General features: G+C 36.5%; 2 protein-coding genes across 6 annotated transcripts; both read left to right on the plus strand.

The window, feature by feature from the left end:
* Window positions 1-6,760: 6,760 nt before the first annotated feature.
* Arms (Ankyrin repeat-rich membrane spanning) lies at window positions 6,761-646,970 on the plus strand. Of its 2 annotated transcripts, XM_090402051.1 has the most exons (25): window positions 6,761-7,013; window positions 38,758-38,878; window positions 63,261-63,359; window positions 97,362-97,460; window positions 129,457-129,654; window positions 169,980-170,078; window positions 203,413-203,511; window positions 221,827-222,024; window positions 239,003-239,101; window positions 262,532-262,630; window positions 306,455-306,632; window positions 339,100-339,264; window positions 347,908-348,090; window positions 350,233-350,389; window positions 392,528-392,673; window positions 415,305-415,660; window positions 446,054-446,233; window positions 461,130-461,339; window positions 491,333-491,567; window positions 494,760-494,925; window positions 528,187-528,365; window positions 556,267-556,577; window positions 596,687-597,163; window positions 627,367-627,659; window positions 645,764-646,970. In XM_090402051.1, the coding sequence occupies exons 1-25, from the start codon at window positions 6,988-6,990 to the stop codon at window positions 646,707-646,709; spliced, it is 5,319 nt and encodes a 1,772-aa protein (XP_090258177.1). In that variant the 5' UTR covers window positions 6,761-6,987; the 3' UTR covers window positions 646,710-646,970. The 2 variants fall into 2 exon arrangements, with proteins under 2 accessions (XP_090258177.1, XP_090258178.1); XM_090402052.1 differs by lacking the exon at window positions 347,908-348,090.
* A 44,289-nt stretch (window positions 646,971-691,259) lies between these two features.
* Window positions 691,260-863,931, plus strand: LOC150100873 (protein IMPACT-A-like). 4 transcript variants are annotated; one of them, XM_090401689.1, is made up of 11 exons: window positions 691,260-691,336; window positions 707,476-707,540; window positions 723,280-723,399; window positions 741,731-741,783; window positions 741,898-741,960; window positions 776,887-777,041; window positions 792,698-792,798; window positions 808,736-808,809; window positions 831,933-832,023; window positions 846,840-846,968; window positions 863,831-863,931. In XM_090401689.1, the coding sequence occupies exons 2-10, from the start codon at window positions 707,499-707,501 to the stop codon at window positions 846,936-846,938; spliced, it is 798 nt and encodes a 265-aa protein (XP_090257815.1). In that variant the 5' UTR covers window positions 691,260-691,336; window positions 707,476-707,498; the 3' UTR covers window positions 846,939-846,968; window positions 863,831-863,931. The 4 variants fall into 4 exon arrangements, 3 of the variants coding, with proteins under 3 accessions (XP_090257815.1, XP_090257814.1, XP_090257813.1); XM_090401688.1 differs by lacking the exon at window positions 691,260-691,336 and adding an exon at window positions 691,456-691,577; XM_090401687.1 differs by lacking the exon at window positions 691,260-691,336 and adding an exon at window positions 691,478-691,724.
* Window positions 863,932-880,943: the final 17,012 nt, after the last annotated feature.

Here is an 880,943-nt window from a genome sequence, read left to right on the forward strand (position 1 = left end):
TGATAATGTATAACATCACTGGCAGTGTTTCCCTGCTGCCAACATAACATACAATAATTATGGAGAGCCTGTGTAGCTCAGTGGATGTGGCGTTTGCCAACCACGGCGCTTGGCCGCACGAAGAAAGACTTGGTTTCGAGTCTAGTCGGCGACTAGAGGAAATTTTTCTAAGCCTTTTTTCGACCGGTTCCCGAGTTAGTCGATCTCTGGCACGGGCAAGCAGGTTTTTCCTCCCGGAAACTCGGGTTTTTCGTCCTGGAAACTCAAGAAAATCGACCGTAGAACCCACATTATTTCAGACATTAAATATTGTGTTAGGGTTAGGGACCACGAGATGACGGCACATATGAGCCGCTCTCTTCACTGGGTACCGCTTAATTAGTGATAGCCTTGGGCCATCTATCTCTGATTGGTACCAGTGGAGATTGAACTGCCCACTCAGTCTCCAAAAGTTAGATAGGGCTAAATGGCCTCGCCTACTCCCCGTATACGGGAATAAAAAGGCGTTAGCTGGTTAGCTGACTCATTACTTAGGTCATGAACGTGCTTATTTCATATTGCAAGTGAAGATTATAAGTTAATCGAATCCCAACGAGCATTACAATCTACGGGAATCTACGTCATCTGAGAAGAATTTGACCAACGAGACCTCCAAAACATAGATATTTTTGCATGGTACACATTATGGATAAAAATTTACAAATGTCGCTAACGCTCATTAAGAATTTCTGTCGCATATTTTGTAAGTCTTAGGGATACTTTGGCATCTCGCCATATAAATTGTCCTGCTTAGGTGTAATTCGGGATGCTGAAAATTTTCTTAAAATTAAGGATCCTGCCTAATTCGGGACAGATGGCAACCCTAGGCACACAGTTTGGGATGTACTGATTTAATTATTAATCATCCTTATGGAGAGCCTTGGGATCCCGTTCGTTTGTATGGAACACCGTAATTCGGGTCGTCCGTTAACCAGGGGAATGCCGTATATGATGGATATATTTTATAGTGCTAAGTGATATACAGGATGGCCATAAAATAACTTTCCCTCTTTGGAGGCATCTGTAGCTAAAACCAATAAACGGAATAACACCAAATTTTATATTGAGACTTTCGAAGGCAAAGGGAGATGAATTCTGCGAAAAAAAGATTTAGTACCAAAAGTCGCCGATAGAGGAAATTTTGGCGCTGGTGGAGCCGAAAACAAGCGGATAATTACATTAACGGCAGATAAAATGGAATAATAACATTTCGATAGTGTAAGGGACAGCGCGTCACTGATTCCAGCTGGATATGCGGCATGTTACAATCGTAATAATAATAATTAAACAAAAACAACAACTTGCAAGAGACACAGAAATTAATGCAGTGATTGAACTCACAGCCAAAAGTCACTCTATGTGACTTTTGGCTCTGGGGATATTTGAAATCCGTTGTGTATGTTGTTGGCGTTCCCAATTATCATGTCTTGAAAGAGAACATAAAATGGGCTGTATGAACATCCAATCCAACTCCTTGCGCTCGGCTGTAGAGCATGTCACATACCAGATGCAATTTATTGTACACAAGAAAGGTCAGCACATTGAAAATCGTGTATGTGGTCCAGGGGACCCTGATTCTGATGAATAAAACAGTTCCTGTGAGTTCCTTCACTACATTTCTGTCTCCCTCGCAAGTATTTGTTTTAGTCTAATGATTATTATTCTTATTATCATTGTAACGCGCCACATACTCAGGTAGAATGAGAGACGTGGCTGTCGATTACACCATCGAAATGTTATTATTCCAGACCAGGACGATGCACAATTGATCAATTATTCACCTTAAGACAGCTAATAGAAAATACACTAGAGTACAACCAAAGTTGCTACATAAATTTCATTCACTTTCGTCAGGCATTTGATTCAATCCCTAGAAGAGAACTATGAAAAACTATGGAAGAATTTGGAATTCCTAACAAAACTATAAGAATAATAAAGAATCAGTATAAGAAATCTGAAAGTTCAATACGAATGGAGGACACTTTAAATAACTGATTCCACACAGAGAGTGGAACAAGGCAGGGATGCAATCTGTCACCAGACCTGTTCACTCTTACACTGGAAGAAGCAACTAATACGGTCTTAAACAATGAACACTCCAGAATCAAAATATATGTGAAAATGTAGCAAATTAAAAATTTGCAGACGACATTTCACTACTTGCAAGCACAAAAGAAAATCTACAGCGAATTTCTGGTAAAATAAAAAAGCAGTGTATAAAATCTAGATTAAACATAAATATAGACATGATGAAAATAATGCAAATAGGAAAAAGAAGCACCAATCTGAAAATTGAAATTGATAGTAAGAATCTGGAATAGGTAAAAAACTTAACCTACCTTGGAGGAGTTATTGAGTACAATGGTGAAATTTTAAAAGATATAAACAGACAAATCAGTCAAGCATCCCAAACTTTTGGACGACTTAAGAAAATATGGAAGTCAAGAGACATCAAACAAGTAACAAGGAAGAATCAATGAAACAATGGTCCTCCCAATTTTCCTCTATGGAAGTGAATGCTGGAATCTCAAAAAGGCTGAGGAGAAAAAATATTACTATGAAACGAAGACGTAAGGAAAGGACTAACACAAGAAACAACAATAATAGACAAAATCCAAGAAAGAAGACTGTGATGGTTTGGCCATGTGACCAGAATGGGAACAGAAAGACTACCATCTAAAGCCCTGAATACAACAATGGAAGGTAAAAGATTCAAAGGACGGCCCAGAATTAGATGGATAGACAAAATAAAAGCGGACCTGAAAACCAAATCAAAACAAGCAACACTAAACTGGACAGAATTGTTTGGACTCTCCTGGGACAGACTTAAGTGGAAAGAGTTTATTCGGCTTCATCATCATCCACATAGCTGATGGAAGAGAGAAGAAGAATATCTGCCTTTAATGTAATTATCTGAGCTTTAACCACCTTTACAACAAGTTGCCTTGGTGTTGCACTGCCTTTAGACTTGAACTATATTCAAGCACAAACTTAACTGTTTTGCTTACTTGGGAGAAGGAGTAGTTTAGCTGCAGATACCTCCAAAGAGAGAAAGTTATTTTATGGCCACCCTGTGTATATATATATATATATACACAGGGTGTATATATAATATATATACACCCTGTGTATATATATTATATATATATATATATATATATTAAGGATACCAAGTGATTTTATAAACTAGTAAGCAAAACAATTAAGTTTGCGCCTGAATATAGTTCAAGTCTAAAGGTAGTGCAACACCAGGGCAACTCGTTGTAAAGGTGGTTAAAGCTCTGATCACTATTCTTAGTATTTCCCATAATGTAAAACACATGTCACTAAGAGATGTACACTGTTACACATTATGGGTGGGGGAGTCACTTCCCAGACCAGTTTCAACCTTTTTTGAGGTCTCCTGAGTGAGTAGCTAGACCTTGAAATACGAAGGTCTTTAAGTTGATAAGGCTCAGTATTACTAAAAACCTTGGTATTTCAGGGTCTAGCTACTCACTGAGGAGCCCTCAGAAAAGGTTGAAACCGGTCTGGGTAGTGACCCCCCATCCATAATGTATAACAGTACACACCACTTAGTGAGATGTGTTTTACATTATGGGAAATACTAAGAATAGTAATCAGAGCTTTACCCACTTTTACAACGAGTTGCCCTGGTGTTGCACTACCTTTAGACTTGAACTACATTCAGGTGCAAGCTTAACTATTTTGCTTACTTGGGAGAAGGAAGAAAAAAAAAACCAAGTTTATAAAATTACTTGGTATCCTTATTATATATTATCTCCAAGGTAAAAAACTTTTGACATATATATATATATATATATATGTAATTATTATTATTATTTTTTTTTTAACTTGGGGATACTGAATATTAGGGTTACCAAGTAATTTTATAAGCTTGGTTATTTAACTCCTAATCCCAAGTATGCAAACAATTAAGTTTGCGCCTGAAACATAGTTCAAGTCTAAAGATGGTACAATACCAGGGCAACTCATTATAAAGGTGGGTAAAGCTCTGATCACTGTTCTTAGTATTTTCCCATAATGTAAAACACATCTCACTAAAAGATGCATACTGCAATATATTATGGGTGGGGTCACTACCCAGACCGGTTTCAACCTTTTTTAAGGTCTCCTCAGTGAGTAGCTAGACCCTAAATACAAGGTTCAGTAATACAGAGCCTTATCAACTTTACCTATAGAAGTTGCTAAAAGGTGTTTTTATTTTTAAACAGAATCTCTGGAGGAGATATAGATGTAATTCTTTTTTTTTTTAACGTGGGGATACTGTATATTAAGGTTACCAAGTAATTTTATAAGCTTGGTTATTTAACTCCTAATCCCAAGTATGCAAACAATTAAGTTTGTGCCTGAAACATAGTTCAGGTCTAAAGATGGTACAACACCAGGGCAACTCATTATAAAGGTGGGTAAAGCTCTGATCACTGTTCTTAGTATTTTCCCATAATGTAAAACACATCTCACTAAAAGATGTATACTGCAATACATTATGGGTGGGGTCATTACCCAGACCGGTTTTAACCTTTTTTGAGGTCTCCTATTTAGGGTCTAGCTATTCACTTGGGGTTTGGAGTTAAATAACCAAGCATATAAAATTACTTGGTAACCCTAATATATATATATATATATATATATATATATATATTAGGGTTATATTATATATATATATATATATATATATATATGTGTGTGTGTGTGTGTGTGTGTGTGTGTCTGTGTGGGCTGTTCAATAAGTAATAAGACTAATTTTACTGTGGTGAAAGCACTCATCACAATATTAATTTCTGTGGAATAAAGAAATGTTGCTGTATGTATTAACAAAAGAGGTTGATAGATGACGTACGGGCTAATGTGCCAGAGTGTCACGTGACTAACCGCAAGTGCTCATCGGCGCGCCTACGAGGTGCGACCAGTCTTCGAAATGGAAGCGTCCTTGGAACAGCGTTATGCGATTAAATTTTGTGTGCGTTTGCAAAAATCGGCATCGGACACTTTTAACATGATACGCGAAGCTTTCCACGATGAAGCAATGTCGAGAGCAAGTGTCTTTCGCTGGCATAAAACTTTTAACGAAGGAAGACAAAATGTGGAAGATCTTGAACGTGAGGGAAGACCTTCAACGTCCATCACAAAGACAATGATCAACACAGCAGCGATTCGATTATCATCAAGCACGTCAAAAGGAAGCGTCCATTGCTGAAGAGTGGCTTCTTATTGCACCACGATAATGCAAGGCCAGATATTGCTGGTTGTGTAGTGGACGTTTTTGCAGAAGAACAACACAGATATCCTACCACACCCTCCATACAGTCCTGATCTCGCACCGTGTGATTTCTGGCTGTTTCCTCAGCTCAAGAACCCACTAAGAGGCCGCCATTTCGAAAGCAACAAAGCATGTGTAAAAGCTGCGGAGGCGGTTTTGAAAAAACTCTCAAAAAACGGACTCTCACATGTGTTTAAGAAGTGGAGGTAACGATGGGACAAATGCATCGCGTCTCACAGTAGTTACTTCGAAAAAAGACCATGTAAATGATGACGATTAAAGGTAATCTGTTTTCTGTATAAATATGGTCTTATTACTTATTGAACAGCCTATGTGTATATACTGTATATTGCATAAAGTTAACCAGAAAGTGGTTGAGAATGAAAAAGCTAAAATACTCTGGGATTTCAAAATCCAGACTGACAAAAGCTTGGAATGTAATACACCCGATATTACAGTGGTTGAAAAAAGAGAAAACAAGCGTGTTACGTTTATCGAAATATCAGTACCAGGAGATAGTCGGATTGACAACAAAGAAAATGAAAAAAATACAAAATATCGTTATTTTCAAATCGAAGTTGAACGAATCTGGCAAAAGAAAACGAAAGTTGTTCCCATAACAATAGGTGCTTTAGGCGCCATCCCTAAAACATTGAAAAAACATTTAGAAGCACTCGAGTTAGATGGATTTAAAATTAGGCAGCTGCCCGCTTTGTTCGGCATAGCATTCATTTTCAGAAAGTGTTTCCACAACTCATAGGCCCTTGGTTAGGGCTCGAATTAATGGAATATAACCAGCCTTCTCTTAAAACTGAGGAAGCAAATCAAGCTTTAATGAATATTATATATATATATATATATATATAAGGAGTATTTGCGGAGGTCTATTAATCCTAACTATTGGAGTATCAGTAGTACTTCCTGTGTAGCTGAACCGGAAGCTTCAGTGATTTCGGAAGCACGAGAAAAGAGAGTACACACCGAGATGTGGGTAGTAGAGTGCACTTCATTTAGGCCATTTTGCGTTCCTAAACCCCAACAGGTATAGCAGACATATTGTCTGAAATAATGCGAGTTGTATGTTCACAGTGTTATGATTTGAGGAGATAAAAAATCGAATTTTATAATAACCCTACTTGTTTATGCCAGTTTCAACAAATACCAACTCTGGAATTTGTTGAAAACAGAGCCTAGAAGAAATTCTTTTAGGTCGCGGCTACGTTGGAACCTGTAGTGGTGTTACTTCTGGCGGTCTAGCACTGCGTAACAGAGTGCCATTTCATCTGGGCTGCCCCGGCGCCCCTGAAACATTCAATTAAAAGCAAATATTTCGACTAATTTTTTTTTTGTAAATTGGTTTTGAGATTTCTTCAGCATGTACACAACAACAATAGTTACTGACGCTACACCGTGTTGTTATCACGTCCGTAAGGAGGACTTAAGTTGTACACTTTTAATACGTTACTTTAAATATTCAGATAGATCTGTTTATATTCGCTCTTTTCTTTATAGTTAGAAAAGAAAAATGCTACAGCGGGTTTCTGTTTTAATAATGTAATGTATACTGCTACTATGTTTCTAGGAATCTTGTGCTCGCCTATGTTGCAAAGGCCTCCTTGGCAGATTTGTTTCTACTTCGGTTACTGCGATTATGGAATTATGTAATGTGTACCAGTTCTAACCTTTACAGGTACCAAGCTCATTTAAATAATTTCACTAATAGCTTGCTAGTCTAACAAACAGTTGGTAAGCAAACTGTAAGAAAGTAGCACAAATTATGAAATCATATTTCATTTCACAGTTTAGTAATAAATATTACTTGCCATCATGATAATATACCAAATACATTTGTAGAACTTCTTGCGTTTATACCAGTGTTTCGATTTTTGAAGCACATCATAGCAGGATATTGTATTCTTTAGAATAAAGGGACTTTTATTTTTTGTTTGTTTGTTCCTTTTAATAAAGTATTCAAGAATTCAATCTGAATTATTAAATTCAGGGGGCACTTGTGTTAAGTTTAGAATAATGATATGTAGTTTGAAGTGGTGCCATAATGATTGGAATAACTGGAATAAGATATAAGACAGAAGTGTTAGCAGTAGCTACCTACCACCATTACCTAAAACAGTGTTTAAAAAAATATCAATTCCGACAATACACTAGAAATTGAAACCAGATTTGGTAGTTAGCAAATTTCTCTCTCACTTGCTCCATCTCTGCATTTGTTAATTATCAGGTTAAGAGGAGTTAATTTCTTGGCAGGATACTTAGAGCACTGCAGCCAACCTAGGACACAGCAAAACTCTGCCTACAGTGTAGAGAGTTTGTAGTGTTATAGTAGTTTAAGTGTCCAAATAGTCTTAATGTGACTAGAATAGTGAGTGTAGTGGCACAATGAGAATATTTGGGCACTTAAATTACTATAACATTACAAACTATACTGTAGGCAGAGTTTTGCTGTGTCATGGTTGGTTGCAGTGCCCTAAGTTACAGTATGCTTCATGATGCAGTGAACTTTGCAAATCATTGCAGTCTAACAGTTCTTTTACCTTTTGCTTTTACCAGTTTCGGTTAATATTACTAATAGTTTTGGCTTTAGCAAGTCGTGAATGATATAAATATGAAAGTTTGCAAGTTGTTTATTAGCTGAAATTCATATTTAGCTGCATTTTGAAACAAAAAAGTATTTAAGTACTTAACATTCAATTTTTTTTCCAATCCATTATCCATGTATATATAGAAACTATTGTTAATAGGCAGGTGTTATTGAAATGTGCCATTTGGATCCCTTACCAATATTTTTGTACATAATCTCAGTTTTGGTTTAAATATGACCATTTTTCGATGCTAAAATTAATCATTTATAGCATTAGCATACATGTCCGCTTAGTTATCCAAGTGGCTATGCGCTTCACAATCACATGCCTGGGAAAGGGTTCGATTCTCATCATCGACATGAGGAGCTTAAGGATCTGTCTCAGACATAGTGAAGTTAGCCGGTCTTGAGCATAGACTGCAGGGTTTTTCTTACCAGTTTATATGGGATTTTTCCACCAAGCAGGCAAACCAGCCCCATCAACACATGTAGCTACAGACATAGGACACACCGGGAGGCAGAGGGCTAGTCACCTTATCCTCGGGACAGGTTTGGCTTAGAAGGGCTAAAGTTAGCTCTGTAACAGGCCACCAGGCCTAATACCTGAGAGAAGAAGAAAATGATTCTGATACAGAAATATGAATTGTAAATTATAATAAATGACCTTTTACCGTGCATAAGTCAAACAGTTCTTGGTTCACTTGCTGTAATAATGAATGACATTACTATACAAACTATACAATGATGTTACTATACTGCTGCAGTATTTATAAACATAATATTGCATTATAATAAATAGGTCAATCAGGTATAGGCATAAATGAAGTCTACTCATTAGTCAACCAAATATAATCATAATTACTCTTATTATTATATGGTATCTCCGTGGAATCAGAAGACCCATCACAGAAGATCTGCCTGATTGCTGGCCTGGTTGGCCGAGATACGCTTTGGGTGGAGAGTGTATCTGCTCTCCAGCCAAAACGCTGCGGGTTCGAATCCAGCTGTGGGCATGGATGTTTGTGATCGTCTGTGAAAATACTAGTGGTGGTGGTGGTGGTGGGCAGTAGATGGTGTTAGTGTAGATGATGAGGGTACTTGCAGTTTGTTGTAGTTGATGGATTGAGTGGTGGAGACAGAGTTGTAGAGTAGGTGCCCTTCCTCGATGAGTCTTTGGACTCCCTGGAGTGATCACGTAATAATACATGTTATAACTCTCCTTAAAGTCATTCACTGTTAGTGCATAACAGTACATTTTGCAACATTAAATTGACAACCATTATCCTTCTCCCACACTGCCGGTTTATTTAAATCTCTGTACTACAGCAACTAAAGAGTAGTTGCTGTAGTACAGAGCCTCAAGGCACTCCACTAGACAGCTTCATTCTTCTAGATTCCAGTTTGCCCCCCCCCCCCCAATCCATGCTACTAGTTTCATATCCATTCCTAATTCCTCCAGCTATCGATGAATATAAATTGGAGATGTTCAACTATAAAACAGATTTACTAATATAACACTTATATTAAATTTGGTGTGAAAATCAGCAATAAAAAGACAAAGACTATAAAAATTAGCTGGAATACTGAAAACCTGAATGGAGAACATATAGAACAAGTAAAACATTTCAGCTATTTAGTCCCAATTTTTAGTGAAGATGCAAATCAAATATGGAAATATACAATATATTAGCAAAGCTGGTATGGTAGACAGTCAACTAATTTCATAGGGAATAAAAGAGATATTAGTCAAAACATTAAACTAGCTGTATACAAGACAGTATCCAAACCAATTTTAACCTTTTGAAATCCAGGTTAGAAATAAAACACTTGATCAAAGACTGGAGACAATAGATATGAGAGTTCTGATAAAAATTAAGGAAATGAACAGATGACATCAATGGCAGAACCATATTAAAAATGAGGATATAGGAAGGAACTTAACATTGCTAGCTTTCAGGAATATTAGAGTAGTCTAAAGACTAGTCTAAAGTCGTGTGGTTACTTACACAGAATTGGTGAGGAAACGTTGGAAAAGCAGGTGTTTAATGCCAAGATGTTAAGAAAAAGACCTGCAGGAAGACAGAGCTAGGTGGATTTATGAAGGAAAGCTGTTGATAGGAGATTATAATAATGTAAACTTAATTTTGTAGTATTGTCATAGTATCATGTACATCTGTTGAAGTTACATATCAGAAACTTGATGGCAGTGAATTATTGAATATGTTATTGTCCATAGTGTTATCTTCGCACTGTTTTCTGAATGTGTAAGATTATACATAGATTGGAAATAGGGAATGATCTCGGTTTGATTTTGAGCAGAATAAAAATTAGTATTATAGTGAAAAGAAAAATATACATAAATATTTTCAAAGTTAAATAGGTTTCTTAAGTGACCCATAGACTTGAAGATACAAATATTATTGGAGTAAAGAAAATGAAACTTTAGTGACTGATAAAATCTAAAGAAAACATTGAGAGATTTAACCATAAAGGTATGTGGTGAAGTCATTTGCAATAATAAAAAAAAGAAAAGAAAAAAAAAGATCTTTATTGCTGGCCTGGTTTGCTGAGTAGCATCCGCTCTAAGCCAAAAGGCTGTGGGTTCGAATCCCGCTGTGGGCATGGTTGTTTGTCATTGTCTGTGAGAATAGTGGGGGTGGTAGATGGTGCTGGTGTAGACGAAGGTAGTTGCAGTTAGTAGTGGTGGAGATGGAGAATTGTAAAGTAGGTGCCCTTCCTCAATGAGTCTTTGGACTCCTTGGAGGTGTTATGTAATAATAATAATAGCTGACTAAAGAAGTAAAAGAGGAAGTCTCAGAAAAGAAGAAAGAAGAAATCATGAAAAATTTCACATATAAGAAAAGAAAGTGTTTAGCTAACTAGTTAAATGAAAGCCTATCTGAAGCTTTTGGTAAGAATATGAAAAATAAATATCATGGAGATCTCAGCAAAATGTTCTAGAAGCTATTCAGAAAATTTAGATATGGAGGAATCAGATGACAAAGGTTACATAAATACTGAAACTAAAGATAATCTGGATGGAATTATTAATATGAAAGATTGTTTAATGATATATGTGTATATATAACCAACAAAATTAGAAGTTAAAGGGGATTTTAGGTCTGAGGGAGATGGTTAATTTGAGGTTGTGTGGTGTGAGATAGAGGCAAATAGGACAAAATATGTTCGATGCTGCTATAAACCAGGTGGTCCACAGGAAGGTTGTAGAAGCCATCTATCAGCAGATTAGCACAATGAGTGTAGGCCAAACAATTATTATGGGACACTTTAACTATGGGGACATTAATTGGATGGAGGGAAGGGGGCATGGCAAGATGGAAGTGGGATTTATACAGTTGCTAAGTGATAATTACATGAAACAACATATTTTAGAGGGGACAAGGGATTTGAGGCTGTTGGATCTGATAACAGCATCATAAGATATATCCATAACCAAGGTAGACACTGAAATCTGAAAACACACCCCAACTCAACATCACCAGAGTTAAAGATTGGTACTATCAACATAAGAAACCTGAATGGCAAAAGAAACGGAGCTAGCTGAGGAATTAGATAAGTACCAGATCGACATAATAGGGATGATTGAAACAAAAAAGACAAAAACTGGTGCGATCTTTCTGAGCAAGAAATACAAAATGTTATATTCAGGCAATGGCAATCAAGGAAAAGAAGGAGTAGTCATAGTATTCAACACTAAATACGAGGCTAATCTTGAATGACAGGCAGTCTCAAGAAGAGTGATGTGGGCAAACATCAGAATGGGGAGTTGGACAATGAGACTTATTTGTGCCTATGGTCCCACAGAAGGTTCTATTAAGGTAGAAGTGAAGGAATTTTTTGAGGCTTTAGAGAAAGCAACTGACACAATGAAAAAGGAAAAGTTGGTCCTTGTTGGGGATCTAAATAGCAGAGTAGGAAATGATTGTCAGACATACAAAATTATTTTGGGAAAATTTGGAGAAAAGAGCAAAGCTAATAATAATGGCAAATACCTGTTGGATTTCTGTTCAGGACATGGACTGGTTATTACTAACACCATGTTCCAACATAAAAATGTGCACAAATTCACATGGAGAGAAGAGGCAAGGAATAAGAAAAGTCTCATTGTCTATGTTATTGTTGATAGTGATGTTTTCTCCCTGGTGCAGGACACCAGAGTGTATAGAGGATTTGAAATTGGAAGTGATCACTATTTAGTCTTGAGCAGGATAAAATTGAATTTCATATTGAAAAGAATAACATGTAAGAAAGTTTTAAAGCAAATAAAAGTTGAGCAGCTCTCAGATGTGAACTGTACACTAAAATGCACAGAGATTATTGAAGAAAAAATGAAAGAGTTTGAGAAGGAACCAAACCTTGGAGATTCAGTGGCAAGCCTTGAAGAAAACCCTGATTGATTCAGCCAGAGAGGCATGTGGTGAGGTTGTCTGCAAGGATAGAAAAATCAGAACTCCATGGTGGGCACAGGAAGTTAAAGAGGCAGTGAAGGAAAAGAAGGAAGCATATCAAAAGTTCCTGGCAAATAAGTCAGCTTGTGCTCTTAGAGAATACAGAGACCAGTGTAAGAAAGCTAAACACCATTTAAAACGGCTAAACAAAAGTGATGGGAGAACTTTGGCAAGAACATAGAAAATAAATATCAAGAAGGTGGCAAAATATTCTGGAGGTTGTTGAAGAAGCTTAGAAATGGAAGAAAGAGTACTGTAAAAGGAGTTAGAGATGATAAAGGTGACATTAAAACGGAAGAAAAAGATATCCTTGAAGTATGGAGTAATTACTTTGAAAAATGCTAAATGAAACAAGCAGTGATAGCACAGTTGTAAAAAACACTCAACAGGCATACAGTCAGGAATACATATCCATACTTGAAGTAGAAAAAGCCATCAAATGCTTGAAATGTGGATAGGCAGCAGGAGTAGATAATATTCGACCAGAAATGCTGAAGTATGGTGGTATAAAAGTCGTACAGTGGCTGCACTGCATAGTTCACAAGGCCTGGACAGAGGGACGAATTCCCAACGATTGCATAGAGCTCTCATAGTACCCATATATAAAATGGGAAATAAAACTGAATGTGAGAATTACAGAGGTATTTCCCTACTAAGTGTTCCTGGTAAGATTTATGCAAGTATACTTGAGAAAAGGTTGAGAAGAATTGTGGAAGAAAAGCTTGGTGAAGAACAAGCTGGATTCAGGCCAAATAGAGGCTGTCAGGATCAGATCTTCACTTTACGACAAATGGTAGAGAAATCATGGGAATATAACAAAGATCTGTATTTGAGTTTTGTCGATCTGTAAAAGGTATATGACAAGGTGCCAAGAGAGAAGCTATTCAATATGCTACAGTTATATGGTGTCAATGAGGCATCATATCAAGCAATGCTTAGTCTTTATTTGAGTTGTAAGTCAGCAGTTAGAATCGAAGGAAAAACAGGAAGATGGTTTAATGTTAAATCTGGTGTGAGACAAGGATGTACATTATCCCCTCTGTTATTCATTATCTATATGGATCACATTATGAAGGAAAGTGGTATTAAACATGATATCAAAATTGGAGATGTTAATGTCAGCTCTTTGCTTTATGTGGACGATGTTATACTTCTAAATAAATCCACTATAAGTCTGAAGATTCCCTGACTAAATTGAATAACTGTTGTAATAGAAATGGTATAAAGGTCACCAATACAAAGACAATGAAAATAAGCAGAATCGTTGAAAATGTCAACTGCGTTGTGATCGGAGAACCTGTGGAACAAGTAAAACATTTCAGCTACTTAGGCACGATTTTTAGTGAAGATGGTAAATTAAATATGGAAATAGACAATAGAATCAACAAAGCTGGTATGGTTTTAAGTAAATTGAATAAATTCATATGGAATAAGATAGAAATTAGTCGGAACACTAATTTAGCTGTATATAAAACATTGTTCAAACCAGTTTTAACTTATGGAACTGGGTCAGAAGTAAAACACTTGACCAAAGACTAGAGACTGCAGATATGCGAGTCTTGAGAAAGATTAGAGGCATGAACATATGGCATCAATGGCAATATCATATTAAAAACGAGGATATTAGGAAAGAACTTGACATTGTCAGCATCCAGGAATGCATCAGAGCTAATTTAGTGGGATTAGCAAAACAAGTGTTCTTTGCCAGGTTGGCAGGAAAATGACCCAGAGGAAGACCGAGATATAGGTGGATTGATAATGTAAAAAGTTTTTAGAAGATAGAAATATAAGATCTGATAATGTTGGAGTCTTGACAAGTAACAGACTGATTTGGAGGAAAATTGTAGATAGGAAGTTAGTAATGACATAAATTTTTCATGTAGTACTATCATATCCTGTATACTCCTTGAGGGTACATTGTAGGAATTTGATGATGATGAGGTAGACACCGTGTCCAATTGGGGAGAGAGTGACCAAGCAGCTTTGTTCTAGGATGTTGCCAAACATGAGGAGTTCTCTGTCAAGAAGGGGTTTATGTTCACTATAAGGCTGGTGATTATGAGAGACTCACAAGTCATCTTGGAACTGAGCCATGGCTTGAGAAGCTGCAAGGAATCAGTAGTGCATAGCAAGTGGTCAGAGATTTCTTGAGAGTAGTAGTATCAGATTGCATATCCAAGGTCAGGAGGATAAACCAAGTTAGAATTAAGTGGATGAGTAGTGATAAAAAGCAAAAGCTGGGGAAAAAAAAAAGATTGTGGAGGAAATATAAAGAAAAAAAGTGATCTGCATATTTATGAGCAGTACAGAGTGCAAGGAAGAAGGGTGACTAGTATGGTAAGGAAGGCCAAATCAGACTATGATAGAGAATTAGTCAAACAGGCCAAAATAAACTCAAAAGAGATTTTTTGTTATGCACCAAGTAAGAGGAAAAATGACTATGGTAGGGTGACTTTAAACAGTGCTCATGATAGGAAGGTGACTGAACCAAAAGAAATAGTTGAGTTACTGAGTGATCATTTTGCAAAGGTGTATCATCCAGGTGGTGATTTTACAGTTGCTGATGTTACAGAGAAGCATATCAGCATTGAGGTAGATGAACAGGAAGTGTTCAGCATATTAAAAAATATGATGCGAACACAGCAGTTTGGCTGGATGGCATATCAGCTCATGTGCTACATGAATATATGCAAGTGAACTGGCATTGCCTCTGATGAAGTTATTTGATCTAAGTCTCAGCTCTGTCAGGGTTCCAAAGGAGTGGAGAGAGGATAAGATAATACCATTGCACAAAGGTGGCTCCAAAACAGAAATAGCAAACTGTGGACCAATTAATATATCAGGTGTGGTTGTTAAAGTACTGGAAAAGTTGGTGAATTACAACAGTGAGTGGATAGGGATATGCTACTCTATGGTGAGCAGCATGGCTTTATAATGGGTGGGTTGGTCTTAGTAACTTATTCACATTTTATAATAAAGTGACAGCAGAATTGGATAAAGGTAATAGCTACGCCATGATACTACTCAACTTTGCCAAGGCATTTGACAGAATATCATGGGAAAAGTATTACAAAAACTGGAAGAAATAGGAATGGATGTGAGACTAGTAGCATGGATAGGGGATGGCTGATGGATAGACACCAGAGAGTATATGGTGGAGTCGAATCCAGGAGAATAATTGTGATCAGTGGAGAGCCTTAGGGTTTGGTACTAGGTCCACTACTCCTTAATTTATATATCAGTGGCATAGGGAAAGATTTATGAGGGGATATTCAATTGTTTGCTTATCATGCAAAACTGGGGACAGCAATAATTGATAAAGATAATGTAGATAACCTGCAGAATGATTTAAATAAATTGGCATTATGGGCAAAGGATAATGATTGTCAATTTAATGTTGCAAAATATAAGGTTATGCACTTTGGGTTGAAAAGGTTTCGTGTGGTGTATCATATTGATGGTATTGAATTACAGGCAATTGATGAGGTTAGGGACCTTGTGGTAATGGTGGACAAAAAGTTGAAGTTTAGTGGGCATATTGCAAAAGTTTGTAAAATAACTCAAAGGATTACTTGGATGTTGAAAAACATGCTAACTAGTAAGGATAAGGAAGTTATTATCCCTCTTTATAAGGCTATGATTCAGCCACATTGTGACTACTGTGCAGAGATTTGGTCACCTGGGTTTTTCTTGGGGACCAGGAGGTGGTAGAGGGGATTCAGAGATGAGTGACCAAGATGGTGACAGGTCTGTGGAATACTCCCTATGAGGATAGGTTGAAGGTTTGTAGATACAAAGTTTGGTTTAGTGAAAAAGAGGGAACATGATAGAAACTTTTAAGATATTAAAGGGGTTTTATAAAATTGATGCAAGTGAAAATTTTTAATATATGACAAATAGTGAACTAGCAGCCATCCATGGAAGTTATGTAAGAGTGTGGCTGGTAGGGGGGAGTGTACAGACCAGATGTTTTGTTTGATGAATGAGTGGAATAGATTGCCAGAATTGGTTGTGGTTCCCTGATGGTGAATGGATTCAAGAAGAGGTATGATGGGATTTGTGTATATAATGGTTAATTTAGTCTCCCATGATGAGTTTCCGGACTCCATGGAGATGACATAAAATAATAATAATAATATATATATAGTATAGTATAGGAGAGGGAAGATCTGGTAGAGGGAGACCAAGAACCCAATATATGAATGACATCAAAAATGAATGAAGTTTACCAAACAGTCAAACCGATAGCATAAAACAGAAGACCACTATTAACAGCTCATACTACCCACCAATTAGTAGGTCGAAGAGAGAGAGGGAAGAAGAAGATATGAGGGTGAGAAAAGTGATAGAGTTTTCTCTCTATCACTTTTAGAGGTGATAGAGAGAAAACAACTGTGTCACTTTTAACATAATCTCCCTTTACTTCAGCACACTTTTCATATCTTTGAATTAACATTTCTATTACCTTGAAAAAATAGTCTGTATTTTTATCTGCGAAATGGCCTAAAACTGCATCTTTCACATCATTGTCATTGTGCAAATTTTCTGCCTCGAAGGTCTTTCTTCAGTTTCGAGAAGAGGTAGTAGTCACTGGGTGCTAGATCTCGGCTGTAGGATGAGTGTTAAATATCCTCTTCTCCTTTATGGTGTTACACAGTTTGTGCAGGAGTAAAGCATAATATTCTGCATTCACGGTTATATTCCTTTCCTTGAAATCAATCGAGAATTCCCTGGCACTCCCAAAAGATGTTGCCATGATCGTCTTGGTGGACTGAGTGACCTTGTCATTTCTCACCGATGTTTCACCTGGTTTGTGCCATTCCATGGATTCCCTTTTGGAAAGAGGATCATAATAAAGGACATGGTTTCATCCCCAGTGACAGTGGTTTCCAGGACTTCTTTCTGGTTCCCTTGGCAAAGCTCTAAAAACTTGCCGGACTGGTCACACGATGCTCCTTCTGAATTGAAGAGAGAAGTCAGGGACCCCCCACCCTTGATGTGAAAGACGGTTGTTATAGAAAGCCCCAACCTTGCTGAGATTTCTTTGAGCTTCAGCTGTTTGTCATTGAGCAGTTCCTCCTCAACAAGAGACTTTTTCCTCAGCCATCACTTCCACAGGCTGACCATTACAAGGATTATCTTCCATGCTTTCTCTCTTCCTAGGCGAAACTGTAGCCCATTCCTTCACAGTGTAATATGAAGGAATAGCTTCTCCATAAATCGCTGTTTGCTAGCATTTGGAGAAAGCCCTTCTTTGGTGAAAAACTTTATCACAGCGTGGTACTTGATTTTTAACCTTACAGTCACTTAACGTGTCACGTGTTAGTCAAACGAGTGCCTCCAAATGAATGATGCAGGTAGAGAATTGATACTGGTATGCTAAGCTTCCCATAGATGGTGTTATATGTCACTCATTTAAAATTGTCTTGAATTTTGTATGTCAGGCTGGAAACGTTTGGAACCTATCTCTTATATATACTGACAAAACAGTGGTAGAAAATATTCAAGAGATGCAGTCAGGAGTACATATCAATACCTAAAGTAGAAAAGCCATTAGAAAAAGTGAAATATGGAAAGTTGTGTGGAAGAAATGATATTTGATGGCAAACATATAAATATAAAGGGATAAGAGTCTTCTAGTGGCTGCATTGCAGAATTCAGCTGTCGGATCAAGAGAGCTTGATCAGAAAGTTGAATTCTGGATGATTTGAATACATTAAAGGTCTAATATTACCTCTCTTTAAAAAGCAAAATAAAACTTAGAATTAATGAAATATTTCCCCACTGATTGTTCCAGGCAAAATTTATTCAAATATATTTAGAAGAGGCTAAGAGAAATTATGGAAGCCCTGTTCAGGCCAAATAAGGATTGTCAGGATCAGATTGTTTCCTTTAAGACATACATTGACAAATCATAGGAATATAACAGTTATTTGTATTTACGTTTTGTAGATTTGGAAAGAAGGTGCTAAGAGAAAAGCCACTTGATATTTAATTGAGACATGCATGTTAGATAGTATAATGTTTTAAATAATGGCTTCACACATGTAAGAGAAAACTAAATAGAATTTATTACTCCTATATATTTTACTCAATATTTTATTAGCTTCATTCAGGGAGAAGACAAAAGAATTGGCTATAACATTTAAATTATGAACACAATCAAGAACGAGTCATACAAGATGTGAGACCAAGACTGCAATCGCTTCCCAAAATTTGGAGATAGGTATACAATCTGCCTGATTAAGATTAGGGCTGTTGCATAGGACTTCACATGATTCAAAAAATAGACTATCAAATTTGAACGTACTGTAGTGGAGCATCTTGGTTTGGTTCCATCATCCTCTCATGCCTTTGACATTAGAAATATTGTCTAAGGCATGAAAATCAAGTTATTGAATAATCTAACTAGTGCTGGTTATTTTACTTGGTGTAATAAATTGTTTCAACAAATTGAGGGTACTGTGATGGGTAGTCCTATATTACTGATTTGGCTAATTATTTTATGGAACATTTAGTGGATCGGATTTCTAACACCATTTCTCCTAAACTTCGTATTTGGCTACATTTTGTGGCTGATATCTTTGCAGTCTGCTCTCACTCTGAAACCGTTTCTTCAATTTCTGGTTAAAAGTAACTTCTTATACAGTAGGCAGGATCGGATCCCACTCTTTGAACTGACATTTATCTTCAGCCTCTAAAAAACTTCGCATTCTTTTTTCACTTAAGAGGCTGTTTTATACTCACTAAGCTGCTTATTCTTGTCTGTACAATACCACAGGCCAGCATTCAACTTGGTTATCTACTGCTGGATCTTATTAGTTGTCTCCTCCTTCCGTCCAAACTCAACTGACTATATCTGAGCACATTAGTCAAGATGTGTCTTATCAAAGCTTTGCATAATGGAAAAAATAACTTATTTTACTCTTACCAGTTAGTGTCCTCTTCAACATTGCTGTCTGATGTGATGACTTTAACCACCTTAACAATGCGACTCCTAAATGTTAACTCTGTCTGCTACGTCTCCTTAGATTTCTGACTTCATCCACCACTTGTAGCAAATTACTATTAATAAAATACTAAGTCTCTGGTGTTCTCATTCCACAATTCATATTCATTGCATTTAACTGTAGAACCAGTTTGTTCAGTCTGTAAGGATTCTGCATCAGAAATGTTCCTTATAACTCTTCCTAACTTTGCATCATCAGCAAATAATTGTATATTATTCCTCTAAACCAACCTCAGTATTATTAATATATGCTAAAACAATGGCCCAAGTACAGAACTCTCTGATACCCTACTGATTATTCTCCTCTTCTTAGGTTTGCCACTTCCTTAGAACCTGTCAGTTATCCACTATCATCTTCATGTTAAAAGCATATTTTGCACACCCATCTCTTTGAGGTTGTATAATTCTCATGTGAAATCCTGTTAAATGCCTTATCAAAATACAGAAGTATCATGATATATCTGTTATAAACATGAAAAGTTTGGTGAGTCGAGACCTATTTATAACAAAGCAATGCAGTCAGCTGTAGAGGATCAAGGTATCCTCTATCTGTGAATGTAGAGAGTAGTCTATCTAATACCTTAATGACCACTCCAGAGATACTGATTGGTCTGTGTTATGTCCCATAATTCCCTAACCCTAGATAATTATTATTATTATTATTATTCAGGCCTCCAAGGAGTCAAAAGATTCATCGAGGGAGGTTTTCCTAAGACATAAAGTCTGTCAAGACTCATCGAGGGGAGGTCCCCCCCCTGAGAAACACAAAGTCTATCATACCACTCTTTAAACTCACTGACCGTTCTCGCTCCCACCACTCCATCAGGCAATGCATTCCATGGCTCAACCACCCTCCACACAAAGAAACCACTCCTTATCCTCTTGCTCACAGTTTCCTTTCGTAACTTCCAGGGATGGCCTCTTGTCATCACTCCTTCCCGCTGTTCAACCAAGCGAAAGAACTCCCCAGTGTCAACCCTGTAATCACCTCTCAACAGTTTAAATATCTCAATCATATCACCTCTCCTTCTTCTATCCACCAAACTCTGCAGTCCACATTATCTCAGCCGATCCTCATAACTATCCTTGTACAGTCCTGAAACCATCTTTGTCATCCGTCTTTGTATCCTTTCCACAGTTAATTTATCCCCTTCAAATCCTGGGGACCAAATCTGAGAACAATAGTCCAAGTGTGGTCTGATCAGAGACTTATACAACAGAATGATAACCCTCTTATCTCTGCAGGTCAGTGTCCTTCTCATAATAGCAGCAATCCTCTGTGTTACCTTCACCACCTTTGCAATATGTCCCCTAAACTTCAGGTTTCTATCAATCATCAACCCCAGATCTCTTGTCTCCCCTACTTCCTCCAGTATAACTCCTCCCATAGAGTATGCAGCATCCCATCGATGTTTCCCAAACCTCAAGACCTTACATTTTGCTGCATTAAACTGACACCCCCATTCATTTGCCCATCTATCTAGCTTATTTAAATCTTCTTGCAGGGCTACCACATCTGCACTATTATTAATAATCCTTCCCAGCTTTGCATCATCCGCAAACAACTGAATATCCCCCTGCAATCCACTGGCTATGTCATTGATATGAAGGTTAAACAATATAGGTCCTAGTACTGAGCCCTGTGGGACCCCACTTGTAACCCTCTGCCTCCTGGAAACTGCTCCACCATACAAAACTCTCTGATACCTATCAGACAGCCAATCCTGAATCCAGTTGACCAATCTGACATCCAGACCCATGTGCTGCAACTTAAATATCAGCTTATCATGTGGCACCCTGTCAAATGCCTTCGCCAAGTCTAAAAAAATTGCAGTATATGCCTTTCCCTCATCTAATGTTCTTGAAACTTTATTATAAAAGGCTAGCATATTGCTAAAACAAGAGCGTCCTTTCACAAATCCATGTTGATTCTCACAGATAACATTACCCTCATCTGCCCAATGCTGTATACGGTCCCTCACTACTTTCTCCAAGATCTTAACAACTACTGATGACACACAGACTGGCCTATAATTAGACACTTCCAGTCTGTTACCACCCTTATGCAATGGCACTATCTTACCTTCCTTCCATTCCCTGGGCACCTTTGCCAAAGCCAGACTTTCATTGAAAAGCCACGTTAAAGGCACTGTCAATTCCCTAGCACATTCTCTCAAAACTCGTGGTGAAATACCATCCAGTCCCACAGCTTTACTGACATCCAGAGTACTCAGTATCTGAAACACACTCTCCTCCTGTACCTCCAGACCTCGAACCAGTCCTATCCCTCTAGCATTAAAACTGACTCCTCTAGGATGAAATACTCCAATAAAGTGTTCATTGAACAATTCCACTATGTCCTCTGCATCAGTCACTCTATTCCCATTTTTATCCCACAATATCATTCTTCCACAGTCATTTCTCCTCCTACTGGCCACATAGCTAAAAAATTCCCTAGGATTTTCTTTGGATCTTAGGGCCAATCTCCTCTCATGTTCCAGTTTTGCTTTCCTTACCACACTAGTCACTCTTCTGGCCTGTGTCTTATATTCCTCATGCATCTCGTCACCTGTCTCCTTATGTCTCTTCCATAGCCTCTTTTTTGCATGCAATTCCTGTTTTATATTGTTTGTCATCCACTTTACTCCAAATTGCGTCCTCTTCTTCACTCGTGGTATACAACTTACCATTGCTGATAACAAATATTCTTTCACAATTTCCCACGCACTAGTGATATCCTGGCCTTCCAATTCCTGCCTCCATGAAACTTCCCAAAGTTGACGTCTAAGATTATTATAATCACCTGCCTTATAATTCCACATAAGTTCCCGTCTCTTTGATACTCCTGCATGTCTATTCATTTTCCAAGTTAACACCATATGGTCACTCTCTCCAACTGGTGGGAGAGACGTCAACTCAGTTATTATCAACTCTTCTGATGCTATAACCAAATCCAAAATTTTTGAACCTCTTGTTCCCTCTGTTACATGTTGCCTAAGACATTTGTCCCTCAAGAATTCTAGAAATTCCATTCCCCTATTGCTACATGCATCTTCCTCTCTCCAATTTATACTACTGAAGTTAAAATCTCCCATAACAATCATTCTTCTTGCACTTGCCAAACTTAGCTGTCTAAACATCTCCTGGTCCCCATCCTCTGTGCTCCTGGGTCTGTAGCAACACCCCACTAAATATCCTGTCTTGCCTACCTCTACCTCACACCATACGCTCTCAAAATCATTTGTCTCGCTTTCTTCCAAATTCTCCACTCTTAGAGGACATAGGTCATCACTTATCATAAGCAGTACCCCACCACCACGCTTTCCCCTCCTATCCTTACGAAAAATGCTATACCCAGCGACTTCTATTCCTGTTGTTATATCCCCTTCTGTCAACCACGTCTCAGTGATCGCAATAATTTTTGGCCAGGCTGATGCTATCTGCGCCACCAATTCCTCTCCCTTATTCCGGATACTCCTGGCATTAGTATAAAAAAGAAAACAAAGTTTAATCACAGTAATTTAATTAAATATTTACAAACCAGATATGCAAGAGATAGGAGCCAACAGAACTGAAGGAAGACTTTCACACCACAAACATTAAGAAGAGTGAACCATCTTATGACCATTGGCAGTATATTATCCTATATACAAAGATCATGTAATTATTATTATTATTATTATCTGAGACCTCCAGGGAGTCAAGGACTCGTCGAGGGAGGCTGTAAATTACCCAACCCAGCTATCATACCTTCCCTTAAATTCATTTACACTAGATGCACTTACTACTCCTAAGGGCAAATTATTCCACTCACTCACTGCTCTCTGAGAGAAAAACCTAGCTCTTACCCCTTCCTTGACTGAGAACAGTCTTAACTTCCATGGATGCCCCCATGTTCTCTCTCTGCCTTCCATATAACGAAAAATTTCATCATTTGAAATGCTATGACACCCATTCAAAAGTTTATAGACCTCTATCATATCACCCCCTCTTTCTCCTGTTAACCAGAGTCTGTAATCCACATACTCGCAATCTGCCTTCATAATCTAAATCCCATAATCCGGATATAATCTTTGTAACTCTTCTTTGCATTCTTTCCACAGCTTCTTTATCCCCTTGGGACCTGGGAGACCAAATCTGAGCACAGTAATCCAAGTATGGTCTTATCAAAGCCCTATATATTAGCTGATTAAAATAATCTGATTAAGTATTAAAGATGCTAGAAATTATATTATTGGTTTAATCCTTAATCCAAGTGTAAGCAAACAAAGTTTGCACCTGAAATATTTTCAGGACTGTGCAACTCGTATATAGAAGCTAATGACTTCACATCACTTGCCTTAGTATCCCATGATGCAAAGCACATATCCTTACAGACATGTATAATTATTATTATTATTACGGGCACCTCCAGGGAGTCGACAGACTCATCGAAGGAGGCCCTAGCATCATGTCAAGAACAACTATTTGACATTCACACAGTATCTGTCATACCTCACCTTGAACTCATTCACAGTCATGGCACCCACAACAGACTCTGGCAGCTTATTCCACTCATTCACCACTCTCCAAGTAAAAAAACCTAGCCGTAACACCCTTGCTAACCACATTCTTGCCCAGCTTCCATGGATGGCCCCCTAGTCCTCCAACCACCAGTCCTATTCAAAAAAATATCTTCTGAATTAATCTTATAGAAACCCTTCAGTAATTTGAATGTCTCAATCATATCACCTCTTTTCCACCTATCAACCAATTTCTGCAACCCACAAATCTTCAACCTGTTCTCATAAGGTTCATTCCACAGACCTGCTATCATCTTGGTCACTCGTCTCTGGATCCTCTCCACCTCCTCCCCATCAAGAAGAAACCCTGGTGCCGATATCTGGGCAAAGTAGTTGAGATGAGGTCTTATCAAGGCTCCATACAGAGGAACAATAACTTGCTTGTCTCTGCTTGTTAAAGTATTTTTAAGCAACCAAGTGACTTGATGAGCTGATTTAGCCACTTTTGCAATGTGTCCCCTAAACTTCATCTCTCTATCCACAAACACTCCCAAGTCCCTGACCTCATCAATCTTCTGGAGTACAGTTCCACCAATGTGGTATACTGCTGCTAATCTTTTCGCCCCAAAATGCATAACCTCACATTTTGTCACATTAAATTGACATCCATTCTCCTTAGCCCAGAACTCCAATCTATTCAAGTCGTCCTGCAAGATTTTAACATCTTCTGCATTCACTATTGCTCTACCCAACTTTGCATCATCAGCAAACAAGCGAACACTTCCTCTCAGATCCTTTCCTATATCGTTAATGAACAAATTGAAAAGTAGTGGTCCAAGAACAGAACCCTGCAGCACACTACTAGTCACAGGCCGTCTTTTGGACTCAACTCCTGAATAAACCACTCTCTGATATCTCTCCATCAACCACCCTCCTATCCATCTCACCAACCCTATGTCCATCCCCATATGCTGCAATTTACTGATTAGAATTCCATGTGGTTTCTTGTCAAAGGCCTTAGCAAGATCCAGTAGAATCACTGTAGACCCATTACCCTTATCCAGTTCAGCCGTCACTGTGTTGTAAAACATGAGCAAGTTACTAGGCATGATCTACCCTTCACAAAACCATGTTCTCCCCAATCCTGTATTTTTCTCTTGACTAATTTCTTCAAGACGTTGATAACGATTCCTGATATGCTAATCGGTCGGTAATTTACAACAGCAGTCTTGGAATCTTTTTTATGCAGTGGAACTATTTTCCCCTCTTTCCACCCCTTTGGAACTAACCCAGACCCGAGACTCAAATTAACTTCCCATAATGCATAGCATTATGGGAAGGATCACTACCCAGACTGGCTTCGACCTTTATTGAAGTCTCATCAGTGTGAGCCAGACCCATAGGTCTGGCTCACACTGATTGGTTGATGGATCAGTGGATAGAATAATTATAGGAATACTGATAATGCATTGATGTTTCTCTATACAAATGCCAGGAGTGTCAGGAATAAATGGGATAAACTAGCAGCATTGATAGCCTCTGCTTGTCCAGTTTAATGTGTCCTGTGGACAGGGCTGTCGCCAGATTAGATGGAGCCCTGAGGCAAATAATTAAATACTACCCCTGATGGATTATAAGACAAAAATATAAGAAAATCTCCATTTGCTATTTTGTTTTTATTACAAGAGAAACACCAATGCAAAATGATTACATAGTAATATTAATTAAATGTTTGCTTTATGGGTATAGTTTGCCCACCGTTTGTAGGTCTCTGCTTGGCGTCTTGCCAAGAAGAGTCGATTCATGCTGAAGGGGAGAAAGAAAAGAACGTTCGAATTGGTCACCAACACACGAAATCACGTGCTTTATAGGTAAAATTTTCCAACTGTTATACAAGCAACATAATTAACTACAATAATCATAAAAGAGTAGTTAATTTTCCGACCTGTAATAATAAACAACTCATCCCACAATACGGACTGATTACCCTATTATCGGAATGGATTCTCCTTTTTCTGATGTGCAGAAGTGTCGAAGGATCTCTCTAATCGGTGGGCGAACAATATATCTCACAATAAAACTGTTTATAAGCTCTTCTAAATTTAAATTATAAGCAGTGTCTGTCTCTATCAGTATAGTTGCTAGCCAACCAATCTTTTTGGGACATTGCTGTTCACAAATAATTTTTAATCAGTTTAAGCTTGGAAAAACTTCTTTCTGCACTTGCTACGCTAACAGGAATTGTTAGCGTACTGACGCCACCTACCGCAACATGGCTGAACAAGCACCCTTATTAAGCCGCTCCGTGAGGCAAGCTGCCTCTATGCTACACTCTGTCGACAGTACTGCCTGTGGAATTAATGAAATGTGGTGGACAGAAAATTGTCCTGAGAGGAATAGAAGAATGGTATAGCATATTTTGACAGCATAGGAAGGCAAACGAGTGGGAAAGTGTTACTAAGAATGGTTGTGTCCTATCAGAGTAGAAAATTTTGAAAGAAAGCATTGATGCTTTTTGGAGCATGTAGTGTGAGGTGGTAGTAGGTAGACAAGAGAATGAGGAGAAAGTCTTTGTGTGGTGAGTGCAGAAACTGTGACTGGGTTTAAGGCACAGTTCAGTGATCTTTTTTTTTTTGAGATTGTGGATCTCTTGTCATACCTTAATAAATTCAGTTTAATCTCCTTTATCCAAGTGTAAGCAAACAAAGTTTGCACTTGAAGTATCTTCAGGACTGAGGCAACTCATGATAAAGGTGGACCAAGCTCTCATCACTCCTTGTCTCAGTATCTCCCATAATGCAAAGCACATCTCCTTGAGGACATGTATAATGCTATGCATTAAGGGAAGGGCCACTACCCAGACTGGTTTCGACCTTTATTGAATGTTCAAGTACTGGTCAAACTCCAAAAATTCAGCGTTCCCCTTAGTAACAGGCTCACCCTGCCACTGAGTTGGTTGGCTCTACACCATGGCAGCTCACCCCACCGCTGAGCACAGCCGCTCATTTGCTCATTTCTCATCTGAGGGATAACAGCAACAGCTGTGCCTCGGTTAACTTCATGGGCTACAGCATTGCCATTCACTACCCCCCCCCCCACACACCCAGAACCTGGGTGACAGCAACAGCTGAGTGTCAATTAAAACTTTCACGGGCTACAGCATTGCCATTCATCACCCAAGCTTCCTGGTTTTGACCTTTGTTGAGGTCTCGTCAGTGAGAGCCGGACCCAGAAGTGGTGATACTAAGGCAGAAGCAATGGAAAAGTCATATTTACGTATACGAGTTGCCAAAAGGTGTACCACCTTATTATTAAATTACTCTGGATTTAGAGAAAGATGTTGGAAGTTTTTTTTTCCCACTTGGTTAGACTGTAATAAATTTAGTTTAATCCTTTATCCAAGTATAAGCAAACAAAGTTTGCATGTCTGGGTAGTGGCCCTTCCCTTAATGCATAGCATTATACATGTCTGCAAGGAGATGTGCTTTGCATTATGGGAGATACTGAGACAAGGAGTGATGAGAGCTTGGTCCACCTTTACCACAAGTTGCCTCAGTTCTGAAGATACTTCAGGCACAAACTTTGTTTGCTTACACTTGGATAAAGGATTGAACTAAATTTATAATAGTCTAACCAAGTGGAAAAAAACTTCCAACATCTTGTCATACCTCTTTTGACTCCATGGAGATCTGATAATAGTAATAAAAAAACTCTTTTTGGTGATATGGTCACTTAAACAAAATTGGAGATGAAAGGAATTAGCAAACCAAGTGTTTTTTTGCCAGGATGGCACAAAAAAGATCCAGAGAATTACCAAGATCTAGGTCGACTGATACAGTAAGAAGTGCTGTCTTAGAAGACCAAAATATAAGATCTGACAATATTGGAGTCCTGACAGATAACAGATTAGTTTGGAGAAAAATTGTTGGTGCGAAGTTGGTTGTGGTGGAAACTTTTCATGTAGTGCTATCATAATACCCTGTATATCTCCTGAGGGTATATATATCAGGAATTTGATGATGATGAATATTGGAATCCTGACAGATAAGACTAATTTGGAGGAAATTTGTTAATAGGAAGTTATTAATGATGTAAAACTTTTAATGTAATACTATCCTAATATCCTGTACCCCTGAGAGTACTTATCAGGATTTTGAAGATGATACAAACCTTCACCTTCTTAAGAGACTAGCTAACTTACTTTCAGGTGAACTATTAATCATCTGGGCATCTTCCCGCTTAAATTGCCCATTCTTGAACAAATGATGGAAAAGTTTGGAACATCTCAAGTGACTACTCTTTATCTCTAAGACATTTGATGATGTTTTGTATAAGGCATATCTTGCATAAGTAATCTCCCATCATATGGCCCTTTTTTATTTCCTATATATATATATATATATATATATATATATATCAGTTTCCTTCTTAGTTTCTTCATTTCTATGTATATATATATATATATATATATATATATATATATCAGTTTCCTTCTTAGTTTCTTCATTTGTATGCCTGTTTACTATCCATTACTGTCTTTTTTTTTTTTTTTTTACATATTTATCCCATACACGAGATGTACAAGAACCTATAGCACATCAGTGCTGAGTGCGAGGTGCAGATAAAGTTGGAGAAAGAAGAAATTTATTAACATTTTTCTTAACGAGCTGCTCGAGGTTGAAGTTGTTGGGAAACACGTTATGAGGAAGGCTGTTCTGGAGTATAAAGGTAGATGGAATAAACAAGGAAGAGAAGCAGAGTCGATCTGTTCAGTTGTATTGAAAAGCAGCGTTGGGCAATAACTGCTGTTGTTGTTTTAATAGACATCAGTATGTGGAGAAATGGCGTTTGCCAATTCACGGGAGCCAGCGATCATAGAAGTACCTGTAGAAGTGACATAGAGCTGAAACATTGTGGCTGTGAGATAGAGGTTGAAGTGAGCCTGTAATAAGAGAAGGAACATCTATGAGCTGAACTGCTCTCTGAACAGCAAGAATTTCTAGGGAGATTTTAGGTGTCCCCACCCCAAATGTGTGAATAGGATGAGTGGATTTGGGATTTATATAGGATTAGTAGTTGGGTATATGTAAAATAGCTTCTTGAGCAGAAAATAATGCCTAGTTTTTTAGAGGCTTAGGTTATTGATGTGTTTATCCCAGGTGAGGCTGGAAGTAAATGTCTGTGCAAGGAGAGAAAGATCTGATCCTGTCTGGTGTTGTGAGTATTACTGAGGATAAGGGAAGGTAATCTAAGATCCCTGTTGCAAGAGAAGAGAAGAGGGCAGGACTGCATTTTTCCAGCATTGAAGGTGACCAGGTTATCCTTGCTGCACTAAAGAATGATGTGGAGATTAGTGTTTAAGGCAACATTTGCAGATGAACTTCATGTTTGAGATATCCGAGAACTGTAGGTTAGTCAAAGGAGTAAGATGAACAGAGTGTGCTATCATTGGCAAAGCTGTGGTTAGGTTTGGTCATGATTGAGAGTGGGTCATTTACGTATAAGTTTGCAAAATACGCCTTGATGCCAGACATAATCAAAATATCTGGAAATGTCAAGGGCTAAGTGATCAGCAGTGGATCTGGATTAGCAGAATCCATGTTGATGGTCATTGATTAACTAGTGTGCTTCCAGGTATTGTTGAAGTTAATTGTTGATAACTTTCTCCATTATTATTATTAACACCACCCCAAGACCTCGTGGAGTCAAAGACTCATCTGGTAGGTCCTTTTATCACACACACAGCTCATCATACCGTGTTTTAAATACATTCAAACTCTTTGCAGACACCACATTCTCAGGCAAGGCATTCCAATCATTCACAACTCTGCACGAAAAAAACCTGCCTCTCACTCCCCTACTCGCACCCTCTTTATACAGTTTCCAGTGATGATCTCTGGTTCTCTCCTGATCTCCCACTATTCTCTGTAAAACTTCTCCAGCATTGATCCTATAACAACCCCCTTACCAACTTGTAGGTTTCTATCATATCTCCCCCTCTTCCTCCTGTCCACCAGACTCTGCAAATTACATCTTCTCAATCTTTCCTCATACTCGACATTCCAGAGGTCAGAAACTACCTTAGTCAGTCTCCTTTGAGCCCTTCCCAACATCTCTTCATCCTTCTGAAAACCCGGTGACCAAATCTGGGCACAATAGTCCATGTGTGGCCTAATCAAAGCCTTATACAACGGAACAAGGATCGCCTTACTTCTACACGTCAGTGTCCTCTGCATCATTCCCAGAAGCCTTTGTGTTGTCTTCACAATTTTGCCAATGTGTCCCCCTAAATTTTAGATCCTTATTCACTATCACCACCAGATTTCTTATTTCCTCTACCTCCAACAATATATTCTCACCAAGCATAAATTCTGCATCCCATCTTTGTTTTCCAAATTTTAAAACCATACATTTTGCAACATTGAACTCGCATCCCCATTTCTGTGCCCAATCACTCAATTTATTCAAGTCTTCTTGCAAGGCCACAACATCTTCACTACTCTTTATGGTTCGTCCCAACTTTGCATCATCTGAAAACAACTGAATGTCTCCATCCAAATCTTCACGAATATCATTAACATACAAGTTAAACAGTAATGGACCTAAAACAGACCCCTGAGGCACTCCACTAGCGACTTTCCTTTTCCTGGATATCGCTCCCCCCCATACACAACTTGTTGATACCTATCAGATAGCCAGTCTCCAATCCAATGCACCAATCTAATATCCAACCCCATCTGCTCTAGTTTGACTGTCAACCTATCATGAGGTACTCTATCAAAAGCCTTTGCGAAATCCCAGTATATTACTGTATATCCTTTTCCTCTGTCCATCACTTTATTGTAATAAGTAAGTAGATTACTAAAACATGACCTCCCTTTAGCAAATCCATGCTATCTATCAAAGATAATACCATTGTTATCAACCCAACTCTGGATCCTAGTTTTCACAAGCTTCTCCAACAACTTAACCACAACACCTGACACACAGATAGGCCTATTTTGTTTGCTCACACTTGGATAAAGGATTAAACTAAATTTATTATAGTCTAACCAAGTGAAAAATAAACTTTCAAGATAGGCCTATAGTTTGATGCTTGAGTTTGATCACCTCCTTTATAAAGTGGCACAATCTTGCCCTCCTTCCACTCCTTAGGAACTTGACCAAGTGCAAGACTCATTAAAAATCATATTAAAAAAATCATATTATTATTTTAGAGAGAATTTAGGCGATGGCAGTTGGTCAGTAGTTGGATGGTAGTTTTTCATTTCCCTTTTTTGGAATAGGTTAGATATGTCCTTTCTTCCACGTGATGGGATAGGTGTCAGCTGAGTATAGAAGATTTAAGAAATGATGGAAGACAGGTGTTATCTCTGGAGCATGTGAGTACAGTAGGAGAGATGCCATTGAAACCAGAAGACTTTTGTAGTGTCTAGGTTATCTAATATTCTTGCCTTTTTTGCTGAAAGACCATTTGTAGTACCAAATTTGTTTGGATGGATTGTGGTCTGAGTTGTTTTGAGGATAGGTGACCTCTACAGCATATCTGGAAGGAGAACTAGTTAAAAAATCAAATTGGGAAAGCAGAGAGGAAGATCGGGAATTTGGGTAGAAGGAGGCGATTTGTTTTTGGTATCTATGCAGAAATTAGAGGAAAAGTGTGATGCCAGGAGGTCAGCTTTATCTTTGAATGTGTAACAGTGGTGTGATCTGGATAAGAGAGAGAGGTGGAAGTGCTAGTGAGCAAAAGTTGTATCTGATAGCTTTTACAAGGCATTAGAAGGTATGACTTCCATTTGGACATGAGGTTAGTTTTTGTTATTGGTCTTTATGAAGTTGGATTTGGATTTGCTGATAGTTGTTTTACATTTATTGTGCTTCAGCACAGGCTATTATGAAGCCAGGATTCTTGATGCAAGCCACCTGTGTTAAGCTCAGTTTTTTTCAAATGCTTTCATACATCATCTTTTGAACCAGGGCTTTCATTGAAGGCCTTCAATCTTTATTCCAGTGTAAATGATTTCTATGGCTTACTCAGTGTTATCTGCCATCGAAAGGAAAGGCAGTAGTTCTGGAGGTCATTTCACTTGGTACCTTTGTATTGCCAAATTTGGGACATGAGTTGAGTGTGGTCGGAGTAGGGAGATTCTATGAGACTGGAAACTTGCACAAGATTTGTGGTCTGAGTTGCCAAGAGGAGAGGTGACCTCTACAATATATCTGGAAGGAGAACTAGTTAAAAAGAAAAAGATCAAGAGTATCGGGAAATAGGAGAGGATTATTAGAAATTTGGGTGGGTAGATGTATGATTTACATTAGATCATTGCTTACAGCAAAAACGTCCACTTCATGTCCAGCTTGATCAGTGTTGGAGAAGGGAGGACCAATTTGGAGTCATCAACATTAAGGTCACCTTGGAATATAATCTTATTGTTTGGCTAGCTGGATTGGAGATGGTAGGAATTCTGGTATGTTTGGAATAATTTTCTTGGTTTAATTTGTTTAGATGAATTATTTGTTGAGGGAGATTTATTTTGATTGTAGTGTTGCCGTCATTTGTCCGTTTCATTTTTGGTTTATTATTATTTTGGTTAGATGAAAGAGTGGGGACATGCAGTGGCATGGGAGGAAATAGACTCAGGAACATGACATCCATTCATATTTACAATTTACAGAGTCTGGTGGATAGGAGGAGGGGAGATATGATAGAGACCTACGTTAGTAAGGGGTTATTATAGGATCAGTGTTGAGTGGTCCGATGCCTATAGACTACCTACCAACTTTGCAGTCAACAAGTTAAGTTTGATTTCCACCTGATAGGTGCACTTGATCACCCTTTTATTTATTTTTTTCCCATTGTATAAGGCTTTGATTAGGCCACACATGGACTACTGTGCCCAGATTTAGTCACCTGGTTTTTGGAAGGATGAAGAGATGTTGGAAAGGGTCCAGAGGCAACTGACTAAGTTGGTTTCTGACCTCTGGAATGTCGAATATGAGGAAAGATTGAGAAGATGCAATTTACAGAGTCTGGTGGATAGGAGGAGAAGGGGAATTTTGATAGAGACCTACAAGTTAGTAAGAGGTTGTTATACGATCAATTTGGAGACGTTCTACAGAAAACAGTGGGAGATCGGGGGGGGGGGAACCAGCGATCATCCCTGGAAACTGTGTAAAGAGGGTGTGAGCAGGGGGAGTGAGAAGCAGGTTTCTTGCATGCAGAGTTGTGAATGATTGGAATGCCGTGCCTGAGAGTGTGGTGTCTGCAGAAAATTTAAGTGTGTATAAAGCACTGTATGATGAGCTATGTGTTTGATAAAAGGACCTCCTAGATGAGTCTTTGACTCCATGAGGTCTTGGATAATAATAACTATAGACTAATTGATCTGTGTATTATTATTATTATCACCCAAGACTCCATGGAGTGAAAGACTCATCTAGGAGGTCCTTTTATCAAACACACTGTGTTTTAAACTGTGTGCTCATCACACCGTGCTTTAAACACACACTCAAATTCTCTGCAGACACCACACTCTGAGGCAAGGCATTCCAATCATTCACAACTCTGCAAGAAAAAAAACTGCTTCTCATTCCCCTACTCACACCTTCCTTATACAGCTTCCAGGGATGACCTCTGCTCTCCCCTGATCTCCCACTATTTTCTGTAGAACCTCTCCAGCATTGATCCTATAACAACCCCCTCAACAACTTGTAGGTCCCTATCATATCTCCCTCCTCCTCTCCACCAGACTCTGCAAGTTGCATCTTCTGAATCTTTCCTCATACTTGACATTCGAGAGGTAAGAAAATACCTTAGTCAGTCACCTCTGGACCCTTTCCAACATCTCTTCATCCTTCTGAAAACCAGGTAACCAAATCTGAGCACAATAGTCCATGTGTGGCCTAATCAAAGCCTTATACAATGGAACAAGAATCTCCCTACTTCTACCAGTCAGTGTCCCCCGCATCATTCCCAGAAGCCTTTGTGTTGTCTTCACAATTTTGGCTATGTGTCCCCAAAATTTCAGATCCTTATCCACTATCACCCCCAGATCTCTTATTTCCCTTGCCTCCGACAATATATCCTCACCAATCATAAATTCTGCATCCCATTTTTGTTTTCCAAATTTTAAAACCTTGCATTTTGCAATATTGAACCCACATCCCTATTCCCTTGCCCAATCACTCAATTTATTCAAGTCTTCTTGTAAGGCCACACCATCTTCTCTATTCTTCATGGTTCGTCCCAACTTTGCATAATCTGCAAACAACTGAATATCTCCATCCAAATCTTCACGAATATCATTAATATACAAGTTAAACAATAATGGCTCTAAAACAGACCCCTGAGGCACATTTGAGGCCCACTGGTAACTTTCCTTTTCCTGGATATCGCTCCCCCCCCCATACACAACTTGTTGATACCTGTCAGATAGCCAGTCTTCAATCCAATGCACCAGTCGAATATCCAACCCCGTCCATTCCAGTTTGACTATCAACTTATCATGCGGTAATCTATCAAAACCCTTTACAAAATCTAAGTATATTACTGTGTATCCTTCTCCTCTGACCATGGAAGCAGTCACCTTATTGTAATAGGTAAGTAGATTACTAAAACATGACCTCCCTTTAGCAAATCCATGCATCAAAGATAATGCCATTGTTGTCAACCCAATTCTGGTTCCCAGTTTTCACAAGCTTCTCCAAAAACTTAACTACAACTCCTGACACATAGATAGACCTATAGTTTGATGCTTAAGTTTTATCACCTCCTTTATGAAGTGGCACAATCTTGCTCTCCTTCCACTCCTTAGGAACTTGACCAAGTGCAAGACTTATATTAAAAAATATATCTCAAGGCCAGCGTCAACTCCCTGTCACATTCCTTCAGAATACATGGTGATGTATTATCAATCAAGTCCCACAGCCTTATTTACATCCAGTTTGCTCAACTCCCCATACACCTCTTGCTCACTTACAGTCAGTCTCTCTCTCTTCCCCATCATCAACTGTTCTCAGTCGCTCCACCACACCTTCTGCGACAGCTGTCTTTATACCATTTTCTCTAGTCAGTGTCATCCTTCCATAATCATTTTTTCTTTTGCTGGCTACATATCGAAAGAACTACTTAGGATTTGTTTTGGCTTCATTAGCTAACTGCTGTTCATACCTCTCTTTAGCTCCCTCACCAACCAAGTCACCCGCCTTGCCTGGTCTTTGTAGTCCTCATGGAATTGGTTATTTCCACTTCTCTTATGCTGCCTCCATAATGCCCTTTTTCTCTGTATCGCATGTTTAATCTCTTTATTCATCCATTTCACACCTATCTTATTTAACCTTCTAACCCTTGGAATACATTTAGACATTGCATCTACTAGATCAGTGTTGGCGAACCTATTTATGTGTGCGTGCCAAAAATTCACAAATCAAGTTGCTGACGTGCCGGTGCTTGCCAAAAATTTACCAGTTGAGTTGCTGACGTGCCGGGCAGTTTTTAATAGGGAAAAAATTAATAGAAGATTAATTGAACTTAAGTAATTAATGAATTTATTTATAATATATATATATTTATTTATAATATTTTATAAATAATTATGTATAATTTTATAAATACAGTAATATTTTATGCTATTTATAATATTTATCTATATATAAATTTATAATATTATTCAGTGTAAAATTGATTATTGTATTATTAAATTGATTTTAATGATGGTTTGGAAAAAAAAAAACAATAGTGAGAAATATATTTATGAGTTGTAACTGACCACAGAAGTTAACTGAGCAGGTGAAACAGCAGAAGGATGTCAACTTGTCGGCGAAATGTTTACCATATTTAGTCGAAAATAACTTGCCCTCGCGTATAACTGACACCTGTGATTTTACTTTACAAAAAAAGACATTGAAAAGTGTTGCATATGCCTCGCACACGAAAAATGTTTCAACATGTTCATGGCGAGGTGATGGTAACTCACTCCCCGCGGTTAACAACACACCCTCCCCAACAGCCATTATACTGCAGATGCAAGAAAAAAACTAGTTTTATCGTATTTCTGAAGAAGGTACAGAGGCTTTAGCAGTCTGTGTAATATATTTCTACAAACAGTGCAATTAGACAGAGCTGGAAGTAAAACAGCGCTAACGAATGAATTAATGTCCCCTCTCACAGAAACTATGCTGCATCAATTCAAGCAAAGCTGTATTTATGGTGCAACATATGGCTTTGCTTGAATTTATGCTTGATATATACTAGAAATATATCTAACTAAAAAGCGTTGTCCAATTTTCCAATTACATGAAATAAGTGTTTGTTTTATTGCATTTGAAATTCTCAATTTCTTTATGACAGATCACGAAGGCTAACTTCAAATAAAATTCTACCACAAATTGAAAACTTTATGCGATTTGAGCCAGCCAGTAATGAGAAGTTCCATCAGAACAATGAATGACACCCCGTCGTGAATGTGTTAAAACTAAGAAATACAGCTTTGCTTGAATTTATGCAGCATAGTTTCTGTGAGAGGGGACATTAATTCATTCGTTAGCGCTGTTTTACTTCCAGTTCTGTCTAATTGCACTGTTTGTAGAAATATATTACACAGACTGCTAAAGCCTCTGTACCTTCTTCAGAAATACGATAAAACTAGTTTTTTTCTTGCATCTGCAGTATAATGGCTGTTGGGGAGGGTGTGTTGTTAACCGCTGGGAGTGAGTTACCATCACCTCGCCATGAACATGTTGAAACATTTTTCGTGTGTGAGGCATATGCAACACTTTTCAATGTCTTTTTTTGTAAAGTAAAATCACAGGTGTCAGTTATACGCGAGGGCAAGTTATTTTCGACTAAATATGGTAAACATTTTGCCGACAAGTTGTTGTTAGGACAGTTTCAGATGTTATGGAATTCGGTTGAAGAGAGTTAGCATTTTAACTCAACAATTGTAGGTTGCCTTTGTCTTTGGGTCGTGCAATCTTTTGTTAATACCGCACTAATCATATGCACATCTTCATAGTTACTTTCTGGTGCAAAACAAAATTGAATTGTACGTATTGTAACAATTAAAAAAAAAGGTTGAATAATTCATAAGCTTATAAAAAGATATCACCTGTAAATCGTTGACGTGTCAGCAAAATTCTCGGACGTGCCACCTCTGTCCCACGTGCCATAGGTTTGCCATCTATGTACTAGATAGTTTTTGAAAATCCCCCAAGCTGCATTGATCTCTTTTCCAGCTAACTCCTCATTCCATGCTACACCCGCAAGCTGTCTCCTGAGCTCTTCATAATCACTCCCTTGTAGTTCCACATATATCCTTTTCTTATAGAGGTCCTCACACTGCTGGCAACCACCCAGGTAACCACCTCATGGTCACTCTCACCAATTGATGGGTGATTTGACACTTCATTTATAATTACATCCTCTGATGAGATGACCAAATCCAAGACCCTCAGTCCTTGCATGCCCTCTGTTACATACTGTCTGAGGTAGTTAACCCTCAAAAACTCAAGAAACACATTTTCTTTACTTCCAGTTGCTATCTCATCATTCCAGTCTATATTGCCATAATTAAAATCGTCCATAATGATCACTCTTTTCTTATTTGCTTGGCTAATTTGATAGTTAACTCTCAACTGTTCTCTAAGATTTTGAAAATTTTGTTCCTAAGAAGTTTCTAAGGCTCTAAAACTTCTCTAAGGTTTAGAAAGCTGCTGTCATTTAGTATTTTTAAAAGTTTTCATGGAGGCACATGATTCATCATGAAAGGCTCCTGCTCTATAGACCACACACCTATGAAAGCAAGCATTGACTCATTCAGTGATGGTCCCTTCAACTATTACTTTCCTTGCTACAAATAATTTATTTTACATGGAAATTGAATTCATATTCAAACTCCGAATTTTACTTATATTTATTTATCCTCACTGTTAATCTTTGGAATAACCTTCTTTTATATGTATTTTCTAAATATTATGATTATACTATGCAACCACAGATGTGAGACCCCTCAACACTTCTGCGCATGTCAGAAGAAGGCGAATCCATTCTGATAATAGGATAATCAATGTGTTTCGTGGGATGAGTGTTTATTATTATACGTCGGAAAATTATCTTTCCTTTTATGAAAATTCTAGTTTTTAAAGTGGTAACTATTTTGCTTATAAAACAGTCGGAAACTTTTACGTATAAATCATTTGATTTCATGTGTTGGTAATGAATTCATACATCGCCTTATTCCTTTCTCCTCTTCATCATAAATTGACTCTTCTTGGCACATTGCCAGGTGAGTATCTCAGATCTGTAGTCAGAGAGTACTTTTGTGATTTGTTGTGAGTTGGCATAATCAAAAGAATTTTAAAATGTAGGAAAATAATTGTTTTGAATAGAATTTTGTGACTTTCCATCCACGAAGGGTTGTAAACTTGTAGCTAAGGATTTATTTTTATTTTTAAAATTTTTTAAAAATATTTTTATTTATTATTATTTTTTTACATAATCTGGAAACCCTGTTTTTAGATCAAACATAGAACTTTTTTTCAAGTTGCTTCAAGCCTCCAATAAGTGTAATGCAATTAAAGAAAGCAGATTACTTTTTTTGGTACATTTTACTCAATCAATATTTTCAGATGAGCTATTGATTATGTAGTACTTTACTTATTTACTTTGAGTTCTGTTATATAAAGAAGAATTACTGGTTTATAATGGCGAATGACTTTGTTTGGCCATCTCATCTATATTTCAGCTATATTTTTTAGTGTGTCATCGTTTTATTTTTGGTTCTTGTTTTTAGATGCTTTTTTAAAGTTAAGAGGATTTTATGTGTACTACCATGTTTTTTCCTCTTTCTCTCCAACAGGGTCACAATGAATAAAATGATGTCGTTGACGTACACAACTTTAGCTACTGTTGTAACTGAAGGAGATGTAGTAACTTTACGCAGTTGCTTGGAGAACAAAAGTCCTGATGAGTGTGATGAAGTAAGTGTTATCTATCTATATTTGATTTAATTCAGCATTAAATTCTTGTTTACTGTGAAGGGATAGAAAAATATGATTTAACATTTTTCAAAGAATAACTTCTATGATACAGTTTCTAATTGCATTTCTTTTCAATTTCTGTAGTGTTTCTTAAAGAACACTTAACTGTTATAGAATACTGTATTTTCTCAATACTATTTCTGCTATTTTTTAAATTCAATCAAACATTAGACTATGCAGCTTATTTACGACTTTATTTTTTTTTGTGCATATTTATGCATTGTCATCAAAATTTTATTTTGCATACCTATGCAGTGCCATATTTTGCCAATATGGTTTTGTATATATGATCTTTCCCATATCTACTCAGGGGAATACATTTATGAACTGCTAGTGACATAATTTAAAAAAAAAAAAAACAGGAAAGAAGTAATGTTTTTCTAGAAAGTACTTTGTCACTGAAAGGTGAATGGAAAACTAGAAGAAGAAAATAAAATCATTGCTGCTGATAGTTGTAGCCAGAAAGCTTATTTTTGTGAATAGAAACAGTTAATTTAAAACAGAAGAAATGATTTGTAGTTGAGTGAGAAGTAGCAGTTCAGGTTTCATTGCCCACATTCTGGCGATTACAGGGAGCGCATACATACTGCACTGCAGTTGTCATAACATTTTCCTTTCATTTAGAGAGACCTGGGTTTGAATCCCATCTAGTATATGACACTTTTTATAAGAGATTTTTTCTGATGAAGGTAATTTGACTAGTTTCATAGGCAGAAAGCATGGTTTTCTCATGCTGAATATGCAAACTGACTAGAAGAGCACAAGCAATTAACAGATAATACTTTGCATAGCATTGTTGGTTCCTCCATCTGTATTTTTGACCAAACCATGGCAAGTACAAGCATTCATATTATCAAAAGAATGGGAAATGAAGCCATGCTGAGGAATGGATGGAGAGGTTTCCCCCCCCCCCCCCCACCTCAAGGAAACATTACTTTGTAATGCTGATCAATTTCTAGTGTATACTAAAAAGTACATACAAATAATATTCTTGATTTGTTAATCTCAAGCAATGTAGAGGACACTTTGATAGTCTTATAAGAAAAGTACACATTACTTGATCCTGTTAACAGTTTTCCTCCAAATTAGTCTATTATCTTTTAGGGATCCAATAGCATCAGATCTTATACACTCAATGGACAAAACATTAGAGATATCTATCTAATAGTGTGTTGTCATCCTCGAGTGTGAATAACAGCCTGTACTCTCTGAAGCATTGACTCTACCAGATGCCAGAAGTAATTCCAGCCATGCCTGTTGCAGCATTGTCCACAACTGCATCCTAGATGTCAGTCCTGGATACATGGATCTCATGTTTCACTCTATGGTATCCCAGAAAGATTCAATCTGATTTTAATCTGGGGACCTTGGGGCTACTGGATGGTCCTAAACAGATGAATGTTCCTCAAGCTATGCTTGGGCAGTTGCTGCTCAGTGGGGCAATGCATTGGCCTGCTGAAACAGACCATTGGCTGCAGGATGTGCGAAAGCCATGAAAGTGTGTAGGTGATCAGCTAGAACAATCTGGTAGCTCACAGCATTTAAGGACCTCTCCAGACACACTAAGGGAACTAATGTGTCACATGAGAAGGCCTCCCAAACCATTACAGAGTTACCACCTCCTTGAACAGAGCCAACCTGGCACGACAGGGCTTCATGCTATTGATGCCACACCTGCACCTTCCCATCAGCTTCAACTTGGTACAACTGATAATGGGATTCATCAGACCACACAACTCTGGTCCACTCTGCAGAGGTCCAGTTTTGATGGTCCCGACACCAGGCAAGATGCAATGCCGAATGATGAGCTGTCAAGAGTGGTACACGATTAAGGCATTGGCCCCTGTGACTCATGCATGGTGTGCTGCACCATTCACTCGCTGACACTGCTTAGACCTCCAACATTGCAACTGGATGTGATTTGTGCTGCCTTCACCCTGCAGTTGGTCTGTATGAGTCTGGACAGTCTACATCGACCCCAGTCATCAATGGAATGTGGTCAGCCACCACTTACTTACCAGGCACTGGTACCATTGATGATATACTCACATTAGATGCTTGATACAATTGCCCTCAAGAACTCAAGGGTTCTTACCACTTGAGTGATAGAATGACCCATTTGTCTTGCACTGATAATATGTCCACAATAAAAGTCACTAAGATCGCCGCATTTACCCATGTTCATTGATTGCAATACACTTTTGGGAAGCTCCAATGTCTGGCTATTTACTGTCTGCTTTCAGTTGCATTTCACTCTGCGTGGAGGATGCCAGTGTCAACTTCCAATCATCCCTATCTCTAATGTTTTGTCCATTGAGTGTATTTTGATCTTGTAAGCGACTTCGGACTGCATTATTCTGCCTAGATCTGAGTTTTTTCCTGCCATCTTGGCATCAAACACCTGTTTTGCCAACTTTCCCTCTATTCAGATGGTTCTTCTATTCAGATGATCAGACTAAATTGTTTGCTGATATTTCGCTGGCAGCAAATAACCTAATAAATAGTAATTATTTTCTTATCAGTTTGTGTTCTTATCAATACCATTAAAAATAAATTTACATGTACGGTGAACACATAAGCCTTTCCACACGATTAAGGCCTGTTCACTTTCCTAATTATTCTTAGAACTCATATCTGTGGTCTCCAATATTTGATCAGTTGTTTTATTTCTAATCTAGCTCTCTCCAGATTCTTAACTTAAATTTTTTGGAATGTTCTCTTGAATATAGCTGGTTTAATTTTGACTAATTATTAATTTCTCTTTTATTCCATATAAATTTATTCAGCTGACTCCTTACTATACCAGCTTTGTTTGTTCTGTGCATTTCTGTGTTTAATTTTCTATCCTTACTAAAAATTGTGCTTAAGCAGCTGAAACCTTTTACCTCTTCTGTTCTACATTCAAGATGGAGTTGATATCTTGGTGTTAATGCTTAATTTCATAATATCATCTTTTTTGCTGATTTTTGTGCCAAATTTGTTATATCTGTTGTCCATCAAAGATAATACCATTATTTTGAACCCAATTCTGGATCCTGGTTCTTGCCAGCCTCTTCAACACTAACCACAACACCTGACACACAGATTGGCCTATAATTTGATGCTTGAGTACTGTCGTCTGATTTATGAAATTGTACGTTTTTCCCTTCCTTCCACTCCTTTGAAACTTGACCCAGTGTAACACTGATATTAAACATATATGCCAGCACAATATGTGGTGATATATCATCAAGTACCACAGCCTTTTTAATATCAGGTTTGCTTAATTCTCCATATACCTCTTCTTCACTCACATTCAGTCTCTCCTCCTCATCATCTACTGCTCTCAAATTCTCCATGATGTCGTATTCACACTGATAAAACACCTTTATGAACTGCTCATTAAATATCTCAACTGTACACTCTGCAGTAGTTGTCCTTATCATTTTTTTCATTCAGTGCCATCCTACCATAATCTTTTTTTTAATTTTTTTTTGCTGGCTATATATTGAAAGAACTCCCTAGGATTTTTTTTTTTGGGTGGGGAGAGGGGCATTGCTAGCCAATGCTGCTCATTCTGTGCTTTTGCTACTCTTTCCAACTGAGTCACCCTCCTTGCCAGTTCTTTGTACTCCTCATAGAATTGATTATTACACTTATCTTTTGTTGCCTCCATAATGCCTTTTTTCTCTGTATTGCATGCTTAATCTCTTCATTCATCCATTTCACACCTACCTTATTTAACTTTCTTGACCCTTGGAATACATTTAGACATTGCTTCTACTAGATTCTCCTTTCATCTACAAGGCTGGTGATTATGAGAAGCTCTGAAGATAGCTTGCAGCTATAGCATAGAATGATACAGCTGCAAACTATCTTCTGAACTTTTCATAATCATCACTCCTGTAGTTCCACATCTAGCCTTTCCTCACATCGCTGACAACCATTCGGGTAATCAATTCATAGTCATTCTCACCATTCCAAGGAGGGAGATTTGATACCTCATTTATAATGACATCCTCTGATGAGTTGATCAAATCTAATACCTTCACTCCTTGACTGCCCTCTGTTACATACTGTCTGGTTATATCTCAAAAACTCAAATTCATTTTCTTTACTTCCTGGTGCTATCTCATAATTCTAATCTGCATTGTTATAATTAAACTTATCCCATAATGATCACCCTTTTCCTATTTGCTTGGCTAATTTGCTTATACATTTCACTGTCACTACCTCCACATTACCAATCTGTAGCTACATTTAACTGTGTATTTTATTCTATTCGCCTCTATCTCACACCATACTGCCTCAAAAATCACTGCCACTATTCCCCCCCCTTTGTGTCTTTGCCTTGTATTTAAATAACTCTTCTTCATCATTAATCACTCCACCTTCCTCTTTACCCCTTCTTTTTCACGAAAAATGTTATTATTATTATCAACACCCGGCCTCTGTGGAGTCAGAGACTCATCATGGGAGGTACTCACTATTGCATACAATGCTAATCCAACCCCGTCTTAAACTTATTCAATGTGTCCACATCCACAACACACTCAGGCAATGCATTCCACTCACCAACCACCCTCCATGGAAAGAACCTGCTTCTCACTCCTTTGCTCACACCCTCCTTATACAGGTTTCAGCAATGGCCTCTTGTTCTATTTCTATCTCCAATTCTATGAAAAATCTCGTCCATGTCTACCTGATAACAACCCCTGACTAGTTTATATGTCTCAATCATATCCCCCCCCCCTCTTCCTCCTATTCACGAGGCTCTGCAACTTACATTCCCTCAATCTGTTCTCGTACTCACTCCACATTCCAAAGATCACTGAGTACCTTTGTGAATCTTCTCTGTACCCTTTCCAACATATTCTCCTCACCATGAAAACCCAGTGACCAAATCTGTGCACAGTAATCTATATGATGCCTGATCAAGGCCTTATACAGTGGAATCATAACCTCTATATTTCTGCATGTCAGAAATATAGAGGTTATGACATCACAGAAATATTTGATGTGATGTCTTCACAACTTTTGCACTGTGCCCCCCTGAATTTCAGGTCCTTGTCTACCATCACACTTAGATCTCTCATCTCCTCTACTTCTGTTAAAGTTTCCCCACCAAGTGTATACTTTGCATCCTATCGTTGCTTACCAAATCTCAAAACCTTACACTTGGCAACATTGGACTCACAGTTCCACCCTGCCCATTCATGTAATTTATCCAAGTCCTCTTGTAAGGCATTAACATCAGCCTGACTGTGCATTGCTCTCCCCAGTTTTGCATCATCTGCAAACAGCTGGATATCATTAGTTAATCCCAACCCAATATCATTAACATACAATGATTAAATTGAACAACAATGGCCACAAAACTGACCCCAGTGGCACACCACTGGTGACCTTTCTCTTTCAAGATACTGCACCCCCATATACAACTTTCTGATACCTATCAGACAGCCAGTCACTATTCCAACACTGAAGTCTGTTATCCAATCCCATCTCTTTCAATTTAATTAAGAGCTTGTCATGTGGCAGTCTATCAAAAGCCTTTGCAAAATCCAAGTACACCACTGTACATGCATCTCCTATGTCCAAGGTATTTGTCACCTTGTTATAGTACATAAGTAAGTTAGTGAAACATGATCTCCCCTTCATGTTATACCCTTCATCTCTATTCCTGTCAAGATGTCATCCTCATCCAACCACATTTGACTTATTTGAACAATTTTTGGGTCAACAAACTCATTCAGTGCAACCATTTCCCTTGTTTCTGATACTTCTGGCATTTGTTTATAAATATAACAGCTCATTCCTGGTTCTATAACAAATTTCATTTATACCAATTATTAGATACAAACTTCTCCACACCTTCCTTAAGCCATTTCTTTTTCTCCTTATCCATCTCAGAACCTTCTTCAAATCCATCTGTTCTTTCTACATCCCAAGCCCCCCCCATTCCCTTCTTGTCTGTACACACATTCACTTCCTTTTTGAGCATCAACCTTTCTCACATAGTATTCCTCTGTCCACCCTGAATCTCCCTGTTTGTCTTATGCCCTTGTTCTCTCATTCTCTGCACTCATGCTAGCCACTTCTCCTTTCATAAGTACCACTTCAATCTCGCCCCCTTACTCTTCTGCTTTTTCACATCACTTCTTACTTGCTCGGATTCATTCATTGTATTAATTTCTCTCCCTTCCAGTTGAAGTCTTTCCAAATGACTCACACCAAAACCATTCAGATGCAGTCCATCAGTCTTATACAGTTCAATTCATCCTTCAAACTCATTTCAAACATTAACAAACCTGCACTCCTTGCTCTTCACATATTTCTGCTAACATCATTCATAATTCTTGCTCTCTCTGCCTTATCTCATTACTATGATACCTGGGCAACACACTGACTACTTTTCCTATCACACTGTTATCTTTTTCAACCACCTGATATCCAGTCTTATATTCATCTGGTTCCCAGTTGAGTCATTTGTTCCTACTACCACTATCAACTCTTTTGCTCGCTTATTCCTCATATCCAATGCCTGAATCAATCTGTTCATTTTACCTTCTGGAAAACAAATCTTGTGCATCTTCTCGTTTACCACACCTCTAATATTGCAGTTTTATTCTAATTGCCGGCCTGGTTGGCCGAGTGGATAGCATATCTGCTATCCAGCCAAAAGGCTGCGGGTTTGAATCCCGTCATGGGCATGGATGTTTGTGATTATCTGTGGAAATACTAATGATTGTCGGCAGTAGATGGCATTGGTGTAGTTGCGGTCAGTTGGTGATTGAATGGTGGAGACGGAGTTGTAGAGCCCTCCCTCGATGAGTCCTTTGACTCCCTGGAGGTGTCAAATAATAATAATTGAATTCCCATACAATGCCATTCATAAGTCTTCCATTACTCCTTTCATACCAGTATCATTAATTTCTGTCTTCTTTACTCTTCCATACATATCTGCAGTCATCTTCATTTCACTCAACATCCATTTCATCTTTTGCCTCATCTTAAACCCAGCTTGCTTTCAAATTGTGCTTCATTTTTTTACTATCCTTCACTAACATTCTCTTATTGTCAGTCACCCAAGCTTGCTTGCTGTCATCCTCACTCACCATCTTACCATTAATTGCACTCTGTTTTCAACATCATTATCGCATGCTTTGTCTTCAGTTTAACTGTTTTTTTTTCACTATTTCTTCCATATACTTTATAAAACATTCACACAATGTACCTCAACTACTGTTTTACTTATGATGCCATATTCCCTACTCATATAACAAGCCTCGTGGGCCATTTCATTGCACTTTATTATTATTGCACTTTCTACATGTCTACACTCATTCCTTTCTTTTATTCAGCTTCTCCACATAAACATCTGTGACATCTTCCCACTCATACATATTACTTTATGGTACATACCGTTTTTGAAATATCTTTGAAATGAATACAAGTGGCATTCACTTGTATTTCACACTGACCTACACTAGGATTTAACTTTCACCACCATATTGTATCGGACCACTAAGAAGAATTATTATGTAGTGCAGCCACTATAAAATTCATATATCCATACTTGGACAGTTCTAGTCAAATATGATCTGTTCTAGTTTGTTTACATTTCAGATTTTAAATGGCTTTGTCTGTTACCTACCTCAAGTATTAATATGTACTTCTGACTGCATTCCTCTTGAATATTGTATACCATAGTTCTGTTACCTCTTGTTTCAGTTAGTAATCTTTCAATGCATTTACTCCGGGCATCTTGAATAATCTTCTGCTTTCCTGTCGCCTTTATTGATTTCTTTTACAGTAATTCTGATTCTTTTTAAAACCTTTGTACATATTTTGCTGTTCCGTATGAACTTCATGTTTTATACTACTGTGTCCATATCTGAGCTGTTTCAGTAGCTTTCAAAACATTTTACCACCTTTGTGATATTTATCTTCATTGTTCTTACCAGTGACTTGTGACCTTTGTTCTTTCTGTTAATGTTTCACTTGCTTATATTTTTCTATATATTCTCTCAGAGCACACATGCTAACTTACTGACTAGGAACTTAAAATACACTTTTTTTCTTTTTCATGACTGCCTCTTTAACTTTGTGATTCCACCATGGTACTTTAATTTTTCTGTCCTTGCAGAGAACTTCAGTACATGCCTTTCTGATTGAATGAATCAGTATTTTCTTTACTGAGTTTCCAAAGTTTGGTTCTTATATTGAAATTAATTTATTTTTCTTGAATAATAGATGTACCTTTGAGTTCACAGTTCCCCTCTGAAAGTCACTTGATTTTGGTTGTTTTTAAAACTTTTGTACATAATTTGCTGTTCAGTATGAACTTCATGCTTTATCCTACTCAAAACTAAGTGATGATCACTTCCTGTATCAAATATCCTGTATACTGTTCTGTCCTAAATCACTATGAAAATATTGCTGTTCACAATAACATAGTTAATGAGACATTTCCTGTTTTTGTATTTCTCTCCATGTGAATTTGGCACATCTTTATGCTGGAACATGGTATTGGTAATATTCTAATCCTTTTCCTGAACAGAAATCAGCAGGGAATTATCATTATTGTTGGCTTTGCTTTTTTTTCCTTTTTTGCCAAAGCATTTTTATATGTCTGGTATTAATTTCCTATTCTTTTGTTTAAATCTCCAAAAAATCCACTTTTCATTTTTTTATTTGTTAGCTGCCTTCTCCAATGACTTGAAAAATTCCTCAACTTCTTCCTTAGTAGCACTCTGTGTGGGACCATAGGCACAGCTAATTCTCATTGTCCAATATTCCCCATTTTGATATTTGGCCACATTGTTCTACTTGACACTGCTTGCCATTCAAGAAGATTATTCTCATGTTTAATGTTGAATTCTATAGTTACAGTGTGGATCAGAAAAGAGAAGAAACGTCTAGGTTAGCTCACCATATTTCAGCTTAAATTAGCTTATTTGCCGGCGTATAAGACACATTGGCCTATAAGACACACCCCCTTTTTTGTACACATTTTTTTGGAAAAAACTTTATCACTAAATATTATAATGAATTTACAGTATTTCAAATATAAAATAATAAGTAGATCTACTTTCAACAAATACCTAATCTAACTAGGAAAGAGTACCCACCTTTTAATCTTCTTCATCAAAACCCAGAAATTCATCTCCAGAGCTAAATGAAGAGATACTTGAAACCTCTTCTAAATCAGAATCTGAGTCCTCATACAACAAATTGTCCTCTGTACTATCCGGTGCGTTACTAATGCCACACTTCTTAAATGATTTAACCACTGTCTCAGTTTTCACAGCATCCCATGAGGTTTTGACCCACTCACAAACTTGCGAAATGCTAGGCTTCTTCCTTCTTCCTGGTGGCATAACCTCAAAATCCGAAGACTGCATCCAGCTGTTCCACTTGTCCTTCATAAATCCCTTAAATTTCTTAATACAGACATCTAAAGATTGAAGCTGACTAGTTAGACCTCCTGGAATTACAGCTAACTGCATTTTCAATTCCTTGAGTTGATTTTTAACATCTTCTGTTCTGTGAGTATCGGCATATAAGACACACTCTGTTTTTCAGACCTACTTCCAAAGAAAAAAGTGTTATATACTGGCAAATATGGTACATTGTTAACTGGGATACAGCCATGATTCCTTATTTAGAAGAGATGTTTTTTTAATACACAGATCAAGGGGTCTACAGCAGTAATTCACTCACCTCCCTCAATACAAATGAATCTGTTTTAAAAGATTGGGATTATTCCTTATATATATATATATATATTCATTCAAGGAGCTATACAAGCTTGTCCAGAGCAGGCTTTTACAAACACCCATGAACTGTTGGTTGGGTGTAGTATGCTATCCACTTGTCCAGCCAGGCTGGTTTATTCTAAGTGATGTCTGGAAATCAGTAATCATTTCTAGACATATCAGACTTCTCCAACATTTACTTACAAACTAGAGAAAAACAGCTGGCTTCTGCTATGCATATATAATTTGCATTGAATTGTTCTCTTCTAAGATTTATCTGGGTTTTTGATATCAATTGCTTTCTTCATTTCTTCCATAAAAAAACTCTGATGAAGCTTCCAGAGGTGTTTTCATAACTACTTGGGTTTATTATTTTTGGATGTACTGTGTAATGACTAATAAAGTTCCCTAATATTTATAATAATGTAAACTTTTTATATACCATCACTGTATTCTGTACACCCTCACAAAGTGTACAGGAAGGATATATAGAAGGAATTTGATGATGTGCACTTGCTGATATCACAACTGCTGCCTCGATTTTTCTAAACTGCTCATGAAAGATGTCAATGTCCAGCCTGATAACGAAAAAACATTATTGTATCTAATTATCATCAGGTCTTAATCCATCATCGAAAAGTCATCACTGTGCTAAAGTTATCAAAAATTTCTTCTTCTTCCTTTCCAGGCTTATAGGCCAAGTGGCCTGTTCCGGACTCAATTCCATCTTTTTAAGGGTCTTCCTCTGCATCGAGTACCTTTTGGGTGGTAATTTAGAATTTGTTTAGGTATTCTGCTTCTATTCATTCTTAGTATGTGTTCTTTCCATTTTTCTCTATAGCAAATAACTGTTTCATTTAGGGAGATTGTAATTCCAAGTTTTTTGCTGATTTCGCTGCTTTTCATTTTGTCCATTATTGTGACTCCTTCAGTTCTGCACAGAAATTTCATTTCGGATGATTCAATTCTTCTTTCATCTGCTTTTTTTATTGTCCATATCTCACTGCCATAAAGTAAGGTTGGTTTAGCTACTGTATTGTAGATTCTTATTCGTGTGTGTTTTTGTACATAATTGGGCTTTAAAAATTTTATTTATAATGCCTGTTACTTTTAAAAAGTTTGATATCTTTGGTTCTATATCAGCATCATTTTCATATGATTGTGCAACCTAAATATTTGAATGTATTTACTTACTCTATTATTTTGTTGTTTATTACTATTTTGCTTCTTATTGGATTAGCACCTTTGACGGCCATGACTTTTGTTTTGTTGGTTGATATTTCCATACCATATGTTTTTATCAGATTATTTAGACTCCATAATGATTTTTGTAGTTCATCTTCATTATTTCCAAGGATTATTTGGTCATCAGCAAAAAGAAGAGTAGCTAATCTGGTGTTACGGTTTATCTTGAATCCTCCTTCATTAGTTATCTTCCATTCTTTTATGATTTTATCTATGTATATATTAAATAAAATTGGTGAAAGAGGGCAACCCTGACGTACTCCTTGATTTATTGGTTTCCAGCTTGATGTTGAATTATTGTACTACACATATATTTTATTATCGTGATATATATTATATAAGGCTCTAAAGAGTTGGTTTGGTATTTCATATTCTTCTAGGATTTCCCATAGTTTTTCTCTGATAATTTTATCAAATGCTTTGGTGTAATCTATAAAAGCTATGTGTGTTTCTATGTTCATTTCTGTGTATTTTTCAATTAATAATTTTAACATAAATGCAGAGTCTATGTAAGACCTGCCTTTTCTGAATCCGTTTTGTTCTTCTATTAATTTTGGATCTACTATACGTTTAAGTTTATATGCTAAGATTTTTGCATATACTTTCCGACCGGAAACTATTTTCCGACCACACTCCGACCAGAGTGCGGTCGGAGTGTGGATAGATGATAATAAAGGATTGAATGTGTGTAGAAAATGTAGGGAGAATGAGGAATTGAAGTGTATTTCGGATCGTGAGTGTGATATTTTTGTCAAACTTCACAATGAAGAAAATAGCGATATGACAAGAAACGGCAAGGTTGTACATGAGAATTATGAGAGTGTGAATTTAGAAAGTGTGAATGATAGTATTAATGGTTTCTCAGAAAAAAAAAAGATGAGATAGATGCATTGAGTGAGATCGCATTGTTGAATGGAGCGATAGAAAGGGCAAAACAGCAGCTAGATTGCATGAACAAAAGTCGACTGAATGAACCAACCAAAAATAAAAGGTATGACAGGAAAAATAGGCGTATGAATGTGAACATGAACAAAATGAAGGATAGAGTGCTGTATGGAGACTCGTTAGTACGAGGTGTGTGTTAGTAGAGGATCTGACAAAATCCTACCAACCAGGTGCGACCATAAAGGATGTAACTTAGTCTATTAGAGAGCAAAAGGAAAGGGTGAAAGAAATGATTGTTGTGGCAGGTACGAATGATTTGAAAGGAGATAAAATGGAAATGATAGAAGACCTGAATGAATTGTTTGAGGTAGCAAAAGAAAAGAGTGAGAGAGTTAGAATGATTAGTCTTTTGCCACGGTATGACAGTGAAATGTTTAAAAGGAGGGCCATAATTGCGAATGACTTTATGCGTGGGTTATGTATGACGAGTGGTGTGGAATTTGTGGACTTGTGGAGTGAGTTTGATGGGCGAAAGGATCTATATAAGATGGATGGCTTGCATTTGAATGGTTATGGTGTAAGAAGACTTGAGAAAGTGTTGCTGAATGTAGTGGATGTGCAAATTCTGGGAAACTAGATTTGTTAAGGGGGGGAGGAGTAGATATACAGTCCTTAGGGAGGCAGTTAATTTGTAAGAATGAATATAATATGCTAGAGCAAATAAGGACAACAAACCAGAGTGGGATAGTTAATATAAGGCATCAAGGTAGGGTTGGGGCTAATGGAGGTCTTAAATTCATGTACACTAATGCTAGGAGTATTAGGAACAAGAAGGAAGAGTTTTTGGCCATGGTTGGCACTTCCAGACCACAGGTTATTGGTATTAGTGAAACATGGCTGACTGTAGATGATATAACTAGTGGGATTGAATGTGATGGGTATAGTGTGTTCAGGAATGACAGAGAGAATAAAATGGGGGGGAGGAGTATTGTTGATGATAGCTGATGAGCTCCAGCCAAGGAGAATAGAAGTTGAATTGCAGGATAGAGAAAAGAGCACATTTGAGGCCATTTGGTGTGAGATTGTGGCTAGCAGAACTAAATATACAATTGGGTGCTGCTATAGACCAGGTGATGGAAAAGATGGTGGTGACAATGTGCACAAGCAACTAGAAGAAATGAGTGGAAGGAGGGTGATTATTATGGGAGATTTCAACTACAGTCGCATTGTTTGGAGTGAGGAGAGGACACACGGGAGGAAGGAATTGGATTTTATGCGGTTATTAAGGGATAACTATCTGCGACAGCATGTAATGGAAAATACTAGGGGTCAGAGAGTGCTTGACCTAGTAATTACATCTGAGGATTTGGCTGTAACGAATATGACCACATTGCCACCAATCGGTGAGAGTGATCATAGGGTCTCGACTTGGGAGGTGGCTAAAGGTGTAGAATTTTCAATTAAGACAGGGTGCATGTGGAATTATCGGGCTGGAAAGTATGACAAGCTGAGGAGTTTGATTGGCTCAGTGCCATGGCATGTACAACTGCAAGGACTAGAAGTTGATAGTGCATGGGAGGTAGTTAAGAAGTGCTTGCATGAAGCAATGGCTGACTGTATACCTAGAGTCCGAATAATAAATCAAGTAGGGGTTAAATGGATGAATAACACCATTAAGCTTGAGCTGCAAAAAAAGAAACAACTATGGAGGGAATATAAGGAGAAAGGTGACCGGCAGGCACATGAACGGTATAAAGCGCAGGCCAGAAGGGTGACGAGCGTGGTAAGAAAAGCAAAAAAGGATTACGAAAGAACATTGGCCATGCAGGCTAAAGAGAATCCTAAACAGTTTTTTTAGATATGTAGCAAGTAAAAGGAAAAATGTACATGGCAGAATGATTTTAAAGAATGCCGATGGTAGGGAGGTAACTGAATCAGTTGAGATAGCTGAGTTACTGAGTGAGCACTTTGCAAGAATATATCATCCAGGTGGTGACATTGCAGAAACTAATAAACCAGTAGATTATACGGGAATTGTGGTGAATGAAGTGGAGGTGAGTAGTCTATTGCATAACCTCAATGTCAATACATCTGTGGGATTGGATGGTATACCAGCTCGTGTAGTACGAGAAGCAGCTAAAGAATTGTCAGTACCCTTGACCATTTTGTTTAATTTGAGTCTCGGGTCTGGGTTAGTCCCGAGTGGGTGGAAGGAGGGGAAAATAGTTCCACTGCATAAAGGTGGTTCCAAGACTGCTGTTGTAAATTACCGACCGATTAGCATATCAGGAATCATTGTCAAGGTCTTAGAGAAATTAGTCAAGAAAAGAATACAGGATTGGATAGATGAAAATGGGATATTGTATGGGGGACAACATGGTTTTGTGAAGGGTAGATCATGCCTCAGTAACTTGCTCACGTTTTATAACACAGTGACGGCTGAACTGGATAGGGGTAATGGGTTTACAGTGATACTACTGGACCTTGCCAAGGCCTTTGACAGGATACCACATGGAACTCTAATCAGTAAACTGGAGCAGATGGGGATAGATATAGGGTTGGTAAGATGGATAGGAGGGTGGTTGAAGGAGAGATACCAGAGAGTGGTTTATTCAGGAGTGGAGTCAAAAAGACGTCTTGTGACCAGTGGAGTGCCGCAGGGCTCTGTTCTTGGACCACTGCTTTTCAATTTGTTCATCAATGATATTGGAAAGGATTTGAGAGGAAGTGTTCACTTGTTTGCTGATGATGCAAAGTTGGTTAGAGCAATTGTGAGTGCACAGGATGTCAAAATTTTACAGGATGATTTGGATAGTTTGGAGAACTGGGCTAGGAAAAATGGATGTCAGTTTAATGTGGCAAAGTGTAAGGTTATGCACTTTGGGGTGAAAAGAATAGCAGCAATATATCGCATTGGTGGAACCGTACTCCAGGAGATTGATGAGGCCAGGGATTTGGGAGTGCTGGTGGATAGGGAGTTGAAGTTTAGGGGGCACATTGCAAAAGTGACTAAAACAGCTCACCAAATCACTTGGCTTATGAAAAATACTTTAACATGCAGAGACAAACAAGTTGTTGTTCCTCTGTATCGAGCCTTGATAAGACCCCATCTGGACTTCTGTGCCCAGTTATGGGCACCAGGGTTTCTTCGTGATGGGGAGGAAGTGGAGAGGGTCCAGAGACGAGTGACCAAGATGATAGCAGGTCTGTGGAATGAACCTTATGAGAATAGGTTGAGGATTTGTGGGTTGCAGAAATTGGATGATAGGCGAAGGAGGGGTGATATGATTGAGACATTCAAATTACTGAAGGGTTTTTATAAGATTGATCCAGAAGATATTTTTGAAAATATGACTGGTGGTGGGAGGACTAGGGGCCATGCATGGAAGCTGGGAAAGAGCGTGTTTGACAAGGGTGTTAGAGCTAGGTTTTTAACTTGGAGAGTGGTGAATGAGTGGAACAAGCTTCCAGAGTCTGTTGTGGGTGCTACGACCGTGAATGAGTTCAAGGCAAGATATGATAGATACTGTGTGAATGTTGAATAGTTGTTCCAGACATGATGTTAGGGCCTCCCGCGATGAGTCTGTCGACTCCTTGGAGTTTCCCGGAACAATAATAATAATAATAATACTTTATAACAGGTACTAAGTAAGCTGATTCCACGATAATTGTTACAATCAGATTTGTGTCCTTTTTTGTAGATGGGAATAACTATTGCTTTGGTCCAATTTTGTGGGCATTTTCCTTCTTTGCAGATCATATTATAAAAGTTAAGTAACCTGAGTGAGAATTCAAGTCCTGCATATTTGATAAGTTCCAAGTTTATATTGTCTTCTCCTGGAGCCTTTCCTGTTTTGCTTTGGGTTAATGCTTCTGTTAATTCTTCTAGAGTGATGTTTTCCAAGTTATCAGAGATGTCTACAAAGGGTAGTTTTCTGTTTTGAATGTTTTCATCATACCATAGATCTTGGTAGTAATTTTGCCAAGTTTCTATTTTAATGGTATTAATATCTGCTTTTTCTCTAGTTTCATTGCTTAGATCTTTGAGGATTTCATATGCATTAGGTCTTTTGAGTATACAGTCTCTCTCTAATTTTGTTACAAAATTGTTCCATCTATTTCTGTTTATTCTCCTGCATGCTGCTTTTGCTATTGCTTTTTTTCTGCTGTATTCGATTTTTGATTCTATTGTTTTTAGGTTGAGCCAGTTTTTATATGCTTTTTTCCTTTTCTTCAATAATGCATTTAATTTCATCATCCCAGTCCTTAAGGCCTCTTTTTCTTTTCCACTTTTTCTTTGTTCCTAAACTTTCTTTTGCAGCTTTTGTCATTATGGTTTTTAGGTTTGACCATTCTTCTTCTATGTTCTGACTTTGTTTTATACTTGTCATCCAGTTCTTTATTCTTTTTTGGTACAAGTCTTTAATACTACTGTCGTCCAAAAGTCTAACTTTGAAAGATTCAAAATTTCTATTTTCCTTATGCTTTTTTGTTGTTTTCCATGTTGGTTCCCATTTTACTTTTCCAATTAAACGGTAATGATCTGATTCTATTTCAGATCCTCTGTATACTCTTGTATCTATTATCATTTCTGACATTTTGATATTGCTGATTATGTAATCAATAATGCTCCTTGTGTCTCTTGCTTCCCAGGTGTATCTGTGGATGTCTTTATGTTTGAAGAAGGTGTTCATTATTTTAAGGTTATTGCTTATAGTAAAATCTCTTAATCTGTTTCCATTTCTATTACAGTTAAGTTCTCCGATAGGTCCTATGTTTGGTTTATATGGTTTATTGCCAATTCTTGCGTTGAGATCTCCTATTACCAAAATGTGATTCTTAGGATTGGTCTTATTTAATATGTTCTGCAGTTGGATGTAGAAGTTTTCTGAGTCCTCCTCTTTTCCTTCTTCAGGTGCATAAGTTCCAATTACTGTCATATAGCCTCTGTCTATTTTAATTATCATTTCTATTATTCTATTTCTCCAAAAGTTGTAATGGATTATTTTGTTCTAAGAGATTTATGTAGAAAGATCATTACACCAGATTAAGCTCTCTCTTCTGCTTTTACCCCACTGTATATATATAGATATAATTTTCAGTTTCGTCTGTTCTTCCTCTCTGCTTTTTTTTAGATTCTGTAATTACTGCTATTTTTACATTTCTTTCTTCTAGTGCTTGGTCCAGTTCTATGATTTTGTCATGGATACTTCTCACATTCCAGGTGGCTATCTTCCAATAGGTGTATTTCTGCTTTTTTTTTTTTTGTTTTTGGTAATTTTCTTCTCGAATCCTTATTCCAAGCTGGTTCATTACCAAAAAAGTCTGTCTGTTTACTATCTTCATGAGTCTTTTTAGTGGGTTAAAATTTTGACTGAGGGTTACGCCATCTGCAGTCTAGCTTGGTGATGGGGCTGCCATCTTGAGGCCTTCAAGCTTGCCTTAAGTGGTAGGAGAGATTTTTAAAGAGAAGACATAGAGATAGAGTAGAGATAGAAACAGAATGACCCATAGCCCTCGATTACTCTAATAGCATTAGGGTTGTGAGTTACAAGAGTTGGGCGAGGAATGCCATATAGAAAAGGTTAAAGAGCAAGGGGCCTACCTCAAAGAAGAGGGAAGAGAGAGAATAGACCCAGCTAGGGGACCATGGGACCATAGTTGCGGTTCATTGTAGTTAGTGCCCTGTAGAGTAGGTGCCCTCCCTTGATGAGTCTTTGGACTCCCTGGAGGTGTCATGTAATAATAATAATAATAATAATTTGTCACACACTACAGTAATGCATTCCACTCATTCACTCTCCCACAAGCAAAAATTCTTCTTTTCACGTCTTTACTCACATGATCTTTGTATAGTTTCCAGGGATGACCTCTTGTTTTTGCATCACCCATTATCCTATGCAATAATTCTCCTGTTTACTTAACAGGCTCCTCTCATCAATGTATATGTCTCAGTCATATCACTTCTCCTCCTATCAGCTTAGCTCTGAATACCACATTACTGTAATCCTTCCTCATACTCAATATTTCAGTTCTGAGACAGTCTTAGTCATTCACCTTTGTATACACTTTCTCCAGTGTTTTGTTATCACCAATATATAGCCAAGGGACAAGATCTGTGGAACGAACATCTCTTTGTCTGTGCATGTCATCATTCTTCACATTATAGCAGAAATTTTCTGGGTAACCCTTAAAACTTTTGCAGTGTGTTCCCTGAACTTCAGTTTCCTAACCAACAAGATCCCCAGATCCCTTGCCTCCTCTACCTTCTCAAGCAAAGTTCCTTGAAGCTCCTTCAGTATGATATACCTGATTCCATCATATTTAGTCAAAGTGCTTGCTTAACTTTACCTTAGCAACATTGAAATTAGACCTCCCTTTTTCAACCCAAAGCACCAACCTATTTAAATACTCTTGTAACAACTTTCTGATAGTGTGCTTTCTAATTTAATTCATCAGTGAATATCTGAATATCACACTGTGAACTCTATCATTGATATATTAGTTCAACAACAGCTGTCCCAGAGCAGAACCTTGTGCTATCCCACTTGCCATCTTTTTTTTTTTTTTTCTGGGACACCACACCTTCATATACAAACTTGCTCCTTTCATCGACCATCCCCCTATAATCAAGATACCAAATGACTATCATTCCCATCCTACTCAATTTCAGCAACAGTTTATCATGCACTTAAGCAAAATCCAGATAAATTCCTTTATAAGTATCTCCTCTATCCATTATGCTCATCATCCTATTATAAAGTGTAACAAGCATGGCCTCCCCCTCAACAAACCCATGCTGCTGCACTCTCAAAAGATTTCCATTCTCATCAGTAAAGGTTTATATTTTGTCTATAACCAGCTTCTCTAACATCTTCACTACTACTATTACTACTACAACAAATGATATACACGTGCTGTACTATAGTTTGACACTACTGACTTGGATACTGAAGGAAAAAAATAGTGGCACTATTTTTTCCTTCATTTCACTCTTCTGGGACTTCTTGCCAGACTTCTGTTGAACAACCAAGGATATTGCCATCTCTTTTGTATATTCTCATGATATGGTGATATTCTGTCCAGTCCCACAGTCTTATTAACATCAAGGTTACTTAATATTCTAAACACTTCCCAGAACTGCCAGTTTTCTGTTCTCCTTCCTGTTGTTATTCAACACTACTCCTAATCCCCCTTTGCATGAAATACACTACAAAATACTCATTGAACATTTCTACTGTATCTTTAGCAAATGTGATTCTTGTTCCATCTCTAGCAACTGCAGTCATTTTTCTATATTCAACCTTTCTTCTACTAGCAACATAACTATACAGTTCTCTAGGGTTTTGCTTTACTACTTCAGTCAATCTCCTTTCATATGCCAAATTCTCTTTCCTCACTACAGTCATTACCTTCCTAGTCTGCACCTTATACTGCTGAGGAGTACTCTGCTCTTTATATCTCCCTAATAAGGTTCTCTTTCTCAGAAGTTCCTACATAATTTGATAATTCATGCATTTCACCTCTACTTTATTTATCCTCCTAATTTAGGAATAGATCTAAATATAATATCCAAAATTTCAAAATGCAGAAAAAGTCTTCCTGCTCAGCTTGTAATTGAGCTTTCTGATCCCTTGTCAATTGTTATTACTTAATGTTTGCAACTTATGTCCTTCTCCTTTCTCATAACTAGGATAGTGTTATTGTAGCATCACCACAAATAGGGCTGAAAGCTTTACTATTCCAGCCCTTGTATAGATGACTAAGGAAAATCATTCCCCCCCCCTCTGCCCACTATACCAAGAACCACTCTCTTGCATGCATTCTGATCTTTTGCCAGAAAGACATCAGAGTAATTCTTAATAGTTTGCATACCAAAAGTCTTATGGTATCCCTGCAATTGTACTGAAATTTGTGCCCTAAAATTTAAAAAAAAAAAATCCATCCTGTATTGGTTGTACTTATCTAGTATCTCTCTCTCTCTGATAGTATTTTTCTCCAAAAACAATGGAGAAGATCATCAGTAGCCAACTTCTTCACTAGCTGGCCCACTGATTAATTAGTAATGATCAATATGAATTCCATCACTCTAACTCAATAAGAGATCTAATCAACCTTATCCAGCTTTGAACACATGTTATGGAAGGGGTTGAAAAAATAGTATGATCACCATTGACATTTCAAGGCATTTTATGAGGGTGGTCTGAAAAGTTCTCGGCCTCGACTATAGATGTCAAAACTATTGGCAAGATTTTTTTTTTCTAAGTTGGTACATCCGTCATAAGCATCCATGTGAAATTGCGAGTCGTTCTATCAAGTAGTTTGTTTTATACAGCTGTCTGAAGCAAAAGTGTTGTCTGTATCCCTTGAAATGGATAAAATTGAATATCATGCAATTATAAAATTCTTTGTAAAAGAAGGTTTAACGGCAAAAGAAATTCATTTGAAGTTTAAAAAAGTTTATGGACACTCTTCTCCTTTATTTTCGACAATTAAGAAATGGGCTGCCTAGTTTAAATATGGCCATACCAGCCTTGAAGATGATCCATATGAAGGACGTCCAAAAAGTGTAACAACACCAGAAATCATTGATCAAGTGCACGATATGGTATTTGATGGCCGGCGAGTCAAAATGTGTGAAATTGCTGAGACTATGGGCATTTCAAAAGAACGTGTAGGATATATTTTGCATGAAGAATTGCAAATGAAAAAGCTTTGTGCAAGATGGTTGCCATGCTTGCTCACAGCAGATCAAAAATGCACTCGCATGAAAATCTCTGAACAGTGCTCAGAGTGTTTTAACAAGAATAAAACTGATTTTGTGCATCGATTTATTACTATGGATTCACCATTACACACCAGAATCCAAACAGCAGTCAAAACAGTGGACAAAAAAGCTGGTTGTTCAGCGCGAAAGAAGACAGTCGGTTCCATCAGCAAGAAAGGTCATAGCTTCGGTTTTTGGGATGATAAAGGCATTTTGTTTATTAATTATCTTGAAAAGGGTAAAACAATAGCCAGGGAATATTATTCCGATCTTTTAACCAGACTAGATGAAAAAATTCGTGAGTAAAGACCTGATTTGCAGAAGAAAAAATCATCTTTCATCAGGACAATGCACATGCCCACAAAGGTGTTTTGCAAATCATAAAATTAAGGGATCTGCACTATGAATTGTTGGAACATCCACCCTATTCCCCAGATTTGGCTCCCTCTGACTTCTATCTCTTCCCAAAACTAAAACTCTTCCTTGCTGGTCAGCGTTTTACTTCTAATTAATGGCACTGGAGTATCGCTGGAATAAATGTATTAGTCTTAAGGGAGATTATGTTGAAAAATAAAAATAATTTTGAAATTATAAATTCTTTTTTTCGATTCCAATCTTTGAGTTTCTTATTAGGTTTTAAAACAATGTGGGATCTAATATCCCCTTAATTTAAAATAATGTTTATATCGCCGAAATGAAGCCTGTTGGCTCTTTATATTTAAGTAACTTAATGGGTGCACCTTTTGGACAACTTGTATAGCAGAGTATATAAGTTCTTTTTGTTATACCCTTTGGTATTAATTTGGTCTAGCTACTCACTGATGAGGCCTCAAAAAAGGCTGAAACCAGTCTGGGTAGTGACCTCCCACCATAATGTAATAACAGCATACATTTCCTAGGAAATGTGTTTGTACATTATGGAAAATACTAAGAATAGCGATCAGAACTTTACCCACCTTTGCAACGAGTTGCCCATGTTTGTACTACGTTCTAGGACTACTTGCATTAGCTCACGCTAGTATTTGCCAATACTTTTATAGTTTTTATACTATATTCGGCATGAAACTCTCTGATTCTAATCTTTGAGTTTCTTATTTGGTTTTAAAACAATGTGGGATCTAATATCCCCTTAATTTAAAATAATCGTTTTTTCATTGTTAGGCTAAGAACTTTTCAGCATTCACAGCATTCATTGGTGGAGAAATCTGAAGAGATTTCTCCACCAATATTAGAGTATCCTAGGGCTTCATGTTTTTGTCCTTGCTCTTACTTGTTTACATTAATGACTTTCTCTCAACAACTTCTACTCCTCCTCTTCATATGACGAATCTTCCTTAACCACATGATTTACTCTTTGAGATTTATAATCATCACCTTAAACACTGATTTTTGTACCTTTCTTTAATGAGGTTTGGATGACCGTATAAACTTCATTGCTATCAAAACACAATCTCCATTTAAAAAAAAGCTCACTTCACTATCTTTTTTTTTTCTTTGATAATACCAACAGTCCAGACAAAATCTGATTTCCTTTCTTAGACTGATACAAATGCATCTAATTTCAAACACACACACATATATATGCATACAGGTATCCCTTGCGTAATGTGGGATTTGATTAATGCGATGAAATTAATTACGACAACCCTTGATATATGCGGCAAGAGTTTTAATTAATGCGCCTTTAAATTTACCAAAATTCCCATATACGACATCATTGCTACTACTCATGGACATGGGCGTCATTGCAACTTTCAAAGCCTATTTTTTTTAAAAAAAGACATTCTCAAAGGCAATAGAAACAATAATGGGAGAAAATGCGATTAGGCTCCATGAATTTTGGAAATATTTTAACATTAAACACGCAATTGAAAATTTTCATGATTCGTGGGAGCAAGTGTCTTCTGGCTGCATGAGAGCTGCTGGGAAAACATTTTGCAGAATGCACTAATGACTTAGGCAGTTTTCAAAATCTTGTGAACAACATGGTTGAAGAAATCGTTACAATTGATGAAGACCTTGGTTTTGATATTGTTGATGTAGAAGTTGTTAAGAAATTATTGGATTTAAATTCAGAAGATTTCAGTCACAACGATCTTCTTGAAATTGAACAAAACGTGCATATGAAGACAAAGAAGAAATGGAATGCGAAGATGATGTTCTGAAGTAGTTAACAATCAAAGAACTGGATGGAATATTTCACAGTTTAGAATCGTTTAAGCAGCCAGGAATGGATATGGATCCAGATGTTAATCGAAGAAAGATTGTTTGCTGAGGCCTAGAGAGTCATTTTGCATGTTGTCGTAGAACTTATGCTGATAGGAAAAATACTAAAACTGTTCAAATGACTCTTGATAACCTTTTTTTTAATAAAAAAATGCAGTAACTAATGTAGGTACAAGTGTTTAGTAAACATTTACACTGCATTGATTTTTTATCTTTCCTAAAAGAAGTACCATATAAAACGAATTATTAATACACTAATCAATCATGGACATATTGTAATTTTTTACCAGTGATTATTATATTTGATTAATGCAATTTTGATATACGTGGTAATGTTGAGGGATTAATTAATCGCGTTAATCAAGGGATACCTGTGTGTGTATGTGCGTGCGATGTTTATAAGACAGAACACTGGAATAATGTGATAGCATTTATTTACTTAGTAACACGATGTTTCATCCCAATTAAACAGGATTTCTTCAGGTGTAAATAAACAAACTAGTTGACAAAACAGTAAGAACTAACAAAGGTGACAACTGTTATGCAGTTATATAAAAGAGAGGCTGATGTTATTTTTTAAAAATTATTTCTAATTCTTCTGAATGTTCTTGATTAATGAAGACTAGGATGTATTCAGACAAGTTAATACTTTTCTGAATACATTCTTCTCCCCCAAGAGCTTTTATATCATTGCCATACATCAGCTCTCCCCTCCCCAAACCTGGCAAAAATTCTTAAGAAATTCAACATTAGAACTTGCTTCACTACGTTTCCAAAACTTTGCTCCATGCTAAGTAGACCTAAAGTGAAACATCTTCCTATTCAGTATCCAAGAGTTTACAAGATTTTGTGTGAATGTGGCAAACCATATTACGGCCAGACAGCTAAATCCATCCTTTTACGTATGGAAGAACACCAAAGAGACATCTCCTACAATAGGACCAGCGCCAGCACACTCTCTCTAGCCACATTTTCTTCTCTATCAACTCAGATGAAGGCCGCCAACACCTCGTAGACTAGCTGCAATCTTCTAATATCCATGGTGTTATGATGGACTCGAAAGAAAGATTATTGAATCTATAGAAATATCGCTCGATTCATCCCATATTAACAACTGCCTTAGCTACAATCTTTCTGATGCACACATTGCCACTGTCCAGTATTGGGCACTCGTGACAGCTCACGCACGTAGTCAACTTCAATTGGAACTCGTGTACGCATTCCTGCTTTTAAAATGTACTATTGTGTTTTATACTAGATCTGTTGATGTAATTTTATAATGTCTCTGTTATTTTATATAATTCTTTGCCTGTGATACCCGAAGAAGTTGATTTATTCAATGAAACTAGTAGTATCTTAACATTAAGCCGTTTCTTTTTCATTCTCGGTATATTGTCATTCAAACTAATTTTATATATATATATATATTTTTTTTTTTGTTATTGTTTTTATTTCACAGAATGGGCAAACTCTCTTAATGCTGGCTTGTCAAAATGATAACATTGCTGTAGTCGAGGAGCTTTTGCAACAAGGAGCTGATGTTAATGCTGAAGATAATGTAATTTTTTTTTCTGTTATATGTTAATTAGTAATGAAATGTAATACTATTGTTTATTTTGCATTTTATATTGTATATTGTTTATTATACTGTTGTTTAGTAATAAAATTTAATACTATTGTTTATTTTCAAGGGTACAGCAGTAAAGTCATTTGACAGGCTGGATTTTTATATAGTACATGAGGCTAACCCTGATAGTAGAGAATCAGGACAATGTCCCACCCACCAAATAATTCAGGCTGATTTCTTTGTTAGATAATGCATGGTATACAGAGACACTGTTGAGATTGTTCATGGATAGAAGATTTGGTTCCTTTTGTATGAGCAACATGTTTAACGTCTCACTCTCTTGTATGATCCTATTCTATATGTTTTCTTCCTCACTGACCACGAAAGAAAACATACAAAAAATATTTATTCTATAGATCAAAAAACTATCTCACAAAATCGCAAGGAATTGCCGGCCTGGTTGGCTGAGTGGTTAGCGTATCTGCTCTCCAGCCAAAAGGCTGCAGGTTCGAATCCCGGTGTGGACATGGATGTTTGTGATTGTCTGTGAAAATACTAGTGGTGGTGGACGGCAGATGGTGTTGGTGTAGTTGCGGTTCGTTGTAGTTGGTGGAGACGGAGTAGCTATAGAGTAGGTGCCCTTCCTCGATGAGTCTTTGGACTTCCTGGAGGTGTCATATAATAATAATAAAAAAAAAACAGAATCATTAAGAAATTAATTTTAATTTCTATCCAAAAATACACAAAAATAACCAAAAATAATTAAAAAATAAGAAAAAAGAAACACGACAAAAATCATTTCCCAACATCCTGGCATTCTCATGTCAGAGAATGTCAACCTAGATTTCTTCCACCCATTTCATTAACTTCAGTTCAGAATTTCTTTACCACATTTTGTTGCATTAATTTCTGTTAATTTTTTTGTAGTTCAGATACTCACTGATGTCACCTTCCTTGGTAAATGCATTCCAAAACTGAAACCTAGCTTTCCTTCTCTCCAGCTCCCCTCATCAAGCTGTCAGAAATACTGAGTAATTTGTCATTAGTAATAACCTAACACAAATTGTTCATCTACTTACTCGAATACCATATAATCCTCCCTTGACAAATTTTTGTTCCAAATATACTGTAGATGTGCACTTATCTTGGTAACTGAGAACATAACCTCATCCAAGTTTCTTTTACTACAGAATATCCTTCATTCAATTAGTGACAAATTCTCATATTCATTGGCATTATGGTAATGGCAAATAGGATTCTCTCCAGAACCTCTGCTCTTCTTTTCCATGATGAAGAAAGTTTTTTATTACTATTATTACAGGCGACTCCAGGGAGTCCTTAGACTCATCGAGGGAGTCCCTAAACATCATGTCCACACAACTATTCGACATTCTCACAGTATCTATCATACCTTGCCTTCAACTCATTCACTGTCATAGCACCCACAACAGACTCTGGCAGCTTATTCCACTCATTTACCACTCTAAAGTAAAGAACCCAGCTCTAACACCCTTGCTAACCACACTCTTCAAAAATATCCTCTGAATTAATCCTATAGAAACAATTCAGCAATTTGAATGTCTCAATCACATCTCCTCTTTTCCACTTATCAACCAATTTCTGCAACCCACAAATCTTCAACCTATTCTCATTAGGTTCATTCCATAGACCTGCTATCATCGTGGTTGCTTGCCTCTGGATCCTCTCTACCTTCTCCCCATCAAGAAGAAACCTAGGTGACCCAATCTGGGCAAAGTAGTTGAGATGAGGTCTTATCAAGGCTCCGTACAGAGGAACAATAACTTGCATTTCTGCAACCCACAAATCTTCAACCTATTCTCATTAGGTTCATTCCATAGACCTGCTATCGTCGTGGTTGCTTGCCTCTGGATCCTCTCTACCTTCTCCCCATCAAGAAGAAACCTAGGTGACCCAATCTGGGCAAAGTAGTTGAGATGAGGTCTTATCAAGGCTCCGTACAGAGGAACAATAACTTGCATTTCTGCAACCCACAAATCTTCAACCTATTCTCATTAGGTTCATTCCATAGACCTGCTATCGTCGTGGTTGCTTGCCTCTGGATCCTCTCTACCTTCTCCCCATCAAGAAGAAACCTAGGTGACCCAATCTGGGCAAAGTAGTTGAGATGAGGTCTTATCAAGGCTCCGTACAGAGGAACAATAACTTGCTTGTCTCTGCTCGTCAAACTATTTTTCAGCAACCAAGTGATTTGATGAGCTGATTTAGCCACTTTTGCAACGTGTCCCCTAAACTTCATCTCCCTGTCCACAAACACTTCCCAAGTCCCTGACCTCATCAATTTCCTGGAGTATAGTTCCACCAATGTGGTATACTGCTGCTAATCTTTTCACCCCAAAATGCATAACCTTACATTTTGTCACATTAAATTGACATCCATTCTCCTTAGCCCAGAACTCCAATCTATCCAAGTCGTCCTGCAAGTTTTTAACATCTTCTGCATTCACTATTGCTCTACCCAACTTTGCATCATCAGCAAACAAGTGAACACTTCCTCTCAGATCCTTTCCTATATTGTTAATGAACAAATTGAAAAGTAGTGGTCCAAGAACCGAACCCTGCAGCACACTACTAGTCACAGGCCGTCATCAACTCCTGGACTCAACTCCTGAATAAACCACTCTCTGATATCTCTCCATCAACCACCCACCTATCCATCTCACCATTCCCATTCCCATATGTTGCTGTTTACGGATTAGAATTCCATGTGGTATCCTGTCAAAGGCCTTAGCCAGGTCCAGCAGTATCACTGTAAACCCATTACCCTTATCCAGTTCAGCCGTCACTGTGTTATAAAACTTTAGCAAGTTATGGGATGTCTACCCTTCACAAAGCCATGCTGTCCCCCCATACAGTATCTCATTTTCATCAATCCATTCCTGTATTTTTCCTTTGACTACTTTCTCCAAGACCTTGACAACGACTTCTGATATGCTGATCGGTCGGTAATTTGCAACAATAGTCTTGGATCCTCTTTTATGCAGTGGAGCTATTTTCCCCTCTTTCCACACCTTCGGGTCTAAACCAGACCCGAGACTCAGATTAAACAACATGGTCAAGGGTACTGATAATTCTTTAGCCGCTTCACGTAAGACCTGTGCAGGTATACCATCCAATCCCACAGATGTATTCGCATTAAGGTTCTGTAATAGACTATTCACCTCCACTTCATTCATCAAAATTTATTCATATAAACTAATGGTTCCTTCATTCTTTCAGTGTCACCACCTGGATGATATACTCTTGAAAAGTGCTCACTCAGTAATTCCACTATATCGACTGATTCAGGGACCTTCTTACTATCGGCATTCCTTAAAATCATTCTGCCGTGTACAGTTTTTTTTTTTGCTTGCAGCATATTTAAAAAACTTTGGGATTCTCTTTAGCTTGCATAGCTAGTTTCCTTTCATAATCCATTTTCGCTTTTCTTACCACACTCGTTACCCTTCTGGCCCGCGCTTTATACTGTTCGTGTGCCTGCAGGTCACCTTTTCTTTAAATTCCCTCCACAGTTGTTTCTTTTTTTGCAGCTCAAGCTTAATGGTGTTATTCATCCATTTAACCCTTAATTGTTTTACTATTCAGACAGTCATATACAGTCAGCCATAACCTCCTGTAAATTCTCCTTGACCACTTCCCATGCTCTATCGACATCCAGCCCTTGCGGTTTTACATGCCATGGCACTGAACCAAGCAATCTCCTAAGCTTGTCATACTTGCCAGCATGGTAATTCCACATATTACCTGTCTTAATCGAAAATTCCACACCTTTAGCCAACTCCCAGGTGATCCCTATGATACCTTATGAGCACTCTCACCAATAGGTGGCAACATGGTCATATTCATTACAGTCAAATTCTTAGATGCTATTACCAGGTCAAGCACTCTCAAACCCCTAGTATTTTCTATTACATGTTGTCTCAGATAGTTATCCCTTAATAATTGAATAAAATCCAGTTCCTTCCTCCCATGTGTCCTGTCCTGTCCTTCCAATCAATGTTACCATAGTTGAAATCCCCCATAATAATTACCCTCCTTCCACTCATTTCATCAATTTGTTTATGCATACTATCTCCACCATCTATTCCATCACCTGGTCTATAGCAGCACCCAACTGTATATTTTGTTCTGCTAGTCACAATCTCACACCAAATAGCCTCAAATGAGCTCTTTTCACTATCCTGCAATACAGCTTCAACACTCTTATCCCTATTTTATTCTCTCTGTCCTTCCTAAACACACTATAACCTACACATTCTATCCCACTAACTATATCCTCTTCTGTCAGTCATGTTTCACTAATGCCAATAACCTGTGGCCAGGAAGAGCCAACCAAGGCCAAAAATTCTTCCTTCTTGTTCCTAATACTCTTGGCATTAGCATACATGAAATTCAGAGGTCCCTTTGTCCCCCCCCCATATCGATGCATTATTCTAACTATCCCATTCCGATTTCTTGTCCTTAGTACTGGCTCAGGTACATTATATACATTCTTACACTCAACTGTCTCACTGATGTCTGCATATCCACTTCCCTCCCTCCTTGGTAGTTCTAGTTTCCCTGGTTCTGCACATCCATTTTCACTTCATTCAGCAACACTTTTTCTAGTCTCTGCACACCAAATCCATTCAAATGCAGGCCATCCATCTTGTATAAATCCTTTCACCCATCAACCTCATTCACACTACCATGAATTCCACACCACACCGTCTGCATAACCTGCGCATAAAGTTATTTGCGATTATGGCCTTCCTTCTAAACTCCTCTCTGTCGTACTGCAGCACAGACTCGCCATCCTAACTCTGTCACTCTTTTCTTTCACTACCTTTAACAATACTTTCAAGTCCTCTCTCATAAAAAATTTATCTCCTTTCAATTCATTCGTACTTGCCACAACTATCAATTCTTTCACCCTCTGTTTTTACGCTCTAATACTCTCACTTACATCCTTAAATTTTGCACCCGGTAAGTACGATTTAGTTAAACTCTTATCTATCAGATCTCTTAATAACAAGTCACCGTACAACACTCTTTCCTTCATTTCTGAAACTCTCCCACTCTTATGTTTATTTTTCCTTTTAAACACTTGCTTATTTTTAGCTGAGGCACTCTGGAAAGAGTTTTGCAGGTGCTCCAACTGCCGCTTTGCACTGTGTATTACTCCACGTAACCATGCGATCTCACTCCTTACAATAATTCCTCATTTTTTTTCATCATTTAAACCATTTTCTCTCTCTGTATAATTGCTTTCACTCTCTCTTTGATCGCTGCTCTCATTGCCATTTTGTACAACATCGCAATTCCCTATCAAGCCACTATTTTCAATCACATTCTGGTTTTCTTCTTCCACAACAATCTCATGACCTGACATACTTCAATTCCTCACTTTCCTTACTTTTTTTTTGCACAGTCTCCAACCACTATCATTTTCCATCCAAACTTCAGCCTCTTTCGGGAAAATATACATCCAGCACATATCACACTGGACAAACTCCCTCACATTAAAGTTTTTGAACAACGGCGTTGTATTTTTGGACGCCATTATTTTTTGTCGCATTGGTGCTATGTGCTACTCTACCACTTGGTTATACTATAAATTAAAGATGCCAAGAAATTATATTCTTGGTTTTAATCTTTTATCCAAGTGTAAATTGTGGAAGTCATATTTCCATATGCAAGTAGCCAAATATGGAAATATGACTTCTACATTACTTCAACCTTGTTATCACTTCTGGGTCTGGCTCCCACTGATGAGACCTCAGTAAAAGTTGAAACCAGTCTGGTAGCGGCCCTATCCATAATGCATAGCATTAAACATGTCCGTAAGGATATGTGATTTGAATTATGGGATACTAAGGCAAGTGATGTGAAATCATTAGTGTCTGTATACGAGTTGCCCAGTCATGAAGTTACTTCATGCACAAACTTTCTTTGATTATACTCGGATAAAAGATTAAACCAAGAATATAATATCTTGGTGTCTTTAATTTATTTTTCCATGATGAGTTTTGTTTTTGTTGTTTTGATCCAAACATCTATTCTGATTTATTTTTTTTTTTGTGGCTTCCACCGATGGAAGGTTATATGCAGACCTATAGTACATTTGTACTATGGATTGGGTTGGTTAAGGATTTTATTTATTTTTATTAATTTTATTTATTCTTTTAGTATTTTTATTTGTGTTTTACATAGTATGGAAATACTGCTCTAGGGACTAAACATGGAACTTTTTCAAGCCACTTCAGGCCTCCAATAAGTAGAGTAGTTGTCTCACACTGAGTAATGAAATTCATTTCCTATTTAAAGGCAATCACAAGCATCCATGCTAGTGACAGATTTGAACCTGCAGCATGTTGGTTGGTGAGTGGATTCACTAACCTCTCAGCTAACCTGGTTGGATTGAATAGCAGAAGTAATGCTAACTATAATAAAACCCACATCCCTTATTGAGGGGTGCTTAAGGGTCAAATCTGTATAACTGAGAGGAGACCTCCACATAGCCTTTAAAGGAATGCGGAGAACCGACCAGGGCTTCTGACCTAATGTCCAATCCTCACCTTCTCGTGGTGCACCCTGTTGGGTATCTACTTGGTTATTGAATGAACGAGGATGGGCTGGCAATTTGGGATTTAGCCGACCAAATTGTATTCTTATTGGTTAAACCAAAATAAAAAATGATGGTACAACATGACAAAATTTCATGCCGGCTGGGGTGTCGCCCGGTTAAACAAGGCTCCCGTTGTTTTCCCCAGGGAACCAGGGCAAACAGCGAAAAGTCAGCTACTGGAACAAATCTGAAAACAAACCCCAACTCAACATCACCAGAGTTAAAGATCGGTACTATCAACGTAAGAAGCCTGAATGGCAAAGAAATGGAGCTAGCTGAGGAATTAGATAAGTACCAGATCGACATAATAGGGGTGACTGAAACAAAAAAGACCAAAACTGGTGAGATCTTTCTGAGCAATAAATACAAAATGTTATATTCAGGCAATGACAATCAAGGAAAAGAAGGAGTAGCCATAGTATTCAACACAAAATACGAGGCTAATCTTCTTGAATGGCAGTCAGTCTCAAGTAGAGTAATGTGGGCAAATATGAGAATGGGGAACTGGACAATGAGACTTATTTGTGCCTATGGTCCCACAGAAGGTTCTACTAAGGTAGAAGTGGAGGAATTTTTTGACGCTTTAGAAAAAGCAACTGACACAATGAAAAAGGAAAAGTTGGTCCTTGTTGGGGATCTAAATAGCAGAGTAGGAAATGATTGTGAGACATACAAAAATATTTTGGGAAAATTTGGAGAAAAGAACAAAGCTAATAATAATGGCAAATATTTGTTGGATTTCTGCCTTGGACATGGACTGGTTATTACTAACACCATGTTCCAACATAAAAATGTGCACAAATTCACATGGAGAGAAGAGGCTAGGAATAACAAAAGTCTCATTGACTATGTTATTGTTGATAGTGATGTTTTCTCCCTGGTGCAGGACACCAGAGTGTACAGAGGATTTGAAATTGGAAGTGATCACTATTTAGTCTTGAGCAGGATGAAATTGAATTTCATATTGAAAAGAATAACATGTAAGAAAGTTTTAAAGTGAATAAAAGTTGAGCAGCTCTCAGATGTGAATTGTAGACTAAAATACACAAAGATTATTGAAAAAAAAATGAAAGATTTTGAGAACAGGAATCAAACCTTGGAGATTCGGTGGCAAACTCTGAGGGAAACATCGATTGATTCTGCTAGAGAGGCATGTGGTGAGGTTGTCTGCAAGGATAAAAAAAATCAGAACTCCCTGGTGGACACAGGAAGTTAAAGAGGCAGTGAAGGAAAAGAAGAAAGCATATCAAAAGTTCCTGTCAAATAAGTCAGCTTGTTCTCTTAGAGACAAATGCAAAAATGCTAAACACTGTGTAAAACTAGCTAAACAAAAGTCATGGGAGGACTTTGGCAAGAATATAGCAAATAAATATCAAGAAGGTGGCAAAATATTCTGGAGGTTGTTGAAGAAGCTTAGGAATGGAGGAAAGAGTGCTGTAAAAGGAGTTAGAGATGATAAAGGTGACATGAAAACAGGAGAAAAAGATATCCTTGAAGTATGGAGTAATTACTTTGAAAAACTGCTAAATGAAACAAGCAGTGATGACAGCACAGTGATAAAAAAACACTGACCAGGCATGCAGTCAGGAATACATATCCGTACTTGAAGTAGAAAAAGCCATCAAAGGCTTGAAATGTGGAAAGGCAGCAGGAGTAGATGATATTCGATCAGAAATGCTGAAGTATGGTGGTATAAAAGTCTTACAGTGGCTGCACTGCATAGTTCTGAAAGCCTGGACAGAGGGACGAATTCCCAATGATTGGAGTAGAGCTCTCATTGTACCCATATATAAAAAGGGAAATAAAACTGAATGTGAGAATTACAGAGGTATTTCCCTATTGAGTGTTCCTGGCAAGATCTATGCAAGTATATTTGAGAAACGGTTGAGAAGAATTGCGTAAGAAAAGCTTGGTGAAGAACAAGCTGGATTCAGGCTAAACAGAGGCTGTCAAGATCAGATCTTCACTTTACGACAAAGAGTCGAGAAAGCATGGGAATATAACAAAGTTCTGTATTTAAGTTTTGTCGATTTGGAAAAGGCATATGACAAGGTGCCAAGAGAGAAGCTGTTCAATACGCTGTAGTTATATGGTGTCAATGGGGCATTATATCAAGCAATACATAGTCTTTATTTGAGTTGTAAGTCAGCAGTTAGAATTGAAGGAAGTACAGGAAGATGGTTTAATGTTAAATCTGGTGTGAGACAGGGATGTACATTATTCCCTCTGTTATTCATTATCTATATGGATCACATTATGAAGGAAAGTGGTATTAAACCTGATATCAAAATTGGAGATGTTAATGTCAGCTCTTTGCTTTATGTGGATGATGTTACACTTCTAAATAAATCCGCTACAAGTCTGCAAGATTCTCTGACTAAATTCAATTGCCATTGTAATAGATATGGTATGAAGGTCAGCAATAAAAAGACAAAGACAATGAAAATAGGCAGAATCATTGAAAATGTCAACTGTGTTGTGAATGGAGAACCTGTGGAACAAGTAAAACATTTCAACTACTTAAGCACGATTTTTACTGAAGATGGTAAATTAAATATAGAAATCGACAACAGAATCAGCAAAGTTGGTATGGTGGGAAGTCAATTGAATAAATTCATATGGAATAAGAGAGAAATTAGTCGGAACACTAAATTAGCTGTATACAAGACTGTTTTCAAACGAGTTTTAACTTATGGATCTGAGAGCTGGGTCAGAAGTAAAACACTTGACCAAAGACTAGAGACTGCAGATATGAGAGTCCTGAGAAAGATTAGAGGCGTGAACAGATGGCATCAATGGCAATATCATATTTAGAATGAGGATATTAGGAAAGAACTTGACATTGTCAGCATCCAGGAATGCGTTAGCAGAGCTAATCTCAGGTGTTATGGGCACTTGAATAGAATGGGAGAGGAAAGATTAGCAAAACAAGTGTTCTCTTCCAGGTTGGCAGGAAAACGACCCAGAGGAAGACCAAGATATAGGTGGATTGATACGGTAGAAAGTGCTGCCTTAGACGATAGAAATATAAGATCTGATAATGTTGGAGTCTTGACAAGTAACAGACTGATTTGGAGGAAAATTGTAGATAGGATGTTAGTAATGATGTAATTTTTTCATGTAGTACTGTCATATCCTGTACACCCCTTGAGGTTACATGGCAGGAATTTGATGATGATCCCTTATTGAGACCTTTTCCTTCAAATGATGTGCCATGGCTGTTCAAGGAAAAAATTCAGCATATTGCAAGTGGCTAGAGAGACCATTAACTTGAGCTTTACATTCAGCCTGTGCTGCAACTTCAAAAAATGATTAACAAATTGTCAATGAATTTGGATTTTAGAAAATTTTTCTTGGTTATGGAGTAAATTATACTTGCCAAGAAAAATTATATTCTTGTTTAATACTTTACCCAAGTGTAAATAAACAATGTTTGCATGTGAAGTATTTTTAAAACTTCTATTCTTGTATATAGTTACTTGTATATAGAGCCTATTGACTTCACATCAATTGTATCCAAAGCACATTTTCTTTCGGTTGTCTATATTGTTATGTACTGTGGGAAGAGCCACTACCAAGACAAGTTTTGACTTTTTTTGAGGTGAAAAAGTAAAGGGGGGAGAGTGTTCATCATAGGCCTAGAGTAGATAGTATAGGAGTATATAGTGTAGGAGAAAGAAAAGACAGATGGATAGTATGAGAGATAGAAAAAAAGGCCTCAGCTCTTTTATATCATCATGCAGTCAAAGCTATCCTTTTTTTTTTTTTTTTTTCCGCCAGTCTCATGCAGCTGAACAACCAAAAGATCAATTGAAACTAAAGTGTAAAGATGAATGCTACTTAGGTGGTTAGCCTTATCTTAGTTTTTAGTTATTTGAGTTAGTTATCTAAGTTATTTGAGTTGGCCTTCTCTGCCTGCACTTGCTCTACAGTCATCCTTGCAATTGTCCATAAGACCACAGCGAACTAAGCGTATGAAACAATTTAAAACCTCTCCCATGATCCTGGATGAATATTGCACAATGCCTAGCCGAAAATTTGTTCTCCTAGAATGCCTCTTACTAAATATAAAAATCATTGAACTGGACAATAAAATTTCCACAATACAATATTATAAAGCATTTGTATCTAATATTTAAAGGTACCTATGGCATGACTATAAACAACAAATTACTCGATAACCACAGTAATTAACTTTAATGAAATGAAAGTACAGATATTTTGTACTGAAAATAACAGTACACCATCAATGCATAGAAATAAGCAAATCAAAGAAATGGGAATACACGGTACATACAACAATCGGAGATTCTCATTTTGTGTAACCATCAAAAATAGTTTTAATATTATTTATTAATATATTAATTTCTAGCATGCGGCAACTGTTTTTAATTGGTAAACTGATTGTTGTGTGCACCTTGTATTCCCATTTCTTTGATTTGCTTGTTTCTATGCACTGATGAGGTACTGTTATTTTCAGTACAAAATATCTGTACATTCATTTCATTAAATGTAATTACTGTGGTTATCATGTAATTTGTTGTTTAAGCATTTGTATGTCATATTGCTGGTTTTCAAATCCATGTTTGTTTCTATTTTTCAATAAATAATATTTTAATTCATTAATTATAAAAATCAAAATTCTCTTTCCATTGCTGACAGGTGGGGCCACTGCAAAGAACGAACCTGTTCTGTTGTAAGTAATGGATTACCCAACACATTACATAATCTGTTCCAAATACGCAAGGCAAGAGGGCAGCTGTAGAATGCATGTTCTGCTGTTTCCGCTCAGTAACAGATGTCACAGATTGAATCTCTGCTGTTAGATGGAATATACTGGAAGGTGACCATACGTAATTATTCAAGCAGGATCCTTACTGTTAGTGTATGAAACAAAATGTTATTGTCAGTATCCAACTGTGGAAAGTTTGTGGCAAAAGCGGTTAAAGATTTCTTTATACCAAGTTTTATTTTTATTAATGGAAAGAATGTCAATTCCAGATTGTTAAAGTACAAAATGTTGTAATATTCAGGAGCATTTCAGCTTTTGTACCTTTATAATAATTTATTCCAAATAGGGAGAGATGAAAACTCAGGTAGTACAAGTAAAATGCTGCAGACAAATCACTCAGTGATTAGTCTGCAGCATTTTATGAATTTTTTAAGCTGTATTGCTTAAATAGCAGAATATTAACACTGGAAGTTCAAACCTCCATGCTTCTGTGATAGTTTAAGAAATTCCTTTTTAACTTCTTTGTATAGTCTGGACTAAAAAATTGGACAGTTTTACTATATAATTTCTTCAGCTTCTGTAATGCCTGTAACAATTATCATGTACAGTTAAGCAGGGAAGATTATGGTTTTAAGTAAAATGGCTTTAGAAGAAAAGGAAAATGGCTCGATTTTTTAGTCTTCTATGGTTTCAACGTAAACAGCTGGCTCTAGTCTTCCATAACAAACTCCACCCCATCTGGAAATCATTAAAGACAAAAATAAGACTATACCATGCAACCAATAGATCCATCTTCTTGTATGGTTCTCAAACCTGGACAATAAGCACCAAAAAAACTACAGATCTAATTAACTCCTTTGGAACTACATGTCTCAGACTGATCCTTGGATACACCTGGATGGACCGCATCACTAACTCTGCCATGCTAAATCTGGCTAAGCAAGAACCGCTTGTCAGTATAGTCAAAAAACTACAACTCAGTTGGCTTCAGTATCAACTCAGACTTGATACCGAAGAAAAGAGATTTAATATAAATCCCTTTTCACATTCTATCATGTTATGAATAAACTATGTACGTATGTAAGGTTTTAATGTTTTTGTATGTATGATCTTGAATTGGTAATATTAGATAGGTGGAGAAGGGAATTCCAAGTATAGTGATAGGTTCTTTCTTGTGGGTTAATCCAAAGGGAATGCCTCTCAGATCCCACTTTCCAAAAACTTTTGTCTTGTCAGCATTGGCAGTTAATTGAATTTTTTTGCAAAATGCCAAAAAGATGTATATGAAATCATTATCCCTCATTGTACTAACTACAACATGTAATACAATTTATAAATACAGTGGTATCTCGCTAATCTGAGCCTCTTTAGTCCGAACCCTCCAGTAATCCGAACTGCGGATTGAAAGAAAAAAAATTTATGACGTATTATTATTTTGTGTACTATTTTTTTTAATAATTATTATTTTAACTATTATTATTTATTTTATTATCATTACAGTACAGTATAACTATGGTGATATACAAAAAGAGGAAATTCAAAATGTGCGTAATTTTGGTTAAAAATATAAATCCAGATATTGAAATTTCTCAAACAGATATTATGGAATGGATTAAAGGTAGAACCGAAAGTGAAATCGAAATGAAATCAGATGCTGAAATTATAAATATCACTCTACAGAACGAATTAGATGACGATAAAGAACGTGAAGAAAAAAAAAGTAAAACGTGAAGGGCAGCTGACAGTTTTAATATGTACAGATTGGGCTAAGCAGAATGATACGCCACTCCACAAAATTTTATTGCTAATGCAGCTCCGAGAAGAAGCATTCGAAAAAGTTTAGCTTCCAAGAAGCCAAAGAAAATCAGTGACTTTTTACAAAGAAATCAAAAAATTTTTTTGTGTTATTTTGTGAAACTTTTTTTGTGTTGTGTACCAGAAAGTGATATTTTTATGCAAATTAATTTATGTACTGAACTATGCAATTTTATTAAATCAGAATCCTCAACAATACAGATACATACAAACTAAATGTTTTACTGAAATAAACTTGTGCGCTGTATTAATTTTTATTTTTTACATTACAGTATAGTAGCTTTTTTCTATCAGTTACTTCATTTATTTACAGAATTAAATTGATGTACCATTAGAATCTGATTATTTTTGTCTTAAATGCTAGTTATTGTTGTCTCTTGGGGGAAAATTCGTTAATCCAAACTTTTCGCTAATCCAAACGAGCACAGTTTTTATTAGTTCGGATTAGTGAGATACCACTGTACTTTATTTTCCTTCATAGTTGAGGGAACTATTATGCCTTACACAGCATGTGTATTGTTAACTTCCTGCAAGAAAAGTTGAAGAACCAATGCAAAGAGCACAGGACAAAGATGGCAACCTTGCTTGACTCCTTTTTGAATTTTGACCAGGTCTGATTGGAACCCATTAGGATGCAGGTAGTTGAATTGGCATATGCTCCTTTAATGAGAGATAGCACATTTTTGCCCACACTGATTTTCTGGAGGACAGAAAAGGATGCCAGACATTATCAAATGATTGAGTAAGATTTACTGATAGCAGTGCCATTGACTGCTTTTTCATATTAACTAGACATAGCAGAAACAGATTAAATTCTACTGCTTTGCCTGGAACTCCATATACCCATGTGCTTCTAATTATGTATCTCATTCTTACTTTGAACCTAGTATTGATAATGTAAAAATATATGTTGTAGTCAGTATTAGAAAGAGAAATGGGCCTCCAGTTGATCAAGGTATAATTTATTAGATTTTGGAACAAGTACAGTATTATATAGTTTTATTTTGGTTGTTCTAGACATCTGTTTACTGATGTGTCTGTTCAAAGTTCCAATGACTGCTAGGAATTTTTGCTTTTTATATGCATGTCAATTTTTCCATTGGGGCTTATTTAATTTCTTAGATATTTAAATTTGTTCACTTCTTCTATTACTTTGTTGTGAATGACTAGTTTACATCTTTTAATTTCTTTACCTTGAAATGCTGTTGATTTTGTTTTTTTTATTGAGATTTTCATGTTATACTGTTCTATTGTGTTTGTTCAATACGTGTAGATTTTTCTGTAATTGGTCTTAATTTTCAGCAAAAATAACTTGATCATCAGCATACAAAAGGCTGGTTAATTTTTTATTTCCTATTTTATCCTAGGATTTTTTTCCCCTCCATTCTTGAAATGTTTTCCATATAAATATATATATATATATATATGGGGGAAAAAAAAAAAAATATATATATATACACAGGTAACCCTTGTATAACACAGTACTTATTCAACGCTGTTTCAATATAACGTGGTCTACAAATTGTAGTATCCCTTGTTCAACGCGGTTTTGATATAACGCGGTCTACAATTTCTAGTAACCCTTTTAAAGGGTTACTAGAAATTGTAGAAATTTTTTCAGCGCGGGACTTAAAAATCAAATTTTATCTTCATTAAATTTGTGTCTGCCTGTATCATGCTAGTAGTTATAAGTATTGAATTTTGTTTTATTGTATCACTGAATAAGGTACTGTACAGAGGCTTTTGCAGTCTGTGTCATTCTCAACAAACAGTGCAATTAGAGACAGATGGAATAAAAACGGTGCTAACTAATAAATCACGACCCCTCTCACAGAAACTATGCTGTATGGACTTAAGCAAAACCATATATTGCACCGAAACAGAGTATCTAACTAAAAACTATTGTCCAATTTTTCAATTATGAAATAAGTGTTTTTTTTTTTATTGTATTTGAAATTCTCGATGTCATTATGACAGATCACAAAAGCTAATTTAAAATAAAAGACTACCAAGAATTGAAACATGCCATGTAATGAATGTGTAAGTTTACCTGCCACCTCAAGCGCAAACAAGAAGCCATAAAATTCAACCAAGGATTGAAATGTTTGTGAGAGTTGAGCTAGTCAGTAATGAGAAGTTCCATCAGAACGATAAATGACACCCTGTTGTGCATGTGTTAAAACTAATAGTGAATATTGTTATGACAGTTTCAGATGTTATGAAATTCGATTGAAGAGAATTAGCATTTCAACTCAACGCTTGTCGGTTGCTTTTGTCTTTGGGTCACGCGATCTTTTGTTAATACTGTACCAATCATATGCACGTCTTTATAGCTGCTGTCTTGTGTAAAACAAAATTCAGCTTGTACATGAGAAGCCAAACGGCTATTTTTTTCTGGCGAGGTTGATATAAGTTAAGGGGATAAAAATCCCTTATTGTTTTTCAGCCAGTAAGCGAAACTAAGATCGAAAACTACGATCTGTAACGTTTCATGCCGACGAACTGTCAGAAGCCGTTTGGCTTCTGACAGTTCGTCGATGAGAAGCCGTTTGGCTTCTCATCTTAGTTATACTATGTTATAATATAATATAGTGACACACCTTTTGGTCAATTGTTTAGCAAAAGTATGTAAGTTTTCTTCACTTAAACTCTGAAATTCTAGGTCTAGCTGCTCACTGATGAGACCTCAAAAAAGGTTGAAACCGGTCTGGGTAGTGACCTCTCCTCATAATGTAAAACAGTACTACATCTCTTAAGAGCTGTGTGTTTTACATTATGAGAAAATATCAAGAACAGTGAGGGATCTTGCTCCACCTTTGCAACGAGTTGCCGTGGTGTGGCACTACCAAGTGGTCACTTACGCTTGGATACGCTGACAGTTCGTCGGCATGAAACGTTACAGATCGTAGTTTTCGATCTTAGTTTCGCTTACTGGCTGAAAAACAATAAGGGATTTTTATCCCCTTAACTTATATCAGCTTGTACATATTGTAACAATTAAAAAAAAAAAACTTGAATAATTTAAGCGTATAAAAGGACCTGTAAATCGATGTGCCAGCAAAATTCTCAGACGTGCCACCTCTGGCACGAGTGCCATAGGTTCGCCATCTAGGGTTTACTGTATAAAGTGTTTATTTTCACCATATAATTTAAGGAAATTACAACGTACTAGGATATACATTAAAATTAAATTTTAATATATTTCTATATTTCGGCAACGTCACGTTGCCATTTTCAAGAACTTAAGTACAAGACACGTGCATGCAGGCACAACAGATAGTAAGTGAGGAAGAAGTAGGAAGCTCATTATTTCTCCTGAAGTCCTGATGGTGCCCTATAGCCATTAAAGACCAACCTTCCCCCCTAGACCTACCTGGTGTATACTAGGTCCCTTGCAGTTGTAAGCTGTCCTACTTTGGCCAAACAGTCAGGACAGCAAATATCAGAATTTCAGAACACAAGGACTACATCCGGTTTCACCAATACAGCCACTCGGGTCTTGCTGACCATGCTCTGGATACCTGCCATAGAATACGGTGGAAGAAAGCCAGGATAATACACCGTAGCAAATACAGATACGAAAGGCTTTTCATGGAATCATCTTCAGCCCTAAGAAACGATCCAAACCTCAACAAATTTGGCTGCATGAGACTTCCTCAAATTTGGGAAACCTACATCAGAAGACCTTCAGCCCAATCGCCCAAGAATACCAACATTGCCCACTAGAGGGCACCATCAGGACTTTAGGAGAAATAATGAGCTTCCTACTTCTTCCTCACTTACTGTTTGTTGTGCCTGCATGCACGTCTTGTACTTGAGTTCTTGAAAATGGCAACGTGACGTTGCCGAAATATAGAAATATATTAAAATTTAATTTTAATGTATATCCTAGTACGTTGTAATTTCCTTAAATTATATAGTGAAAATGCATAACCAACGTCTAAGCCTTTCCATGAGAAAGTGTTTATTGTTGAAAATTGTCTTCGTTTTCTGCCAGGAAAGTGCATTTAAAATCATAAGTGTGTTATTCTCAAGCAGAGCAGTTTATTTTCTGGTGAGTTATATACATATGTAATGCTTTTTTTTTTAATGTAAAAGGTTGGTCGATTGGTAGAGCATCTGCTACTAATGGCTCAGTTAAGTAAGTTTGAGTGTGGTTAGTAGTTGGAAGGGGACCAATCATTCGATGCTGTTGGCACACTCCCCCTCGATGAGTCTTTGGACTCCCTGGAGGTGTCAAATAATAATAATTGTAATGGCCACTAAAACTGCAACGAAAGCGAAAAAAACAACATTGAAGAGGAAATTCATTTCTCTCGAAGAAAAAAATTAAAATCTTGGAACGGTTGAAAATTAGAGAAAAACCAGGAGTCGTTGCAAGGACTCTGAATTTAAGTGAATCAACAATTCGAACAATCAAACAAAATGAACATAAAATCTGAGAAAGTGTTATTGTTGGGTCAACGGTAAGTGCAAAGTGCATTGCTTGTGTTCGCGATATGCTAATAGAAAAAAATGGAGAAATCTCTAATGATTTGGATAGAAGATTGCACTCAAAAGAAAATTCCTTTGGATGGACACCTTATTAAGCAGAAAGCTCTCAAAGTTTATAAACATTTAAAAGAACTTGATCAAGATTCTTCAGAAGAAATCTCTCAGCATGGATTTTCTGCCAGTAAGGGTTGGTTCGAAAACTTTAAAAAGCGGTTTTGTTTGTATAATCTTAAAATCCAGGGAGAATCAACATCAGCAGATGTTGAAGCTGCCCGGAAATACCCAGCAGAACTTTTAAAAATCATTAAAGAAGGTGGTTACAGTGCAGACCAGGTGTTCAATGTGGATGAATCTTGGTTATATTGGAAAAAAAAAATGTCAAAACGCACCTATATTTCGAAAAATGAAAGATCAGCTCCCCGATTCAAAGTTTCCAAGGATAGAATTACTCTACTGTTTTGTAGTAATGCATCAGGTGATTACATGACAAAACCAATGTTTATTAACCGATCTCCAAATCCTCGTGCGATGAAAGGGCTCAATAAGTCCATCTTACCTGTTTATTGGCAGGCCAACAAAAAGGCATGGGTTACAGCTAGCATGTTCGAAAATTGGTTTTTCAAGTGTTTTGTACCCAATGTAGAAAGTTACACAAAGAAAAAGAATGTGGACTTCAAAATTCTACTAATTTTTAGATAACGCACCAGGCCACCCAACAAATTTAAGCCATCCGAATATTAAAATAACTTTTTTTGCTGCCTAATACTACTTCACTTATTCAACCACTCGACTAAGGAATAATATCAACGTATAAGTCATATTATATTCGGCGAGCATTTCAATTAATTTTGGAAAAATGGAATCTAATCCAAACATGACACTGCCTCAAGCGTGGAAAGAGTTTTCAATATTGAATTGTGTAAAAATTATTTCTCTGTCCATTAAGGAATTGCAACCCTCTACACTGAATGCTTGCTAGAAAAAAAATATGGCCCTGAAGCTGTAATGGAACAAAATTTTGTACCTCCAGTGGATGCCAAGCTATGTCGTATAATAAACGTCGCACACATTTTTGGTGGAGAGGGCTTTTGCGATATGGTTGAAAACGAAATTAGTGAATTAATTGATGGAGAAACAGATTTAAATGAGGAGGAACTGGTACAATTAATAGATGGCGTCGAACCAAATGGCAAGGAAAGTTCTGCCGAAGATTCTGATTGTGATAAATCCGTTAAAGAATTTAGTTTAAAGAAATTAGCAGAAGGATTGGACTTGGCAAGAAAGTTAGGAAGTTATTTTACGGATAATGATCTCTCAATGGAGTGCTCGGGAAAATTCACGAGACAATTGGATATTTGTTTAGCCCCATATTATGAACTTAATAAAAAAATTGCAGCATAGTGGAAAGCAAAGTCTTATTACTGACTTCTTGATGACTAAACCAGCCGAAGTATGCAAAGAATTATACAAATGATGTCCAAGAGATTTCAAGTGGTGACGACCTCCGGCCACTTAAAGAACATCTACGAAATGTTATTTCTGAAGACAGTGATGACGATTAAAATATGCACTTTATTTTATTGTGTTTAAAACATTTATGCATTATGTGCAATGGAATTCATGTACAATTTGTAATTTTAATAATTTTATACTACGTATTTGTCATAGTTTATGTTTTCTTAACTTACATGAATTACCTGAATTAAATAAAAATATTGTTTTTGTTGGATATGTCATTGTTGTTTATACAATTTAAAAAAAAAACGATTTCGGAACCTAACCCTATTTTTCGTATAACGTGATTTATATAACGTGGCATTTCTATGGAACCTAACATCCGCGTTAAACGAGGGTTACCTGTATATTTTTTATAATATTTTCTACCGAGTAAAGATGAACAATAATATATATATATATATATATATATTTGAAGAGTTGGTGATAATCCACTTCCTTGAATTGAGACCTATTGGTTTTAAATTTTTCAGTTATTTCATTATTAATTTTAATTTTAATATAGTTTCTTCCATTATATTTGCTATTGCTTTGGTGGTTTGTGGTGGAGGTTTGAATTCACACAGTATATTAATTAATTTTGATCTTTTAATTTGATTGTATGCTTTCTCATAATCCAGGAAGGCCATATGTGTTGGCAGGTTAAATTCTTTTCTTTTTTCTATAATTTGTTTGAATGTAATGTGGAATCTGTGCATGATCTTCCTTTCCTAAAGCTGCATTGTTCTTCCCCAATAATTTCCTCAACCCATGGTGTTAATTTACTTTTAATTATATCTAGGTATATTTCATAGCAAGTATTTAATAAGGATATTACTCTGTAGTTTCTGCAGTCCTTTCTGTTTCCTTTTTTTGAATATGTTTATGACTATTGCTGTCTTCCATTCTTGTGGGATGTTTTCTTCTTCACTTATTCTGTTTAGGAATTTAATTAATCATAATCAAAATGGTTTAGAGCTGTATTTGTATAGTTCTAAATTTATTCCATCTTCTCCTGTAGCTTTTTTTATTTTTTAGATTTTTCAATATTTTCTTTAGATCATTAAACTGTATTGATTCTTCATTTGTTTCTTGACTTATTACTTGTTTTATTTCAATTTGATTATTATTGTTTAGAAGCTGGGTGAAGTGATTGGTCCATTCTTTTGAGGAGGGGGCCTTCTAATTGTAGATCATTCTTTGTTTCTTGAGTCATTTTTATATGATTTTATAGCTCTTTAGTTGAGGTCCATTTATGTCATGCTGGTTTCTTTTCTTGTTGTTGCTCTGATTCTTTTATATTCTATTTTATTTCCTATGATTCTGTCGTTTAACCATTTAAGGTACGTTTCTTTTTTCTTTCTTTTCTGGGTTCCGGATTCTGAGTCCTTTCCTTTTTCTTTGCAGTTTTGTTCCTGTAGCTTCATATGCTGCTTGTTTTACTATTTGTTTGATGTTTTGTATGGTTTGTAAGTCTTCTTTGATATAGTTCTCTCTTGCTGTAACAGCAAGATAGTATTCGGTATTAAATTGCTCCTACCTTTGTTTTTTTTGTGTTCTTGTATTGTTTCTATTTCTCTGGTTCAGGACCTTAAAAGTACTGATTAATAAATAATGGTCTGAGTTAATATTGCATCCTCTGTATACTCTGCAATTTCTTACCATCTTCTTTAGTTTTTCACCCACTATTATATAGTCAATGATGCCTTTATATCCTCTGGCTTCCCATGTATATTTATTCCCATGTATATGTATATCTTTATGTCTAAAGAAGCTGTTGGTGATTTTCAAACTATTATGGTCCAAAAATTTCCCAGGTTCTCTTCCATTATTATTTATGGTGTTTTCTCCTTGCTCATCTATTAAATCTTTAAATGCATTTGATCCAATTCTAACATTGAAATTGCCTGCAATGATTAAGTAATCTTGTTTATTTGTGTTCTGAATTACATTTTGGAGGTTTTTATAGAATTCTTCTGTTTCAGATTTTTTCCTTCTTCCGGTACATATATTCCTATGATTGTAATGCATTTCTTATTTAAGTCTAGTCGTTATTATTCTTTCAGAGATCTAGTTATATGATTCAATTTTGTCTTTCCATTTATTATTGATCACAATGGCTATACCTGCAATTGCTCATTTTTCGTTGGGTACTCCACTGTATATTAAACTAAAGTTCTGTAGAGCCTTTTGATTTTATTTTTTGTTTCTGAAATTACTGCAATTTCTATTTTCATTTCTGTTAGGACTTTTTTATATTTCTTCAATCTTGTGATTGATGCCTTTTATGTTTACTGTCCTGATCCATATCCAGTTTACAGTCCCATTTTTCCAATTCCATTTCATTATCTGTTTGGGCTGTCTGGTTTTTATTCCCTTGAAATTTGTGAATATAAGAATTTATTAGCTGGGCTGGTTACCAACCATTTGTAGCCCAGCCTAGTGATGATAGGGCCTCCAAATGCCTGCTTTGGTCTGGGACTGGTTATTGGATATTTGCAGCTAACCTTTTGATGGCCATTACCCTTATTCTCCAACTGGGGACCTACTTGGTTGCAGTAGCTCTGCTCCATGCAGAGTAAGGAGAGTAAACCATCCACCATGACATGTAGTTAGTGACCAGTGGGAAAGTTGGTGATCCAATTGCAGAGTGAAGAAGGCATACCATAGGATGGCAGTTTGTTAAAGTAGGCCCCTGTGCCAAACCCAAATGCCTTTGAAATGTCAAGAGCAACCACATGAGTTTCTCCAAATTTCTCCATGGCCTGGGACCAGAAGTGGGTGGCAAAAGCAAGAAGATCAAGTGTAGTTCATGAGTTGCAGAATCCATACTGCTGGTCATTGATTAAATGGTATGTCTGGGTGGATCAAGAGTTGGTTGTTGATGACCTTCTCCATAATTTTAGAGAGAACAGAAGTGAGAGCAGTTGGATGGTAGTTCGTTGGCTTATCACCTTTCTTTGAGATGGGCTGAATGTAGACCTGTTCCATGTTGTAGGGGTAGATGACAGTTGAATAGGATAGATTGAAGAGGTGATACAGGATACGTATTAGTTATGGAGCATAATTTTTTTAGCACAGTAGGTTGGATACCATCAGGACCAGATGCCATGTTTGTGTTCAGGTTATTAAGGATTCTTCAGATTTCTCTTTGTCGGCTATGGGAGACATGAAGGGAGCCATTCTTGGTGGAGTGGAGGGAACTTTGCCCATGTCATCAGTTCAGGAATTGGAAGAGACGAGTGATGCCAGTAAGTTGGCCTTGTCTTTAGGTGAGGTAACTCCAGTACTATCGGGATGTGAGAGTGGTGGAAACCTGGGTGGGCAGAAGTTGTGCCCAGTGGCCTAGGCAAGGGAGCAGAAGGTGTGACTGCCATTTCGGCAGGAGGCAAGTTTGCAGCATTTAGCCCTTTCAAAGTCTTACTTGGACTTGGCGATGATTATATTGCAACTATTGTAAGCTACTGTATAGGCAGAGTAGGCAGCTGGAGTTTTGGCTTTGAGCCATTTGTGGTAAGCAGAGGTTTTTTCTTTTACAATATTGGCACACTTTTTTGAGAACCAAGGCATGGATGGGGGGGGGGGGGTTGAAATTTTGGAGTGGAATAAGGGATGAAAATCTTCATTCCTCTGACGATGATTTCTGTTATTTGTCTGAGCAGGTGTTCGGATCAGAGGAACTGAAGCAGTAGATGGACCATGGGGAAGGAGGAGTAGAAGTCACAGAGGTCCTCCCAGTTGGCACCCTTGTAGTGCCAAAGGACACAAGATTTTGAACTAGTGGATGAAGGTTGTTCTGTGGCAAAAGTGTTTTGTATGAGGTTGTGGTCCGAGTTACCATGAGGAGAATCGGCAACCATAGTATACCTGGAAGGCAAACTTCTTATGAAAGTGAAGTGATTAGTGAAGTGTCATGAGTAAGTCTGTAACTTCTAGATTTTGGATGAACATGATGAGGTGTTTAATCTGTGAAGATGCAATTGTGTAGCCTACTTATTTTAAATTCTTTTCTAGTTTTTTGCAGTTGCTTGCCATTGTTTCGACTTCATGGCTAGCATTCTTGATTTGGAAGCTAGTTATTTTTTTGTCATGTGGATGATAATTGTACATTACAGTAATTCTGTAATGATAATCTATCATTACAGGAATTATTCTGCTACCTTGGAATGTAAACCTTATAGTAGTTTATTCCTGGTTTCCACATCTTTAACTACGAATAAATATTTACCTCCACTGTACCACATGAAAGAATAAATCTTGCTAGCTCCAACTACTCTTTCAAAACCTTAGTCACCTGTAATGTTTCTTCACATCCTGGAATTTTAGTTCCTAGAGTTTGCACCCATGGAGGAATTTGTACCATTATCTCAAGGAAGGAAAAAATAAATTAAACTTCTGCTTTGATTATATAAGAAATCTTTCAGTTGTGAGACCGAAAATTAAATAATCATGTGCTATAAAAATGATCCTACACCACCACCACCAGCAAATGCTGTAGCTGAGCTACTATAAAGTGGCAGCTGTGATGTGGCCAGAAGTAATTCTGTAATGCATATATTAACTTTTGCACTACCAGCAAACTTAATATTTATTTAAATAATCCAGTGCCAAGGAAGAGTGGAACCACCACCAGCAGCACCAGTAAAATAAAATCAAAATATCAAAGTGAAAAACAAAGGAAAGAAAACTAAAGTATTTATCCTGCTGAAATCTGCGGTATCGTTAGTGGTAGCCAGACCCTCTTATTGAACTAAAAAAATAGAGGTGTTCATCATAAGCTGCCTAGAGTGGTTAGCATAGGGATGCAAGAGAGCCTGATAGTACCAGGAGAAAGAAAAGACAGAGAGGTAGTATGAGAGATAAAGGCCTCAACTCTTTTATATTATCATATAGCCAAAGGCTGTTGTTTTTTCTTTTCACCAGTCTCATGCAGATGAACAACCTAAAGTACAAAGATAACTGATACCTAGGTGGTTAGCCTTATCTGAGTTAACTGCTTTCAGTTGTCCTTCTCTGCCTGGAACTGCTCTCCAGTCATCCTTGCAATTGACCATCAGATCACATTGAATTAAGAGGATAGAACAATTTAAAAAATTGTTTTATGAAACCATATTTATTTAAATTTAAATTTAAATTTAAAGTCTTTCTCTTCTAATGATGATGAGTTCTGTTGCAAGAGAAGTCTCATTGGAACATAGGTTATAAGCTCTATGGGTAAGTGTTTTATGACATCATATTGTTGAGAAGGGGTAGGGTGATGGGAAAGTTTGTGAATATATCTGCCTGTGAGAGAGGGTTTCCTATATGCTGTGGAAAGGACCGGTTGCCATTAGGTAGGCAGATGACCAAGGTGTCTAAAAAGGCCAGACTATTATTAGTTTCCTTTTCCATAGTAAATTGGATTCTATGGTGAAGGCTATTTAGGTGACACTGAAAAGTATTTAATGTGTCTATGCTATGAGACCAAATAGAAAAGACATCATCTCACCAACCCTCTTCCTGCTATATATCAATGACCTACTGCCATCCTTATCCAAGCCATTCTTATGGGGTTCAGATAACCTCATAAATTTCAATGGTAATAAAACCCAGTTCTGTACTATTTCCCGTAAAAAAAAAAAAAAAAAAAAAAAAAAAAAAAAAAAAAAAAAAAAAAAAAAAAAAAAAAAAAATTCGACATATCTCAACCAGATAGAAGGCCAAGAACTTGTTTTTCAAAATCTTCCATAAAAAATGGCAAGGGAGGTGAAAGTGGACACCCCCATAGATAATTAATCCAAATGGATAGCAAAGGAAAAAGAGGTCAATGATATCAATGGGAAAAACTTTTTTAAAAAGTAATAGTGTTATTCAAATTAAGTGGATATTGAATCCAACATTATTTCAAAGCCGAATAGAGAAACTACGAGAGTTTCGTGCTATAGAAACTATAAAAGTTTTGGTGGATCCAAGTGTAAGCAAACCTTTCATGACAGGGGCAACTTGTGGTAAAGGTGGCATAAGCTCTGATCACTTTCCTTAGTATTTCTCATAATGTAAAGCAAATCTCCTTGTGGACATGTATGATGCTATACATTATGGGGGGGGTCACTACCCAGACTAGTTTCGACCTTTGTTGAAAGTCTCATCAGTGGATAGGTAGACCCAGATGTAAATACCCAGGTTGAAGAACTTCAACCTGGGTATTTACATCTGGGTCATGGATAAGATCATGATGCTCCGTTACAGTTAATTTAGAAGAGAAAGACTGTTTTTAGAATCTGCTGATGCTCTTAAAAAACAGCCTAATTTAAATAAATATTTATTTAAATAGATATTGTTTAGTCTTAAATAAATATGATTGCATAAAACTTCCCAAAATATGGGAAACACTAATGCTTCTGGATTCCAGTTTACATCCTAGGCTGCCAACAGGTGTCCATAGATGGCCCCCACCTAATTAGGGCTTTCATTCACGTGTTTCGGTTAGTTTTGTGCTGCCTTTGTGTGTGTCTGTGTGTTAAAAGTCTCATTCTGTATTCCTGACAAGTCTCTGTGACTGAGATAAAATATTGAAAGCATTAAATATTACCTTTAATAGTTTCCTAGTGCTGTTTCACTCCATTTAACTTTTGTCATGAGTTTTTTCTAACAGTTGAGCCTTAACACACAGATGTTGTGACAATTTCTGCACCATGAAATGAAGGAAGGAGATGAAGAATCATAAGGATAACAGAAACTGAGGAATAACATAAACATGCTGTATACAGTGTTCTTGAGCTAGATCACACGTGAACTATGATCTTTGTTCTCCTATGTACAACTTGCTTGTACTTTTGTGTTAAGGCTTATGTGCTAGAAGGACATCATGTTGGAGGTTTAATGGAGTATGAACAGCACTGGGAATAGAATTAAAACTGTTAGTTTTAATTCTTCTGGTACAGACATCTGTAGGGAGTACAGACTAACATGCACACACGAAAGGCATCACAAGATTGTGTTATCTTGTGTTGCCTTTGTGTGCATTGGTCACTTTATTTCCTTTTCTATCTAATAGTGTCATTTGTTCACAGTAATTTCTCCTTCTACTGGTCACAATAAAAGAATTCCTTGGGATTTTCTGTGGCCTATAAAGGTAATATCTGCTTATATTCTATTTTTATCTTCCTTACTATACTAGTCACGTTCCTGGCCTGAGTCTTATATTCCTCATGCAACTACTCTCCATCCCTCTCTTTATACTTTTTCCACAATCTCTTTTTCACTTCCAGTTCATTAGTTTCATTAGTCATCCACGTTACATTAAAGTAAGCTCTGATCTACTTTACACCAAATCATTTTATCTTTTTCACTTGAGGAGGGCTATTTGCCATTTCTAACAACAAATTGACAAAATGACATTGATAAATATTTCTTCACTAACCCCCATACTCCTGACATTTCTCCATTGCAGTTCTTCATCCACGGAACCCTAAGCTGATTTCTAAGATTATTATAGTCACCTGCCATATAATAACACACAAATTCCTTTCATTGAAGCTTCTGCAGATCTTTTCATCCTCCAAGTCAGGACTTCATGGTCACTCCTACAAGGAGGGGCAAGATTGACATCTCAGTTACAATCACCTCATCTGATGCAAGAACCAAATTTAAAACTCTTGATTCTAATGTTCTCTCCTCCACATGTTGCCTGATAATTTGGCCATCAAATATTCCAAGAATTGTATTCCTTTACTACTGTATGATGCTTCACAGTTTATGCTGCTGTAGTAAGGGAATACAATTCTTGGAATTTTTGATGGCCAAATTATCAGGCAACATGTGATAAAGGTAATCTCTTTACAGTACAGTATAGTGTGCAAGATGAATAATCTTATGATTATTCATCTTGCACACACCAAACTGATCTGCCTGAACATTTCCTGCTTGTTACATATAGCAACATCCCACTGTGAGCTGGAAAAGATATTTTCCAGCTCACACCATACACTTGCAAAACCATTAGTGCCATTTCATAAGTAACACTCACTACCCTATTTGCCCTTCCTATCCTGCTCAAATATGCTCTGTCCTATTTCTATTCCTGTCATGACGTCTTCTTCAGTCAACTGTTTCACTGATTATAATGAATTTGGACAGGCTGAGGCTATCAGCCACTATTTCACTTTGTTTATTCCTAATACTCCTGGCATTTGTATAAAGAAACAACAAGGCGTTGTCACCATTTCTGTACCATTTATTATTCCCCCAGATTTCTTAACTCTGCAATATACCATACATTCTCCCATCTCTCAAGTCACTATCCCTACAAGACGCCACTGTTGTTACCATATACCCTGGTATCTCTGTTTTCTCTGTCCTAATCCACTTACTTGATGACGCTAGTGTCATTAGTGAACGTGGTGGTCGTGTTGAGTTATGCTGGAAAACGTGTTTTTAAATTAAAGTATAGTGTGCCTTTTTGTCTCAAATTGTGCTACAGTCATGCTTCGTTTGGATACAAGAGTCCTTCAGTGGTGTTATTTTTTGGAACTCTGTTGTATATATTGTGTTTTCACTGCTGTTTGTTTCACTACTTCAGCAACTAAAGATGGTGTCCAACAAGAGACATACGTCAATGGCTTGGAGAACTTCTATACGAAACTCTGGCTCTGTATTGGATTTTTTGCAGTGGATGCATTGCAGAAACTGTTATATGTATGCGGTGAGGAATGTGAATGATTTGTGGACTGTTTGGCTAAATGAGAAGAATGAAAACGTCAACGTATGTGAGAAGTGTCGGGATAGGCTGGAGCGATTAGGAATGGAAGCAGACTTCGGGACCATAGTGGATGACCTTTGGCTGGAGTTTGAGAAAAATGAAAAGTGATCTTCATCTTTTGCAAGAGGAATTGAAAGTGCTCAGTAAGGAAGTTCTCGAAATTAAAACTGAGTTAAATGTGTTGAATAGAGAAATTAGGACTATAGAGATTACTCTAGCTGAAGTAAATAGAACAGGATTAAGTATGGGAGAGTTTTTGGTGATTGATGAAGTAATAAATAGTATGGGAGTGATTGGGATCAACAGAATGAAAGCACAAGAGGTGTAGAAGAAACGAGATGTTGTGAGAGCGAGGGAGTAAGTAAAAGAGCATTGAGTAGTGAAACTGGGAGAGTCATGCTGAATAGCATAGAAAATGAGGCTGTGAGTGATGCATGTTTGGACTTGAATAAAGTTATGAGTGGTAAAATATATGGTGATTCTATGATTAAGGGTATGGAGAGCGGAATGCCTGAGGAGTGCTTGGCTGGTGGAACAATAGAGAGAGTGGCTTTAGCAATAAAGAGAGGGCATGATGCAGAAAAGATGATAGTTATGGTGGGTACAAATGACCTGAGTGGTAGTATAAATCGGGTAGCAAAAGATTTAAGAACATTGTTAGATATCGTGAAGAAGAAAAGTGTCAAAGGGAGGATAGCATGTGTGCTGCCTTGTTTTGACAATTACGAGTTAAGTAGATAAGCGATGATAATGAATGATATGATTGCAAGAATGCGCAAAAAAAGAGGTCTGGAATTTGTTGATGTCTGGAGTGTGTTTGAAGGCAAAAGACAGCAGTATGCAAGAGATGGTTGCATCTGAACATAGAAGATCATAAGTGATTGAAGAAGTTACTGTTTCTGAACAAGTTGAAGTAATTGGGCAGGGAAACTAAAATTGAAAAGGTTGAGTGTAAGAGGGAGAAACTTAAGCAGTGGTTGTATATTTGTTGATCCTTATTCATGGAATACATTGCAGAATAGAGGGGATAAAAATTGGCATGGGACTACTGAAATTAGTGACATGTATATCAGTTCTAAAGCTGGTACAAGAACTAAAATGAATCTGCAATTTTTGTATACCAATGCTAGAAGCATTCGAAATAAGAGGGAAGAAATTTTGGTATTAGTCAATGCAATCTCACTAAAAGTTGTAGGCATTAGTGAAACTTTGAAACTTGGCTGTCAGCAGAATATGTGGTCACTGGAATTGAATGTAATGGGTACAGTATTTTCAGGGAGGATAGAGAAGATAGAACCAGGAAAAGGAGTACTGTTGATGATAGCTGATGAGTTGCAGCCAAAGAAAGTAGTATATCAAGATGATAGACTAGTACATTTAGGTGGTCTGGTGTGAAATAGTGTCCAACGCAACCAAATATACAGTTGGTTGCTGCTATAGGCCAGGGGGTATAGGGGGGTGATATTGAATTCGTGCATCAGCAAATTAGTGCAATGAGTGCAGGGTTAGTGATTATTATTGGGGATTTTAATTATGGTGATATCAATTGGAAGGAGGAAATATCACGTGGCAAAAAGGAAATGGAATTCATACATCTTCTACGAAATAATTACTTGAAACAGCACATAACTGAAGGAAGACGTAGTGTGAATGTGTTGGACCTGGTCATTGGTTCAGAGGATATATGCATAAGTAAGGTATCCTTGTTACCTCCAACTGGTGAGAGCGATCATGTGGTGTTGACTTGGGAGGTTTCAAAATTTGATTTCTCTCTTAAGAAGGGGTATATATACGGAACTACAGGTTAAGCAATTATAACGAGCTTTGGAGCGAGCTTGCAGCAGTCCCACGGCAGAATATATTGCAGGGGAAAGATGTTAGCAGTGCATGGGATAAAATCAGCGGGTATCTGAGGAAGGCAATATCAGATTGTGTCCCCATGGTCAGGAAGGCAAACAACGTAGGCGTTAGATGGATAAGTAGTAGTATCAAGCTTGATCTGCAAATAAAGAAAATGTTATGGAGAATTTACAAGGCGAAAGGCGATCAGTACACCCATGAGTAGTACATGGCTCAAGCTAGGTAGGTTACCAGTATAGTAAGAAAAGCTAAATCAGATTATGAGGAGACCTTAGCCGAGGAGATCAAGAGTAATCCCAAAGAGTTCTTCCGCTATGTGGCAAGTAAAAGGAAGAATAACTTTGGAAGGATAACTTTAGTGGGTTCTGATGGTATTGAGGTGACAAATTCAGATGTAATAGTAGAGTTACTGAGTGATCACTTTTCAGAAGTCTATCACCCAAGTGAGGATATCTCTGTACATATAGCAATAACTAATGTGAGAATTGAAATTAAAAAATCAGAGGTACTTAGTATATTGCAAACTTTAAATGCAAACACTGCTGTAGGTTTAGATGGAATATCACCTCAAGTGTTGCGTGAATGTGCAAAGGAATTGTCAGTGCCTCTTACTTGGTTATTTAACTTAAGTTTGAGTATTGGAAAAGTTGGTTAAATACAAAATTCAAGAATGGGTGGATCAGGATATGATACTCTATAGGGTCCAACATGCTTTTGTTAAAGGTCGATCCTGCCTTAGCAATTTATTAACTTTTTATAATAGAATGACATCGAGTTGGACAAAGGAAATGGCTACACAGTGGTACTTCTGGAATTTGCTAAGGCTTTTGGCAGGATACTCCATGAAATATTGTTGCACAAATTGGAGCAGATGGGGATGGATACTAAATGCGATATGGATAGGAGAATGGCTCTGGGAGAGATACCAGAAGGTGGTTTATGGAGGAGCAGAGTCCAGGATGAGGCAGGTGACCAGTGGTGTGACTCTGTGCCATTGTTGTTTAATTTGTACATAAATGATATAGGAAATGGCTTAAAGGGAGATATTCAGTTGTTTGCCGATGATGCAAAGTTGGGTAGGGCAATAAGGGATCAAGCTGATGTTGAGAGTTTGCAGGATGATTTAAATAAGCTGATAAAATGGTGCAAAGGTAATGGATGTCAGTTCAATGTGGAAAAGTGGAAAGTTATGCATTTTGGGATTAAAAGATTACGAGCTGTGTACTACATTGATGGAACGTACTCCAAGAGATTGATGAGGCTAGGGACTTAGAGGTGTTGGTGGATAGGGAGATGAAGTTCAGGGGACACATTGCTAAGGTGTCCAAGATTGCACATAGGATTACTTTGTTATTGAGGAATACACTAACATACAGAGATAAAGAGGTTATTATTCCCCTTTATAAAGCGTCGATACTTCCACATTTGGATTACTGTGCTCAGGTCTGGTCACCTGGATTCTTTGCAGATGAGGAGGTTGTGGAGAGGGTTCAGAGGAGAGTGACTAAGTTGGTGAGTGATGTAAAAAACTCCCTACATTGATAGATTGAGAGCTTGTGGATTGCAGAGGTTGGTTGATCGGCAGAGAAGAGGGGATATGATAGAAACATTTAAATTACTAAAAGGTTTTTATAAGATTGATGCAGGAGAAATGTTTCAGCTGTGTGATAGTGATGAAAGAAGAAGAGGTAATCCCTGGAAATTAAGGAAACGTGTGGTTAACAAGAGTGTGAGAACAAGGTTTTTCTCCTGGAGGGTGGTGAATGAGTGGAATGCATTGCCTGACTCAGTTGTGAGTTCTTCGTCTGTAAATGAATTCAAGAAGAGATATGATAGATATTGTTTTGATAGTTTGAGTCTCCCACGATGAGTCTACTGACTCCATGGAGATACCCATAATAATAATAAAATAATAATACTTACCCTTACAACATCATCTCTCCAGATGCTTATGCCCTTCCATGTTCAAATGCTCTCCAAGCATCCACACTTTCCACAACCTCTTTTGACACATCCTTGCCTTTATGCTATTTATTATTGCTGCTCTCCTCAATTCTGCATCATCATATATGGGTAATACACTCTTCCCACTACTATCTTCCCTCTCACACTTTTCTGCTTCACAGTTCTTAATAATAACCTGAAATCCCTTGCCACCTGATTCACACTATCTCTCAGATCATTTGTACCAACCATCACTATTATATTGTCTACATTCTAATCTTACTTTATTGTCATTTATATGCTCTGCCATTCCTCCAGGCAAGCATTCCTCTAACATTGTGTACTGCATGCCATGAATTATTGAATCTCAATACATCACTCCCTCATAGATCCATTTATTCTGTGCTCACCTGCATCTCCCACTTGCTCTTCTCTCACATTCTCCCTCTTTGTTCTCCCACTTATCATCTGCCTTCCTCTCACCTCACTTTCCCTTGCTCATATACTCTCACCTATTCTCTTTCTTTCATTCTCTTATTTCCATAACTTTATCTCACTCTTCTTGTTTGTCTCACATCAGTTAGTCCTTTAAATCTTCTAATCTCTCCCTTCACACGAATTAACTCAATTTTAATACTCTGCACTTTCTTTCTCAATACCTCTATCTCCCTCTCCAAACTTTCTACCTTCACTTGAGATTCATTGACACAGTCAGTATCATCCTTCAAATCTTTCATATCTCTAGTCACACTACCTAATGCCAAGTCCATCACCACCTGACACCTGCCTTTCTTCCCTTGATCACACCACTCTTTTCCCCAGGCAAACATGTTTCTTTAGCTATAGCCACTACTGAAACCTGAGATCACCCAACGCCTCCCACTGTGGACCTTTCTTGCAAATATGCACTCCCCATATCTTACCTGTCACATTTTCAAATTATGGGAAGCATATGCGCTACGGACAAAACTTTGTGCTGAAATTTTAGAAAATGTATGAATGCTAACTTTCTGATCTTGCAGGTTTGTTACTTATATGATCACTGTATCAGAGAGTTGACTGTGTGCTTTTTCATCTTTCTCATCTTTATGGGACATTATGCAATTTAATTTACTGTGTATAATGTTATAGCATGGATTTTAAGAATTGAGACTTTATTAATAGCATTGTATTTTAGGCAGTCTAGTGTAAGCTTCCACTTCAGAACATTTTCTTCTGTTTCAGAGAGCTAGTATTTTAAGCTTTTTTATCTTAATTTTATCTTTTGACTTTTTACTCTACTTTTAATTGTATTCTCTTTTTATCTTTTTTATTTTTTAACTTTCTTTTCCCATCTGTTTCATTATAATTAGTTCTTTTATTGTTATTACTATTACTTAGTTGAATGCATTCTTGCAACTCATCGTAGGAAGCCAGTTTTATGCACTTCATTCTACTTAGTAACCTCACTCACTGCTCTCCATTCACTGAATGCAAAATTCTCTATAGATTATGTGTATTCTCAGACTAGTGCATTACTTTTTAGATGAAAAACCCAAGTTTCCAGGATTAAAAATCCTCTCACCTCTATATGAAACTGAATAACTTGCCTTCAGTTGAAAAAAAGCTATTATGACAATTCCTCATGCTGCATTGAGATTCAAACCCTTTCTCAACCAAATAGCACATGTTGTTCTTTCTTCTGATTGGAATAATGACACATAGGCTTTCCTACCTTTCCATAACATTAATTTTAGCTGGATGTTCAATTTTTATTTCAATTTGTTCATTAATTTAATGGTTGGTTTTAATTTTGGACTTCTTTCATTACTGCACTGCACTGATAAACTAGTGAACAAGATGAGCACATTTTCATGTTCATACTTTTGTCTTTCAGTTAATTCCTGATAGTTGTGTTGTGCCCTTACATCCCTGTATCACAAAAGAAATGTAGATTCATAGATGCTGCCACATTTTTTTGCATAGATGCTCCCACGTTTTTTTTTTTGTGATGATTAGCTTGATATAAAGGTTAAAATGTTGTATTAATTAACTTTTATTCCATTTCTAATGAATGTAGCTTATTTCCTCAAACTATTAAACATAAATATAAACTATTTCCTGGCATTAACTATAATATTTTTATATTAGTTTTAAATGTTAACAAGTGTTTAAGTTCTAAAAAAGGTTTGTATATTCTGAAATATGAGATGATCATCTTCTTGAAAGCAGCGAAGAAGCTGGAATGCATTTTTTTTAATTAGTTAAATTTCTTGTTTTTAAATGTAGGATAACTGGACAGCTTTATTAAATGCTGCTAAAGAAGGATATACAGACATTATAACCATTTTACTTGATCAAGGAGCTGATATAGAGCATAGAGATATGGTCAGTAAAATTTTTATTAATAAAGAAAATAAAGTACTCTATATACACTCAACCATCTTTAGTAAAGAACTGTATTAATGTTGTTTTTGCTGCTTAGTTAAATAATCTCATTTAACTTAAAACTTAAACACTTCAGAATTTTGCATATGAGATACATGTTTTAAATGTAATTAATTTTTTCCCCTAAGTACTTATAAAATTGTGTATGCTATATACTGAACAAAAGTATGTTACTTAATTTTGTGACATTTAATAATGAACTCATTTAGTGCACATATATTTATATAATTTCACAAATAAATGATGTGAACCTGAAAATAAATGTTTTTTGTAACTCAGAGCATTACATGTTTATGTTTACTGATATTTAAGTTTCTGCTAGGAAAAGTAGGTGGTTTTTCAGATTGGAGATGGAAATGGACATCAGTAAGGCTGGAAATGAGAATACTGTCTTAGAATATTTACTGAAAAATAATATTTTTCTAATATTCTCAGATCCACTTCACTCAGTGTTAATTTTCAGTAAATATTCTCAGGTAGTATTGTTCCTTCATTCGTATTCTCAATTCAAGTCTTACTAATCTCCATTTCAAATCTGCAAAACCACACCTACTTTTCCTACCATATACTCAAGTATCAGCTGCTTCAGCATATATATATATATATATATATATATATCACTTTTTTTTCTCAAGTAAATACTGTTCAAATTGTCTTGTCTCAAAGGTGGCATTTGTTCATTTGCATTGATAGATAGATAGATAGAAAGATAGATATTCCATGTCAAAGAGTGTTCAACCTAAAATTTCTTGTTGATCTTATTCTAAAAATGGTGTATCTAATAAATTAATTTGTTGTTTCTATTGCTCTTTTACTGCTGTCAACCTCATTGATTTCCTTTCTTTAAATTTGTTTTGATTTTATCTAGTCCTGTCTTCCGAACAGCAAAATTATTTCCCTTAAAGATTTTAATGTTCCTGATTCCACCAAGTATCCCTACCCTAAAGATTTGAGGATAGATGGCAGAAATTTAAAGAGGGCATAAAAAAGGCAGTAAAACAAACAATTCCCAAATTTGAGAAGAAGATGAGTAAACCCTGGATGAATGACAAGATACTGAAATGATGGAGGAAAGAAAGAAAGAAACACAAAAATCGTGCTGAATACAAAAACTTAAGGAGATCAGGAAAGAATGTAGGATTGCAAAAGAACTATGGATCAACAACAAATGCAAGGAAATTGAACTTATGGACAAAAAGCACAAATCCAGAGAACTTCATGAAAAAGTTAGGCAGCTAACTAGCAAATCTTGCAAAAGGTTAGGCTCTCATTGCATTGAAAATACCAGTGGAAACATCCCAATGGAGACAGACAAAATAAGGGATGGATGGGTAGAGTATTGAAAGGAATTCTACAATCATGATAGAATAGATAAGCCAATGCAAGAAGATTTGGAGGGGCCTACTATTCTTACCTGGGAAGTAACAAATGCCATTAGGAAACTGAAACCAGGAAAAGCTCCAGGAATTGATGGAATTATGGCAGAATATCTAAAGGCTTTAGATGATAAGGCTATAAGTTCACTGACTGACATATGTAACAAAATATACAAAACTGGACACCTGCCAAAAGATTTCAAGCACTCAACTTTCCTACCAATACCTAAAAAATCGAAGACAATCAAATGTGAAGAATACAGAACAATCAGTCAGATAGGAAAAGTTATGTTATATATCATCCTAGAAAGAAATAAACATAAAATCAAAATAGAAATTAATGAAACACAATCTGGTTTTCAGGAAAATAAAGGAACTAGAGAAGGACTCTTCAAAGAAATATATTTAATTAATCAAATATTTCGGTCTGGAAATAGCAGACCGAAATATTTGATTCATATATTTGATTTTTTTGTCCTTCAGTGGCACTAAAAGAACAGTTTTAAAAAAAATACAAGGTGGAATAATAACAATAGATCATTTAAAAATAGAACAAGCCACGTGATGTTATATCAATAAAGATATTAATTAATAATATTAAATAACTTAAAATTAATATGAATTGATGAGTTATCCTGATTAGACTTTCCCAGATTTTTGATATAGATATACAGTCATTCCGATTCAGGTTAGGATGATGTAGTGAGGCCTCTACACTTTCTTTGAATAAACGTTCAAATTTATAACGGGATCTACGTAAGAGGCGAGTTTAGTTTCAATCCCGTGCTGAGCCAATCCAGATTTTTCAGGTTTGTTGTGATGAATGGAGGATTGATGTTCTTGGATTCTTTTTTCAAGAGAACATCCAGTTTGTCCAAAATAGGAGAGATCACAGTTGCATGGAATTTGATAAACTCCAGGAAGAGATATAGTTGAGCGTTTGTCTTTAGGAGAAGGAAAATGGGAAGATAATTTGTTAATAGGTGAATACATAGCTGTTAACTCATATTTCTTCAGAATTCTTGCATTAGGTTCTGAAATCCTGGAGATGTAAAGAATTGGAACTCGACATATTTAATCTTTGTTGTTTTGTGGTGGATTATAAGAATCGAGAAGATGTTGAGTACTCTTTTCAGAAAAGCCATTGAGTTTCATGTTGTTGTTGGATAGTAGAAAGTTCTTTCTGTAAAAAATTAGAAGTAGAACAATTAGTTTTGGCTCTTCTGATAAGACATTTTATGATTCCTGTTTTTTGACAAGGATGATGGGCTGATTCTTTAAGAATATAACGACCTGTGAATGCTGGCTGGTTTCCTGTAAACTGTAGTTGTAAGAGTATATTTGAAGATGACCGGATGAGGAGAACATCTAAAAAAGATAACTGGTTGTTTTCTTCCATTTCCATAGTAAACTTTATACGATGATGTAAGGACAACATCCTTTGGTCAAAAACTCGCCTCTTACATAGATCCCGTTATAAATTTGAATGTTTATTCAAAGAAAGTGTAGAGGCCTTACTCCATCGTCCTAACCTGAATCAGAATGACTGTATATCTATATCAAAAATCTGGGAAAGTCTAATCAGGATAACTCATTAATTCATATTAATTTTGTTATTTAATATTATTAATTAATATCTTTATTTCAATCATGTCTCTGCTTAAAAATATTCCCTTTAATACGTAGTGATATAACATCACGCGGTTTGTTCTATTTTTAAATGATCTATTGTTATTATTCCACCTTGTAATTTTTTTTCAAAACTGTTCTTGTAGTGCCACTGAAGATGGTCTGCTATTTCCAGACCGAAATATTTGGTTAATTAAATATCTTTCTTGTGTTTACGTGCATATATTATTCAGTCTTTATGTCACAAGTATCCTTAAAACATCAGATGATAAAAGATGTCGTAAATCCGCACTACACTGTGACTTTTGGCGAGTGGATAGGCATCTGCAGATACGTGTGGATTAGTTGCAGCCCAAATGCGACAGTTGCGTGTGTTAATATCGCCGTTCAAATAAAAGTGTGCTTCGTCACCCCATAAAATCTGCCAAGGCCATGCATCATCCACTTCCATGCGTGCTAAGAATCTCAAAGATAAGTCAGTTCGCATGGTTGCATCACCAGGGCGCAATTCTTGAACATGACTGATTTTATTGGGGTAAAACGTCAACATCTGATATAGGATTTTCGTTGTGTATGCGATATCCGCTTGCCGGGATATTGCTCGTGCACTGCCGGTACCCTGCACATTCGTCATCTCCTGTTCCACAATAGCAGTTGCAACTTGTTCAACTTGTTGGTGATTGATTGGTTTGCGTCCCCTGCCTACCTGCACTGCTAGAGTTCTAGTAGTTTCAAATCGCCGAATCAGTTTTTGTAAGTTTGTTATGCTAATCGGTCCTTTTCATAAATTTTTCATATGTCGAAAATCACGAAGACAAGCACTGGCATTATTGTTCCGCTGATAATAGAGTTTGACTAACAAAGCACGCTCACATAAGGTAAGAGGCATCGAAAAGCAGTTCGTCTACGAATGATAAGAAATCTCACAGGCTTTCCTTTTATTGCATGATCGCTCACAAGAAACGCGTAATGCAAATTAATGCATTTTACTCGATAAACAGTGCCAAAATTTCCCCTGTTGGCGACTTTTGGTACTTTTTTTTTCGTTAAATCGAATCCCCATGTTCCACTGTGTATGTCTACCGAATTTGTGTGTTTCGTCCAATACATTATTGGCTAGAGGGCTCTGAACACTTGACATTATTTTATAATCACCCGTTATATATACTGGGGGCCTTCGCCCCCACCCCCGGTGTTTACTGCACCCAACCCCCTGAGTTCCAGACTGGTAGGCCGTTTCTCCTTGAATTCCGATGACTCGAATTTTGAAGACTTTACACTCAGGATAGCCCCTGAGTTTCAAAACGTTTTAAAAAAGTGACATAAAAAGGCTTACCATATATTTTATATATATATATATATAGGGTAGATATATATCACAGATCTTCTTCATGATATATGTATAGGTGAATCACTTCACAATTTTGCTGATGATATGGAAGAATTATTGGAAGAAGCAGAACTGAAGAGTAAGAAAGTAAAGAACTGCAAAAACAAGAAACATTGTGGAAGGAATGTAAAAAAAAAGAAGTGATCAGCATGCTCACGAGCATTATAAAGCACAAGCAATAAGGGTAATAATTATGGTATGGAAGGCTAAATCAGATTTTGAGAGAAAATTAGCTAAGCAAGCCAATGTCGATCCAGAAGAGTTATTTTAAATTAAAGATACCAAGAAATTATATACTTGTTTTAATCCTTTATCCAAGTGTAAGCAAACAAAGTTTGTGCCTGAAGTATATTCATGACTGGGGCAACTCGTATATAGAAGCTAATGACTTCATATCACTTGCCTTATTGTCCCATAATGCAAAGCACATATCATTGCAGACATGCATAATGATATGCATTATGGGAAGGGTCACATAAAATATGGGAAGAAGTCATATTTTCATATACGAGTAGCCAATAGATGTCACAGCTTATTATTAAAATACTCTGGACTAGAGATAGTTGTTGGAAGTTTGGTCATACTTACTATAAATTAAAGATACCAAGAAATTATATACTTGGTTTAATCTTTTATCCAAGTGTAAGCAAACAAAGTTTGTGCCTGAAGTATTTTCAGGACTGGGGCAACTCGTATATAGAAGCTAATGGCTCGCATCACTTGCCTTAGTATCATTATACATGTCTGCAAGGATATGTGCTTTGCATTATGGAATACTAAGGCAAGTGATGTGAAGTCATTAGCTTCTATATGAATTGTCCCAGTCCTGAAAATACTTCAGGTGCAAACTTTGTTTGCTTGCACTTGGATAAAGGATTAAACCAAGTACAGTCATACCTTGACTTACGCTACCCAGACTTACGCGAATTCGGAGTTATGTGGTTTCTTATATGTACGTATTCCTGTCCCGCTTTACACCTCACCACTAGTCGTATCTTTCAGGCGCTGGCCGCAAATCTATTGTCGTACATGCTGTGAACAAGCACTGACATGTTTTGTGTGGTCTCCATTCATACACAATATTTATAGTCTACGAACTTTGCGATTGTTTAATGTTATGTTCTTGATAAAAATTTTATCACATAAAAAATAATAATGTCATCCAAAAGAAGTGAGTCCGATTCTTCTACAGCTAGCAAGAAAAGAAAAACATTGACTTTGGAAACAAAACTCAACATTATTAAGGATTTTGAAGGCGGAATGAAAATTTGTGAGCTAGCAAAGAAGTTCGATCTACAGGAATCCACAGTAAGAACAATCATAAAAGAAAGGTTTACAGATTTTGGAGGACATAGATTCTAACGAGGAACGAATTGTAGCCACAAGGCAAGGAATAAAAAAATCATTAGCTTGCTATGAAGAAATTTTGCATGACAAGAAAAAGACATTATGCCGTCAGACGAATCTATTAGATTTTATGAAACCATCGACATCGAAATAACTTTCTTTTTTTATGTACGAAAAACTACAATTATGATTATATTTCTTAAAAAATATAGGTGTTTTTGTAAACCTTTGGTCCAATTGTATGTTTGTATATATAAATTACATGCAAAATTATACCCCGAGTTATGCGAATTTGATGCACGTGCTTTTTGTTGGTCCCACCTACCACATAACTTCGTGGTTTCACTGTATATAATTTCTTGATATCTTTAATTTATAGTATTACCAAATGGAAAAACTTCCAACAAAAGAGTTATTTTGCTACATAGCAAGTAAGAGAAAGAATGATTATGAAAAGATAACTTTACTCAGTGCTGATGGTAGGAAAGTGAGAGAAGCAGAAGAAATAGTTAATTAATAAGTGATCACCTTTCAAAGGTATGTCGTTCAGATGGTGACATTGTAGTTTCTAATGTGACAGAGACTGATGTGAGAATTATGGTAGATGAACTGGAGGTATTCAGTATATTGAAAAATATCAATGTGAATACAGCAGTGATAGTATGTCAGCTCATGTGCTATAAGAATGTGCAAGTAAACTGGCAGTACCTCTGACAAAGCTGTTTAATCTGTCTCAGCTCTGGTAAGGTTCCAAAGGAGTGGAAAGAAGGTAAGATAGACAGAAGTAGCAAATTACAGACCAGTTAGTATCTCTGGAGTGGTGTTAAAGTATTAAAAAAAGCTTATATGATACACTGTTCAGTCTTTATTTGAGTTGTGAGTCAGCATTAGTCTTTATTTGAGTTGTGAGTCAGCAGTTAGAATTGAAGGAAGTACAGGAAGATGGTTTAATGTTAAATCTGGTGTGAGACAAGGATGTACATTATCCCCTCTGTTATTCATTATCTATATGGATCACATTATGAAGGAATGTGGTATTAAACCTGATATCAAAATTGGTGATGTTAATGTCAGCTCTTTGCTTTATGCGGATGATGTTATACTTCTAAATAAATCCGCTACAAGTCTGCAAGATTCTCTGACTAAATTGAATAGCTGTTGTAATAGATATGGTATGAAGGTCAGCAATAAAAAGACAAAGACAATGAAAATAGGCAGAATCATTGAAAATGTCAACTGTGTTGTGAATGGAGAACCTGTGGAACAAGTAAAACATTTCAGCTACTAAATATAGAAATAGACAACAGAATCAGCAAAGCTGGTATCGTGGGAAGTCAATTGAATAAATTCATATGGAATAAGAAAGAAATTAGTCGGAACACTAAATTAGCTGTATACAAGACTGTGTTCAAACCAATTTTAACTTATGGATCTGAGAGCTGGGTCAGAAGTAAAACACTTGACCAAAGACTAGAGACCGCAGATATGAGAGTCCTGAGAAAGATTAGAGGCGTGAACAGATGGCATCAATGGCAATATCATATTAAAAATGAGGATATTAGGAAAGAACTTGACATTGTCAGCATCCAGGAATGCGTTAGCAGAGCTAATCTCAGATGGTATGGTCACTTAAATAGAATGGGAGAGGAAAGATTAGCAAAACAAGTGTTCTCTGCCAGGTTGGCAGGAAAACGACCCAGAGGAAGACCAAGATATAGGTGGATTGATATGGTACAAAGTGCCTTAGACGAGAGAAATATAAGATCTGATAATGTTGGAGTCTTGACAAGTAACAGACTGATTTGGAGGAAAATTGTAGATAGGAAGTTAGTAATGATGTAATTTTTTCATGTAGTACTGTCATATCCTGTACACCCCTTGAGGGTACATGGCAGGAATTTGATGATGATGATGATGATACACTGTAAGGGGACAGCATGGCTTTGTAAAAGGGAGGTCTTGCCACAGTCATTTATTCACATTTTATAATAAGGTGACAATGGAATTGGATATAGGAAATTATTACATAAGTTGGAGCAAATGGGAATGGATATGAGGTTGCTTGCATGGATGGGGGGGGGGAATAGCTGATAATAGACAGACATTGGAAGGTGGTGTATGGTAGAGTGGAATCAAGGCAAATGAGAGTGACTAGTGGAGTGCCCCAGGGCTCTGTACTCTTTGATTTGTACATTAATGATATAGCAAAAAATTTGAGGTGGGAGATATTCAGTTGTTTGCAGGTGATGCAAAACTGGGGAGGGCAATGGTTAATAAAGGTGATATAGATATCTTGCAGGTTGACTTAAATAAATTGGCAGTATGGGCAAAGGATAATAGTTATCAATTTAATATTGTGAAATGTAAGGTAGTGCACTTTGGGATGAAAGGATTACATACTTCATATCATATTGATGTTACCAGATTACAGGAAATTTGATGAAGCTAGGGATTTGGGGGATGATGCTGGATAGAGATTTGAAATTCAGAGGATATATTGCAAGAGTTGACAAAATAGGTCAGAGGATTACTTGGATGTTGAAGAATGCACTGGCAAGTAAAGATAGTGAGGTTATTATCCCTCTTTATAAGGCTATGATTCGGCTACATGTTGACTGCTCTGTACAGATTTGGTCATCTGTGTTTCTAAGGAGCCAGCAGGTGATGGAGAGGATTCAGAGACAAGTGACCAAGCTCATGACAGGTTTGTGGAATATTCACTATGAGGATAGATTGAAAGTGTGTGAATTGCAGAGTTTAGCTGACATGTGGAGGAGAAGAGATATGGTAGAAACTTATAAGTTACTAAAGGAATTCTGTAAGATTGACACAAAAGAAATTTTCCAATACATAGAAAGTATGGGGAAAATGAGAGATCACATTTGGAATTATCAAAGAGCGTGGTTAATAAAGGCATGTGAACTAGGTTCTTTATTGGAGAGTTGTGAATGAGTGGAATGGATGCCAGAATTAGTTCAGTGCCCTGACAGTGAATGAGTTTAAGGAGATGGTTGATAGGTATTGTGTTAACAAAAAGTGTGGATCTCCCACGACGAGTCTTTTGACTTCATGAAGTACCCATATAAATAATAATAATAATATTATATTGTGTCTTAACCAGATTTTACTACATAAATAAATAAAGTTTTAAGAATATTTCTGGAATACCTTAAATATTGATCATCATTCTTCAGTGGGATTCTGATAATCTTATTTTCAAATATGAACTTTTTCTTCCATTTTTGCTTTTGACAGCATCTTGAGACATTGAGATTTCCCTTGATGTCTAAAGGCCAATCTCTCTTGGCCTAAACTTCAAGAAGGTGAAAGGTGCTACATGTAGTGATTTTCAGTGCCAAAAAATAAGTTATTTTTTAAAGTATTTAGTGATAATTAACTCATTTTTATATATTATTAAATTTATGAGTGTTTGTTTGATATACTGTAAAGGTAGTGTGCTTAATTTTTTAGTTTTCAAAGGTTTTGTTTTTTTTATTATATGCTATATTGTGTGTCATGAATTGATACACAAAACAATGGTAAGTGATTTTAATGTGCATTATTTTGTCCACAGCAGCATATGCAAAATGTATGCACTTCATAGAATGAGAAATGGAGACTGAACCGGAGAATGTGTTTATTGTTAGTGTTTCATAAGTGAATATCAGAACTGTGAAGAGAGTAAGAAATGATAGTACTGAGTTAAAAGACAAAAATACATGATAATGTGATTGGGAAGGGCAATGTTATAAGTGGGATGAGTATGAATGAAGTGGTGGAAAATGAAGCGAATGAACAGATGCTAACAGAAAAGGTAGCACACTTACATGGAGTTCTCTACATAACAAGCAATGAGATTGAGTGTTTGGAGAAATGCCTGGCAATGGCAGCAGAAGCAAAAGAAGGTGGAAATGCAAGTGGAGAAAACTTAGTTTATGAAACACGAATGCTGGAGAAGAGTGACAAAATCCTGTTTTTCTGGTGTCAAGTTAAGAATGTTAGTGATACTGTAATGATGCAGAGAGTGATGGTAAGAGAGATTTTTATTTTTGCTGGTACAAATGTGGTATGTGAGAAGATATGGAAGAGTTGCTGGTGCATGTGATGAAGAATGAAAAAGTAAAAGTTGTGAGTCTGTTGCCACAGTATGATAAAAGCAAGCTAAGACAGAGATCATGAAAGTTAGTGTACAGATTGTGCAGGAGGAATGTTGTAGAGTTTGTGGATGTGCAGAGTGAGTTTGATGAAAAGAAAGATTTATATATTTATAAGATTTATATGCATGCTATCCACCTTATATAAGGTGGATAGCATGCATTCAAATGGACTTGGGATCCTGAGTCTCGAGAAAGTGTTGTTTAGTGAGTTTGGAAGTGCAGAGTCGAGTAAACTAGAATGATTAAGGGAGATGCAGGTGAACGCAAGTCCAGGCATCGTAGAGGTTAGTAAGTGGGAGAGCGATCAGACGATGTTAAATGTAGCACCCCAGGTTCTTAACTTTAGTGGGTGGCTAAGTGACACAAGGTGTAAGGGAAGTTGTGGGATGATGGGGGGGGTATTACAGTGTATATATACTAATGCCAGAGGTATTCAAAATAAGGGTGAGGAGTTTTTTTTGGCATTGGTTAGCTCAACATGGCTAAATGCAATTGTCATTAGTGAGACTTGGTTAACGGAGGATGATCTAGTCATAGAAATAGAATGGAAATGATATAGTATCTTCAGAGAGGACAGAAGAATAGTATTTGGGGGAGAAGGGTTTTTGCTAATGACATTAGAGGAATTGAAGCCAGAAAGGGTATAAGTACATCAGTAGGACAGATAGAAATGCAGAGGCCAGTTCATTTGAAGCTGTCTCTTGTAATATAGAGGCCAACAGAACAAAATATGTAATTGGTTATTGCTATAATCTGGGGGAGGTATAAGGGAGAATGTAGATGACATGCATTGGAAAATTAGCATGATTAGTGCAAATTGTGTTAATTATTATGGGAGATTTCACTTATGAGGAAATAGATTGGAAGGAGGAATGGTCGCAGGGAGGGAGGAAGGAGGAATGGTCACGAGGAGGGAAGGAAATTGAATTTATACAGTTATGGAGACAATTACCTGAGGTAGCATGTAATTGGAGGAGACATGAGGTTTGACAGTTCTGGATCTGGTCATAGCATCAGAGAATTTAACAGTAACCAATCTAGCTGTGCTTGGGAAAAGTGATCATGTAGTTTTGAGAGATTGCCAAACATGCAGAATTTTCTGTTAAGAAAAGATATACACAGTGTGCCTATTAAGTAATGAGATTGATTTTTTACAGGACAGTCTTTTAAATAAAAGTAACAAACGTGTTTATAGTTTTAATTGCTGGAATGTGTTGTAATCATAGGTGCAACGTTCGAGTTGGGTGACACAGCAGTTTTCGTGTGGCAACTGTTGAAGTAAGAGTGTGTGAGTCGATCGTGTCAGAAGTTGCATCATGGAGCAAAGAGCTCTGATACAATTTTACTGTAAATTAGGAAAAATTGCTACAGAAGTGTACTGAGACCTAAAAAAAGTTTATGGCAATGACTGTCTGAATTGTGCACAGGTGTTTTGCTAGTTTTCAACATTTAAAGAGTGGAGGGAGTCGTTCCTTGAGGATGAACCACTTTGTGGACGGTCAGTTTCTGCACGGGAAAATGAAAATGTGGTGAAAGCTAAGGAAATTGTTGGCCATGACAGCCGAATAACCACTAAGACTACTCGCTGTACAGCTTGGTGTCAGTAAGGAAACTGCCAGATTAACCTTAATAAAAGATTTGCACAAGAGCAAGATTTGTTCAAGGTTTGTGCCGCACTCGTTGACACATGAACAGAAAGAGCACCAAGTTGCATATTGTCAAAATTTCAACCATGCAGTTGATCAAGATCATGATATGTTGCAAAAAATTGTCCCCAGTGATAAAAGTTGGTGTTTTCAGTTTGATTCAGAAATGAACCCCAGAGTATGGAATGTTGTGGAACGTCTTCTCCTTGGCAGAAGAAAGTCAGAAGATTAGATCCCTTCTTTATCCATTAGGGTTAGCAGCGTTGGTGGGATCCCCAGAATCTTTTAAGAAACTCCATTCTGGAGATATTTTAGTCAAAATATGTTGTGAGAAACATTCAGTGCAACTTCTCTCTGTATCATCAATCAGGATAGCAATAGCCATGGTATTATTCTGATTAATAATGCCATGATTGGTATTACTGATATCCCCCTTCTCCCCTAACAGAGCCGTATACTTTATCATTGAAATGATATCAGAATGGGAACTCCTTAGTGTTCCTGATCAGATTTGCTTGAATTAAAAGATCAAGAAGTAACATTCATAAGAAGACTTCTCAAATGTAGTTATTATGTTGGAGGTTTAATGGACTTTTTACAACACTCAAAAAAGAATTAAAATAGAATTTAATACTTCCTATATTTCGTCCTAGTCACTAGGACATCTACGGGGATTACAAAAACAATTAATGTAACATGCACACAAAAACTTACAATACTAAGCCCAACCACGTGGGTGACACTAAAGTCCTATCTAGGTGGAGAGGCCCTCTAAGGGCGGTCGTAGGTGGCCTGGAATATAAGATGGGACCTCTGGTGATGAGTGTTTCCCAAATCTTCGGAAGCTTAATGCAACCGTATTTATTTAGATTTGGTTGGTTTCTGAGAGCTGCTGCTGCTTCTAAGAAAAGTCTCTCTTTCTTGAATTTGCTGTAGTGGAGCATGGTGGTTTTCTTCCATGATACTCTGTGGGTGGTGTCCAACACATGGTCAGCCAAGCCTGAATGGCCATAGTTGTGTTTAACGATGTACGACTTGTGTTCCTCCAGGCGGATGGATGCTGATCTGCCTGTCTGTCCAAAGTACACAAGCTTACAGGAACAGGGTACTTTGTAAACTCCAGGCAGAGAGAGAGGGGGAGCTGATCTTTCATAGACCGGATAAGGGTAGCAAGTTTGCGGTAGGGCTTATATGCTGTGTGTAGGTTATACTTTTTTAGTATCTTGGCTATTTTTTCCGAAGTGCCAAAAGTAATTTATTGTATGCCCAATGCATGGCTCTCCTGAAACTACGCAAAGAAAAAAGTATCGTCATCAATAGAGCGGATAAGGGGAATGCCACAGTCATTCTTAATACCAGCGAATACAATCATAAAATGAACATTATCCGTCGCGATCGCGCTACCTACATCCCGCTAGAACACGACCCCACAAAAACACAAGTTAAGAAATTAAAAATCTTACTTAAAAAAGTAACCTCCTGGCCCCCTGAAGTCACGAAAAAACTTAAACCTTTCCGCTCCCGTCCCCCCCCGAATATACGGTTTACCAAAAATCCACAAACCCAATTCCCCACTCAGGAATATAGTAGATGCCACCAATGCACCTTGTTACAGACTGTCTAAATAGCTGGCCAACTCTCTGCCCCCCCCTCACCGGAAATTCCGCATCCTATATAAAAAACTCGACCCACTTTAAAGCCCTCACAGAAAATTTAACCTTGAATAATACAGACATATTAGTAAGCTTTGATATCTCCTCATTGTTTACCAATATTCCCTTAACTGACACTTTATCTCTCTTAGAAAATGTTTTTCCCTCTGACATCTTAGATCTCTTTTCCTTTGCCATCAACTCTGGGTATTTCTCTTGGAAGAACAAAATCTACAAGCAGATAGAGGGAACCGCCATGGGTTCCCTCCTCTCACCCCCCCCCCCCCTGCCAATTTCTATATGGAAGATTTCGAAAAACGAGCCTTAGACACAGCCCCAATCAAACCGTCTATCTGGCTAAGATATGTAGATGATGTGTTCTCTATTTGGCCTCATGGCCCAGACATGTTAGACTCCTTCCTCAGTCATCTCAATAGCCTACATCCAAGAATCCGGTTTACTATGGAAAAGGAAAAGAACAATTGTTTACCCTTCCTAGACACCTTAGTCACACGCCTGCCTAATGATATACTTGCCTTCACTGTATACAGAAAACCCACACACACAGGCAGATACATTCACAAACTCTCCCACCACCACCCCTCGCAACAATGTGGCATCATTAAAACTCTTACCAAGATAGCCCACAATCTTTGTTCCAGTGGAACCACCCTCACTACTGAGCTTAACCACATACACAGAACTTTCCTCTCCAATGGCTACAGCGAACACAGTATCAAAAAAATAATCAATTCCTCCCCCATTCCCCGTCCCTCTCGTCAACAAGAATTTAAAAATGCCATCACCATACCCTACATCCGTGGCACTTTGGAAAAAATAGCCAAGATACTAAAAAAGTATAACCTACACACAGCATATAAGCCCTATCGCAAACTTGCTACCCTTATCCGGTCTACGAAAGATCAGCTCCCCCCCTCTCTCTCTCTGCCTGGAGTTTACAAAGTACTCTGTTCCTGTAAGCTTGCATACTTTGGACAGACAGGCAGATCAGCATCCATCCGCCTGGAGGAACACAAGTCGTACATCGTTAAACACAACTATGGCCATTCAGGCTTGGCTGACCATGTGTTGGACACCACCCACAGAGTATCATGGAAGAAAACCACCATGCTCCACCACAGCAAATTCAAGAAAGAGAGACTTTTCTTAGAAGCAGCAGCAGCTCTCAGAAACCAACCAAATCTAAATAAATACGGTTGCATTAAGCTTCCAAAGATTTGGGAAACACTCATCACCAGAGGTCCCACCTTACATTCCAGGCCACCTACGACCGCCCTTAGAGGGCGCTCCATCTAGATAGGACTTTAGTGTCACCCACGTGGTTGGGCTTAGTATTGTAAGTTTTTGTGTGCATGTTACATTAATTGTTTTTGTAATCCCCGTAGATGTCCTAGTGACTAGGACGAAATATAGGGAGTATTAAATTCTATTTTAATTCTTTTTGAGTGTTGTAAAAAATCCATTAAACCTCCAACATAATGTCCTCACAGCACTTAAGCCTCTACACAAGAATTCTCAAATGTAGGGATGTCTTGTACAGATCAGGAATATCACTCTTGCTTTTAACACAACAAAACCTCTGTAACATCAGTGAAAGCAACTCCCTGTCAGACTCTGCATGGAAAAAATACTAACATGGAAATGGATTATGAATGAAAACAAATAAATAAACAAAACAATAAAAAAAAATAAAAGATAACAATTGAGAAAATGAAAAAATACTTAACATGAAGAAATTTTTCATAGAATGGAAGATGCAGGGGGGGGGTAGAACAAGAGGCCATTCCTAGAAACTGTATAAGGAGGATGTGAGCAAAGGAGTGAAGGGAAGGTTCCTTGCATAGAGAGTAGTTGGTGAGTGAAATGCATTGCCTGAGTGGGTTGTGAATGCAAACTCATTGAATCATTTTAAGGCGCAATTGAATGAGCTTCATGTATGATAATGTACCTCTCACGATGAATCTTTGACTCCATGGAAGTCAGATATTAATAATGATATCCACAACATTACAATGCTTTGGTAACAGTCATCCTAGCATTTTTTTAGCTTTTAAAATCTTGGAGTTATGATATCAAAATATCATTCAGACCTCTAACTGGAATTAGAACAGTCCTCTAATATCCTAATCATCCATCCATCCTTAATACAATCATATGGATGTATCTGAGATAACTTATAGATGTCACATTTCATAATACTGCCAAACAAGGATGGGGTTTTGAGATTAGGAAGAGAAGAACATGTTGCAGGAAAGATAAAATATAAATATTCTCCTTTGCCTCCAAAAAAGTTACATGAAGTGGATTGGAAATTGATGAAAGTGGTACTAGTGAGAAGAAATCTCAGAATGGTTAATTATGAGATTTCTTAATTGGAATGATGATCTCATGCTTATAAGCATTTGATTTATCTATTTCGGCCCTCTTTAATTAAAATATAGTTTTTCATTATAGTAACTCAGCTGTTTTTCACATAACATCAAGGCTGCACAATATGTGAGATGCAGCATACAAGTCAGATGTTATAGCTTTAAATATTCAGATTTTCTGAAAAAACAGTTTATATATCAGTTATTATTTTACTTTGTGAACAGGTTCCACATTTGTTATACTTATTAACATTGCTTGAAAATTTTTGTGCTAGCTTACTAGTCATGTGTCACCCTAGGTGAAGAACCATGATTATCTAGTATATCAGTCATGTGTTCAATCTTTGACATTGTCAATTTATAATCTTTTGTTAATGTTATTGCCAATTTTTAACCTGTGTAACTACCACTATTGAAGCAAATATGTTAGTACTTATACAGGTAGTTCCTGACTTTAGGAGTTGATTTGTTTTTAGTGAGTGCTTGTAAAGCAAAAACTCATAAAATGATAATTTATTTCTCTTTGATATAATGTTAACAACATTATGTTCCTAACAATAAAATTTCACTATAGTAGTGTTTTAAAAAAAAAAGTTCATGGAATAATATTTTATGCTTAAACAATAATGCTTTATTTATTCAAAGATAAAATCAGGTACATTTTTAGCTTCTTTCAAATAAAAAAAAATTGAAATAGGTTTCATTATCCTTTAAAATTGTACACATATTTGAAATGCTTAGATAATATGTTACTCTCAGGGAACCCTGTAACCCCTAGAGAGTGTGTCCCCTGGGTGGCAGATAGGGGAGCCCACCATGTGTGTGTGTGTGTACATGCGCGTGCGTGTGTGTGTGTATATATATATATGGTGGGTGGTCCAAATATACTGAATAAGGACTCGCGGACCAACAGGGCCATAAGGGGCAATCATCTTGATTGTAAGGGAAGCGGCACTCCCATGGACCCCCTAGCTGGATCTTTCCTCTCCTTCTCCTACTTTGAGGAAGATCCACTTACTTTAATCTTTCCTATAAGGCCTTATCAGCCAACTCTTCTTACTTTATGACCCTTATGCTATTAGAGTACTCGAGGGCCATGGGGTCTTTTCATTTCTGGCCTTACAACTATGCCCTCTCTATAAACCTTACTATATTTCTTCTGTAATCTACTCTTTCCCCTTCAATATACCCTATTCCTCCTCCTCCTATGGATTTAAATTCGGAAGAAGGCTAGTTCAGAAGCCTTAAGGTAGCAGCCCTATCACTGAACTATTCCATCGTCAGGCTAGTCCCCTGACATGGAGAACATAATCCTACATGTAAGCTGACAGAAAAAAGATAATTGGATTGAATCTATGGGAAACGACCCTGGAATGGAAAAGGGAAAACGAAAATGGAAACGACAAAATATAATACACATAGCAAACTGGAATGTAAGAGGAATAGCATATAAAGAAATAGAATTAGACCAGTTATTAAATGAAAGAAATTTTAAAATAGCAGTAATCACTGAAACAAAAAAGAAATTAAAAGGAACTATGAGAATCGAAAATTTTAATGTGATATACAGTGGAGTCGACAGAGACCAAAGAGCACAAGCAGGAGTCATGATTTGGATTCATAACTCCCTTTCAAAACAGTTAAAACATTATAAATTATGGAATGAAAGAATAATAGAAGCTAGAATAAAAATAGATAGAAGCTATTTAACAATAATTGGTTTATATTGCCCCAGAAGAAGAAGAGAACAGCATAATATTGATTTTTATAATCAGCTACAAAACATCATCATCATCATCATCATCATCAAATTCCTGCCATGTACCCTCAAGGGGTGTAGAGGATATGACAGTACTACATGAAAAGATTACATCATTACTAACTTCCTATCTACAATTTTCCTCCAAATCAGTCTGTTACTTGTCAAGACTCCAACATTATCAGATCTTATATTTCTATCGTCTAAGGCACTTTGTACCGTATCAATCCACCTATATCTTGGTCTTCCTCTGGGTCGTTTTCCTGCCAACCTGGCAGAGAACACTTGTTTTGCTAATCTTTCCTCTCCATTCTATTTAAGTGACCATACCATCTGAGATTAGCTCTGCTAACGCATTCCTGGATGCTGACAATGTCAAATTCTTTCCTAATATCCTCATTTTTAATATGATATTGCCATTGATGCCATCTGTTCACGCTTCTAATCTTTCTCAGGACTCTCATATCTGCAGTCTCTAGTCTTTGGTCAAGTGTTTTACTTCTGACCCAGCTCTCAGATCCATAAGTTAAAATTGGTTTGAACACTGTCTTGTATACAGCTAATTTAGTGTTCCGACTAATTTCTTTCTTATTCCATATGAATTTATTCAATTGACTTCCCACCATACCAGCTTTGCTGATTCTGTTGTCTATTTCTATATTTAGTTTACCATCTTCAGTAAAAATTGTGCCTAAGTAGCTGAAATGTTTTACTTGTTCCACAGGTTCTCCATTCACAACACAGTTGACATTTTCAATGATTCTGCCTATTTTCATTGTCTTTGTCTTTTTATTGCTGACCTTCATACCATATCTATTACAACAGCTATTCAATTTAGTCAGAGAATCTTGCAGACTTGTAGCGGATTTATTTAGAAGTATAACATCATCCGCATAAAGCAAAGAGCTGACATTAACATCTCCAATTTTGATATCATGTTTGATACCACTCCCCTTCATAATGCGATCCATATAGATAACGAATAACAGAGGGGATAATGTACATCCTTGTCTCACACCAGATTTAACATTAAACCATCTTCCTGTACTTCCTTCAATTCTAACTGCTGACTTACAACTCAAATAAAGACTAAGTATTGCTTGATATAATGCCCCACTTACACCATATAACTGCAGCGTATTGAATAGCTTCTTTCTTGGCACCTTGTCATATGCCTTTTCCAAATCGACAAAACTTAAATACAGATCTTTGTTATATTCCCATGCTTTCTCGACTATTTGTCGTAAAGTGAAGATCTGATCCTGACAGCCTCTATTTGGCCTGAATCCAGCTTGTTCTTCACCAAGCTTTTTTTCCACAATTCTTCTCAACCGTTTCTCAAGTATACTTGCATAGATCTTGCCAGGAACACTCAGTAGGGAAATACCTCTGTAATTCTCACATTCAGTTTTATTTCCCTTTTTATATATGGGTACTATGAGAGCCCTACTCCAATCATCGGGAATTCGTCCCTCTGTCCAGGCTTTCTGAACTATGCAGTGCAGCCACTGTAAGACTCTTATACCACCATACTTCAGCATTTCTGGTCGAATATCATCTACTCCTGCTGCCTTTCCACATTTCAAGCCTTTGATGGCTTTTTCTACTTCAAGTATGGATATGTATTCCTGACTGCATGCCTGGTCAGTGTTTTTTATCACTGTGCTGTCATCACTGCTTGTTTCATTTAGCAGTTTTTCAAAGTAATTACTCCATACTTCAAGGATATCTTTTTCTCCTGTTTTCATTTCCCCTTTATCATCTCTAATTCCTTTTACAGCACTCTTTCCTCCATTCCTAAGCTTCTTCAACAACCTCCAGAATATTTTGCCACCTTCTTGATATTTATTTTCTATATTCTTGCCAAAGTCCTCCCATGACTTTTGTTTAGCAAGTTTTACAAACTGTTTAGCTTTCTTACATTTGTCTCTGCATTCTGTAAGAGTAAAAGCTGACTTATTTGCCAGGAACTTTTGATATGCTTTCTTCTTTTCCTTCACTGCCTCTTTAACTTCCTGTGTCCACTAGGGAGTTCTGATTTTTTTATCCTTGCACACAACCTCACCACATGCCTCTCTCGCTGAATCAATCAATGTTTCCTTCAGAGTTTGCCACTGAATCTCCAAGGTTTGATTCCTGTTCTCAAACTCTTTCATTTTCTTTTCAATAATATTTCTGTATTTTAGTCTACAATTCACATCTGAGAGCTGCTCAACTTTTATTCGCTTTAAAACTTTCTTACACGTTATTCTTTTCAATATGAAATTCAATTTTATCCTGCTCAAGACTAAATAGTGATCACTTCCAATTTCAAATCCTCTGTACACTCTGGTGTCCTGCACCAGGGAGAAAACATCACTATCAACAATAACATAGTCAATGAGACTTTTCTTATTCCTAGCCTCTTCTCTCCATGTGAATTTGTGCACATTTTTATGTTGGAACATGGTGTTAGTAATAACCAGTCCATGTCCTGAGCAGAAATCCAACAGATATTTGCCATTATTATTAGCTTTGCTCTTTTCTCCAAATTTTCCCAAAATATTTTTGTATGTCTCACAATCATTTCCTACTCTGCTATTTAGATCCCCAACAAGGACCAACTTTTCCTTTTTCATTGTGTCAGTTGCTTTTTCTAAAGCCTCAAAAAATTCCTCCACTTCTACCTTAGTAGAACCTTCTGTGGGACCATAGGCACAAATAAGTCTCATTGTCCAGTTCCCCATTCTCATATTTGCCCACATTACTCTACTTGAGACTGACTGCCATTCAAGAAGATTAGATTCATATTTTGTGTTGAATACTATGGCTGCTCCTTCTTTTCCTTGATTGTCATTGCCTGAATATAACATTTTGTATTTATTGCTCAGAAAGATCTCACCAGTTTTGGTCTTTTTTGTTTCAGTCACCCCTATTATGTCGATCTGGTACTTATCTAATTCCTCAGCTAGCTCCATTTCTTTGCCATTCAGGCTTCTTACGTTGATAGTACCGATCTTTAACTCTGGTGATGTTGAGTTGGGGTTTGTTTTCAGATTTGTTTTCAGATTTGTTCCAGTAGCTGACTTTTCGCTGTTCGCCCTGGTTCCCTGGCGAAAACAACGGGGGCCTTGTTTAACCGGGCGACGCCCCAGCCGGCATGAAATTTTGTCATGTTGTACCATCATTTTTTATTTTGGTTTAACCAATAAGAATACAATTTGGTCGGCTAAATCCCAAATTGCCAGCCCATCCTCGTTCGTTTAGTATCAAAGTAGATACCCAACAGGGTGCACCACGAGAAGGTGAGGATTGGACATTAGGTCAGAAGCCCTGGTCGGTTCTCCGCATTCCTTTAAAGGCTATGTGGAGGTCTCCTCTCAGTTATACAGCTTTGACCCTTAAGCACCCCTTAAGCTACAAAACATATATAATAAAATAAATAAAAATGATTACATAATTTTAGCAGGAGACTTAAATGCAAGAATTGGAAACACGAAAATTAATAATAATATAGGAATACATGGAGAACACACTCTAAACAGAAATGGTAAAAAATTGATTGACTTTGTAGTTTATAATAACCTAAAAATAATGAATTCCTTCTATAAACATAAAGACATACATAAATATACTTGGGCAGCAAGAGGATGGAAATCAATATTAGATTACTTCATATTAAATGAAAAGACATCAAAATTTTCACTAGATGTTAGAGTTCACAGAGGATATGAAATAAGCAGTGACCACTTCCTTGTTAAAATAAAATTAAGATTACCACCTAAATGGCTACAAGTAACAAGAACAGAAAGAAAAATTGAAACATTTGTTTATAAAACTGGACTATTGAATGACACAAATGTACAATGACTATATGAACAAAGAATTAACCAATATCTAGATAAAATAAAACAAAATGAAGAAATAGAAATAGAATGGCTTAATATAAAAACGATACTAAATGCAGCAGCAAATGAAAGCTTAGGAAAGACCAAAAAATTCAATAAAAGAAAAAAACTGAAGATCTGGAATGATACAATCAAAGAAATAATCAAAAAGAGAAAAGAAGCCTATCACAAATGGTTGAGCAGTAAAAGATTAGAAGATGAAATAGAATATAAAAGAATAAGAGCCATAGCTAAAAGAGAAGTCAGAAAAAGACATAGAGAATCATGGAATAAATTTGTTTCTAATTTAGAACATGATTTATATAAAATAAGACCCAATGTATATAAGATTTTGAAACACCTAAATGCAGATACCAAAGAAAACATAAAATTAAACACTGAATTGAAATTAGAAGAATTTCTAAATTACTACACAGAACTGTGGACAGACAAATATTTTAAAAAAGACAACTGGCAAACAATTAACGGAAATGAAAAGGAAATAACTAATGAAGAATTAGAAATCAGCCTGAAAGAAACAAGAAACGGAAAATCACCTGGAGAAGATAAGCTAGGTTCAGAACTATATAAATACACAGGAACAAGATTCAAAGGAAGATTCTTATTATTTTTAAATAAAATTTACTCAACTGGTATCCCCCCCCCCCCATTAGAATGGAAAAAAAAGCAATTGTGATTCCAATCTTTAAGAAAGGTAATAGAGATGACCCTAAAAACTATAGAGGTATCAGTATACTAAATTCCTGTTACAAAATATATAGCAGAATCTTAAATAACAAACTAATGAAATATTCCAAAAACTTTATTCTAGAGGTACAGAATGGATTTAGAAAAGGACGATCATGCATAGACCCAGCCTTTTGCCTAAATGATGATGAGATAATTAATAATAGAGAAAAGAAGAGAATATAATTTAGAAACACATATTGCATTTATTGACTTTGAAAAAGCATTTGACAAAGCTAAAAGAAACATATTATTTAGCATATTAAAAGAAAGACAAATACCAAATAATATCCTAAAAGCTATCACAAGTATATATGAAAATAATCAAATACAAATAAGATTAAATCACGAGCTATCATATACAAGAGAGATAAACCAAGGAGTCTGACAGGGATGTCCCCTCTCAGCAACTCTTTTTAATATCTACTTAAATGAAATAATAATAAAATGGAGTAAAAATTTACACCAAGGAATTAAACTTTCACCTACAGTTAACTTAAACACTCTCCTCTTTGCATACAACCAAATAATAATTACAAGTTCTGAAGATAACTTACAGAAAGCTATTTTAGATCTAAATGAGATATCCAAAGATTATGGTATGATAATATCAACGGAAAAATCAAAAACTAAGGCCTTTAAAGGACAAGATCCAGCAAGAACTAAAATAGTATTAGATAACAAGATCTTAGAACAGGTGAATTCATTTAACTACCTAGGATGTATGATCACTTATGAAAAAGATATAAGCATAAAAATTGCAAAATATTTAAAAATAACAGGAGTAATTAACTCTATATTTATACCAAACCTAGTTCAAAAACAAACCAGGCTAAAAGTATACAATACATTAGCCTTACCGGTCTTAATGTATGGAAGTAAAATCTGGACAATAAAACAAAAAGACAAACAAAGATTAACAACAGCAGAAATGAAGTTTATGAGAAAAACTGCAAAGTATACCCTATTTGATCACAAAAGAAACGAAGATATTATGAAAGAATTAAACCAAGAACCAGTAATAGAAAAAATTAAAAAATATAAACATAAATGGATGGAACACGTTCAAAGAATGAAAACAGAAAGATTACCAAAACAAGCCTTAAAGTACAAGCCATTAGGAAAAAGAAAACCAGGACATCCTCTTAAACGATTCAACGATGACTTCTAAGGCCAGAACAGGCCATGCTAGGCCTAAATCCTTGATATGTATGATGATGATGATGAGATAATATTTTAAAGACTGATCTTTAAAATCAGTGATTTAAACACTCTGGCTGCATGTTTGCCTATGATCTCATATTTTGTTTTCAATATAGGCCAGTTTGTGTGTCATCAGTAGTTGTTAAGATCTTGGAGATATTAGTTAGGTACCATATACAATATTGGGCAGATGAGGGTAATGTTATCTGTGAGAGTCGACATGGATTTGTGAAGGGGCGCTGTTGTTTTAGTAATATGCTAGCCTTTTATAATAAAGTTACAAGAGCAGTAGATGAGGGAAAGGCATATACTGCCATTTTCTTGGATTTAGCGAAACCATTAGACAGGGTGCCACATGATAAGCTGGTATTTAAGTTGCAGCACATGGATTTAGATGTCAGGTTGGTCAACTGGATTTGACAGGATTGGCTGTCCGATAGGTATCAGAGAGTTGTGTATGGTGGGGCAGTTTGAAGGAGGCAGAGGGTTACAAGTGGAGTCTCATAGGGCTCAGTACTGGGACCTATGTTGTTTAACCTTTATATCAATAACATTGTCAGTGGATTGCAGGGGGATATTCAGTTGTTTACGATGATGCAAAGCTGGGAAGGGTTATAAATAGTTGTGCAGATGTGGTAGTCCTGCAGGAGGATTTGAATAAGCTAGACAGATGGACAAATGAATGGGGGGGGTGTCGGTTTAATGCAGCAAAATGTAAGGTCTTGAGGTTTGGGACACATCAATAGGATGCTGCATACTCTATTGGAGGAGCTATACTGGAGGAAGTAGGGAAGACATGAATCTGGGGTTGATGATTGATAGAAACCTGAAATTCATGGGACATATTGCAAAGGTGGTGAAGGTAACACAGTGGATTGCTGCAATAAGGAGAAGATACGCTGACCTGCAGAGATAAAAGAGTTATCATTCCATTGTATTATACCCTGATCAGACCACACTTAGACTATTGTTCTCAGATTTGGTCCCTCCCCAGGATTTGAAGGGGATAAATTAACTGTGGAAAGGGTGCAAAGGTGGATAACAAAGACAGTTTCAGGACTGTACAGTGTTAGTTATGAGGATCGGCTGAGGGAATGTGGGCCGCAGAGTTTAGTGGATAGAAGAAGAAGAGGTGATATGATTGAGACTTTTAAACTGTTGAGAGGTTGTTACAGGGTTGACACTGGGGAGTTCGTTCGCATGGTTGAACAACGGGAAGGAGTGATGACAAGGGGCCAACCCTGGAAGTTACGAAAGGAAACTGTGAGCAAGAGGGTGAGGAGTGGTTTCTTTGCATGGAGGGTGGTTGAACCATGGAATGCATTGCCTGGTAGAGTGGTGAGAGTGAGAACGATCAATGAGTTTAAGGAGTGGTATGATTGACTTTGTGTTTCCTAGGAGGGACCTTGCACGATGAGTCTTGATAGACTTGTGTTTCCTAGGAAAGACCTCCTGCGATGAGTCCTTTGACTTTTTGGAGGCCTAAATAATAATAATAATAGTAATATGTTATTTCTCTTTGCTGTTTCTTTTTATTAACATCACTCTTCATAGTATTACTTCATTTTGGCATAAAGTACAGTACTGTATTAATAAAGGGATTCACAAATTTGAAAGAAGACAGTGAAAACATAGAGCATCATATTACAAAGCCACTCTTTGAGAAAAAGAGTGGCTTTGTAACACTTAAAGAAAAGAACTTGTAAACCTGGTAATTCATATAGTCTGAGCTCATAAAGCAGGAAATGCCTGTATATGACTGTCTTTATTAGTCTGTGATACATTGGTATTTACTATTATTTATTAATGACAAGTGATCATTTTCATGCATGTTTTCAGTTCTAATGCTTATGGCATGTTATGTCTTGAATCGGTCTTATGAAGAAAGTCAGTTTCTTCTGTGCCATTCTAAACAGATGAGGATAAAGACATTCAAATTTATCACTCTCAATATAATAAACTCTTAGGTCGACCTACAGTGGGTTAAAATTGCCTCCGAAACATTGGTGGATGTACAGTGCCAGTGATGTCATATGATGCAGCAACAACTGAGAAAGCAATCAATGGATCATTTAGGTTACATTTTTAGAATCAATATAAAGAAATTACATACTTTGGAAAGTTAAAAAATCTGTAATAATTCTTTCTCAGCTTTCCAAACTTTCCGGCTTTCTGCATTTCATCATTGGTGTGCAATCAGTGATATTTCATCATTGGTATGCAATCAGTGATATTCCATCATTGGTATGAAATAACCTAATTGACATTGTGTACCTTTTAGGTTATGGTTTTGAGATTAATTGGTTACTTCACGATATGTCTGAATGCTCTTGGAAGATAAAATGAAGCATGTGTGTGATCTTCTCTTATTAGTTATATTCCATTATGACAAAATGATAGTGATAATGAACAAAACAGACATGTGTAATGACAAACATACCCCGATAGGCATGATAATTAAGATAAAAATACAAATAATTATTATGATATAAATAAATAGCAAGTAAACTTACTCCGTTTTGATTTTTTACTCTTCATCCAAAAATTCTCACTCATCAGAGATGAGAAGATGAGCCTACTTTGTAGTTTCTTTCAGATTTTACCACTGACACTTTAAAAACCATGAAAACTTTTCACTAAATCTAACTGAATATAAAGCCATCTAACTATATTTCAGTACATATAGTTATATAGCTAAATATAACTAAATATTTTTACTTTTTAACACGTAGTCACAGCAGGGGAAGGACTTTATTTATGTTTATTATACTCAGTCATAAACATTCAGTACTATTTACTACAGGATAGTTTCCTTTTCTGTCATCATGGTAACATTCCTCTCTGATGTGGTCGTGGTGCTGGCTATATTAAAGTATGTAGTTGTAGTTTGGGGATATGGACATTGATATCATTTGTTGAGTAAATGCATTTTGCTATAATGATTCTTTGGACTGGACTTCATTTCTTTGCAATTGTGAGCCTAAAATAGCATTGCTATTATGAGGCTTTGGTCAGTACTTACTAGTAGTTGGCAAATTCACTAAAATGGTGTGTGCTGTAATGCAAGGTGAAGTTAAACACCTTGAAACACCATAGAAAAAAAAGGTGCAGATTTATGAAGGTGAATTAATCAGAAAAAAGCTTATTTAAATTGGAGAGGAGATAATGAAGAATTTCTGTATTGATTTGGGGATTAATTGCTTGAATATTAAGAGTTTGTTTTAAAATTGGAATACTGTGAGTGGTTGTGCTATTTATAATACATGATGGAAAACTCACATGGAAAATTTTGATATTTTATTGTACATTTCCTGCCTATGCTCATAGGTATTTTTCAGTACACAAATGGAGCAGCAATTAAAAAGTTAATAGGAAATTCTAAAAGTGCCACCATAATAGCTAAAGTAAGATAAAAATGGTCAACATTTTACTAACTTGAGACAAAAAATTGTGTGTGTGTGTGTGTGTGTGTGTGTGTGTGTGTGTGTGTGTGTACTTATAATTAAAATTTGGAAATATTAGTAGATACAAAAAGTACTATTTTCCATAAAGGAGATATATGTATACCATCAGAGCTATTTAAATTTGGGAAATGGAACAAAGTTTCGAAAGTTTCTTTACAGAAATCAGCATTGATGAAGGATTCCAGAATAAGAGACAAGAATCCTTCAGAAGACTTTGTGCCCCCTAGTAGAGATGAGATGTTCATCAAGCCTCAACTGTTCAGGCTGATGGTACTTGATGTAAGACTATGTGCTTTGCTATGAATAAAATCATATTTTCCTTTGTCCATAATAAGATAAGCCACAGGAGAAAGGAATCTGGTAAACACCTGGGAAAACCAAGAGGAGGAAGCTTGTTCGAGAAGATGAGAGAAAGGAAGATTTTTTTTTTGACATCACAAAATGCCACAAAAATGTTCAGAGGTTTCAAAATCTTTGCAATTCATTCAAAAATTCATTGCACATAAGGAAGAGGAATATGAATGATACCCTTTGAGCAGAAGAGGCAGAAATTCAATAGCTGAAGAATGCTTTATTGAGGAAGACTTTACTGGTGCCATTTGATAAGAAAGTTGACCTATGTGTTGCAATTCTTTCTTTGGAAGTTTGTCTGAAGAACAGGATTTTCATTTGAAATTTCTGTCTTGTATTTTTATTATTAAATATTAGGAGATCGCATGTATGCATATCTCTCAAAAAGTAATTGTTAGATAAGGCTGGGAGCAGATGTAGTTATTATTATTCAGGCCTACATGGAGTCAAAAGACTCATCGCGGGAGGTCCTTCCTAGGAAACACAAAGTCTATCAAGACTCATTGTGAGAGGTCCCTCCTAGAAAATGCAGTCTATCACAGCACTTCCCAAACTGTGGGCTGCGGCCCCCTTGGGGGCCGTAGGTTTTTGAGGAGGCCGTGAAATAAAGAAAACAAATTTAAAATGTTTTAAGACTAAGTAGGTTTTTTATTTTAAAATAAACGTATTTAACTATTATTATTTATTTTTTGTTATTTTTTATATTTTAATGGAAAAATTCACACATTGGTGTCGGATCACAAACTTTGCTTCCTGCGTATTTCGGCGTTTAATGAATGTTAGTAAATATTGCTTATTCATATGTTTCATTTCAAAGCAGTGGTTAATTGTATTTATTTCGAATGCTCTCCAGAGAAGCTCCAAATCTTCCTGTCCCTTTCATCATGCGTTCGTAATCAGTGACTGTTGATATTGACTTTATATACATATCAAAACTCATTTTATATTATCGCTGTCATCCGAGCTAGTTTTCCATTACCAATAAAAGTTTTGCATATACTTCACACATGAAAAAAAGCTTAAACAAGCTCATGTGGGGAGATAGTAACTCGCTTGCAGTGGTAAACAACACACCCTCCCTAACAGCTACTATACTTCAGAGGCAATAAAAACAAGTACTTTTATTATGCCAGTGAATAAGGTATGAGGATTCTGTGTAATATATTTCTCAACAAATAGTGCAATTAGAGACAACTGGGATAAAAACACACAAATTAATGAATCACATGTCCCCTCATACAGAAACTATGCTGTATAGACTGAAACAAAACCATATGTTGCATGGGCAAACACAGTATCTAACTAAAAACTATTGTTATTAATTAGATGTGTGTGAGTTCGATTTCCCAAGGCAGCAATAAAATTCGTAAAAGTGTTAAAACTAATTAAAACTAAGTAATATAATATATATATAATGAATGTTATGGCAGTTTCACATATGGAATTCGGTTGAAGAGAGTTAGCATTTCAACTAAATTGTCAGCTATGCTTTTATCTTTCTGTTGCGCGATCTTTTGTTAATACCGCACCAATCATATGCACGTTTTAATTAACCTGCCTTTGCTGTCTGTTTCGCGTTAGGCTTAATTACCGTAAAGGGAGAAAAGTCACAAAAGAGAAAAATGTTCCTGGTCCGGGGATTCCCTCATTCAGGTAATATTCACTAATTTCATATTATCAGTCTGCGGTGTGCCAGTATCGGTAAGTGGTGATATTATTTGATCTATTCTACGTTAAAAAATTTAACCCTGAGATGGATAAGTGGCTGATAAAAAATAAAAAAAAATTCACGCGAACAATCAGAAGAAGCAGAAACAGACTCAAAAAAAGGACAGTATTTCATATTTTACCAGAACCGCCCGCATCGTCTTCAGAACCAAACGGTAAGAGGCAAAAAATGTAATATATGCATTTGATTTTTGCAATATTCTCTGTGTATGTTTTGTATTGAATATAAATACAATAAATATTATAATAATATATCTCTCTATTACGATTTTTTTTCGAGGGGGGCCATGAAATATTTTAATTTTTGAAAAGGGGGCCCTGACATCCAGAAGTTTGGGAAGCACTGGTCTATCATACCACTTCTTAAACTGACCGTTCTCGTTCTCACAACTCTATTAGGCAATGCGTTCCATGGTTCAACTCCTCCATGCAAAGAAACCACTCCTCACCCTCTTGCTCACAGTTTCCTTTCGTAACTTCCAGGGATGACCCCTTGTCATCGCTCCTTCCTGCTGTTCAACCATGGTGGTTACATGATTGTCACCCCAGTGTCAACCCTGTAACCACCTCTCAACAGTTTAAAAGTCTCAATCATATCATCTCTCCTTCTATCCACCAACTCTGCAGTCCACATTCCCTCAGTCGATCCTCATAACTAATGTTATACAGTCCTGAAACCATCTTTGTTATCCGCATCTGTATCCTTTCCACAGTTAATTTATCCCCTTCAAATCCTGGGGAGGGACCAAATCTGAGAGTAATAGTCTAAGTGTGGTCTGATCAGGGTCTTATACAACGGAATGATAACTCTTTTATCTCTGCAGGTCAGAGTCCTTCTCATTATTGCAGAAATCCTCTGTGTTACCTTCACCACCTTTGCAATATGTCCCCCTAAATTTCAGGTTTCTATCAATCATCAACCCCAGATCTCATGTCTCCCCTACTTCCTCCAGTATAGCTCCTCCAATAGAGTATGCAGCATCCTATCGATGTGCCCCAAACCTCAAGACCTTACATTTTGCTGCATTAAACCGACACCCTCCATTCATTTGCCCATCTATCTAGCTTATTGAAATGCTCTTGCAGGGCTACCATGCCTGTACTATTACTAATAATCCTTCCCAGCTTCACATCATCCATAAACAACTGAATATCGAAATGCAATCCACTGATGATGATGTCATTGCTATAATGGTTAAACAATATAATTCCCAGTATTGAGCCCTGTGGGACCCCACTTGTAACCCTCTACCTCCTTGAAACTGCTCCACCATACACAACTCTCTGATACCTATCGGACATCCAATCCTGAATCCAGTTGACCAACTTGACATCTAAACCCATGTGCTGCAACTTAAATATCAGCTTATCATGTGGCACCCTGTCTAATGGTTTCGCTAAATCCAAGAAAATGGCAGTATATGCCTTTCCCTCATCTACTGCTCTTGTAACTTTATTATAAAAGGCTAGCATATTACTAAAACAAGAGTGCCCCTTCACTAATCCGTGTTGACTCTCACAGATAACATTACCCTCATTTTCCCAATGCTGCGTACATCCCTAACTAATTTCTCCAAGATCTTAACAACTACTGATGACACACAAACTGGCCTACAATTAGACACTTCCAGTCTGCTTTTACCCTTATGCAATGGCACTACCTTCCTTCCATTCCCTGGGCACCTTTCCCATAGCTAGACTTTCATTGAAAAGGCAGGTCAAAGGAGCTGTCAGTTCTTTAGCACATTCTCTCAAACCTTGTGGTGAAATACCATCCAGTCCCACATCTTTACTGACATCCAGAGTACTCAGTATTTGGAACATGCTCTCCTCCTACACCTCTAAAAATCGCACCTGCCCTATCCCTCTAGTATTAAAATTGACTCCTCCAGGATGAAATACTCCAATAAAGTGTTCATTGAACAATTCCACTATGTCCTCTGCATCAGTCACTCTTTTCCCATTTTTATCCCACAATGTCAATCTTCCGCAGTCATTTCTCCTCCTACTAGCCACATAGCTAAAAAATTCCCTAGGATTTTCTTTGGATCTTAGGGTCAGTCTCTTCTCATATTCTAGTTTCGCATTCCTTACCATACTAGTCACTCTGCTGGCTTTTGTCTTATATTCTTCATGCATCTGCTCTTCACCTGTCTCCTTATATTTCTTCCATAACCTCTTTTTCATATGCAGTTCCTGTTTAATATTGTTTGTCATCCACTTTACTCCAAATTATGTCCTCTTCTTCACTTGTGGAATACAGCTTACTATTGCTGCTAACAAATATTCCTTCACAATTTCCCAAGCAGTAATGATATCCTGGCCTTCCAATTCCTCCCTCCATGAAACTTCCCCGAGTTGATGTCTAAGACTATTATAATCACCTGCCTTATAATTCCACATAAGTTCCTGTCTGTTTGATACTCCTGCATGTCTATTCATCTTCCAAGTCAAAACTACACGGTCACTCTCTCCAGCTGGTGGGAGAGATGTCATCTCATTTGTTATCAACTCTTCTGATGCTATGACCAAATCCAAAACTCTTGAACCTCTTTTTCCCTCTATTACATGTTGCCTAAGACATTTGTCCCTCAAGAATTCTAGAAATTCCATTCTCTTATTGCTACATGCATCTTTCTCTTCCCAATTTATATTGCTGTAGTTAAAATCTCCCATAACAATCATTATTCTTGCACTTGCCAAGCTCAACTGTCTAAATATCTCCTGGTCCCGACCCCTCTCTGCTCCTTGGTTTGTAGCAACCCCCCCCCCCCCCACTAAATATCTTGTCTTGCCCACCTCTACCTTCATACCATATGCTTTCAAAATCATTGGTGTCTCCCTGCTTTCCAAAGCCTCCGCTCTTAGAGGACATGAGTCGTCACTTATCATAAGCAGTACTCCACCACCACGCTTTCCATTCCTATCCTGCCAAAAAATGCTGTATCCTACTACTTCTTTTCCTGTTATTATATCCTCTTTTGTCAACTACGTCTCACTGATCCCAATAATCTTTGGTCAGGCTGATGCTATCAGCTCCACCTATTCCTCTCCTTTGTTCCATATACTCCTGGCATTAGTATAAAGCATAAAAAGTTATAAGACATTTCAAGGATTGTTATAAACATTAGAAGTCCTACTAATATTAATATCGACTTGATCATTTGCTTTGTAAAGGCAAAGTTTGGAAATTAGTAATTCTACATTGCTTTTTTATTTTTATTTATTTAGGGAGGCTGGACAGGTTTGATGTGGACGTGTTACAAAGGTCATACACAGACAGCTAGTTTACTATTGGAAAGAGGAGCATCAGCCAATGTGTATGATAAGAATCATGCATCCTGTTTAGTTTGGGCAGCTGGAAGAGGCCATAAAGACATAGTACATATACTCCTGAGCCATGGTGCAAAAGTCAATTCTGGAGATAAAGTATAAATACATTTTAGAGATTTACAAAAAAAAAAAAAAAAAAAAATAACTTATTTCATTTTATTTTATTCATTTGTTTTTATTATGAGTGATATGTATATTGTCATCCACAGTTACTGTATTGTTACTTAGTGAAACAGACTGACATTTCAATTTGGAATGGATTCACATCACTAAATGAGAATTTTTAAACAGTTTTGTGTTTTTATAAATGAATAGTAAAATTGTAATATAAATTGTATTCAATTATCCTTTCCTTATAAGAGGAAAGGAAATTAAGAAACAATAGTTTAAATATTATATTTTCAGGTCAGTTTAAATTATCTGTCTAAAAATATATGGTAGGGTCATTCATATGAAATAATCATATTAAAAATGAAATTTAAGCTGCATACTTTTGTTTAATCCTTTATCTCACTGAGAGCAAACAAAGTTTGCGCCTGAAATTATCTTCAGGACTGAATATAGTGTTGTACTATCTTACCTGGGTAAGTAGTACAACACCATGCAACTCGTAGCAAAGGTGGAGCAAGCTACCAACACTCCTATCCCAGTATCTCCCATAATGCAAAACACATCTCCTTGTGGATATGTATACTGTTATGCATTAAGGGATTGGCCACTACCCAGACTAGTTTCGACCTTTACTGTGGTCTCTTCAGTGGAAGCCAGGCCCAGAGTTGGAGATATCAGGCAGAAGCAAGGTCATCCTTACCTATAGGAGTTGCCAAAAGGTTTGCCACCTTTTTTTATTAAATTACTCTGGATTTAGAGAAAGATGTTGAAAGTTTATTTTTCACTAGGTTAGACTATAATAAATTCAGTTTAATCCTTTATCCCATTGAGAGCAAACAAAGTTTGTGCCTGAAAATATCTTCAGGACTGAATATAGTGTTGTACTGTCTTACCTGGGTAAGTAGTACAACACCAGGCAACTCATAGCAAAGGTGGAGCAAGCTACCAACACTCCTATCCCAGTATCTCTTATAATACCAATAATCCCAACTGTTATGCATTAAGGGATTGGCCACTAGCCAGACTAGTTTCGACCTTTATTGAGATCTCTTCAGTGGGAGCCAGGCCCAGAGTTGGAGATACCAGGCAGAAGCAGTAGCAAGGTCATCCTTACCTATAGGAGTTGCCAAAAGGTTTGCCACCTTTTTTTTATTAAATTACTTTGGATTTAGAGAAAGTATACACATATCTACAAGGAGATGTGTTTTGCATTATGGGAGATACTGGGATAGGAGTGTTGGTAGCTAGCTCCACCTTTGCTATGAGTTGCCTGGTGTTGTACTACTTACCCAGGTAAGATAGTACAACACTATATTCAGTCCTGAAGATATGTGCAAACTTTGTTTGCTCTCACTGGGATAAAGGATTAAACTAAATTTATTATAGTCTAACCTAGTGAAAAATAAACTTTCAACATCTTTCTCTAAATCCAGAGTAATTTAATAAAAAAAGGTGGCAAATCTTTTGGCAAATCTCCTATAGGTAAGGATGACCTTGCTACTGCTTCTGCCTGGTATCTCCAACTCTGGGCCTGGCTCCCACTGAAGATACCTCAGTAAAGGTCGAAACTAGTCTGGGTAGTGGCCAATCCCTTAATGCATAACAGTATACATATCCACAAGGAGATGTGTTTTGCATTACGGGAGATACTGGGATAGGAGTGTTGGTAGCTTGCTCCACCTTTGCTACGAGTTGCCTGGTGTTGTACTACTTACCCAGGTAAGATAGTACAACACTATATTCAGTCCTGAAGATATTTTCACGCACAAACTTTGTTCGCTCTCACTGGGATAAAGGATTAAACTAAATTTATTATAGTCTAACCTAGTGAAAAATAAACTTTCAGCATACTTTTGTAGTTTGATGAAAATGGGTTATTTGGTTTCCATATCCTAAAGATAGAAAATGCACACACACAGCTTGGAAAGAAGTCGATGGACCACCCCTCATGAGCAAGGTGCATCATGCCATGTAACGAGTTACGTGTTTGTAGCCAGTATAAATTGGAGAAATATGATGCTCTCAAGTCATTGCAACTGTTTTTGGATGAAATGGCTGCGAGAAGGGAACTGACAGTTTGAAAGAAGAATTGTGATACAATGCAATGTTGCAGGCCTATCTGTTCAGAAATTGTTGAGAAATTGGGCCATCCCAGCTCAACAATCAGTGATACTAAACACTGGGGTTAACTATCGATGCTTCCTAGAGTGGATGACCCACTGTAATCACCAAACTTGACTGTAGGATGCTACGAAGGGTTATATATAAACACTGTCATTCGTTGGCTGACACACTAAATGCAGAGCTCTGGGCATTGACTGGAACACAAATCTGCACAAAATCATTCAGAACCAAGGCTCACAACATGAGTTTCCATTGCAGGACTGCAATAAGCAAGTCCCACATTATCCAAACCAACATGCAGTCTTCAGTGATGCAAGAGCATGTACAATGGGGCATGGAAGCTTGGAATGCTGTGTTATGGAGTGACAAATCATGCTGCACTCTCTATCAAGAAGATAGACAAGTGTGGGTATGGCAGATAGCTGGTGATCATCTCTTACCAGAGTGCATAACCCCAACTATGAAATTCAGAGATGGTGGTATGGTCCTGTTTTTCCTAGTTTGGCCTCAGCCCTCTGTTTGTGGTGCCACGAACGTTAAACTCCGAGAGGTATCTGAGCATTCTGAACAATGCAATGCTTCCTAGTTTGTTGCATTTCTATGGAACTGACTATTGTCTCTTTCAGCATGACAATGTACTGTGTCATAAGGCTCCTGCTGTAATTGCATGGTTTGTGGAAATGAATATCTCCACTTGCCTCCACAGAACCCTTATCTCAATCCTATTGAACATCTATGGGATGAACTGGAGCATTGGGTGAGGTCAAGAGATGTCTCTCCCACAAGAGTCCAGGACCACATTACATGCCTACAGGAGGAATGGTCCAAAATTCTTATTGATTACTATTGTACACTTCATTGAGGAACAAACAGCTATGGTGTCCATGGCTGTTTGTTCCTCACACTGTGGTGTCTGTTGACTTATTTCCAAGCATTGTATATGTATATGTTTTTTTTTTATACTCCTGGCAGCTTATTAATTATGGCAGCCATTTTTATTCAAGAAATCCACAGAATGTAATCGCAGCTTATTCCTGGATTGTTTAATTTTTCTGATTTTTTTTATTGCTATTTAATAGTCGAAACATGTACTTTTTTTAAATTTTTTATTTGAATTTTCAGACAAACTAATTTTTTTAAAAGCTAGTTTAGGTGTTCTCAGTGCTCTTTCCCTGTTTTTTTTTTACTCCATATTATGGACTCTAGGTTGAAAACACAAGTCCAATTTTTTGCATGTTTCATTTATACATGTAACGCAATATGTATCCCCAAGATCACTTTGATTGAAGCATTTCTTCAATTAAAAAAATCGCCCCAGAATTTGAAGAATAAAATAAAACAGCTGACTCTGAAACTCAAAAAAGTTGTGACCCCAAATAAAAACAAGAAAATTTTATGATACACATTTGATAGGTAGCTATGAAGCAAAATTAGTCCCATTATGCTATTTTCGTTCCTTCTGCTTAAACTTTTTATATTGAAAATGAAGAAAACTGCAAATTTTTTTTTTTTTTTGATTGCATCTTTTCGGTATATTTTGTGCATCCACCCATAAATACAAATTTGAATTTTTAAAAGACAGTTTGAGTTTTTAAAGAGGAAAAAGAAGTTATTTCTTCTTCCGAGTGCATAATTTTAATGAATTTTTCAGGAAACCACACCTTTGTGATGCAAGGGGAAGTGCAGTCATTTCACTAGGTAAATGTGCAAACTTCACTGCATCCATTTGTGAGTGGTGTATTTAAAAGAAAAGAAAAGAATTGTTTCAAATTTGAAATACAACACTATGGCATTTCATGCTTTTCAGAGAGTTTCTGATAACTATTTGAAAGAAAAGATTCCCTTCTCCCTTTGAAAAAAAACGTTATTTTAGTTATGGCTAAAATAAGATAATTTTTACTTATTTTCAGAGTGGTACTTTTTTTTTGCAGCATCTCAGTGCAAGAGCTCACTCATGTGATGGTGCTGAAGAAAACCATTAAATGATTGGTCATAACAGCACACTTGCAAAGGACTATTGAAAACCACATATTGTCACTGCAAACCATGCTCAACCTCTATTCTAGTAACATTATTATTATTATGGACAACTCCAAGGAGTCCTTAGACTCAATGAGGGAGGCCCTAAACATCATGTCAAGATCTATTCAGTATTCGCATAGTATCCATCATACTTTGCTTTGAACTCATTCACAGTCATGGCACCCACAACAGATTCTGGTAGCTTATTCCACTCATTCGCTAACCACTCATACACTAACCACTCGGCCAGCCAGGCTGGCCGAGTGGTTAGCATATCTGCTCTCCAGCCAAAAGGCTGCAGGTTAGGTTAGGGCTTGGAGCCTCCTTTATGCAATGAAACTATTTTCCCCCCTCTTTCCACTCCCTTGGGACTAACCCAGAGCTGAGACTTAAATTAAACAAAAATTAAATTAAATTAGACTTATTAATATGGTCAAGGGCACTGACAATTCCTTTGGTGCCTCACGTAAGACTCGAGCTGGTACATCATTCAATCCCACAGATATATTCACATTAAGGTTCTGTAATATACTATTCACCTCAATTCCCGTATTAGCCATTGGTTCCCTCATTCCTGCAATATCACTCCCTGCATGATATACTCTTGCAAAGTGTTTGCTTAGTGATGCTACTGTTTCGACTGATTCAGTTACCTTCCTACCATCTGCATTCCTTAAAATTATTCTGCCTTATACATTTTTCTTTTACTTGCAGCATATTGAAAGAACTGTTTGGAATTCTGTTTAGCTTGCGTTGCTAATTTCCTTTCATAATCTGCTTTTGCTTTTCTTGCCACACTAGTTACTCTTCTGGCCTGTGCTTTGTACTGTTCATGTGCCTGCAGTCACCTTTCTCCTTAAATTCTCTCCACAATTGTTTCTTTTTTTGCAGCTCAAGCTTAATGGTGTATTCATCCATTTAACTCCCACTTGATTTACTCTCTGGACTCTAGGTATGCGGCCAGCCATTACCTCCCTCAAACACTCCTTTATCACTTCCCATGCACTATCAACATCCAGCCCTTACAGTTTTATGTGCCATGTCACTGATCCAAGCAATCTCCTAAGCTTGTCGTACTTACCAGCCTGGTAATTTCACATATACCCTGTCTTAATTGAAAATTCCACACATTGCAGGTATAAAATTTTTTCTATCTAGTTGAAGACATTACACATGAAGATAAACTGTTTAAGTATCTTAGTTGTACCCCATTTGATAAGAAAAATGTATCTGACCTTTGCTATTCCTGCAAAGTGCTCTGAAGTTGTTGCAGTCACTCAACAATTAAAGGTTATTTCTTCATAACTGAATGATTGTTTGCTTTGTTTATGATGGTAACTATTAAAATTCCAACTGACTCTAATTGCTGTTAAAATTGACAACAACATGATAAATATCCTTTGAAAAAATAAACTCCATTTCAATGGTGAGTATGAGTTATTTTTATTACTTAGATTAGTTAAATTTTATAAACACTTCAAACTGCTTTCATCAAAGTAAAACAGGCAAACCAGCAGAAGCATGTATACAGTTTCCTGACTTTATATGCTGGCCTAACAGCCTTGGTTGCTTCAGCCGTAAATGATAAACAAATGAATTTCAAACAGTTGTGTTCCTGTTGCTTTCATACCCATGAACTTACATTGCAACATGAACTTACATTGCTTGCATAGCTAAGTTACTGGTTTAAAAGTAAAATAATTATATATTTTTAAATGTTTTATTATAATTTAACATTAATGCTTGTGATATGTAAAAATTCTCAATATGTAATTTGCATACTTCACAATCACTCAGAAGATACTTAAAAAAAGTCTTGATAAGTGGATGTGCTAAATATGTTGATAGACATTACATAAAAATTGCATTTTTCTTCATTTTCAAAAGGCCATCTAGGTATTACAGCCATGAAAATAACAGAAGGGAGTCTCATAAAAATTTCATATTTTTATTTGGTCCTCTCTTCATAATTTTTTGGTCTTCAAAGTCAGATGTTTTTAACTTTGAGGCAGTTTTTTTCTTTGAAGAAATGCTTAAATCAAGGTGATTTGGGCGATACATATTTCACTACATGTATAAATGGTATAAATGAAACATACAAAACATCAGACATATGGATTTAACCTAAGGCCTACAGGGCAGAATAGAAAATGGGGAAAAAGAGCACTTGGAACATATAAAGCAAGTGCTGCCGTCTTGAGAAAAATCAGTGTGTCAGTTTATCTGAAAATGCAGATAAGAAATCAAAGAAGTACTGACCTTGAGTATTAAAGTAATAGTAGTAGTAAAAATAATCAGAAATTGGACAATTGATAAATTATTATAATTCTTTCTCTATTGTTCAAAATTATGAACATTCTGTGGATCTGCCAACGAGCTAATAAGTTAATAAAAATGAGATAACACTTAAAGATTCACTAATTAAATTGAATGTAACAAATTTGGCAAGAAAATCAGCAATAAAAAGACCAAAATTATGAAAATGTGCAGGAGCATAGAAAACTTCAGCTTTCTGAATGGAGATCCTATAGAACAAGTAAAATGTTTCGGCTATTTAGGCACAGTTTTTAGTGAAGATGGCAGGTTGAATCTGGAAATAGACAATAGAATAAGCAAAGCTGGTATGGTGGGTAGCTAGCTGAATAAATTTATATGAAATATGAGAGAAATTAGCCAAAACACTAAATTAGCAGTATACAAGACAGTGTTTGCACCAATTTTAAGTTATGGATCTGACAGTTGGGTTAGAAATAAAGCACGTGATCAAAGACTGGAGACCACGGATATGAGGGCTCTAAGAAAAGTTAAGGGGTTAACTCTCTGATGGCATTAATGGCAGAATCATATTAGAAATGAATATATAAAGAAACTTGACATTGTTAGCATCCAAGAATGTGTAAATGGAGCTAATCTAAGGTGGTTTGGCCACCTAAATAGAAATGGGTGAAAAAACGGTTAGCAAAATAGATATTGGATGCCAAGATGGCAGAAAAGAGACCCAGAGGAAGACCAAGATCTCAGTGGATTGATTCAATCAGAAGTGCCTTAGAAACACAGAATGTTAGATATGACAATATTGGAGTGCTCACAATTAATAGATTGATTTGGAGAAAAATTGTTGATAAGAGATTAATAATAATGTATACTTAATCATGTAGTGCTGTCATTGTAACCTGAACACCCCTTGAGGGTATATATCAGGAAATTGATGATGATGATGATTAAAAGATGCCACATTAGGACATTAGATCTTTTATCTGTTAGAGTTTGAATTGTTTCATTTACTCATTGTCACATCTAAACTGACATGCTTCCTGGACTGTATGAAGTTCCCTGTGATTATGACTTAGCTTACTTTAGATCACAAAAAGATCTGTTAAAATTTGCTTTGGAGAACATAAGAAATATGTTTGCTACTATTGTTATGGTAAGTCTGGACTGGCAGATCATGCTTTGGATACTTTATACTGGATTAGATGGAAAAGAACTATCGTCCTATATGGAAGTCATTATGGTTCAGAAAGCTTATTTTTGGAGTTATCAAAATCTATGAAGCATTTTCCTAACGTTAACAATTATAACCATTAATTTGTAAAAAGTTTGGGAGACTGTTATCCTAAGATTAACTTCTACACAACTGTAATATTTATTTTTTATGATATGAGAGGGCACTGCATTAGGATGTTAGACCTTTTGTCTGTTACAATTTGAATTGTTTCACTTACTCATTGTCATGTGTAAACTATAACATCTTGTTTACTCTGAAGATGTTCGTTTAAAATCCACGACCATCTATCCAACACCTGAGCTTGTCAGTTACTTAGAAATTTCATGTTAGAACATTTGCAAGATAGTCATCATCACCATCATCAAATTCCTGCCATGTACCCTCAAGGGGTGTACAGGATATGATAGTACTACATGAAAAATTTACATCACTACTAACTTCCTATCTACAATTTTCTTCCAAAATCAGTCTGCTACTTGTCAAGACTCCAACATTATAAGATCTTATATTTCTATCGTCTAAGGCACTTTGTACCATATCAATCCACCTATATCTTGGACTTCCTCTGGGTCGTTTTCTTTCCAACCTGGCAGAGAACACTTGTTTTGCTAATCTTTCCTCACCCATTCTGTTTAAGTGACCATACCACCTGAGATTAGCTCTGCTAATGCATTCCTGGATGCTGACAATGTCAAGTTCTTTCCTAATATCCTCGTTTTTAATACGATATTGCCATTGATGCCATCTGTTCACGCCTCTAATCTTTCTCAGGACTCTCATATCTGCGGTCTCTAGTCTTTGGTCAAGTGTTTTACTTATGACCCAGCTCTCAGATCCATGAGTTGAAACTGGTTTGAAACTCTTGTATACAGCTAATTTATTGTTCGACTTCTCTCTTATTCCATATGAATTTATTCAATTGACTTCCTACCATTCCAGGTTTGCTGATTCTGTTGTCTATTTCCATATTTAATTTACCATCTTCACTAAAAATTGTGCCTAAGTAGCTGAAATGTTTTACTTGTTCCACAGGTTCTACGTTCACAACACAGTTGACATTTTCAACGATTCTACCTGTTTTCATTGTCTTCGTTATTGCTGACCTTCATACCATATCTATTACAACAGTTATTCGATTTAGTCAGAGAATCTTGCAGATTTGAAGCGGATTTATTTAGAAATGTAACATTGTCCGCATAAAGCAAAGAGCTGCCATTAACATCTCCAATTTTGATATCATGTTTAATACCACTTTCCTTCATAATGTGATCCATATAGATAATGAATAACAGAGGGTATAATGTACATAATTGTCTCACACCAGACTTAACATTAAACCATCTTCCTGTATTTCTTCAATTCTAACAGCTGACTTACAACTGAAATAAAGACTAAGTATTGCTTGATATAATACCCCATTGACACCATATAACTGTAGCGTATTGAATAGCTTCTCTCTTGGCACTTTGTCATATGCATTTTCCAAATCTACAAAACTTAAATACAGATCTCTGTATTTGCTGATTCTGTTGTCTATTTCCATATTTAATTTACCATCTTCACTAAAAATTGTGCCTAAGTAGCTGAAATGTTTTACTTGTTCCACAGGTTCTACGTTCACAACACAGTTGACATTTTCAACGATTCTACCTGTTTTCATTGTCTTCGTTATTGCTGACCTTCATACCATATCTATTACAACAGTTATTCGATTTAGTCAGAGAATCTTGCAGATTTGAAGCGGATTTATTTAGAAATGTAACATTGTCCGCATAAAGCAAAGAGCTGCCATTAACATCTCCAATTTTGATATCATGTTTAATACCACTTTCCTTCATAATGTGATCCATATAGATAATGAATAACAGAGGGTATAATGTACATAATTGTCTCACACCAGACTTAACATTAAACCATCTTCCTGTATTTCTTCAATTCTAACAGCTGACTTACAACTGAAATAAAGACTAAGTATTGCTTGATATAATACCCCATTGACACCATATAACTGTAGCGTATTGAATAGCTTCTCTCTTGGCACTTTGTCATATGCATTTTCCAAATCTACAAAACTTAAATACAGATCTCTGTTATATTTCCATGCTTTCTCGACTATTTGTCGTAAAATGAAGATCTGATCCTGACAGCCTCTATTTGGCCTGAATCCAGCTTGTTCTTCACCAAGCTTTTCTTCCACAATTCTTCTCAAACCGTTTCTCAAGTATACCAGCATAGATCTTGCCAGGAACACTCAGTAGGGAAATACCTCTGTAATTCTCACATTCAGTTTTATTTCCCTTTTTTTATATATGGGTACTATGAGAGGCTCTACTCCAATCATCGGGAATTCGTTCCTCTGTCCAGGCATTCTGAACTATGCAGTACAGCCACTGTAAGACTTTTATGCCACCATACTTCAGCATTTCTGGTCGCATATTATCTACTCCTGCTGTCTTTCCACATTTCAAGCCTTTGATGGCATTTTATACTTTAAGTATGGATATGTATTGCTGACTGTATGCCTGTTGAGTGTTTTTTACCACTGTGCTATCACTGCTTGTTTCATTAGCAATTTTTTGAAGTAATTACTCCATACTTCAAGGATATCTTTTTCTCCTGTTTTCATGTCACTTTTATCTTCTCTAACTCCTTTTATAGCACTCTTTTCTCCATTTCTAAGCTTCTTCAACAACCTCCAGAATATTTTGCCACCTTCTTGATATTTATTTTCTATATTCTTGCCAACCAAAGTCCTCCCATGATTTGTTTAGCTAGTTTTACACAGTGTTTAGCTTTCTTACATTTGTCTCTGTATTCTCTAAGAGCACAAGCTGACTTATTTGCCAGGAACTTTTGATATGCTTTCTTCTTTTCCTTCACTGCCTCTTTAACTTCCTGTGTCCACCATGGAGTTCTGATTTTTCTATCCTTGCAGACACATGCCTCTCTGTCTGAATCAGTCAGGGTTTTCTTCAAGGCTTGTCACTGAATCTGCAAGGTTTGTTTCCTGTTCTCAAACTCTTTCATTTTTTCTTCAATAATCTTTGTGTATTTTAGCCTACAGTTCACATCTGAGAGTTGCTCAACTTTTATTCGCTTTAAAACTTTCTTACATGTTATTCTTTTCAATATGAAATTCAATTTTATCCTGCTCAAGACTAAATAGTGATCACTTCCATTTTGAAATCCTCTATACACTCTGGTGTCCTGCACCAGGGAGAAAACATCACTATTAACAATAACATAGTCAATGAGACTTTTCTTATTCCTTGCCTGTTCTCTCCATCTGAATTTGTGCACATTTTTAACTTGGAACATGGTGTTAGTAATAACTAGTCCATGTCCTGAGCAGAAATCCAACAGGTATTTGCCATTAATATTAGCTTTGCTCTTTTCTCGAAATTTTCCCAAAATATTTTTGTATGTCTGACAATCATTTCCTGCTCTGCTATTTAGATCCCCAACAAGGACCAATTTTTCCTTTTTCATTGTGTCAGTTGCTTTCTCTAAAGCCTCAAAAAATTCCTCCACTTCTACGTTAGTAGAACCTTCTGTAGGACCATAGGCACAAATAAGTCTCATTATCCAGTTTCCCATTATCATATTTGCCAGCATCACTCTACTTGAGACTGCCTGCCATTCAAGGAGATTAGCTTCATATTTTGTGTTGAATACTATGGCTACACCTTCTTTTCCTTGATTGTCATTGCCTGAATATAACATTTGTATTTATTGCTCAGAAAGATCTCACCAATTTTTGTGTTTTTTGTTTCAGTCAACCCTATTATGTTTATCTGGTACTTATCTAATTCCTCAGCTAGTTCCATTTCTTTGCCATTCAGGCTTCTTATGTTGATAGTCCCGATCTTTAACTCTGGTGATGTTGAGTTGAGGTGTGTTTTCAGATTTGTTCCAGTAGCTGACTTTTCGCTGTTCGGCCTGGTTCCCTGGTGAAAACTACGGGGGCCTTGTTTAACCGGGCAACACCCCAGCCAGCATGAAATTTTGTCATGTTGTATCATCATTTTGTATTTTGGTTTAACCAATAAGAATACAGTTCGGTCAACTAAATCCCAAATTGCCAGCCTATCCTTGTTCGTTCAGTATCCAAGTAGATATCCAACAGGGTGCACCACGATAAGGTGAGGATTGGACATTAGGTCAGAAGCCCTGGTCAGTTGTCTGCATTCCTTTTAAGGCTATGTGGAGGTCTCCTCTCATTTATACAGCTTTGACCCAGTCTGAAGATGATTTTCTGTGCTGTGTCCTACCACAAGATATATGGATTTTTTGTTGAAAGAACTATATTCAGGATGATTAGTTTATTTCTTGGCTTTAATTCACAGCACAAGAATAATAAGAAAATAATTCATACTTATTTAATTTATTTGCTGATATGTAGTTGGTGTTATACCCAGCATCTTCAGACCACAAAAACAGTTTCTCACAGTATGCAAATATCAACAATTACTTAACAGTGGGACTAATTTAAAAATTGTTATGGACAATACGAGGAACTAAAGTCCTAATTGACATCATCTATAGTTGAATAAAGAGAGAGTTAACAAGTATTAATTTGATCTTAAAATGGCAGTTTCCGAGAATTTTGGTAAAATGATACAGCCATACTTGTTGTAGTTTGAGGAATGTTTTAAAGCTGCTGATTTACCTATAATGAATTCTACGTAACAGTTTTGTTCCCCCAATCACATTTGGAGAGAGTGATTGGGGGAATTTTGACTTGAAGATGTGATTTTGACTTGAAGGACGAATAGACATGCAGGAATATCAAAGAGAAAGGAATTTATGTGGAATTAGGCAGGTGATTATAGTAATCAAAGCTCTGTACTTTATTTTGTACAAAACTCTTCAGTAAGTGATTATAACTATTGTAAGTTAGAGAAATGTGGTGAGAAAATATTTGGATTTAAAATACTGGCATTCTTTTGTGGAAACTTTGTATATCATAATAATTAACATTTTTATTTCCTGGTCATGTTCCCTCAAGCATACTCTGAAGATAATCTTATTGAACGGAACTCATTCAAGTTGCATGATGCAAGCAAATTTCAAAATCGGTAATTTGGATAGCAGACCTTATTTATGCATTGGTTCTATGGGGAATTTTTAGAAGTCATTAGAGAGTGTATTTAATGAGAAAAAGGACAATGTAAAGGAAAAAAATTGTTCATTGGAGAACTGAACAGCAGGGAAATTGAGGAAAAAGACATTCCTAATAAGAAGAGTAAATATGTACTGGAATATGTATAGCAGAAATGGTTGTGAGTTTTTGGATGTGTGGAGTGAGTTTGAGGGAAGAATAAGTTTATATAAGAGGGAGAGCTTGCATTTAAATGTGTTTAGAGTCTGGAAAATTTATTTCTTGGTATGAAACCTAATATTGCTGAGAGGAATTGCGAGAATCTGATTGTAAGAGTGACTAAGATATGCAGCTGTGCTGATGATACGAATGTGCTTAATCATGGAGATAGTTATGATGAATGGATATTTGTGTGCTTATCTTGTTTGGACTTTTGTTTCAATAATGAAATACCATGAGTTGGCATAATCAAAAGAAGTATAAAAATAGAGGAAAACTCATGTGAAAAACTTTATTAATGTAGAATTTTTGCCTAAGTGTCATAGGCATCATTATCAGTACAGGATCACAGAACAACAATTAAACAATAACAGACATTTCTTAAAAGTGCTACCTGAGTAGCTAATGTAAGATAACTAAATAAGGTCAGTAATTTCCTAACTTAAAAAAAAAAAAGGATATATGCATGCACAAAGTTAGGAAAGATTAGCAGTTTAAAAAGTACTATTTCTCATAAAAGGGATAGACATAGACCATTGGATCTGTTTTAAGTAAGACAGTGAAATAAAGTTTTATTTGTTTCTTTGTAAACATTCCATGAAGAAATTAATTTAATGAAGGACAGTTGTCTTGTTCCAATAAACTATGTTTAGCTTCAATAGCATGCTCTGCAGGTCTATACTGTTCAGGCTCATGGTGTTTAATATAAGACTTAGACAAATAAAAGCATATCTTCTGGTTTGTCCAAAATAAGATAACCAACAAGAGCAAGGAATCTGTTAGACTTCTGGAAAACTTAGAGGTAGAAGTTTATCCTTAGAAGCAAGAAAGATGGAGATTTTTCTGATGAGGCAAAAGGTAACAAAAGTACTCCTTTCTTTTAGTGTTACACGGTGATCAGCATTCATTTTCGAAATTACAGCCGTGTTATAACAAACTCTTTTTATTATCCCAATGTTTCGGTCAAACGTCGTAAAATGTTTAAAACTTTTACTATGTGTTCAGAAATGTTTGCACATAAGGGATAGGAATATGAGTTATTTCTTCTGTATTGACAGAGGTAAAGATACCATAACTGTTAATAGCTTTTTTTTTTTTTTTGATGAAAGATTCTTTAAAATCATTAGATAAAAAGATGGAATTAATATTGTAATTCTTTCTGTAAAAGTTTATCTGAACAACATAAAGAATGTGCACGATGCACTAAAATCTTAATAGTTCCAGCCTTTTGACTAGGATGGTGGTGGTGGCAAGATTCAGCATGGATATAATGGCTTGTATGAGTCTTCTGGAAAACTGAAAAATGTTAGCTTTCATCTGGTTGATGAAGAATTAGAACTGAAAAGGCTAATTAGGTTATTTACTTCTTAGGTGAATTGGATCCTCGGATGAAGTGCATTTAATTCGGAAAGAAACTGCTGTAACTCAGAAGAAGAGCCATTCCAAATTGCAAAAATATCATTCACAAATCTGTATCAATGTGTAGGTCTAGATGAAGTGTTATCAAAGATATGCTGTTAAAAGTGTTCCATGAAGAAATTGGCAATAGCAGAAAAATAGGATTGCTAATGGCTGTTCTTTTGATTTGTTCATATAATTTGTTTTTAAAGGAGAAATAATTAGAATGTATTACAAAATCAAATAGGTTAACATTATTTGAAGGGAATTCTTCTTGAAGTAATTCAAGAAGAATATATATATATATTAGATATATATTAGTGATATTGGAGATTAGGACTCACAGAGAAGATGAGGAGCCTTATGAGGGGATGGTGCAGAACATTATTAGAGTGGAAGTGAAGGAAGCCATAAAGAGGATGAAGAATGGAAAATCGGTAGGCCCTGACAAGATCCCAGTGGAGGCATGGAAGGCACTGGGGGAAGAGGGAATTGACCTGCTGTGAGCGCTGTTAATAAAAGTTTGTTAACAGGAAAATATAACTGAGGAATGGAGGGAAAGTACTCTTGTCCCCATCTACAAGAGTAAAGGGGATGCACAAGACTGTAAGAATTACAGAGGAATAAAGTTGATGTCCCACACAATGAAAATCCTAGAGAAGGTTCTAGATTGAAGACTGAGGAAGGAGGTGGAGATTGCAAAGGTGCAATTTGGCTTAATGCCTGGCCAATCAATGACAGATGCTATCTTTGGGTTACGACAGATGATGGAAAAGTTTTGAGAGAAGCAACGGGAGCTACATCTGGTATTTATTGATCTGGAGAAAGCGTATGATAGAGTGCCAATGTAAGAAGTCTGGAAGTGTCTGAGGGAGAAGAAGGTACCGGAGAAATATGTCAGATTGGTGCAGGAGATGTACAGAAATGTGAAGACAAGAGTTCAAACCTGCCTGGGAGAGACAGAAAGTTTTCCAGTGACAGTTGGCTTGCATCAAGGGTCAGCATTAAGTTAGTTCCTGTTTAATATTGTGATGGAGGTGGTGACAGAGGAGGTGAGAGAAGATGCACCTTGGACTATGTTGTATGCAGATGACATCGTGCTGTGTGCAGAATCAAGAGAAGAAGTGGCAGCTAAACTGGAAAGTTGGAGGAAAGTACTGGAAGAGAGGGGTATGAGACTGAGCAGAAGTAAGACAGAGTATATGTGTTGCAAAGTGGATGGCAGCCAGGAGACAGATCTGGAGCTGGAATCATCAGGAAGGTCAGTGACTTTAGATACTTAGGTTCAACAATGAAAGAGGATGGTGAGGCTGAGAAGGAAGTGGGATGCTGGATGGAGGAACTGGAGAGAGAGAGATGGCTGGAGTGTTATGTGATAAGAGGGTGCCGATCAATTTAAAAGGCAAAATCTACAGGATAGTAGTGAGGCCAGCTGTGACGTATGCTATAGAAACTGTGGCCCTGAGGAAAAATAACATCAGCAGGATGGACGTAGCAGAGATGAGAATGCTTAGGTGGATGTGTGGTGTGACCAGAAAGGATCATCTAAGAAATGACTATGTAAGGGGAAATAGTGAAAGTTATGAATTAGGAGCAAAGATACAGGAGGCAAGGTTGAGATGGTTTGGTCATGTGATGAGGAGGGAGGAAGAGTATCTGGGAAGAAAGGGCATGCAGGTGGATGTGCAGGGGATGAGGAAGTGCGGATGGCCAAAGAAGAGATGGAGGGAGATGATGGAGGAGGACTTGAGGATGAAGAACTTGGATGTGGCTACAGCCCAAGACAGGAAGTTGTGGAGGAGACTCACCACAGACAGCAACCCTACTTAAGTGGGAAAAGCTGCAGAAGAAGAAGAAGAATGATATTGGAGATTATTGTATATTAATGATATTGGAGAAGATTTGAATGGAGATATTCAGTTGTTTGCAGATGATACAAAGTTGGATATGGCCTTTTTTTACAAAGAGTAGAGAAGATGTTGTGGCCTTACAAGAAGACTTGAATAAATTGAGTAATTGGGCACAGGAATGGGAATATGAGTGTTCAAAATGTAAGGTTTTAAAATTTGGAAAACAAAAATGGGATGCAGAATTTATGCTTGGTGAGGATATATTGTCAGAGGTGGAGGAAATAAGAGATCTAGGGGTGAGAGTGGATAAGGATCTGAAATTTAGGGGACACATGGCCAAAATTGTGAAGACAACACAAAGGCGTCTGGGAATGATGCAGAGGACACTGACTTGTAGAAGTAGGGAGATTCTTGTTCCATTGTATAAGACTTTAATTAGGCCACACACATAGATTATTGTGCCCAGATTTGGTCACCTGGTTTTTTTCAGAAGGACGAAGAGCTGTTGGAAAGGACCCAGAGGTGACTGACTAAGGTAGTTTCTAACCTCCGAAATGTCGAGTATGAGGAAAGATTGAGAAGATGCAACTTGCAGAGTGTGGACAGGAGGAAGAGGGGGAGATATGATAGAGACCTTCAAGTTGTTGAGAGGTTGTTATAGGATCAATGCTGGAGAGGTTCTCCAGCATTGATCTCCCACTGTTTTCTACAGAAAACAGTGGGAGATCAGGGGAGAACCAGAGGTCATCCCTGGAAACTGTATAAAAAGGGTGTGCGTAGGGGAGTGAGAAGCAGGGTTTTTTAATGCAGAGTTGTGAATGATTGGAATGCCTTGCCTGTGAGTGTGGTGTCTGCAGAGAATCTGAGTGTGTTTAAAGCACGGTATGATGAGCTGTGTGTGTATGGTAAAAGGACCTCCTAGATGAATGACTCTGACTATGGGTCTTGGGTAATAATAATAATTCAATGAAGGCAGATAAAAGAATATTAGTAAAGAAGGATACACCATCTAAACTGAGCATAATATCAGAAGGGCCCAAATAATGGTCAGAAATTTTATTTTTAAAATCCAAAATGTTTCTATATAATAGAAGTTTTTCTAGTTGAGGTAGCAAGTAAATTGGATAAGAATTTAGAGATCTTATAAGTGTGACATCCTATATTGTCCATGACTGGTCTTAATGGAGTACCGTGTTTATGAACTTTTGGAAGACTGTATAATCTAAGGTAGATGTCCAAAGAAAGTTTTAAGCTTTTATTTCATTCTTTATCCTAATTAGAAATGTTATGATAAAAGAATTAATGTCTATTTAGCTTAGCTGCTTCAGGTGGGATCAGATGTGAGGGCTTATAAATTGAATAGTCTCAAAATAATAGAGAAATTTTTCTCTCATATTCTCTTCTATCTTGAACAACAATAGCCTTTCCTTTGTCAGCCTTAGTAATAATTAAATTGTTGTTATTCTTCAGTGATTTCAGTGCTTCAAATTCAGGAAGAAAAAATATTAGGACGAGGAGGCTTGGCACTAAAAATAATTTTTGTACATTCAAAACGAAACCTGTTAGCTGTTTTAGGGATAAGGATCAAAGGCATCTATCTATGCTATGAAATAAAAAAGGCCATAAAAGATTTTTTATTGGGAGAAATGGCAAAATTATGTCTTGTTTATATAAAAAATTTTGGATGAACAAAAAGTTCATCCTGTGTTAGCTGGAAATATTAAAGTAGAGTTTATCAGTGTCACAGTCATTATGTGTACTGGTTTTAGAGTAACTTACGAGTGAATCAAACTTATGCTTTGCATAAGTGTGAGGCATTCGATATAAATAGCGATAATATGTCTATACACAAATGACACGAGAATCAGGAACAAAGGAGTTGAGGTTGTTTCTGTGGTGAAGATGTTGTGGGATCACATGATAGACATTATTAACACACCTGGCTCTTAGAGGCAAACATTAACTGGCACTCAGCAAAGGGAGGAGGGAAGTGCTGCTAATAATATCAGATGATTTTAATCTAGTTAGATTAGAAAGCTCTGATTGCAATTGTTGATAGCAAGCCTATGTAGCAGTAAGTTTGCATCTATTTGGTGTGAGGTGGAGTCTAATAAGGTTAAATACATGGTAGGTGTTGTTTACACATTTCATGGATCAGTTGCTGGTAATGATGAAATGCATTGCCAAATCGACATGATCGATACTAAATGAATAATCTTCTTTGGTAACTTTAATTATGTGAATAATTAAAGTTCCCAAATTACAATTGGGAAGCAGTGAAACCTTTCAAGAAGAATGAAGCAAAATTTTTTGACATTTTGCAAGAAAACTTCCTCATAGAGCATGTAAAATAAGTAACTCTATGTCAGAGACTGTTAATTTTGTCATCACATCAGTTATCAGTTAAGGATGAGACTGTTTTCCCACTAGTCGATAAGTGATAATGCTATACTGACCTGGGATATGTGAATTTCGACAGTGCATTGGAAGCATTAAAACTGTTGAGAATTGCTGCTGCAAAAGTATCTTCTTTCTTTCTTACTTTAATCCTTTTTATAGCCACCTTTAGCTATAGGTGTCTCCCAATTCTCTCCATCTGTTTCTATCCTGAGCTTGTTGGTGCCAAAGAGTTCCAGCTGTTTTTCTTATATCATCTGACCATCTTCTTTCAGGTCTTCCAGCTGATCTTTTTACCTTCATATGGCTGCCATTCCAGTATAACTTTTGTTCATCTATTGTCCTTGAGTCTTGTAATCTGTCCTGCCCATTTCCTTCGAAGTAGTTTTCTCCAATATCTAAAAATATTGTTTTAGCTCATATTTCCTCATTTTTGATTTTATCCCTGAGTCTGATGTTTAGCAGACATCTTTCCATTCTTCTTTCTGTTTTTTTTTTTTTTTTGCATTTTATCTATTATTTCCTTTTTGATCGGCCAGGTTTCTGCTCCATATGTTATAACAGGCAATACACATTGGTTGAACAGTCTTGTTCTGTTCTGTTCTCAGGTTTCATATTAGTTGTTTAAAAATCTCTTCAATTTTCTGAAAGCTAACCATCCTATTCCTATTCTTCTTTTCACTTCTTCCATGACTCCTTGTTTCTTCATTGTTAATTAACAATTTTCTTAAGTATACATGCTCATCTACTATTTCAATTTCTTTATTATTTACCTGAATAATGTTGTCTTTTATCGTATCCATTTCAGTTTGTCATTATTTTGGTTTTCTTAGAATTAATGTCTAATCCAATTCTATTGATTTAGTTGTTTTTCTTCTATCATTTCTTTTCAATCTTTCATATTGTTTGCAATAATAAGAATATCATCAGAAAATCTTAGGTTATTTAATTTAATCCTATTAATATTGACTCCTTTATCGGACCATTCTAAATAATTATCATATGTTCCAGCGTTAATGTGAAGCGTTTGGGAGAAATGGTATCTCCTGGTATATTTCTATAAATATATTTTATTATGTCAATAAACTGTTTTTCATTGCCATAATCTCTAAGAGCTTCTATTATTGATGATGTTTTTATGCAATCAAAAGCTTTTTTAAAATCTATGAAGGCCATGTGAAGAGGAGGGTTGTATTCATTGCATTTTTCAATAAGCAGACTTATTGATTGAATATGATCTATTGTGCTAAAGTTCTCTCTGAAACCAGCTTGTTCAGAGGGTTGTATTAAATCAAGTCTTGTTTCTAATCTTAAAATTAATAAGTTTTGAATCTATTGGTTATAATTCTAGTGAAAACTTATAAATGTGGGATAACACTCTAATAGGTTTGTCATTTCTAATTTACTTCCTTTTTTATGCAGTAAAATAATGTTTGCATTATTTCATATTTGGGGTATTTCTTCTTTTTTGAGGCATCTATTGAAGAGGATTTTCAATTCTTGTTTTAGAATATCTCTGTCATCTATCATACGAAGAAGAAAAAGACATAGACACTAAAATATCAAACTTTGTCAAAGTAAATGGCATAATAAATAATATATTTAAGCCATCCCTAGTACAATAACACACTAGAATCAGACTATATAATGGCTTGTCAAAACCAACTCTACTATACGGAAGCAAAACATGGACCATAAAAAGGAAAGATGAAAAACGAATTCAAACAGCAGAAATTAAATTCCTCAGAAAAACAGCTGGATATACCAAGTGGGACCACAAAACAAATGAAGAAATCTTACAATCCCTGAAAATAAAACCAATTAATTACTACATAAGATAGTATAAACAAACATGTCTAGAACATTTAAATCGAATGGACAACAGCAGACTACCAAAAATATTATACAGATACAAAATAAATGGAAAAAGAAGAAGTGGAAGACCAAGAACGAGATGGCATGAGACCAAAATGGCCACTTGGCCTAAAATTCATGCTATGAAGAAGAAGAGACAAAAGCTACTCTATCAGATAAACCTTTAAAGGTGGATATTCTATCTGAAATTTGTTTGCTTACAAGAAAGCCACTCATTTTGATCTTGAATCTTCTGGTCTTTTGTAGTAAAGTGTATTGCCTGAATGTAGTGTAAGACAGTTTTCTTCTTTTCTTTTAACTTCTGATAGTCCAATAATGTCCCACTTTATCTTGTTCAGTTGATTTTCAAGTTCTATTCTATCCTGAGTTCCCAATGTTCTTACATTATATGTTATTAAAGTTATAGAGTAGTATTTTCTTTTATGGTATTTTGTCTTGTTTGTGAATTTATTGTTCTGTTAAAATGTTTTCCTTGCTTCATCAGGTTCTGCCCTCCAAGGGTAGATTAAGTCAGCACTGTCATATTGTTGGGAAGAAGTAGTCAGATACAGTCTTTGTCCCATTTGGCCTTGGGCAGTATGGCCTTTCTTTCTTCTTTGTGGCATTTGGTAGAGTGATGATCTAATTTTCCATGCTGACCAGATGTCTTGGGAAATGCATTTTTATGCTTCTGCCAGCATTTTAAAAGGCTGCTCCTAACATGGAGACAGACAGACACCTAGCTGTAAAAGTATACCTTCCCTAATTGGATGAAATGCTAACTAGACTTCTATGTGATATACAGGGTGTTCGGGATAAATTTGACAGTTTCGTAAGGAAAAAGAAAATCTTCTTTGTATCTATTAAATTTAATGAATTGACAAAAAAACATTACAGGCAGAGTTAATTACAATACTATCAACAAGATTTACTCAAAATAACCACCATTAGCATCGATCACAGCTTCAATTCTGCTTCGGAACCTCGAACAAGCTGATGCTACAGTCTCCCTGGGAAGGGCCGCAAAAACTGTTTTAATTTTATCCATTAACTGGGCTTTTGTATTACTGGAAGTGCGATTGGTGTCTTTTTCAACTGCGCCCCATACAAAATAATCCATCGGGTTAAGGTCTGGGGAGTTTGAAGGCCAAACATTTGGACTGGTGAAGTCGTAGAAATTTTCAGACAACCATTTTTGACTTTTCCCAGAGGTGTGGCAAGGGGCCGAATCCTGCTGCCATACATACGGCCTACCATTGGCTACCCTTGTTAACCAGGGCTTGACTACAGTTAGCAACTCCACGAACAAAGCCCGAATTCCAATGCCAGGGTTCTTCAACACCTGTTCCTGCAGATTTGCAAGGAATTCTGCTGTACGAACGCAATTAGATCGTCTGCTAGGGATCTTTCTTCTTGCTACATCCTCGTAGTCACCATTGCAAGTCTCTAGTTCATGCCTGATTGTTTTTACTGTATTCAGGGAGCATTGGGCAGCAGTCGTAATATCCTTATTTTGATGGCGGGCACGAATCATCATGATACAAGTTATTCTCTTCCATGATTCAGGTGGGTTCCAGCTATCCATCCTTTCTGACATCTTGTATATGAATGAAGAAGGGTCCAAACTTTTAAATGAAGAGAAGTGTGTGTTAATACATGTAACTTACGGAAAAATATAATTAATTATAAATATGTCAAATTTATCCCGAACACCCTGTATGTCTTTTATTGCCTGGTGAAATACCACCACTTTCCTTATTAGAAATCTGAAGTGGCTGCAGCCATGTGTGGTCACTAGAGCAACGATTCTAGTTTCTGCCCCCCCCCTCTCTATCCACACGTAGTGAGAGTGATACCCTCAGTGACATGCCAGTCATACTGTAGGGGCCCCATACCCTCCCCATTCAAGGGTACAGCAGGAAAATGGTTCTGCAGGCAAACGGCTAGTTAGTGCATTGGACTGAACCAGTTAATAACGAATCTGGAAGCTTCCCGATCAGCTAATGTCAAATCCTTCAGCCATTTACTTTGCCATTTTGTGACTGGAGGGAGACCAAGTACAGTAGCTGCAGAGGGAACTGTCAAGGCAACATGCACACAGGGGATCTGCTTCACTCAGTGTGGGTTGTATGTTTGCAAGTCTGTCACCTCTCACTGCATGCTCCATTTCCTTTTTATCTCTTCTTCACCATATACAGCGGATCACAACTCAAAGAAATGCAACTTTACTGCACAAAAATTTTCCCACAAAAAATAGTTTAAAAAACATTAAAAATAAAAAAAATCCAACAAAAAAAAGCATAAAAAACAACAAAAATCCAACAATAAAAGCTCTAAACAACCCACCATTGTTAATTCTTACCAAAAACGTTTTTTTCCACATTCACTTCGCTAACATCCATGGCCTAAACAGCAATATAAATGATGTGTACTACCACCTACAGTCATCTAAACCAGAATTACTATTCTTATAAGAACCCCAACTGGTAATCTCAACTGCCCGAACTACACACTGTACAGCTATTTCTGCCATAAGGATTGCACATGTGCATTCATCAGAACTGACATACCATGCCAGAGATTGCAAAACCTGGAATCCCCCTGGTTTGATCTGATTTGACTCAAAATTGCCCTATAAAACCAACCTGTCCTTTACATGCATTCTCACTATTGATCTCCAAACTTTATTAACCACTTTGATCTCTTCAACTATCTCTCTCTAATCTCGACCCTCTACAGTCGAAATACACTAACAGTGAGGTTACTGTTCTTAGGGACTTCATCCACAACTCCTATTCGCTTCCCTTCCCTAGTTTCACTGATCAAACAGGCAGAGATGATGTGTTTGTCATTTACAGTGACCTATCACAGATCATCAATCTCCCTACCAGAATACGTGACAATCCCCCTTCAATTTGTCAACACACACTTTCATTTCTTTCTAACAAGCTCCCCTTCCAAGCATACTGTGGATGTCAGTTGTCCTCTTGGTAATTCAGATCACAATCTCATACAAGTCTTTTTCCAGAGAACAACCTTCTCCCACTAGTTCCCAGTCTCATGTCCTTTGGCTGACTTCTATTCTTCTTTCCCATGGTCCTAATATTACTTCACTTCTTATTACCCAAACACCTGCTAAGACCGAATAACTGTAATTGTTTGCTCAGGAATAAGGTCCTCATCCCTTATTCTATTCCAAATTCACAGCCACCATCCAAGCCTTGGTTCTCCAAAAATTTTATTATTATTATTATTCAGGCCTCCATGGAGTCAAAAGACTCACCTCGGGAGGTCCTTCCTAGGAAACACAGTCTATCAAGACTCATCATGGGTGGTTCCTCCTAGGAAACACAAAGTCTATCATACCACTCCTTAAACTCATTGACCATTCTCACTCTCACCACTCTATCAGGCAATGCATTCCATGGTTCAACCACCCTCCATGCAAAGAAACCACTCCTCACCCTCTTGCTCACAGTTTTCCTTTCGTAACTTCCAGGGATGGCCACTTGTCATTACTCCTTCCTGCTGTTCAACCAAGCGAAAGAACTCTCCAGTGTCAATGCTCTAACCACCTCTCAACAGTTTAAAAGTCTCGATCATATCACCTCTCCTCCTTCTATCCACCAAACTCTGCAGTCCACATTCCCTCAGCTGATCCTCATAACTAACATTGTACAATCCTGAAACTGTCTTTGTTGTCCATCTCTGTACCCTATCCACAGTTAATTTATCCCCTTGAGATCCTGGGGACCAAATCTGAGAACAGTAGTCTAAGTGTTGTCTGATCAGGGTCTTATACAACGGAATGATAACTCTTTTATCTCTGCAGTCAGCGTGCTTCTCATTATTGCAGCAACCTTTGTGTTACCTTCACCATCTTTGCAATATGTCCCATAAATTTCAGGTTTCTATCAATCATCAACCCCAGATCTCATGTCTCCCCTACTTCCTCCAGTATAGCTCCTCCAATAGAGTATGCAGCATCCCATCGATGTGTCCCCAACCTCAAGACCTTACATTTTGCTGCATTAAACCGACACCTCCCCCATTCATTTGCCCATCTGTCTAGCTTATTCAAATCCTCTTGCAGGGCTACCACATCTGCACTATTACTAATAACCCTTTCCAGCTTCACATCATCTGCAAACAACTGTATATCCCCTGCAATCTGCTGTCATTGATATAAAGGTTAAACAATATAGGTCCTAGTACTGAGTCCTGTGGGACCCCACTTGTAACCCTCTGCCTTCTTGAAACTGCCCCGCCATACACAACTCTCTAATACCTATCGGACATCCAATCCTGAATCCAGTTGACCAACTTGACATCTAAACCCATGTGCTGCAACTTAAATATCAGCTTATCATGTGGCACCTTGTCAAATGCCTTTGCTAAATCCAAGAAAATGGCAGTATACGACTTTCCCTCATCTACTGCTCTTGTAACTTTATTATAAAAGGCTTGCACATTACTAAAACAAGAGTGCCCCTTCACAAATCCATGTTGACTCTCACAGATAACATTACCCTCATATGCCCAATGCTGCGTATGGTCCCTCACTAATTTCTCCAAGATCTTAACAATTACCGATGGCACACGAACTGGCCTATAATTATACACTTCCAGTCTGCTTCCGCTCTTATGCTATGGCACTATCTTACCTTCCTTCCATTCCCTGGGTACCTTTCCCATAGCCAGACTTTCATTGAAAAGCCAGGTCGAAGGAGCTCTCAGTTCTTTAGCACATTCTCTCAAAACTTGTGGTGAAATACCATCCAGTCCCACAGCTTAACTGACATAAAGAGTACTCAGTATTTGGAACACACTCTCCTCCTGCACCTCGAAAAATCGAACCTGCCCTATCCCTCTAGTATTAAAATTGACTCCTCCAGGATGAAATACTCCAATAAAGTGTTCATTGAACAATTCCACTATGTCCTCTGCATCAGTCACTCTATTCCCATTTTTATCCCCACAATGTCATTCTTCCACAATCATTTCTCCTTTTTCTGTCCACATAGCTAAAAAATTTCCTAGGATTTTCTTTGAATCTCAAATTTTCTTTGAATATCATTAGTGCTTGGGAAATTGTGAAGGAATATTTGTTAGTGGCAACAGTAAGCTGTATTCCACGAGTGAAGAAGAGGACACAATTTGCAGTAAAGTGGATAACAAACAATACTAAACAGGAACTGAATGCGAAAAAGAGGCTATGGAAGAGATATCTGCTCTTCACTTGTCTCCTTATATCTCTTCCATAGCCTCTTTTTCTCATTCAGTTCCTGTTTAGTATTGTTTGTTATCCATTTTACTGCAAATTGTGTCCTCTTCTTCACTCGTGGAATACAGCTTACTGTTGCACTAACAAATATTCCTTCACAATTTCCCAAGCACTAATGATATCCTGGCCTTCCAATTCCTACCTCCATGAAACTTCCCCAAGTTGATGTCTGACTATTATAATCACCTGCCTTATAATTTCACATACGTTTCTGTCTCTTTGATACTCCTGCATGTCTATTCATTTTCTAAGTCAAAACCACATGGTCACTCTCTCCAACTAGTGGGAGAGATGTCATCTCATTTATTATCAACTCTTCTATGACCAAATCCAAAACTCTTGAACCTCTTGTTCCCTCTATTACATGTTGCCTAAGACATTTGTCCCTCAAGAATTCTAGAAATTCCATTCCCTTATTGCTACATGCATCTTCCTCTCCCCAATTTATATTGCTATAGTTAAAATCTCCCATAACAATCATTCTTCTTGCACTTGCCAGGCTCAAATGTCTGAACATCTCCTGGTCTCCACCCCTCTGTGCTCCTTGGTTTGTAGCAACACCCCACTAAATATTCTGTCTTGCCCACCTCTACCTCACACCATATGCTTTCAAAACCATTAGTGTCACTGCCTTCCAAAAGCCTCCACTCTTAGAGGACATAAGTTGTCACTTATCATAAGCATCAGTACCCCACCACCATGCTTTCCCTTCCTATCCTGCCAAAAATTGCTGTACCTGCTACTTCTATTCCTGTTATTATATCCTCTTCTGTCAACCACGTTTCAGTGATCCCAATAATCTTTGGCCAGTCTGATGCTATCACCTCCACCAATTCCTCTCCTTTATTCCAGATACTCCTGGCATTAGTATAAAGGATAAAAATGCCACTGTTTCTATACCCAGCATTATCCCCTCTAGACTCCACTGGGCTAAGCATTGCCTGATGTTGTCATCTCCCCCCCCCCCTTCTCCCAAGTACCAATTTCCACAAGAGGCCACCCCTGCTATCATCCACCCTGGGCATTCTAGTTTTCCTGCATTGACACATCAACTCGTTCAGAATAGCAATCTCTCCAGATGCCTACAACCTTCCTTATTCAAATGATACAGTCTCTCACATACAATTCTTTTCTGTCGTCAAATGCCCTTCAAGCATCCACATATTCCAATCCTCTCTTTTGACACATTCTAGCTATTATGTTATCCCATATTACTGCTCTTCTGCTCAGCTCATCACTATTATACATAGGCAACACGCACACTATCTTTCCTCTCTGCGTCTTCATTCATACAACCTCAAACAAGAATCTCATATCTCTCGCCATCCAATTTACATTACCTCTCAAGTCATTTGTTCCTACCATCAGAGTCATCTCATCCACCTTTTCCCCCTCTTAATTGCCATAACCACACTTTCTATCGTTCCTCCAAGTAAACATTCCTCATGAACACCACGCATCATTGAGTCCTTATACATTACACCCCTTACCACCCTGTTCCTCAATTGCTCACATGCATCTCTCACGCTCTCTCTCTCTGGCTACAGATAGAAACTATTTACCTGGCTTCTTGACATCACTCTATCCTTGGTTTCAGTGCTCCCTCGCATTATTCTTCTCATTCCCTCTCTCCTACTGTTTCCATTCTCTCCTCTTCTATCATTCCCATATCTCTCTCTCACTCCCTCTCTTCCACTTATCTTATTCTCTCCTCTTCTATCATTCATATAACTCTCTCATTCCCTCTCTTCTACTGTTCCTATTCTCTCCTCCTCTATCATTCCCATAACTCTCTCTCACTCTTACTCTGATTTGCCTTGCATTCGTCTCTTCCATTCACCTAATCTCATCTTTCACACTTTTCATCTCATTCCCTAGACATTCCACCTGCTCTTTCAGCTCATCTCTCTCTCTCTGCAAGTCAGCCACTCTTATTTGCCATTCATCCTCCCAATTGAGACCATCTCCAAAAACTTCACAATCCTTCAACCTTTCCATACTCCACACTGTCATTATTTTATCATATTTCTCTTGCCATTCTCGCCCTCCATCATACCACTCATCTCTCTACGTGGAGAATCTCCCGCATCTGACTCAACAAGGTCAGTTATAGTCTCAATGAGGTTAGTTATAGTCATCTCTAACTCTCTAACTCACCAAGTTCCTCCCATTGCCTGCATTTTGCACATATATGCATTTCTTCACCTGCCACATATATAACCTCACTCGCCTGTATATACAACTTCTCTCACCTGCCACATATACAACCTCCGGGATGCATACATTCCACTAGTCCCGAATGCTACAAAATCTCATATGATATCACGCAAAATGGAGTTCTTAAATGGCGGAGGACTTGGCGATACGCCATTTGCAATTTTAACTGCCGCTGCCGCCATTATTCAAAATAGTGTCGAGGAACTATTACATCTAAATGCTAATAAGTATATATAACTATATAAGTAAAAGTACAAACAAAACATTTAAGTATACTAAGTATAAATAAAATAAAACTAAATAATGAAAACTTATGCTATCTTTGTTTTCTCTTCCACCGTTATGCAACCGATTCCGACCCTGTCTTCTCGGTAAACAAAATATACAATCTGACAATGCAATAAAAAAAAAAACTGTGCATGCCACGAATGGCTCAAGTCTAAAACTCCAGATACTCATTCTGCCTATACTGCAGCATGCAAGATCCGTGAAAGAATCATTGCAAAATCCAAAGAGCCAAATGTTGCAAACTCACATCCTGCCCAAATGGCACTTATCCCTTCTGGTCCCTTGCCAAGGCCATCAGGCACAACAAAAGTCGTGCCTGATGAAAATTAAGTGGTAGTGGAGTAGGATCTTTCTTATGGTTAATAAGACAGGATTGTGTTTTAATAGCATTGAAATTCACTAAGTTGGCTTTTCCCCTACTTGAGAATGGTGAAGAAATTAGTGTTTAAGACATTGGTTATGTTAGATCTTGATGCTTCAATCATTTAAGTAATTTTACACAATCAGATGCATTTGATTGTGTCAGATTCAATCAAATCCATTTAAGATATCAAAGGCATCCACATGGGTTTCTCCAAATCTTTCCATAGCTTGTGGGTAAGGTTAGTGAGGTAGTCTTCTGTAGAATGAAAATGAATCTATGTTAGTGATCAATCATTAATTAATTCATGCGACTACAGGTAGTGAAGAAACTGGTTGTTGATGATTTTCTCCATCCAGAGTACTGGAGAGTATTTTAAAAGTACTTTTTAAGAAGTCCACAAAGATTTCTTAAGTGAGAATAATGGGATGATAGTTTGATGGCTGACTTTTATTTCTTTTTTTTTTAGGTACAGTCTGGTAAAGGCTTGCCAGACTGTACCTAAATCCATGTAGTTGGGTAGATTCTAGGTGAATGTAACATATAGGTTGAGGTGAATATAACATTTAGGCTTATATAGGTTGAGTTTTTAATGGCACTTGTAAACATAATAAATTTATTAGATGCACTTATTCACAAGAATAATAATTTTAATAAATAATAATAAAAAGAAGAATAAATAACATTTCTACAAGAAACTAACTAGTCATCACAGTGCATTAGCATAATCACAAGGTGAAGCTAGAACAAAGAGTGTTAATCATTGTATGCGAAGGTTTCTGCGGTTTAGCAATTCATAAGAAAGATTCCGGTAATTGGACCCATGTTTATTAAGCTAAATGACAATAAAAAACAAACCTGACAAGTTTTGTAAGTCATTTGACTTGCATCTTCAGGCAGTCAAAGGTAACTAAAAGTTTAAACACAAGAAATGAGAAATTACTCAAAATAATTCATTATATACAGTTGTGGCCATCTAACTGTTATTAAATTGAATATCCGAATGTAGATTCAGTGCAATGCTAAATTTGAACAATGCTGGATGCTGTCACATTCTGTTGTTCACGTTCACATTGTCCGAGGTCTGACTTGGGTATATTTTTTTATCAATGCTGACCAAACTTGCAAGTCAAACGACTTACGAAACTTGTCAGGTTTGTTTTTTATTGTCATTTAGCTAAACATGTGGTCCAATTACTGGACAAGTTTGGTCAGCATTGATAAAAAAAAATATATCCAAGTCAGACCTCGGACAATGTGAACATGAACAACAGAACATGACAGCATCCAGCATCGTTCAAACTTAGCATTGCACTGAATCTACATTCGGATTATATAAATAACTATATATAATGAATTATTTTGAGTAATTTCTCATTTCTTGTGTTTAAACTCTTAGTTACCTTTGACCCCTGAAGATGCAAGTCAAACGACTTACAAAACTTGTCGGGTTTGTTTTTTATTGTCATTTAGCTTAATAAACATCTGGTCCAATTACTGGAATCTTTCTTATGAATGTTAATCATATTTTACAGGGCTGAGCCATGTGTCAGAATGCCACATTGTGGGTGGTTTACAAAATAAAATAAGATTTCAGTTGAAGCTAAAATCCAGTGATTTGAAATAAAAAAAAATTAAATTTAGATAATGAATTGAATGACATAGTGTTATATTTTAAAAGGGGTGGAGGAAATGCACTATTGTTTGTCATTTATTAGAATGAGACTCTCCAAAATCTCCATGAAGTTTTTTTTTTTTTTAAATATATATATATATATATGGCCTACCAAAAATCATAAGAAAAGAGCTCCACTCATACCCATAGTTGACTGTGTAGCTTCTCCAACCTATTGCTTAGCCAAATTCTTAGCTCATCTTTTAAGCTCCCATACTGGCAACATACGAGCCAATGTGAAAACATCAGAATTTCTGACAAAAATAACAAACCTAACCCTTCAACCTGCTGACCTCATGGTCAGCTTTGATATACAGTTCTTATTTACCAGTGTACCTCTGGCAGATGCTCTCCAACTGTTATAGGAGTTCCCTCTAAACATAGTTGAGCTGTTTGACTGTTATTCACCCAGGCTATTTCATCTGCAGGAAACCATTTCTACAAGCAAATTGTAGGAACTGCTATGGGAAGCCCCTTGTCACCTTCACTGGCTAGTTTCTACTAAGAACATCTTGAGAGATCCCTATTCTCCTCAATACAACCTCAGCGTTCCTTTTGGGTATGATACTTGTGTTTGCCATCTGGCCACACTTAGAAGTATCTCTGCCTAGCTTTTTAACCAAAATCAACAACTTTCACCCACACATCAACTTCACCATGGAAAAAGGATGAAAATTAGCCTTCCTGGATGTCATTCTTTCCCATACTCCTAGAATACTTGCTACATCTGTTCACTATCTCAAAAAATAGGCATCTTCAAATGTTTGCTTAAAAGAGCACCTTATCTGTTCCAATTTCCAAACTCTCCAACAAGAATTGAGCATCATCAAATGCATCAGAACTACAGAAGGGTATCACCTTAAAGAAGTTAAAACTCATACTGGACACAAAAGCCCATCCCCAATAACCCTGAACCTGTACTGCAAATCTCCATCCCATTCATTGCAAGTATCTGAGATGATTGCTAAGATCGTGAGAAGATACAATTTAGTCCCTACATTTTTCCCTATCAACAAATTTTCCTCCCTTCCTGGTGATACCAGGTTCAGTGTAAGTGGCTCTACATATACTTTGGACAAACAGGATGTTCTGCTTAAAAATGACTCCAAGAACACCCATCTTATATCAACAACAATAAATCTGAAAATTCTGACCTTGCCCATCATGGAATGGACACTGACTACAATATCCCCTGGTCCAATACTTGCCTTTTACATCAGTGTAGGTTTAGATTTGAGCATTTATTTTAAGAGCGCTGAAGCACTTCTACTTCACCTAAATTAAAATCAGAATGACTGCCTCTCTATTGCCAAGACTTGGGAGAGTCTCATAAATGGCAAGCGATAGTCCCCCCCCCTTTAATTATTATTAAATATTATTATTATGTGGTGACACCTCCAGGGAGTCCAAAGACTCATTGAGGGAGAGTGTGCCAACAGCATCGAATGATTGAATCCCTTCCAACTACTAACCATGCTCAAACTTGCTTAACTTTTTGTGTGAGCAATTAGTAGCAAAGGCTCTACCAATCAACCAATCTTTGTTATGTCATTCAATTCATTATCTAAATTTAATTTTTATTTCACATCTCTTAATTTTAATTTTGTCTTTAATTTAATCTTATTTTATTTTGTAATTACTTTCAAGTGGCATTAAAGCATGTGACTCAGCTCTGTAAATAGGTTTAATATTCTTTCTTCTAGTTTTAACTTGTGATTATACTGATGCACTGATGATGACTAGTTTCTGGTCAAAATATTTGCAGTAATAAAAATTATTTATTCTTGTGAACATGTGTGTCTAATAAAGCTTATACAGGTGTACAGGATGGTTGTTAATTCTGAAGTGCATTTTTTGATCATAGTTGGAGGGAAACTATCTGGACAGGGGAGACTTATCAAGACTAATGAGGATTATTCAGATGTTCTTCTGTTGAATGATCAGAGGAAGCATGTATTCAGCAGTTTGCAATATTGCTGGAGGTGATTTAACTTCATTGCCTAAACAAAAGTTGGAGAAAAGACTAATGCCAAGAGCTTTATCTTTGGGTGATGATACCATTGTACTATTAGGATGTGAGACATGGAAATAGCAGAGGGCAAAGTTATGCCCAAGAGCCTTAGTGTGGGACCAGAAAGCTTGACTGAAAGTTGAGCAGAAGTAAGTTTATTGCATTTCATCCTCATGAAATCTGCTTTGGATTTGTTGATGATTTCTTTACACTTGTTTCAGGCTCTAGTGTTAGCTGAGTGTAAAGTGTTGGAGTTTTTGTCTCGAGCCATTGAACATATTGCTGTATTTTTTTCATTAACTGCAATGGCACAATTTTTCGAGAACCAGAGTTTAGGTAGAGGTCAACAGTTTGCAGCAGTGCAGTGGAAAATGAAACACTATGAATTCCACTAAGTATTATTTCAATTATTAGTTCAAAACAGGTGTTTGGATCAGGAGAGCAAAAACTAGTACATCACAGAAACGAGGTGTAGAAATCCTGGAGGTCATCCCATTTGGCACCAGTGTGGTGTCATAGGGTATGAGTCTGAGATTGTCTGGGCAAGTTAGATCTATGGAAAAAGGAGACAAGGATACATTATGGCAATAGTTGCCAAGAAAAGAGCAGATATTTAGAGTATTTTGAGGAAGAGCTTAACAAAAGGTCCGCAATGTTAGAAGAATGATGAGGATTATCTGGTTAGTAGGTTAACAATTTGTGTTAGATCATACTTATAGCAAATGGCTTGGCTTCCTTTCCAGCTTGATCTGTGAAGTTAGAGAAGGGGAGCCAGTTTATGTTATAGACATTAGTCTCTTAGGAAGATAATCTTATAATATGGGTAATTAGACTGTATGAAATTGATTTTTGAAGATCTTCAAAGAAGAACAGCATAGTTGTCTGAATTAGGAGAGTCCAGGTTTGATAGTAATTGGCAAAGAATGTCCAGTTTGACAGAAGCACCTGTTCCTTCATTTTTATTAAATGCATCATGCAAGACATAGTTGGGATAGCTGAAGTGCAGCATAGTTGTGGAAGATGCCAATTTGGATTTAGTTAGGAATGGCAGGTTAGGTTTTTTGACACCTGTGAGAATGTAGGTGTATATCATTAATTTTTGTATCGATGCCCTCAATGTTGGTGAAATTGAAGTGTTTTTTGATTAAATGAAAGTTTGGTGTTATTATTATTATTTTTATATATTTTTTGCTGTTTTTAGCAAATTTTTATTGTATTTTTCATGTTTTTTTCCTGATTTCTTTTTTTTTTTTTTGATTTTTTATTGGCAATTTTTTACATCTGCAGTGATACTAGCTGTAAGTTTCCTGCACCAATTCTTCCATGAAAGATAACCAAACAAATGCTAGCATTACTACAAATGTAAAAAAAAAAAAAAGCTTAACAAATAACAAAAGAACAAAAAAAAATCATAATAAACATGAAACTTGTGCACATAAACAACTGTGTGGACATCTAAGCACTTCTACATAGGAATTTCCCGGACTCCAATCCAAGTATTTCCTTGACAGTGCCCTACTCCACACTGCTGTACTCAGATTCCCTCCAATCATGACCTGGCAGAGTGATTGATGGTGATAGGATTATTCACTAGTTGATCAGGAATCCTCCAGCAGAAGCATTACCATCAAGTTTGGTCCTGTGTATTGTATAGTAGCTAGCCTGTGGAAACTGTTTTGCTGTACCCTCGCATGGCAGAAGGACTGGTTCCTTAATTCATTATTAATAGTTAAGCATGCCCAACGAGACCATCTCGCACTGTATGTGAGAAGAAAGGAAGGGGAAGACAGAAACCGAGAGACTCTGCTGTGGAGATGAAACATGGTAGAAGCCATTTCATGCATTTGGTAAGCAGGTTGTTGGTATTGCATTAGGTGATTAAAGATGTCTGCCACCTAGATGTGAACTGTAGATTCATATACTATATATGTTCAAATATTATTGGCAAAAAATGAAAGTGTGTGAAGAAAGCCTCAAGGCGATTGATCCCAGCAGCTACAGAAATTTGAATGTGAAATACGGTTTGAAATGATAAAGAACCAAACCTTTAGAGACTGAGTGGTGGTATCTGAAGAAAACATTAATTTAGTTGGCCAGATAAGTACATGTTATCTTTAAGTATAGAAAAATAAGTTTTTAGTGGCACAGGAATTTAAAGTAATAGTCCAAAAAATTAATACATGATATTAAAAAGAGGCAAGACTTGTGCAAAATTAAAAGTCAACTGTTATAGAAGGTGGCTTTTTTTGCCATTCTTATATAAAAATACTTGAATTAGAAAGTAATGTTAAGATCAATAAAATATCTTTCATTTTATACAGCCAAATGAAAAAAAACAAAAAAAAAATGAAATTTTTCAGAGCAGTACTGGTGGTTGGAGAACTAGTGACCCATCCTTGGAAATTGAGTAAGAGTGTGGTTAGTAAGGCTGTACAAGACTAGATATTTTGCTTGGAGAATTGTGAATGAGTAGAATAGGTTGAAAGAGTCTGTTGTGGGTGCCATGACTGTGAATAAGTTCAAAGCAAAGTATGATATATATTGCAGGAATATTGGATGGTGCTTGGCATAATGTTTAGGCTCCCCCCCCCCCTCCATTGATGAGTCTGTAGACCCCATGGAGTTTCCCCATGTAATAATAATAATAGTGAAGGACTGCTGTAAAATGAAGTCAATTAATGTTGCAACATGAAAACAAACCAAGCTTCACAAATGTGACTGAATTTACAAGTATTTGGTTAGACTTAGTATTCTTATATCAGACCTAATGGACTGAAGAGTAACTTGGAGTTATTCATAGAGTAATGGAAAGAAATGTCTCGCACGTACTTAAAAGGGTTGGTGATGTTTCTGCATTACTTCTGCTAATATAAGGCTGGTGTTACCTAAAAATTTGGCATGGGCCAGTGTTATTTGAATATACTAAAAAGAATGAAAATATTCATTGTAATCATGAACTGCAATGTATGTTTTTTTTGTTTGTTTTTTTCATGGCATCCATAATCTCCTTGTGTGCACATGGACAGAAGGGTATCTTGTTATTGAGGTAATGCATTGGTAATTATTGTTGTTGATTGAAAGAAGAGTGAGATAGCAGAGCAAGAGGATTTGAATAAGCTAGCCAGATGGGCAAATGAATGGGGAAAGAATGAAAATATTCATTGTAATCATGAACTGCAATGTATGTTTTTTTTGTTTGTTTTTTTCATGGCATCCATAATCTCCTTGTGTGCACATGGACAGAAGGGTATCTTGTTATTGAGGTAATGCATTGGTAATTATTGTTGTTGATTGAAAGAAGAGTGAGATAGCAGAGCAAGAGGATTTGAATAAGCTAGCCAGATGGGCAAATGAATGGGGGTGTCGGTTTAATGCAGCAAAATGTAAGGTCTTGAGGTTTGTGACACTTCATACGCTATTGGAGGAGTTGTACTAGAGAAAGCAGGAGAGATGAGAGATCTGGGATTGATGATTGATAGAAACCTGAAATTTAGGGGACACATTGCAAAGCTGGTGAAGGTAACACAGAGGATTGCTGCAATACTTAGGACACTGACCTGCAGAGATAAAAGAGTTATCATTCCGTTACATAAGACCCTGATTAGACCACACTTAGCCTATTGTTCTCAGATTTGGTCCCCAGGATTTGAAGGGGATAAATTAACCATGGAAAGAGTACAAAGGCTGATAACAAAGATGGTTTCAAGACTGTACAATGTTAGTTATGAGGATCGGCTGAGGGAATGTGGACTGCAGAATTTGGTAGATAGAAGAAGGAGAGGTGATATGATTGAGACTTTTAAACTGTTGAGAGGTGGTTACAGGGGTTGACACTAGGGAGTTCTTTTGTTTGGTTGAACAGCGTGAAGGAGTGATGACAAGGGGCCATCCCTGAAAGTTATGAAAGGAAGCTGTGAGCAAGAGGGTGAGGAGTGGTTTCTTTGCATGGAGGGTGGTTGAACCGTGGAATGCATTGCCTGATAGAGTGGTGAGAGCAAGAACGGTCAATGAGTTTAAGGAGTGGTATGATAGACTTTGTGTTTCCTAGGAGGAACCTCCCTCGACGAGTCTTGATAGACTTTGTGTTTCCTAGGAAGGACCTCCTGCGACGAGTCTTTTGACTGATCGCAGGAGGTCCTTATAATAATAATAATTTTTCCCCTGGCTTCCCAAATTGGAAATCTTTTTTTTGTGCTGTCTGTTAGTGCTCAATGATATTAAAAAGAGGCAAGACTTGTGCAAAATTAAAAGTCAACTGTTATAGAAGGTGGCTTTTTTTGCCATTCTTATATAAAAATACTTGAATTAGAAAGTAATGTTAAGATCAATAAAATATCTTTCATTTTATACAGCCAAATGAAAAAAAACAAAAAAAAAACATTATTTTATGACTGTCGTAGATGCAATGTCTTCTGAACTGTTACCATCCTCTGTGGATGATAACAGTTAAAAAAATAAATTTCATGCTGCTGCTACTTGCTTAGTTTTTTTTTTTTTTTCCAGTGCTTTATTATATGAAGTAGTCAGGTACTGTTACATTATCTTGTAATCTGTATACAATCCAGTAATTTCATATAATTTAATATAAAAATTAAGGGTGCTTAATGGTCAAAGCTGTATAACTGAGAGGAGGTCACTACCCAGACCAGTTTCGATCTTTATTGAGATCTCATCAGTGAGTAGCTAGACCAAAGTATAATACTAAGGGTATAGCGAAAAGAACTTATATACTCTGCTATACGAGTTGTCAAAAAGGTGCACCCATAAATTGTTTAAAGTAAAGAGCCAATAGGCTTCATTTCGGCGATGTAAAACATTATTTATAAGGGGATATTAAATCCCACATTGTTTTAAAACCGAATAAGAAACTCAAAGATCGGAATCAAAGAGTTTCATGCCGAATATAGTAACTATAAACGTATCGGTGACTACTAGCATAAGCTAAAGCACATAGTACAAAAATGAAGCCTATTGGCTCTTTACTTTAAACAATTTATGGGTGAACCTTTTTGACAACTCGTATAACAGAGTATATAAGTTCTTTTCGCTATACCCTTAGTATTATACTTTGGTCTAGCTACTCACTGATGAGATCTCAATAAAGATCGAAACCGGTCTGGGTAGTGACCTCCCACCATAATGTATAACATCATACATCTCCTAGGAGATGGGTTTTACATTATGGAAAATACTAAGAATAGCGATCAGAACTTCCTCCACCTTTGCAACGAGTTACCCTAGTTTGTACTATGTGCAAACTTACGCAACGCTTACGCTAATAGTCGCCAATACGTTTATAGTTACTATATTCGGCATGAAACTCTTTGATTCCGATCTTTGAGTTTCTTATTCGGTTTTAAAACAATGTGAGATTTAATATCCCATTAATTTAAATAATGTTTTACGTCGCCGAAATGAAGCCTGTTGGCTCTTTACTTTAAACAATAAGAATTCACATTCATACATTAATAACTTCTCAATTAGGTTTGAGAATCATGACTAATGTTAACAATTGTTAATTCACAAAGCATTAGTATTTCTCTGACATATTTCACTCTAACCAATTGGATGAATCATATCATAAATATATTAGCTCCGTTTAAAGTATTCAGAATAATTACAATCCATAAATTATCAAACATTCATTTATCACTTCTTTATGTTCAGTCAATCAAGTTGAAAATAGTTCTTAAAAGTTCTACCTTCCAGATGTTACAATAATTAATCTTATGATAGGCTACATTTTATTCTTTCTCAGTCAGCTAACATTTAATAGAACAAGATGACACTTATTATTTCGAGGGGAAAGTACTTCAGTACATCTAACATTCGACCATTAATCAACATAACACCACAGCTATGGTTAAAATATATCCGACGGAGTTAACAGTTATACCTTCACAGGTTACAGAAAGGACAACTCTTACTGTTTCTACGCATTGAATTCGCAAAGGTACATTTGAAATTCTTGTAGACTTTTACTGTATGGCTACACAATTCTAAAGAAATCTTCCACTATAATAACTGAATTATAGACACAGAAATATGCAAGTCTCAATGCACTAGATTTTAGTTATTTACTAATTCCTTATTTTCTTCTATGTATTAACTTTGGTTCTGCACTATTCTTCCACAAACCACTTGGAAAATATTGTAGTATCAGAACTCCCATAGAAGTAATTCACGATGTCTATTAATTCCTGGGCCTTTCGTAGTTGATTTATGGCATATATCAACTCCCCCTTCTGTTACACACAACCGGTCTCTCTGCTGTCTCTAAAGCTTCTCCTTTTTTTACTTTCGTTTTCCAATCAACTACGTTCCTTCTTCCTGCCAAAATGGATATAAGCTAACCAGTTCAGTTTATATCCACTGGCTTCTCTGTTTATACACAGTAGCTCATGTTCTCAGCACGAGCTAACTAAAATAAACTCCGTTTCTCCTTCAGCAGCCAATCAAATCCAATCAGAAGAATTACGTAAAATCACTCTTACATACAGAAATAAAAAGATATATCACAATTCATATAATATACATTTAAATTTACATACACACAGTTTCTTGTGATAAATTTTACAGAATAAACTAAATAAAATTAATGACATATTTATACAGAGTCCTTTTATTGCTATTATATTCTAAGATTAAATAATTAATTGATAACAAACAAAATTCAAAGCAATTATATGAATAACATATTATAAGCAAGAGACTAACAACAAGTAATATTTACAAGTCTTGCTTATGACATGGTGGATTATGTTAAATGTGAAGGAAGTATTAAAACATAAAATATCTTCATTCACAATTTAACACCTTTAATACTTAGTGATATAACATCGCATGGCTTGTTCTATTTTTAAATGATCTATTGTTAGTATTCCACCTTGTATTTTTTTAAAACTGTTCTTGTAGTGCCACTGAAGATGGTCTGCTATTTCCAGACTGAAATATTTGGTTAATTAAATATCTTTCTTGTGCTTACATGCTTATGTTATTCATAAAACCTATGTTTGATCCTATTATGCAATGCTAATCTTCAGAAATTCAAGAATTATGTAGAGTAGCAGTTCTCAACCTTTTGAAAGTAGATGACCACTATTTTAATTTGAAAAATATGGTAGATCCTCGTGGATGGGATTGGAGTTGACTAATGTTATCTTTAATATGCAATTATACAAATGATGCAGTTTGCAACATGTATATTTTTGTTCAGTTGTAGAGAATAATATTAACTATTACATACTCTGATAATTCGTTGTTCTTTCATATTTTGGGCCATTTCTAGAATTCTTCGACTAACTGTGTTGTTTGACAACACATTGTGGGTTTTGATTATCAATGGAACCAATATGAGTAAAATCAAGAGACAAATAATCATCACTATGTTTACGGATTTTCTTGTTTGAATGTGGCTGTTGCATTTCTTTTAACTCAGCTTTAGTTGGATCTATTCCTCCTCTGCAACCAACAATGTCTTGGTACTTTGTGATGTACATTTAATATGCTTCTATATGTACTGTGAAAACAATAGAAAATGCATTGGAGTGTTAAACAGTAAAGATATATATTTCATATGCATTGAATGTACATCGAGGTGCTACAATGCTTTGTTGGTCTGTACAGTCCGCATTAATACATTAAAGCTGTTCGTAATATAAAATGTTTGTTCTCTCAGGTGTCCACAGGTTGACCACAGACCACAGGTTGGTAACTGCCATGTAGTGATTTATTTTCACATATCTATCATTGCTACATATTTATACTATGAAGTATCCTTTTGATTCATATAATGCTACTGGTGTTTTAGGTTGTGAAGACCTGAATATTTGAATAACTGTTATTCAAACCTAGCTTCACAGCCATGGGAATAAGTTTATGATTTTGTATAAAAGCAACTTGTTTCTAATTATTTTCATTAATATACATCTGAGTTGAGTAATCATTAGTCTAATTATATATAATTTACTAATATAAAGTGTTAATATAATTTACGTTTAGTATGGTACTACTCCTCTGGTATGGGCTTCTCGTAAAGGTTACCTTGAAATAGCCCAGCAACTTCTTCTAGCTGGAAGTAATGTCGACACTGCAGGAATGGTAAGGAATGAATAGTCTGTTTATATTTTTTCTTGATTTTTTTTTCAGTAACAAATATGAAATAAGATTTTAATCATTCTTTTATTAAAATTGTGGTTTTAATAAATTCCTTACTTAAAATTTCTTAGATAAATGTTGAATTATTAACTAAATCAAAGTCTATAATGAACATAAGTAATGATATTTGCAAATTTTTACGAAGTCTTAAAACTTATATTAGCATCACAAATCTGCTCAATGCCTGTGAATTAGATCCCTTCAGAAATTCATCCATTGTCAGTATATCATCCCCTCCCCAGCAGTGCATTTACTTACAACTCTCATGGAAAAAATCATCTACTCACAACTCCATCTCCTAGTTATATTCTCACCCAGCCCTAAGGATGACTCCACCCTTGTCATCTTCCCTCCTATAAATTAAAGATGCCAAGAAACTATATTCTTGGGTAGCAAGTTTACAGTGGGGCTTAAAAGCTGTATGGAGGTTGTACTTTTTTAATGATCTGGCTATTTTTTCTGAAGTACCACAGAAGTAAGGAATGGTGATGGCATTTCAGAAATGCCATCACCATTCCTTACATCCTTGGTACTTCAGAAAAAATAGCCAGATCATTAAAAAAAGTACAACTTCCATACAGCTTTTAAGCCCCACCGTAAACTTGCTACCTTATCTGCTCCACTAAAGACCAGCTCCCTCCTCTTACCTTGTTTACTGTAAACTTGCCTATTTCGGACAAACAGGCAGGTCAGCATCCATCCGGTTAGAAGGACACAGTTCTTACATCTGCAAACACGATTATGGTCAGTCTGGCCATGTTTTGGATACTTCCCACAGGATCTCCTAGAATAAAACTACCATGCTCCGCCATAGTAAATTCAAAAAAGAAAGACTATTCCTTGAATCTGCATCTTCACTCAGGAATTAACCTAATTTAAACAAATACGGTTGCATTAAACTTTCCAAAATTTGGGAAACTTTAATTATCAGAGATCCCTCCTTACATTCCAGGCCACCTACAAATGCCCATAGAGGGCGCACCACCTAGATAGGACTTTAGTTTCACTTTGTATTGTATTTGTGTGTGTGTGTGTGTTGTTACAAAATGTTTTTGTAATCCCCGAAGATGTCTCTGTGATGGAGATGAAATATTGGAAGTATTAAAATTAGTTTTAATCCTTTCTCAGTGCTGTTAATATTCCATTAAACCTCTAACATGAATTCTTCACAGCACCTAAACCTCAACACATGTATTCTGATCATTCATGGTGATGAAATAGCATGTGAAGCAAAACAATAAGTTAAGTCGAAACTACGCTTATCGAGGCTATTAAATCGGCTGGCCTTTTTAAAAAGATGTCGGGACTCAAGAGTTATTCCTAATTGTGTTAGGCTAAAAACCAAATTTAAATCTAATGAAACCCTCCGGATATACAAACGTGCTGGTCTGGCACTATTACGAGAACAGATTACTGAAACTAGCGCCATCCTCGCTACGACAAATACCACCATTGTCTCATTATAGACAGAGCTCTCTGCTATACTCAATCCTGAACTTTGGTCTATTCTCCTTAGCATCTCAGAAGCTTCCTCTCAAAATGAATTCCAGAAAATAAAAAATAAACACATCGATAAGTTCAATAACCTTTGCAAATCTAAACCGCTACCTGAAGTTCAACCGCTCCATACAGTAGTCAACCTATCTTCTAAAAGACTTAGCGAAGATGCCATTAGTGCCCTAAGCCTTGGACACAATTTTGCCATCGCACCTATTGAAGTTCCAGTATTGGATATTAGGTACAACATCGAACACAGAATCTGTCACTTAGCTCCAGAAACAGCCAATAACATCAGATTTGATATAGCTAATATTCTCTCCCGTTCTTGACCTCCTAAAGTTAATTTATCTTCCAGTCAACTCTCTGCCCTCAAAAAATTACAGAAAGAAAAAAGTATTGTCGTCACCAGAGCTGATAAGGGTAATGCCACTGTTGTTCTCAACGCCTCAGAATATAATGGAAAATGGATATTATTCTCCATGATCGCACTACCTATATACTGTTGGAACACAATCCCACAAAAACTCAAGTTAAAAAATTAAAAAACCTACTTAAAAATGTTTCTTCCTGGCCTCCTGAAATTACAAAAAAACTCAAACCATTCATTTCTCATCCCCCCCCCCCAGATATATGGTTTACCCAAAATCCACAAACCTAATTTTCCCCTAAGACTTATAGTAGATGCTAGCTAACTCTTCGACCCCCCCCCCCCCACTGGTCTTACCTCATCTTATGTAAAAAACTCCACCCATTTTAAAAACTTAATTGAAAATCTTACTTTAAATAATACAGATATATTGGTCAGCTTTGACATCATCTCTTTTACAAATATTCTCCTAATTGACACCTTAACACTCTTAAAAAACGTTTTTCCTTCTGATATCTTAGAGCTCTTTTCCTTTGCCATCAACTCTGGTTATTTCTCTTGAAAGAACAAAATCTATAGACAGAACTGCCATGGTTTCCCCCCCTCTCACCCCCCTCTTGCCAATTATTACATGGAAAATTTTGAAAAACGAGCCATTGACTCCTCCCCTCTAAAACCTATCTGGCTAAGATATGTAGATGATGTGTTCTCTATTTGGCCTCATGTCCCGGACACATTAGATTCCTTCCTCAGTCACCTCAATAGTCTATATCCAAGAATCCAGTTTATGATGGAAAAGGAAAATAACAATAGTTTACCCTTCCTAGACACCTTAGTAACATGCCTTCCTAATGGTAACCTTTCTTTCTCTGTATATAGAAAACCTACTCATACAGGTAGATACATTCACAAACTCTCCCACCACCACCACCCCTCCCAGCAATATGGCATTATTAAACCTCTGACCAATAGGGTCCACAATCTTTGTTCCAGTAAAACTGCCCTTTGAACCGAACTCAAACACATACACAACACCTTCCTCTCCAATGGCTATAATGACTACAGAATTAAAAAAATTATAAAAAAAAAGATACCAAAAACATTCAGGTGTAGGCCATCCCTCTTATACAAATCCAATCTTTCCTCAAACTCACTCCACACATCCAAAAACTGGCATCCATTCCTTCTACATAGCAGTTACTTGGAACGATACACAGAGCAAATCAGCAGCTGGAGCATTAGCAAAAATGTTTACCGAGCGTACCAACTAATACACCAAAAGTATGATAAGAAAAATAAGAGTATGATAGTGAGTGTAAACAAAATGAAAGAGCGAGTGTTGTACGGAGATTTTTTAGTAAGAGGTGTGATAGATGAGAGTTGAACAAAATCGTACCAACCTGGTGCGAACGTTAAGGATGTAAGCGAGTCAATTGGAATGCAAAAGCAGAGAGTGAAAGAATTGATAGTGTAGCAGTAACAAATGATTTGAAAGGAGACAAAATGGCTATGAGAGAGGATTTGAAGGAATTGCTTGAGGTAGCTATTAGAGAGAGAGAGAGTTAGGATGGTGAGTCTGTTGCTGCAGTATGACAGTGAAGAGTATAGGAGGAGGGACAAAATTGCTAATGACTTTATGCGCGGATTATGCAGGAGTAGTGGCGTGGTGTGGATGTGTAGAGTGAGTTCGATGGGGAAAGGATTTATATAAGATAGATGGTTTACATTTGAATGGATTTGGTGTATGGAGACTTGAAAAGGTGTTGTGAATGAAGTGGATGTGCAGAATCAGGGAAAGTAGAGTTATTACAGGGGGTGAGTAGTAGATATGCAGACTTTAGGGAGACAGTTGAGTGTATGAATGTGCGTAATATGCCCAAAGCGAGTACGAAGGACAACAAATCAGAATGGGATAGTTAGTATAAGGCATCAAAATAGGGATGGGTCAAATGGGCTTCTGCAATTCATGCATACTAATGCCAGCAGTATTAGGAACAAGAAGGAAGAATTTTTGGCCTTGGTTGGCACTTCCAGGCCACAGGTTATTGGCATTAGTGAAACATGGCTGACTGAAGATGATATAGCTAGTGGGATTGAATGTCAGGGGTATGGTATGTTCAGTAGTGACAGGGAGAATAAAATGAGGGGAGGAGGGTTATTGATGATAGCTGATGAGCTGCTGCCAAGGAGAACTGAAGTGGAACTGCAGGATAGAGAAAAGAGTACATTTGAGGCTATTTGGTGTGAGATTGAGACAAGCAGAACAAAATATACAGTTGGGTGCTGCTGTAGACCAGGTGATGGAATAAATAGTGGAGATAGTATACATAAGCAAATAGAAGAAATGAGTGGAAGGAGAGTGATTATTATGGGAGATTTCAACTATGGTAACATTGATTGGAAAGAGGAGAGGATACATGGGAGGAAGGAATTGGATTTTCTGCAGTTATTAAGGGATAACTATCTGTGACAGCATGTAATGGAAAATACTAGGGGTCAGAGAGTGCTTGACCTAGCAATTGCATCTGAGAATTTGACTGTAACAAATATGACCACGTTGCCACCAATTTGTGAGAGTGATCATAGCGTCTTGACTTGTGAGGTGGCTAACGGTGTGGAATTTACAATTCAGACAGGTTACGTGTGGAATTATCAGGCTGTTAAGTATGACAAGCTTAGGAGTTTGATTGGTTCAGTGCCATGGCATGTAAAACTGCAAGGGCTGGATGTTGATAGTGCATGGGAGGCTGTTAAGAAGTGTTTGCATGAGGCAATGGCTGACTGTATACCTAGAGTCCAAATAATACATCAAGTAGGGGTTAAATGGATAAATAACATCATTAAGCTTGAGCTGCAAAAAAAAGAAACAACTGTGGAGGGAATTTAAGTAGGAAGGTGACCGGCCGGCACATGAACGGTATAAAGCACAGGCTAGAAGGGTAACGAGTGTGGTAAGAAAAGCAAAAGCGGATTATGAAAGAACGTTAGCCATGCAGGCTAAAGAGAATCCCAAACAGTTTTTTCGATATGTTGCAAGTAAAGGAAAAAATGTATATGGCAAAAAATGTATATGAGGTAACCGAATCAGTTGATATAGTTGAATTACTGAGTGAGCACATTGCAAGAGTATATCATCCAGGTGGTGACATTGCAGGAATGAATGAACCAATAGCTTATACGGGAATTGTGGTGAATGAAGTGAAGGTGAATAGTCTATTACAAAACCTCAATGTCAATACATCTGTGGGATTGGATGGTATACCAACTCGTGTCGTACGTGAAGCGGCTAAAGAATTGTAAGTGCCCTTGACCATTTTGTTTAATTTGAGTCTTGGGTCTGGGTTAGTCCCAAGGGGGTGGAAAGAGGAGAAAATAGTTCCACTGCATAAAGGAGGTTCCAAGACTGCTGTTGTAAATTACCGACCGATCAGCATATCAGGAATCATTGTCAAGGTCTTGGACAAAATAGTGAAGAGAAAAATACAGGATTGGATAGATGAAAATAGGATACTGTATGGGGGACAGCATGGTTTTGTGAAGGGTAGATCGTGCCTCAGTAACTTGCTGACATTTTATAACACAGTGACGGCTGAACTGGATAAGGGTAATGGGTTTACAGTGATTCTACTGGACCTTGTTAAGGCCTTTGACAGGGTACCACATGGAATTCTAATTAGTAAACTGCAGCATATGGGGATGGATATAGGGTTGGTGAGATGGATAGGAGAGTGGTTGATGGAGAGATATCAGAGAGTGGTTTATTCAGGAGTAGAGTCCAAAAGATGGCCTGTGACTAGTGATGTGCTGCAGAGTTCTGTTCTTGGACCACTACTTTTCAATTTGTTCATTAACGATATAGGAAAGGATCTGAGAGGAAGTGTTCATTTGTTTGCTCATGATGCAAAGTTGAGTAGAGCAATAGTGAGTGCACAAGAAGTCAAAATTTTGCAAGATGATTTGGATAGTTTGGAGGACTGGGCTAAGGAGAATGGATGTCAATTTAATGTGGCAAAGTGTAAAGTTATGCATTTTGGGGTGAAAAGATTAGCAACAGTATATCACATCGGTGGAACCGTACTCTAGGAGATTGACAAGACCAGGAATTTGGGAGTGTTGGTGGATAGGGAGTTGAAGTTTGGGGGCACTTTGCAAAAGTGGCTAAATCAGCTCATCAAATCACTTGGTTGCTGAAAAATACTTTAACAAGCAGAGACAAACAGTATTTGTTCCTCTGTATCGAGCCTTCATAAGACCCGATCTAGACTACTGTGCCCAGATATGGGCACCAGGGTTTCTTCTTGATGGGGGAGAAGGTGGAGAGGATTCAGAGACGAGTGACCAAGATGATAGCAGGTCTATGGATTGAACCTTATGAGAACAGGTTGAAGATTTGTGGGTTGCAGAGATTGGACGATAGGCGAAGGAGGGGTGATATGATTGAGACATTCAAATTACTGAAGGGTTTCTATAAGATTAATTCAGAAGATATTTTTGAGAATATGACTGGTGGTAGGAGGACTAGTGGCCCATGCATGGAAGCTGGGCAAGAGTGTGGTTAGCAAGGGTGTGGTTAGCAAGGGTGTTAGAGCTAGGTTTTTTACTTGGAGAGTGGTGAATGAGTGGAATAAGCTGAGAGTCTTTTGTGGGTGCCATGACTGTGAATGATTTCAAGGCGAGGTATGATAGATACTGTGTGAATGTTGAATAGTTGTTCTTGACATGATGTTAGGGCCTCCCATAATGAGTCTGTCAACTCCTTGGAGTTGCCTGTAATTATAATAATAATTATTATTATTATTCTGGGCAACTCCAAGGAGTCTACTCCAGAATGATTTTAAAGAATGCCGATGGTAGGGAGGTAACTGAATCAGTTGATATAGTTGAGTTACTGAGTGAGCACTTTGCAAGAATATATCATCCAGGTGGTGACATTGCAGAAATGAATGAAAACCAATAGATTATACAGGAATTGTGGTGAATGAAGTGGAGGTGAGTAGTCTATTGCATAACCTCAATGTCAATACATCTGTGGGATTGGATGGTATCTTTAAAATTATAAATCTTTAAAATCATCATAGTCTACTCATCTAATCGTTTGCCATCATAGCCCGTCTTTTTAATTCTTTTTTATCATAGCAAAGTAAAATACTAACAATTTTTACTTTGTGACCCTTCACTCTCACCTCTTCCAACAACCCTTTCATGTCCTCTCTCATACTGAACTTATCGCGAATTAAATCGTTCATTCCTACTACAACTACGATTTCATTTACTTTTCTTTTCTGTTTTTGAATTGCTTGCATATTTTAAATTTTTGCTGAAAATTCAATGTTATAACTCGCTCATCTATGTCATGTTTTATTATGGAGTCACCATACCAAATAACTTCTTTCTTTTTACTAATAACATCACTTACCTGATTTCCGTTCTTTCCTGACTTACCTGTTTCCTTGCTTTGTTGTTTCCTATTTTCTTGTTCATTTTTTCTTTTTCTCCCTATGCTCATTTAAACATCCCTCAACTCTTTGCAATTGCCTCGTCGTCTCTCTGATGATCTGCTTCAACTTTGCTATTTTGGCTGTTAATTCATTTTCATTAACTTCATCCATGTGTACAGTAACCTCGTTTGCAGGACTAACCTTCTCGCTGTCGCCTGCGGTGCTTTTTTAGCATTACATTTCTTGCCCTTTTTTAGCGCCATTTTAAACGTATTCTAGGTATTGAAATATCTTAATGAAAATATATGATGAAATACTAAATACAGTATAAAACACTACAATGTACACTAGTATACCAGAAAACACAAATTTTTTAAGGAAAAAGACAATATAAACAAAAAAAACACCCAACTTTACAGGAGCACTAAATTCACTGACCAGCCACTATGTATCCTTGAACCAGAATCAAGATTAGGGAGAAAATATAGCCTGTTGATATGTTGCTTAAAGAGTGGGAGGCTGTGCTCAGTGGGTAAAACAGTATGGGAGAGATTGTTTCAAAGAATAGAGGTGGATGGAATGAAGGAAGCTGATGAGAAGTTAGTTTGGTCTGTTCGAAGCTGGACAGTATATGAATGTTGTCCAGTGGCTGCTCTAGTTCTTCTATGGTTAGAAAAAAGTGGAGGAATCGTAGCAGCCAATTCAGAGGAGCAATGCCTATGAAAAGGCACAGCACTGAAACAGAGTGCCTTATGATAAAAGTGTCTGAAGGGAGTCTGTGAGAGAAGGGTTTCCTATTAAGCAGATTGCCCTCTTCTGAAAATCATAAAGAATTCTTAGTTCTTGGGTGCTGCACTTCAAATGTGGGAACAGTACTCCAGAGTTGGACAGATCTGAGATTTATAGTGTTAGGATTAGAGCAAAAGAGAAGTAATGTTTAGAATGGAAAAGTGTGATCACAAAATGCTGAATGTAATTTCTCAGGGTCTCAAATTTGAATGGAACATTCATTACAATATGTAAGGGTAATTATGTGCACAAGGAGATATTGTAATTCATGTTACTAATGCCAGAAGCATCAATAATAAGGACGAGGAGGCCAATCTCTGTGTTAGGTGTTGTGTTAAAGTGTTGGAAAGATTGGTGATAATCAGGATCCAGAATTGGGTTGACAACAATGGTATTATCTTTGATGGACAGCACAGATTTGCTAAAGGAAGGTCGTTTTTTAGTAATCTACATACTTATTAGAATAATGTGACAGCAGCATTGGATACGGGAGATGGATACACAGTAGTATACGCAGCATTTGCAGAGGCTTTTGATAGATTACTGCATGATAAGTTGATAGTCAAACTAGAGATTGGCTGTCCGATAGGTATCAACAAATTGTGTATGAGAGAGTACTACCCCAGAACAGAAAAGTCACTAGTGGTGTGCCCCATATGTTTACCCCATATGTTAATGATATTGGGAAAGATTTGAATTAGGATATGCAGCTGTTTGCAGTTGATGCAAAGTGTGGATGAAGGATGAGGAGAAGAGCAGATGTACTTTACAAGAAGACTGAATGAATAGGCATGGGAGTGGGGATGTCAGTGAAATGTAAGGTTTTAAAATTTGGAAAACAATATTATTATTATTACCCAAGACCCCATGGAGTCAGACTCATCTGGGAGGTCCTTTTATCATACACACAGCTCATCATACCATGCATTAAACACACTCAAATTCTCTGCAGACACCACACTCTCAGTCAAGGCATTCCAATCATTCACAACTTTGCATGAAAACAACCTGCTTCTCACTCCCCTACTCACACCCTCTTTATACAGTTTCCAGGGATGACCTCTAGCTCTCCCCTGATCTCCCACTGTTTTCTGTAGAACCTCTCCAACATTGATCCTATAACAACTCCTTACTAACTTGTAGGTCTCTATCATATCTCCTCTCTTCCTCCTGCCCACCAGACTCTGCAGATTGTATCTTCTCAGTCTTTCCTCATATTCGACATTCCAGAAATTAGAAACTACCTTAGTCAGTCGCCTCTGGACCCGTTCCTACATCTCTTTGTCCTTCTGAAAACTAGGTGACCAAATCTGGGCACAATAGTCCATGTGTGGCCTAATCAAAGCTTTATACAATGGAACAAGAATCTCCCTACTTCTACAAGTCAGTGTCCTCCGCATCATTCCCAGAAGCCTTTGTGTTGTCTTCGCAATTTTGGCAATCTGTCCCCTAAATTTCAGATCCTTATCCACTGTCACCCCCAGATCTCTTATTTCCTCCACCTCTGACAATATATCTTCACCAAGCATAAATTCTGCATCCCATCTTTGTGTCCCAAATTTTAAAACCTTTAAAAATTTTAAAACTTACATTTTGCAGCATTGAACTCGCATCCCTAATCCTGTGCCCAATCACTCAATTTATTCAAGTCTTGTAAGGCCACAACATCTTCTCTATTCTTCATGGTTCATCCCAACTTTGCATCATCTGCAAACAACTGAATATCTCCATCTAAACCAATCTTCCCCAATATCATTAATGTACAAGTTAAACAGTAATACCCATAAAACAGATCCTTTGGACACTCCACTAGTGACTTTCCTTTTCCTGGATATTGCTCTCCCATACATAACTTCTTGATACCTATCAGATAGCCAATCTCCAATCCAATGCTAATCTAATATCCAATCCCATCCACTCTAGTTTGACTTCAACTTATTATGTGATTATCTATCAAAAGCCTTTGCAAAATCAAAGTATATTACTGCGTATTCGTCTCCTCTGTTCAAGGAAGCAGTACCTTATTATAATAAGTAAGTAGATTACTAAAACATGACCTCCCTTTAGCAAATCCATGCTGTCCATCAAAGATAATACCATTGTTGTTGTCAACCCAATTCTGGATCCTAGTTCTCATAAGCTTCTCCAATAACTTAACCACAACACCTGACACACAGATAGGCCCTGTAGTTTGATGCTTCAGATCTATCACCTCTTTTATGAAGTGGCACAATCTTGATCTCCTTCCACTCCTTAGAAAATTGACAGAGTGCAAGACTTGTATTAAAAAAAAAATATGTCAAGACAGACGTCAACTCCCTGGCATATTCCTTCAGAATGCGTGGTGACATACTGTATTATCAAGTCCTGCAGCCTTATTAACATCTAGTTTGCGCATCTCATTTATACACCTTTTGTTCACTTACAGTCAGTCTCTCCTCCCCATCATCAACTGCTCTCAATCTCTCCATGAAGTCATAATGATGAAAGACCTTTATGAACTGCTCATTAAGTATCTCCACCACATTTTCCCCAACAGCTGTTCTTTATTCAATTTTCTCCAATCAATGTTGTCCTTCCATAATCTTTCTTTCTTTTGCTGGCTACATATCAAAAGAACTCATTAGGATTCTTTTTGGCTTCATTAGCTAACTGCTGTTCATACCTCACTTTTGCTACCCATACCAACCAAGCCTTGCATAGTCTTTGTAATCCTTATGGAATTGGTAATTTCCGCTTCTGTTATGCTGCCTCCATAATGCCTTTTTTCTGTGTATCGCATGCTTAAACTCTTTATTCATCCATTTCACACCTACCTTATTTAACCTTCTCACCCTTGGAATACATTTAGACATTCCATTTACTAGATAGTTCTTGAAAATCCCCCAAGCTGCATTGATCTCTTTTCCAGCTAACTCCTCATTCTATGCTACACCTGCAAACTGTCTCCTGAGCTCTTCATAATCACCCCCCCCCTCCCCTTGTAGTTCCACATATACTCTTTTCCTCACTGAGGTCCTCACACTGCTGACAACTACCCAGGTAATGACCTCATGGTCACTCTCACCAATTGGTCGGTGATTTGACACCTCATTTATAATTATATCCTCTGATGAGGTGACCAAATCCAAGACCTTCAGTCCTCGCATGCTCTCTGTTACATATTGTCTGAGATAGTTATCTCTCAAAAACTCAATAAACTCATTTTCTTTACTCCCAGTTGCTATCTCATCATTCCAGCCTATATTGCCATTATTAAAATCTCCCATAATGATCAATGTTTTCTTATTTGCTTGGCTAATTTGATTATACATTTTATTATCACTACATCCACATTGCCAAGTCTACAACAACATCCAACCAAGTATTTCATTCCATTCAACTCTATCTCACACCATACTGTCTTAAAACCACTGGCACTATTTCCCTCTTGTATCTCTACTTTGTATGGACATAACTCTTTCTGTATCATTAATAGTATTCCCCTCCCTTTTTACCCCTTCTATCCTCATGAAACACATCGTACCCTTTCATCTCTATTCCTGTCACAATGTCATCCTCATCTAACCATGTCTCACTTATTCCAACAATTTTTTAGATGAACAGATGCAATTAGTGCAACCATTTCAACTGTCTTGTTTCTTACACTTCTGGAATTTGTATACAAACATAACAGCTCATTCCTGGATCTACAGCTAGTTCCACTGATACCACTTATTCGATTTGATCTCTCCATGCTCAACTGCAGCCATTTCCAGTTTTACTTATTCATTTTAGAACCCTCTTCAATTCCAACTGTTTCCTCTTGATCCCTGGTCATCCCATTCCTTTCCTGTCTACACATGCTTTTACATCCTCTTGGAGCATCCACCTTTCTCATGCTGTCTTCTCCTGTCCACCCTGAGCCTCTCTGTTTCCCTGTTCCTCTTGCACACCCATTCTCTCATTTTCCATACTCATGACTCTCACTTCCCCATTCATAACCACCTCTCAATCTCTCCTATCTTGCTCTCCTGCTCTTCCAGATCACTTTCCACTCGATCAGATTCATTCTCTGTACTCCCTTCTCTACCTTCCAGCAGCAGTCTCTCCAAGTGACTCACACATAACCACTCAAATGCAGTCCATCTCTCATATAGTTCACTTTGTCCTTCAAACTCATTCCACGCATTAACAAACTGTATTTCTTTCTCCTCGCACATTTCAGCCTACATATCATTCATAATCCTTGCTCTCATCTCACCACTGTTATACCTAGGCTACACGCTTACTACCCTTCTTATCACACTATTCTATATCACACCATTCTCTTTTATCCATCTAAGCAGCCTCCTGATATCCATTCTGATTTGCTCTTTGTTCTCTATCAAGTCATTCGTACCTATTAAAACCATCAACTACTTTGCTCGCTCCCTCCTCATATCCAATGCCTCAGTCACTGTATTCATTTTACTGCCTGAAAAACATACCTTGTGCATCCTCTCATCCAGCACACCTTTAATAATGGAGTCGCCATACAATGCCACTTGCTCATCTTTCATTTCCTCTTTCATACCAATGATTTGTTTTAATCGTTTTCGCCCGAATTTTCTTTATTTCATTCCGCATCCATTTAATCTCTTGCCTGATCCTACCCAACTCAACTTTCAAATCTCGCATCATATTCTCTCTGTCATTCAGTCTTTTTAATTTTCGAACTCTCAACCCCTGCTTCACACTTTAACTCTCATTCTTTCTTTTGAGTTTCCATACTTTTGGTCCATGCGTCCAACTTTCGCTATCATTCATTCTTGTGATTTTTCCAACTTTCATATCTCATGTCACACTATTTCCGGTTTCATTCGTTCTCTCAATTTCATTGCCTTCCACCACATTCGTATCACTTTCGTCCTTTTTAACCATCCATTACAGTTTTCAAATCACTCATTTTCTTTTTCAATGATTTTTTAACAATTTTTCGCCTTTCTTTCACACCATCCTTCTCTTTTGAACGAGTACTCATTCTCCAGACGACATTCTCGCCACTAACACTTTCTGTCATCAAATTCTTATCATCAAATCCTTGTTTAGTTCACACTTCACATACACACACACCCTCCTTCCATCTGCCCTAAATATCCACAAATCATCTATGTAATCAAACGAGTACATGTAGCACACCTTGCACTTCACGAAATGACTGAAGTCTAAGTTAAAGTCCGGCAATGACAAAGCCGCTGCCATCTTTCCTTTGCCAGTAACTACTCTAAGGTCTAATAACAACGAATTTGTAATTAAGTTTAGACAAAATATCCCACACACTAATAATACTAGTAGCGCACAACTTTTATAGCAGCTCTTACTCAAACAAACACTCATATACAATTAATTATTTCAAGAATAACTTATCTGAATCCAGAGCTCTTCTTATGCACCACCACTACACTTGCCTCATAAGCTCCCTATCAAAATTCCTCATATGGGATGTAGAATTTACTCTTGGTGGGAATATATTGTTGGAGGTGGAGGAAATTAAAGATCTTGAGGTGATGGTGGATAAGGATCTAAAATTTAGAGGACTTATTGTCAAAATTGTGAGAACAACACAATGAATTCTGTTGTGTTGTCTTATAGGTTATAAAGAGATTCTGGTTCCATTGTATAAGGCTCTTATTAGGCCTGCATATTGACTACTGTACACAGATTTGTCACCTGGTTTTCAAAAGGATGAAGAGATGTTGGAAAAAGCAATTGACTAAAGTAGTTTCTTATCTCTGGAATGTTGAATATTAAGAAAGGTTGAGACGATGCAGTTTGCAGAGTATAGTGGATAGGAGGAAGAGGGATGATATGATAGAGACACATAAGTTGGTAAGGGGGTTGTTATAGGATTAACGTTGAAGAGATTTTTCACAAAATGTATTAGATTGGGATAGAGCAAGAGACCATCCCTGGAAGCTGTGTAAGGTGAGAGTAGGGAAGTGAGAAGCAGGTTTTTTGCATGGAGAGTTGTGAATAATTGTAATATTGCCTGAGCGCATGCTGTCTTCAGAGAATTTAAATGTGTTTAAGGCACTATGATAAGCTGTGTGTATGACAAAAGGGACCTCCTAGATGAGTGTGACTCCATGAGGTAGTAGGATAATAATAATTAATATTAAAACTATACCCCTCCCCCCTTATCTGTTCAAACTAATGTCTATTCAATAAGGAGTACATATCGATACTTGAGGTAGAAAAAGTCATCAAAAACCTGAAATGCGAAAAGATAGCAGGAATAGGTGATATGGGATCAGAAATACTCAATTATGGAGGTAGGAATATTTTGCAATGGTTACACCACAAAATTCATAAGGCCTACTCAGTGGGTTGAATTCCAGATGTTTGGAGTAAAGCTCTCATAGTATCTATTTTTTAAAAAAGGGGGAAATAAAACTGAATTTGAGAATTACAGAGATATTTCCTTACTGAATATTGTGGTTAAGATTTATGAAAGCATACTACTACATAGAGACTATGAAAAATTGTGGAAGAGATACTTGGAGAAAGACAGACTGGATTCTGATCGAACAGAGGTTATCAGGATCAGATTTTCACTTTTAGTTTTGTTGATCTGGAAAAGACATATGACGCAACACCAAGAGAAAAGCTGTTCAAAATGCTACAATTATATTGTGTATATATATATATATGTATATATTCACACAGTTGACCCTTGAAGAACACGGGTTTGAACTGCTTGATTCTACTTATATACCGGTTTCTTTTAATAAATATATTTGAAAAATTTTTTGAGATTTGTGACGATTAAAAAAACTCACAGAATGTTTTCTTAAGTTCAAAAAACTTAAGAAAAAGTTATATTTGTCATGAATGCATAAAATATATGTAGACACTAGTCTATTTTATCATTTACTACCATAAAATATACACAGATCTATTATAAAAAGTTAAAATTTATCAAAATTTACGCACGCAAACACTTACAGACCGCACATGGCCATTTACAGTTGAGGGAAATGTAAACAAATGTAAAGATGCAGTGTTAAATCATAACTGCATAAAATTAATTGTTGTTAATTAGTTAAATTAATTAGCATAAAATAAAAATGCTATAACGATTAATTCATTCATTAGTGCATAGGCTACACTATCATGAAGCAATCATATTGCTGCTTCTTTGTTATCAGTGCATGAATCGTTATACCCGTAAATAATTATGAATTTATTTTTCTCATTATCTTTTCAATTTTGATGTCTAGTATTAGTAATATGTATAACATCTACAGTGTTTTGCATCTATTAAGACAATATTGATGTAGGTACTGACAGATGATATAAACTTATGGTATTGATAAATACAGTATTGTCAATGCATTTTCACTTCCTTATGATTTTCTTTAATAGCATTTTCTTTTCTCTAACTTACTTTATTCTAAGAATACAGTATATAATACATATAACTTACAAAATATGTGTTAATCAACTGTTTATGTTATTGGTAAGACTTCCAGTTAACAGTAGGCTATTATTAGTTAAGTTTTTGATGGAGTCAAAAGTTGTATGCAGATTTTCAAACAACGCAGGGATTGATGTCCCTAACCCCTGCATTGTTCAAGGGTGAACTGTATATAGAACACTATATCGAGCAATACATAGTCTTTGAGTTTTCAGTCAGCAGTTAGAACTAAAGGAAGTGCAGGAAATGTCTGTTGTAAAATCAGGTGTGAAACAAAGGTGCACTCTATCTCCACTATTATTTATCATACACATGAAGATGGAAATTGGCATTAGGCCTTTAATCAAAATTGTAGATGTTAGTCTGAGCTCTTATTTATGCAGATGATGTATTTCTGAACAAATCCATTAAAAGTTTGCAGAATTGCCTGTCTAAATTTAATAACAGCTGTAATAAATTTAATATGGAAATCAGCAATAAAAATACCAAAACTTTGAAAATAGGCAGGAACATTGAATACGTTAACTGCATCCTGAATGGAGAACCCATAGAACAAGTGAAACATTTCAGCTATTTACTCACAATTTTTAGTGACAAAGCCAAATTAAATATTGAAATAGCTAATATGGAGAAGTCAAACTGAATAAATTTATATGGAATAAGAGAGAAATTAGTTAATACACTAAACTGTTGTATGGGAAGCATTGTTTTCTAAACAATTTTAACTTATGAATCTGAGAGCTGAGTTAAAATAAAACATGGACTGAATAAGAAGCATCATTGGCAGAACTGTGTTAAAAAGGAGGATATTAGGAAGAAACTTGGTATTGTTAGTATTGAGCAATGCATGAGCAAAGCTGATCTAAGGTGGTCAATTGAAAAGAATTTAAGAGGAAAGGTTATCATAGCAAGCGTTTTAGCCAGGATGACAGAAAGAAGACCCAAAGGAAGACTACGATCTAGGTGGATTGATACAATAAGAAGTGCCTTTAGAAGACCAAAATATACAGTCTGATGATATTGGAGTCTTGACAGATAACAAATTTGAAGGAAAATTGTTGATATGAAGTTGATAGTGAGGTAAACTTTTGATAATATGGTAAATTATGATAGTATTACATATCATAATATTGTACAATTTGTGAGGGTATATATACACACACACACACACACACACACACAGTAAAACCCCTTTTTTACACTTTTCAGGGGACTGATGGAAAAAAGTGCAAATAGCTGGAAAGTGTAAATAGCAGGAAATGTAAAAAAACATTAAAAAAAGGCTAAAAGATGGCTTACTGCTAGTATGTGAGTCTACATACTAGATTACAAAATTTAATAACTGAAAATAAATGAATTTACAATGTACTTACATTTATCTATTTAAAAAAATCTTTAATTATTGATTATTTTTGCTTTTCGTTTTTTTTTTTTTTTTTTGGCTTAGCGCCAGATTGCTTTGCATTGAGTTCAATGCTTGACCTGTTTTTTTACTATCGTGTTCAAAGTGGACATGGAGAGTCCAAGATCTTATGCTAAATTCACACGTGTTCCGGCATGCCAATTTACACTAACATGGATAATCCACCACTGCAACTTGAAAACAACTTTCACACGCTAAATTACGTTGGAAATTCTCATCGATTCGTACTGTGATTGAAAAATCATGGTATCGCTCATCACTACAGTACTGCTTCATGCATGCAAGTCACCGTGATGACGGAAACGAAACTGCAGCCAAAAGCAACGCCACCTGAGAATATAAATGCGCAGATTTCCGCTGAAATCGATTCTAAAATCAGTATTGCCACCGAGAAAAAAAATGCAAATCACGGGAAATAACGTCCACGTCAAGTTTTTAATGGTGGGAAAACTATAGCCGAAAGCTACGCCACCTGAGAACAGAAATGTACAGATTTCTGCTGAAATCGATTCGAAAATCGGTATTGCCACCGAGAAAAAAAACGCAAATCACGGGAAATAACGTCCACATCAAGTTGTTAATGGCGGGAAAACAATATATGTGAGAATAGGCCTTAAAACGGGACCAACAGAAAATGACGTAAATGGCAGGAAAACGTAAATTGTGGGAACGTAAAAACGGGGTTTTACTGTATGTATATATATGTATATATATATTAAGAATTTGAGTAGTCCTGACAGACTAATTTGGAGGAAAATTGTTAAAAGAAGTTAGTTCTATACAGTAAGATTTTACATTATTTGTATCATTGTATTCTGTTTACTCTTTGAGGGTGCATATCAGGAATTTGATAATTCACTACTGAATTGACCATCATTGTTACTTAACTTTCTTTAATAATCCTCTAAGAATATGAGCACCTGCCAATCAGCATCCATTTACTGTCCAATTTTCAATCTTCTGAATCAGCTTCTTGTCTTTTTCTTTCCATCTTCCTTTTTTTTTGGAAAAGCCTTCTAACATTGTTTTTCTAAATGATAGTTTCACTGTTTGAGAAACATATCAACAATATCCTACTTTCTCTTTTATCCCTCAATCCCATGGTAATAATGCTCTGTAGGTTTCTCAAACCTGTGTGTGTGGGGGGGGTGAGAGGGCGATCATTATAAAAGCAACAACAATAGCAAAGAAATACATCTACAACTAACAGGACTCTCGATTTATTCACAACTGTAACAGTAAAAAGAAATTTTTAATAAATAATCCTCTGATTTTTTCATTTCTATCTTTTCATTTCTCAAAGGTGGCTATCTTTTAGTCCTGACTTCTTTTTTTTAAATTTTTTTTAACAAATAGGTAGGAGGACCTATAGTTATTGGAGTTATATAGCAGCAGTGAAGGCTCTCTTTTTTTTGTGATTGTTAAACATATGCTAAAAAGATATAGGATGATTTGGATTTATTGGCTATTTTGTAGAATCTTTATTTAAAAATTAACTAACTATAACTTCATTTGAGTATACTAGTGTTAGTTTACTATAACTTGAATTTAGCTAGAAAATACCTAGTAATATGAACTCAGTAAAATTCTGTCATATGTTGACTCTGATAACATCTGCCTATTCCTTGTACAGATTATAGGTAGATCAGATCATTAAACAAATATTATTATCCTAACAGCAAATATCATGGAGTAGAGAACATTAGTAACAGACTGTGCTAGATAAAGCTTGAAATCAGACTATAGCAGTCCAATCTATGCAACCATCATAGAGGGGGGCAGCTGTTTTTGCTCAGCTCTGTGATGGTCATACAGCTCATGCATTCCTTCCTGTACAGCAGTGATAATATGCCTATGTGTGAGTACTGTGGATTAGATTTAACCATTCATCATATTTTAATTGTCTCCTTTTTTTTAATGGGTACAGTTATTGCACTGCTTTTAGTAATCTACCTGAGCTTTATATACACAGCCAGGCAGATTCAAACAAATACCTTGTATTTTTAAATAATATACAGCCTATTTAATTTAAATTTTATTTAGAAACATTATTAATTTATGAATATTCATATTTGAAATTTATCATTATACACCTAAAATTATTTAATATACAAAAATAGTATTATATATCCATTATATACTTATTTATATTTTAAACATGAGCTTGACACATTATCATTTTCTCCAAACATTTTCTCCAAACTTTTCCTAGGCTTGTGTCCAGAGGGATAGTGGTAGCTAAGAGTCTACTGTAGAATGAGCATAGCAGAATTAATATATGGATTATGCAGACTTTTGTGAGGAAAAGATATATGTGGAATTATAAGGCTGGTGATTATGACAAGCTTAGGAGACAACTTCGAGCTATAACATGGAACGAGGAGTTAAGCTGTAAGGAAATAAATACGACATCGGAACTTACAAAGAAATACATAAAATCATCAATGTACAAATGTATCCCAAAGGCCAAAAGGCTGAATAAGGTTGGTGTAAAATGGATGAATGTGGAGCTTAAGCATGAAGTCTGGAAAAAGAAAGTACTTTGGAGGAAGTACAAGATGAATATTGGTAATCAGTCACATGAATATAAAGAACAAGCCAGGAGAGTGACTCAGTTAGTAAGCAAAACAAAAGTAGAGTATGTGCAGAAATTGGCAAATCAGGCTAAGAAAAACCCTAGAGAGTTTTTTAGATATGTGGTAAGTAGAAGGAAGAATGATCATGGAAAGATGAAGTTAAGGGATGAAAAGTGGTAGAATGGTAACTGCTGCAGAAGACATTGTTGAGGTATTCAGTGATCAATTTATAAGGGTGTTTCATCCTGATTAAGGTGGAATCATGAGGAAGTTAAGTGTAGAGGACATAGGAGAGGATAGCTTAATTGTGAGTGAGAGGAGGTATTTGAGGAAATAAATAACCTTCATGTTAATAAGGCGATATTATTTGATGGCATATCACCATGCATCTTAATGGAATGTTCCAGGGAACTGGCAGTAGCATTGGCATGCTTGTTTAATAAGAGTTTTGCAACAGCACAGGTTCCAAGGGAATGGAAGGAGGTTAAAATTGTTCCACGACATAAAGGCAGTGATAAGGCTGTAACTTCAAATTAAGGCCTGTCTGTATATCTGGAGTTGTGGTGAAGGTCCTGGAGAGATTGGTGAGAAGTAGGATACAGAAATGGGTTGATAACAGCAGAATTCTCTGTGGTTATCAGCATGGGTTTGTTAAGAGGAAATCATGTTTCACTAACTTATGTACTATAACAAGGTGACAAATACCTTGGACAAGGGAGATGCATATACAGTGGTGTACTTGGATTTTGCAAAGGCTTTTGATAGACTGCCACATGACAAGCTCTTAAATAAATTGAAACAGATGGGATTGAATACAAGGCTTCTGTGTTGGATCAGTGACTGGCTGTCAGATAGGTATCAGAAAGTTGTATATGGGGATACAGTATCTCGAAAGAGAAAGGTCACCAGTGGTGTGCCGCAGGGGTTAGTTTTGTAGCCATTGTTGTTCAATTTATATGTTAATGATATTGGGTTGGGTTTAACTAGTGATATCCAGCTGTTTGCAGATGATACAAAACTGGGGAGAGCAATGCATAGTCAGGCTGATGTTAATGCCTTACAAGAGGACTTGAATAGATTGCATGAATGGGCAAGTAAGTGGAACTGTGAGTTCAATGTTGCCAAGTGTAAGGTTTTGAGATTTGGTAAGCAACGATAGGATGCAAAGTATACACTTGGTGGGGAAACTTTAACAGAAGTAGAGGAGATGAGAGATCTAGGGGTGATGGTGGACAAGGACCTGAAATTCAGGGGCCACATTGTACAAGTTGTGAAGAATCATAAATAATAATGGCAATGATGCAGAGAACCCTGACATGCAGAAATAGAGAAGTTATGATTCCATTATATAAGGCCTTGATCAGGCCTCATATGGATTATTGTGCACAGATTTGGTCATCAGGTTTTCATGGTGAGGAGGATATTTTGGATAGGGTACAGAGAAGATTCACAAAAGTAGTCAGTGGTGTTTGGAATGTGGAGTACGAGGACAGCTTGAGAGAATGTAAGTTGCAGAGCCTCATGAATAGGAGGAAGGGGGGGGATATGTTTGAGACATATAAGTTGGTCAGGGATTGTTATCAGGTAGACATGGAAGAGATTTTTCATGGAATGGAGAGGGGAGTAGAACAAGAGGTCATTGCTGGAAACAGTATAATGAGGGTGTGAGCAAAGGAGTGAGAAGCAGGTTCTTTCCATGGAGGGTGGTTGGTGAGTGGAATGCATTGCCTGAGTGTGTTGTGGATGTGGACACATTGAATCAGTGACGTAGTTGGATGAGTATTGTATGCAATAGTGAGTACCTCCCATGATGAGTCTCTGACTGCATGGAGGTCAAATGTTAATAATAATAATAATTGGTAGACCTCTAGGTAGTGAAGAAGTTAGTTGTTGAACTTTTCAGGTGTCAAGAGTGTAATACATGTGAAGATGTTGTAGGTTGGGTGTTAATTCTAGAGTATAAATTTTGAGTACCGTTGCATATAAGCAAATGATGAGGATTCTTCTGAGCAAATAATGAGGATTCTCCATGTTTTAGGATTCCAAGATATGGAATTCCTACATGATGGAGATGCACAGATAATAATAGCCAGAACCTGAAGAGCCCAAAAGATAAAAGCAGTTAAGAAAACATGAAGGTAAATAGCTTAACTGACTTAATTGGATTTTTTTTTTTTCCTCTTTAAATAGATGAAAAGATTTTTTCCTTTCCTTACAAAATAATGACTAAATGTGTAAAAACCTGTTAGGTGATTTTTGCTATCTGATCTTCAGGTCCAGCTATCATATGACTTACTGTATCTTCAAGGTGATTTCAAGTCAAGATATTTTGTTATATTTATATACTTATGAATCCATTGTACAAGAAGTTGCAGATTCTTCAGCATGTGTTGACTAAATATATTCAAATACTGAGAAAAATAAATTTCTTTTAAATAAAACATCATTATGAATCAGGTTACATTCACTGATAATAATAATTGGTAGACTTAAATGAAATGAAAATGAAATCTAAACAAATAATAGATTAGTGTTTCTTTTCTTCCACCATTTTTGTTTAGTCAGCATCGTTGTGCATTTTTTAAATCACTCACCAACTTAGTCACTCTCCTGTGAACCCTCTCCACCACTTCCTCATCTCCAAGGAATCCAGGTGATCAGACCTGAGCACAGTAATCCAAATGTGGAAGTATCAATGCTTTATAAATGGGAATAATAACCTCTTTATCTCTGGATGTTAGTGTGTTCCTCAATAACCAAGTAATCCTGTGTGCAATCTTGGACACCTTAACAGTGTGTCCCCTGAACTTCATCTCCCTATCCACCAACACCCCTAAGTCTCTAGCCTCATCAATCTCTTGGAGTAACGTTCCATCGATGTAGTACATAGCTGCTAATCTTTTAATCCCAAAATACATAACTTTACACTTTTTCACATTGAACTGACATCCATAGCCTTTTGCCCATTTCGCCAGCTTATTTAAATCATCCTGCAAATTCTCAACATCAAGTTGATTCCTTATTGCTCAACCCAACTTTGCATCATCGGCAAACAACTGAATATCTCCCTTTAAGCCATTTTCTATATCATTTATGTACAAATTAATCAGCAGTGGCACAGTGCCACACCACTGTACTGTTCACCTGCCTCATCCTGGATGCTGCTCCTCCATAAACCACCTTCTGGTATCTCTCCCTGAGCCATTCTCCTATCCATATCACCAGTATAGTATCCATCCCCATCTGCTCCAATTTGCCCAAGAGTATTCCAAGGGATATCCTGTCAAATGCCTTAGCAAAATCCAGAAGCACCACTGTGTAGCCATTTCCTTTGTCCAACTCGATGTCATTCTATTATAAAATGTTAATAAATTGCTAAGGCAGGATCGACCTTTAACAAAAGCATGTTAGTCCCTATAGAGTATCATATCCTGATCCACCCATTCTTGAATTTTGTCTATAACCAACTTTTCCAATACGTTTACCACCACTCCCAAGATGGTGATTGGTCTGTAATTAACTACCAATTTTAGAGCTGCCTTTATGCAAAGGAAGTACTTTGCTTTCCTTCCACTCCCTAGGGACCATACCAGAGTTTAAGCTTAAGTTAAATAACCAAGTAAGAGGCGTTGACAATTTCTTTGCATATTTATAACACCTGAGCTAATATTCCATCTAAACCTACAGCAGTGTTTGCATTTAAATTCTGCAATATACTAAGTACCTCTGATTCATTAACTTCAATTCTCATATCAGTTATTGCTGCAGGTACAGAGATACCCTCACTAGGGTGATAGACTTTTGAAAAGTGATCACTCAGTAACTCTACTATTACATCTGAATTTGTCACCTCAATACCATCAACACCCACTAAGGTTATCCTTCCAAAGTCATTTTTCCTTTTGCTTGCCATATAGTGGAAGAACTCTTTGGGATTACCCTTGATCTCCTTGGCTAAGGTCTTCTCATAATCTGATTTAGCTTTTCATACTATGCTAGTAACCTTCTTAGCATGAGCTTTGTACTGCTCATGGGTGTATTGATCGCCTTTCTCCTTGTAAATTCTCCATAACATTTTCTTTTTTTGAAGATCAAACTTGATACTATTACTCATCCATCTAATGCCTACCTTGTTTGTCTTCCTGACCATGGGGGACACAATCTGATATTGCTTTCCTCAGATACCTGCTGATTTTATCCCATGCACTGCTAACATCTTTCCCCTGCAATATGTTCTGCCATGGGAATGCTGCAAGCTCACTCCAAAGCTTGTTATAATTGCCTAACCTTTAGTTCAGTATATACCCCTTTTTAAGAGAGAAATCCACAAACTTTGCAACCTCCCAAGTCAATACCACATGATCACTCTCACCAATTGGAGGTAATGAGGATACCTTACTTATGCATATATCCTCTGAACCAATGACTAGGTCCAGCGCTCACACCACTTGTCCCTTTAGTTATGTGTTGTTTCAAGTAATTATCTCGTAGAACACGTATGAATTCCATTTTGTTTTTGCCACATGATATTTCCTCCTTCCAGTTTATATCACCATAATTAAAATCCCCCATGATAATCACTAACCCTGCACTCATTGTACTAATTTGCTGATGCATGAATTCGATATCACCCCCTGTACCCCGTGGCCTATTGCAGCAACCAACTGTATATTTGGTCATATTGGTCACTATTTCACACCAGACCCTTCAAATGAACTATCATTCACATGTCTATCATGTTGATATACTACTTTCTTTGGCTTCAATTCATCAGCTATCATCAAGTACTCCTCCCCCAGTTCTATCTTCTCTATCCTCCATGAAAATACTGTACCGATCACTTTCAATTACAGCTACCACATTTTCTGCTGACAGCCAAGTTTCACTAATGCCTACAACTTTTGTTGAGATTGCACTGACTATTGCCAAAAATTCTTCCCTCTTAATTCGAAAGCTTCTTGCATTAGTATACAGAAATTGCAGATTCTCTTTAGTTCTTGTACCAGCTTTAGAACCGATGTACATTTCATAATTTCAGTAGTCCCATGCCGATTTTTCTCCACTCTATTCTGCAATTTAAGGGATGCTTAAGGGTCAAAGCTGTATAACTGAGAGGAGACCTCCACATAGCCTTTAAAGGAATGCAGAGAACCGACCAGGGCTTCTGACTTAATGTCCAATCCTCACCTTCTCGTTGTGCACCCTGTTGGGTATCTACTTGGATACTGAACGAACGAGATGGGCTGGCAATTTGGGATTTAGCCGACCAAATTGTATTCTTATTGGTTAATCCAAAATAAAAAATGTTGAAAGTTTATTTTTCACTTGGTTAGAGTATAATAAATTTAGTTTAATCCTTTATCCAAGTGTGAGCAAACAAAGTTTGTACCTGAAAGTATCTTCAGGACTGAGGTAAGGTGGTACAACACCAGGGCACTCCCTGCAAAGGTGGAGCAAGCTACCAACTGTCCTATCTCAGTATCTCCCATAATGCAAAACACATCTCCTTGTGGATATGCCTAATGTTATGCATTAAGAGAAGGGCCACCCAGACTAGTTTCGACCTTTATTAAGGTCTCTTCAGTGGGAGCCAGACCCAAGTGGAGATACCAGGCAGAAGCATTAGCAGGTCATCTCTACCTATAGGAGTTGCCAAATAGTGTGCCACCCTTTTTTATAAATTACTCTGGATTTTAGAGAAAGATGTTGAAAGTTTATTTTTCACTTGGTTAGAGTAAATAAATTTAGTTTAATCCTTTATCCAAGTGTGATCAAACATAGTTTGCACCTGAAAGTATCTTCAGGAGTGGGGTAAGGTGGTACAACACCAGGGCACTCCTTGCAAAGGTGGAGCAAGCTACCAACACTCCTATCTCAGTATCTCCCATAATGCAAAACACATCTCCTTGCAGATATGTCTAATGTTATGCATTAAGGGAAGGGCCACTCAATAAAGGTCGAAACTAGTCTGGGTAGTGGCCCTTCCCTTGATGCATAACATTAGACATATCTGCAAGGAGATGTGTTTTGGATTATGGGAGATACTGAGATAGGACAGTTGGTAGCTTGCTCCACCTTTGCAAGGAGTGCCCTGGTGTTGTACCACCTTACCCCAGTCCTGAAGATACTTTCAGGCGCAAACTTTGTTTGCTCACACTTGGATAAAGGATTAAACTAACTTTATTATACAAAATAAAAAATGATGGTACAACATGACAAAATTTCATGCTGGCTGGGGCGTCACCCAGTTAAACAAGGCTCCTGTTGTTTTCGCCAGGGAACCAGGGCGAACAGCGAAAAGTCAGCTACTGGAACAAAACAAACCCCAACTCAACATCACCAGAGTTAAAGATCGGTACTATCAACGTAAGAAGCCTGAATGGCAAAGAAATGGAGCTAGCTGAGGAATTAGATAAGTACCAGATCGACATAATAGGGGTAACTGAAACAAAAAAGACCAAAACGGGTGATATCTTTCTGAGCAATTATTACAAAATATTATATTCAAGCAATGACAATCAAGGAAAAGCAGGAATAACCATAGTATTCAACACAAAATACGAGGTTAATCTTCTTGAATGGCAGTCAGTCTCAAGTACAATGATGTGGGCAAATATGAGAATGGGGAAGTGGACAATGAGACTTATTTGTGCCTATGGTCCCACAGAAGGTTCTACTAAGGTAGAAGTGGAGGAATTTTTTGAGGCTTTAGAAAAAGCAGTTGACACTATGAAAAAGGAAAAGTTGGTCCTTGTTGGGGATCTAAATAGCAGAGTAGGAAATGATTGCGAGATATACAAAAATATTTTGGGAAAATTTGGAGAAAAGAGCAAAGCTAGTAATAATGGCAAATATCTGTTGGATTTCTACTCAGGACAAGGACTGGTTATTACTAACACCATGTTCCAACATAAAAATGTGCACAAATTCACATGGAGAAGAAGAGGCAAGGAATAAGAAAAGTCTCATTGACTATGTTATTGTTGATAGTGAATGTTTTCTCCCTGGTGCACGACACCAGAGTGTACAGAGGATTTGAAATTGGAAGTGATCACTATTTAGTCTTGAGCAGGATAAAATTGAATTTCATTTTGAAAAGAATAACATGTAAGAAAGTTTTAAAGCGAATAAAAGTTGAGCAGCTTTCAGATGTGAACTCTAGACTAAAATACACAAAGATTATTGAAGAAAAAATGAAAGAGTTTGAGAACAGCAACCAAACCTTGGAGATTCAGTGGCAAACTCTGTAGAAAACATTGATTGATTCTGCCCGAGAGGCATGTGGTGAGGTTGTCTGCAAGGATAAAAAAAATCAGAACTCCCTGGTGGACACAGGAAGTTAAAGAGGCAGTGAAGGAAAAGAAGAAAGCATATAAAAAATTCCTGTCTAATAAGTCGCCCTGTGCTCTTAGGGAATATAGAGACAATTGCAAGAATGCTAAACACTATGTAAAACTAGCTAAACAAAAGTCATGGGAGGACTTTGGCAAGAATATAGAAAATAAATATCAAGAAGGTGGCAAAATATTCTGGAGGTTGTTGAAGAAGCTTAGGAATGGAGGAAAGAGTGCTGTAAAAGGAGTTAGAGTAAAGGTGACATGAAAACAGGAGAAAAAGATATCCTTGAAGTATAGAGTAATTACTTTGAAAAACTGCTAAATGAAACAAGCAGTGATGATAGCACAGTGGTGAAAAACACTGACCAGGCATGCAGTCAGGAATACATATCCATACTTGAAGTAGAAAAAGCCATCAAAGGCTTGAAATGTGGAAAGGCAGTTGGAGTAGATGATATTCAACCAGAAATGCTGAAGTATGGTGGTATAAGTCTTATAGTGGCTGCACTGCATAGTCCTGAAAGCCTGGACAGAGGGACGAATTCCCGATGATTGGAGTAGAGCTCTCATAGTGTCCATATACAAAAAGAGAAATAAAACTGAATGTGAGAATTACAGAGGTATTTTCCCACTGAGTGTTCCTAGCAAGATCTATGCAAGTATACTTGAGAAACAGTTGAGAAGAATTGTGGAAGAAAAGCTTGGTGAAGAACAAGATGTATTCAGGCCAAACAGAGGCTGCCAGAATCAGATATTCACTTTACGACAAATAGTCGAGAAAGCATGGGAATATAAGAAAGATCTGTATTAAGTTTTGTCAATTTGGAAAAGGCATATGACAAGGTGCCAAGTCAGAAGCTATTCTATACGCTGCAGTTATATGGTGTCAATGGGGCATTATATCGGGCAATACTTAGTCTTTATTTGAGTTGTAAGTCAACAGTTAGAATCGAAGGAATACAGGAAGATGGTTTAATGTTAAATCTGGGGTGAGACAAGGATGTACATTATCCCCTCTGTTATTCATTATCCATATGGATCACATTATGAAGGAAAGTGGTATTAAACATGATATCAAAATTGGAGATGTTAATGTCAGCTCTTTGCTTTATGCAGATGATGTTATACTTCTAAATAAATCCGCTACAAGTCTGCAAGATTCTCTGACTAAATTGAATAGCTGTTGCAATAGATATGGTATGAAGGTCAGCAATAAAAAGACAAAGAAGATGAAAATAGGCAGAATCATTGAAAATGTCAACTGTGTTGTGAATGGAGAACCTGTGGAACAAGTAAAACATTTTAGCTACTTAGGCACGATTTTTACTGAAGATAGTAAATTAAATATAGAAATAGACAACAGAATCAGCAAAGCTGGTATGGCGGGAAGTCAATTGAATAAATTCATATGGAATTAGAGAGAAATTAGTCAGAACACTAAATTAGCTGTATACAAGACAGTGTTCAAACCTGTTTTAACTTATGGATCTGAGAGCTAGGTCAGAAGTAAAACACTTGACCAAAGACTAGAGACCGCAGATATGAGAGTCCTGAGAAAGATTAGAGGCGTGAACAGATGGCATCAATGGCAATATCATATTAAAAACGGGGATATTAGGAAAGAACTTGACATTGTCAGCATCCAGGAATACGTTAGCAGAGCTAATCTCAGGTGGTATGGTCAGTCACTTAAACAGAATGGGCGAGGAAAGATTGGCAAAACAAGTGTTCTCCGCCAGGTTGGCAGCAAAATGACCCAGAGGAAGACCAAGATATAGGTGAATTGATACTGTACAAAGTGCCATAGACGATAGAAATATAAGATCTGATAATGTTGGAGTCTTGACAAGTAAGACTAATTTGGAGGAAAATTGTAGATAGGAAGTTAGTAATGATATAAATTTTTCATGTAGTACTATCATATCCTGAGGGTACATGGCAGGAATTTGATGATGATGATGATTCTCCAATTTATTTTGCGAATATGGATCAACAAATATACAATCACCGCTTAAGTTTTTCCCTCTTACACTCAATCTTTTCAATTTTAGCTTCATTGCCCAATTACTTCAGTGTGTTCAGAAAACAGTAACTTCTTCAATTTCTTATGACCTTCCGTGTTCAGATGCAACCCATCTCTTGAATACAGCTGTCTTTTGCCTTCAAACATACTCCAGACATCAACAAATTCGAGACCTCTTTTTTTTTTTTTTTGCACATTCTTGTAATCATATTCATTATCATCGCTCATCTACTTAACTCATAATTGTTAAAACTAGGCAGCACACACACTATCCTCCCATTGACACTTTTCTTCTTCACAATATCTAACAATGTTCTTAAATCTTTTGCTACGCGATTTATATTACTACTCAGGTAGTATAAATCGGGTAGTATAAATTGATATAAATCATTTGTACCCACCATTATTATCATCTTTTCTGCATCATGTCCTCTCTTTATTGCTAAAGCCACACTCCCTGTTGTTCCACCAGCCAAGCACTGCTCAGGCATACCACTCTCCATACCCTTAATCATAGAATCACCATATATTTTACCACTCATAACTTCATTCAAGTCCAAACAAGCATCACTCACAGCCTCATTTTCTACGCTATTCAGCATGACTCTCCCAGTTTCATTACTCAATGCTCTTTTACTTACTCCCTCACTCTCTCAACATCTTGTTTCTTCTAGCCCTCTTGTGCTTTCATTCTGTTGACTCCCAATCACTCCCATGCTATTTATTACTTCATCTGTCACCAATGACTCTCCCATACTTAATCCTGTTCTAGTTACTTCAGATAAAGTAATCTCCATAGTCCTAATTTCTCTATTCAACACATTTAACTCAGTTTTAATTTCCAGAACCTCCTTACTGAGCACTTCCAATTCCTCTTGCAGAAGATGAATGTCACTTTTCATTTTCAGGATCTGCTTCTGAACTTCTTCCTCTAAGGTCATGATGTTTGCTTCCATTCCTTGTCGCTCCAGCCTATCCCGACGCTTCTCACATACGTCGATGTTTTCATTCTTCTCATTTAGCTAAACAGTCCACAAATCCTTCACATTCTTCGGTGCATGCATGTAGCAGTTTCCTCAATGCAGAGCCAGATGTTTGTATAGAAGTCCTCCAAGCCACTGACGTACGTCTCTTGTTGGATGCCATCTTTAGATGCCGAAGTAGTAAACAAACACCAGCGAAAACACAATATATACCACAGAGTTTCAAACAATAACACCACTGAAGGACACTTGTATCCAACTGAATCACAACTGCAGCACAATTTGAGACAAAAAGCCACACTATACTTTAATCCAAAAACACATTTTCTAGCACAACTCACCACGACCACCACATTCACTAGCGACACTAGCGCCATCCATGATGTTTGTGATTGTCTTTAGTTGGAAGATGAATATCATTGCCCAGTGTGAGATCACCTACCTGCTTATTGTAGGCCTGAAGTAGCTTGAAAAAATTCTGTGTTAGGTCTCCATGACAGGATTTCTGGATTATGCAAAAATAAGCAAGATACATATATATATATATATATATATATATATATGTATGTATGTATGTATTCTTGAGCTTCTACTCGGTTGTAATGGTACATTTTAAAGAATAAATATTTAATGACTTAAACCGAGATAAAATATGAAGTTTTAATGAAAATGATACAACTAGTTTCAGCCTTTTACAGCCTTCTTCAGGTATCCACTAAAAGTAGAACACAGTAATAAAAATTGAAGTTACAACAAACTAAGAATTAGAGGCAAAAAATGCAATACATAATTGACACAAAAACGTTGTATTTTTCAAGTTGTTCTATCTAACGCATTATTGTTTGTTGCATGTGAGCTTGCAAGTTCTCGTGAACGCCAGTATTGAACAACTGCAGCATGGCTATCAGGGATGTTGTAACTCAAATTGTTGTTCTTTGAAAAATACGTTTTTGTGTCAATTATGTATTGCATTTTTTGCCTGTAATTCTCAGTTTTTTGTAACTTCAATTTTTATTACTGTGTTCTATCTTTAGTGGATACTTGAAGAAGGCCGTGAAAGGCTGAAACTAGTTATATCATTTTCATTAAAACTTCATATTTTATCTCAGTTTAAGTCATTAAATATTTATTCTTTAAAATATATATATATATATATAAAATTAATAAAAAAAATATAAAAAAAATTCTTAGTCAAACCACTAGTACTAATGTACTACAGGTTTACAATCTCTTGTTGATAGGAATCACATAAAAAAGTGCATGAGTTAATTAATTTGTGCAATCTCATTCATATCCTAATTTCTGGTAAGTTGTTTTAATTGTTGAACTTTACATTTGAGTACCTAATTAGTGTAATTCCAAAGAAATACGTATGAAAGGGGAAAAAAAGGCATATCACTAGCTGCATTTTTGTTAACAGCAATTTTTTATGTGTTTTTCTCTAACTTTATGAGTGACAAGTTGTGTAGATCAAGCTTCCATATTAAAAAGCAGGAAATTCTAGTGAGGCATAAATAACTATATCATCATCATCAAATTCCTGACATGTTGTACCCCCAAGGGCTGTACATGATATGATAGTACTACATGAAATATTTACATCATTACTAACTTCCAATCTACAATTTTCCTCCAAATCAGTCTGTTACTTGTCAAGACTCCAACATTATCAGATCTTATATTTCTATCGTCTAAGGCACTTTCTACCATATCAATCCACCTATATCTTGGTCTTCCTCTGGGTCGTTTTCCTGGCAAAGAACACTTGTTTTGCTAATCTTTCCTTGCCCATTCTGTTTAGATGACCATACCACTTGAGATTAGCTCTGCTAATGCATTCCTGGATGCTGACAATGTCAAGTTCTTTCCTAATATCCTCATTTTTAATATGATATTGCCATTGATGTCATCTGTTCACGCCTCTAATCTATCTCAGGACTCTCGTATCTGCAGTCGCTAGTCTTTTGTCAAGTGTTTTACTTCTGACCCAGCTCTCAGATCCATAAGTTAAAACTAGTTTGAACACTGTCTTGTATACAGCTAATTTAGTGTTCTGACTGATTTCTCTCTTATTCCATATGAATTAACTTCCTACCATTCCAGGTTTGTTGATTTTGTTGTCTATTTCCATATTTAATTTACAATATTCACTAAAAATCATGCCTAAGTAGCTGAAATGTTTTACTTGTTCCACTGGTTCTCCGTTCACAACACAGTTGACATTTTCAACGATTCTACTTCTTTTCATTGTCTTTGTCTTTTTATTGCTGACCTTCATACCGTATCTATTACAACAGTTATTCAATTTAGTCAGGGAATCTTGCAAACTAGTAGCGGATTTATTTAGAAGAATAACATCGTGCTCATAAAGCAAAGAGCTTACATTAACATCTCTAATTCTGATATCATGTTTAATACCACTTTCCTTCAAAATATGATCCATAAAGATAATGAATAATGGAGGGGATAAAGTACATCCTTGTCTCATACCAGATTTAACATTAAACCATCTTCCTGTACTTCCTTCAATTCTAACTGCTGACTTACAACTCAAATAAAGACTAAGTATTGCTTGATATAATGCCCCATTGATGCCATATAACTGTAGTGTATTGAATAGCTTCTCTCTTGGCACCTTGTCGTATGCCTTTTCCAGATCGACAAAACTTAAATAACTATAATATACATATAATCTACAAAACAAAGATTCTACAATGGCTAGATGCTTTTATTTATTATATGAAGGAAATGCATGTTAACTTGTGGGCTTTGTCCTAGAGTTGTCCTAAATAAATTTCTAAATTTTCTAAAAGCTATTATATAGGTTTGATTCTAATCAACAAACTAGAGGAATTTTTTTCTAGACTTCAGAAAATTCCTGAGTTAGTCAGTTTTTGCCAGAGGCAAATAAGTTTTCCTCCTTGAAACTCAGGTTTTTAACCCCAACAGCTCAAAACCGACTAACTATAAGATAGATGCCACAATGCTTGAGACATGATATGTACATTTTAGGATTTAAGGCCATGGGATGACAGCATTTGTCTGTTATAAGATCTTATCTTCCTCTGAAAACCTTTATTCATCCTAGTTCACTCTCAATGGTGAATGTAAAGAATGGAGACCAGGTGTTCATTGATCTTCAGTTAGTTTGAGTTAAAGGAGTTCTGCCTTCTCCCTTTGGAAATAAAAGGAATTAAACCACTTATTTTTAGTATAATGATGATATCTCCTTTATTGATAATTTTGCAAATTTCAATAAGAATTTGAATAGCTAAATTTGTCAAAACCATTTGTAATTTAGGGTAAAGTTTGATATTTAGAGTACTTTATATTATAGTTTATGCTTAAATATATGGTTTGCTTAATTAACCATAAACATTTGTGCCCATATTTTTTATTTCAGTATTCTTGGACTGCTTTACTGGTTGCTACAAAAGGAAATCATGCTAGTGTTGTGAACTTGCTCCTCGAATACAAACCAAATGTGAATGCTGTAGATATGGTGAGTCGCAATGCCCTTAATTGTTTAAATACAACATACTGTTGTTTATTCTTGACTGTTATCTTCCTTCTCAAAAATTTTGAATTATTTTCTTTTTAGTGGATTTAGATATTGATTATATAGAATCTTCATTTAATTGAAGACAACATTAGTATGATATGATAAACTCTCTTTAATTAAATTTAATATTTTATTTAGGTTACATAGACATTATCAGTGATCAGAGATGTGGTATTATGCACATTCATTTTGGTACCTAGTACTGCAACTCTGATTTACTAATCAGAACTACTGGGTGCCAAAATGAATGTCTATTAATCCATTCCCTGAGCATTTCTCTTTATTGAACTTGATTGTTGGGATCTAGTGGGATGAAGCAGTAGAATCTTTCCAATTTTTGGCAGTGATATTTGTTCAGGTTAAGAGTGTCAGCACTAGCTGATTTTTGATATGCGGCTGAATTAATGATATTAGTCATGCCATCTGGATGCAAAAAGGATAAGGCAAAAGAACCAACTGTCTTGGTTGGCATTAATGATCTGAGAGGTATTCTATGAGGGAGGATGTCAAGGAGTTATTGGACGAAGCAAAAATGAAGAGTGAGAAGGTAAAAATTGTAAGTCTCCTGCATGCTATGATAGAGGTGAATTTAGGAGGTGGGTAATAATAGCAAATGAATTAATACACAGGTTGTGCAGAAGGAATGATATAGAGTTTGTAGACTTATGGCCTATGTTTTTGACAGAAAGAAGGATTTGTATAAAGCTGACAGACAGCACATCTAAATGGATTTGGTGTTAGGTGTCTAGAGAGAGCTTTGTTCATGAACATGCTGAAGTGCAAATTCAAGAAAACTTAAGCAGATAGTGTGTAAAAGCACCTATGAGGCAAGTGAGTGTGAGAGTGACCAACAAATGTAGAATATAGTCTCTCAAGCCAAAATATGGAATAGGAGAGTTAATTCAGGATGTAAAGGTGGTTTGGAGCCTAAAGGGATGCTGCAGTTTCTGTATACTAATGCCAGAAGTATCAGGAACTAGGAGGAGCTTTTGGCAGTGGTTAGTGCAACCTCACCAAAAGTTACAGGCATTAGTTACATGATTAATGATGTATTCCTGCAATTTAATTAATTAATACATCATTAATGATGTATTTACAGGAATAGAATGTGCAGGGTTTAGTATTTTGTGGGAAGGGGTACTGCTGATGGTTGCAGATGAATTGTAGCCAAAAAAAAGAATAGAAGAGCAGTTGTTCATTTGAAGCAGTCTCATGTGAGATCAAGATTAATAATACAAAATATACGGTTGGTTGCTGCTGCTATAGGCCAGGGGGGGGGGGTTCCAAGGATGATCTGGAAGACATGCATCAGCAAATTAGTACATTGAGTGCAGGTCGAATGATTATTATGGGGGACTTCTATGACAAAGATAGAGATTGGAAAGAAGAGAGATTACATGGCAGGAAGGAAATGGAATTTATACCTCTACTAAAAGAGAATTACTTGAAGCAGCATGTGATGGAGTGGACTTGGTCATAGGATCAGATCCATAACTAAGGTTACCACATTGCTTCCAATTGGGAAAAGTGACCATGTGGCCTTGACTTTGGAGACTGTTAAAAAAAAAATGAGGACTATTCATATTGCAGAATTACAAGGCAGATGATTAAGCTCAAAGCTGTGCTGTGGCACATAAAACCCTGCAAGGAAAGGATGTTAGTACTGCATGAGAGATAGTTAAGGGACATCTAGAAGAAGGTATATTAAATTGTATACCTAAAGTAAGGAGGGTTAATCAGGTAGGAGTTAGATGGATGAGTAATATCATTAAGCAAGAGCTGCAGAAAAAGAAAATGCTGTGAAGGGTATATACGGAGAAAGATGACCACAAACTCATGAACAATACAACAAAGGGTGACCAGTATGGTAAGGCAGAATCAGATTATCAGAAAAAAACTAGTCCAACAGAAATCCCAGAGTTCTTTTGCTATGTGTCAAGTACAAGAAAGAATGGCTATGGAAGAATAACCTTAATGAGTGCTGATGGTCACAAGGTGACAGAAGCAAATAAAATAGTTGAGTTACTGAGTGACCACTTTGCAAGGGTAAATATATTATACAAGTGAGGTTAAATGCTGTGACGAATATGACAGAGACTTATGTTGGAACAGAGGTGGTTGAATTAGAGGTTCTTAGAATATTGCAAAATCTCAATGCAAATAAAACTGTTGGATTAGGTGGGATCAGATCATGTTCTGAGGGAATGTGCAAGGGAACTGGCAATGCCTCTGCCTAAGCTCTTTAAGTCTCATATCGACTGGAGTTCCAAGGGAGTGGAAAGAGGGCAAAATAATTCCCTTACATAGGGAAGGTTCTAAGACTGAAATAGCAAATTATAGAACAATCATAAATTAAAGATGCCAAGAAATTATATTCTTGGTTTCATCCTTTATCCAAGTGTAAGCAAACAAAGTTTGTGCATGAAGTAACTTCATGACTGGGCAACTCATATATAGATACTAATGACTTCACATAAATTACTTTAGTATCTGACAATGCAATGCATATATTCTTACAGATGTATGCATTATGGGAAGAGCCACTACCTAGGTGTCACACCTTATTACTAAAATACTCTGGATTAGAGACCCAGTCATGAATTCACTTCATGTGCAAACTTTGTATGCTTACTTGGATAAAGGATGAAACCAAGAATATCTTTTCTTGGCATCTTTAATTTATAATATAACCAAGTTGAAAAACTTTCAACATCTATCTCTAATTCAGAGTATTTTAGTAATAAGATGTGTGACACCTTTTGGCTACTTGTATATGGAATATATGACTTCTACGTCATCACTTCAACCTTGGTATCAGAACCTTGGTATCTTTGTATCTTTATTGAGGTCTCATCAGAACCACTACTGATGAGACCTCAATAAAGAAAACCAATCTGAGTAGTGGCCCTTCCCATAATGCATAGCATTATACAATCTGTAAGAATGTGTGTTGTATTATGAGATACTAAAGGAATTGATGTGAAGTCATTAGCCTCTATATATGAGTTGTCCAGTCATGAAGTTACTTCATGCACTAACTTTGTTTGCTTACCCTTGGATAAAGGATGAAGCCAAGAATATAATTTCTTGGCATTTTTAATTTATAATATAACCAAGTGGAAAAACTTTCAACATATAGACTAATCAGTATCCAGGAGTGGTGGTAAAAGCATTGGAAAAATTGGTCAGAAAGGAAATTCAGGAATGGGTGAATAGGAATACGACACCCTGAGGGGGAACATAGCTTTGTGAAGTGTCGGTCATGCCTTAGTAATTTGATAACTTTTTGTAATGGAATGATAGCTGAGTTGGATAAGGGAAATGACTAATAATGATTCTGCTGGATTTTGCAGAGGCATTTGACCAAATATCACATGGAACGCTGTTATGCAAATTAGAACAAATGGGGTGATAGATATGACACTGGTTATGTGGGTAAGAGGCTGGCTGCTGGACAGATATCAAAAAGCTGTATATGGAGGAGCAGGATCCAGGCGAAAGCTGGTATGGGATGCTGCAGGGTTAGAACCACTACTGTTTAATTTGTATATAAATGATATAGGAAATAATCTGAAAGGAAATATTCAGTTGTTTGCTAATGATGCAAAATTAGGTAGAGTAACGAATCAGGGTGATGTTGAGAGTTGCAGGATGATTTAAATAGGTTGTCAGTATGGGCAAAAGATAATGGGTATTAGTGTAATGTGGAACAGTGTCATGTTATGCATTTTGGGATAAATAGATTATAATATGTGTACCACATTGATGGAACTGTTCTCCAGGAAATAGACGAAGGTAGGGATTTAGGGGGGGTAGACAGAGAGTTGAAGTTTAGAGATCATATTGTTAAGGTTGCTAAGGTAGCATAGCTCATATGATTACTTGGCTATTGAAGAACACACTAACAAGGAAGTTATTATTCCTTTTTATAACACCTTGATACATCCATATCTGGATTACTGTGCTCAGGTCTGGTCTCTTCAGTTTCTTGGGGATGAGGAAGTGGTGGAGAGGATTCAGAGATGAGCAACCAAGATGGTGAGTGGTCTGTGGAATGTTCCCACTGAGGATAGATTGAGGGTGTGCGGACCTCAGAGTAGGTTGACAGGTGAAAAAGAGGGGATATGATAGAAACGTTTAAGTTACTTAAAGTGTTTTATAGGATTGATGCAGGGAAAATATTTCAGCGCTTAGCTAGAGGGGCAGAACAAACTGTCATCCCTGGAAGTTGAGTGAAAGTGTGGTTAGTAGGGGCTTGGAGACAACTAGATTTTTCACTTGCAGAGTTGTCAATGAATGGAATGAGTTGCCAGAGTCAGTTGTTAGCACTTTGTTAATGGGTTCAAGGAGAGGTATGATATATTATGTGGATAAATTGGGTCTCCAACAATGAGTCTTCGGACTCCATTGAGGTGACACATTAATAATAATAATAATTTAATCAATAGTTTCTTGTTCCTAAATGTTTTGTGTAGTAAGGTTGTTTGTTCATGTATGCATTGATATCCAATAAATAGTTTATTTTAGATTTCCTTTTCTTTTCCAATGCCCTTTCTTGTTGCTTGTCTGAATAAGTAACAAGAATGTGCTGATTGTTCATAATAGCATAGGTCATAATTGATTGGAATTGTTTAGATGATTGGATGAGTGAGTGGGATAAAGGATACTAGTTTTTTAATAGGCATAATTTGTAAAATTCTTTATTCGTTTTTTCTGATAGTCTTCATTTATATGATGTTTATTTTTATTTTATTTTATTTATTTAGGGGTCGGTGAGAATGAGGGTGTTGTTTGGGTGGATTTCACACAGATTATAGCTATTGAAAAGTGACTAGTTCCTCTTAGTAAGGGGAGTTATTTATTAAGTAGTCCATTTTTTTAAAAATTATCTATACATGCACATGAGAGTTTCAAAACCTATAACATAGTGTCCTATGTGAACAAGTGTTAAGGAGGAAAGAAGGAATCAGCTGATGTGTTTCTTGAATAGAGGTAGACGTGTGTGTGTGGATTAGATAACGGCTGCTTATGTTTATGACGTGTAGTGGAGGAATGATAGTGGCCAGTTTATCAGAGCAATGCTCATGAAAATATCTGTAGACAAGACAGAAATATACAGGGAAATGATTTGAGCAAGTCTGTAAGAGGGGGAAGGAAGTATTTGCTAAAGGGACTGCCTTCTTTAGGCTGGTATCAAGCAGTTTTGGGGAATTTTTTTTATTTTCCACTTCAAATGTAAGCATAGTATTCTAAGTGGGAACTCCTGGCACTATATAAAATAATGTTAGGAGTTTTGTAGATAAGGGGTAGTACCTAGATTGATGAATTTGTTCTAGGAAAGTCTGAAAAAAGAAATCTAATCTTGTATGGAAAACTGAGTATTATCAAAGGCAAGGGGGACCTAATTTCAGATCTTTCTTAACAGAAATAAGATAGAACTGTGTTTTGGCACCATTAAATTTAACTTCACTGGGTCTCACAAAAGATTGAGAATGGCAAGAGATCTTTTCACACATCCTGTTATTGAAGCTAAAGAATTTGAGCACTATGTGAGTTGTGAAATGAAGAAGAGTAATGGAGTGCACTGTCATCAGCAGAAATATGGATAGGTTTTGAAATTAGTGAAGAAAGTCTTTAATGTACATATTGCAAGAGCATTTGCAAAAGTACAAAGCCCTGGGATACCACTATACTGGAAAAGAAATTTGAATTAAAGAAATAATGTTGTGAATAACTATAGCAAAAACTGGCAACACCAGTTACAAAGGATGAAACCATAATGTGGTAGCTTGGTAAGCAGGGCTCCCTACCAGTCACAATTAAATACCCTGGAAATATTAAGAGTAATCACAAAAGCTTCTCCAAACTTTTCCATGGCTTGAGTAATTATTTGGACAATAGATCAAGTGTTAACTAATAAATATTTATTAAACCTACTAGTTTCACCAAACTTTAGCTGTTGGCATCTTCAGGGTACAAGCACTTAGGTTAAAAAACATTAAAAAAAATTTACCAACAATTAACTGGCTTGGTAATGGGCAGTCCACTTTCACCTTCTTGTGCTGACCTATTTATGGAACACTTCAAAAATAAAATCCTATCTCAAATAATTCCAAAACTAAAATTTGGTGGAGATATGTGGATGACATCTTCATTGTATGGAACCACAACGAGGATGACCTACTTGACTTCCTCAATAAGATCAACTCCTTTCATCATTCTATTAAATTCACTCTGGAACAACTGCCATTCTTAGACATCTTAATTAAGAAGCAAATTAATGACCATATAAACCTATCAGTTTACAGGAAACCTACGAATACAGGTCGCTATCTACATTTCAGTTCCTCTCAACATATTTCTCACAAACTCAGCGTAGTACACATGTTAAAGAAAAGAGCTGTCCACATCATAACAGATAACAAGGACCTTCAAGACGAGTTAACTTTGATATCTGATAATCTGTACTTGAACGGCTACCCACGAAGACTCGTCAACAAAATCCTTTTCTCTGAACCACCACAAAGAGAGCGAGAGGATACTCAATATATCAAAACTATCACAATTCCGTATGTGAGTGGCATCTCCAACAAGCTCGCTAGTCTCCTCAAACCACACAAAATAAGAGTGACATTCAAACCTATAGAAACAATTCATAAAACTACTAAGATCTCCAAAAGATAACCATCCTTTCTATCAATATGCTGGAGTTTACAATATTCCATGCTCATGTGGTTCAGGTTACATCGGGCAGACATCAAGAAGCCTCGAAATTAGACAGAAGGAGCACATTGGTTACGTCAAAAACAACAGACAAGACATATCAGACCTGTCATCTCATTTTTCTATAACTAACCATGTCATTGAGCGGGATAAAAGCTGTTCCCCTTGCATAGAAGAAGACTACCACTCCCGAATGTTTAAAGAAGCAGTTACAGTCGCTCGCTCTGTTGATAACCTTAACAGGAACCAGGGTTTAATACTCCTAGAGATATGGAAAACCCTAATTAGATCTCTTAATACAGAGGAAATGAACTTCAATGCAAACTACAGAACATTCCTTAGCAACAACTAGTTAATCATGTACACGCGATATGTGTATCACTCACGTTCAATGCTATTTCAGTTTGTAACTATAATCGTTAGAATTTTACAGTTAGTTATATTTGTGTAATGTTTTTTAACCTAAGTGCTTGTACCCTGAAGATGCCAACAGCTAAAGTTTGGTGAAACTAGTAGGTTTAATAAATATTTATTAGTTAACACTTGATCTATTGTCCAAATAATTACTCTAGTTAGATGATCAAGAAAATAAACATTCATTATTTTTCCATAGTTTGTATTCAAAAGTGGATAGTGTTGGCTATCAGATCTGCTCTGGGGAGTGAGTTGCTGAATCCATATCAGTGACCATCCATTTTGCACCTCAAGGTAGTGAGAAAGTTGGCTGTTAATGACCCACGTTATTTTTGAGAGAATTGAGGTGAGAGTAACAGGACAGTAGTTTGATGACCGTCTTTGCAATGGATTAAATAGAGGCCTGTTTCCATGCTGCCAGGTAGATGTCAGATATGTATGCACAGCTTGTAAAGAGGATACTGGATGTGTGTTAACTCTTGAACATAAATTTTTATTACAATTTGGAAGGGATATCATCTGGACCAGAAAACTTGTTGATATTCAGATGGTTTAGGAATCTCATGGTAAAAGATCAGAGGATAGACAGATCGAATTATTCTTGATATAATGGGAGGTGATATGTCTTAATCAACTAAATGAGGGTTGGAGAAGACTGATGCCAGGAGATTTTTTGCTTATATATATATATATATCTGACATTCACCACTCTCCCATATTGTGAGGGGTGTTATATATATTTGTTAGTGTGAATTGGTTATAGACTGTAAATAAAGGTTTTTTTCAGATTTCCAGTGACCAGCATGTCTAGTTTACTGAACACAATAAACTGTGGTGATTTTCTTTTTCAACAGTAAAACTGATTTTAGGATGCTAGCTGTTTAGATTCCAATATTTACATACATCAGTGAGTTTTGTTATTTAACATCTTATTTCCTGCCTTCCTAACAACTCCCATTTCTCTCTCTTTCTGCCTATCTGCTCTCCTTTATTAAGAACTATTCTAAATGCCAAATTTCAAATTAATTTAAGTGAAAATCACCAGTTTTATTGCACTTTTTTGTCATTAAACTCATTCTAAATGTACATAAAATGAATACTCATTTTCTTTACAATATTTCTTACCCAACATGAACATCATATTGCTTTATCAATAAATAACTGCTCTTCTCTTTAGCTCATGTTGTTATACCTTGGCAACATTCATAATATTCCTACTCTCATACCTTGCTTTCTTGCAAGCATGTCTATTAATATCTTACCTTAGAGAATTTCACTTGAATTTCACTACCCAAATCAGTCTTCTCCATATAATATCTCTTTCACTCCATTTATCTGTAGCATCATCCAATAAATAGTTTGGACTAAGAATGCAATGGATGGTAATCAAAGCATGCTTTGAAAGAAGAAATACGTGGTTTGAGACTGTTCATCCTCTACTGTTGATATCCTGATAAATTAAAGATACTAAGAAATTATATTCTTGGTTTCATCCTTTATCCAAGTGTAAGCAAACAAAGTTTGCATGTGAAGTAAGGATGAAACCAAGAATATAATTTCTTAGCATCTTTAATTATAACCAAGTGAAAAAACTTTCAACATATCCTAATACTCACTTCAGTAAGTTATATGTTTTCACAGAATTGTTGCAGTGATGCGAATCAGTTAGATATGTCAAATGACACTATGGAGTGTATACTATTTTTTGCCATGGAATTTTTCCTATTCCATATCTCTAGGTCTTCAGAAGAAATTGAGTGTTGTGAATTGATTACAGAAATTTTCATACATTAAAATTTATATCATACATTCATGATATAAATTTTTGAAAATTTATATAATCTATTAATTACAAAAATATTACTTTTTATTGCTGAATTTTTGTAAACCAAAATGTGAAAAATATTCATTATTTTTAGGCTTATAGCACATTCTAAATCTTATTTTCACTTCTGATTCATATATAAAGTTGGATTAAGGATTAGTGAACACATGTTTAGGCTTAGGGGATGGGTTTGCATTCATACTGAAATTTAATAGAATAAATACAGTATAAAAAGAAATAATTAAACAGCAAGTTTAATCATTCCAGTATTTCATCTCTGTCACAGAGATATCTTTATTATTATTATTATTGTTCCGGGCAACTCCAAGGAGTCGACAGACTCATCGAGGGAGGCCCTAACATCATATCAAGAACAACTATTCGACATTCACACAGTATCTATCATACCTTGCCTTGAACTCCTTCACGGTCGTAGCACCCACAACAGACTGGAAGCTTATTTCACTTATTCACTACTCTCCAAGTAAAAAACCTAGCTCTAACACCCTTGTCAACCACACTCTTGCCCAGCTTCCATTCATGGCCCCTAGTCCTCCCACCACCAGTCATATTTTCAAAAATATCTTCTGGATCAATCTTATAGAAACCCTTCAGTAATTTGAATATCTCAATCATATCACCCCTCCTTCGCCTATCGACCAATTTCTGCAACCCACAAATCTTCAACCTATTTTCATAAGGTTCATTCCACAGACCTGCTATCATCTTGTTCACTCGTCTCTGGATCCTCTCCACTTCCTCCCCATCACGAAGAAACCCTGGTGCCCATAACTGGGCACATTAGTCCAGATGGGGTCTTATCAAGCCTCGATACAGAGGAACAACAACTTGTTTGTCTCTGCATGTTAAAGTATCTTTAGGAATACAATTTTATTATTGTATTCCAGAAGATGTCTCTGTGACAGATGAACTTGATTAAGAATTATTTTCATTAGTATAGTAGTATCATTGTAGTGTAGTTATTTTTTTTTTCCCCATTAGCGATTATATGGAGGTAAGTTACATTTGCAATTACAAATATTCATCAGCATATCTTTCATATCTTATAGCTGCATGATATGGATTGACAGTAACTTATGTTTATATCCAGCATCTGTATCCTAAGTACTGCTCCTTTTTTGAATCCTAAAGAATTCAGATTTATATATATAAAATAGAAAAAAAAAAAAAAAAAAAACTGAATTCCCTAAAATCTAACAATCAAACAGAATACTGTAAAGTTTAAAGTTCAACATTATCATAAAAATAATTCCAGATATGCTACATTGACATAAAATAAAAAACTGAAATGTTTTTGCAATCATAACTTTTTAAGCTTCAAAGAGTCAAAGCTGTATAACTGAGGGGAGACCTCCACATAGCCTTTAAAGGAATGCGGAGAACCGACCAGGGCTTCTGACCTAATGTCCAGTCCTCACCTTCTCGTGGTGCACTCTGTTGGGTATCTACTTGGATACTGAACGAATGAGGATGGGCTGGCAATTTGGGATTTAGCCGACCAAATTGTATTCTTATTGGTAAACCAAAATAAAAAATGATGGTACAACATGACAAAATTTCATGCCGGCTGGGGCGTCGCCCGGTTAAACAAGGCCCCCATTGTTTTCGCCAGGGAACCAGGGCGAACAGCGAAAAGTCAGCTGCTGGAACAAATCTGAAAACTATTAAAGATCGGTACTATCAACATAAGAAGCCTGAATGGCAAAGAAATGGAGCTAGCTGAAGAATTAGATAAGTACCAGATCGACATAATAGGGTGACTAAGACAAAAACTGGTGAGATCTTTCTGAGCAATAAATACAAATTGTAATATTCAGGCAATGACAATCAAGGAAAAGAAGGAGTAGCCATAGTATTCAACACAAAATACGAGGCTAATCTTCTTGAATGGCAGTCAGTCTCAAGTAGAGTAATGTGGGCAAATATGAGAATGGGGAACTGGACAATGAGACTTATTTGTGCCTATGGTCCAACAGACGGTTCTACTAAGGTAGAAGTGGAGGAATTTTTTAAGGCTTTAGAAAAAGCAACTGACACAATGAAAAAGGAAAAGTTGCTCCTTGTTCGGGATCTAAATAGCAGAGTAGGAAATGATTGTGAGACATACAAAAATATTTTGGGAAAATTTGGTGAAAAGAGCAAAGCTAATAATAATGGCAAATATCTGTTGGATTTCTGCTCTGGACATGGACTGGTTATTACTAACACCATGTTCCAACATAAAAATGTGCACAAATTCACATGGAGAGAAGAGGCAAGGAATAAGAAAAGTCTCATTGACTATGTTATTGTTGATAGTGATGTTTTCTCCCTGGTGCAGGACACCAGAGTGTACAGAGGATTTGAAAATGGAAGTGATCACTATTTAGTCTTGAGCAGGATAAAATTCAATTTCATATTGAAAAGAATGACACTTAAGAAAGTTTTAAAGCGAATATAAGTTGAGCAGCTTTCAGATGTGAACTGTAGACTAAAATACACAAAGATTATTGAAGAAAAAATGAAAGAGTTTGAGAACAGGAATCAAACCCTGAAGATTCAGTGGCAAACTCTGAAGAAAACATTGATTGATTCTTCCAGAGAGGCATGTGATGAGGTTGTCTGCAAGGATAAAAAAATCAGAACTCCCTGGTGGACACAGGAAGTTAAAGAGGCAGTGAAGGAAAAGAAGAAAGCATATCAAAAGTTCCTGTCAAATAAGTCAGCTTGTGCTCTTAGAGAATATAGAGACAAATGCAAGAATGCTAAACACTGTGTAAAACTAGCTAAACAAAAGTCGTGGGAGGACTTTGGCAAGAATATAGAAAATAAATATCAAGAAGGTGGTAAAATATTCTGGAGATTGTTGAAGAAGCTTAGAAATGGAGGAAAGAGTGCTGTAAAAGGAGTTAGAGATGATAAAGGTGACATGAAAACGGAAGAAAAAGATATCCTTGAAGTATGGAGTAATTACTTTGAAAAACTACTAAATGAAACAAGCAGTGATGACAGCACAGTGGTAAAAAACACTGACCTGACCAGGCATGCAGTCAGGAATACATATCCATACTTGAAGTAGAAAAAGCTATCAAAGGGTTGAAATGTGGAAAGGCAGTTGGAGTAGATGATATTCGACCAGAAATGCTGAATTATGGTGGTATAAGAGTCTTACAATGGCTGCACATAGTTCAGAAAGCCTGGACAGAGGGATGAATTCCCGATGATTGGAGTAGAGCTCTCATAGTACCCATATATAAAATGGGAAATAAAACTGAATGTGAGAATTACAGAGGTATTTCTCTACTGAGGGTTCCTGGCAAGATCTATGCAAGTATACTTGAGAAACGATTGAGAAGGATTGTGGATTAAAAGCTTGGTGAAGAACAGGCTGGATTAAGGCCAAATAGAGACTGTCAGGATCAGATCTTCACTTTACGACAAATAGTCGAGAAATCATGGTAATATAACAAAGATCTGTATTTAAGTTTTGTCGATTTGGAAAAGGCATATGATAAGGTGCCAAGTCAGAAGCTATTCAATACGCTGCAGTTATATGGTGTCAATGGGGCATTATATCGAGCAATACTTAGTCTTTATTTGAGTTGTAAGTCAGCAGTTAGAATTGAAGGAAGTACAGGAAGATGGTTTAATGTTAAGTCTGGTGTGAGACAAGGATGTACATTATCCCCTCTGTTATTCATTATTTATATGGATCACATTATGAAGGAAAGTGGTATTAAACATGATATCAAAATTGAAGATATTAATGTTAGCTCTTTGCTTTATGCAGATGATGTTATACTTCTAAATAAATCTGCTACAAGTTTGCAAGATTCTCTGACTAAATTAAATAGCTGTTGTAATAGATATGATATGAAGGTCAGCAATAAAAAGGCAAAGACAATGAAAATAGGCAGAATCATTGAATTTGTCAACTGTGTTGTGAATGGAGAGCCTGTGGAACAAGTAAAACATTTCAGCTACTTAAGCATGATTTTTACTGAAGATGATAAATTAAATATAGAAATAGATAACAGAATCAGCAAAGCTGGTATGGTGGGAAGTCAATTGAATAAATTCATATGGAATAAGAGAGAAATTAATCAGAACACTAAATTAGCTATATACAAGACAGTGTTCAAACCAGTTTTAACTTATGAATCTGAGAGTTGGGTCAGAAGTAAAACACTTGACCAAAGACTAGAGACCGCAGATATGAGAGTCCTGAGAAAGATTATAGGCGTGAACAGATGGCATCAGTGGCAATATCATATTAAAAACGAGGATATTAGGAAAGAACTTGACATTGTCAACACCCAGGAATGCATTAGCAGAGCTAATCTCAGGTGGTATGGTCACTTAAACAGAATGGGCGAAGAAAGATTAGCAAAACAAGTGTTCTCTGCCAGGTTGGCAGGAAAACGACCCAGAGGGAGACCAAGATATAGGTGGATTGATACGGTACAAAGTGCCTTAGACGATATAAATATAAGATCTGATAATGTTGGAGTCTTGACAAGTAATAGACTGATTTGGATGGAAATTGTAGATAGGAAATTAGTAATGATGTAATTTTTTTCATATAGTGCTATCATATCCTGTGCACCCCTTGAGGGTACATGGCAGGAATTTGCTGATGATGATGACTTTTTAAGATTACATTTTTGACTTGATGATCATGGTGTCAGGTAGGAAAGGAATGTAGGGAGGGAAAAATGAGCATTCTTCACTTCACCTGAAATTTAGATTCTGTCTTTAATGTTTTTTAAAATATTCAGGTGCTGTTCCTAAATAAAATAAAAAAATATATATATATAATGAAATGGGTTGATGATTATCTAGACTGTTGCCACACTAAATTATTATTATCATCATCAGACCTTCATGGAGTCCAAAGGTTCATTGCAGGAGGTTCCATTTTAACTGACACATTTTATCCTACCATTTCTAATATTCATTCTCATCATCTTTGTACTTGCTCAGGCGGTGCTTTCTAATTATCTACCATTCATTCTCTATGCAAACCATCCTCCCCCCCCCACCCCCGCCACTCCTTATGCAGCTTTCTGTCTCTTGTTCTTGCCACCGCCCCAATTCCATGAGAAATCTTGCCCACACAGTTTTTCTTTGAATCTGTTAATAACCCCTTACCAACTTATATGTCTCAATCATATCTTTCTTCCTCCTATCCATTAGATTCTCCAAATTGCACTCCCTCAGTCTATGTACTCAACTTTTCCTGACTAGAAACTACCATAATCATCCATCTCTTTACCCTTTCCAATAAACCAGGCCTGGCTGGTGGTGTGTGCAAAGTGTACAATATGCACAGATGCCGCAGAAGAAAAGGTGCCTAAAAGATGTCAAAAAATATGAGATAGGAGTTTAAACGAACGATACAGAATGGTACATATAATTATGAATGTACGTCGTCTTCCGTTCAGGCCCCTTCAGATCTTCCCGGAAATGGACAAATAAATTCTGAAATTGTATCCTGGATCTGATTATATCACTGTAATTTTTGATTAAAATTTACAAAAATATATCTAAAATAGTTCTTTATTTTTTGATGTATCATAAATCAACTTATGATTAATTGTTGAGTTCCGTGTAAAAAAAAATTGTATAAGCAGGACTAATTGATTGAAAAAGACTTGGGTTCGATTCTCGTCGTGACGGGAGGAATCTGTATATTGACTTTTTCAATCGAAGGTGAGTTAGCCAATCTCATACGGAAGTAGCAGGGTTTTTTCTCCCAGAAACTCAGGTTTTTCATCCTGCATACATATAAATTAGCCCTTCAGAGCACATGCAATTTACAGACAAAAGATACTAGTTGTGGTGGTGTCGGTCAGTAGAGGGTGTTGATGTAGATGATTGGTAGTAAAGGTTTGGTGGAGTGATGAATATGGAGAGTTGTACATCAGGTGTTCTCCTGTGATGAGTCTACGGACTCCTTGGAGGTGTCACAAATAATAATAATAATTATTTAAATATAAAGAGCCGATAGGCTTTATTTCAGCGATATAAACATTATTTAAATTAAGGGGATATTAATCCCACATTGTTTTAAAACCGAATAAGAAACTCAAAGATTGGAATCAGAGAGTTTCATGCCGAATATAGTAAACTATAAAAGTATCGGCGATTACTAGTGTGAGCTAAAATAAGTAATCCTAGTATGTAGTACAATCTCGGACAGCTCACAGCAAAGGTGGTGAAGTTCTGATCGCTTTTCTTGGTATTTTCCATAATGTAAAAACATATTTCCTAGGAAATGTATGCTGTTATTACATTATGGTGGGAGGTCACTACCCAGACCAGTTTCAGCCTTTTTTGAGGCTTCATCAGTGAGTAGCCTAGACCAAATAGATACCAAAGGGTATAGCGAAAAGAACTTATATACTCTGCTATAGTAGTTATCAAACAGGTGCAACCATTAAGTTACTTAAATATAAATATAATTTTACATTATGGAAAATACCAAGAATAGCGATCAGAACTTCACCACCTTTGCTGCGAGTTGCCCGAGATTGTACTACGTACTAGGATTACTTGCATTAGCTCGCCTACGTAATCGCCGATACTGTTATAGTTTACTGTATTCGGCATGAAACTCTCTAATTCCAATCTTTGAGTTTCTTATTCTGTTTAAAATAATGTGGGATTAATATCCCCTTAATTTAAATAATGTTTATATCGCCGAAATGAAGCCTATTGGCACTTTATATTTAAGTAACTTAATGGTTGCACCTGTTTGACAACTCATATAGCAGAGTATATAAGTTCTTTTCGCTATAACCTTTGGTATCTATTTGGTCTAGCTACTCACTGATAAAGCCTCAAAAAAGGCTGAAACCGGTCTGGGTAGTGACCTCCCACCATAATGTAATAACAACATACATTTCCTAGGAAATGTGTTTTTACATTATGGAAAATACCAAGAATAGCTATCAGAACTTCACCACCTTTGCTGCGAGTTGCCCGAGATTGTACTACATACTAGGATTACTTGCATTAGCTCATGCTAGTAATCGCCGATACTTTTATAGTTTACTATATTCGGCATAAAACTCTCTGATTCCAATCTTTGAGTTTTTTATTCGGTTTTAAAACAATGTGGGATTAATATCCCCTTAATTTAAATAAAATAATTATCATTAATTTCTTCTTCTGATAACAATTCTTCAAAATACTCTTTCCATCTCTTCATTCATGACGTGTTCTTTTTCAGTTATTCTTTCCCTTTCTTTATTCTTGTATCCTATTATTTGAGGATTAAAATTTTGTACTAGTGAATTAATTTCTTTATAATATTTTCTTATTTCTTTGTTTTTATTATATTCACTTATTAACTCTATTTTCCTCTTCATCATCTCTTTTATCTTTTGATTACATATTTTATTTGCTTCCTTTCTCTTTTCTTGATATTTTTCTTTGCTAGCTCTTGTATTTCTTTGTATATATATTTCATTCTTGCTTTATTTTTAATTTCTATTGCTTTCCTTCATTCATCATCAAACCATTCCTTTTTGATTATTTTATATTTCCTTATTATTTCTTCTGTTGCATTTATAATTTTTTTTTAAATTTCTTCCATTTATCTTCTATATTATTTTGATTTTCAAATTCTTTAATGTCTTCTATTTTTTCTTTGTATAATTTAATAGTCTCTTTATTTGTGAAAGTTTCAGTATTCCATTTCTCAATTCTTTCTGCTTTCCCTCTATTTATTATTGATATTCTTTGTCTCAGTTTTGCATCCATCAACATGTGGCCAGAGTTGCAGTTTGCACCTCTAAATGCTCCTACATCAATGATCGATGTTGCCCATCTTTTAGAAATCAAAACATGATCTATCTGATTACACTCATTAGTAGCTGATAGTATTACCAGCTACTAATTTTCACTTATATGAAAATTTGTGCTCATTACTCTTAATTTATTAGTTGTTGCAAACTAAGCAACTCAATTACCATTATCACTAGTTTCTTGATGCAGACTATATCTTCCAAACATCTCTTTATATATATATCTTTCTTCCCTAATTTAGCATTAAAATCTCCTAATACAATCATATCATTTTTTTGATATGACTTTACATGCTTTTTGTAAATCATCATAAAATTGTTTGTTAATGTTTTCATCAGCATTCTCAATCGGAGCAGAAATATTTATAAATGTAATGTTATGAAATTTACCTTTAATGCATATTTTACATATTCTCTCATTTATTGGTGTTAATCCTAATATTGATTTGTAGACCTTTTTTTGTTATAATAAAACCAACTCCATGTTGTCCTTGTTTTATAGGACCACTAAAGTATAACTTATAGGCTTTTTTATTAATTACTCCCTGTCCTTTCCATCTTATTTCCTGTTAGGCTGTGATATCTATAATGTATTTCAATAATTCTTTTGCTACATTTTGCATTTTACCAGCCTAATAACGTCCTGACATTCCATGTTCCGAATTTCTTAATATTTCTCGTTAACCTTTTCTTTTGCATATGTCGTTTCCATAGAGTCAGTCCAGTTTCATATTGTTTAGCCTTCTCAACAAAATATTTTTTCTAGGAATGGGTTGTTAGCTCATTGCCAAACCTTCCTCCTTTATCCAGGATTGGGATCAGCAACAGTGTCAATGAGCTACTCCATCCACTCATCGAATACTGCAGGTGGAGTTAACTTTCTCTGGACTGATATTAGTTTTCACAGAAACACAGGGATAGAAAAATTAGAGAAACAGGTAACGTAGATATGAACATTAATATAATGATGATAGATTAATGGATTTTGATTTGTATAGTTGGAATATGGATGTGAGGAGCATATTGAGTGAGAAATGAGCAGATTATATTGTCAGAAAAGATGCCACTTATATGAACAGTGAATGAATTTAATTGTTATGATAAGAATTGTGTGAGCTAAAGAGCTCTCCATGATGGGTTTACTAATTCCATGGTCATAACCAGTTCAAGTATATCATGACATTGATTGTGAATAGCTTAATAATATTTTTTTTTTTTTTCAGTTTTTAAGTGTTATAAATTCTGTACAAACCAATTCATGCACATAGTAAATAAATGAAATAGATGACTCAGTTGTCAGTTTTTGTTTGTTTGATTTTTAGGAAATATGCCTGGATCAGTTTTGGCTTAATTCTTTTTTTAATTTGTTATAAAAGATCTCTCATTTATTCAAGTGTTGAAAAATCCTTATGTTTCAAAAGAATTATAAAAATTGTGATCGTTTTTAAATAACCAAACTGTTTCATTCATAAATATTTATAGGATGGTTGCACTGCATTAACCCTTGCTTGTAAAGAAGGATATTCAGAAATTGCTATTTCCCTTCTTAATGCTGGAGCTTATATTAATCTTCAAGACAGAAATGGGGATACTAATCTTATACATGCAACAAAAGCTGGACATTTTACTATAGTTGATGCTCTTTTAAAGAAATATGCTGATGTTGATGTTCAAGGAATGGTAAGCAGACTAGTTTTTAAGAATAAATAAATGTTTTTGTTGATTATATTTTTTCAAATGATAAAACTTTTTTAGTTGATATACAAAAATCAAATTAAAGTACATGTTAAATTATTATTTCTTAATAATATATCTTTCATTTTTTTGCTTTTTTTCATAGAATGGCAGAACTGATGATTAAAAGGGAAGGAAATATTATTTCATTACTTTCAGAGTTAGGTGGGATGGTAAATGGATAGTGTTGGTCATTACACATAGTAAAGGGTAAAGTGAACTAGGGAAATTATAGTTATAGCTGCCACTTTTGATGTATAGTAGTCATGGAATTATCTGAGGCAATTGTATCCTTCAGAAAATAACATCTATGGGGTAGATCACAATTTCTCAGAAATAGAGGATCATTAATCAATAATCACATGACTTTCTGATGGTTCATTATATTTTTCTGTTTATAGAAAACCCACACATACAGGGAGATATTTGCACAAACATCATGCCATCATCCAGATCAACAACAGTATTGTTATTGTTTCATGTACTCTGAGGCCTAATACAACTATCCTTGTGCTCTGAAGATGCTGGATATAATGCCACTGAAATATCAGCTAATAAGTTAATAAATATTAATTATTTTCTTATCGTTCTGTGTTGTAATTGATACCATTAAAATAAACTAACATTAATCAACCTATTTCTTCTATTCTTTTCATAGTCAAGAACTTTCATCTTGACTTTGTTTGGTACTTTGAAAAATTAGTGGATTTGTATAGGAAATAAGTTTGAAAGAAAATACCAACTGAAAAAGGCAAACACTTGGTTTGTCGAATGCTGAGAAAGCAATATTATCTAACACTTACACAATACACATATGTCACAGTGAAATATGCAAGTCCCACAGGTGTCTGATAGAGAATAATTACAGGGTGTTCGGGATAAATTTGACATATTTATAATTAATTATATTTTTCCGTAAGTTACATGTATTAACACACACTTCTCTTCATTTAAAAGTTTGGACCCTTCTTCATTCATATACAAGATGTCAGAAAAGATGGATAGCTGGAACCCACCTGAATCATGGAAGAGAATAACTTGTATCATGATGATTCGTGCCCGCCATCAAAATAAGGATATTACGACTGCTGCCCAATGCTCCCTGAATACAGTAAAAACAATCAGGCATGAACTAGAGACTTGCAATGGTGACTACGAGGATGTAGCAAGAAGAAAGATCCCTAGCAGACGATCTGATTGCGTTCGTACAGCAGAATTCCTCGCAAATCTGCAGGAACAGGTGTTGAAGAACCCTGGCATTGGAATTCGGGCTTTGTTCGTGGAGTTGCTAACTGTAGTCAAGCCCTGGATAACAAGGGTAGCCAATGGGAGGCCGTATGTATGGCAGCAGGATTCGGCCCCTTGCCACACCTCTGGGAAAAGTCAAAAATGGTTGTCTGAAAATTTCTACGACTTCACCAGTCCAAATGTTTGGCCTCCAAACTCCCCAGACCTTAACCCCATGGATTATTTTGTATGGGGCGCAGTTGAAAAAGACACCAATCGCACTTCCAGTAATACAAAAGCCCAGTTAATGGATAAAATTAAAACAGTTTTTGCGGCCCTTCCCAGGGAGACTGTAGCATCAGCTTGTTCGAGGTTCCGAAGCAGAATTGAAGCTGTGATCGATGCTAATGGTGGTTATTTTGAGTAAATCTTGTTGATAGTATTGTAATTAACTCTGCCTGTAATGTTTTTTTGTCAATTCATTAAATTTAATAGATACAAAGAAGATTTTCTTTTTCCTTACGAAACTGTCAAATTTATCCCGAACACCCTGTATATATAAATCCTTGGTTGGGCTGAGTCAAGAAGCCAATTTAAGCTGTCCAAATTTTCTTCCTTTATGAGACTTGAAAGTAAAGTAAGATGGCCTACAAATTGGTTGCTAGCTAAAGTGTAGTAAGTCCAGTGGTCAGGCTGCTACCTTGAAGCCTCTGGATCAGCTTATCACCAAAATAATCCTTGAATAAATACAAGCTTATGAGATCAGTTGGAAGACAATATAAAGTTGGAATGAGACCTTAAGAGGCCCTGAGGCCTAATACAAGATAGGAAGTTGATATATATAAAATTAGATATGAATTAGAGATTAATCTTATCCTATGGAGATGATAAATCCTGAACTTGTGATACTGCTGGACCTGGCTAAGGCATTTGACAGGATACCACATGGAATTCTAATCAGTAAACTATAACATATGGAAATGGATATAGGGTTAGTGAGATGGATAGGTGGGTGGTTGATGGAGAGATATCAGAGAGTAGTTAATTCAGGAGTAGTGTCCAAAAGACGGCCTGTGACTAGTGGTGTGCTGCAGGGTTCTGTTCTTGGACCACTACTGTTTAATTTGTTCATTAACGATATAGGGAAGGATCTAAGAGGAACAGTTCATTTGTTCGCTGGTGATGCAAAGTTGGGTAGGGCAATAGTGAATGCAGATGATGTCAAAATCTTGCAGGAAGACTTGGATAGATTGGAGTTCTGGGCTAAGGAGAATGGACATCAATTTAATGTGACAAAATGTAAGGTTATGCATTTTGGGGTGAAACGATTAGCAGTAGTATACCACATTGGTGGAACTGTACTCCAAGAGATTGATGAGGCCAGGGACTTGGGAGTGTTGGGGGATAGGGAGATGAAGTTTAGGAGGCACATTGTAAAAATGGCTAAATCAGCTCATCAACTTACTTGGTTGTTGAAAAATACTTTGAAGAGCAGAGACAAGCAAGTTATTGTACCTCTGTACTGAGCCTTGATAAGACCTCATCTTGACTACTGTGCCCAGATTTGGTCACCTAGGTTGCTTCTTGATGGGGAGGAGGTGGAGAGGATCCAGAGGCGAGTGACCAAGATGATAGCAGGTCTGTGGAATGAACCTTATGAGAACAAGTTGAAGATTTGTGGGTTGCAGAAATTGGATGATAGGTGGAAAAGGGTAGATATGATTGAGACATTCAAATTTCTAAAGGGTTTCTATAGGATTAATTCAGAGGATATTTTTAAGGTCAGGACTGGTAGTGGGAGAACTAGGGGACACCTATGGAAGCTGGGCAAGAGTGTGGTTAGCAAGGGTGTTAGAGCTGGGTTCTTTACTTTTAGAGTGGTAAATGAGTGGAATGAGCTGTCAGAGTCTGTTGTGGGTGCTATGACGGAGTGAGTTCAAGGCAAGGTATGATAGATACTGTGAGAATGTATAGTTGTGTGGACATGATGTTTAGGGTCTCCCTCGATGAGTCTAACGACTCTCTGGAGTCGGCCATAATAATAATAATAATAATAATAATTATTATTATTGTTATTATTAAATGAAACAGAATTGAATTTTTGCTAGCAATAAAGTTAACAGAGTTTTGCAATTTCCCACTGGAGAATGTCATATAGATCAGAATTTAAGGAGCTGATGTTCATGAAGTTCATTGCTTTGTGTGGTGCATATCATCAGATAAAAAAGAAAAAATATTACACTATTATCAGTAATTTTGGATATCCATGATCAACTGGAGAAGGTTATTTGCTCGAGAAAAGAAAACAAGTGAAAGAGCATAACCATGAAATACTTATATACATGCAATTTGAGGATAAAATTCATCCATAGTCAGAGAGGAAACTGATAGCTTTGTCAAAAGATGACAGTTATCTCAATATCTGAGGTAGAAAAAGGCTTCAGAAATCTGAAAAGTGGAAATGAAGCCAGAATAGACGATATTCAACCAGAAATGCTCAATTATCACATACCCTTTGTGTTAGGTTCAATGACCTGTAACTTAGCTTCATAGAAAGCAGATTGCTTCCTAAGAAGCATTCTTGTTCTTAGAAAGGAGGATAATGACAGGAGGATTAATATATTATTTGCATTGTCTGCTATGTCTATAAATTGCATGTGTTCTTCTGATCAGTTTGCTTGCTTTGTGAAATAAAAACCTTTCCAGGACACAAAAAAAAAACTGCCACCTCCACATGAGACTGGCTTACTTACCTTCATTTGAAAAGGTCTCATAAAGTTTCTTTGTATCCTAAACACAATTTGAACCCAGGTCTTTACAAGCAAAGAGTATAATCTGTACTGAATAAGCTACATGAGAAGCTAAATAAGAAGGCATTTGACAGCATCGACCAGAAAGTGACATTAGCAGTGCTAGAATCCTATGGAATTGACAGAAAACTAATAGCCATATTAAAAGATGTTTATAAGAATGCAATGGCAGCAGAATCCTATGGAATTGACATAGCAGGTGCTAGAATCCTATGGAATTGACAGAAAACTAATAGCCATATTAAAAGATGTTTATAAGAATGCAATGGCAGCAGTTAGAAGTGAGGATTTGGGAAAATGGTTTAGAACAAGCAGAGGTACTTGACGGGGGGACCGAATATCACCTAGCATTTTCATCGCACATTTAGAAAAGCAATGGATAAAATGATGGAAGATGTAAAAGGAATATCAGTACATGCAATGAGAATTAACAATCTGAGATTTGGAGATGACATTGTTATTATTGAAGAAGATGAAAGAGAACTACAAAAAACATTGAAACTGTTAAATGAGGAAGGGAAGGAATTTGGACTTGGTATGAACTTGGAAAAAATAAAGACAATGGTATTTGGTGAGAAGAATGTGAAACAAAAGATACAAATGGTTGGAATTGATATAGAAAATGTAGAACAATTCACATATTTGCGAAGTAAAATGACATATGACTTGGAACTGTAAAAAAGAAATAAAGATCAGGATTGTAAAGGGCCATGGATAACAAATCTTAAGGGCCATGGATAACATCTGGAAAAGTAACGCAATCAGCTGAAATAAACGAAATTAAGAGCATTAGAAATATGCATTTTTAGTGGTGTACCTAATGGATCTGAAACATGGGTAATAAATAAGGGATCAAGAAACAGAATTTTGACATTTGAAAGAACTTGTTACAGGAAGATTCTAAGAATAGGAGGGTACAGAAAACCACAAATGAAGAGCTCTATCGGATGATACAACCAAAGGAGAATTTAATGCAGAAGATTATACAATGGAAGCTGGAATTTTTTATTTATTTTAATTAATTTTTTTTTTACCTGTGCCAGAAACCATGTTTTAAAAAAGACTATAAACAAAACTTTTTCAAGCGACTTCAGGCATCCAACAAGTGGCAGGTGATTGAACTCTCATATCAATAGTCCATTCTTTGATCAGCTGCTTTATTTCTAACTCAGCTTCCAGATCCATAAGTTAAAATTTGTTTGAACACTGTCTTGCCTACATTTTTAGGTAATTCACTACAAGTAGATTTGCATGAATAATAAATAACCAGGTTTTAACTTGTATAACTTTGTTATTAACCCTAGATTTATCTCCTCGATATGCTTCACTGTCCATATGGCTTTCAGCATCTTCAGGAAGTTATTAATATAAGTAAAAAACTAAATGTTTTCCAACAGCTGCTATTTCTATAAACCAAAAAGACTGGAATGATAGTTTAATCATGTGTACCCTTTCCTCCATTTCTATATTCTAGCCAAAGTGTTTCTTTCACTTCTGTTTACAACTTTTACACACTGCTTCACTTCCTTACATTTTTCTCTGTATTCTCTCTGAGCACATGCTGAATTACTTGCTAGGAATGTTTTTTTTTTTTTCAGTTTGCTGCACTCTCCAAGTTGGGTTCTCATTTTATGACTCTTTTTTTTTCTTCAACAACTGGAGGAAGATGTGACACTTCATTTACAACAATATATTCTGATGAGATAATCAAATCCAAGACCTTTAATCCATGTGTGGCTTCTGTTATATACTGCTTAGGTAGTTATCTGTTAAAACTTAAGAAATTCATTCTCTTTGATTCCTGATGCTGTCTCTTCATTCAACTCTATATTACCATAATTGAAATCACCCATAATGATCATCCTTTTCTTATTAGCCAGACCAATTTGTCTAAACATTTCCTTCTCACTGCCTTACACATTACCAGGTCTATAGCAAAACCCTACTGAACATTTAATTCTGTCCACCTGTACTTCACACCATACTGCTTCAAAATCACAATTAGTATTTGCTCCTTGCATCTCCATTCTAGACAGGCACAACTCCTCTGCCATCATCAGTAACACTCCTTGCTTTTTGCTTTATCTATCTTCATGAAAGACTACCTATCTCTATTCCTGTCAGAATGTCATCCTTGTTCAACAATGTCTCACTTATACCAACAATTTTTTGGTGAATGAACTCTATCAACACTACAATTTCATTCCCCATTGTTTCGAATACTTCTAACATTTGTAAACATACACACCAGCTCATTTCTCTTTCTATAACAAGTCCCACTAATCTTACTTCTCGGATATGACTCGTCGTTCTCATCCATTCTTGTCTATCACTGATTCCTGTGATGAGTTGCATATGTGAGAGCGGGACCTCCCATAATGAGTTTCTTGACTTGACTCCATGGAGGTCTGTTGATAATAATAATAATTCATGCTTTTCTATTCAGCTGTAGATGAATATGCAGTTGTCGGTTTGCTTTTTTCTTTGTCTCTAATATTGCATAAATTTTAGGGATGATGTTTTCAAGTTCTTCAATTATTTCTTCTTTTTCTGTCAGTGATCTTACATTCCAGGTGTCAATTCTCAGTATTTCCTATTTTAGTTTCATTTACCTTATTCCATTCCTGCTAACTTCCAAGATAGTGTCCTTTTCCTATTTTGATTTCTTTGAGCAGTTGGGTTTGATGCTCTCTAGCATGCTGCTAACCCAACCAGGAAATCCTTCCTGTGTTGGCTGGGTATATCGATGTAGTTCATACTAGGGTGGCCCCTTTTAGAAGTAATACACTTCGAGACCGCTTTGCCTATATCACTCGTTCACCTTCACACCATGTTGAGGTACAGGTAGAATTAGTGGTGATAGTTATATTTAAGCTGTAAATCAGCAGTCAGACTTGAAGGAGGGAGGTATAGGAAGAAGATTTGATGCAGCATAAGACAGGAATATACACTTTCTTCACTCTTATTTTCATCTGTCTAGATGAAGAAAAGTGACATTATGCCTCTATCTAAAATGGATATAATTGGCTTAGCTCATTACTTCATGTAAATACTGTTATACTTCTATATAAATCCAGTGCAAATCTTTAGAACTCTTTAACTATATTTAATAACTGCTGTAACAGATATATGCAAATCAGCAAGAAAAAGACAAAAACTATAAAATAAGCAGGAACATAGGAAACATCAACTTTTTTCTTGTGGAGAACCTATAGAACAAGTAAAACGTTTCATCTGTTTAGCCACAATTTTTAGCAAAGATGGCCATTAAGAATTCTATCTTGACACTAAATTAGCAATATACAAGATAGTGTTAAAACTAATTTTAACTTATGGAGATAGTTGATCAAAGACTAGAGATCACAGATGATATGAGAAAAATTAGAGGAAGGAGTATACAGATGGAATCAGTGGCAACATAATATTAAAAGTGAAGATATTAGGAAAGAACTTGGCATTGTTAGCAATATCCATGAATGTGTGAGCTGAAGTATGGTCATTTAAATATAATAGGAAAAGAAAGATTAGAAAATCAGGTGTTTTGATGGCAGGAAAATGACTGGGATTAAGACTGAGATCTAGGCAGATTGATGCAAGTTGGAGATGTTCTGAGAAATAACAGACCATCTGGAGGAAAACTGTTAATAAATATTAAGTAATAATGTAAACTGTCATGTAATACTATCATAGTTCTGTAAACCCTTTGAGGTTACATATCAGGAATTGCTGACAGTGATTGTTTTGCATTCACATTGTATCAAAATTTATTTCAGTTTTATTTGTTTAAGTATGAAAGTTATTGAAAAAATGATTTTCTCATTTCATTTCTCATATGACAGACAATATATCTAAACCCAAAATTTTGTTCTAAAATTCATGACTTATTTTTAATGGTATTAACAACACCAAATGACCATTTTATAAAAAGATGTTTTATTAACTGCTTATATTTGCTGAGGTTCAAATCAGCATCATCAGAATACAGCATGTATATGCAGCAGCGAGTAAATGAAATAATACAATTGTAATGAACAAAAGATCTCAAGTCCTATTTTGGTGCCATCTAATGTTGTAAAAAAAAAAAATTACAGCTATGTGGGAGTTGCTCTTAAGATAACAGTCTCCCAAATGTTTGGCAAATTAATGCAACCATATTCAGGTTAGGAAAATTCTTCATAGCCATGGCTGACTTTAAAAATAATCTTTCGGTTCTGTAACAACTTCTAAATAGCACATTAGTTTTCTTCCATCTAATCCTGTGTGAAGGGATGTCCAAAGCATAGTCTGCAGTCCTGACTTGCCATAATAATGATAGGAAATGTATTTATTTTTTATGTTCTTCCAGGTAGATGTTAGCAGATCTTCCTGTCTGCCCATAATAGACCAAGTCACAATCACAGGGAACTTTAAACATTCCAGGGTGTGCTAGAGGATCAAGTTTATCCTTAGATGAGTGGATCAGAGTTGCTAATTTAACAAGAGGTTTGAATGTGGTGCGAAGGCCATGTTTCATCAGTACTTTGGCTGTCTTTTCTGATGTACCTCTGGCATAAGCTAAAAAGAATCCTAGGGAGTTCTTTCGATATGTAGCCAGCAAAAGAAAGAATGATTATGGAAGGATGAATTGATTGGAGGAAATGGTATAAAGACAGCTGTTGCAGAATGTGTGGTGGAGATACTTAATGAGCAGTTCATAAAGATCTTTCAATCTTGTGAATGTGACTTCATGGAGAGATTAAGAGCAGTTGATGATGGGGAGGAGAGACTGACTGTAAGTGAGCAAGAGGTGTTTGGGGAGTTGAGTAAACTAGATGTAAATAAGGCTGTGGGACTTGATAATATATCACCGCGTATTCTGAAGGAATGTGTCAGAGAGTTGACACCTGCCTTGACATATTTTTTTAATACGAGTCTTGCACTAGGTCAAGTCCCTAAAGAATGGAAGGAGGGCAAGATTGTGCCACTTCATAAAGGAAGTGATCGAACTCAAGCATCAAACTATAGGCCTATCTGTGTGTCAGGTGTTGTGGTTAAGTTGTTGGAGAAGCTTGTGAGAACTAGGATCCAGAGTTGGGTTGACAACAATGGTATAATCTTTAATGGACAGCATGGATTTGCTAAAGGGAGGTCATGTTTTAGTAATCTACTTACTTATTACAATAAAGTGACTGCTTCCTTGGACAGAAGAGAAGGATACACAGTAATATACTTGGATTTGGCAAAAGCTTTTGATAGAGTACCTCATGATAAGTTGACAGTCAAACTAGAGCAGATGGGGTTGGATATTAGATTAGTGCATTGGATTGGAGACTGACTATCTGATAGGTATCAACAAGTTGTGTATGAGGGTGCAATATCCAGGAAAAGGAAAGTCACTAGTGGAGTGGCTCAGGGATCTGTTTTAGGGCCATTACTATTTAACTTGTATATTAATGATATTGGCGAAGATTTGGATGGAGATATTCAGTTGTTTGCAGATGATGCAAAGTTGGGACGAACCATAAAGAGTAGTGAAGATGTTGTGGCCTTGCAAGAAAACTTGAATAAATTGAGTGATTAGGCAAGCAAATGGGGATGTGAGTTCAATGTTGCAAAATGTAAGGTTTTAAAATTTGGAAAACAAAGATGGGATGCAGAATTTATGCTTGGTGAGAATATATTGTTGGAAGTAGAGGAAATAAGAGATCTGGGAGTGATAGTGGATAAGGATCTAAAATTTAGGGGACACATCGCCAAAATTGTGAAGACAACACAAAGACTTCTGGGAATGATGAGGAGGACACTGACGTGTAGAAGTAGGGAGATTCTTGTTCCATTGTATAAGGCTTTGATTAGGCCACACATGGACTATTGTGCCCAGATTTGGTCACCTGGTTTTCAGAAGGATGAAGAGATGTTGGAAAGGGTCCAAAGGCGACTGACTAAGGTAGTTTCTGACCTCTGGAATGTCGAGTATGAGGAAAGATTGAAAAGATGTAATTTGCAGAGTCTAGTGGAGAGAAGGAAGAGGGGAGATATGATAGAGACCTACAAGTTGGTAAGGGGTTGTTATAGGATCAATGGTGGAGAAGTTCTACAGAGAATAGTGGGAGATCAGGGGAGAACCAGAGGTCATCCCTGGAAACTGTATAAAGAGGGTGTGAGTAGGGGAGTGAGAGGCAGGTTTTTTTTGTGCAGAGTTGTGAATGATTGGAATCCCTTGCCTGAGAGTGTGGTGTCTGCAAGGAGTTTGAGTGTGTTTAAGACCCGGTATGATGAGATGTGTGTGAGATAAAAGGACCTCCTAGATGAGTCTTTGACTCCATGAGGTCTTGTTTAATAATAATAATAATAATAATAATAATAAGGAATAGAAATGATAATGTTGTGTTCCTGTGTATTCAGGGAGGGAGGTAATGGGGCTATGTAGTATTTTATCTATTTTGTAGGAATTGTAGCCATTGACCAAAAACATATGCCGCAGATATTTGAGTTCAGTGGACAGAGCTTTATCATTAAAACAAAAACTCTGGCTCTGTGTATAAGTGTTTTTAAAATGCCATACTGTTGGACTGGATGATGATGATGTGATTGTTTATGTAGATATATTCCTGTGTGTGTTGGTTTTCTGTAAATGGAAAAGATAGTGATCCATCTGAAAGGCAGGTGACTAAAGTGTCAAGAAAAGGTAAACAGTTATTATATTATTTTTCTACTGTGAAGCGGATTTTGGGGTGTTGGCTGTGTAAGTAGGTGACAAATTCATCTAATATGTCTTATCCATGGGGCCATGGAGAGGGGGAAACCCATGTGTCCATGGGTTTCCCCCCCCTCTCTCTCCCCTTCAACAAACTTTTACATGGAAAACAAAGTACTTACCACAGCTACATACAAGCCCCTAATGTGGTTATGCTATGTTGATAATGTGTTTCCCATGCAGCCAAATGGCAAACACATCATCAACATAGTGTAACTACACTAGGGGCTTGTATGTAACTGTGGTCAGTACATTGTTTTGAAAGTGTTCCATGTAAAAGTTTGCTAAAGTGCAGGGGGGGGGGGCATAGCAGTACCACTAATCTGTTTGTAGATTTTTCCTCCCCATGTAAAGTAACCTGCATACATAGTAAATTTGAATAATTCAAAAATATCAGGGGGAAATTTAGACTTGATCAAATCGAGTGTCTATAAGTGATACATTGGTAAATAAAGAGGTGACATCAAAACAAACCATCATGTCTGAAATTTTAAGGATATGATTTTTACTAGTGATTTGAAATGGAATTACTTTTTTTTTTTTTTTACAAAAGTAGAGGTGTGGTTTAACATGAACCGGTTTTATTTTTTGATGATTTCTTTTGGCCAGGAAGTCACTTTTTTTTAATAATTTGCAGACTTTTTCCTTTGAGACATAGTAGGTCTCCATCTGTAATTTGGTACGTAGAACCGTCACATAGGAGATCTTGCATTTTTTTGTTATAATCTTCTTGATCCATGATAACTGTTGCATTTCCCTAATTGGCTTTTGTAATAATAATATTTTTATTCTTATATAACTTTTTTAAGGCAGCTATTTTATTACGTGGTATATTACTTTTTAGCCTTGTTTAGGATGCTTGCTATATCTAAACGCACATTATTGGCCATTGCTGGTTGAAGATCGTAGATGCCCTGTTCTACCTTCATCATCATTTCTAATTTTGAAATTTGTTTATGACGGCAAAGTTATGCCCCAGACTGAGAGTCTTGGCTTCTTCAGTGAGCACTTGTAACGATAAATTTATGACCATGTGGTCTTGTCGAAGTCGCAGTCTTAGCATAGTATGTTGACGCTGTTGTAGGATTTCATATTTCTTCAGGTGTCTGCTTTTAACTTTTGCGAATTCTTTTTTTGCTGCAACTTCGGAGATGTGATGTAGGACAGTCTACATTTCAGGATTTAACACATTGATTAGTTCCTCATGTACAGCAGTGTTAGAACTGTTTAACTTACTAAGCTTTATGTGAGTAGCAGTGATTTGTTCTCGGAAAAGCGCTAAGCCTGCTCATCGGTAAATACATGTGCCTTTGCTGAATTTAGCTTTTCTTTAAATTTGAGGAAAGACGGAATGATATCGCTGTCACAGCATCATTTGAGGAAGGCTAACTTGTTCAATTTTCTGGACAATTTCAGTTTCAACTTACCGAACCGTCGCACTTTGTATACAATATCTACTCTGTGCAGAATCATCAATCTAGCAGATAAGCTTAGGTGTTGACAGTTATTCATGACTTATTTTTAATGTATTAACAATATCAGATGAACTATTTTATAAAACTATTTTATAAAAAATTCCTGATATTTACCCTCAAAGGATGTGCAGGATATGATAGTACTACATAAAAAATTTACATCATTACTAACTTCCTATCTACAATTTTCCTCCAAATCAGTCTGTTACTTGTCAAGACTCCAACATTATCAGATCTTATATTTCTGTCTTCTAAGGCACTTTGTACAGTATCAATTCCACCTATATCTTGGTCTTCCTCTGGGTCGTTTTCCTGCCAACCTGGCAGAGAACACTTGTTTTGCTAATCTTTCCTCTCCCATTCTGTTTAAGTGACCATACCACCTGAGATTAGCTCTGCTGACGCATTCCTGGATGCTAACAATGCCAAATTCTTTCCTAATATCCTCGTTTTTAACCGAGTCTATTAGGAAATATCCTCGGTTAAAAACGAGGATATTTCTGACCTGCTTTCAGATCCATAAGTTAAAATGGGTTTGAACACTGTCCTGTATACAGATAATTTAGTGTTTTGGCTAATTTCTTTCTTATTCCATATAAATTTATTCAATTGACTTCCTACCCTACCAGCTTTGTTGATTCTGTTGTCTATTTCCATATTTAATTTACCATCTTTACTAAAAATCATGCCTAAGTAGCAAATATTTTACTTCTATAGGTTCTCCATTCACAATACAGTTGACATTTTCAACGATTCTGCCTATTTTCATTGTCTTTCTCTTGTTATTGCTGACCTTCATACCATATCTTTACAACAGTTATTCAATTTAGTCAGGGGATCTTGCAGACTTGTAGCGGATTTATTTAGAAGTATAACGTTATCCGCATAAAGCAAAGAGCTGAAATTAACACCTCCAATTTCGATATCAGGTTTAATACCACTTTCCTTCATAATGTGATCCATATGGATAATGAATAACAGAGGTGATAATGTACATTCTTGTCTCACACCAGACTTAACATTAAACCATCTTCCTGTACCTTCAATTCTAACTGCTGACTTACAACTCAAATAAAGACTAAGTATTGCTTGATATAATGCCCCATTGACACCATATAACTGCAGCGTATTGAATAGTAGCTTCTCTCTTGGCACCTTGTCATATGCCTTTTCCAGATCTACAAAACTTAAATACAGATCTTTGTTATATTCCCATGATTTCTTGACTATTTGTCGTGAAGTGAAGATCTGATCCTGACATCCTCTATTTGGCCTGAATCCAGCTTGTTCTTCACCAAGCTTATCTTCCACAATCCTTCTCAACCGTTTCTCAAGTATACTGGAATAAATTATACCAGGAACACTCGGTAGAGAAATACCTCTGTAATTCTCACATTCAGTTTTATTTCCCTTTTTATATATGGACACTATGAGAGCTCTACTCCAATCATCTGGAATTTGTCCCTCTGTCCAGACCCTCTGAACTATGCAGCGCAGCCACTGTAAGACTTTTATACCTCCATACTTGAGCATTTCTGGTCGAATATCATCTACTGCTGAATTTCCACATTTCAGGCTTTTGATGGCTTTTTCTACTTCAAATATAGATATGTATTCCTGATTGCATACCTGGACAGTGTTTTTTATCACTGTGCTGTCATCACTGCTATTTTTATTTATCAATTTTTTGAAGTAATTACTCCATACTTCAAGGGTATATTTTTCTCCAGTTTTTATATCACCTTTATCATCTCTAATTCCTTTTACAGGACTCTTTCCTCCATTTCTGAGCTGCTTCAACAACCAGAATTTGTCACCTTTTTCATATTTATTTTCTATGTTCTTACCAAAGTCTTACCATAACTTTTGTTTAGCTAGTTTTTACACAGTGGTTAGCTTTCTTACATTTGTCTCTGTATTCTCTAAGATCACAAGCTGAATTATTTGACAGGAACTTTTGATATGCTTTTTTCTTTTCCTTCACTGCCTCTTTAACTTCCTATGTTCACGATTGAGTTCTGATTTTTCTATCCTTGCAGACAACCTCACCACATGCCTCTCTGGCTGAATCCTTCAGAGCTTGCCATTGAATCTCCAAGATTTGATTCCTGTTCTCAAACTCTTTCCTTTTTTCTTCAATAATCTTTGTGTATTTTAGTCTACAGTTCACATCTGACAGCTGCTCAACTTTTATTTGCTTTAAAACTTTCTTACATGTTATTCTTTTCTATATGAAATTCAATTTTATCCTACTCAAGACTAAATAGTGATCACTTCCATTTTCAAATCCTCTGTACACTCTGGTGTCCTGCACCAGGGAGAAAACATCACTATCAACAATAACATAGTCAGTGAGACTTCTTATTCCTTGCCTCTTCTCTCCATGTGAATTTATGCACATTTTTATGTTGGAACATGGTGTTAGTAATAACCAGTCCATGTCCAGGGCAGAAATCCAACAGATATTTGCCATTATTAGAGAATTTGGAGAAAAGAGCTTTGCTCTTTTCTCCAAATTTTCCCAAAATATTTTTGTATGTCTCACAATCATTTCCTACTCTGCTATTTAGATCCCCAACAAGGAGCAACTTTTCCTTTTTCATTGTGTCAGTTGCTTTTTCTAAAGCCTTAAAAAATTCCTCCACTTCTACCTTAGTAGAACCTTCTGTTGGACCATAGGCACAAATAAGTCTCATTGTCCATGATTTAGCCGATCTAATCCTACCTAAATAGCCAACACCCCAAAATCCACTTCACAGTAGAAAAATAATCAAATAACGGTTTACCATTTCTTGACACATTAGTCACCCGCCTTTCAGATGGATCACTATCTTTTTCTATTTACAGAAAGTCTACACACACACACACAGGAAGATACATAAACATAAACAATCACATCATCATCCAGTCCAGCAGTATGGCATTTTAAAAACACTTACACACAGAGCCATTTGTTCTAATGATACAGCTCTGACCACAGAACTCCTATATCTGCGCCATATGTTCTTAGCCACGGCTATAATCCCTACAAAATAGATAAAATACTACATAGGCCCATTACTCTGCCCTCTCCTAATACACAAGAATACAACATGACCATTTCTATTCTCTATATCAGAGGTACATCAGAAAAGCTAGCCAAAGTATTGATGAAACATGGCCTTCGCACCACTTTCAAACCTCATGTCAAGCTGGCAACTCTGATCTGCTCGCCTGAGGATAAACTTCACCCTTTAGCACACCCAGGAGTGAATGAAGTTCCTTGTGACTGTGACTTGGCCTGTTATGGACAAACAGGAAGATCAGTTAGCATCCACCTGGAAGAACATGAAAGATACATTCACTACTATTACTATGGCAAGTCGGGACTGGCAGACCATGCTTTGGACACTCCTTCACACTGGATTAGATGGAGGAAAACGAATGTGCTATTTAGAAGTTGTTATAGATCTGAAGGATTATTTTTTGAATCAGCAATGGCTTTGAAGAATTCTCCCAACCTTAAGAAATATGGTGCATTAATTTGCCAAAAATTGGGGTGACTGTTATCTTAAGAGAAACTCCTGCATAACTGTGTTTTTTTTTTTCTCAGAGGGCTCCAAAAATTGGATTTTAGATCTTTTGTCCTTTGCAATTATATTGTTTCACTCATTCACTGTCGCGTGTTCAAGTGTGTTGTGTCTTATGATGCTGAGTTGAAAATCAGTGAAATATAAGTTAATAAAACATCTCTTTGATAAAATTGTGTGGTGTTGTTAATACAGTGAAAAATAAGTCGTGAATAACCGTCAACATCTAAGCTTATCTATTAGAATGTCTCATTGTCCAGTTTCCCATTCTGATATTTGCCCACATCACTCTACTTGAAATTGCCTGCCATTCAAGAAGATTAGCCCTCGTATTTAGTGTTGAATACAAGGTCTACTACTTATTTTCCTTGATTGTCATTGCCTGAATATAACATTTTGTATTTATTGCTCAGAAAGATCTCACCAGTTTTTGTCTTTTTTGTTTCAGTCACCCCTGTTCTGTCAATCTAGTCTTATCTAATTCCTCAGCTAGCTCCATTTCTTTGCCATTCAGGCTTTTTATGTTGATAGTACTGATCTTCAACTCTGGTGATGTTGAGTTGAGGTGTGTTTCAGGACTTGTTCCAGTAGCTGACTTTTCACTGTTTGTCCTGGTTCCCTGGCAAAAAAACGGGGCCTTGTTTAACTGGGCGACGCCTCATCCGGTATGACATTCATTCATTTTGTACCATTATTTAATATTGTGGTTTAAGCCAATAAGGATACGATTTGGTCTGCTAAATCCCAAATTGTCAGCCCATCCTCGTTCATTCAGTATCTAGGTACCTAACAGGGTGCACCACGAGAAGGTGAGGATTGGCCATTAGGTCAGAATCCCTGGTCGGTTCTCTGCATTCCTTTAAAGGCTATGTGAAATCTCCTCTCAGTTATACAGCTTTGACCCTTAAGCACCCTATGTGTTTTGTCTTAAAAATTAGCTGCTATGGTCCACCTCAATACAAATTTCAAGTTACTTGATAATTGATTTTCCTTCTTAATAAAGTTTAATACTAGATGAAAGCCTTTGAACTTTCACCTGGTATTAAATTTTAGCATTTTTTACTGTATGAAATAAACAAATTTTTTTAAAGTATTGTTTTCTTGTAGGATGGTAAAACTGCTCTCTACTTAGCAGCTGAGAAAGGATTTGTAGACATTGCTCGTATTATACTAAATGCCAATCCAAATTTAGAAATTGCCACCAAGGTAAGCAATTTTACCCCTCTTATTTTCTTGTTTTCTTTTATTATTTCATATTCAAATTTTTTGTGACTATTTGAACTGTGACTTTGTTACACACAGTTTTTGTATAACAAATATAATCAGTACATAGTGTCTGGCCTCTAAACAGCTGTCTTTTCCTCACTGTTGACCTACTGATAAGCTAGTCCTTCAGGGATTATTGGGCATTTGATTATTGAAAGTTGTTAATCATTTTAAAATGAAACTGCCCAGGTTTTAAATAGCTGTCATTTTTTAGTGACAGGATATTGAAACTGATTAAAATTTTAATGGTTAAAATTTTGCAGTGTTCAGTAATCTTCACTCACTTCTGTATATAGGCTGGAAATTTTGACTGTTACATATAGCATATAATGCATTATTTCTCAACCTTCTTTCATTTGTACCCCATTTTTTAATATTAGGTTTTATGCCCCCCCCCTCCACCTTTCCCCTTGCAATTCTTGTGTTGAGACAATGACAAAACTCACAAAAAAAAAAAAAAAACTAGGAATTAATTAAAATTTTCAAATATTCATACATATTTAAATACGTTATCAAATCAAAAAATATTTAGATTTCGGTTTTACTAAGACTGAATAAATGATGAAGAAAAGACCACTGTGTGTTATTTGTTTGGCTGACAGCATGAAACCAAATAAACTTAAAAGACATTTGGAAACACTTCATAAGGAGTATGTTAACTAATCTAGACAGGTCTTTGCTGCCAAACTGAAATGTTTGAAAAACAAAAATCTAGCATTAAAAGAGCTTTATCATAAAAAGCTTTACTAGCTTCTTTCAAAAGTTGCATATAAAATAGCTAGATGCAAAATGCCCCACAGTATCGGAGAAGACCTAATTCTGCCAGATGCAATTGATATTGTGGACGCCATGCTTGGAGAAAGTTTTACTAAACAACTACAGTGCATACCTCTTTCAAATGATACTGTTGCTCAGTGAATTGGATTTATGTGAAGATATATCCAACTTTTGTCAAAGCTCTGTGATCAGTTATTCTCAATTCAGCTTGATGAGGCAATAGATAGCAACAGCGATTATCATTTAATTGCTTATGTTCAATTTTGCAATGGATTATCAGCAGTTGAAGAGTTATTGTTTTGTTTGGAATTTTTTTTTCACTTGGTTAGATTATAATAAATTTAGTTTAATCCTTTATCCAAGTGTAAGCAAACAAAGTTTGCACCGCAAGTATCTTCAGGACTGAGGCAGTTCGTGGTAAATGTGGACCAAGCTCTCATCATTTGTCTTAGTATCTCCCATAATGCAAAGCACATCTCCTTGCAGACATGTATAATGCTATGCATTAAGGGAAGGGCCACTACCCAGACCGGTTTCGACCTTTATTGAGGTCTCGTCACTGGGAGCCAGACCCAGAGGCGATGATACTATGGTGGAAGTAATGGAGAGGTTATATTTACTTATGTACGAGTTGTCAAAAGGTGTCTCACCTTATTATTAAATTACTCTGAATCGGAGAGAGAGAGAAATATGTTGGAAGTTTTTTTCACTTGGTTAGGCATTATACATGTCTGCAAGGAGATGTGCTTTGTTATCGGAGATACTAAGATAAGTGATGAGAACTTGGTCCACCTTTACCACGAGTTGCCTAATTCCTGAAGATGCTTCAGGTACAAACTTTGTTTGCTTATACTTGGATAAAGGATTAAACTAAATTTATTATTGTTTTCTAAACCAGAAGAAAGAAGAGCCACAGCACCTGAATTGTTCAAAATATTGGACGATTTTATATGCAAGGTAAATATACAGTAGAAAAATTGCATTGGCATTTACACTGATGGTGCTCGAGTTATGTCTGGAAGGTTTATCAAGTTTACAAGCCCTTGTGGGAGAAAAATCCCCACAATGTATTTGGACACAGCATGATTCATAGAGAAACTCTTGCTGCAGAGGAAATGAGTCCTGGTTTAAACATTGTATGTTAACAGCAGTTATAACCATGGTGAATTATATAAAAATGAGACCCATAAAATCAAGACTGTTTTCTGAACTTCGAAAGACATGGCTGGAACGTAACATTCAGGCTCACTATTTTACTGTGACACAAGATGGTTATCACAGGGAAAATGATTACAATGTTTATGAATTAAGATATGAAATAGTAATCTTCTTGGAAGAGGAAAATCACTAAGAAACAGAAGTTTAGAGACCACTTATTTGTGATGAAATTGAGCTACTTGGTGGAACATATTCAAGAAATTAAATATATTAAACCTACAACTCCAAGGAAAAAATACACATCTTAGAGATGAGTGACAGAGTTCATGCTTTTTGTAAAAAACTAGTTATGGAACTAAAAAGGTAAAGCAACAAAAATTGGAAATGTTTGCAAGTGTGGATGAATTTATCAAAATCTACAAGAAGTGCAACACATAAAAGTTTTATTTGTAACTATTGAAAATCATTTAACAGTATTGACAAAGGATTTTAGAAACTATTTTATAACCGACGACAACATAATGGCATTGTATGAGTGGGTTAGAAACCCATTTCAAATTAGCCATGAAGGTTTCTTAATTGAAGAAGAGGAACAATTTAGACTTCACATAAGCGATGAAAAAGACAATTTGCATCTAAATCACTGTTTTAATTTTGGGCCTGTGTTGATGAATTTTCTGCACTAAAGTCAAGAGCTTTTCATGCACTTTTGCCATTTCCAACATCTTATCTTTGTAAAATCGGGTTTTCTGCAGCGGCTGCCTTAAAAACAAAATAGTTAAGACCTCAGTTTAAATATAGAAAGAGAACTAAGAGTGTCAATTTCCATTGTATTTCATCTTCATATAAAAAGTTTTGCCCCGCAATACAGGCCCAAGGAAGCCATTCATTTTTAAATTCATTGTTATTGTTTAGTTTTAATTAGTTGCTTGGAATATTTTGCAATATTAATATGTTCCCATAAGCATAACGAGTTTATTCCATGCAATGGATTTTATACATTTTATTATTTTATTTTCAGAGTGTATTTCGTGTTTATTTTGTTTTTGTGCCAATGAATAGTTTCATTAAATGTTTTTAGTTTCAGTAAAGTGGTTTTTCAGTTTTTCCTTTGATTTCCACTTTCTTCGTGCCCTCCTTTACGTATTTTGCACCCCCCCCAAAGGGGATGCACCCCATAGGTTGAGAATCACTGATATAATGGAATAATTTCACCTGACTTGCAGAAATTTAAAATTTCAGTCAAGTCTTATGATGGTGTTGCTGTTCCAATTGTATACATTATTCTGGAAATAGTGGAGATAGAATGCATTGCACTATCCTTCTAGGCTGCATACCTAATAACACTAAAATGCTGATGAAATTGATCTTCAGGTTACTAGCCACTACAGTATGGGTTTATGTTGAAGTTCAATATAAATCAGTATCAACCAAATATTATGTATTTCAGATTGATATGTTTGTGAGTACTGCTGGATTTGTTTTAACCAGCTATCAAGCATTAAATAATTAGACTAGAGGAGATCACTTCCAGTTAACTGGAGTCAGATTATATGGGGATTTGTTTATAAAATTGAACCTTGTGTCCATTGCCAAAATATTGTTATTATTATTATTATTATTATTATATGGCTGTCTTCATAGAGTTGGAAAACTAATCATGGGAGACCAATACTAAACATTATTCACACAACACCAATCATACCTCTCCTTGAACTCATTCACTATCAGGGTGCTTGCAGCTACCTCTGGCAATCAGTTCCACTCTTTTACTCTCCAAGCAAAAAATGTAGTCTGCACAACCTTTCTAATCACTTAAACATCTAGGGATGATCCCTTGTTTTCACCTTATTTGTCAGGTATTTAAAAGTTTCTTTTGCATCAGTCTTAGAGAATCCCTTTAAGTTTCTATCATATCACTTATCTTGTGCCTGTCAAGTAAATTCTGCAACACCACAAGCCTTCAATCTGTTCTCATGAGGAGCAGTCTACAGACTTGTCACCTGCTTGGTCACTTGGTCACTCTGGATCCTCTCTGCTACCTTCTAATCTCCAAGAAACCAGGTGACCAAATTTGTGCACAGCAGTCAAGATCCAGTCAAATCATAGGCTTAGAAAAGAGGATAATAACATCCTTATCTTTACTTGTCAATTTACTTGTCATTTTCTTCAATGTCAAAGTAAACCTTCAAACTATTTTGCTGACTTTTGCAATATGACCTCTGAAATTCAACTCTGTATACTGTTACCTCTAAATCTCGAGTTCGTCAGTTTCCTGCAGTCCAATACCACCAGTGTGATACAAAGTATGAAATATTTTCTTCATAAGTGGATAGCCTTACATGTTGCAATATCAAATTGATAATCATTATTCTTTGCCCATGCTACAATTTATTTAAATCATCTTACAGGATGTTTTTATTTATATAACGAAAGATCTCACAGGATATCTACATCACCTTTATCAATTGTTATCCTCCCCAGTTTTGGATTGTCAGTAGACAACTGAATATCCCCCTCCCCCACCACCTTAAATCATTCTCTATATCTATCATTAATATACAAATTAAGGAGTAGTGGAGATTAGGATGTGGTGGAGAGGATGCAGAGACAAGTGACCAAGCTGGTGAAAGATGGACACCAGAACTCTTAAGTGCTCCAGTAGTCACCTCTTCATTTGCCTAAAGTTCATTCCATCATATACTCTCTGGTGTCCATTTGTCATCAGCCATCTCTCTCCTATCCATGCTACCAGTTTCATATTTATTTCCATTTGCTTCAACTAATGTAATAGTTTTCCATGCAGTATTCTGTCAGACACCTTTGCCAAGTCCAGCAGTATCATAGTGTAGCAGTTTCTTTTATCCAGTTCCACTGTCACTTTATTATAAAATGTGAATAAATTAGTATGGGCAGGACCTACTTTTTACAAAGCCAAGGTGCCCACCATAGAGTATCATATTCCTATTCACCCATTCCTGAATTTTACCTTTAGCTAACTTTTCCAGTACTTCAACTACCACTCCTGAAATACTAATTGCTCTGTAACTTTCTTCTTTCTTCTTTTGGTCTGTAACTTTCTTCTTTCGCAGTCTTTATATAATGGAATTGTCTTACCTTTTTTAACTTCCTTGGAACCTCACCAGAACTGAGACAGACTCCTCAGTTCTTTTGCATTAGAATAGGCAAAAGAACTGATAATGACTGTCAGTTCTTTTGCATATTCTAATAGCACATGGGCTGACATGCCATTCAGTTCCACTGTTATATTCGCATTGATATTTTTCAGTATAATGAGCACCTCCAGTTTGTCTATCTCAATTCCCACTTTAGTTTCTGTCACATTACCAATCACAAAGTCTCCACTTGGATGATAAACTCTTGCAAAGTGATTAGTAGCTGAACTACTTCTTCAGCATCTGTCCATTTCCTACCATCGACTGATTAAAGTTATCTTTCCATAATCATTCTTCCTCTTGCTCGCTGTATAGCAAAAATTAAAATAAAATAAATTTCTTTTTATGCAGCTGCTGCTTTTTATTACTACACATTCATTTTCTTCCCAATTGGTTTATCCACCTGATCCTGGGCATTCAGCATGATAATGCTTCTCTTAAATAATCCTTGAACACTTCCTATGCACTATTGACATTTTTTCTTTTTAACTTTTTATGCCATAGTATTGCTCCATTCCCACCTAAGTTTGGTATAATCACCAACATATAAACCCTTCCTTGACTGGGAATTCCATGTTTAGCAATCTCCCAGAAAAAGATTTCATGGTCACTTTCCCTAACTGGAGATGGAGTGGCTATTGTGGTTATGGATACATCTTCTGATACTATTACCAAATGCTCAAACCCCCACTCCCTTCCATCCCATGCTGTTTCGGGTAATTATAACTTAGTAACTGTATAAATTCCATTTCAAATCTTGCCATGTGTCCTTTCCATAATCTAATCCAGGGTTTCTCAAACTTTTTCTATGACGGAACACTTCACAAATCCTGAAATTTTCACGGAACACCTTGGTTATTTGATAATGTAATAATTAATACATTATCCTTGGTTATTTGATAATGTATTAATTAATACATTATCCTTGGTTATTTGATAATGTATTAATTAATAATTAATTGGTAATTTACCTGATTTTTATTATTAATTAATTTATAATTAATCATTAATTAATAATGAATTAAACATCAATTAAACATAAACATCATTAAATTAATTTGTGCTGATTTTCATTGACATATCCCATTCTGATCACCAAATATATTTATAATATTATTAAAAGTACTTACAAATGAATGCAGACTTTTTCTCCTGTGTGTGCTGGTAGTTTTCCCTTCCTTTTGTACATCCTGGAAATCTTGAGGTGGATGACTCACTATTTGTTACACAAACACCTTCAATAGAGATTTGTTAATACCAAAATTAAACAAAGTGCCTTGTCTCTTATTCATATTAGAATTTAAAGCTGTATTCCTATTACTTTTAAAAAAATCACGGCACTCCGGTTTCAGAACAAGCACTTACACACTGCAATACGAACTTGCGAAAAAAGTATTCAGTATTAATAGATTTGAGAACTGCATACAGACTAACTTTGATCTTCAATTTCAGTGGAAAAATTTTTTTTATACTTCCTTGCTTGATTGGTCACTGATATTTGTAACAGAGATGTTATTTCATTCAGTTTTGAGAACATGCCACCCATTGTTATAATCCGCTTGCAGACTTTTTTATGACCCGTCATAAACAGCGGTATTCCCTCTCCCAAATGTTGAAAGGTTTCGATGTGTGAAAATTAACGATACACAGATGTTATTAGGTGTTCGGGGTCTGAGCTTTTCGACATATTCACAAATTTTATTCTCCTCAGAATATTTCTGCTATAAAATATTTATTCATGAAAAATGCTTAGCAAACTAAAATGACAAATTTCAGAACTTCTCGCAGAACACCTATTCACCTTCCGTGGAACACTAGTGTTCTGCAGAACACAGTTTGAGAACCCCTGTTCTAATCTATATCTCCCATAATAATTGCTTATCCTGCACTTATGTTGATACTTGGCATCCAGTTTCTCAGGATTTCCTTCCCCCTTCTATAGCATCACTTAACAGTATGTTTTGTCCTGTTGGCCTTGATCTCACACTAGATAGCCTCAAATGAACCATTTCCCTCAGACCTAAAATCCTCCTTAACTTTTATTTTTCTTTGTTGAAGTTCTTCAGATATCATCAGTAATGTCCCTCCTCCTCCTCTTGTCCTATTCCTTCTTCCCTTATATTTTATCCCTGTAACTATAACATTTTCTGTCAACCAGGTCTCACTGATGCTGATAATTTTTGGTCAAGTCAAGCTGACCAATGCCAGAAATGTTTATATGCATTTCATCAACATCCACTTGGGCATACAGTTACCCTTTTGTGATCTCATTACCACCCAATTTCAGATTCAAAACCTGGGAAACTGTACTTAGCCATTCATGCTCATTTTCTCCAGGGATGTTTGACTACATCTCTAATGTAGTCAAACATCCCTGCACCTCTAATTTCCCTTATTTTGCACTTCCAACTTATCACCAAACAACACTTTCTCCAAACATCTAACAACAAAACTATTCAAATACAGTCCACCAGGCATGTACAAATCCTTTCATCCATCAGATTGACTTCCTACATCTATAAATTATACACCATTCCTCTTGAGTAATCTTCTCATTTACTCATTAGCAATCATGGCGCTTGTTCTCGAACACTCTGCATATTCCCAGTTTATCACTCTATCACAGCATGAGGGATGAAAGTCAGTGGGAAACCACCATTCACTTTCATCCCTCCTACTGTGCCAACATTCCAAAAATTTCTCCACTCACTGAAGGTCATGTTTTGTTCTGTGAAGGAATTCATATAAGGTTCTATTTCTCTCCATTTCTGGCATTTGTTTATATTGTGTTCAGTCAGATCTTTCATACTGTCATTCACATTTCATTCCCTACTGCTCATTCCTTCCACTACGTTCTCTAATCGCTTTCACTATCTTCCTTACATCATTAATATTAGTCATATTAGCCTGCCTGGTTGGCCAAGTGGTCAATGCATCCTGTCTCCAGCCCAAAGGCTACAGGTTTGAATCCCACCGTGGGCATGAACATTTGTGATTGTCTGAGAAAATGCTAGTGGTGATGATGGGCAGTAGATGGCATTGGTGTATATGATGATGGTAATTGTAGTTGGTGGATTGAGTGGTGGACACAGAGAGTTGTAGAGTAGTTGCCCTCCCTTGATGAGTCCAAAGACTCATCAAGGGAGGGCAACTACTCTACATAACACCTCCAGGTGTTATGTAATAACACCTGGAGGTGTTATGTAATAATAATAATCTCATTATCCTGCTTTTGACATGCTTCTTGCAATTGCTCATGCACATTTCTAACACATGCCACATCTCATAAAATCCCTCATATTGAAATTATTGAATATGAAAGCCACTGCTACCATTGTCTTGTATACATTGACTAATGTAAAATGCAAAAATGCTTTTTAAACATTACACATAATGTGATTTGCAAATGAACATACTCAAGTATGCAGTCCAAAGTAAGGAAAGTACTACCAATAATGATTAGCGATATCATGAACATTTATTAAAATACAAAACATCTGAATAACAGTACAATGGATGATGCTAGTGATGCTGCTCACATAAACAGAACTTTTATGTGATTCTTTTTAACAAAGGAACTTAGTACAAAATGAAGGGAGTTTTACTTCACGTTTGAATTACTTAAAAACTCAAAAAAGCTTTCTTTGATTTTCTTTAGCTTTATTTTTCATTCCTATTCTATTTTTTCATTCATTTTAGCTTTATTTTTCTTTCCTGTTCAACTGTTTTTGCAAACCTTTGAGTAACTTTGTTCTTTTCCTTATACTTTCAGAGCAGTTTTTCAGTTTTTCAATTGTACAGGTGTTTTTCTCACTCCTCTCAAAGTTCATATAGCACAATAATCCCCCACCCCATCCCATGATGTGTAAGAAGGAAAAATAGTTCTTTATTGTTCTCCCCTTTTATCACACTGCATATAGTTTTATTGAAAACATGTATGCATTAGTGAAGTAACATAATGTGTCTTGATGTTAAAAGAATAAAAGAAATAGCATAGCATTTATTAAATGTTGAATTTAGTAATCTGTGTTGACAGCATTATGTTGTTTAAGGAAATTAACAATGTAGACTAGATAATAACTGACTGTCTGCCAATGAGGGTTTCCCATATGAGAGGCAGTTTGATACAATCCTATTTGTTGAGGTTGGGATAGTTGGTAAGAGGTGCAGCAGATTCGAGGAAAAACTCTTGAATTTAAATTTGCTTCTGTAGAGTAAGATGGCTTTTTTCCTCCCCAACAGATCCTGTGCCAGGTATTCAGAGCATGGCCTGCTAATCCTGAACAGCTATAGTGATGGAAACAGATGTAATCCTGTAACTCTGATATACCAATATTGGCTGTCTTACCTGTTTGTCCATAGTATGAACAGTTGCAGCTGAAGGGTACCTGGTACACTCCGGGTAAATCTAGAGGTTTTAAGTGTTCTTTGGGTGGGGGAGCAGAGAAGGGTTGGTAGCTTTCAGTGCAGTTTATAAGTGGTCACTAGATTGTACTTTTTTAAAATCTTGGCCACCTTTCCTGAGATGCCATCAACATCCCCTGTATTCATTGCTGTAATCTGAAAGCAGACAAGAGCAGTGTTACTCTCATTTTAAACTATACAAATTACAATAAAAAAACGACCACCCTTCTTAAAGACTGATCCATCTACAATCAACTAAATTATGACTCCACCTACACACAGATCACAACTGTCCATAGATTGCTAAAAAATGTCACTTTCTGGGCAGCAGATGTGACCAACAAACTAATACCCTACAATTACGGACTTCCAAAAATTCATAAAGAGGATGTACCTCTACACCTACAAACTAGCTAAACATTTAGCCAAAGTGCTTTCTCATTCTACTGGCAATAGCAGTACGAGAAAACTCTGCAACATTGACTTAATGGTCAGCTTCAATGTCTCTTCCTTATTCATAAATTTCCCACAAAAGGATATCTTGGCTCTTATTCAAGCAGAATTTTGTCCTGATATCTGAGCCCTGTTTCAGTTCACTATGAACTTGAGCTATTTTGTTTAGCAAGGAAAATTCTACAATCTATTAGAGCATGAGGGTGTGTGTATGTGTGTTACATATATATGCTTTTTTTTTTTAAAAAAAAAAAGCATATATATGTTAAAAACAATAGATGTCAGTACTTATTCTTTGTTGGCAGAAAAACTTGCATATCTGTAGGCATTATTGAAGTAATGGTAAAATTAGTTAGGAATAGAATATAGGATTGCTTTGATAGACATGATTCACTGTGTGTTGGCCAGCATGGATCTTCCTTAGTAATCATCCTTGTATTTTGTGATACAGTAATGAATGTGTTAGATGATGGCAACTCGTGTATTCTTGGACTTTGTAAAGGCATCTGAAAGACTCTATGTGATGTGTTGGAGTGTGATCTGGGAAGATTGGTGTATATATAATAAATTAGTAAAATGAATAGAGGATTGAATATCTGAATGATAGTACTAAGTCGTGTATTGGAACAACATCTTAGAAAAATAATGAAGACAATTAGTGCATGCCACTGTGTTCTTTTTTGTGCTCTTACTGGTGACATAGGATATCCATTTGTTAGCTTATGCTGTGAAATTGGGCAGTTGGGTGAAAGTCAGCTGGAGAGCCATTCTCTGAGCAAAAGAATCAGAGAATGTAAGAAGTGAAGTGAAAGATTGGGAGAATTATACTGACGAGACTAAAATGGTTGTAAATGGGAATAGCAGTAATTGGAGAGCTAATAATAAGAGAACAAGAATGCAAGATGAACAGGGAGACATAGTATAAAGAGATGCATGTTGGAATTAGTATGAATTTGTGTATGGGGTAGTCTGTATAGGAATGGGATAGTCTGAGATGTGAGGGGGGGGGGTATTTGAGACTGAAGAGAGATATGGTATAAATGGTGATTGGGCAAGGGCATGTGTGAGGAAATCATGACCAACAAGTGGCATGGTTATAGACATAAAAGTAAATTGCTGTGTTTATTAAAAAAACATACTAAGAGCATCAGAAATAATAATAATAATAATCATTATTATTATATTCCAATCATTCCCAATTCTCCATGCAAAAAACCTGTTTCTCACTCCCTTGCTCACACCCTCCTTATATAGCTTCCAGGAATGACCTCTTCTCCTACCATTTTATGAAAAACCTCTTCAACATTAATCCTATAACCCCTTACTAACTTGTATGTCTCTATCATATTACCCCTCCTCCTCCTCCTCCTATCTGCTAGACTGCAAATTGCATTGTCTCAACCTTTTGTCATATTCAACATTCCAGAGATCAGAAACTATTTTAGTCAATCACCTCTGGATCCTCTCCATCATCTCTTCATCCTTTTGAAAACCAGGTGACCAAATCTGTGCACAGTAGTCCATATGTGGCCTAATCAAGCCTTATACATGGAACCAGAATCTCCTTACTTCTACACGTCCATGTCATCTGCATTATTCGTTGTCCTCAGAATTTTGGCATTATGTCCTGTAAATTTTAGGTCCTTATCCACCACCATCATCCCAAGATCTCTTATTTCCTCCACCTCCAATAATATATCCCTACCACAAGTAAATTTTATATCCTGTCTTCGTTTTCTAAATTTTAAAACCTTACATTTCGCAACATTGAACTGGTATCCCCACTCCCATGCCTACTCACTCAGTCTATTCAAGTCTTCTTGTAAGGCCACATTTGTTCTACTCTTCATAGCTCTTCCCAACTTTGTATCTTGTGCAAACAACTGAATATCCCCAATATTATCAACATATAAACAGCAATGGTCTGAAAACAGACCCCCAAGGCACACCACCAGTTTTGACCTTTATCGAGGTCTGATCTGATGAGACCTCAATAAAGGTTGAAACAGTCTGGGTAGTAGCCTTTTCCATAATGCATCACATTATACACATCTGTAAGGATGCGTATGTAAATGTGAGGATGTTTTTTGCATTATTGAATGCTAAGGCAATTGATATGAAGTCATTAGCCTCTATGTATAAGTAGCCCAGTCCTGAAGATACTTTACTTGGTTTAAAGGATTAAACCAAGAAGATAATTTCTTGGCATTTTTTGATTTATAGTATAAGAAAGTGAGAAAACTTTCAACATTTCATAAGGATGTTCATCCTCATCAGTGTGAAATCACGAGAAGCTCAGGTATAGAGGAAATAGGAGAGGGTGGCTTAATTGTGAATGAGCAGTGGATATATGAAGAATGAAATAAGTTTGATGTCAAAAGGCAATAGCATTTGATCATTTATTACCATGTGTCTTAAGGGAGTTGGATAAAGGTGGTGATAATGCTGTGGCTACAAATTATAGACCAATCTGTATATCTTGGAATTGTGGTAAGGTATTGGAGAAATTAATAAGAGCTAAGATACAGAAATGGATTGTTAACAGCAGTATCCTCATATTTTACAAATTTGCATATGCACTATAACAAGGTGATGAATGCATTGGATGTGGGGAGATGCATGTGTGGTACTATACTTAATTCAAGCTGCTAACTAAATTGAAACGGATGGAGTGGTTAAGACTTCTTATTGTGCTATCTTCTATCGAAGGTCAGCGACCATCTTGGCGAACAAACTGCGGTCTTGTGCTAATCTGAGCAGTTGTGCACTGCTCTTTCCTGTCCATGTCTTGATGTTGTCAAACCATGATATTCTTTTTCTTCCTCTAGTTCCTTTGCCATCAATTCTTCCTACCAAAATAGTTTGTAGAAGTTGGTATTTGCTGTTTCTCATGATGTGGCCAAGATATGATGTTTTTCATTTCTTGATTATTTGTACAAGATGTTTAGCTTTGCCAATGGATTTTAAGTCTATTCATTAGTAATTTTTTCTGTCCATGATATCTTCAGCATTCTTCTGTATGGCCACATCTCAAAGGCTTCGATTTTCTTGATGGTTGTCGCCTTCAATGTCCATGTTTCAACTCCATAGAGCAGAATAGACCACACGTAACATTTCAGCATTCGGCATCTGACTTCCATGTTTAGGTCTTTATTGCAGAATAGTGTTCTCATTTTCATGAAGGACTGCCGTGCAACTTCAATCCTTGTCTTTATATCTATTTCTGGATCCCACCGTTCATTAAGCCAACAACCAAGATATTTATATCTTGACACTTGATCAATATTTTTCCCATTGAGTGTCAGTTTCATTGATGAGGCTAGATGTTTGCTGATGATCATGTATTTTGTTTTGTTGATGTTTATATTTATTCCCATTCTTTGGCTTTCTATGTATACTCTGTCAATGAGTTTTTGGAGATCCATAATGTTATCTGCAATTAGCACGGTGTCATCTGCATATCGTAGGTTGTTAACAATCTTTCCATTTATTGTGATTCCCTCTGGACATTCTTCCAATGCTTTTTTAAAGATTACCTCTGCGTATATGTTGAACAGGAGTGGTGAGAGCACACATCCTTGTCTCACTCCTCTTTTGATGTTAATATCACTGGTGGTAATGTTGTCTAATTGAACGGTAGCTGACTGATTCCAATACAGATTTGTTATTAGTCTTATGTCTTGTTTGTCTAGCCTTGTTTGTTGAAGGACTTCTATTAAGTTAGTGTGTCTGACTTTGACGAATGCTTTTTCAAAATCTATGAAACACATAAAGACAGATTTCTGTTTTTCTATGCATTTTTGTATCAATATTTGGGTACAGAAAAGGGCCTCTCTAGTACCAAAACCATTCCGAAAGCCGAATTGCGTTTCACTTAGAGTTTCTTCACTTTTTCTATAAATGCGATTCTGAATTACTTTCAAAAATATTTTTAATGTTTGGCTCATTAGACTAATAAGTTGGAAGTCACCACAGGAATTCGCTTTGGGTTTCTTTGGGATAGTGATAAATGTAGATTTGAGCCAATCTGATGGAAATTCATCACTTTCATATATTTCATTAAATAGTTTTTCAAGAAGTTTAATGTTATCTGGTTCTATTAATTTTAAAAATTCTGTTTGCACACCATCTGGTCCACTGGCTTTTCCTGTTTTACTTGTTCGTATAGCATTCTCTATTTCGCATTTCATGATTGCTGGTCCTTGAATGTTATCTTTTATATTTATAGGCTTCTGTCTAGTATCATTGAAAAGTTCTGTTACATATTTTATCCAAATCGTGCTTTATTCTCTTCTTCTAGAACTATTTTTTCATTTTCGTCTCTTAGAGACACTATTTGCTTTTTCCTCAGTTTTCCGGAAATTTCGTTGATTTTCTTATACAGATTGAAATTATCATGTTTCTTCTGAAGCAGTTCAATTTCAGTACATAAATTTTTCATCCAATTTTCCTTGGCTTCTTTTATTTTTTTCTTAATGATGTTATGTATTTCTGTATACTTGGCTAGGTCTTTGTTTTTGTACATTCTTCTTGTATCAATAAGAGAAAGAATCTCATCTGTCATCCATTCCTGTTGTTTTATATTATTCACATAACCTACTTCTTCAATACTTGTTGTTACGATGGCATTCTTTAAGCTATTCCAAAGAGATTCCACACTTTTATTTTCTTCTATGTTAATCTGTTGTAATCGCAGGTTAAGCTGTGTCTTGGCACTTTTATTTATGTTCGGGTCTTTCAGTTTTTCTACATCAATTTTCTTTTTTCTTCTTTTGTGATTTTTTAGCTGATTTTAATCTAAGACGTACTTCTGCAACTATGGGATTGTGGTCTGATGAGATATCTGCTCCAGGAATCTTTTATTTATCAGTATATAATCAATTTGATTTCGGACAATGTTATGTTGGTTATCTTGAGGCGATTTCCAAGTGTACAGTCTTCTGGGTGGAAGTTTAAACCAGGTATTTGCTATTGTTAGATCTTCTTCCTGACAGAACTGGACTAGGCGATCTCCTCTGTCATTTCTGGTGCCTAAGCCATGTTCGCCAACAATTTCTCCATCACCCCCTCTTCCTACTTTTGCATTGAAGTCACCTATCACTATGTTTATATCATGTTTCTTTGTTAGGTTTTTAATCTCTTTTAGGTGTTCATAAAACTCTTCAACATCTTCTTCACTTTTGTCAGCTGTGGGTGCATAAGCTTGGATGATATTTATGTTAACGGGGTTTCCCTTAAGTTGTAACAGCATTATCCTTTCAGAAAATGGAATCCAATTTAGTACTGATTTATTGATTTCTTCATCTACTATTATAGCTACACCATGTCGATGTTTGTTCTCATCATTCCCAGAGTAATACATTGTTGTATTATCTTGTTGACACTTTCCAGATCCTGGCCATCTTGTCTCGCAAATTCCCAAAATCCGGATGCCCAGCCTCTTCATTTCTCTTGTGGCATTTCTTAATTTGCCAGCTTCATACAGAGTTCTGACATTGCAAGTTGCAATTTTAAAAGTGGACACCATTTTGAGCCCGGAGATTCTTCGCACCCCTGTCCCATTTAAGGGACGCCGGGAACTTGGGGCCAATTGTAAGGGTTTTCTTGCCATGGTGGTTGTTCTGGAGATAAGGTAGAGCAGTAGTTTCTCCGTTTGCTTTCTGCTCCGCAGTATTACAGACGTACACAATATAATCATATTGCCATCTGCAAATCTCTGATCACAAGCTTTTCCGTCATCATTTGGCTTCAACCGTGTGTCAGTACTGACAATGCTGCTTCCCAATGTCAGGGGCAGTGACCCCAGCAGGTACTTATTTAATGGCGGCACTACTCGCCATGTCACCGAGTTGTCATTGGGCTTTGTGAGGTTTTAAGTGAGACAGAGTTGCCACTTCTGCTCCCCCACGCCCTGATAGCTCAGTCGCTGTTGGTCCACGGCTGCTTATTCGCCAGATTGCTCTGCTTATATCGCAGCTAGCCTCCATATCTGAAGGCTGTTCCCCGATCCGCCACCTGGGGATGCACCCGGTAGTAGTCAGCTCTGCCCCGGGTAGACTAGTGAGTTAAATAAATTACCAACTATCAGATAGGCATTAGCAAGTTATATATGGGGATACAGTATCCCAAAAAAGGAAAGTCACTAATGATATGCAGCAGTGGTCTGTTTTGGGCTATTGTTGTTCAACTTTTATATTAATAATATTGGGATGGGTTTAACTGGAGATGTGTAAATGTTTGCAGATAATGTAAAATTGGGGAGAACGACGCATCAACAGATGATGTAGCTCTACAGAAAGACAAATGGATTATATGAGTAGGCAGGTAAATGAAATTGTCACTTGAATGTTCCAATGTGTAAGGTTCCGAAATTTTGTATTCAACAATGTGATGCAAAGTGTACCCTAGGTGGGGGAACTTTGAAGGATCTGGGAGTTGTGGTGGACAAAGGCAACTGAAGTTCAGGAGACATGTTGCGCAAGTTGTAAGGTCATCCCATTGAATTATGGCAGCGATATGGGGAACCTTGACATGCAGAAATAAGAGGTTATTACTTCCATTGTAACATAATCCATAACTTTGGTCACTTGGCTTTTACGTCAGTTCAATCAGGATATGTTAGAAAGGGTCCAGGAAAGATTCATGACAATCTCATCATGAAGATTGATGAGATTTGAGATCTGAGGCAACAGCCAACAGTGGCTTGAAGTTCAAAGGCACATTCTGCAAGTTTTGCAAAAATCACACATTACTTCTATGATGAGACACATGTTGGCAGGTGGAGATAAGCAGATGGTTATGCCACTGTATAAAGCATTGGCCACACCACAGAGATTGTTGTATTCAGATTTGGTCACCTAGCTTTTGTTGTGAACTGTGTGTAAACTGTGAAGAATGCCAAGACACAATCTAGATTCTGAAATGTTAGTCATGTGAAGACTAACAGGTGAAAAGGTAAAAAGTGTAAATTGCAGACTTACATTACTGGCTTAATAGATAAGTGGAAAAGAAGTTGGTGAAAGGAATTGACTGGATTAACACAAAAGGGATTATACATAGCTATGTGGGCAATGTTTCCTTCAGCTGTATGCATGTGCACAAAATTTTTGCTTTCAGAATTTTGAATTCACAGTCAATAATTTTTGAACATACTAAAAAGGCATGTCACTTATTTTATTTAGTAATTTCTCTAGTGTCTCCACGGCAATATTATCCTAATTAATTCCAACTTAATACACTATTATTAGTTACTTTTAGCCTGCATTATGTGAGTGAACTGCTTCTGACATCAGCAAGTTGCAAAGTATACTGTTTAGATTGTCTACTGTCTAGACCAGTGGTTGCCAAAGTGGTCGATATCGACCCCCAGGGGTCGATATAACATTGTTAGGGGTCGATTCGGGCTCAGGGGTCAATTGGGAGTCGATAAAAAAAATATAAGACATCATTGTACGGGTAATATTTAATTCCGTTAACTTGGATTACCTCCATCCTGAATGACAATGCAATTAAGAGTGAATCGTGGTTACGGTGACATGAACAGGACCTGTAATATGGAGCAAGGTCATGAAAATAGTTTCGGAGGCCAGTCAAACAGACCAAAATGACGTATTTACCAATAAATCGATGTCAGTGGTTCCCGCCCAGCCGGTGCGCATTGGAAGCGAGATTGCAACACGTGCATGGTTGCTTATTTACTTATACTTACAGGTATTCGATCCCAGTCTCATTTTTGCACATCGACATACAAGTGAGCATTAATGTTCTAAAATTCATCAACATACATGTTATAATTCAATCGTTTTCATTCAAGAACTAAACTTCTCTATGTTGAAGAGTTGAGCAGGGCTGGTAGTTTTGTACATCCTATAGAAATACGTGAGTAGGTATATTATTTAGCCTTATTACTTTTGCTCAGTGACTTCAATTTTAATTATTTTGTTACAACCCCAGTAACCACAATGGCAGCTTCAGATTCTAAAAAGAAATACAGACAATATTCGTTAGAATATTTGAAACTTGGATTTATTGCTTCATTAAGAAACAAAACGAGGTCTATGTGTCTTCTTTGTGAAAAAACGTTTAGTAACGATGCAATGAAATCAGCAAAAATAAAAGATCATCTTCAAAGACTCCATCCCGATAAGAAAGATAAAGATCTTGACTTTTTTAAAGAACTGAAAGAGAAATGCACACATCGACCAACTATAAAATAATTTATGAAAGCACCTGCCGAAGCTGACAATAAACAAGGATTAACAGCCTCCTACAATATTTCTTTTAATATAGCAAAAAAAGGAAAACCATATGCAATTGCAGAGGACATTGTTATACCTGCAATCAAAGAAGTAATTGAAACCATAATGAAAAAAGATTCTGGCCCTGTTTTAAAATGCTTACCATTGAGTGTGAATACCGTGAAAAGACGTATTGGTGAAATGGCTAAAGATGTAGAAAAAACTGTAGTATCAAAAATAGTAAGTTCTCCATCTGACTTGATGAAACTACATTCGATAGTGCTTCTAGTCTTATGACTTATGTAAGATATTATTGTAAAACCTAACATCAAATTATTGACAAATTTTTATTTGCAAAATATCTTGAAAGTGATGGAATGGGGTTGACAATTTTTCAGCGACTGGAGGAATATTTAAATAAGTATGATATTCCATTTACTAATATAACAGCAGTAGCCACAGATGGCGCACCTGCAATGGTGGGCCGTTATCGAGGTTTCGCTGCCTTTCTGAAAGAAAAAGTTCAAAGTGTACATACTATTCACTGTGTGTTACACCGAAACTATTTGGTGGCAAAAACTCTCAGTGACAAACTGCATGATACTCTAAGAGTGTGTGTATTAAATCTATTAATCAAATTAGAGCTCATCCTCTTAAATCGCGATTGTTTGCCAAACTTTGTGAAAAAAATGAAGTATCAAGCCAATTACTCTTGCATAATGAAGTAAGATGGTTGTCTAGAGGTGCAAGTCTACAAAGATTCGTTGAATTGTTCGACTCAACCCTAGAGGTTCTTACAGATGTTAATTTGTTTTTGAGTGATGAACTGAAGAGAAATAAGAATCATATTTTCTACTTGGCAGACATATTTTAAAATTTAATGACGTACAGACCCATCTACAAGGTAAAGATGTCACGATTATTCAAGCTCGGACGATTCTTTTAGGCTTCCAAGCTAAATTAGCCTTATTTAAATCATCATTGTTACAAAAAGATTTTCAGTACTTATCGAATCTACGGCAATTGTAAATAAAAGATGAATACTTAGAAATATACAGAAAACATCTTCAAAATTTGAGCGATGATTTTAAATTGCGCTTTGCAGATTTTGAAAACATGCACATTCCAGATTGGGTTATCATGCCATTTTCTGCAGATATTGAAAATATTGAATGTAACTTACAAGATGAACTTATTGAATTGTCAGTTGATCTTGAAGCTAAGACACTTTTCAAAAATAGGACTTTAAGTTACTTTTGGACGAATATAAATGTTGTAGAAAAAATATCCAAAACTTTCTGAAGTGGTACTCCCCTTTTTGCTTGCATTTCCAAGTTCGTACATGGTTGAAGCTGGTTTCAGCCATGTTAATTCCATTTTAACAAAACAAAGAAATAAGCTAGATATGGAATTCCATGGCGATTTAAGGCTGAAACTTACTAATTTTGAATCCAATATTGCTAATCTTGTCAAGAGTGACGAAGCACACCCTTCACATTGACAACATTAGTAAATTGTATACAAAGTTAATAAGTCTTATTTTCATATATATGAGGAAGATTGTATTATTGTTATTTTTTATCTAAATTAAATTTTATATTTTATATATTATTTATGCCTCCTATCATAAGGAGGATAAATAATATATAAAATTATTTTTATATATTATGTTAAGAAGGATGTCAAAAACAAAAACCTATCCCTTTGACGTTAAGCCAATATATATATACTATATTATACATACAATAAACACTGTAACTCTAAAATAAACAATCTAAAAATTCACATAAGCATCTTTTTTATTTGTCCTATTATAATTACGTAATACTAAAATAGAGGGGGTCAATAAAAAGTCGAGAAACTCTTGAAGGGGTCGACGGTCAAAGAAGTTTGGCGACCCCTGGTCTAGACAGTACAGTCACTTGAACTCATGTAAATGGTGATGAATATTTGTAGCTATGCAGATTTAAGCAAATTAAATCCCATATCTGAGGAGTGGGGTTGGGGAAGTTTCTTAGAGAGCCAGAAATAAGCTAGTATGCATGTTTACAAATGCTAGAAGTATTTGAATAAAGGATATGAAATTGTAGCATTAATAGAGTATATTCACCCAAAAAAGTCTTGAGAATAAGTAAGACATGATTAGATGAGAATAGCATTCTGACAGGAATAGAGTTGGATGGATATATTTTTCATGAGGATAAACAAGATAGAAGGGGAAGGAGCGCCATTGATGGTAGCAGGGAGTTATTTCCAGCTAAAGTGGAGAAGTGCTTTTGAAGTAGTATGGTGTGAGGTGGAGGTGAACAGAATGAAGTATATAATTTGATGTTAGTATAGACCTAGTAATGTGGAGTGCAGTGAGATGGAAATGTAGGCAAATAAGTTGAGCTACTAAGAAAAATGTGATCATTATGGGTGACTTTAATTATGGTAGTATGGAATGAAGAAGATACATCATATGGGAGCAAAGAGAATGAATTTCTTGAATTCTTGATGGATTACCTTAGACAGTACATAACAGAGGGTATTCAAAGATCAAGGATCTCAGATTTGATTATCTCATCAGAGGATGTTATTGTAAGTGAAGTATTGAATCTCCCAGGAGTTGGTGAGAGTGGCCATGAGGTGAATAACAGTTTTCAGCTATATCATGGAATGAAGAATTGGAAGGTAAGTAGGTGAGTGCTGCTTGGATGTTCAGGAACTATTGCAGAGGCAATGTCTCAATGCATTTCAAAGGTCAAGAGGTCAAATACAGTGGGTGTGAAATGAATGAATGAAGAGGTGAAGAATGCAGTTTGGAAGAAGGCATTATGAAGGCAGAAAAGATGAGTGGTTATCATAGTCAGTTGCACAAGGAGTACAGAGTGCAGGCAAGAGAAGTAACTCGCGTGGTAAGGGTAGCAAAAGTGCAAAAGTTAGCTAATGGGGCCCAAAGAAATCCTACAGAGTTTTTTCAATATGTGGCTAGTAGAGGAATGAATGTTAATGAAAGATGATACTGGTTGGAGAGAATGATAACCACTGAGGAGAATATAGCAGAAATGTTGAATGAGTAGTTCATAAAGGTATTGCATCTTGAAACTAGCATCATGCAGAATTTGAGAGCAGTGACAAAGCAGAAGGAGAAGCTACTGATTGCGAATGAGCAGGAAGTATATGAGGAATTTAGTAAACTTGATGTTAATAAAGCCGTAGGACTTGATGGTATATCACTGTGTGTCTAGCTTTTAATTTTCCCTCTTTAACTTGGGTCTTAGACTTGCCCAAGTTCCAAAGGAGTTGAAAGAGGGCAAAATTTTTGCATTCATAAAGGGGATGATAAGGCTAAAGCTTCGAATTACAAACCAGTCTGTTTGTCTACTGCATGGGTTTACTAAGGAAGGACATTTTTTAGTAATCTATTTATTTACTATAATAAGGTGACAGGTGCATTGGATAAAGGGGCAGCATACACTGGGATATATTTAGGTTTTGCTGATGCCTTTGATTGATTTCCACATGCCAAGCTGGTAATTAAACTGGAACAGATGGGATTGGATAATAGATTAGTGCATTGGATTGGAGATTGGCTTTCTGATAGTTATCAGCAGATTGTGTATGGGGGAATAATCCAGAAGAGGAAATCCACTAGTGGTGTGCCCAAGGATCTGTTTTGGAGCCACTGATGTTTAATTTGTATGTAAATGATACTAGGAAGGACTTGAATGGTGATATACAGTTATTTGCAGATGATGCAAAGTTGGAAAGAATTATGTGCAGTACAATGGATGTTGTAGCTTTTCGAGGGGATTTGAATAGACTTTCTGAATGAGCAAATAATTAAGGTTTCCAGTTCCAGCAAAATGTAAGGTTTTGAAGATTGGAAAGCACAGATCGGATGCAGAGTATAAGATTGGTAGGGATATCTTAGAAGATGTGGAGAAAATGAGGGACGTGGGGGTGTTGGTGGAGATATTTTACTAAAATTGTGAGGACAGCGCAACACATTATGGCAAAGATGTCGAGAACACTGATATGTAGGAGTATGGATGTTATGATTCCATTGTATAAGGTTTTGATGAGATGCATGTGAATTACTGTTTACACATTTGATTACCTGGTTTTCAAAAAGATGAAGGAATGTCGGAAAGGGTTCAGATACTGTTGTCTAAGGTTGTTTCTGGTCTCTGGAATGTTGAGTGTGAAGACTAATTGAGGGAATGCAATCTTCAGAATCTAGTGGATAGAAGGAAAAAGGGGACATGATCGAGGCATATAAGTTTGGGTCATTACTGGATTAATATGGATCAGATTTTTCATACAGTGGGTGGTGATAGGGAAGAACAAGAAGTCATCCCCAGAAGCTGTATAATATGTGAGCAGTGTGGTGAAGAACGAGTTTTTTTTGCATGGAGAGTGGTAGGTGGTTGGAATGCATTCAGGTTATGGTATGATAAGCTGTGTGTGCGTGTGATAGAAGACTTCCCACTATGAATTGTTTGACTGCAATGAGGTATGATAATAATACTAATATTAATTGATTATTTCTTTCTCCTTAATCACTATCATTATGAAGGTAGAAAAGATGTTGCACCTGTTGTGTTATAAGTCTTGTGACTGTTCATGCATGAGGTCATCATATAAAAAAAATGTTAACTTATTGGTGAGGTCTTGGTGGATGAGGACCTGAAATTTTGGGGACATTTTGCTGAAGCTGCGGAACAGCTCTGCGCATTATGGCAATGATGCAAAGAACTCTGAAATGTAATAAGGTTGTTATGATTCCTTTGTGTAAGGCTTTATCATTAAAGATGTTGCAAAAAAAAACAAAAAAACTGAAGCATTATTTTAGTCTAAACGATAGGTTTTATAAGTGCCATTTCTTTTAAATTAATATCATTTTGAATTTTATGCTCTACAAATTTTTGAATTAAAAACAATTTAGAATAGTTGAATACAGAAGATTACAATTATTGGACCACACGTTTCCTTTTCCTCCAGTAACATGACTTGCATGTTATGGAAACATGGGCTTTTGTTTATGGAATCAATCTTAGCAACTTCTTGTTCAGGTTGAGTATAAAATTGAAATTGATATTAATTTAAAAGAAATGAGACTGAAAAGAATACTCTATTTATTTATTTATTTACTTATTTTTGTTTGTTTTTATGATCATCAGGATGGAGATACCCCTCTCATGAAGGCTACAAGAAGCAGAAATATAGAAAATGTTCAGATGTTGGTGGATAAAAAAGCAAAGGTTTCTGCAACAGATAAGGTGCTTTAACTTTATATTTTTAAAATATTTTAAAGTCTAATACTAATAATTTATGCTATATTCTATTAATTTCGAAAAATATAAAGATTATATAACGTGATTATTATTATATGGACTTCTTCACAGAAGCCAAAAATTCATCATGGAAGGTCTGTTGTAACCATTATTCCTATCATATTTTTTCTTAAATTCATTCACTGGCAAAACACACAACTATTTCTGGCAACTCTTTCCACTTGTTTACAACTCTCCAAGAGGGAGAAAAAAATCTAGTTCTCATACTTTTATCCCAATTCCCTTTGTTATATATTGAACAGTTTCTTCTGCATAAATCTTATAAAACCCTTTTAGTAACTTATATGTTTCTATTACATTTCCCTTTTTTCTGTATATTAATCGAATTTTCTAAACCATAAACCTTCAATCTGTCTTATTAGGCAATATTCCACAGAATTCTTGCCATCATGGTCACTTACTTCTGGATCCTTTGCACTGTTTACTCATCCTCAAGAAATCCAGGTGACCAAATCTACACATAGTGATTTAATTTTACGTATATCAAAACTTTATAGTGATGTATAATAACTTATCTCTACTTGTCAGCATGTTCTTCAACATTCAAGTAATCTTTTGGCTAGAAATACAATTTTATTAATACAGACCAGTATTTTACAATAAAAACATTTATTCAAACCTACCAGTTTCGCCAGCAAACTGTCTGGCTTTTTCAAGGCATTACGGAGATATGAAAGTTAGTAAATGCAAATTAAAAGGAACATAAAAAACGTTGTAAACCAAACCAGTATCTATGGTTACACGTTTCACGTGACAGAGATGACTTATTGTTCTTATTCATTATCACGCATGCGTGTTTGTTGTAGACTTGTAATGTGATTACTGGCTAGCTGTAGTTCAGATTGATTGAGAGAGAGGATCAAGTTTTTCCACGAACTGTTTAGAATTACACCCTGATTTCTGTTGAGGTTTCCGCCGGTTATTAGTACTATTGTGGCTTCCTTAAATACACGATGCCTGTAGTTGTCATCGAGATATGGCATGGAGCTGTTTTGCCAATCTATCTTGTGGTTAGACGTGCAGAAATGATGTGCTAAGCCGGAAGAGATGCTTCTGTTGTGGTTTACATCACCAACATGTTCTTTTTGTCTAATTTCTAAACTTCGTGAAGTTTGTCCGATGTAGGCAAGACCACAGGAGCAGGGAATGTAATATACTCCTGGATATTTGTAGAACGGAACTTTATCTTTTGGAGATCCTAAAACTTGTCTGATGTTGGTGGTTGGTTTGTAGACTACTCTGATGTTGTGGGCTCTTAGTATTCTTGCTATTTGATAAGAAATTGACTTGATGAAAGGTATCACTACAGTAGAAATGTGCTGACGGTGGGATTCTTCTTGTCTGGGGTTGTCATTGTATAGATATTTTTTGATGATGTTTTGAGGATATCCATTTTGTGATAATGTGTTGGCTATTAGTGAGAGTTCATTCTGTGTATCCTCCTCTTCTGATATAAACTTTTTGGCTCTATGTTTCAACATGTGGATAATACTCAGTTTGTGTGACTTGTGATGGTTTGAAGTATAGTGAAGATATCTTCCAGTATCTGTAGGCTTTCTGTAAATGGATAATTTGACAGTGTTAGGTTGTTTTTTTATCAAGATTATCCACATGTTGAAACATAGAGCCAAAAAGTTTATATCAGAAGAGGAGGATACACAGAATGAACTCTCACTAATAGCCAACACATTATCACAAAATGGATATCCTCAAAACATCATCAAAAAATATCTATACAATGACAACCCCAGACAAGAAGAATCCCACCGTCAGCACATTTCTACTGTAGTGATACCTTTCATCAAGTCAATTTCTTATCAAAATGGCTACAAGTAACAAGAACAGAAAGAAAAATTGAAACATTTGTTTATAAAACTAGACTATTGAATGACACAAATGTACAATGGCTATATGAACAAAGAATTAACCAGTATCTAGATAAAATAAAACAAAATGAAGAAATAGAATGGCTTAATATAAAAACGATACTAAATGTAGCAGCAAATGAAAGCTTAGGAAAGACCAAAAAATTCAATAAAAGAAAAAAACTGAAGATCTGGGATGATACAATCAAAGAAATAATCAAAAAGAAAAAAGAAGCCTATCACAAATGGTTAAACAGTAAAAGATTAGAAGATGAAATAGAATATAAAAGAATAAGAGCCATAGCTAAAAGAGAAGTCAGAAAAAGACATAGAGAATCATGGAATAAATTTGTTTCTAATTTAGAACATGATTTATATAAAATAAGACCCAATATATATAAGATTTTGAAACACCTAAATGCAGATACCAAAGAAAACATAAAATTAAACACTGAATTGAAATTAGAAGAATTTCTAAATTACTACACAGAACTGTGGAAAGACAAATATTTTAAAAAAGACAACTGGCAAACAATTAACGAAAATGAAAAGGAAATAACTGAAGAAGAATTAGAAATCAGCCTGAAAGAAACAAGAAACGGAAAATCACCTGGAGAAGATAAGCTAGGTTCAGAACTATATAAATACGCAGGAACAAGATTCAAAGGAAGACTCTTATTATTTTTAAATAAAATTTACTCAACTGGTATCCCCCCAATAGAATGGAAAAAAGCAATTGTGATTCCTATCTTTAAGAAAGGTAATAGAGATGACCCTAAAAACTATAGAGGTATCAGTATACTAAATTCATGTTACAAAATATACAGCAGAATCTTAAATAACAAATTAATGAAATATTCCGAAAACTTTATTCTAGAGGTACAAAATGGATTTAGAAAAGGATGATCATGTATAGACCCAGCCTTCTGCCTAAAATTAATAATAGAGAAAAGAAGAGAATATAATTTAGAAACACATATTACATTTATTGACTTTGAAAAAGCATTTGACAAAGTTAAAAGAAACATATTATTTAACATATTAAAAGAAAGACAAATACCAAATAATATCCTAAAACCTGTCACAAGTATATATGAAAATAATCAAATACAAATAAGATTAAATCATGAGCTATCATATACAAGAGAGATAAACCAAGGGGTCCGACAGGGATGTCCCCTCTCAGCAACTCTTTTTAATATCTACTTAAATGAAATAATGATAAAATGGAGTAAAAATTTACATCAAGGAATTAAACTTTCACCTACAGTTAACTTAAACACTCTCCTCTTTGCAGACGACCAAATAATAATTACAAATTCTGAAGATAACTTACAGAAAGCTATTTTAAATCTAAATGAGATATCCAAAGATTATGGTATGATATATCAACGGAAAAATCAAAAACTATGGCCTTTAAAGGACAAGATCCAGCAAGAACTAAAATAGTATTAGATAACAAGATCTTAGAACAGGTGAATTCATTTAACTACCTAGGATGTATGATCACTTATGAAAATGAAAAAGATATAAACATAAAAATTGCAAAATATTTAAAAATAACAGGAGTAATTAACTCTATATTTAAATCAAACCTAGTTCAAAAACAAACCAGGCTAAAAGTATACAATACATTAGACCTACTGGTCTTAATGTATGGAAGCGAAATCTGGACAATAAAACAAAAAGACAAACAACGATTAACAACAGCAGAAATGAAGTTTATGAGAAAAACTGCAAAGTATACTCTATTTGATCACAAAAGAAACAAAGCTATTATGAAAGAATTAAACCAAGAACCAGTAATTGAAAAAATTAAAAAATATAAACATAGATGGATGGAACACGTTCAAAGAATGAAAACAGAAAGATTACCAAAACAAGCCTTAAAGTACAAGCCATTAGGAAAAAGAAAACCAGGACGTCCTCTTAAACGATTCAACGATGACTTCTAAGGCCGGAACAGGCCATTCTAGGCCTAAATCCTTGATTTAGGCCTAGAATGGCCTAAATTCTATGCCATCTGCACGTCTAACTACACGATAGATTGGCAAAACAGCTCCATGCCATATCTCGATGACGACTACAGGCATCGTGTATTTAAGGAAGCCACAATAGTACTAATAACCGGCGAAAACCTCAACAGAAATCAGGGTGTAATTCTAAACAGTTCGTGGAAAAATTTGATCCTCTCTCTCAATCAATCTGAACTACAGCTAGCCAGTAATCACATTACAAGTCTACAACAAACACGCATGCGTGATAATGAATAAGAACAATAAGTCATCTCTGTCACGCGAAACGTGTAACCATAGATACTGGTTTGGTTTACAACGTTTTTTATGTTCCTTTTAATTTGCATTTACTAACTTTCATATCTCCGTAATGCCTTGAAAAAGCCAGACAGTTTGCTGGCGAAACTGGTAGGTTTGAATAAATGTTTTTATTGTAAAATACTGGTCTGTATTAATAAAATTGTATTTCTATTATAAAACGACCAAAAATGTATAATTTAATCTTTTGGCTATTTTTTCCACTTTTGCAGCATATCTGTGAACTTCAACTCCCTGTCCACCATCACCTCCTCATGTACATAACCTCAGATGAGGGCATTCTATCCATTGGTGTAATACTGTTAGTGGCCTTTGTGCCACTAACAGTATTACACCAATGTGGTGTAATACTGTTACGGTGTGGTTACCACACAACAGTGTGGTGTTATTCTATTTAGATGATTTGACATCTCTATATCATCTCTTCTTCATCTTTATTAACTGTTACCTTTCTTAGTTTTGCATCATCAAAAAAAAAAAAATAATGGTTGGAAATGACTTTGCAAAGTCCAGAATTTTCATATTATAGCCATCTCTTCTTTTTCCTGAAGTCATTCCATAACTGTTACCTTTCCTAGTTTTGCATCATCAACAAAACTAATGGTTGGATATTCCTTTGGAGTCATTCCACTCCACTAACTCAGTTTTGTTCCCAATGGGAGTAGGCAGAACTCTTTTAGTCCTAACTAACTGTTTTTGAATTGATTTTTAGCCATTCTCCATTCATAGTCATCATTAATAGCTAAGTTAAGACTATTGATAATTTATAAGATCAGAACAAGAGTATGGTGACAAGTGCCACCATCTTGTGACCTTAAACCATAACGCTCATATTATTATCTGAAAGAGTTGGAGTTCTACAGTCAGTTTTCTTGTGTTGCAGGATTAAAAAGTACATGCCTACACCAAGATTGATTAACTTGGAAACTGGCCAAAGACAGGCATAGAAAAAGTTCTTTTCAACATCTGTAATGGTCTTTCTTCTGGCATTCTAGCATTACAAACAAGGATTGTTTCCACAAATCTACCTAGTCTGCTTAAAAAATATTCCCTGTATTATTTTTGAATAAGTCAAATAGCAGCTTCCCAAGTTAGAGCCTCAGGTCATCTCTTTTTCCAAATTCTACTTCACCATATATGACTCTTTTCTTGTCCATCAACCACTCTCTTTATTGATGTCACTAGCTTTTCATCCAATCTTTTGCTTCAATTTACTCTAGAGTCTTATGTAATATCTTTTAAAATGACTTTACGAAGTCCAGAATTATCATGTTATAGCCATCTCTTCTTTTCCCTGCTGTTATTGTAGTGGTCATAAAGTTACTTTATTGTAGAAACTGTTACTGTTAGTTTATTGTAACACTTGGGGTATATATTTTTTCCCTTAACTAATTTTTATTTCTATTGGATTCATTTCTTCCAACTGAAACTGATAAGAATGATAGGGTTTATAAGTGCTATTCTCACTTAATGGAATAGACAATTACATTGCTAACATCAGGGTATTTGTCTTTTATTTTTTTTCTGTTCTCAAAATCTCCCCCAATCTGCACTAGATTGGCAATTTGAACATCCCTCCTAAAAAGTTATTCTGAAATCATTTGAGAGTTTGACCTTACAGAATTGTTTTTAAGAGATACTTATGCTGTGAGATGTTTCTTTTAATTAACATGAAAAACACAAGGAATAAGTAATACTATTTATTTAATGCCATATATTTCAGTCTGAAGATTAGATTCCATCATCAGTGGTGACAATAATTAATTACAAGGTAGAACATGAAGAATGGATTGATTTGAAAATGTAAGTCATGTGATGTTACACATAAAACAACACAATGGTATAATCGATAGAATATTGCGATATTAATTATTCATTAACTATTAAAAAAAATTATTTGTGTGATTAGAATAAGACTTTTCCCACTCAGTGCTTTCTTTAATCAAATATTCAAATTTACACAGTATCCTATAATCTGAAACATGCTTAATTCATTGATGTTGGTATAAATTTGAAGGTTTCTTTAAAGAAAGTGCTGAGATATGGAAAAGTCTTATTCTAATCACACAGTAATATTTTTTAATAGCTAATGAGTAATTAATATTGCAACATTCCCTCAGTTATATAATTGTGTTTTTTTTTATGTATAACATCACACAGTTCTTACTTTTTCAAATCAATCCACTCTTTGCATTCTATCTTATAATTAACTGTTGTTGCCACTGATGATGGCCTGTAATATTCAGGCCGAAATATGTCACGTTAAATAAATAATTACTTATTTCTTGTGTTTTTCATGTTAATTAAATAATCTTAAAGTATATTTGCCCATTCTTGTTTAGCTGAATTGCTCTCATATGCATTTGTTACTTCAGATGTCATTTTCTGATATTCTCATCCATATTTTTTAATTTGTGTATTCTCTTTCAGGGAAGGATAAAATTCATTTCTAATAACTGAATGGTTGTATATGTACATTCTCATCTTTAGTAAAGCAGAATGATGATAGTCATCATATTTTAATATCCCCTTAATGTCTCCTTCTTTATGTTATTATTATATCAATTTTTTTGGCTAAAGCTGATGAACATGATGATTACAATATGATCTTCATAGAACCCATTGACATCATAAGAGATTCAGTTTATTCTCAAATATGATTACTAAATAACTTAAGGAATTCACAATGTATACTAGAATACAAATTAAATTAAACTTTAATATATATTTCCAATATTTCGGCAACGTCACGTTGCCAACTTCATGGGAACTTAAGATAAAGACACGTGCATGCAGGCACTACAAACAGCAAATGAGGAATGAAGCAAGGAAGCTACCGTTTTTCCTAAAGTCCTGATGGTTTTCCCCCTAACAGGCTATATTAGGTATTCTTGGCCATTGGGCTGAAGTTCTCCTGATGTATGTCTCCCAAATTTGGGGCAGATGCATCCAAATTTGTTGAAGTTTGTCATGTGTCTTAGGTTTCACCAGTACAGCCACTCTGGACTTGCTGACCATGCTCTGGATACACGCCACAGAATACGGTGGAAAAAAGCCACAATAATACATCGCAGCAAGTTTAAATTTGAAAGACTATTCATGGAATCAGCCTCAGCCCTAAAAAACATGCCAAACCACATGCCAGACAAATTTGGATGCATGAGACTGCCCCAAATTTGGGAGACATACATCAGGAGAATTTCAGCCCAATGGCCAGGAATACCCAATATAGCCTGCTAGGGGAGCACCATCAGGACTTTAGGAAAAACAATAGCTTCCTCGCTTCATTCCTCATTTGCTGTTTGTACTGCCTGTGTGCACTTGTCTATATCTTAAGTTCCCATGAAGAAGGCAACGTGATGTTGCCTAAATATTGGAAATATATAAGAAAGTTTAATTTAATTTATATTCTAGTATACGTTGTGAATTCCTTAAGTTATTTAGTAATCATGTATAACCAACGTATAAGCCTTTCTACAAGAATTATTCTCAAATATGTTTAAAGGCATTCCTCGAAGATGATTTCAACCATACTCCTACTCTAAAACTGAAATTTAAAATAAATTCCTCTTGGAGGCATTTATTTCCAGTGATAAAGAGTACATTATCTGGCTGTAGTCTATGTGGTTAGCCTAGTGGCTGTGCGCTTTGCAACCATATGCCTCGGGAAGGAGTGTCCTAGGTTCGATTTCCGTTGGAGACATGAGGAGCTAAGGATCTTCCTCAGCCATAGCCAAGTTAGGACAGCAGGGTTTTTTCCACCAGTTTATCTGGGATTTTTCATCCCACAAGCAGGTAAACCGGTCCCATGAACACATACGGCTACAGTGATAAATATACTACAGCAAAGAAGGCAATGGGAAACCACCTTGCTCATAATCATCTCTCTAGTATGGTAGCATATAGCTACTCCCACCAGCTATATGGCTGAGGGAATAGGATCTGGCTGTGCATCAACTAATAACATGATTATAAGATATATTACTCTTTCTTTTAAGGTTACAAGATGATCAGCATTCATATTTATGAATTTAGGGACACAAAACACACGTGTTGAAAAGATTATTTTACTAATTAATAATAAAATAATAACTTTACATTTCAACCCCTGTATTGAGGTCATCTTCAGAAGGATACATGTGTATAAGAACAAGCTACATGCTGTTGCACTCTAAACAAGTAAATTACATCTACATTGTTAACTAATCTTTTTTCTTAGCCTGCCCTCTAGTGATAAAAAAAATAATAAATAAAAAAAAATAAAATAAATAAAAATAAAATAAACAAAAATAAAATAAAAACTACAATAAAACTCTGCTAAAGTCCTCACGTACTAGGATTCTTCTGGAATTATACAGTTTATATTGTTATATTACGATTATCTTCTGGATTTGTACAGTACAAGTTGCTATTGAATGTTCAGGAGGGGAAAAAAAAAAAAAAACACTTCACCAAGTCATCTTGTATTGAGATTTTTCTTTGTGGTTGCTATGAAGGTTGTAGATGGGTCCTCCACATTCTTGGAATTGTTAGACCATCATTTTTATTCAGATTTGGATCATGTTTGAGCATTTCACATGCTTCCTTGAATTTCCGCTCGAACCAGGTTTTGGTGTGGTGTAGGGACTTGGTACAATTCTGTGGTATGTTTGGAGTGCATGGTCAGAAAGGCCGGTTTTTCCAAAATGGAGGTATTTTATGTGACGTTTGTGTTCATCCTTTCTGATTGGGATGGTTTGCCCTGTTTCCCCTATGTATGGTATGTTACATGTGCAATCTATTTTGTAAACCCCTGGGTGGGCTAAGTGTGGCAGGGGATCCTTGGAAGAACTGAGTAGGTGCCTTAATTTTGTCGGGGTTTAAAGGTATTTTTGATGTTGTATTTGTGTAGTGTTCTGTCTATTTTTTCTGAAATGCCTCTAATATATGGTATAACATTAGCATTCTTGAAATCTTTTTTGTTATTAGTGGTATCTTTGTGGAGGATCTTGTGAACGGTTTTTATACCGTATCCATTTTTTATAAAGGTATGTTTGATGGTCTCATATTCATTTGAACAAATGGTTTGAGCTCTGTGTTTAAGGGTGCTTATGACCCCTAGTTTTTGTGTTTGGTGGTGATAAGAAGTTTTGTGTATGTACTGGCCTGTATGTGTAGGTTTGTGGTAAACTGAGAAGGAGAGACGGCCTGAAGGAAGACGTGTGACAAGTGTGTCTAGGAACAGAAGAGAGTTGTTTTTGTCAATTTCAGTGGTGAATTGGATGTGTTTGTGTTGTTTGTTCAAGTGGCTAAGGAATGTATCTAGTGCTTGGCGGCCATGGGGCCAAATGGAAGCTGGGCAAGCTCGTGGTTGACAAGGGTGTTAGAGCTAGGTTTTTTACTTGGAGAGTGGTGAATGAGTGGAATAAGCTTCCAGAGTCTGTTGTGGGTGCTAAGACCGTGAATGAGTTCAAGGCAAGGTATGATAGATACTGTGTGAATGTTGAATAGTTGTTCTTGATGTGATGTTAGGGCCTCCCTCGATGAGTCTGTCGACTCCTTGGAGTTTCCTGGAACAACAATAATAATAATAATAATGGCAAAAATATCATCGACGTATCTGAGCCAAATTTTGGGCTTTAGGCACGCCGATTCTAGAGCTCGTTGCTCAAAATCTTCCATATAAAAGTTCGCTATTGGGGGGGGGGGGGGAGTGGTGAGCCCATGCCGGTACCCTCTTTTTTGAAGGTAAAAATTGTTTTTGTTTTGCCACACGAAATATCCGGAGCAGAGAACGTGGGCAAAGAGGGCTGTGATGTCGTGTGGAAATATGTTCAGTAAGAGTAGGATAGTATCATTGATTGGAACATTGGTGAAAAGGGAAGTTATATCAAAGCTGACTAATAGATCTCGGTCATTGAGTGTAATATTTTTAATTTTGTTTATGAATTGTTGTGTATTTTTTATGTAGGAAGGGGAATGACCAACCAATTCCTTGAGTGTGGCTGCTAATTTTTTGACTAAGTAGCAATTCGGATTGTCAATTCCTTCCATAATTGGACGTAATGGCGTGTCTGTTTTGTGTACTTTTGGCAGGCCATAAATTCTGGGCGTGCGGGCATACTGCGGTATTAATTTTTTAATTGTTTCTTCCAGCCACGTGTTAACTGATTTAAGTAGCTCAGTAGTTTTCTTTTTGTTACATTGCATGGGGTTGTAATTTACAATTTGGTAGGTGTTGTGGTCCGATACCAAATGGTTCATTTTTTTAATGTAGGTTGTCTGATTTAAAACAACAGTGGCGTTCCCTTTATCTGCTTTTGTGATAATAATGTCACGGTTATTTTTTAGGGATTTGAGGGCCAGTTTATCTGCTTTGTTTTGGTTGCTGCTTAATTTTTTGGTAGAATTTAGTAAACAGGCAGTTTCCATCCGTATTTTGTCAGCTAAATTGGCGGGGAGGGATCTTAAACCTCTCTCGATATGATATATTATATGTAGTTTATTTACTGACCTCGGAGCAATGGCGTAATTTAAACCTTTCTCCAGTAGTGAGAGTTCTCCTTGTGTGACATAACTTCCCTTTTCACCAATGTCCCAATCAATGATACTATCCTACTCTTACAGAACATATTTCCACACGACATCACGGCCCTCTTTGCCCACGTACTCTGCTCCGGATATTTCGTGTGGCAAAACAATTTTTACCTTCAAAAAGAGGGTACTGCCATGGGCTCACCCCCCCCCCCCCCAATAGCAAACTTTTATATGGAAGATTTTGAGCAACGAGCTCTAGAATTGGCGTGCTTAAAGCCCAAAATTTGGCTCAGATATGTCGACGATATTTTTGCCATTTGGCCCCACGGCCACCAAGCACTAGATACATTCCTTAGCCACCTGAACAAACAAACAACACAAACGCATCCAATTCACCATTGAAATTGAAAAAAACAACTCTCTTCCGTTCCTAGACACACTTGTCACACGTCTTCCTTCAGGCCGTCTCTCCTTCTCAGTTTACCGCAAACCTACACACACAGGCCAGTACATACACAAAACTTCTTATCACCACCCAACACAAAAACTAGGGGTCATAAGAACCCTTAAACACAGAGCTCAAACCATTTGTTCAAATGAACAAGCTCTTAACCATGAATATGAGACCATCAAACATACCTTTATAAAAAACGGATACAGTATAAAAACCGTTCACAAGATCCTCCACAATGATACCACTAATAACAAAAAAGATTTCAAGAATGCTATTGCTATACCATATGTTAGAGGCATTTCAGAAAAAATAGACAGAACACGTCACAAATACAACATCAAAACTACTTTAAACCCCCGACAAAATTAAGGCACCTACTCAGTTCTTCCAAGGATCCCTTGTCACACTTAGCCCACCCAGGGGTTTACAAAATAGATTGCACACGTAACATACCATACATAGGGGAAACAAGGCAAACCGTCCCAATCAGAAAGGATGAACACAAACGTCACATAAAATACCTCCATTTTGGAAAAACCGGCCTTTCTGACCATGCACTCCAAACATACCACAGAATTGACTGGAAACGTATCAAGTCCCTACACCGCACCAAAACCTGGTTCGAGCGGAAATTCAAGGAAGCATGTGAAATGCTCAAACATGATCCGAATCTGAATAAAAATGATGGTCTAACAATTCCAAGAATGTGGAGGACCCATCTACAACCTTCATAGCAACCACAAAGAAAAATCTCAATACAAGAAGACTTGGTGAAGTGTTTTTTTTTTTTTTCCTCCTGAACATTCAATAGCAACCTGTTCTGTACAAATCCAGAAGATAATCATAATATAATAATATAACAATATAAACTGTATAATTCCAGAAGAATCCTAGTACGTGAGGACTTTAACAGAGTTTATTGTAGTTTTTATTTTATTTTTGTTTATTTTATTTTTATTTATTTATTTTTTTTATTTATTATTATTATTTTTTTTATCACTAGAGGGCAGGCTAAGAAAAAAGATTAGTTAACAATGTAGATGTAATTTACTTGTTTAGAGTGCAACAGCATGTAGCTTGTTCTTATACACATGTATCCTTCTGAAGATGACCTCAATATAGGGGTCGAAACGTAAAGTTATTATTTTATTATTAATCAGTAAAATAATCTTTTCAACATGTGTGTTTTGTGTCCCTAAATTCATAAATATCAATAAGATATATATTAGTAGTTATGTGTACAGTTTGAATTATGTCATTGTTTTCATATGAAATGCTTATTTTAACCTCACCATTGATTCAATTATTTTGGGAAATTCTAAGATTCAGATGAAGGGTAAAAAATAAAATAAACAAACAAACAAAAAAAAGAATGTAATTTATGCTTATAGATATGAAAGAAACACTAATGGAGAAAGTAAAAAGAGTATTTTAGTAGAATTGGGACGAAGAAAATTTGAGCCAGCGTAGTTCTGTGGCATCTTTGAGACAATAAATGTTTTTTCAATAGAGTATGCCATGAGTGAATATATAAAAATGTCCTTTAATAACTCCAGCTAATATTTCCTAGTGTTTTAACTAGTACCACCAAGCAAGACTGTATAGACCTATCGAAACTGTCAGGAGTAAAAAATTAATCAAACCACACAACACACACTACAATATGGTGACTGCAACTGGAAAATGTGAGGATCGATAAAAAAATGATGTCCAGAAGAACATAGCGATTAATGTTTTTTAAAAAAGAGAGAAAAACAGTTTCTATTGTGGAAGATGATTTTCTTCATCCTTCAGGATGAATGCCAGGTCATTTTTATTTAGGTTTGGATGATGCAGAAAGGCTTCACAATATTCATTAAACAAACAATCAAACTTGTCAGGAATGTACATATCACTAATTCACTATTAAAATAGCATTCAGTAATTCATTACTCTTCCTTTCCTACTTAATGAATCAGCTTCCAAATAAAACAACCAAATTACATGCTACAAAATTACATGATTACATAACTACAGTAATAATAAATTTTGTTGTTTGTTTGTTGTTTTCTAGTTATGCCACCGTACCTTTAAAGATCAGTTTCTCGATGTTGGCATTGTTAATATTTGTAATTGATGCTGTGAAGATATCCAATTTTTTAATATTTAGCATCCTCTGTGTGTTTTAATTATGTGCCTAGTTAAGCATCTATTTTTTTATTCATATACAGATGTCACTTGTGGAAGATGATTTTCCACATACACACACACTTTACATTAATAAAGTGTGTGTGTGTGTGTGTGTGTGTGTGTGTGCGCGCGCGCGTGCGTGCACATGCGCGCTTCTCTTTATTCTTCTTAATACAATCACATATTTCCTTTTGGGTATGCTATGTGGATAATGTTTTTGCAACTTGGCCTGAATCTGAGCATCTCTGCATACTTTCCTAACCAAGATTAAAAGACAGCACCTTGACATCAACTTTACAGTGGAAAAAGAAAAGGATGGAAAATGAGTGTTCTTGGACATCCTCCTTTCCTATACCATCATCTTTCCTATACTTACAACTTCTGTACATCATAAACTCGCCTTCACAGGCCATTACATGTAACAAGATTCAGCCTTTCACCCATCTCAAAAAACAAGCATCATCGAATCCTTACTTAATAGAGCACATGTTGTCTACACCAATCCCAAAGATATTCAACTAGAACTTGACACCAATCGAAGCATCGTTCTATGGAATGGGTGTTGCAGATTACATTTAATCTTCTTTCAGGTGTACCCATTCCATAGCACGATGCTTTGATTGGTGTCAAGTTCTTACAATTACAGAAATCTCTAAAGAAATTTCAAAAATCCTTACTACATTACAGTTTAGTTCTCATATTTTTCCCTGTTAACAAAATCAATGGGTTGCTGTACCTTCCACAAAAGATAAACAGTTCCCCCCCCCTCTCTAGTGTTTACTAGGAACAGTGTGATTGCCCCTTCTCTTCTTTGGACAAACAGGATGTTCAATTAGAAAATGACTGCTGGAACACAAACTACATCACCACAATAAGCCCTCAAAAATCTGGCTTATCACAGCTCTCTGTGTCAGGCCAGTGTGATACTGATCACATTATCCTCTGGTCCTATACATGCTTCATCAGTGCCTTAACTTTGAGTGGTTTATAGAGAATGCTGAAGCTCTTCTATGCTGTCCAAACTAAAATAAGAATAACTGTTCATCCATAGGAAAGATTTGGGAAAGTCTCATCCTGATAAATGGCGAGCACCATGTCATTTCCCACCATGCTGTTTTAATTTATTTTATTTATAAAATTTTCTCATTTTTATGATATTCAACAAGATGGTATAGATGTTAGTCAACCAGAAATACTCAAATATGGAAGTACATATAAAAGTATTACAGTAGCTGCACTACATAATTCAGAAGGCTTGGTCAAAGAGTTGAATTCCAGGTGATTGGAGTAGAGCTATCATAATACCCATCTGTAAAAAAGGAAATTTAACTGGATATGAGAATTACAGAGGTATTTCCTTACTGGGTCTCAATCACTATATTATTGTTGATAGTGATATCTTCAAGCTGATTCAAGATACAAGAGTATATAGAAGATTTGAAATTGGAAGTGATTACCATTGAATATAGAATGTCTAAGAAAACATTTTGGAAAATTATGGAGATAACTATCGTGTTTGAGTAAAACTTTAGTTTAATATTAACCAAAATCAACACTCGACGTTTTGATCTTTATATCAAGATCATCTTCTGGAGCATATACACTGTATACGGAGAAACAAGCTGCACTACAATCTACATGGTTTTGCTAAAGTTACTGACCAACCGTTACAACAATTGTTGTCCTGACCTCTGGTGAAAAAAAAAAAAAACCTTGCCTACATCGATGCTAGAGTCTTATTATTATTATTATCTATTGGTTACAAAATTGCATTGGGCTGGAGAGCAACATGTTTATATATATATATATTAAAAACATGATTATACATATAAATTTCAACCAGTTGATATGGAATGGTTTCCAATGCTAGCTGAAGGTTGCTTAATGTCCTAAAGTATGCTGGGTATTAAGTAGACTGAATATGTGCCTTCCAGATTCTTGGAATTTTCATGCTGCCATTATTGTTGATATTAGGATGGTTAATCAGAATGTCACAAGCTTCTTTAAATTTTCTTTCATACCAGGTTTTTGTATGGTATAGAGAGCGGATACTCTCTATACCATAGACCATATGGAAACCATTCCATACCAACTGGTTGAAATTTATATGTATAAAATCATGTTTTTAATATATACAGGTAATCTTCGACTTACGATGGGGTTCCATTCCAACGTCTCTGTCGTAAGTCGAGGACGTTTAACCTAACCTAACAAATCAAAAATTAAACCTAAGGTTAGGTTTAATTTTTGATTTGTTGATTTCTGTTATATTTTCATAAATTAGGTTTCTATTTAACTTAAAACGGTTAAAAATATATAAACCTACATAAACATTTATAAATTATTTATTAGCAGATATACATACAAATACATAAATATTAAATTAAGAAAGAAAAATTTAAGAAAAAAATACATAAACACATATCAAAAATGGTGCACTTTAATTTGAAATTCCTTTAAATATTAGTTAACCGTTTAACATACCAATTAGAAATCAGAAAGCGGTCATTTTTCTGCCAATTTTTTGGGCGAGGGTGATTTGCTGAATGAAATTCATCATTATTTGAAAAATGATGAATTTGTGCAAATGCAAATGAAATAGCCGGTACATGCCATTGGCAACTTTTCTCGGCTGAAAGGAAATAGGCACAAGATTGTCTAGCGTCTATATTCAGTTGTATTTATATGTGATACCAAAATTCAAAATCAATTTTGGTGCAATAGACAAAAGACGTGTCACAGACATCTTTGTATGTTAAGGGGGCTAACATAAACATAAACTAAAAACTTATTAATGGTGTCTTTAATTAAACAGGTGAGTAACTATCACTCATTTCGATGATATGGTTATTTCTCACGATCGGGAGTAGCTTTTTTTAATCAGAAAATTGGTTAATGTTGTCTGTTGAGTTTTTGTTTTCTTTTCTTCTTCATATATTTCGCGATAACATCTCACTGCTTCTTGAATTTGCTTTTCAACTTTGGCGAAGTGATCAGTGTCTTGATCCATATTTTCGAGTAGCTGAAGTCCTTGATTTAGTTTTGAAAATACTTCAGCTAATCCTTTTACAGTAAATTTTTTAATGATTTCTTTTCTTCAACTTCCTCATTATTCCTTTCTTCTTCTACAACTCTTTCGTTTTGGAAAAATCAAGTCTTCATCAGTCAGTTCATCTTCTTCGTGATCTGCTAATTCTTCTATTCTTGTGTAGAGGCTTAAGTGCTATGAGGACATTATGTTGGAGGTTTAATGGATTTTTTACAACACTCAAAAAGAATTAAAATAGAATTTAATACTTCCTATATTTCGTCCTAGTCACTAGGACATCTACGGGGATTACAAAGACAATTAATGTAACATGCACACAAAAACTTACAATACTAAGCCCAACCACGTGGGTGACAATAAAGTCCTATCTAGGTGGAGCGCCCTCTAAGGGCAGTTGTAGGTGGCCTGGAATGTAAGGTGGGACCTCTGGTGATGACTGTTTCCCAAATCTTCGGAAGCTTAATGCAACCGTATTTGTTAAGATTTGGTTGGTTTTTGAGAGCTGCTGCTGCTTCTAAGAAAGGTCTCTCTTTCTTGAATTTGCTGTGGGGGAGCACGGTGGTTTTCTTCCATGATACTCTGTGGGTGGTGTCCAAAACATGGTCAGCCAAGCCTGAATGGCCATAGTTGTGTTTAACGATGTACGACTTGTGTTCCTCCAGGCGGATGGATGCTGATCTGCCTGTCTGTCCAAAGTACGCAAGCTTACAGGAACAGGGTACTTTGTAAACTCCAGGCAGAGAGAGAGAGGAGGGAGCTGATCTTTCGTAGAACGGATAAGGGTAGCCAGTTTGCGGTAGGGCTTATATGCTGCGTGTAGGTTATACTTTTTTAGTATCTTGGCTATTTTTTTCGAAGTGCCACGGATGTATGGTATGGTGATGGCATTTTTAAATTCTTGTTGACGAGAGGGATGGGGAATGGGGGAGGAATTGATTATTTTTTTGATGCTGTGTTTGCTGTAGCCATTGGAGAGGAAAGTTCTGTGTATGTGGTTAAGCTCAGTAGTGAGGGCGGTTCCACTGGAACAAAGATTGTGGGCTCTCTTAGTAAGGGTTTTAATGATGCCATATTGTTGTGAGGGGTGGTGGTGGGAGAGTTTGTGAATGTATCTGCCTATGTGTGTGGGTTTTCTGTATACAGTGAAGGCAAGTGTATCATTAGGCAGGCGCGTGACTAAGGTGTCTAGGAAGGGTAAACAATTGTTCTTTTCCTTTTCCATAGTAAACTGGATTCTTGGATGTAGGCTATTGAGATGACCAAGGAAGGAATCTAACGTGTCTGGGCCATGAGGCCAAATAGAGAACACATCATCTACATATCTTAGCCAGATAGAAGGTTTGAGTGGGGCTGAGTCTATGGCTCGTTTTTCGAAATCTTCCCTATAGAAATTGGCAAGGGGGGATGAGAGGGGGGAGCCCATGGCGGTTCCCTCTATCTGCTTGTAGATTTTGTTATTCCAAGCGAAATACCCAGAGTTGATGGCAAAGGAAAAGAGATCTAAGATGTCAGAGAGAAAAACGTTTTCTAAGAGAGATGAAGTGTCAGTTAAGGGAATATTGGTAAACAAGGAGGAGATATCAAAGCTTACTAATGTCTGTATTATTCAAGGTTAAATTTTCTGTGAGGGCTTTAAAGTGGGTCGAGTTTTTTATATAGGAAGCTGAATTTCCGGTGAGGGGGGACAGAGAGTTGGCCAGCTGTTTAGACAGTCTGTAACAAGGTGCATTGGTGGCATCTACTATAGGCCTGAGTGGGGAATTAGATTTGTGGATTTTTGGTAAACCGTATATTCGGGGGGGACGGGAGCGGAAAGGTTTAAGTTTTTTCGTGACGTCGGGGGGGGGCCAGGAGGTTACTTTTTTAAGTAAGATTTTTAATTTCTTAACTTGCGTTTTTGTGGGGTCGTGTTCTAGCGGGATGTAGGTAGCGCGACCACCACCCACAGAATATCGTGGAAGAAAACGACCATGCTCCACCACAGCAAATTCAAGAAAGAGAGACTTTTCTTAGAAGCAGCAGCAGCTCTCAAAAACCAACCAAATCTTAACAAATATGGTTGCATTAAGCTTCCGAAGATTTGGGAAACAGTCATCACCAGAGGTCCCACCTTACATTCCAGGCCACCTACAACTGCCCTTAGAGGGCGCTCCACCTAGATAGGACTTTATTGTCACCTACGTGGTTGGGCTTAGTATTGTAAGTTTTTGTGTGCATGTTACATTAATTGTCTTTGTAATCCCCGTAGATGTCCTAGTGACTAGGACGAAATATAGGAAGTATTAAATTCTATTTTAATTCTTTTTGAGTGTTGTAAAAAATCCATTAAACCTCCAACATAATTCTTCTATATCGGTAATATTGATTTCTAGATCCAGTTTTCTTGCAATTTCTACGATTTCTTCACCAGTTTGTTCTAACATACTATGCTCATTGTACTCTTCGAGTGTCTCTTGCAGTAGTAACTTCTTCCAAATTCCTCGCATACTTTGTTCCGATACTTCCTTCCATGAAGTTCCAATGTTCTGGATACATTGGTTAGTATTGTAATTTTTCCAAAAATCGCATAATGTTATAGCATTGTTGTCCATTGCTGTTATTGCTTTGGAAAATGTAGTTTTCAGATATGTCTTGAATGTAGTAATCAAACCTAGGATTACTTAGGATTACTCCTATAGTAAACCGGCAACTTATTGTTGTCAATGTTTTTCAAAGCTCTGGGATTTTGTGAATGGCAAACAAGAAATGGTTGTAATTTAAAACCAGCATCATTTTCTCCAAGAAGAAGCATAATCCTATCTTTGAATGCCTTAAAACCAGGCATCGATGTAGCTTCTCTGTGAATGTAAGTTCATTCTGGCATTCTTTTCCAGAACAGTCCGGTTTCATCCACATTAAAAATCTGCTCTAGTAAATAGCCTTCATCTTTTACCATCTGTTTCAGATTTTTCTTAAAAATTTCGGCAGTTTCAAAATCGGAACTAGCAGCTTCTCCCGTTATTCGTATGGTATGTAAGTTAAATCGGCTTTTGAATTGATAAAATCAGCCTTTACTAGCGTTAAATGTATGCTCGCAGAATTTATTTTCTTGTTGTTTCCTAAAATTGTCAAATACTGCGATGCGTGTACAAAAGCAATGTGAAATATGTATGTATATGCTGGCTGCAAAGTTAAATTAGAGAATTTTTAATAATAATTTTGGCTTTCGTAACTACGGATTGTTGTAAGTCCAGGACTACCTGTATATATAAACATGTTGCTCTCCAGCCCAATGTAATTTTGTAACCAATAGATAATAATAATAGGACTCTAGCGTTGATGTAGGCAAGTTTTTTTTTCCTTTTTTTTTTTTTTTTTTTTTTTTTTTTTTTTTTTTCACCATAGGTCAGGCCAACAATTGTCGTAACGGTTGGTCAGTAACTTTAGCAAAACCATGTAGATTGTGCAGCTTGTTTCTTGTATATATAGTGTATATGCTCCAGAAGATGATCTTTATATAAAGATTGAAATGTCAACTGTTGATTTTGGTTAATATTAAACTAAAGTTTTACTCAAACATGGTAGTTGTCTCTATAATTTCCAAAATGTATTCTTTTGTGGCTAATTGTTTCAAAAGATATTTTCGGCGATTACACCACATTTTTTTTATTCAGTTATATAAAACACTGAAATAATAGTTCTCGACAAGTTTCGTAAATCGTAGGATTTACATCTTCAGGGGGTAAATAGTATAACTTAAAGTTTAAACAAGAGAATTAATAAATACAAATCATAACCATCTGGCTATTCATAAAACTCAAATAATAGAATGCAGATATATAACGTTATTGACGTTGAACAATACTGGATGATGTCACGTGTTCTTGTTCTCGTTCATACAGTCCGAGCTCAGATTGAGGTAGATTTTTTATTAGAGCTGACCACACTTGATGGAGAATTAAATTATTAATTCTTTCTTCATTAACTTTTAGAAGTTAATGAAGAAAGTAAACTCTCCTTCTCAGTATATAGGAAGCCGACAAACACTGGAAGATTTCTAAATGCAACCTCACACCACCATCCTTTACAAAAAATAAGCGTAATTAAAACTCTTTGAGACAGAGCATACAATATCTCCAGCACACAAGAAAGATGTAATGAAGAACTAAAATACTTAACACAGATCCTCCAACAGAATGGATATGAAACAAAAACCATCAAGAGAATCCTCAAAATGCCTCCAGCTAACAACACAATAAAACAGGATTACAAAAATGCAATCTCGCTTCCTTATATCAAAAATGTTACAGATAAGCTAGCCAAATTAATGAACAAACACAACATAAAAGTAGCCTTCCTTCCTATGGAAAAAATCTCAAGATTCCTACATCTGCCAAAACCACCTCATCATCCTCTTAAAAAACCAGGAGTCTACAAAATCCATTGCTCTTGCAGGATTTGCTGTGTAGGACAGACAGGAAGATCTGGAGAAATACACATGGCTGAACACCAAAAAGATGTACAATACAAAAGAGAACAAAAAACAGGTCTTGCTTTCCATACCACTTCCACTGGATACAATGTACTCTGGCAAAAAACCACGATGTCATACATAGAAAACAACAGTTATATAAGAAAATTTAAAGAAGCTGCTAATATGCTAAAAAACCCAACCCAGTGCAATAAAAATCAAGGTTTAATTCTCCATCAAGTGTGGTCAGCTCTAATAAAAAATCTACCTCAATCTGAGCTCGGACTGTATGAACGAGAACAAGAACATGTGACATCGTCCAGTATTGTTCAACATCAATAACGTTATATATCTGCATTTTGTTATTTGAGTTTTATGAATAGCCAGACGGTTATGATTTGTATTTATTAATTCTCTTGTTTAAACTTTAAGTTATACTATTTATCCCCTGAAGATGTAAATCCTATGATTTACGAAACTTCTCGGGAACTATTATTTCAGTGTTTTATATAATTGAATAACTGAATAAAAAAAATGTGGTGTAATCGCCGAAATATATCTTTTAAAATGTATTCTGATCACCGTGTAAGCCTAAAAGAAAGGAATGTCTAAGGAAGTTTTAAAATTAATCAAAGTTGAGCAGCTTTCAGAGATGAAGTGTAGTCTCAGATAAACATTATTCAGGAAAAAATGAAAGAGTTCGAAAACAAGAACCAAACCTAAGAAATTCACCTTCAAGCCCCTGAAGAAAACAGCTCAGAGAGAGACATGTGGTGAGGGTGTCTGCAAGGATGAAAAAATCAGAAATCCATGCTGGATTCAGAAAGTTAAAGAGCAGTGAAGGAAAAGAATGAAGCATATTGAAAGTTCCTTGAAAAGAAGTTTGAACTATTATTCAACTGAGAATATATTACTTCTTTGACTTTTCTAACCGAAAAACCATCACCAACTGTACTCTTGAAATATACATTCACTAATTCAAATATAATGGGATAAACTGTGAAAAAAAAAAGATCATATTTGCCAGCATATAAGACACATCTGTCTTTCAAGGGCAATTTTTTTGAAAAAAAATATTTTATTTTTCACTTTCTGCATTCAGCAACCATTCACCATGCAAAAACTTGATTCTCCTCCTCCTCTCTTATTCTCACACTTCTTATCTGTCTTCCAGGGCTGGTTCTACCTATGTCTCCCTCTTTAAAAATCCCATCTATGTTAATGTAATATAAAGATCTCACCATCTTATATTTCTCAATCATATCACCTCATTCTCTTATCTGTCAGGCTCAGGTATTCATTCATTCTCTCAATCTGTCATCATGCTTAACATTGCATTGACCTGTTGTCATGTCACTTTTCTCTGAACCCTTCCAAAAATATCTTCATCATCTCAAAACCCAGGTGACCAAATATGAGCACAGCAGCTCATATGTGGTGTTATTAAGGTCTTCTGCTGGCTGGTTGTCAGATAGTGCATGGGAGATGGTAACACATCTATTATAGACTTCCCAATCAGCTGAAGAATAATCTGCTGCTGCTTATTTCCCCCAGATCATGCCTGGAGGGAGATCAAGTTAATGTGTAGTATGTAGGGTGTGTGGTGTCTTCAACAGACCACAGGGTTCCAATTATATTTCTGAACCAATTGGTAGAATTTTGAAGCAGTATCACCTTATTTCCACATATTTTCCTATCAACAAAATTTCTCATCTGTTGCCATCTACAAAAAACAATTGGCACCTCTATCATTAGCTGGCATTTACCAGATACCGTGTGAATGTAATCTAACATACTTTGGACAAACAGGCCATTCTGTAGAAAAAATAATTAATGAACATCAATATTATATCGAATACATGAAACCTCAAAAGTCTGGTCTAGCACAACATACTATTGACATTAAACACAAGATCCAGTGGAGTGAAACTCGTCTTCTCTATATATACAGGTTTAAATGAACACCTTTTCAAAGAAACACATGTTCCTTTTACATCGGCCAAATCTGAATCGGAATGATTGTCTCTCTCTCTTCCAAAAGTTTGGAGATTTTTATCTTATGTAACCATCAAAAATAGTTTTTTAATAATATTATTTATTAATACTAATTTCTAGCATGCAGCAAGCAACAGTTTTTAATTGGTAAACTACCAACTGCTGTATGTACTTTGTAATCCGGTTCCTTTGATTGCTTGTTTCTACACACTGATAATGTACTGCTATTTTCAGTACGAAATATCTGTACTTTCATTTCATTAAAGTTAATTACTGTGGTTATCATGTAATTTATTATTTATAATCATGCCACAAGTACCTTTAAAATTAGTTCTGTGAGAAAGAGATATTAGTGGAACTATAAGGATGGTGATTATGAATTGGATGGAATAGAGTTGAGTGCTGTTTGTTTAATATTCAAGAACTATTGGCAGAGGCAATGACTGACTATATTCCTAAGATTGATATTAAATAAGGTTAGTGTAAAGTGGATGAATGAAGAGGTGAAGCATGCAATTTGGAAGAACACATTATGGAGACAGCTAAAGATGAGTAGTAATAGTCAATTACATGAGGAGTAAAAAGAACAAGCAAGAAAGGTAACTCACTTGGTAAGGGTAGCAAAAGTACAGTGTGAGCTGCAGTTAGCTAATGAGGCTAAGAGAAATCCTGGGTAGTTTTTTTTCAATATGTTGCAAGTAGAAGAGAGAATGATCTTGGAAGAATGATACTTGTTAGAGAAAATAATAGAATGATGACTATTGAGGAGGATATGGCAGAGATGTTAAATAAGCAGTTCATAAGGGTATTCCATCCTCATGAAATTAACATCATGCATAACTTGAAAGCAGTGGCAAGAGAGAAGGAGAAGCTGATAATAGTGAGTGAGCGGGGGGGGGGGACATATGAGGAATTTAATGAACTTGATGTCAGTAAAGCTGTAGAACTTAATGGTATATCACCACGTGTTTTGAGGAAATGTTCGAGGTAGGTAACAATAGTTTCAACTTTCCTCTTTAACTTGAGACTTAGACTTGCCCAAGTTCCTAAGGAGTGGAAAGAGGGCAAAATTGTTCCATTCATAAAGGGATGTAAGGCTAAGGCTTTGAATTACAGACCAGTCTGTTTGTCTAGAGTTGTTGTAAGGGTGTTAGAGAGGATGGTGAGAACCAGAATTCAGAATCGGGTTGATGACAACAACATTCTCGGTCAGACTATAATAAATTTAGCACACACTTGGATAAAGGATTAAACTAAATTTATTATAGTCTGACCAATTGAAAAATAAACTTTCAACATCTTTCTCTAAATCCAGAGTAATTTAATAAAAAGGTGGCACACCGTTTGGCAGCTCCTATAGGAGGAGATGACCTTGCTAATGCTTCTGCCTTGGTATCTCCACTTGGGCCTGGCTCCCACTGAAGAGACCTCAATAAAGGTCGAAACTAGTCTGGGTAGTGGCCCTTCCCTTAATGCATAACATTATACATATCCGCAAGGAGATGTGTTTTGCATTATGGGAGATACTAGGATAGGAGTGTTGGTAGCTTGCTCCACCCTTGCAAGGAGTCGCCCAGTGTTGTACCACTTTACCCCAGTCCTAAAGATACTTTCAATCGTAAACTTTATTTGCACACACTTGGATAAAGGATTACACTAAATTTATTATAGTCTGACCAAGTGAAAAATGAACTTTCAACATCTTTCTCTAAATCTAGAGTAATTCAATAAAAAGGTGGCACACCGTTTGGTATCTCCATTTCGGCCTGGCCCCCACTGAAGAGACCTCAATAAAGGTCGAAACTAGTCTGGGTAGTGGCCCTTCCCTTAATGCATAACATTATACATATCCGCAAGGAGATGTGTTTTGCATTATGGGAGATACTGAGATAGGAGTGTTGGTAGCTTGCTCCACCTTTGCAAGGAGTCGCCTGGTGTTGTACCACTTTACCCCAGTCCTGAAGATACTTTCAGGCACAAACTTTGTTTGAACACACTTAGATAAAGGATTAAACTAAATTTATTATAGTCTGACCAAGTGAAAAATAAACTTTCAACATACTTCAGACATATTATGCAATCATATGACAGTCTGCAGAAGATGATGATGCTTGCTAAAGATGATGGAAGCAGGAGAAGAAAAAGACCAAGAATTAGATGGGTGGATGGAGTTAAAGAAGCAACTGGAATGTGCTTGGAAATTCTGAAAGCTATGGCCAGAGACAGATCTGAATGGAGAATGTATGTTCATAGAATCACCAGGAGTCGAAAACGACTTGATGGAACAACAACAACAACGGATGTTGTAGCTTTCCGAGGGGATTTGAATAGATTTTCTGAATGAGCAAATAAATGAGACCACCAGTTCAGTGTAGCAAATTATAAGGTTTTAAAGATTGAAAAGCACAAATGGGATGCAGAGTATAATATTGACAGGAATATCTTAGAGGATGTAGAGTAAATGAGGGATGTGGGTGTGTTGGTGGAGATATTTTACTGAAATTGTGATGACATCACAGCACATTATGGCAAAGATATCGAGAACACTGACATGTAGGAGTATGGATGTTACGATTCCATTGTATAAGGCTTTGATGAGACTGCATATGAATTACTGTTGACAGATTTGATTACCTGGTTTTCAAAAGGATGAAGGGATGTCAGAAAGGATTCAGACACTGTTGTCTAAGATGGTTTCTTCAGAGTCTAGTGGATAGAAGGAAAAGAGGGACATGATTGAGACACAGAATTAATGTGGATCAGATTTTTCATACAATGAGTGGTGATAGGGGTGAACAAGAAAGCATCCCTGGAAGCTGTATAAAGAGGGTGTGAGGAGTAAGTTTTTTTTGTGTGTAGATTGATAGGCACTTGCAATGCATTGCTTGAAAGTGTTGAGACAGTGAATGCATTCAAGTTATTGTATGATGAGCTGTGTGTGTGTGATGGAGGACCTCCCACAATGAATTGTTTGATTCCATGAAGGTCTGATGATAATAATAATGAGTTGATTATTTCTTTCTCCTTAATTGCTTACCCACCTGTGGCACCTGTTGTGTTATAAGTCTTGTGACTGTTCATGCATGAAGTCATTATATAAAAAAATAAATAACTTGTTAGCGTACTTGTCTGTCCAGACAGCTAGTTTGTTCATATCTCTCTAACATTGCATCATCTGCACACAACTATATATCCCAATTTATTTCCTTTCTTGGACTGTTAATATGAATCATTAACATATAAATGGCAATAGTCCCCTCTGTTCCACCAAAATGTATGTAACTTTTTTTTTTTTTATGTTGCTTCTATTCATGAGAGGTGGAAGAACCTATAAACCTATGTAGTGCAGGGGAGGATAGGGAAGAAGAAACCTATTGAAATTTTTCTTACAAAGCTGGAGGTAGAAGATTGGGATATGTATATTGGACTGAAAAGGACTGTTGGATTCTGCTCAAGATTTTACAGGCGCAAGCAAATGAAGGATGCTGATTCAGTGGTAACATACATGGAAATGCCTGTAGAAATACACAAAGCTGAAACAGTGCATCTTTGAGATAAAAATTCTGAATTACTCTCCTCTGTACAGCATCAAGAATTTTTAAGAAGAGGAGAGGGATTAGGAGTACCACTCCAAACATTTGAATATATATTCTAAGGATGGACAGATATGGGATTTGTACAGAGTTATTAGGTGGGTGGAAAAGAATGAGTTTTTTGGATTCTGAGCAAGCTGTTGATGTCTCCTGGCATAAACACAGGCTGGAAATAAATAGCAGTCAAAGGAGTAAGAACTCATTCTGTCTTGTGATTTATGTATCAATCAGGATAGGAGTATATGAGCTAAAATCTTTTTTGTGTGTGATGGGGAGAAGCTGTGTTTTGGTAGCACTAAAGGTAACAAGGTTTATCCTTATCCCATTGCATCGTAGTACAGAGATCAGAGTTTAGGGTATTGTTTGTGAATAGCACTTCGTTTGCATACAAGTTATAGTTCTAATGGAGTGTACTATCATTGGCAAGCTTGTACATAGGATTATTGGTGATGGGAAGTAGGTTACTTGCTTATTATAGGAGAAAGAGGATAAGTGACAGAACAGTGCCCTGATGCAATTCTACATTGTGGAGAAACTTGAAGCCATCCTCTTTTCAGCAACCAGAGAATGCAGGCTACCTAATCTATCCAAGTACAGAGGGTTGAAAATAGACTGAATGCTGTGTTTACTGAGCAGGTATAGATGCCAGATGTGATTAATTGCTCTGGATATGTAAAGAGCAACAGCATATTTCTTCAAACCTTTTCATAGCATGTGTCCAGTTGTGGGTGATGAGAGATCAGCAAGGAACAAGTGTGTCAGAATCCATACTGGTTGTTGTTGATTAACATGGGTCTCAAAGTAGTGGAAAACTTGACTGTTGATGACTTTCTGCATTATTTTTGAGAAGATTGAGATGAAAGAGTGATTGATTGATGTTTTTTTAGGAAACATGTTGGATATAAATTTGCTTCCACATATTGGATAAGTGAGTATAAAAGATTGTAGCAACAATATAGGACAGGTGTTAGTTATGGAGCACAGCTTTTGATGGGGAGATGCTGTTAGAATTTATAGGTCTTTTTGATATACAAGTTATTTAATATTCTTCCTATGTGTGTTTTGCCAAAAGACCATGGAAGTCATGTAGTTCTCTGTATCTTGCATAGTAGGAAGTGATTTACCTTGGTCATCTATGCATTAGTTGGAAGAGAACACTGATGCTAGGAAATCAGCTTTACCTTTAAGTGTTGCCAGTAATGTCATCTTTATGAAAGAGAGGTGGAAACAGAGGTGAGATCCATTGACAAATGCTCAGAGTGCACAGCTTCCATTTTGACAGGAGATGAGTTTACAGTTATTGGCCCAAATCCAGATTTTCTGATGGTGGTTTGCATTTATTAGATGCATCATTATGGGCTGAATATGAATCTGCAGTTATTGTTGTAAAGTACTTAAGGCAGTGCTTCCCAAACTGTGGGCCACGGCCCCAAAGGGGGCCGTAGGTTTTGTTGAGGGGGCCGTGAAATAATGAAAACAAATTTTAAATGTTTTAAGACTAAGTAGATTTTTTTTATTTTAAAAGAAACTTATTTAACTTTATTATTTCTTTTTTGTTATTTTTTTTATATTTTAATAGAAAAATTCACACATTGGTGTTGGTTCACAAACTTTGCTTCCTGCGTATTTCGGCGCTTAATGAATATTAGTAAATATTGCTTATTCATATGTTTCATTTCAAAGCAGTGGTTAATTGTATTTACTTCGAATGCTCTCCAGGGAAGCTCCAAATCTTCCTGTCCCTTTCATCACGTGTTCGTAATCAGTGACTGTTGATATTGACTTTATATACATATCAAAACTCGTTTTATATTATCACTGTCATCCGAGCTAGTTTTCTGTTACCAATAAAAGTTTCGCATATATTTCACACATGAAAAAAAGCTTAAACAAGTTCATGTGGGGAGTGCAGTGGTAAACAACACGCCCTCCCTAACAGCCACTATACTGCAGGGCAATAAAAACAAGTATGTTTATTATGCCAGTGAATAAGGTATGAGGAGTCTGTGTAATATATTTCTCAACAAATAATGCAATTAGAGACAACTGGGATAAAAACACACTAATTAATGAATCACATGTCACCTCATACAGAAACTATGCTGTATAGACTGAAACAAAACCATATGTTGCATGGGCAAACACAAAATCTAACTAAAAACTAAAAAAACTATTGTTATTAATTAGATGTGTGCGAGTTCGATTTCCCAAGGCAGCAATAAAATTCAACCGAACGTGTTAAAATTCGTAAAAGTGTTAAACTAAGTAATATATATATATATATATATGTATATATGTATGTATGTATATAATGAATGTTATGGCAGTTTCACATATGGAATTCGGTTGAAGAGAGTTAGCATTTCAACTCAATTGTCAGCTATGCTTTTACCTTTCGGTTGCGAGATCTTTTGTTAATACCGCACCAATCATATGCACGCTTTAATAACCTGCCTTTGCTGTCTGTTTCGTGTTAGGCTTAATTACCGTAAAGGGAGAAAAGTCACAAAAGAGAAAAATGTTCCTGGTGCAGGGATTCCCTTATTCAGGTAATATTCACTAATTTCATGTTATCAGTCTCTGGTGTGCCAGTATCGGTAAGTGGTGATATTATTTGATCTATTCTACGTTAAAAAATTTAACCCTAAGATGGATAAGTGGCTGATAAAAAATAAAAAAAAAATCCTGCAAACAATCAGAAGAAGCAGAAACAGACTCAAAAAAGCACAGTATTTCATATTTTACCAGAACAGCCCGCATCGTCTTCAGAACCAAAGGCTAAGAGGCAAAAAAATGTAATATATGCATTTGATTTTTGCAATATTCTCTGTGTATGTTTTGTATTGAATATAAATACAATAAATATTATAATAATATATCTCTCTATTACAATTTTTTTTTGAGGGGGGCCTGAAATATTCTAATTTTTGCAAAGGGGGCCCTGACATCCAAAAGTTTGGGAAGCACTGCCTTAAGGTATGCCCAATATTTTTCTTCAGCTGCTTTGGTACACCATTGCTAAACCATGGTGTACCAAAATGACCTGGAAAGTGGTGGGAATTTTGGATGGAATGAGGATATAATTGTGTTCATGCCAATGAGATTAATTTTTGTGACTTGCTGCTCAAATCAGGTACTTTTCCTTTCCTTGGTCAAAAAAGGAAGAGTAGAAGTTTTAGAGGTTGTCATTCCACCTGACACTTCTGTAGCACGAAAGAACATGAGATTGAGACTCACGAGAGTGAGTGTTCTATGAGAGAGGAAAGTTGCATAGTATGTTTGAAGGGTGCTCGTTAAGAAAAATCATGGTTATTGGGAGAGTAGAGGAAGTTTTTAGGTGTTTGGGGGTTGGTAGATATATGATACACATTAGGTCAGTTATAGCAAATACTTCATTATCTCATTCTTACTTGATCACTGGTATCAAAAAAAGGAACCCAGCTGCGGTTGTGAACATAAGGTTACCTTAGAATGATGGCTTTACTTTAAGGATAGTTAAATTGCAGAAAGTCAAGCTTCAGGAATAAGGATGTGAAGAAATCAGAATGGTTTCAGAATTTAGAAAGAGAAGTATAGCAGATGAATGTTGCTTAATGGGGCAAGGAAACCTTCCAGAGGAGGGTCAAAAGCAGAGGATTCCTGAGTTTGGCATTCTATGGCAAGCAATTGTGAAGAGTGTAAAATGGATAGTAACAATAAATCCTGGTGATTGTGGATGTTTGTAAGTGATGGTGTACTTCATGTATGTTGACATTTATGTTTACAGATGTTAGTAAAGAGGATCTGAAAGTGTAATTTTGGATTTTTTGGATTGACAGAGATTATATATTATGTTTGTTTTGGATTGACAGAGATTATATATTATGTTTGTTTTGTAGTTTGAGAGAGGTTTTTTTTTTGTTTAATCACAGTGACATTTTCATTATTTGTTGTATATTTTATTTTTTTTTCTATTAGAAAATAGTTGAAAAATGAATGGGGACATGCATTGATAGAGAAGAAAATCTTGGGCATAAGACCTATATAGATAGCAGATATTCTCTTTGCAGAGAAACCTTGCAAGGAGATTATTCGCTTTATGGGGGAAGCCTTAACAGTGCCTCCCATATACCAGACACTGTAATTTATTAAAATTACTGCTTCTTTTAGTAATTCACATCATAATCTCATCCAAGTTTTCATCTCTAGTGGAATGCCCTTCCCTCAATCATTCGCAGTGTTTGTATAGCACTAAAACCATGCTAAATAAGAACATCTCCGAGATTTTTACTCTTCACAGTGAGACTACTGTTCCATTCTTCACGTCCAGATACCTGCAATCTTGTCACAGAAGTTATTCAAGCTGAAATGAAGGCCTTCATTCCCACTCTTTTCAGAATTCCCACCTTGTGTCCAAATTATGGTTTTCCAAAAGCATGCCAAGGTGTTTCAAAAAAAAAAAAAAATTGTAAGTGGCTAGAGACAAAAAAACTCTAGCTTCATTCTCAGCCTACACTGAAGCCTGCAATACTTGCAAATTTGTTATTAACATAGCTAAGTCTCACTTTGAAAGGGCTAAATGCAGACACCTCACCAGCTGTACTAGTGGTAGTCATGCATTCTGGTCCCTTGCAAAAGTTGTTGGGTGCAACTTTTGTCATCTGTGCCTCCACCTCTTTATTGTCCAAATGTTAGCATTGCAGTGTCACCTAAAGATAAAGTTGATCTCCTGCTATCATTTTTTTTTAATCCAACTCCGGAATAGATGACTAAGGCAAATCATCTCCTTTTACATTGCGTCACTTGCATCCTATGACCATCTTCCAGAAAGATACCAGAAGAACCATGAAAAACCTGAATACCAAAAAGACTTCTGTTCCTGATGAAATCTCACCAGTTGTAATCAAGAGATATGCTTCTAAACTAACACCTGTTCTTTTTCATCCATACAATACATTATTCTCACCTGGCATTCACCCCTACACTATGGAAGTAAGTCATATACAGCCAGTTTCACAAAAAAAAGGCAATAAGTGTGTCCCTTCGAACTATGTACCTGCTTCTATCACCTTACTATTGTCTAAAGCAATGGAGAAGGTTATCATCTGTTCTTCAACAGCTAGAGATCTCATCACCTACACTCACCCACCTCCAGACATGTACAATGCAAAGTTTTTGAAGAAACCTGTGCTGTTGCACTTCACATTCCAATGCATTTTATAAGGTTTAGCACTGAGTGATTCTCAACAAACTGCCATTTTATGTTCTGCTTTCATGCCTTAGTAATTGGGTTGCCAGTTTGCTTTCAGGTCATTTCACTATGTGTAATGGTGGAAGATGTTCTCTTCATATTTTCATATATTAGTGTAGTTGTTCCTCAGGGCTCTGCTACTTCATTCACCCCTTTCTGATAGACATATATGACCTGCTCTCACTGACCTCAAACCGTGTTCACAGTTTTGCTGATGATAGCACTCCCCACTCATGCTATTCATGTGACAAATCTTGTATTTCTAAAACATCTCAAGATAATCCACAATAAGTTTCCTAAACATTGATCTCCATACCATCCTGCAATGTGGCAATAACAACCTAATCACCTTGAATGCTTCTAAATCACAGTTATGTCTTTTTTTCTCACAAAAACGTATTGCTTAACTTAACAATCAATATAAGATCTCTCTCTCAGACTAACTTTTTCCTGGCCTTTCCTCCTGCAGTAATCAGATAACATCTATAGCACCTAGAGCCTCCAGCCCCAGAAAACTTGGCATCCTCCTTAGCTGAAGATGTTACCTTTTATCTATTCAGTTTCTTATTCTGTCCAAATCCCAAATTCCACCCAACTTAGGAATACTGCTCTCACATTTAATGTGGTGCACCTAAAGTCTTACTTAAAACTCTTAATGTTGTTCAGAAGAGGACATTTCAGTCAATTAACCTCGCCTCTCTCACACATATATTGTGTGAGAATTGTAACAGACGAAAGATCTAAAGTTCTAATTTAGTGCCGTCTAATGTTTTTAAAAAATAAAAATATTACAGCTATGTGGGAGTTGTTCTTAAGATTGGGAGACTGTTATCTTAAGAGCAACTCCCACATAGCTGTATTTTTTTTTTTCCCAGCATTAGTGGATGAGAAGTTAGGACTCCAGAACTTTTGTCCGTTACAATTGGTATTGTTTCACCTACTCGCTGTTGTGCATACATGCTGTGTTGTGCTCTGAAGATGCTGATTTGAAATTCAGCAAAATATAAGCAAGTTAATAAACATCTTTTTTTTATAAAATAGTTAATTTGGTGTTATTAATACTGTTAAAAATAACACCTGTTATGAGGTTCTGAGGAAATAACTTGAAGAGGAGAAAACCTGAGTAATTTCCTAGATGAAACTGGAGTAATAACTCTCAACAGTGGAGAACCCACTTATCTGTCTCATTCTTATGGTACAAAAGATGCCCAAGATATTACTGCAGTGTCTCCAGATCTTCATGACAAAGTAGAACCAGTAGAAAGTGACCATACCCCAATAATAACTAACCTAAACCCAAAAATGACTAGCCCAAAAAAGAAAATATCATTGGAACTTCCAAAAGACAAATTGGGAGAAATACAAGTATGAAGTAAACAAAACACTGAAGATCACACATATCATGATGACTTAGGCAAAGACTACATAACTTGGAAGAATACTATCCTAAATGCAGCAAAGAAAAGTATTCCAAAGGGTTACAGGAGAAAAGTTATTTCAAACTACACAAAAGTTCACCAGGAACTTGCCAGTAAAATAACTAAAAGAAAAAATAACTCCAGAAACCAGGATCAAGTACAATAAGACATATGCTGAAATTAAACAAAAATATAATATATTACAAAGAACTAGGTTGCAAGAATTTTGTCATAACTTAAATCCAAACACTTTATATACCAAACTTTGGAAACTTCTAATTTACAAAGAGATCTATCAAAGGAAAGTGAGACTAACATGCTAAAAGACCTGGATGGAAATATCAAAATTGGAGACAAGGAGATTGCAAATACCTTGCCTTTCATTTTCAAAATATAAGCAAAACTGGAGATGAATACTAGCAAAGACCATTAAATATCAAAACAGGCTTGACAGCTAAAAAACGCTGCAAATTCCCTAAAATATAAAAACAAATTATTCTGGGATCCATTTACAATCTCTGAATTGAGAGATGCCTTAAGGAGACTAGATATAAATAAATCATGTGGACCAGATAATATGCAAGGAATTATGATCAAGAATCTTCCTTCTCTAGCCCTAGATTGGCTACTTTGCCTATATAACAATAGCCTAAAACAAGAAAAAGTTCCAAAAGACTAGAAGACACCGATAATCATACTAATTTTAAAGCCTAATAAACCTCAAATCAACTAGGAAGTTATAGACCAGTTTCACTGACTTTAATTCCAGGCAAATTGATGGAAAAAATGATACTTCAATGTTTGAATTACTATCTAAACAAAAATCTCATACTACCAGATTTTCAGGCTGCCTTTAGAAGAAATCACTCAATAACTGATCAACTTTTCTACTTGGCCCAGTCAATTCAAGATAACTTCCAGATCAAACCTACTAAATCCACCATTTCAGCTTTTATAGATTTAAGCAATGCCTGTAACAAGGTGTGGAGGAAGAAACTCTTATCCAAACTTTGTCATGTTTAAATAGAAGGGAAAGTTCTAAACTGAATTTATGACTTTCTGAGAAATAGAACAATTAAGTTAGAATAAATAATACCTTTTCCAAGAAAGTGAAAATAAGACAGGGACTCGCTCAAGGCAGCATTTTGAGCTCACTCCTTTTTTCCATCTACTTAAATGACTTAGACAAAAATATAACTAAAGAAACAAAGATATCTATATTTGCTGATGATTTGGTCCTATTCTCAGCTCACAACAACTTAGAAACAGCAGAAGGTCACTTAAACAAAGCGATTGAAACATACTGTGAAAATCTACATACTGTGAAAACCAAAAAAATCAAAATTAACCCTACTAAATCAGCAATTTGTGTATTTACCATTAATAACCACCTGAGAAAGTGGAGACCAAAGATTAAACTAAACAATCAACTAATTACATTTAATGAAAACCCCATATACCTTGGAGTTACTCTGGATCCATCACTAAGCTTCAATAAACATATCAACAATGTTGCAGTCAGAGCAAAAAGAAGAATTATCATGAAAAGTATCTCTGGTAAAGAGTGGGGAGCTGATGCTAAAACTTTGAAAGTCACTTATATCTCTATTATCCAACCCATAATGGAATATGCTTTGCCCATCTGGATTCAAACATCATAAACCAGTTTAGAAGACAAGCTTATAAAAATTCAGAAAAATGCAATTAGAATCATATGTGGACTAAGGAATACAATTCCTTGAAAAATAACAGAATTCAAATCCAACCTTGTTCCTTTAAAAATTAGGTGGAAAGAAAATCTTACTAAATTTGTAGGAAAAAAGAGCCAGCTTTTACACATCAGTGAACTTTTTAAAAAGTAGCAACCAACAAACAGAATAAAGAAAAAATCAACAGCATAAAATCATGGAAAATAAAATTCCCTTGGATTTTGAAATAGGGAAACACGAGAAAAAAACAAACTAGAAAACCTTGAAATCTTGAGATCATTAGCTCTTTCAAAAATAATAAAATATGGACCTGACTCAATATAGATCTACATCGATGGCTCCAAAAATCCAAATGGCAATTCTGGGAGTGGCATACTCATCAATGGCTCTCAAAATATAGAACTACAAACAATCAACAGTATAGGATGCAACTCATACCATGCAGAATTAATAGCCATTAACACAGCACTGCAACATTTGGATAAACAAAACCCAAAGGAATTTATATTTTTCACAGATTCCTTAGCAGCTCTTCAAGCTATTAAGAACTGCTACACTAACCATCAAGAAAACCTTAGAGACATAGCAAAAAACATAAACTACATAAGGATTCTGAAATAATTTTCCAATGGATTCCACCCCATGTGGGATTAAAGGGAAATGAAACTGCAGATGAAGTAGCAAAAATGGCTGCAACATGAAGTGATACCACAGATTTTGATCTTTTTAAAACTACTCAAAAAGAAAGTGTAAAAAGAATGATTCTCCAGGACATGACTAACCACTGGTCCTGTCCTGTCAGGTGTCTTCTCCCTCCAGGAGATTGCCTAACATTTGTCTCCACCATGTCCTGTTCTGTGCCTCTCTGCTGCATTTCTCATATGAGAGATAGGTCCAGTCTTCTATATTTTTCATCCACTCCAGTCTTTATCTTCCTCTTCTTCTCTTTCCCTCAACAGTTCCTTCAAGAAGTGTCCTTTGTAGGCAGTTATGTCTCAGAATGTGTCCAAAATAGCTGACTTTTCTCTTTTTAATTTATTTTATCAGGCTCCTGTGTAAGCCTACCATCTCTAGTGCCTGTTCATTTGTCTTTCCATCATAATTCTTCGCAGCATCCACATTTCAAAGGCCTCCAGTTTTTTCACACTCAGATTGGAGAGTGTCCATGTCTCTACTCCATATAATAATGTGGACCATATGTAATTTGGAGACTCTTAGTCTTGTTTTTAGATTTAATTCTCTGTCAGTGGATTTTTCATAGTGTTGAAAGTTGACCTTGCAATTTCAATCCTTTTTCTAATTTTATCTTCTATCCTGCCATTCTCTGTGATCAAGTGCTCGAGGTATATGTATGTTTGCACCTGTTCTAATTTATTTCCTTTTATATGATGCATATTTTTGGTATTTCCTTTTTTCTTGATATTATCATGATTTTTGTCTTTTTAAAGTTGAAACTGAGGCTATACTGTTCACTGTACCTGAGGGTTTCATCTATAAGAGTATTGAGGTCATATTTGTTTTCAGCTACAAGAACTGTGTCATCTGCACATCTTAGGTTGTTAATATTTCTGGCCCCTACAGTGATTCCTTTGAGGTTACTAATTTTATTAAATATTTCTTTCTGTGTACAGGTTAAAGAGAATTGAAGACAAGACATAGTCTTCTCTCACTTTTCTGAACTGGGAATTCTTCTGAGGTTTCTCTATTTATTCTCAAAGATGCAGTCTGTTCCTAGTAAAGATTAGTTATTAGCCTAATGGCTTTTCCATCCATGCCTATTTTAGAAAAGATTTCAATTAATTGTTCATGTTGAACATTGTCGAATGCCTTTTTGTAATCTATGAAGCAGAGGTACACAGCTTTTTGTTTTTCTAGATATCTTTCTATGATGGTTCTGACATTGAAAATACCTTCTCTTGTAACTACATTTTCCTTGAAGCCACTTTGCGTATCATTTATTTCTATGTTTATTTTTCTTTTATTTCTTTCAAGAATAACATATAGGAGGACTTTTGATACTTGACTGATGAGGCTAATTGTCCTGAACTCTTCACACCTTGTAGCTTTTGTTTTTTTGGGAATTGGAATGAAAACTGAGTGATTAATATCTTTGGGTAGAAATCCAGTCTCATATATCTTATTGCATAATTTTGTTAGAAATTTCAGTCCTCCTTCATCGAAAGCCCTCAGCCATTCTGCCAGCATATATTATCTATTCCTGCAGCTTTATGTGGTTTTAGTTTTCTGACGGCATTTTCAACTTTATAAAGTAAAATGGGTGGTCCTTCTAAATTGGTCTGTTTGGGAATATTATTTCTTTGTTGCTCATATAATTTCCTTGTGTATTCAGTCCATCTTTCCATGATTTCTTTTTTATCCATTAGAATATGGTCTCTTGAGTCTCTAATGACACTTGCGCAATTTACTGTATTTGCCCTGCTTGTCATTTCTCTGATCTCTTCATACATTTCTCTCCTTCTGTGTTCTATATCAAAGTTTTCTATGTCTGCACATTTATTCCTAATCCATTCCTCTTTGGCTTTCCTTTCATTCTTTTTTTTTTATTTCTTTATTCACGCTTTTATATTCAGGTTTGTTCTTTAACTTTTTTCTTTGTTCAATCAACTTTAATATTTTTTCATTTATCCAAGGTTTATTCCTTTTCCTTTTTAATTGTGGGAGTGTATTTTTGGCTGCTTTGTTGATGCTATTCTTGCATGTTTGCCAGTTCATGTTAATTTCATCAATTGCTGTTCTATTTTCTGTGTGAGTTGTGATATTTGACTTGTTAAAGGGATTTTGTGAATTCTTTTATAAAACAGTCATTAACTTCTTGGTTGTTGAGTGAGTCTGAATCATAAGTTTTTCTTATGAATGGTTGGCTTTGTATCTTAAGTTTTATTTTGATTTTTGCAATCACTGGGTTGTGGTCTGATCCTATGTCTGTTCCAGGATATGTTTTTGTTTGGGTTATTACATTTCAGAATCTTTTGCTTATTATTATAGACAATTTGGTTTCTCTAGATGTCCCCAGGGCTTTTCCATGTATATAGTCTTCTAGGAGAATGTTTAAATAGTGTGTTGGCAATTATTAGGTCATTGGCTTCACAGAATTGAATTAATCTTTCACCTCTTTCATTTCTGATTCCATGCCTTTGGTTTCCCATGCAGAATGAGATTTTTTCTGAGCCCACTTTTGCATTTAGGTCACCCATCATTATAATAATATCATCTGACTTAGCACTAGAGATTGCAGTTTGGATGTCTTCATAAAATTGTTCCAACTCTTCATCTGGGTGGTCTTGGGTTGGTGCATATGCTTGAATAATACACAAGTTTAATGGTTGTGCAGTTATTTTGGCTGTTATGATTCTGTCATTTATGGGCCAATATCCATGTATAGATTTTGCAATTCCATTACTTAGGACAAGCACTACTCCAATAAGGTGTAAGTCACTTCCAGAGTAGATTATGGTGTGATTTTTTCTTATTATTATGCCTGCATCTGTCCACCTCAGTTCACTGATACATGCAATATCAGCCTTCATCACTTCTAATTCCTTGATTAATTTGTCTAATTTGCCCGCCTCATAGAGTGTTCTGACGTTCCATGCTTCTAGTTTCAAGAGATTGCTCCTGGTTTTCAGACAAGGGACATCTGAGAATATCCTCTCCGGAGGGTTTAGGATATCATCTTCATACACTACCTTAGTAGTTCTTGTCTTACAATTCCTGCTTTCAAGCCTTCTTTCCCGTAGCTATAAGAGCTGATGGTTGCAGAGGTCTCAACCACATCTCTAACTTCATATTGTGACATGGTGTGTTTCATGGTTGACAATAGATAAATATGTGGTGAGGCTCCAGTCTCTTCCATGACAGCTGGCCACAAGTCCCTTAGATGTCAGGAGTGTGTCCTTGATGTGCCACACATCTTGCTGTCATGTCCTTGATGCCATTGATCAGTCAATGTTGATTCTTCTTCCATCTTGGCCATTCCAGACTTCGTGCACATAAAGGTTGACATTCCCTATTTACAGCATTCTATATTGCTGATATCCTCACTTAGTTTAGCACGTCAGCCGGGGTGTGGCTGCTGGTGTGCACTACCAACTTCTTGGAGCCATAAGTGAGAGTTAAGTGTATGTGAGGACCAGAGCCCAATATCCTGACCCTGAGATCAGCAGCTGGCATCAATACTAAGGTACTACCTCTCCATACACCCCATATACCACTGGTATTCAACAGAAAAACCAGGAGCTCACTACCATGATTTCTCGCCTCAAGACTGGCCACACAAGAGCAATCAAGTTTGGCAATGGCATAAGTCTTTCCCCATCTGTAACATCATGGAAGCATCACAAATGCATTTTCTAACTTGTATGAATATTTCTAAATGTGAACTTTATAACAACCCAGAAAAGGTGCTGTATAAAATACATGAATTTCACCTCTATGATCTGGTGTAATAATACCATGGGATAACAACAACAACAATAATAATAATAAAAAGTTATGAATAATCTTTAACGCCTAAGCTTATCTATTAGACTACCTCTATTCTCACATTAGTCGATGCCACATCAGGCACTGCATTATCTCCACCCAGATGGTATATCCTTGCAAAATAATCACTCAGTAACCGAACTGTTTTATTTGCTTCTGTTACTTCCTTTAATGTGTACTAATGGTAAGTTATCCTTTCATAGTTGTTCTTCCTCTTACTCACTACATAGCAAAAAGTTTAGCATTTTCTTTGGCCTCATGAGCTAGCCTCCTCTCATAATCTACTTTTACATTCCTTATCTTACTAGTCACATTTTTTTGCTTGTGCCGTCTACTGCTCATGAACTTGCTGATTGTCTTTCTCTCCCACTAACTGATGTTATTCATTCACCAAACTCTTACCTGGCTTATCCTTCTGACTCTGGGTAGACATTCTGATATTACTTTCTTCATTCATCCTTGGACCATCTCTCAGACACTGCTGACATCTTCCCTTTCTAGATTCTTATACATACATACATCCATTCCCTAAATGAAAAATTCCATGTTTAGCAATTTTTCAGGTCAAGACTGCACGATTACTCTCACCCATTGGGTGACAATGTTACTATTTGACTACCAAGTTTTCTGACTATCCCACCATATCCAGCATTCTGAGTCCCTCCATTACATGCCCTCTCAAGTAATTCATCTCACAGCAGCCATATACACTCTATTTCCTTCTCTTATCTGTGGCTGTTTCAATCTGTGTCTTCATAGTTGGTCTCCCATAGTTCTTTCCATATGCTCATTCATTTGGTGATGCATGCCATACACTTTTTTCCTTGCATCCCTTGGTCTATAGCAGCAACCAACTATACATGGAATTTTTCAGTTCACTCTGTAATTCACTCTGGCAATTCACTTTGTTGATCTCTCTCTCTCTCACTCACTCTCACAGACACACACCAGATAGCCTCAGATGCACTGTCCTCTGCATTCCCATCTTCCTGCTAAACTCTTACCTTTTTTTTTTTTGGAAGGGGGGAGATGGCTTCGCTTCTTCTGCTAATGACAGCAAAAGCATTGAAGCCAAAAAGAGTAGAATTATACTATACAAGCTGCATTTTTTCCTTATGAGTGTATCATCCTCTGCAAGCTTACATCCCACCAATGGCTGTAACCTTTGACTGAACTGAACTGAACTAACCAATGTCTAAACTTCTGCTCCAGAAGAATTCTCTGGATATATCTGACAGTGCAGTTATCAAGTCCAAACCCTCGATTCTCATGTGTTTTCTGTTAAACAGTGTGTTCAGAAATCAACATTTCACTTTCCTTTTTCCTAGATGCTCTCTCTCTCTCTCTCTTCATTGCAGTCTAAATTTCCATAATTTAAATCATTCTTAATGATCACCCTCATCTTGTTCACTAAACAATTTTTCTAAACTTTCCTTGTTACTCTTCATGCTTCCAGATCTATAGGAATGTTCTGCTGTTTCATCCCACTTATCACATCTCATACATATGGCTGGACAATTTTGACATATCAGCTCACACTGCTGTCAGAATAATTTAGTTTTCCTCTTCATTTTTAAGAAAATGAAATAGAAAATATCTAATCTAATGAAATCTCCAATAAAAAATCTCTAATTAAAATTTGTAAAAGGATAAAATCTCTTTACATATGATATTTTAAGGCATTCATCTCATCTCTGAGGCCAAATAACATGTTAAAAAAAATTCACATAGAAAATTCAGTATTTATAAATATTAAGAGTGTAGGAGTTACTATGCATTGATCTTCAAGTATGCTTGCAGATAAAGTGAAATTCTTATTTCAGAAATAGTTTGCTTTCTTCATGTCTTCCCCACCCCCTCTGTTTAGGATGTGAGCTACTTCTTCGTGTATGTGTATGTACCCTTATCAAATAGATAAAATACTGCATGCCCTTGCCCATCCCTCATGCAACCAATAAACAAGATCACAGCAAAACTTCCCATCCCCTTATATTCAGTGTACATCAGAAAAGATAGCTAAAGTTCTCTACAAATAAAATCTCCATGCCACTTTCCAACTACTCGTTCAGTTAGCTACCTTCATCCATTTTCCTGTTGATCAGCTTCATCCTCTTGCACATCTTGGAATGTATAAAGTTCCTTGTAGGGTAGTTTAACCTACTTTGGGCTGACTGGTATTAAACCTTTCTTGAAGACAAAAATTACATCTATGATGAACTGTGTCAGGTCAAGACCGACAGATGGTGCTCTGAATATTCCTTCACACAGATTAAATGGGAGGTGATATCTGTACTACATAGAAGTCACTGTAGGGCTGAGAGAATTTTTTTAAGATCAGCATCGACTATAAAGCACTGTCTAACCTCAACAGGTATGGCTGAATTAATTTGCAAAAGATTTGGGAGACAGGCATTCTGGGACAAAATATAGCCTAACTTTAGGATATCCATGCCTTAGAGGCCACCTTGTTTGGACATTAGTTTTTTTTTTTTTTTTTTTTTCAAGTTACAGTTTGAATTGTTTCTACAACAATTTCGGTGAGTGTTTGATACAGTCGTTTGTAATTTGTGCTGTGATGATCCTGGCTAGAAAATGTGAAATGTTAGTAAGTTCAATAAATTATTTTTTTTTTCTTCTCTTGGTGTTGTTTATATCATGAATGACCACCAACACCTAAGCCTGTCTACATGTATAAATTTTTGAATATTGGAATATATTTCCTCAAATAAAAATAAGTAAATACATAAAATACAATCAAATCATTTACTAAAAATAAAGAGCCAAAAGGCTTCGGTTCCGTGATGCAAAATTATATAAATCAAGTGGATATTAAATCCAGCATTATTTCAAAACCAAGTGTAGAAACTATTCAAGTTTTGTATGAAATTTGATCAGAGAGCTTACAGGAATACCCCCGCCAGCATTTGCAAGTTGCCCTAGCATGGACCTTATAGAAGACACAATCACTTGCCTAAGTGTCTATATATTCACCTTCTGTTGGATCATTTTGATGAGATTTCACTGGCCTGACAGCTGTTTCGAACTGGTTGATTGTCCTCAGAGACCAGGTAGAAACCTTAAGAGAGCAAACACTCTTGTTCAGTACTAAGGAACCCGAAGTGTTGGAGAGGTGTATTTTTTGTAAGTGAACTCTTGGTTGGTGCATAAAGTATTTGACAGGCTAATGAAACCTTATCAAAATGGGCCAATAGAAGGCGAATATATGGACTCTTGGGCAAGCAATAATGTCTTCTATAAGGCCATACTAGGGCAACTCGTAAATGCTGGCGAGTGTATTCCCATAAGCTCTCTGGTCAGATTTTGTATGAAACTTTTATAGTTTCTATATTTGGCTTTGAAATTATGCTGGATTTCATACCACTTGATTTATATAATAATCAAATCATATTTACAGATCGGTAGAATTTTTTTTTTTTTCCCAATCAATGTTGAACTATCCTGGGATTTTTAACTTATAGTTAATTTTAATTTCCACATAGTTGTCTGTAATCTCTTAACTATTTCTGTTGTGTGTGTTTACACATATGTTATTTGTTTTCTAATCCAATAAGCAGTTTTCAAAATTCCAACTATTCTTTCCAGAAGTAGTTAGTGTGAACTTCATGAATTAACACTGCTCGTTCTTTACTGGATAATTTCAAAACATTTTTGGAGAGCAAGGTTGATGTTGCAATTACACAGAATTAATATTTTCTATTCAGATAATATTCAGTTTTAAACTACTGTAAAGTGTAAGATTTTAAAATTTGGAAAGCAAAGATGGGGTGCAGAGTATACAGTTGGTCCAGTTATCTTAGAAGAAGTGGAGGAGATTATGGTTCCATTGCCTAAGGTTTCATCAGGCCATATATGGATTACTGTGCACAGATTTTGTCATTTGATTTTCAACTTGGGGAAAAGATATTTGATAATCAGAACAGTTGAATAAGGTGATTTCTGTTTGGAATGTTGAGTATGAAGAAAGATTGAGAAAATGCAATTTTGAGAGTTCTGTAGATAAGAGGGGGGGGGATATGATTGAGACAAGTTGGTAAGGGATTTTTACTAGATTAATGTGGATGAGGTTTTTCTTAGAAGAGAGAGGCAGGAAACAAGAGGCGTTCCCTGAAAGTTGTATAAGAAGGGATAGATAAAGAAGGGAATATGAGGAGTACATTTTTTTTTGCATAAAAAGTGATGATGATTGGCATGAATTTCTTGACAGTGTGGTGAGTGTGGAGATGGCAAATGTGTTTAATGCTGTATGATGAACTGTAAGCGTGTGTGTGTGTGGGGGGGGGATCTCCTATGATGAGTCTTTTGATCCCCATTGAGAATTGATGATAATCATTTTTTTTTTTTATAGTTTAACTTTCTCTGCTGAATGTTTTTCAAAAACATATATGCGATTGGATATTAAAAAAAATTCCCTAAAAATATTTTACAAATTCTTTAATTCATACAGAAAGGAGATACAGCTCTTCACATTGCTATGAGAGCAAGAAGTAAAGCAATCGTAGAAATTCTTTTAAGAAATCCTAAAAATAGTCAGTTGTTATATAGACCGAACAGAGCTGGAGAGACTCCATACAACATTGATACAAGTCATCAAAAGAGCATTTTAGCCCAAATATTTGGAGCTCGTAAGTACCTGAGAAAATAAGTTTGATCAAATAATTTTTGCTAAATTGCATCTTGATTTTTAATCAAGATGTATTAAGTATTAGTGACTTATTTTTGTAAATATATTTTCACTTGACAGCCCTGTTTTATCAGTGTGAATATGTCTCTTTATATGTTATTTATGCTTAATTGTTCCAGTGGAAGTGTCTCTCTTTAGCTTGAAAATATGTCTATATTGTCTAGTTATTCACCATTTGTACTGATCCTTTTCCAAAATAATGGGAAAATACATTACTACTGTAGAAATATCTAGAACAGTGGTTTTCAAGTGCAGCCATAATGGACCAAATATGGCCACCAAGACTTTTCTGTGCAGCCACCAGACGCATAAATTTTTTATTTATTAAATTTCATCATTTAAAAAAATATTTATATACATTAAAATATATATGGATTTTTTAAAAAGTGAGATTCAATGGTATGAGACAAGATTGTTCATCCACAATACCAGTGTTTTAATAAACATACCATATTTATTCTAAATACTGATAGAGATTTGCTGATATTTGTTGACTCTTCTTTTCTAAGTCGCACATTATGTTGACACATGGTTATGTGAAAGATGGATGTAAAAGTGTAAGATGATGCACTTTGGAAAGAAGAGATCACAAGCTATGTACTATATTGATGGAAATGAAATGCAAGAAACTGATGAACTAGGGACTTGGTGGTGATTGTAGACAGGGAATTGAGATTTAGATGGTGTATTGCAAATAGCAAAAACAGCACACATCAGATTATGTTGTTATTGAAGAACAGACTAACAAGCAGGGGCAGAAAAGCTATTGTTCCCATGTATAAGCCTTTAATAAGCACATCTGGAACTTCATACAGATCTGGTCACCTGGATTCTGTGTGAATGAAATGGTGAGGTAAGTGACAAAGTTTGAGGCATATAAGTTGTCCCGCTTAAGCTTCTTGTCCCCTCTGGTTGTGACAAGAAGCTTAAGGTCGAGACTTAGAGTTTTCCCTGCACGGGAGGCCATTGCATGCTTTGACCATCCTGGAAGAGAAGAGTGAAGATATCTCGGTATCATGTTCACCCCAAAGGGAAGGTCTTCTGTCCCTTCTATCTAGAAGCTGGGATCGTTTCTTTGAGTAATGCTCCTCTCAAGCTCCAGCAAAGACTGTTTCTCCTATCCCACTATCTCCTACGTTCTTTTACCACATGTTGGTGCTTGGTAGGACATATATCTCGGTACTGTCCTGAATGGACAGGGCTATTCAGCCGTGAGATCATGGCTCCGACTGCTGCCAGACATCTCTACTGCACATTTCCACACGAGGGTGAAGGATGGCAGGCTCGGGGTTCCATCACTTAGATGGCTGATCCCACGCCTACGGCTGTCCAGAATTGCGAAGTTAGAACTATCTTCTTCCCCAATCTGCAGAGAGGATTTCTATAGCCCATTAATACAAGAAGACTTTAGACAGGCTAAAGGCTGGTCCTATTATCAAGGTACCTTAATTGAGTCAGCACCCGCAGAACACAAGAGATGGGCATCTCTGTTGCACTGTTCTGTAGATGGTGCTCCTTTAAAAGAGTCATATCTGGTGCCTCCCCAGCATGATTGGGTAAGGGATGGCACCAGACTCCTCCCTGGATTCGAGTATATTGACCTTATCAGGACGAGGATCAATGCCCTGCCCACTCGAGCCCACACAGCTCGATGGGATAGTGACGACTCAAACCGTAGAGCTGGTTGCCACTACAGTGAGACATTGTTTCATATAGCCCAGTGTTGCTTCCGCACCCACAGGGTCTGCGTGTGGAGGCATGATGCCATGGTCTCCACTCTGAACATCCGCTTTAAGAACAAAGGTTGGGAGACCGTGGTGGAACCACATTATAGGACCTCTGCAGGTTTGCATAAGCCAGACTTAGTGATTAAAAGAGATGGTGATGTTTGGGTAGTTGATGCTGAGGTGGGGGGAACAGGGTGCCCACTAGCCTATAGCCATAATAATAAGGTAAACTATTATAAGAATAACCAAGATCTAGTTAGTAAGATACGGGAGGAGCATGGGGCAACTCCGAGGTTTACCAGCGCCACCATCTCTTTACATGGCGTATGGAGCACAGATAGCTATAAGGACTTAAAACAGCTTGGGCTTATGCAGAAGGATATAAAAGTTCTTTCCTTGAGGGCCCTACAGGGCACACTAGTGGCATGGCATTGCCACCAGAGAATGACTACAATGATAACTAGAACAGGCATAGGGTAAATCACTTGTAAAGGCTTAGGCCTATATCAAGTCTGGATGAGATGTCTGGACGTGATGGAAGGGTAGTACTGCCCACAACCAGTACAGAGATTAATTTAAAAAAAAAATTAAAGGGGATTTAAACTGAAGACTTTTTTTTTCTATACTTAGCAGGAAGAGAGAGAGAACAAAGGATCTTCCATAGAAATTGTGTAAGAGCATGGTAACAAGAGTGTTAGGAGTAAATTTTTTTGCTTGGAGGATGGTGAGTGGGTGGAAGGTATTGCCAGAGGTGGTTGTAAGTGCTTCATGAGTGAAAGAGTTTAAGGAGAGGTATGATAGATATTATGTGAATAATGGAGCTCCCACAATGAGTCATCTGACTCCTTGAAGAAAGAGCGGGATATTAAGGAAGGAGTCAGATGACTCCTTCCTTAATAAGACGGGATAATTAAGGAAGAGATTAAAGTGGTGGTTATGAATGAAGAAGTTTGTTGCATTGAGTGTAGAGAATGAAAGAACAAGTGTGCTAGACAAAGGAAAATGGGGAGAATCAGAGTTGTTAGGGAAACACAGTATGAGAAAGGTTGATGCTCCAAGAAGATCTGAATGCATGTTGGATTTAAAGAACTTTCTGGAATGAGTAAGGAGAAAAAGAAATGCCACAAAGTAAGTATGGAGAAATCTCATCTAATAAGTGGTATCGGTGAAACTTGTTATAGATCCAGAAATGAACTTTTATGTTTGTACACGAATGCTAGACTTATCAAAAACAGGAGAAATAAAATAGTTGCATTGATTGAGTTCATTCACCCAAAAATTGTTGGAATAACTGAGATGTGGTTGGATGAGGATGACATCCTGACATTAATAGAGATGTAAGTGTATGATGTATTTCATGAAGATAGAAAGGTTAAAAAGAGAGGTGGAGTGCTATCGATGATAGAAAAACAGTTATATCCATACAAGGTAGAGATGCAAATGGGAAATAGTGGTAGTGGTTTTGAGGTAGTATGGTGTGAGATACAGGTGAATAGGGAGAAATACTTTTGGAATGTTGCTGTAGACCTAGTAATGTGGAGGGTAGTGATCAGGAAATGTATGAGCAAATTAGGCAACCAAATGGGAAAAGGGTGATCATTATAGTTGATTTTAATTATGACAATATAGATTGGGATGATGAGATAGCAACTAGAAGTAAAAAAGATGAGTTTCTTGAGTTTTTGAGGGACAACTACCCAGGTAGTATGTAACAGAGGGCCCACAAGGATTTGAGGATCTTGGATTTGATTTTCTCATCAGAGGATGGTATTATAAATAAGGTGTCAAATCACCCTCCAATTGGTGAGAGTGACTATGCAGTGATTACTTGGGTGGTTGCCAGCTATGTGAAGACTTCTGTTAGGAAAGTGTATATGTGAAACTACAAAGCTGGTGATTATGAGAAGCTCAGGAGACAGCGTGCAGGTGTATCATGGAATGAGGAGTTGGGTGAAAAGGAGATCAGTGCTGCTTGGGTGATATTCAAGAACTATCTATTAGAAACATTGTCTAAATGCATTCCAAAAGTCAGACGGTTAAATAAAGTACGTGTGAAATAAATGAATGACGAGATGGAAAAAAAAAAGCATTATGGAGGCATTATTACATAAGAAGATTGAATAATCAGTTCCATGATGAATACACAGAACAAGCAAGGAGGATGACTTATTTGGTAAGGATAGCAAAAGTTCAGTATGAGCAGTAGTTAGCTAATGAAGTAAAAAAAAAAAAAAAAAATCCTAAGGAATTTTTTTGATATGTAGCCAGCAAAAATAAGAATGACTATGGTAGGATGGCACTGATTGGAGAAAGGGGTATAAGGACAACTGCTAAGGAGGATATAGGATATAGTTGAGCAGTTCATAAAAGTCTTCCATCCTTGTGAATGTGACATTATGGAGAGTTTAAGAGCAGTTGATGATGATGATGAGGAGGAGGAGAGACTGAAAGTTAGTGCACTTAGGTTTGCAATTGCAGATATTAATGTCAAGTTTCCAATTAAGCAAACTTGATATTAATAAGACTGTTGGACTTGATGATATATCACCATGTATTTTGGTAGAATGTGTCAGGGAGCTGACATCTGACTTGACATATTTGTTTAATATGAGTCTTTCATTGGGTCAAGTTCCAAAGGAGTGGAAAAAAGACAATTGGACTGCTTCATAAAGGATGTGACACAATTCAAGCATCAAATTATAGGCCAATCTGTGTGTGTGTGTGTGTGTGTGTGTGTGTGTGTGTGTGTGTGTGTGTGTGTGTGTGTGTGTCGGGTGTTGTGGTTAATGTGTTGGAAAAACTGGTGAGAATCAGGATCCAGAATTGGGTGAAAAACAGTGGTATTATCTTTGATGGACAGCAAAAGAGAGGGCATATTTTAGTAATCTACTTACTTATTACAATAAGGTGACAGCAGCATTGGACGACGAAGATGGATACACAGTGATAGATTTATTACTGTAGAATAACACGTATGCCACAGTAAATAACTTTTTATTATGTAAATATTTATTTTGTCTTATGAATCTTAACACATCATCAGTACAACTAGCGAACAACGATAGGAAATGAATTCAAAAAACAGTAGTGTGTATGCTGAAATTGGAATCCCTCTATGCGTACAGTTGTGTGTGTGTGTGGGGGGGGTGTTCATGAATTAAAAACTACTGGGCTGAAATTAAAATATAACAGATACATTATTGAATGCAATTTAGGATAACAATTTCCCGAACTTTTAGAATAGTGAGACAGGATGCAACGGCAAAACGCCAAGTTACTATTACATAGATTCATGTATAAACATGAATATTTATATAAAGAAAGTACTGAAGCCTTACTTCATAGACTTAATCGAAATGACCGTCTCACTATTCCCAAAGTTCTATTACTCATGCCTGCTGAACAATTGTTCATATCACTATCTCATCTGTGAAAGTATGCTGCATCTTTTGGAGAGGAATTATTATTATTAACATGAGACGTCCTTGGAGTCAGGAGACTCATCTTAGTAAGCAAACACTGTTACACACAAAGCTCATCAAACCATGCATTAAACTCATTTGATATATCTGCATCCACCACAGCGTCAGACAATGCATTCCACTGACCAACCACTCTCCATGCAATAAATCTACTCTTTATGTCCCTACTCACAACCTATTTATACAACTGCCAAGCATGTCTCCTTGTTTTATCCTCTTCCTCCATTCTATGAAAAATTTCTTCCACTTTAACCTGGTAACAACCATTTACCAACTTAAATGTCTCAATCATATCCCCTCTCTCCTTATTTGGTAAGGATACTTAGGTAAGGCTTTGCAAACCAGCCTTTAGGCAGGCTAAAGGCTGGTTCATATCACTGTTAAGTGGTTCATATCACTGTTAAAGGAACCTTTAGGCAGGCTAAAGGCTGGTTTGCAAAGCCCTGTTCACAGGGCTTTGCAAACTGCATTCTTCCCTCAGTCTGTCCTCATATCCCACATTCCAAAGAGCAGTCATGACCTTAATCAGTCTTCTCTGTACCCTATCCAACATATCCTCATCACCATGAAAACCAGGGGATGAAATCTGTGCACAGTAATTCATATGAGGCACTTGATCGAGGACTTATACAAAGGAACTAGATGCTCTTTTCTTCTACAAATTAAGGTCCTCTGCATCATTGCCATAATTTGATGTGATATCTTCACAACTTGTGCAATGTGACCTTTGAACTTGAGATCCTTGTCCACCATCACTCCAAGGTCTCTTATCTCCTCAACTTCCTCCAAAATTTCCCTGCTAAATGTATACCTTGCATCCCTTTGTTGCTAACCAAATTTGAGAGCACTTGGTAACAGTGACTTGACAGTTACATACTGCTGTCCACTCATATAATCTATTCAAGTCCTTTGTAAGTCCAAAACATCTTGTTGATTACTCAACACTCTCCCCAGTTTTGCATCATCTGCAAACAGTCGTATATCACCAGTTCGGCCTATCCCAATATCAATATATAAATTAAATAACAGTGGTCTGAAAACAGACCCTTGCTGCTGGCACACCACTAGTGACTTTCATCTTTCAAGGTGGTGTCTCCCCCCCCCCCCATACACAACTTGCTGAAACCTGTGCGATAGCCATTCACCTATGCAATTAATTGTCTATCATCCAGTCTCATCTACTTCAGTTTAGTGATGACCAACTTATGGTGTGGCAGTCTATCAGAAGCCTTTGCAAATTCCAAGTATACTACTATATATGCATAAATTAAAGATACCAAGAACTTATGTACTTAGTTTAATCCTTTATCCAAATGTAAGCAAACAAAGTTTGCACCTGAAGTATCTTCAGGCCTGGGGCAACTTGTGTTACATGTGGTATGATTTCACATCAATTGCCTTAGTATCCCATGATGCAAAGCACATCTCCTTGCAGACATGTATAATAGTATGCATTATGGGAAAGGTCACTACCCAGATCGGTTTCGACCTTTTTTGAGGCCTCAATTGAGGTCGCAGGGAGATGTGCTTTGTATCATGGGATACTAAGGCAAGTGATGTGAAGTCATACCACCTTTACCATAAGTTGCCCCAGTCCAGATACTTCAGGTGCAAACTTTGTTTGCTTACACTTGGATAAGGAATTGAACCAAGTATATAATTTCTTGCTATCTTTAATTTATATTATAACCAAGTGGAAAAACTTTAAACAACTAACTATCTCTAATCCAGAGTTTTATAATAATAAGGTGGGACACCTTTTGGCAACTCATATATAAAAATATGACTTCTGCATTACTTCAATATTGGTATCACCTCTGGGTCTGGCTTTCACTGATGAGACCTCAATAAAGGTCGAAACTGGTCTGAGTAGTGGCCATTCCCATAATGCATATCATTATACATGTCTGCAAGGATATGTGCTTTGCATCATGGGATACTAAGGCAAGTGATGTGAAATCATACCACCTTTACCATGAGTTGCCCCAGTCCTGAAGATACTTCAGGTGCAAACTTTGTTTACTTACACTTGGATAAAGGATTAAACCAAGTATATATAATTTCTTGGTATCTTTAATTTATAGTATAACCAAATGGAAAAATTTTCAACAACTATATATGCATCTCCCTTGTCCAATACATTTGTCACCTTATAGTGCATAAGTAAGTTTGTAAAACATGACCTTCATTTAACAAGCATTATGTAAAGAATTATGTAATTGTTTATGTAAACAAATGCTGCTTCTGATTTTTATATATAAATCTCACATAATGGATGAGTTTCTCTTAATTTCAAAATCTGGAGAAGCATCTAGAACATAGGTTCCCAAACTTTTTCGGGCCACCGCCCACTTTGCAAGACATAAATTTTGTAACGCCCCCCCCCCCCCCTATTATACACACATATATACATACTCTATTTTCTCATTAGATCTATTTCTATCTGACATGGTAAATTTTCATATGATTAAATAATTGAAATAGAAAATTGATCGTGTAAGACGGTCATAAGATGAATTAAAATGCAATATTTAAATTTTAAATGATTCTCGTAGACAGGCTTATACGTTGGTTATGCATTATTAAAACACTTAAGGAATTGAACAACGTAGTTAAGAATATAAATTAAATTAAACTTTAATAAATATTTCCGATATTTCACCATCGTCACATTGCCATCTTCTAAAGGAACTTACAAAAAAAAGCACGTGCACATAGGCACTACAAGGAGTCATTTCTCTTGAAAGCACATCTTTAATTGTTTATAATTGATGACATAGCATCTCTTTTTCTCCTCGGAGGCTTACATCAACAGACCTTCAGCCCAACGGCCAAGAACACCTACTTACCCCGCTAGAGGGCACCATCAGGACTTTTAGGAGAACAATAGCTTCATCACTTCATTCCCAGTTACTGTGTTGTAGTGCCTACGTGCACGTGCTTTTTTTGTAAGTTCCTTTAGAAGATAGCAACGTGACGTTGCCGAAATATCGGAAATATTTATTAAAGTTTAATTTAATTTATATTCTTAACTACGTTGTTCAATTCCTTCAGCGTTTTAATAATAAATTTTAAATGATTATCTAATCGCAAAATCACGAAAATAATTAATTTTTAAATATATATTATTAATTTCTTCTATAAAGAGTCACCGACCACTAGACCGCCTGAACGCCCCCAAATGCTTCTGATTCCACTATAGCCTCCCTAGAAGGCTTCAGCGTCTACTTGGGGGGGGGGCGGTACCTCCCACTTTGGGAACCTATGATCTAGAAGAATACACATTACTGGAGTCTGATTTCCTTACATAAACAATTACATAATTCTTACATAATGCTTGTGTATTCAAGGGAGATGCATCTGTTTAATGACCTCAGCAAAACCACTCAAACCAACACAAATTATTTATATTTCATGTCATTTTGATACTCTTCTGCTACTTGGCATATACATTTGTGAAGTCAGTAAATGGTTTATTGAATTTATTAGCTTTATAATAGTTTATAATTTATTAGGTTTATTAGCCTTTATAATGGGCTGTATTAAAGAGGTACGTCAGGTGTTTAAACCTCTTAGAATCCATCTTTCTTTGGAAAGTAGCTAGAGAATGTTTACAGAATTTTTATTTTTTTGTGAAAATTAAAGGCTCATGAATCCTAACTGTCCACACTTTGAAAAGGCATAAAAACCTTATGATAATCTAGAGTTTCTGTCAGCAATCCCAGGATATTTTTGATACATTACAGATTCATGTTTGTCTTCATAACGCAACCACTTGAACTCTTTTAGTCATTTCTCTTGAAAGCACATCTTTAATTGTTTTTAATTGATGACATAGCATCTCTTTTTCTCCTGTGTTTTCAGTATATTCTGGTATCTTACCTTCAATTTTGCACTTATCAAAACTAAAATGTGTAGTTTCTATTTCGTTTCATTTGCTGTCCATAATGAAGGGTGAATTTATATAAATTATCCATAACATAATTCAGTAGGAAAGAAATAATTTTATGAAAACAACAGAAAATGGTCAATACTTGAAATGAGCCAGACTAATTTTCATGATGTAATGTAATGTAATGTCAGTAACATGATCTGGTCTCCTACTCGTCTTTATTTTCCTTAATAAACACTATTAAAAATCTTTTCATCATGTATCTTCAAGTATATAATTTATCTAAGTTAATTCATGTTGTGATTTACGAAAATAAGCTTATACAAATATGATATTACAACTGCATACCTGCTTAAGGGTTAAAGATGGTGGTGGAAAATGACATTTGACAGTGAAACAGATGAAAATTGGTCTTGTTAAATTAATTTTTTTGTTTAATAGTATGTCTGATTTTTATAAGAATGGTGATGACTTGCAAGTTATGCAATATGAAATGATTGAGAATATTTGTTTATTTATTTCAAAATTAATCTGCAGAAGCAGGGTAAGTTTTATTTTAAAACAGAGTGAGAAATAAATAGTTCCACCTCTTCTCATAGGCAGAGATTACCATATTTACCGGCATATAAGACTCACTTTTTTTCTTTGAAAATAGGTCTGAAAAATAGGGTGCGTCTTATATGCTGATACTCAGTTTTTTTATTATTTTCATTTCTGGAAATTTTCTCTGTTCCGAGTTACGCTATTTCTTTCTTGCTTCCTTGCTTTGCGTGAGAGCATTCCAGTTACGTAAGTTCAGTGGATGTGCATGCGCTGTGTTCCTGTTCGTTTAAACTTTCCAGTTGTTGTCGCGGTTGTTGTGAACGGTGATAAATTTCTGCCGTTAAATTTTCTCTAAATTTCTTGGCAAATTATGGCTGAAAAATGTCAGCATTGCTGCAATATTGCATGCAAGCTATGTGTGATTGGTATGCTAAAGAACATGGAAACAGGGCTGCAGAGAGGCATATCAGGCCAGCCCCCAACTTAGAAAATGATAAGAACTTAGTGGAATCAGGAAGAGGATCTAAAAAAGCAACTTGCAACTTACCTACGATAAATTTCTGGGTTTTGACGAAGAAGATTAAAAGGTTGGTACTTTATATTTGAAATACTGCAAATTCATTATAATATTCAGTGATAAAGTGTTTTTCCTAAAAAATGTGTACAAAAAAGGGGGGGTGCATCTTATAGGAAGGTGCGTCTTATATACTGGCAAATACGGTACATCACATTTCGGAAACAGCAGCAAGGTATCTTTGAGAGAATCTTTGTTGAAACTAACGTTTGCCAGTGACAAACCGTCGATGAAGGAATTAACTTATTATTATTATTGCACTCTCCATGGTGTTGGCAGGCTCAACATGAGAGGTTCTTTCAACTGACAACATATTTCTCATACCGAATCTTAAAATCCTTAACACTCCTTGCATTAACAACACATTCTGATAATGCGTTCCATTCACTGACAATTCTCCATGTAAAAAATCTACTCGTCCACGTGGTTAGCCTAGTGGCTGTGCGCTTCGCAACCACATGCCTGGGGAAGGAGTGTCCTTGGTTCGATTCCCATGGACGACGTGAGGAGCTTAAGGATCTTCCTCAGCCATAGCCAAGTTAGCCAGTCTTGAACGTAGATAGTAGGGTTTTTTCCCCAGTTTATCTGGAGTTTTTCATCCTGCAAGCAGGCAAAACCGGCCTTCAGAACTCAACACTACGGACATAGGATACACCGGGGCATAGGGCTGACCACCTTATCCTGTAAACGGTTTGAGGTCCAATGATTAACTAACCCTTGACACTGCAAGGTAAAAGAGGATAAAAGGAAGATGAAGATGATGATGATGAAAAATCTACTCCTCACATCCCTCTTCACCACACTTACATAACTTCCAGGGATGGCTTCTGGTTTTTCTCCTCTCACTTTCTGCTCTTTTTATAATCCCATCTGGATTAATCCGATGGAGCGCCCTCTAAGGGCGGTAGTGGGTGGCCTGGAATGTAAGGTGGGACCTCTGGTGATGAGTGTTTCCCAAATCTTCGGAAGCTTAATGCAACCGTATTTATTAAGATTTAGTTGGTTTCTGAGAGCTGCTGCTGCTTCTAAGAAAAGTCTTTCTTTCTTGAATTTGCTGTGGTGGAGCATGGTGGTTTTCTTCCATAATACTCTGTGGGTGGTGTCCAAAACATGGTCAGCCAAACCTGAATGGCCATAGTTTTTCCCTCTGACATCTTAGATCTCTTTTCCTTTGCCATTAACTCTGGGTATTTCTCTTGGAAGAACAAAATCTACAACCAGATAGAGGGAACCGCCATGGGTTCCCCCCCCTCTCACCCCCCTTGCCAATTTCTATATTGAAGATTTCGAAAAACGAGCCATAGACTCAGCCCCACTCAAACCGTCTATCTGGCTAAGATATGCAGATGATGTGTTCTCTATTTGACCTCATGGCCCAGACACGTTAGACTCCTTCCTCAGTCATCTTAATAGCCTATATCCAAGAATCCAGTTTACCATGGAAAAGGAAAAGAACAACTGTTTACCCTTCCTAGACACCTTAGTCACACCCCTGCCTAATGATACACTTGGCTTCACTGTATACAGAAAACCCACACACACAGGCAGATACATTCACAAACTCTCCCACCACCACCCCTCACAACAATATGGCATCATCAAAAACTCTTACCAAGAGAGCCCACAATATTTGTTCCAATGGAACCACCCTTACTACTGAGCTTAACCACATACACAACACTTTCCTCTCCAATGGCTACAGCCAAAACAGTATCAAAAAAATAATCAGTTCCTCCCCCATTCCCCATCCTGCTCGTCAACAAAAATTTAAAAATGCCATCACCATACCCTACATCCGTGGCACATCTGAAAAAATAGCTAAGATACTAAAAAAGTACAACCTACACACAGCATATAAGCCCTACTGCAAACTTGCTACCCTTATCTGTTCTATGAAAGATCAGCTCCCTCCTCTCTCGCTGCCTGGAGTTTACAAAGTACCCTGTTCCTGTAAGTAAGCTGGCATACTTTGGACAGACAGGCAGATCAGCATCCATCTGCCTGGAGGAACCCAAGTCTTACATCTATAAACATAACTATGGCCATTCAGGCTTGGCTGACCATGTTTTGGACACCACCCACAGAGTATCATGGAAGAAAACCACCATGCTCCACCACAGTAAATTCAAGAAAGAGAGACTTTTCTTAGAAGCAGCAGCAGCAGCTCTCAGAAACCAACCAAATCTTAATAAATACGGTTGCATTAAGCTTCCGAAGATTTGGGAAACACTCATCACCAGAGGTGTCCCACCTTACATTCCAGGCCACCTACTACCGCCCTTAGAGGGCGCTCCACCTAGATAGGACTTTAGTGTCACCCACGTGGTTGGGCTTAGTATTGTAAGATTTGCGTGTGCATGTTACATTAATTATTTTTGTAATCCCCGTAGATGTCCTAGTGACTAGGACGAAATATAGGAAGTATTAAATTCTATTTTAATTCTTTTTGAGTGTTGTAAAAAATCCATTAAGCCTCCAACATGTTATCATATGGTAATCTATCAAACACTTTTCAAAGCCTAAGAATATTAGTGTATATGATTTTCTGTTATCTAACATGTTCATGACTTTATCATAGAATGCAAGTAAATTGCTAAAACAAAACCTACTTTTTACAAATCTGACCATCATAAAAAATGCAATGTCCATCAACCCAATCCTGTATTCTATTCCTAACCAATCTCTTCAACACCTTAACCACAATGCCATTATACAGACTGGTCTATAATTGGAAACTTCTATCCTAAAACCATGCTTCTGGAGTAGTACTATTTTACCTTCTTTCCACTCCTTAGGAACCCTAACTACTGCAAGACTTTCATTAAATAACCAGATCAAGGGCATAGCTAACTGTTGTGTACATTCCATAAGAATACGTGGTGATATGTCATCCATTCCCGCAGTCTTATTAACATCTAACCCAATCAACACCTGATACACTTCTGATTCTTTCACTTCCAATACCTGCCTCCCTTCTATATATTGCACTACACATTTACACCAGTATGATATATACACTGATAAAGCAGTCATTCAATAATTCCACTGTATCCTTTGTAACTATTATTCTGCTGCCATAATTATTCTTTTTCTTGCTTGCCATATAGCATAAAAATTCCCTTGAGTTAACTTTGGCCTGACCAGCCAATCTCCTCTCATATTGCACCTTTTCTTTCTTTACCATGCTCATCACCTTTCTAGCATGCACTTTATACTCTTCATGGATCCAGTCACCACCATCTTGCACCTACTCCATAGCCTTTTCTTTTCCAGCACAGTTTGCTTGATTTCACTGTTCATCCATTTCACTCCTACTCTATTTACTCACTTAACCCTTGGTATGCAGTTCTACATTACTTTTGTCAGATACTACCTTGTGTGTTTCCATGCATTGTCAGCATCTTTTCTGCTTAGCTAATCTATCCAGCGTACAGATGTTAACTTACTACAGATCTTCCTATAATCAGCCACTTTATACTTCCACGTATATCCATTTTTGGCAGTAACCTTTTCTTGTTTCATCACTTCCCAAACAAGTACCTCATGATCTCTCACCAACTGGCACCAGTGTCAACCTCATTAACAACTACATCTTGTGAAGTTATCACCAAAACCAAAACATTAAAGCCTCTAGTTGCTTCAGTCATATGCTGCTTAAGATATTTATCTCTCAGAAATTCAACAAACTCCCTCTCCTTGTTCCCATACACTATCTCCTCCTTTCATTCTATATTCTTGTAATTAAAGTCTCCCATCAATGTCACCTTCTTTTTTACATGCCCAAGCAATTTGCCTAAACATTTCACAATCAGTAATCTCTACATTCCCTGTCCTATAACAGCATTCTATCAGATATACTAGTCTGTTAATTTCAACTTTACACCACACAGATTCAAAATCTGTGCATGCAGTTTCAACTTCCACACTTTGGACACAATTTCTCTGCAATCATTAATACCCCCCCTTCTCTTTTCACATTCCTATTCTTTCAGAAAATTATATATCCTTCCATTTCTATTCCTGACATCACATTCTCCTCAGATAACCAAGTTCCACTTATTCCAATTACTTTTTGGCATACCGTCTCAATCAATCAATGCCACAAACTCAACTCTGTCTTCAATACTCCTTTTATTTATGTATAAACATAACAATTGCTGTGTTTGAGGCATTCTATCAGAGCCAACATTCTCAATTCTAGCTGCTATACCACACCTCTCTCTTCAGTCTGACCAATCCTTTTCCCCTGATCCTGACTCTAATTCCCATTTCTACTTATCTCATCCTCACCTTTATGCATTCCCTCACCTTGTGCTGCTGCTGCTGCAACCACATCTTCAACCTTGTATCCATCTTCCTCTTGTCATACAATTCATTTAGTTACTATCCTTAAATGCTCAACATCAAACCCATTCAGATGCAATCCATCAATTTTAAACCATTCCAACTTTCTTTCAAATTCACTCCATAGATTTATAAACTGTGAATCCCCTTTGCTTCACACAACTCAGCCATCTTACTATTCATTATCTCTGCTCTCCTTCTCAATTCTTGAAAATGGGAGGGAACCCCCCCTTTTCGAGTTTTCAAAATTTGAATCATTAGAATTCATGGAGAACTGGCCTACCAGTCCGGAACTCGGGGGGGGGGGGGTGCTGTAGGCATCAGGGAGCGGAGCCCCTAGTGTATGTGTATATATATATATATATACACACACACACACACACACATACAGGTAACTCTTGTATAACGTGGATGTGGATGTTAGGTTCCATAGAAATGCTGCGTTATATAAATTGCGTTATGCAAGACTCAGATCACATAGAAAAAGTAGGGTTATGTTCCGATATCGTTTTTTTTTATTATATAGACAACAATGACATATCCAACAAAAATATATTTTTATTTAATTCAGGTAATTCATGTAAGTTAACAAAACATAAACTATGAAACAAATGCATAGTATAAATTTATAAAAATTACAAATCATATGTAAACATATTGCATATAATGCATAAATGTTTTAGGCAAAATAAAATAAAGTGCATATTTTAATCATCATCACTGTCATCATCACTTGAAATCTCTTGGACATCATTAGTATAATCTCATTGAATACTTTGGCTGGTTTAGTTATGTAGAAGTCAGTAATAAGACCTTGCTTAGCACTATGCTGCAATTTTTTATTAAGTTCTATAATATGGAGCTAAAAACAAATATCCAATCGTTGGAAGGTTATTTTGCACTTATTAGACTATAATAAATTTAGTTTAATCCTTTATCCAAGTGTAAGCAAACAAAGTTTGTGTCTGAAGATATCTTCAGGACTGAGGTAAGGTGGTACATCCCTTGGCAACTCATAGCAAAGGTGGACCAAGCTCTCATCACTCCTTGTCTCAAGGCACATCTCTTTACGGACATGTATACTGCTTTACATTAATGGAAGGGCCACTACCCAGGCCGGTTCCCTTTGTTTAAGTGCGGGGATACCTCTTCCAAAAACTCGTAAAATCATTTGGATCACCCAATAATGAGCGACCTGCAGGATCAGAATGTCAGAAACTCAGTTGGCTCCATGGTGTAGAGCCAACTCAGTTGGGTCTACACTATGGCAGGCTCCCCCACCACCAAGCAGAGCCACTCGTTTGCTCATCTGGAAGGGTAACAGCAACAGCCATGCCTCAGTTAACTTCACAGGCTACAGCATTGGCATTCATTATTCCCCACTCGGGCCCTTGGCGACAGCAACAGCTGAGCCTCAGTTAAAACTTCATGGGCTGCAGCATTGCCAATCATCACACAAGCTTCCAACCGGTTTCGACCTTTATTGAGGCCACTACTCAGACCGGTCGAATGGTCGAAACCGGTCTGGGTAGTGGCCCTTCCCTTAATGCATAGCAGTATACATCTCCTCAAGGAGATGTGCTTTGCATTATGGGAGATACTGAGACATGGAGTGACGAGAGCTTGATCCACTTTTGCTACGAGTTGCCAAGGGATGTACCACCTTACGTCAGTCCTGAAAATATTTTCAGGCGCAAACTTTGTTTGCTTACACTTGGATAAAGGATTAAACTAAATTTATTATAGACTAGATCTTTCTTTTCTTTTATGTTCAACATGGTCTTTCTTTCTCCTTTCAAATCCATGGCTTGTCTGCCCTATGTATGCCAGGCCACATGAGCATAGTAGTCTGTATATTCCCAGATGTCCATAGAAGGGAGTATTGGCCTTATGAGTCCTAAGTAGGCTGCAAATGGTTTGAATTGGCTTGAAAGTCATTGCTATATATGATCTTTGAAAAGAGAAGCAATCCTAATGAGTAGATTGCCAATATATGGAATGGTGATTAAATCTCTGTATTGAATGTTCTGGTTTTGGAGAGGAAAATAAAGTCTTGCCAACTGTTATTTTTTGGAATAACCATAAAAAAACAAATAAATTTGAGAGGACTTGGAGTCCCATCTTAATTTCATCTTCATTTTGTAAAATTGAACATAATTGATTTGATACACCTTTAGAGTGATGTTTCAGCATTTAGATAATTTTTCTGTTTTTGTATGTTTTATGGGCTTCATTTAAACCTTGACAAAGCCACCAGTTTTAGTGCAAGCACAACTAGTTGGATCTAATTTTTAAATAAACAACTAATAATAAAAAAAAAAACCTGTTTTAATCCTTCATTTTTTCGTTGTAAATATTATGTCTCAGATATGGTTATTCCATCCTTGTTTATTACTGATACCTAAAGTATAGGCAAAGAATTTTTCTGGGGTCAGAGTTGCATTTTTTGGTCTTAATAATGTGTTGTCCTATAACTTCTTTATGCTTCTAAACAAGTTAAGGATGATTGTTGGAAGTATAATGTGTTTCACTTCCAAGTATAATATTTTAACATAGCATAATGTTTTTCAACATTATGCTATGTTATAAATTAAAGATACCAAGAAATTATATACTTGGTCCATTATCCAAGTGTAAGCAAACAAAGGTTGCACCAGAAGTATTTTCAGGAGTGGGGCAACTTGTGGTAAAGGTGGTGTGACTTCACATCACTTGCCTTAGTACTTCATAATGCAAAGTACATCTCCTTGCAGACATGTATAATGCTATGCATTAAGGGAAAGGGTCACTACCCAGACTTGTTTCAACCTTTCAACCTTAACGGCTCCCACTGAAGTCTCTTCAGTGGGAGCCGTACCCAGAGATGATACTAAGGTTGAAGTAATGTAGAAGTCATATTTTCATATGCGAGTTGCCAAAAGGTGTTACACCTTATTATTAGATTACTATGGATTAGAGAAAAGTTGTTGGAAGTTTTTCATTTGTTATGCTATAAATTATAAAGATACCAAGAAATTATATACTTGGTTTAATCCATTATCCAAATGTAAGCAAACAAAGTTTGCTCCTGAAGTATTTTCAGGACTCGCGCAACTCATGGTAAGGTGGCGAGTGGCCCCAGTCCTGAAAATACTTCAGATTACACTTGAATAATGGATTAAACCAAGTATATAATTTCTTTGTATCTTTAATTTAAAGTTAAGGATGATATTGAGATAATGTATCATGCTAGTGCTTTCAGCAAGAAGGTATATTATCAGCAAGGTGCTGTTCATTAAATAGTTCAGTATTGCTTTCTAGTGATCCAGTTTTACTAGAAATAAGTGACAGAGCTTTTCCTTGTCTAGGAAAAGCTCTGTTTCACACTGTGAATGTGATTTCCAAGTTTTAGAAATGGCTTTTCTGAAAGGAAGCATACAGAACAGAAAAGTTTTGAAAATTAACCAGAGAGCTTATGAGAATACAATCATCTGCATCAGAGTTGCTTTATGTAGCACTATGTAAGACATGCATTGCCTCATGAAAGCCAAAAGCTGAAACTGCAATCACATAGCGAAACCTTAATCAAAATCACTAATAAAAGGCAAATATACAGATGCCTGGGCAGTGGTTGTGTCTTTTAAGTACTGCAAACTAAGGCAATACTGATGCCAAGGGTAGTATTCTCATATGTTCTCTGGTCAATTTACTAAACTTTTAAAGTTTCTATATACATATTTGGCTTTGAAACAAGGATGAATCTTTAATATCCCATATTTCTGTTCAGAGCAGTATATTTAAAAGTGCCATCTCTTAAAAAAAAAAAACAGAATAAAAAACTGTTCCGTAAAATATTGACTGACTATTTGGAGGTCTGGAGGGGAGATGAACTGTGGTTCATCTCCCCTCCCCTCCACACAAAAGGTGCTTCAGTTCTAGCCTAGACTATTCTTTAACTAAAGTAATAATACTGTGGAACCTTTGTGAAAAGATGTAAGCAGAAAAAAACTTTAATTGAATATAATTAATAGTGTCATTAATGGGAATTAAATATTATTTATTATTATCATTATCAGAGAACTCTAGGGAGTCAAGGGTTCAATGAAGAAGGCCATACACCTGCCATCATAACATCCCTTAAACTCATTCATAGATGCATTTGCCACTTCAACAGGCAAACTTCCACTCAGTGCTCTGTGAGAGATGTCCTATAACACTTTCAGAAGTTTATAGAGTTTCTCTCACATCCCCTTTTTTCTCTTATCAGTGTCTTCAGTCCTTAGAATTTACATTCAATAATCCTTGTATTGCCTTTATAACTCTTCTTTGTACCCATTGCACAGTTTCTTTCTCCCTCGTGTACCCAGTAGACCAAATCATGGCACTCCATATGCAGTTGTATTAGGGTCTTGTAAAGAGGAAAAATTATCCTTACATGTAATTTTGAACTTCAAATTCCTGTCGACTATGACACACAAATCCATAGCCTCATTAATTTCTCCAAGTATAATCCCACCAATGCAATATGCCACTGGAAATCTCACCATGCCACAGTGCATTACCTTACACTTACTGATATCGAATTGATAGCCATTGTCATTTGCTCAAGGTTCCACTTTATTCGGATCATTCGTGTTTTAACATCTCTTGTCAGAGATGTTCAGTCTTTATATAGATTGAGCAACAGTAATCTAAGGCACTGATTCTCAACCTTTGGGGTGTGTCCCCCCAAAGGGAGCACAAAGAAAGTGGAAATCAAAGGAAAAACTAAAAAACTACTTTATTGAAACAAAAGCATTTAATGAAACTATTTATTGACACAAAAACAATATAAAAACAAAAACATAAAACATACTCTGAAAATAAAATAATAAAATGTATAAAATCCACTGTATTGAATAAACTAGTTATGCTTACGGGAACATATCGGTATTGCAAAATATGCTGAGCAACTAATTAAAACTAAACAATAACAATGAATCTAAAAATAATGGCTTCCGATTTCACAAAGATAATATGTTGGAAGAGTGCACGAAAAGCTCTTGACTTTAGTGCAGAAAATTCATCAACACCGGCCCAAAATTTAAACAGCGATTTAGATGGCAATTGTCTTTTGTCGTCACTTGTGTGAAGTCTATAAATTGTTCCTCTTCTTCAATTGAGAAACCTTCACGGGTAATTTGAAATGGGTTTCTAACCCACTCGTACATTGCCATTATGTTGTTGTCGGTTATAAAATAGTTTCTAAAATCCTTTGTCAATATTGTTAAGTGATTTTCAATAGTTACAAATAAAACTTTGATGTGTTGCACTTCTTGTAGGTTTTGATAAATTCATCCACATTTGCAAACATTTCTAATTTTTGTTGCTTTACCTTTTTTGTTCCATAACTCTAGTTTTCTATAGTAAGATTACTCTATTAGTAATCTGACTCCAATTAACTGGAAGTGATCTCCTCTAGTCTAATTATTTAATGCTTGATAGCTGGCTAAAACAAATCCAGCAATACTCACAAACATATCAATCTGAAATACATAATATTTGGTTGATGCTGATTTATATTCAACTTTTGAACTTCAACATAAACCCAGAATGTAGTGGCTAGTAACCTGAAGATGAATTTCATCAGCATTTTAGTGTTATTAGGTATGTAGCCTAGAAGGACAGTGCAATGCATTCTAGCTCCACCATTTCCAGAATAATGTAAACAATTGGAACAGTAACACCATCATAAGACTTGACTGAAATTTTAAATTTCTGCCAGTCAGGTGAAATTATTCCATTATATCAGTGATTCTCAACCTATGGGGTGCATAGGTTGAGATAAAATACATAAAGGAGGGCACGAAGAAAGTGGAAATCAAAGGAAAAACCGAAAAACCACTTTACTGAAACAAAAAACATTTAATGAAACTATTTATTGGCACAAAAACAAAATAAACACAAAATACACTCTGAAAATAAAATAATAAAATGTATAAAATCCATTGCATGGAATAAACTAGTTATGCTTATGGGAACATATTAATATTGCAAAATATTCCAAGCAACTAATTAAAACTAAACAATAACAATGAATTTAAAAATGAATGGCTTCCTTGGGCCTGTATTGCGGAGCAAAACTTTTCATACGAAGATGAAATACAATGGAAATTGACACTCTTAGTTCTCTTTCTATATTTAAACTGAGGTCTTAACTATTTTGTTTTTAAGGCAGCCACTGCAGAAAACCCGATTTTACAAAGATAAGATGTTGGAAATGGCAAAAGTGCACTAAAAGCTCTTGACTTTAGTGCAGAAAATTCATCATCAACACAGGCCCAAAATTAAAACAATGATTTAGATGCAAATTGTCTTTTTTCGTCACTTGTGTGAAGTCTAAATTGTTCCTCTTCTTTAGTTAAGAAACCTTCATGGCTAATTTGAAATGGGTTTCTAACTCGCTCATACATTGCCATTATGTTGTCGTCGGTTACAAAATAGTTTCTAAAATCCTTTGTAAATATTATTAAATGATTTTCAATAGTTACAAATAAAACTTTGATGTGTTGCACTTCTTGTAGGTTTTGATAAATTCATCCACATTTGCAAACATTTCTAATTTTTGTTGCTCTATCTTTTTTGTTCCATAACATGTTTTTTTTTTTTTTTTTTTTTTTTTTTTGCAAAAGCCATTAACTTTGTCACTCTTCTCTAAGATATGTGTATTTTTTCCTTGCAGTTGTAGGTTTAATATATTTAGTTTCTCGAATATGTCAACCAAGTAGTTCAATTTTATCACAAATAAGTGGTCTCTAAACTTCTCTACTTCTTCATGATTTTCCTCTTCCAAGAAGATTGCTATTTCGTCTCTTAATTCATAAATACGTAAACATTTTCCCTATGATAACCATCTTGTCTCACATAAAATAGTAATATTGAATGTTCTGTTCCAGCCATGTCTTTGCAAAGTTCAGAAAACAGTCTTGATTTTAAGGGTCTCAATTTTATATAATTCACCAGGGTTATAATTGTTGTTAACACAATGTTTAGACTAGGACTAATTTCCTTTGCAGCAAGAGCTTCTCTATGAATCATGCAATGTGTTCAAATACATTGTGGGGATTTTCCCCTCACAAAGCCTTGTAAACTTTTAAACCTTCCAGACATAACTCAGACACCATCAGTGCAAATTCCAATGCAATTTTTCCACTGTATGTTTGCCTTGCATATAAAATCATCCAATATTTTGAACAATTCAGGTGCTGTGGCTCTTCTTTCTATTGGTTTACAAAAAAGTAACTTTTCAACTGCTGATAATCCATCACAAAATCAAACATAAGCATTAAATGATAATCCTTGTTGCTATCTGTTGCCTCATCAAGCTAAATTGAGAATAAATGATCACAAAGCTTTGACAAAAGTAGTTGTTGCATATCTTCACATATATCCAATTCACTGACCAACAGTATCATTTGATAGAGCTATGCACTGTAGTTGTTTAATAAAACTTTCTCCATGCATAGTTTCCACAATATCAATCACATCTGTCAGAATTAGATCTTCTTCGATAGTGTGGGGCATTTTGCATCTAGCTATTTCATATGCAACTTTGTAAGGCGCTAGTAAAGCTTTTTCGTGATAAAGCTCTTTTAATGCTAGATTTTTGCTTTTCAAAACATTTCAATTTGGCAGCAAAGACCTGTCTAGATTAGTTAACATACTCCTTATGAAGTGTTTCCAAATATCTTTTAAGTTTATTTGGTTTCATGCTGTCAGCCAAACAAATAACACACACAGTGGTCTTTCTTCATCATTTACTTCAATCTTTGTGAAACCGAAATCTAAATAATCTGCAGCGTACTTTCTTGATTTTACTTTCGGAGTGATATTCTGTGAATCTGAATTTGTTGACGTTGATGCTCCACAGTCTTCAGATGCCTACTTACGTCCAATTAAAAATTTATGTATTTTTCTATACTAGAATAGATTGTTTTTATAAGTGTATCACAGTCGTTGTGAATAGCAGTAAAACAATGCTGACTGTCAACTTCTCAGTGTTGGTCACTGTTGCAGTTACTTCTGTCTTATCATTTCAAACCTTATTTATACTCACAGAAACATTTCCAGAACATTCAAGACTTCCCGTGATGAAATTGTGAATGTTTCTGAAAGGCCGATACGATTCGATAGGCTGTGCAGTGATTCTAGATCTATAGAATTTTCAAAAGATTTGATCGTGTATTTAAATTTGTGTGAATATTTAAAAATTTTAATTAATTTCTAGTTGTTTTTTTTTTTTTGTTTTGTTTTGAAATTTTGCTAACTTTTATGGATTTTGTCAGTGTCTCAAAACAAGAATTGCAAGGGGGGGAAGGTGGGGGTGCACCACAAAAACTAATATAAAAAATGGGGCACACATGAAAGAAGATTGAGAAACACTGGTCTAAGGGCTGGTCCCTAAGGTACACCATTGGTCACCTTAAATCTCACAGGTTGACATCCTTTATGTACCACTTTCTGATGCTGTTCATCAACCACACACTTATCTAAGTCAGTAGTTTATATTCCAGTGCCATATCCTCCAGTTTATGCAGCAGCCTTTTGTGTTGTGGTATCCATTCTCTTTATTCAACTCTGCTGTAACATTTTTATAAAATATGAGCAAATTGACTAGACATGACCTCCCTTTAGTAAACCCATTTCTGAATGGAACTTTTTACCAACTTCTCTAAAATCTTCACCACTATGCTCAAGATAATGATAGGTATGGTAGTTAGATAAATTAGTTTTTACATCATCCTCTGAAATCTTCTTGAGCTCAGACTCAAACGAAGGCCCTAACCAGTTCATTAAACATTTCCAGAATCTGTTTCTCATGCAGGGGAAGGAGGTTCTATCTCAGCATTCAGTGTATGGTAGTGCAGTATGGTAGTGCAGTGCACCCACCATGTTCATACACCAAATTGATAGATCTTAGTGAAGTCAGATGATTGTAATCCTATACATTGTTAATTTCTTTAAACAATATATGATGCTGGAGAATCAACATATAAACCTAAACACCAGGATTACAATCATCCAGATACAGTCACAAGCAAGGCTCACAAGTTTGGTAAGTTAAAACTGAAACTAGTGAGAGAATTCAGCAGGCTAACCTTCCTTAAACGATGTAGGAATAACAAAGTTATTCCCAGTTGTGTTAAATTAAAACACAGGTTCCATTCCAACAAGGTGCTCTGCATTTATAAGCTCCATAGCTTAGCTCTACTATAAGAACAAATTGGTGCAGTGCACTTGGTGCTTGCTGACACCAATGGAACTATCTATACACTGCAAGAGGAGCTTTCTGTGACGGTGAATGCAGACCTTTAGACGATCCTCTCAGACATATCGAACATATCCACAGCTAAGGAATTCACAAAAATAAAAAGTCTGCACATCAAAAAGTTTGAAAATCTAAAATAAGTCAAGCACGTCTCCAAGACTGCCCGAAAACAAGGTGATTAATCTATCCACCACCATCAACACACACTCAGCAGTCAGGCAAAACTTTGCCATCACACCTAGATACATACTAGCCAAAGACTTGATGATCCAGATCGAGCATGGAATCTACAACCTTCCTGTCAAACCAGTGAGGCCAACAATATTAGGCTTGAGGTTTATCATTCCATACAGCCACTACTGGCCATCAAGTACTCTGGCAACAGACAAACATGTCATATCAAAAACAACATTGATAATAGTTGTTTCACAAGAAAATTTAAAGAAGCCACACAAATGTTTAGGATCCCTACACAGTGCAATAAAAATCAAGGCTTGATTTTACATCAAGTGTGGTCTACCTTCATAAAAATTTAACTGCCACGGACCTAGGATATAGGCAATGTTCCAGCAGGCATACAGTAACGAATATATCATTTGTATCCTGGTTTTTCAATTATTTAACAGTTGTGAAGTTATTAAAAACAACTTATGTGTAATTAATTGTCAATAAGCTTTTGTTGTGTAAAACTTTTATGTACCATTACTCCTGATGATGTAAGTCTTATGACGCACAAAACTTGTCGTGTTTTTTAATCGTTTATTTTTAATAAACTCTTTGTATTAATATGTGGTCTCAATAGCAGTGAGTTTGATGCTATCTGATGTAAAGTGGAGGTTAACAGGATGAAATATATGGTGGGGTACCGAAAACTACCTACAAAAATGTTGTTAATTTTCTTAAACAATATACAAATTCCAATTTAGTTTTCTGTACAATACTTCATATTTCTAAATTCCTCTCACTCCTGTTCTCACGATATCTTTCCACATCATCTTCTTCTTATGGATATCTTGCTTAATAAGGGTTCACATCCATTTCACTCTCATCATTTTTGTTCATTAAACTCTAGGGACAAATTCAGATAGTGCATTATTTAAGCATCTCTTCATAGCTTTCCTTGCACTGATGATAACATGGGACCAAGAGAGTATTCTCCTGAGTTTGTCTTAATTTCCAGTTATGTGTTTCCACATATGACCTGCCTAATTGGAACATCCATATAGTTACTTCCTAGGTCATTATGTCAGGATCACTGTCAACAGCTTGTTGCAAAGCACTGACATCCTTAACTGAGACTCCCATTTTGACGTTAGGAATAAACCTAATACTCTTTGATCTCATGTTCCTTCTTTCTTTCATGTTCCAACCTTCTTTGAAAAGGTTGTCTTGCAGCTCAATAAATTCTCCTTCATTCTTATCATGAGTTTTATTTGATATTCAATGCATGCTCAGTTAATTTGTCACCCATAATGATTACTCATTTAGTACCTGTTAGGGTAATTTGGCAATGCATTTCATCATCTCCATAATGTGTCTTCCAGGTCTGTAGGAATACCCCACCATATATTTCATCCTATTAACCTCCACTTTACACCTGATAGCATCAAACTTACTGCTATATATATGGAACAGTTATTACTATTATTGCTTTCATGAGTTTCTACCTTAACTGGATCCAAATCATCTGATATGATTAGTAGCACCTGTCTCCTCTCCTATCTCATCTGTTCTTAAAAAAATAGTATAAAATTTACACGATTTAGTTACTACACCTGCATCTGAGAATCAGACATTTACTAATGCTAAATCCTAAGCCACAACATATTCACCAAGACTGCAAACTCAACCCCTTTGTTCTTAATGCTCCTGGCATTTGTATATAACAAGTTACCTCTTAGCTTTTTTTTTTTTCTTTTTTGTATACTCTTGTATACTTACATCTGTAGTCTGCTTGGGCCAGTTGAGTAACTTTCTTTTTCCCATCCCCCACATACACACACAAAGTCCAAACACAATGTTTACAATCTGCCCTTTCACCAGATTCATAACCCTAGTGATTGACATTCATATCATTATGACACTTGCATATTTTATCTGAACTTAACGCATTCACACACATGCACCATTCTTTCCATACTCTAAGTTCCTTGACTCTCTATATCAGATCTCATCTCAGTAAATAATTTCTCCAGGCTCCTGATGAAAAATCCATTCATGTGCAGGTTATCTCTCTTTCAAGTCTATTCTACCATTAAATTCATTCCACACATCCAAAAACTAATACCATTTCTTCTACACAGCCTGCACATCAAACCTCTTACTACCATAGCTGTACTTCCTAACTCACTACTATTATGCCTCAGTAATAGATTAACAGTCTTCATTCATTCATTCAATCATTTCATATCCTCTCCCACTTTAATCCTCTTTAGTGTATATATGTTAAGGCCAAAGTTTAAAATCAGGTCAGTTTGCAAAATGGCTGACTACTTCACACATATACATACATACATACCAATTGGCCAAAGTCCGAAAATAAGAAGCATGTCAAGTCTGTTATCATTTCAGACTCTGGCTGGCCAGTTTTAGTAATGGCTAGAGACTATTGGCCAAAGTCAGAAGTTACTGGTTTATTATTATTTATTTATTTATTAATAACCTTATTTTGAAATATTTTGGAAAGAGCTTTATTTGCATTTTGTACAATAAAAATTCTTTCATTTGTCTCAAAATATAAAGGTAAAGTGATATTAACAATTAAATTGCAAAGTTTTATGAATTTATTGAACTCTTTTTATATGAACTGTACCTGTACTTATTACAATATGACAATTTTGAAGCTCTACAATTTGCTTCAATCTACCCTACTTATTACATTTCTGACACTTGGAATTCCATAATACTTTAGAGATCTGCATTTACTTCTGTTTTTCTTGAGGACCTTTTGAGTGTAACCTTGTCCACCACTGATTAACTGGATAGGATGCTTCTAAGCGATATTTCTTCTGCACACTGACTCCAGCTTTATAAACTTCTCACTGAGTGAAAATTCATTTCTAGCAAATATTTTTTGAGGCACACCATGCTCTATCTCCAGCTTGTAAAAACCATTTCTGACTCTCATAACCACCACAACCACACCTCTTGGATTACTCTGACTTTGTCAACTTGAGGTATGTAGATATAAACTTTGTCTCCCACATTAGCTAGTGGCCACTTGACATCAGATTTTTTTGTAGCTTGAATCTGCAAAATGGTGTATGCTAATGTTTTTTTTCCTATAAATTATTGCTTTGTTTTTACAGATGGTGCATATAACTTTCTTTCTGTAGCTTGTCATTTTTTTCTTCAGATATCGTTCCATAGATCACATGAACGGACTGCTCTCAAGATTCACAAGAATCGGTAGATGTACATTCCACTGCACATACTATTCACAATATGTTCTTGTCTTTGTTAAGTACTTCTTGGTTAATATTCATGAGCTCTGTCTTGTTTTCATCATTTGTTTTGTCATCATCATTATCAATATTCATGACATTTGTGCTACTTTTTATTTCTTGTTCTGCTCATTCTAGATCATCATCATCTGTTACAAGCTTGTCCATGATGTCTTTGCATAGTTGTGAAGTGCTCAAGACCTATTTTAGCCTTTTCAGCCAAACAAGTCCTCATACGATGACTGCTCTAAATCTCTGTGGTATGAGCAATTTTTCATAAAATGAATAAATCTAAGAGCTTCAGCTCAGTTTCGTGATTCATTTGTCTTCATGTCATAACCATGACATTCTGAATGTCTTGATTAGTCCTTTCTATGGAACCTTGGTGTTGGTCGTGTCTCAGTTTACTATGTACCATCTTTTAGTTCAGGCCACATACTATTAATCTAATACAGGGCTGTCCAACCTTAGGTAATCCGAGGGCCACATTAAAAAAAAAAAAAAAAAGACCTATCCGAGGGCCACATCCAGAATAATAAATACAGTACATATATTAAATTACTTGGAGAGTCCTGCCATTCATTAGGTTTAGCATTAATCAAGAGCTCACGTTCCCTGGGAGCACCCGGAGCATGCGCATTGCAACAAAACAGTGTAAGAACGCTTCTTTGACACATCTAATGTTTGAAAAACATGTGGGTATGTAGTGATGTAAAAACACCAAATAAAATTACCAACATCGAGATTATCAATTAGTGATAGAATTAAAATATCTAACACACATTCAATTCAAATTGTTATTTTATTTTTTCACTCGTGAAAATCAAAATCCACAGGCAGGCCGCACAAAATCGCACTGCAGGCTGCATCCAGCCCATGGACAGCCTTGATCTAATAGACAAGCTAAGGTGTAGAACGTTATTCATAACTTATTTTAGGTTTTATTATATTTGGTATTACAACACCAAACCAACTAAATTATAAAAAAAAAAAAGACATTTCTTAACTGGCTTAGATTTCTCTGGAATTCAAACCATCATCTTCAGAGCACATTACATGTTTCAGTTAACATGCAACAATGAGTTAAAAATCACATCCTTGAAAATACTGATATAATGATTAGTTTCAATGTCATATCTTTATTTACTAATATACCACTAAGAGACACTCTGGAATTAACAAAGTCTAATCCCCCCCCCCAATATCTTCAAACTATCCAAATTTACTGTGCATATAGGTTACTTAACATGGCAAGGAAAAATCTACAAACAGACTAATAGTACTGCTACAGGTTTCCCCCCCCCCTCACTCTTCCCCTTTTAGTCAACTTTCAACATGGAACACTTCGAAAACAAAATACTTTCCACAGCTACATACAAGGCCTTAGTGTGGTTACACTTTGTTGCTGATGTGTTTACAATATGGCTTCATGGATAAAACACTTCATATTATTTTGTTACTTATCTAAACAGTCAACATCCCAAAATTCACTTCACAGTAGGAAAAAAAATCTAATAACTGTTTGCATTTCTTGACACATTAGTCACCCAGCTTTCAGATGGTTCGCTATCTTTTTCCATTTATAGAAAGCCAACACACACACAGAAAGGAAGATATCTACACTGAGTTAGCTTTGTATTAGGATCCCCCCCAAATTTATATTTGTCACAATAATGAGGTACCATGTAATATCAATGTCAAGTGCAGCTACTATAAATGGGCATGCCTATCCCTTGTATACAATCAGTAAACGTTTGCCAGTAATGAGGAAACATGGAAACATAAGCCAATTTGACCGCAGGCAGATAGTTGGGGGCTGGAGGACAGGTGCCACTATTTCAGAAATAGCTACACTTGTTGGTTACTCCCATACTAGTGTATCAAGGGTGTACCGGGACTGATTGACCATGAACAGATATCCAGCAGAAGAACTCGCATTGGTCAGCCACACGTAGTTGATCCTTGAGCTGACTGTCAAGTGTCACAACTGATATTTTAACAATAACATGCAACAGTCACACAGCTCACCCACCAGTACAACATCAGGGCAGTTTGACCCATTTCCGCGTGTACCATGCACTGTACCTTGCTTCCCCTGGGGTTCCACAGCCATAGACCAACAAGGGTACCCCATGATGATGGCTAGGCATCTCAAACAATGCCTCGCATAGGCCAAGGAATGTTGACAATGGACCCTTGACATATTGAAGAAGGTTGACTGGAGTGATGAGTCCCATTTTCTGCTGTAACATGCTAATGGATGGTTTCACATTTGGGTAAACAGCATGAAGCCCTATCCCCTGGTTGCACAGTTGTGGTTGAACAGGCCGGTGAAGGTGGTGTTATGGTCTTGGGAGCTTTTTCCTGACATGCCCTAGGTTCATTTGTTATCATCCCACAAACACTGAATGGTAAACACTACAGGGACCTGTTAGCTGACCATCTCCTACCATATCTGCAAAAGGTCTACTTCGATCACAGTGCCATCCTTCACCAGAAAAATGCGCCTTTTCATTGGCTTGTACAACTACTGAGTGGTTGGAGGAACATGACAATGAATTAACCACATTGCCTTCCCTTCCAAACTCCCCTGATTATAACCCAATTGAACATGTGGGATATGCTAGAACACAGTGTGAGAACTGCTGATCCTTCTCCACATTATGAGCGTGTACTGACGGAGTTGCTGCAGCAGACATGGGTCAAGTTATGCATGGAGGATGTTCAGCACTTTGTGGAATCTGTTCCTAGGCATCTGTGAGCCGTGATTGCAGAGAGGTGGATCAATGCATTATTAGGTGAGTGTTCCTTATGCAAAGCTAACTCAGTGTATATAAACAATCACAGCATCATCCAGCCCAACAGTATGGTTTCTAAAAACACACACAGATCTAGGGCTGTTTGTCCTAATAATGCAGCTCTTTCCACAGAACTTAAATATCTTCGCCATACTTTCCTGGACAATTGCTACAGCTCCTACAAAATAGATAAAATACTACGTGGACCTCTTACTTCCTCCTCCTCAAGCACATAAAAACAATACACCACTATTCCCTATGTCCAAGGTACATCTGAAAAGATAGCCAAAGTACTAATAAAATATGACCTTTGCACCACACTCAAACCACATGTTAAATTAGCAACTCTGATCTGGCTATATAAAATATAACACCTCCTAAGGATAAACTCCATCCCCTGGGCACATCCTGGGGATGGAGTTACTTGGCCTATATGGACAGACAGGATGATCTGTTAACATCTACCTTGGAGAACTACCATTATTATGTCAAGTTTGGATGGGCAGACTATGCTTTGAACACCCCTTCACATAGGATTAGATGGAAGAAAACCATTGTGCTTTATAGAAGTCATTATAGGCCAGAAAGATTATTTTTAGAGTCAGCTATGGCTATGAAGCCTTCTCCTAACCCGAACAAGTATGGTTCGGGTTAGGAGAATACATAACAGTCTCCCAAAAATTTGGGAGACTGTTATCTTAAGATCAACTCTAACATTGCTGTAAACTTCTTTTTTACAATATTAGAGGACACCAAAATAGGACTTTAGATCTTTTGTCCATTACAATTTGAACTCTTTCACTTACTCATTATTATTTGTTAACTGAAACATGTAATGTGCTCTGAAGATGCTGGTTTGAAATCCAGAAAAATATAAGCCAATTAATAAATTTTTTTTTATAATTTAATTGGTTTGGTGTTGTAATACTGTTAAAATAAGTTGCACATACTATTAAGTACATTTATTACTTTATTTATGAACTCTTTCTCTTCCATTGTCTGATTGCAACACATTTGGGGCTTCAATAATAGTGAAAATATCCAGCAGGTTGTATACAACTTCTGTTATTTTGTTTTTAAGTGGTCATAAAAACAAATGTTTTGTCAATTGATCCTGATAATTAAGTATGAACTTGTATTCTCCATCCACCTTACTTTACATGTTAAAATTGACTTGACATCTTGAGGCCTAGAAACTACACCTTTGTGAGGAATGGACATTTTGGTCTGACAGGTTTACAAAGCCATAGATATGTGATAAGTTCTTTTGTTATGTTTTTGTACTTACTGTATAATTCTTTTCCCCTCTGTGTATTGTCATGTGTCCTCATTTAATAAGCGTGTCTTCACAAATATCAAACAGTTCCTCAGATATTTATGTAATACAAAACTGGAGCATTGTCTTCACTGACAGGAACTATTAACTTATTTCTTCTAATGATGATGATGATGATGTCAGATCATCTTAAATGATGACAATCCACATTGTCTTTCTTTCTTTCTTTTGGTTTTAGCTTCTTTCACTTGATTAATGTTCACAGTACTTTCAATGCATCGTCAAAATAATTTTTCATATCAGTCACAGGAAATAGTGCAAGAAAACTGTTGAAATAAGTTTAGCTAGGAATGACTGACCAAATCCTAAACTGGCCAGCCAAAGCTCAAAGAAATAAAATTATAGCATATTTTCCAGACTGGTCGATCAATTTGGCCAGTGTGCCAAGAGACTAGCCATTTCATGAACTGACTGGTTTCGAACTTTGGCCCTAACATATATATAATAATGTTTCTATTGTATGTTCATTCATAAGTGTTTATTCTCTTCTCTTTTGAATACGCATATTCTTTAATCAGTTTATTCTATTTAGATCTGTGTAATGTCTATTACTTATGTATGAATATGTTCCCTGTATTCAATTATCTTAAGTTAACTCCATGGATCTTTAGTTTGGATTTTTCATATCTTCACAGTTTCATATATTCTCATGCATGTCTATATTTACAGCAGTCAAGAAATGCATGAAGTGGGAAATCTTGTATACAGTACTCTCTCAATTATCCCATTGAATAATTGAACCTTTTAGTTAACTGACCCATAAACTGTCTGACCAGCAACTGATTTCCCTTTGTGTCAGATAATTGAGGGATTATACTGTATTAATTTCATTTCGTTCCACTAAATATAAATGGATACTTCCTTTTATTAGCATCTTTGGTCAGTCTAATTCTTGAGTGTGTTTTTTTTTTCAGTGCATTTTATTAATTAATTTTTTAAACATTTTTCTTTCATTGAAATGTTTTGTAATTTTCTTATTTCAGGACGTCTTAACACCAATGAAGATAGTGAAAACTTGCTTGGCTATGATTTGTACAGTAGTGCCTTGGCTGATATTCTTAGTGAACCATCTCTGTCTATGCCCATATCTGTTGGGTTATATGCAAAATGGGGAAGTGGAAAATCATTTCTTTTAAATAAATTGGAAGGTATAATTTTTTTTTTTTTCACCCAGAGAATTACAAATTTAATAACATTGTTGAGTAAGGATGTTTAAAATCTGAATCACATGTGACAGAATTGTGGCACATTTTTATTTTATTTTTTATTTTTTATTGTGGCTGCCACCTACAAAATATGAGCCAATTGATAAATATTTTTTTATAATTTAGTTGGTTTGGTGTTGTAATACTGTTAAAATAAGTTACACATACTATTAAGTACATTTATTACTTTAATTATGAACTCTCTTTCTCTTCCATTGTCTGATTGCAATCAGACACGGAAGGTTTTTTATAAACCTCTAGTACACCTGCATTGTGAGTGGCCACTTAAAACCAAATGAGTGACATTAGATCAAAGTTCATTTGCCACTGTTGCATTTTTTTCTTTTATATACTACACCTCATAATTATTTTGTGTTTCATGTAGAAAATCTGGCAGGTCTTCACACTTTGATCAGAAGATGGAGAGAAATAAAACAAACAGAAAAAAAATTATTATTTTAACCAGTTGAATTTATTTAAAAAAATAAATTCAACTGGTTAAAATAATAATCCTTAATCAGATATGTACAAGCATTATTCCATTGAAGTACAAGGATGTAATTAATTTGTTTTGAGAGTACATTCAACTTCACTGTGGCATGCACCGTTATAACAAACTAAGAAAAGTTCCAATGTAAACTCCATTGGTATAATAAATTTAGTTTAATCCTTTATCCAAGTGTGAGCAAACAAAGTTTGCGCCTGAAAGTATCTTCAGGCCTGGGGTAAGGTAGTACAACACCATGCAACTCATTGCAAAGGTGGAGCAAGATAACATCACTCGTATCTCAGTATCTCCTAAAATGCAAAACACATCTCCTTGCGGATATGTATAATGTTTATGCATTAAGGGAAGGGCCACTACCCAGACTAGTTTCAACCTTTATTGAGGTCTGTTCAGTGGGAGCCAGGCCCAAGTGGAGATACCAGGCAGAAGCATTAGCAAGGTCATCTCTACCTATAGGAGTTGCCAAATGGTGTGCCACCTTTTTATTAAATTACTCTGGATTTAGACAAAGATGTTGAAAGTTTATTTTTCACTTGGTTAGACTATAATAAATTTAATTTAATCCTTTATCCAAGTGTGAGCAAACAAAGTTTGCACCTGAAAGTATCTTCAGGACTGGGGTAAGGTAGTACAACCATCGGTATAATGCTATGCTAAAAGAAATTCCCTATAACAAACTATTCCTGTGGTTTGTGCTGGTTTTTTTTTTCAGTTGTGCCATAGTTTTCTCCATTATCCGAGGATAGTTTTTTTTATTACAGTTTACGGGCATATCCTGACATGGCACTTCACACTTATGGACATTTTCGAATTGCCACTTACTCCAAAGTTACATCACTTGCTTTGGAATTATGGCTCTTCAGCACCTTGATGCTATCACGCAAAAGGTATTGCTGACTTGCTATTGGCAGTGTGCCCATCGGACATGGCTTGTGTCATGCGTCTTTGTGTTGTTATGCTGTGATCTGCGATTGTGTGAATATTAATCTGTTGAGCCTAAAGGCCTAACTTCCAAAATTCTCTCTCTGAAGCTTTCCGTCATTATTATTATTATGTGACACCTCTAGGGAGTCCAAACACTAATCGAGGGAGAGTGTGCCAATAGCATCGAATGATTGAACCCCTTCCAACTACTAACTGTGCTCAAACTTGCTTAACTTTTTGCATGTGCCATTAGTAGTAGAGGCTCTACCAATTGACCAACCTTTGCTGGCAATTCGAAACTAACATAGCTCTTTTGGAAAAGCATGATCCAGATTTTGAAAGAAGTTTGAATGGAAATACTAACATTGTAAGGGATTATGTCTGTTGCATGGAAATCTATGGCGAAAAGAAAAGAGAATCTAGCTCACAAACAACCTTAGACAGGCACTTTCGAAAAAAATTAGCACTATCAAAATCTACTGAAAATCTATCTCTATGATTAACATCAACCCAATCTCATCAGATATAGAAGTTTCATACAGATAAGACACAATGCTATGTCTGGCCAACAACAGATTCATTGCAGCACATGAACTCATTCAATAAACCAGTTTTCATACCATTAGGTTTTTATTTCAGTCATAATCTTCAAACTTCAACATAGTGTTTCAACTTATGGACATTTTTGAGTTATGGCACCCTCTGGAACCGAAGGTGACATAACTCCAGGGGACTATATTTATTTTTAATATAGCAGCCCAACTAAAAAAAAAATTCAAAATGTGTATAGCAGTATTTGTAGGCAAAGGGTTGGGTAGAAAGAAGAATGTTAATAATACCACCCAGTGAATGCTATGTAAACATTCATTGGGTGGAAATACAAATTCTAATATTTTTACAAATTTGAAGAATTTGCTTGGAAAGACAAATTCTTGTATTTCCAAGGCCCATTGAATTATTCTTTGATTTTTATACTTCAAGTTGATCTAATTGATCTAAATAAATTAATTTAATTTAATTCATTATTAATTAGTTATAATGTATTCTTGATGTCGTTTAGAAAGGATAATGGCTTATGATCTGACCTGACCTCAATATATTGACCTTATGAAACATATTTTGGCTTCCTCAGTGGAAAAAAATTGCCATAACCTTCTTTTCAATATTACAAAGTAGTTAAATTCAGAGCCAATTAGCTTTATACTGAGAAAAGCCATGGGTCTTATTCCTTTAGCTCCCTTCTGCTCACTTCAGCAATATAATCAAATGTATCAGCTGGGATATAAAATGTTTCCCCTAGCCTTCGTTGAGCTAAAACAGGAAGATTTATAAGAGGTTGCTTTAGATTTTCGAAAGCATTCTGCTCTTTAATTCCTCACTGAAATCTTATTCCCTTTTTTTTTTTTTTTTGAGGGCTCTCAAAGAGTCGAGATATGCAGAGCAGATTGGGATAAATAGAAATTTATTGAATATATATATATACAGTTACACTCTGAGTTACATAAGTAATGCATTCCATAAACCTTTACATAACTCTAATTTTATGTTAGTCCAATTTGTAAATTACATACATACAATAAAATGTTCAATGGCTACTCTGAATCTGCACTTGCTGCCTCACCCGTGATTTTGATGCTGTGCAGATTTGTACATTTCTTGAATCGTTCAAACTATCCAGCACTAGCTTTAAATGTACTATCCATGTCCGTGATGCTGGCCTGCTCTTTTAAATCCCTATATAAGGACATAGCCTTCTCCTGGATAATCAGTAAACTTAACGGTATCCGCTTCTGTGTCAGATCATCGATCCAGTGAGACAACAATTTCTCATCTCTGATATCGGGCCCGGCCTCTTCTTGGTAATAATTATGCCCTTCAATGCTACTGCACTTTTTATGCTTTCAACAATGCGAACTTTATCCTTCACTATTGTATATGCTGTCGAAATAGGTCGATTTATTTCCCAAGCTATTGTTGATAGAATTTTCCCACCTTTATACATACGAATTATTTTCAACTTTTCTTCTAAAGTAATTGCAGACCATTGTTTTTTAGATTTCTTACCAGTGCATTTGATTTTGCATTTGCATTCCATTTTAAGGGCAAAAAAAAAACAACAAAACTAGCAGTGATAACCGGTGACTGAGCTAACCCCGCAAGGCATCTACGTTACTGTACTTTTTATATTGGTTTGAACAACAGATGTGACAGGAGACAAGGCTGTCAAAGATGCACCTGTGCAAAGCCGCAACGTGTTCATATGCGCTAGTAGATTTATTAAGTAACTGCGAATTTACGTAAGTCATGTGTTACATAACTCAGGGTGTAACTTTGTTTATACACACACACACACACATATATATACATATATACATATATATTTGGTAGGATGGCAATAGAAGGAATAGTTGAATTACTGAATGATCACTTTGCAGGGATTTATCATCCAGGTGAAGATTGACAGATGTGACAGGGGACAATATGTGAATAATTCATGTGAAGTGGATGTACTTAGAATATTGCAGAATCTCATTGTGTATCTAGCTGACAGGCTTAGGTGCTTGATGTTATTCATAACTTATTTTAATTTTAGTGGTATTACGACACCAAACAAAACTAAATATTATTATTATTATTACATGGGTACTTCCATGGAGTCCCAAGACTCACTGTGAGAGATCCAAACTATCAACACAATATCTATCTTACCTCTCCTTGAAACCATTAACATACAAAGTGCTCACAACTGACTTGGACAACAACTCATTCCATTTATTCACCACTCTCACAGACTACACTTGCTGACTTCCAGGGATGAACTCTTGTTCTGACACTCTAGCCAAGTGCTGAAACATTTCCCCTGCATCAATCCTATAAAATCTTTTAAGTAACTTAAATGTGTCTACCAGCTCTCCCCCTTTTCACCACAAGTTCTCTCAATGTGGTACACAGCTTGTAATCTTTGTATCCCAAAATGCACTTATACTTTTCCACATTAAATTGACATCCATTATGTTTTTCCCATACAGTCAGCCTATTTAAATCATCCTGCAAGCTCTCTGCATCACCTTGATTAACTATTATTCTTACTCAACTTTCTATTTTCAGCAAAGAAATGAATATCTCTTTTCAAAGTATTTCCTATATCATTTATGTATAAATTAAACGGCATTGGTCCCAGCACAGAGCTGCAACATACCACTAGTCACCTGTCTTCTGGATTCTTCCCTTCCATATGTTATTTTTTGGTATCTGTCCGTCCATCAGTCACCTTTGTATCCATATAAAAAGTTTCACATCCATCCCCATTTGTTCCAATTTTTCATAATAGAGTTCCATGTAGTATCCTGTCAAACACCATTGAAAAATCCAGCAGTATCATAGTGTAGCCATTCCCTTTATCCAACTTAGCTGGATAAAGGGAATGGCTACACTATGATATAAAACTCAGCTGTCACTCTATTATAAAAAGTTAGTAGATTACTAAGGCATGACCAACCCTTCACAAAGCTGTGCTGCCCTTCATAGAGCATCATATTCTTATTCACCCATTCCTGAATTCTCTTTTTAACAAACATTTCCAGTACTTTTACCACCACACCTTTTACCACAAAATTATAGACCAATAATGAGATACTTATTGGTCTACAATTTGCTATCACAGACTTAGGTCCTCCTTTATGTAAAGAAATGTCCTACTTCCACTCTCTTGGGACTTTGCCAGATCTGAGACTTCAGATAAACAGCCTAGCCAAATGCATCACCAGTTACAGCTCTGTTTGCATTCAGATTCTGCAATATGCTAAGTACCTTCAATTCATCAACCTCTCTTCTCACATCAATCTCCATCACCTCTACCACAACAATATCTTCACTTGGCTGATTTTCCCTTGCAAAATGGTCACTGTAGCTCAACAAATTTGTCTGCTTCTGTTACCTCTCTATAATCTGCATTCATTAAAGTTACCCTTCAATGAGCATTCCTTCTCCTACTTGCCACATAACAAAAAAGAAAACTGTTTGGGATTTCCTTTCATCTGCTCATAATCTAATTTTGCTTTCCTTACTATGCTGGCCACCTTTCTTGCCTGTTCCTTGTACTGTTCATGAGTTAGCTGGTCAGCTTTTTTCTTATATTTCCTGGACAACATTTTCTTTGTTTGCAGCTCATGCTTAATGATACTACTAATCCATCGAACTCCCACCTGATTTGTCCTCCTGACCTTTGGTATACAGTGTGATATTGCTTTCTCCAGATACCCCTTGACCATCACCGATGCATTGCGAATATCCTTCCCTTGCAGGTCTTTATGCCATGGTACTGCTTCATGCTCTGTCCTAAGTGTATCATAATCACTTACCTTGTAGTTCCACTTCTTAACATTTTGCTACTTTCCAAATCAAGGCCACATGATCACTTTCTGCAATGGAGGCAATGTAGCCACCTTAGTTATGGCTAGGTTATAAAAGGAGAATAATATCCAAAAAAAAAGATTTACCTGAGATAAGAATTCAGAAGTGGAATGAAAAAGCTCAAGATAGAAAGGAATGGAAGAAGTTAGTACATGCAGCAAGGAACCTTAGAGGTTCAGCAAGCTAGAAAAGAAGAATGGGAGGCAGCACAGTTTAGTGAATGGCAGTGTTGCTTAAGCAATTTACTCACTCTCTTTAATCAACTGGCAGTTGAATTAATAATGGAAATCACTATACAACATTAATGTTAGACTTTGTAAATACATTTGACAGGTTATTATAGACACAGATATCGGGAAAAGGGTAGCTCATGGACAGACATCAATGAGTAGAATATAGAGGAATAGAATCCAGGAGAAGGCCAGGTGATCAGCAGCATTACAGGGCTATACTTTTGGCGCTATATAATGTGTATATTAATGCTATAGGAAATGATTTGGGGAATATATATCCTGTTTGTATGAAGTAAAATTGGGTAAGGCAGTAGTTGATGATGATATGAAGATCCTGCCTTAATGGTTGGTAACTATGATAAAGTACAAAATTTATGTCAAAATGAAAATATTAGAAGTGTAGTCTTTTCATTTACATTGATAAAGCTTGCCTGCAGGTAATTGATAAGAGTTTGGGGATGTTGATGGATATAGCCACATCCAAACTGCTGCACACAGATTTAGTCACTTGGGTTTCTTGGAGATACGGATATGGAGAGGATCCAGAGATCGGTGACAAGATGATGATAGATCTGTAGATTGCTCCATGTCAGGATAAACTGAAAATTTGTGGTTACTAAAATTGGTTAATAGGTTGAAAAGAGAGGATATGATATACATGTAAGTCAGTAAAGGAGTTTCATATGATAGATGCAAAGAAAATTTTTCAGTACATGATAAGAAGAAAGAGAACTAGGTGGTAACTCCTGGAAATTGTTTGAGTGTGGTTGGCAAAGGTATGAGGACTAGATTTTTCTCATGAACAATGGTGAATGAGTAAAATTGTTTTCAGAATAAATGTTTTCTCAGTAATCAGTTCAAGAAATGTGATAGGTATTGTCTGAATAATGTTATTATGATGAATCTTTGGACTCTAGAGATGCCTGTGTAATAATAAATAGATGTGATTTACATAGCACAGAAGTTTATGAATGCACCAAGAGTTGTGAAATTGAATATTATTATTTAACACCTGACTTCCACAGAGTCAAGATGCATTGCTGGAGATATACACACTATAACACACAAAGTTCATCAAACTATCCTGTTTGATGAACTATCCATCTAATTAATTAAGCTAATTTGACGTGTTTGCATTCACCACACCATTGGGCAATGCATTCCATTTTCCATGCAAAGAACTTGCTCTTCACTCCCTTACTCACACTTTAGGTTGCCTTCTTAATGGAATTTGAATATAGTTTGGGATTTAACTGTGCAGTGTTGGCTCCTAATGGGATTTCGTTGTACGTTTACTCATTTTCCTTACACCGAAGACAGATTCTGTTGGACTTTCAGCTGCTTATACAGTTTCTGTGGATTTCTTTTTCTGTTCCCTTTTCTCATTCTCTCAAAAATTTCTTCCACATTAATCCACATTAAGTCTTTACCAACTTATATATCTTGATTATATTCCTCTCCTCCTATTCACATTGCTCTGCAAATTGCATTCCCTCAATCTGTCTTCATACCGCCTATTCTAGAGATCAGTTATTACACCCTAGTTGATCTTCTCTGGACCCTTGTAATGTATCCTCATTGCCATGAAAATCAGGTGACCAAATCAGTGCACAATAATCCATATTAGGCTTGATTAAGGCTTTGTAAAATGGAATCATAACCTGTTTATTTCTGCTTATCAAGGTCCCAATGTTAATATTAATAAAATTAATAAAAATATTAATTTATTTAATAAAAGTATGTGGAAGGCAATATTTCCTTTAAGCTGTGCACACCAGTCAAAAAAGGGAGGTTCACATGCCTAGTAACTGTGTACACAAAATTTTTGCTTTCAGAATTTCTAATTTACTGTGAATAATTTTTGAATGTATTATGAAAATGAATTATATCATAAATCATACTTGTCACTTATTTTTTTTTAATAATTTCTCTAATGTCTCCACTCCAATATTTCTTCAATATTTAAATTTGTGTAGCAGATTTAAATATTGAAGAAATATTTAAATCTGCTACAAACTTCACTTGAAAAATGCTGTTTGAATTTTTAATTTTGCCTTTGCAGATGAAATGAAAAGTTTTGCTTACCAATGGAAGTAAGTAAATTAATTTAGTGCTCCTGCAATTTTACATGTTATAGCTAGAAGGGGAAAAAAAGGCAAATTAATATGAGAAATAATGGTTTTACTGCATTAAACCTTCAAAAATGTTACTGTTAAAGTTAAAGCAGAAAAGAACTCAAATTTGTTTAAATTTGAATTGATGTGTTGAATTTGCAATGGAGTTCACTGTGGTGAGCACAGGTTACCATATACAATGAGGCTAAAACTTGAACTTGCATGCAAAATGTTTTTCGTGCACACATAGGCCAGCCAAAATTAGAGGAAATATTGGTGCAAGGTAAATGTGAGTCACTGTTATTCTTCTGTCTGAGGTTGTTTTCAGTATGTACAAACAAAAACAAACTTCACTTGAAAAATGCTGTTTGAATTTTTAATTTTGCCTTTGCAGATGAAATGAGAAGTTTTGCTTACCAATGGATAGAACCAACATTTGAGTTTAGTTGGCTGGTATTTCTCTTAGTCCTTTTTGCATCTTTGATATGTGGCCTTGTACTTGCTTTGGCATCACATTTGTGGATATTAGGTCTCACTACAGGAGTTGGGATTGTTATGATATGCTATGTCTGCCTTGGTAAGTATTATTTACTTGTAAACAGATAATAAACTATTAATACTTCGAATAAAATAATTTTTTTTTTTTTTTTTCATTTAAAACACACTATTATTGCCATTCTCCATCTTGGTTTAAAGTAAAGCTTCAGAGTAAAAACTGAAAATGAAAGGTGTTGGCTTATCATGCTGTTGAACATCAGTCAGCTGTAAATTCTTAAAAGCAACAGATAGAGATTAGCATGAGAGAAAACTGTTTAACACTAGGAAGAACACAACTTTCCATTAAAACTCATCTGATCTCTATAACAATATTCTCTCTAACTAGATGGTTTATAGAAATGTGCAGTAGGCATAATAATACTTGGGAAAAAAAACAGTTTAACATATGTAAAAGAAATTAGAATTTATTATATTATATTATATTTAATATATTTATTATATATTAGCATTAATACTCTAATAGGAACATCATGCAGGGAGAAAGTTTTGAAAATAACATTCAAAATATGAGCACAAGAATAGGTCATACAGCATAAGTATACTTCCGTGTGTTTTGGTTGCAGCTGAGTGAACTGGAGAAAACACCTAAAGTTCCAGGGAACCTAGTATAGTTATAGTTTAAATTTTAAAAAATAAAAATAATAACAAAAACTTCATGCAATTATCTCCCAAAACTTGGAGATAGGTATGTGGTCTGTTCCATTAAGGCAGTGATGTAGGGCTTCACATGTTTCAAGGAATAGACAGATCAAATTTAAATCTACTGTAGTCCATTCACAATTTACTCCCAACTAAGATATGAAGGGAGAGTTGCATATATGTTGTAGCATTGAGTGACTTATTAGCTAGTTATTGACCAATTTACTTTCGCTGCCATATTGTTTGTTGTCTTCTGCAAATAATTTATATTGAGTGCTGAGGTTTGTGGTGTGATACAGTTTTTGTCAGAAAAACAGTAGCTGCAGAAATTCACCAATGACTGTGTAAGGTTTACGGGCCTAATTTAACAAGTGACAGTAAGGTTAGACAGTGGTGTTATTTGTTTAAAGAAGGGTGCAACAGTGTTCATGATGAAGAGCACAGTGGTGACAGATGATTTGGTTTAAAGAGTGAAAATGAAAATTTGTGAGAATTGTCATTTCACAATTATGGAACCTTCTTTTGAATTCCCAAAAGTTTCACACTCAGTTAGTTATTCATGAAATTGCGACAGAAAAGCTTGAGTATAAGAAATTGTGTGCCAGATGTGTCTGAAAAATGCTGACCAGTGTGCATAAACAGCAATGAGTGGAGCTCAAAAAATTTTGGAGCATTACGAAAATGAAGGGGGTGAATTTTTTTCTCTTATCGTGACTAGTGATGAAACATGGATTTCTTACACAAACATCGAGTCAATATAACAATCAGTGCAGTGGCACCATTCATCATCTCTCTGCAAAAGTGTGTAACATTTTTGTTATTTCTCATAAGAAATAGGTGGAGCTCTTTCAGCTCTGACGTTTGGAAATTGGTAGTTAGTCAGACTCCACCCAAGTCTAATAAATTTAGTTTAATCCTTTATCCAAGTGTGAGCAAACAAAGTTTGCGCCTGAAAGTATCTTCAGGACTGGGTTAAGGTGGTACGACACCAGGGCAACTCGTTGCAAAGGTGGAGCAAGATACCAACACTCCTATCTCAGTATCTCCTATAATGCAAAACACATCTCCTTGCGGATATGTCTAATGTTATGCATTAAGGGAAGGGCCACTACCCAGACTAGTTTCGATCTTTATTGAGGTCTCTTCAGTGGGAGCCAGGCCCAAGTGGAGATATCAGGCAGAAGCATTAGCAGAAAAGATTAAACTAAATTTATTATACTCTAACCAAGTGAAAAATAAACTTTCAACATCCACCCAAGTCATCGCCAGTAGCTAAGCTCAAGGCTATTGCTGAACCACCCAAGACATTGAGGCAAGAGTATGGTGGAGATCTGTTGTAGTCTATTGCAGTAGTTTTCATAATCTGACTGTATTAATAGGAAAATATGATGATTGAGAATTATTTTTCCAGCTTCCTGAAATAAAACAATGTTATTCATACAAAGTTTTTGTGATTCTATATGTTAACAATAAGAAAAACGGAAAAAAAAAGCGAAACTTACAGGCATTTATTGTTTTTCAGGTATAATTGTTTATGTAAGCCAAAGATATGACTGGGCTTGGGCTATCAGCATTAATACTGTTCTTGCTACTCAGCTTAATTCCTTAAGAACATTACTTTTAGTTGCATTTTGTAGTCCACCGTCTGTTAGGAGAGACCTTCATACCCATCCAGTGCGGTAAGTAAATATATTATAAATAAATAAATATAATAATGAATGAAACCATGAAGGAAATAAATATATTATACATTGTAAATTCTTCTCTAATATTTTGTAGTAAATGATTATAGTGTTTTATATGAAATAAAGTTATATTATTAATCTATAATAATAGATTGATACGAAAATGTTTGTAATGGTTGCATTACTGTTTGTGAGCATATAGATCATCTTGATCTCTGATCTAATAAAAACCAGAAAGGATAAGAAATTGCATGTTAGTCATTTTCATAACAGCGACTGTTAATAACAACAATAATATCTTTTAATATTGAAGGTTTCTCCAGTGTCAAGCAAGATCTCATTGCAAATATTTGCAGAGATAATGACTGTGATGTGCTCTGCCTGCAAGAAACTCACAGAGGGAAAGGTGATGCAAGACCTTAATTTTGAGATTTTCCTCATAAAATACTGAGGAAAATCTCCACCAAACACATCTACCGAGGATGCCGCACAAACTACATTCCAGGCCTTTCCAGTGATATACAAGCCCAGTATGCTAATTACTTACAACTTTACAACACCAACCCCTTCTGAGAGGAGACTATCCATGGACGAGAAAAATTATTCTCCAAGATGGCAGAAGAAAGGTGTTCCTCATGGAAAAAAGAAATAGAAGCCCTTGATATGACCCATGGTAGCAAAAAGGCATGGAACTTTATCAACAGAATTAGGAAGGATTTCACTAAGCCATATGAGCATCTACAGGTAACAGCTAATCAAATTGCTCACCAGCTGCTGCTGAATGGAAAATTCCCTAAAAAAAAAAAAGCACCCAAAAAATAAGATACTTAGAACCCCAAATGAGGAAAAAAACATGATTAACTCAGACTTCACCATCACTGAACTCAATGCTGCCATAAACCTATTAAAACCTAGAAAATCTGTAGGCCGTGATGATATCTGTAACGAACAAATTAAGCATTTTGGACCCAGGACTAAAGAGTAGTTATTAAACCTATACAACACTTGCCTCAGAATCCTAAGGATACCAACTATCTGGAGGTATGCTAAAGTGGTTACCTTTCTGAAACCAGGGAAAACTCCAACCAAAGTAAAAAATTACAGACCTATATCACTACTCAGCAACCTCTTTAAACTCTATGAATGATTAATTTTGATCAAGCTACAATCCCTAATCGAACCACATCTTATTGCTGAACAGGCTGTAATGTACAGGCAAATCCTGTACATCACAAATTCTCAACCTCACTCAATATATAGAAAATGGTTATGAGCAAAAACTAGCCACACGAGCAGTCTTTGTAGCCTAACTGCAGCATATGATACCATAAACCATCTCACACTCAGAAATAAAATATACTGAATAACTGGAGACTATCGCCTTGTCCTCTTGATCCAATCACTCTTGGAAAACAGATGCTTTTTTTGTGAACCTAGGGGTAGGAAAAGCCGCTGGCATCCCCAAATAAATGGCCTCCCTCCAGATAAGTGTGTTATCACCATTACTTTTCAACATCTACGTCAATGATCTCCCCATCTTTCCAGGAACTAGAAATTTTATCTATGCTGATGACCTTGCCATAGCTACTCAGTCAAAAAAATTTCAAGTCCATTGAAACTACTCTATCACTTGCCTTAAATAGTCTAACCACATATTATAGCAGCAATCAATTAAAACCAAACCCCTTGAAAACCCAGACTGGCCTTTTCCACCTTAACAATAAGGAAGCCAACAGGAAGCTACAGATTTCTTGGGAAGGCTCTAATTTGGAACATTCCTGGAACCCACCTTGGTTCCAGTTGTAATCTACCTTGGTGCAACTCTTGATCGCACCCTTTCATATAAAAGACACATAGAAAAAATGAAGGCAAAAGTGAATGCAAGAAACAACATACTAAGAAAGCTTACCTCCGCAAAATGTGGTGCAGACTCTAGCACACTGAGATCTTCTCCCTTGGCCCTTTGCTATTCTTCTGCTGAATATGCCTGCCTGGTATGGGCCAGATCCTGCCATGCTGAAAAACTTGACCCAGCATTGAATGAAAGCTGCTGCTTAATTACAGGATGCCTGAAGCCAACACCAAGAGACCTGTATACTTTGGCTGGTATTGCACCCCCCCCCCCTTCAATTAAAGATCTGCATTCTCAGCTGACAAAAGAAGCGGACAAATGAATGATGAACACCACCCACTATTCAGCCAGACTACAGTGTCCCAAAGATTAAGATCCTAACATAGTTTCCTAACTGTTGAACCACCTAAAAACCCTTCAAAGGCAAGACTTCAACAATGGCTTGCACTATACCTGGAGAATAATACTGGTATTCCAACAGCCAAACATCTTCCGTGTGGTGCCCACTTGGACTGGAATACTTCGAAAAGCCTCAAAAGACTTGGAACAACAGGACGCTGCAAATAGAACCTCATCAAATGGAGCTAGCTCACTGGATCAGATAATTGTGAGTGCGGGACAACCCAGTCCATGGAATACCCTCTTTCTTGTCCCCTTCTTCAATCACCTTGTACCAAAGAGAACTTTATATCCTGCACAGAAAGAGTAGTTGATTGTGCAAGATACTGGATGCACATCTGACCATATTTATTGTATATAACTTATGTAGTTTCTTTTTTCCTCATATTTTACTTATTAATTCGAGTGTAATTCACCTACTAAATTTAAGCTGTTCTCATTTGTAATGTATCCTAATTTGTTGTAAATAATGTTGTACCACTTACTACTGTACTACTTGTGTTTGGATACGAAATAAATAAATTCAATTTTTCAAAATTATTTAAAAATAATTGTTACTGGAATACTGGAAAATCAAAATTGCTCAGCAAAATTACTACTTATTTATTCCATGATTTAATGATTGTTATATGCTTGATATAAAACTAAAAAAAAAAATCATCTAAGATACCAGCAGATGGAAGTTTTCATTATATGGTGGATGAAGAGAGGATGGAAGGATATCCATGAAAGTTGAGAATGAATGAAGCAATCAAGAAAGGGGTGAGAGCTAGATTTTGCCATTATAAATCAGTGCATGCATTCTTTTCAAGGTTTAACTGCTTTTCAGGAACCTTTCAGAACCTATTCAAAAACCTGTTGGAAGGTTTTTTTCACTTTGTTATACTATAAATTAAAGATACCAAGAAATTATATACTTGGTTTTTATTCAAGTATAAGCAAACAAAGTTTGTGCCTGAAGTATTTTCAGGACTGGGGCAACTTGTATAAGGAAGCTAAGACTTTCACATCACTTGCCTTAGTATCCCATAATGCAAAGCACAGCTCCTTATGGACATGTATAATGCTATACATTAAGGGAAGGGTCACTACCCAGACCGGATAGATTATATTTTTATATATGAGTATTTTTATTTTTTATTTTTATATACGAGTTGCCAAAAAGGTGTCACACCTTATTAAATTACTCTGGATTAGAAAAAGTTGTTGGAAGATTTTTTCACTTGATTATACTAGAAATTAAAGATACCAAGAAATTATATGTCCGTGCAGTTAGCCTAGTGGCTTTGCTCTTCGCAACCATATGCCTGGGGAAGGAGTGTCCTATATATGAAGATCCTTCAGCTCCTCACGTCGGTGATGTGAGGAGCTGAAGGATCTTCCTCAGCCATAGCCAAGTTAGCTGGTCTTGTGCATGGACAGTAGGGTTTTTCCCCCAGTTTATCCTGGGGTTTTTATCCCACAAAGCAGGCAAATTGACCTTGAGAACTCAACACTACGGACATAGGATACACCATGGTGTAGGGCTGACTACCTTATCCTGTGAACGGCTTGAGGTCCGATGATTAATTAACCCTCGACACTGCAAGGTAAAAGAAGGAAAAGGAATATGAGATAAGAAGAAATTATATATATGTGGTTTATCCTTTATCCAAGTGTAAGCACACAAAAGTTCTGCATTACTTCAACCTTAGTATCACCTCTGGTCTGGCTCCCACTGAAGAGACCTCAATAAATGGCAAAACCGGTCTGGGTTTCACCATTCTCCTAATGCATAGCATTATACATGTCCATAAGGAGTTGGGCTTTGCATTACAGGATACTAAGGGCAAGTGATGTGAAGTCTTAGCTTCCTTATATGAGTTTCTGCAGTCCTGAAAATACTTCAGGTGCAAACTTTGTTTGCTTACACTTGGATAAAGGATTAAACCAAATATATAATTTCTTGGTATCTTTGCTTTACATTCAAAAACCAGTGTTTCCATTAGATTCCCACATCCCAATTATTCACATATGAGACCAGCTGATTTACTTTTAACTATAAATTTTGTCACATCACTGGAATTCACTTCACAGACTATAAGACACTTTGATTCTCATCACTAACTTTCCACAGAATGTTATAGCTTTGTTATACCATGGCTTTAATTGTACATGCAACAGAAGTGTAACACATTAGTCTGTTGGTATAAAACAAACAAGGAATTTAAAGAGACAGAATACAGTTGACTTTCACTATAGCCAGCCATTTATAGGCACCACAGGAACAGTGGATAGTTTTTTCTATGGTGAATTTCTTTTAGCATGATATTGTACCTATTGGATAGTTTGGGATAATTTGGGAATTTTTTGTAGTTTGTTATAATAGAATTAGTAAGATCGTATGACATTCGGTTAACCCATAACAGAAAATGTCTTGTGTTAGAAGGATCGTATTAAATAGAGATTAATCATTTTTGATATTTCCATAAAATGAGAATCTTTCAAATTTTTGGGTTAGAGAGGCAGTCATTCCATTTTATCAAACATGGTATTAGTGCCTCTGAACTTTCTTGAAGAGATGCTCATATTTAAAGCTGCTTTTATGCAAAAGGTAATAATCATCTAGAGCAGTGTTTCTCAAACTTTTTTCGACTACGGAACACTTCACAAATCCTGAAATTTTCACGGAACACCTTAGTTATTTTGTAATGTATAAATTAATAATTAATTGGTAATTTAGCTGATTTTTTATTATTAATCAATAATTGATTATTGATTAATAATTAATTAAACTTCAATTAAACTGTCATTAAATTAATTTGTGCTGACAAATTAATTTAAAAATGACAAATTCCAGAACTTCTCGCAGAACACCTATTCACCTTCCACAGAACATTAGTGTTCTGGGGAACACCAGTTAAGAACCACTGATCTAGAGAATACCATGTTTGCCACAGGTCCATGATGAACAAGACCCTGGCTTTTGAGATTTAACTTGCTCAATGTAGCACTTAAGCCTTTTTTTTTTTCCACAGACCAGCCAGTCTATATGTTAAATTGCACTACAAGAAATCTGGTAAATGCTGGCTGGAGAAAGAAGTGAAAGCTTGTCTTTTTGGTTAGACAGATCGTTCATTGGAAAATATGTGGGTATCAGGTGATGTTTCTTCAATTTTCTGCCGATAGGTTAAGAAATGTATAAAATGTATAGGATCAGAACTCTGTATTCTGTTGTGGTATTCTTGCTTGTGAAATTGTAAGAGTTCTATATCTGTTGAATGTGACTATGGTTGTAGTTATTAGATTCCATTAATGCTTAATTGTGATAAACTCTTAGTGTAAAGATGGAGAAAATTGGAGTTGTAGAAACCTTAAGTAATCACTGTCAGGTGTGTGTGTGTGTGTGTGTGTGTGTGTGTGTGTGTGTGTGTGTGTGTGTGTGTGTGTGTGTGTGTGTGTGTGTGTAATGTTTCAATGTAATGAACAGATAATGTTACATTGATTCCTCTTCATCTTTACAGAAAGGGATTTTCACAAACAACACATCACATTCAACAGATATTGAACTCTTACATTCTGCAACCAAGGATAGCATAATAAAACACGTATTTCTGATCTCATGCATTTTAGACATCAGTGAAAACTGTGCAAGATCCTGAAGAAGCTTCTTCTGATCCATATTTTCCAGTCATCAAAATTTCTAATCTCTTACCAACTTCAAAAGACAAACATTCTCCTCTGTCTCTGGCTGGTATTTATCAAATTCTTTGTGAGCATAATTTAACATACTTTGGACAGACTGGCCAGTCTGTGGAAAAAGGATTAGTTGGTTGGGTGGTTGGTTTATAGTTTATTTGGCACAAAAATTACAAAGGTCATACTGTGCCATACTAAAGATTACAACAGTAGCATTTACAGAAAATTGTAAACAATATGTCTCTACGAGAATCTGGTTTCACAAAGCAGCATCTCTAGGTAAACAGAACTGCTGCAGAGGGCACAGCAACACACAAGGTTACAGGTTATTACAGTAGTGCAAAAATAGTTAACAATACAAGTTAATATGTAATATATGAAACACTGAGCCAAGGAATGCAGTATCTACATATATTATAATAGATGCCTTTATAGCAGTGCAAAAATGGATTATTATGCAATATGCATGGATGAAAATTAAATTTAGCAATGCAGCATAAAGTAGTAAATAAGATGCATACACAAAATGTATGTTAAGTGATGCAGTATCTACATATAAACAAAATTACTGCAGAAATTTCAGCAGTACATAAATAGATAACTATAAGTTAACATATGTGTATTATAGAAAACAAGGCAAGGAAAGCAGTGTCTACATCTAGTAAGATTACAACAAACATTATTATACTAATACTTAGAGTCAGAAAGGAATTATTATACAGCATTTATTATTATACATTTCGTATTGATGCATAAAATTTAAGTTTAGCATTATGGTATTTACATATTAACAAAATTACAGCAGGGTGATACAAATATACAAGGTAATACATAATTGGTCAGATTTAACCTAATGAATAATATGTATGTATAAAAGTTAAGTTAAGCAAAAAAGTATTTACTGTATATTCCGGCATACAAGTCGATGTGGCGTATAAGTCGATATTGAAATTTTTTGAGTTTATTTGAGTTTTTATAGTATACTTGTCGTATAAGAAGACTCAAAAAATTTCTTTAAAAATAAAAATTATGACAGTTTTTAAGTAAAATTTTTATACAGGTGTCAACCACTAGGATCATAACTGCCTTTTTAGTCCTTCCATTCTTTGTTTTAGCAAAAGATATAAAATACCTAGTTGACAAAAGAAATTTTATTTCGTATTGACCAGTTGACCAATAGTGAACTAAAATGCAATGGCTCCTTTTAAAAGAATGAAATATGACGCGAGTTTTAAGTGCAAAGTGATTAAATTTGCAAAAGAAAATACTAACTGTGTTGCTGCACGTCAGTTTGGAGTAAACGAAAAACTAGTTCGCAATTGGAGAAAAAATGAAACTTTAATAATGAAAATGCCAAAAAATAAGTGCACATTATGGAAAGGAATTTGTGAGTGGCCTATTCTGGAAAATTATGTTGCAGATTGGGTTTGAGAAAATCGGCAAAATGGACTCATTATAATGAGAAATAATATTCGTTTATTTGCTTTGAAGTGGGGCAAAGCAAATAAAAAGGACAGCGAAAACTACAAAGCTACAGTGAGTTGGTGTAGCCGGTTTATGGAAAGGGAAAAAAAGACTAAAAATGAAAATCGCACAGAAGCTGCCAAAGGATTTGGATGATAAGTTATTAAGTTTTCAAAGATTTATAATTGCTAAAAGAAAGCAAAAAAAATTATTTATTGTCTCAAATCGGAAATATGGATGAAACTCCAGTTATGTTTGACATGATCGGGAATAGAACAGTAGAATTGAAAGGAAGTAAAACTATTTCTTTAAAAACAACTGGACATGAAAAAAGCCATTTCACAGTTGTACTTGCTTGTATGGCTGATGGTACTAAATTAAAACCTATGATAATTTTTAAAAGAAAAACAATGCCAAAGATCAAAATTCCAAGAAACGTTTTTGTCCATGTTCATGAGAATGGTTGGATAGATGAAGCAGGAGTTAAGTTGTGGATAAAAAGTATTTGGAATACACGACAAGGTGCATTAAAAAATCCAAACAGTCTTTTAGTGTGGGACATGTTCAAATCCCATTTAACGGAGATCCCAAAATCTTTATTAAGAGAGAATAATACCAATATGGCAGTGATTCCAAGTGGGTTAACTTCACTAGTGCAACCATTGCATGTTTGTATAAACAAGCCATTTAAAGACAGTTTATGAAAACAGTGGGATGCATGGATGCAAGAAGGAGAAAAAAGATACACAAAAGGAGGACAAATGTGACATGCGTCTTTGGTAACTATGTGTGAATGGGTAGCGAAAGCATGGGATGAAATAAAACCAGATACGGTAATAAAATATTTTAAAAAATGTGCTATATCTAACAAATTAGATGGCTCGGAAGATGATTTTGTTTACAATGAGGACGAAATTGATGCTATATCTGATGGAGAAAACGAATACAATTTATATGATGATATACCAGAAATTACAAAACCAGAATACAGTGAACTTTTCATACATTCAGACAATGAAAATTAAATTTTAATTATGTTGTTACCTACCTATTTTCTTTTATAAATAAATAATTATATAACATGTAAATAATTTTTTCTGTAAATAAATTTGATATAAGTTGAAATATTTTTACTTATTTACCCTTTTTGTATATTGCTAATAAATTTAACAGAGTATGATATGTACTAGTTTTTTCTTGGAAAGCAATAAATTTTGGACCCGGCGTATAAGTCGACCTAAAAAATTTAGTACTTTTTTTCAATGCTGAAAAGTCAACTTATATGCCAGAATATACAGTATATATAAACAAATTTATAGTCAAATGTGTTTGTACAAATTAATTCTTTCTAAAAAATTAAAAACATCATGCAATTTGCTTGAGTCTGCTAGCATTTCTCTGAGTGTGTATGGCTTGGTTAGATAGGTGAAAATTTCATTCCTCTCTCGTGTAAATTTTTGACAATCTTCCAGAATATGATGAATATTGAGATGTGTGTTGCATTTTTCACATATGGGGGGGGGTCATCAGCTCTCAGTAAATGATAATGTGTAAGGTGACTGTGACCTATGCGGAGCCTAGCAAGGACAACTTCCTCCCTTCTCTTTGTACTTTGACTAGAATGCCAGTGTTTAATTTCAGGTTTAATGTATATAATTTGTTTGTTGATGTTTCTTGCCATGTTAACTCCCACTGAGCAATTAGCTTTGATCTTATAAGTTGCCTGTAGTCTGTATATGGAACTGTCAAATAGTATGTGGAGAAGGTATGAGCTAATTTAGCAGCTGCATCTGCAGCCTCATTTCCTTTGATTCCAATGTGGCTGGGAATCCAGCAGAACTGAACATCGAAATTAAGGATTTTCATTTTGTGAAGCAGGTGTAGTACCTCATAAAGTACTGGATGTGGATTATACATAGGAAAGGAGATAGCCTGTAAAGAGCTCACTGAGTCTGTATAAATTATACACTTTTGGTAGCAGTTTTCTTTTATATGCACAAGTGCAAGCTGAATGGCATGTAACGCTTCTGTATAATTACTGCAGTCTGGTGGGATCTGATTTGAGTTAATAATGTCAGGAAACACAGCAGCACACCAACAGAGTGTTAGTTCTTGAACCATCAGTATAGATGGGTAAGAAATCAGTGTGTGCTGCTCTGTGTGCATTAAACAATTGCAGGTGAATGGATGATGGAGTATAAGATTTCTGTAGCTGACAGAGTGAGAGGTTGCAGGATGCTGTGCAAACCTGTCATGGAGGAATGCTGTTATGTTTAGTGTAGCTAATGTTGTCAACATTTATACTAACAGCTTGCACAGTTTCTTTAATATGCATACCAAAAGGATTTATAGCAGTTTGATGTGTGTGTGTGTGATATTGAGCTTCTCAATGCAGAGAGAAGATACTATTCCATGTAGGGTGATCTGGGATAGATTTTATTTTTAGGGCGTAGTTAAGAGACAACTGTTTCCATCGAAGTGATAGAGCCGGTTCATTTGCTTCAACATAGAGACTTTGAGTGGGTGAGGTGCGAAAGGCACCAGTAGCTATCTGTATACCCTGATGATGGATGGAATCCAACCATCGTAGGTTACTCTGTCTTGGGACCCATAATCCAGCTTTGAACGTATAAGTGCACGATAAAGATGGAGCAGTGAAGCTCGATCAGCACCCCACTCAGTAGAGGATAGAGTGCGAAGGAGGTTCAAAGTTCTTTTGCACTTTTCTCTTAGTTGATGAATGTGTGCTAGAAATATGAGTTTTCTCTCAAAGATGAGTTCCAAGAACTTGGTTTCTGTAGCTACTGGAATAACAGTATGGCCTATTCTTAGTTCAGGATCTGGGTGATGAGTGCGTTTTCAACAGAAGTGTACACAGAGATTTTTTCTGTTGAAAACCTAAACCCATTATTAAGTGCCCACAGAGAGAGACATGATCAATTGCTTGCCAAAGTTGTCTTTCAATTACCCCCCTGTTTACATGAGTGACAGTAAATTGTGAAGTCATCAACATATAGAGCATTGTCTACAGTGGGAGGAAGCTGTTCAATGATTGAGTTAATTTTAATAGCAAAAAGGGTTACACTTAAAACAGAGCCTTGGGGAACACCTTGTTCTTGATGATATGGTCGAGATAGTGTACTTCCCACTCTGACTTGGAAAGTTTGCCTGGACAGAAAGTTTTTAATAAATATAGGGAGGTGTCCTCAGAATATTTCATTTCTGAGACATTCTGAGAAATGTCTCAGAAATGAAATGAGAAAAGCTGTTGCTGAGATTTTAGCAAAAGTTTCTCCCAAAGTATCTGCAATAGCTTTGGGATCAGCAAGAACACTTCCATTATAGTCTAAGGTGGACAAACTGTGTGTACTATATATGCCTTTCATTTTCCGGATTTTATCCTATTACAATTTTTGGACTGGTCATTTGATTAATTGATGTGGTAAATTGGATCCATGATTGTTTTTGACTCTGACATCTTACAACGTGCCAATTTTTTCTATTGACATCCTCAGGGAATACAAACTAGTAAGCTAAAATGAAGGTTACAGACTAGGTTATAACTGATGGTTCTAATTCATACAAAAAATTGTTATTGTGCTTTATCAGATCATTAAACATCAAAGAAATGAACTTTCATAACAATTACGTCATGAACTATAACGAATAAATCACGTTAACGAGACACGCACATTGTCACGCACAATACCAATTTTTTGTATGAATTAGAACCATCAGTTATAACCTAGTCTGTAACCTTCATTTTAGCTTACTAGTTTGTATTCCCTGAGGATGCCAATAGAAAAAATTGGCGAAACATGTAGGAGGATAAAATAAAGCTACTTGACAAAGATTATATATAAAAAAAGTGTAATAGTCTTATGAATAATTGTCAAGAAAAAATTCAACATAATGAACAGGATCAATAAGACCACCAAACAAAAGGTACGCAATCTCGAAGGTTTAAAATGCAAAAAAGCTAGGTATTTAAACCATCTGACTTTTTTGAAAAGATGTAGAGACAATAGCGTGATCCCAAAATTTCTTCGTTTGAAACAATATTATAAAACTGACAAGCCAACTTGATTTACAAATGAACTTCGTATGCTCTTCTTAGAGAAAGAATTTGCCATACGAGATTCATGCTTAGCAAAATAGACTCACAGTGCTATAATTTATTCACAGATATCTCTAATAATCTTGACGCTGAGACATGGCAACTATTAGACAGTATGATTAGCAACAGTTTTACCAAAACATTTAATCACAGCAAAAAAGACACAAATTGATAAATTCAATATGCTGTATGATAATCATAGCAACTGCAAACCATCTCTACCAGATAATCAAGTGATAATTAACCTATCTAAACACATTTTAAGTAAACCTGAGATCTCTATCCTCAAAAAAGGATTCAATTTTGCTTTAAAACCCACTGTCATTCCTAAAATAGAGTTCATCTGCAACTTAGAAAAAGCCTCCTCATTACTACCACTTCCAATAGCTAATGACTTATGATTAAAAAGCAGCATAATCCTTTCAGCTCCGTCAAGATCTCCTAACACCAACTCTAACCAAATGGAAAGAAGAATGCTTCTCAAATTAAGGAATAATAAAGATATCATCATACTCAAAGCCGACAAAGGTAATAATACAGTTATATTAAATACTTCAGATTATGAAGAAAAAATTAAAAATCTATTATCTGACAGGTCTGTATATGAAGTTCTAAGTAGAGATCCTACCACAAAAACCATAATGACACCAATGAATTATTACGTGGAATGAATAACTGGCCTATAGAAATCATAAAAAAACTAAAATCAATGCACCCACTAACTCCTAGATTGTATGGCCTTCCAAAAATTCATAAAGAAGGTATACCGTCACGTCCAATAGTTGATGAAATCTATTCTCCTACTTACCAACTGTCCAAGTATCTTGTGAAGATTTTACAACAACACATTCACATCTCGGATACTTGTATTAAAAACTCAAAACATTTTATAGATAAAATAAAAAACATCCCTATTTTTGAAGAGGATATACTAGCAAGCCTGGACATTACATCTCTGTTTACTAACATTCCAGTGGTTGAAGTCATCAACATCTTAGACAACTTGTTCCCAAGAAACATCACTATTTTGTTCAATCACTGTTTAACTTCTATTTTATTTGGCAAAAAACGATCTACAAACAACTCACTGGATTAGCTATGGGTAGCCCCCTCTCACCTCCTTGTGCTGACTTATTCATGGAAGATCTAGAGAAAAAAATCTTAACCCAGATCATTCCAAAACCAAAAATTTGGTACAGATATGTAGATGACATCTTTATCATTTGGGATCATACGAAAGAAGAACATGAATTGCCTCAACCAAATCAATAGTTTCCACAATACCATCAAATTCACATTAGAAATGGAAAAAGATAAAAAACTGCCATTCCTTGACATTTTAATAAAGAAACAAACCAATAATAGTATCAACCTATCTGTATTCAGAAAACCTACAAATACTGGACGTTACCTCCATTTCAACTCAGCTCATCACATAGCTCAGAAACTTAGCATTATCCATAGTCTCAAGAAAAGAGCTATACAGTATACGACAGACAAGGATGACCTACTAACGGAATTAACCACAATATCCAGAGAACTTTCTTTAAATGGTTACCCAAAAAGACTCTACAGCAAGATTCTCTTTACTGATATACCACATCGACAACGTGATGACGTCCAATACATCAGTACAATTACGATTCCTTTTGTCAGCAACCTTTCCAAAAAATTAGCTAACCTTTTAAAACCACATAAGATCAGAGTGGCATTCAAACCAATCAACACTATTCGGAAATTTTTAAGATCACCAAAAGATCCTCACCCATTCTACAAGTACTCTGGAGTATATAATGTACCTTGCTCATGTGGTATTAGTTACGTAGGTCAGACCTCTAGAAGCTTTGAAACAAGAAGGAAAGAACACATACTATATGTCAGAAATAACAGACAAGACATTTCAGGCCTTTCATACCACTTTGCCTCTACTAACCATCACACTGAGTGGGATAAGAGCCTTATGCCATTCAAGAACCTTTAAAGAAGCAGCTACAGTCGCCCGTAAAACTGAAAACCTAAACAAGAATCAAGGTCTAATTTTACCAGAAATTTGGAAAACTTTTATCAGATCATTAAACATCAAAGAAATGAACTTTCATAACAATTACGTCATGAACCATAACGAATAAATCGCGTTAACGAGACACGCACATTGTCATGCACAATACCAATTTTTTGTATGAATTAGAACCATCAGTTATAACCTAGTCTGTAACCTTCATTTTAGCTTACTAGTTTGTATTCCCTGAGGATGCCAATAGAAAAAATTGGTGAAACATGTAGGAGGATAAAATAAAGCTACTTGACAAAGATTATATATAAAAAAAGTGTAATAGTCTTAGATTGTAAGATTAATTGCAGAATATGAGCAGGTAGGCATATGGAAGAAAGTATTGAGTTTATTATTTAGAAGGGAAAGGTTATTATTATCAGGAATTTTTTCAATGATTCGACCTCGTCTATTAGTGTTGGCACTACCCCATTGAGTATTGTGACCGTTAAAGTCACTCATCAAAAGTATGGGTTCAGGCAGTTGCGAGATAAGGTTATCAAGGTCAATTTCATTTAACTCAACATTTGGTAGTAAATAAATTGAACATACTGTAATAAGAAATCCCACAGAGAAGCAAATCGCTACTGCTTCCAGAGAAGTATTAAGTTGGACCTGATGGAAAGGAATATGACTGCCTGCTAGGATAGTTACTTCTCCATGAGCAGAACCATCTCCAGTTCTATCCTTACATACAACAGTGAAATTCCTAGAGGTACAGTCTTCTTTGGGTCTTAACTAAGTTTCCTGTAGACAGAAACAGAAAGGTTTGTGTTTCTGCAACAACATCTTGATATCGTCAATATTCTGGCAGATCCCACAACAGTCCATTGTAAAAATTTTCCTATTGTCTTGATTTTATTGACTTGTCTGGTTTTCGAGAGGCTGAGAGCTTACCTTTGTCAGATTTATATTTATCCACTGTTTTAGGGAAGTATGGACAGCCAGTGTCCATCTCTTCCTCTGGTAGAGTGTTCAAAACATCAAATGTGTTTGGGTCAGTTGGCATGTTTAGTTTGCTTTCAGTGGGTATCGAGGTATCCATTTTTTCTGTGCAAGTGTCTGGTAGTTTATCTTTGAGTGAAGTCTCCACCATAATTTTTTTGCCAGGTGAGTTTCATCGAATGGGACCATTTTTGAAGTTGTCTCTGGAGTAAGGCCATAGGTCTTGTGATTAATGCGCTCAACAGAGAAGCACTTGCGATCGTAAAGTTCAGATATGGTGAAATTATCAAATGGTGGAATAGATATACATGTTTGAGTTGCTGTTGGCACTTTTTCAGTTGTTACTTTTTCAGCATAAGAGGATCGTAGAACAGGTGTAATGGTGGCCAGTTTTCTTTTTGCATCCTGATATGTTATATTTTGTTCTGTTTTTAATTTTTTGTATCTCTTTTTCATCTTTCCATTTCTGACATTCATCATGCTGGATGATCTCCCTGACAGTTGACACATTTAGCTTTTTTTTTTTTTCACAGCAAGATTTATGTTCTTTACTACCACATTGGGCACAGGTAGTAGAACCACGACAGGCAGTTTGGGTATGTTCATATCTTTGACATTTAAAGCATGTCAGCGGGTTAGGGATGTACATTCTAACAGGACAGCTGAGATACCCTGCTTTGACAGATGTCGGAGGCCTAGGTGTATCAAAAGTAAGGATGATGTTCTTGGTTGAGACCAGGCGACCATCCCTGCGTATCAGGATGCACCTCACACCCATCACTCTTTGATCTTTAAGCTCTGAACATATCTCCTCATCAGGAACATCAAGGAGATCCCATTCTGATATCACTCCTCTACTAGAATTGAGTGTTCTGTGAGGTGTTACTGCAATTTGTATTCCACCCATTGTCGTTGCTCTTGGTAGTTTCTCGGAATGTTGTTTGCACATTGTTTCCATGAGGATATCACCAGAATGCAATTTCTTGACAGTTTTGGGAGGTCCTGCCAGTCCTTCTAAACCTTTTTGGATAAAGAAGGGTGACATTTTCCCAATGGTTTTTCACCTGTTGCATGAATGATTAAAAAAGTTGGTACATTTATGTTAGTATCCAATATCTTTTGTTTCTTACTTCTGTTTCCATATGCTGTGTCTATATTATCAGTACTTGCTTGGGACTTTGTTAGGGTCCCTGTAACATTTGAGGATGAAGAATTCATATTTAAGGAATTTTTAACTCTGTGCCACAGCTCCCCACCCACCACAGAGCCACACATGGACGCCCACTACCCAGCAAGCAAAGACTGCACTCAGGAGTGGAATGCCAGGGCTACCCTGGATGCTATACCGGCACTTCATCAGTCGCTAGTGGGCTTGCAGGCAAGCCCACTAGCGACTGATCCTGGCTGGGCCATCCAGGACCACCTGTCTTGTCAAAGCAGTGGCCAAAGTAGTGCAAGACTACCTGGTAGTCTTGCACTATTCTTGCACTACCGTGGACATCCAGAAAGGGGGATAGTAGTCTTGCACTACAAAGTAGTGCAAGACTACTATCTCCCTTTCTGGATGTCCACGGGTCGCAAACACGGTAGCAGGGCTTTGGATCACAGTGATGGTGGTCTGGAAAAAGGATAGTGAAAAAGACTCAGAGGAAGTAGAGCAAAGAATACGGGAAGAAAAGCAAAGAAAAAGAGGAAGAATGAAAAGGGCCAGTATCATCACTGGGAGGTCACCTCTGCCTCGAACAGGTGCCCCCACATGGATGGGAAAGGATTAATATACATCACTACTACACTGAATACCTTACCTCCAAAGTGAGCTTACAGAGCATATTATTGAGAATGGATACATCATTCCTCTGGAATGATGCTTTCCATCTCCATAAAAGCTATTTTAAATATGAACATCTCTTCAGATGAAGAGATGTTCATATTTCTCATAAAGTTCTCATCCTATGTCAGTATCAAAAATGATTACCTGTTTATTTGATATGATCCTTCAGAGGATGACACATGCTGTTATTAAATGATTTGTATTCACCTTTATTCTGTCTCTTTGCAATGCTTGTTTCACACTAATGATGTACTATTAATTTCGGTATGAAATATTTGTCATTGTACTTAAGTATCCTGTGTCTAACATGTTTCACTTTTGTTTGCTCTGCTAGATAAGCCACTCTGGTTAACATGACAGAACAGTTTTTACAAAGAAATTATGGAAAGATCTTGTTTAAAGTGGTATTTGTATTTTCATTCAGATGGAATATGAAAAAAATACTTGGCAAAAAAAAACACAGTTGTTTGATGCTAGGATGGCAAAAAAAAAAAAGACTCAGTGCAAGACCAAGATTCACATGGCTTGCAGTATATTGCCTTAGTTGAACAAAATATTAGATGTGTCAGTAACAGAGACAATAAGTAATAACATTAATCTGAAAGAAAATTGATAATGAGGAGCTAATAATAATGTAAACTTACTCATGTATATTGCTTTGTAGTATTCTGTATTGCCCTTGAGATACATGGTAGGAAATTATTATAATTTTTTTTTTTTTTTAAATCAAAACCAAATCTTTCAGTTGATTTCATGCATCTGCAGTTGGAGGAAATGCCAAGCAGGCAGTAAATGACTTTCATGTCTCAGTGAGTGTGTCCAGGTGTCTGATACCATGGATTCCAGTTTCATTTCCCTGGAAATGAAACTGGAATCCATGTTCATTTTCTATGCTAGCCTGGTTGGCTGAGTTGTTTGCGTATCTACTCTCCACTCAAAAAGCTGCAGGTTCGAATCCTGTTGTGGGCATGGATGTTTATGATTATCTGTGACAATACTAGTGGTATTGTCACAATAGCAGGTGTCACATAATAATAATAATAATAATAATAATAATAATAATAATAATGTGTGTAATATCCTTCAAGATATACTATGGAAAATGTTAGCCAGAAACTGGAATCCATGTTCATTTTCTATGCTAGCCTGGTTGGCTGAGTTGTTAGCGTATCTACTCTCCACTCAAAAAGCTGTAGGTTCGAAATCCTGCTGTGGGCATGGATGTTTATGATTATCTGTGACAATACTAGTGGTATTGTCACAATACCAGGTGTCGCATAATAATAATAATAATAATGATGTGTGTAATATCCTTCAAGATATACTATGGAAACTCAGAAATCTTTATTCATGGGAAATTATGGGCCTTTCTGCAGAACAGCAGTAAAGTTGTTCTGCATACTTGTTGCCATGAAGTATGGAAGACTGAATCTGATGGTAACGTATCAGACGGCTTCTTGACCAGTTATGAATCATATTGCCATATACTCTGCAAGATTTTGCTAGAAGGGAATCTGAGCACACTTATTTATTGCTAGAACACCGTAGAGGCCATAATATAACATGAGATTGGATACTCTCTCTCTATCTTTCTGGACAGCATGTCCAAGAGTCTATTTCTTTCCAGTGCTCCATACTTAGCCAGCAAAGGTTGGCCGATTGGTAGAGCCCCTGCTACTAATGGCTCACGAAAAAAGTTAAGCAAGTTTGAACATGGTTAGTAGTTGGAAGGGGTATAATCATTCGATGATGTTGACACACTCTCCCTTGATGAGTCTTTGGACTCCCTGGGGATGTCACATAATAATAATAATAATGCTTTCTTTCAACTAGTCACCAAAATCTACCATGAACAGAATACCAAATAAACATAGTATGATTGTAGTTAAATAAAACCAAATCTCACAAATTACAAAAAATTCTGTTAAGGAAAAATCATTTCCACATCCTCTCCACTTTTCACAGTATCAACATAAACCTTCAACAATGGACATCCAGACCTGACTGCCTGTTTCGAACCAAACCTCAGATATTAACTGATTTCAATAGCTACTCCAAATCTCAACTGTTCAGACTCTCAGCATGATTCCTTCTGCCACATGCATTTTTGTATTTCAGTGTCCCATCCTAGAGAAGTTAAAATCTAGAGTACCCTGTTTTGTTTTTTTTTACTTTTTCTAGCTTAAAGTTTCTTTTCCCCATTCAGTTATATTGATATATGCTTTCACTGCTGCTGTGCTTACTTCAACTTCTGAAAATTACTGTAATCTTTTTGACTTGTTATCACTCAAGTTTGACTATATGCATTCTTACTGTTTCCATCTGCTGTTTGGTAGCACCTATATCAACTAGCAAGTTGATCTACACATTTATTCTGAACAAATGAATGAAATTATCCTAATGGGAATCAAAGCCTTCATTTTCTAGTCAATTCACACTTTAATCATTCACTATCCAAGCCATGATTTTAACTACTGGTTTGCTAAGCCAGTCCAAGAGAAAAATTCAACATATTGCAAGTCCTATAGCATAAAAATTCTACCTTCATTCTCAGCCTGCTGAAATTCAGAACTGCCATCAAGAAATCTATATTTGACATTGAAAGAAATTGCAGAAAACCAATCTCCTGTACTAATATCAGTCATGATTTCTGATGCCTTAGAAAGGTCATTGAGTGATGTATGTTAAATTATGCTTATGGTATCCCCAAAAAACTGTGGAAGGAGGGGGAGGATAAGGGATTATACCTGAACTATTTATACAACCTAATATTAGAAAAAGAGGAAATCCCTGATGACTGATGAGTCAGTAAAATCATCCCAATACATATAGACTCATATCATTGCTGATCCATGCTTACAAGATATTTATTAGAATCATTCAAAACAGAATAAAAAAAGAGTATGGAGAAGTAATGGAAGAAAAACATATGAGATTCATAGATGAAAGATGAACCAGTGATGCAATCTTTGTTTTAAAGACTAGCAAATTTGACCCGAGAAAAGCAAAGAATATTGCTTTTCTTGGGTCAGATTTGCAAGGAAAATCCCATCGTAGAGAGACGTCATGCAGGGCTATCCTCTCTCTCTATTTGTTCAACCTGTTCCTCGGAGAAGTGTTTGGAGAATTGCCTGGTAGTTACTGTTAATGGAAGAAACATTATCCATTTAAAATATGCAGATGATATTGTTTTAATAGCTTGTTTTGTTCTCTGAATTGTTTCAATAATTCAGAGAACTTAGCACAAATTTAGTCTAGGATGTTGATGGTCAGCAAAAAAAAAAAAAATGTCATAGCTCAAAGACTAAACTCTGTTTTTATTATTATTATTATTATTATTATTATTATTCAGGCCTCCATGGAGTGAAAAGACTCATCGTGGGAGGTCCTTCCTAAGAAACAGTCTATCAACACTCATCGAGTGGGGGGGGGATCTCCCCTCAAGAAACAAAGTCTATCATACCACTCCTTGACCTCATTCACCGTTCTCACTCTCACCACTCCATCAGGCAATGCATTCCATGGTTCAACCACCATCCATGCAAAGAAACTAGTCCTCACCCTCTTGCTCACAGTTTCCTTTCGTAACGTCCAGGGATGGCCTCTTGTCATCACTCCTTTCCGTTGTTCAACCAAGCGAAAGAACTCACCCAGTGTCAACCCTGTAGCCACCTCTCAACAGTTTAAAAGTCTCAATCATATCACCTCTCCTTCTTCTATCCACCAAACTCTGCAGTCCACATTCCCTCAGCCGATCCTCATAACCAGAATTGTACAGTCCTGAAACCATCTTTGTTATCCGCCTTTGTACTCTTTCCACAGTTAATTTATCCCCTTCAAATCCTGGGGACCAAATCTGAGAACAATAGTCTAAGTGTGGTCTGATCAGAGACTTATACAATGGAATGATAACCCTTTTATCTCTGCAGGTCAGTTTCCTTCTCATTATTGCAGCAATCCTCTGTGTTACCTTTGCCACCTTTGCAATATGTCCCCTAAATTTCAGGTTTCTATCAATCATCAACCCCAGATCTCTTGTCTCCCCTACTTCCTCAGTATAACTCCTCTCATAGAGTATACAGTGTCTCATCGATGTTTCCCAAACCTAAAGACCTTACATTTTGCTGCATTAAACTGACCATCCCCCATTCATTTGCCCATCTATTTAGCTTATTCTAATCCTCTTGCAGGGCTGCCGCATCTGCACTATTACTAATAATCCTTCCCAGCTTCGCATCATCTGCAAACAACTGAATATCCCCTTGCAATCCATTGACAATGTCATTGTTATAAAGGTTAAACAATATAGGTCCCAGTACTGAGCCCTGTGGGACCCCACTTGTAACCCTCTGCTTCCTTGAAACTGCCCCACCATACACAACTCTCTGATACCTATCGGACAGCCAATCCTGAATCCAGTTGACCAATCTGACATCCAGACCCATGTGCTGCAACTTAAATATCAGCTTATCATGTGGCACCCTGTCAAATGCCTTCGCTAAGTCTAAGAAAATGGCAGTATATGACTTTCCCTCATCTACTGCTCTTGTAACTTTATTATAAAAGGCTAGCACATTACTAAAACAAGAGCGCCCCTTCACAAATCCATGTTGACTCTCACAGATAACATTACCCTCATCTGCCCAATGCTGTATACGGTCCTTCACTACTTTCTCGAAGATCTTACTAACAACTGGTGACACACAAACTGGTCTATGATTACACTTCCAGTCTGCTACCACCCTTATGCAATGGCACTATCTTGCCTTCCTTCCATTCCATGGGCACCTTTCCAGCAGCCAGACTTTCATTGAAAAGCCAGGTCAAAGGCACTTTCAGTTCCCTAGCACATTCTCTCAAAACTCGTGATGAAATACCATCCAGTCCCACAGCTTTACTGACATCCAGAGTACTCAGTATTTGAAACACACTCTCTACCTGTACCTCTAAACCTTGAACCTGCCCTATCCCTCTAGCATCAAAACTGACTCCTCCAGGATTCCCATTTTTATCCCACAATATCATTCTTCCACAGTCATTTCTCCTCCTACTAGCCACATAGCTAAAAAATTCCCTAAGATTTTATTTGGATCTTACGGCCACTCTCTTCTCATATTCCAGTTTTGCCTTCCTTACCATACTAGTCACTCTTCTGGCCTGTGTCTTATACTCTTCATGCATCTTCTCTTCCACAGCCTCTTTTTCACATGCAATTCCTGTTTAATATTGTTTGTCATCCACTTTACTCCAAATTGTGTCCTCTTGTTCACTTGTGGTATACAACTTACCATTGCTGCTAACAAATATTCTTTCAATAATTTCCCACGCACTAATGACTAAAGATATTTGAGAATTATAATACTTCATTCACATTTAACATAATTTGCCATGACTTAAGCAACACTTGTAAATATTATTTGCTGCTAATCACTTCCTTATAAATTATTATTCATATAGTTATTTTGAGTTTGTTTATTATTATTTAATTATATATAATTTTGGGATTTATATTAGTAATGAAAAGACTCAGTATTAAAGTGTCATTCAATTTATTTTATTTGTTCCTGTATAAATATTATAAGAAGCTGTGCATATGTATTATAAGAATTTGTATTTATCATATTTAAATGTATTTTATGTGAACTACGGATTATTTCCTTATTTGATATTTCTGAAAGAGAATGTATATAAGTGGAATTCTGCTGATATGATTTTATATAATTCTTCTAAATGAATTTAATTGGCTAGTAAAGGAGAAGCAGAGTTGTTTTTAGTTAGCACGTGCTTAGAACGTGATCGGTTATGATATGGAGAGAAACCTGTAGATGTAAGCTAAACTGGCTAGAACCGATTTTGGCAGGAAAAATAAACGCAGTTAATTGGAAAACGAAAGTAAACTGGGAAGAAAGCTCGGGGACAGTGAAGAGACTGGTTGTGTGTAACGAAAGGCGAGCTGAGATATCCGAAAAAATCGACAAGGAAAGGACCGGGAATAAAAAGGCATTAAAAACTACCTCTATGGAATTCTGATATTACTATAGATTCCTAATGATTAGAGAAAGAATACTGAAGAGCTGAAGTCAATACATAGTGGAAAATAAGTAATTAGTACATGATGTAAATCTAATGTGTCAAGACTTGCAAAGCTCTGTGTTTAATATTTCAGTTAACGTAATGAAGATTTCTTTGAATTGTGTTTCCTCACGGTAATTAGTTAGCAGAAATTTTAAAGATGTGACTAAGTGTATTCAATGTGCTGAAGCTGTAACCCGGTAAGACTTATCCTTTTTACATCAAGTGTGAAGCAAGTGAAAGTTAGCTCCGCCTAATATATTTTAACCCTAGCTGTGGCGTTTAACTATAAATAGTTGAAAGAATGAAGCATTAAAGCATTTCTCCCTTGAATTTGATAACTGCCTTGTAATTCAATTAAGTGTTTATAGACTAGAAGTGAATTAGAGAAGCCAAATACAAGAATATTTATTGTGAATTCTGGAACTGAACTGTGAGATCTATTTTTTTATAAATCGACAGAATATAGAGAACTGAGAGTTGAATGTTTGATACCTAGTGTATTATATCTATTCTGAGCACTAGAACTAAATCGATGTGTAGATGATATGAATTGTCTCATAGAATAGAGACAAGTTGTGATAGAAATACTTATCTCTTGAATAATAAGATCTAAGACTTTTGGCTTTAATCTTAAAACCTAACTAAATAGCTACCTGTATCTCAGAGATATTTTGGATTTGTTCAATTACATTATCTTGTTTAGAAAGTTATACTTAGATGTACATGTTATGTAACCTTGCATTAAATGTTTTGTTTTATTGAATTCAATTTGAAGTTTGTCTGATTTTCTTTTATTGCACCGCTCACAAAAAAAATTCATCGGACCTAGCGGAAGCCTTAAAAGATAATATTAACCTCGGCCTGTAGAAAAGTGAGATTACAAACGTTAGATGATGATTGATTCCTCTACAATATATAGACTAATCTGAATATAAGGTGGTGGAGGATAATATAAATTTGTTTATATTTGGATCAGTATCAATCAACATCTGACAAATAAAAATGGAATATCAAGAAATAAGAATAAGTTCAACTAACCAACATAAATGGCCAAGTCAGCAAAATAGGACAACACAACAAAATGGCACAGCCAACAGGATGTAAATTCACTAGTATAAGTTAAATAATTAAATAAATTTTTGTGTAAAGTAGAAAAAGTGATCCCTAAAATCTTAATAGTAAATTTAAGTGAATCACTGTGAGCAGGTTGTGAACCAGAATCAGGCAAAGAAACAAGTTATTTTAGAATTCAGATTTTTAAATTTAAGTCTTATATCTGATATATTAATATGGCTGTTTCATCTAGTTCGAGAATGGAAGATAGCGAATTTTTTCGTACAGTAAACCCATAACAGGTCTTTCCTCAATTTTCGGGAAAGGAATCAGATGATGTGCTCTCTTTTTTTTCTTTTGTTGAAAAGCTTAGGGAAATAGCAAACTGGACTGACTTTCAATTATTAATATTATTGAGAAGTAAATTAACTGGTAAGGCAAAAACATTTTTGTATTCATCCCGAATTATTAAAGAAACATTAGGGTATCAGAAATTTAAGGATGTTTTAATTTCACAATATTCTAGATTTAAAAGTATTGGTCCCAACTTATGGATCGTATAGAGAGTCACACAAAAAGATGAAGAAAGTGTCACTGATTTTTACAATCGTTTGTTGACTCTGTCCAACAGTTTAAATGTGACTAATGAAGATAAACCTCATTTGGATTGGGCTGTATTCCAACAGTTTCGACAAGGCGTAAAGTTAGAGTTAGGAGAGACTACCTACAAGAAAAGAATTAACACTTTGGAAGAATGTTTTAAGGCTGTTAAGGAAAGAGAACAGGTGATTGGAGACTTTTGTCCCTCATCCAATGTAGGCCTTATAAATGTTGTGAATAAAACTGACTATCTCTTGGAACAGTCTAAAGTTGGAGGCAAGAATAAAAAAGAAGAGGAGAAAAGAAAGAATATGGGAGAAAGTCCTATTAGTGTTAATCACATGACTGTGAATGAAGAACAATCTAATAAGAAGTTGATGGAAGATGTACAAAGCTTAGTTCACCAAGAAGTTAAGAAATTGCAACAACCAATTATGGATAGTCTAAATGAAATGATGAAACAATTGACAGCAATCACTGTAAAGTCTAAAGAAGACCAAAACCCCACAGCAGATAAGGTTAATGAAAGAATCAAACTTGAAGTAGAAAGACAAAATCAACCCATTTTAGCAAATTTAAGTGAGTTGTTACAAGGACTACAAAATCTTAAACAACAGATACCCATTGTCTCTCAATCTCAGATAGAGAAAGAACATAGAAATCCTCCCATATGTTATAGTTGCAATAAAGTTGGACATCTTGCTAGAAATTGTTTTCATAACAAAAGAAATTACTCTAACAAAAACTGGGATTCAAAGTTTGGACACATACCTCATACAGGATATAATAGAATTCAGAAACACCAAAGATCTTGTGAACGATTGATGAGAATTAGAGGAGAAATCCTAGACTCTAAGTGTAATATTCTATTGGATACAGGATGTAATGCTTCAACCATTAGAAAGGACTATTTCCTAAGTATAAATCATAAATTGTGGAAAAACATTGCCAAACTGAGAGAACCTGTAAGAATTACTACTCTTTCTGACTCAAACTTCATAGCTTATGAAAAGGTTCGTATAAGAATCTACCTACCAGAATTTAAACTAAGTGTCTGGCAAGATTTACTTGTTATCCCCCTCAACCTCTAACATAAGCTCTCACATCATACTAGGAACAAATTTCTTAGAAAGGTATCAGTTCTCCTATGATTTTTTTAGAAAAGAAATATAAGAAGAGATAGCAATTATACGTATGATGGAACAAGGCAACAGAAGGAAAGGTTTTGTATACCTAATAAAAAAGTTACTCCAAATAAGGCACAATTGTCTGTAACTGAACCAACTGTGAAGGATAGTGATACAGAATCTGTTGTACCTTATCAGCCAGAAACACTACTTAACACTAATAAGCTTTTACAGCAACGAATATCCATACCTAAGCCAGAAGTTAACAATAAAGATCAACCAATTGTTAAGGTTAATTTTGCCAAGGTGACTAGTTTGCAAGACAGAACAGGAAAAATAAGAAAGGAAGAAGAATAAAGGAAGTACGGGGAAGGGAAAAAAATTGGCAAGAAATGAGGAATCAAATCAACCAGTTACGAGACAACTAAGTTTCAATTATTATGACAGAGAACAAGATTCCTACTCTGAAAGGACATTTCCTTACAATAAGTACAAAGAACAATTATTTCCTTGTATATGGAACAGAAAGAATCCAAGTAGAGAAGTGAAGAGAAACAAATGCACAAACTGTGATGACAAGTTGAGTTTTAGTAAGCTATGCAATGTATGAGACCTCATGAAGAAAACATAAGGTTTAAATCCTCCATAAAAAGGACTTGTGTGAAAAATTTTTCTTACAAGAAAAATTTTTCAGTGAAAGGGTAGGCCTTTGTTAAATTGTGAATGAAGATATTTGAGAATTATAATACTTCATTCACATTTAACATAATTTGCCATGACTTAAGTAACATACATACATCTTCAAGGCCCACTCTTCCTAATTGGGTTGTGGGGGCAACAGCTGCAAGAGGAACTTCCAATAGTCACGATCCTCTGCCACCAAGCTCAGGTGTTCTGGTGGGATTCCCAAACGTGTCCACCCAAGGTTTTGGATATAATCTATCCAGTGAATCCTTGGCCTTCCACGTGGCCTCCCACCCTCTGGCTTGGCAAAGAGGGCCTGCTGAGGGAGCCTCTCTTGTGGCATTCTGACCAGGTGCCCGTACCAATGTAACTGTGATCTCTCAACACGGAGAAGCAGCGGTTGAGTATTGAGGGTTTCCCGAACTGCAGAGCTTCTGACTCTGTCGAGTTTTGTCAGCCCTGCAACCCCTCGAAGGAACCTCATTTCAGCTGCTTGGATTCATGTCCGCATTCTTTTGGTCATTACCCAACTCTCATGACCATAGGTGAGGATGGGGACATAGACTGTATTGAAGACAGCCAGCTTTGCCTTCTGGCTTAACTCCCACTTCAATACTACCGAACGGCCAAGCTCCCGCAATATTGAGCTTGCTAAGCCAATTCGAGTATCTAGCTCTACGTCCCATTTTCCATCAGTCGTGAATATGGACCCAAGGTATTTAAATTTCTCCACCTGCCTCATTGGGACTCCACTTACATTTAGAGTGCACTGGGATGGTTGTCTTGAGACCACAAATGTTTCAGTTTTGGCCACACTGATCTTCATTCCGGCGTCTGCACAAACAGCTACAAACCTATCCAGGGTCCGCTGGAGGTCATCTGTGGAAGAGCTAAGCAGAACTAGGTCACCTGCAAAAAGCAGACGTCCAATGCTAAATTTTCCAGTTCTGACGTACTCACTGCCTCGGCTGTGCCTATCAATCCAGTCCATAAATATTATGAAAAGGAGGGGTGACAGAACACACCCTTGGTGGAGGCCAACAGAGACTGTGAAAGGTTCAGACTTTGTGCTGTTTACCCGGACACAAAACTCTGGGCATTCATACAGGGACTTGATGGCAGCTAATAGTTGACCATCCACTCCATACTCCTGTACTACTTGCCAAAGCTTATCCCGAGGAACCTGGTCATATGCCTTCTCCAAGTCCACAAAACATGTGTAGACATTCTTGGCATATTCCCAAGATTTCTCAAAGACTTGCCTTAAAGTGAAGATTTGGTCAGTTGTGCTTCTACCAGGATGAAAGCCACATTGTTCTTCCTGGAACTTTGACTCAACTATGCTCCTCCACCGTCTTTCCAAGCACTTAGCATACACCTTCCCAGGCAGGCTGAGCAGAGAGATGCCACGATAATTACTGCAATCCTTCTGGTCTCCCTTCTTAAAGACTGGTATTATTATGCCTGTCTGCCATTGCTTTGGTGCTCGCCCAGATATCCAAGCAGCCTGACACACTCGAGTCAGCCAGAGAACACCGTCTCGATTTAAGGCTTTTAGCATTTCGGGCCGAATTTCATCATCGCCAGCAGCCTTGCCCAATTTTAGCAATTTTATTGCTAAATGGACCTCTTCTGCTGTGAGACTAGTCATTGCCCCGATCTGCACCTCTTGGATGTCCACAACTGCTGGGCCACCCAGGTTAAGAAGGCTCAAAGTATTCCCTCCATCTGTGGAGGATATCCTTCTTGGTTGTTAAAAGTGCACCATCAGAGGCCTTAATTGCCCTTGCTGTGCACGATTTTTCTCCCTCGAAGGCGGCGGATGGTCTGCAGAGAATACTTTGTTTGCATTTGCATAGGATGAGTTTAACCTTTCTCCAAAGGATTCCCAAGCCTCCTGCTTTGCTGTCTTTACTGCCTTAGCAGCAGCTTTTTGTGCCTCAGCATACCGCAAATGCAACTCAGGTGACCTGACTCTAAGGCATGTTAGGTAGGACTCTTTTTTTGCTCGGACAGTTTTTCGGACTTCTTGGTTCCACAAAGGTGTCCTTTTCTCACTGCCTGTTGCCACACCGAGCCGCTTTCTGCCACACCATGAGAGTGCAGAGGCAGTGACAGCTGTTCTGAACAGCTTCCATTCCTCCTCAACATCTGCAGTATGCTTGGGAATCTCTTTGAACCTGGAGGAAATGTCATCTACAAAATTCTTCCTCACAGCCTCATTTTCCAATGCCTCCCATTTCACGCGGTACAGCTGCTTAGGCCTACCAGCGTTGATGGTAGCATCTGGTTTCTGAAGCCGTAGAGTGCACACAACAAGGTGGTGGTCAGTTGACAGTTCTGCCCCTCTTCTCACACAAACGTCCAACACTGAGGAAAATAGGTCTGCTGAGACTATAAAGAAGTCAATCAGAGACCTTTGTTCTAGTATATCCCTGTACCAGGTATATTTATGGACTTCTCGGTGCTGGAAGAAGGTATTCATTATGGACAAGCTGTTAGTACAGCAGAAGTCCAATAATTTCAACCCATTCGCGTTAAGGTCAGGGGCACCGTTCCTCCCAACCATACCCCTACATGTCTGGTCATCTGTTCCAACATGTGCATTGAAGTCACCCATTAGCAGGACCGATCCCATGTCTGCAACCCTGTCAAAAGCAGCATCCACTTCCTCTAGGAAGGCAGAGTATTCTGACTCCAGATTAGGTGCATAGGCTTGCACCACAGCCAAATCATGGTTTCCTCATCTGAAGCCTTAACACACATACCCGTCCCCCCAATGGGATCCACTCAACAACACAGTCTGACAGCTGGGGGGGCTTGTGAGTATCCCCACACCTGCCTGAGCAGACATTGTTGGGCTCACACCAGAGTAGTAGAGCTTCCACCCCTTATCCAGGTCGACAATTCCAGAGCCTCTCCTCTTGGTTGAAGAAAGCCCGACTAAGTCTAGCCTGTAGCGCTTGGCTTCCTCTCTGACAGGGAAGGAGTTGGAACTCCTTCCCTGTCAGAGAGAAAATGTTCCAGTTGCCTAAAGCCATAGTCTGGTGTCGTTGTCGTTGCCATTTCCATTCTTTTGCAGAACCATTTCTTTGCATTGCCCGTAAACACCTCCCCAAACGGGTAGCGACCATTGATGAAGTTTCCTCTAGCAGGGTGCTGAGTGGTGTCTAAAGGAGACTGTAACATATTTTTTGAACGGGTCCCTCTGCCTAAAACCCCAACACGTCCCTTGGTAACCCACGTGACGGACGATGTGGTATGAACATTTTTTGATGGCCTGATCATGTTACAGTGTTTGATAATTTCCTGTTAGCACAAGATGAAATGATATAGAAAAATAGGAAAGATTCTCCTCGAATACTCTAATAGCATTCTAAAACTACCTCTATGGAATTCTGATATTACGATAGATTCCTAATGATTAGAGGAAGAATACTGAAGAGCTGAAGTCAATACATAGTGGAAAATAAGGAATTAGTACATGATATAAATCTAATGTGTCAAGACTTGCAAAGTTCTGTGTTTATTATTTCAGTTAACATAGTGAAGATTTCTTTGAATTGTGTTTCCTCATTGTAATTAGTTAACAGAAATTTTTTTAAAGATGTGCCTAAGTGTATTCAATGTGCTGAAGCTGTAACCCGGTAAGACTTATCCTTTTTACATCAAGTGTGAAGCAAGTGAAAGTTAGCTCCGCCTAATATATCTTAACCCTATCTGTGGCGTTTAACTATAAATAGTCGAAAGAATGAAGCATTAAAGCATTTCCCCCTTGAATTTGATAACTGCCTTGTAATTCAATTAAGTGTTTATAGCAGTGGTTCTCAAAGGGTGCACCAGGGCGCACTGGTGTGCCCTAGAAGATTTCCGGGTGCACCCTGTGGTATTCCAGAGAAATATGTGTCCAGATATAAAAATAAATATAGTTACTCTATTATACCTTTTCATTATGGATATAATGCTCTTTTTGTCAACACATCATTATTATGTTAATTAACAGCGGTTTGTGTTGCAAAGAGAACAAGAATATGGTTTATTCTTGTTGTGCATATTACTTATTTTAAAAGTGTTGGAAGTGGATGTTATGTGCATATTACTTATTTTAGATAAATACACCCAAATAAAATGGATAGATTTCTCGAAAAGAAGTGTGATATTGAAGAATCAGATTCTGGAAGTGAGCAAAAGTTAAGTGCAAGTAAGAAAGCAAAATCGCGACCTACTCGCAAATATAATGAAAGTTATTTAAGCTTTGGTTTCACTTGGACCAGAAGTGAAGATCATCCTTTGCCTGTATGTTTAGTATGTGGATGTAAAATGGCAAATGAATCATTGCATCCTAGTAAATTGAGTAAACATTTTAAAACTATACTCTCTAATTTACAAGATAAATCCGTAAGTTTTTTTAAGAGATTGTCTGAACAGCAAACAAGAGCGGCAAATTCTTTTAAAATATAATGACTGTTTCTGATAAAGCTCAAATCGCTTCTTATCAAGTCTCAGAACTGATAGCAAAAAATATGAAAGATCGTACTTTAGGTGAGTCACTTATTTTGCCTGCATGCAAAAAAATGGTCATGACAATGCTAGGAAATGAAGCAGTAATTAAAATAAGCAAGATTCCTCTGTCCAACGATACAGTTCACAGGCGTATTATTGAAATGTCTTCTGATATTGAGAAAAATGTATGCAGTAATAAACTTCAGTATTCAAATTTTGCATTGCAAGTTGACGAGTCAACAGACATTACCAACAAGGCGCAACTCTTAGCATTCGTCCGTTTTATTAATGAAGATCAAATAGTAAATCAGGTTCATTTTTGCAAAGAATTAAGTGTGTCTACAAAAGGTGAGGACGTTTTTAACATTTTGAATAGCTATCTTGATAAATGGCAGTTAACATGGAAGTCGTGTGTAGCCATTTGTACAGATGGAGCCCCTTCCATGGTAGGCTGTGTTAAGGGCCTTACATCTTTTGTAAAAAACCCAAAATGAGAATATTATCGTAACTCACTGCTTTCTTCATAGGGAGGCCTTGATGGCAAAAACATTGGGAGAAAAATTAAGAGAAGTTTTAGATCAAGTTGTTCAGATGGTAAACGTTATTATAACAAGACCTGTCAAATCACGTTTATTCGAAAAGCTTTGTATCGATATGGATTCACAACACAGACAGCTGCTTTTACACACTGAGGTGAGGTGAGGTGGCTGTTCAAGGGGGAAAGTACTTACCCGTGTACATGAGCTACGACAAGAACTTCTTGCATTTTTTGAAGAGATGAAACAATTACATTTTTGTAACCTCCTTCGGTGCGAATTTTGGATTGCCAGGTTACAGTATTTGGCTGATATATTTCAGCAGCTCAATATTTCGAATACTATCATGCTGCAAGGGAAAGAAGAAAATATTCTCACATCCACTGACAAAATGAAAGCATTGAGAAAACTACAGATTTGGAAAAGAAAAGCTGTTGAAGGTAATTTGGAAATGTTTCCATTGGTAAGTAACGCATAAATGAAACACTTCCAATAATAGTTGAACATTTAGCAAGTTTAGAAGAAAAATTGAGTTCTTATTTTCCATCACTTAACACTGAACAATACAATTGGATTAGAAACCCATTTATAGAAACTTCAAGTGATTTTGGTTTAACATTTACAGAAGAAGAAGAACTGGCAGCTATATTCACTGATCGTGGATTGATGATTAAACATAAGGAATTGTCTCTTGAAGCCTTTTGGATTTCTATAAAAGAAGAATATGTGTCAATATCTAAAAAAGCTTTGAACATTTTACTACAATTTTCAACATCATATTTATGTGAATTAGGATTTTCTACCCTCACCACAATTAAGTGTAAAAAGAGAGGAACTCTTTAATGTATTGACGAGGAAATGAGAGTTTGCCTTTCAAATATATACCCAAACATTGAAGCAATCGCTAGAATACATCAGGCTCATGTTTCTCATAAACACAAGAATGAATAAACTTAAGTTATGTTTCATTTTATTTTTTTTTTTATCGTATTATTTTTTTTTGTAATATTTGACTTAATTATTATAACATATTTCTCAGAAATTTGTATATAGTGCACCTACAATTATTTGTAGGATTTTAAATGTGCCCTGACTTCAAAAAGTTTGAGAACCACTGGTTTATAGACTAGAAGTGAATTAGAGAAGCCAACTACAAGAATATTTATTGTGAATTCTGGAACTTTGAACTTTGAGATCTATTTTTTTATAAATCGACAGAATATAGAGAACTGAGAGTTGAATGTTTGATACCTAGTGTATTATATCTATTCTGAGCACTAGAACTAAATCGATGTGTAGATGATATGAATTGTCTCATAGAATAGAGACAAGTTGTGATAGAAATACTTATCTCTTGAATAATAAGATCTAAGACTTTTGGCTTTAATCTTAAAACCTAACTAAATAGCTACCTGTATCTCAGAGATATTTTGGATTTGTTCAATCACATTATCTTGTTTAGAAAATTTATACTTAGATGTACTTGTTATATAACCCTGCATTAATTGTTTTGTTTTATTGAATTCAATTTGAAGTTTGTCTGATTTTCTTTCGTTGCACCTCTCACAAAAAAAATTTATCGGACCTAGCAGAAGCCTTAAAAGATATTAACCTCAGCCTGAAGAAAAGTGAGATTGCAAACGTTAGATGATGATTGATTCCTCTACAATATATAGACTAATCTGAATATAAGGTGGTGGAGGATAATATAAATTTGTTTATATTTGGATCAGTATCAATCAACATCTGACAAATAAAAATGGAATATCAAGAAATAAGAATAAGTTCAACTAACCAAATAAATGGACAAGTCAGCAAAATATTACGGCACAACACTTACCATTGCTGTTAACAAATATTCTTTCATAATTTCCCATGCACTAATGATATCCCGGCCTTCCAATTCCTCCCTCCATGAAACTTCCCCAAGTTGACGTCTAAGACTATTATGATCACCTGCCTTATAATTCCACATACGTTCCCGTCTCTTTGATACTCCTGCATATCTATTCATTTTCCAAGTCAAAACGATATGGTCACTCTCTCCAACTGGTGGGAGAAATGTCATCTCAGTTATTATCAACTCTTCTGATGCTATAACCAAATCCAAAACTCTTGAACCTCTTGTTCCCTCTATTCCTTCCAGTGGTACTGTACAGAGTAGAGTGCTGGATCACTGACAGACAAGAAAAGGACAGATTAAAAGGTTTTGAATCAAAGTGCTTAAGAAGAATTAATAGCATGAAGTGGACTGAAAAAAGACAAATGATAAAGTAATGGAAGAGTTGGGTTACACTGATAACATCCTAAATAGGCTACACAAAAGGCAGTTACAATGGTTTGGGCACATATCCAGGATGTGACAAGAAAGACTGACTTTTGTCTTTTATGAAAGGGTTGGGGTGGCCAAGGCAGAGGAAGACCGAGAAGAAGATGACATGAAGCCCTGAAGATCCATTGAGTCTCGAAACCCTTACAACAAATGGCAAGGCCTGAAGAGGACAGAACCCAAAGGATAATGTAGAAGACACACACATCAGCAAATTAGCTCAATGAGTTCAGGTCAAATAATTATTATGGAGGGGGGGGGGCTTCAACTCAGGAGACATAGTCATGTGAAAGGAAGGAATGGAATTTATACACTTACTAGAGATAATTACTTGAAGCAGGAAATGATGAAAGACTCAGCATAAGAGATTGTTGGATCTGTTTATAGAATCAGAAGACTTATCCATAACTAAGGTGGCTACATTGCCTCCAATTGAGGAGAGTGATAATGCATTCGTGACCTGGGAGTTAGTGAAACAGAATTTTCAGTTAAGAAGAGATATGTATTGAAATACAGCATAGGTGATTATGACAAGCTTAGGAGACTGCTTGAAGCAGTGCCATGACATAAAAATCTGCTAATGAGGGATGTTCAGGGTCCATGGGTTATTATTATTATTGCAAGCTACTCTGTGGAGTCCTTAGACTAATCGAGGGAGACCCTAAACATCATCCCAAGCACTATCCAACATCGGTGCAATATCTATCATACTTTGCTTTGAATTCATTCACAGTCATGGTACCTACAACAGATTCTGGCAACTTATTCCACTCATTCACCACTCCAAGCCAAAAGTCTAGTTTTAACACCATTGCTAACTACACTCTTGCTTAGTTTCCAAGGATGACCCCTAGTTCTCCCACCACCAGACCTGTTCTGAAAAATTTCTTCTGTATTAATCTTGTAAAAACCCTTCCATAATTTGTTTGTCTCAATCATATCATCCCTTTTCTGCCTGTCAACCAATTTCTCTAACCCACAGATCTTTCACCTGTTCTCATATGGTTCGTTCATAGTCTGCTACCATCCTGGTGACTCGCCTCTGGATCCTCTCCACCTCTACATCATCGCCAAGAAACCCAGGTGATCAGACGTGCATGCAGTAGTCAATTCATTGCCTCGATAAAGAGGAATAATAATTTGATTGTCTCTGTTCATCAAAGTAGTAACCAAGTAATCTGATCAGCTGCTGTAGCCACTTTTGCTATGTGCCCTCTAAACTTCCACTAAAACTCCCAGATCTCTGGCTTCATCAATTTCCTGGAGTACAGCTTCGTTAATGTGGTACACAGCTGGTAATCTTTTAATCCCAAAATGCATAAGCTTACACTTTGCCACGTTAAACTGATATCTATTTTCCTTTGCTCAAACAGCCAGTCTGTCTGAATCATCCTGCAAAATTTTAACATCATCTGTATTAACTATTGCTCTACTCAATTTTGCATGATCAGCGAATATTTGAATAGTTCGTCTTAGATCCTTTCCTGTATCGTTAATGAAGAAATTAAATAGTAACCACCCAAGAACACAGCCCTTTGCCACACCACTAGTCACAGACCTTCTATTCTCCATCAACCACCCTCTTATCCACTTCACCATATTTTTATCCATCTGTACATGCTGCAGTTTATTGATTAGAATTCATGTGATATCCTGTCAAAAGCACTTGCAAAGTCCAACAGTATCACTGTAAACCCAATGCTTTATCCAACTCAACTGTCACTGTATTATAAAATGAGCAAGTTACTGATGCATGCCCAACCTTCACAAAACCATGTTGCCTCCATACAGTATCCCATTTCTGTCTGTCTGTCTATTAATGCCTGTATTTTGCTGTTGACCAACTTTCTTCTTTAGTACCTTGACAACAACTCCTATTTTCCCCTCTTTTCATTCCCTTGGGACTCACCCAGAGCCGAGACAGATTAAACAGTGTGGTCAAAGGCACCACCTGTTCCCTAGCACCTTCACATAAAACTCGAACTGGTATACCATCTTATTTTTAACGGTATTAATAACACCAAACAAACTATTTTTTAAAAAGATGTTTTATTAACTGCTTATATTTCACTGAATTTTAAATCAGTACCATCAGAGCACAACCCAGCATGTATAGCCGACAGTGAGTAAGTGAAACAATACTATTGTAACAGACAAAAGATCTAAAGTCCTATTTTGCTGCCCTCTAATTAAAAAAAAAAAAAAAAAAATTACAGCTATGTGGGAGTTGCTCTTAAGATAACAGTTTCCAAAATTTTTGGCAAATTAATGCAACCACATTTGTTCAGGTTAGAATTCTTCATAGCCATGGCTGACTCAAAAAAATCAGGCAAGAAGTTGTTCTTTTAACTTCTAAATAGTACATTAGTTTTCTTCCATCTAATCCTGTGTGAAGGGGGTGTCCATAGTGTGATCTGCCAGTCCTGACTTGTCATAATAATGGTAGCATATTTATGTTCTTCCTGTCTGCCCATAGTAGGCCAAGTCACAAGGGACTTCATACACTCCAGGGTGTGCTAGAGGGTGAGGTTTATCCTTAGAGGAGTGGATCAGAGTTGCTAATTTAACATGAGGTTTGAACCTCATGTTACTTTCCTCCTCTACAACATTAAAGGGCACCAAAATAGGACTTTAGATATTTTGTCCATTGCAATTATATTGTTTCACTTACTCACTGCCATGTATACATGCTGTGTTGTGCTCTGATGATGCTGATTTGAAATTTAGTGAAATATAAGCAGTTAATAAAACATCTTTTTATAAAAACAGTTTGTTTGGTGATGTTAATACCATTAAAAGTGAGTCATGAATAACCGTCAACACCTAAGCTTATCTGTTAGATGGTACACCATCTAATCCCATAGCTGTATTCATATCAAGGTTCTGTGATATGCTATGCAACTACAATCCATTTACTTCAGTTTCCATATAAGCCTCTGCCTCTCTTGTTACTATGATATCTCTATCAGGGTGATATACTCTTGCAAAGTGTTCATTTAGTAATTCTACTATTTTGCCTGATTCAGTTGCCTCCAAACCATCATCATTGATTAAAATCATTCTGCCATGAACGTTCTTCCTTTTACTTTCAACATACCGAAAAAACTATTTAGGATTATATTTGACTTGCACTGCTAATTTCCTTTCATACTCTGCTTTTGCCCCTCTTACTGCACTGGTACCCTTCTAGCCTTTGCTTTGTACTGCTCATGTGCCTGCTGGTCACCTTTCTCTTTGAATTCCTTCCACCAATTTTTCTTATTTTATAGCTCCAAGTTAATGATGGCATTCATCCATTTAACTCTCACTTTATTTATTCTCTCTACTCTAGATATGCAGTCTGCTATTATTACTTGTAAACACTCCTTTACTACTTCCCATGCACTATCAATGCTCAGCTTTGCAGTTTCACATGCCGTGGCACTGATCCAAGCAATCTCCTAAGTTTGTCATACTACCAGTCCTGTAATTCCTCATATATCCCTCTTAACTGAAAATTCCACACATTTATCACTTCCAGGAAACAGCTGCTGTTCTCACCACTTGGTGGCAACGTGGTTATATTGGTTATAGGCAGATTTTCTGATGCATTTACTGGATCTTGCACTCTCAAACCTCTTGTATTCCTTGACATTCTGTCTGAGGTAATTATTCCTTAGTAACTGCATAAATTTCATTTCTTTCCCCCATGTGTCTTCTCCTTGTTCCACTCTAAGTTCCCATAGTTGAAATCTCTCATAATAATTACCCACTCTCCAGTTACTGAGCTTATTTGCTGATGCATACTATCCCCATCATCATTTCCATCCTCTTGTTATAGAAGCATCTAACTGTATATTTTGTTCTGCTGGCCTCTATCTCACACCAGATAGCCTCGAATGTGCTATTTTCACTAGTTGAACTTCTACTCTCTTTGGTTGTAGTTCATTGGCTATCATCAATAACACCACCCCCATTCTTCTCTCTCTCTCTTCTCCCTAAGCACACTGTATCCTTCACATTCTATCCCATTAACTATATCATCTTCTGTCAGCCATATCTCACTCAATGCTAATAACCTTTGTTCAGGATGAACTGACCAATGCCAAAAATTCCTCCCGTTGTTCCTAATGCTCGTGGTATTAGTCAGGAGCACATGTGCATGAGTACATAAAGTGCAAAAACCCCTTAAGCCCACTGCTATCCTGATGCTTTATACTAACTATCCCCCTTAAGTCAGTACCACTGGTTTGTTACCAGTAATACTAACTTAAGCATTTTATGCATATTCTTACACTCAACTTCCTCACTGATATTTGCATACCCACTCAACAACTTCCTTCCTAAAAGCTCTACTTTCCCTGATTTTGCACATCTACTTTAACTTCATTCAACATCACTTTTTTTCAGGGCTGAACTCCAAATCCATTCAGATGCAAATCATCCTTTTTGTATAAGACCTTTTTCTTGTCAAACACACTGCACACATCCACACATGAGTATGGGCCAAATCAAGAGGAATCTGCTTCCTGCAGATTCCTCTTGACTTGACAGAAGTAGTAATATGAAACATGAGCTGCAAAAAAAATGAAAATTTTGTGGAGCATATATAAGGAGAAAAAATGATCAACTAGCTCATGAACAGTCGGGATCAGGCAAGAAAGATAAGTTAAGAAAGGCAAAATCAGATTATGAGAAGAAATTGGAAAAGCCCACCAAAGGAAATCCCAAAGAGTTCTGTTGTTATGTTACAAGCAGGAGGAAGAATGACTATGGAAGAATAACTTTAATGGGTGCTGATGGTGGAGTAGTCACAGAAGTAAACGAAATAGTTGTTCTACTTAGTGATCACTTTGTAAGGGTATATCATCCAGGTGAGAATATTGCTGTGGCAGAGATGACAGTAACTGATGTGAGAACAGAGGTTAGTGTATGTGCTTAGAATATTGCAGAATCTCAATGCGATTACACCCATATGCAATATCAGTTCGTGTTTTTACAAGAATGCTCCTGGCAATGTCTCTTATTGGGCTGTTTAATTTAAGTGTAAGTTCTGACAAGATCCAAAGGGAGTTGAAAGAGGGGAGTATAATAATTCCTTTGCATAGAAAATGACGTAAGTCTCTAGTTTCAAGTTATAGACCATAATTATATCTCAGAAATGGTGGTAAAAGAATTGAAAAAGTTGATCAAAAACAGAATTCAGTAATGGGTGAATAAGAATATGGTACTCTATTAGAGACAGCATGGTTTTGTGAAACACCAGTCATGTCTTAGAAATATGCTAACTTTTTGTTATTATAAAAAAAGAGCAACAGCTGAATTGGATAATGGGAATGGCCACACAATGATACTGCTGGAATTTTCAATGGTGTTTGACAGAATATCACATGGAACTCTGTTATGAAAACTTTAACAGAAGGGGGATGGATATGAAACTGTTGATATGGATACAAAGGTGACTGATGAACACATAACAGAAAGTAGTACGTGGAGGAGCAGAATCCAGGAGAAAGCACCAGTGGTGTGACACAGGGCTCTGTTCTGGGACCACTGCTGTTTAATTTGTACATAAAAAAAGGAGAATCAAGGTGATGGAGAGAGCTTGCAGGATGATTTAAATAGGTTGACAGTATGGCCAAACACAATGGATGTCAATTTAATGTGGAAAAGTGTGAAGTTATGTATTTTAGGAGAAAAAGATTACAAGCTGTGTACCACATTGAAGGAACTGTACTGCAGGAAACTGATGAGGCCAGGAATTTCGTAGTAGATAGAAAGTTGAAGTTTAGAGGGCATATTGCTAAGCCAGGGGAGCTCATAGGATTACTTGGTTACCGAAGAACGCACTAACAAGCTGACACAGTGCTTCACCTGTTAATGGTTTCAAGGAGAGTAAGAAAGATAGTTATTGTGTTGATAGTTTGGGTCTTCCATGATGAGTTTTGGAACTCAATGGATGTGCCCATGTAATAATAGTAATATTTAGTTTTGTTTGGTGTTGTAATACCATTAAAATTAAAATAAGTAATGAATAACATCCAACCCCTATCGGCTCAATACACAATGATATTTTGCAATATTCTAAGTACCTCCACTTCACCTAAATTATTCCCAAACTGTCCCCCTGTCATCTGTCAATCTTCACCTGGATGATAAATCCCTTCAAAGTACCATATTTTTCTGTGTATAAGACGAACCCTACTTTTTCGAACCCAAAATTAAGAAATCAATATTTTAAAAATAAAACAGAACACATTTGATATTTTTTTAAATATTCAAAGTGTATTTAGTAATTAGGTAATATTTTTAAGATACATACTAAGAAATTATGCATCACTGTCAGTTCCTGGCATATAATTTTCTTCAGCATTCTTTATTTTCGGACATTTTTATGGGCTAGTGCTCAAAATATTGTTAATGCATTAACTTACCCTGGACGTATGAATGCTTTCATAGTTCTGATTGGTTTATTCAGAATCAGCTGTTAATGATGTCAATTGACAGAGTTAACAAAGGCTAGTGATTGGCAGAAGCCTGTTCGTGGAGACAAAGTACCGACAGTTTTGCCATGGCAACTGGGGGTCTCTTAATCAGTTACTCCCATGTATAAGACTACCCCCAATTTTTGATCTAAAAATTTTAGGAAAAAAGTATCGTCTTATACATGGAAAAATATGACAATCACTCAGTAATTCAAATATCCCTTCTCTCACCATCCTACTATCATCATTTATTAAAGCTATCCCTCCACAAAGATGCAGTCATATCTTTGATACGATTGCATATGTATTACTGTGTTCAGGTCTTGTCAAGAATGAGGAAGTGATGGAGAGGATCCATAGGTAAGTGAGCAAGATGATTAGTGTTCTGTGGAATGCTTCCTATAAGGATAGATTTAGTGTTTGTAGAAGTTGGTTAATAGTAAAAAAAAAAAAAAAAAAAAAAAAAAAAAAGCAGGGGTTACAAAACTTGGTGTTGTACTACCAAGTGGTTACTTACACTTGGATTTGCTGATAGTTTTTCGGTATGAAACTCATAGATCTTAGTCCTAGTTCTTAGAGTTTCGCTTACTGGCAGATAAACATCAAAGGATTTGTATCCCCTTCATTATTATTAAGGTTGCCAGAAAAATAGCCTTTTGGCTTTTATTCTATGTTATAATATACAGGCACACCTTTAAGGTATTTGTATAGTGAAGGTATGTAAGTTCTTTTCACTTAAACCTTGTTATCTTCCAAGTCTACCTACTCACTGATGAGATCTCAAAAAAGGTTGAAACCGGTGTGGGTAGTGACCTCTCCTCATAATATAATTACAGTATTACATCCCCTAGGGGCTGTGTTTTTACATTATGAGAAAATATCAAGGATAGTGAGGGAGCTTGCTCCACCTTTGATACGAGTTGCCTTGGTGTTGTACTACCAAGTGGTTACTTACACTTGGATTTGCCGATAGTTTTTTGGTATGAAACTCATAGATCTTAGTCCTAGTTCTTAGAGTTTCGCTTACTGGCAGATAAACGTCAAAGGATTTGTATCCCCTTCATTATTATTAAGGTTGCCAGAAAAATAGCCTTTTGGCTTTTATTCTATACTTTAAAAAGTCTGTTGCAGTTTAATTTAAATATTTAAAGTTAAAAGCACAGACTGATTGGCTGCATGAGTAGTTTATCTTCTAACTGTTGCAGGCCAAGGATAGAAATCCCATCATCCGCATGGATGTTCATGGAATGTCTTTAGGTGGCCATAAGAACAAATTTCCATTGTGCTTATGGAAAGTCTCAAGTGGCTGAAAAAAATTTCCATGTTTTATCTTTAGAAAAAAGGTTTTGCATGTAGTAATGTTCTGTTAGGTTTACGTCTTTTTTGTGCGTGTGCATGGGTGGGTGGGATTCACATTAAATCAAAATATATGTGTATGCACATACGCTCTTATTATTATTATTATCAGACCTCCAGGAAGTCAGGGACTCATCACTGGAGACCATAACATCACCCGCATTAGCTGTCATATCTTCTCTTAAACTCGTTCATGCTAGATGCACTCATGGTTCTATGAGAGAAAAAATCTGGCTCTTATCTGTTTCTTAACTGCACACAAATTGAACTTCCATAGATGTCCCATTGTCACTCTTCACCTTCCATATGATGAAATATTTTATGAACTAATATCCTATAACATCCTCTCAAAGGTTTATAGACCTCCATCATATCATACCTCTTTTGTCTGTCTGACAGTGTTTGCAGTCCACATGCTCTTGATCTGTCATAATCTACATTCATAATCCCAATATCTTCTTTGCTGTCTTTTCACAGCTTCTTTATTATTGTTTGCTCACACTTCAAGTCTATTCAAATTCAAACTGAAGATCTCTTGTCAATCCCATTCCAATATTAATGCATAGATTAATATTGGAATGGGTCCAAGGACCATTGTTGTTTAACAATGGTCAAAGTACCATTGTTGTTTAATCTATTAGGGCACACCACTGGTTACCTTAAAGCTGAAAGATGCATATCCCCCATATAGCATTTTCTGATACTTTTCTGTCATCCATTCACTTATTCAAGCCAATAGTTTATATTTCAATCCCATATTCTCTAGTTTATGCAGCAGCCTTTCCTGTTGTATCCTATCAAATGCCTTGGCAAAGTCCAATAGTAGTATAGTGTATTAATTTCAACTCAACTATAACATATAACATCATTTTAAAATATAAGTAACTTGCTCAGACATGACCTCCCTTTGGTAAACCTATGCTGTTCCTTGCAAAGTATATATTGTTTTGTCCACCTGTTTCTGTATTTGAGTTCTTAATTTTTTTTAGAATACATTATAAAGTGATTATTTTTAAAAATAATCACTTTATAATGTAATAAAAAATAAAATAAAATATATGTAATCTAGGTTCTTGTTTACTGATCAAACAAAAATAAGTAGTTCTGGAGGCGATATGTCTATGGCTCAAATAATCATCTCTCTGCATTCTGCAGTTGAAGAAGAATATGGATTTATGACAACTCGTCTTTACAGAGTACTACGACCTAAGCCAGGTGGGATTTATTATTATTATTATTTGTTCAGTTAAGATACTTGACAAAGTTTTAATATGTGTTAACAGTAAGTAAATAAAATTAACTATAATCTCATATTATTGCTGTTATTTCATTCATATTAATTTTAATGTAGATTCTCGTAGACAGGCTTATACGTTGGTTATGCATTTCTAAATCATTTAGGGAATTGAACAACGTATATATAGGGTGACGTAATAGGGTGACAGCTTCTATTTTTGAAGACTGGTTTGGTCACCACTTGTTATTATTGTTGTTATTGTTCCAGGCAACTCCAAGGAGTCGACAGACTCATCGAGGGAGGCCCTAACATCATGTCAAGAACAACTATTCAACATTCACACAGTATCTATCATACCTTGCCTTGAACTCATTCATGGTCGTAGCACCCACAACAGACTCTGGAAGCTTATTCCACTCATTTACCACTCTCCAAGTAAAGAACCTAGCTCTAACACCCTTGTCAACCACGCTCTTGCCCAGCTTCCATGCATGGCCCCTAGTCCTCCCACCATCAGTCATATTTTCAAAAATATCTTCTGGATCAATCTTATAGAAACCCTTCAGTAATTTGAATGTCTCAATCACATCACCCCCCCTTGCCTATCGTCCAATCTCTGCAACCCACAAATCTTCAACCTATTCTCATGAGGTTCATTCCACAGACCTTCTATCATCTCGGTCACTCGTCTCTGGATCCTCTCCACTTCCTCCCCATCACGAAGAAACCCTGGTGCCCGTAACTGGGCACAGTAGTCCAGATGGGGTCTTATCAAGGCTCGATACAGAGGAACAACAACTTGTTTGTCTCTGCATGTTAAAGTATTTTTCAGAAGCCAAGTGATTTGATGAGCTGATTTAGTCACTTTTGCAATGTGTCCCCTAAACTTCAATTCCCTATCCACCAACACTCCCAAATCCCTGAACTCATCAATCTCCTGGAGTACGGTTCCACCAATGCGATATACTGCTGCTATTCTTTTCACCCCAAAGTGCATACACTTTGCCACATTAAATTGACATCCATTTTTCCTAGCCCAGTCCTCCAAACTATCCAAATCATCCTGTAAAATTTTGACATCCTGTGCACTCACAATTGCTCTACCCAATTTTGCATCATCAGCAAACAAGTGAACACTTTCTCTCAAATCCTTTCCTATATCATTGATGAACAAATTGAAAAGCAGTGGTCCAAGAACAGAGCCCTGCGGCACACCACTAGTCACAAGCCGTCTTTTAGACTCCACTCCTGCATAAACCACTCTCTGGTATCTCTCCTTCAACCACCCTCCTATCCATCTCACCAACCCTATATCTATCCCCATCTGCTCCAGTTTACTGATTAGGGTTCCATGTGGTATCCTGTCAAAGGCCTTGGAAAGGTCCAGTAGTATCACTGTAAACCCATTACCCCTATCCATTTCAGCCGTCAGTGTGTTATAAAATGTGAACAAGTTACTGAGGCATGATCTACCCATCACAAAACCATGTTGTCCCCCATACAATATCCCATTTTCATCTATCCAATCCTGTATTCTTTTCTTGACTAATTTCTCCAAGACCTTGACAATGATTCCTGATAAGCTAATCGGTCGGTAATTTACAACAGCAGTCTTGGAACCACCTTTATGCAGTTTAACTATTTTTCCCTCTTTCCACCCCCTCTGGACTAACCCAGACCCGAGACTCAAATTAAACAAAATGGTCAAGGGTACTGACAATTCTTTAGCTGCTTCTCATACGACACGAGCTGGTATACCATCCAATCCCATCGATGTATTGACATTGAGGTTATGCAATAGACTACTCACCTCCACTTCATTCACCACAATTCCCGTATAATCTACTGGTTCATTCATTTCTGTAATCACCACCTGGATGATATATACTTGCAAAGTGCTCACTCAGTAACTCAACTATATCAACTGATTCAGTTACCTCCCTACCATCGGCATTCTTTAAAATCATTCTGCCATGTACATTTTTCCTTTTACTTGCTACATATCTAAAAAACTGTTTAGGATTCTCTTTAGCTTGCATGACCAATGTTCTTTCGTAATCCTTTTTTGCTTTTCTTACCACACTCGTTACCCTTCTGGCCTGCGCTTTATACTGTTCATGTGCCTGATGGTCACCTTTCTCCTTAAATTCCCTCCATAGTTGTTTCTTTTTTTGCAGCTCAAGCTTAATGGTGTTATTCATCGATTTAATCCCTACTTGATTTATTATTCGGACTCTAGGTATACAGTCAGCCATTGCTTCATGCAAACACTTCTTAACTGCCTCCCTTGCACTATCAACTTCTAGTCCTTGCAGTTGTACATGCCATGGCACTGAACCAATCAAACTCCTAAGCTTGTCATACTTTCCAGCCCAATAATTCCACATGTACCCTGTCTTAATTGAAAATTCCACACCTTTAGTCACCTCCCAAGTCAAGACCCTGTGATCACTCTCACCAATTGGTGGCAATGTGATCATATTTGTCACAGCCAAATCCTCAGATGTAATTACTAGGTCAAGCACTCTCTGACCCCTAGTATTTTCCATTACATGCTGTCGCAGATAGTTATCCCTTAATAACTGCATAAAATCCAATTTCTTCCTCCTGTGTGTCCTCTCCTCACTCCAATCAATGCGACCATAGTTGAAATATCCCATAATAATTACCCTCCTTCCACTCATTTCTTCTATTTGCTTGTGCATACTGTCACCACCATCTTTTCCATCACCTGGTCTATAGCAGCACCCAATTGTATATTTAGTTCTGCTAGCCACAATCTCACACCAAATGGTCTCAAATGTGCTCTTTTCTCTATCCTGCAATTCAACTTCTATTCTTCTTGGCTGTAGCTCATCAGCTATCATCAACAATACTCCTCCCCCCATTTTCTTCTCCCTGTCATTCCTGAACACACTATACCCATCACATTCAATCCCACTAGTTATATCATCTACAATCAGCCATGTTTCACTAATACCAATAACCTGTGGTCTGGAAGTGCCAACCATGGCCAAAAACTCTTCCTTCTTGTTCCTAATACTCCTAGCATTAGTGTACATGAATTTTAGACCCCCATTAGCCCCAACCCTACCTTGATGCCTTATATTAACTATCCCACTCTGATTTGTTGTCCTTATTCGCTCGGGCATATTATATTCATTCATACATTCAACTGCCTCCCTAAGGACTATATATACCCTCCCCGCTTAATAAATCTAGTTTCCCTGAATTTGGAGATCCACTACATTCAGCAACACTTTCTCAAGTCTCTTTACACCGTAATCATTCAAATGCAAGCCATCCATCTTATATAGATCCTTTCGCCCATCGAACTCACTCCACACATCCACAAATTCCACACCACTCGTCATACATAACCCACGCATAAAGTCATTCGCAATTATGACCCTCCTTTTAAACATTTCACTGTCATACCGTGGCAAAAGACTAATCATTCTAACTCTCTCACTTTTCTTTTGCTACCTCAAACAATTCATTCAGGTCTTCTATCATTTCTATTTTATCTGTTTTCAAATCATTCGTACCTGCCACAACAATCATTTCTTTCACCCTTTCCTTTTGCTCTCTAATAGACTCAGTTACATCCTTTATGGTCGCACCAGGTTGGTACGATTTTGTCAAATCCTCTACTAACACACCTCGTACTAACGAGTCTCCATACAGCACTCTATCCTTCATTTTGTTCATGTTCACACTCATATGCCTATTTTTCCTGTCATACTTTTTATTATCGGTTGGTTCATTCAGTCGACGTTTGCTCATACGCTCTAGCTGCTGTTTTGCCCTTTGTATCGCACCATTCAAAAACACGATCTCACTCATTGCATCTATCTCATCTTTTTTATTCTCTGTAAAACCATTAATACTATCATTCACACTCTCACAATTCTCTGGTACAACCTCGCCGTTTCTTGTCATATCCCTATTTTCTTCATTCTGAAGTTTGACAAAAATATCACACTCACGATCCGAAATACACTTCAATTCCTCATTCCCCCTACATTTTCTACACACATTCACTCCTTTATTATCATCTAACCACACTCTGACCGTACTCCGCAAAGCGTACATTTCGCAGATAGTACACTGAATCATCTCCTTTACATTACCGTTCTTGAAAGAAGATGGCGAACTATCATTACTGGCCTCCATTTTCCTTCGTAGTTGAGCCATACTAGTAACATATTTTATCAAATTATAACTTATAAACACCAATCTCACAAAAAACACAAACAGACGCACTAAGATACGCAAGGCAAACAAAACTATGCAATATTAAAGTAAATTTATCAACGATAACTGAAAATAAAGCTTATCTTATATGGAGTTTTCACGAACACTACACACTACTAATCCCTCTAGCGGCGACTTCCCGACACAGATTATGTTATAAAACACTTTAGTACACTAACTACACTAATAAAACTACAATAATATACTATAATTACACAATTAAATCTAACAAAATATTAATAAATCAACAAAAATCACAAATCTTTCAGGAGCTCTCCTACAGTACGTCCTTTCACCAGCTAGCCTCGACAACATGGTACCCACAACAGACTCTAGCAACCCATTCCACTCATTCATCACTTTCTAAGCAAAAAAACTTGGTTCTCACACCCTTGCTAACTGACTCTTCTCAATTTCCAGGGTTGATCCCTAGTTCCCCCCACCCCCATATCTGTACAGAAAAATTTCCTCTATATAAATACCTAAGGTAAGGAAGGATAAGGAGTTAGATGGATGAGTAATATAATTAAGCATGATCTGCAGAAAAAGAAAATGATGTGGAGGATATATAAGGAGAAAGGTGGCCAGCCAATTCATGAACAGTACAAGACTCAGGCAAGAAAGGTGACCAGCATGGTAAGGAAGGCAAAATCAGATTACAAGAAGAATCTAGCCAAGCAGTCCAGTGGAAATCCCAAACAGTTCTTTCATTATGTAGCAAGTAAGAGGAAGAATGACAATGGAAGATTAACCTTAATGTGTGCTGATAGTGACAAGGTGACAGAAGCAGATAAAATAGTTGAGCAACTGAGTGACCACTTTGCAAGGGCATATCATCCAAGTGAAGTTAACAGCTGTTATATATTTGACAGAGAGACTGATGTGGGAACAGAGGTGGATGAATTGGAGGTTCTTGGGATATTGCAGAATCTCAGTGTAAATACAACTGTGGAATTGGATGAGATATCAGCTCAAGTTTTGTGAAAATGTTCAAGGAAACTGGCAATGCCTCCTACTAGGCTCTTCAATTTAAGTCTCAGCTCTGGTAGAGCTCCAAGGAAGTGGAAAGAGGACAAAATAATTCCCTTACATAAGGGAAGTTCTAAGACTGCAGTAGCAAATTATAGAGAAATCAGTATCTCAGGCATGATGGTAAAAGTACTGCAAAAATTGATCAAAAAGAGAATTCAAGAATGGACCGATAATGGGTCATGCCTTAATAATTTACAAACTTTTTATAATAAAGTAACTGCTGAGTTAGATAAAAGAAATTGCTACACGATGATTCTGCTGGATTTTGCAAAGGCATTTGCAAAAATCTTAAGAAATCTAAATCTTTCTCTTAAGGATCTTCAGCAACACATAACTGTTAAAGTCATCTCTTCCATTTTGCAAAGGCATTTGACAGAATACCATGTCAAACTCTGTTATGCCATTTGAACAAATAAGGATAGATATGACACTGGTTATGTGTATAAGAGGGCGTCTGCTGGACAGATACCAAAAAGTGGTATATGACAAGGCAAAATCAAGGCATAAACAGATGATTAGTGGTGTGCCGCAAAGATCAGTGGTGGGACCACTACTATTTAATTTATACATAAATGAAATAGAAAATAACCTGAAAAGAAATATTCAGTTGTTTGCTGATGATGCAGAATTGGGTACAGTAATAGTTAATGAAGTGATGTGGAAAGCTTACAGGATGATTTAAATATACTGTCAGTATGGACAAAAGATAATCTATCAGTTTAATGTGGAGAAGCAGTTTAATGTGTAAAGTTATGCATTTAAGATATTTAAATTACAAGCTGTGTACCACGTTGATGGCACTGTACTCCAGGAAATAGATGAAGCTAGCGATTTAGGGGTGGTGGTAGAGAGAGAGTTAAAGTTTAGGGGACATATTGCTAAGGTAGCCCATAAGATTACTTAGCTATTGAAGAACACATTAACAAGTAGAGATAAGGAAGTTGTTATTCCTCTTTATAAGGCTTTGATATGCCCACATCTGGATCACTGCTCAAGTCTGGTCTCCTGGGGGATGAGGAAGCAGTGGAGAGGATTCAGAGGCGAGTGATCAAGATGGTGAGTGGCCTGTGGAATGTCCCCTATGATAGATTGAAGGTGTGTCGATTGCACAAGTTGGTTGATAAGAGAAAAAGAGGGGATATGATAGAAACATTCAAGTTGCTTAAAGGGTCTTACAGGATAGATGCAGGGGAAATATTTCAGCACTTGACTAGAGGGACTAGAACAAGAGGTCATCCCTGGAAGTTGAATAAAGATGTGGTTAGTAGGGTGTGAGGGGTAGATTTTTTTGTTTGGAGAGTTGTGAAAAAGTTGAATGGGTTGTCAGAGTCAGTTGTGAGTGCTTTGTCTGCTAACCTATCATATTTCTCCTTGAACCCATTAGCAGACAAAGCACTCACAACTGACTGTCTTTGATTCCATGGAGATGCCCGTATAATAATAATTCTTTACCTTGAATCACTTGCTATCATGACCCTTCTTCTTCCCAGTTCATGTCTTTCTATTATATACCCGTAAGCTCACAGTCTTGACTCTTTACTTTCTTCAGCAACAACTTTTGAAAATGCAATAGTTTTTTTACTATTGCAAGCACTTGCAATTCACTCTTCATGATATACTGTGAGAGATCAGTAATAGTTTATTTTAATTTTTTTGAGAAAATTTGGACATGATATGAATTCATTGGAGTGAACTTATCCTTTTAATAAAAAATTTAATCTTGTAGACACTGCTGTGTGTGTGTGTTTGTAAGAGAGAGAAAAAAAACACTCCAGTAGGATAGCAGTTTCCATATTTATTCCATCATATCTTGTGCTACCATACTGTGTTCACAGTCACTTAGATGACACTTAATTGACAAGTGGTGGATTTTCTGGAAGACGCAAGTATACCTAATAAACTGGCCGCTCATTTTGTGTGTATGTGTGTATATATGCATACACACACACACACTGTATTTTTCGCATTATAAGATGCACCATTGTATTGGATACATCGTATTTTTCATATCGAATTTTTTTAAAATATATATATACTTTCAGTATAAGATGCACGAATTATGCATCAAATTTTTCATATAAATATTAATTTTTTTATTTTAAATTTTAGTACATGTATTAACTATTTATTAGATAAAAAAACAATTATTCTTATAAAGTCATCAAATCATTAACAAAATCTAACATAATAATATATAATATATATACAGTTGACCCTTATAGAACGCGGGTTTGAACTACGCAGGTCCACTTATACATGGTTTTTTTGAATAAATATACAGGAAAAATTTTTGGAGATTTGCGACAATTTGAAAACTCTCAGGCGAACCGTGTAGCTTAGAAATATCGAAAAAAATTAAGAAAAAGTTAGGTATGTCTTCTTCTTAAATATTCTGCAATTAAGCAGGTTCTTCTCTTAGTAGCAAAAACTTTCCTTCCACTCTCTTCTGTCTGAGCCTTCTCTTTCAAGGTTGTGTACCTGTCTCCATTCAGCATGTCATCTAGCAATGTTTTTCTTACTCTTCCTCTGGGTATTTTTCCATCTATTTTTCCTTTGATGGCATCTCTGATGATTCCATTTCCTCTCAGAATATGTCTGATCCAGTTTCTCTTTCTTCTTTTTATCCTCTTTAACAGACTTCTTTCTTTTTCTACTCTTTATAGGACCTCTTCATTAGTTATTTTATCTGTCCATTTGATTTTTTTCATCCTTCTCCAAATCCACATCTCAAAGCTTTCCAAAATCTTAATTTCTTCTTTCTTCAGTGTCCAAGTTTCAGCTGCATAGAGGGGCAACACTTCACACATAACATTTTATTAGTCTTTTCTTTAGGTTTCTGTCCATTTTGCTTCTGAATAAATTCCATTTTCTGTTAAAGGCATCTCTTCCCATCGCTTTCTTGCTTTTATGTCACTTTTACATCTTTCATCACTGCTAATCACACTTCCTAGATATTTAAATGTCTTTACTTGTTCAGTTTTTCCCCATTTATTCTGATATCCATATTTGTCTCTTTCCTTGCTATTTTCATTACCTTTGTTTTTCTGATGTTAATTTTCATTCCATAATTGATACAGGATTCCAGTAATCTGTTCAACAGATGTTGTAGTCCTGTTTCAGCATTTGATAATAATGCCTTGTCATCTGCATATCTTATTGCAAATATCTGTCTACCTCCAATCTTTATTCCTCCTTCTGAATTCTCCAGTGCTTCTTTTAACATTGCTTCAGAATACATGTTAAACAAAATTGGTGACAGAGAACAGCCTTGTCTTACTCCTCGTCCAATGATACCTGGTTCTGTATAGTGAAATAATTAGCCTTCTGTCTTTCCAGTCTTTTCCATTACTTCCACCAACTTATCCCATTTTACAAAGTCAAAAGCTTTTTCAAAATCTATAAACAGATATTAACTTCTTTATTCGCTTCCAGACTTCTTTCACTTACTATTCTTAATAGTAAGTGAAATCGCATCTCTTGTTCCCCTACCCTTCCTGAAACCAAACTGATCTTCTCCAAGAAATTCTTCCACCTTAGATGCAATTCTCCATGTTAGGATTCTTATAAGTATTTTTGATGTATGGGAAATGAGGCTTATTATTCTCAAATCCTTGCAGTTCACTGCATTTCGTTTCTTTGGTATATGTATAAATATTAAGGTCATGAAATCTTTTGATAGTTCTCCTTTGTTATAAATTAAATTTAATATTTTGGTTATTTCTTCAGTTCCTTTCTTCTGAAGTTGTTTCAGGAATTCTGCAGGTATTTCATCTATTCCTTCTGTCTTCAAAATCTCTGGACTTAGATCATCTTCATTTACCTTCTTTATATCTTCTAATGGCAACTCATTTGGTCTATTTTCCTTGTCATATAGATCTTCAATGTATTCTTTCCATCTCATTAGGATTTTGTCTTCTTCAGTTATGATTTTCCCATTCTTATTTTCTATACCTCTAGCTCGAATTCCATTTCTCTTGTGATTCATGCTTCTTGCTTTTTTGTACAAAAGATCATACCTTCCCACTCTCATAATTTTCCATTTCTTCACATTGTTTTTTAAGCCAATCTTCTCTACATCTTTCTGCTTCCCTTCTCAATTTGTCATTCAGGGTTCTATATTGTATTTTCCCTTCTGGGGTGTCTTTATTTTTCCATTTTCTTCTTTCTTCCATTAGAGACATCATCTCATTAGTTATCCAGGTTTTTTTATTCTTTTAGCTCATATATATCAAATTTCTTCTTCTGCAGTCTTCTTTATTTTCTCTTTTAACTTGTTCCCATTTCTATTCTGGATCTTCAGTTTTGACAAAACTTGTTTCCTCTAATTCTTTCTTCAATCTATTTCCAAATTCCTTGGTATTTTTTAATTTCATTAAGTTCCATTTTTTCTTTTTCATAGCTTCTTTTATCTTCTTTAGTTTCACGTTTATTTATATGAATAGTAGGTTGTGGTCAGAGTAAATATCAGTTCCAGGATACGTGCATGCATTTTTTTTAGACTATTCTTGTATCTTTGCTTTACTATAATGTGATCAGTTTAAAACTTTCCATATCTCCGGGGTTTTTTTCTATGTGTATAGTCTTCTCTTAGATTTTTTTAATCCAAGTATTCGTAATTATTAGCTTATTTTCTTTACAGAATTCCACTAACCTTTCCCCTCTCTCATTTCTATTATCTAGTCCGTATCTTCCTACTACACTCCCATTGTAATCATATAGTCTTTGCTGTTTTCTTCCTTAATTAGTTCTTGTAGTTGTTCATACATTTCCTCATCTGAATGGTCATTTGTTGGCATATATACTTGCATTATTGTTATGTCCACCGGTTCAGCCTTCAATTTTATCACCATAATCCTGTCATTCAGACATTTTATGCTAATAATACTCTTTGCTGTTCTTTTATTAAAAACAAGTGCAACTCCTTTTTCCTTTTTATCTATTTTTGTATTCTTGGAATACTTAATTACTCCAAGTATTCTTGGAATAATTAAATATACATGAGTGTTTGAGTAAGAGCTGCTGTAAAAGTTGTGCTCTACCATTATTTTAGTGTGGGGGATTTTGTTTTGCTTAAACTTAATTACGTCGTTGTTGTTATTAGACTTTAGAGTGATCAGCGGCAGATTAAACATGGCGGCGGCTTTGTCATTCCATGACTTTAACTTAGACTTCAGTCGTTTCGTGAAGTGTGAGGTGTGTTATATGTATTCTTTCGATTACATAAATGATTTGTGGATGTTTAGGGCAGACGGAAGGAGGGTGTATGCGAAATGTGACCTGAACGAGGAATTGATGAATGCAAATATGAAATTGATGACAGAAAGTGTTAGTAGCGAGAATGTCGCGGGGAAAATGAGTGCATGTTCGAAAGAGAAGGATGGTGTGAAAGAGAGGCAAAAGAATGTTAAAAAATCATTAAAAAAGAAAACGAGTGATTTAAAAATCGTAACGGATTTTAATAAGGACGAAAGTGAGGTGAGAGTGGCGGAAGGGAATGAAATTGAGAGAACGAATGAAACTGGAAATGGCGTGATGCAGGAATCGAAAGTGGAAAAAATCGAAAGAATGAATGATAGCGAAAGTCGGACGTATGTTGGACCGAAATTGCAGAAGCACAGAAGGATGAATGAGAGTGAAAGTGAGAAGAGGGTGTCGAGAGTTAGAAAATTAGAAAGAATGAGTGATAGAGAGAGAATGTAACGCGAGATTCGGAAGTTGAATTGGATTGGATGAGGAAAGAGATGAAATTAATGCTGAATGAAATTAAGAAAATTCGAGTAAAATCTATTAAAACTAATCATGATGGCACAAAAGAGTTAACAAAAGATAAGGATTTGTGTTGTATGGTGACTCCATTATTAAAGGTGAGAAGGATTATAGGATGCACAAGGTATGTTTTCCAGGCAGTAAAATGAGTAGAGTGATTGAGGCATTGGATATGAGGAGGGAGCGAGCAAAGGAGTTGATGGTTTTAATCGGCATGAATGATTTGACAGAGGACAAAGAGCAAGTCAGAATGGATGTCAGGAGGCTGCTTAGAAGGATAAAAGAGAATAGTGTGAGAGGACGGGTAGTCAGCGTGTTGCCTAGTTATGACTGTGGTGAGATGAGGCCGTGAGCAAGGATTATGAATGATATGCTGGCTGAAATGTGTGAGGAGATGGAAGTACAGTTTTTTAATGTGTGGAATGAGTTTGAAGGCAGAAGTGAATTGTATGGGAGTGATGGATTGCATTTGAGTGGTTATGGTGTGATTCTTGGAGAGACTGCTGCTGGAAGATAGAGAAGTGAGTAGAGTGTGAGAGAGATTGAATCAGATCAAACGGGAAGTGATGTGGAAGAGCAGTAGAGTAAGACAGGAGAGATTGAAGAGGTGGTTATGAATGAGGAAGTGAGTAGTATGAGTATCGAAAATGAGAGAATGGGTGTGCAAGAGGAGCAGTGATATGCGGAGGCTGAGGGTGGACAGGGGTACACAGCGTGAGAAAGATGAATGCTCCGAGAGGACGTGAGAGCATGTGTAGACAGGAAAGAAATGGGATGACCTGGGATCAAGAGGAAACAGTTGGAATTGAAAAGGGTTTTAAAATGAATAAACAGAAAGGGAAATGCTCCCAGTCGAGCATAGAGAGATCACATCAAGTGAGTGGTATCAGTGGAACTAGCTGTAGATCCAGAAATGATCTGTTGTGTTTGTATACAAAAGCTAGAAGTATAAGAAACAAGGCAGATGAAATGGTTGCATTAATTGCGTCTGTTCATCCAAAGATTGTCAGAATAAGTGAGATATGGTTGGAAGAGGACGACATCCTGATAGGAATACAGATGGAAGGGTATGATGTGTTTCGTGAGGATAGAAGGGGTAAAAAGGGAGGGGGAGTGCTATTTGATTCCATACTATTTGAGTAATATTTGATTCCATACCTCTATCTCACAACATACTGATATTAGTATGTTGTGAGATAGAGGTATGGAATCAAATACTTGGTTGGATGTTATTATAGACCAGGGAATGTAAATGGTGGTGATAATGAAATGTATAATCAAATTAGTCAAGGAAATAAGAAAAGGGTGATCATTATGGGCAATTTTAATTATGGCAATATAGACTGGAATGATGAGATAGAAGTAAAGAAAATGAGTTTGAGTTTTTGAGGGATAACTACCTCAGGCAGTATGTAACAGAGGGCACATGAGGATTGAGGGTCTTGGATTTGGTCATCTCATCAGAGGATGTAATTATAAATGAAGTGTCAAATCATCCACCAATTGGTGAGAGTGACCATGAGGTGATTACCTGGGTGGTTTGCCAGCAGTGTGAGGACCTCTGTGAGAAAAGGGTATATGTGGAACTACAAGGGGGGAGGATTATGAAGAGCTCAGGAGACAGCTTGTGGGTGTAGCATGGAATGAGGAGTTAGCTGGAAAAGAGATCAATGCAGCTTGGGGAATTTTCAAAAACTATCTAGCAGATGCAATGTCTAAGTGTATTCTAAGGGTGAGAAGGTTAAATAAGGTAGCTGTGAGATGGATGAATAAAGGGATTAAGCATGAGATACAGAGAAAGAGGGCACTGTTGAGGCAGCATAAGAGAAGTGGAAATAACCAATTCCATGAGGTCTACAAAGATCGGGCAAGGAGGGTTATTTGGTTGGTGAGGGTAGCTAAAGAGAGGTATGAACAGCAGTTAGCTAATGAAGCCAAAATCCTAAGGAGTTTTTTCGATATGTAGCCAGCAAAAGAAAGAATGATTATGGAAGAATGACATTGATAGGAGAAAATAGTATAAAGACAGCTGTTGCAGAATGTGTGGTGGAGATACTTAATGAGCAGTTCATAAAGGTCTTTCAATCTTGTGAATGTGACTTCATGGAGGGATTGAGAACAGTAGATGATTGGGAGGAGAGACTAACTGTAAGTGAGCAAGATGTGTATGGGGAGTTGAGTAAACTAGATGTTAATAAGGCTGTGGGACTTGATAATATATCACCACGTATTATGAAGGAATGTGCCAGGGAGTTGACACCTGTCTAGAAATATTTTTTTAATACGAGTCTTGCTCCATAAGGAGTGGAAGGAGGGCAAGATTGTGCCACTTCATAAAGGAGGTGATCAAACTCAAGTATCAAACTATAGGCCTTATCTGTGTGTCAGATGTAGTGGTTAAGTTGTTGGAGAAGCTTGTGAGAACTTGGATTCAAAGTTGGGTTGATAACAATGGTATTATATTTGATGGACAGCATGGATTTGCTAAAGGGAGGTCATGTTTTAGTAATTGCTTACTTATTACAATAAAGTGACTGCTTCCTTGGACAGAGGAGAAGGATACACAGTAATATACTTGGATTTTGCAAAGGCTTTTGATAGAGTACCTCATGATAAATTGATAGTCAAACTAGAGCAGATGGGGTTGGATATTAGATTAGTGCATTAGATTGGAGACCGGCTATCTGATAGGTATCAACAAGTTGTGTATGGGTGAGCAATATCCAGTAAAATTAAAGTCACTAGTGGAGTGCCTCAGGGGTCTGTTTTGGGGCCATTACTGTTTAACTTGTATATTAACGATATAGGTGAAGATTTGGATGGAGATATTCAGCTGTTTGCAGATGATGCAAAGTTGGGACGAACCATGAAGAGTTGTGAAGATGTTGTGGCCGTACAAGAAGACTTTAATAAATTGAGTGATTGGGCACAGGAATGGGAATGTGAATTCAATGTTGCAAAATGTAAGGTTTTAAAATTTGGAAAACAAAGATGGGATGCAGAATTTATGATTGGTGAGAATATATTGTTGGAGGTAGAGGAAATAAGAGATCTGGGGGTGAAAGTGGATAAGGATCTAAAATTTAGGGGACACATCGCCAAAATTGTGAAGACAACACAAAGGCTTCTGGGAATGATGCAGAGGACACTGACGTGTAGAACTAGGGAGATTCTTGTTCCATTGTATAAGGCTTTGATTAGGCCACACATGGACTATTGTGCCCAGATTTGGTCACTGGGTTTTCAGAAGGATGAAGAGATGTTGGAAAGGGTCCAAAGGAGACTGACTAAGGTATTTCTGACCTCTGGAATGTCGAGTATGAGGAAAGATTGAGAAGATGTAATTTGCAGAGTCTGGTGGATACGAGGAAGAGGGGAAATATGATAGACACCTACAAGTTGGTAAGGGGTTGTCATAGGATCAATGCCGGAGAAGTTCTACAGAAAATAGTGGGAGATCGGTGGAGAACCAGAGGTCATTCCTGGAAATTGTATAAAGAGGGTGTGAGTAGGGGAGTGAGGGGCAGGTTTTTTTTGTGCAGAGTTGTAAATGATTGGAATGCCTTGCCTGAGAGTGTGGTGTCTGAAGGAGTTTGAATGTGTTCAAGGCACAGTATGATGAGCTGTGTGTGTGATAGAAGGACCTCCCAGATGAGGTCTTGGGGTAATAATAATAATAATAATAATCTCCACCTGAGTAAATTACTCTTACTTTGTCACTATAAAAATCACCTATTCCTTCCCATCTGATTTCACAGAGCCCTATGATATCAATTTTTCCTTTGTCCATTTCTTGTTTGAGATTTTCTAATTTTCATCATCTGTTCATTGTTCTCACATTCCATGTTGCAATTTTGATTCTCTGATGATCTTTGATTTTCAGTTTGTTTATAGCTTGTTTTAAGTCACTTTTAGAGGTTTTGATCGGGAAGCACATTGGCCCTTGAAGCTTCCTTATTTCAAAATTGTATCCATTCCAATGTGCACCTTCTTTTCCTCTCTGTGCCAAGAGATGCCACCTTGGTTTGCCAGGCTGATAGCGTTATACCTGTAAATAAATATGAATAATTTCTTTTTCACATTATCTTTTCATTTTTGATGTCTAGTGTTCCCTTATAAGGTCTATCCATTGCTACTAAGATATGCCATGAATACATAAAATATATGTAAATTCTAATCTATTTTATCATTTACTACCATAAAATTTACACAAATCTATTATAAAAGTTAAAATTTATCAACACTTATATGCACACAAACACTTACAGACTGTACATGGTGCTATTCCAGTGGAGGGAAATGTAAACAAACGTAAAGATGTAATATTAATCATAATTGCATAAAATTAATTATTATTAATTAGCTATATTAATTAATTAGCATAAAATAAAATTTTTGTAACGATTCATTTATTAGTGTATAGGCTAGGCTACTGCGAAGCAATCTTATTGATTGCCCTAGGCTACCATAAAGCAATTGTATTGCTGCTGCTTCATTATCAATGCATGAATCGTTATACCTGTAAATAAATATGAATAATTTCTTTTTCACATTATCTTTTCATTTTTGATGTCTAGTGTTAGTAATACGCATAACATTTACAATGTTTTGTATCATGTAAGACAATATTGATGTAGGTACTGACATTTGTCTTGTAAACAGACAGAATTAACTTATGGTATCAATCAGTGCACTATACAGTACTGTAAATGTATTTTCACTTCCTTATGATTTTCTTTTCTCTATCTTACTTTATTATTATTATTATTATTAAACAAGACCTCATGGAGTCAAAGACTCATCTAGGAGGTCCTTTTATCTCACACACATCTCATCATACCGGGTCTTAAACACATTCAAACTCCTTGCAGACACCACACTCTCAGGCAAGGCATTCCAATCATTCACAACTCTGCACGAAAAAAACCTGCCTCTCACTCCCCTACTCACACCCTCTTTATACAGTTTCCAGGGATGACCTCTGGTTCTCCCCTGATCTCCCACTATTCGCTGTAGAACTTCTCCACCATTGATCCTATAGCAACCCCTTACCAACTTGTAGGTCTCTATCATATCTCCCCTCTTCCTTCTCTCCACTAGTCTCTGCAAATTACATCTTTTCAATCTTTCCTCATACTCGACATTCCAGAGGTCAGAAACTACCTTAGTCAGTCGCCTTTGGACCCTTTCCAACATCTCCTCATCCTTCTGAAAACCAGGTGACCAAATCTGGGCACAATAGTCCATGTGTGGCCTAATCAAAGCCTTATACAATGGAACAAGAATCTCCCTACTTCTACACGTCAGTGTCCTCCTCATCATTCCCAGAAGTCTTTGTGTTGTCTTCACAATTTTGGCGATGTGACCCCTAAATTTTAGATCCTTATCCACTATCACTCCCAGATCTCTTATTTCCTCTACTTCCAACAATATATTCTTACCAAGCATAAATTCTGCATCCCATCTTTGTTTTCCAAATTTTAAAACCTTACATTTTGCAACATTGAACTCACACCCCCATTTGCTTGCCCAATCACTCAATTTATTCAAGTCTTCTTGCAAGGCCACAACATCTTCACTACTCTTTATGGTTCTTCCCAACTTTGCATCATCTGCAAACAACTGAATATCTCCATCCAAATCTTCGCCAATATCATTAATATACAAGTTAAATAGTAATGGCCCTAAAACAGATCCCTGAGGCACTCCACTAGTGACTTTCCTTTTCCTGGATATTGCACCCCCATACACAACTTGTTGATACCTATCAGATAGCCAGTCTCCAATCCAATGCACTAATCTAATATCCAACCCCATCTGCTCTAGTTTGACTGTCAACTTATCATGAGGCACTCTATCAAAAGCTTTTGCGAAATCCAAGTATATTACTGTGTATCCTTCTCCTCTGTCCAAGGAAGCAGTCACTTTATTGTAATAAGTAAGTAGATTACTAAAACACGACCTCCCTTTAGCAAATCCATGCTGTCCATCAAAGATTATACCATTGTTGTCAACCCAACTCTGGATTCTAGCTCTCACAAGCTTCTCCAACAACTTAACCACAACACCCGACACACAGATAGGCCTATAGTTTGATGCTTGAGTTCGATCACCTCCTTTATGAAGTGGCACAATCTTGCCCTCCTTCCACTCTTTAGGGACTTGACCAAGTGCAAGACTCGTATTAAAAAAATATGTCAAGGCAGGTGTCAACTCTCTGGCACATTCCTTCAGAATACGTGGTGATATATTATCAAGTCCCACAGCCTTATTTACATCTAGTTTACTCAACTCCCCAAACACCTCTTGCTCACTTACAGTCAGTCTCTCCTCCCCATCATCAACTGCTCTTAATCTCTCCATGAAGTCACATTCACAAGATTGAAAGATCTTTATGAACTGCTCATTAAGTATCTCCACCACACATTCTGCAACAGCTGTCTTTATACCATTTCCTCCAATCAATGTCATCCTTCCATAATCATTCTTTCTTTTGCTGGCTACATATCGAAAGAACTCCCTAGGATTCTTTTTAGCTTCATTAGCTAACTGCTGTTCATACCTCTCTTTAGCTACTCTCACCAACCAAGTCACTCTCCTTGCCTGGTCTTTGTAGAACTCATGAAATTGGTTACTTCCACTTCTCTTATGCTGCCTCCACAATGCCCTTTTTCTCTGTATTGCATGCTTAATCTCTTTATTCATCCATCTCACACCTAACTTATTTAACCTTCTCACCCGTGGTATACATTTAGACATTGCATCCACTAAATATTTTTTGAAAATCCCCCAAGCTGCATTGATCTCTTTTCCAGCTAACTCCTCATTCCATGCTACACCTGCAAGCTGTCTCCTGAGCTCTTCATAATCACCCCCCTTGTAGTTCCACATATACCCTTTTTTCACAGGGGTCCTTGCACTGCTGGCAACCACCCAAGTAATCACCTGATGGTCACTTTCACCAATTGGTGGATGATTTGATACCTCATTGATAATTACATCCTCCGATGAGATGACCAAATCCAAGACCCTTAATCCTCTTGTGCCCTCTGTTACATACTGTCTGAGGTAGTTATCCCTCAAAAACTCAAGAAACTCATTTTCTTTACTTCCAGTTGCTATCTCTTCATTCCAGTCTATATTGCCATAATTAAAATCACCCATAATGATCACCCTTTTCTTATTTGCTTGGCTTATTTGACTATACATTTCACTATCACCACCATCCACATTACCAGGTCTATAACAACATCCCACCAAGTATTTGATTCTATTCACCTCTATCTCACACCATACTGCCTCAAAACCACTGGCCCCATTTCCCCCTTGCATCTCTACCTTGTATGGACATAACTCTTTCTCTATCATCAATAGCACTCCCCCTCCCTTTTTACCCCTTCTATCCTCACGAAACACATCATACCTTTCCATCTCTATTCCTGTCAGGATGTCATCCTCATCTAACCATGTCTCACTTATTCCGACAATCTCTGGGTGCACAGACGCAATTAGTGCAACCATTTCATCCGCCTTGTTTCTTATACTTCTAGCATTGGTATACAAACACAACAACTCATTTCTGGATCTACAGCTAGTTCCACTGATACCACTCACTCGATGTGATCTCTCCATGCTGGACTGGGGCCATTTCCCTTTCTGCTTCTTCATTTTAGAACCCTTTGCAATTCCATCTGTTTCCTTTTGATCCTTGATCATCCCATTACTTTCCTGCCTACACATTCTCTCACCTCCTCTTGGAGCATCCACCTTTCTCACGCTGTGTATCCCTGTCCACCCTGAGCCTCCCCGTTTCCCTGCTCCTCTTGCACACCCATTCTCTCATTATCTATACTCATACCACTCACTTCCACATTCATTTCCACTCCTTCAATCTCTCCTGTCTTACTCTCCTGCTCTTCCACATCACTCCCCTCTTGATCTGATTCATTCTCTCTATTCACTTCTCTACCTTCCAGCAGCAGTCTCTCCAAGCGACTCACACCATAACCACTCAAATGCAGTCCATCGCTCCCATACAGCTCACTTCGTCCCTCAAACTCATTCCACACATTAACAAACTGTACTCCCATCTCCTCACACATTTCAGCCAGAATATCATTCATAATCCTTGCTCTCCGCCTCATTTCACCACAATCATACCTAGGCAACACACTGACCACCCTTCCTGTCACACTATTCTCCTTTATCTTTCCAAGCAGTCTCCTGACATTCATTTTGACATGCTCTTTGTTCTCTCTCAAATCATTTGTTCCAATTAATACAATTAACTCTTTTGCTCGTTCCCGCCTCATGTTCAATGCCTCAATCACTCTACTCATTTTACCGCCTGGAAAACATACCTTGTGCATTTTATCCTCTAGCACACCTTTAATAATGGAGTCGCCATACAACGCCACTCGCTCATCTGAAATTATTACACAATTATTGTAAGAATATAGTTTATAATACATACAAAATGTGTATAATTGACTGTTTATGTTATTGGTAAGGCTTCCGGTCAACAGTAGGCTATTAGTAGTTAAGTATTTGTGTAGTCAAAAGTTATATGCAGATTTTCATACAATGCAGGGGGGTTGGCACCCCTAACCCCCACATTGTTCAAGGGTCAACTGTGTATATATATATATATATATATATATATATATATATATACACACACACACATATATATATATATATATGTGTGTGTGTGTGTGTGTGTGTGTGTATGAATGATTGATCAACAGCCTATTTTTCTACCCACTGCAGGGTGAAGGCCTCTCACATTGCAGGAGGTTTTGAGTCTACTACTCCCATGGTGACCCAATCCATATTGGGAGAGTGTATCTGTACTTGGGTGAATGAATGTATGAAGGTGGAAGACAATCACAAACATCCATGCCTACGTGGGATTCGAACCCGCAGCCTCTTGGCTCTAGAACGGATACGCTAACCACTCGGCCTACCAGGCTGGCATATATACATATGTCAGCCTGGCATATATAATATAAACAAAATAATTTTTATAAATTTCATTCATTTTCTTTATTCATCTTCATCTTTACTCAAAATTTTCTGAACTTTTAGGGTACATCAAAAGTCAAAGGCACTTCATATTAACTATCCGTGAAAGTTCAAAATTGTCTTGTTTTCTAGCATTTATGATGAATCTGTGAAACTCAATAATTTATTTTCGAATTCACCTGACATTTTTGTGATACTGTCGTTTTTGCATGCATGCATAAATCATTTCTTTTCATAAATCTAAAGCATCATGATGGTAGCCCTGTAAAATCTATGATATTTTTTCTGTTACCAATAATTTTGCTCGTTGAGTAATAATTTTTGTATATATGCTATATACACAGCAACCTGATCCTCTTTGATCCATTATCCAAGTTTTTAATTCATTTTCAATTTCTGGCCATTTTGCCAGTTTTCTGCTGAAATTGTGTTTTTTAGAATTTGTTTCTGTTAATTGCTGCTCTTGTTTCCTCCAAGTTCAGTAGAAAACTGGCAAAATGGCCATGTTTTCTGTAGGTGGATACCCAGAGTGCTGCTCTGCTACCCTATTGCCATTCTTTTTTTACATACTCAATCACACTATGCTTAAATGCAATTGTATAGCTATATCTGTGCTTAGTTCAGCTTATAATCTATGGGTTATCAAAAATTTAAATATAATGTATTGATTACTAGTTTAAATGTGTGACTGTTAATGTTCGTGCAACTATTCAAACTGATCATGCATCAAATCATTACCAACAAGCCATGATGCACTGTAACTGTGCATACATAAAAAAGTCATCAGTGTATAAGATGCACTGGTTTATAAGACACATTTGGCTTATAGGATGCATCCTAATTTTCAAATAAATTTTACGTACAAAAAAGCACGTCTTATAAGGTGAAAAATACGGTAACTGTTTTTTTTTTTTTTATTATTATTATTATTCTTTGACACTAAATATCATGAATAAGGCTATGGGGACTGAGGGATAGAAATTGTTATATTTTGTATTTTCCTTTATTAATTCATATTGTGACATAATGGATAAAACAAGAACTTTATGATAATATTAACTATATCTGCATAACGATGAAAAACTTAGCATTAAAATTTTAGTATTAAAATTTTAATGCTAACATTAAAATTTAGCATTAAAATCTGTAGTACGTTATTTTTAAAAAATAACGTACTACAGATTTATAACCATAAATGGTTGTAAATCTGTAGTACGTTAGTACCTTTGGCAAAATACGGATTTGATAATCTGATTTCGTTTTTTGTAGACCAAATGCAATATTTTTTCAAGTCACTTCACATTTCCAGTAAGCGAGATGGTACTCACACACACAAACTGGATGATTAAAATCATCTGTCAAGTAATGACTTTAACAAATATCCCTAGATTTGAAGCAGCAGCCTTTTTATTGGATCTCTGAGTTGTTATCCACTCTTTCAAACCAGACAGACATGCTGTAATCACTAAATCATCATAAAGCAGAGGTGAGATACACAGACATACAAGTACATAGTTAGGTCCTTTTATCCGTTATGCCACAACTTCAGTATTTCTCATTATCTAAGTATCTACACCAGACTTATCTTTTTTTAACTATCTGTTAGATTAGATTAGATTGATGTAGTAACACATATAACTCATGATAAAAGTTTAATGGAGGGAAACACACTAGGAAACAATTAAAAGTGATATTTAATACTTTCAATATTTCATCTCAGTTACAGAGATATCATCAGGGAATACAAATGAGACTCGTAACACACACACACACACACAGGCAGTACAAAACTAAGTGAAACACGAAAGATTTTTTATTATTATTATTTTTTTTTTTGAGAGAGAATTTTGACCTGATATGAATTCCTTGGAACATAAACAATAAATTTATTAAAATAAAAATAAACAGAACAAAAAAATACATCTTCAGTCATGGCTATGGTCAATCTGGCCTTTCAGACCATGCTTTGGACAACTCACAGAATCAATTGGAAAAAAGACCATCCTGCTCCATCACAGTAAATTTAGAAGAGAAAGACTGTTTTAGAATCTCCTGCTGGTCTTTAAAATCAGTGTAATTTAAATAAATATGGTTGCATAAAACTTTCCAAAATATGGGAAACACTATTACTTCAAGATCCCAGTTTACATCCTAGGCTGCATTTAGGTGAGGCACCCTCTGTGGATACTTGTCAAAAGAGGGGTGCCCCACCAAATTGGGATTGTAGTCTTTTGTCCACGTGTTTCAGTTAGTTTTGTACTGCCTTTGTGTGTGTGTGTGTGTTATAGGTCTCATTTTGTACTCCCTGGCAATGTCTGTGTAACTGAGACAAAATATTGGCAGTATTAAGTTTTAGTTGTCCAGCTGTTGACTTTTAAAAATTATTTATGTATCAAAAGTGTTTCTCCATTAAATTTGAAATATTTCTATTGTGTTTGTTCCCAGAAATATATTTATCACTACATTTTTTATTCTTTAATATTTTATATATATATATATTGAAATCTTCTAATAATATTTTGAATTACAGTGTCTGCTCAGAAATGGAAATGGAGACGACTCTGCTGCATCCCAAACTTTATCATTGCTTTGGTAGTAGTGATGTGCATTTTGATTGGACTTATTCTTTTGATTGTGTCAGAAGTAGATGAACGATTCCCTGAAGAAATTGAAAAGAGTAGTGTTATTCGACCAGTTCTCATTGCAATGGCATGCATAGTGGGTGTGGTATTCTTGTCAAATTTTTATACTTGGGTGCGAATGATAGTAGCATTAGTGGTTTCACATCACCGGCGTGTACAGCATAACTTAATTCACATTGATGCTACACATACTATGGGTTATCTGCAAGCTTTAAAAACTGAGGTTGAAACACTTGCATCAATGGTAAGTTGTAAGATATAATTTTTAAATGTGAGATAATAAAAAAATTTTTAATATTTTTTTTATTTTTATTGAAAATCTATGTAGAATATGGAATCAAGATAGGTATGTGTTAACAGATACAGAGGTAGAAACAGATAATGAATTTTTTAAATTATTTTATTTTATTTACTTATTTTCTTTTTTATGTACTAATTCTTTCTCAATATAGTGTGTTTGCCACAAACTTTTCTTGATGATCTGCAGTAATTTTCTTATCTGTAATATTTCTAAAAAAATAGTTTCAAAAGAGATAGTCTGAAGAATAATGTTACACAGATTCTAATTTTTTTCCCCTCTGATTTTTACATTAAAAAAATAGCAAAATACAGATATATGTTTATTACTATAATACATAATTTATTGATCTTCTTCTTCTCTCCTCAACCTTATGATTGGTGGGATAGCAATATGCTACTTTCCCATCCCATTCAAGTGCCGTCTCCTATCCAGGAGGTTGACTACCATGAGGTGACTCATGGTTAACTACGGGCGTAACAGCATGTGGTGAAGACTCTGTCTTTTCCACATATTGTAAGTATGCATGGCTGTAAATCCGTGTGTGTTCACAGAGCTGATTTGCCTGTTCTGAGGGATGAAAAACCCAAGTGACCATATGAGACTGGCTAACTTATCTTTAGTTGAAAGAGACCAGGTAAAGGTTTCTCATGGCATAGATGGGAATCGAACCCAGGCCTTTCCAACCAAAAGGCTTTGTCTATACCAACTGAGCTGCAGAAACTCTCTCAATATGCTACTTTACTAGGGAATATTGATTATGGAACAATGTGGTTTCCCATTACTTTCCTTGCCCTACTGTAAGTATTTATGTTTGTAGATGCATGTGTTGATGTGACCAGTTTGCCTATTGTGAGAGATGAAAAATCTGAGTCTCCAGGAGGGGAGAAAACCTCCATCTCCATATGAGACTAGCTAACTCACTTTTAGTTGAAAAGATCTGATACTGCTATCAGGAGGACCTTTATCATGAATTGAACCCAGGTCTTTCTGACCAAAGGGCTTCATCTATACTGACTGAGCTACGGAGACTCCAGTTTACTGATATTGAAGAAAATTCTTTTTTTTTTTTTTATATAGTTATCCTACACACATATGAGAGATTCAAGAATCTATAGCACATCAGTACAGTGTGTGAGGTGTAGATAAGAATTGAGAAAGAAATCTGTTAACATTTTCTTAAAAAGCTAAGTGGCAAAGTTGTTGGGAAACATATTATGTGGAAGGTTGTTCCAGAGAAACAGATTTAGATGGAATAAATAAGGAAGAGAAGTAGGTTCAATGTGTTCAGTTGTACTGAAAAGGAATGTTGGACAGCTGCTGTTCTTGTTTTAATAGACCCAATGGTAAGTAGAAGAATGGTATTTGCCAATTCACTGGAGCAGTGACCATGGAAGGACCTGTAGAAGTGACACAGAGCTGGAACATTGTGTCTCTGAGATAATGGTTGAAGTAAGCCTGTGAGAGAAGGATCATCTCTTAGCTGAATTGCTCATAGTTGATCTGTAAATCAAGAATTTTTAGGGAGGTTTTTAGGTGTACCACCCAAAATGTGAGAACAGTATTCTAAGTTAGGATGTGTAGCTTTGGGATTTATGTATGGTTAGTAGCTGGTAGGTGTAAAATGGCTTCTTGAGAGGAAAATACTGCCTGGTTTTTAGGGGCTGAAGAAGCTACTGATGTGATACGTTTGTGGCAGAAGAGGCTGGAGGTAAATGTCAGTCTAAGGAGAGAAAAAGAGTGATCTGATTCTGTCTAGTGATGTGTGTATTACAGAGGATAAGGGAAGGTGAGCTGAAATCCCTTTTGCAAGAGAAAAGACAAAACTGTATGTTGGTGGTATTGAAGATGACCAGGTTATCCTTGCCCCACAGGATGGTATGGAGATCAGTGTTTAAGACACGGTTTCAGATGATCTTCATCCTTGGGATGTTTGAAAAATACACAGTTTGTCAAAGTAATATAGAGTTTGCTGTTGTTGGCAGATCTGTAGATAGGATTGATGGTGAATGAGTGTAGGTCATTTATGTATAAAATAAATAGGGGTAGGCAATATAACAGATCCCTGAGATATTCCATTAATGGAAGCTTGAAGATAGGATGACATGCAATGAATGATCAGAGAGAAAGTTGGCTATCCAATTACAGAGAGTGGAAGATAGACAATATGAAGATGATTTTTAAAGCAGGCCTCGATGCCAAAAATGATCTAAAGTCCTAGAAATATTAAGGACAACAGCACACATTTCTCTGAACCTTCCATGGTACCTTTCCAGTGGCGGATAATGTAGGTTAAGCAATCAGCTGTGGATCTGCATTGGCAGAATCCATACTGGTAGAATTTCAGCAGAATCCATGCCAAAAGACTACAGGAGGCATATGGTGTTCAGTTGCTGGTGGAAGGAGGTGGCTTGCCTTCATCATCTGTGCAGCAATTAGAGGAAAAGAGTGATTCCAGGAGATCAACTTAATTTTTGGGTGCTGTGACAGTGGTGCCATCTGAATTGGATGAGAGAGAGAAACACTGATTAGCAGAAGTTGTTTGATAAATTTTGCAAGTGACCAGAAAGTATGGCTTCCATTTGGACAAGAGGTAAATTTTCTGCTATTAGTCTTTGTGAAGTTGGATTCTGATTTTCTAATGATGTTTTATATTTCTTGCATGCTTCAGCATAGGCTGAGTATTAAAATGGGGTTCTTGATTCAAGGCACATGGTGTAAAAGTTTTTTTTTTTTTTTTCTTGAACTGCTTTCCTACATCTTCTGTTAAACCAGGACTTGGAAAGTGAATGAGAATTTTGGGTAGAATCAGTGATAAAGGCTTTCATGCTGATAAGAATAATTAAGGAGAGGGAAGGACAGAGACTAAAATTCCCTACTTTAGAGGGAATTTTAACATAGAGGCCAAATGTAGCCTTCACCTCCTGGGCCCAATAGGCAGAGGTGCAATGCAGGTCATCTCCCACTTAATGGTCTAATTAGCATTTCCTCCAACTAAGAAGGTATCCTTTTGCAGTAGAAATCCTTGCTGTTGTTAGCATTTTAAGATTGTCTTAATAAAAAAAAAAAAAATAGAAATGTACCTAAATAAATCAAAATGATTCATATTTGGTCAGATTTACTCCAAGATTTACAAAATTATGAATGATAGCAGTCAATTGCCTGATTCTCTAGTAGGCATATAAAAATGAGGTTAGGAAAGTTGCAAGTTGGCATCATGTGGGAATAGTGGCTTCAAAAATTAGGTACATATATGGAGTCTGGATAAAGTAATAATAGCTATGTGGTGTAGTTTTTCTATATAAATGCTAGGAGCATTGGGAAGAAAGGGAGTGAGATGGCAGCATTGATTGACTTAGTCTCTCAAAAGACTGTTGGTATGAAACTTAGTTAACTGAGGAGAATGTACTGACAGGGATAGAAATTGAAGGATATAGCATATTTTGTCAGAATAGGAAATGTGAACGGTGTGTCGGAAGGTTACTCATGGTAAGAGATAAAATATGCTCTCTCAAAATTGAAAACTGGTGGGGAGAAAGGGGACATTAATTGCTTCAAGAGTATACTGTGTAAGGTAGAAGTAAAGAAGGCAAGATATTTAGTGGAATTTAGTCATTACATCAGAGGATCTGATTGTGACAGATGTCATACCTAGCTTCCAATTGATGAGAGTGACCATCAATTGGAGGCCATGCAGTCCTGATTTGAAAGATGAATAGACATGTAAGAGTATCAAGGTGGAAGGAATTTATGTGAAATTATGAGGAAGGTAAATATTAACTATAATAGACCTTAAGGGGGGGGGAGGTGCTTAAGGGTCAGAGCTGTATAAACTGAGAGGAGACCTCCACATAGCCTTTAAAGGAATGTGGAGAACCAACCAGGGATTCTGACCTAATGCCCAATCCTCACCTTCTTGTGGTGCACCCTATTAGGTATCTGCCTGGATACTGAACGAACGAGGATGGGCTGGCAATTTGGGATTTAACCAACCAAATTATATTCTTATTGGCTTAAACCAAAATATAAAATAATGGTACAACATGACAGAATCTCATGCTGGCTGGGACGTCGCCCAGTTAAGCAAGGCCATCGTTGTTTTTCCCAGGGAACCAGGGCAAACAGTGAAAAGTCAGCTACTGGGACAAATCCTAAAACACACCCCAACTCAACATCACCAAAGTTCAAAATTGGTACTATCAACGTAAAAAGCCTGAATGGCAAAGAATTGGAGCTAGCTGAGGAATTGGATAAGTACCAGATCGACATAATAGGGGAGACTGAAACAAAAAAGACAAAAACTGGTGAGATCTTTCTGAGCAATAAATACAAAATATAATATTCAGACAATGACAATGGCAAGGAAAAGAAGAAATAGCCATAGCCAAAGTATTCAACACTAAATATGAGGCTAATCTTTTTGAACGGCAGGCAGTCTCAAGTAGAGTGATGTAGGCAAATATGAGAATGGGGAACTGTACAATGAGACTTATTTGTGCCTATGGTCCAACAGAAGGTTCTACTAAGGTAGAAGCAGAGGAATTTTTTAATGCTTTAGAGAAAGCAACGGACACAATGAAAAAGGAAAAGTTGGTCCTTGTTGGGTATGTAAATAGCAGAGTAGGAAATGATTGTCAGACATACAAAAATATTTTGGGAAAATTTGGAGAAAAGAGCAAAGCTAATAATAATGGCAAATACCTGTTGGATTTCTGCTCAGGACATGGACTGGTTATTACTAACACCATGTTCCAGCATAAAAATGTGCACAAATTCACATGGAGAGAGAAGAGGCAAGGAATAAGAAAAGTCTCATTGACTATGTTATTATTGATAGTGATGTTTTCTCCCTGGTGCAGGACACCAGAGTGTACAGAGGATTTGAAATTGGAAGTGATCACTATTTAGTCTTGAGCAGGAAAAAATTGAATTTCATATTGAAAAGAATAACATGTAAGAAAGTTTTAAAGCGAATAAAAGTTGAGCAGCTCTCAGATGTGAACTGTAGACTAAAATACACAAAGATTATTGAAGAATAAATGAAAGAGTTTGAGAACAGCAACCAAACCTTGGAGATTCAGTGGCAAGCCTTAAAGAAAACACTGATTGATTCAGCCAGAGAGGCATATGGTGAGGTTGTCTGCAAGAATACAAAAATCAGAACTCCCTGGTAGACACAGGAAGTTAAAGAGGCAGTGAAGAAAAAGAAGAAAGCATATCAAAAGTTTCTGATAAATAAGTCAGCTTGTGCTCTTAAAGAATACAGAGACAAATGTAAGAAAGCCAAACACTATGTGAAACTAGCTAAATAAAAGTCATGGGAGGACTTTTGCAAGAACATGGAAAATAAATATCAAGAAGGTGGTAAGATATTCTGGAGGTTGTTGAAGAAGCTTAGAAATGGAGGAAAGAGTCCTAAAAGGTGTTAGAGATCATAAAGGTGACATGAAAACGGGAGGAAAAGATATCCTTGAAGTATGTAGTAATTACTTTGAAAAAATTGCTAAATGAAACAAGCAGTGATAGCACAGTGGTAAAAAACACTCAACAGCCATACAGTCAGGAATACATATCCATACATATCCACTTCAAGTATGGATATACATATCCATACTTGAAGTGGAAAAAGCCATCAAAGGCTTGAAATGTCAAAAGGCAACAGGAGTAGATGATATTCGACCAGAAATGCTGAAGTATGGTGGTATAAAAGTCTTACAGTGGCTGCACTGCATAGTTCAGAAAGCCTGGGCAGAGGGACGAATTCCTGATGATTGGAGTAGAGCTCTCATAGTACCCATATATAAAAAGGGAAATTAAACTGAATGTGAGAATTATAGAGGCATTTCATTACTGAGTGATCCTGGTAAGATATATGCAAGTATACTTGAGAAAAGGTTGAGAAGAATTGTGGAAGAAAAGCTTGGTGAAGAGCAAGCCGGATTCAGGCCAAATAGAGGCTGTCAGGATCAGATCTTCACATTACGACAAATGGTAGAGAAATCATGGGAATATAACAAAGAACTATACTTAAGTTTTGTCAATCTGGAAAAGGCATATGACAAGGTCCCAAGAGAGAAGCTATTCAATATGCTGCAGTTATATGGTGTCAATGGGGCATTATATCAAGCAATACTTAGTCTGACTTAGTCTGTTGTATTTGAGTTGTAAGTCAGCAGTGAGAATTGAAGGAAGTACAGGAAGGTGGTTTAATGTTAAATCTTGTGTGAGACAAGGATGTATGTTATCCCCTCTGTTATTCATTATCTATATGGATCACATTATGAAGGAAAGTGGTATTAAACATGATATCAAAATTGGAGATGTTAATGTCAGCTCTTTGCTTTATGCAGACGATGCTATACTTCTAAATAAATCCACTACAAGTCTGCAAGATTCCCTGACTAAATTGAATAACTGTTGTAATAGATATGGTATGAAGTCAGCAATAAAAATACAAAGATGTTGAAAATAGGCAGAAGAGGTGAAAATGTCAACTGCGTTGTGAACGAGAACCTGTGGAAAAAGTAAAACATTTCAGCTACTTAGGCACGATTTTTAGTGAAGATGGTAAATTAAATATGGAAATAGACAACAGAATCAACAAAGCTGGTATAGTAGGAAGTCAATTGAATAAATTCATATGGAATAAGCAAGAAATTAGTGAGAACACTAAATTAGCTGTATACAAGACAGTGTTCAAACCAATTTTAACTTATGGATCTGATAGCTGGGTGAGAAGTAAAACACTTGACCAAAGACTAGAGACTGCAGATATGTAAGTCCTGAGAAAGATTAGGAGTATGAACAGATGGCATCAATGGCAGTATCATATTAAAAACGAGGATATTAGGAAAGAACTTTACATTGTCAGCATCCAGGAGTGCGTTAGCAGAGATAATCTCAGGTGGTATGGTCACTTAAAGAGAATGTGCGAGGAAAGATTAGCAAAACAAGTGTTCTCTGCCAGGTTGGCAGGAAAACGACCCAGAGGAAGACCAAGATATAGGTGGATTGATACAGTACAAAGTGCTTTGACGATAGAAATATAAGATCTGATAATGTTGGAGTCTTGACAAGTAACCGACTAATTTGGAGGAAAATTGTAGATAGGAAGTTAGTAATGATGTAAATTTTTCATGTAGTACTATCATATCCTGTACATCCCTTGAGGGTACATGGCAAGAATTTGATGATGATGATGACATTTGCATGGTGTCAATTGGGCATTTTATCAAGTAATACTTAGTCTTTATTTGAATGGTAAGTCAGCAGTCAGAATTTAAGGAAGTACAGGCAGATGGTTTAATGTTAAATCTGGTGTCAGACAAGGATGTACATTATATCCTGTGTTATTCATTATCTATATGGATCACATTATGAAAGAAAGTGGTATTAAACCTGATATATGAAAATTGGAGATGTTTATCTCAGCTCTTTGCTTTATGCAGATGATGTTATACTTCTAAATAAATCCACTAGAAGTCTGCAAGATTCCCTGACTAAGTTGAATAACTGTTGTAATAGACATAGTATGATGGTCAGCAATAACATGACAAAAACAATGAAAGTATGCAAAAGCACTGAAAATATCAACTTCATTGTGAATGGAGAACCTATAGAACAAGTAAAACATTTCAGCTACTTAGGCATGATTTTTAGTGAAGATGGTAATTTAAATATGGAAATAGACAACAGAATCAACAAAGCTAGTATAGTAGGAAGTCAACTGAATAAATTTGTTTGGAATAAGAGAAAAATTAGTCCAAACACTGAATTGGTGGTATGAGGTAGTGTTCAAACCAAATTTAACTTATGGATGTGAGAGCTGGGTTAGAAATAAAGCACTTGTCAAAAAACTAGAGACTGCAGATATGAGAGTCCTGAGAAAGATTAGGGGCATGAACAGATGACAAAAATGGCCATATCATATTAAAAATGAGGATAGTAGGAAAGAACTTGACATTGTCAGCATCCAGGAATGCATTAGCTGAGATAATCTCAGGTGGTATGGTCAGTTAAACAGAATGGGTAAGGAATGATTAGCCAAACAAGTGTTCTCTGCCAGGTTGCTAGAAAAAAGACACAGAGGAAGACCAAGATATAGGTGGAATGATATGGTAAAAAGTGCCTTAGAAGATAGAAATATAAGATCTGATAATGTTGGATTCTTGACAGGCGACAGACTGATTTGGAGGAAAATTGTAGATGAGAAGTTAGTAATGATGTAAATTTTTCATGTAGTACTATTTTATCCTGTACATCCCTTGAGTACATGGTAGTAATTTGATGATGATAGACCTAGAAACCAACTTGTATCAGTAAAATGGATGAAAAAATTTGAAGGATGCACTCTAGATGTTGGTAAGGCATGGGGGATGGGGACTAGATGGGATTTTACCACTTGTCTTAAGGGAATGTGCTAAGGAACTGATTGCCATTAACCTGACTGTTTAACAAAAGTCTTCAGTTGGGATACTTTCTGAGTAGTAAATTCTACTTATAAAATAATTATATTCTTCTTTAATCCTTGACCCAGTTGTTTACAAAACTTACACAAAGTTTGCAATATGCATTAAAATGGTCACTACTCACACCAGTTTCAACTTTTATTGAGGTCGTATCAGTTTGAGCCAGATTTATAATGTATCAAGGCCAAATTAATACAGAAGAAAGGAAGTTTGCTTTGCATTATGGGATATTGAGGCAGTTGATGTGAAGTCAACGGCCTCTCTATATGAGCAGACTAGTTGTAGAGATACTTCATGTACAAACTTTGTTTTCTTATGCAGGCTAGCATGGGTGTTTGTTAAGGGACACTTATTTTAGTAATATAATTGCCTTTTATAGCAGAGTAGCAAGAGCAGCGGATGAGGTTAAGGTATATACCCTGTCATATTTTTGATTATTTCAAAGGTATTTGCAAGGCTGCCACATGAGAAGTTAGTTTTAATTTGCAACATATGGATTTGGATATCACATTAGTGGATTAGTTTGGTAACCGGCTTTCTGATAGATATGAATGAATTGTATATGGGGGGACCATTATCAGGGAGTAGAAAGCATATGATAGAGTTCCATAAGGTTCAGTGCTGGGATCATTACTGTTCAATGTTTATTTCATTGATATTGTCACAGGGAGATATTCTGTTATTTGCAATGATCAGAATCTTGGGAAGGTTTTTGGTAGTAGTGTGGTAATAGTGCTGATAGTAATAGACTTTTCAAGAAGATTTGAATAAGCTAGAAAGTCAGGCAAATGAATGAAGGTGTCATTTTAATGCAGCTAAATGTAAGGTTTCGAAATTTGGTATCCACATTTGGGATACTTCATATTTGGTGGAATTATACTGGAAGAAGTGAAGTAAGCGGATCTTGGGTTAAATGTAGATAGAGATTTAAAGTTCAAAACACATATCAAAAAGCCACAAAGACAACCCACAGAATTTCTGCAATATTGAGAAGAATGTTGATCAGTACAGATAAGTGGTAGTTTGATTGTACAAAACTCTGATCAGACCACATCTGGATTATTGTTTTCATGTCTTGTCACCTGGATTTGAAGGGGATGAATTAACCTTGGAGAAAGCACAGAGGCTGCTAACTGAAACATTATCAGGACTGTACAATATTGGTTATCAGAATAAACTGATGACATGCAAACTATAGAGTTTGCATATCATTTAAGCTGTTGAAAGGAATTTTTCCCAATTGGCACTGAGAAGAATTTTCATATGGTATAATGAGGGTAAGGAACAAGAACAAAGGGCCATCACTGGATGTGGTGAAAGGGTAAGACAGTAAGAAGTAAATTTTCTGTAGAAAGTAGTAAGAACATGGAATGTATTGTCCAAGAAGATGATAAAAGTGCAAATTGTGGATGAATTTAAGGAATTCTATGATAGAATTTGTGTTGTCTAAATTGGACCTTCCATAATGAGTTTTATGTCTCCATGGAGATCAGGAATAATAATAATATATAACCTCTCCTCCCCCCCACATACACATATACACACTCAAGTCAGAAAACCTAAAACACAGCAATTTCATTGGAAGGCAAATAATTATTAGTAAGGAAGGAATCTAATTGATGTGTTTCTTGAACAACAGGCGGTTGTAGTCTTTGAAGAAGGCTTTTATGAAGAGATAGACTGAATGAAAGGGAAGAATAATAATTTGTGTCCATAACTTTGATGATTGTACCAAGATGTTTTTGAATGTTGACCAGCTACTGTTCACATTTTTACTTATTTAGAAGAAGGTGAAGAATCATGATGGACAGCTTGGTGTTGCAATGCCCCTGAAAATAACTCTGGAAAAATAGTAATGCAAAAACAGTGAGTCTGATAATGTGAGTAGTGTTTGAGATATCATTTATTAAGCAAAGTGCCCTTTTTATATAGCATCCAACACACTCTTAGAGAGGTCTTTGGTGCACCACTCCAAATGTAAAAGCAGTATTCTGAGGTTAGGCAGATTTAAGTAGCAATATGAGTAATATATAAGAATATATATTATTAGCAATAGAAGTAATGTATAAGAATATATATCATTCAAGAAGTAGAGTCTTGAATGATATCAAGTTTCTTGGAGGCTGAGGAGGTTATGATATGATGTGTTTATGCCAAGAAATGTTTCAGTTGAAAGTCAACCCACAAAGAGAAACTAATCTTGAAAGATCACAGTACAGTAATCTACCATTTATCTGACCACATTAGGAAGTCACTTTGCCATTCTGATAATTAAAATATAATTACCAGGCATTTCACCAGAAATTGATTGATATGCAAGGGTTGGTTTATTGAAGGGTCATTATTTTGGAGGTCAGATAAACAGTAGACTACTGTACTATCAAAAATAATTTTAAAAAACAATAGAGGGTAGTGAAATAAGATAGACTTTTGTTTTTGTATCATTGAAATTCACTACATTGTACTCTCCTCACCCCACTGAAGAATAGTATGGAAATCAATGTTTAAGACATCGCAGAAGTTACTGAGAGTTTCAAATGAAGAGGAGGTATGCACCAACATGAGTGGTGCATACTGGGTTAGAAAACTGTGGACAGGATTTGAAGTTAGTTATGGATCATTAATGTAGAAGAATGTGGCTGAAAACACAGAACCCTGTGGTACCTGCAGTGATAGTGAAATCAGAAGAGAGGAAACTATCCACTATCATATCCATTGGCAGTTCATCATTCACTACATCAGAAAGCGGACCATATCACAGCTTAGTAAGGGTCTCTGAACCAGACCTAAAAAAATTCCATAGAAATGTCAAGTGCAACATGAGTTTTGCTAAACCTTTCCATGGCATGGAATACCTTAATGATATCAAGAGCTCTAAAACAAACTTTGCAGAATACAAATATAACAATACAAACATATTTTCATGACAAAACTCATTTCAATTGCAAGAAGAAGATAACTGATAATTTAACATAAGCATCTTGAATTGGAAATTATTATAGGCATCTTGAATTGGAAATTATTATTATTATTCCAGACCTCCACAGAGTCACAAGACTCGTGACTCCGTGGAGCACTACATAATTCCCATTCACCATCAGCATATTCACCACCCCTATCAGGCAGTAAATTCCATGGTCTAACCATCCTCCATGCAAAAAAGCTACCTCTCACCTACTTGTTCACCACCTGCTATTACAACTTCTGTGGATGGCCACTTGTTCCTTTCCCTTGTTCTACTATGTAAAAAACATGTATGTTTTTTTACATAGTAGGGATGACGTGATTCTCAATAACATGACCACTTTGTCTTCTATCCACCTATGTAAAAAGCATGTATGTTTCTTACATAGTAGAAATGACGTGATTCTCAATAACATGACCACTTTGTCTTCTAACCACCAAATTTTGTACCTTTCATATCCTCAGTTTATCTTAATAACCAACATTGTAGATTCCTGATATCATTTTGGTTATCTGCCTTTGTACCCTCTTCAAGGTTAATTTATCCTATTCAAGTCCCTGTGATCAAATATGAGTGTGATACTCCAAATGTGGCCTGTTCAAGACTTTATACAATGTTATCATACTCGTTTATTTCTATTGGTCAGAGTCCCTCTTAGTATTACCACAGTCCTTTTGGTAACCTCACCACCTTTGCAATATGTCCCTAAACTTCACATTTTAGGAACTTGTTCACCACCTGCTATTACAACTTCTGTGGATGGCCACTTGTTCCTTTCCCTTGTTCTACTATGTAAAAAACATGTATGTTTTTTTACATAGTAGGGATGACTTTTTACATAGTAGGGATGATTTTTTTACATAGTAGGGAAGGTTGAATTTCATTCAACCTTCCACATACACACATACATCTTAAATTGTATTATAAGATGTATGAGTGTATGTGGAAGTAAAATAAGGGTATGACACTAGGACCTTACTTAAGTTCCATCATAAATAGAAAATGAGTGCTTTCCTGTTGAATGACTGAGCTATGAAAAGGACTAGTTGAGCAGGAAAGAATTAAAGTCCCTAAAATTTGAAGTTTAATATATATAGAATAACTGCAGCACAAAGAGAAATAATTAAACAGCCTGTGTCAAGTTTCAAGTAAAATTTCACTCTCCTAAAGCTCTTCTGCATCTAAACATGCCAGCTTTGATTTGCTTCATGAACAGATCACCACTACTTGTGCTAAACTATCTACTATGAATACAGCCATTAACTCTCTTCAAGTTGAACTCCTCTCTGTCCTCATCCTCAAACTTTGGAGTATTTTGTTTGATATATTTCCGAGAAATCTGCCTGTAAAGAATTTCAGAAAATAAGATATGCACATTAAAAAATATAATAATTTTAGTAGTTCTTTTCAGCTGCAGAATCAACTGCTATGTTGTCATTAATCTGTAGTCAAAAAGACTCGATGAAACAGCCATTAGTGTACTTACCTTTGGTCACAACTATTTAGTAATGTCTTGTCTGCACAGTTAGCCTAGTGGCTATGCACTTCACAACCATATGCCTGGGGAAGGAGTGTCCTATGTTCGATTCCCGTCAATGACGTGAGGAGCTTAAGGATCTTTCTCAGCCATAGCAAGTTAGCCAGTCTTGGGGGTGGATGGAAGGTTTTTTTTTTTCATAGTTTATCAGGGGTTTTTCATCCTGCAAGCAGGCAAACTGCCCTGTGAACACACGGGCTACAGTCATAGGATATAGTACTTAATCTCTCGTTAGGAGGGCTCAACCAGTCGTACGGGACGGTCGAGGAATGGGGGAGGGAAACCCCACATGAATAAATAAATTAAATAATACCTTGGCAAGTTCCTAGTTTAGAAATCATGCAGCATATAGACCTAGTATGTGCAACTTATCTCCTAATGTTGCCAGCAACATCAGAGTAGATGTTGCTAACATCTTATCAGAAATGTTACCACCAAAAAGAAATCTCCCCAGTAGTTGCATTTTTAACATCTCCATGCACTATGTAAATTCTACAAAGACAACAACATAATCATTACTAGGCTTGCCAGACTTCCCGTATATATGGGACTGCTTTGTATTGTACTTGTAGGGACAGCCTAATGTCCTGTATTTTAATGAAAAGATAAAATTATAAATATTATGTTAAGAAATTATAATTTTCAATATTCTTTTTGAATAATTTAACTTAAATTGATATGTAAGCGATAAAAACATCGAGGAAATTAATTGTGTTTACAGTTTACGGTGGTGGCAGTCCCTTTCATTGGTCGCTTTTTATTTAGTATAAGCATTTTATTTATAATTCGGTACAGATATATTGCGTTTACTTATTTTCAAACAGTTCTTATTTGGACATGGTGCAGTGCAGTGCGGTATTGGTACAGTATGTGTATGTTATTTCAATAATTATTAAAAAATCATCTCTCTCCTTTTTCAAATGTGCGATATTTGGTTAATACATAAAATATACAATTAAAAGTAAATTAATTTTTGTTTCTTTCCTTAAGCCCTTAACAATGCCAAAACGAAAGAATTTTTAACAATGATTATTTGTAAGAATGGAATTTTATTGCAAAAGGAAAACATAACAATGAAGTTGAATGCAAAATCTGTAGACGAATTTAGTATTGCACATGGGGGACGATCGGATATTACACAACACATTAACACTCAGAAACACAAATTGAGCATGAAAAATGGACGGCTATATTAAAACAAATTAAATTTAAAGAACAATATTCTGAGTTGCTCAAATTTTGTGAATACTTGTTCAGCATCCCTGCTCACAATGTTCATATTGAAAGTTTTTTTTTTGCTAATGTCAATTCAATGGACAGATGAGAGAAGTAAGATGGACATGATAACAGTGGAAGCAATTTTACAATGTTTAGTTAACATCAGTATCTCTTGTGAAGATTTCTATAAACTTGTAATAAACGATCCAGTTTTGTTAGAGAATGCTAAAAGTAGTGCTAAATATAAGGCCTGAACTGCACCTAATTATTATAATGTTCCTACATTATGGGTAGATTTAAGATTTATTTTGAGTTGTATTTGCAATCTTTGCTGCATTGACTCTGAACTTCAACTTCCTGTCTAGTAACACTCCAAGATCCTTAGCCTCATTTGTTTCTTCTAGCATAATCACACCAGTATAATATGACATTGGATATCTAATCACAGCAAAAGTACATGACTTTGCATTTACTGTAACTGATATCCATTTTCCCATGCCCACAATTCCAGTCTATTCAAATCATTCTCCAAATACTGCATATCAGCAGCATTCCTGATTACCTTACCTATCTTTGCATCATCAGCAACTAGCTGTATGTCGCCTGTTAAATCCTTCTGAATGTCATTAATGTATGCATTGAATAACAGTGGACCAAGGATTGATCCTTGTGCTACACCACTGGTTACCTTAAATTTTGCAGACTCATATTCCCCATATACTACTTTTTGTTGTCTGTCAGTCAGCCAGCCATCCTCTTAATCACACTAATATTTTATAATCCAAACCCATATTCTTCAATTTATGCAACAGTCTTCCATGCTGTATTCTGTCAAAATCCTTAGCACAATCCAAAAGTGTCATGGTGTATCCATTCCCCTTGTTTAGCTCAGTGGTAACATTATTATAATCATGCTTTAGCACAGGGCTGTCCAACCTTTGGTAATCTGAGGGCTGCATTTAAAAAAAAAAGATTTACCCGAGGGGCACATCATAATGTGTATCTAGTAATTTGGTGAGCAGCAGCAACATAACCTCCATAGCTGAACAAACAAACAACACTAATCGCATGCTCACTTTCCCTGTGAGCTGCCAGAGCATGTGCTTTTGAACAAAACAGTATAAGAACTCTTCTTTGACACATCTGATATTTGAAAAACACATGGGTATATAGTGATGTAAACACACCATATAAAATTAAGAACATCACGATTATCGATTAGTGATAGAATTAAAATATCTAGTATACGCATTTGATTCAAATTATTTTATTTTTTTCACTCTTGAAAATCAAAACCCACAGGCAGGCCTCACAAAATCACACCACGGTCTACATGCGCCCCACGGGCAGTGCTTGGGACACCCTGCTTTAGCATATAATAATATGCTAAAGCATGAGCTTCCCTTAGTAAGCCCATGCTGTTCATTGCAAAGTAGAGCTCTGTCAACCCAATTCTGAATGTGAACCCTAATCAACTTTTCCAAAATCTTCACCACCATCACTCCTGAGATACTGATTGGTCAATAGTTTGATACATCAGTTTTTGCTCCACCTTTGTGCAATGGGATTACCACATATTCTTTTCACTCCTGTGGAATTTTCCTGTCTAAGACTCAAATTATATAGCCAGTTAAAGAAACTGGCTATTTCTTTAACTGGTTAAAGAAATAGCCAGTTCAACTGAGCACTCTTTTAGCACTCGTGCTGATACCCCATCAGCCTCTATTGCTGAATTCTTATTCAGTTTATTCAACAGATGTAATACCCCCTCCTCATACACCTGATTTTCTTCATCCAGTGAAGAGGTAGCAGTGAGCTAAATGTTCCATACATGAGGTTAATAGCTTTTTAGCAAAATGGGCACTCATTAGTTATTATTATTATTATTATTATTATTCAGGCCTCCAAGGAGTCAAAAGACTCATCGAGGGAGGTCCTTCCTAAGACATAAAGTCTGTCAAGACTCATCGAGGGGATGTCCCCCCCCCTGAGAAACACAAAGTCTATCATACCACTCTTTAAACTCACTGACCGTTCTCGCTCCCACCACTCCATCAGGCAATGCATTCCACGGCTCAACCACCCTCCACACAAAGAAACCACTCCTTACCCTCTTGCTCACAGTTTCCTTTCATAACTTCCAGGGATGGCCTCTTGTCATCACTCCTTCCTGCTGTTCAACCAAGCGAAAGAACTCCCCAGTGTCAACCCTGTAACCACCTCTCAACAGTTTAAAAGTCTCAATCATATCACCTCTCCTTCTTCTATCCACCAAACTCTGCAGTCCACATTCTCTCAGCCGATCCTCATAACTATCCTTGTACAGTCCTGAAACCATCTTTGTCATTCGTCTTTGTATCCTTTCCACAGTTAATTTATCCCCTTCAAATCCTGGGGACCAAATCTGAGAACAATAATCCAAGTGTGGTCTGATCAGACTCTTATACAACGGAATGATAACCCTCTTATCTCTGCAGGTCAGTGTCCTTCTCATAATAGCAGCAATCCTCTGTGTTACCTTTGCCACCTTTGCAATATGTCCCCTAAACTTCAAGTTTCTATCAATCATCAACCCCAGATCTCTTGTCTCCCCTACTTCCTCCAGTATAACTCCTCCCATAGAGTATGCAGCATCCCATCGATGTTTCCCAAACCTCAAGACCTTACATTTTGCTGCATTAAACTGACACCCCCATTCATTTGCCCATCTATCTAGCTTATTTAAATCCTCTTGCAGGGCTACCACATCTGCACTATTACTAATAATCCTTCCCAGCTTCGCATCATCCGCAAACCACTGAATATCCCCCTGCAATCCACTGGCTATGTCATTGATATAAAGGTTAAACAATATAGGTCCTAGTACTGAGCCCTGTGGGACCCTACTTGTAACCCTCTGCCTCCTGGAAATTGCTCCACCATACACAACTCTCTGATACCTATCAGACAGCCAATCCTGAATCCAGTTGACCAATTTGACATCCAGACCCATGTGCTGCAACTTAAATATCAGCTTATCATGTGGCACCCTGTCAAATGCCTTCGCCAAGTCTAAGAAAATTGCAGTATATGCCTTTCCCTCATCTAATGTTCTTGAAACTTTATTATAAAAGGCTAGCATATTGCTAAAACAAGAGCGTCCTTTCACAAATCCATGTTGATTCTCACAGATAACATTACCCTCATCTGCCCAATGCTGTATACGGTCCCTCACTACTTTCTCCAAGATCTTAACAACTACTGATGACACACAGACTGGCCTATAATTAGACACTTCCAGTCTGTTACCACCCTTATGCAATGGCAATATCTTACCTTCCTTCCATTCCCCTGGGCACCTTTGCCAAAGCCAGACTTTCATTGAAAAGCCACGTTAAAGGTACTGTCAATTCCCTAGCACATTCTCTCAAAACTCGTGATGAAATACCATCCAGTCCCACAGCTTTACTGACATCCAGAGTACTCAGTATCTGAAACACACTCTCCTCCTGTACCTCCAGACCTCGAACCAGTCCTATCCCTCTAGGATGAAATACTCCAATAAAGTGTTCATTGAACAATTCCACTATGTCCTCTGCATCAGTCACTCTATTCCCATTTTTATCCCACAATATCATTCTTCCACAGTCATTTCTCCTCCTACTGGCCACATAGCTAAAAAATTCCCTAGGATTTTCTTTGGATCTTAGGGCCAATCTCCTCTCATATTCCAGTTTCGCTTTCCTTACCACACTAGTCACTCTTCTGGCCTGTGTCTTATATTCTTCATGCATCTTCTTTTCACCTGTCTCCTTATATCTCTTCCATAGCCTCTTTTTCTCATGCAATTCCTGTTTAATATTGTTTGTCATCCACTTTACTCCAAATTGCGTCCTCTTCTTCACTCGTGGTATACAACTTACCATTGCTGATAACAAATATTCTTTCACAATTTCCCACGCACTAGTGATATTGCGGCCTTCCAATTCCTGCCTCCATGAAACTTCCCGAAGTTGACGTCTAAGACTATTATAATCACCTGCCTTATAATTCCACATAAGTTCTCGTCTCTTTGATACTCCTGCATGTCTATTCATTTTCCAAGTCAACACCATATGGTCACTCTCTCCAACTGGTGGGAGATACATCAACTCAGTTATTATCAACTCTTCTGATGCTATAACCAAATCCAAAACTTTTGAACCTCTTGTTCCCTCTGTTACATGTTGCCTAAGACATTTGTCCCTCAAGAATTCTAGAAATTCCATTCCCCTATTGCTACATGCATCTTCCTCTCTCTAATTTATACTACTGAAGTTAAAATCTCCCATAACAATCATTCTTCTTGCACTTGCCAAACTTAGTTGTCTAAACATCTCCTGGTCCCCATCCTCTGTGCTCCTGGGTCTGTAGCAGCACCCCACTAAATCTCCTGTCTTGCCTACCTCTACCTCACACCATACCCTCTCAAAATCATTTGTCTCACTTCCTTCCAAATTCTCCACTCTTAGAGGACATAGGTCATCACTTATCATAAGCAGTACCCCACCACCACGCTTTCCTCTCCTATCCTGACGAAAAATGCTATACCCAGCGACTTCTATTCCTGTTGTTATATCCCCTTCTGTCAACCACGTCTCAGTGATCGCAATAATTTTTGGCCAGGCTGATGCTATCTGCGCCACCAATTCCTGTCCCTTATTCCGGATACTCCTGCCATTAGTATAAAGCATATAAATGCCATTGTTTCTATACCCAGCATTATCCCTTCTAGACTCTACTGGGCTCAGTGTTACCTCACATTGTCTCCCTTCTCCCAAGTATCCATTCCCACAAGAGGCCACCCCTGCTATCATCCTCCCTGGGACACACTGACTCGTTCAGAACAGCAATCTCTCCAGATGCCTACGTCCTTCCTCATTCAAATGTAAACGGTCTCTCGCATACAATTCCTCTCTTTCCTCAAACACACTCCAAGCATCCACATATACCTGTCCTCTCTTGTCACACATTCTCGCTATTATGCCATTCAATATCACCGCTCTTCTGCTCAGCTCATCATTATCATACCTAGGCAACACGCACACTATTTTTCCTCTCTCTGTCTTCTTCCGTACAGTCTCAAGCAAAAATCTCATATCTCTCGCTGCCCGACTTACATTACCACTCAAGTCATTCGTTCCTACCATCACAATGATCTCATCCACCCTTTCATCTCTCTTAATTGCCATAGCCACCCTTTCTATTGTTGATCCTGGCAAACACTCCTCACGCATCCTATCTTGAACACCACGGATCATTGAGTCGCCATACATTATACCTCTTACCATTCCCTCGCTCCTGTTGTTTCCATTCTCTCCTCTTCTTTCATTCCCATACCTCTCTCTTCTACTGTTTCCATCCTCTCTTCTTCTAGCATTCTCATTCCATCTCTCCTGCCGTTTCCATTCTCTCCTCTTCTAGCACTTCCATATCTCTCTCTCATTCCGTCTCTCCTACTGTTTCCATCCTCTCGTCTGCTAGCATTCCCATACCTCTCTCTCATTCCCTCTCTTCTACTGTTTCCATTCTCTCCTCTTCTAGCACCCCCATACCTCTCACTCATACTCCCTAAATTCTCTCTCTCTCCTACTCTGATTCGCCTTGCATTTATCTCTTCCATTCTCCTAATCTTATCTTTCATACTTCTGCTCTCATTCACAAGACATTCCACCTCCTCTTTCAACTCATCTATCTCCCTCTGCAGGTCAGTCACTCTTAATCTAAATTCACTCTCCCAAACAAAACCATCTCCTAAACTTTCACAGTCACTCACACCTTCCACACTATCAACTATTATTTTCTCATTCTCTCCTATCACACTACTTGTCTTCCTACATTCATTCCCCGTTCCTGGAGCAACAAAGTCGGATATCGATATCTAATGTACTTATTTCCTCCAACTGTCTGCATTTTGCGGACAGTTGGAGGAAATAAGTACACTCTCCACTCTCTTTAACAAGCAACATATGTAATTCCCGAGACGCATACATGCCGCAAGTACTGCATGCCACAAAGTCCCTTATGATATTGCTAATAATTGAGTTCTTAAATGGCGGAGGACTTGACGTTACGCCACTTGCGACTGCTGCTGAATCCACCATCATTCCTTACTGCCGAGTAGCGTAATCTTTAATAATTATTCAATTAATAAATAAGAGGGAAAAAAAAGTACAAACATCAGAACATTTAAGTACTAAATATAATTAAATAAAATGAAATATAACTAAATACAGTAACTTAGCTTCGTTTTGTCTTCCACCGTTACGCGTTCGATTCCGACGGTACCAAAATATATTATATCGCGACAGCAACTAACTTCCAAAAAACAACCACTGAAGTACACTCGTATTCAGAGAAACAATTTAGCACTCAAAAACATAGAAAAACGGGGAAAAAAGCGGACTATTCACCGATTAAAAATCACTTTCTTCTGCACAGCTCAAATTCACCGCTACGGCGACGCTAGCGCCAGTTGAACAACTTCTTCTGCATCTGTCACCCTCACACCATCTGTATTCAGTAGAGTTATTCTTTCATATTCATCTTTCTTTTACTTGTAGCATATCAATGGAATTCTTTGGATTGTCTTTAACTTGCAGAGCCAGTTTATTTTCATACTCAGACTTATCTTTCTATACAATAGTTGACTATTCTAGCCTGCTGCTTATAATTTTCATAATGAATATTATCCTTATGCAGATGGTATTCCTTCCACATCATCCTTTTCTTATGAATCTCTTGCCTAATAAGATCACAAACCGATTTGACTCCTATCCTATTTATTCTTCGAATTCTCATGATTCCTTCTGATATGTCCTCATTTAAGTATTATTTAAATGCTTCCCATGCACTGTTGATATTCTTCCCATCCAGCAACCAATACCATTGCGCTGAACTCAGTATGCTCCTAAGTTGGTCATAATTTTCTGCTTTGTAGTTCAGCATATAACTTGAATAATTTCCTGAATGGAACATTCATAAATTTAGTCACTTCTCAAGTGAGTACCACATGATCACTGTCACCAACCAGAGGCAGAATAGTTATGTCTTTAACTGAAACAACCTCTGACACTATAATCAAATCTAGCACTCTAGGATATTGAGTTCCTTTTGTCATATGGTGCTTGAGAAAGTTGTCTCACAACAGCTCAATCAGTAATTGATATTTGAACATTTCTTGTTGAATACCATCTACTCCAGCTGCCCCTCCACATTTCAAGTTTTTGATGGCTTTTTTTTTTCTGCTTCATGTATTGATATATAATTATTGTTGGACATTTTTTACCACACTGCTGTCACTGCTTGTTTCATTTTGTGCTTTTCAAAATAATCACTCCAGACATCTGCAATATCTTTATCTTCAATTTTCATGACACCTTATTTTTTTTTATTCATTTTACAGTACTCTTTCCTTCCAGTTAAAGACAGCACAAAGGCCCGATCCTTCTTGGATCTGCAGCAAGGCCAGGCATATCTCTTCAGGATCCTCGATGGTCACCTGGACCCTGGTATAATGAAAGTAGTCACCAGGAATTACTTATATTTATTATTATCCTGCAATATCTTTATAAATTTCTCACCAAAAAGAAATTGTGCAATCTTGCATTCATCAGACTTCCCCTGATGATTATTTTTAATAGAAATAGTAGGTAATCTCACCAGCTAGACCAGAGCTCCATCCAACATGAAAATCTGGCGATAATCTAAATAATATAGGTATTCATATTGCACTGGCGCATATGACTAATAGTCTTACTGTGGTAAATGCATGAACTGAACGACTTTAGGTTCATGTACCACGGGTCATTAAGGACTGAACTTGGCCAGTAGAACTTCACCTGGTCAGCAACTTATTCCTTCTTTCCCCAATTATTGATCCTTTTCCTTAACCTAGCTTACATGCTATCTTAAATCTAGAGCTAAGAGCTCACCTACTCCTATCCAAGGATCTTTTATTCTTATCATTCAGAGTAATTCATTATCAGGCATAGTGAGACCCACGATCTGCAATCCGCTGAGAAACCCAATGCCTGTGAGTTAGAAAAGAACCTCCCTATGGTGTATGTGCATAGGGGCGCAGTGAGTCTTTAAGGGCACTCTCATCCAGCGCCAGCACCTAGTCTTTTTCTTGTGTGTGCAATTAATGTTCGGCACCTTTCCAAAAAAGTTTTTTTTGAATAAAGTGTGAATAAAATGAACAGGAAATGAAAAACAAATGAAAACCGCTTTACAGTATAATATTACCTATGGATTAGTCCTGCTTATACAAATCTGAAAGCTGCTCCACTTTATTTTTACATTAGAATTTCAAAAGGATGATAAACTTCCTTTCCTATATGTTCTCATTATAAAGAAACCAGATGATGGTGTCAATAACCTTCTCACACAAGATATTATCTTCATGCTTCATCTCTTGATCACCCTTCTGAAAAGCTAGGTATCATCCATATCCTCAAGAATCAATCATGTTAAATTTTACAAAAGTGAAGATAAAACTCTTAAATTTATTTGTTCTTAAATGTTATTCTAAAAAAAAAAATAGTTGACAAGATTTTATTTTCAAGCCAACCCTCTCTCTGTAACCAAAATGTCCATTGTAGAGATTCAATCACCATATGAAGCATTGGCAATCTTTCCATTAGATTTGCTTCTGTTTTCAAAGATCACAATGTTAAAGTGGCACTCAAGTTGATTCAAACTGTTCACAGCCTCCTCAAGTCTCCTAAGAACATGGAATCTCATGGAACATGGAAATATGGAATCTCTTGCTCATTGGGTCTGGCCTACATAGGGCAGATAAGCCATGGATTTGAAGTGGGGAAAAAGAATGTGATGCAGATTTTGAGCATAAAAGAAAAGAAAGATCTGGTCTGGCCATCCATACCTCAGCCACTTACCATAGATTGAACTGGGATATTTTCACTATGCTGTATTTAGAAGAAAACTGTTTTTCCCCAGACTTCTGAAAGAATCCATCTTGAAAAGAAACCAAGATCTTATATTAAATGACATCTCTTATTAAATTTTTCAACACACACACACATGCACACGTGTGTGTGTGTGTGTGTGTAATGTTGGTTTATATATACTGTCACTGTTAAGATTTGTTGTACACCACTGCATTTTGCCTGTTAGTTAGATTTTCTCTTATTCATGCTGCCGCTTTATATTTTATTTCCAGAAGGCTCCAAAAATGTTCTATTTAAACCTCCAATATTGCTACACAAACCTCTAATAATTGCAAATTTCAGTAATGTCATAGTTGTCCATTTTCGTTTTCCAACCCTTTCATAACTATATCACGAAATCAGAACAGATTACTTATGTGCAATGACAAAGCCACTTTATATAAACCATAGTCTTCTTTGCCCTCTCTTCCCTAAATTTAAGCCCTTACCAACTCTTCCAAGGCCTTAACTACCACTCCTGATGAGATACCAATTGATATATAATTTGTTTGTTTTGGCACTACCCTTGTACACCAGAAATGTTTTTTTTTCCCCTCCTTTCATCCTGCTTGAGTTTAGACTCGAGCAACTAGATCAAAGACATTGCCATTTCACTTACATATTGTTTTAAAATATGATGAAATCCTGCCTCTCCCAATGGTTGTGTTTTCATTGGAATTTTGCTTTATCAAATATATCCTATTCATATATCTTATTCTTATCTGTCCTCACCATAATCAACTTGTATGTTATTTCCATCTGGAAATAATAGTATACTTGATTCTGTGCTGAGAAGAGATAATAAGAAATAATATGGAACTACTGAGTGAATAAGTTACTAGATTCTAGTAAAATATTCACTCAGTAGTTAAACTGGTAAATAACATCATATTACAATGACCAAACTGGAGAAGTAAAATTTTGGACAGACAGGGTCTGAGGCCAGGAGGGCTGTCATGCCATAATAATGAGTTAAACTGTTTCCTCTTTAGTTAGCATAGTTGTGAAGATGTTGTCATGACATTTTCTCTTTAGCTGGAAAGACTTGAGTTGAATCTTATCTTGGATATGAGGAATGTTTATAGAGCTATTCAGTCTTATTATACGGGTTGATAAGAGCAGCATGGGTTTATTAAAGGGAGATTGTTTTACTAACTTATGTACTATAACAAAGTGACAAATGCCTTTGACAAGGAAGATGCATAAACAGTACTATACTTAGATTTTGCAAAAGCTTTTGATAGACTGCTACACAACAAGCTGTTAAATAAATTGAAACAGCATGGGATTGGATAACAGACTTCTGAGTTGGATCAGTCACTAGCTGTCAGATAGGTATCAGAAAGTTGTATGTGGGGAATGCAGTATCCCGAAAGAAGGTCACTAGTGGTGTACCGCAAGGGTCAGTTTTTGGGGCCATTGTTGTTCAATTTGTATGTTAATGATATTGGAATGAGTTTAACTAGTGATATGCAGCTGTTTTCAGATGATGCAAAATTGGGGAGAGCAATGCAAAGTCAAGCGGATGTTATGGCCTTACAGGAGGACTTTAATAAATTGCATGAATGGGCAGGTAAGTTGAACTGTACGTTCATTGTTGCAAAGTGTAAGGTTTTGAAATTTGGTAAGCCACCACGAGATGCAAAGTATACACTTGATGGATAAACTTTAAAGGAAGTAGAGGATATGAGAGATCTAGGAGTGATAGTGGACAAGGACCTGAAATTCAGGAGCCACATTGCACAAGTGAAGACGTCACATCAAATAATGGCAATGATGCCAAGGACCCTGACATGCAGAAATAGAAAAGTTATGATGCCATTGTATATGGTCTTGATCAGGCCTCATATGGATTATTGTGCACAGATTTGGTTGCCGGGTTTTTATGGTGATGAGGATATGTCGGAAATCAGAGATGATTCACAAAGGTGGTCTTTGGAATATAGAGTATGAGGACAGATTGAGAGAATGTAAATTCCAAAGCATCTTGAATAGGAGGGGGGAATGGGTATGATTGAGACATATAAGCTAGTCAGGGCTGTTATCAGGTTGACATGGAAGAGATTTTTCAGAGAATGGGAGAGGGGGGGGGGATAGAACAAGAGACCATCCCTGGAAACTGTATAAGGAGAGTGTGAGGAGCAGGTTTATTGCATGGAGAATGGTTCTGTGGAATGCATTGCCAGAGTGTATTGTGAATGTAGACACATTGCATCAGTTTAAGGCACACTTGGATGAGCATTGTGTGCAATAGTGTGTACCTCCTACGATGAGTCTCTGACTTCATGGAGGTCAAATGTTATTAATAATAATAATATGGAGGCTACAAATCAGAGGGCCATTTAATGCCAGGCAGCTGAAGTTATGGTGTCAAAATAATAGTAGCGAATAATAGCAATATGGTGTATAGGGATGGTCAGCATTAGAACGTGATGGCTTTGGATGTAGGGACAGTAGCTGAGTCTGAGAAGATATATAGGATAAGTGGTGATAAAGACAGTTGGGCATGGGCATGTCTGGCAAAATCACAGCCAACAAGTGGTATGGGTCCCTAAAGTGAATTCACTGTGTTTATTTACAAATGCCAGGGGCATCAGATATAATGGAGATGAAACGGTTTTGCTGATTGAGTTTATTTGCCCAGAAATTGTTGAAATAAGTGAAACAGGAATAGAAATGGAAGTGTATGATGCTTTTCATGAGGATAGAAAGGACAAGAAGAGAATGGGAGTGCTGCTATTGATATCAAGGGAATTATTCCTACAAGAAGTGGAGATGCAAAAGTGAAATAATGGTTTTGAGTCATTATGGTGTAAGCTAGAGATTGACAGGATGCAATATCTAGTTGGATGCCAGGTGTTGCTATAAACTAGGGAATGTAGAGAATGATGATGAAGAAATATATAAGCAAGTTGGGTTAGTGTACAAGGAAAGGGTAAGCTTAATTATGGCATAGATTGGGATGAGGAGAGAGTTTTTGGGTGTAAGGAAAATGACATGAGGATTGAATCTTAGATCTAATTATTTCATCATAAGATATGATTGTGAGTAAGTCACCCTTTCCCCCAATTTGTGAGCGTGATCATGAGGTAATCACCTAGGTGGTGGCCAGGAATATGAAGACATCTGTGAGGAAAAGATATATGTGGACCTACAAGGCTGGTGATTATGAAAAGATAAATGCTGCTTGGGAACTGCCCAAGAGATATTTAACAACATTGTGCAAATATATGCTGAAGACCAAAATGCTGAATAATGTTGGTGTCAAATGGATGAATGAAGGAATTAATCATGATATCTTGAAGGAACTGTGGAGGCAGCACAATATTAATAATGAAAAAAATCAATTACTTGAGGAGTATAAAGAGCAGGTCATGAAGGTGCAGTTGGTAAAGACAGCAAAAGTGCAGTATGAGCAGCAGTTAGCAAATCAAAAAAGAAGAAGATGGTAGATTACTAACTGAATACTCCAATGGATGTCATTGGAGTATTCAGTTAACAATTCATAAAGGTGTTTCATCATCATTGTGTAAGAAGCCAAAGTGTAGAGGAAATAGGAGAGGATGGCTTAATTGTGGGCAGTCAGAAGGCATATGAGGAATTAAGTTACTTTGATGTCGGTAAGGTAATAGGATCTGATGACATGTCACTACATCTCTTAAGGAAATGTTCCATGGGAATTGGCAGTAGCCTTAACGTATCTGTTTAATTAGTCTTAATAGATCCCACAGAAGTGGAAGGGAGGTAAAATTATTCAGTTATAGGCCAATCTGTGTAGTAGTTTCAGTTAAGGTATTGGAGAGATTATTGATAGCAGGGACATATATTCAGGGTATGTGCTAGGTGTGTGGTTCACACCCACGGAATAGCAATATCACCGATATTATATTTTTGCATTTGTTTCTGTTAATGACTCCCCTAATTGTTTCCTGGCTTTGCATGATTCCTAAAATTAAACACAATATATTAATGCTTCATGAACAGGACACTTTTTAACATATAAACAAGACCCCAATAAAGGGCGAAACCGGTATGGGTAGTGCCCCCCCCACTTAATGCATGGCAGTATACATGTCCGCAAGGAGATGTGCTGTGCATTATGGGAGATACTGAGACAAGGAGCTGAGAGCTTGATCCACCTTTGCTGTGAGTTGCCCGGTGTTGTACTACCTTACCTCAGTCCTGAAGATATTTTCAGGCGCAAACTTTGTTTGCTCACACTTGGATAAAGGATTAAACTAAATTTATTATATAAACATTGCATCAAATTCGCATTAATAACCAAGGTGTGTGTTCACATATTCCGACACCTTTGAGCCCTTTGAATACACATACAGATGGTGCAGTGGATCAAATTCTTAGCTTTCCAGTGGTTTTTAAAACACCCAGATGGCAAGGCAGGGTGTGCTGAGACAATAGTACCCAGAAATCATTGGCTGTGATTGGTTATTGTGTCAACCAATCTAATTGGACGTTGTCATTTGTCATGAGTTGCTGTTTCTGTTTTCTGAGTTTCATCTGTTTTGACTGTGTGAATGTGTTTAGGACATCGATATAGACAGGTTTTTAATATATAATTTTCTATAAATAATTTATACCTCTTTTTTTGCCCCATATTTACAATTAGAAACAGTGTTGACAATCTACTGAAGGTCTGGTTTTCTGCCAGAGCTTTCACAGATTGTATGACTATGATTATAGTTGAAGGAGGTTGGAACTTGTGTATAAGTAAATGAAATGAGTTATTTCAGCCTTTCTTTGGTTCAATCCAGAAAAATAATAACTTCACAAGTGATTACTTTTTCTGATTCTTAGCAAAATTATATTTATCTGTGTCTCACTCTAGTATTTGCTGAAGTGTAAACCTTTTGTGCTTCTCATAAATGGTGCACATGAAGCATAGCTATTGTTTATTTGACCTTTATGCTTTCCATATTTAAAATTATATTAATTGCATTGAACCAATTAAGATGAGCGCTAATGCGCTGTGCACTCTTAAAACTTACATACATCAATAAAAATGCAATCGTATGGTCAAATTGATGTGAATTTGTACCATGAGTTACATCAGCCACATGACAGTACACCCTGGGCACGCAGTGCCACTAATTGATAGCTAGCATGTAGAAATGGCTCATAGCAGTATTCTCTGTGATTGTCAGCTTGGGGTTGTTAAATGAAATCACATTTTACAAATTTATTCTAATAAGATGTGAATGCATTGGACAGGGGAGATGCAATATAGTGGTATAATTAGATTTTGCAAATTAAATAGCCAAGCTGGTAACTAAATTGAAATTAGTGGGATTGGATAACAACCTAGTGAATTGAATAGGAGACTGGCTATCAGATTGGTATCAGCAATAGAAGTTAAAGTTATAAAAGTTCTCATAAAAGTTATGAGAACAGGTTGAAGATTTGTGGGTTGCAGAAATTGGTTGATAGGTGGAAAAGGGGTGATATGATTGAGACATTCAAATTACTGAAGGGTTTCTATAAGATTAATTCAGAGGATATTTTTCAGAACAGGACTGGTGGTGTGAGGACTAGGGGTCATCCATGAAAACTGAGCAAGGGTGTTAGAACTAGATTTTTTACTTGGAGAGTGGTGAATGAGTGGAATAAGCTGCCAGAGTCTGTTGTGGGCCATGACTGTGAATGAGTTCAAGGCAAAGTATGATAAATACTGTGTGGATGTTAAATAGTTGTTCTTGACATGATGTTTAGGGCCTCCCTCAATGAGTCTAAGGATTCCTTGGAGTTGCCTGTAGTAATAATAATAACACTAATGATATGCAACAGGGGTCTATTTTGCAGCCATTGTTGTTCAGCTTGTATATTAATGATATTAGGATAGGTTTAACTGGAGATATGCAATTGTGTGCAGATGATGCAAAATTGATGAGAACAATTAGGACTCAAGCAGATGTTGTGGCCTTAAAAGAGAACTTGAATAGATTGTATTAGTGGGAAGATAAGTGGAACTATCAGTTCAGTGTTGCAAAGTATAAACTTCTGAAATTTGGTAAGCAACGATTAATGGGATGCATATTACTATATACTTGGTAGTGAAATTTTGAAGGAGATAGAAGAGATGAGGGATCTGGAAGTGGTAGTGAACAAGGACCTAAAGTTCTGGGGGTCCACATTGCATAAGGTGCAATGTGGTCCCTGAACTTCATTATCGATTATGGCAGTGATGCAGAAGACCTTCATATATAGAAATAAAGAGGTCACAATTCCATTGTATAAAGTCTTGATTAGGTCACAGAAATGATTCATCAAGGTGGTAACTGGTCTTTGGAATGTGGAATAAGAAGACAGATTTAGGGAATGCAATTTGCAAAACCTTGTGAATAGGACTAGGAAAAGGGATAGGATTGAGCCTTATAAATTAGTCAGGGTTGTTATTATTACCAGGTTAAATTTTTCATAGAATGAGGTAGAACAAGTGCTCATCCCTGGAAACTGTATAAGGAGGATGTGAGCAAGAGTGAGGAGTAGGTTCTTTGCCTGAAGAATGGTTGGTGAGTGGAATGCATTGCCTGAGTAGGTGTGATAAATGCAGACATACCGAATGAGTTTAAGGCGTGTTTTGATGTTTTTGTGTAACAGTGTGTACCTCCCATGTCCTTGACTCCATGAAGGTCTTTCATTAATAATAAGAATAATTAACTCACCTTGTGTACTAATGTGCCGTTGAAAGTAGAATAATCCTCAAAGTGAAAGATTTCTAACCTTTTTTGGGGGAAGGGGGATTGTTATTTAAAATAATAATAATAAATATACATAAGAGGCCTGTCCATAGTAATTAATTACTATGCAGCCATTAGAAAAACAGTTAAAAAAATTTATGTTGAAAGGCTGATAAGAGTAGCTTACTTGATCGTTATATATATCTATCAGGAGAAATCATTATATATCTGTCAGGAGAATGTATATCCTTGTAGCTGTGATGAGGCAGCTGGCAAGTGAGTAAACATTTATAAAGAATGCCAAATGGAATACACTGCAGAGAGGATGGTGAGTATCATTCAGTGACTGTATACTAATTATATAAGAACATGATAGTTCTTATATAATTAGGCATGTCACAATGGAGATTGAATAATAATAATAATAAATTTCTTTTGCATTTATATAGCACCTAATTTTTGTATTTGTCATGAACGTGTATTTTAGGTTCAGTGCTTGGATGCCTTTGTAGAGCAGCAAACACGTTTAGTTGTGATTGTAGATGGATTGGATAGCTGTGAGCAAGAAAAAGTGTTGCGTGTTCTTGATGGTGTACATCTTCTGTTTTCTGATCCAGGAGGTCCCTTTGTCACTATTCTTGCTATTGATCCTCATATAATTATAACAGTAAGTATTATTATTATTATTCCACCAAGAGACATATGCTCACGAATTACTCAGATCCTACTTTCTGCTTAGCTGACTTATGTGTGATACTATTACATACAGGGCCAACACTACCGTATGGGCAAACTGGGCATTTGCCCAGGGCACCAAATTTTCATAAATTTATACAAAATTTTCAGGCGTATTATTTTTTTAATATTTTTTATTTATGTTACATGGTGCGAGTTGAATATTTATTGACTGAGCAAGTTCCTTGTGTGCGCTCACATTCACAATCGTGCAGTGCTTATTTTGTGCATTTTAGAACTTTTGGTGGCATGCAGTGCCATGATTAACTTCATAGGGAAGCATTTGAAAAATCTCGTTAATTATGTCGTTGTATGGAAGAAAACGGTTATCGGGGGCTCATTACCATAAAAGAAAAGAGGAAAAAGATGCAAATATTAAAAAAAATATGTGGTTCCTTGAGTAAATTCTTAAAATCAGATAATTCTAATGATAGTGTTGGTGAAATAGTTGCTTCAACTTCACAAAGTCAAGAAACTAATGAGAAAAATGTAACATTAGAAATTACGGAAGAACTGATCTCCGAATCGCCAGTTTCTGAAGTGTTGGAAGAAAAGCAAAATACAGACTCACAAGAATTTACAAGCACTAGTGCCGCTAGCAAAACTCAAAGAAGTGAAATTTCGTACGATCCTGCAGAATGGCCCCAGATAATCAATGATTCATTTAGATTGTTCATGGTAAAGAAGGGACCGGTACAAATTGGTAATTCTGATGAAGAAAATAAATTTAATTTTCCGCAAGACAGTCGTGGTCGCCGTTTCAAACCATCATATTACAAAAGACAATTACATAATGGTGAAGTAGTGTGAAGGTTGTGGTTAATATATTCCCCGTAAAAACAATACGGTATTTTGCTTTTGTTGTAAGCTTTTTTCAACTATTCAAATTGCATTGACAACAGTAGGTAACAGTGACTGGAAACATTTATCAGAAATTTTAAGTGACCTGAAAACAGCAAGAGTCATTTAATAGCTCATAACAAATGGATAGAATTAGAAATTAGAGAAAAGTTCTGAAATAACTATTGATCTGACCCAACAGAGAATCCTGAATGAAGAAGTGCACCACTAGCAAAATGTATTGGAACGGCATTTGGCAATTGTGCAATTTTTAGGACAGCAGTGTTTATCCTTTCGTGGATCATCAGATAAACTACGAACACAATAACAGTAATTTTTTAAAACTGGTGGAATCAATAGCAAAATCTGATTCAATACTGTCTGGACATATATTGAGAATTCAAGGCAAACAAATCATTCAACATTATTTGGACAAAGATATACAAAATGAATTCATTCATTTGCTATGAAAGAACATAAAACAGAATATATTACGTTGGGTAAGAAACTCAAAATATTATAGTATTATTGTAGACTCTACAAGTGATATTAGTCATCTGGGACAAATGTTTATCATTTTGCGATACATCTCCATAAATAAAGAAAATGAGCAAAAAAAGTAGAAATTTGTGAGAGTTTTTTGGGATTTGTACCAGTTAGTACTACCACTGGAGCTACATTATTTCAAGTAATAATTGAACAACTGGAAGTAAATGGCTTGTTAATTGATAATTTAAGAGGACATGGTTATGACAATGGCTCAAACATGAAAGGGAAAAATTTTGGCATTCAAAAACGCATTGTTGATATTAATTCTCAAGCCTTTTTTATTCCATGCAGTTGCCATTCTTTTAACCTAATAGTAAATGATGCAGTAATGTCATCAAAAGAAGCGATTTCATGTTTTGATATCATACAAAAATTATGTATTTTTTTTCTGGTTCTACACACAGATGGGATGTATTACAGAAGCATACTAAATTAACATTAAACCCACTATCTGCTACATGGTGGGAAAGCCATATAGAAGCCATTCATCCCATTCAACATATTGAATGGGATGAAATCTCCAATTCAACATATTGGAGATATTTATGACTCTTTATTGGAAATAGCTGCTGCTGATGAGTATATGGATAAAATGACTAGACATGAAGCTGAATGTCTAGCATTGAAATTGCAGAATTTTCGATTTCTCTGTTCTATTGTTACTTGGCATATCATTTTAAATCATGTTAATACCAGCATTAAAATGCTACAAAAAATTAATATAGATATTTCGGCAACTGTATGTGAGTTAGAACAAGTTATACTTTATTTAGAAAGACACCGATCAGACGGAGGCTTCGAAAATACCTTGAAAGAAGCAAAAGTGTTGGCAGATCAGTTGGATATTGTAGCAGAATTTGCAATTACTCTATCTGCGATACCAAGGAAAGACAATTTAACTATGAATCAGAAGATATGTCAATACAAGATCCCATAACAAAATTTAAAGTGGATTTTTTTTTCAATGTGCTCGATATAACGTTAAATTCAGTAAAAGAGAGATTTCAACAACTTCAAACGCATTGTACATATTTTTAATTTTTATATGACATTCACAAATTACAAGAAATTTAGAAAAGTGATCTTGTTTTAAAATGTAAAAATTTAGAAAGTGCCTTATCTGATCACACCAAAAATATAAAAAAAGACATAGATGCAATAGAACTGGCAGATGAATTGGATGTTTTATCTAGCTCTGTTAAGAAAGGAAGCATGATTTATTCCCAAATGTGGCAGTGGCTTTGAGAATTTTATTAACATTACCAGTAAGTGTTACGAGCTCTGAAAGAAGCTTCTCCAAATTAAAATTAATTAAAAATTATCTTCGATCGTCAATGTCTGAACAATGACTTGGTGATTTGGCATCGTGAGTGAAAATAACGAACAGTGAAACTATTGTAGTAATGTATGTGAAATTAAAATATTTTAAATAAAATTAAAATTTAAAAACATGAAAATTTCTTCCCAATCCTGATAGGTAAAGCATTTCAAAAAAAATTTTTTTTTTTTTTTTTTTTCATTTTATATGGGGAGGGGTGGGGAGATAAGTAGCATCAAATGCATGTTTTGCCCCGGGCGGCATAAACTATAGGCCCTGACCAGATATGTTCAATATGTTGGTTTTGTGACTGTAAGAGGGAAAACTGACTGACTGCTTGCAGCATGGGGGGTAAACATCAACAGGTTATATGCCAAATAGATATTGCTGTTGCTAAACTGATATACATAACAGGAGATTCACTATTTTAAATATTCAGGTGACTGTATATATTCAAATTCACAATTAAATTCCCCCTATCCTCCATTTATTCTTATTTTTATTGTATTTTATTTTTTATGTTGTGTACTTTTACATGCATACTATATGCACTATTAGAATTCAGTTGCACAGCTAAAACTTTCCATAAAACTGAATTCTCAAAAGACTTGTTTACATATCATGTGATGAGCAACTCCCGAATCATGTCCTATGTTAGTAATCAGTGGTGCCATCCATAATGGAGAGTGTGTCACGACATTCAAATATGTCACATGAATCATAGGATTAAGGATATAAAAGAAGTTGTAAGTCTTCAAAGAGGTGAACAGACACATCAGAGACACTACACATAAGAGAGAGAAGTGAAGAGATTGAGAAGTAGAGAGAGCATGAAGGATGTGGCTATGCTCTCTCTAATATATAAGCATTTCAGGCATGATGCTTATGACCTCTTAATGAGTACTTGACATGCTATTTCCTTCTAGCCTTAGTTATATTTAGCTACCCTGCTCATGGCCACATCCTTCATGCTCTCTCTACTTCTCAATCTCTTCACTTCTCTCTCTTATGTGTAACTTAACTAGATAAGGGGAATGGATACAAATACATGATACAAATTAGGTTCATTTGCTCATTGTTATTGCCTGCGTGCACATATCATAGTTTTATGTTCCAAAGAAGATGGCACATTGCTGAAAAATATGCATGAAAGGCCCGCCAATACGGCAAAATGAGGTTGAAGATATCGAGACAACTAAATCATCTCCTTCCTAAAACACTGCCGGGATAACAACGTAATCCCAAATTGTGTTAAATTGAAGCATCGTTTTACTTCACAGAAAGTTCTCTGTATTTATAACCACACTAGTTTCACCTTATTAAGAGAACAAATCTGTGATGTGCGTTCTCCTTGCCGATGAAAATAAACCCTTACAGGTGCTACAAAAAGAGCTTTGAGATACTCTTGGCCATGATCTTTGGCCGATTCTTTATGATGTCTCATGCGCTTTGGCAACAAAAGAATTCAAAAAAATACGTAGTCGGCACTTGAAAAAATAAGAGAACTTGATAAAGAATTCTACTTCCTTATCGCAGCCACCAATCAACACGGTTGTACACCTCTCTTCCGCAGTTTTAAAGCTTGAAGCACTCACTGCACTTTCACACGGCCACAATTTCGCCCTAGCTCCTAAAAGAATACCTGCCGAGGAAATCATGATCCAAATAGAACATGGGATTCGCTACCTTCCTAACCATATCGCCAATAACGTCAGACTGGATATAGCCGGTGTTCTCACCAAAACAAAACCTCCTAAAACCAACTTATCCAAAGATGAATATGCAGCTCTACTAGAAATGAAGAAAAACAAAAAAATAGTAATCACCAAAGCGGATAAGGAAAACGCCACTGTGGTTCTTAACCAAAAGGACTATACAGGTAAGCTTAATGCTTTAGTATTAAACCGTACCACCTACCTCTCTATTGAATATAATCCTACCAGCTCTCAGATTAGAACTCTCCACAGACTCCTTAAGAAGGTCACTTCTTGGCTTGTGGAAGTCACTAACAAACTAAAACTTTATAACTGTAGTCCCCCCCCCCGCTTATAAGGACTTCCAAAAATACATAAACAAAATATGCCATTACATCCCATAGTGGATGGCATTGATTCCCCCACATACAAATTAGCCAAACATTTAGCCAAAGCACTCACACACTATACTGGCAACACATCATCACACATAAAAAACTCAGTCCACTTCAAAGCCAGTATAGAAAACCTCTCACTCCAACACACTGACATAGTGGTCAGTTTTGATGTCTCCTCCCTATTCACATGTCCCACTCAAGGAAACCCTAGACCTCATCCAAGCCAAGTTTCCTCCCGATATCTCAGCCCTATTTCAGTCCACAATGAACTCAGGCTATTTCGTTTGGTAAGGAAAATTCTACAAACAGATAGAGGGGACATCCATGGGTTCACCACTTTCCCTACCCTTAGCCAACTTCTTTATGGAGACCTTTAAAGAGAAAGCCTTAAACTCTGCCCCACAAAAACCCACTATTTGGCTTCAGTACGTGGATGATGTGTTTGCTATTTGGCCATATGGCTCAGATACTCCACTCCTTCCTAACACACTTAAACAAACAACATCCCAGAGTCCAGTTCACTTTAGAAAAAAGAAAAACAACACCCTCCTCTTCCTAGACACTCTAATCACTCGTCAGCCTGATGGATCTTTGGTTTTCTCTGTTTATAGAAAACCCACCCATACAGGCAGATACATTCATCAGCAATTCCTCCCCCCCCTCACAACAATATGGGGTTAAAAAAAACACTATTCAACAGGGCAAAATTAATCTTCTCTGACCACGATGCCCTAACTGCCGAACTAAACCACATCCTCAACACTTTCTTAGCCAATGGCTACAACCCCCAAAAAATCAAAAAAATACTAAAACCAGTAAACCACAACCACACTACCCCCTCCACAATAAAGATTACACTAAATCCCTACATCTGGAGAACCTCTGAGAAAATAACCAATATCCTCAAAAAATATGACCTGACTTCGTGTTATAGACCATATAAAAAGTTGGCATCCCTTATTCGCTCTACCAAAGACCAACCACTCCCCCTAGACCTACCTGGTGTATACCAGGTCCCTTGCAGCTGTAAATTGTCCTACTTTGGCCAAACAGGCAGGACAGCAAATATCAGGATTTCGGAATACAAAGACTACATCCGGTTTCACCAGTACAGCTACTCTGGGCTGGCAGACCATGCCTTAGATACCTGCCATAGAATTCATTGGAAGAAAACTACAATAATACACCGCAGCAAGTTCAAGTACAAAAGATTATTCATGGAATCATCAGCAGCTCTAAAAAACATTCCAAACCTCAACAAATTTGGGTGCATGAAACTACCCCAAATTTGGAAAGCCTACATTACGAGAACTTCAGCCCAACGGCCAAGACAACCCAATTAGCCCACTAGCAGGCATCATTAGGACTTTAGGAACAATATTAGTTTCTTGCCTTCTTCCTCATTTGCTTTTGTTAGTGCCTGCGTGCACATACCATATTTGTATGTTCTTGAAGATGGCAATGTGATGTTGCCGAAATATTGAAGGTTCATTAAAGTTTGCTTTTTAATTAATATCCGTTATATGCATTGTTAATTCCTTAAGCTAATTACCAGTTATGTATGACCGATGTATAAGCCTTGCTACAAGAATTATGATGCAAAGATAGGAGCGTAATCAGGAGTGCTGCTGATGCAGTACTTGCAGAATGATTTGAATAGGCTGGAATGGCGGGCACAGGAAAATGGGTATCATTTCAATATCAGTAAATGTAAAGTCATTCAGGCGTGACTAGATATCCAATGCCATATTATATTGGTGGGATTAGGCTAGAAGAAACTGATGAGGCTAGGGATCTTGGAGTGTTAATAGATAGGAAGTTGAAGTTCAGGGGTCATGTGGCAAAGATTGCAAATACAACTCAAAAGATAATTGCAATGCTGAAATGAATGCTCACATGTAAAGATAAGGATGCTATTTTGCCTCTTTACAAGGCCTTGATAAGACCTCACTTGGACTATTGTGTGCAGGTCTGGTATATATATATAGATATATTGCAGAGAGTACAAAGGAGAGTGTTAAAAATGGTATCAGGATTGTGGAATACTGATTATGAAGACAGATTGAGAATTTGTAGACTGCAGATACTAGCAAACAGGAGAAAGTGGGGTGATTGAGACTTACAAACTTCTGAAAGGGTCATACAGGATTTCAATTGGCAGAATTTTTCTATTTATGGAGGGTTGGGAAAGGACAAGAGAGCATCCTTGGAAGATTTAAAGGGCTAGATTTTTCTCTCATAGGTGGTGCTTGATTGGAATGGATTGCCATTGGATGTTGTGAGTGCAAGCAGTGTGAATGAATTCAAGAATAAGTATGATAGCTGGTGTGTGTGGTATGTGGCTTTCCTCGATGAGTCTCTGACTCCTTGGAGGTCTCTCATTATTGATAATGATGATGAATTGCACCGAAGAGCAAAGATCTTGAATAGAATGTTAGTGGATACCAGTGAAGAAAAAGACATGCAGTTTGTGAATGTGTGGAATGAGTTTGAGGAATCTAAGAAAGCATTGGACTGCATCTGAATAGTTTTGGAGTCAGTCATTTGGAAATGTTGCTACTGGAAGGAAGTATAACGAGTGATACAAACAAGGTATCAGTGAAAGCCAGAGATGATGTTAATGAGCAGGAGATTGAACCAGGTGAAACTGATGTGATTGTGAATGCAGATGGGGATGTAAGAACAAGAATGCAAGTTGGACAGGTAGATGGGGTGGCCAATGTGAGGAAAGTGGATTCTGAAAGCCATAATGAATGTTTGCATATGCATAGTCAGCATAGGAATGGAATAGCCTGGAATACATGGGGGAATGAGTCTGGGGAGGAGGGGGGGGGATATAGGACAGAATGTGAGCAGACAGGAGCAAGTGCGAAGTCACAGATGGAGGAGGGGCAGCATGAGTAGGACTGGTTATAGACCAAGAAATGAATTGTTATTCTTATTTGCAAATGCCAGCAGTATCAGAAATAAGGGAGATGAAGCTGCATTGATTGAGTTTATTTGCCCAAAAATAGCTGAAAGAAGTAAAACATGGTTGAATTGAGAATAACATCTTGACAGGAATATAAATGGAGAGATATGATGTTTTTTGTGAAGATAGGAAAGGGGGAGGGGAGGGGAAGGGAGATGAACACCCTTAGCCTGTTCACTAAGCCAACTTGGCTTAGTGAACAGGCTAAGGGTGTTCACTAAGCAAAGTTGCTTATAGATTTCTTTGTCTCCACTCTCCCCATTCTCTGGCCTATAGCAATACACAACACAATATCCCATTCTATCAACCTACACTCCACACCATACTGCTTGAAAACCACAACCACTTTTTCCCCTTGTATCCCAAACTTATGCAGGCATAATTTTCCTTGTATCTCAACCTTGTGCAGACATAATTCCCCTCCCTTCCCCCCTTTCCTATCTTCACTATAACATCAGGGATATTAAGAGATAGCATCGGGGAATAAGGAGAATGAATCAGTTCTTAAGAGAGGGATAACAATCTTAGTATGTAATGGAGGGCATATGAGAGGTAAAAAGTCTTAGATCTAGTTATATCATCAGAGGATGTAATTCTGAATGGAGTGTCTAATCTTCCTCCGGTTAGTGAGAGTGACCATAAAGCGATCACCTGGTTGTAGCAAGAACATGGTGCAAAGACATGTCGAGAGAATGCCATCAAAAAGACTACCCAACGTTGCTCTGTATCAAGAATAACAAAAAAAAGAAAACAAGGAAGACCAACAACTAAATGGATAATAACAATAAAGGTCATCTCTGGATTACAAAAATATAGACAGCTCACCAACCACGCAAGAAAACGAGACTCCTGGAGGTTGTTATGGAAACATGGAAGACTCAACCTGTCTCCGACGGAAGAGGACACTAAGTAAGTCAAACTTACTAGTCTTACTGATTGTCTGTCGAACAGGTATCAGCAGGTTGTGTATAGAGGAGTGGTATCCCAAAAGAGGAAGTTCACTAGTGGAGTGTCACAGGAATCTGTTTTCAGACCATTATTATTTAGCTTGTACATTAGTGACATTGAGAGCAGCTTAAATGGAGTTGTGCAGCTGTTTCCAATGATGCAAAGTTGGGAAGAACCGTGAGAAGTAGAGCAGACAAAGTTTGCTTGTTGAAGTATCTTCTGGACAGGGCTACTTGGAGGCAGCCAACCTCACATCAATTTGCCTATTATCCCATAATACATAGCATTTCTTTCAGACATATATATATTGCTATGTTTACAATCTTTGTTTGTAAAGATTTAAAAAATGAATAATATTTTTTGTGTAATAATTTGTATTACCAGATTGTACAAGGAGAATTGGCATTGCCCTTGAAAACTGTTTAATTCTCATTCTGGTGAGGGTCCCAAGGAAATGGAAAGAGGACCTTTTCACTTTGAAAAGGCATTTGACAAGATACAACATTGAATTCTACTACACAAATTGAAGCAAATTTGGATGGATTAAAGCTGGTGATTTGCATAAGAGATATGCATAATGCTGACAGACAGGTCTAAAAAATGCAGTATATGGAGAGAATTGAATCCAGGAAAAGGCATGTTACTAATGGTATACTGCACAGAGCTCTGTACTTAAGCTTTTGCCTTTAATTTGTATATCAGTGATATAGGAAATGATTTAAGGAGAAATATTCAGTTGCTTGCTTATTGTGGAATTAGTTAATAAAAGCAGTTTGGCAGTCCTATTCTTTGATTTAAATAGACTGAAACTATAGGCAAAGAATTAAAGTTACCAGTTTAATATGGCAAAGTATAAGGTTTGGGATGAAAAGTTGACAAGCTGTATACTACCATCGGTTGAAATGGACTTAAGGTAACTGATGTGGCTAGGGATAAAAAATAGCTCATTTCATTTCTTGGATGTTGAAAAGAACATGCATGCTGAAAAGCAGAAATAAGGAGTTTCTTAACCATCTTTTTAAGGCTATGATATGATAACCTTTTACTTATACTTGTTAAGAAATTAAATTCTTTTTTTAATCCTTTACCCAAATTACTTTATATTGGTGATGCATTCCTATAGCAAAGAAAGTTAACTCATGAAGTATTATTATTATTATTACAGGTATCTCCATGGAGTCAGTAGACTCATCGCGGGAGACCCAAACTATCAAAACAATATCTATCATATCTCTTGTTGAATTCATTTACAGAAAAACTCACAACTGAGTCAGGCAATGCATTCCACTCATTCATCACCTCCAGGCAAAAAACCTCGTTCTCACACCCTTGTTAACCACACTTTTCCTTAATTTCCAGTGATGACCTCTTGTTCTTCCATCACTATCACACAGCTGAAACATTTCCCCTGCATCAGTCTTATAAAAACCTTTTAGTAATTTAAATGTTTCTATCATATCCCCTCTTCTCCACCTATCAACCAACCTCTGCAATCCATAAGCTCTCAATCGATCAATGTAGGGAGATTTTTTTACGTCACTCACAAACTTAGGCACTCTCCTCTGAACCCTCTCCACAACCTCCTCATCTCCAAGGAATCCAGGTGACCAGACCTGAGCACAGTAATCCAAATGTGGAAGTATCCGCTTTATAAACGGGAATAATAACCTCTTTATCTCTTAATGTTAGTGTGTTCATCAATTACCAAGTAATCCTATGTGCAATCTTGGACACCTTAGCAATGTGTCTCCTGAACCTCATCTCCCTATCCACCAACACCCCTAAGTCCCTAGCCTCATCAATATCTTCATGATTAGGCTACTTGTAAATATAGAAGCTATTGACTTCACATCACTTACCTCAGTATGTTGTAGCCAGGTGAAAAATTTTCTTTATAATATCTGGATCACTACGTACAGATCTGATTTCTTGGGGATGAGGAAGTGGGGGAAGAGAGAGAGAGAAGATCTAGATATAGGTGCACAAGATAATTACAGGTCTACAGAATGTTCTATGATGTGAGATTGATGGTTCTTGGGTTACAAAATGTAGCTGATTGATAGAAAAGAGAGGATATAATAGAAATTTAAGTTATTAAAGGATTCTATAGGATTGAAACTGAAGAATTTTTTTGAAATATAATGAGAGAGAGGAAAAAGGAATGACTGCTGGAAGTTGTGTAAGAGTGTGATAAGCAATTGCACAAGGACTAGATTTTTTGCTTAGAGCATGGAATGTGTTGGTTGAGTCATTCAGTACTGCTTTGTCAGTGTCAGTTATACACATTGAGGACAGTGTTCAGTGCAGTGTTCTCCATCAGTTTCCAGCTGCACCATATAGTGATGTGATCAACTATAGTACATTTAATGTGTTTCATATCTACTGATCTTTTTTCAGTATTTCACATTGAACATGATGACTTGAAGTTTTCTGTATTAGCATTATTACCAGGCCTTTGGTTGTAAAGACTGTACTTCAAATCCAATATGGGAAGCAAAAAACCTTTATAGGGACTTTTCTGCTGAAGGCATTGGGGCATTCATAACCCATTGAAGTAATGCATTCTAATCATTCACTACCCATCAAACAAAAAATAAATAAATAAATAAATACTTCTTATTTCTTTATTCATAAAACTTATACAGTTTTGAGGGATGACATCTTGTTCTTCCACCACCTTTTACCCTATACAGTATTTCTCTTACAACTATTTCACCTACTAACTTATCTTGATTGATTGATCTTTCTTTGGCTATGCTGCTGTCCCAGTACCAATTTCAACATTGTATGCATGTGTATACAAATACACACGAAAACACACATTTAATACGTATCTGCCCATGAGATTAGTAAGTATTAATTTTGAGAAAAGTATTTTTCCTAATATTTCCATCAACTCCATGCCTGGAATATTTGCCAGTTGTTTATGCTGGTATTTTTTATGGATCTTTACACTGATGATGCATTCCTATACCAAACTATACAGTTTTAGTAAATATTAGTAATTACTGTATTTTTCCGTGTATAAGACGAACCCTACTTATTCGAACCCAAAATTAAGAAATCAATAAAATTTAAAAGAATAAAATTTTAAACATCTCCACTGTCTGTCAGTAATGCTTGGTGGAAATGCAGCTAGTGATTGCAAGTTAAAACCTCTCTTATCGCTGCAAAAATCCAAGAGCTCTAAAAAAAAAATCTAAAGCTAGCTTGCCAGTGGTTTGGAAATCAAATTCTAAAGCTTGGGTGACAGCTTCTATTTTTGAAGACTGGTTTGGTCACCACTTCATACCTGAAGTTGGATGTGATTGCCAGTTTAAAAAAATTCCATTTAAAGTTATGCTCATTATTGATAATGCACCTGGTCACCCTCCTGCAACTTTAATTGATTTTGATCCACATGTAAAAGTTGTTTTCTTGCCTCCAAATACAACCAGCTTACTTCAACCGATGGACCAAGGAGTTATCAAAGCATACTACATACGACGTTCGTTTGCAAGTCTGAATGAAGCTATGAGGCAAAATGGGCAACTGTCTGTTAAAGAGTTTTGGAAACAGTTTAATGTTTTAGATGCTCTAAGGATTATTGGAGATTCCTGGGGTGAAATTTCCCAAAAAACCTTGAATGGTGTCTGGAAAACACTTTGTCCATCCTTTTTTAAATGTGAAACGGAAATGTTGCCAGAAACTGATCAAGTTGCTGAGCCAATAGAAGAAATTGTCAACCTTGCCAGGCAATTAGATTTAGAAGTCGACAGTGAAAATATCAGCAAGCTGTTAGACTCACATAACAAGCAAGGAGCTTACAATCGACGAGCTCATAGAGATTAGTGGGCAAAGCGCTACTGAAGAGACCGAAACCTCAGATCCAGTTCTACCAGAAAAGCACATGACAATTGCAAAATTAATAGGAGGCCTCAGCTTAATTAAGAAAGATTTACAGATTTTGGAGGACATAGATTCTAACGAGGAACGAATTATAGCCACAAGACAAGGAATAAAAAAAATCGTCGGCTTGCTATGAAGAGAAATTTTGCGTGACCAGAAAAAGACATTATGCCATCAGACGAATCTATTAGATTTTATGAAACTATCGACATCGAAATAACTTTCTTTTTTTTATGTACGAAAAACTACAATTATGATTATATTTCTTAAAAAATATAGGTGTTTTTGTAAACCTTTGGTCCCAATTAACTAATATTTTGTATGTTTGCATATATAAATTACATGCAAAATTATACTTCAAGTTACGTGAATTCGACTTACGTGGTTTTTGTTGGTCCCACCTACCACGTAACTTCGGGGCTTTACTGTGCTGCATTTCTGTCATTTCCTTAGGTATCTCTGAAAACAAGTAATTCTTTTTAATTGAACTTCTGACATGTTAAACAAACTTGATCTAGAATAAATAACTTTTATCATTAAAAGACCAGAAGATAAATGATAAAATATACAAAGAGCCAACAAGTTTCACTAGCCACTGCCTAGCATTTTCAAGGCTGAACTGGTGTGAAAACAAATGCATTGAGTTACATTTCAAAAACATAAACTCTAGTAACTGAGTTACTAGAGTGTATGTTTTTGAAATGTAACTCAATGCATTTGTTTTCACACCAGTTCAGCCTTGAAAATGCTAGGCAGTGGCTAGTGAAACTTGTTGGCTCTTTGTATATTTTATCATTTATCTTCTGGTCTTTTAATAATAAAAGTTATTTATTGTAATACATCAGACCAAATATGTACAATTTAAAAACTTGATCTAGTTTAATTACTAGTAGGATTACACTAATATTTCACACTGGTATCCATTGCTTCTTTGGAATGATCAGGCTTGAAAACAGAATTTTTTTTAGTAATTAAACCACATTTCAAGTTAATGTTCTTAATTAATATGTTAAATGTACAGTTATGTGTATTTCACAAGTTTTCTTAAAATCTCATTATGATGTTTATTAATGTCTTCTTATATTGTCGACTGGTTAAAAAAATAAATAAATGGACTATAGTTAATTCATTTTCTTTGCTTAAATGTGTCACTAATTTTGTTGTTTCATTCGCCTTACCAGATACATAACTTAAATGGTGAGAACAGTTTACTATAACAATAACAAGACATCAAGTAGAGATAGAAACTTGATCATTCCACTATATAAAATATTGATTACACTACCCTCTACTGAAACAATAATATATGTCATATTATATTGGTGGGATTATGCTAAAAGAAACTGATGAAACTAAAGATCTTGGAGTGTTAGTAGACAGGAAGTTGAAGTTCAAGGGCCATGTAGCAAAGATTGCAAATACAACTCAAAAGATAAGTGTAATGCTGAAACGAATGTTCACATGTAAAAATAAGAATGTCATTTTTGCCTCTTTACAAGACCTTGATAGACCTCAATTGGACTATTGTGTGCAGATCTGATCTCCTGGTTTCCATTGTGATTCTGATATATTGGAGAGAGTGCAAAGGAGAGTGTTAAAAATGATATCAGGATTGTGGAATACTAATTATGAAGATAGACAGACAGACAGATATGAAGAAAGAGGGATGATGTGATTGAGACTTACAAACTTCTGAAAGGGTCATACACGATTTCAATTGGTGGAATTTTTCTATTCATGGAGGGTTGGGAAAGGACAAGAGGGCATCCTTGGAAGCTGAGCTGCTAAGAAGAGGTGAGGGCTAGATTTTTCTCTCATAAGGTGGTGCATGATTGGAATGGATTGCCATTGAATGTTGTGAGTGCAAGCAGTGTGAATGAATTCAAGAATAAGTATGATAGCTGGTGCACGTAGTATGTGGCCTCTCTCGATGAGGGAGGCCACATACCACGCGCACCAGCTTCATGGAGGTCCTATTACTACTATAATAAAATTCCATTTCATTTTAGTAGTAATATGATGGAAACAGTACTCTTCTGAATTCATAGCTATTTAGATATGACCTCTCAATTATTTGACTGTCATATGACTCAAACTATGGTTAATTTGTTCTTTATTGTAATTCTCCTGTTAGTATAGAAATACATATTCTATTTTACTCCTTGGTTATATAATTAATATTAGCGTGTGCATTTTTTCATTATGATTTTTTTTTTTTACAGGCAATTGAATCAAATATCCATAGAGTCTTCCATAATTCTAGTATTAGTGGCCATGAATATCTTCGTAATATTGTACATTTACCATTTTACCTGCAAAATAGTGGTCTGCGAAGGGTGAAAGCTGCACAGCAGGCTGCAGTCCAGAGCACTAAAAGATCCACCAGTTATTGGAATGAAGATAAAGAATGTGACAGAGCAATTAATGCAATGGTAACTGATATGAAGATGATAATTAATAATAATTTGCTATACACATCAAAATTACTTTAAATATACATAAACACACTGCATGTTAAAAAATAATAATAAGATTTTACACTTCTAAGAACACATTCTTCTAAGAACATTCATTTCACATTCTTCTAAGAACAATATGATACCAATAGGAAAGGAAGTATAACTTAAAAATCTCATAATATCTGCAGATAGAACTTATCAGGAAATGCATAAGGAGAAAGAGAGCTTTTCTAAATGACAGCAGTAAAGTGAATGAAGAGGAAGAAAAATAGGTATCAACTAGCCACTGAATGTTTCTTTACAGATTTCATGTATAATAACAGTTGTAATGGTTATTAAAGAAAGAAACATCTTTAGAAAAATGAATGCAGCAGAAACCAAACATCTTTGTGAAAGAGAAAAGAGTGGAACAGTGAGAGGTAGATCCTTTGAGGCTATCTGCGCTTTGAGACAAGATTTTTAAGGAGATCTCAGGAACACCACATTAAATATGACAACAGTTTTCAATGGTTGGACAAATTTCTGAATTTTATTAAGTTAATAGTTTCAGAGATAAAGTAAATAGCTTGAACAAAAGTGAAAATTCCTGAATACTATGGATGTGTGATATGCTTATATCAAGAAAGATTGAAAATTAGAGCTGTCTTAAAATGGAGAACTTATCTTATCCATGAATTTACATATTATAAAGTAAATTATATTTGACAAGAAACCATGTTCTTGTTTAGTTCTTTATCCATGTGTAAGTAAACAAAGTTGCACATAAAGTATCTTCACATCAACTGCCTCAGTATCTCTTAATGCAAAACATTTCACAAGACATTATGGAAATGGCCACCACCCAGACGAGTTTTAACTTTTGTTGTGGTCTTGTCAAGTCAGCCAAACCTAGGAAGATACCAAGCTTGAATATGTGCAAAAGTCATATATTTTCCATATCATCATCATCATATAATAAATTTAGTTTAATCCTTTATCCAAGTATAAGCAAACAAAGTTTGTGCCTGAAGTATCTTCAGGATTGAGGGCAACTCATGGTAAAGGTGGACCAAGCTCTCATCACTCCTTGTCTCAGTATCTCCGATAATGCAAAGCACATCTCCTTGTGGACATTTATTATGCTAAGTATTAAGGGAAGGGCCACTACCCAGACCGGTTTCAGCCTTTATTGAATGTTCAAGTACAGGTCGAACTCCAAAAACTCAGCGTTGTTCCCCTCAGTAACAGGCGCACCCTGCCACTGAGAAGAATCCTCAGAACCAGTAGGCTCTACACCATGGCAGGCTCACCCCACCACTAAGCAGAGCCGCTCATATCTCATCTGAGGGGTAACAGCAACAGCCATGCCTCAGTTAACTTCATGGGCTACAGCATTGCCATTTATTGAGGTCTCGTCAGGGAGCCAGATGCAGAGGTGGTGATACTAAGGCAAAGCAATGGAGAAGTCATATTTATCTATACTAGTTGCCAAAAAGATGTACCACCTTATTATTAAATTAATCTGGATTTAGAGAAAGATGTTGGAATATTTTTTCACTTGGTTAGACTATAATAAATTTAATTCTTGTAGCAAGGCTTATACATAACTGGTAATTAACTTAAGGAATTTACAACGCATAAAATGGATATTAATTAAAGAATACTTTAATGAATACCTTCAATATTTCGGCAACGTCATGTTGCCATCTTCAGGAACATACAAATATGGTATGTGCACGCAGGCACTAACAAAACTAAATGAGGAAGAAGGCAAGAAACTAATATTGTTCCTAAAGTCCTAATGGTGTCCCCTAGCCAGCTAATTGGGTTGTCTTGGCTGTTGTGCTGAAGTTCTCATAAGGCAGTCTCATACACCCAAATTTGTTGAGGTTTGGAACATTTTTAGAGCTGCTGATGATTCCATGAATAATCTTTCGTACTTGAACTTACTGCTGTGTATTATTTTAGTTTTCTTCCGACGAATTCTATGGTGAGTATCTATGGCATGGTCTGCAAGCCCAGAGTGGCTGTTTTGGTGAAACCGGATGTACTCTTTGTGCTCTGAAATCCTGATATTTGCTGTCCTGCCTATTTGGCGAAAGTAGGACAATAATAAATTTAGTTTAATCCTTTATCCTAGTGCAAGCAAACAAAGTTTGCACATGAAGTATCTTCAGGACTGAGACAGCTCGTGGTAAAGGTGGACCAAGCTCTCATCACTCCTTGTCTCAGTATCTCCCATAATGCAAAACACATCTCCTTGCAGACATGTATAATGCTATGCATTAAGGGAAGGACCACTACTCAGACCAGTTTCGACCTTTATTGAATGTTCAATTACAGGTCAAACTCCAAAAACTCAGCATTGTTCCCCTCAGTAACAGGCTCACCCTACCACTGAGAAGAACTACTCTCAGAACCGGTTGGCTCTACACTGTGGCAGGCTCACTGCACCACCGAGCAGAGCCACTCATTTGCTCATATCTCATCTGCGGGGGTAACAACAACAGCCGAGTCTTAGTTAAAGCTTCATGAGGTCTCGTCAGTGTTAGGCAGACCCAGAAGTGGTGATACTAAGGCAGAAGCAATGGTGAAGTCATATTTACCTATACGAGTTGCCAAAAGATGTACCACCTTATTATTAAATTACTCTGGATTTAGAGAAAGATGTTGGAAGTTTTTTTCACTTGGTTAGACTATAATAAATTTAGTTTAATCCTTTATCCAAGTGTAAGCAAACAAAGTTTGCGCCTGAAGTATCTTCAGGAATGAGGCAAGTGAAGCAACTCAAAAGGTTTACCTATACGAGTTGCCAAAAGGTGTACCACCTTAATAATAAGGTGGTACACGTTTTGGCAACTCGTATAGGTAAATATGACTTCTCCATTGCTTCTGCCTTAGTATCACCACTTCTTGGTCTGGCTCCCACTGACGAGACCTCAATAAAGGTCGAAACCTTTCTGGGTAGTGGCCCTTCCCTTAATGCATAGCATTATACATGTCTGCAAGGAGATGTTGCTTTGTATTATGGAAGCTACTGAGACAAGGAGTAATGAGAGCTTGGTCCACCTTTACCATGAGTTGCCTCAGTGTTCAATCCTTTATCCAAGCGTAAGCAAACAAAGTTTGCTTACGCTTGGATAAAGGATTAAACTAAATTTATTATAATCTGACCAAGTGAAAAACTTCCAACATCTTTCTCTAAATCCAGAGTAATTTAATAATAAGGTGGTACACCTTTTGGCAATTCGTATAGGTAAATATGACTTCTCCATTGCTTCCACCTTAGTATCACCACCTCTGGGTCTGGCTCCCACTGATGAGACCTCAATAAAGGTTGAAACCGGTCTGGGTAGTGGCCCTTCTCTTAATGCATAGTATTATGCATGTCCACAAGGATAATATGTGCTTTGCATTATGGGAGATACTAAGACATGCAGTGATGAGAACTTGATCCACCTTTACAACGAGTTGCCTCAGTCCTGAAGATACTTCAGGTGGGAACTTCGCTTGCTTATACTTTGATAAAGGATTAAACTAAATTTATTATAGTCTAACCAATTGGAAAAAAAACTTCCAACAGTGTACATTCAGGTTATTTTGTGTGGCAAAATACTTTTTACCTGCAAAAAGAAGGCAGAACCATTGACTCACCATTACCCCCCCCCCCCCAGAATTGGAAGCTTTTTAGCAACATGCTCTTCATTCTTTTACTTTAAAATCGAAAGTCTTACTTAGATGCACCGATAATGTTTAATTATCTGTCCCCCAGACTCTGGATAACTTCCCCAGCCACCTAAACAAACAACAAAAATGCATACAATTGAAATTGAAATTCAGAACACACACATTCGACTTCTAAATACACTTTGTAACAAGTTCTTCCTTCATTACTAAATAGTTTAGGGAAATAACAACGTAGACTAGGATATACATTAAAATAACTTTTTAATACAAATCCAATATTTCGGCAACGTCACATTGCCATTTTCAACAGGAACTTGTGAGCAAGATATGTGCACGTAGGCACAGCAAACAGTAAATGCGGATGAAGCAGGAAGCTATTCTTTCTCCTAAAGTCCTACTGGTGCCCCCTAGCGGGCAATGTTGGTATTCTTGGGCGATTGGGCTGAGGTCTTCTGATGTAGGTTTCCCAAATTTGAGGCGGTCTCATGCAGCCAAATTTGTTGAGGTTTGGATTGTTTCTTAGGGCTGAGGCTGATTCCATGAAAAGCCTTTCGTACTTGTATTTACTATGTGAATGATCGTGGCTTTCTTCTACCGTATTCTATGGCGGGCATCCAGAGCATGGTCTGCAAGACCAGAGTGGCTGTATTGGTGAAACCGAATGTAGTCCTTGTGTTCTGTAATTCTGATATTGGCTGTCCTGCCTGTTTGGCCAAAGTAGGACAGCTTAATGTATAATGTACGTGGGCTGTTCAATAAGTAATTAGACTAATTTTACTGTGGCGAAACCACTCATCACAATATTAATTTCTGTGGAATAAAGAAATGTTGCTGTATGTATTAACAAAAGAGGTTGATAGATGGTATATACAGGCTGATGTGCCAGAGTGTCACATGACTAAACGCAAGTGCTCATTGGCGTGCCTACGAGGTGCGACCAGTCTTCGAAATGGAATCATCCTTGGAACAGCGTTATGCGATTAAATTTTGTGTGCGTTTAAAAAAATCGGCATCGGACACTTTTAACATGATACGCGAAGCTTTCCACGATGAAGCAATGTTGAGGGCAAGTGTTTTTCGCTGGAATAAAACTTTTAAGGAAGGAAGGCAAAATGTGGAAGATCTTGAACGTGAGGGAACACCTTCAACGTCCATCACAGAGACAATGATCAACACAGCAGCGATTATCATCAAGCACGTCAAATGAAAATGTCCATTGCTGAAGAATGACTTCTTATTGCACCATGATAATGCAAGGCCACATATTGCTGGTTGTGTAGTGGACATTTTGCAGAAGAACAACACAGATATCCTACCACACCCTCCATACAGTCCTGATCTCACACCGTGCGATTTCTGGCTGTTTCCTCAGCTCAAGAAACCACTAAGAGGCTGCCATTTCGAGAGCAACAAAGCATGTGTAAAAGCTGCAGAGGCGGTTTTGAAAGAACTCTCAAAAAACGGACTTTCACATGTGTTTAAGAAGTGGATGCAACGTTGGGACAAATGCATCGCGTCTCACAGTAGTTACTTCGAAAAAGACCATGTAAATGATGACGATTAAAGGTAATCTGTTTTCTGTGTAAATATAGTCTTATTACTTATTGAACAGCCTACGTATTATGCATTATATATGGACTTTTAATGTATATCCTAGTTCCATATTTAGTAATAGTGCATAACCAACGTCTAAGCCTTTCCACTAGAAGTTCTTCCTTCCTGTAGTCTTTCCTTCTCTGTTTACTGTTAGCATATACATATTGGCCAATATATATACTTGAACTCTTATCTCCACCCAACACAAAAACTAGGTGTCATTAACACACGAAAAAACAGTGTTTTAAAGATTTGCTCCAATGGGCAAACACTTATGGATGTTTAAAAATTATCAGCAATACTCTCCTAAAAAATGGCTACAGGAAAAATACCATCAATGAAATCCTTCACAAGACTGCATCTAATAATAAAAATAAACTACATTACAATAAAACCTGAGCCATTCCATACATTAATTTGATACATTTCATATATCAAATGAAATAAACAATACCACAAATACAACCTTAATCCCACCTTTAAATCTGTTGCAAAATTAAAGAACTTACTCAACTCCTTCAAAGATCCTCTTCCTTCCCTGGCCCATCCTGGAGTGTACCATATTAAATGCACCTGTAACTTGCCTTGTATAGATAAAACTGGATGCACAATTCAAAAAAGGAATTTAAACAACACATTAAATATAATAACTGTGGTAAATCTGGCCTTTACCACAGGCCAAGTCTCGGGAACAGATCAGAATTCTACATAGAGTTGACTGGAAACTATTACATCACACTAAAACATGGTATGAGTACAAATTTAAAGAGGCCTCTGGAATTCTAATCAACTAGCCTAATCTTAACAATAATGATGGTTAAAAATCCCAAGTATGTAGGTGGTACATATTCTTCCCACATAACCTTTTATTCTAAGAGTTAATTATAAATTATAATTAGAACTGTAGTACTCCAGGATCTTAGCCTTAATATAAGAAATACTTATCTTAAATTATTGATTAGGCTACCACTATTGCTGTATCAAAAGCATAAATAGGAATTTGTTCTCTGATCATATTATAAATAGGATGATGTAGATTTTGATGTAGATTTTTTCCCTCACTAGAGGTCAGGCCAGTAGAATAATGGTTCATCAAATCATTGTCATTGCCATATGTGAAATGTAATGTATGTTACTCTATATATGTGTGTGTGTGTGTGTATACTCCAGACCTTAATATGAAGGTAGAAACATCAGAAAATTAAAGTAATTATTCTTCACATGGTAGTAGTCTCTGTAATTTATCAGAATGAAAGGATGCCAAGGACATTTAACATTAACATTTCTGGCTAGATGGGTGAAGCAAAATTGCTTTTCATATTCCCCTTGTAATGAAAGAACTTTGAATGGTGTGTTTGTGAGCTACATGCTCGCCCATTGAGGGCAGTGAAGTTAGCTGTGTTCAGCTGAAAATAAGATAGACTTTGGGCTTTTATATTTGTTAATTTCTGCTTCATTATATTCTGAGGCTTCCTTGATTAACGGGTTTGGATGGTTGCTTGTCATGGTAAAGAACTTCTCAGCTAGATTTAGGAGAAAGGAAGAGATATACGGGATATTAACTTCTCTATGGATCTGAGCGTTTCTTATAAACCAAGGGGCATCCAGAATCATTCTCAGGCACTTATTCTGTAATCTCTGAAGTTTTAAAATGTTTGAATTCACGGTGTGGCTCCACGCTGGGGATGCGTAAGTGATCACCGGTCGAATTACCATGTTGTAAATTGTTAATTTTATTTGCGTGTCCAGTTTACTTTGTCTGTTGATCATAGGGTAGAGCTGTGCTAAGACTTTGGATGTCTTTGAGGTAATGTAACTAATATGTTTGCTGAATAGGAGTTTGCTATCCAGAATCACTTCAAGATATTTAACTTCAGTCTGCCATGGAATCTTTACTCCCAATAAATAAATATCCTCCATGGTATGGATTTTCTTTCTAGTAAACAATATAGCTGAGCTTTTCTGGGGGGTTAACTTGGATCCTCCAGTCTGCCATCCACTTTTCTAAAATGTATATGCTGGTTTGGAGTCTTTTAGTCGTCAATTTTGGGCTCAGTGATCTTGCCATCAGTGTAGTATCATCTGCATATAATGAAGTGAATGTTGTTCTTGGGTTCAGAGGGATGTCCGCTACATAGATTGAGAACAGGAGAGGTGCCAGAAGAGATCCCTGAGGTACGCCTGCTGAGATCCTGCATCTGGTCGAAACCATTTCACCAACCCTGACCTGCATATATCTATCTTTCAGGTAAGAATGTATTATTTTTATTAACTTGACTGGCAAGTTAAATTTAATCAGTTTGTAGAGAAGGCCTTGATGCCATACTTTATCAAATGCCTTCTCTGCATCGATGAAGATGGCAGCTGTGTTGAGTCTCCAGTTAAAGCCTTTAGTAATGATTTCTACCAGCCGGTGCACTTGTTGAGCTGTACTGTGGGCCTTAAGGAAGCCAAACTGTTCATTAGGCAAAATTCCTAACTTATCTGTTTCTGCTTGAAGTCTTGAGAAGTTCACTTTCTCTGTCACCTTTCCGAGGCTAGACAATAAGCTTATAGGTCTGTAGCTTTCGTAAAGCTAAGGATTTTTTCCTGGCTTCTTCAGTTGTATGATGGTGGCTGTTTTCCATGTAGTAGGGAAATGCTGGAATCTAAAGATGGCATTTGTAATGTTGACGAGATGGACTATGGCCTTTCTTGGAAGTAGTTTTACTATTCTGTTGGTGGATGGCAAGGTACAATTAATGCAGAAGTCATATTTTCCATATACTAAAAAAAAGGTGTACCAGCTTATTACTCAAATACTCCAGATTAGAGATAGCTATAAGAATGTTTTCACCTTGATTATAAAGTAAATTATACTTGCTAAGAAATTACTATCTTGTTATAGTCTTTTAATTTTTTTTGTAGATTGCTTCACATTAGTTGCCTCAGTATCCCATAATGCAAAATACAATTCATTTCAGATGTGTAAATAGCCTATGCATTATGGGCAGAGTCACTACCCAGACTAGTTTCAACCTTTATTGAGATTAAAATAAAGGGAGCATTTATTGCAGACCTAAAATAGTTAGTATAGGGGTGCAAGAGAGCCTGATGGCAATAGGAGAAAGAAAAGATACAGGGAGAGTATGAGAAATAGAAAGAAAGACCTAAGCTCCTTTATATCATCATATAGCCAAAAAAGGCTATCCACATTTTTCTTTTTCACCGGTCTCATACAGCTAAACAACCAATTGAAACTAAAATTCGGAGATGACTTATACCCAGATGGTTAGCCTTATCTAGGTTAACTGCCTTCAGTTGGCCTTTTCTGTTTGTTATTGTTCTCCACTCATCCCTGCAGTAGACCATAAGACCACAGTAAATTAAGTGGATGGAACCTTTTAAAACTTCTCATAATAAAAATAGACAGGATTTTATTTCCCTCCTGGTGAAAATTGCATAATGTGGATGATCTACATCACCTAGCCAAAAATTTTCAAGAATCCTACTTTCTGAATACAAAAATCATTGGACTGCATAATAAACTTTCCATAATACCATATTGTAATGCATTTGTATGTTATATTGCTTGTGTTCAAATCCATCTTTCTTCCTAAACTTTTCATAAATTATATTTTAACTAATTAATTAACAACAACTTTTCATTGCTGACAGGTTGGGAAATTGAAAAAAAAAATATATATTCTCATTAATGGGATGCCAAACACATTACATAATCCGTTCCAAATATGCAGGACAAGAGAACAGAATGCATGTTCTACTGTTTTCAGTTTTCCAGTCTGTAACTGAAGTCACAGGTTGAATTTCTGATGTTAAAATACCTCCATTTGATGGAATTTAGTGGAAGCCACTGTCAGTGCCAGGTTATTTTGCACCCTAGACAAAGTTTTCAAGTGCGCCCCTTATTTCATAAACTAAAATGTTTCTAATTGACATTAAAAAAAATAAAATTGTCTTTCAGGTAAATTAATAGGGCTTTTTTTATTTTCTTTTTTAATTAATTTGAAAGCCTCAGGAGCTCACTTTAGTGAGTACGGGCGTGGCAAACCCGAGGTACCTGATGCTAGACCATGCCTTACTTCATGTAATATACATCTGTTATATTATCTGTAGACTGGTTCCTCCTCTTCCTCCCTTGCTTCTTTCTTTCTTCTCTTCTTGCTCCTTCCCCCGTATTCGAGGGGAATCTTTCCTATTTTGCTGTATCATTTCGTTTTGTGCTAACAGGACATTATCAAACACTGTAACATGATCAGACCATCAAAAAATGTTCATACCACATTGTCCGTCGCGCGGGTTACCAAGGGATGAGTTTGGGTTTTAGGCAGAGGGACCCATTCGAAAAATATGTTAGTCTCCCTTAGACACCACTCCTCGGCACTCTGCTAGAGAAAACTTCATCAATGGGCCCGTTTGGGGAGGTGTTTAGGGGCGCCGTAAAGAAATGGTTCTGCAAAAGGACGGAAATGACAACGGCACCAGACTATGGCTTTAGGCAACTGGAACATCTTCTCTCGGACAGGGAAGGAGTTGGAACTGGTCGAGGCAGCCGAGCGCTACCTACTAGACTTAGTCGGGCTTTCTTTGACCAAGAGGAGAGTCTCTGGAATTGTCGACCTGGATAAGGGGTGGAAGCTCTACTACTCTGGTGTGAGCCCAACAATGTCTGCTCAGGCGGGTGTGGGGATACTCAGGATACTCACAAGCCCCCCAGCTGTCAGACTGTGTTGCTGGGTGGATCCCATTGGGAGGACGGGTATGTGTGTTAAGGCTTCAGATGAGGAAACCATGATTTGGCTGTGGTGCAAGCCTATGCACCTAATCTGGAGTCAGAATACTCTGCCTTCCTAGAGGAAGTGGATGCTGCTTTTGACAGGGTTGCAGACATGGGATCGGTCCTGCTAATGGGTGACTTCAATGCACATGTTGGAACAGATGACCAGACATGGAGGGGTTGTGGTTGGGAGGAACGGCATCCCTGACCTTAACGCAAATAGGTTGAAATTATTGGACTTCTGCTGTACTAATAGCTTGTCCATAATGAATACCTTCTTCCAGCACCAAGAAGTCCATAAGTATACCTGGTACAGGGATGCACTAGAACAAAGGTCTCTGATTGACTTCTTTATAGTCTCAGCAGACCTATTTACCTCAGTGTTGGACGTTTGTGTGAGAAGAGGGGCAGAACTGTCAACTGACCACCACCTTGTTTTGTGCACTCTACGGCTTCAGAAACCAGATGCTACCATCAACACTGGCAGGCCTAAGCAGCTGTACTGCGTGAAATGGGAGGCATTGGAAAATGAGGCTGTGAGGAAGAATTTTATCAGAAGACCTACAGCACAACGGCCAAGAACAGCTACTTAGCCCACTAGAGGGCACCATCAGGACTTTTAGGAGAACAATAGCTTCATCTCTTCATTCCCAGTTACTGTATTTGTAGTGCCTACGTGCACGTGCCTTTTTTTGTAATTCCTTTAGAAGATGGCAACGTGACGTTACCGAAATATCGGAAAATATTTATTAAAGTATAATTTAATTTATATCCTTAACTACGTTGTTTCAGTTCCTTAAGTGTTTTAATAAGGATTACATTCTTGTTTAATCCTTTACCCAAGCATAAGCAAAACCCACTGTAAAAAAATTCCACTGATTTTGCTGAATTTTTTCAAAATACCAAAAAGATGTGCATGGAATTATTATTCCTCAGAGTACCTACTGCATCATCAGGGTATGCTAATATTTTATTTTCCTGTATGATAGATTCATGTCAGTTATTAAAGGTGTTTTATATGATTGACACTGAACACTCTTTTTCAGTATATATGTGGTTGGAAAAGAGAAGATGATGTGTCACCTCTGGAAATTGTGTAAGAGTGTAGTTATCAAGGATGTTAGGACATAAGTTTTGTGAGATGGCATCCATGGGAATACCTTAAGAAAAGAGATAAGCAGAAAGAGAAGGTGTGTAAAATGGCTGGAGTCAGTCTGTAAGAGAAGGATTGTTGATTAACTGAATTCTCCTCAGTAAACAGCATTCATAATTTTTAGAGTGGTTTTTGGTGCACCATCTGAAATGTGAGAGCAGTACTCTGAAGTTGAACAGAGAACAGATTTGTGATTTGTACAAAGATAAGAACTAGCATCATGTAAGTGACATAATGAGCAGAAAAGTGAGCTCAGAAAGCAATAAATGTGATATGTTTGAGAAGAAAATCTAGAGGTGGTTACATGAATGGTAAACTCTATATTATCAAAGGTAAGAGGGGTTGAACTAGAATCTTTTTTGTGATGAAGCAATATGCCATGATGCTAACTATCCATGAATTTTTATCCAAATGTAGCATGCATGTAGTTTCTCCATTAGTCTTCCTAGATTTAGTCTCTGAAATCTTTTCTGTTTCAGGCTGAAAAACATCCGGGAGAGGCAATTTTATTGGGACAATCCATCATCATCATCATCAAATTCCTGCCATGTACCCTGAAGGGGGGTACATGATATAACAGTACTACATAAAAAAATTACATCATTACTAACTTCCTATCTACAATTTTCCTCCAAATCAGTCTGTTATTTGTCAAGACTCCAACATTATCAGATCTTATGTTTCTATCGTCAAAGCACTTTGTACTGTATCAATCCACCTATATCTTGGTCTTCCTGTGGGTCGTTTTCCTGCCAATCTGGCAGAGAACACTAGTTTTGCTAATCTTTCCTCTCCCATTCTGTTTAAGTGACCATACCACCTGAGATTAGCTCTGCTAATGTACTCCTGGATGCCGACAGTGTCAAGTTCTTTCCTAATATCCTCATTTTTAATACGATATTGCCATCGATGCCATCTGTTCACGCCTCTAGTCTTTCTCAGGACTCTCATATCTGCGGTCTCTAGTCGTTGGTCAAGTGTTTTACTTCTGACCCAGCTCTCAGATCCATAAGTTAAAACTGGTTTGAACACTGTCTTGTATACAGCTAATTTAGTGTTCCGACTAATTTCTCTCTTATTCCATATGAATTTATTCAATTGACTTCCCACCATACCAGCTTTGCTGATTCTGTTGCTATTTCTATATTTAATTTACCATCTTCAGTAAAAATCGTGCCTAAGTAGCTAAATGTTTTACTTGTTCCACAGGTTCTCCATTCACAACACAGTTGACATTTCAATGATTCTGCCTATTTTCATTGTCTTTGTCTTTTTATTGCTGACCTTCATACCATGTCTATTACAACAGCTATTCAATTTAGTCAGAGAATCTTGCAGACTTGTAGCGGATTTATTTAGAAGTATAATATCATCCGCATAAAGCAAAGAGCTGACATTAACATCTCCAATTTTGATATCTGGTTTAATACCACTTTCCTTCATAATGTGATCCATATAGATAATGAATAACAGAGGGGATAATGTACATCCTTATCTCACACCAGATTTAACATTAAACCATCTTGCTGTACTTCCTTCAATTCTAACTAATGACTTACAACTCAAATAAAGACTAAGTATTGCTTGATATAATGCCCCATTGACACCATATAACTGCAGCATATTGAATAGCTTCTCTCTTGGGACCTTGTCATGTGCCTTTTCCAAATCAACAAAACTTAAATACAGATCTTTGTTATATTCCCATGCTTTCTCGACTATTTGTCATAAAGTGAAGATCTGATCCTGACAGCCTCTATTTGGCCTTAATCCAGCCTGTTCTTCACCAAGCTTTTCTTCCACAATTCTTCTCAATCGTTTCTCAAGTATACTTGCATAGATCTTGCCAGGAACCCTCAGTAGAGAAATACCTCTGTAATTCTCACATTCAGTTTTTTTTTCCTTTTTATATATGGGTACTATGAGAGCTCTACTCCAATCATTGGGAATTCATCCCTCTGTCCAGGCTTTCTGAACTATGCAGTGCAGCCACTGTAAGACTTTTATACCACCATACTTCAGCATTTCTGGTCGAATATCATCTACTCCTGCTGCCTTTCCACATTTCAAGCCTTTGATGGCTTTTTCTACTTCAAGTATGGATATGTATTCCTGACTGCATGCCTAGTCAGTGTTTTTTATCAATGTGCTGCCATCACTGCTTGTTTCATTTAGCAGTTTTTCAAAGTAATTACTCCATACTTCAAGGATATCTTTTTCTCCCGTTTTCATGTCACTTTTATCATCTCTAACTCCTTTTACAGCACTCTTTGCTCCATTCCTAAGCTTTTTCAACAACCTCCAGAATATTTTGCCACCTTCTTGATATTTATTTTCTATATTCTTGCCAAAGTCCTCCCATGACTTTTGTTTAGCTAGTTTTACACACTGTTTAGCTTTCTTACATTTGTCTCTGTATTCTGTAAGAGTAAAAGCTGACTTATTTGCCAGGAACTTTTGATATGCTTTCTTCTTTTCCTTCACTGCCTCTTTAAATTCCTATGTCCACCAGGGAGTTCTGATTTTTTTATCCTTGCACACAACCTCACCACATGCCTCTCTGGCAGAATCAATCAATGTTTTCTTCAGAGTTTGGCACTGAATCTCCAAGGTTTGATTCCTGTTCTCAACCTCTTTCATTTTCTTTTCAATAATCTTTCTGTATTTTAGTCTACAGTTCACATCTGAGAGCTGCTCAACTTTTATTCGCTTTAAAACTTTCTTACATGTTATTCTTTTCAATATGAAGTTCAAATTTTTTCCTGCTCAAGACTAAATAGTGATCGCTTCCAATTTCAAATCCTCTGTACACTCTGGTATCCTGCACAAGGGAGAAAACATCACTATCAACAATAACATAGTCAATGAGACTTTTCTTATATCTTGCCTCTTCTCTCCATGTGAATTTGTGCACATTTTTATGTTGGAACATGGTGTTAGTAATAACCAGTCCATGTCCTGAGCAGAAATCCAACAGATATTTGCCATTATTATTAGCTTTGCTCCTTTCTCCAAATATTCCCAAAATATTTTTGTATGTCTCACAGTCATTTCCTACTCTGCTATTTAGATCCCCAACAAGGACCAACTTTTCCTTTTTCATTGTGTCAGTTGCTTTTTCTAAAGCGTCAAAAAATTCCTCTGCTTCTACCTTAGTAGAACCTTCTGTGGGACCATAGGCACAAATAAGTCTCATTGTCCAGTTCCCCATTCTCATATTTGCCCACATTACTCTACTTGAGACTGACTGCCATTCAAGAAGATTAGCCTCGTATTCTGTGTTGAATACTATGGCTACTCCTTCTTTTCCTTGATTGTCATTGCCTGAATATAACATTTTGTATTTATTGCTCAGAAAGATCTCACCAGTTTTGGGTTTTTTTGTTTCAGTCACCCCTATTATGTTGATCTGATACTTATCTAATTCCTCAGCTAGCTCCATTTCTTTGCCATTCAGGCTTCTTACGTTGATATTACCGATCTTTAACTCTGGTGATGTTGAGTTGGGGTTTGTTTTCAGATTTGTTCCAGTAGCTGACTTTTCGCTGTTCGCCCTGGTTCCCTGGCGAAAACAACGGGGGCCTTGTTTAACCGGGCGACGCCCCAGCCGGCATGAAATTTTGTCATGTTGTACCATCATTTTTTTTTATTTTGGTTTAACCAATAAGAATACAATTTGGTCGGCTAAATCCCAAATTGCCAGCCCATCCTCGTTCGTTCAGTATCAAAATAGATACCCAACAGGGTGCTCCACGAGAAGGTGAGGATTGGACATTAGGTCAGAAGCCCTGGTCGGTTCTCCGCATTCCTTCAAAGGCTATGTGGAGGTCTACTCTCTGTTATACGGCTTTGACCCTTAAGCACCCCTGGGACAATCCAAGGGAATTTTATTTTCCATGATTTTATGCATTGTTGATTTTTTTCTTTATTCTGTTTGTTGGTTGCCACTTTTTAAAAAGTTCACTTGTTCTATGATGTGCAAGGTTGGCTCTTTTTTCTACAAATTTAGTAAGATTTTCTTGCCATCTAATTTCTAATTCAAATTCTGCTATTTCTCCAGGAGTTGTATTCCTTAGTCCGCATATGATTCTAACTGCATTTTTCTGAATTTTTATAAGCTTGTCTGAACTGGTTTGTGATGTTTGCATCCATTGGGCAAAGCATATTCCATTATGGGCAGATAATGGAGGTATATGTGACTTTTAAGGTTTTAGCATCAGCTCCCCACTCTCTTCCAGAGATACTTTTCATGATATTTAGTCTTCTCACTGCAACATTGTTGATATGTTTATTGAAGCTTAGTGATGGATCCAGAGTAACTCCAAGATATTTGAAGTTTCATGAAATATAATTAGTTGATTGTTTAGCTTGATCTTTGATCTCCACTTTCTGAGGTGGTTATTAATGGTAAATATACAAATTTTTGATTTAGTAAGGTTAATTTTGATTTTTTGGTTTTCACCGTATGTAGAAACACTTTCAATAGCTTTGTTTAAGTGACCTTCTGCTGTTTCTAAGTTGTTATGAGCTGAGAATAAGACCAAATCATCAACAAACATAGCTCTTTGTTTCTTTAATCTCGGGTGATACAGTCAGTTAAACAGAATCAAAGAGGAAAAGTTAGCAGAACAAAAGTTCTTTGCCTGGGTGGTTGGAAAAAGACTGAGAGAAAGACCAAGATCTAAGTGGATTGATGTATAAAAAGTGACTTAGAAGAGAGAAATATAAGATCTAGTAATATTGGTGTCCTGACAGATAACAGATTAATTTGGAGGAAAATTATTGCTAGGAAGTTAGTAATGTAACATCTTCATGTAATACTATCACAATATCCTGTACACCCCCTGAGGGTACATGTCAGGAATTGGATGATGGATGTAATAAATATATGATTTAAAAAATATATATATAAATTATGTAACCCAATTACAATATTTAAACAAACATTCTAATGTGGTTGCATATGATAAATTACATCTATCACAGAAAATCTTACAAAATAATTTAATTGCATCATATAAATCAATATCACTTATATTATGATCGTCACCGTCTCTTAAAGTAATATCTAGATCCATATAAAATTTCTTTTACATTCTCTTCTTTCAAAATTTGTGTCTCCGTAGCACAATTGGAAGAACGACGGCACGTTGCGCCATTTGATTGGAAAAGGCCTAAGTTTGATTCTTGTCATGATGGGAGGAATCTTTATATGGACTTTTTCAATCGAAGGGGAGTTAGCTAATCTCATATGGAGATAGCAGGGTTTTTTCTCCCAGAAACTCGAGTTTTTCATCCCTCATACAGACAAATCGCCCTTTCAGAACACACACAATTTACAGACAAAAAATACTAGCTGTGGTGGTGGTGGGCAGTAGATGGCACTTATGTAGATGATTGGTAGTAGCGGATCGGTGTAGTGATGGAGCTGGAGAGTTGTACAATAGGCGTTCTCCCGCGATGAGTCTTCGGACTCCTTTGAGGTGTCACAAATAATAATAATAATAATTTTCAATCATGAGATATTATGGAAAAAAAAAAAATAGCAGTGTTGTTAAATTTGTTCAAATTTGTCTTCACAGAAGACATTGATCTATAATAGTCAGAAAATAATCTTTATAGAAATTAGTATGTAGATTATTTATATTTGAATCTTCTCCATCATAGTTATGCGAATCTTTTCATTTCCTTGTATTTTATTGGAAAACATCACTTTTATTGCATGTTTTTTTTTTTTTTTGTCACATGCAGCCTCGTTTGATTTAGAAAAACCATTTTCTCTAAAGTTTTTGAAATATTTTTGCATCATTATCAAATTTCAGCCTTGTCTCCTCATAAAAACTTCAAACTATTACTGTACATGGTACAAAGAATACTTCTGGGTTTTTCCCAAAATTCTAGCATGTATACCTTTCTCATTTCCAACCATGTCAACACTATCATTCTAGGCTTGAATTCACAGTCTTTCAAATCAGTGCCTCAAATCGAAAGTTTTTTTTTCAGTACTTCACTCAAGTTAAAACCTGCAGTGAAATGACAAATAATTGGCAGCATATAAATATATATTTTTTAATATTTGCAATGGTACCATTTCAAAATTACACTTCTAGTTTTGTAAACTAGAGGAATATTTTTCATTATTATAGGGAAGTCCTTAGACTAATTGAGGGAGGCCCTAAACATCGTATCTAGAACTACGCAACATTTGTGCAGTATCTATCATACTTTGCTTTGAACTCATTCACAGTCATGGTACCCACAACATACTCTGGCAACCTGTTTCCCTCATTCACTACTCTCCAAGCAAAAAATCTAGTTCTAACACCCTTGCTGCATGGATTGCCCCTAGTTCTCCCACTAACACACCTGTTCTGAAAAATCGCCTCTGAATTAATCTTGTAAAAACCCTGAGTAATTTCTATGTCTCAATCATATCATCCCTTTTCTGCCTATCAATCAGTTTCTGTAACCCACAAATCTTCAACCTGTTCTTGTAAGGTTCATTCCATAGACCTGGCACCCAGATCTGCTCACAGAAGTCAAGTGGGGGTCTTATCAAGGCTTGATAAAGAAGAACAGTAACCTGCTTGTCTCTGCTCATCAAAGTATTCTTCAGTGATCAGATGAGCTGCTTTAGCCAATTTTGCTTTGTGCTCCCTAAACTTTTACTCTCTATCCACTAACTCTTCCAAGTGTCTGGCTTCGTCAATTTCCTGCAGTGCAGTTCACCAATGTGGTATTCTACTAGTAATCTTTTCATCCAAAATGGATAACCTTACACTTTGACACATTAAACTGACATCCATTCTCCTTTGCCCAGTCTGCCAATCTATTCAAATCATCATGCAAAATTTTGACATCATCTGTATTAACTATTGCTCCTTCATATATATTGTTAATAAGCAAATTAAACAGCAGCTGTCCAAGAACAGAACCCTGCAGCATGCCTCTAGTCACAGGCCTTCTTTTGGACCCTCCATGCAGTTAGCCTAGTGGCTTTGTGCTTTGCAACTGTTGAGTCATGTTTCATCCATCCTGGCTTTGAATCTGCCATCTTGTTCTTATTTAAATGTAGGTTGATTACTAATCAAATATAGAGAAATTTTTATTTATACTGCGCCACCCTATATTCAGATTAGCCTATGCAAAGTAGTAGAATCAATCTTTAACTAATTTAACAATCTTATTATTCATACAGGCCAAGTTTTAAATTTAATACTTAAGGCTTCCGTAAGGTCCGATATCTTTATGAACGGTGCAATGAAAGAGAATCGGGCACACACAATGTTGAAATCAATAAAAAAAAACATTTAATGCAGGGTTATATGACAACTACATAAACTTAACTCTGAAAACAAGATAATGCAAACAACTTAGTTCAACTGGTAATAACATTCACATAGATTTAGACATTAGACATTCAGTCATTAAATCTTTAGTTTTCGTAATAATGAAATTGTTCACACAGTTCATTATTACAGAATCTCTCAGTATATTTTCTTACTGTTATCACTCAGTTGTATTCTTTAATTTATCACTTAGTCAGCAAACGCTTAATTTCTGCAATGAGGCAGTTAACACTTCAGGGGGGAATACTTTCAAGCTTCTAACTTCGGCAAATCTCAGCAAAACACCACAGCTAATGTTGGGATATAACAAACGGAGTTAACACTTAATTTCTGTTATGAGGCAGTTATCACTTCGGGGGGGGGGGGGTACTTTCAAGCTTCTAACTATGGTGGCTAATCTCAGCAAAACGGCACAGTTAATGTAGGGATATAATACGAGGGGCTAACTCTTATATCTTCACTTGTTATCACTCAGTTAGCAAACTCTAAATTCATTAATGGCGGTAGTTATTACTTCAAGGGGGGAATACTTTTAAGCTTCTAACTTCAGCTAGTCTCAGCATAACGCCACTTCGGCTAATCTCAGCAAAACACCACTTCGGTAAATCTCAGCAAAATGCCACAGTTAATGTAGGGATACAACAGGAGGAGTCAACTCTTACATCTTCACTCAGAAATACAATAAAATAGGATTGTTCTTACCGGGTTAAATCCTTTGCACATCAGATTCACAGTAGGCACATTTTAAAACTATATTCACTTATCACTCTGAAGCAACACTATTCGAAAGAAATCTTCTCAATGATAACTGAATTATTAATCATCGTGCTTCACAAATCTTGATGCACTTGCAATAAGGCAGAATACTTATTCCATGTTTACTTCTATATAACAAATTCAGTTTTGCACAATCCTTCTTTAAAATGACTTTGGAATATGAAGTACGTATATTATCGCGTATAATGCGATCCACGTATAATGCGAACTAGAAATTTTGTTTGAAAACTAGCCCTAAAATGCCATGTCCACATATAATGCGATCTGTTAATCTTGTTCCATAACATTATAAATAATACATTACAAATTAATGAAAGAAATATTTATTTAAAAACAAAATGTCAAAATACAAGACGAATTAACGAAAGAAATATTTATTTTAAAACAAAATGTCAAAATCCTTTAAATTCTTCTTCATCTTTTGAGTCGTCAAACATTTCATTTATAAATTCATCTGTAGGGATTGCATCATCAGTGTAGCAGTTGTCATCATCGTCTTCATGCTCTCCAATTTGTTGTGCGTCATCCTCGCTTTTGTATATGACATCATCTTCGGATCCATCCATTGAATTACTTATTCCACATTTATGAAATGAGCATTGAATCATTTCAGATGGTATCAAATCCGATGCTTCTTTAACCCATCTGGTGACTAGGGTGATCTCAGGCTTCTGAAAATTCTCACCCTTTGTCATCTTCACCAAACCAGATGACATCCATTCTCTCCAATTTTCACGTAAGCGATCTTGAAATGGCTTATTCAAGCTGACATCAAGCTGCTGCAAAACGGAAGTTAGACCACCCAGTATGACTGCCCAGTCTGTACGTAGCTCACGTGCTTTCTCTTTGCTTGCCTCTGTTCAATGCACCCAGAACATATCCCAGACTAGCATGCTTTGTTGACGTAACAAGCTACCTAGACGTATGTTCCATACTTGATCCAGCCGCAATTGTACACCTTCTTCATCCATCCAACCTTTCTGATTGGCGCGAACAATTACACCTGGTGGAAATTTCATATGCTTCAGAATTTTCTTCCTTTTAAATATCACTGTTGGCTTTAATTTGGTTCCATCTGCCATGCGTGCTAGAACAACAGTAAAATTTGTTTTTTCATGTCCCGTTGTTTTTATGAAGACACCCTTTTCACCAACTGAGTTTACTGTTCGATTCCCAGGCATATCAAAGTACATGGGCATCTCATCCATATTGCCAATTTGGGAAAGTTCATATCCGTGACACTTCCGTAATTTTATGATAAATTTATGGAAGGACTGCACTTTTTCTTCAAGCTGCTTTGGTAACTTCTGCACAATTTTTGTTCGGTATAGTAATGTTAATGCTTTGCGTTCCATAAATCTATTGCACCACCCAGGCGAAGCAAGAAAAGATGGAATACCTGGTGTGTTCTTGAATTTACCATTCTTGAGTTGTAGAGCTCGAAAACGAATTGCATTTCTTGTTACTATAATGCCATCTTGTCGTTGCATCAAAATCCATTCATTTAGCTCTTCTTCGAGTTCTGGAAAGGATGCTACATCTCCACGACGGGCATGTTTCGTTTTGGAGATTTTTTCAAGACTGTCTTTTTGCTTACACCAAAGTCTAATATTACTCTCTGCTACACCAAATGCTCTCATAGCAACACTGTTATTATGTTCTTCTGCAAACTGCACGACACGCAATTTAAATCCTGCTTCAAAAAATAAACGTTTACGTTTCTGTTGGCTCATTTTCAGGCTATGTTTGTTTAAGGAATAATATTTAAAATGAACTGTGGTTAAACTGATATACCTAACTGTGCTCTATCATTCGGCGACGGAGAGTGCATGCGCAGATATGATGCACTCGGTCGCCGAATGCGAGTGGGTCAAGTAGATTTGGTTGCATAGGTATTAGGCAGTATATATTGTGTGTGCAAGTCTAATAAGATGTTATATTTTTTAGGATCTGCATATAATGCGAACCCCTAACTTTAAGTAGTATTTTTTACCATAAATTTTTCGCATTATACGCGATAATATACGGTAATTCTAGAACTCAGTAGAATAATTCTGAATTGCCTATTAATCTCCCGGTCCTTTATTAATCCTATTACAGCACTATGATTTCTATTACTGCAGCCTCTTACTTTACTCCATGCCGCCTATAAACTCATTTCTCGGTTCCTTCTTAATTTAATTACAGCATTACAATCGCTGATACTGCAGCCCCTTATTTTATTATGTGCTGCCATGAGTGCTCCCTCCTTTCCACCTCTCCGCACTGCCGTGAATGCTTCTGTCCCCCCTTCCCTCTTCTCTGTGCTGTCATGAGTGGTTCTGCCCTGAGTACTCCTTTTTACTTTCGCTTTCCGCTTATATACCTCCACTCTTCTTCCCGCCAAAACTTGTTTTCACACTTCAGCTCATATTAATTCTTTATCCTGTCGAATACCATAGCTCACATTCTAAGCTTGCACTATCTAATTTTAACTCCGTCTCCATGACAACAGCCAAAAGAAAACATAAACAGAAGCATTACATAAGATTATACCTTTTACATACAGTAATGAAAAATAAAAAAATATTATAGTTACATAAGATCATGCCATCATTTAGTAATAAACAAAATACAGGGCAATTATATGAGTAATATTTAAGCAAGAGACAAACAATAAACAATATTTACAAGTCTTGCTTATGATATGGAAGATCATGTTGGATTCTGAAAGAAATATCAATAACTTTAATTTCTCTTCATTCAGAATCCAACACAACCATATGCCTGGGGAAGGAGTGTCCTAAGTTCGATTCCTGTCAACGACGTGAGGAGCCCAAGGATCTTCCTCAGCCATAGCCAAGTTAGCAGTCTTGGGCGTGGACAGCAGAGTTTTTTTCGCCAGTTTATCTGGTATTTTACATCCCGCAAACTGGTCCGAGGACACACACGGATTATAGTCAGGAATACTGACCCAGCCATTGGTCTGATTCATCAGCCTATGCCGGTTCCGGAGCCCGGATAAAATTTGTGGGGACTAGATAGTACCGTGAGCTCCCGGATAAAGGGAGAATGCTGTATCATCACATGGAATTTATTTATTTTTATTTATTTTGGATTCTACTCCTGAATAAACCACTCTGATATCTCTCCATCAACCACACTCCTATCCCTCTCACCAACCCTATATCAATCTCCATGTGCTGCAGTTTACTGATTAGAATTACATGTGGTATCCTGTCAAAGTCCTTTGCAAAGTCCAGCAGTATCACTGTAAACCCATTTCCTTTATCCAACTCATCTGTTACTGTATTATAAAATGTAAGTTACTGAGGCATGACTTACCCTTCATAAAACCATGCTTCCCCCCCCATATGGTATCCCACTTCCATCTATCTGTTCCTGTATTTTGCTCTTGACCAACTTCTCCAATACTTTGACAACAACTCCTAATATGCTGATCGGTTGGCAATTTTCTACATCAGTCTTCTTGGAGCCTCCTTTATGCAATGGAACTATTTTTTCATCTTTCCATCTTCTTGGGACTAACCCAGAGTTGAGACTTAGATTAAACAATATGGTCAAGGGCACTGACAAATATCTCATGGCTTCACATAAAATTTATGTTAGTATACCATCCAATCCCGTAGTTGTGTTCACATTAAGGTTCTGTAATATGCTATGCACCTCCATTTCATTTACCTCATTTCCTGTATAAGCCTTTGGCTCTTTCTCATTCCTGCATTATAACCACGTGGATGATATACACTTGCGTAGTGTTCACTTAGTAATTCTGTTATTTCGACTGATTCAGTTACCTCCCTACTATCAGTATTCCTTAAAATCATTCTGCCATATACATTCTTTCTGTTACTTGAAGCATGTCGAAAGAACTCTTTGGAATTCTCTTTAGCCTGCATTGCTAACTTCCTTTCATAATTTGCTTTTGCCATCTTTTTTTTTTTTTTACCACACTAGTTACCTTTCTGGCCTATGTCTTTTATTGTTCATGTGCCTGCAGGTCACCTTTCTCCTTAAATTCCCTCCAGAATTGTTTCTCTTTTTGTAGCTCCAGCTTGATGATGAAATTCAGTCATTTAATTCCCACTTGATTTATTCTCCTGACACTCTAGGTATGCAGCCTGCTTATTATCTCCCTCAAACACTCCTTTACCACTTCCTATACGCTGTCAACATCCAGCCCTTGCAGTTTTACATGCCATGGCATCTATCCAAGCAATCTCATAAGTTTGTCATACTGACCAGCCCTGTAATTTCACATATAACCCATCTTAACTGAAATTTCCACATATTCGGTTATCTCCAGGTCAGGACCATATGATCACTCTCCCCAATTGGTGGCAACATGGTTATATTTTATAGACAAATTCTCAGATGCAGTTACTAGATCAAGCACTCTCGAAACCCTAGTATGTATATATATATATATATATATTCTGTTACATGCTGTCTCAGGTAATTATCCCTTAGTAACTGCATAAAATCCATTTCCTTCTTCCCATGTGTCCTCTCCTCCTTCCAATCTATGTTCCTATAGTTGAAATACCCCCCCCCCCGAGTCTGTTTGCCGATGCATGCTATCTTTATCATCTTTTCCATTCCCTGCTCTATAGCAGCATCCAACTATATATGTTGTTCTGCTGGCCTCAGTCTCACACCAGATAGCGTCAGATGTGCTATTTATTCTGGCCTGCAGTTGGACTTCTACTCTTTTGGTTGTATTTCATCAGCTATCATCAATATAACACTCCTTCCCCAATTTTTCCCCCTTTCCTCCCTGAACATGCACACTATACCCTTCACATTCTATCCCACTAATTATATCATCTTATATTAGTCATGTCTCACTAATGCCAATAACCTTTGGCCAGGATGAGCCAGCCAATGCTAGAAATTCCTCCTACTTGTTCCGAATGCTCCTGGCATTAGTTTATATAAAATGCAAAGTCCCTTAGGCCCACCACTATCCTTATGCTTTATACTAACTATCCAATTCTGCTATGTTACCAAGGGTAACTTAACTTAGGCATATTATACACATTCTTGCACTCAGCTGCCTCATTGATGTCTACATATCCACTCAACAGGTTACCCCTCCCCCCCCAAAAAAAGCTGTAGTATCCCTGATTCTGCAAATCCATTTTCACTTTATTCAACAATTCTTTTTCCAGTCTCCGAATACCAAATCCATTCAGATGCAAAGCATCCTTCTTGTATAAGTCCTTTCACCCGTCAACCGTCAAACTCACTCCACACATCTACAAACTCCACACCACTCCTCCTGCATAACCTATGCATCGAGTCATTCATTATATTAGCCCTCCTTCTCAACTCTATCATACCATGGCAACAGACTCACTATCTTAAATCTTTCACTCTTTTCTTTTGCTACTTCCCATAATTCTTTCATGTCCTCTCTCATACCATACTTTTCTCCTTTTAAATCATTTGTTCCAGCCACCTCGATCATTTCTTTCACTCTATCCTTTTGTGCTCTAATAGCCTCACTAGCATAATTAATTTTTGCACCAGCAAAGCACAGTTTTTTCAAACTCTCATCAATCACACCTTTTATGAGTGAATTGCCATACAACACTTGCTCCTTGATTTTTTTTTCACCCTTAGTCAACCCCTCATTTTCCTTATCTCGCATTTCTTTCTTTCTGTTATCAGATGATCCACTCACCAGACATATTTGCATTTGCTCCAGTTCACACTTCGCCCTATGGGACATAGGGACTCTGCACAACCGAGCCATCTCCCTCTCATTCAACACTTTTACTCTCTCTCTCTTCTACATTCTTGCTTTCACTAACTGTTGCTTCTATATTCTCGCTTTTGCTTCTACTTTCTTGCTTCCTTTCCATTTCTTTCATTTATGCCATCTTTTATCTTTTCAGTCTGCTTTGCATTTATTGCCTCATGGTTTAATAATATATTGCACTTCCTACAAATCCATCCTTTTCCTCATCTCCCATACATTCTCTCCACAAACACATCCCTCACACTTCACCATGCCTATATATTACACTCACGACATCAAATCAATTTCAGAAAATCTATTTTGTTAATGCTACTTGATTTTTGAGGCTCTCGCCTAGTCTCACCGGTTGATGCCTGCGTGGTTGATCTCATGAGTACTGCCATTGTGTTCTGTTTAATAAATAATAAATCATGCTGATGCAGTCCATTCTCAAAAATAAGCTAAAGCACTAAAAGTCAAGAAATATTACCAATTATTACTCAAAATACACTTATCTTTTCTTTAGCTTTTTGATATGTATGTCTTTTCTTCATGCATTTGTTCCACACAGTACTGATGTCCTTTTTTCTTTTTTTTTTTTCTGAAGTGACTTGGGCTTTTATGTGAATAATAAAGCTCAGTATTCATAGCTTATCTGTATATATAGCAAGTATAACTTCTAACTTATTCAGTATTATATATGGTGACCAGAATTCATGAACAATGAACTGCAGTGCATTCAAAAATGCCCTGATGAAACGGTTGCCTTCTGAGATCTGTACAATACGCATTTGGATTTATCCTACCTACAGGGCCAAAGGAAATCAAATACCTGAACCAAATACTTGATGAATTTTCAAGGATGAAACATGAAAACAAAAGGCTTTTTGTTTTTCATCCTGTAATTACCCTACTCCACCATTAATCCATTACTGTTAGAGCATTAACGAAAACAGAGTTGCTACCTTTTGAGACAATTAGACTCCAAGTAAACTGTTTTACATGCAATTCATGTATCAAATATACTTTTCATATTTTAACGTTTTGCTTTACATTTTATTTATTTTATTCATTTGCACAAGATATAAATATGAATTTGACATGAAATCAATCTTAACGATACATTTATTTTATTACTAAAAATATTCACAACCTTTTGTTCAAGTCAGTGCAATGGAACAAGTTATTTTATTCATTTCTTTTTTTTTCTTCCATTATTATTAATATCTGACTTCCATGGATTCAGAGACTCATCGTGGGAGGTATACACTATCCCACAAAAAGCTCATCCAACTGTGCCTTCAACTGATTCAATATGTATACATTCGTAACACACTCCAGTAATGCATTCCACTCACCAACCACTCTCCATGTAAAGAACTGGCTCATTACTCCTCTGGTCACACCCTCCTTATACAGTTTCCAGGGATGGCCTCTTGTTATATCCTCTTCTCCCATTCTATGAAAAACCTCTTCCATGTCAACCTGATAACAACCCCTGACTTGCTTATGTCTCAATCATATCCCCTTCCCCCTCCTGTTCACAAGGCTTTGGAATTTTCATTCTCTCAATCTGTCCTCATAATCCATATTCCAAAGACAACTGACCACCTTTGTGAATATTCTCTGGACTCTTTCTAACATATCCTCTTCGCCATTGAAAATATTGCAGAAATTATTTTCAAGCTTTCTCAAATGCTCAAATGGAAAATAATTATTAAATATTTATTAAAAGAATGTGATGCATTCAAATAACATTTATTGAAGTAAATGTGATTTGAGCAATTTTTCCCCTTCCAAAATTCTAAATATGGCTGTATAATAGTTGTGATCATACTTATAATTTTAAGTTATGCTGCTCTTCTTTTATGAACAGCAAATAAAGTTAAATTGTAGTGCTTGCTTTCTGATTTTGAGGCTGATTCTGATTATGTATATATATATATATATATATCAAATTTATATGGAGTAATATTTCAGAATAACTTTGGCTGTTCAATTTAAAAATACAACAGATGATTTTTTTTAGAATGCTCATTTCAATGATGGTATTCATTTCTTAAGTGCTGTAAATTTTAATGGTGAAAATGTCTGAAGCATCTCATTTGCAGATTAATTCAAATTTTTTGAAGTATTCCAATTACACTACTCTTCTCCACCCCGAACTAAGTTGAATTACTTTTTTTTGTCTAATTTCCTACTAGTGTAAAACTTTTCACCGAGAGTATTTCAGATTTCAGTATCCGAAATCTGTTTCGAGAAAATAAATAAAATAATAATATTGTGTGTATTGCTCAAGCAGGTGCTTCTGTAATGGAACTATTCCTTTGAAGCTTGATTATTACAGCCACAACTGTTTGATTTCTCCTAAAATTTAAATTATTTTTATAGTTTTCCAAATAAATTTTTTGCTAAATTTTCCTATATAAAAGAAGTCATTTATGGTATGAGTGTCATTCCTGTTGGAATGACTCTAATTACACTAATTCTTTCTAAATATAATTCTTTCTAACTGTATTTAATAATACAATAAAATTACTTGTTTTTCTTGCTTCTACAGTACATCATCTGTTGGGACGTGTTTTTCGTGCTGTAGGAACATTTTTTGTTCCCGTCTTTTCAAAAGGACAGATGTAATGAGTAAAAATTCATCTGTTCCTCAATAAAAATGAATTATTCTGTGTATTACGAGAAGTGAACTGTGTCCATTTGATCTCCAGCAAAATATTAGCATATACAAGATATCTATTATTGATAAGATAAATTAATAAATTATTATTGATTATGATAAGATAAATAAATGCCAGTAATGAAAATATTTCTGTTCACATCTGTTCTTTCTCTCCCTCATGTGAATTCAGCTGTGGGATCAGATGGTATACCAGATCGAGTTTTACGAGAAGGCACTAGGAAACTGTTAGTGCCTTTGACCACATTGTTTAATCTAAGTCTCAGCTCTGGATTAGTCCCAAAGGGGGGGGGAGTTCCATTGCATTCAAGGAAACTCTAAGCCTGATGTACCAAATTACCGACCAATCAGCATAAGCAAAACAATATCTATTTGATAATGCTGATACTGTATTGAGGACAACGTGGTTTTGTGAAGGGTAGTTCATGCCTCAGTAACTTGCTCATGTTTTATAATAGAGTGACAGCTGAGCTTGATAAAGGTAATGGATTTGCAGTGATACTGCTGGACTTTGCAATAGCCTTTGACAGGATACCATGTGGAATTCTAATCAATAAACTGCAGCAGAAGAGGGTGGTTGATGGAGAGATATCAGAGAGTAGTTTATTTACGAGTAGAGTCTAGAAGAAGGCCTGTGGAGAAGTTGGTCAAGAGTTGTGTACCACAGGGCTCTGTTCTTGGGCTGCTACTGTTTAATTTGTACATTAATAATATAGGAGAGGATCTGAGAGGAACTGCTCAGTTGTTTGCTGATGAGGCAATATTTGTAGAGCAATGGTTAATACAGACGATAGTTAAAATTTTGCAGGATGATTTGGATAAACTGCAAGTCTGGTCAAAGGACAATCAGTTTAATGTGGCAAAGTGTAAGGTTATGCATTTTGGGATGAAATGATTAACAACTGTCTATATTGATGGAACTGTACTTCAGGAAATAGACGAAGTCAAAGATTTGGGAGTGTTTGTGGACAGAGAGTTCAGAAGACACATTTAAAGTTTAGAAGACACATTGTGAAAGTGGCTAAAGCAGCTCATTGGATTAATTTTTATAAGATTGATCCAGAAGATATTTTTGAAAATATGACTGGTGGTGGGAGGACTAGGGGCCATGCATGGAAGCTGAGCAAGAGCGTGGTTGACAAGGGTGTTAGAGCTAGGTTCTTTACTTGGAGAGTGGTAAATGAGTGGAATAAGCTTCCAGAGTCTGTTGTGGATGCTACGACCGTGAATGAGTTCAAGGCAAGATATGATAGATACTGTGTGAATGTTGAATAGTTGTTCTTGATATGATGTTAGGGCCTCCCTCGATGAGTCTGTCGACTCCTTGGAGTTTCCCGGAACAACAATAATAATAATAATAATAAAATTTATCACTGAAGAATACTTTGACGAACAGAGACAAGCAGGTTATTACTCATCTTTATCGGATCCCATCTTGATTACTGTGCATCAATCTGGTCACTTGAGTTTGTTGGTGGTGAGGGTTCAGATGTAAGCAACCAAGATGGTAGCAGGTCTATGGAATGAACGTTATAAGAACAGGTTGAAAATTTGTGGGTTAAGATATTGGTTGACATCAGAAAATGATTTAGACATAAATTACTGAAGGGTTTTTATAAGATTAATACAGAAAACATTTTTCAGAACATATCTGGTGGTGGGTTTGCTTGGAAACTGAGCAAGTGAATAGTTAGCAAGGATGTTATAACTACAATTTTTTGCTTGGAGAGTGGTGAATGAGTGGAATAGGTTGCCAGAGTCTGTTGTGGGTGTCATGACTGTGAATGAGTTCAAAGCAAAGTATGATAGATGCTGTGAAAATATTGGATAGTGCTTGGTATGATGTTTAGGCCATGTTTAGGTATGATGTCACACGATGAGGCTAAGGACTCCACGTGTAGCCCATAATAATAATAATAATAATAATTAAATTGAAAATTAAAATTTGTAAAATCTAACAGATATCAAAAAAATTTGACTGTGATATGGTTTATGCATTATTAGGTATGATGAGAAACTTAAAGCTCTGAAGTATGGTGAGGTGAGGGAAAACTACTGTGGACATTTCAAGCCAGCCTGTTCAGATATATCATTTAAGAATGTTTTTCTTCCTTATGTTTTTTATCTGTGGTTTAGCTCTTTAAATAAATGATTTCATTTTACAGTAAATACTGTCCTATTTATTATTGACATATATTAAATTTTGTTTTTTGTAGCCTTCCAACAGAAAAGCTTCCAATTCTAGTATATCTATCCCAGATGTCTTTCGAAAAGGACGAAAAGGAAATCAGAAACTTAAAACAAGTGAGAGTATGGCCAGTAGCATTAGTAATTTGCATCGAATTGTTACTGGTGCTCAAGATCTCACAAAGGTTCTCTTAACTGATGATTATTTCAGTGATGTCAATCCCCGTTCAATGAGAAGATTAATGAATATTGTGTATATTACAGGTAATTAGCAAGTAATCCTGATTATTTCTTTAAAAAAAAGTTTTAATGAAGATATTAAACTTCTAGGTCTTGTGTGTATGTTTAATTCTAGGAAGGAGAGAAAATGTACTATCTTGGTAGCTGAATCTTCACATAGCTGTTCATGAGTTGTGGATTCAGCCCTAGCCATGTCAAGCCTGTGTTTAAAAAAACTCTTTCCAGTTTTTAAATTTTTTTAGGGTTGTTCCAAAAATTAACAGAAATAACAAACAGTGATAGATGATTATCATTGTCATCATCTGGCTTAGTTTACTGGTGGAGGTAGCAGAGAGATTTAAAATCTGGACTAAGATTTTTAGTTTATTCAGCTTCGGTCTACAATGGCTATTCACGTTTTTTTTTTTTTTTTTTTTTTTAAATAATGAATAATATCTTTATAAAAATCAATTTAACAGTCACTTGATCTATCAAGATCAAGTGACCATTAAACTGGTCACTAGTATCCTTATTAACTGGGAGACATTCTAAGAAAAATGTTCTAGTTAAATTATACTATACTGAGTTTTGCTGAAATGTATTGAAATTATTGTAAAATAATGGTAACTAAGCCTTAATATTAATGACATAATAATCTAATACTTTGAGTTGATAATGTTGTTATGGAGTATCCAGTTTTTTGCTTTAATACATTCACACCAAGTGTGTCTCATAGGTGTTGTACATGAAGCAAGAGCTCACCTGATTTTCGTCATCTCTCTTCCCCATCAAATAGTCACATTTTTAGAAATTTTTCGATATACAGAATGGTCCAGAAGTAATAATGCAGTTAGGGAATTCACATTTAAGCAGAATAATTTTATTAGCAGAACATAATATATATATATGTGTGTGTGTAATGTATCCACAGGATACATTACACATATTTAGACACAGAGTTACATCAAAAAGAAAATAATAATAATAATTAATTAATAAAATAATGATGATATTGTTGTAATGTTGTTTCAGCAACTGTCCCATTACTTCTGAGAACCACCCTATATGTAGTATGCCTTTTTTTTTTGGTTAATTTTATTACTAAATTTCATAGGGATTGCTTAAGTTCCAAAGCTAGAGAACTGGAAAGAGATCTACACTTAGCCTTTAGGTGATGCAAAGAACCAGCTAGAACTTCTGATCTAATGTCTAATCCTCATCTTCACAAGATGTGCCCTGTTGGTAAGAATGCACGGGTTCTTAATGAAGGGGAATAGTCTGGAAATTTGGTACTTAGCCGACTTGATTGTCTTCTCTGTTGGCTTAATCCAAAAATAAACATGATGGCTTGACATGATAAAATTTCATGTCAGCTGGGATGTCAGGCAGTTAAACAAGGCCTCACTATTTTTATCAGGGAACCAGCACTAACAGTGAAAATTTAGCTACTGGAACAAATGCAATGTCAGCAAAATTCAAGATAGGTGCATCAACATAAGAAATATCAATGGAAAAGAAGCCAAACTGGTAGAAGAAACTATAGAAGTTCCATGTGGACATAATTGGTGTTACTGAAATGAAGACTAGACCAAGTGATATCCTGCTAAATAATGAAGATAGGATGTTATTTTTGGCAATAATGATCAGGTGAAGGAAAGAGTAGTTAATAGCATTCAACACTAAACAAGAAGATAAATTTCTAAAATTACTGGTAAGCACTTGCAAGTAGAGTCATGTGGACAATGGAACATATTTATGCCTATGGTCCCACAAAAGGCTTTCCTAAGGAAGAAGTGGAGGAATTTTTTGACTCATGAGAAAAGGCAGCTGACATAAAGAAAACAGGAAATATGATCCTTTTTGGAGATCTAAACACAGTAGGAAAGGAATCCCAAGTATACAGAAATGTTTCGGGAAAATTGGGAGAAAAAGGGAAAAACTAATAATAACGGTAAGTGCTTAATGGATTTCTATTCTAGACATGAACTAGCTGACACTGTCTTTTAACATAAAGATGTGCACAAATTCACATTGAGAGAAGACAAGAAAATCAAGAAATGTCTTATTGAGTATATTAACATTCATAGTGATAACTTCACATTGGTTCAGAATACAAGAGAATACAGGAGGTTTGAAATTAGTTGTGATTACTTGGTCTTAAGCAGGATAAATTGTGTATCATATTGAAAAGAAAAATAAGTAAGAAAGTTTTTAAAAGAATTCAAGATGAGTAGCTTTTACAGGGGAACCATAGACTCAACTGTACAATTGGTATTTGAGAAAAAATGAGAGAGAAAACCAAACATTGTAAACGCTGCATCATAACTTTGATTAATTCAGTTGGGAGATATATGGTGGAGTTGTCTACAGGGATAGAAAAATCAGAAACCCACTGTTGATTCAAGAAGTTGAAAAGGAAATCCTGAAAAAGCATAAAGAATATTGAAAGTTTCTATCAAGTCAGTTGGCAGGTGTCCTAAGAGAATACAGAGAAAAATGTAATAAAATTAAAACATTATGTAAAAGTAGCTGAACAAGAGTAATGGGAAGACTTTGCTAAAAATATAAAACATATCAAGAAGGTGGCAAAATATTCTCAGTAGGCTATTGAAAAAGCTTAGATATGCATGAAAGAGTATTAAGATAGGTGCATCAACATAAGAAGTATCAAAGGAAAAGAAGTCAAACTGGTAGAAGTTCTATCAAATGAATCAGATGTGATTCATAATATGAATCTTGTCATGGATGCAATTCAATTCATAGTATGAATCTTGTCATAGATGCGAAGAACATTTTCTCTGCTCTTTCATCTGAAGCTGAGTTTCATTCTCAGATGAAGCACATCCCCCGCCCTCCCTGGAAAACTTAGATTCTTTTCTTCCTGCTTAACCAACACTAGTTTGCAAACACATTCAGTTGTCAGACATAGCTGTCTCATGTTCTTAGGCTGTTGCTAATGCATTATGCTTTCTGTTTTTATCACAAAGATCCACCTGATATTTGCAATATTTCCTTCCCTACCACCTTTTTCCAGACTTGCATATAGAGACTATAGGCTAAACTATTTTTAACCTATAGTCTCTACATGTTCAACTATTTTCAATTTACAACCATGGAAGGCTAAATACAGTTTCATGATATTACTATTTTTATACTGAATTTTTTTGTAATGTCATAAGCTTTTATGTACTGATAGATATTCCTTAATTATATATACTACTTTTTTCCTTTATACAGGCAGGTTATTAAAAGCTTTTAACATTGATTTCAATTGGTACCACTTAGCATCTTGGGTGAATATTACAGAGCAGTGGCCTTATCGAACATCCTGGGTTATTTTATATTATGAATTCCATGAGAATGATTTAGATGACTCAACATCTATAAAAACTGTATATGAGAAGTAAGAACTAGAATTTACTGTTGGATTTGTTGTTTTTGCTTTGTACTATTGTTATTCTGTTTACTTAATGAAATATTTCTTTAAAAATTTTGATTCATCATAACTATGCATTCTAGCTGCTATATTTAAATACTAATATATAATCATAGGATCAAAAGGCTCAGCACTGATTTTCATGAATGGTATATGTAATTTACATGTATAGCCAGTTCATCATATGCAGTATAACAGCATCATAGTGTTTAAAGCTGATATAGACAACTCCCCAGTAATTTTTATTGCAAACATTGTATGATCAAAATCCTATCCTATCCTTCCCATCTGTCCCTTAGGATGAGTTTAGTCCTCCTACTTGAGGGGCTTATGACAAATTAATCCAGCTGGTTTTTTACTCCTCTGCTGCATCCGCTAAGGGCGATATTCTTTACTGTAATCCGTGTGTGTTCACGGGGCCAATTTGCCTGTTTTGGGGGACAAAAACCCTAGTTTCTGGGTGAAAAAACCCCTACCTCCATATGAGACCAGATATAGGTTCCTTACGTCACTGACGGGAATTGAATCCAAGTCTTTCTGACCAAAGGGCTTCATCTATATCGACTGAGCTATGGAGAGGCGCATATGATATTACAGGACAAGAGGATTTTGAGTGTTGACCCATTATGAACCACATACAACAAAACCAGTAGTATTATCAAATACCCCGACAGCTAGCTCAAAGACCACTTAACTTTTAAACATTTGTCATTCTGGGGATTTCTGGAATTCTTTAAGATCACTAACCAGTAGTGCTGTTGACATACAGTTTTAGGTGCCAGAAATTACTCAACATACAACTTATCAAGCTGTTTATCGAAACCGTTAGTACATCAAAAGAGATTTGTATATCAGAAATTTCAGAGACTGAAAATAGCTCAAGACATGATCCTTACTGTTGTCACTCAAGCTTTTTCAGCCAGACATCATGACACTCTTCCAGCATCACTTGGATAGTAATTTTTTGTCATGGATGTGAAGAACATTTCCTATGTCTTTTATTTTTTATATATAAAGAGAAAGAAAGTTTGACAATGAGCTTCCCTACCTTACCACAACTTATCAATATTTATATGGAATCCTTCATATGACAAGCACTAGAAGGATACAATGAAAATCAAAAACTGGATCTGATATGTTGGTGCTAGTCAACAAGACTTTCATCATGTTTCCAGGATGCAAGAAAGAGTTTGTTAAATTTGCCTTCTATTTAGATAGATTACATCCTAGAATGAGTTTCACATTTGAAATAGAAGTATGAACAGAATGTTCATACTTCTATTTCAAATGTATGAAGAACCAACAGGGGCTTCTGACACAATATTCATATCTTTCCTGCGCCTGTTTTTTAGGGTCTTCTGGATACTGAGCAAATGAGTTGACAGTTCAAGACTTAGCTGAACGAATTTTATTTTGTATTGTCTTAAACCACAAACAGAAGATATGGTCCAATGTTATGAAATGTCACACCAGCTGGGACATGGTTGAGTTAACATGTTTGTGCTAGGGTGTGTCATGCCAACTAGTGTGAAATAAGGCACGAGATAGCCCACCATAAAGAGTTAAATTATTCCTCTTCTGCTCCTTTCATCAAGGAGCTAGGGTGAACAATGAAAAGTCAGGTATGGGAACAAACTTGTTAGAATTAAAAATAGCCACTATCAAGAAGTCCCTTGATAGTGCCTATATTCAGAGAATTAGAGAATTACTCTTGATATAATTGGTTTCACAGACAAAGACATTAAGGAGAGTAAATGATCTGACATTTCAATGATAGATCATTTCAAGTGGTGTGATAGTGCAAATTTCAAAATAGGAAATTATACTTTGAGACACTTATTTGTGCTAATGACCCTATAATTGGTTCTAGTAATGAGAAAATACAAAAATTTATTAAGTTATTTTAGAGAGAAGCAGACATAAAGGAAATAACAGTTCTTGGGACTCAACAGCAGAGCAGGAAATAAATCCTCAACATGTAGGGATATTTTAGAAATATTTTGGAAAAAAGAGCAAATCTGATAATAATGATAGACAATTGGATTTCTGTTCAGAATGTGGTTTAGTCATTACCAACACCATGTTCAAACATAATGAGGTGGGTAAGTTCACATGGAGAGAGAGAGAGAGAGAGAGAGAGAATGGAAAAAAAGAAGTGGCTTGTTAACTATGTTGTTCTTGATTGTGATATCTTTAAATAATATTGAGAAAATTGTGAGAAAACTAAACAATGTAAAAGTAGCTAAACAAACAATGAGAAGTCTATGATAAAAATATAGAAGATACAAAGATAACAAAATGATCTGGAATCTATGAAAGAGCTGAGAAATTTAGAAAAGAGTACTGTAAAAAAAAAACATAAATGATAAACATGACAAAAACTGAAGATTATGATATTTTCAATGTCTGGAGTGATTATTTTGAAAAAATGAGCAATCAGCATTGACAGTATAAAAAATAAATAAAAGCAGCAATTAACGCAGCAATAAAAAATATTCTAGATGAATGCAAGCAGGAATAGATATGAACACTTGAGGCAAAAAGTTATCAGAAACCTGAAATGTAGAAGAGGGGTTGGAGTAAATGATAGTTGATCAAAAATGCTCGAATGTGGAGGTATAAAAGCAGCAATTAACGCAGCAATAAAAAATATTCTAGATGAATGCAAGCAGGAATAGATATGAACACCTGAGGCAAAAAGTTATCAGAAACCTGAAATGTAGAAGAGGGGTTGGAGTAAATGATAGTTGATCAAAAATGCTCGAATGTGGAGGTATGAAAGTAGTATAGTGTGGTGGTGCTTCATATTTCAGGACTCATCATAATCATCACTATTACTGGCTCGACAATCCTCTATGGGCCCTGGCCTTTTTAGTTTATTTTCACAATATTTTGATATTGTCCAGGTTTCTGCTCCAAATAGCAGTGTTAACCATACGTAGCATTTGGACAGCCTAATTCTTGTTTTTGTGTGAATTTCCCTTGAGGTCAGAATGTTTTTCATGCTAATGAAGGTTGATCTGGAAATTTCTATTCTTCTTAATATATCCTTCATGTTGGAGGCTTACTGGATTTTTTTACAACACTCAAAAAGAATTTAAATAGAATTTAATACTTCCAATGTTTCATCCTAGTCACTAGGACATCTACGGGGATTACAAAAACAATTAATGTAACATGCACACAAATATTATACAATACTAAGCCCAACCACGTGGGTGACACTAAAGTCCTATCTAGGTGGAGCGCCCTCTAAGGGCGGTAGTAGGTGGCCTGGAATGTAAGGTGGGACCTCTGGTGATGAGTGTTTCCCAAATCTTCGGAAGCTTAATGCAACCGTATTTATTAAGATTTGGTTGGTTTCTGAGAGCTGCTGCTGCTTCTAAGAAAAGTCTCTCTTTCTTGAATTTGCTGTGGTGGAGCATGGTGGTTTTCTTCCATGATACCCTGTGGGTGGTGTTCAAAACATGGTCAGCCAAGCCTGAATGGCCATAGTTGTGTTTATAGATGTAAGACTTGTGTTCCTCCAGGCGGATGGATGCTGATCTGCCTGTCTGTCCAAAGTACACCAGCTTACAGGAACAGGGTACTTTGTAAACTCCAGGCAGAGTGAGAGAGGAGGGAGCTGATCTTTCGTAGAACGGATAAGGGTAGCAAGTTTGCGGTGGGGCTTATATGCTGTGTGTAGGTTGTACTTTTTTAGTATCTTGGCTATTTTTTCGGATGTGCCACAGATGTAAGGTATGGTGATGGCATTTTTAAAATCTTGTTTTAAAACAAAGAGGAGATATCAAAGCTTACCAATATGTCTGCATTATTCAAGGTTAAATTTTCTGTGAGGGCTTTAAAGTGGGTCGAGTTTTTTATATAGGAAGTGGACCTTCCGGTGAGGGGGGGGGTCAGAGAGTTGGCCAGCTGTTTAGACAGTCTGTAGCAATGTGCATTGGTGGCAATTCCCCACTCAGGCCTATAGTAGATGCCACCAATGCACCTTGTTACAGACTGTCTAAACAGCTGGCCAACTCTCTGTCCCCCCCTCACCGGAAATTCCGTATCCTATATAAAAAACTCAACCCACTTTAAAGCCCTCACAGAAAATTTAACCTTGAATAATGCAGACATGTTGGTAAGCTTTGATATATCCTCTTTGTTTACCAATATTCCCTTAACTGACACCTTATCTCTCTTAGAAAACGTTTTTCCCTCTGACATCTTAGATCTCTTTTCCTTTGCCATTAACTCTGGGTATTTCTCTTGGAAGAACAAAATCTACAAGCAGATAGAGGGAACCGCCATGGGTTCCCCCCTCTCACCCCCCCTGCCAATTTCTATATGGAAGATTTTGAAAAACGAGACATAGACTCAGCCCCACTCAAACCTTCTATCTGGCTAAGATATGTAGATGATGTGTTCTCTATTTGGCCTCATGGCCCAGACACGTTAGACTCCTTCCTCAGTCATCTCAATAGTCTACATCCAAGAATCCAGTTTACTATGGAAAAGGAAAAGAACAATTGTTTACCCTTCCTAGACACCTTAGTCACATGCCTGCCTAATGATACACTTGCCTTCACTGTATACAGAAAACCCACACACACAGGCAGATACATTCACAAACTCTCCCACCACCACCACCTCTCAACAATATGGCATTATTAAAACTCTTACCAAGAGAGCCCACAATCTTTGTTCCAGTGGAACCGCCCTCACTACGAGCTTAACCACACACACAGCACTTTCCTCTCCAATGGCTACAGTGATCACAGTATCAAAAAAATAATCAGTTCCTCCCCATTCCCCGTCCTTCTCATCAACAAGATTTTAAAAATGCCATCACCATACTCTACATCCGTGGCACATCCAAAAAAATAGCCAAGATACTAAAAAAGTACAACCTACACACAGCATATAAGCCCCACCGCAAACTTGCTACCCTTATCCGTTCTACGAAAGATCAACTCCCTCCTCTCTCTCTGCCTGGAGTTTACAAAGTACCCTGTTCCTGTAAGCTGGCGTACTTTGGACAGACAGGCAGATCAGCATCCATCCGCCTGGAGGAACACAAGTCTTACATCTGTAAACACAACTATGGCCATTCAGGATTAGCTGACCATGTTTTGGACAAAACCCACAGGGTATCATGGAAGAAAACCACCATGCTCCACCACAGCAAATTCAAGAAAGAGAGACTTTTCTTAGAAGCAGCAGCAGCTCTCAGAAACCAACCAAATCTTAATAAATACGGTTGCATTAAGCTTCTGAAGATTTGGGAAACACTCATCACCAGAGGTCCCACCTTACATTCCAGGCCACCCATGTGGTTGGGCTTAGTATTGTATGATATTTGAGTGCATGTTACATTAATTGTTTTTGTAATCTCCGTAGATGTCCTAGTGACTAGGACGAAATATAGGAAGTATTAAATTCTATTTTAATTCTTTTTGAGTGTTGTAAAAAATCCATTAAGCCTCCAACATGATGTCCTCACAGCACTTCAGCCTCTACACACGAATTAATATATCCTTAACATACCAATATAATGTCATCTTCTCCGAAGAATTCACACTAAGTGAACTAAATTCATCAATCAAGAAAACTGCACCTAATAAATCTCCTGGTAATGATCTTATCTTTGGTCATATGGTCAAACACCTTGGCAAAATTGCCAAAGAACAACTTCTGGTCATTCTCAATATCTCTTGGCAAACAGGCAAATTTCCAAAAGAATGGAAAAAATCAGTTATTGTACCCATCCTGAAACCTGACAGAAATGCTGCAGAATGTCAAAGATCGTCAAATATAGACCTATTGCATTAACTAGCATACTTTGTAAAATTACTGAAAGAATCATACACTCCAGGCTTATGCACTGGCTGACAAAAAATAAGAAAAGCAACTACTACCAAACTGCCTATAGAACTCGTCATTCGACAACAGATCAATTATTCCACTTCTGCCAAACAATAATAGACTCATTTCAGGAAAAACCAACAAAAAAGACAACTGCCATATTCCTTGATATGACTGCTGCTTTCGATCGTGTTTGGATCAAAAAATTAATTCAAATGGTACATGATATTGGAATTAGAGGAAACACATTAATCTGGATTGCTGATTTCATTAGAGGAAGAAAGATCAAAGTCAGAATCAATGCAGCAATATCAAAAGAGCAGAGAACCTGGGCTGGTGTTCCCCAGGGCTCAGTACTCAGTCCCTTACTATTCCTTCTATATGTCAATAACATTCATCCCTACCTTACAGAACACACAAAAGTAACTTGCGATGCAGATGATATAGCCATCTGGCACACTAGTGCTAAAATCAAAGAATCAGAGGAGATTCTAAACAAATCCACGAGAGGATTAAAAAAATGGTCAGATGAACTTAAACTCAAAATCAACCTAGACATAACAAAACAAAGCACCTTTAGTACAGACAGGAAAAATAGACATTCCTACAATCCCAAAGATGATCAACAACAAGCTAATTGAAAAAGTCACAAAAATCCAAAATACCTTGGTATTATGCTTGATCAGGAATTACGTTTTGCACAACACATCTCTAACACTTCCAAAAGAGCTCTAAAAAAATTAAATATACTGAAAAGGCTTTGTGGAACAAATTGGGGCGCAAAGCCAAAAATCCTCAAAACTACTTACACTACACTAATAAGGCCAATAATGGAATATGCAGCACCTATCTGGTCACCTTTGGCCTCATCAGTAAAGAAAAAATTAGACAAAATACAAGCAAAAGCATCCAAGATTATCATTGGTGCAGTCTCATCCACTAACAATATCAGAGCCCAACAGGAATGTGGGCTTGACATGCTGGAGGACAGACGAAAATTTGCCACCATAAAATTCATAAATAATATCAGAAGCTATCAAAGTGATCATATCTCCCTAAAAACTTATGAACATTGGAACCAAAAATGCAGACTTCACAGATCATCAACTTTACAATATGATGACACTATCAGGAAAGAAATAGGTCTTGATCAGCTAAATGCCCACATAAACAAAGAACCTCTATTTTCCAGTCCTTTATCTTCAAATACCTCCATAACTCTAAACCTTACCAAACTCGACCAAAAAAATGCTCAAAGAAAAAGGCCTAAATACTATCAACCTTCTTTCATCCTCCAAACAGGTTATTTGTTATACCGATGAATCGCCAGACACCAATATGATTAATGGAGGCGCTGGTGTTCTCCTTCTACTTCCGAAAGGTGAAAAACTTTTAATAAAAATTGGATCTGGGAGAATCGCTTCCAATTTTGCCAGCAAACTCTACACAATAAATAAAGCACTAGAAGCCTACTTAAAACTGTCATCATCTCAACAATCTGAAGGAATTATAATTTACAGTGACTCAACATCAGCTATGGAGGCAATCAAAAATGGCAATACCAAGCTCACACAAGACATCCATAAACTCTTAAATCAACTAAAGTGTTCAGGTAAAAGTTGCATTTTACAATGGATTCCTGCTCATGTAGGCATTGATTACAATGAAGTAGCCGATAAATTAGCAAAAGAGGCCAGAGAACTCAACCAAGAAACTCGTATGATAACTCTTGCTGATGCCAATGTACTAGCAAAAGCTAAACTAATTCCACTGAAATCAGTGATATAACATCAAATTCCCGAAATCAGTGCTGACAGAAGGACCTCCACCATGATAGCAAGACTACGAACAGGACATTATAGAGGAATGAAGATCAGAGAACATGTAGAAACTGCAACAACTGCCCCAATACTGAACTGACACCCACTCACATCTTTACCTGTCCAGCAATTACAGCAGCCTTGCAAGAAATAGATCCTAATCCTGAACAACAGCTCTATACAAACAAAATCATCGACATAGCCAAAGCAGTACAAGGAGCACACGGAAACATCTAAGACTCTTCAAAGGACAACAACAACATATCCTTATCACACTTTCCATTCTCTGTAATTAGTTGACCCAAATATATATAACTCTCTACTTGAACTAAGGTATTTCCTCTGAACTTAATATTTATATCGGGTATTTTCCCTTTTTCTCTTGTTACCAGCATGGTTTTGGTTTTTTTTTTTTTTGAGCTTGAAGTTAAGTCCATATTTTTCACTTAGTTTCAGTGTCTCTTCTAGTAGGTTTTGAAGATGTTTTTTCATTGGAGCCAGCAGTGCCATACCATCTGCATATCTATTTGTCCCAAAATGCATAACTTTACGTTTATCCACATTAAACTGACACCCATTATCTTTTATCCGTAATGACAGCCTATTTAAATCATCATGCAAGCTCTTCATCATCATCATCATCATCAAATTCCTGCCATGTACCCTCAAGAGGTGTACAGGATATGATAGTACTACATGAAAAGAATTACATCATTACTAACTTCCTATCTACAATTTTCCTCCAAATCAGTCTCTTACTTGTCAAGACTCCAACATTATCAGATCTTATATTTCTGTCATCTAAGGCACTTTGTACTGTATCAATCCACCTATATCTTGGTCTTCCTCTGGGTCGTTTTGTTGATAACCTGGCAGAGAACACTTGCTTTGCTAATCTTTCCTCGCCCCTTTAAGTGACCATACCACCTGAGATTAGCTCTGCTAACACATTCCTGGATGCTGACAATGTCAAGTTCTTTCCTAATATCCTTGTTTTTAATATGATATTGCCATTGATGCCATCTATTCATACCTCTAATCTTTCTCAGGACTCTCATATCTGTGGTCTCCAGTCTTTGGTCAAGTGTTTTACTTCTGACCCAGCTCTCAGATCCATAAGTTAAAACTGGTTTGAACACTGTCTTGTATACAGCTAATTTAGTGTTCCAACTAATTTCTCTGTTATTCCATATGAATTTATTCAATTGACTTCCCACCATACCAGCTTTGCTGATTCTGTTGTCTATTTCTATATTTAATTTACCATCTTCAGTAAAAATCGTGCCTAAGTAGCTGAAATGTTTTACTTGTTCCACAGGTTCTCCATTCACAACACAGTTGACATTTTCAACGATTCTACCTATTTTCATTGTCTTTTTATTGCTGACCTTCATACCATATCTATTACAACAGCTATTCAATTTAGTCAGAGAATCTTGCAGACTTGTAGCGGATTTATTTAGAAGTATAACATCATCTGCATAAAGCAAAGAGCTGACATTAACATCTCCAATTTTGATATCAGGTTTAATACCACATTCCTTCATAATGTGATCCATATAGATAATGAATAACAGAGGGGATAATGTACATCCTTGTCTCACACCAGATTTAACATTAAACCATCTTCCTGTACTTCCTTCAATTCTAACTGCTGACTTACAACTCAAATAAACATTAAGTATTGCTTGATATAATGCCCCATTGACACCATATAACTGCAGTGTATGGAATAGCTTCTCTCTTAGCAACTTGTCATATGCCTTTTCCAAATCTACAAAACTTAAATACAGAACTTTGTTATATTCCCATGCTTTCGACTATTTGTCATAAAGTGAAGATCTGATCCTGACAGCCTCTATTTGGCCTGAATCCAGCTTGTTCTTCACCAAGCTTTTCTTCCACAATTCTTCTCAACCGTTTCTCAAGTATACTTGCATAGATCTTGCCAGGAAAACTCAGTAGGGAAATACCTCTGTAATTCTCACATTCAGTTTTATTTCCCTTTTTATATATGGGTACTATGAGAGCTCTACTCCAATCATCGGGAATTCGTCCCTCTGTCCAGGCTTTGTGAACTATGCAGTGCAGCCACTGTAAGACTCTTATACCACCATACTTCAGCATTTCTGGTCGAATATCATCTACTCCTGCTGCCTTTCCACATTTCAAGCCTTTGATGGCTTTTTCTACTTCAAGTATGGATATGTATTCCTGACTGCATGCCTAGTCAGTGTTTTTTATCAATGTGCTGCCATCACTGCTTGTTTCATTTAGCAGTTTTTCAAAGTAATTACTCCATACTTCAAGGATATCTTTTTCTCCCGTTTTCATGTCACTTTTATCATCTCTAACTCCTTTTACAGCACTCTTTGCTCCATTCCTAAGCTTTTTCAACAACCTCCAGAATATTTTGCCACCTTCTTGATATTTATTTTCTATATTCTTGCCAAAGTCCTCCCATGACTTTTGTTTAGCTAGTTTTACACAGTGTTTAACATTCTAGCATTTGTCTCTATATTCTCTAAGAGCACAAGCTAACTTATTTTACAGGAACTTTTGATATGCTTTCTTCACTACAGATTTTTTTTATGCTTGCAGACAACCTCAGCACATGCCTCTCTGGCAGAATCAATCAATGTTTTCTTCAGAGTTTGCCGCTGAATCTCCAAGGTATGGTTGCTGTTCTCAAACTCTTTCATTTTTTCTTCAATAATCTTTGTGTATGTTAGTCTACAGTTCACATCTGAGAGCTGCTCAACTTTTATTCGCTTTAAAACTTTCTTAGATGTTATTCTTTTGAATACGAAATTCAATTTTATCCTGCTCATGACTAAATAGAGATCACTTCCAATTTCAAATCCTCTGTACACTCTGGTGTCCTGCACCAGGGAGAAAACATCACTATCAACAATAACATAGTCAATAAGACTTTTCTTATTCTTAGCCTCTTCCCTCCATGTGAATTTGTGCACATTTTTATGTTGGAACATGATGTTAGTAATAACCAGTCCATGTCCTGAGCAGAAATCCAACAGATATTTGCCATTATTATTAGCTTTGCTCTTTTCTCCAAATTTTCCGAAAATATTTTTGTATGTCTCACAATCATTTCCTACTCTGCTATTTAGATCCCCAACAAGGACCAACTTTTCCTTTTTCATTGTGTCAGTTGCTTTTTCTAAAGCGTCAAAAAATTCCTCCACTTCTACCTTTGTAGAACCTTCTGTGGGACCATAGGCACAAATAAGTCTCATTGTCCAGTTCCCCATTCTCATATTTGCCCACATTACTCTACTTGAGACTGACTGCCATTCAAGAAGATTAGCCTCGTATTTTGTGTTGAATACTATGGCTACTCCTTCTTTTCCTTGATTGTCATTGCCTGAATATAACATTTTGTATTTATTGCTCAGAAAGATATCACCCGTTTTGGTCTTTTTTGTTTCAGTCACCCCTATTATGTTGATCTGATACTTATCTAATTCCTCAGCTAGCTCCAAATCTTTGCCATTCAGGCTTCTTACCTTGATATTACCGATCTTTAACTCTGGTGATGTTGAGTTGGGGTTTGTTTTCAGATTTGTTCCAGTAGCTGACTTTTTGCTGTTCACCCTGGTTCCCTGGCGAAAACAATGGGGGCCTTAACTGGTAATTAATTTACGGAATTAACAACGCATATAAAGTAAATTAATTAAAGATAACTTTAATGAATCACTTCTATATTTCGACAATGTCACATTGTCATCTTCAGGAACATAAAGATATGGTATGTGCACTAAAGGAACTAACAAAGCAAATGAGGAAGAAATTAAGACACTAATTTTGTTCCTAAAGTCCTAATGGTGCCCTCTTGTGGGCTAATTTGGTAGTCTTGGCCGTTGGGCTGAAGTTCTCATAATGAAAGTCTCCCAAATTTGGGGCAGTTTCATGCACCCAAATTTGTTGAGGTTAGGAACGTTTTTTAGAGCTGCTGAAGATTCTTTGAATAATCTTTCGTATTTAAACTTGCTGCGATGGATTATTTTTGTCTTCTTCCAACGAATTTTATGGTGGGTATCTAAGGCATGGTCTGCCTGCCCAGAGCGGCTGTACTGGTGAAACCGGATGTAGTCTTGGTGTTCTGAAATCCTGATATTTGTTGTTCTGCCTGTTTGGCCAAAGTAGGACAATTTGCAGCTGCAAGGGACCTGGTATACACCAGGTAGGTCTAGGGGAAGTGGTTGGTCTTTGGTAGAGCGGATAAGGGATGCCAACTTTTTATATGGTCTGTAACAGGAAGTAAGGTCATATTTCTTGAGGATATTAGTTATTTTTTCAGAGGTGCCCTGGATGTAGGGGATAGTGATAGACTTGGTGTAGTCTTTATTGTTGAGGGGGGAGGGGGGGTTGTGGTTTTCAGGTTTTAGTATTTTTTGGATTTTTTTGGGGTTATAGCCATTGGCTAAGAAAGTGTTGAGGATGTGGTTTAGTTCCATAGTCAGGGCCTTGTCATCTGAGCAGATTAATTTTGCCCTGTTATATAGTGTTTTTATCACCCCATATTGTTGTGAGGGGGGGGGGGATTGCTGGTGAATGTATCTGCCAGTGTGGGTGGGTTTTCTGTAAACAGAGAAAACCAAAGATCCATCAAGCTGGCGGGTGATTAAAGTGTCTAGGAAGGGGAGGGTGTTGTTTTCCTCTTTTTCTAAGGTGAACTGGACTCTGGGATGTTGGTTGTTTAAGTGTGTTAGGAAGGAGTGGAGTGAGTCTGAGCCATGTGGCCAAATAGCAAACACATCATCCACATAACGAAGCCAAATAGTGGGTTTTTGTGGGGCAGAGTTTAAGGCTTTTTCTTCAAATGTCTCCATAAAGAAATTGGCCAAGGGTGGGGAAAGTGGTGAACCCATGGCTGTCCCCTCTATCTGTTTGTAGAACTTTCCTTGCCAAACGAAATAGCCTGAGTTCATTGTGAACTGAAATAGTGCTGAGATATTGGGAGGAAACTTGGCTTGGATGAGCTTTAGGGTTTCTTTGAGTGAGACATTAGTGAATAGGGAGGAGACGTCAAAACTGACCATTATGTCAGTGTGTTGGAGTGTGAGGTTTTCTATACTGGCTTTAAAGTGGGCCGAGTTTTTTATGTGTGATGGTGTGTTGCCAGTGTAGTGTGTGAGCGTTTTGGCTAAATGTTTGGCTAATTTATATGTGGGGGAATCAATGCCATCCACTATGGGACGTAATGGCACATTTTGTTTATGTATTTTTGGGAGTCCATATAATCGGGGGGGTCTAGAGTTATAATGTTTAAGCTTGTTGGTGACTTCCACAGGCCAAGAAGTGACTTTCTTAAGGAGTCTGTGGATAGTTCTAATCTGAGAGCTGGTCGGATTATATTCAATGGGGAGGTAAGTGGTGGTACGGTCTCGTATTAAGGAATTTAGCTTACCTTTGTAGTCTTTTTGATTGAGTACCAAGTCTTACCACTAGAATAATGGGGGCCTTGTTTAACCGGGCGACACCCCAGCAGGCATGAAATTTTGTCATGTTGTACCATCATTTTTTATTTTGATTTAACCAATAAGAATACAATTTGGTCGGCTAAATCCCAAATTGCCAGACCATCTTTGTTTCTTCAGTATCCAAGTAGATACCCAGCAGGGTGAACCACGAGAAGATGAGGATTGGACATTAGGTCTGAAGCCCTGGTCGGTTCTCCACATTCCTTTAAAGTCTATGTGGAGGTCTCCTCTCAGTTATACAGCTTTGACCCTTAAGCACCCCGCAAGCTCTTCATATCACCTTAAATAAATATTAATCTACCCAACTTCGCATCATCAGCAAACAACTGAATATTTCCTTTCAAATTATTTCCTATATCATTTATGTACTAATTAAACAGCAAAGGTCCCAACACTGAACCTTGTGACACATCACTAGTCACATGTTTTCACCTTGATTCTGCCTCTCCATATACCGCTTTTTGATACTTGTCCACCAGCCACCCTTTTATCCCCTTAACCAGTGTCATATCTATCCACATTTGTTCTAATTTGCATAGTAGAGGTCCATGCAGTATTCTCTCAAATTCCTTTGCAGAATCCAGCACCCTGTAGCCATTTCCTTTATCCAACGCTTAAGGGTCAAAGCTGTATAACTGAGAGGAGACCTCCACAGAGCCTTTAAAGGAATGCGGAGAACCGACCAGGGCTTCTGACCTAATGTCCAATCCTCACCTTCTCATAGTGCACCACGAGAAGGTGAGGATACTGAATGCACCTGGATACTGAACGAACGAGGATGGGCTGGCAATTTGGGATTTAGCCGACCAAATTGTAATCTTATTGGTTAAACCAAATAATTGTTTTCGCCAGGTAACCAGGGCAAACAGCAAAAAGTCAGTTAATGGAACAAATCTGAAAACACACCCCAACTCAACATCACCAGAGTCAAAGATCGTTACTATCAACATAAGAAGCCTGAATGGCAAAGAAATGGAGCTAGCTGAGGAATTAGATAATTACCAGATCGACATAATAGGGGTGACTGAAACAAAAAAGACAAAAACTGGTGAGATCTTTCTGAGCAATAAATACAAAATGTTATATTCAGGCAATGACAATCAAGGAAAAGAAGGAGTAGCCATAGCATTCAACACAAAATGCGAGGCTAATCTTCTTGAATGGCAGGCAGTCTCAAGTAAAGTGATGTGGGCAAATATCAAAATGGAGAATTGGACAATGAGACTTATTTGTGCCCATGGTCCCACAGAAGGTTCTACTAAGATAGAAGTGAAGGAATTTTTTGATGCTTTAGAAAAAGCAACTGACAAAGTGAAAAAGGAAAAGTTGGTCCTTGTTGGGGATCTGAATAGTAGAGTAGGAAATGATTGTCAGACATACAAAAATATTTTGGGAATATTTGGAGAAAGGAGCAAAGCTAATAATAATGGCAAATATCTGTTGGATTTCTGCTCAGGACATGGACTGGTTATTACTAACACCATGTTCCAACATAAAAATGTGCAAAAATTCACATGGAGAGAAGAGTCAAGGAATAAGAAAAGTCTCATTGACTATGTTATTGTTGATAGTGATGTTTTCTCCCTGGACACCAGAGTGTACAGAGGATTTGAGATTGGAAACCATCACTATTTAGTCTTGAGCAGGATAAATTGAATTTCATATTGAAAAGAATAACATCTTAGAAAGTTTTAAAGCGAATAAAAGTTGAGCAGCTCTCAGATGTGAACTGTAGACTAACATACACAAAGATTATTGAAGAAAAAATGAAAGTTTGAGAACAGCAACTAAACCTTGGAGATTCAGTGGCAAGCCTTGAAGAAAACCCTGATTGATTCAGCCAGAGTGGCATATGGTGAGGTTGTCTGCAATGATAGAAAAATCAGAACAGCCTGGTGGACACAGGAAGTTAAAGAGGCAGTGAAGGAAAATAAGAATGCATATCAAAAGTTCCTGGCAAATAAGTCAGCTTTTGCTCTTAGAGAATACAGAGACAAATGTAAGAAAGCGAAACATTGTGTAAAACTAGCTTAACAAAAGTCATGGGAGGAATTTGGCAAGAACATACAAAATATATATCAAGAAGGTGGTAAGATATTCTGGAGGTTGTTGAAGAAGCTTAGAAATGGCGGAAAGAGTGCTTTAAAAGGAGTTAGAGATGATAAAGGTGACATGAAAACAAGAGAAAAAGATATCCTTGAAATATGGAGTAATTACTTCGAAAAATTGCTAAATGAAACAAGCAGTGATAGCACAGTGGTAAAAAACACTTAGTAGGCATACAGTTAGGAATACATATCCATACTTGAAGTAGAAAAAGCCACCAAAGGCTTGAAATGTGGAAAGGCAGCAGGAGTAGATGATATTCGACCAGAAATGCTGAAGTATGGTGGTATACAAGTCTTACAGTGGCTGCACTGCATAGTTCAGAAAGCCTGGACAGAGGGACCAATTGCCGATGATTGGAGTAGAGCTCTCATAGTACCCATATATAAAAAGGAAAATAAAACTGAATGTGAGAATTACAGAGGTATTTTCCTACTGAGTGTTCCTGGCATGATCTAAGCAAGTATACTTGAGAAATGGTTGAGAAGAATTGTGGAAGAAAAGCTTGGTGAAGAACAAGCTGGATTAAGGCCAAATAGAGGCTGTCAGGATCAGATCTTCACTTTACGACAAATAGTCTAGAAAGCATGGGAATATAACAAAGATCTCTGTTTGAGTTTTGTAAATCTAGAAAAAGCATATGACAATGCGCCAAGAGAGAGAGAGAAGCTATTCAATAAGCTACAGTTATATGGTGGCAATGGGGCATTATATCAAGCAATACTTAGTCTGTATTTGAGTTGTAAGTCAGCAGTTAGAATGGAAGAATGTACAGGAAGATGGTTTAATGTTAAATCTGGTGTGAGAGAGGGATGTACATTATCCCCTCTGTTATTCATTATCTATATGGATCACATTATGAAGGAAAGTGGTATTAAACATGATATCAGAATTGAAGATGTTAATATTCACTCTTTACTTTATACGGACAATGTTATACTTCTGAATAAATCCACTACAAGTTTGCAAGATTCCCTGTTATAATAGAGATGGTATGAAGGTCAGCATTAAAAAAGACAAAGACAATGAAAATAGGTAGAATTGTTGAAAATGTCAACTGTGTTGTGAACGGGGAACTTGTGGAACAGGTAAAACATTTCAGCTACTTAGGCACGATTTTTAGTGAAGATGGTAAATTAAATATAGAAATAGACAACAGAATCAGCAAAGCTGGTATGGTGGGAAGTCAATTGAATAAATTCATATGGAATAAGAGAGAAATTAGTTGGAACACTAAATTAGCTGTATACCAGTGTTCAAATCAATTTTAACTTATGGATCTGAGAGCTGGGTCAGAAGTAAAATACTTGACCAAAGACTGGACACCACAGATATGAGAGTCCTGAGGAAGATTAGAGGCATGAACAGATGTTATCAGTGGCAATATCATATTAAAAACGAGGATATTAGGAAAGAACTTGACATTGTCAGCATCCAGGAATGCTTTAGCAGAGCTAATCTCAGGTGGTATGATCACTTAAACAGAATGGGCGAGGAAAGATTAGCAAAACAAGTGTTCTCTACCAGGTTCGCAGGAAAAGGACTTAGAGGAAGACCAAGATATAGGTGGATTGATATGGCACAATGTGCCTTACACCATAGAAATATAAGATCTGATAATGATAATATTGGAGTCTTGATAAGTAATAGACTGATTTGAGGATATTAGGAAAGAACTTGACATTGTCAGCATCCAGGAATGCTTTAGCAGAGCTAATCTCAGGTGGTATGATCACTTAAACAGAATGGGCGAGGAAAGATTAGCAAAACAAGTGTTCTCTACCAGGTTCGCAGGAAAAGGACTTAGAGGAAGACCAAGATATAGGTGGATTGATATGGCACAATGTGCCTTACACCATAGAAATATAAGATCTGATAATGATAATATTGGAGTCTTGATAAGTAATAGACTGATTTGGAGGAAAATTGTAGATAGGAAGTTAGTAATGATGTAAATTTTTCATGTAGTAGTAGCATATCCTGTACATCCCTTGAAGATACTTATCGGGAATTTGATGATGATAAACTCAGCTGTTACTCTATTATAAAAAAGTTAGTAAATTATGATGACTTGCCCGACTCTTCATAAAGCCCAGCTGACCCTCATACGGTATCATATTTTTTTCAACCCATTCTTGAATTCTCTTTTTGACCAATTTTTCTAGTACTTTTACCACCATACCTGAGATACTGATCAGTGTATAATTTGCTATTGCAGTCTTAGAACTTCCCTTATGCAAGGGAATTATTTTGCCCTCTTTCCACTCCCTTGGAACTCTACCAGAGCTAACACTTAAATTATATAGCCTAGTCAGAGTCATTGCCAGTTCCTTTGCATATTCTTACAAAACCCTAGCTGATATCCCATCTAATCCCACAGCTGTATCTACATTGAGATTCTGCAATATCCTAAGAACCTCCAATTCATATGCCTCTGTTTCCACATCATCAGTGTCTGTCACATAGGTTAAAGCAGTAACCTCACTAGGAAGATATATACTCACAAAGTGGTCACTCAGTAACTCAACTATTTTATCTGCTTCTGTGTCTCCTTATGATCATCATCACTCATTAAGGTTAATGTGCCATAGGCATTCTTCCTCTTACTTGCCACATAACGAAAGGGCTCTTTGGGATTTCCTTTGACTTACTTGGCTAGATTCTTCTCATAATCTGATTTTGCCTTCTTTGCCATGTTGGTCACCTTTCTTTCCTGCGCCTTGTACTGTTCTTGACTTTTGCTGGTCACCTTTCTCTTCACAGTATTTTCTTCTTCTGCAGCTCATGCTTATTGATATTACTCACTCATCTAACTTCTTCCTGATTAACCCTCCTTTCTTTAGGTATACAATTTAATATTGCTTTCTGTAGATTGCCCCTTAACTATATCTCATGCACTACTAACATCCTTACCCTGCAGTATTTTATGCCATGCCATAGATTTAAGGAATAATCACCTCTGCCTTGTAGTTCCACATATACCTCTTCTTGACAGAATATTCCTTATGTTTTACAATCTCCCAAATCAAGACCACATGGTCACTTTCACCAATCAGAGGCAATGTGGTCACTGTGGTTATGGATAGCTCTTCTGATCCTGTGACCAGGTCCCAATACTCTCCTACCCCTAGTTCCCTTCATCACATGCTGCCTTTAATAATTATCTCTAGTCGATGTATAAATTCTGTTTTCTTCCTGCCATGTGATCTTTCTTATCCACTTGTGTCATATCCATCCCTATTTGTTCTAATTTGCATAACAGAGTCCCATGAGATATTCTGTTAAATGTCTTTGCAAAATCCAGCAAAATCATCGTATCGTCATTTCCTTTATCTATCTCAGCTGTTCATCGATAATCACCAGTAGCATTCTCTACATAGGGGTAAAGTCTCTTGAATAGAATGTTTAAGAAAATTTTATAGGTGTTATATAATAAATTAATTCCTCTATAGTTAGAGCAGATCATTACATTGCCTTTCTTATGTATGTGGCATATTATATTCAGATTCTACCCATCTGGGATAGTTTCATTAATCCAGATTTTGCTTATAAGTTGACACAGCTGCCTGAAATATTATTTATCTGCATTTTTTATTAATTCTCCTTGTATTATATCTATTCCTAGGATCTTATTGATCTTAAATTTTGTAATAGCTGCTTCCACTTCAACAATTGTTGGTATTGGTTCAACTGCTTCTAGATCTTTTATTTGACTCTCTGTTTTATCCATGTCATTCAGCTGATCAGGATTATACCTCCCTTATCCCTATATAATGTTGTTCTAAGCTAGAAGTCTTTCTAGCTTCTATTTAACTACTGATTGTAGGTCCTATTGTGATTTATACTTCAGAGATGTTGTAGTTCTTTAAGTTCATCCTCATAGTGTTTCTCCTTTCTATTCTTATGCACTCTTTTTCCTTCCTTTCTGGCCATATGATATTCCTCTACTGCTCTACAAGTGTCATTCCTTTGCTGCATTCATCTATTATGCCTCATTTTTTTGCTAGAGCCACACATTCACGTTCCATGTCGAACCAATGGTTACATTCAACTCTACCTACTTTTCCAAATACCATATTTGCTGTTGTCACTATGGCATTCATAAGTTTCCCAGGCTTCATTAACACTTTCACTGTCAGAATAGATATGATTTCATTAATTGAGGATTGAGGATCTTGGATTTGGTCATCTCATCGGACGATGTAATTTTAAATAAGGTGTCAAATCATCCACCAATTGGTGAGAGTTACCATGAGGTCATTACCTGGGTGGTTGCCAGCAGTGCGAGGACCTCTATGAGAAAAGGGTGTATGTGGAACTACAAGGGGAGTGATATGAAGAGCTCAGGAGACAGCTTGCGTGTGTAGCGTGGAATGAGGAGTTAGCTGGAAAAGAGGTCTATGCAGCTTGGGGGATTTTCAAAAACTGTTTAGTAGATGCACTGTCTAAATGTATTCCAAGGGTGAGAAGGTTAAATAAGGTAGGTGTGAGATGGATGAATAAATAGATTAAGCATGCGATACAGAGAAAAAGGGCATTGTGGAGGCAGCATAAGAGAAGTGGAAATATTGAAGACCAATTCCATGAGGTCTACAAAGACCAAGCAAGAAGGGTGACTTGGTTGGTGAGGGTAGCTAAAGAGAGGTATGAACAGCAGTTAGCTACTGAAGCCAAAAAGAATCCTAAGGAGTTCTTTCGATATGTAGTCAGCAAAAGAAAGAATGATTATGGAAGGATGACACTGATTGGAGAAAATGGTATAAAGACAGCTGTTGCAGAATGTGTGGTGGAGATACTTAATGAGCAGTTCATAAAGGTCTTTCAATCTTGTGAATGTGACTTCATGGAGAGATTGAGAGCAGCTGATGATGGGGAAGAGAGACTGACTATAAGTGAGCAAGAGGTGTATGGGGAGTTGAGCAAACTAGATGTAAATAAGACTGTGGGACTTGATAATATATCACCATGTATTCTGAAGGAATGTGCCAGGGAGTTGAAACCGGCCTTGCTATATTTTTTTAATACGAGTCTTGCACTCAATCAAGTTCCTAAGGAGTGGAAGTTGGGCAAGATTGTGCCATTTCATAAAGGAGGTGATCGAACTCAAGCATCAAACTATAGGCCTGTCTGTGTGTCAGGTGTTGTGGTTAAGTTGTTGGAGAGGCTTGTGAGAACTAGGATCCAGAGTTGGGTTGATAACAATGGTATTATCTTCGATGGACAGCATGGATTTACTAAAGGGAGGTCATGTTTTAGTAATCTACTTACTTATTACAATAAAGTGACTGCTTCCTTGGACAGAGGAAAAGGATACACAGTAATATACTTGGATTTCGTAAAGGCTTTTGATAGAGTACCTCACAATAGGTTGACAGTCAAACTAGAGCAGATGGGATTGGATATTAGATTGGTGCATTGGATTGGAGACTGGCTATCTGATAGGTATCAACAAGTTGTGTACGGGGGAGCGATATCCAGGAAAAGGAAAGTCACTAGTGGCGTGCCTCAGGGCGGTCTGTTTTAGGTCCATTGCTGTTTAACTTGTATATTAATGATATAGGTGAAGATTTGGATGGAGATATTCAGTTGTTTGTAGATGATGCAAAGTTGGGACGAACAATGAAGTGTAGAGAAGATTTTGTGGCCTTACAGGAAGACTTGAATAGATTGAGTGATTGGGCACGGAAATGGGGATGCGAGTTCAATGTTGCAAAATCTAAGGTTTTAAAATTTGGAAAACAAAGATGGGATGCAGAATTTGTTTAGTGAGAATATATTGTTGGAGGTAGAGGAAATAAGAGATCTGGGGGTGATAGTTGATAAGGATTTAAAATTTAAGGAACACATCGCCAAAATTGTGAAGACGACACAAAGGCTTCTGGGAATGATGCAGAGGACACTGACGTGTAGAAGTAGGGAGATTCTTGTTCCGTTGTATAAGGCTTCGATTAGGCCACACATGGACTATTGTGCCCAGATTTGGTCACCGGGTTTTCAGAAGGATGAAGAGGTGTTGGAAAGGGTCCAAAGGAGACTGACTAAGGTAGTTTCTGACCTCTGGAATGTCGAGTGTGAGGAAAGATTGAGAAGATGTAATTTGCAGAGTCTGGTGGACAGAAGGAAGAGGAGAGATATGATAGAGACCTACAAGTTGGTAAAGGGTTGTTATAGGATCAATGCTGGAGAAGTTTTTGCAGAGAATAGTGCGAGATCAGGGGAGAACTAGAGGTCATCCCTGGAAACTGTATAAAGAGGGTGTGAGTAGGGTAGTGAAAGGCAGGTTTTTTTCATGCAGAGTTGTGAATGATTGGACTGCCTTGCCTGAGAATGTGGTGTCTGCAAAGAGTTTGAATGTGTTTAAAACACGCTATGATGAGCTGTGTGTGTGTGTGATAAAAGGACCTTCCAGATGAGTCTTTGACTCCATGAGGTCTTGGGGTGGTAATAATAATAATAATATATCCGAATTTGACTTCTGATTCTTTCAGTCTTGTATTATTAAACTCTCTGGCATGGGATCCATACATTGTCCTTGCGTTTGAGATTCTGCTTCTAATCTTTGATATAACTAGATAGTGGTCAGAGTCAGTATTTGTCCCTTTATAGGATCTGACATGCATCAAGTTGGAAAAATGTCTTGCATCTATTAAAATGTGCTCAATTTGGTTGAAGGTGTTTCCATCAGGAGACTTTCAGGTCTTTTTATGATTTTTTGTGATCAAACATTGTATTGCCAACAGCCATGTTTCTTGAAGAAGCAAAATCGATCAATCTATTCCCATTGTCATTGGACTCATTATGTAAGCTATATTTTTCAGCATCTTTCTTTTCTTCAGTGGAACTGTGCACAGATAAAATTGTAGTAAAAAACAATTGTTTCATTCATAATCTACACATTCTGGTGATTTTGCTTTGAAGTACATGGTAAGATGTTTTATTCTCGATAGTATTGCTGTCAGCATGTGCCTTTGCACAGAGGTAAATATTTTCTAAAATCACTGAAATATTATTATTCACTTCTTGCTCTGTGCATGTTAAAAAATTCTCCATGCACTGAAGAAAATTATTTAAGGTTTCAGGATTGTACTGTCTCACTGTCAACAATGGTAAATGCTAACCCAAGATCAGTTACATAATGCTGTATCACTCTAAATATTTCCATATTCTTGGCCACTTTTGCATTATCAGTAATTTATAACACATATGTACATCGCAATAAAATATTTGCAAATAATCATTAACAAATGACATATTGAAAAGACTGAAATGATCAATGATTAATTTGGTAGAAAATTTATGATAGGAAGCTTTTATTAATGTAAACTTAATTATGTACTTTCATGGTATTCTAAGTATCCCTTGAAGATACATATCAAGCAATGATGATTAATCTACAGTCAGAATAAACATTAATATAAAGAAAGAAAATGAACAAGGGAAGACAGTGTAAAATACACATTATACACAGAGAAGATCTAAAGTTAAATTATTGTTATATCTTCTTTGCATGATGCTGGGTTCTTTTTTTAAATTTCATCTTCTAGTGATATATCAATTTAAAGGGAAAAAAGGAATCAACTGGGAGGAGTACATTTGAAGTGCTGTGTGCTGCTCACAGCACTAGACAGTCCAAAGAAAGAGCATCATAAGTTCTATTCTAATCACAAAACTAGAGGAATTTTTACTAAGCCTTGCCTTTCTTTGACCAGTTGTTGAGGTAGTCGATCTTTGACATGGTTTTTTACACTCGTTAGTTGGACATAGCTGCAGTGGTGTCAGGGCCTAGTGACTCATATCCCTGCGGGCGTTGGTCAGCACTGGAATGCTTACTGCTTTGTGACAAAGAACTTGCTTCTGTGAGCTTGGTTGCTCCTTGGTTGCACGAGATACACTTCGATCTCTGCTTTCTATCTCTTGATAATTTTAAGGCCTATTGTAGCTCAGTAGAAATGGCCTATGCATCCATAGTGCTAGGGTGCCTGAAGAAAGACTTAAGTTCAAGTCTAGCTGCCGATAAACGAACTTTTGCCAGCCTAGTTGGCCAAGTGGTTAGCGTATCTGCTCTCCAGCCAAAAGGCTGTGGGTTTGAATCCCACCGTGGGCATAGATGTTTGTGATTGTCCGTGGAAATACTAGTGGTTGGCAGTAGATGGCGTTGGTGTAGTTGTGGTCTGTTGGTGGATTGAGTGGTGGAGACAGAGTTGTAGAGCAGGTACCCTCCCTTGATGAGTGTTTTGACTTCCTGGAGGTGTTAAATAATAATAATAATAATAATTTTAATAGAGAATACAGATTCAATTGAAAAATATAGCTGTAATTACTGTTCTGTTTTCTTATGCACTTATTCATATAAAGTGAAGATAACTGAGTCATCGAACTAGCCAGATACTATAAACACATAATGAACGAAATATATATATATATATATATATATATATATATATATATATATATATATATATATAAAGGGGGAATATATGAATACATAGAGAAATATTACTATATATTCAATATCCTAAGCAGGAAAATTTAATTACAAAAAATTAGTGTCTGATCATACATCTTAACTGTATACTTTAACTTAATGATTATAACAGCAAACATCTGGCTTTCAATATATATATATATATTAATATAATTAACGGCTATTTTAGCCTCTTTTTGTTTAGGAGTGTCCCTATATTTAATACATTGGCTAACATAACTCAAAAGGGGTATATATATATATATAATTTAGGACATTACGGGTGAGTGTAGAAGGCAATTATGGCAGAATAAAAAATGTTGAAAAATTATGTACATACCTTGATTTTGGTTTAAAGATGCCTTCTAAATCCAAGCTCTTGTGGAAGGGGGGGGGGAAGAACATGGGGATGTACTAGGGACACGGGAAATAAGTTTGGGAACCCGGGTTACTATTAATAATATATATATAAATATATATATATATTATTTTGTTGTGGGGAGAGGGGGGGAAAGAAGGGGAAGGGTATCCTTATGTGGAAACTGGGCAAGGGTTTACGGGGTGTGGACCGTTTCGGTCATCGTCGGAACTTTGTGGGAATGACAGTCATTCCCACAAAGTTCCGAAGGGAATGACAGTCATTCCCACAAAGTTCAGACGATGACCGAAACGGTCCACACCCCGTAAACCCTTGCCCCAGTTTCCACATAAGGATACTCTTCCCCTTCTTTCCCCCCCTCTCCCCACAACAAAATAATATATATATATATTTATATATATATTATTAATAGTAACCCAGGTTCCCAAACTTATTTCCCGTGTCCCTAGTACATCCCCATGTTCTTCCCCCCCCCTTCCACAAGAGCTTGGATTTAGAAGGCATCTTTAAACCAAAATCAAGGTATGTACATAATTTTTCAACATTTTTTATTCTGCCATAATTGCCTTCTACACTCGCCCGTAATGTCCTAAATTATATATATATATACCCCTTTTGAGTTATGTTAGCCAATGTATTAAATATAGGGACACTCCTAAACAAAAACAGGCTAAAATAGCCGTTAATTATATTAATAGTGTTTTAGAGGAGTAGCATGGGAATTTCCCAGAAATTATACTTATATATATATATATGTATTTAATTTAATTTTAAAAAAATTCTAAGTTTAGTGTTCAGTTTTGGCTCTCTCTCTTTCTTTTGTTAGTTGCATCAGAGCATGAGAAAGATACAAGTAATAAATATAAATATACAAGTTCTCCTACCTGAGTTTGCTTCTCATGTGAATGTCATCTCTTTCATGAACATGCATGCCAAGTAAAGAAGGAACTAGCAGATGAGGCCATTATTGGTCAGGCAGGTGTTTAGTTTATGAAGAACTCATGTACTACAGAAATCCAGATGAAATCATCTATTCAATTCTTATTGCTCATGAAAAATATAAATCTATCCTCAAAATTTGTAGTACTAACTTATATTCAAGACATTTATTTCTTAAAAAATGAGCTAGCAGCTGCCAGAGAGTCACATAATGTTTCCTTGAATCAATGATGCACATCAAACTCTTCTCTCTTGACAGAACAGATTAATGGGAAAATATTAATTTCTCTATTGAAAATATAGCAAACAAGACTGACTTATCCTGAAAAATTATAACTAATCTGTCAAGCATCTAACTTAGTTCACAGTATTCCAGACATAATTACAATCAAATTATGAATGTCTTTTTATGGAACAAGTACAACTCAGACTTCTAAAATACTTTGTTCTGTTCTCTCTTTTCAATATGCAAGTGGAAAATTGTCCTTAAATTTATTCTTTGTTCTATCTAAAATGTTAAAGGCACATAGCTGGTATATTTTTCTTTCTTGCTCTCTTAAAACATAAAAATTCCATAGAGCTTCAAAATGCAACACACCAAAAAAACTCTTCTTCAAACTCCATATTCTTCTTTGTACTCTTATTCACTTATTGTCTAAGAGACAATAATACTTCCAGTTTCCATTTAGTTTAATAATGAGTGTTGTCATTACATTGAATCATTCAAGTGCTTGAAAAATATACTATTTTGTTTAAATGAGGAAGATTTTCTTCTTAAAGAATCATTCAGTATTCAGAAGAGGATATTTCAAACTTGAATTTCAAGATAAATTAATATCATATTAGGTGCTTTGATATGTTCATTATAGTCTTTGGTATAGAAATTGAACCTAAGTAGTCACATATTTCTTTAATATAATTACTGTATCATATGACCAATTATTAAAGAAAATCAAATATATATATGCAAAATTAAATATTGGAATCTGATGGTCAGATGTATAGATAAGCTTTAAGTGTTGGCAGTTGTTCATCTGTAATTTTGCAGTTTAATTCACATCTCCCAAGGAACAAAGTAAATATCATATCTACTTAGCTACGTATATTTTGTTTGTTTGATACCCTGAATCATCAGAGTGCAAATGGTATATGACATTATTCAAAAACTATTAATAACTTATTAATGAGAGCAGTTTGAAAATTGCAATGAACAATGCAAAGAACTAAACTCCTCATTTATCACCATCTGCTGTTGGATAAGAAGAAATTTACAAGTGTTAAGTTAATTATAAAATGACCATCTCCCACATTTTAGGTAAATTAATCAGCCATATTTGTCAAGGTTTGGGGGAATGTTTCATAGTAGCTGCACTGATTATGAAAAACAGTCTCTTCAACTTAAAATAACTTGTGTAGCACTTTAGTTTTCTTCTGGCTGATCTTTGTGAAGGGATGTCTAATGTTTGGTCTGCCAGCTTCAACTTATTGTGGTGATGGTGAGAAATATATTTATTATGTCCTTTGTGGTAGTTGTGAATAAATTTTCCTACTGTCCATAATAAGCCACTTCTACTGTGACAAAGCATGTGACTGTGCATGGAGTTTGACCTCAGGCAAATGAATCAGGATTGCTGGTTTGATATATGGAATTTATATTTATTAGGCATTCAGGGTATCTTTTCAGATTTGCCTGGATTTAAGGGATAGTACCAGTTTTGCTATGGTCTTGTTTAATAGGGAAGAGGAAATTTCTGGGGAAAGGGACATTTAGTACTTTCTCTCTTTTTTATTTTTTTTTTATCACATCCAGGAGCGTGTGAAGTTCCCTGTACTTATGAATTAGCTTACTGTGGATTAAGATTTATTCTTAAGTACTAATTCATAAGATCTGATGTCTACCGTGGAAGATTTGTTGATACCCACTTCAGAGAATATAAGAAATAAACTTTCTACCATCATTATGGCATGTCAGAACTCACAGGCCATACTTTAGACCCCCCCTCCTCTTTCATACAAGATTAGATGGAGGAAAACTAAGTGCTGCCAAAATTGGTACAAATCGGAGAGACTGTTTTTGGAATTAACAGCTATGAAACATTTCCCAAACCCACGATGAGTCTTGATAGACTTTGTGTTTCTTAGGAAGGACCTCCCGCGATGAGTCTTTTGACTCCAAGGAGGCTTGAATAATAATAATAATGATAAAACCTCAACATATATGGCTATTTGCCTATATATTCTGCAATGTATGGTGCTAAATTAGAATTTAGTTATTTGTATTTATCATTTATATTTTAACAAACACAAATTTTAACAGCAAAATATTAGCAGTTAAAGAAATGTCACGTATCCCCTCCCCTCAAAAAAAAATGCATCCAACACTCAAGAAAATCATAACTACAGAGGTGCTAACACTTTACCTTATATAAAAATCATGACTAATAGAATAGCATAGGACTAAAGGCAATTTTTGTTGCCTTTAGTCCGCTAAACAAAGTATCTGCTATTTTGTGACTACTGAGACCACTTCACCTGCAATTAAAGAGACCAGCAGTTTACACACTATGCTGAAAAATGTTATGTCAAACAAGCCTGAACACTTGTGAAGAAATTTAAATGGGCGAACATATTAGAGATGTATAGAAAAGAGAGTATGTAAGTCTGGTTTAAGCTTCCACACAGTCAGGGGATGTCAGTGGTTAGACAACAAAGCAAAATACCTTACAACTTTTATAATACAGAAATTGGTGTTATCCAAATTGTTTGGAAAATGGCATCTTTAGATAGAGAAGTTTTCCATATAATACAGATACTAGGATGAATATCCAGTTATGTGCCAATAATGCAAAATAAGATCAGGTGATAAGAAATAACTCACTACTCGTTACATAAAGAAAATAAGGAATTTGATGTAAACCAGTTATATTTTGTGATAACTATCTCATTACATTATCAAGTGAATGCACAAAAAGAATGGACCATTATATGAAGCGAATGAACGAAGATTACAGAGTGCTTTTGTTCTGCCACTCTCTTCACCCACATGATACTGTTAGAAACCAGTAGGAATTCAGAACATAATCATTGACACACTTATGACAAAATGTAACTGAATTAAGGAGTGTAAAGCTTATTACTTTGATATAAGAGTATATGGTACAGCTTTGTAACATGCTTTATACTCCTTTTCCCTTTGGTTATGTGAACGATAGAAGAGGAGATAATAGGATAAGTGGAAGAGAGGGAATGAGAGAGGTATGGGAATGATAGAAAAGGAGAGAATGGGAACAGTAGAAGAGAGGGAATGAGAGAGAGTTATGGGAATGATAGAAGAGAATGGAAACAGTAGGAGAGAGGGAATGGTAAGAGGTGTAATGTATGGTGACTCAAATGATCCGTGGTGTGCAAGATAGAATGCGTGAAGAGTGTTTGCCTGGAGGAACAATAGAAGGTGTGGCTAATTGAGGGGTGAATGAGATGATTGTGATGGTAAGAACAAATTACTTGACAGGTAATGTAAATTGGGAAGCAAGAGATATGAGATTCTTGCTTGACATAGTATGAAAGAAGACACACAGAGGAAAGATAGTGTGCGTGTTGCCTAGGTATGATTGTGACGTGCTGAGCAGAAGAGCAGTAATATTGAATAACATAATAGCTAGAATGTGTCAGAAGAGAGGATTGAAATATGTGGATGCTTGGAGAGCATTTGAGGACAGAGGAATTGTATGTGAGAGGCCGTTTGCATTTGAATGAGGAAGGACGTAGCATCTGGAGAGATTGCTGTTCTGAATGAGTCAGTGTGTCGATGCAGAGAAACTAGAATGCCCAAGGTGGATGGTAGCAGGTGTGGCCTCTTTGTGGGAAAGGGTACTTGGGAGAAGGGGGACAACATCAGGTAGTGCTGAACCGAGTGGAGTCTAGAGGGGATAATGCTCGGTATAGAAACAGTGACATTTTTATGCTTTATACTAATGCCAGGAGTATCCTTAACAAAGGAGAAAAATTGGTGGCGCTGATAGCATCAGCCTGGCTAAAGATTATTGGGATCACTGAGACGTGGTTGACAGAAGAGGATATAATAACATGAATAGAAGTAGCAGGATATAGCATTTTTCGGCAGGATAGAAAGTGTGGTGGTGGAGTACTGCTTATGACTTATGTCCTCTAAGAGTGGAGGCTTTGGAAGGCAGTGACACTAATAATTTTGAAAGCATATGGTGTGAGGTAGAGATAGGCAAGACAGGATATTTAGTAGGGTGTTGCTACAAACCAAGGAGCACAGAGGGTGGGGACCAGGAGATGTTTAGATAGATGAGCTTGGCAAGTCCAAGAAGAATGATTGTTATGGGAGATTTTAACTGCAGCAGTATAAATTGGGGAGAGGAAGATGCATGTAGCAATAAGGGAACAAAATTTCTAGAATTCTTGAAGGACAAATATCTTAGGCAACATGTAATAGAGGGAACAAGAGGTTCAAGAGTTTTGGATTTGATCATAGCATCAGAAGAGTTGATAACAAGTGAGGTGATATCTATTCCACCAGTTAAAGAGAGTGACCATGTGGTTTTGACTTGGAAGATTAATAGAAATGCAGGAGTATTAAAGAGACGGAAACATGTGGAATTATAAGGAAGGTGATTACAATAGTCTTAAACATCAACTTGGGGAAGTTTCATGGAGGTAGAAATTGGAAGGCTGGGATATCATTAGTGCTTGGGAAATTGTGAAGGAATATTTGTTAGCATCAATAGTAAGCTGTACTCCACAAGTGAAGAAGAGGACACAATGTGGTATAAAGTGGATGACAAACAATATTAAGCAGGAGCTGCATGTGAAAAAGAGGCTATAGAAGAGATAAAAGGAGACAGGTGAAGAACAAATGCATGAAGAATATAAGACACAGGCCAGGAGAGTGACTAGTATGGTAAGGAAGGCAAAACTGGAATATGAGAAGAGAGTGGCCGTAAGATCCAAATAAAATCCTAGGGAATTTTTTAGCTATGTGGCCAGTAGGAGGAGAAATGATTGTGGAAGAATGACATTGTGGGATAAAAATGGGAATAGAGTGACTGATGCAGAAGACTTAGTGGAATTGTTCAATGAACACTATTGGTGTATTTCATCCTGGAGGAGTAAATTTTAATACTAGAGGGATAGGGCAGGTTCGAGGTTTAGAGGTGCAGCAGGAGAACATGCTCCAAATACTGAGTACTTTGGATGTTAGTAAAGTTGTGGGACTGGATGGTATTTCACCATGAGTTTTAAGAGAATGCGCTCTGACAACTCCTTTGACCTGGCTTTTCAATGAAAGTCTGGCTACAGGAAAGGTGCCCAGGGAATGGAAGGAAGGTAAGATAGTGCCATTACATAAGGGCAGTAGCAGACTGGAAGTGTCTAATTATAGGCCAGTTTGTGTGTCATTAGTAGTTAGTAAGAACTTGTAGAAATTAGTTTGGGACCGTATACAACATTGGGCAGATGAGGATAATGTTATCTGTGAGAGTCAACATGAATTTGTGAGGGGGGACACTCTTGTTTTAGTAATATGCTAGCCTTTTATAATAAAGTTACAAGAGCAGTAGATGAGGGAAAGGCATGTACTGCATTTTCTTGGATTTAGCAAAGGCATTTGGCAGGGTGCCACATGATAAGCTGATATTTAAGTTGCAGCACGTGGGTTTGGATGTTTGGTTGATCAACTGGATTCAGGATTGGCTGTCCGATAGGTATCAAAGAGTTGTGTATGGTGGGGAAGTTTCATGGAGGCAGAGGGTTATAAGTGGGATCCCACATGGCTCAGTGCTGATACCTATATTGTTTAACCTTTATATCAATAACATTGTCAGTGGATTGGAGGGGGGATGTTCAGTTGTTTGTGGATGATGTGAAGCTGGGAAGGGTTATTAGTAATAGTGCAGATGTGGTAGTCATGCAAGACTATTTGAATAAGCTAGACAGATGGGCAAATGAATGGGTATATTGGTTTAATGCAGCAAAATTTAAGGGGTCTTGACATTTGGGACACATCGATGGGACGCTGCATACTCTATTGAAGGAGATATACTGGAGGAAGTAGGGGGAGACAAGAGATCTGGGGTTGATGATTGATAGAAACCTGGAATTCAAGGGACATATTGCAAAGGTGGTGAAGGTAACACAGGGAATTGTTGCAATAATGAGAAAGGTGCTGACCTGCAGAGATAAGAGTTATCATTCCATTGTATAAGATCCCGAGACCACTCTTAGAGTATTGTTCTCAGATGTGGTCCGCAGGATTTGAAGGGAATAAATTAACTGTGGAAAGGGTACAGATGCGGATAACAAAGACAATTTCAGGACTGTACAGTGTTAGTTATGACAATCAGCTGAGGGAATGTGGACTGCAGAGTTTGGTGAATAGAAGGAGAGGTGATATGATTGAGACTTTTAAACTGTTGAGAGGTGTTACAGGGTTGACACTAGGGAGTTCTTTCGCTTGGTTGAACAGTAGGAAGGAGTGATGACAACGGGCCATCCCTGGAAGTTATGAAAGGAGAATGTGTGCAAGAGGGTGAGGAGTGGTTTCTTTGTATGGAGAGTGGTTGAACCATGGAATGCATTACCTTATAGAGTGGTGAAAGTGAGGACTGTCAATGAGTTTAAGGAGTGGTAGGATAGTCTTTGTGTTTTCTCGGAGGGACCTCCCACGATGAGTCTTTTGACTCCTTGGAGGCTTAAATAATAATAATAATAAAAAAAAAATTATGTTTGTTTATAATTGTGTTAATGACTGTGTTCTTAGTTCCCATAGGTTCCTGATGGTATCATGTGACTGACCAGAGAGTTTCAGAACAGAGGTGCTCTGTAACCTGTATTCACTCCTTTCTAGCTTGATGTAACACTCCATTCTTTTGTTTATTTACTCTGATGATGGAATGAGATACTTATCATGAAATATAAGTAATTTCTATTAAATTCTTTATTTTCCTTACATAATTTACATGTGTCATGAGTTGATCATGTTTGTGAATTACATTAGCATTAACAATCAAACATTTTAATGCTTATTGGTTTAATGTTGCTGAGTTCAAGGTTATGAACTGAGGAACTTGCAGACTGAATATTATATTAATGCGATTTGCTTCGATTTGTTGATAAAGCTAGAGATCTAGGGTGATAGAGGATATCGAGTTAAAGTTTAAAAGCTACATTGCTATGGTAGTCAGTCACCACATTGAGTAATTGCAATTTTTAAGAAAATACTAACATACTTATATAATTTCCACTTTACTTGGTTTTACTTATCTTCTGTTCTGCAAGTTTGATAGACCGCAGTGTGTGCTACTACTGTACTCAGATATGGTTGCCTGGATTCTGTGGATATGAGGAAAAAGTTGAAAAGATTCAGCAGGTAACCAAGATAATATCTCACCATCGGAATTTTAAAATGAATTTGAGAAATATATGGAAGAGATATGAGAGAAACATACAGGTTGGTAAGAGGATCTTATGCTATAGATACAAGAGAAATTTTGCTACCTCAGATGAGTGAATGGAATAAGCTGCCAGTAGACATTGTGAGTTTTTAAGGAGAAGAGCAATATGTATTTAGGCACTGTGATTTGTAAAGGGGCCCTTCCTCAACAACTCTCTGACTCTAGAAGTGCTATACATAATAATAATAAATTTCTTGGTGCTTAGATTGTGAAAAATGATTTATAATAATAAAAAAATTAATTTTTTTATTGGCGAGATTTTTATTCATTCAGCTGTAAATATCTGGCCAGGTTTGATTAAATGTCAAATTCAAGTTTAGCCATTTTTAAAATATATACAAAAAATAAAACAGATAGCTATACACGATTATATATCTACATGAAAGTTGATTAGTTTCACCTATGGCTAGATTGCTTATGGTGATATGTGATATAAGAAGGAAGTGCCATTTATTGAAGATGTATGGTTTTGGACATGAAATTTTTTTAATTCTAAATTCACAGCACCAGGGTTCACACAAAATTAACTCTTAACTTTGTAAGTTCTCATTACAAAACTGACATAACAGACAAACAATAAATTGCAGCCAAATACTGCCTAATATTTACAATTTTTTTTTTAATTTATTAGAAATGAAAATCTTAAAATGTGAATTTTAACATTAGCTATTTGTTGTCACAAATCTAGAGTCAAAAATTATATTCCTATGTGTAAAGAAGAGGAACCTATGCTAGATTTGGATCGTGATGAAAGAAAGTTTGAAGTGTTTTTGTCCTTTCATTCTACCACTTTACTTGTAAATGATCTCAAAGTTTTTCTACCATTTACTATCAATTTGGATCCTTACATACGAAAAGCTATACAAGGCAAGCGTAATTTTTTTCTTTTCTTTCTTTATTTATTTATATTTGTACCAAAAGTAATTGAAACAACTAGTATACCAATATTAATTTTGGACTTTAAGATATTTATGGAGTATTCTGTCTTTATTATTATTTTTTTTTAAACAAAGAAGGAACGTAACAAGGATGTCTATTTAAGTTTTGTAGATCTTGAAATGCTATGTGATAAGCTGTTAAGGAAAGAAAAGAGGCTTGTTATGCTAAAATTATGTAGCAAAAATTCAAAATTTATATTATATTATAACATGATTTGGCAGGATACAAAAGATAAACAGGATGGTGGCGTGTTACATATAATAAGTGATGAGTTATGTCCTCTCTGGGTGTAGAAAATCAAGAAGCATAATTGTACTGCTGATGGCTTTAAGAGTATATATTGTAAGATAAGGGTACAAACAGTAGACTATTTTGTGGGATGTTGTTATAGGCTAGAAGATATAGAGGGCAGGCAATGTGCAGAAAATGTTTAGGCAAATTAGTCTACCAGGTGCAAAACAAGTGATCATTATGGGGAACTTTAAGAATATACATTGGGCTGAGAAAAGAGCATTCAGTAGCAAATGAATACCTGAATTTTTTTGAAGGAAAAATGATATAGTCAACATGTGGTAGAAGTAACATGAGGACCAAAAGTTCTGCCATGTTTATCTTGCCCCCCCCCCCAAATCTGGTGAGTGTCACCATTTAGTCCTTGGAAAATGGATAGCTGGCAGAAGTATCAAGAAGAAAGAAATTCATATGGAATTATAAGACAGGTAATTTTAATCGACTTAGAAACCACCTTGTGACAATAGAGTAGATGGACAAATTTGAAGTAATAGAGGCTGGTAGTGCACAGGAGAGAAATACTGTATTAGAAGTTAAGGAATATTTGTTGGGAATGGCAAATTGCATACTTTGGGTGAACAAAGATAAAGTAATTTGGAATAAAAAGGATGACTAGAGAAATCAACCAAATTGCAGCTGAAAAAGAGGTTTTGTAAGATGTATGAAGAGCAAGGAGGAGGAGGATATTTGCATGAGGAATATAAGACTCAAGCTAGGAAGGTGACTAGTTTAGTAAGGAGAGAAAAATTAGAATACGTGAGAAGACTAACATTGTTATCCAAGGAGAATCCCAAGTTCTTTCAACTCTAGGCCAGTAGGAGAAATGATTGCAGGTGAATGATCCTGTTGAATGGAGATGGTAGCCGGATAATCAGTGCAGATGATGTGGTAAATCTGTTTAATGATCACTTTATTAGAGTGTTTCATCCTTGTAAAGCTAGTTTTATTTTTATTCCTAAGTGAATGAAAGGATGTGTTCTTGAATACTGAGCACCCTAGATTTTAGTAGGGCAGTAGGAGTAGATAGAATTTCACTGCATATGTTAAGTGACTATGCTAAATATCTGGCCATACCATTGGTCTGGCTGTTTAATGGGTCTTGCAATGGGGCAAGTTTTTAAGGAGCAGAAGGAGTTGTAAGATAGTATCACTATATAAGAGTGATAGAAGAATGAAAGTAACAAACCATACACTCGTTTGTATTTCTAGCGTAGTTGCTAAGATTTCAGAATTGGTAAGAGCTCATATACATAATTGGGCAGATGAGAGTAATATCATTGATGAAGGCCAACATGGATATATCAAGGGGTATTCTTTTTTTAGTAATCTAGTGGCATGTTTAAATTAACAAAAGCAGTTAATGAAGGAACTGCATATGCTATTATTATTCTGGAGTTTGCAAAGCCATTTGATAGAGTACTGCTTTATAAGTCGATATTAAAAGTTGCAACATACGGGTTTAAATATTGGTTAGTAAATTAGATTGGAAATTAACTTTTAGCTAGATATCAGAAGGTGGTGTATGGGGGGGGGGGGGCTAGTAAGTATTGGGGAGTAGAAAGGATACAGGTGAGTTTCATAATGTTCAATACAGCAACTGCTACTTTTCAACCTTTATTCCTGATATGATCAGTGGACTTCAGGGAGAGTTGTTTGCACATAGTGTGAAGCTTCAGACGATTATTACTAATAATTCTGATGGTATGGCTCTTCAGTAGGATTTGAATAAGCTGGATGCGACTAATTCAGCTCAATGCATCTAATACTGGAAGAAGCTAGGGCTCTTTGGGTGATGGTAGATAGAAATTTGTAGTTCATAGCACATTTTTCAAATGTCATGAAGACAACAGAGGATTGCTGCAGTATTGAGTACCATTGTATAAAGCCTTGATCAGGCTATACCTGGCTTACTATGCTCATATTTGGCCACCAGAAATCGAATGAGATGAAGTAACTATGGAGAGGGTTCAGAGGTTGCTAACAGGACTGCAGAACATTGCTTATAAGGATAGACCGAGGTGATATGTAATTTACAGCATTTGGTGGAAGGAGAATTAAGATATTTGAGGTATTGAGAGGTATTTACCAGATTGACGTTGGGGAGGTTTTCGTCTTATGTATCATAAGACATTATCAGGTATACAGTCGCATGTATTTACAGTTCTTCCTGTTTGTCCATAGTAAGACAAGTTGCAAGAACATTGTACTTCATATATGCCAGATAGCATCAGTGGTGAGAGTTTTTTTTTGTAGAAGGCAGCAGGTTATGAATTTGGTTGATGGGTTTATAGGTAGCAATAAGTTGATATTTTTTCATTTTTGCCAAACATTCAGAAATGCCTTTAATATATAGTATAGGAGTCCTGTGGCCTTCTTCTTGTCTGGGTTGCTTTAAAGCAAAGTGGTTGATTATGTTTTGGGGTTACTACTGGATTCCGTTTAGTAATTCTGTTTCTTTGACAATTTTTAATTCCTGTTTTCAGAAGAACAAATCTTGTATGCTCTGGATAGCAGGGATTTTAGGATGCTATATTTTAGAAATGGATGGTGAGCTGATGTATTGTGGATATAATGACTGAAAAGGTTGATTTTTTGGTAGACAGAAGTGGAAATGAGTCCATCTTGCTTATACTGGATGTGTACATCAAGAAAGGAAATAACTTTTAATGACTCTCTTTCTAGTATGAACTTGATACTAGGATGTAGGGTGTTGATTTTTTGTAGAAATGAGTGGGGTTCAGGTTATATGTGACTCCAAATTGCAACGACTTCATCAACATACCTTAGCCAAATTGTTAGTTTTGGGTCAAGAGTGAAAATTCTTTCTTTTAGGTGTTCAAGATAAAAATTGGCTAGGTTGGGTGATAAAGATCAGCCCATAGCATTTCCTTCCTCTTGTTTATATATTTTATCTTAACATGGAAAGTAACCTGATGTAATTGCAAATTTGAATAATTCCACTATGTCCGATGGAACTTTTTCGGTTAAAAATTCTGATGCCTCTTTGCGAGATATATTAGCAAAGAGAGAGAGAGAGACAATATCAAAGCTTATTAACATGTCTGTATCTGCCAGTTTGCAGATGCAGACATGTCTTTGCAGTTTGGAGTCGCACAGAATCAGAACTCCACTTATTTCTACAAACAATTAACACCCTTGCATCTGTTTGATATCACAATCGTATTCCAACCACATGATTAAAACTTTTTGCATTAAAAGTTTAAATTTAAATTCGAAACCATGGTTGGAACTCTTCACTGAATTTTGGAATCCACATCTTAAATTGTAACAGTCATGAGGTATTGTTTCACTGTCTCTGAATATATCTATACATGTTTAATCTTGTGATGGATGTGTAGGTTATACATGCATGTATCATACTCTTAATTTTTACTTTTTTAGCAGTTGTGTTGTTGGTTGGATGGGGGCTGAGACACGGTGACTCAATCAGAAAGAAATGCAGAAAATTAGTGCATTTTTATTATTATTATTATTTAGGCCTTCAAGGAGTCAAAAGACTCATCGTGGGAGGTCCTTCCTAGAAAACACAAGTCTATCAAGACTCAACATGGGAGGTCGCCTCCCAGGAAACACAGTCTATCATACCACTCCTTAAAGTCATTGACCGTTCTCACTCTCACCACTCTATCATGCAGTGCATTCCATAGTTCAACCACTCTCCATTCAAACCACTCCTCCCCTTCTTGTTCACAGTTTCCTTTTGTAACTTCCAGGGATGGCCCCCTTATCATCACTCCTTCCCACTGTTCAACCAAGCGAAAGAACTCCCCACTGTCAAACCTGTAACCACCTCTCAACAGTTTAAAATTCTCAAGCATATCACCTCTCCTTCTTCTATCCACCAAACTGCAGTCCACATTCCCTCAGCCGATTCTCATAACTAACATTGTACACTCCTGAAACTGTCTTTGTTATCTGCCTCTGTACCCTTTCCACAGTTAATTTATTCCCTTCAAATCTTGAGGACCAAATCTGAGACCATTAGTCTAAGTGTGGTCTGATCAGGGTCTTATACAACGGAATGATAACTCTTTTATCTCTGCAGGTCAGCATCCTTCTCATTATTGCAGCAATCCTTTGTGTTACTTTCACCACCTTTGCAATATGTCCCTTGAATTTCAAGTTTCTCTCAATCATTAACCCCAGATCTCTTGTCTCCCCTACTTCTTCCAGTATATCTCCTCCAATAGAGTATGCAGCGTCCCATCGATGTCCCAAACCTCAAGACCTTACATTTTGCTGCATTAAACTGACATCCCCATTCAATTGTCCATCTGTCTAGCTTATTCAAATCCTCTTGCATGACTACCACATCTGCACTATTACTAATAACCCTTCCCATTTCACATCACCCACAAACAACTGAACATCCCCCTGCAATCCACTGACAATGTCATTGATATAAAGGTTAAACAATATAGTTCTCAGTACTGAGCCCTGTGGGACCCCCACTTATAATGCCCTGCCTCCTTGAAACTGCCCCACCATATACAACTCTCTGATAACTATCGGACAGCCAATCCTGAATCCAGTTGATCAACCAAACATCCAAACCCATGTGCTGTAACTTAAATATCAGCTTATCATGTGGCACCCTGCCAAATGCCTTTGCTAAATCCAAGAAAATGGCAGTATATGCCTTTCCCTCATCTACTGCTCTTGTAACTTTATTATAAAAGGCTAGCATATTACTAAAACAAGAGTGTCCCCCCTCACAAATCCATGTTGACTCTCACAGATAATATTACCATCATCTTCCCAGTGTTGTATACGGTCCCTATCTAATTTCTCCAGATCTTAACAACTACTGATGACACACAAACTGACCTATAATTAGACACTTCCAGTCTGCTACCGCCCTTATGCAATGGCACTATCTTACCTTCCTTCCATTCCCTGGGCACCTTTCCCGTAACCATACTTTCATTGAAAAGCCAGGTCAAAAGAGCTGTCAGTTCCTTAGCACATTCTCTCAAAACTCGTAGTGAAATACCATCCAGTCCCACAGCTTTACTGACATCCAGAGTACTCAGTATTTGAAAGGCACTCTCCTCCTGTACTTCTAAACCTCGAACCTGCCCAATCCCTCTAGCATTAAAACTGACTCCTCCAAGATGAAATACTCCAATGAAGTGTTCATTGAACAATTCCACTATGTCCTCTGCATCAGTCACTCAATTCCCATTTTTATCCCACAATATCATTATTTTCCACAGTCATTTCTCCTCCTACTGGCCACATAGCTAAAAAATTCCTTACGGCCAATCCCCTCTCATTTTCCAGTCGTCTTCCTTACCATACTAGTAACTCTTCTGGCCTGTTTCTTATATTCTTCATGCATTTGCTCTTCACCTGTCTCCTTTTATCTCTTCTATAGCCTCTTTTTCACATGCAGCTCCTGCTTAATATTGTTTGTTATCCACTTTACACCAAATTGTGTCATCTTCTTCACTTGTGGAATACAGTTTACTATTGCTGCTAACAAATATTCCTTCACAATTTCCCAAGCACTAATGATATCCCAGCCTTCCAATTTCTTCCTCCATGAAACTTCCCCAAGTTGATGTTTAAGACTATTGTAATCACCTTCCTTATAATTCCACATGTTTCCGTCTCTTTGATACTCCTGCATTTCTATTAATCTTCCAAGTCAAAACCACATGGTCACTCTCTTTAACTGGTGGAAGAGATATCACCTCACCTCAACTCTTCTGATGCTATGACCAAATCTAAAACTCTTGAACCTCTTGTTCCCTCTATTACATGTTGCCCAAGATATTTGTCCCTCAAGAATTCTAGAAATTCTGTTCCCTTATTGCTACATGCATCTTCCTCTCCCTAATTTATACTGCTGTAGTTAAAATCTCCCATAACAATCATTCTTGTTGCACTTGCCAAGCTCAACTATCTAAACATCTCCTGGTCCCCACCCTCTGTGCTCCTTGGTTTGTAGCAACACCCCACTAAATATCCCGTCTTGCCTATCTACTTCACACCATATGCTTTCAAAATCATTAGTGTCACTACCTTCCAAAGCCTCCACTCTTAGAGGACATAAGTCATAAGCAGTACTCCACCACCACACTTTCCCTTTCTATCCTGCCGAAAAATGCTATATCCTGCTACTTCTATTCATGTTATTATATCCTCTTCTGTCAACCACGTCTCAGTGATCCCAATAATCTTTAGCCAGGCTGATGCTATCAGCACCACCAATTTCTCTCCTTTGTTAAGGATACTCCTGGCATTAGTATAAAGCATAAAAATGTCACTATTTCTATATCCAGCATTATCCCCTCTAGACTCCACTCGGTTCAGCACTACCTGATGTTGTCCTCCTTCTCCCAAGTACCCTTTCCCACAAGAGGCCACACCTGCTACCATCCACCTTGGGCATTCTAGTTTCTCTGCATCGACACACTGACTCATTCAGAACAGCAATCTCTCCAGATGCTACATCCTTCTTCATTCAAATGCAAATGGCCTCTCACATACAATTCCTCTGTCCTCAAACGCTCTCTAAGCATCCACATATTTCAATCCTCTCTTCTGACACATTCTAGCTATTATGTTATTCAATATTACTGCTCTTCTGCTCAGCACGTCACAATCATACCTAGGCAACACGCACACTATCTTTCCTCTGTGTGTCTTCTTTCATACTACATCAAGCAAGAATCTCATATCTCTCGCTTCCCAATTTGCATTACCTGTCAAGTAATTTGTTCCTACCATCACAATCATCTCATCCACCCTTTCACCCCTCTTAATTGCCATTGCCAAACTTTCTATTGTTCCTCCAGGCAAACACTCCTCACGCATTCTATCTTGCCCACCACGGATCATTTGAGTCACCTTACATTACAACTCTTACCATTCCCTCTCTCCTACTGTTTCCATTCTCTTCTATCATTCCCATAACTCTCTCTCATTCCCTCTCTTCCACTTATCCTATTCTCTTCTCTTCTATCATTCACATACCTCTCTATCATTCCTCTCTTCCACTTTTCCTATTCTTTCCTCTTCTATCATTCACATATCTCTCTCTCATTCCCTCTCTTCTACTGTTCTTATTCTCTCCTCTTCTATCATTCCCAAACCTCTCTCTCATTCCCTCTCTCCTACTGCTTCTATTCTCTCCTCTTCTATCATTCCCAAAACTTTCTCTCAGTCCTAGTCTGATTCGCCTTGCATACATCTCTTCCATTCTCCTAATCTCATCTTTCATACTTCTCATCTCGATCACAAGATATCCCCCCCCTCTTTGAGCTCATCTATCCCTTTCTGCAAGTTAGTCACTCAATAGTAAGTCAATTGGGTAAAAAGTAAGTCAACTTTTTACCCAATCAAAACTATCTCTGTAAACTTCACAGTTATTCAATCCTTCCACACTCCTGACTCTTATTTTCTCATTCATACTTTGCTTGTCATTCTCTCCTATCACACTACTCATCTCCCGTTCGTCATTCTCTCCTATAACACTACTCGTCTCCCGACATTCATTTCTCTTCCCTGAAGCAACTAGTTCGGTTATTGATGTATCAAATTCATTAATTTCCTCCCACTGTCTGCATTTTGCGCATATACGCACTTCCCCTTCTCTCACCCACCACATATCCAACTCCCGGGAAGCATACATGCCGCATTCACTGCATGCCACAAAGTCCTTTATGATATTACATATAATAGAGTTCTTAAATGGCAGAGGACTCAGTGACGTGCCATTTATGTTTGCAGTTGCATCTGCCATCATTCCTTACTGCCAAGTGTGTATCTACTAAACTAATCGCCAAAAAATATATATGAACACTGTGTCACAGATATATATATATATATAAATAAATTAACACTAAATATAAACATATATATATAAATATAATGCTATAATCAACTATACTAGATAGCGAAAACTTCTCTTCTCTTCCACCGCAATGCTGCCGACTGTGACCTGGGCTTCTCGGTAACCAAACGAAACTCGGTTACAACGAAACTCCAAAAGCAGAACCACTAAATAACACTTGTGTTACTGTGTTTTTCTCAACACTTGTGTTGAGAAAATAATGCAGCAGAATTCACAAAAGAATTCACACTGCACACCCTTTAAAAACACTTCTCCTGTTCAAATTGTCAACCACGTGCTCCAGCGACCTTAGCGCCCCCTCCAAAAAAAATTGAAATGAAATGAAATTGAAATGCATTTGAAATGAAATGCTTTAGAATAATAAATAACACTCGCTGGTTAGAACAAAAACAAGTGAACAAATCAAACATGAATTAAACCATACAGAAAATATCATAGTGGATATGCAGACATCAGTGAGGCAGTTGAGTATAAGAATGTGTATAATATGCTTGAGCTAGTACGTAGGACAAAAAACCAGAATAGGATAGTTAGTAGAAGACATCAAGATAGGGGTGGGACTAATAGGCTTCTGCACTTTATGTATACTAACCAGGAGTATTAGGAACGAGGAGGAGGAATTTTTGGCCTTGGTTGGCCCTTCCTGACCACAGGTTATTGGCATTAGTGAGACATGGCTGACAGAAGATGATATAGCTACTGGAATAAAATGTGAAGGGTATAGTGTGTTCAGGAGGGACAGAGAGAAAAGAATGGGGGGAGGAGTGTTATTGATGATAGCTGATGAACTGCAGCCAAGGAGAATAGAAGTTGAACTGCAGGATAGTGAAAAGAGCACATTTGAGGCTATTTGGTGTGAGATCGAGGCTAGCAGAACAAAATATACAGTTAGGTGCCTATAGACCAGGTAATGGAATAAATGATGGAGACAGTATGCATAGGCAAATAGCCTCAATGAGTGGAAGACAGGTAATTATTATGGTGGATTTCAATTATGGTAATATTGATTGGAAGGAGGAGGGGACACATAGGAGGAAGGAAATGGATTTTATGCAGTTACTAAGGGATAACTACCTGAGACAACATGTAATGGAATATACTAGGGATTGGAGAGTGCTTGATCTAGTAATTGAATCTGAGAATTTGACTGTAATGAATATGACCACGTTACCACCAATTGGTGAGAGTGATCATAAGCCACCTGGGAGGTGGTTAAATGTGTGGAATTTTCAATTAAGACAGGGGTACATGGCAGGAATTTGAAGATGATGATGATGATGACGTGGAATTACCGGGCTGGTAAGGTATTGAGATTGCTTGGTTCAGTGCCATGGGATGTAAAACTGCAAGGGCTGGATGTTGATAGTGCATGGGAAGTGGTTAAGGAGAGTTTGCAGGAGGTAATGGCTGACTGCATACCTAGAGTCCATATAGTAAATCAAGTAGGGGTTAAATGGATGAATATCACCATTAAGCTTGAACTGCAAAGAAGTTCCCAACTGTGAAGGGAATTCAAGGAGAAAGGTGACCTGCAGGCACACGAAAAGTATAAAGCACAGGCCAGAAGGGTAAGTAGTGTGGTAAGAAAAGCAAAAGCAGATTATGAAAGGAAATTAGCAAAGCAAGCTAAAGAGAATCCCAAACAGTTTTTTCAATATGCTGCAAGTAAAAGAAAAAATGTATATGGCAGAATGATTTTAAGGAATGCCGATGGTAGGGAGGTAACTGAATCAGTTGAAATAGTGGAATTACTAAGTGAGTACTTTGCAAGAGTATATCATGAAGTATACAGGAATTGAGGTGAATGAAATGGAGGTGAATAGTATATTACAAAACCTTAATGTGAATACATATGTTGGATTGGATGGTTATACCTGCTCATCCCATGGTTGCACCTTTTTTTTTTTTTTTTTTTGTGGTACATGAAATAACTAGAGTTGCTTAATGATCAAAGTGTAGTATCTGTGAAGAGACCTCCAACCTAAGGAAACATAGAGCTTCTAAGAAAATGCCCAATCTTCACCTTCACAGTCAAGATTGATGAAGCATTTCCCATTATTAGGTACCAACTAGAGATGAAAAATTTAGTTTAATCCTTTATCCAAGTGTGAGCAAACAAAGTTTGCGCCTGAAAGTGTTATACCACCTTACCCCAGTCCTGAAGATACTTTCAAGTTATAGGTGTTATACCATCACATCAGGTTATAAGTGTTATACCACCTTACCCCAGTCCTGAAGATACTTTCAGACGCAAACTTTGTTTGCTCACACTTGGATAAAGGATTAAACTAAATTTATTATACTCTAACCAAGTGAAAAATAAACTTTCAACATCTTTCTCTAAATCCAGAGTAATTTATTAAAAAAGGGTGGCACACCATTTGGCAACTCCTATAGGTAGAGATGACCTACTAATGCTTCTGCCTGGTATCTTCACTTGGGCCTGGCTCCCACTGAAGAGACCTCAATAAAGGTCGAAACTAGTCTGGGTTGTGGCCCTTCCCTTAATGCATAACATTAGACATATCTGCAAGGAGATGTGTTTTGCATTATGGGAGATACTCAGATAGGAGTGTTGGTAGCTTGCTCCACCTTTGCAAGGAGTGCCCTGGTGTTGTACCACCTTACCCCAGTCCTGAAGATACTTTCAGGCACAAACTTTGTTTGCTCACACTTGGATAAAGGATTAAACTAAATTTATTATACTCTAACCAAGGGAAAAATAAACTTTCAACAACTAGAGATGGGCTAACAGTATGAGACTTAACCAACCAAATTGTATTCTTTGTTGAAAGTTTTTTCACTTGGTTTTGCAATTAATTAAAGATGCCAAGAAATTATATTCTTGGTTTCATCCTTTATCCAAGTGTAAGCAAACAAAGTTTGTGCATGAAGTAACTTCACATCAGTTGCCTTAGTATTCCATAATGCAAAGCACATATTCTTATGGACAAGTATAATGCTATGCATTATGGGAAGGACCACTACCCAGACTGGTTTCATCCTTTATTGAGGTCTCATCAGTGAGAACCAGCATTATACTTGTCCATATGGATATGTGCTTTGCATTATGGGATACTAAGGCAATTGATGTGAAATCGTTAGCCTCTATATTCAAGTAGCTCAGGCGTGAAGTTATTTCATGTGCAAACTTTGTTTGCTTACAATTGGATAAAGAGTGAAAAACCAAGAATATAATTTCTTGGCATCTTTAACTTACAAATTGTATTCTGTATTGGCTTAAACCACACACACACACACACATATATGATGATGCAACATGATGTCCTGCCGTAGCTAGCATCATGTTGTTAAGTTTCGGGGAAGTTATGTTTGTGCATGGTTAAGAATATGGAGGCATGGTCATCATGCTGTCCCTGACTGGCATGTGGATATTCCTTATGCTACTTTTGGCAAGTATATTGTTGTTTTATTTTGCCATTTTATTTTGATTTATTTTGTTTTATTTTTCCAAGAGAAGAATCTGTCAAAATAAACATGTATTACCATAGCCATTTTCAAGAAAATCAAGACTGTTGATGCATTCACATATTGTTTAGTTACCTGCTGAACAAACATTTCTTTCTTAATATGAAAAAACCAGTTCATGTAGTTTTAGTGACAGTACTCCTCACTTTCTCTCTAGTATAGATGATCACACAAGATGTATCATCTCCACTCCACCTGTTCTCACCTCTATAAGTCCTTGACACACACACACACATACATCCTATCATGTTGGTTGCTATTATTCAGACACTATGGAATCCTAAGGCTGCTCATTCATGGGAGATATCTACTAGCCAACACAACCTTCTTACCGCTCTTTAATTGCATCCATTAATGTCAGGAGATGACTTCTCCTTCAGTCCCTCTTGCCAAGTATTCAAATATATAGATGTGTGCAGGGCTCGACAGATGCTTGCCTGTGGCAAGTAGATTTGTCAGCTGGAATAGCTGCAGACTGGACAAAATTGCATATTTTTTTTATTTAATAAAAATAACTATGTAAACAAAGTCATTTTAAGTTAAGAAAACAAAGATACAACACCACTGATCACTTTATGGAACTCTTACTGACATTTTTGGACACATTATTAAAGAAATGGGGGAACTTGGGCAAGCACGTTTTTTTGATTGGTATACATATATAAAAACGCATATGTTTCTTTTATTTTTATCTCTGGCCTCCAGGGCATGAAGGACTCATTGAGGGGTGTCATCCATCACCTGCACTAGCTGTCACACTTCTCTTAAATTCATTCATACTAGATGTACTCAGCACATCAACAGGCAAACTACTCCACTCACTGTGCTATGAGAGAAAAATCTAGCTCTTAACCATGCACAAACCTAATTTCCATAAATATCCACCATATCCTCTCCAAACCTTCCATATAATGAAAATTTTCATTAGACAATATTATTATTATTTTTATTATTAAGAGAGCCCTCCAGGGTGTCAGGAACTCAGTGAGGGGATGCTGCATGCACCAGCTATCATACTTATTCTTGAATTCATTCACACTGCTTGCACTCATAGCATCCAATGGCAATCCATTCCAATTATGCACCATCCTATGAGAGAGAAATCTAGCCCTTACCCCCTTCTTAGCAGTATTCATTTTCAGTTTCCAAAGATGCACTCTTCTCCTTTTCCCACCCTCCATAAATTGAAAAATTCCATCAACTGAATCCTGTATGATCTTTCAGAAGTTAGTAAGTTTCAATCATATCACCTCTCTTTCTCCTGTTTGCTAGTGTCTGCAGTCTATAAATTCTCAATCTGCCTTAATAATCAGTATTTCACAATCCTAATATCATTTTAACACTCTCCTTTGCATTCTCTCCACTGTATGAGAATCGCAACAGAAACTAGGAAACCAGACCTGTGCACAATAATCAAAGTAAGGTCTTATGAAGAGCTTGTAAAGAGGCAAAATGACATACTTAGCTTTACATATGAATGTTCATTTAAGCATTGCAATTATCTTTTGAGTTGTATTTGGAATCTTTTCTATATGACCCTTGAACTTCAACTTGCTATCGACTAACACTCCAAGATCCCTAGCCTGATTAGTATCTTCTCGCATAATCCCACAATACAATATAATACGACATTGAATATCCAATCATGCTGAAGTGCATGACTACATTAACTGACATCCATTTTTCCATGCCCACAATTCCAGCCTGTTCAAATCATTCTCCAAGTACTGCATATCAGCAGCATTCCTGATTACCCTACTATCTTTGCATCAGCAAATAGCTGTATGTCACCTATAAAATCCTTTCCAGTATCATTAATGTACAAATTGAATTACAGTGGACCAAGGACTGATCCCTGTGCTACATCACTAGTTACCTTAAATCTTGCAGAGTTACATCCCATTATACCACTTTTTGATATCTGTCAGTCAGCCATCCTCTTAACCACACTAATATTTTATAATCCAAACCCATGTTCTCCAGTTTATACAACAGTCTTCCATGCTATATTCTGTCAAAAGCCTTAGCAAAATCCAAAAGTATAATGGTGTATCCATTCCTCTTGTTTAGTGCAGTGGTAACATTATTACAGAATGTGAGCAAGTTGCTAAAACATGACCTTCCTTTAGTAAACCCATGCTAATTCACTGTCAACCCATTTCTGAATGCGAGCCCTAACCAATTTTTCCAAAATCGCCACCACCACTCCTGAGATACTTTGATCGATAGTTGAAGACATCGGTCTTTGCAGAAAAGGTTATAGTATTGCACCCTTGTGCAATGAGATTACCATACATTTTTTCCTGCAGAATCTTTCCTGTTCTGAGACTTAAATTATATAGCCTGGTCAAAGGAATAGCCAGTTCAACTGAACACGCTTATAGCATCCCTGCTGATATCCCATCAGTTCCTATTGCTAAATTCTTATTCAGTTTGTGTAAGAGCTCTAATTCTTCCTCTTCATATACCTGAGTTTCTTCAGAAGAGTTAACTATGAACTCAGTGTTACATACACCAGGTTGATAGCTTTAGCAAAATGAGAACTCATTGGTTGAACAACCTCTTCCGCATCTGTCACCCTCACACTGTCCACATTCAGAAGAGTTATTCTTGCACGTTCATTCTTTCTTTTACTTGCAACATATCAATAGAATTCTCATGGATTGTCATTAGCTTGCAGAGTCAGTTTTGTTTCATACTTAGACCTAGCTTTCTGTACAATAGTTGTGACTCTTCTGGCCTGCTGCTTATAATTTTCATAACAGATATCATCCTTATGCAGACAGTATTCCTTCCACATCATCCATTTCTTATGAATTTCTTGATTAATAAGATTACACATCTGTTTGACTCCCACCCTATTTATTCTTCGAACTCTCAGGACACATTCTGATATTACATCATTAAAGTATTTTTTAAATGCTTCACATGCATTTTCAATATTCTTCCCATCCAGTATTGACATCATTCCGCTGAACTCGGTATACTCCTCAGTTTATCATAAATTCCTGCTTTGTAGTTTCGTATGTAGCCTTTTCTGAATGAAACATTCATAAACTTAGTCACTGTCCAAGTGAATACTGCATGATCACTGTCACCAACGAGAGGCAGAATAGGTACATCTTTAACTGAAACACCGCTAACACTACAATCAAATCTAACACTCTTTGACCTCAAGTTCCTTCTATGACATACTGCTTGAGGAAGTTGTCTCACAACAGGTCAATAAATTCAGTCTCATTCTTCTCATGAGATTTTACTGCCACCCAATCAATATTTGGATAATTAAAGTCTACCATTATATTACTCTTTTTACAGCTATCATCTCTATTTAGTAATACATTTCTTCATCACTAGCAACCAGATCTGTAACAGCATCCCACTATGTAATTGATCTTATTAGAGTCCATCTCACACCAGATGGTTTCAAATACACTGCTATATGAAATGCTGTTACTAGTACTGGTAATCCTTGTATAACCCTGTACTTATACAATGCGGTTTCGATATAATGCGGTCTACAAATTATAGTAACCCTTGTTCAATGCGGTACTTATACAACACAGTTTCGATAAAAACAAGTCTACAAATTGTAGTAACCCTTTACCTACCTTTTCATATATTTTTCACTGCACGACTTAAAAATCACATTTTATATTCGTTAAATTTGCATCTGCCCATATCGCACATGTAATTATAAGTAGCGATTAGGGGAAATACCCTTTAGCATGCATGTGCATCAATTATTTACCATATAAAGTGTTTATTGTTGAAAGTTTTCGTTTTCTGCCAGGAAAGCACATTAAAAATCATAAGCTTGTTAATCTCAAGCTAAGCACTTTATTTTCTGGTAAGTTACATACAATATGTAATGCTTTGTTATGTAAAATTTTATTTTTATAGTAATGGCCACTTAGAGGGCTTTTGCGATATGGTTGAAAACGAAATTAGTGAATTAATTGATAGGGAAATAGATTTAAATTAGGAGGAACTGGTACAATTATACAACTAATAGATGATGTCGAACCAAATGGTGGGAAAAATTCTGGCGAAGATTCTGATTGTGATTTGATCTGATTAGAGTCCATCTCACACCAGATGGTTTCAAATACACTGCTATATCAAATACTGTTACTAGTACAGGTAATCCTCATATAACCCTGTACTTATACAACGCGGTTTCGATATAACGCGGTCTACAAATTGTAGTAACTCGTGTTCAATGCGGTACTTATACCAACACTTTAAACTGAATTCTTAAAGAATTCAGTTTAAAGAAATTAGTAGAAGGATTGGACTTGGCAAGAAAGTTAGGACGTTATTTTACAGATAATGATTCCTCAGTGGAACACTCCAGAAAATTCACAAGACAATTGGATATTTGTTTACCTCCATATTATGAACTTAATAAAAAAATTGCAGCATAGTGGTAAGCAAGGTCTTATTACTGACTTCTTGATAGCTAAACCAGCTGAAGTATTTAATGAGAATTATACAAATGATGTCCGAGAGATTTCAAGTGATGACAATGTCCGGCCACTCGTAAATAAAGAACATCTATGAAATGTTTGTTTTGAAGACACTGATGACGATTAAATTATGCATTTTATTTTATTTTCCCTAAAACATTTATGCATTATGGGCAATGAAGTTTACATACAATTTGTATTTTTATAAGTTTATACTATGTATTTTTTTTTTTTTTTTTCATAGTTTGTGTTTTCTTAACTTTCATGAATTACCTGAATTAAATAAAAATATTTTTTGTTGGATATGTCATTGTTGTTTATATAATTTAAAAAAAAAAAATTTTGGAACATAACCCTACTTTTTCTATGTGATCTGAGTCTTGCATAATGCAATTTATATAACTCAGCATTTCTGTGGAACGTAACATCCGCGTTATATGAGGGTTACTTGTACTACAATCATAGTTCTCAATACTAACTGGATTCAAGTCATCCAGTATCATTGGTGACATATCCTCTCCTATCTATTCTTCCTAAAAATACTCTACCCTTCTTGATACCAGTTAATGTCTGATTCTGATAGCCATGTCTCACTAATGCCTATGATCTGAAGTCCCAACATATTGACCCAAGGTAACAAACTCCTCTACCCCTTTGTTTCTGATACTCCTAGTATTCATATATAGACATAATAATATACCTGCATATTCTTCTGTGTATTCTTAACTGTAGTCTGCATGACACAGTTGGACATCTTACAGATCTCTATTCTTCTCTAGTGCCTTTTACATGTAGACATCTTTGCACATATTTGATGGGTCCGAATTGAACAAACACAAAGTCGAAATTGTTCTGGGCATGTTTAGGTTGCTATAAAGGTTGCAGATGGGTCCTCCACATTCTTGGAATGATTAGTCCGTCATTTTTGTTCAGGTTTGGATTGTGTGTGTGTGGTCTGATATTCCTGTTTTTCCATAATGGAGGACACATAATGAACACAAACGACACATATTTAATGTGTCGTTTGTGTTCATCTTTTCTGATTAGGATAGTGCGTCCTGTTTGCCCTATGTAGGGTAGGTTACATATACATTGGATTTTGTAAACCCCTGGGTGAGCCAGGAGTGGAAGAGATCTTTAGAACTGAGTAAATTTCTTAATTTTGTCAGGGATTTGAAGATAGTCTTGATGTTGTATTTATGTAGTGTTCTGTCTATTTTTTCTGAAATGTCTCTAACATATGGCATGACTCTTGTATTCTTATAATCTTTTTTGTTTTTAGTGGTCTTTTTATGGAGGATCTTGTGAACTGTTTTTTTATTATAGTCATTTTTTACAAATGTATGGTTAATGATTTTGAATTCTCGGTTTAGAGCTTGTTCATTTGAGTAATTAGTTAGTGCTCTGTGTTTAAGGGTGCTTATGACTTCTAGTTTTTGTCTTGGGTGGTGGTATGATGAAATTTTGCATATGTACTGGCCTGTGTGTTTAGGTTGGTGGTAGACCGAGAAGAAGAGACAGCTTGAAGGCAGACGTGTGATGAGTGTGTCTAGAAAAGGAAGAGAGTTATTGTTTTCAATTTCAATGGTGAATTAGATACATTTGTGTTGTTTGTTCTTAAGCTAAGGAATGTATTTAATATATCGCAGCCATGGGGCCAAATGGCGAAAATATCATCAACATATCTGAGCCAGACTTTGAGCTGACACATTTCTCAAAGTCACTGAGTTCATGTTATGTTGCCATTCCACCTCTATTCAACTACTACGATGAAATACTGCTTCCTATTATCTGTGTGTGTGTTGCATATTTCAATTCTTGAAGATGTCTCTGTGATTGAGATGAAATATTAGATGAATTAATTAGTGCTTTTAAATGCTTTCCTGGTGCTGTTTTATTCCTTTAAAGCTCCAACATGAGATGAGTAGTACCATTAAGCAGGATCTGCAAATAGAGAAAAAAATATTGTGGAGGATATAAGAGAAAGGTGATGATTCCAAGCTCATAAGAAATAAAAGGCACAGAAAAGAAAAACGACTCCATAGTAAGGATGACAAAATCAGATTATTAGGGATTTAGTTGTGCTGGTAGATAGGTTTGAAGTTCACCGAGTATATTGCAAAGTGGCCAAGGCTGCTCATAGAATTATCACTTGATTATTGAAAAACACGTGCAGAGAATAAGAAAGTTATCATTCTCCCTTTAGAAGAAGGGCTTTCATACACCCACATCTGGATTATTTTATACAGTCAGTTGCCTGTGTTACTCTGAGATGAGGTAGTGGTGGAGAGAGTCAGTTGAGTGCTCTGTTGAATGTTTCATGTGATGGCAGTAGACTGAGGGTTTGTGAGTTGCAAAAGTTAGTAGATAGACAAAATAGAGGGGATAGAATACAAATATTTAAATTACTAAAAAGGTTTTATAGGATTTATGAAGAGTAACTATAGAGTAACAGATAATACCACAGTAAAATTAAATTTATTATGTAAATATTTTGCCTTACATATCATAAGACATCATCAGTACAAACAGTGAATGAACAACAATATGGAATTGAATAAAGAAACAGTAGAGCACGTGCATTAAATTGGAATCCTGCTATGTATACAGTTGTGTGTTCATGGATTAAAATTATTGGGCTGAAAATAATTAGTTAAAAATAAAATATATATAAGAGATTATAATTTATTTTATACAATTGAAGATAACAATTTCCCACACTTTTGGAATAGTGAGGCAGTTGTTACAATTCAGGTTAGGTCTATGAAGTAGGGTTTCAACACTTTCTGTATAAACAATCATGTTTATATTTGCATCTTTTCTTCAGTTTGGTGTTTTCCCATTGGATACTCTGGTTACTGTTTTCATTTCCATGTTGAAGCACACCAGATTTGTGAGGTTTGATAGCTGGATGTGGTCTTGATATTCAGAGACATTTATTTACAGATCTTCCTATTTGTCCATAGTAAGACAAGTTGCACGAACATGGCACTTGGTATGTGCCAGGTAACATCATTGGTGAGAGTTTTTGTCTTGTGGAGAAAGTAGCAGGTTATGAATTTAGTTGATGAGTTTATAGGTAGCAATGAGTTGATATCTTTTCTTAATTTTTGCCACATGTTCAGAGATGCCTTGAATATATGGTAAGTCCTGTGGGCTTCTTGTTTGGATTGCTGTATAGGAGAGTGGTTGATTATTTTGGGGGTTATTCTTGGATTATATCCATTCAGTAAAGCTGTTTCTTTGACAATATCCAGTTCTTGTTTTAGAGATTCTTTAGAAGAACAAATCTTGTGTGCTCTTGGTACTAGAGATTTTATGATGCCATATTTTTGAATGGTTAACCAAGAATAACCCCCCAAAAAATTAACCAGTCTCCTGTACAGCAACCTAGACAAGAAGAAGAAGCATACAGGATTCCTATACCATAATAAATTTAGTTTAATCCTTTATCCAAGTGTGAGCAAACAAAGTTTGCACCTGAAAGTATCTTCAGGACTGGGGTGAGGTAGTACAACACCGGGCAACTCGTTGCAAAGGTGGAGCAAGCTAACAGCACTCCTATCTCAGTATCTCCCATAATGCAAAACACATCTCCTTGCGGATATGTATAATGTTATGCATTAAAGGAAGGGCCACTACCCAGACTGGTTTCGACCTTTATTGAGGTCTCTTCAGTGGGAGCCAGGCTCAGAGTTGGAGATACTAGACAGAAGCATTAGCAAGGTCATCTCTACCTATAGGAGTTGCCAAACGGTGTGCCACCTTTTTATTAAATTACTCTGGATTTAGAGAAGGATGTTGAAAGTTTATTTTTCACTTGGTTAGACTATAATAAATTTAGTTTAATCCCTTATCCAAGTCTGAGCAAACAAAGTTTGCGCCTGAAAGTATCTTCAGGACTGGGGTAAGGTAGTACAACACCGGGAAACTCGTTGCAAAGGTGGAGCAAGCTAACATCACTCCTGTCTCAGTATCTCCCATAATGCAAAACACATTTCCTTGTGGATGTGTATAATGTTACACATTATACGCATCCGCAATTTGAAATTAAGGGAAGGGCCACTACCCAGACTAGTTTCGACCTTTATTGAGGTCTCTTCAGTGGGAGCCAGGTCCAGAGTTGGAGATACCAGGCAGAAGCATTAGCAAGGTCATCTCTACTTATAGGAATTGCCAAACGGTGTGCCACCTTTTTATTAAATTACTCTGGATTTACAGAAAGATGTTGAAAGTTTAATTTTCACTTGGTTAGACTATAATAAATTTAGTTCAATCCTTTATCCAAGTGTGAGCAAACAAAGTTTGTGCCTGAAAGTATCTTCAGGACTGGGGTAAGGGCTCACACTTGGATAAATGATTAAACTAAATCCAATGCCTCTGACTGTGCTCTTTAAGTCTAAGTTCTGGTAGAGTTCCAAGGGAGTGAAAAGAAGACAAAATAATTTTATTTTGTAAGGAAGGCTCTAAAACTGCTGTAACAAATTATAGGCCAATCATTATCTCAGGTCTGGTGGTAAAAGTACTTGAAAAAAGTGGTCAAAAAGAGAAATCAAGAATGGTTGGATAAGAATATGATACTCTATGATGGACAACATAGCTTTGCGAATGGACAGTCATGCCTTACTAAATCACTTAAGGAATTGAACAACGTAGATACGAATATAAATTAAATTACACTTTAATAAATATTTCCGATATTTCGGCAACGTCCTGTTGCCATCTTCAAAAGGAACTTACAAAAAAAAAAGGCACGTGCACGTAGGTAATACAACACAGTAACTGAGAATGAAAAGACGAAGCTATTGTTCTCCTAAAAGTCCTGATGGTGCCCTCTAGTAGGTTAAGTAGGTGTTTTTGGCCGTTGGGCTGAAGGTCTGCTGATGTATGCCTCCCAAATTTGGGGCAGTCGCATACAACCAAATTTGTTGAGGTCTGGAGAGTTTCTTAGGGCTGAGGTTGATGCCATAAATAGTCTTTCGAATTTGTATTTGCTACGGTGTATTACTGTAGCTTTCTTCCACCGTATTCTGTGGCGTGTATCCAGAGCATGGTCTGCAAGACCGGAATGGCTGTACTTGTGGAAACGGATGTAGTTCTTGTGTTCAGAAATTCTGATATTCACTGTCCTGCCTGTTTGGCCAAAGTAAGACAGCTTACAGTTGCAAGAGACCTGGTATGCACTAGGTAGGTCTAGGGGAAGTTGTTGGTCTTTAGTGTCTTTAGTTGCCCCAAATTTGGGAGGCTTACATCAGCAAAACTTCAGCCCAACAGCCAAGAACACCTACTTAGCCCGCTAGAGGGCACCATCAGGACTTTTAGGAGAACAATAGCTTCATTCTCAGTTACTGTGTTGTAGTGCCTACGTGCATGTGCCTTTTTTTTGTAAGTTCCTTTTGAAGATGGCAACGTGACTTTGCCGAAATATTGGAAATATTTATTAAAGTCTAATTTAATTTATATTTGTATCTACGTTGTTCAATTCCTTAAGCGATTTAGCAATGCATAACCAACATATAAGCCTGTCTATGAGAGTCATGCCTTACTAATTTACTAACTTTTTATGATAATGACAACCAATTTGAATAAAGGAAATATCTATGCAATGATTCTGCAAAAGCATTTGACAGAATACCACATGGAACACTTACAAAAATTAGAACGAATGGGGATGGATATGTGGATAAGAGGATGACTAGTGTGCCATAAGGTTCATTGCTAGAACCATTATTGTTTAATCTGCACATAAATGATATGGAAAATAACCTGAAAAGTTATTGAGTTATTTGCTGATGATGCAAAATTAGGTAGAGCAATAGTGAATTAAGGCAGATATGTAGAGAGATATTGCACGATGATTTAAATAGGCTGTTGGTATGGGTAAAAGATAATGGGTTATAAATTAAAGATGCCAAGAAATTATATTCTTGGTTTCATCTTTTATTCAAGTGTAAGCAAACAAAGTTTGCATGTGAAGTCACTTCATGACTGGGCTATATAGAGGCTACTGACTTCACATCAATTGCCTTAATATCCCGTAATGCAATGCACATATCCTTATGGACATATGTAATGCTATGCATTATAGGGAAGATCACTACCCAGACCGGTTTGACCTTTCAACATTATCTCTAATCTAATTTATTTATTTATTTAGCATATGATGTAGATGTCTCAGAATAAAACATACAAATTACATAAAACAGCATAAAAACAATTTTAAAAATCATATTAAAAGGGGTACACTAGGTCGAAATGATTAAACATCAAAATTAAGAATCAGGAGTCAGAGCTTAGTTAAATCCCGGATCCACTCCAGGGATTCTGGGGTCAGTTTAAAAAAGTCCTCTTTAGAACCTGAGAATGAGTAGATAGGGATCAAGCACAATGTGATTGATAGTCTGGATCCCTCTACCGCATTCACAGTTTGGAGTATCGGACCAGTTCCATTTATGCAAGAGATGCTTATATCTCCCATGTCCTGTTCTGATCTGATTTAAAGTGGTCCATACATGTCTAGGGAGATTGAAGCCCTCCAGACGAGATGTCGGATTTGAGATAAGTATTTGAAGATTGGAAGTATGTTGAAACCAATGCTCTCCCCATGACTCGCATAGGTCGAAGTTCTGGTCGTTTATTTGTATTGCACTCCTCCAGGCAGGGTGCCTGGATTTCAGTCTTTGTGAAGTATGGAAGGAAATGTCTTGGTGGATAGGCAAGGAACTGTTTCCAATTATTTTTGTCCATAGTTTGCTTAAGGCTTGGGTCCTGCGGAGCGAGGAAGGGGCTACATTACTGAGAATAGGAAACCAGTAGCCAGGAGTAGATCTTATAGCTCCAGAGATTATCCTCATAGTTTGATTCAGCTGGACATCGACCAAAGAAGTGTGTGCGCTGTTCAGCCACACAGGAGCACAATACTCTGCTGTGGAATAGACCAAAGACAGTGCAGTAGTATGCAGTGTGTTGGCATCAGCACCCCAAGACGTACCAGCAAGTTTATGCATTATATTACTACGAGTTTTTAATTTCCCAGCAATATTTTCTAGATGATATTTAAATGTCAAACTTCTGTCTAGGGTAACTCCTAGGTATTTTGGATGATTGTTAAATTTCACCTGTTGATTTCTGAAGTAAACTTTTGGGATATAGTTGGCCTGGATATAACGTAAATGAAAGCATGCTACTTTAGTTTGGTTCAGGTTAGGTTGTAATCCCCATCGATTAAAGTATTTATCAAGTACAGCCAGATCTTCAGTTAAGGTGTTCTCAGCTTTTAGGAATGTTGAATGTTAAGTTGCAATGGCAATATTGTCAGCATAAATTAAAGAGCAATGGGGCAAGAACTGACCCCTGAGGTAGGCCATTTTTAATCTTAAAGAATTTACTTTGGGATTCGTTGAGAGATACTTGTATCCATCTGTCTGCTAGTATTTGATTAATTAGGTTGGCTAGTTTTGGTGATGGGATAGTTTCTAGGAATTTAAAGATAAGACTGTATAGCATTCTCTCTCCATACTGTGTCATAGGCAGCAGAGAGGTCGACGAATACCAATATTGTTTTCAATTGTTTTTCATAACCGTTCTCTATAAAGGTTGTCAAGGCCAGTACTTGATTGCAACAACTTCTGTCAGGTTTGAAGCCAGCCTGTTCCTGTGGAGTTCTGTTATGTATACTTCAAGAAATTCTGTTGTATAGCATTCTTTTGAGAAGTTTCAGACAGATACTTAACAAGGCAATAGGACGGTAGTTGGAAGCAATGCTAGGGTCTTTGCCAGGTTTTAAGACAGCAATAATTTTAGATCTTTTAAAAATTGATGGAAATATGCCAGAGTCCAGGATATTATTGTATATAGCAGTAAGCCATTGAATAGTTTTTGGTCCACAGTTCTTAATGAATTCAGGGTAGATGTTATCGAGTCCAGCTGCCTTCCCAGTCCTCAATGAGTTAACTGCCTGGGTAAGTTCCTGTGAAGTGAAAGCCTGAGATATTGATGATGGTGGAATATCTGTTTTGAGATTTTTTAGTTTTTGTTTCATTTCTCTTGTAGTTATTTTATCTTGAGGATATTTAGTCATTCAAACTATATGCTTTGCAATGTGTTTTGAATCTATGGCAGGCAGTTTGCCAGAAGTCTTGTATTAGGGTCGAGCTTCTTAATCAGGGACCAAGCTTTTCGACTGGAATGAGTAAAATTAAAATTGTTCATTGTTTTAATCCATTTGTCTTTTCTAGCATTGTCAAGAGACTTCAGTTGCTCATTGGCTACTATAGGGTTATTATTAGTAGAGAATTCTTTATACAGGTTTTCACTGTCACTATTCCAGCCTGAGATATATTCTCTCCTAAAACCTCTTGGAATCATTTGGCAGCACCAATAACAATGCCAACAAATCTATTGTAATTTTTTACAGTGGGCTAATCCAATTCAATCCAATCTAATCTAATCCAATGCATTATGGTAATAAGGTGTGACACCTTTTGGCTACTTAACCTTGGTATCACTTCTGGGTTTGCCTCCCACTCCCACTGATGAGCTTCAATAAAGGTCAAAACTGATCTGGATAGTGGGCCTTCCCATAATGCATAGCATTATACATGTCCGTAAAGATATGTGTTACATTATGGGATACTAAGGCAATTGATGTGAATTCAGTAGTCTCTACATACAAATAGCTCAGTCATGAAGTGAATTCACATGCAAAGTTTGCTTGCTTACACTTGAATAAAGGATGAAACCAAGAATATAATTTCTTGGCATTTTTAATTTATAGTATAACCAAGTGAAAGAAAGTTTCAATTTCAAAGATAATGGTTGTCAGTTTAATGTGGAGAAATGTAAAGTTATACATTTTGGGATAAATAGATTATCTCAAAATGTATATAAATACTTATTATTATTATTATTATTAAACAAGACCTCATGGAGTCAAAGACTCATCTAGGAGGTCCTTTTATCTCACACACATCTCATCATACCGGGTCTTAAACACATTCAAACTCCTTGCAGACACCACACTCTCAAGCAAGGCATTCCAATCATTCACAACTCTGCACGAAAAAAAACCTGCCTCTCACTCCCCTACTCGCACCCTCTTTATACAGTTTCCAGGGATGACCTCTGGTTCTCCCCTGATCTCCCACTATTCGCTGTAGAACTTCTCCACCATTGATCCTATAATAACCCCTTACCAACTTGTAGGTCTCTATCATATCTCCCCTCTTCCTTCTCTCCACTAGACTCTGCAAATTACATCTTTTCAATCTTTCCTCATACTCGACATTCCAGAGGTCAGAAACTACCTTAGTCAGTCGCCTTTGGACCCTTTCCAACATCTCTTCATCCTTCTGAAAACCAGGTGACCAAATCTGGGCACAATAGTCCATGTGTGGCCTAATCAAAGCCTTATACAATGGAACAAGAATCTCCCTGCTTCTACACGTCAGTGTCCTCCTCATCATTCCCAGAAGTCTTTGTGTTGTCTTCACAATTTTGGCGATGTGTCCCCTAAATTTTAGATCCTTATCCACTATCACTCCCAGATCTCTTATTTCCTCTACTTCCAACAATATATTCTCACCAAGCATAAATTCTGCATCCCATCTTTGTTTTCCAAATTTTAAAACCTTACATTTTGCAACATTGAACTCACATCCCCATTTGCTTGCCCAATCACTCAATTTATTCAAGTCTTCTTGCAAGGCCACAACATCTTCACTACTCTTTATGGTTCGTCCCAACTTTGCATCATCTGCAAACAACTGAATATCTCCATCCAAATCTTCGCCAATATCATTAATATACAAGTTAAATAGTAATGGCTCTAAAACAGATCCCTGCGGCACTCCACTAGTGACTTTCCTTTTCCTGGATATTGCACCCCCATACACAACTTGTTGATACCTATCAGATAGCCAGTCTCCAATCCAATGCACTAATCTAATATCCAACCCCATCTGCTCTAGTTTGACTGTCAACTTATCATGAGGTACTCTATCAAAAGCTTTTGCGAAATCCAAGTATATTACTGTGTATCCTTTTCCTCTGTCCAAAGAAGCAGTCACTTTATTGTAATAAGTAAGTAGATTACTAAAACACGACCTCCCTTTAGCAAATCCATGCTGTCCATCAAAGATTATACCATTGTTGTCAACCCAACTCTGGATCCTAGTTCTCACAAGCTTCTCCAACAACTTAACCACAACACCTGACACACAGATAGGCCTATAGTTTGATGCTTGTGTACCACATTGATTGAACTATCCTCCAGGAAATAGATGAAGCTAGGGATTTGAGGGGGGGGGGTATGCAGAGTTGAAGTTTAGAAGGCATATTGCTAAGGTAGCTCGTAAGATTACTTGGTTATTGAAGACTAACAAATAGAGATAAGGAAGTTGTTATTCCTATTTATTAGGCTTTGATACATCCACATCTGAATTACTGTGCTCAGGTCTGGTCTCCTGGATTTCTTGGGAATGAGGAAGTGGTGGAGAGGATTCAGAGGTGAGCAAGTAAATGGTGAATGGTCTATGGAATGTTCCCTATGAGGATAGATTGTGTGTGTGTGTGTGTGTGTGAGGGGGGGAAGTTGGTTGATAGTCGAAAAAAAGGAGAGATATAATAGAAACATTTAAGTTACTTAAAGGATTTTATTTTATAGAAATGATGCAGGGAGAACTGTTTCACCACTTGGCTAGAGTGGACAGAACAACAGGTCATCCTTGGAATTTGAGTCAAGTGTGGGTGTGAGGACTAGATTTTAGCTTGAAGAGTTGTGAATGAATGTAATGGGTTGCCAGAGTCAGTTGTTACTGCTTTGTCTGTTAATATGTTCAAGGAGAAGAGGTGCAATAGATGTTGCATTGATAGTTTGGGTCTCCCACAATGAGTCTTTGGACTCCATGGATAGGTGCCTGTACAATAATAATATTTCTTCTTTTTCACCTAATATCTAAATTTTGCAACCTCACAGACCTATAATTTTATCCTAGTAGCTGTATTCCAGATCTGATACCATCTTAGTTATCCTCTGAATCACCTCTCATATATGAAAGAAATTATGCAATCATATCTGAACAGCATAGCTGAGATAGACTTGCACATTGTGGAGATGATAAAAAAACCCAAGATAAGGATGGATAATGACTCAAAATTGTCTTTTTAATTTCTGGTTTAATTGTGGATTTTGACAATGATAAGAGAATGTTGACATGTAAACTAAAGAGGTTATGGTTATAAGACCTTTAACAACATATAAATTGCTGAGTGCAGATTTGGTCACCTGATTTTCAGGTGATCAAATATTTTTGAAAGGGGTCTGGAGAAAAGTAATTAAAGATAGTGCGAAGTCTCTGGAATACTGTGTATGAGAACTAATTAAAAGAAAGATGCCATCCCTGGAAGTTGTATAATGAGGGTATGGAAATTGGGTGTTTTTGTGCTAAGTGGATGAGTGGAATGCTTTGCCTGAGAGTGTGGTAAGTGCAGAAACAGTGAATAAATTTAAGGCACAGTAGGGTGAGCATGTGTGTGTGTGTTATTGAGGATCTCCCACCATGATAATTCCATGGAGGTGTGATTCTTATAATAATAATAATAATAATAATAATACTGAAAAGGTATTATTGAGTAAATGATTTTTACTTCATCCTTATTATCTTATTTAAACCTAGTCTTATCATTGTCTTCTTTACAGAAGATCATCAACAGCTGTCTGAAATAATGAAACTGGATACTAAACTTGGTCATCCATCTCCTCCACATTCAAATTTTCCAAATCATAGTATTATCAACAAAAAAGGTAGTAATGGCTATTCTAAACACTTTTATGATTATTGGCAAAATCATCCTAATTGGAAATGTTCCAAAGATCAGATAGAGTGTCGAACCTCAGGATCATTAGCAGCTCCTATTGTACCTTTCCTTTCTCCTCAGACAGCTTGGTGTGGTTGCAGACCTGATAATGTGCCACTTATTTTTTCTGGGATAACAGCCATTAAACCTACAGTAAGTATATTAAAGTGTGTCCTTTGAATAAGAATATTCATGGATTTGTTAACAATATTAAATCTCAAATATGAAATAATTATACTTAGTTTATTAATAGGATATTTGGTCTGTTGGGAAGGGCTGAATAGTTAGCTATTAAAAAGGAAAAAAATATGTACAATATTTCAGCCAAAAGCAGTGAATATGAATTAAAATAAAGAAGCATGCAAGGAAATGTTTATTATTTTGCAGTTGTACTTTCAGATTTATATCTGATATTTGCAGTGAGAATTGTTGCTTACAGAAGCATCATAGTAGAACAACTGCATAGCACATTTGGAAGAATAAGGCATACTTTAGTTGGACCTCACTTACCTGGGTTCATTTTCAAATGAAACACAAGGAACTTTTGTATGGACTTTTCAGCTAAATATTAGTTGGGTGTTTCCTATTGCAAAGTATAACTGGCACAGAGTTAGCAGACATATCATTCCTCGCAAACCTGAGCTGCCTCATTAACTAACCCTATGCTCCATAGCAAATGAATATTAACTGCATGTTAGTATTTCCTTGCTTGATAAAAACATACATTTTTCTTTTCAAGATTTTTGACTTGAAGAAAGTGCACAATTCAGTAAGATTCAATGCCTTGATGAGCACTTTATCCACTGCTTAGAGATATGAAAAAAATACTGGAAAAAATCCAGTATAGAGTGATTACCTGATTATCAGAAATTATAATTATCAGAATTGTTTCTGGAATAGTTGTTCCCCTAAGCAAAAAAAAAAAAGGGAGGGGGGGAATTCACTTCTTGAGAAAGGATGTTCCAGAGGAGCAGCAGATTTGGTGTATTTTCAGCTGCTGCTTTTGTTGTAACAGACCCAAGAGAAATTGAGGTATGATGAATGCAAAATCAGTGAAGACAGCAGTGTCCATGGAAATATTTGCATAAAAGGCATAGAGCTAAAATAGTGCATCTGTGAGATATTAATTGAGGTGAGACATTGAGGGATCATCTGTCATCTAACTCGCTTTCCTTTGGACAGCATCAAGAATTTTTATTTAAAGGATGGGGAGATATAATATTTGTTTAGCGTTAGTAACTAGAAGAGAGAAAGTAGCATCTTGAGCAGAAAGGATTGCCCAATTTTTTAGAAGCTGGGGAAGCTATTGATGTAATGTGTTTATGCCAGCTAGACTGGAGTTAAACATCAATCTCACCCTGTCTGGTGATTTGTGTGTTACTGGGGGACAACGTTATGTGACCTGAGATTCCTTTTGCAAGTATAAAGATAAGACTTTGTTTTGGTAGCATTGAAGATCAGTTTATCCCATCCCATTAAAGGACAATGTGTGAATCAATGTGCCTTAAACTTCAAGATCATTGCAAGCGATCTTTAAGGTTAGGATGTCTGAACATTTGCATGGCTTGCCGAATGAACATGAAGTGTACTATTATCAGCAAGCTACAGATGGGATTGGTGATTGAGAGCAGGTCATCTAATGTCGACCAAAGGATAGCCGGTTACTTTCTTGTGCGACTCCTATCCACAACCGTTTGTAAGACTATTGTACATTATTACTGCAGATAAGCTAAGGACTTTTTTCTATTTTTATTAATTTGTGTAAGAACTGAGCAGTTCTCAATGCTAGACACAATCAAATGCTCTTTCAAGCAACAGCATATGTTTCTCCAAACCTTTCCCTGGTGCATGTCCAGTGATGGGTGATGTAGAATCTAGAGGGGTGAGATATACAAGGTGGTCATTGATTAACTGGTATGCCTCTAGATAGTGGAGAAGTTGACTGTTGATAACATTCTCCATTATTTTGAGGAAGACTTACAATGAGGTTAATTGGTTGATAGTAATGGCAGACTTTTATCTCTCTGTTTTGGAATAGGTTAGATGTATGCTTACTCTTCCATGCATTGGTATAAGTGCCAGCTAAGTAAAAAAGATTGTAGGGATGATATAGGCATTAATTCTGAAGCATAATGTCTGATCACAGTTGGAGAGAGGCATCAGATTTTTTAGTGTCAATGTTATTTAGTATTCTTTAGATGCTTCTTTTGCAAAAAAAACATACATAGGGTGCGCTGTTATTGGTATGGTCAGAGACAATTTGCATTGGTTGTCTATACAGGAATCAGAGGAGATGAGCAATGGCAGGATTCTTGCTATATCTGCCTACTGAACTTGATCTTCTGGTCGAGAGCAGGTTGAAAGTGCAAATCAGCAAATGTTGAATCTGATGGCATTTGGAAGGGACCAGAAGGCATGACTTTTGTTTCAACAGGAGGCAAGTTTTCTACTATTCACTCTTATATACTCAGAGTTGGATTTGCTGATAGCTGCTTTGCATTTATTATGTGCTTCAGAGTAGGATGATCATGAAGCTGGGGCTCTTAGTTTGTTGAATTTTCATCTCGTACTTCTTTGGTGCACACATTTTGTTAAATCCATGGCTTGGAAGCTGGGCAGGAATATTGGATGGAATAATGAATGAAGGCCGTCATACCTGTGAAGATAATTTTTGTTACTCACTCATTACAGGCATTTAGATCTGAAGCAGTAGTCTTACCATGAAATGAAAGAGTAGAAATTGCATAAGGATTGACAACATAGACTACATAACTAATTAGAAGCTAGATAGTGGAGAAGCTGACTGTTGATAACATTCTCCATTATGCTGAGGAAGAATTACATTGCGGTTAATTGGTTGATAGTAATGGCAGACTTCTATCTCTCTGTTTTGGAATAGGTTAGATATACGCTTACTTCCATGCATTGGTATAAGTGCCAGCTAAGTAAAAAGATTGTAGGGATGATATAGGCATTAATTCTGAAGCATAATGTCTGATCACAGTTGGAGAGAAGAGAGGGGCATCAGATTTTTTAGTGTCAATGTTATTTAGTATTCTTTAGATGCTTCTTTTGCAAAAAAAACATAGGATAGGGTGCGCTGTTATTGGTATGGTCAGAGACAATTTGCATTGGTTATCTATACAGGAATCAGAGGAGATGAGTAATGGCAGGATTCTTGCTATATCTGCCTACTGAACATGATCTTCTGGTCAAGAGAGCAGGTTGAAAGTGCAAATCAGCAAATGTTGAATCTGATGGCATTTGGAAGGGACCAGAAGGCATGACTTTTGTTTCAACAGGAGGCAAGTTTTCTGCTATTCACTCTTATATACTCAGAGTTGGATTTCTGATAGCTGCTTTGCATTTATTATGTGCTTCAGAGTTGGATGATCGTTTGAAGCTGGGGCTCTTGTTGCAAATTTGTTGAATTTTCTTCTCGTACTTTTTTGGTACACACATTTTGTTAAATCCATGGCTTGGAAGCTGGGCAGGAATATTGGATGGAATAATGAATGAAGGCCGTCATACCTGTGAAGATAATTTTTGTGACTCACTCATTACAGGCATTTAGATCTGAAGCATTAGTCTTACCATGAAAAAGAAAGAGTAGAAATTGCATAAGGACTGACAACATAGACTACATAACTAATTAGAATTTAAAAAAAAAAAAAAACTTTGTTAGTTCTACACAGTATAACATAGCTGTAATAGCATTTCACAAAGTTGAAATGCAGCCACCTGTTATTTTCAGCCATGCTAAAAACACTCGAAATCAGTAGGATGTTGGTGTATCGTATTACTAATTGTTATAATGATACAGAAGATGTATCTGACCATCAAAGAACATTGACCACTCTGTTTCAGCTTGTGAGGGCTCTGAAGGCACACATCTGCTGTATTCCTGTGAGAATGCAGAAAGTGATGTCGCAAGAGATGAATGTTTTGCAGAGAACAATGTTATGTGTATACTAAATGATGACTTGGGAGTGAGAGTATCATCGTTCTACTGGATACTTTCTAACATCACAACTTATGTGGCAGAGGGTGATAAAATCAAAGGCACTTGTTTGATGGTACACGAACAACAGACACAGAGATATCCTCTTCACAGATGATAAAACTTTAATCATTGAAGAGTTGTTTAACTGCCAAAACAATTGGGTATATACACCGGACGGTCGCACAGCATATTGTCATAGCACCTAGGATTCAGAGAAGTCATCATCCTACACCAAACCACCACTGATGCAGGATGATGACTTCTCTGGGGGGAATGATGATGTATTCGGGTTCTAGGAAAATTCAGCATAAACATTTTGTCATAAGACATTTTGCATTAATTTTTGTAAATAATCAATGGATAATAAAGGGTATTATAAAATCATTAAAAAGGTAAATCTTTATTCAGGTGAATGTCAATGATACATAACGTGATGAAATCATTTAAAATTTTGTGCAAGTTAAAAGAGATGCTGCGTAAATAATTAACTTTTTGCTGCGGATTGTCAATTCAACAAATCCATCAATAACATTGCTCATTGGAAGAAATGCTAATGCTGTGAAGCATTTAATTTTCGTGTTGAATTCCGTGTTTTATAGCGTAACTTCAAACCAATGGCAACAATTTTGCATTAAAGATTTTGTGCCATATGAAATAAACAACCTGTTATAGTTGTTGATGTAAATATTTTAGAAAAAGTGTTGATAGTTGCTTTCCCAAAGTCACCATTAATGTTTCGGGATCTAATGGTGAATGTAAGCCCTTTAAGGCACTGAATAATCTGCTGTAAGTTAATTCTGATTTGTCAGGAAGCAAAGCAAAAAGCCACCATAGAATCCTTAGGGGTCTCATGCCAGTCCCAAGCCTGGTAAAATGAGGAGGGTCGGTCAGATGAGTATCGATGCTCTGATCATAAAGAAAAAACATGATTGTTATCTGATGCCTATACGATCAACAACAACAACATGCTGGCTTGGGCATCGCCTGTATCAACAAGGTCTGCGATACCGATCAAGCGATTGGAATTGGATCAAAAAGTGGGATGCTGAAAGGAAACTGAAACTAACAGAACTATTTTCAATAGGAAGATGGAATGCATGGACACTTTGGATGTCAGAAAAGCTGGAATTACTTCACGAGGAAATGAAGAGATATCAATGTGATATACTAAGACTGGCGGAGATGCGATGGACATCATCAAGAGAGATAAATGGATGCGAAGTCATATGGACAAGGCATGACACCATATTTTCACCATATATACCCATGACACCATATATACCCGTTTAATAAATCAGTAGTCCAGATATATGCACCGACATCTGACAGCACAGATGAGGATATTAACTTATTTTTCAAAGTTCTGACAGAGACAATAGAAACAATACCAAAGCAAGATGTACTAATTATTGAAGGAGATTGGAATGCCAAAGTTGGAATAGATGATGATGATTTGGAAAGAGTAATGGGAAAATATGGTTTCGGAGAAAGAAATGAACGAGGCAAAAAAAATGTTAGAATTTGCTGTGCACCAGGAGATGATGATCTGTAACACAAGATTCCAGCAAAAGGAGTTAGAAAATGGACGTGGCAATCAAATTATGAGAAAACCAAGAACATGATTGATATGATTAAAAGAAGATCAATACAGCAGTGTTGAACTTTTCAAGGACCGGATATAGACCTGGATTATAGTTTAGTGATTGCAAACAGCAAGTGGAAATTAAAAAGAAAATATAAACCCCATCATCAGAAACGAAGAGATACAGCAAGAATAAGTGAAGCGGAAATGGGAAGAAGGTACAGAACATTGTTAGAGGAGAAACTTAAAAGTATGGACAAAGAAAAACATTTGAATCTAAGAGTGATTCAAATGCAGAAGAAGAGAAGATCAAGAAGAAATTGATTAGACGAGAAACACTGAAGTTAGTACAGGAGAAAAAAAATGTTGAAAATAAGAAGGGATCATCAGAACAAATAGAGGAGCAATATAGAAGAAAGTGTAATGAGCTGAAATATGCAGTCAGAATGGATAAGATGAATTGGTTAGAAGCCTAATGCAATAATACAGAGCAGTACTATTGAGAGCATAAAACTAGGGAGGTGTACAAAATTATAAGAACCATTAATAGAAGGTGGCAACCAAACAGGCCGCTGTTAAAGACGAAAAAGTCAAAGTATTGATGAATAGAGATAAAATTGTACAGCGATGGACAAGACACTGTAGTGAGTTATATGAAGAAAAGCTAGATTTAGATAGCATTGGGAAACTGACTGAATAATTGAAGCAGATATCACCACCAGGTGATGAGTATGATATGGGAATTTTAAGAGGAGAGGTAGAAAACGCAATAGGATGGCTAAAATACAAGAGTCCTGGTAACAATAACATCACTGGAGAAATGATTAAATATGGTGGGCCAAAGTATGGTTACAGAAATGCACCAAGTATGTAATATGGTATGGAAAGAAGGAAAAATGCCAGAGTAGTGGGTGAAATCGATATTAGTGACCTTATACAAGAAAGGAAATAAGCTAGAATGTAAAAATTATAGAACAATTGCCTTGACAAGTCATTTTGGTAAATTGATAATGATGATATTGAGAACACAATTGGAAGCATACCTTGCAAATGAGCAAGCAGGATTTAGGAAAAATAGAACTACAATTCAACAGTATTATTATGTTGGAGGTTTAATGGATTTTTTACAACACTCAAAAAGAATTAAAATAGAAATTAATACTTCTTATATTTCGTCCTAGTCACTAGGACATCTAGGGGATTACAAAAACAGTTAATGTAACATGCACACAAAAACTTACAATACTAAGCCCAACCACGTGAGTGACATTAAAGTCCTATCTAGGTGGAGCGCCCTCTAAGGGCGGTCGTAGGTGGCCTGGAATGTAAGGATGGACCTCTGGTGATGAGTGTTTCCCAAATCTTCGGAAGCTTAATGCAACCGTATTTATTTAGATTTGGTTGGTTTCTGAGAGCTGCTGCTGCTTCTAAAAAAGTCTCTCTTTCTTGAATTTGCTGTGGTGGAGCATGGTGGTTTTCTTCCATGATACTCTGTGGGTGGTGTCCAACACATGGTCAGCCAAGCAGAGAGAGAGGAGGGAGCTGATCTTTCGTAGACCGGATAAGGGTAACAAGTTTGCGGTAGGGCTTATATGCTGTGTGTAGGTTATACTTTTTTAGTATCTTGGCTATTTTTTCCCGAAGTGCCACGGATGTAGGGTATGCTGACGGCATTTTTAAAATCTTGTTGATGAGAGGGATGGGGAATGGGGGAGGAATTGATTATTTTTTTGATACTGTGTTCGCTGTAGCCATTGGAGAGGAAAGTTATGTGTATGTGGTTAAGCTCAGTAGTGAGAGCTCCCTCCTCTCTCTCTGCCTGGAGTTTACAAAGTACCCTGTTCCTGTAAGCTTGCATACTTTGGACAGACAGGCAGATCAGCATCCATCCGCCTGGAGGAACACAAGTCATACATCGTTAAACACAACTATGGCCATTCAGGCTTGGCTGACCATGTGTTGGACACCACCCACAGAGTATCATGGAAGAAAACCACCATGCTCCACCACAGCATATTCAAGAAAGAGAGACTTTTCTTAGAAGCAGCAGCAGCTCTCAGAAACCAACCAAATCTAAATAAATATGGTTGCATTAAGCTTCCGAAGATTTGGGAAACACTCATCACCAGAGGTCCCACCTTACATTCCAGGCCACCTACGACCGCCCTTAGAGGGCGCTCCACCTAGATAGGACTTTAGTGTCACCCATGCGGTTGGGCTTAATATTGTCAGTTTTTGTGTGCATGTTACATTAATTGTTTTTGTAATCCCCGTAGATGTCCTAGTGACTAGGATGAAATATAGGAAGTATTAAATTCTATTTTAATTCTTTTTGAGTGTTGTAAAAAATCCATTAAACCTCTAAAATAATGTCCTCACAGCACTTAAGCCTCTACACAAGAATTCTAATCATCCATGGAGAAGTTTTTGTGTGCATGTTACATTAATTGTTTTTGTAATCCCCGTAGATGTCCTAGTGACTAGGACGAAATATAGGAACTATTAAATTCTATTTTAATTCTTTTTGAGTGTTGTAAAAAATCCATTAAACCTCTAAAATAATGTCATCACAGCACTTAAGCCTCTACACAAGAATTCTAATCATCCATGGAGAAGATTTAGCACGCAAATCCAAGCAATACGGTAAGTCAAAACTACGACTATCTAGACAACTAAATAGGCTGGCCTTTTTAAAAAGATGTCGGGATACAAGAGTGATACCAAACTGCGTTAAAATGAAGATCAGTTTCCATTCCAAAAAAGCACTCCATATATATAAACGTGCCAGCCTGGCATTACTACGCGAGCAAATCGCCTCTACTCGTGCCGCCCTCGCAGTGACGAACACCGCCATTGGCTCCCTACATTCAGAGCTCTCCACCGTTCTTAACCCTGAACTTTGGTCGATTCTCTCTGGCATTTCGGAAACTTGTGCACAGAGAGAATTTCAAAAAATAAAAAACAAACACGTCAAGAAATACAGCAACCTGGTTAAAGACAAACCACAAATTCAGCCGCTCCTGACAGTAATAAACCTCTCTTCCAAAAGGCTCAACGATGATGCCGTCAGCGCCCTTTGTTTGCCTCAGCCGTAATTTTGCCGTCGCCCCGAAGGAAGTGTCGGTACTCGATGTAATGGTTAACGTCGAATGGGGGATCGGTCGCTTACCATCGGAGGTAGCCAACAACATCAGACTAGATGTAGCCAACATCCTCGCTCACTCTTCGCCTCCAAAATGTAACTTACCATATGCCCAACGCATGGCTCTCCTGAAACTACACAAAGAAAAAAGTATCGTCATCACTAGAGCAGATAAGGGTAATGCCACAGTCGTTCTTAATACCAGCGAATACAATCGTAAAATGAACATTATCCTCCGCAATCGCGCTACCTACATCCAGCTAGAACACGACCCCACAAAAACACAAGTTAAGAAACTAAAAATCTTACTTAAAAAAGTAACCTCTTGGCCCCCTGGCATCACGAAAAAACTTAAACCTTTCCGCTCCCATCCTCCCCGAATATACAGTTTACCAAAAATCCACAAACCCAATTCCCCACTCAGGCCTATAGTAGATGCCACCAATGCACCTTGTTACAGACTGTCTAAACAGCTGGCTAACTCTCTGTCCCCCCTCACCGGAAATTCCACATCCTATATAAAAAACTCGACCCACTTTAAAGCCTTCACTGAAAATTTAACCTTGAATAATACAGACATATTAGTAAGCTTTGATATCTCCTCATTGTTTACCAATGTTCCCTTAACTGACACTTTATATCTCTTAGAAAACGTTTTTCCCTCTGACATCTTAGATCTCTTTTCCTTTGCCATCAACTGTGGGTATTTCTCTTGGAAGAACAAAATCTACAAGCAGATAGAGAGAACCACCATGGGTTTCCCCCTCTCACCCCCCTTGCCAATTTCTATATGGAAGATTTCGAAAAACGAGCCTTAGACTCAGCCCCACTCAAACCGTCTATCTGGCTAAGATATGTAGATGATGTGTTCTCTATTTGGCCTCATGGCCCAGACACGTTAGACTGCTTCCTCAGTCATCTCAATAGCCTACATCCAAGAATCCAGTTTACTATGGAAAAGGAAAAGAACAAATGTTTACCCTTCCTAGATACCTTAGTCACACGCCTGCCTAATGATACACTTGCCTTCACTGTATACAGAAAACCCACACACACAGGCAGATACATTCACAAACTCTCCCACCACCACCACCTCTCAACAATATGGCATTATTAAAACTCTTACCAAGAGAGCCCACAATCTTTGTTCCAGTGGAACCGCCCTCACTACGGAGCTTAACCACATACACAGAACTTTCCTCTCCAATGGCTACAGCGAACACAGTATCAAAAAAACAATCAATTCCTCCCCATACAATATCCCATTTTCATCTATCCAATCCTGTATTCTTTTCTTCACTAATTTCTCCAAGACCTTGACAACGATTCCTGATATGCTAATCGGTCGGTAATTTACAACAGCAGTCTTGGACCCTCCTTTATGCAGTAGAACTATTTTCCCCTCTTTCCACCCCCTCGGGACTAACCCAGACCTGAGACTCAAATTAAACAAAATGGTCAAGGGCACTGACAGTTCTTTAGCCACTTCACATACGACATGAGCTGGTATACCATCCAATTCCACAGATGTATTGACATTGAGGTTCTGTAATAGACTAGTTACCTCTACTTCATTCATCACAATTCCAGTATAAGCTGTTGGTTCTTCCATTCCTGCAAAGTCACCACCTGGATGATATACTCTTGCAAAGTGCTCGCTCAGTAATTCCACAATATCGACTGATTCGGTTACCTCCCTACCCTCAGCATTTTTTTAAGATTATTCTACCATGAGCATTTTTCCTTTTACTTGCATCATATTGAAAAAACTATTTGGGATTCTCTTTAGCCTGCATGGCCAATTTTCTTTCGTAATCTGCTTTTGCTTTTCTTACCACTCTTGTTACCATCCTGGCCTGAGCTTTATACTGTTCCTGCGCTTGATGGTCACCTTTCTCCTTAAATTCCCTCCACAATTGTTTCTTTTTTTGCAGCTCAAGCTTAATAGCGTTATTCATCCATTTAACCCCTACTTGATTTATTATTCGGACTCTTGGTATACAGTCAACCATTGCCTCCTGCAAACAGTTCTTAACCACCTCCCATGCACTATCAACATCCAGCCCTTGCAGTTTTATATGCCATGGCACTGAGCCAAGCACACACCTAAGCGTGTCATACTTACCAGCCTGGTAATTCCACATGTACCCTGTCTTAATTGTAAATTCCACTCCTTTAGCCACCTCCCAAGTCATGACCTTATGGTCACCCTCACCAATTGGTGGCAACATGGTCATGTTCGTTACAGCCACATTCTCAGTTGCAATTACAAGGTCCAGCACTCTCTCTGCTCCCTGGTATTTTCCACTACATGTTGCCATAGATAGTTATCCCTTAATAACTGCATAAAATCCAATTCCTTCCTCCCATGTTCCCTCTCCTCTTTCCAGTCAATGTTACCATAATTGAAATCACCCATAATAATTACCCTCCTTCCACTCATTTCTTCTATTTGCCTATGCATACTATCCCCACCATCTATTCCATCACCTGGTCTATAGCAGCACCCAATTGTATATTTTGTTCTGCTAGATTCTATCTCACACCAAACAGCCTCAAATGTGCTCTTTTCTCTATCCTGCAGTTCAACTTCTATACTCCTTGGCTGCAGCTCATCAGCTATCATCAATAACACTCCCCCCCCCTTTTTTTTTATTCACCCTGTCACTCCTGAACATGCTATACGTGTCGCATTCAATCCCACTAGCGTTATCATCTTCTGTCAGCCATGTTTCACCAATACCAACAACCTGTGGCCTGGAATTGCCAACCATGGCCAAAAACTCTTCCTTCTTGTTCCTAATACTCCTGGCATTAGTGTACATGAATTGCAGAAGCCCATTTGTCCTATCCCTACTTTGATGTCTTATACTAACTATCCCATTCTGATTTGTTGTCCTTCCTACTCACTCGGGCATAATATACTCATTCATACACTAAACTGCCTCCCTAAAGTCTGCATATCTACTCCCCCCCACCCTTAATAAATCTAGTTTCCCTGAGTCTGTACATCCACTTCCACATCATTCATCAACACTTTTTCAAGTCTCCGTACACCACCTCCATTCAAATGTAACCCATCCATCTTATATAAGTCCTTTCGCCCATCGAACTCATTCCACACATCCACGCCACTATCCATGCATAAAGAATGCAGTTGCAGCAGCTAGAATAGGTGATGATTTCGGGAAATGGTATAGAACAAGCAGAGATAACTAGACAGGCAGGGACCCAATATCACCAAGCATTTTCATCGCACATTTAGAAAGAAATGAAGGAAGATGCAAAAGGAATATCACCGCATGGGATGAGAATTAACAATCTGAGATTTGCAGGTGACATTGTTATTATTGAAGAAGACGAAAGAACTACAAAAATCACTGAAACTGTTAAATGAGAAGTGGAAGAGATTTGGACTTGTTATGAACTTGGAAAAAATGAAGACAATGGTATTTGGTGAGAAGAACATGAAACAAAAGATACAAGTGGATGGAATTGATATAGAAAATGCAGAACAATTCACATATTTGGGAAATAAAATGACATATGATTTGGACTGTAAAAAAGAAATAAAGATCAGGATTGCAAAGGGAAGAGAGCAAATCTGAAGGCCATGGATAACATCTGAAAAAGTAAAGTGATCAGCCTGCTAACAAAACTAAGAGTACTGGAAACATGCAAATTTAGCAGGTACTGTATAGATCTGAAACATGGGTAATAAATAAGGAATCAAGAAAAAGAAAATTTTGGCATTTGGAAGAACCTGTTATGGGAAGATTCTAAGAATAGGATGGGTACAAAAAATCTCAAACGAAGAGATTTTTTGGACATATCTGTAGAATGAGTGAGGACCGGAAGATAAAGACATTTATGTTTGGTATTATGGATGGTGTAAACAGAAGAGCATACAGAGAATATCCTAGACAACATAAAGGAGTGATGTGGAATGGGTGTACAGAAACTGCAACACTGCACTGGACAAAGAAAGGAAGAAGATAGTGAAGGAGGCATCGGACACCAACGGGCAGTGAGCCAATGGTTTGTGATGATGATGAAAGCAGAAAGACGTAGAATGCTAATACTTCCTATTACTGTATGTAGTCTGAATAACTGATAATGTATATTTGGACTGCATTTAAAAGTACCGTTACATGCCCAATCCTTATTATTTTCGAGGTCATCTAATCCAGCTTGTGTACAAAACACTAAAATTCTCTCTTCATCATTTTCATCACTATCGTATAATAAAAACTGCTCACCATTTTCTAGAAATTTATACTCATCTGGAATTAGATATCCACCTCTTTCAGTTGGGATAGGGGGTGCTTGACCTTTCTTTTGCCTCCATCATAATATTACGACACAAATTTGCTAAACGACATCAGAGATGAAGGGAAGCACACAAGCAGAATGTCAGTTAGAAAGTTTAATTTTAAAGAAATTACCTTCCTCTAACTAGTTGGTTGATAAGGTCACCAGATTTTTAGTTTAAATTTTCACCGTGAAAATGTCTCACTGCGAAAATGTTTATGGCGAATTTTCCTACAGCGGAAATGTTTACAGCGAATTTTCCAGCCACTCGTATCAGGGGTATCCAAGTTGCATTTCTGCAAGAAAGGGTCAAAACCTCCACCAAAGTGCATCAAGACACTGTGCTGGAACCTGTGTGGTACAGCCCCCTGAACAGCACATTGTTTCATGGTAGGCAGTGGACCTTCCAACAGGACTCAGCCCCTGCACACAAAGCAAGGACCACACAACAGAGGTTGGAGGCAAATGTGCCCGACCATATATCACCATCTGATTAGGCATCTGGAAGTCCTGATCTGAATCCATTGGACTTCAAATCAAATGCCTTCCCATGGGTTGAGCATGAGAGAGTAGCCTGCAAGATACAACATCCCCAGCATTGTCAGCCTGAAGGTGGATTTAGATTTCTGTTTATTAATCCTTATAAAGCTGTTAGATTTATCATGAAAAGTTTTGGCACTACTGATTTGACACATTTGATTGTTTCTTTTTTCTTTCCTTCCAGTACAAGTAGAGTGATACAATCTTATCACTAATTTTAATTGGATATCTGATCCATGGATAATACTGTTACATTGTGAAACACAGAGTTTAAAAACTAATTGACAATATTAATTCTTATACAAAAGTGTTCATAACTGTAAACCTTCAGCAATAATGCTGATCAACATCTGTTCTTGTTAACAAATTATACTTGACAAAAAAAAAAAAAAAAAAAAAAAAAAACTTTTTATCCTTTACCAAAATGTAAGCAAGCAAAAGCTCACATGTACAATATTTTCACAGCCAAGCATTTAATGTGAAACTACCTTCCCATCCAATTATGTACACCAAATCAGATTTCTCCAGTTTCACATAATGCACTGAATATGTATATTTATTGTGATGTATTATAGGAATGGTCACTAATCAGTTCCACCTTTATTGAGATCCCCTCAGTGGGAGCTAGACCCATTGGGATATTAAGACCTAAATCATTGGAAGACATTTCCATATACAAGTATCAAAATGATGTATCACCATATTATTATGCATTATAGGATACTGGAATAATTTCATGTGAAGTCAACTGCCTCTTTATAACAAGTGGATTAGTTATGAAGATACTTCACTTGCAAACACCTAAGACATCCTTGTTGGGTAAATTGAATTTGCTTGATTTTGTTTAGGATATTTTGGATGTTTAGGATAGTGGGTGAGATGTATTTCTTCTAAAAGTTCAAGGATTTATGGAAGGAGAGAAAACTGATGAGCGAGTATGTAGTAAGTGTTTTGAGAGTGAGTGCCAGTTGGATGTAGAGAACAAAGCTTGTGTTAGTAGAGTAACAGAATTAATGATAGACTGAAAAATGTTAATGTCAAAATTAATGTTGAATATGCAGTGGTGGAATTTGCATGATTTTGTTTAGTGTAGTGTGTGTGTATGAGAGAGATGTATTTCTCGAGTTCAGGAGTTTGAAGTAGACCTAAATAAGGAAATAGCGTACTTGCGTGTTATCCTTCACTGGACAAAGTGTGAGATTGAAAAATTGCAGATGCTCCAAGAGATTATCAGGGTTGAGAAGAGGGGAAAAAAAAGTAGGAGGTCCAAGGCACAGAGAAAATTGTATGGAGATTCCGTGATCAGAAGAATTCTTAAAAATTGGTGTAAAAATTAATGTATTTTCCCTTCAACCTTATTGTTGGTGAGGTAGCAATATTTACTAGGGAGATGATTATGAAGCAAGGTGGTTTTCCATTGCCTTCCTTGTTGTACTATAAGAGTATTTATGACTGTAGCCATGTGTGTTCATGGGACTGGTTTGTCCATTTTGAGGGATGAAAAACCCAAGTTACAGGGAGAGAAAAAAAACAAAAAAACCTCCGTATGAGACTAGGTAACTCATCTTTAGTCGAAAGATGAAGGTTCCTCATATCATGGATGGGAATCGAACTCAGGTCTTCCTGACCAAAGGCTTCGTCTATACTGAATGGGCTCTGGTGGCTAAAACTTAATAATTTATTATTATTATTATTATTATTATTATTATTACTACCCAAAACCCCCATGTAGTCAAAAACTCATCTAGGAGGTCCTTTTATCAAACACACTGCTCATCATACCTTTAAACATACTCAAATTCTCTGTACACACCATATTCATTCATTCACAACGCTTCATGAAAAAACCTGCTTCTCACTCCCCTAGTCACACCCTCCTTATACAGCTTCCAGGGATGACCTCTAGTTCTCCCCTGATCTCCCACTATTGATCCTATAACAACCCCCTTAATAACTTGTAGGTCTCTACCATATCTCCCCTCCTCCTGTCCACCAGACTCTGCAAGTTGCATCTTCTCAATCTTCACCAATATCATTAATATATAAGTTAAACAGCAATGGCCTTAAAACAGATCCCTGAGGCACACCACTAGTAACTTTCCTTTTTCCTGGATATCACTCCCCCATACACAACTTGTTGATACCTATCAGATAGCCAGTCTCCAATTCAGTGCACCAATCTAATATCCAACCCCATCCACTCAGTTTGACTATCAACTTATCATGCGGTAATCTATCAAAAGCCTTTGCAAAATCTAAGTATATTACTGTGTATCCTTCTCCTCTGTTCATGGAAGCAGTCACCTTATTGTAATAAGTAAGTAGATTACTAAAACATGACCTCCCTTTAGCAAATCCATGCTGTCCATCAAAAATAATACCATTGTTGTCAACCTAATTCTGGATGCTAGTTCTCACAAGCTTCTCCAACACCTGACACGCAGATAGGCCTATAGTTTGTTGCTTGAGTTCTATCACCTTCTTTATGAAGTGGCACAATCTTGCCCTCCTTCCACTCCTTAGGAACTTGACCGAGTGCAAGACTGGTATTAAAAAAATATGGCAAGGCCGGCTTCAACTCCCTGGCACATTCCTTCAGAATACATGGTGATATATTATCATGTCCCACAGCCTTATTTACATCTAGTTTGCTCAATTCCCCATACACCTCTTGCTCACTTATAGTCAGTCTCTCTTCCCCATCATCAGCTACTCTCAATCTCTCCATGAAGTCACATTCACAAGATTGAAAGACCTTTATGAACTGCTCATTAAGTATCCCCACCACACCTTCTGCAACAGCTACCTTTATACCATTTTCTTCAATCAGTGTCATCCTTCCATAATCATTCTTTCTTTTGCTGGCTACATATCGAAAGAACTCCTTAGGATTCTTTTTGGCTTCAGTAGCTAACTGCTGTTCATACCTCTCTTTAGCCACCCTCACCAACCAAGTCACCCTTCTTGCTTGGTCTTTGTAGACCTCATGGAATTGGTCTTCAATATTTCCACTTCTCTTATGCTGCCTCCACAATGCCCTTTTTCTCTGTATCACATGCTTAATCTCTTTATTCATCCATTTCACACCTACCTTATTTAACCTTTTCGCCCTTGGAATACATTGAGACATTGCATCTACTAGATAGTTTTTGAAAATCCCCCAAGCTGCATTGGTCTCTTTTCCAGCTAACTCCTCATTCCATGTAATACCTGCAAGCTGTCTCCTGAGCTCTTCATAATCACCCCCCACCTTGTAGTTCCACATATACCCTTTTCTTACAGAGGTCCTCACACTGCTGGCAACCACCCAGGTAATCACCTCATGCTCACTCTCACTAATTGGTGGGTGATTTGACACCATTTATAATTACATCCTCTGATGAGATGACCAAATCCAAGACCCTCACTCCTCGTGTGCTCTCTGTTACATACTGACTGAGGTGGTTATCCCTCAAAAACTCGAGAAACTCATTTTCTTTACTTCCAATTGCTATCTCATCATTCCAGTCTACATTGTTATAATTAAAATCTCCCATAATGATCACTGTTTTCTTATTTGCTTGGCTAATTTGATTATATATTTCATAGTCACTACCATCCACATTTCCTTGTCTATAACAACATCCAAGTATTTCATTCCATTCACCTCTATCTCACACCGTACTGCCTCAAAACCACTGCCACTATTTCCCTCTTGCATCTCTACTTTGTATGGACATAACTCTTTCTCTATCATCAATAGCACTCCCCTCCCTTTTTTTACCCCTTCTATCCTCACAAAACACATCATATCCTTCCATCTCTATTCCTGTCAGGATGTCGTCCTCATCTAACCATGTCTCACTTATTCCAACAAGTTTTGGGTGAACAGACTCAATTAGTGCAACCATTTCATCTGCCTTGTTTCTTACACTTCTAGCATTTGCATATAAACACAGCTCATTCCTGGCTCTACAGTTAGTTCCACTAATAACACTCATTCAATGTGATCTCTCCATGCCCGACTGGGGACATTTCCCTTTCTGCTTATTCATTTTAGAATCCTCTTCTATTGCAACTGTTTCCTCTTGATCCCAGGTCATCCCATTCCTTTCCTGTCTACACATGCTACATCCTCTTGGAGCATCAACCTTTCTCATGCTGTGTACCCCTGTCCACCCTGAGCCTCCCCGTTTCCCTGTTCATCGTGTATACTCATGCCACTTACTTTCTCATTCATAACCACCTCTTCAATCTCTCCTGTCGTACTCTCCTGCTCTTCCACATCACTTCCCACTTGATCTGATTCATTCTCTATACTCACTTCTCTACCTTCCAGCAGCAGTCTCTCCAAATGACTCGCACCATAACCACTCAAATGCAGTCCATCGCTCCCATACAGTTCGCTTCGTGCTTCAAACTCATTCCACACATTAACAGATTGTTCTACCCTCTTCTCATACATTTCAGCCAACATACCATTCATAATCCTTGCTCTCTGCCTAATCTCACCACAGTCATACCTAGGCAACACGTTTACTACCTTTCCTGTCACACTATTCTCTTTTATCCGTCTAAGCAGCCTCTTGATATCCATTCTGACATGCTCTTTGTCCTCTGTCAAGTCATTCGTACCTATTAAAACCATCAACTCCTTTTCTCGCTCTACTCATTTTACTGCCTGGAAAACATACCTTGTGCATCCTCTCATCCAGCACACCTTTAATAATGGAGTTGCCATACAATGCCACTCGCTTGTCTTTCGTAAACTCTTTCGTACCTACTTGATTTGTTTTTATTGTTTTCACCCGAATTTTCTTAATTTCACTCTGCATCCATTTCATCTCTTCCCTCATCCAACCCAATTCAGCTTTCGAATCTCACGTCACATTCTCTATCATTCAATCTTTCTAATTTTCGAACTCTCAACTCCTGCTTCACATTTTCACTCTCATTCATCCGTTTGAGTTTCTGTACTTTTGGTCCATGCGTTCCAACTTTCGCTTTCATTCATTTTTTCCATTTTTCCCACTTTCAATCCTTAATTAGTAATACTAATATTAGTAATACTATCAGGATGCAGAAAAGGTAAGGTGAAAGAATTAATAGTCTTGGTTGGCACTGATGACCTGAGAGGCAAGAAGTATTCTGTGAGGGAGATTGTGAAGAAGTTGTGGGACAAAGTAAAAAAGTAGAGAGAGGGTGAAGATTGTAAATCTCCTGCTATGCTGTGTTGGAGGTTAATTGAGGAGGAGGGAGTTGAAAGTAAACGAATCAATATGCAGTTTATGCAGAAGAAATGATAGAGGATTTGTGGACCTGTGATCTAAGATTGATGGATGGAAATATTTGTATAATGCTGATGGCTGCACTTAAATGGTTTCTAGAGAGAGAGAGAGAGAGAGAGAGAGAGAGTTGTTTTCTGAGAGTGTAGAAGGCAATGTCAAGAAAACTTAAGCAATTAGGGTGGTGCCGGTGAGTGTATGTAAAGGCAAGTGAGTGTGAGAATGACCAACAAATGAATGCAGACTCTGGTCTCTCAAGCAACAATATCGAATAGGATAGTCAGTTGGAAGTAAATGTGGTTAGGGTCTGAAGGGATGCTACAGTTTCTATATAGTAAAGTCAGAAGTATCAGGAGAAAGAGGGAGGAATTTTTGGCATTGGTTAGTATAACCTTGCCAAAAGCTATAGGCATAGGTTTTAACAAGATGTGACAAACAGGTAGATGATGTAATTACTGGGATAGAATGAGAGATAGGCTGGTGTGAGATTGAGGCTAATAGCACAAAATATACAGTTGGTTGCTGCTATAGGCCAGGAAGTTTCAATAATGATATGGAAATTGAGTCTTCCATATCATTGATATGGAAGACTCAACAAATTACTGCAATGAGTGTAGATCAAGTAAGTATTAATTACAAGGAATTAAATACAAGGAAAAATGATATGTATACACCTGCTGAAATGTAATTACTTATGAAAGCATGTGATGGTGGGGAGTACGAGAGTATTGAATCTGATCATAGGATCAGAAGAGCTATACATAACCACATTTCCTCTGATTAGGGAGAGTGATCATACAGACGTCACTCATCTTGTAGGTGTCATCTCCTTCCAGGAGGTTGACTACCATGACCTTCCACCATGTATGGATTTGTGCTTCTCTCTTACATTCTTCATAAGACAAAAAGATCCAGTCCTTGATATTTCCCATCCAATCTGTTCTTTGTCTTCCTCTTCTTCTTTTTCGTTGTATAATTTCTTCTAAAAGTGTTTTTTGTAGAGATTCATGCTTTAGTATGTGACCAAGGTAGGTGGTTCTCCTTTTCTTAATGGTTTTCAACAGCGTCCTTTCTTTAAAGATACCAAGCAATTTTATAAGCTAGGTTTCAATCATCCTTTTTCCCAAATAAGCAAACAGACAAGTAAGTCAAGTTTGCACCTGAACATGGTTCAAGTCTGAGGCAACTCATGGTAAAGGTGGAGTAAGTTCCAATCACTTTCCTTAGTATTTTCCTCTAATGCAAAGCACATCCCCCTTGCGGAGATGTATGATGCTATGCAGAGTCCTTTCTTCTCTAGTCATTTCTAATAGCTCTAAATTAGTTTTTTTTTGGCAGTCCATGGGACTCTAAGGATTTTTCTGAGAATCCATATTTCAAAGGCTTTCAGTTTATTTTCACAATATTTTGATATTGTCAAGGTTTCTGCTTCATATAGCAGTGTTGACCATACGTAGCATTTAGACAGCCTAATTCTTGTTTTTTGTGTGAATTTCCCTTGAGGTCAGAATGTTTTTCATGCTAATGAAGGTTGATCTAGTAATTTCTATCCATCTTAATATTTCCTTATCACACTTTCCATTCTCTGTAATTAGTTGACCCAAATATATATAACTTTCTACTTTGATCTAAAGCATTTCCTCTGATCTTAATATTTATATTGAGTATTTTCCCTTTTTCTCTTGTTACCAGCATATATATATATATATATTTTTTTTAAAGTTGAAGTTAAGTCCATATTTTTCACTTAGTTTCAGCGCCTCTTTAGTAAGTTTTGAAGATCTTTTTCATTGGAGCCAGCAGTGCCGTATCGTCTGCATATCTTAAGTTGTTTATATTTCTACCTCCTATGTTGACTCCTTCAAATTCTGCTAATTCTTGGAAGATATTTTCAGTATAGAGGTTAAACAATATAGGAGAAAGAACACAGCACTGTCTGACACTCTTCTTTACTGGAAATAACTGTGAGGTTTCTCCTGCAATTTTTATTGAGGCAGTTTGCTCCCAATATAGATTTATCAGTTGTTCATGTTCTATATTGTCAAAGGCCTTTGTGTAATCAATAAAACATAAGTAGACTTCTTTCTCCAGATATCTTTCTATAATAGTTCTAACATTGAAGAGTCCTTCTGTAGTACCTTTATTTTCCTGAAAACCAGATTGTGTCTCATTAATTTCCAATTTCATTTTATGTTTATTTCTTTCTAGGATGATATATAGCATAACTTTTGTTATCTGACTGATCAGACTGATTGTTCAGGTGTCCAGTTTCGTATCTTTTGTTACATATGTCTGTCAGTGATCTTATCACCTAATCATTTAAAGCCTTTAGGCATTCTGCCATAATTCCATCCATTCCAGGAGCTTTTCCTGGTTTCAGTTTCCTAATGGCATTTGTTACTTCCCAGGTAAGAATAGTAGGCCCCTCCAAATTTTCTTGCAATGGCTTATCTATTCTATTATGATTATAGGGTTCCTTTGAATATTCTATCCATCTATCCCTTATTTTGTCTTTCTCCATTAGGATGTTTCCACTTGCATCTTCAATACAATGAGAGCCTACCCTTTTGCAAGATTTGCTAGTTATTTCCCTAACTGTTTCATGAAGGTCTCTGGTTTTGTGTTTTTTGTCCAGAAGCCCAGTTTCCTTGCATTTGTTGTTGAGCCATAGTTCTTTTGGAATCTTGCATTATTTCCTAATCTCCTTGTTTAAGTTCTTGTATTCAGGATGATTTTTGTGTTTCTTTCTTTCCTCCATTTTCAGTATCTTGTCATTCATTCATCCAGGGTTTACTAGTCTTCTTCTCAAATTTGGGAATTGTTTGTTTTACTGCCTTTTTTATGCCCTCTTTAAATTTATGCCATCTATCCTCAATCTCATCTTTATGCCAAGGATACTTGGTGGAATCAAATGTTAACAGCAGTGGATTGTGCCAGTTTCTTTAAAAAATTATCTTGTATTTCTTGATTTTTAAGGGAGCCAAAATTATTTTTCTATGTTTATAGGTTTCATTGTTTTCTTTAATTTTTTTGTTACTTTAATGAACCCAATGTTGTGGTCTGATTCAATATCAGCCCCCAGGTATGTTTTGTCTTGTAAGATATAATTTCAGAATCTTTTTTTTAATTTCTACAGGTACCAGATTATATAGTCAATCTGGTACCTGTAGCTGTAATGTGTAAAGTCTTCTAGGAGGTTGGCTAAACAAAGTATCATCGTTTTCTCCATAGACTGTATTAATCTTTCTCCTTTTGGATTTCTGTGCCCCATGCCTTGGTTTCTCATACAGGAAAAAATCTTTTCTGAGCCTACTTTAGCATTTAGATCTACCGTAATAGTGATGTGATCTGATTTAGTGTTGTTAAGTGCATTTTGAATCACAGAAGTGTTCTATATCTTCATCTTGGTAATCAGAAGTAGGTGCATATATTTGGACGATAAAAATATTAAAAGGTTGGGCTGCAATTTTTAATGCAATTGCTCTTTCACTCATGGGCCAAAATCCAAGAAAGGATTGATCAATCTTATTTTTAGTACAAATGCTACTCCATTGACTATCTCCACATGAGTATATAATTGAATGACTCTTTCTGTTTATTTTTCTGCTGTTAGTCCATTTGACCACCGATATGATCAATGTCAATTTTCATTGTTTCAAGTGCTTGTATAAGGTTATTTATCTAACCTCCTAGCTTCACATAAGGTCCTTAGTGCTGGAATGCAGCATTAGATTGCATTCCAAGTTGCAAGCCTTAATAGAAGATTCTTGGTTTTCAGACATTAAAGATCAGGAGATACCTTCCCCAGAGGGTTTAAGGTATCTTCTTCATATGCTATTTTCTTAGCATCTGTCTTACATTCCCCAGTTTCTTTCTCTTCTTCCCTATAATGTTTCCAAGAGACAAAAGTTGCAGAGGGTCCAACCTTGTCTCTATTGCTTAACTCCGACACGGTTCTCTGTTTCATGGTTTATTATGGAAGGTTACGTGGTGAGGTTCCTGTCTCTTCCACAGTGACTGGCCATATCTCTGTGGAATGCAGCATTGGATGGCATTCTAATTGCTTTAATAGAAGATTCTTCAGCAAACTATGTGACTATGTCACATAGTTTGCTGTCATTCCATTGTTACCATTGTCAAATTAAATTTTGGTCATCTGCTAACTCTGCCATTCTAGTCTTCATCTTCAAGTGCAACAAGGAGGAGACACTTTTTTTTACTACAGCATAAAATGCCAATACCCTCAATTAGTTTTGCATGCCATTCGAGGCACAGTCCCAGGATGCACTCTAATAGCTAGTTGGAGCCATTAGTGAAAGTTGCATGAGCACTGGTGACCAATTCCACCCAGCCACCAAAACTTTTGATGTGACTGCTGAGCTGGAAGAGGTGCTGTCTCTACTACCCACACCTTACACCCCAGTCTTCACTCGGGAAGTTACAAAACATGAGGAATAATCTTTCTTGAAACTAGAAGACAATTGATTATGACAAGCTTAGGAGGTAGCTTTAAGCTGTGCTACGGCATAAAAACATGCAAGGGAGGGATGTTAGTAATGCATAGGAGATAGTTAAGGGGCATCTTGAAGAAGCAGTATTAGATTGTATACCCAAGGTCAAGAGGGTTAATCATGCAGAGTTATATGGATGATTGGTATCGTTACACAGGAGCTACAAAGAAAGAAAGTGTTGTGGAGGGATGTATATATAAAGAGAAAGGTTACTAGCAGGCTCATGAGCTGTACAAAGATCAGGCAAGAAGCTATCATGGTAAGAAAGGCAAAATCAGATCATGAGAAAAAAACTAGCTGAGCAAATCAAAGGAAATCCCAAAGAATTCTTTTGTTACATGGCAAGTAAGAGGAAGAATGACTATGGAAGGATAACTTGAATGAGCTCTGTTGGTAGTGAAATGACAGAAGCACATAAAATAGTTGACCACTTTGCAAGGGTATATCATCCTAGTGAGGTTACTGCTGTGATGTGAAAGGGACTGATGTGGGAACAGTTGGATGAATTGCAGGCTCTTAGGATGTTGCAGAATCTCTGTATAAATACTGTTGCAGGATTAGATGAGATATCAGCTTGTGTTTTATAAGAATGTGCTAGGGAACTGGCAATACCTCTTACTGTGCTCTTTAATTTAAGTCTCAGTTCTGGCAGATTCTCAAAAGAGAGGAAAGGGGGCAAAATAATTCCTGATCATAACTGAGATTCTAAGACTGCAGTAGAAAATTATAGACCAGTCAGAATGTCAAGAATCGTGTAAAAACTACTGGAAGAGTTGGTCAAAGGGCAAACTTAGGAATGAGTGGATAAGAATATGATACTCTGTGAGGGAGTATAGCTTTGTGAAGGATCACTCATGCCTTATTAATTTTCTAACTTTTTTATGATAGAGTGACAGGTGAGTTGGATAAAGGTGATAGCTGCATGATGGTAATAATGGATTTTGCAAAGGCATTTGACAGAATACCACATGAACTCCATTAACACAAATTAGAACAAATGGGGATGGATATGAAACTGGCTTTATGGATTTTTTTTCCCATTTTTATTTATTTTATTTATATTTTTTTTATGTTGTTCTTACCACGAAAGGTTATTTGCAAACCTATGGTACATTTGATAGCTGGCTGTACTAAGATTTTTTTTTCCAATTTTTTTTTATCAATTTTATATATTTTTTGGTATTTTTTAATCTCTTTTTACATAGTCTGTAGACCAAATATGGAACTCTTTCAAGCTACTTCAGGGCTTCAATTAGTAGGGTAGTGGTCTCACACTGGGTGGTGAAATTCATCTCCTGCCTAAAGACAATCACAAACATCCATGCCCACAGTGGGATTCAGATCTGCATCCTGTTGGTTGGAGAGTGGATATGCTAACTACTGGATCAGTCAGGCTGGAAATGGTACAAGGGGTCAGATGGCCCAGTGGATACAAGGGTGACTGATGGACAGGTATCAAAACAGTAGTAATATATATGGAGGGGCAGAATCCTCCAGGAGAAAGGCAGTGTAGTTTTTTGCTAGGACCACCACTGTTTAATTCTACAAAAATCATATAGGAAATAATCTGAATGGAAATATTCAGTTTGTTGATGATGCAAAATTGAGTAGAGTAACAACAGAGTAATGCTTTATTAAATTAAAGTTAGTCATGGTGATGTGGAGAACTTGTAAGATAATTTAAATAGCCTGTCAGTATGGCCAAAAGATAATGGCTAAAATCTATCCTCATATCCCTATGAGGATAGATTTTAGGTTTTGTGGACTATAGAATTTGGTTGATAGGAAAAAAGAGTATGATAGAAACATTTAAGTTACTTAAAGGATTTTATAGGATTGATTCAGGGGAAATGTTTTAGTGCTTGGCTAGAGGGGACAGGATAAGAGGTCATCCCTGGCAGTCGAGCAAGTGTGCAGTTAGTAGGAGTGCAGTGAGCAGATTTTTCACTTGGAGAGTGGTTAATGAATGGGTTGCCGGAGTTGCTTGTAAAGTCAGTCTGTTAATGGGATCAAGGAGATGTACAACAGACATTGTGTGGATAGTTTAGGTATCCCACGATGACTCTTTGGACTCATGGAGGTGTCATATAATAATAATAATAATTTTTGTTTTCTCTCATGCTTAAATAAAAAAATAAAAAACCTAAAAATGTAATTTCTTGTCAGCTATAATTTACTTTGCTTTGTGATCCAGTAAAAAAAAAACACTTTCGGCAACTAATCAGAGTAAATTACTCTGCATGATACATCATTTTGCTACATCTATGGAAATAAGATTTCTACCATTTATTTAGCTCTGTGTTATGTTCCAGATCTGTCTCCCACAGATGATACTAAATAAAGATTGAAACTAGTCTGAGTAGGGATTTCATAAGCATGATTTATACACATTTGAAAGGAAGTGTGTATAAATACTGAGACAGTTTAATGTAAAGTCCAATTTTGACAAGGCTGGCACCTTGCCAAAAGGTTATCAAATATTTCTTTGTTCTTGCTTTGGTAAAGGATGAAATCAAAAATGTGATTTTCTGTTGAGTACCTTAAGGCACTTTGATGTAAAAACAAGCATCCTAGTTGTGAACTTCCATATAGACTTTTGTTGGTAATTCATTACAAGTAGATTTGCTTGAATAATAAATGACCAGGTCTTAACTCAGTTGTTTTTTTTTATTAACACTAGATGTATTTGTTGACATGTTTTGCTGTCTGTATGGCTGATAGCATCTTCAGGAGGTTGTTTAATATAAATAAAGAAGCTGACATTATAATGAATTTAGTTTAATCCTTTATCCCAGTGAGAGCAAACAAAGTTTGCGCCTGAAAATATCTTCAGGACTAAATATTTTCAGGCGCAAACTTTGTTTGCTCTCACTGGGATAAAGGATTAAACTAAATTCATTATAGTCAAACCTAGTGATAAATAAATTTTCAAAGAAGCTGACAAAAAACTAAATGTTTTCCAACAGCTACTGTTTCTATAAATTGAAAAGACTGGAATAATAGTTTAATCACGTGTATCATTAGGCATGTGATGTGCTGTCTCTACATCATTGTGTAAACTCTGTGTGTGTGAATGCTAACATAGGAGAGATCTTGAATGTTACTCATATTAATTTATGATTTCCAAATGTCATGAAGCATCATTCCTTGGTTTCTGTTTAGAGTGCCTTTTGAGCGAATGAGCTCAGAAGAACTTCTTGAATAATCTGTCATAGCAGTTCTCTTCCAAGTAAGGTATGCAAAATACTTGCCAATTTCCTGTGTGATATACTTTGAGGATGTGTGCTGCAAGTCCACTTTTTTATTCACTTTTGTTTTCAACATTTATTTTATATTTTCTTTGTTATGGATTTCAAAAGCTATTTTGGGCTATTTTTCGTGATGCATTACCAACATATGTTCCTTTGTAATTAATTTCTGAATTATCATGAGATGGTTCACAAGAAAATAAAAGTTTTTTCTTTAGTACTTTTTTGATTGCATTCTGGAGTAACTGATTAAATAGGATTTGAAGTTCTTTGCTATTAATTTCATCCTTTTTTAGTATATTTAAAGATCAATTTTTTTAAAGTTTTCATTCTACCTAATTTTTGTTGAGAGTGATGGAAAGAGCTTGCTTGCATGCATCTGCCTGCGTGAAAGCAGATAGACCTCTAATGTAGGCCTCTAATAGTCCTGTAGATCTCTAATATTAATCCTCTAGCTATGTTTTTGGTGATAAGGAGGTCTGGGAATGGTAATTTTCCATCCTTTTGTACTTCTAATGTAAATTTGATTTTTTTTCTTTTTTTGTATGTCGATTACTCAGAAAATGTAAAAAAATCATCTAAATCTTGGACGATTTTCCTTTCTACGTAAAGAATGTAGATTTGAGGCAATGATAGAAGAGATATGTGTGATGTCTAGAAGAAATAGGTTTCCATGGATCTCTATTGATTCTTCCACAGAGATGTTGATAAATAATGAAACTATGTCTAAACTAGCTAATCTGTCTGATGGGGAAATTTGTATGTTTGAAAATAATTTATCTACAAAATGCATCATTTTTTCAAGTGAAAGTTTGCATATCTGATATGAGGCTTGAGGAGATCAGATAATATTTAGAAGATATGTTGGAGAACTTCTGCCATCAACTATTGCACAGAGGATCTATAAATTGCAAATGAATGAAGATCATATCGTTAGTTGTTATATGTAACAACCAAGTGGGATCATGGTCCATCCTGGACAATATGGGCAGTGTTGAAAAAGGTAATAAATTTCTGCCATCACGTGAAGAGTCATTGTGCACAAAATTACTTAGTGCGTTGGTTTTAGTAAACAGTTGCCTGTCGAAAAATAATATCACAACTTTAGAGAAAAAACCCTTTAACAAGTTTACGTAACAGTGATGAAGTCATTATGCTTATTGCAGAAAAAGGGAATTCAACGTTCATTTTAAATACTGTGTACTGTGACACTGACATTGCCTCCCTTTATTGAACTCTTCAACATATTCAGAAATGGACTGTGATCCCACTTGGTCATCACATATAAAAACTAATGATATGATCTCCAGTACTTTTAAATTGACAGATCTTAAAAAACATCTGAAATTCAAACGCCCAGTCACTCCCAGATTATAGAACATGCCTAAAGTTGTTAAGAAGGACATCTCCCCCTCCATTCAATAGTTGTTGGCAGAAGCTCTCCAACATATATTCTCTCTAAACACCTATCTAACCTCCTCAAACATATACAAATTTCCCTATCAGACATGTTAGCTTGTTTAGATATAGTTTCATTATTTACCAATGTCGCTGTAGAAGAATCAATAGAGATGTGTTTCAATAAGGAAATACTGTGAGTAGGCATATTTAAATAAATTATAATACTGAATTAACTCATAATAATTAAGGGGATACAAATCCCTTGTTGTTGTTGTCTTGTCCTTTGAAGAGTCTTAGATGTTTCCGTGTGCTCCTTGTACTGCTTTGGCTATGTCTGTGATTTTGTTTGTATAGAGCTGTTGTTCAGGATTAGGATCTATTTCTTGCAAGGCTGCTGTAATTGCTGGACAGGTAAAGATGTGAGTGGGTGTCAGTTCAGTATTGGGGCAGTTGTTGCAGTTTCTATATGTTCTCGTATCATCTGTATTGATCCTCATTCCTCTATAATGTCCTGTTCGTAGTCTTGCTATCGTGGTGGAGGTCCTTCTGTCAGCATTGATCTCGGGAATTTGATGTTGTATCACTGATTTCAATGGAATTAGTTTAGCTTTTGCTAGTGCATTGGCATCAGCAAGAGTTATCATATGAGTTTCTTGGTTGAGTTCTCTGGCCTCTTTTGCTAATTTATCAGCTGCTTCGTTGTGATCAATGCCTACATGAGCAGGAATCCATTGTAAAATGCAACTTTTACCTAAACACTTTAGTTGATTTAAGAGTTTATGGATGTCTTGTGTGAGCTTGGTATTGCCATTTTTGATTGCCTCCATAGCTGATCTTGAGTCACTGTAAATTATAATTCCTTCAGATTGTTGAGATGATGATAGATTTAAGTAGGCTTCTAGTGCTTTATTTATTGCGTAGAGTTCGCTGGTAAAATTGGAAGCGATTCTCCCAGATCCAACTTTTATTGAAAGTTTTTCACCTTTCAGGAGTAGAAGGAGAACACCAGTGCCTCCATTAATCATATTGGTGTCTGATGATCCATCGGTATAACAAATAACCTGTTTGGACGATGAAAGAAGGTTGATGGTATTTAGGCCTTTTTCTTTAAGCATTTCTTTTGGTTCTTTTTTTGTACAGAGTTTGGTAAGGTTTAGATTTATGGAGGTATTTGAAGGTAAAGGACTGGAAAATAGAGGTTCTTTGTTTATGTGAACGTTTAGCTGATCAAGACCTATTTCTTTCCTGATAGTGTCATCATATTGTAAAGTTGATGATCTGTGAAGTCTGCAATTTTGGTTCCAATGTTCATAAGTTTTTAGGGAGATATGATCACTTTGGTAGCTTCTGATATTATCCCTTGTTGTTCAACTGCCAGTAAGCAAAACTCGAAGATCGAGAACTACGAATCTATGAGTTTCATATATATCTAAAAACTATCGGCGAATCCAAGTGTAAATGACCACTTGGTAGTACAACACCAAGGCAACTCGAATTTGCATTGGATTACACTTGGATTCGCCAATAGTTTTTTGGTATATATGAAACTCATAGATTCGTAGTTCTCGATCTTCGAGTTTTACTTACTGGCAGTTGAACAACAAGGGATTTGTATCCCCTTAATTATTATTAAGGATGCCAGAAAAATAGCCGTTTGGCTTCCAATTTATACTGAATTAACTCACTTAAAATATTATTTATTTGCATAATTTTCGCCTGAGTATCAAAGGCATCTTCAGTTCACAGCTAATAGGACAATAACTGACAATTCCAAAAGGCACCACCTAAGTAGCTAATGTAAGATAAAAAAAAAAAAAAAGGTCATTAAAATTGCTTATGTTCTTCAGATGAGCTATTACAGAAAGAATTGCAGCATATTATTTCCACTTTGTTATCTAATGTTATAAGAATTCTTTCATCAAAAGGGCTTTGAGCAGTTTTAGTATCTCTACCTCTTCAAATACAGAAGAAATAACTCGTAATCCTATCCCATATGTGCAAAGCATTAGTGAACGCATAGCAAAAGTTTTAAAACCACTAAATATTTTTGTTGCCTTTTGCCCCATCATCAGAAAAATCTCCACCTTTCTCACTTCTCAAAAGGACAAGCTTCCACATCTCACTTATCCAGGTGTCGACCAGATTCCTTGCTCTTGTGGGTTATCATATTTCGGACAAACTGGGAGATCTACTTTTATTTAGCTAGACGAACACAAGTATTATATTTGGTACCTTGAACCTGAACAGTCTGGATTTGCAGAGCATGCCATTCACACTAGACATAGAGTTCATTGGAACAAGACAAGAGTCCTTCACAAAAGTCGGTTCCTCATGGAACGGCTTTATAAAGAAGCATGTGAAACTTTACCTCACTCTTCTAACTTAAACAGGATCCAATGGTCTACATATATCTCCTTTGTGGGGGATAGTACTTTTTAAATCAGCTAATCTTTCCTAACTTTTTTGTTTCTTTTTTTTTTAATTGTATGTATATGTGTATATGAAAATAAGAATGGAGAAATCATAACTAAAGAAGATAAAATCCTAATGAGATGGAAGGAATACATTGAAGATCTAGATGACAAGGAAAATAGACCAAATTAGTTGCCATTAGAAGATATGAAGAAGGTAAATGAAGATGATCTAGGCCCAGAGATTTTGAAGACAGAAGTAGAAATGGCCATTAAAGACTAAAATGTGGAAAGGCAGAAGGAATAGATGAAATACCTGCAGAATTCCTGAAATAACTTCAGAAGAAAGGAACTGAAGAAATAACCAAAATAATAAATTTAATTTATGACAAAGGAGAACTACCAAAAGATTTTATGATAATATTTATACCTATACCAAAGCAAAGTAATGCAGTGAACTGCAAGGATTTTAGAATTTTAGAACAATAAGCCTCATTTCCCATACATCAAAAATACTTATGAGAATCTTAACACAAAGAATTGCATCTAAAGTGGAAGAATTTCTTGGAGAAGATCAGTTTGGTTTCAGGAAGGGTAAGGGAACAAGAGATGCGATTGGACTGTTAAGAATAGTAAATGAAAGAAGGCTGGAAGTGAATAAAGAAGTTAATATCTATTATATAGATTTTGAAAAAGCTTTAGACTTTGTGAAAGTTCATGGGATAAGATGGTGGAAGTAATGAAAAAGATTGGTAGATTGGAAAGACAGAAGACTAATTATTTCACTATATATATGGGACAAACTGCCATGGTGAGAGACATATATGGTACAACAGAACCAGGTATCATTGGACGAGGAGTAAGACAAGGCTGTTCTCTGTCACCAATTTTGTTTAACATGTATTCTGAAGCAATGTTAAAAGAAGCACTGGAGAATTCAGAAGAAGGAATAAAGATTGGAGGTAGACAGATATTTGCAATAAGATATGCAGATGACAAGGCATTATTATCAAATGCTGAAACAGGACTACAACATCTGTTGAACAGATTACTGGAACCCTGTATCAATTATGGAATGAAAATTAACATCTGAAAAACAAAGGTAATGAAAATAGCAAGGAAAGAGACAAATATGGATATCAGAATAAATGGGGAAAAACTGAACAAGTAAAGACATTTAAATATCTAGGAAGTGTGATTAGCAGTGATGGAAGATGTAAAAGTGACATAAAAGCAAGAAAGCGATGGGAAGAGATGCCTTTAACAGAAAATGGAATTTATTCAGAAGTAAAATGGACAGAAACCTAAAGAAAAGACTAATAAAATGTTATGTGTGAAGTGTTGCCCCTCTATGCAGCTGAAACTTGGACACTGAAGAAAGAAGAAATTAAGATTTTGGAAAGCTTTGAGATATGGATTTGGAGAAGGATGAAAAAAATCAAATGGACAGATAAAATAACTAATGAAGAGGTCCTAAAAAGAGTAGAAAAAGAAAGAAGTCTGTTAAAGAGGATAAAAAGAAGAAAGAGAAACTGGATCAGACATATTCTGAGAGGAAATGGAATCATCAGAGATGCCATCGAAGGAAAAAATAGATGGAAAAATACCCAGAGGAAGAGTAAGAAAAACATTGCTAGATGACATGCTGAATGGAGACAGGGGTACTTAAGGGTCAAAGCTGTATAACTGAAAGGAGACCTCCACATAGCCTTTAAAGGAATGCGGAGAACCGACCAGGGCTTCTGACCTAATGTCCAATCCTCACCTTCTCGTGGTGCACCCTGTTGGGTATCTACTTTGATACTGAACGAACGAGGATGGGCTGGCAATTTGGGATTTAGCCGACCAAATTGTATTCTTATTGGTTAAACCAAAATAAAAAATGATGGTACAACATGACAAAATTTCATGTCGGCTGGGGCGTCGCCCGGTTAAACAAGGCTCCCGTTGTTTTTGCCAGGGAACCAGTGTGAACAGCGAAAGTCAGCTACTGGAACAAATCTGAAAACAAACCCCAACTCAACATCACCAGAGTTAAAGATCGGTACTATCAATGTAAGAAGACTGAATGGCAAAGAAATGGAACTAGCTGAGGAATTAGATAAGTACCAGATCGACATAATAAGGGAGTCTGAAACAAAAAAGACAAACACTGGTGAGATCTTTCTGAGCAATAAATACAAATTGTAATATTCAGATAATGACAATGACAAGACAAAGAAGAAATAGCCATAGTATTCAACACTAAATATGAGGCTAATCTTTTCGAATGGCAGGTAGTCTCAAGTAGAGTGATGTAGGCAAATATGAGAATGGGGAACTGGAAAATGAGACTTATTTGTGCCTATGATCCAACAGAAGGTTCTACTATGGTAGAAGTGGAGGAATTTTTTAATGCTTTAGAAAAAGCAACTGACACAATGAAAAAGGATAAGTTGGTCCTTGTTGGGGATCTAAATAGCAGAGTAGGAAATGATTGTCAGACATACAAAAATATTTTGGGAAAATTTGGAGAAAAGAGCAAAGCTAATAATAATGGCAAATACCTGTTGGATTTCTGCTTAGGACATGGACTGGTTATTACTATCACCATGTTCCAACATAAAAATGTGCATAAATTCACATGGAGAGAAGAGGCAAGGAATAAGAAAAGTCTCATTGACTATGTTATTGTGGATAGTGATGTTTTCTCCCTTGTTCAGGACACCAGAGTGTACAGAGGATTTGAAATTGGAAGTGATCACTATTTAGTCTTGAGCAGGATAAAATTGAATTTCATATTGAAAAGAATAACATGTAAGAAAGTTTTAAAGCAAATAAAAGTTGAGCAGCTCTCAGATGTGAACTGTAGACTAAAATACAGAAAGATTATTGAAAAGAAAATGAAAGAGTTTGAGAACAGGAATCAAACCTTGGAGATTCAGTGGCAAACTCTGAAGAAAACATTGATTGATTCTGCCAGAGAGGCATGTGATGAGGTTGTGTGCAAGGATAAAAAAATCAGAACTCCCTGGTGGACACAGGAAGTTAAAGAGGCAGTGAAGGAAACGAAGAAAGCATATCAAAAGTTCCTGGCAAATAAGTCAGCTTTTACTCTTACATAATACAGAGACAAATGTAAGAAAGCTAAACAGTGTGTAAAACTAGCTAAACAAAAGTCATGGGAGGACTTTGGCAAGAATATAGAAAATAAATATCAAGAAGGTGGCAAAATATTCTGGAGGTTGTTGAAGAAGCTTAGGAATGGAGAAAAGAGTGCTGTAAAAGGAGTTAGAGATGATAAAGGTGACATGAAAACAGGAGAAAAAGATATCCTTGAAGTATGAAGTAATTACTTTGAAAAACTGCTAAATGAAACAAGCAGTGATGACAGCACAGTGATAAAAAAAAACACTGACCCGGCATGCAGTCAGGAATACATATCCATACTTGAAATAGAAAAAGCCATCAAAGGCTTGAAATGTGGAAAGGCAGCAGCAGTAGATGATATTCGACCAGAAATGCTGAAGTATGGTGGTATACAAGTCTTACAGTGGTTGCACTGCATAGTTCAGAAAGCCTGGACAGAGGGACCAATTGCCGATGATTGGAGTAGAGCTCTCATAGTACCCATATATAAAAAGGGAAATAAAACTGAATGTGAGAATTACAGAGGTATTTCCCTACTGAGTGTTCCTGGCAAGATCTATGCAAGTATACTTGAGAAACGGTTGAGACGAATTGTGGAAGAAAAGCTTGGTGAAGAACAAGCTGGATTCAGGCCAAATAGAGGCTGTCAGGATCAGATCTTCACTTTACGACAAATAGTCGAGTAAGCATGGGAATATAACAAAGATCTGTATTTAAGTTTTGTCGATTTGGAAAAGGCATATGACAAGGTGCCAAGAGAGAAGCTATTCAATACGCTGCAGTTATATAGTGTCAATGGGGCATTATATCAAGCAATACTTAGTTTTTATTTGAGTTGTAAGTCAGCAGTTAGAATTGAAGGAAGTACAGGAAGATGGTTTAATGTTAAATCTGGTGTGAGACAAGGATGTACATTATCCCCTCTGTTATTCATTATCTATATGGATCACATTATGAAGGAAAGTGGTATTAAACCTGATATCAAAATTGGAGATGTTAATGTCAGCTCTTTGCTTTATGCGGATGATGTTATACTTCTAAATAAATCCGCTACAAGTCTGCAAGATTCTCTGACTAAATTCAATTGCTGTTGTAATAGATATGGTATGAAGGTCAGCAATAAAAAGACAAAGACAATGAAAATAGGCAGAATCATTGAAAATATCAACTGTGTTGTGAATGGAGAACCTGTGGAACAAGTAAAACATTTCAGCTACTTAAACACGATTTTTACTGAAGATGGTAAATTAAATATAGAAATAGACAACAGAATCAGCAAAGCTGGTATGGTGTGGAAGTCAAATGAATAAATTCATATGGAATAAGAGAGAAATTAGTCGGAACACTAAATTAGCTGTATACAAGACAGTGTTCAAACCAGTTTTAACTTATGGATCTGAGAGCTCGGTCAGAAGTAAAACACTTGACCAAAGACTAGAGACCGCAGATATGAGAGTCCTGAGAAAGATTAGAGACATGAACAGATGGCATCAAGGGCAATATCATATTAAAAATGAGGATATTAGGAAAGAACTTGACATTGTCAGCATCCAGGAATGCGTTAGCAGAGCTAATCTCAGGTGGTATGGTCACTTAAATAGAATGGGAGAGGAAAGATTAGCAAAACAAGTGTTCTCTGCCAGGTTAGCAGGAAAAGGACTCAGAGGAAGACCAAGATATAGGTGGATTGATACGGTACAAAGTGCCTTAGACGATAGAAATATAACATCTGATAATGTTGGAGTCTTGACAAGTAACAGACTGATTTGGAGGAAAATTGTAGATAGGAAGTTAGTAATGATGTAATTTTTTCATGTAGTACTGTCATATCCTGTACACCCCTTGAGGTTACATGGCAGGAATTTGATGATGATGATGATGACTCTAAACTTTCTTCTATATGCCTACCTGCTCATATTCTGCAATTGATCTTACAATCTGCTCTCCTGTCATTTTTTAATAGTTCAAGTGGGATGTCGGAGACAATATCTATGCAAGTTATTATTTGCACATTGTCTTCACATGAGCCATGTTCTTCTACATGGATGCCTATATGAAAAATGGCTCGGGCTGACTGGAATACTCTTTTCTATCTTGCAAATTTTAATGTTGATATAGTCAGTCAAACACCTATCACTGAAGCAGTAAAGTATGTAACAGACTGTCTAGGCAACAACAGTTCTGAAAACGGCATCTTCATTTCCACTCTATTCAAAGCCTTGGAGGAACCGAGAATGCCATGCAGCCAAACAAGATCAACACAGAGTGTGGATTTCTTTTGCAGATATCCCCACCACATCAAACTTAATAGCTTTTAAGCGTGCTTGGGCCAGAGCATGTTATATAAGACATCAGAGTCAAAAACAATCTTGAATCCCATTTATCTCATCAATTAATCAAACAACCAGTGCAAAAATTGTATGGAATAAAATTCATAAATTGAAAGGTAGATACAGAACACACAGCTTGTTCAGAATCTCAGCAACAGTTTCATATCATCCTGAATTTTTAATATTGAAAGAAACAGCAGCTAAATTTTTCTACCAATCAGCTCGAGTTGTACAATTGGCCATTTGTTAAGGAGGAACTAAAAAGAGCTCTTTTACTGTTTCACTGTAGTGCAGTTGGGCCTGATAACATCCATTATGAAATGATAAAATATCTTCCATCATCTTCAATGGATCTTTTTTTCTTAATATAGCAGAATACTTGCAGAGGAAGAGTTTGAGGATTCTAGACATAAGTCAGTTGTTATTGCTATCCCAAAACCTGGAAATAATCTAACAGAAACAAATAATTATTGACTTATTGCTCTGACCAGCTGCCTTTGTAAGATATTGAATAAAATGGTTAATGCCAGACTGCTCTGATATTTAGAAAACAATGATCTCTCCAATGTGTAAATGTGTTGCTTTCATACACATCATTCTACTTTGGACTAATTTGTCCTTTTAGAATCTTCTATAAGAGATGCATTCCTGAAGCAACAACAACTGGTTTCAGAGTTCTTTGACATGGAAAAAGCTTATGATACAACCTGAAGATATGGCACATTAGATTATCTCTATAACCTAGGTGTTAGAGGACACCTTCCTGTATTTATTAAAAACTTTCTGTCTAGGGAAGCTTTCCAAGTCAGAATGAGAAGTATCCTACCTTGGCTGTATCATCAAGAACAGAGTGTTCCTGAAGGCTCTGTTGCTCAAAGTTTGACACTTTTTTGCTATCAAAGTTAATTCAATCACTGAACAGTTTTCTCCCACTGTAGACAGCTCTTATATGCTGATAACTTCACAATTGATCTTCATGTCTTTCTCATAACATGAGCGTAATCAAAAGACAACTTCATCATGCAATCGATCATGTCTCTCTATGGGCTGTTACTAACTGGTTTAGGTTTTCAGCAGAAAAAAAAGTGTCTGCATACACTTCTGTCAAACATGCCCCCTTCATCTAGTTCCTGAATTAAGAATGGGACAAATGGCTATTCCAGTAGCAACAGAAGCCAAGTTCTTGGAACTCATCTTTAATAGAAAACTACACTCTTTGCAACATTCATCAACTAAGAGAAAAGTACAAAAGAACATTGAATCTCCTTCACACCTCTACTGAATTGGGGTGTGGAATTGATCTTCATTGCTTCATCTTGTGCACGATAAGTGCACAAGATGAATATATATAAGTGCACTATCGTGCACTTATACATTCAGAGCTGGATTATGGGGTCTCAAGTCTGTGGTTCTGCAAAGCAGAATAAACTGCAGTGGTTTGATCTCATCCATCAATCAAGGTATACAGCTAACTACTGGTGCCTTTTGCACATTGCCCATTCAAAGTCTTTATGTTGAAGCAATGAACGGGCTCTATTACTTAGATGGAAACAGTTGTCTCTTAATTATGTCCTAAAAATAAAGTGTCTTCCAGAACATCCTACATGAACTAGTCTATTTTCTCTGCATTGGAAAGCTCAATATCACACACATCAGACTGCCATACATCCTTGTATATAATACCTAATGATATTTTGACTTTACGATTTTATCATCCTACATGGAAGGAATGTATGATAGTTCCATTTCACAAGGGTGATGCAAAAACTGATGTGTCTAACTACCGCTCTATTAGTATCTCTGATGTGGTACTGAAGATTTTAGAGAAGTTGGTAAGAACTCACATACAGAAATGGGTAGACAAGCATTCTATACTCTGCAGGGAACAGTATGATTTTACTAAAGGAAGGTCATCCCTTTAGTTTTTATTTTATCTATAGTCCTGTTTTATAAACAGGACTATAGATAATCCAGGATCCTAAATCAAAAATAGCAATTGTAATGCTAAAAATAGGAGATCATTGTTACTGAAAGAAAACTATAAGAAAGAATGTTTATTCATATTATCATAAATAGAAGTAGTTTCTAAATATTTTTTTTTTTTTCACTAGAGGTCATGCCAGTAGAATAACCTGTGATCTAATCATTGTTTCTCTAGCTTACTGTATGTGATGTAACTCAGCTTGATCTTAATACGAAGATCGAAACATCGGGAAATTAAAAGAGTTTTTTATAACAAGTTGTAAAGACCATAATTTCTAAAATGAATAAAGGAAGGTCATGTTTTAGCAATTTGCTCATATTTTATAACAATGTTACGGCCGAGTTGGATAAAGGGAATGGATACACTTTGATAATGTTGGATTTTTCTAAGGCATTTGATAGGATACCACACGATAGACTGTTGTGTAAACTGGAGAATATGGGATTGGAACATAATCTGTTGACTTGGATCAGGGGATGGTTGACAGACAGATATCAAAAAGTGGTATACAGTAGGTGTGAATCTGCCAGATTTAAGGTAACAAGTGGTGTACCTCAGGGTTCAGTCCTTGGGCCATTATTGTTCAATCTATACATTAATGACATCAAGCAGGGTCTATCATCAGATTTGCAATTATTTGCTGATGATGCAAAGATAGGCAGGGCAATCAGGGATGCTACTGATATTCAGCAATTACAAAATGATTCGCTTAGACTGATAATCTGGGCAAACGAAAATGCTGTCAGTTTAATGTTAGTAAGTGTAAAGTTATGCACTTTGGTGTGATTAGAGTTCCAGCAGTATATTATATTAGTGGGGTTGCTACAAGAAACTGAAGAGGCAAGGGATCTTGGTGTATTGGTGGATAAGGGTTTCAAGTTCAAAGGTCACATAGCAAAAGTTGCAAATACAACTCAGAGGATAATTGCTATATTGAAGCGAACCTTGACATGTAAGGATAAGGAAGTAATTTTGCCGCTTTATAAGGCTTTGATAAGGCTACACTTGGATTACTGTGTGCAGATTTGGTCTCCTGCGTTCCAAGGGGATAAAGAAGCTGTGGAAAGGGTGCAAAGAAGAGTTACAAAGATTATATCTGGATTATGGGATTTAGATTATGAGGACAGATTGCGAGTATGTGGATTACAGACTCTGGTTAACATGAGAAAGAGGGGTGATATGATAGAGGTCTATAAACTTTTGAATGGGTGTTATAGCATTTCAACTGATGAAATTTTTCATTATATGGAAGGTGGGGAGAGAACACGGGGGGCATCCATGGAAGTTAAATTTATTTGCAGTCAAGAATGGGGTAAGAGCTAGGTTTTTCTCCCAGAGAGCAGTGAGTGAGTGGAATAATTTGCCCTTGCAGGTAGTGAGTGCATCTAGTGTGAATGAATTCAAGGGTAGGTATGATAGCTCGGTTGGGTAATTTACAGCCTCCCTTGATGAGTCCCTGGAGGTCTCAGATAATAATATTATTATTATCTGTAAAAACTACAAAAAAAAAAAAAAAAACAGTCATGACAATTACAAGTTATAGTACAATTACATTCCTCCCCCCAACTCTCTCTCTCTCTCTCTCACACACACACACACACATACTCAACTCCAGAAATATTCAGTGTACCTCTGCATATAGTTACAAAGAGTTTTAAGGATTAGTCAGCCTTTCCTTACAATAAACTGAAAATTAAATGTTGTTCTCGCTTTGGGTGAAAGAAAAGAAGGATAATCTTTAACAATTCTTAGACTAAATTTCCTTTTCCATTATTTTGAAATAAGTTTTTTATTTTTATTTTGTTTTTTTTACTATACTGTGCTTAATGCTATAATAAAACTTCTACTTCCACTTTATTGTGGAGGAAAATGAGCATTATATAGTACCATTCAAAAACATAACAAAAAAAAGAAATATAAATAAAAGTAAGAATGTATAACAGTTTAACATGTGCCCACCCAATACTCAAAAATACTTAGAAAGCACAAACACAATGTCTTACTCTGTGAGAAATAAGGCATGGTACAATTTGTCTAGCAGATGTTAAAGCAGATATGTGATGAGTCTTATTATCCCAAACATTGAATAGTAGACTCATTATAAAACAAATACTGTACTACAGTATATTAATATAATATTGTATTAATATTACTAATAATAATATTAATATAACTATATAATAAATTCTTTCACTACAACAAACACAGTTATAATAAATTCACCCACAATAACCAAGTACCAAGACGTACTAACATTAGTTACATTAGAATAACATTAGGCACCATGCCTAAAGGAACTATAACATACTATTGTTATGCTTATCACAAGTTTTGTAAATTGAGTCAGCAATAATAGTAGTACTAATTAAATTTCATTTATGAAGTTTTTTTTCTTTTTACTTACAGTCAGCAACCTATACGCAAAAGCTAAGTTCATTATCAGTGGAAGGAGTTATGTGTCTTTTGTCATCCTTAGAAGGCATAAATAAAGTAAAATTAGGAGAATACCATACAGCCTTAGGACAGAATAATATAACAGGACAAGTGCTTCTTACCTGTGATCTGGCTGAATTGAAGATGGTTCTGAATATGTCTTTTGGAGACTGGGAGCTGTTTAGAACAGTTATAATGTCTTTAAGAGAAAAGGAAATTCATGAGATAATGACAAGTGGTTATACCTGCTTAGATGTTCCTAACAAACATGGTGCACCTGCTTCTTCAGAAAATCTAAAATCTCAACCACATGGGGCATCATCAGGAAGTTCTGACCTTAATGATCAGAAATTTAAGGATTTATCTTCAAGTAGTTTGTCTCGAAGTTCAGTCAGTGAAGAAAGTCGTGGCCATTCTAGAAATAGAAGTAGCACAGTTCTTGAAAAACAGGTGTGGATTAAGTGGTATTAGTTAATATGTTTTTTGTTTCTTGTTTATTTTTTTTCATGTTTTGTTTATATTTTTCATATTACAAAACAATGAATTTCATTGAACGCATTATTTTATAATATGGCCTGTGTCATTTTGTGAATTATAATACATATTATCATCAAATTTCTGACATGTATAGCCAAGGAGTGTACACTATATTGTGAGTACTACATGATGAAGTGAACATTATTCCTGACTTCCTATCAACAGCTTTCCTGCAAATTAGTCTTCTATTTGTCAGGACTCCAATGTCATTGGAGTCCTGATCCTATTTAGATCTGAGTCTTTTCCTGTTACACCTGCTTAGATTAGCTCTGCTTACAAATTCTTAAATGCTAAAAATGTCAAGTTCTGTCTAATATTTTCTTTAATATGATTCTATCATTGATTTTATATTATTTGATTTTATATTATTGATTTTATATTAAACTCAGAGGATAATAGCATTGCAATTATCCTCTGAGTTTCATTTGCAATTTTTGCTCTATGGCTGATGAATTTCTTTCTATATACTAAAACACCAAGATCCCCATCCTGATCACTTTCGTTTAGCATAATTCCACAAGTATTATATGCCATTGGATATCTTGTCACACAAGAGTGCATAACTGCATTTATTAACATTGAACTGATAGCCATTTTCGCATGCCTACAGTTCCAGCCTATTTAAATTGTTCTGCAAGTGCTGCATGTTAGTCTCATTCCTGATTATTTGCCTCTCTTTTCATCATCAGCAAGCAGTTGTGTATGTCTTCTTCTATCAAGTCCTTCTTATTGTCATTAATGTAAAGATTGAATAATGATGGACCAAACCGATCCTTGGCATTTACCACCTGGTTACCTTAAATCTTGCAGACTGATACCACCAATACTCCACTTTTTGATATCTATCAGTCAGCCATCCCCTTATCCAAGCTAACAGTTTATAATCCAATCCCATGTCCTTAAGCTTATGCAACAGCCTTCCATGCTGTATTCTGTCAAAACCCTTATCAAAGTCCAAAAGTATCATTGTTTATCCATTCCCCTTGTTTAACTGAGCCGTAATATTGTTTTAAAATGTGCATAAGTTACTCAAACATGATATTCCCTTAACAAATGCATGCTATTCTTTGCAAAGTAGAGATTTTCTGTCATACATTTCTGTATGAGAGCTCTTTCCAACTTTTCCAATATCTTCATCACCACCACTCTAGAGATATTGACAGATTGATAGTTAGACACATCAGTCTTTGCATCACCCTTGTATGGAATTAACATGCATTCTTTCCACTTCTACAAAATCTAAGAATCTCTTGCTTAATAAGACTGCACATCTATTTAACTCCTATCCTGTTTATTCTTCCAACCCTTAGGAACACATTCAGATATTGCATCATTAATGTAGTTTTTAATACTTAGGTATTGCCGATATTTTTCCCATTTAGCAATTGTTACCATGGGACAGAACCTAGTATTCTTCTTAGCTGGTCATAATTTCCTGCTTTGAAGTTCAACGTTTAACCTTTTTTGAATGAAAATGCATATAATTAGCCACTTCACAGGTAAGTACAGCATGACTGCTGTTACCAACTGGATGCAGAAAAGTTGCATCTTAAACTGAAACTCCCTCTAACACTCTTTGACCCAGAGTTCCTTCTGTAACATACTGCATATGGAATTTGCCTTGTGATGACTCAATAAATTCAGATTCATTCTTCTTCTTGTGAGATTCCAATTGCCCAATTCATGTTCAGATAATTAAGCACCCATGAATGATTACTGATTTAATACCCGTCTTGTTGATTTGGCAAGGCATTTTATCACCAGCAATTGATCCACTAGGCTGAATCAACACATCACCATGTATTTCATCTTGTTAGACTCTACTTCATACAAGATAGCTTCAAACTCACTGCTACATGGACAGTTGTTACTAATTTTGCAATCATATCTTTCTACCCTAGCATGACTCAGATCGTCTGATATCATTAGCAGCACATTTTCTCCAATCTTCTCTGCCCTTCCTAAAAATACTGTATCCTTTACGAGGGTGGTCTGAAAAGTTCTCAGCATAACAATGAAAAAACAAATTTATAATTTCAAAATTATTTTTATTTTTCAACATAATCTTCTTTCAGGCTAATACATTTATTCCAGCGATGCTTCAGCACTATTATCCCATCCCTGTAGTGGTTCTCAGTAAGATCTGCAAATACCCCTCTACAGCTGCAATCACCTCTTGATTTGAAGAAAAACACTGACCAGCGAGGAAGAGTTTTAGTTTTGAAAAGAGATAGAAGTCAGAGGGAGCCAAATCTGGGGACTAGGATGGATGTTCCAGCAATTCATAGTGCAGATCCCTTAATTTTCCCCACGGCCAAAACACCTTTGTTGACAGGTGCATTGTCCTGATGAAAGATGATTTTTTCCTTCTGCAAACCGGGTCTTATCTCACAAATTTTTTTGTCTAGTCTGGTTAAAAGATCAGAATAATATTCCCCGGTTATTGTTTTACCCTTTTCAAGATAATTAATAAACAAAATGCCTTTAGCATCCCAAAACACCGATGCTATAACCTTTCCTGCTGATGGAACCGACTTTCCCTTCTTTGGCACTGAACAACCAGCTTCTGTCCACTGTTTTGACTGCTGTTTGGATTCTGGTGTGTAATGGTGAATCCAAGTCTCATCCATAGTAATAAATTGACACAAAATCAGTTTTATTCTTGTTAAAACGCTCCAAGCACTATTCAGAGATTTTCATGTGAGTGCATTTTTGATCTGCTGTGAGCAAGAGTGGCTTATCTTACGCAAAGCTTTTTCATTTGCAATTCTTCATGCAAAATATATCCTACATGTTCCTTTGAAATGCCTATAGTCTCAGCAATTTCACACACTTTGACTCGTCGGTCATCCAATACCATATCGTGCACTTGATCAATGATATTTTGTGTTGTTACACTTTTGGACATCCACATGGATCATCTTCAAGGCTGGTACAGCCACTTTTAAACTTGGCAGCCCATTTTTTAATTGTCGAAAATGAAGGAGAAGAGTGCCCATAAACTTTTATGAACTTCAAATGAATTTCTTTTGGCGTTAGACCTTCTTTTACAAAGAATTTTATAACCGCACATCACCATGTGCAGACGCACTATACTCAGGTTTATCCATTTCAAAGGATATAGACAACACTTTTACTTCAGATAGCTGTATAAAACAAATTACTTGATAGAATGACTTGCAGTTTCACATGGATGCTTGTGACAGGTGCATCAACTTAGAAAGAAAAATCTTGCCGATAGTGTTGCCATCTATGGTCGAGGCTGAAAACTTTTCAGACCACCCTCGTACACTCAATACTAATTGGTATATCTGTCTCTGAGATCTGGGTCTCACTAGTGCCTGTGATCTGAGGCCACAGCTTATTAAATTACCTCCAGGCTTTTTTGCATACTCATCTCTGTAGTCTGCATCACTCATTTATATCTCTATCATTTTCATATCTCTATTTATATATAATGCCTCATTTATGCAGACATCCTTACACATGTTAAATAAGTCCAAAGTGGATAAACACGCAATTATCCTTTCATCATAATTACCTCTGTGATCAAACACAGCTGCATATCTTCATTCCTCTTATGCATTGGATCACACCATTCCTTCCATTGTGACCCAGTTTTCCTGATACTTCCTATCAGTGGTGCACCCAGGATTTAATCTTGGGGGGGGGGGGGGGAAGTTGAATGGATTAAAATATTTTTAAATACAATGAATTTGCATTAAAAATATTTTTATCCATTCAACTAAAATTCATTAAATTTCATTCATTCAATAAAATTCATTAGGTGATTAAAGATTTATTTAAAGAATAAAATCCAGTTTTCTTTTATTTTTACAAAGCTCTTGAATTATTTCAGTCGTGGTTACATTAATCTCTCTCTATGTGTATATATATAGCAAAGCCAGTCCGTTCAATCGTGATTGTGTCATGGTAGATCTTAAATAGGTTTTTAAAAGGCGTAAGTTAGAAAATGACCTTTCACTGATACATGTTGTTACCGGAAGCATTGCAAATATTTTTAATAAGTTATAGATGTTAGGATATATCATTTTGTCACACTTTGAAACTGCATCAACGGCATTTTTGCATGGAGCTATTGCAAACGGTTTTTCAAATTTCTTATACCACAACTTGAATTCGGCATTCAAAATTGCTGGATTTGTATAAGGCAAATCACTTGCATGAAATTCACATAATTGATGAAAATCTTCCATTGCACTTGCTGTTGGAGCATCTTTTCCATTTGGTAGAAGAGAAAAAAATATATTTCAAAATGTTGTGGTGCCGAGTGAAACATTCATGAAGTTGAGTCAATATTTGGTCAATAAATGGAGTGAAATAGTTCTCCTGAAATACACTTCTACAGAATCAGCTGGAACATTGGACCTTAATGTTTTCTTTGATGAAGTGACTGAAGTTCTTGGCTTTTTAATGTCAATATTAAAATTATTGGCTTTTATACATCCTTCATCATAAATATCTTTAAATGAAGAATCTGGCATTTCACGAACGGTATTTAATTGAGCCACAACATCATCAACAAAATTTAGGGCAATTAAGAGGTCACTGTCAGATTTTTGCATTATTTTAGACAATGGTAAGGTGCCCGCAAATGTTTTTTGCAAGCTAAATAAAGATATTATATATCTTAAAAGATATTAATATTATAATATGATAAACAACAAGGACGTCCTGTCTTTTAATGGTATTGAAGAAATTGTGTACCTTTTCAATTATGCCAATGCAATTTCTTATTAGTCACAGATATAGCATTTCCAAGAGCCAAATTCAAACTATGTGATGCACAATGAACATATAAAGCTTGTCGATATCATTATTACATAACACCTCCAGGTAGTCCAAAGACATATCGAGGAAGGGCACCTACTCTACAACTCTCCTTCTTCACCAACCACAACTACAATCATCATCTACACCAACACTGTCTACCTCTGACTACTACCACTAGTATTTTCACAGACAATCACAAACATTCCATGCCCACTGCGGGATTTGAACTCGCAGCCTTTTGGCTGGAGAGTCAGCCAACCAAGCCAGATATATAAATAAAAAATTAAATTTTGTGGATAAAAATTAAAACAAAGTTTTAATTTTTATTAAACAAATAAATAATATGATATAATTATGTCACTATTTACTTTTAATGAGATGATTCAGCATCTTGGCCTCTGCAGAGTTGCTGGATATCTGGCTCAATATTGGTCAACTTCAGTTGAAGATCGGCACACACACTAAGACAAATTCTGTAATTTGTTTTTATTTGAAGGAGCAATGAAAATCGTTTCTCGCAAAGATAGATTGTAGAAAACTGCATGACGATTTTCGACTATTTCAAATAATTCTGGAAATTCACTTCTCACTGAAGGCAAGATCCAGAATCGAGCCAAACCACGATCACGGAATTGCATTTTAAGCCCACTATCACCTGAAAGCTCAATTAGCTGCTCTTTTTTTCAATAACTAAAGGTCATTCTCGTAACTGCAATTTTTCTGTGATTTCACGATCCTTGAAATGGATCGTGAAATCACAGAAATTTCTTATAAAAAGTTATTCGGAAAATGTTTCCAAATTCTGTTTCAGAATTTTGAGGTGGACACAAACCCTTTCCCAGTGGTTAAATTCTAAACTAATAAGTTTTGGGGTCCTATACAAAATAACCAATTGTATTTACCTTTTGAATACTATCCAGTGAAGCTCCAAACTTCCCCGTCCCTTTCATCACACGTTCATAATCAGGCTACTGTTGATATTGACTTTATATACACATTCAAAACTGTAAACAATTGTTGAATAATAACACAATAATATAGGCATAATTACCATAAAGGGAGAAAAGTCACAAAACAGAAAAATTTCCTAGAAAATAACCAATTGTATTTACCTTTGAATGCAATCCACTGGTCGCGTGTCCACCAAGTCAGCAAATCTTTCCTTTCGTTAAGCATATTAATATTATCGCATCGCAACTGATGGGAATTCTGTGTTTCTGTGGATTCTTTACAGACCTCTTTCTCTTCAGAAACTACACACAAACTGTCATTACAAACTCATTTTGTATTATCACTGTCATTACAAACTCATTTTGTATTATCACTGTCATCCAAGATATTTTTCCATTTAAAACAAGGTACCAATGTACTTATCCGTAATTGAAATACCATACTTACTCGCATATAACTCTCACCCCCTGATTTTACTTTTCGAAAAAAGAAATTAAAAAGTTTCGCATATACCTCGCAAATGAAAAAAAGCTGAAACACGTTCAGAGCATAGCGATAGTAATAACTTGCTCCCGCGGTAAACAACACGCCCTCTCCCAATAGCCCCTATATTGCAGAGGCAAGAAAAACAAGTACTTTTATTATGTCAGTGAATAAGGTATAAGCAGTCTGTGTAATATATTTCTCAACAAATAGTGCAATTAGAGACAACTGGGATAAAAACGACACTAATTAATAAATCACATGTCCCCTCATACAGAAACTATGCTGTATATATAGACTCAAGCAAAACTTTATGTTGCACCAGCAAACACAGTATCTAACTAAAAACTATTGTTATTAATTAGATTGTGTGAGTTCGCTCAGCAGCAGTACAATTCAACCGAAAGTGTTAAAATTCGTAAACGTGTTAAAACTAAGATATATATATAGTAAATGCTGTTGTGGAAGTTTCACATATTATTGGAATTTGGTTGAAGAGAGTTAGCATTTCAACTTAATTGTGAGCTTGCTTTTCGTGCAATTTCCAAAAAATATATAAATACTGGAGTTAACTCACAACACAAAAAAGTATTACTTAGTATTACTTAGCACTTCTGAAGATATATTAAACCTTGGTTGAAGGAGGAAAAACCTTCAACAATAAAAATCAATAAACAACAAGCATTTGGTTGAATTGTGGTCATGTGGATAACACATATTCACTTCAGATCTGACAAAACAGCAAGGGAAGGTGGAAGCAATAAAACCATTATTATTATTATTATTATTATTATTAGACACCTCCAGGGAGTCCAAAGACTCATCGAGGGGGGGGGAGTGTGCCAACAGCATCGAACGATTGTTCCCCTTCCAACTACTAACCATGCTCAAACTTACTTGCTTACTGAGCCATTAGTAGCAGAGGCTCTACCAATTGACCAACCTTTGCCGGCGAAAAACCATATTGTTTTTCACTTCACCCCTCTTTTATTACTCATCATTCTGCCGCTACAAATTAAAATAGTGGCAGAATGTTCATTCCATGAACATTCTGCTGCTATTTTTTTTTTTTAAGTATTCATTTTATTTTAATAATTTTTACTTAATTATTCAATTTTAATTTGTTTTGTTTGGATAATTAAAATATATAGATTTATTTGGTTAATCTAAGCCTGTGGACCACCTGTCCCATCGTCACGGACCATAGGTCGAGAAACACTAGTATAGGGTTCTCTCACCTTATGTGACCCCTAATTCATAAGTAGTATAGAAATAGAAGAGATGACACAACATAAATAAAAAATGAATTTTAATTAGGAAAAGTATTTTGGAAAATTTTCTAGTGTTTTTTAACTTTTTCTTTTTTTTGGGGGGGGGGGGGGGTGCAGGGTCCCTTGGCGCCACTGCTTCCTATTACATCTCATATCAATAAATAATTTCTCCGAACTCTGGATACCTAATATATATTTCTAATGACATTCTTTTTGAATATTTTCAGTTACTCTTGTCATACCACTGCATATGTTGAACAGTCAAAATAATTACTCCAGACATCCTGTTTGTCTCTATGTTCTGTTTTTATTTTGCCTTTATTGTCTCTTATTATTTTATTTTATTTTTTTACAATAATATTTTCTCCATTTCTAAACTTTTTTCAGTATCCTCCAAAACATTTTGCCATCTTTATAATATTTTTCTTCTGTATTCTTTACAAATTCCTCTCATAAGTTTTGTTCAGCTACTTTTAAACATTACTAGTTCTCTTACATTTATCTTCACATTCTCTCAGTACATCTGCTGACTTAGTTGCTAGAAACTTTTGATATGATTTTTATTTATGATATGATATTCTTATTTATTTTTAAATTTTGTAATTAATTGTTTTTCATTATCTGTCTGTCTGAGGTGAAATAAAATCAGTGAATTCATCTGATGTTATGAGTTGTAGTTTTTTACTGCTGGTTCATATTCATTCACTTTTCAGCTCCATGTCCAGTTCAAATATTCTTAACCAGTTCTTTTCTCTTTCATTCCATCTATATCTCTTGTCTCTGGAATGGTCTCCTCCCAATCCCCCCCCCCCAGTCACTCACACAAAGATCCCCTAAAGTTTAAAAAGAAAGTTATTATTATTCGTGACACCTCCAAGGAGTCCGAAGACTCATTGCGAGAGAACACCTACTATACAATTGTTTCCACCACTACACCAAACCTCTACCAATCATCTCCATCAACAGCATCTACTGCCGACCACCACAACTAGTATTTTTTTGTCTGTAAATTGCGTGTGTTCTGAAGGGCCGATTTGTCTGTATGTGGAATGAAAAACCAGAGTTTTCTGGGAGATAAAACCCGCTACCTCTATATGAGATCGACTAACTCACCTTCGATTGAAAAAGTCCACATAAAGATTCCTCCCATCGCAACGAGAATCAAACTTAGGCCTATTCCAATCAAAGGGCGCAATGTACCATCATTCTTCCAGTTGCACTTAAGTTACATTCCTTTTTAACCATTTTCTGGAATTACTTTCATTTACAATCTGATTTGTGCATATTATGTGTGCAATCCAGGCGCAGAATGTGGTGGTAACTAAAATTATGCTAATTGCAGTTAAAGGTAGTAGCTTTATAAGTTTTTCATAATGAATTCAATCAATCAATAACTTCAGCACAAAGTGGTACACCGTTAACTATTGCTACTCTTTTTTCCTGGATCTATGTTGAAATAGAATTCATTCTCTCTTTCATATTCTTAACAACAGAAGTTTCTTTCATCTTGACTATCTAAATCTGCATACCATAACTTCCTTAAAGCACAAATAAAACCTGATTTCTTTTTATTCTCATTTATTTTCTATACTAGAATGAAGGATAGGTGTTATTTTTGCTTTAAAGAAGTTATGGAGATTTAGAAAGCCGTGATTTTTTTACTACTAATAAAATGTGCCATTTATCATCGTTGCTCTTCTCTTCTCCTCTCCTCTCTGCTGTCATATCTTGGCAACACACTTGAAATTCTCTCTCACATGCTACCTCATTCACATGTCCTTGCAAGTCATTTGTTCCAACCAGATATAAAAAGGTTATGGTTCCATCGTATAAGGCTTTGAAGAAGAAGCCTCATATGGATTATTCTGCACAGATTTGGTCATATGGTTTTCATTGTGATGAGGATATGTTAAACAGGATTCAGAGAAGATTCATAAAGGTGGTAACTGGTCTTTGGAATGTGGGATATGAAGACAGATTCAAAAAATGTAATTTGCAAATCTCCATGAACAGGAGGAGGAGAGAATATATGATTGAAATATATAAGTTGATCAAGGGTTATTATCAAGCTAACATGGAAGAAACTTTTCATAGAATGGGATGGGTAGAATAAGAAGCCATCTCTGAAGCTGTGTGAGGGGATGGGATATGAGCAAAGGAGTAAGAAAAAGGTTCTGTGCATGGAGAGTGTTGGTAAATGAAATTGATTGCCAATCTACTGAGGCAGTGAATGCAGACATATTGAATGAGTTTAAGGCACAGTTTGATGAGGTTTGTGTGTGATTGTGTACCTCCCATAATGAGTTTCTGACTCCATGGACATTTGATGTTAATAATATCTGCCAACAGAAGTGAAGGAAAGAACTGTTTATCATTTTTGCACAGAAAACTATGATTTCTTTACTACTAATTAAATATGCCATTTGTGATCATTGCTCTTCTCATCACCTCTCTTACAATCATATCTTGATGTACTTGATGCCTCTACTTTGTATATGCTAAGAACAAACAGAGAGAAATAAATATATACGCAATCAGCAACAATTTAAATACATTGAGCTGAAATTAGTATCCTTTAATGAAACTACTGCTAATTTTATTAAAGCTTTTTGAGGAAAATACCAAAACCAAGAGTTTAAATGTTGCTCAAAAGTGTCCTCAGCTATTACAGCTCTGAAAATGTATTTATCTAAATATGAAGATAAGACTTTTTTTGAGTAGGAACAATAAAATATTTACTTGTGAAGAATTAATAAAAGATTTGATATTTTATTCAAAAATAAATATGATTTCTACACTACTAGATGCAGCATGTTATGTGAGTTGTTAAGAAAAGATAAGTATTTGTACTAAGGAAAGATATTATTGTGCTTATTTTGTGACTTATTGGTTTTTAAGTTTTCCCTATTCAAATGGACGATATTTTTGTATAATGTTGTGGTATTTTCTTAGTATTTTAGTGTTCAATATTGTCTTCACATGCATCAATTATATTCAGCATGATGGCCGTCAGTTTTACTACTACACCTAGCCCTTCCCCATTTAAAGACTATGTTATTCATAACCTAGTTGATAATTTCGTAGGATGCTACGCATGTAGTATATACACATCCTATTGTTTAAAAATGTGGCAGGTGCAAGACAGGAATGTGTATGTCTGTATGAAATGTAGGCAGCAGGAGGTGCTTGGAAAATTGATCTTGAGATTTAGTAGCAGCAGAGATAGTACTTCAGAAATGGGTGATTTTCAGTTTGTGGATGCCAGTAGTGTGTTGGGGGCTGGAAAGAAGATTAAAGACCTACATGGAGATTTAGTCTTGGACAGTTTAGTGGACAAAGATGATTAGTCCAAAGGCCATGATTGTGTTTATCAATGTCAATTTCAAGCAGAATGTGTGCAGAGAGAAATAGAACTCTTAAGAAAGGAGATGGAAGAAATGAAGACTGAGTTGAGCAGGATGAATGAAGATCTTGGGAGAATAGAGAGGTTGGCTTGTATGAAAAAAACAAGAGGTGTAAAGAACTTAGGTAAGAGAACAGCATCAGAAAGCAAGTAAGAGAGGAAGGTGAGAAAATAGGAGAGACAGTAGAATAGAGGAAATTGAGTTGGGATTCTAATGAGAGAAGGATGAATGAATCTTTTTGGAGTGTCACTTATAGAGATTCAATGATTCAGGGAGTGCCAGAGGAATGCTTGAATGGTGAAATGATACAGAGTGTGACAGTGAAGAGGGGTGAAAGTGTGGAGGAGATGATAGCAATGGTTGAGACAAATGACCTGAGAGGAAGCATGAGTCATGTAGCATGAGATTTAAGGTTGATATTAGACATAGTGCAACAGAAATATGTCTGAAGAAAGACATGTTGCCTCAGTATGATAATGCAGAATGGAGAAGAAGAGCAGTGATGACAAATGAGATGATAGCAAGAATGTGCAGGAAAAGAGGTCTGGAATATGTGGATGCATGGACTAAGTTTGAGGATAGAAGAGAGCTGTATGCAAGGGATGGATTGCATTTGAATTCAAAAGGGCACAGATATTTGGAGAGACTGTTGTTTTCTGGGCAAGTGAGCATGTCAGGACAAGGAAACTGGAATTACACAATATTACAGGAGTGGCCTCATGTGGGGATATAGTGGTTTGAGAACTGATGGGGTGTACACCATATTACAGAGCCAGGTGGAGTATGAAGGGAGTAATAATGGCTATAAGAATATTGGCAATGCACCAGTTTTTATGTATGCAAATGCTAGGAACATTAGGAATAAAGGAATGAGGTTGTGGCATTGATTGACTCAGTCTCACCAATGTTGTTGCTATCAGTTAACTGAGGAGGATATTCTAACAGGGATAGAAATCGAAGAGTATAGCATACTTTTCCTGGGTAGGTAAGGTAAACGTGGTAGTGGGGTGTTACTTATGATAAATGATGAATTGTGTGCTCTCAGAATGGAGAATCTCAATGGAAATAACACTACTGAGGTATATATATATAGTGTGTGAGTTAGATATTTATAAGACAAGATATTTGGTGGGATATTGCTACAGACAAGTGGATATAGATGGTGACAAGCAGGAAATGTTTAGGCAAATTAATTTGGCAAGTGCAGAGCAAACGATCATGATGGGGGACTTCAACTATAGTGATATAAACTGGACAGAGGAGACATCATGCAATAGTAAGAGAACTGAATTTTTAGATTTCTTGAAGAATAACTGTCTTAGGCAGCATGTGGTGGAGTGAACACGAAAATCAAGAGTCTTGAATTTGGTCGTGGCATCAGAGGATCAGATTGCAACTAAGATTGACATACTTGCTCTCCATTAGTGAGAGTGACTGTGTAGCCCTGACTCGGAGCATGAATAAGCATGTGGAAGTATCAAAACAGAAGGAATCCTTAAAGGTACCTGTGGTATGACTAAAAAACAATAAATTACACGATAACCACAGTAATTAACTTTAATGAAATGAAAGTACAGATATTTCATACTGAAAATAACAGTACATCATCAGTGCGTAGAACAAGCAAATCAAAGAAACGGAAATACAAGGTACATACAGCAGTCAGTGGTTTGCCAATTAAAAACTGTTGCCACATGCTAGAAATTAATATTAATAAATAATATTATTAAAAACTATGTTTGATGGTTGAGAGAGAGAGACAATTGTTCAGATTCAGATTTGGCCGATGTAAAAGGGCTTCACAACTTTCTTTGAAAAGGTATTCATATTTAAACCTGTTTCTATAATAATGTTAAAAATATTATTATTTATTAATATTAATTTCTAGCACCTGGCAACAGTTTTTAATTGGTAAACCACCGAATGCTGTATGTACTTTGTATTCCCATTTCTTTGATTTGCTTGTTTCTATGCACTGATGATGTACTGTTATTTTCAGTATGAAATATTATTATTATTATTATTTCGGACGACTCCAGGAGTCCTTAGACTCATCGAGGGAGGCCCTAAACATCATGTCCACATAACTATGCGATTGCATTCTCACAGTATCTATCATACCTTGTCTTGAACTCGTTCACCGTCATAGCACCCACAACAGACTCTGACAGCTTATTCCACTCATTTACCACTCTAAAAGTAAAGAACCCAGCTCTAACACCCCTGCTAACCACACTCTTGCCCAGCTTCCATAGGTGTCCCCTAGTTCTCCCACCACCAGTCCTGATCTCAAAAATATCCTCTGAATTAATCCTATAGAATCCCTTTAGCAATTTGAATGTCTCAATCATATCTCCCCTCCTCCGCCTATCAACTAGTTTCTGCAACCCACAAATCTTCAACCTGTTCTCATATGGTTCATTCCATAGACCTGTTATCATCTTAGTCACTCACCTAATCTGTATTATCTGTACTATATCTGTACTTTCATTTCATTAAAATTAATTACTGTAGTTATTGTGTAATTTATTGTTCATAGTCATGCCAAAGGAACTTTTAAAGATGATACTTATTATCCTTCATAGGATGAATTACTAAACAAACAGGCAAGTTAGGAAAATTATTAGTTTTACAAGGTAAGCTTTGCCCTCAGATTGCCTTTCTCAAAAAATGTTGCGATATGAAAGTTATTCCTATGTTGCCTAGATTTAGAGAAACTATTCGGTAGCTTGGAGCTCATGCAATTTGTATTTGTGCAAGTTTTTCCTTGCTACAGAACCAACTTCGAGTGACTAAAAACTGATTTCACATCTAATATTCAATCTATTTTAGATCTTGAAAGAAGGATTTCAGCTACCCTGGATGACGAATTACTGGATATCGTTCTACGTATACCATGCACTGTTTTCATTAAGACAAAAGAACGATATATCTATTTTGAAAGCAGATAAAGGAAAAGCTGTAGTGGTAATGGATAAGGCCAACTATGAGAGGAAGATAAGATCGCCTTTTTAAGGATACCTCCACCTAACAAGAAATTAGTTATAATCCTACAAAAACACAAATTAAACAATTAAATAAGCTGCTTGATGAAGTTGTTAGTTGGGATCAAAATACTTTGGACAACTTCTCATTTATATGGAATCCCAAAAATTCATAAAGAAGGTTATCCAGTAAGACCCATCGTGATTATATTGACTCTCCCGCCTATAGAATTGCTAAATTTTTATCACGTTTCTTAACTGCCCATACTGGACAATCCAGATCATTTATCAAGAATTCCACACATTTTCTTGAGAAAATCAAGGAATACCAATTATATATTTGATTTAATCCTTTGTCCAAGTGTTGTACCTGAAATATTTTCAGGACTGGGGCACCTCTTCAGGCGCAAACTTTGTTTACTTACATTTGGATAAAGGATTAAACCAAATATATAATTGGTAGCATAGCCAACTGAAAAAACTTCCATCAAAATCAAAGGTATTCAAATACAAGAGTCGGATTTGTTAGTCAGCTTTGACATTGTTTCCCTCTTTACCAACATTCCATTATCTGACACTGTTAATTTGCTGTATGATGATTATCCTCTTGACATTGCATATTTTTTTGAATTTGTTATAGAATCAGGATATTTCAGCTGGAAAAACAAGATCAATAGACAAGTTGAAGGAACTGTCATGGGTAGTCCTCTGTCTCCACCTTTGGCAAACTATTTTTTGAACCATCTGGAAGATACCTAGTTCTCATCCATTCTCCCCAACCCTCTTATTGGTTTCATTATGTTGATGATGCTTTTGCTATTTAGCCTCATTCTGAAAATGAACTTACCACTTTCCTGCAACGGATCAATAGCCTTCACCCACGCATTCAATTCACCATGGAAAAAGAAAAGGTATGGTAGTTTACCATTCTTGGACATCCTTCTTACATTCACAGCCTCTGGTAACTTATCAACCAGTGTTTATCGAAAACCCACCTTTACTGGCAGATACATTCATCAAAAGTCTGCTCGTCATGCCTCTCAAAAATTCAGTGTTATCAAGTCTTTAATTAATAGAGCACATGTGTGCTCCTATCCCTCAAGCTTACAACAAGAACTTCTCACTATCAAAATATTAATGTAATTTAATGGTTACAATCCTAATCAAATCCAGCAGATAATTGACTCCTATGTTCCAACACCTCAGGATTCTTCAACAGACCACAAGGGTTCCAATCCTTTATATTTCTGAACCGATTGGTAGAATTTTGGGGAAGTATCATCTCATTCCCACATATTTTCCTATCAACAAAATTTCTAATCTGTTGCCATCTACAAAAGACAAACTGTCACCTCTATCAGTAGGTGGCATTTACCAGATACTTTATGAATGTAATCTAACATACTTTGGGCAGACAGGCCATTCTGTGGAAAAAAGAATTAATGAACATCAATTTTATATCGAATAGATGAAACCTCCAAAGTCTGGTCTGGCACAACATAGTATTGACACTAAACACAGTATCCAGTGGGATGAAGCTCATTTTCTCCATAGAAGCAGGTTTAAATATGAATACCATTTCAAAGAAAGTGCAAAGCCCTTTTACATCAGTCAAATCTGAATCAGAACAATTGTCTCTCCCCCCCCACAAAAAAAAAAGTTTCGGAGATTCTTATGTTATGTAACCATTAAAAATAGTTTTTAATAATATTATTTATTAATATTAATTTCTAGCACACAACAACAGTTTTTAATTGGTAAACCAGCGACTGCTGTATGTACGTTGTATTCCTCTTCTTTGATTTTCTTATTTCTACACACTGATAATGTACTGTTATTTTCAGTACGAAATATCTGTACTTTCATATCATTAAATTTAATTACCATGGTTATTGTGTAATTTATATTGTTTAAACAGAAGGAAGTTATGTGGAATTATAAGGCAGGTGATTATCATCATCAAATTCCTGCCATGTACCTTCAAGGGATGTACAGTATATGATAGTACTACATGAAAAGAATTACATCATTAGTAACTTTCTATCTACAATTTCCTCCAAATCAGTCTGTTACTTGTCAAGACTCCAATATTATCAGATCTTATATTTCTGTCGTCTAAGGCACTTTGTACTCTATCAAACCACCTATATCTTGGTCTTCGTCTGGGTCATTTTCCTGCCAACCTGGCAGAGAACACTTGTTTTGCCAATCTTTCCTTGCCCATTCTGTTTAAATGACCATACCACCTGCGATTAGCTCTGCTAACGCATTCCTGGATGCTGACAATGTCAAGTTCTTTCCTAATATCCTCGTTTTTAATATGATATTGCCATTGATGCCATCTGTTCACATCTCTAATCTTTCTCAGGACTCGCATATCTGCGGTCTCTAGTCTTTGGTCAAGTGATTTACTTCTGACCTAGCTCTCAGATCCATAAGTTAAAACTGGTTTGAACACTGTCTTGTATACAGCTAATTTAGTATTCCCACTAATTTCTCTCTTCTTCCATATGAATTTATTCAATTGACTTCCTACTATACTAGCTTTATTGATTCTGTTGTCTATTTCCATATTTAATTTACTATCTTCACTAAAAATCGTGCCTAAGTAGCTGAAATGTTTTACTTGTTCCACAGGTTCTCCATTCACAACACAGTTGACATTTTCAACAATTCTGCCTATTTTCATTGTCTTTGTCTTTTTATTGTTGACCTTCATACCATATCTATTACAACAGTTATTCAATTTAGTCAAGGAATCTTGCAGACTCGTAGTGGATTTATTGATAAGTATAACATCGTCCACATAAAGCAAAGAGCTGACATTGACATCTCCAATTTTGATATCATGTTTAATACCACTTTCCTTCATAATGTGATCCATATAGATAATGAATAACAGAGGAGATAATGTACATCCTTGTCTCACACCAGATTTAACATTAAACCATCTTCCTGTACTTCCTTCAATTCTAACTGCTGACTTACAACTCAAATAAAGACTAAGTATTGCTTGATATAATGCTCCATTGACACTATATCACTGTAGCATATTGAGTAGCTTCTCTCTTGGCACCTTATCATATGCCTTTTCCAGATCTACAAAACTCAAATAGAGATCTTTTTTATATTCCCATGATTTCTCCACTATTTGTAGTAAAGTGAAAACCTGATCATGACAGCCTCTATTTGGCCGGAATCCAGCTTGTTCTTCACCAAGCTTTTCTTCTACAATTCTTCTCAACGTTTCTCAAGTATACTTGCATATATCTTACCAGGAACACTCAATAGGGAAATACCTATGTAATTCTGTATTTCAGTTTTATTTCCCTTTTTATGCATGGGTACTATGAGCTCTACTCCAATCATCGGGAATTTGTCCCTCGGTCCAGGCCTTCTGAACTATGCAGTGCAGTGCAGCCACTGCAAGACTTTTATACCACCATACTTCAGCATTTCTGTTCGAATATCATCTACTCCTGCTGCCTTTCCACATTTTAAGCCTTTGATTGCTTTTTCTACTTCAAGTATGGATATGTATGCCTGTTGAGTGTTTTTTACCACTGTGCTATCACTGCAATTTCTCGAAGTAATTACTGCATACTTCACGGATATCTTTTTCTCCCATTTTCATGTCACCTTTATCATCTCTAACTCCTTTTACAGTACTCTTTCCTCCATTTCTAAGCTTCTTCAATAACCTCCAAAATATTTTGCCACCTTCTTGATATTTATTTTCTATGTTCTTGCCAAAGTCCTCCCATGACTTTTGTTTAGCTAGTTTTACAGTGTTTAGCTTTCTTACATTTGTCTCTGTATTCTCTAAGAGCAAAAACTGACTTATTTGCCAGGAACTTTTGATATGCTTTCTTCGTTTCCTTCACTGCCTCTTTAACTTCCTGTGTCCACCATGGAGTTCTGATTTTTCTATCCTTGCAGACAACCTCACCACATACCTCTCTGGCTGAATCATTCAAGGTTTTCTTCTAGGCTTGCTACTGAATCTCTAAAGTTTGGTTCCTGTTCTCAAACTCTTTCATTTTTTCTTCAATAATCTTTGTGTATTTTAGTCTACAGTTCACATCTGAGAGCTGATCAATTTTTGTTCACTTTAAAACTTTCTTACATGTTATTCTTTTCAATATGAAATTCAATTTTATCCTGCTCAAGACTAAATAGTGATCACTTCCAATTTCAAATCCTCTGTACACTCTGGTGTCCTGCACAAGGGAAAAAACATCACTATCAACAATAACATAGTCAATGAGACTTTTCTTATTTCTTGCCTCTTCTCTCCATATGAATTTGTGCACATTTTTATGTTGGAACATGGTGTTAGTAATAACCAGTCCATGTCCATAGCAGAAATCCAACAAATATTTGCCATTATTATTAGCTTCACTCTTTTCTCCAAATTTTCCCAAAACATTTTTGTATGTCTGACAATCACTTCCTACTCTGCTATTTAAATCCCCAACAAGGACCAACTTTTCCTATTTCATTGTGTCAGTAGCTTTCTCTAGAGCCTCAAAAAATTCCTCCACTTCTACCTTAGTAGAGCCTTCTGTGGGACCATAGGCACAAATAAGTCTCATTGTCCAGTTCCCCATTCTGATATTTGCCCACAACACTCTACTTGAAACTGCCTGCCATTCAAGAAGAATAGCCTCGCATTTAGTGTTGAATATAATGGCTACTCCTTCTTTTTCTTGATTGTCATTTGCCTGAATATAACATTTTGTATTTATTGCTTAGAAAGATCTCACCAGTTTTTGTTTTTTTTGTTTCAGTCACCCCTATTATGTTTATCTGGTACTTATCTAATTCCTCTGCTAGCTCCATTTCTTTGCCATTCAGGCTTCTTATGTTGATAGTGCCGATCTTTAACTCTGGTGATGTTGAGTTGGGGGTGTGTTTTCAGATTTGTTCCAGTAGCTGACTTTTCGCTGTTCGCCCTGGTTCCCTGGCGAAAATAACAGAGGCCTCGTTTAACCGAGCAACGCCCCAGCCGGCATGAAATTTTGTCATGTTGTACCATCATTTTGTATATTGGTTTAAGCCAATAGGAATACAATTTGGTCAGCTAAATCCCAAATTGCCAGCCTATCCTCGTTCATTCAGTATCCAGGTAGATACCCAACAGGGTGCGCCACGAGAAGGTGAGGATTGGACATTAGGTCAGAAGCCCTGGTCGGTTCTCTGCATTCCTTTAAAGGCAATGTGGAGGTCTCTTCTCAGTTATACAGCTTTGACCCTTAAGCACCCCTGGTGATTATCATAGACTTAGAAACTAGTACAATAGATTAAAGAATTTGAAGGAAGAGTGGTCATTAGTGCAAGCGAGATATTTAAGAAAATATTGTTGATGGGAATATCAGATTGTATACCTCAAGTGAAGAAGATAAAGCAACTGTGAATCAAATGGATGATAAAAGCCAGCCTGGTTGGCTGAGTGGCTAGCGTATCCGCTCTCCAGCCAAAAGGCTATGAGTTCGAATCCCATTATGGGCATGGATGTTTGTGACTGTCTATGAAAATGCTAGTGGTGGTGGTCAGCAGTAGATGCCATTGGTGTAGATCAGGGCTGTCCAAAGCACTGCCCACGGGTTTTGATTTTCATGAGTGAAAAAATAAAATTACAATTTGTATCGAATGCGTGTTAGATATTTTAATTCTATCACTAATCGATAATCTCGATTTTGATAATTTTATTTGGTGTTTTTACATCACTACATACCCAATTGTTTTTCAAATATTAGATGTGTCAAAGAAGCATTTTTACACTGTTTTGTTCTGATTCGCATGCTCCGGGTGCTCACAGGGAACGTGAGCACGCGATTAATGAGCAATTAGTTTTGTTCGTTTGTTCAGCTTTCGAGGTTGTGTCGCTGCTGCTCACCAAATTACTAGATACGCATTGTGATGCAGCCCTTGGATATTTTTTTTTTTCCTAATGTGGCCCTCGGATTACCTAAGGTCGGATAGCCCTGGTGTAGATGATGAAAGTAGTTGTAGTTGGTGGATTGAGTGGTGGAGACAGAGTTGTGGAGGAGGTGCCCTTCCTTTATGAGTCTTTGGACTCCCTAGAGGTGTCATATAATAATAATAATAAAAGGGAAATTGCAGAAGAAAAGGAGATCATGGAAGACATATAAAGAGAGCAGTGGAAACAGTTTCATGAGGAGTATAAGACTCAGGCTAGGAAAGTGACTAGTATTGTAAAGAGAGAAAAAATAGAATATGAGAGGACACTGGTACTACAATTCATGGAGAATTCAAGAAGTTTTTTCACTTTGTGGTGAGAAGAAAATGTGAATGGATTATCTTGCTAGGTGGAGATGGGCAGTGCCCAGATTTACGTATAAGCTAAAAAGCTACAGCTTAGGGCCTCGCAATCTGCTGGGGCCTCAAATAAAAAAACAAAAAGACCAGCTGATGTAATTTAAAACAGTAGGGGGGTCTCTGGGTTTTGTATAGCTTAGGGCCTCAGCAAGTCTAAATCCGGCCCTGGAGATGGGAATCGGGTGACTAAAGCAGATGACATAGTTGAGCTATCTAATGATCACTTTATTAGAGTGTTCCATCCTAATTCTAACTACAGGCTTTATTACTAGAAGGATAATGAGTGATGAGGTGTTAGAAGTGAATGAAGAGGATGTATTCCAAATACTGCATATGCTAATTGTCAGTAAGGCTGGTAGACTAGATGGAATTTCACCAAGTGTTTTAAAGTAATGTGCTATGGAACTCACTGTGCCATTAACTTGGCTGTTTAATGAAAGTCTTGCAATGGGGCATATTCCTAGAGGGTGGAAGGAAGGTAGTACCATTACATAAGTTTTTTTTTTTTAAATAACGAAACCTGTGGTGCGTTCATAATTAGAAGAAACACACGTATAAACCACAGTGAAAATTATTTAATTGTAAATATTTCATCCTAAGATTTAGGATGAAATATTTACAATTAAATAATTTTCACTGTGGTTTATACGTGTGTTTCTTCTAATTATTACATAAGGGTGGTTGTAGAATGGAGGTATCAAACTCTATAGGCTGGTTTGTATTTCTTCTGTAGTTGCTAAGATTTTGGAGAAATTGATTAGAACGTGTATACAGAATTGGGCAGATGTGGGTGATATTATTTATGCAAGCCAGCATGGATTTGTTAAAGAATGGTCTTGGTTTAGTAATCTGGTGGATGAGGGTAAAGCATACATACACTTGTCATTTTTTTTTGGATTTTTCCAAGGCATTTGACAGGGTGCCACATGATAAGTTGATTTTTAAGTCATCATATGGGTTTAATAAATTTAGTTTAATCCTTTATCCAAGTGTGAGCAAACAAAGTTTGTGCCTGAAAGTACCTTCAGGACTGGGGTAAAGTGGTACAACACCAGGGCACTCCTTGCCCTTCACTTAATGCATAACATTAGACATATCCGCAAGGAGATGTGTTTTGCATTATGGGAGATACTGAGATAGGAGTGTTAGTATCGTGCTCCACCTTTGCAAGGAGTGCCCTGGTGTTGTATCACTTTACCCCAGTCCTGAAGATACTTTCAGGTGCAAACTTTGTTTGCTCACACTTGGATAAAGGATTAAACTAAATTTATTAAACTTTCAACATCTTTCTCTAAATCCAGAGTAATTTATTAAAAAAGGGTGGCACACCATTTGGCAACTCTTATAGGTAGAGATGACCTGCTAATGCTTCTGCCTGGTATCTCCACTTGGGCCTGGCTCCCACTGAAGAGACCTCAATAAAGGTCAAAACTAGTCTGGGTTGTGACCCTTCCCTTAATGCATAACATTAGACATATCTGCAAGGAGATGTGTTTTGCATTATGGGAGATACTGAGATAGGAGTGTTAGTGGCTTGCTCCACCTTTGCAAGGAGTGCCCTGGTGTTGTACCACTTTACCCCAGTCCTGAAGATACTTTCAGGCGCAAACTTTGTTTGCTCACACTTGGATAAAGGATTAAACTAAATTTATTATACTCTAACCAAGTGAAAAATAAACTTTCATCATATGGGTTTGGAAATCAGGTTAGTGAATTGGATTGATAATTGACTCTCTGATAGATATAGAAAGTTGCATATGGGGTAGCAGTATCAGGGAGTAGGAAGGCTACAAATGGAGTTCCACAGAGTTCAGTCCTGGGACCATAGCTGTTCAATCTATATATCACAGGACTACGGGAGATCTTCAGTTGTTTGCAGATGATGTGAAGCTTGGGAGGGTTATTAGTAATAGTGCTGATGTTTTGGCTCTTCAAGAGGATTTGAATAGACTGGGAATGTCACTTTAATGCAACTAAATATAAGGTTTTAAAATTTGGGATCTACAGATGGGATACTTCATACTCACTTGGTGGGTTGTACTGGAAGAAGTGGAGGATGAAAAGGATCTTGGGGTGAATGTGGATAGAGATTTGAAGTTCTGAGGACATATTATAAAGGTTGGGAAAACATCTCAGAGAATTTCAGCAATGTTGAGGAGATCATTGACCAAGAAAGATAAAAGTGTGGTGGTCTCATTGTGTAAAGCTTTGATCAGACCACATCTGGTCACCGGGATGCGAAGGGGATGAAAATTAATCTTGGAGAGGGTGTAGAGATGGATAACAAAAATGATATCAGGGCTGTACAGTGTTCATTATGAAGATAAACTGAGGGCATGCAGACTGCAGAGTTTGGTGGATAGGAGGCAAGGGGGGGGATATAATCAGGACATTTAAGCTGTTGAAGGGTTATTATCATATTAACACTGAGGAGATGTTTCATATGGTAGAGCAAGGGAAAGGAGCAAGGACAAGGGGTCATCCCTGGAAGTTGTAAAAGGATAAGAAATAAGTTTTTTTCATGGAGAATGGTAGAAGTATGGAATAAATTTCCTGAGAGGGTGATGAATGTTCAACCTCTGGATGATTTTAAGGAGTGGTATGATAGACTTTGTGTTGACTAGTATTGGCCTCCAATGACTCCATGGAGGTCAAGAAAATAATAATAATAATTAGATTCAAAAGTTAAGCTAGCATTTTTTCAGGTTACAGAAAAACTGTTTATGTTAAAAATATTCTAATTAATGTGAAATCTGAATCTTATTTGGAAATATTAAGTGATGAATAAGTTGATAACATTCTATTATCAAAAAAGGGTGATTTTCAGAAAATTATAAGGATGAAAAATAAGTAAATTATGCCACTGTTTTGGTAGTATCATCTTTTCTACTGCTGTATTGTCATCAGGTCAAAAGCAGAATTTGAGGGGGAGGGGTTACTTTCCCTTCTGTTACAAGATCAAACCACTTACTAGGAGATTACTTGGAACAAATTGAATTCTCTACTCAACAGAGTGATCAAACTGAAAAAACCTCATTTTGAAAAAACCGCACATTTCTATGGTCTACCAAAAATCCATAAAGGAGTCACACTCAAACCCATAGTTGACTGCACAGATGCTATCACCTAGCCAAACTCCTAGCTTGTCTTTTAAACTCACTTACAGGCTACTCACAAGCCTCAGTGAAAAATCAGAATTTCTGACAAAAATAAAAAAACCTAACCCTTTCAGTCTGCAGACAGTATGGTTCTTCCAGTCCTTATTTATCAGTGTATCTCTGTCCAACGCTCTTCAACTGTTATCAGAAGAGTTACCTCCTGACATAGTCAAACTGTTTGACTTTTTCATGCACTCAGCTTATTTCATATGCAGAAACCATTCTACAAACAGATTAAAAATCTGCTTTGAGAAGTCCTTTATCACCTGCACTTGCTAATTTCTACTGAGAACATTTTGAAGATTCTGTGTTCTTCTCAATGCAATCTTGGTCTTCCTTCTGGATACAGGACATGGATGATGTGTTTGCCATCTGCCAGAATCAGAAGAATCTGTACTAACCTTAACCAAAATCAACAATCTACACCCATGCATCAATCTCACCTTAGAAAAGTAAAGGACAGAAAATAAATTAGCCATCCTGAACATCCTATTTTCCTGTACCCCATCCAGAATGTTTACAATATCTGTTTACTGTAAACCTACCTTCACAGGCCACTACATACAACAAGATTCAGCCCATCACCCATATCAAAAAATTGGCATATTCTAATCTTTGCTTAATAGAGCACATGGTATCTGCTCCAATTTTGAAGATCTCCAACAAGAGCTGAGCACCATCCCATGCATCACACTACAAAATAGCTTCAACTTCACCTTAAGAAAATTTAAATGTATCCTGGATACTTACAAGCTTATCCCCAGAAACCATGAATCTGTGCAGCAAGTCCCTATTCCATACATCACTAGCATCTTGGAAGCATTTTCAAAGATTCTGAAAAGATACAGTTTAGTCCATACATTTTTCCCTGTCAACAAACTCTCCTCCAGATTATCACCCACAAAAAATAAACAGCCCCATCTTGATCCTCCCTGATGTACTAGGTTCAATATGATTGCCTCCACTCATACTTTGGACAAACCGAGCATTTGGTCAGAAAAGACTACAAGAACACCAATTTTATATCAACAACAATAAACGTGAAAAATCTGGCTTTGCACAACATGGGGGGGGTGGACACTGACCAAATATGTACTGGTTAAAGTTTGAGCTGTTATTTAAAGAGAGTGCCAAAGCACTTCTACACCACCAAGACTTCAATCGGAATGACTGTATATCCATTACCAATTTTTGGGAGGCTCATTCTCATAAATGGCAAAAACAGTTACATACTTCTCTTCTTCAACCCCCGTCCCTTTTTTTTAATATATAATTCTGTGTCATTCAATCGTTTTATTTAACTCTTGTTATTTTATTATATTTTGAAGTTTATTGTTTTTCTCATTTTATTTTGTAGCTTCCTGCATGGTGGCACTCTGGTGCGTGAGTCACGTCTTTAAATAGGATTAATGTTCTTTATTCTGGCTTCACTTTGTGCTTGCTGATACACTGATGATGACCCTTTAGTTGCTGGGTGAAATATTTGCACTAATAATGTTCTTTATTCTTGTGAATGCTTTATTAAAATTTCAAAAAAAATTTTCGATTGTAGAAAATATAAGCAATCATATTAGTTCAGACTATGTGTATAGTGCAACCTTGATATTGCTGCATCCAATGAAATTAGGAGAGAAAAAAAAACACCAGTCACTTTTTTACATGACATTCTGTTTCTCTTTATGCATTTTTACCGGTGTCTTCATAAGTGCGCTATCACACTGGACACCATTATTCCTTTATCTTCCTCTAAGACAGCATTTCCCAAATGGGGTCACGACCTGGCACTGGGTCACGAAAGCTAAATGCTGGGTCGCCTAAAAAAACTCTCGAAAACTAGGTGTTTAGTTTTTGGGTTTTATTTTTTTCACAAAACTCTAAATTATAAGTAAATAGCTTTTAATCAGGACTAATGAATAAATAATTCAATTAATAGAGACGAAAAACGCACTCCGTCCACATCGCCATTTCACAGTCTTTTTTTTCGTGGTAAAGTAGCTCGACTAATGGCAAGGCTGCACGGTGGTAACCACACCACCAGCTGAATCATTTGTCTGTCTGGCGTTTGTTTTACTTGCCCACCACGTACTCACTCTGCTTGTTCAGTTTGAGTTAAGCATCAAGAGAGAGCATATTTTTTTTGTATTTACTGATTACGTGTACCTTGGTCATATATATTGGCCATAAAAATTTTAGTGGGTCACGAAGATGAAGTATTAAAATAACCGGGCCATGGAAAAAAAAGTTTGGGAAACCTTGCTCTAAGATCTAACGGCAGAAGTGTTACTGAACATCCATATGCAATTTAGCTTCAGATATAATGAACCAACTCCCCCACGCCTCCTCTTTCATTCATCTACTTTCTTTAGAAGAAAAATCTTCTTCACGCTTTTCTCCAAGAGCTACAACCAGCACCCTTGTGACCGCTTATGTATGGAGTTTATATCAAAAAAATGATAAGAAGAAATTAACAATATTTTTTTAATGGATTTTTATAATATGTTGCCAAGGTATGATAATGATGACTTAAGACAGCGAGTAGGAATCATGAATGGTATGCAGGCAGAGCTGTGTGATGAGTTTGTAAATGTGTAGGTTGTATTTGAGAAAAGGATGGAAATTACAAATGTGATGAGTTGCATTTAATTAAGTGGATTTAGTGTGAATCAGAGAGACTGTTTCTGCAAGGAGGAGCAATGAGTGATGTAAACAAGAGAGCAGAGGAAGTAAGAGATGAAGCAAAAGATCAGCTAAGAGGGACTGGTTAGACTGAACTGGTTGTAAGTATAATGATAGAAAGAGAGTGCAAGATGGACAGGGAAATGGGGAAGGGGATCACAATGGATACAGTATAAGGAGAGTGGATATTGGTAGTAGTGAATGTGTGTATAAGGATGGTCAATATTTTTTTGTTGAGCATATATATGAGAGGTTGGTTAATAGACCTATAATACATTAGTAACATATATCGGTAGTGGGTTGGTAAAGGAGGAACTTGTTTACATTTGATTTAAAAGCCTGTATATTGTATTCCTTGGGAAACACATAAGGGGAAAGATTCTTTCACAGTACAGCAGTAGAACTGTTGAAGGAGGAGGAAAAGAAACTTATTCTGTGGATTTCGAGCTGTACTATGAAGGGATATTGGCTGGCAGCTGCACATGTTCCGACAGACTTAGTACTGAGTGGGGGAATCATTGATGTTATTTCAGATGAACATTTGCTATAGAAATATTTATAGACTACTCATATTGCAGAAAAACCAACTGCTTGTGCAAAAGTGAGAGGAGTGAGTTGGTAAGAGATAGGTTATTAATCAATCTAATTGCCCTCCTCTGTATTGAGTCAAGTATTTTGAAGAAGCTTTTAGGGGCCCCACTCCAAATGTGAGCGCAATATTCGATGGATGGAGAGATTTGTGATTTGTATAAGGTTAACAGCTGGTCAGAGGTGAAGTAAATCTTCAGCAAAAGAGAAATCCTAGTTTTTTAGAAGCTGAGGATGCAATGGTTGTGATGTGTTCATGCCAGGAGAGGCTTGATGTCAGGGTGATTCCAAGAAGAAAGATCACATCTTGTGTAGAAGATTTTGAGTGTTGTCAAAGATAATACTGGAAGAAAATGGTTCTTTTTTGTGAGAAATAAGATAGAACTGGGTTTTACGTGAAGAGTATAAAGAACAAGCTAGGAGAGTGACTCAGGTTAGTAAGGACAACAAAAGTGCAGAAATTAGCTTCTTCTTCTTCTTCTTCCTAACATGGAAATTTAGGCCATGTGACCTGTTCCGGTCTCATGCCATCTCTTTCTTGGTCTTCCGATTCTTCTTTTTCAACTTATTTTGTATCTGTATAATATTTTTGGTAGTCTGCTGTTGTCCATTCGATTTAAATGTTCTAGCCATTTTTGTTTATACTGTCTTATGTAGTAATTAATTGGTTTTATTTTCAGGGATTGTAAGATTTCTTCATTTGTTTTGTGGTCCCACTTGGTATATCCAGCTGTTTTTCTGAGGAACTTCATTTCTGCTGTTTGAATTCGTTTTTCATCTTTCCTTTTCATGGTCCATGTTTCACTTCCGTAAAGTAGAGTTGGTTTTGACAAGACATTATATAGTCTGATTCTAGTGTGTTTTTGTACCAGGGATGGTTTAAATATATTATTTATTATGCCATTTACTTTGACAAAGTTTGATATTTTAGTGTCTATGTCTTTTTCTTCTTCGTATGATAGATCACATCCCAAGTATCTGAAAGTGTTTACTTGTTCTAGTATTTTATTATCTATCACTATTTTACTTCTTATTGGATTTTCTCCTTTGAATGCCATTATTTTTGTTTTTTCTTTGGATATTGTCATATTATATTGCTTTGAGATATCATTTAATGATTTTAATGATCTTTGTAAGTCATCTTCTGATGTAGCTAATACTATTTGATCATCTGCAAATAGTAGTGTATCTATCTTCATTTGTGGGGTCATTTGTATACCAAATGGGTTATGCTGTTTCCAGATTGTTAATATTTCATTTGTATATATATTGAAAAGCAGAGGTGAGAGATTAGCAAGAATTAGCAAATTAGCAAAACTCTAGAGTTTTTTTTTAGATATTTGGCAAGCTGAAGAAAGAATGGTTATAGTAAGATGATGTTAATGGATGAAAATGGCAGAATGGTAATTGCTGCAGAAGTTAATTATTGAGGTATTCAGTGATCAATTTATAAGGGTGTTTCATCCTGATCAAGGTGAAATCACGAGAATCTTAATTGTAGAAGACATAGGAGAGGATGGCTTAATTGTGAGTGAACAGGAGGTATTTGAGGAAATAAATCACCTTGATGAATAAGACATTGCGATTTGATGACATATCACCATGTGTCTTAAGGGAATGTTCCAGGGAAGTGGCAGCAGCATTTTAATGCCTGTTTAATATGAATCTTACAATGCAGGTCCTATGAGAGATAGGAAAGAAGGTAAAATTGGTCTACTGCATAAAGGTGGTGATTAGGCTATGATTAAGATATTGGAAAGGTTAGTGAGAACTAGGATACAGAAATTGGTAGATAACAGCAGTATTCTCTTTGATTGTCAGCATGAGATAGTTAAAGGGAGATCATGTTTTTCCAACTTACTTAATACTAACAAGATGATAAATGTAATGGATAAGGGAAATGCATATATTGTAGTATACTTGGATTTTGCAAAACCTTTTGATAAATTGCCACACCACAAGTTGATAATTGAACTGAAGCAGATGCATTGGATGATAGATTAGTGAGTTGGATAGGCAATTGGCTCTCATATAGGCATCAGCAAGTTGTGTTTGATGGTGCAGTATCCCAAAGGAGGAAGGTTACTAGTGGTGTTTCACTGGGAATGTTTTGGGACCATTGTTATTTAATTTGTTCATTAATGATATTGGAATGGGATTAACTGATGAAATGCAACTGTTTGCAGATGATGCAAAACTGGGGAGAGTTATGAGGAATCGAGCAGATGTTGTGGCAGGAAGATTTGAATAGATTGTATGAGTGGGTAACATCATGGAACTGTCAGTTCAATGTTGCAAAATGTAAGGTTTTAAAATTTGGTAAGCAACAATGGGATGCAAAGCATACAGTTAGTGGGGAAACTTTGAAAGAAGTAGAGCAGATGAGTGATCTCAGAGTGGCGGACAAGGACCTGAAATTCATGAGGCACATTGCACAAGTTGTGAAGTCATCACATTGGATAATCAGAATGATGCAATGGACCTTAACGTGTAGAAAGAATAAGATTATGATTCCATTGTATAACTCCTTGATGAGGCCTCACATGGATTATTGTGCAGAGATTTGGTGATTGGGTTTTCATGGTGGCAAGGATATTTTAGATAGTGTCCAGAGATGATTCATAAAGTGGGAAGTGGTCTTAGAATGTGAGGTATGAAGACAGATTGAAAAAATGTAATTTGTAAAGCCTTGTGTATAGAAGGAGGGGTATATGATTAAGACATATATGTTGTTCAGGGATTGTTGCCAGGTTAACATTGAAAAACTTTTTCATAGATTGTGTAGGGTGTAGAACTAGAGGCCATCCCTGGGAACTATATAAGGAGGGTTTGAGCAAAGGGAGAGGTGCATTTCTTTACAAGGTGAGTGTAATGCATTGTCTGAGTGTATTGTGAATATAGACACATTGAATCAGTTTAAGGCACAGTTAGATGAGCTTTGTTTGTGATAGTGTGTATCTCCTGTGATGAGTCTCTGACTTCATGGAAGTTAGATAATAATAATATATTGATAGGTCTGTAGCCATTTTTCTTGGTTCTGTAACTTTTGACTAAGATCAGATGAATAACATTATATATTGGTATTAATAACATATGCAGGTTTCTCTAAGGTGGAGTTTGATTTTCCTTTTCAATTTTTTAAAATTAACTTGTATTATTATACTATTGTATTATAAACTAATATGTTATCAACTTATATGAAAAATTTACTACAGTGAAGAATTTTTTTTTTTTTTTTTTGTGTGTGTGTGTATGGGGGAAGGAGGGAGGTTGCAAAGGTCAGGACTCCAATGGATTCTATGCTGTGTATTTGATGATTAAACATACACTTTTAGCATAAACATATCCATCTTTGATTTTGGGATTAGTTCTGTATTAGTTAACTTGATATAATTTGCCCAACTTTCAGCAGGACACAATAAATTATTCTTTTTTTTTTTTTTTTTAATTCTGTACTTTATTAAGGTTACAATGGAGGAATCAATGATTGTTGGTGCACTGGAAACTTTAAATGAAGAAGCCCAAGAAGATGCACTGGAAGAACGTCTATCATTAGGAAGAGGAGGAGAGCTTGTAACATGTAGCATTGTTTCCAATCCCCTCAGTCCTATTTTATCTGATCCTGAAGAACATACTCTAGAAGACCATACAGATGTTACTCATATTGCTAATACTATAATTGGGAGTTTTGCTAGTCCTCCTGAAATAGATGTCCTTTATCTAAGAAGTCCTAGAGATTCACCATTACTTCAGATAAGGTATGTAATAAAGATGGTTCTAAACTGTCTGTAGTATAAAATACCTGAAGTTTATCTCTTGCTTTATATTACTGCATTAAAAACTTTCATTATATGCTAATTATGAAAATTCTTGGATCCATTTCATTCATTCTCTAACTTGGAGAATTATTTTATTATTATTATTTATTACACCCTCCATGGAGTTGGCTGACACATTGTGGGAGGTTCATTCAACTGACAACATATTTATCATACCAAATCTTAAAATTCTTAACACTCCTGGCATTAATATATTCTTGTAATGAATTCCATTTACTGGCAATTCTCCATGTAAAAAATCTACTCCTCACCCCCCCCTCCTCTTCACTACACTCTTACTTGCAGTGGACAGAGCTCATCACTTTCAAGTTATGTAAGAACTCTGCAATCCACATTTCTTCAACCTCTCTCTCTCTCTCCAATGTTTTCACATCACACTGAAAACCAGGTGACCAAATTTCAGCACAGTAGTCCAAGTGTGGTCTGACCAGTGCTTTATAAGTGGCACAACTACTTCCCTATCTCTACAAGTTAGAGTACTTCTTATCATAGCAGCACTATGATGTGCAGTCTTCGCATCACTTGCAATATGCTTTCTAAACTTCAGTCTACTGACAACCATCATTCCCAAATCTCAAATGTCATCTGCCTCCTGCAATATGGCACCGTCAATATAGTACACATCCTTATATTTCTGCACTCCAAAATGCAACATTCTGCACTTATTAATATTAAAACTACAACCCCACTCCTTTGTCTAAGTCAAAAGTCTATTCAAACCTTCCTGAAGGGAATTAACATCAGCAGTGTTACTTATAATTCTCCCCAAATTTGCATCATCAGCAAGCAGCTGAAGATCCTGTTAATCCACATGATATATCATTAAGAACAGCATGGGTACAAGAACAGAACCTTGGAGCACACACCACTGGTATCATTCAGAGAGCTAGTCTCCAGTTCATCTAACCAATATGTTATTATTCCCATCCCCTGCAGCTTGTACTCCAACTTATCATCTGGTAATGTATGAAATGCTTTTTACAAGTCCAAGAATATCACTGTATGTGATTCTCTCTTATCTGAGACACTTGTTACCTTATAAGCTGGCCTAGTTGGCCAAGTAGTTAGCTTATCCATTCTTCAGCCAAGAACTATGGGTTTGAATCCCGTCAAGGGCATGGATGTTTGTGATTGTCCCACTAATCAGTTACCATATGTTCTGCTATGACTTTGTCCTGGCACAGTATGACCTTTGATGTCTTTGTGTGCCATAAAAAAATAATAATAAATTTTAAAAAACAACATGAAATTCAAGTAAATTGCTGAAACAAGACCTACCCTTTACAAATTCATGCTGACCATCATAAAGAATGCTATGTCCATCAACCCAATCCTGTTACTCTATTCCTAATCAATCTCTCCAACACCTTGACTACAACTGCAGTTATACAGACTGCTCTATAATTGGAACAATATTATATTATTTTCTTTACCTCCATGGAGTCACAACTCATTAGGAAAGTCAGCACGAAGTCTATCATACCACGCCTTAAACTCATTCACTGTCTGCATGTACACCACCTGCTCAGACAATGCATTCCATGCTCCTACTACTCTCAATGCAAAAAAAAACTTACTTCCTATCCTTTTGCAGCTTCCAGGAATTGTCTCTTGTCCTTGCTTCTTCCCCTCATTCTACCATATGAAAATCTCCTTGTTAATACAATAATAACCCTTCAATAGCTTAAATGTCTTGATCATATCCTCCCTTTTCCTTCTATCCACTAAATTCTGCAATCTGCATGCCCTCAATCTGTCCTCATAATGAACATTGTACGGTCCTGATATTATTGTTGTTATCCATCTCTGCACTCTCTCTCTCTCTCTCTCTCCAAGGTTACTTCATTCCCTTCAATCCCAGTGACCATATCTGAGCACAGAAATCCAAATGTCGTCTGATCAAAGTTTTATACAATGGGACCACCACACTTTTATCTCTTGTGTTCAATGTCCTCCTCAACATTGCAGAAATTCTCTGAGATGTCTTCACAACTTTTGCAATATGTCCTTGGAATTTCAAATCTCTATCCACAATCACCCCGAGATCCCTGGCTTCCTCCACTTCTTCCAGTTCAATCCCACCAAATGGTATGAAGTTGTCTAAAAATCGAGACATAAAATATTATTACTAGAATCGCTTATGTTTAAATGTCTTAATTTGTAAAATTTTTGGCTAAGTTTCATAGCCATTGTCAATATAGTTATAAGAAAACACTAAAAAGAACAACAATTCAATTGAAAGCACGTGATATTATGTGCACTATCATTTGCAGGAGAATAGCTCCATCTGCATTAATAGATATTCAAAATAATTTACAATATATTAATTTAGTTAACAAATTATTTTAAAATATAATATATATATTTTAAATATATTGACTAATACTCATCATTCATGTATTTCTTAATATATTATTACATTTTTGTTTATATTTAAAAAATAATTTATTAACTAAATTAATATATTATAATTTATTTTGAATATTTATTAATGTAGATAGAGCTATTCTCCTACAGCCGATTCCATAATATTGCATGCTTTCAATTGAATTGTTATTCTTTTTTAGTGTGTTCCTATAACTATATTGACAATGGCTATGAAACTTAGCCCAAAATTTTACAAATGAAGACATTAATTTAAATATAAGTGATTCTGGTAATAATATTTTATGATGAAGTGAAGTATCCCATCTATGAAATTTTAATGAATGGAAACACCTTTGTTTATTACAGTACTAATTCTTAAAATATTTTCATTTTTCAATGAAAGCCAGAGTATCTATTACCCTATTAAAAGTTTCATTTAATGCTGCTCTTCTTGAAATCATATTCAGACTACATATCTGCATAAAGGAAATCTTAATAAGGCTTGATGATGTAAGTTTTTTCAAAGCAAATGAAATGTAGCTTTAAGTTCAATAATTTCACATTTGTATCATTGGCACATTGAACAACTGAACAGTAAATTCACAACAGGGTTTGCTTTCATCTTCTTGAAAAATTTGACTTCTATGTATAAGTCATGAAAATCTGGTAAAAGGTTAATATTTCTCTATAAACATTATTACTATTTATACTAATAAATAATTTAGCATTTAAAAATACATTCATATACAGAATAGACCTGTCAAATGGAAGTGCAGTGTATGTAAGGCATTCAGGCCTCTGACTTTTGTAACCTCCAAAATTTGGAAATGCCTCTTATGATTTTGCATGAAAACTAATTCAGTGGTTATTGAAAAATATGACCCTTTACTGTTTATAAATAAACTGCATTTTATTAAATAATATATGTGGACTAAATAATAGCAGGTGAAAAGGTCAGATTTCTCAATTGAAGTCCCCTTCCTCACTTAAAATATTTTTGTTTCGTAAAGTAGAAACAAAGATGATTATCATATATACATTATGGATATATGTGCATATGTTTATCACAATATACATTCATAATGTTATTTTCTTTGTTTATAGTAATGTATTTTTATGTGTATCTTGAATTATTTATAAATTCGTAATGTAGTTATGAACTTTTATTAAACTTATCATTAGAATTTAATGTATATAAAAATGTATTTTTTTTTTAAATTATTATTATTATCTAAGCCTCCAAGGAGTCAAAAGACTCATCACGGGAGGTCCTTCCTGGGAAACACAAGTCTATTAAGACTCATCGTGGGAGGTCCCTCCTAGGAAACACAGTCTATCATACCACTCCTTAAACTCATTGACCGTTCTCACTCTCACCACCAATGCATTCCATGGTTCAACCACCCTCCATGCAAAGAAACCACTCCTCACCCTCTTGCTCATAGTTTCCTTTCATAACTTCCAGGGATGGCTCCTTGTTATCATTCCTTCTCGCTGTTCAACCAAGCGAAAGAACTCCCCAGTGTCAACCTTGTAACCACCTCTCAACAGTTTAAAAGTCTCAATCATATCACCTCTCCTTCTATCCACCAAACTCTGCAGTCCACATTCCCTCAGCCGATCCTCATAACTAACATTGTACAGTCCTGAAACTATCTTTGTTATCTGCCTTTGTACCCTTTCCATAGTTAATTTATCCCCTTCAAATCCTTAGGACCAAATCTGAGACCAGTAGTCTAAGTGTGGTCTGATCAGGGTCTTATACAACAGAATGATAACTTTTTTATCTCTGCAGGTCAGCGTGCTTCTCATTATTGCAGCAATCCTCTGTGTTACCACCTTTGCAATATGTCCCTTGAATTTCAGGTTTCTATCAATCATTAACTGCAGATCTCTTGTCTCCCCTACTTCCTTCAGTATAGCTCCTCCAATACAGTATGCAGCATCATATCGATGTGTCCCAAACCTCAAGACCTTGCATTTTGCTGTATTAAACCGAAACCCCCATTCATTTGCCCATCTGTCTAGCTTCTTCAAATCCTCTTGCAGTACTACGACATCTGCATTATTACTAATAACCCTTCCCAGCTTCACATCATCTGCAAACAACTGAACATCCCCCTGCAATCCACTGACAATGTCATTGATATAAAGGTTAAACAATATAGGTCCCAGTACTGAGCCCTGTGGAGCCCCACTTGTAACCCTTTGCCTCCTTGAAACTTCCCCACCATACACAACTCTCTGATACCTATCGGACAGCCAATCCTGAATCCAGTTGATCGACCTGACATCCAAACCCATGTGCTACAACTTAAATATCAGCTTATCATGTGGCACCCTGTCAAATGCCTTTGCTAAATCCAAGAAAATGGCAGTATATGCCTTTCCCTCATCTACTGCTCTTGTAACTTTATTATAAAAGGATAGCATATTATTAAAACAAGAGCGCCCCCTCACAAATCCATGTTGACTCTCACAGATAACATTACCCTCATCTGCCCAATGTTGTATAAGGTCCCTAACTAATTTCTCTCTAATTATAGGCCAGTTCGTGTGTTTGACACACAAACTGGCCTATAATTAGACACTTCCAGTCTGCTACCGCCCTTATGCAATGGCACTATCTTACCTCCCTTTCATTCCCTGGGCACTTTTCCTGTAGCCAGACTTTCATTGAAAAGCCAGGTCAAAGGAGCTGTCAGTTCCTTAGCATATTCTGTCTATATTCGTGGCGAAATATCATCCAGTCCGACAGCTTTACTGACATCCAGAGTACTCAGTATTTGCAACACGCTCTCCTTCTGCACCTCTAAACCTGAAACCTGCCCTATCCCTGTAGTATTAAAATTTACTCCTCCAGGATGAAATACACCAATAAAGTGTTCATTGAACAATTCCACTATGTCCTCTGCATCAGTCACTCTATTCCCATTTTTATCCCACAATGTCATTCTTCTACAATCATTTCTCCTCCTACTGGCCACATAGCTAAAAAATTCCCCAGGATTTTCTTTGGATCTTAGGGCCAATCTCTTCTCATATTACAGTTTTGCCTTCCTTACCATACTAGTTAACTCTCCTGGGCTCTGTCTTATATTCTTCATGCATCTGCTCTTCACCTGTCTCCTTATATCTCTTCCATAGCCTCTTTTTCACATGCAGCTCCTGTTTAATATTGTTTGTCATCCACTTTACACCAAATTGTGTCCTCTTCTTCACTTGTGGAATACAGCTTACTATTGCTGCTAACAAATATACCTTCACAATTTCCCAAGCACTAATGATATCCCTGCCCTCCAATTCCTACCTCCATGAAACTTCCCCAAGTTGATATCTAAGACTATTATAATTACCTGCCTTATAATTCCATATATGTTCCCATCTCTTTGATACGTCTGCATGTCTATTCATCTTCCAAGTTAAAACCACATGGTCACTCTCTCCAACTGGTGGGAGAGATATCATCTCAGTTATTATCAACTCTTCTGATGCTATGACCAAATCCAAAACTCTTGAGCCTCTTGTTCTCTCTATTACATGCCTAAGACATTTGTCCCTCAAGAATTCTAGAAATTCCATTCCCTTATTGCTACATGCATCTTCCGCTTCCCAATTTATACTGCTGTAGTTAAAATCTCCCATAACAATCATTCTTCTTACACTTGCCAAGCTCATCTATCTAAACATCTCCTGGTCCCCACCCTCTGTGCTCCTTGGTTTGTAGCAACACCGACTAAATATCCCATCTTGCCTATCTCTACCTCACACCATATGCTTTCGAAATCATTAGTGTCACTGCCTTCCAAAGCCTCCACTCGTAGAGGACATAAGTCGTCGCTTATCATAAGCAGTACTCCACCACCACACTTTCCCTTCCTATCCTGCCAAAAAATGCTGTATCCTGCTACTTCTATTCCTGTTATTATATCCTCTTCTGTCAACCACATCTGAGTAATCCCAATAATCTCTGGCCAGGCTGATGCTATCAGCACCACCAATTCCTCTCCTTTATTCCGGATACTCCTGGCATTAGTATAAAGCATAAAAATGCCACTATTTCTATACCCAGCATTATCCCCCCTAATATATATATATATACAGGGTGTCCCAAAATTCACGCAAGAAGTAATTTTGATAGAAAACACAGGTTTTTAATTAAAATTTGTTGTAATTTCTTATTGATTCATAAAGTATACAGTATAGGGTTATGCATGGAATAGCATATCGGGTAAATGGCCTCCATGGCTTTGCTGGCACATACACACTCTTTTGTCGAAATTTTCCATGACCATTTTGCATAAATGTGGCTGAATTTCGTTGATACAGCGCTCAATTTCCTCCTTCAAGGCATGGGTGGTCGTGGGCTTGTTGGCATAAACCTTAGACTTCAAAAAACCCCAAAGAAAAAAGTCCAACGCCGTGAAGTCACATGATCTGGGCGGCCAATTCTGATCACCAAAACGGGAAATTACACAACCAGGAAATGACTCATGCAGTAATTGAATTGTTTCTCGGGCTGTATGGCATGTGGCACTGTCTTGTTGAAACCACATGTCATCCATATTCATATCTTGCAATTTAGGCACAAAAAACTGGATTATTATGTAAAATCATCTTGCTTCACCCTTAAAAACATAAATGTCAGTTGTCAATTTGGTACCACTTCTGGGTCTGGCTCCCACTGATGAGACTTCAATAAAGGTCAAAACTGGTCTGGGTAATCACCCTTTCCATAATGCATAGCCGTTATACATGTCCGTGAGGATATATGCTTTGCATTATGGGATACTAAGGCAAGTGATGTGAAGTCATTAGCTTCCATATACGAGTTGCCCTCTCCTGAAATTACTTTAGGTGCAAACTTTGTTTGCTTACACTTCGATTAAACCAAGAATATAATTTCTTGGCATCTTTAATTTATATTTTAACCAAGTGGAAAAACTTCCTACAAGGGAAATAGAAGTTTATCATCAAACTACCAACCAATTGCTATCAACTTTAAGTCATCAATAGCCAAATTCTCCACTGTCTAGAAGCCCACCAATTAATCAGTGACAACTAGTGTGGATGAAATGTACTATGGAAAGGTTTGTAGAAACTTGTGCTGTTGCTCTTGACGTTTCCATTGCTTTTGATTGTACCTAGCATCGAGGTCTGCTAAACAAGCTGCCATCCTTTGGTCTACCTGTCACCCTCTGTAATTGGATTACCAGCTTCCTTTCTGGTCGTTCTCTGCAAATCATGGTAGATGGTTCCCTCTCTTTGAGCTTCCACACCAATGCAGAATTACCTCAAGGCTCTGTCCTATCGCCTACTCTTTCTCCTGTGCATAAGTGCATAACTAGGATTAGTGGTGATTGACAGTAATCCTATTCACTGCTTTGCAGATGATAGTACTCTCCATTCATCCTACTCATTTGACAAACCATGCAGTACTCTGATTTCCCAAGCTACAAGATCATCTACAACTAGAGGGAATGAGGACAGGCTTGCCTCCAAAACACTGCCTTGCCTTTTCTCTTACAGAAGAGATCTCAGTTCATCTACCCTTACCCTTAGTAATACACAAATCACCAGACATGATCAAATCTCTCTACTTGGACTAACATGTACCTCCAGTCTCTTCTGATATAAACCCATCACATCAATGGCTTCCTCAGCATCCAAAAAACTAAGCATTTTTTCATTCAAGATACTATTTTACACCCAACCAACTGTTAACTATATAAAATCCTAAATCTATCCTTGCTTAGAATATTGCTCGCATATTTGGGGTGGCACATCTGAAACTTCTCTAAAAATCCTTGATGCTGTTCGGAGGAGAGCGATTCATATCATATTATTATCTCCCTTACTAATGCACTTCAGCCTCTGTCTCACAGATGCAATGTTTCTGTGCTGTCTGTTCTACAGGTACTTCAATGGTCATTGTTCTGCTGAATTGGCAACCATCATTCCTCTGCTTTTTGTTGCACCCATTAATACAAGAGCAGCAGCTGCCTAGCATCCCTTTACCATGCAACTGCAAGCACACTCAACTTGCTTCTCCTCTTCTATTCTGTCCTCTGGAACAGCCTTCCTCGTGAAGTATTCCTAAACAACTACAACAACCTGCAACTCTTAAAAAAAAAAAAAAAAAAATCAACTAACACTTTTTATTCCCTTAAAAAAAAATCAATAAGCTTCTGTCTCAGTCCTCAACTGCAACCCACTCACAGCATTAATGCTAATAGGTCCTTCAGCCTCTTTGTGTATGGGATCAGTATTTAAAAAAAAAAAAAAGTATAAAGTGGGTAATCAGTATGGAAAATCTCAACTATGGTATTATTATTATTATTTGTCACCTTCAGGGAGTCCAAAGACTCATCGAGGGCATCTACTCTACAGCTCTGCTTCCATCACTCACAATCCACCAATTGACTGCAACTACACCAATGCCATCTACTGCCGACTGCCACTACTAGTATTTCCACAGACAATCACAAACATCCATGCCCACGGCGGGATTCGAACCTGCAACCCTCTTGACTGGAGAGTGGACATGCTAACCACTCGGCCAGCCAGGCTAGACAACTGTATGTAATATAGATTATATAAGGATACAGCATAGACTGTGGTGAAATAAGTATTAGGATAGCACATATTTCAGAGAAACCTAAAATTACACATGTTTCAGTAGTATGTGGACTTAATTTGGCTCCAGTCACACTTTCTACTTTTTAGGCATACTCTCCAGTTTGCGATAATCTGTGTCAGGTATTTTGAAGCATTCTTCTTTCATCTGCTAAACCATGCATTGTTGGACACATTGCTCTGACCTGTATCCAATATTTGATTTTATTCTATAATAACACTTCTTTTGAAGTTCTTCACACTTACTATTGACTACATACTAGTGGATATTTGACTCTAGGGGTATTATATATATATATATATTGCATTATATAGAGGTATAGGCCACACGTGTGACAACCAGAATATGTGTGTCATTATGTTTCATTCTAAAACAGGTGTCCCATAGAAAATGTCCATGTGATTTATGGAAATCAGCACAGATTTATTCAGGGGGCACTAATATTTAGATAATATAATTATATGATTATCCCCCCCCTCCACCAATATTCACTCTGTCTCTACAGATCTTAATTTAATCATAGTTTATTTCCAATCTTTCCTCTTTTTTAATTTCATTGGTATCATTAAATAATATATTTGTGAGATAAATTGAATAAATAAATAAATAAAATGTTGTATTCTGCTGAAAACAGAATTTAAACATACTTATGTGAGACCGAATTTGTGTATTCTACTACAACAAAGATAATATACAGGAAAAGACAAGTTGCTGAATCTGATATGAAAATTCAGCTTTCAAGTACATCTCGGAATCAAAAAATTACAATAATCAAAGAAAATGTATTGAATGATTTGCAATTCTAATTTATTGCATAGAAAATAATTATTACCAAATATGAATTAGCATCATCTAAATCTGCATGTTTTGTAGATTTTATAACCATATAAACACATAAAAATATAATATAAATTATAAGAAAACTGTTATTTGAAAACATTCACAAAATTAGAATAATTTTTAATGTGCAAATATTAGAATAATGCAAAAATAAATACACAAAAATTACAGTCAAAGGGAAACAACATGATAATTAGTACTTTGTTGCATCCCTCTTAGCTTTTATGACTATTCATAAATCGCTGAGCATATTATCTACTAGAAGTTCACAGTCTTTTTTTATCAAAACAGACTAGAAACAAGTTTGTTTTTGTCTCTTGAAGCAACTTCTTTAAGAAGTTTCTTCATAATTCCCCACAAATTCTCAATGGAGTTTAAATCTGGTGAGTTTGCTGGCCAAGGAATTACATTGATTTGCCTTTCTTTGAGCCATCTAGTAGTGGTCTTGGAAGTGTGACAAGAAGCTGAATTTTGCTGAAAAAGGAAATCACCATCGCATAAATCTTCCAATGCTGGTAATATAAAGTGGTCAGGAATTCTTGGTACACTTTAGAAGTGACTCTTTTGTACACAATACACAGCCTACCTGGACTCTCTGCGGTCATACAAGTCCATACCATGACAGACATTGCAAATTTCACTGAACATTTCATGCATTCTTTATCAAATGCTTCTTGCTTAAGATGCCAAACACGTATCTCTTGATGACCATGGGACACATAAAACATACTTTCATCACTAAAAAATACCTTTTTCCAGTCCTCTTGACCCCACAACAGTCTTTGTTACACCATCGCACTTTAGCTGCCTTTTACTTGGAAGTCATAAGCAGCTTCGTCTTAGGCACACATGATTTAAAATCCAATTTGTGCAGTCATCTCAACGTCGTATATTTAAACACATTCACGCTAGTTCTTTCCATCTCCTGTGAAAATACCTTATACTTTGGAAGTGGTTTTTCTTCACGATATTCTTCAATCTCTTCTCTTACCTTTCGACCACTATTGCAGCGATTATTTTGAAAACTCCAGTTATTAGAATACTGTCTCAATACTCTACTCATGCTTGCTTGAGAACATTTCATTTCCTTAGCTATAAACTGTTGTGTTTGGCCTTCTTTGTGTAGAGACACCATATGAAATTTCATAGCTTTCGATATGTCACTCGTTCAAACCATGTTTAGCAAATGATTAACTGAAATCCACTTGCAAATGATTCCTCACACGAGTCAGTCCCTCGGTTACTGAAATATATGCTATTTCTATGCTCTCCTCAAAACCAATTGGAAAAATTTGGAATATTCTAATATTTTGAACCATGTTAAAAATTATTATAATTTTATGAATGTTTTCAGATAACAGTTTTCCTATAATTTATATTACATTTTTATGTGTTTACATGGTTATATAATCTACAAAGTACATAGATTTAGATGGTGCTAATTCATATTTGGTAATAATTATTTTCTATGCAATAAATTAGAATTGCAAATCATTCAACACATTTTCTTTGATTTTTTGATTTGGGAATGTAATGATTCCTGATATTAAGAGAATTTTTTATTTTTAAAATCAAATACCAATCCCATCAAAACTGCATCTATGTTAGTCATAAATAAATATTTATTATTATTATTAAGAGAGACCTCCAGGGAGTCTGGGACTCATCAAGGAAGGCCACATACTCTGCACATCAGCTATCATACTTATTCTTGAATTCATTCACACTGCTTGCACTCACAACACCCAATGGCAATCCATTCCAATCACACATCACCTTATGAGAAAAAAAATCTAGCCCTCACCCTCCCCCCTTCATAGTGGCATTCATTCTCAGCCTTCAAGGATGCCCTCTTGTTCTTTTCCCACTCTCCTTTGCAAAATCTAAGTATACCACTGTATATGCATCTCCCTTGTCCAATATATTTGTCACCTTTTTATAGTACATAACCAAGTTCGTGAAATACGACCTACCTTTAACAAACCCATGCTAACAAGAACAAAGAATGTCAGATCGTACTTTGGGGTGTTAATGTTACTTAATTCTGAATGTGCCTTATAACTACTTTCTCTGTGGTCAGGAATTGTAAGGTTTTCGCTGCGTAACAAACCCTAACAAATTTATATTTATACTGCGCCAGTTAGAGTTATTATACCTTAGATATGTTCGGGGGCTCTCAAAAAATATTGCAGTCGTGGCCCCTTCTCTTTCTTATTTCGTTATATCTTTCTTTCCCCTTTATCACGGTTCATGGTTTAGCGAGTGGCAAATGTCGGTCTCAAACACAAATTTAATACCAGGATTTTAAATGACAAAACATAAAGTTTTATTTTACACTAATAAAATTACATTAAACATGAAATGATAGATTAAACCACATTCAGGCAATATCACATGAAAATCTCACAAATTAACACATTTATTATTCTCTAAGAAAGGCATGCACTTGGAAAATTAATGCAAATTTATCTAGACAAAATCTCAGGGAAAAGAGCTAAGGTAACATTTGCATACTAGGTTGAGCAAGAATCACTTGACATGGCTCTTCGGACTACCAGTCCAATGTTCCTAAAGTTACTCCGACAAATAAATCAGTTTCAGTTTTCCTTTTAGCAACACTGCTTAACGTGTTTTCCTTCAGCACTCTCACTTAACTTTAGAAAGGACAAAATTGCCTTACCGTTTCTGGCTGCTCACTGTTTCACTGAATCACCACGTGCGAATCACGTGTGCATGCTGGTTGGATCCTTGTTCACACTGCAGATTCTTTTCCTTCCCATCTCATGGATTCACGCGCACTGAAATTCCTCCGTTAGCTGGGAACATTTGAGGTTGGTGTCTGGGATTTCTGGATCCTTCAAAGGGAAACATCACGGTCCGGGTTTCACTTAGATCCGAGCTTTCCCTTTCTAGTCAGAGATCATCCTCACCTCCTTCCTCCCTTTCTTTCCCTGTTTTCTCCTTGTGTCCCTTACTCGCTATCTCCCACCTGTTTTCTCTCTTTTCAACAACAGCGTTACTGGCTTGCTGGGCGAAGTATAAAATGCTTTTTCTTTTCCCCTTTGTCTGTGTCGAGAAGTTTGATGGGGGGGGGGGGGTTGTGAGCCTTATGGTCACACTTTGTGAACTATGGAGTTAGCTCTGTTCTGCTGAGAGCAGGATTGCCTTGGGTCTTTTATGTTTGTAATAGTCATGTTCACTATAACTGGAAGCTTGTCTGATTAGTGGGTTGGAATGAGAGTGTGCCTTGCTGAAGAACTTTTCCGCATAGTCATGAAGGAGAGAGTGGATGTCTGGGGATCCGGTTTCTCTGTGGATCTGTGTGTTTCTGACAAACCATGGGGCGTCTGGTATCATTCTCAGGCATTTGTTTTGTATCCTCTGTAGTTTCAGGATGTTAGATTTGGATGTGTGACTCCATGCTGGGGATGCATATGTGATTACTGGTCGTATTACCATCTGATGTAATAACAGCTTGTTGCATGTATCCAATTTGCTGTTGCAGTTGATCAGAGGATAGAGTTGGGCTATGGTTCTGGATGTCTTTGTGCCTATGAGCTTGATGTGACTGTTGAAAGTCAGCTTTTTTGTTCAGCTGTACTCCAAGGTATTTGGTTTCTGTCTGCCATGGTATCTTTTTTCCAAGGAGTTGGATGTCATCTTGGATGAAGGCTTTGCGTCTGGCGAATAGTATAGCTGAGCTATTGACAAAGTTTATTGTATCCTCCAGTCCGAGAACCTTTGTGATGGTGTCCTGGAGATCTCTCTGCCCACACTTCACAGTCAGCGGAATGTTACGGGCCGACAAGAGTCCAATGCCCCTAGTACTCGTAGAGATACCCAACACACACAAGAACATATACAACATAACAACGATCTGTGGTCTGAAAATCACAACTGAACCACTAAGGAAAGAGCCTCGTTGGGCCAGTGCCACAGATGTCAGAAGTATGGACATACACAGAAACTCTGCAGAGCAGACTACAAATGCCTCAAATGTGAGCAAAACCATCCCACAGCAACCTGTTCAAAACCCAGGACCTCGCCAGCCAAATGCGCAAACTGCAGGGGGCCCCCACCCGGAAAACTACAGAGGCTGCAGTCACTACCCTAAGAATAAAACAGACAACAAAAGGAAACAGATCTCTCAATCCTGCCCACAGGCACCAGATTTGACAGCTCCCCAGTTGCCTGACACCTAACAAAAGACAACAAAATACCAGCTCTCACAAATGGAAAATACCAACAGTCTGGAAAGCCACCGTCGAAGCAGGACATACACTGAAGTAGCTTGCTCATCTAAAGATATCCAGCAGGACCAAATTCTTCCAAGCATGACAACAGTCATCACAGCCTCATTGGCAAACATGCTTCAAGACTTCAGTAAGTCAAGCCCTTCACCAAACTCCACAAAAAGATTTCTAAAAGAAACTCAAACCATCTTATCAATGCCTGTTAATGAACAAAACTAGATTACTCCCAGACTCACTACAGATCGCCGCTTGGAACGCCAATGGTCTAAAAAACAAGACACTGTAGCTTCAAGAATTCTCTCACAGATACAACCCTGACATCATCCTAATTAATGAAACTCATCTAAGACCTGCAGACAATCAAAAACTGAGAGGCTATATAGAAATGACTGACTGGACTACAGAGGCAGTGGTACAGCCATATTTATCAGGAACTGCATCAGGCACAATGGAATACTCACCCAACCTCCAACCTAGAACTCACCGGTGTCGAAGTCCACACAAACTCAACTGGAAGACTTAAAATCTACGCCGCCTACAATTCCCCCGCTAAGACCCTGCTATTTTCTGACTTGGATGCTGTACTAGGCATAAATGAATCCATCATCGTTGCTGGGGACTTAAACTCCAAACATCCCTCCTGGAACAGCAGAACCACAAATAAAAATGGCCATATCCTCTTCAGCTACACAGGATTAAACAACGCTGTCGTAACAGGCCCCACCGAACCAACCCACCACAGCCCAACTGGCGCAGCCGACATCCTAGACATGCCATCCTACACAACATCAAATACCAGCACAGCATTCAAGCACTGAATGAATTATCATCAGACCACAACCCAATCCTACTTCATTTAGGGAACAAAGACCAGTCACACCCCCAAAAAAAAACCTCCATTGTCTGGGAGAAACTTAGGAAAGTGCTACCAGAACACATGGGTCCGGTACCCCATATAAAAGCCAAGGATGAAATAGACACGGCAATAAAGAACCTCACCAATCAAATCAATAAAGCCATAACTGCAGCCACAGTGTCCACGATTACCCACAAACAAAACCGTCTCCCAGAAGAAATCATGGACTTAATAAGAGAAAAAAAACAGACAAAGAAAAAGATATCACAACACTCGTGCTCCCCAGGACAAAACAGCCCTCAACAGATTAAACAAATCTGCCCAAGAAGCTCTCCAGAACCACAGGAATCAAAAATGGGACAACAAGCTCACCTCCATCTCCACAGCAGATCATTCCATGTGCAAATTCCTAAACAACCTCAGGAACAAGAGCAAATCCCCCCCCCCCTCTGCAAGCAGAACAGCACCTTGCATACACAGATGCTGACAAACCTGAAGCCATAGCAAGAAATCTAGAGAAACAATGCAGTCCTGCATATGAGAACCTAAACATCAGCCATGTATACAAGATCCATCGTAAAGTCAGGTTCACAGTAAATCGTCCCGATGACAATCCAAGCCCTATAATGTCTACCTCACCTACCGAAATAATTGGCATCATCAACCATCTCAAGATCAAAAAAGCCGCAGGTCCCGACGGCATCACTAACAAAGTCATCAAGGCACTACCACACAAAGCCATAGCATATCTGGCAAACATCATAAACTCCATCTTCAAATGGCAATACTTCCCCCAGTCATGGAAAATAGCTGACATCATCCCAATTCACAAACCAGGCAAAGACCCACACCTACCTGAAAATTACCATCCCATCAGCCTAAATTGGATAGCTATTTTCCCTAAATTGCTATCCAATTTAGGGAAAATAGCAGAGAAAATCATCCTCATCAGACTCCAAGATCATGTCAACCAACTAAATATCATTCCACAAGAACAATTTGGCTTCTGTCAAAATCACAGCACCATCCAACAGATCCATAGACTGGTAGAATACATCACCACAGGATTTAATTGGAATCAGCACACTGGAGCCGTCTTCCTAGACATCTCAAAGGCCTTCGATAAGATCTGGCACCAAGGCCTCCTCTACAAACTTATCATCGCTAACCTTCCACTAAACATGATACACCTGATCAAATCATACCTCTCAAACAGGAGAATGCAAGTCAAAATCAATGAAACGGTCTCTACCCAACGGAAAATCCTCACTGGAGTTCCTCAAGGATCCCTGCTAGCCCCGATCCTGTTCAACATCTATATGGCAGACATTCCTCAAAATCCTCTCACATCCACCATCGCCCTTTATACAGATGACACGGCTATACTAGTGATCCCGCCAACCACATCTTATAACCAAAAAACTACAAGACACCATCCTGAATCTAGAAAAATCATTTACAGACTGGCAACTACAATTAAACCCCCAGAAAAGCACAACGATACTCTTCACAAGAAGACAAGCATCCCCCAAAGGAGACATCACTCTGTTCAACTCTAAAATTCCCTGGAAACTGAAGCTTGGAATACTTCTCGATAAACGATTATGCTTCAACAGCCACATCAAGAGCACATGCACCAAAGCTTCAAAAGTTATCGCCCAGCTATACCCCTTGATCAACAGACACAGCAAACTAAGCTCAAGAAACAAAATTCTACTGTACAAGACAGTGATCCGTCCCACAATTATATACGCCTCCCCAGCCTGGAGCCATATCTCCAAGACAAACATCCTCAAGCTACAAAGACTACAGAAGAAGTGCCTGCAAATGATACTGGATGCCCTGTGGTTCATCAGGAACGCCCAGATCCACCGGGACATAAATATCCCCCTACATCTCTCCACTACTACTCTCCCTAGCAGAAAAATTCTTTATGAAGACATCTACACATCCAAACCAACTAATACAACAAGCTGGAAACTATGACGGTAATGACCACTGGAAACACAAAAGACCAAAAGTCATCTTAACACTCAACAACGAATAACCACTTAGGGCGAGCTAAAATAGCTCACAAATCTCTCCGATCACTGCTCCCGAAACAGACAACTGGGAATATGAAAAGCATCAAGCTTCACCCTCTGCTCCATATATGTCCTGCATTGTCAAGGTCATCCCCTTTAGGCTCTTAGTCATCCCATTTTCTTTGTTTGCCGTAGCTTACACATACCATTCCTTTATTTCGATTTATACACATTATTTTCCTGCATTAAAATTACACGTTAAATATTTCACAAACTTTCCCTTTCAAGAAGTAAATAGATATGCACTTAATAATTAGATACACACTCAATACACAATTATATGATACACTTTACTTTACCCCCCCCCCCCTTTCTTATTTCTTTCCCATACAATTTTGACCAACAGTACAGGTATTTTTTCTGGTTTAAAGCTCCTTTCATTGTTAGATCACGAATGAGTGTCTGTCTAGTAAAGGCAGGCCTCATTCACGATCTAACACAACCCATTTTTGCATCCTATCGCTCACCAACCTCTTAAATACCTTAACTACGACTCCAGATATATAGCTCAGCTTATAATTTGTTGCCTTAGCCTCATCACCACCTCTATGAAGTGTAACAATTTTGCCTTCCTTCCACTCCTTAGGGACTTGTGCTTTTGGAAGACTCTTGTTAAACAGATAGGTCAAGGCTGATGCTTACTCCTTGGAACATTCCCTTAAGACACATTTTTTTGTAGTTTTATCGATTATTTTAACATTAAATCCATACCTAACATAAAAAAGTACAAAAATCAATAATTTCAGTGCCTGTTGTTTGCAGTTTTACAGGTATTTCAATATCAACCTCCCATCCCCCATTCTAATTCTGAATCATTCTAAGCCAACCAACCTCCCTCTCAGAACCCAGGCGGTTGGATGTCATGAAGCTTTGTCCTAAATGCAGAAAATATCTTTATTTAATATGATTTTTTTATTATACCTTAAATTTCTCTATAAAAAGGTATTTAAGAAATAAAACTGTATTGTATGGTTTTCTATTTCCAGAACTCTTTCGTTGACTGATTCGGTCACTGATGTGGAAAGTGTGGCCTCTAATAAATATCCAGTACATTCTGTTAGTGATAATATGGTCTCATCAACTACTACAAGAGAGGGTTACATAACGCCGCCTTCAGCATCATCTAGTCCTTCATCTAAAATTGTATTTAATACCACTGATATAAGCTACCATGTTGGTTCTCCTAGAACTTCCATTGTTAGTCATGAAAGCAATGAACATGACTATAGAAGATTTTCTAAAGCAGATATATTTCCAACATCAGCCAGTCTTGAAAAGCTTTTTAGACCCAAAATAAAGTTTTCAAGTGTTTCATCCCTAAATGATATTGCTTCAGGAAATATAACTGATGTTAAAGCTTGTCAGATGAAAAATACTATCCAAAATGATGAAAGTGATACTTCAGAAAGTTGTAATACCGATTCTACCAAGTCCACAGACAACTTGCTGTCTCAGCAGAACCAATCTTCTAAAAGTGCTGCTACCCCTTTAGATGAAAATGATGGTTTTTTTTCTGATGATGAACACACTCCTCTTGTTTCACCACTGCATACAGTGAAATCTAACCATTATCCAAATAATTCAAAAGTGGAAAAAGGTGCACTTGATCATTCCCAAATAAAAACTACGCCTAAACAAAGCTGTTCAGAAGGGGCTGCATATTTTATGAAACGACGGCCACTGCAACGGCAGTACTCTATGGATTGTTCTTATAATAATCTTAGTCCAACTAACACTTCATCATCAATGACAGAGATCACATCACCTGCTACTTCATCATCACCACTGCACCGCCATCTCTCTTACAGCTTAGCCCAAAATCAGCTTATTGAAGTATTTGAACAATCTGTTAGTGATGGTTCTGCTTCAGATACCCAGATTACAATAGAATCTGCAGATTTGTCCCACTTGCATAATGAAACAGTTCTATAATTAATTCTCATACTTCAAGAATTATAAAAGAACTTATCCAAGAACAGTTGTAAATCAAATGTAAAATAGAGATTTATAAATTTTATTATTTAAGTTTAATTTTTTATAAAGTGTTTCATGCACATTCAAGAAGTGATTATATGCAATATGACTGAATTTATTTATTTTGCACTTTTGTTATTTTAGTGCAGTTTTCAAGATTTGCTGTAGAAACAAACTAAATGCACAGAAGATAATCGCAATAAAGTTGAACATGTCGTATTCTTTGTTTCATTAACGTGATGTCATAGTTTAGTTGTTAACTGTGAAACATTTGTTAATTGTTTTGTATTACTTACTTGATAATTAAATTTTAAAAGTGTTTTGGTGCATTAATTGCCATATTACAGTCCATTATTTTAAATTTAAACCTATTTATTTAAAATAAGTTTATTTAGTTTACAGAGAAGTTCACAGTATGATCAACAGAGGTAGTACTAAAAAAAGTTGTTTTTGATTAATGATTAGGATATTTAAGCAAAATTTAGACTGGGTCTTGCTAAGGTTGATCATTATTGAATGTGATAGGCAAAAATCTACCACCAAGAAGAACTGCTTTACTCCCTGGAATCAAACCTAAAGACAAACATTATTAAAATTTTTGTCTTTGGGTTTGATCATCAGTGCAGGAATCATATATTTTCCTTATTATTATTATTATTATTCAGGCCTCCAAGGAGTCAAAAGACTCATCGAGGGAGGTCCTTCCTAAGACATAAAGTCTGTCAAGACTCACTGAGGGGAGGTCCCCCCCTGAGAAACACAAAGTCTATCATACCACTCTTTAAACTCACTGACCGTTCTCGCTCCCACCACTCCATCAGGCAATGCATTCCACGGCTCTCACTTATTACTTATACAAGTAATAAGGTGTACCACCTTGTTATTAAAATTCTCTGGATTACAGATAGATGTAGAAAGTTTTTTCACTTGGTTACAAATTAAATTTAAACTTGCTTAGAAATTATATTCTTGTTTAACCACCATACTGGCCTGGACATATATATACATCCATAATTATAATCCCCTTTGATATTAAATAATATGGATACAAAGCATATATTTTTAATATTATTATTATTACATCACACCTCCAGGGGGGGGGGGTTCAAAGACTCATCAAGGGAGGGCATCTACTCTACAACTCTTCGTCTCACTACTCCAACTTTCATCATCTAACCCCAGCGCCACTACTGCCGACCACCACCATTTTCACAGACAATCACAAACATCCATGCCCACAGCGAGATTTGAACCTGCAGCATTTTGGCCATAGAACGTGTATGCTATCTACTCGGCTGACCAGGCCGGCAGCAAATTGATATATTTGATCTCTGTGGCTATTTGGGTGATTAATCCTTTATCCAAGTATAAGCAAAGTTTACAGGTTCTAAGGGATGGTGATTAATATTATGAAGTGCATAATATGCTGAAGTCCTTGACTTCATGATATATAACATATAGCCTCTCCCACTCAAATACCATTCTCACCTTCTCGTAATAGAACCTGTTATCACAAACGAGGCTCTGGTGACTGGGTATTGGTGGTATAACCGAAACATCTACATGAGAGTAAATACTTGTGTATAAAATGCATGTCTGGATGCATTTTACCACCAGAATAGGAACTCTGTGGGCTAACAACCCACACATCTCCGAAAATTTAAATACTGTTTTCAAGTCGGATAAATGCAGAAATTGGACAGACTCCTTGGTATCAACTAAAGCTTGGAAAGTTAGGACACAAATTGGCCAATGGAATGTTAAAAAACACTCTGTCAAACAAGAAAACTGGCAAACTTGATGAAAAGAGATGGAAAAATATAAAATTGAATTATTGGAGGTTAGCAAATTAGAATGAATGGTACTGTTAGGATAAATTGTCCTATTGGGAATGTGTTTCTTTATTCAGAGATGCCTAATATAACTGATATACATCAATATGGAGTTGAAATCGCAGGTGCAAAAGATTTAGTCAAGCAATGATTGGTGGGAACCAATTTCAGAACGAATAATAACAGTACATAATATAGACCCAGATCCAAATTTAGTCTTCCAAACTAAATTTGGAAGACTAAGAGTTGTTCATTGCTATGCCCTAGCTGAGAATGCATCCTTTGAAGAAAAATAAAAGTTTTACAGTCTGCTTGATAAGACCTTGATGATGACACATGGTAATGAGAACAAACTTCTCGTGAGTGACTTCAACACTAAAGCTGGCACAAATAATGAGGGGCTGGAGAATGTAATGGGCAAGCGTGGTCGAGGAGAGAGAAATGTAAATGGTGAACTGTTGGTGGAACTGTGTGGCAAATATAACTTAGTAATAGATGACACAATCTTTCAGCATAAGAAAATACATAAAGTAACCTAGGTGTCACCAAATGGAAAAACAGAATCAAATAGATCATATTGCCATCAGCCAAAGGTGCAGGAAAATGTTATTAGATGTCCGAAATAATAGAAGTGCTGATATTGGCTTAGATCATCACCTAATAATAGGATCTATGCAGTTAAATATTCAAAAAAAAATCATCAGGGGAAAACATTTAATAGACAGAAATTTGATCTTGCTAAATTACAAAATGCTGAAGCCTGCTATGAGTTTAAAATAAAATTAAGGGAAAATATTGATATTAATTTTGAAGGAGGAGAGGATATAAGGAATGATGATGTAGAGACTAAATGGAAAAACGCAAAAAAAAAAAAAAAAAAAAAGTCTTTAATGATACAGCAGATCATGATTTAGGATATGCTAAAAGAAAGAAAGAAAAATGGAAACTTGGAGAGTAGTCAGACATCGGATTTGTTGTCAAGTTTTTTCTATTGAACGTCTGGTTTGTTCAAAAGTTGGAAAGCTGGCAGTCACATGGAATTTGATATACACCAGGAAGAGACATAGTTGAGAGTTTTATCTTTAGACAATGGGAAATACGTGGATAGTTTATTAATGGGAATATAAGTAGCTACTAAATCATATTCCTCAGAATTCTTGAAATAGTCTTTGAAATGCCGGAGATGTATGGGATTGGAACTTGACGTACCAATTCTCTGGAATATGGAGAGGCTTGATTTGTCTAGCAACAAGGACATCGAATTTACGGTTTAGATGTCAATTATGTTATGGGCTATCATTGTGTCCGGACATCCCTTAACTGATAGCAAAACACTTATTCCTTCAAAAGGACATGAATTCGCAGTAGTTCCAAAAAAATAAAAAAGATACAATATTTAAATTTCCTTTCTAACATCGAACAAAACTTATTTCACCACTCCAGTGAAAAGACTAATCATCTCAGCTTGGAAGTTCCATCCATCCTACTTAAAGCCAAGCTTCCTCCATCAGCCATATGTCCATCTGAAAAGAAAGCTCTACACTCTAAGATGCAACAGTCACCTTGTTATCACCAAAGCAGACAAGGGAAAAGCTACGGTAGTTATGGATTCCTCAAATTAAAAAATAAAAATTTCTCTTTTACTACAAGACTGCTCAACCTACCAAGAACTGGATCACAACCCCCACTAACAGGCATCTTAAGAAATTAAATGCCCTTCTAGACGAAGTTATAAGTTTAGATGCAGACACCATAGAAAAGTTGAAACCACATTTTGCAAGAACTCCTAGGTTTTATGGTCTACCTAAGATCCATAAGAAAGACATTCCTCTCTGTACGATTGTGGACTGTATTGATTCACCTACTTACTGCATAGCCAAATATTGAGCAAACCTGTTGAAATCACATATAGGCAATTCTCATTCTTTTTTTAAAAAAACTCGCCAGATTTCTTAGACAAATTAAAAAATGTCTCCATACAACCTACTAATCTTATGGTGAGCTTTGATGGAATCCCTATTCACAAACGTACCTCTCAAAGAGACTTTACAACTACTTACTGATATTTTGATATAGTAAAACTATTTGAATTCATGATGCATTCCGAATATTTCTTGTATCAAAATAAATTCTACAACCAGGTAGAAGGAACTGTAATGGGAAGTTAACTCTCCCTGCTTTAGCCAATGCTTCCCATAAGCATTTAGAAGGCATCATTTTTTCATCTATAAACCTTCAACCTTCATTTTGGGTTAGATATATATATAGACAACCAAGTGGCAGACTGGCCTGGGTGTCAGCTAGCCCAATGGCAAGTGGGGCCCCTTAAACATTACACAAGATGTTCAAAATGTTAATGACCTTTTAGTAGCTTGAAAATATAATAGAAGTTCCAATATTATTACTGTATGCAACTAAAATTTACGTTGTATTACTATTTTAATAAAAAAATGTTAATAAAATCATTTTTCAAGGATACTAAAAAAAAAAAATAAAAAAAAAAAAAAAATATGAATCGACCACATGTCAGAAATGTTCAGCAATTTATCATTGTGGTTAATGATGGCACCTTAGATCATTTTTTTGCATCTTCACTAATTAAAAAGGAAGTATTGAAGCAGACGAGTATTGTCATGAGGATTATAGACATCATAAAGATGTTAGGCAAGCAAGCAATTCCTTTTCGAGGCCACAGAAAGGAATGAGCCTATGCTCTGCATAATGAGGTTCTGAATCATGGTAATGTTTTAGCTACAGTGCAGTTGAGCAAAATATGACCACATTATGGCAGCTCATGTTTCTGCAGTACAAAACAAGTCTACACAAAGAATCAAACGATTAGAACAGCAAGGAAAGGCTCAAAGTTAAAGCCGTAGTGGACTTGTTACATACCTGAGTAAAACAACTATTAACATGTTAAAAGCAAATTATGGAGAATATGATAAAAGAAAGAATTAGTTTCTCAAGTAAAATATTATTCATCACAAGATAATTCATCCATCAATCAGTTTAGCATTATTATTTGGTATGTGCTTAAAGGTGTTATGTGTGAGTGACCACTTTCAGTTGTGTGCCAAGTAATGATGGCACAGGACAGGGACTTTTGGATCTATTGACTGAAACATTACAGCATCTTAAAATTGATCTCAAAAAATGTTTATCTGATAGTACAGATGGAGCTGCAAGGTACTACCATGGCCAGTATAATGGTTTACAAGGTAAAATTACTAATGGCTGATCAGCATGTTCATGTATGGTGCTATGCCCATGTCTTGAATTTAGTGATAACTGAAACAAAATGTTACATGCCTGCAGTTTCTTTTTTCAATTTACTCCAGAATTTAGCAACTTTTGGGAAAACATCTAAGACGAGAAAAAATTGAAAAAAATCCACAGGAAAATCCAATGCAGCAACAATTATATTTCGACGTTTTGATGATGCCACTGTCAGTACTTTTGTAAATCTATTGACATGCTTATCAATGATACAAGATTCAAACAAGTTTGATGCAAAAACAAAACAAGAAGCAAAAAATGTTTTAATTCAAAGTCTGCTAAAGTTTGAAACAATATTGACAGCATTTACTTATTGTATATGTTTGAAACTACAGCCCTGTTATCAAGTTATTTACAGACAAGTGGTTTAGATATGTTTACTGCATTGAGTTTAATAGATTCAGCTACAAGGTTGAAGGAACAGACAAGAATATTTGATAACGTTCACAGAAAGGCATTGGAATTTGTAAATAAATGTAATGACAAGATTTCACAGTTGAATATGGATGAAAATCAAATATTGGAAATTGACTCTTTGAAAACAGCATTGCCAGTTAAGAGGAAGAAGAAAAGAATTGTAGATGAGCTTATAGATGATAAAGGAAATTCCTCAGATTCTCTAGCTGATTTTCGAGTAAATGTGTTTAACATTTAACATAGTTTAACATAGTCACCAGATTCACACTTTGTACAACACAAAAAGTTGTAGAAAAATGTATCCTGCTGGACCCAGCAAAGTCTAAAACTATTGCAGAGAAGGGCCTTGAAGATGGAGCACCATGTTTTGTACCAGTGGTGTCTCGTAATTAAGCACTGCGACACTGCAGCCCGAAGAAAAAAATTAAATTGTTTGTGTAATAATAACAATGCTTACATTGTATAAATGCAATACATGTTAAAGGTTACAGCTTATGTTTTGACATTGATTGAATAGTTAATAATTGAACTTGTTCGATTAACGCTTTAGATTACAACACAAATTCACTGCGATCTAATGCAGTGTCGGAATTATCACATTCGGCCAATTGCAGCTAGAGGCGCCGATATATTCGTTTGCACTTCTCATTGCACATTACAAGTAATTCCGACACTGCTCATTTGGGCAGTGTATCGTATGTGGGATTGGATGGTATACCAGCTCGTGTCATACGTGAAGCAGCTAAAGAATTGTCAGTGCCCTTGACTATTTTGTTTAATTTAAGCCTCAGGACTGGGTCAATCCCAAGGGGGGTGGAAAGAGGGGAAAATAGGCACAAAGGTGGTTCCAAGGCTGCTGTTGAAAATTACTGGCCAATCAGCATAACAGGAATCATTATCAAGGTCTTAGAGAAAATAGTCAAGAGGAAAATACAAGATTGGATAGAAGAAAATGGGATACTGTATCGGGGATAGCATGGTTTTGTGAAGGGTAGGTCATGCCTCAGTAACTTGCTCACGTATTATAACACAGTGACAGCTGAACTGGATAAGGGTAATGGGTTTACAGTGATTCTACTGGACCTTGCTAAGGCCTTTGACAGGATACCACATGGAATTCTAATCAGTAAATTGCAGCATATGGGAATGGACATAGGGTTGGTGAGATGGATAGGAGGGTGGTTGACGGAGAGATATCAGAGAGTGGTTTACTCAGGAGTAGAGTCCACAAGACGGCCTGTGACTAGTGTGCCACAAGGATCTGTTCTTGGATCACTGCTGTTTAATTTGTTCATTAATGATATAGGAAAGGATCTGAGAGGAACAGTTCATTTGTTTGCAGATGATCCGAAGTTGGGTAGGACAATAGTGAATGCAGATGACGTCAAAATTTTGCAGGATGATTTGGATAGATTGGAGGTCTGGGCTAAAGAGAATGGATGTCAATTTAATGTGGTAAAATGTAAGGTTATACATTCTGGGGTGAAAAGATTGGCGGCAGTTTACTGCATTGGTGGAACCATGCTCCAAGAAATTGATTAGGCACGAGATTTAGGAGTGTTGGTGGATAAGGAATTGAAATTTAGTGGACACATTGCAAAAGTGTCCCCTAAATTTTCAAAAAAAATTCAAAAGAGTCAAATCAGCTCATCAAATCACTTGGTTGCTGAAGAATACGTTGACATGCAGAGACAAGCAGGTTATTGTTCCTCTGTATCGAGCCTTGATAAGACCCCATCTCGACTACTGTGCTCAGATTTGGTCACCTCGGTTTCTTCTTGATCGGGAGGAGGTGGAGAGGATCCAGAGGCGAGTGACCAAGATGATAACAGGTCTGTGGAATGAACCTTATGAGAACAGGTTGAGGATTTGTGGGTTTCAAAAATTGGTTGATAGGCGGAGGAGGGGGGGAGATATTATTGAGACATTCAAATTACTGAAGGGTTTCTATAAAATTAATTCAGAGGATACTTTTGAGAACAGGGCTGGTTGTGGGAGGACTAGGGGACATCCATGGAAACTGGGCAAAAGTGTGGTTAGTAAAGGTGTTAGAGCTGGGTTCTTTACTTTTAGAGTAGTGAATGAGTGGAATGCGCTCCCTGAGTCTGTAGTGGATGCTGTGACAGTGAATGAGTTTAAGGCGAGATATGATAGATACTGTATGAATGTCGAATAGTTGTGATGAATATCATTTGGGGCCTCCCTCGATTAGTCTAATGACTCCCTGGAGTTGCCCGTAATAATAATAGTAATAATAGTAGTAGTAGTATGCTTGCGCGCGTTATTTCTATGAGATACGAAACTTTTATTATTGGTGAGGGTGAACTATTTTTTGTAAATCTTATTTTATTTTGTTAAAATAACATATAATTATTTATTTATTATAGATACAAGGCTGAATTATGACGAGTGTCACTGTTGAAAATATGAAAAGAATTATATTTTTTCAATTATTGTCACACGAAACAGTGTCAGAATTATCGCGCCAATTGCAGCTAGACTCGATATTCGTTTATGCTTGTCATTGCACGTTACAGGTGATTCCGACAGTTCTCGTTTGGGCAGTGTCGCTTACAGATAAATTGTATGCATGTGCGCATTATTTCTGTGAGATACGAAACTTTTATTATTGGTTTGTTCGTGGTGAGGGTGAAATATTTTTAACAAAGTAATTTTTTAATATGTAAATTTATTTATAAATTGGTTAGTGATTAGGAAAAAAAGAATTTTTTTATTTTGTATGTGCAACACCCCTTACTAAATAAATATACATTTATTTCGCAAAAATTTTAATTGTACCTTTTTTCCACTTCTGTATTTTTTGAAAGTTTTATTTATTTCCTATAAAAATTAAATGATAGCCTTATAGTTGTTGGTGGGCCCCCTTTGTCTCCTAACAACCAATATTTTTAGACCCAATCCACCACTGTAGACAACATTTTTGTTGTGTGGCCTCACAATATAGATTACTTACCTACTTTTTAGTGAAATCAATACGCTACACCCTCGTATCAATTTCACTTATGAAAATTGAAAAATACAACAAATTATATTTTTTAGACATTATTCCATCTGCTCACCATCAGGTAATTTAACAACATTAATTTACAGAAAACCCACTTTTACTGGACGATACGTTCTCAAACAATACACAGCATCCTTCTCAAACGACAGGAATCATAAAATGTTTAATTCGACGAACTAGAACTTATTGTTCAACTTCCTATCATTTACAGGAGGAACTCTCTATTATCAAACAGTATATGAAACTAAGTGCCTTCTCCGAAAGAACTACACAACTTCTTCTTGACTCCTACAAATCCAATCAAAACAACGAATCAATACGTCGAGTTCCAATCCCATACATCTCCGATATTTCAGAGCCTATTTCAAGAATTCTGAGGAAATATAATTTAGTAGCTACTCATATTCCCATTAATTTTTTGACAGTTCATGCGGTACCCATACACCCTGTTTAAGAACTTTGCCACTCATGTAAGTGCTCTTGGACAGTTGACCATGATGAATTAAGTTTCTCTGCTAATTCTTGTATGGTTTGTTTTGGATCTGATTCAACGAGAGAGATAAGAGCACCGTCATCTACAGTAAGAGATCTTCCAGTCAAGGATGATCAGACAGATCAAAATTTTTTTCTTCAAATCTCCTAAACCATCGCTGACATTTGTTAACCTTCAATGCGTCTCCATGAGTTGAGCAAATGATTTTGGTAGCCTCGGTAGCATTCTTTCCTTGGTGAAACAAAAACAGCATACAATGACGTAAATGGTGCTCTTCAACTTTAAAGTCTGCCATATTAAAAAAATAATCTAAAATTTAAAAGAAACAGATTTTTTAAATAAAAAAGTAATGTTAATATTTATATAAAACTCAAATTTAATAATTTATGTGTTATTTAAGGAAACAAATCGGCTAAAAATGACCTATTAAAAATAATTGATTACCTTCCAGTCCCCCCTTATACAAAGACGGTCCTAAGAAACCAGATACATCCAGTAATAATGTCGGGGATACATCCAGTAATTCTACGCCATACCATGTACCTTGTAGGTACATGGTATGGCCGCTGCTAATGAGGTCTGGCCAAATAAACAGTCAGAAGAAAACTTCATTGGCAAAACATACAAGCCTTTCCATGGAAACCAACGTGGACATCTTGTCATCTATAAACCTACCTGAAGAGCTAGATTGGACTAAAGCCTGCATACTACAGTGCGACCCAACTGGTGCCCCATACACTGAGGAAGACATGATTGAAAGCCTCAAAACCAAGGTAAGAGGCTCCGATGTTTGGCGCCTCGGTGTCCTCGAATTTAATTATATTTTTGTTATTAGTTTTAAGTCCCTTACTGTAAAAGAGTCATTTGTGAATCTTAAAGAACTAGATGTCTGTAAACTAAAATGTAAAATTATAAATTATACCCGTTGCCAAAAATCGTAAAGTTGATATTATCATACACTGGTTATCCCCCCCCCCCCCAAATCCCAAACAGACTTGTGTCAATGCACTTTGAGAAATTCGGAAAAATCGAGTGCATTGAACATGTACCCAGTAACATCAGGGACAAAGAGTGGGCACATGTCCTTTCTAATAAAAGAAAGGTAACCATCACACTGAATGAAGGGACTAAAACAGAAGAAATACCTTATGTTATAAAGGTACAAAAAATGTCGGGATTAGTCATCATCCCATGACGTCCCCCTACATGCTTTCAATGCAGAAAGATTGGCCATTTAAGAAAAGACTGCACTGCACCGAAATGTGAGCAGTGTAATCGAATTGGCCATAAAAAAACTCCCAGAAACTCGGGTTTTCATCCCGCATACAGACAAATTGGCCCTTCAGAACACACGCAATTTACAGACAAAAAATACTAGTTGTGATGATGCTGGTGGTGGAGGTGAGAGGTAGATGGCGTTGATGGAAATGATTCGTAGTAGAGGCTTGGTGTAGTGGGTTGAGACAGTTGTAGGTGTCCTCCCGCGATGAGTCTTCAGACTCATTGGAGGTATCAGGAATAATAATAATAATAAATAATAATAACATGAAAGAATGTCCTGGGCAGACATACGCTTCCCTGTTAGCAAAACCAACGGCCGTGGACCAGCCAAACATACAAAATGAGCTGAAAAAGCTGACGATGTTCAAGAAAATAGCGCCTGCTTAGAAGTAAACGAGGAAAATACCTTCGAAAATAGCAAAAAAGTATCACCAAAATCAAGCAAGGTGCAAGAAGAGGGAACACCCTGTGCAACTTCTGAAGAAGATAGAGAGGACATCGCAGAAGATAAGGAAAATGCCGAAAAGGATGAAGATAAACTGCAAGAAGAGGAATCACTTTGCATATCCTCTCAGAAACAAAACTGTAGAGAGGACATTGCAGAAAAAAAAAAGAACATGTCAAGAAGAATGATGAAAAGCAGCCTACAAGTCTGGAAAATCTGGGGGAAAACAAAAAAAAAAGCCCAAATGCATTCACCCCAATGAGAAGGAACAAAATGAAATTTACGCCTAACGTAAAAGGAAAAAGAGATAAAGTAAAACCTCAGAGAGGAAAGATCTGCTAATATCAAAAAAAAATATGAAGAAACCAATCAATATAGTGAGCATTAATTGCAATGGGCTAAACAGCAAGCAGTCACAGAAATTATTAAGAAACACGATACATCAGAACCACACAGACATTGTAATGCTACAAGACACAAGACTACATACATACTCAGAAACAGAAAGAAAATTTCACAGAAGCCTGCAGTTTCATTACTACATCGTTGGCGAGCCAGTACAAGGTAATGGGATTACAGGTTTATCAACACTCATCAAAAAAAAAGCAACATACAAATAATATCACACAGCACCATAATAGAACACAGAGCGCTTGAGGTTAGAATAGCCTGGGGAGACCAAATAGTATCGTTAAACAGCATATACGGCCCAACTGAACACAACTACAAAAAAGATTTCTGGGATATACTTGAAAATAAAATGATAAACATAAAAAATATCATAGCCACCGGGGATATGAACTTCATAGAAAATGACAAATTAGACAGGGAAATTGAAAACATTAAAAAACAAATAATAACTTCACACATGTAACCCAGCAGTGTCTTATAAAGGACACATTTCGCATACTATATCCTACACGGAGGGAATATACATACTTTTCCCCCACCAATGCCTCGCGGCTAGACAGAAAATACATAAGCCAGCATCTAAAGTCCACTGTAAAGGAAGTTTGCCACGCACCGCTAACTTTTAGTGACCACCATTTGGTCAAGGCCAAACTGTCCCGTGAACCTTAGACAGCAACACATACACAAACAGAAAATACCCGCTATGGAAACTAAACAACAGCATTATTAACACAGAACAATTTATATCGGAAATTAAACAAATACTAGATGATATAAAAAAAATAACAAATTCAATGGAGGCATGGTACAAATTCAAAATGCAAGTAAAAAAAGCCGCCATAAAGATAGGGAAACACAAAAAATACAACACAAACAAAGAAAAACTAAACATAATCAAAGAACTAATACAGAGGTACAACACAGACAGAACACTCCCAGAAAATAAAATAGCAATTAAAAGCATACAAAGCGAAACTAACACAAATTGAAACAAAAGAGGCTGAAGGGGAATGGGTTCGCGCTAGAATCAAAAAAATGGAACAAGATGAAGGAAGAACCAAAGCTGCGTGGCTCTTTGAAGAACAAAAAAAAAAAAAAAAAAAAGCCGACATTTAATAAAAATAAAACACGAGGGGAAAGAAATCGAAGGAGATGCAAACCTCCTTCGATTCTTCCTCTCACAGTACACAAATACATTCTCTGAAAAAGAATATGACGAAACAGAAACACAACACTTCTTGAAACAACTACCAAGACTCACAGACCAAGAAGCCGAAAACATAGACTTACCAATCACGCCATCAGAATGCAAGAAAATTATAAAATCCCTATCATTACAAATCCCCAGGACCCGACGGCCTCACTGCAGAATTTCACAAAGCCTACTACTCACTGTTTGAGACACTATTTGTAAAAATGCAGTCCGAAATACACAATTCGGAGGGCATCCCAGGATATTTCAACCTCGGCTACATAGCATTATTACCAAAAACACACAACAAACAACGAAGAGATACAATGGAGAGGAATCACACTCCTCAATACAGACCAAAAAATTTCAACTAAAATTATTTCTGAAACAGTGCAGAGACACATACACAAGATCATATCCAAATCCCAAACCTGCAGAATAAAAGGCCGAAAAATAGAGGATACTATCCTACAAATTCGATGTATATACGAGCACTACCAGGCAACACAAAAGCCATGCCTACTGGTAGGTCTCGACATTGAAATGGCCTTTGACTCAGTAAATCATCAGTACTTAAATGAAGTCATCAAAGCCGCAGGGTTCGGGAAAAAATTTCAAAATCTGATCTCAAATATGTACACCATAGCAGAGTCACGCCTGATCATAAACAACAAACTGTCTGCACCGGTCAAACTTAAATGCTCGGTCAGACAGGGAGACAGCCTCTCCATGATTCTCTTTGGCCTCGCCTTAGAACCGGTTTTTACAAGAAATATCAAAACATCCTGGCATAGCGGGCACTCACATATGAGGTGAAGGAAAAACAAAAGTGCTCGCTTACGCCGACGATGTGACACTAACCGTAACTAAAGCCGAGTCCTTCACACTCGCTTACAACATACTTAAAAAATTTGAAACAGCGTCGGCACTTATAAAGTAAACTTGCACAAATGCCATGCGATGTTCGTCGGCAGGTGGGCAAACAGGCCACCCATGCCGAACGGCATAAAAATAAACGACCACTTACCACTTCTGGGATCATCATAGGGGAACAAATCCAACACAACACACAATGGGAGCTTGCACATACCAAAATAATCGATAAGATTACACAGATGAGACATAGACAAGTATCACTACGAAGTAAAGCTAAAATTTGCAATCAATACTTACTGTCAAAGATATGGTACCTCATAAACAACATCAACTGCAACGGTAAAGAAGTAGACAGAATACACAGAGAGTGCGCAAAATTCATCTGGGGATCCCGATACGAGCACATCAAAAGATCCAGAATATTCCACAACATTGAGGCTGGAGCACTCGGCTTAACAAACGTCCGCCTAAAAACTCTGTGTCCGCCTAAAAAAGTGCGAGAGCAAAAATCATGGAGAGAGAGCTTACACAGAGGAAAAAGCGTGGAGCGCATATATACTATACTATAAGCAGATGATAATGCCTGACCAAGTAATATGTTCCCTTCCGCATTCGAGTGGTAAAACACCAAAAATGTTCCACGAGATCGCGGAAGGTTACAACTTTATTAATAAATACATAGGAATAAACGAATTTTTGAAGATGAGACCTAAAGCTGCACACATCAAACTCACGCGCACAGTTATACCCGCACCACAACACCGGGAGATTGAAAGAGGCATATTAAGACTATCAAAGGCACTTAAAAAAAGCTTTCAGTCTGCCCATAAACCCCAAATTAAAAACCTTCTACTACAAAGTACGCCACGCTTGTTTGCCCACAAAAATATGGTGCACAGCGAAAGGGATCCCGCTTCAAGGCCCCGCCACATGTCAGTTTTTCCCCCAACCAGAAACACTTTATCACTTAATGATGTATTGCCCATACACCTCCCGAATATGGAACACCGTTCAAACACTCATAAAACACAAAGAACCCATAACAGAACACACACATTATTCTGGTTAAACGAAGGTACCATTAACACAACTAAAGCAATCATCATCATCATAACAACCATGTACTCGATATGGACATACAGATGCGACAAAATTTACGGAAGGGAAACAGGACCAGACATACTCAGGAAAATAAACAACATATTAAAGACACAATCACAGATACCATAAACAGAAACAAAATAACCAAACACCAATGGCGGCAAATGGGTCTCATCTCAGAATTCGAAGAACAAATGCAGATCATAGAAATAAAAGACCCACCATAAATACAAACTTAAAACAAAACCAAACAAAACTTCTTGTAGAACGCGAAAAAATAAAATAAATATACATAAGCAAAAGAAACACATATAATATACTTTCTCATTAAGCTGTATAACTACCTGTATATTAATTGCTTTATACTATAATTGGTTGTAGCTTTGTGTATAATAATGGTCAATTATGGAGGATGTAGTTTAGTTTCATGTTTCAAAAATGTCAATGACAATCTATGTAATAGAAGTGCTTGACCACATTTCAATGATGTATGATATGTAAAGTAATTATATGTATTTGTTTAAATATGATATATGTAAATAGCAATTAAAGTTCTACGATAAGTTCATAATGTATGAACCAAATCTTTATATTTTAAAAACAAGCATTACACAGGTTTATTAGAGAAGAAATTATTTAAGAAGTGTTTCCTAACACGACAAAAAAAAATATAGCACAAACGCAAGAAGGAAGACGTAATATACTACCAGCAAACAGTTAAATGTAACTACACATAGAAATAAATAGGATTTATGAAATAGTAATCAAAATGTTAATATGAGTGCTTAAGATAAAATGACAACAATAATTCAGATAGCATGATAGAATGTATGACACGCTAAATTAGAAAAAAAAATCAAAAGCTCAGATGAAGCATAAGGACTACAGGAAACAGAAAGCACTGAGCAGATTATCATGCGAAAAAAAAAAAAAAAGACTGTATAAACACAGATAATATACACAATGTGAAACCATAAAGAAATGTCAAAGAAAAATGACAATTAGAATGGGAATACTATTGTACAGCATGTATATAATTGTAAATAGATGTAATATAGGATGTATGAAATAGTAATTTAAATGTTAATATAAGTGCTTAAGATAGAATGATATCAATGTATGACACATTGAAAAAAAAATGCTCAGATGAAGTATAAGGAATTTAGGAAACACTAAGCACTGAGCAGATTATCATGTAAAAAAAAAAAAATTGTATGAACACAGATAATATACACAATGTGAAACCATAAAGAAATGTCAAAGAAATATGCCAATTAGAATGGGAATACTATTGTACAGCATGTATATAATTGTAAATAGATGTAATATAGGATGTATGAAATAGTAATTTAAATGTTAATATAAGTGCTTAAGATAGAATGATATCAATGTATGACACATTGAAAAAAAAATGCTCAGATGAAGTATAAGGAATTTAGGAAACACTAAGCACTGAGCAGATTATCATGTAAAAAAAAAAAATTGCATGAACACAGATAATATACACAATGTGAAACCATAAAGAAATGTCAAAGAAATATGCCAATTAGAATGAGCATACTGTGTACAGCATGTATATAATTGTAAATATATGAAAAATAGGATGCATGCAATAGTAATTTAAATATTAATATAAGTGATTAAGATAGAATGATATTAATGCACGACACATTGAAGAAAAAAATGTTCAGATGAAGTATAAGGAATTTAGGAAACGCAAGGCACTGAGCAGATTATCATGTAAAAAGAGATTGTATGAACACAGATAATAGACACAATGTGAAAAAGAAACTATAAAGAAATGTCAAAGAAAAAATGCCAATTAAAATGAGCATACTATGTACAAAATGTATATACTGTAATTGTTAATAGATGTATATATATTTATTCCTATTCAGATTGTACACAGATGCTTTGTTGTTAATAAATATATGTAGCTTAGTAGAAGTGGCGTTTGCACTCTACGGCGCTTGGCCGCACTAAGAAAGGATATGGTGGTTCAAATCTAGTCACCAACAAGAGGAAATCTAAGCCTTTTTTTCGACCGCTTCCCGAGTTAGTCGATCTCTGGCACGTGCTAGCGGGTTTTTTCCTCCCGGAAACTCGGGTTTTTCGTCCCATAAACTAAAGAAAATCGACCGTCGCACCCACACTATTTTCAGACATTAAAAATATTGTGTTAGGGTTAGGGACCACGAGATGGCGGCACTAACTGGCCGCCTTCTTCACTGCGTACCAATGAATCAGTGATAGCCTTGGGCCAGCTATCTCTCTGATTGGCTACCAGTGGAGATTGAACTGTCTACTCAGTCTCCAAAAGTTAGATAAGGTAAACGGCCCTGCCTACTCCCTATGTGGGAACAAATAGGCGTTAGCTGATTTTTTTTAATCATATTATAAATTATATATTAAAAAAATCAGCTATAATCAGTTATATAATAAAAATCAGTTAGCTGATTTTTTTAAAAATCATATTATAAATTATATATAAAAAAATCAGCTAACGCCTTTTTCCCATATAGGGAGTAGGCGAGGCCGTTTTTAAGCCCTATCTAACTTTTGGAGACTCAGTTGGCAGTTCAATCTCCACTGGTAGCCAATCAGAGATAGCTGGTCCAAGGCTATCACTAATTAATCGGCACGCAGTGAAGAAGGCGGCTAGCCAATATACTTTAATGTCTGAAAATAGTGTGGGTTCAACGGTCGATTTTCTTGAGTTTACGGGACGAAAAACCCGAGTTTCCGGAAAGAAAAAACCCGCTAGCCCGTGCCAGAGATCGATTAACTCTGGAACCGGTCGAGAAAAGGCATTTATAATCACTTTTATGATTAACCCTTTCTTCAGTGAAGCATAACGCTATTAGCGATTCAACATCACGCGGCTCGTACTATTTTGAATAAATCAATTGTTCGCATTCTACATTGTAAAAAATGTTGTTCAGGCCCCTGTGATAGTTTGTTACTTTCAAACTGAAATATTTGGCAGTGTATTTAATAAATAATGTTTCCTTGTGTTTACGTGTAAATAGTTTATAATTCTATGGCACAGGTCTCCCTCAAAAGTAGTACTGTAACGATATTAACTTGTTTAGTTCCTATTCTACATAAAATGTCTACGTTATTATAGCATAACAATGTTTTTGCATTATACTTTGTATATTGGTGCTTTTATGCATATGGAATTAAATCTTTTAATCTGTAGTGTGTTTGCTGTCTCTGGAGTATCTTTGTGTGGCTTTTCCAAGTTGTAACTGCATCAAAGTATGATAATTCCATGATATCATACTGTTTCAAATCGAGTGGTGGTGCAAATTAACTATTCTTTGTCCTTTAAGTTAGACAGTAGATGTTGGATTGTTATATACTCATTAGGAACCAGTTGACTCGTAGATTTTTGAATATCATTGTTTTTTTATTATTATTATCGGAGCCTAGGGATATGGAATTTAATGACCAAATGCATGCCATTCGGCATGTTTGGTTGGGCTATACCAGAATTATTGTCGATGAATACCACAGCAGGATCATCTATGTATTTAAAAATCTCTCCTTTGTGAGTTAGCTAGTATATAGATGTTGAAGGTATTTGTGGAGAGAGCTAGTTTCTGGGAAATTCGACAGGTTACTTTTCAATTTATATTACATGTTGATCAGATGTGTGTGATTTGTTTTCTGTTTTGTAGATGATTTTTTTTTTTTTTTTTTTTGCATGCAGCGAGTTTTTTAAGAAGATTCGCACTGTCTGCAATTTGGTTAAGTGGTAGTTTATCTACTAATTATCAAACAAATTGGAAAATATACGAATGCCCGAGTATTGAATTGCTGATTGAATTTAATCCCCATTTTTATATAGATATCATTAAAGCAGGCTTTAACATGGTAGGAATTTCCTTAGTTTTAAAGATGTTATTTACTAATTTTAGTACGGTTGTGCCTAGGCTAGCTGCGTGTCTTTCAATATTGTTGAGTCCGATGCGCGATTTCTGTACCTTTAATGGATTACAGAGAACAGTTCGGCATCTCGTTGATCAGATGCCAGGTTTGTCTCACGTGATTTTGTGGGATGTTATATTTCTATATTAGTTTCTTTTTACATTTCTTATCTGCATTGTAAGGATATGTATTGTTAACTAATATTCAGTTTTTAAAGTTGCGTTATTTGGTTATCACTATAATTCTATACATCATAGTTTTCAAACTAATTACAAAAAACCATCAATCGTTCGATGCTCTTGGCATGCTCTCCCTCGACGAGGCTTTGGACTCCCTGGAGGTGTCAAATAATAAAAAATAATATACACACTCATTACAAAAACTGTTTACAGCATGCAACTATACCGTCGTAATGAGTGGCCTAATCGTTGATTAAAAATACCTAAGGAACCTTGAAGAAGGAAAAATCATCAACCTCAGAAAATCTCACCTGATCAACGGGATTGGATCCTAATAGCATTTTAACCATCCATAAAACAAAACAAGTGTGCCTTGTAAGACAAAATATCCCAGCATATCACGAGAGCGCTGGTAACTTTATTACATTAAATGCAAGACGTTATGCTAAGCCACTATGAGATTTACTCCACCTACAGCAGATCCTTGACCACTAGTACAGAAATAATTGTTGTGCAGTAAATTAACTACCACTCCAAGTGTTCAGACCAGTAGATGGCTGTATACCATACACCACTGTCATGCTTTAGAACTGCATGGATCAGCAATCACTGTTGGTACTATCACATAAGCCCACTAAAACTGCAAATAATCGGTACATTTGTTGTTAAAACTCGAGGGGAAAAATACATATAATTAATGTACTGTATATACCGGGTGATTATTAAATAACGTCAAGTGTTCAGAGCCCTCTAGCGAGTAATGTATTGGACTAAACACACCAATATTTAGTAGACATACACAGTGGAACATGGGGATTCGATTTAACGAAAAAAAATAGTACCAAAAGTCGCCAACAGGGGACATTTTGGCGCTGTTTACCAAGTAAAATGCATTCATTTGCATTATCGCATTTCTTGTGAGCGATCATGCAATAAAAGGAAAGCCTGTGAGATTTCTTATCATTCGTAGACGAACTGCTTTTCGATGCCGCTTACCTTACGTGAGTGTGCTTTGTTAGTCAAACTCTATTATCAGCGGAACAATAATGCCAGTGCTTGTCTTCGTGATTTTCGGCGTATGAAAAATATACGAAAAGGATCGATTAGCGTAACAAACTTACGAAAACTGAGTCGGCGATTTGAAACTACTGGAACTCTAGCAGAGCAGGTAAGCAAGCGATGCAAACCAATCAATCACCAACAAGTTGAACAAGTTTCAATTGCTATTGTGGAACAGGAGATGACGAATGTGCAGGGTACCAGCAGTGCACGAGCAATATCCCAGCAAACGGATATCGCATACACAACGGTGTGTAAAATCCTACATCAGATGTTGAAGTTTTACCCCTATAAAATCAGTCATGTTCAAGAATTGCGCCCTGGTGATGCGACCACACGAATCGACTTATCTTTGAGATTCTTAGCGTGCATGGAAGTGGATGATGCATGGCCGTGGCAGATTTTATGGAGTGACGAAGCGCACTTTTATTTGAACGGCGATATTATCACACGCAACTGTCGCATTTGGGCTGCAACTAATCCGCACGTGTGTCTGCAGATGCCTATCCACTCACCCAAAGTCACAGTGTGGTGTGGATTTATGGCATCTTTTATCATCGGTCCATACTTGTACGAGGAAAATCGCCAAAATGGACCAATTACCTGTTCCGTCAATGCTAACAGGTATGCCAATATGCTACAGAACTTTGTGGTTCCACAACTGCAGCAAAGGGGAGGTCTCGATTCGACCATCTTCATGCAGGATGGTGCACCACCCCACATCTGACTTCAGGTACAGCGTGTTTTGTGACAACATTTCTCTGACAGAAGAATCATTAGTCGTGCATTTCCCACGCCATGGCCACCGAGATCGCCTGATCTCAATTCTTGTGACGTTTGGCTGTGGGGATTTCTTAAAAACATTGTGTATCAAGGACATGTACCCGATATTCCAACTTTGAAAGATCGAATAACGTTACACGTGAGACAAATCAATTCCGATATGTTGCGAGCCACTGTGGAAAATGTTGTGCACCGTATGCAGTTCCTGGAACATCAGAATGGTGGTCATATTGAACCTCATTTATAATTAACAATAAACGTCATGAAATTGATGTGTGCTGGCTCTCATTTGCCATTTAGTCATTCATTAGTCACACCTACTAAAATTAATTTGGCTGCGCCAAAATTTCCCCTATTGGCGACTTTTGGTACTATTTTTTTCGTTTAATTGAAATCCCATGCTCCACTGTGTACATCTACCGAATATTGGTGTGTTTCGTCCAATGGATTACTCGTTAGAGGGCTCTGAACACTTGACATTATTTTATAATCACCAGTATACACCAGAGGATGAACTGCTGCAGTGCATATATACTGGAGTTCACTCAAGGTATCCTCAGCAATGTTGGCGAGGACCACCTCATATTGGCAGGAGATGCTAATTATACACTTTACCTTAGGATAAACAACCACCAATGCCGGGAACATAGTTTCGCTTTAGCTCAACTCCTTCAAGATATAACCAACAATCACAAGTTGGCTGATATCTCTGAATAACTGCATCCAATATAAGAAGTGTTATCTTGGAGAGCCAGTAACAGTCCTCTCCTACCAGAGACCTTTACACATATCTAGACAGGTACTCTGAATTCACCCATACAGTACCCTGCATAACAGACATTGCACATCTTCTATCACAAACATCCATCACACCATGAGCCATCCTCTCAGTATCGTCAACAGGATATATCATGAAACCAGCCTGCCCACTGCGCGGCTTAATAAGGGCGCTCGTCAGCCATATTGCGATAGGTGCCGTCACTACGCTAACAATTCCTGTTAGCGTAGCAAGTGCAGAAGATGTTTTTCCAAGCTTAAACTGATTAAAAATTATTTGCGAACACCAATGACCCAAGAAAGATTGGTTGGTCTAGCTACTATATCAATAGAAGCTGTCATTGCTTATAATTTAAATTTAGAACAGCTTATAAACCGTTTTATTGTGCGATATCCCCGTAGAGCAAATATTTAATTAATATTATTATTATTATGTAATCGTTTTGCATTAATGTTTCTCTTGTAATAAAAACAAAATAGCGCACGATCTAATCTGGCGACGGCCCGATTAGATCGTGCGATTGCAACTAGTCTACTATATGACAGATTGTCTCATAAGTCCAGAAAATATATTGCTACTTTCATTCAGAGACATTCCATCTTCATAACTAAACGCCAGTTGGTCGTCACTCTTCAAATTAAGGTTTTCACTCAAGATTACAGAGACCAGAGGAACTTGAACAGATACATATTCTCCAGAAACAGCAGCAATTGGATTGCCTACGTTCTAAAGAATATTAGCTCGGAGGCCACTATACATTCACATCTGGAGCATTCTGCAAGAGAGGCAGTAATAAGAACATGATGTAGGCCCATGAACATCAGAGATGCATCAAGAGTTACACTTTTCATTAGAGAAATGTCATCAAGATTCCACCGTCATTTCTGCTATAACAACAGATAGTGCATAGAAGATTACAATGAATTCTTCCTGCATACCGTACAGTACTACAAAAAATCATGTACAAAGCTAACACAACATTTACCAATATCACCGGTATAATCTGCTTTGATGTGAAATGACTTCCAGACACCACAAAGCAGAGCTTTCCATCTGCTACCCGAATCCTGCACATCATAATGGATCTGATAATTATAGCGTATAGCTAACAAGCGAAACGAAGCGCCTTGTTATAGAGTAACTCAGAAAGACGTTGAGGCGGGAATTAAAAAAAAAAAAATTAGTAAAAGTTTGTCTATTCTGTGGCTAGAATATAGAGTCCAGCAAAATTATTATTACTATTACTATATGCAGGGAATCAAGGGAGGCCATACGTCATCCACATTAGCTGTCATACCGTTTCCTAATCTCATTCACGTTAGATTTACTTACCACTTCAATGGGCAAACTGTTTCACTCCTTCGCTGCATTGTGAGAAAAATAAAAAAATAGTTCTCCTCCCTTTTTTAACTGCATTCCAACTTCCAGGGATGCCAAATTGTCTTATCCATACCTCCGTATAACGAAACAAATTGATAGCCACCGACATCCTATAGCACCCTTTCAGGAATATATAGGCATCTCTTATACCCCATGTTTTCCCTGTTTTTGCGAGTAATCTACATTCGATAATCTCAATATTATCTTTGTAACTCTTATTTTCCCCTTTCCATAGCTTATTTATCCTCGCAGAACTCAGAAGAGCACACAGCACCTAGCAAAGAGGTAAAATGACTTCCTTTCCTTCGGAGGACAATGTTCGTTTCAGCATTGTAATTATCATCCGAGTTGTGTTTGCAATTTTTGCTATTTGACCCCACAACTTCAATTATATATATATATATATATATATATATATATCGGTAGCATCCCTGATTTCTTTCTATTCCGGCATATCATTCGCAATATCATCGCAAAGCATCTGTCAGGAAATGCTAGGTAGAGTAATAGCATGACCGACAACGTATAGATTGATCAACATATACTCTAATGACGTTGTGACAGGAGAATAAATTAATGTACATAGTGAACAACAATGGTCCAAAGACAGATTGCTGGGTTTCCCACTAGTGAACATAAACCTGATTGATTCCCCCCCCCCCATATATCAATCACTGATACCTGTCTCAGCCAGTCATCCTTATCCATGTCAAAAAGTTTATATTCTAATCCCATATCATCCATTTTATTCGGCAACTTTTGATATTTAATAGTTTCTCTTCCCTTCCCAAACTTCGACATGAAGTTTGATTGATGCCCTTCGAAGACATTCCAAACATACCGGGTGGATCCAGTACCTTCCCCCATTTTCTAGAATAGTACAATAGTAAAACAGTTCCGGAGGCTGGCCGTTAGTTAGCGTATTTGACAGAATAGATGGCAAATGGCAACGTGACTTTTAGGAGGCTTCGACAAGCGGAAAATCTGTCTACCAATTACACTAGCAGGTTGTGCCTGGAGGGAGGATGGGTGAATGTTTTCGAGGGGGATTGTCGTGGCCACGTTGTGGTTTAGACTCGATGCTCTCTGTATGGGCAACATGTTCAAGAGACTATATTCTCCCACTACATATTTCCCATCTGCTTTTCCTTTCATCTTTTATAACATTAAACATGAAACCAAGCATAAGTAAGTACAGTGTCTCTGCAGTTAAAGTAAAAAAATTAAATTCAAAAAAAAGAAAAAAGAAAGAAGGAAAGAAGAGAAAGAAAGAAGGAACGAAAATTTTAACTTGGAAATCACACACAAAAATCTTTGATATTCACTTTACCAGTATGTTTTGCATCAATAGTAACTTAAATGACGTGCATAATCATGTCTACTCATCCAAACCTGATGTTCTGTTTCTAATTGAACCTCAAATTTCTGCTAAATCAACCAGAGCTCATTTTGTGTGTCCTAATTATACCTTGTATTTATCTTTCTGTTATAAGGGAAGTGCTTGTGCTTTTATTTGGGATGATGTTCCTTCCCGATGCCTAACAGAGAATCTCACCTTTTCGACCTGTTGTGGATTACAATTCCATTATCACATTTTATTTAATTCATCTTCTACCTCTACTGTTGTTCCAATTCTGAAAATCGATCTGACTTCTTTGACTTTATATCTTCAAAGAAAGCTCGATTATTTTCAATCAAAATTTCCAAACAATGACGTAATCTCTCTTGGTAATTTGAATCTCAACTATTCTAATAGGCTTTCTTTTTTTTAATTTCACTGAACTATCTGAAATATAGGCAGATATTCCCTCCACCCTCTTCCACTAGGGATCATTCAACTCCCTACCAGAATTCCAGACAATACTCTTCACTCATCCAACACTCTGGACTTTTTAACTAGTTCTTTCAGGCACTCTGTTCAGGTGACTACTCATCTTGGTAATTCGGATCACACTTCCATCTAAGTTTCTTCTTTGGTGAATCGTCCTTCCCTCAGCCATTCACAACCGCGCGTGCTGTGAAATACAACAATGATAAGTGGGAGGACTTACATGATTTTACTCCTGCTTTCCATGATCAGACTACTGTTTTAATTCTTTAGATCCAGATACCTGTTCCAATTTCGTTACAGAAATAATTTATATTGGAATAGAAACTTTATTTCTCTGTCTATGGAAATTTACCATCCTCTGTCTAAAACATGGTTTTCTAAGAATCAATCCTTTATAGAGGAAACATGGAAAACTACTCCTTCTTTGCATACAATATTTCATCACACACATGCCTCCTGTGACTTTCCATCAGACGAATCTTGAATAACTTAGATTCCACAAAGGCAGCAAATTCGGATGGAATCCCATCCGTTGTGTCCAAGTGATGTGATTCTGAAATAATACCTGTTTTTATCACCTATTCGCTAAACTGCACATGTACAACCCATAATACAACCAGTTCCCAAGAAAGGAGATAAATATTTACCATCAAGCTATTGATCTATATTTTTTTACATCGGTTTTATCTGGAATAATGGAGAAGATCTGTAACAGTCTGCTTCTTTAACATCTTGAGAACTTCTATCTAATTAGTGACCACAACATGAATGTCGTCAATCTATACCCATAGGAGATTTCGTCTGTCATGCACCTGTGGACCCATTCCATGGAAAGGTTTAGAGAAATCTCTTTCATTGCTCTGGACAAATTGAGGGTTTTTAATAGGGTTTGGTATCGAGAGTTTCTCAATACGTTATCATTTGAACTGCCTTCATCATTGCATAATTGGAATTCCAGTTTTCTCTCAGATCGATTCCTACGTGCGATGGTGGATGTGTCCTCTCTCTAGGCTTTCCTGTTAATGCCAGTATTCAGGGTTCTGTCATTTCGTTCATCCTCTTCCTGATTTATGTAAACGATCTGCTCTTATTGACTGCAAACCTTATTTTTAGTTTTGTTCATGAAAATACACTCCACTTTGTCTTACTTGAGACAGGCCTTACAGTGCTTAAACATCTAAAGCTTCAAGATCTTCTTTTAAAAGTGCCCTAAACACTGATTGTCACAGTATCTATAATGGGATGAATGCAGACTTGTCAAAGTCAATGTGTCCCCAAACATCATTTTGCTTGTTTTCTCGTACAAAATACCTCAGATATTCCCCACTTACTTTTGATAATGTTCATTTCAATATCTAAGACCAAATCTCTCTTCTCAGAATTACTCTAAACCTATCCTGGCACAATCATCCCTTCTATAACATCATCAACTTTCAAAGAAACTTGGCATCCTTTTCTGCTCAAGATGCTACTTCTCTGCTGAACAGTTATTTACTCTGTATAAATCCCAAATCTGACCCAACGTTGGAATTCTGCTCTCACGTTTAGGCTGGTGTTATTAAGACCTCCCTAAAAATTGACGCTGTTCAGAAAAGGGTAGTTTGGTTATTTAATGACACCACTCTTACAGACTTTCTCTCTGAGCCACTTTTCCTATCAGTTTCTGCATTGTATCTCCGCTACAGATATTTTTTGGCCATTGTTCAGCAGAACTAACATCCATTATGTCTCCCATTTCTGCCAGATCTATAGGAACTGGAGCAATAGCTGCTCACCATCCCTTTACAGTCGAACTGTATACTTACCGAACCTGGTACTCCCAGTCATCTTTCATTCTTCCACCTCAATTCTGTGGAACAGCATTGACTTCCGTGAGGCAATTCCAAAGAACTACAGCCTCCAATTTTAAGAACAATATCAACAGTTTGCTTTACTCCTGATCCTCTCTACACACACCGTTTGTTTCCTATATGCTCTTCTGCCTTTCATATAGAAACACACGCACGCACGCACGCGCACGCGCACACACACACACACACACACACACACACACACACACACACACACACACACACACACACACACACACACACACACACACACACACACACACACACACACACACACACACACACACACACACACACACACACACACACACACACACACACACACACACAAACACAAAGGAACCGACTAAAAGTACATTTTCTAAGTCTTTCTTCAACTAATTCCCGAGTCAATCCGTCTCTGGCAGGGTCAAAGGTTTTTGTCCTCCAAGGAATACAGTATTTCCTCCTGTAAACTCAAGAAAAATCGTCCATAGAACTTTATTCAGAACAGCGTCAATCTTCGACAATAAATTATGTGGTATATATATAATGTGGTATCCTATTACATGACTTTGCAAAGTCCAAAGTGTTATAGTGTATCTCTTTCATTTACCCATAACATTATTTTAAAATGTTTGCAAATTACTTTCCTTTAGTGAACCATGTTGTTCCTTGTAAAGTATAGCTTATCTATCAACCCATTTCTGTATGCAAATGTTTGCCCACTTCTCTAAAACCTTTAACACCCTTCCAGAGATATAAATAGGTAGGCAGACGCATCAGATTTTGCATCACACTTGTGCAACGGACTTTCATTCATTCTTTTCTTTCCTGACTGATACTCAAAATATACTATGATCTGATGGCAGTGATGTAGCTAGAACTTTTGCCGCCCGGGGCAGTTCCTGAGTTTTTCGCTCCTCTCAAAACGTCAAAAATACTACAAAAAGTCAAAACGACGTACAAAAATAAATTAGAACACTATGTTTATTTTTAAAGTAAAGTTTTAATTTCAGCATGTTATTTTTCTTGCTTTTCTGTTAGCAAAATCGTCGATGATATTGCCGAAGTCTATTTCATAGTAATATAGATAATTCTTCATCAATTTTATTTAGAAAAACTCCTCTCACAACTAGCAACATTTACAGCAACTGTAAAGAAAATTCGCAGTAGTATTATAATATTTAGAAATGAGTTTTCCAGACTGTATTTTAGAATTAACTGCAGAAGTTTAAAAAAGTTCTAAGTGTCGCCCGTGGCGGAACGCGTCCTTCGCTCCTCCCTAGTCTGATGTCTGATGGGCCTAATCCGTTCGGGTGAATGTTCCTTTAGCATATGTGTTGGTAGCCGATCTGTTCCTACTGTTGAATTCTTATTCGGGATAGGCAACATCTCTAGAACCTTCTTCTCATGTAGCTGTATCTCTTCGTCGAATGTAGTGATTAGTGTTGCCAATTTAGGTGCTTTGGAGCTAGATCTAGCTCTTTTTTTTTTTCCGTAGCTCCAAACATTTTAATTTAGCACCTAGCTCCAAATCTAGCTCCTTCAGAACTAGTTTCAGCTCTTTTTAGTTGTTTATATAACTCACTGTTAAAGATTTTTAGTTGTTTTTATAACTTACTGTTAATGAAATTGTTTTAAAAGTTTCCCAGATGTTCGCATTTCATAAGGTATTGCATTGTACGTTTGGTACGAGCATCGTACACGTTTGCAAAAACATGATGACGTCAGTCAGTCACGTGGCCCAACAGCCTGCCATTTTGTCGTTTTAAAGTTGATAGCACCGCTACAAGTTAGTCTTTGCACAGTGTTCTGGTTGGTAGTTACGATAGCAAGTGGGAAGTTTTCAAAGACTGATCGTAATTTGTTGCGCTAAAGAGTTGTATACCCTTCTTCAAAAATGAGCAAGGAGAAAAATAAAGCTTACAAGCAAAACTTTAGGAGCGAGTGGTTGCAAATAGAAATGTTTAGTAAATGGTTGTGTGAAGTTCCTCGCTACAAAAGGTCACTATAAGTTTTGCAGATGTGATATATAGCTGCTAAATATTGTCAGCTTGTAAAGCATAGTGAAACTAAAAAACATCTTGCTGCAGTTCCATATAAGGCTGTTCCGATTACAAATATGTCTGTGAAAAATTCTGATGAGACTGCGAACTTTGAAGGTAGGTTGGCATTATTTCTTTGTTGTCACTCATCATTCAACAGTTGCGATCATCTAGTAGAGCTTTGCAAAAATATCATCCCAGACAGTCAAATTATGCCAAAGGTAAAAATGCACCGAACTAGATGCTCTGCAATTGTAAAGAACATTCTAAGTGAGCATTTTGAAGATCTAATTGCGGACATTGGAGATGAAAATTTCAGCTTGCTAACAGACGAATCGAATGATATCACAGTGAATAAGATTTTAGGAATGGCCATCATTTATTATAGCAGGAAATTCAACAAAATTATGCATACATTTCTGAGCATGGTGGTTCTAGAAAAGTGTGACGCTAGTGGTATTTTGGCTGCACTGAAAACAGAGCTCTTGACCAAGAAACTGAACATTAAAAATCTAATTTCAATAGGTATAGACAATGCCAGTGTTATCGGATGGAATGTCAATAATGGCGTTTATGAACAACTGAAGGCATATATTCCCTCCTTAATTCTAATTAGATGTGCATGCCATTCATTACAACTGGCAACGTCTCACACTTGTGCAGAATCTCTCCCAAGAAAATTAGAATTTTTAGTCTCCAAAATGTATAAGTGGTTTTCACATTCTTCAAGACAAGCAGCACACAAAGAGCTGTATCAAACTATCAACGAAAATTATGCTCCTCTGAAAATTGTAAGCAATTGTGCAACAAGGTGGCTCTCCATTGAATCTGCAGTAGACAGAATTCTCAGCCAGTGATTGGAATTAAAAACTCACTTCGAAGTCGTGAGTGTGACTGAGAAATGTTAGAAAGCTCAAATTTTGTGGTAGATGTACAAATATGAAAGGAAACTATTGTACCTTTTATTTTTGCATCTTGTTCTAGTTCAAGTTTAGTAAGTTAACAAAATTTTCGCATCTATAAGATACGAGATAAGATGAGATTATTTCAAGACCTTTCTCGTTTGATTCGCTCTATTGCTAATATGTTAGTGCTACCATCATCCACAGTCAACCATCTAGAGTTAGAGATTGATGACTATTTAGATCTCAGTCCAAATCTTGGTTACAGATTTGAAAGAAAAATTTCAGAGTTGATGATAAAAAAGAAAATAACGCAAAATAATGAGCTAAATTTTAGAAGTAGAGCAAGACAGTTTTTTCTTGGTCTCTTCAAACAGCTTAAGCAACGGTTGCCTGAAAACGTGAATATTTTAATAATGATGTCTTCTTTTTCTGTTGACAATATCCTAAAACATATAAAAGAACCTGCTACCCCCATAACAAAAGAGAAAAGGATGTTGCTGCTACTGAATACCAGTACAATACTTCCTACTTAAATAAATGGACAAATATAGAAAACGCTGGGCTATTCTGGACTAAAGTAAGAGACTATAAAGATGCATCTGGAATGAATCCCTTTAAAGAAATTGCTCAATGTGTAATAAATTTATTAATATTGTCAAATTCTAATGCGGTAATTTTTACTAAAAAACAAATTTTTAGTTCCATGAATGTAGTTAAAACTAAATTAAGAAGCAAGATGGAATTGCCAATGCTGACAGCTATTTTGTCAGTCAAGTATGGCCTCAAGCGTAACAACAAGTGCTGTACAGAATATCATTTACCAGCATCTACAATGAGTAATATTGGAACGATGGTCACATATAATAAAGCTGAAAATCTAAGTGAAAACATGGGTGAATTAAGCGTAGAAGACCACATGGAAGATGTATGCAAGTATCACTTCAACTTGAATAAAGTAAACTTAAAAGTATCAGCTACTACTTTTAAATTTTTATCTTCAAATTTTTATTTTTAACTTCTTTTTAGCTCTTTTTTTTAAGATTTAGCTGTTTTTAGTAATTTTCATTTGTCAACACTAGTAGTGATGCATTGTGCACTAGTGGCGCACCTAGAAGGGGGGGGGGGGGCTGTCTCCCAAAGAAAAAGGAAAAACGACACTAGAAAATTTTCAAAAAATATTTTCCTAATTAAAATTCATTTTTTAAAATTTATGTTGTGTCGTGTCTTCTATTTCTATACTACTTATGAATTTGCGATCATTGCAGATGCTCAGTCGTAGGCAGTATGCAATGCGTAGTTTGTATTCTGAAATCGTCTACTCAACTTAGCCCCCCCCCCCCAAGAGTGCGCTACTGTTGTGCACCTATATATATATATATAGGTGCACAACAGTAGCTTCGTGATCTAGGTTGAGACCGAGTGATCAGAGTTCGTTGATGACGATTGTGGATTTTCTTCTCGGTAGAACGTGTTAATCAAATATGAGAAACTTTGGTTTTGTAGTGTAGCAGCTAGATTAACTAGCAGAGACGTGATTAAAGTTATTAAATTACAGATTATACTGTATTTAAGAACAGCAGCAAAGGTAAGTGGACTGTAATTGCAACGAGGGCGATTCGTTAGGCCTAACAGCCGTTAGAATCGCCATTGTTAGCACATCTATTTCAGATCCATATATTTACAGGAATTACTTGCGTTTATACGCAGATCGTTAATGATGAATGTGTTAGATTTGAACGCCCTCACAGATTCTCTGGATGAAGAGCCAGCGCCTATTCTTGTAAATAAACTTCAAAGGAAGTTTAAACTCAAATGGCCATTAAACATGATAGATCCTGACATTATTATAGACTCTCTAGATAAAGGACTAGCATTCAGCTTCATAAAGAAACTCCTTAAGAAGTTTGAGCTTGAATGGTCCAGCTTCCTAAATGTTTACTCTTTACCCGGGACTGATGAAGATCAAAATGAAGATGCTACTCCAATGGAGGAAAAATTAAATCTATTAATCTCAGACTCTACTCATTCAGATCAAGGAGAGATGCGCGCGCGCAAAAAACGCAAAACACTCGCCTCGGAGTCAGCAAACGAAAATGGCATGAATGAAGATTCCCCCAACATAGATTCCTCTGCCTCCTCCAATGCAAAAGTGCCTCCAGTCATTCTTAGGGAAAAGCAGAGATGGACAGCCTTAAGAACCACCATGGCCAACCTGCAGATAAATTACTCCACTGCCAAGAACACAGAGGAGGGCATCAAAATTCAGCCCGCTACAGTGACTGACTATAGAAATTTAACCAAGGAGTTGGATGTAAGAGGTATACAGTACCATACCTTCACACTTACCTCGGAGAAAAATTTAAAAGTGGTACTCCGAGGAGTATCTGAAGACACTGAGAAAACTGAAATAGCTGCTGACTTCAACATGCAAGATCTGCCTCCCATAAAGGTCAGCAGAATGTACAGATCAAACAAGACCCCTATGCCTCTGGTATTGGTGGAAATACGCAATATCTATAAAAATATTTATAACTTGAAGACAATCTGTGGACTTAAGGTCTCACCGGAGCCACTTAGGAAGATGGCCTCTTCTGGGCAGTGCCATAGATGCCAAAAATTTGGTCATGCCCAGAAGTTGTGCAAAGCTCAATATAGATGTTTAAAATGTGGTGACACCCACCCCACACATACTTGCTCCAAGCCAAAAACTACCCCGGCTAAGTGCGCTAATTGTGGTGGCTCCCACCCTGCAAATTACAGAGGGTGCATTTGCCACCCAAAAAACAGGCAAACTGAGTTAATCAGTCAATCTACCTCACTATCAGAAACGAGAGCCCCCAGAAGATCAAGTTCATCAGGCTCCTATTAGTTTGAACAAGATGTCAGGTGTTCACCCACCATCAAATGGGCCCCTCAAGAAAATAAATCTTCAACACCAAACAAGAACATATGCTGACGTGGCCCTCCCCAAAAAAGCAGTCCATGACCAGAATATGCCAAATCCACATTCAAATATAACAGCCATCATCACCTCTTCTCTTGTAAATATGTTACAGGATTTCAGAAACGCAAATACATCACTAAGCACTACAAAAAGTTTCTTGCAGCAAACACAGTCCATTTTGTCTGCACTCTGCAATGCATAGGACAAAATTTACCCCAGATTCTCAAATGATTATTGCATGAAATGCGAACGGCCTTAAAAATAAAATACTAGAAGTGAAGGAATTCAATGACAGATATAATCCGGATATATTATTAATTAATGAAACTCACCTGAGACCTGCTGACAATCCTACATTCAAAGGATATCAACTTTAGAGGAATGATAGGCTGGGTTACAGAGGTGGTGGTACATCCATCCTCATCAAAAATCACATCAACCATCATGCTGTAGCCATTCCTACAACCACTAATCTCGAAGTCACAGGTATGAATGTCATGACAAACTCTGTCAGAAACATAAAAATCTATGCTGCTTATAACCCACCATCAAAAACATTGCTGACCACAGGTCTGGATGCTATCCTCGGCGTTCAACTACCGGTTATTATCGCCGGAGATTTAAATGCAAAACATCACGCCTGGAGCAGTAGGTCTATAAATAGGAATGGCCGCATCCTCTTTAACTACACAAGCTCAAATTGCGCAGCTGTGGCTGGCTCCTCAGTGCCAACTCACCACAGTCCCACTGGCTCATCCGACGTCTTGGATATAGCTGTCCTTCAGAAGATCAATCTGCAGTACACGCTGGAATCATTGAATGAATTATCATCAGACCACAATCCTATTCTGTTCCAACTGGGTTATCAGAGGGGACTTCCCCCTTTGCCTCACACCTTCATTCTCTGGGGAAAACTATCCAAAATGCTTCCAAACTACATTGATCCCGTTCCTCATATTAATTCCAAGGAAGAAATTGATTCTGCAGTCAATAAACTTACTGATCAAATCAACACAGCCATAGCATCTATCACCTCAAATTCAATTGCTTTAAACCCTAAACGACTACCAGATGACATAATGAACTTAATCATGGAAAAAAAATAAAGCAAGAAAAAGAAACCACAACACCAGAGCACCCCAAGACAAAAATATCTCAACAAAATGAACAGTGCAGTGAGAGATGCACTTAAAGTCCACAGAAACAAACTATGGGAAGACAAATTAGCCTCCATATCACCTGGTGATCAAACCGTCTGGAAGTTCCTGAGAAACATCAAAAACAAAAATAAATCTCTTTCTCCTCTCAAATCTGACCTGAACATTGTTTACACAGATGCAGAAAAAGCTGAAACTATAGCTAAAAATTTAGAAAAACACTGCAGCCCTTCATACAATAATCTAAATTTCAATCATATTTACAAAGTCCACCGCCACGTCAGACACGTGTTAAAATGGCCTGATACCTCTACCAGCGAATTCACACCTACTTCCCCAGCTGAAATTTATGACATTATAAAGAACTTAAAGAATAAAAAAGTTCCACGGCCTGACAGCATATCCAACAAAGTTATTAAACTGCTACCCCGAAAGGCCATTGTATATCTTACAACAATAATAAATGCTATGTTCAGGTTTAAGTACTTTTCTTCTGCATGGAAGTTAGCAGACGTAGTTCCTATATACAAGCCTGATAAGGATCCTCAGCAGCCCCAAAGTTATTGTCCCATAAGTCTGATTCCTAATTTGGGCAAAATAGCAGAAAAAGCTATCCTTTTCAGAATTCAACTTTCAGTAAAAAAATTAAACATCCTTCATTCAGAACAGTTTGGTTTTCGCCAGTTTCACAGTATCACCCAACAAATTCATAGACTAATCCAATTCATTAACACAAGTTACAATTGGCGCCAATACACCGGAGCAGTTTTTCTTGACTTAGAAAATGCGTTCGACAAATTATGGCACTTTGGACTACTATACAAGTTGATTTTAGCTGGCATTCCATTAGATGTAGTCCAAATTATAAAGTCATTTCTTAGTGACAGACGAATGTAAGTCAAACTAAATGATATATTATCTACCCAGCGACGCATCATGGCAGGAGTGCCTCAAGGGTCCCTACTGGCACCGATACTTTTCACGATTTACATTGCGGACATTCCGCACAATCCAATGTCATCCATCATTGCCCTATACGCAGACGACACAGCTATACTAACCAGATCTATTAAACCGCGCCTTGTCACCAAGAAACTGCAAGAAAACCTTCAGAGATTAGTGCACTGGTTCTCGGAATGGAGATTGCAAGTAAACACTCAGAAGAGTATCGCCATGCTCTTCACTAAAAACTCAATTTCTCACAAAGATGACATCTTCCTATTTAATATCAAGATTCACTGTAAAGCAGAAGCTAAATATCTGGGTGTACTGCTGGACAGAAAACTAACCTTCAGTCCACATATAAAAGCCTCACGTGCAAAAGCATCAAGGATCATTGCACAGTTTTACCCTCTTATCAATAGGAATAGCAAGCTGGATTCCAAAATAAAACTGCTCCTTTATTAGTTGATGATTCGAACACATTATTACTTATGCGTCCCCAGCCTGGAGCCACACCTCAAGTACAAATATCCTCAAACTATAGAGAGTGCAAAACAAATGTCTTCGCATGATCGTAAAAGCACCATGGTATATCAAAAATGTCCAAATCCACCGGGATACAAATATCCCCTACATCTACTCTTTCCTGCGGTCTTCAGCAGTAAAGTTCTTCTCAGCATCCTCTTCACATCCAAATGAATTAGTGCAACAAGCAGCAAATGATGATGAAACAGACTTCTCCAAATGTAGGAGACCCAAGGCCATCCTACTTCCAAATGAAGATCTTTAAATCGCACCCACTCAGGCAGAGCACTTAGCTCATAAACTTTTCCTCACACAGCAACCTTATCATATAGCAGGGATTATAAAAGCATTTTTGTTTCACTCTTATAGTCAGCAACATCTTGCGTCTTAGCTTCGTGATCACTCATTATTTGAACAGTCCCATCTACTTCTGATGTAAGGGTACCGTTCCACCTCCATTCTTTCCTTTACTAGTAGCATAACGATAACATTCTTTAAGGTTGCCTTCTGCCTTCATAATCAATTTCTTTTTCTACTCCGACTTAGCTTTCCGTACAATATTGGTAACTTATCTAGGCTGTGCCGTGGCGTAACTAAAGCTTTTGTCACCCGGGGCTGTCCCTGAGTTTACTTCCCCTCTCAATACACACCAAAAATACTACAAAAAGTCAAAACGACGTATAGGGAAATAAATTAAAACACTGTGTTTATTTTTAAGGTAAACCTTCAATTTCAACATTCTAAAATGTTATTTTTCTTGCCATTCTGTTAGCAAAATCGCCAATTACATGGGCGAAGTCTATTTCATAATAATGTAGGTAATTCTTAATCAAATTTTATTTAGAAAAACTCCTCTCACAACTAGCAACACTTACAGCAATTGTGAGGAAAATTAGCAGTAGTATTACAATATTTGGATTTGGAACTTAGTTCTCAGGACAGTATTTTAGAATTTAATGCAAATGTTCAAAGTGCCGCCCCCTCCCTCCGAACCCCCCCCCCGAGATACGCCACTGAGCCTGTGCGTTATATATTTCATAGCATCTCTCAATATTTTTTCCACACAATCTTTTTTTTTATGAATCTCCTTCTTAATAAGGTCTCTCATTCATTTCACTCGCAACCTATTTGTTCATTGAAATCTAGAGACGAATTCAGATATTGCATTTTTTATCCTTTTATTTAGCAGTGCTGCTCTCAGCAACATGACTTTTTAATTGTTCTATTCTCATGCCAGTAAGTGTTTCCACCCATCTCGCACCAATTGTTGGCAAAAACGAGATTCAAAAATGTTCATCCATAGAGATAAATGAAATGAAGGAAAGAGTGTTGTATGGTGACTCGTTATTAAGAGGCGTGATAGATGGGAGTTTAACTAAATTGTACATACCAGGTTCGAAATTTAAGGATGCAAGTGAGAGTTTTAGAGCACAAAAGCAGAGGGTGAAAGAATTGATAGTTGTGGCGGTACGAATGAATTGAAAGGAGATAATTTTTTTATGAGGGAGGACTTGAAAGTATTGTTAAAGGTAGCGAAATAAAAGAGTGACAGAGTTAGGATGGTGAGTCTGTTGCCGCGGTACGACAGAGAGGAGTTTAGAAGGAGGGCCATAATCGCAAATGACTTTATGCGCCGGGTATGCAGATGGTGTGGTGTGGAATTCGTGGCCGTGTGGAATGAGTTTGATGGGCGAAAGGATTTATACAAGATGGATGGCCTGCATTTGAATAGATTTGATGTGCGGAGACTGGAAAAAGTGTTGCTGAATGAAGTGAAAATGGATGTGCAGAACCAGGGAAACTAGAACTACCAAAAGGTAGTTCTAGTTTCCTGGTTCTAGCTCCCCCCAAGGAGGGGGGGGGAGTGGATATGCGGACATCAGTGAGACAGTTGAGTGTAAGAATATATATAATGTACCCGAGCCAGTACTAAGGACAAGAAATCGGAATGGGATAGTTAGAATAACGCATCAAGATAGGGGTAGGACAAAGGGATCACTGCATTTCATGTGTACTAATGCCAGGAATATTAGGAACGAGAAGGAAGCATTTTTGCCCTTAATTGGCTTTTCCTGGCCACAGGTTATTGGTATTAGTGAAACATGGCTGATGGAAGATGATATAGTTAGTGGGATAGAATGTGTAGGTTATAGTGTGTTTAGAAGGGACAGAGAGAATAAAATGGGGGAGGAGTGTTATGGATGATAGCTGATGAACTGCAGCCAAGGAGAATTGAAGTTGTATTGCAGGATAGAAAATAGCTCATTTGAGGCTATTTGGTGTGAGATTGAGAATGGTAGAATAAAATATACAGTTAGGTGCTGCTATAGACCAGGTGATGGAATAGATGGTGGAGATAGTATGCATAAACAAATTGTTGAAATGAGTGGAAGGATGGTAATTATTATGGGGGATCTCAACTATGATAACGTCGATTGGAAGGAGGAGAGGACACAAGTGAGGAAGGAAATGGATTTTATTCAATTATTAAGGGATAACTATCTGAGACAGCATGTAATTAAAAATACTATGGGTTTGAGAGTGCTTGACCTGGTAATAGCATCTGAGAATTTGATTGTAATGAATATGACCATGTTGCCACCTATTGGCGTGATTGATCATAAGGTGATCACTGGGAGGTGGCTAAAGGTGTGTAATTTTTTGATTAAGACAGCGTATATGTGGAATTACCATGCTGGCAAGTATGACAAGCTTAGGAGATTGCTTGGATCAGTGCCATGGCATGTATAACTGCAAGGGCTGGATGTCGATAGAGCATGGGAAGTTGTCAAGGAGCATTTACAGGAGGTTATGGCTGATTGTATACCTAGAGTCCGAATAGTAAAACAAGTATGGATTAAGTGGATGAATTACACCATTAATCTTGAACTGCAAAAAAAAAAAAAAAAAAAAAAACAATGCACACGAACGATATAAAGCGCAGGCCAGAAGGGTAACAAGTGTGGCAAAAAAAAAGCAAAAGCGATTATGAAAGGAAACTAGCTATGCAAGTTAAAGAGAATTCCAAACAGTTCTTTCAATATGCTTGCAAGCAAAAAAAAACTGCCCACGGAAGAATGATTTTAAGGAATGACGATGGCAAGGAGGTCACTGAATCAGTCGATATAGTGGAATTACTGAGCGAGCACTTTGCAAGAGTATATCATCCAGGTGGTGATATTGAAAAAAGGAAGGAACCATCAGTTGGAAGTGGAGAGGATCCAGAGGCGAGTGACCAAGATGATAACAGGTCTATGGAATGAACCTTATGAGAACAGGTTGAAGATTTGTGGGTTGCAGAAACTAGTTGATAGGTGGAAAAGGGGAGATATGATTGAGACATTCAAATTGCTAAAGGGTTTCTATAGGATTAATTCAGAGGATATTTTTGAGACAAGGACTGCTGGCGGAAGAACTGGGGGTCACCTATGGAATCTGGGCAAGAGTGTGGTTCGCAAAGGTGTTAGCTGGGTTCTTTACTTTTAGAGTGGTAAATGAGTGGAATAAGCTGCCAGAGTCTGTTGTGGGTGCAATGACGGTGAGTGAGTTCAAGGCAAGGTATGATATATACTGTGAGAATGTCGCATAGTTGTGTGGACATGATGTCTAGGACCTCCTTCGATGAGTCTAAGGACTCCCTGGAGTCGCCCGTAATAATAATAATAATAATAATAATAATAATAATAATAATAAAAGTTGGGCAGGGTCATATTTACATTTTTCCCGAGGCTAGCGGAACCCGAGTTTCTAGAGTGCCCCGGGCCCTCCTCATTTTTTGGTGCCTTTAAATTGGCCTTAATTTTTCGGGTTCCCCGAGCTAGAGTCTCGTGCGCCTGTGTATAACTACCATCCTGCAGTTGGGTGAGAGCCCTTATTGGCTTGAGAATAGAGCAGCTGTATGTTGCTTGAGAACAACACTATCAAATTAAGGGTTAAGCATCTTTACAAATCTTCTTATGCAATGCTGATATTCTTGTCGTTAAGTAACTGATTGTCCTGAGTTCGTCATAATTTCCAACTTGGTAGTTCATCGTGCAATATTTGAGAATAATATGGAATTAAAACATTGGTCTACAAATTAGTAATTAATATGACTTTTTTTTACGAGAGTACCTAGCTATTGAAAACTGCAGAGTTTTTGGCACCAACGCACATATCATATGCAGAAATCATGATGTGAGGAACTTCTATCTGGTCACGCTTCGACTAAATGTGAGTTAGCTGGTCTCACACGGAGGTAGAAGTTTTTTCACCCAGAAACGCGAGTTTTTTGTTCTCAGAACAGGCAAACTGTCTCCGTGAACACACACACACACACACACACACACACACACACACACACACACGGATCTATAGTCCTAAAATGCATACCTAATCCCTCATTAGAAAGGCTTAATCCGTCCTAAGGCGGGGAATGATAGGGATACCCCAAACGAATAAGATAAGCAACTGATTCGTACATATTCTTCTGACTTGGCAGTTCAGCTTCTAACTTTTGAGGATAATATGGAACGAAAAACATTAGAGCTTTTGCCGCCCTCTAAATACACATCAAAAATACTACAAAAAGTCAAAACGACGTATAGGGAAATAAATTAAGACACTGTGTTATTTTTGAAGTAAAACTTTAATTTCAACATTCTAAAAAGTGATTTTTCTTGCTTTTCTCTTAGCAAAATCGTCGATGACATTGCCGAAGTCTAGTAAGTTTGAATTCGGTAAAAAACCCATTTCTCAACCCGCACACAATTTTATTATGCGCGGCGAGGCATTTCCGGTTTGTAGCACTCCATATTCTTCCTTAGACTGCCAACATTTTCCATAAGTTAAATTACTATCAATCCAAGTTTCATCTAGATACGCAATCGATCTTTTCTCCTCCTTGAAACATCTTATTGCTCTCAAATACTGCGTTCTAGATAAAACAATGTCACTTCGCTCCATGATAAGTTTCCTTTTATTCTGGAACTTTTTAAAATAAAATCCGATTTCATGAAGTATTTTCCTTAAAGTTTCTCTTTTCCAAAGAAAATTAATTTTTTCTTTAAGCACAGGAATCAATTTCGGAACAGTTGGCACTCTTTTCTCGACCACGTAAAATTCGTGAATAGTTGTTCTTATAACGTCGCTGATGATGCAAAGTTGGGTAGGGCAATAGTGAATGCAGAAGATGTCAAAGTCTTGCAGGATGACTTAGATAGATTGGAGTTCTGGGCTGATGAGAATGGATGTCAATTTAATGTGACAAAATGTAAGGTTATGCATTTTGGGGTGAAAAGATTAGCAGCAGTATACCACATTGGTGGAACTGTACTCCAAGAGATTGATGAGGCCAGGGACTTGGGAGTGTTGGTGGATAAGGAGATGAAGTTTAGGAGGCACACTGCAAAAGTAGCTAAATCAGCTCATCAACTCACTTGGTTGTTGAAAAATACCTTGACGAGCAGAGACAAGCAAGTTATTGTACCTCTGTACCGAGCCTTGATAAGACCTCATCTCGATTACTGTGCCCAGATTTGGTCACCTCGGTTCCTTCTTGATGGGGAGGAGGTGGAGAGGATCCAGAGGCGAGTGACTAAGATGATAACAGGTCTATGGAATGAACCATATGAGAACAGGTTGAGGATTTGTGGGTTGCAGAAACTAGTTGATAGGCGGAAAAGGGGAGATATGATTGAGACATTCAAATTGCTAAAGGGATTCTATAGGATTAATTCAGAGGATATTTTTGAGATCAGGACTGGTGGTGGGAGAACTAGGGGACACCTATGGAAGCTTGGCAAGAGTGTGGTTAGCAGGGGTATTAGAGCTGGGTTCTTTACTTTTAGAGTGGTAAATGAGTGGAATAAGCTGTCAGAGTCTGTTGTGGGTGCTATGACGGTGAACGAGTTCAAGGCAAGGTATGATAGATACTGTAAGAATGTAATCGCATAGTGGTGTGGACATGATGTTTAGGGCCTCCCTCGATGAGTCTAAGGACTCCTGGAGTGGCCCGAAATAATAATAATAATAATAATAATAATAATAATAATAATAATAATAATAATAATAATAATAATAATAACGTCTACATCAAAATCATTCAAAGCTACAGTTTCGATGGTTTTCTTTCTCTGGCGCTTTTTTTTTTTAGGAGATTTAAATTTTGGCTTACCTTCACCTTTTGATTTCCTACGAATTCTTTTAACAGTCGACCCCGATACGCCCGCAATTGCACTTGCACGTTTTATGACTTGAGAAAGGGGAACAAGAAGACGGTCTTCTGACGATTCTTTTTCACAGAATGTCAGCACATTATTCAATATTCTTTTGCAAGAGCTACGGAAACGTTTAACAACAGAACTTGTTGACTGTACTGGATTCATCATACAAATTAATAATAAAAAAATTATGCAAAAAGGCGACAACAAAAATCAAGCTAATACTAGTACAGCGAGAGACAAGAAAGCACGTGATTTCGCATGTTGGCGACCAATTCGTACATTTTTCATTTCTTTCTCCCTCTCAGCATGAATCGACTATTCTTGGCAAAATGCCAAGGAGGGATCTACAAATGGCGGGCGAACTATACTTGGCTATTGAAAACTGCAGACCTTTGGCACAACACACGTTTCATATGTGGAACTTAAACATAGCTATCTATATGCGGATGTAACTCGTCCTAAACAGTCATCCCGTGAACAGACAACACCACACATAAATCTGAGTTATCATTACCTCTTCTTTCGCAAATATGCTGTTTGATTTTAGCAGATCCAACCCTTCACAAAGTTCTACTAACAGATTTCTAAGGGACACACAAGCCATTATTTCAGCGCTCACTAATGATCCGTAACAAATTAAAACCAGAATCTCTAGAGATCATTGCGCGGAACGCGAATGGCCTGAGAAGTAAGATTTTAGAACTTCAAAATTTCCTCCAAAGATATCAGCCAGATGTCCTTTTACTAAATGAGACGCACCTAATACCTTCAGACAACGCAAACATTTGTGGATACCAACTGTACAGAGCTGATCGACTATCCCACAGAGGTGGAGGCATGGTAATTTTCATTAAAAATTTCATCTCTCATCACTCCATAAACATTCCTCCTACCACCAACCTCGAGGTCACCGGCATTGAGATTCTCACGAGTTCTGTCGGCAAATTAAAAATCTTTGCAGCATATCAACCTTTACGAAAATCATTATTGTTCTCGGATTTGAACGCCTTATTCGATACCGGTGAGCGTATCATTGTGGCAGGTGATTTAAATGCCAAACATCCAACCTGGAATAGCCGTTCCACCAACAAAAATGGACAAATACTACAAAACTATGCTGGTTTCAACAACCTTCATGTAATAGGTCCTGCTGACCCCACCCATCTGAACACATATGGTCGGGCAGATGTGTTGGACATAACCATATTGCAGCACATCAGACTCCAATACAATTTAATGATGATTAACGATTTGTCATCAGACCATAACCCAATACGGTTAAAATTGGGAAACCTTGAAAAATTATCCCCCCCCCCCTCACTCATTCATTCCTTGGGAAAGGCTCTCCAAGGTACTTCCAAAATATATTGGTCCTGTTCCCATCATTAAATCAAAAGAGGAAATTGAATCAGCTATTAAAAATCTAACAGAACAGATTAAAGCAGCCTATGCAGCAGTTACTACCCCTGCAACTACCTGCAAATCCAACCGCTTGCCTGAAGATATTATGAATCTGATTAGCGAAAAAAATAAGGCAAGAAGGAGATACCACAACACCAGAGCGCCGCAAGACAAACGGATCTTGAACAGGTTTAACTCTGCAGTGAGAGATGCCCTCGCAGCCCATAGAGCTCAACTCTGGGAAGAAAAAATGACCCCATCTCTACTGATAACCACTCCATATGGAATCTCATCTGAAAGATTAATTACAGAAATAAACCTCTTCCTCCGCCTCCAAACAGATTCAGGTCTCATCCACACAGATGCTGATAAAACTGAAGCAATAACAAATCATCTTGAAAAACAATGTAAACCTGCATATGATCACCTCGATTTTAACCATATTTACAAGATCCACCCTAACATCAGATATTCACTTAATTTCTGCTCTCACATATTCCACCCAAATTGCACCCACCTGCTGAAATATATACTATTATTAAGAAGTTCAAGAACAAAAAGGCTCCTGGACCCAATGGTATCTCTAACAAAGTAATAAAGCTTCTACCACGTAGAGCTATTGTCCATCTGACAAATATAATTAACTCCATCCTTCACCAGAAACATTTCCCTTCCTACTGGAAATTGGCGGACATAATACCGATTCATAAACCTGGAAAAGTTCCCAGATTGCCTCAAAATTACAGACCAATCAGCCTCATCTCAAATCTCGGCAAAATTGCCAAGAAGGTAATTCTTACCAGACTCCAAGATTCAGTACTCCAACTAAATATCCTGCCTGAGGAGCAGTTTGGCTTCCGAAAATCGCATAGCACCACGCAACAAATACACAGATTAGCGGAACACATCATCATGGGTTTTAACTGGCGTCAGTGCACTGGGGCTGTTTTCCTTGACATAGCCAGTGCATTTGACAAGGTTTGGCATTATGGTTTGCTATACAAACTGACATCATCTGGTGTACCAATCGGAATTATTCATCTTATAAAGGCATACCTCTATGATAGGCGCATGCAAGTCAGGATGTGTGGGATAGTCTCGACACAAAAACGCATCTTGGCTGGAGTTCCACAAGGATCCTTACTAGCATCAATCCTATTCTCCTTATACTTGTATGATATACTGCACAACCCATTATCTTCAATTAAAGCTCTATATACAGTGATATTGGCCAGATCTTTAAAGCCTCACCTAGCCATCAAGAAACTGTAAGAAAACCTACTGCTAATCGAACAATATTTCTCCAAATGGCGACTCCAAGTGAATCCCCTGAAGAGCATAGCCGTGCTATTCTCCAGAAGATCAGTGTGCTTCCTATAGAAGATATTCTCCTTTTCAACACTAAAATTCTGTGGAAAACTGAGATCAAATATCTTGGTGTAATACTGGACAGAAAACTGACTTTCAGCTCCCATATCAAGACTCCTTGTGCAAACACATCAAAAACCATTGCCCAGCTCTACCCACTAATTAACAGAAACAGCAAGTTGAGCACCAGAATCAATCTTCTCATATACAAACTGATGGTTCGTCCAATACTCACCTACGCTTCACCGGCCTGGAGTCATACTTCAAATACTAATATTCTTAAATTACAACGTATCCAGAATAAATGTCTCAGAATGATCCTGGGCGCCCCATGGTTCATCCGAACTGTCCAGCTACATCGGGACACAAATGTCCCCTATATTTACACTTTCATGCAGACTATAGCAATCAGATTTTTCTCAAATGCATCTGTGCACCCTAACAAACTGATCCAACTGGTTGCTTTCTCAATTCACAGCTTCTCTCAAGATAGCCGGGAATATGAAAAGCTTTTGCTTCACCCGTTAAGTCAGTAATGTCAATAGTTAATAGTAAACTTCAACACTGAGGACTAATCTCCTAGCCCACCCAGGGCGAGCAATTAGCTCATAAACTTTCTCCACTCACAGTTTCCCTCACGATAGCCGGGAATATGAAAAGCTTTTCCTTCTTCACCTTTATGTCAGTAAAGTTGATAGTCGATAGACTTTTGGCACAACACACGTTTCATATTTTGAACTTAAACAAATCTATCTGTACATTTAGAAAAGTTTTCTTTGTGACTTCTTATTTAGATCTATTAATAAAAAATGCTTGATGTTTCTTCGTTAGTAACCAAAATAAATAAATTGAGTTCGTAGTATTTCTAGTATTTATGAAAATTCGAAGACGAGGATGAATTCTGCAAAATATACGAATTAAATTCCTTGATATATTGATGATAATTCAAAACTGTTATATTCAATTACAGTGTATTAATTTTTTATTATTGTTGTATAGTAGAAAAAATGAAGTATTTGATGCCGTAAGCAGTTGTGCATATTAATATTAGTTGCACAGGCTTCGCTCCCTAGAACGTTGCGTGCATCTGGCTGTCCTATTACGTGCAACAGCATGTTTAGAATTTATTTGTTAAAGCATCTGATTTTGTTGCATGTGGTACGACTGCGGTGCTGATTATACGTTATAGCTACTCATTCATTCTTAACGCAGGTTATGTTATGTGACCTTTGATTCTTATTCTAATATTGGGGGGGAGAAATACTTCTTTGAGTTTTATGCTTAATTATTTTAAATATAACGAGTTATAAATATTGACTAAATGTGTTATTTTTATAAATTAAAACTGATACGTAAAAGGTATGTTTGAAAATATGGTTTATTACAGGTTACTGTTTGTAATGCAAACTAATTTAATTTTTTTTCCCCCTTTCACATAGGGACTTTACTGTTTATACACATACACTTCACTTTTCACCTTCGTGTCACATTTTTATTTATAATGCATTTAAAACAATGAATCAAAGAATTTGATTAAAGAACCATTTCCCATTTGTGGATTGGAAGAAAGAGAGAGAAAAGCATTCCCAATGCGGTGACAAATGGTAAAAGGACATGTTCCTTGAAATATCAGCTGACAAATGCTAGCTCTCCAGCTAGCATTTGTCAGCTGATATTTTTTTAAAAAAAAAAAAGAGCAGGAAGACTGGATCATCTAACTCTTAGCCCACCTCCAGCACTAAATGCATGATAGGTTTCCTATCTTGTGTTTGCATAAAAAAAAAATAAATAAAATAAATAAAAAGTACACTAGCGTCTAGAAAATGTCATTTATTTTTTAAATAATGCAGTTAAATGGTTTAATACATTTCCACATGAGTATTTTGACACTTAGGCTTATTAATTATAGTTAAAAAAATTAACACCAGCAAACAGAAAAAACGTATGTTAAGCTAATTATTTATACTAAAAGTTCACTACCAACATGTTCATGAAAGTTTGGTATCAGCATATATTGAATTTTCATAGTTATTCATTATGTGCTTCCATGGAATCCTGGTGCTCATCATACAAATGCCTTCCTGTTTTATATACTGGTTATTGTTCTTCTCTTTATGTAGTTGTACATTCCACAGAAAGATAAGAATGCCATTCATTGGCTGATTAGCATAGTAATTGTAGGCTATGGCAATTATAATGGAGGACTTCGAATGTAGGGCATAGATTGGTAGGATGGAAATATAATTTATATACTTACCAAGGGATAATTATTTAAAACAGTATGTGGGGTTTAAGAGTTGTTCTGAATGTGGTAATACTATTGGAAAATGTATCCATAACCTAGGTATTCACTCGGTCTCCATTTGGGGAAAATTAGCATGTCATGTCTTGGGAGTTTGTTAAACAATTGAAATTCTCATTTAAGAAGAGGCATATGGGGAATTATAGATATGGTGATTATGACCAAGGTCTCTAGCCTAATCATCAGACCTCCATTTCTTTCTCACATGCACACACTTCATTCAACTATATCTTAAATGCCTCACTGCCTCTGTATTCACCACACTCTCAGGTAATGCATTTCAATGAACTACCACTCTTCATGCAAAAAATGTGTCCTCCCCTTAGCTGTATAAGAGCTCACACTCTTATATAGCTTCCAGGAATGGCCTCTTGTTCTCCCTCTGTCTCCTACCATTCTATGAAAAACCTCTTCCACATTAATCTGGTAATAACCCTTACCAATTTATATGTTTCAGTTATATTCCCTTCTTCCTCCTATCCACTAGACTCAAAATTGCATTTCCTGAATCCACATACTCAACATTCCAGAGACCTGAAACTATTTAATGGTCTCTGGACCTTTTCCAGTATTTCTTCATCCTTCTGAAAACCAGGTGACCAAATCTGTGCACCGTAATCTGTATGCAGCATGATCAAGGCCTTCAACAATCGAACCACGTTTTTCTTTTACACATCAATGTTCTCTGCAGTGATACAGATTTTGGCTGTTCACACAATTTTAGTTCTTTCCCTTAAATTTTAGATCTTTATCCTCCATCATCTCCAGATCCTGTATCTCTAACAAGTTATCCCCCAATTATATACTCTGCATGCCATCTTTGCTTTCTAAATTTGAAAACTATATACATTGTAATGAACTAGTAATCTCACTACATCCCATCACCCACTCTATTCAAAACCTCTTGTAATGTGACAACATCAGCTCTACCTCCTCACACTTCTTCCTGGCTTTGCATCATCTACAAATAATTGCATGTCTTCATTCAGTCCTTTCTCAATATCATTACCATACAAGTTAAACAACAATGACAAACAGAAGCACAACAACAATGGCTAATTGTTTATTGGCATACTGCAATTTTGCTGTCCTTAACAAGCAAGTCACATTTGTTCTTTGTACAGTTCGACCGCAGATATGAGACCCCCCCCCCTCAACACTTCTGCACATGGCAGAAGAAGGTGAATCCATTCTGATACTAGGCAGTCAATGCATTTCATTGGATGAGTTGTTATTACACATCAGAAAATTTGCTTTTCTTTTATGAACATTCTAGTTTATGAAGCAGTAACTATTTGCCTGTATGACAGTTAGAAAATTTTACTATAGAGTACGTAATTTCACGTGTTGGTGACATATTCATACATCGCCTTATTCCTTTCTCCCCTTCAGCATTAATTGACTCTTCCTGGCACTGTGCCAGCTAGGGTTCTCACAACTGGGCAGACTATACATGGCATGCAGCTGATTGTTACCTTTCATATTACCTTTCATATTTTGCAAGCTAAAGAGAATCCCAAACAGTTTTTTTGATATGTTGCAAGTAAAAGAAAAATGTATACGGCAGAATGATTTTAAAGAATGCCGATGGTAGGGAGGTAACAGAATCAGTTGATATAGTGGAATTACTGAGTGAGCACTTTGCAAGAGTATATCATCTAGGTGGTGATATTGCAGGAATGAAGGAACCAACAGCTTATATGGGAATTGTGGTGAATGAAGTGGAGGTGAATAGTCTATTACAAAACCATAATGTGAATACATCTGTGGGATTGGATGGTATACCAGCTTGTGTCGTACATGAAGCGGCTAAAGAATTGTCAGTGCCCTTGACCATTTTGTTTAATTTGAGTCTCTCATCTGGATTAGTCCCGAGGGGGTGGAAAGAGGGGAAAATAGTTCCATTGCATAAAGGAGGTTTTAAGACTGCTATTGCAAATTACTGACCGATCAGCATATCAGGAGTCGTTGTCAAGGTCTTGGAGAAGATAGTCAAGAGGAAAATACAGGAAAGGATAGATGAAAATGGGATACTGTATGGGGGACAGCACAGTTTTGTGAAGGCTAGATCATGTCTGTGTGAATGTTGAATAGTTTTTCTTGACATGATGTTAGGGTCTCCCTCGATGAGTCTAAGGACTCCTTGGAGTTGCCCGAAATAATAATAATAATAATTACTTAAATAAAGACCTATATTCGGCATGAAACTCTTTGATTCCGATCTTTGAGGTTTTTATTCGGTTTTGAAACAATGTGGGATTTAATATCCCCTTAATTTAAATAATAATAATAATAATATTATGCTGTCTTCATAATGTCTTCTTCTATAGTGCATGCTTAACTCTTCATCCATTCATTTTGCATCTGCATTATTTAACTTCTTAACTCTAGGAATACATTGCTATTTTGCCTCAGCTATATGGTTGAGGAGAGCAATGGCATTGATCTCCTTTCCATCCAATTTCTGATTCCATAGTATAGCTGCTCTCTGTCTTCTGAGTTTTTCATAATCACTAGCCTTATAATTCCACACATATCCCTTCTCTCAGAGAAATCTTCAGTGGCTTGCCACTACCCAGGTGATTACATCATGGTCACTTTCACCAACTGGAGAGGGCAGGGGGGGTGATCAGATCCAAGGCTGACAATTCTCATATCTTTTACATACTGCCCATGGTATTTATCCTTTATCCATGAAAAAATCCCAGATGTCATTTCTTCATTCTAGTCTACACTGAGTGACCACTTTATTAGAAATACTTCCACATTTAGGAAAATGGAGTGGTGTATTCCTAATAAAATGGCCATTCAGTGTATATTATAATTCATATCACTCATAATGATCATCATCTTCTTATTTGTTAGACTAATTTGCCTATACATTTCCTTCTCACTGCCTTCCATGTTACCAGGTCTACCGTACCATCCATCTAAACATTTCCTCATGTCCACCTCTAACTCACACTATACTACCTCAAAACCATTGCTAATAGTTCTCCCCTTGCATCTCCACCTTGTATGGCATAACTCCTCCTCTATTATCAAAAACTCTACCTTTCTGATCTTTCAATCATCATGAAATACATCATATTCCTCCTTCTCTATTCCTGTCATGACTTCCTCCTTCTCCACTGATGCAGATGCTCTAAATAACATCATCTGCATGTGTGAAGTAGATTTCTTTGGATTTATTTAGTAGTGTAATATCAGATGATGTACTTCTAAATGGATCTGCTGAAGTCTTCAGGATTTATTAACTAAATTGAATAGCTGCTGTAACATGGTAACAAAAGGTACACTTTTTAGTGAAGATGGCAAATTATATTTGGAAGTGGATAATAAAATAAATTCAGTATGGTGGGAAGCCAGCTGAATGGATTTATCTAGATTAAGGGAAATTGCCAAAACATTATCAGCCAAATTGAGGTAAATTGATGCCATAGAACAGTGGTCTCCAAAGTGTGGTACACATACCCCAGGGGATACGTGAGTCGATATGTGGGAGTACGTCAAAAAAAGTTTTATATTGATGGAAAAAAAAAGTAAGTAATTAATTAAAGATAAAGAATATTACTTTCTTTTATCAATTAAACATATATCTAATATAGGCAAAGACGTTATAAAGATCCTGTAAACTTAAATTTGTGAGTAGCGCACATTTAGTGACTATGCACACATAATCATCCATGGCAAAGCTGTCATGTTTTTTAAAACTAGGGAGTAAATCTCTTACTTCTTATTGCCATTGTTTGTAGAGCATCCTAGTGTTGACAAGCCCAACTAGAGAAGGAAAATTGCTTAGTTATCCTGCTATCTACAGATGACACCACAGTTGTATTAATTATTGAATTACCAAATATACAAATAAATTAAACTTGGAACCAGACCTTCGTATCACAGTATCAGAAGCCATCAACCCAGAATTTCAAGAAATTATGAAAGAAATGCAAGGCCATTGTTCACATTAAATATTGTAATAAATATGTTTGTAAGCTGTTAATAATAAAAATAATGTGTAAAAATATCTAGCTTTTTTAATTATTATATCATGATACAAGGCATATTTTCTCTTTATAATACTTATTACAATAGATTTTTGCTCAATCAATTGGGGTTATGCACTATTTATTTTTTCTGTCTTGCGGGTACGCGATCAAAAAAAGTTTGGAGACCACTGCCATAGAGGACCTAAATATTTGATGTGAACAATTGGAAACCTTACAAATAACTTATTCATTTGGAAGAAGATTGTTCATAAAGTATCTAGCAATAGTGCATACTTAACCATATAGTAATATAATGTATCCTGTATACTCCATGAGTGTGCATAAGGAATGATGTTGTATTAATCCCACACACATGGAAAGTTGCAGAGCCTATAGCATGTTTTTGTTAGGTGTAGACAGGGTTAAAATTCTGTTAATACAGATTCTTAATAATATAGAAGGAATTTGTTAATGCTCTTGAAATAGTTGCACATTGGGTTCCTTTGGTAATACCTTGAGGAAGACTATCTAAGTTATCTTATCAATCTAAATCTGAGTTTATGGTCTCTAAAGAAACACACATCGGCAACACAGAAGGCTTCAGTACAAAGATTTAGTCCTGCCTTGGACTTTTTGTTGTAGCTGCATTGCAAAAATTGCTATTTGTATGCACCGAAAAATATGAATAATTTATGGACTGTTTGGGTAAACGAAAAAAAGGAAAGCATTAATACATGTGAAAAGTGTCTTGATAGATTATAGTGATTAGAAATGGGAGCAAGAGTCAGGACCATAGTATAAGAGCTTAAACAAGAGTTAGTGAAAATGAAAAGCAAAATGAAATATCTGGAAGAGGATATTAAACATCTAAAGAAGAGATTGGCTGATGAGAAGGAGGAAGTTAGTATTATGAAAAAAGAGTCAAAGGATAGTCATATGCCATTGTATGGGGACTCAATCATTAGATGTGTGATGACTAATAAAGTACATAAAATATATTCCTTTCTGGTGGAATAATGAAGCAAATAACTGATGCATTGTAGAAAAGGGACTTAGTTGGGGGAAAAAAGAAAGATGATAGAGGCTTGAGGAAGTTATTTTGGCTGGTAAAGAATAATAGTGTTATTGGAAAAGTCATAGGCGTGTTGCCTAGATATGACAGTAGTAAATTGAGGAGAGCAGAGATAATGAATAGTAAGATGGCTGAGTTGTGTGAGGCAAAGAGGGTTCAATTTGTAAATCTGTGGAGTGAATTTGAAGTAAAATTGGAATGGTTTCAAGTTATTATTATGTGACACCTCGAGGGAGGGCACCTACTCTACAACTCTCTGTCTCCGCCACTCAATCCACTAACTACAGTGAACCACATCATCTACACCAGTGCCATCTACTGCCCACTACCACCACTAGTTTTCACAGACACTCACAAACATCCATGCCCATGGCAGGATTCAAACCCCCAGCTTTTGGCTGGAGAGCAGATACGCTAACCACTCAGCAAACCAGACTAGTTGATGGATTGCATTTGAATGGGTTTGGTGTTGGGCATTTAGCAAGGCTATTGTTTTCTGAGAAGGTACAGAGCGAAGAAGTTAATGTAGTAAATGATCAGAGTCTACTTGTTAAGCAGGATAGCACAACTAAACCGATTGTATGATAGTAGAAAGATGGATATGAGGTTGAGGATGTGGTTGCAGCAGCACAAGGTGATGGAATGCATAAAAGTTAGAATGGGACAAGTAGGAATGGAAATCAGAGTCAAGATCAGAAAAACAGGAGTGGTCTGACCGAAGAGAGAAGTGTAGCAATGCAGTTAGAATAGAGAATGTTGATGTGCTGGTAGAATGATCTCAAAGACAGAGGGATTGTTATGTTTGTACACAAATGTAAGGAGTATTCGAAACCAGAGAGCTGAGTTTTGTAGCATTGATTAAGTCAGTATGCCCAGTGATAATTGAAATAAGTGAAACGGTTGTCTGAGGAGGATGTGATGTTGGAAATCGAAATGGAAGGATATATAATTTTCTGGAAGGATAGATATGTGAAAAGAGGAGGGGGGGGGAAATGCTGTTAATGATTGTAGAGGAATTGTGTCTACAAAGTGTGGAAGTTGATAGTTCATGCACAGATTTTGAATCTGTGTGGTGTGAAGTTGAAATTAACAGGCTAGTATATCTGATGGCATTCTGTTATAGGCAAGGAAATGTTGAGATTACTGATTGTGAAATGTTTAGGCAAATTGGTTGAGCATGTAAAAAGAAGATGATCCTGATGGGAGATTTTAGTTATAGGAATATAGAATGGAAGGAGGAGTAATGCATTGGAACAAGGAGAGTGAGTTTGTTGAATTTCTGAGAGAGAAATATCTTAAGCAGCATGTGACTGAAGCAACTAGAGGTTTTAATGTTTTGGATTTGGTGATAACTTCACAAGATGTAGTTGTTAATGAGGTGTTGACACTGCTGCCAGTTGGCGAGAGTGATGAAACAAGAAAAGTTACTGTCAAAAATGGATATTATTATTATTATTCCTGATACCTCCAAGGAGTCCGAAGACTCATCGTGGGAGGACATCTACAACTGTCTCTGCACCTAACCTCTACTACGAATCATCTCTATCAACGCCATCTGCCGCCCACCTCCAACACCACCACAACTAGTAATTTTTGTCTGTAAATTGCGTGTGTTCTGAAGGGCCGATTTGTATGTATGCGAGATGAAAAACCCGAGTTTTCGGGAGAAAAAACCCTGCTACCTCCGTATGAGATCAGCTAACTCACCTTCGATTGAAATCGACCAGATAAAGATTCCTCCCGTCGCGACGAGAATCGAACTTAGGCCTATTCCAATCGAAGGGCGCAATGTACTGTCGTTCTTCCAATTGCGCTACGGAGGCAATCTAAAACACTAATGGCAGCAGCAGCATCGACATTTGGGAATATCAACTGCCGACATCCACCATACACTGCCATCTGGCTTTCCATTAGCCCTGAACTCCGACCGAGTAACTGTATTTCGCACCTCTACTGACAACACCACTGCTGGACTAGCTAAAAGTTCCTCCAGTCGGCGACTAGACTTGACTTAAGCCTGACTTCGAACAACCAAGCACAGAGCACGCAAGCAACACTTCCACTGAGCTACACAGGTCTCCATATATGTGGAATTATACAGCAGGTGATTCAGGGAGGTTTTATAGTCAGTTTGCATCAGTATGTTGGGTAGATGAGCTGATCAGAAGGATATTGACAGTGCATGGAAATTCCCAAGGCAGTATCTGACACAAGTAATGTATAATTGCATACCAAGGCTTAAGCAAGTAAGCAGAGTAGTAGTAAATGGATGAACAGTGAAATCAAGCAAGCTGTGCTGGAAAAGAAAAGGCTATGGAGGAGATACAAGACTGTTGGTGGTGATCGGATCCATGAACAGTGTAAAGTGCAGGTTAGAAAGGAAATGAGCATTGTAAAGAAAGAAAAGGTGCAATATGAGAGGAGATTGGTTGGTTATGAGAGCTGGTTACCAGCTGCTGGTTTTGAGAGCTTGTCTTGACCAGCTCACATACTCAGCTGGTCAGGCCAAAGTTAACTGAAAGGAATTTTCCTGCTATATGGTAAGCAAGAGAGAGAATAATTATGGCGGGTTAGCACTGATGGATAGTCATGGCAGCAGAATAACAGTTGCAAAGTGGAGTTATTGGATGAGCACTTTATCAGCGTATGTCATACTTCTGTAAATGATGCAGTAAAATAAATAGAAGGGGATGCAAGAGTATTAGGAGAATTGGAAGTGAAAGAACCAGAATGAATCAGGTGTTGATTGGGTTAGATGTTAATAAGGCTGTGGAAATGGATGACATATCATCATGTATAATGGATGACATATCATCATGGTTATTGGACAGAAGTTTCCAATTATAGACCAGTCTGTATAACTGCAGTTGTGGTCATGGTGTTGGAGAGAATATGGAAATACAACTTCTTATTATTTCAAATGTGGTATCACTTTTGGTCTGGCTCCCACTGATGAGACCTCAATAAAGGTCGAAACTGGTCTGGGTAGTGACCCTTCTCATAATGCATAGTATTATACATGCCCATAAGGATGTGCTTTGCATTGTGGGATACTAAGGCACGTGATGTGAAGTCATCAGCCTCTATATACGAGTTGCCCAGTCATGAAGTTACTTCACACATAAACTTTGTTTGCTTACACTAGGATAAAGGATTAAACCAAGAATATAATTTCTTGGCATCTTTAATTTATTGGAGAGTGTCCAGAGACGAGTGATTAATACCATATCTTGAGTTTGGAATGCTGGCTATGGAGAGAGGTTGAAGAAATGTGGATTGCAGAGTTTAGTGAATTGGAGGAAAAGAGGTGATGTGATAGAGACGTTTAAGTTAGTGAGAAATGTTTAAGTTATATAAGAGTGTGGTGAAGAGGGGTGTGAGGAGTAGAGTTTTTACATGGTGAATTGTCAGTGAATGGAACGCATTACCAGAATGTGTTGTTAATGCAGGAAGTGTTAAAGATTTTAAGAGTGTGAATGATAAATATGTTGTCTGTTGAATGAACCTCCCATGATGGGTCTGCTGATTTCCTGAAGGGTACAATAATGATGATAATAATGGGTGCGATAAAGGGTGCGATAATGATGATAAGGAGTGCTTGGCTGATGGTACAATAGAAAGAGTGGCTTTAGCAATAAAGAGAGGGCATGAAACAGACAAGATGATAGTTATGGTGGGTACGAATGACCTGAGAGGTAGTATAAATCAGGTAGGAAAAGATTTAAGAACATTATTAGATATTGTGAAGAGGAAAAGTGTCAATGGGAGAATAGTGTGTGTGCTGCCTCGTTTTGACAATTACGAGTTAAGTAGACGAGCAATGATAATGAATGATATGATTGCAAGAATGTGCAGAAAAAGAGGTCTGGAGTTTGTTGATGTTTGGAGTGTGTTTGAAGGAAAAAGGCAGTTGTATGCTAGAGATGGACTGCATCTTAACATGGAAGGACATAAGAGATTGAAGAAGTTATTGTTTTCTGAACAGGTTGAAGTTATTGGGCAGGGAAACTAATATTGAAAAGGTTGAGTGTAAGAGAGAGAAACTTTAGCACTGATTGTGTATTTATTGATCCTTATAGGCAGAATAAATTGCAGAAGAGAGGGGAAAAAAATCAGCATAGGACTACGGTAGTTAGTGACTTATATATCAGTTCTAAAGCCGGTACAAGATCTAGAGGGAATCTGCAATTTTTGTATACCAATGCTAGAAGCATTAGAAATAAGAGAGAAGAATTTTTGGCATTAGTCAGTGAAATCTCACCAAAAGTTGTAGGCATTAGTGAAACTTGGCTGTCAGCAGAAGATGTGGTCACTGGAATTGAATGTGATGGGTACAGTATTTTCAGGGAGGATAGAGAAGATAGAACAGGAGGAGGAGTACTGTTGATGATAGCTGATGTGTTGCAGCCAAAGAAAGTAGTATATCATGATGATAGACATGTGAATGAGAGTTCATTTGAGGCAGTCTGGTGCGAAATAGTGACCAACGCAACCAAATATACAGTTGGATGCTGCTATAGGCCAGGGAGTACAGGGGGAGATATTGAATTCATGCATCAGCAACTTAGTGCAATGAGTGAAGGCTTAGTGATTATTATGGGGGATTTTAATTATGGTGATATCAATTGGAAGGAGGAAATATCACGTAGCAAAAAGGAAATGGAGTTCATACATCTGCTACGAGATAATTACTTGAAACAGCACGTAACTGAAGGGACACGTGGTGTGAGAGTGTTGGACCTGGTTATTGGTTCAGAGGTTATATGCATAAGTAAGGTGACCTCGTTACCTCCAGTTGGTGAAAGCGATCATGTGGTATTGACTTGGGAGGTTGCAGAATCTGTGGATTTTTCTATTAAGAAGGGGTATGTACGAGACTACAGGTTAGGCAATTATAACAAGCTTCGGAGTGAGCCTGCAGCCATCCCATGGCAGAACATATTGCAAGGGAAAGATGTTAGCAGTGCTTGGGATAAAATCAGCGGGTATCTGAGGAAAGCAATATCAGATTGTGTCCCCATGGTCAGGAGGTCAAACAAGGCAGGCATTAGATGGATGAGCAGTAGTATCAAGCTTGAACTACAAAAAAAGAAAATGTTATGGAGAATTTACAAGGAGAAGGGCGATCAGGACACCCATGAGCAGTACAAGGCTCAAGCTAGGAAGGTTACAGCATAGTAAGAAAAGCTAAATCAGATTATGAGAAGACCTTAGCCAAAGAGATCAAGGGTAATCCCAAAGAGTTCTTCCGCTATGTGGCAAGTAAGAGGAAGAATGACTTCGGAAGGATAGCCTTAGTGGGTGCTGATGGTATTGAGGTGACAAAATCAGATGTAATAGTCGAGTTACTGAGTGATCACTTCTCAAAAGTCTATCACCCAAGTGAGGATATCTCTATACCTATAGCAATACCTAATGTGAGAATTGAAGCTAAAGAATCAGAGGTATTAAATATATTGTGAAACTTAAATGCAAACACTGCGGTAGGCTTAGATGGAATATCAGCTCGGGTGTTGCGTGAATGTGCAAATTAATTGTCAACCCCTCTTACCTGGATATTTAATTTAAGTTTGAACTCTGGTATGGTCCTTAGGGAGTGGAAGTTAGGCAAAGTGGTTCCTTTGCATAAGGGTGGCTCTAAAACTGCAGTATTGAATTACAGACCAATCACCATCTCAGGAGTAGTGGTAAAAGTATTGGAAAAGTTGGTTAAAGACAAAATTCAAGAATGGGTGGATCAGGATATGATACTCTATAGAGGCCAACATGGTTTTGTTAAAGGTAGATCCTGCCTTAGCAATCTATTAACTATCCATAATAGAATAACATCAGAGTTGGACAAAGGAACTGGCTACACAGTGGTACTTCTGGATTTTGCTAAGGCTTTTGACAGGATACCCCATAGAACACTGTTACGCAAATTGGAGCAGATGGGAATGGATATTAAATTGGTGATATGGATAGGAGAATGGCTCAGGGAGAGATACCATAAGGTGGTGTATGGAGGAGCCGAGTTCAGAATGAGGCAGGTGACCAGTGGTGTGCCTCAGGGCTCTGTGCTTGGGCCAATGTTGTTTAATTTGTATATAAATGATATAGGAAACGGCTTAAAGGGAGATATTCAGTTGTTTGCTGATGATGCAAAGTTGTGTAGTGCAATAAAAAATCAAGCTGATGTTGAAAGTTTGCAGGAGGATTTAAATAAGCTGGTAAAATGGGCAAAAGAAAATGGATGTCAGTTCAATGTGGAAAAGTATAAAGTCTTGCATTTTGGGATTAAAAGATTACCAGCTGTGTACTACATAGATGGAAAGGTACTCCAAGAGATTGATGAGGCTAGGGACTTAGGGGTATTGGTAGATAAGGAGATGAAGTTCAGAGGACACATTGCTAAGGTGTCCAAGATTGCACATAGGATTACTTGGTTGTTGAGGAACACACTGACATCCAGAGATAAAGAGGTTATTATTCCCCTTTATAAAGCATTGATACTTCCACATTTGGATTACTGTGCTCAGGTCTGGTCACCTGGATTCCTTGGAGATGAGGAGGCTGTGGAGAGGGTTCAGAGAAGAGTGACCAAGTTGGTGAGTGATATAAAAAATGCTCCCTACATTGATAGATTGAGAGCTTGTGGATTGCAGAGATTGGTTGATAGGCGAAGAAGAGGGGATATGATAGAAACATTCAAATTACTAAAAGGTTTTTATAGGATTGATGCAGGGGAAATGTTTCAGCTGTGTGATAGTGATGGAAGAACAAGAGGTCATCTCTGGAAATTAAAGAAGAGTGTGGTTAACAAAGGTGTCAGAACAAGGTTTTTTGCCTGGAGGGTGGTGAATGAGTGGAATTCATTGCCTGACTTTGTTGTGAGCTCTTCATCTGTAAATGAATTCAAGAAGAGATATGACAGATATTGTTTTGCTAGTTTGGGTCTCCCGCGATGAGTCTACTGACTCCATGGAGATACCCGTAATAATAATAATAATATCAAGATTTTGCTTTAAACTTCTGGGTCATCTTTTCTCTCTACAGTATTATTGTTTCATTTGAGTGATGAGAGATATACATAGTGACTGTCATTAATTCTGATGGAATTGAATAATTCTAAAATTGAACAACTTTAAACTTATTACATCTAATGAGTTTATAGAGGTGAATATTTAGTCAATTTTCTTTTTCGACTTTAGTGAATTACAAGTAAACTATTTTTCCTTTGTGTAAGGCTTATTTAACTTTGAGGCCACACTGATTTTATAAAAAAAAAAAAAAAAAAAGCACAATAATGCTAGCTTGCCAGAAGAAAGATTGTATAATTTTGATTCTATTTGTCAACTATAGGGACTTCTAGGCCTTTTCTTAGTTACTGCCTGAATTAATCAATCTTTTACATTGGCCAGTGGTGTTTTTTCCCTTGCCAGAAACATCTATTTTTAATGTTGGAACTCATAAAAATTGATTAGTATTTGCTCAGTTTCAGACAGCAATACAGCTTATTATGTAGTGGCATTAGTTATATCAGAACTCCATGGAGTCAAAATTCTCATTTTGGAAATCCCACTGTTACAACATATCAAACCATTTCTTAAACTCATTCACCATCTCAGTACTCCCTACACATATACATACGCATATACTCTTAGGCAATTCATTTCAATATTCTCCTTGCTCACTTCCTGTTTATATAGTTCCAAGCTGTTCTATAAACAGTTCAATAAAAAACCTCTTCCACATTTATTTGATAAAAATCCCTTACCAACTTATATGTTTCAGTCATATCCCTTCTCCTCTTATTCACCAAGCTCTGCAAATTGCATTTTCTTAGTTTTTCTTCATACCCTACATAGAGAAAGTTAACACCTTAGTTAACTTTCTCTATGCCTTTTCAAAATATATATTCATCCTTCTGAAATCTGATCAAGTCAAGCTCAGTAACCATGTGTGGTTTGATCAAGGCTTTATATGAGGGAATATAACCTCTTTGCTTCCACATGTGAATATCATCCTCAGAGTCATTGCTATAAACTGTTGATATCCTCACAATTTCAGGTTCTTATCCACCATTATCACCAGATCCCATACCTCCTTTGTCTCCCACCAGTTGCATACACTCTGCATCCCATCTCTGCTTCCCAAATTTTACTACTGGTCTTAATGGAACACCTGGGTTATGAATTTTTGGAAGGCCATATAATCTAGGTAGATGAGCATGAAATATTAACAATCAATTTATTGATTTTATTAACTTGGCTTGAAGTTGGAGCAGATGAGAGGCTATGATAAGTAGAGAAATCATGTAGCATTAAGGAAATGTCTAAAATATTATTTTTTATCTTGTATGACTACTGCTTTATCCTTGTCTGTCTGATTAATGATAAAATTATTATTCTTTTTTTAGAGAATTAAGTGCTTTGATGGGGTTAGACTTGGAGAGATGGTATATTTAAGACACATGACTAAAATTGAGATATCTTCCTGAGTAAGAGGATGTCCTGAAATGTTGGGGACATTTTGCTAAAATTGTGAGGGCAGCACATGGATTATGGCAATGATGTGGGAGACACTGATATGTAGAAGTAAGGATGTTATAATTCCATTGTACAAAATTTGATCGTACCACACATGGATTACTGTGTGCATAAATTTTGTCACCTTGTTTTCAAAAGGATGAAAAGATGTTGGAGAAGGTTCAGAGATGACCGACTAAGTCGGTTTGGGTCTTTGGAATGATGAGTATGAGGACAAATTGAGAAAATGCAAATTGCAGAGCCTAGTGGATAGAAGAAGGAAGTGTGTGTGTTGGGGAGGGGAGACGTGATCGAGACATATAAGTTGGTATGGAGTAATTACTAGATTACTTTGGATGGAATTTTTCATAGAGTTGCTTGGGACAGGGAGTACAAGAGGACATAACTGGAAGCTGTATAAGGAGGATGTGAGCACAGGAGTGAGGAGTAGGTTTTTTATGTAGAGAGTGGTGAGTGATTGGAATTCATTGCCTGAAAGTGGTGAGTACAGAGACATTGAATGCATTTACGTCATGGTATGATGAGCTGTTATTTATGTGAGAGAGTGGAGCCTCCCGTGATGGCTGTCTTGACTCTATGAAAGTCTGATAATGATAGTAATAATAAAATGTCTTTTAACATAGTGCTCGTTGATGCATATATCAGTATTCACTGATGTCAAGTCATGATATATGCAACTAAGAAATCTGTTGCATATATCATGACACTGTCAAGTTTGCAGTGTGTATGTGTGTGTGTGTGTGCATGGCAATAGTGGCAGTGCACAGCAATGAGAGTGCAACAAATGCAAGCAAATAGGCATGGCTGCATCATATTAATATTGTGGACAACTAAACAACAATATTATGATTCTGTTATTACATTCATTTAAAAACCATCCTTATCTCAGACTGTATAATAGTAGGCCATGGGCTATAGTTTGCCAACGCTGCCATAGAGGGTGGTGAGAGTGCAAACACAATTTAAGGAGTAGTACAGTAAACTTTGTGGTCTAAAGTCTATTGTACCAAAATAGACCTTTAGCAGTGCATCTCACAACTCTTTTTTGGCTCTGAATAATAATAATAATAGTAATAATATCAGATTGTAAAACTAATTTTTATTTAAATTTTTTAATAAATTAGATGGATGAGTCTGATTTTAGAGATATGAATTAACATTTTTAAAATGAAGACATTGGTATTGTTAACATGTAATTTAAAGTGTTCTTAATTATTTACAGGGGCTTAAATTAATTTGAATTTTATGGCCATGGCGCTAGCAAAAGAAGACAATTTGTCATTGCAGGTAAGTCACTATAAAAATTCTCATGGCTGATTTATGTGTTAAAATATAAGCTATAACCAAAGAATATAACATAAAATAAAATTTCTTTGTTATGTATATGTTAGAATATATATTAAATGTGTTTTAAGTAAGAAGATCCTCAATATAGATGTGAGTTACTGCAGATATATCAGATTTCCACAGTAGTTTTGTAGTATTGTATACTATAAAATGTTACATTATAATATGCTATTGATCAGGTAAACTGTTAGAAATTTAGAACATGTATTTACTGACAGTAAATGAGAGTGAAAAATTGTTATAACTTGTAAAAGATAGTTTTTACAATTAATTTCTAATTACAAATTTTACATTATGTAATAATCATAAATTTCCCGATATGTACCCTTGAGGTTCAGGCTAATATGACAGAACTACATGAATAAATTTACATTAATATCCTATCAACAATATTCCTCCAAATTAGTCAGCACTCCAATAGTGCTGTAACTAACATTTCATGCTTCTAAGCCACTGCTGACTGATTAAGTCCACCTAGACCTTGGTCTTCCTCTGGGTCTCTTTCTGCCATCTTGGCATCAAATGTCTGTTTTGTAGAAAGTTTTTTTTAATTGATTATAAATTAAATTAAAAATGCCAAAAAATTATATTTTTGATTAATCCTTTGTTAAGTGTAGCTAACCTTTCCTCACCCATTATGTTTGTGGCATATCACCTTAGATTTGCTCTTTTCACACATTTTTGAATGCTACTAATGTCAAGTTCCTTTCTAAATCTGTGCAGGCTTTAATTTTCCAAAGAGCTTCATATGTTTGGTCTCTAATCTTTGATTAAGTGCTTTATTTCTAACCCTCTCAGATCCATAACTTAAAACTAATTTTAGCACTGTCTTGTATAATGCTAGTTTACTATTTTGGTGTTTTCTCTCTTATTCCATATGAATTTAATCAGCTGGCTGAAAAAAAATTTAATAGACAAAGCTGGCATTACCAGCTTTGTCTATTTCCAAATTTAATTTGCCATCTTCACTGAAAATTGTGCCTAAATAGATGAAATACTTTTCATCTATTTAGATGAAAAAGCATTTCATTTTCATTTAGATTTTTATTTTCATTTAGATGAAAAAGTATTTTCATCTAAATTTTCATCTAAATGAAAATTTAGATGAAAATTTCAGTCAGAATGTGACTGAAATTTTCAATGATCCTGTCTATTTTCCTAGCTTTAGTCTTTTTATTGCTGATTTTCATGTGAAATTTGTTATAGTTGTTATTCAGTTTAGTTAGAGAACCCTAACTAAACTAGACCTGTACTGGATGTGTTTAGAAGTATATCATCTGCAAGAGCTGTTTGATATCTGATTTTAATATCAGGTTTAATGCCTATGATGAATAAAAGTGGAGTTAATGTGTGTATCCTTGTCTTACCCTTGATTTTACATCAGACCTTCTTCCTATATTTCCTTCAATTCGAACTGCTTGCTTATAACTTAAATGTGATTATGTATTGCTATGTGTAATGTTCCATTTACCCCATATAATTGTAGTGTTTTGATCTGGGCACTTTGTTATGTGCCTTTTCCAGGTCTAGAAAACTTGAGTATAAATACTTGTAATATTCATAGTTTCCCAACTATTTATTATAAAGTGAAAATCTGATCTCGACAGCCTCTATTTGGTCTGAACTTAGCTTGTTCTCCAAGTTTCTCTTCCACAATTTTTTTCAGCCTCTTTTCAAGAATGTTAGCATAAATGAGACCATTTCACCACATTCCTCCCTAGCTGAATCAATCAATGTATTCTTCAGACTTTTCCACTGAGATTTCAAGCTTTGGTTATTGTTTTCAAACTGTTTCATTTTTTTTCTTCAATAAAGTTTGTGTAGTTGAGTCTACAGTTTACCTATAAAAACTGCTCAACTTTAATAATTCTTTTTTAAATCCTTACATACTTTCAATGTGGTATTCATTTTTATTCTACTTATAACTAAGTGATGACCACATACGATTTCAAATCCTGTGTACATGCTTGTATCCTGGACCCGGACAAAGATATCACTAGCAACGATGACAACAAAAAAATGACGAAATCTAAAAACTTCGACATTTTTCTTGATCTAACTGCCACATACAACCCTGTCTAGAGAGAGGGCATGCTGTATAAATTAATGAAAGTATAGTTCGCCCACCGTTTGTAGGTCCCTGCTTCGCGTCTTTCCGAGAATAGTTGATTCATGCTGAAGGGGAGAAAGAAACGAAGGATGTCCGAATTGGTCGCCAACACGCAAAATCACATGCTTTATAGGTAAAATTTTCCAACTGTTATACAAGCAACATAGTTAACTACAATAATCATAAAAGAGAAGTTAATTTTCTGACTGGTAATAATAAACAACTCATCCCACTATACGGACTGATTACCCTATTATCGGAATGGATTCTCCTTTTTCTGAGATGCGCAGAAGTGTCGAAGGATCTCTAATCGGTGGGTGAACTATACTGACGTGTCAAAAAAACAATACAATTTGTTAATAATATGCTCGGTAATAGATATTTCCTTGTTGTCCTTGGAGAAAATATTAGTAATCAGAAGAAACCTAACAACGACCTACCACAAAGGCTCAGTATTGGCCCCTCTCTTATTTAGCGTATATATAGCCAACATGCCAGATACAGTATCTAGAAAATTCTGTTATACAGATGACATAGCGCTAGTCACCAGAAATAGAGAACTAAGATGGATGGAGGAAACCCTAACAAATGATTTTACCTCCATTTATATTTACTTTAAGAAATGGAGATTACAACTGAGCCAAAGTAAAACTGAAGTGTTAACTTTCCATCTCAATAATAAATTGGCACAAGACAAGTTGAACATCCCATTTGGAAATTCAGACCTATGCCATAATAAATACCCTAAGTATCTAGGAGTTACACTTTACTGTACTCTATCATATAAGAAACACAGCTGGAAAAATAAGAACTGGAAATAACATCATTCAGAAATTATGTGGCACTTCTTGGGGTGCAGCAGCAAACGCATTACAAACATCTGCACTCGGTCTGGTTTTTTCAGTAGCAGAGTACTGTGCTCCATACTCAATCAATCTTACTCAATAGCTGCCATACTAAAACTAATTGACTGCCAGCTTAACACCACAATTCGACTTATATCTGGAACCATAAAAAATCTCCTGTTTATTGGCTTCCAATGCTGAGTAACATAATACCACCAAATCTACAAAGATGTGATAGTCTGTTATGAAAATATGACAGAATACTCAGAAATACCGAATTTCTTATACATAATGACATATCACAACTACAGCTTATTAGATTGAAATCAAGAAAGCCCCCCCCCCCCCTTCGTAAAGCTAATCATCTGAGAATAACTAACTATAATACCAAAGATCAATGGAAACAAATGTGGAGCATAAATACTAATGCCCAACTTGAAATTTCATTTGATAGTCGCTGTCTCAACATCCCGGGTATGGAATTGAGCCAAAAGACCTGGATAACGCTGAGTAGGATTCATACCAACCATGGAAGATGTGCAAGCTTCCTGTACAAGTGGGGAAAAATTCCCTCGCTGGATTGTGACTGTGGACACTCGAACCAATCAATCTATCATACATTCATATTTATAAATTTAAGGACACAAAAACACACGTGTTGAACAGATTATTTTATTAATTACTAATAAAATAAAACTTTACGTTTCGCGACCCCTGTATCAAGGTCATCATCGGAAGGATACAAGTGTATAAGGAACCAAGCTACATGCTCTAGCTCTGTATACCGGTAAATTAAATCTACGTAGTTAATTAATCCTTTTCCCTAGCCCTGACCTCTAGTGATTAAAAATAAATAAATAAAAAAAATAAAATAAATACAACTACAATAAACTGCTAAAGTCCTCATGTATTAATATTCTTCTGGATTTGTACAGTTCCGATTGTTATAATATGATTATCTTTCATTTGCTGTTGAATGTTACAAACACTTCACCAGGTATACAAGAAAGGAGACAAAAGAGACTGCAGAAATTACAGACCAATCAATTTACTCCCTCACACCTAAAAATACACAACATTTCATTAATAAAATTAAAAACATTACACTCAATGACCAAGATTTATTAGTCAGTTTTGACATAACTTCCCTTTTCACCAATGTCCCAATCAATGACACTATCTTGCTCCTACAGAACATATTTCCACACGACATCATGGCCCTCTTTGTCCACGTACTCTGCTCCGGATATTTCGTGTGGCAAAACAATTTTTACCTTCAAAAAGAAGGTACAGCCATGTGCTCACCGCTTTCCCCCCCAATAGCTAACTTTTATATTTAAGATTTTGAACGTGCTCTAGAGACAGCATGTCTAAAGCCCAAAATTTGGCTCAGATATGTCCACGATATTTTTTGCCATTTGGCCCCACGGCTGCAAAGCTCTAAATACATTCCTTAGCCACCTAAAGAAACAACACAAACATATCCAATTCACCACTGAAATAGAAAAAAATGGGCTCACTGCTTTCCCCCCCCCCCACCACCCAGTAGCTAACTTTTATATGGAAGACTTTGAGCGTGCTCTAGAGACAGCATGTCTAAAGCCCAAAATTTGGCTCAGATACGTCAACGATATTTTCGCCATTTGGCCCTACGGCCGCGAAGCTCTAAATACATTCCTTAGCCACCTAAACAAACAACACAAATGTATCCAATTCACCATTGAAATGGAAAAAAACAACTCTCTTCCTTTCCTAGACACACTTGTCACACATCTTCCCTCTGGCTGTCTCTCCTTCTCAGTTTACCGCAAACCTACACACACAGGCCAATACATACAAAAATTCTCGCCACCATCCAATACAAAAAACTAGGTGTCATAAGCGCCCTTAAACGCAGAGCTCTAACAATTTGTTCTAATGAACAAGTTCTAAACCAGGAATACAAGATCATCAACCAAACATTTATAAAAAATGGATACAGTAAAAAAAAAAAACTATTCACAAGATCCTCCATAAAGATACCAGTAAGAACAAAAAAGATTTCAGGAATGCTATTGCCATTCCTTATGTTATTTCTGAAAAAATAGACAGAACACTACGCAAATACAACATTAAAACCACCTTTAAACCCCCAAATAAGTTAAGACACCTACTCAGTTGTTCTAACGTTCCTCTTCCACACCTAGCCCACCCAGGGGTATACAAAATACAATACACATGTAACATACCATACATAGGGGAAACAGGGTGAACTATCCCAATCAGACAAGATGAACACAAACAACACATTAAATACCTCCATTTTGGAAAAACCAGCCTTTCTCACCACGCACTCCAAACATACCACAGAATTGATTGGAAAAATACCAAGTCCTTACACCACACCAAAACCTGGTTTGAGAGAAAATTTAAAGAGTCACGTGAAATGCTCAAACACAACCCAAATCTCAACAAAAATGATGGCCTAACCATTTCAAGAATGTGGAGGACCCATCTACAACCTGTATAACAACCTAAACTATCATCATCAAATTCCGGCCATGTACCCTCAAGGGGTGTACAGGATATGATAGTACTACATGAAAAAAATTACATCATTACTAACTTCCTATCTACAATTTTCCTCCAAATCAGTCTGTTATTTGTCAACCTAAACTAGCCATAGAAAAATCCCACTACAAGAAGACAACCTGGTGAAGTGTTTGTAACATTCAACAGCAACTGAAAGAAATCATATTATAACAATCAGAACTATACAAATCCAGAAGAATATTAATACATGAGGACTTTAGCAGTTTATTGTAGTTGTATTTATTTATTTATTTTATTTTTTATTTTATTTTATTTTATTTTTTTAATCACTAGAGGTCAGGCTAGGGAAAAGGATTAATTAACTACGTAGATTTAGTTTACCGATATACAGAGCTAGAGCATGTAGCTTGGTTCCTTATACACTTGTATCCTTCCGATGATGACCTCGATACAGGGGTCGAAAAGTGAAGTTTTATTTTATTAGTAATTAATAAGATAATCTGTTCAACATGTGTGTTTTTGTGTCCCTAAATTTATAAATATGAATGCTAATCACCCTATAACCCTAAAAGAAACAATCTATCATAGTTCCACTGAGTGCATTCTTTGTGCATATACGGGTCAAAGAAGCGACTTTCTGGAGGCGACATTGCCTGTTATAGACTGGATCAGAGAACTTGATCTTAACTTATAAGTGCTTTGTCCACTGAAAGTGTAACTGCCTGTGTTTTTTTTAATTGTTTGTCATTTATATTTTTTACTTACCTTTTACATATTTGTACTGATATATGTACACGCACTTTTATAACTGTATAAATTGTAGATTGCCATATGATAAACAAATAAATAATCCTCGATCTATTCCTCCAGTATAGTTTCAGCAATAGAGTAGAATGCTTCCCAGCAGTGAATCCCAAATTTTAAAACCTTATACTTAGATACATTAAACTGATAATCTCCACTAATGCACTCACTTTTCCAGCTTATTGAAATCCTTCTGAAATGCCACAACATCACTGCTATTATAAATAACACATCTCAGTACTCTATCATCTGTAACAACTGAATATTTCCCTGCTGTATCCAGTGACATAAAGCTGAGCTTTTTGCAACTCTACTTTTAACCTTTCCTCTCCGGCTGCTCTTTCATACAACTCTCTGATATGTGCAATTTCCAATAATAAAACAAAAAAAAGGCTAATGCCTTTTATTCTCATAGGGAGCAGTCAAAGCTGTTTTAGTCCTGTCTAACTTTTAGAGCCCAAGGAGCAGTCAAACTCCACCATCATCTAATCAGAGGTAGTTGTCCCTAGACTATCACTAATTTTAAATGGCAATTTACAATCCACTGGAGTGATATTTGAATCCATACTTTGCATCTTGAATATCAACTTGTCTGTTATGTTCATTGAACAATTCAGAAAAATTACAAGTATGTGTCTTTCTCTTGTTAGTTATGTGTTTTATTATCAATGGTTAATAGATTACTGAAACGAGAATGAGCTTTAACAAATTCATGTTGACCTTCTTAAATAATATTACCTTCATCTGTCCGATTCTGTGTATGAGCTCTTACTAATTTCTCTGAAATCCTCGCTAAAGAAATACAAACTAGTCCACAGTTTAATGTTGCCATTCTGTCATCACCACCACCATCCTTTATGCAATAGCACTTTTTCTTCACCTTATTAAAGTTGGTAACTATTATTAGTTACCAACTTGCAATCCTTATTAAACACTTGATCAGTGGCACTGTTAATTCGGCATCACAATCCCTTAAAAATGTATGACTAAATATCATCCATTTTCACTGTTTGGGATACTATTTGTTATTTAGAATTCATTTTTCATTCATTCCTGATCTTAAACCTCTTCCCTTCTTTCTAAGTATAAATCCTACTTTAATAATGAAATACCCTTGACTCTACTGCATGTATTGATCACTTATCTATCGTCTCCATCTAGCAGGGTCATTTGTACACAGCCATTTCTGTTACTATTGGCCCTATAATGAAAAAATTTTTTCATTATAATTTTCCTATGATCCATGGAAAATTAAAAATTTTCCTTGGATCATAGTATTGGTCACATCTCATATTCTAGTTTTTTTCTTTCTTAACTATACTAGTCACTTTCCTAGATTGAACCTTCTATTTTTTATGCAACTGCTCTTTGCCTTTCTTTTTTTCTACCTTTTCCATAACTTTTTTTCTTTTTAAATGAAAGAAATGGGTTATGTAAAAGGTAGAAAATGTTATCATATTATAAACTCATTCCCATTCCCATTATTATTATTATTATTAAAGCCTGTGTAGCTCAGTGGATGTGGCATTTGCACACCCACCGCGCTTGGCCGCACGAAGGAAGACTTTGTTTCGAGTCTAGTCGGCGACTAGAGGAAATTTTTCTAAGCCTTTTTTCGACCGGTTCCTGAGTTAGTCGATCTCTGGCATGGGCAAGCAGGTTTTTCTTCCTGGAAATTCAGGTTTTTCGTCCTGTAAACTCAAGAAAATCGACCATAGAACCCACATTATTTCAGACATTAAATATATTGTGTTAGGGTTAGGGACCACGAGATGGCGGCACATTTGAGCCGTCTCTCTTCACTGCGTACCGCTTGATTAGTGATAGCTTTGGGCCATCTCTCTCTGATTGGGTACCAGTGGAGATTGAACTGCCCACTCAGTCTCCAAAAGTTAGATAGGGCTAAATGGCCTCGCCTACTCCCGTATACGGGAATAAAAAGGCGTTAGCTGATTTTTTTTTTTTTATTATTATTATTATTATTATTATTTTCATATTAAGACCCCATAAAGTCACTATCCACCGGAGTGATCGACTCATCTAGGAGGTCCCTTTTATTATGCACACATCTCATCATACTGTGCCTTAAACACATTCAAATTCTCTGCAGATACCGCACTTTCAGGCAATACATTCCAATCATTCACAACTCTCCATGCAAAAAAACTTGTTTCTGACTCCCTTGCTCACACCCTCCTTATACAGCTTCCAGGGATGACCTCTTGTTCTTCCCCCAATCTCCCACCATTTTATAAAAATCCTCTTCAACATTAATCTGATAACAACCTCTTACCAACTTGTGCATCTTTATCATATCACCCATCTTCTTCCTATCCACTAGATTCTGCAAATTGCATTGTCTCAACTTTTTTCATATTCAAGTTTCCAGAGATAAGATGCTATTTTAGTCAATTGCCTCTGGACGCCTTTCCAACCTCTCTTCATTTGTTTGAAATCCAGGTGACCAAATCTGTGTCCAAGTACTCCATATGTGGCCTAATCGGAGTCTTATACAATGGAACCAAAATCTTACTTCTGCAAATCAGTCACATCATTGCCAGAATTCATTGTTTTCTCTCAAAATTTTGGCAATGTGTCCTCTGAATTTCAGATCCTTATCTACCATCACCTCAAGATCTCTTATTTCCTCCACCTCCAACAATATATCCCCACCAGGAGTAAATTCTACATCCAGTCTTTGTTTTCCAAATTTTAAAGAGTAAATTCTATATCACATCTTTGTTTTTCAAATTCTAAAATCTTACATTTTGCAGCATTGAACTGGCATTCCCCACTCAGTCTGTTCAAGTCTTCTTGTAAGGCCACAACATTTGCTCTACTCCTCATAGTTCGTTCATCCCAACTTTGCATCATCTGCAAATAACTGAATATTCCCATTCAAATTTTTCCCAGTATCATTAATATACAGGTTAAACAGCAATGGCCCTAAAATAGACCCCCGAGGCACACCACTGGTGACGTTTCTCTTCTGGGATATTGCTCCCCCATAAACAATTTGTTCATACATATCAGACAGCCAATCTCCAATTCAATGCAGTAGGCTAATATCCAACTCCAACTGCTCTATTTTGACTCTCAGCTTATCATGCGGTAATCTATCAGAAAGCTTTCTAAAATCTAAGTGTACATTCTCCTTTGTCCAAGTAGATTACTAAAACCAGTGTATTGAGGCTTAAGCGCTGTGAAGAATTCATGTTGGAGGTTTAATGGAATATTATCAGCACTGAGAAAGGATTAAAACTAATTTTAATACTTCCAATATTTCATCTTCATCACAGGACATCTTCAGGGATTACAAAAAAACTTTTTGTAACAACAAACAAATATAATACAATAGTGAGTGAAACTAAAGTCCTATCTAGATGGTGTGCCCTCTATGGGCATTTGCAGGTGGCCTAGGATGTAAAGAGGGATCTCTGATAATTAATGTTTCCCGAATTTTGGGAAGTTTAATGCAACCATATTTGTTTAAATTCGGTTGATTTCTGAGCACAGATGCAGATTCAAAGAATAGTCTTTCTTTTTTTGAATTTATTATGGCGGAGCATGGTGGTTTTTTTCCCAGGAGATCCTGTGGGTTGTATCCAAAACATGGTTTGCAAGACCAGATGGACCATAATCGTGATTGCAAATGTATGACTTGTGTTCTTCTAACCGGATGGTTGCTGATCTGCCTGTCTGTCCAAAGTAAGCCGGTTTACAGGCACAAGGTACTCTGTATACTCCAGGCACTGAGAGAGGAGGGAGCTGGTCTTTGATGGAACAGATGAGGGTAGCAAGTTTACGGTGGGGATTAGAAGCTGTATGGAGGTTGTGCATTTTTAATGATCTGGCTATTTTTTTTGATGTACCACAGATCTAATGCAGACTTTGTTAGTGCCAAATGCACTAAGCTTACCATATGCTCAAATGACATTCAAACCATCTAGTCTGCTGCCAAGTCTGTTTGACAAAATTTCATTCCTTCCCTCATTTCAGTTTCTCTGTTATCCTCATGGAAACATCACCCAAAAATGAACCAGACCTCTTGGCATCAATCTTTTCTTCTAATTGTTGTGTAATAGATGATCAAGGCAAATCATCTCTACATTGCCACAAATTGCTTGAATATTGCCTTCTCTGATCTTTTGCCAGAGGAACATCAGAAAAATCTTCATTAGTCTTGATACTAATTAGTCTCCTGTTTCAGATGGTATCTGCCAGTTGAGTGTCAGACTTATACTCCAGAATTAAGAACCATCCTGTATCATATACAAGCTGTCAGTCATCTGATATCTACCTAATTGCATGGAAGCAAGCATTTATCCAGCCTTTCCTTTTAAAAAAAAAAAAAAAAAAGAGAGTCAACCATCGAACTATCATTCCATTGCTCTCATCTCAAAGTAATGGTGAAGATCATCAACAACTAGCTTCTTCAGTACATGAAGACCCATTAATTAGTGATCACCATTATGGATTTTGCCATTCTTGTTAACAGGACCTCCTTGCAATCTATCCTTATCCACTTTTGGAGACAGGCTATAGAAAGACTTGGAGAAACTTGCACCCACTTTTGATATTTCCAAGCTACTTTATCATGCCTGTCATGAAGGTCTTCTTACCTTCATGCTACTATTTTATAGTCTCACTTCTGCAATTTCTGATTGGATTACCAGCATGACTTTTTTTTTTTTTTTTTTTTTTTTTTTTTTTTTTTTTTTATGTTTGGCCCATATACGAGAGGTTGGCTGGTCAACCTATAGTACATTAGTACCGTATATGGGTGGTGGGTTGGGAAAAGAGAAACTTGTTTACATTTGATTTAAAAGCCTGTATGTTGTATTCCTTGGGAAATATGTCAGGGAGAAGACTGTTCCACAGTACTGCAGTGGCAGGGATGAAGGAGGAGGAGGAAAAGAAACTTGTTCTGTGGGTTTCAAGGTGTACGGTGAAAAGATGTTGGATGGCAGCTTTGCGTGTTCCAATGGGCTTAGTACAGAGTTAGGGAATTATTGAACCTGTTTCAGATGAACATTTCCCATGGAAATATTTATAGAATATACAAACTGCAGAAACCAAACGTCTATGTGAAAGTGGAGGGAACAAGTTGGTGAGAGATGGGTCATTTATGGGCCAGTCTAATTGCTCTCCTCTGTATTGAGTCAAGCATTTTGAGGGAGCTTTTAGGAGCCCCACTCCAAATGTGATAGCAGTATTCAATAGCTGGGCGGATTTGTGATTTGTATAATGTTAACAGCTGTTTAGAAGTGAAGCAGCATCTTGAGCGAAAGAGAAAACCTAGTTTTTTGGAAGCTGAGGATGCAATGGTTGTGATGTGTTTATGCCAGGAGAGGCTTGATGTCAGGGTAATTGCGAGAAGAGAAATCTCATCTTGTCTGGGAATTTGAGTGTTTTCAAAAACATTGTTGGGGGAAAATGGTTCTTTTTTGTGAGAAATAAGACAGAACTGGGTTTTACTAGCATTGCAGTTGACGAGGTTATCTGAGCCCCATTGGAGGATGGCTGGGAGGTCAGAATTAAGGGCAGTTGTAGTTGATGTTCTGTGGGTTGAAGTGAGTTGTGTTGTCATCCACCATGACATGCAGTGGACATCCTCTCTGGATGTTCATTGCATGTCATGGTGGATGACTTCCTGTCACCAGATTTCTTTATCATCGATGAGTACCCTAGGGTTCTCTACTCTTACTCATACTCTTCTTTCTATACATCAGTGATATTTTCTCTCTCTCTCTAACTTCCAAATCCTATTTATAATTTTGCTAATGGCAGTTGGGAAATTTCTAATATTTAAAATGATTCAAACTTCAAGATTTTTCATAATGAATGTCTTAAACTTCTTTCACTACGTGTTATTCCTGCTTCCTATGCAGGGTCCGCATGTTACTTAGATGCGACTTCTTGTTAGTACCACTTCCAACCGACCTGTCGCCTAGCCTGCCACTGGGGAGGATATATTTTTGACTGTAGTAGCATATGTTCATGAGGCCGTCCAAGAAGAGGTTTGCCTGCTTGCGGGATGAAAAAATCCTACTGGCCATGCCCAAGACTGGCTAACTTGGCTATGGCTGAGGAAGAGCCTCAAATTCCTCAAGTCTTCGACGGGAATCAAATCTGGGACATTCCTTCCCCCAGGCATATGGTTGCGAAGCGCAAAGCCACTAGGCTAACCACGCGGACAACGGATATCTTAAACAATGATCTCATAACCATTTACAAGAGGTGAACAATTTAATGAATTTCAATGCTACCAAAACACGTTCATATCGTATTACCCAGAAGGAAGATCATACTTCATTCCCTCTTACTTTTGATAATGTTCTGATTTCCACTCCTCAAGATTAGTTTTCTCTTTTTGGACTGACTTTTACATCTAGTTTATCCTGGCATAAACATATTACATCCATAGCCACTGAAAAAAAACATATCATTTTTTTGTTCAAAACTCTACTTCTCTTCTGCTCATCTCCTAACATTTTTAATCCCAAATCTGACTGGACTTCGAATATTGTTCTCACATTTGAGGTGATGCACCCAATATCTCATTGTGCATTTTTGATTCTATAGGTTGTTTCATGTTAGGTAGATTGCCCAGAAGAGGGCAGTCTATTTAACAAGTCAGCCTTCTCTCACAGGCTCCTAAATGTTACCTTCTCATAGGCACTGTTTCTGCATTATGCCTTTTTTATGGGTAATTTCATGAGCATTGTTCCACCAAACTTATCACTGCCATTTCTTTGCCTTCAAGTAACTATGCAAGAACAATAGTAGCTGCTGGTCATTGCTGCATTGCACCAACTTCTCCAACTTGATTAGTGAACCACTGTTTAAGTTAAGAAATCTATTAACTTAAATAGCAGTTCACTATTCATAACTTTCTTGACTTAATCCCTTAAACTTAGTGAACGTCTTATCTATACTTTCAGTTCTATTAACATTCATTAGCAATCTGGATGACCAATTGCTCTACTCCAATTAGTGTCAGCCATGATACAAGATTGGCCTGACCAGAGAGTTGTATAAGGATATCCTTACTTATTTCCAAACCCTGCAAGTAAAGCTTCTTTTCATTAGACTAGCACTTTCCACATCCTTTCCTTTCAATTCATATCCACTTAATTCTGTTTTATTACCAAAATGAATATGTTTATGAGGGTGGTCTGAAAAGTTCTTGGCCTAACAATGAAAAACGTATTTATAATTTCAAAATTAGTTTTATTTTTCAACATAATCTCCCTTAAGACTAATACATTTATTCCAGCAATGCTCCAGTGTCATTATCCCATCCCTGTAGTGGTTCTCAGTAAGATCGGCAAAATACCCCTCTACAGCTACAATCACCTCTTGATTCGAAGAAAATGCTGACCAGCGAGGAAGGGTTTTAGTTTTGGGAAGAGATAGAAGTCAGAGAGAGCCAAATCTGGGGAACAGGGTGGATGTTCCAACAATTCATAGTGCAGATCCCTTAATTTTCCCATTGCCAAAACACCTTTGTGGGCAGGTGCATTGTCCTGATGAAAGGTGATTTTTTTTTCTTCTGCAAACCAGGCCTTTTCTCACAAATTTTTTTGTCTAGTCTGGTTAAAAGATCGGAATAATATTCCCCAGTTATTGTTTTACCCTTTTCAAGATAATTAATAAATATAATGCCTTTTAGCATCCCAAAAGACCAATGCCATGACCTTTCCTGATGATTGAACCGACTTTGTCTGCTTTGGCACTGAACAACTGGCTTCTGTCCACTGTTTTGACTGCTGTTTGGATTCTGGCATATTAATGGTGAATCCAAGTCTCATCCATAGTAATAAATCGATGCACAAAAGCAGTTATATTCTTGTTAAAATGCTCCAAGCATTGTTCAGAGATTTTCATGCGAGTGTGTTTTTGATCTGCTGTGAGCAAGTGTGGCACCCATCTTGTGCAAAGCTTTTTCATTTGCAATTCTTCATGCAAAATATATCCTACATATTCTTTTGAAATGCCTATAGTCTCAGAAATTTCATGCAATTTGACTCATCGGTTGTCTAATACGATATTGTGCACTTGATCAATAATTGCTGGTGTTGTTGCACTTTTTTGGACATCCTTCGCATTGGATCATCTTCAAGGTTGGTATGGCCACGTTTAAACTTGGCAGCCTATTTCTTAATTGTCGAAAACGAAGGAGAAGAGTTCCCATAAATTTTTATGAACTTTAAATGAATTTCTTTTTGCATTAAACCTTCTTTTACAAAGAATTTTATATCCCACAATACTCAATTTTATCCATTTCAAGGAATAGAGACAACACTTTTGTTTCAGACAGCTGTATAAAACAAACTGCTTAATAGAATGACTTGCAATTTCACATGGATGCTTATGACAGATGTTCCAAGTTAGAAAAAAAAATCTTAAAAATTAACACTATGTCATTATAGTGTTGCCATCTATGGTCGAGGCAGAGAACTTTTCAGACCACCCTCATACATTTCTTCACATTAAATTTTAATCCTCGCTTTTCTGTTCACTCTTCCAATTTTTTAAGATCATTCTGAAACAACTTGTGTTCATTTGGATAATTTATGCTCTCCCTGATTTTGCATGAGTAATTGGAGAAATTTTGTTATCATTACATGAACCTTTATCATTAATAAGTATTTAAATAATAAAGGTTCCAAAACTGAACTATGGAGAGATTCTGATTATTGCTGCCTACCTATCAACCAGTTACTTCAAATTACTAAGTAATCATCGATATACAAATGACAAATTTTTATCATTGTAGTTATGTGGAATGCTGTTATTGTCTTTGGTGATTAAATAAATGCATGATAGCAGTTGCCACAATCCATCCATCTCTCTCTCTCTCTCTCTCTCTTTCTCACATGGCCTGTTAATAAAAAAAAAGTTAACAGATTTGTGAAAGTGAACTGACTCTTTATAAAACTGCTGTGTACTAATTAGTGAGTGATTACTGTCAGCATTACTGAATTTTGTTGAAGTGATTCCCAAACTGTTCTCTTTCACTCCAGTTTCATCCTCCAAAATCCAGCTATATATAAAGTTGGTGTATATTGGCAGAATATTCTTCTTTAGACTTGGAGGATTTTTGTGCTTCCAAGTTGCTACTTATCTCACTCATTGCAAACACATTTGTACAAAAAAAAAACACACAAAAAAGATTATTAATAGTAATTTTGTATTCATTAAATTAGCTTAATTATTCCATGAATAATTATTAAACTACTTTTTATAATAAGCACTGCCATTATCAGTAATGAACATTTGCATTATATATCACTACATTAGTCCCCCCCACATACACACCTCCCTTAATTTTTATTAACGTATAAGAAAATATTAGAATTAATATAGTTATTCAATATTGCAGGCAGATGAAATTGAGGCATTAACAGCTATTTATCTGGATGACTGGAAAGTTGTGGATTTAGGAAGAAGGATCTATTGCATATCTCTTTTGGATAATTCTAAAAATGAAATAATTTTGCAGGTATATCATTAAAAAGTAATTTACTTTTGTCACAATTTAACAATTCTTTAATTTTAAGGCAATCTTATGAATAAACATTAATTACTGTGTTATTATTCAAGTTTGCTTTCAAAATGACTAATGGAGCTCCCACAAATCATCTATATCAAATTAATATTTTTATTTGTGAAGGGTTGTTCATCTGTTAATAATTTACTAACTTTTTATAATAGAGTGACAGCTGAGTTGGATAAAGGGAATGGCTCCATGATGATACTGCTGGATTTTGTAAAGATATTTGATGGGATACCACATGGAACTCTGTTCTGTAGCAAACCGCAACAAATGGGGATGGATAGGAAACTGGTGATATGGACAAAAGGGTGGCTGATGACAGAAAACAAAAAGTAGTATATGGAGGAGCAGAATCCAGGAGAAGGCAGGTGACTAGTAGTGTGCTGCAGGGCTCTGTGCCTGAATCACTGCTGTTTAATTTGTACATAAATGATATAGGAAATAATTTGAAGGGAGATATTCAGTTGTTTGTGGATAATGCAAAGTTGGGTAGGGTCGCATTTAATTGAGCCGATGTACAGAGCTTGCAGGATGATTTGAATAGGTGATAGTATGGGCAAAACATAATGGATGTCAATTTAATGTGGAAAAGTGTCAAGTTATGCATTTTGGGATACAAAGATTACAAGCTATGTATCATATTGAGGGAAATGTACTTCAGGAAATTGATTTAGTCATGGATTTTTGGGTAGCAGCAGCAGTAGTAGTAGATAGAAAGCAGAAGTTTAGAGGGCATATTGCTAAAGTAGCCAGACTAGCTTACAGGATTACTTGGTTATTGAAGAACACACTAACGAGCAGAGATAAGGGAGTTATCATTACTCTTTATAAATGGAGTACTGTGCTCACAGTACTCACATATGGAGTACTGTGCTCAGGTCTGGCCACCTTGGTTTCTTGAGGAAATGGTGGAGAGGATCCAGAGGCCAGTGACTAAGATAGTGAGTGGTCTCTGGAATGTTCCATATGAGGATAGATTGAGGGTTTGTGAATTGGCAAAAAAAGGGAGAGAGAGATGATAGAAACATTTAAGTTACTTAAAGGATTTTATAGGATTGATGCAGGAGAAATGTTTCCTCATTTGGCTAGAAGGAGCAGAACAAGAGGTCATCCCTAGAAGTTGGGTAAGAGTGTGGTTAGCAAGGGCATTAGGACTAGATTTTTTGCTTGGACAATGGTGAATGAATGGAATGGGTTGCCCGAGTTAGTTGCGAGTGCTTTGTCTGTTTATGGTTTCAAGGAGAGGTGTGATAGGTATTGTGTTGAGAGTTTGGATCTCCCACAATGAGTTTTAGGGCTCCATGGAGGCGCTTGTATAACAAGCACATCTTATATAGGAAAATTGTAGAAATGTTTCTAAAACTAACACATTTTGAATGATTCAGTATTGGAGGGGAAAACAATCTTCTGTAATATATATTTATTAACTTAGCACTAGATAAAGAAATCTAGTGCTTAACCATAATGAACCAATAACAAATTGGTATCTGCATTATGATGAAAGCTGCTGCTAGGTGCCATAGAAAAAATTATAAATTAAAGATGCCAAGAAATTATATTCATGTTTTAATCCTTTATCCAAGTGTAAGCAAACAAAGTTTGCACATGAAGCAACTTTATGACTGGGCTACTTGCATATAGAAACTAATGACTTCACATCAATTGTCTTACTATCCCATAATGCAAAGCACATATCCTTTTGGGTCAAGTGTAATGCTATGCATTATGGAAAAGGCCACTACCCAGACTGGTTTCAACCTTTATTGAGGTCTTATCAGTGCAAGCCAGACTTAGAAGTTATGCCAAGGTTGAAGTAATGGAGACATTATATTTCCATATACAAGTAGTCAAAAGTGTCTCATACCTTATTACTAAAATACTCTGGATTACAGATAGATGTATCTTCATTGAAGTAATTCAGTAATAGTATCACTTCTTTTTTCACTTGGTTATAGTATAACCAAGTGAAAAAACTTTCAACATCCATAAGAAAAAAAAAAAAAACTATTCTGTTGCTCTTGATATTTTATTTTATCAGATGTCTTTGCTCAACAAATTACTATCCTTTGATCTGTCCTCTGCTCTCTGTAAATGTTTAGCCAGTTTATCTATTTTTGGTCAATCACAGTGATTCAAGATAAATTGTTTCAGACTTCCCAATAAATGTAGGACTAACCAAGAGCTCTTTCCCTATACAGAAATGACTGCATGTCACACTGACTGTTAACTGATTGCATTTGCAGATGTATACTCCACTTCTTATTTGTGCTTTAAACACAGTCTTTCATACCATTCTTCATCTCATCAGTGGTAACTTAGTCACCATTGATGCTACTGAAACATGGTGCTGCCTTTTTTCTCCATCAAAGGATCTCAGTTCACCTTTACCTTTGCTTATACACAAATCACTAGACAGGATCAATTATTGGAATGACATTTATCTCTATTTTTTCTTGGCACAAGTACATTCCATTTGACTCTGTTCTCTCATACAGCCATCCACATGAAGTGTTTTCCAAATCTACAATCTCAATTGTTTTCCCTACGCGTATAGTATTATTGTTGTTATTATATGGGCACCTCCATCGAGTCTGAAGACTCATCGTGGGAGACCCAATCTATCATACCTCTCCTTGAACCTATTATCAGACAAAGCATTCACAACTGACACTGGCAACCCATTCCACTTGTAAAATTTGATGCAGTAGGATTTTTCCTCTTCTTTGCATCGACTTTCACAGAGGTCACAACTTGAAAACAAGGTAAATAATTCTGTGTTAGCGTTGTAAATTTTGTGAAAACCCATGTAGTTAACTTTAAGAAAATTAACATGCAAGTCTGTGCAGAAACTGTAAATATCAGATAATAACAACATCAACTAGGATATACATTAAAATAAATTTTAATATACTTCAATATTTTGGCAACGTCACGTTGCTATTTTCAAGAAACTTAAGAACAAGACACGTGCACACAGGCACAACAAACAGTAAGTGAGGAAGAAGCAGGAAGCTATTATTTCTCCTAAAGTCCTGATGGTGCCCACTAGCAGGCAATGTAGGTTTCCCAAATTTGAGGCAGTCTCGTGCAGCCAAATTTGTTGAGGTTTGGATTGTTTCTTATTGTTGAAGCTGATTCCATGAAAAGCCTTTCATATTTGTATTTACTATGGTGTATTATCGTGGCTTTCTTCCATATTCTATGGCAGGTATCCAGCGCATGGTCAGCAAGACCAGAGTGGCTGTATTGGTGAAACCGGATGTAGTCCTTGTGTTCTGAAATTCTGATATTTGCTGTCCTGCCTGTTTGGCCAAAGTAGGACAGCTTACAGCTGCAAGGGACCTGGTATACACCAGGTAGGTCTACTGGGGAGGTTGGTCTTTAGTAGAGCAGATGAGGGATGCCAATTTTTTATATGGTCTCTAACAAGAAGTTAAGTCATGTTTTTTTAGGATTTTTGTAATTTTTTCCGAGGTGCCTCGGATATTGGGTTTGGTGATGGGTTTAGAGTAATCCTTGTTGTGAGGGGGGGGGGTTGTGGTTTACTGGTTTCAATATTTTTTGATTTTTTTTGGGGGGTAGCCATTCGCTGAAAAAGTTGAAAGTTTATTTTTCCTTTGGTTAGGCTATAATAAATTTAGTTTAATCCTTTATCCAAGTGTGAGCAAACAAAGTTTGCACCTGAAAGTATCTTCAGGACTGTGGTAAGGTGGTACAACACTGGGAAACTTGTTGCAAAGGTAGAGCAAGCTCACAACACTCCTATCTCAGTATCTCCCATAATGCAAAACACATCTCCTTGCGGATATGTATAATATTATGCATTAAGGGATTGGCCACTGCCCAGACTAGTTTCGACCTTTATTGAGGTCTCTTCAGTGGGAGCCAGGCCCGAGTGGAGAGATTCCAGGCAGAAGCATTAGCAAGGTTAGTGGAACTTGCTCCACCTTTGCAACGAGTTGCCCGGTGTTGTACCACCTTACCACAGTCCTGAAGATACTTTCAGGCGCAAACTTTGTTTGCTCACACTTGGATAAAGGATTAAACTAAATTTATTATAGTCTAATGAAGTGAAAAATAAACTTTCAACATCTTTCTCTAAATCCAGAGTAATTTAATAAAAGGTGGCACACTGTTTGGCAACTCCTATAGGTAGAGATGACCTTGCTAATGCTTCTGCCTGGTATCTCCACTCAGTGTATCCCCAGCCATGTGGCCAAATAGCAAACTCATCATCAACATAGCGAAGCCAAACGGTTGGTTTTTGTGGGGCAGAGTTTAAGGTTTTCTCTTCAAAATTCTCCGTATAAAAGTTGGCCAAGGGTGGGGAGAGTGGAGAATCCATGGCTGTCCCCTCTATTTCTTTGTAGAATTTTCCTTACCAAACAAAATAGCCTGAGTTCATTGTGAACTGAAATAGGGCTGTGATATCGGGAGAAAATTTAGCTTGGATTAGCTCTAAGGATTCTTTGAGTGGGACATTTGTGAATAAGGAGGAGACATCAAAACTGACCATTATGTCAGTGTGTTTGAGTGTAAGGTTTTCTATGCTGGCTTTGAGGTGGGCTGAGTTTTTTATGTGTGAAGGTGTGTTGCCAGTATAGTGTGAGAGAGCTTTGGCCAAATGTTTAGCTAGTTTGTATGTATGTGCCTTTGTAATGGCACATACATACAAAGTAGCTAAATGTAATGACACATTTTCCTTATGTATTTTTGGGAGTCCATAAGTACGGGGGGGGGGGTATGGAGTTAAACGGTCTTCTGGTGTAGGTTTCCCAAATTTGGGGCAGTCTCATACTACCAAATTTGTTGAAGTTTGGATTGTTTCTTAGGGCTGAGGCTGATTTCACGAATAGCCTTTCATTTTTGAATTTACTTTTATTGTATTACCATGGCTTTCTTCTACCGTATTCTATGGCTGGTATCCAGCACATGGTCTGCAAGACCAGAGTGGTTGTATTGGTGAAAACGGATGTAGTCCTTTTGTTCTGAAATTCTGATATTAGCTGTTCTGCCTGTTTGGCCAAAGTAGGACAGCTTACAGCTGCAAGGGACTTGGTATACACCAGGTTGGTCTTTAGTGGAGTGGATAAGGGATGCCAATTTTTTATTTTTATTTATTTTCATTCAGTTTTATTGAATTTTATTTTATTAAAATTTTTATAAAAATTGTATTAAATATTTGTATTAAAATTTATTTTAATGTATATTCTGTTGTACGTTGTAATTCCTTAAGCTATTTAGTAAGAATGTATAACTAATGTCTAAGCCTTTCCACGAGAATTAACATTGAAGGTCAAGACCGTTTTGCGCAGGAATATTTGGGGGCCCTCAGCCCTTAGTCCAGGGACCTGAGGGGCTGTATATAGGAGGTCCTCTAAGTTACAAAAGAGGGGAGAGAGAGAACTCAGGATCCAGGCCTTTCGGCATGCGGCATATTTGTCAGTCTGTTTGAAGTCAGGAGAATGTAGCCATGGTCACTGTGTGGCCATCTAAGGAGCAAAAGAAAGACTGACCAGCATGCCTTGCCAGTGAGAGAGAGCCAGCAACGTGCATCAGACGCCTTTGGCTGACCCAGAAACATCGGTAAAAGTGTGCTTTGAGCCCCAGGAGTCATCTACATGAGACGACGGTAAAGACAGGACCCCTGTATGGAAGTCAAAGCCTGAAATGGATAGGCAACCAACGGAACCTGTGAAGGAACTGGTATAGAGTTGTATGTTAACGAAGATATGTAAGTTCATTTTGTTGTGTTTATCTAGAATATGGAAAATTGACTGAACATCCATGGGATATTTTTTTTGTCTAAATTTAGTTCATTGTTCTGGACTGAGAAGTAAAACTAAGGATTAATTATACACACAAAAAAATAGAATTGGAGATAGTTTACCATAGAATTTATAGACAAAATACGAGGCTAATCTTCTTGAATGGCAGTCAGTCTCAAGTAGAGTAATGTGGGCAAATATGAGAATGGGGAACTGGACAATGAGACTTATTTGTGCCTATGGTCCCACAGAAGGTTCTACTAAGGTAGAAGTGGAGGAATTTTTTGAGGCTTTAGAAAAAGCAACTGACACAATAAAAAAGGAAAAGTTGGTCCTTGTTGGGGATCTAAATAGCAGAGTAGGAAATGATTGTGAGACATACAAAAATATTTTGGGAAAATTTGGAGAAAAGAGCAAAGCTAATAATAATGGCAAATATCTGTTGGATTTCTGCTCAGGACATGGACTGGTTATTGCTAACACCATGTTCCAACATAAAAATGTGCACAAATTCACATGGAGAGCAGAGGCTAGGAATAAGAAAAGTCTCATTGACTATGTTATTGTTGATAGTGATGTTTTCTCCCTGGTGCAGGACACCAGAGTGTACAGAGGATTTGAAATTGGAAGTGATCACTATTTAGTCTTGAGCAGGATAAAATTGAATTTCATATTGAAAAGAATAACATGTAAGAAAGTTTTAAAGTGAATAAAAGTTGAGCAGCTCTCAGATGTGAGCTGTAGACTAAAATACACAAAGATTATTGAAGGAAAAATGAAAGAGTTTGAGAACAGGAATCAAACCTTAGAGATTCAGTGGCAAACTCTGAAGAAAACATTGATTGATTCTGCCAGAGAGGCATGTGGTGAGGTTGTTTGTAAGGATAAAAAAATCAGAACTCCCTGGTGGACACAGGAGGTTAAAGAGGCAGTGAAGGAAAAGAAGAAAGCATATCAAAAGTTTCTGTCAAATAAGTCAGCTTGTGCTCTTAGAGAATATAGAGACAAATGCAAGAATGCTAAACACTGTGTAAAACTAGCTAAACAAAAGTCATGGGAGGACTTTGGCAAGAATATAGAAAATAAATATCAAGAAGGTGGCAAAATATTCTGGAGGTTGTTGAAGAAGCTTAAGAATGGAGGAAAGAGTGCTATAAAAGGAATTAGAGATGATAAAGGTGACATGAAAACTGGAGAAAAAGATATCCTTGAAGTATGGAGTAATTACTTTGAAAAACTGCTAAATGAAACAAGCAGTGATGACAGCACAGTGGTAAAAAACACTGACCAGGCATGCAGTCAGGAATACATATCCATACTTGAAGTAGAAAGAGCTATCAAAGGCTTGAAATGTGGAAAGGCAGCAGGAGTAGATGATATTCGACCAGAAATGCTGAAGTATGGTGGTATAAGAGTCTTACAGTGGCTGCACTGCATAGTTCAGAAAGCCTGGGCAGAGGGACGAATTCCCGATGATTGGAGTAGAGCTCTCATAGTACCCATATATAAAAAGGGAAATATAACTGAATGTGAGAATTACAGAGGTATTTCCCTACTGAGTGTTCCTGGCAAGATCTATTCAAGTATACTTGAGAAACGGTTGAGAAAAATTGTGGAAGAAAAGCTTGGTGAAGAACAAGCTGGATTCAGGCCAAATAGAGGCTGTCAGGATCAGATCTTCACTTTACGACAAATAGTCGAGAAAGCATGGGAATATAACAAAGATCTGTATTTAAGTTTTGTCAATCTGGAAAAGGCATATGACAAGGTCCCAAGAGAGAAGCTATTCAATACGCTGCAGTTATATGGTGTCAATGGGGCATTATATCAAGCAATACTTAGTTTTTATTTGAGTTGTAAGTCAGCAGAAGTTAGAATTGAAGGAAGTACAGGAAGATGGTTTAATGATAAATCTGGTGTGAGACAAGGATGTACATTATCCCCTCTGTTATTCATTATCTATATGGATCATATTATGAATTAAAGTGGTATTAAACATGATATCAAAATTGGAGATGTTAATGTCAGCTCTTTGCTTCATGCAGATGATGTTATACTTCTAAATAAATCCGCTACAAGTCTGCAAGATTCTCTGACAAAATTGAATAGCTCTTGTAATAGATATGGTATGATGGTCAGCAATAAAAAGACAAAGACAATGAAAATAGGCAGAATCATTGAAAATGTCAACTGTGTTGTGAATGGAGAACCTGTGGAACAAGTAAAACATTTCAGCTATTTAGGCATGATTTTTACTGAAGATGGTAAATTAAATATAGAAATAGACAACAGAATCAGCAAAGCTGGTATGGTGGGAAGTCAATTGAATAAATTCATATGGAATAAGAGAGAAATTAGTCAGAACACTAAATTAGCTGTATACAAGACAGTGTTCAAGCCAGTTTTAACTTATGGATCTGAGAGCTGGGTCAGAAGTAAAACTCTTGACCAAAGACTAGAGACTTCAGATATGAGAGTCCTGAGAAAGATTATAGGCGTGAACAGATGGCATCAATGGCAGTATCATATTAAAAACGAGGATATTAGGAAAGAACTTGACATTGTCAGCATCCAGGAATGCATTAGCAGAGCTAATCTCAGGTCGTATGGTCACTTAATCAGAATGGGCGAGGAAAGATTAGCAAAACAAGTGTTCTCTGCCAGGTTGGCAGGAAAATGACCGAGAGGAAGACCAAGATATAGGTGGATTGATACGGTACAAAGTGCTTTAGACGATAGAAATATAAGATCTGATAATATTGGAGTGTTGACAAGTAACAGACTGATTTGGAGGAAAATTGTAGATAGGAAATTAATAATGATGTAATTTTTTTCATGTAGTACTATCATATCCTGTACACCCCTTGAGGGTACATGCAGGAATTTGATGATGAGAATTTATAGAGCATGATAATCTTAGCACTGACAGTTTTTTCTATGTGTCATAATGTTGCATGACTCAGTGTATATACAAATTGTTAAATTGCTAAAATTATATGCTTAGAGTAGAGTTAAAAGGGAGCCCTTTAATAATGTATGATCTTGTATATTTGCCTTTTAATTTGAAATAAACATGTTTGTTTTGTTAAAGAAGTGTACCACCTGATTTTTATGCAATGCACTGTTTCCAAAAAAATTACGGATCTGTGAGCGAAAGTATTAAATAATAGCCACAACTGTTAATGCAGCTTTTAGATAATCTCAGAGTAAACTCTATGGAAGTTTTGAATATATCTAATACCACAAAGAGAACCTTGATGGCGCAGTCGTTAACTCTAAATAAATCTTCCAAAGTTCTTCCAGTACTGGAAATTACTAACCTGTAGAGACGAGTAAAAAGAAAAAATATAAACCCACGTAAGGGGGAATATTACACACTCATTGACAACTCTCCAAGCAAAAAATCTAGTCATCACATCCCTACTAACCACACCTTTATTCAACTTCCAGGGATGACCCCTTGTTCTTGTCCTAACCAAGTGCTGAAACATTTCCCATGCATCAATCCTATAAAATCCTTTAAACAACTTAAATGTTTCAATCATATCCCCTCTTTTTCTCCTATCAACCAACTTCTGCAATCCATACACCTTGAGTCTGTCCTCATAGTGAATATTTCACAGGGCACCATCTTGGTCACTCGCCTCTGAATCCTCTCCACCACTTCCTCATCCCAAAGAAACCCAGGAAACCAGACTTGAGCATAGTAATCTAGATCTAGATGTATCAAGGCCTTATAAAGAGGAATAACAATTTCCTTATCTCATGTTAATGTGTTCTTCAATATCCAAGTAATCTTATGGACTACCTTAGCAATATGTCCTTTAAACTTTAACATTTTCTCTACCACCACTTGTAAATCTCTACTTCATCTATTTCCTGGAGTAGAGTGCCAGTGTTGTGCTATATGTTTTACAACCTGTTGGCATTGGATTGATATATATATATATATATGTGTGTGTGTGTGTGTGTGTGTATATGTGTGTGTATATATAAAAGGCTGTTAACCTGTAATATATATATATTTTTTTTTTTGCTGTTCATAAACATTGTGGTGTGAAACATAGTTCTCTCTTAGTGTTTTTTCATTCATTCAGCTTGGCATTTGGAAGATTGTTTTGCATTGTTTCTTTCACCAAGTTTTAGATAGCCTTTTCATCTAAGCTAATTAAGCTAAACAGTTGAAATCAGTAACAAATTTTAATATTTGTTATTCTTTACTGGATGTCTTTGAATTCTGTACTGAATACAGGTTGCATTCTGTAATATACAACTTGACCAAATCAACAAATGGTGTTATTTGTTTATCTAATGATATTTTTAATGATATTTTCTCAGAAAATATGACTTGACAAAGGCTACATGGATTAATCCCCTCAGTTTTTTTTTTTTTCCCCAAGCAATCTCTCATTATTTAATGGTCTTTGTCACTCTTTATATACTTTTGCCATTGCTAAGTGATATCCTCTCTGCCAACTCTGTAAAAGTCTTTATGCTGATGCTGAGCTAATTGCAGCTCCTTGTCATATGCAAAATGGCATCCTCAGGGTGGCTATGGACTGTGAGTGGTGGTGGTGGGGGAGATGAATCCAGCCAGATGTTGCAGTTTCATCCCTTGTGTGCAAATTGGCATGAGGGGTGGGCATTTTCTTAGAGAAGGAGGACCTTATTCATGTTTCTAGTGAGTCGAATTATGCTTACACCAATAGTATTGTTTCCATGCACATTTTTCAGATGGACATTAATTTCTATCAGACTTCCATCTTCTCATTAAGGAATTCAGTCACTATTCTTTGCTTCATATGCCATCTGCAGCTCAGCTCACTGTAGTGAAATTAGAGGCTACTACTGTCCATGAAGTGACATGTAAAGATTTCTTCCAAGCCTGAATCGAAGTAGAAAAAAAATAGGAGGAATTACTTTCATACTGCCGCTCTTAATTTTTAATGGAAAGAAGCCAATAAGCTGAACTTGCACTGCTAAAATGAGATCACATTATGCTGAATTATACTCCAACAAAGCTTATCATTTTATTAAGGACACAATAGTTGCTAAGATCTTACCTAAAACCAGTTTTTGAATAAGCAACACAAGTGAGTGTTGCAAATGTGTACAACATTTGCAAGGGACTGATTAGACTTTAACCTTTAATTTCTAGGAAAGCATCTTCTGTAGGCATAAGAACCCTGGTTGGTAACATGGTTGTTTCACACCACCATGTTAGCTGGTCTCATACAGAGGTAGCATGGTTTTTCCCTCCTGGAAAGATGGGTTTTTCATCTTGCAAAGTTAAGAACATGTGCAATTAACAGACATAATATACTACTGGCTTCATAGCCTGAGTTGCTTCAGCCATAAATCCCACACAACCAATCAATCACATAACCTTGTTTATTTAAGTTAGGTTGATTTTTAAGAGCAGCTGTAGATTCTAAAAAAAAAAAAAAAAAAAACACTTTCTCATATTTACACTTGTTTCAGTGAAGCATAGTAATTTTCTTTCATTTGATTCTGTGTGTGTGGTGGGAAGGGATGTCTGGTCCAGTGGACCTGACTCTCCATGGTAATGAATGTATTTTTTTTTTTTTCTGGTTGGCTGTTACTGATTTAACATTCTGTTTTACAAGTTGGCCTGTAAAGGCCAACTTGTAAGGAACTTTATATATCCGTGGAACTGAGAGACAAAGAATTTGATTCTTAGGTATCAGTGGATGGGCAACTAGTTAGAGCAGGAGTTGAAAGCAGTACAGAGATTGCTGAGCTTCCTTAAAAAAAAATTTTTTTTTTTTTTAAAGATATATCTCAGAAATAAGTAAAGTGATAGAATTCATATAATCTGTGTATACAAAGAGTTGTGGACTGGAGGGAAAATTAAACTTTTTTTTAAATTAAAATTACAGCAATTAGATAAGAAGGTAGCACATGTGGTTGTTTTGTGAGGGATGTTCTGACTTGAATAGACATTTATTTATCTATTCAGTAATAAATGCTTTTATTTATGATACCATAATGTAAGGAGGAGGGGAGGTTGGGAAAGTTTGTTACTGTATCTGGCCATATGTATCAGTTTTCTGTATATTATAAATCAGTGTTTCTCAATGTCAGGTGTATGTCCCACAGGGGGTCAATTTGAATATTTTGGGGGACAATTAGAAAATGTACATGTACATATTTATACATATTTTAAGCTTTCAACTTTAGCAACATTTCTAGTAATGAAAGTAAACAAACCATAATGAATAAGAACAAGAAATTTCAAGCAAGTATTCAAATATTCCAATTCTAATCTTTTTGATGCATATCCTTTTGATTCTTGACAATTTTTAAATATTTTTTCCTTCTGCAAATGGTACAGTTGAAAACAATATAACAAAGAAATTATCTTCTTGTTTAATCCTTTATCCAGGTGTAAGCAAACAAAGTTTGTGCATAAAGTATCTTCACAAAAAAGGCTGCTAGTATATGGAAGGATTACTATCCAGATCAGTTTTAACCTTATTGAGCTCTCACATCAGTGGGATCCAGATGCACAAAGATACCAAGGTTGAATTAATGCAGAAGTCATGTTTCTTATATATTTAATGCGAAGTCATCAGTCTCTATATACAAGTAGCCTAGTTGTGACAACACTTCATGTGCAGACTTTGTTTGCTGACACTTAGATAAAGGATTAAACAAGAATACCATTTCTTAGCAACCATAATTTACTTTGTAACCAAGATAAAAAATTTTCAAAATCAGAACAAATTTTTGTCATTCTAATTTTGTTTTCAATTGCAACATTTGAAATACCATTCAGGTAATGCAACTGAAACACCATATTTGAGTAAAAGTTTTACAGCCAGAATAACTTATTGAGTGATAAGACAGCAATTATGCATTTTGTGAAATGTACCCAAAATGGCTAAAGTGTTGATTGACCCCAAAACTTGCAGACATATTGAAATGGATCCTTGGAACATGCATTTAAAGTCTAGCAATTTCATGCTTAATGTGTTTGTATGGAAATTAGAATTAAAAACAACTTTAGATATCCAGTGATTGCCAGGATACACGACTTCCTCAAAATTCACAAAGAAGGGATACTTCTTCATCCCATTATCAGGTATCTTGATTCAGCACGTTATAGGGCTGTGTCAAGATATCTTTGCTAATGTCTTAAGCCATTTGTAGAGAAATTATCATCTTTCTTAAAGAACTTAACAGATCTGGTGCTTCAATGGAATAATTTAAGTTTCTGACTTAAATTGTTCCATTGAATTGAATTATGCTGGTTGGAGTAGTTTCTCTGTTTAATAAAAGAGAGAAACTACACATCCCTCACCACTATCCCCACCAATCGCTAACTTCTACACGGAAACCTTTGAGCAAAGGGCTCTGGATTCCGCCATGCTAAGACCGACAGTCTGGCTTAGATACATTGATGACGTGTTCGCGATTTGGCCGCACGGGCGACAAAAGCTAAACACATTCCTTAGCCACCTGAACAAACAACGCGAATGCATACAATTTACCATCGAAATCGAAAACCAAAATTCGCTCCCGTTCCTAGACACACTAGTCACACGTCTTCCTTCAGGCAGTCTATCCTTCACGGTCTACCGAAAGCCGACACACACTGGTCAATACATACATGCTAATTCATACCACCACCCATCACAAAAATATGGAGTCGTTAACACCCTTAAAAACAGAGCTACAACAATTTGCTGTAACCAGCAAGCCCTGAAAAGAACTAAAAATCATCAGCGACACATTCATAAATAATGCCTATAACAAAAATACTGGGTTATTAAAGGGTTATCGGAAAAAATCAACAGAATCCTACAACATTATAACCTCAATGCCACCTTTAAACCACCCACTAAACTTAAAACCATATTCAACTCCTCTAAAGAGATCCTCTCCTCCCATTAGCACATCCTGGAGTCTATTGCATCCACTGCACCTGTAACTTACCGTACATTGGTGAAACAGGACGGACAATCCCTATACGCAAGAAAGAACACATTAGACACATTAAATATAACCATTATGGTGAAGCAGACCTCTCAGACCATGCACTCAACACCTTACACCAAATCAACTGGGAAAGCACCTGCTCTTTATACAAAAGGAAATTTAAGGAAGCCTGCGAAATCCTGATAAACCACCCAAATAACAACAACAAAGATGGCATGAAAATTCCAAGGATCAGTATGGCACACATTCATCCTACCTAATATATAAGATCCAGCATAAGTCAGGACTCTAACCAATCCTTAGCTAGTATTAGAAACCATTCCATACCAACTGGCTGGAATGTGTACATGATGTTAATATATGTATATAGATAGATACTGGTTGTTGTGCCCAATGTATTTCTACAACCAACAGATAACACTAATAATAGGACTCTAGCATTGATGTATAATTTTATTTTTTATTTTTTTTTCTCACCAGAGGTCAAGCCAACAATTGTTGTAGCGGTTGGTCAGTGTCTTTAACAAACCAGTTTGATTGTAATGTATCTTGTTTTCTGTGTATGGTTGTATGCTCCAGAAGATGACCTTGACATAAAGGGCGAAACGTCGAATGTAGATTTTAGTTATATTAAACTAAAGTTTTTATTCAAACATGGTAGTTGTCTCCATAATTTTCAAAAATGCATTCGGATCACCGTGTAAGCCTAAAAGAAAGGTGTCTAGTTAACTGATGACCTATCTTTTATAGAATCTCTCTCTCTCTCTCTCTCTCTCTCTCTCTACTCATTGCCTTTCTCTTTATGCCTCTTCTGCAGTTATCTTCTTAGGCAGTCAGTTTCACACGAGCAGCTACTAGTCGCTATTCACTACTATACTCTTTTTCAGGTTATCTTGGAAGTAGCGGAATAAGCTACATTTCCAGCTTTTCTTACCATTTGTACTATCGGCTTATGCTGCATAAAATAGTTCCTTAAATTTTTTACATTATCACATCATGTAGTACTTTGTATATAATTATTTACTACTTCCTTATTTGCCAATGCTAGAATTATGTTTCATACCATTACTTTACTTCCAAGATAACCTGAAAAAGAGTATAGATGTTTTATGTAAGCATGTAGTTGATATAATAATTCTTGGGAAAAAATGGTTTAACCTTTGTAAGGAAAATTAGAATTTTTTAAAATCTCCTATATATTTATTCACTGTAACATGAACATCATTCAGGGAGAGAGCAAAAGAATTAGGTATGACATGCAAAATATTAACACAAGAACAAATCAAACAGCATGAAGTACACTTTCATGTGTCTTGGTCACAGCTGAACAAACAGGAGAAAACACTAAAGTTCCAGGGAACCAGCTGTAGTTGTGTAATTCAAAATTAAAAAAAAAATTAATTAAAAAATAGATAAAAAGTGAAAAGAAATAATAAAATAAATATTCACAAACAATTTATGAATTTATGGCAATTACTTCCCAAACTTGGAGGAGACAGGCATACAATTTGTTTGATTAAGATTTGAGTGATGACAGGATTTCACACATTTCACAGAATAGATGAGCATATATTAAGGAGTTATTCTGTCCAAAAACTGAAGTGGAACCAGACTGCAAATATATCATCAACAGAACATTGCCAGATACAAGGTTGAGGAAAAATGGCATTAAAAAATTGACTTTCCAAATGCTCCATGAAGTAGTTAGCCAAAGCAGGTGAGATAGGAGACTGCCCATTCTATTTGCTTATACAATTTATTCTGCCATGCGACGTTATCTTTTTTCTTAACATCTACTAAAGATAAATTGCCTCCACTGTCCTTACCTGGTGCTTGTTAAGCACTTCATGTCAACTTTGCTATTTTTCTCAGACTGCCAGTTTGCTAAGATCAGAATCAAAGAACACCATGATTACATAGGATTTCTAGAATCATCATCCTAATCTTAATCAAACAGACTACATGCATGCCTCCAAGTTTTGGGAAGTAATCACCATAAGTTGTTCATGAATATTTATTTATTTATTTTTATCATTTTTATTGATTTTGAATTATACAACTGCAGCTGGTTCCTTGCAACTTTAGTTTCTTCTGTTTGCTCAGCTGTGACAGAGATGCATGGAAGTATACTTATGCTGTTCAACTCATTCTTGTGTTAATATTTTGAATGTTGTAACTAATTCTTTTGCTCTCTTTCTGAAAGATGCTCATGTTATAGTGAGCAGGATATATAGGAGATTTTAATGAATTCTAATTTCCTTGACTATGCATTACTGCATCTTCAAACCTATCAAAGTGATGTCTTCCTCTTTCATTCCATCTATTTTTGTTAGTTGGAACAGACTTCCTCTCACATTTTAAGAATTACAACCTCCAACTGTTCAAGAAACACAGCAGATTCCTTTATTTCCTTAACCATTTGTCCATATGGTATTCTTGCATTTTAGATTTTATGTACTTCACATGGTGTGGAATTGATATATTAAAAAGAACTACAGCCTGACATGTATTGCGGATAAATCAGCTTCCTTTTCCTAATGGGACTATGTATTACTGCATCTTCAAACCTATCAAAGTGATGTCTTCCGCTTTCATTCCATCTATTTCTGTTAGTTGGAACAGACTTCCTCTCACATTAAAATAAAAATACATGCATCAAGCATGTATTTTTATTTTTATTTTTATTTTTTTTAGTATTTTGCAGTAAACATTCAGAAGTTTGGTAATAGTTAAAGTTTTTTTCTCATAATCTCATTTATCTTTTTCTCTCTGTTGGAAAACCTGAATTTGAATTCTATCTAGGATGCAAAGAACCTTTATAAAGACTTGAAAACTGAAGGTGAGTTAGCTTCTCTCATTCTGAGGTACCAGGATTATTATTCTGGAAGTTATCCTACCACAGAACAGACAGACTGGCAGGAAATTATGTAGTCAGCTTTTACCATAGCAAGCACTATTATAACAACTTTGTTCACTGTAGCAAACTACCAAAAAGTTCGGACCAAAGTCCTGTAGGCACAGTGCTATTCTAAAGAAAATTTATTATTGCAAACTATCCACTATAACAAACTATTTCTGTGATTCATAGGGTTTACTATAGTTAGCTGTAATATATTGGTATCATATCTTTGTAATTCCAGCTGTCCTAGTCTCTCTCTCTCTCTCAAATTTAATCTGAGCACTTAGAAACCATGTTGAGATTTGCTACTGATATTGAATCTAACACATGGTTCTTTTCATTGCATATGTTATGTATTAAATTTAGATTTTGCTAGATTATCATAAATGGATCCAAGAGACTCATTGCAAGAGGTCCATGTTTTACACCCTTTACTCACTTCTCCTTTACAGTGATCCTGTATGACTCAGTTGGTATTGATGATGCTCTATAGTTGGGAAGTCTAATCAAATCCTGTCTGGGAAGTGAAGAACTTTTACAAGAAGTTTTCAACTGAAGGTGAGTTTGCCAATCTTGCATGGAAGCAAGGATATTTCCTCATAGAATCTCTGAATTTTTTTGTCTATCAAAATGGGCAAAACAGACAAAATAATACATACAGTTAATAGACATAACTGTATTACAACATTAATGAACTATTATCAAAATGAAGGAGAAAGGATAAGGGACTAGTCCTGAAAGATATTCAAAGGCAACTGATTTGTTATTTGGAATTTCAACAGCCTTATAACCTTCATTTCTTCTGTTGAAATTCCAAATAACAAATCAGTTGCCTTTGAATATCTTTCAGGACTAGTCCCTTATCCTTTCTCCTTCATTTTGTGCTGCCCTTGGAAAATCTTCCCATTATTCCATTTCCATTTTGTAGGAACCACTCACTTACATGGTCTAACGATATTGCTCCTTAGCTCCTGTATACCAAAGCTTTCAGATTATATTTCCTCAATCTGTTCTCAAGCTGACATTCCAAAGTTGCCTCATTCTGCTTGGTGGTTTCACCATCTATGCAACTCAGCTTCCCTTTTCATCATCCTAAGATCTGTTGTCTCCTTCAGAATAGTCTCACAATTAGAATATATGATCCTCCATATCTGAATCCCACAAAAATTTAAAATCTTATACTTAGTCACATTGATCTAGTGTCTTTTAACTGATTTGTTTACATTTTCATTCTGTTAAAATTCTACTAAACAGCCAGTACATCAGCACCACTTCTAATAGATCTCCAATTTGCCAACAACTGCATAATTCCTTCCCATGCAATCCATCACAGTAATGTTTCTGTACTTGCCTTGCATGACTATTTGTTATCTGCAATTTAAATTGCAAAGAGTTCATTGCAATTTAAATTAGTTTATGTGGCAACCTGTACAAAGCTTTTGCAAAATCCAGAAATATCAGTATGTGCATTCCCTTCAAGTTTTTAAAAAATAATTAAAAAATATATATATTTTTACTGTAACAGATTATAAAATGTAACTGATAGTGCTTTGTTAAAATTTCTTTTAAATATACAGGACTGATATTTAAAAAATCTTTGTTTTATTTATTTTTGATAATGAAGTTTCATAAATTTTCATTAAATTAGGTAACTCTTCCACCTGAATATCCATCTGAAGCTCCTCCATTGTATCAGTTAAGGTAAAAAGAACAAATTTATTAATTCTCTGATGATATTTAATTTGGAATAGAAATAACTTCTTTATATATATATGTATACACACACACACATACACTTTTTTCTCTTATAAACAGTGCTCCATGGCTAAAGAGATCTGACAAACTTTTATTGTCAAGTGAGCTAGAAGATATTTATTGGTGAGTAATGTATAAAAGATTGATTGAAAATCTGATGCAAGAGTTCACTTTTTCAAAATTCATTTTTAATTGAATTTTTATGTTATTAAAGAAAATAAATTATCCTTTATGTGATATTTTAAATACACTGAATAACTTGTAATATATCTCTAATTACATAATGATCTTAATAGTTTAATGATACTATGGGAAATGACATATTATTATTACATGACATCTCTAAGGAGTCCAAAGACTCATTGAGGGAGGGCACCCACTCTACAACTCTTCATCTCCACCACTTAATCCATCAACTACACCAATGCCATCTACTGCCCACCACCACTACTAGTATTTTTATTGGTAAATTGTGTGTGTTCTCAAGGCTGATTTGTCTGTATACTGGATGAAAAATTCCGAGTTACTGGGAGAAAAACCCTGCTACCTTCGTATGAGATCATCTAATTCACCTTCAATTGAAAAAAGCTGGATTTTTTAATAAACATTCCTCTTAATGATATAATCACGTAATCACAAGAAAGATATTTATTTAACCAAATGTTTTGGTCTGGAAATAGCAGACCATCGTCAGTGGTATTACAAGAACAGTTTAAAAAATACAAGCTAGAATACTAACAATAGATCGTTAAAATTAGAACATGCTGCATGATGTTATATCACTAAGTATGAAACAGAATATTTTGAAGTAGAAACATGATTGAATTTGCTATTAAAAAAAAAAAAAAGATTAATGAGTAATCTTGATTAGACTTCCCCAGATTTTTGATATAGATATACAGTCATTACGATTCAGGTTGGGGTGATGGAGCAAGGCCTCCACGCTTTCCTTGAACAAACGTTCGAACCTATAATGGGATCCATGTAAGAGGCGAGTCCTGGACCAAAGGATGCTGTGGTCAGTTTCAATCCCGTGTTGAGCTAATCCAGACTTTTCAGGTTTGTTGTGAAGAATGGATGATTGATGTTCTTGGATTCTTTTTTTTGAGAACGTCCGGTTTGTCCAAAATAAGAGAGATCACAGTTGCACGGAATTTGATAAACTCCAGGAAAAGATAAAGTTGAGCGTTTGTCTTTAGGAGAAGGAAAATGAGAAGACAATTTGTTAATAGGTGAATACGTAGTTGTTAAATCATATTTCTTTAAAATTCTTGCGATAGGTTCTGAAATACCGGAGATATAAGGAATAGGCACTCGACATATTGAAACTTTGTTGTTTTGTGGAGGATTATAAGAATTGAGAAGACGTTGAGTACTCTTTTTTCAGAAAAGCCATTGAGGTTCATGTGTTGTTGGATAGTAGAAAGTTCTTTCTGTAGATAATCAAAAGTAGAACAATTAGTTTTGGCTCTTCTGATGAGGCATGTTATAATTCCTGTTTTTTGACATGGATGATGGGCTGATTCTTTAAGAATATAACGACCTGTGAATGTTGTTTTCCTGTATACTGTAGTTGTAAAAATATTTGAAGGTGATCGGATGAGGAGAACGTCTAAAAAAGATAACTGGTTGTTTTCTTCTAATTCCATAGTAAACTTCATGCGATGATGCAAGGAATTAATACTGTTTAAAAAGGAAGGTAAAGCGTTTTTGCTGTGAGGCCAAATAGTAAATATGTCATCTATATATCTTACCCAAAAAAGATGGTTGAGGGAAAATAGATGCGAAGAGGACTTTTTCTAAATGTTCTAAATAAAAGTTGGCTAAAGCCGGAGAAAGAGGACTTCCCATGGCCGTTCCTTCTACTTGGCTATAAAATTTGTTTTGACATACGAAATATCCAGAATGTATTACGAAATCGAATAGTTTTATAATATCTTGAGGAAAGATGTCAGCAAGTAATTTTAAAGTTTCCTTGAGAGGTACATTGGTATATAAAGATTCTATATCAAAACTAACCATAAGATCTGTAGGTTGTAATGAGACATTTTTTAAAAAATTGGCTTTTCTGAAAAAAGTACTCAACATCTTCTCAATTCTTATAATCCTCCACAAAACAACAAAGTTTCAATACGTCGAGTGCCTATTCCTTATATCTCTGGTATTTCAGAACCTATCGCAAGAATTTTAAAGAAATATGATTTAACAACTACGTATTCACCTATTAACAAATTGTCTTCTCATTTTCTTTCTCCTAAAGACAAATGCTCAACTTTATCTTTTCCTGGAGTTTATCAAATTCCATGCAACTGTGATCTCTCTTATTTTGGACAAGCCGGACGTTCTCAAAAAAAAGAATCCAAGAACATCAATCATCCATTCTTCACAACAAACCTGAAAAATCTGGATTGACTCAACATGGGATTGAAACTGACCACAGCATCCTTTGGTCCAGGACTCGCCTCTTACATAGATCCCGTTATAGGTTCGAACGTTTGTTCAAGGAAAGCGTGGAGGCCTTGCTCCATCGCCCCACATGAATCGTAATGACTGTATATCTATATCAAAAATCTGGGAAAGTCTAATCAAGATTACTCGTTAATATTTATTTATTTTTTTTTTAATAGCAAATTCAATCATGTTTCTACTTCAAAATATTCCGTTTCATACTTAGTGATATAACATCACGTGGCGTGTTCTAATTTTAACGATCTATTGTTAGTATTCTAGCTTATATTTTTTAAACTGTTCTTGTAATACCACTGACGATAGTCTGCTATTTCCAGACCAAAATATTTGGTTAAATAAATATTTTTCTTGTGATTACGTGATTATATCATTCAGTCTTATGTCGCAAGTATTCTTGAAACAACAGACATTCCTCTTGTCATGATGTGAATCGAACTCAGTCCTTTTCCAAAGGGTGCAATGCACTGTCATTCTTCCAATTGCACTACAAAAGCACTACATATGTGGTAATTAGAAACAAAAAGTAAAATTAAAAGGATTGAAATACATAGTTTATTAAAGGATAGAAATTTTACTTGAAAATTAAATGAAATTACATTGCACAAGTAACAGTTGATTTAACTTGGATTTAGTGAAGGATTCTTAAGAAAATCTAGGGGTTTTCAGTATAAGATATACAGTGTTATCCATAAGTAATATAGCACTTTGTATGCAGAAAATTTGGTTGTAGTTTAAATATTTCAAAAACAAAATCCAAAATTAAAAGAAAGTTTCTGCCTGTTAGTTGATTTTTTTTTTTTTTTTTGGGTGGGGGGGGGGATGTTTCTCCTCTGGATACCAGTTTCACTGTAACATTTTATTACCTAATGTGTATATGTGCTGTCAAGTTGATTGGATTCAACTTAATGGCTTTTAGATAGATTTCTGAGGCAGGAGTAAAATTCATTAAACTTATTGAAAGTTTGAGTACATAAAAAGATCATTTTTTTAATACCATTTATGGCATTATAACAGAAGGCTTTGTGAAAAGCTTGTTAATTTGAAGTAGCATCTGTAAGACTGGCATGACTTTTTATGAAGTTTATTTACATGTATGTTTGCCATCATAATACAAGTACAGTAAACCCTCGATTTAACGGACTAATAGGGGCTACGGGGTGTCTGTTAAATCACAAATGTTTTAAAATAAAAATATCTGTAACATTATACTGCAATTTTATCAATATTAGCACTGTAATAACAAAAAAATCGTTTTACACATAATTTTTAACACAATTTTCACACTTTTAGATAAGTTAATGTGAATTTAATGTTTGATGTTGAGGCACTTGATTTAGGTAATCCTACTTTGAAAAAAACTATCAAGTTTTTTTTTTTGAACTTTTGAATTCTGCTGTTTTTTTATAAATAACTCCCTAAAATTACAAAATTGTGTGTAATAAAACTGCCGCAGAAACTCGCCACGCGACAAAAGAGCCAATTACAGTGCGATTGGTGTGATCATGTCCTAATCATTCAGCGAACATGTTTTATGAGCGGTGACTCATTTATGTCGGCTAAATTATTACAGTGTTTTTCCAACATTTGATGGCCTATTCGCCAAAATTTGTTAAAAATAACAGGAAATTAATAACAAAAAATAACCTGTTAATTTAATTATAAGCAAATCTTGGTTAAAAGCATTTTAAAATTAACAGGGTGTTAATTTTCACGTGACATAAGGACTGGAAGTTTTGTCCCTTAAATCAAGGGTTTACTGTATTATTATTATGGGCTACTCCATGGAGTCCTTAGACTCGTTGAGGGGGAGCCCTAAACATCATGCCAAACACTATCCAACATTTTTGCAGTATCTATCATACTTTGCTTTGAACTCATTCACAGTTATGGCACCCACAACAGACTCTGGCAACTTATGGCAAAAAATCTAGTTCTAACACCCTTGCTAACTACACTCTTGCTCAGTTTCCAAGGATGGTCCCTAGTTCTCCCACCACCAGACCTGTTCTGAAAAATTTCCTCTGTATCAAGCTTGTAAAAACCCATCAATAATTTGTATGTCTCAATCGTATCACCCTTTTTCTGCCTGTCAACCAATTTCTGTACCCACAAACCTTCAACTTGTTCTCATAAGGTTCATTCCAGAGACCTGCTACCATCTTTGTCACTCACCTCTGAGTTGGGATGGAATGAGGTTAGGAAATACTGCACGTAAACGAGCAGAGGAGGGCTGAGATAATATGATAGAGAGACCTACAAACTTATGAAACGGTTATATGTGATAATGGTGGATATAGTTTTTCATTTTACAGAATGTGGGGAGAGGATGAGAAGGGCATCCATGGAAATTGAGAATGAATGCAGTCAGCAAAAGGATGAGAGCTACATTTTTTTACCCATAGAGCAGTGTGATTGTGAATGGCTTGCTTTTGGATGTAATGAGTGCAGGTAATGTTGAATGAATTTAAAAAAAGATAACTGGAGTGTTTGTGTGTGTGGATGATATGTATCCTCTGAGTTTCTGAATCTAGACCTCTACCGATGAGTTTCTGAATCCCTAGATTCAGAAACTCATCAGTAGAGGTCTAGTAGTAATAATAATAATAATTAATAATAAACCACTATAGTTTATTCTCTGTCAGAGAAATTACATGTGTGCAGATAAAAGATAAACAAGAATATAACATCATGATACAAGTTTCAGCACTGAGAACTACTTCCATTTTATTACATTAAGTAGAATTAATATATATAAATTAATGTATATATATTTTTTAACTGACAGTTTATTATCTCTCAAATAAATAAATTACATGCATATACTGAAAATTTCAGGCAATACTACATAACAAGTGGTATGCAAATGGTAATCACTTGCAAGAAATGTAATTCAATGTAGATTATAATGAATTAATATTATAATTTTAATTATGAATATGCTGAACTAGAAATCTAGAAATTATGAAAACCTCATGAGAATACTATCTTTGGTTCCATGATATTAGTTGTTGAATGGGAATGATATCAGCAGTGCATAGGAAACTTTGAAAAGATGCTTCAATAATGCAGTATCTGAATGTGTCCCTAGAGTTCGAAGAACAGATAGAATGGGAGTGAAATGGACATTCAATCTTATTAAACAAGAGATCCATAAGAAGTTGATGATGTGGAAGGAATATTGTGAGAATAAGAGCAAGATGAGTTATGAAATATATATAAAGCATAGGGAAAAGTTACAAGTATTGTAACTTGTAACTATGGAAAGGTAAGTTGGAGTATGAAAAGAAATTGGCTGCACAGCCTAAAGGCAACTCAAAAGAATTTTATCATTATGCTGCAAGTAAAGTAAAGAAAGATTGTTGAAGAATAACTGTGCTGAATGCAGATGATATCCTAGTATCAGAAGCAGATGAGGCAGTTCAAATAATGAGTACTTACTTCACCAAGATCGATCAGGCTGGTGTACATAACATAGTGCACAGTGATACTACTACATTGGATGAAGAGATGCATGTGAAGGAAGTTTTAGAGCTGTTGCATAGCCTGGATAAGAATTCAGCAATTGGGACAGATGGTATATCAGCACATCTGCTAAAGGAATGTTCAACCGAACTGGCTAGGCCCTTGGCATGTTAGTAATTTGAGTCTTAGCTCAGGAAAATTTATTGATCTTTATCCCTCAATGATAAAGAATACCTTAAGGATAGAGAATTACCGTGTTTTCCGGTGTATAAGACACACTTTTTTACCTTAAAAATTCATCTCAAAAATGGGGTGCGTCTTATATAATGAAGGTAAAGATTGTTTCCTCTTTTCAAAGTCATACGCACTCCCTTTTATGTTCCAAGATCTTTGTAGGTGGTTAATGGTGCAATCAAATTGATGCATGACCTTCACGTGACTTCTAGCGCGTCATTGGCATGGTCAGAAGGAGATTTTGTACAATTTGCGTAAAGAAAAGCATGTGGAGTGGAAATATTGTGAAGTGGCCAGAACTAGAGACTGAAGTTTTGAAATGGGTGCAAGAAAATCAGCAAAATGGCATTGCCATTTCAACAAAAATGATTCGTACACATGCAGTCAAAGTAGCCTGTGAGCGTAACGTTGAAGATTTTAAAGGTAGTGTGTCATAGTGTTACTGTTTCATGAAACACAGTGGACTTTGTATACGTACAAAAACAAAAATCAGTTCAAAAAATGCTAAAAGAATATGAAGACAAAATTATTTCTATATTATAAGAAATTAATGATGATAGAGAAGAGTCAGATGACAGTGACATGGGTTTTGCAGGTTTCTGAAAGGTCAGTTTACTATTAAAAATTACCTATTATTTTATCCATTTTTTTTTTTTTTAAATCATACTTTAAAGTTTAGGTTTTTTCCAGAAAATTGTATTAAATTTCTTGGGTGCATCTTATACATAGGAGCGTCTTATACACTGGAAAATATGGTACCTAAAGGATAAGGAATAAGTATAAAGAATTAACTCTTTAAATTTGCACTCATACCACATTTTGATGTGATGTAAAGAACAGTTGCCTTTACAGTCATTTCTATGTAGAGTTGAATTGACTCGAAAAGAATGAAAGGAAACCATTGAGAAAGGGTTTCCAGCTAATCAGTGTAAAGATTACACAGATTAGCTGGTGAAAAGTCATTATGTTTTCGCCCATCAAAAACATAATGACTTCTTTTTGCATCCGTTGACATGCAGATATAATACATGTCAATGTAATGCACATTATTATTATTAACATCCAACCTCCATGTAGTCAGTGACTCATCATGGGAGGTACACACTATTGCACACAATGCACATCCAACGGTGCCTTAAAATGATCCATTGCGTCAACATTCACAACACACTCAGGCATTGCATTCCACTCACCATCAAAAGAACCCGTTCCTCACTCCTCTGCTCATACTCTCATTATACACTTTCCAGCGATGGCCTCTTGTTTTACCCACCCCACCTCTCTCATTCTGTGAAAAATCTCTTCTGTGTCAACCTGATAATATCCCCTAATAGTATGTATCTCATAGCATATATGTCTCAGTCATATCCCCCCCCCCCTTCCTCCTATTCGCAATGCTTTGCAATTTATATTCTCTTAATCTGTTCTCATCCTCCAAAGACCACTGACAACCTTTGTGAATCTTCTCTGGACCCCTTTTCAACATATCCTCATCACCATGAAAACTGGGCAACCAGATCTGTGTACAATAATTCATAAGAGGCCAAATCAAAGCCCTGTACAATGGCATGGCATTATAACCTCTTTATTTCTGTATGTCAGAGTCCTCTGCATCATTGCCATTATCTGATGTGAAGTCTTCACAACTTGTGCAATGTAGCTCCCGAATTTCAGGTTTTTGTCCACCACCACTCCCAAATCTCTCATTTCTTCTAACTCTTTTAAAGTTCTCCACCAAGTGTATACTCTTCATCCCATCGTTGCTTACCAGATTTCAAAACCTTACACTTTGCCACGTTGAACTGATAGCGGCACTTACCTGCCCATTCATGCAATCTATTCAAGTCCTCTTGCAAGGCTATAAAATCTGCTTGACTTTGTATTGCTCTCCCCAATTTTGCATCATCTACAAACAGCTGCATATCACTAGTTAAACCCAGGACTGGGCAGCTCGTATATAAAAGCTACTAACTTCACATCACTTGCCTTAGTATTCCATAATGCAAATTACATATCCTTACAGGCATGTGTAATGCTATGCATTATGGAAAGGGTCAGTACCCAGACTGGTTTTGACCTTTATTGAGGCGGAAAAGTAAAGGGTTGCTCATCATAGGCCTAGAGTTGTTAGCATAGGGTGTAAGAGAGCCTGATAGAATTAGGAGAAAGAAAGTTAGATAGCATGTGAGATAGAGAAAAGGTCTCAGCTCTTTTATATCGTCATATAGCCAAAGGCTATCAGTTTTCCTTTTTCACCAATCTCATATAGATGAACAACCAAAACACCAATTGAAACTAAAGCACAAAGATGACCGATACCAGGTGGTTAGCCCCATCTGGGTTAACTGCCTTAGTTGGCCTTCTCTGCCTGGGATTGCTCTCTAGTCATGCCTGCAATTGACTATAAGACCACATTGAATTAAGAGGATAGAACTATTTAAAAAATCTCTCATAGCAAGAACAGACAGAATCTTATCATCCCCCTTGTGAATATAGCATAATGTGGGTGGTCTACACCATCTACTGATAAATTTGATATCTCCTAGAATGCTTCTTTCTAAATACAAAAATTGTCTGACTGAACAATAAAATTTCCACAATACCATATTATAAAGCATTTGGATGTCATATTGCTGGTTTTCAAATCCATGTTTCTTTCTAACCTTCCATAAATGGTATTTTAATTCATTAATTATAAAAATCAAAATTCTCTTCTCATTGCTGATAGTATTGGTTGGTATTGTAAAAAAATAACCCATTCTATTGTAAGTAATGGAATGTCCAACACATTACATAATCTGTTCCAAATATGTAGGGCAAGAGGGCAACTGTAGAATGCATGTTCTACTGTTTCCATTCGGTAACAGATGTCACAGATTGGATCTCCGATGTTAAATGGAGATCTTGGATGTCATATTGCTGGTTTTCAAATCCATGTTTCTTTCTAACCTTCCATAAATGGTATTTTAATTCATTAATTATAAAAATCAAAATTCTCTTCTCATTGCTGATAGATGGTTGGTATTGTAAAAAAATAACCTGTTCTGTTCTGTTGTAAGTAATGGAATGTCCAACACATTACATAATCTGTTCCAAATATGCAGGGCAAGAGGGCAACTGTAGAATGCATGTTTCTACTGTTTCCATTCGGTAACAGATGTCACAGATTGGATCTCCGATGTTAAAGTACCTCCATTTGATGGTGTTGACTGGAAGGCGGCCATATGCAATTCTCCAAGCAAGATCCCTCCTGTTAGGGTACCCTTGGAACTTCATCAAGTTACAAAACAAAATATTGTTGTCTGTACCCAATGGAACTTCACAGCAAAAGAGATTAAAGATTTCTTTATACCAAGTTTTACTTTCTTTAATTGAAAGAATGTCAATTCCAGAGTGTTTTAGCAGGCTTGGAATTGAGCACAGAGTATTGTAGTATTCAGAAAGAATCTCGGCTCTTGGACCTGTATAATCATTAACTCCAAACAAGGGAAGATGAAAACCCAAGTAGTAATGGAGAAGGTCTGCACACGTGTGATCAGTCTGCGATATTTTATGGATTTTAGAAGCTGTATTGCTCAAACAGCAGAATTTTAAGACTGGAAGTCCAAATCCTCCATGCTTCTTTGATAGTGGAAGAAATTCCTTTTTAACTTCTTGGTATCAGCGGGACCAAAAAAATTGCATAGGCTTACTATATAATTGCTTTTTTTCAGCTTCTGTTATGTCTGTAATATTTATTATGTCCAACTGAGCAGGAAAGATTATCGTTTTGAGTACTTTAGAAGAAAAGGAGAGTGGCCCTAATTTCCAGTCTTCTGACATTTTAAAGTTCTTGAACTGGTAATATTGGGTAAGTGGAGAAGGGAATTCCAAGTATAATGAGGGGTTCTCTCTTAGGGGTTAGTCCAAAAGGAATACCTCCAAGATCCCACTTTCCATAAACTTTTAATTTTGTCTTGTCTGCATCAATAATTAATCCACTTCTTTTGCTGAATTTTTCCAAAATATCAAAATCTATGTATATAGAATCATTATCCTTCAAAGTTCCCACTGTTATATCCTACCGGCTGCGGCGTTGTTATATCTGGCTCATTTCTTTAATTTAATTTATGATTTATATTGTGTGTTCTTCTTCTTATATCACTTATCTTATTTATCTTATTCACAGTTAAATCTATCCACACAATTTGGCCTATTCTTAGAATGATTACGTACATTAAATAAATTGACAAAAGATTGACTTCTAAATAGTCTGATCCTCAGCAATAACGGTCTGGAGTTACCTCCTAATTGGGTTCTGGCAATATTTATTTGTTCAAGCTGCGCCAGCCAGATCCCTAGGTTAGAAATTCATTTTAACCAAGGAGTAATCCTCAGAAAATATACAAAGTAAATCAATCTATTAATTACTTCTTATATCAATTTTATCTATCTCTCTTAAAACACTTTAGATTGCAGTTGTGATCTCTGTCATATATTTCTCTCCCACTCAGATTCAAATATTAGCAAACGGTGCATTGGATTCAAATCAAGGCACAAAACAGGTTAAGATAATCAAGATACATTTATTAGATTCAAAAGATTACACATTTACAATAAAAAAAACACTCAATAGGAATAGAGTTATTCCAAGTTATAAGGTTAGATATATCAACTGTAATTCACATATCACATCTAAGAATAGGCTCAATTCACTACACAAAATTCTAGCTAGCATCCATTAAATATCTTTACTATCTTACACATATTCTTAAAACATTCACATCGATAATTCTATAGATCATTACTTATGGCAAATTAACTACTACTCATTCAGACAAATATTAAGGAAACAGCCATTAGAATCTAAACACTGGTATCTAAAATCTCACTATAGTCCTTACAAGTTTAGAGTTATAACCTAACATCTCATTTCTTCCATGACACATTATTCCGTTCTTTGTTAACAAAGGAATTATAAAGGGTTTTACATTACCATATTCCTGTAACTTATTCAGTCTATCTTTTCTTTATAATTTCCCTCAGAATGTCTGATCTTGTCCTTGGTGATTATAACTCACGGCTAAGTTTGGCCTTCTTTGTTCTGTCCTTTCATCGCATTCTCGACTGGAAACAGCAGGGATTGAATCGATGCACATGGACGTATGTGGCGGCCAGTTTCTTCAGGCTTACTCGGAAAGGTACCTAACATTTCTTCGTCTATTCCTTCCACCCGACATTGCAAAACAACAGCAGAGAATAGCTGCCCGCTATTGACTAGACCTCGAACTGGAACTCTTCCTGACTCCACCGGAACTTCTCCAGCAACTCCAGATGTAAAAAATCCTAAAAAGCCTGGAATGGGGGGGAGGACAAACCCGTTTTATACCTCGTATCTCTAGCACCCTCTTTCACCCAAAACTTCCTTTTTTTTTCTTTTTCTTTTTTTTTTTTTTGTGCCAGGCTCCTACTTCATTCCTTTTAAATATTATAATCTTTTTACAAAAAAATGATATCTTTCACCTTTAATTAATATTACAAAGTTTGTATTAGTACAATTCTTTAAACAAAATTGGTATCTTCACTTATTTACAAGCATTTCCCTTTTAGTTTTTTTTTTTCTTTTTCTTGTTAAATTCTGAATGAGATATTTCTTAGTAAAAATATTTTCATTCAAAATTCAACACCACTACATCATCAGCATATGCTAATACCTTATTTTCCTTTATAGTTGAAGGAACTTTTATTCCTTGCACAGCATATGTATTGTTGACTTCCTGTAAGAAAGGTTCAAGAACCAATGCAAAGAGCAGTGGACTGAGAGGGTAACCTTGCTTGACTCCTTTTCGAATTTTTACCAGGACTGACAGGAACCCATTAACTAGGAGATGGGTGGATGAATTGGCATAGGCCCTTTGATAACAGATAGCAGTTTTTTACCTACACCAATTTGCTGGAGGATGTGGAATAGAAAGGGATGTCAGACATTCTCAAATACTTGAGTAAGGTCTACTGATAGCACTGCCATCGACTGTTTTTTCATGTTAACTAAGTGTTTTAGATCATGTAGCAGAAATATATTAAATTCTACTACTCGAACTGGTACTCCATACACCTGTGTGCTTTTAATTATGTATATCATTCTCACTTTGAGCCTGTTATTGATGATGCGGAAAAATATCTTGTAGTCAGTATTAGATAGAGAAATAGGTCTCCAACTGCTGATTAAGGTGTGATCTCTATTAGGTTTAGGAATGAGGACAGTATGGCTTGCTACAAATTCACTTGGTATGTCTCCTGATGAGAGGAAGGAATTAAATAGTGTAACTAGAATGGGAAGAATAAAATCCGACCTCACAATTAAGTTCTATTCCTGATGATTTTCTTGTCTGGCATTCTTTATAGGCTGTGGTAGGTAACTTTAGATGCTGTAATGGGTCTGTCAAGCCCATCTTGGATATGAACAGGAAAGCCATTAATGTTCCAAGAATTATAATTTCCAACAGTACTATTGTTTTCAAACCGATTTTGGTAGTGTTTTTAAAAGGAGTCAAGGATGTCTTGAGTGGTGGGCATGTCTTCTCCATCAATGCAGATTTGAATGATAGTCCTTTTTTTTGCGAATTTTTGTAAATTGTCTATTGAAGAATGCAGCTGAAGGGCTATCTTCTAAGTGCTGCTGTATTCTTATCTTAAAATTTCTTTCTTTTACTTGTTTCTGCTTTTCCAGTTTTATCTCTATGTTAATGTTTCTAATGATGTTGCTACATTCTATACCATTGTGTTGGTTGGTTTGTTACAGATGTTTCTCTTTTTATACAGGTCTTTCAACTTTTTCCTTTTGAGGAAAGCCTGTTCCTTTCCCAATTCCATCATATTCTGCTTTACTGCTTCTTTGAATTTTAACCACATATCTCAATTCCAGGTAACATTATTCCAATTTGAACAGAGGGTTTGGAATTTAGTTGTAAAGATTAACAGAAAATTTGGTGAAAGTCTCCATGGTCCAGAAGACAGCTCTACTTTTTCCATGCAGTTGAACTTATTTAGAACTGGATTATGATCTGATATGTTGATGTCAAGATGTTTTATCTGAATTATCCTATTTATAAGGGAAGAAGAGAGATAAATTCGATCAATACAAGTACTAATACCTTGATTCATGTACGTTTATCCCTGGAGATTAGGATTGCAAATCCTCCATATGTCTACTAGCTGAGCATTGTTGAGACATGTTTTTAACTGTGCCATATCCCACTTTTCCACTCCTGTTCTCCTATTTTGTCTAATGTGGGGGTTTTCAATAAAATTCCGGTCTCCAGCTGCTATGATGTAGTGGGCACCATATAAATATGACTCCACTTCCTGGAAGAATTTTCATTTAGCTGTTCCATTGGATGGAGCATGAACATTAATAAATCTTATTACACAACCACAGTATTTCCAACCTGTTTTCAAGATTCTCTCTTCTGCATCCCTTTGAATATTACAGAATGACCCAAGGAGTGGGGGTGGGGAGCAAGAATAAGAACTCCTACTCCAGTCCTGTGAAATCTTTCCAAAGTTCCAATAAGAAAGAAGTGTATATCTATCTGTTAAACTTTTTATATCTCTATATGGGCAAAAGTATGTTTCTTGGAGAAACAGAAACCTGATATTATGGCATAGCATAAGTTTCCGTATAATTTCTTGCTTAATTTAATTTGCCTGTGAAATTCTCGTACATTTAATAAGGCAATGCAGAAAGAAGATGCTATGATTATTGAAGTGTCACTGGTAAGTCTTTAACTTCTAAATTTTGGATGAACCCGATGAGGTCTTCATATGAAGGAGCAATTGTGTAACCTGCTTCTTGTAAACTGTTTTCCAGTTTTTTTTTTACAGTTGCTTTCCATTATTTCACTTTCATGCTTATCATTCTTGATTTGGAAGCTGGTTATTTTCTTTTCATGTAGGTGATAACTGTACTGAAAAATATTGAATCAGTAAACTTTATTATATTTTCTTTAATTGTATCTCTTGCTTTCTTCTTGTAGAGAGGCTTATACACTGGTTAAACATGATAACTAATAATTAAGGAATTGACAGCGTACACTAAAAATATAAATTAAATAAACTTTAATATATACTTTCTGATATTTCGGCAAATGTCACGTTGCCATATTCTTGGGAACTTAATACAAAGACACGTGCACACAAGTACTACGTAACAGCAAATGAGAACTGAAGCTAGGAAGCTAACATTTTCCTAAAGTCCTGATGGTGCCCCTGCCGGGCTATATTGGTAGTTCTTGGCTTTTGGGCTGAAGTTCTTTTGATAAATGTTTCCCAAATTTGGGGCAGTCTCATGCATCCAAATTTGTTGAGGTTTGGCATGTTCCTCTTGCTTTCTCTTTATTAGCATGAGTTGGTTCTTCATAATCCATAGACTCTTCTGAGCCTGAAGAGTTTTCATTTGATGATCCACAGCCTTCTCCATCTTTACATTTTTTATTACTTCTTTTTCTTTTAGATGTAGTTCCTTTTTTAAATTTTTTTTCTTTATCTTAAATTTTTTTTTATTAATTCATCTTTCCTTTTTGATGATCTTGTCTGTATATTAAGTTCTTTCAGTTGTCTTACTTGCTTTTCTGTTTCTTCTTCCATTTCTCCTTGTAGGACAGTTGCATGTTTTTGCACTTCATTTTGTATCAGTTGTTATATTAGGTTCATTATTGGTAATTCAACTGATGTTCTGTTAGTATTTGACTGGGAAGGTTGCTCCCACAGATCTGGAATTTTGGGGCTAATTTCTAGCTGATTTGGTCACACACTTTTTGTGATTTTACCAAGTGTAGTTTGTTTAAAAGTGTCATCTTTACTAGACCGAAGATCCAGGAACTCTTCATTATGCCTCTCTGATATATATGCCTTTCTAGTTGACTCTACCAGTGCTCCCACTCTTTCCACGAAAGTTCTAAAAGGACAGGTGTTAATGCGGTGTTCAGAACTTTCACATTTCTGACAGGGTTTGAGGTACTGATTAGCGATATGTCCGATCTCCATGCAGTTGAAACATTTGGATTTGGGGCGGTTACCACCCAAATGATCATATGAACCACAATGTAGGCATTGCCTTTGTACTCCGGGATAGTTTACCATAACTCGGGTTGTACCGATGTTGACAAAATTTGGTACGGACGTCTTCATATCCATTGTGAAGGTAACATCACCAGAAAGCCAACTTAGATCTTCACCTGATAAACCCTTTCGTATATTACTAATCTTATCCCTATTTCGAAAATGTCTGTATAATAATTTCATTACAATTCTCTATATATTCCATCAGAAATCTTTCGATTTTTACTGTTTTTTACCTGGCTCCCAACCATTACAGGAATAACCGTGCTGCCTTCGAAACTAAAACCCTGTAAAAGTTTGTCCCTCATTTCCACATCTTTAACTACAGTTAAGTATTTCCCTCTGCTTTAAGGGGTAAAAGAATAAATCTTGTTTGCGGCAACTATCTCTTTTAAAACCTTAGTTACCCATCTCGTCTCATCTCGTCTCGTCTCGCTTCTTCACATCCAGGAATTGAAATTCCTAGAGTTCGCACCCTTAGAGGAATTGGTACAATTATCTCAAGTGGGAAAATGACTATAATCTCTCGTTTGATTGTAAGAAAAAAATTTTCAATCGTAAGACTGAGAAATAAATAATCCTGTGATACAGAAATAATTCTACACCACCAGCAAATGCTTTATTTGAGTTACTATAAAATGGTGGCCATTATACCACTAAAAGTAATCCTATAATGCAGATATTAACTGCACTACCAGCAATCTTAATATTTATTTATAAAAAAACCAGTGCTAGTGGGGATGAAACCACCACTAGCACCAGTAAAATAAAATCAAAGTGAAAAACAAACAAAAGAAACCAAAGTACGGTCATACCCCAACTTACGCTACCCCGACTTACGCGAATCCGGAGTTATGCAGTTTCTTATATGTACGTATTCCTCTCCTACTTCACGCCTCACCACTAGTCGTATCTTTCAGGCACCGGCCACATTCACCAGTGTCGCACAGCTGTGAACAAGCACTGACATGTTTCATGCGGTCTCCATTCATACATGATTTTTATAGTCTACAAACCTTGTGATTGTTTAATGTTATGTTCTTGATAAAAATTTTATCACATAAAAAATAATAAAGTCATCCAAAAGAAGCAAGCCCGATTCTTCTACAGCTAGCAAGAAAAGAAAAACATTGACTTTGGAAACAAAACTCAACATTATTAAAGATTTTGAAGGCTGAATGAAAATTTGTTAGCTAGCAAAGAAGTTCGATCTACAGGAATCCACAATTTTAAGAACAATCATAAAAGAAAGGTTTACAGATTTTGGAGGACATAGATTCTAATGAGGAATGAATTGTAGCCACAAGGCAAGGAATAAAAAATCATTAGCTTGCTACTATGAGGAAATTTTGCGTGACAAGAAAAAGACATTATGCTGTCAGATGAATCTATTAGATTTTATGAAACCATTGACATCAAAATAACTATTTTTTATGTACGAAAAACTACAATTATGATTATATTTCTTAAAAAATATAGGTGTTTTTGTAAACCTTTGGTCCCAATTGTATGTTTGTATGTATATATAAATTACATGCAAAATTATACCCCGAGTTACGCGAATTCGACTTACGCACTTTTTGTTGGTCCCACCTACCGCGTAACTTCGGAGTTTTACTGTACTTATCTTTCTGTAAATCAAGATCTCGACTTTTAAGGTCTCATCAGTGGGAGCCAGACCTAGAGGTGATACCAAGGCAAAGCAATGCAAAATCATATTTTCATGTAAGAGTAGCCAAAAGGCATCATACCTTATTAAAATTACCTGGATTAGAGATAGTTGATGGAAGTTTTTCCTCTTGGTTATGCTATAAATTAAAAGATGCCAAGAAATTATATTATTGGTTTAATCCTTTATCCAAGTATAAGCAAACAAAGTTTGGACCTGAAGTATGTTCAGGACAAAACAAAAACTGGTGAGATCTTTCAGAGCAATAAATACAAAATGTTATATTCAGGCAATGACAGTCAAGGAAAAGAAGGAGTAGCCATAGTATTCGACACTAAATACGAGTCTAATCTTCTTGAATGGCAGGCATTCTCAAGTAGAGTGATGTGGGCAAATATGAGAATGGGGAACTGGACAATGAGGCTTATTTGTGCCTATGGTTCCACAGAAGGTTCTACTAGTGTTGTGTCCCAATTTACGATTATTATCCTATCTAGTGAAATTATGCTTATCTATGTTCAACTATTATCTATACACGAGATATCACCAAAAATACAAATATTTAAGTTATTTCTCCCCTTAGTGTCCCTAATATTTATATTATGCTGCGCCTTTTGGGACATTTAGTTTGAGATATTAAATACAAAAACAAGGAGCAATTACTAAAATATGTCTGAATGTGAAACAATATTGCAGTCGTGACACTTTATCTCGTTTCTTAACACATTAATTTCCTGTGCGATTAGGTTCGTACGTTTTTCAAGTGGTGCATTGGGCAGCAATTTCAGACAACTGTTTTATCAATGAATAAAGGTTTATTAAACTCATTAGCATGGTACAATTCAATTTCTAATATAATTCAATTCAATACTAAGAAAATATTTACAAAATAACATTAGCTTATCACAAGTAATTTGGCTATGATCCTATATGGGTATTGCGATCATGCCACCATGACATTTTCAACACATCCAATCATATGTATAATTCTAGATCTAATTAACACCTTACTTAACCCTATATTATTCGGAATATATGCTATATGCTGTAGCACATGTACATGTGTGATCAATTCCCTCTATTTAACTATCCAAAACTACGTAGATTAACTTATCCCTTTACTGTACTAACACATTAATTTCCTGTGCGATTAGGTTCGTACGTTTTTCAAGTGGTACATTGGGCAGCAATTTCAGACAACTGTTTTATCAATGAATAAAGGTTTATTAAACTCATTAGCATGGTACAATTCAATTTCTAATATAATTCAATTCAATACTAAGAAAATATTTACAAAATAACATTAGCTTATCACAAGTAATTTGGCTATGATCCTATATGGGTATTGCGATCATGCCGCCATGACATTTTCAACACATCCAATCATATGTATAATTCTAGATCTAATTAACACCTTACTTAACCCTATATTATTCGGAATATATGCTATATGCTGTAGCACATGTACATGTGTGATCAATTCCCTCTATTTAACTATCCAAAACTACGTAGATTAACTTATCCCTTTACTGTACTAACACATAACTTTGACATTTAAAGCTTTCCTATACGTTACAATACACATGCATAATTCTCAGGACACATAATTACCTATATAATATTAATATTAACAAGCATACTTTCATTATAATCAGTCATGTACTAAAGTCCTAGTATAAATTTCCTTAGTCTCTTCAACAGTTCAGTAATAGAATAATGATTACAATTACAGACGATTTTCAGTTAACACGAGATTTTTACAGTATCTTTTTCTCTTGAGTTTTCCATATTGGCCTCTACCTTTTTCCGATTGAACTATCCTGGTATGATCTCTCTAATAATCTGTTACTCCTAAGTTCTTTTGGCATTAAACTGTGCTTATGCAATCTTACTTTTCGTACTTGAATTAAGAACACACTTTAGAATCATCTATACTCACCGTGAAACTCGCCACGTTGTCACCAACTTCTTTACAGATATCCTTTTCTCGTAATTGTCACTGGACAATAAAACACATAGATAATACCTTCTTTTCTTTAGATAAATGGCACTCCTCGTTTCTTACCATAGGAAACATGGAATCGAAATCCCGCTCACTTTTGTTTCCTTGTTGTGACGGCGGAGATTAACTCCAATCCCGCCACTCAGGAAAACCACGTGAAACCTATACGAAGGAACTCGTGAAGAAACTCTCCAGGAAAAAGCCTCGTGGGGGGCGTTTCTAACCTTTTTTATACCTTGACTCCTAACAGCACCCACTTTAATTTCTTTTCTCCACCCCTTACTTGATTCGACTTCACCGACCAATTAGGGTGGCGTTTTTCTGCCAAACATCCTTTGGTTGACGAGCCCGTGACGATGTCTCAAATCCGGGAATTGACCCTGAGTGATAGTCTATTGTTTTTCTTTTGCTAGCCTCTAAATTAATCCCCTTTCCAAATTTTTAAGAATCTACTTAATATTTTAATCTCTAGCCTCTCACATACAATTTCTTATTACTAATCATTTCTGTTTTACTTGGCTAATTGTTTTATATCACAACTGTAATTCTTTTATTATTTAGTTCTTCAAACACTTTTTTTGTTATATATTTTACTTGGATGCAAGAATATTTTTCTTTCTTCTAAATAATTCATCTATTAGCTTTTATACAGAGGTTTTATTATATTTTCTCTTCATGTTACACCATGATAGCTGGGAATTCTACATTCTTAGAGTATCAGGGTGTAACAAAGGTTCCCCCCTTTAAACAAAAAAAAATTTGTAAAAAATTCTTTTTTGAAGTGTTCCTCCTCTCATATATACGGGGTTCCCCCTTTTATTTTTATTTTTTTTGTACTTTCCTTCCCCCACTCCTTTTTTTTTTTTATTCATTATCCATATACTCATAACTGATGTACTTAATTTCTTTAGTTTTTATTTCTCTTCCCTTTTCTAACCTTGCAGAAATTTACCTCTGATTTAACCTTAACTACTTTTGATTTCCTTTCACAGATTACCTCCTTATGTGATGATTCCTTCACTTTATTCCCGTGGGATTCATGATTCCTCTCCTGAGGCTCATTTCTCTCTTCCTTACATAACTCTGGAGTTTGCCCCTTCCTTGTAAATTGTCTCTTTCCCAATAGGTATATTTCTTTCCTCATGTAATCACATTTAAAGGTCATACCTTGACAGGAAATCTCTGCCTAGGATCAGCTTGATGTGTGGAAGAGAGGATCCTGGTAGGATCAAAAACTCCTGCCAAACACATAATTTGAACTCAGGCAGGTATAACTTTAGATTCACAGACCTAGAAGCAGGAGTCATGGAAGTTGTGACACCCGATACTCTCACTCGTTGTTTAAGGTGAGTGATATTATCTTTGGCATGAGGTTCTATTTTCTTGAAGTAATCCTCAGATATGATGGATGATTGAGCTCCAGTGTCCAGCAAAGCATTGCAGTATCTTCCATATGCACTCGCCTTCACTTCCATCTCGTAAGGATGCTCCTTTCTCCCTTGTCCCTTTTTCCATACTCTGTTTGTATACATATGTGAATCTGAATCTCTGTCATGACCTCTACCAAAGTGCTTCTTGTTAAAGTAACAGTTTTGAGCAAAATGTCCCAGTTTGTTACAACTGAAACATCTTGGGCACTCTCTACCGCCTCTTTGGTCACTAGCTTTCCCTTGATTTTGAGGAATAGCTGTTGCTTGTTGTGGTATGATTTCTGATAGCCTCTGCATAACTGAATCTAATCTATCAAGAAGGGGTTTTTGCAGACGCTCAACTTTCTCTTTAACCAACTTAGTGGTTTCCTCAGTTCTGCTATAATCAGGCTCTGGGGTTCTTACAGACAACGTTCCAAATTGTTTCATCACCTCATTTGGAGTATTTTGGAGTATTTCTCTCTCTTGTTTCACAATATCCCTGATTTTATCTGAATTAATATAAGACTCTGTCAAATTGTTTATCTCCTGCCTATTGTCTTCTTCTAGTCTCTCTCTTGTCTTAGATCTTTCTCTCTTCTCCTTACTCTCTTTAATATGTCCTTGCCCCTTTTCAGAATTGCCCTTCTCTTCAATTATGTTTATTGACCCATGAACATGTGCGGGACGGAGGTCTCCGAGCATTTGTTCACGTTCCTTTACAGCATCATAACATTCTCTTAAATTGGATAATCTCTTATCGAATGCTGTTTCCTTCAACTCAGGTTTGACTCTCTGTCTGAATTTTTGGAAAATGGCCCAGTCGAAGTGAGGCTTTTCTTCACTAAGGACACTCAGGGTACTAGCTATTGTCAGTAACCTGTTATGGAACTCAGCCACACTTTCCTTTTCCCTTCTGAGAGCACCTCTGGAGCTTCCATAAGTTAGGTCCCAAGCTTCCCAGTTTTGAGAACTCAGAAATTAGGACTGTCTTAAATCAGGAGTAATCCAGGGAATGGGGGAAGAATACAGGAAAGCTTTAGCCTTTCCCACCAGTTTACCTCGGAGTAAGACTAGCAACTGAAAATCAGTCCATCCTCCAACTCTTCTAAGCTCTTCTATATAACTAAAAAAATTTAGAACGTCATCAGTGTCCTCGCCCGAAAATTGTGGGAACACCTGCTGTAGATTAATGCAACAAAAAAATTCGCTGTTGTTCATACCTAAACTACTGGAGGGTTCTTTTGCTAGCCTCTAAATTAATCATCTTTCCAAATTTTTAAGAATCTAATTAATATTTTAATCTCTAGCCTCTCACATACAATTTCTTATTACTAATCTTTTCTGTTTTACTTGGCTAATTGTTTTATATCACAACTGTAATTCTTTTATTATTTAGTTCTTCAAACACTTTTTTTGTTATATATTTTACTTGGATGCAAGAATATTTTTCTTTCTTCTAAATAATTCATCTATTAGCTTTTATACAGGGGTTTTATTTTATTTTCTCTTCATGTTACACCATGATAGCTGGGAATTCTACATTCTTAAGGTATCAGGGTGTAACACTAGGGTAGAAGTGGAGGAATTTTTTGAGGCTTTAGAGAAAGAAACTGACATAATGAAAAATGAAAAGTTGGCCCTTGTTGGGATCTAAATAGCAGAGTAGGAAATGATTGTCAGACATACAATATTTTGGGAAAATTTGGAGAAAAGAGCAAAGCTAATAATAATGGCAAATACCTGTTGGATTTCTGTTCAGGACATGGACTGGTTATTACTAACACCACGTTCCAACATAAAAATGTGCACAAATTCACGTGGATAGAAGAGGCAAGGTATAAGAAAAGTCTCATTGACTATTATTGTCGATAGTGATGTTTTCTCCCTTGTGCAGGACACCAGAGTGTACAGAGGATTTGAATTGGAAGTGATCACTATTTAGGCTTGAGCAGGATAAAATTGAATTTCATATTGAAAAGAAAAATATGTAAGAAAGTTTTAAAGCGAATAAAAGTTGAGCAACTCTCAGATGTGAACTGTAGACTAAAATACACAAAGATTATTGAAGAAAAAATGAAAGAGTTTGAGAACAGGAACCAAACCTTGAAGATTCAGTGGCAAGCCTTGAAGAAAACCCTGATTGATTCAGCCAGAGAGGCATGTGGTGAAGTTGTCTGCAAGGATAGGAAAATCAGAACTCCATGGTGGATACAAGTAAAGAGGTAGTGAAGGAAAAGAAGAAAGCATATCAAAAGTTCCTGGCAAATAAATCAGCTTTTGCTCTTAGAGAATACAGAGACAAATTTATTACATCAAATGTTACATCGCCAAAGTGAAGCCTATTGGCTCTTTTATTTAAGTAATTGATGGGTGCACCTTTTTTTGACAACTCGTATAGCAAAGTATATAAGTTCTTTTCACTATAACCTTGGTATTACCTGGTCTACCTACTCATTGATGAGACCTCAATAAGGGTCGAAAACCGGTCTGGGTAGTGACCCTCCACCCAGAAATGTATAACATCATAATGTATAACAATTTCAATATAATGTACAACATCATACATCTTCCAGGAGATGTGTTGTACATTATGGATAATACTAAGAATAGTGATCAGAACTTTACCCACCTTTGCAATGAGTTACCGTAGTGTTGGGCTATGTGCTTTAGCTTACGTTACAATCCGCCGAAATTTTTATAGTTACTATATTCGGCATAAAACTCTTTGATTCTGATCTTTGAGTTTCTTATTCGGCTTTGAAATAATATGGGATTTCATATCCCCTTCATTTAAATAATGGAATTAGAGATGATAAAGGCAACATGAAAACTGGAGAAAAAGATATCCTTGAAGTATGGAGTAATTATTTCGAAAAATTGCTAAATGAAACAAACAGTGATAGCACAGTGGTAAAAAACACAATAGACATACAGTCAGGAATGCATATCCATACTTGAAGTAGAAAAAGGCATCAAATGCTTGAAATGTGGAAAGGCAGCAGGAGTACATGATATTCAACCAGAATTGCTCAAGTATGGAGGTATAAAAGTCTTACAGTTGCTGCGCTGCATAGTTCAGAAGGCCTGGACAAAGCGACGAATTCCTGATGATTGGAGTAGAGCTCATAGTACCCATATATAAAAAGAGAAATAAAACTGAATTTGAGAATTATAGAGGTATTTCCCTACTGAGTGTTCCTGGTAAGATTTATGCAAGTATACTTGTGAAACGGTTGAGAAAAATTGTGGAAGAAAAGCTTGGTGAAGAACAAGCTGGATTCAGGCCAAATAGAGGCTGTCAGGAGCAGATCTTCACTTTACGACAAATAGTTGAAAAATCATGGGTATATAACAAAGATCTATATTTAATTTTGTAGATCTGGAAAAGGCATATGGCAAGGTGCCAAGAGAGAAGCTGTTCAATATGCTACAGTTATATGATGTCAATGGGGCATTATATCAAGCAATACTTAGTCTTTATTTAAGTTGTAAGTCAGCAGTTAGAATTGAAAGAAGTACAGGAAGATGGTTTAATATTAAATTTGGTGTGAGACAAGGATGTACATTATCCCCTCTTTTATTCATTTTCTATGTGGATCACATTATGACGGAAAGTGGTATTAAACCGGATATCAAAATTTGAGATGTTAATCTCAGCTCTTTGCTTTATGCGGACGATGTTATACTTATCAATAAATCCACTACGAGTCTGCAAGATTCCTTGACTAAATTGAATAACTGATGTAATAGGTATGGTATGAAGGTCAGCATTAAAAAGACAAAGACAATGAAAATAGGCAGAAACATTGTAAATATCAACGGCATTGTGAATGGAGAACTTATAGAACAAGTAAAACATTTCATCTACTTAGGCACGATTTTTAGTGAAGATGGTAAATTAAATATGGAAATAGACAACAGAATCAACAAAGCTGGTATGGTAGGAAGTCAACTGAATAAATTTATATGGAATAAGAGAGAAATTATTCAGAACACTAAATTAGCTGTATACAAGACAGTGTTCAAACCAGTTTTAACTTATGGATCTGAGAGCTGGGTCAGAAGTAAAACACTTGACCAAAGACTAGAGACTGTAGATATGAGAGTCCGAGGATAGATTAGGGGGCATAACAGATGGTATCAATGGCAATATCATATTAAGAACAAGGATATTAGGAAAGAACTTGACATTGTCAGCATCCAGGAATCTGTTAGCAGAGCTAATCTGAGGTGGTATGGTCATTTAAACAGAATTGGACAGGAAAGATTAGCAAAACAAGTGTTCTCTACCAGGTTGGCAGGTAAATGAGCCAGAGATAGAAATATAAGATCTGATAATTTTTATATATAATATTTATATAGTTTCATAGTCTTTATAATTTTTATAAAGACTATAATTTTATAAATTTTATAATATCATAGTCTTCTACTTCTTTCTTGTATGTTTCCCATTATTGTTTGCATTTGCACTTTTTTTCATGTTGTTGTTGTTTTGTGTTCTTCATGTTTGTTCCTGCCAATCCTTTCTGTTCTGTTGTCAGTTTGTGAAATTTCCTGCTATTTGCTTTCTTTATATATGGTTCATTCCATACATTGACATTCTTTTGTTCTCAGTGTATGATTTTCTGCCATTTTCTTTGTCTACTGATTGTGATGTCATTTGTTAGGAAATTTAGTTTACTGTTGTGAAGGTTTGGTCTTTAAACTTTCTGTAATAGGGAGATTAAATAGTATTGGTTCTATGGGACTTAAGCTATGACTTATCCGTAGCTTGCTACACCACATTTTAACACTTTATCCCATTCTATCTTCTTTTTTAGGTTCAATAATCGTGTCATGGAGTTGGCTTCTTTGAAACCTAATTACTGTTTATGATAAGTCAGTTAATTCTGTGTGCATCTGCTGTGTCTATGAATTATTTGTATTCTACTGGCCAGTTTGTCTGATTTGTGGATGAAAAACCTGAGTTTCAGAAGGGAATATAAAGCATACCACCTTTTTATGAGACTGGCTCACTTTAAGTTTAAATGCCCTAATAAATGTTCTTCATTTTTTAGATGAGATTCAAATCCTGGTCTTTACTACCAGAGGGCATCATTAGTACCAACTGTGCCTCATAAGCTCTAAATATTGTATATTTTACAGAATATATAACAGTAAGAAGAACTTATAAGATGTGTGTATAATATATATACAGTCATATCCCGACCTACGCGAATCTGCAGTTACGCAACTTTTTATATGTATGTATTCCCGTCCCGCTTCACGCCTCACCACTAGTCGTATCTTTCAGGCGCCGTCCGCATTCGCCAGTGTCGCACATGCTGTGAACAAGCACTGATGTGTTTCGTCAGTCTCCATTCATACATGATTTTTATAGTCTACAAACCTTGCGATTGTTTAATGTTATGTTCTTGATAAAAATTTTATCACATAAAAAATAATAATGTCATCCAAAAGAAGCAAGTCCGATTCCTCTACAGCTAGCAAGAAAAGAAAAATATTGACTTTGGAAACAAAACTCAATATTATTAAGGATTTTGAAGGCAGAATGAAAATTTGTGAGCTAGCAAAGAAGTTTGATCTACAGGAATTCACAGTAAGAACAATCATAAAAGAAAGGTTTACAGATTTTGGAGGACATAGATTCTAATGAGGAACGAATTCTAGCCACAAGGCAAGGAATAAAAAAATCATTAGCTTGCTATGAAGATTGCGTGACAATTTTGCGTGACAAGAAAAAGACATTATGCCGTCAGATGAATCTATTAGATTTTATGAAACCATTGACATCGAAATAACTATTTTTTATGTACGAAAAACTACAATTATGATTATATTTCTTAAAAAATATAGGTGTTTTTGTAAACCTTTGGTCCCAATTGTATGTTTTTATATATAAATTACATGCAAAATTATACCCTGAGTTACACAAATTCGACTTACGCGTTTTTTGTTGGTCCCGCCTACCACGTAACTTTGGGGTTTTACTGTATATATACAGTCATACCCCAACTTATGTGAATCCGCAGTTACGCGGTTTCATATGTGTGCATATTCCTGTCCTGCTTCACACCTCACCACTAGTCTTATCTTTCCGGTGCCGGCTACATTCGCCAGTGTCACACATGCTGTGAACAAGCACTGACGTATTTCGAGTGGTCTCCATTCATACATGATTTTTATAGTCTACAAACCTTGCGATTGTTTAATGTTATGTTCTTGATAAAAATTTTATCACATAAAAAATAATAATGTCGTCCAAAGGAAGCAAGTCCGATTCTTCTACAGCTAGCAAGAAAAGAAAAACATTGACTTTGGAAACAAAACTCAACATTATTAAGGATTTTGAAGGCTGAATGAAAATTTGTGACCTAGCAAAGAAGTTTGATCTACAGGAATTCACAGTAAGAACAATCATAAAAGAAAGGTTTACAGATTTTGGAGGACATAGATTCTAACGAGGAATGAATTGTAGCCACAAAGTAAGGAATAAAAAAATCATTAGCTTGCTATGAAGAAATTTTGCTTGACAAGAAAAAGACATTATGCGTCAGACGAATCTATTAGATTTTATGAAACCATTGACATTGAAATAACTTTATTTTTTTTTTTATATATGAAAAACTACAATTATGATTATATTTCTTAAAAAATACAGGTGTTTTTGTAAACCTTTGGTCCCAATTAACTAATATTTTGTATGTTTGTATGCAAAATTATACCCGAGTTAAGCTAATTTGACTTACGTGCTTTTTGTTGGTCTCACCTACCGCGTAACTTCGGGTATGACTGTGTATATATATATATATATATTTTATCTTTTGTAAAATGTGCTGTTATGAAAATTTTTCTAGGAAATTCTGCATAGGTAAATACTTTAAAGTAATAACTTGATTCTTTTTTTCCATAAGGGAGGATTAACAATGTGGTTGATGTTTTGATTATGAGAAGTAAACAGATACAAAAGCCAGTGATGGTTGTAGGAACAAATGATAGGTTGGCAGAGCTGTGTGAGGAGAAAGGGATGTATTCGAGGGAAAGAATGGAATTGTACAAAAGTGATAGATTGGATTTTAATGGGTTTGGTGTGAGTCAACTGGAGAGACTGCTTCTAGGAGGAGGAAGTGTAATGAGTAATACGAACAAAAGATAAAAGGAAATATGTGATGTAGATCAGGAGAGTGAGGCTTGTGAATGTAGAGAGCTTGTGAGAGATGAGGAATAAGAGAAAAGGAATGCGAGATGGACTGACTGGGAAATGGGGGTAGAGTGCATTGAAAGACCTGGCATGAGGCAAGTGTGTTTTGGAAGCAGTAATGAATGTGTGCATTAAGATAGGTCACCATTGGAATGGGATGGCCCTGAATATAAGGGGAGTAGTTGAGTCTGAGGAGATATATGGATAAGTGGTGATTGGGCATTGGAGACAGGTGCGGAGAAATTGCAGCTGCCAGGTGGTTATGAGTTTTAGACCTAAAAGTAAATTGCTGTGTTTATTTACAAATGTCAGGAATATCAGTTGAAATTGTTTCACTGATTGAGTATATATGTCCAAAAATTATAGGAATAAGTGAAACATCATCAGATAAGGATGACTCTCCTGACTGGAATTGAAATGGAGATTCAGTGTTTTTTGTGATGATAGAGAAGACAAGAATGGAAGGGATGGGCTGTTGATGATGGCAGATAAATTATATCTGCACAAGGTAAAGATGCAAGGGGAAGATAGGAGCTGTGGTTTTGAAGCAGTATAGTTTGGTAAACCACCCATACTTACGATGATAAACAAACAAACACTATTTAGTTGGATGTTGCTCAAGATGAAGAATTGTATAGTCAACTTGGGTTGGTAAAGAAGGGAAGGGTGATCATTATGGGTGATTTTAATGATGGTATTATAGATTGGAATGAAGACATAGCATTTGGAAATAAAGCAACTGAATTTCTCAAGAGACAGTGCTAGGATTAAATCTTAGATCTGGTCATATCATCAAAGGATGTTGCATTTCCTTCCAGTTGGTGATAATGATCATGAAGTGATCACCTTGGTAGTGGTGGCCAGCCATGTGAAGACTTCTGTGAGGAAAGAATATATGTGAAACTACAAGGCCAGTGATTATAAAAATCTTAGGAGACAGCTTGGAGCTATAACATGGAATGAGGAATTAACAGGAGATAAATGCTGGGAACTGAACAAGAGCTAATTAACAGCAGCTATGTGTGAATGTATTCTGAAGGTCAAAAGGCTTAATAACATAGGTGCCTAATGACAAGAGATAGCTTGGAGCTATAGCATAGAATGAGGAGTTAAGTGAAAAAGGAATAAGAATTTCTTGGGGACTGACCAAGAGCTATTTAAATAGCATCAATGAATGAATGTATTGTGAAGGTCAAAAGGCGGAATAAGATAGGTGCCAAATGAAGAGATTAAGCATGAAATATGGAAGAAGACACTGTGGAAGACACAAGGTAATAATAATAATAATCAATTACATGAAGAGTGTAAAGAGCAAGCCAATAATGATAGCAAATGTGTAATATGAGCAGAAATTAGCCAGTGAAATCAAGAAAATTTCTAGTTCTTTCAGTGACAAGTAGAAGAAGGAAAATTTTTATTGTAAGATGATGTTAATAGATGGAAATGATAGGTAACTGTTGCAGAGAACATAGTTGAGGTATTCAGTGGGTTGTTCATCATGGTAATTCATCCTCACTAGTGTGTTGTTTTGAGTAGCTCGAGTGTGATGGGAATTGGAGAAGATGAACTGCTGGCAAACAAACAAGAGGTATATGCAAAATGAAATAAACTTAATATCAATAAGGCAATAGGATCTTGATGATAATACCACTGCATGTTTTATGGGAATGATCCAGAAAGCTAACAGCAGCCTTGGGATATCTGTTTAACATGTCATGCAACAGCACAAGTGCCAGAGGAGTAGAAAGAGGGCAAAATTGTTCCATTTCACAAAAGTGGTGATAAGGCTAAAAATTATAGGCTAGCCTGTATCTGGAATTGTAGTTAAAGTGTTTGAGAAGTTGGCAATATGGCAACAGAGATGGTCTGCATTGCATGGGCTTGTTAAAGGTCATATTTTACCAACCTACTATTATTATTACTCAGGTATCTCCATCGAATCAGAAAACTCTTCATGGGAGATCCATTTATTCACATGCTAGCCATCATTCACACAATACCTATCATACTTCTCTTTAAATTCATTCACTGATGAAGCATCCACAACCACTTCTGGCAGCCCATTCACCACCCTCCAAGCAAAAATCGTAGTCCTAATACCCCTTACTAACCACACTCTTACACAACTCTTCTTTAATAACTTAAATGTCTCCTCTTCTATTATCCATCCTCTTTTTTGTCTCTCAGCTAATTTTTGAAACCTACATACAGTCAGTCTGTTTTCATAAGGAGCATACCACAGACCTGCCACAATCTTTATCACTCGGCACTAGATCCTCTCTACAACCTCTTCATCACCACAGAATCCGGGAGTTCCAATTTGTGCACATTAGTCAGATGTTGCCTTATTAAAGCCTTATATAGGGGAGCAATAACCTCTCTATCTCTGCTTGTTAGTGTGTGTTCTTCAACAATCATGTAATCTGATGTGCTGTTTTGGTTAACTTTGCAATATCTGTAAACTTCAATTCTCTCTCCACAATCACACCCAAGTCCCTAGCCTCATCAGTTTCCTGCAGTCAGTTCCATCAGTATGGTACAAAGCTTCTGATCTCTCCCACATTAAACTGGCAGCCATTTACCTTTGTCCATATTGCTAGGCTAAGTCTTCCTGCAGGATCTGTCATCACTTTTATTTACCATTGCTCTTTCCAGTTTAGCATTGTCAGCAAACAACTGAATATTTCCTATCAAATCATTTCCTATCAAATCATTTCCTATATCATTGATATACAAATTAAACAACAGAGGATGAAGTACTGAGCCCTGTGGTACACCACTGGTCACTTGCCTTCTCCTGGACTCATCTCCTCCATAAACCACTCTGATATCTCTCCATCAGCCACCCTCTAATTCAATTCACCAGATTCATATCCATCTCCATTTGTTCTAATTTGCGTAACAGAATTCCATGTGGTATTCTGTCAAATGCCTTTGCAAAATCCGGCAGAATCATCGCGTAGCCATTTCCTTTAGAACCATTGAGGTTCTGCAATATTTCTTCAACCTCCATTCTCCTGTTATCAGTGTCACATCTTGCATTGCAATGTCACCACCTAGATAGTACACTCCTGCAAAATGCTCACTCAGTAATTCAAGTATTTGGTTTGGTTCTGTAACCTCCACACCATCAGCACTTTTTAAAGTCATCCTTCCATAGTCATTTCTCCCTTTACTGAGGGTTTTTGGTTTCATCAACTAGTTTCTCTCATAATTAACTTTGACCTTCCTTATCATACCAGTCAACCCCTTCTTGTCTGCACCTTATACTGCCCATAGGTATGCTGATTACTTGTTTCTTTGTAATCCCTCCACAAATTTTTCTTATATGCAACTGCTGCGTAATGAAGCTATTCATCCATCTAACTCTTACCTGATTTATCCTTCTGACTCTAGGTATACATTCAGATACTGCTTTCTTCAAACACCTCTTGACCACTTTCCAATGACCCAACAATATCTCTCCCCCTTCACATTCGTATGCCATTGCTCTGCTTAAGCTGTTTCCTCAGAGATGTATAGATGAGAGATGTACCTCATACTTATGTATGAAAACAAGATAACAAATGTATTGCACAAGAGAGAGATGCATAATAATAGATGAGAGATGTACCTCATACTTATGTATGAAAACAAGATAACAAATGTATTGCACAAGAGAGATGCATAATACGGTGGTATACTTAGATTTTGCAAAGTCTTTTAGGAGATTAATACACAACAAGTTGATGACTAAATTGGAACCGATGAGGTTTGACAGTTAGTGAGCAAGATAAATGATTGACTGTCAAGTATCAGCAAGTTCCGTATGGGAACTTGGTATCCTGAAAGAGAAAAGTCACTAGTGGTGTGCTGCAGGATCTTTTTTGGGGCCATTGTTATTTAACTGGTATGCTAATGATATTGAGATAAATCTAACTGGGGATATGCATTTGTTTGCAGATGATGATGATGCAAAATTGGGAAGAACAATGAGGAGTCAAGCAGATGTAGCCTTATAGGAGGATTTCAATAAATTGTATGAGTGGCTGTGTGAATAGAACTATCAGTTCAGTGTTGCAAAGTGTAAAGTTCTTAAATTTGGTAGGCAAGGATGGGACAGAAAGAATATACTTGGAAGGGAAATTTTAAAGGAAGTAGAGAAGATGTGAGACCTGGAAATGGTAGTGGACAGAGATCTGAAGTTTAGGGATAACAGCATACCAGTTGTGAAGTCATTACATTGGATTAGGGCAGTAATGCAGGGGACCTTGACATGCAGAAATAATAAATAATATATAATAAATAAAAATATATAAAAAAATAAATAATAAACAAAGAAATAATAAATGATTCCATTGTATAAGGCCGTGCCCAGGCCTAATATGGGTTGTGCACAGAATTGGTCACCTGGGAATGTGTGGTCTGAAGACAGAAATGCAATTTTTGGAGCCTCATGAATAGGAAGAAGAGAGGAGGTTTTATTGAGATGAAAACAGACTAAGAAGGATGTGAACAAAAGAGGAAGGAGCAGTTTTTCCTTGTATGGAGAGTGGTTGAGTGGAATGCATTGCCTGAGAATTTAATGAGTGTGGATACTTTGAATAATTTTAGAATATAGTAACAGAAACAAAGAAAAAACAAAAAGGTACAAAAGAAACAAACAACTATATACAAATCTACAGTGGGATAAAAAAAGAAGAAAGAGCAAAAGCAGATATAATGATTATGGTACATAAATCCCTAAAGAACAATATTGTATATTACAACTATTTGAATGAAAGACTAATAGAAATTAGTCTCAAGACATTAAGAGGCCACATAACAATAATTGGTGCATATGCACCAGAAGAGGGAAAAGAAGAAGACAGTAATATATTTTATAAAGAATTACAGAATGCCATAGATAAAACAAACAAAACTGACTATTTACTGCTAGCAGGAGATTTAAATACCAGAATAGGAAACAAAAAATACAAAACAAACATAGGTAAATTTGGCGAAGATACATGTAATCAAAATGGTCGCAGATTGCACGATTTTGTCATTTATAATAATATGAGAATAATGAATTCAATGTTTAAACACAAGGAAATACATAAATATACTTGGTCAGCCAGAGGATACAAATCAGTAATTGACTACGTTATCACAAATTTTAAATTAGCGGAGTTAATTTTAGACGTAAGAGCATATCGAGGCTTTGAATTAAACTCTGATCATTATATGGTATCAACAAAAATTTGTTTTAAACCAAAGTGGCTAAAAACACATAGAATTGAAAATTCTTACCAGCCGAGCTACAAAATTTCTTCATTACAGGATCCTCAAGTTAGACTACAATATCAAAAATGCACAAACTTCAAAACAGAAACCACACATGAATCAAGTGACATAGAAGATGAATGGGAAAATTTGAAACAAATTCTCACAAAAGCAGCAACAGAAACCTTAGGAACAAAGCACAAATGGATTAGAAAAAGAGGACTACGAGACTGGAACAAAGAATTAGAAAATATAATAAAAACCAAAAAGGACAGTTACCAGAAATGGCTAAATTCCAAAACAATAGAAGCAGAAATAGAGTATAAAAGAAATAGTGCAATTGCAAAACGAGAAGTAAGGAAAAAACATAGAGAAAGATGGAACAATTTCGTAATAGAACTAGAAAAGGATTTATTTAAGCCACAACCCAAAACCTATAAAGTAATAAAATACATGAATAAAGAAATAAAAGAAAAGATAAAAATACAAACAATAGATTTAGAAAAATGGGTGACCTATTTCCAAAATCTCTGGACAGATGAGAACAATGAATTAAAATTTTATAAGACAAAGAATGACCTAATAGAAAATATCACAATGTTAGAACTGAAAAATATAATAAAGAAGATGAAAAATAGGAAAACGCCAGGAGAAGACAATATAAATATAGAACTATACAATGCAGGTGAAAAATTTAATGAAAGACTTCTGAAATTTTTTAATATGGTTTGGATGTCTGGAAAAACCCCTAACTCTTGGAAAAAAGCACTGGTCATCCCAATCTATAAAAAAGGAAATAAAGACAATTGCAATAATTATAGGGGAATTAGCCTGCTGAATGCAGGATATAAAATATATGCAGGAATATTAAAAGAGAAACTAAGCAGCATTGTAGAAAACAAATTACTAGAAGAACAAAATGGCTTCCGAAAAGGCCGATCCTGCATAGATCCAATTTTTACTTTAAAATTATTAATAGAAAAGAGAAGAGAATTTCAAAAAGAAACACGTGGCGTTTATTGATTATGAAAAAGCATTTGACAAAATTAGTCGACAAAAATTGTTTAAAATATTAACCAACTTAAACATACCAAACCAACTTTTACAATCTATTCAAGAAATATATACAGGAAATAAAATAGCAGTTAAATTAGAACACACCTGAGAATGGAAAGATATATCAAGAGGAGTACGACAAGGATGTACTCTCTCACCTCTGCTTTTCAATATATATATAAATGAAATATTAACAATCTGGAAACAGCATAACCCATTTGGTATACAAATGACCCCGCAAATGAAGATAGAAACAGTACTATTTGCAGATGATCAAATAGTATTAGCTACATCAGAAGATGACTTGCAAAGATCATTAAAATCATTAAATGATATCTCAAAGCAATATAATATGACAATATCCAAAGAAAAAACAAAAATAATGGCATTCAAAGGAGAAAACCCAATAAGAAGTAAAATAGTGATAGATAATACAATACTAGAACAAGTAAACACTTTCAGATACTTGGGATGTGATCTATCATACGAAGAAGAAAAAGACATAGACACTAAAATATCAAACTTTGTCAAAGTAAATGGCATAATAAATAGTATATTTAAGCCATCCGTAGTACAAAAACACACTAGAATCAGACTATATAATGTCTTGTCAAAACCAACTCTACTATACGGAAGCGAAACATGGACCATGAAAAGGAAAGATGAAAAACGAATTCAAACAGCAGAAATGAAGTTCCTCAGAAAAACAGCTGGATATACCAAGTGGGACCACAAAACAAATGAAGAAATCTTACAATCCCAAAAAATCAAACCAATTAATTACTACATAAGACAGTATAAACAAAAATGGCTAGAACATTTAAATCGAATGGACAACAGCAGACTACCAAAAATATTATACAGATACAAAATAAGTGGAAAAAGAAGAATCGGAAGACCAAGAAAGAGATGGCATGAGACCGGAACAGGCCACATGGCCTATATTCCATGATAGGAAGAAGAACTTTGTGTGTGACGGTGTGCACCCCTGTGATGAATGTTTTGACTCCTTGGTGATCTTATGTTAATATTAATAAAATAACTTTTACTGCTATGCAAAGTTTCACAGAGAAAATCAGTACTCTATTATCATGGTTACTTCTAACAGTAGGGACTAACATCAGGTGTTTTCTCTTTGAAGCTTCACATATTATTATCAAATGCTATTCAATACTCAACATCTTATACACATTTATTTTAGCAAGCATGCTGGAGAAAGCATTCTTTACCTCTGGGTTGAAAAAATTCGTGACTTTTTGCAGAATTATACCTCTGAGGTGTCTGTTTGGAATGAAAACATTGAAGATAAGGATGTGCAAACTGGTATTAGTACCTTAAATGTAGAATCAGTTAACTGTAAGTATTCAGTTTTGACAATTTAATCAGTACACAAATGGCATTAATCACTAAGTTCTAGTGCACAGACCACTTTTTTTTTACGTTTCTTAGTTTTGTAGCACTGCAGTTTTTTTTTCTTTTCATTATGTTAATATCCTATGTATACCATCATCATAATAAAAGAACATGAAATTAAACATTCAAAAGTAAATTTGATATAATTGCATATAATGCCATTTAACCAGATGCTAACATGTATATGTCAGAAATACAACTTAATGAAGAAGTGAAATTGTTTACAATTTGTTCAATAAAAATTACTTATAGATTAAATATATGAAACAATTAGGCCTGTGTAACCCTATTAAGTGGTGTTTGCATCCATAGTGCTAGGCCACCCAAGGAATGCCATTCTGAGTTTGAATCTAGTTGCTGATGAGGAACTTTTTTCTCAGCCCTGTCTTTGACTGATTCCTGAGTTAGTCTCAGGCATGGACAAGCAGATTTTTTCCTCCCAGAAATTGAGATTTTTTTGCCCTGTAAAGTCGATAAAATTGACCATACAACTCACACTATTTCAGACAATAATATATTGCATTCGGTACTATGAGGTGGTGGCACTTGTGTGCTTGTCTTTACTGGATACTGTTTATAATTGGTGATAGTCTTAGGCCAGCTATTTCTAACTGGCTATTGGTGGCAATTGAATTTCTCCTCAGTCTCCAAAAGTTAGATAGGGTTAAAAACAGCCTCATCTACTCCCTATAGCAGGGGTGTTCAACCTGTCGATCGCAGAGCATTTTTGGTCGATCTCTTGTGTATTCTTCCTTACTTACAAATTTAATTAAAACAGAAAACATATTTTATTTATCATTATTTTGTATTATTTTTAATTTGCTTTAAGTGTATTGCTATTGTTTATTTATCTTTTGTTAAAATTGTCAAATCTGTAATTTTCTTAGAAGTCTGGGTAAATGAATTAATTTGGATCAGTGGAAGTCAAACAGCGAGCCGAGTGACTACGATTATAAGCAACATGTAAAAACTCAATTGTAGCTTAAATATTAAATATTCCAAAGCACATTACATCGATTTTTTACTTTGGTTAAGTCCCATGTGAATATTGTAAAAAAATTAACTTTGTTTGTCTCGGTATAGTTTGTATTAGATGTTTTTGTAAATAACTCTTTTGAAGCTAACTGTATATACTGCTTTAATAAGAATATGTTAGAGTGTTAAAAACAAAGGCAATGTTTTTGTAGCCAAAGCTGTACATGGCGACATTAGAAAGATTGTTATTGAAACTTGTATGTATGAGAAAGGCTTGCAGGCGCTAAGTGTATACATCTCTAAAGTTAGTCAGAAAGAGTTCAAACAACTTTCCGATGGCCGGCAACTTACAATCAAAAGAAAGACGAGGAGAACAAAAGACGTGCCGAACTTGAACTTAAGATGAAAGACTCATACTGATTCTTTGGGGGTTGCCAAACTTCATGCGAGGTCTCAGAGGAGGCCTAATAAAAAGGGACTGAAGCAAGCAGAAGGGGTCCCAGTTCCAGAATTACTGTCAGAGAGGAGGCTGCCTGGTCCAGAGTCACCGTCAGAGAGGAGGCTGCCTGGTCCAGAGTCACCGTCAGAGAGGAGGCTCCCTGGTCCAGAGTCACCGTCAGAGAGACTGCCCAGATCCATGTCACTTGTGAGAGGAGTTTCCCGCTTCCAGAAAGGAGCTTCTCGGTTCGAGATGTCGCTACAGAGAGACTACTTCTAGGCCACAGACAAAGTTTCAAATTGCCAAAAGGAAGAGTTACAATTGCCAGAGAAATGTTTCCAGGCCGGGTTAATGTCAGACATTCACCAATGTGTTGCGTTTTCATTACAATTTGATGAATCAGACGACTTCACTGATATTGCTCAGTTAATGGTATTTATTCGCTTGGTATTTCAAGATTATTCAAGTAAAGAAGAACTTTTGAAGATTATACCATTATTGGGAAGGACTAGAGGAGAAGACATTTTTTTAGCATTTGATGAATTTGTGAAACAACACAAACTTCTGCTTTTTAAACTTGTGTCTATTACTACTGATGGTGCTCCTGCAATGATAGGTAATAAACCAGGCTTCATTTCATTATGTAAAAACAGTGACAAATATCCAGATTTTTTAACGTACCACTGTATTATTCACCAACAAGTACTGTGTAGTAAAAGATTAAACACAAAAGATGTTTTGGATATTACATTTAAAATTGTAAATTCTGTTCGAGGAAAAGCCCTGCAATGGCGGTTATTTAAATTACAGGCAGATAATGATAGGGAACTTCTGTTGTACAATAATGTTCACTGGCTCAGCAGAAGTCAATTTTTAGAAGGATTTCTTGTATCAATTAATGATATAAAAATTTTCTTGATAAAAAAGGAGATTTATCTACAATTGAGTTATAAAAGATGGTCGTTACACTTATCATTTTTAGTAGATTTCTGTACGAAATTAAGCAATTTAAATTTAGAGTTACTAGGTAGAGATAAAAATTTAATTGACATGTTAAGTTCAATAAAAACTTTCCAACAATACTTACTTTTATTAAAGAAAAATATAAATGACCCCAAATTTAGACATCTCCCATGCTTATTAAAATTTTTTGAACAAAATCAAGAAATGCTTCGCTGTAATTTAAAAGAATTTATTCGTGAAATAGAATTAGTTGAGGAAGAAATAAATTCAAGATTTAAAGATTTTAATAAACTGAAATGATTGTATCTTTTATCAATAATCCATTTCAAGAAAACTTGAACATCACAGAAATTTCAAATAAAATTAGTGGGCTGTTTGATATAAACCAAGCTGAAGTAGAACTTGAGATAATAAACATTCAGAATAGTTTACATTTAAAATCAATAAACAATGAAGTCATTTGGAAGTATGCACATGAAAAATTCCCAATATTAACTGATATTGCACGAAAAATTCTGTCGTGTTTCGGATCGACATACTTGTCAGAATCCGCTTTTTCAAATATGACCATCATAAAAAGTCAATTAAGAAACCAAATTACAAATGATCATTTGGATGATTGTCTGCGATTGGCCACTTCTTCATATCAACTTGACTATGAAAATATTGCGAGGTCCAAACAATGCCAAATTTCATATTAACTTTTTTTTTTTTTTTTTTAATCAACCAGCGTTTCCTGTAACTTGTGTTTGTAATCAATCTGTTGTTTTTTCTAAGTTTGGTTTTCCAAAATAGAGAAATAAATATTTATTCCAATATATTTTTTTTTTTTTTTGTTGTATTAAAATAATTAAAAGTGATAAATAAATTTTTAAATACACAAAGTTTTTAGTTGTGTATTTTTTTTTAGTTGTTTATTTTTAGTTGTTTATTTGTGCATAATCAGATATCAGGTTGGGGGGGAATGTGATCTATATAAGAGAGTAGATCGCCAAATAACTTATATATAAGAGAGTAGATCGGCGAATAACTTATTATAGAAAAGTAGCTCGCGTAGTAAAAAAGGTTGAACACCACTGCCCTATAGGGAATAAAAGCGTCAGAAGTTTTTTTTTTAATGTATGAACTTTAAAGCTATCTATCTTTCCCTTGGTTAGGCTCGATTGTCTGTTACATGGTTTTGTAGAAAATAGATTAATGCTGCGATGGGGATGGTAATCCTACCTATTTAGTTAGCTGTGTCTGTTAATGCATGTATTCTATGGGTGCTTTCTGTCTTGCTTGCAGGATCAAACACCTGTGTTTCCAAGAGAAAGAAACCCTGCCACCTCTGCATAAGACCAGCTAAAATAGACCTTAAAAAATTTCTTTACATACCAGACAATAATTTAATCCTTTTCACTACATATTTACCCAACTTCTTGGGAATGGCCTCTTTTTTCCCCCTCCCCTTCTGTTCTGTATTAATCCTGTAAAACTCTGTCTTCAGTTTAAAGATACAGGGTGATCAAAATTAAAGTATTATCCCCTGTTTAAGGCCTTGCAGATGCTGTGAAACTTTGCAGAAATACATTATGCTTCATGCGGAAGCAATGTCTGAAAAAAAAGATAGTTCCAAAATTCACTGCCAGAATATAATGTCAAAAAAAAAATCAGCTAATGCCTTTTTATTTCCATACAGGGAGTAGGCGAGGCCGTTTTAGCACTAGCTGACTTTTGGAGACTGAGTGGGCAGTTCAATCTCCACTGGTAGCCAATCAGAGATAGCTGGCTCAAGGCTATCGCTAATTTAAGCAGCCCATAGTGAAGAGACAGTTCAACAAGTGCTGCCATATCATGGTTTCTAACCCTAATGCAACATTTTTAATGTCTGAAATAGTGTGGATTCTATGGTCGATTTTCTTGCGTTTTCAGGATGAAAAACCCGAGTTTCCAGGAGAAAAAACCTGCTTGCCCATGCCAGAGATTTACTAACTCAGGAAACAGTTGAAAAAAGACTTAGAGAAAGTTCCTCTAGTCGGCAACCAGATTTGAACCCAAGTCTTCCTTCTTGCAGTCAAGTGACGTTGAGTGCAAATGCCACTTCCACTGAGCTACACGGGCCCTTATTTTAAAAAAACAAATCAGCCAATGCTTTCTTATTCCCTTATAGGGAGTAGGAATGTAAATGCAATAATTTTTCTGTGTGTGTAAGAAAGAGAAAAGCGACACAAGCATAAATAACACATTTATATTCACTTCCATTATGCATTCAGGGGTTATACTGTTCAATGTATTGCTCTTCCCAGTATTCCACAAACTGCATCCTTTGCAGTGTGTGTGTGTGCAGTGGCAGAATGCAGCTGTTTGGGACTAATGTTGCATACATGCTGCATTATGCTGTCTTTCAATGCTAGCAAGCATCAGGATGATCCTGATAAAAACTGTCTTTGAGAAATCCCCCAGAGCCAGAAGTCACAGGGGATCAGATCAGGTGAACAAGGCAGCCATGCAGTGGGAAATGCACAGCTGATCACTCTGGCTTCTCTGAAATGTTCCTGAAGAATCTCCAACAGATCGACTGATATGTGGAAAGGCCCCATCCTGCATGAAAATGACTGATTCCATGCACAGGTGCTGCTGTAGCTGTGGTCCAACAAAATTGTTTATCATAATATGATGTCTTGGCAGTAACTGAGCAGGTCACAGGACCTGACTGGCAAATGTTTTCAAAGGAGAATGGTCTAATGATAAACAAAGCTGTAGACCTGCACCAGACACTAACTTTGGGTGAATGCAAAAGAATTTGTTGGATTGTATGCTGGTTTTGCATAGCCCATACATGGCAGTTGTGGGTATTTGCAGCTCCGTTCAGGTGAAAGTGAGCCTTATTTCCCCACAAAATCATCCACTACCCCCCACCAGCATCCAACTCCTCTCGAGCAAGGAATGTTAAAACGAATATCATTCAACTTTCGCAACTCCTGTGTCATGATTATTTTGAATGTGTAGAAATGCAGAATCTTCTGTAGAATTTTTCAGATAGTTGTGTAAGTCACATCCATATGTCTTTATACAGCACATGCACTGCAGGAACTAACGCTGTTATTCATGGCCTGCTCTGCAATGGCAGTAGCAACTTCATTCACTTGTGAATTGATTAGTTTTGCGACCTCTGCCACATCGAACTCCCGGCAATCCCATTTCTTCAAAACAACTAATCGTTCATCGCAGAGCACATGGAAATAGTGGACCTTGTCTACATTTGTTCAGCTAACAAAATTCATATACTGCAGCAACAGCATTTCACTTGTTTAGGTAGTACCATTTCATGGGTAAAGCACATTGGGGCAAGTTCAGTGCTATCACTGTGGATGGTGTTAACAACCAAAATGAAAGGTAAAATGCCATGTCTATCTTTTTAAACCCTCCTGGCACCTGCCAAGTTGCATGATATGCAAATTCCATGCATTCAGTCTTTACAACATCCCCTAGTGGTGAATTTTGGAGCTATTTAATTTAATTTTTTTTTTTTTTTTTTTTTTTTTCAGATATCGCTTCCTCATGTATTAGTGCAATTTTGCAGCGTTTGGATCACTGGATGGCACTCCATGTGGCCTTAAACCGGGATACTATAATTTTGATCACCCTGTATTTATTATGCCATCTCTTTTTTGAGTATCCATCAAATCTACAATATACTATTTCTAACCCTCTCCCCATCATGAATATTCCAAAGTCCAGATATTGCTCTAGCTACTTGTTTCTGAACTCACACAAGAATTTATGAATTATAATAGAAAGCAGTTGATCATATTTGATTGCAGTAGACCATGTTTAGTCTTACCGATACCTTATACATTTGCACAACCACACTTTTTTCCCCTACTGGTTTCTCTGTTCCTTCTCATAGCGGCAGCAGTATACTGTGTAGCCTTTCACAACACCTACAATGTGTCTTCTGAACTTCAGGTCACTGGTGAGAAACACACACAGATCCCATATCTCATCTGCCTCCTGAATCTCATTTCTTTCAATACAGTAAATCCTTGAACTTTGTGCTTATCATTTAAACTACAATCATGCTCATTTATCTAAACTAAAAGTCTATTTAAATATTCTTGAAGGTAGGTGACACCAGTATCTCTCTGTCTTTCTCTCCAGCTTTGCAACAGTAGGGTCCAAGAGCAGAAACCTGTGGTACACTACTGGTTAACGTTCTTTTTTGGTACACTGCTTCACACACACAACTGGTATTGTTCATACAGTCATTCTTTAGCATCCCTAGTGCTAGGATACAATGGTATAAAGGATGCTCTGCAACACCTAGAAAGGAGATTACTGCCAGAGGAACTAGAAATGAAGGAATCTTGAGGTCTCTGAAATGCTGAGTGGTTAGTTGTTGGTAAAGCTGTTGTAGGAATAGATGAAACATCATATATTTTTAAAGAATATGCAAAACAGGTGGTGGCAGTACCTTTCATTTAGTTATTTAATGAAAATCATGCAATGAGAAAGATCCTTAAGGAACAGTAAGAATGATCCCTAAGAAAAGGTGTGATGGATTGACCAGGCAGATAATCATCTCTCTTTCTCTCTCTCTCTCCATCTTCCACAGCCTCTACACCAGCTTGTTATGCAGCAGGCTATCGCATGTCTTTGCCAAGTCCAGGAATATCAATGTATATGAGTCTCCCTTATCCAGTATATTTGTTGCTTCATCATAAAATGCATGTAGATTGCTAAAAGGAAGATCCCGTATGAAGAACCCTTCACAAACCCATGCTAGCCATTGGAAAATCTTTGTTTATCAACCAAGTTCCCTATTCTTCTTCTTCTACCATGTATCTGTTCTAGCACTCTTATGTTGCACTGGTATTGTTTTGCTTTCTTACCATTTCTTAGGGATCCTTCTCATCACATGATTTTCATTAAGCAACTAGGGGAAAGGCACAACTATCTGTTTTGCTTATTCTCTAAAAATACATGATGTGTCATCTATTCCCACCACAATTTTATTAACAACTCACCCACTTCAGAAACCTTAGATTCTTTTGCTTCTAGTTCCTCTAGCAGTCATCTCCTTTCTAGATATTGCAGTGCATCCTTTATACCATTATGATATACACTAAAAAAGTGATCATTAAATAATACCACTATATCCTATGCCATAGTCACTCTACTACCATAGTCATTTGTCACCCTTTTTCTTTAGGCCAAATGGCCAGTCTCATTTCACATTGCACTTTTTATACCTTTACCATGCTTGTTGCTTTTCTAGAATCCAGCTTATATTCCGTTGTTTATCAGACCACTACTAAATGTCTTTTATCTCCTTTGTAACAACTTCTTTTCCCACACTGTTTACACAGTTTCATTGTTCATATGCTGCATTCCTATTTTTTATTCATACAGTTCTTCATATACAATTGTACAACATATTGCTTTTTTCAGATGTGTCCTAACCGTGTTGTCAACCTTCTTTTCCCACAATTTGATTATCCCAAGGCATTGATGTTAGCTGATTGCTGAGTTCCCCATAATCACCCAGCGTATAATTCCGCATACACTCCCTCTTGACTACTTTCAAAGTAAGCACTTTATAATCACTTACCAGCTGGGCTGATACTTCATTCACAACCACACCCCATTAGGATATTACTAAATCCAACACTCTAAAACCTTGTGTTGCTTTCATCATATGCTGCCTAACCGTATTTATTAAGATTTGGTTGATTTCTGAGGGCTGCTGCTGATTCTAAAACATTAGACTCCTTCAGTCATCTCAACAGCCTACATCCAAGAATCCAGTTTATGATGGAAAAGGAAAAGAATAATTGTTTACCCTTCCTAGCCACCTTAGTTACATGCCTTCCTAACGGTACGCTTTCCTTCACTGTATATAGAAAACCCACGCACACAGGCAGATACATTCACAAACTCTCCCACCACCACCCCTCTCAACAATATGGCATTATTAAAACTCTAACCAAGAGAGCCCACAATCTTTGTTCCAGTGGAACTGCCCTTACAACTGAGCTTGACCACATACACAACACTTTCCTCTCCAATGGCTACAGTGATCACAGTATTAAAAAAAATAATCAGTTCCTCCCCATTCCCCGGTCTCCTCTTCAGAAAGAGTTTAGAAATGCCATACCCTACATCCGTGGCACATCGGAAAAAATCGCCAAGATTTTAAAAAAGTAACCTACACACAGCATTTAAGCTCCACAGCAAACTTGCTACCCTTATCTGTTTCACAAAAAAATCAGCTCCCTACTCTCTCAGTGCCTGAAGTTTATAAAGTACCTTGCTCCTGTAAGCTGGCGTACTTTGGACAGGCAGGCAGGTCAGCAACCATCCGCCTGGAGGAAGACAAGTCATACATCTGCAACCATGACTATGGTCAGTCAGGCCTGGCTGACCATGTCTTGGATACAACCCACAGGATCTCATGTAAAAAAAACCACCATGCTCCACCACAGCAAATTCAAAAAAGAGAGACTATTTTTTGAATCAGCAACATCCCTCAGAAATCAACCAAATCTTAATAAATACAGTTGCATTAAGCTTCCTAAGATTTGGGAGGGAAACACTTATCATCAGAGATCCCTCCTTACATTCCAGGCCACCTACAACTGCCTTTAGAGGGCGCTCTACCTAGATAGGACTTTAGAGTCACCTATGTGGTTGGGCTTAGTATTGTATGGTATTTGTGTATATGTTACATTAGTTTTTTTTGTGTAATCCCTGAAGATGTCTCAGTGACTGAAACAAAATATAGGAAGTATTAAATTCTGTTTTAATCCTTTCTGAGTGCTGTATACAATCAGTATACAGCACTCAGAAAGGATTAAATTAAATTAGATTAAATTAAATATACTTAAGTGCTGTGAGGACAACATGATGTCCTCACAGCACTTAAGCCTCTACACACGGAATCACACCATCACCCATCTCACCAGGATGATATCCTAAAAACACTAACCCACATAGCTAGAGCGATTTGTTCCAGTGACAATGCTCTCACTGCTGAACTCACTCAACTCACTTACATCACACCTTCTTAGCCAATGGCTATAGTCCCCATAAGATAGACAAAATACTAAATGCTCTCCAGAAATTCCCCCCTTCCCCACCCAACTGTCTACCACAGAAGACTAAACAAAACTGTCACCATCCCATGCATTAAAGGCACATCTGAAAAGATATCTAGAGCGCTCAATAAACATCACCTACACACTGGATTTAAACGGTATGTCAAATTAGCAACTTTCATCCATTCACCCAAGGACAGAATCTCTTCTTTATAACATCCAGGAGTCTATGAAGTGCCCTGTTTGTGTGAGCTTACTATGGACAGACAGGAAGAGCTGTGGACATCCACCTCAGTGAACATAAAAAATACATCCAGCACTATCACTGTGACAAGTCAGGTCTAGCAGACCATGCTTTGGATACCCCTGCACACAAGATCAATTGAAAAAAACAAAATTGTTGCACAGAAGCTTTTATAAGTGAGAGAGAGAGAGAGAGATTGTTCTTGGAATCAACAGAAGCCTTGAAACATACTCCAAACCTCAACAAGTATGGCTGTATAAATTTGCCAAAGATTTAGGAGACAGTCATCTTAAGATCTAATTAACACCTGTTTTCTCTTCTGTTTTTTTCTCTCAATGTAGATGACTCCTAATTAGGACTCTAGTCTTTGTGTTGTCTCAAAGTTGACTCTAGTCCCATTGTTATACCAGATTGTTGTTGTTATTGTCTTGCATACTGTGATAAACTTGATAAACTGTTTTTGTGTTCTGAAGATGCTGCATAGAATACCAGCAAAATATCAGCATTAAGCTAATAAATAGTTATTTTCTTATCAGTCTGTGTTCTCATCTATACCGTCAAAATTAATCAACATGTAACCCAAACACATAAGCCTTTCCACACATTTATTAACTATATTATTAATTAAAACTTTAATAATGTGTAACTAAAATAATATCTTTGATAGTGAGAGGCAGCCCATTCAAGTTTGGACAATGAAGTAAATTTTCTTTAAATCTGCATTTTAAATAAACATTAAAATTTATAGTGACAACAATGCAGTAATCATATTTCAGACCATAGGATATTGTCATCTATATCTATTCCATGTTTTGCAAAGCCACATTTCTCAGATTGATAATATAAGACTGGTGTTCTTGTATTCTTTTGTCCACCGAATGTCCAGTTTGTCCAAAGTACAAAAGGTGACAGTCACAAAGAACTTGGTAGATGCCAGGAGGAGCAAGAGGAGAATATTTATCTTTGGAAGATGAGAACCACGATGATAGCTTGTTGACTGAAATAAATGTAGCCACTAGATTGTACTTATTAAGAATTCTAGAAATTGATTCTAAGATTCTAGAAATGTATGGGATAGGGACTCTGCATACTGTTTCCTTGTTATTTGAGCTAGGAATGTAAAAATCAAAAACACACTATGTAGTCCACCGTGAGAAGACATTTGGTTTCACATATCGTTTAATGTTTAAAAATTCTTGCTGTAGTTGTTAGGGTATAGAGTATATAATGTGAGCATGTTGCAATAAAGTTTTGATAATTCCAATCTTCTGAGAGGGATTGTGAGTAGATTGCTTTTGAATGTACCATCCAGTGAAGGTAGGCTTTCGATAAACACAAGTAATTAGTTCAACTGATCATGAGTGGAAGGGTAGAATGTCTAATAAGGATAATTTCTTTTTATATTTTAATAGTGAAATTAATTTGTAGATATAGACTTGGGGACACCCAAATCTCTATTAAATCAGGCAAGAAACTTTGAACTCTTTACGAACTCTTTAAGAAGTATCCTGGAATCTGTATTTGTTGTTCTTGTAGAAAGACTTAACAAATTAACTTAATTTCGCTATGGAAATAGAAAAGAAAAATTATCCTTCTTAGACATCCTGCTGTCTTGTTCATTGTCAGGTGAACTAATTACTTTCATTTATCGAAAGCCTATCTTCACTGGATGCCGCATTCAATAGCAATTTGCTCACCATTCCTTTCGAAGACTGGAATTATTAAAACTATTACAACATGCTCATGTTATATGCTCTACGTCCAACAGCTACAGAAAGAATTTTTAAACATCAAATGGTATATGAAACTTAATGACTTTTCAGAGTGGACTATACAGCCTCTTTTTGATTCCTATATTCCTATGGCCACATGGCCCAGATAACAAAGAAACAGTATCTAGAGTCCCTATCCCATACATTTCTAGCATCTCAAAAGTAATTTCTAGAATTATTAAGTACAATCTAGCGGCTACATTTATTCCAGTCAAAACTTTCATCATGGTCATTATCATCTAAAGATAAACATTCTACTCTTGGTCTTCCTGGTATGTACCATCTTGCTTGTGATTATCACCTTTCTTACTTTGGACACACTTGAACATTCAGTGGAGAAAAGAATACAAGAACACCAATCTTATCTCATCAGTAGGAAATCTGAGAAATCGAATTCTGGCAAAACATGGAATATACAGCCCACAGTATCCTATGATCTGAAACACACTTACTCCATCATTGTTGCTATAAATTTCACTATTTATTTAAAGTAAACAGTAAAGTCTTATTTCATTGTCTGAATTTGAATTGGAATAAGTATATCTCACTATCAAAGATGTGGGAGAGTCTTATTTGAATTACCCATCATTAAAGTTTTAATTAATAATACAGATAATTTATAACTAATAATGCATTTCCTCAGTTATGCCTCTGCATTCTTTCATGTATGACATCATGTGGCTTTCACTATTTCAAATCAATATGTTATTTGTGTTCTACTTTGTATTCAACTACCTTTTACCACTGTTGATGGCATGTAATTTTCAAGTCTAAATATATGGCCATTGAATAAATATTATTCACTCCTTTGTGTTATGTAAATTGAAGAAACCATATGGCAAAAGTATCTCAAAATGAACCATTAGGGTGTAATGTACTTTATTATGCTCTGTGCAAATTATTCATGCAAATTCTCTATGCAGATTTATGCAGTAATGTTATATTGATGCATAGATATGCAGTTTTCATGGATTATTTCTTTACACACACACACACACACACAGTTGACCCTTGAACAATGTAGGGGTTAGGGGTGCAGACCCCCCCTGTGTTGTTCAAAAATCCATGTATAATTTTTGACTCTCCAAAAACTACCAATAGCCTATTGTTGACTGGAAGCTTTACCAATAACATAAACAGTTGATTAACACATATTTTGTATGGTATGTATGTATTAAATAATATATTCTTATAATAAAGTAAGCTAGAGAAAAGAAAATGTTATTAAAGAAAATCATAAGGAAGTGAAAATACATTTACAATACTGTACCATATTTATCGATACCATTGATATGGTATAGATGATATCTATACCGTATCGATCATTGTTGATTGAATGTGGAGTTGTAGAGTAGGTTCCCCCTCCCTCCCTCGATGAGTCCTTGGACTCCCTGGAGGTGTCAAATAATAATAATAAGTTTATGTCGTCTGTTTACAAAATGAATCGTACATCTATCAGGACCTACATCAATATTGTCTTAATAGATGCAAAACACTGTAGATGTTATGTGTATTACTAATACTAGACATCAAAAAAATGAAAAGATAATGTGAAAAAGAAATTTATATTTATTTACAGGTATAACAATTCATGCATTGTAATGAAGCAGCAGCAATATGATTGCTTTATGGTAGCCTAATGCAATCGATACAATCGCTTTGCAGTAGTCTAGCCTATACACTAATGAATGAATCATTATAAAATTTTTATTTTGTGCTAATTAATTAATTTAACTAATTAATAACAGTTAATTTTATGCAGTTATAATTTAATGCTGCATCTTTAAATTTGTTTACATTTTTCTCGACTGTGAATGATGCCATGTATGGTCTGTAACTGTGTGCAAGTTTTGATAAATTTCAACTTTTCACAATAGATTTATGTATATTTTATGGTAGTAAATGATAGAATAGACTACTATTTACATGTATTTTATGCATTCATGACATACCTAACTTTTTCTTAATTTTTTTGATATTTCTAGGCTATGCAGTTCGTCTGCAAGATTTTTAAATTGTTGCAAATCTCCAAAAATATTTCCAATATATTTATTCAAAAAAAATGGATATAAGTGAATCCATGCAGTTCAAAATTGCCATGTGTGAACTGTGGTCAACTGTATATACATACAAAGCAAAGTCTGTTTTCGATGTTTGCTTTTAACTCGAAAACCGATTGACCAATTTTGATGATTTCTTCACCAAATAGATAGAGGATGTTCCAAAGATGGTTTATGAGCATTTTCATTGATATACACCCCTAGATCGTGGAGCAGTGATTAATTTTTTTTACCTCCCTCAACAATATCTGGCCACTATTTTGTGGCCATTTTTTAGATATTATTAAATTCTGTTGTTAGATATTGTGATATTACCTGTGGACAGATATTGTTAAATTTTTTAGATATTGTTAAAATAGTGATAGATGATAAAATATTAGAACAAGTAAATACTTTCAGATACGTGGGATGTGATCTATCATACGAAGAAGAAAATATTAGGACACTTAAATATTAGGAAAATTGTCTGAACTGCAGGCGAACTGTTGTGCAGTATCTATCTATCTATTAAGAAAACAGAAAAGTCACCTAGAGATATCCTCGCACCTCAAAATGACTGCATGTCAATAATGAACGAGTTGGTTCTTAATAGGGTTAATTGATCTGTTAGTGTTTACAAATCAGTAGATACTCCTGTGGATGTAGATGATACAGTTCATTTTCCCATGAAATTTTTAAATTCGCTTAATCCACCTGGATTGCTGCCTGGACATGAAATTAAATTGAAAATAGGTGTTCCTATTATGTTGCTCTGAAATTTGGTCCCCCCCCCAAAATCTTTGCAGTGGAGCTAGACTTCAAGTAAAATTGTTGAAACCGAATATTATAGAAGCTGTTATATTTACAGGTCCTGGTATCAGAGAAATTGTTGTCATTCCTTGGATACCCCTCATTCCTTCAGACTATTAGATTCAGACTAGTCAGATTCCTTCAGACTATTTGCATTCAGTTGGTTACAATTTCCACTAAGAGTTTGCTTTGCAATGATGATTAATAAAGCCCAAGGACAGATCCTTAGATATGTAGGTTTAGATTTAAGAGGTGAATATTTTGGACATGGGCAGTTATATATAGCATGTTCTCGAGTTAGCAGTCCTGAGAATTTAATTATTTTTTTGAGGATGGAGAAACTTAATGTTTACAAAGAAGTGTTATAATGTTCACAATTCTATACCATGACGAAATTACCGGCACGAAATACTTGAGTACCCTGAAGTAAGCCGCTGGCAGTATAAGTTCACTTCAGTGAAGCGGGAGGTCTCGCCTGAATTGCATGTGAGAATTCTATTAATATCCCAGGCTGTCCAGAGCATATGTATATGATGTACAGTCAAAGAAATCATTCACTGCTTTATGTTCCCCTCCTCATGCTCCACAATTAAGTTATATGTATTTTCTGACAAATTTGCATACCCTGTAGAATGAAAAACCCTTGTCTTTTCCATACAAGTCCAACTACTGAGCTTTAAGTGAAAAGTAACTTCTTCACATCATTGATGCTACCCAGCCCTTTCCACCTAATGGATAAACATTCATCCTTGTGAGTTATGGAAGCTTTGTTTGCTATATTGAGTGAATTTACTATAACATTGTTTTCTGTAGTGAGTTCTTGCTATATTTAACATAGGATTAGTGGGCGTTTTCTTTTTTGGGGGTGGGTGAGAATTAAGCTTTTATCCTCACAAAACAGATAAATTGACTTGAGAATTTGAGATTTAACACATCTGATATACTCAACTCATAAAATTAATTGTTTGAAAGAATTTTTTTTCTAAATGACAGCAGTCTAGAATGAATTTCATTATATAAAGTAATTTTGGGAAACTTTTTCATTTAAGACCTCTCATAGTTATTTAGAAATCATGTTTATATATATATATATATATATATATGTATGTATATATATATATATGTATGTATAAATCTTTGTGCTTGTGTATTTTTTATGTAATTGGTAATTATAAAATCATAGTTTTGATTAAGAGTTATTTTGGTAGACTTTCAATTTTCCACCTTATGCTTTATATTAATGATTCTTTTGCAATTTTTTATCAATCCATAATTTAGCATTTTCTGATGAATTACCTCCAATATTTCATGGAGAGCCAATTGTTGATAGGCGTAGTACTTTCCAAGCTCATCTTTCTACAGTAGTTACAGTTGATCAGGTATATTTGCAGTTTTTAATCTGCTAACGTTATTTTTTCTTTTGTATAGCTATAAGAAGTTGTAATTAAATTCATAGTTTCATGACTAATGCACATATACAAAAATCAGAACACTACAGAATATATCAGCAACATTTTGAGGGAGTACTAGTACAATAAAGTGGTCAGCCGACATGAAGCAGTGAAAAAAATTTATTATTAAGAGAAGAGCCTTTTTTGTTTGTATATCTTTACTAATACCGGTTTTTAAGTTGGTACTATTGAGTTTTGCTGTTTTTTTTTTTTTTTGTATGGTTTTGGTAAATTTACTGTCCTGTATCCAATTGTGTTTGTATCCATCATGGTGGATGCCAGATCTAGCACATTGTTGTCCAGCCAACCACCATTTACAGACTACATTATTCATAGCATAGTCAAGGATTTCCTAGTATACTATGCATATGGTGTGTATTCTTCTTGTAGGTTAAAAACATGGAAAGTGAGGAACAGAAATGTGTATGTGTGCTTCGGTGTATGTAATAGGAAGCACTGGACAACTCTCATGCTTCAACAGCAGCAGAGATAGTGTTTTGGAAACAGGTGAGTAGCAATTTGTAGATACCAGTAGCATATTAAAAGTTGAGGAGAATTTGAAAGAATTGTCTATGGATTTGACTTTGATCAATGTGGCAGAGGGAGATGTTTTGCAAGTGAATGCTAAGTGAAAGCAGGATTTGCAAAGAGAAAAAAAGAAATGGAACTGCTGAGAAAGCAGATATAAAGCAAGAAGACTGAGATGAGGAGGGTGAATGAAGAGATTGAGACTAGAGAGGTTAGCTAGTGCAAGGAGAATGAGAGTAGGTGTAAGAACATGGGAGAGAGAGACAGGAACAAGAGGAAATTGGAGAAAGTTGAGAAAGTCAAGGTCATCACATCATCATCATCTGTGGCTCTGAATGCTTGTGGGAATGTACTCTGTAAGTAATAAGCATTAAATGCAGAAATGACTCCCTGGTCCATTGGTTGTAGTAACGATGTAGTGTTGGGTGGTAAAAGTACGACCTTTACATTAGGGTGAAGGTCATCTAAAGATGTTGGATGTCCAGGAGCATTGTCCAGCGCAAGTAGAATTTTAAAAGGAATTTTCTTTTAAGAACAACAATGTTCCACAGCAGGAATAAAACAGTTCATGAAACAATTTTCAAACATGGAAAGGGTGATTCAAGCCCTTAAACGTGACTTCAAAATAACAGGAAGAGCTGCTTTAATAATGCGGTGAAGTGCAGGTTTGTTTAAATGCACAAAAGAAACTAGTTCCCGAATTATTAATTTAATTATTAATTATTCTTATGGGGAACCTTGGAAGCTTTTTTGTAAGTACAGAATGTCATAAGTTGGGTCATCCGAGGGCCGCCTGTACTGGTAAATGTATTGGAAAAGTTGATCGCAGGAAGAATTCAAGAAAGGGTGTATAGGAATATGATATTCTCTAAGAGTAAGTCTTGTCTTAACTTTCTCACTTTCTATAATAAATTGATAGCTGAGCTGGATAAAAGAATGGAGGAGTAGAGTGCTGCATGAGCCACTGCTATTTAATTTGTACATTACTGATAATAGGAAATCACTCTAGTATAATTGTTGTTTAGTTAATATAGAAAAGTATGAGAATTGAGCACTTTAGGATGAATTGATAAACTGTATACAACATTGACAGAACTGACCTACAGGAAATTGATGAGGCTAAGGATGAGTTGAAATTCAATGAGCATATTGCAAAAGTGGACAAAATAATTCATACAGTCACTCTTGGATGTTAAAGGTATTGATATCAGAGATAAGCTGGTTAGCATCCTCTTTATAAAGAGGATGCATTGACATAGTAACATGAACTACTGTGCACAGATTTGGTCACCTAGGTCTCCTGGATATGAGGAAGTGGCAGAGAAGATCCAAAGACAACTGAACAAGAATTTCTTTTCGGGAATTCTCATATCTTTAGTCTCTATACTTCATTTAACTGTAATTTGCATTGAATAATTTCTCTTATTTGATATAAATTTATTCAGTGACTTCCTCACCATATACAAGATTTGTGTGTCATGTTTTCAATTTCCAAATTTAATTTCCTATCTTTATTAAAAATTGTGCCTTAAATAACCAAAATGTTTATCTTTAGGTTATCCCAAATATGATACAAGTTATTTAATTTTGTTAAAGAGCATTGAAGACCTGCAGTGGATTCATTTAGGGGATTTGTTATCAGTATAAAATAAAGAGCTGAGTTTAATATTAACTTTGCTATCAGATTTAATGCTCACTTTAATTCATGTGCATTCCATTTAGCTAACGAATAACAGCAGATCTTTCACCCCATTTAACATCAAACCATTTTCCTAATTTTTTTTTTTATAAGTGCTGACTTACAACACTTATGATACCATTGTTGTAATTAAAAACATTACTCATGACCAACGTTAGGTTTGAACTCAGCTATTCTTACTCGAGTTTCTTTTCCACACTTTAAGCCTATTCTCAGGTATGTTTGCATAAAGCTTACTTGGAAAACACTCAATAGGGATTCTTTGGTAATTCTTGCATTTAATGTTATTTTCCATTTTATAAGATTCGTGACTGAGATTTGGAATTTAATCATCTTACCAAACCTTCTGAATTATGCACTGTAGCCAATGTAAAACTTTTATATCTTCATATTTCAGCATTTCTGATAGCTTCTTTTCCACATTTTCAGGTTATTATTATTACCCCAAGACCCCATGGAGTCAAAGACTCATCTTAGAGGTCCTTTTATCATACACACAGCTCATGATACTGTGCCTTAAACACACTCACTCCCCTGCTCGCACCCTCCTTATACAGCTTCCAGGGATGACCTCTGGTTCTCCCCTGATCTCCCACCATTTGCTGTAAAATCTCTCCAACACTGATCCTATAACAACCCCTTCCAACTTGTAGGTCTCTCTCATGTCTCCCCTCTTCCTCCTATCTACTAGACTCTGTAAATTGCATCTTCTCAAACTTTCCTCATATTTGACATTCCAGGTGTCAGAAACTACCTTAGTCAGTCACCTCTGGATCCTTTCCAACATCTCTTTGACCTTTGATGACCATATCTGTGCACAGTAGCTCATGTGTGGCCTAATCAATCTTCTCTACTCTTCGTAGATCGTCCCAACTTTACATTATCTGTAAACAACTGAATATCTCCATCCAAATCTTCGCCAATATCATTAACATTACAAGTTAAACAGTAATGGCCCTAAAACAGACCCCTGAGGTACACCACAAGTGACTTTCCTCTTCCAGGATATTGCTCCCCCATACACAACTTGCTGATACCTGTCAGATAGCCAGTCTCCAATCCAATGCACTAATCTAATATCATCCTCATCCACTCTAGTTTGACTATCAACTTATCATGCAGTAATTAATCCATCAAAAGCCTTTGCAAAATCTAAGCATATCACAGTGTATCCCTCTCCTCTGTCCAAGGAAGCCATCACCTCATTGTAATAAGTAAGTAGATTACTAAAACATGAGCAAATCCATGCTGCCCATCAAAGATAATACCATTGTTGTCAACCAAATTCTGGATCCTAGTTCTCACTAACTTCTCCAACAACTTAACCACAACACCTGACACACAGATAGGCCTATAATGTGATGCTTGAGTTCTATCAACTCCCTTATGAAGTGGCACAATCTTGCTCTCCTTCCACTCCTTTGGAACTTGACCCAGTGCAAGACTCATATTAAAAAAAAAAAATGTCAAGGCAGATGTCAACTCCCTGGCACATTCCTTCAGAATACATGGTGATATATTATCAAGTCCCACAGCCTTATTAACATCAAGTTTGCTCAACTCCCCATACACCTCTTGCTCACTTACAGTCAGTATCTCCTCTCCATCATCAGCTGCTCTCAATCTCACCATGAAGTCACATTCACAAGAATGAAAGACCTTTATTAACTGCTCATTAGGTATCTCCACTATATCTTTTGCAACAGCTGTCTTTATACCATTTTCTCCAATCAGTGTCATCCTTCCATAATCATTCTTTCTTTTGCTGGCTACATATTGAAAGAACTCCCTAGGATTCTTTTTGGCTTCATTAGCTAACTACTGCTCATACCTCACTTTTGCTACCCTTACGAACCAAGTCACCTGCCTTGCCTGGTCTTTGTAAACCTCACGGAATTGATTATTACCACTTCTCTTATGCTGCCTCCATAATGTCTTTTTTCTCTGTATTGCATGCTTAATCTCTTTATTCGTCCATTTCACACTTGCCTTTCTGACTTTCTCTTTAACTTTCTGACCCTTGGAATACATTTAGACATTGCTTCTACTAGATAGTTTTTGAAAATTCCCTAAGCTGCATTGATCTCTTTTCCAGCTAACTCCTCATTCCATGCTACACCTGCCAGCTGTCTCCTGAGCTCTTCATAATCACCACCACATAGTTCCACATATATCCTTTTCTCACAGAGGTCTTCATACTCCTGGCAACCACCTAGGTAATCACTTCATGGTTACTCTCACCAACTGGAGGGTGATTGGACACCTCATTTATAATTACATCCTCTGATGAGATGATCAAATCCAAGACCCTCAATCCTCATGCACCCTCTATTACATATTGTCTGAGGTAGTTGCCCCTCAAAAACTCAAGGAACTCGTTTTTTTTTTTTTTTACTTTCAGTCGCTATCTCATCTTCCCAGTCTTTATTGCCATGATTGAAATCACCCATAATGATCATCCTTTTCTTATTTGCATGGCTAATTTGATTATACATTTCATAGTCACTACCATCCACATTACCAGGTTTATAACAACACCCAACCAAGTATTTCATTCTCTTCACCCCTATCTCACACCATACTGCCTCAAAACCACTGGGACTATTTCCCTCTTGCATCTGTACCTTGTATTGACATAACTCTTTCTCTATCATCAATAGCACCCCCCTCCCTTTTTACCCTTTCTATCTTCACGAAACACATCATAACCTTCCATCTCTATTCCTGTCAGGATGTCATCCGACCATGTCTCACTTATTCCAACAATTTTTGGGCGAACAGATTCAATTAATGCAACCATTTCATTTGCCTTGTTTTTTACACTTCTAGGATTTGTATACAAGCACAGCAGCTCATTCCTGGATCTATAGCCAGCCTGCTTGGCCGAGTGTTTAGCGTATATGCTCTCCATCCAAAAGGCTTTGGGTTCGAATCCCACCATGGGCATGGATGTTTGTGATTGTCTGTGAAAATGTGGTGATAGGCAGTAGATGGCGTGGGCATGGTTGCTGTTCATTGTAGTTAGTGGATTGAGTGTTGGAGACAGAATTGTAGAGCAAATGCCCTCACTCAATGACTATGGACTCCCTGGAGGTGTCACAATAATAATCATATATCTAGTTCCCTTCATATTTATGAATTTAGGGACACAAAACACACGTGTTGAAAAGATTATTTTACTGATTAATAATAAAAGGGAGTAGCATGAGTATAGAGAATGAGAGAATGGATGTGCAAGATGGACAGGGAAATGAGGAGGATCTAGTTCCACTGATACTACTCATTCGATGTGATTTCTCCATGCTCAACTCAAGCCATTTCCCTTTCTCCTTATTTTTAGAACCCTCTTGAAATCCAACTGTTTTCTCTTGATCCCAGGTCATCCCCTTCCTTTCCTGTCTACGCATGCATTCACATCCTCTTGAAGCATCCACCTTTCTTACGCTATGTTCCCCTGTCCACCCTGATCCTTCCCATTTCCCTGTCCGTCTTGCGCACCCATTCTCTCATTCTCTATACTCATGCTACTCCCTTCATTCATAACCACCTCTTCAATCTCTTCTGCCTTTCTGTCCCACTCTTCCACATCACTTCCCATTTGATCAGATTCATTCTCTGCACTCACTTATCTACCTTCCAGCAGCAGTCTCTTTAAGCGACTTACACCAAAACCACTCAAATGCAGTCCATCACTCTTATACAGTTCACTTTGTCCTTCAAACTCATTCCACACATTAACAAACATTGCACTCCTTTCTCCTCACACATTCCTGATAACACCATTCATAATCCTTGCTCTCCGACTCATCTCACCACTGTTACATCCTAAATGAAGCACTTTATTAAAGAAACAATTCATTCAGGATTTAACAAGTCGGAAAAATCAGCTGAGAGAAAAAACTTGTACTCGAGCAGAAGAAATAAATTACTAACTGTAAATAGAAATAGAATTACCTCCTTTTAGTAGAATTGTAATACCATGTAAAGAACTTCGTGTATAAATTAGTGTTATATGAAATGCATCATGTATACAATGAATGGGTAAATTAGATGTAAACATTAGTCCAAAGGTCACGGGCGGGCCTGAGGCATTGGCAATCTCGGAAAGCGACGCACGTTCGTTTCCTGGAAGACGCTGGTAGCGATCCCACGATATGTCGAAGTTCCCGCAGACGAAGTGAGTAGCGGGTGGGAAAAAGATCACAGAAAGTAAGAGGGCGCTATCGCGGCTAGTAACAGGGTGCTAAAAAGGGGGGAAGTGAAGGGAGAATAAAAAGGGTTTGCACCCCTTTCTCAAGGCTATTTTGCTGGATGATGATTCGACTTCTCTCGTGGACTGGTAGTTCCTGATGGTGTTTCTTGGTGATAGTTCGATATTGGAAGGTGCGCCTTTCCCTTCGATGTCTGAATTTCTGCTGGTACTAAAGCATGAGATGTTGGCATATGCTGCTTTCGCTGAAAGTTCCAACGGAATAATATCGCGGATGTATATTATGAACCGGCAGCTAGAAACGAGGATGGCCCAAAACAGATCTAGAATAGATGAGGGAAAAACGCTAGGTGTAGAGCATAGTTTAATCTGATGACCATAGTGACCCACCACGTGGATGTAGGCTTATGGAAGCATTGAAAGGTAATTCAAACAAAGAAGGACAGTTCAGACGGACCTGGAGATCCTGCCCCAAGAAATGGTAAAGTACAGATTTTGTTGTATAATTACCCAGTCGGTAAAAGGGAAAGATCATTATAATGTAATAATCGAGTATGGACAGTATTTAAGAACTTTAAGTGATTATTTAGCAGTGGCTAATGTCCATAAGACAAATTGTTTGGAATGATTATAGATGATTGTGACTAGTTTAATATGCAAACTAACATAGTAGGTAGAATATTGATTAGAAGTGTATAATGTGTATATTATGTGTGTTAAATCTCTAACTCAAAAGAAGGATTTATTGTTCATGCATTAGAGTATTAATCAGTTTGATTTAGCATGTCATTGAACTAATTGAAGTCAGATTGGTCTAAGTGTATATTATGTCTTTAGATTCCAATAAATATGTTTTTTTCTTCTATACCTGAGTTTTGCCTGTGATATGAACCAAAACTACCACTCATTAATCTGAATCATAGCGGGGGGTGGGGGGAATTGAAAGAAAGGTATAACATGTTGTTATAGAGGTTACGACTGCAAACCAGAATTTGCTTAGCCATAGTAAAGCGTTTAGTTTATGAGTTTTAAGCACTAAATTTATTCACCTATGTGCACCAAAAGTCTGGAAAAGTCTCCCTGAATAAGAGTCCCCTATATTCTAAGATATTGGCTGGCGCAGCTTTAAAAAATAAATTTGTCAATATCTGAAGAGGAGACGGCCCCAGAAAGAAATTAGAGGATTCGTTTCTTTTAGTAGCAAGGAATGACCTTTAACAGTCAGGGTAAGCACGTGAGTATAATTAGGAACCGGCTAGAGATATAGAATTTGCTTTCCTTATAGATTGAACATGTAAGAAGTAATACAGATATTAGAGTCAGGGAAATTTTTTAAGTCTTGTAGTTATTGTAGAGAGGTAAATTCATAAAACTAAAGGAAGAGCAAATATTTAACACCACTGTCATACCTAGGCAACATGCTTACCACCTGTTTTTGATGAGGTTTTTGATTACTTTTTTTTTTCTACCTTAACCTATTTTCTACCCAGTGTTCACACTGGGTAGAAAATAGGTTAAGGTAGAAATATATATATATATATATATATATACACACATGATGATTTGTTGTATTAACTCGGAATTGGGATATGTTCATACTTTTTTGTACTGACTGAGATCCGAGAATTAGAACAAACAATTAAATTTATTAATTCCACAACGTGTTTGATCAGAGCTGCCAACTTCTTCAGGTTTGAGAGAACATAGAAAGCCAATAAAAAACACTATAAAGAAACATTGAGTCACTATAAAACTATAAATTCGACTATAAACCACAGTTAACTTTGAACTGGAGCTACAGTCTGAGTTAAAGTTCTATTGTTAGACACCTGTGCACGTGTGGCTTCATGAGTGTGCCAATATCTGACAGCAGATCTGAATGAGTCTGCTAAATTGTAGCTGAAGTTACTGTTTATATGGAGAGGGTCCATGACAATTTCTTTAGACTTGACTATGTTGCGTTCTACCTTGTCGTGGCATATGTTAAGGTTTGAAGTTGTTGTCCAGTTTATCTCATGTTGGCGGCCTTCATTATTTGTGTTTACTGAAAACAGGACATGGCTTGACACACTTTTTTAAATCACTTAAACAACTTCCACCAAGACATCAAATGAACCATGCAGATTGAAGAAAATGGATCTCTACCTTTTCTGGACATAAAACTTACTAAGACATCTGACTCCATAAAAATCTCAATCTTTAGAAAACCTACGCACACAGACCGATACCTGCATGCATCCTCACATCACTATCCAGCACAGAAGATGGGTATCATCTCAACTCTAGCGCATCGTGCCAGATCAGTACCGTCAGATGAAGAACTAAAAAATGAACTACAACATCTTAAATATGATGTATTTGTTCAAAACTATCAATAAACAACTATACTGCCATCAACGAAACAACATAGAAACACAAGATGACCCCAAAGGTTATATCTCCCTGCCATACATCAGCACACTCTCCAAGAAACTAAGAAGAATTTTGGGAACGTTTAACATAAAAATGTGCTTCTCTATTCTTCCCAAACTAAGATCAAGTTTAAGCAAATACAAACAAGCTCACAACCATCTACAATTCCCAGGTGTGTACAAAATCACATGTGACTGCGGAAAACCATACTATGGCCAAACAGAAAAATCCATCCTCCTACGTCTCGAAGAACACCGAAGAGACATTGCTTACAAAAGAACCAGAGCTAGTGCCCTCTCAAGCCATGTCCTGTTTTCAGTAAACACAAATAATGAAGGCCACCAACATGAGATAAACTGGACAACAACTTCAAATCTTCACATATGCCTCAACGAGGTAGAACGCTGCATAGCTGAGTCTCAAGAAATTGTCATGGACCCTCTCCATATAAACAGTAACCTCAGCTACAATTTACCAGACTCATTCAGCTCTGCTGTCAGATATTGGAGCACTCATGAAGCCACACGCACACAGGTGTCTAACAATAGAACTTTAACTCGGACTGTAGCTCCAGTTCAAAGTTAACTGTGGTTTATAGTCGAATTTATAGTTTTATAGTGACTCATTGTTTCTTTATAGTGTTTTTTATTGGCTTTCTATGTTCTCTCACGCCTGAAGAAGTCAGCCACTCCGATGAAACATGTTGCGTAATTAATAAATTTAATTGTTTGTTCTAATTCTCGGATCTCAGTCAGTACAAAAAAGTATGAATATATATATATAAAATGCCCACCCACACACACACACAATCTTTATTTACTTTACATATATCGTTTGCATTCTGCATTATTAATAAGCATTACCACATTTTCTGCAACTAAAAATTTGTAAGGGGATGTTAGGGCAAATGTATTTAATTAGATTACTGTGTTTGGGCTATAATAAAACTTTTGCGTGCTTGCTTGCTTGCTTGTTTTGGTGTGTGTGTGTGTGTGTGTGTTAGGAGTATGTAGGGTCATAATGTCTCTACACTAAATATAATACACAGGATATAAATATTTGTGTGTACTTTATTTAATGATACGGTGAAGCTACTTGTTCTTCTTGTGCTGCAGTATGATCTGTTGAATAGTTGTGTCGAGTAAAAATTCAACATTTTCTTAAATAAAAATGAATCCTATGTATTATAACAAGAGAACTGTGTCTGTTGATCTCCAACAAAATACTTATGTGGGATAACTATTACTGATAAGATAGAAGAGTTACTGACACACACGTGCACGCACATGCACATACACACAAAGTGATCAAGGTAGAATTTGTGAATAGGTGGATCCAATGATGATTGGAAATTATGTATACATTGCTATGTAAATAATGTATACTGATCATTAATGAATAAAAGAAAATTCTTAGAAAACAAAGTGAAATAGAAATAAGTAACAAATATAACAAATTGTACAAGACGAGTTGCTGCTCTGTCCAACCCATGTATTCTTGTCATGATTAAGCGAATCATCTGATCAACATTATTAATTTGTTGGTATTATGTCTTCTCTATAGTTATTTACTGAGTTGCCATTGTATACAACTGCTGTTTATTATTAGTTTGATTAGTTAGTTATTTATATTTTACAAATATAAATCTCTCCCTCTCCTCATTTTTTTAAAATTATGCTCATCATAATGGCAACATGCATGTCTAGATTTCATAGGATCACACATAATTTGCCCCACCCCATCAACTTGTTGAATACATAAATAATGCAGTTGTAAATTATAAATAATTCAGATTCATATGCCAGTAATGAAATGATTTCTGTTTACACCTGTTCTTTCTTGCTCTTATATTTGCCATTCTCATATGGCTCAATAATGTTGGTTCACATAATTGTGTCTTTTAGTACTTCAAATATACTAACCAAATATGGCATTGACCTTAATTATTATCTTCTAATATATCCTGAAACAACTCCCCCCCATGATAGCACTCTCCATTCATCCTACTCCTTTGACAAACCATGTAGTTACCAGGCATCCTTAACATCAAGATCATCTGCAACCAATGCTTTAAGCAGTGATTTTACATCCTCCAATGGACAAGGATAACCTAGCCACCTTTGATGCTCCAAAACACTGTCCTGCCTTTTCTCTTGCAAAAGGGATCTCAGCTGACCTTCACTCCCTCAGTAATATACACCTTTCTAAACAGGATGAATTATCTCTCCTTAGACTGAAGTTCACCTTGAACCTCTCTTGGCACAAACACATCACATCAATAGCTTCCTCATCTTCCAAAATGTAGGCATTCTTTTCTGGTCAAGAAGCTATTTTACACCTACCCAGCCATTTTTTTTTTTTACACCTACCCAGCCATTTTTTTTTTTTTTTTTTTTTTTTGATGCTTTAGAAAAACCAACTGACACAATGAAAAAGGAAAAGTTGGTCCTTGTTGGGGATCTAAATAGCAGAGTAGGAAATGATTGTCAGACATACAAAAATATTTTGGAAAAATTTGGAGAAAAGACCAAAGCTAATAATAATGGCAAATACCTGTTGGATTTCTGCTCAGGACATGGACTGGTTATTACTAACATCATGTTCCAACATAAAAATGTGCACAAATTCACATGGAGAGAAGAAGCAAGGAATACGAAAAGTCTCATTGACTATGCTATTGTTGATAATGATGTTTTCTCCCTGGTGCAGGACACCAGAGTATATAGGGGATTTGAAATTGGAAGTGATCACTACTTAGTCTTGAGCAGGATAAAATTCAATTTCATATTGAAAAGAATAACATGTAAGAAAGTTTTAAAGCGAATAAAAGTTGAGCAGCTCTCAGATGTGAACTGTAGACTAAAATACACAAAGATTATTGAAGAAAAAATGAAAGAGTTTGAAAACAGGAACCAAACCTTGGAGATTCAGTGGCAAGCCTTGAAGAAAACCCTGATTGATTCAGCCAAAGAGGCATTTGGTGAGGGTGTCTGCAAGGATAGAAAAATCAGAACTCCATGGTGGACACAGGAAGTTAAAGAGGCAGTGAAGGAAAAGAAGAAAGCTTATCTAAAGTTCCTGGCAAATAAGTCAGTTTTTGCTCTTAGAGAATACAGAGGCAAATGTAAGAAAGTGAAACACTGTGTAAAACTACCTAAACAAAAGTCATGGGAGGACTTTGGCACGAACGTAGAAAATAAATATCAAGAAGGTGGTAAGATATTCTGGAGGTTGTTGAAGAAGCTTAGAAATGGAGGAAAGAGTGCTGTAAAAAGGAGTTAGAGATGATAAAGGTTACATGAAAACAGGAGAAAAAGATATCCTTGAAGTTTGGGGTAATTACTTCGAAAAATTGCTAAATGAAACAACCAGTGAGAGCACAGTGGTAAAAAACACTGACCAGGCATGCAGTCAGGAATACATATCCATACTTGAAGTAGAAAAAGCCATCAAAAGCCCTGAAATGCAGAAAGTCAGGAGTAGTAGATGATATTCGACCAGAAATGCTCAAGTATGGTGGTATAAAAGTCGTGCAGTGGCTGCACTGCATAGTTCAGAAGGCTTGGACAGAGGGACGAATACCTGATGATTGGAGTAGAGCTCTAATAGTACCCATATATAAAAAGGGAAATAAAACTGAATGTGAGAATTACAGAGGTATTTCCTTACTGAGTGTTCCTGGCAAGATCTATGCAAGTGTACTTGAGAAACGGTTGAGAAGAATTGTGGAAGAAAAGCTTGGTGAAGAACAAGCTGGATTCAGGCCAAATAGAGGCTGTCAGAATCAGATCTTCACTTTACGAGAAATAGTTGAGAAAGCATGGGAATATAAAAGAGATCTGTATTTAAGTTTTGTCTATCTGGAAAAGGCATATGACAAGGTGCCAAGAGAGAAGCTATTCAATACGCTACAGTTATATGGTGCCAATGGGGCATTATATCAAGCACTAGTTAGTCTTTATTTCAGTTGTAAGTCAGCAGTTAGAATTGAAGGAAATACAAGAGGATGGTTTAATGTTAAATCTGGTGTGAGACAAGGATGTGCATTATCCTCTTTGTTATTCATTATCTATATGGATCACATTATGAAGGAAAGTGGTATTAAACATGATATCAGAATTGGAGATGTTAATGTCAGCTCTTTGCTTTATGCAGATAATGTTATACTTATCAATAAATCCACTGAGTCTGCAAGATTCCTTGACGAAATTGAATAACTGTTGTAATAGATATTGTATGAATGTCAGCAATAAAAAGACAAAGACAATGAAAATAGGCAGAATCATTGAAAATGTCAACTGCATTGTGAACGGAGAACCTGTGGAACAAGTAAAACATTTCACCTACTAAGGGCGATTTTTAGTGAAGATGGTAAATTAAATATGGAAATAGACAACGGAATCAATAAAGCTGGTATAGTAGGAAGTCAATTGAATAAATTCATAGGAAATAAGAGAGAAATTGGTGGGAGCACTAAATTAGCTGTATACAAGACAGTGTTCAAACCAGTTTTAACTTTTTAACTTATGGATCTGAGAGCTAGGTCAGAAGAAATCACTTGACCAAAGACTAGAGACCGCAGATATGAGTCCTGTGAAAGATTAGCGGCATAAACAGATGGCGTCAATGGCAATATCATATTAAAAACGAGGATATTAGGAAAGAACTTGACATTCTCAGCATCCAGGAATGCATTAGCAGAGTTAATCTCAGGTGGTATGGTCAGTTAAACAGAATGGGCGAGGAAAGATTAGCAAAACAAGTGTTCTCTGCCAGGTTGGCAGGAAAACGACCCAGACAAAGACCAAGATATCGGTGGATGGATATGGTACAAAGTGCCTTAGACGATAGAAATATAAGATCTGATAATGTTGGAGGCTTGAGAAGTAACAGACTGATTTGGAGGAAAATTGTAGATAGGACGTTAATAATGATGTAAATTTTTCATGTAGTACTATCATATCCTGTATACCCCTTGAGGGTACATGTCAGGAATTTGATGATGATAATGATAAAATTTAAAATTTTAAAATAAAAAAATTCTTGATTCTGTCCAGAGAAGAGCAGTTTGACTCATAGATGACCCTTCCCTCACAGACTCACTTCAACCTTTATCTCACAGATGCAGCTTGTGTCCGATGTTTCAGCTGTGTCTCTTCTACAGGTACTTCCATTGTCACTGCTCCAGTGAATTTGCAAATATTATTCCTCCACCTACTGTTAGGTCTGTTAAAACAAGAGCAGCAGTTGTCCAACATCCCTTTACAGTGCAACTGCAAACTCATCTTACCTGCTTCTTCTCTTCCTCATTTATTCCTCATTTCTACCTCTGTGCTCTGAAACATCCTTCCCCATGATGCATTTCCCAACAATGGAAGTTGTTGGGAAATGCATCATGGGGCCTGTTGGGAAATCCTCCTTGTCCTGTAAACATCAACCACTTTCCTCATCGTAAAGTCACTGTTATCCTGATCTTGAGGAAACGGTATCGCCAGCAAACAATTGTGAGTATATGACATTGTTTCTAATATCAATTCTATAGCTCTACATGAATCATTCTGATGTGCCAGCACTGCATCAAGGTAAATCTTAAACATTAGTGACATTCCACATCCTTGTCTCAGACCATTAGATGTTACAAACTCAGTTGTTGGGATTCCTCCACACTTAACAGCTGCTCTCCACCTTCTATATATTCTCTTAATCAAACTGATGATTGACTCGCTCACATTCATCTTTTTCATTGAATCCCAGAGTCTGTGCTAATGGAAACTGAATCATAGGCCTTTTCAAGGTCTGCAAAAATCAAGTGCGTTTCCTGCCTTTTGGTAATTCTTTTTTCTATGATCTGTCTTATGATGAAAATATTATCAGTACAAGATTTTCCAGCAGTAAAGCCAGTCTGTTCTTCTGACATTCAAAAGGCAATATTCTTCTCTAACCTTGAAGTTATAATTTTACTTAACAACTTAGTCAAAGAGACCATACTAATGCCTCTGTAATTTGAAGGATCATTTTTATTACCCATTTTAAAGATGGGATATATATATATGATAATGACTACTTATTGGGAATTACATCTCCTTCTAGAACTTGATTGAACATTCTTGTTATTATTTTTATCAGCTGATTACCTCCATACTTCCACAATTCCATGGGTGCTCCTCCTTGGCCTGCTGCCTTCCCATTATATGACCTTGCCAAGGCATCTTGCATCTCACCTTCCAAAAATGGATCTACCTGCTTCTATACCCTCAAAGGAGGACCTTAAAATGACTTATTCAGGTTGCATAGATATTAACCTCACTGAATGTGATCCATGGTTTGATGTTCTCATGCACCTGATGGTTCTCCATGCCTGAGCTGACTTATTATATACTAATGAGTGATTACTCTCAGTACAAACTCTGTTCCAACATTCTTCTTTACATTTTCGTACATTTTTTTTTTTTTACTTTCCTCATAACAATGCAAGTTATTTCTACTCAAAAGCTGCTGTTGTAACACAAATGACTTTCAATAATATACACACACAATAAGTGCTACACACCATTCTCCCACTCTGAAAGAATGGAACTGATGCTCTCTCAAACAGATCACAGTAGTAGTAGCTGCAGCTTAAAATTATAATAGTGAAAGAAATCTTGTGTGATGACAAGCAGTCAAGTGATTTGTTTTTAATAATAACACTGAATCAAAAGCAAATTGTGCGACATCAGGATCTCTTTAGCCTCACAAAGAATTACATGAAATTTTAATGTTTTCCTTACAAACTTTGGTTAGAAATAAAGTTTTTTGCTGAAATCTATGTAATCTATATTAACTGAGTTTTATGCTGTGGCTTAGGAATATATTTTTAGACAGTATCTTTCTTAGAATTTCTTTTCTGACTTTTTCTGAGATATGTATTGTTAAAAGCTATTTGCTTCATTAATGTTTTGAAAAATTGTTATTAAAGTAAAACAAAATGTTTTCATTTTTTCATTATATCTTTGTATATATACACACACACACAGGTCAAACAAGTGATGGCTAGGCTAATGGAGAATCGTAAAATATCTGCTGCAACACATAACATATCTGCATACAGGTATGAGATAATTTCAATGTATATTTAATTTAAGAACCCATTTTTTTTCCCTGAATCTTTAATTATTATTTATTATTATTATTATTAACATATGACCTCCATGGAGTCAGAGACCCTTCTTGGGAATTACATACTATCACATGCAAAGCTTATCCAACCATGCCTTAAACTGATTCAGTGGGTCTACATTCGCAATACACTCAGACAATGCATTCCACTCACCAACCACTCTTCATGCAAAGAACCTTCTCCTCACACCTTTGCTCACACCTCCTTATCCAGTTTCCAGGGATGGCTTCTTGTTCTCTCCTCTTCCATTCTATTAAAAATTGCTTGCATGTTAACATGGTAATAACCCATGACCAGCTTATGTCTCAATCACATCCTCCTCTTGCTCCTCCTTTTTACAAGACTTTGTCATTGACATTCTTTCAATCTGTCCAAACCCTCCACATTCCAAAGACCATTTACCACAGTTACAGAGAAGTGAACTTCTCTGCACCCTTTCTAACATACCCTCATCACCATGAAAACCTGGTGACCAAATCTGTGCACAGTAATCCATATGAGGCTTGATAAGGCCTTATACAATTTAACCATAACTTTTTATTTCTTCACGTCAAGGTCCTCTGCATCATTGCCATTATCCGATGTGATGACTTCACACCTTCTGCAATGTGGCCCCTGATTTCAGATCCCTTGTTCACCACACCACTCCTAGATCTCTCATCTCCTCTACCTCCTTTAAAGTTTCTCCACCAGGTGTATACTTTGCATTCCATCATTGCTTACCAAATTTCAAAACCTTACACTTTGCAACATTAAACTATTAGTTCCACTTACCCTGTCCATTTATGCAAGGTATTTAAGTTTTCTTGTAAGGCCTCTGTGGGGCATCTGGGTAGAATAATGAGGAACATAAGTATAGAGGATATAGGAGAGTATGTCTTAATTGTGAGTGAGCAGGAGATATTTGAAGAAATAAATAACCTCGATGTCAATAAGGGTGATAGGATTTGATGACATATCACCACACATCTTAAGGGAATTGACATGCTTGTTTAATAAGAGTCTTACAGCAGCACAGGTTCTCAGGGAGTGGAAGGAGGGTAAAATATTTCCACCACATAAGGTGGTAATAAGGCTGTAGCTTCAAATTATAGGCCAATCTATATATCTGGAGTTGTAGTGAAAGCACTGGAAGGATTGCTGAGAAGTAGGATACAGGACTGGGTTGATAACAGCAGTATTCTCTGTGGTTATCAGCATGGGTTTTTAAAGGGAGATCATGTGTTACTAACTTATGTACTATAACAAGGTGACAAAGGACAGAGAAGATGTATATACAGTGGTGTACTTGGATTTTGCAAAAGCTTTTGATATACTGCCACATGACAAACTGTGGCAGTCTATCAAGATTGGGATTGGATAACAGACTTCTGAGTTGGATCAGTGATTGGCTGTCAGATAGGTATCAGAAAGTTGTATATGGGTGCAGTATCCCGAAAGAGGAAGGTCACTAGTGGTGTTATACAGGTGTCAGTTTTGGACCATTGTTGTTCAGTTAGTGTATTAATGATATTGAGATGGATTTAACTAGTGATATGCAGATGATGCAAGGGCAAAAAATGTGCAGAGTCAAGCAGAAGTTATGGCCTTACAGGAGGACTTGAATAGATTGCATGAATGGGCAGGTAAGTAGAACTATCAGTTAAGTTGCAAAGTGTAAGGTTTTGAAATTTGGTAAGCAACAATGGGATGCAAAGTACACTTGTGGGGAAACTTTAAAAAAAGTAGAAGAGATGAGAGATCTAGGAGTAATTATGGATAAGGAACTGAAATTCAGAGGCCACATTACATAAGTTGTGATGACTTCACATCAAATAATGACAGTGATGCAGAGGACCCTGACATGCAGAAATAGAGAGGTTATGATGTCATTGTATAAGGCCTTGATCAGGCCTTATATGGATTATTGTGTATAGATTTAGATATGTTGGAAAGGGTCTAGAGAAGATTCACAAAGGTGGTCAGTGGTCTTTGGAATGTGGAGTTACTGCAGAAACACAAACATTTCTGTTTCTGTCTGTATGAAAAAACATATGAAGACCCTACCTTAAGGAAGTTCACTGTTGTATGCAAGGATAGAACTGGAGGTGATCCTGCTCGTGAAGGAGTAGCTATCCTAGTGGGCAGTCATATGCCTTTCCATGTCCAAGTTAATACTGCTCTGGAAGTAGTGACAATTCACCTATCTGTGGAATTTCTTATTACAGCATGTTCAATTTATTACCATCAAGTGCTGAGTTAAATGAACTCAATCTTGATAACCTTATCTTTCAACTGCCTGGACCAATCTTCTGATGGGTGACTTGAATGGTCACAATACTCTATGGGGTAGTGCCAACATAAATAGATGAGGTCAAATCATTGAAAGACTCCTTGACAATAATGATTTCTCCCTTTTGAATAATAGACTCGATACTTTCTTCCATATGCCTACCCACTCATATTCTGCAATTCATCTTAAAATCTGCCCCCCCCTTCCATTCATTCACTGCTCACATTGGACATCGAAGAGAACATATATGGAAGCATTTACTTCCTTGTTCTTTGCACAATGTTCACCTACATGGATGTCCATGTGAAAAATAGACTAGTCTGATTGGAACATTTTTTCCCACTTTCAAAATTTAATGCTGATACCATCAGTCAAATGCCTATCAATGAAGCAGTAAAGTATATAACAGAGTGCATTGTATATGGTGGTCTATCAAAAGCTTTTGATAGACCACCATATACAAAGCAATGAACTAATAGTTCCACTTACCTGCCCATTCATACAATGTATTCAAGACTTCTTGTAAGGTCATAACATCTGCATGACTCTACATTTTCTCTCCAATTTTGCATTATCTGCAAACAGCTGCATATCACAACTTAAACCTTTTCTAATATCATTAATGTACAAAATGAACAACAGGGACCCCAATATGACCCCTGCACACCACCAGTGACTTTCCTCTTTCAGGATACCCCCCCCCCCCCCGCATACACAACTTTCTGATACCTATCTGATAACCAGTCACCGATCCAACTCATTAAGCTGTTATCCAGTCTCATCCATTTTAATTTATTTACCAGCTTGTTGTGTGGTAGTCTATCAAAAACCTTTTGTAAATGTACATTTTTCACTATATATTCATCTCCCTTCTCCAATACATTTCTCACCTTATTATAATTGCTCTAATACATAAGTTATAATACATAAGTTGGTAAAACATGACCTTTAACATACCCATGTACATTATGGAGATACAATAATGACAACAACCCAGCCCTACAACCGACAGACTGGATGTTAACAAACAGCCTCCACCTCCTCTATGACAGCAAGCAGTCTGAAACCTTCAAATCTGGAAGATGGGATCATAGACAACCCTTGACTTCTGCTTCACCACTGATATGGAAGGAACTCCTCTGACCTCTTGCCTATCCAGTATTGCTTTCTTTTTCCCATAGCCAGTACAGACCCTGCCTAATTATAAGTCTATATAAAACAGTAGGATCAATTCAAAGTTAGTTAGCAGTCTCCTCATTCATTCTGGCCGAAGTATTTGTTTTCTACCTGGGATTCCCGCAAGATTCGAATTTTTGTGAACGGTGCAATAAAAAGGAATTCAGGCAAATAAATTCATTTGCCTGAATTTACAATATTATACAATAATTAGATTAACAATGAAACATTTAATATAAGCTATATAACACATACATAAATTTTACTTCTAATTTTAAACAATAGAATCAAGTTAAACATTAGGTCATGTCAATCACATTAGTTCAGTCTTCCAAACCTTCACATACACTTTCTCAGTTTCTGAGTCACGAAGTTCCTACACTTAATTAAACATAATAGAACTTCCTATCTAATCAGCTTCCACACATTTCTCAGTCATGCTATAAGCTCAAAAATATCGCAGGCACTAATAGCTGTAAATATCTCTCAAGCAATTCTTATCTTCAATTCTCAATTTCGAAGAATTTCCACAGTTAAAGTTAGGTTAAACATAGCGTAATTAACACTCAATTCTTCATGCATTGAAATAATTCAATATAATAGTCCTTACCAGAATTAGTTCCTAGTACATCAATTACATTGTGAGTATACTTTTAAAATATATTTATTTCACTTAAGAACACATCTATAAGACTTATCCATAGTTATAACTAAAACACTATTAATCGCGCTTCAGAACTCTAGACATCAACTGTAGGGTATTTTAATTATCCTTGTTATCACTCATTAAACAATTAAACACTGTGCAGTTCTCCTTAGGGCAAATTAGAAATAAGTCGTAATTCTAGACCAACTGGGTTTATTCAGAATCCTTCACTGAATGTCCAGCTTTTTATATTATCCGAATACGCCATTAATTTCTTTTTATTATTACTGCTGACCTCACCTTCAGCTAATGATAAGATTCACTTCGTCTTTGCTCGCATATAAATATTATTCCTTTAACTTCTGCCCTTGAGAACCTTTCATTTACTTCCACTTCTCTAGTTTATACCCTTGCTTCCTTTCACTTCAAAAATTCCGTCTCCACTCTTTCCTTACTTTTTATTTAGTTTTTTTTTTTTATTATTATTCTCCCAGCTCATGCTCTGTTCCACTCGCGCTCGTTTACTTCATGCGTTTCCATGACAACAAATAAATGTAAGCATTTTCGTTAATGTTACATAAGGCTATACCACTACATGAGTTAATAAAAACACAATAAATAGAATATTAGAGCTACTTAATCAACTCTTTCATTTTGTATACAGATAACTATAATAATATTCACGTTATAATATATATATAAGTTATAATAAATTATACACATATTATTGTTTAATAAATTAATAGCTGATTAAGTTCAGAATAAATACTTAAATAATAATTCTTAAATAAGGAGTAATAAATAACTTTTATACAAGTCATGATTAATATATAATAAGCAATGTTAAATGTGAATAAAAAAAACAAAATACACAACATAGTTTCATTCACAGTTTAACAGACTTATATTCCCCAGAATAAACAGCTTCCCAATACTCAGTTAAATCTCAGGAAAGCAAACTGGTCAAAATTCTGAATTCATTGAAAATAACATCAACACAATTCCACCTACAGTCGATAACTGTGTAAGATTCATTAAACTTCTCATAGCATCTGGCAAGAAACACATCCTGAGAGGATTCAGAAAAATCTACACATCATGCTGGTCAACTGAAAGTAGTATTCTTCTTGGGAAAGTATTATTAATTAAAACCTTCAGGAACTCATCAAGGGAGGCTATAAATCACCCAAACCAGCTATTATGCCTTCCCTTAAATTCATTCACACTAGATACATTCACTACCCCTAAGGGCAAATTATTCCACTCACTGCTCTCTAGGAGAAAAACCTAGCTCTTACCCCTTTCTTGACTGCAAATAAATTTAACTTCTATGGATGCCCCCCCCCCCCCATGTTCTCTCCACACCTTCCATACAACAAAAAATTTCATCAGTTGATATCCTATAACACCATTCAAAAAGTTTATAGACCTCTATCATATTATCCCTCTTTCTCCTGTTAACCAGAGTCTGCAATCCACATACTCGCAATCTGTCCTCATAATCTAAATCCCATAATCCACAGCTTCTTTATTCCCTTGGAACCTGGAAGACCAAATCTGCACACAGTAATCCAGGTATGGCTTTATCAAAGCCTTATAAAGAGGCAAAATGACTTCCTTATCCTTAAATGTCCAAGTTCGCTTCAACATTGCAATTATTCTCTAAGTTGTATTTGCAACTTTTGCTATGTGACTTTTGAACTTTAAATTCCTATCCACCAATATGCCAAATCCCTTGCTTCTTCAGTTTCTTGTAGCATAACCCTGCTTATATAATATGCCGCTGGAACTCTAATCACACCAAACTGCATAACTTTACACTTACTAACATTAAATTGACAGCCATTTTCGTTTGCCCAAATTTCCAGTCTATTCAAATCATTCAAATCATTTTGTAATTGCTGAATAAAAGTAGCATCCCTGATTGCCCTGCCTATCTTCGCATCATCGACAAACAATTTCACATCTGATGTTAGATCCTTCTTGATGTCATTAATGTATAGATTGAACAATAATGGCCCAAGGACTGAACCCTGAGGTACAACATCGGTTACCTTATACCACCTTTTGATATCTGTCTGTCAACCATCCCCTGATCCAGGTCAAGAGTTTATATTCCAATCCCATATTTTCCAGTTTATGCAACAGCCATTCAGCCTTCCATTTTATCTTATCAAATGCCTTAGAAAAATCCAACATTATCATAGTGTATCCATACCTTTTATCCAACTCGGCCATAACATTGTTATAAAATATGAGCCAATTGCTAAAACATGACCTTCCTTCAGTAAACCCATGCTGTTCCGTGCAGAGTGTAGCATGTTTGTCTACCCATTTCTGTATGCTAGTTCTTACCAACTTCTCTAAAATCTTCCTACCACACCAGAGATGCTGATAAGTCAGTAGTTAAACACATCAGTTTTTGCACCACCCTTATACAATGGAACTATCATATATTCCATTCTTGTGGTATCATTCCTTAGCTGAGACTCAAGTTATATAAACATGTGAAAGGCATAGGCAATTCAGCTGAACATTCCTGTAGCAAATGGGCTGCTATTCCATCTGTCCCTATAGACAAATTCTTATCCAGGTTATGCAACAGCTCTTTAACCTCATTTTCATGAATCTCTAACTTTTCATCCATTGTAGCAGTAACACTGTGCACCATGTTACATGCACCTGGTTGATATAACATAGCAAAGAGAGCACTCATTAATTGAACAATCTCATTAGCTTCTGACACTTGAGTACCATCTGCATTCAATAAAGTTATTCTTCCACATTCATTCTTTCTTTTACTTGTGGCATAACGATAAAATTCTTTTGGATTGCCTTTAGCTTGCATGGCCAATTTCTTCTCACACTCCAATTTAGCTTTCCTCACAATACTCGTTACTTTTCTGGCTTGAGCTTTATATGTTTCATGATTCCTCTCACTCAAGAAGTCCACAAGAAGAAGATGATGTGGAAAGAACATCATCTTCTTCTTGTGGACTTCTTGCTTAATAAGGTTGGACATCCATTTCACTCCCAACCTATTTATTCTTCGAACACTAGGGATACATTCAGATACCGCCTCATTTAAGCACTTTTTCAGAGTTCCCATGCATTGCTGACATTTTTCCCAGTCAGTAACTGATACCATGGGACCAAAGATAGTATTCTCCTAAGTTGATCATAATTTCTGGCTTTGTAGTTCAGCATGTAACCTGTTTTAATCGGAGCATCAATACAATTAGATACTTCCCAAGAAAGTACAGCATGATCACTGTCACCAGTTGGTGGTAAAATAGCCATATTCTTGACAGAGCCCCCTTCTAACACTATGAGTTAGAAGGGGGCTCTGTCAAGTCCAACGCTCTTTGACCTTGTGTTCCTTCTTTCACATGCTGCTTGAGAAAGTTGTCTCGCAACAATTCAATAAATTCCTGTTCTTTCTTATCATGAGATTTCTCTTCTACCCAGTCAATGTTTGGAAAATTAAAGTCCCCCATAATGATCATTCATTTGGTAACCATAAGGCTAAATTGTTAATTCCTCATTCCCTGCAATTGAACTTCTAGGTCTGTAGCAACCCCCCCACCACCACCATATATTTCATTCTGTTAGCCACCACTTCACACTAGATAGACTCAAACTTACCTCTACATGGAACATTGTTACCATAATTGTTTTCTTGTATTTCTACCCTAACTGACTTAAGTCATCTGATATCATTAGTAGCACTCCTCCTCTCCTATCTCTTCTGTTATTCTAAAAATAGTATACCCATTACACTCAATCCCACTTACCATATCTTTTTGATAGCCAGGTTTCACTAATGCTAACAATCTTAGGCCACATCATATTCAGTAAAGCAACGAACTCAACCCCTTTGTTTCTCATGCTCCTGGCATTTGTGTATAGACATAATAAATTACCACCTAGCCTATTCTTATAATTAGATATGCAATCTATTTCTTGTTCTAGAATTTTCTCTTTTCTCTCCCCAGACATACTTAAAAGATCCAAACCTAAAGCATATTTTTCCACCTCTTCACCACATACATAGCCAACAGAACCATCCAGAGACTGCTTCTGCCCTCTTTTGGTCCTTGGATGTCAGTATAAGAGCTCACTGGCATGAAAAAATGAAAAACCTCAACTTTGCCAAATCAAGTTGCAAGGCGTGGTCACTGCTCTGTCAACTGGGAGGCACCAGTACTCCAAACAGAACTAAAGGAAAAGTAAACCCTAACAGTATCGCAAAAATTTTAGCACAAAAAGCCAAACTCAAAATCTTTCTGAGTGGTTCTCAAGTTACTCGATCTCTGGCATGTCTGATTATTTTAGTTAATCAGACTAAAACTGGACTTTATTCTGATATTAGTTAATCAGACTAAAACTGGACTTTATTCTGATATTAGTTAATCAGACTAACCGGAAAGAAACTCAGGTTATTCCTCCTGTAAACTCAAGAAAATCGACCATAGAACCCACACTATTTTCAGACAGTAAACATAGTGTTGGTATTAGGGACCATGAGATGGCAGCACTTGTCATTTGCCTCTCTTCACCAAGGGCATGCATAATTGGTGATAGTCTTGAGCCACCTATCTCTGATTGGTTACCAGTGGAGATTGAACTGCCCTCTCAGTCTCCAAAAGTAAGATAGGGCTAAAACAGCCTCGTTTTAGCCCTATCTAACTCCCTATAGGAATAAAAGGTGTTAGCTGATTTTTTTTTTTTTTTTTTTTTTTAAATTATGATGTCCTACATTTACAGCAAACTTGAATCCAGTAACTCTAGATGAAATTGATACAGTCCTCCAACCAACTAAAACAAGGTAAATCTCCTGGCATTGATGGCCTCCTTCCAGGCTTACTTACTCTCCTTGGCCTTTATATACTTTTTAAAAGGATTATCCTCTCTAGGACTTCTCCAAAAATATAAGCAATCTTTAAACAGGCTGAGTTTAGACCAGGCAGAAACTACTGCGACCAGGTCCTAGCTCTTACAATCCACATAGAGGCTGGATACCAAAAGGGTTCAAAAACAGAGTACTGTCTTCATAGACCTAACATTGGCTTATGACACCATATGGAAGAAAGGTTTACTGTATAAAACAGCTAAAATAATCAACTGCCAAAAAAAACTTTAAAATTACTAGAAAAAATGGTGAACTTAGAATTTAGACAAACCTTTATTTTCCAATAGGAAAATAAAGGTTCGTCTGAATTCACAAAAAAAAGCAGAATATTATCCTACAGGATGGATTGCCACAAAGATCTGTCCATGATCCAGCTCTGTTCAACCTGTACACAAGCAACATCCCTCCAACAGCTTGTCCAAAGTTTATCTGTGCTGATGACAGCAATTGCTATCCAAGGCCTTGAGGAAACACCAAGCAAAGATCTGATGCTTACTGCAAAATTACTTTGAAGCTGGGGACTATCTTCTAAAACAAGGCAATAAAACCTTCTAAAAACTTTACAATATCATTGTTTCAGCTTTCCACCTAAATAACCAAATTTTAATAGAGCAAATAAATATGGCAAATAAATAGAGTAAAAAAATATGGCAAATAAATAGAGTAAAAAAATATGGCCTTACATTAAATCCGGAAAAAAAAATAATAAAGTCATAAGAGTAAGTAGAAAAAAGTATACCTCAAAGTTAAAAATCAAAGTTGAAAACCAAATTATAGAACAAATCAAATATAAAATTAGGAGAAGAATAGAAATTACAAAATCAATCTTTGATGGAATGAAGAATATACTAACATCAAGTGAAATAAACAAACAAAAAAAAAAACTAGATTAAGAATAATTTACTCCTTTATTTGATCTACTTTTCTCTGTAGAGAAACATAGCAACAAACAAGGAAGACAATAAAAGGATTGATGCTTTTGAGATGTGGACATACAAAAGAGTTGAAGATCTCATGTATCTAGAAGAGAAGTGAAAAAGTTTTGGAGATGATGGTCACTAAAATGGAACTAATAGAAAACCTACAAAAAAAAAAAAGAAAGATATCATATATAATGCTGGCCTGCATAAATAATATTGCCCTTAACTTCCAATTCTGTATAAGAGTTTTACCAATTTCTCCAAAATCTTAACAACTACAGAAGAAATAAACAGATGTATAGTGTGATACCTCCATTCTACTGCCACCTTTACAATGGTACTATCTTACCTCCTTCCACTCTCCAGGAACCTGTCCCATTGCAAGACATTCATTAAATAGCCACATTAATGGCTCAGTTAGTTCCATAACACATTCCCATAAAACACATGGTGAAATTATATCTAGATCCTGCCTTATTAACATTTAGCATATTTTGTATTTGGAATACAGCCTCTTCCTTCACTTCTAACACTTCATCACTCATCATTCTAGGAATATAGTTTGCTGTACCAGGATAAAACACTCTAATAAAGTGATCATTAAATAGTTCAACTATGTCGTCTGCTTTGGTCACCCCAATTCCAATATCCTTCCATCAAAGTAATCTGTCTTCTATCATTTTTCCTCTTACTTTTTCGTATAGCAAAAAACTCCTTGGGATTCTCCTTGGATTGCAGCACCACTCTCCCCTCATATTCTAATTTTTCTCTCCTTATAATACCAGTCACTTTCCTAGCCTTAGCCCTATATTTCTCATCAACTGATTCCACCTCTCTCTCTTTATATGTCTTCCATAATATCTTTTTCTTCTAAGATTCTCCTTTTATTTCTCTCGTCATCCATTTACTCCAAATTGCTTTATCTTCTTCACTCGAAGTATATAATCTGCCATTGCTGTCAACAACTTTTTCTTCACTATCTCCCATGCACTAATGATTCCTCTTCCTTCAAATTCTTTCATCCATTGCACTACTGCAAGTCTATGATAGTTGCCTGCCCTATAATTCCACATAAATTCTTTGTTTTGATACCTGTGCTTATTATCCTCCAAGTCAGGACTACATGGTCACTTTCACCAATGAAGCAAGTATGACATCTCAGTCACAACCAGATCCTCTAATGCTATGACCAAATCCAAAACTCTTGATCATCATGTTTCTCTCCCCCCCCCCCCACACCACATGCTGCCTAAAACAGTTTATATTGCTGTAGTTGAAGTCTCCCATAATGATCACTCGCTTTGCACTTGCCAGACTAATTTGCCTAATCATTTCCTGCTTATACAATGAGCAGGAAATATGCATCTCATCTATATATCTATATAGATGAGATGCATATTATAGATGATGAGATACATCTCATCATCTATAAATATCTGTCTACACCATATACTCACAAAGCCATTAGTGTTATCTCTACTGTGATTCTTCACTCTGAGAAGGCACAATTCATCTCTTATCATGAATAACACTCCATGTTTAATCTCCATATCCTGCTAAAATATGATGTACCTTCGATTTCTAACCCTGTTAGAACATTCTCCTCAGTTAACCATGTTTCACTGATACCAACACCATTTGGACAGATTGAGTCAGTCAATGCCACAAACTCATTCCCTTTATTTCTAATGCTCCTAGCATTTGTATACAGACAAACCAGTGCATTGCCAATATTCTTATAGTCATTATTACTCCCTCTTACTTACCCTGTCTCTGTAATATAGTGTACATCCTTTCATTTCTGAAGCCACATGAGGCCATCTATGCTACATTCCAGGCTGTTGTTTTCTGGGCAAGCTTTCCTGCCTTGATACACTGACTGACCTGCACAGAAAACAACAGTCTCTCCAAATGCCTGTGCCCCTCTGCTTTCAAATGTAATTCATCTCTTGCATATAGCTCTTCTATCCTTAAACTCCATGCATCCACATATTCTAGACCTCTTTTCCTACACGTTCTTGCTATCATCTCATTTGTCTCTTTTCTCCTCTACTGTGCATTATCATACTGGGGCAACACACTCCTTGTCTTTCCCCAGACACATTTCTGCTGCTCCATCTCTAACATCAACTCCCAATTTCACGTTACACAATTCACACTACCTCTCAGGTATTTGCCCCAATCCCTAATCTCCATACATGATGCTCTGAACAGATTCATTCATCCTTCTCTCAGTGGCATCCCTGACTCTTACAACTTCCAATCTCTTCTTTCTCTCCCACTCTTCCTTCTCCCTCTCATCTCTCTATTCTATGCTTCTACACCCTCTCTCGACTTTCTGCAATTTCCACTTTTCCCCTGTCTCTCCTTCCTCTCTCTCCCTTGCTCTCTGATGCCATTCTCTGATACATATACTCCTGTTCTTTTAACACTAGCCAACCTCACTATCCTCATATCTTCATTCACCTACCTCAACATAATCTTCACTCTTTCTGTCTGCATTCTCAGCAATTCCATTTCTCTCTCCACACCCAGCTTTCATTTATATTCATAAACACACACACAAAATCATGGCTATCAGACAGATCATCTTTGCTACTACACTGAAGAAGATTGAATCCTCTCAGTCTCATACATCTCATAAATCATACATCTTTAATATTGTTCCCACTCTTCAACACACACTACTTGCCAAACTGAATTTCACACAGTAAATGCAGTAATTTCTTTTTGCTTTATGCATTGCAGTGTCTTGACCAAGTTATCATTATCCTGACATTATTTAAGGCAGTCCTCCTTACAACCATTTCACTCAGCTAGAGTTCTTACAAGAAATAGAATCCACCACCCCAAATATGGGAGCAATATTCCATGGCTGGATGGATTTGGGCTTTGTATAGAGTTAGCAGCTGTGAGGGTGTTAAGTAGTGTCTTGTGTGAAAAAGTACACCAAGTTTTTTGGTGGCCTTAGAAGCTATAGTTGAAATTAGTTGTATCAAGAAAGGTCAAAGATGCAGGTCAGTCCAAGAATAGAAATCTGATCATGTTTGGATATCTCAGTATTACTGAAGGTAAGGGAGCAGGATGCAAGCTCTTTCTTGTGAGAGGTTAAACAGGAATGAGTTTTGGTGGCATTGAAGTTTACAAGGTTTTCCTTGCCCCACTGGGATATAGCTAGGAAATATGAGTTCAGGTCCCTGATAGTAATGGTAGATCTTGAGGATTCTAATATTTGAGCACTACAAGGTTTGTCAAATGAAACGGAGGAATGAACTGCATATCATCGGCAAAACAATGGGTAGGAGTGGAAGTCTGTGAGAGCATTTCACACAGTAAATGCAGTAATTTCTTTTTGCTTTTAGGTCATTTATATACAAGAGGAACAGAACCCTGCGGTACTCCTGCATTGGTGGGGAAATTTGATGAGAGCAAACCATCCACCATGACATGTAGTGATCAACCACTGAGAAAGTTGGTGATCCAGTTGCAGAGTGAAGCAGGCAGACCATAGGATGGTAGTTTGTTAAGTAGGCCCTGTGCCCAACCCAATCATATGCCTTTGAAATGTTGAGGGCAACCATGTGAATTTCTCCAAATTTCTCCATGGCCTGAGTCCAGAGGCGGGTGGTGAAAAGCGAGAAGATCAGTTGTAGATCATGAGTGGCAGAATCCATACTGCTGGTCACTGATTAATTGGCATGTCTCTAGTTGGTTCAAGAGTTGGTTGTTGATGACCTTCTCCATAATTTTAGAGAGAAGAGAAGTGAGAGCATTTGGATAGTAGTTTGTTGGTAGACTTTTGTCACCTTTCTTAGGGATGTGGATCTGTGTCCATGTTGTAAGTCAGTTGCCAGTCGAATAGGATAAATTGAAGAGGGGATATAGGATAGGTGTTAGTTCTAGGACACAATATTTTAGCACAATAAGTGATATACAGTCAGGACCAGATGCCTTGTTTGTGTTCAGGTTATTAAGGAATTTTCAAATTTCTTTTTGTCAGAAGACTATGGGAGACATGAATGGATCCATTCTTGGTGGAGTGGAGGGAACTTTGCCCAGGTCATGAATGCAGAAATTGAAAGAGAAGACTGACACCAGTAAGTTGACCTTGTCTTTAGGTGAAGTAACTACAGTACCATTGGGATGTGAGAGTGGTGGAAACCTGGGTGGGAAGAAATTGCACCCAGTGGTCTTGGCAAGGGACCAGAAGCAGTGACTACCATTTGGGCAGGAGACAAGTTTGTAGCATTTGTCCCTTCAAAGTATGACTCTGACTTGGTGATGATTCTTTTTTAACCATTACAAGCTGCATTATAGGCAGAACGGGCAGCTGGAATTTTCTTGAACCATTCGTGGTAAGCAGTGGTTTTTTCTTTTGCTGCATTGGCACACTTTTTGAGAACCAAGGCATGGATGGTAGCTGAGAATTCAGAGTGGAATAAGGGATGAAAGCCTCCATTTCTGTGAGGATGATTTCTGTTATTCAGTTTGAGTAGGGGTTTGGATCAGAAGAACTGAAGCAGTAGTCAGACAATAGGAAGGAGAAATAGAAGTCATGGAGGTCCTCCCAGTTGGCACCCTTGTAGTGCCAAAGGGCATGAGACTTTGAACTATGGGTGAAGGTTATTCTGTGGCAAAAGAGAAAGATTTACCACTTGCAATACAAAAAACTTTAGCCCATTCACCCTTCTTACTACACTTTTATTCAACATTTAGGGATCATCCTTTGTTTTGTCTTTTACCTTGATGAAAAAGTTCTGTGTATGTTCAATAAAATAAGATCCTATAATACAGACTGTCATACTTAATTGCATAGCAGTTTTTTTTCAGAGAAAAAACTGCTATGTTATATGTAATTACTGGATAGACCTTAGAGTGTCACATGCCAAGAGTTGCCATTGCACAAAAGATACACATTTGCGGTATGACTACTGCCTTGAATAGTGATTTGTTTATGTAATGATATAATAATAAATTTATAGCCTAAATAAAGAAAAATTGCATAGTTTCATTTCTTAATAAAAAGAAAAAGAAATAACTACATAAATATTTTCTGGTAATTATGGTATAAGTAAACTCTTTTGTGATGTGAGATTATTGTGATATTCCATACTCTGCTATTGCATGTTTACTGGCCAAGTCCTTGATAGCAGCAACTTGTTCTCTAAGAGTTAAAATTTTCTGATTTTGTGACATCACTGAGTAAAAAGTTGAAAATGTTTTAACTTTTGTGTCCAGTATTCTTGGCTTAAGAAAGTGCAACTAACTGTAGGCTAATCATAACTGTTCTACAACATAAAGAACAACCCTGTTATAACATGCATTTACATAACATGGAAATTTCATACCATGTTGCGTTGCAGGTTAGTATTGATGTCTGTGTGAGAAACACACACAGACATAAATACTCAAGAACGAGCAATCTCAAAAAATTTTGAACTCAAATTTCTGAAAAATACATACAAATTTTTTTAGAAAAAAAAAGTTAGAAAATGTGTTAGAAAAGTGAAAAAACTTGACTCAGTTTGTCTATTATAAAAGTATTCATTTGCAGATAAATGCAAAACATTATACATGTAACCACAGAGAGATTTGTAAATGAATCATAAGAAACTTGTGTGCAATTTTTACACACTGTTTCTTATGATCTAAAAAATATCCAGCCTGAGCCTTGGTTGGCCAAGTGGTTAGCATATCTTCTCTCTCTCCAACCAGCAGGCGTCGGGTTAATCCCATTGTTAGATGAGAGATGAATTTTACTGTATAGTGTGAGACCACCACTTATTGCTTATTTGAGGTCTGAAATGGCTCTTTAGTGCAGGGTTTACCTAATCCACATTAGGTAATATATATAAATTAATAAAAAATAATAAAAAAAAACAATTGTTAGCCCACCCACAGTACTCATGTATTATAGTTTTATGACCTCTCATGGATGGAATTAAATAAAAAATAAATAATAAATAAAGCATTTATGCAAATATGCTAATATTAAAGTCTATGTAATATTATGTGAATATTTTTTTCTTTAATTGAGAAAAGGTAAGTAGACTAGGAAAAAAAGTAGATTAGAAATCTTACACAGAGCGGTTACTTTTTCTCCTGTTAAAAAAAAAAAAAAAAGAAGTATATTGTTTGCTACAAATATAGCATGTAATTCACTTTACAAAAACACACTTAAAAGCATTGATGGAATTTATAAAAATTCAGAGAATAATTGATTCTTGTAAATACCTGATCATTTTTGCTGAGGAGTTTTTGTTTTATGAATGTTCCAAAATTGTGATGAGACTTTGCATCTTTTTTTTTCTTCAATCCTAATCTCGCCTTATGCTTGCTTAATTGTTTGCAGATTGCTTTGTGTTTTCCAGCAAGCTTTTATGTATCTGCCTGCAAAATTCGAGATTCTGAGAAGGTAAAAACGTGCTTCTTCATACATGAGGTTGTCTAACTCCCATTTGTTTGAAAAGTCTGAGGTTTTTCTCAAACAATAACAGGTTTTGGAACTTGTGCCTTTTCACCCTGAGAGCATCAATACTACCAGCTGACTACAGAGGTTCTGTGATAAGACTTATAGATCACTTGAATCCATTCTTTCTATAACCTTACTTTAAACAATGAAAAAAAAAGCTTTTAAAGAATCCTGCATTGAGTTTTTTTTGTAATCCTGATTAAAGAAGGATCTACAGTTCATTCAATTTTTGGGACAGAATTTTAACTTTCTTCAGTTGCAATGATAAACTGAAAATTTCCATTTCACTAATATCTTCTGTACCTGATATTCATTCTCTTGCTGAGAAGTCTGAATAATTGAAAGGTTGCGCTGATATAAAGCAAAAGAAGATCTCAGATATCTAAAGTCTTAGACAACCTGCATATTATGTGTAGTTTAGACAGACTAGTAAGTTGTTAATTATAAATATCAGTCTTGTTGGCAGAGTAGATAGCATCCCCACTTTCCAACAGAGTGTGAGTTTCAACCTCAGTATGAGCATGAATGACTGGGAATGTCTTTAGGTGGCAGATGAATTGCATTGCATTTTGATTTCATTGGAAAGGCAGCTGGAGTAGATGACATTCAAACAGAAATGCTCAAAAATGAGGAATGAATGTTTTACAGTGGTTAGACTCCTTAATTCCGAAGGCCATGTCAGAAGGTCGACTTCCAGGTGATTGGAGTAGAGCTCTCATACTTCTCATCTATAAAAAAGGGAAATAAGATTTGAATGTTAGAATTGCAGATATTTCTGTACTGAGTGTTCAATGTAAGATTTCTGCAAGGAATACTTGAGCAAAGACTAAGAAAAAAATTGGAGAAGAATAACTTGGGTTCAAGCCAAATAGACATTTGTCAAGATCAGATTTTCATTTTATGACAGATAGTTGGATCTGTTTGATCTGGAAAAGGCATATGACAAGGTGCCGAGAAAAAAAGCTTTTCAAAAGACTACAATTATATGGGGTAAACAGAACATTATACAGAGCAAATACATAGTCTACATTTAAGTTGTGAGTGGGAAGTTAGAATTGAAGGAAATGCAGGATGATGGTTAGATATAAAATCAGGTGTAAGGAAAGGGTGCATGCTATTGCCACTTTTATTCATCATCTATATAGATCACATTATGAAAGAAAGTGGCATTAAACCTAATATTAGAATTGGAGATATCAAACTTAGCTATTTGCTTTATGCAGATAACATTATCCTCCTAAATGCATCCAGTGCAAATCTCCAGGAAATACAAGAAGATGGTTTGATGTAAAAATCAGGTATGAGGTATTCATTATCAGGTAATCAGGTATTCATTATTATTAAGAGAAACTTACAGGGAGTCAGGGAATCATTGAGAGAGGCCACATATTACTATCACTAGCATTTATGCCAGTTCTTGAACTCATTCACACTACCTGCACTCACCACATCCAGTGGCAGTCATGCACCACTCTGTGAGAGAAAAATCAAGTTTTTATTTTCCTCCTTGACAGCATTCATTCTCAACCACCAAAGATGCCTTCTCGTTCTTTCCCCATCCTCCATAAAATGAAAAATTCTGTCTACTGATATTCTGTATGATCTTTTTAGAAATTTGTGTCTCAATCATATCATCCCTTTTACTCCTGTTTGCTAGTGTCTGCAGTCCACAAATTCTTAGTCAGTCAGTCTTCATGATGTGTATTCTACAATCTTGATATCATTTTTAACACTCTCCTTTGCACACTCTCCACTGTATCCAAATTACACAGAAACCAAACTTGTGCACAATAGTCCATGTGAGGTCTTAACAAATCCTTGTATAGAGACAAAATAAATTCATCATCACAATTACCCTCTGAGTTGTATTGGCAATCTTTGCTATATGGCCACTGAACTTCAACTTCCTGTGTACTAAAACTCCAAGATCCCTAGCTCGATCAGTTTCTTCTAGCATAATTACACTGGTATAATATGATATTGGATATCTAACAACACCGAAGTGCACGATTTTACATTTACTAATATTAAACTGATAGCTGTTTTCATGTGCCCACAATTCCAGCTTATTCATATCATTCTGCAAGTACTATATAACAGCAGCATTCCTGATTACCAGCCTATTTTGCATTATCAGCAAAATAGCTGTATGCCCCCCCCCTCTCATATCCTTCTCATTGTTATTAGTGTATAGATTGAATAACAATGGACCAAGGGATGATCCTTATGGTACATAACTGGTTACCTTAAATCTTGCAAATTCATCTACCATATATCATTTTTTTTATATTTTTCAGTTAGCTATCCTCTTATCCACTCTAATATTTTATAATTCAATCCCATATTCTTCAATTTATACAGCAATCTTCCATGCTGTAGTCTGCCAAACTCCTTAACAAAATCCAAGTGTCAGGGTGTATCCATTCTCCTTGTGTAACTCAGTTACTACTGAGTTACACAAGGAGATTTATTATGGAATGTGAGAAAGTTGTTTAAACATGACCATCCCTTAGTAAACCCATGCTGTTCATAGCAAAGTATAGATTTTCTGTCAGTCCATTTCTGTATTCAAGCCCTAATCAACTTTTCCAAAATCTTTTCTAATAGTTGGATACATCAGACTTTGTACCACCCTTGTCCAATGGGATTATTTTATAGTATTTCCATTTCTATAGAGTCTTCCATCTTCTTAGATTCCAATTATATAGCTTGGTCAAAGGAATAGTTAATTCAGCTGAACATGCTTTTAGTATCCATGCTGATATCTCATCAGTTCCTATTGACTTATTCAGTTTTTGCAACAGCTCTAGTACCTCCTCTTCATATGCCATAATTTGTTCATATAGTGAAGTAGCAGCAGTGAGCTCAATGTTGCATACACCAGGTTGATATCTTTTAGCAAAGTGGGCACTCATTAGTTGAATAACTTCTGCATCATCATCCTCACACCATGTCCATTCATTAGAGATATTTTTTCATATTCATTCTTTCTTTTACTTGCAACATAATAATAGAATTCTTTTTGGTTGTCTAATAGCTGCTTGCAGAGCCAATTTTCTTTCATAATCAGACTTAGCTCTCCATACAACAGTTATAACTTTTCTGGCCTGCTCCTTATAATTTTCTTAATTGACATCATTCTTATGATCACGGTATTCCTTCCATAACATTTTTTTCTTACAAATGTTTTTATGAATAAACCTGATATTAGGCTTATCTCTTTGCTTCATGCAGTTGAAGATTATGTACTCCTAAACAAATCCAGTTCAAGTCTCCAGGAAATACAGGAAGATGGTTTGATGTAAAATCAGGTGTAAGACAAGGATGCCTATCATATTTTCTCTTATTCATCATCTGTATGGATCACATTATGAAAGCAAGTAGCATTAAACCTAATATTAGAATTATCAAACTCATCTCTTTGTTTCATGCAGATAATGTTGTACTCCTAAACAAATCCAGTGCAAGTCTTCAGGTTTCTCTAACTAAATTGAATAACAGCTGGAAATGTATAGAGGAAAAGAGACCTAGAGGGAAACCAAGATGGACTGATTCAGTCAGAAGTGCCTTAAAAACGAAAATGTTAGAGTGTTGGCAAGTAATAGGCTAATTCAGAGGAAAATTGTTTATATGAGATCAGTAGTAATGTAAACTTAATCACATAGCACTGTCTTAGTAGTCTGTACATAACTTGAGGATAGGTATCAGGAAATTGAAGATGATGTATAACTACCATCACTGCCATTCTTATCTTATTTAGAGACATGAAGTTGCTTGAGAAAGTTCAGAGTTTGATCTACAGAGCAGGATTTTGGGTTATCTGACCCTTAGTCATAATACAGTAATTACCACTATACTAATGTACTATGGATTTACGTAAAGGTAGAAGGTACAATTGCTTTAGGTGGTTTTGTAGGTGGAATTGCCAAAAAAAAAAAAAAAAAAAATCCACTTGAGAAGGGCATAAACACAGAACTCTGTACATTTAATTTAAAATTGAATCCAAACCTCTTAGTGTCTCTTTGTGCATATATGTGAGATTGAATTAGCTAGATATCTAAATTTGAAGGCAATCGTTGTATTTGGTGCTCTTTTAGTTATTCATTTTTATTTTATTTTATTTATTTATTTTTGTATAATTGTAAGGAATATTGTTATTATACTACACTGTATATGCCAAGTAATATATTGTAAATGGTTATACTAGGTCTCATGTTCAAGCATATACATTGATTATCAGTCATATTTGTATTTTTAGGAAGGAGATGACTATATTGATGCTATAATAACTAAATTAAGTAAACATTATCATTTCTTATATTTTTCTGAAGTCAAATTGGCATCTTCAATGAACAATATTCACATGCTTGCCAGCAGTGCATTAGTGAGACTGAAAACAAAGTAAAGTCTGTAAGCTACCCAATGGCATGATTGGGTGTTCTTGGTCATTGGTCCAAAGGTCTGAGAACCACAGTCACCCTAGCTAAAAGGCAGTTTTATGCATCCAGATTTATTGAGGTTGGGATAATGATTTAAGGCATTCGAAACAATTGCATCATTTTGTCAGATCTTGTAGCATGCTTTGGATAATACCATTCACAGAATCCACTGGAGAAAGTTATCATACTTAACTGAATAAACTACAAATGACTTTTCTTAGGGTCACATTTCTGGAAGAGTTTTCCAGGAACATTCATGCTCCACAGTATTCACGTAACAATAAGTTTTGATTTATCAGCATTCTCATTATTTATCAGCATTTTCTCATTATTTATCAGCATTCCACTTTGACAAAAATATCAAAGCCCCTTTTTTAGTTCACTCTGAAGTCTTGCTAGGAAAAAATTTACAAAGTATAGCTGTGGGAACCTGCTTTCATCATCTTCACCTCCCTCATACACTTTTTCATGGAGCTATGTAACAGAATGCTTTAAACTCCATGCAAAACTCACAGATTTAGCATTAAGCTGAGACAGTATGTTTTCCATCTACTGATATGGTGTCCTCGATACATTGAATACCTTTCAACATGTTTGAACAGCAGCATCGTAGAATCCGATTCATTATTGAAAAAAGAAAAATAACAGTTTGTCCTTAGACACATTGATTACTATTATTATTAACACCAGACCTCTATGGAGTCAAAAAAAAAAGTCATCGCAGGAGGTGGAAATTACTTTCAAAGCTCATTATACCAGGCTTCAAACTCATTCAGTGTATCTGCATTCATAACAGATTCCACTGAACAACCACCATTCAAGGAACCTTCATCTCATGTACCTGTTCACACCCTCCTTATACAGCTTCCAGGTATGTCTCCTTGTTCTACCTGCTTCTCCCATTTTGTAAAAATAAAAAAAATAAAAAATTCCACATTAACTTTGTAACAATCCTTTACCAACTTAAGTGCCTCAATAATATTCCCTCTCTTCCATTTATTCACAAGACTTTGCAAACTGCATTTCCTCAATCTGCCCTCATATGCCACATCCCAAAGATCTGTTACAACTTTAGTCACTCTTCTCTTCATCCTTTCCAACATATCCTCATCACAACCATGAAAACCAGGGGACCAAATCTCTGCACAATAATTCATACAAAGCCTTATGCAGTGGAACCAGTACCTCTTTATTTCTGCAAGTTAAGGTCCTCCACATCATTGCCATAATCTGTCTTTACAGCTTGTGCAGTGTAACTTTCCTCTTCTGGGATGGTGCCCCCCCCCCCCCTCCGCCATACAAAACTTGTTGATACCTATCAGATAGCCAATCTATAAATCCAATGCACTAGTCTAATATCCAACCCTGTCCACTCTAGTTTGACATATGAAGGTATAACAAAGATTTTTAAACAGGTAAATATTATTATTACTACATGACACCTCCAGGGAGTCCAAAGACACATTGGGGAGAGGACACGTGCTCTACAACCCTCTGTCTCCACCACTCATTCCACCAAACTACAACTAACCGCAACCACACCAATGCTATCTACCACCCACCAGCACTAGTATTTCCACAGACAATCACAAATGTCCATGCCCACAGCGGGATTTGAACCTGCAGCCTTTTGGCTAGAGAGCAGATACACTAACCACTAGTGTATCTGCTCTCTTCATGTTACAAACACAACAGCGCTTATGCTATCTACTCCTCATTGCACCACATAAAAAATTCCAAATATTGAAATTTCTCTTTACAAATCTCATCACCTTCTTGCTTGCAGACCTCAGGTTGCCCATGGCTACTAGAGAATACCTAATATCTAAGTTTTTTTCCTCTGTATCTGACCTACATGAAATCCCAAGGTGTGTTTTTTTTAATTGTGAATTCTATCCATGAAAGTTGTATTCTATCATTTAGTACCATGGGTGGGCTAAAGGTTAGCTAATACTGTGAACTAGAGACCAAACATGAACCTTTTTTTTTTTCACTTCATGTTTCTAATATGCAGGTGGTAGTCTCATACTGAGCAATGAAATTTGTCTACCTCTAAAGGCATTTATAATCATCCATGCCAACAGTGGAATTCAAATCCATGGCTTATTGTTGGGACACTAATCGATGTTCTATCTGCTCAGCCAACTAGACCAGATTGTCATGACTTACCATATCCATATACTTCTCATTTAACAATTTTTCCCCACATCATGATAGAATTTACCTCCAGTCCAGCCAGACATTTCTCCAGGATTCAGATGATGATGGTGAAACTCATGCAGGTGCTCGACTACTTCATTTGCTTCAGGTAAGATTATTTTTTATTCAGTTTTAAAGGATCCAATATTATTATATATAATTTCTACAGGTTTTCGTATAAAACTAGTTAGCATGCTAGTCTGATTTTGATTAATAGTACTTAAAGGAAAAGCAAATATTATTAAATTATTTCACTTAGGAAATAAGAGAATAAAGGAAATAAGTTAGTGGTATATAGCATGCTAGTGCCATGTGTGAGCAGGTGGTTAAGAACAGAGCTGGAACCTATTGATCCGTTTCTTAAATTTAGAGGTTTATGGAGATGGATCATTATGAAAATGATGTGAAGTAAGCATAAATAGATGTGGAATGAAGAAGGATGAATGGTTTGTTCCATTAAGTCTGAAGACGAGTTGTTCTGGATTTTCAGAGGAAAATGTGTGTATACACACACACACACGCACACACTAGTAAAGGCTGTATGAGTCAGCCTGTATAGACTCCCCAAATATAGAATATTCTCTTTAAATGACACATTATTATTAAGATATATAACACTAATAGGGGAAAAAATTTATATGCTGATAAACAAGTTAAAACAAAACTAGAAATTATACTGACTAGTTTTGCCTAGCTATATTCTTGTTGCTTCTTCAGGGCTGTGATAGGAGAATTGAAGAAAGCAGCTAATGTTAAAACAGAAATAAATTGTTAGAACAGAAACAATCAAGCAAATGAAATGTTTGATTGTTTGTTCTTCATGATGAAGCCTTTGTTTCTGTTAAGGGAGCTATGTGAATTCATGACTTTATTAGATTTCTTAATTTATAAAGAAAAAAAAGTTTTCTTTTAAATAAGGTATGACAGCTATATCCTAGTCAGTTCTCTCTTCTGGATATTTCATCATCATCATCAAATTCCTGATATGTACCCTCAAGGGATGTACAGGATTTAATGATAGTAGTACATGAAAAACTTACATCTTTACTACTTCCTATCAACAATTTTCCTCCAAATCAATCTGTTATCTGTCAAGACTCCAACATTATCAGATCTTATATTTCTGTCTTCTAAGGCACTTTTTACTGTATCAATCCACCTATATCTTCGTTTTCCTGCCAACCTGGCAAAGAACATTTATTTTGCTAAAATTTCCTCGCCCATTCTGTTTAGGTGACCATACCATCTGAAATTAACTCTGCTAACACATTCCTGAATGCTAACAATGGCAAGTTCTTTCCTAATATCCTCTTTTTCATATGATACTGCCATTGATGCCACCTGCCCTAATCTTTCTCAGAACTCTTATATCTGTGGTCTTAGTCTTTAATTGAGTGTTTTATTTCTGACCCAGCTCTCAGATCATCATCATCATCATCATGCGTATCAAGGATTTAGGCCTAGCATGGTCTGTTCCGGCCTTAGAAGTCATCGTTGAGTCATTTAAGAGGACGTCCTGGTTTTCTTTTTCCTAATGGCTTATACTTTAAGGCTTGTTTTGGTAATCTTTCTGTTTTCAATCGTTGAATGTGTTCTTGGTTTAATTCTTTCATAATTTCTTCATTTCTTTTGTGATCAAATAGGGTATACTTTTCAGTTTTTCTCATAAACTTCATTTCTGCTGTTACTAATCTTTGTTTGTCTTTTTGTTTTATTGTCCAGATTTCGCTTCCATACATTAAGACTGGTAGGGCTAATGTATTGTATACTTTTAGTCTGGTTTGTTTTAGAACTAGGGTTGGTTTAAATATAGAGTTAATTACACTTGTTATTTTTAATATTTTGCAATTTTTACATTTGTATCTTTTTCATTTTCATATGTGATCATACATCCTAGATAGTTAAATGAATTCACCTGTTCTGAGATCTTGTTATCTATTACTATTTTAGTTCTTGCTGGATCTTGTCCTTTAAAGGCCATAGTTTTTGATTTTTCTGTTGATATTTTCACACCATAATCTTTGGCTATCTCATTTAGATCTAAAATAGCTTTCTGTAAGTTATCTTCAGAATTTGTAATTATTATTTGGTCGTCGGCAAAAAGGAGAATGTTTAAGTTCACTGTAGGAGAAAGTTTAATTCCTTGATGTAGATTTTTATTCCATTTTATTATTATTTCATTTAAGTAGATATTAAAAAGAGTTGCTGAGATGGGAGATCCCTGTCAGACCCCTTGGTTTATCTCTCTCTCATAGCTAGTGATTTTTTTCATCTATACTTGTGACAGCTTTGGATATTATATTTGTATTTGATTATTTTCATATATACTTGTGATAGCTTTTAGGACATTATTTGGTATTTGTCTTTCTTTTAATATGTTAAATAATATGTTTCTTTTAACTTTGTCAAATGCTTTTTCAAAGTCAATAAATGCAATATGTGTTTCTAAATTGTATTCTCTTCTTTTCTCTATTATTAATTTTAGGGAAAAGGCCTGGTCTATACATGATCGTCCTTTTCTAAATCCATTCTGTACTTTTATTATTATTATTATTATTATTGTTGTTCCGGGAAACTCCAAGGAGTCGACAGACTCATCGAGGGAGGCCCTAACATCATGTCAAGAACAACTATTCAACATTCACACGGTATCTATCATACCTTGCCTTGAACTCATTCATGGTCGTAGCACCCACAACAGACTCTGGAAGCTTATTCCACTCATTTACCACTCTTCAAGTAAAGAACCTAGCTCTGACACCCTTGTCAACCACGCTCTTGCCCAGCTTCCATGCATGGCCTCTAGTCCTCCCACCACCAGTCATATTTTCAAAAATATCTTCTGGATCAATCTTATAAAAACCCTTCAGTAGTTTGAATGTCTCAATCATATCACCCCTCCTTTGCCTATCGTCCAATTTCTGCAACCCACAAATCTTCAACCTATTCTCATAAGGTTCATTCCACAGACCTGCTATCATCTTGGTCACTCGTCTCTGGACCCTCTCCACTTCCTCCCCATCACGAAGAAACCCTGGTGCCCATAGCTGGGCACAGAAGTCCAGATGGGGTCTTATCAAGGCTTGATACAGAGGAACAACAACTTGTTCGTCTCTGCATGTTAAAGTATTTTTCAGAAGCCAAGTGATTTGGTGAGCTGTTTTAGTCACTTTTGCAATGTGCCCCCTAAACTTCAACTCCCTATCCACCAACACTCCCAAATCCCTGGCCTCATCAATCTCCTGGAGTATGATTCCACCAATGCGATATACTGCTGCTATTCTTTTCACCCCAAAGTGCATAACCTTACACTTTGCCACATTAAATTCACATCCATTTTTCCTAGCCCAGTCCTCCAAACTATCCAAATCATCCTGTAAAATTTTGACATCTTGTGCACTCACAATTGCTCTACCCAACTTTGCATCATCAGCAAACAAGTGAACACTTCCTCTCAGATCCTTTCCAATATCATTGATGAACAAATTGAAAGCAGTGGTCCAAGAACAGAGCCCTGTGGCACTCCACTAGTCACAAGACATCTTTTAGACTCCACTCCTGAATAAACCACTCTTTGATATCTCTCCTTCAACCACCCTCTTATCCATCTCACCAACCCTATATCTATACCCATCTGCTCCAGTTTACTGATTAGGGTTCCATGTGGTATCCTATCAAAGGCCTTGGCAAGGTCCAGTAGTATCACTGTAAACCCATTACCCCTATCCAGTTCAGCCGTCACTGTGTTACTTCTAAAATAAAGTTTTCGGAATATTTCATTAGTTTGCTATTTAAGATTTTGCAATATATTTTGTAACAGAAATTTAGTATACTGATACCTCTGTAGTTTTTAGGGTAATCTCTATTATTTTTTAAAGATAGTAATCACAATTGCTTTTTTCCATTCTATTGGGAGGATACCCGTTGAATAAATTTTATTTAAAAATAATAAGAGTCTTTCTTTGAATCTTGTTTCTGCATATTTATATAGTTCTGAATCTAGATTATCTTCTCCAGGTGATTTTCCATTTCTTGTTTCTTTCAGGCTGATTTCTAATTCTTCTTTAGTTATTTTCTTTTCATTTTTTTAATTGTTTGCCGTTGTCTTTTTTAAAATATTTGTCTGTCCACAATTCTGTGTAGTAATTTAGAAATTCTTCTAATTTCAATTCGAAATTAGAAACAAATTTGATTCTCTATGCCTTTTTCTGACTTCTCTTTTAGCTATGGCTCTTATTCTTTTATATTCTATTTCATCTTCTAATCTTTTACTGCTTAACCATTTGTGATAGGCTTCGTTTTTCTTTTTGATTATTTCTTTGATTGTATCATCCCAGATCTTCAGTTTTTTTCTTTTATTGAATTTTTTGGTCTTTCCTAAGCTTTCATTTGCTGCTGCATTTAGTATTGTTTTTATATTAAGGCATTCTATTTCTATTTCATCATTTTTGTTTTATTTTATCTAGATATTGGTTAATTCTTTGTTCATATAGCCATTGTACATTTGTGTTATTCAATAGTCTAGTTTTATAAACAAATGTTTCAAATTTTCTTTCTTTTCTTGTCACTTGTAGCCATTTAAGTGGTAATTTTATTTTAACAAGGAAGTGGTCACTGCTTATTACATATCCTCTGTGAACTCTAATGTCTAGTGAAAATTTTGATGTCATTTCATTTAATATAAAATAATCTAATATTGATTTCCATCCTCTTGCTGCCCAAGTATATTTATGTATGTCTTTATGTTTATAGAAGGAATTCATTATTTTTAGGTTATTATAAACTACAAAGGCAATCAATTTTTTACCATTCCTGTTTAGAGTATGTTCTCCATGTATTCCTATATTATTATTAATTTTCGTGTTTCCAATTCTTGCATTTAAGTCTCCTGCTAAAATTACATAATCATTTTTATTTATTTTATTATATATGTTTTGTAGCTGATTATAAAAATCAATATTATCCTTTCTCTTCCTTCTTCTGGGGGATATAAACCAATTATTGTTAAATAGCCTCTATCTATTTTTATTCTAGCTTCTATTATTCTTTCATCCTATAATTTATAATGTTTTAACTGTTTTGAAAGGGAGTTATGAATCCAAATCTTGACTCCTGCTAGTGCTCTTTGGTCTCTGTCGACTCCACTGTTTATCACATTAAAATTTTCAGTTCTCATAGTTCCTTTTAATTTCTTTTTTTGTTTCAGTGATTACTGCTATTTTAAAATTTCTTTCATTTAATAGTTGGTCTAATTCTATTTCTTTATATGCTATTCCTCTTACATTCCAGTTTGCTATTATATTATATTTTGTTGTTTCCATTTTTGTTTTACCTTTTCCATTCCAGGGTTGTTTTCCATAGATTCAATCTGATTATCTTTTTCTGTCAGCTTACAAGTAGAATTATGTTCTCCATGTCAGGGGACTAGCCTGATGATGGAATAGTTCAGTGGTAGGGCTGTTACCTTAAGGCTTCTGAACTAGCCTTCTTCCCAATTTAAACGCATAGGTTTAAATTGGGAAGAAGCTGTTTTGAACTGGTTGATTCTCCCAGGTCAGTGAAACCTTATCAAAATGGACCAATAGAAAGGCAAATATATGGATGCTTGGGCAAATGATCATGTTTTTCTATAAGGTCTGCGCTAGGGTTTTTCTATAAAGTCTGCCCTTAAGCTCTCTAATCAAATTTCATATGAAACTTTCATAGTTTCTGCATTCAGCTTTGAAATAATGCTGGATTTAATATCCACTTGATTTATATAGTTTTGTATCACCGAAATGAAGCCTTTTTGGCTCTTTATTTTAGAAAAAGCCAACTGTGTATTTTGTCTTAGTCACCTTAATATCACACCTGATTGCTTCAAATGAACAGCCACCAACCATCCCACCTGTCTCCTATTCTTTTTGGCTGCAATTCATCTACTATCATCAACGGTAATCTTACCCTCATTCCTATCTTCTCTATCTTCCCTGCAAATACTAAATCCTTTACATTCAATCCCCATAACTATATCATCTGCTGTTAGCCAATTCTCACTAATTCTTATAACTTTTGGTGAGGTTGCACTAACCAATGCCAAAAACTCCTTCCTCTCATTCCTGATACTTCTGGCATTAGTATATAGAAACTGTGGTATCCCTTTATTCTCCCCCCCACCTTTACTTTCTGAATTAACTACCATATTCAGTATTTTGCTTGAGAGACTAGATTCCTCACTTCATCATTTTCACACTCATTCACTTGCTTCCACTCTAATTGCTTAAGTTTTTCTGAATTTAGTCTGCAGTATGCTCAGTGAACAAAGCTCTCTCCTAACATCAAAACCATTTAGATGCAGTCCATCAACATTGTACAAATCCTTCTTTCCATCAAACAAGACCACAGATCAACAAACCCTAAATCATCCCTTTTGTGCAATCTATATATAGACTCATTGTTTATCGGTGCCCTCCTCCTCAGTTTGCCTCTATCATAGTGTAGGAGACTTATAATCTTCACCTTCTCGCTCTTCAGTTTTGCCTCTTCTAACAACTCCTATACATCCTCCCTCATAGAATACTTCTCACCTCTTAAATCATTTGTACCAACCAAGAAATCATTTTTGACAGCTCTGGCACAATCATCTGGAATTCAAACCTCTGACCCAGGCCTTCTGAATTATGCAGTGCAGCCCCTCTGAAACTTATGCTTATTGTATGCTAGCAGAGCTGTGTGAGGAGAAGGGAGTACAGTTTGTGGATGTATGGCATGTATTTGAAGGAAGAATGGAATTATATAGATGTGATGGATTGCATTTAAATTGCTTTGAGTCAGTAACTAGAGCAACTGTTGCTAGGTGGAAATGCAGTGTGTGAGACAAGTAAGAGATGAAGTGAAAGATCAGGAGAGTGATATTGAAGAGACAGAAGTGCTTGCCAATGGAAACAGTAGTAGTGTGAGAGATACAGAGAGAGAGAATGGGAATGCAAGAGGAACAGGGAAAAGGGGGAGTTCAGGTGGATAGGGATACGTGGTTTAGGGAGATTGGATGTTGGAAGTAGTCATAAATGTATGTATGGGGATGATCAGCATAGAAATGGAATGTGGGAGGGGATGTTGAGACTGAGCAGATATATGTGGTAAATGGTGATAAAGGTGATTGGGCAAGAGCAGGTGTGGTGGGAAAATTACAGCTAACAAGTGGCTTGGATAGGACTGGTTATAGACTTAAAATTGAACTGCATTTATTTACAAATGCCAGAAGTGTCAGCAATAAGGGAAATGAAATGGTTTCACTGATTGAGTTTAATAATCAAAAATAATAATAATAACCTAAAATCAGTGGAATAAGTGAAACATTGTTGAATGAAGATAATATCCTAATGACAATAGAAATGGAAGCAATAGAAGGAGAGAGGAGTGCTGCTGATGATAGTAGTGGAATTATGCCCACATAAGGGAGACATGAAAGAGGGAAATAGTGGCAATGGTTATGAGGCAGTATGTTGTGAGAAGGAGGTTGACAGGAAGACATATTTAGTTGGATGTTGCTATAGGCCAGGGAATGTGGAGGGGATAGTGATGAAGAAATGTATAAACAACTTGGGTTAATAAACAAAGTAAGGCTAATTATTATGGGCAATTTTAATTATGGCAGTATAGATTGGAATGAAGAGATAGCATTTGGGAATAAGGAAAATAAATTTCTTGAGTTCTTGAGAGACAACTAAAGGAGGGCATGTGAGGATCAAGAGTTTTAGATCTGTTGATTTCATCAGAGGATGTAATTGCGAGTGGGGTTTCTCACTTTCCTTCAGTTAGTGAGAGTAATCATATAGTGATCACATGGGTTATGGCTAGATATATGCAGACTTCTGTGAGGAAAGGATATATGTGGAAGTACAAAGCTGGTGATTATGACAAACTTAGGAAACAGCTTGGAGCTATAGCATGGAATGAGGAGTTGAGCGATAAGGAAATAAATGCTGTTTGGGAACTGACAGAGAAATACATCACAGCATCAGTGTGTGAATGTGTTCTGAAGTTCATAAAGTTGAATAAGGTAGGTGTGAAATGGATGAATGAGGAGCTTAAGCATAAAATATAGAAGAAGAAGAACCTTTGAAGGCAGTACAAGATGAATGATGGTAATAATCAGGTACATGAAGAGTATAAAGAACAATCCAGAAGAGTAACTCAGTAAGGACAACAAAAGTGCAGTATGAGCAGAAATTGACAAATCAGGTGAAGAAAAACCCTAGGGAGTTTTTTAGATATGTGGCAAGTAGAAAGAAGAATGATTATGGTAAGATGATGTTAATGAATTAAAATGGCAGAATGGTAACTGCTTCAGAAGACATTGTTGAGCTATTCACTGGTCAATTTATAAGGGTGTTACATCCTCATCAGGGTGAAATCATGAGGAAACTTAAGTTTAGAGGATATAGGAAAGGATTGTGAGTGAGCAGGAGATATTTGAAGAAATAAACCGCTAAGTGGAACTATTAGTTCAATGTTGCAAAGCATAAGGTTTTGAAATTTGGTAAGCAACGATAGGATGAAGAGTATACACTTGATGGTGAAACTTTAAAGGAGGTAGAAGAGATGAAAAATCTGGGAATGATGGTAGTGGACAAGGACCTAAAATTCTGGGACCACATTGCAGAAGTTGTTGAGATGTTGCATTGGATAATGGCAATGATGCAGAGGACCCTGACATACACAGAAAAGGAGGTTATGATGCCATTGTATAAGGCTTTGATCAGAGTTTTCATTGTGACGAGGATATGTTAGAAAGGATCCAGCAAAGATTCACAAAGGTGTTCAGTGGTCTTTAGAATGTGGAGTATGAGAACTGCTTGAGAGAATGTAAATTGTCAAGTCTTGTGAATAGGAGTAGGGAGATATGATTGAGATATACAAGTTAGCAGGGGTTGTTATCAGGTTGACATGGAAAAGAATTTTCCATGTCAACCTGATCACTTGCCTTAGTATCCCATAATGCAAAGCACATATCCTTATGGGTATGTCTATGCATTGATTCTTTAGAGAAACTTGTGACATTAAGATTATAATATATAGACACGTTTGCACAAGAATATATTTTAATTTGTCAAATATTTCAATCTGAAAATAATAGCCTATCTTCAGTGGCTACATAGGAACAGTTTTTTAACAAGGTGGAATACTGACAATTGATCATTCAAAGTAGAATGAGCCGCGTGATGTTATATCGCTAAGTATTAAAGAGAGGAAAACATTTTTTATCAGAGTAATGATTAAATTAAAGATATTAATTCACAAATTCATATAATAATCTTAATTTATAAATAACATTAGACTAATATAATATAATGCTATGCATTATGGAAAGGATCACTACCCAGACCGGTTTCGACCTTTATTTAGGTCTCGTCAGTGGGAACTAGACCCATAATGATATGTGCTTTACATTATGGGATACATAAAGATCTTTCAATCTTGTGAATCAACTGCTCTCAATTTCTCCATGAAGTCATGGAGAGATTCAGAGCAGTTGATGATGGGGAGGAGAGACTGACTGTAAGTGAGCAAGAGGTGCTTGGGGAGTTGAGTAAACTAGATGTAAATAACGCTGTGGGACTTGATAATATATCACTGCATATTCTGAAGGAATGTGCCAGGGAGTTGACACCTGCCTTGACATATTTTTTTAATACAAGTCTTGCACTTGGTCAAGTTCCTAAGGAGTGGAAGGAGGGCAAGATTGTGCCACTTCATAAAGGAGGTGATCGAACTCAAGCATCAAACTATAGGCCTATCTGTGTGTCTGGTGTTGTGGTTAAGATGTTGGAGAAGATTGTGAGAACTAGGATCCAGAGTTGGGTTGACAGCAATGGTATTATCTTTGATGGACAGCATGGATTTGCTAAAGGGAGGTCATGTTTTAGTAATCTACTTACTTATTACAATAAAGTGACTGCTTTCTTGGACAGAGGAGAAGGATACACAGTAATATACTTGGATTTTGCAAAGGCTTTTGATAAAGTACCTCATGATAAGTTGACAGTCAAACTAGCGCAGATGGGGTTGGATATTAGATTAGTGCATTGGATTGGAGACTGGCTATCTGATAGGTATCAACAAGTTGTGTATGGGGGAGCGATATCCAGGAAAAGGAAAGTCACTAGTGGAGTGCCTCAGGGGGGGAGGTCTGTTTTAGGTACATTGCTGTTTAACTTGTATATTAATGATATTGGCAAAGATTTGGATGGAAATATTCAGTTATTTGCAGATGATGCAAAGTTGGGACGAACCATAAAGAGTAGTGAAGATGTTGTGGCCTTACAAGAAGACGTGAATAAATTGAGTGATTGGGCATGGAAATGGGGATGCAAGTTCAATGTTGCAAAATGTAAGGTTTCAAAATTTGTAAAACAAAGATGGGATGCAGAATTTATGCTTGGTGAGAATATATTGTTGGAGGTAGAGGAAATAAGAGATCTGAGGATGATAGTGGATAAAGATCTAAAATTTAGGGACACATCACCAAAATTGTGAAGACAACACAATTATCAATTATAGACATTATCAATTTTATAGAGATCAAACATGGAACTTTTTCAAACCGCTTCAGGCCACCAGTAAGTGGAGCATAGTTTCACACCTAAAGACAATCACAAACATCCATGCACACAGTGGGAATCAAACCTGCAACCTGCTAGTTGGAGATCAGATATGCTAACCGCTTGGCCAACCAGGCAAACAAAAGCTGAGCTTACAAGTAGGCTTTATACCCATCTTAACGGTATGTTGATTTTTGCACATGCTAGTTCTATTCATGACCTCAAGGGACCTTTTGACTTGTGTGTGTGTGTGTGTGTGTGTGTGTGTGTGTGTGTGTGTGTGTGTGTGTGTGTGTGTGTGTGTGTGTGAACAGATGCAGCAATATATTGTGTATCAAAGGAAAACCTACATCACTGTAAAGAGCAACTCAGAGTTTTTTTCATCATATTTTGTGAAAAGTTGCTGTTTGTTACTCTTCACAGATTAAGATTTCAGCTGTGTGCCATGTTTTGCAATAGTGATGATCAATTTTGGTATTCTATGTCTGTATGTGATCCTTTAACTTGCACAGTGTTGGAGACATTGGAAAATAGTAACTCTCATTTTGCAGGAATTTCACAAATCACCAGTCAAACCATATTTACATATGGTGTCTAGACATGGAACATCGCTACTTAACAAATTGAAAATCATATCTAGATATTATGGCAGCTAAGAAATTGACCCTTCTTGGTTGACCCATCATTTATTCAAATACTCGCTCAAGAATGATGTCATGTCATTGCAGAATATGTGTCTGTAGGTGATGCTCCATGTTGATAAATAACTGCACTTATCAGTTCAGCAACTGTCTTCCAGTTGCTGAACTGATAAGCACATTTATTATGTCACACAATAATTCCAGTAATTGTTTTTTCTTTCTAAAGGAAGTATGTACACTTTATCAATTACTAGTCACAACACACAAAAACATATATCTTCAGGATTATGCATTCATCCATAATATAAAGCTGTTCACTTCCCCATATATGAATGTTTGTTTACTTTCCACAAAGTCAAAATGTTTCTTTCATCAAAACAGATGAAAGAAAAAGATGTTTCATTTAGTGTGTTATGGTTCAGGATGATCACACAAAATTCTAAATGTACCACTCTATTGTTAGGTTTGATATATGAGGGACATCCAGAAAGTAAGTTCCATTTTTAAATATTTTAACTGCAGCTAGATATTATGGCAGCTAAGAAATGGACCCTTCTTGGTTGACCCATCACTTAGGCAAATACTCTGCTGCAATCGCAGTGGTGCGCATGCATGCTGATTTTGTTGATTCGTTAGCAAGGTGTTGGTGCCATTTTCAGACATTCCATTCTCGCAGTGCATATGCTTCTTGGTGTATGTGTTTATAATGTCTTAAGAAAATCGAATTGCCCACCGCATGTGGAATTAGGTCAGTTATCTGTTTCTTGAATGCGAGGAACGTTAAAGCAGCTGAAATTCATCGGCAAATTATTGAGGTTTATGGAGAACACACAATGAGTGATTCAATGGTATGAAGATGGGCAAGACTTCTCAATGAAGGAAGGACAGGTGTGCACAATGATGAATGGAGCATACTACCATCTTTAAATAGGGGATTCACTATGACGTCACTCTTGCTGCAATTTCCAGAAGTTTCACGTTCATGTCTTCATGAAATTGTGTCGGAGAAGCTGGAAACAATTCCATCATCCTCCAATATAGTCCTGACCTCGTGCCAAGCGACTTCCACCTGTTCAAACATCTGAAATCTTTCCTTGGTGGCTGGCAGTTTCCAGACGACAAGGTCAAAGAAGCAGTCAATACGTGGTTTGCAACACAGGCGACAATCTTCTATGACGAAGGCATACAGCTCTTGGTGTCCCGTAATGATAAGCGCCTAAACAATGGCGGAAATTATATAGAAAAGTAGTGCATGATGTCTACTTTAATTTCCAATAAAGTTTTTTTTGTAAGTATAGTTTTGTTTCTCTGACAGCCCATCAGAACTTACTTTCTGGATGTCCCTTGTAACATATATAACAGGTGCAGTCAGTAAGGCCAGAGATCAAGGCTTTTATGAAGAATTTTTTACATTATTTGTGACTTGACATAATTGATTTGTTGAACTTTGCACATTAGCCTGTCAAACATGCTCAACTTTCTGCACTGTACTTACTCTGCCTGAATCTTATTCCCCCCCCATACATGTGCCATCTGTATCTACAAATTTTTCATCAAATTAACAGTTGAAAGACTTTCCTGATTTGTCTTTGAACAGCTTTCACAACTTTCATAGACTGCAACTTCAGTACACAAAATGCTTTTTTTTTCTGGTTTGAGTCATCATTTTATATTTGATCATATTCTAGCAGCAAAAGTGAAAATTATTTCTTATTCTTATACAGTATGGTGCAAAAAAACAGTACTGAATAACTACAGTGATGGTATGGAGTAAATGGGTTTATTAACAAAAAAATATGTGTTCATACATGATATGTACATCCACAACAAATTATCGGTGAAATCTTGGTTGAATAGAGCATTAACGACTGTAGATTATGTGCTCAGAATGGCACCTTGTCTTTCAAGACAGGTTTTGTAGTGCAGGCGAAGGTTCTCTGTCATCTTGGAGAACAATGGTTGGGACATTCCCTAGACATATCGTGTAGTTTTATTCCTTAGTTCATCAAGGTTTGAAGGCAGTGGGGTCATGGTAGAATACCAACTCCTTCACCATACCCCAAATGATCAAGTGATGTGAGATCAGGAGAACATGAAGGGTACAGTTCTGTGAACTTTGAAATGAGCCTCCCAGGGAAGTGTTCTGATAAATAGGCTCTAGAACCACGTGATGTGTGACAAGTTGCTCCTTCCTGTTGGAATACCTGTGCACGAAATGGAATGTTTATTGCACAACACATCCTATTTCAATCCTGGGTGGATGGAACCAACACATTTTCAGTGTAGCATTCGCTATTCAAGGTCACGTTTATACCATCCTCTTCAATGAAGTAGGACCCAGTTATGGCCAGAAACCACACAGAGACCACGCGTTGACTATCTCCCTTTGAAAAGGTTTCTCTTGGACATATTCAGGTCTTGAGGAAACAAAGAAACCTGTAGGTCCATCTGTTTACATGACCGCTTAGATGGAAATGTGCTTTATCCAAGAATCAGACATTATGGAGGAAGGACAGATCTTCATAGATATTGGCTAACATGAATGCACAGTATTCCTGCTGTGCAGCATAATCCATTGCTGTTAAACACTGACATCTGAATGACATATGAAAAGACACTCAGTTCCTTAAGGATTCTCTGTAGTGACTGCTCCGTTTCCCAAGTTTAACCACTGTTTGGCATTGACTGCAGTGTGGAGACTGTAACATTTGCTCCAGCACATGCGCATGATTCTCATTTGTGTTAACAATTTGAAGACTCCCCATATGCCCTCTACATTGTGGCAGAACACTCCCAATACATTGGAACCTTTCGATTAAGGCAATGATGACACTATTGCTTGGGGCATGCATACAGAAACAACAAACAAACTGCCCACAAACACAGGCTTGGACCATTTGCTCTACCAACTCTATACGAATGAAAATAATGCTGAACAATAAACATCTTTTCTTCCATTACGTTTCAGCTAAATGTAATAGCATAGACTCTACACGTGCTGTTCTATTAATGTGCATGCAGTTGAATGGCATATCTCATTGTGTGTACTGTACTGAAGGTGAGTGTCAGAACTCAGTACTGTTTGTTTGTATCATACTGTATATGCAAAGAATAAAAACTGAGTCTTTGCAGTAGTGTAAGTTTGACTTTTTCTATGTATTATTACTGTGTTTTAGAAATACATTTTTGTACCACATCATTTTGTAATCACCATGTCTTACCATGTATACCATTTTAAAGATTTCTGGCCCAGGCAGTGTACATTAAAGTTAAATTTTCCAGTTTAAAATATGCTATGTTCGTATTTGTGCATATATAACTTTATAACTCTCCATTTAGATTAAATTAATATATCATTTATACCTAATACTTGGAGCTTGAAATAATTCAGTATACTTCATCAGCAGTCTCCCCAACACATACACATCAAATGGAAGAGATGATACAGTAATAATTTAAGGCTAATTATTCATTATTAGCCACAGCGAAGAAGCAAGAGGGAAGGAACTCCGTGACTATGTCCTCTTTTATATTCTATGCATAGCATATTTTTAGAATATCATAGCATATGATGAGAAAACTTTGTTGTATTCTCCTCAAAATAATTATAATTATTTATCTGATTACATTGTCTGAATTGTGATGACAGTTTCAAAATATACTTTTCATATTTTTTTATACCTGATACTTATGTCTTTCAGATTCTTGATATTCATAATATTCTCGTGGTAGTATCTCGCTGGTATGGAGGAATTTTGCTTGGACCGGATCGTTTTAAGCATATAAATAATGCTGCCTGAAATGTTTTGGAACAGTGTGGATATGTACAGGTATTTTTAGATTAATTTTGAAGGTGTGATGAATTTGTAGCACTGTGTAGCTTTGTGAGATATTTCCTTTAAACAAGACTATAGAGGCTAACATGTTTTTTCAAAAATATCAGACTAATACTTAATGAACGTCTGTGGTACATTTTACTGTTTATTTATTTTTCAGTATGTTCAGGACCTCTAAATATCAAGAGGTCAGTCACAACAGCAACTCTTTAGCCAAGTATTGTTAGATGTCACTTGGTGGCACTTATTACAAGAATCATTAGAACAAAAATTTGACCTGCTATAACTCTAGTTCTAATCTGAATGTTATTGGTTTACCCCCTTAATTCAGTGGCAGTTTTCTTCAACAGATCACACCCTGCCAAATTTGAAATGTTATGTGTAATTATTAACAACATTAGAACACTGATGCTTTTTTGAGGGTATTTTTTGCTATTTTCATTCTCCATTTCTTTTGCAGAAATTCTAGATTTTGACAATGTCTCTGTTGTAGTTATGTTGCTGGAGATCTTCTGAAACACTCAGCTTAATCAGACTAAATTGAAGGAAGTGGGTTAAAGATGATTCCTTTCTAGACACCTCTAGAGGTTTGCACATTGTTCAGTTGATTTTGACCAAATTTGCATCTTTTCAGGATGTAACTGATATTTTCAATGTTCCTGCCCCTGTTTTCATAGTTTGTCTTTTTATTTTCATGCTGAATATGTTACAGCAATTATCCAGTTTAGTTAAGGAATCCTGCAGACTTGTAATGGATTTAGTTGAGAGTATAATATCCTCTGCATAAACTAAAAAAGTAGATATACACCTACAATTTAGCTAACAGATTTAATGCCGCTTTCTTTCATAATGTGATCCATTATGAATCACATTATGAAAGAAATCGTGGAGATAGTGTGCATCTTTGTCTTACACTTTTACATCAAAACATTGTCACGCATCTTTGTTATCACTCTGTCTAATGTCTCATTTATATGGGACATTCCACTTTGAGAGCTTTTGTCTTTGACCTTTATCATATGTTTTTTTCCCAAATCTACAAAACTTAGAGATCCTTGTTTTATTCTCGTGATTTAATCTGATTTGCTTGTTCTAGTTGTCTAATAGCATTTTCTAATCATCAGGTATTGATAAGTGCACCTTACTGCATTCCTCTTGAATATTTTCTACTACACCTCTTGTCTCTTTTTGTTTCATTTAACAATCTTTACACATAATTACTCCAGACTTATTGGAATATCTTTATCTTTGAATTTTATGTTCCTTTTATCATCTTCCATTTTGTTCACCATACTCCTTCCTCCATTTCTAGAAGCTTTTGAAAAAAATCCTCATTTTGGATTTTTTCCAGTATTTATTTATATATTCTTACCAGTCTTCTCATGACTTTTGCTTAGCTATTGTCATGCATTGCTTTACTTTCTTAAAGTAAAGTAGTCTATAACAGTATTCTCTGATTTACTTGCTAGGAACTTTCAATATGCTTTCTTCTTTTCAGGACTGGAGTCTCTAGAGTTCTTATTTTTCTGTCCTTACAAACAACAATACATGGCTTCCTAACTGAATCAGTCAACATTTTCTTTAGAGTCTGCCACCGAGTCATGGTTTGGTTCGTGTTTTCAAATGCTTTCATTTTTACTTGAATAAATATTTGCAATTCACCTCTGAAAGCTGCTCACCTTTGATTCTTTTGAAAACTTTATATATATATATTTTTTTTCTTTTCAACATGAAATTCATTTTTATCTTGCAAAAACTAAATGTTAGCACTTCTTATTTCAAATTCCTTGTATACTAGCAAACTGTCCTGAACCAGTGTGAAGATAATCATGTCCACAGTAACAAGAAATAATACTTTGTTATTTCTTCTCTCCATCTGAATTTGTGCATATCTTTATGTTGAAACATGGTATTAGTAATGTTGTTCTGAATCAGAAATCCATCGAACAGATCATCCAGCTGATGTTCAAAATATTTAGGGTTGAGTTTTTGACTGTCGGTTTTTTCTTGTTTTCACACTAACATTTACAAAACCAACTAGTTTGCTAAAAGTGATAGTATGTTTATGGCATGTTATGAATTTTTGGTTTATGTACTCAAGACATAATTTTGTTTTGCTAGATATTGCCATTAAAAATTATCTCATGGAGACCAAAATTGAAATTACATGACAAATTTTAATATAGGTCTTTTGTTCCAACTTATATGAAATTCCATTAAGCCAGTTCAGAATTATTAATTTCAGTTCAACTCATTTTGTCACTAAAAATGATCCAATTGAAAAGAAAATTGAATTACATGGACACTCATCCTGAATCTAAAATTTTATTAATTTTCATCTAGTCAGAATGGAGTTACTGCAGCATATAATTTTACTTATATCTGTCATTAAAGTGGTCTGATTGAGCTAAAATTTGGACTAGCTTGGTTATATTCAGATGTAATATTTATTTGAATTAATATTTGAATTTGAATTAATATTCAAATAATTTATTTGAATTAATAAATGTTTAAGCATTTTATGAAATAAGCCAACTACTGAGGAAGTGAGAAACTGGCCGCAATTTAGAACAGTTGCTTGGATCTTATTGTTTTAATTGTTGAGAATGTAAATTTCCCTCTTATATATATATATATATATATACTGTCATGTTGTACCATCATTTGAAATTTTGAAAGAAAGATATCCTTGAAGTATGGAGTAATTACTTTGAAAAACTGCTAAATGAAACAAGCAGTGATGACAGCACAGTGGTAAAAAACACTGACCAGGCATGCAGTCAGGAATCCATATCCATACTTGAAGTAGAAAAAGCCATCAAAGGCTTGAAATGTGGAAAGGCAGCAGGAGTAGATGATATTCGACCAGAAATGCTGAAATATGGTGGTATAAGAGTCTTACAGTGGCTGCACTGCATAGTTCAGAAGGCTTGGACAGAGGGGACGAATTCCAGATGATTGGAGTAGAGCTCTCATAGTACCCATATATAAAAAGGGAAATAAAATTGAATGTGAGAATTACAGAGGCATTTCATTACTGAGTGTTCCTGGTAAGATATATGCAAGTATACTTGAGAAACGGTTGAGAAGGATTGTGGAAGAGAAGCTTGGTGAAGAACAAGCTGGATTCAGGCCAAATGGAGGCTATCAGGATCAGATTTTCACTTTACGACAGATAGTCGAGAAATCATGGGAATATAACAAAGATCTGTATTTAAGTTTTGTCGATTTGGAAAAGGCATATGACAAGGTACCAAGAGAGAAGCTATTCAATACGCTACAGTTATATGGTGTCAGTGGGACATTATATCATGCAATACTTAGTCTTTATTTCAGTTGTAAGTCAGCTGCTAGAAATGAAGAAAGTACAAGAAGATGGTTTAATGTTAAGTCTGGTGTGAGACAAGGATGTACATTATCCCCTCTGTTATTCATTATCTATATGGATCACATTATGAAGGAAAGTGGTATTAAACATGATATCAAAATTGGAGATGTTAATTTCAGCTCTTTGCTTTATGCGGATGATGTTATACTTCTAAATAAATCCGCTACAAGTCTGCAAGATTCCATGACTAAATTTAATAACTGTTGTAATAGATATGGTATGAAGGTCAGCATTAAAAAGACTAAGACAACGAAATTAGGCAGAAACGTTGAAAATATCAACTGCATTGTGAATGGAGAACTTATAGAACAAGTAAAACATTTCAGCTACTTAGGCATGAATTTTAGTGAAGATGGTAAATTAAATATGGAAATAGACAACAGAATCAACAAAGCCGGTATGGTAGGAAGTCAACTGAATAAATTTATGTGGAATAAGAGAGAAATTATCATTCGGAACACTAAATTAGCTGTATAAGACAGTGTTCAAACCAGTTTTAACTTATGGATCTGAGAGCTGGGTCAGAAGTAAAACACTTGACTAGAGACTGCAGATATGAGAGTCCTGAGAAAGATTGGGCAAGAACAGATGGCAACAATGGCAATATCATATTAAAAATGAGGATATTAGGAAAGAACTTGACATTGTCAGCATCCAGGAATCTGTTAGCTGAGCTAATCTGAGGTGGTTGAGGTGGTATGGTCATTTAAACAGAATGGGACAGGAAAGATTAGCAAAACAAGAGTGTTCTCTACCAGGTTGGCAGGAAAACGACCCAGAAGAAGACCAAGATATAGGTGGATATGGTAAAAGTGCCTTAGACAAGTGCTTCCCAAACTTTTGGATGTCAGGACCCCCCTTTGGAAAAATAAAATATTTAATGGCCCCCTCGAAAAAAAATCTAAATATAGACATATATTATTATAATATTTATTGTATTTATATTCAATACAAAACATACACAGCGAATATTGCAAAAACCAACACATTTGACATGGCACATTATCATATATTTTTCTATAGATTTTACATTTGTTATTTTTATGTACAATAACAATATATGTTTATATTGTTATTGTACATTTGCAGTACAAGCACATGAAACGTAAAACGATTAGTAATAAAGAGAGAATTAAAAACATAAAATAAGTTTAATAACAATTTAATGTGATGGATGTGTTTCAATACTGCTACACAAAAAAGTCGGTATCAGGTGAAATATTTGAAACTGAAATTGTTAGATTTCTGCCTTGAAATGAAACTTATATAAGCATATAAATAAGCATAGTGCCAAAATATGCAGGAAGCAAAATTTGTGAACCCGCATGAATTATTAGGCGTTTGTGTGATTTTTTTTCCATTAAAATGTAAAAAATGACAAAAAAAAAAATAATAAAAATTAAATGTTTCTTTTAAGATAAAAAAAACTACTTAGTCTTAAAACATTTTCAATTTGTTTTCATTATTTCATGGCCCCCCCTCAACAAAATCGACGGCTCCCAAGGGGGCCGGGGCCCACAGTTTGGTAAGTGCTGCCTTAGACGATAGAAATATAAGATCTGATAATGTTGGAGTCTTGACAAGTAACAGACTGATTTGGAGGAAAATTGTAGATAGGAAGTTAATAATGATGTAAATTTTTCATGTAGTACTATCATATCCTGTACACCCCTTGAGGGTATATATCTCAGGAATTTGATGACGATGTATACTGTCTCCATGAAGACATATGTTGTCTTGCTTCTCACCATTAGTCCTTGAAACAAAAAGGCAAGATGTGTGTCTTCATAGAGACAGCATACATATAAGGGGCTATTGTTTTTCTATTGGATAATATTCAGTTTTTTTTTTTTTCAGTTTCTTTGGTAAAGTTGAATTTTAGATATTGCTTATTGAGCAAAGAAAACCAAGTGTTGTAAAATAATTAGTGCATTATCTGCTTAGTACCTTTAATATTTGATGGCTTTAAATTGGCATCTGATATGGCAAGCTTTTGAAGATTATCTATTTATTATAAATTTCTAGTTGAAGCTCATATTAAGGTTTATTAGAATGAGCACAGCACTTTGAATGAATTAAACAAAGGATGACTCCATTATTTTGTCTCAGTCACTGAGACATCTTCATTGTTATATTCTGGGAATTGTAATGTGTACACAGACTACACAAGAAACAAGTAGAATAGATGAAAATCCTAAGAATGTCAGAAAGCAAAAGAGATCTAACAATCTGTTTTCTCAGATCTTGGGGAGTTTTATACAACATATGTATTGAGATTCAAGTAGGTTTTAAGATCAGTTGCTGATTCCAAATTTCTTCATATTTGTATTTACCGAGATGAGGTATTCAGTAAACCCCCTCCTGCTTTTATGGCACATATATATTTTCTTTCATGCCTGTATTTAATGTTGGACTACAGAAGCAAGGTCAAGATGGACATCCTTCAGCAGATTGCCGAAGAACTGATCATAGCACGTCTTGGCAAGGCTCAATTGAAGAAACCCACTGTTGCCCTTGACATTTTCAGAGTATTTGATAGGATCTGCTTAGCAAGTTGCCATCTTTTTTTTTTTTTTTGTTTGCTTCCTGCTATCTGTAATTTAAGCAGCCCGTTTTTGCTCTGGTCCTTCACATGTCATGGTGGATGGAGTCCTCTGTTCAGACTTCTCCACTAGTGCAGGAATAATCCAAGGTTCTCTTTTATCACTTACCATCTTTCTCCTATACATAAATGATTCCATCTCACTGACCTCACTCCTATTCATAGTTATATACTTTGGTCTTCATAGTTATCTGACAAACCCATAGTACTCAAACATCCCAAGGTTTGGTATCTTTTATTACCAGTGCTCCTTAAAACACAAATCTAAAAATAATTTTTCAATGGGCAAGGATAATCTAGTCACCTTCACTGCTACCGAAACATAATCCTATCTTCTTTCTTGGGAAAACGTAATTAATTAATTAAAAAAAAAAACTTGCTTTCTCTTGATAATACCTAAATTACCAGACATAATCAGATCACTTTTTGGGTTGACATTTGCTTCTAGTTTTTCCTGAAATAAACATATTCTGTCACTTCAGTAACTAAAAATTTGGCATTTCCTGACAAAGATGATATTTTTTACCTGTTCAGCTTCTGATTTAAAAATTCTTTAACTAGTCTAGAAAGAGAAGTTCAGGTAATCTTTGATCTCTTTCTCTCTCTCCCACACACACACAGATAATGTTTTTGCCTCGTATCTTTATTATTATTATATCACACCTCCAGGGAGTCCAAAGACTCATCAAGGGAGGGCATCAACTCTACAATCTCAATACTCCACCAACCTTCATCATCTAACACCAACGCCACCTACCGCCGACTGCCACCACTAGTGCTTTCACAGACAATCACAAACATCCATGCCCACGGCGGGATTCGAATCCACGGCCTTTTGGCTGGAGAGTGGATACGCTAACCACTCGGCCAACCAAGCCATAACTTTTCAACACTACTTCCATGGTTATTGTTCCATTGAACTGGCATCTATCATTCCTTTGTTTTACACTGAGTCTGTTATAAAACATGAGGAGCAGCCACTCAGTGTCCTTCACCAGGCCATATACAGACTCACTACACCTACTTCTCCTTTTACTCTTTTATTCCACTTGCCTCTGTTCTCTGAAACAGCCTTTTTCACAAAGTATTCTCCAGCAACTACAGGTTGATAAAAATTAAAGTATCCCTGTTTAAGGCCTTGTGGAGCAACACCAGTGATCCAAATGCTGTGAAACTTTGCAAGAAAGAATACATCATGTGGAAGCAGTATTAGAGGGAAAAAAAGTAGTTCCAAAATTCACTACCAAGGGGTATGATGTACCTAATCAAGTTGCAGTAATTTTTCTGTATGTGTAAGAAGGAGAAAAACTGAGATAAGTATAAATATAACTTTTTTATTCACTTTTATTATGCATTCACAGGCTATACTTTTCAATGTGATGCCCTTTCCAGTATGCCACAAACTGCATCCTTTGCACAGTGTGTTCAATGGCAGAATGGAGCTGGTTGCAACTGATGTTGCACACATGCAGCACTGTGCTGTCTTTCAGTGCTGGAAGGCTATCAAGATGATCCCAGTAAACCCTGTCTTTGAGAAATCCTCAGAGCCAGACATCACTGGGAGATCAGGTCAGCTGAACAAGGTGGCCATGCAGTGGAAAACGCATGGCTGATGACTCGTCTTCTGTGAAATGTTATCGAAGAACCTCCTGTATGGATTGACCGATGTGTGGAGGAGTCCCATCCTGCATGAGAATGACAGAGGCATTGCTGTAGCTGTGGCACAGCAAAATTATTTATCATATTGCAATACCTCAGCCATAACTGAGCAGGTCACAGGACTGAACTGGTGAATGTCCTGAAAGAAGAATGGTCCAATGTAAACCCGCACCAGACAGTAACTTTGGGTGAATGCAACAGAACTTGTTGGATGTTTCACCTGAATGAAGCTGAATATTCACGGCTCCATTCAGGTGAAAGTGAGCCTTATCTCCTCATAAAATCATTTACAGCCATACAGAGTCCGACTGAACAAGAAATGTTAAAGTGAATGTCAGTTGACTTTCAAAGTCCTGCAGGCACAATTCCTGTATAAGGATTATCATGAATGGGTAGAAATGCAGAATCTTCCGTAAAATTTTCCAGACATTTGTGTATGGCACATCCACGTGTCTTGATACAGCATGTGCACTGCAGGAACCAACACTGTTATTCATGGCCTGCTCCACAATGATAGTAGTAACTTCATTCACTTGTGAACTGATTGGTCTGCAACATCTGTGAGATCTAATTCCCAACAATCTTGTTTCTTCAAAACGACTATCCATTTGCAGAGCACATGGAGATAGTGAACCTTATCGACATTTGTTCATCAGGCAAAGCACTTTGAGACAAGGTTAGTGCCATCACTGTGGATGGTATTAACCAGAATGAAGGGAAAAATCTTGTGTCCATCTTTTTAAATCCTCCTTGCACCTGCCGAGTTGCATGATATGCAAATTCCACACGTTTCATGTTCACCATACCCCTGGTGGTTAATTTTGGAACTGCCTTTTTTTTTTCTCCCAGATATCACTTCTGTATTACGCACAAGGTATTCCTGCAAAGTTTCGCAGCATTTGGATCACTGGATAGTGTCCCAAGCCTTTAATCAAAATTAAAGTATCGCTTAAACAGGGATACTTTAATTTTGATCGCCCTGTATATCTATCAATGAAAATATCAGTATCATTCTTTTCTAATCTACACAACAGTACACTGTTCTATAACTTCTCATTATGAGATTAGTTTACAGAAAGAGTAAGTTTCATTCAAGTGTGTTGTATGTAAAGCTCTGGTTACTTAGTGTAGTTGTTAAAGGTCCAATGCTCATCCTCAAAATCTCTAATTACATGGATTGACTGGAAGATTTACTCAGTCACATTACTGATGTGTTACGTAATATTATACAGTGTGTGGTTCTAGATCACATGAAGAACCTGAATAATATGCATCCGAGTCAGAGATTATGAAAGTGCATTTATTTTGTTCTTTTTGGTGTTTCTAACTAAACTAACCAGCTTTCTATCTAAAGGACATCATCAATACTGACTGAGTTATGGAGGATCTCTAAAATAGTGGTCAGAATTTTCCAGACAGATAGAAGAACTATAATTTCAAAGTTTTCTGAATTGCATTCACATAATTAGTTTTTTAACCCCACATCTATATGTACTGAACACTTAGTTTTTCCAGTAGTCCATTCCAAATCACTGTGAGAATAACCATTTGGCACTGGGTAAAATGTTGATGATTTTTTAAAAAAAAGTTCCTTGTTTCTGTTTATATATTAGTTTCTATTGCATACCAAGAAGCTATATCCATGGATAGAACCACAGCTAGTTTTAGCAACTTTTGTGAATATTAATTAAATATTGGTCTCAATGGTTAATTGGTTACTACACAAACCGTTTAGTAGTGGGCATGTTTAATATTCATGTGTGAATATTAAACAGTTACAAATTTTTGGCAGTGGGTGTTTGAAGGTGTGGAATTGTGCATATAAGCTTATATCTTTGATTGTTTTTACTTTATATAGATGTTTTTAAACTAGTTTCTCCATATTTTGAGCACTAAATTTGTAGATTTTAATTTATGCACATTTAGAACAATTACAACTTTCAACCACTTTCTCTGTTTACTTTTTCATTCTTCTCATTATTCTAATACTTCTCCACTCACTTCATTAGATGTATATGTACATTTAATATAGCTGAAGCAAAATTTAATACTTTCTTCTTAGATTAACTGGTGTATACATATATAATTTACTTAAGATGCAATTTATTCATTCACTATTCATTTTTAATAAATTTTAACCTCCCAACTGGCCAAAATGGATGAAGTGCTCTGACCCACTTAGGATTTTTCATAGATCAAAATATGAGTGGCATTCTGCCTTTTATCATGTTCACCATACCCCTGGTGCATCTATATACATAGATGCACCAGGTGCATCTATATATATAGATCAAAATATGAGTGGCATTCTGCCTTTTATCATGTAATTATCTTCCTCTTCCATTAATCTGTTAATTGTGATTGTAGAACCATTAACAGATTAATTGTAGTGCAGCAACCTTTGAGTCACTTGACTTAAAGTATGCCGTTTTATTTGGAATTTCCTTCATCATCCTTCAATAATTGAACTTTCTGTTGCACAATTTATTTACTTTGTGTGTGTGTTCCCAAAGATACAAAGAATTTTATGTGTGGCAATCTTCTTCTTCTGTAGCTTCTCCCACTTAAGTTAGGTCACTGTTGATGATGAGTCTCCTCCGCATCCTCCTGTCTTGGACTGTCATCACATCCAAGTTCTTCATCCTCAAGTCCTCTTCTACCAGCTCCCTCCATCTCTTCTTTGGCTGCCCATGCTTCCTCCTTCCTTGTACATCCATCTGCATGACCCTTCTTCCCACATATTCGTCCTCCCTCCTCATCACATGACCAAACCATCTCAACCTTGCCTCTTGTATCTTTGCTCCTAAGTTCGTAACTTTCACTCTTCCCCTCACATAGTCATTTCTCAGATGATCCTTTCTGGTCACACCGCACATCCACCCAAGCATTCTCATCTCTGCTACTTCCATCCTGCTGATGTTATTTTTCCTCAGGGCCACAGTTTCTATAGCATACGTCATAGCTGGCCTTACTACTGTCCTATAGATTTTGCCTTTCAGATTGATCAGCATCCTCTTATCGCATAACACTCCAGCCATCTCCCTCCAGTTCCTCCAATCTGCTTGTATCCTGCATCCCACTTCCTTCTCAGCTCTTCCATCTTCTTCCACTGTTGAACCTAAGTCCATCACCTTCCTGATGACATTTCCTTCCAGCTCCAAATCTGTCCCCTGGCTGCCACCCACTGTGCAACACATATACTCTCTTACTTCTGCTCAGTCTCATACCTCTCTCTCTTCCAGTACTTTTTTCCATCTTTCCAGTTTAGTTCCCACTTCTCTTGAATCTGCACACAGCAAGATGTCATCTGCATACAACGTTGTCCAAGGCACATCTTCTCTCACCTCCTCCGTTACCACCTCCATCACAATGTTAAACAGAAACGGACTTAATGCAAGCCAACTGTTACGTGAAAACTTTCTGTCTGTCCCAGACAGATCCAAACACTTGTCTTCACATTTCTGTACATCTCCTGCACCAACCTGACATATTTCTCCAGAACCTTCTTCTCCCTCAGACACCTCCAGACTTCTTGCCTTGGCACTCTATTGTATGCTTTTTCCAAATCAATAAATGCCAGATGCAGCTCCTGTTGTTTCTCTCGAAACTTTTTCATCATCTGCCGTAACCCAAAGATAGCATCTGTTGTTGATCTACCAGGCCTGAAGCCAAATTGTTCCTTTGCAATCTCCACTTCCTTCCTCAATCTTCCATCAAGAACCCTTTCTAGGATTTTCATTGTGTGGGACATCAATTTTATTCCTCTGTAATTTTTACAGTCTTGTGCATCCCCTTTACCCTTGTAGATGGAGACAAGAGTACTCTCACTCCATTCCTCGGGTATATTTTCCTTTTGGCAAACTTTCATGAACAGGTCCCACAGCAGGTCAAATGTGGCAATGAATTTGTAAATTTGCTGTCTTTTACATCTGTCAGCTACTTTCTCTGTTTACTTTTTCATTCTTCTCACTACCCTAATACTCATCCCACACCTTATTAGATGCATATATACATTTAATATAGCTGAAGTGAAATTTAATACTTTCTTCTTGGCTTAACTGATGTATGCATTAGTCGATTAATTGTAATGGAGTGACCTTTTTGTCACTTAACTTAAAGTATACCGTTCTATTATTTTATTTGGAATTTCCTTCATCATCCTGCAATAATTGTCTTGTTCCACTGCACTGATTCTTCAATTCAGTGCAGTGGAACAAGACAATTTATGTTCTTTCATTATAATGACAATATTGTAAAAAATATTTTCACATGCTTGCATTGGAAATCATGATATTAAATATTTATAAATGTTTTCAAATAACATTTGAAAACATGCTGGTGTGTTTCTCTGATTGCAAGGGGATAGTCCACTATGAATTCATTGAACAAGGATAAATAGCCAATGAACAATGCTATTTAGAGGTGCTGAAAGATTACGAGATTCTGTTCGGAGATAAAGACCTGAACTGTGGCCTGACAAATGGATCATCCATCACGACAATACGGCAAGCCATAGTGTGCTCATCATGAGAGAGTTTCTGGCCAAAAAATAAAAAAAAAATCAATTACTGAATTAGGTCATCCTGCTTATTCACCTGACTTAGCTCCCTGTGATTTTTGGCTGTTTCCAAAATTAAAGACTGCACTAAAAGGACAAAGAGTTTCTTAGATCACTGATATTCAGCATAATGTGATAAATGAACACGTATTCCAGAAAGAGTTCCAGGCCTGTTTCCAAAAATGGATAAACCATTTAAACTAGTGTATAAATGCACAAGGTGGACTACTTCAGAGGTGACAGTAGCCACTAATGTATAGTTCCAAACATAGGTTTTTTTTTTTTACAGGTGTATTCTGGGAATTAAATTATCACACCTCGTATATGGAACACTTGATATCATGAAATCACTCGAGGAGCATGTACTCATACATTTTTAGTGTAAAATATTCCTATACAAACTGATTCAAAATTTATGCTCATTTTGAAGATTTCCAATACACCCTATCCCCATCAGCTCCTGGAACTGAATTATAAATAACTACTCTAATTTTCTGCTGGTTTGAAAGTTTTCACAGACAGTACTCAAAATCTATTACTTTATTTTATCGTTTTGACAAAAGAAATAAGGCAATAATTTTATGTTGAAGCAGATACTTCTGATCTAACTATTTTCTTTGCAATCTACAATCAGTTATTCAGCTGTTAGCTGAACTTATTCTATGTTCATATGTTTTACATATGAACATAGAATAATTCCATGTATATGTTTTACATATACATTTTATATTTTCACCATATAACACTGTTTATATTTATGCCACAAAAAATAGTTTGATAGTATTTGGATTTAAAAAAAAAAATGAATACTACTACTGCTGGTTGCTATTTCTCAGATGAGATGTCTTAGAAATAGTAGATAATAATCTCTCAGCACAAGGAAAAGGCTGAAATCTTAGATTATTCTCACTTCTATTGAGAAAGAAAAGAAAGAACACTTCCCCAGAAATCACACTAAAGAACTTCAAGCAATAGTGGAGTATTCACCAGCAATGTTTTCTTTCATTTATAATTACTTAACTGATTAGCGGACATCCTAAACAGAAATACTGATATTTCTTTTACAGGCTGAAACAATTATCTTGGAAAGATTTTTTTTTTTTTTTTGGCGAGGGGGGGGGGGATAGTAACCAACCTATTCAACCTGCAGATGTTTCATATTATAATTTATTTTGAAAACCATTCACAAGACAATTGAAAGCATATATCAGGAGCATGTACTCATGCATTTTTAGTGTAAAATATTAGTAAATGTATTATTCAAATGTGCAGTGATTTCTTATTTGTACTGTAAGAAAACACCATGTAATAAGTTTTTCATTGACTGATCATTTCAGAACAAAATGTTATTTTCAATGTTTTTTTAAAATAAAAAAAAAAAATCAGCTTTTTATTCCCGTATACGGGGAGTAGGCGAGGCCATTTAGTCCTATCTAACTTTTGGAGACTGAGTGGGCAGTTCAATCTCCACTGGTACCAATCAGAGATAGATGGCCCAAGGCTATCACTAATTAAGCAGTACACAGTGAAGAGAGACGGCTCAAATGTGCTGCCATCTCGTGGTCCCTAACCCTAACACAATATATTTAATGTCTGAAATAATGTGGGTTCTACAGTCGATTTTCTTGAGTTTACAGGACGAAAAACCTGCTTGCCTGTGCCAGAGATTGACTAACTCGGGAGCCGGTCGAAAAAAGGCTTAGAAAAATTTCCTCTAGTCGCGACAGCCAAGTCTTCCTTTATGCAGCCAAGCGCCGTGGTGTGCAAACGCCACATCCACTGAGCTACACAGGCTCTATTTTTTTTTTAAATAAAGTGCACAAAATTATTTTTTTGCTACTTTTGCCAACTGAACATCAGAAAAAATTATAAGTGACATTGATAATTGATATAGCTTTAGTTTCATGTTAAACAGAGAGCTTAACAATTACATGATTTGCTTCATAATTGTTTGTTTCGATTTGTATTGCATGAATCTTAACAAGGGCAGGGGACAAAACTCATCTGCAAATAGTGTAAATAACATGATTTTTTTCTCTAAATCAAACCATACGAGCACAGGAACTGCAAGCATTCTGTGAAGTGCTTTATGAATAGAATTAAAAATAAACAAGACATAATAGACAAGAAACAGTGAACTTTTTAATAAATACCTTTGCAATTATTTTAGAAGCTTGTGTAGCTTAGTGGAAGTGGCATTTGCATTCTCTGCACATGGCTGCACGAAGTTAGACTTATAGTTCGAGTCTAGTTGTCAACTAGAGAACTTTTTCTAAGCCTTTCTTCGACCAGTTCCTGAGTTAGTCGATCTCTGACGTGGACAAGTGGGTTTTTTCTCCTGGAAACTCGGGTTCTTCATCCTGTAAACTGAAGAAAATTGACCGTAGTACCCACATTATACAGTAACATATCCTATTTAGGTTAGGTATACCAAGAGATGGAAGCACTTGTTTTTTGGTCTCTTCGTCGGTGGCTGCCTATAATTAGTGATAGACATGGGCCAGCTATCTCTGGCTACCGGTGGAGATTGAACTGCCCACTCAGTCTCCAAAAGCTAGATAGGGTTTAAAGGCCTCGCCTACTCCCTATACAGGAATAAAAAGGCGTTAGCTTAGCAATTATTTTATGAAATAATTGTTTCATGAAAGTTATTATCTTCAGTAAAGATTTTTGTGAAAAAAAAATCTGACATTTCTTTTTCTAGTCTGGTATAAGTTACATGCAATAATTGATAGCAACTATTTTCTGTATACATTAGTGACATTATTTTATTTCCCTCACATATAAAAAAAAAAACATTTCAGAATGGAAGTTTCTCTTATTTTGTCCAGCTGTTAATAAACTATGATTATATGATAAAAGGACTAGAAATATATGTTGTATATGTTTAATCTATATCTCTATTTAAAATTACAGCCACACATCATAATACTGTAAGAAAGCTATGCATTTCATGCTGCTTAGGCTAGCTCTGAGACAGGCTATGAACATGAGTTAATCCCTATAAGGGTTCTCCTGAGTATGAAGGATTATCACATCTTTTAATGGACATAATTGCCGTGAGCACATCTTATCCATGTTTCTGCAACTCTATCATATCCTCAGTTTGGTTGACATACACACACGGACAAAGAAATTAGCACACCAAGAAGGAAGCATAGGATTCAACTGGAATTTTATTGGTGTAATGATACAGGTGAGTGATGCACATGATGGCAAAAACAGAGCTGAAGGACAATTACAAAGAGATCTGTGGTACGCAATCCGGTCATCATCATCAATAGCATGTTGCACCGCCTTGTGCGGCATTACATGCTGCAGTACGGTCCGGCATGGTGGCGAACAGACGCCTGATATTGTCCTGCGGCAGACTGGCCCACACGTGTTGGACACTGTGCTCCAAATCCTGGATATTGCGCCACGGTGGGAGCTGGCATTTCAGCTGCTCCCAAACATGCTCGATAGGGGACAAGTCTGGGGAGCAGGCAGGCCATGGAAGTGTCTATACACGACGTAGGCAGGCCTGGGCAACCCGAGCCGTGTGCAGACGGGCATTATCCTGCTGGTATAACGCTCCTGGGGCCGTAGGATGTCGTCCACATACTGCTGCCCCGTCGATGCGACATGTACCACTACGAGGGGTGATCAGCAATCGTAGGCTATGGCTCCCCAGCCCATAATGCCTGCAGTGTGGGAGGTGTGGCGCTTGATAGCAAGGTCGGGATTGTGTCCTTGACCAGGGGTCCTCCACACCTGGACACGATGATCATCTGTCCCCAAGATGAAGCGGCACTCATCGCTGAAGACCACACGTCGCCAGTCTGTGGTGTTCCACGTCGCTCTTGCCTGGCACCACTGCAAACGGAGTCGGCGATGTTGCAGTGTTAATGGAAGCACATGTAAGGGGCACTGGGATCATAGATTCGCCTCCGTGAGGCATTGGGAAATGGTTCATGGGCACACAGGAGCCCCTACATCTGCCTGTATAGTGGACAGGTCACCATGGGATCCCCCCCCTATGCTTGCCGCACGATCCATCGATCCTCTAGCGTTGGTCCTCCTGATCTGACCGGTGCTGTTCTGCCATGTGGCAGTGCCAGAACGTGTCCACAGCTCCCAACACTGTAGGACGGTATGGTCAGAACGGTTCATGTGCACACCTATATGGCACGCTGACCACCCTCCAATTTTCAGGCCGATGATCATGCCTCTGTCAAAGTCCATAAGTTGCTTAAATCGACGTCTCTGGCATCTACCTGGCATTATTGTCACTCTGTATTCTAGCTTGCGTCGGCCGGTGCTTTTTGCTTTAATCAGCTGACTACACGCCGACTTTATAAGGCTGCCGGTTCTTGCTTGCAGCGCCACCGCAGGGTGTGTGGGCATATGCAATCGCACCAAACTTGGATCATTTGCATACCACCCCGCACCATGTTTTCTTCCAGGTGTGCTAATTTCTTTGTCTGTGTGTGTATATATACATCAAAGCCAGTAGTTAGGTTAAACAGACTTCATCTAAAGATGCACTCAGTAGTAACGATTAATTGTTCTGCATGATTTTTATGATTTCTATAATGATATACAAGAAATTCAGTCTGATAATTAAATTTTATAAATCAAGTAATAAATATAAAATTTATATTTTTCAGAAAGAGGGTGAAGATGGAAAACTGAAAAAGAAAAAAAGAAGATGAAATTTTATTTGCAGTTTTGTTGAACTAATTTGAAGATTAAAGTTTTTTCACTTTGACCCAGAACTAAACTGTCCAATAACTGTAAATTTATAAGTATCCCAAGTAATTTTTCTGTTTAACTACTACATGATATAAGGTCTCTAATAAGCATTGGAACTTTCTAAGGGAGTTCAACTCCACCTGTTGCTATGTTCCCCCCCCCCCCCCCAATAAATTCATTCATCAGAATGACATCCACTTTCTGACCATGTAAACAATATATCCTTACACTATCAGTTACCAGATGTTTGACTTAATTTATACTCATCTTAATTGAATGTGGATCTCTTATAACTCAGCTTATCAGTTCCAACTATCCACCTCAATGACTGTGTATAGTGGCTATCTATCTGTCAAGAAAGAAAAATTGTAGTGGAGAAATTTTAGAAAATATTTATTATTATTTATACGAGGAGTCAAAAGACTCATCACGGGGAGATCCACACTATTCATTAACACAATACCTATCATACATCTGCTTATTTTACTCTTGAGAGACACTCATGACATTATAATTAGGAATTATAGACATGTTAACACAAGAATATTTTAATATTTCACTCTGAAACTAACCGACTATCTTCAGTGGCATTAGGAACAGTTTTTACCAAGGTGGAATACCAACAATTGATCATTCAAAAGTAGAATGAGCCACATGATGTTACATTGCGAAGCATTAAAGAGAAGAAAAATTTCATCAGAGTGCTAGATTATAGGTATTAACTCACAATTTCATATAATAATCTTAATTTATAAATAACATTAGACTAATTTAGGAATTAAAAGTCTCAATTAAAAAAAATATATATATATATTTTAATGTGTTATCCTGATTAAACTTTTCCATATTTTTGATAAGGATATACAGTCATTTAGGATATAATATAACAACAAAGAATCAATACGTCGAGTTCCAGTTCCATATATTTCCAGGATTTCAGAACCAATTTCAAGAATTCTGAATATGATTTAACAGCCACCTTATATACCTATTAACAAAATATCCACCTATTTCCCCTCTTCTAAAGATAAATGCTCAACTATCTCTCTGCATGGTGGGTATCAAGTTCCTTGTAACTGCAATCTCTTCTATTTTGGACAAACAGGATGCTCTATAGAAAAAATAATTCAAGAACATCAATCATACATTCTGCACAACAAATCCGTAAAGTCTGGATTAGCTTAGCACAGGATAGAGACTAGCCACAATATCATTTGGTCCAAGACTCACCTTCTACACAGATGTCGCTATAAATTTGAACGCCTATTCAAAGAGAGTGCTGAGGCCTTACTTCAACGCCCTAACTTGAATCAAAATGACTGTATATCCTTATCAAAAATATGGGAAAGAAAGTTTAATCCAGATAACACATTAAAATATTTTATTATATATTTTTTTTAATTGAGACTTTTAATTCCTGCATTAGTCTAATGTTATTTATAAATTAAGATTATTATATGAAATTTTGAATTAATACCTATAATTTAGCACTCTGATGAAATTTTTCCTCTCTTTAATGTTTCACAATGTAACATGTGGCTTGTTCTACTTTTGAATGATCAATTGTTGGTATTCCATCTTGATAAAAACTGTTCCTATGTAGTCACCGAAGATAGTCTGTTAGTTTCAGACTGAAATATTTGGCAAATATTAAAATATCCTTGTGTTAACGTGTCTATAATTCCTAATACATCTGCTTAATGCACTGTTGTGGGTACTCACAACCATCTCTGGCAATCCATTCCACTCATTCGTCACTCTCCAAGTACAGAACCTAGTCTGCATATCTATACTAACCACACTCTTAGACAACTTCCAACTATGATCCATTGTTTCCCCCCACTCCCCATATATTTAAAATTTTATTTTGTGTCAGTCTTTTAGAATCCCTTTAGTAACTTGTAAGTTTTTATCATATCCCCTCTCCTTTGCCTGTCAGCTAAATTATGCAATCCACACACCTGCAATATATCCTCATAGGGAACATTCCAAAGACCTGTCACCAGCTTGGTCGCTAGTCTCTGAATCCTCGCCAACACCTTCCGATCACCAAGAAATGCAGATAACCAAATCTGTGTGCAGTAGTCAACATGTGGCTGAATCATAGTCCTAAAGAGGGATAATAACCTCCCTATCTTTGCTTGTCAATGTATTCTTCAACATCCAAGCAATCCTCTAGCTATTTTGCCAACTCTTGCAATATATCCTCTGAATTCCAAATCTCTATCTACATCAACCATCATATCTTTGGCTTATTAATTTCGTGTTTGGTAGCACTATGATACAAAGTATGTAACCCTTTCATTCCAAAGTGCCTTACCTTACATTTTACAACATTAAATTGACAACTATTGTTCTTTGCCCACACTGCCAATTTATTTAAGTCATCCTGCAAGATATCTATATTGCCTTTAGTAACTATTGCCCTCCTCACTTTACATCATTAGCAAACAACTTAATATTCCCTTTCAAATCTTCTGCTACATCATTCATATGCAAATTAAAGAGTAATGGTCCTGGTAAAGATCCCTGGGACACTGTACTAGTCGCTCTCCTTGATTCCACTCCATATACACCACCCTCTGGAGTCTCCCTCCACCTCATCCATGCCATCAGTCTCATGACTCTTCTTTATCTAGATTCCATTAATGGTTCCTACTTTTGCAATATAGTCTTGGTACAGAAGAAATGCATTCTGGACTCGTGTTTCCAACAGCTCCATTTTAAATTAAAATTAATGCAATGTTCATAAGCATTTTTTTTTAAAAAATGTGCTACTAACTTGTTGTCATAATAAAGTTATCAGCTGTGGTAAACTTAAAAAGTCAAAAGCAATGCCAATAGCAACTGGGCTGTTTTTAAAGAAATTTGCAAAATTAAAGAGATCCAGTACAGAAGCAAACTATAGTAAACTCTTATTATAAGAAACACCAACTATGATTAATGAAAGCTCCACAGATACAATGCAATACTAAAAGAAGCTCACTATGGCAAATTATCCATCTTAAACTATTTCTATGATCCCTATGAGTTTGCAATAGTGAGAGTCAACTGTATATGTTATATACTCTAACCACTCAGCCAGCCAGGCTGGCCGAGTGGTTAGCATATCTGCTCCTCAGCCAAAAGACTGTGGGTTCGAATCCCACCATGGGCATGGATGTTTGTGATTGTCTGTCTGTGAAAATAGTGGTGGTGTTGATGATGAAGGTAGTTGTGGTTAGTGGAGTGGTGGAGATGGAGAGTTGTAGAGTAGATGCCCTCCCTCAATGAGTCTTTGGACTCCCTGGAGGTGTTATATAATAATATGCTATCAAATACATGTATAGTACAGAAACAAACTATAGTAAACTCTTATTATAAGAAACACCACTATAATTACTTAAAGGTCTGAAATATATACACACATTTTTTTTTTCCATTCCCATTTTGACCTGTAAAGTTAATATCACATTATAAAAAAAAGTCCTTGTTACTTTAATAAGTAACATTTTCAAACATTGCTTTGTAGAGTATACTGAACTATGCTAATCTCTCCTATAACTGATCATTATCTGGCTAGTCATAAACTGTCCATCTTGGCTGATAATGTGTAGTTCTGCTATCTGCTCACCAGAGTTGTTATATGGTATAATATTATATCAAACATCAAAATGAATTAATTCAAGTTCTTTTAAATGTATATATAATTAATTTAAAAGAACTGGAGTTATTTTTATGGTTGATATAAAATGGCACATATATAACACCAAGTAAAGTGCTGAAATGCTGTGCTGCTGCTGGTCAAAATATTCTTTTTCAGTCTCATTTCCATTGTTTAAAACTTTTGGAAACAAATTGCTTCAGAGGAACCACTTATCATTTTAAATATCTGATAATTAAACTGGTCTCCAAAACTAACTGGTTGTTCTATGAATAATGTCAGGAAACCACATGACCAATTTCGTGCTTCAAAAGCAGGTTTTGATCATCTTGACCTATGTTATTTGATGATAGTCCATTCTGAACTTGGTTCCTGCTCTTAATGGAAACTTCAGTTGCACAATATGTGGAGAAGGATAAACCCAACATGAATTAGTAGACTGAGCTAATGCTGTTTAGAGAAGAAGACAAAATTTTTTGAGTCTCAAAGAATGCTAAACCACACTTTTACACTATTCTGATAAGAGGAAACAGACACTATGGTGTTTTAAGTCTTTTAGACCTTTGGTGTCACTTAAAGGTCAAAGCAATGATAACTGGAAGGAGACCTACATAGCCTTTTCAAGAATTAATCAGTCAATTCTGACATCAATGTTTCCTCTAAGCTGTGTGCATGCACATTGGTCAAAAAAAGGGAGCACACATGCCTAGTAACTGCAAGCACAAAATTTTTGTCTTCAGAATTTCTAATTTACAGTCAATAATTTTTGAATGTAGCATAAAAACGAATTACACTATAAATTGTACTTGTCACTTTATTTAGTAATTTCTCTAATGTCCCCACTCCAATATTACTCTAATCCATTCCAACTTAATGCATTCTAATTAGTTACTTTTTGCCTGCACTGTGTTAATGAACTGACACATCAGCAAGTTGCAGAGGCATATTTGGTTAGGGTGTCTGCTGTATAGACAGTACAGTCACTTAAACTGTCAGTGATAATGGATTTTTGTAGCAATGCAGATTTAAGCAAATTAATTTAGTGCTTGTAATTGTAAATTCCCCCTGGATAGGCTACCAACCTTTTGCAGGGTGAGTTTGGTAGTGGGGCTGCCACGTTAAGGCCTCCGAACCTGCCTTTTGGGAGGGGAAAGCAGATTCCCACTGCATGAGATGGAAAAAAAACATAGTATAATAGGAAAGTTTCATCCCTAGTCCTCGACTACTTTAATAGCATTGGGGGGGGGGGGGGGGCAGAGGAGCAAGAGGAACAGCAAGAAAGAAAGAAGAATAGGGGCTGGTCTACAGATAATATACAAATGTATATTACATGAAGTAAGGCATGGTCCAGCATCAAGTACCCTGCACTCGCTAAAATGAGCCCTTGAGGGTTGAACAGAAATCTACTCTGGGAAATATTATAAGATGATAAAATATCTATACAGAAAAATAAAAATTTACATCAAATTTGCAGATGGAACATTATCAGAACCTATAACTACAAATAAAGGAGTAAGATAAGGTTGTGGTTTATCCCAATCCTATTCAACATTTATATAAACAGAATCCTAAAAGAATGGAAAACAACTGTCAAAGATTGAATTAAACTAACAAATAATATACAGCCAAATGCAATATTTTATGCAGATGATCAAGTACTAATTTCAAATTGAGAACATAAATTGCAACTAACCATCTAAATGAAATAGCAAAAAAATTTAAAATGAAAATCTCTAAAACAAAAGCCATGGCAACGTGTGGAAACACCATTCAAAGTGTCAAAATTATACTTAACAATAAAATAATAGAACACATTACAGAATTCGAATACTTGGGAAATATGATCTCACAATACAACACTGATTAACAATTGGAAGCAAGACTACAAATTTACAATAGAATGAATGGCATAATTAAAAGAAATTTTGGAAAACAAATGACTAAAGAAACTCGATTAAGATTTCATAATATGACCTCTAAACCATCTCTCAAATTTGGAAGTGAAACTTGGATTCCAAAACAAAGAAACAGACAAAGATTGGAAGCAGCACAGATGAAGTTTCTAAGACCTCTCCTGAGATTCCAGAATAGATAAAAAGAAAAACACAGAAATAAGAGAACGATTAGATACAAAAAACATCATACAAGAAATAGAAGAATATCAGCAAAATTGGCTACACCACATCGAAAGGATGAATAACAATAGGATTCCCAAACTAGCATATAAATATAAACCTACAGGAAGAAGAGACCGTGGACGTCAAGATTAAGATGGAAAGATCATCTGCAGAGCAGGAACAGGACATAAAAAGCTTATATCTGAATTAGCTATTACAATAGCTAACCTAACCTTAAATTCATTTTGTGAATTTAAGGTGTGTGTGTGTGTATGTAAGCATATATGTGTTGTGTGTATATACACACACATATATAAATGAATATATTTGTTTATTTATTAAATATAAAAAGCCTATACCTGAATTAGCTATTGTATGTGTGCATATATATATATATATATATATATATATATATTTGTTTAGCCTATACCTGAATTAGCTATTGTATGTGTGCATATATATATATATATATATATAAGCATATATGTGTGTGTATATACAGACACAAACATATAAATGAATATATTTGTTTATTTATTAAATATTTAAAATATACATTTTAATAACTTGAACAGTCAACTATTTACAATTTTGAAAATACATATTAAAGGAGAAATGAAATCACAAAATAAAACAGAAAGGAGGCAAATAACATGAAAGGCAAAGATAAGTCTTCTTCCTATGACAGAAATCACAGGGAATTAATTTACAAGGGTTTCTCTGCATTTTGCAAAGAATTGGAAAAATGAAAATAAAAAATCAAATTTATTTGAATTTTTAAATTGTTATTTAACATAAAACAAATACTTGATAATTTTTGAGGATTACTCAAAGTTTAAATTGTTGGTGTCCCAGAGGATGCTGACACCCATTTGGTTGGTAATTATTTTATTTTCAATATAGATTCAGTATTGGCTCTCATTTAGCCCAATTGTTTGAAGTGCTGGAACTAGCATGTAATTGAGTGAGCGCATATCCTATCCTAAGTGGATTCTGAAAAGTCAGTTTATAGCCTTTCCAGTTGCTGCACTGTGGATTTATCTTCTGAGACTGCTTGATGTAGTAGATATGCTAGTTGTATGTGTGAGAAGTCCTGCTCTTGATAGACTACAGTGATGACTTTATCAGCATAGGCTGTTTGTGCTTTGGTAGGAAGGGATGAAGGATGAGTTGATTAGTCTGCACACAAAAGCCTCTTGGGCAGTTGTCTGAAGTAAACCAGATAGTGGACAGCCATGTTTCTTCCTCTGTTGTATGGCATGCATGTGGTGAACCTGTAGTTTATTTTTAGACAGAAGTGAATATCAGAATGCAGCAGCTTAATAACTTGAATAATGTTGGGACAAAACCATAAGGTTGTAGGCAGTTGAACAGGTAGGGATGCAGAATGCTGTTTCTCAATCAAGAGAAAAGCATTCTTTTGATTGAGTGTTACCCAAGTCCATGCTGTCATTGTGTTGGTGCAAGACTTATCAAATCTTTAATGAGGTGGGGATTATTATGACTGGATATGGGTTGGCCTAACTAATGTTTTATTTGTTATCTTCTCTAGGGTGAGTTTAATCCTGTTTGCAATGATTTTGGATGTTATTTTGAATGGAGAAGGGTCACCAGTTTTCAAGGTTGGGTGAGATAATTTATTTCCCCTTTGGGAACAAGTTTGATAACTTACACTGTCATTCTGCTTGGGAAGCCATTCATACATCTTCATCGTATACCTTCTCGAGGAGAGGTCTGGGCTTCTCCCAGAAAGACTGGTAGAATTCACTGGAAAAATTGTCTATCCTTGGTGATTGCTCTTCTGGCAACGAGCTACAGGCTTTCATCAAGTCATGTAGTATAATGAGTAGTAACTGTCTTATTCCATACTGAAACTAAGAGTTTTACTTTGGTGGTGATGTAGATAGATATTGTGCCAGCTTTGTACATGTTTTGGAGGGTTGTTCAGGATAATTTTACTGTAGGTTTTGATGAATGGCACAAATGCAGATGCCATTGTTTCTCGAATGGGAGGAAATATATCGCGAGTTCATCTGTGAAGTTTTGCACTTGCTGCATGATCTCATTAGGACACTTCTTACAGTCTTCCAAACAAGACATATTTATGGTTTCCAACGACTAACCTTTAAGCCAGGTTTAAACAAGTTCATCAACCTTTAAGCCAGTTGTGAACTTGCTGCTGTTGCTCATTGCAGTAAGGTTGAGTTGACTCTGCTCAGTTTCAGCTGATGGCTGTATACCTATGGGAATATCTTTGTTTTGTCTTTGAGAGTGATCTTCACTCTGTGCTTGGTTGTGATATAACTGAGTACTTTAATGCAGTTTCTTGAGCTGATTAAATAATTTTCATCCAGTATAAACTCCACTTCTGTGTCCACCTGGACAGTGGAGTTTCTAAAGAGAATGGAGTTATTACAGAATGAGGAATATGTGTGCTGTAGACCATATTAAGGGTATGGTGTGTTTGGATGTTATATCTGTCATAACATGCTTGCCATAGTGTTCTTGTTGGGATCCTCTTGATGCTGCAGGAGAACACCTTTTTTGTGTTCTCCTGTGGCTATTGGTCATTTCTTGAAGGAGTTGAACTATAGTTTGGGTGTTCTTAGCACTGATGTCTCTCTGTTGTTGGGTTTGGAGTGGACTTAAAATCTCCTACTGTTATGATGTCATCATTAGCATTGCCAAGGTGACTTTGAATGAAGTCTTATGTTGTTGGATGAATTTGGACTACCAGCTGCTCCTCTCAGTTATGTACGTGTGTATGTATATATATTCATTATGTGGATGATCTACCTAGTGAGAATTTTGATACAAGCTTAGATAGCACATTTTTCTGCAGTGTAGCTATTTCTTAAGGGTCACTTAGGATAGGCTGTAGGACTAGTTTTTCATAGTGGTGTGAAACTCTGGCATTTAGTTTAAGAAGAGTTAATGGAGTGCTTGATGTACAACATTAATTTTAGTGACTTGAAAGGTATGATCAAGACTTTAAAATAGTTATGCTGTCTTTGGGATTAGGTAATAGAACTTTTCCCTGGGATATGGATTTTGGTCACAAATTTTCTTAGTTCTAGCTGAGTGATCAGACCACCAACATTGATAATATAGTCATATATGTATGGGGGGGGGGCTTGAAAAGTTCTGATAAACACATAGAACAAAATTTATATTAAAGCAACTGATATATAACCACAAGAAAGGACATATTTTAAACCCCCCCCCCATGTTTTATCAAATTGTAATAATTTTATTCTTTTTCTTTTAGGGTATGTAAAAAGACATGTCAGAGGTTTTAAAGAAATCCAAAGACACAGAGGTGCAGGCCGTCAAGTTTTTTGTGCTGTAAGAAAAGTCTACAACTGAGATTCACCAAATTTTGGGTGAGATTTTAGGGAACTGTGCCCCAGCATATCCAACAGTTGCGATGGGTGGCCAAGTTTAAAACTGGACATCCTGAGAAACAGATGCCCCAAGGTCAGGAAAGACCTTCCTCAGCAATCAAACTTGAAAACATCGATGCAGTGCATGCCATGATTCTTGATGATAGACAAATACCAGCCAAAAACATTGAAAAGATGCTGAGGATATCCAGGGAATGAGATAGGGTCATTATCCATGAACATCTGGACATACAAAAGCTCTCAGTGAAATGGGTCCCCAAATGTGTAAATGCCGACGAAAAGAGAGAACGTGTGCTGTCATATCAAGGGATTTTGGATCATTTTGAGAAATCAGGTGCAAATTATTTGGCTGGTATTGTGATGTTGATGAAACATGGTTTCATCACTATGAACCAGAAACCAAACAACAGTCAATGGAGTGGAGACACAAAGCTTCTCCACAGTCAGACGTTTCAAACCCAACCGTCAGCAGGGAAGGTTCTTGCCATTGCTTTTTGGGATATGGATGGTGTAATCCTTACCAAGTACCTTAAAAAAAGGGTGAAACTGTTACAGCAGCAGTTTATTCAACAGCTCTGAAGGAAAAACACCATAGGAAACTGAGCAGACACATGTTGTTTTTGCAGGCCAATTCCCCTGCTCACATTACTCATGAAACCCAACAGACAATACACAACTGCCTCATCCACAAGCCAGTCCCAGTCCTCATCTGGGTTGTGCAACAAGTGAAAGACTTTTTTTCTCAGAGGCATTGTTGTAGCAAGTGTATAACATTTCATAGGGAATGTGTAAGTTACATAGTTCTACCTCAGTTTCTTCATGGTAATTATCACAACTTTTCAGCACATATTCTTGCTGTTTGCAGTTTTTGTAAAAAGCTTTCAACTCTCTTGAAACTGAAAGCAGTTCCTCTGTATGTGGTACCCTCATTGTATGTCCCCCCCCCCTCATCATCTTAGAATTCAGGACTAGAGTGTCTCTTTATAAACTTCTTTACATAATTTGGCCTAGACAAACCTAAGGGGTTTCTTGTATAACTGCTTTTTGTCCATTTCTGAGATGTACACTGTGTTAATGATGTATTGACATGCAGCAAAGTGAACTGTTTTGATGACATTAGCTTCAGAAGAAAGCAATAGATCTAACTTTCTTATTGTCAATGTTTTTGTTGACTTTTTATTTTTAGTTCTTCTAGCTGAAAGTGTGGTTATGCTATAAAAGGAAACCTCTGAAGACCTCTTACCCTAGAATGGTGTACGAGATCTTCAGAGATAAACTGAAGGGAAATGTTTGCTTGGGTTTCAGACCAAGTCAGTGGCTTAACATCCAACACTAACAACACAATCTTGTAGATGGCATGATGAATGCATTCATCATGCCATCTGCTTCTTTCAAGGCATAAGGACAAGGAGCATAAGCCTCTCACCCATGTTGGTCACTGAAATTAGCCATTGGCTCTGGATTAGGGAGAGGCCCCCTGTTAGTTTTACAGAAGAGCATGATATGGCACTCCAAATGTGTTTGGAACATTGCCAGTGGACAGGAAAGCGTTAAAACAATACCTCTTGGATGGGGGAGAACAAATCCCATGCCTCATATTAGAACTTCTGTTCCTAAACCATCTGGCTGAGGTGTTTTATTCAAGTAGAAATGTCTTTGTGTGAGCCATTATAATTTTAGCTGCCATGGTTGGCTGATTCAGCCCTCCTTGGATTGTGAAGAGAGCAATGCTCCAAAAGGAGCAGTGTTAAGAGCCATTGTTTGGAAGAGGTGTGTCATGGTACCTTTTTGAAGGTATCCTGCATATTATGGGTAGCAGTCATGTTTTGGCCACCATCATTTATTCTGATAATTCTTTCCTTCAGGAACATCCTGTTATATATATATTAAAAAAAAAAAAAAAAAAAAAAAAAACAGGTAACAGACAGCCTGTCTGCTAAGCATAATTTCTCTTATCCTTCCTTTCCCTTTGACTTAGTCTTTCTACTGAGGTATCAGAAAGAATATTGCAAAAGCCATTCTGGGCATGTTTGACTCTTCTTGGTCAATATACATCCATGATCTTATGTCGAAGGATCAATAGGTCCTTCTTCTTAGCAATGTGCTTAATTTTGTTTTATCTTTCATCTGCTAATATGACCCACCAATTTCCATCCTTTACAATACTTCATAGTATCCATTGTCATCTAATTCTGTTATTTATACAGGTGAATGCCATCTTGTTAACATAATGCATTCTTGGAAATGTGCAAGTTGAATGTTCATAAGCTAAATTTATTTTTTTCATCAAATATATCATTAATTTTTTTTAATGCACTTATGAAATAAATTACCTTAATACAAAGAACCTAAACCTAATATTTCAAATATAATTTATTCTAATTAAACACAATGTCATGTTTTAGGCTCCTTCATTGAAAAAAATAAAGTACAAACTGATATTATCATCAGAGACCTCCAGGGAGTCAAGAATATATGGAGAGAGAGTCTGTAAATTATTCTGTTCACTTACTGCTCTGTGAGAGAAAAACTTACCTCTTACAGGAAGCTAACTTCCATGGATACCATCTTTCCTCTTCCCCATCCCTCAATATAACAAAAAAATTTTATCAGTTGATTCAAAACTTATTTTAATGGTATTAACAAACACCAAATGAACTATTTTATAAAAAAAGATGTTTATTAACTGGCTTATATTTTACTGAATTTCAAATCAGCATGTTACAGGCTATGTGTGACAATGAGTAAGTGAAACAATTCAAATTGTAATGGACAAAAGATCTCAATTCCTAATTTGTCACCTTCTAATGTTGTAAAAAAAGAAGTATTACAGCTATGTAGTAGTCGATCTTAACATAAGTCTTCCAAATTTTTATTTTTTGCAAATTAATGCAACCATATTTGTTCAGATTAGGAGAATATAATGCTATGCATTATGCAAAGGACCAGTTTTGACCTTTATTGGAGTCTTGTCAGTGGAAGCCAGACCTAGAAGAGATACCAAGGTTGAAATAATGCAGAAGTCAGATATTTCCCATATACATGTAGTGAAGAGGTATTAAAAGAGAGAGATGTTAAAAGGTTTTTCACCTGGTCATACTACAAATTAAAGATGCCAAAAAAACACAGTCTTGGTTTAATCCTTTATCAAAGTGTTGAAGTATCTTCATGACTGGCATACCTGTATAGAGATGCTAATAACTTCACATTAATTGCCTTGGCATCCCTTAGCCTCCCCCATCCAACAACTGTTATCATGGCGTAGAACCCAGCATACTCCTTATATGCAATGTATTATAAAATTCTCAAACCCTTTAGCTGCTTTTTTGTTGGACACCTAATTTTTCCTCCCTAATGTAATCAAATTTTGGTTCATTCAAAGATAATGAATATTTTAAATAATGTAAAATTGTTATAGTTTGAACCTCAACAGGTATAATAGCTATGACTGTTCACTATAAAAATGAAGAATAGAACCACTAATGGTCTGGTGATGCCCAATAAACAGTTACTGTCAATTGTCAAGCCAACCTTCTTATGGGACTGGGGTCTGTTTCTACAAACAGGTTCTGGAATACCCATTCCTGCTGCAAAAGGGGGAAATGCCAACTAGACCCACTGAGTGGGTCTAGTTGGCATTTCCAACAATGTGTATTGCCCCAGTGAAACATCACTACCCTGCTTATTGGAGGCCTGAAGTGGCAAAGGCCATGTTTAGTCCCCAGAGCAAGGGGGTTCAAGGTTTTTGTAACCTCTCTTCTCAGTGTGTTTGTCATGCCCTTAAATATCTCTCCCTTTCCAGGCACATCCTTGCAGAGTATGTGGTAGTACGATTGTGTACTATCTGACCAGGAAACCTCCTCACTCATTACTGGCAGGTTTGAGCCTGTGTCTGGTGGCTGACACATGCTGTACCCTCAAAACAGAGGTGGTGTTAAGATCTCAGTGTGTTTGTTATGCCCTTAAATATCAGGAGGTTTCCTGGTCAGATAGTACACAATCGTACTACCACATACTCTGCAAGGATGTGCCTGGAAGGAGAGTGTGAGTAATGGTATGTGCTGTTGAAGCCATGTTATAAATGAGGAGACTAATCAGTGTATGTGTAACCTGTTCAACGGTCTTTATCTCCTCTCACTACATGTCTATCCTTTCACCTGACACTTTGGATTAATATGAAATAAATGACAAACAATAACATTTACTGGGACTGAAATAAATTTACCTTGAAAACCTATTTCAGGTTTTCAAGGTAAAATGCCAAATCAAGCACAGTAAACAAAGCATGCTGGAATCCCTAAAAATGACATACACCTTCACTTACAGTCATCCTGATGAGATATCTACTCTTGCCAGAAACCCTAACTGTAGCTACAACAAATACAGCCAAGGTAATTCCACATTATACACTATGTGATTCTTTTTGCCACAAGCGTCTTTTATGAGATTCTACACTGTTAGAATCGTGATTCTGACCACCTCTGGCTTCAAGTTTCCTTACCTACATTATTCAGTAACATTTACCACTCTCTAAATTCTGAAACCCACTCTGACATCTTTATCTTCCTATTTATGAAGCTCAACATTTTGAAATCCATCTACCAAATGGTAAAGTTATCTTCCCTGGTAAATTTAATGTCTACAACTCCAAATGGCTTCCCTTTTCCACACCAGACAGAGCTGGATGAGATGCATAAGCTTTTGCTATTATTGGCATAAGCAGTGACCTAAAAGAAATTGTACACCTACCAACCCAAATTCCTGATAATTCTCTCCAGTTTCCCAATACCCTTGATCTTTTCTTAACAGTTCTACTCTCAGATATATCAGAGAGAGAACTGCTTTTGGTAATTCAGGTCACAATCTTGATGCAAGTTTCCTCTCACAAAGAATGCCTCCCCCCCATTTCAACCACTCCCAACCTCATGTCCTTTGGTACTACAAAGATAGTAAGCAGGATGACTTCCAGAACTTCTACTGCTTCTGTTCTGTAGACATGAAGGCTTTCATTTGCCCTTCTATCCAAAATTCTTATGTGCTTTTTTTGAGCCTTTGTTGGTACTACAAAAAGTGTGCCAAAGCAGTTGGCTAAGTATATGCTGAAGTATGCAATAAATTCAAAACAGTCATCAACAATTCTAAATCTGACTTCATAAGAACAAGCCCAAAAAACTTGATTCTTGTCCAAACAGGAGTTGGGCCTTTTGGTCCCTTGCAAAGGCCACTGGATGCAACTTCTACTTGCCTGTACTTCAACCTCTCATCCAGATGGTAACCACACCACTGTTTCAACATGAAGATAAAGTTCACTATATTTGTGTTGATCACTTTTCTCCTCAAGCACAGATGACCAAACCAACTCATCTCCTACCATACCAGAAACAGCATCATGTGCCTCCTGTGGTTTTTTTTGGGGGAAAAAAAAAATAGAAGAATACTAAAAAACTTATACTAAAAGTCTTCTGGTCCAATAGAATTTATCTGGCCCTGCTTCAGAGCTAACAACTACAATCTCTCCATCTTCTATTCTCAAGCTAGCACTTATCCCAATAAAAATCTGGAGTCAAACTACTGACTGATCATCACCTCACTCCTCTCCAAAATAATGGAGAAAGTAGACTTCTCCACTATCTAGATCTACCATTAGTCAGTAACAACTAGTATTGATTCCACTAATCTCCAGCTGGTCCCTTAGCCTACATCACCCATTCCTAGACACGTAACATGGAATGGTTCAGAGAAACATATACTGGCGCTCTTGATATTTCCAGAGCTTTTGATCATGTCTGACATTAAGGCCTGCTTAGTTAATGTACTCCTTCTGTCTGCCTGCCACCATCTGTAACTGGGTATCCAATTTTCTCTCTCTCTGGTCATTGCATGTCATGGTAATGAATCCTTCTCATTGAGTTTTGCCACTAAATCAGAGTTCTTTTATCATCTGCTCCTCTTCTCTACATAAATCACATGCTCTTAATCACCACTAATTTCATACACAGCTCTACTGATGACAGTACATTCCATTTATCCTACTATTTGACCAATGCAGTGATCAGACATCCCAGACCTTAGATCAAATGCAATTGGTGGCTTTAACACTATTATACCAGCCCTCAATGGGGTGAGGACCATCTGGTCACCTTCAATGCTACCAAAATGAAGTCTTGACTTTTCTTTTATAAAAGGGATTTTAGCCGACCTACCTTTACCTTTAGTAATACATAAATCACCAGACAGAATCAGGTCTATCTACTTGATATAAATAAATCAATAGCTTCCTCAGTCTTAAAAATGTAGGTATTTTCTTCTGCTCAAGATGCTATTTTTTACCTATCCAACTACTACTAACTGTATACAAATCCACCTACCCTTAGAATACAGCTCAAGTGTTTGGGGTGGTGCACTTAAAACTTCCCTAAAAATTCTCTCTGCTGTCCAGAGGAGAGCAATTTGGCACACATGTGAATCCCCCCCACCTCACTCACTCGCTCCAATCTCATAGCTGTGCCATTTCAGCTTTATTTTCTATGGGTACTTCCATGGACACTTCTCCAATGAACTGGCATCCATCATTCTCCACTTTCTTTTGGGTCTGTTAATACAAGAGCAGCAATTGCCCCACATCACTTTTCAGTACAATTGCAAACACAGCAAACTTGCTTCTTCTTTTGCATTCTGCCTATCTCTGTCCTCTAGAATAGCACTCCACATAGTGTTCTATAACAATTACAACAAACTCTTTCAGAAAAATATCAATAAACTTCTTTTCCAACTGTTGCCTGCATCTCACTGATGTGTTCTTCTAGCTCATGTATTGGTTCAATGAAAAATATTTATTCTCGTAGACAGGCTTATATGTTGGTTATGCATTTCTAAATCACTTAGGGAATTGAACAACGTAGATCCGAATATAAATTAAATTATACTTTAATAAATATTTCTGATATTTTGGCAACGTCACGTTGCCATTTTCAAAAGGAACTTCATTTGGCAGGGAAATTTCTACAAACAAATAGAGGGGACAGCCATGGGTTCACCACTCTCCCACCCTTGGCCAATTTCTTTATGGAGGCTTTTGAAGTAAAAGCCCTAGCCTCTGCCTCACAAAAACCAACCATATGGCTTCGCTACGTTGATGATGATGTGTTTGCTATTTGGCCACATGGCTCTGAAACACTCCTCTCCTTCCTTACACACTTAAACAACCAACACTCCAGAATCATCAAGTTCACCCTGGAAAAAGAGGAAAACAACAGCCTTACTTTCCTAGACACACTAGTCACCCGCCAACCTGATTGAACCTTGGTGTTCTCAGTTTATACAAAACCCAGCCATATAGGCAGATACATTCACCAACAATCCCCCCCCACAACAATATGGAGTGGTGAAAACACTATACAACAGGGCTAAACTAATCTGTTCTAACAACATGGCCCTAAACGCTGAACTAAATCACATCCTCAACACTTTCTCAGCCAATGGCTATCCCCCCCCCCCAAATATTAAAACCTACAAACCACAGCCCCCCCCCCAACAAAGATTACTCTAAATCCATCACCATTCCCTACATCCGAGGCACCTCGGAAAAAATTACCAAAATTTTAAAAAAATATGACCTCACCTCCTGTTACAGGCCTTACAGAAAATTGGCATCCCTTATCCGCTCCACCAAAGACCAACCACTTCCCCTAGACCTACCTGGTGTATACTAGGTCCCTTGCAGTTGTAAACTGTCTTACTTTGGCCAAAAAGGCAGGACAGCGAATATCAGAATTTCTGAACACAAGAAGTACAGCCATTCTGGTCTTGCAGACCATGCTCTGGATACATTCCACAGAATACGGTGGAAGAAAGCTACCTAGCA

This window comes from Typopeltis vanoorti, chromosome 12 (genome assembly GCF_054136105.1).
Source record: "Typopeltis vanoorti isolate ZY-2024b chromosome 12, IOZ_Tvanoo_1.0, whole genome shotgun sequence".
In the NCBI taxonomy this organism is placed as follows: domain Eukaryota; kingdom Metazoa; phylum Arthropoda; class Arachnida; order Uropygi; family Thelyphonidae; genus Typopeltis; species Typopeltis vanoorti.

What these genes read in the sequence shown, in the direction of transcription:
- LOC150100873 (XM_090401689.1), top strand. Translation starts at nt 707,499, where the DNA reads ATGGCCATGGCGCTAGCAAAAGAAGACAATTTGTCATTGCAG. An exon ending in CCTCCATTGTATCAGTTAAG is followed by an intron (nt 741,784 to 741,897) that starts GTAAAAAGAACA and finishes TCTTATAAACAG; the next exon opens with TGCTCCATGGCTAAAGAGAT. An exon ending in GACTACTTCATTTGCTTCAG is followed by an intron (nt 832,024 to 846,839) that starts GTAAGATTATTT and finishes TATGTCTTTCAG; the next exon opens with ATTCTTGATATTCATAATAT.
- Arms (XM_090402051.1), top strand. Translation starts at nt 6,988, where the DNA reads ATGTGTACCAGTTCTAACCTTTACAG. An exon ending in GAATATTGTGTATATTACAG is followed by an intron (nt 491,568 to 494,759) that starts GTAATTAGCAAG and finishes TCCTTTATACAG; the next exon opens with GCAGGTTATTAAAAGCTTTT. An exon ending in CATACGAAAAGCTATACAAG is followed by an intron (nt 528,366 to 556,266) that starts GCAAGCGTAATT and finishes TCTTCTTTACAG; the next exon opens with AAGATCATCAACAGCTGTCT.